This window comes from Salmo salar, chromosome 27 (assembly GCF_965601325.2).
Source record: "Salmo salar chromosome 27, fSalSal1, whole genome shotgun sequence".
NCBI classification, from domain to species: Eukaryota; Metazoa; Chordata; class Actinopteri; order Salmoniformes; family Salmonidae; genus Salmo; species Salmo salar.
Genome location: NC_138317.1, coordinates 16,533,542 through 17,649,110, shown reverse-complemented (window position 1 = coordinate 17,649,110; position 1,115,569 = coordinate 16,533,542). Strand labels below are relative to the sequence as shown.

At 40.6% G+C, this 1,115,569-nt stretch overlaps 10 protein-coding genes, 1 long non-coding RNA gene, 483 other non-coding genes and 2 pseudogenes across 501 annotated transcripts; 489 read left to right on the top strand and 7 right to left on the bottom strand.

The window, feature by feature from the left end:
• Window positions 1-18,537: 18,537 nt before the first annotated feature.
• Window positions 18,538-68,659, top strand: LOC106588560 (transcriptional repressor p66-beta). Of its 2 annotated transcripts, none has more exons than XM_014177692.3 (11): window positions 18,538-18,856; window positions 46,846-47,220; window positions 47,674-47,803; window positions 48,003-48,134; window positions 48,758-48,886; window positions 49,603-49,770; window positions 50,077-50,461; window positions 50,826-51,028; window positions 53,987-54,097; window positions 59,533-59,773; window positions 63,824-68,659. In XM_014177692.3, the coding sequence occupies exons 2-11, from the start codon at window positions 46,847-46,849 to the stop codon at window positions 63,958-63,960; spliced, it is 2,010 nt and encodes a 669-aa protein (XP_014033167.1). In that variant the 5' UTR covers window positions 18,538-18,856; window position 46,846; the 3' UTR covers window positions 63,961-68,659. The 2 variants fall into 2 exon arrangements, with proteins under 2 accessions (XP_014033167.1, XP_014033168.1); XM_014177693.3 differs by having other exon boundaries at window positions 18,540-18,856; window positions 59,533-59,749.
• A 538-nt stretch (window positions 68,660-69,197) lies between these two features.
• LOC106588561 (DNA-directed RNA polymerase III subunit RPC7-like) lies at window positions 69,198-83,550 on the top strand. The gene is made up of 8 exons (XM_014177694.3): window positions 69,198-69,391; window positions 69,877-70,012; window positions 70,379-70,508; window positions 71,334-71,402; window positions 71,776-71,832; window positions 81,483-81,553; window positions 81,695-81,814; window positions 82,835-83,550. The coding sequence occupies exons 2-8, from the start codon at window positions 69,893-69,895 to the stop codon at window positions 82,919-82,921; spliced, it is 654 nt and encodes a 217-aa protein (XP_014033169.1). The 5' UTR covers window positions 69,198-69,391; window positions 69,877-69,892; the 3' UTR covers window positions 82,922-83,550.
• Window positions 83,551-104,427: 20,877 nt separating this feature from the next.
• LOC145864423 (uncharacterized) lies at window positions 104,428-106,291 on the top strand. Its single transcript, XR_014382976.1, has 3 exons — window positions 104,428-104,541; window positions 105,047-105,337; window positions 105,508-106,291. It is a non-coding gene; the product is annotated as an uncharacterized LOC145864423 (long non-coding RNA).
• A 23,365-nt stretch (window positions 106,292-129,656) lies between these two features.
• Window positions 129,657-133,660, bottom strand: txnip (thioredoxin interacting protein). Its single transcript, NM_001140431.1, is given in 6 exon segments — window positions 129,657-130,783; window positions 130,895-131,197; window positions 131,499-131,858; window positions 132,316-132,463; window positions 132,560-132,635; window positions 133,193-133,660. Coding segments are annotated over 6 exon segments (1,191 nt in total). The 5' UTR covers window positions 133,449-133,660; the 3' UTR covers window positions 129,657-130,735.
• Window positions 133,661-149,782: 16,122 nt separating this feature from the next.
• thbs3b (thrombospondin 3b) lies at window positions 149,783-180,648 on the bottom strand. Its single transcript, XM_014177695.3, has 23 exons — window positions 180,259-180,648; window positions 166,866-167,072; window positions 165,694-165,947; window positions 160,522-160,624; window positions 158,722-158,748; window positions 158,494-158,576; window positions 158,044-158,095; window positions 157,256-157,404; window positions 156,839-156,979; window positions 156,508-156,582; window positions 156,207-156,359; window positions 155,621-155,731; window positions 155,414-155,521; window positions 155,146-155,305; window positions 154,667-154,785; window positions 154,521-154,573; window positions 153,357-153,550; window positions 152,843-153,021; window positions 152,704-152,752; window positions 152,341-152,537; window positions 151,942-152,114; window positions 150,503-150,642; window positions 149,783-150,414 (listed from the first exon to the last, which is right to left on the bottom strand). Exons 1-23 carry the CDS (start codon window positions 180,341-180,343, stop codon window positions 150,359-150,361), a joined length of 2,868 nt encoding a protein of 955 aa, XP_014033170.2. The 5' UTR covers window positions 180,344-180,648; the 3' UTR covers window positions 149,783-150,358.
• Window positions 180,649-187,771: 7,123 nt separating this feature from the next.
• LOC106588530 (metaxin-1-like) lies at window positions 187,772-198,440 on the bottom strand (annotated as a pseudogene).
• Window positions 198,441-281,662: 83,222 nt separating this feature from the next.
• On the bottom strand, window positions 281,663-299,301 carry LOC106588563 (uncharacterized). Of its 2 annotated transcripts, XM_014177696.3 has the most exons (8): window positions 299,124-299,301; window positions 297,171-297,331; window positions 296,908-296,981; window positions 296,366-296,505; window positions 293,883-294,052; window positions 292,863-292,936; window positions 292,323-292,462; window positions 290,070-291,434 (listed from the first exon to the last, which is right to left on the bottom strand). In XM_014177696.3, exons 1-8 carry the CDS (start codon window positions 299,185-299,187, stop codon window positions 291,352-291,354), a joined length of 906 nt encoding a protein of 301 aa, XP_014033171.1. In that variant the 5' UTR covers window positions 299,188-299,301; the 3' UTR covers window positions 290,070-291,351. The 2 variants fall into 2 exon arrangements, with proteins under 2 accessions (XP_014033172.1, XP_014033171.1); XM_014177697.3 differs by lacking the exons at window positions 290,070-291,434; window positions 292,323-292,462; window positions 292,863-292,936 and adding exons at window positions 281,663-282,559; window positions 282,770-282,828.
• A 91,099-nt stretch (window positions 299,302-390,400) lies between these two features.
• On the top strand, window positions 390,401-390,483 carry trnal-uaa (transfer RNA leucine (anticodon UAA)). Its single transcript has one exon. It is a non-coding gene; the product is annotated as a tRNA-Leu (tRNA).
• A 746-nt stretch (window positions 390,484-391,229) lies between these two features.
• On the top strand, window positions 391,230-391,312 carry trnal-uaa (transfer RNA leucine (anticodon UAA)). The gene has a single exon. It is a non-coding gene; the product is annotated as a tRNA-Leu (tRNA).
• Window positions 391,313-392,059: 747 nt separating this feature from the next.
• Window positions 392,060-392,142, top strand: trnal-uaa (transfer RNA leucine (anticodon UAA)). The gene has a single exon. It is a non-coding gene; the product is annotated as a tRNA-Leu (tRNA).
• A 746-nt stretch (window positions 392,143-392,888) lies between these two features.
• Window positions 392,889-392,971, top strand: trnal-caa (transfer RNA leucine (anticodon CAA)). Its single transcript has one exon. It is a non-coding gene; the product is annotated as a tRNA-Leu (tRNA).
• Window positions 392,972-393,718: 747 nt separating this feature from the next.
• On the top strand, window positions 393,719-393,801 carry trnal-caa (transfer RNA leucine (anticodon CAA)). Its single transcript has one exon. It is a non-coding gene; the product is annotated as a tRNA-Leu (tRNA).
• A 747-nt stretch (window positions 393,802-394,548) lies between these two features.
• trnal-caa (transfer RNA leucine (anticodon CAA)) lies at window positions 394,549-394,631 on the top strand. The gene has a single exon. It is a non-coding gene; the product is annotated as a tRNA-Leu (tRNA).
• A 747-nt stretch (window positions 394,632-395,378) lies between these two features.
• trnal-caa (transfer RNA leucine (anticodon CAA)) lies at window positions 395,379-395,461 on the top strand. The gene has a single exon. It is a non-coding gene; the product is annotated as a tRNA-Leu (tRNA).
• A 747-nt stretch (window positions 395,462-396,208) lies between these two features.
• trnal-caa (transfer RNA leucine (anticodon CAA)) lies at window positions 396,209-396,291 on the top strand. Its single transcript has one exon. It is a non-coding gene; the product is annotated as a tRNA-Leu (tRNA).
• A 747-nt stretch (window positions 396,292-397,038) lies between these two features.
• Window positions 397,039-397,121, top strand: trnal-caa (transfer RNA leucine (anticodon CAA)). Its single transcript has one exon. It is a non-coding gene; the product is annotated as a tRNA-Leu (tRNA).
• Window positions 397,122-397,868: 747 nt separating this feature from the next.
• trnal-caa (transfer RNA leucine (anticodon CAA)) lies at window positions 397,869-397,951 on the top strand. Its single transcript has one exon. It is a non-coding gene; the product is annotated as a tRNA-Leu (tRNA).
• Window positions 397,952-398,698: 747 nt separating this feature from the next.
• On the top strand, window positions 398,699-398,781 carry trnal-uaa (transfer RNA leucine (anticodon UAA)). Its single transcript has one exon. It is a non-coding gene; the product is annotated as a tRNA-Leu (tRNA).
• A 748-nt stretch (window positions 398,782-399,529) lies between these two features.
• On the top strand, window positions 399,530-399,612 carry trnal-caa (transfer RNA leucine (anticodon CAA)). Its single transcript has one exon. It is a non-coding gene; the product is annotated as a tRNA-Leu (tRNA).
• A 747-nt stretch (window positions 399,613-400,359) lies between these two features.
• trnal-uaa (transfer RNA leucine (anticodon UAA)) lies at window positions 400,360-400,442 on the top strand. Its single transcript has one exon. It is a non-coding gene; the product is annotated as a tRNA-Leu (tRNA).
• Window positions 400,443-401,189: 747 nt separating this feature from the next.
• On the top strand, window positions 401,190-401,272 carry trnal-caa (transfer RNA leucine (anticodon CAA)). The gene has a single exon. It is a non-coding gene; the product is annotated as a tRNA-Leu (tRNA).
• Window positions 401,273-402,019: 747 nt separating this feature from the next.
• trnal-uaa (transfer RNA leucine (anticodon UAA)) lies at window positions 402,020-402,102 on the top strand. Its single transcript has one exon. It is a non-coding gene; the product is annotated as a tRNA-Leu (tRNA).
• Window positions 402,103-402,849: 747 nt separating this feature from the next.
• trnal-caa (transfer RNA leucine (anticodon CAA)) lies at window positions 402,850-402,932 on the top strand. Its single transcript has one exon. It is a non-coding gene; the product is annotated as a tRNA-Leu (tRNA).
• A 747-nt stretch (window positions 402,933-403,679) lies between these two features.
• trnal-uaa (transfer RNA leucine (anticodon UAA)) lies at window positions 403,680-403,762 on the top strand. The gene has a single exon. It is a non-coding gene; the product is annotated as a tRNA-Leu (tRNA).
• A 747-nt stretch (window positions 403,763-404,509) lies between these two features.
• Window positions 404,510-404,592, top strand: trnal-uaa (transfer RNA leucine (anticodon UAA)). Its single transcript has one exon. It is a non-coding gene; the product is annotated as a tRNA-Leu (tRNA).
• Window positions 404,593-405,339: 747 nt separating this feature from the next.
• On the top strand, window positions 405,340-405,422 carry trnal-uaa (transfer RNA leucine (anticodon UAA)). The gene has a single exon. It is a non-coding gene; the product is annotated as a tRNA-Leu (tRNA).
• Window positions 405,423-406,169: 747 nt separating this feature from the next.
• Window positions 406,170-406,252, top strand: trnal-uaa (transfer RNA leucine (anticodon UAA)). Its single transcript has one exon. It is a non-coding gene; the product is annotated as a tRNA-Leu (tRNA).
• A 747-nt stretch (window positions 406,253-406,999) lies between these two features.
• trnal-caa (transfer RNA leucine (anticodon CAA)) lies at window positions 407,000-407,082 on the top strand. The gene has a single exon. It is a non-coding gene; the product is annotated as a tRNA-Leu (tRNA).
• A 747-nt stretch (window positions 407,083-407,829) lies between these two features.
• On the top strand, window positions 407,830-407,912 carry trnal-uaa (transfer RNA leucine (anticodon UAA)). Its single transcript has one exon. It is a non-coding gene; the product is annotated as a tRNA-Leu (tRNA).
• Window positions 407,913-408,659: 747 nt separating this feature from the next.
• On the top strand, window positions 408,660-408,742 carry trnal-caa (transfer RNA leucine (anticodon CAA)). The gene has a single exon. It is a non-coding gene; the product is annotated as a tRNA-Leu (tRNA).
• Window positions 408,743-409,489: 747 nt separating this feature from the next.
• trnal-caa (transfer RNA leucine (anticodon CAA)) lies at window positions 409,490-409,572 on the top strand. Its single transcript has one exon. It is a non-coding gene; the product is annotated as a tRNA-Leu (tRNA).
• A 747-nt stretch (window positions 409,573-410,319) lies between these two features.
• trnal-uaa (transfer RNA leucine (anticodon UAA)) lies at window positions 410,320-410,402 on the top strand. The gene has a single exon. It is a non-coding gene; the product is annotated as a tRNA-Leu (tRNA).
• A 747-nt stretch (window positions 410,403-411,149) lies between these two features.
• On the top strand, window positions 411,150-411,232 carry trnal-caa (transfer RNA leucine (anticodon CAA)). Its single transcript has one exon. It is a non-coding gene; the product is annotated as a tRNA-Leu (tRNA).
• A 747-nt stretch (window positions 411,233-411,979) lies between these two features.
• Window positions 411,980-412,062, top strand: trnal-uaa (transfer RNA leucine (anticodon UAA)). The gene has a single exon. It is a non-coding gene; the product is annotated as a tRNA-Leu (tRNA).
• Window positions 412,063-412,809: 747 nt separating this feature from the next.
• Window positions 412,810-412,892, top strand: trnal-uaa (transfer RNA leucine (anticodon UAA)). The gene has a single exon. It is a non-coding gene; the product is annotated as a tRNA-Leu (tRNA).
• Window positions 412,893-413,639: 747 nt separating this feature from the next.
• Window positions 413,640-413,722, top strand: trnal-caa (transfer RNA leucine (anticodon CAA)). The gene has a single exon. It is a non-coding gene; the product is annotated as a tRNA-Leu (tRNA).
• A 748-nt stretch (window positions 413,723-414,470) lies between these two features.
• trnal-uaa (transfer RNA leucine (anticodon UAA)) lies at window positions 414,471-414,553 on the top strand. The gene has a single exon. It is a non-coding gene; the product is annotated as a tRNA-Leu (tRNA).
• Window positions 414,554-415,301: 748 nt separating this feature from the next.
• trnal-caa (transfer RNA leucine (anticodon CAA)) lies at window positions 415,302-415,384 on the top strand. Its single transcript has one exon. It is a non-coding gene; the product is annotated as a tRNA-Phe (tRNA).
• Window positions 415,385-416,131: 747 nt separating this feature from the next.
• On the top strand, window positions 416,132-416,214 carry trnal-uaa (transfer RNA leucine (anticodon UAA)). The gene has a single exon. It is a non-coding gene; the product is annotated as a tRNA-Leu (tRNA).
• A 746-nt stretch (window positions 416,215-416,960) lies between these two features.
• On the top strand, window positions 416,961-417,043 carry trnal-caa (transfer RNA leucine (anticodon CAA)). The gene has a single exon. It is a non-coding gene; the product is annotated as a tRNA-Leu (tRNA).
• Window positions 417,044-419,437: 2,394 nt separating this feature from the next.
• Window positions 419,438-419,520, top strand: trnal-uaa (transfer RNA leucine (anticodon UAA)). Its single transcript has one exon. It is a non-coding gene; the product is annotated as a tRNA-Leu (tRNA).
• A 747-nt stretch (window positions 419,521-420,267) lies between these two features.
• On the top strand, window positions 420,268-420,350 carry trnal-caa (transfer RNA leucine (anticodon CAA)). The gene has a single exon. It is a non-coding gene; the product is annotated as a tRNA-Leu (tRNA).
• Window positions 420,351-421,097: 747 nt separating this feature from the next.
• On the top strand, window positions 421,098-421,180 carry trnal-caa (transfer RNA leucine (anticodon CAA)). The gene has a single exon. It is a non-coding gene; the product is annotated as a tRNA-Leu (tRNA).
• Window positions 421,181-421,927: 747 nt separating this feature from the next.
• Window positions 421,928-422,010, top strand: trnal-caa (transfer RNA leucine (anticodon CAA)). Its single transcript has one exon. It is a non-coding gene; the product is annotated as a tRNA-Leu (tRNA).
• A 747-nt stretch (window positions 422,011-422,757) lies between these two features.
• trnal-caa (transfer RNA leucine (anticodon CAA)) lies at window positions 422,758-422,840 on the top strand. The gene has a single exon. It is a non-coding gene; the product is annotated as a tRNA-Leu (tRNA).
• A 747-nt stretch (window positions 422,841-423,587) lies between these two features.
• Window positions 423,588-423,670, top strand: trnal-caa (transfer RNA leucine (anticodon CAA)). The gene has a single exon. It is a non-coding gene; the product is annotated as a tRNA-Leu (tRNA).
• Window positions 423,671-424,417: 747 nt separating this feature from the next.
• Window positions 424,418-424,500, top strand: trnal-caa (transfer RNA leucine (anticodon CAA)). The gene has a single exon. It is a non-coding gene; the product is annotated as a tRNA-Leu (tRNA).
• Window positions 424,501-425,247: 747 nt separating this feature from the next.
• trnal-caa (transfer RNA leucine (anticodon CAA)) lies at window positions 425,248-425,330 on the top strand. The gene has a single exon. It is a non-coding gene; the product is annotated as a tRNA-Leu (tRNA).
• A 747-nt stretch (window positions 425,331-426,077) lies between these two features.
• Window positions 426,078-426,160, top strand: trnal-caa (transfer RNA leucine (anticodon CAA)). Its single transcript has one exon. It is a non-coding gene; the product is annotated as a tRNA-Leu (tRNA).
• Window positions 426,161-426,907: 747 nt separating this feature from the next.
• trnal-caa (transfer RNA leucine (anticodon CAA)) lies at window positions 426,908-426,990 on the top strand. Its single transcript has one exon. It is a non-coding gene; the product is annotated as a tRNA-Leu (tRNA).
• A 747-nt stretch (window positions 426,991-427,737) lies between these two features.
• On the top strand, window positions 427,738-427,820 carry trnal-caa (transfer RNA leucine (anticodon CAA)). Its single transcript has one exon. It is a non-coding gene; the product is annotated as a tRNA-Leu (tRNA).
• Window positions 427,821-428,568: 748 nt separating this feature from the next.
• trnal-caa (transfer RNA leucine (anticodon CAA)) lies at window positions 428,569-428,651 on the top strand. Its single transcript has one exon. It is a non-coding gene; the product is annotated as a tRNA-Leu (tRNA).
• A 748-nt stretch (window positions 428,652-429,399) lies between these two features.
• On the top strand, window positions 429,400-429,482 carry trnaf-gaa (transfer RNA phenylalanine (anticodon GAA)). The gene has a single exon. It is a non-coding gene; the product is annotated as a tRNA-Phe (tRNA).
• Window positions 429,483-430,229: 747 nt separating this feature from the next.
• On the top strand, window positions 430,230-430,312 carry trnal-uaa (transfer RNA leucine (anticodon UAA)). The gene has a single exon. It is a non-coding gene; the product is annotated as a tRNA-Leu (tRNA).
• A 746-nt stretch (window positions 430,313-431,058) lies between these two features.
• On the top strand, window positions 431,059-431,141 carry trnal-caa (transfer RNA leucine (anticodon CAA)). Its single transcript has one exon. It is a non-coding gene; the product is annotated as a tRNA-Leu (tRNA).
• A 2,394-nt stretch (window positions 431,142-433,535) lies between these two features.
• Window positions 433,536-433,618, top strand: trnal-uaa (transfer RNA leucine (anticodon UAA)). The gene has a single exon. It is a non-coding gene; the product is annotated as a tRNA-Leu (tRNA).
• A 733-nt stretch (window positions 433,619-434,351) lies between these two features.
• On the top strand, window positions 434,352-434,434 carry trnal-uaa (transfer RNA leucine (anticodon UAA)). Its single transcript has one exon. It is a non-coding gene; the product is annotated as a tRNA-Leu (tRNA).
• Window positions 434,435-435,182: 748 nt separating this feature from the next.
• trnal-uaa (transfer RNA leucine (anticodon UAA)) lies at window positions 435,183-435,265 on the top strand. The gene has a single exon. It is a non-coding gene; the product is annotated as a tRNA-Leu (tRNA).
• A 733-nt stretch (window positions 435,266-435,998) lies between these two features.
• Window positions 435,999-436,081, top strand: trnal-uaa (transfer RNA leucine (anticodon UAA)). The gene has a single exon. It is a non-coding gene; the product is annotated as a tRNA-Leu (tRNA).
• A 747-nt stretch (window positions 436,082-436,828) lies between these two features.
• On the top strand, window positions 436,829-436,911 carry trnal-uaa (transfer RNA leucine (anticodon UAA)). The gene has a single exon. It is a non-coding gene; the product is annotated as a tRNA-Leu (tRNA).
• A 733-nt stretch (window positions 436,912-437,644) lies between these two features.
• On the top strand, window positions 437,645-437,727 carry trnal-uaa (transfer RNA leucine (anticodon UAA)). Its single transcript has one exon. It is a non-coding gene; the product is annotated as a tRNA-Leu (tRNA).
• Window positions 437,728-438,474: 747 nt separating this feature from the next.
• Window positions 438,475-438,557, top strand: trnal-uaa (transfer RNA leucine (anticodon UAA)). The gene has a single exon. It is a non-coding gene; the product is annotated as a tRNA-Leu (tRNA).
• Window positions 438,558-439,304: 747 nt separating this feature from the next.
• On the top strand, window positions 439,305-439,387 carry trnal-uaa (transfer RNA leucine (anticodon UAA)). Its single transcript has one exon. It is a non-coding gene; the product is annotated as a tRNA-Leu (tRNA).
• A 747-nt stretch (window positions 439,388-440,134) lies between these two features.
• On the top strand, window positions 440,135-440,217 carry trnal-uaa (transfer RNA leucine (anticodon UAA)). The gene has a single exon. It is a non-coding gene; the product is annotated as a tRNA-Leu (tRNA).
• Window positions 440,218-440,964: 747 nt separating this feature from the next.
• Window positions 440,965-441,047, top strand: trnal-uaa (transfer RNA leucine (anticodon UAA)). The gene has a single exon. It is a non-coding gene; the product is annotated as a tRNA-Leu (tRNA).
• A 733-nt stretch (window positions 441,048-441,780) lies between these two features.
• trnal-uaa (transfer RNA leucine (anticodon UAA)) lies at window positions 441,781-441,863 on the top strand. The gene has a single exon. It is a non-coding gene; the product is annotated as a tRNA-Leu (tRNA).
• A 748-nt stretch (window positions 441,864-442,611) lies between these two features.
• Window positions 442,612-442,694, top strand: trnal-uaa (transfer RNA leucine (anticodon UAA)). The gene has a single exon. It is a non-coding gene; the product is annotated as a tRNA-Leu (tRNA).
• Window positions 442,695-443,443: 749 nt separating this feature from the next.
• Window positions 443,444-443,526, top strand: trnal-uaa (transfer RNA leucine (anticodon UAA)). The gene has a single exon. It is a non-coding gene; the product is annotated as a tRNA-Leu (tRNA).
• A 747-nt stretch (window positions 443,527-444,273) lies between these two features.
• trnal-uaa (transfer RNA leucine (anticodon UAA)) lies at window positions 444,274-444,356 on the top strand. Its single transcript has one exon. It is a non-coding gene; the product is annotated as a tRNA-Leu (tRNA).
• A 746-nt stretch (window positions 444,357-445,102) lies between these two features.
• On the top strand, window positions 445,103-445,185 carry trnal-uaa (transfer RNA leucine (anticodon UAA)). The gene has a single exon. It is a non-coding gene; the product is annotated as a tRNA-Leu (tRNA).
• A 748-nt stretch (window positions 445,186-445,933) lies between these two features.
• trnal-uaa (transfer RNA leucine (anticodon UAA)) lies at window positions 445,934-446,016 on the top strand. Its single transcript has one exon. It is a non-coding gene; the product is annotated as a tRNA-Leu (tRNA).
• Window positions 446,017-446,762: 746 nt separating this feature from the next.
• trnal-caa (transfer RNA leucine (anticodon CAA)) lies at window positions 446,763-446,845 on the top strand. The gene has a single exon. It is a non-coding gene; the product is annotated as a tRNA-Leu (tRNA).
• A 748-nt stretch (window positions 446,846-447,593) lies between these two features.
• On the top strand, window positions 447,594-447,676 carry trnal-uaa (transfer RNA leucine (anticodon UAA)). Its single transcript has one exon. It is a non-coding gene; the product is annotated as a tRNA-Leu (tRNA).
• A 1,158-nt stretch (window positions 447,677-448,834) lies between these two features.
• Window positions 448,835-448,917, top strand: trnal-uaa (transfer RNA leucine (anticodon UAA)). The gene has a single exon. It is a non-coding gene; the product is annotated as a tRNA-Leu (tRNA).
• Window positions 448,918-450,075: 1,158 nt separating this feature from the next.
• Window positions 450,076-450,158, top strand: trnal-uaa (transfer RNA leucine (anticodon UAA)). The gene has a single exon. It is a non-coding gene; the product is annotated as a tRNA-Leu (tRNA).
• Window positions 450,159-451,316: 1,158 nt separating this feature from the next.
• trnal-uaa (transfer RNA leucine (anticodon UAA)) lies at window positions 451,317-451,399 on the top strand. Its single transcript has one exon. It is a non-coding gene; the product is annotated as a tRNA-Leu (tRNA).
• Window positions 451,400-455,047: 3,648 nt separating this feature from the next.
• trnal-uaa (transfer RNA leucine (anticodon UAA)) lies at window positions 455,048-455,131 on the top strand. Its single transcript has one exon. It is a non-coding gene; the product is annotated as a tRNA-Leu (tRNA).
• Window positions 455,132-455,878: 747 nt separating this feature from the next.
• trnal-uaa (transfer RNA leucine (anticodon UAA)) lies at window positions 455,879-455,961 on the top strand. The gene has a single exon. It is a non-coding gene; the product is annotated as a tRNA-Leu (tRNA).
• Window positions 455,962-456,708: 747 nt separating this feature from the next.
• On the top strand, window positions 456,709-456,791 carry trnal-caa (transfer RNA leucine (anticodon CAA)). The gene has a single exon. It is a non-coding gene; the product is annotated as a tRNA-Leu (tRNA).
• A 1,578-nt stretch (window positions 456,792-458,369) lies between these two features.
• trnal-caa (transfer RNA leucine (anticodon CAA)) lies at window positions 458,370-458,452 on the top strand. Its single transcript has one exon. It is a non-coding gene; the product is annotated as a tRNA-Leu (tRNA).
• A 3,233-nt stretch (window positions 458,453-461,685) lies between these two features.
• Window positions 461,686-461,768, top strand: trnal-caa (transfer RNA leucine (anticodon CAA)). The gene has a single exon. It is a non-coding gene; the product is annotated as a tRNA-Leu (tRNA).
• Window positions 461,769-465,830: 4,062 nt separating this feature from the next.
• Window positions 465,831-465,913, top strand: trnal-caa (transfer RNA leucine (anticodon CAA)). Its single transcript has one exon. It is a non-coding gene; the product is annotated as a tRNA-Leu (tRNA).
• Window positions 465,914-466,660: 747 nt separating this feature from the next.
• Window positions 466,661-466,743, top strand: trnal-uaa (transfer RNA leucine (anticodon UAA)). The gene has a single exon. It is a non-coding gene; the product is annotated as a tRNA-Leu (tRNA).
• Window positions 466,744-467,491: 748 nt separating this feature from the next.
• trnal-caa (transfer RNA leucine (anticodon CAA)) lies at window positions 467,492-467,574 on the top strand. The gene has a single exon. It is a non-coding gene; the product is annotated as a tRNA-Leu (tRNA).
• A 3,235-nt stretch (window positions 467,575-470,809) lies between these two features.
• Window positions 470,810-470,892, top strand: trnal-caa (transfer RNA leucine (anticodon CAA)). Its single transcript has one exon. It is a non-coding gene; the product is annotated as a tRNA-Leu (tRNA).
• A 2,400-nt stretch (window positions 470,893-473,292) lies between these two features.
• On the top strand, window positions 473,293-473,375 carry trnal-caa (transfer RNA leucine (anticodon CAA)). The gene has a single exon. It is a non-coding gene; the product is annotated as a tRNA-Leu (tRNA).
• A 748-nt stretch (window positions 473,376-474,123) lies between these two features.
• Window positions 474,124-474,206, top strand: trnal-uaa (transfer RNA leucine (anticodon UAA)). Its single transcript has one exon. It is a non-coding gene; the product is annotated as a tRNA-Leu (tRNA).
• A 747-nt stretch (window positions 474,207-474,953) lies between these two features.
• Window positions 474,954-475,036, top strand: trnal-uaa (transfer RNA leucine (anticodon UAA)). Its single transcript has one exon. It is a non-coding gene; the product is annotated as a tRNA-Leu (tRNA).
• Window positions 475,037-475,366: 330 nt separating this feature from the next.
• Window positions 475,367-475,449, top strand: trnal-uaa (transfer RNA leucine (anticodon UAA)). The gene has a single exon. It is a non-coding gene; the product is annotated as a tRNA-Leu (tRNA).
• A 5,725-nt stretch (window positions 475,450-481,174) lies between these two features.
• trnal-caa (transfer RNA leucine (anticodon CAA)) lies at window positions 481,175-481,257 on the top strand. Its single transcript has one exon. It is a non-coding gene; the product is annotated as a tRNA-Leu (tRNA).
• Window positions 481,258-482,557: 1,300 nt separating this feature from the next.
• On the top strand, window positions 482,558-482,640 carry trnal-caa (transfer RNA leucine (anticodon CAA)). Its single transcript has one exon. It is a non-coding gene; the product is annotated as a tRNA-Leu (tRNA).
• Window positions 482,641-483,386: 746 nt separating this feature from the next.
• trnal-uaa (transfer RNA leucine (anticodon UAA)) lies at window positions 483,387-483,469 on the top strand. Its single transcript has one exon. It is a non-coding gene; the product is annotated as a tRNA-Leu (tRNA).
• Window positions 483,470-484,216: 747 nt separating this feature from the next.
• On the top strand, window positions 484,217-484,299 carry trnal-caa (transfer RNA leucine (anticodon CAA)). Its single transcript has one exon. It is a non-coding gene; the product is annotated as a tRNA-Leu (tRNA).
• A 1,265-nt stretch (window positions 484,300-485,564) lies between these two features.
• Window positions 485,565-485,647, top strand: trnal-uaa (transfer RNA leucine (anticodon UAA)). The gene has a single exon. It is a non-coding gene; the product is annotated as a tRNA-Leu (tRNA).
• Window positions 485,648-486,394: 747 nt separating this feature from the next.
• Window positions 486,395-486,477, top strand: trnal-uaa (transfer RNA leucine (anticodon UAA)). Its single transcript has one exon. It is a non-coding gene; the product is annotated as a tRNA-Leu (tRNA).
• Window positions 486,478-487,225: 748 nt separating this feature from the next.
• Window positions 487,226-487,308, top strand: trnal-uaa (transfer RNA leucine (anticodon UAA)). Its single transcript has one exon. It is a non-coding gene; the product is annotated as a tRNA-Leu (tRNA).
• A 747-nt stretch (window positions 487,309-488,055) lies between these two features.
• trnal-uaa (transfer RNA leucine (anticodon UAA)) lies at window positions 488,056-488,138 on the top strand. Its single transcript has one exon. It is a non-coding gene; the product is annotated as a tRNA-Leu (tRNA).
• A 1,578-nt stretch (window positions 488,139-489,716) lies between these two features.
• trnal-uaa (transfer RNA leucine (anticodon UAA)) lies at window positions 489,717-489,799 on the top strand. The gene has a single exon. It is a non-coding gene; the product is annotated as a tRNA-Leu (tRNA).
• Window positions 489,800-490,547: 748 nt separating this feature from the next.
• trnal-uaa (transfer RNA leucine (anticodon UAA)) lies at window positions 490,548-490,630 on the top strand. Its single transcript has one exon. It is a non-coding gene; the product is annotated as a tRNA-Leu (tRNA).
• A 747-nt stretch (window positions 490,631-491,377) lies between these two features.
• trnal-uaa (transfer RNA leucine (anticodon UAA)) lies at window positions 491,378-491,460 on the top strand. Its single transcript has one exon. It is a non-coding gene; the product is annotated as a tRNA-Leu (tRNA).
• Window positions 491,461-492,208: 748 nt separating this feature from the next.
• On the top strand, window positions 492,209-492,291 carry trnal-uaa (transfer RNA leucine (anticodon UAA)). Its single transcript has one exon. It is a non-coding gene; the product is annotated as a tRNA-Leu (tRNA).
• A 747-nt stretch (window positions 492,292-493,038) lies between these two features.
• trnal-uaa (transfer RNA leucine (anticodon UAA)) lies at window positions 493,039-493,121 on the top strand. The gene has a single exon. It is a non-coding gene; the product is annotated as a tRNA-Leu (tRNA).
• A 748-nt stretch (window positions 493,122-493,869) lies between these two features.
• Window positions 493,870-493,952, top strand: trnal-uaa (transfer RNA leucine (anticodon UAA)). Its single transcript has one exon. It is a non-coding gene; the product is annotated as a tRNA-Leu (tRNA).
• A 749-nt stretch (window positions 493,953-494,701) lies between these two features.
• On the top strand, window positions 494,702-494,784 carry trnal-uaa (transfer RNA leucine (anticodon UAA)). The gene has a single exon. It is a non-coding gene; the product is annotated as a tRNA-Leu (tRNA).
• Window positions 494,785-495,533: 749 nt separating this feature from the next.
• trnal-uaa (transfer RNA leucine (anticodon UAA)) lies at window positions 495,534-495,616 on the top strand. Its single transcript has one exon. It is a non-coding gene; the product is annotated as a tRNA-Leu (tRNA).
• Window positions 495,617-496,365: 749 nt separating this feature from the next.
• On the top strand, window positions 496,366-496,448 carry trnal-uaa (transfer RNA leucine (anticodon UAA)). The gene has a single exon. It is a non-coding gene; the product is annotated as a tRNA-Leu (tRNA).
• Window positions 496,449-497,196: 748 nt separating this feature from the next.
• Window positions 497,197-497,279, top strand: trnal-uaa (transfer RNA leucine (anticodon UAA)). The gene has a single exon. It is a non-coding gene; the product is annotated as a tRNA-Leu (tRNA).
• Window positions 497,280-498,026: 747 nt separating this feature from the next.
• Window positions 498,027-498,109, top strand: trnal-uaa (transfer RNA leucine (anticodon UAA)). The gene has a single exon. It is a non-coding gene; the product is annotated as a tRNA-Leu (tRNA).
• Window positions 498,110-498,857: 748 nt separating this feature from the next.
• On the top strand, window positions 498,858-498,940 carry trnal-uaa (transfer RNA leucine (anticodon UAA)). The gene has a single exon. It is a non-coding gene; the product is annotated as a tRNA-Leu (tRNA).
• A 747-nt stretch (window positions 498,941-499,687) lies between these two features.
• Window positions 499,688-499,770, top strand: trnal-uaa (transfer RNA leucine (anticodon UAA)). The gene has a single exon. It is a non-coding gene; the product is annotated as a tRNA-Leu (tRNA).
• Window positions 499,771-500,518: 748 nt separating this feature from the next.
• Window positions 500,519-500,601, top strand: trnal-uaa (transfer RNA leucine (anticodon UAA)). Its single transcript has one exon. It is a non-coding gene; the product is annotated as a tRNA-Leu (tRNA).
• Window positions 500,602-501,348: 747 nt separating this feature from the next.
• On the top strand, window positions 501,349-501,431 carry trnal-uaa (transfer RNA leucine (anticodon UAA)). Its single transcript has one exon. It is a non-coding gene; the product is annotated as a tRNA-Leu (tRNA).
• Window positions 501,432-502,179: 748 nt separating this feature from the next.
• trnal-uaa (transfer RNA leucine (anticodon UAA)) lies at window positions 502,180-502,262 on the top strand. Its single transcript has one exon. It is a non-coding gene; the product is annotated as a tRNA-Leu (tRNA).
• A 749-nt stretch (window positions 502,263-503,011) lies between these two features.
• trnal-uaa (transfer RNA leucine (anticodon UAA)) lies at window positions 503,012-503,094 on the top strand. Its single transcript has one exon. It is a non-coding gene; the product is annotated as a tRNA-Leu (tRNA).
• Window positions 503,095-503,843: 749 nt separating this feature from the next.
• trnal-uaa (transfer RNA leucine (anticodon UAA)) lies at window positions 503,844-503,926 on the top strand. The gene has a single exon. It is a non-coding gene; the product is annotated as a tRNA-Leu (tRNA).
• A 748-nt stretch (window positions 503,927-504,674) lies between these two features.
• Window positions 504,675-504,757, top strand: trnal-uaa (transfer RNA leucine (anticodon UAA)). The gene has a single exon. It is a non-coding gene; the product is annotated as a tRNA-Leu (tRNA).
• Window positions 504,758-505,504: 747 nt separating this feature from the next.
• Window positions 505,505-505,587, top strand: trnal-uaa (transfer RNA leucine (anticodon UAA)). Its single transcript has one exon. It is a non-coding gene; the product is annotated as a tRNA-Leu (tRNA).
• Window positions 505,588-506,335: 748 nt separating this feature from the next.
• Window positions 506,336-506,418, top strand: trnal-uaa (transfer RNA leucine (anticodon UAA)). The gene has a single exon. It is a non-coding gene; the product is annotated as a tRNA-Leu (tRNA).
• Window positions 506,419-507,165: 747 nt separating this feature from the next.
• On the top strand, window positions 507,166-507,248 carry trnal-uaa (transfer RNA leucine (anticodon UAA)). Its single transcript has one exon. It is a non-coding gene; the product is annotated as a tRNA-Leu (tRNA).
• Window positions 507,249-507,996: 748 nt separating this feature from the next.
• Window positions 507,997-508,079, top strand: trnal-uaa (transfer RNA leucine (anticodon UAA)). Its single transcript has one exon. It is a non-coding gene; the product is annotated as a tRNA-Leu (tRNA).
• Window positions 508,080-508,828: 749 nt separating this feature from the next.
• trnal-uaa (transfer RNA leucine (anticodon UAA)) lies at window positions 508,829-508,911 on the top strand. Its single transcript has one exon. It is a non-coding gene; the product is annotated as a tRNA-Leu (tRNA).
• A 749-nt stretch (window positions 508,912-509,660) lies between these two features.
• trnal-uaa (transfer RNA leucine (anticodon UAA)) lies at window positions 509,661-509,743 on the top strand. The gene has a single exon. It is a non-coding gene; the product is annotated as a tRNA-Leu (tRNA).
• A 749-nt stretch (window positions 509,744-510,492) lies between these two features.
• On the top strand, window positions 510,493-510,575 carry trnal-uaa (transfer RNA leucine (anticodon UAA)). The gene has a single exon. It is a non-coding gene; the product is annotated as a tRNA-Leu (tRNA).
• A 748-nt stretch (window positions 510,576-511,323) lies between these two features.
• trnal-uaa (transfer RNA leucine (anticodon UAA)) lies at window positions 511,324-511,406 on the top strand. Its single transcript has one exon. It is a non-coding gene; the product is annotated as a tRNA-Leu (tRNA).
• Window positions 511,407-512,153: 747 nt separating this feature from the next.
• Window positions 512,154-512,236, top strand: trnal-uaa (transfer RNA leucine (anticodon UAA)). Its single transcript has one exon. It is a non-coding gene; the product is annotated as a tRNA-Leu (tRNA).
• Window positions 512,237-512,984: 748 nt separating this feature from the next.
• On the top strand, window positions 512,985-513,067 carry trnal-uaa (transfer RNA leucine (anticodon UAA)). Its single transcript has one exon. It is a non-coding gene; the product is annotated as a tRNA-Leu (tRNA).
• Window positions 513,068-513,814: 747 nt separating this feature from the next.
• Window positions 513,815-513,897, top strand: trnal-uaa (transfer RNA leucine (anticodon UAA)). The gene has a single exon. It is a non-coding gene; the product is annotated as a tRNA-Leu (tRNA).
• Window positions 513,898-514,645: 748 nt separating this feature from the next.
• On the top strand, window positions 514,646-514,728 carry trnal-uaa (transfer RNA leucine (anticodon UAA)). Its single transcript has one exon. It is a non-coding gene; the product is annotated as a tRNA-Leu (tRNA).
• Window positions 514,729-515,475: 747 nt separating this feature from the next.
• trnal-uaa (transfer RNA leucine (anticodon UAA)) lies at window positions 515,476-515,558 on the top strand. The gene has a single exon. It is a non-coding gene; the product is annotated as a tRNA-Leu (tRNA).
• A 748-nt stretch (window positions 515,559-516,306) lies between these two features.
• trnal-uaa (transfer RNA leucine (anticodon UAA)) lies at window positions 516,307-516,389 on the top strand. Its single transcript has one exon. It is a non-coding gene; the product is annotated as a tRNA-Leu (tRNA).
• Window positions 516,390-517,136: 747 nt separating this feature from the next.
• On the top strand, window positions 517,137-517,219 carry trnal-caa (transfer RNA leucine (anticodon CAA)). Its single transcript has one exon. It is a non-coding gene; the product is annotated as a tRNA-Leu (tRNA).
• Window positions 517,220-517,967: 748 nt separating this feature from the next.
• On the top strand, window positions 517,968-518,050 carry trnal-uaa (transfer RNA leucine (anticodon UAA)). Its single transcript has one exon. It is a non-coding gene; the product is annotated as a tRNA-Leu (tRNA).
• A 746-nt stretch (window positions 518,051-518,796) lies between these two features.
• trnal-caa (transfer RNA leucine (anticodon CAA)) lies at window positions 518,797-518,879 on the top strand. The gene has a single exon. It is a non-coding gene; the product is annotated as a tRNA-Leu (tRNA).
• A 1,576-nt stretch (window positions 518,880-520,455) lies between these two features.
• Window positions 520,456-520,538, top strand: trnal-caa (transfer RNA leucine (anticodon CAA)). The gene has a single exon. It is a non-coding gene; the product is annotated as a tRNA-Leu (tRNA).
• A 747-nt stretch (window positions 520,539-521,285) lies between these two features.
• On the top strand, window positions 521,286-521,368 carry trnal-uaa (transfer RNA leucine (anticodon UAA)). The gene has a single exon. It is a non-coding gene; the product is annotated as a tRNA-Leu (tRNA).
• Window positions 521,369-522,115: 747 nt separating this feature from the next.
• Window positions 522,116-522,198, top strand: trnal-caa (transfer RNA leucine (anticodon CAA)). Its single transcript has one exon. It is a non-coding gene; the product is annotated as a tRNA-Leu (tRNA).
• A 746-nt stretch (window positions 522,199-522,944) lies between these two features.
• On the top strand, window positions 522,945-523,027 carry trnal-caa (transfer RNA leucine (anticodon CAA)). The gene has a single exon. It is a non-coding gene; the product is annotated as a tRNA-Leu (tRNA).
• A 747-nt stretch (window positions 523,028-523,774) lies between these two features.
• Window positions 523,775-523,857, top strand: trnal-uaa (transfer RNA leucine (anticodon UAA)). Its single transcript has one exon. It is a non-coding gene; the product is annotated as a tRNA-Leu (tRNA).
• Window positions 523,858-524,604: 747 nt separating this feature from the next.
• trnal-uaa (transfer RNA leucine (anticodon UAA)) lies at window positions 524,605-524,687 on the top strand. Its single transcript has one exon. It is a non-coding gene; the product is annotated as a tRNA-Leu (tRNA).
• A 747-nt stretch (window positions 524,688-525,434) lies between these two features.
• On the top strand, window positions 525,435-525,517 carry trnal-caa (transfer RNA leucine (anticodon CAA)). Its single transcript has one exon. It is a non-coding gene; the product is annotated as a tRNA-Leu (tRNA).
• A 746-nt stretch (window positions 525,518-526,263) lies between these two features.
• trnal-caa (transfer RNA leucine (anticodon CAA)) lies at window positions 526,264-526,346 on the top strand. Its single transcript has one exon. It is a non-coding gene; the product is annotated as a tRNA-Leu (tRNA).
• A 747-nt stretch (window positions 526,347-527,093) lies between these two features.
• trnal-caa (transfer RNA leucine (anticodon CAA)) lies at window positions 527,094-527,176 on the top strand. Its single transcript has one exon. It is a non-coding gene; the product is annotated as a tRNA-Leu (tRNA).
• A 747-nt stretch (window positions 527,177-527,923) lies between these two features.
• On the top strand, window positions 527,924-527,998 carry trnal-uaa (transfer RNA leucine (anticodon UAA)). Its single transcript has one exon. It is a non-coding gene; the product is annotated as a tRNA-Leu (tRNA).
• Window positions 527,999-528,745: 747 nt separating this feature from the next.
• Window positions 528,746-528,828, top strand: trnal-uaa (transfer RNA leucine (anticodon UAA)). The gene has a single exon. It is a non-coding gene; the product is annotated as a tRNA-Leu (tRNA).
• Window positions 528,829-529,574: 746 nt separating this feature from the next.
• Window positions 529,575-529,657, top strand: trnal-caa (transfer RNA leucine (anticodon CAA)). The gene has a single exon. It is a non-coding gene; the product is annotated as a tRNA-Leu (tRNA).
• Window positions 529,658-530,404: 747 nt separating this feature from the next.
• On the top strand, window positions 530,405-530,487 carry trnal-uaa (transfer RNA leucine (anticodon UAA)). Its single transcript has one exon. It is a non-coding gene; the product is annotated as a tRNA-Leu (tRNA).
• Window positions 530,488-531,234: 747 nt separating this feature from the next.
• Window positions 531,235-531,317, top strand: trnal-uaa (transfer RNA leucine (anticodon UAA)). The gene has a single exon. It is a non-coding gene; the product is annotated as a tRNA-Leu (tRNA).
• A 1,575-nt stretch (window positions 531,318-532,892) lies between these two features.
• On the top strand, window positions 532,893-532,975 carry trnal-caa (transfer RNA leucine (anticodon CAA)). The gene has a single exon. It is a non-coding gene; the product is annotated as a tRNA-Leu (tRNA).
• Window positions 532,976-533,722: 747 nt separating this feature from the next.
• trnal-uaa (transfer RNA leucine (anticodon UAA)) lies at window positions 533,723-533,805 on the top strand. Its single transcript has one exon. It is a non-coding gene; the product is annotated as a tRNA-Leu (tRNA).
• Window positions 533,806-534,552: 747 nt separating this feature from the next.
• On the top strand, window positions 534,553-534,635 carry trnal-caa (transfer RNA leucine (anticodon CAA)). The gene has a single exon. It is a non-coding gene; the product is annotated as a tRNA-Leu (tRNA).
• A 747-nt stretch (window positions 534,636-535,382) lies between these two features.
• On the top strand, window positions 535,383-535,465 carry trnal-uaa (transfer RNA leucine (anticodon UAA)). Its single transcript has one exon. It is a non-coding gene; the product is annotated as a tRNA-Leu (tRNA).
• A 1,575-nt stretch (window positions 535,466-537,040) lies between these two features.
• Window positions 537,041-537,123, top strand: trnal-caa (transfer RNA leucine (anticodon CAA)). The gene has a single exon. It is a non-coding gene; the product is annotated as a tRNA-Leu (tRNA).
• Window positions 537,124-537,870: 747 nt separating this feature from the next.
• trnal-uaa (transfer RNA leucine (anticodon UAA)) lies at window positions 537,871-537,953 on the top strand. Its single transcript has one exon. It is a non-coding gene; the product is annotated as a tRNA-Leu (tRNA).
• A 747-nt stretch (window positions 537,954-538,700) lies between these two features.
• trnal-caa (transfer RNA leucine (anticodon CAA)) lies at window positions 538,701-538,783 on the top strand. Its single transcript has one exon. It is a non-coding gene; the product is annotated as a tRNA-Leu (tRNA).
• A 747-nt stretch (window positions 538,784-539,530) lies between these two features.
• Window positions 539,531-539,613, top strand: trnal-uaa (transfer RNA leucine (anticodon UAA)). Its single transcript has one exon. It is a non-coding gene; the product is annotated as a tRNA-Leu (tRNA).
• Window positions 539,614-540,360: 747 nt separating this feature from the next.
• trnal-uaa (transfer RNA leucine (anticodon UAA)) lies at window positions 540,361-540,443 on the top strand. Its single transcript has one exon. It is a non-coding gene; the product is annotated as a tRNA-Leu (tRNA).
• A 747-nt stretch (window positions 540,444-541,190) lies between these two features.
• trnal-caa (transfer RNA leucine (anticodon CAA)) lies at window positions 541,191-541,273 on the top strand. The gene has a single exon. It is a non-coding gene; the product is annotated as a tRNA-Leu (tRNA).
• A 747-nt stretch (window positions 541,274-542,020) lies between these two features.
• Window positions 542,021-542,103, top strand: trnal-uaa (transfer RNA leucine (anticodon UAA)). The gene has a single exon. It is a non-coding gene; the product is annotated as a tRNA-Leu (tRNA).
• Window positions 542,104-543,679: 1,576 nt separating this feature from the next.
• trnal-uaa (transfer RNA leucine (anticodon UAA)) lies at window positions 543,680-543,762 on the top strand. The gene has a single exon. It is a non-coding gene; the product is annotated as a tRNA-Leu (tRNA).
• A 747-nt stretch (window positions 543,763-544,509) lies between these two features.
• trnal-uaa (transfer RNA leucine (anticodon UAA)) lies at window positions 544,510-544,592 on the top strand. Its single transcript has one exon. It is a non-coding gene; the product is annotated as a tRNA-Leu (tRNA).
• A 747-nt stretch (window positions 544,593-545,339) lies between these two features.
• On the top strand, window positions 545,340-545,422 carry trnal-caa (transfer RNA leucine (anticodon CAA)). Its single transcript has one exon. It is a non-coding gene; the product is annotated as a tRNA-Leu (tRNA).
• A 746-nt stretch (window positions 545,423-546,168) lies between these two features.
• trnal-caa (transfer RNA leucine (anticodon CAA)) lies at window positions 546,169-546,251 on the top strand. The gene has a single exon. It is a non-coding gene; the product is annotated as a tRNA-Leu (tRNA).
• A 747-nt stretch (window positions 546,252-546,998) lies between these two features.
• On the top strand, window positions 546,999-547,081 carry trnal-caa (transfer RNA leucine (anticodon CAA)). Its single transcript has one exon. It is a non-coding gene; the product is annotated as a tRNA-Leu (tRNA).
• A 747-nt stretch (window positions 547,082-547,828) lies between these two features.
• On the top strand, window positions 547,829-547,903 carry trnal-uaa (transfer RNA leucine (anticodon UAA)). The gene has a single exon. It is a non-coding gene; the product is annotated as a tRNA-Leu (tRNA).
• A 747-nt stretch (window positions 547,904-548,650) lies between these two features.
• trnal-uaa (transfer RNA leucine (anticodon UAA)) lies at window positions 548,651-548,734 on the top strand. The gene has a single exon. It is a non-coding gene; the product is annotated as a tRNA-Leu (tRNA).
• A 747-nt stretch (window positions 548,735-549,481) lies between these two features.
• On the top strand, window positions 549,482-549,564 carry trnal-caa (transfer RNA leucine (anticodon CAA)). The gene has a single exon. It is a non-coding gene; the product is annotated as a tRNA-Leu (tRNA).
• Window positions 549,565-550,311: 747 nt separating this feature from the next.
• Window positions 550,312-550,394, top strand: trnal-uaa (transfer RNA leucine (anticodon UAA)). The gene has a single exon. It is a non-coding gene; the product is annotated as a tRNA-Leu (tRNA).
• Window positions 550,395-551,140: 746 nt separating this feature from the next.
• On the top strand, window positions 551,141-551,223 carry trnal-caa (transfer RNA leucine (anticodon CAA)). The gene has a single exon. It is a non-coding gene; the product is annotated as a tRNA-Leu (tRNA).
• Window positions 551,224-551,970: 747 nt separating this feature from the next.
• On the top strand, window positions 551,971-552,053 carry trnal-uaa (transfer RNA leucine (anticodon UAA)). The gene has a single exon. It is a non-coding gene; the product is annotated as a tRNA-Leu (tRNA).
• A 747-nt stretch (window positions 552,054-552,800) lies between these two features.
• trnal-uaa (transfer RNA leucine (anticodon UAA)) lies at window positions 552,801-552,883 on the top strand. The gene has a single exon. It is a non-coding gene; the product is annotated as a tRNA-Leu (tRNA).
• A 1,575-nt stretch (window positions 552,884-554,458) lies between these two features.
• Window positions 554,459-554,541, top strand: trnal-caa (transfer RNA leucine (anticodon CAA)). Its single transcript has one exon. It is a non-coding gene; the product is annotated as a tRNA-Leu (tRNA).
• Window positions 554,542-555,288: 747 nt separating this feature from the next.
• Window positions 555,289-555,371, top strand: trnal-uaa (transfer RNA leucine (anticodon UAA)). The gene has a single exon. It is a non-coding gene; the product is annotated as a tRNA-Leu (tRNA).
• A 747-nt stretch (window positions 555,372-556,118) lies between these two features.
• trnal-caa (transfer RNA leucine (anticodon CAA)) lies at window positions 556,119-556,201 on the top strand. The gene has a single exon. It is a non-coding gene; the product is annotated as a tRNA-Leu (tRNA).
• A 747-nt stretch (window positions 556,202-556,948) lies between these two features.
• Window positions 556,949-557,031, top strand: trnal-uaa (transfer RNA leucine (anticodon UAA)). The gene has a single exon. It is a non-coding gene; the product is annotated as a tRNA-Leu (tRNA).
• A 1,575-nt stretch (window positions 557,032-558,606) lies between these two features.
• On the top strand, window positions 558,607-558,689 carry trnal-caa (transfer RNA leucine (anticodon CAA)). Its single transcript has one exon. It is a non-coding gene; the product is annotated as a tRNA-Leu (tRNA).
• A 747-nt stretch (window positions 558,690-559,436) lies between these two features.
• Window positions 559,437-559,519, top strand: trnal-uaa (transfer RNA leucine (anticodon UAA)). Its single transcript has one exon. It is a non-coding gene; the product is annotated as a tRNA-Leu (tRNA).
• A 748-nt stretch (window positions 559,520-560,267) lies between these two features.
• On the top strand, window positions 560,268-560,350 carry trnal-caa (transfer RNA leucine (anticodon CAA)). Its single transcript has one exon. It is a non-coding gene; the product is annotated as a tRNA-Leu (tRNA).
• A 2,095-nt stretch (window positions 560,351-562,445) lies between these two features.
• On the top strand, window positions 562,446-562,528 carry trnal-caa (transfer RNA leucine (anticodon CAA)). Its single transcript has one exon. It is a non-coding gene; the product is annotated as a tRNA-Leu (tRNA).
• A 747-nt stretch (window positions 562,529-563,275) lies between these two features.
• Window positions 563,276-563,350, top strand: trnal-uaa (transfer RNA leucine (anticodon UAA)). Its single transcript has one exon. It is a non-coding gene; the product is annotated as a tRNA-Leu (tRNA).
• Window positions 563,351-564,929: 1,579 nt separating this feature from the next.
• trnal-uaa (transfer RNA leucine (anticodon UAA)) lies at window positions 564,930-565,012 on the top strand. The gene has a single exon. It is a non-coding gene; the product is annotated as a tRNA-Leu (tRNA).
• A 747-nt stretch (window positions 565,013-565,759) lies between these two features.
• Window positions 565,760-565,842, top strand: trnal-caa (transfer RNA leucine (anticodon CAA)). The gene has a single exon. It is a non-coding gene; the product is annotated as a tRNA-Leu (tRNA).
• A 330-nt stretch (window positions 565,843-566,172) lies between these two features.
• Window positions 566,173-566,247, top strand: trnal-uaa (transfer RNA leucine (anticodon UAA)). Its single transcript has one exon. It is a non-coding gene; the product is annotated as a tRNA-Leu (tRNA).
• A 1,168-nt stretch (window positions 566,248-567,415) lies between these two features.
• trnal-uaa (transfer RNA leucine (anticodon UAA)) lies at window positions 567,416-567,490 on the top strand. The gene has a single exon. It is a non-coding gene; the product is annotated as a tRNA-Leu (tRNA).
• Window positions 567,491-568,237: 747 nt separating this feature from the next.
• Window positions 568,238-568,320, top strand: trnal-caa (transfer RNA leucine (anticodon CAA)). The gene has a single exon. It is a non-coding gene; the product is annotated as a tRNA-Leu (tRNA).
• Window positions 568,321-569,068: 748 nt separating this feature from the next.
• Window positions 569,069-569,151, top strand: trnal-uaa (transfer RNA leucine (anticodon UAA)). Its single transcript has one exon. It is a non-coding gene; the product is annotated as a tRNA-Leu (tRNA).
• A 746-nt stretch (window positions 569,152-569,897) lies between these two features.
• Window positions 569,898-569,980, top strand: trnal-caa (transfer RNA leucine (anticodon CAA)). The gene has a single exon. It is a non-coding gene; the product is annotated as a tRNA-Leu (tRNA).
• A 2,406-nt stretch (window positions 569,981-572,386) lies between these two features.
• On the top strand, window positions 572,387-572,469 carry trnal-caa (transfer RNA leucine (anticodon CAA)). The gene has a single exon. It is a non-coding gene; the product is annotated as a tRNA-Leu (tRNA).
• Window positions 572,470-574,045: 1,576 nt separating this feature from the next.
• Window positions 574,046-574,128, top strand: trnal-uaa (transfer RNA leucine (anticodon UAA)). Its single transcript has one exon. It is a non-coding gene; the product is annotated as a tRNA-Leu (tRNA).
• A 748-nt stretch (window positions 574,129-574,876) lies between these two features.
• Window positions 574,877-574,959, top strand: trnal-caa (transfer RNA leucine (anticodon CAA)). The gene has a single exon. It is a non-coding gene; the product is annotated as a tRNA-Leu (tRNA).
• A 1,576-nt stretch (window positions 574,960-576,535) lies between these two features.
• On the top strand, window positions 576,536-576,618 carry trnal-uaa (transfer RNA leucine (anticodon UAA)). Its single transcript has one exon. It is a non-coding gene; the product is annotated as a tRNA-Leu (tRNA).
• A 748-nt stretch (window positions 576,619-577,366) lies between these two features.
• On the top strand, window positions 577,367-577,449 carry trnal-caa (transfer RNA leucine (anticodon CAA)). The gene has a single exon. It is a non-coding gene; the product is annotated as a tRNA-Leu (tRNA).
• A 1,576-nt stretch (window positions 577,450-579,025) lies between these two features.
• On the top strand, window positions 579,026-579,108 carry trnal-uaa (transfer RNA leucine (anticodon UAA)). The gene has a single exon. It is a non-coding gene; the product is annotated as a tRNA-Leu (tRNA).
• Window positions 579,109-579,856: 748 nt separating this feature from the next.
• On the top strand, window positions 579,857-579,939 carry trnal-caa (transfer RNA leucine (anticodon CAA)). The gene has a single exon. It is a non-coding gene; the product is annotated as a tRNA-Leu (tRNA).
• Window positions 579,940-581,515: 1,576 nt separating this feature from the next.
• Window positions 581,516-581,598, top strand: trnal-caa (transfer RNA leucine (anticodon CAA)). Its single transcript has one exon. It is a non-coding gene; the product is annotated as a tRNA-Leu (tRNA).
• A 747-nt stretch (window positions 581,599-582,345) lies between these two features.
• On the top strand, window positions 582,346-582,420 carry trnal-uaa (transfer RNA leucine (anticodon UAA)). Its single transcript has one exon. It is a non-coding gene; the product is annotated as a tRNA-Leu (tRNA).
• A 1,579-nt stretch (window positions 582,421-583,999) lies between these two features.
• On the top strand, window positions 584,000-584,082 carry trnal-uaa (transfer RNA leucine (anticodon UAA)). The gene has a single exon. It is a non-coding gene; the product is annotated as a tRNA-Leu (tRNA).
• Window positions 584,083-584,829: 747 nt separating this feature from the next.
• Window positions 584,830-584,912, top strand: trnal-caa (transfer RNA leucine (anticodon CAA)). The gene has a single exon. It is a non-coding gene; the product is annotated as a tRNA-Leu (tRNA).
• A 1,578-nt stretch (window positions 584,913-586,490) lies between these two features.
• trnal-caa (transfer RNA leucine (anticodon CAA)) lies at window positions 586,491-586,573 on the top strand. Its single transcript has one exon. It is a non-coding gene; the product is annotated as a tRNA-Leu (tRNA).
• A 330-nt stretch (window positions 586,574-586,903) lies between these two features.
• On the top strand, window positions 586,904-586,978 carry trnal-uaa (transfer RNA leucine (anticodon UAA)). The gene has a single exon. It is a non-coding gene; the product is annotated as a tRNA-Leu (tRNA).
• A 1,168-nt stretch (window positions 586,979-588,146) lies between these two features.
• Window positions 588,147-588,221, top strand: trnal-uaa (transfer RNA leucine (anticodon UAA)). The gene has a single exon. It is a non-coding gene; the product is annotated as a tRNA-Leu (tRNA).
• Window positions 588,222-588,968: 747 nt separating this feature from the next.
• Window positions 588,969-589,051, top strand: trnal-caa (transfer RNA leucine (anticodon CAA)). Its single transcript has one exon. It is a non-coding gene; the product is annotated as a tRNA-Leu (tRNA).
• Window positions 589,052-589,799: 748 nt separating this feature from the next.
• Window positions 589,800-589,882, top strand: trnal-uaa (transfer RNA leucine (anticodon UAA)). The gene has a single exon. It is a non-coding gene; the product is annotated as a tRNA-Leu (tRNA).
• Window positions 589,883-590,629: 747 nt separating this feature from the next.
• On the top strand, window positions 590,630-590,712 carry trnal-uaa (transfer RNA leucine (anticodon UAA)). Its single transcript has one exon. It is a non-coding gene; the product is annotated as a tRNA-Leu (tRNA).
• Window positions 590,713-591,042: 330 nt separating this feature from the next.
• Window positions 591,043-591,125, top strand: trnal-uaa (transfer RNA leucine (anticodon UAA)). The gene has a single exon. It is a non-coding gene; the product is annotated as a tRNA-Leu (tRNA).
• Window positions 591,126-595,190: 4,065 nt separating this feature from the next.
• On the top strand, window positions 595,191-595,273 carry trnal-caa (transfer RNA leucine (anticodon CAA)). The gene has a single exon. It is a non-coding gene; the product is annotated as a tRNA-Leu (tRNA).
• A 330-nt stretch (window positions 595,274-595,603) lies between these two features.
• Window positions 595,604-595,686, top strand: trnal-uaa (transfer RNA leucine (anticodon UAA)). Its single transcript has one exon. It is a non-coding gene; the product is annotated as a tRNA-Leu (tRNA).
• A 4,065-nt stretch (window positions 595,687-599,751) lies between these two features.
• On the top strand, window positions 599,752-599,834 carry trnal-caa (transfer RNA leucine (anticodon CAA)). Its single transcript has one exon. It is a non-coding gene; the product is annotated as a tRNA-Leu (tRNA).
• Window positions 599,835-600,581: 747 nt separating this feature from the next.
• Window positions 600,582-600,656, top strand: trnal-uaa (transfer RNA leucine (anticodon UAA)). The gene has a single exon. It is a non-coding gene; the product is annotated as a tRNA-Leu (tRNA).
• A 746-nt stretch (window positions 600,657-601,402) lies between these two features.
• On the top strand, window positions 601,403-601,485 carry trnal-caa (transfer RNA leucine (anticodon CAA)). The gene has a single exon. It is a non-coding gene; the product is annotated as a tRNA-Leu (tRNA).
• Window positions 601,486-602,232: 747 nt separating this feature from the next.
• trnal-uaa (transfer RNA leucine (anticodon UAA)) lies at window positions 602,233-602,315 on the top strand. Its single transcript has one exon. It is a non-coding gene; the product is annotated as a tRNA-Leu (tRNA).
• A 330-nt stretch (window positions 602,316-602,645) lies between these two features.
• Window positions 602,646-602,728, top strand: trnal-uaa (transfer RNA leucine (anticodon UAA)). The gene has a single exon. It is a non-coding gene; the product is annotated as a tRNA-Leu (tRNA).
• Window positions 602,729-604,304: 1,576 nt separating this feature from the next.
• Window positions 604,305-604,387, top strand: trnal-caa (transfer RNA leucine (anticodon CAA)). Its single transcript has one exon. It is a non-coding gene; the product is annotated as a tRNA-Leu (tRNA).
• A 1,576-nt stretch (window positions 604,388-605,963) lies between these two features.
• trnal-caa (transfer RNA leucine (anticodon CAA)) lies at window positions 605,964-606,046 on the top strand. Its single transcript has one exon. It is a non-coding gene; the product is annotated as a tRNA-Leu (tRNA).
• Window positions 606,047-606,793: 747 nt separating this feature from the next.
• trnal-uaa (transfer RNA leucine (anticodon UAA)) lies at window positions 606,794-606,868 on the top strand. Its single transcript has one exon. It is a non-coding gene; the product is annotated as a tRNA-Leu (tRNA).
• Window positions 606,869-607,614: 746 nt separating this feature from the next.
• Window positions 607,615-607,697, top strand: trnal-caa (transfer RNA leucine (anticodon CAA)). The gene has a single exon. It is a non-coding gene; the product is annotated as a tRNA-Leu (tRNA).
• Window positions 607,698-608,444: 747 nt separating this feature from the next.
• trnal-uaa (transfer RNA leucine (anticodon UAA)) lies at window positions 608,445-608,527 on the top strand. The gene has a single exon. It is a non-coding gene; the product is annotated as a tRNA-Leu (tRNA).
• Window positions 608,528-608,857: 330 nt separating this feature from the next.
• trnal-uaa (transfer RNA leucine (anticodon UAA)) lies at window positions 608,858-608,940 on the top strand. Its single transcript has one exon. It is a non-coding gene; the product is annotated as a tRNA-Leu (tRNA).
• Window positions 608,941-611,346: 2,406 nt separating this feature from the next.
• Window positions 611,347-611,429, top strand: trnal-caa (transfer RNA leucine (anticodon CAA)). Its single transcript has one exon. It is a non-coding gene; the product is annotated as a tRNA-Leu (tRNA).
• Window positions 611,430-613,834: 2,405 nt separating this feature from the next.
• trnal-caa (transfer RNA leucine (anticodon CAA)) lies at window positions 613,835-613,917 on the top strand. Its single transcript has one exon. It is a non-coding gene; the product is annotated as a tRNA-Leu (tRNA).
• Window positions 613,918-617,563: 3,646 nt separating this feature from the next.
• On the top strand, window positions 617,564-617,638 carry trnal-uaa (transfer RNA leucine (anticodon UAA)). Its single transcript has one exon. It is a non-coding gene; the product is annotated as a tRNA-Leu (tRNA).
• Window positions 617,639-619,216: 1,578 nt separating this feature from the next.
• trnal-uaa (transfer RNA leucine (anticodon UAA)) lies at window positions 619,217-619,299 on the top strand. The gene has a single exon. It is a non-coding gene; the product is annotated as a tRNA-Leu (tRNA).
• A 1,577-nt stretch (window positions 619,300-620,876) lies between these two features.
• On the top strand, window positions 620,877-620,959 carry trnal-caa (transfer RNA leucine (anticodon CAA)). Its single transcript has one exon. It is a non-coding gene; the product is annotated as a tRNA-Leu (tRNA).
• A 747-nt stretch (window positions 620,960-621,706) lies between these two features.
• On the top strand, window positions 621,707-621,789 carry trnal-uaa (transfer RNA leucine (anticodon UAA)). The gene has a single exon. It is a non-coding gene; the product is annotated as a tRNA-Leu (tRNA).
• A 748-nt stretch (window positions 621,790-622,537) lies between these two features.
• trnal-uaa (transfer RNA leucine (anticodon UAA)) lies at window positions 622,538-622,620 on the top strand. Its single transcript has one exon. It is a non-coding gene; the product is annotated as a tRNA-Leu (tRNA).
• Window positions 622,621-624,198: 1,578 nt separating this feature from the next.
• trnal-uaa (transfer RNA leucine (anticodon UAA)) lies at window positions 624,199-624,281 on the top strand. Its single transcript has one exon. It is a non-coding gene; the product is annotated as a tRNA-Leu (tRNA).
• A 748-nt stretch (window positions 624,282-625,029) lies between these two features.
• trnal-uaa (transfer RNA leucine (anticodon UAA)) lies at window positions 625,030-625,104 on the top strand. Its single transcript has one exon. It is a non-coding gene; the product is annotated as a tRNA-Leu (tRNA).
• A 747-nt stretch (window positions 625,105-625,851) lies between these two features.
• On the top strand, window positions 625,852-625,934 carry trnal-uaa (transfer RNA leucine (anticodon UAA)). The gene has a single exon. It is a non-coding gene; the product is annotated as a tRNA-Leu (tRNA).
• Window positions 625,935-627,512: 1,578 nt separating this feature from the next.
• Window positions 627,513-627,595, top strand: trnal-caa (transfer RNA leucine (anticodon CAA)). The gene has a single exon. It is a non-coding gene; the product is annotated as a tRNA-Leu (tRNA).
• A 748-nt stretch (window positions 627,596-628,343) lies between these two features.
• trnal-uaa (transfer RNA leucine (anticodon UAA)) lies at window positions 628,344-628,426 on the top strand. The gene has a single exon. It is a non-coding gene; the product is annotated as a tRNA-Leu (tRNA).
• Window positions 628,427-629,173: 747 nt separating this feature from the next.
• trnal-caa (transfer RNA leucine (anticodon CAA)) lies at window positions 629,174-629,256 on the top strand. Its single transcript has one exon. It is a non-coding gene; the product is annotated as a tRNA-Leu (tRNA).
• A 748-nt stretch (window positions 629,257-630,004) lies between these two features.
• Window positions 630,005-630,087, top strand: trnal-caa (transfer RNA leucine (anticodon CAA)). The gene has a single exon. It is a non-coding gene; the product is annotated as a tRNA-Leu (tRNA).
• Window positions 630,088-630,835: 748 nt separating this feature from the next.
• trnal-caa (transfer RNA leucine (anticodon CAA)) lies at window positions 630,836-630,918 on the top strand. Its single transcript has one exon. It is a non-coding gene; the product is annotated as a tRNA-Leu (tRNA).
• A 748-nt stretch (window positions 630,919-631,666) lies between these two features.
• Window positions 631,667-631,749, top strand: trnal-uaa (transfer RNA leucine (anticodon UAA)). The gene has a single exon. It is a non-coding gene; the product is annotated as a tRNA-Leu (tRNA).
• A 747-nt stretch (window positions 631,750-632,496) lies between these two features.
• trnal-caa (transfer RNA leucine (anticodon CAA)) lies at window positions 632,497-632,579 on the top strand. The gene has a single exon. It is a non-coding gene; the product is annotated as a tRNA-Leu (tRNA).
• A 747-nt stretch (window positions 632,580-633,326) lies between these two features.
• Window positions 633,327-633,409, top strand: trnal-caa (transfer RNA leucine (anticodon CAA)). The gene has a single exon. It is a non-coding gene; the product is annotated as a tRNA-Leu (tRNA).
• A 3,015-nt stretch (window positions 633,410-636,424) lies between these two features.
• On the top strand, window positions 636,425-636,507 carry trnal-uaa (transfer RNA leucine (anticodon UAA)). Its single transcript has one exon. It is a non-coding gene; the product is annotated as a tRNA-Leu (tRNA).
• A 747-nt stretch (window positions 636,508-637,254) lies between these two features.
• Window positions 637,255-637,337, top strand: trnal-uaa (transfer RNA leucine (anticodon UAA)). Its single transcript has one exon. It is a non-coding gene; the product is annotated as a tRNA-Leu (tRNA).
• A 747-nt stretch (window positions 637,338-638,084) lies between these two features.
• Window positions 638,085-638,167, top strand: trnal-uaa (transfer RNA leucine (anticodon UAA)). The gene has a single exon. It is a non-coding gene; the product is annotated as a tRNA-Leu (tRNA).
• A 747-nt stretch (window positions 638,168-638,914) lies between these two features.
• Window positions 638,915-638,997, top strand: trnal-uaa (transfer RNA leucine (anticodon UAA)). The gene has a single exon. It is a non-coding gene; the product is annotated as a tRNA-Leu (tRNA).
• A 747-nt stretch (window positions 638,998-639,744) lies between these two features.
• On the top strand, window positions 639,745-639,827 carry trnal-uaa (transfer RNA leucine (anticodon UAA)). Its single transcript has one exon. It is a non-coding gene; the product is annotated as a tRNA-Leu (tRNA).
• A 747-nt stretch (window positions 639,828-640,574) lies between these two features.
• On the top strand, window positions 640,575-640,657 carry trnal-uaa (transfer RNA leucine (anticodon UAA)). The gene has a single exon. It is a non-coding gene; the product is annotated as a tRNA-Leu (tRNA).
• Window positions 640,658-641,404: 747 nt separating this feature from the next.
• trnal-uaa (transfer RNA leucine (anticodon UAA)) lies at window positions 641,405-641,487 on the top strand. The gene has a single exon. It is a non-coding gene; the product is annotated as a tRNA-Leu (tRNA).
• A 747-nt stretch (window positions 641,488-642,234) lies between these two features.
• Window positions 642,235-642,317, top strand: trnal-uaa (transfer RNA leucine (anticodon UAA)). The gene has a single exon. It is a non-coding gene; the product is annotated as a tRNA-Leu (tRNA).
• Window positions 642,318-643,064: 747 nt separating this feature from the next.
• trnal-uaa (transfer RNA leucine (anticodon UAA)) lies at window positions 643,065-643,147 on the top strand. The gene has a single exon. It is a non-coding gene; the product is annotated as a tRNA-Leu (tRNA).
• Window positions 643,148-643,894: 747 nt separating this feature from the next.
• trnal-uaa (transfer RNA leucine (anticodon UAA)) lies at window positions 643,895-643,977 on the top strand. Its single transcript has one exon. It is a non-coding gene; the product is annotated as a tRNA-Leu (tRNA).
• Window positions 643,978-644,725: 748 nt separating this feature from the next.
• trnal-uaa (transfer RNA leucine (anticodon UAA)) lies at window positions 644,726-644,808 on the top strand. The gene has a single exon. It is a non-coding gene; the product is annotated as a tRNA-Leu (tRNA).
• A 747-nt stretch (window positions 644,809-645,555) lies between these two features.
• trnal-uaa (transfer RNA leucine (anticodon UAA)) lies at window positions 645,556-645,638 on the top strand. The gene has a single exon. It is a non-coding gene; the product is annotated as a tRNA-Leu (tRNA).
• A 1,578-nt stretch (window positions 645,639-647,216) lies between these two features.
• Window positions 647,217-647,299, top strand: trnal-uaa (transfer RNA leucine (anticodon UAA)). Its single transcript has one exon. It is a non-coding gene; the product is annotated as a tRNA-Leu (tRNA).
• A 747-nt stretch (window positions 647,300-648,046) lies between these two features.
• trnal-uaa (transfer RNA leucine (anticodon UAA)) lies at window positions 648,047-648,129 on the top strand. Its single transcript has one exon. It is a non-coding gene; the product is annotated as a tRNA-Leu (tRNA).
• Window positions 648,130-648,876: 747 nt separating this feature from the next.
• On the top strand, window positions 648,877-648,959 carry trnal-uaa (transfer RNA leucine (anticodon UAA)). Its single transcript has one exon. It is a non-coding gene; the product is annotated as a tRNA-Leu (tRNA).
• A 747-nt stretch (window positions 648,960-649,706) lies between these two features.
• On the top strand, window positions 649,707-649,789 carry trnal-uaa (transfer RNA leucine (anticodon UAA)). The gene has a single exon. It is a non-coding gene; the product is annotated as a tRNA-Leu (tRNA).
• Window positions 649,790-650,536: 747 nt separating this feature from the next.
• trnal-uaa (transfer RNA leucine (anticodon UAA)) lies at window positions 650,537-650,619 on the top strand. The gene has a single exon. It is a non-coding gene; the product is annotated as a tRNA-Leu (tRNA).
• A 747-nt stretch (window positions 650,620-651,366) lies between these two features.
• Window positions 651,367-651,449, top strand: trnal-uaa (transfer RNA leucine (anticodon UAA)). Its single transcript has one exon. It is a non-coding gene; the product is annotated as a tRNA-Leu (tRNA).
• A 747-nt stretch (window positions 651,450-652,196) lies between these two features.
• trnal-uaa (transfer RNA leucine (anticodon UAA)) lies at window positions 652,197-652,279 on the top strand. The gene has a single exon. It is a non-coding gene; the product is annotated as a tRNA-Leu (tRNA).
• Window positions 652,280-653,026: 747 nt separating this feature from the next.
• Window positions 653,027-653,109, top strand: trnal-uaa (transfer RNA leucine (anticodon UAA)). Its single transcript has one exon. It is a non-coding gene; the product is annotated as a tRNA-Leu (tRNA).
• A 747-nt stretch (window positions 653,110-653,856) lies between these two features.
• On the top strand, window positions 653,857-653,939 carry trnal-uaa (transfer RNA leucine (anticodon UAA)). Its single transcript has one exon. It is a non-coding gene; the product is annotated as a tRNA-Leu (tRNA).
• A 747-nt stretch (window positions 653,940-654,686) lies between these two features.
• trnal-uaa (transfer RNA leucine (anticodon UAA)) lies at window positions 654,687-654,769 on the top strand. Its single transcript has one exon. It is a non-coding gene; the product is annotated as a tRNA-Leu (tRNA).
• Window positions 654,770-655,516: 747 nt separating this feature from the next.
• trnal-uaa (transfer RNA leucine (anticodon UAA)) lies at window positions 655,517-655,599 on the top strand. The gene has a single exon. It is a non-coding gene; the product is annotated as a tRNA-Leu (tRNA).
• A 747-nt stretch (window positions 655,600-656,346) lies between these two features.
• On the top strand, window positions 656,347-656,429 carry trnal-uaa (transfer RNA leucine (anticodon UAA)). Its single transcript has one exon. It is a non-coding gene; the product is annotated as a tRNA-Leu (tRNA).
• A 747-nt stretch (window positions 656,430-657,176) lies between these two features.
• Window positions 657,177-657,259, top strand: trnal-uaa (transfer RNA leucine (anticodon UAA)). Its single transcript has one exon. It is a non-coding gene; the product is annotated as a tRNA-Leu (tRNA).
• A 747-nt stretch (window positions 657,260-658,006) lies between these two features.
• Window positions 658,007-658,089, top strand: trnal-uaa (transfer RNA leucine (anticodon UAA)). The gene has a single exon. It is a non-coding gene; the product is annotated as a tRNA-Leu (tRNA).
• A 747-nt stretch (window positions 658,090-658,836) lies between these two features.
• Window positions 658,837-658,919, top strand: trnal-uaa (transfer RNA leucine (anticodon UAA)). The gene has a single exon. It is a non-coding gene; the product is annotated as a tRNA-Leu (tRNA).
• Window positions 658,920-659,666: 747 nt separating this feature from the next.
• On the top strand, window positions 659,667-659,749 carry trnal-uaa (transfer RNA leucine (anticodon UAA)). The gene has a single exon. It is a non-coding gene; the product is annotated as a tRNA-Leu (tRNA).
• Window positions 659,750-660,496: 747 nt separating this feature from the next.
• trnal-uaa (transfer RNA leucine (anticodon UAA)) lies at window positions 660,497-660,579 on the top strand. Its single transcript has one exon. It is a non-coding gene; the product is annotated as a tRNA-Leu (tRNA).
• Window positions 660,580-661,326: 747 nt separating this feature from the next.
• On the top strand, window positions 661,327-661,409 carry trnal-uaa (transfer RNA leucine (anticodon UAA)). The gene has a single exon. It is a non-coding gene; the product is annotated as a tRNA-Leu (tRNA).
• Window positions 661,410-662,156: 747 nt separating this feature from the next.
• trnal-uaa (transfer RNA leucine (anticodon UAA)) lies at window positions 662,157-662,239 on the top strand. The gene has a single exon. It is a non-coding gene; the product is annotated as a tRNA-Leu (tRNA).
• A 1,577-nt stretch (window positions 662,240-663,816) lies between these two features.
• On the top strand, window positions 663,817-663,899 carry trnal-uaa (transfer RNA leucine (anticodon UAA)). Its single transcript has one exon. It is a non-coding gene; the product is annotated as a tRNA-Leu (tRNA).
• Window positions 663,900-665,477: 1,578 nt separating this feature from the next.
• On the top strand, window positions 665,478-665,560 carry trnal-uaa (transfer RNA leucine (anticodon UAA)). The gene has a single exon. It is a non-coding gene; the product is annotated as a tRNA-Leu (tRNA).
• Window positions 665,561-666,307: 747 nt separating this feature from the next.
• On the top strand, window positions 666,308-666,390 carry trnal-uaa (transfer RNA leucine (anticodon UAA)). The gene has a single exon. It is a non-coding gene; the product is annotated as a tRNA-Leu (tRNA).
• Window positions 666,391-667,138: 748 nt separating this feature from the next.
• On the top strand, window positions 667,139-667,221 carry trnal-uaa (transfer RNA leucine (anticodon UAA)). The gene has a single exon. It is a non-coding gene; the product is annotated as a tRNA-Leu (tRNA).
• Window positions 667,222-667,968: 747 nt separating this feature from the next.
• Window positions 667,969-668,051, top strand: trnal-uaa (transfer RNA leucine (anticodon UAA)). Its single transcript has one exon. It is a non-coding gene; the product is annotated as a tRNA-Leu (tRNA).
• Window positions 668,052-668,798: 747 nt separating this feature from the next.
• On the top strand, window positions 668,799-668,881 carry trnal-uaa (transfer RNA leucine (anticodon UAA)). The gene has a single exon. It is a non-coding gene; the product is annotated as a tRNA-Leu (tRNA).
• A 747-nt stretch (window positions 668,882-669,628) lies between these two features.
• Window positions 669,629-669,711, top strand: trnal-uaa (transfer RNA leucine (anticodon UAA)). Its single transcript has one exon. It is a non-coding gene; the product is annotated as a tRNA-Leu (tRNA).
• Window positions 669,712-670,458: 747 nt separating this feature from the next.
• Window positions 670,459-670,541, top strand: trnal-uaa (transfer RNA leucine (anticodon UAA)). Its single transcript has one exon. It is a non-coding gene; the product is annotated as a tRNA-Leu (tRNA).
• Window positions 670,542-672,119: 1,578 nt separating this feature from the next.
• trnal-uaa (transfer RNA leucine (anticodon UAA)) lies at window positions 672,120-672,202 on the top strand. The gene has a single exon. It is a non-coding gene; the product is annotated as a tRNA-Leu (tRNA).
• Window positions 672,203-672,949: 747 nt separating this feature from the next.
• Window positions 672,950-673,032, top strand: trnal-uaa (transfer RNA leucine (anticodon UAA)). The gene has a single exon. It is a non-coding gene; the product is annotated as a tRNA-Leu (tRNA).
• A 748-nt stretch (window positions 673,033-673,780) lies between these two features.
• Window positions 673,781-673,863, top strand: trnal-uaa (transfer RNA leucine (anticodon UAA)). Its single transcript has one exon. It is a non-coding gene; the product is annotated as a tRNA-Leu (tRNA).
• Window positions 673,864-675,441: 1,578 nt separating this feature from the next.
• trnal-uaa (transfer RNA leucine (anticodon UAA)) lies at window positions 675,442-675,524 on the top strand. The gene has a single exon. It is a non-coding gene; the product is annotated as a tRNA-Leu (tRNA).
• Window positions 675,525-676,271: 747 nt separating this feature from the next.
• Window positions 676,272-676,354, top strand: trnal-uaa (transfer RNA leucine (anticodon UAA)). The gene has a single exon. It is a non-coding gene; the product is annotated as a tRNA-Leu (tRNA).
• Window positions 676,355-677,102: 748 nt separating this feature from the next.
• On the top strand, window positions 677,103-677,185 carry trnal-uaa (transfer RNA leucine (anticodon UAA)). Its single transcript has one exon. It is a non-coding gene; the product is annotated as a tRNA-Leu (tRNA).
• Window positions 677,186-678,763: 1,578 nt separating this feature from the next.
• trnal-uaa (transfer RNA leucine (anticodon UAA)) lies at window positions 678,764-678,846 on the top strand. The gene has a single exon. It is a non-coding gene; the product is annotated as a tRNA-Leu (tRNA).
• A 747-nt stretch (window positions 678,847-679,593) lies between these two features.
• trnal-uaa (transfer RNA leucine (anticodon UAA)) lies at window positions 679,594-679,676 on the top strand. The gene has a single exon. It is a non-coding gene; the product is annotated as a tRNA-Leu (tRNA).
• Window positions 679,677-680,760: 1,084 nt separating this feature from the next.
• Window positions 680,761-680,843, top strand: trnal-uaa (transfer RNA leucine (anticodon UAA)). The gene has a single exon. It is a non-coding gene; the product is annotated as a tRNA-Leu (tRNA).
• A 748-nt stretch (window positions 680,844-681,591) lies between these two features.
• trnal-uaa (transfer RNA leucine (anticodon UAA)) lies at window positions 681,592-681,674 on the top strand. The gene has a single exon. It is a non-coding gene; the product is annotated as a tRNA-Leu (tRNA).
• Window positions 681,675-682,422: 748 nt separating this feature from the next.
• trnal-uaa (transfer RNA leucine (anticodon UAA)) lies at window positions 682,423-682,505 on the top strand. Its single transcript has one exon. It is a non-coding gene; the product is annotated as a tRNA-Leu (tRNA).
• Window positions 682,506-683,252: 747 nt separating this feature from the next.
• trnal-uaa (transfer RNA leucine (anticodon UAA)) lies at window positions 683,253-683,335 on the top strand. The gene has a single exon. It is a non-coding gene; the product is annotated as a tRNA-Leu (tRNA).
• A 748-nt stretch (window positions 683,336-684,083) lies between these two features.
• On the top strand, window positions 684,084-684,169 carry trnal-uaa (transfer RNA leucine (anticodon UAA)). The gene has a single exon. It is a non-coding gene; the product is annotated as a tRNA-Leu (tRNA).
• A 747-nt stretch (window positions 684,170-684,916) lies between these two features.
• Window positions 684,917-684,999, top strand: trnal-uaa (transfer RNA leucine (anticodon UAA)). The gene has a single exon. It is a non-coding gene; the product is annotated as a tRNA-Leu (tRNA).
• Window positions 685,000-685,747: 748 nt separating this feature from the next.
• Window positions 685,748-685,830, top strand: trnal-uaa (transfer RNA leucine (anticodon UAA)). The gene has a single exon. It is a non-coding gene; the product is annotated as a tRNA-Leu (tRNA).
• Window positions 685,831-687,408: 1,578 nt separating this feature from the next.
• On the top strand, window positions 687,409-687,491 carry trnal-uaa (transfer RNA leucine (anticodon UAA)). Its single transcript has one exon. It is a non-coding gene; the product is annotated as a tRNA-Leu (tRNA).
• A 747-nt stretch (window positions 687,492-688,238) lies between these two features.
• trnal-uaa (transfer RNA leucine (anticodon UAA)) lies at window positions 688,239-688,321 on the top strand. The gene has a single exon. It is a non-coding gene; the product is annotated as a tRNA-Leu (tRNA).
• Window positions 688,322-689,069: 748 nt separating this feature from the next.
• On the top strand, window positions 689,070-689,152 carry trnal-uaa (transfer RNA leucine (anticodon UAA)). Its single transcript has one exon. It is a non-coding gene; the product is annotated as a tRNA-Leu (tRNA).
• Window positions 689,153-689,899: 747 nt separating this feature from the next.
• On the top strand, window positions 689,900-689,982 carry trnal-uaa (transfer RNA leucine (anticodon UAA)). The gene has a single exon. It is a non-coding gene; the product is annotated as a tRNA-Leu (tRNA).
• A 748-nt stretch (window positions 689,983-690,730) lies between these two features.
• Window positions 690,731-690,813, top strand: trnal-uaa (transfer RNA leucine (anticodon UAA)). Its single transcript has one exon. It is a non-coding gene; the product is annotated as a tRNA-Leu (tRNA).
• A 1,578-nt stretch (window positions 690,814-692,391) lies between these two features.
• Window positions 692,392-692,474, top strand: trnal-uaa (transfer RNA leucine (anticodon UAA)). Its single transcript has one exon. It is a non-coding gene; the product is annotated as a tRNA-Leu (tRNA).
• Window positions 692,475-693,221: 747 nt separating this feature from the next.
• On the top strand, window positions 693,222-693,304 carry trnal-uaa (transfer RNA leucine (anticodon UAA)). Its single transcript has one exon. It is a non-coding gene; the product is annotated as a tRNA-Leu (tRNA).
• A 748-nt stretch (window positions 693,305-694,052) lies between these two features.
• Window positions 694,053-694,135, top strand: trnal-uaa (transfer RNA leucine (anticodon UAA)). The gene has a single exon. It is a non-coding gene; the product is annotated as a tRNA-Leu (tRNA).
• A 747-nt stretch (window positions 694,136-694,882) lies between these two features.
• On the top strand, window positions 694,883-694,965 carry trnal-uaa (transfer RNA leucine (anticodon UAA)). Its single transcript has one exon. It is a non-coding gene; the product is annotated as a tRNA-Leu (tRNA).
• Window positions 694,966-695,713: 748 nt separating this feature from the next.
• trnal-uaa (transfer RNA leucine (anticodon UAA)) lies at window positions 695,714-695,796 on the top strand. Its single transcript has one exon. It is a non-coding gene; the product is annotated as a tRNA-Leu (tRNA).
• Window positions 695,797-697,374: 1,578 nt separating this feature from the next.
• On the top strand, window positions 697,375-697,457 carry trnal-uaa (transfer RNA leucine (anticodon UAA)). Its single transcript has one exon. It is a non-coding gene; the product is annotated as a tRNA-Leu (tRNA).
• A 3,016-nt stretch (window positions 697,458-700,473) lies between these two features.
• On the top strand, window positions 700,474-700,556 carry trnal-uaa (transfer RNA leucine (anticodon UAA)). The gene has a single exon. It is a non-coding gene; the product is annotated as a tRNA-Leu (tRNA).
• A 747-nt stretch (window positions 700,557-701,303) lies between these two features.
• On the top strand, window positions 701,304-701,386 carry trnal-uaa (transfer RNA leucine (anticodon UAA)). Its single transcript has one exon. It is a non-coding gene; the product is annotated as a tRNA-Leu (tRNA).
• A 748-nt stretch (window positions 701,387-702,134) lies between these two features.
• On the top strand, window positions 702,135-702,217 carry trnal-uaa (transfer RNA leucine (anticodon UAA)). The gene has a single exon. It is a non-coding gene; the product is annotated as a tRNA-Leu (tRNA).
• A 1,578-nt stretch (window positions 702,218-703,795) lies between these two features.
• On the top strand, window positions 703,796-703,878 carry trnal-uaa (transfer RNA leucine (anticodon UAA)). Its single transcript has one exon. It is a non-coding gene; the product is annotated as a tRNA-Leu (tRNA).
• Window positions 703,879-705,456: 1,578 nt separating this feature from the next.
• On the top strand, window positions 705,457-705,539 carry trnal-uaa (transfer RNA leucine (anticodon UAA)). The gene has a single exon. It is a non-coding gene; the product is annotated as a tRNA-Leu (tRNA).
• A 747-nt stretch (window positions 705,540-706,286) lies between these two features.
• On the top strand, window positions 706,287-706,369 carry trnal-uaa (transfer RNA leucine (anticodon UAA)). Its single transcript has one exon. It is a non-coding gene; the product is annotated as a tRNA-Leu (tRNA).
• A 748-nt stretch (window positions 706,370-707,117) lies between these two features.
• trnal-uaa (transfer RNA leucine (anticodon UAA)) lies at window positions 707,118-707,200 on the top strand. The gene has a single exon. It is a non-coding gene; the product is annotated as a tRNA-Leu (tRNA).
• A 747-nt stretch (window positions 707,201-707,947) lies between these two features.
• On the top strand, window positions 707,948-708,030 carry trnal-uaa (transfer RNA leucine (anticodon UAA)). Its single transcript has one exon. It is a non-coding gene; the product is annotated as a tRNA-Leu (tRNA).
• Window positions 708,031-708,778: 748 nt separating this feature from the next.
• trnal-uaa (transfer RNA leucine (anticodon UAA)) lies at window positions 708,779-708,861 on the top strand. The gene has a single exon. It is a non-coding gene; the product is annotated as a tRNA-Leu (tRNA).
• Window positions 708,862-710,439: 1,578 nt separating this feature from the next.
• On the top strand, window positions 710,440-710,522 carry trnal-uaa (transfer RNA leucine (anticodon UAA)). Its single transcript has one exon. It is a non-coding gene; the product is annotated as a tRNA-Leu (tRNA).
• Window positions 710,523-712,100: 1,578 nt separating this feature from the next.
• Window positions 712,101-712,183, top strand: trnal-uaa (transfer RNA leucine (anticodon UAA)). The gene has a single exon. It is a non-coding gene; the product is annotated as a tRNA-Leu (tRNA).
• Window positions 712,184-713,761: 1,578 nt separating this feature from the next.
• trnal-uaa (transfer RNA leucine (anticodon UAA)) lies at window positions 713,762-713,844 on the top strand. The gene has a single exon. It is a non-coding gene; the product is annotated as a tRNA-Leu (tRNA).
• A 747-nt stretch (window positions 713,845-714,591) lies between these two features.
• Window positions 714,592-714,674, top strand: trnal-uaa (transfer RNA leucine (anticodon UAA)). Its single transcript has one exon. It is a non-coding gene; the product is annotated as a tRNA-Leu (tRNA).
• Window positions 714,675-715,422: 748 nt separating this feature from the next.
• trnal-uaa (transfer RNA leucine (anticodon UAA)) lies at window positions 715,423-715,505 on the top strand. Its single transcript has one exon. It is a non-coding gene; the product is annotated as a tRNA-Leu (tRNA).
• Window positions 715,506-716,253: 748 nt separating this feature from the next.
• On the top strand, window positions 716,254-716,336 carry trnal-uaa (transfer RNA leucine (anticodon UAA)). The gene has a single exon. It is a non-coding gene; the product is annotated as a tRNA-Leu (tRNA).
• Window positions 716,337-717,914: 1,578 nt separating this feature from the next.
• trnal-uaa (transfer RNA leucine (anticodon UAA)) lies at window positions 717,915-717,997 on the top strand. The gene has a single exon. It is a non-coding gene; the product is annotated as a tRNA-Leu (tRNA).
• Window positions 717,998-718,744: 747 nt separating this feature from the next.
• trnal-uaa (transfer RNA leucine (anticodon UAA)) lies at window positions 718,745-718,827 on the top strand. Its single transcript has one exon. It is a non-coding gene; the product is annotated as a tRNA-Leu (tRNA).
• A 748-nt stretch (window positions 718,828-719,575) lies between these two features.
• On the top strand, window positions 719,576-719,658 carry trnal-uaa (transfer RNA leucine (anticodon UAA)). The gene has a single exon. It is a non-coding gene; the product is annotated as a tRNA-Leu (tRNA).
• A 747-nt stretch (window positions 719,659-720,405) lies between these two features.
• Window positions 720,406-720,488, top strand: trnal-uaa (transfer RNA leucine (anticodon UAA)). The gene has a single exon. It is a non-coding gene; the product is annotated as a tRNA-Leu (tRNA).
• A 748-nt stretch (window positions 720,489-721,236) lies between these two features.
• Window positions 721,237-721,319, top strand: trnal-uaa (transfer RNA leucine (anticodon UAA)). Its single transcript has one exon. It is a non-coding gene; the product is annotated as a tRNA-Leu (tRNA).
• A 747-nt stretch (window positions 721,320-722,066) lies between these two features.
• On the top strand, window positions 722,067-722,149 carry trnal-uaa (transfer RNA leucine (anticodon UAA)). Its single transcript has one exon. It is a non-coding gene; the product is annotated as a tRNA-Leu (tRNA).
• A 753-nt stretch (window positions 722,150-722,902) lies between these two features.
• On the top strand, window positions 722,903-722,985 carry trnal-uaa (transfer RNA leucine (anticodon UAA)). The gene has a single exon. It is a non-coding gene; the product is annotated as a tRNA-Leu (tRNA).
• A 747-nt stretch (window positions 722,986-723,732) lies between these two features.
• On the top strand, window positions 723,733-723,815 carry trnal-uaa (transfer RNA leucine (anticodon UAA)). The gene has a single exon. It is a non-coding gene; the product is annotated as a tRNA-Leu (tRNA).
• A 747-nt stretch (window positions 723,816-724,562) lies between these two features.
• trnal-uaa (transfer RNA leucine (anticodon UAA)) lies at window positions 724,563-724,645 on the top strand. The gene has a single exon. It is a non-coding gene; the product is annotated as a tRNA-Leu (tRNA).
• A 748-nt stretch (window positions 724,646-725,393) lies between these two features.
• Window positions 725,394-725,476, top strand: trnal-uaa (transfer RNA leucine (anticodon UAA)). Its single transcript has one exon. It is a non-coding gene; the product is annotated as a tRNA-Leu (tRNA).
• Window positions 725,477-726,223: 747 nt separating this feature from the next.
• Window positions 726,224-726,306, top strand: trnal-uaa (transfer RNA leucine (anticodon UAA)). The gene has a single exon. It is a non-coding gene; the product is annotated as a tRNA-Leu (tRNA).
• A 747-nt stretch (window positions 726,307-727,053) lies between these two features.
• On the top strand, window positions 727,054-727,136 carry trnal-uaa (transfer RNA leucine (anticodon UAA)). The gene has a single exon. It is a non-coding gene; the product is annotated as a tRNA-Leu (tRNA).
• A 747-nt stretch (window positions 727,137-727,883) lies between these two features.
• trnal-uaa (transfer RNA leucine (anticodon UAA)) lies at window positions 727,884-727,966 on the top strand. Its single transcript has one exon. It is a non-coding gene; the product is annotated as a tRNA-Leu (tRNA).
• Window positions 727,967-728,714: 748 nt separating this feature from the next.
• trnal-uaa (transfer RNA leucine (anticodon UAA)) lies at window positions 728,715-728,797 on the top strand. The gene has a single exon. It is a non-coding gene; the product is annotated as a tRNA-Leu (tRNA).
• A 747-nt stretch (window positions 728,798-729,544) lies between these two features.
• Window positions 729,545-729,627, top strand: trnal-uaa (transfer RNA leucine (anticodon UAA)). Its single transcript has one exon. It is a non-coding gene; the product is annotated as a tRNA-Leu (tRNA).
• A 747-nt stretch (window positions 729,628-730,374) lies between these two features.
• trnal-uaa (transfer RNA leucine (anticodon UAA)) lies at window positions 730,375-730,457 on the top strand. The gene has a single exon. It is a non-coding gene; the product is annotated as a tRNA-Leu (tRNA).
• A 748-nt stretch (window positions 730,458-731,205) lies between these two features.
• Window positions 731,206-731,288, top strand: trnal-uaa (transfer RNA leucine (anticodon UAA)). Its single transcript has one exon. It is a non-coding gene; the product is annotated as a tRNA-Leu (tRNA).
• Window positions 731,289-732,034: 746 nt separating this feature from the next.
• On the top strand, window positions 732,035-732,117 carry trnal-uaa (transfer RNA leucine (anticodon UAA)). The gene has a single exon. It is a non-coding gene; the product is annotated as a tRNA-Leu (tRNA).
• A 746-nt stretch (window positions 732,118-732,863) lies between these two features.
• Window positions 732,864-732,946, top strand: trnal-uaa (transfer RNA leucine (anticodon UAA)). Its single transcript has one exon. It is a non-coding gene; the product is annotated as a tRNA-Leu (tRNA).
• Window positions 732,947-733,693: 747 nt separating this feature from the next.
• Window positions 733,694-733,776, top strand: trnal-uaa (transfer RNA leucine (anticodon UAA)). The gene has a single exon. It is a non-coding gene; the product is annotated as a tRNA-Leu (tRNA).
• A 748-nt stretch (window positions 733,777-734,524) lies between these two features.
• trnal-uaa (transfer RNA leucine (anticodon UAA)) lies at window positions 734,525-734,607 on the top strand. The gene has a single exon. It is a non-coding gene; the product is annotated as a tRNA-Leu (tRNA).
• Window positions 734,608-735,354: 747 nt separating this feature from the next.
• Window positions 735,355-735,437, top strand: trnal-uaa (transfer RNA leucine (anticodon UAA)). Its single transcript has one exon. It is a non-coding gene; the product is annotated as a tRNA-Leu (tRNA).
• A 747-nt stretch (window positions 735,438-736,184) lies between these two features.
• Window positions 736,185-736,267, top strand: trnal-uaa (transfer RNA leucine (anticodon UAA)). The gene has a single exon. It is a non-coding gene; the product is annotated as a tRNA-Leu (tRNA).
• A 747-nt stretch (window positions 736,268-737,014) lies between these two features.
• trnal-uaa (transfer RNA leucine (anticodon UAA)) lies at window positions 737,015-737,097 on the top strand. The gene has a single exon. It is a non-coding gene; the product is annotated as a tRNA-Leu (tRNA).
• Window positions 737,098-737,845: 748 nt separating this feature from the next.
• On the top strand, window positions 737,846-737,928 carry trnal-uaa (transfer RNA leucine (anticodon UAA)). The gene has a single exon. It is a non-coding gene; the product is annotated as a tRNA-Leu (tRNA).
• A 747-nt stretch (window positions 737,929-738,675) lies between these two features.
• On the top strand, window positions 738,676-738,758 carry trnal-uaa (transfer RNA leucine (anticodon UAA)). Its single transcript has one exon. It is a non-coding gene; the product is annotated as a tRNA-Leu (tRNA).
• Window positions 738,759-739,505: 747 nt separating this feature from the next.
• Window positions 739,506-739,588, top strand: trnal-caa (transfer RNA leucine (anticodon CAA)). The gene has a single exon. It is a non-coding gene; the product is annotated as a tRNA-Leu (tRNA).
• A 747-nt stretch (window positions 739,589-740,335) lies between these two features.
• Window positions 740,336-740,418, top strand: trnal-uaa (transfer RNA leucine (anticodon UAA)). Its single transcript has one exon. It is a non-coding gene; the product is annotated as a tRNA-Leu (tRNA).
• Window positions 740,419-741,165: 747 nt separating this feature from the next.
• On the top strand, window positions 741,166-741,248 carry trnal-caa (transfer RNA leucine (anticodon CAA)). The gene has a single exon. It is a non-coding gene; the product is annotated as a tRNA-Leu (tRNA).
• A 746-nt stretch (window positions 741,249-741,994) lies between these two features.
• Window positions 741,995-742,077, top strand: trnal-caa (transfer RNA leucine (anticodon CAA)). The gene has a single exon. It is a non-coding gene; the product is annotated as a tRNA-Leu (tRNA).
• Window positions 742,078-742,824: 747 nt separating this feature from the next.
• On the top strand, window positions 742,825-742,907 carry trnal-uaa (transfer RNA leucine (anticodon UAA)). The gene has a single exon. It is a non-coding gene; the product is annotated as a tRNA-Leu (tRNA).
• A 747-nt stretch (window positions 742,908-743,654) lies between these two features.
• On the top strand, window positions 743,655-743,737 carry trnal-caa (transfer RNA leucine (anticodon CAA)). The gene has a single exon. It is a non-coding gene; the product is annotated as a tRNA-Leu (tRNA).
• Window positions 743,738-744,483: 746 nt separating this feature from the next.
• On the top strand, window positions 744,484-744,566 carry trnal-uaa (transfer RNA leucine (anticodon UAA)). The gene has a single exon. It is a non-coding gene; the product is annotated as a tRNA-Leu (tRNA).
• A 747-nt stretch (window positions 744,567-745,313) lies between these two features.
• On the top strand, window positions 745,314-745,396 carry trnal-uaa (transfer RNA leucine (anticodon UAA)). Its single transcript has one exon. It is a non-coding gene; the product is annotated as a tRNA-Leu (tRNA).
• A 747-nt stretch (window positions 745,397-746,143) lies between these two features.
• Window positions 746,144-746,226, top strand: trnal-uaa (transfer RNA leucine (anticodon UAA)). The gene has a single exon. It is a non-coding gene; the product is annotated as a tRNA-Leu (tRNA).
• Window positions 746,227-746,973: 747 nt separating this feature from the next.
• trnal-uaa (transfer RNA leucine (anticodon UAA)) lies at window positions 746,974-747,056 on the top strand. Its single transcript has one exon. It is a non-coding gene; the product is annotated as a tRNA-Leu (tRNA).
• Window positions 747,057-747,802: 746 nt separating this feature from the next.
• Window positions 747,803-747,885, top strand: trnal-caa (transfer RNA leucine (anticodon CAA)). Its single transcript has one exon. It is a non-coding gene; the product is annotated as a tRNA-Leu (tRNA).
• Window positions 747,886-748,632: 747 nt separating this feature from the next.
• On the top strand, window positions 748,633-748,715 carry trnal-uaa (transfer RNA leucine (anticodon UAA)). Its single transcript has one exon. It is a non-coding gene; the product is annotated as a tRNA-Leu (tRNA).
• A 746-nt stretch (window positions 748,716-749,461) lies between these two features.
• Window positions 749,462-749,544, top strand: trnal-caa (transfer RNA leucine (anticodon CAA)). The gene has a single exon. It is a non-coding gene; the product is annotated as a tRNA-Leu (tRNA).
• A 746-nt stretch (window positions 749,545-750,290) lies between these two features.
• trnal-caa (transfer RNA leucine (anticodon CAA)) lies at window positions 750,291-750,373 on the top strand. The gene has a single exon. It is a non-coding gene; the product is annotated as a tRNA-Leu (tRNA).
• Window positions 750,374-751,120: 747 nt separating this feature from the next.
• On the top strand, window positions 751,121-751,203 carry trnal-uaa (transfer RNA leucine (anticodon UAA)). The gene has a single exon. It is a non-coding gene; the product is annotated as a tRNA-Leu (tRNA).
• Window positions 751,204-751,950: 747 nt separating this feature from the next.
• trnal-caa (transfer RNA leucine (anticodon CAA)) lies at window positions 751,951-752,033 on the top strand. Its single transcript has one exon. It is a non-coding gene; the product is annotated as a tRNA-Leu (tRNA).
• Window positions 752,034-752,780: 747 nt separating this feature from the next.
• Window positions 752,781-752,863, top strand: trnal-uaa (transfer RNA leucine (anticodon UAA)). Its single transcript has one exon. It is a non-coding gene; the product is annotated as a tRNA-Leu (tRNA).
• A 747-nt stretch (window positions 752,864-753,610) lies between these two features.
• Window positions 753,611-753,693, top strand: trnal-uaa (transfer RNA leucine (anticodon UAA)). The gene has a single exon. It is a non-coding gene; the product is annotated as a tRNA-Leu (tRNA).
• Window positions 753,694-754,440: 747 nt separating this feature from the next.
• Window positions 754,441-754,523, top strand: trnal-uaa (transfer RNA leucine (anticodon UAA)). Its single transcript has one exon. It is a non-coding gene; the product is annotated as a tRNA-Leu (tRNA).
• Window positions 754,524-755,270: 747 nt separating this feature from the next.
• Window positions 755,271-755,353, top strand: trnal-uaa (transfer RNA leucine (anticodon UAA)). The gene has a single exon. It is a non-coding gene; the product is annotated as a tRNA-Leu (tRNA).
• Window positions 755,354-756,100: 747 nt separating this feature from the next.
• trnal-uaa (transfer RNA leucine (anticodon UAA)) lies at window positions 756,101-756,183 on the top strand. The gene has a single exon. It is a non-coding gene; the product is annotated as a tRNA-Leu (tRNA).
• A 747-nt stretch (window positions 756,184-756,930) lies between these two features.
• trnal-uaa (transfer RNA leucine (anticodon UAA)) lies at window positions 756,931-757,013 on the top strand. Its single transcript has one exon. It is a non-coding gene; the product is annotated as a tRNA-Leu (tRNA).
• Window positions 757,014-757,760: 747 nt separating this feature from the next.
• trnal-uaa (transfer RNA leucine (anticodon UAA)) lies at window positions 757,761-757,843 on the top strand. Its single transcript has one exon. It is a non-coding gene; the product is annotated as a tRNA-Leu (tRNA).
• Window positions 757,844-758,590: 747 nt separating this feature from the next.
• Window positions 758,591-758,673, top strand: trnal-uaa (transfer RNA leucine (anticodon UAA)). The gene has a single exon. It is a non-coding gene; the product is annotated as a tRNA-Leu (tRNA).
• A 746-nt stretch (window positions 758,674-759,419) lies between these two features.
• trnal-caa (transfer RNA leucine (anticodon CAA)) lies at window positions 759,420-759,502 on the top strand. Its single transcript has one exon. It is a non-coding gene; the product is annotated as a tRNA-Leu (tRNA).
• A 747-nt stretch (window positions 759,503-760,249) lies between these two features.
• Window positions 760,250-760,332, top strand: trnal-uaa (transfer RNA leucine (anticodon UAA)). The gene has a single exon. It is a non-coding gene; the product is annotated as a tRNA-Leu (tRNA).
• A 747-nt stretch (window positions 760,333-761,079) lies between these two features.
• On the top strand, window positions 761,080-761,162 carry trnal-caa (transfer RNA leucine (anticodon CAA)). Its single transcript has one exon. It is a non-coding gene; the product is annotated as a tRNA-Leu (tRNA).
• Window positions 761,163-761,908: 746 nt separating this feature from the next.
• On the top strand, window positions 761,909-761,991 carry trnal-caa (transfer RNA leucine (anticodon CAA)). The gene has a single exon. It is a non-coding gene; the product is annotated as a tRNA-Leu (tRNA).
• A 747-nt stretch (window positions 761,992-762,738) lies between these two features.
• On the top strand, window positions 762,739-762,821 carry trnal-uaa (transfer RNA leucine (anticodon UAA)). The gene has a single exon. It is a non-coding gene; the product is annotated as a tRNA-Leu (tRNA).
• A 733-nt stretch (window positions 762,822-763,554) lies between these two features.
• trnal-caa (transfer RNA leucine (anticodon CAA)) lies at window positions 763,555-763,637 on the top strand. The gene has a single exon. It is a non-coding gene; the product is annotated as a tRNA-Leu (tRNA).
• A 747-nt stretch (window positions 763,638-764,384) lies between these two features.
• Window positions 764,385-764,467, top strand: trnal-uaa (transfer RNA leucine (anticodon UAA)). The gene has a single exon. It is a non-coding gene; the product is annotated as a tRNA-Leu (tRNA).
• Window positions 764,468-765,213: 746 nt separating this feature from the next.
• trnal-caa (transfer RNA leucine (anticodon CAA)) lies at window positions 765,214-765,296 on the top strand. Its single transcript has one exon. It is a non-coding gene; the product is annotated as a tRNA-Leu (tRNA).
• A 747-nt stretch (window positions 765,297-766,043) lies between these two features.
• On the top strand, window positions 766,044-766,126 carry trnal-uaa (transfer RNA leucine (anticodon UAA)). Its single transcript has one exon. It is a non-coding gene; the product is annotated as a tRNA-Leu (tRNA).
• A 747-nt stretch (window positions 766,127-766,873) lies between these two features.
• On the top strand, window positions 766,874-766,956 carry trnal-caa (transfer RNA leucine (anticodon CAA)). Its single transcript has one exon. It is a non-coding gene; the product is annotated as a tRNA-Leu (tRNA).
• A 746-nt stretch (window positions 766,957-767,702) lies between these two features.
• On the top strand, window positions 767,703-767,785 carry trnal-caa (transfer RNA leucine (anticodon CAA)). Its single transcript has one exon. It is a non-coding gene; the product is annotated as a tRNA-Leu (tRNA).
• Window positions 767,786-768,532: 747 nt separating this feature from the next.
• trnal-caa (transfer RNA leucine (anticodon CAA)) lies at window positions 768,533-768,615 on the top strand. Its single transcript has one exon. It is a non-coding gene; the product is annotated as a tRNA-Leu (tRNA).
• A 747-nt stretch (window positions 768,616-769,362) lies between these two features.
• Window positions 769,363-769,445, top strand: trnal-uaa (transfer RNA leucine (anticodon UAA)). The gene has a single exon. It is a non-coding gene; the product is annotated as a tRNA-Leu (tRNA).
• Window positions 769,446-770,192: 747 nt separating this feature from the next.
• trnal-uaa (transfer RNA leucine (anticodon UAA)) lies at window positions 770,193-770,275 on the top strand. Its single transcript has one exon. It is a non-coding gene; the product is annotated as a tRNA-Leu (tRNA).
• A 747-nt stretch (window positions 770,276-771,022) lies between these two features.
• trnal-caa (transfer RNA leucine (anticodon CAA)) lies at window positions 771,023-771,105 on the top strand. The gene has a single exon. It is a non-coding gene; the product is annotated as a tRNA-Leu (tRNA).
• A 746-nt stretch (window positions 771,106-771,851) lies between these two features.
• trnal-caa (transfer RNA leucine (anticodon CAA)) lies at window positions 771,852-771,934 on the top strand. The gene has a single exon. It is a non-coding gene; the product is annotated as a tRNA-Leu (tRNA).
• Window positions 771,935-772,681: 747 nt separating this feature from the next.
• Window positions 772,682-772,764, top strand: trnal-caa (transfer RNA leucine (anticodon CAA)). Its single transcript has one exon. It is a non-coding gene; the product is annotated as a tRNA-Leu (tRNA).
• A 746-nt stretch (window positions 772,765-773,510) lies between these two features.
• trnal-uaa (transfer RNA leucine (anticodon UAA)) lies at window positions 773,511-773,593 on the top strand. Its single transcript has one exon. It is a non-coding gene; the product is annotated as a tRNA-Leu (tRNA).
• A 747-nt stretch (window positions 773,594-774,340) lies between these two features.
• On the top strand, window positions 774,341-774,423 carry trnal-uaa (transfer RNA leucine (anticodon UAA)). Its single transcript has one exon. It is a non-coding gene; the product is annotated as a tRNA-Leu (tRNA).
• Window positions 774,424-775,170: 747 nt separating this feature from the next.
• On the top strand, window positions 775,171-775,253 carry trnal-caa (transfer RNA leucine (anticodon CAA)). The gene has a single exon. It is a non-coding gene; the product is annotated as a tRNA-Leu (tRNA).
• A 747-nt stretch (window positions 775,254-776,000) lies between these two features.
• trnal-uaa (transfer RNA leucine (anticodon UAA)) lies at window positions 776,001-776,083 on the top strand. Its single transcript has one exon. It is a non-coding gene; the product is annotated as a tRNA-Leu (tRNA).
• A 747-nt stretch (window positions 776,084-776,830) lies between these two features.
• Window positions 776,831-776,913, top strand: trnal-uaa (transfer RNA leucine (anticodon UAA)). Its single transcript has one exon. It is a non-coding gene; the product is annotated as a tRNA-Leu (tRNA).
• A 747-nt stretch (window positions 776,914-777,660) lies between these two features.
• trnal-caa (transfer RNA leucine (anticodon CAA)) lies at window positions 777,661-777,743 on the top strand. Its single transcript has one exon. It is a non-coding gene; the product is annotated as a tRNA-Leu (tRNA).
• A 746-nt stretch (window positions 777,744-778,489) lies between these two features.
• Window positions 778,490-778,572, top strand: trnal-caa (transfer RNA leucine (anticodon CAA)). Its single transcript has one exon. It is a non-coding gene; the product is annotated as a tRNA-Leu (tRNA).
• Window positions 778,573-779,319: 747 nt separating this feature from the next.
• trnal-uaa (transfer RNA leucine (anticodon UAA)) lies at window positions 779,320-779,402 on the top strand. Its single transcript has one exon. It is a non-coding gene; the product is annotated as a tRNA-Leu (tRNA).
• Window positions 779,403-780,150: 748 nt separating this feature from the next.
• Window positions 780,151-780,233, top strand: trnal-uaa (transfer RNA leucine (anticodon UAA)). The gene has a single exon. It is a non-coding gene; the product is annotated as a tRNA-Leu (tRNA).
• A 747-nt stretch (window positions 780,234-780,980) lies between these two features.
• Window positions 780,981-781,063, top strand: trnal-caa (transfer RNA leucine (anticodon CAA)). The gene has a single exon. It is a non-coding gene; the product is annotated as a tRNA-Leu (tRNA).
• Window positions 781,064-781,809: 746 nt separating this feature from the next.
• Window positions 781,810-781,892, top strand: trnal-caa (transfer RNA leucine (anticodon CAA)). Its single transcript has one exon. It is a non-coding gene; the product is annotated as a tRNA-Leu (tRNA).
• Window positions 781,893-782,639: 747 nt separating this feature from the next.
• On the top strand, window positions 782,640-782,722 carry trnal-uaa (transfer RNA leucine (anticodon UAA)). Its single transcript has one exon. It is a non-coding gene; the product is annotated as a tRNA-Leu (tRNA).
• A 748-nt stretch (window positions 782,723-783,470) lies between these two features.
• On the top strand, window positions 783,471-783,553 carry trnal-uaa (transfer RNA leucine (anticodon UAA)). The gene has a single exon. It is a non-coding gene; the product is annotated as a tRNA-Leu (tRNA).
• Window positions 783,554-784,300: 747 nt separating this feature from the next.
• Window positions 784,301-784,383, top strand: trnal-caa (transfer RNA leucine (anticodon CAA)). Its single transcript has one exon. It is a non-coding gene; the product is annotated as a tRNA-Leu (tRNA).
• Window positions 784,384-785,129: 746 nt separating this feature from the next.
• On the top strand, window positions 785,130-785,212 carry trnal-caa (transfer RNA leucine (anticodon CAA)). Its single transcript has one exon. It is a non-coding gene; the product is annotated as a tRNA-Leu (tRNA).
• Window positions 785,213-785,959: 747 nt separating this feature from the next.
• trnal-uaa (transfer RNA leucine (anticodon UAA)) lies at window positions 785,960-786,042 on the top strand. Its single transcript has one exon. It is a non-coding gene; the product is annotated as a tRNA-Leu (tRNA).
• A 747-nt stretch (window positions 786,043-786,789) lies between these two features.
• On the top strand, window positions 786,790-786,872 carry trnal-uaa (transfer RNA leucine (anticodon UAA)). The gene has a single exon. It is a non-coding gene; the product is annotated as a tRNA-Leu (tRNA).
• A 748-nt stretch (window positions 786,873-787,620) lies between these two features.
• trnal-uaa (transfer RNA leucine (anticodon UAA)) lies at window positions 787,621-787,703 on the top strand. The gene has a single exon. It is a non-coding gene; the product is annotated as a tRNA-Leu (tRNA).
• Window positions 787,704-788,451: 748 nt separating this feature from the next.
• On the top strand, window positions 788,452-788,534 carry trnal-uaa (transfer RNA leucine (anticodon UAA)). Its single transcript has one exon. It is a non-coding gene; the product is annotated as a tRNA-Leu (tRNA).
• A 747-nt stretch (window positions 788,535-789,281) lies between these two features.
• trnal-caa (transfer RNA leucine (anticodon CAA)) lies at window positions 789,282-789,364 on the top strand. Its single transcript has one exon. It is a non-coding gene; the product is annotated as a tRNA-Leu (tRNA).
• Window positions 789,365-790,110: 746 nt separating this feature from the next.
• trnal-caa (transfer RNA leucine (anticodon CAA)) lies at window positions 790,111-790,193 on the top strand. Its single transcript has one exon. It is a non-coding gene; the product is annotated as a tRNA-Leu (tRNA).
• Window positions 790,194-790,940: 747 nt separating this feature from the next.
• On the top strand, window positions 790,941-791,023 carry trnal-uaa (transfer RNA leucine (anticodon UAA)). Its single transcript has one exon. It is a non-coding gene; the product is annotated as a tRNA-Leu (tRNA).
• A 747-nt stretch (window positions 791,024-791,770) lies between these two features.
• trnal-uaa (transfer RNA leucine (anticodon UAA)) lies at window positions 791,771-791,853 on the top strand. The gene has a single exon. It is a non-coding gene; the product is annotated as a tRNA-Leu (tRNA).
• Window positions 791,854-792,601: 748 nt separating this feature from the next.
• Window positions 792,602-792,684, top strand: trnal-uaa (transfer RNA leucine (anticodon UAA)). The gene has a single exon. It is a non-coding gene; the product is annotated as a tRNA-Leu (tRNA).
• A 747-nt stretch (window positions 792,685-793,431) lies between these two features.
• trnal-caa (transfer RNA leucine (anticodon CAA)) lies at window positions 793,432-793,514 on the top strand. The gene has a single exon. It is a non-coding gene; the product is annotated as a tRNA-Leu (tRNA).
• A 747-nt stretch (window positions 793,515-794,261) lies between these two features.
• trnal-uaa (transfer RNA leucine (anticodon UAA)) lies at window positions 794,262-794,344 on the top strand. Its single transcript has one exon. It is a non-coding gene; the product is annotated as a tRNA-Leu (tRNA).
• A 747-nt stretch (window positions 794,345-795,091) lies between these two features.
• On the top strand, window positions 795,092-795,174 carry trnal-uaa (transfer RNA leucine (anticodon UAA)). Its single transcript has one exon. It is a non-coding gene; the product is annotated as a tRNA-Leu (tRNA).
• A 747-nt stretch (window positions 795,175-795,921) lies between these two features.
• Window positions 795,922-796,004, top strand: trnal-caa (transfer RNA leucine (anticodon CAA)). The gene has a single exon. It is a non-coding gene; the product is annotated as a tRNA-Leu (tRNA).
• A 746-nt stretch (window positions 796,005-796,750) lies between these two features.
• trnal-uaa (transfer RNA leucine (anticodon UAA)) lies at window positions 796,751-796,833 on the top strand. Its single transcript has one exon. It is a non-coding gene; the product is annotated as a tRNA-Leu (tRNA).
• Window positions 796,834-797,581: 748 nt separating this feature from the next.
• On the top strand, window positions 797,582-797,664 carry trnal-caa (transfer RNA leucine (anticodon CAA)). The gene has a single exon. It is a non-coding gene; the product is annotated as a tRNA-Leu (tRNA).
• A 747-nt stretch (window positions 797,665-798,411) lies between these two features.
• Window positions 798,412-798,494, top strand: trnal-uaa (transfer RNA leucine (anticodon UAA)). Its single transcript has one exon. It is a non-coding gene; the product is annotated as a tRNA-Leu (tRNA).
• Window positions 798,495-799,241: 747 nt separating this feature from the next.
• trnal-uaa (transfer RNA leucine (anticodon UAA)) lies at window positions 799,242-799,324 on the top strand. The gene has a single exon. It is a non-coding gene; the product is annotated as a tRNA-Leu (tRNA).
• A 747-nt stretch (window positions 799,325-800,071) lies between these two features.
• Window positions 800,072-800,154, top strand: trnal-caa (transfer RNA leucine (anticodon CAA)). The gene has a single exon. It is a non-coding gene; the product is annotated as a tRNA-Leu (tRNA).
• Window positions 800,155-800,900: 746 nt separating this feature from the next.
• On the top strand, window positions 800,901-800,983 carry trnal-uaa (transfer RNA leucine (anticodon UAA)). Its single transcript has one exon. It is a non-coding gene; the product is annotated as a tRNA-Leu (tRNA).
• Window positions 800,984-801,731: 748 nt separating this feature from the next.
• On the top strand, window positions 801,732-801,814 carry trnal-caa (transfer RNA leucine (anticodon CAA)). Its single transcript has one exon. It is a non-coding gene; the product is annotated as a tRNA-Leu (tRNA).
• Window positions 801,815-802,561: 747 nt separating this feature from the next.
• Window positions 802,562-802,644, top strand: trnal-uaa (transfer RNA leucine (anticodon UAA)). Its single transcript has one exon. It is a non-coding gene; the product is annotated as a tRNA-Leu (tRNA).
• Window positions 802,645-803,393: 749 nt separating this feature from the next.
• Window positions 803,394-803,476, top strand: trnal-caa (transfer RNA leucine (anticodon CAA)). The gene has a single exon. It is a non-coding gene; the product is annotated as a tRNA-Leu (tRNA).
• A 747-nt stretch (window positions 803,477-804,223) lies between these two features.
• Window positions 804,224-804,306, top strand: trnal-uaa (transfer RNA leucine (anticodon UAA)). Its single transcript has one exon. It is a non-coding gene; the product is annotated as a tRNA-Leu (tRNA).
• A 749-nt stretch (window positions 804,307-805,055) lies between these two features.
• On the top strand, window positions 805,056-805,138 carry trnal-caa (transfer RNA leucine (anticodon CAA)). The gene has a single exon. It is a non-coding gene; the product is annotated as a tRNA-Leu (tRNA).
• A 747-nt stretch (window positions 805,139-805,885) lies between these two features.
• Window positions 805,886-805,968, top strand: trnal-uaa (transfer RNA leucine (anticodon UAA)). The gene has a single exon. It is a non-coding gene; the product is annotated as a tRNA-Leu (tRNA).
• Window positions 805,969-806,715: 747 nt separating this feature from the next.
• Window positions 806,716-806,798, top strand: trnal-uaa (transfer RNA leucine (anticodon UAA)). The gene has a single exon. It is a non-coding gene; the product is annotated as a tRNA-Leu (tRNA).
• Window positions 806,799-807,545: 747 nt separating this feature from the next.
• trnal-caa (transfer RNA leucine (anticodon CAA)) lies at window positions 807,546-807,628 on the top strand. Its single transcript has one exon. It is a non-coding gene; the product is annotated as a tRNA-Leu (tRNA).
• A 747-nt stretch (window positions 807,629-808,375) lies between these two features.
• trnal-uaa (transfer RNA leucine (anticodon UAA)) lies at window positions 808,376-808,458 on the top strand. Its single transcript has one exon. It is a non-coding gene; the product is annotated as a tRNA-Leu (tRNA).
• Window positions 808,459-809,207: 749 nt separating this feature from the next.
• On the top strand, window positions 809,208-809,290 carry trnal-caa (transfer RNA leucine (anticodon CAA)). The gene has a single exon. It is a non-coding gene; the product is annotated as a tRNA-Leu (tRNA).
• A 746-nt stretch (window positions 809,291-810,036) lies between these two features.
• On the top strand, window positions 810,037-810,119 carry trnal-uaa (transfer RNA leucine (anticodon UAA)). The gene has a single exon. It is a non-coding gene; the product is annotated as a tRNA-Leu (tRNA).
• A 749-nt stretch (window positions 810,120-810,868) lies between these two features.
• Window positions 810,869-810,951, top strand: trnal-caa (transfer RNA leucine (anticodon CAA)). Its single transcript has one exon. It is a non-coding gene; the product is annotated as a tRNA-Leu (tRNA).
• A 1,576-nt stretch (window positions 810,952-812,527) lies between these two features.
• trnal-caa (transfer RNA leucine (anticodon CAA)) lies at window positions 812,528-812,610 on the top strand. Its single transcript has one exon. It is a non-coding gene; the product is annotated as a tRNA-Leu (tRNA).
• Window positions 812,611-814,187: 1,577 nt separating this feature from the next.
• On the top strand, window positions 814,188-814,270 carry trnal-caa (transfer RNA leucine (anticodon CAA)). Its single transcript has one exon. It is a non-coding gene; the product is annotated as a tRNA-Leu (tRNA).
• Window positions 814,271-815,847: 1,577 nt separating this feature from the next.
• Window positions 815,848-815,930, top strand: trnal-caa (transfer RNA leucine (anticodon CAA)). The gene has a single exon. It is a non-coding gene; the product is annotated as a tRNA-Leu (tRNA).
• A 1,576-nt stretch (window positions 815,931-817,506) lies between these two features.
• Window positions 817,507-817,589, top strand: trnal-caa (transfer RNA leucine (anticodon CAA)). The gene has a single exon. It is a non-coding gene; the product is annotated as a tRNA-Leu (tRNA).
• A 1,577-nt stretch (window positions 817,590-819,166) lies between these two features.
• trnal-caa (transfer RNA leucine (anticodon CAA)) lies at window positions 819,167-819,249 on the top strand. The gene has a single exon. It is a non-coding gene; the product is annotated as a tRNA-Leu (tRNA).
• Window positions 819,250-820,825: 1,576 nt separating this feature from the next.
• trnal-caa (transfer RNA leucine (anticodon CAA)) lies at window positions 820,826-820,908 on the top strand. Its single transcript has one exon. It is a non-coding gene; the product is annotated as a tRNA-Leu (tRNA).
• A 1,577-nt stretch (window positions 820,909-822,485) lies between these two features.
• On the top strand, window positions 822,486-822,568 carry trnal-caa (transfer RNA leucine (anticodon CAA)). Its single transcript has one exon. It is a non-coding gene; the product is annotated as a tRNA-Leu (tRNA).
• A 1,576-nt stretch (window positions 822,569-824,144) lies between these two features.
• Window positions 824,145-824,227, top strand: trnal-caa (transfer RNA leucine (anticodon CAA)). The gene has a single exon. It is a non-coding gene; the product is annotated as a tRNA-Leu (tRNA).
• A 1,577-nt stretch (window positions 824,228-825,804) lies between these two features.
• On the top strand, window positions 825,805-825,887 carry trnal-caa (transfer RNA leucine (anticodon CAA)). The gene has a single exon. It is a non-coding gene; the product is annotated as a tRNA-Leu (tRNA).
• Window positions 825,888-827,463: 1,576 nt separating this feature from the next.
• trnal-caa (transfer RNA leucine (anticodon CAA)) lies at window positions 827,464-827,546 on the top strand. The gene has a single exon. It is a non-coding gene; the product is annotated as a tRNA-Leu (tRNA).
• A 747-nt stretch (window positions 827,547-828,293) lies between these two features.
• On the top strand, window positions 828,294-828,376 carry trnal-uaa (transfer RNA leucine (anticodon UAA)). Its single transcript has one exon. It is a non-coding gene; the product is annotated as a tRNA-Leu (tRNA).
• Window positions 828,377-829,952: 1,576 nt separating this feature from the next.
• On the top strand, window positions 829,953-830,035 carry trnal-uaa (transfer RNA leucine (anticodon UAA)). The gene has a single exon. It is a non-coding gene; the product is annotated as a tRNA-Leu (tRNA).
• Window positions 830,036-831,611: 1,576 nt separating this feature from the next.
• trnal-uaa (transfer RNA leucine (anticodon UAA)) lies at window positions 831,612-831,694 on the top strand. The gene has a single exon. It is a non-coding gene; the product is annotated as a tRNA-Leu (tRNA).
• A 1,576-nt stretch (window positions 831,695-833,270) lies between these two features.
• On the top strand, window positions 833,271-833,353 carry trnal-caa (transfer RNA leucine (anticodon CAA)). The gene has a single exon. It is a non-coding gene; the product is annotated as a tRNA-Leu (tRNA).
• Window positions 833,354-834,100: 747 nt separating this feature from the next.
• trnal-caa (transfer RNA leucine (anticodon CAA)) lies at window positions 834,101-834,183 on the top strand. The gene has a single exon. It is a non-coding gene; the product is annotated as a tRNA-Leu (tRNA).
• A 747-nt stretch (window positions 834,184-834,930) lies between these two features.
• trnal-caa (transfer RNA leucine (anticodon CAA)) lies at window positions 834,931-835,013 on the top strand. Its single transcript has one exon. It is a non-coding gene; the product is annotated as a tRNA-Leu (tRNA).
• Window positions 835,014-835,760: 747 nt separating this feature from the next.
• trnal-caa (transfer RNA leucine (anticodon CAA)) lies at window positions 835,761-835,843 on the top strand. The gene has a single exon. It is a non-coding gene; the product is annotated as a tRNA-Leu (tRNA).
• A 747-nt stretch (window positions 835,844-836,590) lies between these two features.
• trnal-caa (transfer RNA leucine (anticodon CAA)) lies at window positions 836,591-836,673 on the top strand. Its single transcript has one exon. It is a non-coding gene; the product is annotated as a tRNA-Leu (tRNA).
• Window positions 836,674-837,420: 747 nt separating this feature from the next.
• On the top strand, window positions 837,421-837,503 carry trnal-caa (transfer RNA leucine (anticodon CAA)). The gene has a single exon. It is a non-coding gene; the product is annotated as a tRNA-Leu (tRNA).
• Window positions 837,504-838,250: 747 nt separating this feature from the next.
• Window positions 838,251-838,333, top strand: trnal-uaa (transfer RNA leucine (anticodon UAA)). Its single transcript has one exon. It is a non-coding gene; the product is annotated as a tRNA-Leu (tRNA).
• A 1,576-nt stretch (window positions 838,334-839,909) lies between these two features.
• Window positions 839,910-839,992, top strand: trnal-caa (transfer RNA leucine (anticodon CAA)). Its single transcript has one exon. It is a non-coding gene; the product is annotated as a tRNA-Leu (tRNA).
• A 747-nt stretch (window positions 839,993-840,739) lies between these two features.
• Window positions 840,740-840,822, top strand: trnal-caa (transfer RNA leucine (anticodon CAA)). The gene has a single exon. It is a non-coding gene; the product is annotated as a tRNA-Leu (tRNA).
• Window positions 840,823-841,569: 747 nt separating this feature from the next.
• trnal-caa (transfer RNA leucine (anticodon CAA)) lies at window positions 841,570-841,652 on the top strand. Its single transcript has one exon. It is a non-coding gene; the product is annotated as a tRNA-Leu (tRNA).
• A 747-nt stretch (window positions 841,653-842,399) lies between these two features.
• trnal-caa (transfer RNA leucine (anticodon CAA)) lies at window positions 842,400-842,482 on the top strand. The gene has a single exon. It is a non-coding gene; the product is annotated as a tRNA-Leu (tRNA).
• Window positions 842,483-843,229: 747 nt separating this feature from the next.
• trnal-uaa (transfer RNA leucine (anticodon UAA)) lies at window positions 843,230-843,312 on the top strand. The gene has a single exon. It is a non-coding gene; the product is annotated as a tRNA-Leu (tRNA).
• Window positions 843,313-844,888: 1,576 nt separating this feature from the next.
• Window positions 844,889-844,971, top strand: trnal-caa (transfer RNA leucine (anticodon CAA)). Its single transcript has one exon. It is a non-coding gene; the product is annotated as a tRNA-Leu (tRNA).
• Window positions 844,972-845,718: 747 nt separating this feature from the next.
• trnal-uaa (transfer RNA leucine (anticodon UAA)) lies at window positions 845,719-845,801 on the top strand. Its single transcript has one exon. It is a non-coding gene; the product is annotated as a tRNA-Leu (tRNA).
• Window positions 845,802-847,377: 1,576 nt separating this feature from the next.
• trnal-caa (transfer RNA leucine (anticodon CAA)) lies at window positions 847,378-847,460 on the top strand. Its single transcript has one exon. It is a non-coding gene; the product is annotated as a tRNA-Leu (tRNA).
• Window positions 847,461-848,207: 747 nt separating this feature from the next.
• trnal-caa (transfer RNA leucine (anticodon CAA)) lies at window positions 848,208-848,290 on the top strand. The gene has a single exon. It is a non-coding gene; the product is annotated as a tRNA-Leu (tRNA).
• Window positions 848,291-849,037: 747 nt separating this feature from the next.
• On the top strand, window positions 849,038-849,120 carry trnal-caa (transfer RNA leucine (anticodon CAA)). Its single transcript has one exon. It is a non-coding gene; the product is annotated as a tRNA-Leu (tRNA).
• A 747-nt stretch (window positions 849,121-849,867) lies between these two features.
• trnal-caa (transfer RNA leucine (anticodon CAA)) lies at window positions 849,868-849,950 on the top strand. The gene has a single exon. It is a non-coding gene; the product is annotated as a tRNA-Leu (tRNA).
• A 1,576-nt stretch (window positions 849,951-851,526) lies between these two features.
• Window positions 851,527-851,609, top strand: trnal-caa (transfer RNA leucine (anticodon CAA)). The gene has a single exon. It is a non-coding gene; the product is annotated as a tRNA-Leu (tRNA).
• A 1,576-nt stretch (window positions 851,610-853,185) lies between these two features.
• trnal-caa (transfer RNA leucine (anticodon CAA)) lies at window positions 853,186-853,268 on the top strand. The gene has a single exon. It is a non-coding gene; the product is annotated as a tRNA-Leu (tRNA).
• Window positions 853,269-854,015: 747 nt separating this feature from the next.
• On the top strand, window positions 854,016-854,098 carry trnal-caa (transfer RNA leucine (anticodon CAA)). The gene has a single exon. It is a non-coding gene; the product is annotated as a tRNA-Leu (tRNA).
• Window positions 854,099-854,845: 747 nt separating this feature from the next.
• trnal-uaa (transfer RNA leucine (anticodon UAA)) lies at window positions 854,846-854,928 on the top strand. Its single transcript has one exon. It is a non-coding gene; the product is annotated as a tRNA-Leu (tRNA).
• A 1,576-nt stretch (window positions 854,929-856,504) lies between these two features.
• Window positions 856,505-856,587, top strand: trnal-uaa (transfer RNA leucine (anticodon UAA)). The gene has a single exon. It is a non-coding gene; the product is annotated as a tRNA-Leu (tRNA).
• Window positions 856,588-858,163: 1,576 nt separating this feature from the next.
• Window positions 858,164-858,246, top strand: trnal-uaa (transfer RNA leucine (anticodon UAA)). Its single transcript has one exon. It is a non-coding gene; the product is annotated as a tRNA-Leu (tRNA).
• A 1,576-nt stretch (window positions 858,247-859,822) lies between these two features.
• trnal-caa (transfer RNA leucine (anticodon CAA)) lies at window positions 859,823-859,905 on the top strand. The gene has a single exon. It is a non-coding gene; the product is annotated as a tRNA-Leu (tRNA).
• A 747-nt stretch (window positions 859,906-860,652) lies between these two features.
• Window positions 860,653-860,735, top strand: trnal-caa (transfer RNA leucine (anticodon CAA)). The gene has a single exon. It is a non-coding gene; the product is annotated as a tRNA-Leu (tRNA).
• Window positions 860,736-861,482: 747 nt separating this feature from the next.
• On the top strand, window positions 861,483-861,565 carry trnal-uaa (transfer RNA leucine (anticodon UAA)). The gene has a single exon. It is a non-coding gene; the product is annotated as a tRNA-Leu (tRNA).
• A 1,576-nt stretch (window positions 861,566-863,141) lies between these two features.
• On the top strand, window positions 863,142-863,224 carry trnal-uaa (transfer RNA leucine (anticodon UAA)). Its single transcript has one exon. It is a non-coding gene; the product is annotated as a tRNA-Leu (tRNA).
• Window positions 863,225-863,971: 747 nt separating this feature from the next.
• On the top strand, window positions 863,972-864,054 carry trnal-caa (transfer RNA leucine (anticodon CAA)). Its single transcript has one exon. It is a non-coding gene; the product is annotated as a tRNA-Leu (tRNA).
• Window positions 864,055-864,801: 747 nt separating this feature from the next.
• On the top strand, window positions 864,802-864,884 carry trnal-caa (transfer RNA leucine (anticodon CAA)). The gene has a single exon. It is a non-coding gene; the product is annotated as a tRNA-Leu (tRNA).
• A 747-nt stretch (window positions 864,885-865,631) lies between these two features.
• trnal-caa (transfer RNA leucine (anticodon CAA)) lies at window positions 865,632-865,714 on the top strand. The gene has a single exon. It is a non-coding gene; the product is annotated as a tRNA-Leu (tRNA).
• Window positions 865,715-867,290: 1,576 nt separating this feature from the next.
• On the top strand, window positions 867,291-867,373 carry trnal-caa (transfer RNA leucine (anticodon CAA)). Its single transcript has one exon. It is a non-coding gene; the product is annotated as a tRNA-Leu (tRNA).
• Window positions 867,374-868,949: 1,576 nt separating this feature from the next.
• trnal-uaa (transfer RNA leucine (anticodon UAA)) lies at window positions 868,950-869,032 on the top strand. Its single transcript has one exon. It is a non-coding gene; the product is annotated as a tRNA-Leu (tRNA).
• Window positions 869,033-870,608: 1,576 nt separating this feature from the next.
• Window positions 870,609-870,691, top strand: trnal-caa (transfer RNA leucine (anticodon CAA)). Its single transcript has one exon. It is a non-coding gene; the product is annotated as a tRNA-Leu (tRNA).
• Window positions 870,692-871,438: 747 nt separating this feature from the next.
• trnal-caa (transfer RNA leucine (anticodon CAA)) lies at window positions 871,439-871,521 on the top strand. The gene has a single exon. It is a non-coding gene; the product is annotated as a tRNA-Leu (tRNA).
• Window positions 871,522-872,268: 747 nt separating this feature from the next.
• trnal-uaa (transfer RNA leucine (anticodon UAA)) lies at window positions 872,269-872,351 on the top strand. The gene has a single exon. It is a non-coding gene; the product is annotated as a tRNA-Leu (tRNA).
• Window positions 872,352-873,927: 1,576 nt separating this feature from the next.
• Window positions 873,928-874,010, top strand: trnal-caa (transfer RNA leucine (anticodon CAA)). Its single transcript has one exon. It is a non-coding gene; the product is annotated as a tRNA-Leu (tRNA).
• Window positions 874,011-875,586: 1,576 nt separating this feature from the next.
• On the top strand, window positions 875,587-875,669 carry trnal-caa (transfer RNA leucine (anticodon CAA)). The gene has a single exon. It is a non-coding gene; the product is annotated as a tRNA-Leu (tRNA).
• A 747-nt stretch (window positions 875,670-876,416) lies between these two features.
• trnal-uaa (transfer RNA leucine (anticodon UAA)) lies at window positions 876,417-876,499 on the top strand. The gene has a single exon. It is a non-coding gene; the product is annotated as a tRNA-Leu (tRNA).
• A 1,577-nt stretch (window positions 876,500-878,076) lies between these two features.
• Window positions 878,077-878,159, top strand: trnal-uaa (transfer RNA leucine (anticodon UAA)). Its single transcript has one exon. It is a non-coding gene; the product is annotated as a tRNA-Leu (tRNA).
• A 1,576-nt stretch (window positions 878,160-879,735) lies between these two features.
• On the top strand, window positions 879,736-879,818 carry trnal-uaa (transfer RNA leucine (anticodon UAA)). Its single transcript has one exon. It is a non-coding gene; the product is annotated as a tRNA-Leu (tRNA).
• A 1,578-nt stretch (window positions 879,819-881,396) lies between these two features.
• Window positions 881,397-881,479, top strand: trnal-uaa (transfer RNA leucine (anticodon UAA)). The gene has a single exon. It is a non-coding gene; the product is annotated as a tRNA-Leu (tRNA).
• A 1,577-nt stretch (window positions 881,480-883,056) lies between these two features.
• Window positions 883,057-883,139, top strand: trnal-uaa (transfer RNA leucine (anticodon UAA)). The gene has a single exon. It is a non-coding gene; the product is annotated as a tRNA-Leu (tRNA).
• A 1,576-nt stretch (window positions 883,140-884,715) lies between these two features.
• On the top strand, window positions 884,716-884,798 carry trnal-caa (transfer RNA leucine (anticodon CAA)). Its single transcript has one exon. It is a non-coding gene; the product is annotated as a tRNA-Leu (tRNA).
• A 747-nt stretch (window positions 884,799-885,545) lies between these two features.
• trnal-uaa (transfer RNA leucine (anticodon UAA)) lies at window positions 885,546-885,628 on the top strand. The gene has a single exon. It is a non-coding gene; the product is annotated as a tRNA-Leu (tRNA).
• A 1,577-nt stretch (window positions 885,629-887,205) lies between these two features.
• On the top strand, window positions 887,206-887,288 carry trnal-uaa (transfer RNA leucine (anticodon UAA)). Its single transcript has one exon. It is a non-coding gene; the product is annotated as a tRNA-Leu (tRNA).
• A 1,576-nt stretch (window positions 887,289-888,864) lies between these two features.
• trnal-uaa (transfer RNA leucine (anticodon UAA)) lies at window positions 888,865-888,947 on the top strand. Its single transcript has one exon. It is a non-coding gene; the product is annotated as a tRNA-Leu (tRNA).
• Window positions 888,948-891,354: 2,407 nt separating this feature from the next.
• Window positions 891,355-891,437, top strand: trnal-uaa (transfer RNA leucine (anticodon UAA)). Its single transcript has one exon. It is a non-coding gene; the product is annotated as a tRNA-Leu (tRNA).
• A 7,762-nt stretch (window positions 891,438-899,199) lies between these two features.
• Window positions 899,200-913,304, bottom strand: LOC106588564 (hepatoma-derived growth factor). 2 transcript variants are annotated; one of them, XM_014177699.3, is made up of 6 exons: window positions 913,240-913,304; window positions 908,574-908,650; window positions 908,127-908,271; window positions 907,687-907,842; window positions 900,458-900,646; window positions 899,200-899,833 (listed from the first exon to the last, which is right to left on the bottom strand). In XM_014177699.3, exons 1-6 carry the CDS (start codon window positions 913,276-913,278, stop codon window positions 899,813-899,815), a joined length of 627 nt encoding a protein of 208 aa, XP_014033174.1. In that variant the 5' UTR covers window positions 913,279-913,304; the 3' UTR covers window positions 899,200-899,812. The 2 variants fall into 2 exon arrangements, with proteins under 2 accessions (XP_014033174.1, XP_014033173.1); XM_014177698.3 differs by lacking the exon at window positions 913,240-913,304 and adding an exon at window positions 912,815-913,172.
• Window positions 913,305-919,825: 6,521 nt separating this feature from the next.
• On the top strand, window positions 919,826-924,195 carry LOC100195390 (papillary renal cell carcinoma (translocation-associated)). The gene is made up of 7 exons (NM_001140419.1): window positions 919,826-920,681; window positions 920,810-920,857; window positions 921,329-921,802; window positions 922,249-922,347; window positions 922,594-922,740; window positions 923,016-923,081; window positions 923,415-924,195. Exons 1-7 carry the CDS (start codon window positions 920,364-920,366, stop codon window positions 923,499-923,501), a joined length of 1,239 nt encoding a protein of 412 aa, NP_001133891.1. The 5' UTR covers window positions 919,826-920,363; the 3' UTR covers window positions 923,502-924,195.
• A 7,094-nt stretch (window positions 924,196-931,289) lies between these two features.
• On the bottom strand, window positions 931,290-939,937 carry LOC106588531 (1-phosphatidylinositol phosphodiesterase-like; annotated as a pseudogene).
• A 685-nt stretch (window positions 939,938-940,622) lies between these two features.
• Window positions 940,623-943,212, top strand: LOC106588565 (protein rapunzel). The gene is made up of 2 exons (XR_014382922.1): window positions 940,623-940,729; window positions 941,773-943,212. It is a non-coding gene; the product is annotated as a protein rapunzel (transcript).
• Window positions 943,213-946,504: 3,292 nt separating this feature from the next.
• LOC106588566 (KRIT1 ankyrin repeat containing) lies at window positions 946,505-960,684 on the top strand. The gene is made up of 17 exons (XM_014177702.3): window positions 946,505-946,698; window positions 947,252-947,430; window positions 948,153-948,309; window positions 948,463-948,555; window positions 949,801-949,930; window positions 952,103-952,346; window positions 955,157-955,272; window positions 955,553-955,696; window positions 955,912-956,068; window positions 957,103-957,210; window positions 957,311-957,467; window positions 957,610-957,761; window positions 958,004-958,170; window positions 958,334-958,421; window positions 958,515-958,721; window positions 960,035-960,151; window positions 960,356-960,684. Exons 2-17 carry the CDS (start codon window positions 947,329-947,331, stop codon window positions 960,443-960,445), a joined length of 2,229 nt encoding a protein of 742 aa, XP_014033177.1. The 5' UTR covers window positions 946,505-946,698; window positions 947,252-947,328; the 3' UTR covers window positions 960,446-960,684.
• Window positions 960,685-967,269: 6,585 nt separating this feature from the next.
• On the top strand, window positions 967,270-973,571 carry LOC106588568 (lanosterol 14-alpha demethylase). The gene is made up of 10 exons (XM_014177708.3): window positions 967,270-967,736; window positions 967,910-968,008; window positions 968,192-968,368; window positions 968,544-968,670; window positions 969,605-969,779; window positions 970,076-970,195; window positions 970,366-970,561; window positions 970,928-971,023; window positions 971,296-971,464; window positions 971,763-973,571. The coding sequence occupies exons 1-10, from the start codon at window positions 967,572-967,574 to the stop codon at window positions 971,939-971,941; spliced, it is 1,503 nt and encodes a 500-aa protein (XP_014033183.1). The 5' UTR covers window positions 967,270-967,571; the 3' UTR covers window positions 971,942-973,571.
• Window positions 973,572-973,747: 176 nt separating this feature from the next.
• LOC106588567 (A kinase (PRKA) anchor protein 9) lies at window positions 973,748-1,115,329 on the bottom strand. 5 transcript variants are annotated; one of them, XM_045709243.2, is made up of 56 exons: window positions 1,115,045-1,115,329; window positions 1,090,774-1,091,052; window positions 1,087,025-1,087,069; window positions 1,086,383-1,086,442; window positions 1,085,198-1,085,347; window positions 1,084,407-1,084,562; window positions 1,083,717-1,083,914; window positions 1,080,398-1,083,433; window positions 1,076,103-1,076,186; window positions 1,074,869-1,075,016; window positions 1,074,339-1,074,409; window positions 1,073,997-1,074,126; window positions 1,073,587-1,073,684; window positions 1,072,924-1,073,035; window positions 1,072,516-1,072,753; window positions 1,063,461-1,063,521; window positions 1,060,370-1,060,723; window positions 1,056,648-1,056,941; window positions 1,053,608-1,053,706; window positions 1,052,508-1,052,638; window positions 1,046,074-1,046,264; window positions 1,043,405-1,043,461; window positions 1,037,766-1,038,010; window positions 1,020,724-1,020,886; window positions 1,013,754-1,013,848; window positions 1,012,597-1,012,714; window positions 1,011,273-1,011,311; window positions 1,009,996-1,010,228; window positions 1,009,535-1,009,654; window positions 1,006,232-1,006,399; window positions 1,003,973-1,004,077; window positions 1,003,473-1,003,625; window positions 995,464-995,547; window positions 993,959-995,005; window positions 993,611-993,751; window positions 993,485-993,529; window positions 993,178-993,315; window positions 992,941-992,985; window positions 991,444-992,181; window positions 990,466-990,526; window positions 986,536-986,657; window positions 983,298-983,498; window positions 982,950-983,117; window positions 982,498-982,636; window positions 982,067-982,232; window positions 981,725-981,875; window positions 981,166-981,522; window positions 980,168-980,467; window positions 977,533-977,762; window positions 977,275-977,380; window positions 976,820-977,005; window positions 976,388-976,591; window positions 975,979-976,211; window positions 975,279-975,373; window positions 974,715-974,954; window positions 973,748-974,527 (listed from the first exon to the last, which is right to left on the bottom strand). In XM_045709243.2, exons 1-56 carry the CDS (start codon window positions 1,115,090-1,115,092, stop codon window positions 974,484-974,486), a joined length of 12,720 nt encoding a protein of 4,239 aa, XP_045565199.2. In that variant the 5' UTR covers window positions 1,115,093-1,115,329; the 3' UTR covers window positions 973,748-974,483. The 5 variants fall into 5 exon arrangements, with proteins under 5 accessions (XP_045565199.2, XP_045565201.2, XP_045565202.2 ...); XM_045709245.2 differs by having other exon boundaries at window positions 1,052,508-1,052,635; XM_045709246.2 differs by lacking the exon at window positions 1,011,273-1,011,311.
• Window positions 1,115,330-1,115,569: the final 240 nt, after the last annotated feature.

Here is a 1,115,569-nt window from a genome sequence, read left to right as displayed (position 1 = left end):
TCACAATTTTTGATGAACAAATAAGGTTTTATGTGTAATATGGCTAAATAAAGAGCAAAATTATTGATTATTATTATATTATTATTTGTGCCCTGGTCCTACAAGAGCTCTTTGTCACTTCCCACGAGCCGGGTTGTGACAAAAACTCACACTCATTCTTACGTATAATAAATATATTGTATAGTGTGTGTGTGGCAGGCTTACAATGATGGCAAAAAACAACATTTGAGAGTGCGCTGACCCTGGTACTAGAGGGGGTACGCAGCTGGAGGTTGAATGTTTGAAGGGGTGCGGGACTATAAAAAGTTAGCGAACCACTGGACTAGAGAATTAAGTAAGTTAAAGGAGAATACTGACCTCTGCTGTTCATATTCCTAAGGTGCAGCTGGGTGTGCTCTTTATTTTTTGGGGGTTCCCAATCGTCACATAGTGGCCTCAGGGCCCTGTTCAAATACCTTTTACTTTTTTATAAGGAGTGGGGCAAGTCCCACTCCTTACACATGTTTTTATTTATTGGATAGCAAAGAAGTAGAGAGCAATGGGGAGAGTGTGTTGAGATAGATCCCTGTGCCTCACTTGGTAGAGCATGGTGTGTGCAATGCCAGGGTTGTGGGTTTGATTCCCATGGGGGGCCAGTACAAAAAAATAAAAATAAAAAAATGCATGAAATGTATGCATTCACTACTGTAAGTTGCTCTGGATAAGAGCGTCTGCTAAATGACTGAAATGTAAATGTAATAGCAGTGGGCCTGATAATTAAAATTAATTCAAATCCACGATGCAGTGGTATATGTGCACTGTAGGCAGCGGCTTTGACTACTAGGCCACACAAATACCTTTAAAGTACATCCATCTTTCCTCCCTTCCTTGTGGTAATCACTGTCCTGGATGTGGATAGGTGAACATTTATTTTACCATGTCAGATTGGCGGTTACCTTGGGGAAAGAAGGGTGCATTGTTACATTATAAATCAAACTGAGCCCAGATATAGTTAAAGGACGGCACCAAGTTCAAGCGTTTCATTTATGCTTTTATTTTGAGTGCAAATGTCACATCTATAATGCTGGAATTGTCCTAAACTGTTCTTCTTTTCACACGTTATTACACCTACCCTTCACCTATTAACTTTATGAATGTGAGTACACTATTCTGACCAGATATCCTGTCTCCTACAATGTCATTTCATTTTCAGACCAGGCCTCAGATATGTTTTGACCATTTTCATACATACGGTGCCTAGTGACAGTGCTCACTTGCTTGCACAATTTTTTTCCCTTAAATTAGAAAATAATGAGATTTGTATTTCTTTTCAGCAATCTCTTTCTCCACACTTACATATTCTCTTCATGTAAGTTATTTTTATTCACAGTGGTATAGGGTAGAAAGCAACTATTTTAGTTTGTGATGCATTCCATCCCTGCAGACAGGGTTATGTAACCCTCATAAACTCATAATGTATGCACCCTCTGTTTGTTTACATAACTTGTGTGTCAGACTACAAGTAGATCCTTGGTCCTATGCCCTGTGCTATTGATAGTGTGCGATCCTCTGTTTCACACGAACAATGATTTCATACTTTGGCATTCCTTGTGTTATGGAAAAGAATAGCAGGAATATGTTTCCTAAACAATACTCCAGAATATACAGAAGTTAGAGTATGGAATTATTTTGGAGTACATCGTTAGATGTAACTTAGATTCTGCCACTCATATTTCAAGTGATAAAAAGGGTACAACAATCCCCAGTGTCTTTTTAAGGGTTACTGAGAATTAAAGAGATAGTAGCTCAGGCTTAATTCATCCAATGGTTTGGTGTGAAGATGAGGAATGTAACCACTCTTAAATGCATAGACAGAGCAATGGATGCAAGGACTGACAATCCATGAGATCTATGATAGGGTACTGCAGTTGTACTAAACCCATGATGTATTTATTCCTATTATTGCATTCTTCAATAATCAATGGTCATATCATTCATTTAAATAAGCATTGAACAATAGGAAATATCCCAGATTGTTCCCTTTAATAATGTAAAATTGAATATATAGTATATCAAATATGAACCAAAGCACGTGGCCTTATTATATAAGTATACTTTTAAATATACGTATGTGTATGTACTACTTAAAAGTAACACTTTATTTTACAGCCCAGCTTTTTAACAGGTAGTAACTTTGAAAGCACCTGTAATAATAGTATTTACCTAATAATTACAAAGTAACCTAATTAGACTACACTTCGGTTTATTTGAGATGCAATGACAATACAGGGTCGCTAGCTTGCTTGATATGTTGAATAAAGTGTGTATCATTGTTCTCTTTTCATATTAATGTGTGTTGCATAACAGTCTGAGAACATCCATATTCATATTCAAACATTATACAGTAGGCTATTAATGAGTTGGTCACATTGTTAAGGAGGAGCAGGCTGGAGCAGTAGTGGATACAGCTTCAACCATCAATGGTGTTCTGGAAGCGGACATCTTGTGAAAATCTCCCTGTGAAGCATTTGAACAAACACACCTACAATATGGAGGACAGGACCATCCACACCCTTACTGAATACATGTTGAGTAACTCAAACTCAAAACTGATTAAAGGAATTGATGTAAAGGAATGCAATGCCAGAATATGGCCACTAGATGGAGGACTCCCCTTGAATCTTCTCTTTAATGTGTTCATGTATTTGAATCCCCAAATCGACCCCTAGTCACTAGCACTGGGTTGATACATTACATGTTTTTCTGATTGCTTAGGCACTATCTTTGAAACTATAGGTTATTTTTACAAAACTGTACACACTAATCACAAAACCTTACGCCAAACCAGCAAAACATTATACAACTCTTGCAAAAGCAAACAATTCTTGCAAAACTCTTCAAACTCGTTTAAAATAATTGTGTTTTTGCATCAATACAGTATACACAAACCATAATTTGAATAAGCACACGAAATACCAACTACGCACTGATAGTATAATTGAAAAACACTTGTGGCTTTTGCTTTTTCTGTGTGCAGGGCATAGGAGTTTGCAATAAAGTTTTGTCATACATGTAGTTAGCACACATGCACACAGGTATCCAAATGTGTAAAGTATGGATGTGGATTCCGAACATAACACACTATCAATACATATAAGGGGAAAAAGTTAATTACATTTTATCTCAACATTTTCTAACACTCCTCAAACAACAAAAGCGCAATAGAAGAAAACAAAAACATTTGGGCGAGAAAAAAAAAGAACATAAAAATATTAGGCTACATCTCGCCTTCGTTGTGGGTCTGGCCAGAAGACTTCATCCACATCACATGCAATGTTGTCTTGAGCTAGGCAGCATAGAAAGTATCGCCTTGAGTGCCATATCCAGGCCTAGTGTGACCCCTGATCTCCACAAGCTGTTACATCTGCTCCTACCATGCCCTCTACTTCTCATCCTGGACCTCCCTAAATATGCCACCACTTCCCCAGTACTCTCTCCCTCTCTCTCCGTGTGTATGTGATTGTGTGAGTTGAGACAGGTGTGCTGGAAAAAGAGCAGATTCCTACCAGCTGCAACCTGTTCCATAATCAAGAACCCTACAAATACTCAGCCCTGCCACTTCCACACTGCCAGATCGTAACCTCTACTCAGTCAGTCTGTATCTCTAGTTGTTTGTTCTTGCATAGATTTTGTCATCCTGTTGTGCCTGTTTTTTCCCTAGCCTCACGCTGATTTTTCTCTCCGCTACAGTACCATCTGCTCTGACTCTGGTACCCGTCTCCTAAGTCCTGCTTCCCTGCCCTGGATCCCCGCTCTACTGCTTCTTTGGATTCTGCTCCAGACCTGCTTACCCGGTTCCTAATCTCCTTGCCCCAAGCCTCAGTCAGGATTGCCTACTACCCACCCGAGATTCCCCTGGACTGCACCTCTCCCGCTTTTCAATAAATATATTGGTTATCTATCCATCTGAGTCTGCATTTGGGTTCACCTGCTCCGCCCCACGTAACACAAGCCTCCTCCATTAACTGTAGAAGGGGTATACGTTGGTGGGGCTGGCGATCATACACCTTCCAGTGCCACGTCGAGAATAATTCTTCAATAGGATTCAAGAACGGAGATTATGGGGGGAGATTGATGAAAAGGTGTTGACCTGTGAACCAATTGCGGACCACAGCAGCCCGGTGGAAACTAACATTGTCCCAGATGATAACGTACCTGGGCTGCTCTGGCCCCTGGTCATTAGGGATTAGTCTGTGGAGGGTGTCCAGAAATATGATAATGTGTGCAGTGTTGTATAGGCCTAGGATTTCATGATGGTGAAGGACGCTGTTTGACTAAAAGCCGCACACATTGTTATGTTGCCACCATGTTGTCCCGGGACGTTGATGATGGCACGGTGTCGACGATATTTCTGCCGCAGCCCCTTGTTTTTGCAAGGTTGAAACCTGCCTCGTCCACATATATTAGCTCATGATGCACAGCATCTGCTTCTAGCTCCATGACTCTCTGAAAGAGACAGGACAAAACAATGTAGCACAGTACGAAAAGACAGGGATCAGTCAATATGATGTAGCACCATACACTTTCAGATCCAGAACCAATGATAATATAGCATAGCTTATGTGCACATATTCATATCTCAGTTGTTTTACACGGTCTGAGTTTCTTTTTCGAAAGGGACTCTGTACAGCTGCTTCATCCTAATTCTATTGCATTTCAGTGGACAAGACAGTGCAGAGAGACTGTAGACGTTTTGGAATATGGTGTTATCTGCCATTATGTGGTCCTGCAGTTCTCTGAGTCTGATGCAGTTATTTGCAATGACCATATTTACAATGTGGGTCTCCTGCTCTGGGGGGGAACAGTCAACCTCTTCCACCAGATACTTGTTATTTTGCAGTTTTGTAAAAACATTTGAATGGTTTAGTGATAGATCCTTCTCATTATGAAAGCACAGTACATATTACTGTACCAGTAAGATTACAGCACTTACAGTTACTTACCGGTTCTCATTTCTGCAACAGTATAACGGCTCAGATTTGGTTGAACCCGTTGCCCAGGCTCCCTCCTGCTCAACCCATGGTTGACAACATGGTCAACCACAGTCGCTCTGATTTAATCAGTTATTGTGTTCCTGACTCCCCTTCCTCTTCCTTTTCCCCGTCCTCTCCTTCTCCCATTGTCACGCCCCGATCTGTTTCACCTGTCCTTGTGATTGTCTCCACCCCCTCCAGGTATCGCTTAATTTCCCCAGTGTATTTATCCCTGTGTTTCCAGTCTCTCTGTGCCAGTTCGTCTTGTATGTTTTCAAGTCAACCAGCGTGTTTTTCCTGTTCTCCTGCTTTTTTTGAATTCTCCTTTTTCTAGTCCTCCTGGTTTTGACCCTTGCCTGTTTCTGGACTTTGTACTCGCCTGGACTCTGATCTGGTTTTGACCTTTTGCCTGTCCACGATCATTCTCTTGCCTACCCCTTTGGATTAATAAACATTGTAAGACTCCAACCATTTGCCTCATGTGTCTGCATTTGGGTCTCGCCTTGTGCCTTGATAGTACGAACTGGCCATGCCTGACCCAGCAAACTTGGACCAGCTCTGCCAAGCTGTCTCCCTGCAGGGAGCCACCATTGGGAGACATCAGGAGTTGAAACAGGGCCTTTTGGAAGTGCTCAGTTCCTTGACGGAACGCCGCGACCATGGGTTAAAGGCTATTATGGAGCAAATCAGGGAGTTAGCTCAGACTGTCTGCCTCCTCTGAAAAACCCCAATCATCCAGTAATTTTTTTCCCTATCTGTGGTTAGTTGGTACAGTCTATCCCGACTCCCGTGAAACCCGCTTACCACCTCCAGAGCGATATTCGGGAATCCTGGTACCTGCCGGGGTTTTCTTTCTCAGTGCTCGCTTATTTTTGAGCAACAGCCATCTTCGTTTTCTTCAGACCGATCGAAGATAGCGTATATAATTACGCTAATGTCGGGAAGGGTGCTCTCCTGGGCTACGGCAGTTTGGGAACAACAATCTGCCATTTGCGGTCATTTGGAGGAATTCATGGCAAAGGTGAGAAAAGTTTGAGTCTCCGGTATCCGGGAGAAAGGCGGCCAGCAAACTACTTGACTTACGTCAAAACTCCCGTAGTGTGGCATTCACGGCATCGTACCTGTCCTCGTACACTAGCCTGCCTTCGACAACGTTTCTAGTGGCCCGCAATGGTCCCTGATGTCTCTGCCTTCGTCACCACATGCACTATGTGCTCAAAACAAGACTCCACGGCAAGCTCCTTCTGGCCTCCTGCAGCCACTACCGGTTCCTCATCGTCCCTGGTCTCATATCTCTGGATTTTGTCACTGGGCTCCCTCCGTCTGATGGCAACACTGTCATTCTAACGGTAGTCGACCAGTTCTCCAAGGCCGCCCATTTCATCCCTCTCCCCAAACTACCTTCTGCCAAGGAGACGGCCCAGCTTATGCTGCATCATGTCTTCCAGATCCATGGACTCCCGGTACACATGGTCTCCGATGAGGGTTCTAGTCTCAGTTCTGGAAGGCATTCTGCACCATTATTGGGTCATCGGCCAGTCTGTCATCTGGATTCCATCCCAAAACTAACGGTCAGTCAGAGCGAGCCAAGCAAGACCTGGAGACCACCTTAAGGTGCCTGGTCTCAACTAACCCCACTACCTGGAGCCGTCAACTGGTCTGGGTGGAGTATGCCCGGAACACTCTTCCCAGTTCTGTCCCAGGACTCTCCCATTTTGAGTGCTCCATGAGGTATCTGCCTCCACTCTTCCCGGAACAAGACCAGGAGCTCATCGTACCCTCGGCCCAGATGTTTGTTCGCCACAGTCGACGTACCTGGAGAAGAGCCAGGGTGGCTATTCTCAAGACCAACTCCAGGTATCGTTGACAAGCGGACCATCGCCGGATCCCAGCTCCCTGCTACCGTATTGGGCAGAGGGTATGGCTTTCCACTAGGGATTTGCCTCTTTGGGTAGAGTCCCGCAAGCTGTCTTCCCGGTTCATTGGTCCTTTTCCCATCTCCAGAGTCCTGAGTTCCACTGCTGTCCGTCTTGTGTTGCCCTGTACCCTCCGTATTCACCCTACCTTCCATGTGTCTAGGATTAAGCCTGTCTCACTGTCCTTTGTCTTGTCTCCAGGCCCCTCCCTCCCCCTTGAGTTATCGGTGGCCGGCCAGCGTATACGGTGAGATGCCTCCCAAAGGTTCGACCACGGGGCAGGGGTTTCCAGTACCTGGTTGACTGGGAGGGTTATGGCCCGGAAGAGAGGTGCTGGGTTCTTGCTAAAGACATCTTGGACCCAGCCCTCATTGCTGATTTCCACCGCCAACACCCCGGTCAGCCAGGTGGGGGGGGGGGGGGGGGGGGGGGTACTGTCACTCCCTGATCTGTTTCACCTGTCCTTGTGATTGTCTCCCCCCCCCCCCCCCCCCCCGCCTCCAGGTGTCGCTTATTTTCCCCAGTGTATTTATCCCTGTTTTTCCAGTCTCTCTGTGCCAGTTCGTCTTGTATGTTTCCAAGTCAACCAGCGTTTTTCCCGTTCTCCTGCTTTTTGCATTCTCCTTTTTCTAGTCCTCCCGGTTTTGACCCTTGCCTGTTTTTGGACTTTGTACCCGCCTGTCTGCCACTCTGTACCTCCTGGACTCTGATCTGGTTTTGACCTTTTGCCTGTCCACGACCATTCTCTTGCCTACCCCTTTGGATTAATAAACATTGTAAGACTCCAACCATTTGCCTCCTGTGTCTGCATTTGGGTCTCGCCTTGTGCCTTGATACCCCTGTCCTACTTCATCTCTCCTCCTCTTACTTCTTCACCACCTCGTTGTCCTCTTCCTCCTCTAGTTCTCACCCCTCTTACTCTCTGGCCAATATTGGCCTCCATCTTTGTCCAAATCAAATGTTTACCTGTGGCCTATTATTTTATATGTTTTTTAAATTTCACCTTTTATTTAACCAGGTAGGCTAGTTTAGAACAAGTTCTCATTTACAACTGCGACCTGGCCAAGACAAAGCAAAGCAGTGCGACGCAAACAACAACACAGAGTTACACATGGAATAAACAAACATACAGTCAATAATACAATAGAAAAGGTCTATATACAGTGTGTGCAAATGAGGTAGGATAAGGGAGGTAAGGCAATAAATAGGCCATAGTGGTGAAATAATTACAATGTAGCAATTAAACACTGGAGTGATAGATGTGCAGATGATGAGTGTGCAATTAGAGATACTGGGGTGCAAAGGAGCAAAATGAATAACAGTATGGGGATGAGGTAGTTGGATGGGCTATTTACAGATGGGCTATGTACAGGTGCCGTGATCTGTGAGCTGCTCTGACAGCTGGTGCTTAAAGCTAGTGAGGGAGATATGAGTCTGCAGCTTCAGTGATTTATTTAATTTAATTTTTTTTAATTTAATTTTTATTTTTTTATTTTTTTTAAATGTGCAGTTCGTTCCAGTCATTGGCAGCAGAGAACTGGAAGGAAAGGTGGCCGAAAGAGAAATTGGCTTTGGGGATGACCAGTGAAATATACCTGCTGGAGCGTGTGCTACAGGCGGGTGCTGCTATAGTGACCAGTGAGCTGAGATAAGGCGGGGCTTTACCTAGCAAAGACTTATAGATGACCTGGAGCCAGTGGGTTTGGCGACAAATATGAAGCGAGGGCCTGCCAACGAGAGCATACAGGTGGGTAGTGGTGGGTAGTATATGGGGCTTTGGTGACAAAATGGATGGCACTGTGATAGACTGCATCCAATTTGCTGAGTAGCGTGTTGGAGGCTATTTTGTAAATGACATCGCCGAAGTCAAGGATCGGTAGGATAGTCAGTTTTACGAGGGTATGTTTGGCAGCATGAGTTCGCTTTGTTGCGAAATAGGAAGTCGATTCTACATTTAATTTTGGATTGGAGATGCTTAATGTGAGTCTGGAAGGAGAGTTTACAGTCTAGCCAGACACCTAGGTATTTGTAGTTGCGCACATATTCTAAGTCAGAAGCGTCCAGAGTAGTGATGCTGGATGGGTGGGCAGGTGTGGGCAGCGATCAATTGAAGAGCATGCATTTAGTTTTGCATTTAAGAGCAGCTGGAGGCCACGGAAGGAGAGTTGTATGGCATTGAAACTGTTCTGGAGGTTAGTTAACACAGTGTCCAAAGAAGGACTAGAAGTATACAGAATGGTGTCGTCTGCGTAGAGGTGGATCAGAGAATCACCAGCAGCAAGAGCGACATCATTGATGTATACAGAGAAAAGAGTTGGCCCGAGGATAGAACCCTGTGGCACCCCTATAGAGACTGCCAGAGGTCTGGACAACAGGCCCTCTGATTTGACACACTGAACTCTGTCTGAGAAGTAGTTTTTATAACGCTCAAGCTCTGATTTGTAAGTGAACTCATTATCTAAAAGTGTTTCACATGTGTCAATGTGGAAAGGCAATTGGCGAAATAGTGTAGCAATGTAGAGACCAATGTTTACTGTTTTGCTAGAAGTGTGTTATTAATTTGCAAACTGAGTGTAAAGCAGTGAGTTGTGTTTACAGTTTTGCAAAAGGTGTGTTATAAAATTACCAACTGAGTTTAAAGCAGAGAACGTGCATTGTTTGGCACACTTAGTAAATGTATTGGCTACAAGTGTTAATGGTTTCAGAGAGAGTGCGTCAATAATCACTGTTAGTGTTTAAGCATTCATTAAAAAAAATGTCATTGGTCCCTAGGCCCTCCTGTAAATCTGAAAGCATCAGATGGGTTTGAAGCAATATGGTAATTGCTTCACTTTTCCCCGGGTGGAATTTTCAGCACAGTCCATAAATTTATTCAATGATTTTAGATCTGCAGGAGTGCCTAGGGGTAAGCAGTTAGGAGTTGATTTGGATGCCAGCAATCCAGAGGTTAACAGGTTACAGTATGAGGAAAACTCTTTCAGGAACAATCGACAAGACAGTTGGACTATTGCGTCAATGTGAGTTATATCTTCTCTTCAGTTAAAGTTTCTTTACTGTTTTATGTTCTCACATGGTGTGTGTCTGTCTGCATGTCCACTGTATCTACTGTCTGGAACACCACTTTTTCCTCTCTCTCACATATGGCAGTCTTACCAAAGTGTTTGCTGCCTTATCCGTATTTTGTAGTATGGGTTTTTAATCAGGAGTTAAACCTCGTAATCTATTTAGAGTCCGTATTTAATGTGGGCCCCATGTTGACACACCAAATTTAGAGGGGGCAGGATTATAGATTGAATTTGGGCAACCATAATGAAGTGGGGGTTTTTTGGCAAAGACTGGACCGGGGCCAGTTGAAACCTACATACTCCATCAGATCTCCCTCTGTGTGATTGTTTTTCCCTTTCTACCCTACTGTATGTCGACGAGAGGTTAATGTCAGATTAGGCCAAACAGCACATCTAATTATGGTTTAAACATATCTCCGTGTCAGCCGGGGGGATGCAAGGGTTTAAAGGCGTCAATTGTTTTTCAAACAAGTGTTTTTGAGTGACGACAAAACCCCGCTTTGATCTATAGAGACGGGGCCGCTGCCCAAAAAATCTGTCCATCAATTAGATGTGAGAAAATGCCAATGAAGGGATAACAAAGCAGATATCTTTAACCACATTCTTTTAGACTCCCCGTCCCTTAGAGCAGGGGTGGGCAACTCCAGTCCTCGAGGTCCTGATTGGTGTCACACTTTTTCTCCATCCCTAGTAAACACAACTGATTAATCGAATATTATTCTAAACTGAAGATCATGATTAGGTGATTATTGGAGTCAGGTGTGTTAGCTGGGGTTGGGGCAAAACTGTGACACCAATCAGGCCCTCAAGAGGAGGGGAATTGCCCACCCGTCTTAGAGGGATGAACAACCTGACGTTATTGGTGTCCCAATGTAAGCATGATTTTTACATGCATGGTCAAGCAACTGCCAGACAGCCATATGAGTGGCAGAATGTACCTGTACTGGCTGCAGTTCTCATCAGCAATAAATCAATCAACGTTTGAGATGACACAGTTTTTCTTTGCCATGCATGCTAATCGCTTAATAGCCAATTAACCAAACTATTTTACTGGAATGTCAGGGGAATCTCCAGTGCTGTAAACAAAGAATATGGCTGGGATAGAATGCATGGAGCTGCACTATAACTGACGTTAAAAAGTCATTTAAAAGGTTGTTTAAAAGGAACAACTGTATTGCTCTCTTAGACTGAATCCTGGCCTATGTCTTCCGAATGGTTGGGAAGGGCAAGGGTTGTGTTCATTAGGCACCAAACTGCCTAATGAAGAAAACTGACTGAAAGAGGGACTTCCTGGACTTGTCCAATATGAATCGCGGATAACATTTTCCACTAATGAACATGACCCAGGTTACACTACTGTGCATCACCCTCCCTCCGTATCTGCAGTGTTTTGAGTGGTCCCTCACCCATTTAACTGTAATTTCCTGTCATGTAATCAAAAAATAACTTTTCATAACCCTTAATCCCCACCTCCTGTGATGGAGAGATTTGGCGTCAATGGTCACGCATCCTTTCATATGGGGTCAGGAAGTCACTCAGTGTCTCTGTTGGAAGTACTTTGAAGAGGTGTTCTTCCTCCTTTCATTGGAGGAGTCATTGATTTGACATGACTCTTATGGTGTAAGTTCTATGTAGCCATGTAAAATAATACTTCCCCTCTCTTCCTTTCCACACAAAAATGGCCAACCATTAGAAAACATGTTGTTGGATTACAGTGGACATGTCTGAAATGTATCTGTAATCTATTTAATACCTAAATTCAGTGAATGATCCACATTGTAGGAAATCACCACTGAATAATCAGGCCAGCTTCACAGAGGAAGTAGTGTTCAAGTAGGTGCTTCACAAGGGGAATACTTTGACAAAATTTTGCGGGGAAATATGGAACTTTACAAAGGCCTTTGTTGGGCCAATAGTTGACAAATACTGTATTCAAAAGGTTCATATCTAAATCACACTGCTGGCTCAAGCAATGTGCATTAAGGCACTGAGATTAAATAATGCATGAGATAAGTCACACAGCATCCTCTCTCAAAGCAATGTACAATGAATATAATGTAACATAATGCAGTTGGTGGACTACTGCAGTGTTGCGGTGCTGCAACCCTCCAGATGCCTTCTCTGTTTTCTGTTGATCTCTTGTCCAGTTGCAGTGCCCACCTTCACATGAATGATTTAGAGCAGGCACCAGAGAAGAACACTCTGGCTTGCACGTTTTGTGCCCTGCATGGTCCTCTGATAGTACAGCGGCTCCATGGATGTTAACAAGACGTTCGGTGCAGGGGACTATGTCGCATTCTGTTCCTACTAGTACGTAATACGTACCTACCATTGAAAACCCACTGCCTTGCGCATAATTAGCGCTTTACTCTAGAAGACAAAGCAGGCTACCGAAAACAGGTTGACTTCCTGTCTTTGTGGGTTATTTTTGGGCAGCAGTGGAAGGTCACTTCTGGGAAAGGTTCTGGATGTGTTTGAAACGTACAGTACTGCAGTTAGAAAGATGACCAGGTGGCTAGGGAATTTGGATAATGAAAACAAGGGAAGCGTTTTGTCTGAATGTATAGTAGGGGACATAACCGGGAACTGACCCCTATCAAGGTTCACTTGACCCTGACAAACTGCAGAAAAGTAATGTGTTTATATTCTGTGAAGATTTTCCCTGTAATCTTAATTTTATGATTCATAATTCTTTGGTGATGAGAGAGTCCAAAAAGAGAGAAGTAATCGACATCAGCAACAGCAAAAAAACTTGCTTCTCACTGAGTGACAGATGCATTTCTCATATTTGGAGTCCGCTCTCAGTATCAAGCAATACGTTGATGGCAGGGGTTAATTAGACACACACACACACACACACACACACACACACACACACACACACACACACACACACACACACACACACACACACACGCCATACACAAAAACACAAAAACACACATTCTAAAAATGAAAAAGTGTCCGCCGTCATCATATCCTGCCCATAAAGGGTGACGAAGCTCCTATATTCACTGTACAATACTGTACATAGGGACTGAAGAACCCTGAGCAAGAGTCTGCTTGTTTTGGACGCATTACCTCATCCCATTGAGTAATGTCAGTTAGTGAACAAAGCTCCCTAACCAGGTTTTCTTGGCTACTCTTCCTGGGGTTAACTGAAAAGCAGGATAAGATGACTTCAAGATTTTAAATGCTGACCCTGTGGCCTTGCCATCATGATTATATCATGATTATACCTTGCCATCATTATTCTATTTTGGATGACATGGCTAAGCCAACTCGGGTTATAAGACCAACTTGACCCAGTTTAATATTTAATTGTGAATAATGAATTACATACAGTGTAATATAACGTTTATTGTAAATAACAAAAAAACGAATGTGAAACCCATAATTTACAGATGGTAAAGCCTAAAATTTGCATCACTTACATGAGTAGCATAGTCATTGTGACTTTATACAATCGCCTGATAGGCCTATTGTACATATAGTATCATGACTGTATAGTTACATGTGTTGGCCAAGTGCCAAGCGAGGGTTCCTTTGCGCTTCATAGAGGGCTCAGTTACCGCTGTTGCCAAACGTAATGATTTTTAACAGTGAAGATCAACACAATTGCGATTCATATCAAGAAAACTGCGGCTCTGCACGCCTGCATAGGGTTGCAGAGTTACGGGTAATATACCAAAGTTTACCAGAATCTTCAGTAATATTGGTAATTAATAGAAAATATATGGCAATCTATCGTCACGTTGATAATTTATACTAATAACTTCTATAAAATGTATTTATATGGAGTATTCATTTTTTATATCTGTGTCCATACTGTCCACGAGTTTCAAGAGATAATAGCCTAATTAATGAAAAACTTTAAATTGCCTCTGCAACTCATCCAACTATTGACTTTTTCGCAACTGCCACCAGTTGGACGCCAAAACATTGACAACAAATACATATTGACATAGTAAAATAAATAAAAGTGTGTAAAAAATGATAAAGGATATTTAATGCTGAAACCCTCATATTAAACAGCAATGGTATTTACTAAGTTGATGATTTATATTTAGGATAATATTTTATAGCTTTGTCATTCAGTTGTTTATTTAAAAATAATATTTTTTCATTATTTCATATATTTTACATGTGATAAGACCAGAGAGAGGGCCCAAGATAATTACACACCTGTAACAATCTGAAGGACCCAAAAGGGCCACTAGATGTCTTGTGATAGATTAAATAAAATCCTTGAAAGATACCAGAATTCTGGTAGTTTACTGGTAAACTTCGAAAGTTCAGAGTAATATACCCTCACTTTGCAACGCTGTACTTGCACGTGCATGTAAAAATGGATGGGTATATTTGTCCAACATAAACATTACTCGAATTAACCATGAACTTGCCCCAAAGAAACACCAAGCTCCAGCTGTTGACACACATTTTGACACTTGAAGACAGGATAGTGGTTTTGATTAGATGGCTGCTTATTTTTTATCCATTACAATAATATACAATGTCATAATAAAATGTAGCATTTGACAGAATATACAGTTGAAGTTGGAAGTTTACATACACTTAGGTTGGAGTTATTAAAACTCATTGTTCAACCACTCCACAAATTTCTTGTTAACAAACTATAGTTTTGGCAAGTCACTTAGGACATCTACTTTGTGCATGACACAAGTAATTTCTCCAACAATTGTTTACAGACAGATTTCACTTATAATTCACTGTATCACAATTCCAGTGGGTCAGAAGTTTACATACACTAAGTTGACAATGCCTTTAAACTGCTTGGAAAATTCCAGAAAATGATGTCATGGTTTTAGAAGCTTCTGATAGGCTAAATGACATCATTTGAGTCAATTGGAGGTGTACCTGTGGATGTATTTCAAGGCCTACTTTCAAACTCAGTGCTTCTTTGCTTGACATCATGGGAAAATCAAAAGAAATCAGCCAAGACCTCAGAAAAAAAGTTGTAGACCTCAAGTTGGGTTCATCCTTGGGAGAAATGTACAAATGCCTGAAGGTACCACATTCATCTGTACAAACAATAGTACGCAAGTATAAACACCATGGGACCACACAGCCGTCATATCGCTCAGGAAGGGGACCCATTCTGTCTCCTAAAGATGAAAGTACTTTGGTGTGTAAAGTGCAAATCAATCCCAGAACAACAGCAAAGGACCTTGTGAAGATGCTGGAGGAAACAGGTACAAAAGTGTCTATATCCACAGTAAAACGAGTCCTGTATCGACATAACCTGAAAGGTCGCTCAGCAAGGAAGAAGCCACTACTCCAAAACCACCGTAAAAAAGCCAGACTACAGTTTGCAACTGCACATGGGGACAAAGATCGTACTTTTTGGAGAAATGTCGTCTGGTCTGATGAAACAAAAATAGAACTGTTTGGCCATAATGACCATCGTTATGTTTGGAGGAAAAAGGGGGAGGCTTGTAAGCCGAAGAATACCATGACAACCGTGAAGCACGGGGGTGGCAACATCATGTTGTGGGGGTGCTTTGCTGCAGGGGGGACTGGTGCACTTCACAAAATAGATGGCATCATGAGGGAGGAAAATGATGTGGATATATTGAAGCAACATCTCAAGACATCAGTCAGGAAGTTAAAGCTTGGTCGCAAATGGGTCTTCCAAATGGACAATGACCCCAAGCATACTTCCAAAGTTGTGGCAAAATGGCTTAAGGACAACAAAGTCAAGGTATTGGAGTGGCCATCACAAAGCCCTGACCTCAATCCTATAGAAAATTTGTGGTCAGAACTGAAAAAGCATGTGCGAGCAAGGATGCCTACAAACCTGTCTCAGTTACACCAGCTCTGTCAGGAGGAATGGGCCAGAATTCACCCAACTTATTGCGGGAAGCTTGTGGAAAGCTACCCAAAACGTTTGACCCAAGTTAACCTGTTATGGCTAGGGGGCAGTATTTTCACGGCTGGATAAAAAACATACCCGATTTAATCTGGTTACCACTCCTACCCAGTAACTAGAATATGCATATACTTATTACATATGGATAGAAAACACTCCAAAGTTTCTAAAACTGTTTGAATGGTGTCTGTGAGTATAACAGAACTCATTTGGCAGGCAAAAACCTGACAAGGTTTCAGGCAGGAAGTGGCCTGTCTGACAAGGTGTCGTTCTTCTTGTCTCTGTTTATTGAAGAGTGAGGATCTTAGCTGTCCTGTGACACTTCCTACGGCTGCCATAGGGTCTCAGAAGGCGGCAAAAAGCTGAATCGTGGCTTTGCAGGCTCTGGCTGAAACAAAGTAGCGCGTTTGGGTAGTGGCTGGTTACAGTACTGTGAGACTCAGGCTCGTGCCCGCGTCGACCGAAAGCTTTGTTTACTTTCCTCAGTTTAGCTAAAAGGAGATTCCCGGTCGGAATATTATCGCTTTTTTTACGAGAAAAATGGCATAAAAATGGATTTTAAACAGCGGTTGACATGCTTCGAAGTACGGTAATGGAATATTTAGATTTTTTTTGTCACGAATTGCGCCATGCGCGCGACCCTGATTTAACATTTCAGATAGTGTCTGGGACGCACGAACAAAACGCCGCTATTCGGATATATAACGATGGATTATTTTGGACCAAACCAACATTTGTTATTGAAGTAGCAGTCCTGGGAGTGCATTCTGACGAAGACAACAAAAGGTAATGAAACTTTTATAATAGTAAAGCTGATATTGGTGAGTGCTAAACTTGCCGGGTGTCTAAATAGCTAGCCCGTGATGCCTGGGCTATGTACTTAGAATATTGCAAAATGTGCTTTCACCAAAAAGCTATTTTAAAATCGGACATATCGAGTGCATAGAGGAGGTCTGTATCTATAATTCTTAAAATAATTGTTATGTTTTTTGTGAACGTTTATCGTGAGTAATTTAGTAAAATGTTAGCGAATTCCCCGGAAGTTTGCGGGGGTATGCTAGTTCTGAACGTCACATGCTAATGTAAAAAGCTGGTTTTTGATATAAATATGAACTTGATTGAACAAAACATGCATGTATTGTATAACATAATGTCCTAGGGTTGTCATCTGATGAAGATCATCAAAGGTTAGTGTTGCATTTAGCTGTCTTCTGGGTTTTTGTGACATTATATGCTAGCTTGAAAAATGGGTGTCTGATTATTTCTGGCTTGGTACTCTGCTGACATAATCTATTGTTTTGCTTTCGTTGTAAAGCCTTTTTGAAATCGGACAGTGTGGTTAGATAAAGGAGAGTCTTATCTTTAAAATGCTGTGAAATAGTCATATGTTTGAAAAATGGAAGTTTTTGTATTTTAGAGGAGTTTGTATTTCGCGCCACGCCCATCATTGGATAATGGAGCAGGTGTTCCGCTAGCGGAACGTCTAGATGTAAGATTAAACAATTTAAAGGCAATGCTACCAAATACTAATTGAGTGTATGTAAACTTCTGACCCACTGGGAATGTGATGAAAGAAATAAAAGCGGAAATAAATCATTCTCTCTACTATAATTCTGACATTTCACATTCTTAAAATCAAGTGGTGATCCTAACTGACCTAAGACAGGCAATTTTTACTAGGATTAAATGTCAGGAATTGTGAAAAACTGAGTTTAAATGTATTTGGCTAAGGTGTATGTAAACTTCCGACTTCAACTGTATGTGCAATGAAGGGGAATCTGAACTCGGTCACTGAGTTCATATGGAGCTGTCCATACATACAGTAGGCTAAGCTTTAAGTAAAACTTGCTCATGCACAATGACGTTTTTCCACGTTTTCCCCTGCAATATGGCTATAGCCTACTGTATAGGTAATGGTTATTATCACAGCCATGTCGGCCATCAATAAACTATGACCGAAGTCCTAGAATTTAGGTTATTACAGGCTAAGGCTATACAATGCTGACATAGCCTATGCATAACCAATGCAACCATTATTTAAATGAAGAACAATATTGCTTGCCTTGTATGGACGACCTAAAGTGGAGTTCAACAATACTTCTGAGCCAAATCCCTGCTTTAACAATCCTATTTTAGTTCCAAATATGCATATTGAAACCATTTACATTCGATTGGGTTATAGTTTGTTAAATAGGTCAGCAAGAGGAAGGAATCTTATTGTTCATTATCGATTATTTTGAGTGTATTTCTATTGTAGCCTAAATGATAGGCTACTGATGTTACATGGTCGTGTATGAATATGTATATGTATATGCAAGCCCTATATGTAGAATATGTATATAGGCTATATAGCCTATGTATTTTTTATACAAATCCTAAATTGTGTAAAAAATATATAATTTGAAAATAGATCAATTATATAACACCAAATTGAGTTATCTTACGCTTTTGCGCATATGATTTACTGCCGTATTAAGCGGTTGATCTAGTGTTGGTAGAAAGGCGACACAACAAGTTAATTGAAATAAAATGTGTTGAAAAAATACTAGGTTCAAGATGAGTCATAGAAACGGCATTGTCCCTCGGAGATTCAGTCGATGACCATCGCCGAATGAAGAGGGAGTTCATATGGCTGTCCACTATCTGTCAATGTAGTAAGCTTGCCTTGTGCTGCCGACACGGCGCGCATAACAACCCATTTAGTTACCATCATTTCACTGCTTCTTGTCCCCTCCCCTCCAGACATAGACAACAACACACACCTTAATAATAGGGGCGCGCCTTCGACATAGCCGGCGACCAATAACCCGTCTGTCTGGGCTGAGACCAAGGGGATGAGCGCTAGCCGAGGCCCAATCAGCGCTTTTGTGTTGCCTGCCGGTGCCGGGGACTGGTCGCGAGGAGCTACTGCAGCGCTTCAGGATCTGAAAGAGAACCCCGAGCTTGTGGAACCTGAGGGGCAAGTCGAGTCAGGTGAGTCCGAGGATATGGATAAGGCCTAGCTGAGATGGAATATAATTTTTGAAATTGCGGCGGCAGTATTTGGATTCTTTCGGATGGAGTAAACTCTCATTGGGTAGTAATAATCGCATCCAAGGTTATGGGGGGTGATTTGGGGGGGGGGGGAAGTGCTGCAAAGACAGACAATACAATAACATGGTTCATATATTGATGCAAGCGACCAACAACCAGCGGTTCAAAGTGACTAATCAAGGTCTGGGATAATTTGATAGGCATTTTTGGATACATGTCGCGCTTTGTCATAAAGAACTCATGTGAAAGAAACAAAAGTTTAGAGAAATATTAAAGATTCGTGCAATGGCAACAAATCCGTTTCATTGTTTAATTTCGCGTCTCTGGGGGTTAACTCAGATTGGCGGAGAAAGCCCTGCGTGTGCCCGGCTGGCTACACAAGCAAAGCATGTGCACACGGTGAAATCCTCTAAATATACACAAATATTTAGCTTTAAAACACCATGTATGAAGCATATCCGTGTGTAGGACCAATGTAATGGTTGGTAGTTGTAGACACAAGACTAAAGTGGTAGCTTCACAGAGCTGTGTGGATGAGGCTACGGTACACTGTAGCTGAGGCTGTACAATTTATTTTTTTTTAAATCCGAAAATCTATCAGCCATATACGTAAGTGAGGACGTTCTTAACTTGTTCCATATGCACTCAAATGGCTGCCTGACGCATGACATGTCGTAAGACTTGAAATGTAATTCTAACGCGAATGCATGCATTGATTGTAACCAAGGGGCAACCACTGATTAGCAGCAGTAGATGTCTAGATGACTTTAGGAAAGAAATGCAGATCAATAACTAATATGGGCCGGCTATTATTCTCGGTGCGGCAGACAAGTCAATAGTGAGACAGCGACTAATTTATTTAGATAGGCAGACTGGGTAGAGCCGAGGCTACTCAACTGGGCCAAGCCTAACTGTCTGATCCTTATGCGGCTTTGGCAACATTTTGGGGAGTCCGTGTGTAGACTCTCTTGCCAGGCATCTGTTGGAATATATATACTTTGGTTCCCACTGAGAGTAGTTTTAACATATTTAGTAGCCTATCGATGGGATTGCCAAAAGACTTGGATTGAATTCAATTTAAATTCTTCTACCCTTCCCTCGTTGAATTACTTTCTACGATTTAATCTGACAACGGGAGCTCAGTGTCTATGTAGGCCTGATTATAGCCTGCAGTTTACAGAACAATGTAAGGAAAAGTTTCAGCTGAATTGATGAAGACGAGTTGGAACACAGGAGAGACCATTCTTAAAAGTTCCAAATAAAGCCTATATCCATAGCCACAGGAATTAGGGGTGCTAAGCACCCCCCTAAATAATCAGAATATAATTTTTTTTAAATTAATAATACAAAATAATCATGAAAATAACAGATTTTTCACAAAAATAGTTCACTGGGCCTTTTACATTATATATATTATACACGTTTGAAGCATCTCCAGCACAGGGTAAACATTTTCTCTCTGCTTTGGCAAAAAAAGGTAGTTGTATAATTAAGAACAGTATCTTGCAGGATTCAGTAGTTGTAATTGTAAGAGTGGTTGCCCTGTCCCTTTCTCTGTGATTGTCATTATAATGGGATCCAGAACAAACAAACTCTGTCCTCAAACATTTACATCAAAAGGTGCAACGTTATGGGCAAAGACACAAAACAACCACATCAAATTAAATCTTTTTCTTGATCAAATAATATGGGAAACAACCACATTTTGTGCAGTATTAATTTACCATCCTTACAAACCACTTAATGTACATTACTGTATTGTAAATAGGCTAGTCATCTAGGTTTGTACTTGTAGACTTTCCATCACCATAAAGAAAAACAATGCACAATATAGTAATTGAGACATCAAGTGGTTTGTAATGAGATGTGATGATGTGGCTCAGTTGGTAGCATGGCACTTGCAATGCTAGGGTTGTGGGTTCGATTCTCACAGGGGACCAGTACGAAAATGTGTGCACTCACTAGTGTAAGTTGCTCTGGATAAGAGTGTCTGCTAAAATGGTAAAGGAATTAATAGACCATTTCAGTTTTCACATAGAAATAAGTTGCATTTGCGAAGTATTTAAAGAAACTGGAAAACATGTATATCAAGCAAGTATTTTTATATTCCACAAGTATTATCAGATTAACTGATTTGTGCAGATAATTATAAGACTCAAGTTACAAATGCTGGTAAATACTGAAATACATTTAGTTTTAAAAAAATCACAAAAGTAGTGCACTGGGCCTTTACTAGTCCTGTGTTAGCAGACTGATATAGACATCTTCAGCGTGGGCAAAAAAAAAAATTGCACCACCCCCAAACTACTTCCCGCGGCTATGCCTATATCTGTTCTATTTTGGGATCTCAACTTCAGAATGACGCAGGGGTACTTGGGCGCAATGAACAAGTTCCTTTTGGAGTTAAAACTCTGAAGCCAAGAGGAAGTATTTTTCTTTCAGATCATATATGGAAATAAGACATGCATAACCTACTGTATCTATACCAATCCAAGATATGCAGGAATTAAGGATAAACACGTCTAAACACGGATCCTTCATCATGGGTCTTGTTGTCTGAATATTGTGTTTTTGCTTATTTAATGTTCCCTGTCTTTATAGGCCTACAATACTCTTTGATAAGTATTTCAACCTGTGCTTTTCCACCAGACACTATATTCTACCAAGTAATCCAAAAGTACAGTACTTTCTGAGCCCTGGAAAATCTAGTGCTCAGCTTTCTTTCTCTCTCTCTGTCTACCTACCTACCTCTCTCTCGCTCTCTCTCTCTCTGTATGAATGAAAGTCTGCAGTCTGTGAATGGGACTCCCTGGTGTTGAACACTGTTTAGCATTATGAATGAATGGTTACGGCACTGCTTTGTCAATGATGGACCATCCATGGCCATGTCCTCTAATGTGTATCACTCTACCATCCATATGCTCCTTCCCATATGTGTATGGCGAGACCTGTGGCCCTGATCACGCTCAACTACATGGGGTAGAAGAGGAATCCATTACAAATGTCCTTTTGGGGTGGCTGCAGCATATTCTTGAATTCTGTTCCTGATATAGAGCATCAATAGTTCATCATCAAGGAGGTTTTACCCAGTTTAGGTAGTATGTGACATACAATGTTATTTATTTATTTGATTTCTTTGCGGTTCTTTAACACAATTGATGTGCTCCAGTACACTGGCGCTGCCCGTGAAGGGATTTCACACAGTGTGCACACTTTAATTTCCATGGTGCCTTATCGCTACTGACTGCCTGGTGAAGCAAAGCCCATGAGGCCTCTGTTACTCGTCCTCCTGCATTTCTGATGCGACATTGTGCCAAGATTCAACCCTGACAAGTTCCTATTGATACAGATTCAGTTCCACAAAGAAAGGTCCCGCTATTGCCTTGATAAATGTTCCACTGGTCGGTTTCTGTAGATGTGTATCATCAACGCAATATTTCAGATCGATCACAGATAATGGCTACAGCCAGTCCCTTGGCTCAGTAGAACTTGCCGATTGAATTTTTATCATCCTCCTGAAACTATCAGGTTCTGCATCATTCTAATTTTAAGGATAAGCAACCGCTTCCTCTCCTGGGAACAAATCTCTTCCAAATAACATTGCTTATAAATGAAATTTTAGGCCTATATCGGACAAACTGGGCAGTTTTATGTTGGCCCTTTATCATTTTTTGGAGGGAAAGATCACAAAAGCACTTAATGTAGGCCGTGCTTCAGGGTTGTTGACCTTGGTCAAAAGGAAAAAAGGTTTGAAAACGGACTGGCTGCCCTTTTAAACGCCCCCTTTGTCCCAGACACAACAAAGTGACAGCCTCTAAATAAACGACCAGTGCACCTGTGGTTGGAAAACAATAAACCAGGTGCCCTCCACTGATGTGCTTAGGATGCAGTTACAACGACCTCTGATGAAAGGATCATGTTGTGTTGGAGAAGCTTCAATGTTGAATATCCTAATATTGATCTCATGACCTTCAGAGGGAGGGGATTTGTCTCTCATGGTGTGGGGAAAAAATACGGTGTTGATTGCACTCACCCATTGATTCAGACACTCCGTGTTTGTGTTTCAAGAGACCTGTGTGTGTGTGATGACCCTACCACTGAGTTGGCATGTCCAGATTGACTCAATGGCCCTGGGTTGGGCAGGGGACTGATGCTCTCTCTCTCACAGATAAAGCATGTGTGCCTTGACACCAGCTGTTCACATTCCCTGTTGGTTCTGTACAAAAACAGAGTCATGACAACACCATTACCTCAGACTTTCCTATGACAGAGTGTACAGGAAAGCTCTCTGAAAAATATCATGAGTGTACGACTTATTGGTCTGGAGAAGCTATGATCCGGCAGCTTTCCCACTTAAGTTTTTATCAGAGCTGATTATGAGGGGGTAGGGTACATTTTAAGACTGTAGCCTTTAATGTTTTACTTAAAGGAGGTCAAATTTGCAGTTGAGTCAGTCAGCTTTGGTAACACTATGTTGCTATGTTATTGTCCAGCATTCAAAAGTAGGCCTATGTTTTTGAGCTCAAAAATATTTGCAGTGCAAAAGGATTGTCATACCCAACACAGCCTGTGGTAACTTCTGAAAGCTGCTGTGTCCAACGATTCCTTCCTTGTGTTTTCAGTCATGGGAAGAGGGATCCTTAGCACCCCATTAAAATCTATGCTCATTTAGTGGTCCATACTTATTTGAAATTAAGAGATAAACGCTCTCTGTTCGAGGGGAGAGAAATCTGTATAATTAGCTCTTAATCAGGAAAATTTAGTTTATTTAAGAATCCGCCCAAGTGAAACTCCTTTGAGGGGGAGAAGCCTTGTCGGTAGCTGGCACGTGGCGCTAATTGATATGTGTGATGGTAATGAATGCATGTAAAGTGTAACTATAAACAAGGGATTTATCTTGCATAGCAACGTGTGTACCACGGGAGTGTGAAAAAATGTCCTCACAGGCTTCTAATTTGTTTCTGAGATGCCCAGGAATAATGTTTTGCAAACAATATCGCAGTTCATTCACATTGCGATTGTGCACATTGCAGCTTGTACGGAAAATTTAGGAATTGACAAGATCACTGTAATGCAGTGTTGTTTTTAGCCATTTTCTCCCTTTCTACGGGTCATGAAAGGTCAGCCCAGCTAATGATGTCCCGTTAATTACATGTATAGTTTGTGTTATGTTTTAACCTATTTAACCTGTGCTGTTCCTTGAAATAATTGTAATTTAAAAGCAGTCCCGGTCCAAGCCAATGAGTAAGCCTTCAAATTGTAGTGAGAGCCAAGGCATTCCCAAAGAGGAGTGTTGAGGCATGCATTGGGGGATATCCTTGCTTGTAATGTGGGTTCTGTTCAGTGAAAGTCCTGAATCAAAAATGGGTAGACTAAATGAAATCTCCAGCAGCTGCAGGCTCTCATGCTTACACATATCCATTGGTTTACCAAAATCTGTCATTTTGAATCCGGAGGTGAGAGGGGAAGGTAATTGGCTAGACTTTCCCACAGATATTACACCGGTATTTGGGATGGCAGGTAGCCTAGTGGTTACAGCGTTGGGCCAGTAACCGAAAGGTTGCTGGATCGAATCCCCGAGCTGACAAGGTAAAAATCTGTCGTTCTGCCTCTGAACAAGATCGTTAACCTACTGTTCCCCGGTAGGCCGTCACTGTAAATAAGAATTTGTTCTTAGCTGACTTCCCTTGTTAAAGGTTAAATAAATATAGCATTTTTACATTTAAAAATAAATTACATTGGCCTATTGTCAATCATAGAACAAATTACCTTTTACCACTCACCTTGGAATGCCCCTTCTTTCAATGGGCAAAGCAACTTTAACCAGCAAACTGAGAAGAGTATCAATTTAATTAATTAGCAGCATGGGATGTAATTGGTTTGTGAATGGGTCTCAAGAATGCTTGGTTTTGCGTGTTAAGTGTGTGTGTGTTTGGCATCGCATCCTTGTTAACACCTGAATCGGGGTGGCTGTGTTCAGTGGGCTTCACGCAAGGCTTATTAAACCCTACGCAGAAACAAACAGCCCAGATGAATGGCTCCCTGCAACTCTTAATTAGCGGGCCTTCCCAACGTTTCGACTCGATAAGCTACAGCGGAAAACGCAGTTGTGGAACACGTGGTCACCAAGAATCACCAGGTCCCGGGTGACACATACCCTTTCTCACTACCATGCCAACACGAACCTTGCTGTGCTGGAATATATATTTTGTTTTCCAGTATAGTTCCAGCAAAGATGGTGGATGCGTAACCAAGCCAGCCCAGTATGACATGGCTCAGATGAGTAGTGTGAACAGGATAGCCTTTAATTGGTTCGATCAGACAAACTGAGACCTTTTGAATAACTCCTTTCATAAGAACATTTTAGGTCCACAGGGGTCCTAATGCCACCGTGTTCTGTTGTGTTGGACCTCTGTGTCAGTGACCAAAAGGTTAAAACACGTAGGACACCATGATGGCTAATTGGCACCCTTGTTCTGGATGAGTAGTTTGCCTCTGTTGGCTTTCACAACATCCCCATTTCTGGGTGTTCCTTGTTGGGTTAATTCTGTTTTTTTGTTAAGATGAGCTTAAAATGCAAATGAATGGACTGCAAAGGTAGGCTGGGAGGTTGGGATGAATTGGTAAAAGGAACGATAATGAAAGGCTGATGGACTGAGAGAGAAGTGGTGTCTATGCTTGGTCCGTTGATCATTTGCATGACACTCGAGTGAAGATGAGTTGACAGGGGGAAGAAGATGTAGGGATAACAAGGTTACAAGAAAATTCAACTTTTACATTGGCATGTATAAAGTACTGCTTAATAGACTTGTAACATCTCCATTTAGGTGAGAAGACCATTATGTACCAATACCCCCTCAGACTTGGTTTGATGAAGAGAGGTGGTGATATGTATGCAGGTTTTGTATGCAGGAACTGCTGTCTTGGACACACAGACTGAAGTGACACTATAGATTGACATTAGTACCTCACTTCCCACCTGTCAATGCAAAGATGGTTCCCTTCTTATAGCACTTCCCAGATCCACCAGGCAGTAACTTCTCAGATTTTCTCAAGGTTGATTGTGCAGCTGCAGTGCTACACTACTGTAGCTCTCCTTTTGTTGCACTGTGTACATTTCAAATCTGAAAAAAGTCCTTTTGAAAATTGCTTAGACAAGAAATCACTGTTGCGCCCTACAAAAACAATATTATTTCAGTTTTATGTTGTGCCACGTCTTGTTAAATGAAGTGAATTTAATTGTCACCTTCCACAATGTATTTTTTAGTTTTTTGTGTCCACCAAAATATGCCATTCACACATCACACCACTTTGACCTTGTGACCTTTTGTAGAACATGTATCCTGTCAGGGCTTTGCTCTTTTGACCTTTTTTCCCCTGTGTTGAACTCTGTGTCCCATGTTCCCAGGGGGACGTGTCCTGGCTGTCATGTGTATCCCTTATCGTCATCCAAACACTGTCCCCTTCATTTACTGTATCTGTAGTGATGTCTATGCTGTTACGATTCAGCCGGAGATGTAAAGTAGTGTTAACAGAACTGGTTGGTAAACACTGAACGCAAGTCCAGTCTAGTTATAATTGAATTTCTTTGCTCTCGCTGTCTTCGTTCTCTACACTGTCAGTAGGTGAAGGAGAATCTTGCACTCCATTTTTCTGTCAATAACTGTGCTGTTATCAATGGCGTCCATCTTGGACTCTCCTTCAGGACAGCGTTCCTCAACGTATGTGTTTGATTCCAGCACCACCTGATTCAACTAATCAATCCAGCCTTTGATTTGTTGAATCCGGTGTGATGAAATGGAACAAATAGCTGCAATGGTTGGGGGTCCCCGAGGGCTATGTCCTAGTCATCTTCACCCACAGCCCTCTCCCTCCCTCTCTCATATGAGCATGTTTATGCACTGGAACAGATTGCTATTCTACCCCTTGAGATATTTCCTCATCCGTGTCCTTTATGGCAGCGTCAGCCCACCATGATTACAAAACTACGGTTTACCTTCTGCAATAGGGCACCTTTGTGTGGCTGTGGCCAGACCTCAAATGTATTTCGTTCGTACAGTTAGTGGCGTCAGCCCACAGAAGGCATCGGAAACGAGCAAGATGTTTTCATATGCTCCGTCTTTGTAGCTTCCTTCCTTCTCTCGCTCTTCCTTCCTGTAACCTATTTTCACCTGGCCCTGTATAGTGGGATCTTGTGTTGTCCTTTTGTGTATGTGTGTGAGTGTATACGTGCCCATTACTCTTAGGTTGAGACAAGTGACTCCGCTGACGCTATCTCCACTTGATGAAGCATCCCTCCCGTAAGAGTATCAGTTGTGTGATTCAAGGGGTTAGTGCTCACAGGGTTTAATGTAGAAAATCAGTCTGTGTGCGTCTGTGTTGATGTCTTCACTGTACCTATTATTCTCTGCTCTCCTCTCATTTCGTGGAAGACATCGATACCCTCACTGCCCCATTCAACCCCATTTTACAAATCTCTCAGCTACCTCAGTCTCTCCAGATGGCCTAAATTCCAGCATTTTTTTTCCCCCTTTTTCTTTTTTTTGTTTAAACAACGAATGCCCCACCCTGTGGTCTGAAGTTCCGCAATGATCCCATTTTGTCAAGGTGCCAGGTTTTAGAATCAACGTCTCGCAAGAAGTAGATTTTCCTCTTTCTGCCCTGAAAGCACAGGGGCTTCATTGCCCCTCCCCCACCCCCTCTCTCCCTCCCTCCCTCTGACTTTTTCTCTCTCCCTGTCTTCGTGTGACGTCCTGACCACTAACGGCTACATATTAAGAGATAATTCCATACCCTGAGGTTACAAACCGGCTTAGACTGGCTCTCTCACGTTTTGACTGTGCTGGGTACTCTGGGTAATAAAAAAAAGAAAAGTGAACAGAATTGTGACTGTTTTTTAAAGGAACAGGAGACATTTATGCCAAGAGTGACATTAAGTTAGGGTACTGTGTCTGAGAAACACAGGCACATCCACAAATACAAGTGGTGGATGGAGTAGACTACAGATTCTCATCGCAAAATGTGGGGATAACCACACATTCTCAATGAACGAAACTCAATTCATTACAGTAGACTTGTTTTCATGGTGAACCAATGACTTGGGGTGGTTTCTGGTGCCCTCTTAAATTGCACTTATCTTTTGTTCTACCCTTGCCTCTCCAATTCCTCCTTAAGGAGGCAGAGTACCTCCAAAAACAGTGTCACCAGTCATTGTTATGTAGTTACATTACGGTAAGGTAGGTCAGGGAAAATCCAGTCTCAGTGAAAATCGTAATTAGTTCATCTGTATGCTAACCTACTGTATACCCCACAGTGCTGTATGTCAGCATGCCCACTTAAAATGAAAGGTTTCCATGCTTGATATGCACACAAAATCATAATCTATAAAAGCACAACGTCATGACCATATGACCAACACTCAAAAATGAAACTCATTGGTCTGAATAGACCAGAAAACAGCATGATATTTCAGTAGAAACATAGCTGGAGTATCAATGTTGTTCAAAAAAAACTAATTTTATGTTAGATAAATTATAAAACATTATCAGCTAAATATTCACACCTCAGTACCCAATCATTTTCTCATTTGAGTGTAACCGATGTGAAATGGCTAGTTAGTTAACGGTGGTGCGCGCTAATAGCGTTTCAATCAGTGACGTCACTCGCTCTGAGACTTGAAGTAGGGTTTCCCCTTGCGTTGCAAGGGCCGCGGCTTTTGTGGCGCGATGGGTAACGATGCTTCGTGGGTGTCAGTTGTTGATGTGTGCAAGGGTCCCTGGTTCGAGCCCGGGTTGAGGCGAAGAGAGGGACGGAACCTACACTGTTACATTGATGCTGTTGACCCGGATCATTGGTTGCTGCGGAAAAGGAGGAGGTCAAAAGGGGGGGTGAGTGTAACCAATGTGAAATGGCTAGTTAGTTAGCGGTGGTGCGCGCTAATAGCGTTTCAATCAGTGACGTCACTCGCTCTGAGACTTGAAGTAGGGTTTCCCCTTGCGTTGCAAGGGCCGCGGCTTTTGTGGCGCGATGGGTAACGATGCTTCGTGGGTGTCAGTTGTTGACGTGTGCAAGGGTCCCTGGTTCGAGCCCGGGTTGAGGCGAAGAGAGGGACGGAACCTACACTGTTACATGAGCGTATCATGGTTTTCCAGGAAGTGCTGATTAAAAGATGGGTTCCATTGAAATGAATGGAATGAATTCCCATTCAGGTTCAATTAAATTAATGAAATGAGTTTACACTCAAATTCAATGTAGAGACGTTACTGGAACTGGAGGTACTGTAACAAATTTCATTTCGATCCCAGTGTATAGGTATGTGTCCATCTGTTTGTTGTATTATGGAAATTGGTGTTTAGGATAAGTCTTTTGTTGTTGGTTTTTTTCTCCTTTTTTTTCTTTTCTCATTCGTACTACCCCAAGCACTGAATATCCCACACCGGTCTTTGAGACAACACATTTTGTTAATGAGCATTCTTCAGAACCCATCTGATCTTTGTGACCATGGGTTATGTCATTTATGTCTTTCCCAAATGAAACATGGGAAACTAGCCTTTGTCATAGGGCCTCAGATGAGCTAGATTTGTTCTCAGCTATGTAACCTAAACTTATTGGGTCCTGGACCAATTTGGTCTCTGATTGGTAACCATGATGACCCATTGGGTTCTTGTCCGTTACCGCCCGTATGGTAGTCTCCAAAAACCCAGACTGTGAGACAGCCCTGCCGTCTGTCGGGGACTTATTGGAATTAAATCCTGGGTTGTGTTCATTTGGCAACAACTGGAAGAAAACTGACTGAACTGGAGGGAGGGACAACATTGCAAAAATATTCCCTAAATAGTTTAAAACTGAAGAACACAGCCCTAGTTGAAGATTCATTCCTTTTCTTGGTAATGCTGCTACTGCTTGCTGCTCACCACTGATGGTCCCTCAAGGCCACTGTCGAGCTCCGCCATGTCAGCTACCTCGGGGCTCGCGTTTGTGCGCTCGACTCTTTGTCTCCAAACTTCACACCCCCACACACTTCCTCCACTCTGCCCCCTGCCACTGCCCACCCCCCCACCCCTCTTCACCATCACCACCCTCCTCCTCCTTCCTAGCCGCCCCTCTCTCCCTCCCTCAGGCGACAGCAGAACAGGAATTGATTAGTGGCACGGCTTAAAAATAGAAGGGGGTCGGTTGTCATGGCGATGACCACAATGAACTGTTGTCTTGTTTAATGAAGACCAGGGGTGTGTTTTACGTATTGTGGCTGAGCAGGGGTAGTGCGAGCGGGAGGAGAGACGTAGGTGTGTATCGATGCGAGTGTGTTCGCTGCCTGGAGGAGAGACGTGCGTTTGGTGTTCAGTAGATGAGGGAGACATGCTCGTATTTTATGTTAGTGTGCAGGTGTGCACATATGTGTTTGTACAGTTGAAGTTGCAAGTTTACATACTCCTTAGCCAAATATATTTAAACTCAGTTTTTCACTATTCCTGACATTTAATCCTAGTAAAAATTGCCTGTCTTAGTGTCAGTTAGGATCACCACTTTATTTTAAGAATATGAAATGTCAGAATAATAGTAGAGAGAATGATTTATTTCAGCTTTAATTTCTTTTATCACATTCCCAGTGGGTCAGAAGTTTACATACACTCAATTAGTATTTGGTAGCATTGCCTTTAAATTGTTTAACTTGGGTCAAATGTTTCGGGTAGCCTTCCACAAGCTTCCCACAATAAGTTGGGTGAATTTTGGCCCATTCCTCCTGACAGAGCTGGTGTAACTGAGTCAGGTTTGTAGGCCTCCTTGCTCGCACACACATTTTCAGTTACCACAAATTGTCTATGGGATTGAGGTCAGGGCTTTGTGATGGCCACTCCAATACCTTGACTTTGTTGTCCTTAAGCCTTGGAAGTATGCTTGGGGTCATTGTCCATTTGGAAGACCCATTTGCGACCAAGCTTTAACTTCCTGACTGATGTCTTGAGATGTTGCTTCAAATATATCCACATCATTTTCCTCCATCATGATAACATCTATTTTATGAAATGCACCAGTCCCTCCTGCAGCAAAGCACCCCCACAACATGATGCTGCCACCCCCGTATTTCACAGTTGGGCTGTTGTTCTTCGGCTTGCAAGCCTCCCCCTTTTCCTCCAAACATAACGATGGTCATTATGGCCAAACAGTTCCATTTTTGTTTCAATTTGACCAGAGTACATTTCTCCAAAAAGTACAATCTTTGTCCCCATGTGCAGTTGCAAACCGTAGTCTGGCTTTTTTATGGCGGTTTTGGAGCAGTGGCTTCTTCCTTGCTGAGCGACCTTTCAGGTTATGTCGATATAGAACTCGTTTTACTGTGGATATAGATACTTTTGTACCTGTTTCCTCCAGCATCTTCACAAGGTCCTTTGCTGTTGTTCTGGGATTGATTTGCACTTTTCGCACCAAAGTATGTTAATCTCTAGGAGACAGAATGCATCTCCTCCCTGAGAGTTATGACGGCTGCATGGTCCCATGGTGTTTATACTTGCGTACTATTGTTTGTACAGATGAATGTGGTACCTTCAGACGTTTGGAAATTGCTCCCAAGGATGAACCAGACTTGTGGAAGTCTACAACTTTTTTTCTGAGGTCTTGGCTGATTTCTTTTGATTTTCCCATGATGTCAAGCAAAGAGGCACTGAGTTTGAAGGTAGGCTTTGAAATACATCCACAGGTACACCTCCAATTGACTCAAACTATGTCAATTAGCCTATCAGAAGCTTCTAAAGCCATGACAATTTTCTGGAATTTTCCAAGCTGTTTAAAGGCATTGTCAACTTAGTGTATGTAAACTTCTGACCCACTGGAATTGTGATACAGTGAATTATAAGTGAAATAATCTGTCTGTAAACAATTGTTTGGAAAATGACTTGTCATGCACAAAGTAGATGTCCTAACCGACTTTCCAAAACTATAGTTTGTTAACAAAACATTTGTGGAGTGGTTGAAAAACGAGTTTTACTGACCCCAACCTAAGTCTATGTAAATTTCCGACTTCAACTGTATTTATTTGGAAGTCCGTCCGTCCCCCCCCACGCCAATTTTACGTGAATGTTGTTGCTTCTGAGATGAGACTGATTTTCTCTGTCACAGTCTAACCCTTGATAGGCTTACTCAACCTAAGGGTAAACAAAATCCACCAATATGAAATGAGATGTTGTAAGTCTGTCAACATCTCACGGTTGCAGTGCTTACTATTGACTTTGAACCCACATCCTCTTATTCATAACTCCTGAGCAGTTCAAGCCAACCAATTACATCTCTGTTGCCATGGGCGCAATCCGCCTAATTGGCCTCATTAGTGTCAGAAACTAGCCGTATGCAAATTCTGGTCATATTCCCAGCAGAGCCCCCCCATCTGAGTAATATTCGTCAGGGCTGCCAGTGTGTGGGTTGATCAGGATGTAGGTCCAATTAGTACATTAACCAATGAGCTTAGCTGCTGCCCCCTGCCCAGACCTCCCATTGGCTTTAAAGTTTTTTTTGCTGTGCCTTGTTTTTTTGCTATTCCCAGACATAATTTTATCAGCACAACAATTGTGATATGGTTGACCTCAAATTCCCTTTCTAACAACATAAATGTGTTACTGATCAGTCCTAGGCCATAGTAACATTATATATCTACATTTGTGCGAAAAGAGCACAATATATGTGAGTTATGGACTGCCACCTTTTGTCCGACTAATGTGAACTTTATTTGTGATCTGTGTCTACCAAACTCACAGCACTGATGGTCTTTCCAGAAAATAAGTATTTTACATTTTTCGATTTTATTGTGTTGATGAATTGATTGTATATTTATTTGTAAATGAGATCAAATAATTCAGCATTAGCTGCTATTGATACCATGTAATGTTGCTTCATTGAAAAAATGTATGAACTATTCTCTCTATCTTGTAGCTCAATCAATTGACCCACTTACCATCACCAGTTTGTTTTTCTATGTAGTTGCACAACATTTAGTGCAAAAGCCAAGCTAACGGTATACCTCCCAGCAACTCGTAAAGCTAATTGGCTCATTGTTCCAATTCTCTGCCCTGCCTTAGTGTGCCAGTGAATTTGTCAATAATCTGTTTTAACAGATTTGGTGACTAATAAAATGGGCTCGTCTACATCTCCCCTCCGTTTTCTTGAACGATGGGATTTAGACGTTCTCGCTGTATGCTTCCACTGTTTTCTGCTTACAACATTTGCAAATCCAAGTAGTTTTCCAACCTGAATCAAGATTTATTCCAATCGTAAGACCAATACTAATCAAAGTATTGATTTCTATCAACTAGATTACTGTTTTTTATTTTTATGAACTCATCAACGTTGATTTTTGTGGTACTAAGCCTGGAAACCAATACAAGGTTAGATAATTATTAAGGAATGGGTATGGAGCTCTTGTAGGAAACCTCTGTAGAAACCAAGCTTTGGCCCCAAATGAACCCGCATCTCTGGCATTTTGGTGCTGCTCACCATTTGGTAAGCTCAAGTTCCCCTATAATGCATCTTCCTTAACTCTAAGCACTATAAAATAAAAAAAGATGGCTCATCTGCAAATGCTATTACACCGAAGAGATCTTATTGAGTGAAATGGAGGGAAAGGCGGAAACAGGACCTCTGCAACCCCAGCGTTTCTGACCTATATGGTGTTTTGTCTCCTGCGCCGTTATGAGGCGCATGAATGGCTGCAGCGTGAGATCATGAAACCAGTGTCTGCTGCTGAAGTAATATTTCTGCTTTATGTGCCCTTGGGGATGTCACACTCTCGCTTGGTGCGTTGTCGCCTGTGTAAGCGAGTTCAGTGTCTGTGCCCTGCTGTGCAGAGCCCCATCGGACTGCTCTCCTAATCACAAAGGATTGGCTGTTTGTCGTGACGACCTTCAACCCCGAGCAGGGCAGCTCAACCGCCTTAAATCTGGACTTTGTCTCCATTGTGCAGAAATGTGGGTCTGCCGCCGAATGTTAATCATAAATATCCCTCAGGAGTTCAGAGCATACAGCTACGCTAATGAAAATAGGGCCTTATCTGATCCGTTGATACTAGGGTCGCAAACGGCCTGTGGAATTCAGAAGAACTCAAAATCTGAGTGAGGGATACTCACCGGTTACAGCCAATTTAAACACCAGTCACGTGTAGGAAGCTATTTTCAGCAACCAAAATCATATGACAAATGATATGACCTCCACATGATGTCATTATTCCAATAGCATTATTGCCATGTTCAACTGGTTAACAAATGTTCACCAGTTCGTGAAAGGTTCATAGGATTTCTCTCAGAAATCCATTAATCACAATGGAAAGCCAGTATTTCTATGTTCCGTGTTATTCCTCAGACGGTTTATATTTATCTGTGGTACAAGCACACCAACCTATGTCTATAGTTACTCTATCCTGCTTTGGAACTGGGAATGTGGAACTGGAGATTAGTCAGCCATCAATGGCCATGGGCGCTGAGCTCAAATGAAAGATGTTTGCCCTATAGCCTTAGAGAAGCTGACTCATGCCAACACTTACCTTTTCACTTCATCGACCATATCTTAAACAAATAGGTGCCTATTCCTCATCCGCATGAACTTCCATGAAACACTATAATACAACTTTGAATTATGCAAGCTAGTTAATCAATTAGACTCCTTTTAATTTCAGCATATGTACATAGTCGTGGCACTATCCCTCCAAACCACATACAAGGCCAAGGGGAATAGCAGGACTGGATTGTGCGTTTCCAGAAAGGTGCCCAGCAGCCACACCGCATCCCCAGAGACTTGCAATGCTCACCCTGTCTGACCCTGTGACAAGGCCGGGCTTTTATATCTCCTAACTGGGTCACAGCCCGAAGCTTTGTGATACCATACCACAAATTGCATACATTACTTAGAACACCATACATAAGTGACTTATAAGGCCATGGTGATAACTGTGATGATACAGATGATTTGTAATGATAAATATGTTGACTCGATTAGGGATTCAGCCCCAGAGCATTTCACAAGGGTGAGTGTCCACTTGTGTTATGATGGCGGCCATTTTGTGTGCCTGCTCGGCATCAGATGCGGTGAAGAGGAAAAGGATTAATCGAGCCAATTGAGCTGGTGGGTGATCAGACGAGCTGGATGGGTAGAGCCAGAGATTTTTTTTGGGAGTTTGGCCAGGATCAGAGGATGGAGATGAGGGGGCAGGGTGGTGATGGCGAACACCCCCCCCCCCCCCCCCCCCCCCGTGCCTCTGCGATAAGCACCCCTACCATCAGACGAACGTAACGGTTCAAAATATATATATATGTATTAGAAAAAGAGGATGCTCTCATAGTCTTGTGTGAAGTTGAGTCAGAAAGGGGTGAAGAATTTCTGTCTGCTCTTTCTCTCCCTCTCTCTAGCCCTGGGTGAAAGATGCAGTGCCACCAGCGTTTTGGGTTGGGGAAGGTGGGGTGCAGGAGTTGCGTCAGCCAAATAAATTGGCATGATGCAGATCATGGTGAAATGCGCTGCGGATTCCACCGTATTGTTGCAAATGGCCTTATTACTGTTGTAACCCACCATCTGGAATGTGGCCTGTTTGGTAAACTCTCCAAACCAGTTATGTCTAGCAGCATAGGACGATTGATTGTGTGGATGTTTTGACGTTAAGGTGTCTGGAGGTGGTGGATTTTTGGGGTGCAAAAAAAAGAGGCGGACATTTTGCTGTGTGTGTGTGCTCTGATCTGATCGACAGGCAGCAGTTGTGTGCACATAAAGAAAATGGTGTGTGTCGGTGGGGGGATGGGGGGGAATTAAGGGTTGGCATTATGACAGGGTAGCGTGTCAAGAGAGCGTTTTTGTATTTTTTTTCTGCTCAATCTTCCTCTGTCCTCGCCCCCACCCCCCCACCTATCTCTTCCTCACACAGCATCCCCCACCACGCACGCACACGTGCACACACACTTTTTTAGATGGGGGTAGTGTAATGTAAATGCATTAATAAAAAATAAAGCCCTCTGCTGTCAGTACCTTCGAGGGCCCCCAGAAAGTAAGCATGTGTGTTTATTTTTACAACGAGGGGGGAGAGATGAGAGAAAAAAAGCTTACTTCTATTTTTTGGGGGGGGGTGCAGGAGAAGGGAGGAGTCACTTATGCACACTTCTTTGTGGTGTGGCACAGCTGTAGTAGAATGCCGGAGAGGGGAAGACGAGGGTGGAGCATGGATGAGGGGGGGTTACAAAAGAGTCCCTTATGTTGGAATGGTCTGTTATGTTCCAGTGTGACAAATTTTGGGGGTAGGATGCCCCTCTCAGTCCCCTCACTGTCCCTGGGTTCTGACTGCTCCGTGTGTGTGTGTGTGTGTGTGTGTGTGTGTGTGTGTGTGTGTGTGTGTGTGTGTGTGTGTGTGTGTGTGTGAATGACAGGGTATATTTACAAAAAATTAGCTTTTCTTTCAAAAACGAGGACATTTCTATATATACTACCTTTCAAAAGTTTGGGGTCACTTAGAAATGTCCTTGTTTTTGAAAGAAAAGCACCTTTTTTTGGTCCATTTTAAAATGACATCATATTGATCAGAAATACAGTGTAGACATTGTTAATGTTGTAAATGACTATTGTAGCTGGAAACGGCTGATTTATAATGGAATATCTACATAGGCGTACAGAGGCTCGTTATCAGCAACCATCACTCCTGTGTTCCAATGGCACATTGTGTTAGCTAATCCAAGTTCATCATTTTAAAAGGCTAATTGATCATTAGAAAACCCTTTTGTAATTATGTTAGCCCAGCTGAAAACTGTTGTGCTGATTTAAGAAGCCTCAAAACTGGCCTTCTTTAAACTAGTTGAGTATCTGAAGCATCAGCGTTTGTGGGTTCGATTACAGGCTTAAAATGTCCAGAAACAAAGAACTTTCTTATGAAATTTGTCAGTTTATTCTTGTTCTGAGAAATGAAGGCTATTGCCAAGAAATTGCCAAGAAACTGAAGAACTCGTACAACACTGTGTACTACTCCCTTCACAGAACAGCGCAAACTGGCTCTAACCAGAATAGAAAGAGGAGTGGGAGGCCCCGGTGCACAACTGAGCAAGAGGACAAGTACATTAGTGTCTAGTTTGAGAAACAGATGCCTCACAAGTCCTCAACTGGCAGCTTCATTAAATAGTACCCGCAAAACACCAGTCTCAACGTCAACAGTGAAAAGGTGACTCCAGGATGCTGGCCTTCTAGGCAGAGTTCCTCTGTCCAGTGTCTGTGTTCTTTTGCCCCTCTTAATCTTTACTTTTTATTGGCCAGTCTGAGATATGGCTTTTTCTTTGCAACTCTGCCTAGAAGGCCAGCTTCCTGGAATCGCCTCTTCACTGTTGACGTTGAGACTGGTGTTTTGCGTGTACTATTTAATGAAGCTGCCAATTGAGGACTTGTGAGGTGTCTATTTCTCAAAGTAGACTCTCTAATGTACTTGTCCTCTTGCTCAGTTGTGCACCGGGGCCTCCCACTCCTCTTTCTATTCTGGTTAGGGCCAGTTTGCTCTGTTCTGTGAAGGGAGTAGTACACAGCGTTGTACGAGATCTTCTGTTTCTTTGCAATTTCTCGCATGAAATAGCCTTCATTTCTCAGAACAAGAATAGACTGACGAATTTCAGAAGAAAATTCTTTGTTTCTGGACATTTTGAGCCTGTAATCGAGCCCACAAATGCTGATGCTCCAGATACTCAACTAGTCTAAAGAAGGCCAGTTGTATTGCTTTTTTAATCAGCACACAGTTTTCAGCTGTGCTAACATAATTGCAAAATGATTTTCTAATGATCAATTAGCCTTTTAAAATGATCAGCTTGGATTAGCTAACGCAACATACTATTGGAACACAAGAATGATGGTTGCTGATAATGGGCCTCTGTATGCCTATGTAGATATTCCATAAAAAATATGCTGTTTCCAGCTACAATAGTCATTTACAACATTAACAATGTCTACACTGTATTCCTGATCAATTTGATGTTATTTTAAAATGGACAAAAAAAAAAAGCTTTTCTTTCAAAAACAAGGACATTTCTAAGTGACCCCATACTTTTGAGCGGTAGTATGTATGTATGTATGTATGTATGTATGTATGTATGTATGTATGTATGTATGTATGTATGTATGTATGTATGTATGTATGTATGCACACACACACACACACACCACACACACACACACACTGTATGTGTCAATGGCAATGTGAGGTGATGAACTCTGCCTAGAGGGGGGGGGGGGGGGGTTAATGAAAAATGGTGATTTGGGGTAAAGGGGGATGATGTTCTTGTCTGAAATTATCTGTCCTCCCTCTCGCACAGTCTCTCTATTTTTCGATTCCCTTAGCTGCTGCTGCGTTGGCTGGCAAAGTGCCCAAAGCCGTGAGTCTGTCACGGAATGCGCGTGTGCAGGTTTCTGTGAAAGGAGGGAGGGGTGGGCGTTTAGGCGGAGGGATAAGGGGGAGAGTGGTTGGGGAGAAAGAGTCTGGTTTGTGTAGCAGCTGACTGAAACAGCCATTATATTATGTAAAGGCAGACGGGGGAACAGTGGGGGCAAGACTGACGCGCACCACAGAAGCCGCACTGATTGGCTCGGCCAGTGCCATTGTTGGCCATGCGCGTGCTTGTGCTCTTTTTTTTAATTTTTATTTTCTGTCTCTCATTAGAGGTGGGTGGCTTGGCATGGAGGTTGCAAGGGTGTTTATACATGAAATGGAGACTGTGATTCACATCATGCCTTTTGAGGCATCCAGAATGAAACGAGGCGAATGTGCACTCGCATTTCCCCGACACTCCCTGAGTCCTTATTATTGAGGAGGGGATATTACGTTATCGTAAAAGATTCCTCACTTTTTTTTAAAAAAGAGAACGCTTCAGATGTGGAGATGATAATATTGAGATGTAACAGAATGACAGGCTGAATGGATTTAATGGTGCCAACCAGAAGAATAAGATAATGCTATAGATGAGGGGGAATGATAGAAAGACATCACAAGGAATAATCTACTAATAGGGAAGTGATTAAGCGATAAAAGGGGCCAATTAAATCTCTTATTTGAATTCCAATTGATGAGGCGCTCGCTACATGACATTTTTGTAAAGTTAGATGTAGGGCCTTTGGGATTAATTAGATGATGGTTCCTGTACAATGGTGCAGGTGAACTACTAATGCTGATGGCTCAGTCTTACAAAGGTCAGTTCAAGGCAGGTGTTTGCGTTCTGTGACCCTTTTGGCGGCCAAATAAATCTTCGAACGAGATTCAGTGCTGAAGTTGAGAACATTTTGGACTAGAAAAAGAGTCTTCGAAACAATGCACATTTCAGTAATTTAATGTGCAAAGCTTTTGAACCTTTGTCAGAGCATTTGATTCTCTGATAGCTTAAAACAGAATGTGACTGTTTTGAGAAGGCAGTGAAACCTACTTGCCCTTGAAGAGCTTGACCTCCACATTGCCCTTTACTTGGCAATGACCCGCGAGCATGGTCTGAGAGTTGGGTTTTCAAGAGCTCAGTCTGGCTACCTGTGAGTCTACCCAAGAATATAGATCCTTTTGTAACACTGTTCAAAGTCTGACTCCACGTTTGTAGGTTAACCTGATGTTGAATCATTTGCGACAGCCCCATGCATAGATGAGGCATAAGTTATTCTATTTTGGCAGTTGAAATCACAGCAAATTGGGATCCATTTTGTCTTTGAGACCCTTAACTTTTGGACATTACTTTACTCGTGGTGGGTACTACTGGCTCTTTATTTGGTTTCAAGTTTTGTGAGACTCATTTGCACCAGGACTGAAACCTTAGTGCTAAAGTGGTAGGCTATAAACGGAATACTTCACAAGAAAGTAGACCATTGGTATGTGTTGTGAGGACCAAGGATTCAGTGGAACACAGTCACCAGTCTTCTTCAGACGGTGTGTCTGGAGACTGTGTTCTTCTTACCGGACCTCATCAAACGCCTCCATCTCTGTGAGGTCAAGTGCGAATCAGACCACATCCGTCAACATGGCTGAACACACATAGCGGTTACAGTCTAGCATCCTCTGTGCCTGTCACCAAGGCGAATAAGGTCAGAACGTCAGCAGAAAAAACGTACTATACAAGGTTGTCCACTGTTGGCGTATCTATTTATTATGGCCATTAAAATGTTAGCTATTCAAATCAGATCCAACAATATTATCAAGGGTATAGAAATCAAAGGCTTAAAAACAATCAATTGTCCTATGCTGCTAGACAAAACTGCTTTGGAGAGTGACGACTTATGTTTTCTTTTAAATCTGCAATCTGGATCACTGCACAGCCTCCTAGAGGATCTAGATAATTTCTCTAACCTCTCTGGATTACAACTGAACTATGATGTACATTATTGCGTATTAGATCACAAAAATTACAACTTTTAGATTCCTGTGTAGTTACCAATAAAATAGTCTGACAGTGGACATACTCGGTATTCATATAAATGATCTCACTACAATACATTTTTATAGAAGGTTATCAAAAATGGATAAGATCTTGCTACCACGGAATGGTAAATACCTGTCTTTTTGTGGAAAAATCTCCCTGATTAATTATTTAGTCATATCCTAGGTTACCTATTTATTTACAGTGCATTTGGAAAATATTCAGACCCCTTGACTTTTTCCACATTTTGTTACATTGAATCCGTTTTACAATAAGGTTGTAATCATTTTTTATTTTTAAAAAAAATTTTGTTGTTGAAATTTTTGCAAATGTATAAAAAAAAAGACGTCTACAATTACATACATCTTCAAACCCTTGACTCAGTACTTTGTTGAAGCATCTTTGGCAGCGATTACAGCCTCAAGTCTTTTTGGTTATGACGCTACATGCTTGGCACACCTGTATTCAGGGAGTTTCCCCCATTCTTCTTGGATGGGGAGTGTCGCTGCACAGCTTTTTTTTCAGGTCTATCCAGAATGTTTGATCGTGTTCAAGTCCGGGCTCTGGCTGGGCCACTGAAGGACATTCAGAGACTTATCCTAAAGTCACTCCTGCGTTGTCTTGGCTGTGTGCTAAGGGTCGTTGTCCTGTTGGAAGGTGAAACTTCACCCCAGTCTGAGGTCCTGAGCGCCCTGGAGCAGGTTTTCATCAAGGTTCTCTCTGTACTTTGCTCTGTTCGTCTTTCCCATGATCCTGACTAGTCTCCCAGTCCCTGCCGCTGAAAAACATCCCCACAGCTTGATGCTGCCACCACCATGCTTCACCGTAGGGATGGTGCCAGGTTTCCTCTAGATGTGATGCTTGGCATTCAGGCCAAAGAGATCAATTGTGGTTTCATCAGACCAGAGAATCTTGTTTCTCATGGTCTGAGAGTCTTTATGTGCCCTTTGGCAAACTCCAAGCGGGCTGTCGTGTCTTACCGAGGAGTGGCTTCTGTCTGGCCACTACCATAAAGGCCTGATTGGTGGAGTGCTGCAGAGATAGTTGTCCTTCTGGAATGTTCTTCCATCTCCACAGAGGAACTCTGGAGCTCTGTCAGAGTTATCATCGGGTTCTTGGTCACCTCCCTGACCAAGGCCCTTTTCCCCGATTGCTCAGTTTGGCTGGGCGGCCAGCTCTAGGAAGAGTCTTGATGGTTCCTAACTGCTTCCATTTAAGAATCAGGAAGGCCACTGTGTTCTTGGGGACCTTCAATGCTACATACATTTTTTGATACCCTTCCCCAGATTTGTGCCATCGACACAATCCTGTCTCGGAGCTCTATGAACAATTCCTTTGACCTCATGGCTTGGTTTTTGCTCTGACATGCACTGTCAACTGTGAGAACTTATATAGACAGGTGTGTGTGCTTTTCAAAAGCATGTCCAATCAATTGAATTTACCACAGGCCGACTCCAATCAAGTTGTTGTAACATCTCAAGGATGATTAATGGAAACAGGATGCACCTGAGCTCAATTGAGTCTCGTAGCAAAGGGTCTGAATACTTATGCAGATAAGGTATTTCTGTTTAATATGTAATACATTTGCAAAAAAATATAAAAACCTGTTTTTGCTTTGTCATTATGGGGTATTGTGTGTAGATTAAGGAAACTTTTATTTAACCCATTTTAGAATAAGGCTTTAACGTAACAAAATGTGGATAAGGGGATGGGGTCCGAATACTTTCCGAATGCACTATATGTGGCCTTGCCTACACCGAACAACCTGTTTATTTTAATTATATGAGCAAGCCAGACCAAATTCAATGGGCCTATTTTATATAATGAATATGAATTCAGAGAGGGCTTTAATGATTTAAATATTAAAGCATAGAGAGAGGTTCAAAAGGCTTCAGTCATACAAAAGTTATACTTAAATCCAAACTTGTTCTCTAGCAGATTAGTAAGAATGGCTCACCCGTTTAAAAAAAAAAAAAAGTTTAAATAAATGTTTTTCCCTTTATCCAGATTACAACATCCTCCACTTTCAGTTATTTGAAAATGAAATAATGTACAAAATGTGTTATTTTTAAAACAAGCCATAGAAAGCTGGTTGCAATTTCAGTTTCATCCACCAGAAAAGACAGAACAAATATTATGGTTAACTCAAATATTCCAATTGATCTAAAAAATGTCTACTTTTCCTTAATGATATCATAAATAGGACTGGTGTAGTTATGTCACACATCGAGCTAAGAAAAATATATGGAAATGCCTGTTCTGTCCAAAAATTACAACCAATTGATTGCAGCATTACTGCAAAAATGGAGGAGGCAAGTCAAAGGGGGAGAAGCAAAGGAACTTGTCTGTCAGCCCTATATTAAAGACCAAAATTAGTATAAAATGTTTTGGGTGATAAATACAAAAGTATACCAGTTCCATTTAATAAGGACCAAAGAATTCACATCTGCGCCATACAGGTTGCCAAATATTTCATTGATTTTCAATGTGCCGATTCCATGGTGCTTGGTTTATGAACTTATGCACAAAACAACGCCCGATTCAAAACTTAGTGTTTCAATTTAAATTATTTTACAAAATTCTTGCAACCAATAGAATGTTTTGCATATGGAGGATACAATCATCCCAGCTCTGCAGATTTTGCTTCAAAGACACAAAATCATTTGATCACTTGCTTTGGTACTGCCAATATGTAGCTTGTTTTTGGTCACAGGTTCAGGAATGGCTGACAATAGCAACATTTACCTAAAACTAACTCTGCAAATAGCACTGCTGGGTGATTCGAAAATCCATAGTCAATCGATCAATAATCTAATAATACTCTTTAGTAAAAATTAAAAAATTAAATTTCGAATCTATAGCAACTATGACAATCGAAAGGTTCAGAACTTGTGAAACATTACAGCATAGTTGAAAAATATATGGCAAGTAGAAATCAAAACTGGATGGTTTTCAGAGATAAATGGGAGGTGTTAAGGGTAGCTGAAGGGTAGGACTAAAGGAAAAGAAGGATAAGTAAGGTCACATGTATACTTTGGAAGTAAGTCAAAGTATTGTTGTCCATTAGTTTACTCCAATTAGAGGAGGGGTGATAGGGTTAGGGGAATATAATAATGAAAGAAAATACATTGAACAAAAATATAAACGCTACATGTAAAGTGTTGGTTTCATGAGCTGAAATAAAAGATCCCAGAAATGTTCCATAAGCCAAAAAAAAGTGTTCACAAATTTGTTTACATCCCTGTTATTAGTGAACATTTCTCCTTTGCCAAAATAATCCATCTACCTAACAGGTCTGGCATATCATGAAGCAGATTAAACAGCATGATCATTACACAGGTGCACCTTGTGCTGGGGACAATAAAAGGACACTCTAAAATATGTAGTTTTGTCACACAACACAATGTCACAGCATTATAATGAACGGCCCCATGTCGCAAGGATCTGTACACAATTCCAGGAAGCTGAAAATGTCCCAGTTCTTCCATGGCCTGTATACCCCCCCCCCCCCCCAGACATTTCACTAATTGAGCATGTTTGGGATGCTCTGGTTCAACGTTTACAACAGCGTGTTCCCGTCGTTATCCAACAACTTCGCACAGCCATTGAAGAGGAGTGTAACAACATTCCACAGGCCACAATCAACAGCCTGATCAACTCGATGAGAAGGAGTTCTGTCGCGCTGCATAAGGCAAGGTGGTCACACCAGATACTACCTTTTCTTTATTTTTTAAGGTATCTGTAACCATCTGTATTCCCAGTCATGTGAAATCCAGATTAGGGCCCAATGAAATTATATATATTGACTGATTTTCCTCAGTAAATCGTTAACTGTTGCATGTTACGTTCATATTTTTGTTCAGTGTATATAAAAAAATATATGGGGGGGATTGTAAATTATGCGGAATCTATCTGCAGTATTAAAGCTGATCTGCCCCCTTAAAAGTAATAACTCTGTAGCATAATAATGCTACTGTGTCACTGATAGGCCCTGGCGCTTCCCCTATGAACATTTGTAATCTTTCATCTTCAAACCAGAACAGAAAGGGTAACACAGTTACAACACATGGACGCATGCTCTGATGGGGAAACATCGTGTCACAGAACACCTGCATCGAGGTGGTATGTGTGACTACAGACAAGTCATCCTCCATGGTGGTACTACTACAGCACTGTTTGACTGTTGGTGCAGTGCGCTCATGTATGCATCACTGAAGGCCTCATCTGTCATCTGTTAACTGAGAATGAACTTGGCTCTCCCCGCACATTGTCTGAATATGAATTGAAACAGTTTCTTAATTTGGATGGGTTTTCATTAGATATTGGCTGTATCTGCAATGGAAATCCATACATATATGCTGCCACGGGAAACGTATCTTTGTAGAAAATCCTGGAAATATCTGAAGATTATAACAGAGCCGAACATCCACAGATTTTAATGTACTCAGCATGTTTTTCCCAACATCTTTATACTATCCTTTGATGTGCTGTTTTATTTTATATTTGTATGTCTGGTTGGGATGTTTTCTGTAATATATTTTGACAGCTATCTTGTGTTTTGTCTACGTATAGACAGTGGAAAGCATTTTGTAAGTTCAGTTCTGAACTGTCTGCTTATTGTTGGTCTTTTTACCTCAGAAAGTCCTCTCTATGCAGAGCAAGATCTCAAGGAACCGATGCAGACGTCAGAGCACTATGCAGTGCAACGCCTGATAGTAATGCACTTAATCTCAGGCTTGCTATCTATGCTGACTGGAATACAAATGTATTGGGCAGATAGGGAGTTGCCAGCAGACAAAAGCCGACACACACTGTGTGGGTGTGTGTCCTCGGGCCTTCCATAGCCCACCCAAGCGTGCTTAACTTAGTGTGACTGGCACGCACACACATGATCATTTAGATCGTTTGTACGTGACACATGGTCAAACCGGAGCAGACTGTATGTATGCACACAATTTAACTCACGGGCACTTAAACACGTATGACCTCATGCGCATGACCTCATGCGCATATGTTCTCCACACACATTGATCATACACTATCTAGTATGATCTGGATTGATACTTGCCTCGGAGAAATGTTTCTTCCTATGTGTGTATTATAGGACCTTTTCTTTAGAATCTAAATCTTACGGCTCTACTGTAACTGTACCGAGGGCTCATTTCATGTGCATTATGAAGATGTATGTGTAAAACGTACAATCTGATATTGTTGCCTTATTCAGTAAACATGCAATTACTGTGCCAATGTGTGAGGCTTTTTTAGACTTCCAGCTTGCATTCCTGACACAGGCTTTTGATTGGACCAAATGTTCAGTCAGTCTACTTATAGCAACCAGTCACATGACAAAGCCGTGTTTGTTAGAGGTCATTGGTTGCCACCCAACCGAAGTCTTCCTCACTGATGTGATCCACATAGTAACCACGCACAATTTGGCTCGCATGTGATTTTATTTGATTTTAAGTTTTCAGAGCAAAAATAAATACAAATGAAATGTATTTTTTATTTTAATTGTTGGACTTAAGACTATTAAAAACACTAGCAAATCAGCTCCAAGTCATATTTCATTTTGCAAATCTGTTCCAAAGTATTCCCATGCATAATAGAGAGAGATTTGTAATAATGTACAAATGCAAGCAAGGCGTGAAATGATTGTTTTAGTCAAATATTATCTGTTTGGGCTTCTTGCGGTCAATTTGCAGTCTACGAATCATTTGCAATTATGTTTCGGCACCCTGACCATCCACTAAAGAAAAATCGGCCCACGGCTGAATCTAGTTGATGATCTCTGCCCTAAAGAGATGTCTTGAGCACCACAATGTAGGTTACTTGAAAATGTCAAGTCAATGTTTAACACGCATTCATTTTATTTGTGTGTTCCTTCTCATTCATTCATTCATTTGCTGGATAGGAACTTGTTTTAATATAACGACATGACATGAATAACCGTCATCCACTTGTTAACATAATTGTCAGTTAGTCACGGGTCAATGCACCTGATGTCATCTGGTGCTATAGCAAAATAAGGACACCCCCATTCACTGAAGGTGGAAGAGTTCACTCTCACAGATTCACCATTGAGGATGAGAATTCTGTAGGCTTTCAAATATTTTACAATTTCCCTCTTTTGAAAGACTCAAACATCCCTTTTTTTTAAATATCTATGTTGACTTCAATATTAGTGCCATCAAGTGGTGAATATGACTGGCATCTAATTGTAATGCTTTTGTATTTAGTTCATTGGATGCTGTCAGGGAGTCACCTGATTGCGTAGTTAGTCAGTGGGCAGTCAGGAATATAGTAATCCCACACACTCATTTTTACATGGACACACACATAAAGAGCAACAAAGACCCTATTTTCACTATAAAATACACAGCTCCAGGGCGAGACTGTTCGTTTTGAGGTGTTATCTTCACATAGGCCCCTTCTCAACCATGGTTCATAAGTATCTGTGATGTGTGAAATGCTTTCAAATATTTGGTTGAATTGCATTGAATTGAATTGAACCTCACGTTCCTCCCTCCCTTCCTATGTTTCCAGGATGGAGCGGATGTCTGAGGAGGCGCTGCGGCTGAACCTGCTCAAGCGGGGCCTGGAGACGTCCGAGGAGCGTGAAGAGGCCCTGGCCAAGCGCCTTAAGATGGAGGGCCACGAGGCTATGGAGCGCCTCAAGATGCTGGCCCTGCTCAAGCGCAAGGACCTGGCTGCGTTGGAAGGGGCAGCGGTGGCAGCCGGGTCCCTGGACGGCGGCAAAGGGGGACTGGGGGGGAGCCACCACCACCAGAGTATGCTGGCGGGCGCGGCGGCGGCCTATGAGGAGAAGATGAACGGGAGGCTAGGGGGCCACGGAGGGCCGAGTAAGAACGGCAAGGAGAACATGGTGGACGAACCAGTGGACTTTAGCGCCAGAAGAGGGTAAGAATCATATAATTAATCATGATTTAAAATGGACGAAGAACAGGTGATGGGTGGAAATGAGTTGTGCCGAAGATGTGGACTTTGGAAGTGTATTTAGTTGGTGTGTTATGCAGATTTTAAAAACAAAAACACCTTATACATGTATTCATGCCATGCACACTGCAGAGAACACCGGAAGAAGAATTATGACAGTGAATTATTGTAATGTTGGTTTGTGTCAATTAATCCCATAAGGGATGGGTGGCCAACTGATGATTTGACACGAAAATAAAATGTCATTCATTCATTGTACAATGCATATTGTTGTAACCTGTTTAGTATTGTGTTACTCAGTGTAACTCCATGTATAGGAGGTAATGCAGTGTAGCTCTATGCAGTGCAAAACAGAGTACACCATTCATCCTCTGTTGGATGTCATTTGTCGCTGGTCCCCCTCTCTCCCACCTCCAGCGATGTGGACCGTGAGCGACACACTCCGTCCCCGGACGTGATCATCCTGTCGGACAACGAGGCATCCAGTCCCAGGGGGACGCCCCACCCCGAGGAGAGGCTGCACCAGGCCAACCTGGAGATCTTCAAGGTACGTTGTCACCACTTGGCCTGTGTGGTCTAGCGGTTAATGCCACTGACTCTGACCCCGGCACACATGTATACCAGAGTCGGCATGGTTCAAATCTGCCCCACCGCCCGTCATACTCGCACTCCTACCTTTCCTGTCAGCCCTTTACTGTCCTATCCATGTGTGTGTGTGTGTGTGTGTGTGTGTGTGTGTTTTCTAGGGGAAGACTGGCGAGGAGCGGCAGCAGATGATCAAGGCTCTGAGGGAAGAGCTGCGTCTGGAGGAGGCCCGTCTGGTGCTGCTCAAGAAGCTTCGGCAGAGCCAGATCCAGAAGGAGAATGTCGTGCAGAAGGTTAGTACCAGAGTTGACGCTAATACCATTCCATATTCAATTCAGAATGTTGATTGAAATATTGTTATAGAAAATGAGACCCAGCACCCTAGTATGTGACAATATATTGGTGTTACAATTCCTTTGGCCAGCTACCTCACTTTACAATGGATAATCAACCGGTAAACAAAAATCACAATCAGGGACACATTATCACTAAAATCAGCATCAAATATCATAATGGCTACTATATCCCACAAAATACAGGCACCGAAACAGCCTGATACTAGTGAAATGGGAATGGCTCAGCAGGTAGCAGTGTTACCTACGTCCCATGTTTGAAGTAGTAGTGAGATTGTGCTGACACACAGACTAACCATCTCAATGTCACAGAGCAGGAGTAAACATAGCAGAGATCAGTGACGTTATTGTGTGCTGTGTGTGTGTCTCTGTTTTGAAAGAGAGAGAGTTTTGCGTGTGTGTTCGCCTGCCAGACCTGACCCTGCCACGTGCAAAGCAAGTGATAATACGATGTATATGTACATGATATACATTGCACCAATTGATTTGTAACGTCTGTGTGTAATGTTCTCTATTGTCATTTATTGTTGTCTATTCTAACTGTTCTATTCCAACCCATCCAGGTACCAGTGGTCCAGAATACCCCCTCTTTAGTGCAGCCATCCCCCATCCACAGTTCACAGGGGATGGGAAAGCTGCCGGTGCGCCCTGGCATGCACACCCCGGAGCCCCAGAACTTTCGCAGTGCACAGGTGTGTGTGTCTGTGTGTATTGCAGTGATTTTGGCAGTAGCCTGACCGTAACTATACCTGCACCTCTGGTCTGAGCCAAACCTGCTATCCACAGCTCCAATAGCATTATTGCTCCTTCAGTTGGAACGTCTTGTTATGCATTATATACCAACACTGTAGGATCAATACTCAATGTTAATTTGTGTGTGCATGCTTAGGCAAATCTATTTCACTACTCTTTGGACCATGTTTGTGTTTTGGAAAGTATATCGTTCCTGGTTAGGTTGATATCTTACATCTATGTTAGGAAGACATTGTTAGGAAGACATTGCCATGATCCCTTGAATTGCACATGGGTTGGTCAGGTCAGCTTTTTATCAAAGCTGTTCACTGTCTGTCTGAACTGTGACAATAAGGCCAAGTATCTATTGCCCTCTAGTGACCACAAACGGTACAACATATACCCATTCATAGAAGCATTACATTTGTGGATGACTAACTTGCTCTGTTTCAATGGCACACGCCGTGTAGCAAATGTGGATTCCTGATCAATTCAATTGCGGAATTAATGAAAATGCATCCACATTTTTATTGTTCTCCTCATAATTCTCCCCATTTTATTAACCCACTCTTCTCTATCACTTTCTCACCTTATCCTGTCCCTCTTCCTCCTCCATCCCTGCTGGACATCCCTTCTCTTTCTATTTCCTCTAACCTTTCCTCTCCTTTCTCCACAGGGTCACACAGTCATCAGGTCGGGGGCCAACGCCTCCCTGCCACCGATGATGATGTCACAGAGGGTCATTGCCCCCAACCCATCCCAGCTACATGGCCAGAGAATGCCCTCCAAGCCTGGCATGGGCCGCTCCAGCACGGGCAGTATGAGCAACATCAGCTACCAGCAGGTATGGTGCCACCCCTCTGCTCTCCACATTTCAGCAAACACTGGTTGTATTCCGATTCTCTAACCTTCACCCATGAGTATGCACTCGGTCACTCCCCCTCATGCATTTAAAAGCATTTGATCATTGCAAGCATGGCTGGAGGATGTTCCCACTATATTCCTTCTACCACTTCATCCCTTGAGCATGTTTAAAATTTCATAAAACCCACCCAGAGGACCATTCCGTGTGAATAATAGCAATCACTTCAACTTGTCTCACGGTATTTCCACTGTGCCCTTTTTCCCTTGTGTGTTGAATGCACCACAGGCCACCAGCCAGCAGGTGGCGGCGTCCCAGCGTTCGGGTTCCTCTGCAATCTACATGAACCTGGCCCACATGCAGGCAGCGGGGGCTGGTGGTGTGGGCGGTGTGGGGATGGGCGGCAGTGGGATGGGCGCTGTCAGCCCTTCCACCATATCGAGCGGCACAGGTGGCGGCAGCAGCTCCGGTGTGAGTTCCCTGGCGGACCAGGCTAGCAGCCAGGCGGCAGCCAAGCTGGCCTTGCGCAAACAGCTGGAGAAGACCCTGCTGGAGATCCCGCCACCCAAGCCGCCGGCCCCACTGCTTCACTTCCTGCCGTCGGCGGCCAACAGCGAGTTCATCTACATGGTAGGCCTGGAGGAGGTGGTGCAGAGTGTCATCGACAGCCAGGGTGAGCCACTGGACAGGCACCACTACAAATCTACAAATCACACTGCATCCCAAATAACTACTCATTATATGATCAAGATTAGTGATTCTGCGCCTCACCATACTGTCCAGTGAAAATCTAACTTGTTAAAGTTCATATTCTGTTAACTCATACCCAAATAATATTGTTAACTTTATCCTATACTCATATTTGTGGCCAAAGCATACATTTATGAAAATAATGAAACAACTTTGGAAGGAAACTATTTTGTAATTAATTATAGCTAATATTTCATAGAAATCTGTAAACACAGGACAGTTAGTTTAAACTGACCCCCTCAAGAATCAAAACCTTTAATAAATGCCTCTCTCCTGCCTCTCAACAGGTAAGCTGCGGGGGACGCTGTCGCGCATGGAGCCCTTCTTCTGCGGCCAGTGCAGGATCGACTTCACACCCCACTGGAAGCAGGAGAAGGGCGGGCGTATCCTCTGCGAGCAGTGCATGACGTCCAATCAGAAAAAGGCCCTGAAGGCGGAGCACACCAATAGACTGAAGAACGCATTCGTCAAGGCCCTGCAGCAGGAGCAGGTTAGCTCGACCCCTTTTAACAGGGCTTGATCTACAGTGCATTTGGAAAGTATTCAGGGCCCTTGACTTTTTTCACATTTTGCTACATTACAGCCTTATTCTAAAATTGAATCTGTTTTAAATCTGTTTTTTTTTCTCATCAATCTACACATAATGCCCCATAATGACAAAGCAAAAACAGGTTATTAGACAGTTTAGCAAATGTATATATAAAAAACGGATATCACATTTACATAAGTATTCAGACCCTTTACTCAGCACACAGCCAAGACAACGCAGGAATGCCTTCGGGACAAGTCTCTGAATGTCCTTGAGTGGCCCAGCCAGAGCTCGGACTTGAACCCTCTCCCTAATCAACCTGACAGAGCTGGACAGGATCTGCAAAGAAGAGGCTGTAATCGCTGCCAAAGGTGCTTCAACGAAGTACTGAGTAAAGGGTCTGAATACTAATGTGATATTTATGGATTTTTTTTTTTATATACATTTGAAAAAGTTTCTAAAAACCTGTTTTTGCTTTGTCGTTATGGGGTATTGTGTGTAGATTGATGAAGAACATTTTTTTAAATCAATTTTAGAATAAGGCTGTAACGTAACAAAATGTGGAAAAGGGGAAGGGGTCTGAATACTTTCCAAATGCACCGTAATCTGATCTAAAAGACAACTGATCCTAGATCCACATTCCAATTTATGAATAGGTGCCCAGATTTTATTTTTCACATGTAATGGCATGGATTAAAGAGGTGCTGTGATAAGGTATTTGCCCCTTTTTTCTGATTTTCTCTATTTTTGCATATTTTTGATACTGAATGTTATCAGATCTTCAACCAAAACCTAGAATTAGATAAAGGGAGCCTGAGTTTACAAATAACAAAAAAATATATATACTTATTTTATTTTTTTAATTAGCAAAGTTATGCCACACTCAATTTCCCTGTGTGAAAAAGTAATACATTCAAATACTGGTTGTGCCACCGTTAACTGCAATGACTACAGCCCTTTTTTTAAATGTTATTTTTTTTTACATTTATTTAACTAAGCAAGTCAGTTAAGAAAAAGTTCTTATTTTCAATGACGGCCTAGGAACAGTGGGTTAAGATTTCTACCTTGTCAGCTCGGGGATTCGATCTTGCAACCTTTCAGTTACTAGTCCAGTGCTCTAACCAATAGGCTACCTGCCGCCCCCAAATGCTTCCTGTAGTTGCTGATCAGTCCCTCACATCGCTGTGGAGGAATTTTCGCCCACACTTGCATGCAGAACTGCTTTAACTCAGTGACATTTGTGGGTTTTCAAGCATTAACTGCTCGTTTCAAGTCTCAATTGGGATTAGGTCTGGACTGTGACTAGGCCATTCCAAAACATCATCAAATTTGTTGCTTTTTAGCCATTTTCATGTTAACTTGATTGTGTGTTTTGGATCATTTTCTAGCTGTATGACCCAGCTGTGTTTCAGCTCACAGACGGATGTCCTGACATTCTCCTGTAGAATTCTCTGATACAGAGCAGAATTCATGGTTCCTTCTAAGGCAAGTCGTCCAGGTCCTGAGGCAGAAAAGCATCCCCGGGCCTCCTGATTGGCGCAGTGGTCTAAGGCACTGCATCGAGATCCTGGTTCGAGTCCAGGCTCTGTCGCAGCCGGCCCATGGGGCGGTGCACAATTGGCACAGCGTCGTCCGGGTTACGGGAGGGTTTGGCCGGCAGGGATGATCTTGTCCCATCGCGCTCTAGCGACTCCTGTGGTGGGCTGGTTGCAATGCATGCTGACACGGTCGCCTCAGACACATTGGTGCGGCTGGCTTCCGGGTTGAGCGGGCATTGTGTCAAGAGGCAGTGTGGCTCGGCTGGGTTGTTTCGGAGGACTCACGGCTCTCGACCTTCGCCTCTCCCGAGTGATGAGACAAGACAAACTACCAATTGGATACCACGAAATTGGGGAGAAAAAGGGGTAAAACAATTAAGAAAAGCATCCCCAAACCATCACACTGCAACCACCTTGCTTGACCGTTGGTGTAAGGTTCTTACTGTGGAATGCAGTGTTTGGTTTTCGCCAGGCATAATGGGACCCATGTCGTCCAAAAAGTTATACTTTTGACTCAGCTGTCCATACAACATTCTTCTAAGAGTCTTGATGATCATCCAGGTGCTTCCAGATGCTTTTTGGCAAACTTGAGTCAACATTTTGGACAAGATGGGCACCATTTATGTCTGGCAAACACTGCATTCCACAGTAAGAACCTCATACCAACGGTCAAGTATAGTGGTGGTAGTGTGATGGTTTGGGGATGCTTTGCTTCCTCAGGACCTGGACAAATTGCCTTAATAGAAGGAACCATTAATTATTCTATATATCAGAGAATTCTACCGGAGAATGTCAGGCCACCTGTCTGTGAGCTGAAGCTACAGCACAGCTGGCTCTAGCAGCAAGACAATGATCCAAAACACACAATCAAGTCTACAGGAAAATGGTAAAAAAAAATAGTAAAAAAAAAATAAAAGGTTTCGGAATGGCCTAGTCAAATTCCAGACCTAATCCCAATTGAGATGTTGTGGCAAGACTTGAAACGAGCAGTTAATGCTTGAAAACGAACAAATGTTGCTGAGTTAAAGCAGTTCTGCATGCAAGAGTGGGCCAACATTCCTCCACAGTGATGCGAGAGACTGATCAAAAACTACAGGAAGCATTTGGAGCTGCGGTCATTGCAGCTAAACGTGGCACAACCAGTTATTGAGTGTAAGGGGGCAATTACTTTTTCACACAGGGGCATTGGGTGTTGCATAACTTTGTTAAATAAATAAATATAATAAGCATCAATGCTTTTTTAGAGGTGTGTGTGTGCGGCTGTGCTTTTATACTTTAATTTCTTGTCTGTTTCTCTCCCCCTCGTCCTTGTCCCACAATTTTTTCCCATCTGTTGTTCATTGTCTCAATCCTTATCTCTTTCTCTCCCCGTGTTTAACAGGAGATTGAGCAAAGGCTCCAGCAGCAGGCAGCCCTCTCACCCAGCACGGCTCCGACTGTTCCCAACGTCAGCAAGGCCGAGACCATGATCCGACATCATGCCCTGCGTCAGGTAACGGGCCTACACTTAGATACCTTAAAGTGACAGTTAACTGCAAAACCTTAATTTGTCAGCTGTTGTCAGACCTCAAAAAGGAGTCTGTTTTTCTTAAAATGAGTCCTTGGTCCACCCCAATCTGTTTGCATAGATCCACTTATCCCCCAGTCAACCATCTATAGCAAGATGGCGCCGACAGAGATGGTGGCCTCGCTTCGAGTCCTTAGGAAACTATGCTGTATTTAGTTTTTTTATGTATTATTATGTATTATTATATCTTAAGTGTTATTACATACAGCCGGGAAGAACTATTGGATATAAGAGTGACGTCAACTTACCAACATAATGACCAGGAATACAACTTTCCCGAAGCGGCTCCTTTGTTCGCACCACCACCCAGGAAATTGGATCTAATCCCAGCGGCCGACCCAAAACAACGTCGCTGCAGAAGAGGTATTACGGAGTGGCCTCCTGGTCAGACTTCGAAGGCGTGCACACCACCCTCCGCTTCCGAGTATATTACTCGCCAATGTCCAGTCTCTAGACAACAAGGTAGACGAAATTAGGGCAAGGGTTGCCTTCCAGAGAGCCATCAAAGATTGTAACATTTCTCTTTTTCACGGAAACATGGCTCTCTCGGGATATGTTGGCGGAGTCGGTACAGCCACCAGGTTTCTTCATGTGTCGCGCCGACAGAAATAAACATCTCTCTGGGAAGAAGGGCAGGGGTGTGTGCTTCATGATTAACGACTCATGTTGTAATCATAACAACATACAGGAACTAAAGTCCTTTTGTTCACCTGACCTAGAATTCCTTACAATTAAATGCCAACCATATTATCTGCCTTCAGCAAATCCGACCACGACTCCATTTTGCTCCTACCTTCCTATAGGTAGAAACTCAAACAAGATGTACCCGTGACAAGAACCATTCAATGCTGGTCAGACCAATCGGAATCCACACTTCAAGATTGTTTTGATCACACGGACTGGGAAATGTTCCGGGCAGCCCCTGAGAATAACAGCCATGTATACACTGATTTGGTGAGTGAGTTTATAAGGAAGTGCATTGGAGAGGTTGTACCCACTGTGACTATTAAAACCTACCCTAACCAGAAACCGTGGATAGATGGCGGCATTCACGCAAAACTGAAAGCGTGAACCACCTCATTTAACTATGGAAAGATGACTGGGAATAGGGCAGAGTATAAATAGTGTAGTTATTCTCTCCAAGGCAATCAAACAAGCGAAATGTTGGTATAGGGACACAGTAGAGTTGCAATTCAACGGCTCAGACACGAGATGTATGTGGCAGGGTCTGCCGGCAATTACGGACTACAAAAAGAAAACCAGCCACTTCACGGACACCAACTTCTTGCTTCCAGACAAACTAAACATCTTTGCCCGCTTTGAGGATAATACAGTGCCACCGACACTGCCCGCTACCAAGGACTGCCAGACCCTCGTTCTTCTCCACGGCCGACGTGAGTAAGACATTTAAATGTTTTAATCGTCGCAAGGCTGCTGGCCCAAGCGGCATCCCTAGCCGCGTCCTCAGAGCATGCGCAGACCAGCTGGTTGGTGTGTTTACGGACATATTCAATTGCTCCCCATCCCAGTCTGCTGTCCCCACATGCTTCAAGATGGCCACCATTGTTCCTGTACCCAAGAAGGCAAAGATAACTGAACAAAATGACTATCATCCCGTAGCACTCACTTTTGTCATCCTGAAGTGCTTTGAGAAACTAGTCAAGGATCATATCACCTCCACCTTACCCGCCACCCTAGACCCACTTCAGTTTGCATACCGCCCCAACAGGTCCACAGACGATGCAATTGCCATCACACTGCACACTGCCCTATTCCATCTGGACAAGAGGAATACCTATGTAAGAATGCTGTTCATTGACTACAGCTCAGCATTCAACACCATAGTACCATCCAAGCTCATCATTAAGCTTGAAAACCTGGGTCTCAACCCCGCCCTGTGCAATTGGGTCCTGGACTTCCAGACGGGCCACCCCCAGGTGGTGAAGGTAGGAAACAACATCCCCACTTTGTTGATCCTCAACACTGAGGCCCCACAATGGTGCGTGCTCAACCACATGTACTCCCTTTTCACCCATGAATGCGTGGCCATGCACGCCTCCAACTCAATCATCAAGTTTGCAGACGACACAACAGTAGTAGGCTTGATTACCAACAACAACGAGACAACCTATAGGGAGGAGGTGGGGGCATGCACAATTGAGAGCATCCTGTCGGGCTGTATCACCGCCTGGTATGGCAACTGCACAGCCCACAACCGCAAGGCTCTCTAGAGGGTGGTACGGTCTGCACAATGCATCACTGGGGGTAAACTACGTGCCCTCCAGGACACCTACAGCACCCGATGTCACAGGAAGGCCAAAAAGATCATCAAGGACAACAGCCACCCGAGCCACTGCCTGTTCACTGCGCTACCATCCAGAAGGCGAGGTCAGTACAGGTGCATCAAAGCTGGGACCGAGAGACTGAAGCTGTTTTTCAATCTCAAAGCCATCAGACTGTTAAACAGCCATCACTAACACAGAGAGGCTGCTGCCTACACACAGACTTTAGTCATTGGCCATTTTAATAGATGTATCACTAGTCACTTTAAATAATGTCACTTTTAATAATGTTTACATATCTTACATTACTCATCTCATATGTATATACTGTATTTTATACCATCCATTGCATCTTGCCTATGCCGCTCGGTCATCGCTCATCCATATATTTATATGTACATATTCTTGTTCCATCGCTTTAGATGTGTGTGTTTTAGGTAGTTGTTGTTGATTTGTTAGATTACTTGTTAGATATTACTGCACTGTCGGAGCTAGAAGCACAAGCATTTCAAATCAAAGTTTGTCACGTGCGCCGAATACAACAGGTGTAGACCTTACAGTGAAATGCTTACTTGCAGGCTCTAACCAATAGTGCAAAAAATGTATTAGGTGAACAATAGGTAAGTAAAGAAATAAAAACAACAGTAAAAAGACAGTGAAAAACAGTAGCGAGGCTATAAAAGTTGCGAGGCTACATACAGACACCGGTTAGTCAGGTTGATTGAGGTAGAATGTACATGTAGATATGGTTAAAGTGACTATGCATATATGATGAACAGAGAGTAGCGGTGGTGGGTGGCGGGACACAATGCAGATAGCACGGTTAGCCAATGTACATATGTACATGAATGTATAGTTAAAGTGACTGTGCATATATGATCAACAGAGAGTAGCAGCAGCGTAAAAGAGGGGCCGGGGGGGGGGGGGGGGGGGGTACACAATGCAAATAGTCCAGGTAGCCATTTGATTACCTGTTCAGGAGTCTTATGGCTTGGGGGTAAAAACTGTTGAGAAGCCTTTTTGTCCTAGACTTGGCACTCCGGTACTGCTTGCCATGCGGTAGTAGAGAGAACAGTCTATGACTGAGGTGGCTGGGGTCTTTGACAATTTTTATGGCCTTCCTCTGACACCGCCTGGTGTAGAGGTCCTGGATGGCAGGCAGCTTAGCCCCAGTGATGTACTGGGCCGTACGCACTACCCTCTGTAGTGCCTTGCGGTCGGAGGCCGAGCAATTGCCATACCAGGCAGTGATGCAACCAGTCAGGATGCTGTCGATGTTGCAGCTGTAGAACCTTTTGAGGATCTCAGGACCCATGCCAAATCTTTTTAGTTTCCTGAGGGGGAATAGGCTTTGTCGTGCCCTCTTCACGACTGTCTTGGAAAGAACTTGAAGCTCTCAACCTGCTACACTACAGACCCATCGATGAGAATGGGGGCGTACTCGGTCCTCCTTTTCGTGTAGTCCACAATTATCTCCTTAGTCTTGGTTACGTTGAGGGATAGGTTGTTATTCTGGCACCACCCGGCCAGGTCTCTGACCTCCCTATAGGCTGTCTCGTCGTTGTCGGTGATCAGGCCTACCACTGTTGTCATCTGCAAACTTAGTGATGTTGTGCCTGGCCGTGCAGTCTTGGGTGAACAGGGAGTACAGGAGGGGACTGAGCACGCACCCCTGGGGGGCTCCAGTGTTGAGGATTAGCGTGGCAGATGTGTTGCTACCTACCCTCACCACCTGGGGTTGGCCCGTCAGGAAGTCCAGGATCCAGTTGCAGAGGGAGGTGTTTTATCCCAGGATCCTTAGCTTAGTGATGAGCTTTGAGAGTACTATGGTGTTGAACGCTGAGCTGTAGTCAACGAATAGCATTCTCACATAAGTGTTCCTTTTGTCCAGGTGGGAAAGGGCAGTGTGGAGTGCAATAGAGATTGCATCATCTGTGCATCTGTTTGGGCGGTATGCAAATTGGAGTGGGTCTATGGTCTCTGGGATAATGGTGTTGATGTGAGCCATTAAAGCACTTCATGGATATGGACGTGAGTGCTATGGGTCTGTAGTCATTTAGGCAGGTTGCATTTGTGTTCTTGGGCACAGGGCCTATGGTGGTCTGCTTGAAACATGTTTGTTTTACAGACTCAGTCAGGGACATGTTGAAAATGTCAGTGAAGACACCTGCCAGTTCGTCAGGTCATGCCCGGAGCACACGTCCTGGTAATCCATCTGGCCCCGCAGCCTTGTGTATGTTGACCTGTTTAAAGGTCTTACTCACGTCGGCTACGGAGAGCGTGATCCCACAGTCATCCGGAACAGCTGATGCTCTCATGCATGCCTCGGTGTTGCTTGCCTCGAAGCGAGCATAGAAGTGATTTAGCTCGTCTGATAGGCTTGTGTCACTGGGCAGCTCGCGGCTGTACTTCCCTTTTGTAGTCTGTAATAGTTTGCAAGCCCTGCCACATAATACGAGCATCTGAGCCGGTGTAGTATGATTCAATCTTAGCCCTGTATTGACGCTTTGCCTGTTTGATGGTTCGTTGCAGGGCATAGCAGGATTTCTTGTAAGCTTCCGGGTTAGAGTCCCGCACCTTGAGTCCCGCGGCAGCTCTGCCCTTTAGCTCAATGCGAATGTTGCCTGTAATCCATGGCTTCTGGTTGCGGTATGTACGTACAGTCACTGTGGGGACGACGTCCTCGACGCACTTATTGATGAAGCCAGTGACTGATGTGGTGTTCCACCTCAATGCCATCGGTAGAATCCCGGAACATGTTCCAGTCTGTGATAGCAAAACAGTCCTGTAGTTTAGAATCTGCTTCATCTGACCACTTTTTTATAGACCGAGTCACTGGTGCTTCCTGCTTTAATTTAATTTCGCTACACTTGCATTAACATCTGCTAACCATTTGTATGTGACCAATAAAATTTGATTTGATTTAGTTGGCAGCGTTTGTAGACCATTCTCCGGCACAGTATCATATTATGTTTTAAGTTGTAATGTTACAACAAACAACACAAAAAACTTTTGACTGGACTGCTGTATCTAGAGGTCACTGATTTACTCCACCGTCTCTCCACTCTGCTCCCTCAGGCTCCCCAGCCTCAGGCCTCCATGCAGAGGGGTCTCTCCAGCTCAGCGAGGGGAGTCCTCTCCAACTTCGCCCAGGCATCCCAGCTCTCCGTGGCCAGCGGCCTACTGGGGATGACGGGGAAGCAGCGCTGCGGAGGAGGAGGTGGGAGCGGTAGTGGTGGCGGTGGCAGCAGTCGGATCCAGCATGATGGCCGTCGCCAGATCTACAACATCCCCGGTGGGTTTTTGAGAACCCCTTATGGTAACACTTCAATTAGGCATAAAGCCTGCAGATACAGTGCCTTCAGAAAGTATTCACACCCCTTGACTTTTTCCACATTTTGTTGTTGTACAAAGTGGGATTGAAATTGATTTAATTGCAATTTTTTTTGTCAACTCTGTAACTGTTTTAAAGTCACTATTGGCCTCATGTTGAAATCCCTGAGCGGTGTCCTTCCTCTCCGGCAACGGAGTTAGGAATGACACCTGTATCTTTATAGTGACTGTGTGTATTGATACACCATCCAAAGTGTAATTAATAAGTTCTCCATGTTCAAAAGGATATTCAATATCTGCTTTGTTTTATTTTTACCCATCTACCAATAGGTGGGTAAAGGTGCCCTTCTTTGCGAGGCATTAGAAAGTCTCCCTGGTCTTTTTGGTTGAATCTGTGTTTAAAATGTACTGCTCGACTGAGGGACCTTAAAATTATCTGTATGTGTGGGGTACAGAGAGGAGGTAGTGTTTAAAAATATTTTTTAATGACTATTATTGCACACAGAGTGAGTCCATGCAACTTATTTGTGACTTGTTAAGCAACGTATTACTCCTGAACTTATTCAGGCTTATTGACTCAGGACATTAGTAAACATTTCTAAAAACATAATTTAACGTTGACATTACGAGGTACTCTATGTAGGCCAGTGACAAACATCTAAGTATAACCAATTTTATATTCAGGCTGTAACACAACAAAATGTGGAAAAAGTCAAGGGGTGTGAATACTTTCTGAAGGCACTGTATAATGCTATTACATGTTGTATGTATGTGTGTGAACAAAAACAATAAAATATATATATATATATATATATATATATATATATATATATACATATACATATGGACACACCTACTCATTCCAGGGTTTTTCTTTATTTTTACTATTTTCTACATTGTATAAAAGTAGTGAAGACATCAATACTATTAAATATCACATATAGAAACATGTAATAACCCAAAAGTGTTAAACAAATCAAAATATATATGAGATTCTTCAAAGTAGCCATCCTTTGCCTTGATGACAGTTTGCACACCCTTGGCGTTCTCTCAACCAGCTTCATAAGGTAGTCACCTGGAATGCATTTCAATTAACAGGTGTGCCTTGTTAAAAGTTCATTTGTGGTATTTCTTTCCTTCTTAATGCGTTTGAGCCAATCAGTTGTGTTGTGACAAGGTGAAGTTGGTATACAGAAGATAGCCCTATTTGGTAAAAGACCAAGTCCATATTATGGAAAGAACAGCTTAAATAAGCAAAGAAAACGACAGTCCATCATTACTTTAAGACATGAAAGTCAGTCAAAATGGAGAATTTTGAAAGTTTCTTCAAGTGCAGTCGCAAAAACTATGATGAAACTGGCTCTCATGAGGACCGCCACATGAAAGGAAGACCCAGAGTTACCTCTGCTGCAGAGGATGTTCATTAGAGTTACCAGCCTCAGAAATTGCAGCCCAAATAAATGCTTCACAGAGTTCAAGTAACAGACACAGCTCAACATCAACTGTTCAGAGGAGACTGCGTGAATCAGGCCTTCATGGTCGAATTGCTGCAAAGAAACCACTACTAAATGACACCAAAATGAAGAAGAGACTTTCCTTTAGCCAAGAAACATGAGCAATGGACATTAGACCGGTGGAAATCTGTCCTTTGGTCTGAGTCCAAATTTGAGAATTTTGCTTCCAACCGCCGTATCTTTGTGAGACGTAGAGTAGGTGAACAGATGATCTCCGCATGTGTGGTTCCCACTGTGAAGCATGGAGGAGGAGGTGTGATGATGTGGGGGTCCTTTGCTGGTGACACTGTTAGTGATTTATTTACAATTCAAGGCACACTTAACCAGCATGGCTACCACACCATTCTACAGCGATACACCATCCCACCTGGTTTGCGCTTAGTCCCACTATCATTTGTTTTTCAACAAGACAATGACCCAACACACCTCCAGGCTATGTAAGGGCTATTTGACCAAGAAGGAGAGTGATGGAGTGCTGTTTCAGATGACCTGGCCTCCACAATCACCCGACCTCAACCCAATTGAGATGGTTTGGGATGAGTTAGACCGCAAAGTGAAGGAAAAGCAGCCAACAAGTGCTCAGCATATGTGGGAACTCCTTCAAGACTGTTGGGAAAGCATTCCAGGTGAAGCTGGTTGACAGAATACCAAGAGTGTGCAAAGCTGTCATCAAGGCAAAGGGTGGCTACTTTGAAGAATCTCAAATGTAAAATGTATATTGATTTGTTTAACACTTTTTTGGTTACTACATGATTCCATGTGTTATTTCATAGTTTGTCTGTTATTCTACAATGTAGAAAATAGTAAAAATAAAGAAAAACCCTGGAATGAGTAGATGTGTCCAATCTTTTAACTGGTGCTGTGTGTGTGTGTGTGTGTGTGTGTGTGTGTGTGTGTGTGTGTGTGTGTGTGTGTGTGTGTGGGTGTGTGTGTGTGTGTGTGTGTGTGTGTGTGTGTGTGTGTGTGTGTGTGTGTGTGTGTGTGTGTGTGTGTGTGTGTATATGTATGTATATGTGTATGTATGTATGTATATATATATATACATACATACATACATACAGTCAAATGTTTGGACACACCTAATCATTCAAGGGTTTTTCTTTATTTTGACACAAACTGGTGCACCTGAACTTACTACCATACCCCGTTCAAAGGCACTTCAATCTTTTGTCTTGCCTATTCACCCTCTGAATGGCACACATACACAATACATGTCTCTATTGTCTGAAGGCTTAAAAATCCTTCTTTAACCTGTCTCCTCCCCTTCCATCTACACTGATTTTAAACAAGTGACATCAATAAGGGATCATAGCTTTCATCTTGATTCACCTGGTCAGTCTATGTCATGGAAAGAGCAGGTGTCCTTAATGTTTTGTACACTCAGTGTATAAATGGTTGTGGGTTCGATTTCTCCAAGGGACCAGTATCATGTGTAAGGCTCAAAATAAGTTATGTCTTTCTATGTAGCACATTTTAAACATCTTCCAAATGGCTGTTTTTAATTCAGTCAGGATCATTATGAGATGATGAGACGATAATATGGGGGTCATACATGCTTATGACAGGTCTTACAATGCATTATACCTGAAGGTGATGCCCAAATGTTGAGCATTCAAAGAAAGCTTAAGAGTGATACACGATGGGCTTTACACATTTTTCACAAAGATGGCCATACTGAGAGCATAAATAAAATAATTATTGCAATAATAATTGTCATACCTTATGATTGTCTAACAAACTCTGAAATCTCTGGTGAGGTGGACAGCAGGGTTGGGATTAATCCATTCGAATTAAATTCCCTTTCCCTGTAAACTCAATTCAAATTCCAGGTTAGTCTTTGAATTCAGAGAAAATTCAATCCCTCCAAGTTCCAATGTTAGGTTATAAAAAATAAAAATAAATGTAATTGCCAACTCAATATTTTCCCCAACAATTCCACTAATTCCAATTAAATTCCCTCAGGCAGTTAGGCTGAACATGTCATTGTTCAGACAGTGTAGTTATACTGGACATAGAAATACAACTTGAAATCATTTGAAAACAAATCCTGCGGTCAGTTTTTGATACTAAGTGCATTAACTGTGAAATGTACAGATATTCAATTAAATTCCTATTTTTCATTTTTTATTTTACAATTCCAATTCATACACACTAATTCCAATTCAATTATAATTCCATAACTTGAAGATTGTTAAAACTTTCATTGAATTCAATGTAAATTCTCCGCTTCATGAGTAAAATCAAGTATTACATTTTGAATTTCAAATTAAATTGCAATTGACCCCAACCCTGGTGGACAAAACAGACACAGCCGACTGGAACATTTTTCATTTTTAAATATGTTGTGGGTACAAAGGTTTTATTGAGTGTGTTCCTCTTTCTTCCTGTCTTTCTTTTTCCTCTCTCTCTCTTTCTGTCCTTTTAACTTCCCTCTCCTTGTTCATTCTCTCAACCTCTTGTTTGAACTCTGTCTCTTTCTCTCCTTCTCTATTATTCTTGATCTCTTTCTCCTTTTCTGTCAGGATTGAACATTGCATACCTGAACCAAGGAGGGGTTGGGGCCCACAAGGGCTCCAGCTTAGCTGACCGCCAGAGGGAGTACCTGTTGGACATGATCCCGCCACGCTCCATATCACAGTCCATCAACGGACAGAAATGAACCCCGCCCTTTGCCCCCACCTTCCCAATCTTCGCCCCAAGGGCCACCTTCTCCACCCCCCCACCACCATGCCCTCACAAAAAAAAGACCACCTCCCCCACCCCATTGCATGCAGTGCCTGTCCGTGTGCCTACCTAAACTAACCCATGAGAAACGACACAATCAGCCTGAGAAACGACACAATCAGCCAGACAAAAGACAACCAAACTGTCAGTGCATCTTCTCGACTTTCTTACTATAGCAAAATTATTTCGAAGACTCTCAAATAATTTGTACTACTATTATTGCCGTTGTTACTATTATTATTATGATAACTGTTACCGCTTCAGTTACTATTACTCTTATTAAGCTTTTTTATTGTTATGCTACGTAGAGCGCCTTTCAGTTCATACCTTTACTTTTATTTATTTGGGGGGGGGGGGGGGACTATTGCAAGGTTGCTTTAGGATATCATTGTTTTTCTTTTGGCATAATTGTATTTTAGTTACTCCCCTTCTACACTCCATATGTATGGTTCTTTAGTTTTCAAAATGTTTAAAGCCTTCTTCTGTTATGGATTGGATTCTTGTGAAGTTTCAACGCAGCAAAAGAGATGGACATATCGCTATGTAAGAGGGCGATCATGTGGAATGAACCGGATCTAACTGGACACCGGTCCAATGACTGACTGCCCTGCTTTGAGTCGACCAGCAAAGATGACGGATCATAACCAGGAAGCACTATTCATATTTTTGACACAGTATTAATGGGAGCGAGAAAATACAGAAACGTGCAGATAGATTATTAAAAATCTATGAACTAAGCACAGGAAAGTCCATCGGTGTTTGCGGTGAGAAAAAATACCTGCCATGTCACCGGTGGAGGCCATGGCCTGCATAGAGAAGGAGCGTGGCAGCCATTTTGGACTGTGGCGTATCGTCCCATCTTGCTGCTCGGCACAGGCCTGAAAATGGGGTCATGAAAGCTGCCCCCAAGATCCTCCATTGCCCCTCAATGCCTTCACTTTCAGAGTATGCAGAGACTTCAAACCTTTCTAAACCCAACTGTTCCTTGTGGTACCGTGAGGGAAATGGAGAGGACTCGAGCTGGAGGTGGCAGTGGCATGTTATTTGTTTTCTTGTTGTAGGGTTTCTTGATTTGTCCTTTTTTTTGCGCCGTCTCCTGTAGAAAAGGCTGCGTATCTGTGAGGTACTTGCCCCAGGAGACGATAATTATCAAAAAATAGTGAACAGATTGAAACTATTCAAATATCTATATGGATTATGTATTGATGGCTAGCTTGAGAGAAAGGAGACTGATATGGATTTATCTAGAAAATGGGAGAGATGGATCAATCATCGTGTTCAGGCAATGCACACGAGATGCCTCATTCTCGAGGAGCACTTTTCTTATTATGAATAAAATAAAAATAAAAGGTTAAAAATGTAATACTGTTATAATTCCCAGGTACCCCAAGGTGCGGATGTCATCCGATTTGTCTACGAGAGAGTCGGGAGAGAGACCATTGTCCAGAGTGTTCATGTGGACTGTATCAAACGACATTCAATTGGTTAACCCTCTTATCTTTTTAATGATTTGAACAGGTTTGTTAACGCTGGCACTAACACCAAATTGTTTTTATCCTTTTTTTGCCCCCCATTGTCCTTTTGGGGCATCGGTCATACAAGCATGGTCTCTCACACCTGTCAACACTCTTTTACCACTGCCACACACATTTCACCAGCAGCACTTTCTATGTTTGTTTTTCGGTTTGATTTTGAAGTCAAGTTTGCTACACGTCATACAATACATATAAAGCAGTGTTCAGTAAATGTGCAGTATTACTCCGAGAGAGGTAGACCAGCAGATCATCAATTAGTTTGGGGTTTGTCTGGCTGGCATAGGAGATACGTTTTTACATGTGCGTCCGTCTAGAAGCTATAGGGGGTTTATGGCTAGTCTTGGGAAGATCAGACAGGACTTTATAGTTTGTGCTAGGTTCAGCGTCACAGTTTTCAGGCTTTTAGAGGATTGTTGCATTATTTACTGCTATAACCTATCTTTGCAATTTCACCTCTCACTGTATCAGGAGTTTAGGTCAACCGTTGAACGACATAAAACATTTTCCCATGTAGGCCATTGGCTCAACAGTGTATTATGTCCGTTTTTGGTCAAATAGGTTATAGAATAAAGGGTTAGGGCACATCACCATCCCTATGGCCATAGAGAGACTTAAGTAAAGCCAAAGGACCATCGAAAGACCCAATGGCAACACTGCAATAATATTGGCACTTAATGTCTCACCTGTATTGTTCACTGGCCTCAAGAAAGAGTTTGGGGTTTTTCACCCTCTTATGCACTGACAACCTGTGTGGTTTGGTTGTGAGATTATGACCAACACTGTTAGAGTGGAAGCTATGAGGAGCTGAACCAAACAAGATGGATTCTTTGAAATGGGGTAATCTACTGATTTGGATCAATCTCATGATAGTTAACACTACTATCACTGGGTGTGTGCAGTTTAGTAGGCCTGACATGACGGGCTTACATTTAGTTCTATGGCAGAGTAGTCTGAAAATTGGATGCAAGCTCTGCCCACTGGATACACAGATTTGGTGTGTCAAGTGCACTCATGCAGTGGCCTATGAAATCTCAAGTTCCCTTTCCTAGTTCTCGTTATTTATACTGAACACACACCAAGTCATTATGAAACTACCTTGGGTTTGATTGGCAGGTGCAATATGTAGATGTGAATGGAAGTTTACATTCAGAAGAGTTTTTTGTTGTTGTTGCTTATACAATTGTCAATCAATTCCCTCTTGTGGTTGGTTAGTATAGGATGTCATTAAAAAAATGTTTGTCGGGGTACATTTTCTTTCCCACCCCATCATATATTTCATTTGGCTGTCTTGTTTTTTTTCTATGTCCTTTTGCTACAAAGCTGGACTTGTATATTGAAAATCCTTTCTCGCTCTTGCAGACTGTAATAGATGATTCCACACACCTTGGTAATTTCAACCACAATCTTCTTTTTTTTTAATGTCAAATGTTTTAGGGTTTTTAAATGTCATTCTTCTATTTCTGATGTCTCAATTCAGTTAATTTTTTGTTTTGTTTGTAATGTTTTAAGTTTTCAAGAAAAAAATAAAAATAATTATCAAACATTTTATTGACTGAAATAAAAATGACAAGATATTTGCTTGGTCAGAAGTAATAATGACTTATTGTACATAAGCTTTTTTTCTCCCTTCAAAAAAAAATGGTATATTGTGTAGAAAAGCAAACAAAAAGCCATGAATATAGTGAAGCTTGTCATTTCGTTTTGTGATCACTGTGTATTATTGTGTAACAAATGTGCAAAATGTATGGGATTATTATTCTCTTATCATTTTATTTTTTTTACACATTTTCTCCCTGGATGTATTTTTTTGTTGTTGTAGTGAGTAGTGTTTGCCGGAAAAGTGGTCATTGTTCTGATGGAGTTAGATCCATTCCACAGGCTTCGAGCGTGAAGAATGTCAAGTTCACGTATGTTTGTTGTATGTTCTATTAGAAACTCAACGCTGTTCAGTGTATTTCTTACTTTGGTTGAGCCCATGCAAACTTCATTTGTGAGGACGTGGCATGGATCAAAGCGCTGATGGACAGTACTACCCCGGGATAGTCATCAAATCCACAGATCTCTCTGTGTTTTGTTGATTTCAATTTCTGTACTGAACTACAGGGCTACCCATGTCTGAAATGACAAGTTAAAAAAAATTACATTTCCTTTGCTTTCTTCCATATTTCTATGAATATGAAAATGTGACATTTTGTAATGCTCATGCTTTCCATTGGAACATAAATTGTAAAAAAAAACAAAAAAACAAAAAAAAAGTATTTCCTTTTAATCTAGTGTGCTAGGAGCTGTTGGAGATGAGTGAAATATTGCCCTCATCACCATTTTGTTCTGGTCAACATCTGTTTTGGGGGAATTTTCATGGAGTTATCAAACTGACAATACTCTATATTGACTGCCATATAAGTGAGTTAAAAAATAATGGGGTTGTGTCTAAAACATTCTAAGGCAGATAAAGCTGCCCATCAGGACAGTGTTAGTTATGGGGTTTACTAATCGTGATGTCATTCTGATGGAGGACTGATCACATTTCCTGGCTATACAAATGTATTATTTTATTGGTATAATTTCATTTACTCTTGGCATATTAGTTATTGTTGGAAATACAGGTAACTTTTTGAAGGGGAGGGAGGGGGGATTTATTGCAAATCATTTTCTAAATTTGATGTGAATATGCTGAAAGCTTTTCTTTTTATACATTATAAAATTAACTGCAATTCCTCAGTTTGAACATTGCATACTGTTGATGTTGTATATTACATTTGTGAGAAAAAAAATGACATTGATAATGACTCAATCTGTATCAATTGAATGGACATTGGGAAATGGGTGAAAAGATTAAAATGAATTTTGATCCTTTAAAAAAAAAAAAGCCCTTTTGTTTTATTTTGATTTCAAATGTAAATCCTGACCTTTTGCACATACTTGATATTTAACTGTCTTGAAATAAAAAAAAATTAAAAAATATTGATGCTGTTTGAAAACTGCCAGTTGATTAATAATGATTATGCATTGACTGAAAAAATAAGCTAATTTTGGAGGAAATAACTTTGTAATATTTATCTCTTGCAAGCTATGTTTAATAAAGGATGGAACGATTTACTTCTGTAGTGTGACTTGTGCTCTGTTAAAGGAAGTCACTATAGGGGTAGATGTGAAATGTAAAGTAATTATTTGGCATTACATACCATTTAGGAGTCTAACCTTTTCAGCAACACAAGCACAAAGCTAACATGCAAATCTAAAATTCACTCCGAACTAAACACCACACCCTCACTTTCTCAAACAATCGTAAATGATTGTACATAAACCATTGGCAAATAAAAAAAGACGCTAGGAATAATAGCGCCATCTGGTGGCAGCACTGGCCGGGCTATTTTGCGGCGAATGAGAAGAGCATTAATGTCTTGTGAGCTGTTTTTCCTTATTACCCAGACAGAAGAATGAATTAATGAACAATTACTACATTTTTTCTATGATATGGCTCACCACAACTGCTAAAAAACACTAACACATTTTTGAGGGGAAATTGTATCATGGTAGATTAATTAAATTGGAAACGATTATTCTATATCAGTACTTGACAGTAGAGCGGAACAATTCCTCACAGAATATGTTTCCTGAGACATTCAAGGCCGACGGAACACACGTTTACTCCCGTGGAAAACATCCGGCAGTCTGCACGTGTGGATTTATTCCTAAAATGTTGAATGTTCTACACTATAAGCTATATGTGTCAAGAGGAAAAGCAACATATGTATTATAGCCTGCAGTTTATTAGAAGGCTCAACCTGCAAGCTTAATTGTTAGCTTCATCGCTATCAAACCATTTAGGTAACGTTAAGTGGAAAAAATACCTATGCCAGAATGACCCTTTGCGGCGAAATATAGCTAGCTTGAATGCCAGCCAATACTAATGTTAGCTAGCTGGCTATACAACAACCACAATGCTGCACTGGAGAGGTCACTGGATGGCAGTTAAAATATCACAGCTAGCTAGCTAGATATTTAGCCTGCTAAAAAATGTGATAGTAATCATGTGTGAAATTAACTCTCGAGAACTCAGGCCCATACAGCAGTCAGTAGGGCAAGGGTGAAATGCTATAGCTACTATAACTAGCTTTCCTATTCTGTATGGACTCCCATGTGGTTATTGAGTGCTAGCTACCTAACTAGTTACTAGCAATCTGTAAACAAAGGTAAATTGGGGCCCAAGTGTTGGGAGCCCTGTCTCAAATGCTAGTTAGATATCCACAATACTGGCTGCTATGTGTGTTTGTTAGGCTACGTCTACTATCAGTTTTCTTTCATGCATTTAGCTACAGACTCATCACCATGGCTGGAAGAGGCAGGGGTCGTGGAAGGGGTCAGATGACCTTCAACCTGGAGGACTTGGGCATAGGAAGGGGAGACAGCCTGCCCCCCACCACCTTTAAGCCCTCACCCCTCTTCCCTGTGAGTGTGCACATGGAGTCAGGGCTTGTATCATAGCCTAGACTCACCTTGCCACTGTTGCTTATAGTGCTCTTGTCTTGACCGTCACAAAATTAAAAGAATTACTGTTATCTAATATTACTAGTAATGTAATGGATACATGTTTTGTTTTTCTCTTAGAGGCATTTTTTCTCTCTGAGGTACAATATGATTTGTATGGACACTGACTGGTTTAAACACACAAGATTGCCTACCATCCTCTAACTGGGTTGCAGTATTTTGAAATACTGTATAGTAATTTAAATGTAGTAATGTCTTTGCTTAGTGCTAGTGTTGTGGCACTATAACAACCCAGCCCCTTGATCTGTTCCCCCTCCTTAACCTCAGCCCATGCCAGTCCAGCCTGTGCCCCTGCAGACAGGAGAGGAGGTGGAGTACATGCTGGCTCTGAAACAGGAGCTGAGGGCTGCCAACAAGACCCTGCCCTTCTACATCAGACGGGCCGCTCCCAAAAGAGGTAAGCCAGCACACACAGGATCGAAGGTGGCGTTAGCGATGCACAAAGTAAACAGCAATGTCAGGCCAATTTCCGCAAACAAGTAAGGGCATTGAAGCGTGAGGCTCTGCCACTTTGGTCCCATAGCTATCATGTTGTAGCTATTGAATTGCACATGCACAGCTACTCTATGATATGATACCCGGTGAGTACATTGTCTTGCATCGCGCTCATCTGCAACATCTGCGGTGCTGCTCGTTGCAATGTCATATTGCCGAGTCTCATTTTAAGGGGTGGAGAAATCGAAGAATGTTATTAACCGTGATTGAGCTAAGTTCCAAATTCATATGGTTAATGTTATTTGTAAACTTTTAAAGATAATTGCAAGTTTTTGTTATGTCGTTTGTCACGCGTGAAATCATTTCGTAAGACTCGAAAGTATGCATCTTAGAAATAGTTTTCACATACAATGTGTATGTGTCTGAACTCAATCAAATACACTTCCCAAAATGTATAAGATCGCTGAAGTACAACCTTTGTTTTTGATTGGCAAATTTAAAAAATGTTCAAAGTCCCTTTAGGTAGCCAATTTATTAGCTGTCCATGGAAACCGGATTGTAAGGGCAAAGCATGTAAATGTTTAAATCAATCTATTATATTATCAAAGTATTCACAATAATCGGATTATTGAATGCATGTAAAAGTACCCAGTTATGACGGATGTTAATGTATGTCAGACAAATGGTATAGAAGGTTTTGTAATGGAGTGTTATCCTTGTTTTCCCTTGCTGGTATTATATGAATAGGACATTGTTAGTTGTAATTATGCTGCTGTTTCCATTGTAGATGTTGATCGCTACTCTGATAAGTACCAGAGCGGAGAGCCCAAGGACAGTGCCATCGAGTGGAGCCCAGGTGAGTGATGATGGGCTGGTTTGTGGAAATACTGGGGGTTAGAATCTGCACCCAACTGATCACAGAACAGTTTTCTCTTTCCTTAACTATTTAGTTCTCTGTACCACTTTCCTGCTGCTAGTAGTCTTCAGTGGCAAAACCTAGCCTAGCCAGGCTGTCAGTCATTTTTCTGGTGCTTTCTTTTGATGCAGTGTTGGTATATGTCCAGCAGATGGTGCCAGACAAGTCCATTTCTGGTCTGAATTTATCAGATTTTTAATCTTGTGGTGTCATTTATTCCTTATACTGTGAATAAGATCCATTATGGTGTGTTTTTTGTGATGTGTATTTTTCTGTGTTAACATGTTTCTCATTTTCTATGGTTCTGTTTCAGACTGGAGCAGATTACCTAAAGAGCTTTGCATTAAAGTGAGGAAGCCTCTGGCTAAAAGTGAGTACTTTGTCTGAAAGGCCTTGAAATTTGTGTGTGGAATTCAAACTTTGTGGAAGCCATGTATTGTTTTCAATTGAGATTTTTTTCCCCCAGATACTCAATAAGTGAACTTTCATCGACATATTTCCTTAGCTACTTACTTTGGCCTTTGAATATCTTGCGAAACAGAGGCCACTTTTGAACCGCTCCCCACCCCTTCTGTCAAGGGCCGTAACCAGGGTTTGAGTTTTAGTGAGGTTCGTTAAAAAAAAAACGTTGAAATGCTATTTGGTGAACAGCAAAAATGACCCCAGCCATTCTCAACTTGGCTGCTGTAGGTTCGTTCACCTCAGTCGTTTTACAAACACATCGCCTATTAGTTTCATAATTGTAATGTTATGTGAGAAATTGTTCACACTGACATGTAGCGTCATGGACGAAATGAAAACGTATGGCATTTTAGAACTTTGTTTGCATGTTAATCTAGTCCTATAGGGAAGATAGGCCATGTGGAGATGTTCATATTCAAACATATCATAATTTTTGTAAGTTCTTATCTTGTTGGATAAGATAAGTACAGATTTTCTGAGGCCCAAGTTTAGGAAGCACTGTAGTAACTTCTCTCTCTGCTTGCTTCCTCTCTCTCCTCTGCTACCGCCTGCATGAGTTGCAGCCTGCCTCAGCCTCACCACTGAGTGCCACATGCCCACATCACTGTCTGTCTCAGTAGCCTACTCTCTGTAAAGGAAACCTATTATGAGAACGTATTGGTGTATCGTTTGCTCCTGCTGAGGTAGGCTCTGTTTAACGTTAGCCAGTTAGAAGGATGAAGTAAGAAGCTAAGTAATACTAGCCAGAGACCTTCAACGTTACTGCAATAGAAGTCTCTGCCGGCAGCTAGCCACCTAACTGACTGACATTTCAAAAATATATTTTATATTTCACCTTTATTTAACCAGGTCGGCTAGCTGAGAACAAGTTCTCATTTGCAACTGCGAACTGGCCAAGATAAAGCATAGCAATTCGACACATACAACAACACAGAGTTACACATGGAATAAACAAAACATACAGTCAATAATTCAATAGAAAAAAAAGAAAACAAAAAGTCTATATACATTGAGTGCAAATTAGGTAAGATAAGGGAGTTAAGGCAATAAATAGGCCATGGTGGTGAAGTAATTACAATATAGCAAATAAACACTAGAATGGTAGATATGCAGAAGATGAATGTGCAAGTAGAGATACTGGGGTGCAAAGGAGCAAGAAAAATAAATAAATACAGTATGGGGATGAGGTAGATAGATGGGCTGTTTACAGATGGGCTATGTACAGGTGCAGTGATCTGTGAGCTGCTCTGACAGCTGGTGCTTAAAGCTAGTGAGGGAGATATGAATCTCCAGCTTCAGTTATTTTTGCAGTTCGTTCCAGTCATTTGCAGCAGAGAACTGGAAGGAAAGGCGACCAAAGGGGGAATTGGCTTTGGGGGTGACCAGTGAGATATACCTGCTGGAGCACGTGCTGCAGGTGGGTGCTGCTATGGTGACCAGTGAGCTGAGATAAGGCGGGGCTTTACCTAGCAGAGACTTGTAGATAACCTGTAGCCAGTGGGTTTGGCGACGAGTATGAAGCAAAGGCCAACCAACGAGAGCGTACAGGTCGCAGTGGTGGGTAGTATTTGGGGCTTTGGTGACAAAACGGATGGCACTGTGATAGACTGCATCCAATTTGTTGAGTAGAGTGTTGGAGGCTATTTTATAGATGACATCACCGAAGTGGAGGATCGGTAGGATGGTCAGTTTTACGAGGGTATGTTTGGCAGCATCAGTGAAGGATGCTTTGTTGCGATATAGGAAGCCGATTCTAGATTTAATTTGGGATTGGAGATGCTTAATGTGAGTCTGGAAGGAGAGTTTACAGTCTAACCAGAAGCCTAGGTATTTGTAGTTGTGCACATATTCTAAGTCAGAGCCGTCCAGAGTAGTGATGCTGGACGTGCGGGCAGTGATCGATTAAATAACATGCATTTAGTTTTACTTGCATTTAAGAGCAGTTGGAGGCCACGGAAGGAGAGTTGTATGGCATTGAAGCTAGTCTGGAGGTTAGTTAACACAGTGTCCAAAGAGTGGCCAGAAGTATACAGAATGGTGTCGTCTGCGTAGAGGTGGATCAGAGAATCACCAGCAGCAAGAGCGACATCATTGATGTATACAGAGAAGAGAGTCGGCACGAGAATTGAACCCTGTGGCATCCCCATAGAGACTGCCAGAGGTCCGGACCACAGGCCCTCCGATTTGACACACTGAACTCTATCAGAGAAGTAGTTGGTAAACCAGGCGAGGCAATCATTTGAGAATCCAAGGCTGTCGAGTCTGCCATTAAGAATGTGGTGATTGACAGAGTCGAAAGCCTTGGCCAGGTCGATGAATACGGCTGCACAGTAATGTCTCTTATCGATGGCGGTTATGATATCGTTTAGGACCTTGAGCGTGGCTAAGGTGCACCCATGACCAGCTCTGAATCCAGATTGCATAGCGGAGAAGGTACGGTGGGATTCGAAATGGTCGGTAATCTGTTTGTTAACTTGGCTTTCGAAGACCTTAGAAAGACAGGGTAGGATAGATATAGGTCTGTAGAAGTTTGGGTCTAGAGTGTCACCCCCTTTGAAGAGGGGGATGACCGCGGCAGCTTTCCAATCTTTGGGAATCTCAGACGATACGAAAGAGAGGTTGAACAGGCTAGTAATAGGGGTTGCAACAATTTCAGCAGATAATTTTAGAAAGAGAGGGTCCAGATTGTCTAGCCCAGCTGATTTGTAGGGGTCCAGATTTTGCAGCTCTTTCAGAACATCAGCTGTCTGGATTTGGGTGAAGAAGAAATGGGGGGGGCTTGGGCGGGTTGCTGTGGAGGGTGCTGGGTAGTTGACCGGGGTAGCCAGGTGGAAAGCATGGCCAGCTGTAGAGAAATGCTTATTGAAATTCTCAATTATAGTGGATTTATCGGTGGTAACAGTGTTTCCTAGCCTCAGAGCAGTGGGCAGATGGGAGGAGGTGCTCTTATTCTCCATGGACTTTACAGTGTCCCAGAACTTTTTTGAGTTTGTACTACAGGATGCAAATTTCTGCTTGAAAAAGCTAGCCTTAGCTTTCCTAACTGCCTGTGTATATTTGTTCCTAACTTCCCTGAGAAGTTGCATATCACGGGGGCTATTCGATGCTAATGCAGAACGCCACAGGATGTTTTTGTGCTGGTCAAGGGCAGACAGGTCTGGAGTGAACCAAGGACTATATCTATTCCTAGTTCTACATTTTATGAATGGGGCATGCTTATTTAAGATGGTGAGGAAGGCACTTTTAAAGAATAACCAGGCACCACTGTAGCCAGACACGAATAACCAGGCATCCTCAACTGACGGGATGAGGTCAGTGTCATTCCAGGATTCCCCGGCCAGGTCGATTAGAAAGGCCTGCTCGCAGAAGTGTTTTAGGGAGCGTTTGACAGTGATGAGGGGTGGTCGTTTGATCGCAGACCCATTACGGATGCAGGCAATGAGGCAGTGATCGCTGAGATCTTGATTGAAAACAGCAGAGGTGTATTTGGAGGGCGAGTTAGTTAGGATGATATCTATGAGGGTGCCCGTGTTTACGAATTTGGGGTTGTACCTGGTAGATTCATTGATAATTTGTGTTAGATTATAGGATGGCCGGGGTGTTAAGCATGTCCCAGTTAAGGTCACCTAGTAGTACGAGCTCAGAAGATAGGTGGGGGGCAATCAATTCACATATGGTATCGAGGGCACAGCTGGGGGCAGAGGGTGGTCTGTAGCAAGCGGCAACAGTGAGAGACTTGTTTCTGGAAAGGTGAATTTTTAGAAGTAGAAGCTCGAATTGTTTGGGTACAGACCTGGATAGTAAAACAGAACTCTGCAGGCTATCTCTGCAGTAGATTGCAACACCGCCCCCTTTGTCAGTTCTATCTTGGCGGAAGATGTTATAGTTAGGGATGGAGATTTCAGGGTTTTTGGTGGTTTTCCTAAGAAAGGATTCAGACACGGCTAAGACATCCGGGTCGGCAGAGTGTGCTAATGCAGTGAGTAAAACAAACTTAGGTAGTAGGCTTCTAATGTTAACATGCATGAAACCAAGGCTTTTACGGTTACAGAAGTCAACAAATGAGAGCACCTGGGGAGTGGGAGTGGAGCTAGGCACTGCAGGACCTGGATTAACCTCTACATCACCAGAGGAGAAGTAGGATAAGGGTACGGCTAAAGGCTATATAAACTGGCCGTCTAGCACATTTGGAACAGAGAGTAAAAGGAGCAGGTTTCTGGGCATGATACCATAGATTCAAGGCATAGTGTACAGACAAAGGTAAAGCAGGATGTGAGTACATTGGAGGTAAACGTAGGCATTGAGTAATGATGAGAGAGATATAGTCTCTAGAGACGTTTAAAACAGGTGATGTCATCGCATATGTAGGAGGTGGAACAACATGGTTGGTTAAGGCATATTGAGCAGGGCTAGAGGCTCGACAGTGAAATAAGACAGTAATCACTAACCAGGACAGTAATGGACGAGGCATATTGATATTAGAGAGAAGCATGTGTAGCCAAGTGATCATATGGGTCCAGTGAGTGGTTGGCTGGCTGGGGACACTGTGATTCAGACAGTTAGCAGGGCGGGGCTAATAAGCTATTTACCAGTGACTATTTACCAGTTGTGCATTATCCGAGAGTGAGTTTTTGTTTGGGGGATGTCTGTAGATACGAACGGAGTCGCGAGATGGTTTTAAAATTGCCTTTTTTCAGAAATCTCGCTTATGCACTTTCAGCAGCATCTTTTCTTGTTTACTTGAGCTGACTGTGGGCTTGGGTAGTCCGTTTCACGTCTCAGGCCCTCGTGAGGCCTGTGCCACGAGAGGGTGGAGTTAGCCTTTTGAGAGACTGGTGAATGTTCTCCTAAAAAAGGCAAATCTAGTGAACATAACGAACAAACCGCTGTTCATGATTCCACTCGTTCACATAGAGGCAGGCGCGATTAGAACGTTGTCAGATAAAAAATAAGCGTTCTGAGTTTTAATCAATGCTTGGAGAAATATTTTGATGTTGACCCGTAATAGATTATCTTTATTGTGTACAAAATGCTCTAAATATACAAAACAATAAACATAGCTTTCACCTGGTCAGTCTATGATCCCTGACATCACACTTGTTAAATCCACTTCAATCCGTGTAGATGAAGGGGAAGAGACAGGTTAAAGAAGGATTTTTTAAGCCTTGAAACAGTTGAAACATGGATTGTGTTTGTGTGTGTGCATCCAGAGGTTGAATGGGCAAGACAAAATATTTAAGTGGCTTTGAACGTGGTATGGTAGTAGGTGCCAGACGCACTGGTTTGTGTCAAGAACTGCAACGCTGCTGGGTTTTTCATGCTCAACTGTTTCCTGTGTGTATCAAGAATGGTCCACTACCCAAAGGACATCCAGCTATACTCAGTATATACAGTGTATTCGTAAGGTATTCAGACCCCTTCCCTTGTTCCACTTTTTGTTACGTTACAGCCTTATTCTCCAGAGAATCTCTGGAGCTCTGTCAGAGTGACCATCGGGTTCTTGGTTACATCCCTTACCAAGGCACTTCTCCTCTGATTGCTCAGTTTGGCCGGCCGGCCGGCTCTAGGAAGAGTCTTTGTGGTTTCAAACTTCATCCATTTAAGAATGATAGAGGCCACTGTGTTCTTGGGGACCTTCAATGCTGCAGACATTTTTTGGTACCCTTCCCCAGATCTGTGCCTCGACACAATCCTGTCTCAGAGCTCTACGGACAATTCCTTTGACCTCAAGGCTTGGTTTTTGCTCTGACGTGCACTTTTAACTGTGGGACCTTTATATAGACAGTTGTGTGCCTTTCCAAATCCTGTCCAATTGAATTCACCACAGGTGGACTCCAATCAAGTTGTATAAACATCTCAAGGATGATCAATGGAAATAGGATGCATCTGAGCTCAATTTCGAGTCTCATATCAAAGGGTCTGAATACATATGTGTATAAGGTATTTCAGTTTTTTTTATTTTTAATACATCTGTAAAAAAAAAAATCTAAAAACCTGTTATCCATTTGTCGTTATGGGGTATTGTGTGAGGACATTTTTATTTAATCAATTTTAGAATAAGGCTGTAACATAACAAAATGTGGAAAAGATCAAAGGGTCTAAATACTTACCTCAGCCAAATACATTTGAACTACATTTTTCACATTCCTGACATTTAAACCTAGTATGAATTCCCTGTCTTAGGTCAGTTAGGATCACCACTTTATTTTAAGAATGTGAAATGTCAGAATAATAGTTGAGAGAGTGATTTATTTCAGCTTTTATTTCTTTCATCACATTCCCAGTGGGTCAGAAGTTTACATACACTCAATTAGTATTTGGTAGCATTGCCTTTAAATTGTTTAACTTGGGTCAAACGTTTCGGGTAGCCTTCCGCAAGCTTCCCACAATAAGTTGGGTGAATTTTGGCCCATTCCTCCTGACAGAGCTGGTGTAACTGAGTCAGGTTTGTAGGCCTCCTTGCTCGCACAAGCTTTTTCAGTTCCGACCACACATTTTCTATAGGATTGAGGTCAGGGCTTTGTGATGGCCACTCCAATACTTTGACTTTGTTGTTCTTAAGCCATTTTGCCACAACTTTGGAAGTATGCTTGGGGTCATTTTCAATTTGGAAGACCCTATTGCGACCAAGCTTTAAATTCCTGATTGATGTCTTGAGATGCTGCTTCAATAAATCCACATATTTTTCCTCCCTCATGATGCCATCTATTTTGTGAAGTGCACTTGTCCCTCCTGCAGCAAAGCACCCCCACAACATGATGTTGCCACTTCCGTGCTTCACGGTTGGGATGGTGTTCTTCGGCTTACAAGCCTCCCCCTTTTTCCTCCAAACATAATGATGGTCATTATGGCCAAACAGTTATATTTTTGTTTCATCAGACCAGAGGACAATTATCCAAAAAGTACGATCTTTCTCCCCATGTGCAGTTGCAAACCGTAGTCTGGCTTTTTTATGGCGTTTTGGAGCAGTGGCTTCTTCCTTGCTGAGCGGCCTTTCAGGTTATGTCTATATAGGACTCGTTTTACTGTGGATATAGATACTTTTGTACCTGTTTTCTTCCAGCATCTTTACAAGATCCTTTGCTGTTGTTCCGGGATTGATTTGCACTTTTCGCACCAAAGTACGTTCATCTCTAGGAGACAGAACGCGTCTCCTTCCTGAGCGGTATGACGGCTGCGTGGTCCCATGGTGTTTATACTTGCGTACTATTGTTTGTACAGATGAACGTGGTACATTCAGGCGTTGGGAAATGGCTTCCAAGAATGAGGTCTTGGCTGATTTCTTTTGATTTTCCCATGATGTCAAGCAAAGAGGCACTGAATTTGAAGGTAGGCCTTGAAATTCATCCACAGGTACACCTCCAATTGACTCAAATGATGTCAATTAGCCTATCAGAAGCTTCTAACGCCATGACATCATTTTCTGGAATTTTCCAAGCTGTTTAAAGGCACAGTCAACTTAGTGTATGTAAACTTCTGACCCACTGGAATTGTGATACAGTGAATTATAAGTGAAATAATCTGTCTGTAAACAATTGTTGGAAAAATGACGTAACTGATGTCGTAACCGACTTGCCAAACTAACTACTAAGAAATTTGTGGAGTGGTTGAAAAACGAGTTATAATGACTCTAACCTAAGTGTATGTATACTTCCGACTTCAACTGTGTGTGTGTGTGTGTGTATATATATATATATATACTGCTCAAAAAATAAAGGGAACACTTAAACAACACATCCTAGATCTGAATGAAAGAAATAATCTTATTAAATACTTTTTTCTTTACATAGTTGAATGTGCTGACAACAAAATCACACAAAAATAATCAATGGAAATCCAATTTATCAACCCATGGAGGTCTGGATTTGGAGTCACACTCAAAATTAAAGTGGAAAACCACACTACAGGCTGATCCAACTTTGATGTAATGTCCTTAAAACAAGTCAAAAGGAGGCTCAGTAGTGTGTGTGGCCTCCATGTGCCTGTATGACCTCCCTACAACGCCTGGGCATGCTCCTGATGAGGTGGTGGATGGTCTCCTGGGGGATCTCCTCCCAGACCTGGACTAAAGCATCCGCCAAATCCTGGACAGTCTGTGGTGCAACGTGGCGTTGGTGGATGGAGCGAGACATGATGTCCCAGATGTGCTCAATTGGATTCAGGTCTGGGGAATGGGCGGGCCAGTCATCAATGCCTTCCTCTTGCAGGAACTGCTGACACACTCCAGCCACATGAGGTCTAGCATTGTCTTGCATTAGGAGGAACCCAGGGCCAACCGCACCAGCATATGGTCTCACAAGGGGTCTGGGGATCTCATCTCGGTACCTAATGGCAGTCAGGCTACCTCTGGCGAGCACATGGAGGGCTGTGCGGCCCCCCAAAGAAATGCCACCCCACACCATGACTGACCCACCGCCAAACCGGTCATGCTGCAGGATTTTGCAGGCAGCAGAACGTTTTCCACGGCGTCTCCAGACTCTGTCACGTCTGTCACGTGCTCAGTGTGAACCTGCTTTCATCTGTGAAGAGCACAGGGCGCCAGTGGCGAATTTGCCAATCTTGGTGTTCTCTGGCAAATGCCAAACGTCCTGCACGGTGTTGGGCTGTAAGCACAACCCCCACCTGTGGACGTCGGGCCCTCATACCACCCTCATGGAGTCTGTTTCTGACCGTTTGAGGCCTGCTGGAGGTCATTTTGCAGGGCTCTGGCAGTGCTCCTCCTGCTCCTCCTTGCACAAAGGCGGAGGTAGCGGTCCTGCTGCTGGGTTGTTGCCCTCCTACGGCCTCCTCCACATCTCCTGATGTACTGGCCTGTCTCCTGGTAGCGCCTCCATGCTCTGGACACTACGCTGACAGACACAGCAAACCTTCTTGCCACAGCTCGCATTGATGTGCCATCCTGGATGAGCTGCACTACCTGAGCCACTTGTGTGGGTTGTAGACTCCATCTCATGCTACCACTAGAGTGAAAGCACCGCCAGCATTCAAAAGTGACCAAAACATCAGCCAGGAAGCATAGGAACTGAGAAGTGGTCTGTGGTCCCCACCTGCAGAACCACTCCTTTATTGGGGGTGTCTTGCTAATTGCCTATAATGTCCACCTGTTGTCTATTCCATTTGCACAACAGCATGTGAAATGTATTGTCCATCAGTGTTGCTTCCTAAGTGGACAGTTTGATTTCACAGAAGTGTGATTGACTTGGAGTTACATTGTGTTGTTTAAGTGTTCCCTTTATTTTTTTGAGCAGTGTATATATATATATATATTATATATATATGTGTGTGTGTGTGTGTGTTTTTATGTGTGTGTATGTATAGATATAAATCTCTATATATGTATATATACACACATATATATGTATGTGTGTGTGTATATATATTTTTATATATAGATAGATAGATTTATTTATTAGAAAAGATTTGCGAGGTACTGACCTATGTGTTCTCATATGTGGTTACGGCCATACTTCTGTCTTGTGCCATTTGTTGCCATGTCTGTTCTCCATCTTTATTTACTTACTTTTGGGTTAACCTTCATGTTCCATTCTTCTCTTCTAGGACATCCACCCCAAGTTAAACAGCCAAAGAAACCTCTTGTGGGAAAAGAGGAGATTCTCACCAAGCTGGAGGTAGGATACTACAGAAATTAATAACCTTTCTTCAAAAGACTAGAGGTCATACTTTTATTCCTTTTAGTTACTCCTAATTAAGGGAGATTTGCATATACCCTGCTCTGGTTTTGATGTTTCGTGGAAATTACCACTCTTCAGACTCTCGAAAAGAAAGAAGAGGCGGTGAACTCTGAGGAAGAGGAAGACGGAGAGAAAAAGAAGACGAACGAGGAAGAAGAACAGGCAGAGGAAGAGGACTACGAGGAAGACTTTGAAGAGGTAAGGGGTAATGGCGACTGTTGCGGCCCATTACATTTTGTAACCGTCTCCTCTTTGAACCTGATTGTTATGGTCAGGATTTTAGTGGTAAAAAATGGGTGAAATGCCAGTCGAGATAATGGGCGGCGAGTAACACTGATGCTAACAACACTCATTTATCATAATAGCTACTCAAACGCTATTCACAAAATATATAAGTTCATAAAAGGTGTTTAAGGTGTGTTTAGGCTCCATAAAATCCCCACCTTCTCATCAGAGGTCCATTAGCTGGTAATAGCCGTCTTTTGGTCGCTAAAACCCCCCCATAAAAGCCGACAATAAAAACATTGCCGGACATATCGTCCAGCAGAAAATATCCTGATGAAAATACATATCTTCTATAAGCCACATTGGCTATGCATGGAGATTGGTTCAGGTTGTCTTTCAATCATCAGTCGACTATTCCTGTCTGTCTTGAGCTCGCGCTCTAGTTTGCAAACTTGCCACATTCTATTAATTGGATCCGGCCTTCAGTTTCCCGTGCTATTGAGTTTGTGACAGACATGGCTGTATTTACTCAGGCCATAAGTGTTCTATGATGTTTTGCGAGACTCACCTCTCCAAAAGAGGACTCACTGAAATGTCATACAAGTTCACAAAGGGGGAGTATTTTGATTAAGTAAGATGCCTTCCTCTAATGAATGGTTGAATAGCTATGTCAAACATGCTAAAAACAGCACAAATTAAACTAGCTAGCTACTATACCAAGAAACTACAGACAAGTGGGAAAATGAAGCGACACTGAAACAGAGAATGTTGACAAGCTAGCGGGACCGAGGGAGATGTGCATTGTGCATGGAGCCATTGTTCACTTGGTAGGCTATCATTACTCCTTGCATAGCTCAATATTAATTGCAACCGACTCGATTCCATATGTGGTGTCATTTGGCAGTGGGGCACCCTTGCAAATTAAAATCTGGTCTTACAGTGGGTCTCACAAGTTTTTCCTAATGGAAACACTGCTTCTCATCTGTGTTCCAGGATACCGACTACATCATGTCTTACTTTGACAACGGAGAGGAGTTTGGAGGGGACAGCGATGACAACATGGACGAAGCTACTTACTGAGAGACTGTAAGAGTGCTGATAACACTAAATAGACTAGAAGAGGAGGCCTTAAGTAATCCTCCCTGTGGACGCAGTTACAGTATTTGAATTACTTGTGGAGTCATTGGCCATGGTAACAGACATTGAAGGCCTGCTGCTATTCAGCCATGACAGGTATAGTGTAAAACATGGAAAGAACAATATGCTGCTATCTGATAACCTAGGTCCAAGACATGGAAGGTGGTGACTGCTGGTGGAAACAGTTGCTCAATGTAGATGTCTAGAGCGAATACTCAGACTTGTTGTATGTGGTGGTTTAAACTCCCAAAGATACTAACTAGTCATGCTGACTGTTCCCCTTTCTTCAGCTATGTTGAGGTAGTAATGGGAGCAGATTTATTTACAGGCCATTGTTGCCTTTTATAACTTTAATAATAGATTTTATGGTTTAAATTACAAAAATAATGTGCAATTGCAGTGATAGGGTTTTTAGAGTAAAGGCATGTTTTAGAGAAAGGTAATTTAGCTTTTACAATTCCTTGGTGTAACAATCTTTTTTTTTTTAAGTGTATACGACAATCAAAGTTTTTAATTACAGTTTTCAATGTCTTAGCTAATAAAAAAATTACCTTTGTTCATTTTAAATATTGTATTTCTGTAATGTGAAATTTCTGTTATGCGAGTTGAACATTTGAAAGTGTTGAATTTGATTCTCTAAATACATTTTAAAGAACCCAAGCAAATAGTTGTGTTTTGTATCAACCAGCAGATGGCATATTACTCCAAGGTAAATCAAGGGGCGGTTTATGTTCACTGTGTGTAGTTGGTAGGTTACGCAGCTAACAAAAAAAGTTATTCACCATTGCCAAGTAAAAAGCTCCCAGAATGTTTTTTTTTTCTTCTTCTATTTCTACCCTTGAAATAGTGCGATCCTCCATTTCATTGAACAGGGTTTAACATGTTGCCGTCAGCGGTGAAAAGAAAACCCTTAGGGTAGAAAGTTTCCATTGCATAACTAGTTTTGAAAAAAGGCATTGTTTATTTGTTTACTCCCAAGTCTTCTGCTCTCTTACCATTGGATTTTGAGAAATTCTCTATCCAAACATCATCAATAACACTTAAACGGGGTGGCAGGTAGCCTCAAGGTTAAAGTGTTGGGCCAGTAACTTAAAGGTTGTTAGAATCCCAAAGCTGACAAGTTGAAAAATCTGTCGCTGTGCCCTTGAGCAAGGCACTTACCACTAATTGCTCTAGGGACGCTAGACAATGGTGACCCTGGCTGTGACCACACTTCCTGCAGGTGTCTCAGGGGGAGTTTCTGTTACATACTTGTGCGTAACAGGACAAATATAAGCCGTCCCCTCAACTAATAATTATTATAAAAAACAATGCAGTCTGTTTACTACTCATTTAATCATAATTTATAGATCGGCAGGTAAGGGTGCTGTCAAGCGGCTAAATGTGCTTTACCATTCGGCCATCAGATTTGCCACCAATGCTCCTTATAGGACACATCACTGCACTCTATACTCCTCTGTAAACTGGTCATCTCTGTATAACCGTCGCAAGACCCACTGGTTGATGCTTATTTATTAAACCCTCTTAGGCCTCACTCCCCCCTATCTGAAATATCTACTGCAGCCCCCATCCTCCATACAACACCCGTTCTGCCAGTCACATTCTGTTAAAGGTCCCCAAAGCACACACATCGGTGGGTCGCTCCACTTTTCAGTTCGCTGCAGCTAGCGACTGGAACGAGCTGCAACAAACACTCAAATTGGACAGTTTTATCTCAATCTCTTCATTCGAAGACTCAATCATGGACACTCTTACTGACAGTTGTGGCTGCTTTGCGTGATGTATTGTTGTCTTTACCTTTTTGTGCTGTTGTCTGTCCCCAATAATGTTTGTTCCATGTTTTGTGCTGCTATCATGTTGTGTTGCTATCATGTTGTCATGTTGTGTTGCTACCATGCTGTGTTGTCATGTGTTGCTGCCTTGCTATTTTGTTGTCTTAGGTCTCTCTTTATATAGTGTTGTGTTGTCTCTCTTGTTGTGATATGTTTTGTCCTATATTTATATATATTTTTTATTTTTAGTCCCAGCCCCCGTCCCTGCAGGAGGCCTTTTGGTAGGCCGTCATTGTAAATAAGAATTTGTTCTTATTAACTGACTTGCCTAGTTAAATAAAGGTGAAATAAATAAAAATGAAAAAGTCCTCAGCAGACAAGTGGGTTAAGACCTTGTGTGATTCATAATCATCGCCACGCAGACCTGACGTGATCCAGACTAGCCTACTGCAGCTGCACTCTATCTCCTCTGCTGCTGGGTGTAAATCAAGGAGGTATACCAAATGCCAAAGATATGCTTTGGTATTTTTGTTTGAGCCATAGCACTTGTCACGTTGTGCACGTATGCAAAATGTGCATGTATGCAAAAGTGTTAGCTTACATGTTGGCATGGTTGTATCTGCGATCTAAGCAGTCCCACTGCGATTGCCTCATTAGAGGCTCTAGGGGCAACCTGGGTCCGGGGCTTTCATGTAGTTGCTAAGGGAAGTGATACCCATTGCTACAGTGTTGGGACCTAGACCTGGGGTTAGTTCCTTTTTAGGAACAGAAGACTAGTCAGCATAGGCTGTGCGCAACAAATTGACCGCTTGTGGTGTGTGTGTAAGCCCACTCTGCATAGCCCCCTGGCTGCTGTTTAAAGCAGATACCCATAGACTTCCAGTCATTGCGCATTGGCTCGCAAAACTACCTCAACTTCCTTCGTACTGAACACATAGACATAAAAATGGTATCGGCAAGTTCATCTTGTATCCCTTTTAAGTAGACCAAATGTTTCGGGTGTGGACTTAAACATTTACAGTAGTCCTGCAGTAGCAATGTGGGCTCCCGAGTGGCGCAGCTGTCTAAGGCACTGCATCTCAGTGCTTGAGGCGTCACTACAGACACCCTGGTTCGAATCCAGGCTGTATCACAACCGGCTGTGATTGGGAGTCCCACAGGGCTGCACACAATTGGCCCAGCGTCGTCCGGGATTGGCCGGGGCGAGGGCGTCATTGTAAATAACAATTTGTTCTTAACTGACTTTCCTAATTCATCCTTTCATCCAAGGTGTGGAAAGACATGTAAACAGCACAACTTCCTCACAAGTTTGCATGAACTAACCAGTTGAGCAACACATGTTTCTTCAGATATGGTTAACTTAGCATTGTATTGCCTATGGTAATGTGGTTTAGCCTGAGCTAAGGAGTACAGTTCCTCCAAAGTAATAGTTGCTGCAGTCTACTTGGCTTTCAGTTCAAGTTATCTAGTGTCACGTCTGAAAAGCGCAGCCTAAATTGAGTAATGTTATAGGATGAGTTTCACATCATTAAGCATGTTCGCTCATTTGTGACTTCGCATACACGGACCTAACCCCCGAGCAAAGATGTCCCCTCCTGTTGTTGGCAACTCAAAGCATAGAGCTTGAGCGGGCGGCCTTCACATTCATAAGTTCAGTATGGGAACCATAGAGCCACAGCCAGCGGTAAACAAAGGCAAAGCTCTGTGGGCCTTTCTATTCGTGGTGGCAGCCCCGCCTACTGTCACATACACAGGAGTGAAGGTGACGGTGCTCCTTTGTCGGTTGGTCACACCACCATGAGTTCTGTTTACACACCTGCATATCTCATCTGCTCTTTCTGCCAAATGACTCTTCGTTGTGCAACGTGTTTTTCTTCGAGGGAAGACGGTATACTATACATGTGTGGCCCACGCACAGTTGTCTATAGATTGCACAGGATTGTTCTGGACACCATTTGTTTTAGGGTGAAACACCGCTTTATCAGGGGCTCTGTGCATGCAAAGGTGAAAAATGTATTACATAAAACTCATTCTATGATCTTCGCTGAGTTGGTTCTGCATTTATAATACTGCTGGGGATTAAACTGTTCTCATCTTTGACTCATGTAACTCTTTTGATTGAGGGAAAGAATGTAATTGAGTTTATGATTAAATGTCACCAATTCAGTTTCATCACTTTATTTGAGATTTAACCTAAATAGACGAGGACATGCAAACAAACAGCCTCTTGACTGATTCTGAAGAGTTTGTCGTCAAAATTGCAGAATTCTCCTTCAAAACAAGGTTGTGTTAATTTGGCACCAAACAGAAAGGGAGTACCTGGGCTGTTGTTAGCAACACAAACGTTTGTTTTCCGTGGCAAAATATTTTCTGTTGCGTGTCCCCAATGAACATAACCATGGACTTGTTCACCACACTCCTTCCATGGGTATCCCACTTTCTGGAATTGAGCCATGCTGCTCCCCCTTGAATCAGGGTCATGGGACGTAACCAGAGAGGATTCTAGTGTCTGGCCAAGCAGGCGACAATTTACAACTCTCGACAGCCCCTACATTAGAACTGCCTACAAGAATGTCAGCCTTATGGAGTGGAATGGCCTGTGGCCATAGTGCTGGCACCCCTTTTCACAACAAGCGACACACTCCGGTTTTTACAAGGGCACACAACCTAGTGTTTGAACCGTACACAAGTTAGTCCCTGTTCCCCTCTGTCCCCTACCATTCTAGTCCATTTTGTCAGTGTCTTCTACTGGGTTTATGTTTGGGTGCTGTCTCAAAACATTTGTGAAAATAATTGGTGGTTATTGATGCAAGCCAAACAGTCCAATAAGGCACGCTAAAAAAAAAGGTGCGCAATATCGCGTTTCCTCTTTAAGGGCGGAAGTGCTATTGCGGTTTGCCTTTTGTTTATGATGGGAGAGATTATAGCTAGAACATTGTGTGCTGTGTACTCTACTGAGACCTTTGATGGGTGGGTGTCTGCAGAGAAAATGAACTATTAGAAAAATAGACTCATCAAACTTGTGTATAGGGACAAGCAATGGAAAGTGCTTGTTAAGAGAGTGATAGTGCAATGCATCTGACTGTTTTATTCAATGTGTCATTGTGTTTTCCTAAGGATATGGCACAATATTGTGTGGCTGCAATGCTTCCCTATCTTTTCTATCACAACTGCTTTCCTTAGCAAGTGACTAAGACAACCCATTTTTGCATCCTCTGATCAGATGTAGTAGCTTAGTTCAATGCTTGTTTATTCAAATCTGTATCTGATGGTGCAATTCCTCCATTATCTGCATGGGGGCAGTGTACTCTTCTGAACCATGTTCAAAACAGTTCATAGGAGGGGAACTTGTTGTTTATCTCACTTTCTCGCCAACCATGGAAACAATGTGAGGTTATGCAACACATGTTGCTCTTTCTTTACTTAAAGTAATAACCATCATATGTAATCAAAATAAATGCATTTGCTACAATATCTGTAGATATGTCTGTACAAGGACGAAGGAGCAACCAACTCTAGCTGTAGTTGAGGTTCACTTGAATTATTTGTTACATTGAAGAAGTTTGTTATTGTGTCCTTCATGTTTCTTCAGCACACCGTATGTTTGTGTGTGTGGCAGTGCACAGGTGTTCATAAGCTACCATCAACTTTATGGCGGTTAGGGTGAATGTCTCTATTGTTAAACAGTGGGCACAATCATTGATAATGAGACTGACAAGGGCAATCCGATGTGTGTGTGTTTTGTTTTTTGGCACAAAAGATCTACTTGAAATCCTGGACAACATGAAAGGACACCCTGTATTTCTACCTCCTATTGTAGCATTGGAGTAGTGGCACAAACTGAGACTACACCATGCCAGGGCAAGAGCTGTTTGAATGTCTGGTATCATACACAGAGTATCCAAAACATGTTCTTTCCGTGACATGGACTGACCAGGTGAATCCAGGTGAAAGCTATGATCCCTTATTGATGTCACTTATTAAATCTACTTCAATCAGTGTAGATGAAGGGGGGAGACAGGTTAAAGAAGGGTGTTTAAGCCTTGAGGCAATTGAGACGGATTGTGTGTGTGCCATTCAGAGGGTGGGCAAGACAAAATATTTAAGTGCCTTTGATCGGGGAATGGTAGTAGGTGCCAGGCACACCGGTTTGTGTCAAGAACCGCAACACTGCTGGGTTTTACACGCTTAACAGTTTCCTGTGAGTATCAAGAATGGTCCACCACGCAAAGGACATCCAGCAAACTTGATACAACTGTGGGAAGCATTGGAGTCAACATGGGCCAGCATCCCTGTGGAAACGCTTTCGACACCTTGTAGAGTCCATGCCCCGACGAATTGAGGCTGTTCTGGTCTGACTCAATATTAGGAAGGTGTTCTTAATGTTTTGTAAACGGTCTATATTTATTGGCCTAATCACATGCTTAGTGTTTCATATATCAAACCCCAATTGGTAGGACTGCAGAAATGTGTAATTAGCTACTTCAACTATTTCAACAGAATTGGTTGGTCCTCATTGTGTTTTCAATGACACCCAAAGACATAGAAATGTAAATACTAGGTAATTACAGTTAAGTATTAACATTAAGGGAATATCTTTACATTAGCATTACTGGAAATGGCCTCAACCCCAATTAAGGTTAAATCCAGTCTGTATGTGACTTAGCAAAGAAACCCTTTTGTTATAGGCTAGTTCTGCAATGTTAGCCTGTTTAGAGGTTTTGTTTTCTGCCTGGCTGACCCAACTGAGTTCTGCTGAGTAACACAAGCGGGTTAGGTTCCCAAGCACCTGTCATGCTTGGAGGAGCTCATCACTAATCAATAAGATTTTAGCCTTGACTACCCTCATCTGTATCCACTGTAATGAGAGACTAGTTTTGACCAAGGCAGATGCGGTTTGTTACAATGGTTAAAACAGTGGAGATTGACTGATTTGAACTGAGGTAATGGTCGTTTAGGTTGAGGAACGGAAGAAGAAGAACTGAGTAGCTGCTCGTCATTAGTGTAAATGCAGAACACTAACCAGTATGTTTGCCCACATTCACAACCATAAGGTTAATAGTGGACTTTTTGTACATTCAAAGATGGCGTGTTAGTGTAACGTTAGTACTTATATTTCCCAGTGCCTGTACTTTCCAAGATTTCTCAGCCAGGTCAAGTGCACAGACTCACGCACATGCCACAGCTAGTCTCGCAGCTCATCCTTTGGCTCCCAGAGGCTCTTTTCACAGGTGGCCATCCAATAAAACCACCATCTTTTTTGAGCGTCATCACCGCTGGTCATCCAATCACTGCGCTGGCAGTGGCCCAATTGGATGCTTCTTCCACCATTAGAGGCTAAGCCAGTCCTGGTAGCATGCGGGATGACCGGATGGGCTTATCCGATTTCAGCCTTCTCATTCTACGTCATCACCTCCAGGTCACCAAACTCTGACCCCGCCTTTCAGGTAACACAACATGGCGCATGTTTCCACCACACTACTAAAACAAGACAGATGAAAGTAGAGGATGGAAGAGGGGATACATATAGGGGCACTGCTAGAATGCAGTAAGTAAAACAAAAAATAGGATTGGACCAATGAGAGTGAAGAGAGGATGCACATGTCACCACTTCCCATGGTGTCACTCCAGCCAGGGAGAGCTGAGCAGAAGGAGAGAGGAAGAGGAGGACGACGACAGGAGGATAACAGCAATGTGATCCCTACGAAGTGTGCCCAAACCTAAGTTTACTGACGCCATTGTGTAGGTTGCTTGCTGCTCTGTGGATGGAGAGAAAAGCGTGAAACAGCCGCAATTGTCTGCCAGACCAGTACTACCCTTGTCCGAGTCAATTTAATGATGCTCTTATTTATGTCCTAATGGGCTACCGTACTATTGCAGCTCTGGCTGTGAACTATGAATTCAGCTTTACATTTTAGTCATTTAGCAGACACTCTTATCCAGAGCAACTTACAGTAGTGAATGCATACATTTCATATATTGCATTTCATATTTTTTCTTCTACTGGCCCCCCGTGGGAATCGAACCCACAGCCCTGGCATTGCACACACCATGCTGGCATTGCAAACACCATACTCTACCAACTGAGCCACAGGGAAGCCAAGGCATATCTATAGAAACTCTGCACTCAAACTCCTGACCTCATAGTTGAGCCCTACATTCTTATACCTCAGGCCACAAAGCTGACTTGGATGTCTAGCACTGCGCTTAAAATATGAGGCCTTCTACTTTGGCCACAGCAAAGTTATCCCCATATGGGCCCGGAGCAACAGCTCCAAATGACAGTGAACCAATTTGTGCCGTCAATTGTTTGATACTCTAACTGTGAGGATAGAAATAATTGGCGGCCAGTGCCATGTCTTTTTTATATAGTGATTAAAATCAGAGAGATGCTTGTCAAGAGGCATCAGCTCATTTCCCAATCAACTTAAAGTTTTGCTTTCTTTTATGATGTCATGGCTTCAAAAAACATCAATCTGAAGTTTTGCGGGGCTGACAAAAAAGTATCTCTTGTTGGGTATATTTGGCTCACAGCCAATGTCTTTTTAATCTGATAGACTCTGTCTTGTGACTGGTTTAAAAAAAAAAAAAAAGGAACGCCGTGGCCTCAGCCATTTTATGAACACATGAACGCATGTTTCCTCCGACTTTACTTATCTTACGCTGTAAGATAAACTGAACTAAGTGTAATAAACAAATCTAAAAATAGGGTTTGAGGTTCATGTGAAAGCCATCAAGCCACCGTTGGATTATAATGTTTATGTCCTGTAATCAGTTTATGCTGTTAAAGGGGCAGACGTGGTAAGTCTTCTCCTGCTGATGCTGGCCCTTTTTTCCTATGCTGATTTGGTGTGACGTGTTCATGTCTCCTGACTGCCACGAGACTACAGGCCAACAAACCACTTCCTGTTTCGCCCACAGTGCAGAACAAGCCATTTAATTGCGTTTCCTTTCCGGATGGACCCTGACTGTGGGAGGGTCAATGTTGTGCATCCTATGTTGGTTTGTTTTACAGCTTTTGCTTCCTCCGGATTATGTCATTGACATGGGCTTGCTACCCTGAGACTGCACGCTCTTATTTCAACAAGCAAAGAAAATATTAGTGTTTACTCTTGCCAAGGTTGAATTAAATATAAAATATATCACATTTCTAATCAAATACCTCATTGTTGTTATAAACAGGGCATATGACGTAAAACCGGTTTGACACTTTCCCCTTTTCTTATGTTTCTCATATTTCCTCTGTTTTGGATATCTAATAACATAGCCTTTATTTATAGGTTATTACATTACTATGTTGTACTGATCCAGTTTCTTACTTACTATATCATCAACATCAAAGGTTTTAATGTTCTTTATAGAGGAATCACTGATCCTATGAAGGCCTTGTCCCCAGTTCTCATGATGACTTTTCGCCTTCGTGTTTTCAACCAATTACTCTATGCATTAACAGTCGGCCATGGGAACAACCTGGGAGAGATGAAGCCCTACTAGCTGTCAACACCACCTATGTGTGTGCCTGTGCCCTCGATAGAACTTTCATTGATGGCAGTATACTTCCTCAAGAGCAGCAGATCATTACCTTTAATGCTTATGAATGAGGAAGTCAATGCTGATGTTATTGCCACCTATAAGGCATAGACCTATCAAGGCACCATGTTGTCGATCATCTTTAGTGCTGTGTAATGCGTACTCATTTGAAATCATTGACATATTTTACATACTGTACCTTTTTGAGGTGGATCTGGACATTTCACATTGCTCTAGGGTTATGAATGTAATGTAATGGATGTAGGACTAAGCTAAAGAACCATTGCGTGTCATCTTTAATAGGAGGAGACTGGAAGTACAATGATATCGACATAAGTGTAACTTTATTTTGAGGGTCAGACCTCTGAAGATTGATGTGCCATTGCCTTTTGAAGGGTTGTTACATCACACATAGCGAAGTGAAGCATACTCCATCTTATCAAACCAAATCATAAGCAGTTTACAGCCATTGGCATCAGTGAGCATATGCAGTATCCATGACAACAAAGCAGGCCATAGCCATATAAATTATTTTGGATGAGTACATGGAAAAACAAAACAACAATATGCTGAAATTTTGTCGTTAGCCATAACAGAGTGAAATACTTGGAAACAACGCAAGGTCAGTAGTGTGTGGCTAAAGGGACTGGTTTTCTTCTGTCGAGGCCTTGACGACATCACACTCTGTCTGAGTGATTTATAGAGTTCTAGTCACCCAATCCCTGACCTTTCCTTTGGGAGGATTCCAGTTTTTCTTTTCTGATGTCCTGCCGAACAGAACAAAAACTTAGCAGCTGCATCTGAGCAGCTTCCACATTGACAAATCTGTGTCCTGAAACAATTCCTGTAATGTAATGTAGTCATTCAAACAAATGAAGGTATAGTCTACCCTTTTTTCAATGGAAACCTTTTTATCTGTCTGTCTACTATCATATCAATCTATCTTTGTTGCCTCAAATGGCTAATTCAAGACCTATAGTTCCTTCCATTACAATTTTACAGAACAGTGGCATGGGACTTCCAGGCCTGTTTCCCTGACGTCCTGCCAAAACCCTCCATGCTCTGTAACCTCTTTATTCCTTTCATTAAAGCTTCTCTCTACCATTAAGAGTGCCAATCAGCGACATATCGTTATTCCGTTCCTTTGCCAAGCCCATGTCAACAAGTTGACACTGAGGCAACTCAACCCTGACCCATGGTGTGACAGCGGGGACATCCGTGCTCCGTACTGCCACAACCAGCAGAGCTCAGCAGGCCATGATTGATGCTGATGCTATTATTAGCCTAGGTCAGAGGGGCCGTGTCATGGTATTGTGAGAAGGGCATTTCTCTGCGAGTTACAAGGCACTTTTGTAGGTAAGGGAACTCTCTGGCACATGCAATGCTGTTTAGAGCTTAAAGACGTCCTCCAGCAATTTCTGAACTTTTACTGTTGAAAAGTGATATCCCATATATAAATACAGTAAAGTACACATACTAAAGGGTAAAAAAAATATATAATTTTGAGCAAAATTGTGTGTTTTAGACACAACTGCAAGCTTCAAGGAATAGGGCATTCAAGGAGTTGGTCTCATGGGGATTTGTGATGTAATCGGCATCCCCTCTTGCTTGAGGAACAATAAAGAACAAATAGAGAACAGGATACTTGGACCATGAGGATACCTGGACCACCTATTGAGATGTGCCTTTTGTTTAGAAAATCAGGTGATAAATTAGCTGATATGGCGACTGGAGTATGATTTTAAAGGGACATTTAGAAATCTTTAAAGTGGTGTATTTTCAGGATATGTCTATTTTCTAAATCATCTGTTGTGCCAGTCCAGCTAGCAGTATGTGACTCAATCCCAAATGAATGGAAAAGGACATTAAAATGCAGTTGCATTACAGTTGACTAGCTTGTTTTGCAATGCTATCAACAATCAAGCAGTACAGTGAGGTCATTATCAGATAACTAGGGCGAAGCTAGACTTTGCGAGGGGAGTTAACCTCGTGGTGTCTCTTGTTTTGCTCTTTTTCACCTGGTGTGCTGAAGCTTCAGGTAAACAGCACATTCCGATCCCTCACCGAGTGTGGGAGGCCTGTGTTTGCTCAGTCTTGCTCTGCAGGCCTCTGCACGTCCACACACAAACATGTGCACACATACACCACATGCACGCAGGACACACGCACACACACTCTGTGCACATTCGTTAACGATCTTGCCCAAGATGTTTTGATTCTATCTTCACATTTTCTTAAAGGAGAACCAAGTGTATTCTGGTCATAGATAGACTCTTTCATTACTATGATCCAGACAGAAAATGTGTTAATAGCCAGTTTCCCATACATGGATTAAGCCTAGTGTAGTTTAGTCCTGGAATAAAAAGCTTATCTAGACATTCTCCACTGAACATCAATTTTTGTCCAGGAAAAGGCTTAATCTGTGTCTGTGCGAAACTGGCCCCATAGAGTTTAACCAGGCAAGCAGCTACAGATTATGTCTGTGTGTTGTGGGGTGGGCGGAATAGCAGGTACTTTCTCTTACTTCTGCAGAGGGCATGTACTGTACATGACATCATTTAAGACATGTGACTGCAGTATCTCAAATTCCACCAGCCCTCATCCTGTTATATCTCTCACAAGTCCTTGTGTTGCGTTTTCTCTTTTACAGTTTTGCTGTGTTAGCGGATCAAACCGATTTAACGCAGCCTGAGTCTCATGACTATGTGTAAGTTAGCACTGTACTTGACCATGAAAGCACCTTCTATCTGCGTTAAACAAAGAATACATTAAAGAAGACATGTGGTTACTGCTGCGGGCTATATTGTAGTGGTTCAAGAGTGAAAGAGATGTCAAAAGATGAACAAATGCTTTTATTTCAGCAGTCATTTGTTGTAACAAAATGTCTTATGTTACCTTTAATAGCATTTGAAGACTTGCTTATGTAACTATTTAACTGTGATTTCCACACCCGTTGAGAGTGAAAAGAGACTCATGGTCAAGAAATTCATGACTGGAGCAAATATCTTTTCTCCCTCTTCATTAAACTCCATTTTGCCATGGCATGTCACACAGAGTAGAAAAAAAAGTACTCACTACATATGTTTAGCTTAATTATTTAACTTTGCCAACTTCACAATTTACTACAGTGGGCACAGTAAAGTAAATGGGCCACATCAGAGTATGGTTTCAGACGAGTTCTGTGTTATGCCATAGACAGGTTGGTTGTTTAACAAAAACACCAACGCGTGCACAACTATGGAGAAAAACTGACAGGATTGGCTTAGATTGTTGACAACATGTATATTTCGTCTACAATGTTTATTGAAAACAAATACACTTGCACAATGAGCACTTGTCTCTCAAATACATTGCAACAGTTGTTAGTTGGCTAGCTAAAAAATGTTTGTCATATTAGCGTAGACATGACATCAGTCAAAACAACTTAAAACAAGACATGGTATCAACAACAATATAAAACTAGCTGAAACGGACCACCTAAGATTCCCCACATGGCAGCTTCTTGTCATTGTTGCTAGCTATCAGGCCATCCAGAATCACAACACACAGCCTTCTGCCCCATTGAAGCACTCACATTTTTTTTGTGGCGTTGTAAGCTAACCTGTCTATAGATAGAGCATATGCTAGGAGACTTGGCCCATATAACTGACGGATTTGTGTCCACTCAATCATGGAGATTCTTCAAAGTAACCACCCTTTGCCTTTGACGACATTTTTGCACACTCTTGGCATTCTCTCAACCAGCTTCATGAGGTAGTCACCTGGAATGCATTTCAATTAAAAGGTGTGCCTTGTTTAAAGTTAATTTGTGGAATGTCTTTCCTTCTTAATGCGTTAGAGCCAATCAGTTGTGTTGTGACAAGATAGGGTTGGTATACAGAAGATAGCTCTATTTGGTAAAATACCAAGTCCATATTATGCCAAGGACTGCTCATATACGCAAAGAGAAACTAACGTCCATTATTACTTTCAGTCAATACGGAAAATATCAAGAACTTTGAACATTTCTTAAAGTGCAGTCGCAAAAAACAAATAGTGCTATGATGAAACTGGCTATTATGAGGACCGCCACAGGAAAGGAAGACCCAGAGTTACCTCTACTGCGGAGGATAATTTCATTAGAGTTACCAGCCTCAGAAATCAGCAATTAACTGCACCTCAGATTGCAGCCCAAATAAATGCTTCACAGAGTTCAAGTAACAGACACATCTCAACATCAACTGTTCAGAGGAGATTGCGTGAATCAGGCCTTCATGGTTGAATTGCTGCAAAGAAACCACTACTAAAAGACACCAATAATAATAAGAGACTTGCTTGGGCCAAGAAACATGAGCAATGGACATTAGATCGGTGGAAATCTGTTCTTTGATCTGATGAGTCCAAATTTGAGATTTTTGGTTCCAACCTCCGTGTCTTTGTGAGACACAGAGTAAGTGAACAGATGATCTCTGCATGTGTGGTTCCCACCGTGAAGCATGGAGGAGGAGGTGTGATGGTGTGGGGGTGGTGACACTGTCAGTGATTTATTTAGAATTTAAGGCACACTTAACCAGCATGGCTACCACAGCATTCTGCAGCAATACACCATCCCATCTGGTTTGCTCTTAGTGGGACGATCATTTGTTTTTCAACAGGACAATGACCCAAAACACACCTCCAAGCTGTGTAAGGGCTATTTGACCAATAAGTAGAATGATGGAGTGCTGCATCAGGTGACCTGGCCTCCACAATCACCCGACCTCAACCCAATTGAAATGGTTTGGAATAAGTTGGACAGCAGAGTGAAGGAAAAGCAGCCAACAAGTGCTAAGCATATGTGGGAACTCCTTCAAAATTGTTGGAAAAGTATTCCAGGTGACTACCTCATGAAGCTCATTGAGAGAATGCTAAGCTGTCATCAAGGCAAAGAGTGGCTACTTTTAAGAATGAAAATATGAAATATATTTTGATTTGTTTAACACTTTTTTGGTTACTACATGATTCCATATGTGTAATTTCATAGTTTTGATGTCTTCACTATTATTCTGCAATGTAGTAGAAAATACTAAAATAAAGAAAAACCCTTGAATGAGTTGGTGTGTCCAAACTTGTGACTGGTACTGTATGTTCTGTTCAGTTTGAGAAGGAGAGCATGAAGATGAGGACCTGAGGTCAACTTTGATAGTTTGCTACAACTAGAATTGATTTTATTAAAAACATTATGTTCCTTGCCCATGATGTCGGCCTATTTATCAGAGCTATTGACCTCACAATAACCAGATTTTAGTAATTTACGTTGTGGTGTTGAAACTTGAAGCACAATCAGTCGGAAATGGACAGCTCATGTGGCTGAAGTTCTAGTAGGCATAATTCACTAACAATTTAGTGAGTTTTGTGTTGGAGCCTATTTATTCCTATTTAAGAAATAAGAGGTAGGCCTACCTGTTTGACAGACAAAATTAGGCTATAGGCTGCTATATCCATAGATTTGTCAGTCAATTCCTCCACCCAACATGCACTCTTAAATTGCCTAACTCTGTGTCAGTGAAGGGCTGTTAAGTTAAAACCAAGACACGAATTGCGAGGGTAGATAGGCCTACATAGGCCTACTTTTTATTAAAGAAAATGGCTGAAGAAAATAAAATGGATCCGATTTATATAAAGTTATCTATAACAGCACTTTGGTCCGCGATGCTTTCTGCTAGAAACAACCTGTAAAATACCCAGGAATGACGTGACTCTGTATATGGAATATCATTGTTTAATTTCTTTGACATTCAGAGGCTGAGCTACAACCTTCTATAGCTGAGGAGACAAAACATTTACTTTGCTTGGGAAGTCATCTCATTCTGTCACTATCAATTGATTAAGCTATTCACTTTCTGTACAATAGAAGATGTTTAAACCCAGAGAGCTTTTAGGAAAATACTTGTGATCTTCTCTCGTTGGGTTAAGCCACAGAAGAAGAGTAGCCAGCAGTTAAAGCTTACATTTTTGCTGCGTCGGTAGGCCCACTCTGTCTGGGGTGGAAAGGTAGGCCTAACTTTTGAAAATGCCATGCTCAGATTCCTAATGATGTCTCAGATTTAATTATTTGCAAACAGGGGCAGTTTCTTTGCAAACAAGACACTGATTTGTCATTGGAGAAATATGATAAGATGAACACATAGGCCTATCTCTGTCCATTCTTAACCTGTAATTTTGGTGTTTTGCCTGATATAAAAAAAAAAAATCTGCTAATGTGAAAAATGAAGTAGAATTGCATGACATTTTTATTAGTCTTTTTTTTCTCGGACCTGCAAATAAGATGGTTGTAAATAGATCTTTCAACCCCTACTCTTGTCCAAAGTGGTCTGCAAACCCACAACCTTTGGCCTGCAGCCCTGTGTGCTGTCAGAATTCCTGCATTGTCATGTATTTGTATTTATTATGGATCCCATTAGCTACTGCCAAGGCAACGGCTACTCTTCCTGGGGTCCAGCAAAATTAAGGCAGTTATACATTTTTTAAAACATTATAATATATTCACAACAGATTTCACAACATATTACGTGTGTGCCCACAGGCCCATACTCTACTACCACATATCTACAACACAACATCCATGTGTGTATAGTGCATATGTTATCATGTGTTTGTATGCATGTGTCTGTGCCTATGTTTGTGTTGCTTCACAGTCCCCGCTGTTCCATAAGGTGTATTTTTCTCTGTTTTTGAAATCTAATTTAACTGCTTGCATGAGTTACTTGATGTGGAATAGAGTTCCATGTAGTCATGGCTCTATGTAGAACTGTGCGCCTCCTATAGTCTGTTCTGGACTTGAGGACTATAAAGAGACCTCTGGTGGAATGTCTTATGTGGTATGCATGGGTGTCCGAGCTGTGTGCCAGTAGTTCAAACAGGCAGCTTGGTGCATTCAACTAGTCAATACCTCCCACAAATACAAGTAGTGATGAAGTCAATCTCTCCTCCACTTTGAGAGCCAGGAGAGATTGACACGCATATTATTAATGTTAGGTCTCTGTGTACTTCCAAGGGCCAGCCGTGCTGCCCTGTTCTGAGCCAATTGCAATTTTCCTAAGTCCCTCTTTGTGGCGCATGACCACACGGCTGAACAGTAGTCCAGGTGCGACAAAACTAGGGCCTGTAGGACCTGCCTTGTTGATAGTGCTGTTAAGAATGCAGAGTAACGCTTTATTATGAACAGACTTCTTCTAATCCTAGGTACTGTTGTATCAATATGTTTTGACCATGAGAGTTTACAATCCAGGGTTACTCCAAGCAGTTTTGTCTCCTCAACTTTCTCAATTACCACATTATTCATTACAATATTTAGTTGAGGTTTAGTGAATGATTTGTCCCAAATACAATGCTTTTAGTTTTTGAAATATTTAGGTCTAACTTGTTCCTTGCCACCACTAACTGCAGCTCTTTGTTAAGTGTTGAAGTAATTTCAATCGCTGTGGTAGCTGACGTGTATAGTGTCGAATCATCCGCATACATAGACTGGCTTTACTCAAAGCCAGGGGCATGTCGTTAATAAAGACTGAAAAAAGTAAGGGGCCTAGACAGCTGCCCTGGGGAATTCCTGATTCTCCCTGGATTTTGTTGGAGAGGCTTCCATTAAAGAACACCTTCTGTGTTCTGTTAGACAGATAACTTTTTATCCACAGTATAGCAGGGGGTGTAAAGCCATATAACACATACGTTTTTCCAGCAACAGGCTATGATCGATAATGTCAAAAGCCACACTGAAGTCTAACACAACAGCCCCCACGATCTTTTTATCATCAATTTCTCTCAGCCAATCATCAATAATTTGTGTAAGTGTTGTGCTTTTTGAATGTTCTTCCCTATAAGCGTGCTGAAAGTCTGTTGTCAATTTGTTTACTGTAAAATAGCATTGTATCTGGTCAAACACACATTATTTCCAAAAGTTTACAAAGGGTTGGTAACAGGCTGATTGGTTGGCTATTTGAGCCTGTAAAGGGGGCTTTACTATCCTTAGGTAGGGGAATAACTTTTGCTTCCCTCCAGGCCTGAGGGCCTAATAGGCTTAAATTAAAGATATGGCAACATCGTTCACTATTATCCTCAGTAATTTTCTATCCAAGTTCTCAAACCCCAGTGGCTTGTCGTTGTTGATAGACAACATACATTTTTTCACCTCACTTTACGGAATTCTAAATTACAATTCTTGCCTTTCATAATTTGGTCAGATATACTTGGATGGGTAGTGTCAGTGTTTGTTCCTGGCATGTCATGCCTAAATTTGCTAAACTTGCCAATAAAAAAAATCATTAATTGGCAATATCAGTGGGTTTTGTGATGAATGAGCCATCTGAGTCAATGAATGATGGAGCGGAGTTCTACAGCCAGACCTATTTGCCATTTATTTTGCCTCATCCCTCTCAACCATACAATTGTTCAATTCCTCATCAATCCATGGGGATTTAACAATTTTACAGTAATTTTCTTAATGGGTGCATGCTTATTAGTAACTGCGAAAGCAATTTCATAAATGTGTCAAGTGCAGTATCTAGTTAAATAAAGGTTAAATAAAAAAATTCAGGGTAGTAAGAGGGACATAAATTAGGTTCCTTATATTGTGTCTTCCAACACCCCTAGGAAAATGTACATTTTCTGAAGCATTATGACAACTCAGCGACACAATGGTAGGGATTAAATGAGCTGGGCTTGGGTCATTGATAAGTCATTGTCTCAACGCAGCCTTATAATGCTGTGAAAGGATCCAGGAACCCAAGTGATTTGGGTGGATCCCATCCTCCTTATAATATTAGCTTTGTTTCCAGAAGGGAAATGTAATGCTTACAGGATGAAGAACATTTTCTAAAACTGCATATCAAGGCTCTGGTCTGTCCAAGAAGTGAGGGTAAACAGTAGACTTTCTCCGCTATCCACTTTATGTTTTAATTATTATTATTTTGGGTATAGAGGAGGATCACTTGTTTTTTTTCAAGCGTTCAAAGAGGGTTTAGGTCAAATATATTTTGCTGAAGGGAGGGCCATCCATTTTCATTTCAGAGAAGTCAGATTTTCTCCATGTAACCCTTATTATAAATAACGTTCACTCCCTTAGTGGCATGAGGGAGGCCCTTAAGAAAGCCTCTCTCCAAACAAAAAAAGCTATGTCTCAAGACCAGAGCCTGAACTGATCAGTGTACGGGATGCTTGCATGCCGTCCTCGCATGGCAGCCACATGCGCACACCCTTCAGCCAATCAGAGAGCGAGTGATAGTGCGTGTCGGCCAATGGGGGCTCACTTCATTTCTGTTGAGGATATGCAGAGAGGAATACGCTGAGTTCAGTACTGTAGCAAATGTTCTGAAGGTCATACAAATTCTATCACTTCATACAGTACATTATGTTTATTTGTTAGATTCTTCTAAAACAATATAACCTTTACACATTTAAATCAACTTTAACCTGTTATAAATTCATTTTTAGCCCATTCCTTTTCACCATCGATTCCATATATATTTCAATTAGTAATTCCCCATTTAATCAGTGAAAAATATGTACAAGGCTCTACTTTGACTTTGATCATCCCTGGCGTGAGATCCTATACTGCTGTCAGATCAGCTCTCCTTTTTCAGCATTTACACTGACCTGCTCAGTTTCCTATTTCGGAGTCAGACTGGGCCATAATGGGAATGAAAGGGGCCATGCTTGCATAAGAGGAAAACAGTTACCCTATACTCGCTCTTCTGTGTCACTCTGTGACTCTAGTTATCTAATGCCCATGTCAAAATGGTTGTCAAGTTAACATTCACCTACCCATCAAATATCCTGTGTGTCATGTAGTCTACATACAGTAGGACTACCTCACTAATTTGTCAAGTTAATTGTTACAAGTGAAAAAGGCCTGAGGGGTAGTCTTGGGTCAGTATTTACAATGTTCAATAGTCAAACTTGTAGAACCGAACTGTGATGTAATGTAAAGCCAGCATGCCAAGTAGGCCTACGCATTTATCTGGACATGCTCTCCCTTGGGAACTTGAACGAGAAAGGAAGATGGCACAGTTTGATGGGGGTTTAGATAGACGGAAATCGGTTGCCCTGCCAATATGATGGCTTATGACAGTCTTTCACAGATCAGGCTTCATTGTTATCTTACACATGCTTTTTTTCTCACACACATGTGCTCCACCCATCTCTTTGTACAATAAGTATGTTATATATTTGTAAAAATATAGAAGTATTTTACATTAGAGTCTATTGTAAACGATTTTATATTACACTCTATTGTGTGCCCTGCCATTTATCGAGGTCTTTCAGTGGTGCCTAAACCTTATAGTCGTAAAAGCATGTCTATAACTGATCAGAGATGCTGTTTGTTTTCTATAGCACCTAACTAGCACATGGTGGCCTGGATTCTCTCAACCAGCTGTAATAAAAGCAGAACAGAGAGGAGGAGTAGAGAAGAGAGGGAGGCTTGCTTGACTCAGGCCCATAGAACATAAACAGGAAATCCACAAGTGGGAGGGCAGGGATTTCTTGGGAAGGGTGTGGTGAACACGTGCTGACTGAATGGGAGCCCTCGTGAACAACCGGCTAGACCAATCGCAATGTGAGTGATCAAGACCCTGAGCCAATGAGAAGCCCTATAAAGAAACCAGAGAGTGTGACTGCTGTTTTGAGTATGATGGTTTTATATCATCAGAGGGTTCTGTGTTAGAAGGAGGGCAGGGTAGTGTGTTGCAATGTTTACATTGATGCTTATTTCCAAAGATATTCAGAAAGTGAATAGAGTTCCAAGGTATCATTATTGTAATTTGTGTTAATTGTGTGTCATCCTAGCATATCTTCCCACAGAATGTCATTATATTTATTTTATCATACCTGCTTATTTCTGAATATGGAATGATCACTGAAGCGAAAGATATATACCAGGGACTACAAACTCTGATTCAAGAGTGACCAACATAACCACACAATGGGTACAATTCTTGTGTCGGTGACTGAAAGTTAGCTGCAAAATGAACTATTAGTGCAGTAGCTTCAGCGTTCACGGTTTACTAGCCTGGTCAGGTGAGGAAACTGAATGGGGAGTATTTCCTTTTTTCCTCGAAAAACGGCTGGACATATCTGGGCAAGAGAGCAGTGTGAGTGTGCATGTGTTGGGAAGTCTTGAAGCACAGGCCATAGTAGTCAGGGCATACCAGAGCAGCGCTCAACAGGGAAGGAGAGCATTGCAGCAGACTGACTAACCTTGTTTGGTCAGAGAGAACGGATAATAGAACATTGGGTACTTTGACAGGTGGCGCTTCTCTCAGCTTTACAATGCTGGCCAAGCCTTTGGTCACAACACAATACATAACACCAACAGGTATAATATATTATGATACATTTATAATGCATTGTCAGACTTGTCATAAGCACATATGACATCCTTACTAAATAACAGCCCAACAATCTGCTACATAGACATAACATATCATACAGGAATCCTTAAAATAATAACACATTATAAAAGCTCATACATGTTTACAACAAGTTATAAAGCTTTATAACAAGTTATAAAGCATCATGTCTGTCAACTTTACGTAAAGTAGTTACATTTTATCCATCGTCTCCCTTAAATAACACTTTTACATGAATAGTAGCTCATTTGGTAGAGCATGGCGCTGGTAACGCCAGGGTAGTGGGATCGATTCCCGGGACCACCCATACGTAAAATGTATGCACGCATGACTGTAAGTCACTTTGGATAAAAGCGTCAGCTACATGGCATATATTGTAATGCATCCTTTCTGACAGTTTACCAAATGACTGATCACTTCTGTCACAGAAAAGCTATAGGGAACACAAATAATCACTTTCTATTATTATTAAAAGGACATTTTGCATGATGACTTTGTGTTTGTTACAAATGGATGAAAATCAGTTTTAGTCTGTCATTTCAATTGTTGTTCATTGTGAAACAATTGAATGTCCCAATAGGATATGCCTGAATGGTGAATGGTAAGGTGACTAATATATTCCACATATACAAATGTTCTAAGATAACAGTCAGAGGGAAAGAGACTGCTAAAGTACCTTGGTTTCTGATATTTGTCATCACTAAGGATTTCCTCTTTCTAGTGCTGACTCAACTTGTTTCTGATTGGTCAGAGGTCTAAATCATTGTCTGAGGCCAGTTTCACACGGGCTGCCACTTGCACTCTGCATGCACAGCACTTCCCAGAGCTCTGTGTCAAGATGGATTTATAATGGGATTCATAATGATGAAAATCTTGATTGATTAACATGAACGGGCAAGTAAGGCATCGTCACACATGGGAGGCTCCCTGTCCAAATTATTTCCCCCTTCAGGAATTTTCATTGAGCAAACACATAGAAAAGGAAACAGCTTTCTCATAAACAGCCTCAATTGCAAAGAGTTCAGTTGACAAAACTATACGTTCAATATTTATGTATGACTTAACTTTATCTAGTTTCTGAGTTTTGTTTTTCTTACAAAGTTATATAACGTTTCATGAGATTAACATACTGTGACTGTCATGTCCTGACCAGTATAAGGGGTTATTGTTTATTGTAGTTTGGTCAGGACGTTGCAGGGGGTATTTGTTTTATGTGGTTCGGGGTTTAATGGTATATGTATTTATGTAAGAGGGGTGTTTGATTTATGTGTTCCGGGGTTTTGGGGTAATGTTCTTGTTTTGTATTTCTATGGTTTTCTATGTTGTTGTACTGCTGTGTGTTAGCCTGCAACACTGTTCGTTCAATCGTTTTCTTGTTTTGTTTGTTACGTGTTCTAATAAAGTTAAGATGAGCACTCAACCCGCTGCACCTTGGTCCATGACGTACGACGACCGTTACAGTGACAGACCAACAACTTTAATGAGAGATGTGGTGATAGACTACTAGAGCCTGAGGCATGTTATATTGCGAAATAAGAGTCTTTCTTGAAATAGTTGCCTTTGAATATGGAAAGTAAAGGCAAAATGAGAACCAAAATCCTCCTTTACCACCACTCTGTCACAGAAATCCCCCAAGAGAGAACTCCAAGCTAACCAGACAAAACAACAGTGAAACTCCAACATGTCACTGAAAGGTAGTGACTACTCGATTGTTCCCATTAGCTGAGCTAATCCACAGCTACAGCAGTTTTTCCCAATGACCAAGAGCCAAAATGATGGCACGTGTGTTTGTGTTTGTGCATGTTTGTATATTTTGCTCTGTTTGGGTGTTACAAAAGCACTAACTCTCTCTCTCTCTACGAAGCCCACAGAAAACCAGACGCCATCCTATTCACTCTGTAGTCTCAAGACCATGCCATGCCTCAAGATGATTCTGCAATCCACAAGACAAACAAGACAGTAGAACAATTAGTGCATTTACTTTGTGTCTCAATCTCTTTGTCATAGGGCCAAAGAAATGTATGAAACTCAAGATGTGCTACAAACTGTCAGTTGCCAAGCAAGTGTCTGGGACATGGCAGCCAATGGGAGACTGCATGAACAACTCCCCTTAACCAATCAGAGCTCTGATAAGGAGCGTGTGAAATGCCTTTAGCTACCTGAGATAAGGACCAAACTTCCCATGTTGTTTTTGCCCCAGTTACCTTGAGACTCACAGAGCCAAACCATATAAACAGGCTTTCTAACCTCTCAAACATGTTTTTATAGTGATGCTGTTTGTAGAGTTGTCAAATGATTTCTTTCAAAAAGTTCAAGTGAAGGTTGATGAAGTCAAATCTAGAACTCTGGGTTGAATTCCAATGTATTCCAAAAATCAAATTGTTCCTTTCACTTTCTCTTAGACCCTCTGCTTTTAATCTAATTTGACTGGTCGTGAACTTGGCACTGTGACACACTTCCATGAATTGATTGCAGGTGTAAAAATACTTTCTCCCATGCTGGGGCCTCAGAGCACTAATGAACACCATATAAAATTAGCGCCCACTAATCCAAGGATTTCAATGTCTTAATCAACAGGCTACTATCTGACAGGGTGCACACTTGCCCTGTCCTTGCAAAGACATTCCAGCACCTTTAAGTACAGAACGGATGGCTCAGCAATAGGAGATAACTCACAATGCTTGCATTAACAGATGCATATTTAAAATAGATTAAACAGATCTAAGTTACATCATATTAATACGGTCTGGTGGTGCTGGTTGCAATGGCTAGCTTTACACCTACTGCCCTGGGCTTCAGTGGAGTGGAGTGTCTTCTCTATGACATCATTCTCAGATGAGTTTCCTGAAGCTTTGTGACTTATATGGTCCTTTATTTCTTTTGGCGACCCAAACACACACCACTCATAGAACCGCTTTATTTGATGAATTTGGTTTGTTCATGCACAGAGGATTGACTGTCAAATTGATGTTATACTTTTTACTCTATAATGACTGAGCTTTTACTGGACCTATAGAGAGATGTGGATCTTTATCAATAACCATGCCGTTTCTGTGTATATCTCAATACACATTTTTTATTTTTATTGATTAGGGACAGAATACATTTCACAAATGTCTCAGAAATAGAATCCACGTTGTTCCTGAGGATCTTTGTATTGCCAACTGGGTGAAAGGGAAGCTGGTAATGAGATCAGTCTAGATGGGGCTACTCAGTCAGACTCGCTTTGATATAATTCTCTCAGACAGATCCCAGAACAGGTCTCATATTACGTCCTCTCGGCTCAGGGAGTCGCTGGACATGACCTTGTTTGCTCCACCTCTAGGCTTTGCTTGCCGTTGAACGTTCCAAAACAAATGCATTTACACCACGTGTTGCATGTCACCCGAGTGCCTGGATTTAAAACGATTTAAGCAATGTGATCTCCACTGCGATGTCGCTGGCTCCCCAGCAGGTGATAGAAACTGGAGAGCAGGTTTATCTTCTGTCACCTTTGTTCCACATGGCACAATTCAATGTAAAATAGGGCTCATCAGGCCAGTTGCCCCTCTTACACAGTTCACATACTGTACTCGCAGCTCATGTTCTTCCACAGGGCATTCAGTTCCATTTGTGACGGTGATCCTGACGATATGCCTCTTCAGAATTTAGAGCTTCTGAGTTGAGAGTTGAAACAGAGAGTTGAAACATTACAAAGTGGTTACCCCTGTTTTGGTCAAAAGCTGAGGGATGGGTCTGGAGAAAATGTAACTACTCTCAATTTATGCTATGGATGCTAGGACTGGCCATCCATGATATACAACTTATAGATTTAAGCATGTTTTGAGGCTACACAATATTCGTTTACTTTTGCTAGGTTTACAAAACATTGGAGTGAAACAAGCTTATATTTTGGGTTCTGAGAGGGTGTGAACGTTTAACTATGCTCAGCAGGCAGTTATATTCCCCAAGAATCAATGGGTATATATCATTCATGGGTATATATCATTCAATGGGTATATATCATTCAATGGGTATATATCATTCATTTATAAGTCCAAAAATTGATGTAGCAACTGCAGATTGCCACTTTAAGATACATTTTGTTATTTCCATAGACCATAATGCTATAGTTCAACTAATAGTTCTACAAACATCTGAAGGATTTCAAGAAAAAAAAACTTAAAAGTAGAGTTCTCGGTTTGATAAAGGGTTTATGGGATGTAGGGGAGAGTTTGGGGACAGTGCAAAAATTGTTTAGATATAAATATATTATTCGTAAGCATTTTTTATTTATTCTTTATATACCTCAGGTGGGTTGTACCAAAAGATTGTTCGGAATCAATGACGTCTATCAGAAAATTCTACTAAAATAACTGTCACATTTCCAATTTCCAATAAGTTCCTGGCGCCATTCATCTACACTTTACCTCCTCTCACAAACACAATAAAATACCCATGGAAATAGCATGAACCTGGATCCTAGCCTTGTGAGGTGGGGGCATGTTAACAAGGTTGGTACTGTTTAGTACTATCATTACAACAAAGCCAAGTGTCATTAGTTGGCGATGAGAGGGTCGGAAATGCTCACACGTAATAGGGAAGTGGTGATGGACCTGGCCTCACTTGGACGCTCCCTCGTGTCTGGTTTCCCCTGTCTATAGTTACCTGGCCTGCTATTTTGACAGCTAGGGGGTTGGGTAAGGGTAAAGAGGTGAGAGGTCCGAAGGGGAGTCTTCCTCTATTCTAAGAACAGCTGCAGGTCGAGAAAACAAGTGTTCGGTTGCTCATATGGTGTCTGTAGGGGTTCACTACAATGGGACTGCTGGGGTATGTTGTGGAATCTGAGAAGGAAGAAAGTAAGGACCTGCTCACACACTAAACTGTTTATATAAGCAGAGGTCCACACAGATAAGATTTCTGCCCTTGTACTTTGTAAAGTACTGGTTGCTCCCAGTGCCCTATATTTCCCATTCAGGAGTACTGTTTACAGCACACGCTATGTACGTATATACGACCACAGGTTTTGTTTAGAGATAAACAAACGCAAGAGTTATCTAATGACAGCAATGTTGACACAGCAATAGCGTGTCGATTTTGGACATAGTGTTGTTGTCCTCTTCATAACCTGCTATGACCATGTGAAAGACGACCATACTGTACCACCGGAGTTATCTTTCCACACTCGGATGAGAAATAGCTTCCGTCCTATGCCAAGGGAACATAGCGAGGCTTCCCGTAGTGTTTCTAAGAACTGGCCCTAGAGTTCAGTTGTTTTAAGGGGGCCTTGTTTATTTGCATACATGTCTGAAATACATGTGGGTGTATACCCCATTGCGTAACACTGGATCGCTGGTCCGCCAATCGAATGTGAGATAAAAAGGGGCTGCAGACAGCTTTGGTGGTGGCTCAGTCATCTACAGATATATACACTGAGTGTACAAAACATTAAGGACACTTGCTCTTTCCATGACATAGATTAACCAGGTGAATCCAGGTGAAAGCTATGATCCCTTACTGATGTCACTTGTTAAATACACTTCACTCGATGTAGATGGAGGGGAGGAGACAGGTTAAAGAAGGATTTTAAAGCCGTGAGACAATTTAGACATGGATTGTGTATGTGTGCCATTCAGAGGGTGAATGGGCAAGACAAAATATTGAATTGTCTTTGAACAGGGTATGGTAGTAGGTGCAAGGCACACTGGTTTGTGTCAAGAACTGCAACGCTGCTGGGTTTTTCCAAGCTTAACAGTTTCCTGTGTATCAAGAATGGTCCACCACCCAAAGGACACCCAGCCAACTTGACAGAACTGTTGGAAGCATTCGAGTCAACATGGACCAGCATGCCTGTGGAACGCTTTCGACACCTTATAGAGTCCATGCCCCGACAAATTGAGAGCAAAGGGGGGGGGGGGGGGGGGGGTTCATAATGATGACTCTGGGGGTGGATTGTGGGGGTAGGAGTTGATTAGTTGGGTAACACAAATCTCTCTACTACACTGTGATTATAAAATACTCAGAAGCAGGCTGTGTCTGAATTGCCTTCCGCTGTACCCAAACTACAAATAAACTCTCTCATGACAACAACAGGTGTTTCTACTTTTAAAGAGCCAATGAACATCCAGATTGGCACGTGGGTTTTTCTGTTGCTCATTAGAAAAAAGTAGCTTTCAGTCTTGGATGTGTTTCCTAACCAATTCCGTGTTTGTTTAATGATGGTTGTCCTCCATGAGACACTGTAGCTTATTTCACTTCCTCAAAATCCCCAGAATGAATCTAAGATAACTCAAGAAATCTGTAATTAATTTTGACGTTTTTCCGAAGAGGTTTTAGTTACACAATTGTACATCTAACTAAGGTGTTTGGTGCAGTATTTCGCAACAATGTCAGAGCTGCTAGGCAGGTCTTTCTCACTGTCTATAGATGGGTTAACTGACAACTTCACGAAGATGATGTGCACGCTTCAATGGGGCAGAAGTCCTTGTTTTGTTGTTCTGGACGGCCAAATAGCTACCAACAATGACAAGAAACTGCCATGTGGGGAATCGTAAGTGGCTCGTTTGTATCTTGTTCTTGACACCATGTCTTGTTTTGAGGTGTTTTGACTGATTTCATGTCAATGAAATATGGCTACAATTAACTGCTAGCTAACCAACCACTGTAATGATGTATTTGAGAGATAGCATGTGCAAATGTATTTATGTTTTTAATAAACATTGGAGACTAAATATACTGTAGTTTACATGTTGTCAACAATCTAAGCAAACCTCTTCTGTTTTGCCCCATAGTTGAGCACGTGACGGTTTTGTTGCTAAACAACCAACCCATCTATGCTTTTGGATAAAGAGCAATCACCGCAGCTGTTGGGGTGAACAATCTACACACAATACCCCATAATGACAAAGTGAAAATAGTTTTTTTCCCCAGATCTGTGCCTCGACACAATCCTGAGCTCAATTTCGAGTCTCATAGCAAAGGGTCAGAATACTTATGTAAATAAGGTATTTCTGTTTGTTATTTGTAATAAATGTGTTAAACATTTCTAAAAACCTGTTTTGTGTGTAGATTGATGGGGGAAAACATTTATTTAATACATTTTAGAATAAGGCTGTAATGTAACAGAATGTGGACAAAGTCAGGGGGTCTGAATACTTTTCGAATGCACTGTTCACATAGTTATCATCAGAGTTATCTTCAGTGAACGTTTCAGATACAGTAGATGCCAGACATGGATACTATAGTATTACTATATCACAGTCAATAGTCAGTCCTCTGAATACTGTAACAGAGAGACACACTTTGGCCACTCAGAGGTGGGAAGGGCCGACTAGTACTTTGGCATTGTCTTTTCCTTGTGTTCCTGGACTATTTGTCATGCAGCTCCAGGTGTCAGAGAGCACATAAATTAGGGCTGAGCCTTCAAATCCCCCCTGGACAGAAGCTGTACATGGACAGCCTGTGTCCAATATAGGAAAAAAACGGCCCCCACCACATGAGAGTTCCTTCTTGAGTCTTCAGTCCAGTTTATGGAACCCAACTTATAGTCCTTGGCCCATCAGGTGTGTCTTCCGTGGGATCGTTGACAATGTGCTTTTGACATCCAAATGCCCCTAGGTACACATTTCTTCAACCAAGCTCAATAAAACATAATTCTTTGTTAATTAACGGCAGAAAGATTACATCAGTTCAATCAGTTCTCAACATTCGATGAAACATTATTACAGTCAAGATTTACTAGTCACAGTGTGGCTTCGTAACACTAAACAATACATTAATTGCACTCAAATGGTGCCCACAAACTGTTAGTGCCTACATAAAGCTGTCCCAACAGCAGAGCTTTCTTTTCAGCACCATGGAGTGAATCCTTACCACCACCACACCTGGCTATCAGTGAAGCCTTGTCTGGCAGCGAAACAGTTCATTCAGCCTCATTAATGACATGGGACTAGGACAACCCGGCCAGCCAAACCCTTCCCTAACCTGGACGACACTGGGCCAATTTGTTTGCCATCTCATGGGTCTCTCGGTTGCGGCCGGCTGCGACACAGCCTGGGATCGAACCAGGATCCGTAGTGACACAGCTAGCACTGCGAAGCAATGCATAAGACCTCTGTGCCACTCGGGAGGCCCCCTGATTTCCTTATATGAACTGAAACTCAGTAAAATTGTTGAAATTCTTGCATGTTGTGTTTATATTTTTGTTCTGTAGAAACTTGGTTGCAGTTTCTGTGCTACATGTTTAATAATGCCATTACGGTTGCAGTAACAGTATAGATAAAACCATGGTATTGTTTATCAGTGTTAGAGTAGCCTGTCATGTTGGTCATTTGTGTGGTATTAAAAAATATTTGTCTAATGTCTCCAGTCATGTAAAATGACATAGAATTGCTTGAAATTATTTTATATGAGTCATTTTTGCTATCAGCAATCTCACCATGTCAGAATCAGATCAGTGAAGGAAAAAAAGGAAGGAAGGAACAGTAGAACTATCTCGTCATTGATGCTGCTTTTAAGGGTTGATAATTATTCAACCCCAGTGAGTTACCACTGAACATGTATCTAACTTGAATATTTTCCATATGTCCATTTTCAAATTGATTAATTTGAATTGATCAAATACAAATTAATTGTTGAAACAGTTATTCAATACAATGTATCATAGTTTAAGCCAGTTTTCAACTCCATTTGTGATACAATTTGCTGATGGCCACCCATTAATATCTTATATTTTGAGAACATGGCAACCAAGTTGTGGGTAAATTTTCTTTGACATTTTGGGAATGTTCTCCTAACTCTAACGCAAAAACATGCTAAATGGGTTCTCAGGAGGTTTTTGCTAACATACTTAGAATGTTCCCCTAACTAATGGAAAACTGGACACAAACATCTGGCGAACATTATGGGTAACATTACAAAAACATTCTCTCTCCCTAGAATTTCTAGCTGGGTTACCTGTCAATGCCAGTCGATAAGCTAGCGATTGGTTGGCGCAAGTGGGGACCCTTCACACATCCAAATCTCCATGTACTACACAGGCAGGTAGGGACAGCTATCACACACATACAATTATGCAGGCAGGCAGGTGCGCGCACACACCTGATCTTGTTGCTGATGTCCGCTGGGGCTCTCTCAATGCTCGAACTCGACATCCAATTCGGCTGCCAGCAGAATACCTTTAGATGCCTTCACCAAGCACAGGCGCCCTCTGAAGCTAGAGACCTGATGCTTGTGGTTTTTTACTTTTAAAGCAATGTAAGATCATTTTTTTTGTTTGTTTGTGTATGCTGTGTACTGCAATTCAGCTTTTAGCTGCCAAGTACGGCCTACATGTAAAATGAAATAAGCTACTACTATCTGTACAGCTACCCTTTGGTCTCAACCAAGCCCAGCCCTGCTTAGCTATGATATTTGTCACTGACTATTACCAATGTGCTATCATGTGAATGATTGCTGCGAGAGCTCCAATGAAAAAGGAAATAGATTCACTGGTGCTATCGAAGTTATTCCAAAGGGTAGGTTTAACAGAGCAAATTAAATGTAACAATACTATATCACTCATATAGCATCAATAATGCTATTTAGGACTATATAATATTTGCCATGTCCTCAACAGCTATTGTTTCAATTGAACCCATAATTCTATTAAATATAGACAATACAATAGGCCTATGGTTACAAGCTCTGGTTGATCTCAAATTTTATGATATTTAGTGATATTGTCAACGCAACCAAACATCAACATTTGAAGGACATGTATCTTCTGCTTGTATAGTTCCATCTGTGCCACTGACTTAGTCTGGCTTTAATTCCAGTTTGTCTACAAATTAATAATTGATATGTTGGATTCATGTCTCCATCTCAACCAAATTAAAAAACTAGAGCTGTGTTTGAATACTCATACTAACCGCACTAACCGTACTATTTGTGATGTAAATTGAGTGTACAGTCGTGACCAAAAGTTTTGAGAATTACACAAATATTAATTTTCACAAAGTCTGCTGCCTCAGTTTGTATGATGGCAATTTGCATATACTCCAGAATGTTATGAAGAGTGATCATGTCAGGTGTCAGTGTGCAGCAGTAGGACGGAGTTAGGCGCAGGACACAGAACTGAGTAAAAGACGTACTTTACTCGAAAAGAAACAGCAATAATTTCCACGCAGGGAAAAACACATCAGTGCACAGAAGTCTAGAACACTAAACAAAGAACAAACCCGCACAAAACTATGTGGGAACCAGAGGGTTAAATAGGGAATAAATTATAACGTAATGGGAACCAGGTGTGTCCAATCAAGACAAAACTAATGGAAAAAGAAACATAGATCGGTGGTAGCTAGAAAGCCGGTGACGTCGACTGCCGAACGCCGCCCGAACAAGGAGAGGCACCAACTTCGGCGGAAGTCGTGACAGATCAGATGAATTGCAATTAATTGCAAAGTCCCTCTTTGCCATGCACATGACTGAATCCCCCAAAAACATTTCCACTGCATTTCAGCCCTGCCACAAAAGGACCAGCTCATATCAGTGATTCTCTCGTTAACACAGGTGTGAGTGTTAACAAGGACAAGGCTGGAGATCACTCTGTCATGCTGATTGAGTTCGAATAACAGACTGGAAGCTTCAAAAGGAGGGTGGTGCTTGGAATCATTGTTCTTCCTCTGTGAATCATGGTTAACTGCAAGGAAACACGTGCCGTCATCATTGCTTTGCACAAAAAGGGCTTCACGGGCAAGGATATTGCTGCCAGTAAGATTGCACCTAAATCAACCATTTATCGGATCATCAAGAACTTCAAGAAGAGAGGTTCAATTGTTGTGAAGAAGGCTTCAGGGCGTCCTAGAAAGTCCAGCAAGCGCCAGGACCGTCTCCTAAAGTTGATTCAGCTGCGGGATCGGGGCACCACCAGTACAGAGCTTGCTTGGAGGATGGCCTGGTGTCAAGAAGGGCAGCAAAGAAGCCACTTCTCTCCAGGAAAAACATCAGGGACAGACTGATATTCTGCAAAGGTACAGGGATTGGACTACTGAGGGCTGGGGTAAAGTCATTTTCTCAGATGAATCCCCTTTCCGATTGTTTGGGGCATCCGGAAAAATGCTTGTCCGGAGAAGACAAGGTGAGCGCTACCATCAGTCCTGTGTCATGCCAACAGTAAAGCATCCTGAGACCATTCATGTGTTGGGTTGCTTCTCAGCCAAGGGAGTGGGCTCACTCACAATTTTGCCTAAGAACACAGCCCTGAATAAAGAATGGTATCAACACATCCTCCGAGAGCAACTTCTCCCAACCACCCAGGAACAGTTTGGTGACGAACAATGCCTTTTCCAGCATGATGGAGCACCTTGCCATAAGGCAAAAGTGATAACTAAGTGGCTCGGGGAACAAAACATCGATATTTTGGGTCCATGGCCAGGAAACTCCCCAGACCTTAATCCCATTGAGAACTTGTGGTCAATCCTCAAGAGGTGGGTGGACAAACAAAAACCCCAAAATTCTGACAAACTCCAAGCATTGATTATGCAAGAATGGGCTGCCATCCGTCAGGATGTGGCCCAGAAGTTAATTGACAGCATGCACATTTTTGGCCACGACTGTATAGTATGCTTATTGGTCATAGTATGGATATAATTAGTGTGACAAAAGTTTCCGGATGTTGTACTGCACCGTGGACACTATTTCCGTGCTTTTAGTGCAATTCTTCAGAAAATGGGTGTGGCTTCACAACGTTTTCAGATTTGAAGAAAATGGCGGAAAATATGCAACCGAAGTCCAGGAGAGCGGATTCAAATTGATTGCTTTAACTAATTATGACAAATGTTAAGAAAATGTTGAGCAATGTAATAAAGTAATGACTTTTCAAACAAGTTACTGTTGGCTTACAATTTGTTAGCTACGCTATCCTTACGAACCGCATAGCATATCATTACAGCAGTATGTATTGGTATGTTATCTACTGTAGCTACCTAATGTTAGTTGGCTACTAATACATAGAACTTGTCAGTATAGTAACAATATGCTATCTAACTAACTACCCAACGTTTATTGACTTGATTATTCCTGTCATTCTTAGTTTGTGGTATAGTCGTTGTGCGTTCTCGATGGACGTTCGAGTGTCTTCGTAATTCGCTCTGGCTATCTACTCCGATTTCAGAGCACTCTCGTCCGTGAGTGTACCTGTGCCAGAGTGCAAAATAACTGATGAATTTACGAACGCTCAACACAAGTTGAATATGGCCGGTGTCATTAAACATCGGCAAAAAAGCGTAATTAAATTGTTGCCAGCGGTACAGTTATATTCACCAATGCTATGGATAACATGAAATCAGCCTAACCATCTCTGCTAGGATGAGTAAAATGGTCAGAGTGAGGTGTTCTCTCATTTTTTGTATGGAAGTAGCTAGCAAGTTAGCCAGTTAGCTTGGGTGCTTGACTGCCGTTGTGAGGTCAGAACGCTCGGATCAACCCTACTCCTCGGCCAGAGCATGCAGTGTGTGCTCTGAATTTACAAACAGACAATCTGACAACATTGAATTTGCGGACGCCCAGAGCGCACTCTGGCACTCCAGACTGAATTTAATAACACACCTGGAATTTTGTTATGCTAACTAGCTAGCAAGTTGTTGCAAAGCAACAGCATCAACTTCCGGTAGACAGGCGAAGCGGTAGTACGCTCAACTAAAAGGATACCGTTCATTTACAGTATACTAAAATTGACTTTTATTATGTTGTATATACTCATTAAGTTTGTAGTATACAGTATGTTAGTATGGCTATTCGAACACAGCTTAGGACTAAATCATATCAGACTTTTAAAGCGCATTTAAAGTTTGATTTAATTTGATTTAGTCCTATTCTAGGACGTGAGTCCAACATATCAATAATTCATTTGTAGAACAACTGGAATTATAGCCAGACTACGGGCTCTATTCAATCTGTATAGCTGAAGTGTTAACTGCACAATTTCCCAATGAGCCGACATATGCAGCGTTTACCATGAATGCAGTCTCCGCTAACGCAGGAGCACTGCCTTTGAATTTCAATCATGCTGTAACGCTGAACTTCCGCGATACAGATTGAATAGAGCCCTAAAACTGTGTCACAGATGTAACTATCCAATGTAACGTATACGCAGAGAGTCAGGAAGCAGGTGCAGAAGGTGAGTTTAGTAATAAGAAACATGAAGATAAACAAAACAGGAGTAGCGTACTGAATGTAAACAAAACCAATATTGCATGAAGACTGAGGCTACTGAGGGCTAAATAAAGGGAAAGTAATCAAGGTAATGATGAAGTCCCGGTGTGCACAACAATGCGGGGCAGGTTTTTCATAATGATGGTTGCCAGGTGTGCGTAATTTGGGTGTCCAGGACCGGTGGTTAGTAGACAGGAGAAGTTGAGTGCCGGAGAGAGGGAACGGGAGTAGGCATGACAGCCAAGTAGAAGATACATCTCCTTCAAATGTTGGTATTTGGTTGCGTTGACATATCCAAATATATTTCATTTATACTTCAAATAGCCACCCTTTGTCTGGTGCAGCACTCAATCACTCTACTTCTTGGTAAAATAGCCCTTACACAGCCTGGGTGTGTGTTGGATCATTGTCCTGTTGAAAAACAAAAGATAGTCCCACTAAGCCCAAACCAAATGGGATGGCATATCGCTGCAGTATGCTGTGGTAGCCATGCTGGTTAAGTATGCCTTGAATTCTAAATAAATCACAGACAGTGTCACCAGCAAAGCACCCCCACACCATAACACCTCCTCTTCCATGCTTTATGGTGGGAAATACACATGCGGAGATCATCACTTAGGGGTGTACTCACTTTTGTTGCCAGCGGTTTAGACATTAATGGCTGTGTGTTGTGTTATTTTGAGGGGACAGCAAATTTACACTGTTATACAAGCTGTACACTCACTACTTTACATTGTAGCAAAGTGTCATTTCTTCAGTGTTGTCACATGAAAAGATATACTCAAATATTTACAAAAATGTGAGGGGTGTACTCACTTTTGTGAGATACTGTAGTTTGATTTGTTGAACACTTTTTTGATTACTCCATGATTCCATAAGTGTTATTTCATAGTTTTGATGTCTTCACTATTATTCTACAATGTATAAAATGTTAAAAATAAAGAAAAACCCTTGAATGAGTAGGTGTGTTCAAACTTTTGACCGGTAGTGTACATCTCCTTTAAATGTTGATATTTCCGTTGTCAACCAAACACAATTCAATATTATTAATAATACAGTAAATAGCGTTAAGGCAAGTTAAAGCAATCTTACAAATTAATGTAACGTTCAACCTTAAAATAAGTAATACATCCATGGCCACATTTTGAGGTAACTGTAACTATACATTTCTTCTTATGTTTAAGTGATAATGCGCGAGAAGCCGGTGTTTGGAGGATATATTGACACAGGTGTTGTTAGGCCCAAGACGAAGTCAAGGGCTGGCAAACCGTGTCAATAAATCCTCCAAACACCAACCTCGATGGCATTATCACTTTTATACAACGGATTACCAACATATTCAAATAATGATTGACGTAGTTTCATTCAAAACTTTATTTTGATGAATTTATGCATACTATTTCATCCTTCCACAAGATATAGTCCCGAAACAAATCAAGTGTTGCTACCCAAGTCGGCTTGTCATTCGTTCTATTGGTTTGGTTGCCAGTGACGCGACCCAGTTGTTCAGTCTTTTTGTTCTGTGGCTATGGATGCAACCCAGTCGTTCGTTCTAAATGTTCCATTGCCATCATGGCTGGTAACGTTCTTATCCCTTGAATGCTAGCTAGCCAACTACAGCTAATTTACAGTGACATCAAACAGTGCAGACAGAATAACAACGGAAGCTGCATTTGTTTAAGCTGTTTTCTAGTGACATTTATTTGATACATCCATAACAATGAGCTAATGAGGCACGATTTCGTCTGACAAAAAATGTGCTCTCTTGTTAGAACACTGTTGTTCAGAGGAGCTAGCCAACAACACAGCTAACACAATCACTTCAAACTGAAGCTGGAAAAAATGCGAACTTGCTGCACTTCATTTCGTTTGACCTTTTTTCAATTGACATTTCTTTGTATATATCCATACAAATGATGATTCATGATTTAGACTGGCTGAGAAACGCTGCCTCTCTCTCTCTCTCTCTCTCTCTCTCTCTCTCTCTCTCTCTCTCTCTCTCTCTCTCTCTCTCTCTCTCTCTCTCTCTCTCTCTCTCTCTCTCTCTCTCTCTCTCTCTCTCTCTCTCTCTCAGAATATTGAAACAGACAGTAATGTTTATACAAATCTCCACTGTTGAAAACTAAATGTTAGTCTAAGTGAAATGTGAGATAATCTCTAGATGCTTTTTATAGTGGAGATCAAGTGTATAATTTGCCTGGCTGGGCTGATGAGACAGTGGATTGCGCAGTCAGATGGAACAGAGTAAATAGGCATTTTAACGTCATAGATTTAGCCGGTGGTAACTTGTGGAATAGACACCGGCTGGAATGTGCTTTTAATCAATTAGCATTCAGGATTAGACCCACTCATTGTATACAATCATATAAACCATGCATGTTCAAGATCGCATGAATATGTCGTTGCAGGTCTGTGGAGATCTTTAATTATTTTTATTTTTATTTATTTATTTCACCTTTATTTAACCAGGTAGGCAAGTTGAGAACAAGTTCTCATTTACAATTGCGACCTGGCCAAGATAAAGCACAGCAGGTCGACACATACAACAACACAACACATGGAGTAAAACAAACATACAGTCAATAATACAGTAGAAAAATAAGTCTATATACAATGTGAGCAAATGAGGTGCGATAAGGGAGGTAAAGGCAAAAAAGGCCATGATGGCAAAGTAAATACAATATAGCAAGTAAAACACTGGAATGGTAGATTCGCAGTGGAAGAAAGTGCAAAGTAGAAATAGAAATAATGGTGTGCAAAAGAGCAAAATAAATAAATAAATACAGTAGGGGAAGAGGTAGTTGTATGGGCTAAATTATATATGGGCTATGTACAAGTGCAGTGATCTGTGAGCTGCTCTGACAGCTGGTGCTTAAAGCTAGTGAGGGAGATAAGTGTTTCCAGTTTAAGAGATTCTTGTAGTTTGTTCCAGTCATTGGCAGCAGAGAACTGGAAGGAGAGACGGCCAAAGGAGGAATTGGCTTTGGGGGTGACTAGAGAGATATACCTGCTGGAGCGCGTGCTACAGGTGGGTGCTGCTACGGTGACCAGTGAGCTGAGATAAGGGGGGACTTTACCAAGCAGGGTCTTGTAGATGACCTGGAGCCAGTGGGTTTGGCGACGAGTATGAAGCAAGGGCCAGCCAACGAGAGCATACAGGTCGCAGTGGTGGGTAGTATATGGGGCTTTGGAACAAAACAGATGGAACTGTGATAGACTGCATCCAGTTTATTGAGTAGGGTATTGGAGGCTATTTTGTAAATGACATCGCCGAAGTCGAGGATCGGTAGGATGGTCAGTTTTACGAGGGTATGTTTGGCAGCATGAGTGAAGGATGCTTTGTTGCGAAATAGGAAGCCAATTCTAGATTTAACTTTGGATTGGAAATGTTTGATGTGAGTCTGGAAGGAGAGCTTACAGTCTAACCAGACACCTCGGTATTTGTAGTTGTCCACATATTCTAAGTCAGAACCGTCTAGAGTAGTGATGCTGGACGGGCGGGCAGGTGCGGGCAGCGATCGGTTGAAGAGCATGCATTTAGTTTTACTTGTATTTAAGAGCAGTTGGAGGCCACGGAAGGAGAGTTGTATGGCATTGAAGCTCTTCTGGAGGGTTGTTAACACAGTGTCCAAAGAAGGGCCAGAAGTATACAGAATGGTGTTGTCTGCGTAGAGGTGGATCAGAGACTCACCAGCAGCAAGAGCGACATCATTGATGTATACAGAGAAAAGAGTTGGCCCAAGAATTGAACCCTGTGGCACCCCCATAGAGACAACCAGAGGCCCGGACAACAGGCCATCCGATTTGACACATTGAACTCTATCAGAGAAGTACTTGGTGAACCAGGCAAGGCAATCATTTGAGAAACAAGGCTATTGAGTCTGCCGATGAGGATGTGGTGATTGACAGAGTCGAAAGCCTTGGCCAGGTCAATGAATACGGCAGCACAGTATTGTTTCTTATCGATGGCGGTTACGATATCGTTTAGGACCTAGAGCGTGGCTGAGGTGCACCCATGACCAGCTCTCAAACCAGATTGCATAGCGGAGAAGATGCGGTGGGATTCGAAATGGTCGGTAATCTGTTTGTTGTCTTGGCTTTCGAAGACCTTAGAAAGGCAGGGTAGGCGAGATATAGGTCTGTAGCAATTTGGGTCAAGAGTGTCACCTCCTTTGAAGAGGGGGATGACAGCAGCTGCTTTCCAATCTTTTGGAATCTCAGACGACACGAAAGAGAGGTTGAACAGGCTAGTAATAGGGGTTGCAACAATTTCGGCAGATAATTTTAGAAAGAAAGGGTCCAGATTGTCTAGCCCGTCTGATTTGTAGGGGTCCAGATTTTGTAGCTCTTTCAGAACATCAGCTGTCTGGATTTGGGAGAAGGAGAAATGGGGAAGGCTTGGGCGAGTAGCTGTGGGGGGTGCAGTGCTGTTGACCGCGGTAGGGGTAGCCAGGTGGAAAGCATGGCCAGCCGTAGAAAAATGCTTGTTGAAATTCTCAATTATAGTGGAATTATCAGAGGTGACAAAGTTTCCTATCCTCAGTGCAGTGGGCAGCTTGGAAGAGGTGTTCTTATTCTCAATGGACTTTACAGTGTCCCAGAACTTTTGGGAGTTTGTGTTGCAGGAAGCAAATTTTTGCTTGAAAAAGCTAGGCTTGGCTTTTCTAACTGCCTGTGTATATTGGTTTCTAACTTCCCTGAAAAGTTGCATATCACGGGGGCTGTTCGATGCTAATGCAGAATACCACAGGATGTTTTTGTGTTGGTTAAGGGCAGTCAGGTCTGGAGAGAACCAAGGGCTATATCTGTTCCTGGTTCTAAATTTCTTGAATGGGGCATGCTTATTTAAGATGGTGAGGAAGGCATTTAAAAAAAATAACCAGGCATCCTCTACTGACGGGATGAGGTCAATATCCTTCCAGGATACGCGGGCCAGGTCGATTAGAAAGGCTTGCTCACTGAAATGTTTCAGAGAGCATTTGACAGTGATGAGTGGAGGTTGTTTGATCGCAGACCCATTACGGATGCAGGCAATGAGGCAGTGATCGCTGAGATCTTGGTTGAAAACAGCAGAGGTGTATTTAGAGGACAAGTTGGTTAGGATGATATCTATGAGGGTGCCCATGTTTATGAATTTGGGGTGGTACCTGGTAGGTTCATTGATAATTTGTGTAAGATTGAGGGCATCAAGCTTAGATTGTAGGATGGCTGGGGTGTTAAGCATGTCCCAGTTTAGGTCACCTAGCAGCACGAGCTCTGAAGATAGATGGGGGGCAATCAGTTCACATATGGGGTCCAGAGCACAGCTGGGGGCAGAGGGTGGTCTATAGCAGGCGGCAATGGTGAGAGACTTGTTTTTAGAGAAATTGATTTTTAAAAGTAGAAGTTCAAATTGTTTGGGTACAGACCTGGATAGTAGGACAGAACTCTGCAGGCTATCTCTGCAGTAGATTGCAACACCGCCCCTTTTGGCCGTTCTATCTTGTCTGAAAATGTTGTAGTTAGGGATGAAGATTTCAGAGTTTTTGGTGAACTTCCTAAGCCAGGATTCAGACACGGCTAGGACATCCGGGTTGGCAGAGTGTGCTAAAGCAGTGAATAAAACAAACTTAGGGAGGAGGCTTCTAATGTTAACATGCATGAAACCAAGGCTATTACGGTTACAGAAGTCATCAAAAGAGAGCGCCTGGGGAATAGGAGTGGAGCTAGGCACTGCAGGGCCTGGATTCACCTCTACATCACCAGAGGGACAGAGGAGGAGTAGGATAAGGGTACGGCTAAAAGCTATGAGAATTGGTCATTTATGACATCTGGAATAGAGAGTAAAAGGAGCAGGTTTCTGGGGGCGATAAAATAGCTTCAAGGTATAATGTACAGACAAAGGTGTGGTAGGATGTGAATACAGTGGAGGTAAACCTAGGCATTGAGTGATGATGCGAGAGATATTGTCTCTAGAAACATCATTGAAACCAGAAGATGTCATAGCATGTGTGGGTGGTGGAACTGAAAGGTTGGATAAGGTATAATGAGCAGGGCTAGGGGCTCTACAGTGAAATAAGCCAATAACCACGAACCAGAACAGCAATGGACAAGGCATATTGAGATTAAGGAGAGGCATGCTTAGCCGAGTGATCATAAATGTCCAAGTGAGATTCAGACAGCTAGCCGGGCCATAGGTAGCAAGCTGGCAGAAGATGGAGGGAGGTCTGTTTTTAGCCACCTCGTGTGTTTCCGTCTGTAGATTAGTGGGGTTCCGTGTGATAGTGGGGACCAGTCCAATTGGCAAAATAGTTATAGTTATAGTGGCCCAAGAAAATTGTCCGATAGACCTATTAAGATAGCAGCCGATAAGACAGCTAACGATTAGCGGGCCGCAGATGGGCGTTCAGGTTACGTTGCGATGGAGGGGCCAGTTGGATAACTCCCTCGGGCAGATAACGTCGGTAGTCCAGTCGTGAAGGCCCGATGGGGCTCCGCATCGGCAGTGAAACGGGTCCGGATAGGTGATTGTAGCCCAGGAGTGGCTGATGGAACTCTTCAGCTGGCTAGCTCCGGAATAATTGATGTTAGCTCCGGGACCAACGTTAGCCAATAGTCACTCGGGTAGCAGCTAGCTAGCTGCAAGATCCAGGTGTAAATGTCCAGAGCCTGCGGCAGAAATCCGTGAATATGGAGAGAAAAATAGGTCCGGTATGCTCTGGTCTGAGTCGCGCTGTACAAAACTGGCGATAGCTTTTCGAGCTAAGGGATAGCTGATGACCGCCAACCGTGGCTAGCTGAACTCCAACGTTAGCCAGTGAACTGGCCAGCCTCTGGCTAACCTCTGGCTAGCTTCTGTTGTGGATTTCAGAATTGAGGTAAATAATACTTTTTTTTTTAATTGGTGAGGCGGGTTGCAGGAGAGTGTTTTGAGGTTGAGTTTTTAGAAAAAAATATATAAAAAGATATGCGAAGAAAAGATGTAAAAATATATATATATACACGGGACACGACAAGAGGAGGACAAAGGACGTCTGACTGCTATGCCATCTTGGAATGAGACAATTGCTTTAATAATAATCTGCGCAAAATCTGGAACGCCATTGATCACTTGCACCATGTGCTTTTAATGTAATCTCAACTGCAATCCATGTAATTTGGTTTTGCTAATAGCATTGATAACACATTCATCTGTTCCATAAATAACAGGGGCGCAACTTTGGTTTTAGAAGTGGACTTATTAATATTTAATTTTTTTAAATTCCAGTCGGATAAACACTCCAAACAGCCTACTCGACCGCTCTGAGGCATCCGCATGGTCCTAAAGCACACTATTGCCTGATTTTGTATCCCATTCCAATGATAAAACTGGGGGGGGGGACAAAAATGCAATTTCAGAATGTGGGGTAGTTCCCCGTCCCCAGTGAAAGTTGCACTCCTGATAAATAATACAAATATCTGACATTGTATTCCTCATTTGAACTTTGCTATGGTCGAAAGTACAGTGATAGACATTTGGGTGACAACTAAACCAAAAATCTGAAATAATTTTTCTATTGGAATTTGGTTGTGCTTTTAGATAGTTGAAAGCATAGTGGTAGTTTGGAAAATCACACAACTTTTGGCTGTCTTTTTGAGTGGGTGAATATAGGTTTTATTCTTAGTGATTAACGTCTCAACCAAATATTAACCAACTATCCACGTTGAAATGACGTAGTGTGCTCAGTAGGAAGTGACTCACACCCCACTGGGCACAGACGTCAATTCAACGTCTATTCCACGTTGGTTCAACATAATTTCATTGAAATATTGTGGAAACAACATTGATTCAACCAGCGTGTGCCCAGTGGGACAATACTTTACCCTGGTGAGTGGGCTGTCAGAAACGTGTCCCCTTCCTTGACCCCATGGTAGCAGAGCTGTTATACGAGGCAGGGTCAACAACAAGGGTCTAAGATGAATGACCTGAGGTCAAACACTGTAGAAGGTCAAAGTTCAGTGACCCAATTGAAAAATCCAGTGCCAGAAACATATTCTTGCTTTTGTGCCTTTTTGTACGTGTCTACTTTCATTGCCATACCCCTGACTAGCCTTTATCCACTATGAAGGTTGCTGTAAATTGTTGTTCACATGTATAAGATGTTGAAGTTGGTATGAGTTGTGAATATGGCTGAAAGGCCTTGCTTTTCCCAGGACATGCAGGGCATGTAGCCTACTGTGTTCGTGCAGTGTCCCTGTGTCTGGCATCCTAGGTTTAAAACAATACCCCTGTCTGATTGTAGCTTCTGGGGATAGGGTGCATACTGCGACTGGTTTGTAACTATGCAGGAGTTCCATCCTAATGTGTTGGCACCAGTGGTGTAGTGCTATTTCTTTTAGGTGCAGAGCGCATTAAAAAATATATCATTAAGACATAATTTCTCTATCAAAGTTTGTACCAACTATTGAATATTATTATAGACTATGCATGAAATGCATCCTCCAGTTGAAATGTCTGTGTATGCCCACACATATTGTCTCAAGAAAATGTAATATTTTTAATACCCTCAAACACCAAGTTAGGCATACCTAACTTCCAAATAGGCCATCATCACTGTCAATTGTCAATTATAATTCTTCACCTTTTACTGGTGAAGTGTCCAAACTGTGTCTGCATGCCAATCATTTGATCTTAATCAGTTTAATGGGAATATGCGCTGTTGAGGAAATACATGTGACTATTCAGCTTCAGTTAACCATCCTAAAATCTCACTAGACATTAAGTGTTTTTGGTGTAACAGGAACGTTATAGGCCCATTATGCTATGCAAATATATTCGGTTCTGTTATGTAAAATATCATTATGTGATCTTGCAGGACACTTCAGAAAAATGTTTCCAGAAATATTTTTACCAGCTCAGTGGATATAGCACTGCTATATATATACTTTGCCAGGGAGGCTTTATTTCAAGGAAAGCAATCCTTAAAAATGTTTTTGCAGACTTTAGTCTTCAAAAAAACACTACAGTGAATACTAGTATTTATACCATATACCATAGTATTTTTTTCATGTGGATATATCTGTTATCTGCTGTTGATATTTCTTCCACAGCAACCACATTAGCCGTACCCACTCATCAAGTTCAGAATGGGCAAGTAATGGTGACTCAATGGGGTGGAACAATCTCAAGGGAAACAGTCATTAACCAATATGCGTTGGTGGGTTTCAACCATTTCAGTTCACCATCTGCTACTTCTTTGGTCAACCATTAACTTTGGGAATGTTTTTATCAGTCCTATGCCACCCTCATCCTTAGACCCTAGGGAAGTTGTATGCACCTGAAGGCTGTACATGTAAATGCCCACCCACGACATATAACCAAGCCAAACAGTTTGTCCATGTACATTAGTGCAGACGTTGGCAGAAATTGCAATGGACAAGCATGGCACGGCACGAAGATGGGCACATGTACTACGAACATAGCTAGTTCTTGTGACCTTACAGAGCTGTGTGAGGCCATGTGTCCACAAACGTGAGGCAAGCCTGAATGCAAACGAAGGATGCGCCCAGGAAATGGCCTTGTCAAGGTCTCCCCAGGTCATGTGAGCACTGACCCTATGGTGGCTGAATGCCTCGCAGATCTCAAGTTAGGCTCAACCCCATATATTCAGACAGAAAGTGAAAATGAAGCATATGCTTTAGAGGTTGTCAGAGAAGAGGGGGTGGTGTACTATACCTTATCGGCTGCTGCTGGACAGAAGACAAGCGATGGCCCTTATCACTCGACCTGCAGAAGTAGCACTCATGCACGTCAGCACCGAAACACAGAGTAGAGAACATGCTTTGGAAAAATTCCCTTTGTTCATGCTTGGACCCTCAGTCTTGACTGCATGCATCACTGACCAGACAAGGGCAAGAACAATTAAGGATTCTCCAAACTTCATCTCTCTTCATCTTTCATCTTGTCTCTCTCAGTCAATTGTTAAAAGGCCAAATTACCAAAAATAGTCTGGCCACAGGCTTGTAGGATAACCAATGCATTTAGGTAACACAGTATAAGCAAAATTACATGACTTTGGGTTCCCACGCTAGAGACAGACAAAACTAAGAAAACCATCTAATTGGGGACATAGTTTAATAATTATGAGATGAAGGGGTAGAAACCTGGGGAAAACATAATTGGGATCACTAGACATGTAGGTAACTTGAAAGGATAAAAGCACAAGCTGTATTCGTTCCACTCCCATTTGAAATGCCTTTCAATTCTTCTCTGGGTAAACAGTGAGTATTTCTGTTTGTCTGGACTTATTTCATGAAGGGAATGTTTCCAAAGAATTGTGTTTATCCTTGTTCAGTTTTTAGGGCAGGGTAAGTTTTAACATCCAAGGCAGAGATTCAAATCCGATTGTGGATTTAGACATTGCACCATTTAAATGTTATTTCCAATTGAGCAGACATATACAGCGTGGAACATGAATGTGGTCTCTGCGAATGCAGGAACATTGCCTTTAAAACGTGCATTGCAGACAAAGCGCAATCGGATTGAATCCCGGCCCAAGTATATTTGCTCATTATCGTGGTCTCTAGAAAATCAATGTCTGTCATATCTGCAGCAAGGTTTTTTCTTAACTCAAAGCTACTCCATCACCTATTTATTGATGGATATTGACTCTCTCCATGTGAGATAAAGGCACTCAAGTAGTTATTGGGGTGTTTGGTTGCAACAAGTTCTCAATCTTATGGTAACTTATTTGTCATTTTTTACAGTTAATTGACACTGAGAATTTGAGAAATATTCACATCCAAATCTCATCCAAAGGGAAGACTTTTGTTGATGGGCAGCCCCATTTTCCTTTGATGTGCTTTAACCCACCTGCTGTGTTGCGGTCGAATTGGACCGATTTACAAGTTTCCTCTCTGAAAAATATAGTTCATTTAATCTGATTGTCATAAGGTTCCATGATTTTGTCCACACAGGGCATCTGAACACGCAAAATACATTTTGATGATTTTCATTACATTTTGGGTGTTTTATTTCACTTTTGTACACCTGTGGTGTCCCTATTCAAAAATGACCGGCCATTAGAAATGAATGGGTGAGACTACAACTCGTGTATAAAATTGAGTTCAGGCACATGCCCATTCATCAGATGGACACACTTCCTCTCCCAGACTCCCACATGTATGTGTGTTTGAGCACACACCTCACTCCCCTTCTTGGCTTCCATGCCAACCCACATGAGAACCTTTCCCCAATAGAATCTTTCCCCCACGGGAACCACACCTGTTGGCATTCTTATAAACAATCGCAACATTGTCTCAATAATATATAGAACTTTTCTCGCAGCTCTGGTATATAAAACTTTTTAGAGGCCTTGCTCACAATTCATTCGGTGGCAGCACAATGACCAAACGATATACTGTATGTGAGGCTCTTGATCATATCTTTGATCAGGACACTGGTGAGGAGGAGAGGCCAGGAAACTGACAGTGAAGATGCATTAGAGGAGGAAGTGTCAGATGTTGAAGACAACACAGAATATGATCCAGACCAAGAGACAACCGATGTGGAACAATCCAGGGATGAGGAAGAAGGCCCTGCTGAGGTTGTTGTTACATTCCGGTCAAAGAATGGGAATTTGTCCTGGTCTTCATCCCCACATGAGAGGAGAGGTCGGCTGTCGGCTGAAAATGTTATCAGGATGATCCCAGGGCCAACGAGATACGCCATATCCCAGGTTGATGACACAAAATCCTGACACTATTTAAAAAATTGAAATGGTTTCAAAACAAATGTCCTTGTTAAACTTTGACACAAAGTAGTCTGTTTCATCCAAGTATTTTTTATAGTCAAAATAATCCATTATGCTTTTTTTTTACTCAAAAACGAATTGTATGAGCTCAGGTCAATGAGGCCTACAGCCCGCAAATAGAAGTTCAAAACTTGTAATGTTCACAAGAACTTAAGTCGATAAGATCTAACACATTTTAATCAGCTATAATGAATTAACATGAAACAAACACAATAGGGGGGATAAGGGTCACATCCTGTGCAAGGCTTAGGGCTCTACTCAATTCTCATCGCAGAAGTTCAACTATACAGCGTGATTGAAATTTAAAGGCAATGTTTCCACTTTAGCGGAGACTGCGTTCATGGAAACGCTGCATATGTCGGCTCAATCGTAAACTACCTTCACATTCCTATCCGGAATCTAACGCTTCAGCTTTACAGATTAAATAGAGCCTTTAGTTCTGATAGTCCCAATATTATATTCATACTATCGCAATAGTAGTTTGTGATAAAATGTATGTGCCCAATTTTTTGGGGGGAAAGGTAGCACTTCCAATAGTCATGCAGCGGTAGTTCCACAAGTTCAATAAAATAAACTTCAGTATTAAGGGTTAGGAAATGGAATTTGGTGGAACCAAATATTTCAGAAACATTGTAAATACTAGGGGCTGGAATCAAGCCACTTTAAAATGTAAAAGATAATTTCCCGATTGAGCTGACCATGAACGCAGTCTCCGCGAACGTTGCCTTTACATTTCAATCGAGCTAGATATACACAGTATATGTTCCCGGAGTAGCCCTCTACATGCTTGTCACCACTCAACCATCTCCCCAACCAAGCCATGAACTGTCCACCTCCATCTTCAGAGGATGCATGTACTCAAAACTTGGCCTCTAGTGGTTGACCGAGCTATAGCTACTCATAATTTCAAATGTAACGCAGATCTTACATAATACTGCAATTCAGATTGAATCCAGTCACAGGCTTTAAATTACAATTCCCTTTCAGATAAGGGATCATCTCTAGAAGCAACTGTGGCTTGGTACTGTTATTGCTTGGCTATACAGTGTAATGATTGTCATGTACCACATGATTTATTGCAACTTTTTATTTATAGAAAAGTCTCATACAAAAAATAATTTCCATTTACAATATGTACAAAATATAAAAGATGCATTGCATTCTCAGAGATCAGTTTTACAACATTTATTCAGCTTAGGCATCCCACAGTGAAACGCTTTCTAAGATAAACCCAAATATATTGTCAATATTTTCACACAAGGTGCATTTCCTCAATGTCTTATGCCCAGAATACTCTCCCGTTTGTCTTGTGATTCAGCCATCATTTGAAATACAAAACAATTTGAGCCCTTGCTAATATGGAGGTGATACCACAATATATCGGTGTTTGATTTGGAGACACTCCCAACAGATCATAAACATTCAAAGCAAAACATGGGAGAAACAAATCTAAACCATGAGATCTCCTATAGGCAGTTAGAGCACTATGCATCCATAAGAAAGTGCAATACCATAGAAGACACCGGTACAGAATATAGGACTCTGCATGATTGTCCTTGGGAAGATATGTTCCTCAGATGAAATGCCACATTTGTGAAATACAGGAATTATACAGAATGACTAAACACCATGAAGAACAGACACCCAACAAGCAAAGAGCTTATTCATAATCAGTCGGGGACTTGTCAACAAATGCTTGGCCCCAGCGGGAAACTCATGGAGATCACATGGTTTATAAAGGACTATAAGATCCCTCTTAATTTCTTAACAGTCATCTCTTATGTATTAAGAACATTGAGGGTATTGGAAGGAGCAGCTTATTCACACCAAGACGTCGCAAACCATGAAGTCTGCAGTGTCATGCTCAGGTGCAGAAACCTGAACAGCAACAGTCCAGGAGGAAACCGAACAAGATCCGCTTAGGTGGTGCTGCAAAGATGGCCGACAGCGCCGGCACAAGAAAGACTTCAGCCTCTTGACCTTCACATCCTCTTCTTTTCTTGATGCAGGGCCGGCTCCGATACCAGACACCCCGTCACTTCCCAAAGTCCGTCCAACATTAGTTTGGATATTCTGCTCCTTTTCAAGTGAGCTAAGTGCCAGAAGTGGCCCTTGTACAGTGGACCAGAGTTCTGGAAGCACTGAGGTATTTCAGCAGACCTGCAGCATGCGAGTGTTGCCATTGAACTCCTCATCAACCTGTAACCGGCGAGAGACACTTGTGTTAAATCACCTGCTCATCAATTCAATCACAATGAACTAGTACCATCATGGAGATACTTTATCTGCATTTATTTTCAAGACACTCACCTCAGAGTAGGCAGGCAGGGGTGGGAACTGGAAGGCTGAGGGGTGCATGAAGATGGGGCTGTCATCGCCGTCGTAGTCATTCAGCAGGGGCGTGAGGGGCTGATCCAGGCGGCAGTCGCGGGTGACGTCGCAGTAGCTGGGGGGAGCAGAGGGCATGCGCAGAGACACCCAGCTGGCTGAGGCATTGCTGACCGAGCCGTCTGTGCTGCTCACACTGTTGGTGCGGCTGCCCAGGCCGGCTGTGCCGATGACCAGCGGCAGCTCCAGGATCAGCTTCTCGCTGCCTGGGATGTGCATGTAGATCTGGAGGAGAGGATAACAGTTAGAAACCAGACTTGCTGAGTGGCCATTTCAAAAGGCTACATGTCTTACTAGTGCGGACACTTGGCTCATCCTCTTATCTAATTGAAGTAGTGTCGGATTTAGAGTAATGAACATACTATTATAAGCACGTCTATGATAATTGCGACGAGTTAGTTTAAAGGTTGATAAATACACTTCATTTCACCAATGAAAGTCCATTGCTACTAGAAACGGCTGCTTACCACAAAAAAACATTAGCACTATCCTATTATGCTAATTCGAGGGGGATCAAGATGCTCACCATGAGGGCGTACTCCACACGGATGATGTTGCAGCCCAGCATGGAGGGCTTGATCTTGGGCACACGGATGGTCTTGCCCTGCCAGGCGTCGCACATGCCAGAGATGATGTGGTTGCCACGCACAGAAGAGAGCTTCTGACGGAAGACCTTTGTCCTGCCATTGGCCTGGTAGGTGTGCTTGGAGATGATGGCTGCCTTGGGCACCACAATACGTGAGCAGGTGTTCTCAAACTTGGCACAGATGCAGATGTCTTCGCCCTCACAGAACCCCTTGCGATCGATCTTGGCGTTGAGGGACACCTGGCCGTCGGGAATGAACATGCAGGTGACCTTCTTCTCCTTCATGCCGCCTGTAGGAGACTGACGAGGGAGACAAAGAAACTGGTTACACAAGGGCTCACTTTAACAATGCTTTTGAGATCTCTAATTCAATATCTATTCCTTCATGTTCACAAATGCCAAGTTTTCTAAATCGTTTAGACTTCTAGGACCTATGACTTGAATTGCATGAGGTCAAATCTGTCCATGCTTTACAAGGGAGACTGCTGAGCAGGATGAGGCACAGGTGCCCAACCTGAAGCATCACATCTGGGCATGTCACACGACTGTAAACCCAAAGGCTGGTTGAATTTAACGCTCAAGGGAAACACCCGATACAGACTGCTCACTCTTAATGCTTTCAGATTGTCATCTGTTGTGTATCAGCAATACCATTAAAAGGTGAGTTTCCTTAGAGTTCAGGTGGCTAGTTGGCTTGCACCTCAGCTATTTCTACTTTTGCAGTTCAGGCTTTGTGATAAGTGAGAGATGAACTCACCAGCAGATCTGGGGTGTTCACATCCAGGGGCTCCTCCACCTCAAAATGCTTCTTGCACTCCAGGGCAGGCTGAGCTGGCCTCTCCATCAAGGCCTTGACGAAGTACTGGACATAGCCAAACTTGCCTTTGTAGGAAGACACAATCTGCCTGTGGGGAAAGAAAAAGGTAAGGCAGAGCCACATACAGAGGAAGCTTTATATTGTATTAACTCAATTAAATACAGGCCAATGCAAAAAGACTTACCCTTGCTGGGGGAGCTCAAACCCAAACATGTACTCGTACTTGTTGCCAGGTCTAAGGACAACTGATCCATCATGATCTGAAAATTTTAATAAAGTGATTTAATAATGGTGATTTGCCTGATTAGTGGAAACGGCAAGATACAAAGTTGCTTTTTTTAATGCTAGACAGTCAGCTATGTTAACTTCTAAAGCCTAGTGTTGGAGGTTTGCCAAGGACACCATGCTACCCTCAGCCTAGTACTGTGAAACAGATAAATGCTTGACACCTCAGAATGGGATTCCCTGTATACACTCCACATGTACTAGTCAGCCACTGCTGCCAGCAGCTTTTGCGTTGGCCAGTCATTCACTCCATGAAATTCAACTCTGAAATCATTGACTACTTAAGTAGACACTTTCAGTTTAAAAACAGCTCATTACTGCTAGGTAAACTAACTTAATACTTCACATTATTCTGTAATTCGATCCTTACAGCGACAGTCACATTTGAAATGCATGTAATAATCACAAACTGATCGTCTACTACAGTAACTAATCAGTCATCAACACCATATGGGTATCTACTTGGCTAACGCTACACTTGAAAATAAGTTCTTTATATTGATTTTACGGAATAATTCAATGAGGATCTTACCAGCTGGCTGGTCAACAAGTTGAACAACTTCTTCGTATCTCAAGTACTCATTCTCCTCTCTGCATTTCTGCTTTCCTTTGGCATATTCCACTTTGGCGCATCCAACTCCGAGCACCCTCATAGCCGAGACTCTGGTCACCTCCGCTACTTCCACCACGATCCTCCCGGCTACTTTGTCTCCACTGCAGTAGAAAGCCTTGCTAGCATCGCTGAAAATGACCTCGAAAGTCTTTACTCTCTTTGGCATAGCAACCATGTTTGCTATTTAGTCGATATAAGTCTAATAGTTACACTGCAAGAAGTTCAGAGTTATTCCAACTCCAAATCAATGTTTTGTTGTTCAATAAGACGGTCAAAGTCAATATAATGAATTGAGTGAGGTTTAAAGAACTACGAATGTGAAACAAGGCAAAAAGCTTGCTTTGGTGTAAAACTATCCTCAAGTATATCCAACCTACTGTCACGTTAACTTTAGGACCTACAAACAAAGGAGGAAGGCGCAGCTTTTATATGAAGAAGCCAGCCAGTGATTCACCAGCGTTGTTGATCGCTTCAGCTGAGCATGTGGAAGCAGAATGCACAGCATGGTACAGCGCATGAACATCGATGTTTGTGTCGTTTGTAACCAATCAGCGCCCGGGAACGATGCGTGGACACCTCGTGGCTGAGAGGATAGAGCGAGTGCTCAGCAGCTGTCACAGAGGAAGGGCTTTTGGAGGAGTGGCTAGATTCTTGTTTGTGGCTTTTTAGTCTGTGGTCTTTTTGAGAGCGAAATTAACTTCACAAGCCTGGGACAGGAAGGATAACTCTTAAATATACTATTAGTATATATTTTTTTACAGGTACGTTTTGTTCAGATTTGTCCCTCCTGGGAGTGGATAAAGAAGTTTTATGGCACTACAAACTACACTGAGTGTTCAAACAATTAGGAACACCTGCTCTTTCCATGACATAGACCAGTGGTTCCCAACTTTTGTCAGTTATTGTACCACCAACGGAATTTTGCTCTGCCCAGAGTACCCCTAAAGTACCTACCCCCTCATGTGCATTTTACTAGTAGGCCTATGGTCTCATGAGTCTTCTCAAGTACCCCATGTGGATAGGCTAAGTACCCCCAGGGGTCCTAGTACCGCTGGTTGGGAACCATTGACCTGTTGAAAGCTATGATCCCTTATTGATGTCATCCGTTAAATCCACATCAAGCAGTGTAGATGAATGGGAGGAGAGAGGTTAAAGATGGGTTTTTAAGCCTTGAGAGAAAACAAAATCAAATATTATAGGTCGCATACACGTTTAGCATTAGTTATTAAGGGTTTAAGGGTGTTGCGAAAATTCTTGTGTTCCTAGCTCCAACAGTGTAGTAATATCTAACAATACACAACAATACACACAAACCTAAAAGTCAAAGAATTGAATTAAGAAATGTTAGGATGAGCAATGTCGGAGTCCGGAGAATAATATATATATATATATATATGCAATACCAGTCAAAAGTTTGGACACACCTACTCATTCCAGGGATTTTCTTTATTTTAAATATTTTCTATATTGTAGAATAATAGTGAAGACATTAAGATAGCCCTATTTGGTAAAAGACCAGGTCCATATTATGGCAAGAACAGCTCAAATAAGCAAAGAGAAATGACAGTCCATCATTACTTTAAGACATGAAGGTCAGTCAATCCGGTAAATGTCAAGAACTTAGAAAGTTTCTTCAAGTGCAGTCACAAAAACCATCAAGTGCTATGATTAAAATGGCTCTCATGAGGACCGCCGGAGGAAAGAAAGACCCAGAGTTACCTCTGCTGCAGAGGATAAGTTCATTAGAGTTACCAGCCTCAGAAATTGCAGCCCAAATAAATGCTTCACAGAGTTCAAGTAAAAGACACATCTCAACATCAACTGTTCAGAGGAGACTACGTGAATCAGGCCTTCATGGTCGAATTGCTGCAAAGAAACCACTACTAAAGGACACCAATAAGAAGAACAGACTTGCTTGGGCCAAGAAACACGAATAATGGACATTAGACCAGTGGAAATTATGGTGTGGGGTGCTTTGCTGGTGACACTGTCAGTGATCTATTTAGAATTCAAGGCACACTTAACCTGCATGGCTACCACAGCATTCTGCAGCGATATGCCATCCCATCTGATTTGCGCTTAGTGGGAATATAATTTGTTTTTCAACAGGACAATGACCCAAAACACACCAAGATGTGTAAGGGCTATTTGACCAAGAAGTAGAGTGATGGAGTGCTGCATCAAATGACCCGGCCTCCACAATCACCCGACCTCAACCCAATTGAGATGGTTTGGGATGAGTTGGATCACAGAGTGAAGGAAAAGCAGCCAACAAGTGCTCAGCATATGTGGGAACTCCTTCAAGACTGTTCGAAAAGCTGGTTGAGAAAATGCCAAGAGTGTGCAAAGCTGTCATCAAGGCAAAGGGTGGCTACTTTGAAGAATCTCAAATATAAAATATATATTTTGATTTGTTTAAAACTTTTTTGCTTACTACATGATTCCATATGTTGTTATTTCATAGTTTTGATGTCTTCACTATTATTCTACAATATAGAAAATAGTTAAAATAAAGAAAAACCCTTGAATGAGTAGGTGTGTCCAAACATTTGACTGGTACTGTATGTATATATGATGGGATGTATAGACATTATGGACCAAAAGTATGTGGACAACTGCTCGTCGAACATCTCATTCCAAAATGATGGGCATTAATATGGAGTTGGCCTCTCCTTTGCTGCTATAACAGCCTCCACTAGATGTTGGAACATTACTGCTGGGACTTGCTTCCATTCAGCCACAAAGAGCATTACGCCTTGATCACACCGATAGTGTCATTGCATTTTGGTACACCAGAAGTGTATTAATTTCCATTGGAACGCTGTGTTTGCATTGCAGCCTTGCTTTGCAGAGGTAGTTGCAGTGCGTTCTTTGTGGTGCATGCATTGGATTGACATGTTTTCTTTATTTCACCTTTATTTAACCAGGTAGGCAAGTTGAGAACAAGTTCTCATTTACAATTGCGACCTGGCCAAGATAAAGCAAAGCAGTTCGACACATACAACAACACAGAGTTACACATGGAGTAAAACAAACATACAGTCAATAATACAGTAGAAAAATAAGTCTATATACAATGTGAGCAAATGAGGTGAGATAAGGGAGGTAAAGGCAAAAAAGGCCATGGTGGCAAAGTAAATACAATATAGCAAGTAAAACACTGGAATGGTAGATTTGTAGTGGAAGAAAGTGCAAAGTAGAAATAGAAATAATGGCGTGCAAAGGAGCAAAATAAATAAATAAATACAGTAGGGGAAGAGGTAGTTGTTTGGGCAAAATTATAGATGGGCTATGTACAGGTGCAGTGATCTGTGAGCTGCTCTGACAGTTGGTGCTTAAAGCTAGTGAGGGAGATAAGTGTTTCCAGTTTCAGAGATTCTTGTAGTTTGTTCCAGTCATTGGCAGCAGAGAACTGGAAGGAGAGATGGCCAAAGGAGGAATTGGCTTTGGGAGTGACTAGAGAGATATACCTGCTGGAGCGCGTGCTACAGGTGAGTGCTGCTACGGTGACCAGTGAGCTGAGATAAGGGGGGACTTTACCAAGCAGGGTCTTGTAGATGACCTGGAGCCAGTGGGTTTGGCGACGAGTATGAAGTGAGGGCCAGCCAACGAGAGCATACAGGTTGCAGTGGTGGGTAGTATATGGGGCTTTGGAACAAAACGGATAGCACTGTGATAGACTGCATCCAGTTTATTGAGTAGGGTATTGGAGGCTATTTTGTAAATGACATCGCTGAAATCGAGGATCAGTAGGATGGTCAGTTTTACGAGGGTATGTTTGGCAGCATGAGTGAAGGATGCTTTGTTGTGAAATAGGAAGCCAATTCTAGAGTTAACTTTGGATTGGAGATGTTTGATGTAAGTCTGGAAGGAGAGCTTACAGTCAAACCAGACACCTAGGTATTTGTAGTTGTCCACATATTCTAAGTAAGAACCGTCCAGAGTAGTGATGCTGGACGGGCGGGCAGGTGCGGGCAGCGATCGGTTGAAGAGCATGCATTTAGTTTACTTGTATTTAAGAGCTGTTGGAGGCCACGGAAGGAGAGTTGTATGGCATTGAAGCTCGTCTGGAGGGTTGTTAACACAGTGTCCAAAGAAGGGCCAGGTAGTATACAGAATGGTGTTGTCTGCGTAGAGGTGGATCAGAGACTCACCAGCAGCAAGAGCGACATTATTGATGTATACAGAGAAAAGAGTTGGCCTAAGAATTGAACCCTGTGGCACCCCCATAGAGACTACCAGAGGCCCGGACAACAGGCCATCCGATTTGGCACATTGAACTCTATCAGAGAAGTACTTGGTGAACCAGGCGAGGCAATCATTTGAGAAACCAAGGCTATTGAGTCTGCCGATGAGGATGTGGTGATTGACAGAGTCGAAAGCCTTGGCCAGGTCAATGAATACGGCAGCACAGTATTGTTTCTTATCGATGGCGGTTACGATATCGTTTAGGACCTAGAGCGTGGCTGAGGTGCACCCATGACCAGCTCTGAAACCAGATTGCATAGCGGAGAAGGTGCGGTGGGATTCAAAATGGTCGGTAATCTGTTTGTTGACTTGGCTTTCGAAGACCTTAGAAAGGCAGGGTAGGATAGATATAGGTCTGTAGCAGTTTGGGTCAAGAGTGTCCCCTCCTTTGAAGAGGGGGATGACAGCAGCTGCTTTCCAATCTTTTGGAATCTCAGACGACACGAAAGAGAGGTTGAACAGGCTAGTAATAGGGGTTGCAACAATTTCGGCAGATAATTTTAGAAAGAAAGGGTCCAGATTGTCTAGCCCGGCTGATTTGTAGGGGTCCAGATTTTGCAGCTCTTTCAGAACATCAGCTGACTGGATTTGGGAGAAGGAGAAATGGGGAAGGCTTGGGCGAGTAGCTGTGGGGGGTGCAGTGCTGTTGACGGCGGTAGGGGTAGCCAGGTGGAAAGCATGGCCAGCCGTAGAAAAATGCTTATTGAAATTCTCAATTATAGTGGACTTATCGGAGGTGACAAAGTTTCCTATCCTCAGTGCAGTGGGTAGCTGGGAGGAGGTTTTCTTATTCTCCATGATTTATCGAACGTATGTATCAAACTGTATGTGTAGACTGCTTGACAGAAATGGTAGCAGAAGATGAATGTTGAACTTTTGTTGCATACATATCCAGATGATGCTGCATACCATTTTGCGCAATGACGCTGTCGGTGGGATCAAGGTGTTTGCGAGGTCGGGCAATTAGGACTGGCTCACAGTCGGTGTTCCAATTCACCCCAAAGGTGTTCGATGGGGTTGAGGTCAGGGCTCTTTGCAGGCCAGTCAAGTTCTTCCACACCGATCTCAACAAACCATTTATGTATGGACCTCACTTTGTGCACAAGGGGCATTGTCATGCTGAAACAGGAAAGGGCCTTCCCCAAACTGTTGCTACAAAGTAGGAAGCACAGTATCGTCTAGAATGTCATTGTATGCTGTAGTGTTAAGATTTCCCTTCACTGGAGCTAAGGGGCCTAGCCCGAACCATGAAAAACAGCCACAGACCAATATTCCTCCTCCACCAAACTTTACAGTTGGCACTATGCATTTAGGCAGGTAGCGTTCTCCTGGCATCCGCCAAACACAGGTTCGTCCATCAGACTGCCAGATGGTGAAGCATGATTCATCACTCCAGAGAATGTGTTTCTACTGCTCCAGAATCTAATGGTGGCAAGCTTTACACCACTCCAGCTAACGCTTGGCATTGCGCATTGTGATCTTAGGCTTGTGTGCGGCTGCTCAGCCATGGAAACCCATTTCATGAAGCTCTCGACGAACAGTTCTTGTGCTGTCGTTGCTTCCAGAGGCAGTTTGGAACTCAGTGGTGAATGTTGCAACTGAGGACAGATGATCTTTACGCACTACACGCTTCAGCACTAAATGGTCCTGTTCTGTGAGCTTGTGTGGCCTATCACTTTGTGGCTGAGCCGTTGTTGCTCCTAGACGTTTCCACTTCACAATAACAGCACTTACAGTTGACCAGGGCAGCACTAGCAGGGCAGAAGTTGGACTTGTTGGAAAGGTGGCATCCTATGAAGGTGCCACTTGAAAGTCAATGAGCTCTTCAGTTAGGCCATTCTAGTGCCAATGTTTGACTATGGCGATTGCATGGCTGTGTGCTCGATTTTATACACCTGTCAACAACGGGTGTGGCTGAAATAGCTGAATCCACTAATTTCAAGAGGTGTCCATATACTTTTGTACATAAAGTCTATGTACATCAATAGTTGAATTGGATAGCCTTGACTAGAATACAGTATATACATATGAAATAGGTAAAACAGTAAGTAAACATTATTAAAGTGACCAGTGTTCAATGTCTACTGTATGTACATAGGGCAGCAGGCTCTATGGTGCTTGTATGAGTAACTGGGTGGTAGCCAGCTAGTGACAGTGACTAAGTTCAGGGAAGGGGACTGGGTGAACGCTGGCTAGTGATGGCTATTTAACAGTCTGATGGCCTTGAGATTGAAGCTGTTTTTCAGTTTCTCAGTCCCAGCTTTGATGCACCTGCACTGATGCACAGGCCGTGGCTTGGGTGGCTGAGATCCTTGATGATCTTCTTTGCCTTCCTGTGACACCGGGTGCTGTAGATGTCCTGAAGGGATGTCCTGAAGGGATGTCCTGAATGAGACATGGATTGTGTGCCATTCAGAGGGCGAATGAGCGCGAAAAAATATTTAAGTGACTTTGAACAGGGTATGGTAGTAGGTGCCAGGCGTCAAGAACTGCAACACTGCTGGGTTTTTCACGCTCAACAGTTTCCCATGTGTATCAAGAATGGTCCACCACCCAAAGGACATCCAACTTGACACAACTGAGGGAAGCATTGGAGTCAAATGGGCCAGCATACCTGTCAAATGCTTTCGACACCATGTAGAGTCCATGCCCCAACGAATTGAAGCTGTTCTGAGGGCAAAATTAAGCTGTTCCTAATGTTTTGTAGACTCAGTGTATGTCAGACGTGTTGGGAAAACCAAAAGGTGTTTGCGGATAAGCTTGCTTTTTAAATATTTTTTGTTAAACCATTTGGTCATGTTTCTACGTAGGCTTGCCCATGCCTACAGTTAGTGGACTAAACTCCACTCCATGTTGATACTTCAAAACATTTATTAAACGTCCAGCTTGTATCTATCTATGTTTGTCCTTTGTAGTTGTGGGCCTTTCTTTGTTTTATGGAATCCATACTTTTTCAATAAATGTTAATGAAATACCACAACGACTGTTTCCTTGTTGAGATTCAATTGGCACATCCACATTTGCACTGAGCTGCCATCTTAGAGCAACAGCAACGAGCAAACAGTCGGTGGTTGTATTTTAGTCATGTTTACTCTATCAGATACTGGGTGCGCCCTCTAGTGAGATACCGTAGTATGACATTTAAAAAAAATGTAAAACACCAAACATGAGTCAAACTAATGTTGGGTTGAAGACAGACTTGGTAAACAATTTCAGGATAAAGAAGGGTCACACACATAGCTCATTTCTGAACTTGTTTGGAATATCCATTGCAAAAGCACAACTTTACTCAATGTGTGAGTAAAGTTTGAAGAGATGTCGACTGCTGTTGCTTTTGCTTTGACAGCGGTTGTTTATGAATATGCCAGGTGCTTTCTTGGAAGTAGGACAACAGCAGACTCAAGCGATGTCAATGTTTGACCGCTGGCTTCCTATAGGTAATACTCATACTGTAAGTTTGACCTATTAATTAATATGACCCACAATATAGAGTTCCAAATAGTTATGGATTCTTAAGTTATAAAGTGTATATAACTGGGCTTTACCTACATACCTTACTTTTTTCTGTGACTTCATTTAAATGCTGAAAAGTTATCAAGACTTCAAGTGTTCCCCATCTGCTCTAAAATCTGAGACATTAGATTGTTTGATTAGATGTCATGACTCATATTGTACCCAGATAGCACACATATTTCTCGCCAACGTTAGCCTGATGTTTACAGGATACATCGGGAAGATGTAGTATGGAGAGCGTTTGGTAATTGGCAAGATGTCAGTGAGACGTATGTGTGCTATCTGGGTATTCAATGGTCTAAATTGGTCAAATTGCACCAGATAATCTGCTTTACCCACATTTTACTGGTGGTTGAACTTGAAGGTGAATCAGAAGTGCAGAGAAAGTTGTTTCCCATGTGGTTTCCCCTGTCACCACTAAAACTGTGATCACATTGCACCATCTAGAGGCAAAAGTGAGCCTGCTATATCTTATGTCAAACCCTGCATACCAACTAGTCAAAAGCCTAGTTTATACCTGCGGTGTATTCATTACGTCTTGCAACGGAAAACACTTACCATTTAATAACCTAACAGAAACAAACAGAGCAAATGGAACGAAGGGACCGACCTGTCCAATAGAAACTCTTTTTCGTTGCAAAATATTTTCCATTGAATACACCCCTTGTTCTAACATGGATCCTGTGTCCTGATCTTATCCACATTCTGATTGTGCCCACATTTTCAGGCGTGTCTGCACGGGGTATTGTATTTGATCTAGCACTGTCTCATCTCATTCTTCACATTGTGACCAGATTTCCTGGTCCTGTATGACGCATATTGAAACCATAAGTCAATGTTGTCAGCTGTAAATGATTTTAGAGGGCGGTATAATGATGATTTAAATCAAATAGTATTTTATTTGTCACATGCGCCAAATACAGTTAAAGACTTCACTGTGAAATGCTTACTTACCAGCCCTTTCCCAACAATGCTGAGTTATAAAGTGAGAATGATTTGTAACACAATAAAATAACAATAACAAGGAGTACCGGTACCGAGTCAATGTGCACAGGTACGAGGTAGTTGAGGTAATTGAGGTAATATGTACATGTAGGTAGGGGCAAAAGTGACTAGGCAATCAGGATAGATAATAAACATAGTAGCAGCAGTGCATGTGAAGAATGTGAGAGTGTGAAATTATGTCTATGGTGTGTGTGTGTGTGTGTGTGTGTGTGTGTGTGGCGTCAATATGCATGTGTGTGTGTTTTGTGTGTGTTAGCGTATGTAGTGTGTGTGTGTATGTGTGTGTTGGTGTGTCACAGGGCCAGTGTTGTGGGTGGGCCTTACGGGGCCTGGCCCACCCTACCATACCTCCTCGCCCATCCAAATAAAATGTTGAAATATTGATCATTTATTTGACCGAGACGCACACCGACAGAAAGATGAGTCAATCTCAGATAAAGCATCGAACGAGCTAAACAGTGCCCCTTTGTCTTAGTATGTGTAGACCATGTGTCTGATACTGTCTGGACTAAAAGTGTATAGCATCTCGTACTATTTCTGTCTAGACAGCATCAGATACAGGACTACATTTAGTAAGACAAAGAGGCGCTGTTTCGCTCATCGGATGCTTTCTCTGGTGAGAGAGATTCTGCAGAGAGGAAGAGGTGAAGCAAAAGGGCTTACTCTTGCCATAGTCTGTCCAGAATAAGCCCGATGCATTTCTATGGGCATAAAATGCAGACTTAAGCTTGACGCGTACCTTCCCACCTTTGGGACAACAACTCCCATTGTTAGGGCGGAGACATGAGCATCTCATCATAATATACGGAAGTCTGATATCAGCCTCTTGAAAATCGTAAAGGAATGTTGGCGTGTGCACAGTGCACTATTAAGATGCTGGCTTCCCCTAAAGTAAACAAGGCACTCCCCCGACCTCCTTTCAGCAAATCTGACCATGACTCCATTTTGCTCCTCCCGACCTATAGGCAGAAACTCAAACAGGATGTACCCGTGACAAGAACTATTCAACGCTGGTCTGACCAATCGGAATCCATGCGTCAAGATTGGTTTGATCACGCGGACTGGGATATGTTCAGGGTAGCCTCAGAGAATAATATTGATTTATACTCTGATTCGGTGAGAGAGTTTATAAGGAAGGGCATTGGATATGTTGTACCCACTGTGACTATTAAAACCTACCCTAACCAGGAACCGTGAATAGATGGCAGCAATCGCGCAAAACTGAAAGCATGAACCACCATATTTAACCATGGAAAGATGACTGGGAATATGACTGAATTCAAACAGTGTAGTTATTCCCTTCGCAAGGCAATCAAACAAGTGAAATGTAGGTATAGGCACAAAGTGGAGTCGCAATTCAACGACTCAGACATGAGACGTATGTGGCAGGGTCTACAGGCGATCACGGACTACAAAAAGAAAACTAGCCACGTCACGGACACCGACGTCTTACTTCCAGACAAACTAAACACCTTCTTTGCCCGCTTTGAGGATAATACAGTGCCACCGACGCGGCCCGCTACCAAGGACTGCGGGCTCTCCCTCTCCGTGGCCGACATGAGTAACGTGTTAACCCTCACAAGGCTGCCGGCCCAGATGGTATCCCTAGCCGCGTCCTCAGAGCATGAGCAGACCATCTGGCTGGTGTGTTTACGGACATATAAAATCTCTCCCTATCCCAGTCTGCTGTTCCACATGCTTCAAGATGGCCACCATTGTTCCTGTACCCAAGAAGACAAAGGTAACTGAACTAAATGACTATCGCCCCGTAGCACTCACTTCTGTCATCATGAAGTGCTTTGAGGGACTAGTCAAGGATCATATCACCTCCACCTTACCTGCCACCCTAGACCCACTTCAATTTGCATACCACCCCAATAGGTCCACAGACGATGCAATCGCCATCACACTGCACACTGCCCTATCCCATCTGGACAAAAGGAATACCTATGTCAGGATGCTGTTCGTTGACTACAGCTCAGCATTCAACAACATAGTACCCTCCAAGCTCATCATTAAGCTTGAGGCCCTGGGTCTCAACCCCGCACTGTGCAATTGGGTCCTGGGCTTTCTGACGGGCCACCCCCAGGTGGTGAAGGTAGGAAGCAACATCTCCACTTTGTTGATCCTCAACACTGGGGTGCGTGCTCAACCCCCTCCAGTACTCCCTGTTCACCCATGATTGCGTGGCCATGCACGCCTCCAATTCAATCATCAAGTTTGCAGACGACACAGCAGTAGAAGGCTTGATCACCAACAACGACGAGACAGCCTATAGGGAGGAGGTGAGGGCACTCGGAGTGTGGTGTCAGGAAAACAACCTCTCACTCAATGTCAACAAAACAAAGGAGATGATCGTGGACTTCAGGAAACAGCAGAAGGAGTACCCCCTATTCACATCGACGGACAGCAGTGGAGAAGGTGGAAAGTTTTAAGTTCCTCAGCGTACACATCACGGACAAACTGAAATGGTCCACCCACACAGACAGTGTGGTGAAGAAGGCGCAACAGCGCCTCTTCAACCTCAGGTGGCTGAAGAAATGTGTCTTGTCACCTAAAACCCTCACAAACCTTTACAGATGCACAATTGAGAACATCCTGTCGGGCTGTGTCATGGCAACTGCACACAACCGCGGGGCTCTCTAGAGGGTGGTGCGGTCTGCACAACGCATCACCCGGGGGGAAAACTACCTGCCCTCCAGGACACCTACAGCACCTGTTGTCACAGAGAGGCCAAAAAGATCATCAAGGACAACAACCACCCGAGCCACTGCCTGTTTACTCCGCTACCATCCAGAAGGCGAGGTCAGTACAGGTGCATTAAAGCTGGGACCGAGAGACAGAAGTTGCTTTTCAATCTCAATGACATCAGACTGTTAAACAGCCGTCACTAACACAGAGAGGCTGCTGCCTACATACAGACTTGAAATCATTGGCCACTTTAATAATGCTACTTTAATAATGTTTACATATCTTGCATTACTCATCCCATATGTATATACTCTTTTTATACCATCTATTGCATCTCAATTAGTATTTGGTAGCATTGCTTTTAAATTGTTTAACTTGGGTCAAACATTTCGGGTAGCCTTCCACAAGCTTCCCACAATAAGTTGGGTGAATTTTGGCCCATTGCTCCTGACAGAGCTGGTTTAACTGAGTCAGGTTTGTAGACCTCCTAGCTCACACACACTTTTTCAGTTCTGCCCACAAATGTTCTATAGGATTGAGGTCAGGGCTTTGTGATGGCCACTCCAATACCTTGACTTTGTTGTCCTCAAGCCATTTTGCCACAACTTTGGAAGTAAGCTTGGGGTCATTGTCCATTTGGAAGACCCATTTGCGACCAAACTTTAACTTCCTGACTGATGCCTTGAGATGTTGCTTCAATATATCCACATCATTTTCCTCCCTCATGATGCGATCTATTTTGTGAAGTGCACCAGTCCCTCCTGCAGCAAAGCACCCCCACAACATGATGCTGCCACCCCTGTGCTTCACGGTTAGGATGGTGTTCTTCGGCTTGCAAGCCTCCCCTTTTTTCCTCCAAACATAACCATGGTCATGATGGCCAAACAGTTCTATTTTAGTTTTATCAGACCAGAGGACATTTCTCCAAAAAGTACGATATTTCTCCCCATGTGCTGTTGCAAACCATAGTCTGACTTTTTTATGGCGGTTTTGGAGCAGTGGCTTCTTCTTTACTGAGCGGCCTTTTAGGTTATGTTGATATAGGACTTGTTTTACTGTGGATATAGATACTTTTGTACCTGTTTCCTCCAGCATCTTCACAAGGTTCTTTGCTGTTGTTCTGGGATTGATTTGCACTTTTCGCACCAAAGTACGTTCATCTCTAGGAGACAGAACACGTCTCCTTCTTGAGCGGTATGATGGCTGCGTGGTCCCATGGTGTTTATACTTGTGTACTATTGTTTGTACAGATGAACATGGTACCTTCAGGCGTTCGGAAATTGCTCCCAAGGATGAACCAGACTTTGTTTTCTGAGGTCTTGGCTGATTTCTTTTGATTTTCCCATGATGTCAAGCAAAGAGGCACTGAGTTTAAAGGTAGGCCTTGAAATACATCCACAGGTACACCTCCAATTGACTCAAATGATTTCAATTAGACTATCAGAAGCTTCTAAAGCCATGTCATCATTTTCTGGAATTTTCCAAGCTGTTTAAAGGCACAGTCAACTTAGTGTATGTAAACTTCTGGAATTGTGATACAGTGAATTATAAGTGAAATAATCTGTCTGTAAACAATTATTGGAAAAATTACTTGTGTCATGCACAAAGTAGATGTCCTAATCGACTTGCCAAAACTATACAAGAAATTTGTGGAGTGGTTGAAAAACGAGTTTTAATGACTCCAACCTAAGTGTATGTAAACTTCCGACTTCAACTGTACCTTAAAAAAAGGTAGGAGCATGGATCAGAAAACCATTCCGTATCTGGTGTGACCACCATTTGCCTCATGCAGCGTTACACATCTCCTTCACATAGAGTTGTATCAGGCTGTTGATTGTGGCTTGTGGAATGTTCTACAACTCCTCTTCAATGACTGTGCAAAGTTGCTGAATATTGGCGGGAACTGGAAAACGCTGTTGTACACGTCGATCCAGAGCATCCAAAACATGCTCAATTAGTGACATGTCTGGTGAGTGTGCAGGCCATGGAAGAACAGGGACATTTTCAGCTTCCAGTAATTGTGTACAGATACTTGAGTCATGCATTATCATGCTGAAACATGAGGTGATAGCGGCGGATGAATGGCACGATAATAAACCTCAGGATCTCATCACGGTATCTCTGTGGATTGAAATTGCCATCGATAAAATGCAATTGTGTTCCTTGTCCATAGCTTATGCCTGCCCGTACCATAACCCCACCTCCACCACGGGGCAGTCTGTACGTTGACATCAGCAAACCGCTTGCATACACAATGCCATTCATGCTGTCTGACATCTGCCTGGTACAGTTGAAACCAGGATTAATCTGTGAAGAGCACACTTCTCTTATTTCAGCTCATGAAACATAGGATCAACAATTTACATTTTTATATTTTTGTTCAGTATAAATGTAAGTTTTGCAAAAATTATATAATTACTCCTGTCTAAATAAAAATAATCTAAATACTTCACCAGAGAGCATGACTTAGCCTGGAAACCATGTGTTTGATGTATTTTATACTATTCCACTCATTACCACGAGCCCGTTCTCCCCAATTAATGTGCCACCAACCTCCTGTGGTGTAGACTTATGCCTATTTAGGAATCCTGCAATTTGGGCAGCACGCTAATAGCTGATTGAGTTGCGGCTGTCAGTGAAATGCATCTAAAATTTGTGTGTCTTGAGTATAATTTAAAAAGTTTCAACAAAAAGAAGAGGGGTGGGTAGCTATGATGTGGCATGTAGAGGAGACCGGGGATGGTTGTAACACATTTCACCTTTTCATTCGTTTCTCAGAGATCGTTTATGGTAGTGTATTCAAAACTTGATACAAACAACCTACATCTGTCCTGTACAACTTAGTGTGGTTACTATATATGTAAATCAAACTGCAAATGCATGGTGTTGTCTTAAATACAAGGAGTGAAGTGTTACAATTTACCCCATGGTCTGGGTTAGTTGTAACAGTGCTTGTGGTGAATTGTAACAGAATGAAAAAAGTGCGTATATCATGACATGCAACTAATTATTGAACACCTTAATTGAGACCACGAGAGCATCATTGCCCTATTTAACATTTTGTTTGGCAGAAATAATAATAAATAATAAATACATGTTTATTATTTTACCCTCTACTAAATGGTCTTTCTCAAACAAACAACATCTAAGCTAAACTAAACATTTAAAAGTTTGTGGTCTGTGTGTGTGTGTGTGTGTGTGTGTGTGTGTGTGTGTGTGTGTGTGTGTGTGTGTGTGTGTGTGTGTGTGTGTGTGTGTGTGTGTGTCGGCGGGTGTATCCGTCAAAATCACAGTTAGTAATTTACCTGGGCCCTGCTTTTGGGAAGGGGCGTACATCAACTGTGTTGAAACCAGAAGAGTAATCAGGTGTTTCCCAGCCACAGCCTGATACATGTGGGGATGTGGCCTGTGAAGTGGCTGGAGAGGTGGGCTGGAAGGCAGTTGGAGAGGTGGCCTGAAAGGTAGTTGGAGAGTTGACCTGGAAGGCAGCTGGAAAGGTGGGCTGGAAGGCAGCTGGAGAGGTGACCAGGAAGGCAGCTGGAGAGTTGACCTGGAAGGCAGCTGGAGTAGTAGGTTGGAAGGCAGCTGGAGAGGTGTGCCGGAAGGCAGTTGGAGAGGTGGGTTGGAAGGCAGCTGGGCCTTTCTCTCCCAGTGATCCCTTGTTTTCGAGCTGTAGCTTTCTTCGTTCCCCTCGGACCGCTAGAAGATAGCGTACATTATTATGCTGATGTCCGGGAAGGCACACGCCTGGACCACGGCGGTGTTGGAGCGACACTCCGCCGTCTGCCTCAGTCTGGAGGTATTCGTGGAGGAGGTGAGAAATGTTTTCGAGGCTCCGGTGTCCGGGAGAGAGGCTGCCTGGAAGTTACTCCAGCTTCGGCAGGACACCCTCAGTTTGTGTGTGTGTGTGTTTTCTGAGTTAAAACCATGTCTGACTGCCCCTTGTCTCCTGTTTCCAGGCCCAGCCCTCTCCCCCGTATCATCGACGGCCGACCGGCGTACATGATGAGACGTCTCCTGAAGGTTCGACCTCGGTGCAGGGGATTCCAGTACCTGGTTGACTGGGAGGGTTATGGCCCGGAGGTGAGGTGCTGGGTCTCCGCTAGGGACATCCTGGACCCAGGCCTCATCTCTGAGTTCCAATGCCGGCACCCCGCTCAACCAGGTATGTGCCCAGGTAGGACGCCAGGTGGCGTCCCTAGAGGGGGGGTACTGTCACGCCCTGATCTGTTTCACCTGTCTTTGTAATTTTCCACCCCCTTCCAGGTGTTACCCATCTTCCCCATTATCCCCTGTGTATTTATACCTGTGTTTTCTGTTTGTCTGTTGCCAGTTTGTCTTCTTTGTCAAGTCAACCAGCGTTTTGTCTCAGCTCCTGCTTTTCCCCAGTCTCTCTTTTTCTCACCCTCCTGGTTTTGACCCTTACCTGTCCTGTCTCTGAACCCGCCTGACACCTCTGCCTGCCCCTGAACCTGCCTGACGTCCTGTACCTTTGCCCCACCTCTGGATTACCGACCTCTGCCTGACCTGACCCTGAGCCTGCCTGCCATCTTGTACCTTTGCCCCTACTCTGGATTATTGACCCCTGCCTGACTTGACCTGTCATTTGCCTGCCCCTGTTGCTGTAATAAACATTGTTACTTTGACACAGTCTGCATCTGGGTCTTACCTTCAAACCTGATAGATAAGGCTGACTTCCGGGTTAAGCGAGCAGTGTGTTAAGAAGCAGTGCGGTTTGCATATTTTAATCATCTACTCCTGTCTTAAAATGTGGACACATACTGAATGCAAATAATAACTGGACAAAGGACCAGGTATAAACAGGGCTATAATGGCTGCATTTAGACAGCCAGCCCAATTCTGATATTCTTTCCACTAATTGGTCTTTTGACCAATCACATCAGATCTAGTCACTTAAAATACCAATTAGTGAAAAAAAAGATCAGAATTAGGATGCCTGTGTAAACGTAGCCAATGAACCTTATGCATATGTTGGGTTGGCGAGATCTTGTATTATGGTTTACATGCAAACGCTCAGTAAAAAAAATGATATATACATATTTGGATGTTTATTACCGTGCAATTGGTTTCTCACAGGCTTCCACATAGGTCTGTCACGATGATCCTCATAAAAATAACAATTATAAAATTCCTTATAAACTCAGCCTTGGGTTAAGTTAACCCTTCATCATGACAAATATTGTACAATTTAACAGTGGATTCAGTGGTGTGTAATGTGACGTCAACTGTGAGTCTGAAACCTTTATGATGCTCAGTTTAAGTCTAAGAGTAGGATTTTACACTTTTCAGACATATGTATTTAATTTTTCCTTATACACATAGTCATGTACCTTAGGATTTCACGATCCTGATTCCTTAAAAGTAGCTTTCATTCATCATTTTATATAATAATAAAAGCTATTATTTTGTCAAACAATCTTTAACTCTTGACTTGACCAACCTGCAGACAGGTGTAAGGTCATTGTGGGGGCTAAAGACAGAAAGAGCCCCACATTAAAGTAAATGTACCTTAAAAACACACACACAACCATACACACACACACACACAAGATACAGCGAAGGCACAGGTGATGTTGTGTATCTGCTCAGATGCTGTGCTAGGCTCAGTCACACCCTGATGTGGATCTGCTTGCGGTAGAACTCATAGTCCTCTGGTACAGTATCTGATGGAAAAAGATAGAAAGAAATATTATAACATAGCCAGGTTAAATTCAAATTCAAGAAAATGTTCTTCTGAGAGCGTTGATGTACCGTTGCAGCGATAGCCCAGGTTGGACCAGATGATTTGCTCCTGGGAGAAGCAGAAGACGCCCAGCCTCCCGCCCCTCATTGAGGTGTCCACCACCACGCCAGAGTCTGCCACCAATGTCATGCCTTCATACAGCCTCACCCTGTGACATGGGTATACACAATGATCTCTCTATACACTGAGTGTACAAACCACCTGCTCTTTCCCTGATATTGAGTGACCAGGTGAATCTGGGTGAAAGCTATGATCCCTTATTGATGTCATCTGTTAGAGCGTGAATGGTCAAGACAAAAGACTGAAGTGCCTTTGAAACGGTTATGGTAGTAGGTGCCAAGGGCACTGATTTGAGTATGTCAAGAACTGCAACGTTGCTGGGTTTTTCACTCTCAACAGTTTCTTGTGTGTATCAAGGATGGTTCACCACCCAAAGGACATCCAGCCAACGACAGGTCATTTATTAAAGAGGACAAAGGAGGCTGACACAAATTGTGCAATAGACGGGCTACAGTCCAGTATAACATTGGTGCCCAAAGACCCATAAAAAAATGCACAATTCGTCGTACCTTGACACGAATGGTGTATGGCAACCAACGACATTACAGAGTTCCACTTTCAGAAAAAAAAAAAAAAATGCGGTTGCAGTGGGCTAAGGAACAAAAACACTGGACAATGGAGAATCCCGGTTCCTGCTGTTTCACGCTGATGGGAGGACTAGGGTATGGAGTAAACCAGTACATGTATCCATCATGGCACGTGTCAACATTGCAGGCTGGTGGTGGTAGTGTGATGGTGTGGGGTGCGTTTTCATGGCACACATTGGGCCCCTAGATAAAAGTGGAGCAATGTTTGAATACCATATGATATCTGAACATCATTGCCAATCAGATGCATCCCTTCATGGCAGCAGAGTGTCCATCTGCGAATGGATTTCTTTAGCAGGATTATGTCCCATGCCACAAGGATAGGATTGTCTAGGAATGGTTCCACAAAGATGACAGTGAATTCAGCTTACTGCAGTGGCCTGCCCAGTCACCAGATCTCAATCCAATTGAGCATCTGTGGGATGAGATGGAACAAGCTATTCGGAGTAGAGATCCAGCCAACTTGACACAACTGTGGGAAGCATTGGAGTCAACATGGGCCAGTATCCCTGTGGAACGCTTTCGACACCTTGTAAAGTCCATGCCCCGACGAATAGAGGCTGTTCTGAGGGGAAAGGGGGTGCAACTCAATATTAGGATAGTGTTCCTAATGCTTTGTACATTCAGTGCATAATCTGAATTATATACAGATAGCCATGAAGAGCTATAGATATATCTCTATACAGGAAACGGCTCAATTAAACAGTGAGGAACGTTTGTGATGACGAAGTGCATTGGCAGGAGAATACAACTAGGAGTATAGCATTTGTGGCTGTAATGCCCTTTGATGTTTTGCTCACCTGATGTAGCCCACCTGCGGGCGGTGGCTGAGGTGCCAACGGTAAGATGTCTTGTCCCTCCAGCCCACATTCCTGGGGTCCTTCCACAGCAGGGTGACCTCACCCGGGGTGTCGCCCGTGTGCCACAGGGCATTACGGAGGTACTCACCGGGACCCGTACGTGACTTAACTGCCTGTAGCGCAGAAGGAGTAAAGTCAAGTGTTTGGCTGTGGTAATCTAATATCTATTACATTTGAAGTTGAGGCATGTAGCTGGAACAACACAACAGGATGGAGGTGGGATGTGTATTCCTATTGACATAAGACAACTTTGAAGGTCTGAAAACATCTGACACACGTTTGATGTTGGAGTATAATGTCCCTTTAAAGCCAATAGATGCAGTTTTCTGTGTGCCCCACCTTCAGTTGCAGGCCTGGCTGGGCCATGGCCCTAAAAGGCAGCGACTGCCAGTAGGTCTGCTCCATCTGTTTCCACATGACCACGTAGAAGCTGGACGAGTCCTGGTAGCCGAAGATGAAGCCTACGTAGTCATCGTCCGTGGCCGTGTTGATGTGGAACGTCCCCTCAAAGTCTACCCCGTTAAAGGCTGTGATGCCTGGTGGGGATCAGGTGGAGGGAGAGAGAGATACTTGACTTGTCATGCTCTTTATTGATACATCTTCATTTAAAACTGAGAGAAAGTGGGATAAAGACAGGGGGAGGAGGAAAGAAAGACAGACAGAAAGATACACAGAGCGGCAGAAGGAGGTTTACAGACTTACCTATGGCCAAACCAGGGTCACTGTTCATGGTTTGAACAATTTCCATACCCTTAAACAAAATTCCAGAACAATTCTTAATTAATTAAAGTACATACAATATAATGTTTGTTTTCTATCTGGGAATATTCCAAATGGTCACCCGATTGAGCACTATCCAGTTGGGGTCGATTTGGGCTTCGCCCTCCTGGTCCAGGATGACCGTCTGATAGGCTCTGAAGTCGGTCATTGTGACCTCAGCGCTCTCTGGACACACGTCAATCAAGTCTATCACTGAGTCATTGTCAAAGTCATTCTCGCACATGTCACCAATGCCATTTCCTGATTGGATAAGGGGGACAGAGGGAGAGATCAAAACACAAAATATACCACTCTGAGAACACCGATGGGGATGGGAGTATAGAGAAAAATAGGTTACTCTGGTATGACATACAGTATATTTTAGGACAAACATAGGTTCCTGTGGTAGCTTGTCAGCAGGCCAATAAAATTCCAAACATTTAAAACAGAATATGAAATTCTAATCTAACTTTAATTTCCAGTAAAAAGTGCCCCCCCCCCCCGTGCGTGTCTGGAAAGTAAAGTAACAGATTGGGCCTTTAATCCTGTTTAGACTGGGCTACAAAGCATTTCTTTCACTGTGACTCCTTCCATACTGTCAGTGTCTGTCTGGCTGGGGTTGGGGATGAGACGGCAGTTATCCGGCCCGGGAGGTCCCGCATCTGGAATGCCATCGTTGTCGTCGTCATCGTCGCATTCGTCGCCGATGCCGTCGTTGTCTGAGTCCAGCTGAGAGCTGTTAGGGACGTCTGGACAGTTGTCCCTGGAGTCCTGGTGGCCGTCCCCATCCCTTGACACGTGAGGACAAGACAGGGACACTAGAAACAGGCTCATTGACCCAGCAGGCAAGACTGGTTGAAATGATGTCAGCCTGATGTATTTTTCAACGTCATGGTCACGTTTTTCTTTTTCCCAACACAGTTAAACCAAAACCACGCCCCGTTATTCAGAGGGGCGTTCTACTACACTCCCATTGGCTAGCTAGCAATGTAACACTCACAGGCCATAAGCACAGAGACAGTGACCTTCCAAGGTAAGGAAGGAAAGTGTAATTGAAAAATTAGCTGCCTACCGTAATGCAGTCCTATTATTATCATGTTTGGTAACATTTGCCAATGTATTTATTTTCAGAGTTTCAATGAGTTGTAAAAATGTCTCAGAGAACTCTGCTGAATTCCCTCAACTGAAGGTCAGCTAAGTTAACCTAGGCTACTTAATAACGTTATTAGCTCGGTATTTGAAGTTGTTATATTATTATTAGTAGTCTATTATCAGGTAAAAGCATATGCTTATTATTCATAATTTCTCAAATATTTATTAGCTAATCATTCTGCCGAATCGCTATGCTACAGCCATTGAATCTGTCTTTGAGCGTTAAGGGACGTCAATGGCTAGCTCGGTCCATGACATTATGTTATTATATTTTTCAATCTTGAAGTACATGGGCAAATGTTATTGATCAGTGACTGAAATTTCACGCTACGTGATATTCACTTCCAGACTTGGAGACTTGGAGAGTGCTCAAAGCGTTGTAGAACGCCCCTCTGAATAACGGGGCGTGGTTTTGGCTTAACTACGTTGAGAAGAAGAAAGACGCATCATGGTCAGTTTATATACTTATTGTAAAAGACAGCTTAACCTGGTTCAGCCTGGTTGTCATCTGGAGATATAACCAGATAACAACCAGGTAAAGGGTTAATTTTTGGGTTGTTATCTGGTTCTGAAGTCCCCTAAACCAGAAAACTAGTAGGATCACTCACATATCCTGGTTGGTGTCACACACATCTCCCACCAGGTCATTGTCCACGTCAGACTGAATGGAGAAAATATGTTTCAAAGATTTCCTCAATAAACTATATTTTTATTTCAGCGTTAATCTCTAAGAACTGTATTCTTGACCTCTGACCTGCAAGGGGTCGTTGACTTCTGGGCAGCTGTCACATGCGTCTCCCACTCCATCCCCGTCACGGTCCGTCTGCATAGGGTTGGGCATCTTGGGACAGTTGTCCAGCACGTTTGGGATACCTGGCGAGAGGATGAGAAGGAGGAAGATGAGCGATTGAATTACGGTCTTGGGTCCGTATTCACAAAGCGTCTCAGAGTAAAAGTGCTGATGATCTGGGATTAAGTCCTCCCTGTTCATATACTCTTATTCATTGTGATCTGAAAGACAAATGTGATCCTATATCAGCACTCCTACCCTGGAGGACTGAAACACTTAGGTTTTCCATTCTCTCCCTCTAATCAGGAACTAAATCAGACAAGGAACACAATCAATACAATGAATCAATCAATTAACTACCAGTGGGGAAAAAAACCTAGCAGTAATTTGGTCCTTGTGGGACAGTAATTGAATAGCCCTGTCATAAGCGATCCATAGCCTACCATCCCCATCAATGTCATTGTCACAGGTGTCGCCAGCCCCGTTTCCGTCGGTGTCCTTCTGGCTGCCGTTGGGAACATTGGGGCAGTTGTCACACGCGTCCCCATATGAGTCTGTGTCCGAGTTCTGTTGGTCCTTGTTGGGGACCAGACGGCAGTTGTCCTAGAAAAACAAAGAGGAAATACAAAATGGTGGGAAGTGGAGTCAGGGAGATTCCGTTTTGCTTACTGAACATAACCCCGCACCGACAGAATACAAGGCTAGACTGACCTCCACGTTCTGGATTCCGTCTCCGTCCGCATCTTCGTCACACTGGTCACCTATGCCGTCTCCATCTGCGTCTTCCTGGCCAGAGTTGGGTGTGTTCACACAGTTGTCCTGCACAGGGAACACAACACATCATTTTTATGGCAAGTAAGACATTTTGTGTGTGTGTGTGTGTGTGTGTGTGTGTGTGTGTGTGTGGGACATGCTTACGGCTCGACAGTGATAGTCATTGTCTATGCAGGGGAGAGGCTGGTCGGGGTAGCCGTCGCTGTCTGTGTCTGGACCACACGTATATCCATTTCCTGCCCAGCCCACATTACACTGGAAGAGATATTCAGAGAGAATATACTAAGTAGTAAAAAATTGGAACATGATTTCTTAATGATGTGATACTGTATAGCCAGATTACAACCAACTGGTTTCTGTTACAACCAGATAAAGACGTCTTTTCCATGACAATACATTTTGGGAAATATGTCATATTTTGGTGTTTTGTCTAGTTGCTAAAACGATATTGAAGAGATAGTTCACCCAAATAAAAAATGGCATGTTGGTTTCCTTGCCCTGTAAGCAGTGTATGGACAAGGTATGACCGCAAACCATGCTTTGGTTTAGTTTCCCTGGTACTAAAACATTAGCATGTGGAAACAGTGCTAGGGAACTAACCCAAAGCATACACTATCCATACACTGATTACAGGGTAAGGAAACCAATGTGTCATTTTGTAATTTGGGTGAACTATCGCTTTAGCAACTTCCTTTTTTTAGCCTATTGAGATGTGCTATATGTGTCTTACCTCGCAGGAGACCTCGGCAGCACCCTTTATGACACAGTGGGCGTTGACGTCGCAGGGGTTGAAGCCCAGCGTGGCGCAGGACCTCCGCAGGAAACAGCCCACCGTCTGGTTGCCCACAAAGCTCTCCTTACACAGACCACACCTGAACGAGCCCTGAGGGGGGAGAGGGACAGGAGGGTAAAGGGGTGTGTGAGAGAGAGGAAGGGTGAGAGGGAGAGATGGAGGAGGGAGTTGGGGGAGACAGAAGGGGAGAGAGAGGGAGACAGAGAAAGACACAAAGAGAGAGAGAGAGACTACTGACCTCTGTGTTGATGCAGACAGAGTTGGGGACGCAGGTGTTGGAGAGGTCAGCACACTCATCCACATCTGTGCACTCCTACAGAGACAGACAAAACACAACAATTTAAGGACAATACATCATGGCCATAGAGGCAATCACTTTGGCACGGTGCACATCCATACAGTGGGTGAGAAGAGGTGTCAATAGTGATGGTGTGTGTGCATGCCATGCATGTGCAAGGCTCCCGTGTGCGTGTGTATGTGTGAGTGTCGTGTGTGTGTGTGTGTGTGTGTGTGTGTGCAAAATGTTTATGTGTGTATGTGGGTGTGTGTGAGAGGCATGTTGGTCAGACCTGCTTGTGGCTTTTGGCAAACTCCATCCCAACCCCACTGAGGACGGATCCTGAGAAGCCGACGGGACAGGGTTCACAGGTGAAGCCCTTGGCCGTGTTTACACACCCCTCGGGCGAAAAACAGGGCCGGGCTACAGCACACTTAGACATAGAGACAGAGAGAAACAGAACGTAACAATACAAATGTCATTGTATTCGTGTTATTTTCGCACTGCAAAGTGCTTCACTTAATGAAGGCTGGCCGCCAAACATCAATTTTCTAATTGTTATTCTCTTGCAGCTGGGTTGTCGAAAGAAATAATGTGCCAACTTATCTACAAAGCTTTTGGGAAAATAACCCAAGAATGTTAAGTAAATGATGGGAACATATCATGCTTATCATTTTTTGGTGCTCAAGAAATAGAACCCTTAGAATACCTCGTCAATGTCCTGGCAGTGGGTGCCATTCCCCGTCATGCCTTCTGGGCAGGCACCACAACGGTACCCTGGGTACTCCCGGGTCTCTGTACAGGGAGCGCCCTTATAGCAGAGGTTGGGCTCGCAGCGAGAGTTGGGCTCGTGGAAGCCTGGTTAACAAAGACATAGAACATACCAGACCAGCGTACAAAATAGGATTAGACATTTTTCAGCATGCCTTCGAGCCTGCACAGAGTACCATACGGGCAGGGTTATCACTTTTTTTTTACGTATAAATGAATGATTATGTAGCCATTGATTCTTGAAGAATAGCCCTTATAAATGCCTCGTGAGCTTAGTTCAACTGTCGTATCCCATCAGAACCCATAAGCTTGTGTTACTCCAATCTTTGTAAACAAAGTAAATGTAAACAAAAACTGTAGCCTCAAAATATAGTTAAAACTATAATTTTGACATCATGTAAGGTCAGTCCTTCCATCCATAGCTCTGTCTATGAATTTCCGAGTGGTTACATTTCTCCAGCCCCATCCCTCAGCTTATTACCGAAACAGTGGCGGGGAGATCTCCTTTTTACAGTGAATTGCCTTTTTAAGGGACTTTTCCATTGGTTGCATTGTGCCAGGCAAGACCAATAAAACACAGCTAAAGTATTTAATAGATTTAAATATATCTCTCTGTTGATTTCCTGTGCTTCTCATCTATTTTTGTTTATCTTTTCTTTATTTTATCCCCTCTGTTTCATACACTAAGGCCCAGCCTTAGTATTGTACTGCTCTTCAAGCACTCACCACACGCTTGGCACTCCAGAATGGTGTTCCTAATCAGAGACATCTCCTTCACCTGTGAAGATCACAAACATACAGCAGTCACCAGAAATGTTTTGTACGTATACTGTAGTTACTTTCGAGAACAAGGGTATTTGTTCCCTGGAAGGTACTTCATTTTATTTTTTATTTTTCAGTGGAAAATGTCATGTTTATTTAATGAATAAAGCTAATATTTTTTATGACATACCTACAGTAGAAAAGGGGATAATGCAACTTTATTTCTCAACTCCTAATATTGACCAATTACACTCAATGGGGTATCTGACTTAGGCTTTGATAAACTATCTAGCAAATCTATTCATTTTAAAATGTTGATTACTTTTCCTTGCCATTATCATTCACCTGATAAGACAATACGTGAATCACTGTCACTTCCTCCTGTGCCTGTCTCCTCCCCTCTCGCTCTCTTACCTGTTCCCTGATGTCCTCTCGGAGTTCACCCAGGATCTGGTTGAAGATGATCAGCTGGCCAATCAAAGCCTTGGTATGGTCACCTGACACAGATGTCCAACCATTAGAACATAAGCACAGGGAAACATTTTAAAGAGAATGATAGCATTATACCGGTAACTATAATTGTTAGTTAGCATTTGGGTAGGGGGAGGTTGATAAACCAGAGTTTTTCTGATTGATACTCACCCAGAATGGCATTAACATCGGCACCAGCTATGGAGACAGAAAAGTCCACACAACACAGTCTAGTTACTTTAATCACAACACAGTCTAGTTATCTTGATATACTATTCCTAACAATGCCTCTCACATACATGAACTACTACCTGTAAACATCCCTGGCATTCAAATGGTCATGCTGAAAATAGAAAGGAGGACAACCAACTTGTAATGAGATGAAAAAAGAACAACCAATATGACGTTTATATGTTATTTATGTTGTCTCACCACTAGAGGGGGTTAAAGTGATAAGAATACAGTACTGAGATCAGCTTCTATTAACCCAACGAATCCCACCGTATCGCCGGCACGTTTCGGACTTCTAACCCCTTTTAAACATTGTGCGTTTGAGCTACAGACTTCTGGGTTGGGTCCCAAAGGGGTCCGGGGCCGGGTCTTTTATACAAAAAGTCTGAATGGTTTGAGCTACTAAACTATTAAAAGCTATTTATGAAAATCTGAGACTTTCACGAACACGTACATTTTGCTCTATGACGCTCACAAGCTACACAAGAGTCATTAGAAGGTAAGGGGTTCTTCTACATAGAAGATCATTGGAAATTCCAGGACATAGTGTCTATAATACTGTAATAAGCTTACATAGTTGCTGTCACAAACTCAAAACTCCACACAGTTGTCACTGACTAGTTGGATATTCATTTCCCAGTGAGCAAACAATTTCTGTACTTACAGCATTCGTATACATTTATTTTGATCAGGTTTTTGCTTTGGCAAACCTTATTTCTTTATTGACATGTCAATAAAACTCATGAATGCAACTGTTTATGTCAAATGTTGTGTTCTACTTTATTGTGAGCTTAAATATAACATGCAGATAAAGTCAGATAAATGAAAAGCCAATTTTTGCTGGGCTCTCTGGACTGACAGTTAACTGACCAACTACCTAAGGTGAGGTTTGTGTAGGAGGATGTGGATGGGCATATATATCAGCAGATACCAAAGGTAACAGTCTCTCTATATAGATGGGTTGCCTCCCAAAATGTACCAATGTTCCAGCTTTCACGTCTGTAAGTAATACATGTCAATTTGGCATAGAGGAAAGGGCAGAGTTGGGATATCTGGCTTTCCTACATCACTGCCTTATGCACCTGTTGCCCTAGCTTGAACATCCCCCGGACACAAAATAGTACAGTAGCTAGCAAGATAGAGATCACGGAGGTAATTGTTTATGAGTGCATTTCCCAAGTGGCTAGTCTGAAACAACTACCTTCACTAAAACCACTACAAAGGTTTTGCCTGCAAACATCTTCCTTGTGATTTGTTTGGAGAGTTGTCTGTCTGAAGAGGACCTTCACCGGAACATTTTTTTACCCCTTTTCGAAGTTACCATGACAGTGTTTCCGAGACTAAAGTGAACACAACATTATAATAAATGAGTATGAGGATCATTTGCATGTGTTTATGGTTGTATACCATAAACACATGGGGTGGCAGGTAGCCTAGTGGTTAGAGCGTTGGACTAGTAACCGAAAGGTTGGAAGATCAAATCCCTGATCTGACAAGGTGAAAAGCTGTTACAGGTGTCCTATAGAGGAGACCAAGGCGCAGCGTGTGGAGTGCTCATTGTATATATTTTAATGAACTCTAGACAAAAATAACTAAATGACAGCCAACAGTTACAAACTAAACAGAAAGCAACTACCCACAAAACAAACAAGGCTGTTCCTAGGGTGTCATTGAAAATAAGATTTTGTTCTTAACTGACTTACCTAGCAAAATAAAGGTATAAAAATACAAAGATTTTACCTGAATTTTGAAAATATGTATCACCCTGAAATGGACAATCGGTCAAGATTCCTGCTTTGGCTATGGAGCCACCCAGAGCCAGTTTCAGAGAGTCCACTGAGCCCTGAAACACACACATGCACACAGTACAGTTAAAGATGCACTATGTAAAAATAATTTAATGGTTGCTAAAATTCTATTAGTTTGCCTAATTTCAGTTTGTGTGACAAAACAAGCAAGTATAGTGTAAATATAGTTGTACCATCTAAACCGCTGTGAAGTACATTTTCCATAACCAAAAATATTGTATTTTCAGCTCTTTGAACACAGAACAATGAGCCAGATATTTCTCCCAGTGGAGGCTGCTGAGGGGAGGACGGCTCATAATTATGGCTGAAATGGTGTTTGATGTATTTGATACCATTCCACCTATCCGCTCCAGCCATAACCATGAGCCTGTTCTCCCCAATTATGGTGCCACCAACCTCCTGTGATTTCACCGGATGTATAAATGTGAAGCATCAGGTTGGAGTTTCCGCTCACTACCAAATATGGTGATGAGAGGAAGCCCAATGACTGGCAGTGGTATATTGTTCTGCCCAACATGATTAGTTGCACATGCAAACCGGCACATGATTCATTTGCTCCCATTGGAAATGACAGTCTCTGGTCTGTCTTGGGTTAGTTATCAAAATCTTTAGTGCGTGTTGCAATAACTCAATTCGCCCTTGAACTCCTCCTAAACAATGCAAAACAATGTACTTTGTCAAAGGGTAAAGTCTACATAACGCAGTCCACTCTGTTTGTTACAGATTCTAGTTTTGGAAACAGAAAATTGAATATTCTGTATGGATCAAACGTTTCATTGATGAGAAAATTTGCAGAAAGTCGGCCAAAATCCATCTCGCTTCATCTTCTCACCGTGCCGGTGTTGTGCCGAAAATCTCCCCCCTGACAGAATCCCCCCCCCCTACTTCTAATTTCCTTAATTTTTGGACTAGAGTCAAATACTTTCTGTGACACATCAGAGTCAATTACTTTCTATAGAACAAACTTCACGTCAGGATAGTCAACCAAAATGAATAATTAATGTATGTATGTTATATTAAACATAGAGGAGGAAGTAAAATGTTGGCAAGCAATAAACATTTCAGAACAATGGCTGAATTATCCTTACACTTTCAAAAATACTAGTCAAATAAGACATGGGAGAGATGATGAATTTTGGCAAAAAGATTTATTTATAGACTAATACAAAAATCAGTAGCGGATTTAGTTACGGGCGACACCCATGGCGGCATCCGCCGCTCCCGCACTGAAGGGGGGGTTTGCCCAGGGCGCCATACAAGCTACACTTGAAACAAATAGCTAAACCGAAAACCGTAGACAAAAATGCTTTCTGTTACTAAAATCAGTGAAATGTGGGCTAAACTGACAACGGAGTGAAGAGCAGAAATCTCAACTAGCAAGCAAGTCGCAGCTAACAAGTGGGGAGAATTCTGGCAGGGGGGAGATTTTCGGCACAACAAGTGGGGAGAATTCTGTCAGGGGGGAGATTTTTGTCACAACAAGTGGGGAGAATTCTGTCAGGGGAGAGATTTTCGGCACAACAGCCGGCCACTGGGCTTCCTCTCATCACCTCATTGGTAGTGAGTGAAAACGCCAAGCGGATGCTTCACATTTACACACCCAATGAAATATCTGTCTCAGTGTTCTATCTGTGTGCGTTCTTCACAGAGTAGGCCTTCCCTAACGGAAATATGCAAATCAATTATAGAACGCGCCAATAGGATATCACTAGCTCGTCCTTAGCTCTACCCACCTATTTTCTTGTTCTGCCCACTATGATAAATTTGGTTCCATTGGAAACTACAGGCCTTGGTCTTTCTTGGGCTAGTTATAAAATATCTTTGGTTTGACGCAAAAAAGAAACTTAAGTACGGGATATATAGCATATATATAGCACAAATAGAACAGATCTACCACTTCTTATACAGTGCTCAAAAAAATAAAGGGAACACTTAAACAACACAATGTAACTCCAAGTCAATCACACTTCTGTGAAATCAAACTGTCCACTTAGGAAGCAACACTGATTGACAATAAATTTCACATGCTGTTGTGCAAATGGAATAGACAACAGGTGGAAATTATAGGCAATTAGCAAGACACCCCCAATAAAGGAGTGGTTCGGCAGGTGGTGACCACAGACCACTTCTCAGTTATTATGCTTCCTGGCTGATGTTTTGGTCACTTTTGAATGCTGGCGGTGCTTTCACTCTAGTGGTAGCATGAGACGGAGTCTACAACCCACACAAGTGGCTCAGGTAGTGCAGCTGATCCAGGATGGCACATCAATGCGAGCTGTGGCAAGAAGGTTTGCTGTGTCTGTCAGCGTAGTGTCCAGAGCATGGAGGCGCTACCAGGAGACAGGCCAGTACATCAGGAGACGTGGAGGAGGCCGTAGGAGTGCAACAACCCAGCAGCAGGACCGCTACCTCCGCCTTTGTGCAAGGAGGAGCAGGAGGAGCACTGCCAGAGCCCTGCAAAATGATCTCCAGCAGGCCACAAATGTGCATGTGTCTGCTCAAATGGTCAGAAACAGACTCCATGAGGGTGGTATGAGGGCCCGACGTCCACAGGTGGGGGTTGTGCTTACAGCCCAACACCGTGCAGGACGTTTGGCATTTGCCAGAGAACACCAAGATTGGCAAATTCGCCACTGGCGCCCTGTGCTCTTCACAGATGAAGCAAGTTCACACTGAGCACGTGACAGACGTGACAGAGTCTGGAGACGCCGTGGAGAACGTTCTGCTGCCTGCAACATCCTCCAGCATGACCGGTTTGGCGGTGGGTCAGTCATGGTGTGGGGTGGCATTTCTTTGGGGAGCCGCACAGCCCTCCATGTGCTTGCCAGAGGTAGCCTGACTGCCATTAGGTATCGAGATGAGATCCTCAGACCCCTTGTGAGACCATATGCTGGTGCGGTTGGCCCTGGGTTCCTCCTAATGCAAGACAATGCTAGACCTCATGTGGCTGGAGTGTGTCAGCAGTTCCTGCAAGAGGAAGGCATTGATGCTATGGACTGGCCCGCCCGTTCCCCAGACCTGAATCCAATTGAGCACATCTGGGACATCATGTCTCGCTCCATCCACCAACGCCACGTTGCACCACAGACTGTCCAGGAGTTGGCGGATGCTTTAGTCCAGGTCTGGGAGGAGATCCCTCAGGAGACCATCCGCCACCTCATCAGGAGCATGCCCAGGCGTTGTAGGGAGGTCATACAGGCACGTGGAGGCCACACACACTACTGAGCCTCATTTTGACTTGTTTTAAGGACATTACATCAAAGTTGGATCAGCCTGTAGTGTGGTTTTCCACTTTCATTTTGAGTGTGACTCCAAATCCAGACCTCCATGGGTTGATAAATTGGATTTCCATTGATTATTTTTGTGTGATTTTGTTGTCAGCACATTCAACTATGTAAAGAAAAAAGTATTTAATAAGATTATTTCATTCATTCAGATCTAGGATGTGTTATTTTAGTGTTCCCTTTATTTTTTGGAGCACTATACTTGCTTTCAATGAGAATGACAGATCTATAACTCACATGTTAATGTGAATTTGGTTGGGTTGCCAAGAAAGTTACATATTGCAGCTTTAAATTGTGTGCGCAGTCTTATTGAACTCTCTCACACACAAAGGGGCATGGTAAGTGGAAATTCATGCTAATTTGTATTTGGAGTAAAGTACCACTTTAAATCAATGTCTAGGCCTAAGACTATGTTTACGCATGACAGAACAGCTATTTCCATGTTAAAATGTTACGGGGTGCATTTTCTCCCAAAAATTGCTTATGGTAGGCCACTCCGGTACAGTAGGTCTACCTGGCCACTTTTAAAATTGTAACTTAAAGTGGGTACAGCCTCAGTGTTCACAGTAAACACGTGCAGGAAGTTCAGCAGACCTGTAATTTGCTCAGTGTCCGAAAACAATTAGAGGGAGCAATGACCCCAGGTCTTACTTAGACAAATTGAGGCACATGCTCTGGGTTGTGTTCATTGGGGCACACTGTGGCAAAAAATTATCAAAGCGCTGTGAGATGGAAAACAACTGTTTCTTATTGGACAAGTTCTGATAGTACCTCCCCTGTTTCACTCCCCTTCCGACCGTTCCTTCTGTTTTATGGCTAGTGAACATGATCCTGGTCAGTACCCATGTACACCTGCATGCATATCTCATGAGCGGCCCATTCAAGATAAGAGACACAAACTAGGAACAATAGCTGCAGTGTACCCTCTCATTTTAGATCTTTCCTTCCTCCCTCCCTTTCTCTCTCTTTCATCCATCCTGACACAGCACTCTCTTTGTCCACAGCGAGTGTGGTATCTATCAGTCAGATAGTCATACATGCTGACAGCACCACATGGTTACAGCTAACTAGTTCTCCATTTAAGCTTCAGCATGAGCCATAGACATGTAGCTGAGAGATAGGATGTGCAGCTCAGCTCTGTTCCATGTATTGGAAAGTAGACATTTAACTGCTCACAAAACTTGAAGTTGCCTGTGAAAACTAATGTCTACAACATCTTATTAGCCATGGAAAATCTAGGCAATTTGATTAAGTGGCATAGATGTCAGTTGTGGATAGAATATTAGGCATGTAAAACAACCATAAATGAGCAACACTCGTGAAATGAAGAATTTGTCTATCATCGTGGGCAGACTGGGTTTGTGTTTCATGTACTGTATAGCCAAATTAATGACCTAATTACATGATTTCGATGGGGATCTGGAATACTCTCTGTATTTGCTTTAGTCTTAAAGTAGTGTAGTAAAAATGGTTAAGTTAGGAAGTACGATTAGAGACTTTCTGAGTCTGAAAGCATTCTCTGAAACGTGTTCTGAAGAAATAGAGGTAGACTAAGCAGTATGACAATCTGCAGCCGTGCCACTTTCTGCTTCACAAAAACTATTGGCTCTTCCCAATTATTGCACTCCCTTGAGGCATGCCCACATTGGGAAGAGCCAATAGTGGCAGACATAGGGCAGATTAAAATGTTGTTGTTGTTGGTTTCTGTAAGCAGGATGCCGCACTGTGTATGATGATTTCTTATTTCTGAGTCTACCTTTAACTTCAGTCTAGGACTGCTGGGAACTTAGAAAAAATATGAAAAAGTTGTGTTTTATCACCTGTAGCCTGGCATAGGCCTTCTGCCCATTGCGAATCTCCACAGACTCTGCCTCTGATGGGAGCTGGACCAATGACGGCAGGACCTGTGCTGAGTCGGCCAATCGGCAGTTAACATAGAGTTCCATGTGGAGGTGGTTCCGTCGGAGCCCACCCACATGGAGGATGAGTGACTGGGTGCGTCCGTCGGAGAGGCCGGGGTTCTGGAGGTTCACTGTGTGGAGTTTACCGTCCTCACGTACATAGCGCACCAGAACTGAGAAATATAGAGGATAAAAAAATCAGGTAATCTCTTGTCGACAGATCCACGGAACTATAACTGGTACCATAGAATTTGTCTGGAAGGAATGGAATGCGAGGGATAACAAGCAGCAGTAGTTCCTGTGTTTGGATTTTTCGTCACTGGTTATTTGGACAAATCACAATTTCGCAGGTGTTAGCATCTTTAGATTTTTGGAAGAGGAGGGTACATTTGGCACATAGACTTTCCCCTAATATCTCTTGGACAGTAGTTCCTAGTTTTGGGTTTTCGTTGTTCCATAGCCACAAAGTCAAAATTGGCTGTATCGTAAAAATGCATGAAAATATAAAAAAAAGTGATTTTTGCTCAAGATAAACACGGTTGAAATTAGCAGAAGGGAGGGGTTTGGCCAAGAGTTTCTGTTTGAAAAGGGGAGGAGACTTCGCTTTCTACAAAGGTAATCACAGTTGTTAATGGAACCCCCCCATTTTTTTTTACAAACTTTCGAGAGATAATTTGACTGAGATGAACTTGCCCGTAATTTGCAAAGAAAGAGGGTGGAGCTCCATGTTCCGGTTCCACTCCTCATTCTAGGATATCTTAATCCCTTCTCTTAACATGTATGGACCCAGAATTTAGAGATCAGGCAACCCCGAGCATCATTGAAGCTAGCCTACATAGAACAGTTTGTAGAACGAGAACACCATATGAAAAAACAACAACATGCATATTGGTCATTGTTTTGCAACTATACAACCCTCTCAGATCTCCAAGTGTCAATGGGGTATGGCTAGGGGTCGATTGGGGAATCCCACTAGTGGGATTGGGTGACTATGTCTTAGGTATAGGCCTTGAAGAGAATCAATTTAGGCTACAACAAAATATCTATCTACCACACTTCCCTCCCTATCCCCTCTACTGACAATACCCTACCTTTGTTGACCTTGCCCATGAGGGCCACTTCCAGGTACTTCCTGTTGTCGTCTTTGTTGTAGACGCCCAGCAGCACTCCTCCCAGTTTGGGCGGCAGTCGCAGAGTGGACACCAGGTACAGGTCCGACACGAAGCCCAGAGCCCCCGACATCTTCCTCACCGCGGACGCACTCTGCTTGGCGTCGTGCAGCTCCAGCATGTCAATCACTGAAAGATGGTGGTCCAGTTTGAATACTTTGGAAATGCATCCGTCAACCTCTTTTCTGCAGTCAAATGACCATGGCCTCATGGGTGGAAAAGCCACCGAAAATCCAGTGTTTCTATATCAAACGTTTTTGTTAAATGTAAGTCTTCTGTGATGTATATAAAGTATAATATTGGGATGCAAACTCAAAATTGAATACTCAACTCTATATCTGACATGGTACAGGTGTCTTTTTTTAAGCCCATAACCATGTTTGTGAGGTGTACACTTTTGTTTCAAAGTAGATTTGTTTCAGACTACCAAGAAACATTGTGTTTTCCTGATTTAGCCCGCTGCAGTAAATTAAGTGTGCACATGTGTAGGATGTGAAAAAAAGGAGGGCTGGATAGTGATGCAAAGGGTAGAACAAGAGGGATATTGCAATAGAGAGAAAATAGGCATACACAAAAGAAAGAAGGCGAAACAGGTGACACAAAAAAATGTATATGGGAGAGAGTCAGAGAGATGCAGTGAGAGAAAAAGAGAAAGGATTCATTTATTGACAATGAGGGATTCATCCTTTTGAGTTTAATGCCACTTTGGAAGGTTTATTGAGAAAGTATAAGCCAGACACAAACTCAATGCCTCTTGTCTTCATCGTTCTGGTCCGTTGCCCCTGCCGCAAAATTAACACATCTCACAGAAAATACCAGCCTTTGCTGTCACTGTTGGTGGCAGAATTTATGTCTGTCGGTGAACTGGGTGCTGCTGGAATCTTTTCTTTATGAGATGACTCTCCATTTATGGTGAAATGTATTGGTCTTATAAACATAAGTTAATGGCCAGGGTTTAGCAATAGCGCCTGATGTGCAATATACAATACGTTCCTTTGCTTTTTTCTAGGTGTCTGAACATATTGGAAACACTTTGAGAGGTCAGAAATACTGTAGGGAGAAACAAACTGGAGTGCAGTTGACAGGGAAAGTCTTAAAATGCTTGTAGCTTCATGAGTTGCAAATGTGTGCAGCAAACAAAAATTGAAATGTATAAGTTCTCACTTGTAAAGTAACAAATGCTGTATGTACAAGGCCTAGATAAATGAGATAATTTCCCCTACGAGTGTTTTGCCTGTTCTCTCGTCCAGGTGTGTGTGTGTGTGTGTGTGTGTGTGTGTGTGTGTGTGTGTGTGTGTGTGTGTGTGTGTGTGTGAGAGAGGGAGATGAGAGAGATGGCAGAATAATCTGATAGACATACCAGCCTCTTTCTAATCGTTCTCTTGCCTCCCTAGTGGCTGCAAATTCAGCAGTCTGCATGACACTAAAGCCAAAGACATCAGGGGTGCCTCTAACCACCAATTCTCCCCTTGCGGGTGCCGTTCTCTGCATTCCTTCCCCCCTTATAGTACAGGTCCACACTGTAAGACTTTTATGTAATTTTAACAGTAAAATACTGTAGAATGCACAGTAAAATACCTTAAATGTGTTTTACAGAATTAATGCTGTAGATTGCACTGCATTATGGGTAAAATGCTGAAAAATACTGTTATTAACTGTAATTGTAAGCCTCCTGTAAAAATTACTCTAACTTACTGGATTTCTTTACAGTAGTACCCGAACACTACTGTAGTTGGCAGCGCCAAACAGGCTGTGGTGTGTGTGTGTGTGAGAGCGAGAAAGAGAGCTGTATCTCGTACTTCTCAGGGCAGGTCTGCCGGTTTTGACTAGCAGAAGTTACTTTTCTTAGCAGGTTACGAGAATTAACGCAGCGGGTTACGATAATTAGGTTAAAGTTAGGGAAAGCTAAAACGCTAACAATGTCCCCGACATGACTCGAACCTATCTACAACCAGGCCTGCGAACAGAATTGATTTCCACTAATGCGATGCTCCGCACCAAATGGTGCCCCAAACGGTCTGTGAGGGAAGACTCATGAGAAAATTAGCTTTCTGTTCTACGCGAGCTATTTTGTATTTTCATGGAAAAGTCTTCTAAATATTTTTGAGCAGCTGCTAGGTACCGTTGAAGTCGGAAGTTTACATACACTTAGGTTGGAGTCATTAAAACTCATTTTTCATCCACTCCACAAATTTCTTGTTAACAAACTATAGTTTGGCAAGTCGGTTAGGACATCTACTTTCTGCATGACACAAGTAATTTTTCCAACAATTGTTTACAGACAGATTATTACACTTATAATTCACTGTATCACAATTCCAATGGGTCAGAAGTTTACATACACTAAGTTGACTGTGCCCTTAAACAGCTTGGAAAATTCCAGAAAATGATGACATGGCTTTAGAAGCTTCTGATAGGCTATTTGACATCTTTTGGGTCAATTTGGGGTGTACCTGTGGATGTATTTCAAGGCCTACCTTCAAACTCAGCGCCTCTTTGCTTGACATCATGGGAAAATCAAAAGAAATCAGCCAAGACCTCAGAAAAAAAGATTGTAGACCTCCACAAGTCTGGTTCATCCTTTCGAGCAATTTCCAAACGCCTGAAGGTACCACGTTCATCTGTACAAACAATAGTACGCAAGTATATACACCATGGGACTACGCAGCCATCATACCGCTCAGGAAGGAGACGCGTTCTGTCTCCTAGAGATGAAACTACTTTCGTGCGAAAAGTGCAAATCAATTCCAGAACAACAGCAAAGAACCTTGTGAAGATGCTGGAGGAAACAGGTACAAAAGTATCTATATCCACAGTAAAATGAGTCATATATCGACATAACCTGAAAGCCCGCTCAGCAAGGAAGAAGCCACTGCTCCAAAACCACCCTAAAAAGCCAGACTATGGTTTGCAACTGCACATGGGGACAAAGATCGTATTTTTTGGAGAAATGTCCTCTGGTCTGATGAAACAAAAATAGAACTGTTTGGCCATAATGACCATCCTTATGTTTGGAGGAAATAGGGGGAGTCTCGCAAGCCGAAGAACACCATCCCAACCATGAAGCACAGGGGTGGGAGCATCATGTTGTGGGGGTGCTTTGCTGCAGGAGGGACTGGTGCACTTCACAAAATAGATGGCATCATGAGGGAGGAAAATTATGTGGATATATTGAAGCAACATCTCAAGACATCAGTCAGGAAGTTAAAGCTTGGTCGCAAATGGGTCTTCCAAATGGACAATGACCCCCAAGCATACTTCCAAAGTTGTGGCAAAATGGCTTAAGGACAACAAAGTCAAGATATTGGAGTGGCCATCACAAAACCCTGACTTCAATCTTATAGAAAATGTGTGGGCAGAACTGAAAAAGCCTGTGCAAGCAAGGAGGCCTACAAACCTGATTCAGTTACACCAGTTCTGTCAGGAGGAAACTTGTGGAAGGCTACCCGAAACGTTTGACCCAAGTTAAACAATTTAAAGGCATTGCTACCAAATACTAATTGAGTGTATGTAAAGTTCTGACCCACTGGGAATGTGATGAAAGAAATAAAAGCTCTACTATTATTCTAACATTTCACATTCTTAAAATGAAGTGGGGATCCTAACTGACCTAAGACAGGGAATTTTTACTAGGATTAAATGTCAGGAATTGTGAAAAACTGAGTTTAAAAGTATTTGGCTAAGGTGTATGTAAATGTCCAACTTCAACTGTATGTATTATTTCCATATACTATATACTTCTATATACCTACTGCAGGTTTCCTTAACTAAGCTACTAACTAGCTAGCTAACTTTAGCTTGTTTGTATTGTGTTCGCTAACAGTATAGCCAAGATGACATGTCGGTCAGTTGTGTTGATCTTTCTTGCTGGTAAAATAATCAGTGTTATTGTAGCTATAGAGCAAATCATTTTAGTATTAACAACGTGCAGAAATCCATGTGTGTGTTTCTTTGGATAGGCTACTTAACCGGTGGGTGCATGACATGGGTGACATGGTGCTAACGCTATGGTATTAGTGGCAAAGTGGTCGTAGGCTTCACCGGACAAAAATACAGTTCATCTAGGGAGGGAGCGAGAGTTTAACTATGTCGAATACACATTTAGTTTGTCAGCAGGCACGGATTGACATTTTGCCTTGGGATGTATACTTTTGGGGTAATTCTGTAGTTGGAATGAGAGGAATGGAACTGTCAGATGAAAGGGGAATGGTGCTTGCTAACGTTAGCTATAGCTCAGAGATGGCAAACTCCATTGGACACTTTCCTCTAAATATCTCTGGTTAACTTTAGCTCTATTCATTCTCGGGGTGCGTGTGATTTAGCAAAAGTGTAGTGGAATATTCCCCCTATGCTTTTGTTATCCTTATTAGTCCATTCAATTAATAAATTCAGCAACAACAGGCACAGACTGATATTTTACCCTGCAGGATATTAAAGTTATCTTTTATTTTCTTCAGATTGTGTGGTTAGCTTGCTAGCATTATTCAGGGAGTTGGTCGTGGCATTTTTCCCACGTGAGTTGAATTTTCCTCGTTCTTTTGCTAATCTTTCAGAAGTGATCCTTATCAACCATTAATTAGGCAACGTTAAATTAATGACATCTGAAACATCAGGCACAGGCTGATATTCTATTTAGTCTTGTAGTCTATAATTATTTTGTTTAGATTGTGTGGTTGGCAGAAGTTGCATATTAATGTATAGCTTGATAGCTCTTTTGGTGTGTGCATGCAATTTGGTGGCTGGGGGGTAGTGTAATTTTCATATTGCAGGCTGGCTGGTAGCTGGAAGTAGCTTTATTGGGAATGTACACGTGCAAATCCTGCAATTTCTGTTTCCTAAATATTAAAGCATTCATTACACATGCAAAAAAACATATAAATGTTGCGAACTACAGTGTTCCTTGTGGGGTGGAGTGCCCTTGCATCAAAGCATCAATACTTGTTACACTACCCCGACCTCATCCTGCAATTTGGGTGACTCATTCGTTTGTGGACACCAAGGTTTGAGAGCAAGCACTCCGACTTCAAGGAGTGTGCCAGAAAACTTGTCTGAGAGCCACCAGTTACTCCAATCTTACTTATGCAGCGGCCAATTGTTTCCACATAGCATCGAAGTTGTTGGTTTCATGAATTAATTTGAGAAGCAATTATATAACAATGCCATTCAGGGAGCTGGACAGTCAAAAGGGTTCACAAAGCAAAGGACTGTAGAGGTGTCTAAAATGGTATACAAAGTAACAACATATACACTAAAGGCCTTGTTGTTGTAATGGGAGAAAATGATGACGGATACACATTTGGAAAGATCTCACTGATTCTGGACACAGAATCACAGGTCCATTTAATTGTTGGGGTGTATCAGTCTGTGTCACTGGTCGATCTCGAGGTTCATTTTATACCAGATTCTCTGATTAATTATGTGTTAATAAAGATAGACTGAGTAATTATTACCCACTACCAGTTTATGAAGTGTCAGGTTTCTCTGTTGTTTCCCTGCATCACTCAGTGTGTTCTCCTTAAACCAGTGTAGGCATGGAGGGTCTTCAAGATGCAATTAAACACCAATTGCCCGAGTTGGAGACCGAGATGGTGACATCTTTGCCGGAGCATCTGAGGGCAAATGTTGGAGTGGAGAATATTAACGACCTTGAATATGTTCAGCCGGAGGACATAAAATACCATTTGATGCCAATATAGTGCCGGGAATTGCTTCAGTCCTTCAACCAAAGAGGTGAGATCTTGATTGATAAATGTAACATGTTTATGTAATTGTTATGAAAAAAGGTGCTATCTAGAACCTAAAATGGTTATTTGAGATCCCTTTTTGATTCCAGGTACATGTATAACCCTTTTGGTTCCAGGTAGAACTCTTCTGGGTTCCATGTAGAACCCTTTCCACAGAGGGTTCTACATCGAACCCAAAAGGGTTCTACCTGGAGCCAAAAAGTTCTCCTATGGGGACAGCCAAAGAACCCTTTCGGAACCCTTTTTCTAAGAGTGTAAACACACACACAAGGTTAAAAAGGTTCTGTAAATAATTAGTTTGTTTGCCATCAAAATAAATGGTTTATGCTATGATGGAGCGAGGCATATGCAATAAAAGGGACGGAAATGACAAAAATACATGAAAGTACACAAATATACAAATGTTTCTGTAAATTGTTTGTTTGTCCTCTTGTGCTGGCATGGAGTGCAGCGCATAGCCTAACATACTGTTTTTCTTTGTATTTTTTTTTTAAGAAACTGAAAATAGGATCTGCAACAATGGATAGGACACTTGTCCTCCTCCAAGCATCAGCGACCTCCAGGAACAGTGGCCTTTCCTTTTCACCAAGTTATGGCTTTGCGACCACTTCACTACCCTCACTGGCATCGTGATTGACAGTCACCTGACTCAAACTCTCCTGAACAAGGGTAAGAGAATTGTCAACTTTTTTAAAAGCCAAAAGACCAGGTTGAGGAGAGAGATCCAGTGCCTGCTGAATGAAATCGACGGTTACATCAAAGGCAGTGACGATCTAACAGCCACTGCTGCCATTCTTTTGTTGATGACCCACTTCAAAGAGAAGGACAAATCTCTGCTCCTCTTGGCAGATGTAAGGAATAGTGTTTTTAGACTTATAAAGTTTATATGATTAATGGTGTTTATACTGTACACATGATTTTAATATGTTTTATATGTATGTTTAGTGATTTTAGGTCACTGCAACTCGGGTTGATGTTGAGGCGCAAATTCCTTGGCCAGACACACCAAGGCTGATCATGCTTGGTAATACATTTATTGGATTTAAGGTGGAACAGAAATATATAGTATTGTGGTAGCTATCTAGAGATGTCTAGTAAGTATACACTAACACCCTTATTTTTGTGTATTTCAGGAAATACTCTATTGGGTTCCTCAAAATGGATGGTGTCTATCGAGAGGAGAGTGGTCTGTGTTATGAGTAATCTGAGTGGTCTGCTGCCCTCTCTGTGCTCTTCAGCACTTTACCAGGAGTCGGCCTCTGCAGCCTTGGAGCTGATACAGAGGTAAGCATTGAACATTCATTGATCCAACACTTACATTTAGCATTTGTTAGTTACATTTCAATGATATTCTTATTGTTATTTTTTCAATGCCTCAACTGATTTAATATACACTGCTCAAAAAAATAAAGGGAACACTTAAACAACACAATGTAACTCCAAGTCAATCACACTTCTGTGAAATCAAACTGTCCACTTAGGAAGCAACACTGATTGACAAATTTCACATGCTGTTGTGCAAATGGAATAGACAACAGGTGGAAATTATAGGCAATTAGCAAGACACCCCCAATAAAGGAGTGGTTCTGCAGGTGGTAACCACAGACCACTTCTCAGTTCCTATGCTTCCTGGCTGATGTTTTGGTCACTTTTGAATGCTGGCGGTGCTTTCACTCTAGTGGTAGCATGAGACGGAGTCTACAACCCACACAAGTGGCTCAGGTAGTGCAGCTCATCCAGGATGGCACATTAATGCGAGCTGTGGCAAGAAGGTTTGCTGTGTCTGTCAGCGTAGTGTCCAGAGCATGGAGGCGCTACCAGGAGACAGGCCAGTACATCAGGAGACGTGGAGGAGGCCGTAGGAGGGCAACAATCCAGCAGCAGGACCGCTACCTCCGCCTTTGTGCAAGGAGGAGCACTGCCAGAGCCCTGCAAAAAGACCTCCAGCAGGCCACAAATGTGCATGTGTCTGCTCAAACGGTCAGAAACAGACTCCATGAGGGTGGTATGAGGGCCCGACGTCCACAGGTGGGGGTTGTGCTTACAGCCCAACACCGTGCAGGACGTTTGGCATTTGCCAGAGAACACCAAGATTGGCAAATTTGCCACTGGCGCCCTGTGCTCTTCACAGATGAAAGCAAGTTCACACTGAGCACATGTGACAGACGTGACAGTCTGGAGACACCGTGGAGAACGTTCTGCTGCCTGCAACATCCTCCAGCATGACCGGTTTGGCGGTGGGTCAGTCATGGTGTGGGGTAGCATTTCTTTGGGGGGCCTCCATGTGCTCGCCAGAGGTAGCCTGACTGCCATTAGGTACCGAGATGAGATCCTCAGACCCCTTGTGAGACCATATGCTGGTGAGGTTGGCCCTGGGTTCCTCCTAATGCAAGACAATGCTAGACCTCATGTGGCTGGAGTGTGTCAGCAGTTCCTGCAAGAGGAAGGCATTGATGCTATGGACTGGCCCGCCCGTTCCCCAGACCTGAATCCAATTGAGCACATCTGGGACATCATGTCTCGCTCCATCCACCAACGCCACGTTGCACCACAGACTGTCCAGGAGTTGGCGGATGCTTTAGTCCAGGTCTGGGAGGAGATCCCTCAGGAGACCATCCGCCACCTCATCAGGAGCATGCCCAGGCGTTGTAGGGAGGTCATACAGGCACGTGGAGGCCACACACACTACTGAGCCTCATTTTGACTTGTTTTAAGGACATTACATCAAAGTTGGATCAGCCTGTAGTGTGGTTTTCCACTTTCATTTTGAGTGTGACTCCAAATCCAGACCTCCATGGGTTGATAAATTGGATTTCCATTGATTATTTTTGTGTGATTTTGTTGTCAGCACATTCAACTATGTCAAGAAAAAAGTATTTAATAAGATTATTTATTTCATTCAGATCTAGGATGTGTTGTTTAAGTGTTCCCTTTATTTTTTTGAGCAGTATATTCTATGTTGGGTTGTGCCGGTTCCTGGTTCGAATAAACCCTGAAGGAAACAAATGCACAGCGAAAGTAGAAGTGAGCCGCAAGACCGGAAAGGTCGTTCAGAGGAAGCCATTGCCAATTGACCTACATGTTACACGCTTTCTCACAGACCTGAAGGAGTTTGAGTGGAAAAACTCCAACATGTAAGTACACAAACAGACACACCTGATGAACACAAACTTTATTTGTCAGTTGTCATCTGCCTTTTTACCCAGCGAGTAGTAGCAGTCATAGCATTAGTAATAGTAATAGTAGTAGTCATAGTCATAGTAGTAGTCATAGTAATAGCAATTTCTCTCTTTCTATTCTTTCTATTTCCATGTTTGTCCTAGTTGACGTATCAGAGCTAAGGAGGATCAGAGTTTCAAAGATTGGGGTGATAATCTGCATGCCACCGAGATTTATTCGAGACTTTATTCGAGCATCTCTCATTCTCTCAGAAATCCTGCCCAACGAAATCCTGCCATGAAGGTTGGGTCAACAAATGATCTGCTTGCGCCATCCCGGAGCCTGTTTTGACTTGCGGTGGCGTGCTTCTCTGGCTCCAGTCTAGCCCTGCTCGCTCCTCTCTATCATCCTTCTCTCTCAGGCCCTTTCTCTCTCGATCTCTCTCTCTCATTTCTCTCTCAAAGACAGGCAGGCAAGCAGTTCTTGTTATAGTTCTTTGTAAAAATGTCTCCCTGTTCAACTGTTGTTTTCCTCTTTTTCATTGATCTGTTTAGATTTTTTCTTACATAATCCTGTATTTTCAAGAATGACCTATTCTGATGTTTTGGTTTGTGTATCGTGAAGTACATTATTGGCCAGTGTTTGTCAATGTTCTTATCACTGTATCTCTCTCTGTCTCTCTCTCTCTTTCTCTCCCCTACTATCTGGAGTTGTAATGTTGCTCTTTTCAAATGTTGTTCTTTATGGTTAAAGTGCAATTCATGTGAAATTCATGTTATGAATTTGAATAAATATATTTGTACACGTATTGTTTTTCTTACAATATTACATTTCAGGGAGCTGTCTGCTAAAGACAACCTGCAATGCTTTTAGTATGGTAAAATAATTGTATATTACTGTAGGTATTTCCCTGTACATTTACAGCATTATACTGACACCACAGTTGCCATAGTACTGTAAACGATATTACAGCATCACTGCTGTAAAGCGAAATTACAGTATTAAACTAGCAACTGTGGTGCCAGTATATTGCTGTAAATTTACAGGGAAAAGCTTCACAGTGCAGGATTTGTTCAGTTTGAATTATATCAAGTATAGTGACCAACTGCATTCAAACCCAGTTCTTCTGAGCACCAGAAGAATAGCCAATTAAGCTAAAACGTTCAGGTGTAAGGTAGTTACAGTACTTATCTCTGCATGGTTTACCAAATCACCAGTTAGTAATGAACCTAATGCCTAGGCTTTAGTTCAGCGGGTTAACACAGTATCGTGGTGTGTAGGAGACCTGTAGGTTCTAAAAAATGATGTATATAAACCCTGGATTGCTGATACTATGTATTGGCCAATGAGAGGCTTAGAAGCCACCAGTCGGCCATATTGGCACTCCTCAGAAGAAGCAGTCCTCCATATGAATGAATGGAATTCGACAGTATTTCAATTAAATGTTACAAGGACAAATATACATGTATTTCAGTATTTCTTTGTTGTAGTGGGGGCAGTAACAGAACTTTCAATAAAAAATACTTTGATATGTTTTTTATCTTTATGTTAAGCTCACATAATATACAGTGCATTCGGAAAGTATTCAGACCTCATCACTTTTTTCCCACATTTTGTTGTTACAGCCTTATTCTAAAATTGATTAAATGTTTCTCATCAATCTATACAATACCCCACAATGAAAAAGCAAAAACTGGTTTTTAGACATTTTTACAAATATATAAAATAAAAAACAGTAATACCTTATTAAAACCTGTTTGGGATAGGGGACAGTATTTTCACGGCCGGATAAAAAACGTACCCGATTTAATCTGGTTACTACTCTTGCCCAGAAACTAGAATATGCATTTAATTAGATAGAAAACACTCTAAAGTTTCTAAAACTGTTTGAATGGTGTCTGTGAGTATAACAGAACTCATATGGCAGGCCAAAACCTGAGAAGATTCCATACAGGAAGTGCCCTGTCTGACAATTTGTTGTCCTTCTGTAGCATCTCTATCAAAAATACAGCATCTGTGCTGTAACGTGACATTTTCTAAGGCTTCCATTGGCTCTCAGAAGGCACCAGAAAGTGTAATGGGGTGTCTGCTGTCTCTGGGCGAAAAACAGTTGGAGAATTTGTTAGTGGTCAGCCTGGGAACAGTGAGACTGAGAGTCGCGTTCACGAGAATTCTCAATTTTTTTTCTTTTAGCCTTTGAATGAATACAACGTCGCCCGGTTGGAATATTATCGCTATTTTACGAGAAAAATAGCATAACAATTGATTTTAAACAGCGTTTGATATGCTTCAAAGTACGGTAATGGAATATTTTGACATTTTTTTGTCACGAAATATGCTCGCGCGTCACCCTTCGGATAGTGACCTGAACGCATGAACAAAACGGAGCTATTTGAATATAACTATGGATTATTTGGAACCAAAACAACATTTGTTGAAGTAGAAGTCCTGGGAGTGCATTCTGACAAAGAACAGCAAAGGTAATCCAATTTTTCTTATAGTAATTCTGAGTTTAGTGAGCACCAAACTTGGTGGGTGTCAAATTAGATGGCCTGTGATGGCCAAGCTATCTACTCAGAATATTGCAAAATGTGCTTTTGCCGAAAAGCTATTTTAAAATCTGACACTACGATTGCATAAAGGAGTTCTGTATCTATAATTCTTAAAAATAATTGTTATGTTTTTTGTGAACGTTTATCATGAGTAATTTAGTAAATTCACTGGAATTTTGCGGTGGGTATGCTAGTTCTGAACATCACATGCTAATGTAAAAATCTGGTTTTTGATATAAATATGAACTTGATTGAACAAAACATGCATGTATTGTATAACACAATGTCCTAGGAGTGTCATCTGATGAAGATCATCAAAGGTTAGTGCTGCATTTAGCTGTGGTTTTGGTTTTTGTGACATATATGCTTGCTTTGAAAATGGCTGTGAGATTATTTTTGGCAGGGTACTCTCCTGACATAATCTAATGTTTTGCTTTCGCTGTAAAGCCTTTTTGAAAACGGACAATGTGGTTAGATAAAGGAGAGTCTTGTCTTTAAAATGGTGTAAAATAGTCATATGTTTGAGAATATTTCGCGCCACGCTCTACCATTGGATATTGGTGAGGCGTTCCGCTAGCGGAACGTCTGTCCCTAAAAGGTTAATTAAGTATTCAGACCTTTTGCTATGAGACGTGAAATTGAGCTCAGGTGCACCCTGTTTCCATTTATCATCGTTGAGATGTTTCTACAACTTGATTGGAGTCCACCTGTGTTATATTCAATTGATTGGACATGATTTGGAAAGGCACACAACTGTCTTTAAAAGGACTGTTGTATGGGCCAGTACCCATTAGAAATCAGTATGATGGACAGGTGTAATTAGAATATCTCAACTATCACCTCACTCTCAGTGGGTCATAGTTAACGTTTACACAGACACACACACACCTTGAGGTGACATCCATTCGATCGCTGCATCATCATTGTGGGCAGGTCCTTGTGAAAAACTATGCCCATCATCTATTGTTTGGCTCCATTGCACCATATGGTTCAGCAACCACCTACTAGTGGGAGGTGGACCCATGAGTGTTTATTGTTTCACTGGTGGAATATTATTGCTATCTTAACACCAATTAGCGGACATCTGGTCATCTATTTTGTCTTGTATAGAGACAACAGCCATTGTATCCCAAATTAAGCAAAAAAAAATATTGACTATAGCTGTTTACCATTTCAAGTTTAGGAGCTCTTTAGAAAGCAAATGTATGCTTAATATGTGTCATTTACAGTGCAATCATAAAGTATTAAGACCCCTTGACTTTCCCCATATTTTATTGCCTTATTCAAAAATTGATTAAATTGTTAGATTTAACGGTGTGTAGATTGATGAGGAAAAAAATAAATGTAATCCATTTTAGAATATGGCTGTGAGGTAACCAAATGTGGAAAAGTCAAGAGGTCTGAATACTTTCCGAATGCACTGTATTATTCACATGACATTGCAATGTAAAATGATAGAGATTATGTAGTATGCAAAAAGCAACTGGGGCGTTTTTGTGGTGTGGTCCTTCAATTTGCATGACCCCAAATATTGAACGAGGTGATGAGCGATTGCAAGCAGTTCAGAAAAGCGCACATTTTGCTTTCGGCACAGAAGTGTCCATTTTTTTTTTTTTTTAGACACTCGAGTCTATAATTGGGTAAATTGAACTTAGCCTAATTAGAACACCGCTTTCATTAAAAATTCTAGTGAATTTGATAGGAATTACAACAGTAATCGTTAGCCTTTTTACTATTGAATTATTTTACAGAAGTTGTGGCACACAGTCAGTGAACGATGGAGAGGGGCTTCACTAACATTGCAATGAAAACTAACATCAGAATAATACTTTGTCAAAGTATGCGTAATTTTTTAATTACCTTGCATTTCTGAAGACCTGCTGAAGCCCAAGAGAAGCGACGCGCTCACAAGTAGAACATTTTGCATAAGCCTCGCCATATCCATCGTAAAGGCACAACGTTTATGAACGTTCCCCAAATAACCTAATGTCTAACTTTTCAACTGTGACTCCACCGAAGTAAAGAAACGCAAGTGGAATTGTGTGAAGACTCCTCGACGGGCACGCTGACCAGCGCGGATGGGTTGTCAAGAAATTTTGTTTCGCACGGTCAGGCAGAAGAATGCTTCGGGTGAAGGTGAAAGATGTCAGCGTGTCTCACTCGTGATCCGAGCAGCTTGGGATGTGCTGCGCCGAACACTTTCCTCATCTCCCAACTGAGAAACATGAGATGGGCTGCGAGCTACTACAGACAGTGAACAGGGCAATATAACGATGCTTGTCAATCAAATAAAAGTTTTACTGCCTCTGTGCGCTCACTGTCTCCAGCTTGCATAGCCTAATGATAAACTGACAATTATAAGACTGCTTACTTGTACATGACTGCAATCACACTGCATTTTTTATTATGGTGCAATGAGTCAGTTTCATTTGTGTGCATAAGACTTGTTTCATTCCCTTACAGAAAAAGATTGCAGTTTTGAAACTGCAGTAAAAATGCAGTAACTGCAGTGGACTCTGGTATTTTGGACATAGTAATTACAGAATAACTGCAGTATACTGCATTCTAACTGCAGTTATACTGCACTCTGACTGCAATCTTTTTTGTAAGGGTTGAGCTCTCATAAATAAGGGATATTCATTTAACAACAGCACCCTTTTATAAAAAAAAGAATCCCACAGGATTGAATTAACAATCCTACTAGACCAGGGCCAACAGCCAAATTTGACCCTTGACAACATCTGGTATGACCTGCCAGCGTCTTCCAGAATGATCTTATGTATTTATGAACATTTGTTTTTATTGTCTCTTGGCCCAAGTACCACTGCTGAGATTCTGTCATGGCTTTGGGTTTATGCCTTCAGATGATACTTTTCTTTTCTGAAATAAAGTGGTTGCAGATTGATTCTTGAGAGACTGTTTAACCTAAAGTATAATTAGTGTGATTGATCTAATCCATATATGTCTCATTGGCAATGTTTTGGCCTGCATTGTACAAAATGGCAACACAGACAGGTCAAAAGGTTCATGTCGAGACAAAACATATGGTGAAAATAATATCCCCCTCCTCGTTGTAGTTGCCTCAAATGTAGATCATCATAGAACACACAAACATTGTTGTCAGTTGGAGACATTTATCAGCATATTATTGAGTGTGTATGTATTTCACTGTTTATATGCAACCTCAGAAGAGCAAGAACAAGGGCTTGTTCAGGAAAATGTAACGTAACATAACATTCAGATAGAAATGTTTTGTGGAGACAATATATGATTGTTTGCCCAGTAGACTATAACGGATTGTGTCTGATGCTCTATTTATGACATTTCTATACTACATGAACAAAAGTATGTGGACAACTGCTCGTCGAACATCTCATTCCAAAATCATGGGCTTTAATTAGTGAGGTCGGGCACTGATATGGAGTTAGTCCCCCCTTTGCCTCCACTCTTCTGGGAAGGCTTTCCACTAGATGTTGGAACATTGCTGCGGGGACTTGCATTCAGCCACAAGAGCATTAGTGAGGTCGGGCACTGATGTTGGGCGATTAGGCCTGGCTCGCAGTAAGCGTTCCAATTCCTCCCAAAGGTGTTCAATAGGGTTGAGGTCAGGGCTCTGTACAGGCAGGGTCAAGTTCTTCCACACCAATCTTGACAAACCATTTCTGTACGAACCTCGCTTTGTTCACCGGGGCATGGTCATGCTGAAACAGGAAAGGGCATTCCTTTCCTGTTGCCACAAAGTTGGAAGCCCAGAATTGTCTAGCATGTCATTGTATACTGTAGCGTAAAGATTACCCTTCACTGGAACTAAGGAGCCTGAACCTTGAAAAACAGCCCCAGACCATTATTCCCCCTCCACCAAATTTTACAGTTGGCACTATGCATTCTGGAAGGAAGCGTTCTCCTAGCATCTGCCAAACCCCGATTGGTCCATCGGACTGCCAGATGGTGAAGTGTGATTCATCACTCCAGAGAACGCGTTTCCACTCCTCCAGAGTCCAATTGCGGCGAACTTTACACCACTCCAGCTGACGTTTGGCATTGCACATGGTGATCTTAGGCTTGTGTGCGGCTGCTCTGCTATGGAAATCCATTTCATGAAGCTAATGACGAACAGTTCTTGTGCTGACGTTGCTTCCAGAGGCAGTTTGGAACTTGGTAGTGAGTGTTGCAACCGAGGACAGACAATGTTTACACGCTACGCGCTTCAACACTCAGCGGTCCCGTTCTGTGAGCTTGTGTGGCCTACCACTTAGTAGCTAAGCCGTTGTTGCTCCGAGATGTTTCCACTTCACAAGAACAGCACTTACTCAGTGGGTTTTGTCCAACATGTCTCTGGACCTACTCACTGCCACAGTCATACTCTGGACCTAGTTTTGTCCCATGGAATAAATGTTGTGGATCTAAATGTTTTTCCTCATAATCCTGGACTATCGGACCACCATTTTATTACGTTTGCAATTGCAACAAATAATCTGCTCAGACCCCAACCAAGGAGCATTAAAAGTCGTGCTATAAATTCTCAGACAACCCAAAGATTCCTTGATGCCCTTCCAGACTGCCTCTGCCTACCCAAGGACGTCAGAGGACAAAAATCAGTTAACCACCTAACCGAGGAACTCAATTTAACCTTGCGCAATACCCTAGATGCAGTTGCACCCCTAAAAACTAAAAACATCTGTCATAAGAAACTAGCTCCCTGGTATACAGAAAATACACGAGCTCTGAAGCAAGCTTCCAGAAAATTGGAACGGAAATGGCGCCACACCAAACTGGAAGTCTTCCGACTAGCTTGGAAAGACAGTACCGTGCAGTATCGAAGAGCCCTTACTGCTGCTCGATCATCCTATTTTTCCAACTTAATTGAGGAAAATAAGAACAATCCGAAATTTCTTTTTGATACTGTCGCAAAGCTAACTAAAAAGCAGCCTTCGCAAATGGAGGATGGCTTTCACTTCAGCAGTAATAAATTTATGAACTTCTTTGAGGAAAAGATCATGATCATTAGAAAGCAAATTACAGACTCCTCTTTAAATCTGGGTATTCCTCCAAAGCTCCATTGTCCTGAGTCTGCACAACTCTGCCAGGACCTAGGATCAAGGGAGATACTAAAGTGTTTTAGTACTATATCTCTTGACGCAATGATGAAAATAATCATGGCCTCCAAACCCTCAAGCTGCATACTGGACCCTATTCCAACTAAACTACTGAAAGAGCTGCTTCCTGTGCTTGCCCCTCCTATGTTGAACATAATAAACGGCTCTCTATCCACCGGATGTGTACCAAGCTCACTAAAAGTGGCAGTAATAAAGCCTCTCTTGAAAAAGCCGAATCTTGATCCAGAAATTATAAAAAACTATCGGCCTATATCGAATCTTCCATTCCTCTCCAAAATTTTAGAAAAAGCTGTTGCACAGCAACTGACTGCCTTCCTGAAGACAAACAATGTATACGAAACGCTTCAGTCTGGTTTTAGACCCTGAGACTGCACTTGTGAAGGTGGTAAATGACCTTTTAATGACGTCAGACCGAGGCTCTGCATCTGTCCTCGTGCTCCTAGATCTTAGTGCCGCTTTTGATACCATCGATCACCACATTCTTTTGGAGAGATTGGAAACCCAAATTGGTCTACATGGACAAGTTCTGGCCTGGTTTAGATCTTATCTGTCGGAAAGATATCAGTTTGTCTCTGTGAATGGTTTGTCCTCTGACAAATCAATTGTAAATTTCGGTGTTCCTCAAGGTTCCGTTTTAGGACCACTATTGTTTTCACTATATATTTTACCTCTTGGGGATGTCATTCGAAAACATAATGTTAAATTTCACTGCTATGCGGACGACACACAGCTGTACATTTCAATGAAACATGGTGAAGCCCCAAAATTGCCCTCGCTAGAAGCCTGTGTTTCAGACATAAAGAAGTGGATGGCTGCAAACTTTCTACTTTTAAACTCGGACAAAACAGAGATGCTTGTTCTAGGTCCCAAGAAACAAAGAGATCTTCTGTTGAATCTGACAATTAATCTGGATGGTTGTACAGTCGTCTCAAATAAAACTGTGAAGGACCTCGGCGTTACTCTGGACCCTGATCTCTCTTTTGAAGAACATATCAAGACTGTTTCAAGGACAGCTTTTTTCCATCTACGTAACATTGCAAAAATCAGAAATTTTCTGTCCAAAAATGACGCAGAAAAATTAATCCATGCTTTTGTTACTTCTAGGCTGGACTACTGCAATGCTCTACTTTCCGGCTACCCGGATAAAGCACTAAATAAACTTCAGTTAGTGCTAAATACGGCTGCTAGAATCCTGACTAGAACCAAAAAATTTGATCATATTACTCCAGTGTTAGCCTCCCTACACTGGCTTCCTGTTAAGGCAAGGGCTGATTTCAAGGTTTTACTGCTAACCTACAAAGCATTACATGGGCTTGCTCCTACCTATCTTTCCGATTTGGTCCTGCCGTACATACCTACACGTACGCTACGGTCACAAGACGCAGGCCTCCTAATTGTCCCTAGAATTTCTAAGCAAACGGCTGGAGGTAGGGCTTTCTCCTATAGAGCTCCATTTTTATGGAATGGTCTGCCTACCAATGTGAGAGACGCAGACTCAGTCTCAACCTTTAAGTCTTTACTGAAGACTTATCTCTTCAGTAGGTCCTATGATTAAGTATAGTCTGGCCCAGGAGTGTGAAGGTGAACGGAAAGGCTGGAGCAACGAACCGCCCTTGCTGTCTCTGCCTTGCCGGTTCCCCTCTTTCCACTGGGATTCTCTGCCTCTAACCCTTTTACAGAGGCTGAGTCACTGGCCTACTGGTGTTCTTCCATGCCATCCATGGGAGGGGTGCGTCACTTGAGTGGGTTGAGTCACTGACGTGGTCTTCCTGTCTGGGTTGGCCCCCCCCCCCTTGGGTTGTGCCATGGCGGAGATCGTTGTGGGCTATACTCGGCCTTGTCTTAGGACGGTAAGTTGGTGGTTGGAGACATCCCTCTAGTGGTGTGGGGGCTGTGCTTTGGCAAAGTGGGTGGGGTTATATCCTGCCTGTTTGGCCCTGTCCGGGGGTATCATCGGATGGGGCCACAGTGTCTTCTGATCCCTCCTGTCTCAGCCTCCAGTATTTATGCTGCAGTAGTTTATGTGTCGGGGGGCTAGGGTCAGTCTGTTACATCTGGAGTATTTCTCTTGTCTTATCCGGTGTCCTGTGTGTATTTAAATATGCTCTCTCTAATTCTCTCTTTCTCTCTTTCTGTCTTTCTCTCGGAGGACCTGAGCCCTAGGACCATGCCTCAGGACTACCTGGTATGATGACTCCTTGCTGTCCCCAGTCCACCTGGCCGTGCTGCTGCTCCAGTTTCAACTGTTCTGCCTGCGGCTATGGAACCCTGACCTGTTCACCGGACGTGCTTGTTGCACCCTCGACAACTACTATGATTATTATTATTTGACCATGCTGGTCATTTATGAACATTTTAACATTTTAACATTTTGACCATGTTCTGTTATAATATCCACCCTGCACAGCCAGAAGAGGACTGGCCACCCCTCATAGCCTGGTTCCTCTCTAGGTTTCTTCCTAGGTTTTTGGCCTTTCTAGGGAGTTTTTCCTAGGGAGTTTTTCCTAGCCACCGTGCTTCTTTCACATGCTTTGCTTGCTGTTTGGGGTTTTAGGCTGGGTTTCTGTACAGCACTTTGAGAATATCAGCTGATGTACGAAGGGCTATATAAAAATAAATTTGATTTGATTTGATTTGACTGGGGCAGATCTAGCAGGGCAGAAATTTGACAAATTGACTTGTTGGAAAGGTGGCATCCTGAGCTCTTCAGTCAGGCCATTCTACTGCCAATGTTTGTCTATGGAGATTGCAAGGATGTGTGCTCGACCTGTCAGGAACGAGTGTGGCTGTAATAGCCAAATCCACTAATTTGGAGGGTGTCCACATACTTTTGTAGTGTAATGTATCTACAATAGATGCGTAAAAGAGTTCAATTGAACACAAACTGTGGGGTATAGAAGGACGCCAGATTGGCGCACACTGAACAAATCTGATCTAACAATGTGAATATTCATCAAATCTGTCATGATTTATGTATTGTAACAGGCCCACATTGTGTATACTAAAGTCAGATTTTGATATATTTGGCTGTTTTCGCTGCATAACATTAATAGAAGTAGTCCCTTTTCAGGTTTAGAAGAAGTGACTGCTAAATGCTAACTCCCGTTCATATAAGCTGGTAGCATAGCTAGCATAGACAAATGGGTGGTGGTATTCAATGTCGTTTTTAACTGTAATGCAGTTGTTTGGTCATGATGACATGAACATATATTGGGGTTGACATCCATACAAGCATTATACTCCGATTTTTACCTCAACATAGTGCAATATACCATAAACAATAGCCTAAATGTAGGATAATTTTGCTGGTTGCAATGAGGAAATTCGGGATCTTTACCCCACGGCATCTTTCCCCCACGTGTTTCCATGGCATTTCCATTGTTTTGATGCGTTCTATTGACCTCTTTACCGCATCTATGTTCTGTACGTTTTATGCCACTGAAAACTCAGAGTGGTCCGTTCTCACAGAAAGGACAATTCTGACAAGAAATAATAAATTGTTGAGTGGTAAAGAAAGACTACCATGGGTGCCACAAAAGAGCATACGTTTAAAAAAAATCACAGGAAAGGAAGAGGGACAGCATTCTGTTCCACTCAGTGCTCTTCCATCTTACAGTCTACTAGTTAATTGCAAAGGGCTGGGAAGCAGAGCTGTACAGCATCATTATTTCCCAATACCAAACTGTATGCATGTTTTCAATAAGTCACCTTTCTTTGGGTGATCGATAAAAAGAATACTGCCTTCGTGAGACAGAAACATTCTCTGTGTTACCTTAAAGTCCCCTCGGAAAGATCTCAAACAATGTAAATTATAACTTCCAGGTAATACATCTGCTCTACTGCATAATTCTGTCAAATATGTTTTCAATTGTGATTTTAGGGGTTAAAAAAGGAAAGGCATACCATTCTTCAATTATATTAAAACTTACTTGAAGAATCTGAGACAATAAAAGGTATGCCTTCCTAGGATGTCAAGAAAACAAAAATCAAGCACCAAAAAAGGAGACTGCTCAACTAGGCATGTTAGTGGATGCCAAGAGTGGTCTGTTCTGACAAAGGATTATCGTGCATTGTGGGGGATTGAGATTTTTGAGGAATGTAATCCCAGTTCCCATATTGCAGTACACAGAATAAATCAGAGAACGTCCATTTTCCCTTCACAACGTCTCCTTGTCCCTAGTCCTATACAGAGCCAGTACTGCTCATTCCTCTTCCTTCTCCTTGATGTGGTGGGGACCCACGAGCACTGCCTGCGGTCAGACGTGCTGGATGCTGACGATCCCCATCAAAATGGCATAGCCCAGCATCGAGCCCATGGCGAACAGGATTGACAGGATTTGGTTGCGTTGTTTATGGGGCTCATTGTCAAAGTCCCTACCGTCCGAATGGACTGACACCTGGGATGAGTCAAAGAGAAGAAAGCATGAAGTGTCTGCACACAGCGTATCATAACAAAACCAGTTTTTGCAATTGATTGTTAACTCTTACATCTAGATGTGCCGCTAGTGGAACGCCTCGCCAATATCCAATGATAGAGCGTGGCGCGAATTACAAACACCTCAGAAATCCAAAAACGTCAATTTTTAGTGCCTTCCCTGTAGCTCAGTTGGTAGAGCATGGTGTTTGCAACACATGGTGTTTGCAACGCCAGGGTTGTGGGTTCGATTCCCACGGGGGGCCAGCACAGAATAAAAATGTATGCATTCACTACTGTAAGTCGCTCTGGATAAGAGCGTCTGCTAAATGACTAAAATGTAAATGTAAATTTTTCAAACATATGACTATTTTACACCATTTTAAAGACAAGACTCTCCTTTATCTAACCACATTGTCCGATTTCAAAAAGGCTTTACAACGAAAGCAAAACATTAGATTATGTCAGGAGAGTACCCAGCCAGAAATAATCACACACCCATTTTTCAAGCTAGCATATAATGTCACAAAAACCAAAACCACAGCTAATTGCAGCACTAACCTTTGATGATCTTCATCAGATGACACTCCTAGGACATTATGTTATACAATACATGCATGTTTTGTTCAATCAAGTTCATATTTATATCAAAAACCAGCTTTTTTACATTAGTATGTGACGTTCAGAACTAGCATACCCACCGAAAACTTCCGGTGAATTTACTAAATTACTCACGATAAACGTTCACAAAAAACATAACAATTATTTTAAGAATTATAGATACAGAATTCCTTTATGCAATCGCGTTGTCCGATTTTAAAATAGCTTTTCGGCGAAAGCACATTTTGCAATATTCTGAGTAGATAGCCCGGCGATCATGGCTAGCTATTTTGACACCCACCAAGTTTGGCACTCACCAAACTCAGATTTACTATAAGAAAAATTGGATTACCTTTGCTGTTCTTCGTCAGAATGCACTCCCAGCACTTCTAGTTTACACCCAATGTTGTTTTGGTTCCAAATAATCCATAGTTATATCCAAATAGCGGCGTTTTGTTCTTGCGTTCAAGACACTATCCGAAGGGTGACGCGCCGGCACGTATCGTGACAAAAAAATTCAAAATATTCCATTACCGTACTTCGAAGCATGTGAAACGCTGTTTAAAATACATTTGTATGCGATTTTTCTCGTAAAATAGCGATACTATTCCGACCGGGAGACCTTGTTTTCGTTCAAACACTGAAAATAGAAAATGGAGTCTTCACATGCACGCGCGCACCCGTGTCATTGTTCTCAGAACGACCACTTTCCAAAAGCCCTACTGTTTTTCGCCCAGGGACTACAGAGTCATCATTCCCCATTCTGGCGCCTTCTGAGAGCCTATGGGAGCCTTAGAAAATGTCACGTTACAGCAGAGATCCTCTATTTTCGATAAAGAGGCTATAGAAGGACAAGAAATGGTCAGACAGGGCACTTCCTGTATGGAATCTTCTCAGGTTTTGGCCTGCCATATGAGTTATGTTATACTCACAGACACCATTCAAACAGTTTTAGAAACGTTAGGGTATTTTCTATCCAAATCAAATAATTATATGCATATTCTAGTTTCTGGGCAGGAGTAATAACCAGATTAAATCGGGTACGTTTTTTATCCGGCCGTGAAAATACTGCCCCCTATCCTAAACAGGTTAATACAGTTAGAGTTTTAAGTGTTTTGGAGTTGAGTATCACCCTGCTAGACTAGGCACTCAAGATCAGTACGTCTCAACTCTGGTTCTCGAGTATCCCAAACAGTCCAACTTTTTGAGACAACCAATCAACCAAACATCCATTTGACAAGTTAAAATCAGGTTGTAACGGTCGTCGTAGTGGATGGACCAAGGCGCAGCGGGTTGAGTGCTCCTATTAACTTTATTAGAACACTTATAAACAAAACAAGAAAAATTAACGGACGACAAACAGTCTTGCAGGCAACACACAGCTATGCAAAGAACAACCTCCCACAAATCCCATGACAAACACATTCCTATTTATAGGACCTTAAATCAGAGTCAACGATAGACAGCTGCCTCCAATTGAAGGCCCCAACCCCAATTACCTAAACATAGAAATAGAAATGACTAGACAGAACATAGAAATACACTAACATAGAACAATGACAAAAACCCCAGAATACATAAACCAAACACCCCTCTACATACACACACACCCCGAACCATATAAAACAAATACCCCCTGCCACATCCTGACCAAACTATAATAACAAATAACCCCTTTACTAGTCAGGACGTGACACAGGTGTGTTTGCCCTGTGCTACAACAAAAGTGTGTGTACTGTTGGGGATACTACTCGAAGAACGGAGTTGAGAAATAATACTCCAGGGAACTTACCTCCGCCCTCTGAGGGGAAATAGAGGACCAGGCCATTGGTGCAGTAGTGCCACAGGTTGTCCTGGGAGTTGAGGTGTTGGTGGAGTTTCCCATTAGGCAGCTTCACCTTCAGCAGGGGGACTAGGTGACCGAACACACAGGCATCCAAAGAGGATGGGCTTGGGAGACAATGCACAAAGTGGCTTCATCACGGCAGTATACACACTCATATGAAAGACAGTATGGCTTTTGAATTTAGCCGAAGTTCACATAATTTGCTTCGCATGAAATTTAGCAAAAACATTTAACATAATTAGCATTTTGTGCACAGCAGCCACGTACGAATCCCTGAAGAAGAACTTGTGTAAGCCCAGGCGGTGAGAGAGCAGGGTCATGCACTCCAGCACGTCATGGTAGAGCTGTGGAGGGGATCCAAAGCCCCCAGACAACCGTTAGCATGGACATACAGACAAAAGCATTCACAGCCTGAACAGCTGTATTTGCATTTATGAAAAAGGTCATCAGCAAGCAAGTGCACATGGAGCTTATTTATGACCTATCCCTCAATGAAGCCTGAACTTTGTTATGTGTACAGTTAGTTCCACCCTAGGACCGGAGTTGCCCATCCCCCAGTTACAAACCGAGTCATTGCACATGTTGATATAGCATTAAAAAAAATTACAGAATCTTTTAGGGTGGGATCTTTGAGAACAATACCCCTTTATTATTAAACCCCCCCCTGAAACCACCTCACTAATTATTCCTGAACGTGGTTTCCATGGAGACGAACCGCCTGACCCAATTACCACGTGTTGTGAAAACACAGACTGTTTTGGCTTTTTTTCAATTACTATGAACTACCCTCTCCATGTCAGGGTACCAAAGAGGCAATCCAGGGGCCTCTCTTTGGCAATAGCTAGCTGCTGTTTTCAATGTGGACTACTTTGATGTCAGTCCATCCACAGACTTGACCGTATAACCCCTATAATTTCATATCATATTATCAACTCATGTTTCACCTCCTTTCTCTGTGCTTCTCAAGACACTCTTTCATCACTCCCCTCCATCTATTATTTCTCGCTGTCTGAATTATCAACTCTTTTGTTCCTCTCTTTTGCATCACCCTCCTCTTCTTTACCTTTCATCTCAGCCCTCCACCTGTTACCTGCCCATTTGCCGAATCCCATTGTGTCAATTCACACTCTGTCTTATCTTCTCCCACAATATGTATTTTACACCCTCAACCGTCCCTTCTCACCTTCTCCAGCTGATCCCCGGGCTCCAGTGTGGGGTCTCCCCTCACCAGCCTCAGCCTCTCCAGTTGCTGGTTGTGAATGCGGTTGGGCAGCAGGAAGTTGAGTGGGAAGGTGATGTTCTCGGTGTTCCAGTGGCGCGTCACGTCCACTGTTCCCAATTTGTTAATCTAGGTCCAAAAGGCTCCATAACAGCTTCTACCCCCAAGCATAAGATTGCTGAACAATTAATACAATGGCCACCCGGACTATTTGCATTGACCCCCCCCCCCCCCCCCCCCACCCCCCTTGTTTTTACACTGCTGCTACTCGCTGTTTATTATCTATGCATAGTCACTTTACCCCTACCTACATGTACCAAAAAAACTGCATTGTTGTTTAAGGGCTTGTAAGTAAGCATTTCACAGAAAGGTCTACACCTGTTGTATTCGGCACATGTGACAAATAAAATGTAATTTGCTTCCACCAGACACTGGGAGATGAATTCACCTTTCAGCAGGACAACAACCTAAAACACAAGGCCAAATCTACACTGGAGTCGCTTACCAAGAAGATAGTGGATATTCTTGACTGGGCGAGTTACAGTTTTGACTTAAATCTGCTTGAAAATCTATGACGAGGCTTAAAAATTGTTGTCTAGCAACAGTCAACAACCAATTTGACAGAGATTGAATAATTTTGAAAATAATAAACGGGCAAATGTTGTTGAATCCAGGTGTGCAAAGCTCTTAGAGACATACCCAGGAAGACTCATATTTTTATTCATTTGTATATATTTGTACTTTTACCCCCTTTTCTTCCCAATTCGTAGTTACAGTCTTGTTCCATCGCTGCAACTCCCCCACGGACTCAGGAGAGACGAAGGTCGAGAGTCATGCGTCCTCCTAAACACGACTGTGCCTAGCCGCACTGCTTCTTGACACACTGCTCGCTTAACCCGGAAGCCAGCCGCACCAATGTGTCAGCTTGCAGACCCCCAGCCAGCCACAAGGAGTCGTTAGAGTGAGATGGGACAAGGAAATCCTGCCTGGCCAAACCCTCCTCTATCCCGGACGACGCTGGGCTAGTTGTGTGCCGCCTCATGGGTCTCCCGGTCACAGCCGGCTGTTACACAGCCTGCGATCGAACCCAGGTCTGTATGCATGCACAATTGCTTGCACTGTGATGCAGTGCCTTAGACCGCTGTGCCACTCGGGAGGCCCTATGTATTTCGTTTTCAATACATTTGCAAAAAAATCTAAAACTTGTTTTCACTTTGTTATTATGGGGTATTGTGTGTAGATGGGTGACAAAAAAATCTAATCTAATCCATTTTGAATTCAGGCTGTAACAACAAACTGTAGAATAAGTCAAGGGATATGAAAACTTTCTGAAGGCACTGTAAATGGATGGAGGGGAATAGAGGGGGCATACAGTACTCGCTTGAGCAGTGGTCACCAACCGGTCGATCACGATCGATTGGTCGATCACCAAGGCATTTTCTATTTCTTATTTGTTTCGGGTGAGAGGCAGCCTCAGTCAAGTAAAACAAATAAGTGAATTATTATGCTCACTTAGCTGTGCCTTAATTAATACAAAAAATATATATTACCAGTGTGATCATATGTCAAAATTGTTTAAATATAATTTCAAAATGGTCTGAGAAGAACAACATTGGCAGGTAATTCAAGCACAGCCAATATAAAAAAATCTGTGCGATAGATCTCAGCTTGCATTTTGACTCAGAAAGTGATAAAGTGACCACTGGCTAGAGCAACTACATACCTTTTGATCATCATTTGTCGTACTTTATAGATCCAACACAACAATGAAGATCAAATGCACCTTTTTTCAAAACAGACCTGTGAATTAAGAGGACAGGACCACCCTGACTTTTCAACAGTTGATCCTTTTGTTGAAAATAACTTCACTGGCTAGGACTCCTATTTTGATATCTAGATGTTTGATGACATAATGCATGCAATTTAACCAGGGGCACAACAGTATTTAACCTGACCATCTTGGGGTCCCATTTCCCTAATCGTAAGGCCATACTGTTGCTTTATTCCCAGAGGCTTGGTGCAGATGCAAGGGGTCACCCCAGGGGTCGTCAAAGATACTTGAGACTCTTCTGCTTGTTTCTAGATGCATCTCCATCCACCCTGAGACACAATGTCTGTCGTCTGTTTCATTACTGCCCTCTTTTACACAGGATTCCAGATGCTTTTATACACGAAATGCGGCACAGGTTGGTCACGGTAAACTTATGAGGATTCTCCACAGGGCCTAAAGAGTAAATTCAGGCAAGCCATGTCCGTCCCTGAGCCTTGTTCCAATGTTCATACTAGCCTACTACTAAGAATACATGCTCGATATATTGCTGCACACTAAGTGCTATGCTAGAATGGAAATTGGAACATGGCCATAAAGCTTGGTCCTATAGCTGCTAATCAATGCTCAATTAAGCTTCAAAAGTTTTGAAGACTTCAAAGGCTTTGACGATGAATGCCTACTTCCCTTTTAACCTTAAGCTGAGTAGAAGTCAAATATTTCACAGTTCTAAAGAATATTTCACAATAGCTTACTTTTCTTGTAATGTTAAGAGAGAAACTGCATTACCAAGGCAGAACCTGGCATTTAACCTTGCCCATGGAAGGTCATGCCAGGCGAAAGCATATCTATTAGGAGTGGGTCAGACAGAGTTTCTTTTAGCTTTTTCAATGACTTGAAAGCGTTCCTGAATCCACAGGGGTATCTGCTCCGACTCCTCCCCCTGGCACAGACTAAAAGAGCAGAAACCTTTGATATTTTTTTATCATCAACCTCCACCGAAAGGCGATAATGGGAATGTTAAAATGTGTGTGTGTGTGTGTTGATCCCATTCCCCTACTTTAGCATGATCTGCTACACCATAGCCACCCTTTACCTGCTCTTTCTCCTCACTTCCCTTTTCTTTTTCTCTGTTCTACAAGGTACGTGATCAGAGAAAAATAATCTACTAACTGTCTTCTTTTTCGTTCCTCCATCGCCCTCTCCACAGGCAGAAGTTATTTCACCAATGCAGGCAGCAGTTTCTCCTCCAGTAGTGACACAAAGGCCAGAGTGTCTGCTCCTTCCTTGGCTGAGAGGTCATAGTCAGCGTTGTATTTCTGAAAGACAGGACAGTCAGCCACTTAGTTTAGATATTGGGATATCAGGTCCTAGATGAGAGCATGGATGCATGGTCCCCCTTACAAAAGAGTCAATAGAATTCACTAGGAAAAAGGCATTGCAAAAGTTAAAGTTCTGGTGAAAAGGCCTTTACAAAGCTCAAAGAGTTTGAAGAATGTGCTCAACATCCACTGAAGTAGCTAGCAAGTTTACTAGATAGCTAACGTGGAGTGGAGGCTGCTGAGGGGAAGACGGATCATAAGAATGGCTGGAACGGAGCCTATGGAATGGCATCAAACATGTTTGATACCATTTCAGTCATGCTGCTCCAGCCATAACCACAAGCCTGTCCTCCCCAATTAAGGTGCCACCAACCTCCTGTGCTCCAGTAGTCGCCTTGGTAACCAAACAAACAGACTTGCTAGTTTAGCTAACCAAACCATCAGTCCTAGCTCGCCATTATGAAAATCAAATTCAACAATGCCAATAAGGTTTTCAACTTGACTTTTGCTTTCGAAAGTACAGAAGCTCAATACAACATGCAATAATGAACTATAGCCATTGCTGATACACCATGCGTTATAGGGAAATAATGCACGTTCTAGAATGCCCTTCAAGCTAATCAGAAACATGTATTCAACAATGCCATGGTATAAGAAGTTTTAAAACAGTGAAAACTAACTAATCTTTAAGAGAAAAGTGCTGCCAGCTTATTCTGTAGTGTAAGTTTGAGCACTAAAGTTTGAGCACTGTTGTCAACATAAAGCAACCACAAACCATCTATTAAAAACCTTGTTACCAAAGGAAAGACCATGGCAATCATCAGTGTCAATAAATGGAAGGATCCTAGAATGACACCTTAACTTACCCCTCATTGTTTGTCCACTTACTCTACACATGGACCCTTTGCCAGGACTCATTAACCATAAACCTCTTTGCCAAGAAGCATAACTGTCAAACCGCTTCCGTAAGCCACAATAACTATAAAACACTTTGCCAAGACCCAAGACTAAACTAAATGCCATGACCCTGACTTGCACACTCATTTCCAATGAAGTGTTATATTGTCAGTGTCCAAAGAAAAGTATAATGAAAGCAATTGAAAGCAGTCATTCATTTATAAATACTGTGAATACTAAGTCCAATATAAGTATTTGAAAACACCATTTGAATTTGAACGCTGGCCTTTTCCTATGGTGAAATATCTTCTTTTATTTTTTGGTGAAAAAACAAGTTTTTCTTAGGACTCCAATGAGACGGTCCCAATTTGATCCCTACCCCTCCACCTTGGCCCTAACCTCTCAATCTGTAAGGTGGAAGCAATATGGTGAAGGCTTACCACAACACTGCTAAACTGTTGCACAATCTGAGAGGTATACTACAAAGCAGGATCAATGAGTTAACTTTGAGAAAGAACCAGAAATACAGTGAGGGAAAAAAGTATTTGATCCCCTGCTGATTTTGTATGTTTGCCCACTGACAAAGAAATGATCAGTCTATAGTTTTAATGGTAGATTTATTTGAACAGTGAGAGACAGAATAACAACAACAAAATCCAGAAAAAACGCATGTCAAAAATGTTATAAATTGATTTGCATTTTAATGAGGGAAATAAGTATTTGACCCCTCTGCAAAACATGACTTAGTACTTGGTGGCAAAACCCTTGTTGGCAATCACAGAGGTCAGATGTTTCTTGTAGTTAGCCACCAGGTTTGCACACATCTCAGGAGGGAATTATAGACTGATCATTTCTTTGTCAGTGGGCAAACGTACAAAATCAGCAGGGGATCAAATACTTTTTTCCCTCACTGTAACTATTGATTGATTTCTGAAAGCTAAACTTAGATGTGCACGTTTTTGGTTTTCACCCTAACACTACACAGCTGATTCAAATAACCAACTCATCATCAAGCTTTGATTAATTGAATCAGCTGTGCAGTACAAAGATGTGCACCGCGGGGGGGCGAACCGAGTTTGGGAAACTCTGAATTAGACCATGTCCATTTCAAGCGTATCTCCCTAAAAAAATGATATTAAGGCATGTTAGCTGGATAACTCATTGATCCTGATTTGTACTATACCCTCTGGTGACTTTATGAGAGACCCCTCCAATCTATGCATAGAGTTTATGATCTACGATTTCTACACCTGAGGCTCATAACCCAGCCTATAACACTAAATTAAGCCTAGTGAATCAATATGCCAAGACTTTCTACCAATACAAGTCAATGCTCATAGCCAGTTAACCTCAACTTATAGCCAGTTAACCTCTACCCCAAGACTCACTGTCCATGATCAATAAACCACCATTTCCCTAGACACTAATATATAAGGGCCTCCAGTTTTGCCTACCATCTTCCCTTTGCATACCATTAGTAATTGTATGGCACAAGTGAAATAAACCTCACACTGATGCAGGTGTCCCTTCTTAATACGTTTCTTAACCATACTTCTTAATATGGTTGGTATCATTTTTTTATTTTATTATGAACCTAACCTTTTCCAATTAAATGCAACAGTGTGGACCTCCCCTTTTTGTGTACTGATGATTTCAGGTGAACACAACAACTAAATAACTAGTACCCAACCCAACTATAGATGAGGATATCTTCTAGAGATTCATCACTACCATGTAGTCACTGGAGCTCAAGAAAACCCTTCTGAAACCAAGTTGTGCCTTGGCAAAATAGGATTTATTCTGCATGCCCAGGATATATAACCAAGAGAATATCCCTTGGGGCCAAAAGCATTACACATCGGACATCAGTTCCTGACTATGACGATCCCTACAAATGGCTCCGGATGTCAGTCACCTGTTTATTAGAACCGTTTAGTGTTACATTAACACACATATGTTTCCTACAGAACAGCTCCTAATTTGGAAGGGCATGGTTACCCACATGTTTCCTGTGCAAAGGGATGGGGGGTGGAGGGAGAGGCTGTCTTTCACCTGTTTAGTACTAATCTCCCCTGTGGGAAGGGGAAGAGACATGGTGGGAATAGGACTCACCTGTTTTCTAAGGTGAATGATGACATTACTGGGTTTGGAAAGACTACCAATACTTTCCTCTGTGGTCTTCAGTGCCGGCACGGTACCTGAAACGAAGGACCAGAACAGTCAGACCAAAGGGCGCTTTCAAGGTCGTCTTTATTGCATTCATGCTGAGCAAATTATCAGAGCTCACAACACCTGGAAAAGTGTTTAACATCTCAGCAACCACATTAATATGATATAGAGATCTTCTGAGATGCGTAGCGAGATTGCAAAGAAAACGACCAAGACCGTAACCATTACAACCGCAGACTCGTCTGAACCCCCTGTGGCGTGAAGAAGTCAGGAGGCTACAGCCAAAATGGGCTGGAACACAAAGGAGGTGGTATTGGGAGAATTAAGAATGTCAGGTGCTTGCAAACCTTTTGATGCTTGCAGACGTTTTGTTACCCCACAACCTGTGACCCCTGTTCTACTCTAGTGAGAAAAGGGGGAAAGTGAGAGCTTCCTGTCCTCATATATCAAACCATCGCTCTCTATGTTCCTAAGGGTGAGTGAACGCAGACTGTGAAGTAAAGCTATGTTCTACTCAGGTGATGTGTGACCCCAGTGACTGTATGAACTGTGACCCTTTAATGAGTTCAGTGAGGAGGGAAAGGTCGGATTTCCTTTTCTTCTCCCCTTTACTCAGAAGAGTGTAATGTCGGGTTCACCGAGGGAAAGTTCATTCCATAAAAAGGCATGGTGAGTACATGGGTTGGGCATTGCCAGGGACCTTACAATACGGTATTATCACGATACTCAGGTGTCGATAAGATATGTATTGAGATTCTCCTGATTCTATAGTATTGTGATTCGATTGCGATTTAATGTTCCAAACATATTGCTCACTATACAGTATGTCTGCTGCAGAGAGACGAGAGAGGATGAGAAAATTACTTTCGATCTGTCATGGAAATAAAAGTGATGAAAACATGTTGGCTCACTATTTAAAGAAGATGGAGAACAAGCTGAAAAGGATGAAAAATAGTGGCATTTTGGCGCAGGTACAGCCGACTAGCGCTAGCTAACTATACCTAGCAGAAAAAAATTCAATCGATACTTGGAGTCAAAGTATTGACATGATATCATCCAAAACCCAGTAATAGCCAACCCCATTTTCTGAACCTGCCAGAAAACCGCTGTTAAAAAACATTAAACGCAGATACCCTTGCCCGGGACTGTTTGCAAATTCCGCTGAGGATTGAGGCATTCTGTGACGAGACGAGGGACAAGCTCGGAGCGCTTTATAAATGATCCTCGTTTTTGGGTGACTGCAGGGATGGAGTGAAACGCATAGCCTTTTTCAAATAGAGAGAGTATTAAAAGCCTACAGAACACTAAACAAACGAAATACAAGCCAAGTACGCTAGCCTCAACTTGGCCCAAATTTCAAATTTAATTTGAAATTCTTCTTGGAAAAGTTCAAAACAAGGGCCTGAACATGGCCAACAGCATACTACAATTGGCCTAGTCTGCTCCAGAATTTAGTTCCTGGAAGGAGCTAGCCTAGAGTAGGCTACACAACAAAGTATGTCAACATTAAAGGTAGGCTATGCCTGGATAATAACAAAATCATTGACTTTACAAAATTCCCTGGTTTTCCATAAATCTTGGTTGTGATATTCCTGGAATCAGGAGGGAAAATAAGTACAAAACCTGGGAATTTTAGGAAGGTTACTGGAATGTTGCAACCTTACTCCTGACCAATATGCTTTTATTGTTAAGTAAAAAACAGGTAGCTGGAAAGTCAAAGAATGAAGACAGCAGCTAGACCAGAACATTGGTACTCAGGCAGATGGATGTGTATACAAGAAAATGACCTTTAACCCTCCCACATGAGCATTAGCTGTAGTGCACCCCTCCCTCCCTCAGAGTAGGCCATGGCCTCTGTGTGTGAGTGTAGTTATAATAATAGAGAAGGCTCAGGGCATTGTGTCTACTACCATACGTTAGAAACCATACTCCACCCCTCTCGGGTGTGGGTTCAGTAATGGGAGACCCCACTTTGTTGTAGACGAGAATGAAGTGATTAAACAGAAGCTGACCTGAACATTGTTCATTAACATGGTTTTAACTACAGCGGATTATGCCATAGCTGCCCGAGATAGGGAGAGAGATGAGATAGTCATCTGTGGTCTGTGCTGTTTAGATACAAATCATGGAAGTTGAGAAAGCTTGACAAGCATTCGGGTTTTAGACCCCCTAAAAATACATGTCAAGGAGGGAGCCACAGTAATTGTGAGAGGCCTTTATGGGTCGGCAGGACATTTTTTTGTGGCTCCCAATCACATCTACTCATTTTTTGTTTGAACTTATTCACTGGTGCCATGGTAACCAACTAGGTGTGGGGCATGTTATCAAGATAACTCTAGTAAGGATTGTAGTACTCAAGACCAGTCTCGAGTCCGGTCTCGAGACCACGTATTGAGTCTCTCGGTCCTGATACATTTGTTACTCAGTCTTGACTGAGACCATAATTTCTTCCCGAGACCAGCCAAGACCAGCGGAGTAAAAAAAACTCAGAATGATCAGCTTCCATTCAGACATCGCATAAAAGTGCTTCGCCAGGCCAAATATATACATTCTTGAAACATGAATATATCTTATCGCCTACTGAAACCTGTGATTCCTATTTTACTCATAACATTACTGTCCTTTACTTTCATAAAAAAATATCCTGAAAACTTTTCGCAATTTCCTTGTCTCGCTGGTAGGGAAGAGTGGGGGAAATTGTTGGAAAGTTGTGCGCTCACTATTAGTAAAGGTCAGACTGGGAAATTGTAATTGTATATGTATTTATTATAGAGACATGTTTGGGCAGTGGCAAACCTATTGGACCTAGGCCTCCAGCGTGTGTCAGGCTTGTGATGCTGAAAGGACAGCAACCGTAATACCAGCGAACTCATGTAGGAGAGGCAATTTTTACTTACAAAAAAATATTGTGGTCAGAGTGCAGTATAACTGAAATACTGCATCTAAATATTTATGTTATCTTCCCCTTTCTTGGCTTTGCTCAAGTTTCTTTGAACCCCTCTCGTGGTGGTGATGGCTGCATGCTGTTTAGACAGCTGCACTAGACGGTGAGATAATCCATGCTGGGGTAATTGAAAACAGGCCAGCCAGGGTCCAAACACCAACAAAAGTGAGAGCCAGTCCCTTTCGATGTGCCACCATTCACAATTACATCAGCATGAATTGTGTGTTAGTTAGATGAACAGACATTGAATTAGGATTTAGAATAATTTAATAGGATCGCTATGTTAACAGCCCTCTGATGTTCACTGCGGTAATTAACCATATGAATTACCCTATGCCAAATACAGAGCAAACACTAAGCTAACCCCTTAATGGTTTAAACAGTCAATGATCTCAAACAAACACCATCTGGTAATCATGGTCACGAAATAGCCTAGTGTTTACTCTGTCCATAAATATTTCAGTGTATGACCTCAGATAATTGTATATTTAGTTACTGGTAGTAAATTAATCTAAACAAAAAGTCAATGCCATTTTAAATAATGTTAATATTTCAACTCACAAATGAATGCATATTGTGGACTGGATATTGCAGTGGCCACTGATCAGCCAATATATTCTTATTTGGTGAGGTTTTAATGGGAGTTGGCATCCAATATGTTGCATTACCGCTACCAAATGAACGGAAGTACAAATCCATCCAACCTACATTCCATAAGATTTTTGAATGAAAAACATGCAGGGCTTGACATTAGCCTGTTTATCCTTCAGACAAGATGTGTGATGTAAGAAACCACTTTACAAAATAAAATGCATTATTATTCCCATTATTACAGAGAATCAGACAAATTATGCTACCTTCTGCCTGTTGGCTACTTAGCTTATTCAAAATACAACACTGCCCCTTTAAGACAAAAAAAATTCTTTACCTGACTCGTTTTCCAATGATGTATAAAAATGTACACATTTTGTGCTCTTGTAGGAAGCAATCACTCTCCTATTTGTGACAACAAATGATCTATTACTGAGCTAATAACTCAGTAACTAGCAAAGGATATGAACAAAATGTGCACGTGTCTACATGCAGCTCTTGCTGTGATCTCAAACCAAGTGCATCTATTCACGACTGCTCATGCTGTCAACACAGTCCAGTTCATAGTAAATGGCACAGATCCATATATGGCAATGGTCTATTTGCATATAGGCCTACTGCAGCTCTGATTGCACTGGTCTGTGTAGAGTACGGGCTGAGTATTAAGTGTCAATGCAATAGATGCATTCTGCCTACAACATTTCTTAAATAGTTTGTTTTGTTTCAGTATTTTGCATTGAAAGTGGTTAATATTGTGTTGATTCAATCACAATTGCCACAGTAAAGGGAAAGGTTGATAGTGTTAACATGGAAAACCCTAGAACAGTGGTCACCAATATTTTCTGAATCAAGATCACTTTGAGTCTAAATGCAAGCTGAGATCTACCGCTCAGATATTTTTTACATGACTTATAAAATGCAAGCATTAACCAATTAAAACATGAACATGAACCATTAACCAAATAAAAACAGTACTGTAGCAATGAGGTTTGTTCAGTAATCTATTGGCCCAATACATTAGCAACGCATATTGGCTTTGCTTGAATTGCCCTGCCAATGCATTGGTGTTTGGGACATTTAAAAATATATATATCTCCAAATTAGAGGTAGGCTATATGAACACATCAGCAGATCCATTGTTGTATTATTGTGAAGCAAACCTGAGTGAGCATACATTTAAATAATTTACTTTTGATTTGTATTTTACTGGGCTGATGGTGCCTGCATCTGATGGTCAGTCTCAGTGGAGGGAGAGAGCACTGGACTGAGGGTCTGCCTCTCAACATCCTCTGCTCACCCTTTCCTCCACTTCCACTGACCAAAAAGACCACATCTTCAAGATGATTTTGAAACTCAAGTCGCACGCATAATTTATGCCACAAGCACAAATTCATGTTTTTTAGTCATATGAACAGTGAAAGTGAAATATTCCTCGATATTAAAAAAACCCAAGCCGCTAATAATAACAACGCAAGCCTATAGATACACTTCCCTACTCATTCATTACTACTGCAGTGCTTGTTGTAGCGCTGGATGGAAATAGGAAGAACGTGCATTTTATGGCTTATAACAGTGGTGAATATAAAGTGCTGACAGTGGTGAATGAACTCACTCATAAAAACCGCATCTATTTGCTGCATTCGTTGACAGTCTCTCTAGTCATGATTAAAAAAAAATTGAAATCTCACAGTATCAACTTTGCTGTAGCTTTCTTTTATGTCTGCTACATTACTGCAGACATGGTTATCTGAGCCATCTGATTGGCCAGCGGTAGGCCTATAGTGCACTTTATTTGCTCTCTGGGCCGGGAAAACAGAGTTTCTACCTTTTAGACACATGAAATGGTTCAAAATGGCAACAGTTTGCCTAAGCGGCGCACAGGGCAGCTGAATCGGGTGCACCTACTGCCAACAGCCAGAGACAAAAAAAATTAAAAATAGGAACACAAGGCTATTGTTGTTTGGTGATCGGCTAGGAATGCCTTGGAGATTGACACCTGTGGTAAATGCAATTTATTGGACATGATTTGGAAAGGCACACACCTGTGTATATAAGGTCCCACAGTTGACAGTGCATGCGAAATCAAATCAGAGCAAAAACGAAGCCATGAGGTCGAAGGAATTGTCCGTAGAGCTCCAAGACAGGATTGTGTCGAGGCAGAGATCAGGAGAAGGGTACCAAAAAATGTCTGCTGTATTGAAGGTCCACAAGAACACAGTGGTATCCATCATTCTTAAATGGAAGAAGTTTGGAACCACCAAGACTCTTCTTAAAGCTGGCCGCCCAGTCAAACTGAGCAATCGGTGGAGTATCCCATCACTGCAACTCCCATACAGACTCGGGAGAGGCGAAGGTCGAGAGCCATACTTCTTCCAAAACACGAACCCGCACTGCTTCTTGACACATTGCCCGCTTAACCCGGAAGCGAGCTGCACCAACGTGTCAGAGGAAACACCGTACCACTGGCGACCGAAGTCAGTGTGCAGGCACCAGGCTGCCACAAGGAGTCGCTAGAGCGTGATGGAACAAGGACATCCCAGCTGGCCAAAACCTCCCCTAACCTGGACAACACTGGGCCGATTGTGCTCCACCTTATGTGTCTTCCGGTCGCGGCTGGCTGTGACACAGCCCCGGATCGAACCCGGATCTGTAGTGACGGCTCAAGCACTGTGATGCAATGCCATTAGACCGCTATGCAACTCTTGAGCCGCAATGCTATGTTTTACATGAGTCATTGGAGATGAAATTACTTGGATTAAAAAAGTTTACCATGAGGTCAAAGGAATTGTCCATAGAGCTCCGAGACAGGATTGTGTCGAGGCACAGATCTGGGGAAGGGTACAAAAAATGTCTGCAGTATTGAAGGTCCCCAAGAACACAGTGGCCTCCATCATTCTTAAATTGAAGAAGTTTGGAACCAACAAGACTCTTCCTAGAGCTGGCCTCCCGGCGAAACTGAGAAATCGGGGGAGAAGGTCCTTTGTCAGGCAGGTGACCGAGATCCCGATGGTCACTCTGACAGAGCTCCAGAGTTCCTCTGTGGAGATGGGAGAACCTTCCAGAAGGACAACCATCTCCGCAGCACTCCACCAATCAGGCCTTTATGGTAGAGTGGCCAGACGGAAGCCACTCCTCAGTAAAAGGCACATCACAGCCCGCTTGGAGTTTGCCAAAAGGCACCTAAAGACTCTCAGATCATGAGAAACAAGATTCTCTGGTCTGATGAAACCAAGATTGAATTCTTTGGCCTGAATGCCAAGCATCACATCTGGAGGAAACCTGGCACCGTCCCTATGGTGAAGCATGGTGGAGTTAATTTCATGCTGTGGGGATGTCTTTCTGTGGCAGGGACTGGGAGACTAGTCAGGACCGAGGGAAAGATTGAACGGAGCCGGGGCTTGTTGGTTCAATGCATGTCAAGATGTCATTAGCACACAATGAAGTTAGCTAACTAACATGTCATGAGTGGGTGTGCATTCTATTTATTCAGCAAAAGGCAGCTAACGTCAGACCACTAGCTAGTCATCTCAGTCCTCACCCTCTGTTGCATTATGTTGAAGGGAAATTATTTATGTGACGATGGGACCCTGTAACTTACTTATTGTAATCAGCTATTGTATTTCTTACCAAAACGATTAGACAGTCTGTATCAACAGAGGGTAAACCCCAATCGCCTTTCCAGCAGTCCAACTCTAAGAGTTCATTCTGTTTGTGCCTTTGTGAGGTATTGTTCGTTTTGACTCTACTAAGCCTTTTCCTAGCTCGTTTGTGATAACCAGTTACAGCCTTCAGTCCTAGTTTTGATTCACCTTCCTGTTTGCCTATCTGTGTATGACCATTGCCTGCCTGTGACCACAATTCCTGCCTTCAATGAAGCGAATTAAACATCTGCCGCGTTCTGCACGTGAATCTACATCTTTTTCTCCCTGAGTATTCATTACAGAAACTAGGAAACTGCCGACTCGTTTTTAGTCGGAGTGAGAGTTTTGGACCAATGATACCTGGGAAATCTGTTTAATATCTAGAGGAAAATCTGCAATGTGTTGGAGTCGGTGAGAGTCACAGGAAGTGGTCTTATTTAGATTTTTTGTGTCTGCGGATCAGAAGATGCGTGTTTTAAGCCATCATGCAGGGCATAGCCCCATCTGTTTTGAGCCCCACCTGGTTAACAAAAAAACTAAACATTTTGTTGTTTTGCATGTTATACATTAATATGTGTCATATATCAGTTTGCAAACAATGTAAAAAAAAAATTCAGTTAATAAAGCCGTATACAAACATGGTCTCTTTTTTGCTTTCTTGAGTAAGGCAGCTCCAAAATGTAGGCGTTTCAGCCTAGCTCAGTGCTTTCTGTGGTGGAGGGGCAGCCAGTGGAAAATACAGAGCTTCGGCGTTAGTAATCTTCTCCAGTTGCGCCATGATTAACTCAGTGTTGGAGTGCCCTGTTAGGGTGAAGGAGACCGAGGTTTTATCTGGAGGTGGTGAGCAGAGTGGAAGTAATGAGTGAGTGGGAAGAAACATTGGTTGTAGAGCCATCACAACCAGTGAAGGTTTCTCATCAATCGAGGGATCGTGAAATGTTAAAAAGGTGGACTTTGCATGACTTATTGCAATGGGCATAAACTTTACAGTACAAGCGGAGAAGTCTGAGAGAATTGGAATCAGTGTGAATGCAGCTTAACTTTTCTTGGGTCTTTGGGATTTCAGAGCCAAGGCCTAGCAAGAAATCCTGTTGGTGAATATTCCACCCTCACAGGCCCCTGAGCCTGTGTAGGCATGTATTTTGGTATGGACTGTGATCGAAGAAGTGGGATGGGTTTTGTTTGTTGACGTGTCTATTTTTGTATATTGTATTTTCTCGTCTTTCCCACAATGGATTTTTTATTTTCTCGTTCAATGCCCTGTCCAGCTGGTGGCGGCAATGCACCATTAACATTGGATGCCAACCGCCGTTAAAACCCCATTGAAGAAGAGCGAGGCCCAACTCTGCAGAAAATCTGTCTTTCTCCAGCAAGGGGGCGTTTCTTTCATTCTATCTCCGGCCAAGCAAGAAGTTTTAATATGGAGGTCAATGAGAGAGTGTCAAATTTGCTCAACAAAAAAATAATAGCTTGTTTGCTTCGTGAGGTTTATTTGATCAAATAGAAGTTGCGTAATGCTAAAGTTGTAACGAGTGTACTGATATAAGTAGTACAGGTGACATCCCGGCAACTTTGAGAAAAAACCCTTTATATCCTCTATGGGCTAGGTGGGACGCTAGCGTCCCCCCCGTGGTGCACTCCATCAACAGCAGGTGCATTTCAAGAGCGGCAAATTTGAATCCAAATAAATGTCAAAATTCAAATTTTTCAAACATACAACTATTTTACACCCTTTGAAAGATAAACATCTCCTTAATCTAACCACGTTTTACGATTTCAAAAAGGTTTTACGGCGAAAGCATAAATTTAGAGTATGTTAGGACATCACCCACACTTCCTGTTTCCGGTCACAACTTGCAGACTTGTTTACGCTGCTGTGCGTTTTTGTTGCCGATCTTACTTTGATACCTGACGGTTTTTTACTTTTTCATTACCGTATATTTTTACTTTTTCCCTCACTCAACTTTTTTCCTCACTCAACTTTTTTCATTCATCCCCGGAGGTTTTATCTGGACATGGTTCGTCAGGACTTCAAACAGCCGAAGCTAAGTAACATTAACATGATGCCTTCTAATTGCAGTCGTTGTATTTATAATATACAGGAGAACGATCGCCTTACGGCAAGGATAGCTGTGCTGCAAGCCCAGCTTCAGACGCGATCGTTAGGCAAGGGTAATTTCAGTGTAGGAAAGGATGAAACAGCGTCTGTGCCACCAGTAAGTACAGATAGTAACGTTAGTATAAACCCCCTCGCACGGTCCCCGCAGCCGGACATCTTTCTCATGGCTTCTGGAGGGAAACGCTGTAGGAATGCTCAACCGGTGTCGCTTATTCAGCCGACAGAAACTTTCAACCGGTTCTCCCCATTAAGCGAGTCGGAGTCGGAGGCCGAGACTTCTCTGGTCTCTACTCCTCCCGTTGTGGGGTCTGAGACGCCGACGGCTCCCACCATTAGCTCTGACAAATTGAAAACCCTAGTCATTGGCGACTCCATTACCCGCAGTATTAGACTTAAAACTAATCATCCAGCGATCATACACTGTTTACCAGGGGGCAGGGCTACCGACGTTAAGGCTAATCTAAAGACGGTGCTGGCTAAAGCTAAAACTGGCGAGTGTAGAGAGTATAGAGATATTGTTATCCACGTCGGCACCAACGATGTTAGGATGAAACAGTCAGAGGTCACCAAGCGCAACATAGCTTCAGCGTGTAAATCAGCTAGAAAGATGTGTCGGCATCGATTAATTGTCTCTGGCCCCCTCCCAGTTAGGGGGAGTGATGAGCTCTACAGCAGAGTCTCACAACTCAATCGCTGGTTGAAAACTGTTTTCTGCCCCTCCCAAAAGATAGAATTTGTAGATAATTGGCCCTCTTTCTGGGACTCACCCACAAACAGGACCAAGCCTGGCCTGTTGAGGAGTGACGGACTCCATCCTAGCTGGAGGGGTGCTCTCATCTTATCTACGAACATAGACAGGGCTCTAACTCCTCTAGCTCCACAATGAAATAGGGTGCAGGCCAGGCAGCAGGCTGTTAGCCAGCCTGCCAGCTTAGTGGAGTCTGCCACTAGCACAGTCAGTGTAGTCAGCTCAGCTTCCCCCATTGAGACCGTGTCTGTGCCTCGATCTAGGTTGGGCAAAATTAAAAATGGCGGTGTTCGCTTTAGCAATCTCACTAGTATAAAGACCTCCTCCATTCCTGCCATTATTGAAAGAGATTGTGATACCTCACATCTCAAAATTGGGTTACTTAATGTTAGATCCCTCACTTCCAAGGCAGTTATAGTCAATGAACTAATCACTGATAATAATCTTGATGTGATTGGCCTGACTGAAACATGGCTTAAGCCTGATGAATTTACTGTGTTAAATGAGGCCTCACCCCCAGGTTACATTAGTGACCATACCCCCCGTGCATCCGGCAAAGGCGGAGGTGTTGCTAACATTTACGATAGCAAATTTCAATTTACAAAAAAAAAAACAACAATGACGTTTTCGTCTTTTGAGCTTCTAGTCATGAAATCTATGCAGCCTACTCACTCACTTTTTATAGCTACTGTTTATAGGCCTCCTGGGCCATATGCAGTGTTCCTCACTGAGTTCCCTGAATTCCTATCGGATCTTGTAGTCATAGCAGATAATATTCTAATTTTTGGTGACTTTAACATTCACATGGAAAAGTCCACAGACCCACTCCAAAAGGCTTTCGGAGCCATCATCGACTCAGTGGGTTTTGTCCAACATGTCTCTGGACCTACTCACTGCCACAGTCATACTCTGGACCTAGTTTTGTCCCATGGAATAAATGTTGTGGATCTAAATGTTTTTCCTCATAATCCTGGACTATCGGACCACCATTTTATTACGTTTGCAATTGCAACAAATAATCTGCTCAGACCCCAACCAAGGAGCATTAAAAGTCGTGCTATAAATTCTCAGACAACCCAAAGATTCCTTGATGCCCTTCCAGACTGCCTCTGCCTACCCAAGGACGTCAGAGGACAAAAATCAGTTAATCACCTAACCGAGGAACTCAATTTAACCTTGCGCAATACCCTAGATGCAGTTGCACCCCTAAAAACTAAAAACATCTGTCATAAGAAACTAGCTCCCTGGTATACAGAAAATACACGAGCTCTGAAGCAAGCTTCCAGAAAATTGGAACGGAAATGGCGCCACACCAAACTGGAAGTCTTCCGACTAGCTTGGAAAGACAGTACCGTGCAGTATCGAAGAGCCCTTACTGCTGCTCGATCATCCTATTTTTCCAACTTAATTGAGGAAAATAAGAACAATCCGAAATTTCTTTTTGATACTGTCGCAAAGCTAACTAAAAAGCAGCCTTCGCAAATGGAGGATGGCTTTCACTTCAGCAGTAATAAATTTATGAACTTCTTTGAGGAAAAGATCATGATCATTAGAAAGCAAATTACAGACTCCTCTTTAAATCTGGGTATTCCTCCAAAGCTCCATTGTCCTGAGTCTGCACAACTCTGCCAGGACCTAGGATCAAGGGAGATACTAAAGTGTTTTAGTACTATATCTCTTGACGCAATGATGAAAATAATCATGGCCTCCAAACCCTCAAGCTGCATACTGGACCCTATTCCAACTAAACTACTGAAAGAGCTGCTTCCTGTGCTTGGCCCTCCTATGTTGAACATAATAAACGGCTCTCTATCCACCGGATGTGTACCAAGCTCACTAAAAGTGGCAGTAATAAAGCCTCTCTTGAAAAAGCCGAATCTTGATCCAGAAATTATAAAAAACTATCGGCCTATATCGAATCTTCCATTCCTCTCCAAAATCTTAGAAAAAGCTGTTGCACAGCAACTGACTGCCTTCCTGAAGACAAACAATGTATACGAAACGCTTCAGTCTGGTTTTAGACCCCATCATAGCACTGAGACTGCACTTGTGAAGGTGGTAAATGACCTTTTAATGACGTCAGACCGAGGCTCTGCATCTGTCCTCGTGCTCCTAGATCTTAGTGCCGCTTTTGATACCATCGATCACCACATTCTTTTGGAGAGATTGGAAACCCAAATTGGTCTACATGGACAAGTTCTGGCCTGGTTTAGATCTTATCTGTCGGAAAGATATCAGTTTGTCTCTGTGAATGGTTTGTCCTCTGACAAATCAATTGTAAATTTCGGTGTTCCTCAAGGTTCCGTTTTAGGACCACTATTGTTTTCACTATATATTTTACCTCTTGGGGATGTCATTCGAAAACATAATGTTAAATTTCACTGCTATGCAGACGACACACAGCTGTACATTTCAATGAAACATGGTGAAGCCCCAAAATTGCCCTCGCTAGAAGCCTGTGTTTCAGACATAAAGAAGTGGATGGCTGCAAACTTTCTACTTTTAAACTCGGACAAAACAGAGATGCTTGTTCTAGGTCCCAAGAAACAAAGAGATCTTCTGTTGAATCTGACAATTAATCTGGATGGTTGTACAGTCGTCTCAAATAAAACTGTGAAGGACCTCGGCGTTACTCTGGACCCTGATCTCTCTTTTGAAGAACATATCAAGACTGTTTCAAGGACAGCTTTTTTCCATCTACGTAACATTGCAAAAATCAGAAATTTTCTGTCCAAAAATGACGCAGAAAAATTAATCCATGCTTTTGTTACTTCTAGGCTGGACTACTGCAATGCTCTACTTTCCGGCTACCCGGATAAAGCACTAAATAAACTTCAGTTAGTGCTAAATACGGCTGCTAGAATCCTGACTAGAACCAAAAAATTTGATCATATTACTCCAGTGTTAGCCTCCCTACACTGGCTTCCTGTTAAGGCAAGGGCTGATTTCAAGGTTTTACTGCTAACCTACAAAGCATTACATGGGCTTGCTCCTACCTATCTTTCCGATTTGGTCCTGCCGTACATACCTACACGTACGCTACGGTCACAAGACGCAGGCCTCCTAATTGTCCCTAGAATTTCTAAGCAAACGGCTGGAGGTAGGGCTTTCTCCTATAGAGCTCCATTTTTATGGAATGGTCTGCCTACCAATGTGAGAGACGCAGACTCAGTCTCAACCTTTAAGTCTTTACTGAAGACTTATCTCTTCAGTAGGTCCTATGATTAAGTATAGTCTGGCCCAGGAGTGTGAAGGTGAACGGAAAGGCTGGAGCAACGAACCGCCCTTGCTGTCTCTGCCTTGCCGGTTCCCCTCTTTCCACTGGGATTCTCTGCCTCTAACCCTTTTACAGAGGCTGAGTCACTGGCCTACTGGTGTTCTTCCATGCCGTCCATGGGAGGGGTGCGTCACTTGAGTGGGTTGAGTCACTGACGTGGTCTTCCTGTCTGGGTTGGCGCCCCCCCCCCCCCCCTTGGGTTGTGCCATGGCGGAGATCGTTGTGGGCTATACTCGGCCTTGTCTTAGGACGGTAAGTTGGTGGTTGGAGACATCCCTCTAGTGGTGTGGGGGCTGTGCTTTGGCAAAGTGGGTGGGGTTATATCCTGCCTGTTTGGCCCTGTCCGGGGGTATCATCGGATGGGGCCACAGTGTCTTCTGATCCCTCCTGTCTCAGCCTCCAGTATTTATGCTGCAGTAGTTTATGTGTCGGGGGGCTAGGGTCAGTCTGTTACATCTGGAGTATTTCTCTTGTCTTATCCGGTGTCCTGTGTGTATTTAAATATGCTCTCTCTAATTCTCTCTTTCTCTCTTTCTGTCTTTCTCTCGGAGGACCTGAGCCCTAGGACCATGCCTCAGGACTACCTGGTATGATGACTCCTTGCTGTCCCCAGTCCACCTGGCCGTGCTGCTGCTCCAGTTTCAACTGTTCTGCCTGCGGCTATGGAACCCTGACCTGTTCACCGGACGTGCTTGTTGCACCCTCGACAACTACTATGATTATTATTATTTGACCATGCTGGTCATTTATGAACATTTTAACATTTTAACATTTTGACCATGTTCTGTTTTAGTATCCACCCTGCACAGCCAGAAGAGGACTGGCCACCCCTCATAGCCTGGTTCCTCTCTAGGTTTCTTCCTAGGTTTTTGGCCTTTCTAGGGAGTTTTTCCTAGGGAGTTTTTCCTAGCCACCGTGCTTCTTTCACATGCTTTGCTTGCTGTTTGGGGTTTTAGGCTGGGTTTCTGTACAGCACTTTGAGAATATCAGCTGATGTACGAAGGGCTATATAAAAATAAATTTGAAATTTGATTTGACAGTACATTTACAAGAGTTGTGTGTAATGTTTTGTCAATTCAAAGACAGGGTCACCAAAACCATAAAACCAGCTAAAATGATGCACTAACCTTTTACAATCTCCATCAGATGACACTCCTAGGACATTATGTTAGACAATGCATGCATTTTTAGTTCTATCAAGTTCATATTTATATCCAAAAACAGCGTTTTACTATGGCATTGATGTTGAGGAAATCGTTTCCCTCCAATAACCGGCAGTCAAGTCAACACCACAAATTAAATAATTAAAATTAGAAAACATTGGTAAAATATTATATTGTCATTTAAAGAATTATAGATTTACATCTCTTGAACGCAATCAACTTGCCAGATTTAAAAATAACCTTACTGGGAAATCACACTTTGCAATAATCTGAGCACTGCGCCCAGAAAAATACGCGTTGCGATACAGACTAGACGTCATGTTGGGGAGATCTAAAATCGAAAATACTATGTAAATAATCCATTACCTTTGATTCTCTTCATCAGATGTCACTTCCAGGTATCACAGGTCCATAACGAATGTAGTTTTGTTCAAAAAAGCTCATCATTTATGTCCAAAAATCTCCGTCTTGTTAGCACATGATCTAAGCCAGCCGGACTTCTCGTCATGAACGAGGTGAAAAAATATATTTACGTTCGTTCAAACATGTCAAACGTTGTATAGCATAAATCATTAGGGCCTTTTTTAACCAGAACATGAATAATATTCAAGGTGGACGAATGCATACTCTTTTATAACGTATTGGAACGAGGGTACCCAACATGAACTCGCGCGCAAGGTGTCTAATGGGCCATCATCGTTCCATGGCTCTTGTTCGGTCAGATCTCCCTCCAGAAGACTCAAAACACTTTGTAAAGGCTGGTGACATCTAGTGGAAGCAATAGGAAGTGCCAAAATATTCCCTCAGCCCCTGTGTTTTTCAATGGGATAGGTTTAAAGGTAATACAACACATCAGGTATCCACTTCCTGTCAGAAAATGTCTCAGGGTTTTGCCTGCCAAATGAGTTCTGTTATACTCACAGACACCATTCAAACAGTTTTAGAAACTTTAGAGTGTTTTCTATCCATATATAATAAGTATATGCATATTCTAGTTACTGGGTAGGATTAGTAACCAGATTAAATCGGGTAAATTTTTTTTATCCAGCCGTGCAAATACTGCCCCCTAGCCCTAACAGGATATCAGAGTTATCTCGAGATGATTATTATTCATATAATAAGGCTAGTAGCATAGCAGCTCTATTTGAATACTGGTCATTGACGTCAACAACCCTCATTGAATATTAATATTAATATTAAAAAAAGGATTGCAGTAATGAGATGTATCCACCAATTCAAAGAAAGGATAGTTGGGAGCTAGACAGCCCGCCATGCCGCTTTATGGACAACGACTACCATTGTTAGGGCGGAGAGACTTGTATCTTGTCAGTATATCCATAATCTGTATATCCATAATAAGGCACAAGAACAGAGGACAAAGATGGTGGATACATGAAGATACTGAATTTTGTAAACCAGTAGTTCACTCAGGCTGTTTACCATTGAAAAAAATTGTCAGTTCCTGTCTACTTAATGGGGTGGCTCTCCCATACACACCAATGTGATTGCATCTTGGTCTGGTCTACTTAGCTCATTGACTTCCATTGAGGTCATTGGAGGACAGGACACATTTTTATTTACCTTAAATGTACATAAATTATGATATTATGTCAATTTGAACTACAACCAGTACATCCAGATTTCAGAGATAAGTGTCATTACATGTAACAGTGTATGAACCATAGTTTTGGTCCGTGTTTTCGAGGGGACCTTAATTGTGACTCATTTCAGGAATCTAGGCGTATGTCGTGCGTCACTACTTCACAGGAGAGCCATTTGAACATAAACTAATGAATACTCAACTGGTGGTTTAATAGGCTACATTTTATTCCAATGTAAAAAAAAAAAAAATAATTAAAATCTTGCTACATTAAGACTGAATCGAACCGGTCGTTCACAATTGGCAAACAAGTTGTTTTGTTGTTTTGATTTGTTTGTTGAGAAACGTTTTGTAACGATCTGCGACTAATGAATACACCCCAGTCCTAGAGACAGACGGTTTGGCTCTCACAATGTACCAATGTTTTAGCTCTGTTGCCCTAGATTCCCGAGACTACTGTCCCGAAGGTCCTGTGTAGAGTCTGTGCTGCGTCGTTACTGTAGTCTATTTTCTGTGAGGGTAACCATCGTAGGACCATGCTTTTCTTGAAGAATTGTTTGGGTATGGTCAAATAATATTTACCTTTCCTTTGTTCAATTAACCCTTTACCACTAATTCTGAGAAACTGACCAATACTGAGAAATGATTGTTTAACCGTTAGTATGTGTGTGCACAACTGAAAGCTTGTAGTAAGTGACTGAAAGTGTGACTGATTGAAGTCCTTGGTCCAAAAGAGCCCTTATCCTAAAGGGCAGATGAGCTGTTGCTGGAGGATCTCAGTAATGGGCAGCAGATCAGATAGATGTTTTGCTGATGCATAACACCCTTTTCCAACAGTCTGACAGCCACACTAAAGTCTGGCCAAAGGGCTGTGTTCACAGGAGACACAGTGACACTGACCTGTATTGTCGAGTCCTCTGCGTGGACGTTCTACTGGTACAGACACAGCCAAGACTCTGATCCTCTCCTACACTCGCAGCCGAGTCAGTGTCTCAGATGAAGGGCAGTACTGGTGCAGAGCTGGGAGAGAGGACCCTGTCTACTACACCCTGTACAGTGATCCAATCCAGATCAACGTTACTGGTGAGTCTGAAAGAAACAATATTTCCCACCTAAACATTAATGGATAATTCATTTTAGTGATGGTTATTGTCTACACATGATACATTTACATTTCTTATTCTACCTACAAACTTTTTTGCCATGAGTTTCAATTAATACATTCAGAATTTTAAAACTGAGTTTATTGTGTGTGTTGCGTTTGTACAGACCAACCCAATGCTGTTCTGACCCTGCAGACTGACTGGCCCCAGATATTCAGTGGAGAGATTGGCACTATTAGATGTAAGAGACACAGACTGGGAGTATGAGTGGTATAAGGACAGGAAGGATTTTAAACATTTTTGTTTATTGAGTTGTGGTTGAATCATGGTTTGATTGTGTTGAACTCTGGACTGCTTGTTCCTCGGTTTACATTTTTTGTGGTCTGAGAGGCAATTGAGAGGTAGTCAGTGACAGTTCATATGATGTTTGATGTTGTCAAATGTTGTATGGAAGGCTGATGACTCCTGGTTGGTTGCCTTTGACAACGGCACCTGCCACTTGCCAATTAGCAGTGCACAATAAGCTTAATAAGATCATCCATTCTGAGCAGCATAGGGTAGAGGTCAAATGTTGAAATGAAGGTTTGCATCCTGATATCCATACAAAACCTAGGCATGATGTGTAGCGTTTTGTTTCAGTCTTTGTTACATTTATTTTATTTATTTTTTACCTAAAATCAACCTTTTCGGGGTTCTTGCGTCATTGAAGTCAAAATGTGACATTTATGGCAGATAACATTTAACAATTGCGGTAAGCAGGATAGATGTCAAATAACATCATGATTGATTAGTTAATCTTGCTCTTCCATAAAAAAACACTGAAACCCTGTAGATGGCACTTCATGGACCACGGTATAGGTAAATAGCAGACAAGGCATAATTAGGTCAAATATTAATCATTATACCGCTGGGTGGCACTAACCACATACAGATAGCCAACAGATTGCAGGCAGCCAGAATGCAAACATTTTCATTTTTTATAGTTGAAAATCCACAGAAATTCTGCACCCGATGTCTCACTAGCCCGTATGTGATATGATGTTAATTTGGTCATACATTGGTAAAGACAATCCCAGCCTTGAAAAATGTTGTGGCCATGGACAAAAATGCAAGAAAACATGTACTGTACCTCATGTTGTTGATTATTTGTGTTGTGTTGGATTGTCAGTCGGGCAGCTCAGTCATAGCCTAGGTGCAGTATATATAGCCTATATCATGAGTCTTATGCATGGTTGGGTAAATTACTTTGTGAATGTAATCCGTTAAAGTTACTAGTTACCTGTCCAAAATTGTTATCAGTAACGTAACTTTTGGATTAACCAAACTCAGTAACATAAAATGATTACTTTCAGTTACTTTTGGATTACTTGCGCCTTTAAAATGCATTAGAAGACAAAAGGATCCATCAAACGCGTTTGGTGTTTTATCATTGTGGTCTCTGACTTGTGGCCAGGTGGAACAAACTTAAACTTGTGCCATTTCTCAATGCTGAATTGAATGTCATTGCAAAAACAAAAGTCAATGTATTTTTTCTGCAAACCTTTCTGAATTTAAAATTAATCCAAGTATTTCTTCTTTTTATTTTAAGTATTTGTAATCTGATTACAATATTTTTGCTGGTAAGGTAACAGAATAGTTTGTTTAAAAAACAACTCTGATTACATGTAATCAGTTACTGCCCAACCCTGGTCTTATTCATAGTTTTATTTGTGGCTGATAAGTCGCATCTCACAGTGTTTGCCATTCCACAACAGTGTGTTAATTGTTCCAACATGACAAGTCTTTTGGTTGGATACAAGGACTTAATAATAGTAAGCAAATGTGTTCCCTACTCCAAGGCTGTGCGACATGAAATACAACCTATTATATATGGATTAAAAAGCCAAGCTACATACGTCAAACAATTTTCTTCGTGTCCTCCTTTGACACACCCTCCTTTTTGAAGCACGACTGTAGGAATAGGTTAGTCAAAAAGCTAAGGTCAAGGTGATGTTTTGTTCGTGTATAAACAGGTCCTAATCAATTATGAAATTTGAAATTGAGTTATCAATAAGTTTAAATTCATTATAAAATAGCTTTTTGATCGATCTAATGAGAATGCTGATTTAGTCTGATAAAACACAAAGTCAGAGTACAGTGTATTGGAAAAACTTCCATTTGGTTAGCACTTTCAAGTCTCAATTGCATGCCTTCCTCTCTCATCGGTCTAAAATGGTAATTAATAGTGTTATCCAGGATCTAATACAACTATTAAGCCATTTCCCATTGCATTATTAAATTAATGCAGCCCAGCTGATGGTTTACACAAGTGTCAGGACATGAACCCTCGCCCAAATAAAGATATTCAGTTTTTTCAGATCCACATGGGTTCAGCTCATGAATCACCGAAGCAATCAGAATTGAGCTGTGATTCATGTCTCACAATTTTTTTTAGCACGGCCCAGCCTCAGACCCACGCAGCTCCTGTCGAGTCACACCTGACGTAGGTGGCCCCAGATAAAAGACTGGTACCTCACCCTGCAGATGACAAACAACATCTCATCATTGAAAACTCCACACTTGAGAAGTTAAATAATTTGTATCATATATTTGGTTGAATTTGTTTAAATAGCCAGATTTTACCCATCAAGATGGTACTACCTTCAACTAACCTTTTGAGGATTACACAATGGATCTTAATATTTGCCATCTCAGGTAAGAAAATGCATCCAGTTAAGTAAGTACAACATTATTGTTGCTTTATGGAAAAAGGAAGGAGAATTGTTTCTGAGGCTTGAAGTTGGAGGAATTTTAACTATATGGTAATGTATATATATATATATATAATATGAATGTATAATATTATATACCTCGTATACCTTACAGTATTAAGAAATGATATCAATTTTACAATGCAGTCTCTATCAAAAACCTGATGCATACTGTATGGGTTCTTGGGTAGTACTTAAATGACAGGAAAATCGAATTTCGTGAGATTTTTAAGTGTCTTACAGACTGATTTTGAAGTAATCAATCCCTTCAATTATGGTTATATAAGATGTTTTTCTGATATCAATTTCAATATACTGTACCACTATATACAGTCGGACGTTTACATACACCTTAGCCAAATACATTTAAACTCAGTTTTTCACAAAAAAAAATTCTTCACAATCCTAGTAAAAATTCCCTGTTGTCACGTTCCTCGTATTCTCCCTCATCGGAAGATATGTCGAAATCACTCGATGACCAATACGCAGCAGGTTGACTGTTCCACATCATATTTATTTTAGATGGAAACGACAAAACAAAATAAACACTCAGAGGAGAAAGGTGACAGTTTCACAGGTGAAACGAAACACAGTGCAAAATTACAATTACCCACAAAAATCAAACAAACACACCCCACTATATGGGACTCTCAATCAAAGGCAGATAGACAACACCTGCCTTCAACTGAGAGTCCCAACCCCAATTAACCAAACAAACATACACTCACTAAACTCCACATAGAAATACCTAACCTAGAACCTACCCCAACACTCACAACCCCACTATACCATAACCAAACATAACTGCCACGTCCTGACCAAATACAATACAAAAAAACCTAAGTATATGGTCAGGACGTGACATTACCCCCCCCTAAAGGTGCATACACTGAATGCACAAAACCAACAGAAAAAAACAAAACAAAAAAAAACAACACACAATTAACCTCCTAACTAAAGGGAGGGAAGGGAGGGTGGCTGCCGTCAACGACGGCACAGTGCTACACCCCCCCTCCCCAACCCACCTCTATTGGAGGTGGCTCCGGTTCTGGCCTGCTGTCCAACAGACCGTAGACAGACCTGTTGGGCTTAGGACAGTAGGCAGACTTCTTTGGTTCTGGTTCGTGGGCCGACTCCGTCGGTCCCAGGCTGTAAGCAGACTCCTTCGGTTCTGGGTTGTAGGCAGAATCATCACAGTCATAGTTAATCAACTTTATTTTAGAATTGTGACCAGACTCACCCGGTTCTGGGTCACAGGCAGCTCCCCTCAGTCCCGGGTCGCAAGAGGTTGTCGGATACTCTGGTCCGCACCCCGGTGTCGGATCCTCTGGGCCGCACCCCGGTGTCGGATCCTCCGACGGCCCTGACCCAGGATTCACCAGGCTGGGGAGACATGATGGATGCCTGGCCCTGGGCACAGGCACAGGACTCACCAGGCTGGGGAGACCCACTGAAGGCCTGGTCCTGGGAGGTGGCACAGGATGAACCAGGATGGGGAGACCCACTGGAGGCCTGGTCCGAGGAGGTGGCACAGGACGGACCAGGATGGGGAGACCCACTGGAGGCCTGGTCCTGGGAGGTGGCACAGGATGAACCAGGATGGGGAGACCCACTGAAGGCCTGGTCCTGGGAGGTGGCACAGGACTCACCAGGCTGGGGAGACCCACTGAAGGCCTGGTCCTGGGAGGTGGCACAGGATGAACCAGGATGGGGAGACCCACTGGAGGCCTGGTCCGAGGAGGTGGCACAGGACGGACCAGGATGGGGAGACCCACTGGAGGCCTGGTCCTGGGAGGTGGCACAGGATGAACCAGGATGGGGAGACCCACTGAAGGCCTGGTCCTGGGAGGTGGCACAGGACTCACCAGGCTGGGGAGACCCACTGAAGGCCTGGTCCTGGGAGGTGGCACAGGATGAACCAGGATGGGGAGACCCACTGGAGGCCTGGTCCGAGGAGGTGGCACAGGATGAACCAGGATGGGGAGACCCACTGGAGGCCTGGTCCGAGGAGGAGGCACAGGATAAACCGGGCTGTGGGGGAGCACTGGAGTTCTGGTACGGACACTCTTTACCCACACTCCAGGCTGAATGCCCACTTTGGCCCGGCACGGGCGGAGAGCAGGCATTGGGCGAACTGGACCCTCCCAGCGCTCTGGAGACACAGTGCGCAACGCCGGCGCAGGATAACCTGGACCGAGGAGGCGCACTGGAGACCAGACGCGCTGAGCTGGCACCATCCGCCCTGGCTCGATGCCTGCACTCGCATGGCACTTGCGGGGGGCTGGTATGTAGCGCACCGGGCTTTGAACGTGCACTGGGGACACCGTGCGCTCCACAGCATAACACGGTGTCTTACCAGTACCACGCTGCTTCCGGTAAGCACGGGGAGTTGGCTTAGGTCTACCACCTGACTCCGCCAATCTCCCCGTGTGCCCCCCCCCCAAAAAATTGTGGGGCTGCCTCCCGTGTCCGTTGCGCTCCCTCTCCTCATACCAGCGCCTCTCAGCTCTCGCCGCCTCGATCTCCCACTGTGGGCGGCGATAATCCCCAGCTTGAGTCCATGGTCCTTTCCCGTCCAGGATTTCCTCCCAAGTCCATGACTCCAGATAGCCTTTCTCCTGGTGCCTCTCCTTGTGCTGCTCCTTCCTCTGCTGCTTGGTCCGTTGTCGGTGGGTAATTCTGTCACGTTCCTCGTATTCTCCCTCATCGGAAGATATGTCGAAATCACTCGATGACCAATACGCAGCAGGTTGACTGTTCCACATCATATTTATTTTAGATGGAAACGACAAAACAAAATAAACACTCAGAGGAGAAAGGTGACAGTTTCACAGGTGAAACGAAACACAGTGCAAAATTACAATTACCCACAAAAATCAAACAAACACACCCCACTATATGGGACTCTCAATCAAAGGCAGATAGACAACACCTGCCTTCAACTGAGAGTCCCAACCCCAATTAACCAAACAAACATACACTCACTAAACTCCACATAGAAATACCTAACCTAGAACCTACCCCAACACTCACAACCCCACTATACCATAACCAAACATAACTGCCACGTCCTGACCAAATACAATACAAAAAAACCTAAGTATATGGTCAGGACGTGACACCTGTCTTAGGTCAGTTAGGATCACCACTTTATTTTAAGAATGTGAAATGTCAGAATAATAGTAGAGATAATTATTTATTTCAGCTTTTATTTCTTTAATCACATTCCCAGTGGGTCAGAAGTTTACATACACTCAATTAGTACTTGGTAGCATTGCCTTTAAATTGTTTAACTTGGGTCAAACGTTTCGGACAGCCTTCCACAAGCTTCCCACAATAAGTTGGGTGAATTTTGGCCCCTTCTTCTTGACAGAGCTGGTGTAACTGAAACAGGTTTGTAGGCCTCCTTGCTTGCACACACTTTTTCAGTTCTGCCCACACATTTGCTATGGGATTGAGGTCAGGGCTTTGTGATAGCCACTCCAATACCTTGACTTTGTTGTCCTTAAGCCATTTTGCCACAACTTTGGAAGTATGCTTGGGGTCATTGTCCATTTGGAAGACCCATTTGCGACCAAGCTTTAACTTCCTGACTGATGTCTTGAGATGTTGCTTCAATATATCCACATACATTTCCTCCCTCATGAAACCATCTATTTTGTGAAGTGCACCAGTCCCTCCTGCAGCAAAGCACCCCCACAACATGATGCTGCCACCCCCGTGCTTCACGGTTGGGATAGTGTTCTTCGGCTTGCAAGCATCCCCCTTTTTCCTCCAAACATAAGGATGGTCATTATGGCCATCAGACCAGAGGACATTTCTACAGAAACTACGATCTTTGTCCCCATATGCAGGTGCAAACTGTTATGTTTGTTCCTTATATAATGACAGGTTTAACTACTTTTAATGAACATATACTTCTGCTAGAATCAAATCAAAGTTTATTTGTCACGTGCGCCGAATACAACAGGTGTAGACCTTACAGTGAAATGCATGGCTAAACAAGGGGAAAACTCCTTGATTAGCCATGAAAGGCATTCTTCAACCACCTGCCCCGCCGCATAGCCTGCTGGGTAATGTAGTCTAAATGTTATTAACGCATAACAACACATCTTCCTTCCTTTAAAAGAAACCTACTTTTCTATGTAACCACACGTCACATCACATTTGTTTACTCAACCTGCGAAACACGCAATTTTTAATAACACACATTTCTTTCCTGCCAATTTTTTTTTTTTCCTTTGCTCTCATAATTTAAGAGGCAATAACATATTCTGATATATTTATAATTTTTTCAACTAAATATAGTCTGTCCAACAATTCTCTATTGTGGATCTATTTCTTTTCACATACACAAAACATTCAGTCCAGGTGCCCCTTTTAAATGTTTTTTTTTTTTGAGCAATTCTCAATAAGCCTTTCAGGGGCTCTGACAGTCCTTTTTGGTCGTTCTGCTGACGTGCTTCCTGAAACAGTTGGACAGCGTTCGTTGTCAGTCAAGGTGTTCTGACTGATTTGTCCATTTCTAAAGGCATTTGACGCTTCAGCAGTATCCTCCTGATCATCCTCAGTCCCTTGAGGGAATGGCTGAAGCCTTAGATCCACTCTGTTTTGTCTCAGTTGTGATCCATGCTCCGTTTGGATCTCATAGGATCGCGGTGCAACTTCTCTCTGCACACACCCTTGCTGCATCCAGGTTCCTGTAGTGATGTCTCGGAGTCGTACATAATCTCCAGGTTTCATTTCAGGTAAGTGTCTTGCACTTTTGTCGTGTCGCTGTTTTTATTTGGTTTCCTGTTTATGCTTCACGAGTTTGACCTTGTGAGCACCTCATGGATGGGTAGGTTGGTTCTGATGCGATGTCCCATCAACATTTGTGCAGGTGAAAGTCCATTCTGCAGCGGTGCGCTGCAGTAGATCATCAGATTTTTTAGGAAATCCTACTTTCCATCGTGTGGCTTTTTCATCTTTTTCATTTTTTTCATTTTCATCATTTGACAATTAACACCGAACTCTCTGCTAAGCCTTTGGACCTTGGGTAGCTGGGGCTGGAGGTGTTGTGTTAGAATCCCCAGTCGTTAGTGAACGATCGGAATTCGGAACTTGAGAACTGCGGGCCATTGTCCGAGTACAGTTCAGACGCAACCCCATGTCTTGCAAAGACTGATTTCACGTAGGTGATTACAGCTTTGCTGGAGGTAGTTGGCAGTGTTGCTACTTCAGGGTAGTTTGAGTAGTAGTCGGTAACAACAATGTGACTTTTGCCATTGCAGTCAAAAAGGTCAACTCCAACTTTGTGGTAGGGTCTGTTGGGTGCTGGAGGAGGCACTAGCGGCTCTGCTTGCTGCTTTGGCCTGTAGGTCAAACACAGTTCACATGAAGCAATGGTCTGGCTGATTTCCTGGCTCATTCTTGGCCAGTACATTACTTCTTGTGCTCGTTGTTTGCATTTTTTACTCACCCAAATGGCCCTCGTGTATTTTCTGTAGCATTTCTTTGCGTAGTGTCATGGGAATGACAGTCTTGTTGCCTTTGAACACTATGTCATCCACAACGGTGAGCTCTGCTCTGCACATCCAGTAATCCTGTATTCTCCTTGGACAGTTGTTTTTCTGTGCGGGCCATCACATCAGTGTTGTTTCTTTCAACTCTGTCATTGTTTGGTCAGCTGCGGTCTCTCTTTTGATCTGCTCCATTCTCTCAGAAACCACAGGAAGTGATGCTACGATCATGTCGACATAGGCCTGAATCTCAGTGTTTTTCTGTGTGTCGAAGCTCTCTTTCTTGTCGACTGCTCGAGAAAGAGTGTCGGCGGCGAACATGAACTTTCCCGGGGTATAGATCATCTTCACATCATACTTTTGCAGTCTGATCAACATTCTCTGGATTCTCATTGGACAATCATTCAGTGGCTTAGACATGATTGACACCAATGGTGTGTGGTCGGTTTCTACTTTGAAGTCTCATCCATAGACGTATTGGTGAAACCTTTCGCTTGCCAGTAGTTCTTTCTCTATTTGTGTATACCTTGTCTCTGCGCCTGTCAAGGCTCTGGACGCATAAGCGACAGGTTGCCATGTGTCGTCATGCTGTTGCAGAAGAACTGCTCCCAGGCCAAACTGTGACGTGTCTGCAGAAATCCTTGTGCTTTTCTCTGGATCATAGAACCTGAGCACTGGCTCTTCTGTGATTGTCTTTAGGTTTTTGAAGCAGTTTTCCTGTTCATGGGACCATTCCCATTCATTTTTCTGTTCCAGAAGACATCTGAATGGAGCGGACTGTGCTGACAGTTGAGGTATGAACTTTGCAAGGTAGGTGATCATGCCCATGAAGCATCTCACGTCGTCCTTGTTTTTCTGGGCGCTCCATGTTGTTGATGGCTGATGTTTTCCTCGGGTCTGGTTTGACTCCATCCTCTGAAAATACATCTCCCACGAAGGTAAGTGTTTTCACACCAAATTCGTATTTGTCCTTGTTTCGTTTTAGGTTGACTTTCCGTGTCAGGTCCAGCACTTGTCTCACTCTCGCGTCGTATTCTTCTTTTGTGGACCGCCAGACAATGATGTCATCCATCATGGTCTCCACTCCAGGAATGTGCTCGAAGATCATGTGAATTGTCTTGTGGTAGACCTCTAGCGCAGAGAGATTCCCATATTGTAGACGAAGAAATCTGTACCTGCCCACAGGTGTGTTGAATGTGCATAGCCTTGAGCTTGCATTGTCTAGCTTCATTTGCCAGAATCCTGATGAGGCATCAAGCTTACTGAACCACTTTGCTCCAGGAAACTGCGACATTATCTCTTCTCTGGTTGGCAACTTGAAATGCTCTCTCTTGATTGCTTTGTTGAGATCTCTCAGGTCTAGACATATCCTGAGATCGCCGTACTTTTTCACCACAACAACCAGTGAGCTTACCCAGTCTGTAGACTCATCTTTTCCATGCGTCCGAGTTCCTCCTTGAGCTTTTTCCTCAGAGCAAATGGAACTTTTCTGCATGCATGCACAACTGGAGACAGAACGTGTCTCCTTCCTGAGCGGTATGGCGGCTGCGTGGTCTCATGGTGTTTATACTTGCGTACTACTGAGGCACTGAGTTTGAAGGCAGGCCTTGAAATACATCCACAGGTACACCTCCAATTGACTCAAATTATGTCAATTAGCCTATCAGAAGCTTCTTAATAAGCCATGATATCATTTTCCAGGCTGTTTAAAGGCACAGTCAACTTAGTGTATGTAAACTTCTGACCAACTGAAATTGTGATACAGTGGATTATAAGTGAAATAATCTGTGTGTAAACAATTGCTGGAAAAATTACTTGTGTCATGCACAAAGTAGATGTCCTAATCGACTTGTCAAAACTATAGTTTGTTAACAAGAAATTTGTGGAGTGGACTCCAACCTAAGTGTATGAAAACCTCCGACTTCAACTGTATATTATTTTATATATTAGGTTATGATATATAAAAGTATATCTATCTGTACACATTTTGTATAGTATGCCTAAAATATTATTAATATTTTATATGCTTGATTCAGTAAACCATTTACCTTCACTGTCTATTTTCAAAGACTGTGTATTCAATGGCACTTACAGGCATTCAGAAAGACCAGCAGATCGAAATATTGTGTCACTAGCGCCAACTCAAAGCACAAATATATATTGCGATGACTATGAAATGACTATTAGATAACAAAGTAGACAGGCTATAATTTGGCCCAACTGGTGATTATCTTTGCGTTGATTCAGGTTTACTTGACGTATTTTGAGTGGGAAAAGATGCCCTATTTTCTGTGACATGATAATACTATTATTTTGAAATATATCCATAATTCAACTCAATCTACTTTGGTTTGACTCATTTGAGCTGAAAGGACAATGGACATTGTATACTGGGTTTCCAACCCTAAATGGCTTGCATAATAATGACAGTTATGGAATCCCTCAAGATTATTCTCTACAGTCAGAACTCCATGAGCTGAGTGTCCTGCAACAACTAATTAAAAAAGTAAATCTAAGTGTTAACACTTTTGAGAGGGGTACATCAATTGATATCTGATGTGGATAGAGTAATCTAAAGCTAAAGAGTAATCCAAATGAATACCACACCTTTATGAGTAGCTGATACTCCATTATGATTGTTATGTTTCCTAATGGGCCACCAGATTTGCTCACTGCATTACTTTTATATACACTCTCAAACCTAGCCTGAAGACCCGATATTGAATTGCATTGAATTCTACATTGGGCATAAATTAGCATTTGGAGAAGGAAAGATTCCACTCACAACCTCTACAAGCCAGAATGTTAAATAAAATGAGATTTGAATTGACTTTACACAAACAACAGGTAAAGTAAGTTAAAATATAGTTGTTTTTATCATTCTGGCTTGTAAAGTTATTGAGAGGAATCTTCTCTAATCATAACACTCATTTATACCCGACGTTGAATCCATTGGAATTTCAAACTATACAGCCAACAGCTCTATGTGTGTCCTACAGATGTAGGATATTAATTTGATTAATCTTTTGCTGCTGACAATTTTCCTGCACAGCAGGAAATGCACATTTGTAGTATATTTTCAAGGTTTAAAAAGGCTTCAAAGGTTAGTAATTTCCCTTTAATATGTCAGACTTGATTTGCACTAACGAAAAATGTAGCAACTCCTACAGAAATTGTCAATTTGTTATAATCCACATAATTAACATTTCCTGTTGATGCAGATGATTTTCCTAGAAAACTGGCTCAAATTAAGATCCTACATCTGCTAGTACTCTAGGCTACCTCAAAAATCCTCTGATTCCCAAGATGAAAGCTATAGAAGTCCATGTTACAGTCATTGCCTTAAATGATCCACTTGAGTAAGGTGTATATTTTTGCTTGCAGGTATGAGCACCACCCCAACAAATAAAATTGAATACCAGATGGGCATAAAGATCACCAATCGGGTCTTCAATGACTCCCTATTGAATCCCAATTCCGAGGACTACAAGAAAATGTATGACGAGGTCAGCCAACTGGTAAGATTGAGAACCATGCATTGATTTAAACAACACCACTATATAAACTATACCACAGCACGGGCCTATGTGCCGTTCTGGCTTGGAAAAGGCTTACTTACTTACTTACAATATTATCACAGCAGGAATTGTCTCTAAAAGTGATGGTCTCATGAAAATTGTGACATAATTTAGTATTTTTCAGCTTGCTAATGTCTACAAGTGTCCTGCATGCGCAACAGCAGACACTTATGAGGGCGTTGCAACAATGACTTTCAGGTACAGTAAGCTTGACTAAGTCACCTGGATCCTTTAGATCAGCTTTTGAGAGGATGTGTAACTAAAGTATAAACTCACTGCATTTATATCTGTCCTTGACAGACCGAAACATGAAATTATGAATTGGAATGACTTGCCTCGTCTAAACTATGTAAGCTTGTCAAAGTTATAGCTTCAATGTCGAAAGAACCTTAAGGTTAAGTTTTGGTGGGTTGGGGTAGTGTTTTAAACAGCCATATCAAACTTTGAAACAAAATAAAAACATGAAAATGGCTGTGATCTTCTGGTTTACAAGACGTGTTTAATGCCCACCTCCACCTGGTCAAGGTTGGGTGGGGATATGTTATTATACTGTATCATCTTTAACATTCTTCATTTTCTGAATCTTATCTTTTACAGTAATGGATCAGTGATAGCAAACACTATCCTAGTTTTCAACACAAACGGTATCAATGGATTAGTGGTCAAGTGGGAATTCCTGAAAAATATCAAAGCCAATAATTCTGCCTCTCTCCAGATAGATAGAAATTATATTGAATGTAAGACATACAAATATACTAATTGCATATTTCCATAATGTAATATTGATTCATTACTCTGATGATTTTTTTTTAACCTGAGGGATTTCCCCCTTTCTCTTTTCAGCAGAAACAGTTCTGTTTCCAACCTCAACCATATCCACCCCCACCACACCTACTACAACAATAACTCACATGACTGCAACCACTACTAACCCACCAAAAACCACACCATTGGCTACAAATACAACTATGAAAATTCCAACAACTTCCACCCTATTGGCTCCAAATACAACTATGAAAATTCCTACAACTTCCACCTCATTGGCTCCAAATATAACTGCGACAATTCCAACCACAACCACCCTGTTGGTTACAAATACAACTATGAAAATTCCAACAACTTCAATCCCATTGGCTCTAACTACAACTATGAACATTCCTACAAATTCCACTCCATTGGCTCTAACTACTTCTACGAAAATTCCTACAACTTCCACCTCATTGGCTCCAAATATAACTTTGACAATTCCAACAACAAACACCCTGTTGGCTACAAACACAACTATGAACATTTCAACAACTTCCACCCTATTGACTCCAAATACAACTATGAAAATTCCTACAACTTCCACCTCATTGGCTCCAAATATAACTGCGCCAATTCCAACCACAACCACCCTGTTGGTTACAAATACAACTATGAAATTTCCAACAACTTCCATCCCGTTGGCTCCAAATACAACTATGAAAATTCCTACAACTTCCACCTCATTGGCTCCAAATATAACTGCGCCAATTCCAACCATAACCACCCTGTTGGTTACAAATACGACTATGAAAATTCCAACAACTTCCATCCCGTTGGCTCCAAATACAACTATGAAAATTCCTACAACTTCCACCTCATTGGCTCCAAATATAACTGTGCCAATTCCAACCATAACCACCCTGTTGGTTACAAATACAACTATGAAAATTCCAACAACTTCCATCCCGTTGGCTCCAAATACAACTATGAAAATTCCTACAACTTCCACCTCATTGGCTCCAAATATAACTGTGCCAATTCCAACCATAACCACCCTGTTGGTTACAAATACAACTATGAAAATTCCAACAACTTTCACCCCATTGGCTTCAACTACAACAAAGAAATTTCCAACAACTTCCGCCCCATTGCCTCCATCTACAACTACGAAAATTCCAACAAATTCCACCCAGTTGGCTTCAACTATAACTACGAAAGATACCTCTTTTGACAAAACTTCAATTGGCGTTGTAACCTTATCTTCCACTATAGGCAGTGGAAAGAGAAACAATAGTGTACTCAGAACATCCAGTCCTACACATATGTCATCTTCAATGACAATTAGTGGTTCAGGACGAAACTACAAGACCAATACAACTCATCCACCCACCACAAGTCATGGTGCCAGTCCTTCACCTGGGACGGTGGACCCAGAAAAAAACAGTAAGAGACCAACCATTTCCCCACCTGGCAAATTAACCAAACATCCCTTGAAGCCGTCCACCAGGCCTCAGTCAAGCACCACAACAAAATCTAGCACAACTGCCAACACAGCATCTGGGGATAATGGTGGTGGGTTCAGTGACTGGGTGCCGGGATGGGCCATTGCTCTGTTGGTGTTAGCCGCTGTCATCCTGCTGCTCCTCATTATCATCTTCATCATGATGGTGAGTAACCTGCATGGTAATTTGTGTCCATTCTAAAAATATATATTTTGTGACACTTGAACGGCAACAGTTTTCCTCACTGTCTGATAGCTTTCTTATATGTTGCTCTCTCAACAGGTGGTGCGCTGGTGCTGTAAAAGGTCAGCTGGTCCGTACGCTCATGAAAAAAAGAGCACCCCCAACATGGACTCTTTCCCCACATATGTCCCCCAAGCCCCTGTACAGGAGCAACCCAATGGCAAGACCTTTGAGACTATTGTAAGAATACCCCTAAACATGAAGTCTGATCATCTGACCAGGCACTTATAGTGGTCTACCTCAACATAGCCTTTTTCCGGCATTGGCTCTGGAAATGTAGAATATTATAGCTGCTAATATTACTAATACAATATTTAGTGCAATACAATACATCTTTATTAAATGTACCTGGCCCCCTCAGTACTTTTGATAATACTTATCTTGAGCAATAACATAAAAATAGGAACAATATTGATTTTGATCATCCAGCTTCCTCTTTCATCTCAGAGGCCTTCCTTTTGGCTTTGGCCTTCCTATCTCTGAGTAAAGTTTGTTAACTCAATTGCAACTTTTTGTCAAAATCTGTGGTTATCTGCATTAGCCACAGATGGAAAGAACCATATAGTGGGGAAATCAATGTGGCTGGGTACAAAACCACATCAATGCAACAGCTGCAAACTGAAAAGACAGAGTGAAACACTTTAAGCCAAATATTTTATTACTGGGAGTGTTAAGTATATTGGATTAGCAATGAAATTTGGCTGTACAATTTTTGCATACGTTTAGTGTGGCTGGGATGATCTGATAGTAGACATTATAGGAAGGGGTGTTTAAATGGGAATCTCTGAAAGGAATGCATCTGTCTGATACTGAGTAATATCTCTCAACAGGATGACCCACGAAAGAAGAAAAAAACAGGCATGTACATAGTGAACCCCTGAGCAGGAAGATGTGGAGGTCACATACCAACAGGTACCTAAACCCAACACAGCTCCTGATTGGTGGTTTTAACAGACCCACAATATAAGACCATTCTAGATTGGTTGTGAATGTTATGTCACTCTAAAATAAGGCTTAAAATATCATTGACCTGTGACATAGTAATAACATATGTCTATTGTAAGTAATACATATCAATTCAACCACATAACTGTTCTACAATGACTTTTACAATTATTTATGTCAAAATGCAGGAATGATATATATACAGAGAGCTTTTGACTGACTTTTTGATTATAAAAAATGTCCTGCTACTGTAAAGAGGTTTAATTAGTTTGCAGCAGATTACATAGAAGCAGAGCACACACATACATCAAACTTTTCAAAATACACAACACAGCGGAATGAGTTCTTGCCGCTCCGATCCCGTTAGCGGGATCAACAGCCAGTGAAAAAATCAGAGCGCCATATTCAAAACCAAATCGAATAATTTCCATTTCTCAAACATAGGACTATTTTACACCATTTTATAGATACACTTCTCCTGAATGGAATCACGTTGTCCGATTTCAAAAAGGCTTTCCAGCGAAAGCAAAACATGAGATTATGTTCGGAGAGTACATCGACAAAAATAACCACACAGCCATTTTCCAAGCAACTAGCATGCATCACAAATACCCAAAACACAGCTAAATGCAGTACTAACCTTTGACGATCTTCATCAGATGACACTCCAAGGACATCATGTTACACAATACATGCATTTTTTGTACGATAAAGTTCATATTTATATATAAAAACAGCATTTTACATCGGCGCGTGACGTTCAGAAAATATTTTCCCTCAAATACTGCCGGTGAATCAGCGCCACAATTTACAAAAATTCTTGTCATAAACATTGATACAAAATTAACCTGTTGGGGATAGGGGGCAGTATTTGCACGGCCGGATAAAAAACGTACCCGATTTAATCTGGTTACTACTCCTGCCCAGTAACTAGAATATGCATATAATTGTTTGATTTGGATAGAAAACACCCTAAAGTTTCTAAAACTGTTTGAATGGTGTCTGAGTATAACAGAACTCATTTGGCAGGCCAAAACCTGAGAAGATTCCAAACAGGAAGCGCTCTCTCTGACTATTTCTTGGCCTTCTTGATCATCTCTATCCAAAACAGGGGATCTCTGGCATAACGTGACATTTTCTAACGCTCCCATAGGCTCTCAGAAGGCGCCAGAACGTTGAATGGTGACTTTGCAGGCCATGGCTGAAAAACAGTAGCGCATTTGGATAGTGGTCGATCTGAGAACAATGAGACTGGGGCGCGTGCACGAGCCGACACCATGTTTTTATTTTTTCGTCTTTGAACGAAAACAGGGTTTCCCGGTCGGAATATTATCGCTTTTTTACGAGAAAAATTGCATAAAAATTGATTTTAAACAGCGTTTGACATGCTTCGAAGTACGGTAATGGAATATTTGGGTTTTTTTTGTCACGAAACGCGCCGGGCGCGTCACCCTTCTTTACCCTTCGGATAGTGTCTTGAACGCACAAACAAAACGCCGCTATTTGGATATAACTATGGATTATTTGGAACCAAACCAACATTTGTTATTGAAGTAGAAGTCCTGGGAGTGCATTCTGACGAAGAACAGCAAAGGTAATCCAATTTTTCTAATAGTAAATCTGAGTTTGGTGAGTACCACACTTGGTGGGTGTCAAAATAGCTAGCCCGTGATGGCCGGGCTATCTACTCAGAATATTGCAAAATGTGCTTTCACCGAAAAGCTATTTTAAAATCGGACACCGCGATTGCATAAAGGAGTTCTGTATCTATAATTCTTAAAATAATTGTTATCTTTTTTGTGAACGTTTATCGTGAGTAATTTAGTAAATTCACCGGAAGTGTTCGGTGGGAATGCTAGTCACATGCTAGTCACATGCTAATGTAAAAAGCTGGTTTTTGATATAAATATGAACTTGATTGAACAAAACATGCATGTATTGTATAACATAATGTCCTAGGAGTGTCATCTGATGAAGATCATCAAAGGTTAGTGCTGCATTTAGCTGTGGTTTGGGTTTATGTGACATTATATGCTAGCTTGAAAAATGGGTATCTGATTATTTCTGGCTGGGTACTCTGTTGACATAATCTAATGTTTTGCTTTCGTTGTAAAGCCTTTTTGAAATCGGACAGTGTGGTTAGATTAACGAGAGTCTTGTCTTTAAAATGGTGTAAAATAGTCATATGTTTGAGAAATTGAAGTAAAAGCATTTCTAATGTATTTGAATATCGCGCGACGGGATTCCACTGGCTGTTGAGTAGGTGGGACGCAAGCGTCCCACTGGCCCAGAGAGGTTAATCTGTCATTCAAATAATTATAGATGAACATCTCCTTTATGCAAAGATTTCAAAAAAGCTTCACGAGGAAAGCACTCTTTGCAATAATCTGAGTACTGAGTAGCCGCCATCTTGGAGTCATCTAAAATCATACATTGCATTAGAAATATTCCCTTACCTTTGATGATCTTCATCAGAAGGCACTTCCAGGAATCCCAGGTCCACAACAAATGTTGTTTTGTTCGATAAAGTCCATAATTTATGTCCAAATAACTCCTTGTTGTTCGCGCGTCCAGTAAGCTACTCCAAGTGTAGGAAGCGCACGGACGATGTCGCGATGAAAAGTAAAAAAAAGTTGTATTTACGTTCATTCAAACATGTCAAACGTTGTACAACATCAATCTTTAGGGCCTTCAGAACGTGAAGATTCAGTAATATTTCAACCGGACGGTTCCTGTGTCTTGAAAAAGGTTTTGGAACGGAGGATCCACTCTCATGAACGCGCGCCAAGAAGTGATGTCATCCCCTGCCTCAACAACTTCCCCTCCTTCTCATTCGGTCTCTGTTCATCGTAGACGCTTCAAACTTTGTAAAGACTGTCGACATCTAGTGGAAGCCATAGGAAGTGCACAATTATTACTACGTCACTGTGTATTCAATAGGAAACGACTTGAAGAGAACCCATGCATCGAGATTTCCACTTCCTGGTAGGATTTCTCTCAGGTTTTTGCTTGCCATATGAGTTCTGTTATACTCACAGACACCATTCAAATGGTTTTAGAAACTTCAGAGTGTTTTCTATCCAAATCTACTAATAATATGCATATCCTAGCTTCTGAGTTGGAGTAGGAGGCAGTTTAATATGGGCACATATTTTTTCCGAAATTGTCAATACTGCCCCCTATCCTTAAGGCGCTGTAAGAGGAAATAGCCAGGTAATCACATTGCAGGAATTTATGAAAATCATTTGCAGCACAATCATGGCTAAGATATATTTGAGGTTAAGAATGAAATAGATATGGCTTCACTGTGTCAAGTGTCAATGTGCATAGTGATGGAATGATGGAACACATTCAATCGAATTCGCAATCTGTAGTTTAGATTTCTTGACATCCAAACGCCCTGATGTGGGCAGAGAGGATTTTTCCAGTTAAAAACATTTAAAACAGTTTGTTTTAGCTATTTAATATCAGATTATATTGGATCCATACCCAGCATGCCCATTCACAGCAAAGCTCTACAATCTTTCATTGATTCTTAATACCACTATATGTCACTCTTAAGAAGGCTTATATGGGATACTCCTGGGAATGGCACCCGGCACAGTTGTTTTTATGGTGACTGATACCATTGTATTTACTTAGGTAGTAAAGGTGGCAGATTGACACACCTGCATTCTAGTGGCCCTGCCCAGTGCATTTAAATCGTATTGATAATAGCCTCAAATGTAATGGCTCAATATTGTATGGAAAGAGGCCTGTATGCTGCCTCTCCCCACTTCAGATTGTGGGTAATTCATTGAGCGATCTGTTCCCATTTGAGTCCCAATCAAAATGAGTTATCCATTTTGATGAATGGCAAAGAAACAGGCTTGTCCACTGTGTGTGTGTGTGTGTGTGTGTGTGTGTGTGTGTGTGTGTGTGTGTGTGTGTGTGTGTGTGTGTGTGTGTGTGTGTGTGTGTGTGTGTGCGTGTGTGTGTGTGTGGTTTCAATCACTTGTAATTTTCAGTCTAAATGACCAGTAAATGGGTTCAAACAGAATACGTAATATTGGCATTAACAAGCAATTTCACTATTGGGAAAGGATCTTTATGTATAGGGCTGGTCAAGCCCACAGGACCTAAAACAAGACAAACCGACATGAAACATATTAACATGCTTGATCAAGAAAATATATATCTGATATGATCGATATTAATGAACATCTTTAGTAAATTGATGTTTATTTAACTGATCATCTTTGTTTATTTTTCCAGGCAAGCAAGATTGGACACAGATGAGCTACAAGCAAAACCAAGTCACAGCCTCTGCAGATACTGTACAGTTTGTCAGGAATTTAGTATGTTATATATCAAGGATGAAAATGATCGGAATGAATGGTTTCATATGTTGGTATTTATTGCACAATGTTTGCACATAAATATTGGGCAACCTTGATAGTATTTTTGTACTGTATTTGATGTCATCATCTTTGACCCTGTTATGAACACAATCAGCGTCAAAGTGACATATTTTTTCTGTCTATTATATTCTGACTTTTCATTGGTACAAATATCTCAGAAGTTTTGCTTTGCATCATGTTCAACTGTTCAATTGAAATATGAAATGTTTATGAAATATGAAATATGAAAATCAAGAGATCCTTAATTGGTCACATATTTTAATAGGGAGTTTACAGAAATGATGTATATAAAACCTGGATTGCTGATGCTATGTTTTGGCCATTGACAGACTTTGAAGCCACCGGTCGACCAGAATTTGCACTCACCGGTAGGAGCACTACTCCATAGGAATGAGTAGAATTCTAGTGTATTTCAATTAAAGGACAAAATTACATCTATTTAAGTACATTTTTTGTAGTTGGAACAGTAGCATTAGAAATCTAAAAAAGTTACTCTTGAAGGAAAATATTTGTATATATATTAGTATTTTTTATTTGTACATTTAGCTCACATAATATAATGTAAAAGTATGCAATAAGGTGTCTGTAATAGAATAAATGTGTCAAAAACAATTGTAGAAATTAATAAATGCATTTCTAAAGCTTCCATAATATTTTTTCAATGGTATGGGAGTGCCAAGATGGAGGCATTGTGGCTTCAACACAGCGCCACCAAACAGTCATCTAGTGTATATACATATCATTGGCTTACAACATGCACAGTAATCAAATCAAATCAAATCAAGTTTATTTATATAGCCCTTCTTACATCAGCTGATATCTCAAAGTGCTGTACAGAAACCCAGCCTAAAACTCCAAACAGCAAGCAATGCAGGTGTAGAAGCACGGTGGCTAGGAAAAACTCCCTACAAAGGCCAAAACCTAGGAAGAAACCTAGAGAGGAACCAGGCTATGAGGGGTGGCCAGTCCTCTTCTGGCTGTTGTCGTGGACGAATCAGAATTAGTTGGGTAACATAGATAATTAAGATGTTTTATTAGTATAATATGCTTATTTGAGGTACTTGTCATTAGAAAGTGTCCATTGGACTCTGGTGTCTTTTCAGTTGCATGTCTACCTTAGCTGGGGCTCAGACACTTGGGGCCCAGAGAGGGGAGAGGTCAGACTTGTCGTCATGGGAATGTGTCTTTACCTATGCTTAAACCATGTGAAGGGATGGCGTGATTACTGGGGAACCAATGACTTGTCTCCACAATGTCTGTGAGCAAGTCACACCCTCCTTTTCCTTATTGTGGGGAGGTTTATGGCAGTGTCTGGGACCATGGTCTCTTAGATCTCACACTTATCCTGTGATAATATATGGCCTAGAGGCTCACTCCCTCCAGTGAGCCTGTCCAGGAGTGGGGTCAAGAGGGGGTTTGCTTGAGATGGGAGTATCTAGAGTTGACAATTGATATATGCCATTGGATGAAATAGTTCTGTTCAATACCGTACCAGGGAGGGACGGTTCTAAGGAGACCAGATACTGGGCTATACCATTAATCCTGTTGACATAGCAGTTACTGTCTGATGTGTTTTATTGATATCTGTCATACAAAACTTAACCTTTGTGAACTGTTACTAAGTATCTGTGGTTTGTCAATGTACGTTGAAGGGGCTGTATCGTTGCTATAAAAGATCCCTGAGCCATTCTGTAAGCACCTCATTAAATGATTCATTCGAGAGAATGCATTATTGGGGGTCAAGAACTTTTGCAAAAGTATCTTAAGTATTAAAGATGTAGTTTTAACTCGGACTGGTGTGTTTGTAAATCCTCATTTGGTAATGCGGAAATTAGCCACCACACTGTGCCGGGTGGAGATTATAACAGAACATGGCCAATATGTTCAAATGTTCATAAATGACCAGCATGGTCAAATAATAATAATCACAGTTGTCGAGGGTGCAACAAGTCAGCACCTCATGAGTAAATGTCAGTTGGCTTTTCATAGCTGATCATTGAGAGTATCTCTACCGCTCCTGCTGTCTCTAGAGAGTTGCAAACAGCAGGTCTGGGACAGGTAGCACGTCCGGTGAACAGGTCAGGGTTCCATAGCCGCAGGCAGAACAGTTGAAACTGGAGCAGCAGCACCACCAGGTGGGCTGGGGACAGCAAGGAGTCATCATGTCAGGTAGTCCTGAGGCATGGTCCTAGGGCTCAGGTCCTCCGAGAGAGAGAAAGAAAGAAAGAGAGAAAGAGAGAATTAGAGAGAGCATACTTAAATTCACACAGGACACCGGATAAGACAGGAGAAATACTCCAGATATAACAGACTGACCCTAGCCCCCCGACACATAAACTACTGCAGCATAAATACTGGAGGCTGAGACAGGAGGGGTCAGGAAACACTGTGGCCCCATCCGACGATACCTCTGGACAGGGCCAAACAGGAAGGATATAATCCCACCCACTTTGCCAAAGCACAGCCCCCACACCAATAGAGGGATATCTTCAACCACCAACTTACCATCCTGAGACAAGGCCGAGTATAGCCCACAAAGATCTCTGCCACGGCACAACCCAAGGGGGGTAGCCAACCCAGACAGGAAGACCACGTCAGTGACTCAACCCACTCAAGTGACGCACCCCACCTAGGGACGGCATGGAAGAACACCAATAAGCCAGTGACTCAGCCCCTGTAATAGGGTTAGAGGCAGAGAATCCCAGTGGAGAGAGGGGAACCGGCTAGGCAGAGACAGCAAAGGCGGTTCGTTGCTCCAGAGCCTTTCCGTTCACCTTCACACTCCTGGGCCAGACTACACTCAATCATAGAAGAGATGAGTCTTCAGTGAAGACTTAAAGGTTGAGACCATGTCTGCATCTCTCACATGGGTAGGCAGACTATTCCATAAAAATTGAGCTCTATAGGAGAAAGCCCTGCCTCCAGCTGTTTGCTTAGAAATTCTAGGGACAATTAGGAGGCCTGCGTCTTGTGACCGTAGCGTACGTGTAGGTATGTATGGCAGGACCAAATCGGAAAGATAGGTAGGAGCAAGCCCATGTAATGCTTTGTAGGTTAGCAGTAAAACCTTGAAATCAGCCCTTGCCTTAACAGGAAGCCAGTGTAGGGAGGCTAACACTGGAGTAATATGATCAAATTTTTTGGTTCTAGTCAGGATTCTAGCAGCTGTATTTAGCACTAACTGAAGTTTATTTAGTGCTTTATCCGGGTAGCCAGAAAGTAGAGCATTGCAGTAGTCCAACCTAGAAGTAACAAAGGCATGGATACATTTTTCTGTATAATTTTTGGACGGAAAGTTTCAGATTTTTGCCATGTTACATAGATGGAAAAAAGCTGTCCTTAAAACAGTCTTGATATGTTCTTCAAAAGAGAGATCAGGGTCCAGAGTAACGCCGAGGTCCTTCACAGTTTTATTTGAGATGACTGTACAACCATCAAGATTAATTGTCAGATTTAACAGAAGATCTCTTTGTTTCTTGGGACCTAGAACAAGCATCTCTGTTTTGTCCGAGTTTAAAAGTAGAAAGTTTGCAGCCATCCACTTCCTTATGTCTGAAACACAGGCTTCTAGCGAGAGCAATTTTGTTTCTTTGAAATGTACAGCTGTGTGTCATCCACATATCAGTGAAATTTAACATTATGTTTTCGAATGACATCCCCAAGAGGTAAAATATATAGTGAAAACAATAGTGGTCCTAAAACGGAATCTTGAGGAACACCGAAATGTACAGTTGATTTGTCAGAGGACAAACCATTCACAGAGACAAACTGATATCTTTCCGACAGATAAGATCTAAACAAGGCCAGAACTTGTCCGTGTAGACCAATTTGGGTTTCCAATCTCTCCAAAAGACTGTGGTGATCGATGGTATCAAAAGCAGCAATAAGATCTAGGAGCACGAGGACAGATGCAGAGCCTCGGTCTGACATCATTAAAAGGTCATTTACCACTGTCGTGTCTTTGGCTATGCCGGATTAAGTGATATGACATGCTAACTTATAAAATGATTTCTCTGTAATTAATATTACCTGATTAAGCTAATCATGTAAATGTAATTAACTAGAAAGTCGGGGCACCACGGAAGAACGTTTATAGAGCCGTTATCTTCCGAATAAACTCTTAAAATACTTTGTAATATTTTACATCGATAGCAGTCAATATTAACCCTTGTTTTATTTTCAGTCTCATAATGAAAGTTGTAAGTTCTTGGCTATCTTCACAAACCCTGGCTAACAAGTTGAATCAGCAATACAAAATTGGGTTTAATTATTTATTTACTAAATACCTAACTAATCACACAGAATTACAAATACACAGAATACAATGATGTCATACAGAATTCACCCCTGGTGAACGGAACCTGTATGAAAGCTGGTTACACAAAGGAAAGGGGGTTGGGCTTGAATGAAAGAGCGGGAAGATTTAGGAACACAGAAACAGCAGCTATGCTATCGTAAATACATTATCTTATGCATTCTAAATTACCGCCCATTTGGAAAAGGAAAATGCAATAAATATTTACTCTGAGCTGCGCTTCGGTAGATTGGTCGTAGATGCTGGCCGGGTTGGCCAACAGATCTCCCTGTTTTCGGAAGAATGTCAATGGTGGTCCATTGGATACGTGGTGGTATCTTCGTCTGGTTGTTAGACTGGATCCGTCGTCCGTCCTTTCCTAACCCACGTTAGCAGCGGCCGCTGCTAACTCAACGGCTAGGAAGTAGCACTTCTGTAGTGAATAAGCTCAAAGTTCATACCAGTTCATACCAGAGCTCACGCCGAGGTTGGCTTAGTTCTGTACTTGACATGTGTGTCCTTCTAACGTAGAGGCTGCAGGCCTCCCGTACTGGAACTACCTGGTTATCTTTTCGTCAAAGGATTATATAGTGGGGAGGGGGAGGGAGGTGTTTCATCGTTTATAACCCCTTGGTCTCTTCACAGGGTTGGGCCACTGATCGAGCAGGGCACTTTCCTTATGAAAACCCAAATCTCTCATTCGGAAGCTAAAATTACATTTCATCTCCTAACAAACATTTTCAATATCAAACATTTCAATTGCATAACAATTCCATGTGACTCTGATAACTAGAGGGTGTATACTTTCTCAGATACAGTTTATGTCGTCCTGTCGTCAGTCATAATGTCTCAGATGACAACCGAACTGACATACATACTCATTACGTTCCCAAGCATATTTCCAACTGGTTTTATTAACAAAATATGTGGTACCTTTCCACATTTGTTTGATGTTCCCAGACTCTCTATATTTAACAGGACAGCAGTCCTTCAGTAGGGTCAGTAAGAGAGGGGAAGGGGGAAAGGTATTTATGGGGGGGGTCATAAACCTTACCCACAGGCCAACGTCATGACACCACCTTCACAAGTGCAGTCTCAGTGCTATGATGGGGTCTAAAACCAGACGGAAGCGTTTCATATACATTTTCTTCAGGAAGGCAGTGAGTTGCTGCGCAACAGCTTTTTCTAAAATCTTTCAGAGGAATGGAAGATTCGATATAGGCCGATAGTTTTTTATATTTTCTGGGACAAGGTTTGGAATTTTTCAAGAGATGCTTTATTACTGCCACTTTTAGTGAGTTTGGTACACATCCGGTGGATAGAGAGCCATTTATTATGTTCAACATAGGAGGGCCAAGCACAGGAAGCAGCTCTTTCAGTAGTTTAGTTGGAATAGGGTCCAGTATGCAGCTTGAAGGTTTAGAGGCCATGATTATTTTCATCATTGTGTCAAGAGATATAGTACTAAAACACTTTAGTGTCTCCCTTGGTCCTAGGTCCTGGCAGAGTTGTGCAGACTCAGGACAACGGAGATTTGGAGGAATACACAGATTTAAAGAGGAGTCCGTAATTTGCTTTCTAATGATCATGATCTTTTCCTCAAAGAAGTTAATGAATTTATTACTGCTGAAGTGAAAGCCATCCTCTCTTGGGGAATGCTGCTTTTTAGTTAGCTTTGCGACAGTATCAAAAATAAATGTAGGATTGTTCTTATTTTCCTCAATTAAGTTGGAAAAATAAGATGATCGAGCAGCAGTGAAGGCTCTTATACTGCACGGTACTGTCTTTCCAAGCTAGTCGGAAGACTTCCAGTTTGGTGTGGCGCCATTTCCGTTCCAATTTTCTGGAAGCTTGCTTCAGAGCTCGTGTATTTTCTGTATACCAGAGAGCTAGTTTCTTATGACAAATGTTTTTAATTTTTAATAATGTGACATCTTGCAAAATGTAAATAAACTGAAGTCTGAATCCTAACTTCATTTGAGAGATCATTGATGTCAATGGAAGATTTGCAAAAACTCAAGTTACTCTGCACAACAATTGTCCCAATTGGGACAATAAAGATAACTTGAACAGATATCAAGTTAGGATTAGGGACTTGAGCAAGAGCACATTTCTGTGTATTGAGTTTGTATTGCATCACGTTACGTACAATTTAATGGAAGACTTCTACTGTAAATAAATGCAGAGAATCAAGAACCTTTTCTTCATTAATGTATTGTCATTAAAATGACAGTTCACTCCAACTTCAAAGTTGGTATTTTTAGACCTTAAAAGTAGTTAAATGAAGAAATACACTATATATACAAAAGTATGTGGACACACCTTTAAATTAGTGGATTTGGCTATTTCAGGCCACACCCGTTGCTGATAGGTATATAAAATACATTTGGTCATGTAGTGAAGTACATGCTTCAAGTCATCTGCTCTGAAGTCATTCAAAATGCATTCAATCCAAAATGTCCTTTGATTTACATGAAATTTGATTGGGGCTGTAATGAGTCATAGAAATAGGATGTGGGCGGGTACAAAATAGACCCATTAATGAAAATTCACTCAACCGCTTACCTCTGTCTATGTAATCTACAGACCACACCATTAAAGGAAGGATATGCCTTTTAATTGCCAAATTCATATCCATTTGAGCCAATTCAAATACCATTGGCATTTCATAAGCCGACAGGTTGTTTAGCATGTGTGGTATATGAGTAATATGTGAATGACACAATGCTGCAATAAACTTATATATCTCTCTCCATCCATCTCACTGTAGGATGCAGGTGTAATAGACGTGGTTTGATGAAGTACTTTGATAAATGAACTATGCTCGCATGATGAGTAAACTTGGCTGAGATCTGAAAACTTGTGCTTTATATTGCTTTTCTAATAACAATTAAATATGAAATAACAATTTCAATGCTTTATTAAATATTGTGGTATGTATTGTTTTATCTTGCATTAAAAAAGGAAAAAAACTCCAATAAAACATATGAAAAACAAATATTTATTCATTCTTATTATGCTTTATTAGCTCAGCAGGCTAACAGGTTCAAAACCAGTTGGTACCACAGGTGTATGTAAATATCAGGAGTAAGAAGGATAAATATAAAGATGTCTATGAAAATCCTCCTTTACCACCATGAACACCAAATCCACATTGTGTTTGTGCATTATGAGTTGTAAAGTACAGGGTCAATACACAATGGGGAAAATCAACAGTCTGCAGAAAAAAATAGTCTTTCAGGCCATAGTCCCACTAAACTTTACATAAATACTTCGGGGTGGCAGTGTAGCCTAGTGGTTAGAGTGTTGGACTACAAACTGAAAAGTTGCAAGTTCAAATCCCCAAGCTGACAAGTTACAAATCTGTTGTTCTGCCCTTGAACAGGGCAGTTAACCCACTGCTCCTAGGCCATCATTGAAAACAAGAATTTGTTCTTAACCGACTTGCCTAGTTAAATAAAAATACTTTATGTTCAGCTGAGCCTTTCCTGCTGTACGTACTACCAGCGTGATGGTTTTGAGAAAACCTTATACTAATACCATCACCCAGAACCGTGTAATCCATTGAATATATTTTCGTTCTATACATGTTGCAAACAACAAATATAGCAAGAACACACATACAAAATTTGTTATGTCTATTTTGTCCCATTCAATGTGAATTCTTCAATATCTAACTTTTATGTGCATTCCTTATTGGTGACTGTGCTGTTTGGAACTCCTTTGGAACTAGAAATGTAATGAAACCTTTCCATGGATCATACAGGCCTCCCACAATCACTGGATGTGTTGTTTTTACACGTTATGTGGCAGACCAAGACGTTTACACAGATCAGACACGGACAGACTTGGATTAGCTCGGTTTCAAGGGTGTTCATTTAAATAATACCCGAAAAGAAAAGACTAGGTCTCCTGCAGGAGACCTCCTCCGGGATACCGTCTTCTGGGCTCCGGGTTCTTGCTGTATCCCGGGGGGAACAAAACTCCCTCCGTTACCTCTGGGACTGAGCACGACTATACGGGAGTAACCTCTCATCCCCCAGTCTCCTCCCTTGTGTGCTGCCCTTCTGGCAGCTTTATGGGACTCATCCAGCTGGTGAGCAATCATCCCCTTGATTACTCACCCAGCACAATCAACCCCAATTAGTCCTGGCCGGAGAGCCCATCGAGACCTGGCACGTCCAGCAGAGGGAGCCATCGCCTCGTGATGTAGACTCCACCTGTTACCAGGCCTCGACAAGTCTCCTCCTGGTGGCTGAGCTGCTGTATGCCACACACCACCCCCCTTAGCTCTGTCGAGGAGGGGGCTGTCGTCAGTGCGACGTATGTCTCCCTTCTCGATAGGGCATCCACATTGAAGGGACAAAGAACCAACTGGTGACTCGATCGTTTGTGTCCCTTCCCCTGGCCATCCAGACCAGGGGAGCATGGTCTATGACCAGGGTGAAGTGGGTACCCAACAGGTAATACTTGATAGTGTCTAGCGCCCACTTCACCGCTCGGCACTCTTTCTTGGCAATAGAGTACTTTTTCTCTCTGGGTATCAGCTTTCGGCTTATGTACATGATGGGGTGCTCCTCCGCATCGTGTACCTGGGACTGGACGGCCCCTAGTCCCGAGTCGCATGCGTCCATCTGGACCAACATCGGCATCTGGAAATAGGGCGTTACGAGAATCGAATGCGAGCACAGTGCTTTCTTCAGGCGCCTGAACGCCGCTTCGGTCTCGCCCGTTCATTTCACGGTTTTCAGGAGGCTGGCCTTCCAGGAATGGGGGAGGCTATAGCCACAAAGTTCCTGGGACTGGCTGTAGTATCCTGCCAGTCCCTGGAAGGACTTGACCTGTGCCTTGGTGCATGGAACGGGCCAGTCCCGTACCACATTGACCTTCCTCTCCTGGGGCTTGACGTTCCCCCATCCGATCAAATACCCAAGGTACTCCTCGAACTCTAGTTTGCATTTCTTGGGGTTCGCTGTCAACCCGGCTTGCCTGAGCGCATCCATCACTGCCTAGAGGTGCGTCAGGTGCTCTTCCCAAACTTGGCTGCGGATGATGATATCATCCAAATAGGCCGCTGGGTACTGTTGGTTGGGTCGAAGTACTTTGTCCATCAGGCACTTGAATGTGTGCAGGAAACAGAGGAGACTGAATGGGAGCATGCGGTATTGATATAATACATCCGGTGTCGAAAACGCTGTCTTCTCCTGGGAGGAGGCTGCCAATGGTACCTGCCAATATCCTTTGGTCAGGTCCAATTGGTCGATGAGCTCATCCACCCTCGGCATGGGGTAGGTGTCAAACAAGCTGATGTCATTCACACCCTGGAAATCATTAACCTCTATGGGCTAGGTGGGACGCTAGCGTGCCACCCGTGGTGCACTCCATCAACAGCAGGTGCATTTCAAGAGCGGCAAATTTGAATCCAAATAAATGTCAAAATTCAAATTTTTCAAACATACAACTATTTTACACCCTTTGAAAGATAAACATCTCCTTAATCTAACCACGTTTTACGATTTCAAAAAGGTTTTACGGCGAAAGCATAAATTTAGAGTATGTTAGGACAGTACATTTACAAGAGTTGTGTGTAATGTTTTGTCAATTCGAAGACAGGGTAACCAAAACCATAAAACCAGCTAAAATGATGCACTAACCTTTTACAATCTCCATCAGATGACACTCCTAGGACATTATGTTAGACAATGCATGCATTTTTAGTTCTATCAAGTTCATATTTATATCCAAAAACAGCGTTTTACTATGGCATTGATGTTGAGGAAATCGTTTCCCTCCAATAACCGGCAGTCAAGTCAGCGTCACAAATTAAATAATTAAAATTAGAAAACATTGGTAAAATATTATATTGTCATTTAAAGAATTATAGATTTACATCTCTTGAACGCAATCAACTTGCCAGATTTAAAAATAACCTTACTGGGAAATCACACTTTGCAATAATCTGAGCACTGCGCCCAGAAAAATACGCGTTGCGATACAGACTAGACGTCATGTTGGGAAGATCTAAAATCGAAAATACTATGTAAATAATCCATTACCTTTGATTCTCTTCATCAGATGTCACTTCCAGGTATCACAGGTCCATAACGAATGTAGTTTTGTTCAAAAAAGCTCATCATTTATGTCCAAAAAATCTCCGTCTTGTTAGCACATGATCTAAGCCAGCCGGACTTCTCGTCATGAACGAGGGGAAAAAATATATTTACGTTCGTTCAAACATGTCAAACGTTGTATAGCATAAATCATTAGGGCCTTTTTTAACCAGAACATGAATAATATTCAAGGTGGACGAATGCATACTCTTTTATAACGTATTGGAACGAGGGTACCCAACATGAACTCGCGCGCCAGGTGTCTAATGGGACATCATCGTTCCATGGCTCTTGTTCGGTCAGATCTCCCTCCAGAAGACTCAAAACACTTTGTAAAGGCTGGTGACATCTAGTGGAAGCAATAGGAAGTGCCAAAATATTCCTCAGCCCCTGTGTTTTTCAATGGGATAGGTTTAAAGGTAATACAACACATCAGGTATCCACTTCCTGTCAGAAAATGTCTCAGGGTTTTGCCTGCCAAATGAGTTCTGTTATACTCACAGACACCATTCAAACAGTTTTAGAAACTTTAGAGTGTTTTCTATCCATATATAATAAGTATATGCATATTCTAGTTACTGGGTAGGATTAGTAACCAGATTAAATCGGGTACATTCTTTTTATCCAGACGTGCAAATGCTGCCCCCTAGCCCTAACAGGTTAAGAAGTGCAGGCTACAGTCTGTTTTGGGCACCAACACCATGGGGCTGCGGGACTCTTTGATGACCCCCATTCTCAGCATAGGCCTCCACTTCCTGCTTCACGGCCTTCCTTCGGAATCTGATATGGCCTCTTTCGTACTGATTCCCGGGCCGGGTGCAGACGTTGTGTTCAATGAGGGTCGTGCGGCCAGGCTTCTCGGAGAACACCGTTGTGTTCCGATTGAGAAGTTTCCGGAGAGCTTGCTTCTGGACCTGGTCGAGGTCCTCATTGCTCGGGACCACCACCAGTATAGTTGGCGTTCTGGGTCCCGACCATAACACGACCAAGGCTGTCCTCTCATGCCACTTCTTCAATAGGCTCACATGGTAAATCTGTTGGAGTTTCTGTCTCCCCGTCTGCCAAACGTGGTAATTGACAGGTCCCAGCTTCTCTACCCCCTCGTACGGCCTGTGCCATGTTGCCAGGAACTTACTTTCTGCCATGGGGATTAAGACCAACACCTTGTCTGCCACCTAAAATTTTCGGGGCTGGGTTCCCAAATTGTAGACCTGGGCTTGGGTGCGTTGGGCCTTCTCCATATGTTCCCTTAACTTCATTGGGATAGGGGGCAGCATTGGGAAGTTTGGATGAAAGGCGTGCCCAGAGTAAATTGCCTGTTACTCAGGCCCAGAAGCTAGGATATGCATATAATATTTGGATAGAAAACACTCTAAAGCTTCCAAAACTGTTAAAATAATGTCTGTGAGTATAACAGAAACAGGCAAAAAGCTGAGAAAAATCCAACCAGGAAGTGGGAAATCTGAAGTTTGATGTTTTTTAAAGTGATTGCCTATCCAATATCCTGTGTCTATGGGGTCAGATTGCACTTCCTAAGGCTTCCAGTAGATGTCAACAGTCTTTATAAGTTGTTTCAGGCTTCTATTCTGAAAGGGGAGAGAATAAGAGCTGTTTCAACAAGTGGTCAGGCTGAAAGCCTTTAGTTTAGTATTGCGCGTGGCTGTGAGCCGAGGTTCGTTCCCTTTCCTTTCTAATGAAAACAGTATTGTCCGGTTGAAACATTATTGAATATTTATGATAAAAACATCCTAAAGATTGATTATATACATCGTTTGACATGTTTCTACGAACTTTAATGGAACGTTTTTGACTTTTCATCTGGACTTTGTGCCTGCGCTTTGTGCATTTGGATTACTGGACTAAACGCGCAAACAAAAAGGAGGTATTTGGACATAAAGAGGAACTTTATCGAACAAAACAAACATTTATTGTCTAACATGGAGTCCTGGGAGTGCCATCAGATGAAGATCATCAAAGGTAAGTGATTCATTTAACGATATTTCTGACTTTTGTGACACCTCTCCTTGGTTGGAAAATGGCTGTATGGTTTTCTGTGGCTAGGCGCTGACCTAACATAATTGCATGGTGTGCCTTCGCCGTAAAGCCTTTTTGAAATCGGACACAGCGGCTGGATTAACAAGAAGTTTATCGTTAATCCTATGTATTGTATATGCAGCAATATTGATACATGGCTTGAGCCATGTATAAATAGGGGGAGTATGGTAGAGCAGGCGATAGAACAGGTTAGGATATTACTTAAACAAAAACATTTTTTTTAGAATTTCCATTCCAACATTTGGAAATGGACTTATTGAACTATTCCGAATTAAGGGGAAGAAGGGGTGTTTAAAAATAACAGATAAGTATAGCAAATGGGTAGAAGCGTTCCCAACTTACTTGGTGGACATGATTATGGTAGCTAGAATATTAGGTCAAGAGTTGGGCCTTGAGCTGGGTTTACTGGGATCTATCTCTTTAAATGATGAATGACATTTTAGCTAATCAGGTAGAGCCTATAGAATGCCAGAGTTAGGGAGAATAGAGATACCAGAACAGGTAGACATAGAAGTTGAAGAAATACTAACAGAACACATGAGAAGACTGTTTGTTAACCAAACCCGTATGTCTAAGATTTTGTGTCCAACAGGTGAATCACATGAGAAGGGGATTCACTCAGTACAACCAGGAGACTGGGTGTGGATCCAGTCCCTGAGGAGAAAAGACGGGAAGCAGCCCCGTTGGGAAGGCCCATACCAGGTGCTGTTAAACCATTGCCTTTGCCATTAGAAAAGCTGAGAGAGTCACTTGGGTCCACGTTATCCACTGCAAGAAGGTATGTACACATATGAGCACTGCTGATCACACACAGAGTTAGGAGAAGAACCAAGTACCAACAGGGTCCGGGGGCTACCTCCTTAATGAAGATTTCCTATCCCGACCGTTCATCACTGTGTGTGCTCCTAGAGGTGTGAGTATGGGGTGGTACCTAGCAGAGAGACTAAGGGCAGGAGAGGGTTGGCGGTTTTTGGGAAGAGTAGAGACTCTGAACTGCATCATAGTCTAATCTTTCTGATACATTCAGATCCACCACCTTCCGGTACTAATCATACAATACCGTTGTCATTGAGAAGAAGTAGAAGATAAAATATATAATACACTGATGAGTGACTTACAGAATAAGGAGTCAAAGAAGATCAAGATGTAGGATTTAAGGTAAACATTAAACAACTTCCTGGGAAAGCAGACAACTGTACAGGGACTGGGTGGGTCAGATTGAAGTACTCGGCCAACCCACCTAGGTTCACTTAAATTCCTGATGAGCACCAGTGTTATAGATACAAGAATGGCACCGAGAACTTGGATGATTTTAATAGCTGGAAAGTAATTGTTAATGTGACTGACTTAGGTTTGAAAGATGAATAGAACATTCTTAACCTCACAGCACCTATTACTGATGTAGGGTGGGCTATTACCAGCAAAGGATGCATACGACAGAAATGACCACAAGGGGTGGTTAGGAACTTGCGCCCTGGGGTTATTGGTCCAACCAGTTCGAATTAGTTATCAGAGGCCAGTTATAGGAGGCTAAAATAGGCACAGGAGTTTTGACCAGGATGGGAGTAGCTTTGTCTAGATGGATGCTATTGGCATCCTCAGGGAAGTTCCAGATGAATACAAAGCTATGAATCAAATATGTGTAGGCTTTAACACTACATTATTTTGGTGGTTGACAATAAATGGGTCTGTCTGAGGACGATCCTTGGTTTGCTGTTGAGGAAGTGGTTGAATAAAGCTTATCCAAAATGTTCTCATATGTATTGAATGTAGTGGCAGGTGGATGAGAAGGTTTTAAGTTCTGAGACAAAGAGTCTGTCCCACACATGTTAGGTGTAGCCACTGCCGCAAGAAGGTCTTCTTTTTATATGTTTTTTAAATAATATGTTCTGAATTTATCCTGTGTACTATTTGTCTTTCCTTATGTGAAGGTTTGAAGTTCCTGGGTAACTGGTAGTCAACCTAGTACAAGTGAGGTGTAGCCGGAAGGACGTGAGGGTTTTTATCTAATCATTAAAATGGAGATTTACAAATTGTGTTGAGTGACACCCTAGGGGGTGTCAAAAGGGGGAATCCTACATTTCTCTGAAATTTCTTATTGGAGTATGTTCACACCCCAGGGGGTGTGAAAAGGGGGATTGTTAGGGTTGAACTGGATATTTGTTTGCATAACCTATATAATATACCAGGGAGGCTATGCTACAATATTAAGTATATAAACTATAGATAAGTCAACTGCTAAAGACAATAACTACACCCGGCAACAGGAAGTGCGTCACGAGGTTGGGACCAGCCTGCACGCCAACGATAGGATGAGTAAGTTTAAACCATGCTCATCCTCCCTCTGACAGGCCAGCAGTGAGCAGGAACTATCTCTGTCAGAGTATATAAGGGAGAACAAAGGATGTGATGTTCTCTTCGCTGTTTTGCCCTGGGTGGTGTTACAGTGAGACCGTATATACGAACATCATATTTACCATTCAAGTGTTTGCATTAATTAAAGTACAAAGAAAACAGGAGTTACTCTTTGCTAACTATTTTGTTCTAATACCAGATTCAAATTGACGCGACCCGACAGTATAACACTTGTATCTTTCATCAATGTTTATGATGAGTATTTCTGTAATTTGATGTGGCTCCATGCGATTTCACCGGATGTTTGTTTGAGACAATGCATTTCTGAACATAATGCGCCAATTTCAAATGAGGTTTTTAGACATAAATATTAACTTTATCGAACAAAACACACATTTATTGTCTAACATGGAGTCTTGGGAGTGCCATCTGGTGAAGATCAAAGGTTAGTGATTAATTTTAACGCTATTTCCGACTTTTGTGACACCTCTCCTTCTTTGGAAAATGGCTGTATGGTTTTCTGTGGCTAGGCGCTGACCTAACATAATCGCATGTTGTGCTTTCGCCGTAATGCCTTTTTGAAATCGGAGACTGTGGCTGGAATAACAAGAAGTGTATCTTTAAAATGGTGTATAATACTTGTATGTTTGAGGAATTTTAATTATGAGATTTCTGTTGTTTGAATTTGGCGCCCTGCAATTTCACTGGTTGTTGGCGAGGTGGGACGCTCACGTCCCAAACGATCCCAGAGAGGTTAACTCTGGCCATATGGCTGTCATCCGCTCCCTCATCGTCTCCACATGTTCTACCACGCTGCGTAAAGGTGTCTGTTGGACTTCCCACACCTCCTTGGCGAGGTCCAGTAGGCCGCGTGGCCTCCTCCCGTAGAGGAGTTCGAAAGTGGAAAACCCGGTGGATGACTGGGGTACTTCTCAGATTGAGAACATTAGGTGGGGTAGTAGCTGGTCCCAGTTCTTCCCATCCTGCTCGATGACCTTCCACAGCATTTGTTTGAGCATTTTATTGAACTGCTCGACAAGCCCATCTGTCTGTGGGTGAAAGACGGCGGTCCGGATCTGCTTGGTCTGAGGGGGCGCACACATCTTTCATTAGGTGGGACAAAAACTCAGTACCGTGGCCTGTCAGGATCTTTTTCGGGATGCCTACCCGGCTAAAGAGGTGGAACAGCTCCCGGGCGATTTCCTTGGATAACACCGCCTGTAGGGGAATGGCCTTGGGATACCGGGCAGCATAATCTACTATTTCCAGGATGTATTGGTGTCCTCATGCTGTTTTTACCAGGGGTTCCACTATGTTCATGGCGATGCGTTCAAAGGGTACCCCGATAATCGGTAGGGGGACCAGCAGGTTTCGGAAGTGTGCTTTTGGGGCAGTGATTTGACACTCTGGGCAGCTGTGACATTAGTCTTCCACGGCCCTCCTCATCCTGCGCTAGTGGAACCTGGAGGTGATCCATTCCCAGGTCTTCTCCATTCCCAGGTGCTCCCCCAACAGGTGGGTGTGGGCCAGCTGAAGAACGGTTCCCACAGTACCTCTCAAAATTCCCCCTGTTGGCATGACACCTGATACAAAAGGTTATTCTTCATTTGGAAATGGGGGTATCGCAAGTCACTCATCCCCAGAAGTAGTTGTCCATCCATCACTATCACTTGGGCTTCGGCGGCTTTCAAGTTCGGTACCTCCCACTGGGAAGTCCCAAATTGTCCTCTCAGTTGGCTCCCAATGAGTGTCTCTGCTGGTCCCTCGAAATCGATGAAGGGGAGGATGGGCTCCTCTGACCATGACTCCGGACCTGTAGATACAATTTTTCCACCGCTTGCTTCCAGGCCGCGCAGGCGACGGGTCGTCCTCGCTCTCGTCTTCGGCCGGCTCGTATCTTTGTCCTCAGCTCATGCCTCCACAGTGCCGCAAACAGTGGTCAATCTCGTCGCAAGAGGAGGGGTACCGGCGACTCCAGTACGGCATCCACCATCATCTGGCAGCTCCCTTATGGTGTCACGATAATGGCTTGTACGGTTGGATACCGCTTTGTGTCACCGTGGACACAGGAAATGGACATCTCGAGCCAGCAGGCTCGTGGCTACGAGCGTAACCACACTCCTGGAGTCTAATAGAGCTTCCATGTCGTGTCCGTCGACCTTGACCGGGAACATGGGTGCGCCCAACAGGAGGTGACGTAGTTCACTGCGTGGCCCACCTCGTCTCCGGGGCTGGCTGATGGCATCGACTCCTCTCGAGATGGGAAATTCCAGTCAAGGTGCCCCCGGGCGCCACATTCAAAACACCTCCTTTGGTCTCCATCTACCTGGGGTCAGTTGGGCCCGATGGGCCAGGCTGTACCCATACTTGCATGTTTTGTTCAATCAAGTTCATATTTATATCAAAAACCAGATTTTTACATTAGCATGTGACTAGCATGTGACTAGCATTCCCACCGAACACTGCCGGTGAATTTACTAAATTACTCACGATAAACGTTCACAAAAAGCATAACAATTATTTTAAGAATTATAGATACAGAACTCCTCTATGCACTCGATATGTCCGATTTTAAAATAGCTTTTCTGTGAAAGCACATTTTGCAATATTCTCAGTAGATAGCCCGGCATCACAGGGCTAGCTATTTTGACACCCAGCAAGTTTAGCACTCACCAAAGTCAGATTTACTATAAGAAAAATGTTATTACCTTTGCTGTCTTCGTCAGAATGCACTCCCAGGACTTCTACTTCAATAACAAATGTTGGTTTGGTTCAAAATAATCCATAGTTATATCCAAACAGCGGCGTTTTGTTCGTGCGTTCAAGACACTATCCGAAAGGGTAAATAAGGGTGACGAGCATGGCGCAATTCGTGACAAAAAAATGCTAAATATTCCATTACCGTACTTCGAAGCATGTCAACCGCTGTTTAAAATCAATTTTTATGCCATTTTTCTCATAAAAAAGCGATAATATTCCGACCGAGAATCTGCGTTTAGGTAAACAGACGAAAGAAAATAAAGCATGGGGTCAACTCGGGCACGCGCCTACGCCCATAGTACTCTGATCGGCCACTTGCCAAAAGCGATAATGTGTTTCAGCCAGAGGCTGCCTCGATATCGTTCAGCTTTTTCCCGGGCTCTGAGAGCCTATGGGAGCCGTAGGAAGTGTCACGTTAGAGCAAAGATCCTCAGTCTTCAATAAAAAGAGCCAAGATGAAACACAACTTGTCAGACAGCCCACTTCCTGCATGGAATCTTCTCAGGTTTTGGCCTGCCATTTGAGTTCTGTTATACTCACAGACACCATTCAAACAGTTTTAGAAACTTTAGGGTGTTTTCTATCCAAAGCCAATAATTATATGCATATTCTAGTTACTGGTCAGGAGTAGTAACCAGATTAAATCGGGTACGTTTTTTATCCGGCCGTGTCAATACTGCCCCCTAGCCCTAACAGGTTAGGGTCCCTATATGCCTTTTGTGCGTTCCCAGAGAGGAACGGGGCCAGCAGACTTTCCCACTTCGGCCTTGGCCATCCTTCCCGTAGCGCTATCCATTCAAACGTGCTGAAGTATGTTTCGATGTTGTCGTCTTCCGTTAGCTTGATAATATTCAGTAGGTGCTCCTCCTTTTAGCTTCCTGATTTCCTCAATGAGGTGGACATTTTGTAGCCGCTCTTCCTCCAGCGTTCGTTCCTGGACCGCCTGTTGTGCTTGTTGGGCCCAGACGAACTGAGCTATCAACTCGTCCATGCGGATGCTGCATAAACGTCAACCCTGATCCGACCACGTATCAGAATACCTGCATTCTCCACAGCTTGTGGCAGACCAGGGGGTTTGGTCAAGACGTTTACATAGATCAGATAAAGACAGAGTTGGATTAGCTCAGTTTCAAGGGTGTTTATTTAAATAACAACCTAAAAGAAAAGACTAGGTCTCCTCCATGAGACCTCCTCCGGGATACAGTCTTCTGGGCTCCGTGGTCTTGCTGTATCCTGGGGAGTACAAAACTGAGCTCCCTCTGTTACCTCTGGGACTGAGCACGACTATACGGGAGTAACCTCTCTTCCCCCAGTCCCCTCCCTTGTGTGCTGCCATTCTGGGCTCCGTCTGTCACCAGGCCTCGACGAGTCTCCCGCTGGTAGCTGACCTGCTGTACGTCACAGTTAGTTAGACAGCTAACAAAGACAGCCAACTAACAAGACAACTTAATACGATACATTTTAAGAGATTTGATTTATTTTTCATTGACTGACATTGAGTATTATTGTTTTCCTGCACATTGTTTCTTTAACATTGTTTCTGTTAATGTATACAAACGTATGTGGTCACCCCTTCAAATGAGTGGATTCAGCTTTTCAGCCAAGCCAGTTGTTGACAGGTGTATAACATCGAGCACACAGCCATGCAATCTCCATAGACAAACATTGGCAGTAGAATGGTATAACTGAAGAGCTCAGTGACTTTCAACTTGCCACCGTCATAGGATGCCGCCTTTCCAACAAGTTAGTTTGTCAAATGTCTGAACTGCTAGAGCTGCCCTGCTCAACTGTAAGTGCTGTTATTGTAAAGTGGAAACGTCTAGGAGCAGCAACGGCTAAGCCACGAAGTGGTAGGCTACACAAGCTCCCAGAGCAGGACAATCAAATGCTGAAGCGCTTAGCATGTAAAAGTTGTCTGTCCTCGGTAGCAACACTAACTTCCTAGTTCCAAACTGACTCTGGAAGCAACGTCTGCACAATAACTTTTTGTCGGGAGCTTCATGAAATGGGTTTCCATGGCCGAGCAGCCACACACAAGCCTGAGATCACGATGTGCAATGCCAAGTGTCGGCTGTAGTGGTGTAAAGCTCTTCGCCATTGGACTCTGGAGCAGTGGAATCGTGTTCTCTAGAGTGATGAATCACACTTCACCATCTATTAGTCCGATGGACTAATCTGGGTTTGGCGGATGAAAGGATAACACTACCAGCACGGATGCATAGTGCCGACTGTAAAGTTTGGTGGAGGAGGAAAGGAATAAGGGTCTGGGGCTGTTTTTCATTGTTCGGGCTAGGCCCCTTAGTTCCAGTGAAGAGAAATCTTAATGTTGCAGCATACAATGACATTCTAGATGATTCTGTGTTTCCAACTTTGTGGTAACAGTTTGGGGAAGGTCCTTTCCTGTTTTAGCATGACAAAGCCTCCATGCACAAAGCAAGGTCCACACAGAAATACACTGCTCAAAAAAATAAAGGGAACACTTAAACAACACAATGTAACTCCAAGTCAATCACACTTCTGTGAAATCAAACTGTCCACTTAGGAAGCAACACTGATTGACAATACATTTCACATGCTGTTGTGCAAATGGAATAGACAACAGGTGGAAATTATAGGCAATTAGCAAGACACCCCCAATAAAGGAGTGGTTCTGCAGGTGGGGACCACAGACCACTTCTCAGTTCCTATGCTTCCTGGCTGATGTTTTGGTCACTTTTGAATGCTGGCGGTGCTTTCACTCTAGTGGTAGCATGAGACGGAGTCTACAACCCACACAAGTGGCTCAGGTAGTGCAGCTCATCCAGGATAGCACATCAATGCAAGCTGTGGCAAGAAGGTTTGCTGTGTCTGTCAGCGTAGTGTCCAGAGCATGGAGGCGCTACCAGGAGACAGGCCAGTACATCAGGAGACGTGGAGGAGGCCGTAGAAGGGCAACAACCCAGCAGCAGGACCGCTACCTCCGCCTTTGTGCAAGGAGGAGCAGGAGGAGCACTGCCAGAGCCCTGCAAAATGATCTCCAGCAGGCCACAAATGTGCATGTGTCTGCTCAAATGGTCAGAAACAGACTCCATGACGGTGGTATGAGGGCCCGACGTCCACAGGTGGGGGTTGTGATTACAGCCCAACACCGTGCAGGACGTTTGGCATTTGCCAGAGAACACCAAGATTGGCAAATTCGCCACTGGCGCCCTGTGCTCTTCACAGATGAAAGCAGGTTCACACTGAGCACCTGACAGACGTGACAGAGTCTGGAGATTACATTTTACATTACATTTAAGTCATTTAGCAGACGCTCTTATCCAGAGCGACTTACAAATTGGTGCATTCACCTTATGATATCCAGTGGAACAACCACTTTACAATAGTGCATCTAAATCTTTTAAGGGGGGGGGGTTAGAAGGATTACTTTATCCTATCCTAGGTATTCCTTAAAGAGGTGGGGTTTCAGGTGTCTCCGGAAGGTGGTGATTGACTCCGCTGTCCTGGCGTCGTGAGGGAGCTTGTTCCACCATTGGGGTGCCAGAGCAGCGAACAGTTTTGACTGGGCTGAGCGGGAACTGTGCTTCCTCAGAGGTAGGGGGGCCAGCAGGCCAGAGGTGGATGAACGCAGTGCCCTTGTTTGGGTGTAGGGCCTGATCAGAGCCTGAAGGTATGGAGGTGCCGTTCCCTTCACAGCTCCGTAGGCAATCACCATGGTCTTGTAGCGGATGCGAGCTTCAACTGGAAGCCAGTGGAGAGAGCGGAGGAGCGGGGTGACGTGAGAGAACTTGGGAAGGTTGAACACCAGACGGGCTGCGGCGTTCTGGATGAGTTGTAGGGGTTTAATGGCACAGGCAGGGAGCCCAGCCAACAGCGAGTTGCAGTAATCCAGACGGGAAATGACAAGTGCTTAGATTAGGACCTGCGCCGCTTCCTGTGTGAGGCAGGGTCGTACTCTGCGAATGTTGTTGAGCATGAACCTACAGGATCGGGTCACCGCCTTGATGTTAGTGGAGAACGACAGGGTGTTGTCCAGGATCACGCCAAGGTTCTTAGCACTCTGGGAGGAGGACACAAGGGAGTTGTCAACCGTGATGGCGAGATCATGGAACGGGCAGTCCTTCCCCGGGAGGAAGAGCAGCTCCATCTTGCCGAGGTTCAGCTTGAGGTGGTGATCCGTCATCCACACTGATATGTCTGACAGACATGCAGAGATGCGATTCGCCGCCTGGTTATCAGAAGGGGGAAAGGAGAAGATTAATTGTGTCGTCTGCATAGCAATGATAGGAGAGACCATGTGAGGATATGACAGAGCCAAGTGACTTGGTGTATAGCGAGAATAGGAGAGGGCCTAGAACAGAGCCCTGGGGGACACCAGTGGTGAGAGCGCATGGTGCGGAGACAGATTCTCGCCACGCCACCTGGTAGGAGCGACCTGTCAGGTAGGACGCAATCCAAGCGTGGGCCGCGCCGGAGATGCCCAACTCGGAGAGGGTGTAGAGGACGATCTGATGGTTCACAGTATCAAAGGCAGCAGATAGGTCTAGAAGGATGAGAGCAGAGGAGAGAGAGTTAGCTTTAGCAGTGCGGAGAGCCTCTGTGACACAGAGAAGAGCAGTCTCAGTTGAATGCCCAGTCTTGAAACCTGACTGATTAGGATCAAGAAGGTCATTCTGAGAGAGATAGCAGGAGAGCTGGCCAAGGACGGCACGTTCAAGAGTTTTGGAGAGAAAAGAAAGAAGGGATACTGGTCTGTAGTTGTTGACATCGGAGGGATCGAGTGTAGGTTTTTTCAGAAGGGGTGCAACTCTCGCTCTCTTGAAGACGGAAGGGACGTAGCCAGCGGTCAAGGATGAGTTGATGAGCGAGGTGAGGTAGGGGAGAAGGTCTCCGGAAATGGTCTGGAGAAGAGAGGAGGGGATAGGGTCAAGTGGGCAGGTTGTTGGGCGGCCGGCCGTCACAAGATGCGAGATTTCATCTGGAGAGAGAGGGGAGAAAGAGGTCAAAGCACAGGGTAGGGCAGTGTGAGCAGGACCAGCGGTGTCGTTTGACTTAGCAAACGAGGATCGGATATTGTCAACCTTCTTTTCAAAATGGTTGACGAAGTCATCCGCAGAGAGGGAGGAGGGGGGGGGAGGGGAAGGAGGATTCAGGAGGGAGGAGAAGGTAGCAAAGAGCTTCCTAGGGTTAGAGGCAGATGCTTGGAATTTAGAGTGGTAGAAAGTGGCTTTAGCAGCAGAGACAGAAGAGGAGAATGTAGAGAGGAGGGAGTGAAAGGATGCCAGGTCCGCAGGGAGGCGAGTTTTCCTCCATTTCCGCTCGGCTGCCCGGAGCCCTGTTCTGTGAGCTCGTAGTGAGTCGTTGAGCCACGGAGCAGGAGGTGAGGACCGAGCCGGCCTGGAGGATAGGGGACAGAGAAAATCAAAGGATGCAGAAAGGGAGGAGAGGAGGGTTGAGGAGGCAGAATCAGGAGATAGGTTGGAGAAGGTTTGAGCAGAGGGAAGAGATGATAGGATGGAAGAGGAGAGAGTAGCGGGAGAGAGAGAGCGAAGGTTGGGACGGCGCAATACCATCCGAGTAGGGGCAGAGTGAGAAGTGTTGGATGAGAGCAAGAGGGAAAAGGATACAAGGTAGTGGTCGGAGATTTGGAGGGGAGTTGCAATGAGATTAGTTGAAGAACAGCATCTAGTAAAGATGAGGTCAAGCGTATTGCCTGCCTTGTGAGTAGGGGGGGAAGGTGAGAGGGTGAGGTCAAAAGAGGAGAGGAGTGGAAAGAAGGAGGCAGAGAGGAATGAGTCAAAGGTAGACGTGGGGAGGTTAAAGTCACCCAGAACTGTGAGAGGTGAGCCATCTTCAGGAAAGGAACTTATCAAGGCGTCAAGCTCATTGATGAACTCTCCAAGGGAACCTGGAGGGCGATAAATGATAAGGATGTTAAGCTTGAAAGGGCTGGTAACTGTGACAGCATGGAATTCAAATGAGGAGATAGACAGATGGGTCAGAGGAGAAAGAGAGAATGTCCACTTGGGAGAGATGAGGATTCCAGTGCCACCACCCCGCTGGCTCGATGCTCTAGGGGTATGCGAGAACACGTGGGCAGACGAAGAGAGAGCAGTAGGAGTAGCAGTGTTATCTGTGGTAATCCATGTTTCCGTCAGCGCCAGGAAGTCTAGGGACTGGAGGGTAGCATAGGCTGAGATGAACTCAGCCTTGTTGGCTGCATACCGGCAGTTCCAGAGGCTGCCGGAGACCTGGAACTCCACGTGGGTCGTGCGCGCTGGGACCACCAGGTTAGAGTGGCAGCGGCCACGCGGTGTGAAGCGTTTGTATGGCCTGTGCAGAGGGGAGAGAACAGGGATAGACAGACACATAGTTGACAAGCTACAGAAGTGTTGTTTCTTGTATTATTGTCTCGTGTCTTTAGAGAACTGTTTCACTTTGATATCCTTTTTCTTCTGTCCTGATTTTCTCTTTCTTTTCTTCTGTTAGCTAGATATTCTTTGTTGTTCTTCGTTAGCTGGGTAGCTTCTTCCAAAAGAGTCCCTAGCAACTGCTTAGCAACTGGTAAACAATTCAGCTAGCTAAGATAACTACAATTTTATGAAAAATAGTTATTTTTCAAAAGCCTATCTTCTTTGTTTGTTGCTTGTTTTTTCTCCTCTTCAGTCTTGCAGTTTTCTTTTGCTTTTTTCCGATGTACTTCACTCTAAAAACCATGTAAATTTCAATATTTGTAGGAGCTCATTTTTCAGCTGCTGCTGCTCAAATTGGAGTTCCGGAATGTTTTATTAGAGATGCCGTGGAGAACGTTCTGCTGCCTGCAACATCCTCCAGCATGACCGGTTTGGCGGTGGGTCAGTCATGGTGTGGGGTGGCATCTCTTTGGTGGGCCGCACAGCCCTCCATGTGCTCGCCAGAGGTAGTCTGACTGCCATTAGGTACCGAGATGAGATACTCAGACCCCTTGTGAGACCATATGCTGGTGCGGTTGACCCTGGGTTCCTCCTAATGCAAGACAATGCTAGACCTCATGGGGCTGGAGTGTGTCAGCAGTTCCTGCAAGAGGAAGGCATTGATGCTATGGACTGGCCCGCCCGTTCCCCAGACCTGAATCCAATTGAGCACATCTGGGACATCATGTCTCGCTCCATCCACCAACGCCACGTTGCACCACAGACTGTCCAGGAGTTGGTGGATGCTTTAGTCCAGGTCTGGGAGGAGATCCCTCAGGAGACCATCCACCACCTCATCAGGAGCATGCCCAGGCGTTGTAGGGAGGTCATACAGTAGGGAGGTCACACACACTACTGAGCCTCATTTTGACTTGTTTTAAGGACATTACATCAAAGTTGGATCAGCCTGTAGTGTGGTTTTCCACTTTAATTTTGAGTGTGACTCCAAATCCAGACCTCCATGGGTTGATAAATTGGATTTCCATTGATTATTTTTGTGTGATTTTGTTGTCAGCACATTCAACTATGTAAAGAAAAAAGTATTTAATAAGATTATTTCTTTCATTCAGATCTAGGATGTGTTGTTTAAGTGTTCCCTTTATTTTTTTGAGCAGTATAGTTTATTGAGATCGATGTGGATGAACTTGACTGGCCTGCACAGAGCCATGACCTCAACCCCATCGAACATGTTTGGGATGAATTGGAATGCCGACTGTGAGCCAGGCCTATTTGCCTAACATCAGTCCCCACAACAAAGTTCCAGCATCTAGTGGAAAGCCTTCCCAGAAGAATAGAGGCTGTTATAGCGGCAAAGGGGGGAAAAAAATCCATATTAATGCCCATGATTTTGGAATGAGGTGTTAGACAAGCAGGTGTCCACATACTTTTAGTCATAGTTAAAAAAGCATTTCTTCGTACGCTACAGTATTTCACTGGACTGATCTGATGCTGACAATGGCAGTTATTTATTGCCCATTGTTACTATGAGCATACAGCATTACAATAGTGGGCACTAAGTTCTATTTAAAACTTTACATTCAATTATTTCAATGGACACTGTAGCAATGCTCGATTGGTCTTAAATATCTGATTGTCACGTCACTGGTCAATATGATAAGACACTTATCAGCTACGGCAAACTGTTTCACACAGAGTTATTCTTAATGATGATAGCCTGACGATAGAGTGTTTAAGGGCAGTACTTCAGGTTATTTGCATGATGATTAATTGGCACTCCATTGAGAACATAGGGTCGAAAGTTGAATTGGGGATAATGGGATTGAAAAGGCCACGTACACAATGCAGGGTGTAACCAAGTTCAATGACAATGTGGCCATAAGAATGTGCCCACACTTAGAAAATGAGACACATGCACACCTGCACTTGTTTGTATAATCCTTGTTTTAGTATACAAAAACAAATTCACACATCATGCACACTCAACATGGGCTCAGATTTGCATCACATTCTAGGGTGTTGAGTGTCTTACAACTGTGTAATGCAAAGGGATTTATTTTCAGGATGTGGAAATTTAAATAATTACATTATTTACTGCACCATGCTAACAATCCATGATTAGATAGTACTAGCTTCCCTGAACCAAAAGCTAATTGAATTTTGGAGAGAATGAAAGCCTGGTTTTAAAATTTTTAGAATGTTTTAGCTTTTTTTGGTTTCCTGTCAATGAACTCTGTTTTTATACAACGCGTGGGTCTAATCCTGAATGCTGATTGGTTAAAACCGCATTCCAGACAGTGTTTATTCCATAACTTGCCACCGGCTAAATCTATGACGTTAAAATGCCTATTTACTCTGTTCCATCTGACTGCACAATCCACTGTCTCATCAGCCCAGCCAGAAAACTTGATCTCCACTATAAAATGCATCTAGACATGATCTCACATTTCTTTTAAACTAATGTTTTGTTTTCAAACATTTCGTTTAGTCACCAATACATTAAATAATGATAGACTCACCATTTAGCAATGGTGAAAAAAGTAACCAATTGTCAAACTTGAGTAAAAGTAAAGATACCTTAATAGAAAACGACTTAACTTATTCGACAGAAAGTGGTTTCATTTCATGCTAAAGTGTACTGTTAGCTAGCTAGCTAACGTTGGCTGGCTGGCTCCCTAGCTGATGTTATTATTCGTTTCCCAGAGCCGTGTGCTGTTCTAGTTAGAGCCTAATGTTAGCTAGCTAACATTGAAGATAGTTGGTTAACTCCCAGCACTGTGGCATTGTTGGCACTGTTTATTGTTTAACTAGCTAACATTGGCTGGCTCATGAGATAACGTTACGTGACGTGTGTGCAACACCCGTTGAATGTGGCCAGTGTCAGTAAACGTCTGCAAAAATGCGTAATGAAATTGTTGCCAGCAGAGCTGGTTTGGTTGTTTTCATGCTATCCTGAGGTAAACAAATCATCAGCCAGAGCGTCAAATGTGCGCTTCGAGATCGAAACGAGACGGGTGGTGCTAAAGTTTATAGGCTGACCACGTTGCAAAATACATGTAGAAATCCATGTTATTCAATGATTGCACCCACACTGCTCGCGCACGCCAACGAGCGTCTGCGTTGCCAAGGGCTAAAATATCATTCCTATTTCTGACGCAGATCGCGCGGCAAGTCCTGCCTCTCCCTCTCCTCATTGGTTTATAGAAGCAGGTACCCACGTGCCATCCCCTCATTGGTTATACCCATGTGGGTGATTGAAAGACGAACTGTTTTGCCGGTCGTTGTGGTAATACTATGAAAGTTTAGATGCCAATCACCATATAAATTCAAAGATGAAAAAGCCTGGAAGGAGGAGAGATGACTAGAAATGATTCTGTTGACCGTTTTATTAATTGTCGGAGTAGAGGACCTTGTGCATTTCAGGTTAAACAACAACTCAATGTTTATATCCCAGGACAAATTAGCTAGCAACAGCAAGCTAGCTAAATAGGACAAATTAGCTAGCAAGTGCAAGCTAACTAGCTAAATTGCCATAAATGTTTAATGCTTTTTGACCTGTCCCCAAATTAATGTAATTGGTTCGGAGTTTGTTTTGATATTTTAACCTGGTTGTCGTGATCGTGTTTGGAGTAGGGGGACAAAATATATTTATGCATAATGGCGCACGATGGCTCATGCGCACAGCCGGTTTGGGTTCCGTGTTAGGGTGAGGGTGTGAACGAAGCTGAAGGGGTGTCAATAAAGAAGAGGTCTTTACTACGTAGATAGCAAAACTTTCAACTTTCAAAGCAGAATTACTTTCCTATTGTTCCTCAAATGCAGTGTATGATATGCCATTTTGTAGCTCTGAGTCTCTACTTTTATCTAACGTCAAAAACACAATTTCAAATATTACTTCATAAGACCGCATCCAGGTGGTGAGTCACATATGGGTTATTTCATAGCTTTGATGTCTTCACTATTATTCTACAATGTATAAAATAGTAAATAAAGAAAAATCCTTGAATTAGTAAGTGCTCTAAAACTTTTGACCGGTAGTGGATATACAAAGTATGTGGATACCCCTTCAAATTAGTGGATTCGACTAGCTGAGTGATGAATCACGCTTCACAATCTGGAAGAGAACGCTAACTACACCAGTGCATAGTGCCAACTGTAAAGTTTGGTGGAGGAGGAATAATGGTCTGGGCTGTTTTTTAATGGTTCGGGCTAGGCCCCTTAGATCCAGTGATCAAGTGCTTCCAACTTTGTGGCAACAGTTTGGGGAAGGCCCTTTCCTGTTTCAGCATGACAATGCCCCCTTGTACAAAGCGAGGTCCATACAGAAATGGTTTGTCGAGATCGGTGTGGAGGAACTTGACTGGGCTGCCCAGAGCCCTGACCTCAACCCCATCAAACACATTTGGGACGAATTGGAACGCCGACTACGAGCCATGACTAATTGCCCAACGTCGGTGCCCAACCTCACTAATGCTCTTGTGGCTGAATGGAAGCAAGTCCCCCCAGCAATTTTCAAACATCTAGTGCAAAGCCTTCCAGAAGAGTTGAGATCCATATTAATGCCAATGATTTTGGAAGGAGATGTTAGATGAGCAGGTGTCCACATACTTTTGGTCATGTAGTGTACATAAGATAAATCATCAGAGATAGGGGTATTGTCAAGCAGTTAGCTACTTTAAAAACATAGCGTGTTTTATGCCATTTCTGCCCCATGCAGCATTGTACAAGATCGCCTTTCTCTGCTTTTTTTCCTATATATGTATATGTATTTATTGTCACATACACTGGATAGGTGCAGTGAAATGTGTTGTTTTACAGGGTCAGCCATAGTATTATGGATATTCAGTGGACTATATTGTTATTTACAACCTTGGTATTTCCACAGTGCATTGTACAGTACAATATAATTTGAAATGGTAGCACATCGATGGACCCTTTCCACTTTGTCCTATCGAAGCACACTGTTTTATGGAGACCCAAGCAAGATTTGTATTTATTTAAATACACTTAAATCATACTTCATTAATATATTTAAGTATGTCAGTGATAAACAAACTTAAGTATATTTAAAATGATCTAAATTGGGACAATTTTAAATATATTGAATGTATTTAGTGTCCATTTGATTAGAATTGAAATATATTAAATACATTTAAAAGGATCTAAATTGGGAAACGTTTTTGTACTTAAGTGTATTCTTAGTATATTGGATAAAGGGCAAAACAAATATACTTTGAATACACCTTAAATACATTTTATTTATATTTCTCATAAATTAGACATATACTAAAATGTTATTTGAATTCCTATATTTTTTTCCAAATAAAGTGTATTAATATTGTCTTCAAGTGTAGTTTTACAAATGCACTTCTACTCATTAATCACATTAGCTATTGTAATTAGCCATGTAAAGGTTACCCTGATTGACCAAGGCATCTTCTCAGTCAATGTTAACACACTATTTACAAAGCAGTTGTGACTTGAACAGCAATTTACAAATGCACCAGTGGCATCTCACACTTTTGTTTGTCACGATTGTCTGAAGAATGGGACCAAAGCGCAGCATGTGTATCGTTCCACATTTTATTATAACTGTGAAACTATGCAAGACATACAAATAAACTAATGAACAAAACAAACCGTGACGAAGCGGTGCAACATACACTTACTAAAAATAATCTCCCACAACTCCTAGTGGGAGAAACAACAACTTAAATATGATCCCCAATTAGAGACAATGATGACCAGCTGCCTCTAGTTGGAGTTCATCCCCAAAAAACAACATACAAATACAAGAACTAGAACCCCACATAGAAATACATAAACTAGACAAAATCCCCAACATAGAAAAAAGAAACTAGAACCAACATAGACATAAATAAACTAGACAAAACCCTCTGTCACGCCCTGACCTACTCTACCATAGAAAAATAAAAGCTTTCTATGGTCAGGACGTGACATTGTTGTTCACATTACAGTAAAAAATGTCAATTTAAATAAAATGTGTGAAATGTAATGTGTGATTAAAAGTACAGCTATCGATAAAATAATTGTATAAAGTCAGAAAAAAGTTTTACTGTTTGTGAAGTTTCAAATTCATCCTGTCATTACTAAATGTGTAATGTGATAGGTATTTTCATATAAAAAAGAACATTAAAAACATTTAATTCATAAAATATTTAATCAGTCGTCTTCCTCAAATGAAGGGGATGATGATGCAATCTTTGCGAGAGGGAGGGAATCTGATTTCCTTGGTCATTAACTCACGGCTCAGACACTTCATTCAGGACAAGTGGAAATAGCCCTGAGTTAGCCTGCCCCGGAGCAGTTTTGAAGGATTCGTTATCAAGGAAATTAACATGGCTTCCGTGTCACTGTTTATTCCAAGTTGAACTCAGAGTTGACCAGTGTTAGATTCTCTATCTCGCATCGTATTGCGCCCATCTGGCCCAGGTTTTTACCCTTTCACCTCAAAATTGGTGACTTTTTTTTGTAGCGTCGGAGTCTAACAAAATAGCTCCCACAATCTTTTCATCATAAATTTCTCTCAGCCAATCATCAATCATTTGTGTAAGTGCCGTGCTTGTTGAATGTCATTCCCTATAGGCGTGCTGAAAGTCTGTTGTACATTTGTTTACAGTAAAATAGCATTGTATCTGGTCGATCACAATTTTTTCAAAAAGTTTACTAAGGGTTGGTAACAGGCTGATTGGTTGGCTATTTGAGCCAGCAAAGGGGGCTTTACTATTCTTGAGTAACTTTTAAAGAAGATTCATAATATAAACCATAAGATGTTAAATATAGGTATTTATAAACCTTTTAAGAATTATTAGTAAAGTATTTTTGCAGGGTCTAATCTAAAGTGAGGGCTGTTTATAGTTTACTTTATAAATGGTTTGAGTGACCAGCGTAACTTCTCACAAAATGATGGACATGCTATAGGTAAACATTCCAACAGTACCTGCTACTCCTAAGGTCTGAAACCGGCCTAAAACATATAAATGTTTAAACAATTGGAGGACAAAGTGAATGAGCAATTCAGTGGGTTGGATACGAGGCATTGGTGGCAGAGGCTTCTAACGATTACGGATTAGGAAAACAAAGCCAGTCATGTCGCGGATACCTACGCCACCCTACGGGACGAGCTAAACACCTTTTTCTTATTATTCGAGCAAAATGACTCTGAGCTACCGAGGAGTGCCCCTGATGACAACGAGGGCTACATTCTCATGGTATCCATGGAGGACGTATGTAAATCATTCAAACATGTTAACACTCGCAAGGCTGCCGGCCCAGACGACATCCCTAGGCGTTCCCTCAGAGCATGTGCAGACCAGCCAGCTATTCTGTTTTCTGACATTTTCTATTTCTCTCCAGCTCAGGTCATTTTCCCCACCTGCTTCAAAAGGTCCACTATCATCCCTGTACCCAAGAAAGGGAAAGTAACTGAACTGAATGACTACCGACCCGTAGCACTCACTTCTGTCATAATGAAGTGCTTCGAGAGGCTAGTCAAAGACTACATAACCTCCCTCCCTGACACACTCGACCGTCTCCAATTCACCTACCACCCCGAAAGATCCACGGACGACGCAATCACCGTTGCACTGCACACTGCCCTCACCCACCTGGACAAGAGGAATGCATATGTGAGGATGCTGTTCATTGACTACAGCTCGACCTTCAATACCATAGTCCCCTCTAAACTCACCGCAAAGCTCATTGCCCTGGGACTGAAATCCTTTCTATGCAACTGGGTCCTGCACTTCCAGATGGGCTGCCAGCAGATGGTGAAGGTACAGTTGAAGTCGGAAGTTTACATACACCTTAGCCAAATACATTTAAGCTCAGTTTTTCACAATTCCTGACGTTTAATCCTAGTACAAATTCTCTGTCTTGGGACACTTAGGATCACCACTTTATTTTAAGAATGTGAAATATCAGAATAATAGTAGAGAGAATGATTTATTTCAGCTTTTATTACTTTCATCACATTCCCAGTGGGCCAGAAGTTCACATGCAGTCAATAAGTACTTGGTATTAGTACTTGGTAGCATTGCCTTTAAATTGTTTAACTTGGGTGAAACGTTTCGGGTAGCCTTCCACAAGCTTCCCACAATATATTGGGTGAATATTGGCCCATTCCTCCTGACAGAGCTGGTGTAAATGAGTCAGGTTTGTAGGCCTCCTTGCTCACACACGCTTTTTCAGTTCTGCCCACACATTTTCTATAGGATTGAGGTCAGGGCTTTGTGACGGCCACTCCAATACCTTGACTTTGTTGTCCTTAAGCCATTTTGCCACAACTTTGCATGCAAGGTTGATTGGGGCCATTGTCCATTTGGAAGACCCATTTGCGACCAAGCTTTAACATCCTGACTGATGTCTTTAGATATTGCTTCAAAATATCCACATCATTTTCCTACCTCATGATGCAATCTATTTTGTGAAGTGCACCAGTCCCTCCTGCAGCAAAGCACCCCCACAACATGATAATGCCACCCCCATGCTTCATGGTTGGAATGGTGTTCTTCACCTTGCAAGCATCCCCCTTTTTCCTCCAAACATAACGATGGTCATTATGGCCAAACAGTTATATTTTTATTTCATCAGAGCAGACGACATTTCTCCAAAAAGTACCATCTATGTCCCCATGTGCAGTTGCAAACCGTAGACTGGGTTTTTTATGGTGGTTTTAGAGCAGTGGCTTCTTCCTGGCTGAGCTGCCTTTCAGGTTATGTCAATATAGGACTTGTTTTACTGTGGTTATAGATACTTTTGTACCTGTTTCCTCCAGCATCTTCACAAGGTCTTTTGCTGTTGTTCTGGGATTTTCGCACAAAAGTACATTCATCTCTAGGAGACAGAATGCATCTCCTTCCTGAGCGGTATGACGGCTGCATGATCCCATGGTGTTTATACTTGCATGCTATTGTTTGTACAGATGAACGTGGTACCTTCAGGCATTTGGAAATTGCTCCCAAGGATGAACCAGATTTGTGGTGGTCTAAAAATGTTTTTCTGAGATCTTGGCTGATTTCTTTTGATTTTCCTATGATGTCAAGCAAAGAGAAACTGAGTTTGAAGGTAGGCCTTGAAATACATTCACATGTACACCTCCAATTGACTCAAATTATGTTAATTAGCCTATCAGAAGCTTCTAAAGCCATTACATCATTTTCTGGAATTTTCCAAGCTGTTTAAAGGCACAGTCAACTTTAAACTTATGACCCACTGGAATTGTGATACAATCAATTATAAGGGAAATAATCTGTCTGTAAACAATTGTTGGAAAAATGACTTGTGGCATGCACAAAGTAGATGTCCTAACCGACTTGCCAAAACTATAATTTGCTAACAAGAAGTTTGTGGAGTGGTTGAAAAACAAGTTTTAATGACTCCAACCTAAGTGTATGTAAACTTCCAACTTCAACTGTTGGCAACATTACCTTCGCCACACTGATCCTCAACATGGGGGTCCCACAAGGGTGACTCCTCAGTCCCCTCCTGTACTCCCTGTATACCTCGACCGCGTGGCCTCACTCAGTTCCATCATCAAGTTGGCTGATGACACGACAGTACTAGGCCTAATTACCAACAACGACGAGACGGCCTACAGGGAGGAGGTAGGCACTCTGGCGGTATGGTGCCAGGTAGACAACCTCTCCCGCAACGCCAGCAAAACAAAAGAGTTGATTGTGGACTTCAGGAGGAACCAGCCTGGGCACGCCCCCATCCTCATCAATGTGGTTGCCATGGAGATGGTCAAAAACGTCAATTTATTCTGCGTACACGTCTCCGAGGAGCTGAAATTGTGAAACCACACAAACACTATGGTGAAGAAGGCACAACAACAACTCTTTAACCTCAGGAGACTGATGAAATTTGGACTGTTCCTGAGGGCCCTCAAGGTGTTCTACAGGATCACCATCGGGAACATGCTGTCGGGCTCCATCACAGCCTGGTATGGCAACTTCACTGCCGCTGTCCGCATGGCACCATAGAGGGTGTTACGCTTAGCCAAACGCACCATTGGGTGGACACTGACTGCCCTCCAGGACATCTACAACACCACGTGTCGCATGAAGGCCAAGAAGATCAACAGGGACCTCAGCCACCCGAGCCACAGCCTGTTCTCCCCTCTTCCATCACTCAGACGTTGGCAGTACATGAGCGTTGTGGCTTAAACTAACAGACTGGCCAATAGCTTCTACCCCCAGACCATCAGGCTGCTGAATAGCCACCACTAGTCAGCTACCTGCTCCCCCTGTTCCCCCCCTACTGACATCTACCTTGCCCCATCCCAATGGACATTAATCATGCTGAATAGCCACCACTACTCCTACACCTCCCCTCCCCCCCTGCTGCTCTCTCTACACTCTTACAAAAAATAGTTCTTAAAGGGTTACAAGGCTGTCCCCATAGAAGAACTGTTTGGGGTTCCAGGTAGAACACTTTGTGGAAAGGGTTTTATCTGGAACTATAAGGGTTTCTTCTTTCCTATGGGGACAGCCAGAGAAACCTTTTAATCCCCTCCCCACGGACAATTACCCTGCCCACACCCCAATGGACATTTATATTTATCATAGTCACAGTTGTAAATATGTATATATTATTATTTTTTTTAAATTGTTTCATTCACACCTGCACTGTTGGAGCTCAGAGCTAAAGTATTTCACTGTACACCGCAACTACATCTGCATCCCTGTGCATCCTGTGTTTCAGGTGTTTCTATTTCAAGCAGTTTGGTTATAATTCAGTCTTCTGCGATGTATATAAAGTATAATATTGGGATGCAAACTCAAAATGTAATACTTTTCCCCTCTGTATCTGATATGTGTGTGAGTTGTATACTTTTATTTCAAAGTAGATGTGTTTAACACTACTAAGAATCACTCTGTGTGAACCCTGATTTAGCCCACTGCAGTAAAATTATGGAAATATATTGAACATTTTACATTAGGTAACACTTTATTTGAATAGTCCATCTGTAGATGCTCTACAGACTATAATTAACATATCAGTAACATTTCAACTAACTACTAACCCTAAACCTATTATTACGGTTATAATACAGTTTTAACCCATATTATAATACAGTTTTACCCCATAAGAGTCTAAGCCATGTCTAAGCCGGGGGGAGGGGGGTTCTACTAAGCTATGTGGATTTGTTTTAAGAAGATCATTCCAAGGAAAATTTAGCTATTTGATTTGGAATTTTAAGACACCTTGAAGTATAAAAAAGTATAGCTTTACTGCTATTAGTCCATACAAATGCATTGAATAACAGATTCACTACATGGAACAACAAAATAATCAAAAGGAAGTTTGTTCTGAGAGATTTAAGAAAGATCAGGAAATATGTATGTATGTATGTGTATTTAACCCCTTATTTCTGGTACTAAACATTCTCCATTTATACAGTACCAGTCAAAAGTTTGGAGACACCTACTCATTCAAGGGTTTTTCTTTGTTTTTACTATTTTCTACATTGTAGAATAATAGTGAAGACATCAAAACTATGAAATAACATATGGAATCATGTAGTAACCAAAAAAGTGTTAAAGAAATCAAAATATATTTTAGATTCTTCAGTCACCCTTGATGACAGTTCAACAGAGATGTTAGCATGTTCCAGAGATTTCTGTAAGTTTTCAGCTGACACTCGAATTCTTTTTAACTTCATTGGGCATTCTGCACTGTGCTCTTGCAGGACAGACACTCATAGGGAGAGTAGCAACAATGCTGAACTTTCTCCATTTATTGACAATTTGTCTTACCATGGACATCAAGGCTTTTAGAGATACTTCTGTAACACTTTCCAGCTTTATGCTAGTCAACAATTCTTAACCTTAGGTCTTCTGAGATCTCTTTTGTTCAAGGCATGGTTCACATCAGGCAATGCAAACTCAAATGTTGTCTGTTTTTTATAGGGCAGGGCAACTCTGACAAACATCTCATTGACTGGACTCCAGGTTTTTAATATATATTTTAATCAGGTAAGTTGACTGAGAACACATTGTCATTTACAGCAACAACCTGGGGAACAGTTACAGGGGAGAGGGGAAGAATGAGCCAATTGTAAGCTGGGGATGATTAGTTGACAAAGGCCAGATTGGAAATTTAGCCAGGACACCAGGGTTAACTCCCCAACTCTTACAATAAGTGCTATGGGATCTTTAGTGACCACAGAGAGTCAGGACACCTGTTTAACATCCCACTCGAAAGATAGCACCTTAAACAGTGCAATGTGCCCAATCACTGCCCTGGGGCATTGGGATATTTTTATTTTTTTAGACCAGAGGAAAGGGTGCCTCTTACTTGCCATTCAACTCCACTTCCAGCAGAATCTGGTCTACCATCCAGGACAAACCCTGCTTAGCTTCAGAAGCAAGCCAGTAGTGAGATTCAGGGTGGTATGCTGCTGACTCCTGACTCCACTTAGCTTTTGGAGAAGTCATTAGCCTTGGGGTTCACCAACTTTTTCCAACCTTCACTGTGAATATTTAAATGATGTATTCAATATATACAAGAAAAATACAATAATTTGTGTGTTAATTAGTTTAAGCACACTGTTTGTCTATTGTTGTGACTTAGAAGATCAGATCAAATGTTATGACCAATTTATGCAGAAATCCAGGTAATTCCTGTCACGTGCGTCATATGAATTGGACCAAAATGCAGCGGGTACGTGAATGCTCATTATCTTCTTTATTAAACAAAAATGAACACTGAACAAAAAGAATGACGAAAACAGTCTTGTCAGGTGCAACAAACACTAAACAGGAAACAACTACCCACCAAAACCCATAGAAAAACACCCCTACTAAATAGGACCTTCAATTAGAGGCAACGAGGAATAGCTGCCTCCAATTGAATATCAAAACAATAAACTAGACATAGAAAAACTAGAAAATAGAACATAGAAATACAAAACATAGAACACAACCCAAAAACCCCGACAACACAAAACAAACACACCCCTGCCACGTCCTGACCAAACTACAATAACAAATAACCCCTTCTACTGGTCAGGATGTGACAATTCCAAAGGGTTCACATACCTTTTCTTGCAACTGTAATTTGCGTACACATTACTCTTACATAATTTCCACGTGGGCGAGGATATTGAACATTTAATCAAAGCCTGCTAGATGACAACTTGTTTTTAACCAAGACAGAAGAATGTATGATTGATGTTTTCCTACATAACATAGGTACTGCAGATCCCCTTATTGCATGGGACACTTTCAAATGTGCCATTAGAGGCCATGCAATTAAAAACTAACCTTTAAAACAGAAACAATTTAGGTCAAAAGAGTTCATATTAAAAAAGGAAACTGAGGAACTAACTTTACAGATAAATAGCAATAAAAACTGCACCAGAGATGTACAGAATAAGTTAGAGGAAAAACAAAAAGAACTAGAGGAACTTATTCAAGAAAGATCAAGTGTAATATATTACAAAAATAAAGCAAAATGGATGGAATATGTGGAAAAATGCACCAAACTATGTTTGAGTCTTCAACACAGAAATGTTACCAAAAAGAACATACAGAAACTTGTTACAAATGTTACATCCATGATTCCCCAAACTATATTTTGAAAGAAAATGCAAGGTATTTTAATCATGTTTCAACTTCAGTCTCCTCCATCTCCACTAACTGAAGTTAATTGTAAGGATTTTTTAAATAAATTAATAGTGTAACATTAACAGCTGTACAGAAAGACTAATTTGAAGGCCAAATTACAGAGGAGGAACTTCGATGCAATTAAAGCCTTTAAGGCAGAGAAAACTCCAGGGCTGTGTGGCATACCAGGTGAGGTATATCAAACCTTTTTCGATGTACTCAGAGGTCCGCTATTAGCATGTTTAAACCAATCTTATTAAAATGGTAGACTATCAGATACTGAGCAAGAAGGTCTGATTTCACTATTACCGATACAGGACCCAGGTGGTAAATATAAAGATCGAGTCCACCTAAAAGCTCATGAAACGTGGGAACAACACTTTACATGTTGCATTTAGATTTATTCATCTTTAAAGCTGCAATATGTAACTTTTTGGGTGACCCCACTAAATGCACATGGTAATGTGAGGTATAGATCTGTCATTGTCATTAAAAGCAACTCCAAGAAGCGCTAGATCTGTTCTATGCTTCCCGTTTTAAAGTTTCTTGTTTGCGTCTGTTACTTTCTGTTTTCTACACCAACTTCAAAGTGCTGAAAATAAACATTTTTCTTACAGAAACTATATTTCACAGCGGTTTAGATGGTACAATGATTCTCTACACCAGTGGTGACCCACTGTTTTAAGCCCCTCCTGTTTAGCTTATCAGTTTGCAAAGAATGTAAAAACATTTTTTTTTTTATCATTGACTTAATCAAGCGGCATACAAACAGTCTCTTTTATTCTTTCTTGATTAAGGCAGCTCCAAAATGCAGGTGTTTCAGCCTAGCTCAGTGCTTTCTGTGGTGGTTGGGCAGCCAGCGGAAAATACGGAGCGTAGGGGTTGGTAATCTTCTTTAGTTGCGCCGCGATTGGCTCAGTGTTCTGGCACTCATGGGGAAACTACGTCACTGCAAAATCTACGGGGGAGAGCTAGAAAATTCAAGCCCCTTGGGTGCTGCCATAGAGTTACATTAGAAGTGCCTGTCCAAGAAGGCTCAAGGTCATAAGGGCACATATTAAATTACGTCAAATCACGTTATATCTACAGTAGCTTTGATTGGACTGATCATGCCAACATCATTCTTTAAAAATCTTAGCTAGCAAGCTAGCAGTCATCATCATGAATCAAGTTAACAATCTACTGGCGAATCCTTTTCACTCCTTGTCATATGAAGAGAAATAATGAAGAGAAATTATAGATAAAACGTATTGGTGCTCATCGGCCATTGGACAAACTCTACACAACAAGTTGGAAATTGCTAAATCAACAATTAGTGGTTTGAAATTAATCAGTGGCTAACTGCAAGCATTGCAAAACAATCACTAAGCCTGCTCTTCAGTCTAGGTTTAAGGGTCTCTTTTCCAAGCTTGAAAGGATAAACATTCAACATTGGACATGATGTCAATCCAGCATGACTTCTGCCACGCTCAAAACAACTGGAACCTCAGAGCTGGGAAAGCTGACTTCAGTGAGTTCAAGACAACCGGGAACTCGGGAGAAAATGAGCTCCGACTTAGAAAATACATTTTGCAAGTCCGGATCTCGGGCTTCTTTCTAGATCTTCAACCTGAAGATCACTGAAGTCATCATGATTCGAGATTGATGAGGAAAATGTTTTATTTAATCAATTTTAAAATAAGGCTGTAACGTAACAAAATGTGGAAAAAGTCAAGGGATCTGAATACTTTCCGAATGCACTGTATGTATACTGTAGCTAAGAAAGTAATACTAAGTGTATGTTGTGTAGTAAGCTGTTAGTAGCCTATGTGCCCTAATAATTTGGTCCCTTTTCCCCTTTATTTATCCTATGGTTCTGACTTGGTGTACAGGGAGAACTGTAAGAACGGCCCATGTTCTGAATTCTGTCGCTGTGCATTTCTAAAGTGTTGAACAAATAGTTATGACAGTTTTTTTAAAAGACAGTAAATGAGGCTGAATGAACTCTTTCACTGCCAGACAAAGCTCCGCTGATAGCCAGGTGTAGCAGTGGTAACGTGTTGGGACAACTTTATGTAGGCCCTAACAGTTTGTGGGCGCTGTTTGTCACCGTTATAGTGCAATTTAAAAATGTAACCTTTAACTAGGCAAGTCAGTTAAGAACAAATTCTTATTTACAGACTACTGGGGAACAATGGGTTAGGGGCAGAACGACAGCTAAGGGTTTCGATCCAGCAACCTTTGTTATTTGCCCAACGCGCTACCCCTAGGCTACCTGCCGGGGCAGTGTATTGTTTAGTATTGTGTTGTGTAGTGGCTTTGCTGGCAGGCATCTAAATATACAGTATATTTTTTTATGTATGCCCCACCAAGATTTACAAGCTAAAATTCCCGCCTCTCTACCCTATACTTGATTTGTGACAAACTGAAATTTGGCGAACTATTAGAATTTTAGCAACCAGGAAATGGCGGAGTGATTTGTGCTTAGTGCATCTTTATTTTACAATCGGTAGAAAATATCAGAATAGAAAGGTGCAGAACTTTTGATAAACATCACAGCATAGTTGGAAAACATGGCAAGTAGAAATCAAAACTGGATGGTTCTCAGGGAAAGATGGGAGGGGTTTTGACGGTAGCTGAAGGGTGGGCCAATATTTTTTTATTAAGGATAACTAATGTAAAACGTCCGTAAAATGTATATAATTTGTATAAGCTGGAAGTAGAAGCCTAAGTATTGTTGTCCTGTCATAAGCGTTGTCTTCAGATGAGGAGTAAGAAATATCGGACCAATACGCAGCGTGGTAAGTGTCCATACTTATATTCTTATTTAACCATGAACACAAAACAAGAAAACGAACGACAGTCCTGTAAGGTACTACGACTATACAAAGAAACAACCACCCACAAACACAAGAGAAAATAAACCCATATAAATATGGCCTCCAATTAGAAGCAACGACAACCAGCTGCTTCTAATTGAAGGTCGTTCCCAAAACTAACATAGAACTAGAAATACAAAACATAGAACAATACCCAAAAACACAAAACAAACACACCCCTGCCACGTCCTGACCAAACTACAATAACAAATAACCCCTTTTACTGGTCAGGACGTGACAGTACCCCCCCCCCCCCCCCAAAGGTGCAGACCCCGGATGCACCTGAAACAAAAAAAACTAGCACAATAACCCCAAAATAAAGGGAGGGAAGGGAGGGTGGCCACCGTCACCGACGGTTCCTGTGCAAACACCCCCCCCTCGGAGGTGGCTCAGGTTCCGTCCCTAGTCCCCAACCTAACCTGTCCACCCCCGCTGAAGGCTCAGGGCTGTGGCGCGTCGCTGGAGACCACGGACTGGAGGCCGACACTGGCGGCTCCGGACTGGAGGCCGAATCTGGCGGCTCCGGACTGGAGGCCGACTCTGGCGGCTCCGGACTGGAGCGTGGGGCTGGCTTTGGAGGCGTCAAACTAGGGACACGCACCACAGGGCTAGTGCGAGGAGCAGGAACAGGACGTACTGGACTTGGCAGGTGCACTAAAGTCCTGGTGCGTGGGGCTGGCTTTGGAGGCGCCAAACTAGGGACACGCACCACAGGGCTAGTGCGAGGAGCAGGAACAGGATGTACTGGACTGGGCTGACGCACTGGAGGCCTGGTCCGTGGAACTGGCTTAGGAGGCGCCGGACTAGTGACACGCACCACAGGGCTAGTGCGAGGAGCAGGACCAGGGTAAACTGGACCCTGGAGAAGCACTGGAGGTCTGGAGCATACGGCCTGCACAACCCTTCCTGGCTGAGTGCTCACCATAGCTTGGCCATACTGAGGAGCTTTCACCAATTGCACCGGCCTTTGAACGCGTCTGGGCAATATAGTGCACATTTCCACATAGCTCGGCGCTTTCTCGATCTGTCGCTCCCCGTAATAAGCGCAAAGAGTTGGTTCAGGCCTATTGCCCGACTTGCTCCAACTCCCCATGTGCCCCCCTTATGACAGGGTGGTTCTGTCATAAGCTTCGTCTTCAGATGAGGAGTAAGAAATATCGGACCAATACGCAGCGTGGTAAGTGTCCATACTTATATTTTTGTTTAACCGTGACCACTAAACAAAACAAGAAAACGAACGCCAGTCCTGTAAGGTACTACGACTATACAAAGAAACAAACACGAGAAAATAAACCCATATAAATATGGCCTCCAATTAGAAGCAACAACAACCAGCTGCTCCTAATTGGAGGTCGTTCCCAAAACTAACATAGAAATAGAACAACTACAAATACGAACATAGAAATACAAAACATAGAACAATACCCAAAAACCCCGACAACACAAAACAAACACACCCCTGCCACGTCCTGACCAAACTACAATAACAAATAACCCCTTTTAATGGTCAGTTTAGTTTACGACAATTAGGTAAGGGGTGGTAGTGTTAGGGGAAAATAATAAATAAGGAACATTTATTTAAGATAATAAGAAAAATATATATATGGGGTATTGGAAATGATGCAGAACATTACATTTACTGATCCCACAATCTATCTGCAAAATGTAAACTGATCTACCTGAAGGATGAGGCAACTTCATTTTTTTTAAACGATAACTAATGTAAAACCTCCGTAAAATGTATATAATATGTATAAGCTGGAAGTAGAAGCCTAAGTATTGTTGTCCATTAGTTTACTCCAATTAGGGAAGGGGTGGTAGGGTAAGGGGAAAACATTGAGAAGGAAAATATATTTGGGGGATTGGATATTATGCAGAACGTTACATTGATAGATTCCACTATCTATCTGCTAAATGTAAACTAAATGTAAACAGCTGCTTATCAACAGACAGTTTGTTGATGGTATGACCATCTGTAAAGCATCTACAGATGGATATTCCAGACTATCCAAATAAAGTGTGACCTTTCAAACGTAGGATCTTCATTTGATCACTTTTTTTTGCTGAGAATTTTCCTGCACAGGAAGTGTATTCAAGTTTTAAAAAGGCTTTTAAAGTTTGTAATTTCCGTTTACAATGTCAGACTTAATTTGCCCTAATGAAAAATGTATCAAACCCTATAAAAAAATGTCCATTAATTATAATAATTCACATCTCTTGTTACTACAGTATTGTTTTCCTGTTGTAGGAAACTAGCTCAAATTAAGATCCTACATCTGTACATGGTAAAGTATACATACTGTAGCCCTCACTTTAGATAAGACCCTGCAAAAATACTTTACTAATGATTAGTCAGTTGTTTATAAGGGCCTATATTAAACATCTTATTAATGATCTTACACATAATTTAAACATTGTTTATACATTTTTGACAAACTAGCTTACTAACATTTACAAATGTGGGAGTAATGATTAATACATGATCTGCAAAATGTTTGCAAATGCCTTATACATAGTTTATTACTGAACGTTATTATAAAATATTACCAAAGAGTTTGCTTTATTGATAGCACAACTGTGTAAAGCCAACTTGTGGTTTATTTGGATATGTTTAACGGTTGGTTTCTAAGGTAAAACATTGGCAAAGGCCACCACCACTTCACCTAGATCTACAGTATCTATAGAAGATTACTTACGTCAGAAGGGGAGAGGTGGGCAGAACAAAGGCCTTATTTTTGGATAATATATCAACAGGCTTTTCCATTAAATGGCAATCATTATTCATCCTATTGGAGAAACGCCCAAAGTACTTGAACATAGGTATCAGATTGTAACACATGCACACACACACACACACACACACACACACACACACACACACACACACACACACACACACACACACACACACACACACACACACACACACACACACACACACACACACACACCCCCCCGTGAGGACCCAGGGACTGAATGTTCTATATTGTACGCCTGGATAGGTAATTATGAGTGCCCTTAAGAATTATTGGCAGCGCACGGAGAAAGCGGGTATCGATATCATCTTGATATCAATCAAATCAAATAATCTCTTTCACATCGTAAATTATGATAATCGCTGATGATTACATCAGTAGAATTTTTTCTCTCTCCCAATTACAGTTTGACTTCCAATAAAAGCAAAGAGGACCTGTAGTTCAATAAAAAAAATAACTGAATGGAAATGGTGACTTTAAAACAGTTACAGAGTTTAACGGCTGTTATAGGAGAAAACTGAGGATGGATCAACAACATTGTAGACACCACAATATTATCCTAATTTACAGAGTGAAAAGAAAAAAGTCTGTATAGAATAAAAGTATTCCAAAACATGCATCCTGTTTGCAACAATGCACTATAATAATAATGCAGAAAATGTGGCAAAGCAATTAACTGTCCTGAATACCAATGTCATGTTTGGGGAAAATCCAATACTACACATTACTAAGTACCACTCTCCATATACTCAAACATAGTGGTGGCTGCATCATGTTATGGGTATGTTTGTAATCGGTAAGGCTGGGGAGGTTTTCAGGATAAACAAGAAACGTAATGGAGCTAAGCACAGGCAAAATCCTAAAGGAAAATCTGGTTAAGTCTGCTTTCTACCAGACACTGGGAGATGAATTCACCTTTCAGCAGGACAATAACCTCTAACACAAGTCCAAATACGCTGGAGATGCTTACCAAGAAGACAGTGAATGTTCCTAAGTGGCCGAGTTACAGTTTTGAATTAAATCTGATTGAAAATCTATGGCAAGACCTGAAAATGGTTGTCAAGCAAAGATCAACAACCAATTTGACAGAGGTTGTAGAATTAAAAAAAGAAATGTTGTACAATCCAGGTGTGGAAAGCTCAGAGACTTACCCAGAAAGACTCATAGCTCTAATGGCTAACAAAGGTGCTTCTACAAGTGTATTGACTAAATACTTATGTAAATGAGACATGCCCTCCCAGGCCCACCCATTTCATTTTCAATACATTTGCAAACATTTCTTAAAACATGTTTTCACATTGTCATTATGGGGTATTATGTGTAGATGAGTGAAAAAAATTGAATTAACCAATTTTGAATTCAGGCTGTCACAGAAAGATTTGCAATAATTCAAGGGGTATGAACACTCATCAACAGCACAGTCAAACACATTGTCAATAAACAGCAAAATAGACCTTTAGAACATCAACACATTCACCACTGCTGCCCTCTAGTGAGGATAAGGCATCAGTGGACCATGCACAAATATTACGGTTAAAGCAGTTACTTTATTTACAATGAAAACATGTGGAGGGTGGTCGACAAGTGCTAGAATGTCACAAAAGGAAGAACTTTAAAAGTTAGTTCAGTGGTCAACAAGGGCTAGAATGACACAAAAACAAATACAGCAATGTCAGTTAACTTTTGGCTAAATGTCAAATGGACAGACATTTTATTATTTTAAGGGCATTCCAGAATATTCTTACTGTTTGAGTATTTTATTATGTCTGGAATATTAGAGCATAAGCCAGAGACTCGTATCCTTTGTTAGAGCCAATTTTTAAACGAAAAAACAAGTAATGAATAATCAAATAAAGAAAGCAGATATTCAAACAAATGTCATACACTGCAGGTTTCTTATGATGGAATCATAACTCTCAAGGAAAAGGTTAGGCTATGGTAGGGATCAATTACATATTCTGTATGTTTATGTGACGTAACAGTATTTGCTTGCTTTTTACTAATGTGTTCAAAGTGTTCATCTACAACTATTCTACATTCTAACATTATACAATCCTCTCAATGAGCACTACAGAACATTTAGGAAAATGCATTTAGCAAAATGTTAAAAATTACACGACAACCTAACAGTATTAACTTTACTGACAAAACAAGTTCTCTGGTGACAAGTAGTTGTCTACTTTGTGCAGCATGTTGCTATCAGGCCAACGGTAGCCAAGCCCAGATAAAATGTTTTGTTGTTGCTCAAACATACTGCCTGGGCTCACAAACTTTTAGCACCATCTAAGCCTAAATGAGTCTACACTGAACAAAAAATGTATGCAACATAGAACAATTTCTCAGATTTCACGAAGTTACAGTTCATGTAAGGAAATCAGTCAACTTAAATAAATTCATTAGGCCCTAATCTATGGATTTCACATGACTGGGCAGGGGCGCAGCCATGGGTGGGCCTGTGAGGGCATAGACCCATCCACTTGGGAGCCAAGACCACCCACTGGGGAGACAGGCCCAGGCAATCAGAATGATTTTTCCGACACAAAAGTGCTTAATAACCAACAGAAATACTCCTCAGCACCCCCTACCACCCTCAGACAATCCCGCAGGTGAAGAAGCCAGATGTGGAGGTCCTGTGCTGGCGTGGTTACACATGGTCTATGGTTGTGAGGCCGGTTGGATGTACTGCCAAATTCTCTAAAATGACGTTGGAGGCAGCTTAGAAATGAACATTCAGTTCTCTGGCAAAAGCTCTGGTGGACATTCCTGCAGTCAGCATGCCAATTGCACACTCCCTCAAAACTTGAGACATCTGTGTCATTGTATTGTTTGAAAACTGCACATTTTAGAGTGGCCCTTTATTGTCCCCAGCACAAGGTACACCTGTGTAATGATCGTGCCGTTGATTTGCCACACCTGTCAGGTGGATGGATTATCTTGGAAAAGGAGAAATGCTCACTAATAGGGATGTAAACAAATTTGTGCACAACATATTTGAGAAATAAGCTTTTTGTGAGTATGGAATATTTCTGTGATTTTCCATTTCAGCTCATGAAACTGACTTGCCTAGCTAAATAAAGGTAAAACATTAAAAAAATGGGACCAACACTTTACATGTTGTGTTTATGCTTAGATATGTTGCTGGCAGATTTGATTAAATTAAAAACATATACATAGACATACATTGCTCAATAGACAGGTTTAACAGAAATATACAGGTAATAGTGTCTTAGGGCGGTGTGCCACCACGAGAAAGAACAGCTTCATTGCACCTTGGCATTGATTCTACAAGTGTCTGGAACTCTATTAGAGGGATGCGAAACCATTATTCCACGACAAATTCCATCATTTGGTGTTTTTTTGATGGTGGTGGAAAACGCTCTCAGGCGCCGCTCCAGAATCTCCCATAAGTGTTCAACTGGGTTTAGATCTGGTGACTGAGACGACCATGGCATATGCTTCACATCATTTTCATGCTCATCAAACCATTCAGTGACCACTCATGCCCTGTGAATGGGGGCATTCTTATCCTGTGGGGGCAAAGCCATGGTAGCAAAAATAATGGCCTGCCCAGCATTTTTGTACATGACCTTAATCATGATGGGATGTTAATTGCTTAATTAACTCAGGAACCACACCTGTGTGGAATCATCTACTTTCAATATACTTTGTATCCCTCATTTACTCAAGTGTTTCTATTATCTTGGCAATTACCTGTATACTTTCCATGCAGATCAGGGAATGCAATCTTAAGAGTTTGATGGCGTGTAATATCATTGGTTGGTTAGCTTGGTAAGTGATTAGAGTTGTGATGTCATTCACTTAAAGACATGAATTTGCAAAACTAGGCTTAAAAACATTGTACAGAAATTTTATTCTGTAAAGCTCAAAGCAAAAAGCATCCTGAAAAGATCACTATATTATGACACGGTGGTGATAAAGGATGTATTATTTGGTCTCAAAAAAGTGTGATGCCACCAAAATGCAACGAAAGAAGCACTGAAAGCAATGAAAAGCACACATACATACAATTTTACATTAGCTTCAGTTAGTCCCTCGGTAGAATCCTCTATTCCATGCAGTGACTGTGTTAGAAATAAGACTGTTCTTAGAACAAAAGCCTGCATACCCTCTTCAGGATCAGAGATGTAGAACCCCTGTCCTATATCTTCAACCATCACTTTCTGCATCCACGATAATAATCAATGTCTCGTAGCTTTGAAAAGATCCCCAAATTGGTTACAATTGATACTGGTTACAATTGATATTTTCTTCCCATTTCTATAGTTTAATAATTACTGAGACAATACAGGTTTGAGTGCCTCCATTTAGTGCAAAACAGATATGTCATTCATGGGACTTTGACCTGCTGGTCACTACAACATTTCTCTAAAAAGCTGAATTTTAAATCAACCCCCAGCCCCTATACCCCTTGGCATTCCTGTAGATCTGCAGAAGAATTTAACAGTATGTAAACCTCCTGGTAGGCTGTGGAAATTTCTACCACCTACCTATCAAATTGTTTCAGATCTATAGAAGAGCCTACTGAGATAGGGGCTAGGGCTCGATATGGAATTCAGAATAAGACCCACACTCTTGCCCATATAATCTGCCCCAAGTGGCTGGAGTGAAGGATGAAGGGGGGTTGGGTTAGGGCTTGGCCGCCTCGACGGGCTCCACCTGGGGGTCAGTGGGGGGAGTGGGGACCTCCTCTACCTGGTTGGAATCAGGCTCAGTAACAACAGCTGCCACCTGCTCAAGGAGAGAGAGAGAAAGACGGAGAAAGAAACAGGTATAATATTGACATGTAATGTTTGAATCTATCTACTGCTTGATATTACATCAAGGTAATCAGACCTCAAGAGATTCACAGTAAATGGCAGCCAACAGTGCTAAATGGAGAAGCCATTTTAAGCTGGCACTTTATGGTAAGCTAACCCCTTCAAGCTAGCTACATCCTACCTGAGATGCTGCAACCTGCACAGCAGGGGGACCTGCCGGGGGGCGAGTCTGGGGGTAGGCTGGGCGTTGAGTTCCATCGGATGATTAGAGAGAGAGAGGAAGAAAGAGGAAGTTAAAGGGAGAACAAGACATAAACATGTGATGTTGAGTAAGTGTATGCAGTAGTAGAGGGTTCACCATGCCATTTTTTATACATGAAGGGTGTCATTTTGTTTTCTTAAAAAAGGCACAATATGTTCTGAAAAAACACACTCCTCACAAACCTTGAAGTAAAATGTCTCAAACATCCCATACAACAATGTCCTTAAGAAAGTGCAGATTATTTATGCACAGGGCTAATTCAGACCCGAGTTATGAGCGCTTAAATTGGTCTTTATTCCCTTTTTATGAACTTTTCTCTCTACACTTATTCTGATCTTGAACTTACACATTGGGGAAGAGCCAGTGCCAGCAAGGTACGCATTTGGGGTGGAGATCAAAGAAGTGGACGTGTGGTGGAGGTGTGTTTATAGATATGCCGTATTCTGACCTTGACTTAATTCCCTCATAATTCCACTACCATTATGCAGGAGGAAAGAAAGGAATGAGGTCGAGCAACCTATCAGTTCCAGGTGAAAACCATCAAATTTTGTCACGATAGAAATAACACCATTCTCCATGCACAGTCATTTACGAAATTATAAGAGCTAGGTAAATGAGTAATCCGTTTGGATAAGGGGATTGTAAATATAAATGACAATTGTTTACATTGTTTTATTTTACCTTATGATTGCTGGAGACAAACGTTAAACCAGTCGGATGGTAGAAAACTGAAGCACAGTGAAGTATTTATTCTACCTTTATTTAAACAGGGAGTCACCAATATACTGTATATGAAATGCTGTGCCGTTATGCAGAATTTAAATTGTATGGCCTTTTAATTATTTTATTTTTTATTTTATTTCACCTTTATTTAACCAGGTAGGCTAGTTGAGAACAAGTTCTCATTTGCAACTGCGACCTGGTCAAGATAAAGCATAGCAGTTAGACACATACAACACAGAGTTACACGTGAAATGAACAAAAACATAGTCAATAATACAGTAGGAAAAAAAGAAAACTAAAAGTCTATATACAGTGAGTGCAATTTAGGTCAAATAAGGTAATTAAGGCAATAAATAGGCCATGGTGGCAAAGTAATACAGTATGGCAATTAGACACTGGAATGGTAGATGTGCAAAAGATGAAAGTGCAAGTAGAGTTACTGGGGTGCAAAAGAAGCAGAATAGATAAATAAATACAGTATGGGGATGAGGTAGATAAATGGGCTGTTTACAGATGGGCTATGTACAGGTGCAGTGATCTTTGAACTGCTCTGACAGCTGGTGCTTAAAGCTAGTGAGGGAGATGGGAATCTCCAGCTTCAGAGATTTTTGCAGTTCGTTCCAGTCATTGGCAGCAGAGAACTGGAAGGAAAGGCGACCAAAGGAAGAATTGGCTTTGGGCGTGACGAGTGAGATATACCTGCTGGAGCGCGTGCTACGAGTGGGTGCTGCTATGGTGACCAGCGAGCTGAGATAAGGCGGGGCTTTACCTAGCAGAGACTTGTAGATAACCTGTAGCCAGTGAGTTTGGCGACGAGTATGAAGTGAGGGCCAGCCAACGAGAGCGTACAGGTCGCAGTGGTGGGTAGTGTATGGGGCTTTGGTGACAAAACGGATGGCACTGTGATAGACTGCATCCAGTTTGTTGAGTAGAGTGTTGGAGGCTATTTTATAGATGACATCGCCGAAGTCGAGGATCGGTAGGATGGTCAGTTTTACGAGGGTGTGTTTGGCGGCATGAGTGAAGGATGCTTTGTTGCGAAATAGGAAGCCGATTCTAGTTTTGATTTTGGATTGGAGATGCTTAATATGAGTCTGGAAGGAGAGTTTACAGTCTAGCCAGACACCCAGGTATTTGTAATTGTCCATGTATTCTAAGTCGGAGCCGTCCAGAGTAGTGATGCTGGATGGGCGGGCAGGTGCGGGCAATGATCGGTTGAATATCATGCATTTAGTTTTATTTGCGTTCAAGAGCAGTTGGAGGCCATGGATGGAGAGTTGTATGGCATTGAAGCTCGTCTGGAGGTTAGTTAACACAGTGTCCAAAGAAGGGACAGAAGTATACAGAATGGTGTCGTCTGAGTAGAGGTGGATCAGAGACTCACCAGCAGTGAGAGCTACATCATTGATGTACACAGAGAAAAGAGTCGGCCCAAGAATTGAACCCTGTGGCACCCCCATAGAGACCGCCAGAGATCTGGACAACAGGCCCTCCGATTTGACACATTGAACTCTATCAGAGAAGTAGTTGGTGAACCAGGCGAGGCAGTCATTAGAGAAACCAAGGCTGTTGAGTCTGCCGATGAGGATGTGGTGATTGACAGAGTCGAAAGCCTTGGCCAGGTCAATAAATACAGCTGCACAGTAATGTCTCTTATCGATGGCGGTTATGATATCGTTAAGGACCTTGAGTGTGGCTGAGGTGCACCGATGACCGGCTCTGAAACCAGATTGCAAAGCGGAGAAGGTACGGTGTGATTCAAAATGGTCGGTAATCTGTTTGTTAACTTGGCTTTCGAAGACCTTAGAGATGCAGGGTAGGATAGATATAGGTCTGTAGCAGTTTGGGTCTAGAGTGTCTCCCCCTTTGAAGAGGGGGATGACCGCGGCAGCTTTCCAATCTTTGGGAATCTCAGACGATACGAAAGAGAGGTTGAACAGGCTAGTAATAGGGGTTGCAACAATTTCGGCAGATCATTTTAGAAATAAAGGGTCCAGATTGTCTAGCCCGGCTGATTTGTAGGGGTCCAGATTTTGCAGCTCTTTCAGAACATCAGCTATCTGGATATGGGTGAAGGAGAAATGGTGGGGGCTTGGGCGGGTTGCTGTGGAGGGTGCCAGGCAGTTGACCGGGGTAGGGGTAGCCAGGTGGAAAGCATGGCCAGCCGTAGAGAAATGCTTATTGAAATTCTCAATTATAGTGGACTTATCAGTTGTAACAGTGTTTCCTAGCCTCAGAGCAGTGGGTTGCTGGGAGGAGGTGCTCTTATTCTCCATGGACTTTACAGTGTCCCAGAACTTTTTGGAGTTTGTACTGCAGGATGCAAATTTATGTTTAAAAATCTAGCCTTAGCTTTCCTGACTGCCTGTGTATATTGGTTCCTAACTTCCCTGAAAAGTTGCATATCACGGGGGCTATTCGATACTAATGCAGAACGCCACAGGATGTTTTTGTGTTGGTCAAGGGCAGACAGGTCTGGAGTGAACCAAGGGCTATATCTATTCCTGGTTCTACGTTTTTTTGAATGGGGCATGCTTATTTAAGATGGTGAGGAAGGCACTTTTAAAGAACAACCAGGCATCCTCTACTGTCGGGATGAGGTCAATGTCATTCCAGGATACCCCGGCCAGGTCGATTAGAAAGGCCTGCTCACAGAAGTGTTTTAGGGAGCGTTTGACAGTGATGAGGGGTGGTCGTTTGATCGTAGACCCATTACGGATGCAGGCAATGAGGCAGTGATCGCTGAGATCTTGGTTGAAAACAGCAGAGGTGTATTTGGAGGGCGAGTTAGTTAGGATGATATCTATGAGGGTGCCCGTGTTTACGGATTTGGGGTTATATCTGGTAGGTTCATTGATAAGTTGTGTGAGGTTGAGGGCATCAAGCTTAGATTGTAGGATGGCCCGGGGTGTTAAGCATGTCCCAGTTTAGGTCACCTAGCAGCACGAGCTCAGAAGACAGATGGGGGGCAATCAGTTCACATATGGTGTCCAGAGCACAGCTGGGGGCAAAGGGTGGTCTATAGCAAGCGACAACGGTGAGAGACTTGTTTCTGGAAAGGTTAATTTTTAGAAGTAGGAGCTTGAATTGTTTGGTTACAGACCTGGATAGTAAGACAGAACTCTGCAGGTTATCTTTGCAGTAGATTGCAACACCGCCCCCTTTGGCAGTTCTATCTTGTCGGAAAATGTTATAGTTCGGAATGGAAATTTCAAGGTTTTTGGTGGTCTTCCTAAGCCAGGATTCAGACACAGCTAGGACATCCGGATTGGTGGAGTGTGCTATTGCAGTGAATACAACAAACTTAGGGAGGAGGCTTCTAATGTTAACATGCATGAAACCAAGGCTTTTACGGTTGCAGAAGTCAACAAATGAGAGAGCCTGGGGGATGGGAGTGGAGCTGGACACTGCAGGGCCTGGATTAACCTCTACATCACCAGAGGAACAGAGGAGAATTAGGATAAGGGTACGACTAAAGGCTAACAGAACTGGACGTCTAGTACGTTCAGAACAGAGAGTAAAAGGAGCAGATTTCTGGGCACGGTAGAATATATTCAAGGCATAATGTACAGACAAGGGTATGGTAGGATGTGAATACAGTGGGGGTAAACCTGTGCATACAGTGATAATGAAAGAGATATTGTCTCTAGAAATAGCATTTAAACCAGGTGATGTCACTGCGTGTGTGGGAGGTGGAACTAAATTGTTAGCCGAGGCATTTTGAGCAGTGCTAGAGGCTCTACAGTGAAATAAAACAATAGTAACAGACCAAAACAGCAATGGACAAAGCATGGTGACGTTAGGGAGAGGCATGCGTAGCCGTGTGATCATACGAGTCCGGTGCGTGGCTTCAGGCAGCTAGCGGCGGGCTAGCAGGCTAACAGAAAGGCCTTAGAGGGACAACGCGACGGAGGAGAGTCTGTTGTGGCCTCCTCGTGCAGTTACATCAGCGGACGGATTAGCAGGGCTCCGTGTGGTAAACCAGGCCAATTGGCAAAATATGTATAGTGTTCAAAGCAATATGTCCGAAGGGCCTCTTAAGCCAACAGTCCAATGTGCTTTAGATAGTTAGCAGGCCTCGGATTAGCGGCTGTGCATTCAGGGGACGTTAGCTGCTATAATTCTAGGTGGGAAAAAATATATATATATAATAATAATAAAAAAATAGGTTCAGTTTGCAGGGATGAATCTTGGAGACACAAGCAGATGACAAGTCAAATCCCTGCAGAGTGACAGTCGGCCTAAATTTAACCTTTGTACGCACTAGAATGTTGCAATTTCAGCCCTGACTTTTCTAAATTTTTTTAAGCAATTTGTATCATGTTAAATATATGCCACTATCGGTAGCCACCGTCAGTAATACCCACACACATTTTTAACTGTCAGTGTTAGTTCCCTTCAATTTGTAGCCTACATTTGGCATCATTCCATTACATCGTTAGTTTCCCTTTCTTTCCTCTGTCATGTCCGTATGGTTGATCCCGAGGGTCACTGGCAATAGTGGATAATATTTAATGTATTACAAGTTCAATAATTTGGGACATATACCCCACTTCATGGAATCAATATGGATTCATCATAGAACACAGACCAAGCCTGGCAGTTTAAACCTGGCGCATGGTTTACGACGACTGGAACCATTGTCATATCAGTTCCATGATCATTGAGGATTAGGGTAGATTGATCAATGACATTTTATTTTGTTTTATTTGTCACATACACATGTTTGGCAGATGTTTTTACGGGTGTAGCGAAATGCTTGTGTTTCTAGCTCCAACAGTGCAGTAATATCTAACAAGTAATATCTAAGAATTTCACAACAATACACACAAAACACACACATTTAAAGTAAAGGAATGGAATTAAGAATATAGAAATATTTGGACGAGCAATGTCAGAGTGGCATAGACCAAAATACAGTAGAATAGAATACAGTATATACAGTGGGTATAAAAAGTCACCACCCCCTTTCAAAATGTTCACCTTTTGTTGCCTTACAGCCTGAAATGAAAACACATAAAATCAGACTTTTTCCGGCTTTAGTTACACACAGTAACCCAAAATATCCAAATGAAAATAATTATTTAAAAAACTCTGAAAATGTATTAAAACAGTAAAATACCCTATTTGGATAAGTGAACACCCCCCTGAGTTAATACTTGGTGGAACCACCTTTTGCTTGAATTACAGCCACAAGTCACTTTGAATACATCTCTACTGACTTTGCACACCTAGACTGTGCAATATTTGCCCATTCTTCCTTGCAGAATTGTTCAAGCTCAGTTAAATTGCATGGTGACTGCTCAAGGACTGCACTCTTCAAGTCATTCCACAGATTCTCGATGGTATTTAGGTCGGGGCTCTGACTACACTAGGCCACATAAGGACATTCATCTTCTTGTCCTTCAGCCACTGTACGGTTGCTTTAGCGGTGTTCTTTGGGTCATTGTCATGTTGAACCGTGAACCATCTTCCCATTTTGAACTTCCTGGCAGAGAGCAGCAGGTTCTCCTCAAGAATCTTGCACAGTCCATTTTCCCTTCTATCCTGACAAGTGCTCCAGTCCCTGCTGAAGAGAAACACCGCCACAACAGGATGCTGCCATCGCCGTACTTTACTGTAGGCATAGTGTTCTTTGGGTGGAAAGATGCATTGTTTTTTTGCCATAAATATCGTTTTGCGTTCAGGCCAAAAGGTTCAATTTTGGTCTCATCTGACCTCAGCACCTTTTGCCACTTGGCCTCAGAATCTACAATCTGCTTTTTGGCAAAGCTCAAATGAGACTTGATATGGCTTTTTTTGTGGAGAGATTTTTTTCTTGCCACCCTCCAGAGAGGCCAGATTTGTGGAGTGCTTGTGGTATTATGGTCACATCCACACAATGACCAGTCTTTGCCATAAAGGCCTGAAGCTCTGTAGCTCCTTCAAAGTCGACATTGGCTTCTTAGTAGCCTCTCTGATCCTCCTTGCCCGGTCATCCAGTTTGGAGGGATGGCCTGATCTATGCAGGGTCTGGGTGGTGCCATAAGCGTTACACTTCTTAATAATGGTTTTAACTATGCTCCGAGGCATAGACAAAGCTTTTGAAATCTTTTTATATCCATCCCCTGACTTGTGCCTTTCCACAACTTTATATCGTAGATCTTAGTGGATCCTTTGCTTTGAATTGCACTACTCAGCAGTGGAGTCCTCTATGAACAACTGCTTTTATTCTGAACTAATCAAAGTCACTACAATTGATCACAGATGGAAGCCAATTCGCTTGATTTGTGATCTGGAAGGTGGTTGGTTATACCTCAGCAAGTTTGCAATTACAATTCTAAGGGGGGTGGGGGGTGGGTTCACTTATCCAAACAGGGTACTTTACTGTTTTACTTTTAATACATTTTCAGAGTTTTTAAATGTTTTATTTCAGAGTTATTTAAAAATATATATATATATATATATTTGTACTTGTATATTGTGGGTTACCGTGTGTAAATAAAGCCAGAAAAAGTCAGATTTGTATGTGTTTTCATTTCAGGCTGTAAGACAACAAAATGTGAACATTTTGAAAGGGGGTAGTGCCTTTCTATATCAATTGTACATATGAGATGAGTAGTGCAAAACATGTAAACATTATTAAAGTGACTAGTGTTTCAATTAATAAAGTGGACAGTGATTTCAAGTCTGTGTATATAGGGCAGCAGCCTCTAAGGTGCTAGTGATGGCTATTTAACAGTCTGATGGCCTTGAGATAGAAGCTGTTTTTGAGCTCTTCAGTAAGGACATTCTACTGCCAATGTTTGACTATGGAGATTGCGTGGATGTGAGGTCGATTTTACACACCAGTCAGTAATGGGTGAGGCTGGAATAGCAAAATCTTCCATTGATGACATCAATGGGCACTCAAATCAAGTTAGGATTCAGACCTTTATCTATTTCAATTTCTAGGGATGTCACATTATTACTGCACATGTTGTTAGCCAATGATTTATATATACACTAGATTACTGTTTGGGGGCCTCTATTGAAGCCACCATGCCTCCATCTTGGCACTCCCTCACCGTAATTGTTTTTATTTTAGAAGCTATTGAAATGCATTTTTTTATTTATAAATTAGTTTTTGCCACATTTATTCTATTCTATTGCACACTTTTACATTGTATTATGTGAGCTAAACATACAAATCAAAAAAATAATATATAAATGTTTTCTTAAAGTATAGTTTTTTTCAGATGACTGTTACTGTCCCAACAATAAACAAATATTTAAATACATGTCATTTTGTCCTTGAAACATTTAATTGAAATACTGTAGAATTCAATGTACTCTTGTGAAGGACTGCTCCTACTGGGGAGTGCCAAAATGGCTGACCGGTGGCTTCAAAGCCTGTCAATGGCCAATACATAGCAATTAGCAATCCAGGGCTTATATACATCATTACTGTAAACTCCCGATTCAAATATCTGACCAATTAAGGAACTCTTTGATTTTCATATTTGATTCAACATTCATCTTCAGCATTATACAATTGAGCAGTTGAACATGATGCAAAGCTAAACATCTGAGATATTTGTGCCAATGAAAAATCAGACAAAAACAGACTGAAAAAATATATCAGTTTGACACTGGTTGTGTTCATAACAGGGTCAAATATGATGACATCAGACACAATACAAAAATACTAGCAAGGTTGCCCAATATTTATGCACAAAATTTGTGGATTAAATACAATCGTATGAAATCACTCATTCCAGTCATTTTCATCCTATATAACATGCTATATTCCTGACAAACTATACAGTATCTACAGAGGCTGTGACTTGGCTTTGCTTGTTGCTCATCTTTGTCAGATCTTGTTCTGCAGACAAGACTTTGCCTGGAAAAATAAATAAAGATGATCAGTTAAATAAACATCAATTTTCCAAAGATGTTCATTCATATGTATCATATCAGATAGATTCTTATTTTCTTGATCAAGCATGTTATTATGTTTCATGTGGGCTAGTCTGGCTTTAGGTCCTGTGGGCTTGACCAGCCCTAAACATAAAGATCCTCACCCATAGTATGGAACTACTGTTGATTTTCCAATAGTGAAATTGCTTGTTCATGCCAATATTATATATTCTGTTTGAACCCATTTACTGGTCATTTAGACTGAACATGTACAGGTGATTCAAGTCATAAATTCCTGCAATGTGATTACCTGACTATTTCCTTTAACTCATTCCGCTGTGTTGTGAATTTTGAAAAGTTTGTATGTGTGTGCTCTGCTTCTATGTAATCTGCTGCAAACTAATTAAACCTCTGTACAGTACCAGGACATTTTTAATATTCAAAAAGTCAGTCAAAAGCTCTCTGTATATATATAATTATTACATTTTGACATAAATCATTGTAAAAGTCATTGTAGAACAGTTATGTGGTTGAATTGATATGTATTACTTACAATAGCAATATGTTATTTCTATGTTACAGGTCAATGATACTTTAAGCCTTATTTTAGAGTGACATAGAGTGACACAACCAATCCAGAACGGTCTTACATTGTGGGTCTCTTAAAACCACCAATCAGGACCTCTGGTGGGTTTAGGTACCTGTTGGTATGTGACCTCCACATCTTCCTGCTCAGGGGTTCACTATGTACATACCTAGAATGTACATAGTCTTCTTTCGTGGGTCATATTTAACTGAGGTTAAAAAAATCTGACTAATGAATCAATATTACATTATGGAAAAATGCAATTAGTATATTTGTATGTCTTACATTCAATATAATTTGTATCTATCTGGAGAGAGGCAGAAGGATTGGCTTCGATATGAGTCAGGAATTCCCACTTGACCACAAATCCATTGATAGCGTTTGTGTTGAAAACTAGGATAGTGTTTGCTATCACTGATCCTTTTCTGTAAAATATAAGATTCAGAAAATGAAGAATGTTAAAGATGATACAGTATAATAACATATCCCCACCCAACCTTGACCAGGTGGAGGTGGGCATTAAACACGTCTTGTAAACCAGAAGATCACAGGCATTTTCAGTGTTTTTATTTTGTTTCAAAGTTTGATATGGCTGTTTCAAACACTACCACAACCCACCAAAACGTAACCTTAAGGTTCTTTCGACATTGAAGCTGTAATTTTGACAAGCTTACATAGTTTAGACGAGGCAAGTCATTCTAATTCATAATTTCATGTTTCAGTCTGTCAAGGACAGAAATAAATGCAGTGAGTTTATACTTTAGTTACACATCCTCTCAAAAGCTGATCTAAAGGATCCAGGTGACTTAGTCAAGCTTACTGTACCTGAAAGTCATTGTTGCAACGCCCTCATAAATGGATGCTGTTCCGCATGCAGGACACTTGTAGACATTAGCAAGCTGAAAAATACTCAATTATGTCACAATTTTCATCATTGTCATGAGACCATCACTTTTAGAGATAATTCCTGCTGTGATAATATTGTAAGTAAGTAAGTAAGCCTTTTCCGAGCCAGAACAGCACATAGGCCCATGCTGTGGTATAGTTTATATAGTGGTGTTGTTTAAATCAAGGCTTGGTTCTCAATCTTACCAGTTGGCTGACCTCGTCATACATTTTCTTGTAGTCTTCGGAATTGGGATTCAATAGGGAGTCATTGAAGACCCGATTGGTGATCTTCATGCCCAACTGAAAGACCGTTTTTTTTTGTGTTTTTGGAATTTCCGTAGTTGTATTTGGAGCCAATTAGGTAGAAGTTGTAGGAATTTTTGTAGTTGTATTTGGAGCCAATGGGGTAGAAGTTGTAGGAATTTTTGTAGTTGTATTTGGAGCCAATGGGGTAGAAGTTGTAGGAATTTTCGAAGTTGTAGTTAGAGCAAATGGGGTAGAAGTGGTAGGAATTTTCTTAGTTGTATTTGATGAAAATGGTGTGGTTTTTGTTGGGTTAGTAGTGGTTGCAGTCATGTGAGTTGTATTTATTGTTGTAGTGAGTGTGGTGGGGTTGGTTATGGTTATATTTGGAACCACAACTGGTGCTTGTGAAAACAGAAAGTGGGAAATCACTCAAGTAAAAGATCATCAGAGTAATGAATCAATATTACATTATGGAAAAATACACTATTGGTATATTTGTATGTCTTACATTCAATATAATTTGTATTTATCTGGGGAAGGGCAGAAGGATTGGCTTTGACATATTCCAGGAATTCAAACATGACCACCCATCGATTGATAGCCTTTGTGTTGAAAACTATGATAGTGTTTGCTAACACTGATCCTTTTCTGTAAAAGATAAGAGTTTATATAGTGGTGTTGTTTAATTCAAGGCATGGTTCTCAATCTTACCAGTTGGCTGACGTCGTCATACATTTTCTTGTAGTCCTCGGAATTGGGATTCAATAGGGAGTCATTGAAGACCCGGTTGGTGATCTTCATGCCCAACTGGAAGACTGTTTTTGTTGTGGGGGTGGTGCGCATACCTGCTGGAGTGACTGAGAAGGGCACTGACAGGGAACCTGTGGCAAGCAAAAATATACACCTTATTCAAGTGGATCATTTAAGACTTTGAGTGCAACATGGACTTATAAAGCTTTCATCTTGGGAATCAGAGGATTTTTGAGGTAGCCTAAAGTATTAACAGATGTAGGATCTTCATTTGAGCCAGTTTGCTATGGCAGGAAAATCATCTGCATCAACAGAAAATAAGAATTATGTGGATTATAATAAATGGACCATTTTTGTGGAGGTTGATACATTTTTCGTTAGGGCAAATCAAATCTGGCATGTTAAAGGGAAATTACTAACTTTAGAAGCCTTGTTAAACCAGGAAAATATACTACAAGTGTGCGTTTTCTGGTGTGCAGGAATTCTCAGTAACAAAAGAGTGATCAAATGAAGATCCTACATCTGTAGCACACACATAGAGCTGTTGGCTGTATAGTTTGAGATTCCAATGGATTCAAAGTCAGGTATAAATGAGTGTTAGGATTAGGAAAGTTTCCTCTCACGACCTTTACAAGCCAGAATGTTGAACACAATTATATTTGAACTTAATTTAAATGTTGTCCATGTAAAGTAAATTCAAATATCATTTAATTTAACATTCTAGCTTGTAGAGGTTGTCAGTGGTAACTTTCCTTATCCAAATGCTCATTTATGCCCGACGTAAAATTCAATGCAATTCAATATCGTATCTTCAGGCTAGGTTTGAGAGTGTATATAAAAGTAATGCAGTGAGCAAATCTGGTGGTCCATTAGGAAACACAAGAATCATAATGGAGTATCAAATACTCATAAAGGTGTGGTATTCATTTTGATTACTCTTTAGCTTTAGATTACTCTATCCACATCAGACATCAATTGAAGTACAATACCCCTCTCAAATGTGTTAACACTTAGATTGACTTTGCTAATTAGTTGTTGCAGGACACTCATGGAGTTCTGACTGTAGAGAATACTCTTGAGCGATTCCATAACTGTCATTATTATGCAAGCCATGTAGGGTTGGGACTTCAGTATGCAAGGACCATTGTCCTTTTAGCTCAAATGAGATAAACCAAAGTAGATTGAGTTGAATTTTGGATATATTTCAAAATATATCACAGAAAATAGGGCATCTTTTCCTACTCAAAAACAGCCGGGTACACCTGAATCAACACAAATCCCCAGTTGGGCCAAATAATAGCCAGTCTACTTTGATATCCAATAGTCATTTCCTAGTCATCGCAATATATATTTGTGCTTTGAGTTGGCGCTAGGGACACAATAATGTGATCTGCTGGTCTTTCTGAGTGCCGGTAAGTGCCATTGAATACACAATCTTTGAAAATAGACCGTGAAGGAAGATGGTTTACTAAATCAAGCAGATATATTATTAATAACATTATATGCCTACTATACAAAATGTGTACAGATAGATATACTTTTATATATCATACCCTAATATATAAAATAATATATATAGTGGTACAGTATATTGAAATTGATATCAGACAAACGTCTTACATAACCATAGTAGAAGGGACTGATTACTTCAAAATCAGTCTGTGAGACACTTAAACATCTCACAACATTCTATTTTCCTGTAATTTAAGTGCTACCCAAGTACCCATACAGTATGCACCAGGTTTTTGATAGAGACTGCATTGTAAAATTAATATAATTTCTCAATAATATAAGGTATATGATGAATATCATATTATACAATCATATTTTATATGCATTCATATTATATATATTTCGCCGTTATATTTGGAGCCAATGAGGTGGAAGATGTTGGAATTTTCAGAGCTGTAGAAGGAGCCAACAGGGTGGAAGTTGTTGGAAATGTCGTTGTTGTAGTTGAAGACAATGGGATTGTTGGAATTTTGGTAGTTGTAGTTGGAGCCAATGTTGTGGAAGTTATTGGAATTTTCATTGTTGTATTTGTAGCCAACGGGGTGGTTGTTGGAATTTTCGCATTTATATTTGGAGCCAATTAGGTGGAAGTTGTAGGAATTTTCGTAGTTGTATTTGGAGCCAATGGGGTAAAAGTTGTATGAATTTTCGAAGTTGTATTTGGAGCCAATGGGGTAGAAGTTGTTGGAATTTTCTTAGTTGTATTTGATGAAAATGGTGTGGGTTTTGTTGGGTTAGTAGTGGTTGCAGTCATGTGAGTTGTATTTATTGTTGTAGTGAGTGTGGTGGGGTTGGTTATGGTTATATTTGGAACCACAACTGGTACTGGTGAAAACAGAAAGTGCGAACTCACTCAAGTAAAAAATCATCAGAGTAATGAATCAATATTACATTATGGAAAAATACAATATTAGTATATTTGTATGTCTTACATTCAATATAATTTGTATCTATCTGGAGAGAGGCAGAAGGATTGGCTTCGATATGAGTCAGGAATTTCCACTTGACCACAAATCCATTGATAGCGTTTGTGTTGAAAACTAGGATAGTGTTTGCTATCACTGATCCTTTTCTGTAAAAGATAAGATTCAGAAAATGAAGAATGTTAAAGATGATACAGTATAATAACATATCCCCACCCAACCTTGACCAGGTGGAGGTGGGCATTAAACACGTCTTGTAAACCAGAAGATCACAGCCATTTTCAGCGTTTTTATTTTGTTTCAAAGTTTGATATATGTCTGTTTCAAACACTACCACAACCCACCAAAACGTAAAATTAAGGTTCTTTCGACATTGAAGCTATAATTTTGACAAGCTTACATAGTTTAGATGAGGCAAGTCATTCTAATTCATAATTTCATGTTTCAGTCTGTCAAGGACAGAAATAAATGCAGTGAGTTTATACTTTAGTTACACATCCTCTCAAAAGCTGATCTAAAGGATCCAGGTGACTTAGTCAAGCTTACTGTACCTGAAAGTCATTGTTGCAATGCCCTCATAAATGGATGCTGTTCCGCATGTAGGACACTTGTAGACATTAGCAAGCTGAAAAATACTCAATTATGTCACAATTTTCATCATTGTCATGAGACCATCACTTTTAGAGATAATTCCTGCTGTGATAATATTGTAAGTAAGCAAACATTTTCCAAGCTAGAACGGCACATAGGCCTGTGCTGTGGTATAGTTTATATAGTGGTGTTGTTTAATTCAAGGCTTGGTTCTCAATCTTACCAGTTGGCTGACCTCGCCATACAGTTTCTTGTAGTCCTCGGAATTGGGATTCAATAGGGAGTCATTGAAGACCCGGTTGGTGATCTTTATGCCCAACTGGTATTCAATTTTCTTTGTTGGGGTGGTGCTCATACTTGCTGGAGTGACTGACCACAGGGAACCTGTGGCAAGCAAAAATATACACCTTACTCAAGTGGATCATTTAAGGCTATGAGTGCAACATGGACTTCTAAAGCTTTCATCTTGGGAATCAGAGGATTTTTGAGGTAGCCTAAAGTACTAACAGATGAAGGATCTTCATTTGAGCCAGTTTGCTATGGCAGGAAAATCATCTGCATCAACAGGAAATAAGAATTATGTGGATTATAAATGGACCATTTTTGTGGAGGTTGATACATTTTTCGTTAGGGCAAATCAAATCTGGCATGTTAAAGGGAAATTACTAACTTTAGAAGCCTTTTTAAACCTGGAAAACATACTACTAGTGTGCATTTTCTCAGTAACAAAAGAGTGATCAAATGAAGATCCTATATCTATAGCACACACATAGAGCTTTTGGTTATATAGTTTGAGATTCCAACATCGGATATAAATGAGTGTTAAGATCAGGAAAGTTTCCTCTCATGACCTTTACAAGCCAGAATGTTGAATATAATTATATTTGAAAATACTTTACCTGTTGTCCGTGTAAAGTAAATTCAAATCTCATTTTATTTAACATTCTGGCTTGTCGAGGTTGTCAGTGAAACTTTCCTTATCCATTTATGCCCGATGTAGAATTCAATGCAATTCAATATCGGGTCTTCAGGCTAGGTTTGAGAGTGTATATAAAAGTAATGCAGTGAGCAAATCTAGTGGCCCATTAGGACATCGTAATGGAGTATCAACTACTCATAAAGGTGTGGTGTTAATTTTGATTACTCTTTAGCTTTAGATGACTCTTTCCACATCAGACATCAATTGAAGTACAATACCCCTCTCAAGCGTGTTAACACTTAGATTGACTTTGCTAATTAGTTGTTGTAGGACACTCATGGAGTTCTGACTGTAGAGAATACTCTTGAGCAATTCCATAACTGTCATTATTATGCAAGCCATTTAGGGTTGGGACTTTAGTATACAAGGACCATTGTCCTTTTAGCTCAAATGAGACAAACCAAAGTAGATTGAGTTGAATTATGGATATATTTCAGGCATCTTTTCCCGCTCAAAATCAGCCAAGTACAACTGAACCAACGCAAAGACAATCACCAGTTTGGCCAAATTATAGCCTGTCTACTTTGATATCTAACAGTAATTTCATAGTCATCGCAATATATATTTGTGCTTTGAGTTGGCTCTAGGGACACAATATTTTGATCTGCTGGTCTTTTTAAGTGCCGGTAAGTGCCTTTGAATACACCATTTTTGAAAATAGACAGTGAAGGAAGATGGTTTACTGAATCAAGCATATATAATATTAATAAAATAATATATATATAGTATATATAATAAATATATAGTGGTACAGTATATTGAAATTGATATCAGACAAACGTCTTATATAACCATAATTGAAGGGATTGATTACTTCAAAGTCAGTCTGCAAGACACTTAAACATCTCACAAAATGTGATTTTCCTGTCATTTAAGTACTACCCAAGTACCCATAAAGTATGCATCAGGTTTTTGATAAAGATTGCATTGTAAAATTGACATAATTTCTTAATACTGTAAGGTATATGAGTTATATAATATTATACATTCATATTTTATATATATATATATATATATAATATGAATGTATAATATTATATAACTTACATACACTATATATATATAAATAATATGATAATATATACATTACGTAATAGTTAAAATTCCTCAAACTTCAAGCCTCAGAAACGTTTCTCCTTCCTTTTTCCATAAAGCAACAATAATGTTGTACCTACTTAACTGGATGCATATTCTTACCTGAGATGGCAAATATTAAGATGCATTGTGTAATCCTCAAAAGGTTAGTTGAAGGTAGTACCATCTTGATGGGTCAAATCTGGCTATTTAAACGAATTCAACCAAATATATGATACAAATGATTTAACTTCTCAAGTGTGGAGTTTTCAATGATGAGATGTTGTTTGTCATCTGCAGGGTGAGGTACCAGTCTTTTATCTGGGGCCACCTACGTCAGGTGTGACTCGACAGGAGCTGCGTGGGTCTGAGGCTGGGCCGTGCTAAAAAAAATTGTGAGACGTGAATCACAGCTCAACTCTGATTGCTTCGGTGATTCATGAGCTGAACCCATGTGGATCTGAAAAAACGGAATATCTTTATTTGGGCGAGGGTTCATGTCCTGACACTTGTGTAAAGCATTGGCTGGGCTGCATTAATTTAATAATGCAATGGGAAATGGCTTAATAGTTGTATTCCATCCCGGATAACACTATTAAATACAATTTTAGACTGAAGAGAGAGGAAGGAATACAATTGAGACTTGAGAGTGCTAACCAAATGGAAGTTTTTCCAATACACTGTACTCTGACTTTGTGTTTTCTCAGACTAAATCAGCATTTTTAGTAGCTGATCAAAAAACTATTTTATAATGAATTTAAACTTATTGATAACTCAATTTCAAATTTCATAATTGATCAGGACCTGTTTATACACGAACAAAATATCACCTTGACCTTAGCTTTTTGACTAACCTATTTCTACAATCGTGCTTCAAAAAGGAGGGTGTGTCAAAGGAGGACACGAAGAAAATTGTTTGACGTATGTAGCTTGGCTTTTTAATCCATATATAATAGGTTGTATTTGATGTCGCACAGCCTTGGAGTAGGGAACAGATTTGCTTACTATTATTAAGTCCATGTATCCAACCAAAAGACTTGTCATGTTGGAACAATTAACACACTGTTGTGGAATGGCAAACACTGTGGGATGCGACTTATCAGCCACAAATAAAACTATGAATAAGACCAGGGTTGGGCAGTAACTGATTACATGTAATCAGATTTTTTTTTAAAACAAACTATTGTTACCTTACCAGAAAAAGTATTGTAATCAGATTCCAGACACTTAAAAAAATGAAATACTTGGATTACTTTTAAATTCAGAAAGGATGTTTGCAGAAAAAAATACATTGACATTTTTGTTTTCGCAATGACATTCAATTCAGCATTGGAAATGGTTGTTCCACCTGGCCACAAGTCAGAGACCACAATGATAAAACACCAAACGCGTTTGATGAATCCTTTTTGTCTTCTTCTAATTCATTTTAAAGGCGCAAGTAATCCAAAAGTAACTGAAAGTAATCATATGTTACTGAGTTGGGTTAATCCAAAAGTTACATTACTGATTACAATTTTGGACAGGTAACTAGTAACTTTAACAGATTACATTCACAAAGTAATTTACCCCACCATGCATAAGACTCATGATGTAGGCTATATATACTGCACCTAGGCTATGACTGAGCTGCCCGATTGACAATCCAACACAACACAAATAATCAACAACATGATGTACAGTACCTGTTATCTTGCATTTTCTTCCATTGCCACAAAATTTTTCAAGGCTGGGATTGTCTTTACCAGTGTATGACCAAATTAACATCATATCACATACAGGCTGGTGAGACATTGGGTGCAGACTTTCTGTGGATTTTCAACTATAAAAAACAAAAATGTTTGCATTCTGGCTGCCTGCAATCTGTTGGCTATCTGTATGTGGTTAGTGCCACCCAGCGGTATAATGATTAATATTTGACCTAATTATGCCTTGTCTGCTATTTACCTATACCGTGGTCATTGAAGTGCCATCTACAGGGTTTTCAGTGTTTTTTTATGGAAGAGCAACATTAACTAATCAATCATGATGTTATTTGACATCTATCCTGCTTACCGCAGATGTTAAATGTTATCTGCCATAAATGTCAAATTTTGACTTCAATGATCAAGAACCCCGAAAAAGGTTGAGTTTAGGTAAAAAATTTATAAAATAAATGTAAAAAAGACTGAAACAAAACACTACACATCATGCCTAGGTTTTGTATGGATATCAGGATGCAAACCTTAATTTCAACATTTGACCTCTACCCTATGCTGCTTAGAATGGATGATCTTATTAAGCTTATTGTGCACTGCTAAGTACCTCACCCGACCTCTGTCAGGGGTATTGGCAAGTGCCATTGTTAAAGGCAACTAACCAGGAGTCATCAGCCTTCCACACAACATTTGACAACATCAAACATCATATGAACTGTCACTGACTACCTCCCAAATGCCTCTCAGACCACAAAAAAATGTAAACTGAGGAACAAGCAGTCTATAGTTCAACACAATCAAACCATGATTCAACCACAACTCAATAAACAAAAATGTTTAAAATCCTTCCTGTCCTTATACCACTCATACTCCCAGTCTGTGTCTCTTACATCTAATAGTGCCAATCTCTCCACTGAATATCTGGGGCCAGTCAGTCTGCAGGGTCAGAACAGCATTGGGTTGGTCTGTACAAACGCAACACACACAATAAACTCAGTTTTAAAATTCTGAATGTATTAATTGAAACTCATGGCAAAAAAGTTTGAAGTTAGAATAAGAACTGTAAATGGATCATGTGTAGACAATACAATACAATTCACTAAAATGAATTATCCATTCATGTTTGGGTGGGAAATATTGTTTCTTTCAGACTCACCAGTAATGTTTATCTGGATTGGATCACTGTACAGGGTGTAGTAGGCAGGGTCCGCAAGGCTCTCCAGAGGGTAGTACAGTCTGCACAACGCATCACCGGGGGCAAACTACCTGCCCTCCAGGACACATACAGCACCCGATGTCACAGAAAGGCCAAAAATCACTTTTCCAACTTCTTTGATGGGGTTTTAACGGCGGTTGGCATCCAATGTTAATGGTGCATTACCGCCACCAGCTGGACGGGGCATTGAACATGAAAATAAAAAATCCATTGTGGGAAAGACAAAAAAATACAATAGACAAAAATAGACACGTCAACAAACAAAACCCATCCCACTTCTTAGATCACAGTCCATTCCAAAATACATGCCTACACAGGCTCGGGGGCCTGTGATTGTGGAATATTCACCGACAGGATTTCCTGCTAGGCCTCGGCTGTGAAATTCCGAAACCCCGAAGAAAGGTTCAGCTGCATTCACACTAATTGCAATTCTCTCAGACCTTTCTGCTTGTGCTGTAAAGTTTATGACTATTGCAGTAAGTAATACAGAGTCCACCTTTTTAACATTTCACAATCCCTCCTTTGATGAGAAACTTTCACTGGTTGTGATGGCTCTACTACCATTGTTTCTTCCCCGTCACTCGTTACTTCCACTCTGCTCACAGCCTCCAGATAAAACCTCAGTCTCCTTCACCCTAACAGGGCACTCCAGGAATTTGGGCGCATATTTGCCTCCACAATTGCAGCACTTCACTTCATCTGGCATACGATACTCTTCCCTTCTGCACACACTTGACAAATGACCAAATCTTTTGTATTTATGACACTAAAGGGGCTTGTGCACAAAAGTTCTTACAGAGTATCTCATGAATCCTAACTTTATATTAGAAGGGGAAGACTCTTCATCAAAGAACAGTAGTATAGATTAAGTTAATTTCTTTTCTCCATCCACCATACTGGTCAGTCGACGTGTGCCAACCACTCCATCTATGTCTTCAGTTATATCCTCAACCTTTACCTCTTGTGTCACCCCAGAAATTGTCCCATTGATAGGTGCCCTCAGTGGCAATTTTAGTATGTAAATCTTGGTGGGGCAAACTCAACAATTTATTTGTTATGCATGCCAGCAAAGCCACTACACAACAGAACACTAAATAATACATTAATTGCACTATAACGGTGACAAACGGTGCCCACAAACTGTTAGGACCTACATAAAGCTGTCGCAACAGCAGAGCTTTCTTTTCAGCACCATGGAGTCCTTACCACTGCTCCACCTGGCTATCAGCGGAGCCTTGTCTGGAAGCCAAACAGTTCATTCAGCCTCATTTGCTGTCTTTAAAAAAAAACATAGCTAATATGGCTGAATTGCTTAAACAAATGTGGTTTCTACTGACAATTGAGATGTACGAACTATGGTATAAGGGAACCATGAGCAGATAAGAGGCAATCCATAATATAGATTAAGACATTCATGAGCGAGCTAAGACGGACGTAGTCAATTTAACCATTTATTCAGCACTTTTGAAATGTACAACGACAGAATTCAGAACATGGTCCGTTCTTACAGTATTGTCCCTGTACACCAAGTCAGAACCTTAGGATAAATGAAGGGGGCATATAATCAGAATATGAAAGCTCTTACAATATTTGATGATGACATTTCTCTAAAACAGTTACAATATTCGATGATGACATTTCTCTAAAACAGGCACCACCAAGTCAGAACAGTAGGCTAAGTTATGAGGGTGAAAGGGACCAAATTATTAGGGTGAGGCACGTGGGCTACTAACAGCTTACAACACAACATACACTTTTGTCATGAAACTTTGCCATCAAAGTCTGGCATTCCCTGGACTTCTGGTGCTTTCAAGACAACTGGGAACTCTGGAAAAAAAATAAGGTTGAATCATGAAGTCAGTGATCTTCAGGTCGGAGCTCTAGAAAGAGGCCAGAGTTCCCTACTTGTAATTCCAAGTTGGATGACCGTTCAAAATGTATTTTCCCAGTCGGAGCTCGTTTGTTTCAAGTCTGAGATTTTCCAGTTGTTTTGAATGTGGCAGAAGTAATGCTAGACAGCATGGCAAATGTCTTAAACCTTTTTCTGACCCATGGTGTTGCGTGTGAATGGTTATCCTTTTAAACTTGGAAAAGACAAACTTAAACCCGGACTTGGACCACACAACCTCTCCACTGAATAGCAGACAGGGGAAGCAAAATAATGCTTGCTTTGCAATGCTTGTAGTTAGCCACTAATTCCTTCCAATTTTCCAACTTGTTCTGTAATGTTTATGTCCAATGACCGATGAGCACCGATACGTTTTATCTATAATTTCTCGTCATAAGGGTTGAAATGGATTAGCCAGTAGATTGTCGACGTGATTCATGATGATGACTGCTTGTCTAGCTAAGATTTTGAAAGTATGATGTTGACATCATCAGTCCAATCACTTCTAATGTAAATCTAAGGCAGTGTCCAAGGGGGCTTAAACTTCCTAGCTCGCCCTGTAGATTCTGAGGTGACATAGTGTCTCCATGAGTGACAGAACACTGAGCCAATCATGGCTCAACTAGAGAAGATTACTAATGCCTACGCTCTGTATTTTCCACTGGCTGCACCTCCACCACAGAAAGCACTGAGCTAGGCTGAGACACCTGCATTTTGGAGCTGCCTTAATCAAGAAAGCAAATAAGAGACCATGTTTGTATGCAGCTTTATTAACTCATAAACATTTTTTTACATTGTTTGCAAGCTGATGTGTAACACGTATTAATGCCTAGATAACATGCAAAACAGGCAACAACAACAACATGTTTTGTTTTTTGCTAACCAGGTGGGGCTCAAAACAGGTGGGGCTCTGCCCTGCATGACGGCTTAAAACATATGTAGAGTAATGTTTATGTATTTCTCCCATGTTTTATCCAGGTAATATTTTAGGTCCTTTCTCAGGTTGATACCCTTTTCTTAATGGTTTTGATTTTAATTTTTTATTCGCAGACACACAAAAAATCTAAATAAGACCACTTCTTGTGACTCTCACCGACTCCACACTTTCCTCCAACACATTCCAGATTTTCCTCTAGATGTTCAAAGGATTTCCCAGGTATCATTGGTCCAAAACTCTCACTCCGACTAAAAACGAGTTGGCAGTTTCCTACTTTCTGTAATGAATACTCAGGGAGAAAAAGGTGTAGATTCATGCCCATCGTGGCATAAATAATTTCCCTTCAACATAATGCGACAGAGGATGAGGACTGAGGTGACCGAGCTAGTTGTCTGACGTTAGTTGCCTTTTGCTGAATGAACAGAATGCACACCCACTCATGACATGTTAGTTAGCTAGCTAACATCATTGTGTGCTTCTGACAACTGAACCAACAAGCCCCGGCTCCGTTCATCTTTCCCCCGGTCCAGACTAGTCTCCCAGTCCCTGCCACTGAAATTGCCTCCACCATGCTTCACCATAGGGATGGTGCCAGGTTTCCTCCAGACGTGATGCTTGGCATTCAGGCCAAAGAATTCAATCTTGGTTTCATCAGAACAGAGAATCTTGTTTCTTTAGGTGCCTTTTGGCAAACTCCAAGCGGGCTGTGATGTGCCTTTTACTGAGGAGTGGCTTCCGTCTGGCCACTCTACCATATAGGTCTGATTGGTGGAGTGCTGCAGAGATGGTTGTCCTTCTGGAAAGATCTCTCATCTACCACAGAGGAACTCTAGAGCTCTGTCAGAGTGACCATCGGGTTCTCGGTTACCTACCTGACAAAGGCCTTTCTCCCCAGATTTCTCAGTTTGGCCGGGCGGCCAGCTTTAGGAAGAGTCTTGTTGGTTCTAAACTTCTTCAATTTAAGAATGATGGAGGCCACCGTGTTCTTGGGGACCTTCAATGCTGCAGACATTTTTTAGTACCCTTCCCCACATCTGAGCCTCGACACAATCCTGTCTCAGAGCTCTACGGACAATTCCTTCAACCTCATGGCTTCGTTTTTGCACTGACAACTGTGGGACCTTATATAGACAGGTGTGTGCCTTTCCAAATCATGTCCAATCAATTGCATTTACCACAGGTGTCAATCTCCAAGGCATTCCTAGCCGATCGCCAAACAACAATAGCCTTGTGTTCCTATTTTTTTCTATTTGTCTTCGGCTGTTTGTAGTAGGTGCACCCAATTCAGCGGCCCTGCACGCCGCTTTGGCAAACTTTTGCCATTTTGAACCATTTCATGTGTCTAAAATGTACAAACTCTGTTTTCCTGGTCCAGAGAGCAAATCAAGTGCACTATAGGCCTACCGCTGGCCTATCAGATGGCTCAGATAAACATGTCTGCAGTAATGTAGCAGACATAAAAGAAAGCTACAGCAAAGTTGATACTGTGAGATTTCAAAATGCTTAAAATCATGACTAGAGAGACTGTCAACGAATGCAGCAAATAGATGCGGTTTTTATGAGTGAGTTCATTCAGCACTGTCAACACCTTGTATTCAACACTTCTATAAGCCATAAAATGCACGTTCTTCCTATTTCCACCCAGCGCTACAACAAGCACTGCAGTAGTAATGAATGAATAGGAAGGTTTATCTATATGCTTGCGTTGTTATTATTAGCGGCTTGGGTCTTTTTTAATATCGAGGAATATTTCACTTTCACTGTTCATATGACTAAAAAACATGAATTTGTGCCTGCGGCACAAATTATGCGGTGTGACTTGAGTTTCAAAATCATCATGAAGATGTGTTCTTTTTGGTCAGTGTAAGTGGAGGAAAGGGAGAGCGGAGGATGTTGAGAGGCAGACCCTCAGTCCGCTGCCATCTCCCTCCACTGAGACTGACCATCAGATGCAGGCACCATCAGCCCAGTAAAAAACAAATAAAAAGCGGATGATTTAAATGTATGCTCACTCAGCTGTGTTTCACAAATAATACAACAATGGATCTGTTACTGATGTGTTCATATGGCCTACCTCAAATTCTGAAATATATACACTGCTCAAAAAAATAAAGGGAACACTTAAACAACACAATGTAACTCCAAGTCAATCACACTTCTGTGAAATCAAACTGTCCACTTAGGAAGCAACACTGATTGACAATCAATTTCACATGCTGTTGTGCAAATGGAATAGACAACAGGTGGAAATTATAGGCAATTAGCAAGACACCCCCAATAAAGGAGTGGTTCTGCAGGTGGTGACCACAGACCACTTCTCAGTTCCTATGCTTCCTGGCTGATGTTTTGGTCACTTTTGAATGCTTGCGGTGCTTTCACTCTAGTGGTAGCTTGAGACGGAGTCTACAACCCACACAAGTGGCTCAGGTAGTGCAGCTCATCCAGGATGGCACATCAATGCGAGCTGTGGCAAGAAGGTTTGCTGTGTCTGTCAGCGTAGTGTCCAGAGCATGGAGGCGCTACCAGGAGACAGGCCAGTACATCAGGAGACGTGGAGGAGGCCGTAGGAGGGCAACAACCCAGCAGCAGGACCGCTACCTCCGCCTTTGTGCAAGGAGGAGCAGGAGGAGCACTGCCAGAGCCCTGCAAAATGACCTCCAGCAGGCCACAAATGTGCATGTGTCTGCTCAAACGGTCAGAAACAGACTCCATGAGGGTGGTATGAGGGCCCGACATCCACAGGTGGTGGTTGTGCTTACAGCCCAACACCGTGCAGGACGTTTGACATTTGCCAGAGAACACCAAGATTGGCAAATTTGCCACTGGCGCCCTGTGCTCTTCACAGATGAAGCATGTTCACACTCAGCACATGTGACAGACGTGACAGAATCTGGAGACGCCGTGGAGAACGTTCTGCTGCCTGCAACATCCTCCAGCATGACCGGTTTGGCGGTGGGTCAGTCATGGTGTGGGGTGGCATTTCTTTGGGGGGCCGCACAGCCCTCCATGTGCTCGCCAGAGGTAGCCTGACTGCCATTAGGTACCGAGATGAGATCCTCAGACCCCTTGTGAGACCATATGCTGGTGCGATTGGCCCTGGGTTCCTCCTAATGCAAGACAATGCTAGACCTCATGTGGCTGGAGTGTGTCAGCAGTTCCTGCAAGAGGAAGGCATTGATGCTATGGACTGGCCCGCCCATTCCCCAGACCTGAATCCAATTGAGCACATCTGGGACATTATGTCTCGCTCCATCCACCAACGCCACGTTGCACCACAGACTGTCCAGGAGTTGGCGGATGCTTTAGTCCAGGTCTGGGAGGAGATCCCTCAGGAGACCATCCGCCACCTCATCAGGAGCATGCCCAGGCGTTGTAGGGAGGTCATACAGGCACGTGGAGGCCACACACACTACTGAGCCTCATTTTGACTTGTTTTAAGGACATTACATCAAAGTTGGATCAGCCTGTAGTGTGGTTTTCCACTTTAATTTTGAGTGTGACTCCAAATCCAGACCTCCATGGGTTGATAAATTGGATTTCCATTGATTATTTTTGTGTGATTTTGTTGTCAGCACATTCAACTATGTAAAGAAAAAAGTATTTAATAAGATTATTTCATTCATTCAGATCTAGGATGTGTTATTTTAGTGTTCCCTTTATTTTTTTGAGCAGTATATTTTTTTAAATGGCCCGAACCACAATGCATTGGCAGGGCAATTCAAGCAAAGCCAATACGCGTTGATAATGCATTGGGCCTATAGCTTACTGAACAAACCTCATTGCTACAGTACTGTTAATGTTAATGTTTTCATTGGTTAATGCTTGCATTTTATAAGTCATGTAAAAAAAATATCTTAGCGATAGATCTCAGCTTGCATTTTGACTCAAAGTGATCTTGACTCAGAAAAGATTGGTGACCACTGTTCTAGGGTTTTCCCTGTTAACGCTATCAACGTTTCCCTTTACTGTGGCAATCGGGATCGAATCAACACAATATTAACCACTTTCAATGCAACATACCGAAACAAAACAAACTATGTAAGAAATGTTCGTTGTAGGCAGAATGCATCTATTGCATTGACATATGATACTCAGCCCGTACTCTACACAGACCAGTGCGGCATAAACAATCAGAGCTGCAGTAGGCCTATATGCAAATAGACCATTGCCATATATGGATCTGTGCCATTTACTTTGAACTGGACTGTGTTTATAGCATGAGCAGTCGTGAATAGATGCACTTCGTTTGAGATCAACGCGAGAGCTGCATGTAGCCACGTGCACATTTTGTTTATATCCTTTGCTAGTTAGTGAGTTATCAGCCCAGTTATAGATCATTTGTAGTCAGAAATAGGGGAGTGATTGCTTCCTACAAGAGCACAAAATGTGTACATTTCTAGACATCTTTGAAAAGCGAGTCAGGTACAAAGTCAGGTAAAGTGTCATAACAACAGCTGCATGTTCATTAAATGTTTATGGTTCATTGAACAAGCATGGGAAACAGCGTTTAAACCCTTTAAAATGAAGATCTGTGAAGTTATTTGAATTTTTACGAATTATCTTTGAAAGACAGGGTCATGAAAAAGAGACGTTTCTTTTTTGCTGAATTTTTATATATACACACACAGTACCAGTCAAACATTTGGACACACCTACTCATTCAAGGGTTTTTTATTTTTATTATCTTCTACATTGTAGAATAATAGTGAAGACATCAGGTGTGGCTGAAATCACTCATTTGAAGGGGTGTTCAAATACTCTTGTATGTATAGTGTATGTCCATTGGATCTCAAGTCTAAGGTCTTAATAACCACTTGGCCATCCTGGTTGCTATATCTGTTTTGAGAAACAAGTAGCTGCAGAGGACATAACCAAATGGGAACCATAGAGAAAGCAGTATAGGATGGACTTTATAGGGAGTTTAGGAACCAGGAGTGGAGTTCAAACACACAAGGATATCCATTAATTGGATCTTGAGACCAACGCCTTTTCACTCTGCCAACCTGGTTCTGGGTGTGCTGAACTTGAGAAATGTATTTTAGCATATGATCAAAGACTATTGCAAGAGCGCAAACGCTTGCAATTTGACATTTATTGTCATTAATCTTATCCTGGAGGCAGAACTGAGCTATACCCTGACAGATAGGCAAGCTGCAATTGACCATATTGTAAAACTTCATGAAAACAAAAATGAGGTATTACAGATCTACAGATGCACTATCCAAATAAAGAGTTGCCAAATGTAGATTATATTACTCTTTCACGATTTACTTTATTTAGTTACAAATGTCAAAAATAACTACGTTGACGACCACAGAACATTGCATATATCTACTGGTTCTCTGACTAAAACATTATGTGCAGTATTTGTGAAGATGACACACAATAGTGGGTTAAAGTTGTGTAATGATGGCGCAGTACAGAGCTTGGAGAATTGCCAAAATCGACTGCGGTCCTGATGTTGCGTTTTTTTTTACAGGGGCTGATGTCTAATTGACTTCAACTGTTACAACAGCGCCCTCTTCAATGGCAGTGTGTCTTTAACCAGGTCAGGCCAACCCTCCTCCTGGTGAATGACCCTCCTCCTGGAGAATGACCCTCCTCCTGGAGAACGACCCTCCTCCTGGAGAACGACCCTTCGGCAGGCTTTCGCTCCAACCCTGATCCAGCACACCTGAAATGGCTTACAGCCCTACAATGGCAATTTTCTAGAATAGAACACACATGATTATTTTGTTGAATCAGTTATTTTCATCGCTGTATAGGTGTGTAAACTGACCTGTGAGTCATCTGTTTTATTCTGTTGTGTGTACTCCCATAGCTCATCCTGTCTGGGTCGATCCATGTCCACGCGGGCAGGAAGCCTTCTATCTTGTGGGTGGGTATAATGCAATTTGCTGCCTTTTGCAACAGTATGCACTGAACAACACATTATCCCGAAATGGTGCACACAATTCTTTGAGGTATGTTTGCTCCTGTTGTGGCAATGTGTGTCCACGGATCTTTGATCGTGATGTAGGCAATTATAAAAAATCATACATATCAAAAACCCTAACTTTCAATGTATAGTGTTTTCTGTCAATCTCAGTGTATTCAGTGTATTAGTGTACCCTCTCTCCAGGTGAAATGTACCCTGGTGCTGCACTTGATTAGTGCTGCCTTCTCCACACCTACTCTGGGCCTGAAATTCAAAACACCTGCCTTACCGTCAGGACTCCTACCACTGTGAATACTGCCGGAGACTGGAGCTGCATGCCGTGGTAACCAGTCATTCTAACAGTATGCCTTGAATTATTACATACATTTGCATTTAAAAAAATATTACACTCCATTTGCATATAAAAAACATTGTGTATAAAATAATTACATAATTTTAGGAATAAACAATGAAAGTGCAGGCTGAATTTTTATGTAGTCTTTATGGTTGAGTCAACCCTCTTGGTCATCTGTCGTGGAAATTCAGTACTGAATTTTTATTTAATCATCTTTATTTTATATCGATTAGTTATTGCAATAATGAGACCGTCATCACACCAGTCTTGACTGACTGTTAGGCTGAGAGTCTAGCCTTTACAGACGATGCACAGTTTTTATATAGCTGATACCAAGATTGCTTAGTCAGTCACTTCTAACCTTCCCTTAAGCCCCCTTGGTTATCTACACAGGATGGTATTTTACTTAGTTTACCAGATGCCAGGAAGATGAGACAATGAGGCATTGTTCTTAACTCTTCCAGGCTCTCTCTGTCTCAAGTCACACACACCACATCTTGTCTATAGAATAGTAGCTTTTAGTTTTTTTTTATCACCAACAAGTCAATTGTCAGCTTCAAGCTATCTCTAGTAGAACCCATGTCCTCAACCCCCAGACTAGCTGCAGGGTGCTAGAGTGGAGACCATAAAACACAGCATTAGCAGGACAGAAATATCTTACTGTTCGATTAGTAAATAATTGTTACATAGCCAACAAATAAGGTGAATACTATTAGGGGTGTGTATGGGAGGCGAAGTCAGGTGCAGGAGAGCAGAGTGTAGTAAACAGGCGCACTTTAATTCCGGTCCAAAAATGACAGCACATAAGAACATTAACGTGCCAAAAACACGGAACATAGCAAAAGTATAGCGCCTGACAATATCCACATAACAATAAACAATTACACACAAAGACATGGAGGGGAACAGAGGACTAAATACATGCAGTGATTATGGAATGAAAACCAGGTGCGTAATGGAACAAGACAAAACAAATGGATATATGAGAAATGGAGCGGAGATGGCTAGAAAGCCGGTGACATCAATCGCCGAATGCTGCCCGAACAAGGAGAGGAGCCGACTTTGGTGGAAGTCATGACAAATACATAATTTTTCCCTCACACATCTTGACACATTCCCCTCTTGAGAGTTCCTGTGGACAGAAGACATACAATGAGAGTTACAATGTAAAATTCCCCAAATCATTTCCTGAATTTCATATGATTTTAAGCTAGTTCTTTGAAGTCTTGTCAGTGTACAAAATGTGTTCACAATTAATTTATTCTGACAAATGTTTTGAAAGATCATTCTTAGCATTGTTGGTTTGAAATGCAACTGCCCACATTTGTATCAGTTGTTAATATGCATTTTATGAAACAATGTTTGCTCAGGACTGGGGTTGCAAAATTCCTGGAACATTCAATAAATTCCCTTGTTTTCCAGAATTCCTGGTCGGAGGATTCCAGATTTCCTGCTTATTCCCTCCTGATTCCGGGAACCCTTCAACCGGGATTTTGGAAAACAAATAGAATTTATTGAAAATTCCTGGAATTTTGCAACCATACTCAGGACAGAAGTAAAACATTATCATTTTTCTTAAAGAGCAAAAGTGTTGTTACATCCAACAATAGCCCATACAAACAAATAAATTGTGTCTTTTATGAAAGCAATAGTGTAATGCCTTCACTGAAGGCAGTATTCTGACATGAGATCATTATGCTTAACTTAAATTATAATAGATTTATGCGTAAGTCTGAGTTGCACACAAAGCAAAGATTTTCTGTATAATAAGCATTAAAAACATTAGTTGATTAATTGTCAAGCAGAGCACCAAGCTTCAAACCATACAGTAATGACGAAGATAATCAGTGATATTGTTTTCATGAGTATTTCATCTATACACATTTTTGGGGGGGTTTCGAGTCAGGCACGCAAATCTCCACCAAGGAATACTGGCAGACATGCATACATTTATTTCGGCCTCCAAGTGCATTTGTGTAATGGCCTATATTTCAACATGGCTCCCTTTACACATGATTCTTGACCACTTTATCAAAACATATGAATATACAAAAAAAACATCCCACAACTCTAAATGCTTCAATTAAGTGTGCAGACTCTTCTTTTTCACATATTAGTTGTACATATCAGTACCACAACAACAATACTGTTGTTTTAACAAAACAGCAAATTAAAGAAATCATTGATGAAACATGTAATAAATGTGTTGGGGTTTGGTTAATATTATGATGAATTACATTTTCAAAAATGTTGATTATCATGGCAAGGCTTTGACCAATTTTAACAACATTGTTCTAAAAAGGCTGCAATGAAACAATTCGGCCTAAATTATTTATGATGGAAGTAATGTCAAAATGGGGTCATCCATCAAAGTCATTGACCCACTTCATTCTGTGTGTCTGCTTGGTATGCATAGGAGGTTGGACCGATACATATTCTACTATGCTAACACTACTGACCAATCCTAGTCCTCATATAGAACAATACAAAAACCTGTGTGGGATCCAGACTTGAATGTTAATGAAATGCCAATTTGTGTTGACACTATTAAGGTTTTAATTGAGGATTTAGTTAATCATCCATTATATTTTTGCCACATTTTAATGTGTATGACAAATTAACAAAAATGTGGTAACAAATGAAAAGTTGTTGTGTATAGGATAGAAATGCAACATATGAGCATCTTATCGAGGTTATTGTAGTTTCATGGGAACATGTAATTGTTCTACAGAATGGAACATGTCTTTCTTTGTGTTAACTGTTTACTGCAGCAACATTGTTTCAGGAAATTCACTGGGCTGATCGAAATGAAATGTAAAGTAAGTCATTGATCATTATTTTAGATATGTTCTGGTCAATGCTAACACTCGTGCTGTACACAGCAAATGCATGGTACAGTAGGTAGCAGTATTTCTGCCTTGTTCATTTAGTCACTCTAACAAAACATTATCCCAAAAGGTATTGCAGCTAAATATATAAAGAGCATCTTACCCAATTGTATGTTTAGATAAATGTTATTAATTGTGTTCACTTTCATGTGATTGATTATATGGTTATTCAAAAGTCCTAGTTGACATTTGTTTGTATATCTAGCTAGATGAGTGAATGAATAAGATCTGAAATGATAATTTGCTTTTTGGAAAAAAATTTTCACAATGACTTTAATATGTATTGCTTTTATTTGATGCTGTATTCAAATGATTGATGCTACTGTAATATCAAGCATTTTTCTCTGGACTACAATACCATTGTCCATCCCTCATGTCTTTCACCTGTCTCTCTCCCGCCTGGGTGGGTTCCAAATAGCTCCTGATTGACGGCATCATAGGTACTCTGGTTATCTTCCTTATTCAGGAGCTGCTCATCTGCATCACAGCCATGCTGTTTGGCCTCAGTGTGCTGGACTCAAGTGGTGGAATGCAGGTGAGCCCCCACATACAGTTGAAGTTGGAAGTTTACATACACTTAGGTTGGAGTCATTAAAACTTGTTTTTCAACCACTCCACAAATTTCTTTTTAACAAACTATAGTTTTGGCAAGTCGGTTAGGACATCTTCTCTGTGCATGACACAAGTCATTTTTCCAACAATTGTTTACAGACAGATTATTTCACTTATAATTCACTGTATCACAATTACAGTGGGTCAGAAGTTTACATACACTAAATTGACTGTCTTTAAACAGCTTGGAAAATTCCAGAAAATTATGTCATGGCTTTCGAAGCATCTGATAGGCTAATTGACAACATTTGACTCAATTGGAGGTGTACATGTGGATGTATTTCAAGGCCTACCTTGACTCAGTGCCTCTTTGCTTGACATCATGGGAAAATCTAAAGAAATCAGCCAAGACCTCCTCAAGTCTGGTTCATCCTTGGGAGCAATTTCCAAATGCCTGAAGGTATCACGTTGATCTGTACAAACAATAGTACGCAAGTATAAACACCATGGGACCATGCAGCCGTCATACTGTCTCCTAGAGATGAATGTACTTTGGTGCGAAAAGTGCAAATCAATCCCAGAACAACAGCAAAGGACCTTGTGAAGATGCTGGAGGAAACAGGTACAAAAGTATCTATATTCACAGTAAAACGAGTCCTATATCGACATAACCTGAAAGACTGCTCAGCAAGGAAGGAGCCATTGCTTCAAAACCGCCATAAAAAAGCCAGACTACGGTTTGCAACTGCACATGGGAAGAAATATCGTAGTTTTTGGAGAAATGTCATCTGGTCTGATGAAACAAAAATAGAACTGTTTGGCCATAATAATCGTTATGTTTGGAGGAAAAAGGGGGAGGCTTGCAAGCCGAAGAACACCATCCTAACCGTGAAGCACAGGGGTGGCAGCATCATGTTGTGGGGGTGCTTTGCTGCAGGAGGGACTGGTGCACTTCACAAAATAGATGGCATCATGAGGGAGGAAAATTATGTGGATATATTGAAGCAACATCTCAAGACATCAGTCAGGAAGTCAAAGCTTGGTTGCAAATGGGTCTTCCAAATGGACAATGACCCCAAGCATACTTCCAAAGTTGTGGCAAAATGGCTTAAGGACAACAAAGTCAAGGTATTGGAGTGGCCATCACAAAGCCCTGACCTCAATCTCATAGAACATTTGTAGTAGAACTGAAAAAGCGTGTGCGTGCAAGGAGGCCTACAAATCTGACTCAGTTACACCAGCTCTGTCGGGAGGAATGGGGCAAAATTCACCCAAATTATTGTGGAAGGCTACCCGAAATGTTGGACCCAAGTTAAACAATTTAATGGCAATGCTACCAAATACTAATTCAGTGCATGTAAACTTCTGACCCACTGGGAATGTGATGAAGGAAATAAAAGCTGAAATCAATCATTCTCTCTACTATTATTCTGACATTTCAGTTTCTTAAAATAAAGTGGTTATCCTAACTGACCTAAGACAGGGAATGTTTACCAGGATTAAATGTCAGGAATTGTGAAAAGCTGAGTTTAAATGTATTTGGCCAAGGTATATGTAAACTTCCGACTTCAACTGTATACAATATATATACAAACGTATGTGGACACCGCTTCAAATTAGTGGATTCGGCTGACAGGTTTATAAAATCGAGCATACAGTGGTGGGCCACACAAGGAACGGCGAGTGCTAAAGCACGTAACGCATAAAAATCATCTGTCCTAGGTTGCAGTGAAGAGTCACACTTTACCATCTGGCAGTCCGACGGAAAAATCTGGGTTGGCGGATGCCAGGAGTATCCTACCTGCCCCAATTTATAGTGCCAACTGTACAGTTTGGTGGAGAAGGAATAATGGTCTGGGGCTGTTTTTCATGGTTAAGCCTAGGCCCCTTAGTTCCAGTGAAGGGAAATCTAAACGCTACAGCTTACAATGACATTCTAGACGATTCTGTGCTTCCAACTTTGTGGCAACAGTTTGGGGAAGGCCCTTTCCTGTTTCAGCATGGCTATGCCCCCATGCACAAAGCGAGTTCCAGAACTGGTTTGTCGAGATCCGTGTGGAAGTACTTGAGTGGCCTGCACAGAGCTCTGACCTCAACCCCATCGAACCCCTTTGGGATGAATCTGAACGACAACTGCGAGCCAGGCCTAATCGCCCAACATCAGTGCCCTACCTCACTAACGCTCTTTTGGCTGAAGTCCCCGCAGCAATGTTCCAACATCTAGAGGAAAGCCTTCCCAGAAGAGTGAAGGCTGTTATAGCAGCGAAAGGGGGACCAACTCCATATTAATGCCCATGATTTTGGAATGAGATGTTCAACAATCATGTTTCCACATACTTTTGGCCATGTAGTGTATAATAGACCACATGGGGAAGGGCATTTTTAAATATTACAAGCTCCATCTTACACGTGTAGCGCTTCCCGGGTATTGAGATTAAAAACCTGTATTTAGAACCCTGCAGGTCGTGTTTGCTGCATGTGAAAGTTTATTTTGATCTATTCATTTTATATGGGCATGATTCAGATTTAGGACATTTCCAGAATGGTCTCATAGACTTGACGTAACATAGTAAATGTAAATCCGCGACACTCAAATTAGTATGATATGTTATATTTGCTATGGTTACATAAGATAGGTTACATAAGGCAACAATGAAAGAAGCGTGGTTGGACAGGGTGGATGGATGTATGGATGGATGGATGGGTAGGCGTATAACGCAAACGTCTAGCAACCTATAGGTACAGTTTTAGCTAATTAGAAACTTTGCAAGTACTTACTACTTTTTAGCTTCTTTGCAACTACTTAGCATGTTAGCTAACCTTAACTCCTAACCCTAACCCCTTTAGGTAACGTTAGCCACCTTAACATATTGTACGAATTGCAATTCGTAACGTATCATACAAATTGGATGATGGACATCCACAAATGAATACATATCATATAAAACGTAACATATCTGTCACGACTTCCGCCGAAGTCGGTCCCTCTCCTTGTTCGGGCGACGTTCGGCGGTCGACGTCACCGGTCTTCTAGCCATCGCTGATCCACCTTTCATTTTCCATTGGTTTTGTCTTTGTTTTCTACACACCTGGTTTTCATTCCCCAATTACATGTTCATGTATTTAATCCTCTGTTTCCCCCATGTTTTTTGTGCGTGATTGTTTCAATGTTCATTTCAGTTCATGATGGCTGGTATTTCGACGGGTGCTGTTTTCCCACGTGCGTAATATATTTACCGTTTGTATTTGGTCATGTGTATTTGTTACCTTGTGCCTTTATTTTTGAGTAAAATAACGTTGCTCATTCATTTTGCTCTCCTGCGCCTGACTTCATGCACCAGCTACACTCACCTTCTGACAGAATCATGCACCAAACCATATGGAGTCAGCAGGAGCAGACACCCCCGGATTAGGGGTCGAGGAGCGCGTCCAGCAGCATGTGGCCATAATACAACATCTCGGCATCGCCATGGATCGCGTCCTGCAGAATATGGATCGCTGGGAGAGAAGAGGAGTTCCTCCAGCGCCTCCACCAGTACCACCAAGGGCACCACTACTCACCCCTCCTTCACCCAGTCCCAGCTCGATCTTCCGAGGGAGTATGATGGGACGGCTGCGGGATGTCAGGGGTTCCTACTCCAGCTGGAGCTCTACCTAGCAGCCGTCTACCCGGCTCCTTCGGGCCATGAGAGCGTGTCCGCCCTCATCTCCTGTCTCTCAGGGAAAGCCCTGGAGTGGGCCAACGCCGTATGGGAGGAAGGAGAAGCGGTGTTGGACCAATTCGAGGATTTCACCTGCCGCTTCCGGGCAGCTTTCGACCACCCACCTGAGGGTAGAGCAGCGGTTGAACGTCTCGTCCAACTTAGGCAGGGGACGAGGAGCGCACAGGAGTTCTCTGAACTTTCGAACCCTGGCCGCCAGCACGGGATGGAACGACAGGGCCTTGATTGATCACTACCGTTGCAGTTTGAGCGAGGACGTCCATCGGGAGTTGGCCTGCAGGGACACCACTCTCACCTTTGACCAGCTGGTGAACTTGTCCATCCGGTTGGATAACATGCTGGCTAGCAGCGGATGTCCAGATCGGGGTCTGTTGATTCCATCCCCCAGCACCACAGCTCCTACGCCCATGGAGCTGGGAGGTGCTGCACGTAGGGCAACTGGAGGAGGGGCCGGTCCATGCACTATCTGTGGCCGCAGAGGGCACACTGCCGGTCAATGCTGGAGAGGTTCCTCTGGGAGTCGAGGCAGCAGGCAGGGCACTCTTGTGTCACCCCAGGTGAGTCGGCACCAGGCTCACTCAGAGCCATCTGCTGCACACATGTTTGTGTATATACATTTTTCCTGAGTTTTCCCCGCATTTCCAGCATAAGGCACTCATAGATTCAGGCGCAGCTGGGAACTTTATTGACAGATAATTTGCCCATAGTTTAGGGATCCCTATTGTTCCAGTGGATATGCCCTTCCCAGTTCATGCCCTAGATAGTCGACCATTAGGGTCAGGGCTAATTAGGGAGGCCCCCGCTTCACTGGGCTTGGTGACGCGGGAGGATCACAGGGAGAAAATCAGTTTTTTCCTTATTGATTCTCTGCGTTTCCCATGGTGCTGGGCATACCCTGGTTGGCCTGTCATGACCCCACTATTTCGTGGCAACAGAGGGCTCTCACGGGGTGGTCACGAGAGTGCTCGGGGAGGTGTGTAGGGGTTTCTGTTGGTGCGACTACGGTGGCAAGTCAAGACCAGGTCTCCAACGTGCGCTTCCCCTATGAATATGCTGATTTGGCTCTCGCCTTCTGTAAGAAGAAGGCGACTCAATTACCACCCCATCGACGGGGGGATTGTGCGATAAATATCCTGGTAGACGCAGCACTTCCCAGGAGTCACGTGTATCCCCTGTCACAGGAGGAGACGGCGGCTATGTAAACATATGTCTCCGAATCCCTGGGGCAGGGGTACATTCGGCCCTCCACTTCACCTGCCTCCTCGAGTTTCTTTTTTGTGAAGAAGAAGGATGGAGGTCTGCGCCTGTGTATTGACTATCGAGGTATCACCCATATCACTGTTAGGTACAGTTACCCCACTACCTCTCATAGCCAGTGCGATTGAGTCAATGCATGGGGCATGCTTCTTCACCAAATTGGATCTCAGGAGCGCTTACAACCTGGTGCGTATCTGGGAGGGAGACAGCTTTCAGTACCACCTCAGGGCACTATGAGTACCTCGTCATGCCATACGGTTTGATGACTGCTCCATCAGCCTTCCAGGCCTTTGTAGATGAGATTTTCAGGGACCTGCACAGGCAGGGTGTAGTGGTGTATATTGATGACATCCTGATATACTCAGCTACACGCACCGAGCATGTGTCCCTGGTGCACAAGGTCGACTGTTGGAGCATGACCTGTACGTCAAGGCTGAGAAATGTCTGTTTTTGCAACAGTCCGTCTCCTTCCTAGGGTACTGCATTTCATTTACATTTTACATTTTAGTCATTTAGCAGACACTCTTATGCAGAGCGACTTACACTAGTGAATGCATACATTTCATACGTATTTTTTCTGTACTGGTCTCCCGTGGGAATCAAACCCACAACCCTGGCATTGCAAACACCATGCTCTACCAACTGAGCCACACGGGACTATTTCCACTTCAGGGGTGGAGATGGAGAGTGACCGCATTTCAGCCGTGCGTAATTGGTCGACTCCCACCACGGTAAATGAAGTGCAGTGGTTTCTGGGGTTTGCCAACTACTACCGGAGGTTTATCCGGGGCTTTGGTCGGGTAGCGGCTCCCATTACCTCACTGCTGAAGTGGGGACCGGTGAGTTTGCAGTGGTCAGCTGAGGTGGACAGGGCTTTTGGTCAGCTGATAGTCTTTCAGGCCGTAATCCCACTAAGCTTTACACAAACACTCAGGTATGTTCACTTCAGCTCTTCCTGCCGGACGTGCTACCAGTGTGATTGTTATGAGATGGTTTTGAGAAAAGCTTCTACTTTTGGTGCAAAACATCTTCACCCAGAACTGTGTAATCCATTGACTATACAGTATTTCCATTCCATTTCTAATTGACTTGCCTCGTTTAAACTATACAAGCTTGTCAAAATCAATCAATCAAATTTGTTGTAAAACAAATGATAGTCCCAGTAAGGCCAAACCAGATTGGATGGCATATCGAAGCAGAATGCTGTGGTAGCCATGCTGGTGTCACCAGGAAAGCACCCCCACACAATAACACCTCCCCCTCCATGCTTTACGGTGGGAAATACACATGCGGAGATCATCCGTTCACCCACACCGCATCTCAGAAAGACACGGCAGTTGGAACCAAAATCTCCCATTTGGACTCCAGACCAAAGGACAAATTTCCACCGGTCTAATGACCATTGCTCATGTTTCTTGGCCCAAGCAAGTCTATTTTTCTTATTGGTGTTCTTTAGTAGTGGTTTCTTTGCAGCAATTCGATCATGAAGGACTGATTCACACGAAATCTCCTCTGAACAGTTGATGTTGAGATGTGTCTGTTATTTTAACTCTGAGAAGCATTTATTTGGGCTGCAATTTCGGAGGATGGTAGCTCTAATGAACTTTTCCTCTGCAGCAGCGGGAACTCTGCTTCCATTCCTGTGGCGGTCCTCATGAGAGCCAGTTTCATCATAGTGCTTGATAGTTTTTGCGACTGAACTTGAAGAAACTTTCAAAGTTCTTGAAATGTTCCTGATTGACTGACCTTCATGTCTTAAAGTAATGATGGACTGTCATTTCTATTTGCTTATTTGAGCTGTTCTTGCCATAATATGGACTTGGTATTTTACCAAATAGGGCTATCTTCTGTATACCCCCCCCCCCCCCCCCCTACCTTGTCACAACATAACTGATTGGCTCAAACGCGTTAAGAAGGAAATAAATTCCAAAAATGTACTTTTAAGAAGGCACACCTGTTAATTGAAATGCATTCCAGGTGACTACCTCATGAAGCTGTTTGAGAGAATACCAAGAGTGTGCAAAGCTGTCATCAAGGCAAACGGTGGCTATTCGACGAATCTCAAATATAAAATATATTTTGATTTGTTTAACACTTTTTTTAGTTACTACATGATTCCATATGTGTTATTATATAGTTCTGATGTCTTCACTAGTAATCTACAATGTAGAAAATAGTAAAAAATAAAGAAAAACCCTTGAATGAGTAGGTGTTCTAAAACTTTTGACCGGTAGTGTGTGTCAAAGCAAGTATTTTATATATATAAATATAAATAAATAAATAGAGAGAGCGTTCCTTTGACCTGTTTTCCTCTGGGATACCGCCTTCTGGGCTCCAGGGTTTTGCTGTATCCTGGGGGGAACAAAACTGAGCCTCCGTTACATCTGGGACTGAGCATGACTATTCTGGAGTAACCTCTCTTCCCTCAGTCCCCTCGTGTGCTTCCCTTTTTGCAGCTTTATGGGACTCGTCCAGCTAGTGCGCAATCAGCCCCTTGATTACTCACAAAGCACAATCCCCGTGACCAGGGTGGAGTTGGTACCCAACAGGGAATACTTGAGTGTCTAGAGCCCACTTCACCGCTCGTCACACTTTCTCAACAATAGAGTATTTTTTCTCTCTGGGTATCAGCTTTCGGCTTATGTACATGGGGTGCTCTTCCCAAACGTGTACCTGGGAAAGGACGGCCCCTAGTCCCGTGTCGCATGCGTCTGTCTGGACCAACATTGGCATCTGGATATCGGGCGTTACAAGAATTGGATGGGAGCACAGTGCTTCCTTCAGGCGCCTGAACAGTGCTTGGGCCTTTCCCGTCCATTTCACTGTTTTCGGGAGGTGGGCCCTAGTTAGATTGGTAAAGGGGGAGGCTATAGGCGCAAAGTTGGGGATAAACCGGCTGTAGTATCCTGCCAGTCCCAGGAAAGACTTGACCTGTGTCTTGGTGCGTGGAACGGGCCAGTCACGTATCGCATGGACCTTCCTCTCCTGGCGCTTGACGTTCCCCCGTCCAATCAAATACCGCAGGTAATCCACCTCCTCTAACTCTAGTTTGCATTTCTTGGGGTTCGCTGTCAACCTGGCTTGCCTGAGCGCATCCAGCATTACCTGGAGGTGCATCAGGTACTCATGCCAACCTTGGCTGTGGATGATGATATCATCCAAATAGGCCACTGCGTACCGTTGGTAGGGTCGAAGGCACTGGAGCATGTGTGGGGCTCCGTGGAGAAGGAATGGGGGCACCCGGCACTGATATAATCCATCCGGTGTCGAAAACGCCGTCTTCTTCTGGGAGGAGGCTGCCAACGATACCTGACAATATCTTTTGCTCAGGTCGAGGGTGCTGATGTGCGGGCCTTTCCCAATCGGTCGATGAGCTCGTCCACCCTTGGCATGGGGTAGGTGTCGAACAAGCAGATGTCGTTCACACCCCGGAAATCATTACAGAAGCGCAGGCTACCGTCTGGTTTGGGCACCAATACAATGGGGCTGTACCATGCACAGTGCCATGTTGCCAGGAACTTACTTTCAGCCGTGGGGATTAAGACCAACACCTTGTCTGCCACCTGGAATTCTCGGGGCTGGGTTCCGCGATTGTAGACCTGGGCTTGGGCGCGTTGGGCCTTCTCCATATGTTCCCTTACCATTGGCCATATGGCTGTCATCTGCTCCCTCATCGTCTGCACATGTTCTACCACGCTGTGTAAGGGGGTTGGTTGGGCTTCCCACACCTCCTTGGCGAGGTCCAGTAGGCCGCGTGGCCTCCTCCCATAGAGGAATTCTACAGGGGGAAAACCTGGTGGATGACTGGGGTACTTCTCAGATCGAGAATATTAGGTGGGGTAGCAGCTGGTCCCAGTTCTTCCCGTCCTGCTCGATGACCTTCCACAGCATTTGTTTGAGCGTTTTATTGAACCACTCGACGAGCACATCCGTCTGCGGGTGAAAGATGGAGGTCTGGATCTCTTTGATCTGCAGGAGAGCACACAAATCTTTCATTAACTTCTCTAGGGCCAGTGGGACGATTTTGTCCCACCTACGTAACAGCCAGTGGAATCCCGTGGCGCGTTATTCAAATACCTTAGAAATGCTATTACTTCAATTTCTCAAACATATGACTATTCTACACCATTTTAAAGATTTCAAAAAGGCTTTACAACGAAAGCAAAACATTAGATTATGTCAGCAGAGTACCCAGCCAGAAATAATCAGACACCCATTTTTCAAGCTAGCATATAATGTCACATAAACCCAAACCACAGCTAAATGCAGCACTAACCTTTGATGATCTTCATCAGATGACAATCTTAGGACATTATGTTATACAATACATGCATGTTTTGTTCAATCAAGTTCATATTTATATCAAAAACCAGCTTTTTACATTAGCAGGTGACGTTCAGAACTAGCATACCCCCCGCAAACTTCCGGTGAATTTACTAAATTACTCACGATAAACGTTCACAAAAAACATAACAATTATTTTAAGAATTATAGATACAGAACTTCTCTATGCACTCGCTATGTCTGATTTTAAAATAGCTTTTCGGTGAAAGCACATTTTGCAATATTCTAAGTAGATAGCCCGGCATCACAGGGCTAGCTATTTAGACACCCACCAAGTTTAGCCCTCACCAAAGTCAGATTTACTATAAGAAAAATGTTATTACCTTTGCTGTTCTTCATCAGAATGCACTCCCAGGACTTCTACTTCAATAACAAATGTTGGTTTGGTTCAAAATAATCCATAGTTATATCCAAATAGCGGCGTTTTGTTCGTGCGTTCAAGACACTATCCGAAGTGTAAAGAAGGGTGACGCGCACGATGCGTTTCGTGACAAAGAAATTCTAAATATTCCATTACCGTACTTCGAAGCATGTCAACCGCTGTTTAAAATCAATTTTTATGCCATTTTTCTCGTAAAAAATAGTTAATATTCCGACCGGGAATCTGTGTTTTAGTACAAAGAGAGAGAAAATAAAAACATAGCATCGCCTCGTGCACGAGCCTCAGTCTGATGGTACTCTGACCGGCCACTATCCAGACGCGCTAATGTTTTTCAGCCAGTGGCTGGAATTACATCATTCAGCTTTTTCCCGGGTTCTGAGAGCCTATGGGAGCCGTAGGAAGTGTCATGTTACAGCAAAGATCCTCAGTTTTCAATAAAAAGAGTCAAGAAGCTCAAGGAATGGTCAGAGAGGGCACTTCCTGTACAGAATCTTCTCAGGTTTTTGCCTGCCATATGAGTTCTGTTATACTCACAGACACCATTCAAACAGTTTTAGAAACTTCAGGGTGTTTTCTATCCAAAGCCAATAATTATATGCATATTCTAGTTTCTGGGCAGTAGTAATAACCAGATTAAATCGGGTACGTTTTTTATCCGGCCGTGTAAATACTGCCCCCTAGCCCTAACAGGTTAAGCGGGACTTAAACTCATTACCTTGGTCTGTTACGATCTCGTTCGGGATGCCCACCCAGCTAAAGAGGTGGAACATCTCCCAAACAATTCCCTTGGATACAGCCGCCCATAGGGGAATGGCCTCGGGATACCGGGTGGCATAATCTACTATTAACTTATTTGGGAAAGGTGGGATGCTAGCGCCACATCTCAACAACATCTGGTGAAATTGCAGAGCGCGAAATTCAAAATACAAAAATCGTAATATTAAACATTCATGAAAATACAAGTGTCATACATCATTTAAAAGCCGCTGTCAGATTATATATATATATATTATACTAGCTTGCATCGTAGTATACCCCAGAGTTATTATTTTAATATCCCTCTATTTACAAAACATAACTGGGATCCTTAGACATGATGGAGATAACGACAAAGTAAAGTCAATAGGTTAAACACTCCAAATATGAAAATAACAGACGCAAGGGTTCTTTATGGTATACATTATGTATTTAAGTGATAATGCCCGAGAAGCCGGTGTTTGGAGGATATATTGTCAGGAAGGTTGTTCGTTGAGGGCCGGCAAACCGTGTCAATATGTCATCCAACCACCGGCTTCGAGGGCAATATCAGTTTTACACAGGTTTCCAACATATTCAAATAATGATTGACATGTTTTCATGAAAAACGTTTTTTGGATTGATGATGTATTCATACTATTTCATCCTTCCACAAGATATAGTCCCAACACAAATCTAGGGTTGCTAGAGACCCGACCCAGTCATTCAGTCTTTTTGTTCTGTATCAATGTGTAACACAGATGTTGGGAGACGAGAAGCAGGTACGGGGTGTGGATTTAACAATAAATTAACATGAAACCCAAACACAAACAGCGTCTGGACATAAGGACAGGAACATAACAACAATGCTGACTGGGGAATGAACCTGAGGGAGTTCATTCCCCACCGTGGGATACTTCCCACGGTTGGCCAGTAAGGGGGAAAAAAATGTATGAAATGAATTGAAATGTATGCTCTCACTACTGTAAGTCGCTCTGGATAAGAGCGTCTGCTAAATGACTAACATGTAACATGGGATAGAAGTCATAGAAGTGATACAGTCCAGGTGAGCCTCATGAGGCGCAGGTGCGCGTAACGATGATGACAGGTGTGCGAAATAATCACCACATTGGTGACAACTAGCACTGGAGAGGGGGAGCGGCAGTAAACGTGACACAATGGACGCGACCCAGTCGTTCGTTCTAAATATTCCATTGCCATACTGGCTGGCAACGTTCTTATGCCTTGCCTGCTAGCTAGCCAACTACGGCTAACTTACAGTCACGTCAAAAAGTGCTGCCAGAATAACTGCAAAGTAGCTGCATTTGCATTTGTTTAACCTGTTTTCTAGTGACATTTATTTAAATACATTCATAACAATGATCTAATGAAGTGTGATTTCGCCTGGCATAGAAAATGTACTCACTGTCAGGACACTGTTGTTCAGAGGAGCTAGCCAACAACACAGCTACAGTAACACAAACACTTCAAACTGAAGCCGGAAAGACTGCAAATTAGCTGCGTTTCGTTTGACCTTTTTTAATATCGATTTTTTTGTGTATATATCCATAAAAATGATGCCAGCTGATTCATGATTTCGACTGGCTGAGAAACACTGCCTGTCTGTCTCATCCCGACTCCTGACACATTCATTACTATGGGACAGCAGGAGATCGAATTTGAATGTTGCAAATGTCGGAGAGACAATGCTGCAAATGTCGGAGAGACAGACAGCAAGGTTTATGCAAATCTTCGCTGTTGAAACGAAATGTTTGTCCAAAAGAAATACAAGATAATGTCTAGATGATTTTTATAGTGGAGATCAAGTTCATAAGTTACCTGGCTGGGCTGATGAGAAAGTTGATTACACAGTCAGATGGAACAGAGTAAATAGGCATTTTAACGTCATAGATTTAGCCAGTGGCAACTTGTGGAACAGACACTGGCTGGAATGTGGTTTTAACCCATCAGTATTCAGGATTAGACCCCCCCTTTGTATAAAAACAGAGTTCATTGACAGGAAACCAAAAAAAGTTGAAACATTCAAAAGTTTTTAAAACCAGGCTTCCATTCTCTCCAAAATTCAATTAGCTTTTGATTCGGGGAAGCTAGTTTCTATCTAATCATGGATTGTTAACATGGTACAGTAAATAATGTAATTATTTCAATTTCCTCATCCTGTAATCAAACCCCTTTGTATTACACAGTTGTAAGACACTCAAAACCCTAAGACACTCAAAACCCTAGAATGTGATGCAAAGCTGAGCCCATGATGTGTGAATTTGTTTTGTATATTAAAACAAGGGTTTTACAGACAAGTGCAGGTGTGCATGTGTCTCATTTTCTAAGTGCGGGCACATCGTTATGGCCACATTGGCATTGAACTTGGTTACACCCTGCATTGTGTACGTGGCCTTTTCAATCCCATTATCTCCAATTCAACTTTCGACCCTATGTTCTCAATGGAGTGCCAATTAATCATCACGCAAATGGACCTGAAGTACTGCCCTTACACACTCTATCGTCAGGCTATCATCATTAAGAATCACTCTGTGTGAAACAGTTTGCCGTAGCTGATAAGTGTCTTATCATATTGACCAGTGACGTGAAAATCAGATATTTAAGACCAATAGAGCATTGCTACAGTGTCCATTGAAATAATTGAATGTAAAGTTTTAAATAGAACTTAGTGCCCACTATTGTAATGCTGTATGCTCATAGAAACAATGGGCTGACATCGTCAGCATCAAATCAGTCCAGTCAAATACTGTAGCTTACGAAGAAATCCTTTGTTTTAACTATGACTAAAACTATGTGGACACCTGCTTGTCTAACATCTCATTCCAAAATCATGGGCATTAATATGGATTTTGTCCCCCCTTTGTCGCTATAACAGCCTCTATTCTTCTGGGAAGGCTTTCCACTAGATGTTGGAACATTGTTGTGGGGACTGATGTTAGGCGATTAGGCCTGGCTCACAGTCGGTGTTCCAATTTATCCCAAACATGTCCGATGGGGGTTGAGGTTAGGGCTCTGTGCAGGCCATTCAAGTTCATCCAAACCGATCTCAATAAACAATTTCTGTATAGACCTTGCTTTGTGCACGGAGTCATTGTCATGCTGAAACAGGGCCTTCCATTTATTTACATTTTGCAAGCTGTCACAGTATTACTGCACATATTGTAAGCCAATGATATGTATATACAATAGATGACTATTTGGTGGCGCTGTGTAGAAGCCACAATGCCTCCATCTTGGCACTCCCTCACCGTTTAAAAAATATTTTAGAAGGTTAGAAATCCATGTATTCATTTGTTTTTGCCACATTTATTATATTACAGACACCATATTGCATACTTTTACATTATATTATGTGAGCTAAATGTTGAAATAAAAAATACAGATATACTTACAAATATTTTCCTTGATGTAAAACTTTTTTAGATTACTAATGCTACTTAAATATGTAATTTTGTCCTTGAAACATTTAATTGAAATACTGTAGAATTCTACTCATTCCTATGGAGGAGTGCTCCTACTGGGGAGTGTACATTTTGGTCGACCGGTGGCTTCAAAGCCTGTCAATGAACAACATATAGCATCAGCAATCCAGGGTTTATATACATCATTGCTGTAAACTCCCTATTCAAATATCTGACCAATTATGGAACTCTTTGATTTTCAATTTTTCTTCATACAATTAATCTTTAGCATTATACAATTGAACAGTTGAACATGATACAAAGCAAAACATCTGAGATATTTGTGTCAATGAACAGTCTGACTATAACAGACTAAAAAAAAATATCAGCTTGACGCTGGTTGTGTTCATAACAGGGTCAAAGATGATGACATCAAATACAGTACAAAAATATTATCAAGGTTGCCCAATATTTATGCACAAACATCAATTTTCTTAAGATGTTCATTAATATCTATGATATCATACAGATTCTTATTTTCTTGATCAAGCATGTTATTATGTTTCATGTGGGCTTGTCTGGCTTTAGGTCCTGTGGGCTTGACCAGCCCTAAACATAAAGATTCTCACCCATAGTATGGAACTACTGTTGATTTTCCCAATAGTGAAATTGCTTGTTCATGCCAATATTATATATTCTGTTTGAACCCATTTACTGGTCAATTAGACTGAAAATGTCAAGGTGATTTACACACACACACACACACACACACACACACACACACACACACACACACACACACACACACACACACACACACACACACACACACACACACACACACACACACACACACACACAGGGTGGGCAATCCTGTTTCTTTGCTATTGATTGAGCCTCAAATGAGAACAGATTGCTCAATGAATTACCCACAATCTGAAGTGGGGAAAGGCAGCATTGTATAGGCCTCTTTCCATACAATATTGAGCCATAACATTTGAGGCTATTATCAATATGATATAAATGCACTGGGCAGGGCCACTACAACGCAGGTGTGAGTCAATCTGCCACCTTTACTACCAAAGGTAATACAGTGGTATCAATCACCATAAAAACAATGGTGCCGGGTGCCATTCCCAGGAAGTATCCCGTATAAGCCTTCTTAAGAGTGTGTGTACTCTGCTTGTATGTCATCTCATGCAAAGAAATTAAACCTACGTACCAGGACATTTATAATAATAAAAAAGTCAAAGGAACGCTCTCTATATATATACTACTTGCATTTACACACACTACCGGTCAAAAGTTTTAGAACACCTACTCATTCAAGGGTTTTTCTTTATTTTTTACTATTTTCTACATTGTCGATTACTAGTGAAGACATCAGAACTATAAAATAACACATATGGAATCATGTAGTAACTAAAAAAAGTGTTAAACAAATCAAAATGAGCCAATCAATTTGAGCCAATCAGCTGTTGTGACAAGGTGGGGGGGGGGGGGGGGGGGGGGGTATACAGAAGATAGCCCTATTTGGTAAAATACCAAATCCATATTATGGCAAGAACAGCTCAAATAAGAAAAGAGAAATGACAGTCCATCATTACTTTAAGACATGAACGTCAGTCAATCAGGAACATTTCAAGAACTTTGAAAGTCTATTCAAGTTCAGTCGCAAAAACCATCAAGCGCTATGATGAAACTGGCTCTCATGAGGACTGCCACAGGAATGGAAGATCCAGATTTCCCTCTACTGCAGAGGATACGTTCATTAGAGTTACCATCCAGCGAAACTGCAGCCAAAATAAATGCTTCACAGAGTTCAAGTGACAGACACATCTCAACATCAACTGTTCAGAGGAGATTTTGTGTAAATCAGCCCTTCATGGTCGAATTGCTGCAAAGAAACCACTACTAAAGGACACCAATAAGAAAAATAGACTTGCTTGGGCCAAGAAACATGAGCAATGGTCATTAGACCGGTGGAAATTTGTCCTTTGGTCTGGAGTCCCAATGGGAGATGTTTGGTTCCAATTGCCGTGTCTTTGTGAGACGCGGTGTGGGTGAACGGATGATCTCCGCATGCGTTTTTCCCACCGTAAAGCATGGAGGGGGTGGAGTTATGGTGTGGGGGTGCTTTGCTGGTGACACCAGCATGGCTACCACAGCATTCTGCAGCGGTATGCCATCCTATCTGGTTTGGGCTTAGTGGGACTATAATTTGTTTTTCAACAGGACAATGACCCAACACACCTCCAGGTTGTGTAAGGGCTATTTGACCAAGAAGAAGAGTGATGGAGCGCTGCATCAGATGACCTGGACTACACAATCCCCAACCTCAACCAAATTGAGATGGTTTGGGATGAGTCGGACCGCAGAGTGAAGGAAAAGCAGCCAACAAATACTCTGCGCCCCCCCTTGGGTTGTGCCATGGCGGAGATCGTTGTGGGCTATACTCGGTCCTGTCTTAGGACGGTAAGTTGGTGGTTGGAGACATCCCTCTAGTGGTGTGGGGGCTGTGCTTTGGCAAAGTGGGTGGGGTTATATCCTGCCTGTTTGGCCCTGTCCGGGGGTATCATCGGATGGGGCCACAGTGTCTTCTGATCCCTCCTGTCTCAGCCTCCAGTATTTATGCTGCAGTAGTTTATGTGTCGGGGGGCTAGGGTCAGTCTGTTACATCTGGAGTATTTCTCTTGTCTTATCCGGTGTCCTGTGTGAATTTAAATATGCTCTCTCTAATTCTCTCTTTCTGTCTTTCTCTCGGAGGACCTGAGCCCTAGGACCATGCCTCAGGACTACCTGGTATGATGACTCCTTGCTGTCCCCAGTCCACCTGGCCGTGCTGCTGCTCCAGCTTCAACTGTTCTGCCTGCGGCTATGGAACCCTGACCTGTTCACCGGACGTGCTTGTTGCACCCTCGACAACTACTATGATTATTATTATTTGACCATGCTGGTCATTTATGAACATTTTAACATCTTGACCATGTTCTGTTATAATATCCACCCTGCACAGCCAGAAGAGGACTGGCCACCCCTCATAGCCTGGTTCCTCTCTAGGTTTCTTCCTAGGTTTTTGGCCTTTCTAGGGAGTTTTTCCTAGGGAGTTTTTCCTAGCCACCGTGCTTCTTTCACATGCTTTGCTTGCTGTTTGGGGTTTTAGGCTGGGTTTCTGTACAGCACTTTGAGATATCAGCTGATGTACGAAGGGCTATATAAATAAATTTGATTTGATTTGATTTGAACTCCTTCTAGACTGTTGGAAAAGCATTCCAGGTGAAGCTGGTTGAGAGAATGCCAAGAGTGTGCAAAGCTGTCATCAAGGCAAAGGGTGGCTATTTAACAAATCTCAAATATAAAATATATTTTGATTTGTTTAACACTTTTTTGGTTACTACATGATTCCACATGTGTTATTTCATTGTTCTGATGTCTTCCCTATTATTCTACAATGTATAAAATAGTAAAAATAAAGAAACCCTTGCATGAGTAGGTGTTTTAAAACTTTTGACCGGAAGTGAATATCATTGTTAAAGCCATTGTAGAACAGTATTATGAGGTTGACTTGATATGTATTACTAACAATAGCAATATGTTATTTGCATGTCACAGGTCAATGATATTTTAAGGCGTATTGTAGAGTGACATAACATTGACAACCAATCCAGAACGGTCTTACATTGTGGGTCTGTTAAAACCACCAATCAGGAGCTGTGTTGGGTTTAGGTACCTGTTGGTATGTGACCTCCACATCTTCCTGCTCAGGGGTTCACTATGTACATGCCTGTTTTTTTCTTCTTTCGTGGGTCATCCTGTTGAGAGATGTAACTCAGTATCAGACAGATGCATTCCTTTCAGAGATTCCCATTAAACATCCCTTCCTATAATGTCTACTGCCAAGTTATCCCATCCTCACTAAACATATGCAAAAATGGTATAGCCAAATTTCATTGTTAGTCCAATACACTTTTTAACACTCACAGTAAAAAAATATTTGGCTTAAAGTGTTTCCCTCTGGCTTTTTAGTTTGCAGCTGTTGCATTGATGTGGTTTTGTACCCAGCCACATTGTTTTCCCCACTATATGGTTCTTTCCATCTGTGGCTAATGCAGATAAGCACCAGCTTTTGACAAAAAGTTGCACTTGAGTTCTTACATCCGGAAAACTAAAGTACTTTGATAACAAACTTTACTCAGAGATAGGAAGGTCACAGCCAAAAGGAAGGCCTCTGAGATGAAAGAGGAAGCTGGATTGCAGATTATCAAAATCAATATTGTTCCTATTCTTGTTATTGCTCAGGATAAGTATTATCAAAAGTACTGAGGGGGCCAGGTACATTTAATAAAGTTGTATTGTATTGCACTAAATATTGTATAAGTAATATTAGCAGCTATAATATTCTACATTTCCAGAGCCAATGCCAGAAAAAGGCTATGTTGAGGTAGACCACTCTAAGTGTCTGGTCAGATGAACAGACTTCATGTTTAGAGGTATTCTTACAATAGTCTCAAAGGTCTTGCCATTGGGTTGCTCCTGTACAGGGGCTTGGGGGACATATGTGGGGAAAGAGTCCATGTTGGGGGTGCTCTTTTTTTCATGAGCGTACAGACCATCTGACCTTTTACAGCACCAGCGCACCACCTGTTGAGAGAGCAACATATAAGAAAGCTATCAGACAGTGAGGAAAACTGTTGCCGTTCAAGTGTCACAAAATATATATTTTTAGAATGGACACAAACTACCATGCAGGTTACTCACCATCATGATGAAGATGATAATGAGGAGCAGCAGGATGACAGCGGCTAACACCAACAGAGCAATGGCCCATCCCGGTACCCAGTCACTGAACCCACCACCAACACCCCTGTATGCTGCGTTGGCAGTTGTGCTAGATTTAGTTGTGGTGCTTGACTGAGGCCTGGTGGAAGTCTTCAGGGGATGGTTGGTTAAACCACCAGATGGGGAAATGATTGGTCTTTTACTGTTTTTTGCTGGGTCCACCATCCCAGGTGAAGGACTGGCACCATGACTTGTGGTGGTTGGATGAGTTGTATTGGTCTTGTAGTTTTCTCCTGAACCCCCAGTTATCATTGAAGATGACGTATTTGTAGGACTGGATGCTCTGCGCACAGTATCGTTTCTCTTTCCACTGCCTATAGTGGAAGAGAGGGTAACAATGCCAATTGGATCTTGTGTGGTTTTGTGAAAAGACGGATCTTTCGTCGTTGTTGTTGGAGCCAATGGAGTGGTTTTTGTTGGAACTTTCATAGTTGTAATTGTGGTGGTGACGGTTATGTTTGGAACCATGGCTGGTACTGGTGTGGCTTGAACTGAACAGAGAAAGGGGGAAGTCACTCAAGTAAATATTGAATCAATATTACATTATGGAAAAATCCAATATTGCTATATTTGTATGTCTTACATTCAGTATAATTTGTATTTATCTGGAGAAGGGCAGAAGGATGGTCTTTGATATGTTCCAGAAAGACTAACGACCACCCATCGATTGATAGCCTTTGTGTTGAAAACTATAATAGTGTATGCTATCACTGATCCATTTCTGTAAAAGATAAGATTCAGAATATGAAGATTGTTAAAGATTATACAGTAGAATAACATATCCCCACCCAACCTTGACCAGGTGAAGGCGGGCATTAAAGTACGTCTTGTAAACCAGAAGATCACAGCCATTTTCTGTGTTTTCATTTTGTTTCAAAGTTTGATATGTCTGTTTTAAAACACTACCCCAACAAAACTTAACTTTAAGGTTCTTGCGACATTGCCACTATTATTTTGACAAGCTTATATCGTTTAAACGAGGCAAGTCAACTAGAAATGGAATGGGAAATACTGTATGTTCAATTGATTTATAATGAACACAATTGGAGACAGAGAGCTGGTTTCAAGCATAGAGCGCAGCAGGTGTTTATTGGAAGGGACCATAGGAGGAGGCAGGTAGCTGGGTCCAGGGGCAGGCAGAAGGTCATACACGGTAGGTCCAAAATGGCAACAGTACAGGCAGGGAATAGGCAAAAGGCGTTGTGAGTGAGGCAGGCAAAAACTATCATACACGGGAGACGTGGCGGACGGGGAAAAAACAGAGCTCCGAAAGAAGTGTCTCAAAACAAACAATACCTCACAGTGATGGGGTGCAAGGAACTGAACTAAATAGTGTGGGATGATGACGTGCAGGAGTGTGAACAGGTGATTAGAATTCCGGTGATTGGGATCTGGAGAGTGAGCTGGAAAGTGGGCTGCGTTCCAGGGATCTAAGTGTTTGGGAGTGTGAGTTGGACGCAGTCGTTACAGGATTACACATTTCTGGGTGAGGGCACCAAAAGTATAAGGTTTTCTCAAAACCATCTCATAACAATCACACTGGTAGCACGTCCAGCAAGAGCTCAAGTGAACATAACTGAGTGTTTGTGTAAAGCTTAGTGGGATTACGACCTGAAAGACTATTTTACTCTATAGACTGTTGACTTTGCCGATTGTGTATTGACCCTGTACTTTAGAATTCATAAAGCACAAACACAATGTGGATTTGCTGTTCATGGTGTAAAGAAGGATTTTCACAGGTATCTGTATATTTATCCTTCTTATTCCAGATATTTACCTGATGTAGCAACTGGGTTTGAACCTGGTTTTGAACGAATTAATACATATTTGGTTTTCATAAATGTATTGTTTTTTTCCCCTTTTTTTAATGGAAGATAAAACAAAACATACCACAATATTTAATAAGGCGTTTAAATTATTATTTAATATTTAATCATTAGAAAGCAATATAAAGCACAAGTTTTCAGATGTCAGCCAAGTTTACTCATCATGCTAGCATAGTTAATGTATCCAAGTACTTCATCAAATCACCTTTACCACAGCTGGATCCTACAGTGGGATGGATGGAGAGAGATACAGTACCGTCGGAAAGTATTCAGACCCTTTCACTTTTTCCACATTTTGTTACATTACAGCCTTATTCCAAAATGGATGAAATGAAAAAAATCCTCATCAATCTACACACAGTACCCAATAATGACAAAGTGAAAACTGTTTTTTAGACATTTTTGGAAATGTATAAATACAAAAATACAGAAATACCTCATTTACATAAGTATTCAGACCCTTTACTATGAGACTCGAAATTTAACTCAGGGGCATCCTGTTTCCATTGATCATCCTTAAGATGTTTCTACAACTTGATTGGAGTCCACATATTGTACGTTTAATTGATTGTAAATTATTTGGAAAGGCACACACCTGTCTATATAAGGTCCCACAGTTGCCAGTGCATGACAGAGCAAAAACCAAGCCATGAGGTCAAGGGAATTGTCCGTAGAGCTCCGAGACAGGATTGTGTCTCTGCAACATAAAAGGTCCCCAAGAACACATTGGCCTCCATCATTCTTGAAACCTTTTCACACTTGAGTTCCAAATATCTCTAACGGTCACCCCAGCATGAGTTGTTTTATGCACGTGATGTCAGAATGCACTTACTGTTCCAAAATGGGATTATTACGCAACAGGACATTTAACACGAGCTGCCTGCTAATTATCTGTAGACTATGTTTCAATTTGTCAATTTCAAATTATTTTCTAACAACAGTTTGAATTGAGGTGTGTTCCGCCTCCTCATTAATTCACATAGAAGTAGCCCATTTCTGCGTTGCGGACAATTTATGTTTGAGGCTATACTGAGCCTGATAAACTTCTCTCTTCGAGGAGAGCCCACCGCACTTCACTCATGTTTGGGCAGTTGAAGTATGCATATACTTTTGCAGTCTTGCAAGAATTGGAAAATATTCTTGCTGGCGCTGGCTTTGCCTTCCTTGTTGTTTTCCTTACACATAATAACATTGGACATGTGTGCGTTCCTATCAAAATAAGTTCCTTATTTTCTGTATATTGTGTTGTCGTTTCTACTGTAGGTATATATGTATGTATGGAGCATAATGTATTTACAGTTTTATTCACATGTTTTCAATTACTGGTGACAAATAATGCATTGCGATTATTGCATATATTGTAATGGACACATATGATGCGTGTAAAATACTTTTTTGAAGGTTGTACTGATTATAATGAGCTAAGCTTTTTGCCAGCTATGTGTGGCGCCATGTTTGTTGACATTATACAATGCATTCTGGGTGTCACTTAATCTGTCAGACCAAAGATGTTATAATGAGGCGAAGGAATGGTTCACTCATCTTTCAGGTAAACTTCCAGAAGTGTATGAAGGGAAGTGGATGGTCATCTACGACACACCCCCTTCGACATGCATACTATAAACAGACAACTCATCTTGTCTCCTCTTATCTTCGGTTGATGCTAGAAAAAAAACAAGCATGGCGGTGCTCAGAAACTACCCATTGTTGGATTACTTTCGATTTCTAGAAAGTGTTTTACTCAGTTATTTAGATCAATGGTGAGTTCCCCCGTGATGTGATTAGTTATAAATAGTAATTGCTATTAGCTATTCATATTGTAGTTTCTGTCAGCCGAGAGTTATCAAAATATGACTGCTTGTGTTATGGCAATCTTTCCTCAGTTGTAGCCTACATTTTTCCGGTTGGGATGATTGTGTTATGCTGTAGCTACTTCTGTGAATGTCTGAACATTGCATCCAAAAATAAACTGCTTACATTCTGGACATAACCTTGTAAGGACGGTGTTTGTTCTAAATGTTTCTGAAAAAACAGTGTGGCCAGCTCAAATTCTGATTGTTGCGTCATACCGAAACTGGACATTCTAAATAAGCGTTCTAATCACACCGGTTTGATCGTATGCTACAGGGACCACTGTAGAATGATCACACCCTTGTGAAAAGGTTAAATGGAAGAAGGTTGGAACCACCAAGACTCTTCCTACAGCTGGCCGCTTGACCAAACTGAGCAATCAGGGGAGAGGGCCTAGGTCAGGGAGGTGACCAAAAACCTGATGGTCACTCTGACAGAGCTCTAGAGTTCCTCTGTGGAGATGGAAGAACCTTCCAGAAGGACAACCATTTCTGCAGCACTCAACCAATCAGGCCTATATGGTAGAGTGGCCAGACAGATGCCACTCCTAAGTAAAAGGCACATGACAGCCCGCTTGGAGTTTTCCATAAGGCACCTAGAGACTCTCAGACCACGAGAAACAATTTTCTCTGGTCTGATAAAACCAAGATTCAACTCTTTGGCTTGAATGCCAAGTGTCACGTCTGGAGAAAACCTGGCACCATCCCTACGGTGAAGCATGGTGGTGGCAGCATCATGTTGTGGGGGTGTTTTTCAGTGGCAGGGACTGGGAGACCATTCAAGATCGAGGCAAAGATGAATGGAGCAAAGTACAGAGAGATCCTTGATGAAAGCCTGCTCCAGAGCGCTCAGGACATCAGAATGGGGTGAAGTTTCACCTTCCAACAGGACAATGACCCTAAGCACACAGCGAAGACAACGCAGGAGTGGCTTTGGGACAAGTTTCTGAATGTCCTTGTGATATTGTTATTTTTGTTTTAAATGTTTTATAAAGTAGCAATATTTTTTTGAACTGTTTTTGCTTTGTCATTATGGGGTATTGTGTGTAGATTGATGAGGGGAAAAAACGATTTAATCAATTTTAGAATAAGGCTGTAATGAAACAAATTGAGGAAAGTCAAGGGGTCTGAATACTTTCTGAAGGCACTATATATCATTTTCTTGCAGCATTGTGTCATTCACATATTGCTCATACTACACATGCTAAAAAACCTGTCTGCTTCCCTAATGCCGTCTGTGCTGGCAGCCTTGTGAGTGTTAACATGTTTGAATGACTTACATACGTCCTCCGTGGAGAGCGTAAGAATGTGGCCCTCGTCCTCGGTACCTCAGAGTCGTTTTGCTCGAAGAGTAAGAAAAAGGTGTTTAGCTCGTCTGGTAGGGCGGCATAGGTGTCTGTGACATGACTGGCTTTCTTTTCGTAATCCATAATCATTGGAAGCCTCTTCCACATATGCCTCGTATCCAACCCACTGAATTGCTCATCCACTTTGTCCTCCAATTGTTTAAACATTGACATGTTTTAGGCCATTTTGAGACCTTAGGAGCATCAGGTACTGTTGGTATGTTTACCTATGGCATGTCCATCATTTTGTGAGAAGTTACACTGGTAACTTAAACCATTTATAAAGTATTTATAAAGTAAAGTATAAGCAGCCCTCACTTTAGATTACACTCTGCAAAAATACTTTACTAATAATTATTAAATGGTTTATAAATACCTATACTAAACATCTTATGGTTGATCTTATGAAAGTTACTCAAGAATAGTAAAGCCCCCTTTGCTGGCTCAAATAGCCGACCAATCAGCCTGTTGCCAACCCTTAGTAAACGTTTTGAAAAAATTGTATTCAACCAGATACAATGCTATTTTACTGTAAACAAATGTACATTCGCATTTCAGCACGCCTAAAGGGAAGGATATTCAACAAACACGGCACTTACACAAATGATTGATGATTGGCTAAGATAAATTTATAATAAAAAGATTGTGGGAGCTATTTTGTTAGACTTCAGTGTGGCTTTTGACATTATCGATCATAGTCTGCTGCTGTAAAAATGTATGTGTTAGGGCTTTTATATTGTGGATAAAGAGTTACCAGTCTAACAAATCACAAAGGGTGTTCATCAATGGAAGCATCTACAACATAATCCAGAAAGAATCAGGAATTCCCCAGGGCAGCTGTTGAGAACCCTTACTTTTTTCAATCTTTGAGTAAAGCCATGTATGCAGATGACTCAACACTATACACGTCAGCTACTACAGGGAGTGAAATCCCTGCAAATCAAATCAAATTTCACTGAATACAACAGTGAAATGCTTACTTACAAGCCCTTATCCAACAATGCAGTTAAAAAATTACAAATAAAAGTAACAAATCATTAAAGAGCAGCAGTAAAATAACAATAGCAAGGCTATATACAGGGGGTACCGGTACAGAGTCAATGTGCGGGGGCACCGATTAGTAGAGGTATTTGAGGTAATATGTATGTACATGTAGGTAGAATTATTATTAGTCTGGGTAGCCATTTGATTAGATGTTCAGGAGTCTTATGGCTTGGGGATAGAAGCTGTTTAGAAGCCTCTTGAACTTAGACTTGGCGCTCCGGTAACGCTTGCCATGTGGTAGCAGAGTCTATGACTAGGGTGGCTGGAGTCTTTGGCAGTTTTTAGGGCCTTCCTCTGACACAGCCTGGTATAGAGGTCCTGGATGGCAGGAAACTTGGCCCCAGTGATGTACTGGGCCGTTCGCACAACCCTCTATTGTGCTCTGCCTCTGTAGTCAGAGGCCGAGCAGTTGCCATACCAGGCAGTGATGCAACCAGTCAGGATGTTCTCGATGTTGCAGCTGTAGAGCCTTTTGAGCATCTGAGGACCCATTCAAAATATTTTCAGTCTCCTGAGGTTTTGTCGTAACCTCTTCTCAACTGTCTTGGTGTGCTTGGACCATGTCAGTTTGTTGGTGATGTGGACACCAAGGAACTTGAAGCTCTCGACCTGCTCCACCACAGCCCTGTTGATGAGAATGGGGGTATGCTCGGTCCTCCTTTTCCTGTAGTCCACAATCATATCCTTTGTCTTGATCACGTTGTTGTCCTGGCACCACCAGGCCAGGTGTCTGACCTCCTCCCTATAGGCTCTCGTCATTGTCCAGGCCTACCACTGTTGTCTCATCGGCAAACTTAATGATGGTGTTGGAGTCGTGCCTGGCCATGCAGTCATGAGTGAACAGGGAGTACAGGAGGGGACTGAGCACGCACCCTTGAGGCGCCCCCGTGTTGAGAATCAGCGTGGCAGATGTTGTTACCTACAATTACCACCAGGGGTGACCCGTCAGGAAGTCCAGGATCCAGTTTCAGAGGGAGGTGTTTAGTCCCAGGGTCCTTGGCTTAGTGATGAGCTTTGAGGGCACTCTGGTGTTGAACACTGAGCTGTATTCAATGAATAGCATTCTCACATAGGTATTCCTTTTGTCCAGGTGGGAAAGGGCAGTGTGGAGTGCCAGAAAACTTAACAAAGACCTGAAGTTAGTTTCAGAATGGGTGGCAAGGAATAAATTAGTCCTAAATATGTCAAAAACTGAAAGCATTGATTTGATTTGATTTGATTTGATACAAATCATACACTAAACCCTAAACCTTAACCAATTCTTGTAATAAATAATGTGGAAATTGAGCAAGTTGAGGGGACGACTAAACTGCTTCGAGTAACCCTGGATTGTAAACTGTCATGGTCAAAACATGTTGATACAGCATTAGCTGAGATGGGGTGAAGTTTCTCCATAATACAGCCCTGCTCTGCCTTCTTAACAACACTATCAACAAGGCAGGTCCTACAGGCCCTGGTTTTGTCGCACCTGGACTACTGTTCAGTCGTGTGGTCAGGTGCCACAAAGAGGGACCTTGGAAAACTAATATTGGCTCAAAACAGGGCAGCACTGCTGGCCCTTAAATGTACATGGAGAGCTAACATTAATAATATGCATGTACATCTCTCATGGCCATAAGTGGAGGAGAGATTTACTTCATCACTACTTGTTTTTATAAGAAGTGTTGACATGCTGAATACACAGAATTGTCTGTTTAAACTACTAGCACACAGCTCGGACACCCATGCATACCCCACAAGACATGCCACCAGAGGTCTCTTCACAATCCCCAAGTCAAGAACAGACTATGGGAGGCGCACAATACTACAGAGAGCCATGACTAGATGGAACTCTATTCCACATCAGGTAACTGATGCAAGCAGTAGAATCAGACTTAAAAAAACAGATAAAAATACACCTTATAGAACAGCGGGACTGTGAAGAGATAGTCACACACACACGAGCACACGCACTCTACACACATGTACATTGTAATATTGTTGTATGGTGGCATTATACATTTTGTAGATATGTAGTGGTGTAATATTGTTATATGATGTACTGTTTTCTATTTTGTTTTATGTTTGATGTAAGCTCATTAATGTGTTTGGACGCCAGGTAGTGTAGCTGCTGCCTTGACAGCAGCTAATGGGGATCCCTAATACATACAAATGCAAATACAAAAATGTGTTTATAAAGGTGTGAATAACTAGCTTACTAACATTTACAAATGTGGGAGTAATGATTAATAAATGATGAGCAAACGTTTTTGTAAATGCTTTAAAAATGCTTTATGACTGAAGGTTATTATAAAGTATGACCAACTCGGTATGAGAAGAATTGTTCAGGCGGAAAATTTTAAAAAGTCACGGATTTGGGGACAATTTGTATAAGTTATTTGTGGTCAGAGGATAATTCTGTAGAGGATAATTCTGTAAATGAATTTGGTTTTCAACTCAATCATTGTAATTTTTCATTGAAAAACATAATCAAACTTCTCATCAACAGACACACCCTGAAGACAAATAATTAGTAAAACATGTTTTTAAAAAGACCGTATCATCACATTCAGGTAATAGAAACAAAATGACATGACTTCCGATTCCGACGCTACAAAAAAAAGTATTCACTATTTTGAGGTGAAGGGGTAAAAACCTGGGGCCAGATGGGTGATAGAAGAGTTAGCGAGCTAACATTGGTCAACTCTGAGATCAACTTGGGATAAACGGTGACACAAAAGCCAGGTAAACTTCTTTGGTAACGAATCCTTCAAAACTAACCTGCTCCGGGGCAGGCTAACTCGGGGCTAATTCCACTTGTCCTGAATGAAGTGTCTGAGCCGTGTGTTAATGATCAATGAAATCAGATTCCCTCCCTCTCACAAAGTTTGCATCGTCATCCTCTTAATTTGAGGAAGACGACTAATTAAATATTTTATGAATTAAATGTTTTTAAGTGTTCATTTTTTAAAATATGAATATCACGTTACTATAACGATACAGGGCGAGACTCAGATGCAGGCAGATGTTTCGAACAGGTTAGTGTGTAAGTCATTCAAACGTATTAACACTCGCAAGGCTGCCGGCCCAGACGGCTAGCTGTTCTGTTTTCTGACATTTTCTATCTCTCTCCAGCTCAGGCCATTTTCCCCACCTGCTTCAAAAGGTCCACTATCATCCCTGTACCCAAGAAAGGGAAAGTAACTGAACTGAATGACTACAGACCCGTAGCACTCACTTCCGTCATAATGAAGTGCTTCGAGAGGTTAGTCAAAGACTACATAACCTCCTCCCTCCCTGACACACTCGACCGTCTCCAATTCACCTACCAAAATGCAAATGAATTACTTAAAATCATACAATGTGTTTTTCAGGATTTTTGTTTTACATTCCGTCTCTCACAGTTGAAGTGTACCTATGATAAAAATTACAGACCCCTACATGCTTTGTAAGTAGGAAAACCTGCAAAATCGGCAGTGTATCAAATACTTGTTCTCCCCACTGTGTGTGTATGTATATATATATATATATATAAACTCAGCAAAAAAAGAAACGTCCCTTTTTCAGTACCATGCCTTTCAAAGATAATTCGTAAAGATCCAAATAACTTCACAGATCTTAATTTTAAAGGGTTTAAACACTGTTTCCCATGCTTGTTCAATGAACCATAAACATTAATGAACATGCACCTGTGGAACGGTCGTTAAGACACTAAAAGCTGACAGACAGTAGGCAATTAAGGTCACAGTTATGAAAACATAGGACACTAAAGAGACCTTTCTACTGACTCTGAAAAACACCAAAAGAAAGATGCTCAGGGTCCCTGCTCATCTGCGTAAATGTGTCTTAGGCATGCTGCAAGGAGGCATGAGGACTGCAGATGTGGCCAGGGCAATAAATTGCAATGTCCGTACTGTGAGACGCCTAAGACAGCGCTACAGGGACACAGGACGGACAGCTGATCATCCTCACAGTGGCAGACCACGTGTACCAACACCTGCACAGGATCGGTACATCCGAACATCACACCTGCGGGACAGGTACAGGATGGCAACAACAACTGCAAGGGTTACACCAGGAACGCACAATCCCTCCATCAATGCTCAGACTGACCGCAAGGCAGCTGGTGGCCACACCAGATACTGACTGTTACTTTTGATTTTGACCCCCCCTTTGTTCAGGGACACATTATTCAATTTCTGTTAGTCACATGTCTGTGGAACTTGTTCAGTTTGCCTCAGTTATTGAATCTTGTTATGTTCATACAAATATTTACACATGTTAAGTTTACTGAAAATAAATGCAGTTGACAGTGAGAGCATGTTTATTTTTTTGCTGAATATATATATATATATATATATATATATATTTTACATGTATTTAACCCCTTATTTTTGGCACAAAACATTATCCATGTATACGTTACCAGTCAAAAATTTGGACACACCTACTCATTCAAGGGTTTTTCTTTATGTTTACTATTTTCTATATTGTAGAATAATAGTGAAGACATCAAAACTATGAAATAACAAATGGAATCATGTAGTAACCAAAAAAGTGTTAAACAAATCAAAATATATTTTAAATTCTTCAGTCATGTCACGTCCTGACCCTTGTAAGAGGTCATTTTCCATAGTAGAGTGGTCAGGGAGCGATACTTAGGTAGCCTGTTTTCCATGTGTGGGTGTGGGTTGTTCATTTTGAGTAGTGTTTGCCTGCTCTGCGTTACGGCTTTATTGTTTTGTTATTTAAAGTGGTTGGTGTATTGCATTTAGTTTCACGATTAATAAAAAGATGTGGAACTACGAACACGCTGCGTTTTGGGCCGATCCTTCAGAAAGCTGTGACAGAACAACCCACCAAAAAAGGACCAAGCAGCGTGGGAGGAAGTATCTGGAGTCATGGACTTGGGAGGAAGTCCTGGAAGGGAAAGGACCCTGGAGCCAGGCTGGGGAGTATCGTCGCCCGAGGGAGTAAATAGAAGAAGCAAAGAGGGAGCGACGATACTATGAGGCGCTATATCCTCCAAGAGGCAAGGTGGAGAGGCAGCCCCCAAAAATGTTTTGGGGGGGGGCATACGGGGAGTTTGTCGATGTCAGGGGGGAGCCCTGATCTAACTTCCCGGGCTTATCGGAGAGAGCCGTGGAGTAACCCGTAGCCAGTCAGGGATTCAAGCGCGGAGCTCGACGCAAGATTCCGGAGAGAGGTACTGGCGGAAAGGGCACTGCGGAGTGGGCGTGCTGAGGGGCGAGCAATGGGTTATGGTGTGATGCGCATTATATCGGCCATACGCACTCACAGCACGGTGCGGTCGGTGCAAGCTTCTCACCGGTGTAGGGCGAAGATGGTCATTAAGCCAGGAAGGAGTAGGCCTGCTCAGCATGCCCGGTCTCCAGTTCGCCTTCATCGCCCGGTACGTCCTGTGCCTCCTTCCGGCACTCGCCCTGAGGTGCGTGCTACCAGTCTGGCGCCACCTAGGCCAGTTCCACGCATCAGACCTCCAGTGCGTATGCCCAGTTCGGAGTGTCCAGTTCCGGCTCCCTGCACTGGTCCTGAGGTGCGCGTCACCAATCTGGCGCCACCTAGGCCAGTTCCACGCACCAGACCTCCAGTGCGCATGCCCAGTCCGGAGCCTCCAGCGACGCTCCCCAGTCCGGAGCCTCCAGCGACGTTCCCCAGTCCGGAGCCTCCAGCGACACCCCCCAGTCCGGAGCCTCCAGCGACGCCCCCCAGTCCGGAGCCTCCAGCGACACCCCCCAGTCCGGAGCCTCCAGCGACGCCCCCCAGTCCGGGGCCTCCAGCGACGCCCCCCAGTGCGGGGCCTCCAGCGACGCCTCCCAGTCCGGAGCCTCCAGCGACGCTCCCCAGTCCGGAGCCTCCAGCGACGCTCCCCAGTCCGGGGCCTCCAGAGGCGCTCCCTAGTCCGGGGCCTCCAGAGGCGGTCTGCAGCCCGGGGCCTCCAGAGGCGGTCTGCAGCCCGGGGCCTCCAGAGGCGGTCTGCAGCCCGGGGCCTCCAGAGGCGGTCTGCAGCCCAGAGCCTCCAGAGGCGGTCTGCAGCCCAGAGCCTCCAGAGGCGGTCTGCAGCCCAGAGCCTCCAGAGGCGGTCTGCAGCCCAGAGCCTCCAGAGGCGGTCTGCAGCCCAGAACCTCCAGCGGCGGTCTGCAGCCCAGAGCCTCCAGCGGCGGCCTGCAGCCCAGAGCCTCCAGCGGCGGCCTGCAGCCCAGAGCCTTCAGCGGCGGCCTGCAGCCCAGAGCCTTCAGCGGTGGCCTACAGCCCAGATCCTCCAGCGGCGGTTTACAGCACAGAGCTTCCGGTAATGATCTACAGTCCGATTTCTCCGATAATGATCCACAGGTCGGTGTAACGGAAGCGGAGGGATCTGCGGGCGGAACGGAGGTTATGCCCTGAGCCGGAGCCACCTCCATTGTTGGAGGATCGGAGGGAGAGGAGGGTTCTGGGTGTAGTACTAGAGCCGCCATAGACTTTTGTCACCCTCCCTACCATCCCTTTGTGTTTGGAGTTGTTTTGTTGGGTTTTGTTTGGGTGCAGTCGGGGTCTGCACCTTTGGGGGAGGGGGGGGGGGGGGGGGGTACTGTCACGTCCTGACTGTTGTAAGAGGTCATTTTCCATAGTAGAGTGGTCAGGGCGTGACAGGGGGGTGTTTTGGGGTTTCTGTTTCATTGTGCGGTTTCTAGATTTCAATATCTATGTTTTCCTTTTCTATGCGTTGGCCAGGTATGGTTTCCAATCAGAGGCAGCTGTCTATCATTGTCTCTGATTGGAAGCCATACTTAGGTAGCCTGTTTTCCATGTGTGGGTGTGGGTTGTTAATTTTTGAGTAGTGTTTGCCTGCTCTGCGTTATAGCTTTATTGTTTTGTTATTTAAAGTGGTTGGTGTATTGCATTTAGTTTCACGAATAATAAAAAGATGTGGAACTACGAACACGCTGCGTTTTGGGCCGATCCTTCAGAAAGCTGTGACAAGTCACCCTTGATGACAGCTTTTCACGCTCTTGTTTAGTGTTCTACGTATCGTAGACTCGTCAATAGAGATGTTAGCATGTTCCAGAGATTTATGAAAGTCTTTAGCTGACACTAGCATTCTTCTTAACCTCATTGGGCATTCTGCTCTGTGCTCTTGCAGTCATCTTTGCTGGACAGACACTCCTAGGGAGAGTAGCAACAGCGCTGAACTTTCTCCATTTGTAGACAATTTGGAAACGTAGCCAAGACACCAGGGTTAACACCCCTACTCTTATAATAAGTGCTATGGGATCTTTAACACACTGTGTTTGTTTATTGTTGTGACTTAGATGAAGATCAGATCAAAAGCTATGGCCAATTTATGCAGAAATCCAGGTAATTCCAATGGGTTCACATACTTTTTATTGCAACTGTAATAGGCATACACATTACTCTTACATAATTTCCACGTGGGCGAGGATATTGGACATTTAATCAAAGCCTGCTAGATGACAACTTCTTTTTAACCAAGACTTAAGAATTTATGATTGACTTTTTCCTACATAACATAGGTACAGCAGATCCCCTTATTGCATGGAACACTTTCAAATGTGCCATTAGAGGCCATGCAATTAAATACTAATCTTTAAAACAGAAACAATTTAGGTCAAAAGACTTCATATTAAGAAAGGAAATTGGGGAACTACCAGTACAGATAAATAGCAATAAAAACTGCACCAGAGATGTACAGAATAAGTTAGAGGAAAAACAAAAAGAACTAGAGGAACTTATTCAAGAAAGATCAAGTGTAATATATTACAAAAATAAAGCAAAATGGATGGAATATGTGGAAAAATGCACCAAACTGTTTGAAATGCTACCAAAAAAAACACAGAAATGCTACCAAAAAGAACATACAAAAACTTGTTACAAATGTTACGTCCATGATTCCCCAAACTATATTATGAAAGAAAATGCATATATTTATTTAAATCATGTTTAATCATGTTTCAACTTCAGTCTCCTCCATCTCCACTAAATGAAGTTACTTTTAAGGATTTTTTATATTAATAGTGTAAGATTAACAGCTGTACAGAAAGACTAATTTGAAGGCCAAATTACAGAGGAGGAACTTCTCAATGCAATTAAAGCCTTTAAGGCCGGGAAAACTCCAGGGCTGCGTGGCATACCAGTTGAGGTATATCAAACCTTTTTCGATGTACTCAGAGGTCCGCTATTAGCATGTTTAAACCAATCTTATTAAAATGGTAGACTATCAGATACTCAGCAAGAAGGTGTGATTTCACTATTACCGATACAGGACCCAGGTGGTAAATATAAAGATTGAGTCCACCTAAAAGCTCATAAAACGCGGGACCAACACTTTACATGTTGCATTTAGATTTTTGTTCAGTATTGTTAGGATCTTATTTTTCAGAGTAAATAACCCACGGACGCTAGAGAAGCTTTATCCAAGTTTAATTCTTCCCAAAGGTTCTGTACAGCTGTAATTCAGACAACAAAACATTTCTCTCCATCACAGTTATATACATCCCACTTAAGACACGCCTTCTCTCCAATACTTACATCTTATGGTTCAACAGAAAGACGGTAACAGGATACCAAACCCTAATTACTCCCTTAAGGGAATCTGTCCTCACCTCCTGACCTCAACCCCTCCTTCATCTAATCCACAGATGTCTATCTGTCTCCCCTGTATCAAGACGGTGCTCTGCTCCCATCCCCCAACACATTCCAACACATTCCACAGCTATCTGTCTTTCTACAGAGACCCAGTCTCTTTCTCCTTTGATTCTATGCTTCTTTCCTATCATTTATTTAATATCTCAATGTTCAAAATGTCGAATCCAACAGTATTCATCTTTAAAGCTGCAATATGTAACTTTTTGGGTGACCCCACTAAATGCACATGGTAATGTGAGGTATAGATCTGTCATTGTCATTAAAAGCAACTCCAAGAAGCGCTAGATCTGTTCTATGCTTCCCGTTCTTAAGTTTCTTGTTTGTGTCTGTTACTTTCTGTTTGATACACCAGCTTCAAAGTGCTGAAAATACATAATTTTTTCTTATGGAAAAAATATTTCACAGCAGTTTAGATGGTACAATGATTTTCTACACCAGTGGCAACCCACTGTTTTGAACCCCACCTGTTTAGCTAATCAGTTTGCAAAGAATGTAAAAACGTTTTATTTTTTATCATTGACTTAATCAAGCGGCATACAAACATGGTCTCTTTTTTGCTTTCTTGTGTAAGGCAGCTCCAAAATGCAGGTGTTTCAGCCTAGCTTTCAGCCTAGTGCTTTCTGTGGTGGAGGGGCAGCCAGCGGAAAATATGGAGCGTAGGGGTTGGTAATCTTCTCTAGTTGCGCAGTGATTGGCTCAGTGTTCTGGCACTCATGGGGAAATAGTTATATTGACTATGTTCTTTTAAAAGACAGTAAACAAGGCTGAATGAACTGTTTCACTGCCAGACAAGGCTCCGCTGATAGCCAGGTGTATCTGTGGTAAGGTGTTTGGACTGCTGTTGGGACAGGTTTATGTAGGCCCTAAAAGTTTGTGGGCACCGTTTGTCACGTTACAGTGCAATTTAAAAATGTCATCTTTAACTAGGCAAGTCAGTTAAGAACAAATTGTTATTTACAGACTACTGGGGAACAATGGGTTAGGGGCAGAACGACAGCTCCGGGATTCAATCCAGCAACCTTTCTGTTATTTGCCCAACGCGCTAACCACTAGGCTACCTACCAGGGCGGTGTATCGTTTAGTATTGTGCATAGAAGATTACTTACATCAGAAGGGGAGAGGTGGGCAGAACAAAGGCCTTATTTTAGCATAATATATCAACAGGCTTTTCCATTAAATTGCAATCATTATTCATCCTATTGGAGAAACGCCCAAAGTACTTGAACATAGGTATCAGATTGTAACACATGCACACACGCACACACACACTGAGGACCGAGGGACTGAATGTCCTATATTGTACACCTGGATAGGTATTTATGAGTGCCTTAAGAATTATTGGCAGCGTATGGAGAAAGCGGGTATCGATATCATCTTGATATCAATCAAATCATCTCTTTGACATCGTAAATACTGATAATCGCTGATGATTACATCAGTAGAATTTTTTTTCTCTCCAAATTACAGTTTGACTTCCAATAAAAGCAAAGGGGACCTGTAGTTCAATAAGAAAAAATACTGAATGGAAATGGTGACTTTAAAACAGTTACAGAGTTTAACGGCTGTTATAGGAGAAAACTGAGGATGGATCCACAACATTGTAGACACCACAATACTATCCTAAATTACAGAGTGAAAAGAAGAAAGTCTGTATAGAATAAAAGTATTCCAAAACATGCATCCTGTTTGCAACAATGCACTAAAACAATAGTGCAAAAAATGTGGCAAAGCAATTAACTTTTTGTCCTGAATACAAAATGTTATGTTTGGGGAAAATCCAATACTACACATTACTGAGTACCACTCTCCATATACTCAAGCATACTGGTGGCTGCATCATTGTAACGATCGTCCAAAGGAGTAGACCAAGGTGCAGCGAGGTAAGTGTTCATCTTGAATTTATTTTAAATCAGAACACTTAAACAAAAGAATAAACAATTACAAACGACCGTCACGTCTTGCAGGCTATAACGAGCAGGACAAAAATAAGATCCCACAACTACAGGTGGGGAAAGGCTGCCTAAGTATGATTCCTAATCAGAGACAACGATAGACAGCTGCCTCTGATTAGGAACCATACTCGGCTCAACACAAAGAAATAGATACCATAGAAATCCCACCCCACACCCGGACCTAACCACATAGAGAAACAAACCGTCTCTCTCAGGTCAGGGCGTGACAGTAACCCCCCCTCCCCACAAAGGTGCGGACTCCCGGCCGCAAACCTGAACCTATAGGGGAGGGTCCGGGTGGGCATCTATACTTGGCGGTGGCTCTGGTTCGGGGCGTAGCCCCCACACCGCCCGCTGATCCCCCCGCTTCTGTGTTGCCGGAGGCTCTGAACTGCCGACCGCCGCTGGAGACTCTGGGCTGCGGAACGCCGCTGGAGACTCTGGGCTGCGGAACGCCGCTGGAGACTCTGGGCTGCGGAACGCCGCTGGAGACTCTGGGCTGCGGAACGCCGCTGGAGACTCTGGGCTGCGGAACGCCGCTGGAGACTCTGGGCTGCGGAACGCCGCTGGAGACTCTGGGCTGCGGAACGCCGCTGGAGACTCTGGGCTGCGGAACGCCGCTGGAGACTCTGGGCTGCGGAACGCCGCTGGAGACTCCGGGCTGCGGAACGTCGCTGCAGGCTCTGGACCGGGGAGCGTCGCTGCAGGCTCCGTGCCGGGGAGCGTCGCTGCAGGCTCCGTGCCATGGATCATCACTACAGGTTCCGTGCCATGGATCATCACTGGAGGCTTTGTGCCATGGATTATCACTGGAGGCTTCGTGCCATGGATCATCTCTACAGGCTCTGGGCCATGGATCATCCCTACAGGCTTCTTGCCATGGATTATCCCTACAGGCTCCGGGCCATGGATTATCACTGGAGGCTTCGGGCCATGGATCATCCCTACAGGCTCCGGGCCATGGATCATCACTGGAGGCTTCGTACCATGGATCATCACTGGAGGCTTCGGACCACAGATCATCACTGGAGGCTTCCTACGTGGAGCTGGAACTGGTCTCACCGGACTGGGGAGACGCACAGGAGACTGGGTGCGCAGAGCAGGCACAGGGTATACTGGGCCGTGGAGGCGCACTGGAGGTCTGAAGCTTAGGGCTGGCACACTCCATCCTGGCTGGATGGTTATTTTAGCCCGGCAAGGGCGGAGCGCTGGCACAGGACGAACTTCGCTGTGCTGGCGAGCGGGGGGTACCGTGCTTGGAGCTGGCGCAGGATAACCTGGGCCGAAGAGATGCACCGGAGACCAGGAACGCTGAGCAGGCACACTCCTTCCTGGCTGAATGCCAACTCTAGTACGGCAATGGTGAGGAGCTTGCACCGAGCGCACCGGGCTGTGAGTGCGCACTGGCGACACAGTGCGCATCACCGCATAACACGGTGCTTGCTCGGTCACTCGCTCCCCACAGGTAAGCACGGGGAGTTGGCTCAGGTCTCAAACCCGACTTCGCCAATCTCCCGGTGTGCCCCCCCCAAAAAATGTTTGGGCCGCTGCCTCTCGAGCTTCCGTTGTTTCCTTGCCTGTTCCTCCCAGTATCGCCGTTCCGCTTTCGCTGCCTCTATCTCTTCTTGCAGACGCCGATACTCCCCAGGCCTTGTCCAGGGTCCTGCCTCATCCAGGATTTCCTCCCAGGTCCAGTCATCCGCCCCACGCTGCTTGGTCCTTTGGTGGTGGGATCTTCTGTAACGATCGTCCAAAGGAGTAGACCAAGCTGCAGCGTGGTAAGTGTTCATCTTGAATTTATTTTAAATCAGAACACTTAAACAAAAGAATAAACAATAACAAATGACCGTCACATCTTGCAGGCTATAACGAGCAGTACAAAAATAAGATCCCACAACTACAGGTGGGGAAAGGCTGCCTAAGTATGATTCCTAATCAGAGACAACGATAGACAGCTGCCTCTGATTAGGAACCATACGTGGCTCAACACAAAGAAATAGACACCATAGAAATCCCACCCCACACCCGGACCTAACCACATAGAGAAACAAACCGTCTCTCTCAGGTCAGGGCGTGACAATCATGTTATGGGTATGTTTGTAATCGTTAAGGACTGGGGAGGTTTTCAGGATAAACAAGAAACGTTGTTGATCTCAGCACAGGCAAAATCCTAGAGGAAAACCTGGTTAAGTCTGCTTTCTACCAGACAGTGGGAAATGAATTCACCTTTCAGCAGGACAATAACCTCTAACACAAGGCCAAATACGCTGGAGATGCTTACCAAGAAGACAGTGAATGTTCCTAAGTGGCCGAGTTACAGTTTTGAATTAAATCTGATTGAAAATCTATGGCAAGACCTGAAAATGTTTGTCAAGCAAAGATCAACAACCAATTTGACAGAGGTTGTAGAATAAAAAAGAGAATAATGGGTAAATGTTGCACAATCCAGGTGTGGAAAGCTCAGAGACTTACCCAGAAAGACTCATAGCTCTAATGGCTAACAAAGGTGCTTCTACAAGTGTATTGACTAAATACTTATGTAAATGAGACATGCCCTCCCAGGCCCACCCATTTCATTTTCAATACATTTGCAAACATTTCTTAAAACATGTTTTCACATTGTCATTATGGGGTATTATGTGTAGATGAGTGAAAAAAATCGAATTAACCAATTTTGAATTTAGGCTGTAACAAAAATCTGTTCAATAATTCAAGGGGTATGAACACTCATCAACAGCACAGTCAAACACATTGTCAATTAACAGCAAATAGACCTTTAGAACATCAACACATTCACCACTGCTGCCCTCTAGTGAGGATAAGGCATCAGTGGACCATGCACAAATATTACGGTTAAAGCAGTTACTTTATTTACAATGAAAACATGTGGAGGGTGGTCGACAAGTGCTAGAATGTCACAAAAGGAAGAACTTTAAAAGTTAGTTCAGTGGTCAACAAGGGCTGGAATGACACAAAAACAACTACAGCAATGTCAGTTAGCTTTTGGCTAAATGTCAAATGGACAGACAATTTATTATTTTAAGGGCAGTCCAGAATATTCTTATTGTTTGAGTATTTTATTACGTCTGGAATATTAGAGAATAAGCCAGAGACTCGTATCCTTTGTTAGAGCCAATTGTTAAATGAAAAAACAAGTAATGAATGATCAAATAAAGAAAGCAGATATTCAAACAAATGTCACACACTGCAGGTTTCTTATGATGGAATCATAACTGTCAAGGAAAAGGTTAGGCTATGGTAGGGATCAATTACATATTCTGTATGTTGATGTGACGTAACAGTATTTGCTTGCTTTTTACTAATGTGTTCTAAGTGTTCATCTACAACTATTCTACATTCTAACATTATACAATCCTCTCAATGAGCACTACAGAACATTTAGGAAAATGCATTTAGCAAAATGTTAAATATGACACGACAACCTAACAGTATTAACCTCATAACTTACTGACAAAACAAGTTATCTGGTGACAAGTAGTTGTCTACTTTGTGAAGCATGTTGCGATCAGGCCAACGGTAGCCAAGCCCAGATAAAATGTTTGGTTGTTGCTCAAACATACTGCCTGGGCTCACATACTTTTAGCCCCATCTAAGCCTAAATGACTCTACACTGAACAAAAAAATGTTCGCAACATACAACAATTTCTCAGAGTTACAGTTCATATAAGGAAATCAGTCAATTTAAATAAATGCATTAGGCCCTAATCTATGGATTTCACATGACTGGGCAGGGGCGCAGCCATGAGTGGGCCTGGGAGGGTATAGACCCATCCACTTGGGAGCCAAGCCCATCCACTGGGGAGACAGGCCCTGCCAATCAGAATGAGGTTTCCCCCACAAAAGTGCTTGATAACCAACAGACATACTCCTCAGCACCCCCTACCACCCTCAGATGATCCTGCAGGTGAAGAAGCCGGATGTGGTGGTCCTGGGCTGGCATGGTTATTACACATGATCTGCAGTTGTGAGGCTGGTTGGATGTACTGCCAAATTCTCTAAAACGACGTTGAAGGCAGCTTATGGTAGAGAAATAAACATTAAATTCTCTGGCAAAAGCTCTGGTGGACATTCCTGCAGTCAGCATGCCAATTGCACACACCCTCAAAACTTGAGGCATCTGTGGCATTGTATTGTTTGAAAACTGCACATTTTAGAGTGTCCCTTTATTGTCCCCAGCACAAGGTGCACCTGTGTAATGATCATGACGTTGATATGCCACACCTGTCAGGTGGATGGATTATCTTGGCAAAGGAGAAATGCTCACTAATAGGGATGTAAACAAATTTGTGCGCAACATTTTTGAGAAATAAGCTTTTGTGAGTATGGAACATTTGATTTTTCATTTCAGCTCATGAAATATGGGATTGTAAATAAGAATTTATTCTTAACTGACTTAACTAGTTAAATAAAGCTAAAACATAAAAAAAATGTGACCAACACTTTACATGTTGTGTTTGTATTTAGATATGTTGTTGCTGTTGAGCTTTGATTACAGTAAAAACATATATGTAAACATACATTTCTCAATAGACAGGTTTAACAGAAATATACAGGTAATAGTGTCTTAACCTCTATGGGCTAGGTGGGACGCTAGCGTGCCACCCGTGGTGCACTCAATCAACAGCAGGTGCATTTCAAGAGCGGCAAATTTGAATCCAAATAAATGTCAAAATTCAAATTTTTCAAACATACAACTATTTTACACCCTTTTACACCCTTTTACACCCTCCTTAATCTAACCACGTTTTACGATTTCAAAAAGGTTTTACGGCGAAAGCATAAATTTAGAGTATGTTAGGACAGTACATTTACAAGAGTTGTGTGTAATGTTTTGTCAATTCAAAGACAGGGTCACCAAAACCATAAAACCAGCTAAAATGATGCACTAACCTTTTACATCTCCATCAGATGACACTCCTAGGACATTATGTTAGACAATGCATGCATTTTTAGTTCTATCAAGTTCATATTATATCCAAAAACAGCGTTTTACTATGGCATTGATGTTGAGGAAATCGTTTCCCTCCAATAACCGGCAGTCAAGTCAGCGTCACAAATTAAATAATTAAAATTAGAAAACATTGGTAAAATATTATATTGTCATTTAAAGAATTATAGATTTACATCTCTTGAACGCAATCAACTTGCCAGATTTAAAAATAACCTTACTGGGAAATCACACTTTGCAATAATCTGAGCACTGCGCCCAGAAAAATACGCGTTGCGATACAGACTAGACGTCATGTTGGGGAGATCTAAAATCGAAAATACTATGTAAATAATCCATTACCTTTGATTCTCTTCATCAGATGTCACTTCCAGGTATCACAGGTCCATAACGAATGTAGTTTTGTTCAAAAAAGCTCATCATTTATGTCCAAAAATCTCCGTCTTGTTAGCACATGATCTAAGCCAGCCGGACTTCTCGTCATGAACGAGGGGAAAAAATATATTTCCGTTCGTTCAAACATGTCAAACGTTGTATAGCATAAATCATTAGGGCCTTTTTTAACCAGAACATGAATAATATTCAAGGTGGACGAATGCATACTCTTTTATAACGTATTGGAACGAGGGTACCCAACATGAACTCGCGCGCCAGGTGTCTAATGGGCCATCATCGTTCCATGGCTCTTGTTCGGTCAGATCTCCCTCCAGAAGACTCAAAACACTTTGTAAAGGCTGGTGACATCTAGTGGAAGCAATAGGAAGTGCCAAAATATTCCTCAGCCCCTGTGTTTTTCAATGGGATAGGTTTAAAGGTAATACAACACATCAGGTATCCACTTCCTGTCAGAAAATGTCTCAGGGTTTTGCCTGCCAAATGAGTTCTGTTATACTCACAGACACCATTCAAACAGTTTTAGAAAATTTAGGGTGTTTTCTATCCATATGTAATAAGTATATGCATATTCTAGTTACTGGGTAGGAGTGGTAACCAGATTAAATCGGGTATGTTTTTTTATCCAGCCGTGTCAATACTGCCCCCTAGCCCTAACAGGTAGGGCAGTGTGCTACCATGAGGCAGAACAGCTTCAATGCACCTTGGCATTGATTCTACAAGTGTCTGGAACTCTATTGGAGGGATGCGAAACTATAATAATCAATGTCTCGTAGCTTTGAAAAGATCCCCAAATTGGTTACAATTGATATTGGTTACAATTGATATTTTCTTCCCATTTCTATAGTTTAATAATTACTGAGGCAATACAGGTTGAGTGCCTCCATTTAGGGCAAAACAGTTATATGTCATTCATGGGACTTTGATCTGCTGGTCACTACACCATTTCTTTAAAAAGCTGAATTCTAAATCAACCCCCAGCCCCTATACCCCTCGGCATTCCTGTAGATCTGACAGGATGTATTTGGTATTCAGAATAAGACCCAAACTCTTGCCCATATAATCTGCCCCATGTGGCTGGAGTGAAGGATGAAGGGGGTTTGGCTAAAGGCTCGGCCACCTCGATGGGCTCCACCTGGGGGTCAGTGGGGGGAGTGGGGACCTCCTCTACCTGGTTGGAATCAGGCTCAGTGACAACAACTGCCACCTGCTCAAGTAGACAGAGAGAAAGACGGAGAAAGAAACAGGTATAATATTGACATGTAATGTTTGAATCTATCTACCTCTTGATATTACATCAAGGTAATCAGACCTCAATAGATTCACAGTAAATGGCAGCCAACAGTGCTAAATGGAGAAGCCCTTTTAAGCTGTCACTATATGGTAAGCTAACATTTGTTTCCAGCGATCATAAGGTAAAATAAAACAATGTAAAACAATTGTCATTTATATTTACAATCCCCTTATACAAATGAATTACTCATTTACCTAGCTCTTACCAATTCGTAAATTACTGTGCGTGGAAAATGGTGTAATTTCTATCGAGACAAAATGTGATGGTTTTCACCTGGAACTGATAGGTTGCTCAACCTCATTCATTTGTTTCCTCCTGCATAATGGTAGTGGAATTATGAGGCAATTAAGTCAAGGTCAGAATACGGCGTATCTGTAGGCACACCTCCACCACACGTCCACTTCTTTGATCTCCACCCCAAATGCGTACCTTGCTGGCACTGGCTCTTCCCCAATGCGTAAGTTCAAGGTCAGAATAAGTGTAGAGTGAAAAGTTCATAAAAAGGGTATAAAGACGAATTTAAGCATGCATAACTCGGGTCGGAATTCCCCCCTGTGAATAAATAATTGCCACGTTCTTAAGGACATTGTTGTATGGGATGTTTTGAGACATTTTACTTCAAGGTTTGTGAGGAGTGTGTTTTTTCAGCGCATATTGTGCCTTTTTTAAGAAAACAAAAATGACACCTTTCATGTATAAAAAATGGCATGGGGAACCCTCTACTACTGCATACACTTACTCAACATCACATGTTTATGTCTTGTTCTCCTTTTAACTTCCTCTTTCTTCCTCTCTCTCTCTAATCATCCGATGGAACTCAACACCCAGCCTACCCCAGACTCACCCCCCGGCAGGTCCCCCTGCTGTGCAGGTTGCAGCATCTCAGGTTGGATGTAGCTAGCTTGAAGAGGTTAAACCAGTCGTATGGCAGAAAACTGAAGCACAGTGAAGTATTTATTCTACCTTTATTTAAGCAGGGAGTCACCAATATACTGTATATGAAATGCTGTGCCGTTATGCAGAATTTAAATTGGATGGCCTTTTAATAACTTGCAGGGATGAATCTTGGAGAAATTGGATGGCCTTTTAATAACTTGCAGGGATGAATCTTGGAGATGCAAGCAAATGACAAGCCAAATCCGTGCAGAGTGACAGTTGGCCCAAATTTAACCTTTGTACGCCATAGAATGTTGCAATTTCAGCCCTGACTTTTCTAAATTTTTGAAAGCAATTTGTATCATGTTAAATATTAGCCACTATCGGTAGCAACCGTCAGTAATACCAACACACATTTTTTAACTGTCAGTGTTAGTTCAAATCAAATCCAATTTATTTATATAGCCCTTCCTACATCAGCTGATATCTCAAAGTGCTGTACAGACAACCAGCCTAAAACACCAAACAGCAAGCAATGCAGGTGTAGAAGCACGGTGGCTAGGAAAAACTCCCTACAAAGGCCAAAACCTAGGAAGAAACCTAGAGAGGAACCAGGCTATGAGGGGTGGCCAGTCCTCTTCTGGCTGTGCCGGGTGGAGATTATAACAGAACATGGCCAAGATGTTCAAATGTTCATAAATGACCAGCATGGTATAATAATAATCAAAGTAGTTGTCGAGGGTGCATCAGATCAGCACCTCAGGAGTAAATGTCAGTTGGCTTTTCATAGCCGATCAATGAGAGTATCTCTACCGCTCCTGCTGTCTCTACAGACTGACCCTAGCCCCCCGACACATAAACTACTGCAGCATAAATACTGGAGTCTCAGACAGGAGGGGTCAGGAGACACTGTGGCCCCATCCGATGATACCCCCGGACAGGATATAACCCCACCCACTTTGCCAAAGCACAGCCCCCACACCACTAGAGGGATAGCTTCAACCACCAACTTACCATCCTGAGACAAGGCCGAGTATAGCCCACAAAGATCTCCGCCACGGCACAACCCAAGGGGGGTAGCCAACCCAGACAGGAAGACCACGTCAGTGACTCAACACACTCAAGTGACGCACCCCTCCTAGGGACGGCATGGATGAGCACCAGTAAGCCAGTGACTCAGCCCCTGTAATAGGGTTAGAGGCAGAGAATCCCAGTGGAGAGAGGGGAACCGGCTAGGCAGAGACAGCAAGGGCGGTTCGTTGCTCCAGTGCCGTTCCGTTCACCTTCACACTCCTGGGCCAGACTACACTCAATCATAGGACCTACTGAAGAGATGAGTCTTCAATAAAGACATAAAGGTTGAGACAGAGTCTGCGTCTCTCACATGGGTAGGCAGACCATTCCATAAAAATGGAGCTCTATAGGAGAAAGCCCTGCCTCCAGCTGTTTGTTTAGAAATTCTAGGGACAATTAGGACGCCTGCGTCTTGTGACAGTACGTGTAGGTATGAACAGCAGGACCAAATCGGAAAGATAGGTAGGAGCAAGCCCATGTAATGCTTTGTAGGTTAACAGTAAAACCTTGAAATCAGCCCTTGCCTTAACAGGAAGCCAGTGTAGGGAGGCTAGCACTGGAGTAATATGATCACATTTTTTGGTTCTAGTCAGGATTCTAGCAGCCGTATTTAGCACTAACTGAAGTTTATTTAGTGCTTTATCCGGGTAGCCGTAAAGTAGAGCATTGCAGTAGTCTAACCTACAAGTAACAAAAGCATGGATTAATTTTTCTGCATCAATTTTGGACAGAAAATGTCTGATCTTTGCAATGTTACACAGATGGAAAAAAAACTGTCCTTGAAACAATCTTGATATGTTCTTCAAAAGAGAGATCAGGGTCCAGAGTAACGCCGAGGTCCTTCACAGTTTTATTGGAGACGACTGTACAACCATGAAGATTAATTGTCAGATTCAACAGAAGATCTCTTTGTTTCTTGGGACCTAGAACAAGCATCTCTGTTTTGTCCGAGTTTAAAAGTAGAAAGTTTGCAGCCATCCACTTCCTTATGTCTGAAACACAGGCTTCCAGCGAGGACAATTTTGGGGCTTCACCATGTTTCATTGAAATGTACAGCTGTGTGTCATCCGCATAGCAGTGAAAGTTAACATTATGTTTTCTAATGACATCACCAAGAGGTAAAATATATAGTGAAAACAATAGTGGTCCTAAAACGGAACCTTGAGGAACACTGACATTTACAGTTGATTTGTCAGAGGACAAACCATTCACAGAGACAAACTGATATCTTTCCGACAGGGAAGATCTAAACCAGTTCAGAACTTGTCCGTGTAGACCAATTTGGGTTTCCAATCTCTCCAAAAGAATGTGGTGATCGATGGTATCAAAAGCAGCATTAAGGTCTACGAGCATGAGGACCGATGCAGAGCCTCGGTCTGACGCCATTAAAAGGTCATTTACCACCTTCACAAGTACAGTCTCTTCAATTTGTAGCCTACATTTGGCATCATTCCAGTACATCGTTAGTTTCTTTCTTTCCTCTGTCATGTCCGTATAGTTTATCCTGAGGGTCACTGGCAATAGTGGATAATATTTAATGTATTACAAGTTCAATAATTTGGGACATGTAGACCACTTCATGGAATCAATATGGATTCATCATAGAACACAGACTAAGCTTGGCCGTTTAAACCTGGAGCCTGGCGCATGGTTTACGACGACTGGACCGTTGTCATATCAGCTCCACGACCAGTGTGGATTAGGGTAGATTGATAAATCAAATCAAATTTTCTTGGTCACATACACATTTAGCAGATGTATTGCAGGTGCACACTTGTGTTTCTAGCTCCAACAGTGCAGTAATATCTAACAATTTCACAACAATACACACACATTTAAGGTAAAGGAATGAAATTAACAATATAGAAATATTTGGCCGAGCAATGTCAGAGCGGCATGGACTAAAATACAGTATAATAGAATACAGTATATACAGTGGGTATAGAAAGTCACCACCCCCTTTCAAAATGTTCACCTTTTGTTGCCTTACAGCCTGAAATGAAAACACATAAAATCAGACTTTATCCGGCTTTATTTACACACAGTAACCCACAATATCCAAGTGAAAGAAATTATCAAAAAAATCTGAAAATGTATTAAACAGTACAATTCCCTATTTGGATAAGTGAACACCCCCCTGAGTTAATACTTGGTGGAACCACCTTTTGCTTGAATTACAGCCACGAGTCACTTTGAATACATCTCTACTAACTTTGCACACCTACACTGTGCAATATTTGCCCATTATTCCTTGCAGAATTGTTCAAGCTCAGTCAAATTGCATGGTGACCGCTCATGGACTGCACTCTTCAAGTCATTCCACAGATTCTCGATGGTATTTAGGTCGGGGCTCTGACTACACTAGGCCACTCAAGGACATTCACCTTCTTGTCCTTCAGCCACTGTACGGTTGCTTTAGCGGTGTGCTTTGGGTCATTGTCATGCTGAACCGTGAACCATCTTCCCATTTTCAACTTCCTGGCAGAGGCCTGCAGGTTCTCCTCAAGAATCTTGCACAGTCCATTTTCCCTTCTATCCTGACAAGTGCACCAGTCCCTGCTGAAGAGAAACACCGCCACAACAGGATGCTGCCATCGCCATACTTTACTGTAGGCATGGTGTTCTTTGGGTGGAAAGATTGTTTTTTTTTTGCCAGACATATCATTTTATGTTCAGGCAAAAAAGTTCAATTTTGGTCTCATCTGACCACAGCACCTTTTGCCACTTGGCCTCAGAATCTACAATGTGCTATCTGGCAAAGCTCAAATGAGACTAGACTTGATGTGGCTTTTTTGAGGAACGTTTTTTTTCTTGTCACCCTCCACAGAGGCCAGATTTGTGGAGTGCTTGTGATATTGTGGTCACATGCACACATTGACCAGTCTTTGCCATAAAGGCCTGATGCTCCTTCAAAGTCACCATTGGCTTCTTAGTAGCCTCTCTGATCAGTCTCCTTGCCCGGTCAATTAAGTTTGGAGGGACGGCCTGATCTATGCAGGGTCTGGGTGGTGCCATACGCATTACACTTCTTAAAATGGGCTTAACTATGCTCTGAGGCATAGACAAAGCCTTTGAAATATTTTCATATTCATCCCCTGACTTGCACCTTTCCACAACTTTATATCGTAGATCTTAGTGGATTCTTGGCCATGGTGGGTTACTGTGTGTAAATAAAGCCGGTAAAAGTCAGATTTGTATGTGTTTTCATTTCAGGCAATAAGGCAACAAAAGGTGAACATTTTGAAAGAGGGTGGTGACTTTCTATACCCACTGTACATATGAGATGAGTAGTGCAATATATGTAAACATTATTAAAGTGACTAGTGTTCCAATTAATAAAGTAGCCAGTGATTTCAAGTCTATGTATATAGTGCAGCAACCTCTAAGGTGCTAGTGATGGCTATTTAACAGTCTGATGGCCTTGAGATAGAATCTGTTTTTCAGTCTCTCAATCCATGCTTTGATGCACCTGTACTGACCTCGCCTTCTGGACGATAGCGGGGTGAACAGGCAGTGGCTCGGGTGGTTGTTGCCCTTGATGATCTTTTTGGCCTTCCTGTGACATCGGGTGCTGTAGGTGTCCTGGAGGGCAGGTAGTTTGCCCCGGTGATGTGTTGTGCAGACCACACCACCCTCTGGAGAGCCCTGCAGTTGTGGGCGGTGCAGTTACCGTACCAGGCGGTGATACAGCCCGACAGGATGCTCTCAATTGTACATCTGTAAAGGTTTGTGAGGATTTTAGGTAACAAGCCAAATTTCTTCAGCCTCCTGAGGTTGAAGAGGCGCTGTTGCGCCTTCATCACCACAATGTCTGTGTGGGTAAAACGTTTCAGTTTGTCAGTGATGTGTACGCAGAGGAACTTGAAGCTTTCCACCTTCTCCACTGCGGTCCTGTCAATGTTGATAGGGGGGTGCTCCCTCTGCTGTTTCCTGAAATCCACGATCAGCTCCTTTGTTTTGTTGACATTGATTGAGAAGTTATTTTCCTGGCACCACACTCCCAGGGCCCTCACCTCCTCCCTGTAGGTTGTGTCATCATTGTTGGTAATCAGGCCTACTACTGTTGTGTCGTCTGCAAACTTGATGATTGAGTTGGAGGCGTGCGTGGCCATGCAGTCATGGGTGAACAGGGAGTAGAGGAGGGGGCTGAGCTTGCACCCTTGTGGGGCCCCTGTGTTGAGAATCAGATAAGTGGAGGTGTTGTTTCCTACCTTCACCACCTGGGGGCAGCCCGTCAGGAAGTCCAGGACCAAGTTGCACAGGGCGGGGTTCAGACCCAAGCTTAATGATGAGCTTGGAGGGTACTATGGTGTTGAATGCTGCACTATAGTCAATGAACAGCATTCTTACATAGGTGGGATAGGGCAGTGTGCAGTGTGATGGCGATTGCATCGTCTGTGGATCCATTGGGAGCAGTAAGCAAATTGAAGTGGGTCTAGGGTGTTAGGTAAGGTGACATGATCCTTGACTAGTCTCTCAAAGCACTTAATGATGACAGAAGTGAGTGCTATGGGGCAACAGTCATTTAGTTCAGTTACCTTTGCTTTCTTGGGTAGAGGAACAATGGTGGTCTTGAAGCATATGGGGACAGCAGACAGGGACAGGGAGAGACTGAATATGTCCGTAAATACTCCAGCCAGGTGGTCTGCGCATGCTCTGAGGATGTGGCTACGGATGCCGCTGGGTCTGCAGCCTTGCGAGGGTTAACACGTTTAAATGTCTTACTCACGTCGGCCATGGAAAAGAAGAGTCCACCATCCTTGGTAGCTAGCCGCGTCATTGGCACTGTGTTTTCCTCAAAATGGTCGAAAAGGGTGTTTAGCTCATCCGGAAGCAAGACGTCGTTGTCCGAGACGTGGCTGGTTTTCCCTATGTAGTCCATGATTGTCTATAGACCCTGCCACATACGTCTCGTGTCTGAGCCGTTGAATTGCGACTTCACTTTGTCTCTGTACTGACGTTTTGCCTGTTTGATTGCTTTGCAGAGGGAATAACTACACTGTTTGTATTCAGCCATATTCCCAGTCGCTTTGCCATAGTGAAATGCAGTGGTTGGCGCTTTCAGTTTTGGGTTGGTTTTAATATTCACAGTGGGTACAACATCTCCTATATATTTCCTGATAAGCTCAGTCACCGTATCCGTGTATTCGTCAATATTATTGTCAGAAGCTACCTGGAACATATCCCAGTCCACGTGATCAAAACAATCTTGAAGCATGGATTCCGATTGGTCAGACCAGCGTTGAATAGTCCGTAGCACAGATAATTCCTGTTTGAGTTTCTGCCTATAGGAAGGGAGGAGCAAAATGGAGTCGTGATCAGATTTGCCGAAGGGGGGGCAGGGGAGGGCCTTGTAGCCATTTCGAAAAGCTGAGTAACAATGGTCCAATCTTTTCTCAGAGCGAGTGCTACAGTCAATGTGTTGGTAGAACTTCGGTAGCATTTCCCTCAGATTAGCTCTGTTAAAATCCACTGCTACAATAAATGTGGCCTCAGGATATGTGGTTTCCAGTTTGCATGGAGTCCGGTGTAGTTCTTTGAGGGCATTAGCTTGATGGAAAATATTCACAGCTGTGATAATAACCGAAGAGAATTATCTTGGGAGGTAATACGGATGGCATTTGATTGTGAGGTATTCTAGGTCAGGTGAACAAAAGGATTTGAGTTTCTGTACGTTATCACAATCACACAATGAGTAGTTCATCATGAAATATACACCCCCGCCCTTCTTCTTCACGGAGAGATCTTTATTCCTGTCAGCGCGATGAACTGAGAACTCAACTGACTGTACGGCCTCAGACAGTATATCCCGAAAGAGCCATGTTTTCGTGAAACTGAGTATGTTACAATCCCTGATGTCTCTCTGGAAGGAAATCCTCACCCTGAGCACGTCAACTTTATTATCCAGACTGAACATTAGCAAGTAATATACTCAGAAGTGGTGGGTGGTGTGTGTGCCTCCTGAGTCGGACTAGAGGTTCACTCCGAAAAACTCTTCCCCACCGGCGGGATTTTGGATCAGCCTCTAGAATCAGTTCAATTGCCCTGGGGGGTACGAACAAAGGATACTTTTGGGAAAGTCGTATTCCAGGTCGTAATGATGGTAATGCTGGTGAGTTACTGCCGCTCTGATATCCAGAAGTTATTTCCAGTTGTACATAATAACACCAAAAAAATTCTGGGCTAATAATGTTAGAAGTAACACATAAAAAAACAATACTGCAAAGTTGCTTAGGAGTTAGAAGCACAGCTGCCCTATCTTTCGCCGCCATCTTAAGACCAATGGTCAACCCTTATTGTTACAGTTTTCTCTATATTTTGATGGATTTCTTTCATTGATCCCTAACATTCTGAACCCATTCTCTCACTATATTATAGTGAGTCTGTCGAGAAAATTCAAATTAAAGGCACACCGTATTTAAAGAGATGACTATAGATAACTGAAAACAGCAGTTTAATTAAAACTATTCAGTGCACATAAGAGACCACTCCCAAAGATCTTGTTGCGCACCTGCATAAAGTAAGTCTGAATACCAAATACTGAGAAGTGTTTAAATGAAAAAGCATAGGAAAGGCCAACATGGTCTCAGAGCATTTCCTATATTCCGAGACACTCCATTTAGTATGATATGTTACGTTTTGTATGGTATGTATTCATTTGTGAATGTCCATCATCCAATTTGTATGATACATAACGAATTGCAATTAGTACAATTTGGAGTTAGGAGTTAAGGTTAGGAGTTAGGTTAAAGGGTTAAGGTTAGCTAAAAGGGTTAAGGTTAGGGTTAGGGTTACCTAACATGCTGAGTAGTTGCAAAGAAGCTAAAAAGTAGTAAGTAGTTGCAAAGTTGCTAATTAGCTAAAACTGTACCTTTAGATTGCTAGACGTTTGCGTTATACGCCTACTCATCCATCCATACATCCATCCATCCCGTCCATCCACGCTTCTTTCATTTTTGCCTTAAGTGACCTATCTTTTTTTAATTTATTTTTAATTTCACCTTTATTTAACCAGGTTGTCACGACAGTGACGGATGGTGGCGCCCCTCCTCGGCCGGGCGGAGCTCGGCGGTCGTCGTCGCCGGCCTACTAGCTGCCATCGATCCCTTTTTGTTTCACTTTCTGTTGGTTAGGTCTAGGTAGGCACGCACCTGTTTTGGGTTAGTCATTAGTAAGGGGGGGTTATTTAGTTTAGCGTAGGATGTATGTGGTTGTACGTGATTGTGTTGCTTGTCCGGGTTTTTTTGTGCTAAAGGAACGTGTACTGGGTTTTCCTTCTGCCTGTGGTTTATTTTCATTGTGTACACCACCGCAGAATAATTTAAGGGCTGCGCCCCTATACTTTTGGCGACCACATCCAGTTGCTTCGAATAAAGAAGTGTGGTCACGAACTCTCTGTCTCCTGCGCCTGACTCTACCTCTCCTGTTGTTCTTCGAGCCAGCCCGTGACACAGGTAGGCTAGTTGAGAACAAGTTTTAATTTGCAACTGCGACCTGGCCAAGATACAGCATAGCAATTCGACACATACAACAACACAGAGTTACACATGGAATAAACAAAACATACAGTCAATAATACAGTAGAAAAAATAAAACAAAAAAAGTCTATATACAGTGAGTGCAAATGAGGTAAGATAAGGGAGTTAAGGCAATAAATAGGCCATGGTGGCGAAGTAATTACAATATAGAAATTAAACACTGGAATGGTAGATGTGCAGAAGATGAATGTGCAAGTAGAGATACTGGGGTGTAAAGGAGCAAGATAAATAAATAAATACAGTATGGGGATAAGGTAGATAGATGGGCTGTTTACAGATGGGCTATGTACAGGTGCAGTGATCTGTGAGCTGCTCTGACAGCTGGTGCTTAAAGCTAGTGAGGGAGTTATGAGTCTCCAGCTTCAGTGATTTTTGTAGTTCGTTCCAGTCATTGGCAGCAGAGAACTGGAAGGAAAGGCGACCAAAGGAGGAAGTGGCTTTGGGGGTGACCAGTGAGATATACCTGCTGGAGCGCGTGCTACGAGTGGTTGCTGCTATGGTGACCAGTGAACTGAGATAAGGCGGGGCTTTACCTAGCAGATACTTGTAGATAACCTGTAGCCAGTGGGTTTGGCGACGATCTTAAGTAACCATACCAAACATAACTTATCATACTAATTTGAGTGTCACAGATTTACATTTACTATGTTGCGTCTAATCTATGAGACTAGTCTGGAAATTTCCTAAGTCTGAATCAGGCCCATATAAAATGAATAGATCAAAATAAACTTTCATATGCAGCAAACACGACCTGCAGAGTTCTAAATACAGGTTTTTAATCGCAATACCTGGGCATCGCTGCATGTGTAAAATGGAGCTTGGTATGTTTTAAAATGCCCTTCCCCATGTGGTCTATCATACACTACATGGCCAAGAGTATGTGGACACCTGCTTGTTGAACATATCATTCCAAAATCATGGGCATTAATATGGTGTTGGTCTCCTCTTTGCTGCTACAACAGCCTTCACTCTTCTGGGAAGGCTTTCCTCTAGACATTGCTGCAGGGACTTCAGCCAAAAGAACATTAGTGAGGTAGGGCACTGATGTTGGGCGATTAGGCCTGGCTCGCAGTCGGTGTTCCAATTCATCCCAAAGGTGTTCTATGGGGTTGAGGTCAGGGCTCTGTGCAGGCCACTCAAGTTCTTCCACACGGATCTCGACAAACCATTTCTGGAACTCGCTTTGTGCATGGGGTATTGTCATGCTGAAAAAGGAAAGGGCTTTCCCCAAACTGTTGCCACAGTTGGAAGCACAGAATTGTCTAGAATGTCATTGTATGCTGTAGCATTCCCTTCAATGGAACTAAGGGGCCTAACCGGAACCATGAAAAGCAGCCCCAGGCCCTTATTCCTCCTCAACCAAACTGTACAGTTGGCACTATGCATTGGGGCAGGTAGCATACTCCTGGCATCCGCCAACCCAGATTTGTCCGTCGGACTGCCAGATGGTGAAGTGTGATTCTTCACTGCAACCTAGGACAGATATTTTGACGCGCTACGTGCTTTAGCACTCAGCGTTCCTTGTGTGGCCCACCACTGTATGCTCGATTTTATACACCAGTCAGCAATGGAGTGTTGGCCGATCCACTCATTTGAAGGGATGTCCACATACTTTTCTATATATACTGTAGTGTATATGTGGGGGCTCACCTGCATTCCACCACTTGAGTCCAGCACACTGAGGCCAAACAGCATGGCTGTGATGCAGATGAGCAGCTCCTGAATAAGGAAGATAACCAGAGTACCTATGATGCCGTCAATCAGGAGCTATTTGGAACCCACCCAGGCGGGAGAGAGACAGGTGAAAGACATGAGGGATGGACAATGGTATTGTAGTCCAGAGAAAAATGCTTGATATTACAGTAGCATCAATCATTTGAATACAGCATCAAATAAAAGCAATACATATTAAAGTCATTGTGAAAAAAAATGTCCAAAAAGCAAATTATCATTTCAGATCTTATTCATTCACTCATCTAGCTAGATATACAAACAAATGTCAACTAGGACTTTTGAATAACCATATAATCAATCACATGAAAGTGAACACAATTAATAACATGTATCTAAACATACAATTGGGTAAGATGCTCTTTATATATTTAGCTGCAATACCTTTTGGGATAATGTTTTGTTAGAGTGACTAAATGAACAAGGCAGAAATACTGCTACCTACTGTACCATGCATTTGCTGTGTACAGCACGAGTATTAGCATTGACCAGAACATATCTAAAATAATGATCAATGACTTACTTTACATTTCATTTCGATCAGCCCAGTGAATTTCCTGAAACAATGTTGCTGCAGTAAACACAAAGAAAGACATGTTCCATTTTGTAGAACAATTACATGTTCCCTTGAAACTACAATAACCTCGATAAGATGCTCATATGTTGCATTTCTATCCTATACACAACAACTTTTCATTTGTTACCACATTTTTGTTACTTTGTCATACACATTAAAATGTGGCAAAAATATAATGGATGATTAACTAAATCCTCAATTAAAACCTTAATAGTGTCAACACAAATTGGCATTTCATTAACATTCAAGTCTGGATCCCACACAGGTTTTTGTATTGTTCTATATGAGGACTAAGTTTGGTCAGTAGTGTTAGCATAGTAGAATATGTATCGGTCCAACCTCCTATGCTTACCAACCAGACACACAGATTGAAGTGGGTCAATGACTTTGACATAGCTTCCACCATACCTGGAGTGGCAGGTAGCCGAGTGGTTAGAGCGTTGGACTAGTAACCGGAAGGTTGCACGATTGACTCCCTGATCTGACAAGGTAAAAATCTGTTGTTCTACCCCTGAACAAGGCAGTTAACTCTCTGTTTCTAGGCCATCATTGAAAATAAGAGTTTGTCCTTAACTGACTTGCCTAGTTAAATAAAGGTAAAATAATAATATCTAGCTGAATTGTTTCATTGTAGCCTTTTCTCTGTTTAGAACAATGTTGCTAAAATTGGTCAAAGCCTTGCCACAATAATAAAACATTTCGAAAAGGAAATGTATTATAATAATAACCAAACCCCAACACACTTATTACATGTTTCATCAATGATTTATTTTGTTTGCTGTTTTGTTTAAACAACAGTATTGTAACTGATATGTGAAAAAGAAGAGTCTGCACACATAATTGAAGCATTTAGAGTTGTTGTGGGATGTTTTTTTTTGTATATTCATATGTTTTGATAAAGTGGTCAAGAATCATGTGCAAAGGGAGCCATGTTGAAATATAGGCCATTACACAAATGCACTTGGAGGCTGAAATAAATGTATGCATGTCTGCCAGTATTCCTTGGTGGAGGTTTACGTGCCTGACTCGAAAACCCCAAGAAAATGTGCATAGATGAAATACTCATGAAAACAATATTACTGATTATCTTCGTCATTACTGTATGGTTTGAAGCTTGGTGCTCTGCTTGACCAATTAATCAACTAATGTTTTTAATGCTTATTTTACAGAAAATCTTTGCTTTGTGCGCAACTCAGACTTACGCATAAGCGTAGTGATCTCATGTCAGAATACCGCCTTCAGTGAAGGCATTGCACTAATACTTCCATAAAAGACACAATTTATTTGTTTGTATGGGCTATTGTTGGACGTAACAACGCTTTTGCTCTTTAAGAAAAATGATAATGTTTTACTTCTGTCCTGAGTATGGTAGCAAAATTCCAGGAACTTTCCATAAATTCAATTTGTTTTCCAAAATCCCGGTTGGAGGGTTCACTTGAATCAGGAGGGAATAAGCAGGAAATCTGGAATCCTCCGACCAGGATTTCTGGAAAACCAGGGAATTTATTGAACGTTCCAGGAATTTTACAGCCCTAGTCCTGAGCAAACATTGTTTCAGAAAATGCATATGAAAAACTGATACAAGAGCCCTGAGCCCAGTTGCATTTCAAACCAAAAATACTGAGCATTTCAAAACATTTGTCAGAATAAATTAATTGTGAACACATTTTGTACACTGACAAGACTTCAAAGAACTAGCTCAAAATCATATGAAATTCGGCAAATGAGTTGGGGAAATTTACATTGTGACTCTCTTTGTATGTGTTTTGTCCACAGGAACTCTCAAGGGGGAATGTGTCGAGATGACCAGGACAGTTGACTCAACCATGAAGACTACATAAGAATTCAGCCTGCACTTTCATTGTTTATTCCTAAAATAATGTCATTACTTCATACACAATTTTTTGAAATATGCAAATGGCGTGTAATATCTTTTTGAAATGCAAATGTATGTAATAATTCAAGGCATACTGTTAGAATGACTGGTTACCACGGCATGCAGCTCCAGTCTCCAGCAGTGTTCACAGTGGTAGGAGTCCTGACGGTAAGGCAGGTGTTTGGACATCAGGCCCAGAGCAGCTGTGGAGAAGGCAGCACTAATCAAGTACAGCACCAGGGTACATTTCAACTGGACAGAGTACACCAATACACTGAATACACTGAGATTGACAGAAAACATTGTACATTAAAAGTTAGGGTTTTTGATATGTGTGATTTCCTATAATTGCCTACATCACGATCAAAGATCCGTGGACACACTCTGCCACAACAGGAGCAAACATACCTCAAAGAATTGTGTGCACCATTTTGGGATAATGTGTTGTTCAGTGCATACTGTTGCAAAAGGCAGCAAATTGCATTATACCCACCCACAAGATAGAAGGCTTCCTGCCCGCGTGGACAAGGACCAACCCAGACAGGATTGGGGCTGAGTCACTGGCTTACTGGTGCTCTTCCATGCCGTCCCTAGGAGGGGTGCGTCACTTGAGTGGGTTGAGTTGCTGACGTGGTCTTCCTGTCTGGGTTGGCGCCCCCCCTTGGGTTGTGCCGTGGCGGAGATCTTTGTTGGCTATACTCGGCATTGTCTCAGGATGGTAAGTTGGTGGTTGAAGTTATCCCTCTAGTGGTGTGGGGGCTGTGCTTTGGCAAAGTGGGTGGGGTTATATGCTGCCTGTTTGGCCCTGTCCGGGGGTGTCATCGGATGAGGCCACAGTGTCTCCTGACCCCTCCTGTCTCAGCCTCCAGTATTTATGCTGCAGTAGTTTATGTGTCGGCGGGCTAGGGTCAGTCTGTTATATCTGGAGTATTTCTCCTGTCTTATCCGGTGTCCTGTGTGAATTTAAGTATGCTCTCTCTAATTCTCTCTTTCTCTCTCTCGGGGGGCCTGAGCCCTAGGACCATGCCTCAGGACTACCTGGCATAATGACTCCTTGCTGTCCCCAGTCCACTTGGCTGTGCTGCTGCTCCTGTTTCAACTGTTCTGCTTGCGGCTATGGCACCCTGACCTGATCACCGGACATGCTACCTGTCCCAGACCTGCTGTTTTCAACTCTCTAGAGACAGCAGGAGCGGTAGAGATACTCTCAATGATTGGCTATGAAAAGCCAACTGACATTTACTCCTGAGGTGCTGACCTGTTGCACCCTCTACAACCACTGTGATTATTATTTATTTACCCTGCTGGTCATTTATGAACATTTGAACATCTTGGCCATGTTCTGTTATAATCTCCACCCGGCACAGCCAGAAGAGGACTGGCCACCCCTCATAGCCTGGTTCCTCTCTAGGTTTCTTCCTAGGTTTTGGCCTTTGTAGGGAGTTTTTCCTAGCCACCGTGCTTCTACACCTGCATTGCTTGCTGTTTGTGGTTTTAGGCTGGGTTTCTGTACAGCACTTTTATATATCAGCTGATGTAGGAAGGGCTATATAAATACATTTGTTTTGATTTGATATTTGATTTGATAAGCTATGGGAGTACACGCATAACAGAATAAAACAGATGACTCACAGGTCAGATTACACACCTATACAGCGATGAAAATAACTGATTCAACAAAATAAATCATGTGTGTTCTATTCTATAAAATTGCCATTGTAAGGCTGTAAGCCTATTCAGGTGTGCTGGATCAGGGTTGGAGCGACAGCCTGCAGGAGGGTAGTTCTCCAGGAGGAGGGTACTTCTCAAGGAGGAGGGTTGCTCTCCAGGAGTAGGGTTGTTCTCCAGGAGGAGAGTTGTTCTCCAGGAGGAGGGTTGTTCTCCAGGAGAAGGGTTGGCCGGACCTGGTTAAAGACACACTGTCTTTGAAGAGGGCGCTGTTGTAACAGTTGATACTTGGTCGGTAAATTCTGACTGGTACGTGTCATCTGGAGTAGGTAGAAGTTGCCCTTACTAACGGATATAGATAGGGTTGGGATTGATTTATATCGCCCTAAAGTTAGGATTGGGGGTAGGGTATCTGATTCTAAATCTGTGGTTGGGGTCACCATTGGCTCACTCACATGTAGGACAACAATCAAAAGGACAACAACATCACCAGTGAAGTGGATCTCATGGAGCTGCAGCACAGAGGCGCTCAGGCAAAGGACAAGACATCCTATGATGATCTGGATGGCCTGAGACCATATATAAAGAACTAGCATCAGTACCATTAACAGGCCATTACGCAGATAGAACAATGAGACAGATATTTCACTGGATGTATGAATATGAAGCATCTACTTGGAGTTTTCACTCACTACCAAATATGGTAGTGAGAGGAAGCCCACTGGCCGGCAGTGGGAGAAGATGGAACGAGATGGATTTTGGTCGACATTCTTTTGGCCGACAAATTTTCTCATTGATGAAACATTTGATCTCAATACAGTTTTCTGTTCCAAAAACTAGACATATGTTATGAACAGAGTGGACGCATTTTTGCCCTACAATGATTTTACCCTTTGCAAAAGTTTTAAAAATCTCAATGTATAGGAGTGCAAAGGTGATTTGAGTTGTTGCACACACGCACTTCACAGAGTAGGCGTTCCCTAATGGAAATATGCAGATGCATACTAGAACACGCCAATAGTATCTCGCTAGCTCGTGCTTGGCTCTTCCCACCTCCTTGCTTGTTCTGCCCACCATGACTCATTTGTTCACATTGGAAACGACAAGCTGTGGTCTATCTTGGTTTAGTTATAAAAATCTTTGGCCATTATGTGGTTCGACAGCTCAGTGTTTGGTAACACCATAGTCATGTTCAGCAGGACACACCGTAGCAAAACGTTTTGTAATTGAAAACGGAAGTGAGCATTTCTTATTGGACAAGTCCAGGACTCCCTCCCTGATTCAGTTTTTTCTCTTTCGTTTCGTGCCTACTGAACATGACCTAATGATGGGTTTGATTCAGGCATGGGAATATAAGAGTCTCGTAAATTAACATATTATCATTATATTACAAGGCAACTTGTTTATGCTTTATTCTACATACAGAATTTCAGCTGGTATTGATTCATATCATATCCTTATAGTGTATCACACACATCTGTATAATTGAATGCCCATGTGATGACATCACTCACCCCCAAGGTTTTAGGCTCCACCTTCTGGAAGGTGCCCACCTGTCCAGAGGTGAGGTTGCTGGGGGAAGGCAAGGGGTCCTGGCTTTCAAGGCCCATGTTGTCGAGGGTGTCCAGAGGTGAGGTTGCTGGGGGAAGGCAAGGGGTCCTGGCTTTAGATTGAAACAATGCAGGAAAGCTAACAACATTTTTCTAGATAAACAGTAATTAACTGAGAGAATTATGGACAAGACAACAAATGAAGGCTACAGTATATTACTAGCCTTCTAGTAATATACAAAGATGAAAAGAGAATGAGTAGGAGGAAAGGTATGTTTTTGAAGGAGAGCAATAATAAAGAGAACTCAAATGAAACTGCAGGAAATCTTTTAGCAGGATAATATGACGAATTTGGGATACTTCATTGGCATTGGTGTAAAACAAATATGAATATGCATTAGTGGGGGAAACCTGCAAATTGTCCTGACAAAGGCTATTATGACATCTGGGAATAGCAGGCAATTATAGGTCCTTGTGATCTCGAACATACAAGCTCTCAATTACATTTAAAAATATAAGAAATAAAATAGCTAAAATATCAAGAATATCAAACAATATCATGTTTGCATCCGAATTAACTTCTAAATATTTCAGAGCAAGGTCAATTAGACATCAGCCCCTGTCAAAGAAATTGAACATCAAGACCACAGTCGATTTTGGCAATTCTCCAAGCTCTGTACTGCGCCATCATCACACAACTTTAGCCCACTATAGTGTATCTTCTTCACAAATACTGCACATAATGTTTTAGTCAGAGAACCAGTAGATATATGCAATTCTCTGCGGTCGTCAACGTAGTTAAATAATGTTAGGCTATTGTAAGTTTAACCATACACCTGCTAACTTGGGCCACATAGGAAGGGCATATGTGCTACTGTATACGTCATGTCCCAGTTAGACCATCTCACAAAGTGTGTGTTCTGTCTTACCTCCTCTGGTTCGAACAACAAGTAGTTCCCTTATTTATTGTCAGCTAACGCGCATACAGCTACTCGCGTTGGTGTGGATGGGATCAAAAATCTGGGAGATGCTATGTGTATGTGCTGTAGGTGGATGGGACGTTTTTCACTGCAGTGGTGAGGCGCAGGATGTGCTTCTGCGCCGAAGTGGTGTGCATGAGTGAGCCTGTGTGCTGCTGCACTCTGAGATCACTCTTCTCGACCACACCTACAGCATCATTGCGTAAAATAGTAGGCAGCATCATCTGGATATGTGTGCAACAACAGCTCAACATTCACCATTCACCAAATACAGTTTGACGCACAAATTCGCTAAATCCAACGTATGCACGACAAGGCAAACGCAGCGTTCCATTGGAAATTAATGTAATTCTGGTGTACCAAAATACATAACACTGTAGGTAGGTAGGTAGGTAGGTAGGTAGGTGTGATCGAGGCGTAATAAACGCAGCTTTCAATTGGAAATGATTGTACTTCTGGTGTTCCAAAATGAAATGTTGCTGTCTTGTGATCGAGGCGTGACTTGCTGAGCAATGCAGTAGTTGAGATGCTACCAGTATACAATAAATATAACTTATATTCATTATTTACTGCTAGACAAAAGGCTTTTAAATCTGAGAGATAAAAACACATGTAGTTAATCATTAACGATTCGAACAACGACAGTGTCATTGTGCAAAATAGTGTGCAGCAGCATCTGGATATGGATGCAACAAAACTTCAACATTCATCTTCTGCTACCATTTCTGTCAAGCTGTTTAAGCATATGGTTGGACGCATATGTTCGATAAATCCAACATATGCACCACACCGAATGCACTGCAACTGCCTCTGCAACGCAATGCTGCAAGGCAAACGCAGTGTTTCACTAGTAATTCATGTAATTCTTGTGTACCAAAATGCAATGACGCTGTCGGTGTGTTCGAAACATTACGGTGATCAAACCGATTCCCAAAAACAGACCTTATTGACAACTAGGCCCAAAGAAGCACAGGGGCAATGTCCTACATTTTTATCCGATGCAAGATGACAAGCATCAGGGCAGTCTCATACTCGATGCAGGTGTCCTGTGTATTAGCATGCCCTGTGCAATCTAAACTCAAGGACATGAGAAGGTTCACCTAAGGGCGCGTTCCTCTGCCAGGCATGCCAAATATTGGAACGCCTGGATAGGTGTTGTAAGTATCAGCTAACCACATCATATGTTATAGCAATCTGTTGCCCGATGGCACAGTCGATGACGTGCCATCGGCAACCATTGGTTGATACATGCAATGTCTGAGCAGCGGAACACGACCATAATATGTGCAGGGAAGCGGGAAAGGGGAGCGTCACTGAGTGATTTACTATTTAAAGCCAAAGGGCTTATTGCAACCATGGATGGCCACTAGATTATCTCCAGCTGATCTCTCATTAAACCATCAATACGCGTTAAATTCACCCGCTCAACTGATCTCGATTGCAACCATTATTTGTCACCTCATTACAGCTCCCTAAAAGCTGATGGTGTGCTGTCTTAGTCCTGCTTGCTACCAAAGTCTTTCAAGATACAGTATGTTCGCCCTCTGGTGTGTATTATCATTGGAACAATTTAGTCTTACTTTTTGAGCAGAATAAAGATGATTTATCAATTTGACAATCATTATGTACAACTGAAAAAAAGTATTTCCTCATATACCATGGCAAATGTACTGTGGCAATTTATTCGGCAAGTTGTATGAATGGAAAACTAATGTTGGTGTAGACTACTGGTATTATTTTATTTGTTTCCAATTCATATAATGCATTAAATACAACTGTCTTAATACAATTGTCTGGTGTGGTCATTTCTTATCAAAATCGAGGGTAAAATATCCCTGGAATGTCCATTTTTGAAATTTGTAACTAAATAAAGTCAATCAGGGTTGAGTAATATAATCTATATTTGGCAACTCTTTATTTGGATAGTCCATCTGTAGATATGTAAAACATAATTTTTGTGTCATACATTTTTACAATATAGCCAATTACAGCTGGCCTATCTATCGGGGAATCGCTAATTTCTGCCTCCAGGATAAGGTTAATGACAATAAATGTCAACGTGCAAGCGTTTGTGCTCTTGCAATAGTCTTTTGATCATATGCTAAAATACATTTCTCAAGTTCAGCACACCCAGAACCAGGTTGGCAGAGTGAAAAGGCATTGGTCTCAAGATCCAATGAATGGATATCCTTGTGTGTTTGAACCCCACTCCTGGTTCCTAAACTCCCTATAAATTCCATCCTATACTGCTTTCTCTATGGTTCCCATTTGGTTATGTCCCTTGCAGCTACTTGTTTCACAAAAGAGATATAGCAACCAGGATGGCCAAGTGGTTATTAAGGCCTTAGACTTGAGATCCAATGGACATACACTATACATACAAAAGAATTTGAACACCCCTTCTAATGAGTGGATTTGGCCGTTTCAGCCACACCCGTTGCTGTCAGGTGTCACGGCCTGACCATAGAGAGCCCTTGTTTCTCTATGGTGTAGTAGGTCAGGGCGTGACTAGGGGGTAGTCTAGTTTAATATTTGAATGTTGTGTTCTAGTTTATATTTTCTATGTTGGTGTTTTGTATGATTCCCAATTAGAGGCAGCTGGTAATCGTTGTCCCTAATTGGGGATCATATTTAAGTAGCTATTTTTCACACCTGTGTTTGTGGGATATTGTTTTGTGTTTGTGCCTGTGCACCACGTAGTCACGTTTAGTTATTCGTTTATTTGATTTATTTGTTTTTGCTTGAAGTTTCACTTTGGAATAAAGATGTGGAACTCTACACACGCTACGCCTTGGTCCCGTTCTTACGACAACTGTGACACAGGTGTATAAAATCAAGCGCACAACCATGCGATCTCCATAGACAAACATTGGCAGTAGAATGGCCCGTACTGAAGAGCTCAGTGACTTTCAGCGTGGCATCGTCATAGGATAACACCTTTCCAACAAGTCATTTCGTCACATTTCTGCCCTGCTAAGAGCTTGCCTGGTCAAATGTAAGTGCTGTTATTGTGAAGTGGAAACTTCTAGGAGCAACAACAACCCAGCCACAAAGTGGTAGGCCACACAAGCTCACATGGGTTTCCATGCCCGAGGAGTCTCACACATGCCTAACATCACCATGTGCAATGCAAAGCGTCACCTGGAGTGGGATAAAGCTTCCCGCCATCTGGCAGTCCAATGGACAAATCTGGGTTTGGCAGATGCCAGGATAATGCAACCTGCCCCAATGCATAGTGCACACTATAAAGTTTGGTGGAGGAGGAATAGTGGTCTGTGGCTGTTTTTCATGGTTCGGGCTAGGTCCCTTAGCTCCAGTGAAGGAACATTTTAATGCTAAAGCATACAATGACATTCTAGATGATTCTATGATTCCAACTTTGTGGCAACAGTTTGGGGAAGGCCCTTTCCTGTTTCAGCATGACAATGCCCCTGTGCACAAAGCGAGGAACATACAGAAATGATTTGTGGAGATTGGTGTTGAAGAACTTGACTGACCTCAACCCTATCGAACACCTTTTGGATGAATTGGAATGCCGACTGCGAGCCAGGCCTAATGCTCTTTTGGCTGAATAGAAGCAAATCCCCTCAGCAATGTTGCAACATGTAGTGGAAAGCCTTCCAAGAAGAGTGGAGGCTGTTATAGCAGGAAAGGGGGAACCAACTCCATATTAATGCACATGATTTTGGAATGAGATGTTCGATGATCAGTTCTCCACATACTTTTGGTCATGTACTGTATGTTCTTGTGTGTTCGACCCCTGTTTCTGTTAGAAATTTGATTAGGATGTAATGAAGACATACAGTATCTCACAAAATTGAGTACACCCCTCACATTTTTGTAAATAATTGAGTGTATCTTTTCATGTGACAACACTGAAGAAATGACACTTTGCTACAATGTAAAGTAGTGAGTGTACAGCTTGTATAACAGTGTAAATTTGCTGTCCCCTCAAAATAACTCAACACACAGCCATTAATGTCTAAACCGCTGGCAACAAAAGTGAGTACACCCCTAAGTGAAAATGTCCAAATTGGGCCCAATTAGCCATTTTCCCTCCCCGGTGACATGTGACTCGTTAGTGTTACAAGGTCTCAGGTGTGAATGGGGAGCAGGTGTGTTAAATTTGGTGTCATCGCTCTCACACTCCCTCATACTGACTGGTCACTGGAAGTTCAACATGGCACCTCATGGCAAAGAACTCTCTGAGGAGCTGATAAAAAGAATTGTTGCTCTACATAAAGATGGCCTGGGCTATAAGAAGATTGCCAAGACCCTGAAACTGAGCTGCAGCACGGTGGCCAAGACCATACAGCGGTTTACCAGGACAGGTTCCACTCAGAACAGGCCTCGCCATGGTCGACCAAAGAAGTTGAGTGCACGTGCTCAGCGTCATATCCAGAGGTTGTCTTTGGGAAATAGACGTATGAGTTTTGCCAGCATTGCTGCAGAGGTTGAAGTGGTGGGGCGTCAGCCTGTCAGTGCTCAGACCATACGCCGCACACTGCATCAAATTGGTCTGCAATAAGATAAACTTATTTGGTTCAGATGGTGTCAAGCGTGTGTGGCGGCAACCAGGTGAGGAGTACAAAGACAAGTGTGTCTTGCCTACAGTCAAGCATGCTGGTGAGAGTGTTATGGTCTGGGGCTGCATGAGTGCTGCCAGCACTGGGGAGCTACAGTTCATTGAGGGAACCATGAATGCCAACATGTACTGTGACATACTGAAGCAGAGCATGATCCCCTCCCTTCGGAGACTGGGCCACAGGGCAGTATTCCAACATGATAACGACCACAAACACACCTTCAAGACGACCACTGCCTTGCTAAGGAAGCAGAGGGTAAAGGTGATGGACTGGCCAAGCATGTTTCCAGACCTAAACCCTATTGAGCATCTGTGTGGCATCCTCTAACGGAAGGTGGAGGAGTGCAAGGTCTCTAACATCCACCAGCTCCGTGATGTCGTCATGGAGGAGTGGAAGAGGACTCCAGTGGCAACCTGTTAAGCTCTGGTGAACTCCATGCCCAAGAGGGTTAAGGCAGTGCTGGAAAATGATGGTGGCCACACAAAATATTGACACTTTGGGCCCAATTTGGATATTTTCACTTAGGGTTGTACTCACTTTTGTTGCCAGCGGTTTAGACAAAAATGGCTGTGTGTTGTGTTATTTTGAGGGGACAGCAAATTTACACTGTTAAACAAGCTGTACACTCACTACTTTACATTGTAGCAAAGTGTAATTTCTTCAGTGTTGTCACATGAAAAGATACACTCAAATATTTACAAAAATGTGAGGGGTGTACTCACTTTTGTGAGATACTGTATTTCAGTAATTTGGATTTTGTTTGGATCAAAGCCAAAAGAAATGACTATGTCCCCATTACTACACTGACTGTACACTTGATTATCCGTTAATTACACCAGGATTGTCACGATTTTCGTCGGTGTAGGAGGACCAAAATGCAGCAGGACTGTGTTTGTTCATTGTGAACATTTATTAAATCAAAATGAACTCAAAAACAACAAACAAGAGAACGAACGATCCATTGACAGTCTGGCAAGGCGCAAGGCGAAACACAGAACATTCAAAGACTCACACAAGACTGCCACGTCCTGACCCCCAAACTACTACAACAGCTCCCTCTGCTGGTCAGGACGTGACAGTACCCTCCACTCAAGGTGCAGACCCCGGAATGCACCTAACCACAAAAAAAACACCAACAAACAAAATCCCCAACAAAAACCCATAAACACTAACCTTAAACAATAAGAGAGGGAAGGGAGGGTGGCTGCCGTCACCGACGGCACTGTGCTACACCCTCCCTCCCCAACCCACCTATCCTGGAGGTGGCTCAGGTGCAGGCCGTGGACCTCGCTCCACCCTCGGCGTCGCCCACTTTGATGGCGCCGATAGCTGCGCCGGGCAGACGGGCCACTCGGGCTGACCCTGGCAGACGGACCACTCGGGCTGGGCCGGGGGACAGGAGGGCCCCTCGGGCTGGTCCGGAGGGCAGGAGGGCCCCTCGGGCTGGGCCGGAGGGCAGGAGGGCCACTCGGGCTGGACCGGAGGGCAGTCTGGCACTCTGGCAGTTCAGGGCAGTCTGGCCACTCGGGCAGTTCAGGGCAGTCTGGCCACTCGGGCAGTTCAGGGCAGTCTGGCCACTCGGGCAGTTCAGGGCAGTCTGGCCACTCGGGCAGTTCAGGGCAGTCTGGCCACCCTGGCAGAACCGGGCAGTCTGGCCACCCTGGCAGAACCGGGCAGTCTGGCCACCCTGGCAGAACCGGGCAGTCTGGCCACCCTGGCAGAACCGGGCAGTCTGGACACTCTGGCAGAACCGGGCAGTCTGGCTACTCTGGCAGAACCGGGCAGTCTGGCCACTCTGGCAGAACCGGGCAGTCTGGCCACTCTGGCAGCTTCTGACTGGCGGGCAGCTCTGGTGACTGTTGACTGGCGGGCAGCTCTGGTGACTGTTGACTGGCGGGCAGCTCTGGTGACTGTTGACTGGCGGGCAGCTCTGGTGACTGTCTGGTGACTGTTGACTGGCGGGCAGCTCTGGTGACTGGCGGGCAGCTCTGGTGACTGTTGACTGGCGGGCAGCTCTGGTGACTGTTGACTGGCGGGCAGCTCTGGTGACTGTTGACTGGCGGGCAGCTCTGGTGACTGTTGACTGGCGGGGCTGGGCTGACACACTAGACTCCTGATGCGTGGGGCTGGTATAGGACGTGCCAGCCTGGAGACACGCACCTCCATGCTAGTGCGTCTGGCGGGAAACACCGGACCGAAAGGGCGCGCTGGCGGTCTTGATTGCAGGGTTGGCATCCCCCCTTCCGGCTCGATGCTCACCTTGCCCTGGCACCTGCGGGGCGCTGGTACTGGGCGAACTGGGCTGTGCGTCCGTATAGGCGAGATGGTGCGTACCTCAGCGTAACATGGCGCCCTCCACCTCCTATGCACCTCCCTGTAGTCACGGGTAGCTGGCTTACGGCTCTTCCCTGGCCTGGCCAAGCTACCAGTGTGCCCCCCCCAAAAAAAATCTTGGGGCTGCCTCTCGGGTTTCCTACCCAACCGTGTTCCAGCGTAACGTTCCCGATGGTTCCTCTGTCCAGCTGCCTCCACTCTCCTGAGTGCCTCCACCTTTTCCCATGGGAGGCGATCCCTTCCGGCCAGGATCTCTTCCCAGGTGTAGGCTCCCTTGCCGTCCAGGAAGTCCTCCCATGTCCATTCCTCCCTTTTTCTCTCCTGTCGCTGCTCCTTCCTCTTCCGCTGCTTGGTCCTGGTTTGGTGGGTGGTTCTGTCACGATTTTCGTCGGTGAAGGAGGACCAAAATGCAGCAGGACTGTGTTTGTTCATTGTGAACATTTATTAAATCAAAATGAACTCAAAAACAACAAACAAGAGAACGAACGATCCATTGACAGTCTGGCAAGGCACAAGGCGAAACACAGAACATTCAAAGACTCACACAAGACTGCCACGTCCTGACCCCCAAACTACTCCAACAGCTCCCTCTGCTGGTCAGGACGTGACAAGGATGGCCGAGAGGTCAAGGCGTTGGACTGGACGTACATGTGAGTTCAAACCCCACTCCTAGTAGGTAGTTTACATTTGATTTGGATGTAATCAACCTTCATTTCACTCATTTGGATTTTGTGTGGTACAAACTCAGAAGAAATGATTATCTCCCCTTTATTCCACTTTATCTGCGCAATTTATTTTCTAGAAGAGAGAATAAGGTGTTGGACTTTAGATCCAATGGACATGCAGTACCAGTCAAAAGTTTGGACACACCTACTCATTCAAGGGTTTTTTACATTGTAGAATATAGTGAAGCAGTAAAAACTATGAAATAACACATAGGGAATCACGTAGTAACCAAAAAAATGTTAAACAAATCTAAATACATTTTATATTTGAGATTCTTCAAAGTAGCCACCTTTTGCCTTGATGAGAGCTTTCCACACTCTTGGCATTCTCTCAACCAGCTTCATGAGGTGGTCTCCTCATGCCTTGTTAAAAGTTAATTTGTGGAATTTCTTTCCTTCTTAATGCGTTTGAGCCAATCAGTTGTGTTGTGACAAGGGAGGGGTGGTATACAGAACATACCCCTATTTGGTAAAATACCAAGTCCATATTATGGCAAGAACAGCTCAAATAAGCAAAGAGAAACGACAGTCCATCATTACTTTGAGACATGAAGAGCAGTCAATCTGGAAAGTTTCAAGAATTTTGAAAGTTTCTTCAAGTTCAGTCGCAAAAACCATCAAGCTCAACAATGAAACTGTCTCTCATTAGGACCGCCACAGGAAAGGAAGACCCAGAGTTACTACTGCTGCAGAGGATAAGTTCAACATGAACTGTTCAGAGGAGACTGTGTGAATCAGGCCTTCATGTTAGAATTGCAGCAAAGAAACGACAACTAAAGCTCAACAATAATAAGAAGAGACTTCTTGGCTTGGGCTCTGTCTTTTGCTCTGATGACTCCAGTTTTGAGATTTTTGGTTCCAACCGCCGTGTCTTTGTGAGACGCAGAGTAGGTTAACGGATGATCTCCGCATGTGTGGTTCCCACCGTGTCCCATCCTGACCCTTGTAAGAGGTAATTTTCCATAGTAGAGTGGTCGGGGTGTGAATGGAGGTGGTGGGGGGGGGGGGGGGGGGTAGGTAGATTGGCGAAGGCGGTTTTAGGGCCTGAGCCAACTCCCCGTGCTTACCGTGGGGAGCGAGTGACCGAACAAGCACCGTGGTATGCGGTATGCGGTGATGCGCACTGTGTCGCCCATGCGCACTCACAGCCGGTGCGCTCGGTACAAGCTCCTCACCGTTGCCATGCTAGAGTTGGCCATCAGCCAGGAAGAAGTGCGCCGGCTCAGCGTATCTGGTCTCCAGTGAGTCTCTATGGCCCAGGTTATTCTGCGCCTGCTCTATGCACGGTACCCCTCGTTCACTAGCACATCCCAGTTCGTCCTGTGCCAGCGATCAGCCCTTGCTGGGCTCAAATAACCATCCAGCCAGGACGGGGTGTGCCAGCCCTAAGCTCCAGACCTCCAGTGCACCTCCAAAGCCCAGTACGTCCTGTGCCTCCTCCTCGCACTCGCCCTGAGGTGCGTGTTACTAGTCTGGCGCCTCCGATGCCAGCCCCACGCATCAGGCCTCCAGTGCGCCTGCCCAGTCCGGGGTGTCCTGTTCCTGCTCACCGCACTCGCCCTGAGGTGCGTGTTACTAGTCTGGTGCCTCCTATGCCAGCCCCACGCATCAGGCCTCCAGTGCACCTCCAAAGCCCAGTACGTCCTGTGCCTCCTCCTCGCAATTGCCCTGAGGTGTGTGTTACTAGTCTGGCGCCTCCTATGCCAGCCCCACGCATCAGGCCTCCAGTGCGCCTGCCCAGTCCGGGGTGTCTTGTTCCTGCTCCCCGCACCCGCCCTGAGGTGCGTGTTACTAGTCTGGCGCCTCCTATGCCAGCCCCACGCATCAGGCCTCCAGTGCTCCTGCCCAGTCCGGGGTGTCCTGTTCCTGCTCCCTGCACTCGCCCTGAGGTGCGTGTTACTAGTCTGGCGCCTCCTATGCCAGTCCCACGCATCAGGCCTCCAGTGCGCCTGCCCAGTCCGGGGTGTCCTGTTCCTGCTCCCTGCACTCGCCCTGAGGTACGTGTTACTAGTCTGGCGCCTCCTATGCCAGCCCCACACATCAGGCCTCCAGTGTGCATCCCCAGTCCGGAGCCTCCATCGACGCTCCCCAGTCCGGAGCCTCCATCGACGCTCCCCAGTCCGGAGCCTCCATTCACGCTCCCCAGTCCGGAGCCTCCATCGACGCTCCCCAGTCCGGAGCCTCCATCGACGCTCCCCAGTCCGGAGCCTCCAGCGACGCTTCCCAGTCCGGAGCCTCCAGCGACGCTCCCTAGTCCGGGGCCTTCAGAGGCGGTCTGCAGCCCAGAGCCTTCAGCAGCGGCCTGCAGCCCAGAGCCTTCAGCGGCGGCCTGCATCCCAGAACCTTCAGCGGCGGCCTGCAGCCCAGATCCTCCAGCGGCGGTTTACAGCACAGAGCTTCCGGTAATGATCTACAGTCCGATTTCTCCGATAATGATCCACAGATCGGTGTTACGGAAGCGAAGGGATCTGCAGGCGGAACGGAGGTTACGCCCTGTGCCGGAGCCACCTCCGTTGCTGGAGGATTGGAGGGAGAGGAGGGTTCTGGTTGTAGATCTAGAGCCGCCATAGACTTTTGTCACCCTCCCTTTGTGTTTGGGGTTGTTTTGTTAGGTTTTGTTTGGGTGCAGTAGGGGTCTGCACCTTTGGGGGGGGGGGTACTGTCACGTCCTGACCCTTGTAAGAGGTCATTTTCCATAGTAGAGTGGTCAGGGCGTGAATGGAGGTTGTTTTGGGGTTTCTGTTTCATTGTGGGGTGTCTAGATTTCTATTTCTATGTTTTCCTTTTCTATGCGTTGGCCAGGTATGGTTTCCAATCAGAGGCAGCTGTCTATCGTTGTCTCTGATTGGAAGCCATACTTAGGTAGCCTGTTTTCCATGTGTGGGTTGTTATCTTTTGAGTAATGTGTTTTCCTCTCTGTGTCACGGTTTGTTGTTTTTGTGTATTCAAGTATTTTTGTGTATTGCATTTAGTTTCACTATAAATAAAATATGTGGAACTACGAACACGCTGCATTTTGGTCCGATCATTCAGACAGCCGTGACACCGTGAAGCATGGAGTAGGAAGTGTGATGGTGTGGGGGTGCTTACCTGGTGACACTGTCAGTGATTTATTTAGAATTCAAAGCACACTTAATCAGCATGGCTACCGCAGCATTCTGCAGCGATACGCTATCCCATCTGGTTTACGTTTAGTGGGACTATCATTTGTCTTTCAACAGAACAATGACCCAAAAAACACCTCCAGGCTGTGTAATGGCTATTTTACCAAGGAGGAGAGTAATGGAGTGCTTAATCAGATGACCTGGCCTCCACAATCACCCGACCTCAACCCAACTGAGATGGTTAGAGATGAGTTGAACCGCAGAGTGAAGGAAAAGCAGCCAACAAGTGCTTTGCATATGTGGGAACACCTTCAAGACTGTTGGAAAAGCATTCCAGGTGGAGCTGGTAGAGAGAATGCCAAGAGTGCACAAAGATGTCATCAAGGCAAAGGGTGGCTACTTTGAAGAATCTAAAATATACAATATGTTTTCATTTGTTTAACACTTTTTTTGGTTACTACATGATTCCATATGTGTTATTTCATAGTTTTGATGTCTTCACTACTATTCTACAACGTAGAAGATTGTAAAAAATTAAGAAAAACCCTTGAATGAGTAGGTGTGTCCAAACTTTTGACTGGTACTGCATATATATATAAAGTTGAAGTCGGCAGTTTACATACACCTTAGCCAAATACATTTATACTTGTGTAATATTGTTTGTACAGATGAACATGGTACCTTCAGGCATTTGGAAATTGCTCCCAAGGATGAACCAGACTTGTGGAGATCTAGCACGGAGGTGGCAGCATCATGTTGTGGGGGTGCTTTGCTGCAGGAGGGACTGGTGCACTTCACAAATTGATGGCATCATGAGGATGGAAAATTATGTGGATATTTTGAAGCAACATCTCAAGACATCAGTCAGGAAGTTAAAGCTTGGTCGCAAATGGGTCTTCCATGTGGACAATGACCCCAAGCACACTTTCAAAGTTGTGGCAAAATGGCTTAAGGATAACAAAGTCAAGGTATTGGCGTGGCTATCACAAAGCCCTGACCTCAATCCTATAGAACATTTGTGGGCAGAACTGAAAAAGTGTGTGCGAGCAAGGAGGCCTACAAACCTGACTCAGTTACACCAGCTCTGTCAGGAGGGATGGGCCAAAATTCAACCAACTTATTGTGGGAAGCTTGTGGAAGGCTACCCGAAACCTTTGACCCAAGTTAAACAATTTAAAGGCAATGCTACCAAATACTAATTGAGTGTATGTAAACTTCTGACCCACTGGGAATGTGATGAAAGAAATAAAAGCTGAAATTAATCATTCTCTCTACTATTATTTGGACATTTCACATTCTTAAAATAAAGTGGTGATCCTAACTGACCTAAGATGGAATATTTACTCTGATTAAATGTCAGGAATTGTGAAAAACTGAGTTTAAATGTATTTGGCTAAAGTGTATGTAAACTTCCGACTTCAACTGTATATATATGTATTTATACATACACTACCTTTCAAAATGTTGGGGTCACTTAGAAATGTTCTTGTTATTGAAAGAAAATAATTTTTTTTGGTCAATTAAAATAATATCAAATTGATCAGAAATACAGTGTAGACATTGTTAATGTTGTAAATGACTATTGTAGCTGGAAACGGCTGATATTTTATGGAATATCTACATAGGCGTACAGAGGCCCATTATCAGCAACCATCACTCCTGTGTTCCAATGGCACGGTGTGTTAGCTAATCCAAGTTTATCATTTTAAAAGGCTAATTGATCATAAGAAAACCCTTTTGCAATTATGTTAGCACAGCATAAAACTGTTGTTCTGATTAAAGAAGCAATACAACTGGCCTTCTTTAGACGAGCTGAATATCTGGAGCATCAGCATTTGTGGGTTCGATTACAGGCGCAAAATGGCCAGAAATAAATAACTTTCTCCTGAAACTCGTCAGTCTATTCTTGTTCTGAGAAATGAAGGCTATTCCATGTGAGAAATTGCAAAGAAACTGAAGATCTCGTACAACGCTGTGTACTTCTCCCTTCACAGAACACCGCAAACTGGCTCTAACCAGAATAGGAAGAGGAGTGGGAGGCCTCGGTGCACAACTGAGCAAGAGGACAAGTACATTAGAGTGTTTAGTTTGAGAAACAGATGCCTCACAAGTCCTCAACTGGCAGCTTCAATAAATAGTACCCGCAAAACACCAGTCACAAAGTCAACAGTGAAGAGGCGACTCCAGGATGCTGGCCTTCTAGGCAGAGTTCTTCTGTCCTGTGTCCGTGTTCTTTTGCCCATCTTAATCTATTGTTTTTATTGGCCAGTCTGAGATCTGGCTTTTTATTTGCAACTCTGCCAAGAAGGCCAGCATCCCGGAGTCGCCTCTTCACTGTTGACATTGAGACTGGTGTTTTGTGGGTACTATTTAATGAAGCTTGGGAGGACCGTTTCCAGCTACAACATTCATTTACAACATTAACAATGTCTACACTGTATTTCTGATCAATTTGATGTTATTTGATGTTATTTTAAATGGACAAAAAAAGTGTTTTTCTTTCAAAAACAAGGACATTTCTAAGTGACCCTAAACTTATGAACGGTAGTATATATATATATACAGTGGATTCTGAGAGTATTCAGAACCCTTGACTTTTTCCACATTTTGTTACGTTATTTTATTCTAAAATGGATTTATAAAAAAATCCTCATCAATCTGCATATAATACCCTGTAATGACAAGGTGAAAACTGGGTTTTTGAAATTTGTGCATATGTATTAAATTAAGAAACAGAAATACCTTATTTACATAAGTATTCAGACCCTTTGCTATGAGACTCAAAATTGAGCTCAAGTGCATCCTGTTTCCATTGATAATCCTTGAGATGTTTCTACAACTTGATTGGAGTCCACCTGTGGTAACTTCAATTGATTGGACATGATTTGGAAAGACAAACATTTGTCCGTAGAGCTAAGAGACAGGATTGTGTCGAGGCACAGATCTGGGGAAGTGTCTGGGGATCTGGGGTAGTCTACCAAAAAATGTCTGCAGCATTGAAGGCTTCCACCATTCTTAATGTGAAGAAGTTTGGAACCATCAAGACTCTTCCTAGATTTGGCCGCCCGGCCAAACTGACCAATCGGGGGAGAAGGGCCTTGGTCAGGGAGGTGACCAAGAATCCGATGGTTCCTCTGTGGAGATGGGAGAACCTTCCAGAAGGACAACGATCTCTGCAGTACCCCACCAATCAGGTCCTTATGGTAGAGTAGCCAGAGGGAAGCCACTCCTCTGTAAAAGTCACATGAGTGCACACTTGGAGTTTGCCAAAAGGCACCTAAAGACTCTCAGACCATGAGAAACAAGATTCTCTGGTCTGATGAAACCAAGATTCAACTCTTTGGCCTGAATGCCAAGTATCACGTCTGCAGGGAATCTGGCACCATCCCTACGTTGAAGCATGGTGGTGGCAGCATCATACTGTGGGAATTGTTTTCAGTAGCAGTGATTAGGGGACTAGTCAGGATAGATGTAAATATGAACTAAGCAAAGTACAGTGAGCTCCTTGATGAAAACTGTTCCAGAGCGCTCAGGACCTCAGACTGGGGCGAAGATTCACCTTCCAACAGGACAACAACCCTAAGAACACAGACAAGACAATGCGGTGTGGTAGTTAATTCCTGTATTATCAAATGAAGAGAGACACATATATCACACAAGTCAGAATTATACTCATTATCAACTCAATTGTTGTTCTTCTTGCTTCGAAACCCCTTTCTTGTATTAAGTTTGATTTGGAATTTGTCTTTGATTTGGATGTTATCAATTGACCTTTTACACATTGGAAATTTGTTTTAATCAAAGCTGAAAGAATTGACGTTGTTTTCCATATTCCGACTTGACTCAGCAAGTGTTTATCCTTTAAAAACACAAAAGATGGCTGAGTGGTTACGGTGTTAGAGTCATTATGAACTTAATTGTTATTCTTTTTGCTTCGAAACCCTATTCTTGTATTAAGTTTGATTTGGATGTCAACAAGTCTCATTTAGATATTGTCTGGCTCAAAGCCAAAATAACTGACTGTGTGCTCCTCATTCCAATTTCACTGAGCTCTTGATCGTACTTTATATACACCAGGATGGATGAGCGGTTTAGACATTGGAATAAAAATCCAATGAACAGTATGTTCTTGTGGGTACCAACCCCATTCCTGGAAAAAGTTTACTTTGGATGTAATCAACCCTCCTTTCACTCATTTACATTTAGCGTTGATCAAATCTGAAAGAATTGATTATGACAAGTTCTTCCATTTTGACTCAGCTCTTGTTAATCTTTTAGAAACACCTGGAAGGCAGTGTGTTAAAGGCGTTAGACTCATGATTGAAATTAAAATGTTCTTGTTGGTAAGAAACCTACATCTGGTAGAAAGTTTGATTTGGATGTAGTCAAGTTTTATTTACATATTGTCTGGATCAAAGCCAAAAGATATGACTGTGTGCTCCTTATTCCATTTTGACTGGGCCCTTGATTTTGTGCTATGTACACCAGGATGGTCGAGAGGTTAAGGCGTTGGACTCAAGAGCTAATGGTCATATGTCCTCGTGGGTTTGAACCCCACTACTGGTAGAAGTTTATCTTTGATTTGGATGTTATCAATTGACCTTTCACTCATTGGAAACTGGTTTGGATCACTGCTGAAAGAATTGACATTGTTTCCCATATTCAGACTCGACTCAGCAAGTGTTTATCCATTAAAAACACAAAAGATGGCTGAGTGGTTAGGGTGTTAGAGTCATTATCAACATAATTCTTATTCTTTTTGCTTCAAAACCCCATTCTTGTATTAAGTTTGATTTGGATGTCAACAAGTCTCATTTAGATATTGTCTGGCTCAAAGCCAAAATAACTGACCGTGTGCTCCTCATTCCAATTTCACTGGGCTCTTGATCGTATCTTATCTACACCAGGATGGCTGAGTGGTTTTGACGTTGGAATAAAAATCCAATGAACAGTATGTTCTTGTGGGTACCAACCCCATTCCTGGAAAAAGTTTACTTTACATGTAATCAGCCCTCCTTTCACTCGTTTACATTTAGCGTGGATCAAATCTGAAAGAAATGACTATGACAAGATCTACCATTTTGAATCAGCTCTTGTTAATCTTTTAGAAACACGTGGATGGCAGTGTGTTAAAGGCGTTAGACTCATGATCGAAATAAAAATGTTCTTGTTGGTAAGAAACCTACATCTGGTAGAAAGTTTGATTTGGATGTAGTCAAGTTTTATTTACATATTGTCTGGATCAAAGCCAAAAGATCTGACTGTGTGCTCCTTATTCCATTTTGACTGGGCCCTTGATTTTGTGCTCTTTACACCAGGATGGCTGAGCGGTTAAGGCGTTAGACTCAAGATCTAATGGACATATGTCCTCGTGGGTTCAATCCCCACTCCTGGTAGAAGTTTGGCTTTATTTGGATGTTATCAATTGACCTTTCACTCATTGGAAATTTGTTTGGATCAAAGCTGAAAGAATTGACATTGTTTCCCATATTCCGACTTGACTCAGCAAGTGTTTATACTTTAAAAACACAAAAGATGGCTGAGTGATTATGGTGTTAGAGTCATTATCAACATAATTGTTATTCTTTTTGCTTCGAAACCCCATTTTTGTATTAAGTTTGATTTGGATGTCAACAAGTCTCGTTTAGATATTGTCTGGCTCAAAGCCAAAATAACTGACTGTGTGCTCCTCATTCCTATTTCACTGGGATCTTGATCGTATTTTATTTACACCAGGATGGCTGAGTGGTTTTGACGTTGGAATAAAAATCCAATGAACAGTATGTTCTTGTGGGTACCAACCCCATTCCTGGAAAAAGTTTACTTTGGATGTAAACAGCTCTCCTTTCAGTCATTTACATTTAGCGTGGATCAAATCTGAAAGAAATGACTATGACAAGTTCTTCCATTTTGACTCAGCTCTTGTTAATCTTTTAGAAACACCTGGATGGCAGTGTGTTAAAGGCGTTAGACTCATGATCGAAATAAAAATGTTCTTATTGGTAAGAAACCTACATCTGGTAGAAAGTTTGATTTGGATGTAGTCAAGTTTTATTTACATATTGTCTGGATCAAAGCCAAAAGATCTGACTGTGTGCTCCTTATTCCATTTTGACTGGGCCCTTGATTTCGTGCTCTTTACACCAGGATGGCCGAGCGGTTAAGGCGTTAGACTCAAGATCTAATGGACATATGTCCTCGTGGGTTCAATCCCCACTCCTGGTACAAGTTTATTGTTGATTTGGATGTTGTCAATTGACCTTTCACTCCTTGGAAATTTGTTTGGATCAAAGCTGAAAGAATTGACGTTGTTTCCCATATTCCGACTTGACTCAGCAAGTGTTTATCCATTAAAAACACAAAAGATGGCTGAGTGGTTAGGGTGTTAGAGTCATTATCAACATAATTCTTATTCTTTTTGCTTCGAAACCCCATTCTTGTATTAAGTTTGATTTGGATGTCAACAAGTCTCATTTAGATATTGTCTGGCTCAAAGCCAAAATAACTGACCGTGTGCTCCTCATTCCAATTTCACTGGGCTCTTGATCGTATCTTATCTACACCAGGATGGCTGAGTGGTTTTGACGTTGGAATAAAAATCCAATGAACAGTATGTTCTTGTGGGTACCAACCCCATTCCTGGAAAAAGTTTACTTTACATGTAATCAGCCCTCCTTTCACTCATTTACATTTAGCGTGGATCAAATCTGAAAGAAATGACTATGACAAGATCTACCATTTTGAATCAGCTCTTGTTAATCTTTTAGAAACACGTGGATGGCAGTGTGTTAAAGGCGTTAGACTCATGATCGAAATAAAAATGTTCTTGTTGGTAAGAAACCTACATCTGGTAGAAAGTTTGATTTGGATGTAGTCAAGTTTTATTTACATATTGTCTGGATCAAAGCCAAAAGATCTGACTGTGTGCTCCTTATTCCATTTTGACTGGGCCCTTGATTTTGTGCTCTTTACACCAGGATGGCCGAGCGGTTAAGGCGTTAGACTCAAGATCTAATGGACATATGTCCTCGTGGGTTCAATCCCCACTCCTGGTAGAAGTTTGGCTTTATTTGGATGTTATCAATTGACCTTTCACTCATTGGAAATTTGTTTGGATCAAAGCTGAAAGAATTGACATTGTTTCCCATATTCAGACTCGACTCAGCAAGTGTTTATCCTTTAAAAACACAAAAGATGCCTGAGTGGTTAAGGTCTTTTAGTCATAATCAACTTAATTATTATTCGTCTTGCTTCGAAACCCAATTCTTGTATTAAGTTTGATTTGGATGTCAACAAGTCTCGTTTAGATATTGTCTGGCTCAAAGCCAAAATAACTGACTGTGTGCTCCTCATTCCTATTTCACTGGGATCTTGATCGTATTTTATTTACACCAGGATGGCTGAGTGGTTTTGACGTTGGAATAAAAATCCAATGAACAGTATGTTCTTGTGGGTACCAACCCCATTCCTGGAAAAAGTTTACTTTGGATGTAAACAGCCCTCCTTTCACTCATTTACATTTAGTGTGGATCAAATCTGAAAGAAATGACTATGACAAGATCTACCATTTTGAATCAGCTCTTGTTAATCTTTTAGAAACACGTGGATGGCAGTGTGTTAAAGGCGTTAGACTCATGATCGAAATAAAAATGTTCTTGTTGGTAAGAAACCTACATCTGGTAGAAAGTTTGATTTGGATGTAGTCAAGTTTTATTTACATATTTTCTGGATCAAAGCCAAAAGATCTGACTGTGTGCTCCTTATTCCATTTTGACTGGGCCCTTGATTTTGTGCTCTTTACACCAGGATGGCCGAGCGGTTAAGGCGTTAGACTCAAGATCTAATGGACATATGTCCTCGTGGGTTCGAACCCCACTCCTGGTAGAAGTTTATTGTTGATTTGGATGTTGTCAATTGACCTTTCACTCATTGGAAATTTGTTTGGATCAAAGCTGAAAGAATTGACGTTGTTTCCCATATTCCGACTTGACTCAGCAAGTGTTTATCCATTAAAAACACAAAAGATGGCTGAGTGGTTAGGGTGTTACAGTCATTATCAACATAATTGTTATTCTTTTTCCTTCGAAACCCCATTCTTGTATTAAGTTTGGTTTGGATGTCAACATGTCTCGTTTAGATATTGTCTGGCTCAAAGCCAAAATAACTGACTGTGTGCTCCTCATTCCTATTTCACTGGGATCTTGATCGTATTTCATTTACACCAGGATGGCTGAGTGGTTTTGACGTTGGAATAAAAATCCAATGAACAGTATGTTCTTGTGGGTACCAACCCCATTCCTGGAAAAAGTTTACTTTGGATGTAAACAGCTCTCCTTTCACTCATTTACATTTAGCGTGGATCAAATCTGAAAGAAATGACTATGACAAGTTCTTCCATTTTGACTCAGCTCTTGTTAATCTTTTAGAAACACCTGGATGGCAGTGTGTTAAAGGCGTTAGACTCATGATCGAAATAAAAATGTTCTTGTTGGTAAGAAACCTACATCTGGTAGAAAGTTTGATTTGGATGTAGTCAAGTTTTATTTACATATTGTCTGGATCAAAGCCAAAAGATCTGACTGTGTGCTCCTTATTCCATTTTGACTGGGCCCTTGATTTTGTGCTCTATACACCAGGATGGCCGAGCGGTTAAGGCGTTAGACTCAAGATCTAATGGACATATGTCCTCGTGGGTTCGATCCCCACTCCTGGTAGAAGTTTGTCTTTGATTTGGATGTTATCAATTGACCTTTCACTCATTGGAAATTTGTTTGGATCAAAGCTGAAAGAATTGACATTGTTTCCCATATTCCGACTTGACTCAGCAAGTGTTTATCCTTTAAAAACACAAAAGATGCCTGAGTGGTTAAGGTGTTAGAGTCATAATCAACTTAATTATTATTCGTCTTGCTTCGAAATCCAATTCTTGTATTAAGTTTGATTTGGATGTCAACAAGTCTCATTTAGATATTGTCTGGCTCAAAGCCAAAATAACTGACCGTGTGCTCCTCATTCCAATTTCACTGGGCTCTTGATCCTATCTTATCTACACCAGGATGGCTGAGTGGTTTTGACGTTGGAATAAAAATTCAATGAACAGTATGTTCTTGTGGGTACCAACCCCATTCCTGGAAAAAGTTTACTTTGGATGTAAACAGCCCTCCTTTCACTCATTTACATTTAGTGTGGATCAAATCTGAAAGAAATGACTATGACAAGATCTACCATTTTGAATCAGCTCTTGTTAATCTTTTAGAAACACGTGGATGGCAGTGTGTTAAAGGCGTTAGACTCATGATCGAAATAAAAATGTTCTTGTTGGTAAGAAATCTTCATCTGGTAGAACGTTTGATTTGGATGTAATCAAGTTTCATTTACATATTGTCTGGATCAAAGCCCAAAAATCTGACTGTGTGCTCCTTATTCCATTTTGACTGGGCCCTTGATTTTGTGTTCTTTACAACAGGATGGCAGAGAGGTTAAGGCGTTGGACTTAAGATCCAATGGACATATGTCCTCGTGGGTTCGAACCCCACTCCTGGTAGAAGTTTATTGTTGATTTGGATGTTGTCAATTGACCTTTCACTCATTGGAAATTTGTTTGGATCAAAGCTGAAAGAATTGACGTTGTTTCCCATATTCCGACTTGACTCAGCAAGTGTTTATCCATTAAAAACACAAAAGATGGCTGAGTGGTTAGGGTGTTAGAGTCATTATCAACATAATTGTTATTCTTTTTCCTTCGAAACCCCATTCTTGTATTAAGTTTGATTTGGATGTCAACATGTCTCGTTTAGATATTGTCTGGCTCAAAGCCAAAATAACTGACTGTGTGCTCCTCATTCCTATTTCACTGGGATCTTGATCGTATTTCATTTACACCAGGATGGCTGAGTGGTTTTGACGTTGGAATAAAAATCCAATGAACAGTATGTTCTTGTGGGTACCAACCCCATTCCTGGAAAAAGTTTACTTTGGATGTAAACAGCTCTCCTTTCACTCATTTACATTTAGCGTGGATCAAATCTGAAAGAAATGACTATGACAAGTTCTTCCATTTTGACTCAGCTCTTGTTAATCTTTTAGAAACACCTGGATGGCAGTGTGTTAAAGGCGTTAGACTCATGATCGAAATAAAAATGTTCTTGTTGGTAAGAAACCTACATCTGGTAGAAAGTTTGATTTGGATGTAGTCAAGTTTTATTTACATATTGTCTGGATCAAAGCCAAAAGATCTGACTGTGTGCTCCTTATTCCATTTTGACTGGGCCCTTGATTTTGTGCTCTATACACCAGGATGGCCGAGCGGTTAAGGCGTTAGACTCAAGATCTAATGGACATATGTCCTCGTGGGTTCGATCACCACTCCTGGTAGAAGTTTGTCTTTGATTTGGATGTTATCAATTGACTTTTCACTCAATGGAAATTTGTTTGGATCAAAGCTGAAAGAATTGACATTGTTTCCCATATTCAGACTCAACTCAGCAAGTGTTTATCCTTTAAAAACACAAAAGATGCCTGAGTGGTTAAGGTGTTAGACTCATAATCAACTTAATTAATATTCGTCTTGCTTCGAAATTCAATTATTGTATTAAGTTTGATTTGGATGTCAACAAGTCTCATTTAGATATTGTCTGGCTCAAAGCCAAAATAACTGACCGTGTGCTCCTCATTCCAATTTCACTGGGCTCTTGATCCTATCTTATCTACACCAGGATGGCTGAGTGGTTTTGACGTTGGAATAAAAATTCAATGAACAGTATGTTCTTGTGGGTACCAACCCCATTCCTGGAAAAAGTTTACTTTGGATGTAAACAGCCCTCCTTTCACTCATTTACATTTAGTGTGGATCAAATCTGAAAGAAATGACTATGACAAGATCTACCATTTTGAATCAGCTCTTGTTAATCTTTTAGAAACACGTGGATGGCAGTGTGTTAAAGGCGTTAGACTCATGATCGAAATAAAAATGTTCTTGTTGGTAAGAAACCTACATCTGGTAGAAAGTTTGATTTGGATGTAGTCAAGTTTTATTTACATATTTTCTGGATCAAAGCCAAAAGATCTGACTGTGTGCTCCTTATTCCATTTTGACTGGGCCCTTGATTTTGTGCTCGTTACACCAGGATGGCTGAGCGGTTAAGGCGTTGGACTCAAGATCTAATGTACATATGTCCTCGTGGGTTCGATCCCCACTCCTGGTAGAAGTTTGTCTTTGATTTGGATGTTATCAATTGACCTTTCACTCTTTGGAAATTTGTTTGGATCAAAGCTGAAAGAATTGACATTGTTTCCCATATTCCGACTTGACTCAGCAAGTGTTTATCCTTTAAAAATACAAAAGATGCCTGAGTGGTTAAGGTGTTAGAGTCATAATCAACTTAATTATTATTCGTCTTGCTTCGAAAGCCAATTCTTGTATTAAGTTTGATTTGGATGTCAACAAGTCTCGTTTAGATATTGTCTGGCTCAAAGCCAAAAAAACTGACTGTTTGCTCCTCATTCCAATTTCACTGGGCTCTTGATCGTACTCTATTTACACCAGGATGGCTGAGTGGTTTAGACATTGGAATTAAAGTCCAATGAACAGTATGTTCTTGTGGTTACCAACCCCATTCCTGGAAAAAGTTTACTTTGGATGTAATCAACCCTCCTTTCACTCATTTACATTTAGCGTGGATCGAATCTGAAAGAAATGACAATGACAAGTTCTTCCATTTTGACTCAGCTCTTGTTAATCTTTTAGAAACACCTGTATGGCAGTGTGTTTAAGGCGTTAGACTCATGATCGAAATTAAAATGTTCTTGTTGGTTCGAAATCTTCATCTGGTAGAACGTTTGATTTGGATGTAATCAAGTTTCATTTACATATTGTCTGGATCAAAGCCCAAAAATCTGACTGTGTGCTCCTTATTCCATTTTGACTGGGCCCTTGATTTTGTGTTCTTTACAACAGGATGGCAGAGAGGTTAAGGCGTTGGACTTAAGATCCAATGGACATATGTCCTCGTGGGTTCGAACCCCACTCCTGGTAGAAGTTTATTGTTGATTTGGATGTTGTCAATTGACCTTTCACTCATTGGAAATTTGTTTGGATCAAAGCTGAAAGAATTGACGTTGTTTCCCATATTCCGACTTGACTCAGCAAGTGTTTATCCATTAAAAACACAAAAGATGGCTGAGTGGTTAGGGTGTTAGAGTCATTATCAACATAATTGTTATTCTTTTTCCTTCGAAACCCCATTCTTGTATTAAGTTTGATTTGGATGTCAACATGTCTCGTTTAGATATTGTCTGGCTCAAAGCCAAAATAACTGACTGTGTGCTCCTCATTCCTATTTCACTGGGATCTTGATCGTATTTCATTTACACCAGGATGGCTGAGTGGTTTTGACGTTGGAATAAAAATCCAATGAACAGTATGTTCTTGTGGGTACCAACCCCATTCCTGGAAAAAGTTTACTTTGGATGTAAACAGCTCTCCTTTCACTCATTTACATTTAGCGTGGATCAAATCTGAAAGAAATGACTATGACAAGTTCTTCCATTTTGACTCAGCTCTTGTTAATCTTTTAGAAACACCTGGATGGCAGTGTGTTAAAGGCGTTAGACTCATGATCGAAATAAAAATGTTCTTGTTGGTAAGAAACCTACATCTGGTAGAAAGTTTGATTTGGATGTAGTCAAGTTTTATTTACATATTGTCTGGATCAAAGCCAAAAGATCTGACTGTGTGCTCCTTATTCCATTTTGACTGGGCCCTTGATTTTGTGCTCTATACACCAGGATGGCCGAGCGGTTAAGGCGTTAGACTCAAGATCTAATGGACATATGTCCTCGTGGGTTCGATCCCCACTCCTGGTAGAAGTTTGTCTTTGATTTGGATGTTATCAATTGACCTTTCACTCAATGGAAATTTGTTTGGATCAAAGCTGAAAGAATTGACATTGTTTCCCATATTCAGACTCAACTCAGCAAGTGTTTATCCTTTAAAAACACAAAAGATGCCTGAGTGGTTAAGGTGTTAGACTCATAATCAACTTAATTAATATTCGTCTTGCTTCGAAATTCAATTATTGTATTAAGTTTGATTTGGATGTCAACAAGTCTCATTTAGATATTGTCTGGCTCAAAGCCAAAATAACTGACCGTGTGCTCCTCATTCCAATTTCACTGGGCTCTTGATCCTATCTTATCTACACCAGGATGGCTGAGTGGTTTTGACGTTGGAATAAAAATTCAATGAACAGTATGTTCTTGTGGGTACCAACCCCATTCCTGGAAAAAGTTTACTTTGGATGTAAACAGCCCTCCTTTCACTCATTTACATTTAGTGTGGATCAAATCTGAAAGAAATGACTATGACAAGATCTACCATTTTGAATCAGCTCTTGTTAATCTTTTAGAAACACGTGGATGGCAGTGTGTTAAAGGCGTTAGACTCATGATCGAAATAAAAATGTTCTTGTTGGTAAGAAACCTACATCTGGTAGAAAGTTTGATTTGGATGTAGTCAAGTTTTATTTACATATTTTCTGGATCAAAGCCAAAAGATCTGACTGTGTGCTCCTTATTCCATTTTGACTGGGCCCTTGATTTTGTGCTCGTTACACCAGGATGGCCGAGCGGTTAAGGCGTTGGACTCAAGATCTAATGGACATATGTCCTCGTGGGTTCGATCCCCACTCCTGGTAGAAGTTTGTCTTTGATTTGGATGTTATCAATTGACCTTTCACTCATTGGAAATTTGTTTGGATCAAAGCTGAAAGAATTGACATTGTTTCCCATATTCCGACTTGACTCAGCAAGTGTTTATCCTTTAAAAACACAAAAGATGCCTGAGTGGTTAAGGTGTTAGAGTCATAATCAACTTAATTATTATTCGTCTTGCTTCGAAACCCAATTCTTGTATTAAGTTTGATTTGGATGTCAACAAGTCTCGTTTAGATATTGTCTGGCTCAAAGCCAAAAAAACTGACTGTTTGCTCCTCATTCCAATTTCACTGGGCTCTTGATCGTACTCTATTTACACCAGGATGGCTGAGTGGTTTAGACATTGGAATTAAAGTCCAATGAACAGTATGTTCTTGTGGTTACCAACCCCATTCCTGGAAAAAGTTTACTTTGGATGTAAACAGCCCTCCTTTCACTCATTTACATTTAGTGTGGATCAAATCTGAAAGAAATGACTATGACAAGATCTACCATTTTGAATCAGCTCTTGTTAATCTTTTAGAAACACCTGTATGGCAGTGTGTTTAAGGCGTTAGACTCATGATCGAAATTAAAATGTTCTTGTTGGTTCGAAATCTTCATCTGGTAGAACGTTTGATTTGGATGTAATCAAGTTTCATTTACATATTGTCTGGATCAAAGCCCAAAAGATCTGACTGTGTGCTCCTTATTCCATTTTGACTGGGCCCTTGATTTTGTGCTCTTTACACCAGGATGGCCGAGCGGTTAAGGCGTTAGACTCAAGATCTAATGGACATATGTCCTCGTGGGTTCGAACCCCACTCCTGGTAGAAGTTTATTGTTGATTTGGATGTTGTCAATTGACCTTTCACTCATTGGAAATTTGTTTGGATCAAAGCTGAAAGAATTGACGTTGTTTCCCATATTCCGACTTGACTCAGCAAGTGTTTATCCATTAAAAACACAAAAGATGGCTGAGTGGGTAGGGTGTTAGAGTCATTATCAACATAATTGTTATTCTTTTTCCTTCGAAACCCCATTCTTGTATTAAGTTTGATTTGGATGTCAACATGTCTCGTTTAGATATTGTCTGGCTCAAAGCCAAAATAACTGACTGTGTGCTCCTCATTCCTATTTCACTGGGATCTTGATCGTATTTCATTTACACCAGGATGGCTGAGTGGTTTTGACGTTGGAATAAAAATTCAATGAACAGTATGTTCTTGTGGGTACCAACCCCATTCCTGGAAAAAGTTTACTTTGGATGTAAACAGCCCTCCTTTCACTCATTTACATTTAGTGTGGATCAAATCTGAAAGAAATGACTATGACAAGATCTACCATTTTGAATCAGCTCTTGTTAATCTTTTAGAAACACGTGGATGGCAGTGTGTTAAAGGCGTTAGACTCATGATCGAAATAAAAATGTTCTTGTTGGTAAGAAACCTACATCTGGTAGAAAGTTTGATTTGGATGTAGTCAAGTTTTATTTACATATTTTCTGGATCAAAGCCAAAAGATCTGACTGTGTGCTCCTTATTCCATTTTGACTGGGCCCTTGATTTTGTGATCTGTACACCAGGATGGCCGAGCGGTTAAGGCGTTAGACTCAAGATCTAATGGACATATGTCCTCGTGGGTTCGATCCACACTCCTGGTAGAAGTTTGTCTTTGATTTGGATGGTATCAATTGACCTTTCACTCATTGGAAATTTGTTTGGATCAAAGCTGAAAGAAATGACATTGTTTCCCATATTCAGACTCAACTCAGCAAGTGTTTATCCTTTAAAAACACAAAAGATGCCTGAGTGGTTAAGGTGTTAGACTCATAATCAACTTAATTAATATTCGTCTTGCTTCGAAATTCAATTATTGTATTAAGTTTGATTTGGATGTCAACAAGTCTCATTTAGATATTGTCTGGCTCAAAGCCAAAATAACTGACCGTGTGCTCCTCATTCCAATTTCACTGGGCTCTTGATCCGATCTTATCTACACCAGGATGGCTGAGTGGTTTTGACGTTGGAATAAAAATTCAATGAACAGTATGTTCTTGTGGGTACCAACCCCATTCCTGGAAAAAGTTTACTTTGGATGTAAACAGCCCTCCTTTCACTCATTTACATTTAGTGTGGATCAAATCTGAAAGAAATGACTATGACAAGATCTACCATTTTGAATCAGCTCTTGTTAATCTTTTAGAAACACGTGGATGGCAGTGTGTTAAAGGCGTTAGACTCATGATCGAAATAAAAATGTTCTTGTTGGTAAGAAACCTACATCTGGTAGAAAGTTTGATTTGGATGTAGTCAAGTTTTATTTACATATTTTCTGGATCAAAGCCAAAAGATCTGACTGTGTGCTCCTTATTCCATTTTGACTGGGCCCTTGATTTTGTGCTCTTTACACCAGGATGGCCGAGCGGTTAAGGCGTTAGACTCAAGATCTAATGGACATATGTCCTTGTGGGTTCGAACCCCACTCCTGGTAGAAGTTTATTGTTGATTTGGATGTTGTCAATTGACCTTTCACTCATTGGAAATTTGTTTGGATCAAAGCTGAAAGAATTGACGTTGTTTCCCATATTCCGACTTGACTCAGCAAGTGTTTATCCATTAAAAACACAAAAGATGGCTGAGTGGTTAGGGTGTTAGAGTCATTATCAACATAATTCTTATTCATTTTCCTTCGAAACCCCATTCTTGTATTAAGTTTGATTTGGATGTCAACATGTCTCGTTTAGATATTGTCTGGCTCAAAGCCAAAATAACTGACTGTGTGCTCCTCATTCCTATTTCACTGGGATCTTGATTGTATTTCATTTACACCAGGATGGCTGAGTGGTTTTGACGTTGGAATAAAAATCCAATGAACAGTATGTTCTTGTGGGTACCAACCCCATTCCTGGAAAAAGTTTACTTTGGATGTAAACAGCTCTCCTTTCACTCATTTACATTTAGCGTGGATCAAATCTGAAAGAAATGACTATGACAAGTTCTTCCATTTTGACTCAGCTCTTGTTAATCTTTTAGAAACACCTGGATGGCAGTGTGTTAAAGGCGTTAGACTCATGATCGAAATAAAAATGTTCTTGTTGGTAAGAAACCTACATCTGGTAGAAAGTTTGATTTGGATGTAGTCAAGTTTTATTTACATATTGTCTGGATCAAAGCCAAAAGATCTGACTGTGTGCTCCTTATTCCATTTTGACTGGGCCCTTGATTTTGTGCTCTATACACCAGGATGGCCGAGCGGTTAAGGCGTTAGACTCAAGATCTAATGGACATATGTCCTCGTGGGTTCGATCCCCACTCCTGGTAGAAGTTTGTCTTTGATTTGGATGTTATCAATTGACCTTTCACTCAATGGAAATTTGTTTGGATCAAAGCTGAAAGAATTGACATTGTTTCCCATATTCAGACTCAACTCAGCAAGTGTTTATCCTTTAAAAACACAAAAGATGCCTGAGTGGTTAAGGTGTTAGACTCATAATCAACTTAATTAATATTCGTCTTGCTTCAAAATTCAATTATTGTATTAAGTTTGATTTGGATGTCAACAAGTCTCATTTAGATATTGTCTGGCTCAAAGCCAAAATAACTGACCGTGTGCTCCTCATTCCAATTTCACTGGGCTCTTGATCCTATCTTATCTACACCAGGATGGCTGAGTGGTTTTGACGTTAGAATAAAAATTCAATGAACAGTATGTTCTTGTGGGTACCAACCCCATTCCTGGAAAAAGTTTACTTTGGATGTAAACAGCCCTCCTTTCACTCATTTACATTTAGTGTGGATCAAATCTGAAAGAAATGACTATGACAAGATCTACCATTTTGAATCAGCTCTTGTTAATCTTTTAGAAACACGTGGATGGCAGTGTGTTAAAGGCGTTAGACTCATGATCGAAATTAAAATGTTCTTGTTGGTTCGAAATCTTCATCTGGTAGAACGTTTGATTTGGATGTAATCAAGTTTCATTTACATATTGTCTGGATCAAAGCCAAAAGATCTGACTGTGTGCTCCTTATTCCATTTTGACTGGGCCCTTGATTTTGTGCTCTTTACACCAGGATGGCCGAGCGGTTAAGGCGTTAGACTCAAGATCTAATGGACATATGTCCTCGTGGGTTCGAACCCCACTCCTGGTAGAAGTTTATTGTTGATTTGGATGTTGTCAATTGACCTTTCACTCATTGGAAATTTGTTTGGATCAAAGCTGAAAGAATTGACGTTGTTTCCCATATTCCGACTTGACTCAGCAAGTGTTTATCCATTAAAAACACAAAAGATGGCTGAGTGGGTAGGGTGTTAGAGTCATTATCAACATAATTGTTATTCTTTTTCCTTCGAAACCCCATTCTTGTATTAAGTTTGATTTGGATGTCAACATGTCTCGTTTAGATATTGTCTGGCTCAAAGCCAAAATAACTGACTGTGTGCTCCTCATTCCTATTTCACTGGGATCTTGATCGTATTTCATTTACACCAGGATGGCTGAGTGGTTTTGACGTTGGAATAAAAATTCAATGAACAGTATGTTCTTGTGGGTACCAACCCCATTCCTGGAAAAAGTTTACTTTGGATGTAAACAGCCCTCCTTTCACTCATTTACATTTAGTGTGGATCAAATCTGAAAGAAATGACTATGACAAGATCTACCATTTTGAATCAGCTCTTGTTAATCTTTTAGAAACACGTGGATGGCAGTGTGTTAAAGGCGTTAGACTCATGATCGAAATAAAAATGTTCTTGTTGGTAAGAAACCTACATCTGGTAGAAAGTTTGATTTGGATGTAGTCAAGTTTTATTTACATATTTTCTGGATCAAAGCCAAAAGATCTGACTGTGTGCTCCTTATTCCATTTTGACTGGGCCCTTGATTTTGTGCTCTGTACACCAGGATGGCCGAGCGGTTAAGGCGTTAGACTCAAGATCTAATGGACATATGTCCTCGTGGGTTCGATCCACACTCCTGGTAGAAGTTTGTCTTTGATTTGGATGGTATCAATTGACCTTTCACTCATTGGAAATTTGTTTGGATCAAAGCTGAAAGAAATGACATTGTTTCCCATATTCAGACTCAACTCAGCAAGTGTTTATCCTTTAAAAACACAAAAGATGCCTGAGTGGTTAAGGTGTTAGACTCATAATCAACTTAATTAATATTCGTCTTGCTTCGAAATTCAATTATTGTATTAAGTTTGATTTGGATGTCAACAAGTCTCATTTAGATATTGTCTGGCTCAAAGCCAAAATAACTGACCGTGTGCTCCTCATTCCAATTTCACTGGGCTCTTGATCCGATCTTATCTACACCAGGATGGCTGAGTGGTTTTGACGTTGGAATAAAAATTCAATGAACAGTATGTTCTTGTGGGTACCAACCCCATTCCTGGAAAAAGTTTACTTTGGATGTAAACAGCTCTCCTTTCACTCATTTACATTTAGCGTGGATCAAATCTGAAAGAAATGACTATGACAAGTTCTTCCATTTTGACTCAGCTCTTGTTAATCTTTTAGAAACACCTGGATGGCAGTGTGTTAAAGGCGTTAGACTCATGATCGAAATAAAAATGTTCTTGTTGGTAAGAAACCTACATCTGGTAGAAAGTTTGATTTGGATGTAGTCAAGTTTTATTTACATATTGTCTGGATCAAAGCCAAAAGATCTGACTGTGTGCTCGTTATTCCATTTTGACTGGGCCCTTGATTTTGTGCTCTTTACACCAGGATGGCCGAGCGGTTAAGGCGTTAGACTCAAGATCTAATGGACATATGTCCTCGTGGGTTCGATCCCCACTCCTGGTAGAAGTTTGTCTTTGATTTGGATGTTATCAATTGACCTTTCACTCATTGGAAATTTGTTTGGATCAAAGCTGAAAGAATTGACATTGTTTCCCATATTCAGACTCAACTCAGCAAGTGTTTATCCTTTAAAAACACAAAAGATGCCTGAGTGGTTAAGGTGTTAGACTCATAATCAACTTAATTAATATTCGTCTTGCTTCAAAATTCAATTATTGTATTAAGTTTGATTTGGATGTCAACAAGTCTCATTTAGATATTGTCTGGCTCAAAGCCAAAATAACTGACCGTGTGCTCCTCATTCCAATTTCACTGGGCTCTTGATCCTATCTTATCTACACCAGGATGGCTGAGTGGTTTTGACGTTGGAATAAAAATTCAATGAACAGTATGTTCTTGTGGGTACCAACCCCATTCCTGGAAAAAGTTTACTTTGGATGTAAACAGCCCTCCTTTCACTCATTTACATTTAGTGTGGATCAAATCTGAAAGAAATGACTATGACAAGATCTACCATTTTGAATCAGCTCTTGTTAATCTTTTAGAAACACGTGGATGGCAGTGTGTTAAAGGCGTTAGACTCATGATCGAAATAAAAATGTTCTTGTTGGTAAGAAACCTACATCTGGTAGAAAGTTTGATTTGGATGTAGTCAAGTTTTATTTAGATATTTTCTGGATCAAAGCCAAAAGATCTGACTGTGTGCTCCTTATTCCATTTTGACTGGGCCCTTGATTTTGTGCTCTGTACACCAGGATGGCCGAGCGGTTAAGGCGTTAGACTCAAGATCTAATGGACATATGTCCTTGTGGGTTCGAACCCCACTCCTGGTAGAAGTTTATTGTTGATTTGGATGTTGTCAATTGACCTTTCACTCATTGGAAATTTGTTTGGATCAAAGCTGAAAGAATTGACGTTGTTTCCCATATTCCGACTTGACTCAGCAAGTGTTTATCCATTAAAAACACAAAAGATGGCTGAGTCGTTAGGGTGTTAGAGTCATTATCAACATCATTGTTATTCATTTTCCTTCGAAACCCCATTCTTGTATTAAGTTTGATTTGGATGTCAACATGTCTCGTTTAGATATTGTCTGGCTCAAAGCCAAAATAACTGACTGTGTGCTCCTCATTCCTATTTCACTGGGATCTTGATTCTATTTCATTTACACCAGGATGGCTGAGTGGTTTTGACGTTGGAATAAAAATCCAATGAACAGTATGTTCTTGTGGGTACCAACCCCATTCCTGGAAAAAGTTTACTTTGGATGTAAACAGCTCTCCTTTCACTCATTTACATTTAGCGTGGATCAAATCTGAAAGAAATGACTATGACAAGTTCTTCCATTTTGACTCAGCTCTTGTTAATCTTTTAGAAACACCTGGATGGCAGTGTGTTAAAGGCGTTAGACTCATGATCGAAATAAAAATGTTCTTGTTGGTAAGAAACCTACATCTGGTAGAAAGTTTGATTTGGATGTAGTCAAGTTTTATTTACATATTGTCTGGATCAAAGCCAAAAGATCTGACTGTGTGCTCCTTATTCCATTTTGACTGGGCCCTTGATTTTGTGCTCTATACACCAGGATGGCCGAGCGGTTAAGGCGTTAGACTCAAGATCTAATGGACATATGTCCTCGTGGGTTCGATCCCCACTCCTGGTAGAAGTTTGTCTTTGATTTGGATGTTATCAATTGACCTTTCACTCAATGGAGATTTGTTTGGATCAAAGCTGAAAGAATTGACATTGTTTCCCATATTCAGACTCAACTCAGCAAGTGTTTATCCTTTAAAAACACAAAAGATGCCTGAGTGGTTAAGGTGTTAGACTCATAATCAACTTAATTAATATTCGTCTTGCTTCAAAATTCAATTATTGTATTAAGTTTGATTTGGATGTCAACAAGTCTCATTTAGATATTGTCTGGCTCAAAGCCAAAATAACTGACCGTGTGCTCCTCATTCCAATTTCACTGGGCTCTTGATCCTATCTTATCTACACCAGGATGGCTGAGTGGTTTTGACGTTGGAATAAAAATTCAATGAACAGTATGTTCTTGTGGGTACCAACCCCATTCCTGGAAAAAGTTTACTTTGGATGTAAACAGCCCTCCTTTCACTCATTTACATTTAGTGTGGATCAAATCTGAAAGAAATGACTATGACAAGATCTACCATTTTGAATCAGCTCTTGTTAATCTTTTAGAAACACGTGGATGGCAGTGTGTTAAAGGCGTTAGACTCATGATCGAAATTAAAATGTTCTTGTTGGTTCGAAATCTTCATCTGGTAGAACGTTTGATTTGGATGTAATCAAGTTTCATTTACATATTGTCTGGATCAAAGCCAAAAGATCTGACTGTGTGCTCCTTATTCCATTTTGACTGGGCCCTTGATTTTGTGCTCTTTACACCAGGATGGCCGAGCGGTTAAGGCGTTAGGCTCAAGATCTAATGGACATATGTCCTCGTGGGTTCGAACCCCACTCCTGGTAGAAGTTTATTGTTGATTTGGATGTTGTCAATTGACCTTTCACTCATTGGAAATTTGTTTGGATCAAAGCTGAAAGAATTGACGTTGTTTCCCATATTCCGACTTGACTCAGCAAGTGTTTATCCATTAAAAACACAAAAGATGGCTGAGTGGTTAGGGTGTTAGAGTCATTATCAACATAATTGTTATTCTTTTTCCTTCGAAACCCCATTCTTGTATTAAGTTTGATTTGGATGTCAACATGTCTCGTTTAGATATTGTCTGGCTCAAAGCCAAAATAACTGACTGTGTGCTCCTCATTCCTATTTCACTGGGATCTTGATCGTATTTCATTTACACCAGGATGGCTGAGTGGTTTTGACGTTGGAATAAAAATCCAATGAACAGTATGTTCTTGTGGGTACCAACCCCATTCCTGGAAAAAGTTTACTTTGGAAGTAAACAGCTCTCCTTTCACTCATTTACATTTAGCGTGGATCAAATCTGAAAGAAATGACTATGACAAGTTCTTCCATTTTGACTCAGCTCTTGTTAATCTTTTAGAAACACCTGGATGGCAGTGTGTTAAAGGCGTTAGACTCATGATCGAAATAAAAATGTTCTTGTTGGTAAGAAACCTACATCTGGTAGAAAGTTTGATTTGGATGTAGTCAAGTTTTATTTACATATTGTCTGGATCAAAGCCAAAAGATCTGACTGTGTGCTCCTTATTCCATTTTGACTGGGCCCTTGATTTTGTGCTCTTTACACCAGGATGGCCGAGCGGTTAAGGCGTTAGACTCAAGATCTAATGGACATATGTCCTCGTGGCTTCGATCCCCACTCCTGGTAGAAGTTTGTCTTTGATTTGGATGTTATCAATTGACCTTTCACTCATTGGAAATTTGTTTGGATCAAAGCTGAAAGAATTGACATTGTTTCCCATATTCAGACTCAACTCAGCAAGTGTTTATCCTTTAAAAACACAAAAGATGCCTGAGTGGTTAAGGTGTTAGACTCATAATCAACTTAATTAATATTCGTCTTGCTTCAAAATTCAATTATTGTATTAAGTTTGATTTGGATGTCAACAAGTCTCATTTAGATATTGTCTGGCTCAAAGCCAAAATAACTGACCGTGTGCTCCTCATTCCAATTTCACTGGGCTCTTGATCCTATCTTATCTACACCAGGATGGCTGAGTGGTTTTGACGTTGGAATAAAAATTCAATGAACAGTATGTTCTTGTGGGTACCAACCCCATTCCTGGAAAAAGTTTACTTTGGATTTAAACAGCTCTCCTTTCACTCATTTACATTTAGCGTGGATCAAATCTGAAAGAAATGACTATGACAAGTTCTTCCATTTTGACTCAGCTCTTGTTAATCTTTTAGAAACACCTGGATGGCAGTGTGTTAAAGGCGTTAGACTCATGATCGAAATAAAAATGTTCTTGTTGGTAAGAAACCTACATCTGGTAGAAAGTTTGATTTGGATGTAGTCAAGTTTTATTTACATATTGTCTGGATCAAAGCCAAAAGATCTGACTGTGTGCTCCTTATTCCATTTTGACTGGGCCCTTGATTTTGTGCTCTATACACCAGGATGGCCGAGCGGTTAAGGCGTTAGACTCAAGATCTAATGGACATATGTCCTCGTGGGTTCGATCCCCACTCCTGGTAGAAGTTTGTCTTTGATTTGGATGTTATCAATTGACCTTTCACTCAATGGAAATTTGTTTGGATCAAAGCTGAAAGAATTGACATTGTTTCCCATATTCAGACTCAACTCAGCAAGTGTTTATCCTTTAAAAACACAAAAGATGCCTGAGTGGTTAAGGTGTTAGACTCATAATCAACTTAATTAATATTCGTCTTGCTTCAAAATTCAATTATTGTATTAAGTTTGATTTGGATGTCAACAAGTCTCATTTAGATATTGTCTGGCTCAAAGCCAAAATAACTGACCGTGTGCTCCTCATTCCAATTTCACTGGGCTCTTGATCCTATCTTATCTACACCAGGATGGCTGAGTGGTTTTGACGTTGGAATAAAAATTCAATGAACAGTATGTTCTTGTGGGTACCAACCCCATTCCTGGAAAAAGTTTACTTTGGATGTAAACAGCCCTCCTTTCACTCATTTACATTTAGTGTGGATCAAATCTGAAAGAAATGACTATGACAAGATCTACCATTTTGAATCAGCTCTTGTTAATCTTTTAGAAACACGTGGATGGCAGTGTGTTAAAGGCGTTAGACTCATGATCGAAATTAAAATGTTCTTGTTGGTTCGAAATCTTCATCTGGTAGAACGTTTGATTTGGATGTAATCAAGTTTCATTTACATATTGTCTGGATCAAAGCCAAAAGATCTGACTGTGTGCTCCTTATTCCATTTTGACTGGGCCCTTGATTTTGTGCTCTTTACACCAGGATGGCCGAGCGGTTAAGGCGTTAGGCTCAAGATCTAATGGACATATGTCCTCGTGGGTTCGAACCCCACTCCTGGTAGAAGTTTATTGTTGATTTGGATGTTGTCAATTGACCTTTCACTCATTGGAAATTTGTTTGGATCAAAGCTGAAAGAATTGACGTTGTTTCCCATATTCCGACTTGACTCAGCAAGTGTTTATCCATTAAAAACACAAAAGATGGCTGAGTGGTTAGGGTGTTAGAGTCATTATCAACATAATTGTTATTCTTTTTCCTTCGAAACCCCATTCTTGTATTAAGTTTGATTTGGATGTCAACATGTCTCGTTTAGATATTGTCTGGCTCAAAGCCAAAATAACTGACTGTGTGCTCCTCATTCCTATTTCACTGGGATCTTGATCGTATTTCATTTACACCAGGATGGCTGAGTGGTTTTGACGTTGGAATAAAAATCCAATGAACAGTATGTTCTTGTGGGTACCAACCCCATTCCTGGAAAAAGTTTACTTTGGATGTAAACAGCTCTCCTTTCACTCATTTACATTTAGCGTGTATCAAATCTGAAAGAAATGACTATGACAAGTTCTTCCATTTTGACTCAGCTCTTGTTAATCTTTTAGAAACACCTGGATGGCAGTGTGTTAAAGGCGTTAGACTCATGATCGAAATAAAAATGTTCTTGTTGGTAAGAAACCTACATCTGGTAGAAAGTTTGATTTGGATGTAGTCAAGTTTTATTTACATATTGTCTGGATCAAAGCCAAAAGATCTGACTGTGTGCTCCTTATTCCATTTTGACTGGGCCCTTGATTTTGTGCTCTTTACACCAGGATGGCCGAGCGGTTAAGGCGTTAGACTCAAGATCTAATGGACATATGTCCTTGTGGCTTCGATCCCCACTCCTGGTAGAAGTTTGTCTTTGATTTGGATGTTATCAATTGACCTTTCACTCATTGGAAATTTGTTTGGATCAAAGCTGAAAGAATTGACATTGTTTCCCATATTCAGACTCAACTCAGCAAGTGTTTATCCTTTAAAAACACAAAAGATGCCTGAGTGGTTAAGGTGTTAGACTCATAATCAACTTAATTAATATTCGTCTTGCTTCAAAATTCAATTATTGTATTAAGTTTGATTTGGATGTCAACAAGTCTCATTTAGATATTGTCTGGCTCAAAGCCAAAATAACTGACCGTGTGCTCCTCATTCCAATTTCACTGGGCTCTTGATCCTATCTTATCGACACCAGGATGGCTGAGTGGTTTTGACGTTGGAATAAAAATTCAATGAACAGTATGTTCTTGAGGGTACCAACCCCATTCCTGGAAAAAGTTTACTTTGGATGTAAACAGCCCTCCTTTCACTCATTTACATTTAGTGTGGATCAAATCTGAAAGAAATGACTATGACAAGATCTACCATTTTGAATCAGCTCTTGTTAATCTTTTAGTAACACGTGGATGGCAGTGTGTTAAAGGCGTTAGACTCATGATCGAAATAAAAATGTTCTTGTTGGTAAGAAACCTACATCTGGTAGAAAGTTTGATTTGGATGTAGTCAAGTTTTATTTACATATTTTCTGGATCAAAGCCAAAAGATCTGACTGTGTGCTCCTTATTCCATTTTGACTGGGCCCTTGATTTTGTGCTCTGTACACCAGGATGGCCGAGCGGTTAAGGCGTTAGACTCAAGATCTAATGGACATATGTCCTCGTGGGTTCGATCCCCACTCCTGGTAGAAGTTTGTCTTTGATTTGGAAGGTATCAATTGACCTTTCACTCATTGGAAATTTGTTTGGATCAAAGCTGAAAGAAATGACATTGTTTCCCATATTCAGACTCAACTCAGCAAGTGTTTATCCTTTAAAAACACAAAAGATGCCTGAGTGGTTAAGGTGTTAGACTCATAATCAACTTAATTAATATTCGTCTTGCTTCGAAATTCAATTATTGTATTAAGTTTGATTTGGATGTCAACAAGTCTCATTTAGATATTGTCTGGCTCAAAGCCAAAATAACTGACCGTGTGCTCCTCATTCCAATTTCACTGGGCTCTTGATCCGATCTTATCTACACCAGGATGGCTGAGTGGTTTTGACGTTGGAATAAAAATTCAATGAACAGTAATTTCTTGTGGGTACCAACCCCATTCCTGGAAAAAGTTTACTTTGGATGTAAACAGCCCTCCTTTCACTCATTTACATTTAGTGTGGATCAAATCTGAAAGAAATGACTATGACAAGATCTACCATTTTGAATCAGCTCTTGTTAATCTTTTAGAAACACGTGGATGGCAGTGTGTTAAAGGCGTTAGACTCATGATCGAAATAAAAATGTTCTTGTTGGTAAGAAACCTACATCTGGTAGAAAGTTTGATTTGGATGTAGTCAAGTTTTATTTACATATTTTCTGGATCAAAGCCAAAAGATCTGACTGTGTGCTCCTTATTCCATTTTGACTGGGCCCTTGATTTTGTGCTCTGTACACCAGGATGGCCGAGCGGTTAAGGCGTTAGACTCAAGATCTAATGGACATATGTCCTCGTGGGTTCGATCCCCACTCCTGGTAGAAGTTTGTCTTTGATTTGGAAGGTATCAATTGACCTTTCACTCATTGGAAATTTGTTTGGATCAAAGCTGAAAGAAATGACATTGTTTCCCATATTCAGAGTCAACTCAGCAAGTGTTTATCCTTTAAAAACACAAAAGATGCCTGAGTGGTTAAGGTGTTAGACTCATAATCAACTTAATTAATATTCGTCTTGCTTCGAAATTCAATTATTGTATTAAGTTTGATTTGGATGTCAACAAGTCTCATTTAGATATTGTCTGGCTCAAAGCCAAAATAACTGACCGTGTGCTCCTCATTCCAATTTCACTGGGCTCTTGATCCGATCTTATCTACACCAGGATGGCTGAGTGGTTTTGACGTTGGAATAAAAATTCAATGAACAGTAATTTCTTGTGGGTACCAACCCCATTCCTGGAAAAAGTTTACTTTGGATGTAAACAGCCCTCCTTTCACTCATTTACATTTAGTGTGGATCAAATCTGAAAGAAATGACTATGACAAGATCTACCATTTTGAATCAGCTCTTGTTAATCTTTTAGAAACACGTGGATGGCAGTGTGTTAAAGGCGTTAGACTCATGATCGAAATAAAAATGTTCTTGTTGGTAAGAAACCTACATCTGGTAGAAAGTTTGATTTGGATGTAGTCAAGTTTTATTTACATATTTTCTGGATCAAAGCCAAAAGATCTGACTGTGTGCTCCTTATTCCATTTTGACTGGGCCCTTGATTTTGTGCTCTTTACACCAGGATGGCCGAGCGGTTAAGGCGTTAGACTCAAGATCTAATGGACATATGTCCTCGTGGGTTCGAACCCCACTCCTGGTAGAAGTTTATTGTTGATTTGGATGTTGTCAATTGACCTTTCACTCATTGGAAATTTGTTTGGATCAAAGCTGAAAGAATTGACGTTGTTTCCCATATTCCGACTTGACTCAGCAAGTGTTTATCCATTAAAAACACAAAAGATGGCTGAGTGGTTAGGGTGTTAGAGTCATTATCAACATAATTGTTATTCATTTTCCTTCGAAACCCCATTCTTGTATTAAGTTTGATTTGGATGTCAACATGTCTCGTTTAGATATTGTCTGGCTCAAAGCCAAAATAACTGACTGTGTGCTCCTCATTCCTATTTCACTGGGATCTTGATTGTATTTCATTTACACCAGGATGGCTGAGTGGTTTTGACGTTGGAATAAAAATCCAATGAACAGTATGTTCTTGTGGGTACCAACCCCATTCCTGGAAAAAGTTTACTTTGGATGTAAACAGCTCTCCTTTCACTCATTTACATTTAGCGTGGATCAAATCTGAAAGAAATGACTATGACAAGTTCTTCCATTTTGACTCAGCTCTTGTTAATCTTTTAGAAACACCTGGATGGCAGTGTGTTAAAGGCGTTAGACTCATGATCGAAATAAAAATGTTCTTGTTGGTAAGAAACCTACATCTGGTAGAAAGTTTGATTTGGATGTAGTCAAGTTTTATTTACATATTGTCTGGATCAAAGCCAAAAGATCTGACTGTGTGCTCCTTATTCCATTTTGACTGGGCCCTTGATTTTGTGCTCTATACACCAGGATGGCCGAGCAGTTAAGGCGTTAGACTCAAGATCTAATGGACATATGACCTCGTGGGTTCGATCCCCACTCCTGGTAGAAGTTTGTCTTTGATTTGGATGTTATCAATTGACCTTTCACTCATTGGAAATTTGTTTGTATCAAAGCTGAAAGAATTGACATTGTTTCCCATATTCAGATTCAACTCAGCAAGTGTTTATCCTTTAAAAACACAAAAGATGCCTGAGTGGTTAAGGTGTTAGACTCATAATCAACTTAATTAATATTCGTCTTGCTTCGAAATTCAATTATTGTATTAAGTTTGATTTGGATGTCAACAAGTCTCATTTAGATATTGTCTGGCACAAAGCCAAAATAACTGACCGTGTGCTCCTCATTCCAATTTCACTGGGCTCTTGATCCTATCTTATCTACACCAGGATGGCTGAGTGGTTTTGACGTTGGAATAAAAATTCAATGAACAGTATGTTCTTCTGGGTACCAACCCCATTCCATGGAAAAAGTTTACTTTGGATGTAAACAGCCCTCCTTTCACTCATTTACATTTAGTGTGGATCAAATCTGAAAGAAATGACTATGACAAGATCTACCATTTTGAATCAGCTCTTGTTAATCTTTTAGAAACACGTGGATGGCAGTGTGTTAAAGGCGTTAGACTCATGATCGAAATTAAAATGTTCTTGTTGGTTCGAAATCTTCATCTGGTAGAACGTTTGATTTGGATGTAATCAAGTTTCATTTACATATTGTCTGGATCAAAGCCAAAAGATCTGACTGTGTGCTCCTTATTCCATTTTGACTGGGCCCTTGATTTTGTGCTCTTTACACCAGAATGGCCGAGCGGTTAAGGCGTTAGACTCAAGATCTAATGGACATATGTCCTCGTGTGTTCGATCCCCACTCCTGGTAGAAGTTTGGCTTTGATTTGGATGTTATCATTTGACCTTTCACTCATTGGAAGTTTGTTTGGATCAAAGCTGAAAGAATCGACATTGTTTCCAATATTCAGACTCGACTCAGCAAGTGTTTATCCTTTAAAAACACAAAAGATGCCTGAGTGGTTAAGGTGTTAGAGTCATAATCAACTTAATTATTATTGGTCTTGCTTCGAAACCCAATTCTTGTATTAAGTTTGATTTGGATGTCAACAAGTCTCATTTAGATATTGTCTGGCTCAAAGCCAAAATAACTGACTGTGTGCTCCTCATTCCAATTTCACTGGGCTCTTGATCGTATCTTATCTACACCAGGATGTCTGAGTGGTTTAGACATTGGAATAAAAATTCAATGAACAGTATGTTCTCATGGGTACCAACCCCATTCCTGGAAAAAGTTTACTCTAGATGTAATCAACCCTCTTTTCACTCATTTACATTTGGCGTGGATCAAATCTGAAAGAATTGATTATGACAAGTTCTTCCATTTTGACTCAGCTTTTGTTAATCTTTTAGAAACACCTGGATGGCATTGTGTTAAAGGCGTTAGACTCATGATTGAAATTAAAATGTTCTTGTTGGTAAGAAACCTACATATGGTAGAAAGTTTGATTTGGATGTAGTCAAGTTTTATTTACATATTTTCTGGATCAAAGCCAAATAGATATGACTGTGTGCTCCTTATTCCATTTTGACTGGGCCCTTGATTTTTTGCTCGTTACCCCAGGATGGCTGATCGGTTAAGGCGTTGGACTGAAGATCTAATGGACTTATGTCCTCGTGGGTTCAATCCCCACTCCTGGTAGAAGTTTGTCTTTGATTTGGATGTTATCAATTGACCTTTCACTCATTGGAAATTTGTTTGGATCAAAGCTGAAAGAATTGACGTTCTTTCCCATATTCCGACTTGACTCAGCAAGTGTTTATCCATTAAAAACACAAAAGATGGCTGAGTGCTTAGGGTGTTAGAGTCATTATCAACTTAATTGTTATTCTTTTTGCTTCGAAACCCCATTCTTGTATTAAGTTTGATTTGGATGTCAACAAGTCTCGTTTAGATATTGTCTGGCTCAAAGCCAAAATAACTGACTGTGTGCTCCTCATTCGAATTTCACTGGGATCTTGATCGTATCTTATCTACACCTGGATGGCTGAGTGGTTTTGACATTGGAATAAAAATCCAATGGACAGTATGTTCTCATGGGTACCAACCCCATTCCTGGAAAAAGTTTACTTTACATGTAATCAGCCCTCCTTTCACTCATTTACATTTAGCGTGGATCAAATCTGAAAGAAATGACTGTGACAAGTTCTTCCATTTTGACTCAGCTCTTGTTAATCTTTTAGAAACACCTGGATGGCAGTGTGTTAAAGGCATTAGACTCATGATCGAAATTAAAATGTTCTTGTTGGTTCGAGACCTACATCTGGTAGAACGTTTGATTTGGATGTAATCAAGTTTCATTTACATATTGTCTGGATCAAAGCCAAAAGATCTCACTGTGTGCTCCTAATTCCATTTTGACTGGGCCCTTGATTTTGTGCTCTGTACACCAGGATGGCTGAGAGGTTAAGGCGTTGGACTTAAGATCCATTGGACATATGTCATTGTGGGTTCAAACCCCACTCCTGGTAGAAGTTGTCTTTGATTTGGATGTTGTCAAATGTACTTTCACTCATTGGAAATTTGTTTGGATCAAAGCTGAAAGAATTGACTTTGTTCCCCTTATTCCGACTTGACTCAGCGAGTGTTTATCCTTTAAAAACACAAAAGATGCCTGAGTGGTTAAGGTGTTAGAGTCATTATCAACTTAATTATTAATCGTCTTGCTTCGAAACCCAATTCTTGTATTAAGTTTGATTTGGATGTCAACAAGTCTCATTTAGATATTGTCTGGCTCAAAGCCAAAATAACTCACTGTGTGCTCCTCATTCCAATTTCACTGGGCTCTTGATCGTATCTTATCAACACCAGGATGGCTGAGTGGTTTAGACATTGGAATAAAAATTCAATGACCAGTATGTTCTCATGGGTACCAACCCCATTCCTGGAAAAAGTTTACTCTAGATGTAATCAACCCTCTTTTCACTCATTTACATTTAGCGTGGATCAAATCTGAAAGAATTGATTATGACAAGTTCTTCCATTTTGACTCAGCTTTTGTTAATCTTTTAGAAACACCTGGATGGCATTGTGTTAAAGGCGTTAGACTCATGATTGAAATTAAAATGTTCTTGTTGGTTCGAGACCTACATCTGGTAGAACGTTTGATTTGGATGTAATCAAGTTTCATTTACATATTGTCTGGATCAAAGCCAAAAGACCTGACTGTGTGCTCCTTATTTCATTTTGACTGGGCTCTTGATTTTGTGTTTTTTACACCAGGATGGCCGAGAGGTTAAGGCGTTGGACTCAAGATCTAATGGACTTATGTCCTCGTGGGTTCGAACCCCACTCCTGGTAGACAATTTTCTTTGATTTGGATGTTATCAATTGACCTTTCACTCATTGGAAATTTGTTTGGATCAAAGCTGAAAGAATTGACGTTCTTTCCCATATTCCGACTTGACTCAGCAAGTGTTTATCCATTAAAAACACAAAAGATGGCTGAGTGCTTAGGGTGTTAGAGTCATTATCAACTTAATTGTTATTCTTTTTGCTTCGAAACCCCATTCTTGTATTAAGTTTGATTTGGATGTCAACAAGTCTCGTTTAGATATTGTCTGGCTCAAAGCCAAAAAAAATGACTGTGTGCTCCTCATTCCAATTTCACTGGGCTCTTGATCGTATCTCATCTACACCAGGATGGCTGAGTGGTTTAGACATTGGACTAAAAATCCAATGAACAGTATGTTGTCATGGGTACCAACCCCATTCCTGGAAAAAGTTTACTTTAGATGTAATCAACCCTCCTTTCACTCATTTACATTTAGCGTTGATCAAATCTGAAAGAATTGATTATGACAAGTTCTTCCATTTTGACTCAGCTCTTGTTAATCTTTTAGAAACACCTGGATGGCAGTGTGTTAAAGGCGTTAGACTCATGATCGAAATTAAAATGTTCTTGTTGGTTCGAAATCTACATCTGGTAGAACGTTTGATTTGGATGTAATCAAGTTTCATTTACATATTGTCTGGATCAAAGCCAAAAAATCTGACTGTGTGCTCCTTATTCCATTTTGACTGGGCCCTTGATTTTGTGTTCCTTACACCAGGATGGCCGAGAGGTTAAGGCGTTGGACGTAAGATCCAATGGACGTATGTCCTAGTGGTTTTGATCCCCACTCCTGGTAGATGTTAGTCTTTGATTTGGATGTTATCAATTGACCTTTCACTCATTGGAAATTTGTTTGGATCAAAGCTGAAAGAATATACGTTGTTTCCCATATTCCGACTTGACTCAGCAAGTGTTTATCCTTTAAAAACACAAAAGATGCCTGAGTGGTTAAGGTGTTAGATTCATAATCAACATAATTATTTTTCGTCTCTCTTCGAAACCCAATTCTTGTATTAAGTTTGATTTGGATGTCAACAAGTATCATTTAGATATTGTCTGGCTCAAAGCCAAAATAACTGACTGTGTGCTCCTCATTCCAATTTCACTGGGCTCTTGATCGTATATAATCTACACCAGGATGGCTGAGTGGTTTAGACATTGGAATAAAAATCCAATGAACAGTATGTTCTCATGGGTACCAACCCCATTCCTGGAAAAAGTTTACTTTGGAAGTAAACAGCCCTCCTTTCACTCATTTACATTTAGCATGTATCAAATCTGAAAGAAATGACTATGACAAGTTCTTCCATTTTGACTCAGCTCTTGTTAATCTTTTAGAAACACCTGGATGGCAGTGTGTTAAAGGCGTTAGACTCATGATCGAAATAAAAATGTTCTTGTTGGTAAGAAACCTACATCTGGTAGAAAGTTTGATTTGGATGTAGTCAAGTATTATTTACAAAGCCAAAAGATCTCACTGTGTGCTCCTTATTCCATTTTGACTGGGCCCTTGATTTTGTCTTCTTTACACCAGGATGGCCGAGAGGTTGAGGCGTTGGACTTAAGATCCAATGGATATATGTCCTCATGGCTTCGAACCCCACTCCTGGTAGAAGTTTCTCTTTGATTTGGAGGTTGTCAATTGTCCTTTCACTCATTGGAATTTTTTTTGGATCAAAGCTGAAAGAATTGACGTTGTTTCCCATATTCCGACTTGACTCAGCAAGTGTTTATCCTTTAAAAACACAAAAGATGCCTGAGTGGTTAAGGTGTTAGATTCATAATCAACTTAATTATTTTTCGTCTTGCTTCGAAACCCCATTCTTGTATTAAGTTTGATTTGGATGTCAACAAGTCTCGTTTAGATATTGTCTGGCTCAAAGCCAAAATAACTGACTCTGTGCTCCTCATTCCAATTTCACTGGGATCTTGATCGTATCTTATCTACACAAGGATGGCTGAGTGTTTTAGACATTGGAATTAAAGTCAAATGAACAGTATGTTCTTGTGGGTACCAACCCCATTCCTGGAAAAAGTTTACTTTGGATGTAATCAACCCTCCTTTCACTCATTTACATTTAGCGTGGATCGAATCTGAAAGAAATGACAATGACAAGTTCTTCCATTTTGACTCAGCTCTTGTTAATCTTTTAGAAACACCTGGATGGCAGTGTGTTAAAGGCGTTAGACTCATGATTGAAATTAAAATGTTCTTGTTGGTTCGAGACCTACATCTGGTAGAACGTTTGATGTGGATGTAATCAAGTTTCATTTACATATTGTCTGGATCAAAGCCAAAAAAATCTGACTGTGTGCTCCTTATTCCATTTTGACTGGGCCCTTGATTTTGTCTTCTTTACACCAGGATGGCCGAGAGGTTAAGGCTTTGGACTTAAGATCCAATGGACATATGTCCTCGTGGCTTCGAACCCCACTCCTGGTAGAAGTTTCTCTTTGATTTGGAGGTTGTCAATTGTCCTTTCACTCATTGGAAATTTGTTTGGATCAAAGCTGAAAGAATTGACGTTGTTTCCCATATTCCGACTTGACTCAGCAAGTGTTTATCCATTAAAAACACAAAAGATGGCTGAGTCGTTAGGGTGTTAGAGTCATTATCAACATCATTGTTATTCATTTTCCTTCGAAACCCCATTCTTGTATTAAGTTTGATTTGGATGTCAACATGTCTCGTTTAGATATTGTCTGGCTCAAAGCCAAAATAACTGACTGTGTGCTCCTCATTCCTATTTCACTGGGATCTTGATTCTATTTCATTTACACCAGGATGGCTGAGTGGTTTTGACGTTGGAATAAAAATCCAATGAACAGTATGTTCTTGTGGGTACCAACCCCATTCCTGGAAAAAGTTTACTTTGGATGTAAACAGCTCTCCTTTCACTCATTTACATTTAGCGTGGATCAAATCTGAAAGAAATGACTATGACAAGTTCTTCCATTTTGACTCAGCTCTTGTTAATCTTTTAGAAACACCTGGATGGCAGTGTGTTAAAGGCGTTAGACTCATGATCGAAATAAAAATGTTCTTGTTGGTAAGAAACCTACATCTGGTAGAAAGTTTGATTTGGATGTAGTCAAGTTTTATTTACATATTGTCTGGATCAAAGCCAAAAGATCTGACTGTGTGCTCCTTATTCCATTTTGACTGGGCCCTTGATTTTGTGCTCTATACACCAGGATGGCCGAGCGGTTAAGGCGTTAGACTCAAGATCTAATGGACATATGTCCTCGTGGGTTCGATCCCCACTCCTGGTAGAAGTTTGTCTTTGATTTGGATGTTATCAATTGACCTTTCACTCAATGGAGATTTGTTTGGATCAAAGCTGAAAGAATTGACATTGTTTCCCATATTCAGACTCAACTCAGCAAGTGTTTATCCTTTAAAAACACAAAAGATGCCTGAGTGGTTAAGGTGTTAGACTCATAATCAACTTAATTAATATTCGTCTTGCTTCAAAATTCAATTATTGTATTAAGTTTGATTTGGATGTCAACAAGTCTCATTTAGATATTGTCTGGCTCAAAGCCAAAATAACTGACCGTGTGCTCCTCATTCCAATTTCACTGGGCTCTTGATCCTATCTTATCTACACCAGGATGGCTGAGTGGTTTTGACGTTGGAATAAAAATTCAATGAACAGTATGTTCTTGTGGGTACCAACCCCATTCCTGGAAAAAGTTTACTTTGGATGTAAACAGCCCTCCTTTCACTCATTTACATTTAGTGTGGATCAAATCTGAAAGAAATGACTATGACAAGATCTACCATTTTGAATCAGCTCTTGTTAATCTTTTAGAAACACGTGGATGGCAGTGTGTTAAAGGCGTTAGACTCATGATCGAAATTAAAATGTTCTTGTTGGTTCGAAATCTTCATCTGGTAGAACGTTTGATTTGGATGTAATCAAGTTTCATTTACATATTGTCTGGATCAAAGCCAAAAGATCTGACTGTGTGCTCCTTATTCCATTTTGACTGGGCCCTTGATTTTGTGCTCTTTACACCAGGATGGCCGAGCGGTTAAGGCGTTAGGCTCAAGATCTAATGGACATATGTCCTCGTGGGTTCGAACCCCACTCCTGGTAGAAGTTTATTGTTGATTTGGATGTTGTCAATTGACCTTTCACTCATTGGAAATTTGTTTGGATCAAAGCTGAAAGAATTGACGTTGTTTCCCATATTCCGACTTGACTCAGCAAGTGTTTATCCATTAAAAACACAAAAGATGGCTGAGTGGTTAGGGTGTTAGAGTCATTATCAACATAATTGTTATTCATTTTCCTTCGAAACCCCATTCTTGTATTAAGTTTGATTTGGATGTCAACATGTCTCGTTTAGATATTGTCTGGCTCAAAGCCAAAATAACTGACTGTGTGCTCCTCATTCCTATTTCACTGGGATCTTGATCGTATTTCATTTACACCAGGATGGCTGAGTGGTTTTGACGTTGGAATAAAAATCCAATGAACAGTATGTTCTTGTGGGTACCAACCCCATTCCTGGAAAAAGTTTACTTTGGAAGTAAACAGCTCTCCTTTCACTCATTTACATTTAGCGTGGATCAAATCTGAAAGAAATGACTATGACAAGTTCTTCCATTTTGACTCAGCTCTTGTTAATCTTTTAGAAACACCTGGATGGCAGTGTGTTAAAGGCGTTAGACTCATGATCGAAATAAAAATGTTCTTGTTGGTAAGAAACCTACATCTGGTAGAAAGTTTGATTTGGATGTAGTCAAGTTTTATTTACATATTGTCTGGATCAAAGCCAAAAGATCTGACTGTGTGCTCCTTATTCCATTTTGACTGGGCCCTTGATTTTGTGCTCTTTACACCAGGATGGCCGAGCGGTTAAGGCGTTAGACTCAAGATCTAATGGACATATGTCCTCGTGGCTTCGATCCCCACTCCTGGTAGAAGTTTGTCTTTGATTTGGATGTTATCAATTGACCTTTCACTCATTGGAAATTTGTTTGGATCAAAGCTGAAAGAATTGACATTGTTTCCCATATTCAGACTCAACTCAGCAAGTGTTTATCCTTTAAAAACACAAAAGATGCCTGAGTGGTTAAGGTGTTAGACTCATAATCAACTTAATTAATATTCGTCTTGCTTCAAAATTCAATTATTGTATTAAGTTTGATTTGGATGTCAACAAGTCTCATTTAGATATTGTCTGGCTCAAAGCCAAAATAACTGACCGTGTGCTCCTCATTCCAATTTCACTGGGCTCTTGATCCTATCTTATCTACACCAGGATGGCTGAGTGGTTTTGACGTTGGAATAAAAATTCAATGAACAGTATGTTCTTGTGGGTACCAACCCCATTCCTGGAAAAAGTTTACTTTGGATTTAAACAGCTCTCCTTTCACTCATTTACATTTAGCGTGGATCAAATCTGAAAGAAATGACTATGACAAGTTCTTCCATTTTGACTCAGCTCTTGTTAATCTTTTAGAAACACCTGGATGGCAGTGTGTTAAAGGCGTTAGACTCATGATCGAAATAAAAATGTTCTTGTTGGTAAGAAACCTACATCTGGTAGAAAGTTTGATTTGGATGTAGTCAAGTTTTATTTACATATTGTCTGGATCAAAGCCAAAAGATCTGACTGTGTGCTCCTTATTCCATTTTGACTGGGCCCTTGATTTTGTGCTCTATACACCAGGATGGCCGAGCGGTTAAGGCGTTAGACTCAAGATCTAATGGACATATGTCCTCGTGGGTTCGATCCCCACTCCTGGTAGAAGTTTGTCTTTGATTTGGATGTTATCAATTGACCTTTCACTCAATGGAAATTTGTTTGGATCAAAGCTGAAAGAATTGACATTGTTTCCCATATTCAGACTCAACTCAGCAAGTGTTTATCCTTTAAAAACACAAAAGATGCCTGAGTGGTTAAGGTGTTAGACTCATAATCAACTTAATTAATATTCGTCTTGCTTCAAAATTCAACTATTGTATTAAGTTTGATTTGGATGTCAACAAGTCTCATTTAGATATTGTCTGGCTCAAAGCCAAAATAACTGACCGTGTGCTCCTCATTCCAATTTCACTGGGCTCTTGATCCTATCTTATCTACACCAGGATGGCTGAGTGGTTTTGACGTTGGAATAAAAATTCAATGAACAGTATGTTCTTGTGGGTACCAACCCCATTCCTGGAAAAAGTTTACTTTGGATGTAAACAGCCCTCCTTTCACTCATTTACATTTAGTGTGGATCAAATCTGAAAGAAATGACTATGACAAGATCTACCATTTTGAATCAGCTCTTGTTAATCTTTTAGAAACACGTGGATGGCAGTGTGTTAAAGGCGTTAGACTCATGATCGAAATTAAAATGTTCTTGTTGGTTCGAAATCTTCATCTGGTAGAACGTTTGATTTGGATGTAATCAAGTTTCATTTACATATTGTCTGGATCAAAGCCAAAAGATCTGACTGTGTGCTCCTTATTCCATTTTGACTGGGCCCTTGATTTTGTGCTCTTTACACCAGGATGGCCGAGCGGTTAAGGCGTTAGGCTCAAGATCTAATGGACATATGTCCTCGTGGGTTCGAACCCCACTCCTGGTAGAAGTTTATTGTTGATTTGGATGTTGTCAATTGACCTTTCACTCATTGGAAATTTGTTTGGATCAAAGCTGAAAGAATTGACGTTGTTTCGCATATTCCGACTTGACTCAGCAAGTGTTTATCCATTAAAAACACAAAAGATGGCTGAGTGGTTAGGGTGTTAGAGTCATTATCAACATAATTGTTATTCTTTTTCCTTCGAAACCCCATTCTTGTATTAAGTTTGATTTGGATGTCAACATGTCTCGTTTAGATATTGTCTGGCTCAAAGCCAAAATAACTGACTGTGTGCTCCTCATTCCTATTTCACTGGGATCTTGATCGTATTTCATTTACACCAGGATGGCTGAGTGGTTTTGACGTTGGAATAAAAATCCAATGAACAGTATGTTCTTGTGGGTACCAACCCCATTCCTGGAAAAAGTTTACTTTGGATGTAAACAGCTCTCCTTTCACTCATTTACATTTAGCGTGTATCAAATCTGAAAGAAATGACTATGACAAGTTCTTCCATTTTGACTCAGCTCTTGTTAATCTTTTAGAAACACCTGGATGGCAGTGTGTTAAAGGCGTTAGACTCATGATCGAAATAAAAATGTTCTTGTTGGTAAGAAACCTACATCTGGTAGAAAGTTTGATTTGGATGTAGTCAAGTTTTATTTACATATTGTCTGGATCAAAGCCAAAAGATCTGACTGTGTGCTCCTTATTCCATTTTGACTGGGCCCTTGATTTTGTGCTCTTTACACCAGGATGGCCGAGCGGTTAAGGCGTTAGACTCAAGATCTAATGGACATATGTCCTTGTGGCTTCGATCCCCACTCCTGGTAGAAGTTTGTCTTTGATTTGGATGTTATCAATTGACCTTTCACTCATTGGAAATTTGTTTGGATCAAAGCTGAAAGAATTGACATTGTTTCCCATATTCAGACTCAACTCAGCAAGTGTTTATCCTTTAAAAACACAAAAGATGCCTGAGTGGTTAAGGTGTTAGACTCATAATCAACTTAATTAATATTCGTCTTGCTTCAAAATTCAATTATTGTATTAAGTTTGATTTGGATGTCAACAAGTCTCATTTAGATATTGTCTGGCTCAAAGCCAAAATAACTGACCGTGTGCTCCTCATTCCAATTTCACTGGGCTCTTGATCCTATCTTATCGACACCAGGATGGCTGAGTGGTTTTGACGTTGGAATAAAAATTCAATGAACAGTATGTTCTTGAGGGTACCAACCCCATTCCTGGAAAAAGTTTATTTTGGATGTAAACAGCCCTCCTTTCACTCATTTACATTTAGTGTGGATCAAATCTGAAAGAAATGACTATGACAAGATCTACCATTTTGAATCAGCTCTTGTTAATCTTTTAGAAACACCTGCATGGCAGTGTGTTAAAGGCGTTAGACTCATGATCGAAATAAAAATGTTCTTGTTGGTAAGAAACCTACATCTGGTAGAAAGTTTGATTTGGATGTAGTCAAGTTTTATTTACATATTTTCTGGATCAAAGCCAAAAGATCTGACTGTGTGCTCCTTATTCCATTTTGACTGGGCCCTTGATTTTGTGCTCTGTACACCAGGATGGCCGAGCGGTTAAGGCGTTAGACTCAAGATCTAATGGACATATGTCCTCGTGGGTTCGATCCCCACTCCTGGTAGAAGTTTGTCTTTGATTTGGAAGGTATCAATTGACCTTTCACTCATTGGAAATTTGTTTGGATCAAAGCTGAAAGAAATGACATTGTTTCCCATATTCAGACTCAACTCAGCAAGTGTTTATCCTTTAAAAACACAAAAGATGCCTGAGTGGTTAAGGTGTTAGACTCATAATCAACTTAATTAATATTCGTCTTGCTTCGAAATTCAATTATTGTATTAAGTTTGATTTGGATGTCAACAAGTCTCATTTAGATATTGTCTGGCTCAAAGCCAAAATAACTGACCGTGTGCTCCTCATTCCAATTTCACTGGGCTCTTGATCCGATCTTATCTACACCAGGATGGCTGAGTGGTTTTGACGTTGGAATAAAAATTCAATGAACAGTAATTTCTTGTGGGTACCAACCCCATTCCTGGAAAAAGTTTACTTTGGATGTAAACAGCCCTCCTTTCACTCATTTACATTTAGTGTGGATCAAATCTGAAAGAAATGACTATGACAAGATCTACCATTTTGAATCAGCTCTTGTTAATCTTTTAGAAACACGTGGATGGCAGTGTGTTAAAGGCGTTAGACTCATGATCGAAATAAAAATGTTCTTGTTGGTAAGAAACCTACATCTGGTAGAAAGTTTGATTTGGATGTAGTCAAGTTTTATTTACATATTTTCTGGATCAAAGCCAAAAGATCTGACTGTGTGCTCCTTATTCCATTTTGACTGGGCCCTTGATTTTGTGCTCTGTACACCAGGATGGCCGAGCGGTTAAGGCGTTAGACTCAAGATCTAATGGACATATGTCCTCGTGGGTTCGATCCCCACTCCTGGTAGAAGTTTGTCTTTGATTTGGAAGGTATCAATTGACCTTTCACTCATTGGAAATTTGTTTGGATCAAAGCTGAAAGAAATGACATTGTTTCCCATATTCAGAGTCAACTCAGCAAGTGTTTATCCTTTAAAAACACAAAAGATGCCTGAGTGGTTAAGGTGTTAGACTCATAATCAACTTAATTAATATTCGTCTTGCTTCGAAATTCAATTATTGTATTAAGTTTGATTTGGATGTCAACAAGTCTCATTTAGATATTGTCTGGCTCAAAGCCAAAATAACTGACCGTGTGCTCCTCATTCCAATTTCACTGGGCTCTTGATCCGATCTTATCTACACCAGGATGGCTGAGTGGTTTTGACGTTGGAATAAAAATTCAATGAACAGTAATTTCTTGTGGGTACCAACCCCATTCCTGGAAAAAGTTTACTTTGGATGTAAACAGCCCTCCTTTCACTCATTTACATTTAGTGTGGATCAAATCTGAAAGAAATGACTATGACAAGATCTACCATTTTGAATCAGCTCTTGTTAATCTTTTAGAAACACGTGGATGGCAGTGTGTTAAAGGCGTTAGACTCATGATCGAAATAAAAATGTTCTTGTTGGTAAGAAACCTACATCTGGTAGAAAGTTTGATTTGGATGTAGTCAAGTTTTATTTACATATTTTCTGGATCAAAGCCAAAAGATCTGACTGTGTGCTCCTTATTCCATTTTGACTGGGCCCTTGATTTTGTGCTCTTTACACCAGGATGGCCGAGCGGTTAAGGCGTTAGACTCAAGATCTAATGGACATATGTCCTCGTGGGTTCGAACCCCACTCCTGGTAGAAGTTTATTGTTGATTTGGATGTTGTCAATTGACCTTTCACTCATTGGAAATTTGTTTGGATCAAAGCTGAAAGAATTGACGTTGTTTCCCATATTCCGACTTGACTCAGCAAGTGTTTATCCATTAAAAACACAAAAGATGGCTGAGTGGTTAGGGTGTTAGAGTCATTATCAACATAATTGTTATTCATTTTCCTTCGAAACCCCATTCTTGTATTAAGTTTGATTTGGATGTCAACATGTCTCGTTTAGATATTGTCTGGCTCAAAGCCAAAATAACTGACTGTGTGCTCCTCATTCCTATTTCACTGGGATCTTGATTGTATTTCATTTACACCAGGATGGCTGAGTGGTTTTGACGTTGGAATAAAAATCCAATGAACAGTATGTTCTTGTGGGTACCAACCCCATTCCTGGAAAAAGTTTACTTTGGATGTAAACAGCTCTCCTTTCACTCATTTACATTTAGCGTGGATCAAATCTGAAAGAAATGACTATGACAAGTTCTTCCATTTTGACTCAGCTCTTGTTAATCTTTTAGAAACACCTGGATGGCAGTGTGTTAAAGGCGTTAGACTCATGATCGAAATAAAAATGTTCTTGTTGGTAAGAAACCTACATCTGGTAGAAAGTTTGATTTGGATGTAGTCAAGTTTTATTTACATATTGTCTGGATCAAAGCCAAAAGATCTGACTGTGTGCTCCTTATTCCATTTTGACTGGGCCCTTGATTTTGTGCTCTATACACCAGGATGGCCGAGCAGTTAAGGCGTTAGACTCAAGATCTAATGGACATATGACCTCGTGGGTTCGATCCCCACTCCTGGTAGAAGTTTGTCTTTGATTTGGATGTTATCAATTGACCTTTCACTCATTGGAAATTTGTTTGGATCAAAGCTGAAAGAATTGACATTGTTTCCCATATTCAGATTCAACTCAGCAAGTGTTTATCCTTTAAAAACACAAAAGATGCCTGAGTGGTTAAGGTGTTAGACTCATAATCAACTTAATTAATATTCGTCTTGCTTCGAAATTCAATTATTGTATTAAGTTTGATTTGGATGTCAACAAGTCTCATTTAGATATTGTCTGGCACAAAGCCAAAATAACTGACCGTGTGCTCCTCATTCCAATTTCACTGGGCTCTTGATCCTATCTTATCTACACCAGGATGGCTGAGTGGTTTTGACGTTGGAATAAAAATTCAATGAACAGTATGTTCTTGTGGGTACCAACCCCATTCCATGGAAAAAGTTTACTTTGGATGTAAACAGCCCTCCTTTCACTCATTTACATTTAGTGTGGATCAAATCTGAAAGAAATGACTATGACAAGATCTACCATTTTGAATCAGCTCTTGTTAATCTTTTAGAAACACGTGGATGGCAGTGTGTTAAAGGCGTTAGACTCATGATCGAAATTAAAATGTTCTTGTTGGTTCGAAATCTTCATCTGGTAGAACGTTTGATTTGGATGTAATCAAGTTTCATTTACATATTGTCTGGATCAAAGCCAAAAGATCTGACTGTGTGCTCCTTATTCCATTTTGACTGGGCCCTTGATTTTGTGCTCTTTACACCAGAATGGCCGAGCGGTTAAGGCGTTAGACTCAAGATCTAATGGACATATGTCCTCGTGTGTTCGATCCCCACTCCTGGTAGAAGTTTGGCTTTGATTTGGATGTTATCATTTGACCTTTCACTCATTGGAAGTTTGTTTGGATCAAAGCTGAAAGAATCGACATTGTTTCCAATATTCAGACTCGACTCAGCAAGTGTTTATCCTTTAAAAACACAAAAGATGCCTGAGTGGTTAAGGTGTTAGAGTCATAATCAACTTAATTATTATTGGTCTTGCTTCGAAACCCAATTCTTGTATTAAGTTTGATTTGGATGTCAACAAGTCTCATTTAGATATTGTCTGGCTCAAAGCCAAAATAACTGACTGTGTGCTCCTCATTCCAATTTCACTGGGCTCTTGATCGTATCTTATCTACACCAGGATGTCTGAGTGGTTTAGACATTGGAATAAAAATTCAATGAACAGTATGTTCTCATGGGTACCAACCCCATTCCTGGAAAAAGTTTACTCTAGATGTAATCAACCCTCTTTTCACTCATTTACATTTGGCGTGGATCAAATCTGAAAGAATTGATTATGACAAGTTCTTCCATTTTGACTCAGCTTTTGTTAATCTTTTAGAAACACCTGGATGGCATTGTGTTAAAGGCGTTAGACTCATGATTGAAATTAAAATGTTCTTGTTGGTAAGAAACCTACATATGGTAGAAAGTTTGATTTGGATGTAGTCAAGTTTTATTTACATATTTTCTGGATCAAAGCCAAATAGATATGACTGTGTGCTCCTTATTCCATTTTGACTGGGCCCTTGATTTTTTGCTCGTTACCCCAGGATGGCTGATCGGTTAAGGCGTTGGACTGAAGATCTAATGGACTTATGTCCTCGTGGGTTCAATCCCCACTCCTGGTAGAAGTTTGTCTTTGATTTGGATGTTATCAATTGACCTTTCACTCATTGGAAATTTGTTTGGATCAAAGCTGAAAGAATTGACGTTCTTTCCCATATTCCGACTTGACTCAGCAAGTGTTTATCCATTAAAAACACAAAAGATGGCTGAGTGCTTAGGGTGTTAGAGTCATTATCAACTTAATTGTTATTCTTTTTGCTTCGAAACCCCATTCTTGTATTAAGTTTGATTTGGATGTCAACAAGTCTCGTTTAGATATTGTCTGGCTCAAAGCCAAAATAACTGACTGTGTGCTCCTCATTCGAATTTCACTGGGATCTTGATCGTATCTTATCTACACCTGGATGGCTGAGTGGTTTTGACATTGGAATAAAAATCCAATGGACAGTATGTTCTCATGGGTACCAACCCCATTCCTGGAAAAAGTTTACTTTACATGTAATCAGCCCTCCTTTCACTCATTTACATTTAGCGTGGATCAAATCTGAAAGAAATGACTGTGACAAGTTCTTCCATTTTGACTCAGCTCTTGTTAATCTTTTAGAAACACCTGGATGGCAGTGTGTTAAAGGCATTAGACTCATGATCGAAATTAAAATGTTCTTGTTGGTTCGAGACCTACATCTGGTAGAACGTTTGATTTGGATGTAATCAAGTTTCATTTACATATTGTCTGGATCAAAGCCAAAAGATCTCACTGTGTGCTCCTAATTCCATTTTGACTGGGCCCTTGATTTTGTGCTCTGTACACCAGGATGGCTGAGAGGTTAAGGCGTTGGACTTAAGATCCATTGGACATATGTCATTGTGGGTTCAAACCCCACTCCTGGTAGAAGTTGTCTTTGATTTGGATGTTGTCAAATGTACTTTCACTCATTGGAAATTTGTTTGGATCAAAGCTGAAAGAATTGACTTTGTTCCCCTTATTCCGACTTGACTCAGCGAGTGTTTATCCTTTAAAAACACAAAAGATGCCTGAGTGGTTAAGGTGTTAGAGTCATTATCAACTTAATTATTAATCGTCTTGCTTCGAAACCCCATTCTTGTATTAAGTTTGATTTGGATGTCAACAAGTCTCATTTAGATATTGTCTGGCTCAAAGCCAAAATAACTCACTGTGTGCTCCTCATTCCAATTTCACTGGGCTCTTGATCGTATCTTATCAACACCAGGATGGCTGAGTGGTTTAGACATTGGAATAAAAATTCAATGACCAGTATGTTCTCATGGGTACCAACCCCATTCCTGGAAAAAGTTTACTCTAGATGTAATCAACCCTCTTTTCACTCATTTACATTTAGCGTGGATCAAATCTGAAAGAATTGATTATGACAAGTTCTTCCATTTTGACTCAGCTTTTGTTAATCTTTTAGAAACACCTGGATGGCATTGTGTTAAAGGCGTTAGACTCATGATTGAAATTAAAATGTTCTTGTTGGTTCGAGACCTACATCTGGTAGAACGTTTGATTTGGATGTAATCAAGTTTCATTTACATATTGTCTGGATCAAAGCCAAAAGACCTGACTGTGTGCTCCTTATTTCATTTTGACTGGGCTCTTGATTTTGTGTTTTTTACACCAGGATGGCCGAGAGGTTAAGGCGTTGGACTCAAGATCTAATGGACTTATGTCCTCGTGGGTTCGAACCCCACTCCTGGTAGACAATTTTCTTTGATTTGGATGTTATCAATTGACCTTTCACTCATTGGAAATTTGTTTGGATCAAAGCTGAAAGAATTGACGTTCTTTCCCATATTCCGACTTGACTCAGCAAGTGTTTATCCATTAAAAACACAAAAGATGGCTGAGTGCTTAGGGTGTTAGAGTCATTATCAACTTAATTGTTATTCTTTTTGCTTCGAAACCCCATTCTTGTATTAAGTTTGATTTGGATGTCAACAAGTCTCGTTTAGATATTGTCTGGCTCAAAGCCAAAAAAAATGACTGTGTGCTCCTCATTCCAATTTCACTGGGCTCTTGATCGTATCTCATCTACACCAGGATGGCTGAGTGGTTTAGACATTGGACTAAAAATCCAATGAACAGTATGTTGTCATGGGTACCAACCCCATTCCTGGAAAAAGTTTACTTTAGATGTAATCAACCCTCCTTTCACTCATTTACATTTAGCGTTGATCAAATCTGAAAGAATTGATTATGACAAGTTCTTCCATTTTGACTCAGCTCTTGTTAATCTTTTAGAAACACCTGGATGGCAGTGTGTTAAAGGCGTTAGACTCATGATCGAAATTAAAATGTTCTTGTTGGTTCGAAATCTACATCTGGTAGAACGTTTGATTTGGATGTAATCAAGTTTCATTTACATATTGTCTGGATCAAAGCCAAAAAATCTGACTGTGTGCTCCTTATTCCATTTTGACTGGGCCCTTGATTTTGTGTTCCTTACACCAGGATGGCCGAGAGGTTAAGGCGTTGGACGTAAGATCCAATGGACGTATGTCCTAGTGGTTTTGATCCCCACTCCTGGTAGATGTTAGTCTTTGATTTGGATGTTATCAATTGACCTTTCACTCATTGGAAATTTGTTTGGATCAAAGCTGAAAGAATATACGTTGTTTCCCATATTCCGACTTGACTCAGCAAGTGTTTATCCTTTAAAAACACAAAAGATGCCTGAGTGGTTAAGGTGTTAGATTCATAATCAACATAATTATTTTTCGTCTCTCTTCGAAACCCAATTCTTGTATTAAGTTTGATTTGGATGTCAACAAGTATCATTTAGATATTGTCTGGCTCAAAGCCAAAATAACTGACTGTGTGCTCCTCATTCCAATTTCACTGGGCTCTTGATCGTATATAATCTACACCAGGATGGCTGAGTGGTTTAGACATTGGAATAAAAATCCAATGAACAGTATGTTCTCATGGGTACCAACCCCATTCCTGGAAAAAGTTTACTTTGGAAGTAAACAGCCCTCCTTTCACTCATTTACATTTAGCATGTATCAAATCTGAAAGAAATGACTATGACAAGTTCTTCCATTTTGACTCAGCTCTTGTTAATCTTTTAGAAACACCTGGATGGCAGTGTGTTAAAGGCGTTAGACTCATGATCGAAATAAAAATGTTCTTGTTGGTAAGAAACCTACATCTGGTAGAAAGTTTGATTTGGATGTAGTCAAGTATTATTTACAAAGCCAAAAGATCTCACTGTGTGCTCCTTATTCCATTTTGACTGGGCCCTTGATTTTGTCTTCTTTACACCAGGATGGCCGAGAGGTTGAGGCGTTGGACTTAAGATCCAATGGATATATGTCCTCATGGCTTCGAACCCCACTCCTGGTAGAAGTTTCTCTTTGATTTGGAGGTTGTCAATTGTCCTTTCACTCATTGGAATTTTTTTTGGATCAAAGCTGAAAGAATTGACGTTGTTTCCCATATTCCGACTTGACTCAGCAAGTGTTTATCCTTTAAAAACACAAAAGATGCCTGAGTGGTTAAGGTGTTAGATTCATAATCAACTTAATTATTTTTCGTCTTGCTTCGAAACCCCATTCTTGTATTAAGTTTGATTTGGATGTCAACAAGTCTCGTTTAGATATTGTCTGGCTCAAAGCCAAAATAACTGACTCTGTGCTCCTCATTCCAATTTCACTGGGATCTTGATCGTATCTTATCTACACAAGGATGGCTGAGTGTTTTAGACATTGGAATTAAAGTCAAATGAACAGTATGTTCTTGTGGGTACCAACCCCATTCCTGGAAAAAGTTTACTTTGGATGTAATCAACCCTCCTTTCACTCATTTACATTTAGCGTGGATCGAATCTGAAAGAAATGACAATGACAAGTTCTTCCATTTTGACTCAGCTCTTGTTAATCTTTTAGAAACACCTGGATGGCAGTGTGTTAAAGGCGTTAGACTCATGATTGAAATTAAAATGTTCTTGTTGGTTCGAGACCTACATCTGGTAGAACGTTTGATGTGGATGTAATCAAGTTTCATTTACATATTGTCTGGATCAAAGCCAAAAAAATCTGACTGTGTGCTCCTTATTCCATTTTGACTGGGCCCTTGATTTTGTCTTCTTTACACCAGGATGGCCGAGAGGTTAAGGCTTTGGACTTAAGATCCAATGGACATATGTCCTCGTGGCTTCGAACCCCACTCCTGGTAGAAGTTTCTCTTTGATTTGGAGGTTGTCAATTGTCCTTTCACTCATTGGAAATTTGTTTGGATCAAAGCTGAAAGAATTGACTTTGTTCACCTTATTCCGACTTGACTCAGCAAGTGTTTATGCTTTAAAAACACAAAAGATGGCTGAGTGCTTAGGGTGTTAGAGTCATTATCAACTTAATTGTTATTCTTTTTGCTTCGAAACCCCATTCTTGTATTAATCAACAAGTCTCGTTTAGATATTGTCTGGCTCAAAGCCAAAATAACTGACTGTGTGCTCCTCATTCCAATTTCACTGGGCTCTTGATCGTATCTTATCTACACCAGGATGGCTGAGTGGTTTTGACATTGGAATAAAAATCCAATGAACATTATGTTCTCATGGGTCCCAACCCCATTCCTGGAAAAAGTTTACTTTAGATGTAATCAACCCTCCTTTCACTCATTTACATTTAGCGTTGATCAAATCTGAAAGAATTGATTATGACAAATTCTTCCATTTTGACTCAGCTCTTGTTAATCTTTTAGAAACACCTGGATGGCAGTGTGTTAAAGGCGTTAGACTCATGATCGAAATTAAAATGTTCTTGTTGGTTCGAAATCTACATCTGGTAGAACGTTTGATTTGGATGTAATCAAGTTTCATTTACATATTGTCTGGATCAAAGCCAAAAAATCTTACTGTGTGCTCCTTATTCCATTTTGACTGGGCCCTTGATTTTGTGTTTGTTACACCAGGATGGCCGAGAGATTAAGGCGTTGGACTTAAGATCCAATGGACATATGTCCTCGTGGGTTCGAACCCCACTCCTGGTAGAAGTTTGTCTTTGATTTGGATGTTGTCAATTGTCCTTTCACTCATTGGAAATTTGTTTGGATCAAAGCTGAAAGAATTGACTTTGTTCACCTTATTCCGACTTGACTCAGCAAGTGTTTATCCATTAAAAACACAAAAGATGGCTGAGTGATTAGGGTGTTAGAGTCATTATCAACTTAATTGTTATTCTTTTTGCTTCGAAACCCCATTCTTGTATTAAGTTTGATTTGGATGTCAACAAGTCTCGTTTAGATATTGACTGGATCAAAGCCAAAATAACTGACTCTGTGCTCCTCATTCCAATTTCACTGGGATCTTGATCGTATCTTATCTACACCAGGATGGCTGAGTGGTTTTGACATTGGACTAAAAATCCAATGAACAGTATGTTCTCATGGGTACCAACCCCATTCCTGGAAAAAGTTTACTTTAGATGTAATCAACCCTCCTTTCACTCATCTACATTTAGCGTTGATCAAATCTGAAAGAATTGATTATGACAAGTTCTTCCATTTCGACTCAGCTCTTGTTAATCTTTTAGAAACACCTGGATGGCAGTGTGTTAAAGGCGTTAGACTCATGATTGAAATTAAAATGTTCTTGTTGGTTCGAGACCTACATCTGGTAGAACGTTTGATGTGGATGTAATCAAGTTTCATTTACATATTGTCTGGATCAAAGCCAAAAAAATCTGACTGTGTGCTCCTTATTCCATTTTGACTGGGCCCTTGATTTTGTCTTCTTTACACCAGGATGGCCGAGAGGTTAAGGCTTTGGACTTAAGATCCAATGGACATATGTCCTCGTGGCTTCGAACCCCACTCCTGGTAGAAGTTTCTCTTTGATTTGGAGGTTGTCAATTGTCCTTTCACTCATTGGAAATTTGTTTGGATCAAAGCTGAAAGAATTGACTTTGTTCACCTTATTCCGACTTGACTCAGCAAGTGTTTATGCTTTAAAAACACAAAAGATGGCTGAGTGCTTAGGGTGTTAGAGTCATTATCAACTTAATTGTTATTCTTTTTGCTTCGAAACCCCATTCTTGTATTAATCAACAAGTCTCGTTTAGATATTGTCTGGCTCAAAGCCAAAATAACTGACTGTGTGCTCCTCATTCCAATTTCACTGGGCTCTTGATCGTATCTTATCTACACCAGGATGGCTGAGTGGTTTTGACATTGGAATAAAAATCCAATGAACATTATGTTCTCATGGGTCCCAACCCCATTCCTGGAAAAAGTTTACTTTAGATGTAATCAACCCTCCTTTCACTCATTTACATTTAGCGTTGATCAAATCTGAAAGAATTGATTATGACAAATTCTTCCATTTTGACTCAGCTCTTGTTAATCTTTTAGAAACACCTGGATGGCAGTGTGTTAAAGGCGTTAGACTCATGATCGAAATTAAAATGTTCTTGTTGGTTCGAAATCTACATCTGGTAGAACGTTTGATTTGGATGTAATCAAGTTTCATTTACATATTGTCTGGATCAAAGCCAAAAAATCTTACTGTGTGCTCCTTATTCCATTTTGACTGGGCCCTTGATTTTGTGTTTGTTACACCAGGATGGCCGAGAGATTAAGGCGTTGGACTTAAGATCCAATGGACATATGTCCTCGTGGGTTCGAACCCCACTCCTGGTAGAAGTTTGTCTTTGATTTGGATGTTGTCAATTGTCCTTTCACTCATTGGAAATTTGTTTGGATCAAAGCTGAAAGAATTGACTTTGTTCACCTTATTCCGACTTGACTCAGCAAGTGTTTATCCATTAAAAACACAAAAGATGGCTGAGTGATTAGGGTGTTAGAGTCATTATCAACTTAATTGTTATTCTTTTTGCTTCGAAACCCCATTCTTGTATTAAGTTTGATTTGGATGTCAACAAGTCTCGTTTAGATATTGACTGGATCAAAGCCAAAATAACTGACTCTGTGCTCCTCATTCCAATTTCACTGGGATCTTGATCGTATCTTATCTACACCAGGATGGCTGAGTGGTTTTGACATTGGACTAAAAATCCAATGAACAGTATGTTCTCATGGGTACCAACCCCATTCCTGGAAAAAGTTTACTTTAGATGTAATCAACCCTCCTTTCACTCATTTACATTTAGCGTTGATCAAATCTGAAAGAATTGATTATGACAAGTTCTTCCATTTTGACTCAGCTCTTGTTAATCTTTTAGAAACACCTGGATGGCAGTGTGTTAAAGGCGTTAGACTCATGATCGAAATTAAAATGTTCTTGTTGGTTTGAAATCTACATCTGGTAGAACGTTTGATTTGGATGTAATCAAGTTTCATTTACATATTGTCTGGATCAAAGCCAAAAAATCTGACTGTGTGCTCCTTATTCCATTTTGACTGGGCCCTTGATTTTGTCTTCTTTACACCAGGATGGCCGAGAGGTTAAGGCTTTGGACTTAAGATCCAATGGACATATGTCCTCGTGGCTTCGAACCCCACTCCTGGTAGAAGTTTCTCTTTGATTTGGAGGTTGTCAATTGTCCTTTCACTCATTGGAAATTTGTTTGGATCAAAGCTGAAAGAATTGACTTTGTTCACCTTATTCCGACTTGACTCAGCAAGTGTTTATGCTTTAAAAACACAAAAGATGGCTGAGTGCTTAGGGTGTTAGAGTCATTATCAACTTAATTGTTATTCTTTTTGCTTCGAAACCCCATTCTTGTATTAATCAACAAGTCTCGTTTAGATATTGTCTGGCTCAAAGCCAAAATAACTGACTGTGTGCTCCTCATTCCAATTTCACTGGGCTCTTGATCGTATCTTATCTACACCAGGATGGCTGAGTGGTTTTGACATTGGAATAAAAATCCAATGAACATTATGTTCTCATGGGTCCCAACCCCATTCCTGGAAAAAGTTTACTTTAGATGTAATCAACCCTCCTTTCACTCATTTACATTTAGCGTTGATCAAATCTGAAAGAATTGATTATGACAAATTCTTCCATTTTGACTCAGCTCTTGTTAATCTTTTAGAAACACCTGGATGGCAGTGTGTTAAAGGCGTTAGACTCATGATCGAAATTAAAATGTTCTTGTTGGTTCGAAATCTACATCTGGTAGAACGTTTGATTTGGATGTAATCAAGTTTCATTTACATATTGTCTGGATCAAAGCCAAAAAATCTTACTGTGTGCTCCTTATTCCATTTTGACTGGGCCCTTGATTTTGTGTTTGTTACACCAGGATGGCCGAGAGATTAAGGCGTTAGACTTAAGATCCAATGGACATATGTCCTCGTGGGTTCGAACCCCACTCCTGGTAGAAGTTTGTCTTTGATTTGGATGTTGTCAATTGTCCTTTCACTCATTGGAAATTTGTTTGGATCAAAGCTGAAAGAATTGACTTTGTTCACCTTATTCCGACTTGACTCAGCAAGTGTTTATCCATTAAAAACACAAAAGATGGCTGAGTGATTAGGGTGTTAGAGTCATTATCAACTTAATTGTTATTCTTTTTGCTTCGAAACCCCATTCTTGTATTAAGTTTGATTTGGATGTCAACAAGTCTCGTTTAGATATTGACTGGATCAAAGCCAAAATAACTGACTCTGTGCTCCTCATTCCAATTTCACTGGGATCTTGATCGTATCTTATCTACACCAGGATGGCTGAGTGGTTTTGACATTGGACTAAAAATCCAATGAACAGTATGTTCTCATGGGTACCAACCCCATTCCTGGAAAAAGTTTACTTTAGATGTAATCAACCCTCCTTTCACTCATTTACATTTAGCGTTGATCAAATCTGAAAGAATTGATTATGACAAGTTCTTCCATTTTGACTCAGCTCTTGTTAATCTTTTAGAAACACCTGGATGGCAGTGTGTTAAAGGCGTTACACTCATGATCGAAATTAAAATGTTCTTGTTGGTTTGAAATCTACATCTGGTAGAACGTTTGATTTGGATGTAATCAAGTTTCATTTACATATTGTCTGGATCAAAGCCAAAAAATCTGACTGTGTGCTCCTTATTCCATTTTGACTGGGCCCTTGATTTTGTGTTCGTTACACCAGGATGGCCGAGAGGTTAAGGCGTTGGACTTAAGATCCAATGGACATATGTCCTCGTGGGTTCAAACCCCACTCCTGGTAGAAGTTTGTCTTTGATTTGGATGTTGTCAATTTTCCTTTCACTCATTGGAAATTTGTTTGGATCAAAGCTGAAAGAATTGACTTTGTTCACCTTATTCCGACTTGACTCAGCAAGTGTTTATCCTTTAAAAACACAAAAGATGGCTGAGTGGTTAGGGTGTTATAGTCATTATCAACTTAATTGTTATTCTTTTTGCTTCGAAACCCCATTCTTGTATTAAGTTTGATTTGGATGTCAACAAGTCTCGTTTAGATATTGTCTGGATCAAAGCCAAAATAACTGACTCTGTGCTCCTCATTCCAATTTCACTGGGATCTTGATCGTATCTTATCTACACCAGGATGGCTGAGTGGTTTTTACATTGGACTAAAAATCCAATGAACAGTATGTTCTCATGGGTCCCAACCCCATTCCTGGAAAAAGTTTACTTTAGATGTAATCAACCCTCCTTTCACTCATTTACATTTAGCGTTGATCAAATCTGAAAGAATTGATTATGACAAGTTCTTCCATTTTGACTCAGCTCTTGTTAATCTTTTAGAAACACATGGATGGCAGTGTGTTAAAGGCGTTAGACTCATGATCGAAATTAAAATGTTCTTGTTGGTTCGAAATCTACATCTGGTAGAACGTTTGATTTGGATGTAATCAAGTTTCATTTACATATTGTCTGGATCAAAGCCAAAAAATCTTACTGTGTGCTCCTTATTCCATTTTGACTGGGCCCTTGATTTTGTGTTTGTTACACCAGGATGGCCGAGAGATTAAGGCGTTAGACTTAAGATCCAATGGACATATGTCCTCGTGGGTTCGAACCCCACTCCTGGTAGAAGTTTGTCTTTGATTTGGATGTTGTCAATTGTCCTTTCACTCATTGGAAATTTGTTTGGATCAAAGCTGAAAGAATTGACTTTGTTCACCTTATTCCGACTTGACTCAGCAAGTGTTTATCCATTAAAAACACAAAAGATGGCTGAGTGATTAGGGTGTTAGAGTCATTATCAACTTAATTGTTATTCTTTTTGCTTCGAAACCCCATTCTTGTATTAAGTTTGATTTGGATGTCAACAAGTCTCGTTTAGATATTGACTGGATCAAAGCCAAAATAACTGACTCTGTGCTCCTCATTCCAATTTCACTGGGATCTTGATCGTATCTTATCTACACCAGGATGGCTGAGTGGTTTTGACATTGGACTAAAAATCCAATGAACAGTATGTTCTCATGGGTACCAACCCCATTCCTGGAAAAAGTTTACTTTAGATGTAATCAACCCTCCTTTCACTCATTTACATTTAGCGTTGATCAAATCTGAAAGAATTGATTATGACAAGTTCTTCCATTTTGACTCAGCTCTTGTTAATCTTTTAGAAACACCTGGATGGCAGTGTGTTAAAGGCGTTACACTCATGATCGAAATTAAAATGTTCTTGTTGGTTTGAAATCTACATCTGGTAGAACGTTTGATTTGGATGTAATCAAGTTTCATTTACATATTGTCTGGATCAAAGCCAAAAAATCTGACTGTGTGCTCCTTATTCCATTTTGACTGGGCCCTTGATTTTGTGTTCGTTACACCAGGATGGCCGAGAGGTTAAGGCGTTGGACTTAAGATCCAATGGACATATGTCCTCGTGGGTTCAAACCCCACTCCTGGTAGAAGTTTGTCTTTGATTTGGATGTTGTCAATTTTCCTTTCACTCATTGGAAATTTGTTTGGATCAAAGCTGAAAGAATTGACTTTGTTCACCTTATTCCGACTTGACTCAGCAAGTGTTTATCCTTTAAAAACACAAAAGATGGCTGAGTGGTTAGGGTGTTATAGTCATTATCAACTTAATTGTTATTCTTTTTGCTTCGAAACCCCATTCTTGTATTAAGTTTGATTTGGATGTCAACAAGTCTCGTTTAGATATTGTCTGGATCAAAGCCAAAATAACTGACTCTGTGCTCCTCATTCCAATTTCACTGGGATCTTGATCGTATCTTATCTACACCAGGATGGCTGAGTGGTTTTTACATTGGACTAAAAATCCAATGAACAGTATGTTCTCATGGGTCCCAACCCCATTCCTGGAAAAAGTTTACTTTAGATGTAATCAACCCTCCTTTCACTCATTTACATTTAGCGTTGATCAAATCTGAAAGAATTGATTATGACAAGTTCTTCCATTTTGACTCAGCTCTTGTTAATCTTTTAGAAACACATGGATGGCAGTGTGTTAAAGGCGTTAGACTCATGATCGAAATTAAAATGTTCTTGTTGGTTCGAAATCTACATCTGGTAGAACGTTTGATTTGGATGTAATCAAGTTTCATTTACATATTGTCTGGATCAAAGCCAAAAAATCTGACTGTGTGCTCCTTATTCCATTTTGACTGGGCCCTTGATTTTGTCTTCTTTACACCAGGATGGCCGAGAGGTTAAGGCTTTGGACTTAAGATCCAATGGACATATGTCCTCGTGGCTTCGAACCCCACTCCTGGTAGAAGTTTCTCTTTGATTTGGAGGTTGTCAATTGTCCTTTCACTCATTGGAAATTTGTTTGGATCAAAGCTGAAAGAATTGACTTTGTTCACCTTATTCCGACTTGACTCAGCAAGTGTTTATGCTTTAAAAACACAAAAGATGGCTGAGTGCTTAGGGTGTTAGAGTCATTATCAACTTAATTGTTATTCTTTTTGCTTCGAAACCCCATTCTTGTATTAATCAACAAGTCTCGTTTAGATATTGTCTGGCTCAAAGCCAAAATAACTGACTGTGTGCTCCTCATTCCAATTTCACTGGGCTCTTGATCGTATCTTATCTACACCAGGATGGCTGAGTGGTTTTGACATTGGAATAAAAATCCAATGAACATTATGTTCTCATGGGTCCCAACCCCATTCCTGGAAAAAGTTTACTTTAGATGTAATCAACCCTCCTTTCACTCATTTACATTTAGCGTTGATCAAATCTGAAAGAATTGATTATGACAAATTCTTCCATTTTGACTCAGCTCTTGTTAATCTTTTAGAAACACCTGGATGGCAGTGTGTTAAAGGCGTTAGACTCATGATCGAAATTAAAATGTTCTTGTTGGTTCGAAATCTACATCTGGTAGAACGTTTGATTTGGATGTAATCAAGTTTCATTTACATATTGTCTGGATCAAAGCCAAAAAATCTTACTGTGTGCTCCTTATTCCATTTTGACTGGGCCCTTGATTTTGTGTTTGTTACACCAGGATGGCCGAGAGATTAAGGCGTTGGACTTAAGATCCAATGGACATATGTCCTCGTGGGTTCGAACCCCACTCCTGGTAGAAGTTTGTCTTTGATTTGGATGTTGTCAATTGTCCTTTCACTCATTGGAAATTTGTTTGGATCAAAGCTGAAAGAATTGACTTTGTTCACCTTATTCCGACTTGACTCAGCAAGTGTTTATCCATTAAAAACACAAAAGATGGCTGAGTGATTAGGGTGTTAGAGTCATTATCAACTTAATTGTTATTCTTTTTGCTTCGAAACCCCATTCTTGTATTAAGTTTGATTTGGATGTCAACAAGTCTCGTTTAGATATTGTCTGGATCAAAGCCAAAATAACTGACTCTGTGCTCCTCATTCCAATTTCACTGGGATCTTGATCGTATCTTATCTACACCAGGATGGCTGAGGGGTTTTTACATTGGACTAAAAATCCAATGAACAGTATGTTCTCATGGGTCCCAACCCCATTCCTGGAAAAAGTTTACTTTAGATGTAATCAACCCTCCTTTCACTCATTTACATTTAGCGTTGATCAAATCTGAAAGAATTGATTATGACAAGTTCTTCCATTTTGACTCAGCTCTTGTTAATCTTTTAGAAACACCTGGATGGCAGTGTGTTAAAGGCGTTAGACTCATGATCGAAATTAAAATGTTCTTGTTGGTTCGAAATCTACATCTGGTAGAACGTTTGATTTGGATGTAATCAAGTTTCATTTACATATTGTCGGGATCAAAGCCAAAAAAATCTGACTGTGTGCTCCTTATTCCATTTTGACTGGGCCCTTGATTTTGTGTTCGTTACACCAGGATGGCCGAGAGGTTAAGGCGTTGGACTTAAGATCCAATGGACATATGTCCTCGTGGGTTTGAACCCCACTTCTGGTAGAAGTTTGTCTTTGATTTGGATGTTGTAAATTGTCCTTTCACTCATTGGAAATTTGTTTGGATCAAAGCTGAAAGAATTGACTTTGTTCACCTTATTCCGACTTGACTCAGCAAGTGTTTATCCATTAAAAACACAAAAGATGGCTGAGTGGTTAGGGTGTTGGAGTCATTATCAACTTAATTGTTATTCTTTTTGCTTCGAAACCCCATTCTTGTATTAAGTTTGATTTGGATGTCAACAAGTCTCGTTTAGATATTGTCTGGATCAAAGCCAAAATAACTGACTCTGTGCTCCTCATTCCAATTTCACTGGGATCTTGATCGTATCTTATCTACACCAGGATGGCTGAGTGGTTTTGACATTGGAATAAAAATCCAATGAACAGTATGTTCTCATGGGTACCAACCCCATTCCTGGAAAAAGTTTACTTTGGATGTAAACAGCCCTCCTTTCACTCATTTTCATTTAGCGTGGATCGAATCTGAAAGAAATGACAATGACAAGTTCTTCCATTTTGACTCAGCTCTTGTTAATATTTTAGAAACACCTGGATGGCAGTGTGTTTAAGGCGTAAAGACTCATGATCGAAATTAAAATGTTCTTGTTGGTTCGAAATCTACATCTGGTAGAACGTTTGATTTGGATGTAATCAAGTTTCATTTACATATTGTCTGGATCAAAGCCAAAAAAATCTGACTGTGTGCTCCTTATTCCATTTTGACTGGGCCCTTGATTTTGTCTACTTTACACCAGGATGGCCGAGAGGTTAAGGCGTTGGACTTAAGATCCAATGGACATATGTCCTCGTGGGTTCGAACCCCACTCCTGGTAGAATTTTGTCTTTGATTTGGATGTTGTCAATTGTCCTTTCACTCATTGGAAATTTGTTTGGATCAAAGCTGAAAGAATTGACTTTGTTCACCTTATTCCGACTTGACTCAGCAAGTGTTTATCCATTAAAAACACAAAAGATGGCTGAGTGGTTAGGGTGTTAGAGTCATTATCAACTTAATTGTTATTCTTTTTGCTTCGAAACCCCATTCTTGTATTAAGTTTGATTTGGATGTCAACAAGTCTCGTTTAGATATTGTCTGGATCAAAGCCAAAATAACTGACTCTGTGCTCCTCATTCCAATTTCACTGGGATCTTGATCGTATCTTATCTACACCAGGATGGCTGAGTGGTTTTGACATTGGAATAAAAATCCAATGAACAGTATGTTCTCATGGGTACCACCCCCATTCCTGGAAAAAGTTTACTTTGGATGTAAACAGCCCTCCTTTCACTCATTTACATTTAGCGTTGATCAAATCTGAAAGAATTGATTATGACAAATTCTTCCATTTTGACTCAGCTCTTGTTAATCTTTTAGAAACACCTGGATGGCAGTGTGTTAAAGGCGTTAGACTCATGATCGAAATTAAAATGTTCTTGTTGGTTCGAAATCTACATCTGGTAGAACGTTTGATTTGGATGTAATCAAGTTTCATTTACATATTATCGGGATCAAAGCCAAAAAATCTGACTGTGTGCTCCTTATTCCATTTTGACTGGGCCCTTGATTTTGTCTACTTTACACCAGGATGGCTGAGAGGTTAAGGCGTTGGACTTAAGATCCAATGGACATATGACCTCGTGGGTTCGAACCCCACTCCTGATCAAAGTTGTCTTTGATTTGGATTTTGTCAATTGTCCTTTCACTCATTGGAAATTTGTTTGGATCAAAGCTGAAAGAATTGCCTTTGTTTCCCATATTCCGACTTGACTCAGCAAGTGTTTATCCATTAAAAACACAAAAGATGGCTGAGTGGTTAGGTTATTAGAGTCATTATCAACATAATTGTTATTCTTTTTGCTTCGAAACCCCATTTTTGTATTAAGTTTGATTTGGATGTCAACAAGTCTCGTTTAGATATTGTCTGGCTCAAAGCCAAAATAACTGACTGTGTGCTCCTCATTCCAATTTCACTGGGCTCTTGATCGTATCTAATCTGCACCAGGATGGGTGAGTGGTTTAGACATTGGAATAAAAATCCAATGAACAGTATGTTCTCATGGGTACCAACCCCATTCCTGGAAAAAGTTTACTTTAGATGTAATCAACCCTCCTTTCACTCATTTACATTTAGCGTGGATCGAATCTGAAAGAAATGACAATGACAAGTTCTTCCATTTTGACTCAGCTCTTGTTAATCTTTTAGAAACACCTGGATGGCAGTGTGTTAAAGGAGTTAGACTCATGATCGAAATTAAAATGTTCTTGTTGGTTCGAAATCTACATCTGGTAAAATGTTTGATTTGGATGTAATCAAGTTTCATTTACATATTGTCTGGATCAAAGCCAAAAAATCTGACTGTGTGCTCCTTATTCCATTTTGACTGGGCCCTTGATTTTGTCTTCTTTACACCAGGATGGCCGAGAGTTTAAGGCGTTGGACTTAAGATCCAATGGACATATGTCCTCGTGGCTTCGAACCCCACTCCTGGTAGAAGTTTCTCTTTGATTTGTAGGTTGTCAATTGTCCTTTCACTCATTGGAAATTTGTTTGGATCAAAGCTGAAAGAATTGACGTTGTTTCCCATATTCCGACTTGACTCAGCAAGTGTTTATCCTTTAAAAACACAAAAGATGCCTGAGTGGTTAAGGTGTTAGATTCATAATCAACTTAATTATTTTTCGTCTTGCTTCGAAACCCCATTCTTGTATTAAGTTTGATTTGGATGTCAACAAGTCTCGTTTAGATATTGTCTGGCTCAAAGCCAAAATAACTGACTCTGTGCTCCTCATTCCAATTTCACTGGGATCTTGATAGTATCTTATCTACACCAGGATGGCTGAGTGGTTTTGACATTGGACTAAAAATCCAATGAGCAGTATGTTCTCATGGGCACCAACCCCATTCCTGGAAAAAGTTTACTTTAGATGTAATCAACCCTCCTTTCACTCATTTACATTTAGCGTTGATAAAATCTGAAAGAATTGATTATGACAAGTTCTTCCATTTTGACTCAGCTCTTGTTAATCTTTTAGAAACACCTGGATGGCAGTGTGTTAAAGGCGTTAGACTCATGATCGAAATTAAAATGTTCTTGTTGGTTCGAAATCTACATCTGGTAGAACGTTTGATTTGGATGTAATCAAGTTTCATTTACATATTGTCTGGATCAAAGCCAAAAAAATCTGACTGTGTGCTCCTTATTCCATTTTGACTGGGCCCTTCATTTTGTCTTCTTTACACCAGGATGGCCGAGAGGTTAAGGCGTTGGACTTAAGATCCAATGGACATATGTCCTCGTGGCTTCGAACCCCACTCCTGGTAGAAGTTTCTCTTTGATTTGGAGGTTGTCAATTGTCCTTTCACTCATTGGAAATTTGTTTGGATCAAAGCTGAAAGAATTGACGTTGTTTCCCATATTCCGACTTGACTCAGCAAGTGTTTATCCTTTAAAAACACAAAAGATGCCTGAGTGGTTAAGGTGTTAGATTCATAATCAACTTAATTATTTTTCGTCTTGCTTCGAAACCCCATTCTTGTATTAAGTTTGATATGGATGTCAACAAGTCTCGTTTAGATCTTGTCTGGATCAAAGCCAAAATAACTGACTCTGTGCTCCTCATTCCAATTTCACTGGGATCTTGATCGTGTCTTATCTACACCAGGATGGCTGAGTGGTTTTGACATTGGAATAAAAATCCAATGAACAGTATGTTCTCATGGGTACCAACCCCATTCCTGGAAAAGTTTACTTTGGATGTAAACAGCCCTCGTTTCACTCATTTACATTTAGTGTGGATCAAATCTGAAAGAATTGATTATGACAAGTTCTTCCATTTTGACTCAGCTCTTGTTAATCTTTTAGAAACACCTGGATGGCAGTGTGTTAAAGGCGTTAAACTCATGATTGAAATTAAAATGTTCTTGTTGGTTCGAGACCTACATCTGGTAGAACGTTTGATTTGGATGTAATCAAGTTTCATTTACATATTGTCTGGATCAAAGCCAAAAGACCTGACTGTGTCCTCCTTATTTCATTTTGACTGGGCTCTTGATTTTGTGTTCTTTACACCAGGATGGCCGAGAGGTTAAGGCGTTGGACTCAAGATCTAATGGACATATGTCCTCGTGGGTGTGAACCCCACTCCTGGTAGAAGTTTGGCTTTGATTTGGATGTCATCAATTGACCTTTCACTCATTGGAAATTTGTTTGGATCAAAGCTGAAAGAATTGACTTTGTTCCCCTTATTCCGACTTGACTCAGCAAGTGTTTATCCTTTAAAAACACAAAAGATGGCTGAGTGTTTAGGGTGTTAGAGTCATTATCAACTTAATTGTTATTCTTTTTGCTTCGAAACCCCATTCTTGTATTAAGTTTGATTTGGATGTCAACAAGTCTCGTTTAGATATTGTCTGGCTCAAAGCCAAAATAACTGACTGTGTGCTACTCATTCCAATTTCACTGGGCTCTTGATCGTATCTAATCTACACCAGGATGGCTGAGTGGTTTAGACATTGGAATAAAAATCCAATGAACAGTGTGTTCTCATGGGTACCAACCCCATTCCTGGAAAAAGTTTACTTTAGATGTAATCAACTCTCCTTTCACTCATTTACATTTAGCGTGGATCGAATCTGAAAGAAATGACAATGACAAGTTCTTCCATTTTGACTCAGCTCTTGTTAATCTTTTAGAAACACCTGGATGGCAGTGTGTTTAAGGCGTTAGACTCATTATCGAAATTAAAATGTTCTTGTTGGTTCGAAATCTACATCTGGTAGAACGTTTGATTTGGATGTAATCAAGTTTCATTTACATATTGTCTGGATCAAAGCCCAAATAATCTGACTGTGTGCTCCTTATTACATTTTGACTGGGCCCTTGATTTTGTCTTCTTTACACCAGGATGGCCGAGAGGTTAAGGCGTTGGACTTAAGATCCAATGGACATATCTCATTGTGGGTTCGAACCCCACTCCTGGTAGAAGTTGTCTTTGATTTGGATGTTGTCAATTGTCCTGTCACTCATTGGATATTTGTTTGGATCAAAGCTGAAAGAATTGACTTTGTTTCCCATATTCCGACTTGACTCAGCAAGTGTTTATCCATTAAAAACACAAAAGATGGCTGAGTGGTTAGGTTATTAGAGTCATTATCAACTTAATTGTTATTCTTTTTGCTTTCGAAACCCCATTCTTGTATTAAGTTTGATTTGGATGTCAACAAGTCTCGTTTAGATATTGTCTGGCTCAAAGCCAAAATAACTGACTCTGTGCTCCTCATTCAATTTCACTGGGATCTTGATCGTATCTTATCTACACCAGGATGGCTGAGTGGTTTTGACATTGGACTAAAAATCCAATGAACAGTATGTTCTCATGGGTACCAACCCCATTCCTGGAAAAAGTTTACTTTAGATGTAATCAACCCTCCTTTCACTCATTTACATTTAGCGTTGATCAAATCTGAAAGAATTGATTATGACAAGTTCTTCCATTTTGACTCAGGTCTTGTTAATCTTTTAGAAACACCTGGATGGCAGTGTGTTAAAGGCGTTAGACTCATGATCGAAATTAAAATGTTCTTGTTGGTTCGAAATCTACATCTGGTAGAACGTTTGATTTGGATGTAATTAAGTTTCATTTACATATTGTCTGGATCAAAGCCAAAATAACTTACTCTGTGCTCCTCATTCCAATTTCACTGGGATCTTGATCGTATCTTATCGACACCAGGATGGCTGAGTGGTTTTGACATTGGACTAAAAATCCAATGAACAGTATGTTCTCATGGGTCCCAACGCCATTCCTGGAAAAAGTTTACTTTAGATGTAATCAACTCTCCTTTCACTCATTTACATTTAGCGTGGATTGAATCTGAAAGAAATGACAATGACAAGTTCTTCCATTTTGACTCAGCTCTTGTTAATCTTTTAGAAACACCTGGATGGCAGTGTGTTTAAGGCGTTAGACTCATGATCGAAATTAAAATGTTCTTGTTGGTTCGAAATCTACATCTGGTAGAACGTTTGATTTGGATGTAATCAAGTTTCATTTACATATTGTCTGGATCAAAGCCCAAATAATCTGACTGTGTGCTCCTTATTACATTTTGACTGGGCCCTTGATTTTGTCTTCTTTACACCAGGATGGCCGAGAGGTTAAGGCGTTGGACTTAAGATCCAATGGACATATCTCATTGTGGGTTCGAACCCCACTCCTGGTAGAAGTTGTCTTTGATTTGGATGTTGTCAATTGTCCTGTCACTCATTGGATATTTGTTTGGATCAAAGCTGAAAGAATTGACTTTGTTTCCCATATTCCGACTTGACTCAGCAAGTGTTTATCCATTAAAAACACAAAAGATGGCTGAGTGGTTAGGTTATTAGAGTCATTATCAACTTAATTGTTATTCTTTTTGCTTTCGAAACCCCATTCTTGTATTAAGTTTGATTTGGATGTCAACAAGTCTCGTTTAGATATTGTCTGGCTCAAAGCCAAAATAACTGACTCTGTGCTCCTCATTCAATTTCACTGGGATCTTGATCGTATCTTATCTACACCAGGATGGCTGAGTGGTTTTGACATTGGACTAAAAATCCAATGAACAGTATGTTCTCATGGGTACCAACCCCATTCCTGGAAAAAGTTTACTTTAGATGTAATCAACCCTCCTTTCACTCATTTACATTTAGCGTTGATCAAATCTGAAAGAATTGATTATGACAAGTTCTTCCATTTTGACTCAGGTCTTGTTAATCTTTTAGAAACACCTGGATGGCAGTGTGTTAAAGGCGTTAGAATCATGATCGAAATTAAAATGTTCTTGTTGGTTCGAAATCTACATCTGGTAGAACGTTTGATTTGGATGTAATCAAGTTTCATTTACATATTGTCTGGATCAAAGCCAAAATAACTTACTCTGTGCTCCTCATTCCAATTTCACTGGGATCTTGATCGTATCTTATCGACACCAGGATGGCTGAGTGGTTTTGACATTGGACTAAAAATCCGATGAACAGTATGTTCTCATGGGTCCCAACGCCATTCCTGGAAAAAGTTTACTTTAGATGTAATCAACTCTCCTTTCACTCATTTACATTTAGCGTGGATTGAATCTGAAAGAAATGACAATGACAAGTTCTTCCATTTTGACTCAGCTCTTGTTAATCTTTTAGAAACACCTGGATGGCAGTGTGTTTAAGGCGTTAGACTCATGATCGAAATTAAAATGTTCTTGTTGGTTCGAAATCTACATCTGGTAGAACGTTTGATTTGGATGTAATCAAGTTTCATTTACATATTGTCTGGATCAAAGCCCAAATAATCTGACTGTGTGGTCCTTATTCCATTTTGACTGGGCCCTTGATTTTGTCTTCTTTACACCAGGATGGCCGAGAGGTTAAGGCGTTGGACTTAAGATCCAATGGACATATCTCATTGTGGGTTCGAACCCCACTCCTGGTAGAAGTTGTCTTTGATTTGGATGTTGTCAATTGTCCTGTCACTCATTGGATATTTGTTTGGATCAAAGCTGAAAGAATTGACTTTGTTTCCCATATTCCGACTTGACTCAGCAAGTGTTTATCCATTAAAAACACAAAAGATGGCTGAGTGGTTAGGTTATTAGAGTCATTATCAACTTAATTGTTATTCTTTTTGCTTTCGAAACCCCATTCTTGTATTAAGTTTGATTTGGATGTCAACAAGTCTCGTTTAGATATTGTCTGGCTCAAAGCCAAAATAACTGACTCTGTGCTCCTCATTCAATTTCACTGGGATCTTGATCGTATCTTATCTACACCAGGATGGCTGAGTGGTTTTGACATTGGACTAAAAATCCAATGAACAGTATGTTCTCATGGGTACCAACCCCATTCCTGGAAAAAGTTTACTTTAGATGTAATCAAACCTCCTTTCACTCATTTACATTTAGCGTTGATCAAATCTGAAAGAATTGATTATGACAAGTTCTTCCATTTTGACTCAGGTCTTGTTAATCTTTTAGAAACACCTGGATGGCAGTGTGTTAAAGGCGTTAGACTCATGATCGAAATTAATATGTTCTTGTTGGTTCGAAATCTACATCTGGTAGAACGTTTGATTTGGATGTAATCAAGTTTCATTTACATATTGTCTGGATCAAAGCCAAAATATCTGACTCTGTGCTCCTCATTCCAATTTCACTGGGATCTTGATCGTATCTTATCGACACCAGGATGGCTGAGTGGTTTTGACATTGGACTAAAAATCCAATGAACAGTATGTTCTCATGGGTCCCAACCCCATTCCTGGAAAAAGTTTACTTTAGATGTAATCAACTCTCCTTTCACTCATTTACATTTAGCGTGGATTGAATCTGAAAGAAATGACAATGACAAGTTCTTCCATTTTGACTCAGCTCTTGTTAATCTTTTAGAAACACCTGGATGGCAGTGTGTTTAAGGCGTTAGACTCATGATCGAAATTAAAATGTTCTTGTTGGTTCGAAATCTACATCTGGTAGAACGTTTGATTTGGATGTAATCAAGTTTCATTTACATATTGTCTTGATCAAAGCCCAAAAAATCTGACTGTGTGCTCCTTACTCCATTTTGACTGGGCCCTTGATTTTGTCTTCTTTACACCAGGATGGCCGATAGGTTAAGGCGTTGGACTTAAGATCCAATGGACATATCTCATTGTGGGTTCGAACCCCACTCCTGGTAGAAGTTGTCTTTGATTTGGATGTTGTCAATTGTCCTGTCACTCATTGGATATTTGTTTGGAACAAAGCTGAAAGAATTGACTTTGTTTCCCATATTCCGACTTGACTCAGCAAGTGTTTATCCATTAAAAACACAAAAGATGGCTGAGTGGTTAGGTTATTAGAGTCATTATCAACTTAATTGTTATTCTTTTTGCTTTCGAAACCCCATTCTTGTATTAAGTTTGATTTGGATGTCAACAAGTCTCGTTTAGATATTGTCTGGCTCAAAGCCAAAATAACTGACTCTGTGCTCCTCATTCAATTTCACTGGGATCTTGATCGTATCTTATCTACACCAGGATGGCTGAGTGGTTTTGACATTGGACTAAAAATCCAATGAACAGTATGTTCTCATGGGTACCAACCCCATTCCTGGAAAAAGTTTACTTTAGATGTAATCAACCCTCCTTTCACTCATTTACATTTAGCGTTGATCAAATCTGAAAGAATTGATTATGACAAGTTCTTCCATTTTGACTCAGGTCTTGTTAATCTTTTAGAAACACCTGGATGGCAGTGTGTTAAAGGCGTTAGACTCATGATCGAAATTAAAATGTTCTTGTTGGTTCGAAATCTCCATCTGGTAGAACGTTTGATTTGGATGTAATCAAGTTTCATTTACATATTGTCTGGATCAAAGCCAAAATAACTGACTCTGTGCTCCTCATTCCAATTTCACTGGGATCTTGATCGTATCTTATCGACACCAGGATGGCTGAGTGGTTTTGACATTGGACTAAAAATCCAATGAACAGTATGTTCTCATGGGTACCAACCCCATTCCTGGAAAAAGTTTACTTTAGATGTAATCAACCCTCCTTTCACTCATTTACATTTAGCGCTGATCAAATCTGAAAGAATTGATTATGACAAGTTCTTCCATTTTGACTCAGCTCTTGTTAATCTTTTAGAAACACCTGGATGGCAGTGTGTTAAAGGCGTTAGACTCATGATCGAAATTAAAATGTTCTTGTTGGTTCGAAATCTACATCTGGTAGAACGTTTGATTTGGATGTAATCAAGTTTCGTTTACATATTGTCTGGATCAAAGCCAAAAAATCTGACTGTGTGCTCCTTATTCCATTTTGACTGGGCCCTTGATTTTGTGTTTGTTACACCAGGATGGCCGAGAGGTTAAGGTGTTGGACATAAGATCCAATGGACATATGTCCTCGTAAGTTCGAACCCCACTCCTGGTAGAAGTTTGTCTTTGATTTGGATGTTGTCATTTGTCCTTTCACTCATTGGAAATTTGTTTGGATCAAAGCTGAAAGTATTGACTTTGTTCACCTTATTCTGACTTGACTCAGCAAGTGTTTATCCATTAAAAACACAAAAGATGGCTGAGTGGTTAGGGTGTTAGAGTCATTATCAACTTAATTGTTATTCTTTTTGCTTCGAAACCCCATTCTTGTATTAAGTTTGATTTGGATGTCAACAGGTCTCGTTTAGATATTGTCTGGATCAAAGCCAAAATAACTGACTCTGTGCTCCTCATTCCAATTTCACTGGGATCTTGATCGTATCTTATCTAGACCAGGATGGCTGAGTGGTTTTGACATTGGAATAAAAATCCAATGAACAGTATGTTCTCATGGGTACCAACCCCATTCCTGGAAAAAGTTTACTTTAGATGTAATCAACCCTCCTTTCACTCATTTACATTTAGCGTTGATCAAATCTGAAAGAATTGATTATGACAAATTCTTCCATTTTGACTCAGCTCTTGTTAATCTTTTAGAAACACCTGGATGGCAGTGTGTTAAAGGCGTTAGACTCATGATCGAAATTAAAATGTTCTTGTTGGTTCGAAATCTACATCTGGTAGAACGTTTGATTTGGATGTAATCAAGTTTCATTTACATATTGTCGGGATCAAAGCCAAAAAATCTGACTGTGTGCTCCTTATTCCATTTTGACTGGTCCCTTGATTTTGTGTTCGTTACACCAGGATGGCCGAGAGATTAAGGCGTTGGACTTAAGATCCAATGGACATATGTCCTCATGGCTTTGAACCCCACTCCTGGTAGAAGTTTCTCTTTGATTTGGAGGTTGTCAATTGTCCTTTCACTCATTGGAAATGTGTTTGGATCAAAGCTGAAAGAATTGACGTTGTTTCCCATATTCCGACTTGACTCAGCAAGTGTTTATCCTTTAAAAACACAAAAGATGCCTGAGTGGTTAAGGTGTTAAATTCATAATCAACTTAATTATTTTTCGTCTTGCTTCGAAACCCCATTCTTGTATTAAGTTTGATATGGATGTCAACAAGTCTCGTTTAGATCTTGTCTGGCTCAAAGCCAAAATAACTGACTGTGTGCTCCTCATTCCAATTTCACTGGGCTCTTGATCGTATCTTATCTACACCAGGATGGCTGAGTGGTTTTGACATTGGAATAAAAATCCAATGAACATTATGTTCTCATGGGTCCCAACCCCATTCCTGGAAAAAGTTTACTTTAGATGTAATCAACTCTCCTTTCACTCATTTACATTTAGCGTGGTTTGAATCTGAAAGAAATGACAATGACAAGTTCTTCCATTTTGACTCAGCTCTTGTTAATCTTTTAGAAACACCTGGATGGCAGTGTGTTTAAGGCTTTAGACTCATGATCGAAATTAAAATGTTCTTGTTGGTTCGAAATCTACATCTGGTAGAATTTTTGATTTGGATGTAATCAAGTTTCATTTACATATTGTCGGGATCAAAGCCAAAAAATCTGACTGTGTGCTCCTTATTCCATTTTGACTGGTCCCTTGATTTTGTGTTCGTTACACCAGGATGGCCGAGAGATTAAGGCGTTGGACTTAAGATCCAATGGACATATGTCCTCATGGCTTTGAACCCCACTCCTGGTAGAAGTTTCTCTTTGATTTGGAGGTTGTCAATTGTCCTTTCACTCATTGGAAATGTGTTTGGATCAAAGCTGAAAGAATTGACGTTGTTTCCCATATTCCGACTTGACTCAGCAAGTGTTTATCCTTTAAAAACACAAAAGATGCCTGAGTGGTTAAGGTGTTAAATTCATAATCAACTTAATTATTTTTCGTCTTGCTTCGAAACCCCATTCTTGTATTAAGTTTGATATGGATGTCAACAAGTCTCGTTTAGATCTTGTCTGGCTCAAAGCCAAAATAACTGACTGTGTGCTCCTCATTCCAATTTCACTGGGCTCTTGATCGTATCTTATCTACACCAGGATGGCTGAGTGGTTTTGACATTGGAATAAAAATCCAATGAACATTATGTTCTCATGGGTCCCAACCCCATTCCTGGAAAAAGTTTACTTTAGATGTAATCAACTCTCCTTTCACTCATTTACATTTAGCGTGGTTTGAATCTGAAAGAAATGACAATGACAAGTTCTTCCATTTTGACTCAGCTCTTGTTAATCTTTTAGAAACACCTGGATGGCAGTGTGTTTAAGGCGTTAGACTCATGATCGAAATTAAAATGTTCTTGTTGGTTCGAAATCTACATCTGGTAGAATTTTTGATTTGGATGTAATCAAGTTTCATTTACATATTGTCTGGATCAAAGCCCAAAAAATCTGACTGTGTGCTCCTTATTCCATTTTGACTGGGCCCTTGATTTTGTGTTCGTTACACCAGGATGGCCGAGAGGTTAAGGCGTTGGACTTAAGATCCAATTGGACATATGTCCTTGTGGTTTCGAACCCCACTCCTGGTAGAAGTTTGTCTTTGATTTGGATGTTGTCAATTGTCCTTTCACTCATTGGAAATTTGTTTGGATCAAAGCTGAAAGAATTGACTTTGTTCACCTTATTCCGACTTGACTCAGCAAGTGTTTATCCATTAAAAACACAAAAGATGGCTGAGTGGTTAGGGTGTTAGAGTCATTATCAACTTAATTGTTATTCTTTTTGCTTCGAAACCCCATTCTTGTATTAAGTTTGATTTGGATGTCAACAAGTCTCGTTTAGATATTGTCTGGATCAAAGCCAAAATAACTGACTGTGTGCTCCTCATTCCAATTTCACTGGGATCTTGATCGTACTTTATTTACACCAGGATGGCTGAGTGGTTTTGACGTTGGAATAAAATTCCAATGAACAGAATGTTCTTGTGGGTACTAACCCCATTCCTGGAAAAAGTTTACTTTGGATGTAAACAGCCCTCCTTTCACTCATTTACATTTAGCATGGATCAAATCTGAAAGAAATGACTATGACAAGTTCTTCCATTTTGACTCAGCTCTTGTTAATCTTTTAGAAACACCTGGATGGCAGTGTGTTAAAGGCGTTAGACTCATGATATAAATAAAAATGTTCTTGTTGGTAAGAAACCTACATCTGGTAGAAAGTTTGATTTGGATGTAGTCAAGTTTTATTTACATATTGTCTGGATCAAAGCCAAAAGATCTGACTGTGTGCTCCTTATTCCATTTTGACTGGGCCCTTGATTTTCTGTTATTTACAACAGGATGGCCGAGAGGTTAAGGCGTTGGACTTAAGATCCAATGGACATATGTCCTCGTGGGTTCGAACCCCACTCCTGGTAGAAGTCTATCTTTGTTTTGGATTTTGTCAATTGTCCTTTCACTCATTGGAAATTTGTTTGCATCAAAGCTGAAAGAATTGACTTTGTTCCCCTTATTCCGACTTGCCTCAGCAAGTGTTTATCCTTTAAAAACACAAAAGATGCCTGAGTGGTTAAGGTGTTAGAGTCATAATCAACTTAAATATTAGTCGTCTTGCTTCGAAACCCAATTTTTGTATTAAGTTTGATTTGGATGTCAACAAGTCTCATTTAGATATTGTCTGGCTCAAAGCCAAAATAACTGACTGCGTGCTCCTCATTCCAATTTCACTGGGCGCTTGATCGTATCTTATCTACACCAGGATGGCTGAGTGGTTTAGACATTGGAATAAAAATCCAATGAACAGTATGTTCTCATGGGTACCAACCCCATTCCTGGAAAAAGATGACTTTAGATGTAATCAACCCTCCTTTCACTCATTTACATTTCGCGTTGATCAAATCTGAATGAATTGATTATGACAAGTTCTTCCATTTTGACTCAGCTCTTGTTAATCTTTTAGAAACACCTGGATGGCAGTGTGTTAAAGGCGTTAGACTCATGATCGAAATTAAAATGTTCTTGTTGGTTCGAGACCTACATCTGGTAGAACGTTTGATTTGGATGTAATCAAGTTTCATTTACATATTGTCTGGATCAAAGCCAAAAGACCTGACTGTGTCCTCCTTATTTCATTTTGACTGGGCCCTTGATTTTGTGTTATTTACACCAGGATGGCCGAGAGGTTACGGCGTTGGCCTCAAGATCCAATGGACATATGTCCTCGTGGGTTCGAACCCCACTCCTGGTAGAAGTTTGTCTTTGATTTGGATGTTGTCAATTGTCCTTTCACTCATTGGAAATTTGTTTGGATCAAAGCTGAAAGAATTGACGTTGTTCACCCTTATTCCGACTTGACTCAGCAAGTGTTTATCCTTTAAAAACACAAAAGATGGCTGAGTGGTTGGGGTGTTAGAGTCATTATCAACTTAATTGTTATTCTTTTTGCTTCGAAACCCCATTCTTGTATTAAGTTTGATTTGGATGTCAACAAGTCTCGTTTAGATATTGTCTGGCTCAAAGCCAAAATAACTGACTGTGTGCTCCTCATTCCAATTTCACTGGGCTCTTGATCGTATCTTATCTACACCAGGATGGCTGAGTGGTTTAGACATTGGAATAAAAATCCAATGAACAGTATGTTCTCATGGGTACCAACCCCATTCCTGGAAAAAGTTTACTTTAGATGTAATCAACCCTCCTTTCACTCATTTACATTTAGCGTGGATCAAATCTGAAAGAATTGATTATGACAAGTTCTTCCATTTTGACTCAGCTCTTGTTAATCTTTTAGAAACACCTGCATGGCAGTGTGTTAAAGGTGTTAGACTCATGATTGAAATTAAAATGTTCTTGTTGGTTCGAGACCTACATCTGGTAGAACGTTTGATTTGGATGTAATCAAGTTTAATTTACATATTGTCTGGATCAAAGCCAAAAGACCTGACTGTGTCCTCCTTATTTCATTTTGACTGGGCTCTTGATTTTGGGTTCTTTACACCAGGATGGCCGAGAGGTTAAGGCGTTGCCCTCAAGATCTAATGGACATATGTCCTCGTGGGTTCGAACCCCACTCCTGGTAGAAGTTTTTCTTTGATTTGGATGTTATCAATTGACATTTCACTCATTGGAAATTTGTTTGGATCAAAGCTGAAAGAATTGACGTTGTTTCCCATATTCTGACTTGACTCAGCAAGTGTTTATCCATTAAAAACACAAAAGATGGCTGAGTGGTTAGGGTGTTAGAGTCATTATCAACTTAATTGTTATTCTTTTTGCTTTGAAACCCCATTCTTGTATTAAGTTTGATTTGGATGTCAACAAGTCTCGTTTAGATATTGTCGGGCTCAAAGCCAAAATAACTGACTGTGTGCTCCTCATTCCAATTTCACTGGGCTCTTGATCGTATCTTATCTACACCAGGATGGCTGAGTGGTTTAGACATTGGAATAAAAATCCTATGAACATTATGTTCTCATGGGTACCAACCCATTCCTGGAAAAAGTTTACTTTAGATGTAATCAACCCTCCTTTCACTCATTTACATTTAGCGTGGATCAAATCTGAAAGAATTGATTATGACAAGTTCTTCCATTTTGACTCAGCTCTTGTTAATCTTTTAGAAACACCTGGATGGCAGTGTGTTAAAGGCGTTAGACTCATGATTGAAATTAAAATGTTCTTGTTGGTTCGAGACCTACATCTGGTAGAACGTTTGATTTGGATGTAGTCAAGTTTTATTTACATATTGTCTGGATCAAAGCCAAAAGACCTGACTGTGTGCTCCTTAATTCCATTTTGACTGGGCCCTTGATCTTGTGTCCTTTACACCAGGATGGCCGAGAGGTTAAGGCGTTGGACTCAAGATCCAATGGACATATGTCCTCGTGGGTTCGAACCCCACTCCTGGTAGAAGTTTGTCTTTGATTTGGATGTTGTCAATTGTCCTTTCACTCATTGGAAATTTGTTTGGATCAAAGCTGAAAGAATTGACTTTGTTCCCCTTATTCCGACTTGACTCAGCAAGTGTTTATCCTTTAAAAACACAAAAGATGGCTGAGTGGTTAGGGTGTTAGAGTCATTATCAACTTAATTGTTATTCTTTTTGCTTCGAAACCCCATTCTTGTATTAAGTTTGATTTGGATGTCAACAAGTCTCGTTTAGATATTGTCGGGCTCAAAGCCAAAATAACTGACTGTGTGCTCCTCATTCCAATTTCACTGGGCTCTTGATCGTATCTTATCTACACCAGGATGGCTGAGTGGTTTAGACATTGGAATAAAAATCCTATGAACATTATGTTCTCATGGGTACCAACCCATTCCTGGAAAAAGTTTACTTTAGATGTAATCAACCCTCCTTTCACTCATTTACATTTAGCGTGGATCAAATCTGAAAGAATTGATTATGACAAGTTCTTCCATTTTGACTCAGCTCTTGTTAATCTTTTAGAAACACCTGCATGGCAGTGTGTTAAAGGTGTTAGACTCATGATTGAAATTAAAATGTTCTTGTTGGTTCGAGACCTACATCTGGTAGAACGTTTGATTTGGATGTAGTCAAGTTTTATTTACATATTGTCTGGATCAAAGCCAAAAGACCTGACTGTGTCCTCCTTATTTCATTTTGACTGGGCCCTTGATCTTGTGTCCTTTACACCAGGATGGCCGAGAGGTTAATGCGTTGGACTCAAGCTCTAATGGACATTTGTCCTCGTGGATTCGAACCCCACTCCTGGTAGAAGTTTGTCTTTGATATGGATGTTATCAATTGACCTTTCACTCATTGGAAATTTGTTTGGATCAAAGCTGAAAGAATTGACGTTGTTACCCATATTCCGACTTGACTCAGCAAGTGTTTATCCTTTAAAAACACAAAAGATGGCTGAGTGGTTGGTGTGTTAGAGTCATTATCAACTTAATTGTTATTCTTTTTGCTTCGAAACCCCATTCTTGTATTAAGTTTGATTTGGATGTCAACAAGTCTCGTTTAGATATTGTCGGGCTCAAAGCCAAAATAACTGACTGTGTGCTCCTCATTCCAATTTCACTGGGCTCTTGATCGTATCTTATATACACCAGGATGGCTGAGTGGTTTAGACATTGGAATAAAAATCCAATGAACATTATGTTCTCATGGGTACCAACCCATTCCTGGAAAAAGTTTACTTTAGATGTAATCAACCCTCCTTTCACTCATTTACATTTAGCGTGGATCAAATCCGAAAGAATTGATTATGACAAGTTCTTCCATTTTGACTCAGCTCTTGTTAATCTTTTAGAAACACCTGCATGGCAGTGTGTTAAAGGTGTTAGACTCATGATTGAAATTAAAATGTTCTTGTTGGTTCGAGACCTACATCTGGTAGAACGTTTGATTTGGATGTAATCAAGTTTCATTTACATATTGTCTGGATCAAAGCCACAAGACCTGACTGTGTCCTCCTTATTTCATTTTGACTGGGCTCTTGATTTTGAGTTATTTACACCAGGATGGCTGAGAGGTTACGGTGTTGGCCTCAAGATCTAATGGACATATGTCCTCGTGGATTCAAACCCCACTCCTGGTAGAAGTTTGTCTTTGATTTGGATGTTATCAATTGACCTTTCACTCATTGGAAATTTGTTTGGATTAAAGCTGAAAGAATTGACGTTGTTACCCATATTCCGACTTGACTCAGCAAGTGTTTATCCTTTAAAAACACAAAAGATGGCTGAGTGGTTGGGGTGTTAGAGTCATTATCAACTTAATTGTTATTCTTTTTGCTTCGAAACCCCATTCTTGTATTAAGTTTGATTTGGATGTCAACAAGTCTCGTTAAGATATTGTCGGGCTCAAAGCCAAAATAACTGACTGTGTGCTCCTCATTCCAATTTCACTGGGCTCTTGATCGTATCTTATCTACACCAGGATGGCTGAGTGGTTTAGACATTGGAATAAAAATCCAATGAACATTATGTTCTCATGAGTACCAACCCATTCCTGGAAAACGTTTACTTTAGATGTAATCAACCCTCCTTTCACTCATTTACATTTAGCGTGGATCAAATCTGAAAGAATTGATTATGACAAGTTCTTCCATTTTGACTCAGCTCTTGTTAATCTTTTAGAAACACCTGCATGGCAGTGTGTTAAAGGTGTTAGACTCATGATTGAAATTAAAATGTTCTTGTTGGTTCGAGACCTACATCTGGTAGAACGTTTGATTTGGATGTAATCAAGTTTAATTTACATATTGTCTGGATCAAAGCCAAAAGACCTGACTGTGTCCTCCTTATTTCATTTTGACTGGGCTCTTGATTTTGGGTTCTTTACACCAGGATGGCCGAGAGGTTAAGGCGTTGCCCTCAAGATCTAATGGACATATGTCCTCGTGGGTTCGAACCCCACTCCTGGTAGAAGTTTTTCTTTGATTTGGATGTTATCAATTGACATTTCACTCATTGGAAATTTGTTTGGATCAAAGCTGAAAGAATTGACGTTGTTTCCCATATTCTGACTTGACTCAGCAAGTGTTTATCCATTAAAAACACAAAAGATGGCTGAGTGGTTAGGGTGTTAGAGTCATTATCAACTTAATTGTTATTCTTTTTGCTTTGAAACCCCATTCTTGTATTAAGTTTGATTTGGATGTCAACAAGTCTCGTTTAGATATTGTCGGGCTCAAAGCCAAAATAACTGACTGTGTGCTCCTCATTCCAATTTCACTGGGCTCTTGATCGTATCTTATCTACACCAGGATGGCTGAGTGGTTTAGACATTGGAATAAAAATCCTATGAACATTATGTTCTCATGGGTACCAACCCATTCCTGGAAAAAGTTTACTTTAGATGTAATCAACCCTCCTTTCACTCATTTACATTTACCGTGGATCAAATCTGAAAGAATTGATTATGACAAGTTCTTCCATTTTGACTCAGCTCTTGTTAATCTTTTAGAAACACCTGCATGGCAGTGTGTTAAAGGTGTTAGACTCATGATTGAAATTAAAATGTTCTTGTTGGTTCGAGACCTACATCTGGTAGAACGTTTGATTTGGATGTAGTCAAGTTTTATTTACATATTGTCTGGATCAAAGCCAAAAGACCTGACTGTGTCCTCCTTAATTCATTTTGACTGGGCCCTTGATCTTGTGTCCTTTACACCAGGATGGCCGAGAGGTTAATGCGTTGGACTCAAGATCTAATGGACATTTGTCCTCGTGGATTCGAACCCCACTCCTGGTAGAAGTTTGTCTTTGATTTGGATGTTATCAATTGACCTTTCACTCATTGGAAATTTGTTTGGATCAAAGCTGAAAGAATTGACATTGTTACCCATATTCCGACTTGACTCAGCAAGTGTTTATCCTTTAAAAACACAAAAGATGGCTGAGTGGTTGGGGTGTTAGAGTCATTATCAACTTAATTGTTATTCTTTTTGCTTCGAAACCCCATTCTTGTATTAAGTTTGATTTGGATGTCAACAAGTCTCGTTTAGATATTGTCGGGCTCAAAGCCAAAATAACTGACTGTGTGCTCCTCATTCCAATTTCACTGGGCTCTTGATCGTATCTTATCTACACCAGGATGGCTGAGTGGTTTAGACATTGGAATAAAAATCCTATGAACATTATGTTCTCATGGGTACCAACCCATTCCTGGAAAAAGTTTACTTTAGATGTAATTAACCCTCCTTTCACTCATTTACATTTAGCGTGGATCAAATCTGAAAGAATTGATTATGACAAGTTCTTCCATTTTGACTCAGCTCTTGTTAATCTTTTAGAAACACCTGCATGGCAGTGTGTTAAAGGTGTTAGACTCATGATTGAAATTAAAATGTTCTTGTTGGTTCGAGACCTACATCTGGTAGAACGTTTGATTTGGATGTAGTCAAGTTTTATTTACATATTGTCTGGATCAAAGCCAAAAGACCTGACTGTGTCCTCCTTATTTCATTTTGACTGGGCCCTTGATCTTGTGTCCTTTACACCAGGATGGCCGAGAGGTTAATGCGTTGGACTCAAGCTCTAATGGACATTTGTCCTCGTGGATTCGAACCCCACTCCTGGTAGAAGTTTGTCTTTGATATGGATGTTATCAATTGACCTTTCACTCATTGGAAATTTGTTTGGATCAAAGCTGAAAGAATTGACGTTGTTACCCATATTCCGACTTGACTCAGCAAGTGTTTATCCTTTAAAAACACAAAAGATGGCTGAGTGGTTGGTGTGTTAGAGTCATTATCAACTTAATTGTTATTCTTTTTGCTTCGAAACCCCATTCTTGTATTAAGTTTGATTTGGATGTCAACAAGTCTCGTTTAGATATTGTCGGGCTCAAAGCCAAAATAACTGACTGTGTGCTCCTCATTCCAATTTCACTGGGCTCTTGATCGTATCTTATATACACCAGGATGGCTGAGTGGTTTAGACATTGGAATAAAAATCCAATGAACATTATGTTCTCATGGGTACCAACCCATTCCTGGAAAAAGTTTACTTTAGATGTAATCAACCCTCCTTTCACTCATTTACATTTAGCGTGGATCAAATCCGAAAGAATTGATTATGACAAGTTCTTCCATTTTGACTCAGCTCTTGTTAATCTTTTAGAAACACCTGCATGGCAGTGTGTTAAAGGTGTTAGACTCATGATTGAAATTAAAATGTTCTTGTTGGTTCGAGACCTACATCTGGTAGAACGTTTGATTTGGATGTAATCAAGTTTCATTTACATATTGTCTGGATCAAAGCCACAAGACCTGACTGTGTCCTCCTTATTTCATTTTGACTGGGCTCTTGATTTTGGGTTCTTTACACCAGGATGGCCGAGAGGTTAAGGCGTTGCCCTCAAGATCTAATGGACATATGTCCTCGTGGGTTCGAACCCCACTCCTGGTAGAAGTTGTTCTTTGATTTGGATGTTATCAATTGACATTTCACTCATTGGAAATTTGTTTGGATCAAAGCTGAAAGAATTGACATTGTTACCCATATTCCGACTTGACTCAGCAAGTGTTTATCCTTTAAAAACACAAAAGATGGCTGAGTGGTTGGGGTGTTAGAGTCATTATCAACTTAATTGTTATTCTTTTTGCTTCGAAACCCCATTCTTGTATTAAGTTTGATTTGGATGTCAACAAGTCTCGTTTAGATATTGTCGGGCTCAAAGCCAAAATAACTGACTGTGTGCTCCTCATTCCAATTTCACTGGGCTCTTGATCGTATCTTATCTACACCAGGATGGCTGATTGGTTTAGACATTGGAATAAAAATCCTATGAACATTATGTTCTCATGGGTACCAACCCATTCCTGGAAAAAGTTTACTTTAGATGTAATTAACCCTCCTTTCACTCATTTACATTTAGCGTGGATCAAATCTGAAAGAATTGATTATGACAAGTTCTTCCATTTTGACTCAGCTCTTGTTAATCTTTTAGAAACACCTGCATGGCAGTGTGTTAAAGGTGTTAGACTCATGATTGAAATTAAAATGTTCTTGTTTGTTCGAGACCTACATCTGGTAGAACGTTTGATTTGGATGTAGTCAAGTTTTATTTACATATTGTCTGGATCAAAGCCAAAAGACCTGACTGTGTCCTCCTTATTTCATTTTGACTGGGCCCTTGATCTTGTGTCCTTTACACCAGGATGGCCGAGAGGTTAATGCGTTGGACTCAAGCTCTAATGGACATTTGTCCTCGTGGATTCGAACCCCACTCCTGGTAGAAGTTTGTCTTTGATATGGATGTTATCAATTGACCTTTCACTCATTGGAAATTTGTTTGGATCAAAGCTGAAAGAATTGACGTTGTTACCCATATTCCGACTTGACTCAGCAAGTGGTTATCCTTTAAAAACACAAAAGATGGCTGAGTGGTTGGTGTGTTAGAGTCATTATCAACTTAATTGTTATTCTTTTTGCTTCGAAACCCCATTCTTGTATTAAGTTTGATTTGGATGTCAACAAGTCTCGTTTAGATATTGTCGGGCTCAAAGCCAAAATAACTGACTGTGTGCTCCTCATTCCAATTTCACTGGGCTCTTGATCGTATCTTATATACACCAGGATGGCTGAGTGGTTTAGACATTGGAATAAAAATCCAATGAACATTATGTTCTCATGGGTACCAACCCATTCCTGGAAAAAGTTTACTTTAGATGTAATCAACCCTCCTTTCACTCATTTACATTTAGCGTGGATCAAATCCGAAAGAATTGATTATGACAAGTTCTTCCATTTTGACTCAGCTCTTGTTAATCTTTTAGAAACACCTGCATGGCAGTGTGTTAAAGGTGTTAGACTCATGATTGAAATTAAAATGTTCTTGTTGGTTCGAGACCTACATCTGGTAGAACGTTTGATTTGGATGTAATCAAGTTTCATTTACATATTGTCTGGATCAAAGCCACAAGACCTGACTGTGTCCTCCTTATTTCATTTTGACTGGGCTCTTGATTTTGGGTTCTTTACACCAGGATGGCCGAGAGGTTAAGGCGTTGCCCTCAAGATCTAATGGACATATGTCCTCGTGGGTTCGAACCCCACTCCTGGTAGAAGTTGTTCTTTGATTTGGATGTTATCAATTGACATTTCACTCATTGGAAATTTGTTTGGATCAAAGCTGAAAGAATTGACGTTGTTTCCCATATTCCGACTTGACTCAGCAAGTGTTTATCCGTTAAAAACACAAAAGATGGCTGAGTGGTTAGGGTGTTAGAGTCATTATTAACTTAATTGTTATTCTTTTTGCTTCGAAACCCCATTCTTGTATTAAGTTTGATTTGGATGTCAACAAGTCTCGTTTAGATATTGTCTGGCTCAAAGCCAAAATAACTGACTGTGTGCTCCTCATTCCAATTTCACTGGGCTCTTGATCGTATCTTATCTACACCAGGATGGCTGAGTGGTTTAGACATTGGAATAAAAATCCAATGAACATTATGTTCTCATGGGTACCAACCCATTCCTGGAAAAAGTTTACTTTAGATGTAATCAACCCTCCTTTCACTCATTTACATTTAGCGTGGATCAAATCTGAAAGAATTGATTATGACAAGTTCTTCCATTTTGACTCAGCTCTTGTTAATCTTTTAGAAACACCTGCATGGCAGTGTGTTAAAGGTGTTAGACTCATGATTGAAATTAAAATGTTCTTGTTGGTTCGAGACCTACATCTGGTAGAACGTTTGATTTGGATGTAATCAAGTTTCATTTACATATTGTCTGGATCAAAGCCAAAAGACCTGACTGTGTCCTCCTTATTTCATTTTGACTGGGCTCTTGATTTTGGGCTCTTTACACCAGGATGGCCGAGAGGTTAAGGCGTTGGCCTCAAGATCTAATGGACATATGTCCTCGTGGGTTCGAACCCCACTCCTGGTAGAAGTTGTTCTTTGATTTGGATGTTATCAATTGACATTTCACTCATTGGAAATTTGTTTGGATCAAAGCTGAAAGAATTGACGTTGTTTCCCATATTCCGACTTGACTCAGCAAGTGTTTATCCGTTAAAAACACAAAAGATGGCTGAGTGGTTAGGGTGTTAGAGTCATTATCAACTTAATTGTTATTCTTTTTGCTTCGAAACCCCATTCTTGTATTAAGTTTGATTTGGATGTCAACAAGTCTCGTTTAGATATTGTCTGGCTCAAAGCCAAAATAACTGACTGTGTGCTCCTCATTCCAATTTCACTGGGCTCTTGATCGTACTCTATTTACTCCAGGACCGCTGAGTGGTTTAGACATTGGAATTAAAGTCCAATGAACAGTATGTTCTTGTGGGTACCAACCCCATTCCTGGAAAAAGTTTACTTTGGATGTAATCAACCCTCCTTTCACTCATTTACATTTAGCGTGGATCGAATCTGAAAGAAATGACAACGACAAGTTCTTCCATTTTGACTCAGCTCTTGTTAATCTTTTAGAAACACCTGGATGGCAGTGTGTTTAAGGCGTTAGACTCATGATCGAAATTAAAATGTTCTTGTTGGTTCGAAATCTACATCTGGTAGAACGTTTGATTTGGATGTAATCAAGTTTCATTTACATATTGTCTGGATCAAAGGCAAAGAATCTGACTGTGTGCTCCTTATTCCATTTTGACTGGGCCCTTGATTATCTGTTCTTTACGCCAGGATGGCCGAGAGGTTAAGGCGTTGGACTTAAGATCCAATGGACATATGTCCTCGTGGGTTCGAACCCCACTCCTGGTAGAAGTTTGTCTTTGATTTGGATGTTGTCATTTGTCCTTTCACTCATTGGAAATTTGTTTGGATCAAAGCTGAAAGAATTGACTTTGTTCCCCTTATTCCGACTTTACTCAGCAAGTGTTTATCCTTTAAAAACACAAAAGATGGTTGAGTGTTTAGGGTTTTAGAGTCATTATCAACTTAATTGTTATTCTTTTTGCTTCGAAACCCCATTCTTGTATTAAGTTTGATTTGGATGTCAACAAGTCTCGTTTAGATATTGTCTGGCTCAAAGCCAAAAAAAACTGACTGTGTGCTCCTCATTCCAATTTCACTGGGCTCTTGATTGTCTCTTATCTACACCAGGATGGCTGAGTGGTTTAGACATTGGAATAAAAATCCAATGAACAGTATGTTCTCATGGGTACCAACCCAATTCCTGGAAAAAGTTTACTTTAGATGTAATCAACCCTCCTTTCACTCATTCACATTTAGTGTGGATCAAATCTGAAAGAATTGATTATGACAAGTTCTTCCATTTTGACTCAGCTCTTGTTAATCTTTTAGAAACACCTGGATGGCAGTGTGTTAAAGGCGTTAGACTCATGATTGAAATTAAAATGTTCTTGTTGGTTCGAGACCTACATCTGGTAGAACGTTTGATTTGGATGTAATCAAGTTTCATTTACATATTGTCTGGATCAAAGCCAAAAGACCTGACTGTGTCCTCCTTATTTCATTTTGACTGGGCTCTTGATTTTGAGTTAATTACACCAGGATGGCTGAGAGGTTAAGGTGTTGGACTCAAGATCTAATGGACATATGTCCTCGTGGATTCGAACCCCACTCCTGGTAGAAGGTTGTCTATGATTTGGATGTTATCAATTGACCTTTAACTCATTGGAAATTTGTTTGGATCAAAGCTGAAAGAATTGACTTTGATTCCCATATTCCGACTTGACTCAGCAAGTGTTTATCCTTTAAAAACACAAAAGATGCCTGAGTGGTTAAGGTGTTAGAGTCATTATCAACTTAATTGTTATTCTTTTTGCTTCGAAACCCCATTCTTGTATTAAGTTTGATTTGGATGTCAAAAAGTCTCGTTTAGATATTGTCTGGCTCAAAGCCAAAATAACTGACTGTGTGCTCCTCATTCCAATTTCACTGGGCTCTTGATCGTATCTTATCTACACCAGGATGGCTGAGTGGTTTAGACATTGGAATAAAAATCCTATGAACATTATGTTCTCATGGGTACCAACCCATTCCTGGAAAAAGTTTACTTTAGATGTAATCAACCCTCCTTTCACTCATTTACATTTAGCGTGGATCAAATCTGAAAGAATTGATTATGACAAGTTCTTCCATTTTGACTCAGCTCTTGTTAATCTTTTAGAAACACCTGCATGGCAGTGTGTTAAAGGTGTTAGACTCATGATTGAAATTAAAATGTTCTTGTTGGTTCGAGACCTACATCTGGTAGAACGTTTGATTTGGATGTAGTCAAGTTTTATTTACATATTGTCTGGATCAAAGCCAAAAGACCTGACTGTGTCCTCCTTATTTCATTTTGACTGGGCCCTTGATTTTGTGTCCTTTACACCAGGATGGCCGAGAGGTTAATGCGTTGGACTCAAGATCTAATGGACATATGTCCTCGTGGATTCGAACCCCACTCCTGGTAGAAGTTTGTCTATGATTTGGATGTTATCAATTGACCTTTAACTCATTGGAAATTTGTTTGGATCAAAGCTGAAAGAATTGACTTTGATTCCCATATTCCGACTTGACTCAGCAAGTGTTTATCCTTTAAAAACACAAAAGATGCCTGAGTGGTTAAGGTGTTAGAGTCATTATCAACTTAATTGTTATTCTTTTTGCTTCGAAACCCCATTCTTGTATTAAGTTTGATTTGGATGTCAAAAAGCCTCGTTTAGATATTGTCTGGCTCAAAGCCAAAATAACTGACTGTGTGCTCCTCATTCCAATTTCACTGGGCTCTTGATCGTATCTTATCTACACCAGGATGGCTGAGTGGTTTAGACATTGGAATAAAAATCCTATGAACATTATGTTCTCATGGGTACCAACCCATTCCTGGAAAAAGTTTACTTTAGATGTAATCAACCCTCCTTTCACTCATTTACATTTAGCGTGGATCAAATCTGAAAGAATTGATTATGACAAGTTCTTCCATTTTGACTCAGCTCTTGTTAATCTTTTAGAAACACCTGCATGGCAGTGTGTTAAAGGTGTTAGACTCATGATTGAAATTAAAATGTTCTTGTTGGTTCGAGACCTACATCTGGTAGAACGTTTGATTTGGATGTAGTCAAGTTTTATTTACATATTGTCTGGATCAAAGCCAAAAGACCTGACTGTGTCCTCCTTATTTCATTTTGACTGGGCCCTTGATTTTGTGTCCTTTACACCAGGATGGCCGAGAGGTTAATGCGTTGGACTCAAGATCTAATGGACATATGTCCTCGTGGATTCGAACCCCACTCCTGGTAGAAGTTTGTCTTTGATTTGGATTTTGTCAATTGTCCTTCCACTCATTGGAAATTTGTTTGGATCAAAGCTGAAAGAATTGACTTTGTTCCCCTTATTCCGACTTGACTCAGCACGTGTTTATCCTTTAAAAACACAAAAGATGGCTGAGTGTTTAGGGTGTTAGAGTCATTATCAACTTAATTGTTATTCTTTTTGCTTCGAAACCCCATTCTTGTATTAAGTTTGATTTGGATGTCAACAAGTCTCGTTTAGATATTGTCTGGCTCAAAGCCAAAATAACTGACTGTGTGCTCCTCATTCCAATTTCACTGGGCTCTTGATCGTACTCTATTTACACCAGGACGGCTGAGTGGTTTAGACATTGGAATTAAAGTCCAATGAACAGTATGTTCTTGTGGGTACCAACCCCATTCCTGGAAAAAGTTTACTTTGGATGTAATCAACCCTCCTTTCACTCATTTACATTTAGCGTGGATCGAATCTGAAAGAAATGACAACGACAAGTTCTTCCATTTTGACTCAGCTCTTGTTAATCTTTTAGAAACACCTGGATGGCAGTGTGTTTAAGGCGTTAGACTCATGATCGAAATTAAAATGTTCTTGTTGGTTCGAAATCTACATCTGGTAGAACGTTTGATTTGGACGTAATCAAGTTTCATTTACATATTGTCTGGATCAAAGGCAAAAAATCTGACTCTGTGCTCCTTATTCCATTTTGACTGGGCCCTTGATTTTGTGTTCTTTACAACAGGATGGCCGATAGGTTAAGGCGTTGAACTTAAGATCCAATGGACATATGTCCTCGTGGGTTCGAACCCCACTCCTGGTAGAAGTTTGTCTTTGATTTGGATGTTGTCATTTGTCCTTCCACTCATTAGAAATTTGTTTGGATCAAAGCTGAAAGAATTGACGTTGTTTCCCATATTCCGACTTGACTCAGCAAGTGTTTATCCTTTAAAAACACAAAAGATGGCTGAGTGGTTAAGGTGTTAGAGTCATTATCAACTCAATTGTTGTTCTTCTTGCTTCGAAACCCCATTCTTGTATTAAGTTTGATTTGGATGTCAACAAGTCTCGTTTAGATATTGTCTGGCTCAAAGCCAAAATAACTGACTGTGTGCTCCTCATTCCAATTTCACTGGGCTCTTGATCGTACTCTATTTACACCAGGATGGCTGAGTGGTTTAGACATTGGAATTAAAATCCAATGAACAGTATGTTCTTGTGGGTACCAACCCCATTCCTGGAAAAACTTTACTTTGGATGTAATCAACCCTCCTTTCACTCTTTTACATTTAGCGTGGATCGAATCTGAAAGAAATGACAATGAAAAGTTCTTCCATTTTGACTCAGCTCTTGTTAATCTTTTAGAAACACCTGGATGGCAGTTTGTTTAAGGCGTTAGACTCATGATCTAAATTAAAATGTTCTTGTTGGTTCGAAATCTACATCTGGTAGAACGTTTGATTTGGATGTAATCAAGTTTCATTTACATATTGTCTGGATCAAAGCCCAAAAATCTGACTGTGTGCTCCTTTTTCCATTTTGACTGGGCCCTTGATTTTCTCTTCTTTACACCAGGATGGCCGAGAGGTTAAGGCGTTGGACTCAAGATCCAATGGACATATGTCCTCGTGGGTTCGAACCCCACTCCTGGTAGAAGTTTATCTTTGCTTTGGATTTTGTCAATTGTCCTTTCACTCATTGGAAATTTGTTTGGATCAAAGCTGAAAGAATTGACTTTGTTCCCCTTATTCCGACTTGACTCAGCAAGTGTTTATCCTTTAAAAACACAAAAGATGGCTGAGTGTTTAGGGTGTTAGAGTCATTATCAACTTAATTGTTATTCTTTTTGCTTCGAAACCCCATTCTTGTATTAAGTTTGATTTGGATGTCAACAAGTCTCGTTTAGATATTGTCTGGCTCAAAGCCAAAAAAAACTGACTGTGTGCTCCTCATTCCAATTTCACTGGGCTCTTGATCGTACTCTATTTACACCAGGATGGCTGAGTGGTTTAGACATTGGAATTAAAGTCCAATGAACAGTATGTTCTTGTGGGTGCCAACGCCATTCCTGGAAAAAGTTTACTTTGGATGTAATCAACCCTCCTTTCACTCTTTTACATTTAGCGTGGATCGAATCTGAAAGAAATGACAATGAAAAGTTCTTCCATTTTGACTCAGCTCTTGTTAATCTTTTAGAAACACCTGGATGGCAGTGTGTTTAAGGCGTTAGACTCATGATCGAAATTAAAATGTTCTTGTTGGTTCGAAATCTACATCTGGTAGAACGTTTGATTTGGATGTAATCAAGTTTCATTTACATATTGTCTGGATCAAAGGCAAAAAATCTGACTGTGTGCTCCTTATTCCATTTTGACTGGGCCCTTGATGTTGTGTTCTTTACACCAGGATGGCCGAGAGGTTAAGGCGTTTGACTTAAGATCCAATGGACATGTGGCTTTGAACCCCACTCCTGGTAGAAGTTTGTCTTTGATTTGGATTTTGTCAATTGTCCTTCCACTCATTGGAAATTTGTTTGGATCAAAGCTGAAAGAATTGACTTTGTTCCCCTTATTCCGACTTGACTCAGCACGTGTTTATCCTTTAAAAACACAAAAGATGGCTGAGTGTTTAGGGTGTTAGAGTCATTATCAACTTAATTGTTATTCTTTTTGCTTCGAAACCCCATTCTTGTATTAAGTTTGATTTGGATGTCAACAAGTCTCGTTTAGATATTGTCTGGCTCAAAGCCAAAATAACTGACTGTGTGCTCCTCATTCCAATTTCACTGGGCTCTTGATCGTACTCTATTTACACCAGGACGGCTGAGTGGTTTAGACATTGGAATTAAAGTCCAATGAACAGTATGTTCTTGTGGGTACCAACCCCATTCCTGGAAAAAGTTTACTTTGGATGTAATCAACCCTCCTTTCACTCATTTACATTTAGCGTGGATCGAATCTGAAAGAAATGACAACGACAAGTTCTTCCATTTTGACTCAGCTCTTGTTAATCTTTTAGAAACACCTGGATGGCAGTGTGTTTAAGGCGTTAGACTCATGATCGAAATTAAAATGTTCTTGTTGGTTCGAAATCTACATCTGGTAGAACGTTTGATTTGGACGTAATCAAGTTTCATTTACATATTGTCTGGATCAAAGGCAAAAAATCTGACTCTGTGCTCCTTATTCCATTTTGACTGGGCCCTTGATTTTGTGTTCTTTACAACAGGATGGCCGATAGGTTAAGGCGTTGAACTTAAGATCCAATGGACATATGTCCTCGTGGGTTCGAACCCCACTCCTGGTAGAAGTTTGTCTTTGATTTGGATGTTGTCATTTGTCCTTCCACTCATTAGAAATTTGTTTGGATCAAAGCTGAAAGAATTGACGTTGTTTCCCATATTCCGACTTGACTCAGCAAGTGTTTATCCTTTAAAAACACAAAAGATGGCTGAGTGGTTAAGGTGTTAGAGTCATTATCAACTCAATTGTTGTTCTTCTTGCTTCGAAACCCCATTCTTGTATTAAGTTTGATTTGGATGTCAACAAGTCTCGTTTAGATATTGTCTGGCTCAAAGCCAAAATAACTGACTGTGTGCTCCTCATTCCAATTTCACTGGGCTCTTGATCGTACTCTATTTACACCAGGATGGCTGAGTGGTTTAGACATTGGAATTAAAATCCAATGAACAGTATGTTCTTGTGGGTACCAACCCCATTCCTGGAAAAACTTTACTTTGGATGTAATCAACCCTCCTTTCACTCTTTTACATTTAGCGTGGATCGAATCTGAAAGAAATGACAATGAAAAGTTCTTCCATTTTGACTCAGCTCTTGTTAATCTTTTAGAAACACCTGGATGGCAGTTTGTTTAAGGCGTTAGACTCATGATCTAAATTAAAATGTTCTTGTTGGTTCGAAATCTACATCTGGTAGAACGTTTGATTTGGATGTAATCAAGTTTCATTTACATATTGTCTGGATCAAAGCCCAAAAATCTGACTGTGTGCTCCTTTTTCCATTTTGACTGGGCCCTTGATTTTCTGTTCTTTACACCAGGATGGCCGAGAGGTTAAGGCGTTGGACTCAAGATCCAATGGACATATGTCCTCGTGGGTTCGAACCCCACTCCTGGTAGAAGTTTATCTTTGCTTTGGATTTTGTCAATTGTCCTTTCACTCATTGGAAATTTGTTTGGATCAAAGCTGAAAGAATTGACTTTGTTCCCCTTATTCCGACTTGACTCAGCAAGTGTTTATCCTTTAAAAACACAAAAGATGGCTGAGTGTTTAGGGTGTTAGAGTCATTATCAACTTAATTGTTATTCTTTTTGCTTCGAAACACCATTCTTGTATTAAGTTTGATTTGGATGTCAACAAGTCTCGTTTAGATATTGTCTGGCTCAAAGCCAAAAAAAACTGACTGTGTGCTCCTCATTCCAATTTCACTGGGCTCTTGATCGTACTCTATTTACACCAGGATGGCTGAGTGGTTTAGACATTGGAATTAAAGTCCAATGAACAGTATGTTCTTGTGGGTGCCAACGCCATTCCTGGAAAAAGTTTACTTTGGATGTAATCAACCCTCCTTTCACTCTTTTACATTTAGCGTGGATCGAATCTGAAAGAAATGACAATGAAAAGTTCTTCCATTTTGACTCAGCTCTTGTTAATCTTTTAGAAACACCTGGATGGCAGTGTGTTTAAGGCGTTAGACTCATGATCGAAATTAAAATATTCTTGTTGGTTCGAAATCTACATCTGGTAGAACGTTTGATTTGGATGTAATCAAGTTTCATTTACATATTGTCTGGATCAAAGGCAAAAAATCTGACTGTGTGCTCCTTATTCCATTTTGACTGGGACCTTGATGTTGTGTTCTTTACACCAGGATGGCCGAGAGGTAAAGGCGTTAGACTTAAGATCCAATGGACATATGTCCTCGTGGGTTCGAACCCCACTCCTGGTAGAAGTTTGTCTTTGATTTGGATTTTGTCAATTGTCCTTCCACTCATTGGAAATTTGTTTGGATCAAAGCTGAAAGAATTGACTTTGTTTCCCATATTCCGACTTGACTCAGCAAGTGTTTATCCTTTAAAAACACAAAAGATTCCTGAGTGGTTAAGGTGTTAGAGTCATTATCAACTCAATTGTTGTTCTTCTTGCTTCGAAACCCCATTCTTGTATTAAATTTGATTTGGATGTCAACAAGTCTCGTTTAGATATTGTCTGGCTCAAAGCCAAAAAAACTGACTGTGTGCTCCTCATTCCAATTTCACTGGGCTCTTGATCGTACTCTATTTACACCAGGATGGCTGAGTGGTTTAGACATTGGAATTAAAGTCCAATGAACAGTATGTTCTTGTGGGTACCAACCCCATTCCTGGAAAAAGTTTACTTGAGATGTAATCAACCCTCCTTTCACTCATTTACATTTAGCGTGGATCAAATCTGAAAGAATTGATTATGACAAGTTCTTCCATTTTGACTCAGCTCTTGTTCATCTTTTAGAAACACCTGGATGGCAGTGTGTTTAAGGCGTTAGACTCATGATCAAAATTAAAATGTTCTTGTTGGTTCGAAATCTACATCTGGTAGAACGTTTGATTTGGATGTAGTCAAGTTTCATTTACATATTGTCTGGATCAAAGGCAAAAAATCTGACTGTGTGCTCCTTATTCCATTTTGACTGGGCCCTTGATTTTGTGTTCTTTACACCAGGATGGCCGAGAGGTTAAGGCGTTGGACTTAAGATCCAATGGACATATGTCCTCGTTGGTTCGAACCCCACTCCTGGTAGAAGTTTGTCTTTGATTTGGATTTTGTCCTTTCACTCATTGGAAATTTGTTTGGATCAAAGCTGAAAGAATTGACTTTGTTCCCCTTATTCCGACTTCACTCAGCAAGTGTTTATCCTTTAAAAACACAAAAGTTGGCTGAGTGTTTAGGGTGTTAGAGTCATTATCAACTTAATTGTTATTCTTTTTGCTTCGAAACCCCATTCTTGTATTAAGTTTGATTTGGATGTCAACAAGTCTCGTTTAGATATTGTCTGGCTCAAAGCCAAAAAAAACTGACTGTGTGCTCCTTATTCCATTTTGACTGGGCCCTTGATGTTGTGTTCTTTACACCAGGATGGCCGAGAGGTTAAGGCGTTTGACTTAAGATCCAATGGACATATGTCCTCGTGGGTTCGAACCCCACTCCTGGTAGAAGTTTGTCTTTGATTTGGATTTTGTCAATTGTCCTTCCACTCATTGGAAATTTGTTTGGATCAAAGCTGAAAGAATTGACTTTGTTCCCCTTATTCCGACTTGACTCAGCAAGTGTTTATCCATTAAAAACACAAAAGATGGCTGAGTGGTTAGTGTGTTAGAGTCATTATCAACTTAATTGTTATTCTTTTTGCTTCGAAACCCCATTCTTGTATTAAGTTTGATTTGGATGTCAACAAGTCTCGTTTAGATATTGTCTGGCTCAAAGCCAAAATAACTGACTGTGTGCTCCTCATTCCAATTTCACTGGGATCTTGATCATACTTTATTTACACCAGGATGGCTGAGTGGTTTTGACGTTGGAATAAAATTAAAATGAACAGTATGTTCTTGTGGGTACTAACCCCATTCCTGGAAAAAGTTTACTTTGGATGTAAACAGCCCTCCTTTCACTCATTTACATTTAGCGTGGATCAAATCTGAAAGAATTGATTATGACAAGTTCTTCCATTTTGACTCAGCTCTTGTTAATCTTTTAGAAACACCTGCATGGCAGTGTGTTAAAGGTGTTAGACTCATGATTGAAATTAAAATGTTCTTGTTGGTTCGAGACCTACATCTGGTAGAACGTTTGATTTGGATGTAATCAAGTTTCATTTACATATTGTCTGGATCAAAGCCAAAAGACCTGACTGTGTCCTCCTTATTTCATTTTGACTGGGCTCTTGATTTTGGGTTCTTTACACCAGGATGGCCGAGAGGTTAAGGCGTTGCCCTCAAGATCTAATGGACATATGTCCTCGTGGGTTCGAACCCCACTCCTGGTAGAAGTTTTTCTTTGATTTGGATGTTATCAATTGACATTTAACTCATTGGAAATTTGTTTGGATCAAAGCTGAAAGAATTGACGTTGTTTCCCATATTCCGACTTGACTCAGCAAGTGTTTATCCGTTAAAAACACAAAAGATGGCTGAGTGGTTAGGGTGTTAGAGTCATTATCAACTTCATTGTTATTCTTTTTGCTTTGAAACCCCATTCTTGTATTAAGTTTGATTTGGATGTCAACAAGTCTCGTTTAGATATTGTCTGGCTCAAAGCCAAAATAACTGACTGTGTGCTCCTCATTCCAATTTCACTGGGCTCTTGATCGTACTCTATTTACACCAGGACGGCTGAGTGGTTTAGACATTGGAATTAAAGTCCAATGAACAGTATGTTCTCGTGGGTACCAACCCCATTCCTGGAAAAAGTTTACTTTAGATGTAATAAACCCTCCTTTCACTCATTTACATTTAGCGTGGATCAAATCTGAAAGAATTGATTATGACAAGTTCTTCCATTTTGACTCAGCTCTTGTTAATCTTTTAGAAACACCTGCATGGCAGTGTGTTAAAGGTGTTAGACTCATGATTGAAATTAAAATGTTCTTGTTGGTTCGAGACCTACATCTGGTAGAACGTTTGATTTGGATGTAGTCAAGTTTTATTTACATATTGTCTGGATCAAAGCCAAAAGACCTGACTGTGTCCTCCTTATTTCATTTTGACTGGGCCCTTGATCTTGTGTCCTTTACACCAGGATGGCCGAGAGGTTAATGCGTTGGACTCAAGATCTAATGGACATTTGTCCTCGTGGATTCGAACCCCACTCCAGGTAAAAGTTTTGTCTTTGATTTGGATGTTATCAATTGAACTTTCACTCATTGGAAATTTGTTTGGATCAAAGCTGAAAGAATTGACGTTGTTACCCATATTCCGACTTGACTCAGCAAGTGTTTATCCTTTAAAAACACAAAAGATGGCTGAGTGGTTGGGGTGTTAGAGTCATTATCAACTTAATTGTTATTCTTTTTGCTTCGAAACCCCATTCTTGTATTAAGTTTGATTTGGATGTCAACAAGTCTCGTTTAGATATTGTCGGGCTCAAAGCCAAAATAACTGACTGTGTGCTCCTCATTCCAATTTCACTGGGCTCTTGATCGTATCTTATCTACACCAGGATGGCTGAGTGGTTTAGACATTGGAATAAAAATCCAATGAACATTATGTTCTCATGGGTACCAACCCATTCCTGGAAAAAGTTTACTTTAGATGTAATCAACCCTCCTTTCACTCATTTACATTTAGCGTGGATCAAATCTGAAAGAATTGATTATGACAAGTTCTTCCATTTTGACTCAGCTCTTGTTAATCTTTTAGAAACACCTGCATGGCAGTGTGTTAAAGGTGTTAGACTCATGATTGAAATTAAAATGTTCTTGTTGGTTCGAGACCTACATCTGGTAGAACGTTTGATTTGGATGTAATCAAGTTTCATTTACATATTGTCTGGATCAAAGCCAAAAGACCTGACTGTGTCCTCCTTATTTCATTTTGACTGGGCTCTTGATTTTGGGTTCTTTACACCAGGATGGCCGAGAGGTTAAGGTGTTGCCCTCAAGATCTAATGGACATATGTCCTCGTGGGTTTGAACCCCACTCCTGGTAGAAGTTGTTCTTTGATTTGGATGTTATCAATTGACATTTCACTCATTGGAAATTTGTTTGGATCAAAGCTGAAAGAATTGACGTTGTTTCCCATATTCCGACTTGACTCAGCAAGTGTTTATCCGTTAAAAACACAAAAGATGGCTGAGTGGTTAGGGTGTTAGAGTCATTATCAACTTAATTGTTATTCTTTTTGCTTCGAAACCCCATTCTTGTATTAAGTTTGATTTGGATGTCAACAAGTCTCGTTTAGATATTGTCTGGCTCAAAGCCAAAATAACTGACTGTGTGCTCCTCATTCCAATTTCACTGGGCTCTTGATCGTATCTTATCTACACCAGGATGGCTGAGTGGTTTAGACATTGGAATAAAAATCCAATGAACATTATGTTCTCATGGGTACCAACCCATTCCTGGAAAAAGTTTACTTTAGATGTAATCAACCCTCCTTTCACTCATTTACATTTAGCGTGGATCAAATCTGAAAGAATTGATTATGACAAGTTCTTCCATTTTGACTCAGCTCTTGTTAATCTTTTAGAAACACCTGCATGGCAGTGTGTTAAAGGTGTTAGACTCATGATTGAAATTAAAATGTTCTTGTTGGTTCGAGACCTACATCTGGTAGAACGTTTGATTTGGATGTAATCAAGTTTCATTTACATATTGTCTGGATCAAAGCCAAAAGACCTGATTGTGTCCTCCTTATTTCATTTTGACTGGGCTCTTGATTTTGGGTTCTTTACACCAGGATGGCCGAGAGGTTAAGGCGTTGCCCTCAAGATCTAATGGACATATGTCCTCGTGGGTTCGAACCCCACTCCTGGTAGAAGTTTTTCTTTGATTTGGATGTTATCAATTGACATTTAACTCATTGGAAATTTGTTTGGATCAAAGCTGAAAGAATTGACGTTGTTTCCCATATTCCGACTTGACTCAGCAAGTGTTTATCCGTTAAAAACACAAAAGATGGCTGAGTGGTTAGGGTGTTAGAGTCATTATCAACTTCATTGTTATTCTTTTTGCTTTGAAACCCCATTCTTGTATTAAGTTTGATTTGGATGTCAACAAGTCTCGTTTAGATATTGTCTGGCTCAAAGCCAAAATAACTGACTGTGTGCTCCTCATTCCAATTTCACTGGGCTCTTGATCGTACTCTATTTACACCAGGACGGCTGAGTGGTTTAGACATTGGAATTAAAGTCCAATGAACAGTATGTTCTCGTGGGTACCAACCCCATTCCTGGAAAAAGTTTACTTTAGATGTAATAAACCCTCCTTTCACTCATTTACATTTAGCGTGGATCAAATCTGAAAGAATTGATTATGACAAGTTCTTCCATTTTGACTCAGCTCTTGTTAATCTTTTAGAAACACCTGCATGGCAGTGTGTTAAAGGTGTTAGACTCATGATTGAAATTAAAATGTTCTTGTTGGTTCGAGACCTACATCTGGTAGAACGTTTGATTTGGATGTAGTCAAGTTTTATTTACATATTGTCTGGATCAAAGCCAAAAGACCTGACTATGTCCTCCTTATTTCATTTTGACTGGGCCCTTGATCTTGTGTCCTTTACACCAGGATGGCCGAGAGGTTAATGCGTTAGACTCAAGATCTAATGGACATTTGTCCTCGTGGATTCGAACCCCACTCCTGTTAGAAGTTTGTCTTTGATTTGGATGTTATCAATTGACCTTTCACTCATTGGAAATTTGTTTGGATCAAAGCTGAAAGAATTGACGTTGTTACCCATATTCCGACTTGACTCAGCAAGTGTTTATCCTTTAAAAACACAAAAGATGGCTGAGTGGTTGGGGTGTTAGAGTCATTATCAACTTAATTGTTATTCTTTTTGCTTCGAAACCCCATTCTTGTATTAAGTTTGATTTGGATGTCAACAAGTCTCGTTTAGATATTGTCGGGCTCAAAGCCAAAATAACTGACTGTGTGCTCCTCATTCCAATTTCACTGGGCTCTTGATCGTATCTTATCTACACCAGGATGGCTGAGTGGTTTAGACATTGGAATAAAAATCCAATGAACATTATGTTCTCATGGGTACCAACCCATTCCTGGAAAAAGTTTACTTTAGATGTAATCAACCCTCCTTTCACTCATTTACATTTAGCGTGGATCAAATCTGAAAGAATTGATTATGACAAGTTCTTCCATTTTGACTCAGCTCTTGTTAATCTTTTAGAAACACCTGCATGGCAGTGTGTTAAAGGTGTTAGACTCATGATTGAAATTAAAATGTTCTTGTTGGTTCGAGACCTACATCTGGTAGAACGTTTGATTTGGATGTAATCAAGTTTCATTTACATATTGTCTGGATCAAAGCCAAAAGACCTGACTGTGTCCTCCTTATTTCATTTTGACTGGGCTCTTGATTTTGGGTTCTTTACACCAGGATGGCCGAGAGGTTAAGGCGTTGCCCTCAAGATCTAATGGACATATGTCCTCGTGGGTTCGAACCCCACTCCTGGTAGAAGTTTTTCTTTGATTTGGATGTTATCAATTGACATTTCACTCATTGGAAATTTGTTTGGATCAAAGCTGAAAGAATTGACGTTGTTTCCCATATTCCGACTTGACTCAGCAAGTGTTTATCCGTTAAAAACACAAAAGATGGCTGAGTGGTTAGGGTGTTAGAGTCATTATCAACTTAATTGTTATTCTTTTTGCTTTGAAACCCCATTCTTGTATTAAGTTTGATTTGGATGTCAACAAGTCTCGTTTAGATATTGTCTGGCTCAAAGCCAAAATAACTGACTGTGTGCTCCTCATTCCAATTTCACTGGGCTCTTGATCGTACTCTATTTACACCAGGACGGCTGAGTGGTTTAGACATTGGAATTAAAGTCCAATGAACAGTATGTTCTCGTGGGTACCAACCCCATTCCTGGAAAAAGTTTACTTTAGATGTAATAAACCCTCCTTTCACTCATTTACATTTAGCGTGGATCAAATCTGAAAGAATTGATTATGACAAGTTCTTCCATTTTGACTCAGCTCTTGTTAATCTTTTAGAAACACCTGGATGGCAGTTTGTTTAAGGCGTTAGACTCATGATCTAAATTAAAATGTTCTTGTTGGTTCGAAATCTACATCTGGTAGAACGTTTGATTTGGATGTAATCAAGTTTCATTTACATATTGTCTGGATCAAAGCCCAAAAATCTGACTGTGTGCTCCTTTTTCCATTTTGACTGGGCCCTTGATTTTCTGTTCTTTACACCAGGATTGCCGAGAGGTTAAGGCGTTGGACTCAAGATCCAATGGACATATGTCCTCGTGGGTTCGAACCCCACTCCTGGTAGAAGTTTATCTTTGCTTTGGATTTTGTCAATTGTTGGGCTCTTGATCGTATCTTATCTACACCAGGATGGCTGAGTGGTTTAGACATTGGAATAAAAATCCTATGAACATTATGTTCTCATGGGTACCAACCCATTCCTGGAAAAAGTTTACTTTAGATGTAATCAACCCTCCTTTCACTCATTTACATTTAGCGTGGATCAAATCTGAAAGAATTGATTATGACAAGTTCTTCCATTTTGACTCAGCTCTTGTTAATCTTTTAGAAACACCTGCATGGCAGTGTGTTAAAGGTGTTAGACTCATGATTGAAATTAAAATGTTCTTGTTGGTTCGAGACCTACATCTGGTAGAACGTTTGATTTGGATGTAATCAAGTTTCATTTACATATTGTCTGGATCAAAGCCAAAAGACCTGACTGTGTCCTCCTTATTTCATTTTGACTGGGCTCTTGATTTTGGGTTCTTTACACCAGGATGGCCGAGAGGTTAAGGCGTTGCCCTCAAGATCTAATGGACATATGTCCTCGTTGGTTCGAACCCCACTCCTGGTAGAAGTTTTTCTTTGATTTGGATGTTATCAATTGACATTTAACTCATTGGAAATTTGTTTGGATCAAAGCTGAAAGAATTGACGTTGTTTCCCATATTCCGACTTGACTCAGCAAGTGTTTATCCGTTAAAAACACAAAAGATGGCTGAGTGGTTAGGGTGTTAGAGTCATTATCAACTTAATTGTTATTCTTTTTGCTTTGAAACCCCATTCTTGTATTAAGTTTGATTTGGATGTCAACAAGTCTCGTTTAGATATTGTCTGGCTCAAAGCCAAAATAACTGACTGTGTGCTCCTCATTCCAATTTCACTGGGCTCTTGATCGTACTCTATTTACACCAGGACGGCTGAGTGGTTTAGACATTGGAATTAAAGTCCAATGAACAGTATGTTCTCGTGGGTACCAACCCCATTCCTGGAAAAAGTTTACTTTAGATGTAATAAACCCTCCTTTCACTCATTTACATTTAGCGTGGATCAAATCTGAAAGAATTGATTATGACAAGTTCTTCCATTTTGACTCAGCTCTTGTTAATCTTTTAGAAACACCTGCATGGCAGTGTGTTAAAGGTGTTAGACTCATGATTGAAATTAAAATGTTCTTGTTGGTTCGAGACCTACATCTGGTAGAACGTTTGATTTGGATGTAGTCAAGTTTTATTTACATATTGTCTGGATCAAAGCCAAAAGACCTGACTGTGTCCTCCTTATTTCATTTTGACTGGGCCCTTGATCTTGTGTCCTTTACACCAGGATGGCCGAGAGGTTAATGCGTTGGACTCAAGATCTAATGGACATTTGTCCTCGTGGATTCGAACCCCACTCCTGGTAGAAGTTTGTCTTTGTTTTGGATGTTATCAATTGACCTTTCACTCATTGGAAATTTGTTTGGATCAAAGCTGAAAGAATTGACTTTGATTCCCATATTCCGACTTGACTCAGCAAGTGTTTATCCTTTAAAAACACAAAAGATGCCTGAGTGGTTAAGGTGTTAGAGTCATTATCAACTTAATTGTTATTCTTTTTGCTTCGAAACCCCATTCTTGTATTAAGTTTGATTTGGATGTCAACAAGTCTCGTTTAGATATTGTCTGGCTCAAAGCCAAAATAACTGACTGTGTGCTCCTCATTCCAATTTCACTGGGCTCTTGATCGTATCTTATCTACACCAGGATGGCTGAGTGGTTTAGACATTGGAATAAAAATCCTATGAACATTATGTTCTCATGGGTACCAACCCATTCCTGGAAAAAGTTTACTTTAGATGTAATCAACCCTCCTTTCACTCATTTACATTTAGCGTGGATCAAATCTGAAAGAATTGATTATGACAAGTTCTTCCATTTTGACTCAGCTCTTGTTAATCTTTTAGAAACACCTGCATGGCAGTGTGTTAAAGGTGTTAGACTCATGATTGAAATTAAAATGTTCTTGTTGGTTCGAGACCTACATCTGGTAGAACGTTTGATTTGGATGTAGTCAAGTTTTATTTACATATTGTCTGGATCAAAGCCAAAAGACCTGACTGTGTCCTCCTTATTTCATTTTGACTGGGCCCTTGACCTTGTGTCCTTTACACCAGGATGGCCGAGAGGTTAAGGCGTTGGACTTAAGATCCAATGGACATATGTCCTCGTCGGTTCGAACCCCACTCTTCGTACAAGTTTGTCTTTGATTTGGATGTCGTCATTTGTCCTTTCACTCATTGGAAATTTGTTTGGATCAAAGCTGAAAGAATTGACTTTGTTCCCCTTATTCCGACTTGACTCAGCAAGTGTTTATCCTTTAAAAACACAAAAATGGCTGAGTGTTTAGGGTGTTAGAGTCATTATCAACTTAATTGTTATTCTTTTTGCTTCGAAACCCCATTCTTGTATTAAGTTTGATTTGGATGTCAACAAGTCTCGTTTAGATATTGTCTGGCTCAAAGCCAAAAAAAACTGACTGTGTGCTCCTCATTCCAATTTCACTGGGCTCTTGATCGTACTCTATTTACACCAGGATGGCTGAGTGGTTTAGACATTGGAATTAAAGTCCAATGAACAGTATGTTCTTGTGGGTGCCAACGCCATTCCTGGAAAAAGTTTACTTTGGATGTAATCAACCCTCCTTTCACTCTTTTACATTTAGCGTGGATCGAATCTGAAAGAAATGACAATGAAAAGTTCTTCCATTTTGACTCAGCTCTTGTTAATCTTTTAGAAACACCTGGATGGCAGTGTGTTTAAGGCGTTAGACTCATGATCGAAATTAAAATGTTCTTGTTGGTTCGAAATCTACATCTGGTAGAACGTTTGATTTGGACGTAATCAAGTTTCATTTACATATTGTCTGGATCAAAGCCAAAAGACCTGACTGTGTCCTCCTTATTTCATTTTGACTGGGCCCTTGATCTTTTGTCCTTTACACCAGGATGGCCGAGAGGTTAAGGCGTTGGACTCAAGATCTAATGGACATTTGTCCTCGTGGATTCGAACCCCACTCCTGGTAGAAGTTTGTCTTTGATTTGGATGTTATCAATTGACCTTTCACTCATTGGAAATTTGTTTGGATCAAAGCTGAAAGAATTGACGTTGTTACCCATATTCCGACTTGACTCAGCAAGTGTTTATCCGTTAAAAACACAAAAGATGGCTGAGTGGTTAGGGTGTTAGAGTCATTATCAACTTAATTGTTATTCTTTTTGCTTCGAAACCCCATTCTTGTATTAAGTTTGATTTGGATGTCAACAAGTCTCGTTTAGATATTGTCTGGCTCAAAGCCAAAATAACTGACTGTGTGCTCCTCATTCCAATTTCACTGGGCTCTTGATCGTACTCTATTTACTCCAGGACGGCTGAGTGGTTTAGACATTGGAATTAAAGTCCAATGAACAGTATGTTCTTGTGGGTACCAACCCCATTCCTGGAAAAAGTTTACTTTGGATGTAATCAACCCTCCTTTCACCCATTTACATTTAGCGTGGATCGAATCTGAAAGAAATGACAACGACAAGTTCTTCCATTTTGACTCAGCTCTTGTTAATCTTTTAGAAACACCTGGATGGCAGTGTGTTTAAGGGGTTAGACTCATGATCGAAATTAAAATGTTCTTGTTGGTTCGAAATCTACATCTGGTAGAACGTTTGATTTGGACGTAATCAAGTTTCATTTACATATTGTCTGGATCAAAGGCAAAAAATCTGACTGTGTGCTCCTTATTCCATTTTGACTGGGCCCTTGATTTTAAGTTTGATTTGGATGTCAACAAGTCTCATTTAGATATTGTCTGGCTCAAAGCCAAAAAAAACTGACTGTGTGCTCCTCATTCCAATTTCACTGGGCTCTTGATTGTCTCTTATCTACACCAGGATGGCTGAGTGGTTTAGACATTGGAATAAAAATCCAATGAACAGTATTTTCTCATGGGTACCAACCCAATTCCTGGAAAAAGTTTACTTTAGATGTAATCAACTCTCCTTTCACTCATTCACATTTAGTGTGGATCAAATCTGAAAGAATTGATTATGACAAGTTCTTCCATTTTGACTCAGCTCTTGTTAATCTTTTAGAAACACCTGGATGGCAGTGTGTTAAAGGCGTTAGACTCATGATTGAAATTAAAATGTTCTTGTTGGTTCGAAATCTACATCTGGTAGAACGTTTGATTTGGACGTAATCAAGTTTCATTTACATATTGTCTGGATCAAAGGCAAAAAAGCTGACTGTGTGCTCCTTATTCCATTTTGACTGGGCCCTTGATTTTGTGTTCTTTACAACAGGATGGCCGAGAGGTTAAGGCGTTGAACTTAAGATCCAATGGACATATGTCCTCGTGGGTTCGAACCCCACTCCTGGTAGAAGTTTGTCTTTGATTTGGATGTTGTCATTTGTCCTTCCACTCATTGGAAATTTGTTTGGATCAAAGCTGAAAGAATTGACGTTGTTTCCCATATTCCGACTTGACTCAGCAAGTGTTTATCCTTTAAAAACACAAAAGATGGCTGAGTGGTTAAGGTGTTAGAGTCATTATCAACTCAATTGTTGTTCTTCTTGCTTCGAAACCCCATTCTTGTATTAAGTTTGATTTGGATGTCAACAAGTCTCGTTTAGATATTGTCTGGCTCAAAGCCAAAATAACTGACTCTGTGCTCCTCATTCCAATTTCACTGGGCTCTTGATCGTACTCTATTTACACCAGGATGGCTGAGTGGTTTAGACATTGGAATTAAAGTCCAATGAACAGTATGTTCTTGTGGGTGCCAACGCCATTCCTGGAAAAAGTTTACTTTGGATGTAATCAACCCTCCTTTCACTCTTTTACATTTAGCGTGGATCGAATCTGAAAGAAATGACAATGAAAAGTTCTTCCATTTTGACTCAGCTCTTGTTAATCTTTTAGAAACACCTGGATGGCAGTGTGTTTAAGGCGTTAGACTCATGATCGAAATTAAAATGTTCTTGTTGGTTCGAAATCTACATCTGGTAGAACGTTTGATTTGGACGTAATCAAGTTTCATTTACATATTGTCTGGATCAAAGGCAAAAAATCTGACTGTGTGCTCCTTATTCCATTTTGACTGGGCCCTTGATTTTCTGTTCTTTACACCAGGATGGCCGAGAGGTTAAGGCGTTGGACTTAAGATCCAATGGACATATGTCCTCGTGGGTTCGAACCCCACTCCTGGTAGAAGTTTGTCTTTGATTTGGATGTTGTCATTTGTCCTTTCACTCATTGGAAATTTGTTTGGATCAAAGCTGAAAGAATTGACTTTGTTCCCCTTATTCCGACTTTACTCAGCAAGTGTTTATCCTTTAAAAACACAAAAGATGGCTGAGTGTTTAGGGTGTTAGAGTCATTATCAACTTAATTGTTATTCTTTTTGCTTCGAAACCCCATTCTTGTATTAAGTTTGATTTGGATGTCAACAAGTCTCATTTAGATATTGTCTGGCTCAAAGCCAAAAAAAACTGACTGTGTGCTCCTCATTCCAATTTCACTGGGCTCTTGATTGTCTCTTATCTACACCAGGATGGCTGAGTGGTTTAGACATTCGAATAAAAATCCAATGAACAGTATTTTCTCATGGGTACCAACCCAATTCCTGGAAAAAGTTTACTTTAGATGTAATCAACTCTCCTTTCACTCATTCACATTTAGTGTGGATCAAATCTGAAAGAATTGATTATGACAAGTTCTTCCATTTTGACTCAGCTCTTGTTAATCTTTTAGAAACACCTGGATGGCAGTGTGTTAAAGGCGTTAGACTCATGATTGAAATTAAAATGTTCTTGTTGGTTCGAAATCTACATCTGGTAGAACGTTTGATTTGGACGTAATCAAGTTTCATTTACATATTGTCTGGATCAAAGGCAAAAAAGCTGACTGTGTGCTCCTTATTCCATTTTGACTGGGCCCTTGATTTTGTGTTCTTTACAACAGGATGGCCGAGAGGTTAAGGCGTTGAACTTAAGATCCAATGGACATATGTCCTCGTGGGTTCGAACCCCACTCCTGGTAGAAGTTTGTCTTTGATTTGGATGTTGTCATTTGTCCTTCCACTCATTGGAAATTTGTTTGGATCAAAGCTGAAAGAATTGACTTTGTTTCCCATATTCCGACTTGACTCAGCAAGTGTTTATCCTTTAAAAACACAAAAGATGGCTGAGTGGTTAAGGTGTTAGATTCATTATCAACTCAATTGTTGTTCTTCTTGCTTCGAAACCCCATTCTTGTATTAAGTTTGATTTGGATGTCAACAAGTCTCGTTTAGATATTGTCTGGCTCAAAGCCAAAAAAACTGACTCTGTGCTCCTCATTCCAATTTCACTGGGCTCTTGATCGTACTCTATTTACACCAGGATGGCTGAGTGGTTTAGACATTGGAATTAAAGTCCAATGAACAGTATGTTCTTGTGGGTGCCAACGCCATTCCTGGAAAAAGTTTACTTTGGATGTAATCAACCCTCCTTTCACTCTTTTACATTTAGCGTGGATCGAATCTGAAAGAAATGACAATGAAAAGTTCTTCCATTTTGACTCAGCTCTTGTTAATCTTTTAGAAACACCTGGATGGCAGTGTGTTTAAGGCGTTAGACTCATGATCGAAATTAAAATGTTCTTGTTGGTTCGAAATCTACATCTGGTAGAACGTTTGATTTGGATGTAATCAAGTTTCATTTACATATTGTCTGGATCAAAGGCAAAAAATCTGACTGTGTGCTCCTTATTCCATTTTGACTGGGCCCTTGATGTTGTGTTCTTTACACCAGGATGGCCGAGAGGTTAAGGCGTTTGACTTAAGATCCAATGGACATATGTCCTCGTGGGTTCGAACCCCACTCCTGGTAGAAGTTTGTCTTTGATTTGGATTTTGTCAATTGTCCTTCCACTCATTGGAAATTTGTTTGGATCAAAGCTGAAAGAATTGACTTTGTTCCCCTTATTCCGACTTGACTCAGCAAGTGTTTATCCTTTAAAAACACAAAAGATGGCTGAGTGTTTAGGGTGTTAGAGTCATTATCAACTTAATTGTTATTCTTTTTGCTTCGAAACCCCATTCTTGTATTAAGTTTGATTTGGATGTCAACAAGTCTCGTTTAGATATTGTCTGGCTCAAAGCCAAAATAACTGACTGTGTGCTCCTCATTCCAATTTCACTGGGCTCTTGATCGTACTCTATTTACACCAGGACGGCTGAGTGGTTTAGACATTGGAATTAAAGTCCAATGAACAGTATGTTCTTGTGGGTACCAACCCCATTCCTGGAAAAAGTTTACTTTGGATGTAATCAACCCTCCTTTCACTCATTTACATTTAGCGTGGATCGAATCTGAAAGAAATGACAACGACAAGTTCTTCCATTTTGACTCAGCTCTTGTTAATCTTTTAGAAACACCTGGATGGCAGTGTGTTTAAGGCGTTAGACTCATGATCGAAATTAAAATGTTCTTGTTGGTTCGAAATCTACATCTGGTAGAACGTTTGATTTGGACGTAATCAAGTTTCATTTACATATTGTCTGGATCAAAGGCAAAAAAATCTGACTGTGTGCTCCTTATTCCATTTTGACTGGGCCCTTGATTTTGTGTTCTTTACAACAGGATGGCCGAGAGGTTAAGGCGTTGACCTTAAGATCCAATGGACATATGTCCTCGTGGGTTCGAACCCCACTCCTGGTAGAAGTTTGTCTTTGATTTGGATGTTGTCATTTGTCCTTCCACTCATTGGAAATTTGTTTGGATCAAAGCTGAAAGAATTGACGTTGTTTCCCATATTCCGACTTGACTCAGCAAGTGTTTATCCTTTAAAAACACAAAAGATGGCTGAGTGGTTAAGGTGTTAGAGTCATTATCAACTCAATTGTTGTTCTTCTTGCTTCGAAACCCCATTCTTGTATTAAGTTTGATTTGGATGTCAACAAGTCTCGTTTAGATATTGTCTGGCTCAAAGCCAAAAAAACTGACTCTGTGCTCCTCATTCCAATTTCACTGGGCTCTTGATCGTACTCTATTTACACCAGGATGGCTGAGTGGTTTAGACATTGGAATTAAAGTCCAATGAACAGTATGTTCTTGTGGGTGCCAACGCCATTCCTGGAAAAAGTTTACTTTGGATGTAATCAACCCTCCTTTCACTCTTTTACATTTAGCGTGGATCGAATCTGAAAGAAATGACAATGAAAAGTTCTTCCATTTTGACTCAGCTCTTGTTAATCTTTTAGAAACACCTGGATGGCAGTGTGTTTAAGGCGTTAGACTCATGATCGAAATTAAAATGTTCTTGTTGGTTCGAAATCTACATCTGGTAGAACGTTTGATTTGGATGTAATCAAGTTTCATTTACATATTGTCTGGATCAAAGGCAAAAAATCTGACTGTGTGCTCCTTATTCCATTTTGACTGGGCCCTTGATGTTGTGTTCTTTACACCAGGATGGCCGAGAGGTTAAGGCGTTTGACTTAAGATCCAATGGACATATGTCCTCGTGGGTTCGAACCCCACTCCTGGTAGAAGTTTGTCTTTGATTTGGATTTTGTCAATTGTCCTTCCACTCATTGGAAATTTGTTTGGATCAAAGCTGAAAGAATTGACTTTGTTCCCCTTATTCCGACTTGACTCAGCAAGTGTTTATCCTTTAAAAACACAAAAGATGGCTGAGTGTTTAGGGTGTTAGAGTCATTATCAACTTAATTGTTATTCTTTTTGCTTTGAAACCCCATTCTTGTATTAAGTTTGATTTGGATGTCAACAAGTCTCGTTTAGATATTGTCTGGCTCAAAGCCAAAATAACTGACTGTGTGCTCCTCATTCCAATTTCACTGGGCTCTTGATCGTACTCTATTTACACCAGGACGGCTGAGTGGTTTAGACATTGGAATTAAAGTCCAATGAACAGTATGTTCTTGTGGGTACCAACCCCATTCCTGGAAAAAGTTTACTTTGGATGTAATCAACCCTCCTTTCACTCATTTACATTTAGCGTGGATCGAATCTGAAAGAAATGACAACGACAAGTTCTTCCATTTTGACTCAGCTCTTGTTAATCTTTTAGAAACACCTGGATGGCAGTGTGTTTAAGGCGTTAGACTCATGATCGAAATTAAAATGTTCTTGTTGGTTCGAAATCTACATCTGGTAGAACGTTTGATTTGGACGTAATCAAGTTTCATTTACATATTGTCTGGATCAAAGGCAAAAAAATCTGACTGTGTGCTCCTTATTCCATTTTGACTGGGCCCTTGATTTTGTGTTCTTTACAACAGGATGGCCGAGAGGTTAAGGCGTTGAACTTAAGATCCAATGGACATATGTCCTCGTGGGTTCGAACCCCACTCCTGGTAGAAGTTTGTCTTTGATTTGGATGTTGTCATTTGTCCTTCCACTCATTGGAAATTTGTTTGGATCAAAGCTGAAAGAATTGACTTTGTTTCCCATATTCCGACTTGACTCAGCAAGTGTTTATCCTTTAAAAACACAAAAGATGGCTGAGTGGTTAAGGTGTTAGAGTCATTATCAACTCAATTGTTGTTCTTCTTGCTTCGAAACCCCATTCTTGTATTAAGTTTGATTTGGATGTCAACAAGTCTCGTTTAGATATTGTCTGGCTCAAAGCCAAAAAAACTGACTCTGTGCTCCTCATTCCAATTTCACTGGGCTCTTGATCGTACTCTATTTACACCAGGATGGCTGAGTGGTTTAGACATTGGAATTAAAGTCCAATGAACAGTATGTTCTTGTGGGTGCCAACGCCATTCCTGGAAAAAGTTTACTTTGGATGTAATCAACCCTCCTTTCACTCTTTTACATTTAGCGTGGATCGAATCTGAAAGAAATGACAATGAAAAGTTCTTCCATTTTGACTCAGCTCTTGTTAATCTTTTAGAAACACCTGGATGGCAGTGTGTTTAAGGCGTTAGACTCATGATCGAAATTAAAATGTTCTTGTTGGTTCGAAATCTACATCTGGTAGAACGTTTGATTTGGATGTAATCAAGTTTAATTTACATATTGTCTGGATCAAAGGCAAAAAATCTGACTGTGTGCTCCTTATTCCATTTTGACTGGGCCCTTGATGTTGTGTTCTTTACACCAGGATGGCCGAGAGGTTAAGGCGTTTGACTTAAGATCCAATGGACATATGTCCTCGTGGGTTCGAACCCCACTCCTGGTAGAAGTTTGTCTTTGATTTGGATTTTGTCAATTGTCCTTCCACTCATTGGAAATTTGTTTGGATCAAAGCTGAAAGAATTGACTTTGTTCCCCTTATTCCGACTTGACTCAGCAAGTGTTTATCCTTTAAAAACACAAAAGATGGCTGAGTGTTTAGGGTGTTAGAGTCATTATCAACTTAATTGTTATTCTTTTTGCTTTGAAACCCCATTCTTGTATTAAGTTTGATTTGGATGTCAACAAGTCTCGTTTAGATATTGTCTGGCTCAAAGCCAAAATAACTGACTGTGTGCTCCTCATTCCAATTTCACTGGGCTCTTGATCGTACTCTATTTACACCATGACGGCTGAGTGGTTTAGACATTGGAATTAAAGTCCAATGAACAGTATGTTCTTGTGGGTACCAACCCCATTCCTGGAAAAAGTTTACTTTGGATGTAATCAACCCTCCTTTCACTCATTTACATTTAGCGTGGATCGAATCTGAAAGAAATGACAACGACAAGTTCTTCCATTTTGACTCAGCTCTTGTTAATCTTTTAGAAACACCTGGATGGCAGTGTGTTTAAGGCGTTAGACTGATGATCGAAATTAAAATGTTCTTGTTGGTTCGAAATCTACATCTGGTAGAACGTTTGATTTGGACGTAATCAAGTTTCATTTACATATTGTCTGGATCAAAGGCAAAAAAATCTGACCGTGTGCTCCTTATTCCATTTTGACTGGGCCCTTGATTTTGTGTTCTTTACAACAGGATGGCCGAGAGGTTAAGGCGTTGAACTTAAGATCCAATGGACATATGTCCTCGTGGGTTCGAACCCCACTCCTGGTAGAAGTTTGTCTTTGATTTGGATGTTGTCATTTGTCCTTCCACTCATTGGAAATTTGTTTGGATCAAAGCTGAAAGAATTGACGTTGTTTCCCATATTCCGACTTGACTCAGCAAGTGTTTATCCTTTAAAAACACAAAAGATGGCTGAGTGGTTAAGGTGTTAGAGTCATTATCAACTCAATTGTTGTTCTTCTTGCTTCGAAACCCCATTCTTGTATTAAGTTTGATTTGGATGTCAACAAGTCTCGTTTAGATATTGTCTGGCTCAAAGCCAAAAAAACTGACTCTGTGCTCCTCATTCCAATTTCACTGGGCTCTTGATCGTACTCTATTTACACCAGGATGGCTGAGTGGTTTAGACATTGGAATTAAAGTCCAATGAACAGTATGTTCTTGTGGGTGCCAACGCCATTCCTGGAAAAAGTTTACTTTGGATGTAATCAACCCTCCTTTCACTCTTTTACATTTAGCGTGGATCGAATCTGAAAGAAATGACAATGAAAAGTTCTTCCATTTTGACTCAGCTCTTGTTAATCTTTTAGAAACACCTGGATGGCAGTGTGTTTAAGGCGTTAGACTCATGATCGAAATTAAAATGTTCTTGTTGGTTCGAAATCTACATCTGGTAGAACGTTTGATTTGGATGTAATCAAGTTTCATTTACATATTGTCTGGATCAAAGGCAAAAAATCTGACTGTGTGCTCCTTATTCCATTTTGACTGGGCCCTTGATGTTGTGTTCTTTACACCAGGATGGCCGAGAGGTTAAGGCGTTTGACTTAAAATCCAATGGACACATGTCCTCGTGGGTTCGAACCCCACTCCTGGTAGAAGTTTGTCTTTGATTTGGATTTTGTCAATTGTCCTTCCACTCATTGGAAATTTGTTTGGATCAAAGCTGAAAGAATTGACTTTGTTCCCCTTATTCCGACTTGACTCAGCAAGTGTTTATCCTTTAAAAACACAAAAGATGGCTGAGTGTTTAGGGTGTTAGAGTCATTATCAACTTAATTGTTATTCTTTTTGCTTTGAAACCCCATTCTTGTATTAAGTTTGATTTGGATGTCAACAAGTCTCGTTTAGATATTGTCTGGCTCAAAGCCAAAATAACTGACTGTGTGCTCCTCATTCCAATTTCACTGGGCTCTTGATCGTACTCTATTTACACCATGACGGCTGAGTGGTTTAGACATTGGAATTAAAGTCCAATGAACAGTATGTTCTTGTGGGTACCAACCCCATTCCTGGAAAAAGTTTACTTTGGATGTAATCAACCCTCCTTTCACTCATTTACATTTAGCGTGGATCGAATCTGAAAGAAATGACAACGACAAGTTCTTCCATTTTGACTCAGCTCTTGTTAATCTTTTAGAAACACCTGGATGGCAGTGTGTTTAAGGCGTTAGACTCATGATCGAAATTAAAATGTTCTTGTTGGTTCGAAATCTACATCTGGTAGAACGTTTGATTTGGACGTAATCAAGTTTCATTTACATATTGTCTGGATCAAAGGCAAAAAAATCTGACTGTGTGCTCCTTATTCCATTTTGACTGGGCCCTTGATTTTGTGTTCTTTACAACAGGATGGCCGAGAGGTTAAGGCGTTGAACTTAAGATCCAATGGACATATGTCCTCGTGGGTTCGAACCCCACTCCTGGTAGAATTTTGTCTTTGATTTGGATGTTGTCATTTGTCCTTCCACTTATTGGAAATTTGTTTGGATCAAAGCTGAAAGAATTGACGTTGTTTCCCATATTCCGACTTGACTCAGCAAGTGTTTATCCTTTAAAAACACAAAAGATGGCTGAGTGGTTGGGGTGTTAGAGTCATTATCAACTCAATTGTTGTTCTTCTTGCTTCGAAACCCCATTCTTGTATTAAGTTTGATTTGGATGTCAACAAGTCTCATTTAGATATTGTCTGGCTCAAAGCCAAAAAAAACTGACTGTGTGCTCCTCATTCCAATTTCACTGGGCTCTTGATTGTCTCTTATCTACACCAGGATGGCTGAGTGGTTTAGACATTGGAATAAAAATCCAATGAACAGTATTTTCTCATGGGTACCAACCCAATTCCTGGAAAAAGTTTACTTTAGATGTAATCAACCCTCCTTTCACTCATTTACATTTAGCGTGGATCGAATCTGAAAGAAATGACAACGACAAGTTCTTCCATTTTGACTCAGCTCTTGTTAATCTTTTAGAAACACCTGGATGGCAGTGTGTTTAAGGCGTTAGACTCATGATCGAAATTAAAATGTTCTTGTTGGTTCGAAATCTACATCTGGTAGAACGTTTGATTTGGACGTAATCAAGTTTCATTTACATATTGTCTGGATCAAAGGCAAAAAAATCTGACTGTGTGCTCCTTATTCCATTTTGACTGGGCCCTTGATTTTGTGTTCTTTACAACAGGATGGCCGAGAGGTTAAGGCGTTGAACTTAAGATCCAATGGACATATGTCCTCGTGGGTTCGAACCCCACTCCTGGTAGAATTTTGTCTTTGATTTGGATGTTGTCATTTGTCCTTCCACTTATTGGAAATTTGTTTGGATCAAAGCTGAAAGAATTGACGTTGTTTCCCATATTCCGACTTGACTCAGCAAGTGTTTATCCTTTAAAAACACAAAAGATGGCTGAGTGGTTGGGGTGTTAGAGTCATTATCAACTCAATTGTTGTTCTTCTTGCTTCGAAACCCCATTCTTGTATTAAGTTTGATTTGGATGTCAACAAGTCTCATTTAGATATTGTCTGGCTCAAAGCCAAAAAAAACTGACTGTGTGCTCCTCATTCCAATTTCACTGGGCTCTTGATTGTCTCTTATCTACACCAGGATGGCTGAGTGGTTTAGACATTGGAATAAAAATCCAATGAACAGTATTTTCTCATGGGTACCAACCCAATTCCTGGAAAAAGTTTACTTTAGATGTAATATACTCTCCTTTCACTCATTCACATTTAGTGTGGATCAAATCTGAAAGAATTGATTATGACAAGTTCTTCCATTTTGACTCAGCTCTTGTTAATCTTTTAGAAACACCTGGATGGCAGTGTGTTTAAGGCGTTAGACTCATGATCGAAATTAAAATGTTCTTGTTGGTTCGAAATCTACATCTGGTAGAACGTTTGATTTGGACGTAATCAAGTTTCATTTACATATTGTCTGGATCAAAGGCAAAAAAATCTGACTGTGTGCTCCTTATTCCATTTTGACTGGGCCCTTGATTTTGTGTTCTTTACAACAGGATGGCCGAGAGGTTAAGGCGTTGAACTTAAGATCCAATGGACATATGTCCTCGTGGGTTCGAACCCCACTCCTGGTAGAATTTTGTCTTTGATTTGGATGTTGTCATTTGTCCTTCCACTTATTGGAAATTTGTTTGGATCAAAGCTGAAAGAATTGACGTTGTTTCCCATATTCCGACTTGACTCAGCAAGTGTTTATCCTTTAAAAACACAAAAGATGGCTGAGTGGTTGGGGTGTTAGAGTCATTATCAACTCAATTGTTGTTCTTCTTGCTTCGAAACCCCATTCTTGTATTAAGTTTGATTTGGATGTCAACAAGTCTCATTTAGATATTGTCTGGCTCAAAGCCAAAAAAAACTGACTGTGTGCTCCTCATTCCAATTTCACTGGGCTCTTGATTGTCTCTTATCTACACCAGGATGGCTGAGTGGTTTAGACATTGGAATAAAAATCCAATGAACAGTATTTTCTCATGGGTACCAACCCAATTCCTGGAAAAAGTTTACTTTAGATGTAATCAACTCTCCTTTCACTCATTCACATTTAGTGTGGATCAAATCTGAAAGAATTGATTATGACAAGTTCTTCCATTTTGACTCAGCTCTTGTTAATCTTTTAGAAACACCTGGATGGCAGTGTGTTTAAGGCGTTAGACTCATGATCGAAATTAAAATGTTCTTGTTGGTTCGAAATCTACATCTGGTAGAACGTTTGATTTGGACGTAATCAAGTTTCATTTACATATTGTCTGGATCAAAGGCAAAAAAATCTGACTGTGTGCTCCTTATTCCATTTTGACTGGGCCCTTGATTTTGTGTTCTTTACAACAGGATGGCCGAGAGGTTAAGGCGTTGAACTTAAGATCCAATGGACATATGTCCTCGTGGGTTCGAACCCCACTCCTGGTAGAATTTTGTCTTTGATTTGGATGTTGTCATTTGTCCTTCCACTTATTGGAAATTTGTTTGGATCAAAGCTGAAAGAATTGACGTTGTTTCCCATATTCCGACTTGACTCAGCAAGTGTTTATCCTTTAAAAACACAAAAGATGGCTGAGTGGTTGGGGTGTTAGAGTCATTATCAACTCAATTGTTGTTCTTCTTGCTTCGAAACCCCATTCTTGTATTAAGTTTGATTTGGATGTCAACAAGTCTCATTTAGATATTGTCTGGCTCAAAGCCAAAAAAAACTGACTGTGTGCTCCTCATTCCAATTTCACTGGGCTCTTGATTGTCTCTTATCTACACCAGGATGGCTGAGTGGTTTAGACATTGGAATAAAAATCCAATGAACAGTATTTTCTCATGGGTACCAACCCAATTCCTGGAAAAAGTTTACTTTAGATGTAATCAACTCTCCTTTCACTCATTCACATTTAGTGTGGATCAAATCTGAAAGAATTGATTATGACAAGTTCTTCCATTTTGACTCAGCTCTTGTTAATCTTTTAGAAACACCTGGATGGCAGTGTGTTAAAGGCGTTAGACTCATGATTGAAATTAAAATGTTCTTGTTGGTTCGAAATCTACATCTGGTAGAACGTTTGATTTGGACGTAATCAAGTTTCATTTACATATTGTCTGGATCAAAGGCAAAAAAGCTGACTGTGTGCTCCTTATTCCATTTTGACTGGGCCCTTGATTTTGTGTTCTTTACAACAGGATGGCCGAGAGGTTAAGGCGTTGAACTTAAGATCCAATGGACATATGTCCTCGTGGGTTCGAACCCCACTCCTGGTAGAAGTTTGTCTTTGATTTGGATGTTGTCATTTGTCCTTCCACTCATTGGAAATTTGTTTGGATCAAAGCTGAAAGAATTGACTTTGTTTCCCATATTCCGACTTGACTCAGCAAGTGTTTATCCTTTAAAAACACAAAAGATGGCTGAGTGGTTAAGGTGTTAGAGTCATTATCAACTCAATTGTTGTTCTTCTTGCTTCGAAACCCCATTCTTGTATTAAGTTTGATTTGGATGTCAACAAGTCTCGTTTAGATATTGTCTGGCTCAAAGCCAAAAAAACTGACTCTGTGCTCCTCATTCCAATTTCACTGGGCTCTTGATCGTACTCTATTTACACCAGGATGGCTGAGTGGTTTAGACATTGGAATTAAAGTCCAATGAACAGTATGTTCTTGTGGGTGCCAACGCCATTCCTGGAAAAAGTTTACTTTGGATGTAATCAACCCTCCTTTCACTCTTTTACATTTAGCGTGGATCGAATCTGAAAGAAATGACAATGAAAAGTTCTTCCATTTTGACTCAGCTCTTGTTAATCTTTTAGAAACACCTGGATGGCAGTGTGTTTAAGGCGTTAGACTCATGATCGAAATTAAAATGTTCTTGTTGGTTCGAAATCTACATCTGGTAGAACGTTTGATTTGGATGTAATCAAGTTTCATTTACATATTGTCTGGATCAAAGGCAAAAAATCTGACTGTGTGCTCCTTATTCCATTTTGACTGGGCCCTTGATTTTGTGTTCTTTACAACAGGATGGCCGAGAGGTTAAGGCGTTGAACTTAAGATCCAATGGACATATGTCCTCGTGGGTTCGAACCCCACTCCTGGTAGAATTTTGTCTTTGATTTGGATGTTGTCATTTGTCCTTCCACTTATTGGAAATTTGTTTGGATCAAAGCTGAAAGAATTGACGTTGTTTCCCATATTCCGACTTGACTCAGCAAGTGTTTATCCTTTAAAAACACAAAAGATGGCTGAGTGGTTGGGGTGTTAGAGTCATTATCAACTCAATTGTTGTTCTTCTTGCTTCGAAACCCCATTCTTGTATTAAGTTTGATTTGGATGTCAACAAGTCTCATTTAGATATTGTCTGGCTCAAAGCCAAAAAAAACTGACTGTGTGCTCCTCATTCCAATTTCACTGGGCTCTTGATTGTCTCTTATCTACACCAGGATGGCTGAGTGGTTTAGACATTGGAATAAAAATCCAATGAACAGTATTTTCTCATGGGTACCAACCCAATTCCTGGAAAAAGTTTACTTTAGATGTAATCAACTCTCCTTTCACTCATTCACATTTAGTGTGGATCAAATCTGAAAGAATTGATTATGACAAGTTCTTCCATTTTGACTCAGCTCTTGTTAATCTTTTAGAAACACCTGGATGGCAGTGTGTTAAAGGCGTTAGACTCATGATTGAAATTAAAATGTTCTTGTTGGTTCGAAATCTACATCTGGTAGAACGTTTGATTTGGACGTAATCAAGTTTCATTTACATATTGTCTGGATCAAAGGCAAAAAAGCTGACTGTGTGCTCCTTATTCCATTTTGACTGGGCCCTTGATTTTGTGTTCTTTACAACAGGATGGCCGAGAGGTTAAGGCGTTGAACTTAAGATCCAATGGACATATGTCCTCGTGGGTTCGAACCCCACTCCTGGTAGAAGTTTGTCTTTGATTTGGATGTTGTCATTTGTCCTTCCACTCATTGGAAATTTGTTTGGATCAAAGCTGAAAGAATTGACTTTGTTTCCCATATTCCGACTTGACTCAGCAAGTGTTTATCCTTTAAAAACACAAAAGATGGCTGAGTGGTTAAGGTGTTAGAGTCATTATCAACTCAATTGTTGTTCTTCTTGCTTCGAAACCCCATTCTTGTATTAAGTTTGATTTGGATGTCAACAAGTCTCGTTTAGATATTGTCTGGCTCAAAGCCAAAAAAACTGACTCTGTGCTCCTCATTCCAATTTCACTGGGCTCTTGATCGTACTCTATTTACACCAGGATGGCTGAGTGGTTTAGACATTGGAATTAAAGTCCAATGAACAGTATGTTCTTGTGGGTGCCAACGCCATTCCTGGAAAAAGTTTACTTTGGATGTAATCAACCCTCCTTTCACTCTTTTACATTTAGCGTGGATCGAATCTGAAAGAAATGACAATGAAAAGTTCTTCCATTTTGACTCAGCTCTTGTTAATCTTTTAGAAACACCTGGATGGCAGTGTGTTTAAGGCGTTAGACTCATGATCGAAATTAAAATGTTCTTGTTGGTTCGAAATCTACATCTGGTAGAACGTTTGATTTGGATGTAATCAAGTTTAATTTACATATTGTCTGGATCAAAGGCAAAAAATCTGACTGTGTGCTCCTTATTCCATTTTGACTGGGCCCTTGATGTTGTGTTCTTTACACCAGGATGGCCGAGAGGTTAAGGCGTTTGACTTAAAATCCAATGGACATATGTCCTCGTGGGTTCGAACCCCACTCCTGGTAGAAGTTTGTCTTTGATTTGGATTTTGTCAATTGTCCTTCCACTCATTGGAAATTTGTTTGGATCAAAGCTGAAAGAATTGACTTTGTTCCCCTTATTCCGACTTGACTCAGCAAGTGTTTATCCTTTAAAAACACAAAAGATGGCTGAGTGTTTAGGGTGTTAGAGTCATTATCAACTTAATTGTTATTCTTTTTGCTTTGAAACCCCATTCTTGTATTAAGTTTGATTTGGATGTCAACAAGTCTCGTTTAGATATTGTCTGGCTCAAAGCCAAAATAACTGACTGTGTGCTCCTCATTCCAATTTCACTGGGCTCTTGATCGTACTCTATTTACACCATGACGGCTGAGTGGTTTAGACATTGGAATTAAAGTCCAATGAACAGTATGTTCTTGTGGGTACCAACCCCATTCCTGGAAAAAGTTTACTTTGGATGTAATCAACCCTCCTTTCACTCATTTACATTTAGCGTGGATCGAATCTGAAAGAAATGACAACGACAAGTTCTTCCATTTTGACTCAGCTCTTGTTAATCTTTTAGAAACACCTGGATGGCAGTGTGTTTAAGGCGTTAGACTCATGATCGAAATTAAAATGTTCTTGTTGGTTCGAAATCTACATCTGGTAGAACGTTTGATTTGGACGTAATCAAGTTTCATTTACATATTGTCTGGATCAAAGGCAAAAAAATCTGACCGTGTGCTCCTTATTCCATTTTGACTGGGCCCTTGATTTTGTGTTCTTTACAACAGGATGGCCGAGAGGTTAAGGCGTTGAACTTAAGATCCAATGGACATATGTCCTCGTGGGTTCGAACCCCACTCCTGGTAGAAGTTTGTCTTTGATTTGGATGTTGTCATTTGTCCTTCCACTCATTGGAAATTTGTTTGGATCAAAGCTGAAAGAATTGACGTTGTTTCCCATATTCCGACTTGACTCAGCAAGTGTTTATCCTTTAAAAACACAAAAGATGGCTGAGTGGTTAAGGTGTTAGAGTCATTATCAACTCAATTGTTGTTCTTCTTGCTTCGAAACCCCATTCTTGTATTAAGTTTGATTTGGATGTCAACAAGTCTCGTTTAGATATTGTCTGGCTCAAAGCCAAAAAAACTGACTCTGTGCTCCTCATTCCAATTTCACTGGGCTCTTGATCGTACTCTATTTACACCAGGATGGCTGAGTGGTTTAGACATTGGAATTAAAGTCCAATGAACAGTATGTTCTTGTGGGTGCCAACGCCATTCCTGGAAAAAGTTTACTTTGGATGTAATCAACCCTCCTTTCACTCTTTTACATTTAGCGTGGATCGAATCTGAAAGAAATGACAATGAAAAGTTCTTCCATTTTGACTCAGCTCTTGTTAATCTTTTAGAAACACCTGGATGGCAGTGTGTTTAAGGCGTTAGACTCATGATCGAAATTAAAATGTTCTTGTTGGTTCGAAATCTACATCTGGTAGAACGTTTGATTTGGATGTAATCAAGTTTCATTTACATATTGTCTGGATCAAAGGCAAAAAATCTGACTGTGTGCTCCTTATTCCATTTTGACTGGGCCCTTGATGTTGTGTTCTTTACACCAGGATGGCCGAGAGGTTAAGGCGTTTGACTTAAAATCCAATGGACACATGTCCTCGTGGGTTCGAACCCCACTCCTGGTAGAAGTTTGTCTTTGATTTGGATTTTGTCAATTGTCCTTCCACTCATTGGAAATTTGTTTGGATCAAAGCTGAAAGAATTGACTTTGTTCCCCTTATTCCGACTTGACTCAGCAAGTGTTTATCCTTTAAAAACACAAAAGATGGCTGAGTGTTTAGGGTGTTAGAGTCATTATCAACTTAATTGTTATTCTTTTTGCTTTGAAACCCCATTCTTGTATTAAGTTTGATTTGGATGTCAACAAGTCTCGTTTAGATATTGTCTGGCTCAAAGCCAAAATAACTGACTGTGTGCTCCTCATTCCAATTTCACTGGGCTCTTGATCGTACTCTATTTACACCATGACGGCTGAGTGGTTTAGACATTGGAATTAAAGTCCAATGAACAGTATGTTCTTGTGGGTACCAACCCCATTCCTGGAAAAAGTTTACTTTGGATGTAATCAACCCTCCTTTCACTCATTTACATTTAGCGTGGATCGAATCTGAAAGAAATGACAACGACAAGTTCTTCCATTTTGACTCAGCTCTTGTTAATCTTTTAGAAACACCTGGATGGCAGTGTGTTTAAGGCGTTAGACTCATGATCGAAATTAAAATGTTCTTGTTGGTTCGAAATCTACATCTGGTAGAACGTTTGATTTGGACGTAATCAAGTTTCATTTACATATTGTCTGGATCAAAGGCAAAAAAATCTGACTGTGTGCTCCTTATTCCATTTTGACTGGGCCCTTGATTTTGTGTTCTTTACAACAGGATGGCCGAGAGGTTAAGGCGTTGAACTTAAGATCCAATGGACATATGTCCTCGTGGGTTCGAACCCCACTCCTGGTAGAATTTTGTCTTTGATTTGGATGTTGTCATTTGTCCTTCCACTTATTGGAAATTTGTTTGGATCAAAGCTGAAAGAATTGACGTTGTTTCCCATATTCCGACTTGACTCAGCAAGTGTTTATCCTTTAAAAACACAAAAGATGGCTGAGTGGTTGGGGTGTTAGAGTCATTATCAACTCAATTGTTGTTCTTCTTGCTTCGAAACCCCATTCTTGTATTAAGTTTGATTTGGATGTCAACAAGTCTCATTTAGATATTGTCTGGCTCAAAGCCAAAAAAAACTGACTGTGTGCTCCTCATTCCAATTTCACTGGGCTCTTGATTGTCTCTTATCTACACCAGGATGGCTGAGTGGTTTAGACATTGGAATAAAAATCCAATGAACAGTATTTTCTCATGGGTACCAACCCAATTCCTGGAAAAAGTTTACTTTAGATGTAATCAACCCTCCTTTCACTCATTTACATTTAGCGTGGATCGAATCTGAAAGAAATGACAACGACAAGTTCTTCCATTTTGACTCAGCTCTTGTTAATCTTTTAGAAACACCTGGATGGCAGTGTGTTTAAGGCGTTAGACTCATGATCGAAATTAAAATGTTCTTGTTGGTTCGAAATCTACATCTGGTAGAACGTTTGATTTGGACGTAATCAAGTTTCATTTACATATTGTCTGGATCAAAGGCAAAAAAATCTGACTGTGTGCTCCTTATTCCATTTTGACTGGGCCCTTGATTTTGTGTTCTTTACAACAGGATGGCCGAGAGGTTAAGGCGTTGAACTTAAGATCCAATGGACATATGTCCTCGTGGGTTCGAACCCCACTCCTGGTAGAATTTTGTCTTTGATTTGGATGTTGTCATTTGTCCTTCCACTTATTGGAAATTTGTTTGGATCAAAGCTGAAAGAATTGACGTTGTTTCCCATATTCCGACTTGACTCAGCAAGTGTTTATCCTTTAAAAACACAAAAGATGGCTGAGTGGTTGGGGTGTTAGAGTCATTATCAACTCAATTGTTGTTCTTCTTGCTTCGAAACCCCATTCTTGTATTAAGTTTGATTTGGATGTCAACAAGTCTCATTTAGATATTGTCTGGCTCAAAGCCAAAAAAAACTGACTGTGTGCTCCTCATTCCAATTTCACTGGGCTCTTGATTGTCTCTTATCTACACCAGGATGGCTGAGTGGTTTAGACATTGGAATAAAAATCCAATGAACAGTATTTTCTCATGGGTACCAACCCAATTCCTGGAAAAAGTTTACTTTAGATGTAATCAACTCTCCTTTCACTCATTCACATTTAGTGTGGATCAAATCTGAAAGAATTGATTATGACAAGTTCTTCCATTTTGACTCAGCTCTTGTTAATCTTTTAGAAACACCTGGATGGCAGTGTGTTTAAGGCGTTAGACTCATGATCGAAATTAAAATGTTCTTGTTGGTTCGAAATCTACATCTGGTAGAACGTTTGATTTGGACGTAATCAAGTTTCATTTACATATTGTCTGGATCAAAGGCAAAAAAATCTGACTGTGTGCTCCTTATTCCATTTTGACTGGGCCCTTGATTTTGTGTTCTTTACAACAGGATGGCCGAGAGGTTAAGGCGTTGAACTTAAGATCCAATGGACATATGTCCTCGTGGGTTCGAACCCCACTCCTGGTAGAATTTTGTCTTTGATTTGGATGTTGTCATTTGTCCTTCCACTTATTGGAAATTTGTTTGGATCAAAGCTGAAAGAATTGACGTTGTTTCCCATATTCCGACTTGACTCAGCAAGTGTTTATCCTTTAAAAACACAAAAGATGGCTGAGTGGTTGGGGTGTTAGAGTCATTATCAACTCAATTGTTGTTCTTCTTGCTTCGAAACCCCATTCTTGTATTAAGTTTGATTTGGATGTCAACAAGTCTCATTTAGATATTGTCTGGCTCAAAGCCAAAAAAAACTGACTGTGTGCTCCTCATTCCAATTTCACTGGGCTCTTGATTGTCTCTTATCTACACCAGGATGGCTGAGTGGTTTAGACATTGGAATAAAAATCCAATGAACAGTATTTTCTCATGGGTACCAACCCAATTCCTGGAAAAAGTTTACTTTAGATGTAATCAACTCTCCTTTCACTCATTCACATTTAGTGTGGATCAAATCTGAAAGAATTGATTATGACAAGTTCTTCCATTTTGACTCAGCTCTTGTTAATCTTTTAGAAACACCTGGATGGCAGTGTGTTAAAGGCGTTAGACTCATGATTGAAATTAAAATGTTCTTGTTGGTTCGAAATCTACATCTGGTAGAACGTTTGATTTGGACGTAATCAAGTTTCATTTACATATTGTCTGGATCAAAGGCAAAAAAGCTGACTGTGTGCTCCTTATTCCATTTTGACTGGGCCCTTGATTTTGTGTTCTTTACAACAGGATGGCCGAGAGGTTAAGGCGTTGAACTTAAGATCCAATGGACATATGTCCTCGTGGGTTCGAACCCCACTCCTGGTAGAAGTTTGTCTTTGATTTGGATGTTGTCATTTGTCCTTCCACTCATTGGAAATTTGTTTGGATCAAAGCTGAAAGAATTGACTTTGTTTCCCATATTCCGACTTGACTCAGCAAGTGTTTATCCTTTAAAAACACAAAAGATGGCTGAGTGGTTAAGGTGTTAGAGTCATTATCAACTCAATTGTTGTTCTTCTTGCTTCGAAACCCCATTCTTGTATTAAGTTTGATTTGGATGTCAACAAGTCTCGTTTAGATATTGTCTGGCTCAAAGCCAAAAAAACTGACTCTGTGCTCCTCATTCCAATTTCACTGGGCTCTTGATCGTACTCTATTTACACCAGGATGGCTGAGTGGTTTAGACATTGGAATTAAAGTCCAATGAACAGTATGTTCTTGTGGGTGCCAACGCCATTCCTGGAAAAAGTTTACTTTGGATGTAATCAACCCTCCTTTCACTCTTTTACATTTAGCGTGGATCGAATCTGAAAGAAATGACAATGAAAAGTTCTTCCATTTTGACTCAGCTCTTGTTAATCTTTTAGAAACACCTGGATGGCAGTGTGTTTAAGGCGTTAGACTCATGATCGAAATTAAAATGTTCTTGTTGGTTCGAAATCTACATCTGGTAGAACGTTTGATTTGGATGTAATCAAGTTTAATTTACATATTGTCTGGATCAAAGGCAAAAAATCTGACTGTGTGCTCCTTATTCCATTTTGACTGGGCCCTTGATGTTGTGTTCTTTACACCAGGATGGCCGAGAGGTTAAGGCGTTTGACTTAAAATCCAATGGACATATGTCCTCGTGGGTTCGAACCCCACTCCTGGTAGAAGTTTGTCTTTGATTTGGATTTTGTCAATTGTCCTTCCACTCATTGGAAATTTGTTTGGATCAAAGCTGAAAGAATTGACTTTGTTCCCCTTATTCCGACTTGACTCAGCAAGTGTTTATCCTTTAAAAACACAAAAGATGGCTGAGTGTTTAGGGTGTTAGAGTCATTATCAACTTAATTGTTATTCTTTTTGCTTTGAAACCCCATTCTTGTATTAAGTTTGATTTGGATGTCAACAAGTCTCGTTTAGATATTGTCTGGCTCAAAGCCAAAATAACTGACTGTGTGCTCCTCATTCCAATTTCACTGGGCTCTTGATCGTACTCTATTTACACCATGACGGCTGAGTGGTTTAGACATTGGAATTAAAGTCCAATGAACAGTATGTTCTTGTGGGTACCAACCCCATTCCTGGAAAAAGTTTACTTTGGATGTAATCAACCCTCCTTTCACTCATTTACATTTAGCGTGGATCGAATCTGAAAGAAATGACAACGACAAGTTCTTCCATTTTGACTCAGCTCTTGTTAATCTTTTAGAAACACCTGGATGGCAGTGTGTTTAAGGCGTTAGACTCATGATCGAAATTAAAATGTTCTTGTTGGTTCGAAATCTACATCTGGTAGAACGTTTGATTTGGACGTAATCAAGTTTCATTTACATATTGTCTGGATCAAAGGCAAAAAAATCTGACCGTGTGCTCCTTATTCCATTTTGACTGGGCCCTTGATTTTGTGTTCTTTACAACAGGATGGCCGAGAGGTTAAGGCGTTGAACTTAAGATCCAATGGACATATGTCCTCGTGGGTTCGAACCCCACTCCTGGTAGAAGTTTGTCTTTGATTTGGATGTTGTCATTTGTCCTTCCACTCATTGGAAATTTGTTTGGATCAAAGCTGAAAGAATTGACGTTGTTTCCCATATTCCGACTTGACTCAGCAAGTGTTTATCCTTTAAAAACACAAAAGATGGCTGAGTGGTTAAGGTGTTAGAGTCATTATCAACTCAATTGTTGTTCTTCTTGCTTCGAAACCCCATTCTTGTATTAAGTTTGATTTGGATGTCAACAAGTCTCGTTTAGATATTGTCTGGCTCAAAGCCAAAAAAACTGACTCTGTGCTCCTCATTCCAATTTCACTGGGCTCTTGATCGTACTCTATTTACACCAGGATGGCTGAGTGGTTTAGACATTGGAATTAAAGTCCAATGAACAGTATGTTCTTGTGGGTGCCAACGCCATTCCTGGAAAAAGTTTACTTTGGATGTAATCAACCCTCCTTTCACTCTTTTACATTTAGCGTGGATCGAATCTGAAAGAAATGACAATGAAAAGTTCTTCCATTTTGACTCAGCTCTTGTTAATCTTTTAGAAACACCTGGATGGCAGTGTGTTTAAGGCGTTAGACTCATGATCGAAATTAAAATGTTCTTGTTGGTTCGAAATCTACATCTGGTAGAACGTTTGATTTGGATGTAATCAAGTTTCATTTACATATTGTCTGGATCAAAGGCAAAAAATCTGACTGTGTGCTCCTTATTCCATTTTGACTGGGCCCTTGATGTTGTGTTCTTTACACCAGGATGGCCGAGAGGTTAAGGCGTTTGACTTAAAATCCAATGGACACATGTCCTCGTGGGTTCGAACCCCACTCCTGGTAGAAGTTTGTCTTTGATTTGGATTTTGTCAATTGTCCTTCCACTCATTGGAAATTTGTTTGGATCAAAGCTGAAAGAATTGACTTTGTTCCCCTTATTCCGACTTGACTCAGCAAGTGTTTATCCTTTAAAAACACAAAAGATGGCTGAGTGTTTAGGGTGTTAGAGTCATTATCAACTTAATTGTTATTCTTTTTGCTTTGAAACCCCATTCTTGTATTAAGTTTGATTTGGATGTCAACAAGTCTCGTTTAGATATTGTCTGGCTCAAAGCCAAAATAACTGACTGTGTGCTCCTCATTCCAATTTCACTGGGCTCTTGATCGTACTCTATTTACACCATGACGGCTGAGTGGTTTAGACATTGGAATTAAAGTCCAATGAACAGTATGTTCTTGTGGGTACCAACCCCATTCCTGGAAAAAGTTTACTTTGGATGTAATCAACCCTCCTTTCACTCATTTACATTTAGCGTGGATCGAATCTGAAAGAAATGACAACGACAAGTTCTTCCATTTTGACTCAGCTCTTGTTAATCTTTTAGAAACACCTGGATGGCAGTGTGTTTAAGGCGTTAGACTCATGATCGAAATTAAAATGTTCTTGTTGGTTCGAAATCTACATCTGGTAGAACGTTTGATTTGGACGTAATCAAGTTTCATTTACATATTGTCTGGATCAAAGGCAAAAAAATCTGACTGTGTGCTCCTTATTCCATTTTGACTGGGCCCTTGATTTTGTGTTCTTTACAACAGGATGGCCGAGAGGTTAAGGCGTTGAACTTAAGATCCAATGGACATATGTCCTCGTGGGTTCGAACCCCACTCCTGGTAGAATTTTGTCTTTGATTTGGATGTTGTCATTTGTCCTTCCACTTATTGGAAATTTGTTTGGATCAAAGCTGAAAGAATTGACGTTGTTTCCCATATTCCGACTTGACTCAGCAAGTGTTTATCCTTTAAAAACACAAAAGATGGCTGAGTGGTTGGGGTGTTAGAGTCATTATCAACTCAATTGTTGTTCTTCTTGCTTCGAAACCCCATTCTTGTATTAAGTTTGATTTGGATGTCAACAAGTCTCATTTAGATATTGTCTGGCTCAAAGCCAAAAAAAACTGACTGTGTGCTCCTCATTCCAATTTCACTGGGCTCTTGATTGTCTCTTATCTACACCAGGATGGCTGAGTGGTTTAGACATTGGAATAAAAATCCAATGAACAGTATTTTCTCATGGGTACCAACCCAATTCCTGGAAAAAGTTTACTTTAGATGTAATCAACCCTCCTTTCACTCATTTACATTTAGCGTGGATCGAATCTGAAAGAAATGACAACGACAAGTTCTTCCATTTTGACTCAGCTCTTGTTAATCTTTTAGAAACACCTGGATGGCAGTGTGTTTAAGGCGTTAGACTCATGATCGAAATTAAAATGTTCTTGTTGGTTCGAAATCTACATCTGGTAGAACGTTTGATTTGGACGTAATCAAGTTTCATTTACATATTGTCTGGATCAAAGGCAAAAAAATCTGACTGTGTGCTCCTTATTCCATTTTGACTGGGCCCTTGATTTTGTGTTCTTTACAACAGGATGGCCGAGAGGTTAAGGCGTTGAACTTAAGATCCAATGGACATATGTCCTCGTGGGTTCGAACCCCACTCCTGGTAGAATTTTGTCTTTGATTTGGATGTTGTCATTTGTCCTTCCACTTATTGGAAATTTGTTTGGATCAAAGCTGAAAGAATTGACGTTGTTTCCCATATTCCGACTTGACTCAGCAAGTGTTTATCCTTTAAAAACACAAAAGATGGCTGAGTGGTTGGGGTGTTAGAGTCATTATCAACTCAATTGTTGTTCTTCTTGCTTCGAAACCCCATTCTTGTATTAAGTTTGATTTGGATGTCAACAAGTCTCATTTAGATATTGTCTGGCTCAAAGCCAAAAAAAACTGACTGTGTGCTCCTCATTCCAATTTCACTGGGCTCTTGATTGTCTCTTATCTACACCAGGATGGCTGAGTGGTTTAGACATTGGAATAAAAATCCAATGAACAGTATTTTCTCATGGGTACCAACCCAATTCCTGGAAAAAGTTTACTTTAGATGTAATATACTCTCCTTTCACTCATTCACATTTAGTGTGGATCAAATCTGAAAGAATTGATTATGACAAGTTCTTCCATTTTGACTCAGCTCTTGTTAATCTTTTAGAAACACCTGGATGGCAGTGTGTTTAAGGCGTTAGACTCATGATCGAAATTAAAATGTTCTTGTTGGTTCGAAATCTACATCTGGTAGAACGTTTGATTTGGACGTAATCAAGTTTCATTTACATATTGTCTGGATCAAAGGCAAAAAAATCTGACTGTGTGCTCCTTATTCCATTTTGACTGGGCCCTTGATTTTGTGTTCTTTACAACAGGATGGCCGAGAGGTTAAGGCGTTGAACTTAAGATCCAATGGACATATGTCCTCGTGGGTTCGAACCCCACTCCTGGTAGAATTTTGTCTTTGATTTGGATGTTGTCATTTGTCCTTCCACTTATTGGAAATTTGTTTGGATCAAAGCTGAAAGAATTGACGTTGTTTCCCATATTCCGACTTGACTCAGCAAGTGTTTATCCTTTAAAAACACAAAAGATGGCTGAGTGGTTGGGGTGTTAGAGTCATTATCAACTCAATTGTTGTTCTTCTTGCTTCGAAACCCCATTCTTGTATTAAGTTTGATTTGGATGTCAACAAGTCTCATTTAGATATTGTCTGGCTCAAAGCCAAAAAAAACTGACTGTGTGCTCCTCATTCCAATTTCACTGGGCTCTTGATTGTCTCTTATCTACACCAGGATGGCTGAGTGGTTTAGACATTGGAATAAAAATCCAATGAACAGTATTTTCTCATGGGTACCAACCCAATTCCTGGAAAAAGTTTACTTCAGATGTAATCAACTCTCCTTTCACTCATTCACATTTAGTGTGGATCAAATCTGAAAGAATTGATTATGACAAGTTCTTCCATTTTGACTCAGCTCTTGTTAATCTTTTAGAAACACCTGGATGGCAGTGTGTTTAAGGCGTTAGACTCATGATCGAAATTAAAATGTTCTTGTTGGTTCGAAATCTACATCTGGTAGAACGTTTGATTTGGACGTAATCAAGTTTCATTTACATATTGTCTGGATCAAAGGCAAAAAAATCTGACTGTGTGCTCCTTATTCCATTTTGACTGGGCCCTTGATTTTGTGTTCTTTACAACAGGATGGCCGAGAGGTTAAGGCGTTGAACTTAAGATCCAATGGACATATGTCCTCGTGGGTTCGAACCCCACTCCTGGTAGAATTTTGTCTTTGATTTGGATGTTGTCATTTGTCCTTCCACTTATTGGAAATTTGTTTGGATCAAAGCTGAAAGAATTGACGTTGTTTCCCATATTCCGACTTGACTCAGCAAGTGTTTATCCTTTAAAAACACAAAAGATGGCTGAGTGGTTGGGGTGTTAGAGTCATTATCAACTCAATTGTTGTTCTTCTTGCTTCGAAACCCCATTCTTGTATTAAGTTTGATTTGGATGTCAACAAGTCTCATTTAGATATTGTCTGGCTCAAAGCCAAAAAAAACTGACTGTGTGCTCCTCATTCCAATTTCACTGGGCTCTTGATTGTCTCTTATCTACACCAGGATGGCTGAGTGGTTTAGACATTGGAATAAAAATCCAATGAACAGTATTTTCTCATGGGTACCAACCCAATTCCTGGAAAAAGTTTACTTTAGATGTAATCAACTCTCCTTTCACTCATTCACATTTAGTGTGGATCAAATCTGAAAGAATTGATTATGACAAGTTCTTCCATTTTGACTCAGCTCTTGTTAATCTTTTAGAAACACCTGGATGGCAGTGTGTTAAAGGCGTTAGACTCATGATTGAAATTAAAATGTTCTTGTTGGTTCGAAATCTACATCTGGTAGAACGTTTGATTTGGACGTAATCAAGTTTCATTTACATATTGTCTGGATCAAAGGCAAAAAAGCTGACTGTGTGCTCCTTATTCCATTTTGACTGGGCCCTTGATTTTGTGTTCTTTACAACAGGATGGCCGAGAGGTTAAGGCGTTGAACTTAAGATCCAATGGACATATGTCCTCGTGGGTTCGAACCCCACTCCTGGTAGAAGTTTGTCTTTGATTTGGATGTTGTCATTTGTCCTTCCACTCATTGGAAATTTGTTTGGATCAAAGCTGAAAGAATTGACTTTGTTTCCCATATTCCGACTTGACTCAGCAAGTGTTTATCCTTTAAAAACACAAAAGATGGCTGAGTGGTTAAGGTGTTAGAGTCATTATCAACTCAATTGTTGTTCTTCTTGCTTCGAAACCCCATTCTTGTATTAAGTTTGATTTGGATGTCAACAAGTCTCGTTTAGATATTGTCTGGCTCAAAGCCAAAAAAACTGACTCTGTGCTCCTCATTCCAATTTCACTGGGCTCTTGATCGTACTCTATTTACACCAGGATGGCTGAGTGGTTTAGACATTGGAATTAAAGTCCAATGAACAGTATGTTCTTGTGGGTGCCAACGCCATTCCTGGAAAAAGTTTACTTTGGATGTAATCAACCCTCCTTTCACTCTTTTACATTTAGCGTGGATCGAATCTGAAAGAAATGACAATGAAAAGTTCTTCCATTTTGACTCAGCTCTTGTTAATCTTTTAGAAACACCTGGATGGCAGTGTGTTTAAGGCGTTAGACTCATGATCGAAATTAAAATGTTCTTGTTGGTTCGAAATCTACATCTGGTAGAACGTTTGATTTGGATGTAATCAAGTTTCATTTACATATTGTCTGGATCAAAGGCAAAAAATCTGACTGTGTGCTCCTTATTCCATTTTGACTGGGCCCTTGATGTTGTGTTCTTTACACCAGGATGGCCGAGAGGTTAAGGCGTTTGACTTAAGATCCAATGGACATATGTCCTCGTGGGTTCGAACCCCACTCCTGGTAGAAGTTTGTCTTGAATTTGGATTTTGTCAATTGTCCTTCCACTCATTGGAAATTTGTTTGGATCAAAGCTGAAAGAATTGACTTTGTTCCCCTTATTCCGACTTGACTCAGCAAGTGTTTATCCTTTAAAAACACAAAAGATGGCTGAGTGTTTAGGGTGTTAGAGTCATTATCAACTTAATTGTTATTCTTTTTGCTTTGAAACCCCATTCTTGTATTAAGTTTGATTTGGATGTCAACAAGTCTCGTTTAGATATTGTCTGGCTCAAAGCCAAAATAACTGACTGTGTGCTCCTCATTCCAATTTCACTGGGCTCTTGATCGTACTCTATTTACACCAGGACGGCTGAGTGGTTTAGACATTGGAATTAAAGTCCAATGAACAGTATGTTCTTGTGGGTACCAACCCCATTCCTGGAAAAAGTTTACTTTGGATGTAATCAACCCTCCTTTCACTCATTTACATTTAGCGTGGATCGAATCTGAAAGAAATGACAACGACAAGTTCTTCCATTTTGACTCAGCTCTTGTTAATCTTTTAGAAACACCTGGATGGCAGTGTGTTTAAGGCGTTAGACTCATGATCGAAATTAAAATGTTCTTGTTGGTTCGAAATCTACATCTGGTAGAACGTTTGATTTGGACGTAATCAAGTTTCATTTACATATTGTCTGGATCAAAGGCAAAAAAATCTGACTGTGTGCTCCTTATTCCATTTTGACTGGGCCCTTGATTTTGTGTTCTTTACAACAGGATGGCCGAGAGGTTAAGGCGTTGAACTTAAGATCCAATGGACATATGTCCTCGTGGGTTCGAACCCCACTCCTGGTAGAAGTTTGTCTTTGATTTGGATGTTGTCATTTGTCCTTCCACTCATTGGAAATTTGTTTGGATCAAAGCTGAAAGAATTGACGTTGTTTCCCATATTCCGACTTGACTCAGCAAGTGTTTATCCTTTAAAAACACAAAAGATGGCTGAGTGGTTAAGGTGTTAGAGTCATTATCAACTCAATTGTTGTTCTTCTTGCTTCGAAACCCCATTCTTGTATTAAGTTTGATTTGGATGTCAACAAGTCTCGTTTAGATATTGTCTGGCTCAAAGCCAAAAAAACTGACTCTGTGCTCCTCATTCCAATTTCACTGGGCTCTTGATCGTACTCTATTTACACCAGGATGGCTGAGTGGTTTAGACATTGGAATTAAAGTCCAATGAACAGTATGTTCTTGTGGGTGCCAACGCCATTCCTGGAAAAAGTTTACTTTGGATGTAATCAACCCTCCTTTCACTCTTTTACATTTAGCGTGGATCGAATCTGAAAGAAATGACAATGAAAAGTTCTTCCATTTTGACTCAGCTCTTGTTAATCTTTTAGAAACACCTGGATGGCAGTGTGTTTAAGGCGTTAGACTCATGATCGAAATTAAAATGTTCTTGTTGGTTCGAAATCTACATCTGGTAGAACGTTTGATTTGGATGTAATCAAGTTTCATTTACATATTGTCTGGATCAAAGGCAAAAAATCTGACTGTGTGCTCCTTATTCCATTTTGACTGGGCCCTTGATGTTGTGTTCTTTACACCAGGATGGCCGAGAGGTTAAGGCGTTTGACTTAAAATCCAATGGACATATGTCCTCGTGGGTTCGAACCCCACTCCTGGTAGAAGTTTGTCTTTGATTTGGATTTTGTCAATTGTCCTTCCACTCATTGGAAATTTGTTTGGATCAAAGCTGAAAGAATTGACTTTGTTCCCCTTATTCCGACTTGACTCAGCAAGTGTTTATCCTTTAAAAACACAAAAGATGGCTGAGTGTTTAGGGTGTTAGAGTCATTATCAACTTAATTGTTATTCTTTTTGCTTTGAAACCCCATTCTTGTATTAAGTTTGATTTGGATGTCAACAAGTCTCGTTTAGATATTGTCTGGCTCAAAGCCAAAATAACTGACTGTGTGCTCCTCATTCCAATTTCACTGGGCTCTTGATCGTACTCTATTTACACCAGGACGGCTGAGTGGTTTAGACATTGGAATTAAAGTCCAATGAACAGTATGTTCTTGTGGGTACCAACCCCATTCCTGGAAAAAGTTTACTTTGGATGTAATCAACCCTCCTTTCACTCATTTACATTTAGCGTGGATCGAATCTGAAAGAAATGACAACGACAAGTTCTTCCATTTTGACTCAGCTCTTGTTAATCTTTTAGAAACACCTGGATGGCAGTGTGTTTAAGGCGTTAGACTCATGATCGAAATTAAAATGTTCTTGTTGGTTCGAAATCTACATCTGGTAGAACGTTTGATTTGGACGTAATCAAGTTTCATTTACATATTGTCTGGATCAAAGGCAAAAAAATCTGACTGTGTGCTCCTTATTCCATTTTGACTGGGCCCTTGATTTTGTGTTCTTTACAACAGGATGGCCGAGAGGTTAAGGCGTTGAACTTAAGATCCAATGGACATATGTCCTCGTGGGTTCGAACCCCACTCCTGGTAGAAGTTTGTCTTTGATTTGGATGTTGTCATTTGTCCTTCCACTCATTGGAAATTTGTTTGGATCAAAGCTGAAAGAATTGACGTTGTTTCCCATATTCCGACTTGACTCAGCAAGTGTTTATCCTTTAAAAACACAAAAGATGGCTGAGTGGTTAAGGTGTTAGAGTCATTATCAACTCAATTGTTGTTCTTCTTGCTTCGAAACCCCATTCTTGTATTAAGTTTGATTTGGATGTCAACAAGTCTCGTTTAGATATTGTCTGGCTCAAAGCCAAAAAAACTGACTCTGTGCTCCTCATTCCAATTTCACTGGGCTCTTGATCGTACTCTATTTACACCAGGATGGCTGAGTGGTTTAGACATTGGAATTAAAGTCCAATGAACAGTATGTTCTTGTGGGTGCCAACGCCATTCCTGGAAAAAGTTTACTTTGGATGTAATCAACCCTCCTTTCACTCTTTTACATTTAGCGTGGATCGAATCTGAAAGAAATGACAATGAAAAGTTCTTCCATTTTGACTCAGCTCTTGTTAATCTTTTAGAAACACCTGGATGGCAGTGTGTTTAAGGCGTTAGACTCATGATCGAAATTAAAATGTTCTTGTTGGTTCGAAATCTACATCTGGTAGAACGTTTGATTTGGATGTAATCAAGTTTCATTTACATATTGTCTGGATCAAAGGCAAAAAATCTGACTGTGTGCTCCTTATTCCATTTTGACTGGGCCCTTGATGTTGTGTTCTTTACACCAGGATGGCCGAGAGGTTAAGGCGTTTGACTTAAAATCCAATGGACATATGTCCTCGTGGGTTCGAACCCCACTCCTGGTAGAAGTTTGTCTTTGATTTGGATTTTGTCAATTGTCCTTCCACTCATTGGAAATTTGTTTGGATCAAAGCTGAAAGAATTGACTTTGTTCCCCTTATTCCGACTTGACTCAGCAAGTGTTTATCCTTTAAAAACACAAAAGATGGCTGAGTGTTTAGGGTGTTAGAGTCATTATCAACTTAATTGTTATTCTTTTTGCTTTGAAACCCCATTCTTGTATTAAGTTTGATTTGGATGTCAACAAGTCTCGTTTAGATATTGTCTGGCTCAAAGCCAAAATAAATGACTGTGTGCTCCTCATTCCAATTTCACTGGGCTCTTGATCGTACTCTATTTACACCATGACGGCTGAGTGGTTTAGACATTGGAATTAAAGTCCAATGAACAGTATGTTCTTGTGGGTACCAACCCCATTCCTGGAAAAAGTTTACTTTGGATGTAATCAACCCTCCTTTCACTCATTTACATTTAGCGTGGATCGAATCTGAAAGAAATGACAATGAAAAGTTCTTCCATTTTGACTCAGCTCTTGTTAGTCTTTTAGAAACACCTGGATGGCAGTGTGTTTAAGGCGTTAGACTCATGATCGAAATTAAAATGTTCTTGTTGGTTCGAAATCTACATCTGGTAGAACGTTTGATTTGGACGTAATCAAGTTTCATTTACATATTGTCTGGATCAAAGGCAAAAAAATCAGACTGTGTGCTCCTTATTCCATTTTGACTGGGCCCTTGATTTTGTGTTCTTTACAACAGGATGGCCGAGAGGTTAAGGCGTTGAACTTAAGATCCAATGGACATATGTCCTCGTGGGTTCGAACCCCACTCCTGGTAGAAGTTTGTCTTTGATTTGGATGTTGTCATTTGTCCTTCCACTTATTGGAAATTTGTTTGGATCAAAGCTGAAAGAATTGACGTTGTTTCCCATATTCCGACTTGACTCAGCAAGTGTTTATCCTTTAAAAACACAAAAGATGGCTGAGTGGTTGGGGTGTTAGAGTCATTATCAACTCAATTGTTGTTCTTCTTGCTTCGAAACCCCATTCTTGTATTAAGTTTGATTTGGATGTCAACAAGTCTCGTTTAGATATTGTCTGGCTCAAAGCGAAAATAACTGACTGTGTGCTCCTCATTCCAATTTCACTGGGCTCTTGATCGTACTCTATTTACACCATGATGGCTGAGTGGTTTAGACATTGGAATTAAAATCCAATGAACAGTATGTTCTTGTGGGTACCAACCCCATTCCTGGAAAAAGTTTACTTTGGATGTAATCAACCCTCCTTTCACTCTTTTACATTTAGCGTGGATCGAATCTGAAAGAAATGACAATGAAAAGTTCTTCCATTTTGACTCAGCTCTTGTTAATCTTTTAGAAACACCTGGATGGCAGTTTGTTTAAGGCGTTAGACTCATGATCTAAATTAAAATGTTCTTGTTGGTTCGAAATCTACATCTGGTAGAACGTTTGATTTGGATGTAATCAAGTTTCATTTACATATTGTCTGGATCAAAGCCAAAAAATCTGACTGTGTGCTCCTTTTTCCATTTTGACTGGGCCCTTGATTTTCTGTTCTTTACACCAGGATGGCCGAGAGGTTAAGGCGTTGGACTCAAGATCCAATGGAAATATGTCCTCGTGGGTTTTAACCCCACTCCTGGTAGAAGTTTATCTTTGCTTTGGATTTTGTCAATTGTCCTTTCACTCATTGGAAATTTGTTTGGATCAAAGCTGAAAGAATTGACTTTGTTCCCCTTATTCCGACTTGACTCAGCAAGTGTTTATCCTTTAAAAACACAAAAGATGGCTGAGTGTTTAGGGTGTTAGAGTCATTATCAACTTAATTGTTATTCTTTTTGCTTCGAAACCCCATTCTTGTATTAAGTTTGATTTGGATGTCAACAAGTCTCGTTTAGATATTGTCTGGCTCAAAGCCAAAAAAAACTGACTGTGTGCTCCTCATTCCAATTTCACTGGGCTCTTGATCGTACTCTATTTACACCAGGATGGCTGAGTGGTTTAGACATTGGAATTAAAGTCCAATGAACAGTATGTTCTTGTGGGTGCCAACGCCATTCCTGGAAAAAGTTTACTTTGGATGTAATCAACCCTCCTTTCACTCTTTTACATTTAGCGTGGATCGAATCTGAAAGAAATGACAATGAAAAGTTCTTCCATTTTGACTCAGCTCTTGTTAATCTTTTAGAAACACCTGGATGGCAGTGTGTTTAAGGCGTTAGACTCATGATCGAAATTAAAATGTTCTTGTTGGTTCGAAATCTACATCTGGTAGAACGTTTGATTTGGATGTAATCAAGTTTCATTTACATATTGTCTGGATCAAAGGCAAAAAATCTGACTGTGTGCTCCTTATTCCATTTTGACTGGGACCTTGATGTTGTGTTCTTTACACCAGGATGGCCGAGAGGTTAAGGCGTTAGACTTAAGATCCAATGGACATATGTCCTCGTGGGTTCGAACCCCACTCCTGGTAGAAGTTTGTCTTTGATTTGGATTTTGTCAATTGTCCTTCCACTCATTGGAAATTTGTTTGGATCAAAGCTGAAAGAATTGACTTTGTTTCCCATATTCCGACTTGACTCAGCAAGTGTTTATCCTTTAAAAACACAAAAGATTCCTGAGTGGTTAAGGTGTTAGAGTCATTATCAACTCAATTGTTGTTCTTCTTGCTTCGAAACCCCATTCTTGTATTAAATTTGATTTGGATGTCAACAAGTCTCGTTTAGATATTGTCTGGCTCAAAGCCAAAAAAACTGACTGTGTGCTCCTCATTCCAATTTCACTGGGCTCTTGATCGTACTCTATGTACACCAGGATGGCTGAGTGGTTTAGACATTGGAATTAAAGTCCAATGAACAGTATGTTCTTGTGGGTACCAACCCCATTCCTGGAAAAAGTTTACTTGAGATGTAATCAACCCTCCTTTCACTCATTTACATTTAGCGTGGATCAAATCTGAAAGAATTGATTATGACAAGTTCTTCCATTTTGACTCAGCTCTTGTTCATCTTTTAGAAACACCTGGATGGCAGTGTGTTTAAGGCGTTAGACTCATGATCGAAATTAAAATGTTCTTGTTGGTTCGAAATCTACATCTGGTAGAATGTTTGATTTGGATGTAATCAAGTTTCATTTACATATTGTCTGGTTCAAGCCAAAAAATCTGACTGTGTGCTCCTTATTCCATTTTGACTGGGCCCTTGATCTTCTCTTCTTTTCACCAGGATGGCCGAGATGTTAAGGCGTTGGACTCAAGATCCAATGGACATATGTCCTCGTGGGTTCGAACCCCGCTCCTGGTAGAAGATTATCTTTGCTTTGGATTTTGTCAGTTGTCCTTTCACTCATTGGAAATTTGTTTGGATCAAAGCTGAAAGAATTTACTTTGTTCCCCTTATTCCGACTTTACTCAGCAAGTGTTTATCCTTTAAAAACACAAAAGATGCCTGAGTGGTTAAGGTGTTAGAGTCATTATCAACTCAATTGTTGTTCTTCTTGCTTCGAAACCCCATTCTTGTATTAAGTTTGATTTTGATGTCAACAAGTCTCGTTTAGATATTGTCTGGCTCAAAGCCAAAAAAACTGACTGTGTGCTCCTCATTCCAATTTCACTGGGCTCTTGATCGTTCTCTATTTACACCAGGATGGCTGAGTGGTTTAGACATTGGAATTAAAATCCAATGAACAGTATGTTCTTGTGGGTACCAACCCCATTCCTGGAAAAAGTTTACTTTGGATGTAATCAATCCTCCTTTCACTATTTTACATTTAGCGTGGATCGAATCTGAAAGAAATGACAATGAAAAGTTCTTCCATTTTGACTCAGCTCTTGTTAATCTTTTAGAAACACCTGGATGGCAGTTTGTTTAAGGCGTTAGACTTATGATCTAAATTAAAATGTTCTTGTTGGTTCGAAATCTACATCTGGTAGAACGTTTGATTTGGATGTAATCAAGTTTCATTTACATATTGTCTGGATCAAAGCCCAAAAATCTGACTGTGTGCTCCTTATTTCATTTTGACTGGGCTCTTGATTTTGGGTTCTTTGCACCAGGATGGCCGAGAGGTTAAGGCGTTGCCCTCAAGATCTAATGGACATATGTCCTCGTGGGTTCGAACCCCACTCCTGGTAGAAGTTGTTCTTTGATTTGGATGCTATCAATTGACATTTCACTCATTGGAAATTTGTTTGGATCAAAGCTGAAAGAATTGACGTTGTTTCCCATATTCCGACTTGACTCAGCAAGTGTTTATCCGTTAAAAACACAAAAGATGGCTGAGTGGTTAGGGTGTTAGAGTCATTATCAACTTAATTGTTATTCTTTTTGCTTCGAAACCCCATTCTTGTATTAAGTTTGATTTGGATGTCAACAAGTCTCGTTTAGATATTGTCTGGCTCAAAGCCAAAATAACTGACTGTGTGCTCCTCATTCCAATTTCACTGGGCTCTTGATCGTATCTTATCTACACCAGGATGGCTGAGTGGTTTAGACATTGGAATAAAAATCCAATGAACATTATGTTCTCATGGGTACCAACCCATTCCTGGAAAAAGTTTACTTTAGATGTAATCAACCCTCCTTTCACTCATTTACATTTAGCGTGGATCAAATCTGAAAGAATTGATTATGACAAGTTCTTCCATTTTGACTCAGCTCTTGTTAATCTTTTAGAAACACCTGCATGGCAGTGTGTTAAAGGTGTTAGACTCATGATTGAAATTAAAATGTTCTTGTTGGTTCGAGACCTACATCTGGTAGAACGTTTGATTTGGATGTAATCAAGTTTCATTTACATATTGTCTGGATCAAAGCCAAAAGACCTGACTGTGTCCTCCTTATTTCATTTTGACTGGGCTCTTGATTTTGGGTTCTTTACACCAGGATGGCCGAGAGGTTAAGGCGTTGGCCTCAAGATCTAATGGACATATGTCCTCGTGGGTTCGAACCCCACTCCTGGTAGAAGTTTGTCTTTGTTTTGGATGTTATCAATTGACATTTCACTCATTGGAAATTTTTTTGGATCAAAGCTGAAAGAATTGACGTTGTTTCCCATATTCCGACTTGACTCAGCAAGTGTTTATCCGTTAAAAACACAAAAGATGGCTGAGTGGTTATGGTGTTAGAGTCATTATCAACTTAATTGTTATTCTTTTTGCTTCGAAACCCCATTCTTGTATTAAGTTTGATTTGGATGTCAACAAGTCTCGTTTAGATATTGTCTGGCTCAAAGCCAAAATAACTGACTGTGTGCTCCTCATTCCAATTTCACTGGGCTCTTGATCGTACTCTATTTACTCCAGGACGGCTGAGTGGTTTAGACATTGGAATTAAAGTCCAATGAACAGTATGTTCTTGTGGGTACCAACCCCATTCCTGGAAAAAGTTTACTTTGGATGTAATCAACCCTCCTTTCACTCATTTACATTTAGCGTGGATCGAATCTGAAAGAAATGACAACGACAAGTTCTTCCATTTTGACTCAGCTCTTGTTAATCTTTTAGAAACACCTGGATGGCAGTGTGTTTAAGGCGTTAGACTCATGATCGAAATTAAAATGTTCTTGTTGGTTCGAAATCTACATCTGGTAGAACGTTTGATTTGGACGTAATCAAGTTTCATTTACATATTGTCTGGATCAAAGGCAAAAAATCTGACTGTGTGCTCCTTATTCCATTTTGACTGGGCCCTTGATTTCCTGTTCTTTACACCAGGATGGCCGAGAGTTTAAGGCGTTGGACTTAAGATCCAATGGACATATGTCCTCGTCGGTTCGAACCCCACTCTTGGTACAAGTTTGTCTTTGATTTGGATGTTGTCATTTGTCCTTTCACTCATTGGAAATTTGTTTGGATCAAAGCTGAAAGAATTGACTTTGTTCCCCTTATTCCGACTTGACTCAGCAAGTGTTTATCCTTTAAAAACACAAAAATGGCTGAGTGTTTAGGGTGTTAGAGTCATTATCAACTTAATTGTTATTCTTTTTGCTTCGAAACCCCATTCTTGTATTAAGTTTGATTTGGATGTCAACAAGTCTCGTTTAGATATTGTCTGGCTCAAAGCCAAAAAAAACTGACTGTGTGCTCCTCATTCCAATTTCACTGGGCTCTTGATCGTACTCTATTTACACCAGGATGGCTGAGTGGTTTAGACATTGGAATTAAAGTCCAATGAACAGTATGTTCTTGTGGGTGCCAACGCCATTCCTGGAAAAAGTTTACTTTGGATGTAATCAACCCTCCTTTCACTCTTTTACATTTAGCGTGGATCGAATCTGAAAGAAATGACAATGAAAAGTTCTTCCATTTTGACTCAGCTCTTGTTAATCTTTTAGAAACACCTGCATGGCAGTGTGTTAAAGGTGTTAGACTCATGATTGAAATTAAAATGTTCTTGTTGGTTCGAGACCTACATCTGGTAGAACGTTTGATTTGGATGTAATCAAGTTTCATTTACATATTGTCTGGATCAAAGCCAAAAGACCTGACTGTGTCCTCCTTATTTCATTTTGACTGGGCTCTTGATTTTGAGTTAATTACACCAGGATGGCCGAGAGGTTAAGGTGTTGGACTCAAGATCTAATGGACATATGTCCTCGTGGATTCGAACCCCACTCCTGGTAGAAGGTTGTCTATGATTTGGATGTTATCAATTGACCTTTAACTCATTGGAAATTTGTTTGGATCAAAGCTGAAAGAATTGACTTTGATTCCCATATTCCGACTTGACTCAGCAAGTGTTTATCCTTTAAAAACACAAAAGATGCCTGAGTGGTTAAGGTGTTAGAGTCATTATCAACTTAATTGTTATTCTTTTTGCTTCGAAACCCCATTCTTGTATTAAGTTTGATTTGGATGTCAAAAAGTCTCGTTTAGATATTGTCTGGCTCAAAGCCAAAATAACTGACTGTGTACTCCTCATTCCAATTTCACTGGGCTCTTGATCGTATCTTATCTACACCAGGATGGCTGAGTGGTTTAGACATTGGAATAAAAATCCTATGAACATTATGTTCTCATGGGTACCAACCCATTCCTGGAAAAAGTTTACTTTAGATGTAATCAACCCTCCTTTCACTCATTTACATTTAGCGTGGATCAAATCTGAAAGAATTGATTATGACAAGTTCTTCCATTTTGACTCAGCTCTTGTTAATCTTTTAGAAACACCTGCATGGCAGTGTGTTAAAGGTGTTAGACTCATGATTGAAATTAAAATGTTCTTGTTGGTTCGAAATCTACATCTGGTAGAACATTTGATTTGGATGTAGTCAAGTTTTATTTACATATTGTCTGGATCAAAGCCAAAAAATCTGACTGTGTGCTCCTTATTCCATTTTGACTGGGCCCTTGATTTTGTGTTCTTTACACCAGGATGGCCGAGAGGTTAAGGCGTTGGACTCAAGATCCAATGGACATATGTCCTCGTGGGTTCGAACCCCACTCCTGGTAGAAGTTTGTCTTAGATTTGGATGTTGTCATTTGTCCTTTCACTCATTGGAAATTTGTTTGGATCAAAGCTGAAAGAATTGACTTTGTTCCCCTTATTCCGACTTGACTCAGCAAGTGTTTATCCGTTAAAAACACAAAAGATGGCTGAGTGGTTATGGTGTTAGAGTCATTATCAACTTAATTGTTATTCTTTTTGCTTCGAAACCCCATTCTTGTATTAAGTTTGATTTGGATGTCAACAAGTCTCGTTTAGATATTGTCTGGCTCAAAGCCAAAATAACTGACTGTGTGCTCCTCATTCCAATTTCACTGGGCTCTTGATCGTACTCTATTTACTCCAGGGCGGCTGAGTGGTTTAGACATTGGAATTAAAGTCCAATGAACAGTATGTTCTTGTGGGTACCAACCCCATTCCTGGAAAAAGTTTACTTTGGATGTAATCAACCCTCCTTTCACTCATTTACATTTAGCGTGGATCGAATCTGAAAGAAATGACAACGACAAGTTCTTCCATTTTGACTCAGCTCTTGTTAATCTTTTAGAAACACCTGGATGGCAGTGTGTTTAAGGCGTTAGACTCATGATCGAAATTAAAATGTTCTTGTTGGTTCGAAATCTACATCTGGTAGAACGTTTGATTTGGACGTAATCAAGTTTCATTTACATATTGTCTGGATCAAAGGCAAAAAATCTGACTGTGTGCTCCTTATTCCATTTTGACTGGGCCCTTGATTTTCTGTTCTTTACACCAGGATGGCCGAGAGGTTAAGGCGTTGGACTTAAGATCCAATGGACATATGTCCTCGTCGGTTCGAACCCCACTCTTGGTACAAGTTTGTCTTTGATTTGGATGTTGTCATTTGTCCTTTCACTCATTGGAAATTTGTTTGGATCAAAGCTGAAAGAATTGACTTTGTTCCCCTTATTCCGACTTGACTCAGCAAGTGTTTATCCTTTAAAAACACAAAAATGGCTGAGTGTTTAGGGTGTTAGAGTCATTATCAACTTAATTGTTATTCTTTTTGCTTCGAAACCCCATTCTTGTATTAAGTTTGATTTGGATGTCAACAAGTCTCGTTTAGATATTGTCTGGCTCAAAGCCAAAAAAAACTGACTGTGTGCTCCTCATTCCAATTTCACTGGGCTCTTGATCGTACTCTATTTACACCAGGATGGCTGAGTGGTTTAGACATTGGAATTAAAGTCCAATGAACAGTATGTTCTTGTGGGTGCCAACGCCATTCCTGGAAAAAGTTTACTTTGGATGTAATCAACCCTCCTTTCACTCTTTTACATTTAGCGTGGATCGAATCTGAAAGAAATGACAATGAAAAGTTCTTCCATTTTGACTCAGCTCTTGTTAATCTTTTAGAAACACCTGGATGGCAGTGTGTTTAAGGCGTTAGACTCATGATCGAAATTAAAATGTTCTTGTTGGTTCGAAATCTACATCTGGTAGAACGTTTGATTTGGACGTAATCAAGTTTCATTTACATATTGTCTGGATCAAAGGCAAAAAATCTGACTGTGTGCTCCTTATTCCATTTTGACTGGGCCCTTGATTTTGTGTTCTTTACACCAGGATGGCCGAGAGGTTAAGGCGTTGGACTTAAGATCCAATGGACATATGTCCTCGTGGGTTCGAACCCCACTCCTGGTAGAAGTTTTTCTTTGATTTGGATGTTGTCATTTGTCCTTTCACTCATTGGAAATTTGTTTGGATCAAAGCTGAAAGAATTGACTTTGTTCCCCTTATTCCGACTTTACTCAGCAAGTGTTTATCCTTTAAAAACACAAAAGATGGTTGAGTGTTTAGGGTTTTAGAGTCATTATCAACTTAATTGTTATTCTTTTTGCTTCGAAACCCCATTCTTGTATTAAGTTTGATTTGGATGTCAACAAGTCTCGTTTAGATATTGTCTGGCTCAAAGCCAAAAAAACTGACTGTGTGCTCCTCATTCCAATTTCACTGGGCTCTTGATTGTCTCTTACCTACACCAGGATGGCTGAGTGGTTTAGACATTGGAATAAAAATCCAATGAACAGTATGTTCTCATGGGTACCAACCCAATTCCTGGAAAAAGTTTACTTTAGATGTAATCAACCCTCCTTTCACTCATTCACATTTAGTGTGGATCAAATCTGAAAGAATTGATTATGACAAATTCTTCCATTTTGACTCAGCTCTTGTTAATCTTTTAGAAACACCTGGATGGCAGTGTGTTAAAGGCGTTAGACTCATGATTGAAATTAAAATGTTCTTGTTGGTTCGAGACCTACATCTGGTAGAACGTTTGATTTGGATGTAATCAAGTTTCATTTACATATTGTCTGGATCAAAGCCAAAAGACCTGACTGTGTCCTCCTTATTTCATTTTGACTGGGCTCTTGATTTTGAGTTAATTACACCAGGATGGCCGAGAGGTTAAGGTGTTGGACTCAAGATCTAATGGACATATGTCCTCGTGGATTCGAACCCCACTCCTGGTAGAAGGTTGTCTATGATTTGGATGTTATCAATTGACCTTTAACTCATTGGAAATTTGTTTGGATCAAAGCTGAAAGAATTGACTTTGATTCCCATATTCCGACTTGACTCAGCAAGTGTTTATCCTTTAAAAACACAAAAGATGCCTGAGTGGTTAAGGTGTTAGAGTCATTATCAACTTAATTGTTATTCTTTTTGCTTCGAAACCCCATTCTTGTATTAAGTTTGATTTGGATGTCAAAAAGTCTCGTTTAGATATTGTCTGGCTCAAAGCCAAAATAACTGACTGTGTGCTCCTCATTCCAATTTCACTGGGCTCTTGATCGTATCTTATCTACACCAGGATGGCTGAGTGGTTTAGACATTGGAATAGAAATCCTATGAACATTATGTTCTCATGGGTACCAACCCATTCCTGGAAAAAGTTTACTTTAGATGTAATCAACCCTCCTTTCACTCATTTACATTTAGCGTGGATCAAATCTGAAAGAATTGATTATGACAAGTTCTTCCATTTTGACTCAGCTCTTGTTAATCTTTTAGAAACACCTGCATGGCAGTGTGTTAAAGGTGTTAGACTCATGATTGAAATTAAAATGTTCTTGTTGGTTCGAGACCTACATCTGGTAGAACGTTTGATTTGGATGTAGTCAAGTTTTATTTACATATTGTCTGGATCAAAGCCAAAAGACCTGACTGTGTCCTCCTTATTTCATTTTGACTGGGCCCTTGATTTTGTGGCCTTTACGCCAGGATGGCCGAGAGGTTAATGCGTTGGACTCAAGATCTAATGGACATATGTCCTCGTGGATTCGAACCCCACTCCTGGTAGAAGTTTGTCTATGATTTGGATGTTATCAATTGACCTTTAACTCATTGGAAATTTGTTTGGATCAAAGCTGAAAGAATTGACTTTGATTCCCATATTCCGACTTGACTCAGCAAGTGTTTATCCTTTAAAAACACAAAAGATGCCTGAGTGGTTAAGGTGTTAGAGTCATTATCAACTTAATTGTTATTCTTTTTGCTTCGAAACCCCATTCTTGTATTAAGTTTGATTTGGATGTCAACAAGTCTCGTTTAGATATTGTCTGGCTCAAAGCCAAAATAACTGACTGGGGGCTCCTCATTCCAATTTCACTGGGCTCTTGATCGTACTCTATTTACACCAGGACGGCTGAGTGGTTTAGACATTGGAATTAAAGTCCAATGAACAGTATGTTCTTGTGGGTACCAACCCCATTCCTGGAAAAAGTTTACTTTGGATGTAATCAACCCTCCTTTCACTCATTTACATTTAGCGTGGATCGAATCTGAAAGAAATGACAACGACAAGTTCTTCCATTTTGACTCAGCTCTTGTTAATCTTTTAGAAACACCTGGATGGCAGTGTGTTTAAGGCGTTAGACTCATGATCGAAATTAAAATGTTCTTGTTGGTTCGAAATCTACATCTGGTAGAACGTTTGATTTGGACGTAATCAAGTTTCATTTACATATTGTCTGGATGAAAGGCAAAAAATCTGACTGTGTGCTCCTTATTCCATTTTGACTGGGCCCTTGATTTTGTGTTCTTTACACCAGGATGGCCGAGAGGTTAAGGCGTTGGACTCAAGATCCAATGGACATATGTCCTCGTGGGTTCGAACCCCACTCCTGGTAGAAGTTTGTCTTAGATTTGGATGTTGTCATTTGTCCTTTCACTCATTGGAAATTTGTTTGGATCAAAGCTGAAAGAATTGACTTTGTTCCCCTTATTCCGACTTGACTCAGCAAGTGTTTATCCTTTAAAAACACAAAAATGGCTGAGTGTTTAGGTTGTTAGAGTCATTATCAACTTAATTGTTATTCTTTTTGCTTCGAAACCCCATTCTTGTATTAAGTTTGATTTGGATGTCAACAAGTCTCGTTTAGATATTGTCTGGCTCAAAGCCAAAAAAAACTGACTGTGTGCTCCTCATTCCAATTTCACTGGGCTCTTGATCGTACTCTATTTACACCAGGATGGCTGAGTGGTTTAGACATTGGAATTAAAGTCCAATGAACAGTATGTTCTTGTGGGTGCCAACGCCATTCCTGGAAAAAGTTTACTTTGGATGTAATCAACTCTCCTTTCACTCTTTTACATTTAGCGTGGATCGAATCTGAAAGAAATGACAATGAAAAGTTCTTCCATTTTGACTCAGCTCTTGTTAATCTTTTAGAAACACCTGGATGGCAGTGTGTTTAAGGCGTTAGACTCATGATCGAAATTAAAATGTTCTTGTTGGTTCGAAATCTACATCTGGTAGAACGTTTGATTTGGATGTAATCAAGTTTCATTTACATATTGTCTGGATCAAAGGCAAAAAATCTGACTGTGTGCTCCTTATTCCATTTTGACTGGGCCCTTGATGTTGTGTTCTTTACACCAGGATGGCCGAGAGGTTAAGGCGTTTGACTTAAGCTCAAATGGACATGTGGGTTCGAACCCCACTCCTGGTAGAAGTTTGTCTTTGATTTGGATTTTGTCAATTGTCCTTCCACTCATTGGAAATTTGTTTGGATCAAAGCTGAAAGAATTGACTTTGTTCCCCTTATTCCGACTTGACTCAGCACGTGTTTATCCTTTAAAAACACAAAAGATGGCTGAGTGTTTAGGGTGTTAGAGTCATTATCAACTTAATTGTTATTCTTTTTGCTTCGAAACCCCATTCTTGTATTAAGTTTGATTTGGATGTCAACAAGTCTCGTTTAGATATTGTCTGGCTCAAAGCCAAAATAACTGACTGTGTGCTCCTCATTCCAATTTCACTGGGCTCTTGATCGTACTCTATTTACACCAGGACGGCTGAGTGGTTTAGACATTGGAATTAAAGTCCAATGAACAGTATGTTCTTGTGGGTACCAACCCCATTCCTGGAAAAAGTTTACTTTGGATGTAATCAACCCTCCTTTCACTCATTTACATTTAGCGTGGATCGAATCTGAAAGAAATGACAACGACAAGTTCTTCCATTTTGACTCAGCTCTTGTTAATCTTTTAGAAACACCTGGATGGCAGTGTGTTTAAGGCGTTAGACTCATGATCGAAATTAAAATGTTCTTGTTGGTTCGAAATCTACATCTGGTAGAACGTTTGATTTGGACGTAATCAAGTTTCATTTACATATTGTCTGGATCAAAGGCAAAAAATCTGACTGTGTTCTCCTTATTCCATTTTGACTGGGCCCTTGATTTTCTGTTCTTTACACCAGGATGGCCGAGAGGTTAAGGCGTTGGACTTAAGATCCAATGGACATATGTCCTCGTCGGTTCGAACCCCACTCTTGGTACAAGTTTGTCTTTGATTTGGATGTTGTCATTTGTCCTTTCACTCATTGGAAATTTGTTTGGATCAAAGCTGAAAGAATTGACTTTGTTCCCCTTATTCCGACTTGACTCAGCAAGTGTTTATCCTTTAAAAACACAAAAATGGCTGAGTGTTTAGGGTGTTAGAGTCATTATCAACTTAATTGTTATTCTTTTTGCTTCGAAACCCCATTCTTGTATTAAGTTTGATTTGGATGTCAACAAGTCTCGTTTAGATATTGTCTGGCTCAAAGCCAAAAAAAACTGACTGTGTGCTCCTCATTCCAATTTCACTGGGCTCTTGATCGTACTCTATTTACACCAGGATGGCTGAGTGGTTTAGACATTGGAATTAAAATCCAATGAACAGTATGTTCTTGTGGGTACCAACCCCATTCCTGGAAAAAGTTTACTTTGGATGTAATCAACCCTCCTTTCACTCTTTTACATTTAGCGTGGATCGAATCTGAAAGAAATGACAATGAAAAGTTCTTCCATTTTGACTCAGCTCTTGTTAATCTTTTAGAAACACCTGGATGGCAGTTTGTTTAAGGCGTTAGACTCATGATCTAAATTAAAATGTTCTTGTTGTTTCGAAATCTACATCTGGTAGAACGTTTGATTTGGATGTAATCAAGTTTCATTTACATATTGTCTGGTTCAAGCAAAAAAATCTGACTGTGTGCTCCTTATTCCATTTTGACTGGGCCCTTGATCTTCTCTTCTTTTCACCAGGATGGCCGAGATGTTAAGGCGTTGGACTCAAGATGCAATGGACATATGTCCTCGTGGGTTCGAACCCCGCTCCTGGTAGAAGTTTATCTTTGCTTTGGATTTTGTCAGTTGTCCTTTCACTCATTGGAAATTTGTTTGGATCAAAGCTGAAAGAATTTACTTTGTTCCCCTTATTCCGACTTTACTCAGCAAGTGTTTATCCTTTAAAAACACAAAAGATGCCTGAGTGGTTAAGGTGTTAGAGTCATTATCAACTCAATTGTTGTTCTTCTTGCTTCGAAACCCCATTCTTGTATTAAGTTTAATTTGGATGTCAACAAGTCTCGTTTAGATATTGTCTGGCTCAAAGCCAAAAAAAATGACTGTGTGCTCCTCATTCCAATTTCACTGGGCTCTTGATCGTTCTCTATTTACACCAGGATGGCTGAGTGGTTTAGACATTGGAATTAAAATCCAATGAACAGTATGTTCTTGTGGGTACCAACCCCATTCCTGGAAAAAGTTTACTTTGGATGTAATCAATCCTCCTTTCACTATTTTACATTTAGCGTGGATCGAATCTGAAAGAAATGACAATGAAAAGTTCTTCCATTTTGACTCAGCTCTTGTTAATCTTTTAGAAACACCTGGATGGCAGTTTGTTTAAGGCGTTAGACTTATGATCTAAATTAAAATGTTCTTGTTGGTTCGAAATCTACATCTGGTAGAACGTTTGATTTGGATGTAATCAAGTTTCATTTACATATTGTCTGGATCAAAGCCCAAAAATCTGACTGTGTGCTCCTTATTCCATTTTGACTGTGCCCTTGATTTTCTGTTCTTTACACCAGGATGGCCGAGAGGTTAAGGCGTTAGACTTAAGATCCAATGGACATATGTCCTCGTGGGTACGAACCCCACTCCTGGTAGAAGTTTGTCTTTGATTTGGATTTTGTCAATTGTCCTTCCACTCATTGGAAATTTGTTTGGATCAAAGCTGAAAGAATTGACTTTGTTTCCCATATTCCGACTTGACTCAGCAAGTGTTTATCCTTTAAAAACTCAAAAGATGGCTGAGTGGTTAAGGTGTTAGAGTCATTATCAACTCAATTGTTGTTCTTCTTGCTTCGAAACCCCATTCTTGTATTAAGTTTGATTTGGATGTCAACAAGTCTCGTTTAGATATTGTCTGGCTGAAAGCCCAAAAAACTGACTGTGTGCTCCTCATTCCAATTTCACTGGGCTCTTGATCGTACTCTATTTACACCAGGATGGCTGAGTGGTTTAGACATTGGAATTAAAGTCCAATGAACAGTATGTTCTTGTGGGTACCAACCCCATTCCTGGAAAAAGTTTACTTTGGATGTAATCAACCCTCCTTTCACTCTTTTACATTTAGCGTGGATCGAATCTGAAAGAAATGACAATGAAAAGTTCTTCCATTTTGACTCAGCTCTTGTTAATCTTTTAGAAACACCTGGATGGCAGTGTGTTTAAGGCATTAGACTCATGATCTAATTTAAAATGTTCTTGTTGGTTCGAAATCTACATCTGGTAGAACGTTTGATTTGGATGTAGTCAAGTTTCATTTACATATTGTCTGGATCAAAGGCAAAAAATCTGACTGTGTGCTCCTTATTCCATTTTGACTGGGCCCTTGATTTTGTGTTCTTTACACCAGGATGGCCGAGAGGTTAAGGCGTTGGACTTAAGATCCAATGGACATATGTCCTCGTGGGTTCGAACCCCACTCCTGGTAGAAGTTTGTCTTTGATTTGGATGTTATCAATTGACCTTTCACTCATTGGAAATTTGTTTGGATCAAAGCTGAAAGAATTGACGTTGTTACCCATATTCCGACTTGACTCAGCAAGTGTTTATCCTTTAAAAACACAAAAGATGGCTCAGTGGTTTGGGTGTTAGAGTCATTATCAACTTAATTGTTATTCTTTTTGCTTCGAAACCCCATTCTTGTATTAAGTTTGATTTGGATGTCAACAAGTCTCGTTTAGATATTGTCTGGCTCAAAGCCAAAATAACTGACTGTGTGCTCCTCATTCCAATTTCACTGGGCTCTTGTTCGTATCTTATCTACACCAGGATGGCTGAGTGGTTTAGACATTGGAATAAAAATCCTATGAACATTATGTTCTCATGGGTACCAACCAATTCCTGGAAAAAGTTTACTTTAGATGTAATCAACCCTCCTTTCACTCATTTACATTTAGCGTGGATCAAATCTGAAAGAATTGATTATGACAAGTTCTTCCATTTTGACTCAGCTCTTGTTAATCTTTTAGAAACACCTGCATGGCAGTGTGTTAAAGGTGTTAGACTCATGATTGAAATTAAAATGTTCTTGTTGGTTCGAGACCTACATCTGGTAGAACGTTTGATTTGGATGTAGTCAAGTTTTATTTACATATTGTCTGGATCAAAGCCAAAAGACCTGACTGTGTCCTCCTTATTTCATTTTGACTGGGCTCTTGATTTTGGGTTCTTTACACCAGGATGGCCGAGAGGTTAAGCCGTTGCCCTCAAGATCTAATGGACATATGTCCTCGTGGGTTCGAACCCCACTCCTGGTAGAAGTTGTTCTTTGATTTGGATGTTATCAATTGACATTTCACTCATTGGACATTTGTTTGGATCAAAGCTGAAAGAATTGACGTTGTTTCCCATATTCCGACTTGACTCAGCAAGTGTTTATCCGTTAAAAACACAAAAGATGGCTGAGTGGTTAGGGTGTTAGAGTCATTATCAACTTAATTGTTATTCTTTTTGCTTCGAAACCCCATTCTTGTATTAAGTTTGATTTGGATGTCAACAAGTCTCGTTTAGATATTGTCTGGCTCAAAGCCAAAATAACTGACTGTGTGCTCCTCATTCCAATTTCACTGGGCTCTTGATCGTATCTTATCTACACCAGGATGGCTGAGTGGTTTAGACATTGGAATAAAAATCCAATGAACATTATGTTCTCATGGGTACCAACCCATTCCTGGAAAAAGTTTACTTTAGATGTAATCAACCCTCCTTTCACTCATTTACATTTAGCGTGGATCAAATCTGAAAGAATTGATTATGACAAGTTCTTCCATTTTGACTCAGCTCTTGTTAATCTTTTAGAAACACCTGCATGGCAGTGTGTTAAAGGTGTTAGACTCATGATTGAAATTAAAATGTTCTTGTTGGTTCGAGACCTACATCTGGTAGAACGTTTGATTTGGATGTAATCAAGTTTCATTTACATATTGTCTGGATCAAAGCCAAAAGACCTGACTGTGTCCTCCTTATTTCATTTTGACTGGGCTCTTGATTTTGGGTTCTTTACACCAGGATGGCCGAGAGGTTAAGGCGTTGGCCTCAAGATCTAATGGACATATGTCCTCGTGGGTTCGATCCCCACTCCTGGTAGAAGTTGTTCTTTGATTTGGATGTTATCAATTGACATTTCACTCATTGGAAATTTTTTTGGATCAAAGCTGAAAGAATTGACGTTGTTTCCCATATTCCGACTTGACTCAGCAAGTGTTTATCCGTTAAAAACACAAAAGATGGCTGAGTGGTTATGGTGTTAGAGTCATTATCAACTTAATTGTTATTCTTTTTGCTTCGAAACCCCATTCTTGTATTAAGTTTGATTTGGATGTCAACAAGTCTCGTTTAGATATTGTCTGGCTCAAAGCCAAAATAACTGACTGTGTGCTCCTCATTCCAATTTCACTGGGCTCTTGATCGTACTCTATTTACTCCAGGACGGCTGAGTGGTTTAGACATTGGAATTAAAGTCCAATGAACAGTATGTTCTTGTGGGTACCAACCCCATTCCTGGAAAAAGTTTACTTTGGATGTAATCAACCCTCCTTTCACTCATTTACATTTAGTGTGGATCGAATCTGAAAGAAATGACAACGACAAGTTCTTCCATTTTGACTCAGCTCTTGTTAATCTTTTAGAAACACCTGGATGGCAGTGTGTTTAAGGCGTTAGACTCATGATCGAAATTAAAATGTTCTTGTTGGTTCGAAATCTACATCTGGTAGAACGTTTGATTTGGACGTAATCAAGTTTCATTTACATATTGTCTGGATCAAAGGCAAAAAATCTGACTGTGTGCTCCTTATTCCATTTTGACTGGGCCCTTGATTTTCTGTTCTTTACACCAGGATGGCCGAGAGGTTAAGGCGTTGGACTTAAGATCCAATGGACATATGTCCTCGTCGGTTCGAACCCCACTCTTGGTACAAGTTTGTCTTTGATTTGGATGTTGTCATTTGTCCTTTCACTCATTGGAAATTTGTTTGGATCAAAGCTGAAAGAATTGACTTTGTTCCCCTTATTCCGACTTGACTCAGCAAGTGTTTATCCTTTAAAAACACAAAAATGGCTGAGTTTTTAGGGTGTTAGAGTCATTATCAACTTAATTGTTATTCTTTTTGCTTCGAAACCCCATTCTTGTATTAAGTTTGATTTGGATGTCAACAAGTCTCGTTTAGATATTGTCTGGCTCAAAGCCAAAAAAAACTGACTGTGTGCTCCTCATTCCAATTTCACTGGGCTCTTGATCGTACTCTATTTACACCAGGATGGCTGAGTGGTTTAGACATTGGAATTAAAGTCCAATGAACAGTATGTTCTTGTGGGTGCCAACGCCATTCCTGGAAAAAGTTTACTTTGGATGTAATCAACCCTCCTTTCACTCTTTTACATTTAGCGTGGATCGAATCTGAAAGAAATGACAATGAAAAGTTCTTCCATTTTGACTCAGCTCTTGTTAATCTTTTAGAAACACCTGCATGGCAGTGTGTTAAAGGTGTTAGACTCATGATTGAAATTAAAATGTTCTTGTTGGTTCGAGACCTACATCTGGTAGAACGTTTGATTTGGATGTAATCAAGTTTCATTTACATATTGTCTGGATCAAAGCCAAAAGACCTGACTGTGTCCTCCTTATTTCATTTTGACTGGGCTCTTGATTTTGGGTTCTTTACACCAGGATGGCCGAGAGGTTAAGGCGTTGGCCTCAAGATCTAATGGACATATGTCCTCGTGGGTTCGAACCCCACTCCTGGTAGAAGTTGTTCTTTGATTTGGATGTTATCAATTGACATTTCACTCATTGGAAATTTGTTTGGATCAAAGCTGAAAGAATTGACGTTGTTTCCCATATTCCGACTTGACTCAGCAAGTGTTTATCCGTTAAAAACACAAAAGATGGCTGAGTGGTTATGGTGTTAGAGTCATTATCAACTTAATTGTTATTCTTTTTGCTTAGAAACCCCATTCTTGTATTAAGTTTGATTTGGATGTCAACAAGTCTCGTTTAGATATTGTCTGGCTGAAAGCCCAAAAAACTGACTGTGTGCTCCTCATTCCAATTTCACTGGGCTCTTGATCGTACTCTATTTACACCAGGATGGCTGAGTGGTTTAGACATTGGAATTAAAGTCCAATGAACAGTATGTTCTTGTGGGTACCAACCCCATTCCTGGAAAAAGTTTACTTTGGATGTAATCAACCCTCCTTTCACTCTTTTACATTTAGCGTGGATCGAATCTGAAAGAAATGACAATGAAAAGTTCTTCCATTTTGACTCAGCTCTTGTTAATCTTTTAGAAACACCTGGATGGCAGTGTGTTTAAGGCATTAGACTCATGATCTAATTTAAAATGTTCTTGTTGGTTCGAAATCTACATCTGGTAGAACGTTTGATTTGGATGTAGTCAAGTTTCATTTACATATTGTCTGGATCAAAGGCAAAAAATCTGACTGTGTGCTCCTTATTCCATTTTGACTGGGCCCTTGATTTTGTGTTCTTTACACCAGGATGGCCGAGAGGTTAAGGCGTTGGACTTAAGATCCAATGGACATATGTCCTCGTGGGTTCGAACCCCACTCCTGGTAGAAGTTTGTCTTTGATTTGGATGTTATCAATTGACCTTTCACTCATTGGAAATTTGTTTGGATCAAAGCTGAAAGAATTGACGTTGTTACCCATATTCCGACTTGACTCAGCAAGTGTTTATCCTTTAAAAACACAAAAGATGGCTCAGTGGTTTGGGTGTTAGAGTCATTATCAACTTAATTGTTATTCTTTTTGCTTCGAAACCCCATTCTTGTATTAAGTTTGATTTGGATGTCAACAAGTCTCGTTTAGATATTGTCTGGCTCAAAGCCAAAATAACTGACTGTGTGCTCCTCATTCCAATTTCACTGGGCTCTTGTTCGTATCTTATCTACACCAGGATGGCTGAGTGGTTTAGACATTGGAATAAAAATCCTATGAACATTATGTTCTCATGGGTACCAACCAATTCCTGGAAAAAGTTTACTTTAGATGTAATCAACCCTCCTTTCACTCATTTACATTTAGCGTGGATCAAATCTGAAAGAATTGATTATGACAAGTTCTTCCATTTTGACTCAGCTCTTGTTAATCTTTTAGAAACACCTGCATGGCAGTGTGTTAAAGGTGTTAGACTCATGATTGAAATTAAAATGTTCTTGTTGGTTCGAGACCTACATCTGGTAGAACGTTTGATTTGGATGTAGTCAAGTTTTATTTACATATTGTCTGGATCAAAGCCAAAAGACCTGACTGTGTCCTCCTTATTTCATTTTGACTGGGCTCTTGATTTTGGGTTCTTTACACCAGGATGGCCGAGAGGTTAAGGCGTTGCCCTCAAGATCTAATGGACATATGTCCTCGTGGGTTCGAACCCCACTCCTGGTAGAAGTTGTTCTTTGATTTGGATGTTATCAATTGACATTTCACTCATTGGACATTTGTTTGGATCAAAGCTGAAAGAATTGACGTTGTTTCCCATATTCCGACTTGACTCAGCAAGTGTTTATCCGTTAAAAACACAAAAGATGGCTGAGTGGTTAGGGTGTTAGAGTCATTATCAACTTAATTGTTATTCTTTTTGCTTCGAAACCCCATTCTTGTATTAAGTTTGATTTGGATGTCAACAAGTCTCGTTTAGATATTGTCTGGCTCAAAGCCAAAATAACTGACTGTGTGCTCCTCATTCCAATTTCACTGGGCTCTTGATCGTATCTTATCTACACCAGGATGGCTGAGTGGTTTAGACATTGGAATAAAAATCCAATGAACATTATGTTCTCATGGGTACCAACCCATTCCTGGAAAAAGTTTACTTTAGATGTAATCAACCCTCCTTTCACTCATTTACATTTAGCGTGGATCAAATCTGAAAGAATTGATTATGACAAGTTCTTCCATTTTGACTCAGCTCTTGTTAATCTTTTAGAAACACCTGCATGGCAGTGTGTTAAAGGTGTTAGACTCATGATTGAAATTAAAATGTTCTTGTTGGTTCGAGACCTACATCTGGTAGAACGTTTGATTTGGATGTAATCAAGTTTCATTTACATATTGTCTGGATCAAAGCCAAAAGACCTGACTGTGTCCTCCTTATTTCATTTTGACTGGGCTCTTGATTTTGGGTTCTTTACACCAGGATGGCCGAGAGGTTAAGGCGTTGGCCTCAAGATCTAATGGACATATGTCCTCGTGGGTTCGATCCCCACTCCTGGTAGAAGTTGTTCTTTGATTTGGATGTTATCAATTGACATTTCACTCATTGGAAATTTTTTTGGATCAAAGCTGAAAGAATTGACGTTGTTTCCCATATTCCGACTTGACTCAGCAAGTGTTTATCCGTTAAAAACACAAAAGATGGCTGAGTGGTTATGGTGTTAGAGTCATTATCAACTTAATTGTTATTCTTTTTGCTTCGAAACCCCATTCTTGTATTAAGTTTGATTTGGATGTCAACAAGTCTCGTTTAGATATTGTCTGGCTCAAAGCCAAAATAACTGACTGTGTGCTCCTCATTCCAATTTCACTGGGCTCTTGATCGTACTCTATTTACTCCAGGACGGCTGAGTGGTTTAGACATTGGAATTAAAGTCCAATGAACAGTATGTTCTTGTGGGTACCAACCCCATTCCTGGAAAAAGTTTACTTTGGATGTAATCAACCCTCCTTTCACTCATTTACATTTAGTGTGGATCGAATCTGAAAGAAATGACAACGACAAGTTCTTCCATTTTGACTCAGCTCTTGTTAATCTTTTAGAAACACCTGGATGGCAGTGTGTTTAAGGCGTTAGACTCATGATCGAAATTAAAATGTTCTTGTTGGTTCGAAATCTACATCTGGTAGAACGTTTGATTTGGACGTAATCAAGTTTCATTTACATATTGTCTGGATCAAAGGCAAAAAATCTGACTGTGTGCTCCTTATTCCATTTTGACTGGGCCCTTGATTTTCTGTTCTTTACACCAGGATGGCCGAGAGGTTAAGGCGTTGGACTTAAGATCCAATGGACATATGTCCTCGTCGGTTCGAACCCCACTCTTGGTACAAGTTTGTCTTTGATTTGGATGTTGTCATTTGTCCTTTCACTCATTGGAAATTTGTTTGGATCAAAGCTGAAAGAATTGACTTTGTTCCCCTTATTCCGACTTGACTCAGCAAGTGTTTATCCTTTAAAAACACAAAAATGGCTGAGTTTTTAGGGTGTTAGAGTCATTATCAACTTAATTGTTATTCTTTTTGCTTCGAAACCCCATTCTTGTATTAAGTTTGATTTGGATGTCAACAAGTCTCGTTTAGATATTGTCTGGCTCAAAGCCAAAAAAAACTGACTGTGTGCTCCTCATTCCAATTTCACTGGGCTCTTGATCGTACTCTATTTACACCAGGATGGCTGAGTGGTTTAGACATTGGAATTAAAGTCCAATGAACAGTATGTTCTTGTGGGTGCCAACGCCATTCCTGGAAAAAGTTTACTTTGGATGTAATCAACCCTCCTTTCACTCTTTTACATTTAGCGTGGATCGAATCTGAAAGAAATGACAATGAAAAGTTCTTCCATTTTGACTCAGCTCTTGTTAATCTTTTAGAAACACCTGCATGGCAGTGTGTTAAAGGTGTTAGACTCATGATTGAAATTAAAATGTTCTTGTTGGTTCGAGACCTACATCTGGTAGAACGTTTGATTTGGATGTAATCAAGTTTCATTTACATATTGTCTGGATCAAAGCCAAAAGACCTGACTGTGTCCTCCTTATTTCATTTTGACTGGGCTCTTGATTTTGGGTTCTTTACACCAGGATGGCCGAGAGGTTAAGGCGTTGGCCTCAAGATCTAATGGACATATGTCCTCGTGGGTTCGAACCCCACTCCTGGTAGAAGTTGTTCTTTGATTTGGATGTTATCAATTGACATTTCACTCATTGGAAATTTGTTTGGATCAAAGCTGAAAGAATTGACGTTGTTTCCCATATTCCGACTTGACTCAGCAAGTGTTTATCCGTTAAAAACACAAAAGATGGCTGAGTGGTTATGGTGTTAGAGTCATTATCAACTTAATTGTTATTCTTTTTGCTTAGAAACCCCATTCTTGTATTAAGTTTGATTTGGATGTCAACAAGTCTCGTTTAGATATTGTCTGGCTGAAAGCCCAAAAAACTGACTGTGTGCTCCTCATTCCAATTTCACTGGGCTCTTGATCGTACTCTATTTACACCAGGATGGCTGAGTGGTTTAGACATTGGAATTAAAGTCCAATGAACAGTATGTTCTTGTGGGTACCAACCCCATTCCTGGAAAAAGTTTACTTTGGATGTAATCAACCCTCCTTTCACTCTTTTACATTTAGCGTGGATCGAATCTGAAAGAAATGACAATGAAAAGTTCTTCCATTTTGACTCAGCTCTTGTTAATCTTTTAGAAACACCTGGATGGCAGTGTGTTTAAGGCATTAGACTCATGATCTAATTTAAAATGTTCTTGTTGGTTCGAAATCTACATCTGGTAGAACGTTTGATTTGGATGTAGTCAAGTTTCATTTACATATTGTCTGGATCAAAGGCAAAAAATCTGACTGTGTGCTCCTTATTCCATTTTGACTGGGCCCTTGATTTTGTGTTCTTTACACCAGGATGGCCGAGAGGTTAAGGCGTTGGACTTAAGATCCAATGGACATATGTCCTCGTGGGTTCGAACCCCACTCCTGGTAGAAGTTTGTCTTTGATTTGGATGTTATCAATTGACCTTTCACTCATTGGAAATTTGTTTGGATCAAAGCTGAAAGAATTGACGTTGTTTCCCATATTCCGACTTGACTCAGCAAGTGTTTATCCGTTAAAAACACAAAAGATGGCTGAGTGGTTATGGTGTTAGAGTCATTATCAACTTAATTGTTATTCTTTTTGCTTCGAAACCCCATTCTTGTATTAAGTTTGATTTGGATGTCAACAAGTCTCGTTTAGATATTGTCTGGCTCAAAGCCAAAATAACTGACTGTGTGCTCCTCATTCCAATTTCACTGGGCTCTTGATCGTACTCTATTTACTCCAGGACGGCTGAGTGGTTTAGACATTGGAATTAAAGTCCAATGAACAGTATGTTCTTGTGGGTACCAACCCCATTCCTGGAAAAAGTTTACTTTGGATGTAATCAACCCTCCTTTCACTCATTTACATTTAGTGTGGATCGAATCTGAAAGAAATGACAACGACAAGTTCTTCCATTTTGACTCAGCTCTTGTTAATCTTTTAGAAACACCTGGATGGCAGTGTGTTTAAGGCGTTAGACTCATGATCGAAATTAAAATGTTCTTGTTGGTTCGAAATCTACATCTGGTAGAACGTTTGATTTGGACGTAATCAAGTTTCATTTACATATTGTCTGGATCAAAGGCAAAAAATCTGACTGTGTGCTCCTTATTCCATTTTGACTGGGCCCTTGATTTTCTGTTCTTTACACCAGGATGGCCGAGAGGTTAAGGCGTTGGACTTAAGATCCAATGGACATATGTCCTCGTCGGTTCGAACCCCACTCTTGGTACAAGTTTGTCTTTGATTTGGATGTTGTCATTTGTCCTTTCACTCATTGGAAATTTGTTTGGATCAAAGCTGAAAGAATTGACTTTGTTCCCCTTATTCCGACTTGACTCAGCAAGTGTTTATCCTTTAAAAACACAAAAATGGCTGAGTTTTTAGGGTGTTAGAGTCATTATCAACTTAATTGTTATTCTTTTTGCTTCGAAACCCCATTCTTGTATTAAGTTTGATTTGGATGTCAACAAGTCTCGTTTAGATATTGTCTGGCTCAAAGCCAAAAAAAACTGACTGTGTGCTCCTCATTCCAATTTCACTGGGCTCTTGATCGTACTCTATTTACACCAGGATGGCTGAGTGGTTTAGACATTGGAATTAAAGTCCAATGAACAGTATGTTCTTGTGGGTGCCAACGCCATTCCTGGAAAAAGTTTACTTTGGATGTAATCAACCCTCCTTTCACTCTTTTACATTTAGCGTGGATCGAATCTGAAAGAAATGACAATGAAAAGTTCTTCCATTTTGACTCAGCTCTTGTTAATCTTTTAGAAACACCTGCATGGCAGTGTGTTAAAGGTGTTAGACTCATGATTGAAATTAAAATGTTCTTGTTGGTTCGAGACCTACATCTGGTAGAACGTTTGATTTGGATGTAATCAAGTTTCATTTACATATTGTCTGGATCAAAGCCAAAAGACCTGACTGTGTCCTCCTTATTTCATTTTGACTGGGCTCTTGATTTTGGGTTCTTTACACCAGGATGGCCGAGAGGTTAAGGCGTTGGCCTCAAGATCTAATGGACATATGTCCTCGTGGGTTCGAACCCCACTCCTGGTAGAAGTTGTTCTTTGATTTGGATGTTATCAATTGACATTTCACTCATTGGAAATTTGTTTGGATCAAAGCTGAAAGAATTGACGTTGTTTCCCATATTCCGACTTGACTCAGCAAGTGTTTATCCGTTAAAAACACAAAAGATGGCTGAGTGGTTATGGTGTTAGAGTCATTATCAACTTAATTGTTATTCTTTTTGCTTAGAAACCCCATTCTTGTATTAAGTTTGATTTGGATGTCAACAAGTCTCGTTTAGATATTGTCTGGCTGAAAGCCCAAAAAACTGACTGTGTGCTCCTCATTCCAATTTCACTGGGCTCTTGATCGTACTCTATTTACACCAGGATGGCTGAGTGGTTTAGACATTGGAATTAAAGTCCAATGAACAGTATGTTCTTGTGGGTACCAACCCCATTCCTGGAAAAAGTTTACTTTGGATGTAATCAACCCTCCTTTCACTCTTTTACATTTAGCGTGGATCGAATCTGAAAGAAATGACAATGAAAAGTTCTTCCATTTTGACTCAGCTCTTGTTAATCTTTTAGAAACACCTGGATGGCAGTGTGTTTAAGGCATTAGACTCATGATCTAATTTAAAATGTTCTTGTTGGTTCGAAATCTACATCTGGTAGAACGTTTGATTTGGATGTAGTCAAGTTTCATTTACATATTGTCTGGATCAAAGGCAAAAAATCTGACTGTGTGCTCCTTATTCCATTTTGACTGGGCCCTTGATTTTGTGTTCTTTACACCAGGATGGCCGAGAGGTTAAGGCGTTGGACTTAAGATCCAATGGACATATGTCCTCGTGGGTTCGAACCCCACTCCTGGTAGAAGTTTGTCTTTGATTTGGATGTTATCAATTGACCTTTCACTCATTGGAAATTTGTTTGGATCAAAGCTGAAAGAATTGACGTTGTTACCCATATTCCGACTTGACTCAGCAAGTGTTTATCCTTTAAAAACACAAAAGATGGCTCAGTGGTTTGGGTGTTAGAGTCATTATCAACTTAATTGTTATTCTTTTTGCTTCGAAACCCCATTCTTGTATTAAGTTTGATTTGGATGTCAACAAGTCTCGTTTAGATATTGTCTGGCTCAAAGCCAAAATAACTGACTGTGTGCTCCTCATTCCAATTTCACTGGGCTCTTGTTCGTATCTTATCTACACCAGGATGGCTGAGTGGTTTAGACATTGGAATAAAAATCCTATGAACATTATGTTCTCATGGGTACCAACCAATTCCTGGAAAAAGTTTACTTTAGATGTAATCAACCCTCCTTTCACTCATTTACATTTAGCGTGGATCAAATCTGAAAGAATTGATTATGACAAGTTCTTCCATTTTGACTCAGCTCTTGTTAATCTTTTAGAAACACCTGCATGGCAGTGTGTTAAAGGTGTTAGACTCATGATTGAAATTAAAATGTTCTTGTTGGTTCGAGACCTACATCTGGTAGAACGTTTGATTTGGATGTAGTCAAGTTTTATTTACATATTGTCTGGATCAAAGCCAAAAGACCTGACTGTGTCCTCCTTATTTCATTTTGACTGGGCTCTTGATTTTGGGTTCTTTACACCAGGATGGCCGAGAGGTTAAGGCGTTGCCCTCAAGATCTAATGGACATATGTCCTCGTGGGTTCGAACCCCACTCCTGGTAGAAGTTGTTCTTTGATTTGGATGTTATCAATTGACATTTCACTCATTGGAAATTTGTTTGGATCAAAGCTGAAAGAATTGACGTTGTTTCCCATATTCCGACTTGACTCAGCAAGTGTTTATCCGTTAAAAACACAAAAGATGGCTGAGTGGTTAGGGTGTTAGAGTCATTATCAACTTAATTGTTATTCTTTTTGCTTCGAAACCCCATTCTTGTATTAAGTTTGATTTGGATGTCAACAAGTCTCGTTTAGATATTGTCTGGCTCAAAGCCAAAATAACTGACTGTGTGCTCCTCATTCCAATTTCACTGGGCTCTTGATCGTACTCTATTTACTCCAGGGCGGCTGAGTGGTTTAGACATTGGAATTAAAGTCCAATGAACAGTATGTTCTTGTGGGTACCAACCCCATTCCTGGAAAAAGTTTACTTTGGATGTAATCAACCCTCCTTTCACTCATTTACATTTAGCGTGGATCGAATCTGAAAGAAATGACAACGACAAGTTCTTCCATTTTGACTCAGCTCTTGTTAATCTTTTAGAAACACCTGGATGGCAGTGTGTTTAAGGCGTTAGACTCATGATCGAAATTAAAATGTTCTTGTTGGTTCGAAATCTACATCTGGTAGAACGTTTGATTTGGACGTAATCAAGTTTCATTTACATATTGTCTGGATCAAAGGCAAAAAATCTGACTGTGTGCTCCTTATTCCATTTTGACTGGGCCCTTGATTTTCTGTTCTTTACACCAGGATGGCCGAGAGGTTAAGGCGTTGGACTTAAGATCCAATGGACATATGTCCTCGTCGGTTCGAACCCCACTCTTGGTACAAGTTTGTCTTTGATTTGGATGTTGTCATTTGTCCTTTCACTCATTGGAAATTTGTTTGGATCAAAGCTGAAAGAATTGACTTTGTTCCCCTTATTCCGACTTGACTCAGCAAGTGTTTATCCTTTAAAAACACAAAAATGGCTGAGTGTTTAGGGTGTTAGAGTCATTATCAACTTAATTGTTATTCTTTTTGCTTCGAAACCCCATTCTTGTATTAAGTTTGATTTGGATGTCAACAAGTCTCGTTTAGATATTGTCTGGCTCAAAGCCAAAAAAAACTGACTGTGTGCTCCTCATTCCAATTTCACTGGGCTCTTGATCGTACTCTATTTACACCAGGATGGCTGAGTGGTTTAGACATTGGAATTAAAGTCCAATGAACAGTATGTTCTTGTGGGTGCCAACGCCATTCCTGGAAAAAGTTTACTTTGGATGTAATCAACCCTCCTTTCACTCTTTTACATTTAGCGTGGATCGAATCTGAAAGAAATGACAATGAAAAGTTCTTCCATTTTGACTCAGCTCTTGTTAATCTTTTAGAAACACCTGGATGGCAGTGTGTTTAAGGCGTTAGACTCATGATCGAAATTAAAATGTTCTTGTTGGTTCGAAATCTACATCTGGTAGAACGTTTGATTTGGACGTAATCAAGTTTCATTTACATATTGTCTGGATCAAAGGCAAAAAATCTGACTGTGTGCTCCTTATTCCATTTTGACTGGGCCCTTGATTTTGTGTTCTTTACACCAGGATGGCCGAGAGGTTAAGGCGTTGGACTTAAGATCCAATGGACATATGTCCTCGTGGGTTCGAACCCCACTCCTGGTAGAAGTTTGTCTTTGATTTGGATGTTGTCATTTGTCCTTTCACTCATTGGAAATTTGTTTGGATCAAAGCTGAAAGAATTGACTTTGTTCCCCTTATTCCGACTTTACTCAGCAAGTGTTTATCCTTTAAAAACACAAAAGATGGTTGAGTGTTTAGGGTTTTAGAGTCATTATCAACTTAATTGTTATTCTTTTTGCTTCGAAACCCCATTCTTGTATTAAGTTTGATTTGGATGTCAACAAGTCTCGTTTAGATATTGTCTGGCTCAAAGCCAAAAAAACTGACTGTGTGCTCCTCATTCCAATTTCACTGGGCTCTTGATTGTCTCTTATCTACACCAGGATGGCTGAGTGGTTTAGACATTGGAATAAAAATCCAATGAACAGTATGTTCTCATGGGTACCAACCCAATTCCTGGAAAAAGTTTACTTTAGATGTAATCAACCCTCCTTTCACTCATTCACATTTAGTGTGGATCAAATCTGAAAGAATTGATTATGACAAATTCTTCCATTTTGACTCAGCTCTTGTTAATCTTTTAGAAACACCTGGATGGCAGTGTGTTAAAGGCGTTAGACTCATGATTGAAATTAAAATGTTCTTGTTGGTTCGAGACCTACATCTGGTAGAACGTTTGATTTGGATGTAATCAAGTTTCATTTACATATTGTCTGGATCAAAGCCAAAAGACCTGACTGTGTCCTCCTTATTTCATTTTGACTGGGCTCTTGATTTTGAGTTAATTACACCAGGATGGCCGAGAGGTTAAGGTGTTGGACTCAAGATCTAATGGACATATGTCCTCGTGGATTCGAACCCCACTCCTGGTAGAAGGTTGTCTATGATTTGGATGTTATCAATTGACCTTTAACTCATTGGAAATTTGTTTGGATCAAAGCTGAAAGAATTGACTTTGATTCCCATATTCCGACTTGACTCAGCAAGTGTTTATCCTTTAAAAACACAAAAGATGCCTGAGTGGTTAAGGTGTTAGAGTCATTATCAACTTAATTGTTATTCTTTTTGCTTCGAAACCCCATTCTTGTATTAAGTTTGATTTGGATGTCAAAAAGTCTCGTTTAGATATTGTCTGGCTCAAAGCCAAAATAACTGACTGTGTGCTCCTCATTCCAATTTCACTGGGCTCTTGATCGTATCTTATCTACACCAGGATGGCTGAGTGGTTTAGACATTGGAATAGAAATCCTATGAACATTATGTTCTCATGGGTACCAACCCATTCCTGGAAAAAGTTTACTTTAGATGTAATCAACCCTCCTTTCACTCATTTACATTTAGCGTGGATCAAATCTGAAAGAATTGATTATGACAAGTTCTTCCATTTTGACTCAGCTCTTGTTAATCTTTTAGAAACACCTGCATGGCAGTGTGTTAAAGGTGTTAGACTCATGATTGAAATTAAAATGTTCTTGTTGGTTCGAGACCTACATCTGGTAGAACGTTTGATTTGGATGTAGTCAAGTTTTATTTACATATTGTCTGGATCAAAGCCAAAAGACCTGACTGTGTCCTCCTTATTTCATTTTGACTGGGCCCTTGATTTTGTGGCCTTTACGCCAGGATGGCCGAGAGGTTAATGCGTTGGACTCAAGATCTAATGGACATATGTCCTCGTGGATTCGAACCCCACTCCTGGTAGAAGTTTGTCTATGATTTGGATGTTATCAATTGACCTTTAACTCATTGGAAATTTGTTTGGATCAAAGCTGAAAGAATTGACTTTGATTCCCATATTCCGACTTGACTCAGCAAGTGTTTATCCTTTAAAAACACAAAAGATGCCTGAGTGGTTAAGGTGTTAGAGTCATTATCAACTTAATTGTTATTCTTTTTGCTTCGAAACCCCATTCTTGTATTAAGTTTGATTTGGATGTCAACAAGTCTCGTTTAGATATTGTCTGGCTCAAAGCCAAAATAACTGACTGGGGGCTCCTCATTCCAATTTCACTGGGCTCTTGATCGTACTCTATTTACACCAGGACGGCTGAGTGGTTTAGACATTGGAATTAAAGTCCAATGAACAGTATGTTCTTGTGGGTACCAACCCCATTCCTGGAAAAAGTTTACTTTGGATGTAATCAACCCTCCTTTCACTCATTTACATTTAGCGTGGATCGAATCTGAAAGAAATGACAACGACAAGTTCTTCCATTTTGACTCAGCTCTTGTTAATCTTTTAGAAACACCTGGATGGCAGTGTGTTTAAGGCGTTAGACTCATGATCGAAATTAAAATGTTCTTGTTGGTTCGAAATCTACATCTGGTAGAACGTTTGATTTGGACGTAATCAAGTTTCATTTACATATTGTCTGGATGAAAGGCAAAAAATCTGACTGTGTGCTCCTTATTCCATTTTGACTGGGCCCTTGATTTTGTGTTCTTTACACCAGGATGGCCGAGAGGTTAAGGCGTTGGACTCAAGATCCAATGGACATATGTCCTCGTGGGTTCGAACCCCACTCCTGGTAGAAGTTTGTCTTAGATTTGGATGTTGTCATTTGTCCTTTCACTCATTGGAAATTTGTTTGGATCAAAGCTGAAAGAATTGACTTTGTTCCCCTTATTCCGACTTGACTCAGCAAGTGTTTATCCTTTAAAAACACAAAAATGGCTGAGTGTTTAGGTTGTTAGAGTCATTATCAACTTAATTGTTATTCTTTTTGCTTCGAAACCCCATTCTTGTATTAAGTTTGATTTGGATGTCAACAAGTCTCGTTTAGATATTGTCTGGCTCAAAGCCAAAAAAAACTGACTGTGTGCTCCTCATTCCAATTTCACTGGGCTCTTGATCGTACTCTATTTACACCAGGATGGCTGAGTGGTTTAGACATTGGAATTAAAGTCCAATGAACAGTATGTTCTTGTGGGTGCCAACGCCATTCCTGGAAAAAGTTTACTTTGGATGTAATCAACTCTCCTTTCACTCTTTTACATTTAGCGTGGATCGAATCTGAAAGAAATGACAATGAAAAGTTCTTCCATTTTGACTCAGCTCTTGTTAATCTTTTAGAAACACCTGGATGGCAGTGTGTTTAAGGCGTTAGACTCATGATCGAAATTAAAATGTTCTTGTTGGTTCGAAATCTACATCTGGTAGAACGTTTGATTTGGATGTAATCAAGTTTCATTTACATATTGTCTGGATCAAAGGCAAAAAATCTGACTGTGTGCTCCTTATTCCATTTTGACTGGGCCCTTGATGTTGTGTTCTTTACACCAGGATGGCCGAGAGGTTAAGGCGTTTGACTTAAGATCAAATGGACATGTGGGTTCGAACCCCACTCCTGGTAGAAGTTTGTCTTTGATTTGGATTTTGTCAATTGTCCTTCCACTCATTGGAAATTTGTTTGGATCAAAGCTGAAAGAATTGACTTTGTTCCCCTTATTCCGACTTGACTCAGCACGTGTTTATCCTTTAAAAACACAAAAGATGGCTGAGTGTTTAGGGTGTTAGAGTCATTATCAACTTAATTGTTATTCTTTTTGCTTCGAAACCCCATTCTTGTATTAAGTTTGATTTGGATGTCAACAAGTCTCGTTTAGATATTGTCTGGCTCAAAGCCAAAATAACTGACTGTGTGCTCCTCATTCCAATTTCACTGGGCTCTTGATCGTACTCTATTTACACCAGGACGGCTGAGTGGTTTAGACATTGGAATTAAAGTCCAATGAACAGTATGTTCTTGTGGGTACCAACCCCATTCCTGGAAAAAGTTTACTTTGGATGTAATCAACCCTCCTTTCACTCATTTACATTTAGCGTGGATCGAATCTGAAAGAAATGACAACGACAAGTTCTTCCATTTTGACTCAGCTCTTGTTAATCTTTTAGAAACACCTGGATGGCAGTGTGTTTAAGGCGTTAGACTCATGATCGAAATTAAAATGTTCTTGTTGGTTCGAAATCTACATCTGGTAGAACGTTTGATTTGGACGTAATCAAGTTTCATTTACATATTGTCTGGATCAAAGGCAAAAAATCTGACTGTGTTCTCCTTATTCCATTTTGACTGGGCCCTTGATTTTCTGTTCTTTACACCAGGATGGCCGAGAGGTTAAGGCGTTGGACTTAAGATCCAATGGACATATGTCCTCGTCGGTTCGAAACCCCACTCTTGGTACAAGTTTGTCTTTGATTTGGATGTTGTCATTTGTCCTTTCACTCATTGGAAATTTGTTTGGATCAAAGCTGAAAGAATTGACTTTGTTCCCCTTATTCCGACTTGACTCAGCAAGTGTTTATCCTTTAAAAACACAAAAATGGCTGAGTGTTTAGGGTGTTAGAGTCATTATCAACTTAATTGTTATTCTTTTTGCTTCGAAACCCCATTCTTGTATTAAGTTTGATTTGGATGTCAACAAGTCTCGTTTAGATATTGTCTGGCTCAAAGCCAAAAAAAACTGACTGTGTGCTCCTCATTCCAATTTCACTGGGCTCTTGATCGTACTCTATTTACACCAGGATGGCTGAGTGGTTTAGACATTGGAATTAAAGTCCAATGAACAGTATGTTCTTGTGGGTGCCAACGCCATTCCTGGAAAAAGTTTACTTTGGATGTAATCAACCCTCCTTTCACTCTTTTACATTTAGCGTGGATCGAATCTGAAAGAAATGACAATGAAAAGTTCTTCCATTTTGACTCAGCTCTTGTTAATCTTTTAGAAACACCTGGATGGCAGTGTGTTAAAGGTGTTAGACTCATGATTGAAATTAAAATGTTCTTGTTGGTTCGAGACCTACATCTGGTAGAACGTTTGATTTGGATGTAATCAAGTTTCATTTACATATTGTCTGGATCAAAGCCAAAAGACCTGACTGTGTCCTCCTTATTTCATTTTGACTGGGCTCTTGATTTTGGGTTCTTTACACCAGGATGGCCGAGAGGTTAAGGCGTTGGCCTCAAGATCTAATGGACATATGTCCTCGTGGGTTCGAACCCCACTCCTGGTAGAAGTTGTTCTTTGATTTGGATGTTATCAATTGACATTTCACTCATTGGAAATTTGTTTGGATCAAAGCTGAAAGAATTGACGTTGTTTCCCATATTCCGACTTGACTCAGCAAGTGTTTATCCGTTAAAAACACAAAAGATGGCTGAGTGGTTATGGTGTTAGAGTCATTATCAACTTAATTGTTATTCTTTTTGCTTCGAAACCCCATTCTTTTATTAAGTTTGATTTGGATGTCAACAAGTCTCGTTTAGATATTGTCTGGCTCAAAGCCAAAATAACTGACTGTGTGCTCCTCATTCCAATTTCACTGGGCTCTTGATCGTACTCTATTTACTCCAGGACGGCTGAGTGGTTTAGACATTGGAATTAAAGTCCAATGAACAGTATGTTCTTGTGGGTACCAACCCCATTCCTGGAAAAAGTTTACTTTGGATGTAATCAACCCTCCTTTCACTCATTTACATTTAGCGTGGATCGAATCTGAAAGAAATGACAACGACAAGTTCTTCCATTTTGACTCAGCTCTTGTTAATCTTTTAGAAACACCTGGATGTCAGTGTGTTTAAGGCGTTAGACTCATGATCGAAATTAAAATGTTCTTGTTGGTTCGAAATCTACATCTGGTAGAACGTTTGATTTGGACGTAATCAAGTTTCATTTACATATTGTCTGGATCAAAGGCAAAAAATCTGACTGTGTTCTCCTTATTCCATTTTGACTGGGCCCTTGATTTTCTGTTCTTTACACCAGGATGGCCGAGAGGTTAAGGCGTTGGACTTAAGATCCAATGGACATATGTCCTCGTCGGTTCGAACCCCACTCTTGGTACAAGTTTGTCTTTGATTTGGATGTTGTCATTTGTCCTTTCACTCATTGGAAATTTGTTTGGATCAAAGCTGAAAGAATTGACTTTGTTCCCCTTATTCCGACTTGACTCAGCAAGTGTTTATCCTTTAAAAACACAAAAATGGCTGAGTGTTTAGGGTGTTAGAGTCATTATCAACTTAATTGTTATTCTTTTTGCTTCGAAACCCCATTCTTGTATTAAGTTTGATTTGGATGTCAACAAGTCTCGTTTAGATATTGTCTGGCTCAAAGCCAAAAAAAACTGACTGTGTGCTCCTCATTCCAATTTCACTGGGCTCTTGATCGTACTCTATTTACACCAGGATGGCTGAGTGGTTTAGACATTGGAATTAAAATCCAATGAACAGTATGTTCTTGTGGGTACCAACCCCATTCCTGGAAAAAGTTTACTTTGGATGTAATCAACCCTCCTTTCACTCTTTTACATTTAGCGTGGATCGAATCTGAAAGAAATGACAATGAAAAGTTCTTCCATTTTGACTCAGCTCTTGTTAATCTTTTAGAAACACCTGGATGGCAGTTTGTTTAAGGCGTTAGACTCATGATCTAAATTAAAATGTTCTTGTTGTTTCGAAATCTACATCTGGTAGAACGTTTGATTTGGATGTAATCAAGTTTCATTTACATATTGTCTGGTTCAAGCAAAAAAATCTGACTGTGTGCTCCTTATTCCATTTTGACTGGGCCCTTGATCTTCTCTTCTTTTCACCAGGATGGCCGAGATGTTAAGGCGTTGGACTCAAGATGCAATGGACATATGTCCTCGTGGGTTCGAACCCCGCTCCTGGTAGAAGTTTATCTTTGCTTTGGATTTTGTCAGTTGTCCTTTCACTCATTGGAAATTTGTTTGGATCAAAGCTGAAAGAATTTACTTTGTTCCCCTTATTCCGACTTTACTCAGCAAGTGTTTATCCTTTAAAAACACAAAAGATGCCTGAGTGGTTAAGGTGTTAGAGTCATTATCAACTCAATTGTTGTTCTTCTTGCTTCGAAACCCCATTCTTGTATTAAGTTTAATTTGGATGTCAACAAGTCTCGTTTAGATATTGTCTGGCTCAAAGCCAAAAAAAATGACTGTGTGCTCCTCATTCCAATTTCACTGGGCTCTTGATCGTTCTCTATTTACACCAGGATGGCTGAGTGGTTTAGACATTGGAATTAAAATCCAATGAACAGTATGTTCTTGTGGGTACCAACCCCATTCCTGGAAAAAGTTTACTTTGGATGTAATCAATCCTCCTTTCACTATTTTACATTTAGCGTGGATCGAATCTGAAAGAAATGACAATGAAAAGTTCTTCCATTTTGACTCAGCTCTTGTTAATCTTTTAGAAACACCTGGATGGCAGTTTGTTTAAGGCGTTAGACTTATGATCTAAATTAAAATGTTCTTGTTGGTTCGAAATCTACATCTGGTAGAACGTTTGATTTGGATGTAATCAAGTTTCATTTACATATTGTCTGGATCAAAGCCCAAAAATCTGACTGTGTGCTCCTTATTCCATTTTGACTGTGCCCTTGATTTTCTGTTCTTTACACCAGGATGGCCGAGAGGTTAAGGCGTTAGACTTAAGATCCAATGGACATATGTCCTCGTGGGTACGAACCCCACTCCTGGTAGAAGTTTGTCTTTGATTTGGATTTTGTCAATTGTCCTTCCACTCATTGGAAATTTGTTTGGATCAAAGCTGAAAGAATTGACTTTGTTTCCCATATTCCGACTTGACTCAGCAAGTGTTTATCCTTTAAAAACTCAAAAGATGGCTGAGTGGTTAAGGTGTTAGAGTCATTATCAACTCAATTGTTGTTCTTCTTGCTTCGAAACCCCATTCTTGTATTAAGTTTGATTTGGATGTCAACAAGTCTCGTTTAGATATTGTCTGGCTGAAAGCCCAAAAAACTGACTGTGTGCTCCTCATTCCAATTTCACTGGGCTCTTGATCGTACTCTATTTACACCAGGATGGCTGAGTGGTTTAGACATTGGAATTAAAGTCCAATGAACAGTATGTTCTTGTGGGTACCAACCCCATTCCTGGAAAAAGTTTACTTTGGATGTAATCAACCCTCCTTTCACTCTTTTACATTTAGCGTGGATCGAATCTGAAAGAAATGACAATGAAAAGTTCTTCCATTTTGACTCAGCTCTTGTTAATCTTTTAGAAACACCTGGATGGCAGTGTGTTTAAGGCATTAGACTCATGATCTAATTTAAAATGTTCTTGTTGGTTCGAAATCTACATCTGGTAGAACGTTTGATTTGGATGTAGTCAAGTTTCATTTACATATTGTCTGGATCAAAGGCAAAAAATCTGACTGTGTGCTCCTTATTCCATTTTGACTGGGCCCTTGATTTTGTGTTCTTTACACCAGGATGGCCGAGAGGTTAAGGCGTTGGACTTAAGATCCAATGGACATATGTCCTCGTGGGTTCGAACCCCACTCCTGGTAGAAGTTTGTCTTTGATTTGGATGTTATCAATTGACCTTTCACTCATTGGAAATTTGTTTGGATCAAAGCTGAAAGAATTGACGTTGTTACCCATATTCCGACTTGACTCAGCAAGTGTTTATCCTTTAAAAACACAAAAGATGGCTCAGTGGTTTGGGTGTTAGAGTCATTATCAACTTAATTGTTATTCTTTTTGCTTCGAAACCCCATTCTTGTATTAAGTTTGATTTGGATGTCAACAAGTCTCGTTTAGATATTGTCTGGCTCAAAGCCAAAATAACTGACTGTGTGCTCCTCATTCCAATTTCACTGGGCTCTTGTTCGTATCTTATCTACACCAGGATGGCTGAGTGGTTTAGACATTGGAATAAAAATCCTATGAACATTATGTTCTCATGGGTACCAACCAATTCCTGGAAAAAGTTTACTTTAGATGTAATCAACCCTCCTTTCACTCATTTACATTTAGCGTGGATCAAATCTGAAAGAATTGATTATGACAAGTTCTTCCATTTTGACTCAGCTCTTGTTAATCTTTTAGAAACACCTGCATGGCAGTGTGTTAAAGGTGTTAGACTCATGATTGAAATTAAAATGTTCTTGTTGGTTCGAGACCTACATCTGGTAGAACGTTTGATTTGGATGTAGTCAAGTTTTATTTACATATTGTCTGGATCAAAGCCAAAAGACCTGACTGTGTCCTCCTTATTTCATTTTGACTGGGCTCTTGATTTTGGGTTCTTTACACCAGGATGGCCGAGAGGTTAAGGCGTTGCCCTCAAGATCTAATGGACATATGTCCTCGTGGGTTCGAACCCCACTCCTGGTAGAAGTTGTTCTTTGATTTGGATGTTATCAATTGACATTTCACTCATTGGAAATTTGTTTGGATCAAAGCTGAAAGAATTGACGTTGTTTCCCATATTCCGACTTGACTCAGCAAGTGTTTATCCGTTAAAAACACAAAAGATGGCTGAGTGGTTAGGGTGTTAGAGTCATTATCAACTTAATTGTTATTCTTTTTGCTTCGAAACCCCATTCTTGTATTAAGTTTGATTTGGATGTCAACAAGTCTCGTTTAGATATTGTCTGGCTCAAAGCCAAAATAACTGACTGTGTGCTCCTCATTCCAATTTCACTGGGCTCTTGATCGTATCTTATCTACACCAGGATGGCTGAGTGGTTTAGACATTGGAATAAAAATCCAATGAACATTATGTTCTCATGGGTACCAACCCATTCCTGGAAAAAGTTTACTTTAGATGTAATCAACCCTCCTTTCACTCATTTACATTTAGCGTGGATCAAATCTGAAAGAATTGATTATGACAAGTTCTTCCATTTTGACTCAGCTCTTGTTAATCTTTTAGAAACACCTGCATGGCAGTGTGTTAAAGGTGTTAGACTCATGATTGAAATTAAAATGTTCTTGTTGGTTCGAGACCTACATCTGGTAGAACGTTTGATTTGGATGTAATCAAGTTTCATTTACATATTGTCTGGATCAAAGCCAAAAGACCTGACTGTGTCCTCCTTATTTCATTTTGACTGGGCTCTTGATTTTGGGTTCTTTACACCGGGATGGCCGAGAGGTTAAGGCGTTGGCCTCAAGATCTAATGGACATATGTCCTCGTGGGTTCGATCCCCACTCCTGGTAGAAGTTGTTCTTTGATTTGGATGTTATCAATTGACATTTCACTCATTGGAAATTTCTTTGGATCAAAGCTGAAAGAATTGACGTTGTTTCCCATATTCCGACTTGACTCAGCAAGTGTTTATCCGTTAAAAACACAAAAGATGGCTGAGTGGTTATGGTGTTAGAGTCATTATCAACTTAATTGTTATTCTTTTTGCTTCGAAACCCCATTCTTGTATTAAGTTTGATTTGGATGTCAACAAGTCTCGTTTAGATATTGTCTGGCTCAAAGCCAAAATAACTGACTGTGTGCTCCTCATTCCAATTTCACTGGGCTCTTGATCGTACTCTATTTACTCCAGGACGGCTGAGTGGTTTAGACATTGGAATTAAAGTCCAATGAACAGTATGTTCTTGTGGGTACCAACCCCATTCCTGGAAAAAGTTTACTTTGGATGTAATCAACCCTCCTTTCACTCATTTACATTTAGTGTGGATCGAATCTGAAAGAAATGACAACGACAAGTTCTTCCATTTTGACTCAGCTCTTGTTAATCTTTTAGAAACACCTGGATGGCAGTGTGTTTAAGGCGTTAGACTCATGATCGAAATTAAAATGTTCTTGTTGGTTCGAAATCTACATCTGGTAGAACGTTTGATTTGGACGTAATCAAGTTTCATTTACATATTGTCTGGATCAAAGGCAAAAAATCTGACTGTGTGCTCCTTATTCCATTTTGACTGGGCCCTTGATTTTCTGTTCTTTACACCAGGATGGCCGAGAGGTTAAGGCGTTGGACTTAAGATCCAATGGACATATGTCCTCGTCGGTTCGAACCCCACTCTTGGTACAAGTTTGTCTTTGATTTGGATGTTGTCATTTGTCCTTTCACTCATTGGAAATTTGTTTGGATCAAAGCTGAAAGAATTGACTTTGTTCCCCTTATTCCGACTTGACTCAGCAAGTGTTTATCCTTTAAAAACACAAAAATGGCTGAGTTTTTAGGGTGTTAGAGTCATTATCAACTTAATTGTTATTCTTTTTGCTTCGAAACCCCATTCTTGTATTAAGTTTGATTTGGATGTCAACAAGTCTCGTTTAGATATTGTCTGGCTCAAAGCCAAAAAAAACTGACTGTGTGCTCCTCATTCCAATTTCACTGGGCTCTTGATCGTACTCTATTTACACCAGGATGGCTGAGTGGTTTAGACATTGGAATTAAAGTCCAATGAACAGTATGTTCTTGTGGGTGCCAACGCCATTCCTGGAAAAAGTTTACTTTGGATGTAATCAACCCTCCTTTCACTCTTTTACATTTAGCGTGGATCGAATCTGAAAGAAATGACAATGAAAAGTTCTTCCATTTTGACTCAGCTCTTGTTAATCTTTTAGAAACACCTGCATGGCAGTGTGTTAAAGGTGTTAGACTCATGATTGAAATTAAAATGTTCTTGTTGGTTCGAGACCTACATCTGGTAGAACGTTTGATTTGGATGTAATCAAGTTTCATTTACATATTGTCTGGATCAAAGCCAAAAGACCTGACTGTGTCCTCCTTATTTCATTTTGACTGGGCTCTTGATTTTGGGTTCTTTACACCAGGATGGCCGAGAGGTTAAGGCGTTGGCCTCAAGATCTAATGGACATATGTCCTCGTGGGTTCGAACCCCACTCCTGGTAGAAGTTGTTCTTTGATTTGGATGTTATCAATTGACATTTCACTCATTGGAAATTTGTTTGGATCAAAGCTGAAAGAATTGACGTTGTTTCCCATATTCCGACTTGACTCAGCAAGTGTTTATCCGTTAAAAACACAAAAGATGGCTGAGTGGTTATGGTGTTAGAGTCATTATCAACTTAATTGTTATTCTTTTTGCTTAGAAACCCCATTCTTGTATTAAGTTTGATTTGGATGTCAACAAGTCTCGTTTAGATATTGTCTGGCTCAAAGCCCAAAAAACTGACTGTGTGCTCCTCATTCCAATTTCACTGGGCTCTTGATCGTACTCTATTTACACCAGGATGGCTGAGTGGTTTAGACATTGGAATTAAAGTCCAATGAACAGTATGTTCTTGTGGGTACCAACCCCATTCCTGGAAAAAGTTTACTTTGGATGTAATCAACCCTCCTTTCACTCTTTTACATTTAGCGTGGATCGAATCTGAAAGAAATGACAATGAAAAGTTCTTCCATTTTGACTCAGCTCTTGTTAATCTTTTAGAAACACCTGGATGGCAGTGTGTTTAAGGCATTAGACTCATGATCTAATTTAAAATGTTCTTGTTGGTTCGAAATCTACATCTGGTAGAACGTTTGATTTGGATGTAGTCAAGTTTCATTTACATATTGTCTGGATCAAAGGCAAAAAATCTGACTGTGTGCTCCTTATTCCATTTTGACTGGGCCCTTGATTTTGTGTTCTTTACACCAGGATGGCCGAGAGGTTAAGGCGTTGGACTTAAGATCCAATGGACATATGTCCTCGTGGGTTCGAACCCCACTCCTGGTAGAAGTTTGTCTTTGATTTGGATGTTATCAATTGACCTTTCACTCATTGGAAATTTGTTTGGATCAAAGCTGAAAGAATTGACGTTGTTACCCATATTCCGACTTGACTCAGCAAGTGTTTATCCTTTAAAAACACAAAAGATGGCTCAGTGGTTGGGGTGTTAGAGTCATTATCAACTTAATTGTTATTCTTTTTGCTTCGAAACCCCATTCTTGTATTAAGTTTGATTTGGATGTCAACAAGTCTCGTTTAGATATTGTCGGGCTCAAAGCCAAAATAACTGACTGTGTGCTCCTCATTCCAATTTCACTGGGCTCTTGATCGTATCTTATCTACACCAGGATGGCTGAGTGGTTTAGACATTGGAATAAAAATCCTATGAACATTATGTTCTCATGGGTACCAACCAATTCCTGGAAAAAGTTTACTTTAGATGTAATCAACCCTCCTTTCACTCATTTACATTTAGCGTGGATCAAATCTGAAAGAATTGATTATGACAAGTTCTTCCATTTTGACTCAGCTCTTGTTAATCTTTTAGAAACACCTGCATGGCAGTGTGTTAAAGGTGTTAGACTCATGATTGAAATTAAAATGTTCTTGTTCGTTCGAGACCTACATCTGGTAGAACGTTTGATTTGGATGTAGTCAAGTTTTATTTACATATTGTCTGGATCAAAGCCAAAAGACCTGACTGTGTCCTCCTTATTTCATTTTGACTGGGCTCTTGATTTTGGGTTCTTTACACCAGGATGGCCGAGAGGTTAAGGCGTTGCCCTCAAGATCTAATGGACATATGTCCTCGTGGGTTCGAACCCCACTCCTGGTAGAAGTTGTTCTTTGATTTGGATGTTATCAATTGACATTTCAGTCATTGGAAATTTGTTTGGATCAAAGCTGAAAGAATTGACGTTGTTTCCCATATTCCGACTTGACTCAGCAAGTGTTTATCCGTTAAAAACACAAAAGATGGCTGAGTGGTTAGGGTGTTAGAGTCATTATCAACTTAATTGTTATTCTTTTTGCTTCGAAACCCCATTCTTGTATTAAGTTTGATTTGGATGTCAACAAGTCTCGTTTAGATATTGTCTGGCTCAAAGCCAAAATAACTGACTGTGTGCTCCTCATTCCAATTTCACTGGGCTCTTGATCGTATCTTATCTACACCAGGATGGCTGAGTGGTTTAGACATTGGAATAAAAATCCAATGAACATTATGTTCTCATGGGTACCAACCCATTCCTGGAAAAAGTTTACTTTAGATGTAATCAACCCTCCTTTCACTCATTTACATTTAGCGTGGATCAAATCTGAAAGAATTGATTATGACAAGTTCTTCCATTTTGACTCAGCTCTTGTTAATCTTTTAGAAACACCTGCATGGCAGTGTGTTAAAGGTGTTAGACTCATGATTGAAATTAAAATGTTCTTGTTGGTTCGAGACCTACATCTGGTAGAACGTTTGATTTGGATGTAATCAAGTTTCATTTACATATTGTCTGGATCAAAGCCAAAAGACCTGACTGTGTCCTCCTTATTTCATTTTGACTGGGCTCTTGATTTTGGGTTCTTTACACCAGGATGGCCGAGAGGTTAAGGCGTTGGCCTCAAGATCTAATGGACATATGTCCTCGTGGGTTCGATCCCCACTCCTGGTAGAAGTTGTTCTTTGATTTGGATGTTATCAATTGACATTTCACTCATTGGAAATTTTTTTGGATCAAAGCTGAAAGAATTGACGTTGTTTCCCATATTCCGACTTGACTCAGCAAGTGTTTATCCGTTAAAAACACAAAAGATGGCTGAGTGGTTATGGTGTTAGAGTCATTATCAACTTAATTGTTATTCTTTTTGCTTCGAAACCCCATTCTTGTATTAAGTTTGATTTGGATGTCAACAAGTCTCGTTTAGATATTGTCTGGCTCAAAGCCAAAATAACTGACTGTGTGCTCCTCATTCCAATTTCACTGGGCTCTTGATCGCACTCTATTTACTCCAGGACGGCTGAGTGGTTTAGACATTGGAATTAAAGTCCAATGAACAGTATGTTCTTGTGGGTACCAACCCCATTCCTGGAAAAAGTTTACTTTGGATGTAATCAACCCTCCTTTCACTCATTTACATTTAGTGTGGATCGAATCTGAAAGAAATGACAACGACAAGTTCTTCCATTTTGACTCAGCTCTTGTTAATCTTTTAGAAACACCTGGATGGCAGTGTGTTTAAGGCGTTAGACTCATGATCGAAATTAAAATGTTCTTGTTGGTTCGAAATCTACATCTGGTAGAACGTTTGATTTGGACGTAATCAAGTTTCATTTACATATTGTCTGGATCAAAGGCAAAAAATCTGACTGTGTGCTCCTTATTCCATTTTGACTGGGCCCTTGATTTTCTGTTCTTTACACCAGGATGGCCGAGAGGTTAAGGCGTTGGACTTAAGATCCAATGGACATATGTCCTCGTCGGTTCGAACCCCACTCTTGGTACAAGTTTGTCTTTGATTTGGATGTTGTCATTTGTCCTTTCACTCATTGGAAATTTGTTTGGATCAAAGCTGAAAGAATTGACTTTGTTCCCCTTATTCCGACTTTACTCAGCAAGTGTTTATCCTTTAAAAACACAAAAGACGGTTGAGTGTTTAGGGTTTTAGAGTCATTATCAACTTAATTGTTATTCTTTTTGCTTCGAAACCCCATTCTTGTATTAAGTTTGATTTGGATGTCAACAAGTCTCGTTTAGATATTGTCTGGCTCAAAGCCAAAAAAAACTGACTGTGTGCTCCTCATTCCAATTTCACTGGGCTCTTGATTGTCTCTTATCTACACCAGGATGGCTGAGTGGTTTAGACATTGGAATAAAAATCCAATGAACAGTATGTTCTCATGGGTACCAACCCAATTCCTGGAAAAAGTTTACTTTAGATGTAATCAACCCTCCTTTCACTCATTCACATTTAGTGTGGATCAAATCTGAAAGAATTGATTATGACAAGTTCTTCCATTTTGACTCAGCTCTTGTTAATCTTTTAGAAACACCTGGATGGCAGTGTGTTAAAGGCGTTAGACTCATGATTGAAATTAAAATGTTCTTGTTGGTTCGAGACCTACATCTGGTAGAACGTTTGATTTGGATGTAATCAAGTTTCATTTACATATTGTCTGGATCAAAGCCAAAAGACCTGACTGTGTCCTCCTTATTTCATTTTGACTGGGCTCTTGATTTTGAGTTAATTACACCAGGATGGCCGAGAGGTTAAGGTGTTGGACTCAAGATCTAATGGACATATGTCCTCGTGGATTCGAACCCCACTCCTGGTAGAAGGTTGTCTATGATTTGGATGTTATCAATTGACCTTTAACTCATTGGAAATTTGTTTGGATCAAAGCTGAAAGAATTGACTTTGATTCCCATATTCCGACTTGACTCAGCAAGTGTTTATCCTTTAAAAACACAAAAGATGCCTGAGTGGTTAAGGTGTTAGAGTCATTATCAACTTAATTGTTATTCTTTTTGCTTCGAAACCCCATTCTTGTATTAAGTTTGATTTGGATGTCAAAAAGTCTCGTTTAGATATTGTCTGGCTCAAAGCCAAAATAACTGACTGTGTGCTCCTCATTCCAATTTCACTGGGCTCTTGATCGTATCTTATCTACACCAGGATGGCTGAGTGGTTTAGACATTGGAATAAAAATCCTATGAACATTATGTTCTCATGGGTACCAACCCATTCCTGGAAAAAGTTTACTTTAGATGTAATCAACCCTCCTTTCACTCATTTACATTTAGCGTGGATCAAATCTGAAAGAATTGATTATGACAAGTTCTTCCATTTTGACTCAGCTCTTGTTAATCTTTTAGAAACACCTGCATGGCAGTGTGTTAAAGGTGTTAGACTCATGATTGAAATTAAAATGTTCTTGTTGGTTCGAGACCTACATCTGGTAGAACGTTTGATTTGGATGTAGTCAAGTTTTATTTACATATTGTCTGGATCAAAGCCAAAAGACCTGACTGTGTCCTCCTTATTTCATTTTGACTGGGCCCTTGATTTTGTGTCCTTTACACCAGGATGGCCGAGAGGTTAATGCGTTGGACTCAAGATCTAATGGACATATGTCCTCGTGGATTCGAACCCCACTCCTGGTAGAAGTTTGTCTATGATTTGGATGTTATCAATTGACCTTTAACTCATTGGAAATTTGTTTGGATCAAAGCTGAAAGAATTGACTTTGATTCCCATATTCCGACTTGACTCAGCAAGTGTTTATCCTTTAAAAACACAAAAGATGCCTGAGTGGTTAAGGTGTTAGAGTCATTATCAACTTAATTGTTATTCTTTTTGCTTCGAAACCCCATTCTTGTATTAAGTTTGATTTGGATGTCAACAAGTCTCGTTTAGATATTGTCTGGCTCAAAGCCAAAATAACTGACTGGGGGCTCCTCATTCCAATTTCACTGGGCTCTTGATCGTACTCTATTTACACCAGGACGGCTGAGTGGTTTAGACATTGGAATTAAAGTCCAATGAACAGTATGTTCTTGTGGGTACCAACCCCATTCCTGGAAAAAGTTTACTTTGGATGTAATCAACCCTCCTTTCACTCATTTACATTTAGCGTGGATCGAATCTGAAAGAAATGACAACGACAAGTTCTTCCATTTTGACTCAGCTCTTGTTAATCTTTTAGAAACACCTGGATGGCAGTGTGTACAAGTCTCGTTTAGATATTGTCTGGCTCAAAGCCAAAAAAAACTGACTGTGTGCTCCTCATTCCAATTTCACTGGGCTCTTGATCGTACTCTATTTACACCAGGATGGCTGAGTGGTTTAGACATTGGAATTAAAGTCCAATGAACAGTATGTTCTTGTGGCATTCTTGTATTAAGTTTGATTTGGATGTCAACAAGTCTCGTTTAGATATTGTCTGGCTCAAAGCCAAAATAACTGACTGGGGGCTCCTCATTCCAATTTCACTGGGCTCTTGATCGTACTCTATTTACACCAGGACGGCTGAGTGGTTTAGACATTGGAATTAAAGTCCAATGAACAGTATGTTCTTGTGGGTACCAACCCCATTCCTGGAAAAAGTTTACTTTGGATGTAATCAACCCTCCTTTCACTCATTTACATTTAGCGTGGATCGAATCTGAAAGAAATGACAACGACAAGTTCTTCCATTTTGACTCAGCTCTTGTTAATCTTTTAGAAACACCTGGATGGCAGTGTGTTTAAGGCGTTAGACTCATGATCGAAATTAAAATGTTCTTGTTGGTTCGAAATCTACATCTGGTAGAACGTTTGATTTGGACGTAATCAAGTTTCATTTACATATTGTCTGGATGAAAGGCAAAAAATCTGACTGTGTGCTCCTTATTCCATTTTGACTGGGCCCTTGATTTTGTGTTCTTTACACCAGGATGGCCGAGAGGTTAAGGCGTTGGACTCAAGATCCAATGGACATATGTCCTCGTGGGTTCGAACCCCACTCCTGGTAGAAGTTTGTCTTAGATTTGGATGGTGTCATTTGTCCTTTCACTCATTGGAAATTTGTTTGGATCAAAGCTGAAAGAATTGACTTTGTTCCCCATATTCCGACTTGACTCAGCAAGTGTTTATCCTTTAAAAACACAAAAATGGCTGAGTGTTTAGGTTGTTAGAGTCATTATCAACTTAATTGTTATTCTTTTTGCTTCGAAACCCCATTCTTGTATTAAGTTTGATTTGGATGTCAACAAGTCTCGTTTAGATATTGTCTGGCTCAAAGCCAAAAAAAACTGACTGTGTGCTCCTCATTCCAATTTCACTGGGCTCTTGATCGTACTCTATTTACACCAGGATGGCTGAGTGGTTTAGACATTGGAATTAAAGTCCAATGAACAGTATGTTCTTGTGGGTGCCAACGCCATTCCTGGAAAAAGTTTACTTTGGATGTAATCAACTCTCCTTTCACTCTTTTACATTTAGCGTGGATCGAATCTGAAAGAAATGACAAAGAAAAGTTCTTCCATTTTGACTCAGCTCTTGTTAATCTTTTAGAAACACCTGGATGGCAGTGTGTTTAAGGCGTTAGACTCATGATCGAAATTAAAATGTTCTTGTTGGTTCGAAATCTACATCTGGTAGAACGTTTGATTTGGATGTAATCAAGTTTCATTTACATATTGTCTGGATCAAAGGCAAAAAATCTGACTGTGTGCTCCTTATTCCATTTTGACTGGGCCCTTGATGTTGTGTTCTTTACACCAGGATGGCCGAGAGGTTAAGGCGTTTGACTTAAGATCCGATGGACATGTGGGTTCGAACCCCACTCCTGGTAGAAGTTTGTCTTTGATTTGGATTTTGTCAATTGTCCTTCCACTCATTGGAAATTTGTTTGGATCAAAGCTGAAAGAATTGACTTTGTTCCCCTTATTCCGACTTGACTCAGCACGTGTTTATCCTTTAAAAACACAAAAGATGGCTGAGTGTTTAGGGTGTTAGAGTCATTATCAACTTAATTGTTATTCTTTTTGCTTCGAAACCCCATTCTTGTATTAAGTTTGATTTGGATGTCAACAAGTCTCGTTTAGATATTGTCTGGCTCAAAGCCAAAATAACTGACTGTGTGCTCCTCATTCCAATTTCACTGGGCTCTTGATCGTACTCTATTTACACCAGGACGGCTGAGTGGTTTAGACATTGGAATTAAAGTCCAATGAACAGTATGTTCTTGTGGGTACCAACCCCATTCCTGGAAAAAGTTTACTTTGGATGTAATCAACCCTCCTTTCACTCATTTACATTTAGCGTGGATCGAATCTGAAAGAAATGACAACGACAAGTTCTTCCATTTTGACTCAGCTCTTGTTAATCTTTTAGAAACACCTGGATGGCAGTGTGTTTAAGGCGTTAGACTCATGATCGAAATTAAAATGTTCTTGTTGGTTCGAAATCTACATCTGGTAGAACGTTTGATTTGGACGTAATCAAGTTTCATTTACATATTGTCTGGATCAAAGGCAAAAAAATCTGACTCTGTGCTCCTTATTCCATTTTGACTGGGCCCTTGATTTTGTGTTCTTTACAACAGGATGGCCGATAGGTTAAGGCGTTGAACTTAAGATCCAATGGACATATGTCCTCGTGGGTTCGAACCCCACTCCTGGTAGAAGTTTGTCTTTGATTTGGATGTTGTCATTTGTCCTTCCACTCATTAGAAATTTGTTTGGATCAAAGCTGAAAGAATTGACGTTGTTTCCCATATTCCGACTTGACTCAGCAAGTGTTTATCCTTTAAAAACACAAAAGATGGCTGAGTGGTTAAGGTGTTAGAGTCATTATCAACTTAATTGCTATTCTTTTTGCTTCGAAACCCCATTATTGTATTAAGTTTGATTTGGATGTCAACATGTCTCGTTTAGATATTGTCTGGCTCAAAGCCAAAAAAAACTGACTGTGTGCTCCTCATTCCAATTTCACTGGGCTCTTGATCGTACTCTATTTACACCAGGATGGCTGAGTGGTTTAGACATTGGAATTAAAGTCCAATGAACAGTATGTTCTTGTGGGTGCCAACGCCATTCCTGGAAAAAGTTTACTTTGGATGTAATCAACCCTCCTTTCACTCTTTTACATTTAGCGTGGATCGAATCTGAAAGAAATGACAATGAAAAGTTCTTCCATTTTGACTCAGCTCTTGTTAATCTTTTAGAAACACCTGGATGGCAGTGTGTTTAAGGCGTTAGACTCATGATCGAAATTAAAATGTTCTTGTTGGTTCGAAATCTACATCTGGTAGAACGTTTGATTTGGATGTAATCAAGTTTCATTTACATATTGTCTGGATCAAAGGCAAAAAATCTGACTGTGTGCTCCTTATTCCATTTTGACTGGGACCTTGATGTTGTGTTCTTTACACCAGGAAGGCCGAGAGGTTAAGGCGTTAGACTTAAGATCCAATGGACATATGTCCTCGTGGGTTCGAACCCCACTCCTGGTAGAAGTTTGTCTTTGATTTGGATTTTGTCAATTGTCCTTCCACTCATTGGAAATTTGTTTGGATCAAAGCTGAAAGAATTGACTTTGTTTCCCATATTCCGACTTGACTCAGCAAGTGTTTATCCTTTAAAAACACAAAAGATTCCTGAGTGGTTAAGGTGTTAGAGTCATTATCAACTCAATTGTTGTTCTTCTTGCTTCGAAACCCCATTCTTGTATTAAATTTGATTTGGATGTCAACAAGTCTCGTTTAGATATTGTCTGGCTCAAAGCCAAAAAAACTGACTGTGTGCTCCTCATTCCAATTTCACTGGGCTCTTGATCGTACTCTATTTACATCAGGATGGCTGAGTGGTTTAGACATTGGAATTAAAGTCCAATGAACAGTATGTTCTTGTGGGTACCAACCCCATTCCTGGAAAAAGTTTACTTTGGATGTAATCAACCCTCCTTTCACTCTTTTACATTTAGCGTGGATCGAATCTGAAAGAAATGACAATGAAAAGTTCTTCCATTTTGACTCAGCTCTTGTTAATCTTTTAGAAACACCTGGATGGCAGTTTGTTTAAGGCGTTAGACTCATGATCTAAATTAAAATGTTCTTGTTGGTTCAAAATCTACATCTGGTAGAACGTTTGATTTGGATGTAATCAAGTTTCATTTACATATTGTCTGGATCAAAGCCCAAAAATCTGACTGTGTGCTCCTTTTTCCATTTTGACTGGGCCCTTGATTTTCTGTTCTTTACACCAGGATGGCCGAGAGGTTAAGGCGTTGGACTCAAGATCCAATGGACATATGTCCTCGTGGGTTCGAACCCCACTCCTGGTAGAAGTTTGTCTTTGATTTGGATTTTGTCCTTTCACTCATTGGAAATTTGTTTGGATCAAAGCTGAAAGAATTGACTTTGTTCCCCTTATTCCGACTTGACTCAGCAAGTGTTTATCCTTTAAAAACACAAAAGTTGGCTGAGTGTTTAGGGTGTTAGAGTCATTATCAACTTAATTGTTATTCTTTTTGCTTCGAAACCCCATTCTTGTATTAAGTTTGATTTGGATGTCAACAAGTCTCGTTTAGATATTGTCTGGCTCAAAGCCAAAAAAAACTGACTGTGTGCTCCTTATTCCATTTTGACTGGGCCCTTGATGTTGTGTTCTTTACACCAGGATGGCTGAGAGGTTAAGGCGTTTGACTTAAGATCCAATGGACATGTGGGTTCAAACCCCACTCCTGGTAGAAGTTTGTCTTTGATTTGGATTTTGTCAATTGTCCTTCCACTCATTGGAAATTTGTTTGGATCAAAGCTGAAAGAATTGACTTTGTTCCCCTTATTCCGACTTGACTCAGCACGTGTTTATCCTTTAAAAACACAAAAGATGGCTGAGTGTTTAGGGTGTTAGAGTCATTATCAACTTAATTGTTATTCTTTTTGCTTCGAAACCCCATTCTTGTATTAAGTTTGATTTGGATGTCAACAAGTCTCGTTTAGATATTGTCTGGCTCAAAGCCAAAATAACTGACTGTGTGCTCCTCATTCCAATTTCACTGGGCTCTTGATCGTACTCTATTTACACCAGGACGGCTGAGTGGTTTAGACATTGGAATTAAAGTCCAATGAACAGTATGTTCTTGTGGGTACCAACCCCATTCCTGGAAAAAGTTTACTTTGGATGTAATCAACCCTCCTTTCACTCATTTACATTTAGCGTGGATCGAATCTGAAAGAAATGACAACGACAAGTTCTTCCATTTTGACTCAGCTCTTGTTAATCTTTTAGAAACACCTGGATGGCAGTGTGTTTAAGGCGTTAGACTCATGATCGAAATTAAAATGTTCTTGTTGGTTCGAAATCTACATCTGGTAGAACGTTTGATTTGGACGTAATCAAGTTTCATTTACATATTGTCTGGATCAAAGGCAAAAAAATCTGACTCTGTGCTCCTTATTCCATTTTGACTGGGCCCTTGATTTTGTGTTCTTTTCAACAGGATGGCCGATAGGTTAAGGCGTTGAACTTAAGATCCAATGGACATATGTCTTCGTGGGTTCGAACCCCACTCCTGGTAGAAGTTTGTCTTTGATTTGGATGTTGTCATTTGTCCTTCCACTCATTGGAAATTTGTTTGGATCAAAGCTGAAAGAATTGACGTTGTTTCCCATATTCCGACCTGACTCAGCAAGTGTTTATCCTTTAAAAACACAAAAGATGGCTGAGTGGTTAAGGTGTTAGAGTCATTATCAACTTAATTGTTATTCTTTGTGCTTCGAAACCCCATTCTTGTATTAAGTTTCATTTGGATGTCAACAAGTCTCGTTTAGATATTGTCTGGCTCAAAGCCAAAAAAAACTGACTGTGTGCTCCTTATTCCATTTTGACTGGGCCCTTGATGTTGTGTTCTTTACACCAGGATGGCCGAGAGGTTAAGGCGTTTGACTTAAGATCCAATGGACATGTGGGTTCGAACCCCACTCCTGGTAGAAGTTTGTCTTTGATTTGGATTTTGTCAATTGTCCTTCCACTCATTGGAAATTTGTTTGGATCAAAGCTGAAAGAATTGACGTTGTTTCCCATATTCCGACCTGACTCAGCAAGTGTTTATCCTTTAAAAACACAAAAGATGGCTGAGTGGTTAAGGTGTTAGATTCATTATCAACTCAATTGTTGTTCTTCTTGCTTCGAAACCCCATTCTTGTATTAAGTTTGATTTGGATGTCCACAAGTCTCGTTTAGATATTGTCTGGCTCAAAGCCAAAATAACTGACTGTGTGCTCCTCATTCCAATTTCACTGGGCTCTTGATCGTACTCTATTTACACCAGGATGGCTGAGTGGTTTAGACATTGGAATTAAAATCCAATGAACAGTATGTTCTTGTGGGTACCAACCCCATTCCTGGAAAAAGTTTACTTTGGATGTAATCAACCCTCCTTTCACTCTTTTACATTTAGCGTGGATCGAATCTGAAAGAAATGACAATGAAAAGTTCTTCCATTTTGACTCAGCTCTTGTTAATCTTTTAGAAACACCTGGATGGCAGTTTGTTTAAGGCGTTAGACTCATGATCTAAATTAAAATGTTCTTGTTGGTTCGAAATCTACATCTGGTAGAACGTTTGATTTGGATGTAATCAAGTTTAATTTACATATTGTCTGGATCAAAGCCCAAAAATCTGACTGTGTGCTCCTTTTTCCATTTTGACTGGGCCCTTGATTTTCTGTTCTTTACACCAGGATGGCCGAGAGGTTAAGGCGTTGGACTCAAGATCCAATGGACATATGTCCTCGTGGGTTCAAACCCCACTCCTGGTAGAAGTTTATCTTTGCTTTGGATTTTGTCAATTGTCCTTTCACTCATTGGAAATTTGTTTGGATCAAAGCTGAAAGAATTGACTTTGTTCCCCTTATTCCGACTTGACTCAGCAAGTGTTTATCCTTTAAAAACACAAAAGATGGCTGAGTGTTTAGGGTGTTAGAGTCATTATCAACTTAATTGTTATTCTTTTTGCTTCGAAACCCCATTCTTGTATTAAGTTTGATTTGGATGTCAACAAGTCTCGTTTAGATATTGTCTGGCTCAAAGCCAAAAAAAACTGACTGTGTGCTCCTCATTCCAATTTCACTGGGCTCTTGATCGTACTCTATTTACACCAGGATGGCTGAGTGGTTTAGACATTGGAATTAAAGTCCAATGAACAGTATGTTCTTGTGGGTGCCAACGCCATTCCTGGAAAAAGTTTACTTTGGATGTAATCAACCCTCCTTTCACTCTTTTACATTTAGCGTGGATCGAATCTGAAAGAAATGACAATGAAAAGTTCTTCCATTTTGACTCAGCTCTTGTTAATCTTTTAGAAACACCTGGATGGCAGTGTGTTTAAGGCGTTAGACTCATGATCGAAATTAAAATGTTCTTGTTGGTTCGAAATCTACATCTGGTAGAACGTTTGATTTGGATGTAATCAAGTTTCATTTACATATTGTCTGGATCAAAGGCAAAAAATCTGACTGTGTGCTCCTTATTCCATTTTGACTGGGACCTTCATGTTGTGTTCTTTACACCAGGATGGCCGAGAGGTTAAGGCGTTAGACTTAAGATCCAATGGACATATGTCCTCGTGGGTTCGAACCCCACTCCTGGTAGAAGTTTGTCTTTGATTTGGATTTTGTCAATTGTCCTTCCACTCATTGGAAATTTGTTTGGATCAAAGCTGAAAGAATTGACTTTGTTTCCCATATTCCGACTTGACTCAGCAAGTGTTTATCCTTTAAAAACACAAAAGATTCCTGAGTGGTTAAGGTGTTAGAGTCATTATCAACTCAATTGTTGTTCTTCTTGCTTCGAAACCCCATTCTTGTATTAAATTTGATTTGGATGTCAACAAGTCTCGTTTAGATATTGTCTGGCTCAAAGCCAAAAAAACTGACTGTGTGCTCCTCATTCCAATTTCACTGGGCTCTTGATCGTACTCTATTTACACCAGGATGGCTGAGTGGTTTAGACATTGGAATTAAAGTCCAATGAACAGTATGTTCTTGTGGGTACCAACCCCATTCCTGGAAAAAGTTTACTTGAGATGTAATCAACCCTCCTTTCACTCATTTACATTTAGCGTGGATCAAATCTGAAAGAATTGATTATGACAAGTTCTTCCATTTTGACTCAGCTCTTGTTCATCTTTTAGAAACACCTGGATGGCAGTGTGTTTAAGGCGTTAGACTCATGATCGAAATTAAAATGTTCTTGTTGGTTCGAAATCTACATCTGGTAGAATGTTTGATTTGGATGTAATCAAGTTTCATTTACATATTGTCTGGTTCAAGCCAAAAAATCTGACTGTGTGCTCCTTATTCCATTTTGACTGGGCCCTTGATTTTCTGTTCTTTTCACCAGGATGGCCGAGATGTTAAGGCGTTGGTCTCAAGATCCAATGGACATATGTCCTCGTGGGTTCGAACCCCACTCCTGGTAGAAGTTTATCTTTGCTTTGGATTTTGTCAGTTGTCCTTTCACTCATTGGAAATTTGTTTGGATCAAAGCTGAAAGAATTTACTTTGTTCCCCTTATTCCGACTTTACTCAGCAAGTGTTTATCCTTTAAAAACACAAAAGATGCCTGAGTGGTTAAGGTGTTAGAGTCATTATCAACTCAATTGTTGTTCTTCTTGCTTCGAAACCCCATTCTTGTATTAAGTTTGATTTGGATGTCAACAAGTCTCGTTTAGATATTGTCTGGCTCAAAGCCAAAATAACTGACTGTGTGCTCCTCATTCCAATTTCACTGGGATCTTGATCATACTTTATTTACACCAGGATGGCTGAGTGGTTTTGACGTTGGAATAAAATTAAAATGAACAGTATGTTCTTGTGGGTACTAACCCCATTCCTGGAAAAAGTTTACTTTGGATGTAAACAGCCCTCCTTTCACTCATTTACATTTAGCATGGATCAAATCTGAAAGAAATGACTATGACGAGTTCTTCCATTTTGACTCAGCTCTTGTTAATCTATTAGAAACACCTGGATGGCAGTGTGTTAAAGGCGTTAGACTCATGATTGAAATTAAAATGTTCTTGTTGGTTCGAGACCTACATCTGGTAGAACGTTTGATTTGGATGTAATCAAGTTTCATTTACATATTGTCTGGATCAAAGCCAAAAGACCTGACTGTGTCCTCCTTATTTCATTTTGACTGGGCTCTTGATTTTGGGTTCTTTACACCAGGATGGCCGAGAGGTTAAGGTGTTGCCCTCAAGATCTAATGGACATATGTCCTCGTGGGTTTGAACCCCGCTCCTGGTAGAAGTTGTTCTTTGATTTGGATGTTATCAATTGACATTTCACTCATTGGAAATTTGCTTGGATCAAAGCTGAAAGAATTGACGTTGTTTCCCATATTCCGACTTGACTCAGCAAGTGTTTATCCGTTAAAAACACAAAAGATGGCTGAGTGGTTAGGGTGTTAGAGTCATTATCAACTTAATTGTTATTCTTTTTGCTTCGAAACCCCATTCTTGTATTAAGTTTGATTTGGATGTCAACAAGTCTCGTTTAGATATTGTCTGGCTCAAAGCCAAAATAACTGACTGTGTGCTCCTCATTCCAATTTCACTGGGCTCTTGATCGTATCTTATCTACACCAGGATGGCTGAGTGGTTTAGACATTGGAATAAAAATCCAATGAACATTATGTTCTCATGGGTACCAACCCATTCCTGGAAAAAGTTTACTTTAGATGTAATCAACCCTCCTTTCACTCATTTACATTTAGCGTGGATCAAATCTGAAAGAATTGATTATGACAAGTTCTTCCATTTTGACTCAGCTCTTGTTAATCTTTTAGAAACACCTGCATGGCAGTGTGTTAAAGGTGTTAGACTCATGATTGAAATTAAAATGTTCTTGTTGGTTCGAGACCTACATCTGGTAGAACGTTTGATTTGGATGTAATCAAGTTTCATTTACATATTGTCTGGATCAAAGCCAAAAGACCTGACTGTGTCCTCCTTATTTCATTTTGACTGGGCTCTTGATTTTGGGTTCTTTACACCAGGATGGCCGAGAGGTTAAGGCGTTGCCCTCAAGATCTAATGGACATATTTCCTCGTGGGTTCGAACCCCACTCCTGGTAGAAGTTTTTCTTTGATTTGGATGTTATCAATTGACATTTAACTCATTGGAAATTTGTTTGGATCAAAGCTGAAAGAATTGACGTTGTTTCCCATATTCCGACTTGACTCAGCAAGTGTTTATCCGTTAAAAACACAAAAGATGGCTGAGTGGTTAGGGTGTTAGAGTCATTATCAACTTAATTGTTATTCTTTTTGCTTTGAAACCCCATTCTTGTATTAAGTTTGATTTGGATGTCAACAAGTCTCGTTTAGATATTGTCTGGCTCAAAGCCAAAATAACTGACTGTGTGCTCCTCATTCCAATTTCACTGGGCTCTTGATCGTACTCTATTTACACCAGGACGGCTGAGTGGTTTAGACATTGGAATTAAAGTCCAATGAACAGTATCTTCTCGTGGGTACCAACCCCATTCCTGGAAAAAGTTTACTTTAGATGTAATAAACCCTCCTTTCACTCATTTACATTTAGCGTGGATCAAATCTGAAAGAATTGATTATGACAAGTTCTTCCATTTTGACTCAGCTCTTGTTAATCTTTTAGAAACACCTGCATGGCAGTGTGTTAAAGGTGTTAGACTCATGATTGAAATTAAAATGTTCTTGTTGGTTCGAGACCTACATCTGGTAGAACGTTTGATTTGGATGTAGTCAAGTTTTATTTACATATTGTCTGGATCAAAGCCAAAAGACCTGACTGTGTCCTCCTTATTTCATTTTGACTGGGCTCTTGATTTTGAGTTAATTACACCAGGATGGCTGAGAGGTTAAGGTGTTGGACTCAAGATCTAATGGACATATGTCCTCGTGGATTCGAACCCCACTCCTGGTAGAAGGTTGTCTATGATTTGGATGTTATCAATTGACCTTTAACTCATTGGAAATTTGTTTGGATCAAAGCTGAAAGAATTGACTTTGATTCCCATATTCCGACTTGACTCAGCAAGTGTTTATCCTTTAAAAACACAAAAGATGCCTGAGTGGTTAAGGTGTTAGAGTCATTATCAACTTAATTGTTATTCTTTTTGCTTCGAAACCCCATTCTTGTATTAAGTTTGATTTGGATGTCAAAAAGTCTCGTTTAGATATTGTCTGGCTCAAAGCCAAAATAACTGACTGTGTGCTCCTCATTCCAATTTCACTGGGCTCTTGATCGTATCTTATCTACACCAGGATGGCTGAGTGGTTTAGACATTGGAATAAAAATCCTATGAACATTATGTTCTCATGGGTACCAACCCATTCCTGGAAAAAGTTTACTTTAGATGTAATCAACCCTCCTTTCACTCATTTACATTTAGCGTGGATCAAATCTGAAAGAATTGATTATGACAAGTTCTTCCATTTTGACTCAGCTCTTGTTAATCTTTTAGAAACACCTGCATGGCAGTGTGTTAAAGGTGTTAGACTCATGATTGAAATTAAAATGTTCTTGTTGGTTCGAGACCTACATCTGGTAGAACGTTTGATTTGGATGTAGTCAAGTTTTATTTACATATTGTCTGGATCAAAGCCAAAAGACCTGACTGTGTCCTCCTTATTTCATTTTGACTGGGCCCTTGATTTTGTGTCCTTTACACCAGGATGGCCGAGAGGTTAATGCGTTGGACTCAAGATCTAATGGACATATGTCCTCGTGGATTCGAACCCCACTCCTGGTAGAAGTTTGTCTATGATTTGGATGTTATCAATTGACCTTTAACTCATTGGAAATTTGTTTGGATCAAAGCTGAAAGAATTGACGTTGTTTCCCATATTCCGACTTGACTCAGCAAGTGTTTATCCGTTAAAAACACAAAAGATGGCTGAGTGGTTATGGTGTTAGAGTCATTATCAACTTAATTGTTATTCTTTTTGCTTCGAAACCCCATTCTTGTATTAAGTTTGATTTGGATGTCAACAAGTCTCGTTTAGATATTGTCTGGCTCAAAGCCAAAATAACTGACTGTGTGCTCCTCATTCCAATTTCACTGGGCTCTTGATCGTACTCTATTTACTCCAGGACGGCTGAGTGGTTTAGACATTGGAATTAAAGTCCAATGAACAGTATGTTCTTGTGGGTACCAACCCCATTCCTGGAAAAAGTTTACTTTGGATGTAATCAACCCTCCTTTCACTCATTTACATTTAGCGTGGATCGAATCTGAAAGAAATGACAACGACAAGTTCTTCCATTTTGACTCAGCTCTTGTTAATCTTTTAGAAACACCTGGATGGCAGTGTGTTTAAGGCGTTAGACTCATGATCGAAATTAAAATGTTCTTGTTGGTTCGAAATCTACATCTGGTAGAACGTTTGATTTGGACGTAATCAAGTTTCATTTACATATTGTCTGGATCAAAGGCAAAAAATCTGACTGTGTGCTCCTTATTCCATTTTGACTGGGCCCTTGATTTTCTGTTCTTTACACCAGGATGGCCGAGAGGTTAAGGCGTTGGACTTAAGATCCAATGGACATATGTCCTCGTGGGTTCGAACCCCACTCCTGGTAGAAGTTTGTCTTTGATTTGGATGTTGTCATTTGTCCTTTCACTCATTGGAAATTTGTTTGGATCAAAGCTGAAAGAATTGACTTTGTTCCCCTTATTCCGACTTTACTCAGCAAGTGTTTATCCTTTAAAAACACAAAAGATGGTTGAGTGTTTAGGGTTTTAGAGTCATTATCAACTTAATTGTTATTCTTTTTGCTTCGAAACCCCATTCTTGTATTAAGTTTGATTTGGATGTCAACAAGTCTCGTTTAGATATTGTCTGGCTCAAAGCCAAAAAAAACTGACTGTGTGCTCCTCATTCCAATTTCACTGGGCTCTTGATTGTCTCTTATCTACACCAGGATGGCTGAGTGGTTTAGACATTGGAATAAAAATCCAATGAACAGTATGTTCTCATGGTTACCAACCCAATTCCTGGAAAAAGTTTACTTTAGATGTAATCAACCCTCCTTTCACTCATTCACATTTAGTGTGGATCAAATCTGAAAGAATTGATTATGACAAGTTCTTCCATTTTGACTCAGCTCTTGTTAATCTTTTAGAAACACCTGGATGGCAGTGTGTTAAAGGCGTTAGACTCATGATTGAAATTAAAATGTTCTTGTTGGTTCGAGACCTACATCTGGTAGAACGTTTGATTTGGATGTAATCAAGTTTCATTTACATATTGTCTGGATCAAAGCCAAAAGACCTGACTGTGTCCTCCTTATTTCATTTTGACTGGGCTCTTGATTTTGAGTTAATTACACCAGGATGGCCGAGAGGTTAAGGTGTTGGACTCAAGATCTAATGGACATATGTCCTCGTGGATTCGAACCCCACTCCTGGTAGAAGGTTGTCTATGATTTGGATGTTATCAATTGACCTTTAACTCATTGGAAATTTGTTTGGATCAAAGCTGAAAGAATTGACTTTGATTCCCATATTCCGACTTGACTCAGCAAGTGTTTATCCTTTAAAAACACAAAAGATGCCTGAGTGGTTAAGGTGTTAGAGTCATTATCAACTTAATTGTTATTCTTTTTGCTTCGAAACCCCATTCTTGTATTAAGTTTGATTTGGATGTCAAAAAGTCTCGTTTAGATATTGTCTGGCTCAAAGCCAAAATAACTGACTGTGTGCTCCTCATTCCAATTTCACTGGGCTCTTGATCGTATCTTATCTACACCAGGATGGCTGAGTGGTTTAGACATTGGAATAAAAATCCTATGAACATTATGTTCTCATGGGTACCAACCCATTCCTGGAAAAAGTTTACTTTAGATGTAATCAACCCTCCTTTCACTCATTTACATTTAGCGTGGATCAAATCTGAAAGAATTGATTATGACAAGTTCTTCCATTTTGACTCAGCTCTTGTTAATCTTTTAGAAACACCTGCATGGCAGTGTGTTAAAGGTGTTAGACTCATGATTGAAATTAAAATGTTCTTGTTGGTTCGAGACCTACATCTGGTAGAACGTTTGATTTGGATGTAGTCAAGTTTTATTTACATATTGTCTGGATCAAAGCCAAAAGACCTGACTGTGTCCTCCTTATTTCATTTTGACTGGGCCCTTGATTTTGTGTCCTTTACACCAGGATGGCCGAGAGGTTAATGCGTTGGACTCAAGATCTAATGGACATATGTCCTCGTGGATTCGAACCCCACTCCTGGTAGAAGTTTGTCTATGATTTGGATGTTATCAATTGACCTTTAACTCATTGGAAATTTGTTTGGATCAAAGCTGAAAGAATTGACGTTGTTTCCCATATTCCGACTTGACTCAGCAAGTGTTTATCCGTTAAAAACACAAAAGATGGCTGAGTGGTTATGGTGTTAGAGTCATTATCAACTTAATTGTTATTCTTTTTGCTTCGAAACCCCATTCTTGTATTAAGTTTGATTTGGATGTCAACAAGTCTCGTTTAGATATTGTCTGGCTCAAAGCCAAAATAACTGACTGTGTGCTCCTCATTCCAATTTCACTGGGCTCTTGATCGTACTCTATTTACTCCAGGACGGCTGAGTGGTTTAGACATTGGAATTAAAGTCCAATGAACAGTATGTTCTTGTGGGTACCAACCCCATTCCTGGAAAAAGTTTACTTTGGATGTAATCAACCCTCCTTTCACTCATTTACATTTAGCGTGGATCGAATCTGAAAGAAATGACAACGACAAGTTCTTCCATTTTGACTCAGCTCTTGTTAATCTTTTAGAAACACCTGGATGGCAGTGTGTTTAAGGCGTTAGACTCATGATCGAAATTAAAATGTTCTTGTTGGTTCGAAATCTACATCTGGTAGAACGTTTGATTTGGACGTAATCAAGTTTCATTTACATATTGTCTGGATCAAAGGCAAAAAATCTGACTGTGTGCTCCTTATTCCATTTTGACTGGGCCCTTGATTTTCTGTTCTTTACACCAGGATGGCCGAGAGGTTAAGGCGTTGGACTTAAGATCCAATGGACATATGTCCTCGTGGGTTCGAACCCCACTCCTGGTAGAAGTTTGTCTTTGATTTGGATGTTGTCATTTGTCCTTTCACTCATTGGAAATTTGTTTGGATCAAAGCTGAAAGAATTGACTTTGTTCCCCTTATTCCGACTTTACTCAGCAAGTGTTTATCCTTTAAAAACACAAAAGATGGTTGAGTGTTTAGGGTTTTAGAGTCATTATCAACTTAATTGTTATTCTTTTTGCTTCGAAACCCCATTCTTGTATTAAGTTTGATTTGGATGTCAACAAGTCTCGTTTAGATATTGTCTGGCTCAAAGCCAAAAAAAACTGACTGTGTGCTCCTCATTCCAATTTCACTGGGCTCTTGATTGTCTCTTATCTACACCAGGATGGCTGAGTGGTTTAGACATTGGAATAAAAATCCAATGAACAGTATGTTCTCATGGTTACCAACCCAATTCCTGGAAAAAGTTTACTTTAGATGTAATCAACCCTCCTTTCACTCATTCACATTTAGTGTGGATCAAATCTGAAAGAATTGATTATGACAAGTTCTTCCATTTTGACTCAGCTCTTGTTAATCTTTTAGAAACACCTGGATGGCAGTGTGTTAAAGGCGTTAGACTCATGATTGAAATTAAAATGTTCTTGTTGGTTCGAGACCTACATCTGGTAGAACGTTTGATTTGGATGTAATCAAGTTTCATTTACATATTGTCTGGATCAAAGCCAAAAGACCTGACTGTGTCCTCCTTATTTCATTTTGACTGGGCTCTTGATTTTGAGTTAATTACACCAGGATGGCCGAGAGGTTAAGGTGTTGGACTCAAGATCTAATGGACATATGTCCTCGTGGATTCGAACCCCACTCCTGGTAGAAGGTTGTCTATGATTTGGATGTTATCAATTGACCTTTAACTCATTGGAAATTTGTTTGGATCAAAGCTGAAAGAATTGACTTTGATTCCCATATTCCGACTTGACTCAGCAAGTGTTTATCCTTTAAAAACACAAAAGATGCCTGAGTGGTTAAGGTGTTAGAGTCATTATCAACTTAATTGTTATTCTTTTTGCTTCGAAACCCCATTCTTGTATTAAGTTTGATTTGGATGTCAAAAAGTCTCGTTTAGATATTGTCTGGCTCAAAGCCAAAATAACTGACTGTGTGCTCCTCATTCCAATTTCACTGGGCTCTTGATCGTATCTTATCTACACCAGGATGGCTGAGTGGTTTAGACATTGGAATAAAAATCCTATGAACATTATGTTCTCATGGGTACCAACCCATTCCTGGAAAAAGTTTACTTTAGATGTAATCAACCCTCCTTTCACTCATTTACATTTAGCGTGGTTAAAATCTGAAAGAATTGATTATGACAAGTTCTTCCATTTTGACTCAGCTCTTGTTAATCTTTTAGAAACACCTGCATGGCAGTGTGTTAAAGGTGTTAGACTCATGATTGAAATTAAAATGTTCTTGTTGGTTCGAGACCTACATCTGGTAGAACGTTTGATTTGGATGTAGTCAAGTTTTATTTACATATTGTCTGGATCAAAGCCAAAAGACCTGACTGTGTCCTCCTTATTTCATTTTGACTGGGCCCTTGATTTTGTGTCCTTTACACCAGGATGGCCGAGAGGTTAATGCGTTGGACTCAAGATCTAATGGACATATGTCCTCGTGGATTCGAACCCCACTCCTGGTAGAAGTTTGTCTATGATTTGGATGTTATCAATTGACCTTTAACTCATTGGAAATTTGTTTGGATCAAAGCTGAAAGAATTGACTTTGATTCCCATATTCCGACTTGACTCAGCAAGTGTTTATCCTTTAAAAACACAAAAGATGCCTGAGTGGTTAAGGTGTTAGAGTCATTATCAACTTAATTGTTATTCTTTTTGCTTCGAAACCCCATTCTTGTATTAAGTTTGATTTGGATGTCAACAAGTCTCGTTTAGATATTGTCTGGCTCAAAGCCAAAATAACTGACTGTGTGCTCCTCATTCCAATTTCACTGGGCTCTTGATCGTACTCTATTTACTCCAGGACGGCTGAGTGGTTTAGACATTGGAATTAAAGTCCAATGAACAGTATGTTCTTGTGGGTACCAACCCCATTCCTGGAAAAAGTTTACTTTGGATGTAATCAACCCTCCTTTCACTCATTTACATTTAGCGTGGATCGAATCTGAAAGAAATGACAACGACAAGTTCTTCCATTTTGACTCAGCTCTTGTTAATCTTTTAGAAACACCTGGATGGCAGTGTGTTTAAGGCGTTAGACTCATGATCGAAATTAAAATGTTCTTGTTGGTTCGAAATCTACATCTGGTAGAACGTTTGATTTGGACGTAATCAAGTTTCATTTACATATTGTCTGGATCAAAGGCAAAAAATCTGACTGTGTGCTCCTTATTCCATTTTGACTGGGCCCTTGATTTTCTGTTCTTTACACCAGGATGGCCGAGAGGTTAAGGCGTTGGACTTAAGATCCAATGGACATATGTCCTCGTGGGTTCGAACCCCACTCCTGGTAGAAGTTTGTCTTTGATTTGGATGTTGTCATTTGTCCTTTCACTCATTGGAAATTTGTTTGGATCAAAGCTGAAAGAATTGACTTTGTTCCCCTTATTCCGACTTTACTCAGCAAGTGTTTATCCTTTAAAAACACAAAAGATGGTTGAGTGTTTAGGGTTTTAGAGTCATTATCAACTTAATTGTTATTCTTTTTGCTTCGAAACCCCATTCTTGTATTAAGTTTGATTTGGATGTCAACAAGTCTCGTTTAGATATTGTCTGGCTCAAAGCCAAAAAAAACTGACTGTGTGCTCCTCATTCCAATTTCACTGGGCTCTTGATTGTCTCTTATCTACACCAGGATGGCTGAGTGGTTTAGACATTGGAATAAAAATCCAATGAACAGTATGTTCTCATGGGTACCAACCCAATTCCTGGAAAAAGTTTACTTTAGATGTAATCAACCATCCTTTCACTCATTCACATTTAGTGTGGATCAAATCTGAAAGAATTGATTATGACAAGTTCTTCCATTTTGACTCAGCTCTTGTTAATCTTTTAGAAACACCTGGATGGCAGTGTGTTAAAGGCGTTAGACTCATGATTGAAATTAAAATGTTCTTGTTGGTTCGAGACCTACATCTGGTAGAACGTTTGATTTGGATGTAATCAAGTTTCATTTACATATTGTCTGGATCAAAGCCAAAAGACCTGACTGTGTCCTCCTTATTTCATTTTGACTGGGCTCTTGATTTTGAGTTAATTACACCAGGATGGCCGAGAGGTTAAGGTGTTGGACTCAAGATCTAATGGACATATGTCCTCGTGGATTCGAACCCCACTCCTGGTAGAAGGTTGTCTATGATTTGGATGTTATCAATTGACCTTTAACTCATTGGAAATTTGTTTGGATCAAAGCTGAAAGAATTGACTTTGATTCCCATATTCCGACTTGACTCAGCAAGTGTTTATCCTTTAAAAACACAAAAGATGCCTGAGTGGTTAAGGTGTTAGAGTCATTATCAACTTAATTGTTATTCTTTTTGCTTCGAAACCCCATTCTTGTATTAAGTTTGATTTGGATGTCAAAAAGTCTCGTTTAGATATTGTCTGGCTCAAAGCCAAAATAACTGACTGTGTGCTCCTCATTCCAATTTCACTGGGCTCTTGATCGTATCTTATCTACACCAGGATGGCTGAGTGGTTTAGACATTGGAATAAAAATCCTATGAACATTATGTTCTCATGGGTACCAACCCATTCCTGGAAAAAGTTTACTTTAGATGTAATCAACCCTCCTTTCACTCATTTACATTTAGCGTGGTTAAAATCTGAAAGAATTGATTATGACAAGTTCTTCAATTTTTACTCAGCTCTTGTTAATCTTTTAGAAACACCTGCATGGCAGTGTGTTAAAGGTGTTAGACTCATGATTGAAATTAAAATGTTCTTGTTGGTTCGAGACCTACATCTGGTAGAACGTTTGATTTGGATGTAGTCAAGTTTTATTTACATATTGTCTGGATCAAAGCCAAAAGACCTGACTGTGTCCTCCTTATTTCATTTTGACTGGGCCCTTGATTTTGTGTCCTTTACACCAGGATGGCCGAGAGGTTAATGCGTTGGACTCAAGATCTAATGGACATATGTCCTCGTGGATTCGAACCCCACTCCTGGTAGAAGTTTGTCTATGATTTGGATGTTATCAATTGACCTTTAACTCATTGGAAATTTGTTTGGATCAAAGCTGAAAGAATTGACTTTGATTCCCATATTCCGACTTGACTCAGCAAGTGTTTATCCTTTAAAAACACAAAAGATGCCTGAGTGGTTAAGGTGTTAGAGTCATTATCAACTTAATTGTTATTCTTTTTGCTTCGAAACCCCATTCTTGTATTAAGTTTGATTTGGATGTCAACAAGTCTCGTTTAGATATTGTCTGGCTCAAAGCCAAAATAACTGACTGGGGGCTCCTCATTCCAATTTCACTGGGCTCTTGATCGTACTCTATTTACACCAGGACGGCTGAGTGGTTTAGACATTGGAATTAAAGTCCAATGAACAGTATGTTCTTGTGGGTACCAACCCCATTCCTGGAAAAAGTTTACTTTGGATGTAATCAACCCTCCTTTCACTCATTTACATTTAGCGTGGATCGAATCTGAAAGAAATGACAACGACAAGTTCTTCCATTTTGACTCAGCTCTTGTTAATCTTTTAGAAACACCTGGATGGCAGTGTGTTTAAGGCGTTAGACTCATGATCGAAATTAAAATGTTCTTGTTGGTTCGAAATCTACATCTGGTAGAACGTTTGATTTGGACGTAATCAAGTTTCATTTACATATTGTCTGGATGAAAGGCAAAAAATCTGACTGTGTGCTCCTTATTCCATTTTGACTGGGCCCTTGATTTTGTGTTCTTTACACCAGGATGGCCGAGAGGTTAAGGCGTTGGACTCAAGATCCAATGGACATATGTCCTCGTGGGTTCGAACCCCACTCCTGGTAGAAGTTTGTCTAAGATTTGGATGTTGTCATTTGTCCTTTCACTCATTGGAAATTTGTTTGGATCAAAGCTGAAAGAATTGACTTTGTTCCCCATATTCCGACTTGACTCAGCAAGTGTTTATCCTTTAAAAACACAAAAATGGCTGAGTGTTTAGGTTGTTAGAGTCATTATCAACTTAATTGTTATTCTTTTTGCTTCGAAACCCCATTCTTGTATTAAGTTTGATTTGGATGTCAACAAGTCTCGTTTAGATATTGTCTGGCTCAAAGCCAAAAAAAACTGACTGTGTGCTCCTCATTCCAATTTCACTGGGCTCTTGATCGTACTCTATTTACACCAGGATGGCTGAGTGGTTTAGACATTGGAATTAAAGTCCAATGAACAGTATGTTCTTGTGGGTGCCAACGCCATTCCTGGAAAAAGTTTACTTTGGATGTAATCAACTCTCCTTTCACTCTTTTACATTTAGCGTGGATCGAATCTGAAAGAAATGACAAAGAAAAGTTCTTCCATTTTGACTCAGCTCTTGTTAATCTTTTAGAAACACCTGGATGGCAGTGTGTTTAAGGCGTTAGACTCATGATCGAAATTAAAATGTTCTTGTTGGTTCGAAATCTACATCTGGTAGAACGTTTGATTTGGATGTAATCAAGTTTCATTTACATATTGTCTGGATCAAAGGCAAAAAATCTGACTGTGTGCTCCTTATTCCATTTTGACTGGGCCCTTGATGTTGTGTTCTTTACACCAGGATGGCCGAGAGGTTAAGGCGTTTGACTTAAGATCCAATGGACATGTGGGTTCGAACCCCACTCCTGGTAGAAGTTTGTCTTTGATTTGGATTTTGTCAATTGTCCTTCCACTCATTGGAAATTTGTTTGGATCAAAGCTGAAAGAATTGACTTTGTTCCCCTTATTCCGACTTGACTCAGCACGTGTTTATCCTTTAAAAACACAAAAGATGGCTGAGTGTTTAGGGTGTTAGAGTCATTATCAACTTAATTGTTATTCTTTTTGCTTCGAAACCCCATTCTTGTATTAAGTTTGATTTGGATGTCAACAAGTCTCGTTTAGATATTGTCTGGCTCAAAGCCAAAATAACTGACTGTGTGCTCCTCATTCCAATTTCACTGGGCTCTTGATCGTACTCTATTTACACCAGGACGGCTGAGTGGTTTAGACATTGGAATTAAAGTCCAATGAACAGTATGTTCTTGTGGGTACCAACCCCATTCCTGGAAAAAGTTTACTTTGGATGTAATCAACCCTCCTTTCACTCATTTACATTTAGCGTGGATCGAATCTGAAAGAAATGACAACGACAAGTTCTTCCATTTTGACTCAGCTCTTGTTAATCTTTTAGAAACACCTGGATGGCAGTGTGTTTAAGGCGTTAGACTCATGATCGAAATTAAAATGTTCTTGTTGGTTCGAAATCTACATCTGGTAGAACGTTTGATTTGGACGTAATCAAGTTTCATTTACATATTGTCTGGATCAAAGGCAAAAAAATCTGACTCTGTGCTCCTTATTCCATTTTGACTGGGCCCTTGATTTTGTGTTCTTTACAACAGGATGGCCGATAGGTTAAGGCGTTGAACTTAAGATCCAATGGACATATGTCCTCGTGGGTTCGAACCCCACTCCTGGTAGAAGTTTGTCTTTGATTTGGATGTTGTCATTTGTCCTTCCACTCATTAGAAATTTGTTTGGATCAAAGCTGAAAGAATTGACGTTGTTTCCCATATTCCGACTTGACTCAGCAAGTGTTTATCCTTTAAAAACACAAAAGATGGCTGAGTGGTTAAGGTGTTAGAGTCATTATCAACTTAATTGTTATTCTTTTTGCTTCGAAACCCCATTATTGTATTAAGTTTGATTTGGATGTCAACATGTCTCGTTTAGATATTGTCTGGCTCAAAGCCAAAAAAAACTGACTGTGTGCTCCTCATTCCAATTTCACTGGGCTCTTGATCGTACTCTATTTACACCAGGATGGCTGAGTGGTTTAGACATTGGAATTAAAGTCCAATGAACAGTATGTTCTTGTGGGTGCCAACGCCATTCCTGGAAAAAGTTTACTTTGGATGTAATCAACCCTCCTTTCACTCTTTTACATTTAGCGTGGATCGAATCTGAAAGAAATGACAATGAAAAGTTCTTCCATTTTGACTCAGCTCTTGTTAATCTTTTAGAAACACCTGGATGGCAGTGTGTTTAAGGCGTTAGACTCATGATCGAAATTAAAATGTTCTTGTTGGTTCGAAATCTACATCTGGTAGAACGTTTGATTTGGATGTAATCAAGTTTCATTTACATATTGTCTGGATCAAAGGCAAAAAATCTGACTGTGTGCTCCTTATTCCATTTTGACTGGGACCTTGATGTTGTGTTCTTTACACCAGGAAGGCCGAGAGGTTAAGGCGTTAGACTTAAGATCCAATGGACATATGTCCTCGTGGGTTCGAACCCCACTCCTGGTAGAAGTTTGTCTTTGATTTGGATTTTGTCAATTGTCCTTCCACTCATTGGAAATTTGTTTGGATCAAAGCTGAAAGAATTGACTTTGTTTCCCATATTCCGACTTGACTCAGCAAGTGTTTATCCTTTAAAAACACAAAAGATTCCTGAGTGGTTAAGGTGTTAGAGTCATTATCAACTCAATTGTTGTTCTTCTTGCTTCGAAACCCCATTCTTGTATTAAATTTGATTTGGATGTCAACAAGTCTCGTTTAGATATTGTCTGGCTCAAAGCCAAAAAAACTGACTGTGTGCTCCTCATTCCAATTTCACTGGGCTCTTGATCGTACTCTATTTACATCAGGATGGCTGAGTGGTTTAGACATTGGAATTAAAGTCCAATGAACAGTATGTTCTTGTGGGTACCAACCCCATTCCTGGAAAAAGTTTACTTTGGATGTAATCAACCCTCCTTTCACTCTTTTACATTTAGCGTGGATCGAATCTGAAAGAAATGACAATGAAAAGTTCTTCCATTTTGACTCAGCTCTTGTTAATCTTTTAGAAACACCTGGATGGCAGTTTGTTTAAGGCGTTAGACTCATGATCTAAATTAAAATGTTCTTGTTGGTTCGAAATCTACATCTGGTAGAACGTTTGATTTGGATGTAATCAAGTTTCATTTACATATTGTCTGGATCAAAGCCCAAAAATCTGACTGTGTGCTCCTTTTTCCATTTTGACTGGGCCCTTGATTTTCTGTTCTTTACACCAGGATGGCCGAGAGGTTAAGGCGTTGGACTCAAGATCCAATGGACATATGTCCTCGTGGGTTCGAACCCCACTCCTGGTAGAAGTTTGTCTTTGATTTGGATTTTGTCAATTGTCCTTCCACTCATTGGAAATTTGTTTGGATCAAAGCTGAAAGAATTGACTTTGTTCCCCTTATTCCGACTTGACTCAGCACGTGTTTATCCTTTAAAAACACAAAAGATGGCTGAGTGTTTAGGGTGTTAGAGTCATTATCAACTTAATTGTTATTCTTTTTGCTTCGAAACCCCATTCTTGTATTAAGTTTGATTTGGATGTCAACAAGTCTCGTTTAGATATTGTCTGGCTCAAAGCCAAAATAACTGACTGTGTGCTCCTCATTCCAATTTCACTGGGCTCTTGATCGTACTCTATTTACACCAGGACGGCTGAGTGGTTTAGACATTGGAATTAAAGTCCAATGAACAGTATGTTCTTGTGGGTACCAACCCCATTCCTGGAAAAAGTTTACTTTGGATGTAATCAACACTCCTTTCACTCATTTACATTTAGCGTGGATCGAATCTGAAAGAAATGACAACGACAAGTTCTTCCATTTTGACTCAGCTCTTGTTAATCTTTTAGAAACACCTGGATGGCAGTGTGTTTAAGGCGTTAGACTCATGATCGAAATTAAAATGTTCTTGTTGGTTCGAAATCTACATCTGGTAGAACGTTTGATTTGGACGTAATCAAGTTTCATTTACATATTGTCTGGATCAAAGGCAAAAAAATCTGACTCTGTGCTCCTTATTCCATTTTGACTGGGCCCTTGATTTTGTGTTCTTTACAACAGGATGGCCGATAGGTTAAGGCGTTGAACTTAAGATCCAATGGACATATGTCCTCGTGGGTTCGAACCCCACTCCTGGTAGAAGTTTGTCTTTGATTTGGATGTTGTCATTTGTCCTTCCACTCATTCGAAATTTGTTTGGATCAAAGCTGAAAGAATTGACGTTGTTTCCCATATTCCGACCTGACTCAGCAAGTGTTTATCCTTTAAAAACACAAAAGATGGCTGAGTGGTTAAGGTGTTAGAGTCATTATCAACTCAATTGTTGTTCTTCTTGCTTCGAAACCCCATTCTTGTATTAAGTTTGATTTGGATGTCAACAAGTCTCGTTTAGATATTGTCTGGCTCAAAGCCAAAATAACTGACTGTGTGCTCCTCATTCCAATTTCACTGGGCTCTTGATCGTACTCTATTTACACCAGGATGGCTGAGTGGTTTAGACATTGGAATTAAAATCCAATGAACAGTATGTTCTTGTGGGTACCAACCCCATTCCTGGAAAAAGTTTACTTTGGATGTAATCAACCCTCCTTTCACTCTTTTACATTTAGCGTGGATCGAATCTGAAAGAAATGACAATGAAAAGTTCTTCCATTTTGACTCAGCTCTTGTTAATCTTTTAGAAACACCTGGATGGCAGTTTGTTTAAGGCGTTAGACTCATGATCTAAATTAAAATGTTCTTGTTGGTTCAAAATCTACATCTGGTAGAACGTTTGATTTGGATGTAATCAAGTTTCATTTACATATTGTCTGGATCAAAGCCCAAAAATCTGACTGTGTGCTCCTTTTTCCATTTTGACTGGGCCCTTGATTTTCTGTTCTTTACACCAGGATGGCCGAGAGGTTAAGGCGTTGGACTCAAGATCCAATGGACATATGTCCTCGTGGGTTCGAACCCCACTCCTGGTAGAAGTTTGTCTTTGATTTGGATTTTGTCCTTTCACTCATTGGAAATTTGTTTGGATCAAAGCTGAAAGAATTGACTTTGTTCCCCTTATTCCGACTTGACTCAGCAAGTGTTTATCCTTTAAAAACACAAAAGTTGGCTGAGTGTTTAGGGTGTTAGAGTCATTATCAACTTAATTGTTATTCTTTTTGCTTCGAAACCCCATTCTTGTATTAAGTTTGATTTGGATGTCAACAAGTCTCGTTTAGATATTGTCTGGCTCAAAGCCAAAAAAAACTGACTGTGTGCTCCTTATTCCATTTTGACTGGGCCCTTGATGTTGTGTTCTTTACACCAGGATGGCTGAGAGGTTAAGGCGTTTGACTTAAGATCCAATGGACATGTGGGTTCGAACCCCACTCCTGGTAGAAGTTTGTCTTTGATTTGGATTTTGTCAATTGTCCTTCCACTCATTGGAAATTTGTTTGGATCAAAGCTGAAAGAATTGACTTTGTTCCCCTTATTCCGACTTGACTCAGCACGTGTTTATCCTTTAAAAACACAAAAGATGGCTGAGTGTTTAGGGTGTTAGAGTCATTATCAACTTAATTGTTATTCTTTTTGCTTCGAAACCCCATTCTTGTATTAAGTTTGATTTGGATGTCAACAAGTCTCGTTTAGATATTGTCTGGCTCAAAGCCAAAATAACTGACTGTGTGCTCCTCATTCCAATTTCACTGGGCTCTTGATCGTACTCTATTTACACCAGGACGGCTGAGTGGTTTAGACATTGGAATTAAAGTCCAATGAACAGTATGTTCTTGTGGGTACCAACCCCATTCCTGGAAAAAGTTTACTTTGGATGTAATCAACCCTCCTTTCACTCATTTACATTTAGCGTGGATCGAATCTGAAAGAAATGACAACGACAAGTTCTTCCATTTTGACTCAGCTCTTGTTAATCTTTTAGAAACACCTGGATGGCAGTGTGTTTAAGGCGTTAGACTCATGATCGAAATTAAAATGTTCTTGTTGGTTCGAAATCTACATCTGGTAGAACGTTTGATTTGGACGTAATCAAGTTTCATTTACATATTGTCTGGATCAAAGGCAAAAAAATCTGACTCTGTGCTCCTTATTCCATTTTGACTGGGCCCTTGATTTTGTGTTCTTTTCAACAGGATGGCCGATAGGTTAAGGCGTTGAACTTAAGATCCAATGGACATATGTCCTCGTGGGTTCGAACCCCACTCCTGGTAGAAGTTTGTCTTTGATTTGGATGTTGTCATTTGTCCTTCCACTCATTAGAAATTTGTTTGGATCAAAGCTGAAAGAATTGACGTTGTTTCCCATATTCCGACCTGACTCAGCAAGTGTTTATCCTTTAAAAACACAAAAGATGGCTGAGTGGTTAAGGTGTTAGAGTCATTATCAACTTAATTGTTATTCTTTGTGCTTCGAAACCCCATTCTTGTATTAAGTTTCATTTGGATGTCAACAAGTCTCGTTTAGATATTGTCTGGCTCAAAGCCAAAAAAAACTGACTGTGTGCTCCTTATTCCATTTTGACTGGGCCCTTGATGTTGTGTTCTTTACACCAGGATGGCCGAGAGGTTAAGGCGTTTGACTTAAGATCCAATGGACATGTGGGTTCGAACCCCACTCCTGGTAGAAGTTTGTCTTTGATTTGGATTTTGTCAATTGTCCTTCCACTCATTGGAAATTTGTTTGGATCAAAGCTGAAAGAATTGACGTTGTTTCCCATATTCCGACCTGACTCAGCAAGTGTTTATCCTTTAAAAACACAAAAGATGGCTGAGTGGTTAAGGTGTTAGAGTCATTATCAACTCAATTGTTGTTCTTCTTGCTTCGAAACCCCATTCTTGTATTAAGTTTGATTTGGATGTCCACAAGTCTCGTTTAGATATTGTCTGGCTCAAAGCCAAAATAACTGACTGTGTGCTCCTCATTCCAATTTCACTGGGCTCTTGATCGTACTCTATTTACACCAGGATGGCTGAGTGGTTTAGACATTGGAATTAAAATCCAATGAACAGTATGTTCTTGTGGGTACCAACCCCATTCCTGGAAAAAGTTTACTTTGGATGTAATCAACCCTCCTTTCACTCTTTTACATTTAGCGTGGATCGAATCTGAAAGAAATGACAATGAAAAGTTCTTCCATTTTGACTCAGCTCTTGTTAATCTTTTAGAAACACCTGGATGGCAGTTTGTTTAAGGCGTTAGACTCATGATCTAAATTAAAATGTTCTTGTTGGTTCGAAATCTACATCTGGTAGAACGTTTGATTTGGATGTAATCAAGTTTAATTTACATATTGTCTGGATCAAAGCCCAAAAATCTGACTGTGTGCTCCTTTTTCCATTTTGACTGGGCCCTTGATTTTCTGTTCTTTACACCAGGATGGCCGAGAGGTTAAGGCGTTGGACTCAAGATCCAATGGACATATGTCCTCGTGGGTTCGAACCCCACTCCTGGTAGAAGTTTATCTTTGCTTTGGATTTTGTCAATTGTCCTTTCACTCATTGGAAATTTGTTTGGATCAAAGCTGAAAGAATTGACTTTGTTCCCCTTATTCCGACTTGACTCAGCAAGTGTTTATCCTTTAAAAACACAAAAGATGGCTGAGTGTTTAGGGTGTTAGAGTCATTATCAACTTAATTGTTATTCTTTTTGCTTCGAAACCCCATTCTTGTATTAAGTTTGATTTGGATGTCAACAAGTCTCGTTTAGATATTGTCTGGCTCAAAGCCAAAAAAAACTGACTGTGTGCTCCTCATTCCAATTTCACTGGGCTCTTGATCGTACTCTATTTACACCAGGATGGCTGAGTGGTTTAGACATTGGAATTAAAGTCCAATGAACAGTATGTTCTTGTGGGTGCCAACGCCATTCCTGGAAAAAGTTTACTTTGGATGTAATCAACCCTCCTTTCACTCTTTTACATTTAGCGTGGATCGAATCTGAAAGAAATGACAATGAAAAGTTCTTCCATTTTGACTCAGCTCTTGTTAATCTTTTAGAAACACCTGGATGGCAGTGTGTTTAAGGCATTAGACTCATGATCGAAATTAAAATGTTCTTGTTGGTTCGAAATCTACATCTGGTAGAACGTTTGATTTGGATGTAATCAAGTTTCATTTACATATTGTCTGGATCAAAGGCAGAAAATCTGACTGTGTGCTCCTTATTCCATTTTGACTGGGACCTTGATGTTGTGTTCTTTACACCAGGATGGCCGAGAGGTTAAGGCGTTAGACTTAAGATCCAATGGACATATGTCCTCGTGGGTTCGAACCCCACTCCTGGTAGAAGTTTGTCTTTGATTTGGATTTTGTCAATTGTCCTTCCACTCATTGGAAATTTGTTTGGATCAAAGCTGAAAGAATTGACTTTGTTTCCCATATTCCGACTTTACTCAGCAAGTGTTTATCCTTTAAAAACACAAAAGATGCCTGAGTGGTTAAGGTGTTAGAGTCATTATCAACTCAATTGTTGTTCTTCTTGCTTCGAAACCCCATTCTTGTATTAAGTTTGATTTGGATGTCAACAAGTCTCATTTAGATATTGTCTGGCTCAAAGCCAAAAAAACTGACTGTGTGCTCCTCATTCCAATTTCACTGGGCTCTTGATCGTACTCTATTTACACCAGGACGGCTGAGTGGTTTAGACATTGGAAATAAAGTCCAATGAACAGTATGTTCTTGTGGGTACCAACCCCATTCCTGGAAAATGTTTACTTTGGATGTAATCAACCCTCCTTTCACTCATTTACATTTAGCGTGGATCGAATCTGAAAGAAATGACAACGACAAGTTCTTCCATTTTGACTCAGCTCTTGTTAATCTTTTAGAAACACCTGGATGGCAGTGTGTTTAAGGCATTAGACTCATGATCTAAATTAAAATGTTCTTGTTGGTTCGAAATCTACATCTGGTAGAACGTTTGATTTGGATGTAGTCAAGTTTCATTTACATATTGTCTGGATCAAAGGCAAAAAATCTGACTGTGTGCTCCTTATTCCATTTTGACTGGGCCCTTGATTTTGTGTTCTTTACACCAGGATGGCCGAGAGGTTAAGGCGTTGGACTTAAGATCCAATGGACATATGTCCTCGTTGGTTCGAACCCCACTCCTGGTAGAAGTTTGTCTTTGATTTGGATTTTGTCCTTTCACTCATTGGAAATTTGTTTGGATCAAAGCTGAAAGAATTGACTTTGTTCCCCTTATTCCGACTTGACTCAGCAAGTGTTTATCCTTTAAAAACACAAAAGTTGGCTGAGTGTTTAGGGTGTTAGAGTCATTATCAACTTAATTGTTATTCTTTTTGCTTCGAAACCCTATTCTTGTATTAAGTTTGATTTGGATGTCAACAAGTCTCGTTTAGATATTGTCTGGCTCAAAGCCAAAAAAAACTGACTGTGTGCTCCTTATTCCATTTTGACTGGGCCCTTGATGTTGTGTTCTTTACACCAGGATGGCCGAGAGGTTAAGGCGTTTGACTTAAGATCCAATGGACATATGTCCTCGTGGGTTCGAACCCCACTCCTGGTAGAAGTTTGTCTTTGATTTGGATTTTGTCAATTGTCCTTCCACTCATTGGAAATTTGTTTGGATCAAAGCTGAAAGAATTGACTTTGTTCCCCTTATTCCGACTTGACTCAGCAAGTGTTTATCCATTAAAAACACAAAAGATGGCTGAGTGGTTAGTGTGTTAGAGTCATTATCAACTTAATTGTTATTCTTTTTGCTTCGAAACCCCATTCTTGTATTAAGTTTGATTTGGATGTCAACAAGTCTCGTTTAGATATTGTCTGGCTCAAAGCCAAAATAACTGACTGTGTGCTCCTCATTCCAATTTCACTGGGATCTTGATCATACTTTATTTACACCAGGATGGCTGAGTGGTTTTGACGTTGGAATAAAATTAAAATGAACAGTATGTTCTTGTGGGTACTAACCCCATTCCTGGAAAAAGTTTACTTTGGATGTAAACAGCCCTCCTTTCACTCATTTACATTTAGCATGGATCAAATCTGAAAGAAATGACTATGACGAGTTCTTCCATTTTGACTCAGCTCTTGTTAATCTATTAGAAACACCTGGATGGCAGTGTGTTAAAGGCGTTAGACTCATGATTGAAATTAAAATGTTCTTGTTGGTTCGAGACCTACATCTGGTAGAACGTTTGATTTGGATGTAATCAAGTTTCATTTACATATTGTCTGGATCAAAGCCAAAAGACCTGACTGTGTCCTCCTTATTTCATTTTGACTGGGCTCTTGATTTTGGGTTCTTTACACCAGGATGGCCGAGAGGTTAAGGTGTTGCCCTCAAGATCTAATGGACATATGTCCTCGTGGGTTTGAACCCCACTCCTGGTAGAAGTTGTTCTTTGATTTGGATGTTATCAATTGACATTTCACTCATTGGAAATTTGTTTGGATCAAAGCTGAAAGAATTGACGTTGTTTCCCATATTCCGACTTGACTCAGCAAGTGTTTATCCGTTAAAAACACAAAAGATGGCTGAGTGGTTAGGGTGTTAGAGTCATTATCAACTTAATTGTTATTCTTTTTGCTTCGAAACCCCATTCTTGTATTAAGTTTGATTTGGATGTCAACAAGTCTCGTTTAGATATTGTCTGGCTCAAAGCCAAAATAACTGACTGTGTGCTCCTCATTCCAATTTCACTGGGCTCTTGATCGTATCTTATCTACACCAGGATGGCTGAGTGGTTTAGACATTGGAATAAAAATCCAATGAACATTATGTTCTCATGGGTACCAACCCATTCCTGGAAAAAGTTTACTTTAGATGTAATCAACCCTCCTTTCACTCATTTACATTTAGCGTGGATCAAATCTGAAAGAATTGATTATGACAAGTTCTTCCATTTTGACTCAGCTCTTGTTAATCTTTTAGAAACACCTGCATGGCAGTGTGTTAAAGGTGTTAGACTCATGATTGAAATTAAAATGTTCTTGTTGGTTCGAGACCTACATCTGGTAGAACGTTTGATTTGGATGTAATCAAGTTTCATTTACATATTGTCTGGATCAAAGCCAAAAGACCTGACTGTGTCCTCCTTATTTCATTTTGACTGGGCTCTTGATTTTGGGTTCTTTACACCAGGATGGCCGAGAGGTTAAGGCGTTGCCCTCAAGATCTAATGGACATATGTCCTCGTGGGTTCGAACCCCACTCCTGGTAGAAGTTTTTCTTTCATTTGGATGTTATCAATTGACATTTAACTCATTGGAAATTTGTTTGGATCAAAGCTGAAAGAATTGACGTTGTTTCCCATATTCCGACTTGACTCAGCAAGTGTTTATCCGTTAAAAACACAAAAGATGGCTGAGTGGTTAGGGTGTTAGAGTCATTATCAACTTAATTGTTATTCTTTTTGCTTTGAAACCCCATTCTTGTATTAAGTTTGATTTGGATGTCAACAAGTCTCGTTTAGATATTGTCTGGCTCAAAGCCAAAATAACTGACTGTGTGCTCCTCATTCCAATTTCACTGGGCTCTTGATCGTACTCTATTTACACCAGGACGGCTGAGTGGTTTAGACATTGGAATTAAAGTCCAATGAACAGTATGTTCTCGTGGGTACCAACCCCATTCCTGGAAAAAGTTTACTTTAGATGTAATAAACCCTCCTTTCACTCATTTACATTTAGCGTGGATCAAATCTGAAAGAATTGATTATGACAAGTTCTTCCATTTTGACTCAGCTCTTGTTAATCTTTTAGAAACACCTGCATGGCAGTGTGTTAAAGGTGTTAGACTCATGATTGAAATTAAAATGTTCTTGTTGGTTCGAGACCTACATCTGGTAGAACGTTTGATTTGGATGTAGTCAAGTTTTATTTACATATTGTCTGGATCAAAGCCAAAAGACCTGACTGTGTCCTCCTTATTTCATTTTGACTGGGCTCTTGATTTTGAGTTAATTACACCAGGATGGCCGAGAGGTTAAGGTGTTGGACTCAAGATCTAATGGACATATGTCCTCGTGGATTTGAACCCCACTCCTGGTAGAAGGTTGTCTATGATTTGGATGTTATCAATTGACCTTTAACTCATTGGAAATTTGTTTGGATCAAAGCTGAAAGAATTGACTTTGATTCCCATATTCCGACTTGACTCAGCAAGTGTTTATCCTTTAAAAACACAAAAGATGCCTGAGTGGTTAAGGTGTTAGAGTCATTATCAACTTAATTGTTATTCTTTTTGCTTCGAAACCCCATTCTTGTATTAAGTTTGATTTGGATGTCAAAAAGTCTCGTTTAGATATTGTCTGGCTCAAAGCCAAAATAACTGACTGTGTGCTCCTCATTCCAATTTCACTGGGCTCTTGATCGTATCTTATCTACACCAGGATGGCTGAGTGGTTTAGACATTGGAATAAAAATCCTATGAACATTATGTTCTCATGGGTACCAACCCATTCCTGGAAAAAGTTTACTTTAGATGTAATCAACCCTCCTTTCACTCATTTACATTTAGCGTGGATCAAATCTGAAAGAATTGATTATGACAAGTTCTTCCATTTTGACTCAGCTCTTGTTAATCTTTTAGAAACACCTGCATGGCAGTGTGTTAAAGGTGTTAGACTCATGATTGAAATTAAAATGTTCTTGTTGGTTCGAGACCTACATCTGGTAGAACGTTTGATTTGGATGTAGTCAAGTTTTATTTACATATTGTCTGGATCAAAGCCAAAAGACCTGACTGTGTCCTCCTTATTTCATTTTGACTGGGCCCTTGATTTTGTGTCCTTTACACCAGGATGGCCGAGAGGTTAATGCGTTGGACTCAAGATCTAATGGACATATGTCCTCGTGGATTCGAACCCCACTCCTGGTAGAAGTTTGTCTATGATTTGGATGTTATCAATTGACCTTTAACTCATTGGAAATTTGTTTGGATCAAAGCTGAAAGAATTGACTTTGATTCCCATATTCCGACTTGACTCAGCAAGTGTTTATCCTTTAAAAACACAAAAGATGCCTGAGTGGTTAAGGTGTTAGAGTCATTATCAACTTAATTGTTATTCTTTTTGCTTCGAAACCCCATTCTTGTATTAAGTTTGATTTGGATGTCAACAAGTCTCGTTTAGATATTGTCTGGCTCAAAGCCAAAATAACTGACTGGGGGCTCCTCATTCCAATTTCACTGGGCTCTTGATCGTACTCTATTTACACGAGGACGGCTGAGTGGTTTAGACATTGGAATTAAAGTCCAATGAACAGTATGTTCTTGTGGGTACCAACCCCATTCCTGGAAAAAGTTTACTTTGGATGTAATCAACCCTCCTTTCACTCATTTACATTTAGCGTGGATCGAATCTGAAAGAAATGACAACGACAAGTTCTTCCATTTTGACTCAGCTCTTGTTAATCTTTTAGAAACACCTGGATGGCAGTGTGTTTAAGGCGTTAGACTCATGATCGAAATTAAAATGTTCTTGTTGGTTCGAAATCTACATCTGGTAGAACGTTTGATTTGGACGTAATCAAGTTTCATTTACATATTGTCTGGATGAAAGGCAAAAAATCTGACTGTGTGCTCCTTATTCCATTTTGACTGGGCCCTTGATTTTGTGTTCTTTACACCAGGATGGCCGAGAGGTTAAGGCGTTGGACTCAAGATCCAATGGACATATGTCCTCGTTGGTTCGAACCCCACTCCTGGTAGAAGTTTGTCTTTGATTTGGATTTTGTCCTTTCACTCATTGGAAATTTGTTTGGATCAAAGCTGAAAGAATTGACTTTGTTCCCCTTATTCCGACTTGACTCAGCAAGTGTTTATCCTTTAAAAACACAAAAGTTGGCTGAGTGTTTAGGGTGTTAGAGTCATTATCAACTTAATTGTTATTCTTTTTGCTTCGAAACCCTATTCTTGTATTAAGTTTGATTTGGATGTCAACAAGTCTCGTTTAGATATTGTCTGGCTCAAAGCCAAAAAAAACTGACTGTGTGCTCCTTATTCCATTTTGACTGGGCCCTTGATGTTGTGTTCTTTACACCAGGATGGCCGAGAGGTTAAGGCGTTTGACTTAAGATCCAATGGACATATGTCCTCGTGGGTTCGAACCCCACTCCTGGTAGAAGTTTGTCTTTGATTTGGATTTTGTCAATTGTCCTTCCACTCATTGGAAATTTGTTTGGATCAAAGCTGAAAGAATTGACTTTGTTCCCCTTATTCCGACTTGACTCAGCAAGTGTTTATCCATTAAAAACACAAAAGATGGCTGAGTGGTTAGTGTGTTAGAGTCATTATCAACTTAATTGTTATTCTTTTTGCTTCGAAACCCCATTCTTGTATTAAGTTTGATTTGGATGTCAACAAGTCTCGTTTAGATATTGTCTGGCTCAAAGCCAAAATAACTGACTGTGTGCTCCTCATTCCAATTTCACTGGGATCTTGATCATACTTTATTTACACCAGGATGGCTGAGTGGTTTTGACGTTGGAATAAAATTAAAATGAACAGTATGTTCTTGTGGGTACTAACCCCATTCCTGGAAAAAGTTTACTTTGGATGTAAACAGCCCTCCTTTCACTCATTTACATTTAGCATGGATCAAATCTGAAAGAAATGACTATGACGAGTTCTTCCATTTTGACTCAGCTCTTGTTAATCTATTAGAAACACCTGGATGGCAGTGTGTTAAAGGCGTTAGACTCATGATTGAAATTAAAATGTTCTTGTTGGTTCGAGACCTACATCTGGTAGAACGTTTGATTTGGATGTAATCAAGTTTCATTTACATATTGTCTGGATCAAAGCCAAAAGACCTGACTGTGTCCTCCTTATTTCATTTTGACTGGGCTCTTGATTTTGGGTTCTTTACACCAGGATGGCCGAGAGGTTAAGGTGTTGCCCTCAAGATCTAATGGACATATGTCCTCGTGGGTTTGAACCCCACTCCTGGTAGAAGTTGTTCTTTGATTTGGATGTTATCAATTGACATTTCACTCATTGGAAATTTGTTTGGATCAAAGCTGAAAGAATTGACGTTGTTTCCCATATTCCGACTTGACTCAGCAAGTGTTTATCCGTTAAAAACACAAAAGATGGCTGAGTGGTTAGGGTGTTAGAGTCATTATCAACTTAATTGTTATTCTTTTTGCTTCGAAACCCCATTCTTGTATTAAGTTTGATTTGGATGTCAACAAGTCTCGTTTAGATATTGTCTGGCTCAAAGCCAAAATAACTGACTGTGTGCTCCTCATTCCAATTTCACTGGGCTCTTGATCGTATCTTATCTACACCAGGATGGCTGAGTGGTTTAGACATTGGAATAAAAATCCAATGAACATTATGTTCTCATGGGTACCAACCCATTCCTGGAAAAAGTTTACTTTAGATGTAATCAACCCTCCTTTCACTCATTTACATTTAGCGTGGATCAAATCTGAAAGAATTGATTATGACAAGTTCTTCCATTTTGACTCAGCTCTTGTTAATCTTTTAGAAACACCTGCATGGCAGTGTGTTAAAGGTGTTAGACTCATGATTGAAATTAAAATGTTCTTGTTGGTTCGAGACCTACATCTGGTAGAACGTTTGATTTGGATGTAATCAAGTTTCATTTACATATTGTCTGGATCAAAGCCAAAAGACCTGACTGTGTCCTCCTTATTTCATTTTGACTGGGCTCTTGATTTTGGGTTCTTTACACCAGGATGGCCGAGAGGTTAAGGCGTTGCCCTCAAGATCTAATGGACATATGTCCTCGTGGGTTCGAACCCCACTCCTGGTAGAAGTTTTTCTTTGATTTGGATGTTATCAATTGACATTTAACTCATTGGAAATTTGTTTGGATCAAAGCTGAAAGAATTGACGTTGTTTCCCATATTCCGACTTGACTCAGCAAGTGTTTATCCGTTAAAAACACAAAAGATGGCTGAGTGGTTAGGGTGTTAGAGTCATTATCAACTTAATTGTTATTCTTTTTGCTTTGAAACCCCATTCTTGTATTAAGTTTGATTTGGATGTCAACAAGTCTCGTTTAGATATTGTCTGGCTCAAAGCCAAAATAACTGACTGTGTGCTCCTCATTCCAATTTCACTGGGCTCTTGATCGTACTCTATTTACACCAGGACGGCTGAGTGGTTTAGACATTGGAATTAAAGTCCAATGAACAGTATGTTCTCGTGGGTACCAACCCCATTCCTGGAAAAAGTTTACTTTAGATGTAATAAACCCTCCTTTCACTCATTTACATTTAGCGTGGATCAAATCTGAAAGAATTGATTATGACAAGTTCTTCCATTTTGACTCAGCTCTTGTTAATCTTTTAGAAACACCTGCATGGCAGTGTGTTAAAGGTGTTAGACTCATGATTGAAATTAAAATGTTCTTGTTGGTTCGAGACCTACATCTGGTAGAACGTTTGATTTGGATGTAGTCAAGTTTTATTTACATATTGTCTGGATCAAAGCCAAAAGACCTGACTGTGTCCTCCTTATTTCATTTTGACTGGGCTCTTGATTTTGAGTTAATTACACCAGGATGGCCGAGAGGTTAAGGTGTTGGACTCAAGATCTAATGGACATATGTCCTCGTGGATTTGAACCCCACTCCTGGTAGAAGGTTGTCTATGATTTGGATGTTATCAATTGACCTTTAACTCATTGGAAATTTGTTTGGATCAAAGCTGAAAGAATTGACTTTGATTCCCATATTCCGACTTGACTCAGCAAGTGTTTATCCTTTAAAAACACAAAAGATGCCTGAGTGGTTAAGGTGTTAGAGTCATTATCAACTTAATTGTTATTCTTTTTGCTTCGAAACCCCATTCTTGTATTAAGTTTGATTTGGATGTCAAAAAGTCTCGTTTAGATATTGTCTGGCTCAAAGCCAAAATAACTGACTGTGTGCTCCTCATTCCAATTTCACTGGGCTCTTGATCGTATCTTATCTACACCAGGATGGCTGAGTGGTTTAGACATTGGAATAAAAATCCTATGAACATTATGTTCTCATGGGTACCAACCCATTCCTGGAAAAAGTTTACTTTAGATGTAATCAACCCTCCTTTCACTCATTTACATTTAGCGTGGATCAAATCTGAAAGAATTGATTATGACAAGTTCTTCCATTTTGACTCAGCTCTTGTTAATCTTTTAGAAACACCTGCATGGCAGTGTGTTAAAGGTGTTAGACTCATGATTGAAATTAAAATGTTCTTGTTGGTTCGAGACCTACATCTGGTAGAACGTTTGATTTGGATGTAGTCAAGTTTTATTTACATATTGTCTGGATCAAAGCCAAAAGACCTGACTGTGTCCTCCTTATTTCATTTTGACTGGGCCCTTGATTTTGTGTCCTTTACACCAGGATGGCCGAGAGGTTAATGCGTTGGACTCAAGATCTAATGGACATATGTCCTCGTGGATTCGAACCCCACTCCTGGTAGAAGTTTGTCTATGATTTGGATGTTATCAATTGACCTTTAACTCATTGGAAATTTGTTTGGATCAAAGCTGAAAGAATTGACTTTGATTCCCATATTCCGACTTGACTCAGCAAGTGTTTATCCTTTAAAAACACAAAAGATGCCTGAGTGGTTAAGGTGTTAGAGTCATTATCAACTTAATTGTTATTCTTTTTGCTTCGAAACCCCATTCTTGTATTAAGTTTGATTTGGATGTCAACAAGTCTCGTTTAGATATTGTCTGGCTCAAAGCCAAAATAACTGACTGGGGGCTCCTCATTCCAATTTCACTGGGCTCTTGATCGTACTCTATTTACACGAGGACGGCTGAGTGGTTTAGACATTGGAATTAAAGTCCAATGAACAGTATGTTCTTGTGGGTACCAACCCCATTCCTGGAAAAAGTTTACTTTGGATGTAATCAACCCTCCTTTCACTCATTTACATTTAGCGTGGATCGAATCTGAAAGAAATGACAACGACAAGTTCTTCCATTTTGACTCAGCTCTTGTTAATCTTTTAGAAACACCTGGATGGCAGTGTGTTTAAGGCGTTAGACTCATGATCGAAATTAAAATGTTCTTGTTGGTTCGAAATCTACATCTGGTAGAACGTTTGATTTGGACGTAATCAAGTTTCATTTACATATTGTCTGGATGAAAGGCAAAAAATCTGACTGTGTGCTCCTTATTCCATTTTGACTGGGCCCTTGATTTTGTGTTCTTTACACCAGGATGGCCGAGAGGTTAAGGCGTTGGACTCAAGATCCAATGGACATATGTCCTCGTGGGTTCGAACCCCACTCCTGGTAGAAGTTTGTCTTAGATTTGGATGTTGTCATTTGTCCTTTCACTCATTGGAAATTTGTTTGGATCAAAGCTGAAAGAATTGACTTTGTTCCCCTTATTCCGACTTGACTCAGCAAGTGTTTACCCTTTAAAAACACAAAAATGGCTGAGTGTTTAGGTTGTTAGAGGCATTATCAACTTAATTGTTATTCTTTTTGCTTCGAAACCCCATTCTTGTATTAAGTTTGATTTGGATGTCAACAAGTCTCGTTTAGATATTGTCTGGCTCAAAGCCAAAAAAAACTGACTGTGTGCTCCTCATTCCAATTTCACTGGGCTCTTGATCGTACTCTATTTACACCAGGATGGCTGAGTGGTTTAGACATTGGAATTAAAGTCCAATGAACAGTATGTTCTTGTGGGTGCCAACGCCATTCCTGGAAAAAGTTTACTTTGGATGTAATCAACTCTCCTTTCACTCTTTTACATTTAGCGTGGATCGAATCTGAAAGAAATGACAATGAAAAGTTCTTCCATTTTGACTCAGCTCTTGTTAATCTTTTAGAAACACCTGGATGGCAGTGTGTTTAAGGCGTTAGACTCATGATCGAAATTAAAATGTTCTTGTTGGTTCGAAATCTACATCTGGTAGAACGTTTGATTTGGATGTAATCAAGTTTCATTTACATATTGTCTGAATCAAAGGCAAAAAATCTGTCTGTGTGCTCCTTATTCCATTTTGACTGGGCCCTTGATGTTGTGTTCTTTACACCAGGATGGCCGAGAGGTTAAGGCGTTTGACTTAAGATCCAATGGACATGTGGGTTCGAACCCCACTCCTGGTAGAAGTTTGTCTTTGATTTGGATTTTGTCAATTGTCCTTCCACTCATTGGAAATTTGTTTGGATCAAAGCTGAAAGAATTGACTTTGTTTCCCATATTCCGACTTGACTCAGCAAGTGTTTATCCTTTAAAAACACAAAAGATTCCTGAGTGGTTAAGGTGTTAGAGTCATTATCAACTCAATTATTGTTCTTCTTGCTTCGAAACCCCATTCTTGTATTAAATTTGATTTGGATGTCAACAAGTCTCGTTTAGATATTGTCTGGCTCAAAGCCAAAAAAACTGACTGTGTGCTCCTCATTCCAATTTCACTGGGCTCTTGATCGTACTCTATTTACACCAGGATGGCTGAGTGGTTTAGACATTGGAATTAAAGTCCAATGAACAGTATGTTCTTGTGGGTACCAACCCCATTCCTGGAAAAAGTTTACTTGAGATGTAATCAACCCTCCTTTCACTCATTTACATTTAGCGTGGATCAAATCTGAAAGAATTGATTATGACAAGTTCTTCCATTTTGACTCAGCTCTTGTTCATCTTTTAGAAACACCTGGATGGCAGTGTGTTTAAGGCGTTAGACTCATGATCGAAATTAAAATGTTCTTGTTGGTTCGAAATCTACATCTGGTAGAATGTTTGATTTGGATGTAATCAAGTTTCATTTACATATTGTCTGGTTCAAGCCAAAAAATCTGACTGTGTGCTCCTTATTCCATTTTGACTGGGCCCTTGATTTTCTGTTCTTTTCACCAGGATGGCCGAGATGTTAAGGCGTTGGTCTCAAGATCCAATGGACATATGTCCTCGTGGGTTCGAACCCCACTCCTGGTAGAAGTTTATCTTTGCTTTGGATTTTGTCAGTTGTCCTTTCACTCATTGGAAATTTGTTTGGATCAAAGCTGAAAGAATTTACTTTGTTCCCCTTATTCCGACTTTACTCAGCAAGTGTTTATCCTTTAAAAACACAAAAGATGCCTGAGTGGTTAAGGTGTTAGAGTCATTATCAACTCAATTGTTGTTCTTCTTGCTTCGAAACCCCATTCTTGTATTAAGTTTGATTTGGATGTCAACAAGTCTCGTTTAGATATTGTCTGGCTCAAAGCCAAAAAAACTGACTGTGTGCTCCTCATTCCAATTTCACTGGGCTCTTGATCGTACTCTATTTACACCAGGACGGCTGAGTGGTTTAGACATTGGAAATAAAGTCCAATGAACAGTATGTTCTTGTGGGTACCAACCCCATTCCTGGAAAATGTTTACTTTGGATGTAATCAACCCTCCTTTCACTCATTTACATTTAGCGTGGATCGAATCTGAAAGAAATGACAACGACAAGTTCTTCCATTTTGACTCAGCTCTTGTTAATCTTTTAGAAACACCTGGATGGCAGTGTGTTTAAGGCATTAGACTCATGATCTAAATTAAAATGTTCTTGTTGGTTCGAAATCTACATCTGGTAGAAGGTTTGATTTGGATGTAGTCAAGTTTCATTTACATATTGTCTGGATCAAAAGCAAAAAATCTGACTGTGTGCTCCTTATTCCATTTTGACTGGGCCCTTGATTTTGTGTTCTTTACACCAGGATGGCCGAGAGGTTAAGGCGTTGGACTTAAGATCCAATGGACATATGTCCTCGTTGGTTCGAACCCCACTCCTGGTAGAAGTTTGTCTTTGATTTGGATTTTGTCCTTTCACTCATTGGAAATTTGTTTGGATCAAAGCTGAAAGAATTGACTTTGTTCCCCTTATTCCGACTTGACTCAGCAAGTGTTTATCCTTTAAAAACACAAAAGTTGGCTGAGTGTTTAGGGTGTTAGAGTCATTATCAACTTAATTGTTATTCTTTTTGCTTCGAAACCCCATTCTTGTATTAAGTTTGATTTGGATGTCAACAAGTCTCGTTTAGATATTGTCTGGCTCAAAGCCAAAAAAAACTGACTGTGTGCTCCTTATTCCATTTTGACTGGGCCCTTGATGTTGTGTTCTTTACACCAGGATGGCTGAGAGGTTAAGGCGTTTGACTTAAGATCCAATGGACATATGTCCTCGTGGGTTCGAACCCCACTCCTGGTAGAAGTTTGTCTTTGATTTGGATTTTGTCAATTGTCCTTCCACTCATTGGAAATTTGTTTGGATCAAAGCTGAAAGAATTGACTTTGTTCCCCTTATTCCGACTTGACTCAGCAAGTGTTTATCCATTAAAAACACAAAAGATGGCTGAGTGGTTAGTGTGTTAGAGTCATTATCAACTTAATTGTTATTCTTTTTGCTTCGAAACCCCATTCTTGTATTAAGTTTGATTTGGATGTCAACAAGTCTCGTTTAGATATTGTCTGGCTCAAAGCCAAAATAACTGACTGTGTGCTCCTCATTCCAATTTCACTGGGCTCTTGATCGTATCTTATCTACACCAGGATGGCTGAGTGGTTTAGACATTGGAATAAAAATCCAATGAACATTATGTTCTCATGGGTACCAACCCATTCCTGGAAAAAGTTTACTTTAGATGTAATCAACCCTCCTTTCACTCATTTACATTTAGCGTGGATCAAATCTGAAAGAATTGATTATGACAAGTTCTTCCATTTTGACTCAGCTCTTGTTAATCTTTTAGAAACACCTGCATGGCAGTGTGTTAAAGGTGTTAGACTCATGATTGAAATTAAAATGTTCTTGTTGGTTCGAGACCTACATCTGGTAGAACGTTTGATTTGGATGTAATCAAGTTTCATTTACATATTGTCTGGATCAAAGCCAAAAGACCTGACTGTGTCCTCCTTATTTCATTTTGACTGGGCTCTTGATTTTGGGTTCTTTACACCAGGATGGCCGAGAGGTTAAGGCGTTGCCCTCAAGATCTAATGGACATATGTCCTCGTGGGTTCGAACCCCACTCCTGTTAGAAGTTTTTCTTTGATTTGGATGTTATCAATTGACATTTAACTCATTGGAAATTTGTTTGGATCAAAGCTGAAAGAATTGACGTTGTTTCCCATATTCCGACTTGACTCAGCAAGTGTTTATCCGTTAAAAACACAAAAGATGGCTGAGTGGTTAGGGTGTTAGAGTCATTATCAACTTAATTGTTATTCTTTTTGCTTTGAAACCCCATTCTTGTATTAAGTTTGATTTGGATGTCAACAAGTCTCGTTTAGATATTGTCTGGCTCAAAGCCAAAATAACTGACTGTGTGCTCCTCATTCCAATTTCACTGGGCTCTTGATCGTACTCTATTTACACCAGGACGGCTGAGTGGTTTAGACATTGGAATTAAAGTCCAATGAACAGTATGTTCTCGTGGGTACCAACCCCATTCCTGGAAAAAGTTTACTTTAGATGTAATAAACCCTCCTTTCACTCATTTACATTTAGCGTGGATCAAATCTGAAAGAATTGATTATGACAAGTTCTTCCATTTTGACTCAGCTCTTGTTAATCTTTTAGAAACACCTGCATGGCAGTGTGTTAAAGGTGTTAGACTCATGATTGAAATTAAAATGTTCTTGTTGGTTCGAGACCTACATCTGGTAGAACGTTTGATTTGGATGTAGTCAAGTTTTATTTACATATTGTCTGGATCAAAGCCAAAAGACCTGACTGTGTCCTCCTTATTTCATTTTGACTGGGCTCTTGATTTTGAGTTAATTACACCAGGATGGCCGAGAGGTTAAGGTGTTGGACTCAAGATCTAATGGACATATGTCCTCGTGGATTCGAACCCCACTCCTGGTAGAAGGTTGTCTATGATTTGGATGTTATCAATTGACCTTTAACTCATTGGAAATTTGTTTGGATCAAAGCTGAAAGAATTGACTTTGATTCCCATATTCCGACTTGACTCAGCAAGTGTTTATCCTTTAAAAACACAAAAGATGCCTGAGTGGTTAAGGTGTTAGAGTCATTATCAACTTAATTGTTATTCTTTTTGCTTCGAAACCCCATTCTTGTATTAAGTTTGATTTGGATGTCAAAAAGTCTCGTTTAGATATTGTCTGGCTCAAAGCCAAAATAACTGACTGTGTGCTCCTCATTCCAATTTCACTGGGCTCTTGATCGTATCTTATCTACACCAGGATGGCTGAGTGGTTTAGACATTGGAATAAAAATCCTATGAACATTATGTTCTCATGGGTACCAACCCATTCCTGGAAAAAGTTTACTTTAGATGTAATCAACCCTCCTTTCACTCATTTACATTTAGCGTGGATCAAATCTGAAAGAATTGATTATGACAAGTTCTTCCATTTTGACTCAGCTCTTGTTAATCTTTTAGAAACACCTGCATGGCAGTGTGTTAAAGGTGTTAGACTCATGATTGAAATTAAAATGTTCTTGTTGGTTCGAGACCTACATCTGGTAGAACGTTTGATTTGGATGTAGTCAAGTTTTATTTACATATTGTCTGGATCAAAGCCAAAAGACCTGACTGTGTCCTCCTTATTTCATTTTGACTGGGCCCTTGATTTTGTGTCCTTTACACCAGGATGGCCGAGAGGTTAATGCGTTGGACTCAAGATCTAATGGACATATGTCCTCGTGGATTCGAACCCCACTCCTGGTAGAAGTTTGTCTATGATTTGGATGTTATCAATTTACCTTTAACTCATTGGAAATTTGTTTGGATCAAAGCTGAAAGAATTGACTTTGATTCCCATATTCCGACTTGACTCAGCAAGTGTTTATCCTTTAAAAACACAAAAGATGCCTGAGTGGTTAAGGTGTTAGAGTCATTATCAACTTAATTGTTATTCTTTTTGCTTCGAAACCCCATTCTTGTATTAAGTTTGATTTGGATGTCAACAAGTCTCGTTTAGATATTGTCTGGCTCAAAGCCAAAATAACTGACTGGGGGCTCCTCATTCCAATTTCACTGGGCTCTTGATCGTACTCTATTTACACGAGGACGGCTGAGTGGTTTAGACATTGGAATTAAAGTCCAATGAACAGTATGTTCTTGTGGGTACCAACCCCATTCCTGGAAAAAGTTTACTTTGGATGTAATCAACCCTCCTTTCACTCATTTACATTTAGCGTGGATCGAATCTGAAAGAAATGACAACGACAAGTTCTTCCATTTTGACTCAGCTCTTGTTAATCTTTTAGAAACACCTGGATGGCAGTGTGTTTAAGGCGTTAGACTCATGATCGAAATTAAAATGTTCTTGTTGGTTCGAAATCTACATCTGGTAGAACGTTTGATTTGGACGTAATCAAGTTTCATTTACATATTGTCTGGATGAAAGGCAAAAAATCTGACTGTGTGCTCCTTATTCCATTTTGACTGGGCCCTTGATTTTGTGTTCTTTACACCAGGATGGCCGAGAGGTTAAGGCGTTGGACTCAAGATCCAATGGACATATGTCCTCGTGGGTTCGAACCCCACTCCTGGTAGAAGTTTGTCTTAGATTTGGATGTTGTCATTTGTCCTTTCACTCATTGGAAATTTGTTTGGATCAAAGCTGAAAGAATTGACTTTGTTCCCCTTATTCCGACTTGACTCAGCAAGTGTTTACCCTTTAAAAACACAAAAATGGCTGAGTGTTTAGGTTGTTAGAGTCATTATCAACTTAATTGTTATTCTTTTTGCTTCGAAACCCCATTCTTGTATTAAGTTTGATTTGGATGTCAACAAGTCTCGTTTAGATATTGTCTGGCTCAAAGCCAAAAAAAACTGACTGTGTGCTCCTCATTCCAATTTCACTGGGCTCTTGATCGTACTCTATTTACACCAGGATGGCTGAGTGGTTTAGACATTGGAATTAAAGTCCAATGAACAGTATGTTCTTGTGGGTGCCAACGCCATTCCTGGAAAAAGTTTACTTTGGATGTAATCAACTCTCCTTTCACTCTTTTACATTTAGCGTGGATCGAATCTGAAAGAAATGACAATGAAAAGTTCTTCCATTTTGACTCAGCTCTTGTTAATCTTTTAGAAACACCTGGATGGCAGTGTGTTTAAGGCGTTAGACTCATGATCGAAATTAAAATGTTCTTGTTGGTTCGAAATCTACATCTGGTAGAACGTTTGATTTGGATGTAATCAAGTTTCATTTACATATTGTCTGAATCAAAGGCAAAAAATCTGTCTGTGTGCTCCTTATTCCATTTTGACTGGGCCCTTGATGTTGTGTTCTTTACACCAGGATGGCCGAGAGGTTAAGGCGTTTGACTTAAAATCCAATGGACATGTGGGTTCGAACCCCACTCCTGGTAGAAGTTTGTCTTTGATTTGGATTTTGTCAATTGTCCTTCCACTCATTTGAAATTTGTTTGGATCAAAGCTGAAAGAATTGACTTTGTTTCCCATATTCCGACTTGACTCAGCAAGTGTTTATCCTTTAAAAACACAAAAGATTCCTGAGTGGTTAAGGTGTTAGAGTCATTATCAACTCAATTGTTGTTCTTCTTGCTTCGAAACCCCATTCTTGTATTAAATTTGATTTGGATGTCAACAAGTCTCGTTTAGATATTGTCTGGCTCAAAGCCAAAAAAACTGACTGTGTGCTCCTCATTCCAATTTCACTGGGCTCTTGATCGTACTCTATTTACACCAGGATGGCTGAGTGGTTTAGACATTGGAATTAAAGTCCAATGAACAGTATGTTCTTGTGGGTACCAACCCCATTCCTGGAAAAAGTTTACTTGAGATGTAATCAACCCTCCTTTCACTCATTTACATTTAGCGTGGATCAAATCTGAAAGAATTGATTATGACAAGTTCTTCCATTTTGACTCAGCTCTTGTTCATCTTTTAGAAACACCTGGATGGCAGTGTGTTTAAGGCGTTAGACTCATGATCGAAATTAAAATGTTCTTGTTGGTTCGAAATCTACATCTGGTAGAATGTTTGATTTGGATGTAATCAAGTTTCATTTACATATTGTCTGGTTCAAGCCAAAAAATCTGACTGTGTGCTCCTTATTCCATTTTGACTGGGCCCTTGATTTTCTGTTCTTTTCACCAGGATGGCCGAGATGTTAAGGCGTTGGACTCAAGATCCAATGGACATATGTCCTCGTGGGTTCGAACCCCACTCCTGGTAGAAGTTTATCTTTGCTTTGGATTTTGTCAGTTGTCCTTTCACTCATTGGAAATTTGTTTGGATCAAAGCTGAAAGAATTTACTTTGTTCCCCTTATTCCGACTTTACTCAGCAAGTGTTTATCCTTTAAAAACACAAAAGATGCCTGAGTGGTTAAGGTGTTAGAGTCATTATCAACTCAATTGTTGTTCTTCTTGCTTCGAAACCCCATTCTTGTATTAAGTTTGATTTGGATGTCAACAAGTCTCGTTTAGATATTGTCTGGCTCAAAGCCAAAAAAACTGACTGTGTGCTCCTCATTCCAATTTCACTGGGCTCTTGATCGTACTCTATTTACACCAGGACGGCTGAGTGGTTTAGACATTGGAAATAAAGTCCAATGAACAGTATGTTCTTGTGGGTACCAACCCCATTCCTGGAAAATGTTTACTTTGGATGTAATCAACCCTCCTTTCACTCATTTACATTTAGCGTGGATCGAATCTGAAAGAAATGACAACGACAAGTTCTTCCATTTTGACTCAGCTCTTGTTAATCTTTTAGAAACACCTGGATGGCAGTGTGTTTAAGGCATTAGACTCATGATCTAAATTAAAATGTTCTTGTTGGTTCGAAATCTACATCTGGTAGAACGTTTGATTTGGATGTAGTCAAGTTTCATTTACATATTGTCTGGATCAAAGGCAAAAAATCTGACTGTGTGCTCCTTATTCCATTTTGACTGGGCCCTTGATTTTGTGTTCTTTACACCAGGATGGCCGAGAGGTTAAGGCGTTGGACTTAAGATCCAATGGACATATGTCCTCGTTGGTTCGAACCCCACTCCTGGTAGAAGTTTGTCTTTGATTTGGATTTTGTCCTTTCACTCATTGGAAATTTGTTTGGATCAAAGCTGAAAGAATTGACTTTGTTCCCCTTATTCCGACTTGACTCAGCAAGTGTTTATCCTTTAAAAACACAAAACTTGGCTGAGTGTTTAGGGTGTTAGAGTCATTATCAACTTAATTGTTATTCTTTTTGCTTCGAAACCCCATTCTTGTATTAAGTTTGATTTGGATGTCAACAAGTCTCGTTTAGATATTGTCTGGCTCAAAGCCAAAAAAAACTGACTGTGTGCTCCTTATTCCATTTTGACTGGGCCCTTGATGTTGTGTTCTTTACACCAGGATGGCCGAGAGGTTAAGGCGTTTGACTTAAGATCCAATGGACATATGTCCTCGTGGGTTCGAACCCCACTCCTGGTAGAAGTTTGTCTTTGATTTGGATTTTGTCAATTGTCCTTCCACTCATTGGAAATTTGTTTGGATCAAAGCTGAAAGAATTGACTTTGTTCCCCTTATTCCGACTTGACTCAGCAAGTGTTTATCCATTAAAAACACAAAAGATGGCTGAGTGGTTAGTGTGTTAGAGTCATTATCAACTTAATTGTTATTCTTTTTGCTTCGAAACCCCATTCTTGTATTAAGTTTGATTTGGATGTCAACAAGTCTCGTTTAGATATTGTCTGGCTCAAAGCCAAAATAACTGACTGTGTGCTCCTCATTCCAATTTCACTGGGATCTTGATTATACTTTATTTACACCAGGATGGCTGAGTGGTTTTGACGTTGGAATAAAATTAAAATGAACAGTATGTTCTTGTGGGTACTAACCCCATTCCTGGAAAAAGTTTACTTTGGATGTAAACAGCCCTCCTTTCACTCATTTACATTTAGCATGGATCAAATCTGAAAGAAATGACTATGACGAGTTCTTCCATTTTGACTCAGCTCTTGTTAATCTATTAGAAACACCTGGATGGCAGTGTGTTAAAGGCGTTAGACTCATGATTGAAATTAAAATGTTCTTGTTGGTTCGAGACCTACATCTGGTAGAACGTTTGATTTGGATGTAATCAAGTTTCATTTACATATTGTCTGGATCAAAGCCAAAAGACCTGACTGTGTCCTCCTTATTTCATTTTGACTGGGCTCTTGATTTTGGGTTCTTTACACCAGGATGGCCGAGAGGTTAAGGTGTTGCCCTCAAGATCTAATGGACATATGTCCTCGTGGGTTTGAACCCCACTCCTGGTAGAAGTTATTCTTTGATTTGGATGTTATCAATTGACATTTCACTCATTGGAAATTTGTTTGGATCAAAGCTGAAAGAATTGACGTTGTTTCCCATATTCCGACTTGACTCAGCAAGTGTTTATCCGTTAAAAACACAAAAGATGGCTGAGTGGTTAGGGTGTTAGAGTCATTATCAACTTAATTGTTATTCTTTTTGCTTCGAAACCCCATTCTTGTATTAAGTTTGATTTGGATGTCAACAAGTCTCGTTTAGATATTGTCTGGCTCAAAGCCAAAATAACTGACTGTGTGCTCCTCATTCCAATTTCACTGGGCTCTTGATCGTATCTTATCTACACCAGGATGGCTGAGTGGTTTAGACATTGGAATAAAAATCCAATGAACATTATGTTCTCATGGGTACCAACCCATTCCTGGAAAAAGTTTACTTTAGATGTAATCAACCCTCCTTTCACTCATTTACATTTAGCGTGGATCAAATCTGAAAGAATTGATTATGACAAGTTCTTCCATTTTGACTCAGCTCTTGTTAATCTTTTAGAAACACCTGCATGGCAGTGTGTTAAAGGTGTTAGACTCATGATTGAAATTAAAATGTTCTTGTTGGTTCGAGACCTACATCTGGTAGAACGTTTGATTTGGATGTAATCAAGTTTCATTTACATATTGTCTGGATCAAAGCCAAAAGACCTGACTGTGTCCTCCTTATTTCATTTTGACTGGGCTCTTGATTTTGGGTTCTTTACACCAGGATGGCCGAGAGGTTAAGGCGTTGCCCTCAAGATCTAATGGACATATGTCCTCGTGGGTTCGAACCCCACTCCTGGTAGAAGTTTTTCTTTGATTTGGATGTTATCAATTGACATTTAACTCATTGGAAATTTGTTTGGATCAAAGCTGAAAGAATTGACGTTGTTTCCCATATTCCGACTTGACTCAGCAAGTGTTTATCCGTTAAAAACACAAAAGATGGCTGAGTGGTTAGGGTGTTAGAGTCATTATCAACTTAATTGTTATTCTTTTTGCTTTGAAACCCCATTCTTGTATTAAGTTTGATTTGGATGTCAACAAGTCTCGTTTAGATATTGTCTGGCTCAAAGCCAAAATAACTGACTGTGTGCTCCTCATTCCAATTTCACTGGGCTCTTGATCGTACTCTATTTACACCAGGACGGCTGAGTGGTTTAGACATTGGAATTAAAGTCCAATGAACAGTATGTTCTCGTGGGTACCAACCCCATTCCTGGAAAAAGTTTACTTTAGATGTAATAAACCCTCCTTTCACTCATTTACATTTAGCGTGGATCAAATCTGAAAGAATTGATTATGACAAGTTCTTCCATTTTGACTCAGCTCTTGTTAATCTTTTAGAAACACCTGCATGGCAGTGTGTTAAAGGTGTTAGACTCATGATTGAAATTAAAATGTTCTTGTTGGTTCGAGACCTACATCTGGTAGAACGTTTGATTTGGATGTAGTCAAGTTTTATTTACATATTGTCTGGATCAAAGCCAAAAGACCTGACTGTGTCCTCCTTATTTCATTTTGACTGGGCCCTTGATCTTGTGTCCTTTACACCAGGATGGCCGAGAGGTTAATGCGTTGGACTCAAGATCTAATGGACATTTGTCCTCGTGGATTCGAACCCCACTCCTGGTAGAAGTTTGTCTTTGATTTGGATGTTATCAATTGACCTTTCACTCATTGGAAATTTGTTTGGATCAAAGCTGAAAGAATTGACGTTGTTACCCATATTCCGACTTGACTCAGCAAGTGTTTATCCTTTAAAAACACAAAAGATGGCTGAGTGGTTGGGGTGTTAGAGTCATTATCAACTTAATTGTTATTCTTTTTGCTTCGAAACCCCATTCTTGTATTAAGTTTGATTTGGATGTCAACAAGTCTCGTTTAGATATTGTCGGGCTCAAAGCCAAAATAACTGACTGTGTGCTCCTCATTCCAATTTCACTGGGCTCTTGATCGTATCTTATCTACACCAGGATGGCTGAGTGGTTTAGACATTGGAATAAAAATCCAATGAACATTATGTTCTCATGGGTACCAACCTATTCCTGGAAAAAGTTTACTTTAGATGTAATCAACCCTCCTTTCACTCATTTACATTTAGCGTGGATCAAATCTGAAAGAATTGATTATGACAAGTTCTTCCATTTTGACTCAGCTCTTGTTAATCTTTTAGAAACACCTGCATGGCAGTGTGTTAAAGGTGTTAGACTCATGATTGAAATTAAAATGTTCTTGTTGGTTCGAGACCTACATCTGGTAGAACGTTTGATTTGGATGTAATCAAGTTTCATTTACATATTGTCTGGATCAAAGCCAAAAGACCTGACTGTGTCCTCCTTATTTCATTTTGACTGGGCTCTTGATTTTGGGTTCTTTACACCAGGATGGCCGAGAGGTTAAGGTGTTGCCCTCAAGATCTAATGGACATATGTCCTCGTGGGTTTGAACCCCACTCCTGGTAGAAGTTGTTCTTTGATTTGGTTGTTATCAATTGACATTTCACTCATTGGAAATTTGTTTGGATCAAAGCTGAAATAATTGACGTTGTTTCCCATATTCTGACTTGACTCAGCAAGTGTTTATCCGTTAAAAGCACAAAAGATGGCTGAGTGGTTAGGGTGTTAGAGTCATTATCAACTTAATTGTTATTCTTTTTGCTTCGAAACCCCATTCTTGTATTAAGTTTGATTTGGATGTCAACAAGTCTCGTTTAGATATTGTCTGGCTCAAAGCCAAAATAACTGACTGTGTGCTCCTCATTCCAATTTCACTGGGCTCTTGATCGTATCTTATCTACACCAGGATGGCTGAGTGGTTTAGACATTGGAATAAAAATCCAATGAACATTATGTTCTCATGGGTACCAACCCATTCCTTGAAAAAGTTTACTTTAGATGTAATCAACCCTCCTTTCACTCATTTACATTTAGCGTGGATCAAATCTGAAAGAATTGATTATGACAAGTTCTTCCATTTTGACTCAGCTCTTGTTAATCTTTTAGAAACACCTGCATGGCAGTGTGTTAAAGGTGTTAGACTCATGATTGAAATTAAAATGTTCTTGTTGGTTCGAGACCTACATCTGGTAGAACGTTTGATTTGGATGTAATCAAGTTTCATTTACATATTGTCTGGATCAAAGCCAAAAGACCTGACTGTGTCCTCCTTATTTCATTTTGACTGGGCTCTTGATTTTGGGTTCTTTACACCAGGATGGCCGAGAGGTTAAGGCGTTGCCCTCAAGATCTAATGGACATATGTCCTCGTTGGTTCGAACCCCACTCCTGGTAGAAGTTTTTCTTTGATTTGGATGTTATCAATTGACATTTAACTCATTGGAAATTTGTTTGGATCAAAGCTGAAAGAATTGACGTTGTTTCCCATATTCCGACTTGACTCAGCAAGTGTTTATCCGTTAAAAACACAAAAGATGGCTGAGTGGTTAGGGTGTTAGAGTCATTATCAACTTAATTGTTATTCTTTTTGCTTTGAAACCCCATTCTTGTATTAAGTTTGATTTGGATGTCAACAAGTCTCGTTTAGATATTGTCTGGCTCAAAGCCAAAATAACTGACTGTGTGCTCCTCATTCCAATTTCACTGGGCTCTTGATCGTACTCTATTTACACCAGGACGGCTGAGTGGTTTAGACATTGGAATTAAAGTCCAATGAACAGTATGTTCTCGTGGGTACCAACCCCATTCCTGGAAAAAGTTTACTTTAGATGTAATAAACCCTCCTTTCACTCATTTACATTTAGCGTGGATCAAATCTGAAAGAATTGATTATGACAAGTTCTTCCATTTTGACTCAGCTCTTGTTAATCTTTTAGAAACACCTGCATGGCAGTGTGTTAAAGGTGTTAGACTCATGATTGAAATTAAAATGTTCTTGTTGGTTCGAGACCTACATCTGGTAGAACGTTTGATTTGGATGTAGTCAAGTTTTATTTACATATTGTCTGGATCAAAGCCAAAAGACCTGACTGTGTCCTCCTTATTTCATTTTGACTGGGCCCTTGATCTTGTGTCCTTTACACCAGGATGGCCGAGAGGTTAATGCGTTGGACTCAAGATCTAATGGACATTTGTCCTCGTGGATTCGAACCCCACTCCTGGTAGAAGTTTGTCTTTGATTTGGATGTTATCAATTGACCTTTCACTCATTGGAAATTTGTTTGGATCAAAGCTGAAAGAATTGACGTTGTTACCCATATTCCGACTTGACTCAGCAAGTGTTTATCCTTTAAAAACACAAAAGATGGCTGAGTGGTTGGGGTGTTAGAGTCATTATCAACTTAATTGTTATTCTTTTTGCTTCGAAACCCCATTCTTGTATTAAGTTTGATTTGGATGTCAACAAGTCTCGTTTAGATATTGTCGGGCTCAAAGCCAAAATAACTGACTGTGTGCTCCTCATTCCAATTTCACTGGGCTCTTGATCGTATCTTATCTACACCAGGATGGCTGAGTGGTTTAGACATTGGAATAAAAATCCAATGAACATTATGTTCTCATGGGTACCAACCCATTCCTGGAAAAAGTTTACTTTAGATGTAATCATCCCTCCTTTCACTCATTTACATTTAGCGTGGATCAAATCTGAAAGAATTGATTATGACAAGTTCTTCCATTTTGACTCAGCTCTTGTTAATCTTTTAGAAACACCTGCATGGCAGTGTCTTAAAGGTGTTAGACTCATGATTGAAATTAAAATGTTCTTGTTGGTTCGAGACCTACATCTGGTAGAACGTTTGATTTGGATGTAATCAAGTTTCATTTACATATTGTCTGGATCAAAGCCACAAGACCTGACTGTGTCCTCCTTATTTCATTTTGACTGGGCTCTTGATTTTGGGTTCTTTACACCAGGATGGCCGAGAGGTTAAGGCGTTGCCCTCAAGATCTAATGGACATATGTCCTCGTGGGTTCGAACCCCACTCCTGGTAGAAGTTGTTCTTTGATTTGGATGTTATCAATTGACATTTCACTCATTGGAAATTTGTTTGGATCAAAGCTGAAAGAATTGACGTTGTTTCCCATATTCCGACTTGACTCAGCAAGTGTTTATCCGTTAAAAACACAAAAGATGCCTGAGTGGTTAGGGTGTTAGAGTCATTATCAACTTAATTGTTATTCTTTTTGCTTTGAAACCCCATTCTTGTATTAAGTTTGATTTGGATGTCAACAAGTCTCGTTTAGATATTGTCTGGCTCAAAGCCAAAATAACTGACTGTGTGCTCCTCATTCCAATTTCACTGGGCTCTTGATCGTACTCTATTTACACCAGGACGGCTGAGTGGTTTAGACATTGGAATTAAAGTCCAATGAACAGTATGTTCTTGTGGGTACCAACCCCATTCCTGGAAAAACTTTACTTTGGATGTAATCAACCCTCCTTTCACTCATTTACATTTAGCGTGGATCGAATCTGAAAGAAATGACAACGACAAGTTCTTCCATTTTGACTCAGCTCTTGTTAATCTTTTAGAAACACCTGGATGGCAGTGTGTTAAAGGCGTTAGACTCATGATTGAAATTAAAATGTTCTTGTTGGTTCGAGACCTACATCTGGTAGAACGTTTGATTTGGATGTAATCAAGTTTCATTTACATATTGTCTGGATCAAAGCCAAAAGACCTGACTGTGTCCTCCTTATTTCATTTTGACTGGGCTCTTGATTTTGAGTTATTTACACCAGGATGGCCGAGAGGTTACAGTGTTGGACTCAAGATCTAATGGACATATGTCCTCGTGGATTCGAACCCCACTCCTGGTAGAAGTTTGTCTTTGTTTTGGATGTTATCAATTGACCTTTCACTCATTGGAAATTTGTTTGGATCAAAGCTGAAAGAATTGACTTTGATTCCCATATTCCGACTTGACTCAGCAAGTGTTTATCCTTTAAAAACACAAAAGATGCCTGAGTGGTTAAGGTGTTAGAGTCATTATCAACTTAATTGTTATTCTTTTTGCTTCGAAACCCCATTCTTGTATTAAGTTTGATTTGGATGTCAACAAGTCTCGTTTAGATATTGTCTGGCTCAAAGCCAAAATAACTGACTGTGTGCTCCTCATTCCAATTTCACTGGGCTCTTGATCGTATCTTATCTACACCAGGATGGCTGAGTGGTTTAGACATTGGAATAAAAATCCTATGAACATTATGTTCTCATGGGTACCAACCCATTCCTGGAAAAAGTTTACTTTAGATGTAATCAACCCTCCTTTCACTCATTTACATTTAGCCTGGATCAAATCTGAAAGAATTGATTATGACAAGTTCTTCCATTTTGACTCAGCTCTTGTTAATCTTTTAGATACACCTGCATGGCAGTGTGTTAAAGGTGTTAGACTCATGATTGAAATTAAAATGTTCTTGTTGGTTCGAGACCTACATCTGGTAGAACGTTTGATTTGGATGTAGTCAAGTTTTATTTACATATTGTCTGGATCAAAGCCAAAAGACCTGACTGTGTCCTCCTTATTTCATTTTGACTGGGCCCTTGATCTTGTGTCCTTTACACCAGGATGGCCGAGAGGTTAATGCGTTGGACTTAAGATCTAATGGACATATGTCCTCGTGGATTCGAACCCCACTCCTGGTAGAAGTTTGTCTTTGTTTTGGATGTTATCAATTGACCTTTCACTCATTGGAAATTTGTTTGGATCAAAGCTGAAAGAATTGACGTTGTTACCCATATTCCGACTTGACTCAGCAAGTGTTTATCCTTTAAAAACACAAAAGATGGCTGAGTGGTTGGGGTGTTAGAGTCATTATCAACTTAATTGTTATTCTTTTTGCTTCGAAACCCCATTCTTGTATTAAGTTTGATTTGGATGTCAACAAGTCTCGTTTAGATATTGTCGGGCTCAAAGCCAAAATAACTGACTGTGTGCTCCTCATTCCAATTTCACTGGGCTCTTGATCGTATCTTATCTACACCAGGATGGCTGAGTGGTTTAGACATTGGAATAAAAATCCAACGAACATTATGTTCTCATGGGTACCAACCCATTCCTGGAAAAAGTTTACTTTAGATGTAATCAACCCTCCTTTCACTCATTTACATTTAGCGTGGATCAAATCTGAAAGAATTGATTATGACAAGTTCTTCCATTTTGACTCAGCTCTTGTTAATCTTTTAGAAACACCTGCATGGCAGTGTGTTAAAGGTGTTAGACTCATGATTGAAATTAAAATGTTCTTGTTGGTTCGAGACCTACATCTGGTAGAATGTTTGATTTGGATGTCAACAAGTCTCGTTTAGATATTGTCTGGCTCAAAGCCAAAAAAAACTGACTGTGTGCTCCTCATTTCAATTTCACTGGGCTCTTGATCGTTCTCTATTTACACCAGGATGGCTGAGTGGTTTAGACATTGGAATTAAAGTCCAATGAACAGTATGTTGTTGTGGGTGCCAACGCCATTCCTGGAAAAAGTTTACTTTGGATGTAATCAACTCTCCTTTCACTCTTTTACATTTAGCGTGGATCGAATCTGAAAGAAATGACAATGAAAAGTTCTTCCATTTTGACTCAGCTCTTGTTAATCTTTTAGAAACACCTGGATGGCAGTGTGTTTAAGGCGTTAGACTCATGATCGAAATTAAAATGTTCTTGTTGGTTCGAAATCTACATCTGGTAGAACGTTTGATTTGGACGTAATCAAGTTTCATTTACATATTGTCTGGATCAAAGGCAAAAAATCTGACTGTGTGCTCCTTATTCCATTTTGACTGGGCCCTTGATGTTGTGTTCTTTACACCAGGATGGCCGAGAGGTTAAGGCGTTTGACTTAAGATCCAATGGACATGTGGGTTCGAACCCCACTCCTGGTAGAAGTTTGTCTTTGATTTGGATTTTGTCAATTGTCCTTCCACTCATTGGAAATTTGTTTGGATCAAAGCTGAAAGAATTGACTTTGTTCTCCTTATTCCGACTTGACTCAGCAAGTGTTTATCCTTTAAAAACACAAAAGATGGCTGAGTGTTTAGGGTGTTAGAGTCATTATCAACTTAATTGTTATTCTTTTTGCTTCGAAACCCCATTCTTGTATTAAGTTTGATTTGGATGTCAACAAGTCTCGTTTAGATATTGTCTGGCTCAAAGCCAAAATAACTGACTGTGTGCTCCTCATTCCAATTTCACTGGGCTCTTGATCGTACTCTATTTACACCAGGACGGCTGAGTGGTTTAGACATTGGAATTAAAGTCCAATGAACAGTATGTTCTTGTGGGTACCAACCCCATTCCTGGAAAAAGTTTACTTTGGATGTAATCAACCCTCCTTTCACTCATTTACATTTAGCGTGGATCGAATCTGAAAGAAATGACAACGACAAGTTCTTCCATTTTGACTCAGCTCTTGTTAATCTTTTAGAAACACCTGGATGGCAGTGTGTTTAACGCGTTAGACTCATGATCGAAATTAAAATGTTCTTGTTGGTTCGAAATCTACATCTGGTAGAACGTTTGATTTGGACGTAATCAAGTTTCATTTACATATTGTCTGGATCAAAGGCAAAAAAATCTGACTGTGTGCTCCTTATTCCATTTTGACTGGGCCCTTGATTTTGTGTTCTTTACAACAGGATGGCCGAGAGGTTAAGGCGTTGAACTTAAGATCCAAAGGACATATCTCCTCGTGGGTTCGAACCACACTCCTGGTAGAAGTTTGTCTTTGATTTGGATGTTGTCATTTGTCCTTCCACTCATTGGAAATTTGTTTGGATCAAAGCTGAAAGAATTGACGTTGTTTCCCATATTCCGACTTGACTCAGCAAGTGTTTATCCTTTAAAAACACAAAAGATGGCTGAGTGGTTAAGGTGTTAGAGTCATTATCAAATCAATTGTTGTTCTTCTTGCTTCGAAACCCCATTCTTGTATTAAGTTTGATTTGGATGTCAACAAGTCTCGTTTAGATATTGTCTGGCTCAAAGCCAAAATAACTGACTGTGTGCTCCTCATTCCAATTTCACTGGGCTCTTGATCGTACTCTATTTACACCAGGATGGCTGAGTGGTTTAGACATTGGAATTAAAATCCAATGAACAGTATGTTCTTGTGGGTACCAACCCCATTCCTGGAAAAAGTTTACTTTGGATGTAATCAACCCTCCTTTCACTCTTTTACATTTAGCGTGGATCGAATCTGAAAGAAATGACAATGAAAAGTTCTTCCATTTTGACTCAGCTCTTGTTAATCTTTTAGAAACACCTGGATGGCAGTGTGTTTAAGGCGTTAGACTCATGATCGAAATTAAAATGTTCTTGTTGGTTCGAAATCTACATCTGGTAGAACGTTTGATTTGGACGTAATCAAGTTTCATTTACATATTGTCTGGATCAAAGGCAAAAAAGCTGACTGTGTGCTCCTTATTCCATTTTGACTGGGCCCTTGATGTTGTGTTCTTTACACCAGGATGGCCAAGAGGTTAAGGCGTTTGACTTAAGATCCAATGGACATATGTCCTCGTGGGTTCGAACCCCACTCCTGGTAGAAGTTTGTCTTTGATTTGGATTTTGTCAATTGTCCTTCCACTCATTGGAAATTTGTTTGGATCAAAGCTGAAAGAATTGACTTTGTTCCCCTTATTCCGACTTGACTCAGCAAGTGTTTATCCTTTAAAAACACAAAAGATGGCTGAGTGTTTAGGGTGTTAGAGTCATTATCAACTTAATTGTTATTCTTTTTGCTTCGAAACCCCATTCTTGTATTAAGTTTGATTTGGATGTCAACAAGTCTCGTTTAGATATTGTCTGGCTCAAAGCCAAAATAACTGACTGTGTGCTCCTCATTCCAATTTCACTGGGCTCTTGATCGTACTCTATTTACACCAGGACGGCTGAGTGGTTTAGACATTGGAATTAAAGTCCAATGAACAGTATGTTCTTGTGGGTACCAACCCCATTCCTGGAAAAAGTTTACTTTGGATGTAATCAACCCTCCTTTCACTCATTTACATTTAGCGTGGATCGAATCTGAAAGAAATGACAACGACAAGTTCTTCCATTTTGACTCAGCTCTTGTTAATCTTTTAGAAACACCTGGATGGCAGTGTGTTTAACGCGTTAGACTCATGATCGAAATTAAAATGTTCTTGTTGGTTCGAAATCTACATCTGGTAGAACGTTTGATTTGGACGTAATCAAGTTTCATTTACATATTGTCTGGATCAAAGGCAAAAAAATCTGACTGTGTGCTCCTTATTCCATTTTGACTGGGCCCTTGATTTTGTGTTCTTTACAACAGGATGGCCGAGAGGTTAAGGCGTTGAACTTAAGATCCAATGGACATATCTCCTCGTGGGTTCGAACCACACTCCTGGTAGAAGTTTGTCTTTGATTTGGATGTTGTCATTTGTCCTTCCACTCATTGGAAATTTGTTTGGATCAAAGCTGAAAGAATTGACGTTGTTTCCCATATTCCGACTTGACTCAGCAAGTGTTTATCCTTTAAAAACACAAAAGATGGCTGAGTGGTTAAGGTGTTAGAGTCATTATCAAATCAATTGTTGTTCTTCTTGCTTCGAAACCCCATTCTTGTATTAAGTTTGATTTGGATGTCAACAAGTCTCGTTTAGATATTGTCTGGCTCAAAGCCAAAATAACTGACTGTGTGCTCCTCATTCCAATTTCACTGGGCTCTTGATCGTACTCTATTTACACCAGGATGGCTGAGTGGTTTAGACATTGGAATTAAAATCCAATGAACAGTATGTTCTTGTGGGTACCAACCCCATTCCTGGAAAAAGTTTACTTTGGATGTAATCAACCCTCCTTTCACTCTTTTACATTTAGCGTGGATCGAATCTGAAAGAAATGACAATGAAAAGTTCTTCCATTTTGACTCAGCTCTTGTTAATCTTTTAGAAACACCTGGATGGCAGTTTGTTTAAGGCGTTAGACTCATGATCGAAATTAAAATGTTCTTGTTGGTTTGAAATCTACATCTGGTAGAATGTTTGATTTGGATGTAATCAAGTTTCATTTACATATTGTCTGGTTCAAGCCAAAAAATCTGACTGTGTGCTCCTTATTCCATTTTGACTGGGCCCTTGATTTTCTGTTCTTTTCACCAGGATGGCCGAGATGTTAAGGCGTTGGACTCAAGATCCAATGGACATATGTCCTCGTGGGTTCGAACCCCACTCCTGGTAGAAGTTTATCTTTGCTTTGGATTTTGTCAGTTGTCCTTTCACTCATTGGAAATTTGTTTGGATCAAAGCTGAAAGAATTGACTTTGTTCCCCTTATTCCGACTTTACTCAGCAAGTGTTTATCCTTTAAAAACACAAAAGATGCCTGAGTGGTTAAGGTGTTAGAGTCATTATCAACTCAATTGTTGTTCTTCTTGCTTCGAAACCCCATTCTTGTATTAAGTTTGATTTGGATGTCAACAAGTCTCGTTTAGATATTGTCTGGCTCAAAGCCAAAAAAACTGACTGTGTGCTCCTCATTCCAATTTCACTGGGCTCTTGATCGTACTCTATTTACACCAGGATGGCTGAGTGGTTTAGACATTGGAATTAAAGTCCAATGAACAGTATGTTCTTGTGGGTACCAACCCCATTCCTGGAAAATGTTTACTTTGGATGTAATCAACCCTCCTTTCACTCATTTACATTCAGCGGGGATCGAATCTGAAAGAAATGACAACGACAAGTTCTTCCATTTTGACTCAGCTCTTGTTAATCTTTTAGAAATACCTGGATGGCAGTGTGTTTAAGGCGTTAGACTCATGATCGAAATTAAAATGTTCTTGTTGGTTCGAAATCTACATCTGGTAGAACGTTTGATTTGGACGTAATCAAGTTGCATTTACATATTGTCTGGATCAAAGGCAAAAAATCTGACTGTGTGCTCCTTATTCCATTTTGACTGGGCCCTTGATTTTGTGTTCTTTACAACAGGATGGCCGAGAGGTTAAGGCGTTGGACTTAAGATCCAATGGACATATGTCCTCGTGGGTTCGAACCTCACTCCTGGTAGAAGTTTGTTTTTGATTTGGATGTTGTCATTTGTCCTTTCACTCATTGGAAATTTGTTTGGATCAAAGCTGAAAGAATTGACTTTGTTCCCCTTATTCCGACTTGACTCAGCAAGTGTTTATCCTTTAAAAACACAAAAGATGGCTGAGTGTTTAGGGTGTTAGAGTCATTATCAACTTAATTGTTATTCTTTTTGCTTCGAAACCCCATTCTTGTATTAAGTTTGATTTGGATGTCAACAAGTCTCGTTTAGATATTGTCTGGCTCAAAGCCAAAAAAAACTGACTGTGTGCTCCTCATTCCAATTTCACTGGGCTCTTGATCGTACTCTATTTACACCAGGATGGCTGAGTGGTTTAGACATTGGAATTAAAGTCCAATGAACAGTATGTTCTTGTGGGTGCCAACGCCATTCCTGGAAAAAGTTTACTTTGGATGTAATCAACTCTCCTTTCACTCTTTTACATTTAGCGTGGATCGAATCTGAAAGAAATGACAATGAAAAGTTCTTCCATTTTGACTCAGCTCTTGTTAATCTTTTAGAAACACCTGGATGGCAGTGTGTTTAAGGCGTTAGACTCATGATCGAAATTAAAATGTTCTTGTTGGTTCGAAATCTACATCTGGTAGAACGTTTGATTTGGACGTAATCAAGTTTCATTTACATATTGTCTGGATCAAAGGCAAAAAAGCTGACTGTGTGCTCCTTATTCCATTTTGACTGGGCCCTTGATGTTGTGTTCTTTACACCAGGATGGCCAAGAGGTTAAGGCGTTTGACTTAAGATCCAATGGACATATGTCCTCGTGGGTTCGAACCCCACTCCTGGTAGAAGTTTGTCTTTGATTTGGATTTTGTCAATTGTCCTTCCACTCATTGGAAATTTGTTTGGATCAAAGCTGAAAGAATTGACTTTGTTCCCCTTATTCCGACTTGACTCAGCAAGTGTTTATCCTTTAAAAACACAAAAGATGGCTGAGTGTTTAGGGTGTTAGAGTCATTATCAACTTAATTGTTATTCTTTTTGCTTCGAAACCCCATTCTTGTATTAAGTTTGATTTGGATGTCAACAAGTCTCGTTTAGATATTGTCTGGCTCAAAGCCAAAATAACTGACTGTGTGCTCCTCATTCCAATTTCACTGGGCTCTTGATCGTACTCTATTTACACCAGGACGGCTGAGTGGTTTAGACATTGGAATTAAAGTCCAATGAACAGTATGTTCTTGTGGGTACCAACCCCATTCCTGGAAAAAGTTTACTTTGGATGTAATCAATCCTCCTTTCACTCATTTACATTTAGCGTGGATCGAATCTGAAAGAAATGACAACGACAAGTTCTTCCATTTTGACTCAGCTCTTGTTAATCTTTTAGAAACACCTGGATGGCAGTGTGTTTAACGCGTTAGACTCATGATCGAAATTAAAATGTTCTTGTTGGTTCGAAATCTACATCTGGTAGAACGTTTGATTTGGACGTAATCAAGTTTCATTTACATATTGTCTGGATCAAAGGCAAAAAAATCTGACTGTGTGCTCCTTATTCCATTTTGACTGGGCCCTTGATTTTGTGTTCTTTACAACAGGATGGCCGAGAGGTTAAGGCGTTGAACTTAAGATCCAATGGACATATCTCCTCGTGGGTTCGAACCACACTCCTGGTAGAAGTTTGTCTTTGATTTGGATGTTGTCATTTGTCCTTCCACTCATTGGAAATTTGTTTGGATCAAAGCTGAAAGAATTGACGTTGTTTCCCATATTCCGACTTGACTCAGCAAGTGTTTATCCTTTAAAAACACAAAAGATGGCTGAGTGGTTAAGGTGTTAGAGTCATTATCAAATCAATTGTTGTTCTTCTTGCTTCGAAACCCCATTCTTGTATTAAGTTTGATTTGGATGTCAACAAGTCTCGTTTAGATATTGTCTGGCTCAAAGCCAAAATAACTGACTGTGTGCTCCTCATTCCAATTTCACTGGGCTCTTGATCGTACTCTATTTACACCAGGATGGCTGAGTGGTTTAGACATTGGAATTAAAATCCAATGAACAGTATGTTCTTGTGGGTACCAACCCCATTCCTGGAAAAAGTTTACTTTGGATGTAATCAACCCTCCTTTCACTCTTTTACATTTAGCGTGGATCGAATCTGAAAGAAATGACAATGAAAAGTTCTTCCATTTTGACTCAGCTCTTGTTAATCTTTTAGAAACACCTGGATGGCAGTTTGTTTAAGGCGTTAGACTCATGATCGAAATTAAAATGTTCTTGTTGGTTCGAAATCTACATCTGGTAGAACGTTTGATTTGGACGTAATCAAGTTGCATTTACATATTGTCTGGATCAAAGGCAAAAAATCTGACTGTGTGCTCCTTATTCCATTTTGACTGGGCCCTTGATTTTGTGTTCTTTACAACAGGATGGCCGAGAGGTTAAGGCGTTGGACTTAAGATCCAATGGACATATGTCCTCGTGGGTTCGAACCTCACTCCTGGTAGAAGTTTGTCTTTGATTTGGATGTTGTCATTTGTCCTTTCACTCATTGGAAATTTGTTTGGATCAAAGCTGAAAGAATTGACTTTGTTCCCCTTATTCCGACTTGACTCAGCAAGTGTTTATCCTTTAAAAACACAAAAGATGGCTGAGTGTTTAGGGTGTTAGAGTCATTATCAACTTAATTGTTATTCTTTTTGCTTCGAAACCCCATTCTTGTATTAAGTTTGATTTGGATGTCAACAAGTCTCGTTTAGATATTGTCTGGCTCAAAGCCAAAAAAAACTGACTGTGTGCTCCTCATTCCAATTTCACTGGGCTCTTGATCGTACTCTATTTACACCAGGATGGCTGAGTGGTTTAGACATTGGAATTAAAGTCCAATGAACAGTATGTTCTTGTGGGTGCCAACGCCATTCCTGGAAAAAGTTTACTTTGGATGTAATCAACTCTCCTTTCACTCTTTTACATTTAGCGTGGATCGAATCTGAAAGAAATGACAATGAAAAGTTCTTCCATTTTGACTCAGCTCTTGTTAATCTTTTAGAAACACCTGGATGGCAGTGTGTTTAAGGCGTTAGACTCATGATCGAAATTAAAATGTTCTTGTTGGTTCGAAATCTACATCTGGTAGAACGTTTGATTTGGATGTAATCAAGTTTCATTTACATATTGTCTGGATCAAAGGCAAAAAATCTGACTGTGTGCTCCTTATTCCATTTTGACTGGGCCCTTGATGTTGTGTTCTTTACACCAGGATGGCCGAGAGGTTAAGGCGTTTGACTTAAGATCCAATGGACATGTGGGTTCGAACCCCACTCCTGGTAGAAGTTTGTCTTTGATTTGGATTTTGTCAATTGTCCTTCCACTCATTGGAAATTTGTTTGGATCAAAGCTGAAAGAATTGACTTTGTTCCCCTTATTCCGACTTGACTCAGCAAGTGTTTATCCTTTAAAAACACAAAAGATGGCTGAGTGTTTAGGGTGTTAGAGTCATTATCAACTTAATTGTTATTCTTTTTGCTTCGAAACCCCATTCTTGTATTAAGTTTGATTTGGATGTCAACAAGTCTCGTTTAGATATTGTCTGGCTCAAAGCCAAAATAACTGACTGTGTGCTCCTCATTCCAATTTCACTGGGCTCTTGATCGTACTCTATTTACACCAGGACGGCTGAGTGGTTTAGACATTGGAATTAAAGTCCAATGAACAGTATGTTCTTGTGGGTACCAACCCCATTCCTGGAAAAAGTTTACTTTGGATGTAATCAACCCTCCTTTCACTCATTTACATTTAGCGTGGATCGAATCTGAAAGAAATGACAACGACAAGTTCTTCCATTTTGACTCTGCTCTTGTTAATCTTTTAGAAACACCTGGATGGCAGTGTGTTTAAGGCGTTAGACTCATGATCGAAATTAAAATGTTCTTGTTGGTTCGAAATCTACATCTGGTAGAACGTTTGATTTGGACGTAATCAAGTTTCATTTACATATTGTCTGGATCAAAGGCAAAAAAGCTGACTGTGTGCTCCTTATTCCATTTTGACTGGGCCCTTGATGTTGTGTTCTTTACGCCAGGATGGCCGAGAGGTTAAGGCGTTTGACTTAAGATCCAATGGACATATGTCCTCGTGGGTTCGAACCCCACTCCTGGTAGAAGTTTGTCTTTGATTTGGATTTTGTCAATTGTCCTTCCACTCATTGGAAATTTGTTTGGATCAAAGCTGAAAGAATTGACTTTGTTCCCCTTATTCCGACTTGACTCAGCAAGTGTTTATCCTTTAAAAACACAAAAGATGGCTGAGTGTTTAGGGTGTTAGAGTCATTATCAACTTAATTGTTATTCTTTTTGCTTCGAAACCCCATTCTTGTATTAAGTTTGATTTGGATGTCAACAAGTCTCGTTTAGATATTGTCTGGCTCAAAGCCAAAATAACTGACTGTGTGCTCCTCATTCCAATTTCACTGGGCTCTTGATCGTACTCTATTTACACCAGGACGGCTGAGTGGTTTAGACATTGGAATTAAAGTCCAATGAACAGTATGTTCTTGTGGGTACCAACCCCATTCCTGGAAAAAGTTTACTTTGGATGTAATCAACCCTCCTTTCACTCATTTACATTTAGCGTGGATCGAATCTGAAAGAAATGACAACGACAAGTTCTTCCATTTTGACTCAGCTCTTGTTAATCTTTTAGAAACACCTGGATGGCAGTGTGTTTAAGGCGTTAGACTCATGATCGAAATTAAAATGTTCTTGTTGGTTCGAAATCTACATCTGGTAGAACGTTTGATTTGGACGTAATCAAGTTTCATTTACATATTGTCTGGATCAAAGGCAAAAAAATCTGACTGTGTGCTCCTTATTCCATTTTGACTGGGCCCTTGATTTTGTGTTCTTTACAACAGGATGGCCGAGAGGTTAAGGCGTTGAACTTAAGATCCAATGGACATATCTCCTCGTGGGTTCGAACCACACTCCTGGTAGAAGTTTGTCTTTGATTTGGATGTTGTCATTTGTCCTTCCACTCATTGGAAATTTGTTTGGATCAAAGCTGAAAGAATTGACGTTGTTTCCCATATTCCGACTTGACTCAGCAAGTGTTTATCCTTTAAAAACACAAAAGATGGCTGAGTGGTTAAGGTGTTAGAGTCATTATCAAATCAATTGTTGTTCTTCTTGCTTCGAAACCCCATTCTTGTATTAAGTTTGATTTGGATGTCAACAAGTCTCGTTTAGATATTGTCTGGCTCAAAGCCAAAATAACTGACTGTGTGCTCCTCATTCCAATTTCACTGGGCTCTTGATCGTACTCTATTTACACCAGGATGGCTGAGTGGTTTAGACATTGGAATTAAAATCCAATGAACAGTATGTTCTTGTGGGTACCAACCCCATTCCTGGAAAAAGTTTACTTTGGATGTAATCAACCCTCCTTTCACTCATTTACATTCAGCGGGGATCGAATCTGAAAGAAATGACAACGACAAGTTCTTCCATTTTGACTCAGCTCTTGTTAATCTTTTAGAAATACCTGGATGGCAGTGTGTTTAAGGCGTTAGACTCATGATCGAAATTAAAATGTTCTTGTTGGTTCGAAATCTACATCTGGTAGAACGTTTGATTTGGACGTAATCAAGTTTCATTTACATATTGTCTGGATCAAAGGCAAAAAATCTGACTGTGTGCTCCTTATTCCATTTTGACTGGGCCCTTGATTTTGTGTTCTTTACAACAGGATGGCCGAGAGGTTAAGGCGTTGGACTCAAGATCCAATGGACATATGTCCTCGTGGGTTCGAACCCCACTCCTGGTAGAAGTTTATCTTTGCTTTGGATTTTGTCAATTGTCCTTTCACTCATTGGAAATTTGTTTGGATCAAAGCTGAAAGAATTGACTTTGTTCCCCTTATTCCGACTTGACTCAGCAAGTGTTTATCCTTTAAAAACACAAAAGATGGCTGAGTGTTTAGGGTGTTAGAGTCATTATCAACTTAATTGTTATTCTTTTTGCTTCGAAACCCCATTCTTGTATTAAGTTTGATTTGGATGTCAACAAGTCTCGTTTAGATATTGTCTGGCTCAAAGCCAAAAAAAACTGACTGTGTGCTCCTCATTCCAATTTCACTGGGCTCTTGATCATACTCTATTTACACCAGGATGGCTGAGTGTTTTAGACATTGGAATTAAAGTCCAATGAACAGTATGTTCTTGTGGGTGCCAACGCCATTCCTGGAAAAAGTTTACTTTGGATGTAATCAACCCTCCTTTCACTCTTTTACATTTAGCGTGGATCGAATCTGAAAGAAATGACAATGAAAAGTTCTTCCATTTTGACTCAGCTCTTGTTAATCTTTTAGAAACACCTGGATGGCAGTGTGTTTAAGGCGTTAGACTCATTATCGAAATTAAAATGTTCTTGTTGGTTCGAAATCTACATCTGGTAGAACGTTTGATTTGGACGTAATCAAGTTTCATTTACATATTGTCTGGATCAAAGGCAAAAAATCTGACTGTGTGCTCCTTATTCCATTTTGACTGGGCCCTTGATTTTGTGTTCTTTACAACAGGATGGCCGAGAGGTTAAGGCGCTGAACTTAAGATCCAATGGACATATGTCCTCGTGGGTTCGAACCCCACTCCTGGTAGAAGTTTGTCTTTGATTTGGATGTTGTCATTTGTCCTTCCACTCATTGGAAATTTTTTTGGATCAAAGCTGAAAGAATTGACGTTGTTTCCCATATTCCGACTTGACTCAGCAAGTGTTTATCCTTTAAAAACACAAAAGATGGCTGAGTGGTTAAGGTGTTAGAGTCATTATCAACTCAATTGTTGTTCTTCTTGCTTCGAAACCCCATTCTTGTATTAAATTTGATTTGGATGTCAACAAGTCTCGTTTAGATATTGTCTGGCTCAAAGCCAAAAAAACTGACTGTGTGCTCCTCATTCCAATTTCACTGGCCTCTTGATCATACTCTATTTACACCAGGATGGCTGAGTGGTTTAGACATTGGAATTAAAGTCCAATGGACAGTATGTTCTTGTGGGTACCAACCCCATTCCTGGAAAAAGTTTACTTTGGATGTAATCAACCCTCCTTTCACTCTTTTACATTTAGCGTGGATCGAATCTGAAAGAAATGACAATGAAAAGTTCTTCCATTTTGACTCAGCTCTTGTTAATCTTTTAGAAACACCTGGATGGCAGTTTGTTTAAGTCGTTAGACTCATGATCTAAATTAAAATGTTCTTGTTGGTTCGGAATCTACATCTGGTAGAATGTTTGATTTGGATGTAATCAAGTTTCATTTACATATTGTCTGGATCAAAGCCCAAAAATCTGACTGTGTGCTCCTTATTCCATTTTGACTGGGCCCTTGATTTTCTGTTCTTTACACCAGGATGGCCGAGAGGTTAAGGCGTTGGACTCAAGATCCAATGGACATATGTCCTTGTGGGTTCGAACCCCACTCCTGGTAGAAGTTTATCTTTGCTTTGGATTTTGTCAATTGTCCTTTCACTCATTGGAAATTTGTTTGGATCAAAGCTGAAAGAATTGACTTTGTTCCCCTTATTCCGACTTGACTCAGCAAGTGTTTATCCTTTAAAAACACAAAAGATGGCTGAGTGTTTAGGGTGTTAGAGTCATTATCAACTTAATTGTTATTCTTTTTGCTTCGAAACCCCATTCTTGTATTAAGTTTGATTTGGATGTCAACAAGTCTCGTTTAGATATTGTCTGGCTCAAAGCCAAAAAAAACTGACTGTGTGCTCCTCATTCCAATTTCACTGGGCTCTTGATCGTACTCTATTTACACCAGGATGGCTGAGTGGTTTAGACATTGGAATTAAAGTCCAATGAACAGTATGTTTTTGTGGGTGCCAACGCCATTCCTGGAAAAAGTTTACTTTGGATGTAATCAACCCTCCTTTCACTCTTTTACATTTAGCGTGGATCGAATCTGAAAGAAATGACAATGAAAAGTTCTTCCATTTTGACTCAGCTCTTGTTAATCTTTTAGAAACACCTGGATGGCAGTGTGTTTAAGGCGTTAGACTCATGATCGAAATTAAAATGTTCTTGTTGGTTCGAAATCTACATCTGGTAGAACGTTTGATTTGGATGTAATCAAGTTTCATTTACATATTGTCTGGATCAAAGCCCAAAAATCTGACTGTGTGCTCCTTTTTCCATTTTGACTGGGCCCTTGATTTTCTGTTCTTTACACCAGGATGGCCGAGAGGTTAAGGCGTTGGACTCAAGATCCAATGGACATATGTCCTCGTGGGTTCGAACCCCACTCCTGGTAGAAGTTTGTCTTTGATTTGGATGTTGTCATTTGTCCTTTCACTCATTGGAAATTTGTTTGGATCAAAGCTGAAAGAATTTACTTTGTTCCCCTTATTCCGACTTGACTCAGCAAGTGTTTATCCTTTAAAAACACAAAAGATGGCTGAGTGTTTAGGGTGTTAGAGTCATTATCAACTTAATTGTTATTCTTTTTGCTTCGAAACCCCATTCTTGTATTAAGTTTGATTTGGATGTCAACAAGTCTCGTTTAGATATTGTCTGGCTCAAAGCCAAAAAAAACTGACTGTGTGCTCCTCATTCCAATTTCACTGGGCTCTTGATCGTACTCTATTTACACCAGGATGGCTGAGTGGTTTAGACATTGGAATTAAAGTCCAATGAACAGTATGTTCTTGTGGGTGCCAACGCCATTCCTGGAAAAAGTTTACTTTGGATGTAATCAACCCTCCTTTCACTCTTTTACATTTAGCGTGGATCGAATCTGAAAGAAATGACAATGAAAAGTTCTTCCATTTTGACTCAGCTCTTGTTAATCTTTTAGAAACACCTGGATGGCAGTGTGTTTAAGGCGTTAGACTCATGATCGAAATTAAAATGTTCTTGTTGGTTCGAAATCTACATCTGGTAGAACGTTTGATTTGGATGTAATCAAGTTTCATTTACATATTGTCTGGATCAAAGCCCAAAAATCTGACTGTGTGCTCCTTTTTCCATTTTGACTGGGCCCTTGACTTTCTGTTCTTTACCCCAGGATGGCTGAGAGGTTAAGGCGTTGGACTCAAGATCCAATGGACATATGTCCTCGTGGGTTCGAACCCCACTCCTGGTAGAAGTTTATTTTTGCTTTGGATTTTGTCAATTGTCCTTTCACTCATTGGAAATTTGTTTGCATCAAAGCTGAAAGAATTGACTTTGTTCCCCTTATTCCGACTTGACTCAGCAAGTGTTTATCCTTTAAAAACACAAAAGATGGCTGAGTGTTTAGGGTGTTAGAGTCATTATCAACTTAATTGTTATTCTTTTTGCTTCGAAACCCCATTCTTGTATTAAGTTTGATTTGGATGTCAACAAGTCTCGTTTAGATATTGTCTGGCTCAAAGCCAAAAAAAACTGACTGTGTGCTCCTCATTCCAATTTCACTGGGCTCTTGATCGTACTCTATTTACACCAGGATGGCTGAGTGGTTTAGACATTGGAATTAAAGTCCAATGAACAGTATGTTCTTGTGGGTGCCAACGCCATTCCTGGAAAAAGTTTACTTTGGATGTAATCAACCCTCCTTTCACTCTTTTACATTTAGCGTGGATCGAATCTGAAAGAAATGACAATGAAAAGTTCTTCCATTTTGACTCAGCTCTTGTTAATCTTTTAGAAACACCTGGATGGCAGTGTGTTTAAGGCATTAGAGTCATGATCGAAATTAAAATGTTCTTGTTGGTTCGAAATCTACATCTGGTAGAACGTTTGATTTGGATGTAATCAAGTTTCATTTACATATTGTCTGGATCAAAGGCAAAAAATCTGACTGTGTGCTCCTTATTCCATTTTGACTGGGACCTTGATGTTGTGTTCTTTACACCAGGATGGCCGAGAGGTTAAGGCGTTAGACTTAAGATCCAATGGACATATGTCCTCGTGGGTTCGAACCCCACTCCTGGTAGAAGTTTGTCTTTGATTTGGATTTTGTCAATTGTCCTTCCACTCATTGGAAATTTGTTTGGATCAAAGCTGAAAGAATTGACTTTGTTTCCCATATTCCGACTTGACTCAGCAAGTGTTTATCCTTTAAAAACACAAAAGATTCCTGAGTGGTTAAGGTGTTAGAGTCATTATCAACTCAATTGTTGTTCTTCTTGCTTCGAACCCCCATTCTTGTATTAAATTTGATTTGGATGTCAACAAGTCTCGTTTAGATATTATCTGGCTCAATGCCAAAAAAACTGACTGTGTGCTCCTCATTCCAATTTCACTGGGCTCTAGACCGTACTCTATTTACACCAGGATGGCTGAGTGGTTTAGACATTGGAATTAAAGTCCAATGGACAGTATGTTCTTGTGGGTACCAACCCCATTCCTGGAAAAAGTTTACTTTGGATGTAATCAACCCTCCTTTCACTCTTTTACATTTAGCGTGGATCGAATCTGAAAGAAATGACAATGAAAAGTTCTTCCATTTTGACTCAGCTCTTGTTAATCTTTTAGAAACACCTGGAAGGCAGTGTGTTTAAGGCGTTAGACTCATGATCGAAATTAAAATGTTCTTGTTGGTTCGAAATCTACATCTGGTAGAAAGTTTGATTTGGATGTAATCAAGTTTCATTTACATATTGTCTGGATCAAAGCCCAAAAATCTGACTGTGTGCTCCTTTTTCCATTTTGACTGGGCCCTTGATTTTCTGTTCTTTACACCAGGATGGCCGAGAGGTTAAGGTGTTGTACTCAAGATCCAATGGACATATGTCCTCGTGGGTTCGAACCCCACTCCTGGTAGAAGTTTATCTTTGCTTTGGATTTTGTCAATTGTCCTTTCACTCATTGGAAATTTGTTTGGATCAAAGCTGAAAGAATTTACTTTGTTCCCCTTATTCCGACTTTACTCAGCAAGTGTTTATCCTTTAAAAACACAAAATATGCCTGAGTGGTTAAGGTGTTAGAGTCATTATCAACTCAATTGTTGTTCTTCTTGCTTCGAAACCCCATTCTTGTATTAAATTTGATTTGGATGTCAACAAGTCTCGTTTAGATATTGTCTGGCTCAAAGCCAAAAAAACTGACTGTGTGCTCCTCATTCCAATTTCACTGGCCTCTTGATCATACTCTATTTACACCAGGATGGCTGAGTGGTTTAGACATTGGAATTAAAGTCCAATGGACAGTATGTTCTTGTGGGTACCAACCCCATTCCTGGAAAAAGTTTACTTTGGATGTAATCAACCCTCCTTTCACTCTTTTACATTTAGCGTGGATCGAATCTGAAAGAAATGACAATGAAAAGTTCTTCCATTTTGACTCAGCTCTTGTTAATCTTTTACAAACACCTGGATGGCAGTTTGTTTAAGGCGTTAGACTCATGATCTAAATTAAAATGTTCTTGTTGGTTCGAAATCTACATCTGGTAGAACGTTTGATTTGGATGTAATCAAGTTTCATTTACATATTGTCTGGATCAAAGGCAAAAAATCTGACTGTGTGCTCCTTATTCCATTTTGACTGGGCCCTTGATTTTCTGTTCTTTACACCAGGATGGCCGAGAGGTTAAGGCGTTGGACTCAAGATCCAATGGACATATGTCCTCGTGGGTTCGAACCCTACTCCTGGTAGAAGTTTGTCTTTGATTCGGATGTTATCAATTGACCTTTCACTCATTGGACATTTTTTTGGATCAAAGCTGAAAGAATTGACTTTGTTTCCCATATTCCGACTTGACTCAGCAAGTGTTTATCCTTTAAAAACACAAAAGATGGCTGAGTGGTTAAGGTGTTAGAGTCATTATCAACTCAATTGATGTTCTTCTTGCTTCGAAACCCCATTCTTGTATTAAGTTTGATTTGGATGTCAACAAGTCTCGTTTAAATATTGTCTGGCTCAATGCCAAAATAACTGACTGTGTGCTCCTCATTCCAATTTCACTGGGATCTTGATCGTACTTTATTTACACCAGGATGGCTGAGTGGTTTTGACGTTGGAATAAAAATCCAATGAACAGTATGTTCTCATGGGTACCAACCCCATTCCTGGAAAAAGTTTACTTTAGATGTAATCAACCCTCCTTTCACTCATTTACATTTAGCGGGGATCAAATCTGAAAGAAATGACTATGACAAGTTCTTCCATTTTGACTCAGCTCTTGTTAATCTTTTAGAAACACCTGGATGGCAGTGTGTTAAAGGCATTAGAATCATGATCGAAATAAAAATGTTCTTGTTGGTAAGAAATCTACATCTGGTAGAACGTTTGATTTGGATGTAATCAAGTTTCATTTACATATTGTCTGGATCAAAGGCAAAAAATCTGACTGTGTGCTCCTTATTCCATTTTGACTGGGCCCTTGATGTTGTGATCTTTACACCAGGATGGCCGAGAGGTTAACCTCTTGGGGCTAGGTGGGACGCTAGCGTGCCACCCGTGGTGCACTCCATCAACAGCAGGTGCATTTCAAGAGCGGCAAATTTGAATCCAAATAAATGTCAAAATTCAAATTTTTCAAAAATACAACTATTTTACACCATTTGAAAGATAAACATCTCCTTAATCTAACCACGTTTTATGATTTCAAAAAGGTTTTACGGCGAAAGCATAAATTTAGAGTATGTTAGGACAGTACATTTACAAGAGTTGTGTGTAATGTTTTGTCAAGTCAAAGACAGGGTCACCAAAACCATAAAACCAGCTAAAATGATGCACTAACCTTTTACAATCTCCATCAGATGACACTCCTAGGACATTATGTTAGACAATGCATGCATTTTTAGTTCTATCAAGTTCATATTTATATCCAAAAACAGCGTTTTACTATGGCATTGATGTTGAGGAAATCGTTTCCCTCCAATAACCGGCAGTCAAGTCAGCGTAACAAATTAAATAATTAAAATTAGAAAACATTGGTAAAATATTATATTGTCATTTAAAGAATTATAGATTTACATCTCTTGAACGCAATCAACTTGCCAGATTTAAAAATAACCTTACTGGGAAATCACACTTTGCAATAATCTGAGCACTGCGCCCAGAAAAATACGCGTTGCGATACAGACTAGACGTCATGTTGGGGAGATCTAAAATCGAAAATACTATGTAAATAATCCATTACCTTTGATTCTCTTCATCAGATGTCACTTCCAGGTATCACAGGTCCATAACGAATGTAGTTTTGTTCAAAAAACCTCATCATTTATGTCCAAAAATCTCCGTCTCGTTAGCACATGATGTAAGCCAGCCGGACTTCTCGTCATGAACGAGGGGAAAAAATATATTTCCGTTCGTTCAAACATGTCAAACGTTGTATAGCATAAATCATTAGGGCCTTTTTTAACCAGAACATGAATAATATTCAAGGTGGACGAATGCATACTCTTTTATAACGTATTGGAACGAGGGTACCCAACATGAACTCGCGCGCCAGGTGTCTAATGGGACATCATCGTTCCATGGCTCTTGTTCGGTCAGATCTCCCTCCAGAAGACTCAAAACACTTTGTAAAGGCTGGTGACATCTAGTGGAAGCAATAGGAAGTGCCAAAATATTCCTAAGCCCCTGTGTTTTTCAATGGGATAGGTTTAAAGTCAATACAACACATCAGGTATCCACTTCCTGTCAGAAAATGTCTCAGGGTTTTGCCTGCCAAATGAGTTCTGTTATACTCACAGACACCATTCAAACAGTTTTGGAAACTTTAGAGTGTTTTCTATCCATATATAATAAGTATATGCATATTCTAGTTACTGGGTAGGATTAGTAACCAGATTAAATCGGGTACATTTTTTTTATCCAGACGTGCAAATGCTGCCCCCTAGACCCAACAGGTTAAGGCGTTGGACTTAAGATCCAATGGACATATGTCCTCGTGGGTTCGAACCCCACTCCTGGTAGAAGTTTGTCTTTGATTCGGATGTTATCAATTGACCTTTCACTCATTGGACATTTTTTTGGATCAAAGCTGAAAGAATTGACTTTGTTTCCCATATTCCGACTTGACTCAGCAAGTGTTTATCCTTTAAAAACACAAAAGATGGCTGAGTGGTTAAGGTGTTAGAGTCATTATCAACTCAATTGTTGTTCTTCTTGCTTCAAAACCCTATTCTTGTATTAAGTTTGATTTGGATGTCAACAAGTCTCGTTTAGATATTGTCTGGCTCAAAGCCAAAATAACTGACTGTGTGCTCCTCATTCCAATTTCACTGGGCTCTTGATCGTACTCTATTTACACCAGGATGGCTGAGTGGTTTTGACGTTGGAATAAAAATCCAATGAACAGTATGTTCTCATGGGTACCAACCCCATTCCTGGAAAAAGTTTACTTTAGATGTAATCAACCCTCCTTTCACTCATTTACATTTAGCGGGGATCAAATCTGAAAGAAATGACTATGACAAGTTCTTCCATTTTGACTCAGCTCTTGTTAATCTTTTAGAAACACCTGGATGGCAGTGTGTTAAAGGCATTAGAATCATGATCGAAATAAAAATGTTCTTGTTGGTAAGAAATCTACATCTGGTAGAACGTTTGATTTGGATGTAATCAAGTTTCATTTACATATTGTCTGGATCAAAGGCAAAAAATCTGACTGTGTGCTCCTTATTCCATTTTGACTGGGCCCTTGATGTTGTGATCTTTACACCAGGATGGCCGAGAGGTTAAGGCGTTGGACGTAAGATCCAATGGACATATGTCCTCGTGGGTTCGAACCCCACTCCTGGTAGAAGTTTGTCTTTGATTCGGATGTTATCAATTGACCTTTCACTCATTGGACATTTTTTTGGATCAAAGCTGAAAGAATTGACTTTGTTTCCCATATTCCGACTTGACTCAGCAAGTGTTTATCCTTTAAAAACACAAAAGATGGCTGAGTGGTTAAGGTGTTAGAGTCATTATCAACTCAATTGATGTTCTTCTTGCTTCGAAACCCCATTCTTGTATTAAGTTTGATTTGGATGTCAACAAGTCTCGTTTAAATATTGTCTGGCTCAATGCCAAAATAACTGACTGTGTGCTCCTCATTCCAATTTCACTGGGATCTTGATCGTACTTTATTTACACCAGGATGGCTGAGTGGTTTTGACGTTGGAATAAAAATCCAATGAACAGTATGTTCTCATGGGTACCAACCCCATTCCTGGAAAAAGTTTACTTTAGATGTAATCAACCCTCCTTTCACTCATTTACATTTAGCGGGGATCAAATCTGAAAGAAATGACTATGACAAGTTCTTCCATTTTGACTCAGCTCTTGTTAATCTTTTAGAAACACCTGGATGGCAGTGTGTTAAAGGCATTAGAATCATGATCGAAATAAAAATGTTCTTGTTGGTTCGAAATCTACATCTGGTAGAACGTTTGATTTGGATGTAATCAAGTTTCATTTACATATTGTCTGGATCAAAGGCAAAAAATCTGACTGTGTGCTCCTTATTCCATTTTGACTGGGCCCTTGATGTTGTGATCTTTACACCAGGATGGCCGAGAGGTTAAGGCGTTGGACTTAAGATCCAATGGACATATGTCCTCGTGGGTTCGAACCCCACTCCTGGTAGAAGTTTGTCTTTGATTCGGATGTTATCAATTGACCTTTCACTCATTGGACATTTTTTTGGATCAAAGCTGAAAGAATTGACTTTGTTTCCCATATTCCGACTTGACTCAGCAAGTGTTTATCCTTTAAAAACACAAAAGATGGCTGAGTGGTTAAGGTGTTAGAGTCATTATCAACTCAATTGTTGTTCTTCTTGCTTCGAAACCCTATTCTTGTATTAAGTTTGATTTGGATGTCAACAAGTCTCGTTTAGATATTGTCTGGCTCAAAGCCAAAATAACTGACTGTGTGCTCCTCATTCCAATTTCACTGGGCTCTTGATCGTACTCTATTTACACCAGGATGGCTGAGTGGTTTTGACGTTGGAATAAAAATCCAATGAACAGTATGTTCTCATGGGTACCAACCCCATTCCTGGAAAAAGTTTACTTTAGATGTAATCAACCCTCCTTTCACTCATTTACATTTAGCGGGGATCAAATCTGAAAGAAATGAATATGACAAGTTCTTCCATTTTGACTCAGCTCTTGTTAATCTTTTAGAAACACCTGGATGGCAGTGTGTTAAAGGCATTAGAATCATGATCGAAATAAAAATGTTCTTGTTGGTAAGAAATCTACATCTGGTAGAACGTTTGATTTGGATGTAATCAAGTTTCATTTACATATTGTCTGGATCAAAGGCAAAAAATCTGACTGTGTGCTCCTTATTCCATTTTGACTGGGCCCTTGATGTTGCGATCTTTACACCAGGATGGCCGAGAGGTTAAGGCGTTGGACGTAAGATCCAATGGACATATGTCCTCGTGGGTTCGAACCCCACTCCTGGTAGAAGTTTGTCTTTGATTCGGATGTTATCAATTGACCTTTCACTCATTGGACATTTTTTTGGATCAAAGCTGAAAGAATTGACTTTGTTTCCCATATTCCGACTTGACTCAGCAAGTGTTTATCCTTTAAAAACACAAAAGATGGCTGAGTGGTTAAGGTGTTAGAGTCATTATCAACTCAATTGTTGTTCTTCTTGCTTCGAAACCCTATTCTTGTATTAAGTTTGATTTGGATGTCAACAAATCTCGTTTAGATATTGTCTGGCTCAAAGCCAAAAAAACTGACTGTGTGCTCCTCATTCCAATTTCACTGGGCTCTTGATCGTACTCTATTTACACCAGGATGGCTGAGTGGTTTAGACATTGGAATTAAAGTCCAATGAACAGTATGTTCTTGTGGGTTCCAACCCCATTCCTCGAAAAATTTTACTTTGGATGTAATCAACCCTCCTTTCACTCTTTTACATTTAGCGTTGATCGAATCTGAAAGAAATGACAATGAAAAGTTCTTCCATTTTGACTCAGCTCTTGTTAATCTTTTAGAAACACCTGGATGGCAGTGTGTTTAAGGCGTTAGACTCATGATCAAAATTAAAATGTTCTTGTTGGTTCGAAATCTACATCTGGTAGAATGTTTGATTTGGATGTAATCAAGTTTCATTTACATATTGTCTGGATCAAAGGCAAAAAATCTGACTGTGTGCTCCTTATTCCATTTTGACTGGGCCCTTGATGTTGTGTTCTTTACACCAGGATGGCCGAGAGGTTAAGGCATTAGACTTAAGATCCAATGGACATATGTCCTCGTGGGTTCGAACCCCACTCCTGGTAGAAATTTTTCGTTGATTTGGATTTTGTCAATTGTCCTTCCACTCATTGGAAATTTGTTTGGATCAAAGCTGAAAGAATTGACTTTGTTTCCCATATTCCGACTTGACTCAGCAAGTGTTAATCCTTTAAAAACACAAAAGATGGCTGAGTGGTTAAGGTGTTAGAGTCATTATCAACTCAATTGATGTTCTTCTTGCTTCGAAACCCCATTCTTGTATTAAGTTTGATTTGGATGTCAACAAGTCTCGTTTAGATATTGTCTGGCTCAATGCCAAAATAACTGACTGTGTGCTCCTCATTCCAATTTCACTGGGCTCTTGATCGTACTCTATTTACACCACGATGGCTGAGTGGTTTAGACATTGGAATTAAAGTCCAATGAACAGTATGTTCTTGTGGGTTCCAACCCCATTCCTCGAAAAAGTTTTTTTGGGATGTAATCAACCCTCCTTTCACTCTTTTACATTTAGCGTGGATCGAATCTGAAAGAAATGACAATGAAAAGTTCTTCCATTTTGACTCAGCTCTAGTTAATCTTTTAGAAACACCTGGATGGCAGTGTGTTTAAGGCGTTAGACTCATGATCAAAATTAAAATGTTCTTGTTGGTTCGAAATCTACATCTGGTAGAATGTTTGATTTGGATGTAATCAAGTTTCATTTACATATTGTCTGGATCAAAGGCAAAACATCTGACTGTGTGCTCCTTATTCCATTTTGACTGGGCCCTTGATGTTGTGTTCTTTACACCAGGATGGCCGAGAGGTTAAGGCGTTAGACTTAAGATCCAATGGACGTATGTCCTCGTGGGTTCGAACCCCACTCCTGGTAGAAGTTTGTCGTTGATTTGGATTTTGTCAATTGTCCTTCCACTCATTGGAAATTTGTTTGGATCAAAGCTGAAAGAATTGACTTTGTTTCCCATATTCCGACTTGACTCAGCAAGTGTTTATCCTTTAAAAACACAAAAGATGGCTGAGTGGTTAAGGTGTTAGAGTCATTATCAACTCAATTGATGTTCTTCTTGCTTCGAAACCCCATTCTTGTATTAAGTTTGATTTGGATGTCAACAAGTCTCGTTTAAATATTGTCTGGCTCAATGCCAAAATAACTGACTGTGTGCTCCTCATTCCAATTTCACTGGGATCTTGATCGTACTTTATTTACACCAGGATGGCTGAGTGGTTTTGACGTTGGAATAAAAATCCAATGAACAGTATGTTCTCATGGGTACCAACCCCATTCCTGGAAAAAGTTTACTTTAGATGTAATCAACCCTCCTTTCACTCATTTACATTTAGCGGGGATCAAATCTGAAAGAAATGACTATGACAAGTTCTTCCATTTTGACTCAGCTCTTGTTAATCTTTTAGAAACACCTGGATGGCATTGTGTTAAAGGCATTAGAATCATGATCGAAATAAAAATGTTCTTGTTGGTTCGAAATCTACATCTGGTAGAACGTTTGATTTGGATGTAATCAAGTTTCATTTACATATTGTCTGGATCAAAGGCAAAAAATCTGACTGTGTGCTCCTTATTCCATTTTGACTGGGCCCTTGATGTTGTGATCTTTACACCAGGATGGCCGAGAGGTTAAGGCGTTGGACTTAAGATCCAATGGACATATGTCCTCGTGGGTTCGAACCCCACTCCTGGTAGAAGTTTGTCTTTGATTCGGATGTTATCAATTGACCTTTCACTCATTGGACATTTTTTTGGATCAAAGCTGAAAGAATTGACTTTGTTTCCCATATTCCGACTTGACTCAGCAAGTGTTTATCCTTTAAAAACACAAAAGATGGCTGAGTGGTTAAGGTGTTAGAGTCATTATCAACTCAATTGTTGTTCTTCTTGCTTCGAAACCCCATTCTTGTATTAAGTTTGATTTGGATGTCAACAAGTCTCGTTTAGATATTGTCTGGCTCAAAGCCAAAATAACTGACTGTGTGCTCCTCATTCCAATTTCACTGGGCTCTTGATCGTACTCTATTTACACCAGGATGGCTGAGTGGTTTTGACGTTGGAATAAAAATCCAATGAACAGTATGTTCTCATGGGTACCAACCCCATTCCTGGAAAAAGTTTACTTTAGATGTAATCAACCCTCCTTTCACTCATTTACATTTAGCGGGGATCAAATCTGAAAGAAATGACTATGACAAGTTCTTCCATTTTGACTCAGCTCTTGTTAATCTTTTAGAAACACCTGGATGGCAGTGTGTTAAAGGCATTAGAATCATGATCGAAATAAAAATGTTCTTGTTGGTAAGAAATCTACATCTGGTAGAACGTTTGATTTGGATGTAATCAAGTTTCATTTACATATTGTCTGGATCAAAGGCAAAAAATCTGACTGTGTGCTCCTTATTCCATTTTGACTGGGCCCTTGATGTTGCGATCTTTACACCAGGATGGCCGAGAGGTTAAGGCGTTGGACGTAAGATCCAATGGACATATGTCCTCGTAGGTTCGAACCCCACTCCTGGTAGAAGTTTGTCTTTGATTCGGATGTTATCAATTGACCTTTCACTCATTGGACATTTTTTTGGATCAAAGCTGAAAGAATTGACTTTGTTTCCCATATTCCGACTTGACTCAGCAAGTGTTTATCCTTTAAAAACACAAAAGATGGCTGAGTGGTTAAGGTGTTAGAGTCATTATCAACTCAATTGTTGTTCTTCTTGCTTCGAAACCCTATTCTTGTATTAAGTTTGATTTGGATGTCAACAAGTCTCGTTTAGATATTGTCTGGCTCAAAGCCAAAAAAACTGACTGTGTGCTCCTCATTCCAATTTCACTGGGCTCTTGATCGTACTCTATTTACACCAGGATGGCTGAGTGGTTTAGACATTGGAATTAAAGTCCAATGAACAGTATGTTCTTGTGGGTTCCAACCCCATTCCTCGAAACAGTTTACTTTGGATGTAATCAACCCTCCTTTCACTCTTTTACATTTAGCGTGGATCGAATCTGAAAGAAATGACAATGAAAAGTTCTTCCATTTTGACTCAGCTCTTGTTAATCTTTTAGAAACACCTGGATGGCAGTGTGTTTAAGGCGTTAGACTCATGATCAAAATTAAAATGTTCTTGTTGGTTCGAAATCTACATCTGGTAGAATGTTTGATTTGGATGTAATCAAGTTTCATTTACATATTGTCTGGATCAAAGGCAAAAAATCTGACTGTGTGCTCCTTATTCCATTTTGACTGGGCCCTTGATGTTGTGTTCTTTACACCAGGATGGCCGAGAGGTTAAGGCATTAGACTTAAGATCCAATGGACATATGTCCTCGTGGGTTCGAACCCCACTCCTGGTAGAAATTTTTCGTTGATTTGGATTTTGTCAATTGTCCTTCCACTCATTGGAAATTTGTTTGGATCAAAGCTGAAAGAATTGACTTTGTTTCCCATATTCCGACTTGACTCAGCAAGTGTTAATCCTTTAAAAACACAAAAGATGGCTGAGTGGTTAAGGTGTTAGAGTCATTATCAACTCAATTGATGTTCTTCTTGCTTCGAAACCCCATTCTTGTATTAAGTTTGATTTGGATGTCAACAAGTCTCGTTTAGATATTGTCTGGCTCAATGCCAAAATAACTGACTGTGTGCTCCTCATTCCAATTTCACTGGGCTCTTGATCGTACTCTATTTACACCAGGATGGCTGAGTGGTTTAGACATTGGAATTAAAGTCCAATGAACAGTATGTTCTTGTGGGTTCCAACCCCATTCCTCGAAAAAGTTTACTTTGGATGTAATCAACCCTCCTTTCACTCTTTTACATTTAGCGTGGATCGAATCTGAAAGAAATGACAATGAAAAGTTCTTCCATTTTGACTCAGCTCTAGTTAATCTTTTAGAAACACCTGGATGGCAGTGTGTTTAAGGCGTTAGACTCATGATCAAAATTAAAATGTTCTTGTTGGTTCGAAATCTACATCTGGTAGAATGTTTGATTTGGATGTAATCAAGTTTCATTTACATATTGTCTGGATCAAAGGCAAAACATCTGACTGTGTGCTCCTTATTCCATTTTGACTGGGCCCTTGATGTTGTGTTCTTTACACCAGGATGGCCGAGAGGTTAAGGCGTTAGACTTAAGATCCAATGGACGTATGTCCTCGTGGGTTCGAACCCCAGTCCTGGTAGAAGTTTGTCGTTGATTTGGATTTTGTCAATTGTCCTTCCACTCATTGGAAATTTGTTTGGATCAAAGCTGAAAGAATTGACTTTGTTTCCCATATTCCGACTTGACTCAGCAAGTGTTTATCCTTTAAAAACACAAAAGATGGCTGAGTGGTTAAGGTGTTAGAGTCATTATCAACTCAATTGATGTTCTTCTTGCTTCGAAACCCCATTCTTGTATTAAGTTTGATTTGGATGTCAACAAGTCTCGTTTAAATATTGTCTGGCTCAATGCCAAAATAACTGACTGTGTGCTCCTCATTCCAATTTCACTGGGATCTTGATCGTACTTTATTTACACCAGGATGGCTGAGTGGTTTTGACGTTGGAATAAAAATCCAATGAACAGTATGTTCTCATGGGTACCAACCCCATTCCTGGAAAAAGTTTACTTTAGATGTAATCAACCCTCCTTTCACTCATTTACATTTAGCGGGGATCAAATCTGAAAGAAATGACTATGACAAGTTCTTCCATTTTGACTCAGCTCTTGTTAATCTTTTAGAAACACCTGGATGGCAGTGTGTTAAAGGCATTAGAATCATGATCGAAATAAAAATGTTCTTGTTGGTTCGAAATCTACATCTGGTAGAACGTTTGATTTGGATGTAATCAAGTTTCATTTACATATTGTCTGGATCAAAGGCAAAACATCTGACTGTGTGCTCCTTATTCCATTTTGACTGGGCCCTTGATGTTGTGATCTTTACACCAGGATGGCCGAGAGGTTAAGGCGTTGGACTTAAGATCCAATGGACATATGTCCTCGTGGGTTCGAACCCCACTCCTGGTAGAAGTTTGTCTTTGATTCGGATGTTATCAATTGACCTTTCATTCATTGGACATTTTTTTGGATCAAAGCTGAAAGAATTGACTTTGTTTCCCATATTCCGACTTGACTCAGCAAGTGTTTATCCTTTAAAAACACAAAAGATGGCTGAGTGGTTAAGGTGTTAGAGTCATTATCAACTCAATTGATGTTCTTCTTGCTTCGAAAACCCCATTCTTGTATTAAGTTTGATTTGGATGTCAACAAGTCTCGTTTAAATATTGTCTGGCTCAATGCCAAAATAACTGACTGTGTGCTCCTCATTCCAATTTCACTGGGATCTTGATCGTACTTTATTTACACCAGGATGGCTGAGAGGTTTTGACGTTGGAATAAAAATCCAATGAACAGTATGTTCTCATGGGTACCAACCCCATTCCTGGAAAAAGTTTACTTTAGATGTAATCAACCCTCCTTTCACTCATTTACATTTAGCGGGGATCAAATCTGAAAGAAATGACTATGACAAGTTCTTCCATTTTGACTCAGCTCTTGTTAATCTTTTAGAAACACCTGGATGGCAGTGTGTTAAAGGCATTAGAATCATGATCGAAATAAAAATGTTCTTGTTGGTAAGAAATCTACATCTGGTAGAACGTTTGATTTGGATGTAATCAAGTTTCATTTACATATTGTCTGGATCAAAGGCAAAAAATCTGACTGTGTGCTCCTTATTCCATTTTGACTGGGCCCTTGATGTTGTGATCTTTACACCAGGATGGCCGAGAGGTTAAGGCGTTGGACTTAAGATCCAATGGACATATGTCCTCGTGGGTTCGAACCCCACTCCTAGTAGAAGTTTGTCTTTGATTCGGATGTTATCAATTGACCTTTCACTCATTGGACATTTTTTTGGATCAAAGCTGAAAGAATTGACTTTGTTTCCCATATTCCGACTTGACTCAGCAAGTGTTTATCCTTTAAAAACACAAAAGATGGCTGAGTGGTTAAGGTGTTAGAGTCATTATCAACTCAATTGTTGTTCTTCTTGCTTCGAAACCCTATTCTTGTATTAAGTTTGATTTGGATGTCAACAAGTCTCGTTTAGATATTGTCTGGCTCAAAGCCAAAATAACTGACTGTGTGCTCCTCATTCCAATTTCACTGGGCTCTTGATCGTACTCTATTTACACCAGGATGGCTGAGTGGTTTTGACGTTGGAATAAAAATCCAATGAACAGTATGTTCTCATGGGTACCAACCCCATTCCTGGAAAAAGTTTACTTTAGATGTAATCAACCCTCCTTTCACTCATTTACATTTAGCGGGGATCAAATCTGAAAGAAATGACTATGACAAGTTCTTCCATTTTGACTCAGCTCTTGTTAATCTTTTAGAAACACCTGGATGGCAGTGTGTTAAAGGCATTAGAATCATGATCGAAATAAAAATGTTCTTGTTGGTAAGAAATCTACATCTGGTAGAACGTTTGATTTGGATGTAATCAAGTTTCATTTACATATTGTCTGGATCAAAGGCAAAAAATCTGACTGTGTGCTCCTTATTCCATTTTGACTGGGCCCTTGATGTTGTGATCTTTACACCAGGATGGCCGAGAGGTTAAGGCGTTGGACGTAAGATCCAATGGACATTTGTCCTCGTGGGTTCGAACCCCACTCCTGGTAGAAGTTTGTCTTTGATTCGGATGTTATCAACTGACCTTTCACTCATTGGACATTTTTTTGGATCAAAGCTGAAAGAATTGACTTTGTTTCCCATATTCCGACTTGACTCAGCAAGTGTTTATCCTTTAAAAACACAAAAGATGGCTGAGTGGTTAAGGTGTTAGAGTCATTATCAACTCAATTGTTGTTCTTCTTGCTTCGAAACCCTATTCTTGTATTAAGTTTGATTTGGATGTCAACAAGTCTCGTTTAGATATTGTCTGGCTCAAAGCCAAAAAAACTGACTGTGTGCTCCTCATTCCAATTTCACTGGGCTCTTGATCGTACTCTATTTACACCAGGATGGCTGAGTGGTTTAGACATTGGAATTAAAGTCCAATGAACAGTATGTTCTTGTGGGTTCCAACCCCATTCCTCGAAAAAGTTTACTTTGGATGTAATCAACCCTCCTTTCACTCTTTTACATTTAGCGTGGATCGAATCTGAAAGAAATGACAATGAAAAGTTCTTCCATTTTGACTCAGCTCTAGTTAATCTTTTAGAAACACCTGGATGGCAGTGTGTTTAAGGCGTTAGACTCATGATCAAAATTAAAATGTTCTTGTTGGTTCGAAATCTACATCTGGTAGAATGTTTGATTTGGATGTAATCAAGTTTCATTTACATATTGTCTGGATCAAAGGCAAAACATCTGACTGTGTGCTCCTTATTCCATTTTGACTGGGCCCTTGATGTTGTGTTCTTTACACCAGGATGGCCGAGAGGTTAAGGCGTTAGACATTAAGATCCAATGGACGTATGTCCTCGTGGGTTCGAACCCCACTCCTGGTAGAAGTTTGTCGTTGATTTGGATTTTGTCAATTGTCCTTCCACTCATTGGAAATTTGTTTGGATCAAAGCTGAAAGAATTGACTTTGTTTCCCATATTCCGACTTGACTCAGCAAGTGTTTATCCTTTAAAAACACAAAAGATGGCTGAGTGGTTAAGGTGTTAGAGTCATTATCAACTCAATTGATGTTCTTCTTGCTTCGAAACCCCATTCTTGTATTAAGTTTGATTTGGATGTCAACAAGTCTCGTTTAAATATTGTCTGGCTCAATGCCAAAATAACTGACTGTGTGCTCCTCATTCCAATTTCACTGGGATCTTGATCGTACTTTATTTACACCAGGATGGCTGAGTGGTTTTGACGTTGGAATAAAAATCCAATGAACAGTATGTTCTCATGGGTACCAACCCCATTCCTGGAAAAAGTTTACTTTAGATGTAATCAACCCTCCTTTCACTCATTTACATTTAGCGGGGATCAAATCTGAAAGAAATGACTATGACAAGTTCTTCCATTTTGACTCAGCTCTTGTTAATCTTTTAGAAACACCTGGATGGCAGTGTGTTAAAGGCATTAGAATCATGATCGAAATAAAAATGTTCTTGTTGGTTCGAAATCTACATCTGGTAGAACGTTTGATTTGGATGTAATCAAGTTTCATTTACATATTGTCTGGATCAAAGGCAAAACATCTGACTGTGTGCTCCTTATTCCATTTTGACTGGGCCCTTGATGTTGTGATCTTTACACCAGGATGGCCGAGAGGTTAAGGCTTTGGACTTAAGATACAATGGACATATGTCCTCGTGGGTTCGAACCCCACTCCTGGTAGAAGTTTGTCTTTGATTCGGATGTTATCAATTGACCTTTCACTCATTGGACATTTTTTTGGATCAAAGCTGAAAGAATTGACTTTGTTTCCCATATTCCGACTTGACTCAGCAAGTGTTTATCCTTTAAAAACACAAAAGATGGCTGAGTGGTTAAGGTGTTAGAGTCATTATCAACTCAATTGTTGTTCTTCTTGCTTCGAAACCCTATTCTTGTATTAAGTTTGATTTGGATGTCAACAAGTCTCGTTTAGATATTGTCTGGCTCAAAGCCAAAAAAACTGACTGTGTGCTCCTCATTCCAATTTCACTGGGCTCTTGATCGTACTCTATTTACACCAGGATGGCTGAGTGGTTTAGACATTGGAATTAAAGTCCAATGAACAGTATGTTCTTGTGGGTTCCAACCCCATTCCTCGAAAAAGTTTACTTTGGATGTAATCAACCCTCCTTTCACTCTTTTACATTTAGCGTGGATCGAATCTGAAAGAAATGACAATGAAAAGTTCTTCCATTTTGACTCAGCTCTTGTTAATCTTTTAGAAACACCTGGATGGCAGTGTGTTTAAGGCGTTAGACTCATGATCAAAATTAAAATGTTCTTGTTGGTTCGAAATCTACATCTGGTAGAATGTTTGATTTGGATGTAATCAAGTTTCATTTACATATTGTCTGGATCAAAGGCAAAAAATCTGACTGTGTGCTCCTTATTCCATTTTGACTGGGCCCTTGATGTTGTGATCTTTACACCAGGATGGCCGAGAGGTTAAGGCGTTGGACGTAAGATCCAATGGACATATGTCCTCGTGGGTTCGAACCGCACTCCTGGTAGAAGTTTGTCTTTGATTCGGATGTTATCAATTGACCTTTCACTCATTGGACATTTTTTTGGATCAAAGCTGAAAGAATTGACTTTGTTTCCCATATTCCGACTTGACTCAGCAAGTGTTAATCCTTTAAAAACACAAAAGATGGCTGAGTGGTTAAGGTGTTAGAGTCATTATCAACTCAATTGATGTTCTTCTTGCTTCGAAACCCCATTCTTGTATTAAGTTTGATTTGGATGTCAACAAGTCTCGTTTAGATATTGTCTGGCTCAATGCCAAAATAACTGACTGTGTGCTCCTCATTCCAATTTCACTGGGCTCTTGATCGTACTCTATTTACACCAGGATGGCTGAGTGGTTTAGACATTGGAATTAAAGTCCAATGAACAGTATGTTCTTGTGGGTTCCAACCCCATTCCTCGAAAAAAAATTTTGGGGATGTAATCAACCCTCCTTTCACTCTTTTACATTTAGCGTGGATCGAATCTGAAAGAAATGACAATGAAAAGTTCTTCCATTTTGACTCAGCTCTAGTTAATCTTTTAGAAACACCTGGATGGCAGTGTGTTTAAGGCGTTAGACTCATGATCAAAATTAAAATGTTCTTGTTGGTTCGAAATCTACATCTGGTAGAATGTTTGATTTGGATGTAATCAAGTTTCATTTACATATTGTCTGGATCAAAGGCAAAACATCTGACTGTGTGCTCCTTATTCCATTTTGACTGGGCCCTTGATGTTGTGTTCTTTACACCAGGATGGCCGAGAGGTTAAGGCGTTAGACTTAAGATCCAATGGACGTATGTCCTCGTCGGTTCGAACCCCACTCCTGGTAGAAGTTTGTCGTTGATTTGGATTTTGTCAATTGTCCTTCCACTCATTGGAAATTTGTTTGGATCAAAGCTGAAAGAATTGACTTTGTTTCCCATATTCCGACTTGACTCAGCAAGTGTTTATCCTTTAAAAACACAAAAGATGGCTGAGTGGTTAAGGTGTTAGAGTCATTATCAACTCAATTGATGTTCTTCTTGCTTCGAAACCCCATTCTTGTATTAAGTTTGATTTGGATGTCAACAAGTCTCGTTTAAATATTGTCTGGCTCAATGCCAAAATAACTGACTGTGTGCTCCTCATTCCAATTTCACTGGGATCTTGATCGCACTTTATTTACACCAGGATGGCTGAGTGGTTTTGACGTTGGAATAAAAATCCAATGAACAGTATGTTCTCATGGGTACCAACCCCATTCCTGGAAAAAGTTTACTTTAGATGTAATCAACCCTCCTTTCACTCATTTACATTTAGCGGGGATCAAATCTGAAAGAAATGACTATGACAAGTTCTTCCATTTTGACTCAGCTCTTGTTAATCTTTTAGAAACACCTGGATGGCAGTGTGTTAAAGGCATTAGAATCATGATCGAAATAAAAATGTTCTTGTTGGTTCGAAATCTACATCTGGTAGAACGTTTGATTTGGATGTAATCAAGTTTCATTTACATATTGTCTGGATCAAAGGCAAAACATCTGACTGTGTGCTCCTTATTCCATTTTGACTGGGCCCTTGATGTTGTGATCTTTACACCAGGATGGCCGAGAGGTTAAGGCGTTGGACTTAAGATCCAATGGACATATGTCCTCGTGGGTTCGAACCCCACTCCTGGTAGAAGTTCGTCTTTGATTCGGATGTTATCAATTGACCTTTCACTCATTGGACATTTTTTTGGATCAAAGCTGAAAGAATTGACTTTGTTTCCCATATTCCGACTTGACTCAGCAAGTGTTTATCCTTTAAAAACACAAAAGATGGCTGAGTGGTTAAGGTGTTAGAGTCATTATCAACTCAATTGTTGTTCTTCTTGCTTCAAAACCCTATTCTTGTATTAAGTTTGATTTGGATGTCAACAAGTCTCGTTTAGATATTGTCTGGCTCAAAGCCAAAAAAACTGACTGTGTGCTCCTCATTCCAATTTCACTGGGCTCTTGATCGTACTCTATTTACACCAGGATGGCTGAGTGGTTTAGACATTGGAATTAAAGTCCAATGAACAGTATGTTCTTGTGGGTTCCAACCCCATTCCTCGAAAAAGTTTTTTTTGGATGTAATCAACCCTCCTTTCACTCTTTTACATTTAGCGTGGATCGAATCTGAAAGAAATGACAATGAAAAGTTCTTCCATTTTGACTCAGCTCTAGTTAATCTTTTAGAAACACCTGGATGGCAGTGTGTTTAAGGCGTTAGACTCATGATCAAAATTAAAATGTTCTTGTTGGTTCGAAATCTACATCTGGTAGAATGTTTGATTTGGATGTAATCAAGTTTCATTTACATATTGTCTGGATCAAAGGCAAAACATCTGACTGTGTGCTCCTTATTCCATTTTGACTGGGCCCTTGATGTTGTGTTCTTTACACCAGGATGGCCGAGAGGTTAAGGCGTTAGACTTAAGATCCAATGGACGTATGTCCTCGTGGGTTCGAACCCCACTCCTGGTAGAAGTTTGTCGTTGATTTGGATTTTGTCAATTGTCCTTCCACTCATTGGAAATTTGTTTGGATCAAAGCTGAAAGAATTGACTTTGTTTCCCATATTCCGACTTGACTCAGCAAGTGTTTATCCTTTAAAAACACAAAAGATGGCTGAGTGGTTAAGGTGTTAGAGTCATTATCAACTCAATTGATGTTCTTCTTGCTTCGAAACCCCATTCTTGTATTAAGTTTGATTTGGATGTCAACAAGTCTCGTTTAAATATTGTCTGGCTCAATGCCAAAATAACTGACTGTGTGCTCCTCATTCCAATTTCACTGGGATCTTGATCGTACTTTATTTACACCAGGATGGCTGAGTGGTTTTGACGTTGGAATAAAAATCCAATGAACAGTATGATCTCATGGGTACCAACCCCATTCCTGGAAAAAGTTTACTTTAGATGTAATCAACCCTCCTTTCACTCATTTACATTTAGCGGGGATCAAATCTGAAAGAAATGACTATGACAAGTTCTTCCATTTTGACTCAGCTCTTGTTAATCTTTTAGAAACACCTGGATGGCAGTGTGTTAAAGGCATTAGAATCATGATCGAAATAAAAATGTTCTTGTTGGTTCGAAATCTACATCTGGTAGAACGTTTGATTTGGATGTAATCAAGTTTCATTTACATATTGTCTGGATCAAAGGCAAAACATCTGACTGTGTGCTCCTTATTCCATTTTGACTGGGCCCTTGATGTTGTGATCTTTACACCAGGATGGCCGAGAGGTTAAGGCGTTGGACTTAAGATCCAATGGACATATGTCCTCGTGGGTTCGAACCCCACTCCTGGTAGAAGTTTGTCTTTGATTCGGATGTTATCAATTGACCTTTCATTCATTGGACATTTTTTTGGATCAAAGCTGAAAGAATTGACTTTGTTTCCCATATTCCGACTTGACTCAGCAAGTGTTTATCCTTTAAAAACACAAAAGATGGCTGAGTGGTTAAGGTGTTAGAGTCATTATCAACTCAATTGATGTTCTTCTTGCTTCGAAACCCCATTCTTGTATTAAGTTTGATTTGGATGTCAACAAGTCTCGTTTAAATATTGTCTGGCTCAATGCCAAAATAACTGACTGTGTGCTCCTCATTCCAATTTCACTGGGATCTTGATCGTACTTTATTTACACCAGGATGGCTGAGTGGTTTTGACGTTGGAATAAAAATCCAATGAACAGTATGTTCTCATGGGTACCAACCCCATTCCTGGAAAAAGTTTACTTTAGATGTAATCAACCCTCCTTTCACTCATTTACATTTAGCGGGGATCAAATCTGAAAGAAATGACTATGACAAGTTCTTCCATTTTGACTCAACTCTTGTTAATCTTTTAGAAACACCTGGATGGCAGTGTGTTAAAGGCATTAGAATCATGATCGAAATAAAAATGTTCTTGTTGGTAAGAAATCTACATCTGGTAGAACGTTTGATTTGGATGTAATCAAGTTTCATTTACATATTGTCTGGATCAAAGGCAAAAAATCTGACTGTGTGCTCCTTATTCCATTTTGACTGGGCCCTTGATGTTGTGATCTTTACACCAGGATGGCCGAGAGGTTAAGGCGTTGGACTTAAGATCCAATGGACATATGTCCTCGTGGGTTCGAACCCCACTCCTGGTAGAAGTTTGTCTTTGATTCGGATGTTATCAATTGACCTTTCACTCATTGGACATTTTTTTGGATCAAAGCTGAAAGAATTGACTTTGTTTCCCATATTCCGACTTGACTCAGCAAGTGTTTATCCTTTAAAAACACAAAAGATGGCTGAGTGGTTAAGGTGTTAGAGTCATTATCAACTCAATTGTTGTTCTTCTTGCTTCGAAACCCTATTCTTGTATTAAGTTTGATTTGGATGTCAACAAGTCTCGTTTAGATATTGTCTGGCTCAAAGCCAAAATAACTGACTGTGTGCTCCTCATTCCAATTTCACTGGGCTCTTGATCGTACTCTATTTACACCAGGATGGCTGAGTGGTATTGACGTTGGAATAAAAATCCAATGAACAGTATGTTCTCATGGGTACCAACCCCATTCCTGGAAAAAGTTTACTTTAGATGTAATCAACCCTCCTTTCACTCATTTACATTTAGCGGGGATCAAATCTGAAAGAAATGACTATGACAAGTTCTTCCATTTTGACTCAGCTCTTGTTAATCTTTTAGAAACACCTGGATGGCAGTGTGTTAAAGGCATTAGAATCATGATCGAAATAAAAATGTTCTTGTTGGTAAGAAATCTACATCTGGTAGAACGTTTGATTTGGATGTAATCAAGTTTCATTTACATATTGTCTGGATCAAAGGCAAAAAATCTGACTGTGTGCTCCTTATTCCATTTTGACTGGGCCCTTGATGTTGTGATCTTTACACCAGGATGGCCGAGAGGTTAAGGCGTTGGACGTAAGATCCAATGGACATATGTCCTCGTGGGTTCGAACCCCACTCCTGGTAGAAGTTTGTCTTTGATTCGGATGTTATCAATTGACCTTTCACTCATTGGACATTTTTTTGGATCAAAGCTGAAAGAATTGACTTTGTTTCCCATATTCCGACTTGACTCAGCAAGTGTTTATCCTTTAAAAACACAAAAGATGGCTGAGTGGTTAAGGTGTTAGAGTCATTATCAACTCAATTGTTGTTCTTCTTGCTTCGAAACCCTATTCTTGTATTAAGTTTGATTTGGATGTCAACAAGTCTCGTTTAGATATTGTCTGGCTCAAAGCCAAAATAACTGACTGTGTGCTCCTCATTCCAATTTCACTGGGCTCTTGATCGTACTCTATTTACACCAGGATGGCTGAGTGGTATTGACGTTGGAATAAAAATCCAATGAACAGTATGTTCTCATGGGTACCAACCCCATTCCTGGAAAAAGTTTACTTTAGATGTAATCAACCCTCCTTTCACTCATTTACATTTAGCGGGGATCAAATCTGAAAGAAATGACTATGACAAGTTCTTCCATTTTGACTCAGCTCTTGTTAATCTTTTAGAAACACCTGGATGGCAGTGTGTTAAAGGCATTAGAATCATGATCGAAATAAAAATGTTCTTGTTGGTAAGAAATCTACATCTGGTAGAACGTTTGATTTGGATGTAATCAAGTTTCATTTACATATTGTCTGGATCAAAGGCAAAAAATCTGACTGTGTGCTCCTTATTCCATTTTGACTGGGCCCTTGATGTTGTGATCTTTACACCAGGATGGCCGAGAGGTTAAGGCGTTGGACGTAAGATCCAATGGACATATGTCCTCGTGGGTTCGAACCCCACTCCTGGTAGAAGTTTGTCTTTGATTCGGATGTTATCAATTGACCTTTCACTCATTGGACATTTTTTTGGATCAAAGCTGAAAGAATTGACTTTGTTTCCCATATTCCGACTTGACTCAGCAAGTGTTTATCCTTTAAAAACACAAAAGATGGCTGAGTGGTTAAGGTGTTAGAGTCATTATCAACTCAATTGTTGTTCTTCTTGCTTCGAAACCCTATTCTTGTATTAAGTTTGATTTGGATGTCAACAAGTCTCGTTTAGATATTGTCTGGCTCAAAGCCAAAAAAACTGACTGTGTGCTCCTCATTCCAATTTCACTGGGCTCTTGATCGTACTCTATTTACACCAGGATGGCTGACTGGTTTAGACATTGGAATTAAAGTCCAATGAACAGTATGTTCTTGTGGGTTCCAACCCCATTCCTCGAAAAAGTTTACTTTGGATGTAATCAACCCTCCTTTCACTCTTTTACATTTAGCGTGGATCGAATCTGAAAGAAATGACAATGAAAAGTTCTTCCATTTTGACTCAGCTCTTGTTAATCTTTTAGAAACACCTGGATGGCAGTGTGTTTAAGGCGTTAGACTCATGATCAAAATTAAAATGTTCTTGTTGGTTCGAAATCTACATCTGGTAGAATGTTTGATTTGGATGTAATCAAGTTTCATTTACATATTGTCTGGATCAAAGGCAAAAAATCTGACTGTGTGCTCCTTATTCCATTTTGACTGGGCCCTTGATGTTGTGATCTTTACACCAGGATGGCCGAGAGGTTAAGGCGTTGGACGTAAGATCCAATGGACCTATGTCCTCGTGGGTTCGAACCCCACTCCTGGTAGAAGTTTGTCTTTGATTCGGATGTTATCAATTGACCTTTCACTCATTGGACATTTTTTTGGATCAAAGCTGAAAGAATTGACTTTGTTTCCCATATTCCGACTTGACTCAGCAAGTGTTTATCCTTTAAAAACACAAAAGATGGCTGAGTGGTTAAGGTGTTAGAGTCATTATCAACTCAATTGTTGTTCTTCTTGCTTCGAAACCCTATTCTTGTATTAAGTTTGATTTGGATGTCAACAAGTCTCGTTTAGATATTGTCTGGCTCAAAGCCAAAATAACTGACTGTGTGCTCCTCATTCCAATTTCACTGGGCTCTTGATCGTACTCTATTTACACCAGGATGGCTGAGTGGTTTTGACGTTGGAATTAAAGTCCAATGAACAGTATGTTCTTGTGGGTTCCAACCCCATTCCTCGAAAAAGTTTACTTTGGATGTAATCAACCCTCCTTTCACTCTTTTACATTTAGCGTGGATCGAATCTGAAAGAAATGACAATGAAAAGTTCTTCCATTTTGACTCAGCTCTTGTTAATCTTTTAGAAACACCTGGATGGCAGTGTGTTTAAGGCGTTAGACTCATGATCAAAATTAAAATGTTCTTGTTGGTTCGAAATCTACATCTGGTAGAATGTTTGATTTGGATGTAATCAAGTTTCATTTACATATTGTCTGGATCAAAGGCAAAAAATCTGACTGTGTGCTCCTTATTCCATTTTGACTGGGCCCTTGATGTTGTGATCTTTACACCAGGATGGCCGAGAGGTTAAGGCGTTGGACGTAAGATCCAATGGACATATGTCCTCGTGGGTTCGAACCCCACTCCTGGTAGAAGTTTGTCTTTGATTCGGATGTTATCAATTGACCTTTCACTCATTGGACATTTTTTTGGATCAAAGCTGAAAGAATTGACTTTGTTTCCCATATTCCGACTTGACTCAGCAAGTGTTTATCCTTTAAAAACACAAAAGATGGCTGAGTGGTTAAGGTGTTAGAGTCATTATCAACTCAATTGTTGTTCTTCTTGCTTCGAAACCCTATTCTTGTATTAAGTTTGATTTGGATGTCAACAAGTCTCGTTTAGATATTGTCTGGCTCAAAGCCAAAATAACTGACTGTGTGCTCCTCATTCCAATTTCACTGGGCTCTTGATCGTACTCTATTTACACCAGGATGGCTGAGTGGTTTTGACGTTGGAATAAAAATCCAATGAACAGTATGTTCTCATGGGTACCAACCCCATTCCTGGAAAAAGTTTACTTTAGATGTAATCAACCCTCCTTTCACTCATTTACATTTAGCGGGGATCAAATCTGAAAGAAATGACTATGACAAGTTCTTCCATTTTGACTCAGCTCTTGTTAATCTTTTAGAAACACCTGGATGGCAGTGTGTTTAAGGCGTTAGACTCATGATCAAAATTATAATGTTCTTGTTGGTTCGAAATCTACATCTGGTAGAATGTTTGATTTGGATGTAATCAAGTTTCATTTACATATTGTCTGGATCAAAGGCAAAACATCTGACTGTGTGCTCCTTATTCCATTTTGACTGGGCCCTTGATGTTGTGTTCTTTACACCAGGATGGCCGAGAGGTTAAGGCGTTGGACTTAAGATCCAATGGACATATGTGCTCGTGGGTTCGAACCCCACTCCTGGTAGAAGTTTGTCGTTGATTTGGATTTTGTCAATTGTCCTTCCACTCATTGGAAATTTGTTTGGATCAAAGCTGAAAGAATTGACTTTGTTTCCCATATTCCGACTTGACTCAGCAAGTGTTTATCCTTTAAAAACACAAAAGATGGCTGAGTGGTTAAGGTGTTAGAGTCATTATCAACTCAATTGATGTTCTTCTTGCTTCGAAACCCCATTCTTGTATTAAGTTTGATTTGGATGTCAACAAGTCTCGTTTAAATATTGTCTGGCTCAATGCCAAAATAACTGACTGTGTGCTCCTCATTCCAATTTGACTGGCATCTTGATCGTATTTTATTTACACCAGGATGGCTGAGTGGTTTTGACGTTGGAATAAAAATCCAATGAAGAGTATGTTCTCATGGGTACCAACACCATTCCTGGAAAAAGTTTACTTTAGATGTAATCAACCCTCCTTTCACTCATTTACATTTAGCGGGGATCAAATCTGAAAGAAATGACTATGACAAGTTCTTCCATTTTGACTCAGCTCTTGTTAATCTTTTAGAAACACCTGGATGGCAGTGTGTTAAAGGCATTAGAATCATGATCAAAATAAAAATGTTCTTGTTGGTAAGAAATCTACATCTGGTAGAACGTTTGATTTGGATGTAATCAAGTTTCATTTACATATTGTCTGGATCAAAGGAAAAAAATCTGACTGTGTGCTCCTTATTCCATTTTGACTGGGCCCTTGATGTTGTGATCTTTACACCAGGATGGCCGAGAGGTTAAGGCGTTGGACGTAAGATCCAATGGACATATGTCCTCGTGGGTTAGAACCCCACTCCTGGTAGAAGTTTGTCTTTGATTCGAATGTTATCAATTGACCTTTCACTCATTGGACATTTTTTTGGATCAAAGCTGAAAGAATTGACTTTGTTTCCCATATTCCGACTTGACTCAGCAAGTGTTTATCCTTTAAAAACACAAAAGATGGCTGAGTGGTTAAGGTGTTAGAGTCATTATCAACTCAATTGTTGTTCTTCTTGCTTCGAAACCCTATTCTTGTATTAAGTTTGATTTGGATGTCAACAAGTCTCGTTTAGATATTGTCTGGCTCAAAGCCAAAATAACTGACTGTGTGCTCCTCATTCCAATTTCACTGGGCTCTTGATCGTACTCTATTTACACCAGGATGGCTGAGTGGTTTAGACATTGGAATTAAAGTCCAATGAACAGTATGTTCTTGTGGGTTCCAACCCCATTCCTCGAAAAAGTTTACTTTGGATGTAATCAACCCTCCTTTCACTCTTTTACATTTAGCGTGGATCGAATCTGAAAGAAATGACAATGAAAAGTTCTTCCATTTTGACTCAGCTCTTGTTAATCTTTTAGAAACACCTGGATGGCAGTGTGTTTAAGGCGTTAGACTCATGATCAAAATTAAAATGTTCTTGTTGGTTCGAAATCTACATCTGGTAGAATGTTTGATTTGGATGTAATCAAGTTTCATTTACATATTGTCTGGATCAAAGGCAAAAAATCTGTCTGTGTGCTCCTTATTCCATTTTGACTGGGCCCTTGATGTTGTGATCTTTGCACCAGGATGGCCGAGAGGTTAAGGCGTTGGACGTAAGATCCAATGGACATATGTCCTCGTGGGTTCGAACCCCACTCCTGGTAGAAGTTTGTCTTTGATTCGGATGTTATCAATTGACCTTTCACTCATTGGACATTTTTTTGGATCAAAGCTGAAAGAATTGACTTTGTTTCCCATATTCCGACTTGACTCAGCAAGTGTTTATCCTTTAAAAACACAAAAGATGGCTGAGTGGTTAAGGTGTTAGAGTCATTATCAACTCAATTGATGTTCTTCTTGCTTCGAAACCCCATTCTTGTATTAAGTTTGATTTGGATGTCAACAAGTCTCGTTTAAATATTGTCTGGCTCAATGCCAAAATAACTGACTGTGTGCTCCTCATTCCAATTTCACTGTGATCTTGATCGTACTTTATTTACACCAGGATGGCTGAGTGGTTTTGACGTTGGAATAAAAATCCAATGAACAGTATGTTCTCATGGGTACCAACCCCATTCCTGGAAAAAGTTTACTTTAGATGTAATCATCCCTCCTTTCACTCATTTACATTTAGCGGGGATCAAATCTGAAAGAAATGACTATGACAAGTTCTTCCATTTTGACTCAACTCTTGTTAATCTTTTAGAAACACCTGGATGGCAGTGTGTTAAAGGCATTAGAATCATGATCGAAATAAAAATGTTCTTGTTGGTAAGAAATCTACATCTGGTAGAACGTTTGATTTGGATGTAATCAAGTTTCATTTACATATTGTCTGGATCAAAAGCAAAAAATCTGACTGTGTGCTCCTTATTCCATTTTGACTGGGCCCTTGATGTTGTGATCTTTACACCAGGATGGCCGAGAGGTTAAGGCGTTGGACTTAAGATCCAATGGACATATGTCGTCGTGGGTTCGAACCCCACTCCTGGTAGAAGTTTGTCTTTGATTCGGATGTTATCAATTGACCTTTCACTCATTGGACATTTTTTTGGATCAAAGCTGAAAGAATTGACTTTGTTTCCCATATTCCGACTTGACTCAGCAAGTGTTTATCCTTTAAAAACACAAAAGATGGCTGAGTGGTTAAGGTGTTAGAGTCATTATCAACTCAATTGTTGTTCTTCTTGCTTCGAAACCCTATTCTTGTATTAAGTTTGATTTGGATGTCAACAAGTCTCGTTTAGATATTGTCTGGCTCAAAGCCAAAAAAACTGACTGTGTGCTCCTCATTCCAATTTCACTGGGCTCTTGATCGTACTCTATTTACACCAGGATGGCTGAGTGGTTTAGACATTGGAATTAAAGTCCAATGAACAGTATGTTCTTGTGGGTTCCAACCCCATTCCTCAAAAAAGTTTACTTTGGATGTAATCAACCCTCCTTTCACTCTTTTACATTTAGCGTGGATCGAATCTGAAAGAAATGACAATGAAAAGTTCTTCCATTTTGACTCAGCTCTTGTTAATCTTTTAGAAACACCTGGATGGCAGTGTGTTTAAGGCGTTAGACTCATGATCAAAATTAAAATGTTCTTGTTGGTTCGAAATCTACATCTGGTAGAACGTTTGATTTGGATGTAATCAAGTTTCATTTACATATTGTCTGGATCAAAGGCAAAAAATTTGACTGTGTGCTCCTTATTCCATTTTGACTGGGCCCTTGATGTTGTGTTCTTTACACCAGGATGGCCGAGAGGTTAAGGCGTTAGACTTAAGATCCAATGGACATATGTCCTCGTGGGTTCGAACCCCACTCCTGGTAGAAATTTTTCGTTGATTTGGATTTTGTCAATTGTCCTTCCACTCATTGGAAATTTGTTTGGATCAAAGCTGAAAGAATTGACTTTGTTTCCCATATTCCGACTTGACTCAGCAAGTGTTAATCCTTTAAAAACACAAAAGATGGCTGAGTGGTTAAGGTGTTAGAGTCATTATCAACTCAATTGATGTTCTTCTTGCTTCGAAACCCCATTCTTGTATTAAGTTTGATTTGGATGTCAACAAGTCTCGTTTAAATATTGTCTGGCTCAATGCCAAAATAACTGACTGTGTGCTCCTCATTCCAATTTCACTGGCATCTTGATCGTATTTTATTTACACCAGGATGGCTGAGTGGTTTTGACGTTGGAATAAAAATCCAATGAAGAGTATGTTCTCATGGGTACCAACACCATTCCTGGAAAAAGTTTACTTTAGATGTAATCAACCCTCCTTTCACTCATTTACATTTAGCGGGGATCAAATCTGAAAGAAATGACTATGACAAGTTCTTCCATTTTGACTCAGCTCTTGTTAATCTTTTAGAAACACCTGGATGGCAGTGTGTTAAAGGCATTAGAATCATGATCAAAATAAAAATGTTCTTGTTGGTAAGAAATCTACATCTGGTAGAACGTTTGATTTGGATGTAATCAAGTTTCATTTACATATTGTCTGGATCAAAGGCAAAAAATCTGACTGTGTGCTCCTTATTCCATTTTGACTGGGCCCTTGATGTTGTGATCTTTACACCAGGATGGCCGAGAGGTTAAGGCGTTGGACGTAAGATCCAATGGACATATGTCCTCGTGGGTTAGAACCCCACTCCTGGTAGAAGTTTGTCTTTGATTCGAATGTTATCAATTGACCTTTCACTCATTGGACATTTTTTTGGATCAAAGCTGAAAGAATTGACTTTGTTTCCCATATTCCGACTTGACTCAGCAAGTGTTTATCCTTTAAAAACACAAAAGATGGCTGAGTGGTTAAGGTGTTAGAGTCATTATCAACTCAATTGTTGTTCTTCTTGCTTCGAAACCCTATTCTTGTATTAAGTTTGATTTGGATGTCAACAAGTCTCGTTTAGATATTGTCTGGCTCAAAGCCAAAATAACTGACTGTGTGCTCCTCATTCCAATTTCACTGGGCTCTTGATCGTACTCTATTTACACCAGGATGGCTGAGTGGTTTAGACATTGGAATTAAAGTCCAATGAACAGTATGTTCTTGTGGGTTCCAACCCCATTCCTCGAAAAAGTTTACTTTGGATGTAATCAACCCTCCTTTCACTCTTTTACATTTAGCGTGGATCGAATCTGAAAGAAATGACAATGAAAAGTTCTTCCATTTTGACTCAGCTCTTGTTAATCTTTTAGAAACACCTGGATGGCAGTGTGTTTAAGGCGTTAGACTCATGATCAAAATTAAAATGTTCTTGTTGGTTCGAAATCTACATCTGGTAGAATGTTTGATTTGGATGTAATCAAGTTTCATTTACATATTGTCTGGATCAAAGGCAAAAAATCTGTCTGTGTGCTCCTTATTCCATTTTGACTGGGCCCTTGATGTTGTGATCTTCGCACCAGGATGGCCGAGAGGTTAAGGCGTTGGACGTAAGATCCAATGGACATATGTCCTCGTGGGTTCGAACCCCACTCCTGGTAGAAGTTTGTCTTTGATTCGGATGTTATCAATTGACCTTTCACTCATTGGACATTTTTTGGGATCAAAGCTGAAAGAATTGACTTTGTTTCCCATATTCCGACTTGACTCAGCAAGTGTTTATCCTTTAAAAACACAAAAGATGGCTGAGTGGTTAAGGTGTTAGAGTCATTATCAACTCAATTGATGTTCTTCTTGCTTCGAAACCCCATTCTTGTATTAAGTTTGATTTGGATGTCAACAAGTCTCGTTTAAATATTGTCTGGCTCAATGCCAAAATAACTGACTGTGTGCTCCTCATTCCAATTTCACTGTGATCTTGATCGTACTTTATTTACACCAGGATGGCTGAGTGGTTTTGACGTTGGAATAAAAATCCAATGAACAGTATGTTCTCATGGGTACCAACCCCATTCCTGGAAAAAGTTTACTTTAGATGTAATCATCCCTCCTTTCACTCATTTACATTTAGCGGGGATCAAATCTGAAAGAAATGACTATGACAAGTTCTTCCATTTTGACTCAGCTCTTGTTAATCTTTTAGAAACACCTGGATGGCAGTGTGTTAAAGGCATTAGAATCATGATCGAAATAAAAATGTTCTTGTTGGTAAGAAATCTACATCTGGTAGAACGTTTGATTTGGATGTAATCAAGTTTCATTTACATATTGTCTGGATCAAAAGCAAAAAATCTGACTGTGTGCTCCTTATTCCATTTTGACTGGGCCCTTGATGTTGTGATCTTTACACCAGGATGGCCGAGAGGTTAAGGCGTTGGACTTAAGATCCAATGGACATATGTCCTCGTGGGTTCGAACCCCACTCCTGGTAGAAGTTTGTCTTTGATTCGGATGTTATCAATTGACCTTTCACTCATTGGACATTTTTTTGGATCAAAGCTGAAAGAATTGACTTTGTTTCCCATATTCCGACTTGACTCAGCAAGTGTTTATCCTTTAAAAACACAAAAGATGGCTGAGTGGTTAAGGTGTTAGAGTCATTATCAACTCAATTGTTGTTCTTCTTGCTTCGAAACCCTATTCTTGTATTAAGTTTGATTTGGATGTCAACAAGTCTCGTTTAGATATTGTCTGGCTCAAAGCCAAAAAAACTGACTGTGTGCTCCTCATTCCAATTTCACTGGGCTCTTGATCGTACTCTATTTACACCAGGATGGCTGAGTGGTTTAGACATTGGAATTAAAGTCCAATGAACAGTATGTTCTTGTGGGTTCCAACCCCATTCCTCAAAAAAGTTTACTTTGGATGTAATCAACCCTCCTTTCACTCTTTTACATTTAGCGTGGATCGAATCTGAAAGAAATGACAATGAAAAGTTCTTCCATTTTGACTCAGCTCTTGTTAATCTTTTAGAAACACCTGGATGGCAGTGTGTTTAAGGCGTTAGACTCATGATCAAAATTAAAATGTTCTTGTTGGTTCGAAATATACATCTGGTAGAACGTTTGATTTGGATGTAATCAAGTTTCATTTACATATTGTCTGGATCAAAGGCAAAAAATCTGACTGTGTGCTCCTTATTCCATTTTGACTGGGCCCTTGTTGTTGTGTTCTTTACACCAGGATGGCAGAGAGGTTAAGGCGTTAGACTTAAGATCCAATGGACATATGTCCTCGTGGTTTCGAACCCTACTCCTGGTAGAAGTTTGTCGTTGATTTGGATTTTGTCAATTGTCCTTCCACTCATTGGAAATTTGTTTGGATCAAAGCTGAAAGAATTGACTTTGTTTCCCATATTCCGACTTGACTCAGCAAGTGTTAATCCTTTAAAAACACAAAAGATGGCTGAGTGGTTAAGGTGTTAGAGTCATTATCAACTCAATTGATGTTCTTCTTGCTTCGAAACCCCATTCCTGTATTAAGTTTGATTTGGATGTCAACAAGTCTCGTTTAGATATTGTCTGGCTCAAAGCCAAAAAAACTGACTGTGTGCTCCTCATTCCAATTTCACCGGGCTCTTGATCGTACTCTATTTACACCAGGATGGCTGAGTGGTTTAGACATTGGAATTAAAGTCCAATGAACAGTATGTTCTTGTGGGTTCCAACCCCATTCCTCGAAAAAGTTTACTTTGGATGTAATCAACCCTCCTTTCACTCTTTTACATTTAGCGTGGATCGAATCTGAAAGAAATGACAATGAAAAGTTCTTCCATTTTGACTCAGCTCTTGTTAATCTTTTAGAAACACCTGGATGGCAGTGTGTTTAAGGCGTTAGACTCATGATCAAAATTAAAATGTTCTTGTTGGTTCGAAATATACATCTGGTAGAACGTTTGATTTGGATGTAATCAAGTTTCATTTACATATTGTCTGGATCAAAGGCAAAAAATCTGACTGTGTGCTCCTTATTCCATTTTGACTGGGCCCTTGTTCTTGTGTTCTTTACACCAGGATGGCCGAGAGGTTAAGGCGTTAGACTTAAGATCCAATGGACATATGTCCTCGTGGTTTCGAACCCCACTCCTGGTAGAAGTTTGTCGTTGATTTGGATTTTGTCAATTGTCCTTCCACTCATTGGAAATTTGTTTGGATCAAAGCTGAAAGAATTGACTTTGTTTCCCATATTCCGACTTGACTCAGCAAGTGTTTATCCTTTAAAAACACAAAAGATGGCTGAGTGGTTAAGGTGTTAGAGTCATTATCAACTCAATTGATGTTCTTCTTGCTTCGAAACCCCATTCTTGTATTAAGTTTGATTTGGATGTCAACAAGTCTCGTTTAGATATTGTCTGGCTCAATGCCAAAATAACTGACTGTGTGCTCCTCATTCCAATTTCACTGGGATCTTGATCGTACTTTATTTACACCAGGATGGCTGAGTGGTTTTGACGTTGGAATAAAAATCCAATGAACAGTATGTTCTCATGGGTACCAACCCCATTCCTGGAAAAAGTTGACTTTAGATGTAATCAACCCTCCTTTCACTCTTTTACATTTAGCGTGGATCGAATCTGAAAGAAATGACAATGAAAAGTTCTTCCATTTTGACTCAGCTCTTGTTAATCTTTTAGAAACACCTGGATGGCAGTGTGTTTAAGGCGTTAGACTCATGATCAAAATTAAAATGTTCTTGTTGGTTCGAAATATACATCTGGTAGAACGTTTGATTTGGATGTAATCAAGTTTCATTTACATATTGTCTGGATCAAAGGCAAAAAATCTGACTGTGTGCTCCTTATTCCATTTTGACTGGGCCCTTGTTGTTGTGTTCTTTACACCAGGATGGCAGAGAGGTTAAGGCGTTAGACTTAAGATCCAATGGACATATGTCCTCGTGGTTTCGAACCCTACTCCTGGTAGAAGTTTGTCGTTGATTTGGATTTTGTCAATTGTCCTTCCACTCATTGGAAATTTGTTTGGATCAAAGCTGAAAGAATTGACTTTGTTTCCCATATTCCGACTTGACTCAGCAAGTGTTAATCCTTTAAAAACACAAAAGATGGCTGAGTGGTTAAGGTGTTAGAGTCATTATCAACTCAATTGATGTTCTTCTTGCTTCGAAACCCCATTCCTGTATTAAGTTTGATTTGGATGTCAACAAGTCTCGTTTAGATATTGTCTGGCTCAATGCCAAAATAACTGACTGTGTGCTCCTCATTCCAATTTCACTGGGATCTTGATCGTACTTTATTTACACCAGGATGGCTGAGTGGTTTTGACGTTGGAATAAAAATCCAATGAACAGTATGTTCTCATGGGTACCAACCCCATTCCTGGAAAAAGTTTACTTTAGATGTAATCAACCCTCCTTTCACTCATTTACATTTAGCGGGGATCAAATCTGAAAGAAATGACTATGACAAGTTCTTCCATTTTGACTCAGCTCTTGTTAATCTTTTAGAAACACCTGGATGGCAGTGTGTTAAAGGCATTAGAATCATGATCGAAATCAAAAAAGTTCTTGTTGGTAAGAAATCTACATCTGGTAGAACGTTTGATTTGGATGTAATCAAGTTTCATTTACATATTGTCTGGATCAAAGACAAAAAATCTGACTGTGTGCTCCTTATTCCATTTTGACTGGGCCCTTGATGTTGTGATCTTTACACCAGGATGGCCGAGAGGTTAAGGCGTTGGACTTAAGATCCAATGGACATATGTCGTCGTGGGTTCAAACCCCACTCCTGGTAGAAGTTTGTCTTTGATTCGGATGTTATCAATTGACCTTTCACTCATTGGACATTTTTTTGGATCAAAGCTGAAAGAATTGACTTTGTTTCCCATATTCCGACTTGACTCAGCAAGTGTTTATCCTTTAAAAACACAAAAGATGGCTGAGTGGTTAAGGTGTTAGAGTCATTATCAACTCAATTGTTGTTCTTCTTGCTTCGAAACCCTATTCTTGTATTAAGTTTGATTTGGATGTCAACAAGTCTCGTTTAGATATTGTCTGGCTCAAAGCCAAAAAAACTGACTGTGTGCTCCTCATTCCAATTTCACTGGGCTCTTGATCGTACTCTATTTACACCAGGATGCCTGAGTGGTTTAGACATTGGAATTAAAGTCAGATGAACAGTATGTTCTTGTGGGTTCCAACCCCATTCCTCGAAAAAGTTTACTTTGGATGTAACCAACCCTCCTTTCACTCTTTTACATTTAGCGTGGATCGAATCTGAAAGAAATGACAATGAAAAGTTCTTCCATTTTGACTCAGCTCTTGTTAATCTTTTAGAAACACCTGGATGGCAGTGTGTTTAAGGCGTTAGACTCATGATCAAAATTAAAATGTTCTTGTTGGTTCGAAATCTACATCTGGTAGAATGTTTGATTTGGATGTAATCAAGTTTCATTTACATATTGTCTGGATCAAAGGCAAAAAATCTGACTGTGTGCTCCTTATTCCATTTTGACTGGGCCATTGATGTTGTGTTCTTTACACCAGGATGGCCGAGAGGTTAAGGCGTTAGACTTAAGATCCAATGGACATATGTCCTCGTGGGTTCGAACCCCACTCCTGGTAGAAGTTTGTCGTTGATTTGGATTTTGTCAATTGTCCTTCCACTCATTGGAAATTTGTTTGGATCAAAGCTGAAAGAATTGACTTTGTTTCCGATATTCCGACTTGACTCAGCAAGTGTTAATCCTTTAAAAACACAAAAGATGGCTGAGTGGTTAAGGTGTTAGAGTCATTATCAACTCAATTGATGTTCTTCTTGCTTCGAAACCCCATACTTGTATTAAGTTTGATTTGGATGCCATCAAGTCTCGTTTAGATATTGTCTGGCTCAATGCCAAAATAACTGACTGTGTGCTCCTCATTCCAATTTCACTGGGATCTTGATCGTACTTTATTTACACCAGGATGGCTGAGTGGTTTTGACGTTGGAATAAAAATCCAATGAACAGTATGTTCTCATGGGTATCAACCCCATTCCTGGAAAAAGTTGACTTTAGATGTAATCAACCCTCCTTTCACTCATTTACATTTAGCGGGGATCAAATCTGAAAGAAATGACTATGACAAGTTCTTCCATTTTGACTCAGCTCTTGTTAATCTTTTAGAAACACCTGGATGGCAGTGTGTTAAAGGCATTAGAATCATGATCGAAATAAAAATGTTCTTGTTGGTTCGAAATCTACATCTGGTAGAAGGTTTGATTTGGATGTAATCAAGTTTCATTTACATATTGTCTGGATCAAAGGCAAAAAAATCTGACTGTGTGCTCCTTATTCCATTTTGACTGGGCCCTTGATGTTGTGATCTTTACACCAGGATGGCCGAGAGGTTAAGGCGTTGGACTTAAGATCCAATGGACATATGTCGTCGTGGGTTCAAACCCCACTCCTGGTAGAAGTTTGTCTTTGATTCGGATGTTATCAATTGACCTTTCACTCATTGGACATTTTTTGGGATCAAAGCTGAAAGAATTGACTTTGTTTCCCATATTCCGACTTGACTCAGCAAGTGTTTATCCTTTAAAAACACAAAAGATGGCTGAGTGGTTAAGGTGTTAGAGTCATTATCAACTCAATTGTTGTTCTTCTTGCTTCGAAACCCTATTCTTGTATTAAGTTTGATTTGGATGTCAACAAGTCTCGTTTAGATATTGTCTGGCTCAAAGCCAAAATAACTGACTGTGTGCTCCTCATTCCAATTTCACTGGGCTCTTGATCGTACTCTATTTACACCAGGATGGCTGAGTGGTTTTGACGTTGGAATAAAAATCCAATGAACAGTATGTTCTCATGGGTACCAACCCGATTCCTGGAAAAAGTTTACTTTAGATGTAATCAACCCTCCTTTCACTCATTTACATTTAGCGGGGATCAAATCTGAAAGAAATGACTATGACAAGTTCTTCCATTTTGACTCAGCTCTTGTTAATCTTTTAGAAACACCTGGATGGCAGTGTGTTTAAGGCGTTAGACTCATGATCAAAATTAAAATGTTCTTGTTGGTTCGAAATATACATCTGGTAGAACGTTTGATTTGGATGTAATCAAGTTTCATTTACATATTGTCTGGATCAAAGGCAAAAAATCTGACTGTGTGCTCCTTATTCCATTTTGACTGGGCCCTTGTTGTTGTGTTCTTTACACCAGGATGGCCGAGAGGTTAAGGTGTTAGACTTAAGATCCAATGGACATATGTCCTCGTGGTTTCGAACCCCACTCCTGGTAGAAGTTTGTCGTTGATTTGGATTTTGTCAATTGTCCTTCCACTCATTGGAAATTTGTTTGGATCAAAGCTGAAAGAATTGACTTTGTTTCCCATATTCCGACTTGACTCAGCAAGTGTTAATCCTTTAAAAACACAAAAGATGGCTGAGTGGTTAAGGTGTTAGAGTCATTATCAACTCAATTGTTGTTCTTCTTGCTTCGAAACCCTATTCTTGTATTAAGTTTGATTTGGATGTCAACAAGTCTCGTTTAGATATTGTCTGGCTCAAAGCCAAAAAAACTGACTGTGTGCTCCTCATTCCAATTTCACTGGGCTCTTGATCGTACTCTATTTACACCAGGATGGCTGAGTGGTTTAGACATTGGAATTAAAGTCCAATGAACAGTATGTTCTTGTGGGTTCCAACCCCATTCCTCGAAAAAGTTTACTTTGGATGTAATCAACCCTCCTTTCACTCTTTTACATTTAGCGTGGATCGAATCTGAAAGAAATGACAATGAAAAGTTCTTCCATTTTGACTCAGCTCTTGTTAATCTTTTAGAAACACCTGGATGGCAGTGTGTTAAAGGCATTAGAATCATGATCGAAATAAAAATGTTCTTGTTGGTAAGAAATCTACATCTGGTAGAACGTTTGATTTGGATGTAATCAAGTTTCATTTACATATTGTCTGGATCAAAGGCAAAAAATCTGACTGTGTGCTCCTTATTCCATTTTGACTGGGCCCTTGATGTTGTGATCTTTACACCAGGATGGCCGAGAGGTTAAGGCGTTGGACTTAAGATCCAATGGACATATGTCCTCGTGGGTTCGAATCCCACTCCTGGTAGAAGTTTGTCTTTGATTCGGATGTTATCAATTGACCTTTCACTCATTGGACATTTTTTTGGATCAAAGCTGAAAGAATTGACTTTGTTTCCCATATTCCGACTTGACTCAGCAAGTGTTTATCCTTTAAAAACACAAAAGATGGCTGAGTGGTTAAGGTGTTAGAGTCATTATCAACTCAATTGTTGTTCTTCTTGCTTCGAAACCCTATTCTTGTATTAAGTTTGATTTGGATGTCAACAAGTCTCGTTTAGATATTGTCTGGCTCAAAGCCAAAAAAACTGACTGTGTGCTCCTCATTCCAATTTCACTGGGCTCTTGATCGTACTCTATTTACACCAGGATGGCTGAGTGGTTTAGACATTGGAATTAAAGTCCAATGAACAGTATGTTCTTGTGGGTTCCAACCCCATTCCTCGAAAAAGTTTACTTTGGATGTAATCAACCCTCCTTTCACTCTTTTACATTTAGCGTGGATCGAATCTGAAAGAAATGACAATGAAAAGTTCTTCCATTTTGACTCAGCTCTTGTTAATCTTTTAGAAACACCTGGATGGCAGTGTGTTTAAGGCGTTAGACTCATGATCAAAATTAAAATGTTCTTGTTGGTTCGAAATATACATCTGGTAGAACGTTTGATTTGGATGTAATCAAGTTTCATTTACATATTGTCTGGATCAAAGGCAAAAAATCTGACTGTGTGCTCCTTATTCCATTTTGACTGGGCCCTTGTTGTTGTGTTCTTTACACCAGGATGGCCGAGAGGTTAAGGCGTTAGACTTAAGATCCAATGGACATATGTCCTCGTGGTTTCGAACCCCACTCCTGGTAGAAGTTTGTCGTTGATTTGGATTTTGTCAATTGTCCTTCCACTCATTGGAAATTTGTTTGGATCAAAGCTGAAAGAATTGACTTTGTTTCCCATATTCCGACTTGACTCAGCAAGTGTTAATCCTTTAAAAACACAAAAGATGGCTGAGTGGTTAAGGTGTTAGAGTCATTATCAACTCAATTGATGTTCTTCTTGCTTCGAAACCCCATTCTTGTATTAAGTTTGATTTGGATGTCAACAAGTCTCGTTTAGATATTGTCTGGCTCAAAGCCAAAAAAACTGACTGTGTGCTCCTCATTCCAATTTCACTGGGATCTTGATCGTACTTTATTTACACCAGGATGGCTGAGTGGTTTTGACGTTGGAATAAAAATCCAATGAACAGTATGTTCTCATGGGTACCAACCACATTCCTGGAAAAAGTTTACTTTAGATGTAATCAACCCTCCTTTCACTCATTTACATTTAGCGGGGATCAAATCTGAAAGAAATGACTATGACAAGTTCTTCCATTTTGACTCAGCTCTTGTTAATCTTTTAGAAACACCTGGATGGCAGTGTGTTAAAGGCATTAGAATCATGATCGAAATAAAAATGTTCTTGTTGGTAAGAAATCTACATCTGGTAGAACGTTTGATTTGGATGTAATCAAGTTTCATTTACATATTGTCTGGATCAAAGACAAAAAATCTGACTGTGTGCTCCTTATTCCATTTTGACTGGGCCCTTGATGTTGTGATCTTTACACCAGGATGGCCGAGAGGTTAAGGCGTTGGACTTAAGATCCAATGGACATATGTCGTCGTGGGTTCAAACCCCACTCCTGGTAGAAGTTTGTCTTTGATTCGGATGTTATCAATTGACCTTTCACTCATTGGACATTTTTTTGGATCAAAGCTGAAAGAATTGACTTTGTTTCCCATATTCCGACTTGACTCAGCAAGTGTTTATCCTTTAAAAACACAAAAGATGGCTGAGTGGTTAAGGTGTTAGAGTCATTATCAACTCAATTGTTGTTCTTCTTGCTTCGAAACCCTATTCTTGTATTAAGTTTGATTTGGATGTCAACAAGTCTCGTTTAGATATTGTCTGGCTCAAAGCCAAAAAAACTGACTGTGTGCTCCTCATTCCAATTTCACTGGGCTCTTGATCGTACTCTATTTACACCAGGATGGCTGAGTGGTTTAGACATTGGAATTAAAGTCCAATGAACAGTATGTTCTTGTGGGTTCCAACCCCATTCCTCGAAAAAGTTTACTTTGGATGTAATCAACCCTCCTTTCACTCTTTTACATTTAGCGTGGATCGAATCTGAAAGAAATGACAATGAAAAGTTCTTCCATTTTGACTCAGCTCTTGTTAATCTTTTAGAAACACCTGGATGGCAGTGTGTTTAAGGCGTTAGACTCATGATCAAAATTAAAATGTTCTTGTTGGATCGAAATATACATCTGGTAGAACGTTTGATTTGGATGTAATCAAGTTTCATTTACATATTGTCTGGATCAAAGGCAAAAAATCTGACTGTGTGCTCCTTATTCCATTTTGACTGGGCCCTTGTTGTTGTGTTCTTTACACCAGGATGGCAGAGAGGTTAAGGCGTTAGACTTAAGATCCAATGGACATATGTCCTCGTGGTTTCGAACCCTACTCCTGGTAGAAGTTTGTCGTTGATTTGGATTTTGTCAATTGTCCTTCCACTCATTGGAAATTTGTTTGGATCAAAGCTGAAAGAATTGACTTTGTTTCCCATATTCAGACTTGACTCAGCAAGTGTTTATCCTTTAAAAACACAAAAGATGGCTAAGTGGTTAAGGTGTTAGAGTCATTATCAACTCAATTGTTGTTCTTCTTGCTTCGAAACCCTATTCTTGTATTAAGTTTGATTTGGATGTCAACAAGTCTCGTTTAGATATTGTCTGGCTCAAAGCCAAAAAAACTGACTGTGTGCTCCTCATTCCAATTTCACTGGGCTCTTGATCGTACTTTATTTACACCAGGATGGCTGAGTGGTTTTGACGTTGGAATAAAAATCCAATGAACAGTATGTTCTCATGGGTACCAACCCCATTCCTGGAAAAAGTTTACTTTAGATGTAATCAACCCTCCTTTCACTCATTTACATTTAGAGGGGATCAAATCTGAAAGAAATGACTATGACAAGTTCTTCCATTTTGACTCAGCTCTTGTTAATCTTTTAGAAACACCTGGATGGCAGTGTGTTAAAGGCATTAGAATCATGATCGAAATCAAAAAAGTTCTTGTTGGTAAGAAATCTACATCTGGTAGAACGTTTGATTTGGATGTAATCAAGTTTCATTTACATATTGTCTGGATCAAAGACAAAAAATCTGACTGTGTGCTCCTTATTCCATTTTGACTGGGCCCTTGATGTTGTGATCTTTACACCAGGATGGCCGAGAGGTTAAGGCGTTGGACTTAAGATCCAATGGACATATGTCGTTGTGGGTTCAAACCCCACTCCTGGTAGAAGTTTGTCTTTGATTCGGATGTTATCAATTGACCTTTCACTCATTGGACATTTTTTTGGATCAAAGCTGAAAGAATTGACTTTGTTTCCCATATTCCGACTTGACTCAGCAAGTGTTTATCCTTTAAAAACACAAAAGATGGCTGAGTGGTTAAGGTGTTAGAGTCATTATCAACTCAATTGTTGTTCTTCTTGCTTCGAAACCCTATTCTTGTATTAAGTTTGATTTGGATGTCAACAAGTCTCGTTTAGATATTGTCTGGCTCAAAGCCAAAAAAACTGACTGTGTGCTCCTCATTCCAATTTCACTGGGCTCTTGATCGTACTCTATTTACACCAGGATGGCTGAGTGGTTTAGACATTGGAATTAAAGTCCAATGAACAGTATGTTCTTGTGGGTTCCAACCCCATTCCTCGAAAAAGTTTACTTTGGATGTAATCAACCCTCCTTTCACTCTTTTACATTTAGCGTGGATCGAATCTGAAAGAAATGACAATGAAAAGTTCTTCCATTTTGACTCAGCTCTTGTTAATCTTTTAGAAACACCTGGATGGCAGTGTGTTTAAGGCGTTAGACTCATGATCAAAATTAAAATGTTCTTGTTGGTTCGAAATATACATCTGGTAGAACGTTTGATTTGGATGTAATCAAGTTTCATTTACATATTGTCTGGATCAAAGGCAAAAAATCTGACTGTGTGCTCCTTATTCCATTTTGACTGGGCCCTTGTTGTTGTGTTCTTTACACCAGGATGGCCGAGAGGTTAAGGCGTTAGACTTAAGATCCAATGGACATATGTCCTCGTGGTTTCGAACCCCACTCCTGGTAGAAGTTTGTCGTTGATTTGGATTTTGTCAATTGTCCTTCCACTCATTGGAAATTTGTTTGGATCAAAGCTGAAAGAATTGACTTTGTTTCCCATATTCAGACTTGACTCAGCAAGTGTTTATCCTTTAAAAACACAAAAGATGGCTAAGTGGTTAAGGTGTTAGAGTCATTATCAACTCAATTGTTGTTCTTCTTGCTTCGAAACCCTATTCTTGTATTAAGTTTGATTTGGATGTCAACAAGTCTCGTTTAGATATTGTCTGGCTCAAAGCCAAAAAAACTGACTGTGTGCTCCTCATTCCAATTTCACTGGGCTCTTGATCGTACTTTATTTACACCAGGATGGCTGAGTGGTTTTGACGTTGGAATAAAAATCCAATGAACAGTATGTTCTCATGGGTACCAACCCCATTCCTGGAAAAAGTTTACTTTAGATGTAATCAACCCTCCTTTCACTCATTTACATTTAGAGGGGATCAAATCTGAAAGAAATGACTATGACAAGTTCTTCCATTTTGACTCAGCTCTTGTTAATCTTTTAGAAACACCTGGATGGCAGTGTGTTAAAGGCATTAGAATCATGATCGAAATCAAAAAAGTTCTTGTTGGTAAGAAATCTACATCTGGTAGAACGTTTGATTTGGATGTAATCAAGTTTCATTTACATATTGTCTGGATCAAAGACAAAAAATCTGACTGTGTGCTCCTTATTCCATTTTGACTGGGCCCTTGATGTTGTGATCTTTACACCAGGATGGCCGAGAGGTTAAGGCGTTGGACTTAAGATCCAATGGACATATGTCGTTGTGGGTTCAAACCCCACTCCTGGTAGAAGTTTGTCTTTGATTCGGATGTTATCAATTGACCTTTCACTCATTGGACATTTTTTTGGATCAAAGCTGAAAGAATTGACTTTGTTTCCCATATTCCGACTTGACTCAGCAAGTGTTTATCCTTTAAAAACACAAAAGATGGCTGAGTGGTTAAGGTGTTAGAGTCATTATCAACTCAATTGTTGTTCTTCTTGCTTCGAAACCCTATTCTTGTATTAAGTTTGATTTGGATGTCAACAAGTCTCGTTTAGATATTGTCTGGCTCAAAGCCAAAAAAACTGACTGTGTGCTCCTCATTCCAATTTCACTGGGCTCTTGATCGTACTCTATTTACACCAGGATGGCTGAGTGGTTTAGACATTGGAATTAAAGTCCAATGAACAGTATGTTCTTGTGGGTTCCAACCCCATTCCTCGAAAAAGTTTACTTTGGATGTAATCAACCCTCCTTTCACTCTTTTACATTTAGCGTGGATCGAATCTGAAAGAAATGACAATGAAAAGTTCTTCCATTTTGACTCAGCTCTTGTTAATCTTTTAGAAACACCTGGATGGCAGTGTGTTTAAGGCGTTAGACTCATGATCAAAATTAAAATGTTCTTGTTGGTTCGAAATATACATCTGGTAGAACGTTTGATTTGGATGTAATCAAGTTTCATTTACATATTGTCTGGATCAAAGGCAAAAAATCTGACTGTGTGCTCCTTATTCCATTTTGACTGGGCCCTTGTTGTTGTGTTCTTTACACCAGGATGGCAGAGAGGTTAAGGCGTTAGACTTAAGATCCAATGGACATATGTCCTCGTGGTTTCGAACCCTACTCCTGGTAGAAGTTTGTCGTTGATTTGGATTTTGTCAATTGTCCTTCCACTCATTGGAAATTTGTTTGGATCAAAGCTGAAAGAATTGACTTTGTTTCCCATATTCAGACTTGACTCAGCAAGTGTTTATCCTTTAAAAACACAAAAGATGGCTAAGTGGTTAAGGTGTTAGAGTCATTATCAACTCAATTGTTGTTCTTCTTGCTTCGAAACCCTATTCTTGTATTAAGTTTGATTTGGATGTCAACAAGTCTCGTTTAGATATTGTCTGGCTCAAAGCCAAAAAAACTGACTGTGTGCTCCTCATTCCAATTTCACTGGGCTCTTGATCGTACTTTATTTACACCAGGATGGCTGAGTGGTTTTGACGTTGGAATAAAAATCCAATGAACAGTATGTTCTCATGGGTACCAACCCCATTCCTGGAAAAAGTTTACTTTAGATGTAATCAACCCTCCTTTCACTCATTTACATTTAGAGGGGATCAAATCTGAAAGAAATGACTATGACAAGTTCTTCCATTTTGACTCAGCTCTTGTTAATCTTTTAGAAACACCTGGATGGCAGTGTGTTAAAGGCATTAGAATCATGATCGAAATCAAAAAAGTTCTTGTTGGTAAGAAATCTACATCTGGTAGAACGTTTGATTTGGATGTAATCAAGTTTCATTTACATATTGTCTGGATCAAAGACAAAAAATCTGACTGTGTGCTCCTTATTCCATTTTGACTGGGCCCTTGATGTTGTGATCTTTACACCAGGATGGCCGAGAGGTTAAGGCGTTGGACTTAAGATCCAATGGACATATGTCGTTGTGGGTTCAAACCCCACTCCTGGTAGAAGTTTGTCTTTGATTCGGATGTTATCAATTGACCTTTCACTCATTGGACATTTTTTTGGATCAAAGCTGAAAGAATTGACTTTGTTTCCCATATTCCGACTTGACTCAGCAAGTGTTTATCCTTTAAAAACACAAAAGATGGCTGAGTGGTTAAGGTGTTTGAGTCATTATCAACTCAATCGTTGTTCTTCTTGCTTCGAAACCCTATTCTTGTATTAAGTTTGATTTGGATGTCAACAAGTCTCGTTTAGATATTGTCTGGCTCAAAGCCAAAAAAACTGACTGTGTGCTCCTCATTCCAATTTCACTGGGCTCTTGATCGTACTCTATTTACACCAGGATGCCTGAGTGGTTTAGACATTGGAATTAAAGTCAGATGAACAGTATGTTCTTGTGGGTTCCAACCCCATTCCTCGAAAAAGTTTACTTTGGATGTAATCAACCCTCCTTTCACTCTTTTACATTTAGCGTGGATCGAATCTGAAAGAAATGACAATGAAAAGTTCTTCCATTTTGACTCAGCTCTTGTTAATCTTTTAGAAACACCTGGATGGCAGTGTGTTTAAGGCGTTAGACTCATGATCAAAATTAAAATGTTCTTGTTGGTTCGAAATCTACATCTGGTAGAATGTTTGATTTGGATGTAATCAAGTTTCATTTACATATTGTCTGGATCAAAGGCAAAAAATCTGACTGTGTGCTCCTTATTCCATTTTGACTGGGCCATTGATGTTGTGTTCTTTACACCAGGATGGCCGAGAGGTTAAGGCGTTAGACTTAAGATCCAATGGACATATGTCCTCGTGCGTTCGAACCCCACTCCTGGTAGAAGTTTGTCGTTGATTTGGATTTTGTCAATTGTCCTTCCACTCATTGGAAATTTGTTTGGATCAAAGCTGAAAGAATTGACTTTGTTTCCGATATTCCGACTTGACTCAGCAAGTGTTAATCCTTTAAAAACACAAAAGATGGCTGAGTGGTTAAGGTGTTAGAGTCATTATCAACTCAATTGATGTTCTTCTTGCTTCGAAACCCCATTCTTGTATTAAGTTTGATTTGGATGTCATCAAGTCTCGTTTAGATATTGTCTGGCTCAATGCCAAAATAACTGACTGTGTGCTCCTCATTCCAATTTCACTGGGATCTTGATCGTACTTTATTTACACCAGGATGGCTGAGTGGTTTTGACGTTGGAATAAAAATCCAATGAACAGTATGTTCTCATGGGTACCAACCCCATTCCTGGAAAAAGTTGACTTTAGATGTAATCAACCCTCCTTTCACTCATTTACATTTAGCGGGGATCAAATCTGAAAGAAATGACTATGACAAGTTCTTCCATTTTGACTCAGCTCTTGTTAATCTTTTAGAAAGACCTGGATGGCAGTGTGTTAAAGGCATTAGAATCATGATCGAAATCAAAAAAGTTCTTGTTGGTAAGAAATCTACATCTGGTAGAACGTTTGATTTGGATGTAATCAAGTTTCATTTACATATTGTCTGGATCAAAGACAAAAAATCTGACTGTGTGCTCCTTATTCCATTTTGACTGGGCCCTTGATGTTGTGATCTTTACACCAGGATGGCCGAGAGGTTAAGGCGTTGGACTTAAGATCCAATGGACATATGTCGTCGTGGGTTCAAACCCCACTCCTGGTAGAAGTTTGTCTTTGATTCGGATGTTATCAATTGACCTTTCACTCATTGGAAATTTTTTTGGATCAAAGCTGAAAGAATTGACTTTGTTTCCCATATTCCGACTTGACTCAGCAAGTGTTTATCCTTTAAAAACACAAAAGATGGCTGAGTGGTTAAGGTGTTAGAGTCATTATCAACTCAATTGTTGTTCTTCTTGCTTCGAAACCCTATTCTTGTATTAAGTTTGATTTGGATGTCAACAAGTCTCGTTTAGATATTGTCTGGCTCAAAGCCAAAAAAACTGACTGTGTGCTCCTCATTCCAATTTCACTGGGCTCTTGATCGTACTCTATTTACACCAGGATGGCTGAGTGGTTTAGACATTGGAATTAAAGTCCAATGAACAGTATGTTCTTGTGGGTTCCAACCCCATTCCTCGAAAAAGTTTACTTTGGATGTAATCAACCCTCCTTTCACTCTTTTACATTTAGCGTGGATCGAATCTGAAAGAAATGACAATGAAAAGTTCTTCCATTTTGACTCAGCTCTTGTTAATCTTTTAGAAACACCTGGATGGCAGTGTGTTTAAGGCGATAGACTCATGATCAAAATTAAAATGTTCTTGTTGGTTCGAAATATACATCTGGTAGAACGTTTGATTTGGATGTAATCAAGTTTCATTTACATATTGTCTGGATCAAAGGCAAAAAATCTGACTGTGTGCTCCTTATTCCATTTTGACTGGGCCCTTGTTGTTGTGTTCTTTACACCAGGATGGCAGAGAGGTTAAGGCGTTAGACTTAAGATCCAATGGAAATATGTCCTCGTGGTTTCGATCCCTACTCCTGGTAGAAGTTTGTCGTTGATTTGGATTTTGTCAATTGTCCTTCCACTCATTGGAAATTTGTTTGGATCAAAGCTGAAAGAATTGACTTTGTTTCCCATATTCAGACTTGACTCAGCAAGTGTTTATCCTTTAAAAACACAAAAGATGGCTAAGTGGTTAAGGTGTTAGAGTCATTATCAACTCAATTGTTGTTCTTCTTGCTTCGAAACCCTATTCTTGTATTAAGTTTGATTTGGATGTCAACAAGTCTCGTTTAGATATTGTCTGGCTCAAAGCCAAAAAAACTGACTGTGTGCTCCTCATTCCAATTTCACTGGGCTCTTGATCGTACTTTATTTACACCAGGATGGCTGAGTGGTTTTGACGTTGGAATAAAAATCCAATGAACAGTATGTTCTCATGGGTACCAACCCCATTCCTGGAAAAAGTTTACTTTAGATGTAATCAACCCTCCTTTCACTCATTTACATTTAGAGGGGATCAAATCTGAAAGAAATGACTATGACAAGTTCTTCCATTTTGACTCAGCTCTTGTTAATCTTTTAGAAACACCTGGATGGCAGTGTGTTAAAGGCATTAGAATCATGATCGAAATCAAAAAAGTTCTTGTTGGTAAGAAATCTACATCTGGTAGAACGTTTGATTTGGATGTAATCAAGTTTCATTTACATATTGTCTGGATCAAAGACAAAAAATCTGACTGTGTGCTCCTTATTCCATTTTGACTGGGCCCTTGATGTTGTGATCTTTACACCAGGATGGCCGAGAGGTTAAGGCGTTGGACTTAAGATCCAATGGACATATGTCGTTGTGGGTTCAAACCCCACTCCTGGTAGAAGTTTGTCTTTGATTCGGATGTTATCAATTGACCTTTCACTCATTGGACATTTTTTTGGATCAAAGCTGAAAGAATTGACTTTGTTTCCCATATTCCGACTTGACTCAGCAAGTGTTTATCCTTTAAAAACACAAAAGATGGCTGAGTGGTTAAGGTGTTTGAGTCATTATCAACTCAATCGTTGTTCTTCTTGCTTCGAAACCCTATTCTTGTATTAAGTTTGATTTGGATGTCAACAAGTCTCGTTTAGATATTGTCTGGCTCAAAGCCAAAAAAACTGACTGTGTGCTCCTCATTCCAATTTCACTGGGCTCTTGATCGTACTCTATTTACACCAGGATGCCTGAGTGGTTTAGACATTGGAATTAAAGTCAGATGAACAGTATGTTCTTGTGGGTTCCAACCCCATTCCTCGAAAAAGTTTACTTTGGATGTAATCAACCCTCCTTTCACTCTTTTACATTTAGCGTGGATCGAATCTGAAAGAAATGACAATGAAAAGTTCTTCCATTTTGACTCAGCTCTTGTTAATCTTTTAGAAACACCTGGATGGCAGTGTGTTTAAGGCGTTAGACTCATGATCAAAATTAAAATGTTCTTGTTGGTTCGAAATCTACATCTGGTAGAATGTTTGATTTGGATGTAATCAAGTTTCATTTACATATTGTCTGGATCAAAGGCAAAAAATCTGACTGTGTGCTCCTTATTCCATTTTGACTGGGCCATTGATGTTGTGTTCTTTACACCAGGATGGCCGAGAGGTTAAGGCGTTAGACTTAAGATCCAATGGACATATGTCCTCGTGGGTTCGAACCCCACTCCTGGTAGAAGTTTGTCGTTGATTTGGATTTTGTCAATTGTCCTTCCACTCATTGGAAATTTGTTTGGATCAAAGCTGAAAGAATTGACTTTGTTTCCGATATTCCGACTTGACTCAGCAAGTGTTAATCCTTTAAAAACACAAAAGATGGCTGAGTGGTTAAGGTGTTAGAGTCATTATCAACTCAATTGATGTTCTTCTTGCTTCGAAACCCCATTCTTGTATTAAGTTTGATTTGGATGTCATCAAGTCTCGTTTAGATATTGTCTGGCTCAATGCCAAAATAACTGACTGTGTGCTCCTCATTCCAATTTCACTGGGATCTTGATCGTACTTTATTTACACCAGGATGGCTGAGTGGTTTTGACGTTGGAATAAAAATCCAATGAACAGTATGTTCTCATGGGTACCAACCCCATTCCTGGAAAAAGTTGACTTTAGATGTAATCAACCCTCCTTTCACTCATTTACATTTAGCGGGGATCAAATCTGAAAGAAATGACTATGACAAGTTCTTCCATTTTGACTCAGCTCTTGTTAATCTTTTAGAAAGACCTGGATGGCAGTGTGTTAAAGGCATTAGAATCATGATCGAAATCAAAAAAGTTCTTGTTGGTAAGAAATCTACATCTGGTAGAACGTTTGATTTGGATGTAATCAAGTTTCATTTACATATTGTCTGGATCAAAGACAAAAAATCTGACTGTGTGCTCCTTAGTCAGATGAACAGTATGTTCTTGTGGGTTCCAACCCCATTCCTCGAAAAAGTTTACTTTGGATGTAATCAACCCTCCTTTCACTCTTTTACATTTAGCGTGGATCGAATCTGAAAGAAATGACAATGAAAAGTTCTTCCATTTTGACTCAGCTCTTGTTAATCTTTTAGAAACACCTGGATGGCAGTGTGTTTAAGGCGTTAGACTCATGATCAAAATTAAAATGTTCTTGTTGGTTCGAAATCTACATCTGGTAGAATGTTTGATTTGGATGTAATCAAGTTTCATTTACATATTGTCTGGATCAAAGGCAAAAAATCTGACTGTGTGCTCCTTATTCCATTTTGACTGGGCCATTGATGTTGTGTTCTTTACACCAGGATGGCCGAGAGGTTAAGGCGTTAGACTTAAGATCCAATGGACATATGTCCTCGTGGGTTCGAACCCCACTCCTGGTAGAAGTTTGTCGTTGATTTGGATTTTGTCAATTGTCCTTCCACTCATTGGAAATTTGTTTGGATCAAAGCTGAAAGAATTGACTTTGTTTCCGATATTCCGACTTGACTCAGCAAGTGTTAATCCTTTAAAAACACAAAAGATGGCTGAGTGGTTAAGGTGTTAGAGTCATTATCAACTCAATTGATGTTCTTCTTGCTTCGAAACCCCATTCTTGTATTAAGTTTGATTTGGATGTCATCAAGTCTCGTTTAGATATTGTCTGGCTCAATGCCAAAATAACTGACTGTGTGCTCCTCATTCCAATTTCACTGGGATCTTGATCGTACTTTATTTACACCAGGATGGCTGAGTGGTTTTGACGTTGGAATAAAAATCCAATGAACAGTATGTTCTCATGGGTACCAACCCCATTCCTGGAAAAAGTTGACTTTAGATGTAATCAACCCTCCTTTCACTCATTTACATTTAGCGGGGATCAAATCTGAAAGAAATGACTATGACAAGTTCTTCCATTTTGACTCAGCTCTTGTTAATCTTTTAGAAACACCTGGATGGCAGTGTGTTAAAGGCATTAGAATCATGATCGAAATAAAAAAAGTTCTTGTTGGTAAGAAATCTACATCTGGTAGAACGTTTGATTTGGATGTAATCAAGTTTCATTTACATATTGTCTGGATCAAAGACAAAAAATCTGACTGTGTGCTCCTTATTCCATTTTGACTGGGCCCTTGATGTTGTGATCTTTACACCAGGATGGCCGAGAGGTTAAGGCGTTGGACTTAAGATCCAATGGACATATGTCGTCGTGGGTTCAAACCCCACTCCTGGTAGAAGTTTGTCTTTGATTCGGATGTTATCAATTGACCTTTCACTCATTGGACATTTTTTTGGATCAAAGCTGAAAGAATTGACTTTGTTTCCCATATTCCGACTTGACTCAGCAAGTGTTTATCCTTTAAAAACACAAAAGATGGCTGAGTGGTTAAGGTGTTAGAGTCATTATCAACTCAATTGTTGTTCTTCTTGCTTCGAAACCCTATTCTTGTATTAAGTTTGATTTGGATGTCAACAAGTCTCGTTTAGATATTGTCTGGCTCAAAGCCAAAAAAACTGACTGTGTGCTCCTCATTCCAATTTCACTGGGCTCTTGATCGTACTCTATTTACACCAGGATGGCTGAGTGGTTTAGACATTGGAATTAAAGTCCAGATGAACAGTATGTTCTTGTGGGTTCCAACCCCATTCCTCGAAACAGTTTACTTTGGATGTAATCAACCCTCCTTTCACTCTTTTACATTTAGCGTGGATCGAATCTGAAAGAAATGACAATGAAAAGTTCTTCCATTTTGACTCAGCTCTTGTTAATCTTTTAGAAACACCTGGATGGCAGTGTGTTTAAGGCGTTAGACTCATGATCAAAATTAAAATGTTCTTGTTGGTTCGAAATCTACATCTGGTAGAATGTTTGATTTGGATGTAATCAAGTTTCATTTACATATTGTCTGGATCAAAGGCAAAAAATCTGACTGTGTGCTCCTTATTCCATTTTGACTGGGCCCTTGATGTTGTGTTCTTTACACCAGGATGGCCGAGAGGTTAAGGCATTAGACTTAAGATCCAATGGACATATGTCCTCGTGGGTTCGAACCCCACTCCTGGTAGAAATTTTTCGTTGATTTGGATTTTGTCAATTGTCCTTCCACTCATTGGAAATTTGTTTGGATCAAAGCTGAAAGAATTGACTTTGTTTCCCATATTCCGACTTGACTCAGCAAGTGTTAATCCTTTAAAAACACAAAAGATGGCTGAGTGGTTAAGGTGTTAGAGTCATTATCAACTCAATTGATGTTCTTCTTGCTTCGAAACCCCATTCTTGTATTAAGTTTGATTTGGATGTCAACAAGTCTCGTTTAGATATTGTCTGGCTCAATGCCAAAATAACTGACTGTGTGCTCCTCATTCCAATTTCACTGGGCTCTTGATCGTACTCTATTTACACCAGGATGGCTGAGTGGTTTAGACATTGGAATTAAAGTCCAATGAACAGTATGTTCTTGTGGGTTCCAACCCCATTCCTCGAAAAAGTTTTTTTTGGATGTAATCAACCCTCCTTTCACTCTTTTACATTTAGCGTGGATCGAATCTGAAAGAAATGACAATGAAAAGTTCTTCCATTTTGACTCAGCTCTTGTTAATCTTTTAGAAACACCTGGATGGCAGTGTGTTTAAGGCGTTAGACTCATGATCAAAATTAAAATGTTCTTGTTGGTTCGAAATCTACATCTGGTAGAATGTTTGATTTGGATGTAATCAAGTTTCATTTACATATTGTCTGGATCAAAGGCAAAAAATCTGACTGTGTGCTCCTTATTCCATTTTGACTGGGCCATTGATGTTGTGTTCTTTACACCAGGATGGCCGAGAGGTTAAGGCGTTAGACTTAAGATCCAATGGACATATGTCCTCGTGGGTTCGAACCCCACTCCTGGTAGAAGTTTGTCGTTGATTTGGATTTTGTCAATTGTCCTTCCACTCATTGGAAATTTGTTTGGATCAAAGCTGAAAGAATTGACTTTGTTTCCGATATTCCGACTTGACTCAGCAAGTGTTAATCCTTTAAAAACACAAAAGATGGCTGAGTGGTTAAGGTGTTAGAGTCATTATCAACTCAATTGATGTTCTTCTTGCTTCGAAACCCCATTCTTGTATTAAGTTTGATTTGGATGTCATCAAGTCTCGTTTAGATATTGTCTGGCTCAATGCCAAAATAACTGACTGTGTGCTCCTCATTCCAATTTCACTGGGATCTTGATCGTACTTTATTTACACCAGGATGGCTGAGTGGTTTTGACGTTGGAATAAAAATCCAATGAACAGTATGTTCTCATGGGTACCAACCCCATTCCTGGAAAAAGTTGACTTTAGATGTAATCAACCCTCCTTTCACTCATTTACATTTAGCGGGGATCAAATCTGAAAGAAATGACTATGACAAGTTCTTCCATTTTGACTCAGCTCTTGTTAATCTTTTAGAAACACCTGGATGGCAGTGTGTTAAAGGCATTAGAATCATGATCGAAATCCAAAAAGTTCTTGTTGGTAAGAAATCTACATCTGGTAGAACGTTTGATTTGGATGTAATCAAGTTTCATTTACATATTGTCTGGATCAAAGACAAAAAATCTGACTGTGTGCTCCTTATTCCATTTTGACTGGGCCCTTGATGTTGTGATCTTTACACCAGGATGGCCGAGAGGTTAATAAGGCGTTGGACTTAAGATCCAATGGACATATGTCGTCGTGGGTTCAAACCCCACTCCTGGTAGAAGTTTGTCTTTGATTCGGATGTTATCAATTGACCTTTCACTCATTGGACATTTTTTTGGATCAAAGCTGAAAGAATTGACTTTGTTTCCCATATTCCGACTTGACTCAGCAAGTGTTTATCCTTTAAAAACACAAAAGATGGCTGAGTGGTTAAGGTGTTAGAGTCATTATCAACTCAATTGTTGTTCTTCTTGCTTCGAAACCCTATTCTTGTATTAAGTTTGATTTGGATGTCAACAAGTCTCGTTTAGATATTGTCTGGCTCAAAGCCAAAAAAACTGACTGTGTGCTCCTCATTCCAATTTCACTGGGCTCTTGATCGTACTCTATTTACACCAGGATGGCTGAGTGGTTTAGACATTGGAATTAAAGTCAGATGAACAGTATGTTCTTGTGGGTTCCAACCCCATTCCTCGAAAAAGTTTACTTTGGATGTAATCAACCCTCCTTTCACTCTTTTACATTTAGCGTGGATCGAATCTGAAAGAAATGACAATGAAAAGTTCTTCCATTTTGACTCAGCTCTTGTTAATCTTTTAGAAACACCTGGATGGCAGTGTGTTTAAGGCGTTAGACTCATGATCAAAATTAAAATGTTCTTGTTGGTTCGAAATCTACATCTGGTAGAATGTTTGATTTGGATGTAATCAAGTTTCATTTACATATTGTCTGGATCAAAGGCAAAAAATCTGACTGTGTGCTCCTTATTCCATTTTGACTGGGCCATTGATGTTGTGTTCTTTACACCAGGATGGCCGAGAGGTTAAGGCGTTAGACTTAAGATCCAATGGACATATGTCCTCGTGGGTTCGAACCCCACTCCTGGTAGAAGTTTGTCGTTGATTTGGATTTTGTCAATTGTCCTTCCACTCATTGGAAATTTGTTTGGATCAAAGCTGAAAGAATTGACTTTGTTTCCGATATTCCGACTTGACTCAGCAAGTGTTAATCCTTTAAAAACACAAAAGATGGCTGAGTGGTTAAGGTGTTAGAGTCATTATCAACTCAATTGATGTTCTTCTTGCTTCGAAACCCCATTCTTGTATTAAGTTTGATTTGGATGTCATCAAGTCTCGTTTAGATATTGTCTGGCTCAATGCCAAAATAACTGACTGTGTGCTCCTCATTCCAATTTCACTGGGATCTTGATCGTACTTTATTTACACCAGGATGGCTGAGTGGTTTTGACGTTGGAATAAAAATCCAATGAACAGTATGTTCTCATGGGTACCAACCCCATTCCTGGAAAAAGTTGACTTTAGATGTAATCAACCCTCCTTTCACTCATTTACATTTAGCGGGGATCAAATCTGAAAGAAATGACTATGACAAGTTCTTCCATTTTGACTCAGCTCTTGTTAATCTTTTAGAAACACCTGGATGGCAGTGTGTTAAAGGCATTAGAATCATGATCGAAATCAAAAAAGTTCTTGTTGGTAAGAAATCTACATCTGGTAGAACGTTTGATTTGGATGTAATCAAGTTTCATTTACATATTGTCTGGATCAAAGACAAAAAATCTGACTGTGTGCTCCTTATTCCATTTTGACTGGGCCCTTGATGTTGTGATCTTTACACCAGGATGGCCGAGAGGTTAAGGCGTTGGACTTAAGATCCAATGGACATATGTCGTCGTGGGTTCGAACCCCACTCCTGGTAGAAGTTTGTCTTTGATTCGGATGTTATCAATTGACCTTTCACTCATTGGACATTTTTTTGGATCAAAGCTGAAAGAATTGACTTTGTTTCCCATATTCCGACTTGACTCAGCAAGTGTTTATCCTTTAAAAACACAAAAGATGGCTGAGTGGTTAAGGTGTTAGAGTCATTATCAACTCAATTGTTGTTCTTCTTGCTTCGAAACCCTATTCTTGTATTAAGTTTGATTTGGATGTCAACAAGTCTCGTTTAGATATTGTCTGGCTCAAAGCCAAAAAAACTGACTGTGTGCTCCTCATTCCAATTTCACTGGGCTCTTGATCGTACTCTATTTACACCAGGATGGCTGAGTGGTTTAGACATTGGAATTAAAGTCCAATGAACAGTATGTTCTTGTGGGTTCCAACCCCATTCCTCGAAAAAGTTTACTTTGGATGTAATCAACCCTCCTTTCACTCTTTTACATTTAGCGTGGATCGAATCTGAAAGAAATGACAATGAAAAGTTCTTCCATTTTGACTCAGCTCTTGTTAATCTTTTAGAAACACCTGGATGGCAGTGTGTTTAAGGCGTTAGACTCATGATCAAAATTAAAATGTTCTTGTTGGTTCGAAATATACATCTGGTAGAACGTTTGATTTGGATGTAATCAAGTTTCATTTACATATTGTCTGGATCAAAGGCAAAAAATCTGACTGTGTGCTCCTTATTCCATTTTGACTGGGCCCTTGTTGTTGTGTTCTTTACACCAGGATGGCAGAGAGGTTAAGGCGTTAGACTTAAGATCCAATGGACATATGTCCTCGTGGTTTCGAACCCTACTCCTGGTAGAAGTTTGTCGTTGATTTGGATTTTGTCAATTGTCCTTCCACTCATTGGAAATTTGTTTGGATCAAAGCTGAAAGAATTGACTTTGTTTCCCATATTCCGACTTGACTCAGCAAGTGTTAATCCTTTAAAAACACAAAAGATGGCTGAGTGGTTAAGGTGTTAGAGTCATTATCAACTCAATTGATGTTCTTCTTGCTTCGAAACCCCATTCCTGTATTAAGTTTGATTTGGATGTCAACAAGTCTCGTTTAGATATTGTCTGGCTCAATGCCAAAATAACTGACTGTGTGCTCCTCATTCCAATTTCACTGGGATCTTGATCGTACTTTATTTACACCAGGATGGCTGAGTGGTTTTGACGTTGGAATAAAAATCCAATGAACAGTATGTTCTCATGGGTACCAACCCCATTCCTGGAAAAAGTTGACTTTAGATGTAATCAACCCTCCTTTCACTCATTTACATTTAGCGGGGATCAAATCTGAAAGAAATGACTATGACAAGTTCTTCCATTTTGACTCAGCTCTTGTTAATCTTTTAGAAAGACCTGGATGGCAGTGTGTTAAAGGCATTAGAATCATGATCGAAATCAAAAAAGTTCTTGTTGGTAAGAAATCTACATCTGGTAGAACGTTTGATTTGGATGTAATCAAGTTTCATTTACATATTGTCTGGATCAAAGACAAAAAATCTGACTGTGTGCTCCTTATTCCATTTTGACTGGGCCCTTGATGTTGTGATCTTTACACCAGGATGGCCGAGAGGTTAAGGCGTTGGACTTAAGATCCAATGGACATATGTCGTCGTGGGTTCAAACCCCACTCCTGGTAGAAGTTTGTCTTTGATTCGGATGTTATCAATTGACCTTTCACTCATTGGACATTTTTTTGGATCAAAGCTGAAAGAATTGACTTTGTTTCCCATATTCCGACTTGACTCAGCAAGTGTTTATCCTTTAAAAACACAAAAGATGGCTGAGTGGTTAAGGTGTTAGAGTCATTATCAACTCAATTGTTGTTCTTCTTGCTTCGAAACCCTATTCTTGTATTAAGTTTGATTTGGATGTCAACAAGTCTCGTTTAGATATTGTCTGGCTCAAAGCCAAAAAAACTGACTGTGTGCTCCTCATTCCAATTTCACTGGGCTCTTGATCGTACTCTATTTACACCAGGATGGCTGAGTGGTTTAGACATTGGAATTAAAGTCAGATGAACAGTATGTTCTTGTGGGTTCCAACCCCATTCCTCGAAAAAGTTTACTTTGGATGTAATCAACCCTCCTTTCACTCTTTTACATTTAGCGTGGATCGAATCTGAAAGAAATGACAATGAAAAGTTCTTCCATTTTGACTCAGCTCTTGTTAATCTTTTAGAAACACCTGGATGGCAGTGTGTTTAAGGCGTTAGACTCATGATCAAAATTAAAATGTTCTTGTTGGTTCGAAATCTACATCTGGTAGAATGTTTGATTTGGATGTAATCAAGTTTCATTTACATATTGTCTGGATCAAAGGCAAAAAATCTGACTGTGTGCTCCTTATTCCATTTTGACTGGGCCATTGATGTTGTGTTCTTTACACCAGGATGGCCGAGAGGTTAAGGCGTTAGACTTAAGATCCAATGGACATATGTCCTCGTGGGTTCGAACCCCACTCCTGGTAGAAGTTTGTCGTTGATTTGGATTTTGTCAATTGTCCTTCCACTCATTGGAAATTTGTTTGGATCAAAGCTGAAAGAATTGACTTTGTTTCCGATATTCCGACTTGACTCAGCAAGTGTTAATCCTTTAAAAACACAAAAGATGGCTGAGTGGTTAAGGTGTTAGAGTCATTATCAACTCAATTGATGTTCTTCTTGCTTCGAAACCCCATTCTTGTATTAAGTTTGATTTGGATGTCATCAAGTCTCGTTTAGATATTGTCTGGCTCAATGCCAAAATAACTGACTGTGTGCTCCTCATTCCAATTTCACTGGGATCTTGATCGTACTTTATTTACACCAGGATGGCTGAGTGGTTTTGACGTTGGAATAAAAATCCAATGAACAGTATGTTCTCATGGGTACCAACCCCATTCCTGGAAAAAGTTGACTTTAGATGTAATCAACCCTCCTTTCACTCATTTACATTTAGCGGGGATCAAATCTGAAAGAAATGACTATGACAAGTTCTTCCATTTTGACTCAGCTCTTGTTAATCTTTTAGAAACACCTGGATGGCAGTGTGTTAAAGGCATTAGAATCATGATCGAAATCAAAAAAGTTCTTGTTGGTAAGAAATCTACATCTGGTAGAACGTTTGATTTGGATGTAATCAAGTTTCATTTACATATTGTCTGGATCAAAGACAAAAAATCTGACTGTGTGCTCCTTATTCCATTTTGACTGGGCCCTTGATGTTGTGATCTTTACACCAGGATGGCCGAGAGGTTAAGGCGTTGGACTTAAGATCCAATGGACATATGTCGTCGTGGGTTCAAACCCCACTCCTGGTAGAAGTTTGTCTTTGATTCGGATGTTATCAATTGACCTTTCACTCATTGGACATTTTTTTGGATCAAAGCTGAAAGAATTGACTTTGTTTCCCATATTCCGACTTGACTCAGCAAGTGTTTATCCTTTAAAAACACAAAAGATGGCTGAGTGGTTAAGGTGTTAGAGTCATTATCAACTCAATTGTTGTTCTTCTTGCTTCGAAACCCTATTCTTGTATTAAGTTTGATTTGGATGTCAACAAGTCTCGTTTAGATATTGTCTGGCTCAAAGCCAAAAAAACTGACTGTGTGCTCCTCATTCCAATTTCACTGGGCTCTTGATCGTACTCTATTTACACCAGGATGGCTGAGTGGTTTAGACATTGGAATTAAAGTCCAATGAACAGTATGTTCTTGTGGGTTCCAACCCCATTCCTCGAAAAAGTTTACTTTGGATGTAATCAACCCTCCTTTCACTCTTTTACATTTAGCGTGGATCGAATCTGAAAGAAATGACAATGAAAAGTTCTTCCATTTTGACTCAGCTCTTGTTAATCTTTTAGAAACACCTGGATGGCAGTGTGTTTAAGGCGTTAGACTCATGATCAAAATTAAAATGTTCTTGTTGGTTCGAAATCTACATCTGGTAGAATGTTTGATTTGGATGTAATCAAGTTTCATTTACATATTGTCTGGATCAAAGGCAAAAAATCTGACTGTGTGCTCCTTATTCCATTTTGACTGGGCCATTGATGTTGTGTTCTTTACACCAGGATGGCCGAGAGGTTAAGGCGTTAGACTTAAGATCCAATGGACATATGTCCTCGTGGGTTCGAACCCCACTCCTGGTAGAAGTTTGTCGTTGATTTGGATTTTGTCAATTGTCCTTCCACTCATTGGAAATTTGTTTGGATCAAAGCTGAAAGAATTGACTTTGTTTCCGATATTCCGACTTGACTCAGCAAGTGTTAATCCTTTAAAAACACAAAAGATGGCTGAGTGGTTAAGGTGTTAGAGTCATTATCAACTCAATTGATGTTCTTCTTGCTTCGAAACCCCATTCTTGTATTAAGTTTGATTTGGATGTCATCAAGTCTCGTTTAGATATTGTCTGGCTCAATGCCAAAATAACTGACTGTGTGCTCCTCATTCCAATTTCACTGGGATCTTGATCGTACTTTATTTACACCAGGATGGCTGAGTGGTTTTGACGTTGGAATAAAAATCCAATGAACAGTATGTTCTCATGGGTACCAACCCCATTCCTGGAAAAAGTTGACTTTAGATGTAATCAACCCTCCTTTCACTCATTTACATTTAGCGGGGATCAAATCTGAAAGAAATGACTATGACAAGTTCTTCCATTTTGACTCAGCTCTTGTTAATCTTTTAGAAACACCTGGATGGCAGTGTGTTAAAGGCATTAGAATCATGATCGAAATCAAAAAAGTTCTTGTTGGTAAGAAATCTACATCTGGTAGAACGTTTGATTTGGATGTAATCAAGTTTCATTTACATATTGTCTGGATCAAAGACAAAAAATCTGACTGTGTGCTCCTTATTCCATTTTGACTGGGCCCTTGATGTTGTGATCTTTACACCAGGATGGCCGAGAGGTTAAGGCGTTGGACTTAAGATCCAATGGACATATGTCGTCGTGGGTTCAAACCCCACTCCTGGTAGAAGTTTGTCTTTGATTCGGATGTTATCAATTGACCTTTCACTCATTGGACATTTTTTTGGATCAAAGCTGAAAGAATTGACTTTGTTTCCCATATTCCGACTTGACTCAGCAAGTGTTTATCCTTTAAAAACACAAAAGATGGCTGAGTGGTTAAGGTGTTAGAGTCATTATCAACTCAATTGTTGTTCTTCTTGCTTCGAAACCCTATTCTTGTATTAAGTTTGATTTGGATGTCAACAAGTCTCGTTTAGATATTGTCTGGCTCAAAGCCAAAAAAACTGACTGTGTGCTCCTCATTCCAATTTCACTGGGCTCTTGATCGTACTCTATTTACACCAGGATGGCTGAGTGGTTTAGACATTGGAATTAAAGTCCAATGAACAGTATGTTCTTGTGGGTTCCAACCCCATTCCTCGAAAAAGTTTACTTTGGATGTAATCAACCCTCCTTTCACTCTTTTACATTTAGCGTGGATCGAATCTGAAAGAAATGACAATGAAAAGTTCTTCCATTTTGACTCAGCTCTTGTTAATCTTTTAGAAACACCTGGATGGCAGTGTGTTTAAGGCGTTAGACTCATGATCAAAATTAAAATGTTCTTGTTGGTTCGAAATATACATCTGGTAGAACGTTTGATTTGGATGTAATCAAGTTTCATTTACATATTGTCTGGATCAAAGGCAAAAAATCTGACTGTGTGCTCCTTATTCCATTTTGACTGGGCCCTTGTTGTTGTGTTCTTTACACCAGGATGGCAGAGAGGTTAAGGCGTTAGACTTAAGATCCAATGGACATATGTCCTCGTGGTTTCGAACCCTACTCCTGGTAGAAGTTTGTCGTTGATTTGGATTTTGTCAATTGTCCTTCCACTCATTGGAAATTTGTTTGGATCAAAGCTGAAAGAATTGACTTTGTTTCCCATATTCCGACTTGACTCAGCAAGTGTTAATCCTTTAAAAACACAAAAGATGGCTGAGTGGTTAAGGTGTTAGAGTCATTATCAACTCAATTGATGTTCTTCTTGCTTCGAAACCCCATTCCTGTATTAAGTTTGATTTGGATGTCAACAAGTCTCGTTTAGATATTGTCTGGCTCAATGCCAAAATAACTGACTGTGTGCTCCTCATTCCAATTTCACTGGGATCTTGATCGTACTTTATTTACACCAGGATGGCTGAGTGGTTTTGACGTTGGAATAAAAATCCAATGAACAGTATGTTCTCATGGGTACCAACCCCATTCCTGGAAAAAGTTGACTTTAGATGTAATCAACCCTCCTTTCACTCATTTACATTTAGCGGGGATCAAATCTGAAAGAAATGACTATGACAAGTTCTTCCATTTTGACTCAGCTCTTGTTAATCTTTTAGAAACACCTGGATGGCAGTGTGTTAAAGGCATTAGAATCATGATCGAAATCAAAAAAGTTCTTGTTGGTAAGAAATCTACATCTGGTAGAACGTTTGATTTGGATGTAATCAAGTTTCATTTACATATTGTCTGGATCAAAGACAAAAAATCTGACTGTGTGCTCCTTATTCCATTTTGACTGGGCCCTTGATGTTGTGATCTTTACACCAGGATGGCCGAGAGGTTAAGGCGTTGGACTTAAGATCCAATGGACATATGTCGTCGTGGGTTCAAACCCCACTCCTGGTAGAAGTTTGTCTTTGATTCGGATGTTATCAATTGACCTTTCACTCATTGGACATTTTTTTGGATCAAAGCTGAAAGAATTGACTTTGTTTCCCATATTCCGACTTGACTCAGCAAGTGTTTATCCTTTAAAAACACAAAAGATGGCTGAGTGGTTAAGGTGTTAGAGTCATTATCAACTCAATTGTTGTTCTTCTTGCTTCGAAACCCTATTCTTGTATTAAGTTTGATTTGGATGTCAACAAGTCTCGTTTAGATATTGTCTGGCTCAAAGCCAAAAAAACTGACTGTGTGCTCCTCATTCCAATTTCACTGGGCTCTTGATCGTACTCTATTTACACCAGGATGGCTGAGTGGTTTAGACATTGGAATTAAAGTCAGATGAACAGTATGTTCTTGTGGGTTCCAACCCCATTCCTCGAAAAAGTTTACTTTGGATGTAATCAACCCTCCTTTCACTCTTTTACATTTAGCGTGGATCGAATCTGAAAGAAATGACAATGAAAAGTTCTTCCATTTTGACTCAGCTCTTGTTAATCTTTTAGAAACACCTGGATGGCAGTGTGTTTAAGGCGTTAGACTCATGATCAAAATTAAAATGTTCTTGTTGGTTCGAAATCTACATCTGGTAGAATGTTTGATTTGGATGTAATCAAGTTTCATTTACATATTGTCTGGATCAAAGGCAAAAAATCTGACTGTGTGCTCCTTATTCCATTTTGACTGGGCCATTGATGTTGTGTTCTTTACACCAGGATGGCCGAGAGGTTAAGGCGTTAGACTTAAGATCCAATGGACATATGTCCTCGTGGGTTCGAACCCCACTCCTGGTAGAAGTTTGTCGTTGATTTGGATTTTGTCAATTGTCCTTCCACTCATTGGAAATTTGTTTGGATCAAAGCTGAAAGAATTGACTTTGTTTCCGATATTCCGACTTGACTCAGCAAGTGTTAATCCTTTAAAAACACAAAAGATGGCTGAGTGGTTAAGGTGTTAGAGTCATTATCAACTCAATTGATGTTCTTCTTGCTTCGAAACCCCATTCTTGTATTAAGTTTGATTTGGATGTCATCAAGTCTCGTTTAGATATTGTCTGGCTCAATGCCAAAATAACTGACTGTGTGCTCCTCATTCCAATTTCACTGGGATCTTGATCGTACTTTATTTACACCAGGATGGCTGAGTGGTTTTGACGTTGGAATAAAAATCCAATGAACAGTATGTTCTCATGGGTACCAACCCCATTCCTGGAAAAAGTTGACTTTAGATGTAATCAACCCTCCTTTCACTCATTTACATTTAGCGGGGATCAAATCTGAAAGAAATGACTATGACAAGTTCTTCCATTTTGACTCAGCTCTTGTTAATCTTTTAGAAACACCTGGATGGCAGTGTGTTAAAGGCATTAGAATCATGATCGAAATCAAAAAAGTTCTTGTTGGTAAGAAATCTACATCTGGTAGAACGTTTGATTTGGATGTAATCAAGTTTCATTTACATATTGTCTGGATCAAAGACAAAAAATCTGACTGTGTGCTCCTTATTCCATTTTGACTGGGCCCTTGATGTTGTGATCTTTACACCAGGATGGCCGAGAGGTTAAGGCGTTGGACTTAAGATCCAATGGACATATGTCGTCGTGGGTTCAAACCCCACTCCTGGTAGAAGTTTGTCTTTGATTCGGATGTTATCAATTGACCTTTCACTCATTGGACATTTTTTTGGATCAAAGCTGAAAGAATTGACTTTGTTTCCCATATTCCGACTTGACTCAGCAAGTGTTTATCCTTTAAAAACACAAAAGATGGCTGAGTGGTTAAGGTGTTAGAGTCATTATCAACTCAATTGTTGTTCTTCTTGCTTCGAAACCCTATTCTTGTATTAAGTTTGATTTGGATGTCAACAAGTCTCGTTTAGATATTGTCTGGCTCAAAGCCAAAAAAACTGACTGTGTGCTCCTCATTCCAATTTCACTGGGCTCTTGATCGTACTCTATTTACACCAGGATGGCTGAGTGGTTTAGACATTGGAATTAAAGTCCAATGAACAGTATGTTCTTGTGGGTTCCAACCCCATTCCTCGAAAAAGTTTACTTTGGATGTAATCAACCCTCCTTTCACTCTTTTACATTTAGCGTGGATCGAATCTGAAAGAAATGACAATGAAAAGTTCTTCCATTTTGACTCAGCTCTTGTTAATCTTTTAGAAACACCTGGATGGCAGTGTGTTTAAGGCGTTAGACTCATGATCAAAATTAAAATGTTCTTGTTGGTTCGAAATCTACATCTGGTAGAATGTTTGATTTGGATGTAATCAAGTTTCATTTACATATTGTCTGGATCAAAGGCAAAAAATCTGACTGTGTGCTCCTTATTCCATTTTGACTGGGCCATTGATGTTGTGTTCTTTACACCAGGATGGCCGAGAGGTTAAGGCGTTAGACTTAAGATCCAATGGACATATGTCCTCGTGGGTTCGAACCCCACTCCTGGTAGAAGTTTGTCGTTGATTTGGATTTTGTCAATTGTCCTTCCACTCATTGGAAATTTGTTTGGATCAAAGCTGAAAGAATTGACTTTGTTTCCGATATTCCGACTTGACTCAGCAAGTGTTAATCCTTTAAAAACACAAAAGATGGCTGAGTGGTTAAGGTGTTAGAGTCATTATCAACTCAATTGATGTTCTTCTTGCTTCGAAACCCCATTCTTGTATTAAGTTTGATTTGGATGTCATCAAGTCTCGTTTAGATATTGTCTGGCTCAATGCCAAAATAACTGACTGTGTGCTCCTCATTCCAATTTCACTGGGATCTTGATCGTACTTTATTTACACCAGGATGGCTGAGTGGTTTTGACGTTGGAATAAAAATCCAATGAACAGTATGTTCTCATGGGTACCAACCCCATTCCTGGAAAAAGTTGACTTTAGATGTAATCAACCCTCCTTTCACTCATTTACATTTAGCGGGGATCAAATCTGAAAGAAATGACTATGACAAGTTCTTCCATTTTGACTCAGCTCTTGTTAATCTTTTAGAAACACCTGGATGGCAGTGTGTTAAAGGCATTAGAATCATGATCGAAATCAAAAAAGTTCTTGTTGGTAAGAAATCTACATCTGGTAGAACGTTTGATTTGGATGTAATCAAGTTTCATTTACATATTGTCTGGATCAAAGACAAAAAATCTGACTGTGTGCTCCTTATTCCATTTTGACTGGGCCCTTGATGTTGTGATCTTTACACCAGGATGGCCGAGAGGTTAAGGCGTTGGACTTAAGATCCAATGGACATATGTCGTCGTGGGTTCAAACCCCACTCCTGGTAGAAGTTTGTCTTTGATTCGGATGTTATCAATTGACCTTTCACTCATTGGACATTTTTTTGGATCAAAGCTGAAAGAATTGACTTTGTTTCCCATATTCCGACTTGACTCAGCAAGTGTTTATCCTTTAAAAACACAAAAGATGGCTGAGTGGTTAAGGTGTTAGAGTCATTATCAACTCAATTGTTGTTCTTCTTGCTTCGAAACCCTATTCTTGTATTAAGTTTGATTTGGATGTCAACAAGTCTCGTTTAGATATTGTCTGGCTCAAAGCCAAAAAAACTGACTGTGTGCTCCTCATTCCAATTTCACTGGGCTCTTGATCGTACTCTATTTACACCAGGATGGCTGAGTGGTTTAGACATTGGAATTAAAGTCCAATGAACAGTATGTTCTTGTGGGTTCCAACCCCATTCCTCGAAAAAGTTTACTTTGGATGTAATCAACCCTCCTTTCACTCTTTTACATTTAGCGTGGATCGAATCTGAAAGAAATGACAATGAAAAGTTCTTCCATTTTGACTCAGCTCTTGTTAATCTTTTAGAAACACCTGGATGGCAGTGTGTTTAAGGCGTTAGACTCATGATCAAAATTAAAATGTTCTTGTTGGTTCGAAATATACATCTGGTAGAACGTTTGATTTGGATGTAATCAAGTTTCATTTACATATTGTCTGGATCAAAGGCAAAAAATCTGACTGTGTGCTCCTTATTCCATTTTGACTGGGCCCTTGTTGTTGTGTTCTTTACACCAGGATGGCAGAGAGGTTAAGGCGTTAGACTTAAGATCCAATGGACATATGTCCTCGTGGTTTCGAACCCTACTCCTGGTAGAAGTTTGTCGTTGATTTGGATTTTGTCAATTGTCCTTCCACTCATTGGAAATTTGTTTGGATCAAAGCTGAAAGAATTGACTTTGTTTCCCATATTCCGACTTGACTCAGCAAGTGTTAATCCTTTAAAAACACAAAAGATGGCTGAGTGGTTAAGGTGTTAGAGTCATTATCAACTCAATTGATGTTCTTCTTGCTTCGAAACCCCATTCCTGTATTAAGTTTGATTTGGATGTCAACAAGTCTCGTTTAGATATTGTCTGGCTCAATGCCAAAATAACTGACTGTGTGCTCCTCATTCCAATTTCACTGGGATCTTGATCGTACTTTATTTACACCAGGATGGCTGAGTGGTTTTGACGTTGGAATAAAAATCCAATGAACAGTATGTTCTCATGGGTACCAACCCCATTCCTGGAAAAAGTTGACTTTAGATGTAATCAACCCTCCTTTCACTCATTTACATTTAGCGGGGATCAAATCTGAAAGAAATGACTATGACAAGTTCTTCCATTTTGACTCAGCTCTTGTTAATCTTTTAGAAACACCTGGATGGCAGTGTGTTAAAGGCATTAGAATCATGATCGAAATCAAAAAAGTTCTTGTTGGTAAGAAATCTACATCTGGTAGAACGTTTGATTTGGATGTAATCAAGTTTCATTTACATATTGTCTGGATCAAAGACAAAAAATCTGACTGTGTGCTCCTTATTCCATTTTGACTGGGCCCTTGATGTTGTGATCTTTACACCAGGATGGCCGAGAGGTTAAGGCGTTGGACTTAAGATCCAATGGACATATGTCGTCGTGGGTTCAAACCCCACTCCTGGTAGAAGTTTGTCTTTGATTCGGATGTTATCAATTGACCTTTCACTCATTGGACATTTTTTTGGATCAAAGCTGAAAGAATTGACTTTGTTTCCCATATTCCGACTTGACTCAGCAAGTGTTTATCCTTTAAAAACACAAAAGATGGCTGAGTGGTTAAGGTGTTAGAGTCATTATCAACTCAATTGTTGTTCTTCTTGCTTCGAAACCCTATTCTTGTATTAAGTTTGATTTGGATGTCAACAAGTCTCGTTTAGATATTGTCTGGCTCAAAGCCAAAAAAACTGACTGTGTGCTCCTCATTCCAATTTCACTGGGCTCTTGATCGTACTCTATTTACACCAGGATGGCTGAGTGGTTTAGACATTGGAATTAAAGTCAGATGAACAGTATGTTCTTGTGGGTTCCAACCCCATTCCTCGAAAAAGTTTACTTTGGATGTAATCAACCCTCCTTTCACTCTTTTACATTTAGCGTGGATCGAATCTGAAAGAAATGACAATGAAAAGTTCTTCCATTTTGACTCAGCTCTTGTTAATCTTTTAGAAACACCTGGATGGCAGTGTGTTTAAGGCGTTAGACTCATGATCAAAATTAAAATGTTCTTGTTGGTTCGAAATCTACATCTGGTAGAATGTTTGATTTGGATGTAATCAAGTTTCATTTACATATTGTCTGGATCAAAGGCAAAAAATCTGACTGTGTGCTCCTTATTCCATTTTGACTGGGCCATTGATGTTGTGTTCTTTACACCAGGATGGCCGAGAGGTTAACCTCTTGGGGCTAGGTGGGACGCTAGCGTGCCACCTGTGGTGCACTCCATCAACAGCAGGTGCATTTCAAGAGCGGCAAATTTGAATCCAAATAAATGTCAAAATTCAAATTTTTCAAAAATACAACTATGTTACACCATTTGAAAGATAAACATCTCCTTAATCTAACCACGTTTTACGATTTCAAAAAGGTTTTACGGCGAAAGCATAAATTTAGAGTATGTTAGGACAGTACATTTACAAGAGTTGTGTGTAATGTTTTGTCAAGTCAAAGACAGGGTCACCAAAACCATAAAACCAGCTAAAATGATACACTAACCTTTTACAATCTCCATCAGATGACACTCCTAGGACATTATGTTAGACAATGCATGCATTTTTAGTTCTATCAAGTTCATATTTATATACAAAAACAGCGTTTTACTATGGCATTGATGTTGAGGAAATCGTTTCCCTCCAATAACCGGCAGTCAAGTCAGCGTCAGAAATTAAATAATTAAAATTAGAAAACATTGTTAAAATATTATATTGTCATTTAAAGAATTATAGATTTACATCTTTTGAACGCAATCAACTTGCCAGATTTAAAAATAACCTTACTGGGAAATCACACTTTGCAATAATCTGAGCACTGTGCCCAGAAAAATACGCGTTGCGATACAGACTAGACGTCATGTTGGGGAGATCTAAAATCGAAAATACTATGTAAATAATCCATTACCTTTGATTCTCTTCATCAGATGTCACTTCCAGGTATCACAGGTCCATAACGAATGTAGTTTTGTTCAAAAAAGCTCATCATTTATGTCCAAAAATCTCCGTCTCGTTAGCACATGATGTAAGCCAGCCGGACTTCTCGTCATGAACGAGGGGAAAAAATATATTTCCGTTCGTTCAAACATGTCAAACGTTGTATAGCATAAATCATTAGGGCCTTTTTTAACCAGAACATGAATAATATTCAAGGTGGACGAATGCATAGCCTTTTATAACGTATTGGAACGAGGGTACCCAACATGAAGTAGCGCGCCAGGTGTCTAATGGGACATCACCGTTCCATGGCTCTTGTTCGGTCAGATCTCCCTCCAGAAGACTCAAAACACTTTGTAAAGGCTGGTGACATCTAGTGGAAGCAATAGGAAGTGCCAAAATATTCCTAAACCCCTGTGTCTTTCAATGGGATAGCTTTAAAGTCAATACAACACATCAGGTATCCACTTCCTGTCAGAAAATGTCTCAGGGTTTTGCCTGCCAAATGAGTTCTGTTATACTCACAGACACCATTCAAACAGTTTTGGAAACTTTAGAGTGTTTTCTATCCATATATAATAAGTATATGCATATTCTAGTTACTGGGTAGGATTAGTAACCAGATTAAATCGGGTACATTTTTTTTATCCAGACGTGCAAATGCTGCCCCCTAGACCCAACAGGTTAAGGCGTTAGACTTAAGATCCAATGGACATATGTCCTCGTGGGTTCGAACCCCACTCCTGGTAGAAGTTTGTCGTTGATTTGGATTTTGTCAATTGTCCTTCCACTCATTGGAAATTTGTTTGGATCAAAGCTGAAAGAATTGACTTTGTTTCCGATATTCCGACTTGACTCAGCAAGTGTTAATCCTTTAAAAACACAAAAGATGGCTGAGTGGTTAAGGTGTTAGAGTCATTATCAACTCAATTGATGTTCTTCTTGCTTCGAAACCCCATTCTTGTATTAAGTTTGATTTGGATGTCATCAAGTCTCGTTTAGATATTGTCTGGCTCAATGCCAAAATAACTGACTGTGTGCTCCTCATTCCAATTTCACTGGGATCTTGATCGTACTTTATTTACACCAGGATGGCTGAGTGGTTTTGACGTTGGAATAAAAATCCAATGAACAGTATGTTCTCATGGGTACCAACCCCATTCCTGGAAAAAGTTGACTTTAGATGTAATCAACCCTCCTTTCACTCATTTACATTTAGCGGGGATCAAATCTGAAAGAAATGACTATGACAAGTTCTTCCATTTTGACTCAGCTCTTGTTAATCTTTTAGAAACACCTGGATGGCAGTGTGTTAAAGGCATTAGAATCATGATCGAAATCAAAAAAGTTCTTGTTGGTAAGAAATCTACATCTGGTAGAACGTTTGATTTGGATGTAATCAAGTTTCATTTACATATTGTCTGGATCAAAGACAAAAAATCTGACTGTGTGCTCCTTATTCCATTTTGACTGGGCCCTTGATGTTGTGATCTTTACACCAGGATGGCCGAGAGGTTAAGGCGTTGGACTTAAGATCCAATGGACATATGTCGTCGTGGGTTCAAACCCCACTCCTGGTAGAAGTTTGTCTTTGATTCGGATGTTATCAATTGACCTTTCACTCATTGGACATTTTTTTGGATCAAAGCTGAAAGAATTGACTTTGTTTCCCATATTCCGACTTGACTCAGCAAGTGTTTATCCTTTAAAAACACAAAAGATGGCTGAGTGGTTAAGGTGTTAGAGTCATTATCAACTCAATTGTTGTTCTTCTTGCTTCGAAACCCTATTCTTGTATTAAGTTTGATTTGGATGTCAACAAGTCTCGTTTAGATATTGTCTGGCTCAAAGCCAAAAAAACTGACTGTGTGCTCCTCATTCCAATTTCACTGGGCTCTTGATCGTACTCTAATTACACCAGGATGGCTGAGTGGTTTAGACATTGGAATTAAAGTCAGATGAACAGTATGTTCTTGTGGGTTCCAACCCCATTCCTCGAAAAAGTTTACTTTGGATGTAATCAACCCTCCTTTCACTCTTTTACATTTAGCGTGGATCGAATCTGAAAGAAATGACAATGAAAAGTTCTTCCATTTTGACTCAGCTCTTGTTAATCTTTTAGAAACACCTGGATGGCAGTGTGTTTAAGGCGTTAGACTCATGATCAAAATTAAAATGTTCTTGTTGGTTCGAAATCTACATCTGGTAGAATGTTTGATTTGGATGTAATCAAGTTTCATTTACATATTGTCTGGATCAAAGGCAAAAAATCTGACTGTGTGCTCCTTATTCCATTTTGACTGGGCCATTGATGTTGTGTTCTTTACACCAGGATGGCCGAGAGGTTAAGGCGTTAGACTTAAGATCCAATGGACATATGTCCTCGTGGGTTCGAACCCCACTCCTGGTAGAAGTTTGTCGTTGATTTGGATTTTGTCAATTGTCCTTCCACTCATTGGAAATTTGTTTGGATCAAAGCTGAAAGAATTGACTTTGTTTCCGATATTCCGACTTGACTCAGCAAGTGTTAATCCTTTAAAAACACAAAAGATGGCTGAGTGGTTAAGGTGTTAGAGTCATTATCAACTCAATTGATGTTCTTCTTGCTTCGAAACCCCATTCTTGTATTAAGTTTGATTTGGATGTCATCAAGTCTCGTTTAGATATTGTCTGGCTCAATGCCAAAATAACTGACTGTGTGCTCCTCATTCCAATTTCACTGGGATCTTGATCGTACTTTATTTACACCAGGATGGCTGAGTGGTTTTGACGTTGGAATAAAAATCCAATGAACAGTATGTTCTCATGGGTACCAACCCCATTCCTGGAAAAAGTTGACTTTAGATGTAATCAACCCTCCTTTCACTCATTTACATTTAGCGGGGATCAAATCTGAAAGAAATGACTATGACAAGTTCTTCCATTTTGACTCAGCTCTTGTTAATCTTTTAGAAACACCTGGATGGCAGTGTGTTAAAGGCATTAGAATCATGATCGAAATCAAAAAAGTTCTTGTTGGTAAGAAATCTACATCTGGTAGAACGTTTGATTTGGATGTAATCAAGTTTCATTTACATATTGTCTGGATCAAAGACAAAAAATCTGACTGTGTGCTCCTTATTCCATTTTGACTGGGCCCTTGATGTTGTGATCTTTACACCAGGATGGCCGAGAGGTTAAGGCGTTGGACTTAAGATCCAATGGACATATGTCGTCGTGGGTTCAAACCCCACTCCTGGTAGAAGTTTGTCTTTGATTCGGATGTTATCAATTGACCTTTCACTCATTGGACATTTTTTTGGATCAAAGCTGAAAGAATTGACTTTGTTTCCCATATTCCGACTTGACTCAGCAAGTGTTTATCCTTTAAAAACACAAAAGATGGCTGAGTGGTTAAGGTGTTAGAGTCATTATCAACTCAATTGTTGTTCTTCTTGCTTCGAAACCCTATTCTTGTATTAAGTTTGATTTGGATGTCAACAAGTCTCGTTTAGATATTGTCTGGCTCAAAGCCAAAAAAACTGACTGTGTGCTCCTCATTCCAATTTCACTGGGCTCTTGATCGTACTCTATTTACACCAGGATGGCTGAGTGGTTTAGACATTGGAATTAAAGTCCAATGAACAGTATGTTCTTGTGGGTTCCAACCCCATTCCTCGAAAAAGTTTACTTTGGATGTAATCAACCCTCCTTTCACTCTTTTACATTTAGCGTGGATCGAATCTGAAAGAAATCACAATGAAAAGTTCTTCCATTTTGACTCAGCTCTTGTTAATCTTTTAGAAACACCTGGATGGCAGTGTGTTTAAGGCGTTAGACTCATGATCAAAATTAAAATGTTCTTGTTGGTTCGAAATATACATCTGGTAGAACGTTTGATTTGGATGTAATCAAGTTTCATTTACATATTGTCTGGATCAAAGGCAAAAAATCTGACTGTGTGCTCCTTATTCCATTTTGACTGGGCCCTTGTTGTTGTGTTCTTTACACCAGGATGGCAGAGAGGTTAAGGCGTTAGACTTAAGATCCAATGGACATATCTCCTCGTGGTTTCGAACCCTACTCCTGGTAGAAGTTTGTCGTTGATTTGGATTTTGTCAATTGTCCTTCCACTCATTGGAAATTTGTTTGGATCAAAGCTGAAAGAATTGACTTTGTTTCCCATATTCCGACTTGACTCAGCAAGTGTTAATCCTTTAAAAACACAAAAGATGGCTGAGTGGTTAAGGTGTTAGAGTCATTATCAACTCAATTGATGTTCTTCTTGCTTCGAAACCCCATTCCTGTATTAAGTTTGATTTGGATGTCAACAAGTCTCGTTTAGATATTGTCTGGCTCAATGCCAAAATAACTGACTGTGTGCTCCTCATTCCAATTTCACTGGGATCTTGATCGTACTTTATTTACACCAGGATGGCTGAGTGGTTTTGACGTTGGAATAAAAATCCAATGAACAGTATGTTCTCATGGGTACCAACCCCATTCCTGGAAAAAGTTGACTTTAGATGTAATCAACCCTCCTTTCACTCATTTACATTTAGCGGGGATCAAATCTGAAAGAAATGACTATGACAAGTTCTTCCATTTTGACTCAGCTCTTGTTAATCTTTTAGAAACACCTGGATGGCAGTGTGTTAAAGGCATTAGAATCATGATCGAAATCAAAAAAGTTCTTGTTGGTAAGAAATCTACATCTGGTAGAACGTTTGATTTGGATGTAATCAAGTTTCATTTACATATTGTCTGGATCAAAGACAAAAAATCTGACTGTGTGCTCCTTATTCCATTTTGACTGGGCCCTTGATGTTGTGATCTTTACACCAGGATGGCCGAGAGGTTAAGGCGTTGGACTTAAGATCCAATGGACATATGTCGTCGTGGGTTCAAACCCCACTCCTGGTAGAAGTTTGTCTTTGATTCGGATGTTATCAATTGACCTTTCACTCATTGGACATTTTTTTGGATCAAAGCTGAAAGAATTGACTTTGTTTCCCATATTCCGACTTGACTCAGCAAGTGTTTATCCTTTAAAAACACAAAAGATGGCTGAGTGGTTAAGGTGTTAGAGTCATTATCAACTCAATTGTTGTTCTTCTTGCTTCGAAACCCTATTCTTGTATTAAGTTTGATTTGGATGTCAACAAGTCTCGTTTAGATATTGTCTGGCTCAAAGCCAAAAAAACTGACTGTGTGCTCCTCATTCCAATTTCACTGGGCTCTTGATCGTACTCTATTTACACCAGGATGGCTGAGTGGTTTAGACATTGGAATTAAAGTCCAATGAACAGTATGTTCTTGTGGGTTCCAACCCCATTCCTCGAAAAAGTTTACTTTGGATGTAATCAACCCTCCTTTCACTCTTTTACATTTAGCGTGGATCGAATCTGAAAGAAATGACAATGAAAAGTTCTTCCATTTTGACTCAGCTCTTGTTAATCTTTTAGAAACACCTGGATGGCAGTGTGTTTAAGGCGTTAGACTCATGATCAAAATTAAAATGTTCTTGTTGGTTCGAAATATACATCTGGTAGAACGTTTGATTTGGATGTAATCAAGTTTCATTTACATATTGTCTGGATCAAAGGCAAAAAATCTGACTGTGTGGTCCTTATTCCATTTTGACTGGGCCCTTGTTGTTGTGTTCTTTACACCAGGATTGCAGAGAGGTTAAGGCGTTAGACTTAAGATCCAATGGACATATGTCCTCGTGGTTTCGAACCCTACTCCTGGTAGAAGTTTGTCGTTGATTTGGATTTTGTCAATTGTCCTTCCACTCATTGGAAATTTGTTTGGATCAAAGCTGAAAGAATTGACTTTGTTTCCCATATTCCGACTTGACTCAGCAAGTGTTAATCCTTTAAAAACACAAAAGATGGCTGAGTGGTTAAGGTGTTAGAGTCATTATCAACTCAATTGATGTTCTTCTTGCTTCGAAACCCCATTCCTGTATTAAGTTTGATTTGGATGTCAACAAGTCTCGTTTAGATATTGTCTGGCTCAATGCCAAAATAACTGACTGTGTGCTCCTCATTCCAATTTCACTGGGATCTTGATCGTACTTTATTTACACCAGGATGGCTGAGTGGTTTTGACGTTGGAATAAAAATCCAATGAACAGTATGTTCTCATGGGTACCAACCCCATTCCTGGAAAAAGTTTACTTTAGATGTAATCAACCCTCCTTTCACTCATTTACATTTAGCGGGGATCAAATCTGAAAGAAATGACTATGACAAGTTCTTCCATTTTGACTCAGCTCTTGTTAATCTTTTAGAAACACCTGGATGGCAGTGTGTTAAAGGCATTAGAATCATGATCGAAATCAAAAAAGTTCTTGTTGGTAAGAAATCTACATCTGGTAGAACGTTTGATTTGGATGTAATCAAGTTTCATTTACATATTGTCTGGATCAAAGACAAAAAATCTGACTGTGTGCTCCTTATTCCATTTTGACTGGGCCCTTGATGTTGTGATCTTTACACCAGGATGGCCGAGAGGTTAAGGCGTTGGACTTAAGATCCAATGGACATATGTCCTCGTGGGTTCGAACCCCACTCCTGGTAGAAGTTTGTCTTTGATTCGGATGTTATCAATTGACCTTTCACTCATTGGAAATTTTTTTGGATCAAAGCTGAAAGAATTGACTTTGTTTCCCATATTCAGACTTGACTCAGCAAGTGTTTATCCTTTAAAAACACAAAAGATGGCTGAGTGGTTAAGGTGTTAGAGTCATTATCAACTCAATTGTTGTTCTTCTTGCTTCGAAACCCTATTCTTGTATTAAGTTTGATTTGGATGTCAACAAGTCTCGTTTAGATATTGTCTGGCTCAAAGCCAAAATAACTGACTGTGTGCTCCTCATTCCAATTTCACTGGGCTCTTGATCGTACTCTATTTACACCAGGATGGCTGAGTGGTTTTGACGTTGGAATAAAAATCCAATGAACAGTATGTTCTCATGGGTACCAACCCGATTCCTGGAAAAAGTTTACTTTAGATGTAATCAACCCTCCTTTCACTCATTTACATTTAGCGGGGATCAAATCTGAAAGAAATGACTATGACAAGTTCTTCCATTTTGACTCAGCTCTTGTTAATCTTTTAGAAACACCTGGATGGCAGTGTGTTTAAGGCGTTAGACTCATGATCAAAATTAAAATGTTCTTATTGGTTCGAAATATACATCTGGTAGAACGTTTGATTTGGATGTAATCAAGTTTCATTTACATATTGTCTGGATCAAAGGCAAAAAATCTGACTGTGTGCTCCTTATTCCATTTTGACTGGGCCCTTGTTGTTGTGTTCTTTACACCAGGATGGCCGAGAGGTTAAGGTGTTAGACTTAAGATCCAATGGACATATGTCCTCGTGGTTTCGAACCCCACTCCTGGTAGAAGTTTGTCGTTGATTTGGATTTTGTCAATTGTCCTTCCACTCATTGGAAATTTGTTTGGATCAAAGCTGAAAGAATTGACTTTGTTTCCCATATTCCGACTTGACTCAGCAAGTGTTAATCCTTTAAAAACACAAAAGATGGCTGAGTGGTTAAGGTGTTAGAGTCATTATCAACTCAATTGATGTTCTTCTTGCTTCGAAACCCCATTCCTGTATTAAGTTTGATTTGGATGTCAACAAGTCTCGTTTAGATATTGTCTGGCTCAATGCCAAAATAACTGACTGTGTGCTCCTCATTCCAATTTCACTGGGATCTTGATCGTACTTTATTTACACCAGGATGGCTGAGTGGTTTTGACGTTGGAATAAAAATCCAATGAACAGTATGTTCTCATGGGTACCAACCCCATTCCTGGAAAAAGTTTACTTTAGATGTAATCAACCCTCCTTTCACTCATTTACATTTAGAGGGGATCAAATCTGAAAGAAATGACTATGACAAGTTCTTCCATTTTGACTCAGCTCTTGTTAATCTTTTAGAAACACCTGGATGGCAGTGTGTTAAAGGCATTAGAATCATGATCGAAATCAAAAAAGTTCTTGTTGGTAAGAAATCTACATCTGGTAGAATGTTTGATTTGGATGTAATCAAGTTTCATTTACATATTGTCTGGATCAAAGACAAAAAATCTGACTGTGTGCTCCTTATTCCATTTTGACTGGGCCCTTGATGTTGTGATCTTTACACCAGGATGGCCGAGAGGTTAAGGCGTTGGACTTAAGATCCAATGGACATATGTCGTCGTGGGTTCAAACCCCACTCCTGGTAGAAGTTTGTCTTTGATTCGGATGTTATCAATTGACCTTTCACTCATTGGACATTTTTTTGGATCAAAGCTGAAAGAATTGACTTTGTTTCCCATATTCCGACTTGACTCAGCAAGTGTTTATCCTTTAAAAACACAAAAGATGGCTGAGTGGTTAAGGTGTTAGAGTCATTATCAACTCAATTGTTGTTCTTCTTGCTTCGAAACCCTATTCTTGTATTAAGTTTGATTTGGATGTCAACAAGTCTCGTTTAGATATTGTCTGGCTCAAAGCCAAAAAAACTGACTGTGTGCTCCTCATTCCAATTTCACTGGGCTCTTGATCGTACTCTATTTACACCAGGATGGCTGAGTGGTTTAGACATTGGAATTAAAGTCAGATGAACAGTATGTTCTTGTGGGTTCCAACCCCATTCCTCGAAAAAGTTTACTTTGGATGTAATCAACCCTCCTTTCACTCTTTTACATTTAGCGTGGATCGAATCTGAAAGAAATGACAATGAAAAGTTCTTCCATTTTGACTCAGCTCTTGTTAATCTTTTAGAAACACCTGGATGGCAGTGTGTTTAAGGCGTTAGACTCATGATCAAAATTAAAATGTTCTTGTTGGTTCGAAATCTACATCTGGTAGAATGTTTGATTTGGATGTAATCAAGTTTCATTTACATATTGTCTGGATCAAAGGCAAAAAATCTGACTGTGTGCTCCTTATTCCATTTTGACTGGGCCATTGATGTTGTGTTCTTTACACCAGGATGGCCGAGAGGTTAAGGCGTTAGACTTAAGATCCAATGGACATATGTCCTCGTGGGTTCGAACCCCACTCCTGGTAGAAGTTTGTCGTTGATTTGGATTTTGTCAATTGTCCTTCCACTCATTGGAAATTTGTTTGGATCAAAGCTGAAAGAATTGACTTTGTTTCCGATATTCCGACTTGACTCAGCAAGTGTTAATCCTTTAAAAACACAAAAGATGGCTGAGTGGTTAAGGTGTTAGAGTCATTATCAACTCAATTGATGTTCTTCTTGCTTCGAAACCCCATTCTTGTATTAAGTTTGATTTGGATGTCATCAAGTCTCGTTTAGATATTGTCTGGCTCAATGCCAAAATAACTGACTGTGTGCTCCTCATTCCAATTTCACTGGGATCTTGATCGTACTTTATTTACACCAGGATGGCTGAGTGGTTTTGACGTTGGAATAAAAATCCAATGAACAGTATGTTCTCATGGGTACCAACCCCATTCCTGGAAAAAGTTGACTTTAGATGTAATCAACCCTCCTTTCACTCATTTACATTTAGCGGGGATCAAATCTGAAAGAAATGACTATGACAAGTTCTTCCATTTTGACTCAGCTCTTGTTAATCTTTTAGAAACACCTGGATGGCAGTGTGTTAAAGGCATTAGAATCATGATCGAAATCAAAAAAGTTCTTGTTGGTAAGAAATCTACATCTGGTAGAACGTTTGATTTGGATGTAATCAAGTTTCATTTACATATTGTCTGGATCAAAGACAAAAAATCTGACTGTGTGCTCCTTATTCCATTTTGACTGGGCCCTTGATGTTGTGATCTTTACACCAGGATGGCCGAGAGGTTAAGGCGTTGGACTTAAGATCCAATGGACATATGTCGTCGTGGGTTCAAACCCCACTCCTGGTAGAAGTTTGTCTTTGATTCGGATGTTATCAATTGACCTTTCACTCATTGGACATTTTTTTGGATCAAAGCTGAAAGAATTGACTTTGTTTCCCATATTCCGACTTGACTCAGCAAGTGTTTATCCTTTAAAAACACAAAAGATGGCTGAGTGGTTAAGGTGTTAGAGTCATTATCAACTCAATTGTTGTTCTTCTTGCTTCGAAACCCTATTCTTGTATTAAGTTTGATTTGGATGTCAACAAGTCTCGTTTAGATATTGTCTGGCTCAAAGCCAAAAAAACTGACTGTGTGCTCCTCATTCCAATTTCACTGGGCTCTTGATCGTACTCTATTTACACCAGGATGGCTGAGTGGTTTAGACATTGGAATTAAAGTCCAATGAACAGTATGTTCTTGTGGGTTCCAACCCCATTCCTCGAAAAAGTTTACTTTGGATGTAATCAACCCTCCTTTCACTCTTTTACATTTAGCGTGGATCGAATCTGAAAGAAATCACAATGAAAAGTTCTTCCATTTTGACTCAGCTCTTGTTAATCTTTTAGAAACACCTGGATGGCAGTGTGTTTAAGGCGTTAGACTCATGATCAAAATTAAAATGTTCTTGTTGGTTCGAAATATACATCTGGTAGAACGTTTGATTTGGATGTAATCAAGTTTCATTTACATATTGTCTGGATCAAAGGCAAAAAATCTGACTGTGTGCTCCTTATTCCATTTTGACTGGGCCCTTGTTGTTGTGTTCTTTACACCAGGATGGCAGAGAGGTTAAGGCGTTAGACTTAAGATCCAATGGACATATCTCCTCGTGGTTTCGAACCCTACTCCTGGTAGAAGTTTGTCGTTGATTTGGATTTTGTCAATTGTCCTTCCACTCATTGGAAATTTGTTTGGATCAAAGCTGAAAGAATTGACTTTGTTTCCCATATTCCGACTTGACTCAGCAAGTGTTAATCCTTTAAAAACACAAAAGATGGCTGAGTGGTTAAGGTGTTAGAGTCATTATCAACTCAATTGATGTTCTTCTTGCTTCGAAACCCCATTCCTGTATTAAGTTTGATTTGGATGTCAACAAGTCTCGTTTAGATATTGTCTGGCTCAATGCCAAAATAACTGACTGTGTGCTCCTCATTCCAATTTCACTGGGATCTTGATCGTACTTTATTTACACCAGGATGGCTGAGTGGTTTTGACGTTGGAATAAAAATCCAATGAACAGTATGTTCTCATGGGTACCAACCCCATTCCTGGAAAAAGTTTACTTTAGATGTAATCAACCCTCCTTTCACTCATTTACATTTAGCGGGGATCAAATCTGAAAGAAATGACTATGACAAGTTCTTCCATTTTGACTCAGCTCTTGTTAATCTTTTAGAAACACCTGGATGGCAGTGTGTTAAAGGCATTAGAATCATGATCGAAATCAAAAAAGTTCTTGTTGGTAAGAAATCTACATCTGGTAGAACGTTTGATTTGGATGTAATCAAGTTTCATTTACATATTGTCTGGATCAAAGACAAAAAATCTGACTGTGTGCTCCTTATTCCATTTTGACTGGGCCCTTGATGTTGTGATCTTTACACCAGGATGGCCGAGAGGTTAAGGCGTTGGACTTAAGATCCAATGGACATATGTCGTCGTGGGTTCAAACCCCACTCCTGGTAGAAGTTTGTCTTTGATTCGGATGTTATCAATTGACCTTTCACTCATTGGACATTTTTTTGGATCAAAGCTGAAAGAATTGACTTTGTTTCCCATATTCCGACTTGACTCAGCAAGTGTTTATCCTTTAAAAACACAAAAGATGGCTGAGTGGTTAAGGTGTTAGAGTCATTATCAACTCAATTGTTGTTCTTCTTGCTTCGAAACCCTATTCTTGTATTAAGTTTGATTTGGATGTCAACAAGTCTCGTTTAGATATTGTCTGGCTCAAAGCCAAAAAAACTGACTGTGTGCTCCTCATTCCAATTTCACTGGGCTCTTGATCGTACTCTATTTACACCAGGATGGCTGAGTGGTTTAGACATTGGAATTAAAGTCCAATGAACAGTATGTTCTTGTGGGTTCCAACCCCATTCCTCGAAAAAGTTTACTTTGGATGTAATCAACCCTCCTTTCACTCTTTTACATTTAGCGTGGATCGAATCTGAAAGAAATCACAATGAAAAGTTCTTCCATTTTGACTCAGCTCTTGTTAATCTTTTAGAAACACCTGGATGGCAGTGTGTTTAAGGCGTTAGACTCATGATCAAAATTAAAATGTTCTTGTTGGTTCGAAATATACATCTGGTAGAACGTTTGATTTGGATGTAATCAAGTTTCATTTACATATTGTCTGGATCAAAGGCAAAAAATCTGACTGTGTGCTCCTTATTCCATTTTGACTGGGCCCTTGTTGTTGTGTTCTTTACACCAGGATGGCAGAGAGGTTAAGGCGTTAGACTTAAGATCCAATGGACATATCTCCTCGTGGTTTCGAACCCTACTCCTGGTAGAAGTTTGTCGTTGATTTGGATTTTGTCAATTGTCCTTCCACTCATTGGAAATTTGTTTGGATCAAAGCTGAAAGAATTGACTTTGTTTCCCATATTCCGACTTGACTCAGCAAGTGTTAATCCTTTAAAAACACAAAAGATGGCTGAGTGGTTAAGGTGTTAGAGTCATTATCAACTCAATTGATGTTCTTCTTGCTTCGAAACCCCATTCCTGTATTAAGTTTGATTTGGATGTCAACAAGTCTCGTTTAGATATTGTCTGGCTCAATGCCAAAATAACTGACTGTGTGCTCCTCATTCCAATTTCACTGGGATCTTGATCGTACTTTATTTACACCAGGATGGCTGAGTGGTTTTGACGTTGGAATAAAAATCCAATGAACAGTATGTTCTCATGGGTACCAACCCCATTCCTGGAAAAAGTTGACTTTAGATGTAATCAACCCTCCTTTCACTCATTTACATTTAGCGGGGATCAAATCTGAAAGAAATGACTATGACAAGTTCTTCCATTTTGACTCAGCTCTTGTTAATCTTTTAGAAACACCTGGATGGCAGTGTGTTAAAGGCATTAGAATCATGATCGAAATCAAAAAAGTTCTTGTTGGTAAGAAATCTACATCTGGTAGAACGTTTGATTTGGATGTAATCAAGTTTCATTTACATATTGTCTGGATCAAAGACAAAAAATCTGACTGTGTGCTCCTTATTCCATTTTGACTGGGCCCTTGATGTTGTGATCTTTACACCAGGATGGCCGAGAGGTTAAGGCGTTGGACTTAAGATCCAATGGACATATGTCGTCGTGGGTTCAAACCCCACTCCTGGTAGAAGTTTGTCTTTGATTCGGATGTTATCAATTGACCTTTCACTCATTGGACATTTTTTTGGATCAAAGCTGAAAGAATTGACTTTGTTTCCCATATTCCGACTTGACTCAGCAAGTGTTTATCCTTTAAAAACACAAAAGATGGCTGAGTGGTTAAGGTGTTAGAGTCATTATCAACTCAATTGTTGTTCTTCTTGCTTCGAAACCCTATTCTTGTATTAAGTTTGATTTGGATGTCAACAAGTCTCGTTTAGATATTGTCTGGCTCAAAGCCAAAAAAACTGACTGTGTGCTCCTCATTCCAATTTCACTGGGCTCTTGATCGTACTCTATTTACACCAGGATGGCTGAGTGGTTTAGACATTGGAATTAAAGTCCAATGAACAGTATGTTCTTGTGGGTTCCAACCCCATTCCTCGAAAAAGTTTACTTTGGATGTAATCAACCCTCCTTTCACTCTTTTACATTTAGCGTGGATCGAATCTGAAAGAAATGACAATGAAAAGTTCTTCCATTTTGACTCAGCTCTTGTTAATCTTTTAGAAACACCTGGATGGCAGTGTGTTTAAGGCGTTAGACTCATGATCAAAATTAAAATGTTCTTGTTGGTTCGAAATATACATCTGGTAGAACGTTTGATTTGGATGTAATCAAGTTTCATTTACATATTGTCTGGATCAAAGGCAAAAAATCTGACTGTGTGGTCCTTATTCCATTTTGACTGGGCCCTTGTTGTTGTGTTCTTTACACCAGGATTGCAGAGAGGTTAAGGCGTTAGACTTAAGATCCAATGGACATATGTCCTCGTGGTTTCGAACCCTACTCCTGGTAGAAGTTTGTCGTTGATTTGGATTTTGTCAATTGTCCTTCCACTCATTGGAAATTTGTTTGGATCAAAGCTGAAAGAATTGACTTTGTTTCCCATATTCCGACTTGACTCAGCAAGTGTTAATCCTTTAAAAACACAAAAGATGGCTGAGTGGTTAAGGTGTTAGAGTCATTATCAACTCAATTGATGTTCTTCTTGCTTCGAAACCCCATTCCTGTATTAAGTTTGATTTGGATGTCAACAAGTCTCGTTTAGATATTGTCTGGCTCAATGCCAAAATAACTGACTGTGTGCTCCTCATTCCAATTTCACTGGGATCTTGATCGTACTTTATTTACACCAGGATGGCTGAGTGGTTTTGACGTTGGAATAAAAATCCAATGAACAGTATGTTCTCATGGGTACCAACCCCATTCCTGGAAAAAGTTTACTTTAGATGTAATCAACCCTCCTTTCACTCATTTACATTTAGCGGGGATCAAATCTGAAAGAAATGACTATGACAAGTTCTTCCATTTTGACTCAGCTCTTGTTAATCTTTTAGAAACACCTGGATGGCAGTGTGTTAAAGGCATTAGAATCATGATCGAAATCAAAAAAGTTCTTGTTGGTAAGAAATCTACATCTGGTAGAACGTTTGATTTGGATGTAATCAAGTTTCATTTACATATTGTCTGGATCAAAGACAAAAAATCTGACTGTGTGCTCCTTATTCCATTTTGACTGGGCCCTTGATGTTGTGATCTTTACACCAGGATGGCCGAGAGGTTAAGGCGTTGGACTTAAGATCCAATGGACATATGTCCTCGTGGGTTCGAACCCCACTCCTGGTAGAAGTTTGTCTTTGATTCGGATGTTATCAATTGACCTTTCACTCATTGGAAATTTTTTTGGATCAAAGCTGAAAGAATTGACTTTGTTTCCCATATTCAGACTTGACTCAGCAAGTGTTTATCCTTTAAAAACACAAAAGATGGCTGAGTGGTTAAGGTGTTAGAGTCATTATCAACTCAATTGTTGTTCTTCTTGCTTCGAAACCCTATTCTTGTATTAAGTTTGATTTGGATGTCAACAAGTCTCGTTTAGATATTGTCTGGCTCAAAGCCAAAATAACTGACTGTGTGCTCCTCATTCCAATTTCACTGGGCTCTTGATCGTACTCTATTTACACCAGGATGGCTGAGTGGTTTTGACGTTGGAATAAAAATCCAATGAACAGTATGTTCTCATGGGTACCAACCCGATTCCTGGAAAAAGTTTACTTTAGATGTAATCAACCCTCCTTTCACTCATTTACATTTAGCGGGGATCAAATCTGAAAGAAATGACTATGACAAGTTCTTCCATTTTGACTCAGCTCTTGTTAATCTTTTAGAAACACCTGGATGGCAGTGTGTTTAAGGCGTTAGACTCATGATCAAAATTAAAATGTTCTTATTGGTTCGAAATATACATCTGGTAGAACGTTTGATTTGGATGTAATCAAGTTTCATTTACATATTGTCTGGATCAAAGGCAAAAAATCTGACTGTGTGCTCCTTATTCCATTTTGACTGGGCCCTTGTTGTTGTGTTCTTTACACCAGGATGGCCGAGAGGTTAAGGTGTTAGACTTAAGATCCAATGGACATATGTCCTCGTGGTTTCGAACCCCACTCCTGGTAGAAGTTTGTCGTTGACTTGGATTTTGTCAATTGTCCTTCCACTCATTGGAAATTTGTTTGGATCAAAGCTGAAAGAATTGACTTTGTTTCCCATATTCCGACTTGACTCAGCAAGTGTTAATCCTTTAAAAACACAAAAGATGGCTGAGTGGTTAAGGTGTTAGAGTCATTATCAACTCAATTGATGTTCTTCTTGCTTCGAAACCCCATTCCTGTATTAAGTTTGATTTGGATGTCAACAAGTCTCGTTTAGATATTGTCTGGCTCAATGCCAAAATAACTGACTGTGTGCTCCTCATTCCAATTTCACTGGGATCTTGATCGTACTTTATTTACACCAGGATGGCTGAGTGGTTTTGACGTTGGAATAAAAATCCAATGAACAGTATGTTCTCATGGGTACCAACCCCATTCCTGGAAAAAGTTTACTTTAGATGTAATCAACCCTCCTTTCACTCATTTACATTTAGAGGGGATCAAATCTGAAAGAAATGACTATGACAAGTTCTTCCATTTTGACTCAGCTCTTGTTAATCTTTTAGAAACACCTGGATGGCAGTGTGTTAAAGGCATTAGAATCATGATCGAAATCAAAAAAGTTCTTGTTGGTAAGAAATCTACATCTGGTAGAATGTTTGATTTGGATGTAATCAAGTTTCATTTACATATTGTCTGGATCAAAGACAAAAAATCTGACTGTGTGCTCCTTATTCCATTTTGACTGGGCCCTTGATGTTGTGATCTTTACACCAGGATGGCCGAGAGGTTAAGGCGTTGGACTTAAGATCCAATGGACATATGTCCTCGTGGGTTCGAACCCCACTCCTGGTAGAAGTTTGTCTTTGATTCGGATGTTATCAATTGACCTTTCACTCATTGGAATTTTTTTTGGATCAAAGCTGAAAGAATTGACTTTGTTTCCCATATTCAGACTTGACTCAGCAAGTGTTTATCCTTTAAAAACACAAAAGATGGCTGAGTGGTTAAGGTGTTAGAGTCATTATCAACTCAATTGTTGTTCTTCTTGCTTCGAAACCCTATTCTTGTATTAAGTTTGATTTGGATGTCAACAAGTCTCGTTTAGATATTGTCTGGCTCAAAGCCAAAATAACTGACTGTGTGCTCCTCATTCCAATTTCACTGGGCTCTTGATCGTACTCTATTTACACCAGGATGCCTGAGTGGTTTAGACATTGGAATTAAAGTCAGATGAACAGTATGTTCTTGTGGGTTCCAACCCCATTCCTCGAAAAAGTTTACTTTGGATGTAATCAACCCTCCTTTCACTCTTTTACATTTAGCGTGGATCGAATCTGAAAGAAATGACAATGAAAAGTTCTTCCATTTTGACTCAGCTCTTGTTAATCTTTTAGAAACACCTGGATGGCAGTGTGTTAAAGGCATTAGAATCATGATCGAAATCAAAAAAGTTCTTGTTGGTAAGAAATCTACATCTGGTAGAACGTTTGATTTGGATGTAATCAAGTTTCATTTACATATTGTCTGGATCAAAGACAAAAAATCTGACTGTGTGCTCCTTATTCCATTTTGACTGGGCCCTTGATGTTGTGATCTTTACACCAGGATGGCCGAGAGGTTAAGGCGTTGGACTTAAGATCCAATGGACATATGTCGTCGTGGGTTCAAACCCCACTCCTGGTAGAAGTTTGTCTTTGATTCGGATGTTATCAATTGACCTTTCACTCATTGGACATTTTTTTGGATCAAAGCTGAAAGAATTGACTTTGTTTCCCATATTCCGACTTGACTCAGCAAGTGTTTATCCTTTAAAAACACAAAAGATGGCTGAGTGGTTAAGGTGTTAGAGTCATTATCAACTCAATTGTTGTTCTTCTTGCTTCGAAACCCTATTCTTGTATTAAGTTTGATTTGGATGTCAACAAGTCTCGTTTAGATATTGTCTGGCTCAAAGCCAAAAAAACTGACTGTGTGCTCCTCATTCCAATTTCACTGGGCTCTTGATCGTACTCTATTTACACCAGGATGGCTGAGTGGTTTAGACATTGGAATTAAAGTCCAATGAACAGTATGTTCTTGTGGGTTCCAACCCCATTCCTCGAAAAAGTTTACTTTGGATGTAATCAACCCTCCTTTCACTCTTTTACATTTAGCGTGGATCGAATCTGAAAGAAATGACAATGAAAAGTTCTTCCATTTTGACTCAGCTCTTGTTAATCTTTTAGAAACACCTGGATGGCAGTGTGTTTAAGGCGTTAGACTCATGATCAAAATTAAAATGTTCTTGTTGGTTCGAAATATACATCTGGTAGAACGTTTGATTTGGATGTAATCAAGTTTCATTTACATATTGTCTGGATCAAAGGCAAAAAATCTGACTGTGTGCTCCTTATTCCATTTTGACTGGGCCCTTGTTGTTGTGTTCTTTACACCAGGATTGCAGAGAGGTTAAGGCGTTAGACTTAAGATCCAATGGACATATGTCCTCGTGGTTTCGAACCCTACTCCTGGTAGAAGTTTGTCGTTGATTTGGATTTTGTCAATTGTCCTTCCACTCATTGGAAATTTGTTTGGATCAAAGCTGAAAGAATTGACTTTGTTTCCCATATTCCGACTTGACTCAGCAAGTGTTAATCCTTTAAAAACACAAAAGATGGCTGAGTGGTTAAGGTGTTAGAGTCATTATCAACTCAATTGATGTTCTTCTTGCTTCGAAACCCCATTCCTGTATTAAGTTTGATTTGGATGTCAACAAGTCTCGTTTAGATATTGTCTGGCTCAATGCCAAAATAACTGACTGTGTGCTCCTCATTCCAATTTCACTGGGATCTTGATCGTACTTTATTTACACCAGGATGGCTGAGTGGTTTTGACGTTGGAATAAAAATCCAATGAACAGTATGTTCTCATGGGTACCAACCCCATTCCTGGAAAAAGTTTACTTTAGATGTAATCAACCCTCCTTTCACTCATTTACATTTAGCGGGGATCAAATCTGAAAGAAATGACTATGACAAGTTCTTCCATTTTGACTCAGCTCTTGTTAATCTTTTAGAAACACCTGGATGGCAGTGTGTTAAAGGCATTAGAATCATGATCGAAATCAAAAAAGTTCTTGTTGGTAAGAAATCTACATCTGGTAGAACGTTTGATTTGGATGTAATCAAGTTTCATTTACATATTGTCTGGATCAAAGACAAAAAATCTGACTGTGTGCTCCTTATTCCATTTTGACTGGGCCCTTGATGTTGTGATCTTTACACCAGGATGGCCGAGAGGTTAAGGCGTTGGACTTAAGATCCAATGGACATATGTCCTCGTGGGTTCGAACCCCACTCCTGGTAGAAGTTTGTCTTTGATTCGGATGTTATCAATTGACCTTTCACTCATTGGAAATTTTTTTGGATCAAAGCTGAAAGAATTGACTTTGTTTCCCATATTCAGACTTGACTCAGCAAGTGTTTATCCTTTAAAAACACAAAAGATGGCTGAGTGGTTAAGGTGTTAGAGTCATTATCAACTCAATTGTTGTTCTTCTTGCTTCGAAACCCTATTCTTGTATTAAGTTTGATTTGGATGTCAACAAGTCTCGTTTAGATATTGTCTGGCTCAAAGCCAAAATAACTGACTGTGTGCTCCTCATTCCAATTTCACTGGGCTCTTGATCGTACTCTATTTACACCAGGATGGCTGAGTGGTTTTGACGTTGGAATAAAAATCCAATGAACAGTATGTTCTCATGGGTACCAACCCGATTCCTGGAAAAAGTTTACTTTAGATGTAATCAACCCTCCTTTCACTCATTTACATTTAGCGGGGATCAAATCTGAAAGAAATGACTATGACAAGTTCTTCCATTTTGACTCAGCTCTTGTTAATCTTTTAGAAACACCTGGATGGCAGTGTGTTTAAGGCGTTAGACTCATGATCAAAATTAAAATGTTCTTATTGGTTCGAAATATACATCTGGTAGAACGTTTGATTTGGATGTAATCAAGTTTCATTTACATATTGTCTGGATCAAAGGCAAAAAATCTGACTGTGTGCTCCTTATTCCATTTTGACTGGGCCCTTGTTGTTGTGTTCTTTACACCAGGATGGCCGAGAGGTTAAGGTGTTAGACTTAAGATCCAATGGACATATGTCCTCGTGGTTTCGAACCCCACTCCTGGTAGAAGTTTGTCGTTGACTTGGATTTTGTCAATTGTCCTTCCACTCATTGGAAATTTGTTTGGATCAAAGCTGAAAGAATTGACTTTGTTTCCCATATTCCGACTTGACTCAGCAAGTGTTAATCCTTTAAAAACACAAAAGATGGCTGAGTGGTTAAGGTGTTAGAGTCATTATCAACTCAATTGATGTTCTTCTTGCTTCGAAACCCCATTCCTGTATTAAGTTTGATTTGGATGTCAACAAGTCTCGTTTAGATATTGTCTGGCTCAATGCCAAAATAACTGACTGTGTGCTCCTCATTCCAATTTCACTGGGATCTTGATCGTACTTTATTTACACCAGGATGGCTGAGTGGTTTTGACGTTGGAATAAAAATCCAATGAACAGTATGTTCTCATGGGTACCAACCCCATTCCTGGAAAAAGTTTACTTTAGATGTAATCAACCCTCCTTTCACTCATTTACATTTAGAGGGGATCAAATCTGAAAGAAATGACTATGACAAGTTCTTCCATTTTGACTCAGCTCTTGTTAATCTTTTAGAAACACCTGGATGGCAGTGTGTTAAAGGCATTAGAATCATGATCGAAATCAAAAAAGTTCTTGTTGGTAACAAATCTACATCTGGTAGAATGTTTGATTTGGATGTAATCAAGTTTCATTTACATATTGTCTGGATCAAAGACAAAAAATCTGACTGTGTGCTCCTTATTCCATTTTGACTGGGCCCTTGATGTTGTGATCTTTACACCAGGATGGCCGAGAGGTTAAGGCGTTGGACTTAAGATCCAATGGACATATGTCCTCGTGGGTTCGAACCCCACTCCTGGTAGAAGTTTGTCTTTGATTCGGATGTTATCAATTGACCTTTCACTCATTGGAAATTTTTTTGGATCAAAGCTGAAAGAATTGACTTTGTTTCCCATATTCAGACTTGACTCAGCAAGTGTTTATCCTTTAAAAACACAAAAGATGGCTGAGTGGTTAAGGTGTTAGAGTCATTATCAACTCAATTGTTGTTCTTCTTGCTTCGAAACCCTATTCTTGTATTAAGTTTGATTTGGATGTCAACAAGTCTCGTTTAGATATTGTCTGGCTCAAAGCCAAAATAACTGACTGTGTGCTCCTCATTCCAATTTCACTGGGCTCTTGATCGTACTCTATTTACACCAGGATGCCTGAGTGGTTTAGACATTGGAATTAAAGTCAGATGAACAGTATGTTCTTGTGGGTTCCAACCCCATTCCTCGAAAAAGTTTACTTTGGATGTAATCAACCCTCCTTTCACTCTTTTACATTTAGCGTGGATCGAATCTGAAAGAAATGACAATGAAAAGTTCTTCCATTTTGACTCAGCTCTTGTTAATCTTTTAGAAACACCTGGATGGCAGTGTGTTTAAGGCGTTAGACTCATGATCAAAATTAAAATGTTCTTGTTGGTTCGAAATCTACATCTGGTAGAATGTTTGATTTGGATGTAATCAAGTTTCATTTACATATTGTCTGGATCAAAGGCAAAAAATCTGACTGTGTGCTCCTTATTCCATTTTGACTGGGCCATTGATGTTGTGTTCTTTACACCAGGATGGCCGAGAGGTTAAGGCGTTAGACTTAAGATCCAATGGACATATGTCCTCGTGGGTTCGAACCCCACTCCTGGTAGAAGTTTGTCGTTGATTTGGATTTTGTCAATTGTCCTTCCACTCATTGGAAATTTGTTTGGATCAAAGCTGAAAGAATTGACTTTGTTTCCGATATTCCGACTTGACTCAGCAAGTGTTAATCCTTTAAAAACACAAAAGATGGCTGAGTGGTTAAGGTGTTAGAGTCATTATCAACTCAATTGATGTTCTTCTTGCTTCGAAACCCCATTCTTGTATTAAGTTTGATTTGGATGTCATCAAGTCTCGTTTAGATATTGTCTGGCTCAATGCCAAAATAACTGACTGTGTGCTCCTCATTCCAATTTCACTGGGATCTTGATCGTACTTTATTTACACCAGGATGGCTGAGTGGTTTTGACGTTGGAATAAAAATCCAATGAACAGTATGTTCTCATGGGTACCAACCCCATTCCTGGAAAAAGTTGACTTTAGATGTAATCAACCCTCCTTTCACTCATTTACATTTAGCGGGGATCAAATCTGAAAGAAATGACTATGACAAGTTCTTCCATTTTGACTCAGCTCTTGTTAATCTTTTAGAAACACCTGGATGGCAGTGTGTTAAAGGCATTAGAATCATGATCGAAATCAAAAAAGTTCTTGTTGGTAAGAAATCTACATCTGGTAGAACGTTTGATTTGGATGTAATCAAGTTTCATTTACATATTGTCTGGATCAAAGACAAAAAATCTGACTGTGTGCTCCTTATTCCATTTTGACTGGGCCCTTGATGTTGTGATCTTTACACCAGGATGGCCGAGAGGTTAAGGCGATGGACTTAAGATCCAATGGACATATGTCGTTGTGGGTTCAAACCCCACTCCTGGTAGAAGTTTGTCTTTGATTCGGATGTTATCAATTGACCTTTCACTCATTGGACATTTTTTTGGATCAAAGCTGAAAGAATTGACTTTGTTTCCCATATTCCGACTTGACTCAGCAAGTGTTTATCCTTTAAAAACACAAAAGATGGCTGAGTGGTTAAGGTGTTAGAGTCATTATCAACTCAATTGTTGTTCTTCTTGCTTCGAAACCCTATTCTTGTATTAAGTTTGATTTGGATGTCAACAAGTCTCGTTTAGATATTGTCTGGCTCAAAGCCAAAATAACTGACTGTGTGCTCCTCATTCCAATTTCACTGGGCTCTTGATCGTACTCTATTTACACCAGGATGCCTGAGTGGTTTAGACATTGGAATTAAAGTCAGATGAACAGTATGTTCTTGTGGGTTCCAACCCCATTCCTCGAAAAAGTTTACTTTGGATGTAATCAACCCTCCTTTCACTCTTTTACATTTAGCGTGGATCGAATATGAAAGAAATGACAATGAAAAGTTCTTCCATTTTGACTCAGCTCTTGTTAATCTTTTAGAAACACCTGGATGGCAGTGTGTTTAAGGCGTTAGACTCATGATCAAAATTAAAATGTTCTTGTTGGTTCGAAATCTACATCTGGTAGAATGTTTGATTTGGATGTAATCAAGTTTCATTTACATATTGTCTGGATCAAAGGCAAAAAATCTGACTGTGTGCTCCTTATTCCATTTTGACTGGGCCATTGATGTTGTGTTCTTTACACCAGGATGGCCGAGAGGTTAAGGCGTTAGACTTAAGATCCAATGGACATATGTCCTCGTGGGTTCGAACCCCACTCCTGGTAGAAGTTTGTCGTTGATTTGGATTTTGTCAATTGTCCTTCCACTCATTGGAAATTTGTTTGGATCAAAGCTGAAAGAATTGACTTTGTTTCCGATATTCCGACTTGACTCAGCAAGTGTTAATCCTTTAAAAACACAAAAGATGGTGTGGTTAAGTGGTTAAGGTGTTAGAGTCATTATCAACTCAATTGATGTTCTTCTTGCTTCGAAACCCCATTCTTGTATTAAGTTTGATTTGGATGTCATCAAGTCTCGTTTAGATATTGTCTGGCTCAATGCCAAAATAACTGACTGTGTGCTCCTCATTCCAATTTCACTGGGATCTTGATCGTACTTTATTTACACCAGGATGGCTGAGTGGTTTTGACGTTGGAATAAAAATCCAATGAACAGTATGTTCTCATGGGTACCAACCCCATTCCTGGAAAAAGTTGACTTTAGATGTAATCAACCCTCCTTTCACTCATTTACATTTAGCGGGGATCAAATCTGAAAGAAATGACTATGACAAGTTCTTCCATTTTGACTCAGCTCTTGTTAATCTTTTAGAAACACCTGGATGGCAGTGTGTTAAAGGCATTAGAATCATGATCGAAATCAAAAAAGTTCTTGTTGGTAAGAAATCTACATCTGGTAGAACGTTTGATTTGGATGTAATCAAGTTTCATTTACATATTGTCTGGATCAAAGACAAAAAATCTGACTGTGTGCTCCTTATTCCATGTTGACTGGGCCCTTGATGTTGTGATCTTTACACCAGGATGGCCGAGAGGTTAAGGCGATGGACTTAAGATCCAATGGACATATGTCGTTGTGGGTTCAAACCCCACTCCTGGTAGAAGTTTGTCTTTGATTCGGATGTTATCAATTGACCTTTCACTCATTGGACATTTTTTTGGATCAAAGCTGAAAGAATTGACTTTGTTTCCCATATTCCGACTTGACTCAGCAAGTGTTTATCCTTTAAAAACACAAAAGATGGCTGAGTGGTTAAGGTGTTAGAGTCATTATCAACTCAATTGTTGTTCTTCTTGCTTCGAAACCCTATTCTTGTATTAAGTTTGATTTGGATGTCAACAAGTCTCGTTTAGATATTGTCTGGCTCAAAGCCAAAAAAACTGACTGTGTGCTCCTCATTCCAATTTCACTGGGCTCTTGATCGTACTCTATTTACACCAGGATGCCTGAGTGGTTTAGACATTGGAATTAAAGTCAGATGAACAGTATGTTCTTGTGGGTTCCAACCCATTCCTCGAAAAAGTTTACTTTGGATGTAATCAACCCTCCTTTCACTCTTTTACATTTAGCGTGGATCGAATCTGAAAGAAATGACAATGAAAAGTTCTTCCATTTTGACTCAGCTCTTGTTAATCTTTTAGAAACACCTGGATGGCAGTGTGTTTAAGGCGTTAGACTCATGATCAAAATTAAAATGTTCTTGTTGGTTCGAAATCTACATCTGGTAGAATGTTTGATTTGGATGTAATCAAGTTTCATTTACATATTGTCTGGATCAAAGGCAAAAAAATCTGACTGTGTGCTCCTTATTCCATTTTGACTGGGCCATTGATGTTGTGTTATTTACACCAGGATGGCCGAGAGGTTAAGGCGTTAGACTTAAGATCCAATGGACATATGTCCTCGTGGGTTCGAACCCCACTCCTGGTAGAAGTTTGTCGTTGATTTGGATTTTGTCAATTGTCCTTCCACTCATTGGAAATTTGTTTGGATCAAAGCTGAAAGAATTGACTTTGTTTCCGATATTCCGACTTGACTCAGCAAGTGTTAATCCTTTAAAAACACAAAAGATGGCTGAGTGGTTAAGGTGTTAGAGTCATTATCAACTCAATTGATGTTCTTCTTGCTTCGAAACCCCATTCTTGTATTAAGTTTGATTTGGATGTCAACAAGTCTCGTTTAGATATTGTCTGGCTCAATGCCAAAATAACTGACTGTGTGCTCCTCATTCCAATTTCACTGGGATCTTAATCGTACTTTATTTACACCAGGATGGCTGAGTGGTTTTGACGTTGGAATAAAAATCCAATGAACAGTATGTTCTCATGGGTACCAACCCCATTCCTGGAAAAAGTTTACTTTAGATGTAATCAACCCTCCTTTCACTCATTTACATTTAGCGGGGATCAAATCTGAAAGAAATGACTATGACAAGTTCTTCCATTTTGACTCAGCTCTTGTTAATCTTTCAGAAACACCTGGATGGCAGTGTGTTAAAGGCATTAGAATCATGATCGAAATAAAAATGTTCTTGTTGGTAAGAAATCTACATCTGGTAGAACGTTTGATTTGGATGTAATCAAGTTTCATTTACATATTGTCTGGATCAAAGGCAAAAAATCTGACTGTGTGCTCCTTATTCCATTTTGACTGGGCCCTTGATGTTGTGATCTTTACACCAGGATGGCCGAGAGGGTAAGGCGTTGGACTTAAGATCCAATGGACATATGTCGTCGTGGGTTCAAACCCCACTCCTGGTAGAAGTTTGTCTTTGATTCGGATGTTATCAATTGACCTTTCACTCATTGGACATTTTTTTGGATCAAAGCTGAAAGAATTGACTTTGTTTCCCATATTCCGACTTGACTCAGCAAGTGTTTATCCTTTAAAAACACAAAAGATGGCTGAGTGGTTAAGGTGTTAGAGTCATTATCAACTCAATTGTTGTTCTTCTTGCTTCGAAACCCTATTCTTGTATTAAGTTTGATTTGGATGTCAACAAGTCTCGTTTACATATTGTCTGGCTCAAAGCCAAAAAAACTGACTGTGTGCTCCTCATTCCAATTTCACTGGGCTCTTGATCGTACTCTATTTACACCAGGATGGCTGAGTGGTTTAGACATTGGAATTAAAGTCCAATAAACAGTATGTTCTTGTGGGTTCCAACCCCATTCCTCGAAAAAGTTTACTTTGGATGTAATCAACCCTCCTTTCACTCTTTTACATTTAGCGTGGATCGAATCTGAAAGAAATGACAATGAAAAGTTCTTCCATTTTGACTCAGCTCTTGTTAATCTTTTAGAAACACCTGGATGGCAGTGTGTTTAAGGCGTTAGACTCATGATCAAAATTAAAATGTTCTTGTTGGTTCGAAATATACATCTGGTAGAACGTTTGATTTGGATGTAATCAAGTTTCATTTACATATTGTCTGGATCAAAGGAAAAAAAATCTGACTGTGTGCTCCTTATTCCATTTTGACTGGGCCCTTGTTGTTGTGTTCTTTACACCAGGATGGCCGAGAGGTTAAGGTGTTAGACTTAAGATCCAATGGACATATGTCCTCGTGGTTTCAAACCCCACTCCTGGTAGAAGTTTGTCGTTGATTTGGATTTTGTCAATTGTCCTTCCACTCATTGGAAATTTGTTTGGATCAAAGCTGAAAGAATTGACTTTGTTTCCCATATTCCGACTTGACTCAACAAGTGTTAATCCTTTAAAAACACAAAAGATGGCTGAGTGGTTAAGGTGTTAGAGTCATTATCAACTCAATTGATGTTCTTCTTGCTTCGAAACCCCATTCTTGTATTAAGTTTGATTTGGATGTCAACAAGTCTCGTTTAGATATTGTCTGGCTCAATGCCAAAATAACTGACTGTGTGCTCCTCATTCCAATTTCACTGGGATCTTGATCGTACTTTATTTACACCAGGATGGCTGAGTGGTTTTGACGTTGGAATAAAAATCCAATGAACAGTATGTTCTCATGGGTACCAACCCCATTCCTGGAAAAAGTTTACTTTAGATGTAATCAACCCTCCTTTCACTCATTTACATTTAGCGGGGATCAAATCTGAAAGAAATGACTATGACAAGTTCTTCCATTTTGACTCAGCTCTTGTTAATCTTTTAGAAACACCTGGATGGCAGTGTGTTAAAGGCATTAGAATCATGATCGAAATAAAAATGTTCTTGTTGGTAAGAAATCTACATCTGGTAGAACGTTTGATTTGGATGTAATCAAGTTTCATTTACATATTGTCTGGATCAAAGGCAAAAAATCTGATTGTGTGCTCCTTATTCCATTTTGATTGGGCCCTTGATGTTGTGATCTTTACACCAGGATGGCCGAGAGGGTAAGGCGTTGGACTTAAGATCCAATGGACATATGTCGTCGTGGGTTCAAACCCCACTCCTGGTAGAAGTTTGTCTTTGATTCGGATGTTATCAATTGACCTTTCACTCATTGGACATTTTTTTGGATCAAAGCTGAAAGAATTGACTTTGTTTCCCATATTCCGACTTGACTCAGCAAGTGTTTATCCTTTAAAAACACAAAAGATGGCTGAGTGGTTAAGGTGTTAGAGTCATTATCAACTCAATTGTTGTTCTTCTTGCTTCGAAACCCTATTCTTGTATTACGTTTGATTTGGATGTCAACAAGTCTCGTTTAGATATTGTCTGGCTCAAAGCCAAAAAAACTGACTGTGTGCTCCTCATTCCAATTTCACTGGGCTCTTGATCGTACTCTATTTACACCAGGATGGCTGAGTGGTTTTGACGTTGGAATAAAAATCCAATGAACAGTATGTTCTCATGGGTACCAACCCCATTCCTGGAAAAAGTTTACTTTAGATGTAATCAACCCTCCTTTCACTCATTTACATTTAGCGGGGATCAAATCTGAAAGAAATGACTATGACAAGTTCTTCCATTTTGACTCAGCTCTTGTTAATCTTTTAGAAACACCTGGATGGCAGTGTGTTAAAGGCATTAGAATCATGATCGAAATAAAAATGTTCTTGTTGGTTCGAAATCTACATCTGGTAGAACGTTTGATTTGGATGTAATCAAGTTTCATTTACATATTGTCTGGATCAAAGGCAAAAAATCTGACTGTGTGCTCCTTATTCCATTTTGACTGGGCCCTTGATGTTGTGATCTTTACACCAGGATGGCCGAGAGGTTAAGGCGTTGGACTTAAGATCCAATGGACATATGTCCTCGTGGGTTCGAACCCCACTCCTGGTAGAAGTTTGTCTTTGATTCGGATGTTATCAATTGACCTTTCACTCATTGGACATTTTTTTGGATCAAAGCTGAAAGAATTGACTTTGTTTCCCATATTCCGACTTGACTCAGCAAGTGTTTATCCTTTAAAAACACAAAAGATGGCTGAGTGGTTAAGGTGTTAGAGTCATTATCAACTCAATTGTTGTTCTTCTTGCTTCGAAACCCTATTCTTGTATTAAGTTTGATTTGGATGTCAACAAGTCTCGTTTAGATATTGTCTGGCTCAAAGCCAAAAAAACTGACTGTGTGCTCCTCATTCCAATTTCACTGGGCTCTTGATCGTACTCTATTTACACCAGGATGGCTGAGTGGTTTAGACATTGGAATTAAAGTCAGATGAACAGTATGTTCTTGTGGGTTCCAACCCCATTCCTCGAAAAAGTTTACTTTGGATGTAATCAACCCTCCTTTCACTCTTTTACATTTAGCGTGGATCGAATCTGAAAGAAATGACAATGAAAAGTTCTTCCATTTTGACTCAGCTCTTGTTAATCTTTTAGAAACACCTGGATGGCAGTGTGTTTAAGGCGTTAGACTCATGATCAAAATTAAAATGTTCTTGTTGGTTCGAAATCTACATCTGGTAGAATGTTTGATTTGGATGTAATCAAGTTTCATTTACATATTGTCTGGATCAAAGGCAAAAAATCTGACTGTGTGCTCCTTATTCCATTTTGACTGGGCCATTGATGTTGTGTTCTTTACACCAGGATGGCCGAGAGGTTAAGGCGTTAGACTTAAGATCCAATGGACATATGTCCTCGTGGGTTCGAACCCCACTCCTGGTAGAATTTTGTCGTTGATTTGGATTTTGTCAATTGTCCTTCCACTCATTGGAAATTTGTTTGGATCAAAGCTGAAAGAATTGACTTTGTTTCCGATATTCCGACTTGACTCAGCAAGTGTTAATCCTTTAAAAACACAAAAGATGGCTGAGTGGTTAAGGTGTTAGAGTCATTATCAACTCAATTGATGTTCTTCTTGCTTCGAAACCCCATTCCTGTATTAAGTTTGATTTGGATGTCAACAAGTCTCGTTTAGATATTGTCTGGCTCAATGCCAAAATAACTGACTGTGTGCTCCTCATTCCAATTTCACTGGGATCTTGATCGTACTTTATTTACACCAGGATGGCTGAGTGGTTTTGATGTTGGAATAAAAATCCAATGAACAGTATGTTCTCATGGGTACCAACCCCATTCCTGGAAAAAGTTTACTTTAGATGTAATCAACCCTCCTTTCACTCATTTACATTTAGCGGGGATCAAATCTGAAAGAAATGACTATGACAAGTTCTTCCATTTTGACTCAGCTCTTGTTAATCTTTTAGAAACACCTGGATGGCAGTGTGTTAAAGGCATTAGAATCATGATCGAAATCAAAAAAGTTCTTGTTGGTAAGAAATCTACATCTGGTAGAACGTTTGATTTGGATGTAATCAAGTTTCATTTACATATTGTCTGGATCAAAGACAAAAAATCTGACTGTGTGCTCCTTATTCCATTTTGACTGGGCCCTTGATGTTGTGCTCTTTACACCAGGATGGCCGAGAGGGTAAGGCGTTGGACTTAAGATCCAATGGACATATGTCGTCGTGGGTTCAAACCCCACTCCTGGTAGAAGTTTGTCTTTGATTCGGATGTTATCAATTGACCTTTCACTCATTGGACATTTTTTTGGATCAAAGCTGAAAGAATTGACTTTGTTTCCCATATTCCGACTTGACTCAGCAAGTGTTTATCCTTTAAAAACACAAAAGATGGCTGAGTGGTTAAGGTGTTAGAGTCATTATCAACTCAATTGATGTTCTTCTTGCTTCGAAACCCTATTCTTGTATTAAGTTTGATTTGGATGTCAACAAGTCTCGTTTAGATATTGTCTGGCTCAAAGCCAAAAAAACTGACTGTGTGCTCCTCATTCCAATTTCACTGGGATCTTGATCGTACTTTATTTACACCAGGATGGCTGAGTGGTTTTGACGTTGGAATAAAAATCCAATGAACAGTATGTTCTCATGGGTACCAACCCCATTCCTGGAAAAAGTTTACTTTAGATGTAATCAACCCTCCTTTCACTCATTTACATTTAGCGGGGGTCAAATCTGAAAGAAATGACTATGACAAGTTCTTCCATTTTGACTCAGCTCTTGTTAATCTTTTAGAAACACCTGGATGGCAGTGTGTTAAAGGCATTAGAATCATGATCGAAATAAAAATGTTCTTGTTGGTAAGAAATCTACATCTGGTAGAACGTTTGATTTGGATGTAATCAAGTTTCATTTACATATTGTCTGGATCAAAGGCAAAAAATCTGATTGTGTGCTCCTTATTCCATTTTGATTGGGCCCTTGATGTTGTGATCTTTACACCAGGATGGCCGAGAGGGTAAGGCGTTGGACTTAAGATCCAATGGACATATGTCGTCGTGGGTTCAAACCCCACTCCTGGTAGAAGTTTGTCTTTGATTCGGATGTTATCAATTGACCTTTCACTCATTGGACATTTTTTTGGATCAAAGCTGAAAGAATTGACTTTGTTTCCCATATTCCGACTTGACTCAGCAAGTGTTTATCCTTTAAAAACACAAAAGATGGCTGAGTGGTTAAGGTGTTAGAGTCATTATCAACTCAATTGTTGTTCTTCTTGCTTCGAAACCCTATTCTTGTATTAAGTTTGATTTGGATGTCAACAAGTCTCGTTTAGATATTGTCTGGCTCAAAGCCAAAAAAACTGACTGTGTGCTCCTCATTCCAATTTCACTGGGCTCTTGATCGTACTCTATTTACACCAGGATGGCTGAGTGGTTTAGACATTGGAATTAAAGTCAGATGAACAGTATGTTCTTGTGGGTTCCAACCCCATTCCTCGAAAAAGTTTACTTTGGATGTAATCAACCCTCCTTTCACTCTTTTACATTTAGCGTGGATCGAATCTGAAAGAAATGACAATGAAAAGTTCTTCCATTTTGACTCAGCTCTTGTTAATCTTTTAGAAACACCTGGATGGCAGTGTGTTTAAGGCGTTAGACTCATGATCAAAATTAAAATGTTCTTGTTGGTTCGAAATCTACATCTGGTAGAATGTTTGATTTGGATGTAATCAAGTTTCATTTACATATTGTCTGGATCAAAGGCAAAAAATCTGACTGTGTGCTCCTTATTCCATTTTGACTGGGCCATTGATGTTGTGTTCTTTACACCAGGATGGCCGAGAGGTTAAGGCGTTAGACTTAAGATCCAATGGACATATGTCCTCGTGGGTTCGAACCCCACTCCTGGTAGAATTTTGTCGTTGATTTGGATTTTGTCAATTGTCCTTCCACTCATTGGAAATTTGTTTGGATCAAAGCTGAAAGAATTGACTTTGTTTCCGATATTCCGACTTGACTCAGCAAGTGTTAATCCTTTAAAAACACAAAAGATGGCTGAGTGGTTAAGGTGTTAGAGTCATTATCAACTCAATTGATGTTCTTCTTGCTTCGAAACCCCATTCCTGTATTAAGTTTGATTTGGATGTCAACAAGTCTCGTTTAGATATTGTCTGGCTCAATGCCAAAATAACTGACTGTGTGCTCCTCATTCCAATTTCACTGGGATCTTGATCGTACTTTATTTACACCAGGATGGCTGAGTGGTTTTGATGTTGGAATAAAAATCCAATGAACAGTATGTTCTCATGGGTACCAACCCCATTCCTGGAAAAAGTTTACTTTAGATGTAATCAACCCTCCTTTCACTCATTTACATTTAGCGGGGATCAAATCTGAAAGAAATGACTATGACAAGTTCTTCCATTTTGACTCAGCTCTTGTTAATCTTTTAGAAACACCTGGATGGCAGTGTGTTAAAGGCATTAGAATCATGATCGAAATCAAAAAAGTTCTTGTTGGTAAGAAATCTACATCTGGTAGAACGTTTGATTTGGATGTAATCAAGTTTCATTTACATATTGTCTGGATCAAAGACAAAAAATCTGACTGTGTGCTCCTTATTCCATTTTGACTGGGCCCTTGATGTTGTGATCTTTACACCAGGATGGCCGAGAGGTTAAGGCGTTGGACTTAAGATCCAATGGACATATGTCGTCGTGGGTTCAAACCCCACTCCTGGTAGAAGTTTGTCTTTGATTCGGATGTTATCAATTGACCTTTCACTCATTGGACATTTTTTTGGATCAAAGCTGAAAGAATTGACTTTGTTTCCCATATTCCGACTTGACTCAGCAAGTGTTTATCCTTTAAAAACACAAAAGATGGCTGAGTGGTTAAGGTGTTAGAGTCATTATCAACTCAATTGTTGTTCTTCTTGCTTCGAAACCCTATTCTTGTATTAAGTTTGATTTGGATGTCATCAAGTCTCGTTTAGATATTGTCTGGCTCAATGCCAAAATAACTGACTGTGTGCTCCTCATTCCAATTTCACTGGGATCTTGATCGTACTCTATTTACACCAGGATGGCTGAGTGGTTTTGACGTTGGAATAAAAATCCAATGAACAGTATGTTCTCATGGGTACCAACCCCATTCCTGGAAAAAGTTGACTTTAGATGTAATCAACCCTCCTTTCACTCATTTACATTTAGCGGGGATCAAATCTGAAAGAAATGACGATGACAAGTTCTTCCATTTTGACTCAGCTCTTGTTAATCTTTTAGAAACACCTGGATGGCAGTGTGTTAAAGGCATTAGAATCATGATCGAAATAAAAATGTTCTTGTTGGTTCGAAATCTACATCTGGTAGAACGTTTGATTTGGATGTAATCAAGTTCATTTACATATTGTCTGGATCAAAGGCAAAAAATCTGACTGTGTGCTCCTTATTCCATTTTGACTGGGCCCTTGATGTTGTGATCTTTACACCAGGATGGCCGAGAGGTTAAGGCGTTGGACTTAAGATCCAATGGACATATGTCCTCGTGGGTTCGAACCCCACTCCTGGTAGAAGTTTGTCTTTGATTCGGATGTTATCAATTGACCTTTCACTCATTGGACATTTTTTTGGATCAAAGCTGAAAGAATTGACTTTGTTTCCCATATTCCGACTTGACTCAGCAAGTGTTTATCCTTTAAAAACACAAAAGATGGCTGAGTGGTTAAGGTGTTAGAGTCATTATCAACTCAATTGTTGTTCTTCTTGCTTCGAAACCCTATTCTTGTATTAAGTTTGATTTGGATGTCATCAAGTCTCGTTTAGATATTGTCTGGCTCAATGCCAAAATAACTGACTGTGTGCTCCTCATTCCAATTTCACTGGGATCTTGATCGTACTCTATTTACACCAGGATGGCTGAGTGGTTTTGACGTTGGAATAAAAATCCAATGAACAGTATGTTCTCATGGGTACCAACCCCATTCCTGGAAAAAGTTGACTTTAGATGTAATCAACCCTCCTTTCACTCATTTACATTTAGCGGGGATCAAATCTGAAAGAAATGACTATGACAAGTTCTTCCATTTTGACTCAGCTCTTGTTAATCTTTTAGAAACACCTGGATGGCAGTGTGTTAAAGGCATTAGAATCATGATCGAAATAAAAATGTTCTTGTTGGTTCGAAATCTACATCTGGTAGAACGTTTGATTTGGATGTAATCAAGTTCATTTACATATTGTCTGGATCAAAGGCAAAAAATCTGACTGTGTGCTCCTTATTCCATTTTGACTGGGCCCTTGATGTTGTGATCTTTACACCAGGATGGCCGAGAGGTTAAGGCGTTGGACTTAAGATCCAATGGACATATGTCCTCGTGGGTTCGAACCCCACTCCTGGTAGAAGTTTGTCTTTGATTCGGATGTTATCAATTGACCTTTCACTCATTGGACATTTTTTTGGATCAAAGCTGAAAGAATTGACTTTGTTTCCCATATTCCGACTTGACTCAGCAAGTGTTTATCCTTTAAAAACACAAAAGATGGCTGAGTGGTTAAGGTGTTAGAGTCATTATCAACTCAATTGATGTTCTTCTTGCTTCGAAACCCCATTCCTGTATTAAGTTTGATTTGGATGTCAACAAGTCTCGTTTAGATATTGTCTGGCTCAATGCCAAAATAACTGACTGTGTGCTCCTCATTCCAATTTCACTGGGATCTTGATCGTACTTTATTTACACCAGGATGGCTGAGTGGTTTTGACGTTGGAATAAAAATCCAATGAACAGTATGTTCTCATGGGTACCAACCCCATTCCTGGAAAAAGTTTACTTTAGATGTAATCAACCCTCCTTTCACTCATTTACATTTAGCGGGGATCAAATCTGAAAGAAATGACTATGACAAGTTCTTCCATTTTGACTCAGCTCTTGTTAATCTTTTAGAAACACCTGGATGGCAGTGTGTTAAAGGCATTAGAATCATGATCGAAATAAAAATGTTCTTGTTGGTAAGAAATCTACATCTGGTAGAACGTTTGATTTGGATGTAATCAAGTTTCATTTACATATTGTCTGGATCAAAGGCAAAAAATCTGACTGTGTGCTCCTTATTCCATTTTGACTGGGCCCTTGATGTTGTGATCTTTACACCAGGATGGCCGAGAGGGTAAGGCGTTGGACTTAAGATCCAATGGACATATGTCGTCGTGGGTTCAAACCCCACTCCTGGTAGAAGTTTGTCTTTGATTCGGATGTTATCAATTGACCTTTCACTCATTGGACATTTTTTTGGATCAAAGCTGAAAGAATTGACTTTGTTTCCCATATTCCGACTTGACTCAGCAAGTGTTTATCCTTTAAAAACACAAAAGATGGCTGAGTGGTTAAGGTGTTAGAGTCATTATCAACTCAATTGTTGTTCTTCTTGCTTCGAAACCCTATTCTTGTATTAAGTTTGATTTGGATGTCAACAAGTCTCGTTTAGATATTGTCTGGCTCAAAGCCAAAAAAACTGACTGTGTGCTCCTCATTCCAATTTCACTGGGCTCTTGATCGTACTCTATTTACACCAGGATGGCTGAGTGGTTTAGACATTGGAATTAAAGTCCAATGAACAGTATGTTCTTGTGGGTTCCAACCCCATTCCTCGAAAAAGTTTACTTTGGATGTAATCAACCCTCCTTTCACTCTTTTACATTTAGCGTGGATCGAATCTGAAAGAAATGACAATGAAAAGTTCTTCCATTTTGACTCAGCTCTTGTTAATCTTTTAGAAACACCTGGATGGCAGTGTGTTTAAGGCGTTAGACTCATGATCAAAATTAAAATGTTCTTGTTGGTTCGAAATATACATCTGGTAGAACGTTTGATTTGGATGTAATCAAGTTTCATTTACATATTGTCTGGATCAAAGGAAAAAAAATCTGACTGTGTGCTCCTTATTCCATTTTGACTGGGCCCTTGTTGTTGTGTTCTTTACACCAGGATGGCCGAGAGGTTAAGGTGTTAGACTTAAGATCCAATGGACATATGTCCTCGTGGTTTCAAACCCCACTCCTGGTAGATGTTTGTCGTTGATTTGGATTTTGTCAATTGTCCTTCCACTCATTGGAAATTTGTTTGGATCAAAGCTGAAAGAATTGACTTTGTTTCCCATATTCCGACTTGACTCAGCAAGTGTTAATCCTTTAAAAACACAAAAGATGGCTGAGTGGTTAAGGTGTTAGAGTCATTATCAACTCAATTGATGTTCTTCTTGCTTCGAAACCCCATTCTTGTATTAAGTTTGATTTGGATGTCAACAAGTCTCGTTTAGATATTGTCTGGCTCAATGCCAAAATAACTGACTGTGTGCTCCTCATTCCAATTTCACTGGGATCTTGATCGTACTTTATTTACACCAGGATGGCTGAGTGGTTTTGACGTTGGAATAAAAATCCAATGAACAGTATGTTCTCATGGGTACCAACCCCATTCCTGGAAAAAGTTTACTTTAGATGTAATCAACCCTCCTTTCACTCATTTACATTTAGCGGGGATCAAATCTGAAAGAAATGACTATGACAAGTTCTTCCATTTTGACTCAGCTCTTGTTAATCTTTTAGAAACACATGGATGGCAGTGTGTTAAAGGCATTAGAATCATGATCGAAATAAAAATGTTCTTGTTGGTAAGAAATCTACATCTGGTAGAACGTTTGATTTGGATGTAATCAAGTTTCATTTACATATTGTCTGGATCAAAGGCAAAAAATCTGATTGTGTGCTCCTTATTCCATTTTGATTGGGTCCTTGATGTTGTGATCTTTACACCAGGATGGCCGAGAGGGTAAGGCGTTGGACTTAAGATCCAATGGACATATGTCGTCGTGGGTTCAAACCCCACTCCTGGTAGAAGTTTGTCTTTGATTCGGATGTTATCAATTGACCTTTCACTCATTGGACATTTTTTTGGATCAAAGCTGAAAGAATTGACTTTGTTTCCCATATTCCGACTTGACTCAGCAAGTGTTTATCCTTTAAAAACACAAAAGATGGCTGAGTGGTTAAGGTGTTAGAGTCATTATCAACTCAATTGTTGTTCTTCTTGCTTCGAAACCCTATTCTTGTATTACGTTTGATTTGGATGTCAACAAGTCTCGTTTAAATATTGTCTGGCTCAAAGCCAAAAAAACTGACTGTGTGCTCCTCATTCCAATTTCACTGGGCTCTTGATCATACTCTATTTACACCAGGATGGCTGAGTGGTTTTGACGTTGGAATAAAAATCCAATGAACAGTATGTTCTCATGGGTACCAACCCCATTCCTGGAAAAAGTTTACTTTAGATGTAATCAACCCTCCTTTCACTCATTTACATTTAGCGGGGATCAAATCTGAAAGAAATGACTATGACAAGTTCTTCCATTTTGACTCAGCTCTTGTTAATCTTTTAGAAACACCTGGATGGCAGTGTGTTAAAGGCATTAGAATCATGATCGAAATAAAAATGTTCTTGTTGGTTCGAAATCTACATCTGGTAGAACGTTTGATTTGGATGTAATCAAGTTTCATTTACATATTGTCTGGATCAAAGGCAAAAAATCTGACTGTGTGCTCCTTATTCCATTTTGACTGGGCCCTTGATGTTGTGATCTTTACACCAGGATGGCCGAGAGGTTAAGGCGTTGGACTTAAGATCCAATGGACATATGTCCTCGTGGGTTCGAACCCCACTCCTGGTAGAAGTTTGTCTTTGATTCGGATGTTATCAATTGACCTTTCACTCATTGGACATTTTTTTGGATCAAAGCTGAAAGAATTGACTTTGTTTCCCATATTCCGACTTGACTCAGCAAGTGTTTATCCTTTAAAAACACAAAAGATGGCTGAGTGGTTAAGGTGTTAGAGTCATTATCAACTCAATTGTTGTTCTTCTTGCTTCGAAACCCTATTCTTGTATTAAGTTTGATTTGGATGTCAACAAGTCTCGTTTAGATATTGTCTGGCTCAAAGCCAAAAAAACTGACTGTGTGCTCCTCATTCCAATTTCACTGGGCTCTTGATCGTACTCTATTTACACCAGGATGGCTGAGTGGTTTAGACATTGGAATTAAAGTCAGATGAACAGTATGTTCTTGTGGGTTCCAACCCCATTCCTCGAAAAAGTTTACTTTGGATGTAATCAACCCTCCTTTCACTCTTTTACATTTAGCGTGGATCGAATCTGAAAGAAATGACAATGAAAAGTTCTTCCATTTTGACTCAGCTCTTGTTAATCTTTTAGAAACACCTGGATGGCAGTGTGTTTAAGGCGTTAGACTCATGATCAAAATTAAAATGTTCTTGTTGGTTCGAAATCTACATCTGGTAGAATGTTTGATTTGGATGTAATCAAGTTTCATTTACATATTGTCTGGATCAAAGGCAAAAAATCTGACTGTGTGCTCCTTATTCCATTTTGACTGGGCCATTGATGTTGTGTTCTTTACACCAGGATGGCCGAGAGGTTAAGGCGTTAGACTTAAGATCCAATGGACATATGTCCTCGTGGGTTCGAACCCCACTCCTGGTAGAATTTTGTCGTTGATTTGGATTTTGTCAATTGTCCTTCCACTCATTGGAAATTTGTTTGGATCAAAGCTGAAAGAATTGACTTTGTTTCCGATATTCCGACTTGACTCAGCAAGTGTTAATCCTTTAAAAACACAAAAGATGGCTGAGTGGTTAAGGTGTTAGAGTCATTATCAACTCAATTGATGTTCTTCTTGCTTCGAAACCCCATTCCTGTATTAAGTTTGATTTGGATGTCAACAAGTCTCGTTTAGATATTGTCTGGCTCAATGCCAAAATAACTGACTGTGTGCTCCTCATTCCAATTTCACTGGGATCTTGATCGTACTTTATTTACACCAGGATGGCTGAGTGGTTTTGATGTTGGAATAAAAATCCAATGAACAGTATGTTCTCATGGGTACCAACCCCATTCCTGGAAAAAGTTTACTTTAGATGTAATCAACCCTCCTTTCACTCATTTACATTTAGCGGGGATCAAATCTGAAAGAAATGACTATGACAAGTTCTTCCATTTTGACTCAGCTCTTGTTAATCTTTTAGAAACACCTGGATGGCAGTGTGTTAAAGGCATTAGAATCATGATCGAAATCAAAAAAGTTCTTGTTGGTAAGAAATCTACATCTGGTAGAACGTTTGATTTGGATGTAATCAAGTTTCATTTACATATTGTCTGGATCAAAGACAAAAAATCTGACTGTGTGCTCCTTATTCCATTTTGACTGGGCCCTTGATGTTGTGCTCTTTACACCAGGATGGCCGAGAGGGTAAGGCGTTGGACTTAAGATCCAATGGACATATGTCGTCGTGGGTTCAAACCCCACTCCTGGTAGAAGTTTGTCTTTGATTCGGATGTTATCAATTGACCTTTCACTCATTGGACATTTTTTTGGATCAAAGCTGAAAGAATTGACTTTGTTTCCCATATTCCGACTTGACTCAGCAAGTGTTTATCCTTTAAAAACACAAAAGATGGCTGAGTGGTTAAGGTGTTAGAGTCATTATCAACTCAATTGATGTTCTTCTTGCTTCGAAACCCTATTCTTGTATTAAGTTTGATTTGGATGTCAACAAGTCTCGTTTAGATATTGTCTGGCTCAAAGCCAAAAAAACTGACTGTGTGCTCCTCATTCCAATTTCACTGGGATCTTGATCGTACTTTATTTACACCAGGATGGCTGAGTGGTTTTGACGTTGGAATAAAAATCCAATGAACAGTATGTTCTCATGGGTACCAACCCCATTCCTGGAAAAAGTTTACTTTAGATGTAATCAACCCTCCTTTCACTCATTTACATTTAGCGGGGATCAAATCTGAAAGAAATGACTATGACAAGTTCTTCCATTTTGACTCAGCTCTTGTTAATCTTTTAGAAACACCTGGATGGCAGTGTGTTAAAGGCATTAGAATCATGATCGAAATAAAAATGTTCTTGTTGGTAAGAAATCTACATCTGGTAGAACGTTTGATTTGGATGTAATCAAGTTTCATTTACATATTGTCTGGATCAAAGGCAAAAAATCTGATTGTGTGCTCCTTATTCCATTTTGATTGGGCCCTTGATGTTGTGATCTTTACACCAGGATGGCCGAGAGGGTAAGGCGTTGGACTTAAGATCCAATGGACATATGTCGTCGTGGGTTCAAACCCCACTCCTGGTAGAAGTTTGTCTTTGATTCGGATGTTATCAATTGACCTTTCACTCATTGGACATTTTTTTGGATCAAAGCTGAAAGAATTGACTTTGTTTCCCATATTCCGACTTGACTCAGCAAGTGTTTATCCTTTAAAAACACAAAAGATGGCTGAGTGGTTAAGGTGTTAGAGTCATTATCAACTCAATTGTTGTTCTTCTTGCTTCGAAACCCTATTCTTGTATTAAGTTTGATTTGGATGTCAACAAGTCTCGTTTAGATATTGTCTGGCTCAAAGCCAAAAAAACTGACTGTGTGCTCCTCATTCCAATTTCACTGGGCTCTTGATCGTACTCTATTTACACCAGGATGGCTGAGTGGTTTTGACGTTGGAATAAAAATCCAATGAACAATATGTTCTCATGGGTACCAACCCCATTCCTGGAAAAAGTTTACTTTAGATGTAATCAACCCTCCTTTCACTCATTTACATTTAGCGGGGATCGAATCTGAAAGAAATGACTATGACAAGTTCTTCCATTTTGACTCAGCTCTTGTTAATCTTTTAGAGACACCTGGATGGCAGTGTGTTAAAGGCATTAGAATCATGATCGAAATAAAAATGTTCTTGTTGGTAAGAAACCTACATCTGGTAGAACGTTTGATTTGGATGTAGTCAAGTTTTATTTACACATTGTCTGGATCAAAGCCAAAAGATCTGACTGTGTGCTCCTTATTCCATTTTGACTGGGCCCTTAATGTTGTGCTCTTTACACCAGGATGGCCGAGAGGTTAAGGCGTTGGACTCAAGATCTAATGGACATATGTCCTCGTGGGTTCGATCCCCACTCCTGGTAGAAGTTTGTCTTTGATTCAGATGTTATCAATTGACCTTTCACTCATTGGACATTTTTTTGGATCAAAGCTGAAAGAATTGACTTTGTTTCCCATATTCCGACTTGACTCAGCAAGTGTTTATCCTTTAAAAACACAAAAGATGGCTGAGTGGTTAAGGTGTTAGAGTCATTATGAACTCAATTGTTGTTCTTCTTGCTTCGAAACCCTATTCTTGTATTAAGTTTGATTTGGATGTCAACAAGTCTCGTTTAGATATTCTCTGGCTCAAAGCCAAAAAAACTGACTGTGTGCTCCTCATTCCAATTTCACTGGGCTCTTGATCGTACTCTATTTACACCAGGATGGCTGAGTGGTTTAGACATTGGAATTAAAGTCCAATGAACAGTATGTTCTTGTGGGTACCAACCCCATTCCTTGAAAAAGTTTACTTTGGATGTAATCAACCCTCCTTTCACTCTTTTACATTTAGCGTGGATCGAATCTGAAAGAAATGACAATGAAAAGTTCTTCCATTTTGACTCAGCTCTTGTTAATCTTTTAGAAACACCTGGATGGCAGTGTGTTTAAGGCGTTAGACTCATGATCAAAATTAAAATGTTCTTGTTGGTTCGAAATCTACATCTGGTAGAATGTTTGATTTGGATGTAATCAAGTTTCATTTACATATTGTCTGGATCAAAGGCAAAAAATCTGACTGTGTGCTCCTTATTCCATTTTGACTGGGCCCTTGATGTTGTGTTCGTTACACCAGGATGGCCGAGAGGTTAAGGCGTTAGACTTAAGATGCAATGGACATATGTCCTCGTGGGTTCGAACCCCACTCCTGGTAGAAGTTTGTCTTTGATTTGGATTTTGTCAATTGTCCTTCCACTCATTGGAAATTTGTTTGGATCAAAGCTGAAAGAATTGACTTTGTTTCCCATATTCCGACTTGACTCAGCAAGTGTTAATCCTTTAAAAACACAAAAGATGGCTGAGTGGTTAAGGTGTTAGAGTCATTATCAACTCAATTGATGTTCTTCTTGCTTCGAAACCCCATTCTTGTATTAAGTTTGATTTGGATGTCAACAAGTCTCGTTTAGATATTGTCTGGCTCAAAGCCAAAATAACTGACTGTGTGCTCCTCAAGCCAATTTCACTGGGATCTTGATCGTATTTTATTTACACCAGGATGGCTGAGTGGTTTTGACGTTGGAATAAAAATCAGATGAGCAGTATGTTCTCATGGGTATCAACCCCATTCCTGGAAAAAGTTTACTTTAGATGTAATCAACCCTCCTTTCACTCATTTACATTTAGCGTGGATCGAATCTGAAAGAAATGACAATGAAAAGTTCTTCCATTTTGACTCAGCTCTTGTTAATCTTTTAGAAACACCTGGATGGCAGTGTGTTAAAGGCATTAGAATCATGATCGAAATAAAAATGTTCTTGTTGGTAAGAAACCTACATCTGGTAGAACGTTTGATTTGGATGTAGTCAAGTTTTATTTACATATTGTCTGGATCAAAGCCAAAAGATCTGACTGTGTGCTCCTTATTCCATTTTGACTGGGCCCTTAATGTTGTGCTCTTTACACCAGGATGGCCGAGAGGTTAAGGCGTTGGACTCAAGATCTAATGGACATATGTCCTCGTGGGTTCGATCCCCACTCCTGGTAGAAGTTTGTCTTTGATTCAGATGTTATCAATTGACCTTTCACTCATTGGACATTTTTTTGGATCAAAGCTGAAAGAATTGACTTTGTTTCCCATATTCCGACTTGACTCAGCAAGTGTTTATCCTTTAAAAACACAAAAGATGGCTGAGTGGTTAAGGTGTTAGAGTCATTATCAACTCAATTGATGTTCTTCTTGCTTCGAAACCCCATTCTTGTATTAAGTTTGATTTGGATGTCAACAAGTCTCGTTTAGATATTGTCTGGCTCAAAGCCAAAATAACTGACTGTGTGCTCCTCAAGCCAATTTCACTGGGATCTTGATCGTATTTTATTATACCAGGATGGCTGAGTGGTTTTGACGTTGGAATAAAAATCAGATGAGCAGTATGTTCTCATGGGTATCAACCCCATTCCTGGAAAAAGTTTACTTTAGATGTAATCAACCCTCCTTTCACTCATTTACATTTAGCGTGGATCGAATCTGAAAGAAATGACAATGAAAAGTTCTTCCATTTTGACTCAGCTCTTGTTAATCTTTTAGAAACACCTGGATGGCAGTGTGTTAAAGGCATTAGAATCATGATCGAAATAAAAATGTTCTTGTTGGTAAGAAACCTACATCTGGTAGAACGTTTGATTTGGATGTAGTCAAGTTTTATTTACATATTGTCTGGATCAAAGCCAAAAGATCTGACTGTGTGCTCCTTATTCCATTTTGACTGGGCCCTTAATGTTGTGCTCTTTACACCAGGATGGCCGAGAGGTTAAGGCGTTGGACTCAAGATCTAATGGACATATGTCCTCGTGGGTTCGATCCCCACTCCTGGTAGAAGTTTGTCTTTGATTCAGATGTTATCAATTGACCTTTCACTCATTGGACATTTTTTTGGATCAAAGCTGAAAGAATTGACTTTGTTTCCCATATTCCGACTTGACTCAGCAAGTGTTTATCCTTTAAAAACACAAAAGATGGCTGAGTGGTTAAGGTGTTAGAGTCATTATCAACTCAATTGTTGTTCTTCTTGCTTCGAAACCCTATTCTTGTATTAAGTTTGATTTGGATGTCAACAAGTCTCGTTTAGATATTGTCTGGCTCAAAGCCAAAAAAACTGACTGTGTGCTCCTCATTCCAATTTCACTGGGCTCTTGATCGTACTCTATTTACACCAGGATGGCTGAGTGGTTTAGACATTGGAATTAAAGTCCAATGAACAGTATGTTCTTGTGGGTACCAACCCCATTCCTGGAAAAAGTTTACTTTGGATGTAATCAACCCTCCTTTCACTCTTTTACATTTAGCGTGGATCGAATCTGAAAGAAATGACAATGAAAAGTTCTTCCATTTTGACTCAGCTCTTGTTAATCTTTTAGAAACACCTGGATGGAAGTGTGTTTAAGGCGTTAGACTCTTGATCAAAATTAAAATGTTCTTGTTGGTTCGAAATCTACATCTGGTAGAATGTTTGATTTGGATGTAATCAAGTTTCATTTACATATTATCTGGATCAAAGGCAAAAAATCTGACTGTGTGCTCCTTATTCCATTTTGACTGGGCCCTTGATGTTGTGATCTTTACACCAGGATGGCCGAGAGGTTAAGGCGTTGGACTTAAGTTCCAACGGACATATGTCCTCGTGGGTTCGATCCCCACTCCTGGTAGAACTTTGTCTTTGATTCAGATGTTATCAATTGACCTTTCACTCATTGGACATTTTTTTGGATCAAAGCTGAAAGAATTGACTTTGTTTCCCATATTCCGACTTGACTCAGCAAGTGTTTATCCTTTAAAAACACAAAAGATGGCTGAGTGGTTAAGGTGTTAGAGTCATTATCAACTCAATTGTTGTTCTTCTTGCTTCGAAACCCTATTCTTGTATTAAGTTTGATTTGGATGTCAACAAGTCTCGTTTAGATATTGTCTGGCTCAAAGCCAAAAAAACTGACTGTGTGCTCCTCATTCCAATTTCACTGGGATCTTGATTGTATTTTATTTACACCAGGATGGCTGAGTGGTTTTGACGTTGGAATAAAAATCAGATGAGCAGTATGTTCTCATGGGTATCAACCCCATTCCTGGAAAAAGTTTACTTTAGATGTAATCAACCCTCCTTTCACTCATTTACATTTAGCGTGGATCGAATCTGAAAGAAATGACAATGAAAAGTTCTTCCATTTTGACTCAGCTCTTGTTAATCTTTTAGAAACACCTGGATGGCAGTGTGTTAAAGGCATTAGAATCATGATCGAAATAAAAATGTTCTTGTTGGTAAGAAACCTACATCTGGTAGAACGTTTGATTTGGATGTAGTCAAGTTTTATTTACATATTGTCTGGATCAAAGCCAAAAGATCTGACTGTGTGCTCCTTATTCCATTTTGACTGGGCCCTTAATGTTGTGCTCTTTACACCAGGATGGCCGAGAGGTTAAGGCGTTGGACTCAAGATCTAATGGACATATGTCCTCGTGGGTTCGATCCCCACTCCTGGTAGAAGTTTGTCTTTGATTCAGATGTTATCAATTGACCTTTCACTCATTGGACATTTTTTGGGATCAAAGCTGAAAGAATTGACTTTGTTTCCCATATTCCGACTTGACTCAGCAAGTGTTTATCCTTTAAAAACACAAAAGATGGCTGAGTGGTTAAGGTGTTAGAGTCATTATCAACTCAATTGATGTTCTTCTTGCTTCGAAACCCCATTCTTGTATTAAGTTTGATTTGGATGTCAACAAGTCTCGTTTAGATATTGTCTGGCTCAAAGCCAAAATAACTGACTGTGTGCTCCTCAAGCCAATTTCACTGGGATCTTGATCGTATTTTATTATACCAGGATGGCTGAGTGGTTTTGACGTTGGAATAAAAATCAGATGAGCAGTATGTTCTCATGGGTATCAACCCCATTCCTGGAAAAAGTTTACTTTAGATGTAATCAACCCTCCTTTCACTCATTTACATTTAGCGTGGATCGAATCTGAAAGAAATGACAATGAAAAGTTCTTCCATTTTGACTCAGCTCTTGTTAATCTTTTAGAAACACCTGGATGGCAGTGTGTTAAGGGCATTAGAATCATGATCGAAATAAAAATGTTCTTGTTGGTAAGAAACCTACATCTGGTAGAACGTTTGATTTGGATGTAGTCAAGTTTTATTTACATATTGTCTGGATCAAAGCCAAAAGATCTGACTGTGTGCTCCTTATTCCATTTTGACTGGGCCCTTAATGTTGTGATCTTTACACCAGGATGGCCGAGAGGTTAAGGCGTTGGACTTAAGATCCAATGGACATATGTCCTCGTGGGTTCGATCCCCACTCCTGGTAGAAGTTTGTCTTTGATTCAGATGTTATCAATTGACCTTTCACTCATTGGACATTTTTTTGGATCAAAGCTGAAAGAATTGACTTTGTTTCCCATATTCCGACTTGACTCAGCAAGTGTTTATCCTTTAAAAACACAAAAGATGGCTGAGTGGTTAAGGTGTTAGAGTCATTATCAACTCAATTGTTGTTCTTCTTGCTTCGAAACCCTATTCTTGTATTAAGTTTGATTTGGATGTCAACAAGTCTCGTTTAGATATTGTCTGGCTCAAAGCCAAAAAAACTGACTGTGTGCTCCTCATTCCAATTTCACTGGGCTCTTGATCGTACTCTATTTACACCAGGATGGCTGAGTGGTTTAGACATTGGAATTAAAGTCCAATGAACAGTATGTTCTTGTGGGTACCAACCCCATTCCTGGAAAAAGTTTACTTTGGATGTAATCAACCCTCCTTTCACTCTTTTACATTTAGCGTGGATCGAATCTGAAAGAAATGACAATGAAAAGTTCTTCCATTTTGACTCAGCTCTTGTTAATCTTTTAGAAACACCTGGATGGAAGTGTGTTTAAGGCGTTAGACTCTTGATCAAAATTAAAATGTTCTTGTTGGTTCGAAATCTACATCTGGTAGAATGTTTGATTTGGATGTAATCAAGTTTCATTTACATATTGTCTGGATCAAAGGCAAAAAATCTGACTGTGTGCTCCTTATTCCATTTTGACTGGGCCCTTGATGTTGTGATCTTTACACCAGGATGGCCGAGAGGTTAAGGCGTTGGACTTAAGATCCAAAGGACATATGTCCTCGTGGGTTCGATCCCCACTCCTGGTAGAAGTTTGTCTTTGATTCAGATGTTATCAATTGACCTTTCACTCATTGGACATTTTTTTGGATCAAAGCTGAAAGAATTGACTTTGTTTCCCATATTCCGACTTGACTCAGCAAGTGTTTATCCTTTAAAAACACAAAAGATGGCTGAGTGGTTAAGGTGTTAGAGTCATTATCAACTCAATTGTTGTTCTTCTTGCTTCGAAACCCTATTCTTGTATTAAGTTTGATTTGGATGTCAACAAGTCTCGTTTAGATATTGTCTGGCTCAAAGCCAAAAAAACTGACTGTGTGCTCCTCATTCCAATTTCACTGGGCTCTTGATCGTACTCTATTTACACCAGGATGGCTGAGTGGTTTAGACATTGGAATTAAAGTCCAATGAACAGTATGTTCTTGTGGGTACCAACCCCATTCCTGGAAAAAGTTTACTTTGGATGTAATCAACCCTCCTTTCACTCTTTTACATTTAGCGTGGATCGAATCTGAAAGAAATGACAATGAAAAGTTCTTCCATTTTGACTCAGCTCTTGTTAATCTTTTAGAAACACCTGGATGGAAGTGTGTTTAAGGCGTTAGACTCTTGATCAAAATTAAAATGTTCTTGTTGGTTCGAAATCTACATCTGGTAGAATGTTTGATTTGGATGTAATCAACTTTCATTTACATATTGTCTGGATCAAAGGCAAAAAATCTGACTGTGTGCTCCTTATTCCATTTTGACTGGGCCCTTGATGTTGTGATCTTTACACCAGGATGGCCGAGAGGTTAAGGCGTTGGACTTAAGATCCAATGGACATATGTCCTCGTGGGGTCGAACCCCACTCCTGGTAGAAGTTTGTCTTTGATTCGGATGTTATCAATTGACCTTTCACTCATTGGATATTTTTTGGGATCAAAGCTGAAAGAATTGACTTTGTTTCCCATATTCCGACTTGACTCAGCAAGTGTTTATCCTTTAAAAACACAAAAGATGGCTGAGTGGTTAAGGTGTTAGAGTCATTATCAACTCAATTGTTGTTCTTCTTGCTTCGAAACCCTATTCTTGTATTAAGTTTGATTTGGATGTCAACAAGTCTCGTTTAGATATTGTCGGGCTCAAAGCCAAAAAAACTGACTGTGTGCTCCTCATTCCAATTTCACTGGGCTCTTGATCGTACTCTATTTACACCAGGATGGCTGAGTGGTTTAGACATTGGAATTAAAGTCCAATGAACAGTATGTTCTTGTGGGTACCAACCCCATTCCTGGAAAAAGTTTACTTTGGATGTAATCAACCCTCCTTTCACTCTTTTACATTTAGCGTGGATCGAATCTGAAAGAAATGACAATGAAAAGTTCTTCCATTTTGACTCAGCTCTTGTTAATCTTTTAGAAACACCTGGATGGCAGTGTGTTTAAGGCGTTAGACTCATGATCAAAATTAAAATGTTCTTGTTGGTTCGAAATCTACATCTGGTAGAACGTTTGATTTGGATGTAATCAAGTTTCATTTACATATTGTCTGGATCAAAGGCAAAAAATCTGACTGTGTGCTCCTTATTCCATTTTGACTGGGCCCTTGATGTTGTGTTCGTTACACCAGGATGGCCGAGAGGTTAAGGCGTTAGACTTAAGATGCAATGGACATATGTCCTCGTGGGTTCGAACCCCACTCCTGGTAGAAGTTTGTCTTTGATTTGGATTTTGTCAATTGTCCTTCCACTCATTGGAAATTTGTTTGGATCAAAGCTGAAAGAATTGACTTTGTTTCCCATATTCCGACTTGACTCAGCAAGTGTTAATCCTTTAAAAACACAAAAGATGGCTGAGTGGTTAAGGTGTTAGAGTCATTATCAACTCAATTGATGTTCTTCTTGCTTCGAAACCCCATTCTTGTATTAAGTTTGATTTGGATGTCAACAAGTCTCGTTTAGATATTGTCTGGCTCAAAGCCAAAATAACTGACTGTGTGCTCCTCAAGCCAATTTCACTGGGATCTTGATCGTATTTTATTATACCAGGATGGCTGAGTGGTTTTGACGTTGGAATAAAAATCAGATGAGCAGTATGTTCTCATGGGTATCAACCCCATTCCTGGAAAAAGTTTACTTTAGATGTAATCAACCCTCCTTTCACTCATTTACATTTAGCGTGGATCGAATCTGAAAGAAATGACAATGAAAAGTTCTTCCATTTTGACTCAGCTCTTGTTAATCTTTTAGAAACACCTGGATGGCAGTGTGTTAAAGGCATTAGAATCATGATCGAAATAAAAATGTTCTTGTTGGTAAGAAACCTACATCTGGTAGAACGTTTGATTTGGATGTAGTCAAGTTTTATTTACATATTGTCTGGATCAAAGCCAAAAGATCTGACTGTGTGCTCCTTATTCCATTTTGACTGGGCCCTTAATGTTGTGCTCTTTACACCAGGATGGCCGAGAGGTTAAGGCGTTTGACTCAAGATCTAATGGACATATGTCCTCGTGGGTTCGATCCCCACTCCTGGTAGAAGTTTGTCTTTGATTCAGATGTTATCAATTGACCTTTCACTCATTGGACATTTTTTTGGATCAAAGCTGAAAGAATTGACTTTGTTTCCCATATTCCGACTTGACTCAGCAAGTGTTTATCCTTTAAAAACACAAAAGATGGCTGAGTGGTTAAGGTGTTAGAGTCATTATCAACTCAATTGTTGTTCTTCTTGCTTCGAAACCCTATTCTTGTATTAAGTTTGATTTGGATGTCAACAAGTCTCGTTTAGATATTGTCTGGCTCAAAGCCAAAAAAACTGACTGTGTGCTCCTCATTCCAATTTCACTGGGCTCTTGATCGTACTCTATTTACACCAGGATGGCTGAGTGGTTTAGACATTGGAATTAAAGTCCAATGAACAGTATGTTCTTGTGGGTACCAACCCCATTCCTGGAAAAAGTTTACTTTGGATGTAATCAACCCTCCTTTCACTCTTTTACATTTAGCGTGGATCGAATCTGAAAGAAATGACAATGAAAAGTTCTTCCATTTTGACTCAGCTCTTGTTAATCTTTTAGAAACACCTGGATGGAAGTGTGTTTAAGGCGTTAGACTCTTGATCAAAATTAAAATGTTCTTGTTGGTTCGAAACCTACATCTGGTAGAACGTTTGATTTGGATGTAGTCAAGTTTCATTTACATATTGTCTGGATCAAAGGCAAAAAATCTGACTGTGTGCTCCTTATTCCATTTTGACTGGGCCCTTGATGTTGTGATCTTTACACCAGGATGGCCGAGAGGTTAAGGCGTTAGACTTAAGATGCAATGGACATATGTCCTCGTGGGTTCGAACCCCACTCCTGGTAGAAGTTTGTCTTTGATTTGGATTTTGTCAATTGTCCTTCCACTCATTGGAAATTTGTTTGGATCAAAGCTGAAAGAATTGACTTTGTTTCCCATATTCCGACTTGACTCAGCAAGTGTTAATCCTTTAAAAACACAAAAGATGGCTGAGTGGTTAAGGTGTTAGAGTCATTATCAACTCAATTGATGTTCTTCTTGCTTCGAAACCCCATTCTTGTATTAAGTTTGATTTGGATGTCAACAAGTCTCGTTTAGATATTGTCTGGCTCAAAGCCAAAATAACTGACTGTGTGCTCCTCAAGCCAATTTCACTGGGATCTTGATCGTATTTTATTATACCAGGATGGCTGAGTGGTTTTGACGTTGGAATAAAAATCAGATGAGCAGTATGTTCTCATGGGTATCAACCCCATTCCTGGAAAAAGTTTACTTTAGATGTAATCAACCCTCCTTTCACTCATTTACATTTAGCGTGGATCGAATCTGAAAGAAATGACAATGAAAAGTTCTTCCATTTTGACTCAGCTCTTGTTAATCTTTTAGAAACACCTGGATGGCAGTGTGTTAAAGGCATTAGAATCATCATCGAAATAAAAATGTTCTTGTTGGTAAGAAACCTACATCTGGTAGAACGTTTGATTTGGATGTAGTCAAGTTTTATTTACATATTGTCTGGATCAAAGCCAAAAGATCTGACTGTGTGCTCCTTATTCCATTTTGACTGGGCCCTTAATGTTGTGCTCTTTACACCAGGATGGCCTAGAGGTTAAGGCGTTGGACTCAAGATCTAATGGACATATGTCCTCGTGGGTTCGATCCCCACTCCTGGTAGAAGTTTGTCTTTGATTCAGATGTTATCAATTGACCTTTCACTCATTGGACATTTTTTTGGATCAAAGCTGAAAGAATTGACTTTGTTTCCCATATTCCGACTTGACTCAGCAAGTGTTTATCCTTTAAAAACACAAAAGATGGCTGAGTGGTTAAGGTGTTAGAGTCATTATCAACTCAATTGATGTTCTTCTTGCTTCGAAACCCCATTCTTGTATTAAGTTTGATTTGGATGTCAACAAGTCTCGTTTAGATATTGTCTGGCTCAAAGCCAAAATAACTGACTGTGTGCTCCTCAAGCCAATTTCACTGGGATCTTGATCGTATTTTATTATACCAGGATGGCTGAGTGGTTTTGACGTTGGAATAAAAATCAGATGAGCAGTATGTTCTCATGGGTATCAACCCCATTCCTGGAAAAAGTTTACTTTAGATGTAATCAACCCTCCTTTCACTCATTTACATTTAGCGTGGATCGAATCTGAAAGAAATGACAATGAAAAGTTCTTCCATTTTGACTCAGCTCTTGTTAATCTTTTAGAAACACCTGGATGGCAGTGTGTTAAAGGCATTAGAATCATCATCGAAATAAAAATGTTCTTGTTGGTAAGAAACCTACATCTGGTAGAACGTTTGATTTGGATGTAGTCAAGTTTTATTTACATATTGTCTGGATCAAAGCCAAAAGATCTGACTGTGTGCTCCTTATTCCATTTTGACTGGGCCCTTAATGTTGTGCTCTTTACACCAGGATGGCCTAGAGGTTAAGGCGTTGGACTCAAGATCTAATGGACATATGTCCTCGTGGGTTCGATCCCCACTCCTGGTAGAAGTTTGTCTTTGATTCAGATGTTATCAATTGACCTTTCACTCATTGGACATTTTTTTGGATCAAAGCTGAAAGAATTGACTTTGTTTCCCATATTCCGACTTGACTCAGCAAGTGTTTATCCTTTAAAAACACAAAAGATGGCTGAGTGGTTAAGGTGTTAGAGTCATTATCAACTCAATTGTTGTTCTTCTTGCTTCGAAACCCTATTCTTGTATTAAGTTTGATTTGGATGTCAACAAGTCTCGTTTAGATATTGTCTGGCTCAAAGCCAAAAAAACTGACTGTGTGCTCCTCATTCCAATTTCACTGGGCTCTTGATCGTACTCTATTTACACCAGGATGGCTGAGTGGTTTAGACATTGGAATTAAAGTCCAATGAACAGTATGTTCTTGTGGGTACCAACCCCATTCCTGGAAAAAGTTTACTTTGGATGTAATCAACCCTCCTTTCACTCTTTTACATTTAGCGTGGATCGAATCTGAAAGAAATGACAATGAAAAGTTCTTCCATTTTGACTCAGCTCTTGTTAATCTTTTAGAAACACCTGGATGGAAGTGTGTTTAAGGCGTTAGACTCTTGATCAAAATTAAAATGTTCTTGTTGGTTCGAAATCTACATCTGGTAGAATGTTTGATTTGGATGTAATCAAGTTTCATTTACATATTGTCTGGATCAAAGGCAAAAAATCTGACTGTGTGCTCCTTATTCCATTTTGACTGGGCCCTTGATGTTGTGATCTTTACACCAGGATGGCCGAGAGGTTAAGGCGTTGGACTTAAGATCCAATGGACATATGTCCTCGTGGGTTCGATCCCCACTCCTGGTAGAAGTTTGTCTTTGATTCAGATGTTATCAATTGACCTTTCACTCATTGGACATTTTTTTGGATCAAAGCTGAAAGAATTGACTTTGTTTTCCATATTCCGACTTGACTCAGCAAGTGTTTATCCTTTAAAAACACAAAAGATGGCTGAGTGGTTAAGGTGTTAGAGTCATTATCAACTCAATTGTTGTTCTTCTTGCTTCGAAACCCTATTCTTGTATTAAGTTTGATTTGGATGTCAACAAGTCTCGTTTAGATATTGTCTGGCTCAAAGCCAAAAAAACTGACTGTGTGCTCCTCATTCCAATTTCACTGGGCTCTTGATCGTACTCTATTTACACCAGGATGGCTGAGTGGTTTAGACATTGGAATTAAAGACCAATGAACAGTATGTTCTTGTGGGTACCAACCCCATTCCTGGAAAAAGTTTACTTTGGATGTAATCAACCCTCCTTTCACTCTTTTACATTTAGCGTGGATCGAATCTGAAAGAAATGACAATGAAAAGTTCTTCCATTTTGACTCAGCTCTTGTTAATCTTTTAGAAACACCTGGATGGCAGTGTGTTAAAGGCATTAGAATCATGATCGAAATAAAAATGTTCTTGTTGGTAAGAAACCTACATCTGGTAGAACGTTTGATTTGGATGTAGTCAAGTTTTATTTACATATTGTCTGGATCAAAGCCAAAAGATCTGACTGTGTGCTCCTTATTCCATTTTGACTGGGCCCTTAATGTTGTGCTCTTTACACCAGGATGGCCGAGAGGTTAAGGCGTTGGACTCAAGATCTAATGGACATATGTCCTCGTGGGTTCGATCCCCACTCCTGGTAGAAGTTTGTCTTTGATTCAGATGTTATCAATTGACCTTTCACTCATTGGACATTTTTTTGGATCAAAGCTGAAAGAATTGACTTTGTTTCCCATATTCCGACTTGACTCAGCAAGTGTTTATCCTTTAAAAACACAAAAGATGGCTGAGTGGTTAAGGTGTTAGAGTCATTATCAACTCAATTGTTGTTCTTCTTGCTTCGAAACCCTATTCTTGTATTAAGTTTGATTTGGATGTCAACAAGTCTCGTTTAGATATTGTCTGGCTCAAAGACAAAAAAACTGACTGTGTGCTCCTCATTCCAATTTCACTGGGCTCTTGATCGTACTCTATTTACACCAGGATGGCTGAGTGGTTTAGACATTGGAATTAAAGTCCAATGAACAGTATGTTCTTGTGGGTACCAACCCCATTCCTGGAAAAAGTTTACTTTGGATGTAATCAACCCTCCTTTCACTCTTTTACATTTAGCGTGGATCGAATCTGAAAGAAATGACAATGAAAAGTTCTTCCATTTTGACTCAGCTCTTGTTAATCTTTTAGAAACACCTGGATGGAAGTGTGTTTAAGGCGTTAGACTCTTGATCAAAATTAAAATGTTCTTGTTGGTTCGAAATCTACATCTGGTAGAATGTTTGATTTGGATGTAATCAAGTTTCATTTACATATTGTCTGGATCAAAGGCAAAAAATCTGACTGTGTGCTCCTTATTCCATTTTGACTGGGCCCTTGATGTTGTGATCTTTACACCAGGATGGCCGAGAGGTTAAGGCGTTGGACTTAAGATCCAATGGACATATGTCCTCGTGGGTTCGATCCCCACTCCTGGTAGAAATTTGTCTTTGATTCAGATGTTATCAATTGACCTTTCACTCATTGGACATTTTTTTGGATCAAAGCTGAAAGAATTGACTTTGTTTCCCATATTCCGACTTGACTCAGCAAGTGTTTATCCTTTAAAAACACAAAAGATGGCTGAGTGGTTAAGGTGTTAGAGTCATTATCAACTCAATTGTTGTTCTTCTTGCTTCGAAACCCTATTCTTGTATTAAGTTTGATTTGGATGTCAACAAGTCTCGTTTAGATATTGTCTGGCTCAAAGCCAAAAAAACTGACTGTGTGCTCCTCATTCCAATTTCACTGGGCTCTTGATCGTACTCTATTTACACCAGGATGGCTGAGTGGTTTAGACATTGGAATTAAAGTCCAATGAACAGTATGTTCTTGTGGGTACCAACCCCATTCCTGGAAAAAGTTTACTTTGGATGTAATCAACCCTCCTTTCACTCTTTTACATTTAGCGTGGATCGAATCTGAAAGAAATGACAATGAAAAGTTCTTCCATTTTGACTCAGCTCTTGTTAATCTTTTAGAAACACCTGGATGGAAGTGTGTTTAAGGCGTTAGACTCTTGATCAAAATTAAAATGTTCTTGTTGGTTCGAAATCTACATCTGGTAGAATGTTTGATTTGGATGTAATCAAGTTTCATTTACATATTGTCTGGATCAAAGGCAAAAAATCTGACTGTGTGCTCCTTATTCCATTTTGACTGGGCCCTTGATGTTGTGATCTTTACACCAGGATGGCCGAGAGGTTAAGGCGTTGGACTTAAGATCCAATGGACATATGTCCTCGTGGGTTCGATCCCCACTCCTGGTAGAAGTTTGTCTTTGATTCAGATGTTATCAATTGACCTTTCACTCATTGGACATTTTTTTGGATCAAAGCTGAAAGAATTGACTTTGTTTCCCATATTCCGACTTGACTCAGCAAGTGTTTATCCTTTAAAAACACAAAAGATGGCTGAGTGGTTAAGGTGTTAGAGTCATTATCAACTCAATTGTTGTTCTTCTTGCTTCGAAACCCTATTCTTGTATTAAGTTTGATTTGGATGTCAACAAGTCTCGTTTAGATATTGTCTGGCTCAAAGCCAAAAAAACTGACTGTGTGCTCCTCATTCCAATTTCACTGGGCTCTTGATCGTACTCTATTTACACCAGGATGGCTGAGTGGTTTAGACATTGGAATTAAAGTCCAATGAACAGTATGTTCTTGTGGGTACCAACCCCATTCCTGGAAAAAGTTTACTTTGGATGTAATCAACCCTCCTTTCACTCTTTTACATTTAGCGTGGATCGAATCTGAAAGAAATGACAATGAAAAGTTCTTCCATTTTGACTCAGCTCTTGTTAATCTTTTAGAAACACCTGGATGGAAGTGTGTTTAAGGCGTTAGACTCTTGATCAAAATTAAAATGTTCTTGTTGGTTCGAAATCTACATCTGGTAGAATGTTTGATTTGGATGTAATCAACTTTCATTTACATATTGTCTGGATCAAAGGCAAAAAATCTGACTGTGTGCTCCTTATTCCATTTTGACTGGGCCCTTGATGTTGTGATCTTTACACCAGGATGGCCGAGAGGTTAAGGCGTTGGACTTAAGATCCAATGGACATATGTCCTCGTGGGGTCGAACCCCACTCCTGGTAGAAGTTTGTCTTTGATTCGGATGTTATCAATTGACCTTTCACTCATTGGATATTTTTTGGGATCAAAGCTGAAAGAATTGACTTTGTTTCCCATATTCCGACTTGACTCAGCAAGTGTTTATCCTTTAAAAACACAAAAGATGGCTGAGTGGTTAAGGTGTTAGAGTCATTATCAACTCAATTGTTGTTCTTCTTGCTTCGAAACCCTATTCTTGTATTAAGTTTGATTTGGATGTCAACAAGTCTCGTTTAGATATTGTCGGGCTCAAAGCCAAAAAAACTGACTGTGTGCTCCTCATTCCAATTTCACTGGGCTCTTGATCGTACTCTATTTACACCAGGATGGCTGAGTGGTTTAGACATTGGAATTAAAGTCCAATGAACAGTATGTTCTTGTGGGTACCAACCCCATTCCTGGAAAAAGTTTACTTTGGATGTAATCAACCCTCCTTTCACTCTTTTACATTTAGCGTGGATCGAATCTGAAAGAAATGACAATGAAAAGTTCTTCCATTTTGACTCAGCTCTTGTTAATCTTTTAGAAACACCTGGATGGAAATGTGTTTAAGGCGTTAGACTCTTGATCAAAATTAAAATGTTCTTGTTGGTTCGAAATCTACATCTGGTAGAATGTTTGATTTGGATGTAATCAACTTTCATTTACATATTGTCTGGATCAAAGGCAAAAAATCTGACTGTGTGCTCCTTATTCCATTTTGACTGGGCCCTTGATGTTGTGATCTTTACACCAGGATGGCCGAGAGGTTAAGGCGTTGGACTTAAGATCCAATGGACATATGTCCTCGTGGGGTCGAACCCCACTCCTGGTAGAAGTTTGTCTTTGATTCGGATGTTATCAATTGACCTTTCACTCATTGGATATTTTTTGGGATCAAAGCTGAAAGAATTGACTTTGTTTCCCATATTCCGACTTGACTCAGCAAGTGTTTATCCTTTAAAAACACAAAAGATGGCTGAGTGGTTAAGGTGTTAGAGTCATTATCAACTCAATTGTTGTTCTTCTTGCTTCGAAACCCTATTCTTGTATTAAGTTTGATTTGGATGTCAACAAGTCTCGTTTAGATATTGTCGGGCTCAAAGCCAAAAAAACTGACTGTGTGCTCCTCATTCCAATTTCACTGGGCTCTTGATCGTACTCTATTTACACCAGGATGGCTGAGTGGTTTAGACATTGGAATTAAAGTCCAATGAACAGTATGTTCTTGTGGGTACCAACCCCATTCCTGGAAAAAGTTTACTTTGGATGTAATCAACCCTCCTTTCACTCTTTTACATTTAGCGTGGATCGAATCTGAAAGAAATGACAATGAAAAGTTCTTCCATTTTGACTCAGCTCTTGTTAATCTTTTAGAAACACCTGGATGGCAGTGTGTTTAAGGCGTTAGACTCATGATCAAAATTAAAATGTTCTTGTTGGTTCGAAATCTACATCTGGTAGAACGTTTGATTTGGATGTAATCAAGTTTCATTTACATATTGTCTGGATCAAAGGCAAAAAATCTGACTGTGTGCTCCTTATTCCATTTTGACTGGGCCCTTGATGTTGTGTTCGTTACACCAGGATGGCCGAGAGGTTAAGGCGTTAGACTTAAGATGCAATGGACATATGTCCTCGTGGGTTCGAACCCCACTCCTGGTAGAAGTTTGTCTTTGATTTGGATTTTGTCAATTGTCCTTCCACTCATTGGAAATTTGTTTGGATCAAAGCTGAAAGAATTGACTTTGTTTCCCATATTCCGACTTGACTCAGCAAGTGTTTATCCTTTAAAAACACAAAAGATGGCTGAGTGGTTAAGGTGTTAGAGTCATTATCAACTCAATTGTTGTTCTTCTTGCTTCGAAACCCTATTCTTGTATTAAGTTTGATTTGGATGTCAACAAGTCTCGTTTAGATATTGTCTGGCTCAAAGCCAAAAAAACTGACTGTGTGCTCCTCATTCCAATTTCACTGGGCTCTTGATCGTACTCTATTTACACCAGGATGGCTGAGTGGTTTAGACATTGGAATTAAAGTCCAATGAACAGTATGTTCTTGTGGGTACCAACCCCATTCCTGGAAAAAGTTTACTTTGGATGTAATCAACCCTCCTTTCACTCTTTTACATTTAGCGTGGATCGAATCTGAAAGAAATGACAATGAAAAGTTCTTCCATTTTGACTCAGCTCTTGTTAATCTTTTAGAAACACCTGGATGGAAGTGTGTTTAAGGCGTTAGACTCTTGATCAAAATTAAAATGTTCTTGTTGGTTCGAAATCTACATCTGGTAGAATGTTTGATTTGGATGTAATCAACTTTCATTTACATATTGTCTGGATCAAAGGCAAAAAATCTGACTGTGTGCTCCTTATTCCATTTTGACTGGGCCCTTGATGTTGTGATCTTTACACCAGGATGGCCGAGAGGTTAAGGCGTTGGACTTAAGATCCAATGGACATATGTCCTCGTGGGGTCGAACCCCACTCCTGGTAGAAGTTTGTCTTTGATTCGGATGTTATCAATTGACCTTTCACTCATTGGATATTTTTTGGGATCAAAGCTGAAAGAATTGACTTTGTTTCCCATATTCCGACTTGACTCAGCAAGTGTTTATCCTTTAAAAACACAAAAGATGGCTGAGTGGTTAAGGTGTTAGAGTCATTATCAACTCAATTGTTGTTCTTCTTGCTTCGAAACCCTATTCTTGTATTAAGTTTGATTTGGATGTCAACAAGTCTCGTTTAGATATTGTCGGGCTCAAAGCCAAAAAAACTGACTGTGTGCTCCTCATTCCAATTTCACTGGGCTCTTGATCGTACTCTATTTACACCAGGATGGCTGAGTGGTTTAGACATTGGAATTAAAGTCCAATGAACAGTATGTTCTTGTGGGTACCAACCCCATTCCTGGAAAAAGTTTACTTTGGATGTAATCAACCCTCCTTTCACTCTTTTACATTTAGCGTGGATCGAATCTGAAAGAAATGACAATGAAAAGTTCTTCCATTTTGACTCAGCTCTTGTTAATCTTTTAGAAACACCTGGATGGAAATGTGTTTAAGGCGTTAGACTCTTGATCAAAATTAAAATGTTCTTGTTGGTTCGAAATCTACATCTGGTAGAATGTTTGATTTGGATGTAATCAACTTTCATTTACATATTGTCTGGATCAAAGGCAAAAAATCTGACTGTGTGCTCCTTATTCCATTTTGACTGGGCCCTTGATGTTGTGATCTTTACACCAGGATGGCCGAGAGGTTAAGGCGTTGGACTTAAGATCCAATGGACATATGTCCTCGTGGGGTCGAACCCCACTCCTGGTAGAAGTTTGTCTTTGATTCGGATGTTATCAATTGACCTTTCACTCATTGGATATTTTTTGGGATCAAAGCTGAAAGAATTGACTTTGTTTCCCATATTCCGACTTGACTCAGCAAGTGTTTATCCTTTAAAAACACAAAAGATGGCTGAGTGGTTAAGGTGTTAGAGTCATTATCAACTCAATTGTTGTTCTTCTTGCTTCGAAACCCTATTCTTGTATTAAGTTTGATTTGGATGTCAACAAGTCTCGTTTAGATATTGTCGGGCTCAAAGCCAAAAAAACTGACTGTGTGCTCCTCATTCCAATTTCACTGGGCTCTTGATCGTACTCTATTTACACCAGGATGGCTGAGTGGTTTAGACATTGGAATTAAAGTCCAATGAACAGTATGTTCTTGTGGGTACCAACCCCATTCCTGGAAAAAGTTTACTTTGGATGTAATCAACCCTCCTTTCACTCTTTTACATTTAGCGTGGATCGAATCTGAAAGAAATGACAATGAAAAGTTCTTCCATTTTGACTCAGCTCTTGTTAATCTTTTAGAAACACCTGGATGGCAGTGTGTTTAAGGCGTTAGACTCATGATCAAAATTAAAATGTTCTTGTTGGTTCGAAATCTACATCTGGTAGAACGTTTGATTTGGATGTAATCAAGTTTCATTTACATATTGTCTGGATCAAAGGCAAAAAATCTGACTGTGTGCTCCTTATTCCATTTTGACTGGGCCCTTGATGTTGTGTTCGTTACACCAGGATGGCCGAGAGGTTAAGGCGTTAGACTTAAGATGCAATGGACATATGTCCTCGTGGGTTCGAACCCCACTCCTGGTAGAAGTTTGTCTTTGATTTGGATTTTGTCAATTGTCCTTCCACTCATTGGAAATTTGTTTGGATCAAAGCTGAAAGAATTGACTTTGTTTCCCATATTCCGACTTGACTCAGCAAGTGTTAATCCTTTAAAAACACAAAAGATGGCTGAGTGGTTAAGGTGTTAGAGTCATTATCAACTCAATTGATGTTCTTCTTGCTTCGAAACCCCATTCTTGTATTAAGTTTGATTTGGATGTCAACAAGTCTCGTTTAGATATTGTCTGGCTCAAAGCCAAAATAACTGACTGTGTGCTCCTCAAGCCAATTTCACTGGGATCTTGATCGTATTTTATTATACCAGGATGGCTGAGTGGTTTTGACGTTGGAATAAAAATCAGATGAGCAGTATGTTCTCATGGGTATCAACCCCATTCCTGGAAAAAGTTTACTTTAGATGTAATCAACCCTCCTTTCACTCATTTACATTTAGCGTGGATCGAATCTGAAAGAAATGACAATGAAAAGTTCTTCCATTTTGACTCAGCTCTTGTTAATCTTTTAGAAACACCTGGATGGCAGTGTGTTAAAGGCATTAGAATCATGATCGAAATAAAAATGTTCTTGTTGGTAAGAAACCTACATCTGGTAGAACGTTTGATTTGGATGTAGTCAAGTTTTATTTACATATTGTCTGGATCAAAGCCAAAAGATCTGACTGTGTGCTCCTTATTCCATTTTGACTGGGCCCTTAATGTTGTGCTCTTTACACCAGGATGGCCGAGAGGTTAAGGCGTTGGACTCAAGATCTAATGGACATATGTCCTCGTGGGTTCGATCCCCACTCCTGGTAGAAGTTTGTCTTTGATTCAGATGTTATCAATTGACCTTTCACTCATTGGACATTTTTTTGGATCAAAGCTGAAAGAATTGACTTTGTTTCCCATATTCCGACTTGACTCAGCAAGTGTTTATCCTTTAAAAACACAAAAGATGGCTGAGTGGTTAAGGTGTTAGAGTCATTATCAACTCAATTGTTGTTCTTCTTGCTTCGAAACCCTATTCTTGTATTAAGTTTGATTTGGATGTCAACAAGTCTCGTTTAGATATTGTCTGGCTCAAAGCCAAAAAAACTGACTGTGTGCTCCTCATTCCAATTTCACTGGGCTCTTGATCGTACTCTATTTACACCAGGATGGCTGAGTGGTTTAGACATTGGAATTAAAGTCCAATGAACAGTATGTTCTTGTGGGTACCAACCCCATTCCTGGAAAAAGTTTACTTTGGATGTAATCAACCCTCCTTTCACTCTTTTACATTTAGCGTGGATCGAATCTGAAAGAAATGACAATGAAAAGTTCTTCCATTTTGACTCAGCTCTTGTTAATCTTTTAGAAACACCTGGATGGAAGTGTGTTTAAGGCGTTAGACTCTTGATCAAAATTAAAATGTTCTTGTTGGTTCGAAACCTACATCTGGTAGAACGTTTGATTTGGATGTAGTCAAGTTTCATTTACATATTGTCTGGATCAAAGGCAAAAAATCTGACTGTGTGCTCCTTATTCCATTTTGACTGGGCCCTTGATGTTGTGATCTTTACACCAGGATGGCCGAGAGGTTAAGGCGTTAGACTTAAGATGCAATGGACATATGTCCTCGTGGGTTCGAACCCCACTCCTGGTAGAAGTTTGTCTTTGATTTGGATTTTGTCAATTGTCCTTCCACTCATTGGAAATTTGTTTGGATCAAAGCTGAAAGAATTGACTTTGTTTCCCATATTCCGACTTGACTCAGCAAGTGTTAATCCTTTAAAAACACAAAAGATGGCTGAGTGGTTAAGGTGTTAGAGTCATTATCAACTCAATTGATGTTCTTCTTGCTTCGAAACCCCATTCTTGTATTAAGTTTGATTTGGATGTCAACAAGTCTCGTTTAGATATTGTCTGGCTCAAAGCCAAAATAACTGACTGTGTGCTCCTCAAGCCAATTTCACTGGGATCTTGATCGTATTTTATTTACACCAGGATGGCTGAGTGGTTTTGACGTTGGAATAAAAATCAGATGAGCAGTATGTTCTCATGGGTATCAACCCCATTCCTGGAAAAAGTTTACTTTAGATGTAATCAACCCTCCTTTCACTCATTTACATTTAGCGTGGATCGAATCTGAAAGAAATGACAATGAAAAGTTCTTCCATTTTGACTCAGCTCTTGTTAATCTTTTAGAAACACCTGGATGGCAGTGTGTTAAAGGCATTAGAATCATGATCGAAATAAAAATGTTCTTGTTGGTAAGAAACCTACATCTGGTAGAACGTTTGATTTGGATGTAGTCAAGTTTTATTTACATATTGTCTGGATCAAAGCCAAAAGATCTGACTGTGTGCTCCTTATTCCATTTTGACTGGGCCCTTAATGTTGTGCTCTTTACACCAGGATGGCCGAGAGGTTAAGGCGTTGGACTCAAGATCTAATGGACATATGTCCTCGTGGGTTCGATCCCCACTCCTGGTAGAAGTTTGTCTTTGATTCAGATGTTATCAATTGACCTTTCACTCATTGGACATTTTTTTGGATCAAAGCTGAAAGAATTGACTTTGTTTCCCATATTCCGACTTGACTCAGCAAGTGTTTATCCTTTAAAAACACAAAAGATGGCTGAGTGGTTAAGGTGTTAGAGTCATTATCAACTCAATTGATGTTCTTCTTGCTTCGAAACCCCATTCTTGTATTAAGTTTGATTTGGATGTCAACAAGTCTCGTTTAGATATTGTCTGGCTCAAAGCCAAAATAACTGACTGTGTGCTCCTCAAGCCAATTTCACTGGGATCTTGATCGTATTTTATTATACCAGGATGGCTGAGTGGTTTTGACGTTGGAATAAAAATCAGATGAGCAGTATGTTCTCATGGGTATCAACCCCATTCCTGGAAAAAGTTTACTTTAGATGTAATCAACCCTCCTTTCACTCATTTACATTTAGCGTGGATCGAATCTGAAAGAAATGACAATGAAAAGTTCTTCCATTTTGACTCAGCTCTTGTTAATCTTTTAGAAACACCTGGATGGCAGTGTGTTAAAGGCATTAGAATCATCATCGAAATAAAAATGTTCTTGTTGGTAAGAAACCTACATCTGGTAGAACGTTTGATTTGGATGTAGTCAAGTTTTATTTACATATTGTCTGGATCAAAGCCAAAAGATCTGACTGTGTGCTCCTTATTCCATTTTGACTGGGCCCTTAATGTTGTGCTCTTTACACCAGGATGGCCTAGAGGTTAAGGCGTTGGACTCAAGATCTAATGGACATATGTCCTCGTGGTTTCGATCCCCACTCCTGGTAGAAGTTTGTCTTTGATTCAGATGTTATCAATTGACCTTTCACTCATTGGACATTTTTTTGGATCAAAGCTGAAAGAATTGACTTTGTTTCCCATATTCCGACTTGACTCAGCAAGTGTTTATCCTTTAAAAACACAAAAGATGGCTGAGTGGTTAAGGTGTTAGAGTCATTATCAACTCAATTGTTGTTCTTCTTGCTTCGAAACCCTATTCTTGTATTAAGTTTGATTTGGATGTCAACAAGTCTCGTTTAGATATTGTCTGGCTCAAAGCCAAAAAAACTGACTGTGTGCTCCTCATTCCAATTTCACTGGGCTCTTGATCGTACTCTATTTACACCAGGATGGCTGAGTGGTTTAGACATTGGAATTAAAGTCCAATGAACAGTATGTTCTTGTGGGTACCAACCCCATTCCTGGAAAAAGTTTACTTTGGATGTAATCAACCCTCCTTTCACTCTTTTACATTTAGCGTGGATCGAATCTGAAAGAAATGACAATGAAAAGTTCTTCCATTTTGACTCAGCTCTTGTTAATCTTTTAGAAACACCTGGATGGAAGTGTGTTTAAGGCGTTAGACTCTTGATCAAAATTAAAATGTTCTTGTTGGTTCGAAATCTACATCTGGTAGAATGTTTGATTTGGATGTAATCAAGTTTCATTTACATATTGTCTGGATCAAAGGCAAAAAATCTGACTGTGTGCTCCTTATTCCATTTTGACTGGGCCCTTGATGTTGTGATCTTTACACCAGGATGGCCGAGAGGTTAAGGCGTTGGACTTAAGATCCAATGGACATATGTCCTCGTGGGTTCGATCCCCACTCCTGGTAGAAGTTTGTCTTAGATTCAGATGTTATCAATTGACCTTTCACTCATTGGACATTTTTTTGGATCAAAGCTGAAAGAATTGACTTTGTTTTCCATATTCCGACTTGACTCAGCAAGTGTTTATCCTTTAAAAACACAAAAGATGGCTGAGTGGTTAAGGTGTTAGAGTCATTATCAACTCAATTGTTGTTCTTCTTGCTTCGAAACCCTATTCTTGTATTAAGTTTGATTTGGATGTCAACAAGTCTCGTTTAGATATTGTCTGGCTCAAAGCCAAAAAAACTGACTGTGTGCTCCTCATTCCAATTTCACTGGGCTCTTGATCGTACTCTATTTACACCAGGATGGCTGAGTGGTTTAGACATTGGAATTAAAGACCAATGAACAGTATGTTCTTGTGGGTACCAACCCCATTCCTGGAAAAAGTTTACTTTGGATGTAATCAACCCTCCTTTCACTCTTTTACATTTAGCTTGGATCGAATCTGAAAGAAATGACAATGAAAAGTTCTTCCATTTTGACTCAGCTCTTGTTAATCTTTTAGAAACACCTGGATGGCGTTAGACTCTTGATCAAAATTAAAATGTTCTTGTTGGTTCGAAACCTACATCTGGTAGAACGTTTGATTTGGATGTAATCAACTTTCATTTACATATTGTCTGGATCAAAGGCAAAAAATCTGACTGTGTGCTCCTTATTCCATTTTGACTGGGCCCTTGATGTTGTGCTCTTTACACCAGGATGGCCGAGAGGTTAAGGCGTTGGACTCAAGATCTAATGGACATATGTCCTCGTGGGTTCGATCCCCACTCCTGGTAGAAGTTTGTCTTTGATTCAGATGTTATCAATTGACCTTTCACTCATTTGACATTTTTTTGGATCAAAGCTGAAAGAATTGACTTTGTTTCCCATATTCCGACTTGACTCAGCAAGTGTTTATCCTTTAAAAACACAAAAGATGGCTGAGTGGTTAAGGTGTTAGAGTCATTATCAACTCAATTGTTGTTCTTCTTGCTTCGAAACCCTATTCTTGTATTAAGTTTGATTTGGATGTCAACAAGTCTCGTTTAGATATTGTCGGGCTCAAAGCCAAAAAAACTGACTGTGTGCTCCTCATTCCAATTTCACTGGGCTCTTGATCGTACTCTATTTACACCAGGATGGCTGAGTGGTTTAGACATTGGAATTAAAGTCCAATGAACAGTATGTTCTTGTGGGTACCAACCCCATTCCTGGAAAAAGTTTACTTTGGATGTAATCAACCCTCCTTTCACTCTTTTACATTTAGCGTGGATCGAATCTGAAAGAAATGACAATGAAAAGTTCTTCCATTTTGACTCAGCTTTTGTTAATCTTTTAGAAACACCTGGATGGCAGTGTGTTTAAGGCGTTAGACTCATGATCAAAATTAAAATGTTCTTGTTGGTTCGAAATCTACATCTGGTAGAACGTTTGATTTGGATGTAATCAAGTTTCATTTACATATTGTCTGGATCAAAGGCAAAAAATCTGACTGTGTGCTCCTTATTCCATTTTGACTGGGCCCTTGATGTTGTGTTCGTTACACCAGGATGGCCGAGAGGTTAAGGCGTTAGACTTAAGATGCAATGGACATATGTCCTCGTGGGTTCGAACCCCACTCCTGGTAGAAGTTTGTCTTTGATTTGGATTTTGTCAATTGTCCTTCCACTCATTGGAAATTTGTTTGGATCAAAGCTGAAAGAATTGACTTTGTTTCCCATATTCCGACTTGACTCAGCAAGTGTTAATCCTTTAAAAACACAAAAGATGGCTGAGTGGTTAAGGTGTTAGAGTCATTATCAACTCAATTGATGTTCTTCTTGCTTCGAAACCCCATTCTTGTATTAAGTTTGATTTGGATGTCAACAAGTCTCGTTTAGATATTGTCTGGCTCAAAGCCAAAATAACTGACTGTGTGCTCCTCAAGCCAATTTCACTGGGATCTTGATCGTATTTTATTATACCAGGATGGCTGAGTGGTTTTGACGTTGGAATAAAAATCAGATGAGCAGTATGTTCTCATGGGTATCAACCCCATTCCTGGAAAAAGTTTACTTTAGATGTAATCAACCCTCCTTTCACTCATTTACATTTAGCGTGGATCGAATCTGAAAGAAATGACAATGAAAAGTTCTTCCATTTTGACTCAGCTCTTGTTAATCTTTTAGAAACACCTGGATGGCAGTGTGTTAAAGGCATTAGAATCATGATCGAAATAAAAATGTTCTTGTTGGTAAGAAACCTACATCTGGTAGAACGTTTGATTTGGATGTAGTCAAGTTTTATTTACATATTGTCTGGATCAAAGCCAAAAGATCTGACTGTGTGCTCCTTATTCCATTTTGACTGGGCCCTTAATGTTGTGCTCTTTACACCAGGATGGCCGAGAGGTTAAGGCGTTGGACTCAAGATCTAATGGACATATGTCCTCGTGGGTTCGATCCCCACTCCTGGTAGAAGTTTGTCTTTGATTCAGATGTTATCAATTGACCTTTCACTCATTGGACATTTTTTTGGATCAAAGCTGAAAGAATTGACTTTGTTTCCCATATTCCGACTTGACTCAGCAAGTGTTTATCCTTTAAAAACACAAAAGATGGCTGAGTGGTTAAGGTGTTAGAGTCATTATCAACTCAATTGTTGTTCTTCTTGCTTCGAAACCCTATTCTTGTATTAAGTTTGATTTGGATGTCAACAAGTCTCGTTTAGATATTGTCTGGCTCAAAGCCAAAAAAACTGACTGTGTGCTCCTCATTCCAATTTCACTGGGCTCTTGATCGTACTCTATTTACACCAGGATGGCTGAGTGGTTTAGACATTGGAATTAAAGTCCAATGAACAGTATGTTCTTGTGGGTACCAACCCCATTCCTGGAAAAAGTTTACTTTGGATGTAATCAACCCTCCTTTCACTCTTTTACATTTAGCGTGGATCGAATCTGAAAGAAATGACAATGAAAAGTTCTTCCATTTTGACTCAGCTCTTGTTAATCTTTTAGAAACACCTGGATGGAAGTGTGTTTAAGGCGTTAGACTCTTGATCAAAATTAAAATGTTCTTGTTGGTTCGAAACCTACATCTGGTAGAACGTTTGATTTGGATGTAGTCAAGTTTCATTTACATATTGTCTGGATCAAAGGCAAAAAATCTGACTGTGTGCTCCTTATTCCATTTTGACTGGGCCCTTGATGTTGTGATCTTTACACCAGGATGGCCGAGAGGTTAAGGCGTTAGACTTAAGATGCAATGGACATATGTCCTCGTGGGTTCGAACCCCACTCCTGGTAGAAGTTTGTCTTTGATTTGGATTTTGTCAATTGTCCTTCCACTCATTGGAAATTTGTTTGGATCAAAGCTGAAAGAATTGACTTTGTTTCCCATATTCCGACTTGACTCAGCAAGTCTTAATCCTTTAAAAACACAAAAGATGGCTGAGTGGTTAAGGTGTTAGAGTCATTATCAACTCAATTGATGTTCTTCTTGCTTCGAAACCCCATTCTTGTATTAAGTTTGATTTGGATGTCAACAAGTCTCGTTTAGATATTGTCTGGCTCAAAGCCAAAATAACTGACTGTGTGCTCCTCAAGCCAATTTCACTGGGATCTTGATCGTATTTTATTTACACCAGGATGGCTGAGTGGTTTTGACGTTGGAATAAAAATCAGATGAGCAGTATGTTCTCATGGGTATCAACCCCATTCCTGGAAAAAGTTTACTTTAGATGTAATCAACCCTCCTTTCACTCATTTACATTTAGCGTGGATCGAATCTGAAAGAAATGACAATGAAAAGTTCTTCCATTTTGACTCAGCTCTTGTTAATCTTTTAGAAACACCTGGATGGCAGTGTGTTAAAGGCATTAGAATCATGATCGAAATAAAAATGTTCTTGTTGGTAAGAAACCTACATCTGGTAGAACGTTTGATTTGGATGTAGTCAAGTTTTATTTACATATTGTCTGGATCAAAGCCAAAAGATCTGACTGTGTGCTCCTTATTCCATTTTGACTGGGCCCTTAATGTTGTGCTCTTTACACCAGGATGGCCGAGAGGTTAAGGCGTTGGACTCAAGATCTAATGGACATATGTCCTCGTGGGTTCGATCCCCACTCCTGGTAGAAGTTTGTCTTTGATTCAGATGTTATCAATTGACCTTTCACTCATTGGACATTTTTTTGGATCAAAGCTGAAAGAATTGACTTTGTTTCCCATATTCCGACTTGACTCAGCAAGTGTTTATCCTTTAAAAACACAAAAGATGGCTGAGTGGTTAAGGTGTTAGAGTCATTATCAACTCAATTGATGTTCTTCTTGCTTCGAAACCCCATTCTTGTATTAAGTTTGATTTGGATGTCAACAAGTCTCGTTTAGATATTGTCTGGCTCAAAGCCAAAATAACTGACTGTGTGCTCCTCAAGCCAATTTCACTGGGATCTTGATCGTATTTTATTATACCAGGATGGCTGAGTGGTTTTGACGTTGGAATAAAAATCAGATGAGCAGTATGTTCTCATGGGTATCAACCCCATTCCTGGAAAAAGTTTACTTTAGATGTAATCAACCCTCCTTTCACTCATTTACATTTAGCGTGGATCGAATCTGAAAGAAATGACAATGAAAAGTTCTTCCATTTTGACTCAGCTCTTGTTAATCTTTTAGAAACACCTGGATGGCAGTGTGTTAAAGGCATTAGAATCATCATTGAAATAAAAATGTTCTTGTTGGTAAGAAACCTACATCTGGTAGAACGTTTGATTTGGATGTAGTCAAGTTTTATTTACATATTGTCTGGATCAAAGCCAAAAGATCTGACTGTGTGCTCCTTATTCCATTTTGACTGGGCCCTTAATGTTGTGCTCTTTACACCAGGATGGCCTAGAAGTTAAGGCGTTGGACTCAAGATCTAATGGACATATGTCCTCGTGGGTTCGATCCCCACTCCTGGTAGAAGTTTGTCTTTGATTCAGATGTTATCAATTGACCTTTCACTCATTGGACATTTTTTTGGATCAAAGCTGAAAGAATTGACTTTGTTTCCCATATTCCGACTTGACTCAGCAAGTGTTTATCCTTTAAAAACACAAAAGATGGCTGAGTGGTTAAGGTGTTAGAGTCATTATCAACTCAATTGTTGTTCTTCTTGCTTCGAAACCCTATTCTTGTATTAAGTTTGATTTGGATGTCAACAAGTCTCGTTTAGATATTGTCTGGCTCAAAGCCAAAAAAACTGACTGTGTGCTCCTCATTCCAATTTCACTGGGCTCTTGATCGTACTCTATTTACACCAGGATGGCTGAGTGGTTTAGACATTGGAATTAAAGTCCAATGAACAGTATGTTCTTGTGGGTACCAACCCCATTCCTGGAAAAAGTTTACTTTGGATGTAATCAACCCTCCTTTCACTCTTTTACATTTAGCGTGGATCGAATCTGAAAGAAATGACAATGAAAAGTTCTTCCATTTTGACTCAGCTCTTGTTAATCTTTTAGAAACACCTGGATGGCAGTGTGTTAAAGGCATTAGAATCATGATCGAAATAAAAATGTTCTTGTTGGTAAGAAACCTACATCTGGTAGAACGTTTGATTTGGATGTAGTCAAGTTTTATTTACATATTGTCTGGATCAAAGCCAAAAGATCTGACTGTGTGCTCCTTATTCCATTTTGACTGGGCCCTTAATGTTGTGCTCTTTACACCAGGATGGCCGAGAGGTTAAGGCGTTGGACTCAAGATCTAATGGACATATGTCCTCGTGGGTTCGATCCCCACTCCTGGTAGAAGTTTGTCTTTGATTCAGATGTTATCAATTGACCTTTCACTCATTGGACATTTTTTTGGATCAAAGCTGAAAGAATTGACTTTGTTTCCCATATTCCGACTTGACTCAGCAAGTGTTTATCCTTTAAAAACACAAAAGATGGCTGAGTGGTTAAGGTGTTAGAGTCATTATCAACTCAATTGTTGTTCTTCTTGCTTCGAAACCCTATTCTTGTATTAAGTTTGATTTGGATGTCAACAAGTCTCGTTTAGACATTGTCTGGCTCAAAGCCAAAAAAACTGACTGTGTGCTCCTCATTCCAATTTCACTGGGCTCTTGATCGTACTCTATTTACACCAGGATGGCTGAGTGGTTTAGACATTGGAATTAAAGTCCAATGAACAGTATGTTCTTGTGGGTACCAACCCCATTCCTGGAAAAAGTTTACTTTGGATGTAATCAACCCTCCTTTCACTCTTTTACATTTAGCGTGGATCGAATCTGAAAGAAATGACAATGAAAAGTTCTTCCATTTTGACTCAGCTCTTGTTAATCTTTTAGAAACACCTGGATGGAAGTGTGTTTAAGGCGTTAGACTCTTGATCAAAATTAAAATGTTCTTGTTGGTTCGAAATCTACATCTGGTAGAATGTTTGATTTGGATGTAATCAAGTTTCATTTACATATTGTCTGGATCAAAGGCAAAAAATCTGACTGTGTGCTCCTTATTCCATTTTGACTGGGCCCTTGATGTTGTGATCTTTACACCAGGATGGCCGAGAGGTTAAGGCGTTGGACTTAAGATCCAATGGACATATGTCCTCGTCGGTTCGATCCCCACTCCTGGTAGAAGTTTGTCTTTGATTCAGATGTTATCAATTGACCTTTCACTCATTGGACATTTTTTTGGATCAAAGCTGAAAGAATTGACTTTGTTTCCCATATTCCGACTTGACTCAGCAAGTGTTTATCCTTTAAAAACACAAAAGATGGCTGAGTGGTTAAGGTGTTAGAGTCATTATCAACTCAATTGTTGTTCTTCTTGCTTCGAAACCCTATTCTTGTATTAAGTTTGATTTGGATGTCAACAAGTCTCGTTTAGATATTGTCTGGCTCAAAGCCACAAAAACTGACTGTGTGCTCCTCATTCCAATTTCACTGGGCTCTTGATCGTACTCTATTTACACCAGGATGGCTGAGTGGTTTAGACATTGGAATTAAAGTCCAATGAACAGTATGTTCTTGTGGGTACCAACCCCATTCCTGGAAAAAGTTTACTTTGGATGTAATCAACCCTCCTTTCACTCTTTTACATTTAGCGTGGATCGAATCTGAAAGAAATGACAATGAAAAGTTCTTCCATTTTGACTCAGCTCTTGTTAATCTTTTAGAAACACCTGGATGGCAGTGTGTTTAAGGCGTTAGACTCATGATCAAAATTAAAATGTTCTTGTTGGTTCGAAATCTACATCTGGTAGAATGTTTGATTTGGATGTAATCAAGTTTCATTTACATATTGTCTGGATCAAAGGCAAAAAATCTGACTGTGTGCTCCTTATTCCATTTTGACTGGGCCCTTGATGTTGTGTTCGTTACACCAGGATGGCCGAGAGGTTAAGGCGTTAGACTTAAGATGCAATGGACATATGTCCTCGTGGGTTCGAACCCCACTCCTGGTAGAAGTTTGTCTTTGATTTGGATTTTGTCAATTGTCCTTCCACTCATTGGAAATTTGTTTGGATCAAAGCTGAAAGAATTGACTTTGTTTCCCATATTCCGACTTGACTCAGCAAGTCTTAATCCTTTAAAAACACAAAAGATGGCTGAGTGGTTAAGGTGTTAGAGTCATTATCAACTCAATTGATGTTCTTCTTGCTTCGAAACCCCATTCTTGTATTAAGTTTGATTTGGATGTCAACAAGTCTCGTTTAGATATTGTCTGGCTCAAAGCCAAAATAACTGACTGTGTGCTCCTCAAGCCAATTTCACTGGGATCTTGATCGTATTTTATTTACACCAGGATGGCTGAGTGGTTTTGACGTTGGAATAAAAATCAGATGAGCAGTATGTTCTCATGGGTATCAACCCCATTCCTGGAAAAAGTTTACTTTAGATGTAATCAACCCTCCTTTCACTCATTTACATTTAGCGTGGATCGAATCTGAAAGAAATGACAATGAAAAGTTCTTCCATTTTGACTCAGCTCTTGTTAATCTTTTATAAACACCTGGATGGCAGTGTGTTAAAGGCATTAGAATCATGATCGAAATAAAAATGTTCTTGTTGGTAAGAAACCTACATCTGGTAGAACGTTTGATTTGGATGTAGTCAAGTTTTATTTACATATTGTCTGGATCAAAGCCAAAAGATCTGACTGTGTGCTCCTTATTCCATTTTGACTGGGCCCTTAATGTTGTGCTCTTTACACCAGGATGGCCGAGAGGTTAAGGCGTTGGACTCAAGATCTAATGGACATATGTCCTCGTGGGTTCGATCCCCACTCCTGGTAGAAGTTTGTCTTTGATTCAGATGTTATCAATTGACCTTTCACTCATTGGACATTTTTTTGGATCAAAGCTGAAAGAATTGACTTTGTTTCCCATATTCCGACTTGACTCAGCAAGTGTTTATCCTTTAAAAACACAAAAGATGGCTGAGTGGTTAAGGTGTTAGAGTCATTATCAACTCAATTGATGTTCTTCTTGCTTCGAAACCCCATTCTTGTATTAAGTTTGATTTGGATGTCAACAAGTCTCGTTTAGATATTGTCTGGCTCAAAGCCAAAATAACTGACTGTGTGCTCCTCAAGCCAATTTCACTGGGATCTTGATCGTATTTTATTATACCAGGATGGCTGAGTGGTTTTGACGTTGGAATAAAAATCAGATGAGCAGTATGTTCTCATGGGTATCAACCCCATTCCTGGAAAAAGTTTACTTTAGATGTAATCAACCCTCCTTTCACTCATTTACATTTAGCGTGGATCGAATCTGAAAGAAATGACAATGAAAAGTTCTTCCATTTTGACTCAGCTCTTGTTAATCTTTTAGAAACACCTGGATGGCAGTGTGTTAAAGGCATTAGAATCATCATTGAAATAAAAATGTTCTTGTTGGTAAGAAACCTACATCTGGTAGAACGTTTGATTTGGATGTAGTCAAGTTTTATTTACATATTGTCTGGATCAAAGCCAAAAGATCTGACTGTGTGCTCCTTATTCCATTTTGACTGGGCCCTTAATGTTGTGCTCTTTACACCAGGATGGCCTAGAAGTTAAGGCGTTGGACTCAAGATCTAATGGACATATGTCCTCGTGGGTTCGATCCCCACTCCTGGTAGAAGTTTGTCTTTGATTCAGATGTTATCAATTGACCTTTCACTCATTGGACATTTTTTTGGATCAAAGCTGAAAGAATTGACTTTGTTTCCCATATTCCGACTTGACTCAGCAAGTGTTTATCCTTTAAAAACACAAAAGATGGCTGAGTGGTTAAGGTGTTAGAGTCATTATCAACTCAATTGATGTTCTTCTTGCTTCGAAACCCCATTCTTGTATTAAGTTTGATTTGGATGTCAACAAGTCTCGTTTAGATATTGTCTGGCTCAAAGCCAAAATAACTGACTGTGTGCTCCTCATTCCAATTTCACTGGGATCTTGATCGTACTTTATTTACACCAGGATGGCTGAGTGGTTTTGACGTTGGAATAAAAATCCAATGAACAGTATGTTCTCATGGGTACCAACCCCATTCCTGGAAAAAGTTGACTTTGGATGTAAACAGCCCTCCTTTCACTCATTTACATTTAGCGTGGATCAAATCTGAAAGAAATGACTATGACAAGTTCTTCCATTTTGACTCAGCTCTTGTTAATCTTTTAGAAACACCTGGATGGCAGTGTGTTAAAGGCGTTAGACTCATGATCGAAATAAAACAATTATTGTTTGTAAGAAACCTACATCTGGCAGAACGTTTGATTTGGATGTAGTCAAGTTTTATTTACATATTGTCTGGATCAAACCCAAAAGATCTGACTGTGTGCTCCTTATTCCATTTTGACTGGGCCTTTGATTTTGTGCTCTTTACACCAGGATGGCCGAGAGGTTAAGGAGTTGGACTCAAGATCTAATGGACATATGTCCTCGTGGGTTCGATCCCCACTCCTGGTAGAAGTTGTCTTTGATTCAGATGTTATCAATTGACCTTTCACTCATTGGACATTTTTTTGGATCAAAGCTGAAAGAATTGACTTTGTTTCCCATATTCCGACTTGACTCAGCAAGTGTTTATCCTTTAAAAACACAAAAGATGGCTGAGTGGTTAAGGTGTTAGAGTCATTATCAACTCAATTGTTGTTCTTCTTGCTTCGAAACCCTATTCTTGTATTAAGTTTGATTTGGATGTCAACAAGTCTCGTTTAGATATTGTCTGGCTCAAAGCCAAAAAAACTGACTGTGTGCTCCTCATTCCAATTTCACTGGGCTCTTGATCGTACTCTATTTACACCAGGATGGCTGAGTGGTTTAGACATTGGAATTAAAGTCCAATGAACAGTATGTTCTTGTGGGTACCAACCCCATTCCTGGAAAAAGTTTACTTTGGATGTAATCAACCCTCCTTTCACTCTTTTACATTTAGCGTGGATCGAATCTGAAAGAAATGACAATGAAAAGTTCTTCCATTTTGACTCAGCTCTTGTTAATCTTTTAGAAACACCTGGATGGAAGTGTGTTTAAGGCGTTAGACTCTTGATCAAAATTAAAATGTTCTTGTTGGTTCGAAACCTACATCTGGTAGAACGTTTGATTTGGATGTAGTCAAGTTTCATTTACATATTGTCTGGATCAAAGGCAAAAAATCTGACTGTGTGCTCCTTATTCCATTTTGACTGGGCCCTTGATGTTGTGATCTTTACACCAGGATGGCCGAGAGGTTAAGGCGTTGGACTTAAGATCCAATGGACATATGTCCTCGTGGGTTCGATCCCCACTCCTGGTAGAAGTTTGTCTTTGATTCAGATGTTATCAATTGACCTTTCACTCATTGGACATTTTTTTGGATCAAAGCTGAAAGAATTGACTTTGTTTCCCATATTCCGACTTGACTCAGCAAGTGTTTATCCTTTAAAAACACAAAAGATGGCTGAGTGGTTAAGGTGTTAGAGTCATTATCAACTCAATTGTTGTTCTTCTTGCTTCGAAACCCTATTCTTGTATTAAGTTTGATTTGGATGTCAACAAGTCTCGTTTAGATATTGTCTGGCTCAAAGCCAAAAAAACTGACTGTGTGCTCCTCATTCCAATTTCACTGGGCTCTTGATCGTACTCTATTTACACCAGGATGGCTGAGTGGTTTAGACATTGGAATTAAAGTCCAATGAACAGTATGTTCTTGTGGGTTCCAACCCCATTCCTTGAAAAAGTTTACTTTGGATGTAATCAACCCTCCTTTCACTCTTTTACATTTAGCGTGGATCGAATCTGAAAGAAATGACAATGAAAAGTTCTTCCATTTTGACTCAGCTCTTGTTAATCTTTTAGAAACACCTGGATGGCAGTGTGTTTAAGGCGTTAGACTCATGATCAAAATTAAAATGTTCTTGTTGGTTCGAAATCTACATCTGGTAGAATGTTTGATTTGGATGTAATCAAGTTTCATTTACATATTGTCTGGATCAAAGGCAAAAAATCTGACTGTGTGCTCCTTATTCCATTTTGACTGGGCCCTTGATGTTGTGTTCGTTACACCAGGATGGCCGAGAGGTTAAGGCGTTAGACTTAAGATGCAATGGACATATGTCCTCGTGGGTTCGAACCCCACTCCTGGTAGAAGTTTGTCTTTGATTTGGATTTTGTCAATTGTCCTTCCACTCATTGGAAATTTGTTTGGATCAAAGCTGAAAGAATTGACTTTGTTTCCCATATTCCGACTTGACTCAGCAAGTGTTAATCCTTTAAAAACACAAAAGATGGCTGAGTGGTTAAGGTGTTAGAGTCATTATCAACTCAATTGATGTTCTTCTTGCTTCGAAACCCCATTCTTGTATTAAGTTTGATTTGGATGTCAACAAGTCTCGTTTAGATATTGTCTGGCTCAAAGCCAAAATAACTGACTGTGTGCTCCTCAAGCCAATTTCACTGGGATCTTGATCGTATTTTATTTACACCAGGATGGCTGAGTGGTTTTGACGTTGGAATAAAAATCAGATGAGCAGTATGTTCTCATGGGTATCAACCCCATTCCTGGAAAAAGTTTACTTTAGATGTAATCAACCCTCCTTTCACTCATTTACATTTAGCGTGGATCGAATCTGAAAGAAATGACAATGAAAAGTTCTTCCATTTTGACTCATCTCTTGTTAATCTTTTAGAAACACCTGGATGGCAGTGTGTTAAAGGCATTAGAATCATGATCGAAATAAAAATGTTCTTGTTGGTAAGAAACCTACATCTGGTAGAACGTTTGATTTGGATGTAGTCAAGTTTTATTTACATATTGTCTGGATCAAAGCCAAAAGATCTGACTGTGTGCTCCTTATTCCATTTTGACTGGGCCCTTAATGTTGTGCTCTTTACACCAGGATGGCCGAGAGGTTAAGGCGTTGGACTCAAGATCTAATGGACATATGTCCTCGTGGGTTCGATCCCCACTCCTGGTAGAAGTTTGTCTTTGATTCAGATGTTATCAATTGACCTTTCACTCATTGGACATTTTTTTGGATCAAAGCTGAAAGAATTGACTTTGTTTCCCATATTCCGACTTGACTCAGCAAGTGTTTATCCTTTAAAAACACAAAAGATGGCTGAGTGGTTAAGGTGTTAGAGTCATTATCAACTCAATTGTTGTTCTTCTTGCTTCGAAACCCTATTCTTGTATTAAGTTTGATTTGGATGTCAACAAGTCTCGTTTAGACATTGTCTGGCTCAAAGCCAAAAAAACTGACTGTGTGCTCCTCATTCCAATTTCACTGGGCTCTTGATCGTACTCTATTTACACCAGGATGGCTGAGTGGTTTAGACATTGGAATTAAAGTCCAATGAACAGTATGTTCTTGTGGGTACCAACCCCATTCCTGGAAAAAGTTTACTTTGGATGTAATCAACCCTCCTTTCACTCTTTTACATTTAGCGTGGATCGAATCTGAAAGAAATGACAATGAAAAGTTCTTCCATTTTGACTCAGCTCTTGTTAATCTTTTAGAAACACCTGGATGGAAGTGTGTTTAAGGCGTTAGACTCTTGATCAAAATTAAAATGTTCTTGTTGGTTCGAAATCTACATCTGGTAGAATGTTTGATTTGGATGTAATCAAGTTTCATTTACATATTGTCTGGATCAAAGGCAAAAAATCTGACTGTGTGCTCCTTATTCCATTTTGACTGGGCCCTTGATGTTGTGATCTTTACACCAGGATGGCCGAGAGGTTAAGGCGTTGGACTTAAGATCCAATGGACATATGTCCTCGTCGGTTCGATCCCCACTCCTGGTAGAAGTTTGTCTTTGATTCAGATGTTATCAATTGACCTTTCACTCATTGGACATTTTTTTGGATCAAAGCTGAAAGAATTGACTTTGTTTCCCATATTCCGACTTGACTCAGCAAGTGTTTATCCTTTAAAAACACAAAAGATGGCTGAGTGGTTAAGGTGTTAGAGTCATTATCAACTCAATTGTTGTTCTTCTTGCTTCGAAACCCTATTCTTGTATTAAGTTTGATTTGGATGTCAACAAGTCTCGTTTAGATATTGTCTGGCTCAAAGCCACAAAAACTGACTGTGTGCTCCTCATTCCAATTTCACTGGGCTCTTGATCGTACTCTATTTACACCAGGATGGCTGAGTGGTTTAGACATTGGAATTAAAGTCCAATGAACAGTATGTTCTTGTGGGTACCAACCCCATTCCTGGAAAAAGTTTACTTTGGATGTAATCAACCCTCCTTTCACTCTTTTACATTTAGCGTGGATCGAATCTGAAAGAAATGACAATGAAAAGTTCTTCCATTTTGACTCAGCTCTTGTTAATCTTTTAGAAACACCTGGATGGCAGTGTGTTTAAGGCGTTAGACTCATGATCAAAATTAAAATGTTCTTGTTGGTTCGAAATCTACATCTGGTAGAATGTTTGATTTGGATGTAATCAAGTTTCATTTACATATTGTCTGGATCAAAGGCAAAAAATCTGACTGTGTGCTCCTTATTCCATTTTGACTGGGCCCTTGATGTTGTGTTCGTTACACCAGGATGGCCGAGAGGTTAAGGCGTTAGACTTAAGATGCAATGGACATATGTCCTCGTGGGTTCGAACCCCACTCCTGGTAGAAGTTTGTCTTTGATTTGGATTTTGTCAATTGTCCTTCCACTCATTGGAAATTTGTTTGGATCAAAGCTGAAAGAATTGACTTTGTTTCCCATATTCCGACTTGACTCAGCAAGTGTTAATCCTTTAAAAACACAAAAGATGGCTGAGTGGTTAAGGTGTTAGAGTCATTATCAACTCAATTGATGTTCTTCTTGCTTCGAAACCCCATTCTTGTATTAAGTTTGATTTGGATGTCAACAAGTCTCGTTTAGATATTGTCTGGCTCAAAGCCAAAATAACTGACTGTGTGCTCCTCAAGCCAATTTCACTGGGATCTTGATCGTATTTTATTTACACCAGGATGGCTGAGTGGTTTTGACGTTGGAATAAAAATCAGATGAGCAGTATGTTCTCATGGGTATCAACCCCATTCCTGGAAAAAGTTTACTTTAGATGTAATCAACCCTCCTTTCACTCATTTACATTTAGCGTGGATCGAATCTGAAAGAAATGACAATGAAAAGTTCTTCCATTTTGACTCATCTCTTGTTAATCTTTTAGAAACACCTGGATGGCAGTGTGTTAAAGGCATTAGAATCATGATCGAAATAAAAATGTTCTTGTTGGTAAGAAACCTACATCTGGTAGAACGTTTGATTTGGATGTAGTCAAGTTTTATTTACATATTGTCTGGATCAAAGCCAAAAGATCTGACTGTGTGCTCCTTATTCCATTTTGACTGGGCCCTTAATGTTGTGCTCTTTACACCAGGATGGCCGAGAGGTTAAGGCGTTGGACTCAAGATCTAATGGACATATGTCCTCGTGGGTTCGATCCCCACTCCTGGTAGAAGTTTGTCTTTGATTCAGATGTTATCAATTGACCTTTCACTCATTGGACATTTTTTTGGATCAAAGCTGAAAGAATTGACTTTGTTTCCCATATTCCGACTTGACTCAGCAAGTGTTTATCCTTTAAAAACACAAAAGATGGCTGAGTGGTTAAGGTGTTAGAGTCATTATCAACTCAATTGATGTTCTTCTTGCTTCGAAACCCCATTCTTGTATTAAGTTTGATTTGGATGTCAACAAGTCTCGTTTAGATATTGTCTGGCTCAAAGCCAAAATAACTGACTGTGTGCTCCTCAAGCCAATTTCACTGGGATCTTGATCGTATTTTATTATACCAGGATGGCTGAGTGGTTTTGACGTTGGAATAAAAATCAGATGAGCAGTATGTTCTCATGGGTATCAACCCCATTCCTGGAAAAAGTTTACTTTAGATGTAATCAACCCTCCTTTCACTCATTTACATTTAGCGTGGATCGAATCTGAAAGAAATGACAATGAAAAGTTCTTCCATTTTGACTCAGCTCTTGTTAATCTTTTAGAAACACCTGGATGGCAGTGTGTTAAAGGCATTAGAATCATGATCGAAATAAAAATGTTCTTGTTGGTAAGAAACCTACATCTGGTAGAATGTTTGATTTGGATGTAGTCAAGTTTTATTTACATATTGTCTGGATCAAAGCCAAAAGATCTGACTGTGTGCTCCTTATTCCATTTTGACTGGGCCCTTAATGTTGTGCTCTTTACGCCAGGATGGCCGAGAGGTTAAGGCGTTGGACTCAAGATCTAATGGACATATGTCCTCGTGGGTTTGATCCCCACTCCTGGTAGAAGTTTGTCTTTGATTCAGATGTTATCAATTGACCTTTCACTCATTGGACATTTTTTTGGATCAAAGCTGAAAGAATTGACTTTGTTTCCCATATTCCGACTTGACTCAGCAAGTGTTTATCCTTTAAAAACACAAAAGATGGCTGAGTGGTTAAGGTGTTAGAGTCATTATCAACTCAATTGTTGTTCTTCTTGCTTCGAAACCCTATTCTTGTATTAAGTTTGATTTGGATGTCAACAAGTCTCGTTTAGATATTGTCTGGCTCAAAGCCAAAAAAACTGACTGTGTGCTCCTCATTCCAATTTCACTGGGCTCTTGATCGTACTCTATTTACACCAGGATGGCTGAGTGGTTTAGACATTGGAATTAAAGTCCAATGAACAGTATGTTCTTGTGGGTACCAACCCCATTCCTGGAAAAAGTTTACTTTGGATGTAATCAACCCTCCTTTCACTCTTTTACATTTAGCGTGGATCGAATCTGAAAGAAATGACAATGAAAAGTTCTTCCATTTTGACTCAGCTCTTGTTAATCTTTTAGAAACACCTGGATGGAAGTGTGTTTAAGGCGTTAGACTCTTGATCAAAATTAAAATGTTCTTGTTGGTTCGAAATCTACATCTGGTAGAATGTTTGATTTGGATGTAATCAACTTTCATTTACATATTGTCTGGATCAAAGGCAAAACATCTGACTGTGTGCTCCTTATTCCATTTTGACTGGGCCCTTGATGTTGTGATCTTTACACCAGGATGGCCGAGAGGTTAAGGCGTTGGACTTAAGATCCAATGGACATATGTCCTCGTGGGGTCGAACCCCACTCCTGGTAGAAGTTTGTCTTTGATTCGGATGTTATCAATTGACCTTTCACTCATTGGATATTTTTTTGGATCAAAGCTGAAAGAATTGACTTTGTTTCCCATATTCCGACTTGACTCAGCAAGTGTTTATCCTTTAAAAACACAAAAGATGGCTGAGTGGTTAAGGTGTTAGAGTCATTATCAACTCAATTGTTGTTCTTCTTGCTTCGAAACCCTATTCTTGTATTAAGTTTGATTTGGATGTCAACAAGTCTCGTTTAGATATTGTCTGGCTCAAAGCCAAAAAAACTGACTGTGTGCTCTTCATTCCAATTTCACTGGGCTCTTGATCGTACTCTATTTACACCAGGATGGCTGAGTGGTTTAGACATTGGAATTAAAGTCCAATGAACAGTATGTTCTTGTGGGTACCAACCCCATTCCTGGAAAAAGTTTACTTTGGATGTAATCAACCCTCCTTTCACTCTTTTACATTTAGCGTGGATCGAATCTGAAAGAAATGACAATGAAAAGTTCTTCCATTTTGACTCAGCTCTTGTTAATCTTTTAGAAACACCTGGATGGCAGTGTGTTTAAGGCGTTAGACTCATGATCAAAATTAAAATGTTCTTGTTGGTTCGAAATCTACATCTGGTAGAACGTTTGATTTGGATGTAATCAAGTTTCATTTACATATTGTCTGGATCAAAGGCAAAAAAATCTGACTGTGTGCTCCTTATTCCATTTTGACTGGGCCCTTGATGTTGTGTTCTTTACATCAGGATGGCCGAGAGGTTAAGGCGTTGGACTTAACATCCAATGGACATATGTCCTCGTTGGTTCGAACCCCACTCCTGGTAGAAGTTAGTCTTTGATTTGGATTTTGTCAATTGTCCTTCCACTCATTGGAAATTTGTTTGGATCAAAGCTGAAAGAATTGACTTTGTTTCCCATATTCCGACTTGACTCAGCAAGTGTTAATCCTTTAAAAACACAAAAGATGGCTGAGTGGTTAAGGTGTTAGAGTCATTATCAACTCAATTGATGTTCTTCTTGCTTCGAAACCCCATTCTTGTATTAAGTTTGATTTGGATGTCAACAAGTCTCGTTTAGATATTGTCTGGCTCAAAGCCAAAATAACTGACTGTGTGCTCCTCAAGCCAATTTCACTGGGATCTTGATCGTATTTTATTTACACCAGGATGGCTGAGTGGTTTTGACGTTGGAATAAAAATCAGATGAGCAGTATGTTCTCATGGGTATCAACCCCATTCCTGGAAAAAGTTTACTTTAGATGTAATCAACCCTCCTTTCACTCATTTACATTTAGCGTGGATCGAATCTGAAAGAAATGACAATGAAAAGTTCTTCCATTTTGACTCAGCTCTTGTTAATCTTTTAGAAACACCTGGATGGCAGTGTGTTAAAGGCATTAGAATCATGATCGAAATAAAAATGTTCTTGTTGGTAAGAAACCTACATCTGGTAGAACGTTTGATTTGGATGTAGTCAAGTTTTATTTACATATTGTCTGGATCAAAGCCAAAAGATCTGACTGTGTGCTCCTTATTCCATTTTGACTGGGCCCTTAATGTTGTGCTCTTTACACCAGGATGGCCGAGAGGTTAAGGCGTTGGACTCAAGATCTAATGGACATATGTCCTCGTGGGTTCGATCCCCACTCCTGGTAGAAGTTTGTCTTTGATTCAGATGTTATCAATTGACCTTTCACTCATTGGACATTTTTTTGGATCAAAGCTGAAAGAATTGACTTTGTTTCCCATATTCCGACTTGACTCAGCAAGTGTTTATCCTTTAAAAACACAAAAGATGGCTGAGTGGTTAAGGTGTTAGAGTCATTATCAACTCAATTGATGTTCTTCTTGCTTCGAAACCCCATTCTTGTATTAAGTTTGATTTGGATGTCAACAAGTCTCGTTTAGATATTGTCTGGCTCAAAGCCAAAATAACTGACTGTGTGCTCCTCAAGCCAATTTCACTGGGATCTTGATCGTATTTTATTATACCAGGATGGCTGAGTGGTTTTGACGTTGGAATAAAAATCAGATGAGCAGTATGTTCTCATGGGTATCAACCCCATTCCTGGAAAAAGTTTACTTTAGATGTAATCAACCCTCCTTTCACTCATTTACATTTAGCGTGGATCGAATCTGAAAGAAATGACAATGAAAAGTTCTTCCATTTTGACTCAGCTCTTGTTAATCTTTTAGAAACACCTGGATGGCAGTGTGTTAAAGGCATTAGAATCATGATCGAAATAAAAATGTTCTTGTTGGTAAGAAACCTACATCTGGTAGAATGTTTGATTTGGATGTAGTCAAGTTTTATTTACATATTGTCTGGATCAAAGCCAAAAGATCTGACTGTGTGCTCCTTATTCCATTTTGACTGGGCCCTTAATGTTGTGCTCTTTACGCCAGGATGGCCGAGAGGTTAAGGCGTTGGACTCAAGATCTAATGGACATATGTCCTCGTGGGTTTGATCCCCACTCCTGGTAGAAGTTTGTCTTTGATTCAGATGTTATCAATTGACCTTTCACTCATTGGACATTTTTTTGGATCAAAGCTGAAAGAATTGACTTTGTTTCCCATATTCCGACTTGACTCAGCAAGTGTTTATCCTTTAAAAACACAAAAGATGGCTGAGTGGTTAAGGTGTTAGAGTCATTATCAACTCAATTGTTGTTCTTCTTGCTTCGAAACCCTATTCTTGTATTAAGTTTGATTTGGATGTCAACAAGTCTCGTTTAGATATTGTCTGGCTCAAAGCCAAAAAAACTGACTGTGTGCTCCTCATTCCAATTTCACTGGGCTCTTGATCGTACTCTATTTACACCAGGATGGCTGAGTGGTTTAGACATTGGAATTAAAGTCCAATGAACAGTATGTTCTTGTGGGTACCAACCCCATTCCTGGAAAAAGTTTACTTTGGATGTAATCAACCCTCCTTTCACTCTTTTACATTTAGCGTGGATCGAATCTGAAAGAAATGACAATGAAAAGTTCTTCCATTTTGACTCAGCTCTTGTTAATCTTTTAGAAACACCTGGATGGAAGTGTGTTTAAGGCGTTAGACTCTTGATCAAAATTAAAATGTTCTTGTTGGTTCGAAATCTACATCTGGTAGAATGTTTGATTTGGATGTAATCAACTTTCATTTACATATTGTCTGGATCAAAGGCAAAACATCTGACTGTGTGCTCCTTATTCCATTTTGACTGGGCCCTTGATGTTGTGATCTTTACACCAGGATGGCCGAGAGGTTAAGGCGTTGGACTTAAGATCCAATGGACATATGTCCTCGTGGGGTCGAACCCCACTCCTGGTAGAAGTTTGTCTTTGATTCGGATGTTATCAATTGACCTTTCACTCATTGGATATTTTTTTGGATCAAAGCTGAAAGAATTGACTTTGTTTCCCATATTCCGACTTGACTCAGCAAGTGTTTATCCTTTAAAAACACAAAAGATGGCTGAGTGGTTAAGGTGTTAGAGTCATTATCAACTCAATTGTTGTTCTTCTTGCTTCGAAACCCTATTCTTGTATTAAGTTTGATTTGGATGTCAACAAGTCTCGTTTAGATATTGTCTGGCTCAAAGCCAAAAAAACTGACTGTGTGCTCTTCATTCCAATTTCACTGGGCTCTTGATCGTACTCTATTTACACCAGGATGGCTGAGTGGTTTAGACATTGGAATTAAAGTCCAATGAACAGTATGTTCTTGTGGGTACCAACCCCATTCCTGGAAAAAGTTTACTTTGGATGTAATCAACCCTCCTTTCACTCTTTTACATTTAGCGTGGATCGAATCTGAAAGAAATGACAATGAAAAGTTCTTCCATTTTGACTCAGCTCTTGTTAATCTTTTAGAAACACCTGGATGGCAGTGTGTTTAAGGCGTTAGACTCATGATCAAAATTAAAATGTTCTTGTTGGTTCGAAATCTACATCTGGTAGAACGTTTGATTTGGATGTAATCAAGTTTCATTTACATATTGTCTGGATCAAAGGCAAAAAAATCTGACTGTGTGCTCCTTATTCCATTTTGACTGGGCCCTTGATGTTGTGTTCTTTACATCAGGATGGCCGAGAGGTTAAGGCGTTGGACTTAACATCCAATGGACATATGTCCTCGTTGGTTCGAACCCCACTCCTGGTAGAAGTTAGTCTTTGATTTGGATTTTGTCAATTGTCCTTCCACTCATTGGAAATTTGTTTGGATCAAAGCTGAAAGAATTGACTTTGTTTCCCATATTCCGACTTGACTCAGCAAGTGTTAATCCTTTAAAAACACAAAAGATGGCTGAGTGGTTAAGGTGTTAGAGTCATTATCAACTCAATTGATGTTCTTCTTGCTTCGAAACCCCATTCTTGTATTAAGTTTGATTTGGATGTCAACAAGTCTCGTTTAGATATTGTCTGGCTCAAAGCCAAAATAACTGACTGTGTGCTCCTCAAGCCAATTTCACTGGGATCTTGATCGTATTTTATTTACACCAGGATGGCTGAGTGGTTTTGACGTTGGAATAAAAATCAGATGAGCAGTATGTTCTCATGGGTATCAACCCCATTCCTGGAAAAAGTTTACTTTAGATGTAATCAACCCTCCTTTCACTCATTTACATTTAGCGTGGATCGAATCTGAAAGAAATGACAATGAAAAGTTCTTCCATTTTGACTCAGCTCTTGTTAATCTTTTAGAAACACCTGGATGGCAGTGTGTTAAAGGCATTAGAATCATGATCGAAATAAAAATGTTCTTGTTGGTAAGAAACCTACATCTGGTAGAACGTTTGATTTGGATGTAGTCAAGTTTTATTTACATATTGTCTGGATCAAAGCCAAAAGATCTGACTGTGTGCTCCTTATTCCATTTTGACTGGGCCCTTAATGTTGTGCTCTTTACACCAGGATGGCCGAGAGGTTAAGGCGTTGGACTCAAGATCTAATGGACATATGTCCTCGTGGGTTCGATCCCCACTCCTGGTAGAAGTTTGTCTTTGATTCAGATGTTATCAATTGACCTTTCACTCATTGGACATTTTTTTGGATCAAAGCTGAAAGAATTGACTTTGTTTCCCATATTCCGACTTGACTCAGCAAGTGTTTATCCTTTAAAAACACAAAAGATGGCTGAGTGGTTAAGGTGTTAGAGTCATTATCAACTCAATTGATGTTCTTCTTGCTTCGAAACCCCATTCTTGTATTAAGTTTGATTTGGATGTCAACAAGTCTCGTTTAGATATTGTCTGGCTCAAAGCCAAAATAACTGACTGTGTGCTCCTCAAGCCAATTTCACTGGGATCTTGATCGTATTTTATTATACCAGGATGGCTGAGTGGTTTTGAGGTTGGAATAAAAATCAGATGAGCAGTATGTTCTCATGGGTATCAACCCCATTCCTGGAAAAAGTTTACTTTAGATGTAATCAACCCTCCTTTCACTCATTTACATTTAGCGTGGATCGAATCTGAAAGAAATGACAATGAAAAGTTCTTCCATTTTGACTCAGCTCTTGTTAATCTTTTAGAAACACCTGGATGGCAGTGTGTTAAAGGCATTAGAATCATGATCGAAATAAAAATGTTCTTGTTGGTAAGAAACCTACATCTGGTAGAACGTTTGATTTGGATGTAGTCAAGTTTTATTTACATATTGTCTGGATCAAAGCCAAAAGATCTGACTGTGTGCTCCTTATTCCATTTTGACTGGGCCCTTAATGTTGTGCTCTTTACACCAGGATGGCCGAGAGGTTAAAGCGTTGGACTCAAGATCTAATGGACATATGTCCTCGTGGGTTCGATCCCCACTCCTGGTAGAAGTTTGTCTTTGATTCAGATGTTATCAATTGACCTTTCACTCATTGGACATTTTTTTGGATCAAAGCTGAAAGAATTGACTTTGTTTCCCATATTCCGACTTGACTCAGCAAGTGTTTATCCTTTAAAAACACAAAAGATGGCTGAGTGGTTAAGGTGTTAGAGTCATTATCAACTCAATTGTTGTTCTTCTTGCTTCGAAACCCTATTCTTGTATTAAGTTTGATTTGGATGTCAACAAGTCTCGTTTAGATATTGTCTGGCTCAAAGCCAAAAAAACTGACTGTGTGCTCCTCATTCCAATTTCACTGGGCTCTTGATCGTACTCTATTTACACCAGGATGGCTGAGTGGTTTAGACATTGGAATTAAAGTCCAATGAACAGTATGTTCTTGTGGGTACCAACCCCATTCCTGGAAAAAGTTTACTTTGGATGTAATCAACCCTCCTTTCACTCTTTTACATTTAGCGTGGATCGAATCTGAAAGAAATGACAATGAAAAGTTCTTCCATTTTGACTCAGCTCTTGTTAATCTTTTAGAAACACCTGGATGGAAGTGTGTTTAAGGCGTTAGACTCTTGATCAAAATTAAAATGTTCTTGTTGGTTCGAAATCTACATCTGGTAGAATGTTTGATTTGGATGTAATCAAGTTTCATTTACATATTGTCTGGATCAAAGGCAAAAAATCTGACTGTGTGCTCCTTATTCCATTTTGACTGGGCCCTTGATGTTGTGATCTTTACACCAGGATGGCCGAGAGGTTAAGGCGTTGGACTTAAGATCCAATGGACATATGTCCTCGTGGGTTCGATCCCCACTCCTGGTAGAAGTTTGTCTTTGATTCAGATGTTATCAATTGACCTTTCACTCATTGGACATTTTTTTGGATCAAAGCTGAAAGAATTGACTTTGCTTCCCATATTCCGACTTGACTCAGCAAGTGTTTATCCTTTAAAAACACAAAAGATGGCTGAGTGGTTAAGGTGTTAGAGTCATTATCAACTCAATTGTTGTTCTTCTTGCTTCGAAACCCTATTCTTGTATTAAGTTTGATTTGGATGTCAACAAGTCTCGTTTAGATATTGTCTGGCTCAAAGCCAAAAAAACTGACTGTGTGCTCCTCATTCCAATTTCACTGGGCTCTTGATCGTACTCTATTTACACCAGGATGGCTGAGTGGTTTAGACATTGGAATTAAAGTCCAATGAACAGTATGTTCTTGTGGGTACCAACCCCATTCCTGGAAAAAGTTTACTTTGGATGTAATCAACCCTCCTTTCACTCTTTTACATTTAGCGTGGATCGAATCTGAAAGAAATGACAATGAAAAGTTCTTCCATTTTGACTCAGCTCTTGTTAATCTTTTAGAAACACCTGGATGGAAGTGTGTTTAAGGCGTTAGACTCTTGATCAAAATTAAAATGTTCTTGTTGGTTCGAAATCTACATCTGGTAGAATGTTTGATTTGGATGTAATCAACTTTCATTTACATATTGTCTGGATCAAAGGCAAAAAATCTGACTGTGTGCTCCTTATTCCATTTTGACTGGGCCCTTGATGTTGTGATCTTTACACCAGGATGGCCGAGAGGTTAAGGCGTTGGACTTAAGATCCAATGGACATATGTCCTCGTGGGGTCGAACCCCACTCCTGGTAGAAGTTTGTCTTTGATTCGGATGTTATCAATTGACCTTTCACTCATTGGATATTTTTTTGGATCAAAGCTGAAAGAATTGACTTTGTTTCCCATATTCCGACTTGACTCAGCAAGTGTTTATCCTTTAAAAACACAAAAGATGGCTGAGTGGTTAAGGTGTTAGAGTCATTATCAACTCAATTGTTGTTCTTCTTGCTTCGAAACCCTATTCTTGTATTAAGTTTGATTTGGATGTCAACAAGTCTCGTTTAGATATTGTCTGGCTCAAAGCCAAAAAAACTGACTGTGTGCTCTTCATTCCAATTTCACTGGGCTCTTGATCGTACTCTATTTACACCAGGATGGCTGAGTGGTTTAGACATTGGAATTAAAGTCCAATGAACAGTATGTTCTTGTGGGTACCAACCCCATTCCTGGAAAAAGTTTACTTTGGATGTAATCAACCCTCCTTTCACTCTTTTACATTTAGCGTGGATCGAATCTGAAAGAAATGACAATGAAAAGTTCTTCCATTTTGACTCAGCTCTTGTTAATCTTTTAGAAACACCTGGATGGCAGTGTGTTTAAGGCGTTAGACTCATGATCAAAATTAAAATGTTCTTGTTGGTTCGAAATCTACATCTGGTAGAACGTTTGATTTGGATGTAATCAAGTTTCATTTACATATTGTCTGGATCAAAGGCAAAAAAATCTGACTGTGTGCTCCTTATTCCATTTTGACTGGGCCCTTGATGTTGTGTTCTTTACACCAGGATGGCCGAGAGGTTAAGGCGTTGGACTTAACATCCAATGGACATATGTCCTCGTTGGTTCGAACCCCACTCCTGGTAGAAGTTAGTCTTTGATTTGGATTTTGTCAATTGTCCTTCCACTCATTGGAAATTTGTTTGGATCAAAGCTGAAAGAATTGACTTTGTTTCCCATATTCCGACTTGACTCAGCAAGTGTTAATCCTTTAAAAACACAAAAGATGGCTGAGTGGTTAAGGTGTTAGAGTCATTATCAACTCAATTGTTGTTCTTCTTGCTTCGAAACCCTATTCTTGTATTAAGTTTGATTTGGATGTCAACAAGTCTCGTTTAGATATTGTCTGGCTCAAAGCCAAAAAAACTGACTGTGTGCTCTTCATTCCAATTTCACTGGGCTCTTGATCGTACTCTATTTACACCAGGATGGCTGAGTGGTTTAGACATTGGAATTAAAGTCCAATGAACAGTATGTTCTTGTGGGTACCAACCCCATTCCTGGAAAAAGTTTACTTTGGATGTAATCAACCCTCCTTTCACTCTTTTACATTTAGCGTGGATCGAATCTGAAAGAAATGACAATGAAAAGTTCTTCCATTTTGACTCAGCTCTTGTTAATCTTTTAGAAACACCTGGATGGCAGTGTGTTTAAGGCGTTAGACTCATGATCAAAATTAAAATGTTCTTGTTGGTTCGAAATCTACATCTGGTAGAACGTTTGATTTGGATGTAATCAAGTTTCATTTACATATTGTCTGGATCAAAGGCAAAAAAATCTGACTGTGTGCTCCTTATTCCATTTTGACTGGGCCCTTGATGTTGTGTTCTTTACACCAGGATGGCCGAGAGGTTAAGGCGTTGGACTTAACATCCAATGGACATATGTCCTCGTTGGTTCGAACCCCACTCCTGGTAGAAGTTAGTCTTTGATTTGGATTTTGTCAATTGTCCTTCCACTCATTGGAAATTTGTTTGGATCAAAGCTGAAAGAATTGACTTTGTTTCCCATATTCCGACTTGACTCAGCAAGTGTTAATCCTTTAAAAACACAAAAGATGGCTGAGTGGTTAAGGTGTTAGAGTCATTATCAACTCAATTGATGTTCTTCTTGCTTCGAAACCCCATTCTTGTATTAAGTTTGATTTGGATGTCAACAAGTCTCGTTTAGATATTGTCTGGCTCAAAGCCAAAATAACTGACTGTGTGCTCCTCAAGCCAATTTCACTGGGATCTTGATCGTATTTTATTTACACCAGGATGGCTGAGTGGTTTTGACGTTGGAATAAAAATCAGATGAGCAGTATGTTCTCATGGGTATCAACCCCATTCCTGGAAAAAGTTTACTTTAGATGTAATCAACCCTCCTTTCACTCATTTACATTTAGCGTGGATCGAATCTGAAAGAAATGACAATGAAAAGTTCTTCCATTTTGACTCAGCTCTTGTTAATCTTTTAGAAACACCTGGATGGCAGTGTGTTAAAGGCATTAGAATCATGATCGAAATAAAAATGTTCTTGTTGGTAAGAAACCTACATCTGGTAGAACGTTTGATTTGGATGTAGTCAAGTTTTATTTACATATTGTCTGGATCAAAGCCAAAAGATCTGACTGTGTGCTCCTTATTCCATTTTGACTGGGCCCTTAATGTTGTGCTCTTTACACCAGGATGGCCGAGAGGTTAAGGCGTTGGACTCAAGATCTAATGGACATATGTCCTCGTGGGTTCGATCCCCACTCCTGGTAGAAGTTTGTCTTTGATTCAGATGTTATCAATTGACCTTTCACTCATTGGACATTTTTTTGGATCAAAGCTGAAAGAATTGACTTTGTTTCCCATATTCCGACTTGACTCAGCAAGTGTTTATCCTTTAAAAACACAAAAGATGGCTGAGTGGTTAAGGTGTTAGAGTCATTATCAACTCAATTGATGTTCTTCTTGCTTCGAAACCCCATTCTTGTATTAAGTTTGATTTGGATGTCAACAAGTCTCGTTTAGATATTGTCTGGCTCAAAGCCAAAATAACTGACTGTGTGCTCCTCAAGCCAATTTCACTGGGATCTTGATCGTATTTTATTATACCAGGATGGCTGAGTGGTTTTGAGGTTGGAATAAAAATCAGATGAGCAGTATGTTCTCATGGGTATCAACCCCATTCCTGGAAAAAGTTTACTTTAGATGTAATCAACCCTCCTTTCACTCATTTACATTTAGCGTGGATCGAATCTGAAAGAAATGACAATGAAAAGTTCTTCCATTTTGACTCAGCTCTTGTTAATCTTTTAGAAACACCTGGATGGCAGTGTGTTAAAGGCATTAGAATCATGATCGAAATAAAAATGTTCTTGTTGGTAAGAAACCTACATCTGGTAGAACGTTTGATTTGGATGTAGTCAAGTTTTATTTACATATTGTCTGGATCAAAGCCAAAAGATCTGACTGTGTGCTCCTTATTCCATTTTGACTGGGCCCTTAATGTTGTGCTCTTTACACCAGGATGGCCGAGAGGTTAAAGCGTTGGACTCAAGATCTAATGGACATATGTCCTCGTGGGTTCGATCCCCACTCCTGGTAGAAGTTTGTCTTTGATTCAGATGTTATCAATTGACCTTTCACTCATTGGACATTTTTTTGGATCAAAGCTGAAAGAATTGACTTTGTTTCCCATATTCCGACTTGACTCAGCAAGTGTTTATCCTTTAAAAACACAAAAGATGGCTGAGTGGTTAAGGTGTTAGAGTCATTATCAACTCAATTGTTGTTCTTCTTGCTTCGAAACCCTATTCTTGTATTAAGTTTGATTTGGATGTCAACAAGTCTCGTTTAGATATTGTCTGGCTCAAAGCCAAAAAAACTGACTGTGTGCTCCTCATTCCAATTTCACTGGGCTCTTGATCGTACTCTATTTACACCAGGATGGCTGAGTGGTTTAGACATTGGAATTAAAGTCCAATGAACAGTATGTTCTTGTGGGTACCAACCCCATTCCTGGAAAAAGTTTACTTTGGATGTAATCAACCCTCCTTTCACTCTTTTACATTTAGCGTGGATCGAATCTGAAAGAAATGACAATGAAAAGTTCTTCCATTTTGACTCAGCTCTTGTTAATCTTTTAGAAACACCTGGATGGAAGTGTGTTTAAGGCGTTAGACTCTTGATCAAAATTAAAATGTTCTTGTTGGTTCGAAATCTACATCTGGTAGAATGTTTGATTTGGATGTAATCAAGTTTCATTTACATATTGTCTGGATCAAAGGCAAAAAATCTGACTGTGTGCTCCTTATTCCATTTTGACTGGGCCCTTGATGTTGTGATCTTTACACCAGGATGGCCGAGAGGTTAAGGCGTTGGACTTAAGATCCAATGGACATATGTCCTCGTGGGTTCGATCCCCACTCCTGGTAGAAGTTTGTCTTTGATTCAGATGTTATCAATTGACCTTTCACTCATTGGACATTTTTTTGGATCAAAGCTGAAAGAATTGACTTTGCTTCCCATATTCCGACTTGACTCAGCAAGTGTTTATCCTTTAAAAACACAAAAGATGGCTGAGTGGTTAAGGTGTTAGAGTCATTATCAACTCAATTGTTGTTCTTCTTGCTTCGAAACCCTATTCTTGTATTAAGTTTGATTTGGATGTCAACAAGTCTCGTTTAGATATTGTCTGGCTCAAAGCCAAAAAAACTGACTGTGTGCTCCTCATTCCAATTTCACTGGGCTCTTGATCGTACTCTATTTACACCAGGATGGCTGAGTGGTTTAGACATTGGAATTAAAGTCCAATGAACAGTATGTTCTTGTGGGTACCAACCCCATTCCTGGAAAAAGTTTACTTTGGATGTAATCAACCCTCCTTTCACTCTTTTACATTTAGCGTGGATCGAATCTGAAAGAAATGACAATGAAAAGTTCTTCCATTTTGACTCAGCTCTTGTTAATCTTTTAGAAACACCTGGATGGAAGTGTGTTTAAGGCGTTAGACTCTTGATCAAAATTAAAATGTTCTTGTTGGTTCGAAATCTACATCTGGTAGAATGTTTGATTTGGATGTAATCAACTTTCATTTACATATTGTCTGGATCAAAGGCAAAAAATCTGACTGTGTGCTCCTTATTCCATTTTGACTGGGCCCTTGATGTTGTGATCTTTACACCAGGATGGCCGAGAGGTTAAGGCGTTGGACTTAAGATCCAATGGACATATGTCCTCGTGGGGTCGAACCCCACTCCTGGTAGAAGTTTGTCTTTGATTCGGATGTTATCAATTGACCTTTCACTCATTGGATATTTTTTTGGATCAAAGCTGAAAGAATTGACTTTGTTTCCCATATTCCGACTTGACTCAGCAAGTGTTTATCCTTTAAAAACACAAAAGATGGCTGAGTGGTTAAGGTGTTAGAGTCATTATCAACTCAATTGTTGTTCTTCTTGCTTCGAAACCCTATTCTTGTATTAAGTTTGATTTGGATGTCAACAAGTCTCGTTTAGATATTGTCTGGCTCAAAGCCAAAAAAACTGACTGTGTGCTCTTCATTCCAATTTCACTGGGCTCTTGATCGTACTCTATTTACACCAGGATGGCTGAGTGGTTTAGACATTGGAATTAAAGTCCAATGAACAGTATGTTCTTGTGGGTACCAACCCCATTCCTGGAAAAAGTTTACTTTGGATGTAATCAACCCTCCTTTCACTCTTTTACATTTAGCGTGGATCGAATCTGAAAGAAATGACAATGAAAAGTTCTTCCATTTTGACTCAGCTCTTGTTAATCTTTTAGAAACACCTGGATGGCAGTGTGTTTAAGGCGTTAGACTCATGATCAAAATTAAAATGTTCTTGTTGGTTCGAAATCTACATCTGGTAGAACGTTTGATTTGGATGTAATCAAGTTTCATTTACATATTGTCTGGATCAAAGGCAAAAAAATCTGACTGTGTGCTCCTTATTCCATTTTGACTGGGCCCTTGATGTTGTGTTCTTTACACCAGGATGGCCGAGAGGTTAAGGCGTTGGACTTAACATCCAATGGACATATGTCCTCGTTGGTTCGAACCCCACTCCTGGTAGAAGTTAGTCTTTGATTTGGATTTTGTCAATTGTCCTTCCACTCATTGGAAATTTGTTTGGATCAAAGCTGAAAGAATTGACTTTGTTTCCCATATTCCGACTTGACTCAGCAAGTGTTAATCCTTTAAAAACACAAAAGATGGCTGAGTGGTTAAGGTGTTAGAGTCATTATCAACTCAATTGATGTTCTTCTTGCTTCGAAACCCCATTCTTGTATTAAGTTTGATTTGGATGTCAACAAGTCTCCTTTAGATATTGTCTGGCTCAATGTCAAAATAACTGACTGTGTGCTCCTCATTCCAATTTCACTGGGATCTTGATCGTACTTTATTTACACCAGGATGACTGAGTGGTTTTGACGTTGGAATAAAAATCCAATGAACAGTATGTTCTCATGGGTACAAACCCCATTCCTCGAAAAAGTTTACTTTAGATATAATCAACCCTCCTTTCACTCATTTACGTTTAGCGGGGATCAAATCTGAAAGAAATGACTATGACAAGTTCTTCCATTTTGACTCAGCTCTTGTTAATCTTTTAGAAACACCTGGATGGCAGTGTGTTAAAGGCATTAGAATCATGATCGAAATAAAAATGTTCTTGTTGGTAAGAAACCTACATCTGGTAGAACGTTTGATTTGGATGTAGTCAAGTTTTATTTACATATTGTCTGGATCAAAGCCAAAAGATCTGACTGTGTGCTCCTTATTCCATTTTGACTGGGCCCTTGATTATGTGCTCTTTACACCAGGATGGCCGAGAGGTTAAGGCGTTGGACTCAAGATCTAATGGACATATGTCCTCGTGGGTTCGATCCCCACTCCTGGTAGAAGTTCATCTTTGATTTGAACGTTATCAATTTACCTTTCACTCATTGGAAATTTGTTTGAATCAAAGCTGAAAAAATTGAATTTGTTTCCCATATTCTGACTTGACTCAGCAAGTGTTTATCCTTTAAAAACACAAAAGATGGCTGAGTGGTTAAGGTGTTAGAGTCATTATCAACTCAATTGTTGTTCTTCTTGCTTCGAAACCCTATTCTTGTATTAAGTTTGATTTGGATGTCAACAAGTCTCGTTTAGATATTGTCTGGCTCAAAGCCAAAAAAACTGACTGTGTGCTCCTCATTCCAATTTCACTGGGCTCTTGATCGTACTCTATTTACACCAGGATGGCTGAGTGGTTTAGACATTGGAATTAAAGTCCAATGAACAGTATGTTCTTGTGGGTACCAACCCCATTCCTGGAAAAAGTTTACTTTGGATGTAATCAACCCTCCTTTCACTCTTTTACATTTAGCGTGGATCGAATCTGAAAGAAATGACAATGAAAAGTTCTTCCATTTTGACTCAGCTCTTGTTAATCTTTTAGAAACACCTGGATGGAAGTGTGTTTAAGGCGTTAGACTCTTGATCAAAATTAAAATGTTCTTGTTGGTTCGAAACCTACATCTGGTAGAACGTTTGATTTGGATGTAGTCAAGTTTCATTTACATATTGTCTGGATCAAAGGCAAAAAATCTGACTGTGTGCTCCTTATTCCATTTTGACTGGGCCCTTGATGTTGTGATCTTTACACCAGGATGGCCGAGAGGTTAAGGCGTTGGACTTAAGATCCAATGGACATATGTCCTCGTGGGTTCGATCCCCACTCCTGGTAGAAGTTTGTCTTTGATTCAGATGTTATCAATTGACCTTTCACTCATTGGACACTTTTTTGGATCAAAGCTGAAAGAATTGACTTTGTTTCCCATATTCCGACTTGACTCTGCAAGTGTTTATCCTTTAAAAACACAAAAGATGGCTGAGTGGTTAAGGTGTTAGAGTCATTATCAACTCAATTGTTGTTCTTCTTGCTTCGAAACCCTATTCTTGTATTAAGTTTGATTTGGATGTCAACAAGTCTCGTTTAGATATTGTCTGGCTCAAAGCCAAAAAAACTGACTGTGTGCTCCTCATTCCAATTTCCTTGGGCTCTTGATCGTACTCTATTTACACCAGGATGGCTGAGTGGTTTAGACATTGGAATTAAAGTCCAATGAACAGTATGTTCTTGTGGGTACCAACCCCATTCCTCGAAAAAGTTTACTTTGGATGTAATCAACCCTCCTTTCACTCTTTTACATTTAGCGTGGATCGAATCTGAAAGAAATAACAATGAAAAGTTCTTCCATTTTGACTCAGCTCTTGTTAATCTTTTAGAAACACCTGGATGGCAGTTTGTTTAAGGCGTTAGACTCATGATCAAAATTAAAATGTTCTTGTTGGTTCGAAATCTACATCTGGCAGAACGTTTGATTTGGATGTAATCAAGTTTCATTTACATATTGTCTGGATCAAAGGCAAAAAATCTGACTGTGTGCTCCTTATTCCATTTTGACTGGGCCCTTGATGTTGTGTTCTTTACACCAGGATGGCCGAGAGGTTAAGGCGTTGGACTTAACATCCAATGGACATATGTCCTCATTGGTTCGAACCCCACTCCTGGTAGAAGTTAGTCTTTGATTTGGATTTTGTCAATTGTCCTTCCACTCATTGGAAATTTGTTTGGATCAAAGCTGAAAGAATTGACTTTGTTTCCCATATTCCGACTTGACTCAGCAAGTGTTTATCCTTTAAAAACACAAAAGATGGCTGAGTGGTTAAGGTGTTAGAGTCATTATCAACTCAATTGATGTTCTTCTTGCTTCGAAACCCCATTCTTGTATTAAGTTTGATTTGGATGTCAACAAGTCTCGTTTAGATATTGTCTGGCTCAAAGCCAAAATAACTGACTGTGTGCTCCTCATTCCAATTTCACTGGGATCTTGATCGTACTTTATTTACACCAGGATGGCTGAGTGGTTTTGACGTTGGAATAAAAATCCAATGAACAGTATGTTCTCATGGGTACCAACCCCATTCCTGGAAAAAGTTGACTTTGGATGTAAACAGCCCTCCTTTCACTCATTTACATTTAGCGTGGATCAAATCTGAAAGAAATGACTATGACAAGTTCTTCCATTTTGACTCAGCTCTTGTTAATCTTTTAGAAACACCTGGATGGCAGTGTGTTAAAGGCGTTAGACTCATGATCGAAATAAAACAATTATTGTTTGTAAGAAACCTACATCTGGCAGAACGTTTGATTTGGATGTAGTCAAGTTTTATTTACATATTGTCTGGATCAAACCCAAAAGATCTGACTGTGTGCTCCTTATTCCATTTTGACTGGGCCTTTGATTTTGTGCTCTTTACACCAGGATGGCCGAGAGGTTAAGGAGTTGGACTCAAGATCTAATGGACATATGTCCTCGTGGGTTCGATCCCCACTCCTGGTAGAAGTTGTCTTTGATTTGGATGTTATCAATTGACCTTTCACTCATTGGAAATTTGTTTGGATCAAAGCTGAAAGAATTGACTTTGTTTCCCATATTCTGACTTGACTCAGCAAGTGTTTATCCTTTAAAAACACAAAAGATGGCTGAGCGTTTAGGGTGTTAGAGTCATTATCAACTCAATTGTTCTTCTTCTTGCTTCGAAACCCTATTCTTGTATTAAGTTTGATTTGGATGTCAACAAGTCTCGTTTAGATATTGTCTGGCTCAAAGCCAAAAAAACTGACTGTGTGCTCCTCATTCCAATTTCACTGGTCTCTTGATCGTACTCTATTTACACCAGGATGGCTGAGTGGTTTAGACATTGGAATTAAAGTCCAATGAACAGTATGTTCTTGTGGGTACCAACCCCATTCCTGGAAAAAGTTTACTTTGGATGTAATCAACCCTCCTTTCACTCTTTTACATTTAGCGTGGATCGAATCTGAAAGAAATGACAATGAAAAGTTCTTCCATTTTGACTCAGCTCTTGTTAATCTTTTAGAAACACCTGGATGGCAGTGTGGTTAAGGCGTTAGACTCATGATCGAAATTAAAATGTTCTTGTTGGTTCGAAATCTACATCTGGTAGAACGTTTGATTTGGATGTAATCAAGTTTCATTTACATATTGTCTGGATCAAAGCCAAAAAATCTGACTGTGTGCTCCTTATTCCATTTTGACTGGGCCCTTGATTTTGTGTTCTTTACACCAGGATGGCCGAGAGGTTAAGGCGTTGGACTTAAGATCCAATGGACAAATGTCCTCGTGGGTTCGAACCCCACTCCTGGTAGAAGTTTGTCTTTGATTTGGATTTTGTCAATTGTCCTTCCACTCATTGGAAATTTGTTTGGATCAAAGCTGAAAGAATTCACTTTGTTTCCCATATTCCGACTTGACTCAGCAAGTGTTTATAAATTAAAAACACAAAAGATGGCTGAGTGGTTAGGGTGTTAGAGTCATTATCAACTTAATTGTGTATACTTTTTGCTTCGAAACCCCATTCTTGTATTAAGTTTGATTTGGATGTCAACAAGTCTCCTTTAGATATTGTCTGGCTCAATGTCAAAATAACTGACTGTGTGCTCCTCATTCCAATTTCACTGGGATCTTGATCGTACTTTATTTACACCAGGATGACTGAGTGGTTTTGACGTTGGAATAAAAATCCAATGAACAGTATGTTCTCATGGGTACAAACCCCATTCCTCGAAAAAGTTTACTTTAGATATAATCAACCCTCCTTTCACTCATTTACGTTTAGCGGGGATCAAATCTGAAAGAAATGACTATGACAAGTTCTTCCATTTTGACTCAGCTCTTGTTAATCTTTTAGAAACACCTGGATGGCAGTGTGTTAAAGGCATTAGAATCATGATCGAAATAAAAATGTTCTTGTTGGTAAGAAACCTACATCTGGTAGAACGTTTGATTTGGATGTAGTCAAGTTTTATTTACATATTGTCTGGATCAAAGCCAAAAGATCTGACTGTGTGCTCCTTATTCCATTTTGACTGGGCCCTTGATTATGTGCTCTTTACACCAGGATGGCCGAGAGGTTAAGGCGTTGGACTCAAGATCTAATGGACATATGTCCTCGTGGGTTCGATCCCCACTCCTGGTAGAAGTTCATCTTTGATTTGAACGTTATCAATTTACCTTTCACTCATTGGAAATTTGTTTGAATCAAAGCTGAAAAAATTGAATTTGTTTCCCATATTCTGACTTGACTCAGCAAGTGTTTATCCTTTAAAAACACAAAAGATGGCTGAGTGGTTAAGGTGTTAGAGTCATTATCAACTCAATTGTTGTTCTTCTTGCTTCGAAACCCTATTCTTGTATTAAGTTTGATTTGGATGTCAACAAGTCTCGTTTAGATATTGTCTGGCTCAAAGCCAAAAAAACTGACTGTGTGCTCCTCATTCCAATTTCACTGGGCTCTTGATCGTACTCTATTTACACCAGGATGGCTGAGTGGTTTAGACATTGGAATTAAAGTCCAATGAACAGTATGTTCTTGTGGGTACCAACCCCATTCCTGGAAAAAGTTTACTTTGGATGTAATCAACCCTCCTTTCACTCTTTTACATTTAGCGTGGATCGAATCTGAAAGAAATGACAATGAAAAGTTCTTCCATTTTGACTCAGCTCTTGTTAATCTTTTAGAAACACCTGGATGGAAGTGTGTTTAAGGCGTTAGACTCTTGATCAAAATTAAAATGTTCTTGTTGGTTCGAAACCTACATCTGGTAGAACGTTTGATTTGGATGTAGTCAAGTTTCATTTACATATTGTCTGGATCAAAGGCAAAAAATCTGACTGTGTGCTCCTTATTCCATTTTGACTGGGCCCTTGATGTTGTGATCTTTACACCAGGATGGCCGAGAGGTTAAGGCGTTGGACTTAAGATCCAATGGACATATGTCCTCGTGGGTTCGATCCCCACTCCTGGTAGAAGTTTGTCTTTGATTCAGATGTTATCAATTGACCTTTCACTCATTGGACACTTTTTTGGATCAAAGCTGAAAGAATTGACTTTGTTTCCCATATTCCGACTTGACTCTGCAAGTGTTTATCCTTTAAAAACACAAAAGATGGCTGAGTGGTTAAGGTGTTAGAGTCATTATCAACTCAATTGTTGTTCTTCTTGCTTCGAAACCCTATTCTTGTATTAAGTTTGATTTGGATGTCAACAAGTCTCGTTTAGATATTGTCTGGCTCAAAGCCAAAAAAACTGACTGTGTGCTCCTCATTCCAATTTCCTTGGGCTCTTGATCGTACTCTATTTACACCAGGATGGCTGAGTGGTTTAGACATTGGAATTAAAGTCCAATGAACAGTATGTTCTTGTGGGTACCAACCCCATTCCTCGAAAAAGTTTACTTTGGATGTAATCAACCCTCCTTTCACTCTTTTACATTTAGCGTGGATCGAATCTGAAAGAAATAACAATGAAAAGTTCTTCCATTTTGACTCAGCTCTTGTTAATCTTTTAGAAACACCTGGATGGCAGTTTGTTTAAGGCGTTAGACTCATGATCAAAATTAAAATGTTCTTGTTGGTTCGAAATCTACATCTGGCAGAACGTTTGATTTGGATGTAATCAAGTTTCATTTACATATTGTCTGGATCAAAGGCAAAAAATCTGACTGTGTGCTCCTTATTCCATTTTGACTGGGCCCTTGATGTTGTGTTCTTTACACCAGGATGGCCGAGAGGTTAAGGCGTTGGACTTAACATCCAATGGACATATGTCCTCATTGGTTCGAACCCCACTCCTGGTAGAAGTTAGTCTTTGATTTGGATTTTGTCAATTGTCCTTCCACTCATTGGAAATTTGTTTGGATCAAAGCTGAAAGAATTGACTTTGTTTCCCATATTCCGACTTGACTCAGCAAGTGTTTATCCTTTAAAAACACAAAAGATGGCTGAGTGGTTAAGGTGTTAGAGTCATTATCAACTCAATTGATGTTCTTCTTGCTTCGAAACCCCATTCTTGTATTAAGTTTGATTTGGATGTCAACAAGTCTCGTTTAGATATTGTCTGGCTCAAAGCCAAAATAACTGACTGTGTGCTCCTCATTCCAATTTCACTGGGATCTTGATCGTACTTTATTTACACCAGGATGGCTGAGTGGTTTTGACGTTGGAATAAAAATCCAATGAACAGTATGTTCTCATGGGTACCAACCCCATTCCTGGAAAAAGTTGACTTTGGATGTAAACAGCCCTCCTTTCACTCATTTACATTTAGCGTGGATCAAATCTGAAAGAAATGACTATGACAAGTTCTTCCATTTTGACTCAGCTCTTGTTAATCTTTTAGAAACACCTGGATGGCAGTGTGTTAAAGGCGTTAGACTCATGATCGAAATAAAACAATTATTGTTTGTAAGAAACCTACATCTGGCAGAACGTTTGATTTGGATGTAGTCAAGTTTTATTTACATATTGTCTGGATCAAACCCAAAAGATCTGACTGTGTGCTCCTTATTCCATTTTGACTGGGCCTTTGATTTTGTGCTCTTTACACCAGGATGGCCGAGAGGTTAAGGAGTTGGACTCAAGATCTAATGGACATATGTCCTCGTGGGTTCGATCCCCACTCCTGGTAGAAGTTGTCTTTGATTTGGATGTTATCAATTGACCTTTCACTCATTGGAAATTTGTTTGGATCAAAGCTGAAAGAATTGACTTTGTCTCCCATATTCTGACTTGACTCAGCAAGTGTTTATCCTTTAAAAACACAAAAGATAGCTGAGCGTTTAGGGTGTTAGAGTCATTATCAACTTAATTGTTCTTCTTCTTGCTTCGAAACCCTTTTCTTGTATTAAGTTTGATTTGGATGTCAACAAGTCTCGTTTAGATATTGTCTGGCTCAAAGCCAAAAAAACTGACTGTGTGCTCCTCATTCCAATTTCACTGGTCTCTTGATCGTACTCTATTTACACCAGGATGGCTGAGTGGTTTAGACATTGGAATTAAAGTCCAATGAACAGTATGTTCTTGTGGGTACCAACCCCATTCCTGGAAAAAGTTTACTTTGGATGTAATCAACCCTCCTTTCACTCTTTTACATTTAGCGTGGATCGAATCTGAAAGAAATGACAATGAAAAGTTCTTCCATTTTGACTCAGCTCTTGTTAATCTTTTAGAAACACCTGGATGGCAGTGTGGTTAAGGCGTTAGACTCATGATCGAAATTAAAATGTTCTTGTTGGTTCGAAATCTACATCTGGTAGAACGTTTGATTTGGATGTAATCAAGTTTCATTTACATATTGTCTGGAGCAAAGCCAAAAAATCTGACTGTGTGCTCCTTATTCCATTTTGACTGGGCCCTTGATTTTGTGTTCTTTACACCAGGATGGCCGAGAGGTTAAGGCGTTGGACTTAAGATCCAATGGACAAATGTCCTCGTGGGTTCGAACCCCACTCCTGGTAGAAGTTTGTCTTTGATTTGCATTTTGTCAATTGTCCTTCCACTCATTGGAAATTTGTTTGGATCAAAGTTGAAAGAATTCACTTTGTTTCCCATATTCCGACTTGACTCAGCAAGTGTTTATAAATTAAAAACACAAAAGATGGCTGAGTGGTTAGGGTGTTAGAGTCATTATCAACTTAATTGTTATACTTTTTGCTTCGAAACCCCATTCTTGTATTAAGTTTGATTTGGATGTCAACAAGTCTCGTTTAGATATTGTCTGGCTCAAAGCCAAAATAACTGACTGTGTGCACCTCATTCCAATTTCACTGGGATCTTGATCGTCATTTTATTTACACCAGGATGGCTGAGTGGTTTTGACGTTGGAATAAAAATCCAATGAACAGTATGTTCTCTTCGGTACCAACCCCATTCCTGGGAAAAGTTTACTTTGGATGTAAACAGACCTCCTTTCACTCGTTTACATTTAGCGTGGATCAAATCTGAAAGAAATGACTATGACAAGTTCTTCCATTTTGACACAGCTCTTGTTAATCTTTTAGAAACACCTGGATGGCAGTGTGTTAAAGGCGTTAGACTCATGATCGAAATAAAAAAATAATTGTTGGTAAGAAACCTACATCTGGCAGAACATTTGATTTGGATGTAGTCAAGTTTTATTTACATATTGTCTGGATCAAAGCCAAAAGATCTGACTGTGTGCTCCTTATTCCATTTTGACTGGGCCCTTGATTATGTGCTCTTTACACCAGGATGGCCGAGAGGTTAAGGCGTTGTACTCAAGATCTAATGGACATATGTCCTCGTGGGTTCGATCCCCACTCCTGGTAGAAGTTCGTCTTTGATTTGAACGTTATCAATTTACCTTTCACTCATTCGAAATTTGTTTGAATCAAAGCTGAAAAAATTGACTTTGTTTCCCATATTCTGACTTGACTCAGCAAGTGTTTATCCTTTAAAAACACAAAAGATGGCTGAGTTGTTAAGGTGTTAGAGTCATTATCAACTCAATTGTTCTTCTTCTTGCTTCGAAACCCTTTTCTTGTATTAAGTTTGATTTGGATGTCAACAAGTCTCGTTTAGATATTGTCTGGCTCAAAGCCAAAAAAACTGACTGTGTGCTCCTCATTCCAATTTCACTGGTCTCTTGATCGTACTCTATTTACACCAGGATGGCTGAGTGGTTTAGACATTGGAATTAAAGTCCAATGAACAGTATGTTCTTGTGGGTACCAACCCCATTCCTGGAAAAAGTTTACTTTGGATGTAATCAACCCTCCTTTCACTCTTTTACATTTAGCGTGGATCGAATCTGAAAGAAATGACAATGAAAAGTTCTTCCATTTTGACTCAGCTCTTGTTAATCTTTTAGAAACACCTGGATGGCAGTGTGGTTAAGGCGTTAGACTCATGATCGAAATTAAAATGTTCTTGTTGGTTCGAAATCTACATCTGGTAGAACGTTTGATTTGGATGTAATCAAGTTTCATTTACATATTGTCTGGATCAAAGCCAAAAAATCTGACTGTGTGCTCCTTATTCCATTTTGACTGGGCCCTTGATTTTGTGTTCTTTACACCAGGATGGCCGAGAGGTTAAGGCGTTGGACTTAAGATCCAATGGACATATGTCCTCGTGGTTTCGAACCCCACTCCTGGTAGAAGTTTGTCTTTGATTTGGATTTTGTCAATTGTCCTTCCACTCATTGGAAATTTGTTTGGATCAAAGCTGAAAGAATTCACTTTGTTTCCCATATTCCGACTTCACTCAGCAAGTGTTTATAAATTTTAAACACACAAAAGATGGCTGAGTGGTTAGGGTGTTAGAGTCATTATCAACTTAATTGTTATTCTTTTTGCTTCGAAACCCCATTCTTGTATTAAGTTTGATTTGGATGTCAACAAGTCTCCTTTAGATATTGTCTGGCTCAATGTCAAAATAACTGACTGTGTGCTCCTCATTCCAATTTCACTGGGATCTTGATCGTACTTTATTTACACCAGGATGACTGAGTGGTTTTGACGTTGGAATAAAAATCCAATGAACAGTATGTTCTCATGGGTACAAACCCCATTCCTCGAAAAAGTTTACTTTAGATATAATCAACCCTCCTTTCACTCATTTACGTTTAGCGGGGATCAAATCTGAAAGAAATGACTATGACAAGTTCTTCCATTTTGACTCAGCTCTTGTTAATCTTTTAGAAACACCTGGATGGCAGTGTGTTAAAGGCATTAGAATCATGATCGAAATAAAAATGTTCTTGTTGGTAAGAAACCTACATCTGGTAGAACGTTTGATTTGGATGTAGTCAAGTTTTATTTACATATTGTCTGGATCAAAGCCAAAAGATCTGACTGTGTGCTCCTTATTCCATTTTGACTGGGCCCTTGATTATGTGCTCTTTACACCAGGATGGCCGAGAGGTTAAGGCGTTGGACTCAAGATCTAATGGACATATGTCCTCGTGGGTTCGATCCCCACTCCTGGTAGAAGTTCATCTTTGATTTGAACGTTATCAATTTACCTTTCACTCATTGGAAATTTGTTTGAATCAAAGCTGAAAAAATTGAATTTGTTTCCCATATTCTGACTTGACTCAGCAAGTGTTTATCCTTTAAAAACACAAAAGATGGCTGAGCGTTTAGGGTGTTAGAGTCATTATCAACTTAATTGTTCTTCTTCTTGCTTCGAAACCCTATTCTTGTATTAAGTTTGATTTGGATGTCAACAAGTCTCGTTTAGATATTGTCTGGCTCAAAGCCAAAAAAACTGACTGTGTGCTCCTCATTCCAATTTCACTGGTCTCTTGATCGTACTCTATTTACACCAGGATGGCTGAGTGGTTTAGACATTGGAATTAAAGTCCAATGAACAGTATGTTCTTGTGGGTACCAACCCCATTCCTGGAAAAAGTTTACTTTGGATGTAATCAACCCTCCTTTCACTCTTTTACATTTAGCGTGGATCGAATCTGAAAGAAATGACAATGAAAAGTTCTTCCATTTTGACTCAGCTCTTGTTAATCTTTTAGAAACACCTGGATGGCAGTGTGGTTAAGGCGTTAGACTCATGATCGAAATTAAAATGTTCTTGTTGGTTCGAAATCTACATCTGGTAGAACGTTTGATTTGGATGTAATCAAGTTTCATTTACATATTGTCTGGATCAAAGCCAAAAAATCTGACTGTGTGCTCCTTATTCCATTTTGACTGGGCCCTTGATTTTGAGTTCTTTACACCAGGATGGCCGAGAGGTTAAGGCGTTGGACTTAAGATCCAATGGACAAATGTCCTCGTGGGTTCGAACCCCACTCCTGGTAGAAGTTTGTCTTTGATTTGGATTTTGTCAATTGTCCTTCCACTCATTGGAAATTTGTTTGGATCAAAGCTGAAAGAATTCACTTTGTTTCCCATATTCCGACTTCACTCAGCAAGTGTTTATAAATTTTAAACACACAAAAGATGGCTGAGTGGTTAGGGTGTTAGAGTCATTATCAACTTAATTGTTATTCTTTTTGCTTCGAAACCCCATTCTTGTATTAAGTTTGATTTGGATGTCAACAAGTCTCCTTTAGATATTGTCTGGCTCAATGTCAAAATAACTGACTGTGTGCTCCTCATTCCAATTTCACTGGGATCTTGATCGTACTTTATTTACACCAGGATGACTGAGTGGTTTTGACGTTGGAATAAAAATCCAATGAACAGTATGTTCTCATGGGTTCAAACCCCATTCCTCGAAAAAGTTTACTTTAGATATAATCAACCCTCCTTTCACTCATTTACGTTTAGCGGGGATCAAATCTGAAAGAAATGACTATGACAAGTTCTTCCATTTTGACTCAGCTCTTGTTAATCTTTTAGAAACACCTGGATGGCAGTGTGTTAAAGGCATTAGAATCATGATCGAAATAAAAATGTTCTTGTTGGTAAGAAACCTACATCTGGTAGAACGTTTGATTTGGATGTAGTCAAGTTTTATTTACATATTGTCTGGATCAAAGCCAAAAGATCTGACTGTGTGCTCCTTATTCCATTTTGACTGGGCCCTTGATTATGTGCTCTTTACACCAGGATGGCCGAGAGGTTAAGGCGTTGCACTCAAGATCTAATGGACATATGTCCTCGTGGGTTCGATCCCCACTCCTGGTAGAAGTTCATCTTTGATTTGAACGTTATCAATTTACCTTTCACTCATTGGAAATTTGTTTGAATCAAAGCTGAAAAAATTGACTTTGTTTCCCATATTCTGACTTGACTCAGCAAGTGTTTATCCTTTAAAAACACAAAAGATGGCTGAGCGTTTAGGGTGTTAGAGTCATTATCAACTCAATTGTTCTTCTTCTTGCTTCGAAACCCTATTCTTGTATTATGTTTGATTTGGATGTCAACAAGTCTCGTTTAGATATTGTCTGGCTCAAAGCCAAAAAAACTGACTGTGTGCTCCTCATTCCAATTTCACTGGTCTCTTGATCGTACTCTATTTACACCAGGATGGCTGAGTGGTTTAGACATTGGAATTAAAGTCCAATGAACAGTATGTTCTTGTGGGTACCAACCCCATTCCTGGAAAAAGTTTACTTTGGATGTAATCAACCCTCCTTTCACTCTTTTACATTTAGCGTGGATCGAATCTGAAAGAAATGACAATGAAAAGTTCTTCCATTTTGACTCAGCTCTTGTTAATCTTTTAGAAACACCTGGATGGCAGTGTGGTTAAGGCGTTAGACTCATGATCGAAATTAAAATGTTCTTGTTGGTTCGAAATCTACATCTGGTAGAACGTTTGATTTGGATGTAATCAAGTTTCATTTACATATTGTCTGGAGCAAAGCCAAAAAATCTGACTGTGTGCTCCTTATTCCATTTTGACTGGGCCCTTGATTTTGTGTCCTTTACACCAGGATGGCCGAGAGGTTAAGGCGTTGGACTTAAGATCCAATGGACAAATGTCCTCATGGGTTCGAACCCCACTCCTGGTAGAAGTTTGTCTTTGATTTGCATTTTGTCAATTGTCCTTCCACTCATTGGAAATTTGTTTGGATCAAAGTTGAAAGAATTCACTTTGTTTCCCATATTCCGACTTGACTCAGCAAGTGTTTATAAATTAAAAACACAAAAGATGGCTGAGTGGTTAGGGTGTTAGAGTCATTATCAACTTAATTGTTATACTTTTTGCTTCGAAACCCCATTCTTGTATTAAGTTTGATTTGGATGTCAACAAGTCTCGTTTAGATATTGTCTGGCTCAAAGCCAAAATAACTGACTGTGTGCACCTCATTCCAATTTCACAGGGATCTTGATCGTATTTTATTTACACCAGGATGGCTGAGTGGTTTAGACATTGGAATTAAAGTCCAATGAACAGTATGTTCTTGTGGGTACCAACCCCATTCCTGGAAAAAGTTTACTTTGGATGTAATCAACCCTCCTTTCACTCTTTTACATTTAGCGTGGATCGAATCTGAAAGAAATGACAATGAAAAGTTCTTCCATTTTGACTCAGCTCTTGTTAATCTTTTAGAAACACCTGGATGGCAGTGTGTTTAAGGCGTTAGACTCATGATCAAAATTAAAATGTTCTTGTTCGTTCGAAATCTACATCTGGTAGAACGTTTGATTTGGATGTAATCAAGTTTCATTTACATATTGTCTGGATCAAAGGCAAAAAATCTGACTGTGTGCTCCTTATTCCATTTTGACTGGGCCCTTGATGTTGTGTTCTTTACACCAGGATGGCCGAGAGGTTAAGCCGTTGGACTTAAGATCCAATGGACATATGTCCTCGTTGGTTCGAACCCCACTCCTGGTAGAAGTTAGTCTTTGATTTGGATTTTGTCAATTGTCCTTCCACTCATTGGAAATTTGTTTGGATCAAAGCTGAAAGAATTGACTTTGTTTCCCATATTCCGACTTGACTCAGCAAGTGTTTATCCTTTAAAAACACAAAAAATGGCTGAGTGGTTAAGGTGTTAGAGTCATTATCAACTCAATTGATGTTCTTCTTGCTTCGAAACCCCATTCTTGTATTAAGTTTGATTTGGATGTCAACAAGTCTCGTTTAGATATTGTCTGGCTCAAAGCCAAAAAAACTGACTGTGTGCTCCTCATTCCAATTTCACTGGGATCTTGATCGTACTTTATTTACACCAGGATGGCTGAGTGGTTTTGACGTTGGAATAAAAATCCAATGAACAGTATGTTCTCATGGGTACCAACCCCATTCCTGGAATAAGTTGACTTTGGATGTAAACAGCCCTCCTTTCACTCGTTTACATTTAGCGTGGATCAAATCTGAAAGAAATGACTATGACAAGTTCTTCCATTTTGACTCAGCTCTTGTTAATCTTTTAGAAACACCTGGATGGCAGTGTGTTAAAGGCGTTAGACTCATGATCGAAATAAAAAAATAATTGTTGGTAAGAAACCTACATCTGGCAGAACATTTGATTTGGATGTAGTCAAGTTTTATTTACATATTGTCTGGATCAAAGCCAAAAGATCTGACTGTGTGCTCCTTATTCCATTTTGACTGGGCCCTTGATTATGTGCTCTTTACACCAGGATGGCCGAGAGGTTAAGGCGTTGGACTCAAGATCTAATGGACATATGTCCTCGTGGGTTCGATCCCCACTCCTGGTAGAAGTTCGTCTTTGATTTGAACGTTATCAATTTACCTTTCACTCATTCGAAATTTGTTTGAATCAAAGCTGAAAAAATTGACTTTGTTTCCCATATTCTGACTTGACTCAGCAAGTGTTTATCCTTTAAAAACACAAAAGATGGCTGAGTTGTTAAGGTGTTAGAGTCATTATCAACTCAATTGTTCTTCTTCTTGCTTCGAAACCCTATTCTTGTATTAAGTTTGATTTGGATGTCAACAAGTCTCGTTTAGATATTGTCTGGCTCAAAGCCAAAAAAACTGACTGTGTGCTCCTCATTCCAATTTCACTGGTCTCTTGATCGTACTCTATTTACACCAGGATGGCTGAGTGGTTTAGACATTGGAATTAAAGTCCAATGAACAGTATGTTCTTGTGGGTACCAACCCCATTCCTGGAAAAAGTTTACTTTGGATGTAATCAACCCTCCTTTCACTCTTTTACATTTAGCGTGGATCGAATCTGAAAGAAATGACAATGAAAAGTTCTTCCATTTTGACTCAGCTCTTGTTAATCTTTTAGAAACACCTGGATGGCAGTGTGGTTAAGGCGTTAGACTCATGATCGAAATTAAAATGTTCTTGTTGGTTCGAAATCTACATCTGGTAGAACGTTTGATTTGGATGTAATCAAGTTTCATTTACATATTGTCTGGATCAAAGCCAAAAAATCTGACTGTGTGCTCCTTATTCCATTTTGACTGGGCCCTTGATTTTGTGTTCTTTACACCAGGATGGCCGAGAGGTTAAGGCGTTGGACTTAAGATCCAATGGACATATGTCCTCGTGGGTTCGAACCCCACTCCTGGTAGAAGTTTGTCTTTGATTTGGATTTTGTCAATTGTCCTTCCACTCATTGGAAATTTGTTTGGATCAAAGCTGAAAGAATTCACTTTGTTTCCCATATTCCGACTTCACTCAGCAAGTGTTTATAAATTTTAAACACACAAAAGATGGCTGAGTGGTTAGGGTGTTAGAGTCATTATCAACTTAATTGTTATTCTTTTTGCTTCGAAACCCCATTCTTGTATTAAGTTTGATTTGGATGTCAACAAGTCTCCTTTAGATATTGTCTGGCTCAATGTCAAAATAACTGACTGTGTGCTCCTCATTCCAATTTCACTGGGATCTTGATCGTACTTTATTTACACCAGGATGACTGAGTGGTTTTGACGTTGGAATAAAAATCCAATGAACAGTATGTTCTCATGGGTACAAACCCCATTCCTCGAAAAAGTTTACTTTAGATATAATCAACCCTCCTTTCACTCATTTACGTTTAGCGGGGATCAAATCTGAAAGAAATGACTATGACAAGTTCTTCCATTTTGACTCAGCTCTTGTTAATCTTTTAGAAACACCTGGATGGCAGTGTGTTAAAGGCATTAGAATCATGATCGAAATAAAAATGTTCTTGTTGGTAAGAAACCTACATCTGGTAGAACGTTTGATTTGGATGTAGTCAAGTTTTATTTACATATTGTCTGGATCAAAGCCAAAAGATCTGACTGTGTGCTCCTTATTCCATTTTGACTGGGCCCTTGATTATGTGCTCTTTACACCAGGATGGCCGAGAGGTTAAGGCGTTGGACTCAAGATCTAATGGACATATGTCCTCGTGGGTTCGATCCCCACTCCTGGTAGAAGTTGTATTTGATTTGGATGTTATCAATTGACCTTTCACTCATTGGAAATTTGTTTGGATCAAAGCTGAAAGAATTGACTTTGTCTCCCATATTCTGACTTGACTCAGCAAGTGTTTATCCTTTAAAAACACGAAAGATGGCTGAGCGTTTAGGGTGTTAGAGTCATTATCAACTTAATCGTTCTTCTTCTTGCTTCAAAACCCTATTCTTGTATTAAGTTTGATTTGGATGTCAACAAGTCTCGTTTAGATATTGTCTGGCTCAAAGCCAAAAAAACTGACTGTGTGCTCCTCATTCCAATTTCACTGGTCTCTTGATCGTACTCTATTTACACCAGGATGGCTGAGTGGTTTAGACATTGGAATTAAAGTCCAATGAACAGTATGTTCTTGTGGGTACCAACCCCATTCCTGGAAAAAGTTTACTTTGGATGTAATCAACCCTCCTTTCACTCTTTTACATTTAGCGTGGATCGAATCTGAAAGAAATGACAATGAAAAGTTCTTCCATTTTGACTCAGCTCTTGTTAATCTTTTAGAAACACCTGGATGGCAGTGTGGTTAAGGCGTTAGACTCATGATCGAAATTAAAATGTTCTTGTTGGTTCGAAATCTACATCTGGTAGAACGTTTGATTTGGATGTAATCAAGTTTCATTTACATATTGTCTGGATCAAAGCCAAAAAATCTGCCTGTGTGCTCCTTATTCCATTTTGACTGGGCCCTTGATTTTGTGTTCTTTACACCAGGATGGCCGAGAGGTTAAGGCGTTGGACTTAAGATCCAATGGACATATGTCCTCGTGGGTTCGAACCCCACTCCTGGTAGAAGTTCGTCTTTGATTTGGATTTTGTCAATTGTCCTTCCACTCATTGGAAATTTGTTTGGATCAAAGCTGAAAGAATTCACTTTGTTTCCCATATTCCGACTTCACTCAGCAAGTGTTTATAAATTTTAAACACACAAAAGATGGCTGAGTGGTTAGGGTGTTAGAGTCATTATCAACTTAATTGTTATTCTTTTTGCTTCGAAACCCCATTCTTGTATTAAGTTTGATTTGGATGTCAACAAGTCTCGTTTAGATATTGTCTGGCTCAATGTCAAAATAACTGACTGTGTGCTCCTCATTCCAATTTCACTGGGATCTTGATCGTACTTTATTTACACCAGGATGACTGAGTGGTTTTGACGTTGGAATAATAATCCAATGAACAGTATGTTCTCATGGGTACAAACCCCATTCCTCGAAAAAGTTTACTTTAGATATAATCAACCCTCCTTTCACTCATTTACGTTTAGCGGGGATCAAATCTGAAAGAAATGACTATGACAAGTTCTTCCATTTTGACTCAGCTCTTGTTAATCTTTTAGAAACACCTGGATGGCAGTGTGTTAAAGGCATTAGAATCATGATCGAAATAAAAATGTTCTTGTTGGTAAGAAACCTACATCTGGTAGAACGTTTGATTTGGATGTAGTCAAGTTTTATTTACATATTGTCTGGATCAAAGCCAAAAGATCTGACTGTGTGCTCCTTATTCCATTTTGACTGGGCCCTTGATTATGTGCTCTTTACACCAGGATGGCCGAGAGGTTAAGGCGTTGGACTCAAGATCTAATGGACATATGTCCTCGTGGGTTCGATCCCCACTCCTGGTAGAAGTTCATCTTTGATTTGAACGTTATCAATTTACCTTTCACTCATTGGAAATTTTTTTGAATCAAAGCTGAAAAAATTGACTTTGTTTCCCATATTCTGACTTGACTCAGCAAGTGTTTATCCTTTAAAAACACAAAAGATGGCTGAGCGTTTAGGGTGTTAGAGTCATTATCAACTTAATTGTTCTTCTTCTTGCTCCGAAACCCTATTCTTGTATTAGGTTTGATTTGGATGTCAACAAGTCTCGTTTAGATATTGTCTGGCTCAATGCCAAAAAAACTGACTGTGTGCTCCTCATTCCAATTTCACTGGGATCTTGATCGTACTTTATTTACACCAGGATGGCTGAGTGGTTTTGACGTTGGAATAAAAATCCAATGAACAGTATGTTCTCATGGGTACCAACCCCATTCCTGGAAAAAGTTTACTTTAGATGTAATCAACCCTCCTTTCACTCATTTACATTTAGCGGGGATCGAATCTGAAAGAAATGACTATGACAAGTTCTTCCATTTTGACTCAGCTCTTGTTAATCTTTAGAAACACCTGGATGGCAGTGTGTTAAAGGTGTTAGACTCATGATTGAAATGAAAATGTTCTTGTTGGTTCGAGACCTACATCTGGTAGAACGTTTGATTTGGATGTAATCAAGTTTCATTTACATATTGTCTGGATCAAAGCCAAAAGACCTGACTGTGTCCTCCTTATTTCATTTTGACTGGGCTCTTGATTTTGTGTTCTTTACACCAAGATGGCCGAGAAGTTAAGGCGTTGGACTCAAGATCTAGTGGTCATATGTCCTCGTGGGTTTGAACCCCATTTCTGGGAGAAGTTTGTCTTTGATTTGGATGTTATCAATTGACCTTTCACTCATTGGAAATTTGTTTGGATCAAAGCTGAAAGAATTGACGTTGTTTCCCATATTCCGACTTGACTCAGCAAGTGTTTATCCACTAAAAACACAAAAAATGGCTGAGTGGTTAGGGTGTTAGAGTCATTATCAACTTAATTGTTATTCTTTTTGCTTCGAAACCCCATTCTTGTATTAAGTTTGATTTGGATGTCAACAAGTCTCGTTTAGATATTGTCTGGCTCAATGCCAAAAAAACTGACTGTGTGCTCCTCATTCCAATTTCACTGGGATCTTGATCGTACTTTATTTACACCAGGATGGCTGAGTGGTTTTGACGTTGGAATAAAAATCCAATGAACAGTATGTTCTCATGGGTACCAACCCCATTCCTGGAAAAAGTTTACTTTAGATGTAGTCAACCCTCCTTTCACTCATTTACATTTAGCGGGGATCGAATCTGAAAGAAATGACAATGAAAAGTTCTTCCATTTTGACTCAGCTCTTGTTAATCTTTTAGAAACACCTGGATGGCAGTGTGTTTAAGGCGTTAGACTCATGATTGAAATGAAAATGTTCTTGTTGGTAAGAAACCTACATCTGGTAGAACGTTTGATTTGGATGTAGTCAAGTTTTATTTACATATTGTCTGGATCAAAGCCAAAAGATCTGACTGTGTGCTCCTTATTCCATTTTGACTGGGCCCTTGATTTTGTACTCTTTACACCAGGATGGCGGAGAGGTTAAGGCGTTAGACTCAAGATCTAATGGACATATGTCCTCGTGGGTTCGATCCCCACTCCTGGTAGCAGTTTGTCTTTGATTTGGATGTTATTAATTGACCTTTCACTCAGTGGAAATTTGTTTGGATCAAAGCTGAAAGAATTCACTTTGTTTCCCATATTCCGACTTGACTCAGCAAGTGTTTATCCTTTAAAAACACAAAAGATGGCTGAGTGGTTAAGGTGTTAGAGTCATTATCAACTCAATTGTTGTTCTTCTTGCTTCGAAACCCCATTCTTGTATTAAGTTTGATTTGGATGTCAACAAGTCTCGTTTAGATATTGTCTGGCTCAAAGCCAAAAAAACTGACTCTGTGCTCCTCATTCCAATTTCACTGAGCTCTTGATCGTATTCTATTTACACCAGGATGGCTGAGTGGTTTAGACATTGGAATTAAAGTCCAATGAACAGTATGTTCTTGTGGGTACCAACCCCATTCCTGGAAAAAGTTTACTTTGGATGTAATCAACCCTCCTTTCACTCTTTTACATTTAGCGTGGATCGAATCTGAAAGAAATGACAATGAAAAGTTCTTCCATTTTGACTCAGCTCTTGTTAATCTTTTAGAAACACCTGGATGGCAGTGTGTTTAAGGCGTTAGACTCATGATTGAAATGAAAATGTTCTTGTTGGTTCGAGACCTACATCTGGTAGAACGTTTGATTTGGATGTAATCAAGTTTCATTTACATATTGTCTGGATCAAAGCCAAAAGACCTGACTGTGTCCTCCTTATTTCATTTTGACTGGGCTCTTGATTTTGTGTTCTTCACACCAGGATGGCCGAGAAGTTAAGGCGTTGGACTCAAGATCTAGTGGTCATATGTCCTCGTGGGTTCGAACCCCATTTCTGGTAGAAGTTTGTCTTTGATTTGGATGTTATCAATTGACCTTTCACTCATTGGAAATTTGTTTGGATCAAAGCTGAAAGAATTGACGTTGTTTCCCATATTCCGACTTGACTCAGCAAGTGTTTATCCACTAAAAACACAAAAAATGGCTGAGTGGTTAGGGTGTTAGAGTCATTATCAACTTAATTGTTATTCTTTTTGCTTCGAAACCCCATTCTTGTATTAAGTTTGATTTGGATGTCAACAAGTCTCGTTTAGATATTGTCTGGCTCAATGCCAAAAAAACTGACTGTGTGCTCCTCATTCCAATTTCACTGGGATCTTGATCGTACTTTATTTACACCAGGATGGCTGAGTGGTTTTGACGTTGGAATAAAAATCCAATGAACAGTATGTTCTCATGGGTACCAACCCCATTCCTGGAAAAAGTTTACTTTAGATGTAGTCAACCCTCCTTTCACTCATTTACATTTAGCGGGGATCGAATCTGAAAGAAATGACTATGACAAGTTCTTCCATTTTGACTCAGCTCTTGTTAATCTTTTAGAAACACCTGGATGGCAGTGTGTTAAAGGCATTAGAATCATGATCGAAATAAAAATGTTCTTGTTGGTAAGAAACCTACATCTGGTAGAACGTTTGATTTGGATGTAGTCAAGTTTTATTTACATATTGTCTGGATCAAAGCCAAAAGATCTGACTGTGTGCTCCTTATTCCATTTTGACTGGGCCCTTGATTATGTGCTCTTTACACCAGGATGGCCGAGAGGTTAAGGCGTTGGACTCAAGATCTAATGGACATATGTCCTCGTGGGTTCGATCCCCACTCCTGGTAGCAGTTTGTCTTTGATTTGGATGTTATTAATTGACCTTTCACTCAGTGGAAATTTGTTTGGATCAAAGCTGAAAGAATTCACTTTGTTTCCCATATTCCGACTTGACTCAGCAAGTGTTTATCCTTTAAAAACACAAAAGATGGCTGAGTGGTTAAGGTGTTAGAGTCATTATCAACTCAATTGTTGTTCTTCTTGCTTCGAAACCCCATTCTTGTATTAAGTTTGATTTGGATGTCAACAAGTCTCGTTTAGATATTGTCTGGCTCAAAGCCAAAAAAACTGACTCTGTGCTCCTCATTCCAATTTCACTGAGCTCTTGATCGTATTCTATTTACACCAGGATGGCTGAGTGGTTTAGACATTGGAATTAAAGTCCAATGAACAGTATGTTCTTGTGGGTACCAACCCCATTCCTGGAAAAAGTTTACTTTGGATGTAATCAACCCTCCTTTCACTCTTTTACATTTAGCGTGGATCGAATCTGAAAGAAATGACAATGAAAAGTTCTTCCATTTTGACTCAGCTCTTGTTAATCTTTTAGAAACACCTGGATGGCAGTGTGTTTAAGGCGTTAGACTCATGATTGAAATGAAAATGTTCTTGTTGGTTCGAGACCTACATCTGGTAGAACGTTTGATTTGGATGTAATCAAGTTTCATTTACATATTGTCTGGATCAAAGCCAAAAGACCTGACTGTGTCCTCCTTATTTCATTTTGACTGGGCTCTTGATTTTGTGTTCTTCACACCAGGATGGCCGAGAAGTTAAGGCGTTGGACTCAAGATCTAGTGGTCATATGTCCTCGTGGGTTCGAACCCCATTTCTGGTAGAAGTTTGTCTTTGATTTGGATGTTATCAATTGACCTTTCACTCATTGGAAATTTGTTTGGATCAAAGCTGAAAGAATTGACGTTGTTTCCCATATTCCGACTTGACTCAGCAAGTGTTTATCCACTAAAAACACAAAAAATGGCTGAGTGGTTAGGGTGTTAGAGTCATTATCAACTTAATTGTTATTCTTTTTGCTTCGAAACCCCATTCTTGTATTAAGTTTGATTTGGATGTCAACAAGTCTCGTTTAGATATTGTCTGGCTCAATGCCAAAAAAACTGACTGTGTGCTCCTCATTCCAATTTCACTGGGATCTTGATCGTACTTTATTTACACCAGGATGGCTGAGTGGTTTTGACGTTGGAATAAAAATCCAATGAACAGTATGTTCTCATGGGTACCAACCCCATTCCTGGAAAAAGTTTACTTTAGATGTAGTCAACCCTCCTTTCACTCATTTACATTTAGCGGGGATCGAATCTGAAAGAAATGACTATGACAAGTTCTTCCATTTTGACTCAGCTCTTGTTAATCTTTTAGAAACACCTGGATGGCAGTGTGTTAAAGGCATTAGAATCATGATCGAAATAAAAATGTTCTTGTTGGTAAGAAACCTACATCTGGTAGAACGTTTGATTTGGATGTAGTCAAGTTTTATTTACATATTGTCTGGATCAAAGCCAAAAGATCTGACTGTGTGCTCCTTATTCCATTTTGACTGGGCCCTTGATTATGTGCTCTTTACACCAGGATGGCCGAGAGGTTAAGGCGTTGGACTCAAGATCTAATGGACATATGTCCTCGTGGGTTCGATCCCCACTCCTGGTAGAAGTTCATCTTTGATTTGAACGTTATCAATTTACCTTTCACTCATTGGAAATTTGTTTGAATCAAAGCTGAAAAAATTGACTTTGTTTCCCATATTCTGACTTGACTCAGCAAGTGTTTATCCTTTAAAAACACAAAAGATGGCTGAGCGTTTAGGGTGTTAGAGTCATTATCAACTTAATTGTTCTTCTTCTTGCTCCGAAACCCTATTCTTGTATTAGGTTTGATTTGGATGTCAACAAGTCTCGTTTAGATATTGTCTGGCTCAATGCCAAAAAAACTGACTGTGTGCTCCTCATTCCAATTTCACTGGGATCTTGATCGTACTTTATTTACACCAGGATGGCTGAGTGGTTTTGACGTTGGAATAAAAATCCAATGAACAGTATGTTCTCATGGGTACCAACCCCATTCCTGGAAAAAGTTTACTTTAGATGTAATCAACCCTCCTTTCACTCATTTACATTTAGCGGGGATCGAATCTGAAAGAAATGACTATGACAAGTTCTTCCATTTTGACTCAGCTCTTGTTAATCTTTAGAAACACCTGGATGGCAGTGTGTTAAAGGTGTTAGACTCATGATTGAAATGAAAATGTTCTTGTTGGTTCGAGACCTACATCTGGTAGAACGTTTGATTTGGATGTAATCAAGTTTCATTTACATATTGTCTGGATCAAAGCCAAAAGACCTGACTGTGTCCTCCTTATTTCATTTTGACTGGGCTCTTGATTTTGTGTTCTTTACACCAAGATGGCCGAGAAGTTAAGGCGTTGGACTCAAGATCTAGTGGTCATATGTCCTCGTGGGTTTGAACCCCATTTCTGGGAGAAGTTTGTCTTTGATTTGGATGTTATCAATTGACCTTTCACTCATTGGAAATTTGTTTGGATCAAAGCTGAAAGAATTGACGTTGTTTCCCATATTCCGACTTGACTCAGCAAGTGTTTATCCACTAAAAACACAAAAAATGGCTGAGTGGTTAGGGTGTTAGAGTCATTATCAACTTAATTGTTATTCTTTTTGCTTCGAAACCCCATTCTTGTATTAAGTTTGATTTGGATGTCAACAAGTCTCGTTTAGATATTGTCTGGCTCAATGCCAAAAAAACTGACTGTGTGCTCCTCATTCCAATTTCACTGGGATCTTGATCGTACTTTATTTACACCAGGATGGCTGAGTGGTTTTGACGTTGGAATAAAAATCCAATGAACAGTATGTTCTCATGGGTACCAACCCCATTCCTGGAAAAAGTTTACTTTAGATGTAGTCAACCCTCCTTTCACTCATTTACATTTAGCGGGGATCGAATCTGAAAGAAATGACAATGAAAAGTTCTTCCATTTTGACTCAGCTCTTGTTAATCTTTTAGAAACACCTGGATGGCAGTGTGTTTAAGGCGTTAGACTCATGATTGAAATGAAAATGTTCTTGTTGGTAAGAAACCTACATCTGGTAGAACGTTTGATTTGGATGTAGTCAAGTTTTATTTACATATTGTCTGGATCAAAGCCAAAAGATCTGACTGTGTGCTCCTTATTCCATTTTGACTGGGCCCTTGATTTTGTACTCTTTACACCAGGATGGCGGAGAGGTTAAGGCGTTAGACTCAAGATCTAATGGACATATGTCCTCGTGGGTTCGATCCCCACTCCTGGTAGCAGTTTGTCTTTGATTTGGATGTTATTAATTGACCTTTCACTCAGTGGAAATTTGTTTGGATCAAAGCTGAAAGAATTCACTTTGTTTCCCATATTCCGACTTGACTCAGCAAGTGTTTATCCTTTAAAAACACAAAAGATGGCTGAGTGGTTAAGGTGTTAGAGTCATTATCAACTCAATTGTTGTTCTTCTTGCTTCGAAACCCCATTCTTGTATTAAGTTTGATTTGGATGTCAACAAGTCTCGTTTAGATATTGTCTGGCTCAAAGCCAAAAAAACTGACTCTGTGCTCCTCATTCCAATTTCACTGAGCTCTTGATCGTATTCTATTTACACCAGGATGGCTGAGTGGTTTAGACATTGGAATTAAAGTCCAATGAACAGTATGTTCTTGTGGGTACCAACCCCATTCCTGGAAAAAGTTTACTTTGGATGTAATCAACCCTCCTTTCACTCTTTTACATTTAGCGTGGATCGAATCTGAAAGAAATGACAATGAAAAGTTCTTCCATTTTGACTCAGCTCTTGTTAATCTTTTAGAAACACCTGGATGGCAGTGTGTTTAAGGCGTTAGACTCATGATTGAAATGAAAATGTTCTTGTTGGTTCGAGACCTACATCTGGTAGAACGTTTGATTTGGATGTAATCAAGTTTCATTTACATATTGTCTGGATCAAAGCCAAAAGACCTGACTGTGTCCTCCTTATTTCATTTTGACTGGGCTCTTGATTTTGTGTTCTTCACACCAGGATGGCCGAGAAGTTAAGGCGTTGGACTCAAGATCTAGTGGTCATATGTCCTCGTGGGTTCGAACCCCATTTCTGGTAGAAGTTTGTCTTTGATTTGGATGTTATCAATTGACCTTTCACTCATTGGAAATTTGTTTGGATCAAAGCTGAAAGAATTGACGTTGTTTCCCATATTCCGACTTGACTCAGCAAGTGTTTATCCACTAAAAACACAAAAAATGGCTGAGTGGTTAGGGTGTTAGAGTCATTATCAACTTAATTGTTATTCTTTTTGCTTCGAAACCCCATTCTTGTATTAAGTTTGATTTGGATGTCAACAAGTCTCGTTTAGATATTGTCTGGCTCAATGCCAAAAAAACTGACTGTGTGCTCCTCATTCCAATTTCACTGGGATCTTGATCGTACTTTATTTACACCAGGATGGCTGAGTGGTTTTGACGTTGGAATAAAAATCCAATGAACAGTATGTTCTCATGGGTACCAACCCCATTCCTGGAAAAAGTTTACTTTAGATGTAGTCAACCCTCCTTTCACTCATTTACATTTAGCGGGGATCGAATCTGAAAGAAATGACTATGACAAGTTCTTCCATTTTGACTCAGCTCTTGTTAATCTTTTAGAAACACCTGGATGGCAGTGTGTTAAAGGCATTAGAATCATGATCGAAATAAAAATGTTCTTGTTGGTAAGAAACCTACATCTGGTAGAACGTTTGATTTGGATGTAGTCAAGTTTTATTTACATATTGTCTGGATCAAAGCCAAAAGATCTGACTGTGTGCTCCTTATTCCATTTTGACTGGGCCCTTGATTATGTGCTCTTTACACCAGGATGGCCGAGAGGTTAAGGCGTTGGACTCAAGATCTAATGGACATATGTCCTCGTGGGTTCGATCCCCACTCCTGGTAGAAGTTCATCTTTGATTTGAACCTTATCAATTTACCTTTCACTCATTGGAAATTTGTTTGAATCAAAGCTGAAAAAATTGACTTTGTTTCCCATATTCTGACTTGACTCAGCAAGTGTTTATCCTTTAAAAACACAAAAGATGGCTGAGCGTTTAGGGTGTTAGAGTCATTATCAACTTAATTGTTCTTCTTCTTGCTCCGAAACCCTATTCTTGTATTAGGTTTGATTTGGATGTCAACAAGTCTCGTTTAGATATTGTCTGGCTCAATGCCAAAAAAACTGACTGTGTGCTCCTCATTCCAATTTCACTGGGATCTTGATCGTACTTTATTTACACCAGGATGGCTGAGTGGTTTTGACGTTGGAATAAAAATCCAATGAACAGTATGTTCTCATGGGTACCAACCCCATTCCTGGAAAAAGTTTACTTTAGATGTAATCAACCCTCCTTTCACTCATTTACATTTAGCGGGGATCGAATCTGAAAGAAATGACTATGACAAGTTCTTCCATTTTGACTCAGCTCTTGTTAATCTTTAGAAACACCTGGATGGCAGTGTGTTAAAGGTGTTAGACTCATGATTGAAATGAAAATGTTCTTGTTGGTTCGAGACCTACATCTGGTAGAACGTTTGATTTGGATGTAATCAAGTTTCATTTACATATTGTCTGGATCAAAGCCAAAAGACCTGACTGTGTCCTCCTTATTTCATTTTGACTGGGCTCTTGATTTTGTGTTCTTTACACCAAGATGGCCGAGAAGTTAAGGCGTTGGACTCAAGATCTAGTGGTCATATGTCCTCGTGGGTTTGAACCCCATTTCTGGGAGAAGTTTGTCTTTGATTTGGATGTTATCAATTGACCTTTCACTCATTGGAAATTTGTTTGGATCAAAGCTGAAAGAATTGACGTTGTTTCCCATATTCCGACTTGACTCAGCAAGTGTTTATCCACTAAAAACACAAAAAATGGCTGAGTGGTTAGGGTGTTAGAGTCATTATCAACTTAATTGTTATTCTTTTTGCTTCGAAACCCCATTCTTGTATTAAGTTTGATTTGGATGTCAACAAGTCTCGTTTAGATATTGTCTGGCTCAATGCCAAAAAAACTGACTGTGTGCTCCTCATTCCAATTTCACTGGGATCTTGATCGTACTTTATTTACACCAGGATGGCTGAGTGGTTTTGACGTTGGAATAAAAATCCAATGAACAGTATGTTCTCATGGGTACCAACCCCATTCCTGGAAAAAGTTTACTTTAGATGTAGTCAACCCTCCTTTCACTCATTTACATTTAGCGGGGATCGAATCTGAAAGAAATGACAATGAAAAGTTCTTCCATTTTGACTCAGCTCTTGTTAATCTTTTAGAAACACCTGGATGGCAGTGTGTTTAAGGCGTTAGACTCATGATTGAAATGAAAATGTTCTTGTTGGTAAGAAACCTACATCTGGTAGAACGTTTGATTTGGATGTAGTCAAGTTTTATTTACATATTGTCTGGATCAAAGCCAAAAGATCTGACTGTGTGCTCCTTATTCCATTTTGACTGGGCCCTTGATTTTGTACTCTTTACACCAGGATGGCGGAGAGGTTAAGGCGTTAGACTCAAGATCTAATGGACATATGTCCTCGTGGGTTCGATCCCCACTCCTGGTAGCAGTTTGTCTTTGATTTGGATGTTATTAATTGACCTTTCACTCAGTGGAAATTTGTTTGGATCAAAGCTGAAAGAATTCACTTTGTTTCCCATATTCCGACTTGACTCAGCAAGTGTTTATCCTTTAAAAACACAAAAGATGGCTGAGTGGTTAAGGTGTTAGAGTCATTATCAACTCAATTGTTGTTCTTCTTGCTTCGAAACCCCATTCTTGTATTAAGTTTGATTTGGATGTCAACAAGTCTCGTTTAGATATTGTCTGGCTCAAAGCCAAAAAAACTGACTCTGTGCTCCTCATTCCAATTTCACTGAGCTCTTGATCGTATTCTATTTACACCAGGATGGCTGAGTGGTTTAGACATTGGAATTAAAGTCCAATGAACAGTATGTTCTTGTGGGTACCAACCCCATTCCTGGAAAAAGTTTACTTTGGATGTAATCAACCCTCCTTTCACTCTTTTACATTTAGCGTGGATCGAATCTGAAAGAAATGACAATGAAAAGTTCTTCCATTTTGACTCAGCTCTTGTTAATCTTTTAGAAACACCTGGATGGCAGTGTGTTTAAGGCGTTAGACTCATGATTGAAATGAAAATGTTCTTGTTGGTTCGAGACCTACATCTGGTAGAACGTTTGATTTGGATGTAATCAAGTTTCATTTACATATTGTCTGGATCAAAGCCAAAAGACCTGACTGTGTCCTCCTTATTTCATTTTGACTGGGCTCTTGATTTTGTGTTCTTCACACCAGGATGGCCGAGAAGTTAAGGCGTTGGACTCAAGATCTAGTGGTCATATGTCCTCGTGGGTTCGAACCCCATTTCTGGTAGAAGTTTGTCTTTGATTTGGATGTTATCAATTGACCTTTCACTCATTGGAAATTTGTTTGGATCAAAGCTGAAAGAATTGACGTTGTTTCCCATATTCCGACTTGACTCAGCAAGTGTTTATCCACTAAAAACACAAAAAATGGCTGAGTGGTTAGGGTGTTAGAGTCATTATCAACTTAATTGTTATTCTTTTTGCTTCGAAACCCCATTCTTGTATTAAGTTTGATTTGGATGTCAACAAGTCTCGTTTAGATATTGTCTGGCTCAATGCCAAAAAAACTGACTGTGTGCTCCTCATTCCAATTTCACTGGGATCTTGATCGTACTTTATTTACACCAGGATGGCTGAGTGGTTTTGACGTTGGAATAAAAATCCAATGAACAGTATGTTCTCATGGGTACCAACCCCATTCCTGGAAAAAGTTTACTTTAGATGTAGTCAACCCTCCTTTCACTCATTTACATTTAGCGGGGATCGAATCTGAAAGAAATGACTATGACAAGTTCTTCCATTTTGACTCAGCTCTTGTTAATCTTTTAGAAACACCTGGATGGCAGTGTGTTAAAGGCATTAGAATCATGATCGAAATAAAAATGTTCTTGTTGGTAAGAAACCTACATCTGGTAGAACGTTTGATTTGGATGTAGTCAAGTTTTATTTACATATTGTCTGGATCAAAGCCAAAAGATCTGACTGTGTGCTCCTTATTCCATTTTGACTGGGCCCTTGATTATGTGCTCTTTACACCAGGATGGCCGAGAGGTTAAGGCGTTGGACTCAAGATCTAATGGACATATGTCCTCGTGGGTTCGATCCCCACTCCTGGTAGAAGTTCATCTTTGATTTGAACGTTATCAATTTACCTTTCACTCATTGGAAATTTGTTTGAATCAAAGCTGAAAAAATTGACTTTGTTTCCCATATTCTGACTTGACTCAGCAAGTGTTTATCCTTTAAAAACACAAAAGATGGCTGAGCGTTTAGGGTGTTAGAGTCATTATCAACTTAATTGTTCTTCTTCTTGCTCCGAAACCCTATTCTTGTATTAGGTTTGATTTGGATGTCAACAAGTCTCGTTTAGATATTGTCTGGCTCAATGCCAAAAAAACTGACTGTGTGCTCCTCATTCCAATTTCACTGGGATCTTGATCGTACTTTATTTACACCAGGATGGCTGAGTGGTTTTGACGTTGGAATAAAAATCCAATGAACAGTATGTTCTCATGGGTACCAACCCCATTCCTGGAAAAAGTTTACTTTAGATGTAATCAACCCTCCTTTCACTCATTTACATTTAGCGGGGATCGAATCTGAAAGAAATGACTATGACAAGTTCTTCCATTTTGACTCAGCTCTTGTTAATCTTTAGAAACACCTGGATGGCAGTGTGTTAAAGGTGTTAGACTCATGATTGAAATGAAAATGTTCTTGTTGGTTCGAGACCTACATCTGGTAGAACGTTTGATTTGGATGTAATCAAGTTTCATTTACATATTGTCTGGATCAAAGCCAAAAGACCTGACTGTGTCCTCCTTATTTCATTTTGACTGGGCTCTTGATTTTGTGTTCTTTACACCAAGATGGCCGAGAAGTTAAGGCGTTGGACTCAAGATCTAGTGGTCATATGTCCTCGTGGGTTTGAACCCCATTTCTGGGAGAAGTTTGTCTTTGATTTGGATGTTATCAATTGACCTTTCACTCATTGGAAATTTGTTTGGATCAAAGCTGAAAGAATTGACGTTGTTTCCCATATTCCGACTTGACTCAGCAAGTGTTTATCCACTAAAAACACAAAAAATGGCTGAGTGGTTAGGGTGTTAGAGTCATTATCAACTTAATTGTTATTCTTTTTGCTTCGAAACCCCATTCTTGTATTAAGTTTGATTTGGATGTCAACAAGTCTCGTTTAGATATTGTCTGGCTCAATGCCAAAAAAACTGACTGTGTGCTCCTCATTCCAATTTCACTGGGATCTTGATCGTACTTTATTTACACCAGGATGGCTGAGTGGTTTTGACGTTGGAATAAAAATCCAATGAACAGTATGTTCTCATGGGTACCAACCCCATTCCTGGAAAAAGTTTACTTTAGATGTAGTCAACCCTCCTTTCACTCATTTACATTTAGCGGGGATCGAATCTGAAAGAAATGACAATGAAAAGTTCTTCCATTTTGACTCAGCTCTTGTTAATCTTTTAGAAACACCTGGATGGCAGTGTGTTTAAGGCGTTAGACTCATGATTGAAATGAAAATGTTCTTGTTGGTAAGAAACCTACATCTGGTAGAACGTTTGATTTGGATGTAGTCAAGTTTTATTTACATATTGTCTGGATCAAAGCCAAAAGATCTGACTGTGTGCTCCTTATTCCATTTTGACTGGGCCCTTGATTTTGTACTCTTTACACCAGGATGGCGGAGAGGTTAAGGCGTTAGACTCAAGATCTAATGGACATATGTCCTCGTGGGTTCGATCCCCACTCCTGGTAGCAGTTTGTCGTTGATTTGGATGTTATTAATTGACCTTTCACTCAGTGGAAATTTGTTTGGATCAAAGCTGAAAGAATTCACTTTGTTTCCCATATTCCGACTTGACTCAGCAAGTGTTTATCCTTTAAAAACACAAAAGATGGCTGAGTGGTTAAGGTGTTAGAGTCATTATCAACTCAATTGTTGTTCTTCTTGCTTCGAAACCCCATTCTTGTATTAAGTTTGATTTGGATGTCAACAAGTCTCGTTTAGATATTGTCTGGCTCAAAGCCAAAAAAACTGACTCTGTGCTCCTCATTCCAATTTCACTGAGCTCTTGATCGTATTCTATTTACACCAGGATGGCTGAGTGGTTTAGACATTGGAATTAAAGTCCAATGAACAGTATGTTCTTGTGGGTACCAACCCCATTCCTGGAAAAAGTTTACTTTGGATGTAATCAACCCTCCTTTCACTCTTTTACATTTAGCGTGGATCGAATCTGAAAGAAATGACAATGAAAAGTTCTTCCATTTTGACTCAGCTCTTGTTAATCTTTTAGAAACACCTGGATGGCAGTGTGTTTAAGGCGTTAGACTCATGATTGAAATGAAAATGTTCTTGTTGGTTCGAGACCTACATCTGGTAGAACGTTTGATTTGGATGTAATCAAGTTTCATTTACATATTGTCTGGATCAAAGCCAAAAGACCTGACTGTGTCCTCCTTATTTCATTTTGACTGGGCTCTTGATTTTGTGTTCTTCACACCAGGATGGCCGAGAAGTTAAGGCGTTGGACTCAAGATCTAGTGGTCATATGTCCTCGTGGGTTCGAACCCCATTTCTGGTAGAAGTTTGTCTTTGATTTGGATGTTATCAATTGACCTTTCACTCATTGGAAATTTGTTTGGATCAAAGCTGAAAGAATTGACGTTGTTTCCCATATTCCGACTTGACTCAGCAAGTGTTTATCCACTAAAAACACAAAAAATGGCTGAGTGGTTAGGGTGTTAGAGTCATTATCAACTTAATTGTTATTCTTTTTGCTTCGAAACCCCATTCTTGTATTAAGTTTGATTTGGATGTCAACAAGTCTCGTTTAGATATTGTCTGGCTCAATGCCAAAAAAACTGACTGTGTGCTCCTCATTCCAATTTCACTGGGATCTTGATCGTACTTTATTTACACCAGGATGGCTGAGTGGTTTTGACGTTGGAATAAAAATCCAATGAACAGTATGTTCTCATGGGTACCAACCCCATTCCTGGAAAAAGTTTACTTTAGATGTAGTCAACCCTCCTTTCACTCATTTACATTTAGCGGGGATCGAATCTGAAAGAAATGACTATGACAAGTTCTTCCATTTTGACTCAGCTCTTGTTAATCTTTTAGAAACACCTGGATGGCAGTGTGTTAAAGGCATTAGAATCATGATCGAAATAAAAATGTTCTTGTTGGTAAGAAACCTACATCTGGTAGAACGTTTGATTTGGATGTAGTCAAGTTTTATTTACATATTGTCTGGATCAAAGCCAAAAGATCTGACTGTGTGCTCCTTATTCCATTTTGACTGGGCCCTTGATTATGTGCTCTTTACACCAGGATGGCCGAGAGGTTAAGGCGTTGGACTCAAGATCTAATGGACATATGTCCTCGTGGGTTCGATCCCCACTCCTGGTAGAAGTTCATCTTTGATTTGAACGTTATCAATTTACCTTTCACTCATTGGAAATTTGTTTGAATCAAAGCTGAAAAAATTGACTTTGTTTCCCATATTCTGACTTGACTCAGCAAGTGTTTATCCTTTAAAAACACAAAAGATGGCTGAGCGTTTAGGGTGTTAGAGTCATTATCAACTTAATTGTTCTTCTTCTTGCTCCGAAACCCTATTCTTGTATTAGGTTTGATTTGGATGTCAACAAGTCTCGTTTAGATATTGTCTGGCTCAATGCCAAAAAAACTGACTGTGTGCTCCTCATTCCAATTTCACTGGGATCTTGATCGTACTTTATTTACACCAGGATGGCTGAGTGGTTTTGACGTTGGAATAAAAATCCAATGAACAGTATGTTCTCATGGGTACCAACCCCATTCCTGGAAAAAGTTTACTTTAGATGTAATCAACCCTCCTTTCACTCATTTACATTTAGCGGGGATCGAATCTGAAAGAAATGACTATGACAAGTTCTTCCATTTTGACTCAGCTCTTGTTAATCTTTAGAAACACCTGGATGGCAGTGTGTTAAAGGTGTTAGACTCATGATTGAAATGAAAATGTTCTTGTTGGTTCGAGACCTACATCTGGTAGAACGTTTGATTTGGATGTAATCAAGTTTCATTTACATATTGTCTGGATCAAAGCCAAAAGACCTGACTGTGTCCTCCTTATTTCATTTTGACTGGGCTCTTGATTTTGTGTTCTTTACACCAAGATGGCCGAGAAGTTAAGGCGTTGGACTCAAGATCTAGTGGTCATATGTCCTCGTGGGTTTGAACCCCATTTCTGGGAGAAGTTTGTCTTTGATTTGGATGTTATCAATTGACCTTTCACTCATTGGAAATTTGTTTGGATCAAAGCTGAAAGAATTGACGTTGTTTCCCATATTCCGACTTGACTCAGCAAGTGTTTATCCACTAAAAACACAAAAAATGGCTGAGTGGTTAGGGTGTTAGAGTCATTATCAACTTAATTGTTATTCTTTTTGCTTCGAAACCCCATTCTTGTATTAAGTTTGATTTGGATGTCAACAAGTCTCGTTTAGATATTGTCTGGCTCAATGCCAAAAAAACTGACTGTGTGCTCCTCATTCCAATTTCACTGGGATCTTGATCGTACTTTATTTACACCAGGATGGCTGAGTGGTTTTGACGTTGGAATAAAAATCCAATGAACAGTATGTTCTCATGGGTACCAACCCCATTCCTGGAAAAAGTTTACTTTAGATGTAGTCAACCCTCCTTTCACTCATTTACATTTAGCGGGGATCGAATCTGAAAGAAATGACAATGAAAAGTTCTTCCATTTTGACTCAGCTCTTGTTAATCTTTTAGAAACACCTGGATGGCAGTGTGTTTAAGGCGTTAGACTCATGATTGAAATGAAAATGTTCTTGTTGGTAAGAAACCTACATCTGGTAGAACGTTTGATTTGGATGTAGTCAAGTTTTATTTACATATTGTCTGGATCAAAGCCAAAAGATCTGACTGTGTGCTCCTTATTCCATTTTGACTGGGCCCTTGATTTTGTACTCTTTACACCAGGATGGCGGAGAGGTTAAGGCGTTAGACTCAAGATCTAATGGACATATGTCCTCGTGGGTTCGATCCCCACTCCTGGTAGCAGTTTGTCTTTGATTTGGATGTTATCAATTGACCTTTCACTCATTGGAAATTTGTTTGGATCAAAGCTGAAAGAATTGACGTTGTTTCCCATATTCCGACTTGACTCAGCAAGTGTTTATCCACTAAAAACACAAAAAATGGCTGAGTGGTTAGGGTGTTAGAGTCATTATCAACTTAATTGTTATTCTTTTTGCTTCGAAACCCCATTCTTGTATTAAGTTTGATTTGGATGTCAACAAGTCTCGTTTAGATATTGTCTGGCTCAATGCCAAAAAAACTGACTGTGTGCTCCTCATTCCAATTTCACTGGGATCTTGATCGTACTTTATTTACACCAGGATGGCTGAGTGGTTTTGACGTTGGAATAAAAATCCAATGAACAGTATGTTCTTGTGGGTACCAACCCCATTCCTGGAAAAAGTTTACTTTGGGTGTAATCAACCCTCCTTTCACTCTTTTACATTTAGCGTGGATCGATTCTGAAAGAAATGACAATGAAAAGTTCTTCCATTTTGACTCAGCTCTTGTTAATCTTTTAGAAACACCTGGATGGCAGTGTGGTTAAGGCGTTAGACTCATGATCGAAATTAAAATGTTCTTGTTGGTTCGAAATCTACATCTGGTAGAACGTTTGATTTGGATGTAATCAAGTTTCATTTACATATTGTCTGGATCAAAGCCAAAAAATCTGACTGTGTGCTCCTTATTCCATTTTGACTGGGCCCTTGATTTTGTGTTCTTTACACCAGGATGGCTGAGAGGTTAAGGCGTTGGACTTAAGATCCAATGGACATATGTCCTCGTGGGTTCGATCCCCACTCCTGGTAGAAGTTTGTCAATGATTTGGATTTTGTCAATTGTCCTTCCACTCATTGGAAATTTGTTTGGATCAAAGCTGAAAGAATTCACTTTGTTTCCCATATTCCGACTTGACTCAGCAAGTGTTTATAAATTAAAAACACAAAAGATGGCTGAGTGGTTAAGGTGTTAGAGTCATTATCAACTCAATTGTTGTTCTTCTTGCTTCGAAACCCCATTCTTGTATTAAGTTTGATTTGGATGTCAACAAGTCTCGTTTAGATATTGTCTGGCTCAAAGCCCAAAAAACTGACTGTGTGCTCCTCATTCCAATTTCACTGGGCTCTTGATCGTACTCTATTTACACCAGGATGGCTGAGTGGTTTAGACATTGGAATTAAAGTCCAATGAACAGTATGTTCTTGTGGGTACCAACCCCATTCCTGGAAAAAGTTTACTTTAGATGTAATCAACCCTCCTTTCACTCATTTACATTTAGCGGGGATCAAATCTGAAAGAAATGACTATGACAAGTTCTTCCATTTTGACTCAGCTCTTGTTAATCTTTAGAAACACCTGGATGGCAGTGTATTAAAGGTGTTAGACTCATGATTGAAATGAAAATGTTATTGTTGGTTCGAGACCTACATCTGGTAGAACGTTTGATTTGGATGTAATCAAGTTTCATTTACATATTGTCTGGATCAAAGCCAAAAGACCTGACTGTGTCCTCCTTATTTCATTTTGACTGGGCTCTTGATTTTGTGTTCTTTACACCAGGATGGCCGAGAAGTTAAGGTGTTGGACTCAAGATCTAGTGGTCATATGTCCTCGTGGGTTCGAACCCCATTTCTGGTAGAAGTTTGTCTTTGATTTGGATGTTATCAATTGACCTTTCACTCATTGGAAATTTGTTTGGATCAAAGCTGAAAGAATTGACGTTGTTTCCCATATTCCGACTTGACTCAGCAAGTGTTTATCCTTTAAAAACACAAAAGATGGCTGAGTGTTTAGGCTGTTAGAGTCATTATCAACTTAATTGTTATTATTTTTGCTTCGAAACCCCATTCTTGTATTAAGTTTGATTTGGATGTCAACAAGTCTCGATTAGATATTGTCTGGCTCAAAGCCAAAAAAACTGACTGTGTGCTCCTCATTCCAATTTCACTGGGATCTTGATCGTACTCTATTTACACCAGGATGGCTGAGTGGTTTAGACATTGGAATTAAAGTCCAATGAACAGTATGTTCTTGTGGGTACCAACCCCATTCCTGGAAAAAGTTTACTTTGGGTGTAATCAACCCTCCTTTCACTCTTTTACATTTAGCGTGGATCGAATCTGAAAGAAATGACAATGAAAAGTTCTTCCATTTTGACTCAGCTCTTGTTAATCTTTTAGAAACACCTGGATGGCAGTGTGGTTAAGGCGTTAGACTCATGATCGAAATTAAAATGTTCTTGTTGGTTCGAAATCTACATCTGGTAGAACGTTTGATTTGGATGTAATCAAGTTTCATTTACATATTGTCTGGATCAAAGCCAAAAAATCTGACTGTGTGCTCCTTATTCCATTTTGACTGGGCCCTTGATTTTGTGTTCTTTACACCAGGATGGCTGAGAGGTTAAGGCGTTGGACTTAAGATCCAATGGACATATGTCCTCGTGGGTTCGATCCCCACTCCTGGTAGAAGTTTGTCAATGATTTGGATTTTGTCAATTGTCCTTCCACTCATTGGAAATTTGTTTGGATCAAAGCTGAAAGAATTCACTTTGTTTCCCATATTCCGACTTGACTCAGCAAGTGTTTATAAATTAAAAACACAAAAGATGGCAGAGTGGTTAAGGTGTTAGAGTCATTATCAACTCAATTGTTGTTCTTCTTGCTTCGAAACCCCATTCTTGTATTAAGTTTGATTTGGATGTCAACAAGTCTCGTTTAGATATTGTCTGGCTCAAAGCCCAAAAAACTGACTGTGTGCTCCTCATTCCAATTTCACTGGGCTCTTGATCGTACTCTATTTACACCAGGATGGCTGAGTGGTTTAGACATTGGAATTAAAGTCCAATGAACAGTATGTTCTTGTGGGTACCAACCCCATTCCTGGAAAAAGTTTACTTTAGATGTAATCAACCCTCCTTTCACTCATTTACATTTAGCGGGGATCAAATCTGAAAGAAATGACTATGACAAGTTCTTCCATTTTGACTCAGCTCTTGTTAATCTTTAGAAACACCTGGATGGCAGTGTGTTAAAGGTGTTAGACTCATGATTGAAATGAAAATGTTCTTGTTGGTTCGAGACCTACATCTGGTAGAACGTTTGATTTGGATGTAATCAAGTTGCATTTACATATTGTCTGGATCAAAGCCAAAAGACCTGACTGTGTCCTCCTTATTTCATTTTGACTGGGCTCTTGATTTTGTGTTCTTTACACCAGGATGGCCGAGAAGTTAAGGTGTTGGACTCAAGATCTAGTGGTCATATGTCCTCGTGGGTTCGAACCCCATTTCTGGTAGAAGTTTGTCTTTGATTTGGATGTTATCAATTGACCTTTCACTCATTGGAAATTTGTTTGGATCAAAGCTGAAAGAATTGACGTTGTTTCCCATATTCCGACTTGACTCAGCAAGTGTTTATCCTTTAAAAACACAAAAGATGGCTGAGTGTTTAGGCTGTTAGAGTCATTATCAACTTAATTGTTATTATTTTTGCTTCGAAACCCCATTCTTGTATTAAGTTTGATTTGGATGTCAACAAGTCTCGATTAGATATTGTCTGGCTCAAAGCCAAAAAAACTGACTGTGTGCTCCTCATTCCAATTTCACTGGGATCTTGATCGTACTCTATTTACACCAGGATGGCTGAGTGGTTTAGACATTGGAATTAAAGTCCAATGAACAGTATGTTCTTGTGGGTACCAACCCCATTGCTGGAAAAAGTTTACTTTGGGTGTAATCAACCCTCCTTTCACTCTTTTACATTTAGCGTGGATCGAATCTGAAAGAAATGACAATGAAAAGTTCTTCCATTTTGACTCAGCTCTTGTTAATCTTTTAGAAACACCTGGATGGCAGTGTGGTTAAGGCGTTAGACTCATGATCGAAATTAAAATGTTCTTGTTGGTTCGAAATCTACATCTGGTAGAACGTTTGATTTGGATGTAATCAAGTTTCATTTACATATTGTCTGGATCAAAGCCAAAAAATCTGACTGTGTGCTCCTTATTCCATTTTGACTGGGCCCTTGATTTTGTGTTCTTTACACCAGGATGGCTGAGAGGTTAAGGCGTTGGACTTAAGATCCAATGGACATATGTCCTCGTGGGTTCGATCCCCACTCCTGGTAGAAGTTTGTCAATGATTTGGATTTTGTCAATTGTCCTTCCACTCATTGGAAATTTGTTTGGATCAAAGCTGAAAGAATTCACTTTGTTTCCCATATTCCGACTTGACTCAGCAAGTGTTTATAAATTAAAAACACAAAAGATGGCAGAGTGGTTAAGGTGTTAGAGTCATTATCAACTCAATTGTTGTTCTTCTTGCTTCGAAACCCCATTCTTGTATTAAGTTTGATTTGGATGTCAACAAGTCTCGTTTAGATATTGTCTGGCTCAAAGCCCAAAAAACTGACTGTGTGCTCCTCATTCCAATTTCACTGGGCTCTTGATCGTACTCTATTTACACCAGGATGGCTGAGTGGTTTAGACATTGGAATTAAAGTCCAATGAACAGTATGTTCTTGTGGGTACCAACCCCATTCCTGGAAAAAGTTTACTTTAGATGTAATCAACCCTCCTTTCACTCATTTACATTTAGCGGGGATCAAATCTGAAAGAAATGACTATGACAAGTTCTTCCATTTTGACTCAGCTCTTGTTAATCTTTAGAAACACCTGGATGGCAGTGTGTTAAAGGTGTTAGACTCATGATTGAAATGAAAATGTTATTGTTGGTTCGAGACCTACATCTGGTAGAACGTTTGATTTGGATGTAATCAAGTTTCATTTACATATTGTCTGGATCAAAGCCAAAAGACCTGACTGTGTCCTCCTTATTTCATTTTGACTGGGCTCTTGATTTTGTGTTCTTTACACCAGGATGGCCGAGAAGTTAAGGTGTTGGACTCAAGATCTAGTGGTCATATGTCCTCGTGGGTTTGAACCCCATTTCTGGTAGAAGTTTGTCTTTGATTTGGATGTTATCAATTGACCTTTCACTCATTGGAAATTTGTTTGGATCAAAGCTGAAAGAATTGACGTTGTTTCCCATATTCCGACTTGACTCAGCAAGTGTTTATCCACTAAAAACACAAAAAATGGCTGAGTGGTTAGGGTGTTAGAGTCATTATCAACTTAATTGTTATTCTTTTTGCTTCGAAACCCCATTCTTGTATTAAGTTTGATTTGGATGTCAACAAGTCTCGTTTAGATATTGTCTGGCTCAATGCCAAAATAACTGACTGTGTGCTCCTCATTCCAATTTCACTGGGCTCTTGATCGTACTCTATTTACACCAGGATGGCTGAGTGGTTTAGACATTGGAATTAAAGTCCAATGAACAGTATGTTCTTCTGGGTACCAACCCCATTCCTGGAAAAAGTTTACTTTGGATGTAATCAACCCTCCTTTCACTCTTTTACATTTAGCGTGGATCGAATCTGAAAGAAATGACAATGAAAAGTTCTTCCATTTTGACTCAGCTCTTGTTAATCTTTTAGAAACACCTGGATGGCAGTGTGTTTAAGGCGTTAGACTCATGATTGAAATGAAAATGTTCTTGTTGGTTCGAGACCTACATCTGGTAGAACGTTTGATTTGGATGTAGTCAAGTTTTATTTACATATTGTCTGGATCAAAGCCAAAAGATCTGACTGTGTGCTCCTTATTCCATTTTGACTGGGCCCTTGATTTTGTGCTCTTTACACCAGGATGGCCGAGAGGTTAAGGCGTTGGACTCAAGATCTAATGGACATATGTCCTCGTGGGTTCGATCCCCACTCCTGGTAGAAGTTTGTCTTTGATTTGGACGTTATCAATTGACCTTTCACTCAGTGGAAATTTGTTTGGATCAAAGCTGAAAGAATTCACTTTGTTTCCCATATTCCGACTTGACTCAGCAAGTGTTTATCCTTTAAAAACACAAAAGATGGCTGAGTGGTTAAGGTGTTAGAGTCATTATCAACTCAATTGTTGTTCTTCTTGCTTCGAAACCCCATTCTTGTATTTAGTTTGATTTGGATGTCAACAAGTCTCGTTTAGATATTGTCTGGCTCAAAGCCAAAAAAACTGACTCTGTGCTCCTCATTCCAATTTCACTGGGCACTTGATCGTACTCTATTTACACCAGGATGGCTGAGTGGTTTAGACATTGGAATTAAAGTCCAATGAACAGTATGTTCTTGTGGGTACCAACCCCATTCCTGGAAAAAGTTTACTTTAGATGTAATCAACCCTCCTTTCACTCTTTTCAATTTAGCGTGGATCGAATCTGAAAGAAATGACAATGAAAAGTTCTTCCATTTTGACTCAGCTCTTGTTAATCTTTTAGAAACACCTGGATGGCAGTGTGTTTAAGGCGTTAGACTCATGATTGAAATTAAAATGTTCTTGTTGGTTCGAGACCTACATCTGGTAGAACGTTTGATTTGGATGTAGTCAAGTTTTATTTACATATTGTCTGGATCAAAGCCAAAAGATCTGACTGTGTGCTCCTTATTCCATTTTGACTGGGCCCTTGATTTTGTGCTCTTTACACCAGGATGGCCGAGAGGTTAAGGCGTTGGACTCAAGATCTAATGGACATATGTCCTTGTGGGTTCGATCCCCACTCCTGGTAGAAGTTTGTCTTTGATTTGGACGTTATCAATTGACCTTTCACTCAGTGGAAATTTGTTTGGATCAAAGCTGAAAGAATTCACTTTGTTTCCCATATTCCGACTTGACTCAGCAAGTGTTTATCCTTTAAAAACACAAAAGATGGCTGAGTGGTTAAGGTGTTAGAGTCATTATCAACTCAATTGTTGTTCTTCTTGCTTCGAAACCCCATTCTTGTATTTAGTTTGATTTGGATGTCAACAAGTCTCGATTAGATATTGTCTGGCTCAAAGCCAAAAAAACTGACTGTGTGCTCCTCATTCCAGTTTCACTGGGATCTTGATCGTACTCTATTTACACCAGGATGGCTGAGTGGTTTAGACATTGGAATTAAAGTCCAATGAACAGTATGTTCTTGTGGGTACCAACCCCATTCCTGGAAAAAGTTTACTTTGGGTGTAATCAACCCTCCTTTCACTCTTTTACATTTAGCGTGGATCGAATCTGAAAGAAATGACAATGAAAAGTTCTTCCATTTTGACTCAGCTCTTGTTAATCTTTTAGAAACACCTTGATGGCAGTGTGTTTAAGGCGTTAGACTCATGATTGAAATGAAAATGTTCTTGTTGGTTCGAGACCTACATCTGGTAGAACGTTTGATTTGGATGTAGTCAAGTTTTATTTACATATTGTCTGGATCAAAGCCAAAAGATCTGACTGTGTGCTCCTTATTCCATTTTGACTGGGCCCTTGATTTTGTGCTCTTTACACCAGGATGGCCGAGAGGTTAAGGCGTTGGACTCAAGATCTAATGGACATATGTCCTCGTGGGTTCGATCCCCACTCCTGGTAGAAGTTTGTCTTTGATTTGGACGTTATCAATTGACCTTTCACTCAGTGGACATTTGTTTGGATCAAAGCTGAAAGAATTCACTTTGTTTCCCATATTCCGACTTGACTCAGCAAGTGTTTATCCTTTAAAAACACAAAAGATGGCTGAGTGGTTAAGGTGTTAGAGTCATTATCAACTCAATTGTTGTTCTTCTTGCTTCAAAACCCCATTCTTGTATTTAGTTTGATTTGGATGTCAACAAGTCTCGATTAGATATTGTCTGGCTCAAAGCCAAAAAAACTGACTGTGTGCTCCTCATTCCAGTTTCACTGGGATCTTGATCGTACTCTATTTACACCAGGATGGCTGAGTGGTTTAGACATTGGAATTAAAGTCCAATGAACAGTATGTTCTTGTGGGTACCAACCCCATTCCTGGAAAAAGTTTACTTTGGGTGTAATCAACCCTCCTTTCACTCTTTTACATTTAGCGTGGATCGAATCTGAAAGAAATGACAATGAAAAGTTCTTCCATTTTGACTCAGCTCTTGTTAATCTTTTAGAAACACCTTGATGGCAGTGTGTTTAAGGCGTTAGACTCATGATTGAAATGAAAATGTTCTTGTTGGTTCGAGACCTACATCTGGTAGAACGTTTGATTTGGATGTAGTCAAGTTTTATTTACATATTGTCTGGATCAAAGCCAAAAGATCTGACTGTGTGCTCCTTATTCCATTTTGACTGGGCCCTTGATTTTGTGCTCTTTACACCAGGATGGCCGAGAGGTTAAGGCGTTGGACTCAAGATCTAATGGACATATGTCCTCGTGGGTTCGATCCCCACTCCTGGTAGAAGTTTGTCTTTGATTTGGACGTTATCAATTGACCTTTCACTCAGTGGAAATTTGTTTGGATCAAAGCTGAAAGAATTCACTTTGTTTCCCATATTCCGACTTGACTCAGCAAGTGTTTATCCTTTAAAAACACAAAAGATGGCTGAGTGGTTAAGGTGTTAGAGTCATTATCAACTCAATTGTTGTTCTTCTTGCTTCGAAACCCCATTCTTGTATTTAGTTTTATTTGGATGTCAACAAGTCTCGTTTAGATATTGTCTGGCTCAAAGCCAAAAAAACTGACTCTGTGCTCCTCATTCCAATTTCACTGGGCACTTGATCGTACTCTATTTACACCAGGATGGCTGAGTGGTTTAGACATTGGAATTAAAGTCCAATGAACAGTATGTTCTTGTGGGTACCAACCCCATTCCTGGAAAAAGTTTACTTTAGATGTAATCAACCCTCCTTTCACTCTTTTCAATTTAGCGTGGATCGAATCTGAAAGAAATGACAATGAAAAGTTCTTCCATTTTGACTCAGCTCTTGTTAATCTTTTAGAAACACCTGGATGGCAGTGTGTTTAAGGCGTTAGACTCATGATTGAAATGAAAATGTTCTTGTTGGTTCGAGACCTACATCTGGTAGAACGTTTGATTTGGATGTAGTCAAGTTTTATTTACATATTGTCTGGATCAAAGCCAAAAGATCTGACTGTGTGCTCCTTATTCCATTTTGACTGGGCCCTTGATTTTGTGCTCTTTACACCAGGATGGCCGAGAGGTTAAGGCGTTGGACTCAAGATCTAATGGACATATGTCCTCGTGGGTTCGATCCCCACTCCTGGTAGAAGTTTGTCTTTGATTTGGACGTTATCAATTGACCTTTCACTCAGTGGACATTTGTTTGGATCAAAGCTGAAAGAATTCACTTTGTTTCCCATATTCCGACTTGACTCAGCAAGTGTTTATCCTTTAAAAACACAAAAGATGGCTGAGTGGTTAAGGTGTTAGAGTCATTATCAACTCAATTGTTGTTCTTCTTGCTTCAAAACCCCATTCTTGTATTTAGTTTGATTTGGATGTCAACAAGTCTCGATTAGATATTGTCTGGCTCAAAGCCAAAAAAACTGACTGTGTGCTCCTCATTCCAGTTTCACTGGGATCTTGATCGTACTCTATTTACACCAGGATGGCTGAGTGGTTTAGACATTGGAATTAAAGTCCAATGAACAGTATGTTCTTGTGGGTACCAACCCCATTCCTGGAAAAAGTTTACTTTGGGTGTAATCAACCCTCCTTTCACTCTTTTACATTTAGCGTGGATCGAATCTGAAAGAAATGACAATGAAAAGTTCTTCCATTTTGACTCAGCTCTTGTTAATCTTTTAGAAACACCTTGATGGCAGTGTGTTTAAGGCGTTAGACTCATGATTGAAATGAAAATGTTCTTGTTGGTTCGAGACCTACATCTGGTAGAACGTTTGATTTGGATGTAGTCAAGTTTTATTTACATATTGTCTGGATCAAAGCCAAAAGATCTGACTGTGTGCTCCTTATTCCATTTTGACTGGGCCCTTGATTTTGTGCTCTTTACACCAGGATGGCCGAGAGGTTAAGGCGTTGGACTCAAGATCTAATGGACATATGTCCTCGTGGGTTCGATCCCCACTCCTGGTAGAAGTTTGTCTTTGATTTGGACGTTATCAATTGACCTTTCACTCAGTGGAAATTTGTTTGGATCAAAGCTGAAAGAATTCACTTTGTTTCCCATATTCCGACTTGACTCAGCAAGTGTTTATCCTTTAAAAACACAAAAGATGGCTGAGTGGTTAAGGTGTTAGAGTCATTATCAACTCAATTGTTGTTCTTCTTGCTTCGAAACCCCATTCTTGTATTTAGTTTTATTTGGATGTCAACAAGTCTCGTTTAGATATTGTCTGGCTCAAAGCCAAAAAAACTGACTCTGTGCTCCTCATTCCAATTTCACTGGGCACTTGATCGTACTCTATTTACACCAGGATGGCTGAGTGGTTTAGACATTGGAATTAAAGTCCAATGAACAGTATGTTCTTGTGGGTACCAACCCCATTCCTGGAAAAAGTTTACTTTAGATGTAATCAACCCTCCTTTCACTCTTTTCAATTTAGCGTGGATCGAATCTGAAAGAAATGACAATGAAAAGTTCTTCCATTTTGACTCAGCTCTTGTTAATCTTTTAGAAACACCTTGATGGCAGTGTGGTTAAGGCGTTAGACTCATGATCGAAATTAAAATGTTCTTGTTGGTTCGAAATCTACATCTGGTAGAACGTTTGATTTGGATGTAATCAAGTTTCATTTACATATTGTCTGGATCAAAGCCAAAAAATCTGACTGTGTGCTCCTTATTCCATTTTGACTGGGCCCTTGATTTTGTGTTCTTTACACCAGGATGGCTGAGAGGTTAAGGCGTTGGACTTAAGATCCAATGGACATATGTCCTCGTGGGTTCGATCCCCACTCCTGGTAGAAGTTTGTCAATGATTTGGATTTTGTCAATTGTCCTTCCACTCATTGGAAATTTGTTTGGATCAAAGCTGAAAGAATTCACTTTGTTTCCCATATTCCGACTTGACTCAGCAAGTGTTTATAAATTAAAAACACAAAAGATGGCTGAGTGGTTAAGGTGTTAGAGTCATTATCAACTCAATTGTTGTTCTTCTTGCTTCGAAACCCCATTCTTGTATTAAGTTTGATTTGGATGTCAACAAGTCTCGTTTAGATATTGTCTGGCTCAAAGCCCAAAAAACTGACTGTGTGCTCCTCATTCCAATTTCACTGGGCTCTTGATCGTACTCTATTTACACCAGGATGGCTGAGTGGTTTAGACATTGGAATTAAAGTCCAATGAACAGTATGTTCTTGTGGGTACCAACCCCATTCCTGGAAAAAGTTTACTTTAGATGTAATCAACCCTCCTTTCACTCATTTACATTTAGCGGGGATCAAATCTGAAAGAAATGACTATGACAAGTTCTTCCATTTTGACTCAGCTCTTGTTAATCTTTAGAAACACCTGGATGGCAGTGTGTTAAAGGTGTTAGACTCATGATTGAAATGAAAATGTTATTGTTGGTTCGAGACCTACATCTGGTAGAACGTTTGATTTGGATGTAATCAAGTTTCATTTACATATTGTCTGGATCAAAGCCAAAAGACCTGACTGTGTCCTCCTTATTTCATTTTGACTGGGCTCTTGATTTTGTGTTCTTTACACCAGGATGGCCGAGAAGTTAAGGTGTTGGACTCAAGATCTAGTGGTCATATGTCCTCGTGGGTTTGAACCCCATTTCTGGTAGAAGTTTGTCTTTGATTTGGATGTTATCAATTGACCTTTCACTCATTGGAAATTTGTTTGGATCAAAGCTGAAAGAATTGACGTTGTTTCCCATATTCCGACTTGACTCAGCAAGTGTTTATCCACTAAAAACACAAAAAATGGCTGAGTGGTTAGGGTGTTAGAGTCATTATCAACTTAATTGTTATTCTTTTTGCTTCGAAACCCCATTCTTGTATTAAGTTTGATTTGGATGTCAACAAGTCTCGTTTAGATATTGTCTGGCTCAATGCCAAAATAACTGACTGTGTGCTCCTCATTCCAATTTCACTGGGCTCTTGATCGTACTCTATTTACACCAGGATGGCTGAGTGGTTTAGACATTGGAATTAAAGTCCAATGAACAGTATGTTCTTCTGGGTACCAACCCCATTCCTGGAAAAAGTTTACTTTGGATGTAATCAACCCTCCTTTCACTCTTTTACATTTAGCGTGGATCGAATCTGAAAGAAATGACAATGAAAAGTTCTTCCATTTTGACTCAGCTCTTGTTAATCTTTTAGAAACACCTGGATGGCAGTGTGTTTAAGGCGTTAGACTCATGATTGAAATGAAAATGTTCTTGTTGGTTCGAGACCTACATCTGGTAGAACGTTTGATTTGGATGTAGTCAAGTTTTATTTACATATTGTCTGGATCAAAGCCAAAAGATCTGACTGTGTGCTCCTTATTCCATTTTGACTGGGCCCTTGATTTTGTGCTCTTTACACCAGGATGGCCGAGAGGTTAAGGCGTTGGACTCAAGATCTAATGGACATATGTCCTCGTGGGTTCGATCCCCACTCCTGGTAGAAGTTTGTCTTTGATTTGGACGTTATCAATTGACCTTTCACTCAGTGGAAATTTGTTTGGATCAAAGCTGAAAGAATTCACTTTGTTTCCCATATTCCGACTTGACTCAGCAAGTGTTTATCCTTTAAAAACACAAAAGATGGCTGAGTGGTTAAGGTGTTAGAGTCATTATCAACTCAATTGTTGTTCTTCTTGCTTCGAAACCCCATTCTTGTATTTAGTTTGATTTGGATGTCAACAAGTCTCGTTTAGATATTGTCTGGCTCAAAGCCAAAAAAACTGACTCTGTGCTCCTCATTCCAATTTCACTGGGCACTTGATCGTACTCTATTTACACCAGGATGGCTGAGTGGTTTAGACATTGGAATTAAAGTCCAATGAACAGTATGTTCTTGTGGGTACCAACCCCATTCCTGGAAAAAGTTTACTTTAGATGTAATCAACCCTCCTTTCACTCTTTTCAATTTAGCGTGGATCGAATCTGAAAGAAATGACAATGAAAAGTTCTTCCATTTTGACTCAGCTCTTGTTAATCTTTTAGAAACACCTGGATGGCAGTGTGTTTAAGGCGTTAGACTCATGATTGAAATGAAAATGTTCTTGTTGGTTCGAGACCTACATCTGGTAGAACGTTTGATTTGGATGTAGTCAAGTTTTATTTACATATTGTCTGGATCAAAGCCAAAAGATCTGACTGTGTGCTCCTTATTCCATTTTGACTGGGCCCTTGATTTTGTGCTCTTTACACCAGGATGGCCGAGAGGTTAAGGCGTTGGACTCAAGATCTAATGGACATATGTCCTCGTGGGTTCGATCCCCACTCCTGGTAGAAGTTTGTCTTTGATTTGGACGTTATCAATAGACCTTTCACTCAGTGGAAATTTGTTTGGATCAAAGCTGAAAGAATTCACTTTGTTTCCCATATTCCGACTTGACTCAGCAAGTGTTTATCCTTTAAAAACACAAAAGATGGCTGAGTGGTTAAGGTGTTAGAGTCATTATCAACTCAATTGTTGTTCTTCTTGCTTCGAAACCCCATTCTTGTATTTAGTTTTATTTGGATGTCAACAAGTCTCGTTTAGATATTGTCTGGCTCAAAGCCAAAAAAACTGACTCTGTGCTCCTCATTCCAATTTCACTGGGCACTTGATCGTACTCTATTTACACCAGGATGGCTGAGTGGTTTAGACATTGGAATTAAAGTCCAATGAACAGTATGTTCTTGTGGGTACCAACCCCATTCCTGGAAAAAGTTTACTTTAGATGTAATCAACCCTCCTTTCACTCTTTTCAATTTAGCGTGGATCGAATCTGAAAGAAATGACAATGAAAAGTTCTTCCATTTTGACTCAGCTCTTGTTAATCTTTTAGAAACACCTGGATGGCAGTGTGTTTAAGGCGTTAGACTCATGATTGAAATGAAAATGTTCTTGTTGGTTCGAGACCTACATCTGGTAGATCGTTTGATTTGGATGTAGTCAAGTTTTATTTACATATTGTCTGGATCAAAGCCAAAAGATCTGACTGTGTGCTCCTTATTCCATTTTGACTGGGCCCTTGATTTTGTGCTCTTTACACCAGGATGGCCGAGAGGTTAAGGCGTTGGACTCAAGATCTAATGGACATATGTCCTCGTGGGTTCGATCCCCACTCCTGGTAGAAGTTTGTCTTTGATTTGGACGTTATCAATTGACCTTTCACTCAGTGGAAATTTGTTTGGATCAAAGCTGAAAGAATTCACTTTGTTTCCCATATTCCGACTTGACTCAGCAAGTGTTTATCCTTTAAAAACACAAAAGATGGCTGAGTGGTTAAGGTGTTAGAGTCATTATCAACTCAATTGTTGTTCTTCTTGCTTCGAAACCCCATTCTTGTATTTAGTTTTATTTGGATGTCAACAAGTCTCGTTTAGATATTGTCTGGCTCAAAGCCAAAAAAACTGACTCTGTGCTCCTCATTCCAATTTCACTGGGCACTTGATCGTACTCTATTTACACCAGGATGGCTGAGTGGTTTAGACATTGGAATTAAAGTCCAATGAACAGTATGTTCTTGTGGGTACCAACCCCATTCCTGGAAAAAGTTTACTTTAGATGTAATCAACCCTCCTTTCACTCTTTTCAATTTAGCGTGGATCGAATCTGAAAGAAATGACAATGAAAAGTTCTTCCATTTTGACTCAGCTCTTGTTAATCTTTTAGAAACACCTGGATGGCAGTGTGTTTAAGGCGTTAGACTCATGATTGAAATGAAAATGTTCTTGTTGGTTCGAGACCTACATCTGGTAGAACGTTTGATTTGGATGTAGTCAAGTTTTATTTACATATTGTCTGGATCAAAGCCAAAAGATCTGACTGTGTGCTCCTTATTCCATTTTGACTGGGCCCTTGATTTTGTGCTCTTTACACCAGGATGGCCGAGAGGTTAAGGCGTTGGACTCAAGATCTAATGGACATATGTCCTTGTGGGTTCGATCCCCACTCCTGGTAGAAGTTTGTCTTTGATTTGGACGTTATCAATTGACCTTTCACTCAGTGGAAATTTTTTTGGATCAAAGCTGAAAGAATTCACTTTGTTTCCCATATTCCGACTTGACTCAGCAAGTGTTTATCCTTTAAAAACACAAAAGATGGCTGAGTGGTTAAGGTGTTAGAGTCATTATCAACTCAATTGTTGTTCTTCTTGCTTCGAAACCCCATTCTTGTATTTAGTTTGATTTGGATGTCAACAAGTCTCGATTAGATATTGTCTGGCTCAAAGCCAAAAAAACTGACTGTGTGCTCCTCATTCCAGTTTCACTGGGATCTTGATCGTACTCTATTTACACCAGGATGGCTGAGTGGTTTAGACATTGGAATTAAAGTCCAATGAACAGTATGTTCTTGTGGGTACCAACCCCATTCCTGGAAAAAGTTTACTTTGGGTGTAATCAACCCTCCTTTCACTCTTTTACATTTAGCGTGGATCGAATCTGAAAGAAATGACAATGAAAAGTTCTTCCATTTTGACTCAGCTCTTGTTAATCTTTTAGAAACACCTTGATGGCAGTGTGGTTAAGGCGTTAGACTCATGATCGAAATTAAAATGTTCTTGTTGGTTCGAAATCTACATCTGGTAGAACGTTTGATTTGGATGTAATCAAGTTTCATTTACATATTGTCTGGATCAAAGCCAAAAAATCTGACTGTGTGCTCCTTATTCCATTTTGACTGGGCCCTTGATTTTGTGTTCTTTACACCAGGATGGCTGAGAGGTTAAGGCGTTGGACTTAAGATCCAATGGACATATGTCCTCGTGGGTTCGATCCCCACTCCTGGTAGAAGTTTGTCAATGATTTGGATTTTGTCAATTGTCCTTCCACTCATTGGAAATTTGTTTGGATCAAAGCTGAAAGAATTCACTTTGTTTCCCATATTCCGACTTGACTCAGCAAGTGTTTATAAATTAAAAACACAAAAGATGGCTGAGTGGTTAAGGTGTTAGAGTCATTATCAACTCAATTGTTGTTCTTCTTGCTTCGAAACCCCATTCTTGTATTAAGTTTGATTTGGATGTCAACAAGTCTCGTTTAGATATTGTCTGGCTCAAAGCCCAAAAAACTGACTGTGTGCTCCTCATTCCAATTTCACTGGGCTCTTGATCGTACTCTATTTACACCAGGATGGCTGAGTGGTTTAGACATTGGAATTAAAGTCCAATGAACAGTATGTTCTTGTGGGTACCAACCCCATTCCTGGAAAAAGTTTACTTTAGATGTAATCAACCCTCCTTTCACTCATTTACATTTAGCGGGGATCAAATCTGAAAGAAATGACTATGACAAGTTCTTCCATTTTGACTCAGCTCTTGTTAATCTTTAGAAACACCTGGATGGCAGTGTGTTAAAGGTGTTAGACTCATGATTGAAATGAAAATGTTATTGTTGGTTCGAGACCTACATCTGGTAGAACGTTTGATTTGGATGTAATCAAGTTTCATTTACATATTGTCTGGATCAAAGCCAAAAGACCTGACTGTGTCCTCCTTATTTCATTTTGACTGGGCTCTTGATTTTGTGTTCTTTACACCAGGATGGCCGAGAAGTTAAGGTGTTGGACTCAAGATCTAGTGGTCATATGTCCTCGTGGGTTTGAACCCCATTTCTGGTAGAAGTTTGTCTTTGATTTGGATGTTATCAATTGACCTTTCACTCATTGGAAATTTGTTTGGATCAAAGCTGAAAGAATTGACGTTGTTTCCCATATTCCGACTTGACTCAGCAAGTGTTTATCCACTAAAAACACAAAAAATGGCTGAGTGGTTAGGGTGTTAGAGTCATTATCAACTTAATTGTTATTCTTTTTGCTTCGAAACCCCATTCTTGTATTAAGTTTGATTTGGATGTCAACAAGTCTCGTTTAGATATTGTCTGGCTCAATGCCAAAATAACTGACTGTGTGCTCCTCATTCCAATTTCACTGGGCTCTTGATCGTACTCTATTTACACCAGGATGGCTGAGTGGTTTAGACATTGGAATTAAAGTCCAATGAACAGTATGTTCTTCTGGGTACCAACCCCATTCCTGGAAAAAGTTTACTTTGGATGTAATCAACCCTCCTTTCACTCTTTTACATTTAGCGTGGATCGAATCTGAAAGAAATGACAATGAAAAGTTCTTCCATTTTGACTCAGCTCTTGTTAATCTTTTAGAAACACCTGGATGGCAGTGTGTTTAAGGCGTTAGACTCATGATTGAAATGAAAATGTTCTTGTTGGTTCGAGACCTACATCTGGTAGAACGTTTGATTTGGATGTAGTCAAGTTTTATTTACATATTGTCTGGATCAAAGCCAAAAGATCTGACTGTGTGCTCCTTATTCCATTTTGACTGGGCCCTTGATTTTGTGCTCTTTACACCAGGATGGCCGAGAGGTTAAGGCGTTGGACTCAAGATCTAATGGACATATGTCCTCGTGGGTTCGATCCCCACTCCTGGTAGAAGTTTGTCTTTGATTTGGACGTTATCAATTGACCTTTCACTCAGTGGAAATTTGTTTGGATCAAAGCTGAAAGAATTCACTTTGTTTCCCATATTCCGACTTGACTCAGCAAGTGTTTATCCTTTAAAAACACAAAAGATGGCTGAGTGGTTAAGGTGTTAGAGTCATTATCAACTCAATTGTTGTTCTTCTTGCTTCGAAACCCCATTCTTGTATTTAGTTTGATTTGGATGTCAACAAGTCTCGTTTAGATATTGTCTGGCTCAAAGCCAAAAAAACTGACTCTGTGCTCCTCATTCCAATTTCACTGGGCACTTGATCGTACTCTATTTACACCAGGATGGCTGAGTGGTTTAGACATTGGAATTAAAGTCCAATGAACAGTATGTTCTTGTGGGTACCAACCCCATTCCTGGAAAAAGTTTACTTTAGATGTAATCAACCCTCCTTTCACTCTTTTCAATTTAGCGTGGATCGAATCTGAAAGAAATGACAATGAAAAGTTCTTCCATTTTGACTCAGCTCTTGTTAATCTTTTAGAAACACCTGGATGGCAGTGTGGTTAAGGCGTTAGACTCATGATCGAAATTAAAATGTTCTTGTTGGTTCGAAATCTACATCTGGTAGAACGTTTGATTTGGATGTAATCAAGTTTCATTTACATATTGTCTGGATCAAAGCCAAAAAATCTGACTGTGTGCTCCTTATTCCATTTTGACTGGGCCCTTGATTTTGTGTTCTTTACACCAGGATGGCTGAGAGGTTAAGGCGTTGGACTTAAGATCCAATGGACATATGTCCTCGTGGGTTCGATCTCCACTCCTGGTAGAAGTTTGTCAATGATTTGGATTTTGTCAATTGTCCTTCCACTCATTGGAAATTTGTTTGGATCAAAGCTGAAAGAATTCACTTTGTTTCCCATATTCCGACTTGACTCAGCAAGTGTTTATAAATTAAAAACACAAAAGATGGCTGAGTGGTTAAGGTGTTAGAGTCATTATCAACTCAATTGTTGTTCTTCTTGCTTCGAAACCCCATTCTTGTATTAAGTTTGATTTGGATGTCAACAAGTCTCGTTTAGATATTGTCTGGCTCAAAGCCCAAAAAACTGACTGTGTGCTCCTCATTCCAATTTCACTGGGCTCTTGATCGTACTCTATTTACACCAGGATGGCTGAGTGGTTTAGACATTGGAATTAAAGTCCAATGAACAGTATGTTCTTGTGGGTACCAACCCCATTCCTGGAAAAAGTTTACTTTAGATGTAATCAACCCTCCTTTCACTCATTTACATTTAGCGGGGATCAAATCTGAAAGAAATGACTATGACAAGTTCTTCCATTTTGACTCAGCTCTTGTTAATCTTTAGAAACACCTGGATGGCAGTGTGTTAAAGGTGTTAGACTCATGATTGAAATGAAAATGTTATTGTTGGTTCGAGACCTACATCTGGTAGAACGTTTGATTTGGATGTAATCAAGTTTCATTTACATATTGTCTGGATCAAAGCCAAAAGACCTGACTGTGTCCTCCTTATTTCATTTTGACTGGGCTCTTGATTTTGTGTTCTTTACACCAGGATGGCCGAGAAGTTAAGGTGTTGGACTCAAGATCTAGTGGTCATATGTCCTCGTGGGTTTGAACCCCATTTCTGGTAGAAGTTTGTCTTTGATTTGGATGTTATCAATTGACCTTTCACTCATTGGAAATTTGTTTGGATCAAAGCTGAAAGAATTGACGTTGTTTCCCATATTCCGACTTGACTCAGCAAGTGTTTATCCACTAAAAACACAAAAAATGGCTGAGTGGTTAGGGTGTTAGAGTCATTATCAACTTAATTGTTATTCTTTTTGCTTCGAAACCCCATTCTTGTATTAAGTTTGATTTGGATGTCAACAAGTCTCGTTTAGATATTGTCTGGCTCAATGCCAAAATAACTGACTGTGTGCTCCTCATTCCAATTTCACTGGGCTCTTGATCGTACTCTATTTACACCAGGATGGCTGAGTGGTTTAGACATTGGAATTAAAGTCCAATGAACAGTATGTTCTTCTGGGTACCAACCCCATTCCTGGAAAAAGTTTACTTTGGATGTAATCAACCCTCCTTTCACTCTTTTACATTTAGCGTGGATCGAATCTGAAAGAAATGACAATGAAAAGTTCTTCCATTTTGACTCAGCTCTTGTTAATCTTTTAGAAACACCTGGATGGCAGTGTGTTTAAGGCGTTAGACTCATGATTGAAATGAAAATGTTCTTGTTGGTTCGAGACCTACATCTGGTAGAACGTTTGATTTGGATGTAGTCAAGTTTTATTTACATATTGTCTGGATCAAAGCCAAAAGATCTGACTGTGTGCTCCTTATTCCATTTTGACTGGGCCCTTGATTTTGTGCTCTTTACACCAGGATGGCCGAGAGGTTAAGGCGTTGGACTCAAGATCTAATGGACATATGTCCTCGTGGGTTCGATCCCCACTCCTGGTAGAAGTTTGTCTTTGATTTGGACGTTATCAATTGACCTTTCACTCAGTGGAAATTTGTTTGGATCAAAGCTGAAAGAATTCACTTTGTTTCCCATATTCCGACTTGACTCAGCAAGTGTTTATCCTTTAAAAACACAAAAGATGGCTGAGTGGTTAAGGTGTTAGAGTCATTGTCAACTCAATTGTTGTTCTTCTTGCTTCGAAACCCCATTCTTGTATTTAGTTTGATTTGGATGTCAACAAGTCTCGTTTAGATATTGTCTGGCTCAAAGCCAAAAAAACTGACTCTGTGCTCCTCATTCCAATTTCACTGGGCACTTGATCGTACTCTATTTACACCAGGATGGCTGAGTGGTTTAGACATTGGAATTAAAGTCCAATGAACAGTATGTTCTTGTGGGTACCAACCCCATTCCTGGAAAAAGTTTACTTTAGATGTAATCAACCCTCCTTTCACTCTTTTCAATTTAGCGTGGATCGAATCTGAAAGAAATGACAATGAAAAGTTCTTCCATTTTGACTCAGCTCTTGTTAATCTTTTAGAAACACCTGGATGGCAGTGTGTTTAAGGCGTTAGACTCATGATTGAAATGAAAATGTTCTTGTTGGTTCGAGACCTACATCTGGTAGAACGTTTGATTTGGATGTAGTCAAGTTTTATTTACATATTGTCTGGATCAAAGCCAAAAGATCTGACTGTGTGCTCCTTATTCCATTTTGACTGGGCCCTTGATTTTGTGCTCTTTACACCAGGATGGCCGAGAGGTTAAGGCGTTGGACTCAAGATCTAATGGACATATGTCCTTGTGGGTTCGATCCCCACTCCTGGTAGAAGTTTGTCTTTGATTTGGATGTTATCAATTGACCTTTCACTCATTGGAAATTTGTTTGGATCAAAGCTGAAAGAATTGACGTTGTTTCCCATATTCCGACTTGACTCAGCAAGTGTTTATCCACTAAAAACACAAAAAATGGCTGAGTGGTTAGGGTGTTAGAGTCATTATCAACTTAATTGTTATTCTTTTTGCTTCGAAACCCCATTCTTGTATTAAGTTTGATTTGGATGTCAACAAGTCTCGTTTAGATATTGTCTGGCTCAATGCCAAAATAACTGACTGTGTGCTCCTCATTCCAATTTCACTGGGCTCTTGATCGTACTCTATTTACACCAGGATGGCTGAGTGGTTTAGACATTGGAATTAAAGTCCAATGAACAGTATGTTCTTCTGGGTACCAACCCCATTCCTGGAAAAAGTTTACTTTGGATGTAATCAACCCTCCTTTCACTCTTTTACATTTAGCGTGGATCGAATCTGAAAGAAATGACAATGAAAAGTTCTTCCATTTTGACTCAACTCTTGTTAATCTTTTAGAAACACCTGGATGGCAGTGTGTTTAAGGCGTTAGACTCATGATTGAAATGAAAATGTTCTTGTTGGTTCGAGACCTACATCTGGTAGAACGTTTGATTTGGATGTAGTCAAGTTTTATTTACATATTGTCTGGATCAAAGCCAAAAGATCTGACTGTGTGCTCCTTATTCCATTTTGACTGGGCCCTTGATTTTGTGCTCTTTACACCAGGATGGCCGAGAGGTTAAGGCGTTGGACTCAAGATCTAATGGACATATGTCCTCGTGGGTTCGACCCCCACTCCTGGTAGAAGTTTGTCTTTGATTTGGACATTATCAATTGACCTTTCACTCAGTGGAAATTTGTTTGGATCAAAGCTGAAAGAATTCACTTTGTTTCCCATATTCCGACTTGACTCAGCAAGTGTTTATCCTTTAAAAACACAAAAGATGGCTGAGTGGTTAAGGTGTTAGAGTCATTATCAACTCAATTGTTGTTCTTCTTGCTTCGAAACCCCATTCTTGTATTTAGTTTGATTTGGATGTCAACAAGTCTCGTTTAGATATTGTCTGGCTCAAAGCCAAAAAAACTGACTCTGTGCTCCTCATTCCAATTTCACTGGGCACTTGATCGTACTCTATTTACACCAGGATGGCTGAGTGGTTTAGACATTGGAATTAAAGTCCAATGAACAGTATGTTCTTGTGGGTACCAACCCCATTCCTGGAAAAAGTTTACTTTAGATGTAATCAACCCTCCTTTCACTCTTTTCAATTTAGCGTGGATCGAATCTGAAAGAAATGACAATGAAAAGTTCTTCCATTTTGACTCAGCTCTTGTTAATCTTTTAGAAACACCTGGATGGCAGTGTGTTTAAGGCGTTAGACTCATGATTGAAATGAAAATGTTCTTGTTGGTTCGAGACCTACATCTGGTAGAACGTTTGATTTGGATGTAGTCAAGTTTTATTTACATATTGTCTGGATCAAAGCCAAAAGATCTGACTGTGTGCTCCTTATTCCATTTTGACTGGGCCCTTGATTTTGTGCTCTTTACACCAGGATGGCCGAGAGGTTAAGGCGTTGGACTCAAGATCTAATGGACATATGTCCTTGTGGGTTCGATCCCCACTCCTGGTAGAAGTTTGTCTTTGATTTGGACGTTATCAATTGACCTTTCACTCAGTGGAAATTTTTTTGGATCAAAGCTGAAAGAATTCACTTTGTTTCCCATATTCCGACTTGACTCAGCAAGTGTTTATCCTTTAAAAACACAAAAGATGGCTGAGTGGTTAAGGTGTTAGAGTCATTATCAACTCAATTGTTGTTCTTCTTGCTTCGAAACCCCATTCTTGTATTTAGTTTGATTTGGATGTCAACAAGTCTCGATTAGATATTGTCTGGCTCAAAGCCAAAAAAACTGACTGTGTGCTCCTCATTCCAGTTTCACTGGGATCTTGATCGTACTCTATTTACACCAGGATGGCTGAGTGGTTTAGACATTGGAATTAAAGTCCAATGAACAGTATGTTCTTGTGGGTACCAACCCCATTCCTGGAAAAAGTTTACTTTGGGTGTAATCAACCCTCCTTTCACTCTTTTACATTTAGCGTGGATCGAATCTGAAAGAAATGACAATGAAAAGTTCTTCCATTTTGACTCAGCTCTTGTTAATCTTTTAGAAACACCTGGATGGCAGTTTGTTAAGGCGTTAGACTCATGATCGAAATTAAAATGTTCTTGTTGGTTCGAAATCTACATCTGGTAGAACGTTTGATTTGGATGTAATCAAGTTTCATTTACATATTGTCTGGATCAAAGCCAAAAGACCTGACTGTGTCCTCCTTATTTCATTTTGACTGGGCTCTTGATTTTGTGTTCTTTACACCAGGATGGCCGAGAAGTTAAGGTGTTGGACTCAAGATCTAGTGGTCATATGTCCTCGTGGGTTTGAACCCCATTTCTGGTAGAAGTTTGTCTTTGATTTGGATGTTATCAATTGACCTTTCACTCAGTGGAAATTTGTTTGGATCAAAGCTGAAAGAATTCACTTTGTTTCCCATATTCCGACTTGACTCAGCAAGTGTTTATCCTTTAAAAACACAAAAGATGGCTGAGTGGTTAAGGTGTTAGAGTCATTATCAACTCAATTGTTGTTCTTCTTGCTTCGAAACCCCATTCTTGTATTTAGTTTGATTTGGATGTCAACAAGTCTCGTTTAGATATTGTCTGGCTCAAAGCCAAAAAAACTGACTCTGTGCTCCTCATTCCAATTTCACTGGGCACTTGATCGTACTCTATTTACACCAGGATGGCTGAGTGGTTTAGACATTGGAATTAAAGTCCAATGAACAGTATGTTCTTGTGGGTACCAACCCCATTCCTGGAAAAAGTTTACTTTAGATGTAATCAACCCTCCTTTCACTCTTTTCAATTTAGCGTGGATCGAATCTGAAAGAAATGACAATGAAAAGTTCTTCCATTTTGACTCAGCTCTTGTTAATCTTTTAGAAACACCTGGATGGCAGTGTGTTTAAGGCGTTAGACTCATGATTGAAATGAAAATGTTCTTGTTGGTTCGAGACCTACATCTGGTAGAACGTTTGATTTGGATGTAGTCAAGTTTTATTTACATATTGTCTGGATCAAAGCCAAAAGATCTGACTGTGTGCTCCTTATTCCATTTTGACTGGGCCCTTGATTTTGTGCTCTTTACACCAGGATGGCCGAGAGGTTAAGGCGTTGGACTCAAGATCTAATGGACATATGTCCTTGTGGGTTCGATCCCCACTCCTGGTAGAAGTTTGTCTTTGATTTGGACGTTATCAATTGACCTTTCACTCAGTGGAAATTTGTTTGGATCAAAGCTGAAAGAATTCACTTTGTTTCCCATATTCCGACTTGACTCAGCAAGTGTTTATCCTTTAAAAACACAAAAGATGGCTGAGTGGTTAAGGTGTTAGAGTCATTATCAACTCAATTGTTGTTCTTCTTGCTTCGAAACCCCATTCTTGTATTTAGTTTGATTTGGATGTCAACAAGTCTCGATTAGATATTGTCTGGCTCAAAGCCAAAAAAACTGACTGTGTGCTCCTCATTCCAGTTTCACTGGGATCTTGATCGTACTCTATTTACACCAGGATGGCTGAGTGGTTTAGACATTGGAATTAAAGTCCAATGAACAGTATGTTCTTGTGGGTACCAACCCCATTCCTGGAAAAAGTTTACTTTGGGTGTAATCAACCCTCCTTTCACTCTTTTACATTTAGCGTGGATCGAATCTGAAAGAAATGACAATGAAAAGTTCTTCCATTTTGACTCAGCTCTTGTTAATCTTTTAGAAACACCTGGATGGCAGTTTGTTAAGGCGTTAGACTCATGATCGAAATTAAAATGTTCTTGTTGGTTCGAAATCTACATCTGGTAGAACGTTTGATTTGGATGTAATCAAGTTTCATTTACATATTGTCTGGATCAAAGCCAAAAGACCTGACTGTGTCCTCCTTATTTCATTTTGACTGGGCTCTTGATTTTGTGTTCTTTACACCAGGATGGCCGAGAAGTTAAGGTGTTGGACTCAAGATCTAGTGGTCATATGTCCTCGTGGGTTTGAACCCCATTTCTGGTAGAAGTTTGTCTTTGATTTGGATGTTATCAATTGACCTTTCACTCAGTGGAAATTTGTTTGGATCAAAGCTGAAAGAATTCACTTTGTTTCCCATATTCCGACTTGACTCAGCAAGTGTTTATCCTTTAAAAACACAAAAGATGGCTGAGTGGTTAAGGTGTTAGAGTCATTATCAACTCAATTGTTGTTCTTCTTGCTTCGAAACCCCATTCTTGTATTAAGTTTGATTTGGATGTCAACAAGTCTCGTTTAGATATTGTCTGGCTCAATGCCAAAATAACTGACTGTGTGCTCCTCATTCCAATTTCACTGGGCTCTTGATCGTACTCTATTTACACCAGGATGGCTGAGTGGTTTAGACATTGGAATTAAAGTCCAATGAACAGTATGTTCTTCTGGGTACCAACCCCATTCCTGGAAAAAGTTTACTTTGGATGTAATCAACCCTCCTTTCACTCTTTTACATTTAGCGTGGATCGAATCTGAAAGAAATGACAATGAAAAGTTCTTCCATTTTGACTCGGCTCTTGTTAATCTTTTAGAAACACCTGGATGGCAGTGTGTTTAAGGCGTTAGACTCATGATTGAAATGAAAATGTTCTTGTTGGTTCGAGACCTACATCTGGTAGAACGTTTGATTTGGATGTAGTCAAGTTTTATTTACATATTGTCTGGATCAAAGCCAAAAGATCTGACTGTGTGCTCCTTATTCCATTTTGACTGGGCCCTTGATTTTGTGCTCTTTACACCAGGATGGCCGAGAGGTTAAGGCGTTGGACTCAAGATCTAATGGACATATGTCCTCGTGGGTTCGATCCCCACTCCTGGTAGAAGTTTGTCTTTGATTTGGACGTTATCAATTGACCTTTCACTCAGTGGAAATTTGTTTGGATCAAAGCTGAAAGAATTCACTTTGTTTCCCATATTCCGACTTGACTCAGCAAGTGTTTATCCTTTAAAAACACAAAAGATGGCTGAGTGGTTAAGGTGTTAGAGTCATTATCAACTCAATTGTTGTTCTTCTTGCTTCGAAACCCCATTCTTGTATTTAGTTTGATTTGGATGTCAACAAGTCTCGTTTAGATATTGTCTGGCTCAAAGCCAAAAAAACTGACTCTGTGCTCCTCATTCCAATTTCACTGGGCACTTGATCGTACTCTATTTACACCAGGATGGCTGAGTGGTTTAGACATTGGAATTAAAGTCCAATGAACAGTATGTTCTTGTGGGTACCAACCCCATTCCTGGAAAAAGTTTACTTTAGATGTAATCAACCCTCCTTTCACTCTTTTCAATTTAGCGTGGATCGAATCTGAAAGAAATGACAATGAAAAGTTCTTCCATTTTGACTCAGCTCTTGTTAATCTTTTAGAAACACCTGGATGGCAGTGTGTTTAAGGCGTTAGACTCATGATTGAAATGAAAATGTTCTTGTTGGTTCGAGACCTACATCTGGTAGAACGTTTGATTTGGATGTAGTCAAGTTTTATTTACATATTGTCTGGATCAAAGCCAAAAGATCTGACTGTGTGCTCCTTATTCCATTTTGACTGGGCCCTTGATTTTGTGCTCTTTACACCAGGATGGCCGAGAGGTTAAGGCGTTGGACTCAAGATCTAATGGACATATGTCCTTGTGGGTTCGATCCCCACTCCTGGTAGAAGTTTGTCTTTGATTTGGACGTTATCAATTGACCTTTCACTCAGTGGAAATTTTTTTGGATCAAAGCTGAAAGAATTCACTTTGTTTCCCATATTCCGACTTGACTCAGCAAGTGTTTATCCTTTAAAAACACAAAAGATGGCTGAGTGGTTAAGGTGTTAGAGTCATTATCAACTCAATTGTTGTTCTTCTTGCTTCGAAACCCCATTCTTGTATTTAGTTTGATTTGGATGTCAACAAGTCTCGATTAGATATTGTCTGGCTCAAAGCCAAAAAAACTGACTGTGTGCTCCTCATTCCAGTTTCACTGGGATCTTGATCGTACTCTATTTACACCAGGATGGCTGAGTGGTTTAGACATTGGAATTAAAGTCCAATGAACAGTATGTTCTTGTGGGTACCAACCCCATTCCTGGAAAAAGTTTACTTTGGGTGTAATCAACCCTCCTTTCACTCTTTTACATTTAGCGTGGATCGAATCTGAAAGAAATGACAATGAAAAGTTCTTCCATTTTGACTCAGCTCTTGTTAATCTTTTAGAAACACCTGGATGGCAGTGTGGTTAAGGCGTTAGACTCATGATCGAAATTAAAATGTTCTTGTTGGTTCGAAATCTACATCTGGTAGAACGTTTGATTTGGATGTAATCAAGTTTCATTTACATATTGTCTGGATCAAAGCCAAAAAATCTGACTGTGTGCTCCTTATTCCATTTTGACTGGGCCCTTGATTTTGTGTTCTTTACACCAGGATGGCTGAGAGGTTAAGGCGTTGGACTTAAGATCCAATGGACATATGTCCTCGTGGGTTCGATCCCCACTCCTGGTAGAAGTTTGTCAATGATTTGGATTTTGTCAATTGTCCTTCCACTCATTGGAAATTTGTTTGGATCAAAGCTGAAAGAATTCACTTTGTTTCCCATATTCCGACTTGACTCAGCAAGTGTTTATAAATTAAAAACACAAAAGATGGCTGAGTGGTTAAGGTGTTAGAGTCATTATCAACTCAATTGTTGTTCTTCTTGCTTCGAAACCCCATTCTTGTATTAAGTTTGATTTGGATGTCAACAAGTCTCGTTTAGATATTGTCTGGCTCAAAGCCCAAAAAACTGACTGTGTGCTCCTCATTCCAATTTCACTGGGCTCTTGATCGTACTCTATTTACACCAGGATGGCTGAGTGGTTTAGACATTGGAATTAAAGTCCAATGAACAGTATGTTCTTGTGGGTACCAACCCCATTCCTGGAAAAAGTTTACTTTAGATGTAATCAACCCTCCTTTCACTCATTTACATTTAGCGGGGATCAAATCTGAAAGAAATGACTATGACAAGTTCTTCCATTTTGACTCAGCTCTTGTTAATCTTTAGAAACACCTGGATGGCAGTGTGTTAAAGGTGTTAGACTCATGATTGAAATGAAAATGTTATTGTTGGTTCGAGACCTACATCTGGTAGAACGTTTGATTTGGATGTAATCAAGTTTCATTTACATATTGTCTGGATCAAAGCCAAAAGACCTGACTGTGTCCTCCTTATTTCATTTTGACTGGGCTCTTGATTTTGTGTTCTTTACACCAGGATGGCCGAGAAGTTAAGGCGTTGGACTCAAGATCTAGTGGTCATATGTCCTCGTGGGTTCGAACCCCATTTCTGGTAGAAGTTTGTCTTTGATTTGGATGTTATCAATTGACCTTTCACTCATTGGAAATTTGTTTGGATCAAAGCTGAAAGAATTGACGTTGTTTCCCATATTCCGACTTGACTCAGCAAGTGTTTATCCACTAAAAACACAAAAGATGGCTGAGTGTTTAGGCTGTTAGAGTCATTATCAACTTAATTGTTGTTCTTCTTGCTTCGAAACCCCATTCTTGTATTAAGTTTGAATTGGATGTCAACAAGTCTCGATTAGATATTGTCTGGCTCAAAGCCCAAAAAACTGACTGTGTGCTCCTCATTCCAATTTCACTGGGATCTTGATCGTACTCTATTTACACCAGGATGGCTGAGTGGTTTAGACATTGGAATTAAAGTCCAATGAACAGTATGTTCTTGTGGGTACCAACCCCATTCCTGGAAAAAGTTTACTTTGGGTGTAATCAACCCTCCTTTCACTCTTTTACATTTAGCGTGGATCGAATCTGAAAGAAATGACAATGAAAAGTTCTTCCATTTTGACTCAGCTCTTGTTAATCTTTTAGAAACACCTGGATGGCAGTGTGGTTAAGGCGTTAGACTCATGATCGAAATTAAAATGTTCTTGTTGGTTCGAAATCTACATCTGGTAGAACGTTTGATTTGGATGTAATCAAGTTTCATTTACATATTGTCTGGATCAAAGCCAAAAAATCTGACTGTGTGCTCCTTATTCCATTTTGACTGGGCCCTTGATTTTGTGTTCTTTACACCAGGATGGCTGAGAGGTTAAGGCGTTGGACTTAAGATCCAATGGACATATGTCCTCGTGGGTTCGATCCCCACTCCTGGTAGAAGTTTGTCAATGATTTGGATTTTGTCAATTGTCCTTCCACTCATTGGAAATTTGTTTGGATCAAAGCTGAAAGAATTCACTTTGTTTCCCATATTCCGACTTGACTCAGCAAGTGTTTATAAATTAAAAACACAAAAGATGGCTGAGTGGTTAAGGTGTTAGAGTCATTATCAACTCAATTGTTGTTCTTCTTGCTTCGAAACCCCATTCTTGTATTAAGTTTGATTTGGATGTCAACAAGTCTCGTTTAGATATTGTCTGGCTCAAAGCCCAAAAAACTGACTGTGTGCTCCTCATTCCAATTTCACTGGGCTCTTGATCGTACTCTATTTACACCAGGATGGCTGAGTGGTTTAGACATTGGAATTAAAGTCCAATGAACAGTATGTTCTTGTGGGTACCAACCCCATTCCTGGAAAAAGTTTACTTTAGATGTAATCAACCCTCCTTTCACTCATTTACATTTAGCGGGGATCAAATCTGAAAGAAATGACTATGACAAGTTCTTCCATTTTGACTCAGCTCTTGTTAATCTTTAGAAACACCTGGATGGCAGTGTGTTAAAGGTGTTAGACTCATGATTGAAATGAAAATGTTATTGTTGGTTCGAGACCTACATCTGGTAGAACGTTTGATTTGGATGTAATCAAGTTTCATTTACATATTGTCTGGATCAAAGCCAAAAGACCTGACTGTGTCCTCCTTATTTCATTTTGACTGGGCTCTTGATTTTGTGTTCTTTACACCAGGATGGCCGAGAAGTTAAGGCGTTGGACTCAAGATCTAGTGGTCATATGTCCTCGTGGGTTCGAACCCCATTTCTGGTAGAAGTTTGTCTTTGATTTGGATGTTATCAATTGACCTTTCACTCATTGGAAATTTGTTTGGATCAAAGCTGAAAGAATTGACGTTGTTTCCCATATTCCGACTTGACTCAGCAAGTGTTTATCCACTAAAAACACAAAAGATGGCTGAGTGTTTAGGCTGTTAGAGTCATTATCAACTTAATTGTTGTTCTTCTTGCTTCGAAACCCCATTCTTGTATTAAGTTTGAATTGGATGTCAACAAGTCTCGATTAGATATTGTCTGGCTCAAAGCCAAAAAAACTGACTGTGTGCTCCTCATTCCAATTTCACTGGGATCTTGATCGTACTCTATTTACACCAGGATGGCTGAGTGGTTTAGACATTGGAATTAAAGTCCAATGAACAGTATGTTCTTGTGGGTACCAACCCCATTCCTGGAAAAAGTTTACTTTGGGTGTAATCAACCCTCCTTTCACTCTTTTACATTTAGCGTGGATCGAATCTGAAAGAAATGACAATGAAAAGTTCTTCCATTTTGACTCAGCTCTTGTTAATCTTTTAGAAACACCTGGATGGCAGTGTGGTTAAGGCGTTAGACTCATGATCGAAATTAAAATGTTCTTGTTGGTTCGAAATCTACATCTGGTAGAACGTTTGATTTGGATGTAATCAAGTTTCATTTACATATTGTCTGGATCAAAGCCAAAAAATCTGACTGTGTGCTCCTTATTCCATTTTGACTGGGCCCTTGATTTTGTGTTCTTTACACCAGGATGGCTGAGAGGTTAAGGCGTTGGACTTAAGATCCAATGGACGTATGTCCTCGTGGGTTCGATCCCCACTCCTGGTAGAAGTTTGTCAATGATTTGGATTTTGTAAATTGTCCTTCCACTCATTGGAAATTTGTTTGGATCAAAGCTGAAAGAATTCACTTTGTTTCCCATATTCCGACTTGACTCAGCAAGTGTTTATAAATTAAAAACACAAAAGATGGCTGAGTGGTTAAGGTGTTAGAGTCATTATCAACTCAATTGTTGTTCTTCTTGCTTCGAAACCCCATTCTTGTATTAAGTTTGATTTGGATGTCAACAAGTCTCGTTTAGATATTGTCTGGCTCAAAGCCCAAAAAACTGACTGTGTGCTCCTCATTCCAATTTCACTGGGCTCTTGATCGTACTCTATTTACACCAGGATGGCTGAGTGGTTTAGACATTGGAATTAAAGTCCAATGAACAGTATGTTCTTGTGGGTACCAACCCCATTCCTGGAAAAAGTTTACTTTAGATGTAATCAACCCTCCTTTCACTCATTTACATTTAGCGGGGATCAAATCTGAAAGAAATGACTATGACAAGTTCTTCCATTTTGACTCAGCTCTTGTTAATCTTTAGAAACACCTGGATGGCAGTGTGTTTAAGGCGTTAGACTCATGATTGAAATGAAAATGTTCTTGTTGGTTCGAGACCTACATCTGGTAGAACGTTTGATTTGGATGTAATCAAGTTTCATTTACATATTGTCTGGATCAAAGCCAAAAGACCTGACTGTGTCCTCCTTATTTCATTTTGACTGGGCTCTTGATTTTGTGTTCTTTACACCAGGATGGCCGAGAAGTTAAGGTGTTGGACTCAAGATCTAGTGGTCATATGTCCTCGTGGGTTTGAACCCCATTTCTGGTAGAAGTTTGTCTTTGATTTGGATGTTATCAATTGACCTTTCACTCATTGGAAATTTGTTTGGATCAAAGCTGAAAGAATTGACGTTGTTTCCCATATTCCGACTTGACTCAGCAAGTGTTTATCCACTAAAAACACAAAAAATGGCTGAGTGGTTAGGGTGTTAGAGTCATTATCAACTTAATTGTTATTCTTTTTGCTTCGAAACCCCATTCTTGTATTAAGTTTGATTTGGATGTCAACAAGTCTCGTTTAGATATTGTCTGGCTCAATGCCAAAATAACTGACTGTGTGCTCCTCATTCCAATTTCACTGGGCTCTTGATCGTACTCTATTTACACCAGGATGGCTGAGTGGTTTAGACATTGGAATTAAAGTCCAATGAACAGTATGTTCTTCTGGGTACCAACCCCATTCCTGGAAAAAGTTTACTTTGGATGTAATCAACCCTCCTTTCACTCTTTTACATTTAGCGTGGATCGAATCTGAAAGAAATGACAATGAAAAGTTCTTCCATTTTGACTCAGCTCTTGTTAATCTTTTAGAAACACCTGGATGGCAGTGTGTTTAAGGCGTTAGACTCATGATTGAAATGAAAATGTTCTTGTTGGTTCGAGACCTACATCTGGTAGAACGTTTGATTTGGATGTAGTCAAGTTTTATTTACATATTGTCTGGATCAAAGCCAAAAGATCTGACTGTGTGCTCCTTATTCCATTTTGACTGGGCCCTTGATTTTGTGCTCTTTACACCAGGATGGCCGAGAGGTTAAGGCGTTGGACTCAAGATCTAATGGACATATGTCCTCGTGGGTTCGATCCCCACTCCTGGTAGAAGTTTGTCTTTGATTTGGACGTTATCAATTGACCTTTCACTCAGTGGAAATTTGTTTGGATCAAAGCTGAAAGAATTCACTTTGTTTCCCATATTCCGACTTGACTCAGCAAGTGTTTATCCTTTAAAAACACAAAAGATGGCTGAGTGGTTAAGGTGTTAGAGTCATTATCAACTCAATTGTTGTTCTTCTTGCTTCGAAACCCCATTCTTGTATTTAGTTTGATTTGGATGTCAACAAGTCTCGTTTAGATATTGTCTGGCTCAAAGCCAAAAAAACTGACTCTGTGCTCCTCATTCCAATTTCACTGGGCACTTGATCGTACTCTATTTACACCAGGATGGCTGAGTGGTTTAGACATTGGAATTAAAGTCCAATGAACAGTATGTTCTTGTGGGTACCAACCCCATTCCTGGAAAAAGTTTACTTTAGATGTAATCAACCCTCCTTTCACTCTTTTCAATTTAGCGTGGATCGAATCTGAAAGAAATGACAATGAAAAGTTCTTCCATTTTGACTCAGCTCTTGTTAATCTTTTAGAAACACCTGGATGGCAGTGTGTTTAAGGCGTTAGACTCATGATTGAAATGAAAATGTTCTTGTTGGTTCGAGACCTACATCTGGTAGAACGTTTGATTTGGATGTAGTCAAGTTTTATTTACATATTGTCTGGATCAAAGCCAAAAGATCTGACTGTGTGCTCCTTATTCCATTTTGACTGGGCCCTTGATTTTGTGCTCTTTACACCAGGATGGCCGAGAGGTTAAGGCGTTGGACTCAAGATCTAATGGACATATGTCCTTGTGGGTTCGATCCCCACTCCTGGTAGAAGTTTGTCTTTGATTTGGACGTTATCAATTGACCTTTCACTCAGTGGAAATTTTTTTGGCTCAAAGCTGAAAGAATTCACTTTGTTTCCCATATTCCGACTTGACTCAGCAAGTGTTTATCCTTTAAAAACACAAAAGATGGCTGAGTGGTTAAGGTGTTAGAGTCATTATCAACTCAATTGTTGTTCTTCTTGCTTCGAAACCCCATTCTTGTATTTAGTTTGATTTGGATGTCAACAAGTCTCGATTAGATATTGTCTGGCTCAAAGCCAAAAAAACTGACTGTGTGCTCCTCATTCCAGTTTCACTGGGATCTTGATCGTACTCTATTTACACCAGGATGGCTGAGTGGTTTAGACATTGGAATTAAAGTCCAATGAACAGTATGTTCTTGTGGGTACCAACCCCATTCCTGGAAAAAGTTTACTTTGGGTGTAATCAACCCTCCTTTCACTCTTTTACATTTAGCGTGGATCGAATCTGAAAGAAATGACAATGAAAAGTTCTTCCATTTTGACTCAGCTCTTGTTAATCTTTTAGAAACACCTGGATGGCAGTGTGGTTAAGGCGTTAGACTCATGATCGAAATTAAAATGTTCTTGTTGGTTCGAAATCTACATCTGGTAGAACGTTTGATTTGGATGTAATCAAGTTTCATTTACATATTGTCTGGATCAAAGCCAAAAAATCTGACTGTGTGCTCCTTATTCCATTTTGACTGGGCCCTTGATTTTGTGTTCTTTACACCAGGATGGCTGAGAGGTTAAGGCGATGGACTTAAGATCCAATGGACATATGTCCTCGTGGGTTCGATCCCCACTCCTGGTAGAAGTTTGTCAATGATTTGGATTTTGTCAATTGTCCTTCCACTCATTGGAAATTTGTTTGGATCAAAGCTGAAAGAATTCACTTTGTTTCCCATATTCCGACTTGACTCAGCAAGTGTTTATAAATTAAAAACACAAAAGATGGCTGAGTGGTTAAGGTGTTAGAGTCATTATCAACTCAATTGTTGTTCTTCTTGCTTCGAAACCCCATTCTTGTATTAAGTTTGATTTGGATGTCAACAAGTCTCGTTTAGATATTGTCTGGCTCAAAGCCCAAAAAACTGACTGTGTGCTCCTCATTCCAATTTCACTGGGCTCTTGATCGTACTCTATTTACACCAGGATGGCTGAGTGGTTTAGACATTGGAATTAAAGTCCAATGAACAGTATGTTCTTGTGGGTACCAACCCCATTCCTGGAAAAAGTTTACTTTAGATGTAATCAACCCTCCTTTCACTCATTTACATTTAGCGGGGATCAAATCTGAAAGAAATGACTATGACAAGTTCTTCCATTTTGACTCAGCTCTTGTTAATCTTTAGAAACACCTGGATGGCAGTGTGTTAAAGGTGTTAGACTCATGATTGAAATGAAAATGTTATTGTTGGTTCGAGACCTACATCTGGTAGAACGTTTGATTTGGATGTAATCAAGTTTCATTTACATATTGTCTGGATCAAAGCCAAAAGACCTGACTGGGTCCTCCTTATTTCATTTTGACTGGGCTCTTGATTTTGTGTTCTTTACACCAGGATGGCCGAGAAGTTAAGGTGTTGGACTCAAGATCTAGTGGTCATATGTCCTCGTGGGTTTGAACCCCATTTCTGGTAGAAGTTTGTCTTTGATTTGGATGTTATCAATTGACCTTTCACTCATTGGAAATTTGTTTGGATCAAAGCTGAAAGAATTGACGTTGTTTCCCATATTCCGACTTGACTCAGCAAGTGTTTATCCACTAAAAACACAAAAAATGGCTGAGTGGTTAGGGTGTTAGAGTCATTATCAACTTAATTGTTATTCTTTTTGCTTCGAAACCCCATTCTTGTATTAAGTTTGATTTGGATGTCAACAAGTCTCGTTTAGATATTGTCTGGCTCAATGCCAAAATAACTGACTGTGTGCTCCTCATTCCAATTTCACTGGGCTCTTGATCGTACTCTATTTACACCAGGATGGCTGAGTGGTTTAGACATTGGAATTAAAGTCCAATGAACAGTATGTTCTTCTGGGTACCAACCCCATTCCTGGAAAAAGTTTACTTTGGATGTAATCAACCCTCCTTTCACTCTTTTACATTTAGCGTGGATCGAATCTGAAAGAAATGACAATGAAAAGTTCTTCCATTTTGACTCAGCTCTTGTTAATCTTTTAGAAACACCTGGATGGCAGTGTGTTTAAGGCGTTAGACTCATGATTGAAATGAAAATGTTCTTGTTGGTTCGAGACCTACATCTGGTAGAACGTTTGATTTGGATGTAGTCAAGTTTTATTTACATATTGTCTGGATCAAAGCCAAAAGATCTGACTGTGTGCTCCTTATTCCATTTTGACTGGGCCCTTGATTTTGTGCTCTTTACACCAGGATGGCCGAGAGGTTAAGGCGTTGGACTCAAGATCTAATGGACATATGTCCTCGTGGGTTCGATCCCCACTCCTGGTAGAAGTTTGTCTTTGATTTGGACGTTATCAATTGACCTTTCACTCAGTGGAAATTTGTTTGGATCAAAGCTGAAAGAATTCACTTTGTTTCCCATATTCCGACTTGACTCAGCAAGTGTTTATACTTTAAAAACACAAAAGATGGCTGAGTGGTTAAGGTGTTAGAGTCATTATCAACTCAATTGTTGTTCTTCTTGCTTCGAAACCCCATTCTTGTATTTAGTTTGATTTGGATGTCAACAAGTCTCGTTTAGATATTGTCTGGCTCAAAGCCAAAAAAACTGACTCTGTGCTCCTCATTCCAATTTCACTGGGCACTTGATCGTACTCTATTTACACCAGGATGGCTGAGTGGTTTAGACATTGGAATTAAAGTCCAATGAACAGTATGTTCTTGTGGGTACCAACCCCATTCCTGGAAAAAGTTTACTTTAGATGTAATCAACCCTCCTTTCACTCTTTTCAATTTAGCGTGGATCGAATCTGAAAGAAATGACAATGAAAAGTTCTTCCATTTTGACTCAGCTCTTGTTAATCTTTTAGAAACACCTGGATGGCAGTGTGTTTAAGGCGTTAGACTCATGATTGAAATGAAAATGTTCTTGTTGGTTCGAGACCTACATCTGGTAGAACGTTTGATTTGGATGTAGTCAAGTTTTATTTACATATTGTCTGGATCAAAGCCAAAAGATCTGACTGTGTGCTCCTTATTCCATTTTGACTGGGCCCTTGATTTTGTGCTCTTTACACCAGGATGGCCGAGAGGTTAAGGCGTTGGACTCAAGATCTAATGGACATATGTCCTTGTGGGTTCGATCCCCACTCCTGGTAGAAGTTTGTCTTTGATTTGGACGTTATCAATTGACCTTTCACTCAGTGGAAATTTTTTTGGATCAAAGCTGAAAGAATTCACTTTGTTTCCCATATTCCGACTTGACTCAGCAAGTGTTTATCCTTTAAAAACACAAAAGATGGCTGAGTGGTTAAGGTGTTAGAGTCATTATCAACTCAATTGTTGTTCTTCTTGCTTCGAAACCCCATTCTTGTATTTAGTTTGATTTGGATGTCAACAAGTCTCGATTAGATATTGTCTGGCTCAAAGCCAAAAAAACTGACTGTGTGCTCCTCATTCCAGTTTCACTGGGATCTTGATCGTACTCTATTTACACCAGGATGGCTGAGTGGTTTAGACATTGGAATTAAAGTCCAATGAACAGTATGTTCTTGTGGGTACCAACCCCATTCCTGGAAAAAGTTTACTTTGGGTGTAATCAACCCTCCTTTCACTCTTTTACATTTAGCGTGGATCGAATCTGAAAGAAATGACAATGAAAAGTTCTTCCATTTTGACTCAGCTCTTGTTAATCTTTTAGAAACACCTTGATGGCAGTGTGTTTAAGGCGTTAGACTCATGATTGAAATGAAAATGTTCTTGTTGGTTCGAGACCTACATCTGGTAGAACGTTTGATTTGGATGTAGTCAAGTTTTATTTACATATTGTCTGGATCAAAGCCAAAAGATCTGACTGTGTGCTCCTTATTCCATTTTGACTGGGCCCTTGATTTTGTGCTCTTTACACCAGGATGGCCGAGAGGTTAAGGCGTTGGACTCAAGATCTAATGGACATATGTCCTCGTGGGTTCGATCCCCACTCCTGGTAGAAGTTTGTCTTTGATTTGGACGTTATCAATTGACCTTTCACTCAGTGGAAATTTGTTTGGATCAAAGCTGAAAGAATTCACTTTGTTTCCCATATTCCGACTTGACTCAGCAAGTGTTTATCCTTTAAAAACACAAAAGATGGCTGAGTGGTTAAGGTGTTAGAGTCATTATCAACTCAATTGTTGTTCTTCTTGCTTCGAAACCCCATTCTTGTATTTAGTTTGATTTGGATGTCAACAAGTCTCGTTTAGATATTGTCTGGCTCAAAGCCAAAAAAACTGACTCTGTGCTCCTCATTCCAATTTCACTGGGCACTTGATCGTACTCTATTTACACCAGGATGGCTGAGTGGTTTAGACATTGGAATTAAAGTCCAATGAACAGTATGTTCTTGTGGGTACCAACCCCATTCCTGGAAAAAGTTTACTTTAGATGTAATCAACCCTCCTTTCACTCTTTTCAATTTAGCGTGGATCGAATCTGAAAGAAATGACAATGAAAAGTTCTTCCATTTTGACTCAGCTCTTGTTAATCTTTTAGAAACACCTGGATGGCAGTGTGTTTAAGGCGTTAGACTCATGATTGAAATGAAAATGTTCTTGTTGGTTCGAGACCTACATCTGGTAGAACGTTTGATTTGGATGTAGTCAAGTTTTATTTACATATTGTCTGGATCAAAGCCAAAAGATCTGACTGTGTGCTCCTTATTCCATTTTGACTGGGCCCTTGATTTTGTGCTCTTTACACCAGGATGGCCGAGAGGTTAAGGCGTTGGACTCAAGATCTAATGGACATATGTCCTTGTGGGTTCGATCCCCACTCCTGGTAGAAGTTTGTCTTTGATTTGGACGTTATCAATTGACCTTTCACTCAGTGGAAATTTTTTTGGATCAAAGCTGAAAGAATTCACTTTGTTTCCCATATTCCGACTTGACTCAGCAAGTGTTTATCCTTTAAAAACACAAAAGATGGCTGAGTGGTTAAGGTGTTAGAGTCATTATCAACTCAATTGTTGTTCTTCTTGCTTCGAAACCCCATTCTTGTATTTAGTTTGATTTGGATGTCAACAAGTCTCGATTAGATATTGTCTGGCTCAAAGCCAAAAAAACTGACTGTGTGCTCCTCATTCCAATTTCACTGGGCTCTTGATCGTACTCTATTTACACCAGGATGGCTGAGTGGTTTAGACATTGGAATTAAAGTCCAATGAACAGTATGTTCTTGTGGGTACCAACCCCATTCCTGGAAAAAGTTTACTTTAGATGTAATCAACCCTCCTTTCACTCATTTACATTTAGCGGGGATCAAATCTGAAAGAAATGACTATGACAAGTTCTTCCATTTTGACTCAGCTCTTGTTAATCTTTAGAAACACCTGGATGGCAGTGTGTTAAAGGTGTTAGACTCATGATTGAAATGAAAATGTTATTGTTGGTTCGAGACCTACATCTGGTAGAACGTTTGATTTGGATGTAATCAAGTTTCATTTACATATTGTCTGGATCAAAGCCAAAAGACCTGACTGTGTCCTCCTTATTTCATTTTGACTGGGCTCTTGATTTTGTGTTCTTTACACCAGGATGGCCGAGAAGTTAAGGCGTTGGACTCAAGATCTAGTGGTCATATGTCCTCGTGGGTTCGAACCCCATTTCTGGTAGAAGTTTGTCTTTGATTTGGATGTTATCAATTGACCTTTCACTCATTGGAAATTTGTTTGGATCAAAGCTGAAAGAATTGACGTTGTTTCCCATATTCCGACTTGACTCAGCAAGTGTTTATCCACTAAAAACACAAAAGATGGCTGAGTGTTTAGGCTGTTAGAGTCATTATCAACTTAATTGTTGTTCTTCTTGCTTCGAAACCCCATTCTTGTATTAAGTTTGAATTGGATGTCAACAAGTCTCGATTAGATATTGTCTGGCTCAAAGCCAAAAAAACTGACTGTGTGCTCCTCATTCCAATTTCACTGGGATCTTGATCGTACTCTATTTACACCAGGATGGCTGAGTGGTTTAGACATTGGAATTAAAGTCCAATGAACAGTATGTTCTTGTGGGTACCAACCCCATTCCTGGAAAAAGTTTACTTTGGGTGTAATCAACCCTCCTTTCACTCTTTTACATTTAGCGTGGATCGAATCTGAAAGAAATGACAATGAAAAGTTCTTCCATTTTGACTCAGCTCTTGTTAATCTTTTAGAAACACCTTGATGGCAGTGTGTTTAAGGCGTTAGACTCATGATTGAAATGAAAATGTTCTTGTTGGTTCGAGACCTACATCTGGTAGAACGTTTGATTTGGATGTAGTCAAGTTTTATTTACATATTGTCTGGATCAAAGCCAAAAGATCTGACTGTGTGCTCCTTATTCCATTTTGACTGGGCCCTTGATTTTGTGCTCTTTACACCAGGATGGCCGAGAGGTTAAGGCGTTGGACTCAAGATCTAATGGACATATGTCCTTGTGGGTTCGATCCCCACTCCTGGTAGAAGTTTGTCTTTGATTTGGACGTTATCAATTGACCTTTCACTCAGTGGAAATTTTTTTGGATCAAAGCTGAAAGAATTCACTTTGTTTCCCATATTCCGACTTGACTCAGCAAGTGTTTATCCTTTAAAAACACAAAAGATGGCTGAGTGGTTAAGGTGTTAGAGTCATTATCAACTCAATTGTTGTTCTTCTTGCTTCGAAACCCCATTCTTGTATTTAGTTTGATTTGGATGTCAACAAGTCTCGATTAGATATTGTCTGGCTCAAAGCCAAAAAAACTGACTGTGTGCTCCTCATTCCAATTTCACTGGGCTCTTGATCGTACTCTATTTACACCAGGATGGCTGAGTGGTTTAGACATTGGAATTAAAGTCCAATGAACAGTATGTTCTTGTGGGTACCAACCCCATTCCTGGAAAAAGTTTACTTTAGATGTAATCAACCCTCCTTTCACTCATTTACATTTAGCGGGGATCAAATCTGAAAGAAATGACTATGACAAGTTCTTCCATTTTGACTCAGCTCTTGTTAATCTTTAGAAACACCTGGATGGCAGTGTGTTAAAGGTGTTAGACTCATGATTGAAATGAAAATGTTATTGTTGGTTCGAGACCTACATCTGGTAGAACGTTTGATTTGGATGTAATCAAGTTTCATTTACATATTGTCTGGATCAAAGCCAAAAGACCTGACTGTGTCCTCCTTATTTCATTTTGACTGGGCTCTTGATTTTGTGTTCTTTACACCAGGATGGCCGAGAAGTTAAGGCGTTGGACTCAAGATCTAGTGGTCATATGTCCTCGTGGGTTCGAACCCCATTTCTGGTAGAAGTTTGTCTTTGATTTGGATGTTATCAATTGACCTTTCACTCATTGGAAATTTGTTTGGATCAAAGCTGAAAGAATTGACGTTGTTTCCCATATTCCGACTTGACTCAGCAAGTGTTTATCCACTAAAAACACAAAAGATGGCTGAGTGTTTAGGCTGTTAGAGTCATTATCAACTTAATTGTTGTTCTTCTTGCTTCGAAACCCCATTCTTGTATTAAGTTTGAATTGGATGTCAACAAGTCTCGATTAGATATTGTCTGGCTCAAAGCCAAAAAAACTGACTGTGTGCTCCTCATTCCAATTTCACTGGGATCTTGATCGTACTCTATTTACACCAGGATGGCTGAGTGGTTTAGACATTGGAATTAAAGTCCAATGAACAGTATGTTCTTGTGGGTACCAACCCCATTCCTGGAAAAAGTTTACTTTGGGTGTAATCAACCCTCCTTTCACTCTTTTACATTTAGCGTGGATCGAATCTGAAAGAAATGACAATGAAAAGTTCTTCCATTTTGACTCAGCTCTTGTTAATCTTTTAGAAACACCTGGATGGCAGTGTGGTTAAGGCGTTAGACTCATGATCGAAATTAAAATGTTCTTGTTGGTTCGAAATCTACATCTGGTAGAACGTTTGATTTGGATGTAATCAAGTTTCATTTACATATTGTCTGGATCAAAGCCAAAAAATCTGACTGTGTGCTCCTTATTCCATTTTGACTGGGCCCTTGATTTTGTGTTCTTTACACCAGGATGGCTGAGAGGTTAAGGCGTTGGACTTAAGATCCAATGGACGTATGTCCTCGTGGGTTCGATCCCCACTCCTGGTAGAAGTTTGTCAATGATTTGGATTTTGTAAATTGTCCTTCCACTCATTGGAAATTTGTTTGGATCAAAGCTGAAAGAATTCACTTTGTTTCCCATATTCCGACTTGACTCAGCAAGTGTTTATAAATTAAAAACACAAAAGATGGCTGAGTGGTTAAGGTGTTAGAGTCATTATCAACTCAATTGTTGTTCTTCTTGCTTCGAAACCCCATTCTTGTATTAAGTTTGATTTGGATGTCAACAAGTCTCGTTTAGATATTGTCTGGCTCAAAGCCCAAAAAACTGACTGTGTGCTCCTCATTCCAATTTCACTGGGCTCTTGATCGTACTCTATTTACACCAGGATGGCTGAGTGGTTTAGACATTGGAATTAAAGTCCAATGAACAGTATGTTCTTGTGGGTACCAACCCCATTCCTGGAAAAAGTTTACTTTAGATGTAATCAACCCTCCTTTCACTCATTTACATTTAGCGGGGATCAAATCTGAAAGAAATGACTATGACAAGTTCTTCCATTTTGACTCAGCTCTTGTTAATCTTTAGAAACACCTGGATGGCAGTGTGTTTAAGGCGTTAGACTCATGATTGAAATGAAAATGTTCTTGTTGGTTCGAGACCTACATCTGGTAGAACGTTTGATTTGGATGTAATCAAGTTTCATTTACATATTGTCTGGATCAAAGCCAAAAGACCTGACTGTGTCCTCCTTATTTCATTTTGACTGGGCTCTTGATTTTGTGTTCTTTACACCAGGATGGCCGAGAAGTTAAGGTGTTGGACTCAAGATCTAGTGGTCATATGTCCTCGTGGGTTTGAACCCCATTTCTGGTAGAAGTTTGTCTTTGATTTGGATGTTATCAATTGACCTTTCACTCATTGGAAATTTGTTTGGATCAAAGCTGAAAGAATTGACGTTGTTTCCCATATTCCGACTTGACTCAGCAAGTGTTTATCCACTAAAAACACAAAAAATGGCTGAGTGGTTAGGGTGTTAGAGTCATTATCAACTTAATTGTTATTCTTTTTGCTTCGAAACCCCATTCTTGTATTAAGTTTGATTTGGATGTCAACAAGTCTCGTTTAGATATTGTCTGGCTCAATGCCAAAATAACTGACTGTGTGCTCCTCATTCCAATTTCACTGGGCTCTTGATCGTACTCTATTTACACCAGGATGGCTGAGTGGTTTAGACATTGGAATTAAAGTCCAATGAACAGTATGTTCTTCTGGGTACCAACCCCATTCCTGGAAAAAGTTTACTTTGGATGTAATCAACCCTCCTTTCACTCTTTTACATTTAGCGTGGATCGAATCTGAAAGAAATGACAATGAAAAGTTCTTCCATTTTGACTCAGCTCTTGTTAATCTTTTAGAAACACCTGGATGGCAGTGTGTTTAAGGCGTTAGACTCATGATTGAAATGAAAATGTTCTTGTTGGTTCGAGACCTACATCTGGTAGAACGTTTGATTTGGATGTAGTCAAGTTTTATTTACATATTGTCTGGATCAAAGCCAAAAGATCTGACTGTGTGCTCCTTATTCCATTTTGACTGGGCCCTTGATTTTGTGCTCTTTACACCAGGATGGCCGAGAGGTTAAGGCGTTGGACTCAAGATCTAATGGACATATGTCCTCGTGGGTTCGATCCCCACTCCTGGTAGAAGTTTGTCTTTGATTTGGACGTTATCAATTGACCTTTCACTCAGTGGAAATTTGTTTGGATCAAAGCTGAAAGAATTCACTTTGTTTCCCATATTCCGACTTGACTCAGCAAGTGTTTATCCTTTAAAAACACAAAAGATGGCTGAGTGGTTAAGGTGTTAGAGTCATTATCAACTCAATTGTTGTTCTTCTTGCTTCGAAACCCCATTCTTGTATTTAGTTTGATTTGGATGTCAACAAGTCTCGTTTAGATATTGTCTGGCTCAAAGCCAAAAAAACTGACTCTGTGCTCCTCATTCCAATTTCACTGGGCACTTGATCGTACTCTATTTACACCAGGATGGCTGAGTGGTTTAGACATTGGAATTAAAGTCCAATGAACAGTATGTTCTTGTGGGTACCAACCCCATTCCTGGAAAAAGTTTACTTTAGATGTAATCAACCCTCCTTTCACTCTTTTCAATTTAGCGTGGATCGAATCTGAAAGAAATGACAATGAAAAGTTCTTCCATTTTGACTCAGCTCTTGTTAATCTTTTAGAAACACCTGGATGGCAGTGTGTTTAAGGCGTTAGACTCATGATTGAAATGAAAATGTTCTTGTTGGTTCGAGACCTACATCTGGTAGAACGTTTGATTTGGATGTAGTCAAGTTTTATTTACATATTGTCTGGATCAAAGCCAAAAGATCTGACTGTGTGCTCCTTATTCCATTTTGACTGGGCCCTTGATTTTGTGCTCTTTACACCAGGATGGCCGAGAGGTTAAGGCGTTGGACTCAAGATCTAATGGACATATGTCCTTGTGGGTTCGATCCCCACTCCTGGTAGAAGTTTGTCTTTGATTTGGACGTTATCAATTGACCTTTCACTCAGTGGAAATTTTTTTGGATCAAAGCTGAAAGAATTCACTTTGTTTCCCATATTCCGACTTGACTCAGCAAGTGTTTATCCTTTAAAAACACAAAAGATGGCTGAGTGGTTAAGGTGTTAGAGTCATTATCAACTCAATTGTTGTTCTTCTTGCTTCGAAACCCCATTCTTGTATTTAGTTTGATTTGGATGTCAACAAGTCTCGATTAGATATTGTCTGGCTCAAAGCCAAAAAAACTGACTGTGTGCTCCTCATTCCAGTTTCACTGGGATCTTGATCGTACTCTATTTACACCAGGATGGCTGAGTGGTTTAGACATTGGAATTAAAGTCCAATGAACAGTATGTTCTTGTGGGTACCAACCCCATTCCTGGAAAAAGTTTACTTTGGGTGTAATCAACCCTCCTTTCACTCTTTTACATTTAGCGTGGATCGAATCTGAAAGAAATGACAATGAAAAGTTCTTCCATTTTGACTCAGCTCTTGTTAATCTTTTAGAAACACCTGGATGGCAGTGTGGTTAAGGCGTTAGACTCATGATCGAAATTAAAATGTTCTTGTTGGTTCGAAATCTACATCTGGTAGAACGTTTGATTTGGATGTAATCAAGTTTCATTTACATATTGTCTGGATCAAAGCCAAAAAATCTGACTGTGTGCTCCTTATTCCATTTTGACTGGGCCCTTGATTTTGTGTTCTTTACACCAGGATGGCTGAGAGGTTAAGGCGTTGGACTTAAGATCCAATGGACATATGTCCTCGTGGGTTCGATCCCCACTCCTGGTAGAAGTTTGTCAATGATTTGGATTTTGTCAATTGTCCTTCCACTCATTGGAAATTTGTTTGGATCAAAGCTGAAAGAATTCACTTTGTTTCCCATATTCCGACTTGACTCAGCAAGTGTTTATAAATTAAAAACACAAAAGATGGCTGAGTGGTTAAGGTGTTAGAGTCATTATCAACTCAATTGTTGTTCTTCTTGCTTCGAAACCCCATTCTTGTATTAAGTTTGATTTGGATGTCAACAAGTCTCGTTTAGATATTGTCTGGCTCAAAGCCCAAAAAACTGACTGTGTGCTCCTCATTCCAATTTCACTGGGCTCTTGATCGTACTCTATTTACACCAGGATGGCTGAGTGGTTTAGACATTGGAATTAAAGTCCAATGAACAGTATGTTCTTGTGGGTACCAACCCCATTCCTGGAAAAAGTTTACTTTAGATGTAATCAACCCTCCTTTCACTCATTTACATTTAGCGGGGATCAAATCTGAAAGAAATGACTATGACAAGTTCTTCCATTTTGACTCAGCTCTTGTTAATCTTTAGAAACACCTGGATGGCAGTGTGTTAAAGGTGTTAGACTCATGATTGAAATGAAAATGTTATTGTTGGTTCGAGACCTACATCTGGTAGAACGTTTGATTTGGATGTAATCAAGTTTCATTTACATATTGTCTGGATCAAAGCCAAAAGACCTGACTGTGTCCTCCTTATTTCATTTTGACTGGGCTCTTGATTTTGTGTTCTTTACACCAGGATGGCCGAGAAGTTAAGGTGTTGGACTCAAGATCTAGTGGTCATATGTCCTCGTGGGTTTGAACCCCATTTCTGGTAGAAGTTTGTCTTTGATTTGGATGTTATCAATTGACCTTTCACTCAGTGGAAATTTGTTTGGATCAAAGCTGAAAGAATTCACTTTGTTTCCCATATTCCGACTTGACTCAGCAAGTGTTTATCCTTTAAAAACACAAAAGATGGCTGAGTGGTTAAGGTGTTAGAGTCATTATCAACTCAATTGTTGTTCTTCTTGCTTCGAAACCCCATTCTTGTATTTAGTTTGATTTGGATGTCAACAAGTCTCGTTTAGATATTGTCTGGCTCAAAGCCAAAAAAACTGACTCTGTGCTCCTCATTCCAATTTCACTGGGCACTTGATCGTACTCTATTTACACCAGGATGGCTGAGTGGTTTAGACATTGGAATTAAAGTCCAATGAACAGTATGTTCTTGTGGGTACCAACCCCATTCCTGGAAAAAGTTTACTTTAGATGTAATCAACCCTCCTTTCACTCTTTTCAATTTAGCGTGGATCGAATCTGAAAGAAATGACAATGAAAAGTTCTTCCATTTTGACTCAGCTCTTGTTAATCTTTTAGAAACACCTGGATGGCAGTGTGTTTAAGGCGTTAGACTCATGATTGAAATGAAAATGTTCTTGTTGGTTCGAGACCTACATCTGGTAGAACGTTTGATTTGGATGTAGTCAAGTTTTATTTACATATTGTCTGGATCAAAGCCAAAAGATCTGACTGTGTGCTCCTTATTCCATTTTGACTGGGCCCTTGATTTTGTGCTCTTTACACCAGGATGGCCGAGAGGTTAAGGCGTTGGACTCAAGATCTAATGGACATATGTCCTCGTGGGTTCGATCCCCACTCCTGGTAGAAGTTTGTCAATGATTTGGATTTTGTCAATTGTCCTTCCACTCATTGGAAATTTGTTTGGATCAAAGCTGAAAGAATTCACTTTGTTTCCCATATTCCGACTTGACTCAGCAAGTGTTTATAAATTAAAAACACAAAAGATGGCTGAGTGGTTAAGGTGTTAGAGTCATTATCAACTCAATTGTTGTTCTTCTTGCTTCGAAACCCCATTCTTGTATTAAGTTTGATTTGGATGTCAACAAGTCTCGTTTAGATATTGTCTGGCTCAAAGCCCAAAAAACTGACTGTGTGCTCCTCATTCCAATTTCACTGGGCTCTTGATCGTACTCTATTTACACCAGGATGGCTGAGTGGTTTAGACATTGGAATTAAAGTCCAATGAACAGTATGTTCTTGTGGGTACCAACCCCATTCCTGGAAAAAGTTTACTTTAGATGTAATCAACCCTCCTTTCACTCATTTACATTTAGCGGGGATCAAATCTGAAAGAAATGACTATGACAAGTTCTTCCATTTTGACTCAGCTCTTGTTAATCTTTAGAAACACCTGGATGGCAGTGTGTTAAAGGTGTTAGACTCATGATTGAAATGAAAATGTTATTGTTGGTTCGAGACCTACATCTGGTAGAACGTTTGATTTGGATGTAATCAAGTTTCATTTACATATTGTCTGGATCAAAGCCAAAAGACCTGACTGTGTCCTCCTTATTTCATTTTGACTGGGCTCTTGATTTTGTGTTCTTTACACCAGGATGGCCGAGAAGTTAAGGTGTTGGACTCAAGATCTAGTGGTCATATGTCCTCGTGGGTTTGAACCCCATTTCTGGTAGAAGTTTGTCTTTGATTTGGATGTTATCAATTGACCTTTCACTCAGTGGAAATTTGTTTGGATCAAAGCTGAAAGAATTCACTTTGTTTCCCATATTCCGACTTGACTCAGCAAGTGTTTATCCTTTAAAAACACAAAAGATGGCTGAGTGGTTAAGGTGTTAGAGTCATTATCAACTCAATTGTTGTTCTTCTTGCTTCGAAACCCCATTCTTGTATTTAGTTTGATTTGGATGTCAACAAGTCTCGTTTAGATATTGTCTGGCTCAAAGCCAAAAAAACTGACTCTGTGCTCCTCATTCCAATTTCACTGGGCACTTGATCGTACTCTATTTACACCAGGATGGCTGAGTGGTTTAGACATTGGAATTAAAGTCCAATGAACAGTATGTTCTTGTGGGTACCAACCCCATTCCTGGAAAAAGTTTACTTTAGATGTAATCAACCCTCCTTTCACTCTTTTCAATTTAGCGTGGATCGAATCTGAAAGAAATGACAATGAAAAGTTCTTCCATTTTGACTCAGCTCTTGTTAATCTTTTAGAAACACCTGGATGGCAGTGTGTTTAAGGCGTTAGACTCATGATTGAAATGAAAATGTTCTTGTTGGTTCGAGACCTACATCTGGTAGAACGTTTGATTTGGATGTAGTCAAGTTTTATTTACATATTGTCTGGATCAAAGCCAAAAGATCTGACTGTGTGCTCCTTATTCCATTTTGACTGGGCCCTTGATTTTGTGCTCTTTACACCAGGATGGCCGAGAGGTTAAGGCGTTGGACTCAAGATCTAATGGACATATGTCCTTGTGGGTTCGATCCCCACTCCTGGTAGAAGTTTGTCTTTGATTTGGACGTTATCAATTGACCTTTCACTCAGTGGAAATTTTTTTGGATCAAAGCTGAAAGAATTCACTTTGTTTCCCATATTCCGACTTGACTCAGCAAGTGTTTATCCTTTAAAAACACAAAAGATGGCTGAGTGGTTAAGGTGTTAGAGTCATTATCAACTCAATTGTTGTTCTTCTTGCTTCGAAACCCCATTCTTGTATTTAGTTTGATTTGGATGTCAACAAGTCTCGATTAGATATTGTCTGGCTCAAAGCCAAAAAAACTGACTGTGTGCTCCTCATTCCAGTTTCACTGGGATCTTGATCGTACTCTATTTACACCAGGATGGCTGAGTGGTTTAGACATTGGAATTAAAGTCCAATGAACAGTATGTTCTTGTGGGTACCAACCCCATTCCTGGAAAAAGTTTACTTTGGGTGTAATCAACCCTCCTTTCACTCTTTTACATTTAGCGTGGATCGAATCTGAAAGAAATGACAATGAAAAGTTCTTCCATTTTGACTCAGCTCTTGTTAATCTTTTAGAAACACCTGGATGGCAGTGTGGTTAAGGCGTTAGACTCATGATCGAAATTAAAATGTTCTTGTTGGTTCGAAATCTACATCTGGTAGAACGTTTGATTTGGATGTAATCAAGTTTCATTTACATATTGTCTGGATCAAAGCCAAAAAATCTGACTGTGTGCTCCTTATTCCATTTTGACTGGGCCCTTGATTTTGTGTTCTTTACACCAGGATGGCTGAGAGGTTAAGGCGTTGGACTTAAGATCCAATGGACATATGTCCTCGTGGGTTCGATCCCCACTCCTGGTAGAAGTTTGTCAATGATTTGGATTTTGTCAATTGTCCTTCCACTCATTGGAAATTTGTTTGGATCAAAGCTGAAAGAATTCACTTTGTTTCCCATATTCCGACTTGACTCAGCAAGTGTTTATAAATTAAAAACACAAAAGATGGCTGAGTGGTTAAGGTGTTAGAGTCATTATCAACTCAATTGTTGTTCTTCTTGCTTCGAAACCCCATTCTTGTATTAAGTTTGATTTGGATGTCAACAAGTCTCGTTTAGATATTGTCTGGCTCAAAGCCCAAAAAACTGACTGTGTGCTCCTCATTCCAATTTCACTGGGCTCTTGATCGTACTCTATTTACACCAGGATGGCTGAGTGGTTTAGACATTGGAATTAAAGTCCAATGAACAGTATGTTCTTGTGGGTACCAACCCCATTCCTGGAAAAAGTTTACTTTAGATGTAATCAACCCTCCTTTCACTCATTTACATTTAGCGGGGATCAAATCTGAAAGAAATGACTATGACAAGTTCTTCCATTTTGACTCAGCAGCTTGTTAATCTTTAGAAACACCTGGATGGCAGTGTGTTAAAGGTGTTAGACTCATGATTGAAATGAAAATGTTATTGTTGGTTCGAGACCTACATCTGGTAGAACGTTTGATTTGGATGTAATCAAGTTTCATTTACATATTGTCTGGATCAAAGCCAAAAGACCTGACTGTGTCCTCCTTATTTCATTTTGACTGGGCTCTTGATTTTGTGTTCTTTACACCAGGATGGCCGAGAAGTTAAGGTGTTGGACTCAAGATCTAGTGGTCATATGTCCTCGTGGGTTTGAACCCCATTTCTGGTAGAAGTTTGTCTTTGATTTGGATGTTATCAATTGACCTTTCACTCAGTGGAAATTTGTTTGGATCAAAGCTGAAAGAATTCACTTTGTTTCCCATATTCCGACTTGACTCAGCAAGTGTTTATCCTTTAAAAACACAAAAGATGGCTGAGTGGTTAAGGTGTTAGAGTCATTATCAACTCAATTGTTGTTCTTCTTGCTTCGAAACCCCATTCTTGTATTAAGTTTGATTTGGATGTCAACAAGTCTCGTTTAGATATTGTCTGGCTCAATGCCAAAATAACTGACTGTGTGCTCCTCATTCCAATTTCACTGGGCTCTTGATCGTACTCTATTTACACCAGGATGGCTGAGTGGTTTAGACATTGGAATTAAAGTCCAATGAACAGTATGTTCTTCTGGGTACCAACCCCATTCCTGGAAAAAGTTTACTTTGGATGTAATCAACCCTCCTTTCACTCTTTTACATTTAGCGTGGATCGAATCTGAAAGAAATGACAATGAAAAGTTCTTCCATTTTGACTCAGCTCTTGTTAATCTTTTAGAAACACCTGGATGGCAGTGTGGTTAAGGCGTTAGACTCATGATCGAAATTAAAATGTTCTTGTTGGTTCGAAATCTACATCTGGTAGAACGTTTGATTTGGATGTAATCAAGTTTCATTTACATATTGTCTGGATCAAAGCCAAAAAATCTGACTGTGTGCTCCTTATTCCATTTTGACTGGGCCCTTGATTTTGTGTTCTTTACACCAGGATGGCTGAGAGGTTAAGGCGTTGGACTTAAGATCCAATGGACGTATGTCCTCGTGGGTTCGATCCCCACTCCTGGTAGAAGTTTGTCAATGATTTGGATTTTGTAAATTGTCCTTCCACTCATTGGAAATTTGTTTGGATCAAAGCTGAAAGAATTCACTTTGTTTCCCATATTCCGACTTGACTCAGCAAGTGTTTATAAATTAAAAACACAAAAGATGGCTGAGTGGTTAAGGTGTTAGAGTCATTATCAACTCAATTGTTGTTCTTCTTGCTTCGAAACCCCATTCTTGTATTAAGTTTGATTTGGATGTCAACAAGTCTCGTTTAGATATTGTCTGGCTCAAAGCCCAAAAAACTGACTGTGTGCTCCTCATTCCAATTTCACTGGGCTCTTGATAGTACTCTATTTACACCAGGATGGCTGAGTGGTTTAGACATTGGAATTAAAGTCCAATGAACAGTATGTTCTTGTGGGTACCAACCCCATTCCTGGAAAAAGTTTACTTTAGATGTAATCAACCCTCCTTTCACTCATTTACATTTAGCGGGGATCAAATCTGAACGAAATGACTATGACAAGTTCTTCCATTTTGACTCAGCTCTTGTTAATCTTTAGAAACACCTGGATGGCAGTGTGTTTAAGGCGTTAGACTCATGATTGAAATGAAAATGTTCTTGTTGGTTCGAGACCTACATCTGGTAGAACGTTTGATTTGGATGTAATCAAGTTTCATTTACATATTGTCTGGATCAAAGCCAAAAGACCTGACTGTGTCCTCCTTATTTCATTTTGACTGGGCTCTTGATTTTGTGTTCTTTACACCAGGATGGCCGAGAAGTTAAGGTGTTGGACTCAAGATCTAGTGGTCATATGTCCTCGTGGGTTCGAACCCCATTTCTGGTAGAAGTTTGTCTTTGATTTGGATGTTATCAATTGACCTTTCACTCATTGGAAATTTGTTTGGATCAAAGCTGAAAGAATTGACGTTGTTTCCCATATTCCGACTTGACTCAGCAAGTGTTTATCCTTTAAAAACACAAAAGATGGCTGAGTGTTTAGGCTGTTAGAGTCATTATCAACTTAATTGTTATTATTTTTGCTTCGAAACCCCATTCTTGTATTAAGTTTGATTTGGATGTCAACAAGTCTCGATTAGATATTGTCTGGCTCAAAGCCAAAAAAACTGACTGTGTGCTCCTCATTCCAATTTCACTGGGATCTTGATCGTACTCTATTTACACCAGGATGGCTGAGTGGTTTAGACATTGGAATTAAAGTCCAATGAACAGTATGTTCTTGTGGGTACCAACCCCATTCCTGGAAAAAGTTTACTTTGGGTGTAATCAACCCTCCTTTCACTCTTTTACATTTAGCGTGGATCGAATCTGAAAGAAATGACAATGAAAAGTTCTTCCATTTTGACTCAGCTCTTGTTAATCTTTTAGAAACACCTGGATGGCAGTGTGGTTAAGGCGTTAGACTCATGATCGAAATTAAAATGTTCTTGTTGGTTCGAAATCTACATCTGGTAGAACGTTTGATTTGGATGTAATCAAGTTTCATTTACATATTGTCTGGATCAAAGCCAAAGAATCTGACTGTGTGCTCCTTATTCCATTTTGACTGGGCCCTTGATTTTGTGTTCTTTACACCAGGATGGCTGAGAGGTTAAGGCGTTGGACTTAAGATCCAATGGACGTATGTCCTCGTGGGTTCGATCCCCACTCCTGGTAGAAGTTTGTCAATGATTTGGATTTTGTAAATTGTCCTTCCACTCATTGGAAATTTGTTTGGATCAAAGCTGAAAGAATTCACTTTGTTTCCCATATTCCGACTTGACTCAGCAAGTGTTTATAAATTAAAAACACAAAAGATGGCTGAGTGGTTAAGGTGTTAGAGTCATTATCAACTCAATTGTTGTTCTTCTTGCTTCGAAACCCCATTCTTGTATTAAGTTTGATTTGGATGTCAACAAGTCTCGTTTAGATATTGTCTGGCTCAAAGCCCAAAAAACTGACTGTGTGCTCCTCATTCCAATTTCACTGGGCTCTTGATCGTACTCTATTTACACCAGGATGGCTGAGTGGTTTAGACATTGGAATTAAAGTCCAATGAACAGTATGTTCTTGTGGGTACCAACCCCATTCCTGGAAAAAGTTTACTTTAGATGTAATCAACCCTCCTTTCACTCATTTACATTTAGCGGGGATCAAATCTGAAAGAAATGACTATGACAAGTTCTTCCATTTTGACTCAGCTCTTGTTAATCTTTAGAAACACCTGGATGGCAGTGTGTTTAAGGCGTTAGACTCATGATTGAAATGAAAATGTTCTTGTTGGTTCGAGACCTACATCTGGTAGAACGTTTGATTTGGATGTAATCAAGTTTCATTTACATATTGTCTGGATCAAAGCCAAAAGACCTGACTGTGTCCTCCTTATTTCATTTTGACTGGGCTCTTGATTTTGTGTTCTTTACACCAGGATGGCCGAGAAGTTAAGGTGTTGGACTCAAGATCTAGTGGTCATATGTCCTCGTGGGTTCGAACCCCATTTCTGGTAGAAGTTTGTCTTTGATTTGGATGTTATCAATTGACCTTTCACTCATTGGAAATTTGTTTGGATCAAAGCTGAAAGAATTGACGTTGTTTCCCATATTCCGACTTGACTCAGCAAGTGTTTATCCTTTAAAAACACAAAAGATGGCTGAGTGTTTAGGCTGTTAGAGTCATTATCAACTTAATTGTTATTATTTTTGCTTCGAAACCCCATTCTTGTATTAAGTTTGATTTGGATGTCAACAAGTCTCGATTAGATATTGTCTGGCTCAAAGCCAAAAAAACTGACTGTGTGCTCCTCATTCCAATTTCACTGGGATCTTGATCGTACTCTATTTACACCAGGATGGCTGAGTGGTTTAGACATTGGAATTAAAGTCCAATGAACAGTATGTTCTTGTGGGTACCAACCCCATTCCTGGAAAAAGTTTACTTTGGGTGTAATCAACCCTCCTTTCACTCTTTTACATTTAGCGTGGATCGAATCTGAAAGAAATGACAATGAAAAGTTCTTCCATTTTGACTCAGCTCTTGTTAATCTTTTAGAAACACCTGGATGGCAGTGTGGTTAAGGCGTTAGACTCATGATCGAAATTAAAATGTTCTTGTTGGTTCGAAATCTACAATGTGGTAGAAGTGTTTGATTTGGATGTAATCAAGTTTCATTTACATATTGTCTGGATCAAAGCCAAAAAATCTGACTGTGTGCTCCTTATTCCATTTTGACTGGGCCCTTGATTTTGTGTTCTTTACACCAGGATGGCTGAGAGGTTAAGGCGTTGGACTTAAGATCCAATGGACATATGTCCTCGTGGGTTCGATCCCCACTCCTGGTAGAAGTTTGTCAATGATTTGGATTTTGTCAATTGTCCTTCCACTCATTGGAAATTTGTTTGGATCAAAGCTGAAAGAATTCACTTTGTTTCCCATATTCCGACTTGACTCAGCAAGTGTTTATAAATTAAAAACACAAAAGATGGCTGAGTGGTTAAGGTGTTAGAGTCATTATCAACTCAATTGTTGTTCTTCTTGCTTCGAAACCCCATTCTTGTATTAAGTTTGATTTGGATGTCAACAAGTCTCGTTTAGATATTGTCTGGCTCAAAGCCCAAAAAACTGACTGTGTGCTCCTCATTCCAATTTCACTGGGATCTTGATCGTACTTTATTTACACCAGGATGGCTGAGTGGTTTTGACGTTGGAATAAAAATCCAATGAACAGTATGTTCTCATGGGTACCAACCCCATTCCTGGAAAAAGTTTACTTTAGATGTAATCAACCCTCCTTTCACTCATTTACATTTAGCGGGGATCAAATCTGAAAGAAATGACTATGACAAGTTCTTCCATTTTGACTCAGCTCTTGTTAATCTTTTAGAAACACCTGGATGGCAGTGTGTTAAAGGCATTAGAATCATGATCGAAATGAAAATGTTCTTGTTGGTTCGAGACCTACATCTGGTAGAACGTTTGATTTGGATGTAATCAAGTTTCATTTACATATTGTCTGGATCAAAGCTAAAAGACCTGACTGTGTCCTCCTTATTTCATTTTGACTGGGCTCTTGATTTTGTGTTCTTTACACCAGGATGGCCGAGAAGTTAAGGTGTTGGACTCAAGATCTAGTGGTCATATGTCCTCGTGGGTTCGAACCCCATTTCTGGTAGAAGTTTGTCTTTGATTTGGATGTTATCAATTGACCTTTCACTCATTGGAAATTTGTTTGGATCAAAGCTGAAAGAATTGACGTTGTTTCCCATATTCCGACTTGACTCAGCAAGTGTTTATCCTTTAAAAACACAAAAGATGGCTGAGTGTTTAGGCTGTTAGAGTCATTATCAACTTAATTGTTATTATTTTTGCTTCGAAACCCCATTCTTGTATTAAGTTTGATTTGGATGTCAACAAGTCTCGATTAGATATTGTCTGGCTCAAAGCCAAAAAAACTGACTGTGTGCTCCTCATTCCAATTTCACTGGGATCTTGATCGTACTCTATTTACACCAGGATGGCTGAGTGGTTTAGACATTGGAATTAAAGTCCAATGAACAGTATGTTCTTGTGGGTACCAACCCCATTCCTGGAAAAAGTTTACTTTGGGTGTAATCAACCCTCCTTTCACTCTTTTACATTTAGCGTGGATCGAATCTGAAAGAAATGACAATGAAAAGTTCTTCCATTTTGACTCAGCTCTTGTTAATCTTTTAGAAACACCTGGATGGCAGTGTGGTTAAGGCGTTAGACTCATGATCGAAATTAAAATGTTCTTGTTGGTTCGAAATCTACATCTGGTAGAACGTTTGATTTGGATGTAATCAAGTTTCATTTACATATTGTCTGGATCAAAGCCAAAAAATCTGACTGTGTGCTCCTTATTCCATTTTGACTGGGCCCTTGATTTTGTGTTCTTTACACCAGGATGGCTGAGAGGTTAAGGCGTTGGACTTAAGATCCGATGGACATATGTCCTCGTGGGTTCGATCCCCACTCCTGGTAGAAGTTTGTCAATGATTTGGATTTTGTCAATTGTCCTTCCACTCATTGGAAATTTGTTTGGATCAAAGCTGAAAGAATTCACTTTGTTTCCCATATTCCGACTTGACTCAGCAAGTGTTTATAAATTAAAAACACAAAAGATGGCTGAGTGGTTAAGGTGTTAGAGTCATTATCAACTCAATTGTTGTTCTTCTTGCTTCGAAACCCCATTCTTGTATTAAGTTTGATTTGGATGTCAACAAGTCTCGTTTAGATATTGTCTGGCTCAAAGCCCAAAAAACTGACTGTGTGCTCCTCATTCCAATTTCACTGGGCTCTTGATCGTACTCTATTTACACCAGGATGGCTGAGTGGTTTAGACATTGGAATTAAAGTCCAATGAACAGTATGTTCTTGTGGGTACCAACCCCATTCCTGGAAAAAGTTTACTTTAGATGTAATCAACCCTCCTTTCACTCATTTACATTTAGCGGGGATCAAATCTGAAAGAAATGACTATGACAAGTTCTTCCATTTTGACTCAGCTCTTGTTAATCTTTAGAAACACCTGGATGGCAGTGTGTTAAAGGTGTTAGACTCATGATTGAAATGAAAATGTTCTTGTTGGTTCGAGACCTACATCTGGTAGAACGTTTGATTTGGATGTAATCAAGTTTCATTTACATATTGTCTGGATCAAAGCCAAAAGACCTGACTGTGTCCTCCTTATTTCATTTTGACTGGGCTCTTGATTTTGTGTTATTTGCACCAGGATGGCCGAGAAGTTAAGGCGTTGGACTCAAGATCTAGTGGTCATATGTCCTCGTGGGATCGAACCCCATTTCTGGTAGAAGTTTGTCTTTGATTTGGATGTAATCAATTGACCTTTCACTCATTGGAAATTTGTTTGGATCAAAGCTGAAAGAATTGACGTTGTTTCCCATATTCCGACTTGACTCCGCAAGTGTTTATCCACTAAAAACACAAAAGATGCCTGAGTGGTTAAGGTGTTAGAGTCATTATCAACTCAATTGTTGTTCTTCTTGCTTCGAAACCCCATTCTTGTATTAAGTTTGATTTGGATGTCAACAAGTCTCGTTTAGATATTGTCTGGCTCAAAGCCCAAAAAACTGACTGTGTGCTCCTCATTCCAATTTCACTGGGATCTTGATCATACTTTATTTACACCAGGATGGCTGAGTGGTTTAGACATTGGAATTAAAGTCCAATGAACAGTATGTTCTTCTGTGTACCAACCCCATTCCTGGAAAAAGTTTACTTTGGATGTAATCAACCCTCCTTTCACTCTTTTACATTTAGCGTGGATCGAATCTGAAAGAAATGACAATGAAAAGTTCTTCCATTTTGACTCAGCTCTTGTTAATCTTTTAGAAACACCTGGATGGCAGTGTGTTTAAGGCGTTAGACTCATGATTGAAATGAAAATGTTCTGGTTGGTTCGAGACCTACATCTGGTAGAACGTTTGATTTGGATGTAGTCAAGTTTTATTTACATATTGTCTGGATCAAACCCAAAAGATCTGACTGTGTGCTCCTTATTCCATTTTGACTGGGCCCTTGATTTTGTGCTCTTTACACCAGGATGGCCGAGAGGTTAAGGCGTTGGACTCAAGATCTAATGGACATATGTCCTTGTGGGTTCGATCCCCACTCCTGGTAGAAGTTTGTCTTTGATTTGGACGTTATCAATTGACCTTTCACTCAGTGGAAATTTGTTTGGATCAAAGCTGAAAGAATTGACGTTGTTTCCCATATTCCGACTTGACTCAGCAAGTGTTTATCCTTTAAAAACACAAAAGATGGCTGAGTGTTTAGGCTGTTAGAGTCATTATCAACTTAATTGTTATTATTTTTGCTTCGAAACCCCATTCTTGTATTAAGTTTGATTTGGATGTCAACAAGTCTCGATTAGATATTGTCTGGCTCAAAGCCAAAAAAACTGACTGTGTGCTCCTCATTCCAATTTCACTGGGATCTTGATCGTACTCTATTTACACCAGGATGGCTGAGTGGTTTAGACATTGGAATTAAAGTCCAATGAACAGTATGTTCTTGTGGGTACCAACCCCATTCCTGGAAAAAGTTTACTTTGGGTGTAATCAACCCTCCTTTCACTCTTTTACATTTAGCGTGGATCGAATCTGAAAGAAATGACAATGAAAAGTTCTTCCATTTTGACTCAGCTCTTGTTAATCTTTTAGAAACACCTGGATGGCAGTGTGGTTAAGGCGTTAGACTCATGATCGAAATTAAAATGTTCTTGTTGGTTCGAAATCTACATCTGGTAGAACGTTTGATTTGGATGTAATCAAGTTTCATTTACATATTGTCTGGATCAAAGCCAAAAAATCTGACTGTGTGCTCCTTATTCCATTTTGACTGGGCCCTTGATTTTGTGTTCTTTACACCAGGATGGCTGAGAGGTTAAGGCGTTGGACTTAAGATCCAATGGACATATGTCCTCGTGGGTTCGATCCCCACTCCTGGTAGAAGTTTGTCAATGATTTGGATTTTGTCAATTGTCCTTCCACTCATTGGAAATTTGTTTGGATCAAAGCTGAAAGAATTCACTTTGTTTCCCATATTCCGACTTGACTCAGCAAGTGTTTATAAATTAAAAACACAAAAGATGGCTGAGTGGTTAAGGTGTTAGAGTCATTATCAACTCAATTGTTGTTCTTCTTGCTTCGAAACCCCATTCTTGTATTAAGTTTGATTTGGATGTCAACAAGTCTCGTTTAGATATTGTCTGGCTCAAAGCCCAAAAAACTGACTGTGTGCTCCTCATTCCAATTTCACTGGGCTCTTGATCGTACTCTATTTACACCAGGATGGCTGAGTTGGTTTAGACATTGGAATTAAAGTCCAATGAACAGTATGTTCTTGTGGGTACCAACCCCATTCCTGGAAAAAGTTTACTTTAGATGTAATCAACCCTCCTTTCACTCATTTACATTTAGCGGGGATCAAATCTGAAAGAAATGACTATGACAAGTTCTTCCATTTTGACTCAGCTCTTGTTAATCTTTAGAAACACCTGGATGGCAGTGTGTTTAAGGCGTTAGACTCATGATTGAAATGAAAATGTTCTTGTTGGTTCGAGACCTACATCTGGTAGAATGTTTGATTTGGATGTAATCAAGTTTCATTTACATATTGTCTGGATCAAAGCCAAAAGACCTGACTGTGTCCTCCTTATTTCATTTTGACTGGGCTCTTGATTTTGTGTTCTTTACACCAGGATGGCCGAGAAGTTAAGGTGTTGGACTCAAGATCTAGTGGTCATATGTCCTCGTGGGTTCGAACCCCATTTCTGGTAGAAGTTTGTCTTTGATTTGGATGTTATCAATTGACCTTTCACTCATTGGAAATTTGTTTGGATCAAAGCTGAAAGAATTGACGTTGTTTCCCATATTCCGACTTGACTCAGCAAGTGTTTATCCTTTAAAAACACAAAAGATGGCTGAGTGTTTAGGCTGTTAGAGTCATTATCAACTTAATTGTTATTATTTTTGCTTCGAACCCCCATTCTTGTATTAAGTTTGATTTGGATGTCAACAAGTCTCGATTAGATATTGTCTGGCTCAAAGCCAAAAAAACTGACTGTGTGCTCCTCATTCCAATTTCACTGGGATCTTGATCGTACTCTATTTACACCAGGATGGCTGAGTGGTTTAGACATTGGAATTAAAGTCCAATGAACAGTATGTTCTTGTGGGTACCAACCCCATTCCTGGAAAAAGTTTACTTTGGGTGTAATCAACCCTCCTTTCACTCTTTTACATTTAGCGTGGATCGAATCTGAAAGAAATGACAATGAAAAGTTCTTCCATTTTGACTCAGCTCTTGTTAATCTTTTAGAAACACCTGGATGGCAGTGTGGTTAAGGCGTTAGACTCATGATCGAAATTAAAATGTTCTTGTTGGTTCGAAATCTACATCTGGTAGAACGTTTGATTTGGATGTAATCAAGTTTCATTTACATATTGTCTGGATGAAAGCCAAAAAATCTGACTGTGTGCTCCTTATTCCATTTTGACTGGGCCCTTGATTTTGTGTTCTTTACACCAGGATGGCTGAGAGGTTAAGGCGTTGGACTTAAGATCCAATGGACATATGTCCTCGTGGGTTCGATCCCCACTCCTGGTAGAAGTTTGTCAATGATTTGGATTTTGTCAATTGTCCTTCCACTCATTGGAAATTTGTTTGGATCAAAGCTGAAAGAATTCACTTTGTTTCCCATATTCCGACTTGACTCAGCAAGTGTTTATCCTTTAAAAACACAAAAGATGGCTGAGTGGTTAAGGTGTTAGAGTCATTATCAACTCAATTGTTGTTCTTCTTGCTTCGAAACCCCATTCTTGTATTAAGTTTGATTTGGATGTCAACAAGTCTCGTTTAGATATTGTCTGGCTCAAAGCCCAAAAAACTGACTGTGTGCTCCTCATTCCAATTTCACTGGGCTCTTGATCGTACTCTATTTACACCAGGATGGCTGAGTGGTTTAGACATTGGAATTAAAGTCCAATGAACAGTATGTTCTTGTGGGTACCAACCCCATTCCTGGAAAAAGTTTACTTTAGATGTAATCAACCCTCCTTTCACTCATTTACATTTAGCGGGGATCAAATCTGAAAGAAATGACTATGACAAGTTCTTCCATTTTGACTCAGCTCTTGTTAATCTTTAGAAACACCTGGATGGCAGTGTGTTTAAGGCGTTAGACTCATGATTGAAATGAAAATGTTCTTGTTGGTTCGAGACCTACATCTGGTAGAACGTTTGATTTGGATGTAATCAAGTTTCATTTACATATTGTCTGGATCAAAGCCAAAAGACCTGACTGTGTCCTCCTTATTTCATTTTGACTGGGCTCTTGATTTTGTGTTCTTTACACCAGGATGGCCGAGAAGTTAAGGTGTTGGACTCAAGATCTAGTGGTCATATGTCCTCGTGGGTTCGAACCCCATTTCTGGTAGAAGTTTGTCTTTGATTTGGATGTTATCAATTGACCTTTCACTCATTGGAAATTTGTTTGGATCAAAGCTGAAAGAATTGACGTTGTTTCCCATATTCCGACTTGACTCAGCAAGTGTTTATCCTTTAAAAACACAAAAGATGGCTGAGTGTTTAGGCTGTTAGAGTCATTATCAACTTAATTGTTATTATTTTTGCTTCGAAACCCCATTCTTGTATTAAGTTTGATTTGGATGTCAACAAGTCTCGATTAGATATTGTCTGGCTCAAAGCCAAAAAAACTGACTGTGTGCTCCTCATTCCAATTTCACTGGGATCTTGATCGTACTCTATTTACACCAGGATGGCTGAGTGGTTTAGACATTGGAATTAAAGTCCAATGAACAGTATGTTCTTGTGGGTACCAACCCCATTCCTGGAAAAAGTTTACTTTGGGTGTAATCAACCCTCCTTTCACTCTTTTACATTTAGCGTGGATCGAATCTGAAAGAAATGACAATGAAAAGTTCTTCCATTTTGACTCAGCTCTTGTTAATCTTTTAGAAACACCTGGATGGCAGTGTGGTTAAGGCGTTAGACTCATGATCGAAATTAAAATGTTCTTGTTGGTTCGAAATCTACATCTGGTAGAACGTTTGATTTGGATGTAATCAAGTTTCATTTACATATTGTCTGGATCAAAGCCAAAAAATCTGACTGTGTGCTCCTTATTCCATTTTGACTGGGCCCTTGATTTTGTGTTCTTTACACCAGGATGGCTGAGAGGTTAAGGCGTTGGACTTAAGATCCAATGGACATATGTCCTCGTGGGTTCGATCCCCACTCCTGGTAGAAGTTTGTCAATGATTTGGATTTTGTCAATTGTCCTTCCACTCATTGGAAATTTGTTTGGATCAAAGCTGAAAGAATTCACTTTGTTTCCCATATTCCGACTTGACTCAGCAAGTGTTTATAAATTAAAAACACAAAAGATGGCTGAGTGGTTAAGGTGTTAGAGTCATTATCAACTCAATTGTTGTTCTTCTTGCTTCGAAACCCCATTCTTGTATTAAGTTTGATTTGGATGTCAACAAGTCTCGTTTAGATATTGTCTGGCTCAAAGCCCAAAAAACTGACTGTGTGCTCCTCATTCCAATTTCACTGGGCTCTTGATCGTACTCTATTTACACCAGGATGGCTGAGTGGTTTAGACATTGGAATTAAAGTCCAATGAACAGTATGTTCTTGTGGGTACCAACCCCATTCCTGGAAAAAGTTTACTTTAGATGTAATCAACCCTCCTTTCACTCATTTACATTTAGCGGGGATCAAATCTGAAAGAAATGACTATGACAAGTTCTTCCATTTTGACTCAGCTCTTGTTAATCTTTAGAAACACCTGGATGGCAGTGTGTTAAAGGTGTTAGACTCATGATTGAAATGAAAATGTTCTTGTTGGTTCGAGACCTACATCTGGTAGAACGTTTGATTTGGATGTAATCAAGTTTCATTTACATATTGTCTGGATCAAAGCCAAAAGACCTGACTGTGTCCTCCTTATTTCATTTTGACTGGGCTCTTGATTTTGTGTTCTTTACACCAGGATGGCCGAGAAGTTAAGGCGTTGGACTCAAGATCTAGTGGTCATATGTCCTCGTGGGTTCGAACCGCATTTCTGGTAGAAGTTTGTCTTTGATTTGGATGTTATCAATTGACCTTTCACTCATTGGAAATTTGTTGGGACCAAAGCTGAAAGAATTGACGTTGTTTCCCATATTCCGACTTGACTCAGCAAGTGTTTATCCACTAAAAACACCAAAAATGGCTGAGTGGTTAAGGTGTTAGAGTCATTATCAACTCAATTGTTGTTCTTCTTGCTTCGAAACCCCATTCTTGTATTAAGTTTGATTTGGATGTCAACAAGTCTCGTTTAGATATTGTCTGGCTCAAAGCCCAAAAAACTGACTGTGTGCTCCTCATTCCAATTTCACTGGGATCTTGATCGTACTTTATTTACACCAGGATGGCTGAGTGGTTTTGACGTTGGAATAAAAATCCAATGAACAGTATGTTCTCATGGGTACCAACCCCATTCCTGGAAAAAGTTTACTTTAGATGTAATCAACCCTCCTTTAACTCATTTACATTTAGCGGGGATAAAATCTGAAAGAAATGACTATGACAAGTTCTTCCATTTTGACTCAGCTCTTGTTAATCTTTTAGAAACACCTGGATGGCAGTGTGTTAAAGGCATTAGAATCATGATCGAAATGAAAATGTTCTTGTTGGTTCGAGACCTACATCTGGTAGAACGTTTGATTTGGATGTAATCAAGTTTCATTTACATATTGTCTGGATCAAAGCCAAAAGACCTGACTGTGTCCTCCTTATTTCATTTTGACTGGGCTCTTGATTTTGTGTTCTTTACACCAGGATGGCCGAGAAGTTAAGGCGTTGGACTCAAGATCTAGTGGTCATATGTCCTCGTGGGTTCGAACCCCATTTCTGGTAGAAGTTTGTCTTTGATTTGGATGTTATCAATTGACCTTTCACTCATTGGAAATTTGTTTGGATCAAAGCTGAAAGAATTGACGTTGTTTCCCATATTCCGACTTGACTCAGCAAGTGTTTATCCTTTAAAAACACAAAAGATGGCTGAGTGTTTAGGCTGTTAGAGTCATTATCAACTTAATTGTTATTATTTTTGCTTCGAAACCCCATTCTTGTATTAAGTTTGATTTGGATGTCAACAAGTCTCGATTAGATATTGTCTGGCTCAAAGCCAAAAAAACTGACTGTGTGCTCCTCATTCCAATTTCACTAGGATCTTGATCGTACTCTATTTACACCAGGATGGCTGAGTGGTTTAGACATTGGAATTAAAGTCCAATGAACACTATGTTCTTGTGGGTACCAACCCCATTCCTGGAAAAAGTTTACTTTGGGTGTAATCAACCCTCCTTTCACTCTTTTACATTTAGCGTGGATCGAATCTGAAAGAAATGACAATGAAAAGTTCTTCCATTTTGACTCAGCTCTTGTTAATCTTTTAGAAACACCTGGATGGCAGTGTGGTTAAGGCGTTAGACTCATGATCGAAATTAAAAATGTTCTTGTTGGTTCGAAATCTACATCTGGTAGAACGTTTGATTTGGATGTAATCAAGTTTCATTTACATATTGTCTGGATCAAAGCCAAAAAATCTGACTGTGTGCTCCTTATTCCATTTTGACTGGGCCCTTGATTTTGTGTTCTTTACACCAGGATGGCTGAGAGGTTAAGGCGTTGGACTTAAGATCCGATGGACATATGTCCTCGTGGGTTCGAACCCCATTTCTGGTAGAAGTTTCTCTTTGATTTGGATGTTATCAATTGACCTTTCACTCATTGGAAATTTGTTTGGATCAAAGCTGAAAGAATTCACTTTGTTTCCCATATTCCGACTTGACTCAGCAAGTGTTTATCCTTTAAAAACACAAAAGATGGCTGAGTGGTTAAGGTGTTAGAGTCATTATCAACTCAATTGTTGTTCTTCTTGCTTCGAAACCCCATTCTTGTATTAAGTTTGATTTGGATGTCAACAAGTCTCGTTTAGATATTGTCTGGCTCAAAGCCAAAAAAACTGACTGTGTGCTCCTCATTCCAATTTCACTGGGCTCTTGATCGTACTCTATTTACACCAGGATGGCTGAGTGGTTTAGACATTGGAATTAAAGTCCAATGAACAGTATGTTCTTGTGGGTACCAACCCCATTCCTGGAAAAAGTTTACTTTAGATGTAATCAACCCTCCTTTCACTCTTTTCAATTTAGCGTGGATCGAATCTGAAAGAAATGACAATGAAAAGTTCTTCCATTTTGACTCAGCTCTTGTTAATCTTTTAGAAACACCTGGATGGCAGTGTGTTTAAGGCGTTAGACTCATGATCGAAATGAAAATGTTCTTGTTGGTTCGAAACATCCGTCTGATATTAAGTTTGATTTGGATGTAATCAAGTTTCATTTAGATATTGTCTGGATCAAAGCCAAAATATGCACCAGGGTGGCTGAGAGGTTATGGCATTAGACATATGTCCTCGTGGGTTTGAACCCCGTTTGTGGTAGAAGTTCAACTTTGATTTGGATGTTATCAAATGTCATTTCACTCGTTTGGATTTTGTGTGAATCAAAGCTGAAAGAAATGATTGTGTCCCAGGTATTCCACTTTTACTCAGCACTTGTTTATCATTTAGAAACACCTAGATGGCTGAGTGGTTAAGGCGTTAGAATCAATATGAAATTATTGATTCTTCTTGTTGGTTCCAAACCCCCTTCTGGTAGAGAGTTTTATTTGGATGTAAACAAGTCTCATTTAGATATTGTCTAGCTCAAAGCCAAAATAGCTGACTATGTGCTCCACTTTGAATGGGCTCTTGAAAGTACTTTATTTACACCAGGATGGCTGAGAGGTTTAGGTGTTGTGATTAATATCCAATTGCCTACATGTCTGTGTGTGTTCAAACCCCACTCTTGGAAGAATTTTGACATGGATGAAATCAACCCTCATTTACATTTAGTGTGGGTTAAAGATGAAAGAATTGACAATGGATGGCCGAGAGGTTAAGGCGTTGGAATTAAAATCCAATGGACTACGTGTACGTTTAATCCCCACTCCTGGAAGAAGTTTGATTTGGATGTAATCAACCCTAATTATATTCATTTGCATTTAGTGTGGATTAAAGCTGAAAGAAATGACTATGACAAGTTACTCTATTTTGACTCAGCACTTCAGGTGTTTATCCTTTATTAACACCTGGATGGCAGTGTGGTTAAGGCCTTAGACTCATGATCGAACTGAAGAATGTTCTTGTTCGTTCAAAACCCCCTTCTGGTATAAAGTTTCACTTTTATTTGGATGTAATAATTTAGATATCGTCTGGCTCAAAGCCAAATATCTGTGTCCTCCTTATTTCACTTTCACTGGGCTCTTGATTGTACTTTATTAACACCAGAATGGCTGAATGGTTAAGGTGTTGGATTTAAGAGCCAATGGACATATGTCCTTGTGGGTTTGAACCCCACTCCTGATAGAAATGTACCTTTGATTTAGATGTAATCAAGTCTCATTTAGATACTGTGTGCTCCTTATTCCATTTTGACTAGGATCTTGATTGTACTCTATTAAAACTAGGATGGCCGGGAGGTTAAGACGTTGGATTAAGATCCAATGGACAAATGTCCTCGTGCGTTCGAACCCCACTCCTGGTAGAAGTTTGATTTGTATGTAATCAACCCTCCTTTTGCTCATTTGTATTTTATGTGGATAAAGGCTGAAAGAAATGTCTGTAACCCCTTTTTCCACTTTGGCTGGGCTCTTGAGTATATTTTAGCTACATCAGGATGATGAGAGGTTAAGGCGTTGGACTTAAGCTCCAGTGGACATATGGTTTTGAACCCCTCTCCTGGTAACACGTTTACCTTTGATTTGGATGTAATCAACTCTGATTTGGACTTTGTGTGGAACAAATCCAAAATAAATGACTATGTCCACTTTGACTCAGCACTTTTTAGTCTTTTGGTAACAGCAGGATGACCGAGTGGTTAAGGCATTGGACTTAAGCTCCAATGGACATCTGTCCGCGTGGGTACAAACCCAACTATTGGTATAAATGTTTACCTTTGATTTGGATGTAACCCAGTCTCATTTAATTTCTTTGGATATTGTGTTGCTCAAACAAAAGGTGACTGTGAATGAGTCATAATAAATGGCAGGGAAACTGTCCATTGTTTTCCCACCACTCATTCTTCACATAGGGTGGTGTTTCATCCAGGCTTACCCTGCAGTGAAGTTTTGATAACTGTGTAAACCTCTCTAGGACTAGGTGACTTTTATCAATATATTTGTGTGTATTTACCCAGAAAAAATGAAACGCTAATTAGGCTATCATAAAGAACTACAAATGCGATGATCTGTACGAGACTACCGAATCAAGGCAAAGATAAGAATCTCTGTTAGCCAAATGTAGTAATAAATAACTTGGCAAAATATCTTTAAAATGGACAATTCTGTGCAAATTTTAAATTGACACAATACCCGTTAGCAAAGTTGTCTGCTAGAGATGAAGTGCAAGAGCTTGCAGGGATTTGTTGTTTTGCATGTCTACTTTGACGCTAATAAGCATGTTCAAATCAGAGTAAATAGAGCTGAATATATTGACCAAAAGTCACCTTGTCCAAGAGAGATTGCTGTTATCAAAACATCACCCCAATAGTCAAAATGAACGGTGGATAAATGATCGGAACCATTTGTTTGACCGCTAGATTATATGGGTATTACGACACCTCCACTGTGTGGCTCTACAAAGACTCTCATAAGACCGAAGTGTATTTAAGTGATTTCAATGGGTTCCTAAATTTAGATTTACCCATTTCACAGGATAAATAGGAAAATGCTTTGACAGGAAGTTAATGGCACTGTCAGATAGTGGACTTTTCAGTAAAAGATATCTGCCTGCCTTCTTGCATCCACCATATTTGGTGGCAGCGGTGGTAAGGAAGTAGCTGGCATGAGCCTTTGCGCTTGTGCGAGCCGGAACGGCTCATAGGTTAAGAGCCCATCTCCTGTTTCTGTAGCGTGAGGTAGCTTAATGTACAAGTACACCCCCTGGACAGGATGCTAGTCTATCACAGGGACTTACCCAGATCCAGCTCCTTTATGCTGAGTGCCAAGCAGAGATGCAGGGATTGAACTCTCAACCTTCCAATCTCAGGGCGGACACTAACCACAAGGCCACTAAGTTAGGTGGGATGAACGTTAATGTCCACGTTGAATGATTAGAGCGGAATGGGCACATTGTTAAGAAAGACACTCCTTGTGGTGTGTCCTGACATAAGTTCACAATCACAGGTACATAGAAAAAGTTAGACATAACAGGCAGGTGGACTCATTTTGTCATCAACATGTTTATTGATTTTAACCAAATGGACTGGTGGCTAGCTACAATGGTAGATCCAAGCAGGAAGCGTGGCGAACTGACAATCAGGCCATTTCTTTCTCTCTTTACGTCCACTGTGAATTGCAAAGGTGGTGAAGATGTGGCAATGAACCAAAAAACATTTGGAATCCTTCTGACAGCATTAGGTTTTAAAAGTTGAAATGTAGAAGGGAAAAAAATTATGAAAGCTCCAGAATCATGCAGTAGGTCAGTCAGCATACGTTATCTATGAATGAGTGACAGTCTAGCAGATGAAAAGAAAGGCTCAAGTAAAGGTCTGGGCCATATTCAGTACAGACTTACAGCAGTTCTAAGGCCTGGTGCTGCAGCGCCCCTGTGAGTCGTGGTTTTCAAAAATAGTCAATTAATGACTTACGGAGTTCGAAAGACCTGATTGAATGCAGATATGGATTTCACCAAACATGGGCCACAACGAATGAATGACATCCAATCATACAAACCAGAATACACAGGGATCCCCCACAATGACAATTACAAAAAAACATACAAGGGAGGGACCAATAAAATGTGATAAAGGGCTCCCTGAAATAAAAATCATATTGTATTTCAAACATCAACAAAAGGGTTATTCTTACAAGCTAAATGCAAAATAATAATTCAAAATTTGGTTTAGCATCCAAAATCATAGGACAATACTTTGCAAAGGTATCTTTGCTCCAGTTCAAAAGGTTTGAAGGACAAGTCACTCACACCGAAATATCAAGGTACACACAGTACACACTCAAAGCATGTCCCATAGTGAATAGTATAATAAAAAAGAAGAGCAACTTCAAATCAGAATCGTAACAACCATGTACCCAGACAGGTCATCTGCACAGTGTTGAAGTGTTCTGTTTTCACAGGTGGCCTAATATCACAATAACCAGGACACCATCTTTTTGGACATTGGCTGATGTCCTTTTCATTACATTGTCACCATTAAAGCACCATAAAAGATGGATGACATTGTACATGTATGGACAAATGAACAGTGCAGTGGATAATAACATGAACTATCAAGAAATGTATTTAAGACATGAGCGATAACTTACCATAGAACCCTCATATTCAAATCTGAACCTTGAAGCCACTTCCACTGCTTTAAAAAAAAAAAGTATTATTCTTTCCCTCTAATCAGGGACTGATTAAAACCCGGGACACCAGGTAGGTGCAATTTATTATCAGGTAGAACTGAAAACCAGCAGTACTCCAGACCTCCTGGGTAGAATTGAATACCCCTGCCATAGAACAATGTCCTTCCTAGTCATCTTTCACACCTGAAAGTATTGTGCTCCTTCAAACATGTCACTGGTTAATACCAACAGTTTCACAAAACATTCAGGAATGTTTCTCTTGCTTTTAAGAATGCACATTTCATTTTGGGGTACTTTCTGAAATATAGTTTTCCCTGAACTATTTACATGTGGGAATTTGATAGGGCTAAATTGGAATGTTTCTTACAGAAGAAACATGAAAAGCAAATGCATAAGCATGGTAGCAATTGAAAGTGAACAGATAGAAGATGGAAAATTTTGACCAAAAGTTGAGGACACAACAGTTTACCTGACAAGACTGAATCCAAACATTACACTTGATTTTATATGCATTTTACACTTACTGTACTTTGCCACATTTGTTGATAAAATCTGAAAATACTCTGGATACATCCAATAACATAAGAATATTCCTGGAAAATGTGGGGTCGGTGCAACATAAGGGTTTGAGTGAGAGGACTATCTGGTGAGGACAATCTGTGGCCAAACACCTCTCCAAAGTGTGCACAGTTACTAAGTAATTTCAATGCACTTTTATGACTCAAAGAAGAGTCGTCAACTATAGGGTGCTTTTTTTTTAGCTCTCCTAGCTGTGCCATTGAGGAACTAGAGCAAGCACACTTGTAGTCGTTTTGTTTGGAACACAACCCTGCATCCACGCCATCACACAATTACTGTTTATGCAATCCAAAAACAGACCATTATAATTTGAAATCTGGGTCAGGTGGGCATAATTTGAAAGCTTGTTCTATTGCCAACATCACTAGCTAAGTTATAAAGTACAATCTCACAATGTTAGGCTTTCACAAGGCAATTCAGAGAAACGCATAGTAATTTTGGTGCGCATAGAAAGGAGTCAAGTGCATTCAGTTGGGTGAACTGCAGCAAATTTTCTTCACAATAGAGAAACACAGGCTCATTCTGTTCAGAACCACCCAGGTTCTGAACAGAATGACGCCATGTCATCTTGTAACTGTACATCAAACAGTGATCATAAACGTTGACACTGTATATGACATGAGTTTTACGATATAGAAATGTGAAGTGCACATTTGGACTCACGGGTGTTTGGCTTGCTTGATGGACATCAAAACAGTATTTATTATCTTCAACATCTCATCTTTCAAAATACATTGAGACCTCTTAAATGTAAAGCATTTCCCTCACAAATTTGCCAAAGTTACCCAATTAGCGGGAGGGATGGGTGCAACTTCTTCTCGTGTGCACTACTCAAGTTCAGAACGGCTGTCAGTCAAAACCCATACAGCACTGTGAAGCACAGAACCTGAGCTCTGACGTCATTTATAGCATGTTACTCTACAGCCACTGCATTCCAATTTAGTTGCTTAACAGGCATTTTTCAACCAATATACAGGTATGAGTGTAACAGGTTAAGACAGGGCTTTGCAAAATGGTTTTGTTCTCTTGTATTTGTGTTTATGTGAATAGATGTGACATTCAATAAAAACAGTGAATTCTATGGGATCTAAGTGTCAATGAAGACATTATTTGGTCACCTCCCATGTACAGGCAGCATGCAACATGTTATATAGCTTTAAAGCGATAGTTTTGCTAGCGACAACTTGCTAGTGATCTAAGAAAAGTTAAATATCTTAAGTGAAACACACCATGAGTAAGAAAATACATCGCCTATTTCAAAGTCAGGCTGAGGAAAAACGCAAGTACAATTACTATTATGTACAGTGCATTTGGAAAATATTAAGACCCCTTGACTTTTTCCACATTTTGTAACGTTACAGCCTTATTCTAAAATTGATTAAATATTATTTTTGTCTCATTAATCTACACACAATACCCCACGATGTCAAAGTGAAAACAGAATTTTAGAAATGTTTGCAAATGTATAAAATATTAAAAACAGAAATACCTTATTTACATAAGTATTCAGACCATGTGCTACGAGACTCGAAATTGAGCTCAGGTGCATCCTGTTTCCATTGTCATCCTTGAGATGTTTCTACAACTTGATTGGAGTCCACCTGTGATCAAATCATGTCCAATCAATTGAATTTGAAAAGGCACACACCTGTCTATATAAAAGGTCCCACAGTTGACAGTGCAAATCAGACCTTTATGGTAGAGTGGCCAGACGGAAGCCACTCCTCAGTAAAAGGCACATGACAGCCTGCTTGGAGGCACCTAAATGACTCTCAGACCATCAGAAACAAGATTTTCTGTTCTGATGAAACAAAGTTTGAACTCTTTGGCTTGAATGCCAAGCGTCACATCTGGAATAAACCTGGCACCATCGCTACGGTGAAGCTCGGTGGTGGCAGCATTATGCTGTAAGGACGTTTTTCAGCGGCAGGGACTGGGAGACTAGTCAGGATCGAGAGAAAGATGAACGGAGCAAAGTACAGAGAGATCCTTGATGAAAACCTGCTCCCGAGTGCACAGGACGTCAGACTGGGGTGAAGGTTCACCTACCAAGATAACGCAGGAGTGGCTTTGGGACAAGTCTCTGAATGTCCTTGAGTGGCCCAGCCAGAGCCTGGACTTGAAACCGATCTAACATTTCTGGAGAGACCTGAAAATAGCTGTGCAGTGACACTCCCTATCCAACCTGACAGAGCTTGAGAGGATCTGCAGAGAAGAACGGAAGAAACTTCCCAAATACAGGAGTGCCAAGTTTTTAGCATCATACCCAATCGCTGCCAAAGGTGCTTCAACAAAGTACTGAGTAAAGGGTCTGAATGCTTATGTAAATGTGATATGTGGTTTATTTTTTAATACATTTGCAAAAATTTCAAAACAACCTGTTTTTCTTTGTCATTATGAGGTATTGCATGTAGATTGAAGAGGGGGAAAAAATTATTTAATCCATTTTAGAATAAGGCTATAACGTAACAAAATACTTTCTGAATGCACTGTACACACCTTAAAGCCAAGAACATAAAGAGGTGTTCTTTTTATAAAGCACAACGTCATAGATAAAAGCTATCTAATATTCTCAAACCAACGAACCACAAACCTAAAAACGTATTCAAACAGGATAAGCAGGATTTTCATGTCAAATGGAAAAGCATTATGAATGTGATGTTCAAAAGATTTCCCCCAAAATTGTGTTTTTGTTTGCTTATGATCAGATTGTTAAGAAACCGGCGGGCGTGTGTACTCTAAACTGTAATGCATTTTGACACCTAGCAGCTAGACTTCATAATTGCACTTAAAAATAAAAAATAAATGTATACATCCGAAACCCATTTCCTCTTGAGCATTGCATTTCTCCTCACTATTGGTTTGACAACAATTTAAATCCTGGGATATTCAATACCCCCAACTGGCAAGTAAGTTTGTTTTGCCTGTACAATTTCTATATAGGTCTTAACACTTTCCAGTTACTTAATAAACAGCAGAAAACTAGCATTCAAAGATTAGCTAATTATGTTGATGCCCAAAATTCCATGGAAAAGAACCACGGGTCCTTGGTCATCCTCGGAGGATTGACGTTAAGCACTGTCAGTAACAGGCTGAAAGAAAAGCATGGAGAAAATGTTACATTTTACATTTTTTTTTTTTTTACATTTTAGTCATTTAGCAGACGCTCTTATCCAGAGCGACTTACAGTAGTGAATGCATAGATTTCATACATTTTTTTTTTTTCTGTGCTGGCCCCCCGTGGGAATCGAACCCACAACCCTGGTGTTGCAAACACCATGCTCTACCAACTGAGCTACAGGGAAGGCCCTGTTACATTGCATCAGTAATTTATGTTTTTAAATAATGTTGGAAATTAACCAAACACAACCAACTATTCAAAGTTAAGTGGATCATGGGTGAGTTTCTCAAAAACCTCATTGCCAGCACAGTACTACACATCTCTTCATGATACAGCTCGCGTAGGACAGCAAAGTGCTTCATTTGAATTTTGTTAATTCAAGCACAGAAGATTGTCAAGAGAAATAACAGGCCATATTAGCTACAAGGCGTTTGGAAAACTCGCCCTGGGTCAGCCCTGATGTATGACCAAATGAATAGATCTTCTCCAAACAGGAGGTTGGTGTAAAACATAGTGAAGGGTACATTCATTATTATTTTTTGTTGTTGTTTTATATGTCTCTGTAACTCAACGTGTAAAAGACAGCTTCCCTCACCTTCTCTGATGTTAATTGGGCCTCGGTCGGTGGTTTTGCTTGGCTCTCTGGCTTTGGTTCACCCGCAGAAGACAGCGCTGTGGGCTTAGGCCCTGCCTTGTCATTGAGCTTCAGCTCGGTGTCTGACTCCTTGCTATCCACCTTCGAGTCACCTTTGCTCTCTGTGTCCTTAGGTCGTTTAGGAGAGCTCTTCAGAGAGAAAGACACATGACCCTTATTCAAGTGCCATGTTTCCCCAAGTCGGCAAACATACATGATTGCTTACTTTCTTATGTTTTTTTTTTTACTGATTCAAATAAACAACCTCTTAAAAACCTTTAAAATACCATGTAATAACAATTTCTTTATGAATAGCGAAGTGACCCACACCTACCACTTTTCTATGTAATATTTGGCAGCACTTTATAATACCTTGTAATAAAGCATTTATAATGGATTAGTAAATTGTTTATTCATTAAATCAGTACTCCAACATTTGTTAATGTTAGTAAGCTAGCTATTCACATATTTATAAACTTAAAGTATGTAGTAATGATCCATAGGATAATTTATATGTATAATATAGGTCCTTATATACCATTTAATCATTAGTAATGTATTTTTGCGTGGCTTCATCTAAAGTGAGGGCTATTTATACATTAGAAATACTTTATATGTTTTGAGTGAGGAGTATAATTTCTTACAAAAAGATGGACATGAATTGGGAGACATTCCAGCAGTACCTGATGCTCCTTAAGGTCTCAAAATAGCCTAGAACATATGGTAAAATGGTAAAAGAATAAGCACACAATACAGGATGTTAAAGGAAATATACCGAAGATTTCTGTCACAAAAACTGATGTAAAACAACTGTTTCAAGGTCATGAGGAAGTATTGTAATGCTAATGTTTTTCTAGCATTGTCAACCTCTCAAACCAGAACTAATCATAAAACAGGGAGATGTAGCCTACAAATACAGCTAGACAGATCGGCCAGGATTTGTATTCCTTCATTACATACAGTGCCTTCAGAAAGTATTCAGACCCCTTGTCTTTTTCCACATTGTTACGTTACAGCCTTATTTTTTTTTTTAAACAGCAATCTACAAACAATACCCCATTATGACAGAGCAAAAACAGTTTTTTTAAAATTTTTTGCAACTGTGTTAAATGTTTTAAATATAAATACCTTAATTACATAAGCATTCAGACCGTTTGTTGTGAGACTCGAAATTGAGCTCAGGTGCATGCTGTTTCCATTGATCATCCTTGAGATGTTTCTACAACTTGGAGTCCACCTGTGGTAAATTCAATTGATTGGACATGATTTAGAAAGGCACACACCTGTCTATATAAGGTCCCACAGTTGACAGTGCATGTCAGAGCAAAAAACAAGCCATAAGGTCGAGGGGAATTGCTCCAAGACAGGATTGTGTCGAGGCACAGATCTGGGGAAGGCTACCAAAACATTTCTGCAGTATTAAAGGTCCCCAAAAAGTGGCCACCATCATTCTTAAATGGAAGAAGTTTGGAACCACCAAGAGAAGGGCCTTGGTCAGGGAGATGACCAAGAACCCAATGGTCACTCTGACAGCTCTAGAGATCCTCTGTGGAGATGGGAGAACCTTCCAGAAGGACAACCATCTCTGCAGCACTCCACCAATCATTCCTCAGTAAAAAGGCACACGACAGCCCGCTTGGAGTTTGCCAAAAACGCACCTAAAGACTCTCCGACCATAAGAAACAAGATTCTTTGGTCTGATGAAACAACGTTTGAACTCTTTGACTTGAATGCCAAGCATCGCATCTGGTGGAAACCTGGTACCATCCCTATAGTGAAGCATGATGGTGGCAGAATCATGCTGTTGGGATGTTTTTCAGCTGCAGGGACTGGGAGACTAGTCAGGATCAAGGGAAAGATGAACGGAGTAAAGTACAGAGAGATCCTTGATGAAAACCTGCTCTAGAGTGCTCAGGCCCTCAGACTGTGGGCGAAGGTTCACCTTCCAACAGGACAACGACCCTAAGCACACAGCCAAGACATCCCAGGAGAGCTTTGGGACAAGTCTCTGAATGTCATTGAGTGGCCTACCAGAGCCCGGATTTAAACACTTCCCATCCAACCTGACAGCGCTTGAGAGGATCTGCAGAGAAGAATGGGAGAAACTCCTCAAATACAGGTGTGCCAAGATTGTAGCGTCATACCCAAGAAGACCCAAGGCTGTAATCGCTGCAAAAGGTGATTCAACAAAGTACTGAGTAAAGGGTCTGAATACTTATGTAAATGTAATATTTCAGTTTTACATTTTTTTATAAATTAGCAACCATTTCTAAAATCCCATTTTTGCTTTGTGATTATGGGGTATTGTGCGTAGATTCATCAATTTTAGAATAGGGCTGTAAGCTAACAAAATGTGGAAAAAGTCAAGGGGTTTGAATACTTTCCAAAGGCACTGTATGTGATTGAGTTAGAAATGTTACATGCATAACCTTTAAATGCTTCCAGTGCCTCAGTCATTTTAAAACGCAGACTATTTTCACACTTTGCTTTGTTTGGCGGCACTTCTACTAGCCTTTAAAGGCAGTAATTCTCGTAATACAATCAAATTTGAACGTAATGGGATAGTTCAGTGAAATTATGTATTCAGGTATTTGTTTTCTTACCACGTAAGAAGTCTATGGACTGCTCTAAGAAGCAACTGCAATCCACACTTGGGTTTTGGTAGAAAACCACTGCCAAGAAAAGGGTCATGTTTGTATTTTCGGACAAAGGTATACACCACACTATTACAACAGTGTGACTGTTTGTATTTGTATTTATTAAGGATCCCCATTAGCTGCGGCCAAGGCATACTCTTCCTGGGGTCCAGTAAAATTAAGGCAGTTATTCAATTTAAAAAACATAACTATACATTCAACAGATTTAACAACACATTAAGTGTCTGCCCTCAGGCCCCTACTGGTCTACCACTGTTCTGGAATAAAATGTTTATTATATTTCCTTAAACATCCTCTGTAGAGTGTGATTATTGTTTAACCATCAATATGTTCTAGGACATTTTGAAAACTTAAATCTTGAATGCTTAATGGTGAAACTGCCATGTTCATTTGCAATATTACAACAAAGAAGTTACTGCAAACAACAACAAAATAAATTACTCTCGGACATCACTACATGCGCGATAAAACAGCAGAATATGTACTGCACGCTGTGCGACACTCCTCGCCTCCGCTTAGTCTCCCCCCCCCAAAAAAACATATACAGTATAATAACAGTGGCACTGTTTCCCCTACTGCAGATACCATCTTTAAAGAGCATCGAGTACTGCTGGAATGGCTACCAATGGAATGTCCATTGTTACGTTTTTGAATGAGAAATTACACTGGTCACTCAAAACATTATATATAGTATTTATAAAGTATAAATAGCACTCACTTGAGATGAGGCCATGCAAAAAGACAAATGATTGGTATTTAAAATAATTGTATAATATTTAGATATCTGAAGAATGATCTTATTACATAAGTTGTTTATAAATGTGTGAATAACTAGATTACTAACACATAAATATTGAAGAAATTATTAATATACTATTTATCGTTAACACTTTACTTGACACCCAGTGTTATGTCACGGTGATAACCATGTCATAAGTCAACAGCTAACAACTTGTCATAACATTGTCCTGACTCATTTACACCTGCTGTGACATATATTCCATTATTTTATGGCTGTTTATGACACCTACATAAGAGTGAAAACCCACATTCATTCAAATAGTTTACCCTGCCCAGATGTTTCCTTTCGTTTGAAAGTCTGTTTCTTAAATCCTTTGTTCTTGTAATGAATTCTTTCATCATATTTTTAAAAACTTGTAGAAAATACACTTTATGACACAGTCAATAAGCATTATGATCATCATATAAGCCAGATAGGCCTATCACATACTGTACATGCCTTTATATCAGTCATCAGAAGGGAAAAAAACGGTGTCTTGTCCTCCTGAAATCTGCTCCTGCAGTGACTTTACTTCTACCTACATGTACATATTACCTCAATTACCTTGACTATCCTATGCCCCGGCACATTGGCTATGTACCGGTACCCTAGGTATATAGCCTCGCTACTGTTATTTTACTGCTGCTCTTTACTCATGTGTTATTTTTTACTTAACACTTATTTTTCTTAAAACTGCATTGTTGGTTAAGGGCTTGTAAGTAAGCATTTCACTGTAAGGTCTACACCTGTTGTATTCAGCGCATGAGACAAATAAGATTAGATTGGAAAGCGTTTCACAGACATGCTGGCCCATGTTGACTCCAATGCTTCCCACAGTTGTGTCAAGTTGGCTGTATGTCCATTGTGTGGTGGACCATACTTGATACACATGGGAAACTATTGAGCAAGAAATACCCAGCAGCGTTGCAGTTCTTGGCACAAACCGGTGCGCCTAGCACCTACTACCATATCCCGTTCAAAGGAACTTTCCTTTGTCTTGCCTATTCACCCTCTGAATGGCACACACACACAACCCATGTCAAGGCTTAAAACGCCTTCTTTAACCTGTCTCCTCCCCTTCCTCTACACTTTAACAAGTGACATCATAAGGGATCACAGCTTTCACCTGGACAGTCTGTCATGGAAAGAGCAGGTGTTCCTAATGTTTTATACACTCTGTATAATGCAGCCTAAAGCAGAAAATGGTAACATCATTGCCTGTGAGTAAGTTCTTCGCCAATACCGGCCAGTGCCAGTCATTCGCATGAAGAGGAGACGGAGATACAGGGTTCGCAGATGTGGGTGCCTTGTGAGAATTTGTCGGCGAGTGGGTAACCCACCCCCACCATCCGTCCTGTTGGCCAACATGCAGTCACTGGAGAATAAACTGGATGAGCTCAGTTCGGGACTATCCTACCAATGGGACATTAAAAACTGTAATATTTTATGTATCACAAAGTTGTTTTGCTTATATATACATATTTTATTATGTTTTTTTACACACTGCCGCTACTCGCTATTTATTATCTATGCATCATCACTTTACCCCTACCTACATGTACATATTACCTCAATAACCTTGACTAACCTGTAACCCCGCACATTGACTCGGTACCAGTACCGCCAGTATATAGCCTTGTTATTGTTATTTTATTGTTACTTTTTTATTAATTTTTTTACATTCGTTTATTTCATAAATATTTTCTTAACCTCTTATGTTCTTAAAACTGCATTGTAAGTAAGCGTTTCACGGGAAGTTCTACACCTGTTGTATAAAGGTCATGTGACAAATACAATTGATATCAAGAGCACTGTAGGCCTACAGCTGGCCAATCGGATGGCTCAGATTACAGTGTCTGCAGTAACGTAGCAGGTATAAAAGAAAGCCACAGTAAAGTTGATAGTGAGATTTCAAAACATTTAAAAGCATGACTAGCGAGAACCTGTCAATGAACACAGCAAAGAGCTGTTGTTTTTATGAATTAGTTCTTGTTTAAGTTCTTACTCAGCACTGTCAACACTTTGTATTCAACAATTTTATAAAGCCATAAAATACACGTTCCTACTATTTCCACTCTACAACTATTTCCACGCTACAACAAGCACTCCAGCAGTAATGAATGAGTAGGAAAGTATCTATAGGCTTGCATTGTTGTTGTTAATATTAGCAGCTTGGGTCTTATTTAATGTCAAGGAATATTTCACTTTCTCTGTTCATAAGAGTAACATGAATTTGTGCATGAGGCAGAAATTATGCGGTGCGAAGGTGTCCCTTTTTGGTCAGTGTCAGTGGAGGAAAGGGAGAGCAGAGGGATGTTGAGTGCCAGACCCTCAGTCTGCTGCTCTCTCCCTCCACTAAGACCATCAGATGCAGGTGCCATCAGCCCAGTAAAATAAAAAATAAAAGCTTCAAATGCAACATACTGAAACAAAACAAACTATGCAAGAGATTTTGTTGTAGGCAGAACGCATCGGAGTATGATACTAATACATTGAAACGCACGTCTCATCACATACTCTACACAGAACAGTGCGGCATGAACAATCAGAGCTGCAGTAGGCCTATAAGCAAATAGATCATTGCCATATATGGATCTGTGCCATTTACTTTGAACTGGACTGTGTTTACAACATGAGCAGTCGTGAATAGATGCGCTTGGTTTAAGATCGAAGCGAGAGCTGTATATAGCCACTTGTGCACATTTTGTTCATATCATTTGCTAGGTAGTGAGTTATTAACCCAGTTATAGATCATTTGTAGTTAGCAATATGGGAGTGATTGCTTCCTACACGAGCACAAAATGTATACATTTCTAGACATCTTCAAAAAAGGAGTCAGGTAAAAGAGCTTTTTTGTCTTAAAGGGGCAGTGTTGTATTTTCTGTTCTGCCTGCGGCTATGGAACCCTGACCTGTTCACCGGACGTGCTTGTTGCACCCTCGACAACTACTATGATTATTATTATTTGACCATGCTGGTCATTTATGAACATTTTAACATCTTGACCATGTTCTGTTATAATATCCACCCTGCACAGCCAGAAGAGGACTGGCCACCCCTCATAGCCTGGTTCCTCTCTAGGTTTCTTCCTAGGTTTTTGGCCTTTCTAGGGAGTTTTTCCTAGGGAGTTTTTCCTAGCCACCGTGCTTCTTTCACATGCTTTGCTTGCTGTTTGGGGTTTTAGGCTGGGTTTCTGTACAGCACTTTGAGATATCAGCTGATGTACGAAGGGCTATATAAATAAATTTGATTTGATTTGATTTTGAGACAGGCTTGAATAAGCTAAGTAGCCAACAGGCAGAGGGTAGCATAACTTGTATGATTCTCTGTAATAATGTTATGGGAATAATAATACATTTGATTTTGTAAAGTGGTTTCTTGCATCAAACAACATTTTCAGTCACCTTGTCTGAAGGACAAGCAGATAAAGAGGTTAAAAGTCTCATGGAATGTAGGCCTTCATTGAACACCACACATTGTCTGCTACTGTAGGCTGAATGATAGAACAGCTATTTCCATATTAAAATGTTATGGGATGCATTTTCTCCATTGTTTTTGATGGTAGGCCACTCTGGTAGGCCTACTTTATGATAAAATAGCCACAGTAGCCTACTTGGCCACTGGTAAAACTAACTTAAAGCGGGTACAGCCTCAGTGTTTACTATAAACGTTCAAGTTTGTGCTCAGCAGACATGAAATTTGCTCTGTGCCGGGAACAAAATTAGCGAACATTGCTTGTGACTGACACTTACCTCGACAGAATCCCCAGCTTTCCTCTTGGCCCCTCCCCTGTCGGTCTTCTCATCGATGATGAGGGTCCCTTCGTCCTCATCACTGCTTCCTTCTGCATTCCCCTTTCGCGGCCCACCTGCCTCCACCGCCCCCTCTGCTGGGGTCTCCTTTGCCAGCTGAGGGGGAAAGAACACAATTTTGGCAGGAAAATGTGGTGAATTACACCCTGCATTTGTTGAGGTTGAGTATAGGTAAATCTGTATTTGGGAGTACTTTTCGACATGGATGATAAAGTAATAGGGATTTTGTGTTACCAGAATAGGAAAAAGAAACTGTGTGGTGTGCGTCTTAATATTTGCTAAAATCATACGTCATGTGTCACACAGGAACAAAGGCTCATGCACGTCGGCAGGTAGACGGACACGACCCTTTCCGTCGTAATCTAAGCACACACACACACCTCATAACCTGCGGGTTCGTGTATCACCGTAGGGTTGTTCTCAATTTCCCATAGACCCTCACTGAAGCCTTTCCTCTTGGTGGGCTTGCCAAACTTCTCCTTGCCCTCCTCATAGGGGAACAAGTCCTTGGGACCCAGGAATGCCCTGAGATGGCAAATGTTAGAAAGTTCAAAGGTTGACACATGCAACTACCTACAGAGCTTCAAAATACTATTCTATAGAGCTAATTCTAATTCCAAATGAACCGCCTAATGCACTTGTGGAGATTTGGAGAGAATTTGATAGGCGAAAGGAACAATATGGTGATAGCTCCAACTTGTTCTCTGATAAGCTAGTCTGTATTTTCACGATATTACTTGTACATATCAAAGCCTCTCAGATCTCCACAAGTGTATTGAAGGTAGGGGCTCATTTGGAATTGTGATAGGATTCATCGCATCACTTACGTCTCATGTGTCCCAAAGAAGAACACTTGGTACTTGTTGGAGGGGGACTTGACTGCTCCTTCGGGTAACTCATTAATCTGCGGAAGGAAACAGGGAGTGTAATCTTTTAGTGAGTGCATCTGTTACGTCCCCCAGAAAGAAACCAAAAACTGTAGCTCAAACAGAAGGTGAACTAACAAAGAGTCACTAACAACCAAAACGAAACAGGTTCAGAAAGGGTTTCAGAAAAACACTCATGGGGTGTCCACAGAGTTGTCTAGCAACAACAACTGGGACTTAAAGGCACCAATCATGACAATTTGCCCAAGAGGAAAACAACATTTAAACCCACACCAAACTTAAAGACAGGAAGCCAACCCCAAAAAATGGAGCAAAACAAAAACAAATATAAGATAAAGGATTGTTTTTTAAGAAATCAAAGAGGGAGAACCAACTAAAGGCGTTAACCCTCCACATCTCTCAAGGTAACTGGAGCACTAGGACAGCCGTTCTTAAATATCACCTGTGCCAGCACTGGTGAAACATCTTCTGACTAACCAGGTGACACCAATCGGTGTGTGCCCAACGTCCAACCTCGAAATATATATATTTTTTAATTAAAAAGCACGTAACACTTCATCAAACTAAATGAAAACTTGTGGAAAAACTTCAACAAAAAGCGCACCTGATATGGATTTATGAATTGCAGGAGCTACCACAAACAAGTACATACAAAAAAATGTTGGCTACTGAAACAAAGAAAAGAGACAGACCATCGTCAACAAAAACACCAGTGCTCCTTTAAGGTAATTAAAAATGTACTTCACACTCGACAGGCCTGGTTGTCGACAAGTTCTTTAAATGACTGACCAACACTTTTGTTTTCTCACTCAAATACACACATAGCGTAAATGACTGCCATTTAGTTTTGTGAAAATGGTGCCACTCTCCCAAAGGCAAATATCGGGCAATAAACCCAGTGGCAAATCAATAAGTCTCTTCACTGACTCACTTTGCGCTGAACAATAAAAAAACAACACAGACAGACCTGTGTGTGTAGGTTTGGCATTATGGGCTAGTTTATGGAATAGTAATGATTTTTTTGTTTTGCATGCTGTGAATGTGTTATGAATGTGCATGCACATCTGGGATCATGCAAAAATGTATTAATAACCCAATGCTTATGTGAGCGTATACTTTTCTGCGTGCTCATTTGCCACATTCTTTGGTGTAGTTGCACATTCGCAGGTGTCCGACATGAACATACCCACACAGAAATAGAAAGACTCATTCTAAAAATGTACATTTCAGCAGTAGGCCTAAATTAGTACTCTAATTACATTTCTTATTCAAAACTATGTAAGATCAAAGGATTAGAATTATTTCTATTTCCATTTATCCACAGGCAAACTCAACATACAATTCTGATGAGCAGATGATACGATGATGTCATGTCAAACATGTAGGAGCAAATATAGCTACTTTGCCCAGACTAGCCATAGAGTAAGAACATTTGTATTGGCATGTTCGACAAGGTTATTCTGCAGGACTTGAACCCAAAAGTTAAGCACCACTCTCCAACCTGAGCCATATGAATTTCATATTATAGCTTGATACTCGTGAAGTGCTGGAAAAAGTACCCAAATGTCAAACATGAGTAGAATTTTAGATACCTTAATAGAAAATAACGTAAGTCACCCGTTAAAATACTACTTGAGTAAAAGTCTAAAAGTATTTGGTTTTAATTATACTTAAGTAGGGGAACACTCCAACAAAGCACGCGTTTAGTGAGTCCGCCAGATCAGAGTCAGGGATGTTATCTTAAATTGGACCATTTCCCTGTCCCGCTAAGCATTCAAAATGTAACAAGCACTTTAAGGTGTCAGGGAAAATGTATGGAGTAAAAAACTGTAAAGGTTGTCAATAATATGAATAGTAAAGTACAGATACCCCCACAAATGAGTTAAGTAGTACTTTAAAGTATTTTTACTTAAAGATGCCATGTGTAACTTTTTGGGCGACCTGACCAAACTTACAGATCTGTCATTCACATTGAAAGCAAGTCTAAGAAGCGGTAGATATAGCGCGCATAGAACATTTCTATGCTTCCCATGCTTGCGTTTTGTTTTTTGCTCCACCATTTTCTGGTTTCTAAAACTCATAGTGGACTAATTTCAGTTTGTGACAAAATAAGATAGTGTAGACTATTTTCCATGACCCAAAATATTGTTTCAGCTCTTTGAGGCTGGTAAAAAAAATAAAAGAAAGGAAAAGAAGCAACAACAAAAAATTAAGAACGGGAAGCATAGTAAAAGAACACCTAGAACATATTTAAATAATGCAAAAACACAGTGTTGGAGAAGAAAGTAAAAGTTCAATATGTGCCATGTAAAAAAGCTAACGTTTAAGTTCCTTGCACAGAACATATGAAAGCTGGTGGTTCAATATTCCCAGTTCTCCAATATTTGCAGTTAAGAACTTTTAGGTTGTAGTTATTATAGGAATTATGACACGTAGACTATTTCGCTCTATACCATTTGTATTTCATATACCTTTGACTATTGGATGTTCTAATAGGCACTATAGTATTGCCAGGCTAATCTCAGGAGTTAATAGGCTTGAAGTCATAAACAGCGCTATGAAGCTATTGGGACACAACACTGGACACCTAGGCTACCTTGTTTTCAGATTAAGACTACATAAGATTGAGAGGTACCCATTATCTTTCTCTGTAGGACACAGCTATGGTGTGTTGTACAGGAAGCCCTGTGACAACGGTTGGGCCCTGAGTCACCGTGCCAGTCCGCCTGCCTGCCTCGCTGTGCCACCTTGCGTCCTGATGGGCGTCATGCCAAAGAGGCCCTATAGGCGTGCCCGTTGTGTGTCTTACCAGAGTGTGTGTTTGGTGGGCTAGGACAGGAGCATTGACTATGGACAGTCTGGTAAAGGGGAAGGAGGGAGGGAGGGATAGTGGGAGGAGAGACAGACAGAAAACAGGGGGGGGGGTATATGCATTGTTCCAGGGATCTGACCAGCAATGTCCTGTATCTATGGGCATCGTAGGCTGACAGCCATTCTGAGATTTCTGATATCATGCTGTATATCTTACTTTTGTAACAGTGCCCTCTAGGCATCTGGTTGTGAATTTCTGTAATGTACAGTATACTGCCATCATGAGCAATGTACAATTAATACAAATAACACATTCTCCTGAAGACTACTTTCTTTTATTTATTTTTGCTTCAGCTGGTCATTTCCCAATGTTATTTGGGGGAGGCTACTGTGCAAATGTATAGATTACAGAAGTAAATTGGGAATGACTTTTGACGAAAATAAATTAATGAAACTTTTAGAAGTTTCCAAACGCTGTTGTTGCAGAAATTGGTAGAAGATTCAGTTGAAACTAATCCACTTTGCCGAAACAGTTAGTTACACTTCAATGGATTTGGAATGCCTCAGGAAGGGAGAAACATTTTCATAGAGCACCAATTCAGGCAATGTGTGTGGTCCTTTGCCCGAGGATATAACTGTTTTTTAATAAACAATGGCAATTCTCATTAATGACAATAAATCACCTACTTTCCCCTCATTTGGAATGGAGTCTAGGCTAAAATACAACATTTACATTACCGTTACAATAGGCTCATGCATTCCTTCCAGACAATCAAACGCCGCCGCCAAATATTAACCATACGGGAATTACCACGCTGTAGCAAACTCGGTTACAGTGTATCAAAGAATCCATTTCACGACTCGCCTCAACTTTGTCTCACATTCACATTGTAAAATGGTACTGGTTGGACTTGGAATAGCCTAATATCCTAGTGGTAACTGTTCTTAAACGTAGGCTACTCGACCCTATTTGTTACCGAAGTTGATGATGTTATACATGTTTGTTTACATGAAGCCAGGATCTATCTAACAGCCAATACTAGGCCTCGTATCAATGGTTAAATTAAACAGTGCCTCTGCGAACTGAACAGTAATCAGAACGGCGTTTGCTAGGTTACTGTAAAAGTATGTTTACTGTTACAAATAGAAGATTTCGCATTTCTCAAAATGAACCACCGAATGTACAAAACATGTCAATAGCCTATTTCACACCGCGTAGTCATACGCCAATAAACTTTGCAAAGACCAGGGGGTAGGCCTCATTGAACTGATCTAGCAGATAGGCCTACATGTATGTGGACTAGAAACAAGAAGACGTAAGCCTACTATTAGCGTTTGGTTAAGCAAGAAGAAAGTATGAAGGAGCTTACCCTCGCGGGCCAATGTGGATAACCCTTCATTTTCGCAAACACGAGATCCCCAGGCTTGTATTCTTTTTGCCTATTCGACCTCGGCATAGCTTCTCAGCGGATAAATAAGATATCTTTTTTTAAATATAAATGTACAATGTCAGTTTACTGTTGCAAGAAAGAACAACGAGATATAGCCACCTAGAGGATTGCACTTGTTAGGTTAAGAGCTCCAACTTTGGGTGGCTTCGGGTTTCGCTTCAAAATTAAATCATGCGTAGAAATTTGGAACGTGGACGCAATCGAATTGGTAACTTTGCGCGGTCCAGTGCTTTGCAGAGTGTGGTTACAAGCTGCAGCTATTAAATGTAATTTTCTTATTTAAAAATAATAATAATAATCCCGTTATTCCTGCCGTCGTAACCCTCTGTAGTCTAGCTACAGACCTTGTTTTTGTTTGAAATTGGGAACCGCTTCCCTCTCATGAGCAGATTCAGTATCTGAGATTGACTAGTACGGTCTAGGCCAAAACCGAGGTAGCAAAGATATTGGAATTCTGCAAGATTACATACCCTCCATGGATTCTAAGGAACAGAACCCTTCCAATACACCAACAAAAATGCCTGTTTCGTATTTGATTTGCTTTAAAAGGTCAATTGTCTATAATATTCTACTGATACAAGATTATTGATGTATTTTGGTAGCCTATCTAGGGAGAACCAATACCATTTTCTCCACTATTGTGCCGATCCAAAAAAGGTACTGTACTGGCTCTATTTTCTTTCACACTTTCCTTTGCAGCACAGTTCCAGCAATCCTATGGTGAATGAATGCATAACCGGGCCGGGCCACAATTCAGCTTGGCGCAGCTCCACTGGACTCAGTAGTGTGAAAAGGGTTGAGTAGTACACAAAGTATTTCAAACTGATAATTAATCCTGAAATGTCCCAGAGTTTCTCCTGGTATTCTCAGATCATGACACCGTGTGGGAATATTGAGAAGTCCAAGGTACCTGTAAAAACCTGTGTAAAAATGATTGACATTACTGGATATATGAAGTACATTTATTTTTAGCAGAAGGCCTACTTTCAGAGTTCATTAGTGAGCGCTGTCAAGGCGAATTGCTGAAATTCCACGAAGGGTGAAAGAAATTCGATTAAAAAAAAAATAAGAACAGAAAAGTAGTCTTGTAACAACATCATTTTTCAAAATGCCCTTAGGGAAGAGACACCACCAAACACAGACAAACCCCTTTTCATCAGAGCACTTATACGAGAGAGAGAGAGAGAGAGAGAGAGCGCTTGACAAGGACAGTAACTGTAATCGTTGAAACTGGGATTGGTTATCTTGCAGTTTAACCTTATCTTTGTAACTAGGCCTCTTTTTAAGACATTATGCATCAAATAAAGATAGGCTCTGTTTGGAATATCTTGGAGCAGAGACTCATCACTCTTTACATTCATCCCGAACACAATCAGTGTCCAGTCTTCTTTTAAGATATTAGTAAAAATCCAAGACCAACCAAAGTATCTCCAACCAAACCTGTTGGGTGTTTTATCATGATCTGTCATGCCAGACTTACTATAGTGCCTTAGTCTCACATATAAACTTTTGACACTTCATTGTATAACATCTCAAGTACCTAATTTGACAGGTTCTGAGCCGCACAGACAAATGTGTGAGCCTCCTGTTTGCAGAAAAACCTTTCAGCAGATTTGGGTCCCTCAAGTCGTGCCTGAGGATAGCTTCCTTGATATACCAAATAAGGCATCTGCAGCTACAATTTGACTCTTATCTGCCTAAAATAAATGAGTCCCATTTGCCTTATGATATTGTTTAAGAAGCCCCTCACCTCTCCACCTGTCAAATCCATCATATTGTTGTTTCTTGCTGTATACCTGAGGACATAGAGGGGTTCTGCTGCCATCTGAGGAGGCTGGTGGAATCCAACAACTAGCATTGAGTTCATGCTGCCAATGTCTGAATTCCTCATATGACTCATTTGTGGAGATTTGTTAAGATCGTATTGCTGCTCCAAATAAAATACAGGAAATGAGAACCGTTTTGTTGTTGGCAGTATTAAAATCAATTTTAGGATGTTGGGAAATCACTATTTTAGTATTTCAAACCAAAAACGGAGTGCTGAGTAAAGACAGTAAATGTTTTTAAAACATACTCTTTGGATCAACATGATGACAACATTACATTTGTAAAAAAATTAAAATAACTTCTAAAAAATAAAACCTTCGAGTGATTGGCTCGCTGAAAAGCTGCTGCTACCCACTTTGAACAGTCCCATGCGACAGTCTGCGACAGAAACATAGCATAGCATTTACACTTAATTCAACAATATCCGTTTTAAAACCAGCAATTGCCATTTTATGAAAATGGGCCCAGACATAAGGAGATGAGCAAGCTAAAAGCAGAAGATGGATTATCAGGACTATGATATTCTATGCAGAATATTATTGCTATGGTTAGTCCGATTATGCAGAATACTTCAGAAAAGCTAGAATGATCAGGTGCTAACAAACAGGTGCTCTAAGGTCAATTGACTGTTCATGGGATACAGTACATACCTCCCACAATTCCAAATGATGGACAATGTTACCACCTTTGTGAGACCTAATGATGGCAGTGCCACAGCCGCTACACCGCCAGATCAAACCGCCTCCCTCTTGTGACACTCCACAACTAACACAGCATTCTGTGTCTGGTGGAGTTGAAGCTCAACAGCTGGGAAGTGAAGCAACAACTCCCACAGTGTCATCCAGGCATCTATATCAGTCTCTTGGTATTTGTATGTTTAGGGGGTTTGTTTCCCTGACATGTTTGAAGGATATCCATGTACTTTAAAGATACCATGAACTAATGGGTCCTTTTTTCAAATCACCATAGCAATGGTAGATTTGGACCTGCTGGACCTACTGGACCTGATAGGAAATAGGTAGCTGCTGTTCAATGGGTAGATTTGTTTTTAGGGTTAGTATTTAGAATATTTGTTAGTTTTTGTTTTGGGCCATCAGGTGCACGAGTTCAGCAAATCTAGCTTAATGTCAGAGTCCAATCTAATTGTTTGTATCCTTTTACAATTTAAATTATGTAAATTAACTTTTTTTGTTGGTCTGATATAAAAGTTAATGCAAAAAGGGTCAATGCAGATGGATGCACTATCCTCTGTAGCGCCTTGCGGTTGGATGCCAGGCTGTTGCCATACCAAGCGGTGATGCAGCCAGTCAATATGCTCTCAATGGTGCAGCTGTAGAACTTTTGAAGGATCTGAGGGTGCATACCAAATCTTTTCAGCCTCCTGAGTGGGAAGAGGCATTGTCGTGTCCTCTTCACGACTGTGTTGGTGTGTGTGGACCATGATAGATCCTTAGTGATGTTGACACCGAGGAGCTTGAAGCTCTCAACTCGCTCCACTACAGCCCTGTCAATGGGAATAGGGGCGTGCTCAACCCTCCGTTTCCTGTAGTCCACAATCAGATTCTTTGTCTTGCAGACGTTGAGGGAGAGGTTGTTGTCCTGGCACCACACTGCCAGGTCTCTGACCTCCTCCCTATAGGCTGTCGTTGGTGATCAGGCCTACCACCATCGTGTCATCTGCAAATTGAAAGATGGTGTTGGAGTCGTGCACGACCACGCAGTCTTGGGTGAACTTGGAGTACAGGAGGGAACTAAGCACGCACCCCTGAGGGGCTCTGTGTTGAGGGTCAGCGTGGCGGATGTATTGTTACCTACCCTCGCCACCTGGGGGCAGTCCATCAGGATGTCCAAGATCCAGTTGCAGAGGGAGGTGTTCAGTCCCAGGGTCCTTAGTGATGAGCTTGGAGGGTATTATGGTGATGAACACTGAGCTACACTCAGTGGTCAGACGCTGCTGCAATTGTGGTGAGAACCATGTTCCTGAGTTTCAGGACTGCCCTGTAAGAGTGAAGGAAGTCGAAGTAGCAAGAATCAGGGCTATCTGTCCAGCAGGTGTCCTATTGAAATTGCTGAAGGAGCGAGTAGAAAGGAGGACGAAATGTTTTTTTTCACCCATTCCCTGTGAGTTTTTTTCCTGCGTTAAAGTTCCCTAGTTTTCACCCCCCACCCAGTAGGTGGCGGCATGCACCTCTAACGTTTGTTTGCGGACCGCCATAATACCATGAAGAAGAAGAAGATGAAGAAGAAGAAGAAGGGCACATGGCAGCAGCGGGCAGCAACCGAAATGGTTGCGATAATTGTTGGATTGCAATGGTGCAACCAAGAGTAGTAATATGTTTGGAGTTTTGTGTAGTTTAAGATCTGGAAAGTCAGAATGTGAGAATTTACGGTTAGAAAGAATGATGCTGTTGTTGGGGTTACAAATAAATGGTATTGAAATTCAGTTCTGTTGGATCCCGGCTCATACAGAAGTTTAGTAGATATAATAGCAAAAATTGCCGTAAAAAATAATATTGTGGATATACAGGTGCAGTTAGGTAAAGGGGAAATTAAAACATTGATTCAGAAAAATGGGTTTGATTGCTGGCAGAGACAATGGGATGAAAATAGTAATGGCAGACAGTTTTATAGTACAATGAAATCTGTACGGGACATAGTGTCATATAATAGGAACAGAAGGGAGGAAGTTATGTTGTGTGGGATGAGATTAGGGCATACAGGATTTAATTAATATTTGAATGTATAATGGCTGTATGGTAGAGGAAACAGTTGAATATGTATTATTATTTTATTAAATGTATGATGTAGAAAGGAAAGGTTTTTTGACAGGGTCAGAATGCACCTGTCAGTTTGTTGTGATTCGCCAATAAAACTTGAAGAAGAAGAAAAAGCTGCAACGGGCGGCTCGATACTGAGTTTCCTGAAGTCCCACACGGAGATGAAAGTCATCAATGTCGGAGGACCGGGGTTGGAAGAGGGTGGATGGCGAGAAGAAGCGAGGCAGAAAGAAGGGTACAAGGTGAAAACCTGAACCTACTGTAAAATACAAGCCCGAGTACTTTCTCCTTTGGATCAAGTACAGGAGAGAAAAATGCATGTTATGTGCCTGAAAACCCTGAGTAGTCTTGCTGGGGATCAGAAATGTCCTGTGCGAGTGAGACAGATTGACATTTCCAGGGTGAGAGCAGTGCAGAAAGTGTCATATGCTGAGGCAGTGAGGAAAGTGTACGACGGTGGGCTAAGGGTGAGGGAGCCTGAGAGGATCCCTGTGAGTAGTAAGCCAGTACAGAGTGACCCTAACAGTTTGTGCTTTAGTAAGGTTGGCATCTTGGCATTTATTGCTATGGTCATTAATTGTACCGCACAGATGGAAAGGAAATCCCAGAAGATTGAATTGGTAGTAGCAGCAGCAGAGGTTTTTGGGTATCAGAGATTTTAGTGCAGAAGACCTACGGTGGTGGGGCTCTGGTCTATGTTGGGTTAGTTATAAACGTCTTTGTGTCCACTGTGGGGCTCCATGAGAATCAGAATCAGGAAGAGTGTGGCGGAGTCTTCTGGGACCGACGGAAGATGGTGGAAACTGAGGTTTTGTTTGAAACTGCTAGTGAGTCGAGTGAAGCAAATAGTACAGAAAGTGAGAATGAGTGGGTTACAGTGGCGAAGAAAAAGGGAAACAAGAGAAGTAAAGCTCTGTTGGAAAATAGGAAACCACTAGACTAGTTTTTGGTCGGAGTCAGGGCTTTGGATGAATGCTTCTTGGGAAATCCGTTTAACGTTTCCAGGAAAATCTGGAATGTGTTGGAAGAAAGTGTGGAGATGGTGAGAGTCACAACAAGAAGTGGTCTTATTTGGATTCTTTGTGTGTCTGCGGAGCAGAAGAAGCATGTGTTAAGATTCAAAATTATATTGGAGTGGAATGTTTCCTGCATTGATTTTCATAGCGCCTATCAAGGGTTTTTTTCTGGGGTGGTGCAAGAAATAAATGCAGAGGATATAACTGAAGACATCGTTGGAGTGGTTGGTGCATGTCGATTGACCTGTATGGTGGATGGAGAAAAGAAGTTCACTTCATCCATGCTACTGATCTTTGATGAAGAGTCTCTCCCTTCTCATATAAAGTTAGGATTCATGAGATACCCTGTAAGAGCTTTTGTGTACAAGCCCCTTCGATGTCATGAATGTAAAAGATTTAGTGTCAAGTGTTTGCAGAAGGGAAGAATATCGTATGCCAGATGAAGGGAAATGCTGCAACTTTGGAGGTGAACATGTGCCTGAATTCTTGGAGTGCCCTGGTAAAGAGTGTCCAGCGTGTCTCCTTTCTGGAGGCGGTGAGAAAATTGGAACGAGTGGTGGGGAAGAAGCAATGGTAGTAGAGCCACCACGACCAGTGAAGGTTTCTCATCAACCAAGGGATAGTGAAATGCTACATGTTAAAAAGGTGGACTTTGTATTATTTATTGCAATGGTCATAAACTGTACAGCACAAGCGGAGAAAAAGTACAAGAAAATTGGAATCATTGTGAATGCCTCTTAACGTTTTTGGGGTCTTTGTGATTTCACAGCCGAGGCAGTGCAAGAAATCCTGTCGATGAATGTAGCCCCGTCACAGCCTTTGTAGGGATGCATTTTGGAGTGGACTGTAATTGAAAAAGTATGATGTTTTTATTTTTATTAGTTGATGTGTTTTATTTTGTAAGATGATATTTTCCCCCTTTCCCAGAAAGTTATTTTTGTTTCTTATTCAATAACCCATCCAGCTGGTTGCGGTAATGCACCATTAAACCCCATCGAAGAAGAACTACAGGGGGTTTTGAGAGAATATGTTCCAGCCTCCCAGGCTGATGGACTGGTGTAGGATCTGTTGAGGCCAATGTAGTGGGAAGGGGTGGTGGGAGTGTGTTGGGGATAGTGGTATGTATATATAGGGTTAGAAGGCAGTGCAATTTAATTTTTTTGTGAAGAAATGTGCAATGCATTTTCCAAACTGTGAAAGGCAGCAATATGCAACAAAGCGTCTCGTCTGCGGGAAAACCACAAGAAGAAGAATTTTGATTTGCGTCGAAGCTGCGCAATAAGTAGCAGCTTGAACACTTCTGTTTTGCACGCATCTATCCATGATTGGCATTAGAGACCCAAAAGGAAATGCTAGCAATTGCTAATATTATTGGATAGAAATAGCTATTTTGGTGGAGGAAAGAAACCATGGGGTATTGACTAAATCGATTGCATAATATTAAATGTAACGGTAAACTCGAATTAGCTTAACGTTTACATTAAAAGTCTGTTAAAACGACCTGCTGAGGCCTTGTTAGCTTCGAGTCAATCAATCCTCGGCCTGTTTGAAACATTACCCTGCAGTGTGGCTCGACTTGACTTGAGCCTCGCTAGCTAGCTAGCCTTTGCCAAGCCAGTTATTTTTAAATTCCATTTTAAAGCTAGCAATGAAGTTGGTCTAATTTTTAAATGGTTGTCCACAATTTAATTGTTCTCATGCAATACGTCTCATATACTTTTCTGGCCAAACAATTGTAGCTAGCTATCGTGAGCTTGGAAAGTGGGTCGTGGGTGCAGCTATAGCTAGTTAGCCATATTTGTATTTACCCGCTACTTATGCGAACACGCTGCTGCAGAAACATCAATAATGTCTTTGGTAGCGTATGCTAGCAGTGATGACAGTGATTCAGAAACCTCTAGTTCCATCGTCCCGGGGAGCAAACCTGGGGGGCTTTTCGCACGCCTTCCTGCCCCAAAAATATCTGCCTCAGAGGCACTAGGAAACGTGCGACCAAGCAAAGGGACAACACACGCATCATCACGGAACACTGTATCAAGCGATGGCGAAGAGGACTCAGTTACCCGTTCTCAAGCATTCAAAGGAGGGTTGCTTTTCGATTTACCTAAGCCGAAGAAGCGAACAGAGCCTGTCAAAATCACTATACCTGAGATAAAAAGAGGCGATGTAAGTAACGACCACAGGCTCATTCATACCTAGGCTACATTTTAAACATGCATTTACAGACCTTGTTTGCTTGTTTTTAAATGGATTAAAAGTGGAGATTACAACACGATTCTATGTCTTGTCAACAGTCTGACTCTGATGAAGATGAACCAAGGAGAAAGAAATCCCTGCCCCAGGTAACCTAACTTGCACTTGCATTTTAGATCATTCTCAATGACAAATTCTCAGTATGTGGACATAGGCCTTTCCAACCATATATATATCATGATCTAACCCCTGATCTAAGTCACCACTAGCTGGCCTCTGCCCACTACACAGCCCTGAACCTTAGTCTCTGTTCTAGCCAGCTACCACCCGGTACTCTACCCTGCACCCTAGAGACTGCTGCCCTATGTACATAGTCATGAACATTGGTCACTTTAATTGTGTTTGCATGGTGTTTCACTCACTTTATGTATATACTGTATTCTCTAAAAAAAAAAATTAAAACCTTTTTTTTTTATTGCTACTGTAGGTATTACTGCACGATTGGAACAGGAAACATAAGCATTTAGCTGTACCTGCGATAACATCTGTAAATCGGTGTACGAAAAACTTTGATTTGAAGACATGTTTTCTCATTGTCTTTCCACCTCTCTCTCTCTCAGGGCCCTGGCACTGGCCTTTCCTCCCTCCTGCCTCAGCCCAAAAATGTGGTTGTGAAGGAGATGCAGAGGGCCCTAGTGCCTCACACCCTCACCAAGCGGCCGGAGCCAAAGAAAACCACAAAGCCCTCTTTAGGATCCTCCCAGGGCCACGCTAGTGCATCCCCCTCCGCCATTAAAGCAGCAGCCAAGTCGGCTGCCCTGCAGCTAGCGAGGCAGATAGCTGCTGAGGAAAGTGACGAGGAACTGGCCCCAGAGAACTACTTCTCCCTGGGAGAGAGCTCCAAACCTCTCCCCGCTGTGATCCCCAGCCTGAACCTGGATCCTGTCCCCACCTCAGGCCTGCTACCCGCTCCTGCAAGCATACAGCGTGGTACCTTCCAGTCAGACGCCCCTCTGGACTTTAGTGCGAACCAAGAGGGAGCTTGGGGAGGTCAACAGCTAGGGGCTTACCAACAGCCCTCGGCAGAGCCTCAGGTACTGTGAAAATGTTGGGTCAATAGATATAGCTATCTTTCTCTCTAGATGGATGGACAGATATAAACTTTATTGCTTTGCAATGCATTATATAAAACAATGTTGCCAATACACCAAAATAAACTACAATAATACTCAACTTCCACAATATACCAAATACAATAGACCCGCTGTGCATTACCTACTCATCTCCAACTACAACTTATTTTAGAAGAGAGCAAATGATCTATATCAGTCTCTTACCAAGCTGATATACAGGTTCAAACATCAGATATACTCTGCCCAGAATGGATCCTTATTGACCCCTACGAGTTGCTCTTGCGGATAACAGTTCGCTGTAAAATCTCTCTTGTTTTCAGCCATTGAGACACATCAGAATAGCGTAATGCTTTTATTGTCATGTTGCCTTGATACAAGCTAACAAAAAACATTCTCCTGTTGGATAGGGCTACTACAACGAGGCTTACTACCAGGATCCTGAGTCTGACCCAGCGTTGCCTGAGCCAGAGCAACCTAGCTCCTCCGCCCTGTTTGATGATGAAGCGGTATGAAGGTTTCTTGACTTGACAATGGTTTATTGGCTTGTTATTGAGCGGGAATGTTGTCGTCCCCCCCCCCCCCCCCCGATTAATCAGGAAGTCCTGCTTGTCTGACACTATCCTGTATATCACTGAAAATGATTTTTTTATATTGTCCTGATCACATCTTTAATTGTCGACATAGATCATGCACTGAATAAATAGGTTACCGCTTCAAGATATAGAGGAGTATATAATGTTTTCTGTCTGCAGTTCATGAGGCTGCAGGGGAAAAGGAACAGGGGCAAGGAAGAGGTGAAGTTCCTGGAGATCAAGGGAGATGACCAGCTGAGTGGCAACCAGCAGTGGATGACCAAGAGCATGACTGAGGAGAAGCAGGAGCGCAAGTCCTTCAGCAAGGTGAGGGAGATTTGCAAATTAGCTGTCCCGATATTGCTTACACTTGTCCACTCCTTCCAGATCTGTGAACATCTGAAGGGTTGTTAGGGGCTAGGCGCAGAATTGGAAACTGTATCGTAGTAGTGATGATGATGGGGTAGGGGAATATTAGGCAATAGTGGAACGAGAGCTGTGGAGTTGGTGGGGCAGGACTTTTTCCATGTGGCCTAGGTGAGGATTTTGTCATCTGTTCTCAATGTTGCTTGGCCTGACCCACTGACCTTTTCCCTCTATAGAAAAAGGGAGACCAACCCACAGGGCAACAGCGACGCAAGCACCAGATCACATACCTCATCCACCAGGTGAGTACATATACATTGCAAGATCGTGTTACAGTACTGTCTTGGAATCTAACACCAAGGTCCCATTCAGTAGACACGAACGGGAGAAAAATAAATAAAATGTGTTCCCACTGGGCAAGTTGGACCTCTCTTCTGTTGAGAAAAAAATATACTTTTTCTCTAGTTTGGCACCAACTGAACATGACCTGGCACACCTATCACTTGCAATTTTTTAAACACTCAACATGCATGATTATTGGCCTCACATCAACATACCTAAATTTAACCAGATATGGGATGTTTACAAGCATGTGTCAGTTTGAGCGAACTTGTTCTAATTCTTATCACCTATAGGCAAAGGAGCGAGAGCTGGAGCTGAAGAACAGCTGGGCCGACAACAAGCTGACTCGCCGGCAAACACAGGCAAAATACGGCTTCTAAGAACCGTAACAGGAGGCTTGGTGGCATGCATAGCCCTCCCCCTGAAGATTAGAGTAGTACAGTCCACAAGGTTCCCTCAACAATGTGGGTCATACTTATACCCTTGCAGTGGTGGAGGGGTTACACACCTCATCGACCCATCCTTGGAGATGCTAGCACTGACTTTCCTTATTGTTCACCCTTATTTGTTGGCCTCCCTGGATTTGTGATACTTAAAACATTTCTGATTTAAACCATCATTTTGGTGGGACTATTTTATATTATGTTGGTTCTTGGCTGCATAGGAAATCACATGGTTAACAGACACTATGGTTTCCTGGGAAATACTGTTTAAATGCAATTTCATGTGGCAGTATTTTTCATATTACACCTTGAACCACCAATGATCAATAGTCTGAGAATAAGAGGAACGTTTCCCTTGTGGTGTCGATATTTTCTTCTTCTTGTATGTTTCCAAGGGTGGGACAGTGACCTGTTCTTAAATCATGTCAATCCAACCATAAGCTTTCCCTGGGTTTTTAGATGTTAGAAAACACATTTGGTGGGCTTGGTGGAATTGCCCTGTGGTGGCGACGCTTCAACCTGACCACTTTGGAATATGTCTCTATTGGATTTTGGGGGAGAGTTGGTGTCTTTTTAAAGGAGCCAGAAACTCCTACTGTCATCTGTGAATAAACATGATCATATACAGTGATGACAGAGACTTATTGAAATTGTACACTTAACAAAAATATAAACATAACAATTTTAAAGATTTTACTGAGTTAGTTCATATATGGAAAGCAGTCAATTGAAATATATTAATTAGGACCTAATCTATGGATTTCACATGACTAGGAATACAGATATGTGTCTGTTGAGCACAGATACCTTAAAAAAAGGTAGAGGCGTGGGTCAGAAAACCAGTCCGTATCTAGTGTGACCACCATTTGCCTCATGCAGTGCAACACACCCTTCGCATAGAGTTGATCAGACTTAATTGTGGCCTGTGGAATGTTGTCCCACTCCTCTTCGATGGCTGTGAGAAGTTGCTGGATATAGGCTGGAACTGGAACACGCTGTCATACACCTTGATCCAGAGCATCCCAAACATGCTCAATGGGTGACATGTCTGGTGAGTATGCAGGCCATGGAAAAACTGGGACACTTTCAGTTTCCGGGAATTGTGTACAGATCCTTGCGACATGGCCAGGCATTATCGTGTAGGTGGTGATGGCGGCTGAAGAATGGCACGACATTAGGGCTCAGGATCTTGTCACGGTATCTCTGAGCATTCAAATTGCAATCGTTTAAAATGCAATTGTGTTTGTAGCTTATGCCTGCCTGTACCAGAACCCCACCGCCACCATAGGGTACTCTGTTCACAACCTTGACATAATCAAACCACTCACCTAAACATTGCCATACACGTGGTCTGCCATCTGCATTTGAAACCGGGATTAATCCATGAAGAGCACACTTCTCCAGTGTGCCAGTGGTCCATCGAAGGTGAGCATTTGCCTACTGAAGTCGGTTACGACGCCAAACTTCAGTCAGGTCAAGACCTTGGTGAGGACAACGAGCACGAAGCTTCCCTGAGACAGTTTGTGCAGAAATTCTTTGTGCAAACCAACAGTTTCCTCAGCTGTCCGGGTGGCTGGTCTCCGACGATACCACAGATGAAGAAGCCAGATGTGGAGGTCCTGGGCTGGCGTGGTCTGCGGGTGTGAGGCCGGTTGGATGTACTTCCACATTCTTTCAAATTACTTTGGAGGTGGCTTATGGTATAGAAATTAACATTAAATTCTCTGGCAACAGTTATGGTGTACATTCCTGCTGTCAGCATGACAATTGCACGCTCCTTCAACTTGAGACATCTGTTGCATTGTTTGACAAAACTTCACATTTTAAAGTGGGCTGTTTTATTGTCCCCAACACAAGGTGCACCTGTGTAATCATGCTGTTTAATCAGCTTCTTGATATGCCACACCTGTCAGGTTGATGGATTGTTTTGGCCAAGGGGAAATGGTCACTAACAGGGATGTAAACAAATTTGTGCACAAAATTTGAGAAGCTTTTTGTGCGTATGGAACATTTCTGGGATCTTTTATTTCAGCTTATGAAACATGGGACCAACACTTTACATGTTGCGTTTATATTTTTTGTTCATTCTAGTAATGAGCTGTGCTATTTGAATAAAATTAAACTGCCATTGTTTCTCAAGTTGTGGAAAATCTTTTAGGATGTTTCTTCCTCTTCAGAGGTAGCGTGGTTGTAAAATTTGATCTGTTATGCATTTTACCGTCCCAGCTAGCCAACCAGGTTTTTAAATGGCTTCGCTGGCCAGGCCTCAACATTTAGTGATGAATTGGTAATTCATATTTTTGAAGGGTACACTGCACATTCTACTGGTTTTGTTGTAGCTCGATATGGTGATATACGGGGACCACGTCAATTCTGGATCTAAAGACATACTGTATGTGTAAGACATATGCTAATAGCTCCATATAGCAATTTGATAGATTAAGGGGCATTCATTGCTTACACATATCCAATCCACTCAGATCTTCAAGGGTGAGAATTAAGGGAAATGGAGCATGGAGGGGCAGTTTCCTAAATCCCATTTTTAAAAAAGATGAAAAGCAACACAGTCCAACGATCAGGATTCTGCCTTATGTGATAAATAAACTAGCTCATAAGTGTTTTGTATATCAACACTCCTGTTAAATCAAAGCAAAATATATCACAATTTAACCATCATGTTCACACGTTGACATTGGCAGAAACAACGCCTGGTGCCGTGAAAAGCACCCCATTGAGGGCAATGGTATAGCAGACAGACTGCTAGATTTCTAAAGGTGTTACGGTTAACTACAAAGATCTGTGCTTTGTCAAGCTCCTTAGGAGGTATTTCGATACTGTATATCAATGAAGAAATGGGGGAAATACCTTTTTGTTTTACCCTATACTTTGTTACATGTTTTGTGCTGTTAAAATCAAATATTTAATTTCCTGACTATTTTTGTCAGATTTGATACGTATTGTACAATGTCCTGTCCACCAATATCTCAGCTCTTAACATTGCTTAAAGAGAAACTGAAATAAATCAGTCGATAGTACCGACACCTGGAAACCAAGACCAAGTTAATGGCTCCATCACAGGCATTTGCACTGCGCACTGTAACTGCTCTTCATATCAACTTGCAGTGAAAGTGACATGCATCACATGCATATGAAAATAATGAAATTACAAAATGAAAGAGCAGAATACAATGTACAACCATGAGTTTGTCATGAAATAAATAGCTCTTCCACTTTCAAAACAGAACCAAATAATTGATTTACTGTTATTGCCAGGAGTCAGAGTAAACTGTTCTGTGAGCATCTAGTAATGACATTAAGTGCTCCAAAGCTACGTTTAAAGTTGAGTCCTCCAACGCGGGGTTCTTTGTCTTTTTTCTGCTTCTCTGTGGGTGGAACTGCTTTTTTTTCTTCCCTTAGTCGCCTCTGGTGCGGCAGCCACCTCTGGTGTAGCTGGGGCAGTCTCAACCACTGGGGCAGCCTCTGGAGCTGACACCTCTGGAGCTGGAGCTGGAGCTGCCACCTCTGGAGCTGCCACCTCTGGAGCTGGAGCTGCCACCACGGGCACGGCAACTTTTGGAGCCGCAACTGCAATCGCCTTTGAAATGCTAGCCTCTGTAACTGCGGCTGCTACAACCTCTGAAACGGCAGACTCTGGAACTGCAGCTGCAACTGCCTCTGAAACAACAGCCTCAGGAACACAAAAAATAAAAGGTTCTTGGAGTATTCTTTAGGGGTTCTTCAAATTGAAACTGTAGGGCAACCCCTATAAATTCTTTGAAGAACCCTTTAAAAGGGTTCTTCAAAGAACCCCTTTTAATGGATCCTCGAAGAACCCTTTGAAGAACCTTTTGGGGTAAATTTTTTAACTACCCCTATCCCCTATTATTAATAATAATAATAATAATACGCATAACAATAACACAATATTTTAGTTGTCAGTGTTTATTATGACTAAATAAAAAATGAGGTGAACTCCCAGCAAAGCCCCGAGTCCAATGGGTATATTCTCTGGCGTGTTGATGTTTATGTGTTGATGTTCTCCGTATCCATAGCCAGAATGATTTTGCAGTTATATTCAGAGGTGTATGGAAAGTGAAGTCTGTGAATCCAAACAATAGTAAGTATACAGATGATTAACAAAACATGCACACAACAGTATTCATTCCTTGGTTTTTGTGGTAAATGTGAATTGAAAAAAAATGTTTGAAAATGGTTTTCATACACATCCGATGGGATATTCATTGAAGAGGTAAGGGAGGAGGATGGTAAATGTGATCTACATAACATACCGATACCAATTGACATACCTTTGTATACCTCATTGTCTGTATACCTGCAGACACAAAGTGAGCAGTTCAGTCAACTGCACCCAATACAGCTAGCCTTCAACATATTCTTATAGCCTACATATTCTTACCTCTGTTGATTGATAGCCATTGAATTGTGTCCATATTCTGTTTTAGAAAGATTTGCACAAATATGAAAATATAGATGGTATCATCGTAAAAAAATATCAATTTAGATCATATAAGGGACTAACCTTATCTGAAACATTTAATGATCTCAATTTAAGGTAAGTGCCTACACCTGCTGTCCTTTCTAATTCAAATCCAAATGTTTCAGTTGGGCAGTTAGGTTCCTGCAAGAACCCCCACCAACTAAGGAGGTCCCTCGATGAACACCACCTCCTATGGGGTTCTTGGAAGAACCTTTTGAGGGCAATTTTCAGTACCAAGAACCCTAAGGTTCTTCAAAGAACTTTGAGGATCTTAGAAGAACCTTTGTTGAAGCCCTAATTTTTAGAGTACAGCTGTCTCAGAAATGGCAGCCTCTGGAACTGTTGCTGCAATAACCTCTCAAACGGCTGCCTTTGGAACAGTAGTTGCCTCTGAAACTGCAGCTGCCTCTGAAACTGCAGCTGCCTCTGAAACTACGGCCTCTTGCCTCTTCCTGCTTTTGCTTTTTCAACAGTTTGAGCCGACTCGCTGTGCAGTCTTCAAAGGGCACCACCAAAATGGGAATCAGCTCAGTGTCTATCCCGTTAACCTGGGGAGAAAAGGCAAATTAAAACTAGAACCACCAGATTACCGAAACGGGCACGCTGCGCATGTGTCCTGGGGCCCCCAACCCCCCCCCCCCCCATAGGTCGAGGAACCTCTCTATAGCATATGAACACGCCATAAGTCATGGCAAAATGTGTAGAATTGCAGGCAATTCAATTTAAAATGGCAAATTCTCTCCACCTCATGACAAAACGTATAGAATAGCAGAAAATGTTGCTTTAAAAATGCTAATTTCTCTCAGCCTCATGGCAAAATGGCTAGAATAGCATAAGATTAGCTATAAAACTGCACATTTTTCTCTGTGCTCCATGGCTAAATGTGTATGATTTCTGCAAGTTAGTTTCCAAAAATTCCGGGTGGGGGGGCCTTTGACCCCTTGACTTTTTCCACATTTTGTTACGTTACAGCGTTATTCTAAAATTGTTTTAATAGTTTTTTTTCCCACATCAATCTACACAAAATACCCCATAATGTCAAATTAAAAACAGGTTTTAGAATTTTTTTGAAAAAGCCCGTGAGCTGCCCAGTGACACAAGCCTACCAGACGAGCTAAATTACTTCTATGCGCGCTTCGAGGCAAGCAACACTGAAGCATGCATGAGAGCACCAGCTGTTCCGGATAACTGTGTGTTCACGCTCTCCGTAGCCAATGTCAGTTAGACCTTTAAACAGGTCAACATTTACAAGTCCACAGGGCCAAACGGATTACCAGGACGTGTAATCCGAGTATGCGCTGCCCAACTGCCAAGTGTCTTCACTGACATTTTCAACCTGTCCCTGACCGAGTCTGTAATACCAACATGTTTCAAGCAGACCACCATAGTCTCTGTGACCAAGAACACCAAGGTAACCTAACTAAATGACTACTGACCTGTAGCACTCAAGTCTGTAGTCATGAAGTGCTTTGAAAGGCTGGTCATGGTTCACATCAACACCATTATTCCAGAAACCCTAGACCCACTCCAATTTGCATACCGCCCTGACAGATCCATAGATGACGAAATCTCTATTGCACTCCACACTGCCCTTTCCCACCTGTACAAAAGGAACACCTACGTGAGAATGCTATTCATTGACTACAGCTCAGCGTTCAACACCGTAGTGCCCTCAAAGCTCATCATTAAGCTAAGGACCCTGGAACTAAACACCTCCCTCTGCAACTGGATCCTGGACTTCGTGACGGGCTGCCCCCCAGGTGGTAAGGGTAGGTAACAACACATCTGCCACGCTGATCCTCAACACGGGGGCCCCTCAGGGGTGCGTGCTCAGTCCCCTCCTGTACTCCCTGTTCTCCCATGACTGCATGACTCCAACACCATCATTAAGTTTGCCGACGACACAACAGTGGTAGGCCTGATCGCCGGCAACGATGAGACAGCCTATAGGGAGGAGGTCAGACACCTGGCAGTGTGATGCCAGGATCACAAACTCTCCCTCAACGTGATCCAGACAAAGGAGATGATTGTGGACTCCAGGAAAAGGAGGGCCAAGCACGCCCCCATTCTCATCGACGGGCTGTAGTGGAGCATGTTGAGAGCTTCAAGCTCCTTGGTGTCCACATCACCAATGAACGGTCATGGTCCAAGCACACCAAGACATTCGTGAAGAGGGCACAACAACGCCTATTCCCCCTCAGGAGACTGAAAAGATTTGGCATTGGTCCTCAGATCCTCAAAAGGTTCTACAGCTGCACCATCGAGAGCATCCTGACCGGTTGCATCACCTCCTGGTATGGCAACTGATCGGCCTCCGACCGCAAGGCACTACAGAGGGTAGAACGTATGGCCCAGTACATCACTGGAGCCAAGCTTCCTGCCATCCAGGACCTCTACACCAGGTGATGTCAGAGGAAGGCCCTAAAAATTGCCAAAGACTCCAGCCACCCTAGTCATAGACTGTTCTCTCTGCTACCGAATGGCAAGCGGTACCGGAGCGCCAAGCCTCGGTCCAAAAGACTTCTTAAAACAGCTTCTACCCTCAAGCCATAAGACTCCTGAACAGCTAACTGGACTATTTGCACTGAATTTACCACAGGTGGACTCCAATCAAGTTGTAGAAACATCTCAAGGATGACCAATAGAAACAGCATGCACCTAAGCTCAATTTCAAGTCTCATAGCAAATGGTCTGAATACTTATGTAAATAAGGTATTACTGTTTTTATTTTTATTAAATTTGCTAACATTTCTAAAAACCTGTTTTCACTTTGTCATTATGGGGTATTGTGTGTAGATTGATGAGTACAGTTTTTCATTTAATCCATTTTAGAATAAGGCTGGCTGTAAGGTAAACAAATGTAGGAAAATTCGAGGGGTCTAAATACTGTTGCACTGTATATCTATAAATAGCATAGTAATGTTTTGGTCAAACTAAGGTTGGTGTTCATTTACTTATTTATAACGATAAAAGACAAGGTTTCAGTGTGGGAAAGTTATTGTCATCACACCTGTTTGAACACAGGTAAATTCTTTCTACAGCTGTTTTCTTTCAAAATCTCCATTCAGTCAATTCAAGTCTAATTTATTTCTACTGACAATTTTGAATAGCCTGTCCAATCATACTTACATTGTGTCATTGTTGTAACTGAAACACTGCTGGGTTTGAAAGTGGTTAATATTTTAATGACATCACTTTCAAACAGATACCATATGTCAGGATTAAAAAAGAAAATGTCTTTTCCGTTTTGTGTTCATGTTTTGTGGTGTGGCATTCTTCCCAAATGTGCCTGTTTTCTTTGAGCATCAGCACTTAAAGTAAATGTTCACTACAAAATCAAAGTTCATCAGACATTTTTAGATGGAGATGAGTCCATGTCCATCTGTTGTATAGGTCCCACTATGAATGAGAAAATAGAGGTGCGACTCATCCATGAACACCTGCTCGGAGTACACGTCCTGGTAATCCGTCTGGCCCTGCGGCCTTGTGAATGTTAACCTTTTTAAACGTCAAGAGACAACTACTTAGTTAAGTGGCAAGGCATAGTGAAAACAAGCATACAATATGCAAACTGGACTCCCAGTTCTTATGTTGTCCCAGCAATTTTCATTTGATTGTATCTATGTTGTTTGTATGGTAGCAGGCTTGGTAGATGAGGGACCTCTCTCTCAGTTGAAGTTGATGATCATTTGAAGGAGGGGAGCGGTGGGGAAGTCCATGGTGATGATTCCGAACCGCCTGCTCTGCCCTATCTGTGCCATCAGGTAGTCATACAGGTGGGCGTTGATTTGCTGGGCTCCGCTGCCGTAAGTGAGACAGATATGGTCCTTGTTGCCCACAGGGGCAGCTTCCAGATGTTCATGCACACTTTGCCATTTCTCAGCCACATGCAGGAGGGTGTTGACCTGGGGAGACAAGTATATGACACTCAATAAATGTTCCTATCAAATCAAATCAAATGTATTTACATCAGCTGATATCTCCAAGTGCTGTACAGAAACCCAGCCTAAAACCCCAAACAGCAAGCAATGCAGGTGTAGAAGCACGGTGGCTAGGAAAAACTCCCTAGAAAGGCCAAAACCTAGGAAGAAACGTAGAGAGGAACCAGGCTATGAGGGGTGGCCAGTCCTCTTCTGGCTGTGCCAGGTGGAGATTATAACAGAACATGGCCAAGATGTACAAATGTTCATAAATGACAAGCATGGTCAAATAATAATAATCACAGTAGTTGTCGAGGGTGCAACAAGTCAGCATCTCAAGAGTAAATGTCAGTTGGCTTTTCATAGCCGATCATTGAGAGTATCTCTACCGCTCCTGCTGTCTCTAGAGAGTTGAAAACAGCAGGTCTGGGACAGGTAGCACGTCTGGTGAACAGGTAAGGGTTCCATAGCCGCAGGCAGAACAGTTGAAACTGGAGCAGCAGCACGGCCAGGTGGACTGGGGGCAGCAAGGAGTCATCATGCCAGGTAGTCCTGAGGCATGGTCCTAGGGCTCAGGTCCTCCGAGAGAGAGAAAGAAAGAAAGAGAGAAAGAAAGAGAGAATTAGAGAGAGCATACTTAAATTCACACAGGACACCGGATAAGACAGGAGAAATACTCCAGATATAACAGACTGACCCTAGCCCCCCGACACATAAACTACTGCAGCATAAATACTGGAGGCTGAGACAGGAGGGGTCAGGAGACACTGTGGCCCCATCCGATGATACCCCCGGACAGGGCCAAACAGGAAGGATATAACCCCACCCACTTTGCCAAAGCACAGCCCCCACACCACTAGAGGGATAACCTCAACCACCAACTTACCATCCTGAGACAAGGCCGAGTATAGCCCACAAAGATCTCCGCCACGGCACAACCCAAGGGGGGGCGCCAACCCAGACAGGAAGACCACGTCAGTGACTCAACCCACTCAAGTGACGCACCCCTCCTAGGGACGGCATGTAAGAACACCAATAAGCCAGTGACTCAGCCCCTGTAATAGGGTTAGAGGCAGAGAATCCCAGTGGAGAGAGGGGAACCGGCCAGGCAGAGACAGCAAGGGCGGTTCGTTGCTCCAGAGCCTTTCCGTTCACCTTCACACTCCTGGGCCAGACTACACTCAATCATAGGACCTACTGAAGAGATGAGTCTTCAGTAAAGACTTAAAGGTCGAGATCGAGTCTGCGTCTCTCACATGGGTAGGCAGACCATTCCATAAAAATGGAGCTCTATAGGAGAAAGCCCTGCCTCCAGCTGTTTGCTTAGAAATTCTAGGGACAATTAGGAGGCCTGCGTCTTGTGACCGTAGCATACGTGTAGGTATGTACGGCAGGACCAAATCGGAAAGATAGGTAGGTGCAATCCCATGTAATGCTTTGTAGGTTAGCAGTAAAACCTTGAAATCAGCCCTTGCCTTAACAGGAAGCCAGTGTAGGGAGGCTAGCACTGGAGTAATATGATTTTAAAAAATGGTTCTAGTCAGGATTCTAGCAGCCGTATTTAGCACTAACTGAAGTTTATTTAGTACTTTATCCAGGTAGCCGGAAAGTAGAGCATTGCAGTAGTCCAACCTAGAAGTAACAAAAGCATGGATGAATTTTTCTGCATAATTTTTGGACAGAAAGTTTCTGATTTTTGCAATGTTACGTAGATGGAAAAAAGCAGTCCTTGAAACAGTCTTGATATGTTCTTCAAAAGAGAGATCAGGGTCCAGAGTAATGCCAAGGTCCTTCACAGTTTTATTTGAGACGACTGTACAACCATCAAGATTAATTATAAGATTCAACAGAAGATCTCTTTGTTTCTTGGGACCTAGAACAAGCATCTCTGTTTTGTCCGAGTTTAAAAGTAGAAAGTTTGCCATCCACTTCCTTATGTCTGAAACACAGGCTTCTAGCGAAGGCAATTTTGGGGCTTCACCATGTTTCATTGAAATGTACAGCTGTGTGTCATCCGCATAGCAGTGAAATTTAACATTATGTTTTCGAATGACATCCCCAAGAGGTAAAATATATAGTGAAAACAATAGTGGTCCTAAAACGGAACCTTGAGGAACACCGAAATTTACAGTTGATTTGTCAGAGGACAAACCATTCACAGAGACAAACTGATATCTTTCCGACAGATAAGATCTAAACCGGCCAGAACTTGTCCGTGTAGACCAATTTGGGTTTCCAATCTCTCCAAAAGAATGTGGTGATCGATGGTATCAAAAGCAGCACTAAGATCTAGGAGCACGAGGACAGATGCAGAGCCTCGGTCTGACGCCATTAAAAGCTCATTTGCCACCTTCACAAGTGCAGTCTCAGTGCTATGATGGGGTCTAAAACCAGACTGAAGCGTTTCGTATACATTGTTTGTCTTCAGGAAGGCAGGGAGTTGCTGCGCAACAGCTTTTTATAAACATTTTGAGAGGAATGGAAGATTCGATATAGGCCGATAGTTTTTTATATTTTCTGCGTCAAGATTTGGCTTTTTTAAGAGAGGCTTTATTACTGCCACTTTTAGTGAGTTTGGTACCCATCCGGTGGATAGAGAGCCGTTTATTATGTTCAACATAAGAGGGCCAAGCACAGGAAGCAGCTCTTTCAGTAGTTCAGTTGGAATAGGGTCCAGTATGCAGCTTGAAGGTTTAGAGGCCATGATTATTTTCATCATTGTGTCGAGATATAGTACTAAAACACTTTAGTGTCTCCCTTGATCCTAGGTCCTGGCAGAGTTGTGCAGACTCAGGACAACGGAGCTTTGGAGGAATACGCAGATTTAAAGAGGAGTCCGTCATTTGCTTTCTAATGATCATGATCTTTTCCTCAAAGAAGTTCATGAATTTATTACTTCTGAAGTGAAAGCCATCCTATCTTGGGGAATGCTGCTTTTTACTTAGCTTTGCGACAGTATAAAAAATACATTTCAGATTGTTCTTATTTTCCTCAATTAAGTTGGAAAAATAGGATGATCGAGCAGCAGTGAGGGCTCTTCGATACTGCACGGTACTGTCTTTCCAAGCTAGTCGGAAGACTTCCAGTTTGGTGTGGCACCATTTCCGTTCCAATTTTTTGGAAGCTTGCTTCAGAGCTCATGTATTTTCTGTATACCAGGGAGCTAGTTTCTTATGACAAATGTTTTTAGTTTTTAGGGGTGCAACTGCATCTAGGGTATTGCGCAAAGTTAAATTGAGTTCCTCAGTTAGGTGGATAACTGATTTTTGTCATCTGATGTCCTTGGGTAGGCAGAGGGAGTCTGGAAGGGCATCAAGGAATCTTTGGGTTGTCTTTGAATTTACAGTGGGGGAAAAAAGTATTTGATCCCCTGCTGATTTTGTACGTTTGCCCACTTACAAAGAAATGATCAGTCTATAATTTTAATAGTAGGTTTATTTGAACAGTGAGAGACAGAATAACAACAAAAGAATCCAGAAAAACGCATGTCAAAAATGTTATAAAATGATTTCCATTTTAATGAGGGAAATAAGTATTTCACCCCTCTGCAAAACATGACTTAGTACTTGGTGGCAAAACCCTTGTTGGCAATCACAGAGGTCAGACGTTTCTTGTAGTTGGCCACCAGGTTTGCACACATCTCAGGAGGGATTTTGTCCCACTCCTCTTTGCAGATCTTCTCCAAGTCATTAAGGTTTCGAGGCTGACGTTTGGCAACTCGAACCTTCAACTCCCTCCACAGATTTTCTATGGGATTAAGGTCTGGAGACTGGCTAGGCCACTCCAGGACCTTAATGTGCTTCTTCTTGAGCCACTCCTTTGTTGCCTTGGCCGTGTGTTTTGGGTCATTGTCATGCTGGAATACCCATCCACGACCCATTTTCAATGCCCTGGCTGAGGGAAGGAGGTTCTCACCCAAGATTTAACAGTACATGGCCCCGTCAAATGATGCGGTGAAGTTGTCCTGTCCCCTTAGCAGAAAAACACCCCCAAAGCATAATGTTTCCACCTCCATGTTTGACGGTGGAGATGGTGTTGTTGGGGTCATAGGCAGCATTCCTCCTCCTCCAAACACGGCGAGTTGAGTTGATGCCAAAGAGCTCCATTTTGGTCTCATCTGACCACAACACTTTCACCAGTTGTCCTCTGAATCATTCAGATGTTCATTGGCAAACTTCAGACGGGCATGTATAAGTATTCTTGAGCAGGGGGACCTTGCGGGCACTGCAGGATTTAAGTCCTTCACGGCGTAGTGTGTTACCAATTGTTTTCTTGGTGACTATGGTCCCAGCTGCCTTGAGATCATTGACAAGATCCTCCCATGTAGTTCTGGGCTGATTCCTCACCATTCTCATGATCATTGCAACTCCAAGAGGTGAGATCTTGCATGGAGCCCCAGGCTGAGGGATATTGACAGTTGTTTTGTGTTTCTTCCATTTGCGAATAATCGCACCAAATTTTGTCACCTTCTCACCAAGCTGCTTGGCGATGGTCTTGTAGCCCATTCCAGCCTTGTGTAGGTCTACAATCTAGTCCCTGATATCCTTGGAGAGCTCTTTGGTCTTGGCCATGGTGGAGAGTTTGGAATCTGATTGATTGATTGCTTCTGTGGACAGGTGTCTTTTTTACAGGTAACAAGCTGTGGTTAGGAGCACTCCCTTTAAGAGTGTGCTCCTAATCTCAGATCGTTACCTGTATAAAAGACACCTGGGAGCCAGAAATCTTTCTGATTGAGAGGCGGTCAAATACTTATTTCCCTCATTAAAATGCAAATCATTTTCTAACATTTTTGGACATGCGTTTTTCTGGATATTTTTGTTGTTATTCTGTCTCTCACTGTTCAAATAAACCTACCATTAAAATTATAGACTGATCCTTTCTTTATCAGTGGGCAAACGTACAAAATCAGCAGGGGATAAAATACTTTTTTCCCCCACTGTATAGCATGACTTTTGATACTCCTTGGTTGGGGTCTGAGAAGATTATTTGTTGCGATTGCAAACGTAATAAAATGGTGGTCCGATAGTCCAGGATTATGAGGAAAAACATTAAGATCCACAACATTTATTCCACGGCACAATGACTGTGGCAGTGAGTAGGTCCAGAGACATGTTGGACAAAACTCACTGAGTCGATGATGGCTCCGAAAGCCTTTTGGAGTGAGTCTGTGGACTTTTCCATGTGAATATTAAAGTCACCAAAAATTTGAATATTATCTGCTATGACTACAATGTCCGATAGGAATTCAGGGAACTCAGTGAGGAATGCTGTATATGGCCCAGGAGGCCTGTAAACAGTAGCTAGAAAAAGTGATTGAGTAGGCTGCATAGATTTCATGACTAGAAGCTCAAAAGTCGAAAACGTCGCTGTTTTCTTGGGGTAAATTGAAATTTGCTATCGTAAATGTTAGCAACACTTCCGCCTTTGCAGGATGCATGGGGGATATGGTCACTAGTGTAACCAGGAGGCGAGGCCTCATTTAACACAGTAAATTCATCAGGCTTAAGCCATGTTTCAGTCAGGCCAATCACATCAAGATTATGATCAGTGATTAGTTCATTGACTATAACTGCCTTTGAAGTGAGGGATCTAACATTAAGTAGGCCTATTTTGAGATGTGAGGTATCACGATCTCTTTCAATAATGGCAGGAATGGAGGAGGTCTTTATTCTAGTGAGATTGCTAAGGCGAACACTGCCATGTTTAGTTTTGCCCAACCTAGGTCGAGGCACAGACACGGTCTCAATGGGGATAGCTGAGCTGACAACACTGACTGTGCTAGAGGAAGACTCCACTAAGCTGGCTAACAGCATGCTGCCTGGCCTGCACCATATTTCATTGTGGAGCTAGGGGAGTTAGAGCCCTGTCTATGTTCGTAGATAAGATGAGAGCACCCCTCCAGCTAGGATGGAGTCCGTCACTCCTCAACAGGCCAGGTTTGGGCCTGTTTGTGGGTGAGTCCCAGAAAGAGGGCCAATTATCTACAAATTCTATCTTTTGAGAGGGGCAGAAAACAGTTTTCAACCAGCGATTGAGTTGTGAGACTCTGCTGTAGAGCTCATCACTCCCCCTAACTGGGAGGGGGCCAGAGACAATTACTCGATGCCGACACATCTTTCTAGCTAATTTACACGCTGAAGCTATGTTGCGCTTGGTGACCTCTGACTGTTTCATCCTAACATCGTTGGTGCCGACGTGGATAACAATATCTCTATACTCTCTACACTCGCCAGTTTTAGCTTTAGCCAGCACCATCTTCAGATTAGCCTTAACGTCGGTAGCCCTGCCCCCTGGTAAACAGTGTATGATCGCTGGATGATTCGTTTTAAGTCTAATACTGCGGGTAATGGAGTCGCCAATGACTAGGGTTTTCAATTTGTCAGAGCTAATGGTGGGAAGCTTCGGCATCTCAGACCCCGTAACGGGAGGAGTAGAGACCAGAGAAGGCTCGGCCTCTGACTCCGACTCGCTGCTTAATGGGGAGAACCGGTTGAAAGTTTCTGTCGGCTGAATGAGCGACACCGGTTGAGCATTCCTACAGCATTTCCCTCCAGAAGCCATGAGAAAGTTGTAGGGGACCGTGCGAGGGGATTTATACTAACGTTACTATCTGTACTTACTGGTGGCACAGACGCTGTTTCATCCTTTCCTACACTGAAATTACCCTTGCCTGACGATTGCGTCTGAAGCTGGGCTTGCAGCACAGCTATCCTCGCCGTAAGGCGATTGTTCTCCTGTATATTATGAGTACAACGACTGCAATTAGAAGGCATCATGTTAATGTTACTACTTAGCTTCGGCTGTTGGAAGTCCTGACGAACCATCTCCAGATAAAACGTCCGGAGTGAAAAAGTTGAATGAAAAAAGTTGAGTGAGGGAAAAACTAAAAATATAAATTGTAATTAAAAAGTAAAAACCGTAAAGTTGTCAGGTAGCAAAGTAAGGTTGGCAACAAAACACACATCAGCACGTAAACAAGTCTGCAAGTTGTGACCGGAAAAACAATTTAATTTTCAAAAATGACTGTCTCCTTACCCTCCAGTCGTCTGCGATGTCCAGGCCCATTCCAAGGTCAGGTCCGCCAAAGTCCTGCAGGACAATGAGCTTCCCTCTGTTCTGTCCCACAGTGGGCATGAGCCGACTGTTCCACAGCAGGTCCCAGTCGGCGTAGAGGTGGATGTAGCTGCCTACCGCCCGTAGATGTCGAAGGACTCACTGAACTCCTCCTTGAGCCGCACCAGCACCATCTCGCTGGTGTACTCACTTAGGAAGTCGGCCACGCCCTCCAGCACGTCGCTGAAGTGCGCCCAGAGGTAAGACACGCCGTGGTGGATGGTGAGGTTGCCACGCAAATGGTGCACACGCACGTCCAGGAAGCGCACACCGGCCTGGAGCTGCGATGCCAGCCTCCAGGACTGGCACTCGGCCAAGGCGCCGCTGTAGATGGCCATGGTGACCTCGGACAGCAGGCAGCTGTCCGGGAAGCCCGCCGTCCAGGAGGGGTTGACAAACTCGGGGGCTGGAGTATGTTGTCGTACTCGGGCCTCTGGATGGTACTGTTGCTCAAGCAAACAACCCTGGTGGGTAGTTAGTTTGGTGTCAAAGGTCAATACCTAATCCTGAAGTTAGCAAATTATTATACTCACAACTGACACTCACACCACTCTTACACTCCTTCTCTAGGGTTGTGTCTAAATTTTCCTGAATGATGTCCTTTCCTTATATCCTTTACTTAATAACTACAGAAGGCTTAGATTGGCCTCTTCTATATTGCTTTGTCCCCTCCAGTCATTTCAGATCAGTGCTAATGACATTGTCTCCTTGAACTATTCAAGACTATTGAGACACAACCCCTGACTACCTTTGAAACAAGATACGCACCCCAGTAGGACCATCAGCTTGATTAACATCTTCCACATCCTTATATTAAGCAAACCAGACAGCACAATTTTCATTTTTCTATTTTTATTTACGGATCCAACATTTACACTCCAACACTCAGACATAATTTACGAACGAAGCATTTGTGTTTAGTGAGTCCACCAGATCATAGGCAGTAGGGATGACGAGGGATGTTCTCTTGATAAGTGTGTGAATTTGACAATTTTCCTGTCCTGTTAAGCATTTAAAATGTACTTGGTTGTCAGGGAAAATGTATGGAGCAAAAAGTGCATTATTTTCTTTAGGAATGTAGTGGAGTAGTAGTAAAAGTTGTCAAAAATAGAAATATTAAAGTACAGATATAAAAAAAAAATACTTGTATAATACTTGAAATTATTTTTACTTAAGTACTTTACTCTACTGGTGTGTGCATGTGTGTGAGAGAGAGATTGAAAGTTGTGGTGTGATATGTTGGTTGAGTACTGTGAAAGCAGAAAATAAAGAATTGGCATGCAAATTGATGAACATACAGTAGATATATTATATTCTGATGGATTCCCCCTACCCTTATCCCTACAACACTATAAAACAATTATTGCTACTGAAGGTGTGGATGTATTTGATATACCTAAAACAATAGACACCCTGCCTGTCCTCTGTTTGGGTTACAACCATAAAGCAGTCAGCTGCATTTTCCCCTTCATCCAATCAGCACAGCCCGAACAAGAGCCATGTTTCCTCGTTCCTCTGTCCTTATATGTCAGAATGTAGGCTGGGCTTCTCAGACTGTGGGACTCCTGGAAAATGGTGGCTTGGAAATATTGACAGCTTGTGTGAAGAGAAGTATAACAATAGCTTGAACTCAGGTAAAGATAAGAAATGTATCCTCAATGGCTTTGTATTATCTTTTGGGGGTTTATCTGAAAAGGAACTCTGTTTAGATATATTTAATTCAAAAGGGAAATCAGTGGTTCATGATACATGCTTGTGGTTGGAGATACAGGAAATGTATTTAGTTAGACCAAAATGAATGTGATTTACTAATGGCAAAAGGTTCTCTGAATTGATGAAGATTGGCATGTGCCTTCATCATTTTGTTAATCTTTAGAAAAACTGGCACTGTAATAGGAGGTCAATGATCGAACTTAACGTACCCTCGAGACACCCACTGGTCTTCCTGAAGTTTTTTTTTCTGCATTGCCGGCTTGGGCATGATGAGTAAGAGCTAAGTTATGAACTATGATTATAAATGTTTTGTGTGTTTGGCCACTGCCACACAGATCAGTTGGTGTACACACACAGGACAGCAGCCACTCCCTTTAAACCAGTTACCCAAATGGATGTCTGTGTGGGGTTTGGAATTTAGAAGCATTCTATGCCCTGTATTTGAATGAAATACTCTACTTGATTAGAACTGATCGCTCAGTCATAAATATGAAAATGAAAAGTTTGATAATGAAATATGTTTCTCTTAGAAAGGCATTGTCTCTCTTTCTCTTTCAAATAAGAAATAACAGTTCATCTTGGCTTCTAAACCTAAGTAATTAGTGACTTGTTGCCCTGGCCTGTAGACTTGTTGCTTACTACACAACTAGGGGCTTTATGAGTGGTGTCACTCAGGAGTATTACGACTGTAAATTGATACCTGAAGCTAAAAGACACAGTGACATAATTCATGTGTAGAATGTAACTTGAGAACTAAGATTCCTGATTTTGCCTGCAGCATTAAAAGTAATAAGATTGGAATTCTACTGAAACATTGGTCAATCCTCCATCTACAAGAAAAACAGAAACAGTTCAGTTCATTGTCTACTCAGCTTGACAGTGTCTGCTCTTTCTCTCCTTTCTCTTCCTCTTCCTCTATCTTTTTTTATCTCTCTCTCTGTCTGTCTTGCTCACTGTTTGTCAGAGTCAGAAGCTCACAGCGATGGCTGACGCCGGGCAGATCAGAAAGACAGCGGTCAAGGTGCTGGGCTGCGTGGAGAAGGTATCCTCTTTCGCCTCGTCCATCAACCCCCTCTTCGGCATCGTCTCCTCCCTGGTGGGGGTGGTGCGCATAGGCCTGGTGGGCGATGAGGCGCACGCCCTGGACAAGGACTTCCAGGTGGTGCACGGCAAGCTGGAGAGCATCTCTGCGAAGAACCGCCAATGCCTGCGGCAGATCCGTGTGGACGAGGTCAATGAGACGTTTGGTAAGTACGAGGAGTACATCAAGCACCAGTACGCCGCCTTCAGCTCCATGGTGGCGCTGGTGAGGAAGGACCCAGAGGGAGCGCGGCGCCACATGGACAACTTCGAATGGGTCTATGAGAGGGACAAGAGCGACCTGAGCCTGGACGTGTACTACCGGGGCGTAATGGGCACCGGGTCGGTGTTCGGAAGGCCCCTGCTGAAGGTGTACCTGGAGCACTGCAACGGAGACCGCAGGGTCATGGAGCACTGGTGCTCCCAGGTGGGACACCTGTTCCACATCGGCTTGATCGCCCTCATGGCCTACACAGCGGTGACAGAGGACGACGAGGACGAGGTGCGAGAGAAGTGGGCCAAGCGTGTGGAGGACATCCAAGCCAAGATGCAGGAGGTTTTGAGTCAGTGCAAAGAGGAGGAGAGAAGTCTTCCCTAAAGCTTGGGGAAGGGGAGAGGTGGGGGCCCTGTCCAGAAATTACCCTTACTCCCAGTCCTGGAGTGCTACTGGGTGTGTAGTATGTCCTGGGTGTTCCTACCCTGCTCGAATATATCCGATTCTACTAATCAGCTGCTGATCATGGGCCTAATTAGCTAAACCGGGTATGTTAGAGCAGGGATGGAATAAAAGCCTGCAGACCCAGTAGCTATTCAGTAAAAAGTCTGGCCACCCCTGCTCTAACTCCTTTTTAGAACTGGATAGGTACAAGCAATTTGGCTGTAGCTCCACCTTGCTCTGGATTTTTTTGCCAAACATTTCTTTGACCTGTCCAATTTATTCTGATCAACACAAGTGCCAAGGGGTAGGGGCTAGGGGTTGATTCTTGAGAGGGCCAATGATTTGAAGGGAGGTTGAGTTTTGTGGTTAAAACTGTGGAGAAGAGCTTCGTTCCCACTTTCTCAGCAACCAGACTCATTCAAGTGGACCAAGTAAAGCAAGGAAATCATATATTATGAATAGATGGGAAACTAAATTCACAGTAAAAGCAATCAAATGTGTTGTCATTTATTTGGGTCAACTGAACTCTGTTGTTGTGGCAATAGTTCCTAACTTGAACTTGTGTTCATACAGCTGCCTTATAGAGCCTACCTGTCAATACTCTCTGACTGTCTGTTAATGTTTTATACACTGTCTTCAATAAACAAGTCGAAATTATGACCCATATTACAGTATGCACAATAATCATTTGACTGAAACACTAGTATCTCTCTCTCGCTCTGTTTGCTATGTGGCCAATGATGTCACCATACATCAGGGGTTCCCAACCTAGGGACCTTCCTTGATTTTGAGGGGTACAATTCGTAATTGTTTATACCGATCTAAAACGACGTAGAAATCTGTGATGCTTTATGCTAGAAACAAGAGGTACAATGCCAGATGAAGACTGATGCACATGGGAATATCAATCAATCAAATGTATTTATAAAGGCCTTTTTTTAACATTTGGGGCGGCAGGTAACCTAGTGGTTAGAGCGCTGGGCCAGTAACCGAAAGGTTGCTGGATCGAATCCCTGAGCTGACAAGGGAACAAGGGAGCTAACCCAGTGTTCCCTGGTAGGTTGTCATTGTAAATAAGAATTTGTTCTTAACTGACTTGCCTAGTTCAATAAAGGTTAAAAAACAAACAGTGAGCAATGCAGATGTAGAAGCATGGTGCTTAGGAATAACTCACTAGGAAGAAACCTAGGAACCAGGCTTTGAGGGGTGGCCAGGCTGTACCGGGTGGATATTATAAGAGTAGATGGCCATTAAGGCATTCAGAGGTTGAGACAGCAGGTGAGGGAGAGAGAGGGTCAAATACAGCAGGTCTGGGACAAGGTAGCATAATTTCACCAGATAGGACAGACTGACCTTAGCCCCCAGGCGCATAGACTATTGCAGCATAGCTACTGGAGGCTGAGACAGGGCCGGGGACACTGTGGCCTTGTCCGATGATACCCCTGGACAGGGCCAACCAGGCAGAATATAACCCTTCCCACTTTGCCAAAGTACAGCCCCCACACCACAAGAAGGATATCAACCGACCACCAATTTACTACCCTGAGACAAGGCTGAGTATAGTCCACAAAGTTCTCCTCCACCGCACAACCCGAGGGGGTGCAAAACCAGACAGGAAGATCATGTGAGTGACTCATCCCACTCAAGTCGAGTATAGCAAAAAAAAGCCTGACATGACATGACGCACCCCTCCTAGGAACGGCATGGAAGAGCACTAGTAAGCCAGTGAATCAGCCCCCATAATAGGGTCAAAGGCAGAAAATCCCAGTAAAAAGATGGGAGACGGCCAGGCAGAGATAGCAAGGGCGGTTCGTCCAATCAGTGCCTTGCCATTCACCTTCGCACCCCTGGACCAGACTACATTCATTCATAGGACCTACTGAAGAGATGAGTTTTCAGTAAAGCCTGCGTCTCTCACATGGATAGGCAGACCATTCCATAAAAATGAAGCACTATAGGAGAAAGCCCTGGCTCCAGCATGTTTGCTTAGAAATTCTAGGGACAATAAGGAGGCCTGCGTCTTGTGACCATGTAGCGTACTTGTAGGTATGTACAGCAGGACTAAATCGGAGAGATAGGTTGGAGCAAGTCCATTTAATGCATTGTAGGTTGTGGCGGATGAATCAGAATTAGTTTGGGTAACATAGATAATTAAGATGTCTTATCTGCATAATATGCTAATGTGATATACTTGTTATTAGAATGTATCCCTTTTGACTCTGGTGTTGGCAGTTGCACTTCTTCCCTCAGCTGGGGCTCAGTCACTTGGGGCCCAGAGAGGGGAGAGGTCAGACTTGTCTTTTACATGTCTCTGGTGCTATGCAGAATATCAGAAAGGGAAGAAGACAGGATGGAACATGGTTTTCATATGTGAATGTGTCTTTACCTATTCTTAAACCATGTGAAGGGATGGCATGATTAAGGGGGAACAAATTACTTGTCTCCACAATGTCAGTGCGCAAGTCACTCCCTCCTTTGACATTGGGGGGAGGTGTATGGCAGTGTATGGAACCATTGTATGTCCTCTCTGATGTTGCACTTATCCTGGGATAGTATATGACCTAGAGACTCACTCCCCTCAGTGAGCTTGTCCAGGAGTGGGGTCAAGAAGGGGTTTTACTTGAGATGGGAGTATCTAGAGTTGACAATTGAGTTATGCCATTGGATGAGTTGGTGTTTTTGTTCTATACCATACCAGGAAGAGACGGTTCCAGTTTGGAGTAGGAGGGCCAGACACTGGTCTATACAATGAAAACTGTTGACATAGCAGATGCTGTCTGCTATGTATTATAGATATCTTTCATACAAATCTTAACCTTGTGACCATTCTATGTATCTGTTGTTCGTCATGTAGGTGAGAGGGGTGTATCTTGGCTATAAAAGATCTTTGTACTTTTGTGTTGTCACTCTCAACGGTTCATTAGAAATAGGGAATCGTTGAAAGTCAGTGCTATTGCAAAGCTCTTATTATTAAAGATGTAGTTTAAGTATAACTCTGACTGGTGTGTGAAGTTTGTCTCTCTCCTCATTTGGTAATACAGAAATTAACCACCACAAGGTTAGCAGTAAAACCTTGAAGTCAGCCCTAGCCATAACAGGAAGCCGGTGTATCGAGGCTAGCAGTGGAGTAATATGATACATTTGTTTGGTTCTAGTCAAGATATCAGCAGCCGTATTTATCACTAACTGAAGTTTATTTAGTGCTTGATCCAGGTAGCCGGAGGGTAGCGCATTGTGACAAAAGCATGGGTTAGCTTTTCTACATCATTTTGGGACAAAAAGTTTCAGATTTTTGCAGTGTTACGAAAATGGAAAAAAGCTGCCTTTGAAATGTTCTTGATATGTTTGTCAAAAGAAAGATCAGGGTCCAGAGTAACGCAGAGGTCCTTCACAGTTTTATTTGAGACGACTGAACAACCATCAAGATTAATTGTCAGATCAATCAGCAGATCTCTTTGATTCTTGGGACCTAGAACTAGCATTTCTGTTTTGTCTGAGTTTAAAAGTAAAACATTTGCCGCCATTCACTATTCTCTTTTGTTTGTTTCTGATATTCAGAAACGGAGCTACGAGCTAAAGTTGAGGAGTCAAAGAAATTAGACTTTGGGAAGTAATCTTACACAATAGGTGACTATTAATTGATCAAAGCACTTTCTGTAAGAGAATATGTATAATTAAATTGAGGGTTCATGTAAATTATCATAGTAAAACACTTGGTAGCAGATACAAATATTTGGAAACATGCCCATATTCACAATTTATACCAATCAAATGAATTCAGAACAAAAGTTATGAGTCAAAGGTCACCTGGCCTTATTTTATACCAAAGCAAATTACTTTCATATCCGATTTGATTTCTGTATAATTTATTTCCCTCTCTACATTTTCAGAAGAAAAAATATGCGCACTAAGTCCACCCGACCAGCAGAGTTCCCTGTTGTCAAAACTAGTCAGTATAGGCGCAATGTGACTCTTTTCCATTTCACTTGCTGTGGTCGGCAACCGATGTTATGCTTTTGGGAAACACACAAATATCTGCTTAGAAGTTTGCCTAGTTTATTGTTACTGCGTGTCTATGCCTTATGACACCCGGGAAAATGAAAACACCGACAATCTATACTTTTTAAAGTTTGTGATAACTCATAATTTCAGGTATGTTTGAAAGCGTTTCTCAAAATGTAACAGTGCGATACCTAAGCCTTCAAGTTATCTGACGTAAAGTTTCACATCTACTTCAAAGGACACAATGTAGCTTTAATGAAATTCCGTGCCGCATAGTACTTTTCATGTTCTATTTTATACTGTATGTGATATCAGCAGTCTTCTTGAGGAAGGCAACAGTATGCTTGGTTTCCGGGGCGTGACTTTTGTTTTGACATAACTTTTGACTTTTGAACGCAATCAAATTTGCCTTTTGAAAAGATTTTCAACATAATTGTGTTACTATCATTATGCTATTACATTTTAATGCCTTAAAGTAACAGCCTATGTGATTGTAGATATTATGTAATTCATTACAAGTTAACCATTTAAAAGTCTTATCTTTTCAAGATTGATCAGCGATGAGAACCATATAATGTGTAATAGCCTAGCCTATTTTTAAATAATTAAAAGACACTCTACAATAAAATATAGATTATTAATAGAATAATCACGTTTTGCTGTCTCCCAATTAGATTCTGATGTATTATTTGTAACATTTCAGGCATGGTGCTCCTCACATTCCTCATAAATCAGTCCTTATGTAGGATGCTTGAAAGGGATTGAAGGCAAGTCAACGCCATGGGCAACCAAGACAACTTGGAAGATGTGTTTGTTGCTGTCATTCGTCCAAAGAATCAAGTCAGTCTGAGCTCTAAGGAATATCGGGCTAAAGCCTATGAGGTAAGACTACAGTATATTTCATATGATACAGTAGCGACCATGCAACATCTAGCAACCTCATCCAGAGGTTAGGATCTCTTTGCATAGCAGCAAGGGGTTGGAATGACAGTAGCAGGGTACTGTGTTTGTGTCCCAGTCTGGGCTACCCCCTGAATTTGTTACATTGATTTCAGAAGTGGGATACACATTTCATATACATGTTTAAGTAACACTGCGAGTAGCAGACTATAGTTAATGCAAAGTGTCAATGCCTTTATTAATACATTTAGTGTAAGGACGCTCAGTTTTGCAAAGCTCACTGGAAGTTCATAGTTCTGGTTTGTGCCTTGATCCTGAGTGGCGCAGTGGTCTAAGGCAGTGCTAAGGCATTACTAAAGACCCGGGTTTGATCCCGGGCTGTATTACAACTGGCCGTGACCGGGAGTCCCATAGGGCAGTGCACAATTGGCCCAGCGTCATCCGGGTTAGGGGAGGGTTTGGCCCGTGTAGGCCGTCATTGTAAAGAATAATTTGTTCTTAACTGACTTACCTAGTTAAATAAGAAATATAAAAATATTACCATATCATCAACCCCAAATCTGCTTCAATATCACTTTACGTTAACCCAAATATTGTTCATGGCCAATTACAATTATTTAGCTTATTGTTTGATTTCATAAATGTATTTCTCGTTCAGTTTATGTTCCCCATCAACATGTGTAACCCTATTACCCATCCTTTAGATCCTGTTGATAGAAGTTCCTTTGGAAGGAAAAGAGAAGAAACGGAAAAAAGTCTTACTGGCGACCAAAATCCAAGCGAGTGGGGACACAGCCAGAAGCATTTTGGATTATGTAGACGAAATGACTAAACCCATTTCTAACAACCAGGGTTTTATTGGTAAATAAATACATCTTTGCTTCTTTTCTGTAATTATGGTAGCTTTCCAGGTTTGGATGTGAATCGTTTGTTAATGTAAAAGATTTATGAAGAGTAGAAAGACATTTGAAATAACAAATTGTATCAAAGCGCTGATCCTGTTGTTCATCACAGGAAAGCGTGTGGTGCACATGAGGAAATTCCCTCTCGATGTTGACAATGAAGGGAAAGAGGTCTCCCTCTTTATTGTGCCAGTCAATGTCAAAGGTAGGACTTGACACTAACTTGTCAGCACATAACACATAAAGGGGTATAAATTATTAGAAATGGTATATATGCTCATTAATTATAAACAGTAGGGACCGGAGTTATTGGATCCCTTGATAAAGATAAGCAAAAAAAGACTTTATAAAATGAATTATGCAAATACTGAGCTATATGTATGCTAAAAAAAGGAAACATTTTATTATTTTATACTAATACAAATTACTCAGATAAATAGATTTTGTTTAAGAAGTAATAATAATTTAAAAAATAATCTCAGATGGGGTCAGAATTATTGGATCCACTGTTTTCTATACTCCAGCACCTGCCCCTTGCGAGGACCATGACACTGAGCCTTTTTCTAAAATGTTTTATGAGATTGGAGAACACATTTTGGAGGGATCTTAGACCATTCCTCCATGCAGAATCTTTCCAGATTCCGGATATCCTTCGCCTGTGCTTATGGACTGCCTTCTTTAATTAAAAAGACAGGTTTTCAACGGGGTTCAATTCTGGAGAATAAGACTGCCATTGCAAAAGGTTGATTTTGTGATCAACTAACCATTTATTTGTGGATTTTTATGTGTGCTTGGGGTTATTGTCTTGCTGGAAGATCCACTTGCGGCCAAGTTTCAGCCTACTGGCAGAGGCAACCAGGTTTTTGGCTAAAATGTCCTGGTACTTGGTAGTTCACGATGCCGTTGACCTTAACAAGTGCAAAATAGCCCCATAACATCAAAGATCCGCCCCCATATTTAACAGTTAGGATGAGGTATTTTCTGTATATGCATTGTTCTTTCGAAGGCCAAATCCACCGCTGGTGTGCGTGGCCAAAGACCTTTATTTTCGTGTCATATGACCAGGTTCAGGAGGCTGAAACTCGTCTGCAAGTTGATCTTCCAGCAAGACGATAACCCCAAGCACGCATCAAAAACCAATAATTTTGACCTGTATCTTTTTATTATTTGTTAAACAAATATTGTATTAGCAATTGTATTAGTATAAAATAATATAATTTATGTTTTTTTTGCATACAATATAGGTCATTATTTATATTATTTAATACTATATAAAATGTGTATTTTTTGCTCCTTTATCGAGGGATACAATAATTCCGGACCCCACTGTAAGTGAAAGAGTGTTAGTCCATTTTTGTCCGATGTACTTTTTAAACCATTCCTAATAATATAGTTTAGCTAGCAATGTTTTTTTTATTGTTGTGTGCTGCTTATTGGTCTTTCTGAACAGATAACAGCAAGCCTATCTACAGCCCTGGTAGCCCCAGTTTTTACTGCCTACAGGATATCATACGTGTGTGTAGCGAGACCAGTGCTCACTTCTCCCCTATCACCTCAAAGATGCTCCTGGCCTTGGACAAGTAAGTCTGTCTATGATTTCATATTGAAGTCATTTAGCAGGCACCCTGATCCAGTGTGACTTACTGTTTTTGGTGTGTATCAGAGAGCTGAAAATCAGTGTAAATGGTAGCATCACTTACTGTACCATCTGCATGTCTGTTGTATTTAGGCCACTTCGTTGTCGGTAGGTAGACCAGAGGTTAGAGAGGTGGACCAGTAACAGGAAGGTTGTTGGTTTAATTCTCGGGCCGGACGATGAAAAAAAGTGGGGAACTAGATTGGTTACTGGAGGGCTGCTGGTTTCAGATCATTAATACTATCCACTACTGTTGTGCTCTTGAGCAAGGCACTTAACCCCGCTGCACTGCGACTGTCGTTGTGCTGCTTCCAGCCTCCTGTGAGTTTGTGGTGTCCGGGGAGTTGGGATTGGGAATAACAAAAGATATTTAAAGCGATTTACAGTGCAGTGAGTGGCACATACAGTGCCTTGCGAAAGTATTCGGCCCCCTTGAACTTTTTGACCTTTTGCCACATTTCAGGCTTCAAACGTAAAGATATAAAACTAATTTTTTGTGAAGAATCAACAACAAGTGGGACACAATTATGAAGTGGAACGAAATTTATTGGATATTTCAAACTTTTTTAACAAATAAAAAACTGAAAAATTGGCCGTGCAAAATTATTCAGCCCCTTTACTTTCAGTGCAGCAAACTCTCTCCAGAAGTTCAGTGAGGATCTCTGAATGATCCAATGTTGACCTAAATGACTAATGATGATAAATAGAATCCACTTGTGTGTAATCAAGTCTCCGTATAAATGCACCTGCTCTGTGTCTCAGAGGTCCGTTTAAACTGCAGAGAGCATCATGAAGAACAAGGAACACACCAGGCAGGTCCGAGATACTGTTGTGGAGAAGTTTAAAGCCGGATTTGGATACAAAAAGATTTCCCAAGCTTTAAACATCCCAAGGAGCACTGTGCAAGCGATACTCTTTCCATTTCAATATTATCAGACCACTGCAAATCTACGAAGACCCGGCCGTCCCTCTAAACTTTCAGCTCATACAAGGAGAAGACTGATCAGAGATGCAGCCAAGAGGCCCATGATCACTCTGGATGAACTGCAGAGATCTACAGCTGAGGTGGGAGACTCTGTCCATAGGACAACAATCAGTCGTATACTGCACAAATCTGGCCTTTATGGAAGAGTGGCAAGAAGAAAGCCATTTCTTAAAGATATACATAAAATGTGTTGTTTAAAGTTTGCCACTAGCCACCTGGGAGACACACCAAACATGTGGAAGAAGGTGCTCTGGTCAGATGAAACCAAAATCGAACTTTTTGGCCACAATGCAAAACGTTATGTTTGGCGTAAAAGCAACACAGCTCATCACCCTGAACACACCATCCCCACTGTCAAACATGGTGGTGGCAGCATCATGGTTTGGGCCTGCTTTTCTTCAGCAGGGGCAGGGAAGATGGTTAAAATTGATGGGAAGATGGATGGAGCCAAATACAGGACCATTCTGGAAGAAAACCTGTAAAAGACCTGAGACTGGGACGGAGATTTGTCTTCCAACAAGACAATGATCCAAAACATAAAGCAAAATCTACAATGGAATGGTTCACAAATAAACATATCCAGGTGTTAGAATGGCCAAGTCAAAGTCCAGACCTGAATCCAATCGAGAATCTGTGGAAAGAACTGAAAACTGCTGTTCACAAACGCTCTCCATCCAACCTCACTGAGCTCGAGCTGTTTTGCAAGGAGGAATGGGCAAAAATGTCAGTCTCTCGATGTGCAAAACTGATAGAGACATACCCCAAGCGACTTACAGCTGTAATCGCAGCAAAAGGTGGCGCTACAAAGTATTAACTTAAGGGGGCTGAATAATTTTGCACGCCCAATTTTTCCGTTTTTTATTTGTTAAAAAAGTTTGAAATATCCAATAAATTTCGTTCCACTTCATGATTCTGTCCCACTTGTTGTTGATTCTTCACAAAAAATTACAGTTTTATATCTTTATGTTTGAAGCCTGAAATGTGGCAAAAGGTCGAAAAGTTCAAGGGGGCCGAATACTTTCGCAAGGCACTGTAGTAGATAATTCACCCACCATAGAGACATTGGTAAACCTTACCAGAACGTCACCTACTAAACCTTGACCTTTGAACTTGTCCACCTGCCTTATCCAGGTGGCTGGCAGAGCAGCACACCATGCCTCACGCCATTCCAGCTCTGTTCCGGCCCACGCCGGCGGACCGAGTCAAGACCAACGTGAGTAACCCTGCCTACATCAGAGAGGGCAAACCCAGTGACGGGGGTTTGCACATGGGTTACACTGCCTTGGAGATCAAGAGCAAGATGCTGTCACTGGAGAAGGCTGACATGTGCATTCAGAACCCTCTCTACGGCTCAGACCTGCAGTATACCAACCGGGTGAGTGCCCTTTGCCCACATACTGTTTTTTTATTTTTTATTTTTAGGGGTAGATCAGCTTTACAGATAGATTGTAGCTTCCATCAATGTAAGTGTCTACATAATTTTCAATCCCCCATATATATATATATATATATATATTTATTGATTTATTTATAAATATATACAGTACCAGTCAGAAGTTTGGACACACCTACTCATTCAAGGGTTTTTCTTTATTTGTACTATTTTCAAAATTGTAGAATAATAGTGAAGACATCAAAACTATGAAATAACACGTGGAATCATGTAGTAACCAAAAAAGTGTTAAACAAATCAAAATATTTTATATTTGAGATTCTTCAAAGTAGCCACCCTTTGCCTAGATGACAGCTTTGCACACTCTTGGCACACTCTTCTCTCAACATACATAAACTCAGCAAAAAAAGAAAGGGCCCTTTTTCAGGACCCTGTCTTTCAAAGATAATTCATAAAAATCTAAATAACTTCACAGATCTTCATTTAAAGGGTTTGAACACTGTTTCCCATGCTTGTTCAATGACTCATAAACAATTAATGAACATGCACCTGTGGAACGGTCTTTCAGACACTAACAGCTTACAGACAGTAGGCAATTAAGGTCACAGTTATGAAAACTTAGGACACTAAAAGGCCTTTCTACTGACTCTGAAAAACACCAAAAGAAAGATGCTCAGGGTCCCTGCTCATCTGCGTGAATGTGTCTTAGGCGTGCTGCAAGGAGGCATGATGACTGCAGGGCAATAAATTGCAATGTCCGTAATGTGAGACACCTAAGACAGTGCTACAGGGAGACAGGACGGACAGCTGATCGTCCTCGCAGTGGCAGACCACGTGTAACAACACCTGCACAGGATCGGTACATCTGAACATCACACCTGCGGGACAGGTACAAGATGGCAACAACAACTGCCCGAGTTACACCAGGAACGCACAATCCCTCCATCAGTGCTCAGACTGTCTGCAATAGGCTGAGAGAGGCTGGACTGAGGGCTTGTAGGCCTGTTGTAAGGCAGGTCCTCACCAGACATCACCGGCAACAAAGTTGCCTATGGGCACAAACCCACTGTCACTGGACCAGACAGGACTGGCAAAAAGTGCTCTTCACTGACGAGTCGCGGTTTTGTCTCATCAGGGGTGATGATCGGATTCGCGTTTATCATCAAAGGAATGAGCGTTACACCGAGGCCTGTACTCTGGAGCGGGATCGATTTGGTGGAGAGTCTGTCATGGTCTGGGGCGGTGTGTCACAGCACCATCGGACTGAGCTTGTTGTCATTGCAGGCAATCTCAACGCTGTGCGTTACAGGGAAGACATCCTCCTCCCTCATGTGGTACCCTTCCTGCAGGCTCATCCTGACATGACCCTCCAGCATGCCACCAGACAATGCCACCTGCTCATGATTTCCTGTAAGACAGGAATGTCAGTGTTTTGCCATGGTCAGCGAAGAGCCCGGATCTCAATCCCATTGAGCACGTCTGGGACCTGTTGGATCGGAGGGTGAGGGCTAGGGCCATTCCCCCCCAGAAATGTCCGGGAACGTGCAGGTGCCTTGGTGGAAGAGTGGGGTAACATCTCACAGCAAGAACTGGCAAATCTGGTGCAGTCCATGAGGAGGAGATGCACTGCAGTACTTCATACATACATACATACATACATACATACATACAAATATCTTTTAAAATATATTTTCCTGCCAACCCTCCCCTAATTGGACTAAACTAATGAACAACAACACTTTGGCTTATACACACTATATACATTTTACGGAAACAATTTATTTTACAATATTTAGATATGTTTGTTTTTAGTCCGGTCCTTCCTCTTACCTCAACCTCTCCCATCTATTTCTGATGTCCATCCAGTTTGATTTCTATTTGCCATATATTTTTAACTGTGCTGTTTCACAAAAGTTCTGAACCTTTATACAGTTTACATACACAGTATATTTTACATTTGTTATCTTGTTATTATTAGTCCCACCCTTCAGCTCCATTCAACTCCTCCCATCTGTCTCTTAACACCATCCATATTGGATTTCTATTTTCAATTGTGCTGTGATGCTTAACAAAAGTTCTGAACCTTTATATTCTCATTGTTTCTACAGATTGTAAATTAAAGCTAAACATTTTTGCTAAAAGTATTATTACATTATTGATCAGCTGACTGTGACTTTTCAAATCACCCAGTATTGCTATCTGCAGCATTAGCTCCAGGTAAATGTTACAATTCTTCAGCCATTCCTGGACCTGTGACCAAAAACAAGCTACATATGGACATTACTAAAATAAATGATCTAATGACTCTGTCTCTTTGCAGCAAAATCTGCAGAGCTGGGAAGGTTGTATCCCCCATATATATATAACATTCTATTTGTTGCAAGAATTTTGTATAATCATTTAAATGGAAAAGTTCTCAGTTTTGAATACAGCTTCGTTTTACGTATCAGTTCATAATCCATGTGCCGTGGAATCGGTACGTCAAAACAATCTCTTCCCCACTATATTGCAATATATATGGCACAGCTGTAATTTTTTTTTGTCTTTAAATTAAACTGGTATATATATTTTTTTATTCATCACAATTTTCTTTAACCACTTTTGGTATTTAATGATAGCGTTTTTTCCAATCCTTATCCTCTCCTGAGGGACGACTTACAAGACAGTTCACATTTTTGTTTTAGCCCTGCACTGATATACTTTTATTTTAAACAGTAATACTTTGTATCATCATCAAAATATTTGAACATAAACTAGTGTTTACGTATCCTCTATATTTTTGCCATTTCTAGGTGGACAAAGTTATCATCAACCCTTACTTTGGCCTTGGTGCACCAGATTACTCTAAAATCCAGATCCCTAAGAGAGAAAAGTGGCAGCACGGCTCTAACAGTGTGACAGAGGAAAAGTGAGTGAGCGTCCCAAAATTTTACTTCAAAACAACTTCATGCATTTTCCTGACCAGGGTTCAAATAGTATATGTTTTCCTTCAAATAGTTTGAGCATGTCTGGAGTGCCAAATGGGAAACATTTGCACATTTGGGACAATTCCATCTGTTCCATTGCACCAGGCAACCTCAATCAAGCCCAATTCTGTATGGCATTCTCTGGAGTTTGGGCCTTTTCAAATGCTTCATGACATTGTGAAGTCAGTGATTGAACGGGCCTATTCTCTGTCTCCTCCCTAGGGAGCGTCAGTGGGTGGATGACTTTCCCCTCCACCGCAGTGCCTGTGAAGGCGACACAGAGCTGCTCACCAAGCTCCTGGAAAGTGGCTTTTCAGTCAAACAGCTGGACAGCGACCACTGGGCCCCCATCCATTACGCCTGCTGGTATTCTCATATGGGGGATGTTGTGTTTTAGCACAGCTGTAGACCAAAACAAGTGGCGGGGTGCCATTTTGCTGAAAAACAAATCCCAGATTGTAAACCAATTCCCTGAAGTAAATGTTAAGTCCTCTATGGACAATAACGTTTCTATTTATCTTTTTTTTATCGAACAGCTATCATCAAATAAGAGTAAAACTTTGGTGTTGTTTTGACTGTAGGTATGGTAAAGTGGAGGCGACCAAGCTACTGCTGGAGAAGGGAAACTGTAACCCCAACCTGCTGAATGGCCAGCTGAGCTCCCCGCTGCACTTTGCTGCTGGAGGGGGCCACTCACAGATAGTACAGCTTCTGCTCCAGCATCCTGAGATAGACCGGGTAAGACTGAGACGGGGGTTGCTAAACCTAACCCTTTTCTTAATGTTAACCTCATTATCCTAACCTGCTGCCTAAGTTTTGCTAACTTGTTACAAAAAAGTAACTTCGGTATAAAAATGGCGTGAAAATAGTCTTTCCCTTATGGCTAAGGTTATGACTAGGGTTAGACTTCAGCCAGGGTGTGGACATGAAGCTGGGGTTAGGGTTACGGCAGGGTGTGGACGTGAAGCTAGGGTTAGTTTTAGGGTTGAGCCGGGGTGTGGACGTGAAGCTAGGGTTAGTTTTATTGTTGAGCCGGGGTGTGGACGTGAAGCTAGGGTTAGTTTTAGGGTTGAGCCGGGGTGTGGACGTGAAGCTAGGGTTAGTTTTATTGTTGAGCCGGGGTGTGGACGTGAAGCTAGAGTTAGTTTTAGTGTTGAGCCGGGGTGTGGACGTGACGCTAGGGTTAGTGTTGAGCCGGGGTGTGGACGTGACGCTAGGGTTGGGGTTGAGCCGGAGTGTGGACGTGAAGCTAGGTTTAGGGTTAGGGTTGAGCCGGGGTGTGGATGTGAAGCTAGGTTTAGGGTTAGGGTTGAGCCGGGGTGTGGATGTGAAGCTAGGTTTAGGGTTAGGGTTGAGCCGGGGTGTGGATGTGAAGCTAGGTTTAGGGTTGAGCCGGGGTGTGGACGTGAAGCTAGGTTTAGGGTTGAGCCGGGGTGTGGACGTGAAGCTAGGTTTAGGGTTGAGCCGGGGTGTGGACAAGAGCAAAGGATGGAGAGACAGCAGAAGGCCGTCAGCATGGTTTAAACCTAATTCTAACACGTTTGAATTCCCAATTCAACACCTTAATGTGCTGGAATAAAAGCCTGCACACCCAGTATCTCTCCAAGACCTGAATTGGAGAAGCCTGGTTGAATACAGTATATCCTCCATCCTATTTGCATGATGGCCACATACTGTGCTGGTACCAGTGGAACATCATAGTTTAGGACTTCAATATGTTTCCAGTAGTAAGTAGCAGTTAGAAAGTAACTTTGCTTGCTTGTTTTTATTAGCACATAGAGGATCAGCAAAAGAGATCGCCCATGCAAATCTGTGAAGAGAACAAGCAGAACGAATGGGAGGAGACAGTGAAACTCCTACAGCAAGCCAATAACAAACCAGTGAGTGTGAAGTGTGTGTGCATGTATGCTACACAGACTTGTCAAAGACTTTTATTAAGTTTAGAAATGTATAAAAAAAAACTGTGTTTTCCATCTGCAGTACGAGAAAGTGCGCATCTACCGCATGGACGGCTCGTACCGCTCGGTGGAGCTGAAGCACGGCAACAACACATCAGTGCAGCAGATCATGGAGGGCATGCGGCTCTCCAAGGACACCCAGCAGTACTTCACCATCTGGATTTGCTCTGAGAATCTCAGTGAGTCACACATACACAGATCCAAAATGGCCACCCAATATCTAGGCTTAGGTAGTATATGCTTGTATTTGTAATATCTTATTTCCAGGTTACCTGTGCTTATTATACCCTTTGTGTGTTTCTGTGTCTTGTCTTCCATCAGATCTGCAGCTGAAGCCCTACCACAAGCCCCTGCAGCACCTGCGTATCTGGACCGAGATTGTCACTGACCTCACTGTCCTGGACCCCCAGAGGGAGAACCCACAGCTCTTCCTCCGTAGAGATGTCCGTCTGCCCCTCGACATTGAGAAAAAGGTTTGTAACCAATTTGATTTTGATGAACTTTATTATCCCCTTGGGGAAATTCTGCATCTGTAAAGCAAGGATTTGGGATTTTGAATATTGAGTAGATCAGTTTTTCTCAACTCTGGTTAAGTGAAACCCAGAGGGTGTGCATGCTTTTGTTCCAGCCCAGTAATAATACACCGGATTAAACTAATCAAGGGTTTGGTGTTCAAGTTAATCCATCCATGATTGGCTTGAATCTTCTCCCCCAGATTGAGGACCCCCTGTCCATCCTGATCCTGTTTGATGAGGCCAGACACTGCCTCCTCAAGGGCTTCTTCCCCTCCCCAGACAGCAAGCTGATCACCCTGGCCAGCTTGCTGCTGCAGATCATCTATGGAAACTATGAGAGCAAGAAGCACAAGCAGGGTTTCCTTAAGTAAATATCTTAAATCGGTCCCTGAATTGAATCAATTTAGCATAATACTCTTCTTTAAAACTGGTGAAATCTTGGTATGATATTCAAAGATAAGGTACAGTACATAAACCTGTGGTAATATGATATACTATTGACATAACCGTAAATGTTTTGTTTTCAACAGTGAGGAAAACCTGAAATCTATTGTCCCGATATCCAAGGTGAAAAGCAAAGCGCATCATTGGACAAACAGGATTCTTCATGAGTATAAGGTTAGGTTTATTTTCATTATTTAGTTTTTGTGTAATATACATTTATATCTGTGTGGTCAAACGCTTACCCTTACTTCACCTTATCTGCCACAGAACCTCAGTATGAGTGAGGGTGTGAGCAAAGAGATGCACCACCTCCAGAGGCTCTTCCTGCAGAACTGCTGGGACATCCCAACATATGGTGCTGCCTTCTTCACAGGCCAGGTCTTCACCAAGGCTAGCTCCAGCAACCACAAAGTCATCCGCGTCTTCGTGGGTGTCAACACCAAGGGCCTGCACCTCATGAACATGGAGACCAAGGTGCCCCGGGGCTATTTGTTTGTTGGGACCAGAGTATATGTATACAGAGAACTAATGGTGGAAAAAGTACCCAATTGTCATACTTGAGTAGAAGTAAAGATAAGATACCTTAATAGAAAATGACTCAAGTAAAAGCACCAAGTAAAATACTACATGAGTAAAAGTCAAAGTATTTGGTTTTAAACATACTTAAGTATCAAAAGTAAAAGTATAAACAAGAAGGCACCATTTTCTATTATTATTTTTTTAATTTATGGATAGCCAGGGGCATGCTGCGACCCTCAAACATAATTTACAAACAAAGCATGTTTTTTGTGAGTCTGCCAGGCAGTAGGGATGACCAGCGATGTTCTCTTGATAATTGTGTGAATTAGACCATTTTCCTGTCCTAAGCATTCAAAATGTAACGAGTACTTTTGGGTGGCAGGGAGTAAATCTGTATGATCTGTATGGAGTAAAAAGTTCATATTTTTCTTTAGGAATGTAGTGAAGTAAAAGTATAAAGTTGTTAAAAATATAAATAGTAAAGTACAGATACCCCAAAGAATGACTTTAGTTCTTTGAAGTTATTTAACTGTATTACTTCACTGGAGAGAACCTTGTTTAACCATGCAGTATACAGAATACAGTAGTATACTAAGACGCATGAAACATACTTCAGAAACATACTTAAGCTGAATACATTGAGCAATCTGTTTAATCTACTAGCACACAGCTCAGACACCCATGCATACCCCACAAGACATGCCACCAGAGGTCTCTTTAAAATCCCCAAGTCGGGGAATAGACTATGGGAGGCGCACAGTACTACATAGAGCCATGACTACATGGAACTCTATTCCACATCAGGTAACTGATGCAAGCAGTAGAATCAGATGTAAAAAACAGATAGAAATACGCCTTATGGAACAGCGGGGACTGTGAAGAGATACAGGAACAGACTCACGCATACGCACACAAACGCTAGCACACGAATCTACACACACACGTACATTGTAATATTGTACATATGTAGTGGTGTAATAATGTTATGATGTACTGTTTTATCTTTTGTTTCATATGTAATGCAAGTGCATTAATGTGTTTGGACCCCAGGAAGAGTAGCTGCTGCCTTGGCAGCAGCTAATGGGGATCCCTAATAAATACAAATACATTCTTATCTACTGGTCACAAAGTAAGCATGGATGTAAATGTCTAAGTATAGAAAGAACGCCTCAAAAGTATCGATTTTAAAAGCTTTGTATATTTTTTACATTTTCATGTAAATGCCCTGTTACTGATACTTGTGCATATGTTCTACTGTGTATCTGTAGGTCCTTCTTATCAGTCTGGAGTATGGCTCTTTCATGTGGCAGCTAGGGCACGCTGATCAGTACTTCCAGATTCACAGTCTGGAAAACAAGATGAACTTCATTGTGCACACCAAACAGGTAACTATAGGACCTTTCCCAAGTCATTCCAATGGATGTACCTGTGATTATGTTGAATCAATGTGTTGTAGCCTGGAAAACAGTGCAGATTGTATGATTTGTAGGAAAATATTAACCGTAGCGTACAGCTCTAACTCTAGAGTTTAATCTGGGCAATATTACATGAAATTGCTTATTCATGTGCTTCTCTTCTTTTCTCAATAGGCTGGCCTTATTGTTAAACTGTTAATGAAGTTGAGTGGACAAATGACTCCAAATGACAGAAGTTTAACAGACAAGTATGCATATGGTTGACTCACGTTCAAAGACGATATTATTCCTATGTACTTCTTTTGTCGATTGCTTTGCTTTCTTGTATTGGACCATTGCTTTTTTTAAGGAAAAAAATCTGTTTTCACCAAATACATAATTTTGTATCACATCAGAATAAACGTTTCACATTTTGTTTATTTGATATTCAGATTTCTGTAACATTTCATGGTTGTAAATAATGTGTATTTAATGGTTCATCTTAATAAAATGAATGCGAGTAATTCCTTGTTTTGCTGAAAAATACAAGTCCGTCTTAAGAACAGATTAAAAAAAACTGTGCATTCAGTGCAGTGCAAAGCAAAGATACATTAATTAGGCCTAATAAATTAAAGTCAATCTCAGATAGTCAATGAAATAGTGTGGTGCCAGGACAACAACCTCTCTCCCTCAACATGGGCAAGACAAAGGAGCTTATCGTGGAATACAGGAAACGGAGGGCTGAACGCGCCCCCCTTCACATTGATGGGGCTGTAGTGGATTTGGCATGGGCCCTCAGATCCTCAAAAAGTTATACAGCTGCACCATTGAGAGCATCTTCGCTTGGTATGGAAACTGCTCGGCATCTGACCGCAAGGCGCTACAGGGGTAGTGTTTAGTGCCCAGTACATCACTAGGGCCAAACTCCCTGCCATCCAGGACCTCTATACCATGCGGTGTCAGAGGAAGGCCCTAAAAATGATCAAAGACTTGAGCCACCCAAGCCATTGACTGTTTTCTCTGCTACCGCATGGCAAGCGGTACCGGAACACCAAGTTTGGGACTAAAGGCTCGTGAACAGCTTCTACCCCCAAGCCACAAGACTGCCATTTTATTAACAGTTCAGCAATGTGGACTATTTACATTGACCCCCTTTAGAGAGGACCCCCTTTAGAGAGAGAGTGTGTGTACACACACAGTACCAGTCAAAAGTTTGGACACACCTACTCATTCAAGGGTTTTTATTTTTACTCTTTTCTACATCGTATAATAATAGTGAAGACATCAAACTATGATATAACACACATGGAATCAAAAAAGTGTTAAATCAAAATATATTTTATATTTGAGATTCTTTAAAGTAGCCACCCTTTGCCTTGATGACAGCTTTGCACACTCTTGGCATTCTCTCATCCAGCTTCACCTGGAATGCTTTTCCAACAGTTTTGAAGGAGTTCCCACATATGCTGAGTACTTGTTTTTCCTTCACTCTACGGTCCAACTCATCCCAAACCATCTCAATTGAGTTGAGGTCGGGTGATTGGAGGCCAGGTCATCTGATGCATCTTGGAGGTGTGTTTTGGGTCATTGTCCTGCCGGAAAAACAAATTATAGTCCCACTAAGCACAAACCAGATTGGATAGCAAATCACTGCAGAATGCTATGATAGCGATGTTGGTTAAGTGTGCCTTGAATTCTAAATAAATCACAGACAGTGTCACCAGCAAAGCACCCCCACACACACTACATATGCTCCCATACACACTCGCACATAGACACACTTTCACATACGCTGTTGCTACTCTGTTTATTATACACAGAGTGTACAGAACATGAAGAACACCTGCTCTTTCCATGACATAGACTGACCAGGTAAATCCAGGATCCCTTATTGATGTTACTTGTTAAATCCACTTCAATCAGTGTAGATGAAGGGGAGGAGACTGGTTAAATAATGATTTTTAAGGCTTGAGACATGGATTGTGCAAGTATGCCAATCAGACCCTAATGAAAAAAGATTGCAGTCAGAGTGCAGTATAACTGCCGTATACTGCAAATACTGCATCCAAAATAACACCGTTTTTTTTACTACAGTAATTTTACTGTGTAACTACAGTTCCAGTGTAGTACACTGCAGTTATTCTACAATTACTGCGTCCAAAATACCACCGTCGACTGCAGTTACTGCACTTTTACGGCAGTTTCAAAATGGCATTATTTTTGTGTAAGGCGAGGGTGAATGGGCAAGACAAAAGATTTAAGTGCCTTTGAACAGGGTATGGTAGTGTGAAGAACTGCTGTTGGGTTTTTCACGCACAACAGTTTCCTGTGTGTATCAACAATTGTCAACCACCTAAAGGACATTCAGCCAACTTGACATAACTGTGGGATGCATTTTTTGTCAACATTGGCCAGTATCCCCATGGAACGTTTTCAACACCTTGTGGAGTTAATGCCCCAACGAATTCAGGCTGTTCTGAGGGCAGTACTGAGTGCAACTCAATATTACGAAGGTGTTATTAATGTTTTGTAAACTAAGATCCTGATTGCATACTTGCCTAGTCACTTTTACCCCTATCTACATGTACATGCTGAATTACCTTAACTACCTCGTATCCCTGCACATTGACTCAGTACTGGTACTCCTTGTATATAGCCTCGTTATTGTTATTTTATTGTGTTACTATTTCCTTTTTTATTTAGCAAATATTTGTCCAACTTTTTAACTCAGCATTGTTGGGCTCATAGGCGCATGTGACCAAAACTATTTAATTTGACTTGAAAATGTTACGTGAGAAATCAGACGAAGGACTGGCAACGGTAACAGCAGTAGCTGCCACATGAGCACACTCTGCTCAAATAAATTACTTAACTTGTCAACAGTACATTCATTTCAAACCACATGAGAAAAATATAACAGTGTGCAAAGCTGTCATCAAGGCAAAGCGTGGAATCTCAAATATAAAATATATTTTATTTCATAGTTTTGATGTCTTCACTATTATTCTACAATGATGAAGAAAAAAAATAAGAAAACCCCTGGAATGAGTAGCTGTGTCCAAACTTTTGACTGGTACTGTACATTTACCAAGTGAAGTCCATAGCAAAATATTGGTTATTGTTTGAACATGTGAATAAATTCAATTGGATATGTATCAACATTGTATGAGAGTGGGTATTGGTGGTTATTAAATAAATTATAATATAAATGTAATCCAGATACTCTATATCCGTGTAAACGACATAAACATAGCCTAGCCTACATCTAGGAATATTGCTTTGAACCGTTCACTGGTATAACAATTTTGATTTCCATTTGACCATTTTGTATTAAATGTCAAGTTTCATGAATTCACGAGGGGCGTATTCATTCCGGAAAACGTTTACCGTTTAATAACCAAGCGGAAACAAACAGAGCAAAACGAGATTTTCTATTGGACAAATTCAGGTAGGTCCCTCGCGTTTTCGTTCCTTTTACTTCTGTTTAATAAACGTTTTGCAATAGAATCGGCGTAATCAATACGCCCCTGTCGCACACGGTTTTAGTAGACTACAGTAGCCAATGAACTTTGAGACATCTAGACCTATTCTAGTCTGTATGTAGTTCAACCAATGTTATTCTCCTCGAGGCATTCTGCTTCACTCGGGCATCTGTAAAATAAAACCCGGAAGTGATATCCCTTACATATTGGCTGTGTTCGAGAGCATCAAAACCGTGATTTATAATGTGTAAATTGTGACTGACTGATCTGCAAACAATAATGAGTAGTTATTTATGATGCAAGCAGTGGCGTGTATTCATGGTTTCCAAGGGATGCCAAGGGAAGCAAGCCCCCCCCCAAAAAAGAATTTTCAGTGGTGTAAAGTACTTAAGGGAAATACTTTAAAAGTACTTTTTACTCCATACATTTTCCCTGACACCCAAAAGTACTCATTATATTTGGTTAGCAAAATGGTCCAATTCACACAATTATCAAGAGAACATCCCTGGTCATCCGTACTGCCTCTGATCTGGCGGACTCACTAAACACAAATGCTTTGTTTGTAAATTATGTCTGAATGTTGGAGAGTGCCCCTGGGTATCCGCCAATAAATGTAAAAAATATATTGTGCTGTCTGGTATGCTTAATATAAAGGAATTTGAAATGGTTTATACTTTTACTTTTGATACTTAAGTACATTTTAGCAATTCCATTTACTTTTGATACATAATTATATTTAAAACCAAATACTTTTAGACTTTTACTCAAGTACTATTTTACTGGGTGACTTTCACTTGAGTCATTTTCTATTAAGGTATCTTTACTTAAGTATGACTATTGAGTACTTTTTCCAACACTGTATATTTTGTCTCTTTTAAAAAAAAAAATGTTCCTTCATTTCGCAAGACGCTGAATGTATCTCACTGGAGAAAGCGCCCCTCTGTCTCTGTATGTGTAGGTATCTATCTGATGCTGTCTGATCAAAAAGAGTATGACATTGTTGCCGCCTGTAGCATTGATTGCAAGGGAAGCCAGCGAACATTTGCCCTCCCTTGATTAAAAAAAAGTATAAAATAATAGCCAATCAGTGTTGAGCTAAACTGAGTGAGCTCAATTGTGAATGGTCCTGGCGCACCAAAAAAAGTTCAAGGGAAGGCAATTTGCATTTGTCTTCACACCAATCACATCAAAAGCAAAACGTCATTGACAGAAACACTTGAATTGTTGCATCTCGTTGTGTCGTTGTCCTCCGGTGGCTAGCTATAGCAAAATTTGTCCCTTTCCTAAATTAGCCATGGATGGAGATTGGGATTTGGATTTGTGGTTTTACTTAATTCTTCGTACTGGCCCTGGAATATAATGGTGATTCTGATCCAACCATAAATGTATACGTTGTGCCCCTGGCCTGAGACGATGGAAGTTCAATATGTACAGTAGCTAGATGTAGTAGGCTAATGTTAGCTGGCTCATCGTTGCCCATGAAAGGAAGTTAGGCTAGCGAGCAAGCATTTTAGCCAGGAAGTCTAGGACAACAAAAATTAAAAGCATGTACTGTATGACAGAGTGATAGACCATTTGGTCAACATGAAAAAGAGGAGGATGGCATTGGTGTTTCTCTACAAGCAGGGTGGGTCAACATGTACTTGCCCGGACTAACGTGCACGCACACATGCGCAGGCACATGCACACACACACACAGAAATCAGAATCATGGATATCATATTTAGCTTACGTTGATTGGACTAAATAGTTTTTGGTATATTTTAGTTGATGTTGAAAGTTGAAATGGTGCTGGAATAGTGGAGGCAGCTCCTGTTTTCTTTGTGACTTGCGGTAGGTAAGTCTCCATGGTTCTAAATCAATGGTTGTTTAGTAGTCTGAAAATGCCAGAAACATTAACTTGCTTGACCATGCTGTATGTCATGTATCGGTTTCATGTAATATGCTTTGTTGACTTCACCAGACAAAGGTTGCTCTCAGGTTTTGTGATGAAACAAAGGTGCCATCTTATTGTCTAGGCCTTAGGCCTATATATCATTTTAACCCTCCTGTTGTGTTCGTTTAATGTTAATCAATTCTGTGTTTACGGTCCAAAATGACAACCCCATTATAGCCGATTATAAATCCATAATAATACATATATTATCACCTAACTTTTTTTATCAACTTAAGTTCTTGTGAACATTACAGGTTTTGAACTTCTATTTGCTATTTATGTCCTGTAGGCCTCATTGACCTGAGCTCATACAACTCGTTTTTGAGTAAAAAAAAATATGTATGGGTTATTGACTATAACAATACTCAGAGGAAACATTTACTTATTTATCACAGACTACTTTGTGTCAAGGTTTAACAAAGGACATTTGTTTTGAAAACATTTCACATTTTTAAATAGTGTCAGGATTTTGTGTCATCAACCTGGGATATGGCGTATCTCGTTGGCCCTGGGATCATCCTGATAACATTTTCAGCCGACAGCCGACCTCTCCTCTCATGTGGGGATGAAGACCAGGACAAATTCCCATTCTTTGACCGGAATGTAACAACAACCTCAGCAGGGCCCTCTTCCTCATCCCTGGATTGTTCCACATCGGTTGTCTCTTGGTCTGGATCATATTCTGTGTTGTCTTCAACATCTGACACTTCCTCCTCTAATGCATCTTCACTGTCAGTTTCCTGGCCTCTCCTCCTCACCAGTGTCATGATCAAAGATATGATCAAGAGCCTCACATACAGTATATCGTTTGGTCATTGTGCTGCCACAGAATGAATTGTGAGCAAGGCCTCAAAAAAGCTTTATATAACAGACCTGCCAGAAGAGTTCTATGTATTACTGAAACAATTTTGCAATTGTTTGTGAGAATGCCAACAGGTGTGGTTCCTGTGGGGGAAAGATTCTATTAGGGAAAGGTTCCCGTGGGGGTTGGCATGGAAGCCAGGAAGGGGAGTGAGGTGTGTGTGTGCTCAAACACACATGCATGTGGAGGTCTGGGAGAGGAAGTGTGTCCATCTGATGAATGGACATGTGCCTGAACTCAATTTTATACACTAATTGTAGTCTCACCCATTCATTTCTAATGACTGGTCATTTTTTTTTACCAGGAACACCACAGGTGTACAAAAGTTAAATAAAACACCCAACATTTTATGAAAATCATTAAAAAAAATGTATTTTGTGTGTTCAGGTGCCCTGTGTGGACAAAGTTATGGAACCTTATGACAATCAGATTAAATGAACTACATTTTTCAGAGAGGAAACTTGTAAATCGGTCCAATTCGACCGGAACACAGCAGGAGGGTTAAACATGCATCGCTACTGGACGCAAGTTGATTTGTAGGACAGTTAGTCAGCAATCGCCTGCAGTCGTTTTGATGCTCTCGAGCATCGCACTGTTTTGAGAAGAAATTAAACATTGTCGGGGAGGGTCTCTTCGGCACTGTTGAACCAATCCTGTAAATGTGGAGGAGGAGTTAAAATGTGTCGTCTTGTACTCTGCCATGACATCATATAGCCAGACATCAGTCCAGGTAGTGATAGCCAACCAGAGTGCAGAAAGGCAGCCGCGGAGCTGATGGACACACAGCGAATAGCCAATGAAATGCCTTTATTGGTCAGGCGGGGGTAGGACTAACTTAAAGTCGACAGGTAGAGATGCTGGGAAACAATACTAGCGGTCACTTATCATTTAGTGTTATTGGAGAATAAACTATGCTATTGGAATCAACAAGGATTTGACTGTGCTTTGGGGAACACTATTTTCCGTTTATACAAATAGTCTCGTGCCTTGTAGAAAACCGATTTAGATGGTGTAGAAGTGACAACCGGATTACGGATTTTTTTTTAATTTGTTGCAAATGCAAGGAATCTAACGCAGTGGCCTACAATATTTTACAACAAATTGAAACAAACAAAAGACGTGACAATTGCTATGCATTTATATCAAGTTAGTAGTATGCTACTACAAAATACATTCGGGAAATTGAGTGACAACGTGACATCGGTGGTCCTTGCAGTGTTTGTGATCACCCTAACTTTGGGATATATTTCAAAACTGGTGCTAAAACAGTCACAATCTTCTTCCGACGAAGACAAGGTACGTTATGTACATGAACAACAAATCAGTTGAGATATATTACATTATTATTAGAGCTGCGACAGTGAATGTTATAGTTGCATGCCGCATTCATAGACTATTGCATATTGTGCATAATCAATTGTCTTGTGTATTTTATTCCTGTATCTAAATGAACGTTTTTATTTTCTCAGAAATACCCACCATACATACCTTCTAGCATTCCATTTCTGGGTCATGCCATAGCATTTGGGAAAAGTCCCATTGAATTTCTGGAGAACGCATATGAAAAGGTAAGAATACAGTACTGCTGCAAAGTATACTTTGGTGCTCTAAGTGCTACTTACTTTTGTTTACAAAATGTTACGTAACTTTTCCTATCATACAGCTTCTGAACGTTACTGGTGTATAGTGCCATTTGAAAGTGCCCGTTATAGTAGGTGCTAAAACAAGGTTTATGTTCTTTATATTCACAGTATGGGCCCGTTGTCAGCTTTACCATGGTGGGCAAAACCTTTACCTACCTTCTGGGTAGTGAGGCTGCCACACTGATGTTCAACAGCAAGAACGAAGATCTCAATGCAGAGGATGTCTATTCTCGATTGACCACGCCAGTTTTTGGCAAAGGGGTTGCATACGATGTACCTAACCATGTAAGCAAATAAATACTTACTCAGATACTCCCATTCGCACTCACAAATGTAGAGAATTTCCCCCCCACATAAAGAAGTCTTGCCAGAAGTTTGTTTGTCCTTAGTTTATGAGCTGAAACAAAGTATTCATTTAGCAAATTGAGCGAATTATTTTGCCACTCATTTTCTTTTGTAGATTTTCCTGGAACAGAAGAAGATGTTTAAGACAGGACTGAACATTGCCCATTTCAAACAGCACGTTGAAATCATCGAGGAGGAAACTAAAGAGTACTTTTCAAGATGGGGAGACAGCGGGGAAGAAAGTAAGATGACAGAGACATTACAACCGGTCTGATCTTTTCACATGGAATACTGTAGAAACTAAATCCAAATGCCCAGCTCCAAATCGACCTCTAGTCCCTACTGTGGCCACTTAATGTAGACCTTAAAGGATTGAAAAGATGTTAGCAGAATTACACATTTTCCACTTGGCATATCAGATTGCAAAGTGGAATTATTAGTACACTATACTTATCCAATCCTTTCAGACCTATAAGAGCTCACGGGGTAGGGACTTGGGTGAAGTATAATGTCAACTGTTCAGAAAATGACCCATTCAGCACAATTTCCCATCAACGAGTTCTCAAATAATACCTCATTATAACAAAATCAAATCAAAGTGTATTAGTCGCGTACACAGACTTGCAGATGTTATCGCAGGTGCAGCGAAATGCTTGTTTTTAGCTCCAACAGTGCAGTAATACTTAGCAATACAAAACAATACACATGTAATCAATGTGTTGTAACTACTGTAATACAGTTTGAACCTTGCCATCCATTTTAAGATAGTTCCTTTTTTTCTGTAAAGGTAGGGTAGCGATATGACATAACAGAGCGACTTCTGACATGAACAAAAAGAGTAACAAGCAAGAGGCTAATCTAGTCAAAATGTGTTGTCACGTACTGTAGCTATTACGTTGCTCAAGAGTGCATTGATCTCCCATGCACAGATGCTTAATGGGTTGCTAATGACTGCAGTCTTTTGCTTCACACTCTTGCTAGAATCTGTTTGCGAGGCATCGCTGTTTATGACGACGTCATATCACTTGTTACACGTCATAACATTTGAGCCGTACGGCACAGTCAAAGTTATCCAGTCCGTAATCCTGACCTCTTTTCTCTTTCTCTCACTCATTTCATCTCCATCTCTCTCACTCCTCCCTGTCTTTCCATCTCTTCCTCTCCTCCCTCTCTCAGACCTGTTTGAGGCCCTGTCGGAGCTGATCATCCTGACGGCCAGTGCCTGTCTGCATGGGAAGGAGATCCGCAGCATGTTGGACGAGAAGGTGGCCCAGCTCTACGCAGACCTGGACGGGGGCTTCAGCCATGCTGCCTGGCTACTGCCCGGCTGGCTGCCGCTGCCCAGTTTCAGGTAAGAGAAAGACTTCATTCATACTGTCCTCTCAACCAAGGGTCAATTCAAACTGTTCCACCTTCAGGTTAGGTTTTGTGTGTGAAAGACCAAGTTAGACTGAGTTACCAGAATGGTTGCTGGAAATTATCATTCTTGAAACTTAATTTATACTGTCTTGTTCTATCCTCAGGTTAGGGTTCTGGGTGATAGACTGAGTTGGACTTAATTCTACTGTATTCATTCTGTAATAGCAATATGAGAATGTCTTATTTCGTTAAGGCAGGAAAAAAACAAGTTTTGTCATTTTTGTACAGACGAAGGGACAGAGCACACAGGGAGATCAAGAACATCTTCTACAAAGTCACCCAGAAACGCAGAAGCTCTGGAGAGAAAGTGGACGACATGCTGCAGACCCTCATAGATGCCACCTACAAGTACGACCTAAGTGGGACAGATGCCAGTATTAATACATATGGGACAAGTATCTATGCCTCCCCACAGGACTGAAGTGAATGGGCATTTGGTTTAAAGGTGTTCTACAACTGTTGAACCGTTTTAGACTGATTCCTCATTTCAGTCCTAACTATTTCTGCCTTTTTTAAAGGGATGGGCGGCCCCTGAATGATGATGAGATAGCAGGCATGCTGATTGGTCTACTCCTGGCTGGACAGCACACATCCTCCACCACTAGTTCCTGGTTGGGCTTCTTTCTGGGCAAAGATAAGGCCCTACAGGACCGCTGCTACGCTGAACAGAAAACAGCATGTGGAGAAGACCTGCCCCCACTTAACTTTGACCAGGTCAGAATCCATAACTGGCATATTGCCAACTGCACATAAATAGCCATAGATTACACTAGAACTTTGTTGTTGAAAATATGAATAATGTTTTTACACTGGCTTACAAATGTGTTAAGACTATATTTACATAATTACGTTAAATACATTTAGATAAATTATTTTGTTGAAACTTATTAAGATCATAGAATGTGGTCAAAAAATAAACTACTTTAAAACTAGGTAATTGGATATTGTATGTGAGCAACTTCAGTTTAGAACCGTTTCTCTAGACTGCTAAACCATAAGTTCAGCTATTCATTTGGACAGTTTTGATCGTTGAAATATTTGCCATTGATCTTTACTTACCTGGTCCTGTTCATTCATCAGCTGAAGGACCTGACTTTGTTGGACCGCTGTTTGAAAGAGACCCTCCGACTACGTCCACCCATCATGACCATGATGAGAATGGCACGCTCTCCGCAGGTAAGATCGATGTCATTATTTGTTGGGCGGTTACGAATGCCCATTAAATTATTCCTACTACCTTCATAGACATGGTTTCAATTCCCTTATAATATCAGTAAATAAATAAAAAATCTAACATTTTGGACACCGAATTTGAGCCATAATGTAAATTGCCCATATATATTTTTTTATTTTGAAATGGAATGGAGCCCCAACCCAGATAAATGCATGTGTATAATAGGTGAGTGACCATTGAACAACCCTGACCCTTTACTTCCATCCACCCCCAGACTGCAGCAGGATATACCATCCCAGCCGGCCACCAGGTGTGCGTGTCCCCAACGGTCAACCACCGTCTGCAGGACACCTGGACAGAGAGGATGGAGTTCAGGCCTGACCGCTACCTCAATGATAACCCTGCCGCAGTTGAGAAATTTGCCTATGTGCCCTTTGGAGCCGGTAAGAATATTTTTTTGTTATTTCCTCCCTTTTAACAGCATGTAATAAGTTAGGTGATCTGCCATCTTTAAGAGAAAACAGAAGTGTCAAAGCATATACACAATGGTAGGGGAAACAGCTGTCATACAGTGTGTTTTCATGTGTAAATAAGTATTTTGTCAGTAAGTGGGGCTCTTGCTCAATATATACAAATATGGATTTCACTACCATACAAGCTGTCTCATGCCACAAAGTATCACCTGATTTTACCCTCATTACCATGACTCATTAAAAAACACTGATGTTCTCTGTCTTCTAGGCCGTCACCGCTGCATTGGGGAGAACTTTGCCTATGTTCAGATCAAGACCATCTGGTCTACCATGCTGCGCCTTTTCGAATTTGACCTGGTCGATGGCTACTTCCCCACAATCAACTACACAACCATGATCCATACCCCACACAACCCCGTCATCAGATACAAGAGGAGGCAACACTAAGAGACACTGAGCGCAAAACACAGTAGAGAAAAAAAAAAAGAGGTTACACCCAGGAGAAGAGCAAGGCTTTGTCCAAAATGGCTTCCTATTCTATTGTGTACTCATTTTGTCCAGAGCGTCATAGGACTGCGGCCAAAAGTAGTCCATTATATAGGAAATAGGGAGCCATTTCAGATTTCCCCCAACAAACAACCTTACTTAACTTAAATGGTTTGATTTAGAGAAAATTATTGTACTTGAATTTAGGAACTGTGCAAGTTAATGCACAGAGTTCTGTGCGGAAATCAAACAACTTTACTATGTGTTGCCCCCACCTTATGTTTGCCTTGTTTTTTAGTTGTTAGAATGTACACTGAATCAGTTTGTTTCTTCACTAATGGCTTCTCTTTAGTAGTCTGATCCCAAATTAGATCTGTTTGTGCAGTCATGCCAATGCCCATAGGATTTGGCTTCAGTATACAGCACAAACAGATCTCTCCCAAGGCTTCATCTTTTGGCCATTCTATTTCAACTGTCATAGTAATACATATACAGTGAGCTCCAAAAGTATTGGGACAGTAATACATTTTTTGTTGTTTTGGCTCTGTACTCCAGCACTTTGGATTTGAAATGATACAATAACTATGATATTTATGTCTCTGTAACTTTGAGGTTAAAGTGCAGACTGTCAGCTTTAATTTGGTCCCCCCCAATTTTAAGGGACCAAAAGTATTGGGACAAATTCTCTTATGTGTTTTAAAGTAGTCAAATGTTTAGTATTTGGTCCCATATTCCTAGCATGCAAAGATTACATTAAGCTTGTGACTGCAAACTTGTTGGATGCACTTGCTAATAGTTTTGGTTGGGTTTCAGATCATTTTGTGCCCTATATAAATAAATGGTAGATAATGTATTGTGTCATTTTGGAGTCACATTTATTGTAGATAACAACAGAATGTTTCTAAACACTTATACATTGATGTGGATGCTACCATGATTACAGATAATACTGAATGAATCATGAATAATCAGTGAGAAAGTTAAGAAGCATACATTTCATAGTATCATTTCAAATCCAAAGTGCTGGAGTGCAGAGCCAAAACAACAACCAACGTGTCACTGTCCCAATACTTTTGGTGCTCAGCTTCCACTGTCTGAAATGTGATATAGAGTCTCCTGTGTGTATGAGTGATACTATTACAGTAAGGATGGATATTACTGGAGTAAAAAACACTGCCTTTTACAGAGCAATGAGAAATAGTAAAACCACTGATCCTTATCCATTGATTCATAGAGATCAGTGATCAAACTGACGAGCACTGACTTTGTATGTACTACTGTCCATATAATTGTACAAAGATAGAGAACCTGGGCTGGGTCAAACAAAGAAAACGGACTTGAAACATGGAGGGACAACCTGCACTTGCTCAATGAGACACATTTCAGTTTTCTGTTGTGTGCCCTAATAAACACGACTAAGTGTATTGAGTGGAAATGTTGGACGGTCAGGGTAATATGGGTTTGACCCATGTAGTGCCTTGACAATGAAATATTATTAGTCAGTTTTGTATTTGATTGATTTGACTATTTGAAGCCTAGTTTTGTGAACATTGGCCCTTTATATATTAAACAAATATATAAATATGTTCAATTTGTCTTTACACCATCATTTTATTGACTGTACATTTCCCCTCATACCAGATTCACATTTTAGCTCAAGTTCTATTTTGTTTTACAACTGTTAGAACTAATTAAATGTGTACCTGTAAAATCAAAATTGTTGTGTTAGTGAAGTTGAATTGAAAAAAACCCTGGTGCGACCACATCTTTCAAGTGTTAAAATTCATATTTATTTCTGTTTTTGACAAAATACCCCGAAAATTCAAAGCTCCTACCTTTACAAAAATATGTCTTCTACAAATTGTCCTCTGTAGTCTGTCCAAGAAACCATTCTAATGAAACACAGCGTGGTGTATATAGATCATGTAGCAGCCTCAACAGTAAAGTCAAATTCTCCATGGCAGAGTTCTCCCAATTCCCGTCCTGGAGAGCTACTGGGTGTGCAGGCTTTTGTTCCAGCCCGGCACTAACCAACATTTCCAAAAATCCATAAATCATGGACTTCTATTTAAGAAACCAGTTACTTTAAATCAGGCGTGTTAGTGCTGGGCTGGAGCAAAGACCTGTACGCCCACCCGGTTCCAGTCCAGGGCTGGAGTTCTCCGGAGAAGCCTGCTCTACGTATTCTTCCACCCACACAAAGTAACATACACAGTATAAATTAAATGAATCCAGGTTTTTCGTTTAAATTAGCATTCCACAAATATACATTTAACGTGATTGTGTTCATCCACAACAAAGAGGCAGACCAAAGTTTACAAACATAGAAGCTGTTTCAAGTGCTGGCGACAAAAAGCTCGATTATAAGATGTCTACACACAAAATATTTTTTGGTCCCCACGTAATATACTGTACACAGCAGAATGATACAAAATACCGAAGCTCAGCACAAGAAAAGGCAACTGAGTTTCTTCAAGCCAGTTCCAGCGTAATTTATAGACTATCATCTTTTTATTCCAAAGTGCAATTGAGCATATGAAGAAGAACCTAGGAAGGGCAAAATGAAGTGGTTTAGATCCCAAGACTGAACTCTTGACAAGAACATTTCAAGCATCATCTGCACATATTTTCTTGGGTGATTGAATGAGAGGGAAATTTCTGCTTTTGTATTACATTATTTAACTCTAGATGGTGTGAAGTAGTACGGTTGGAAGTGTGTGTGCGTGTCTGTTACCTGACTGCACGCTCCCCAGTCTCCTCTGCAGGGCCTCCAGTCTGGAGATGTAGTCGGTGAGCGCTCGGTCAGGGTCGTAGTTCTGGAGGTAGGAGCAGGTCAGAGGGCCAGAGTCCCCAGCCATGTGGAACCTGTGTTGTGCAGAGGAGAGAGCGGACCTGGGGGAGGCCCCTCTCCTCTCTCCGTACACCTCCACACTCCCCGGTTGCAGGTAGGGTGAATCTGTTCTCACCTCATTACCTGAAGAGGAAGAGAGACAGTTGTCAGTCCTCTGTGGGGGGGTTTTCTCTCACAAAACAGGATCAATGAGTCAGTCAATGAAAAGGTAACTATACATTTTCTGCTTTGCATTGAACCTGGCATTTTAGAATATTCAGGTTACTTATTTAGGTTAGCTAGTATTGTGGACCACCTGATCAATCAGCACTTCATTGACTGCAAGTGTGTAAGTCTAGTTTAGCCTAGCTTGATTCTTTACCATTTAACTCAACCAGTCCATTCATGTGATTTTCCCAGTATACTTTCCTGGTGTTGGGATAGTGTGAGGAAATGTAATTTCCATACCCGTTGACTGCCCCAGGCCATTTCTGTTCACGTTGACAGATGTTATGGAGCTCATCCCCGTAGTTTTATGCCATCGCTTGACCAGGAAACGCATCCTGGAAGAACAGAACAGTACGATTCAAAAATGTGCTAGAGCACGTGTCAAACTCGTTCCACGGAGGGCCGAGTGTACGCAAGATTTCGCTCCTCCCTTATACTAGATTGATTTAAGGTCACTGATTAGTATGAAACTCCCCTCCCTGGTTGTCTAGGTCCTAATCAAAATGAAGACACTAGGCCCTCCATGGAATGAGTTTAACAACCCCATTAGAGTACAGAGGGCCATTAGCCTACGGTACAATCAGAACAATCCATCTGTGTTTATTAAAATAACTACTGATATTGTATGATGCTGTATGAACTCATAATAACAGTCGTTCAGAATCCAGCACCTGTTTTGAAGTAATAACTAATCAGCTATAAACTTGATTAAGGTTTTTAATAAGTAGAATTTAGCTATAAGCTCATCAAAGGTCTTTAAACTGCAGAGCATTATAAATTAGAAGCTATACCCTCACAACAACAACAGTCTATGCTGCTCTGTTGACCAGCAGAGGGCGACATGCTAACAATAAAACTCATATGATCATAAGCAACCAGCTATCCTATAGCCTCCAAACAGGTGCAACGCCATCCTACCACTCCAGTTCCAATTGTTTACCTGGAGAGGGCGATGGAGACGCGGACGGCCGAGCGGAAGCGCGTCAGCCCCCGGCGGCTCTGTGTCAGGGACTCCAGGCTGCAGTGGGAGGGCCGGCTGCCCATGCGGGCGATGATCAACAGCGTGGCTTCCTCGCACTCCTGGAAGCCGCCGAGCAGCAGCAGCAAGTACTTCTTCTGGTAGATGAGGGCCTTGCGGAAACTCTCGGAGCGTAGGTACTTGCCATATATCTTCTGGAGAAGGGGAATAGGAGAGAGAGAAAGGAGGGTTCAAAAAGTGTATGATAGTTAAGTGGGTTGTATAGATGTGCAACAACGTATTTGCTATTCAACTTTGACAAAGAGTGGAAAAGCGGTAGATTTGAAAGAGGTAAGTGTCATGGAGAAATTCAGGGCAGATTTGAGCTCACCGTCAGTGTGGAGTTGTCTGCCTCCAGTCCAGTTATGTCTCTGAGGGACTCTGTCCTGATCTCTCCTCTGAGTCGGGTCACCTCTGCCTGGGCTAGACGTAGGACCTTCTCCAGCCGGCTCCTCTCCCTGGTCCAGGCTTCGCGTTCCAACGAGAACAGAACGCTGGCCGCCTCCTGCTGCTTGTCCACACCACCTTTCCTGGACTGGAGGGATAGAGGTTGAGAGGGGTCGTGTTAAGTTGGTGCAAATTAAAGCAATGTCTCCACAAGCGACTTCTCTGCCATTTCTAGGTGCCTCCGCAATCCAGCATTGTACTCTGTCCCATGTCCCTAAATTCCGACCTGCCACTGGCCTTGTATAGTATTAGACTAGTGTTGTACTGATCCCAGACCCGTCACTAGCCCTTAACTGCATCTAGTATTGTAACTCACGATGCCCCCTGATCCCAGACCAGCCTGTCGGTAGCGTCGAAGCTCGTCCTCCAGGCGGAGGGTCTGGTTGCGCAGATCGTTCTTCTCCTCTGTCAGGCGGCTGACGAAGCCTGTGAGCTCAGCATTCTGCCTCAGCAGCCGCTCTGTCAGGGAGCTGGACTGGCCACCAGCCACAAGGGCGGTGTTCTGTAGACACAGCAGAGAAGAAATACCAGTGCTCACTAGCCACTGAAGTCATACAAATACTCTATACATCAAGCAGAGTAGCTTCCTCCTACATGTGCAGGTGATGGGCAGAGGGTTACTATTTAAGTTTGACTAAGACTGTAGTTTGTTTCCTGTTGTGTTTTCTACGTGGTTTATGTATATAATGTTTGAGCTGTGCTAAGATATTTTTGTAGGACAATAAACATCAATCTAATCTAAGTGGTCTGAAATGAGAAGTGTCAATTCACCGAGGGGACCAAGGGGAGCTCTGAAGACTGCTGCAGCATAGTGATGACCTCATCAATATTCGTCTGCAGCCACGGCAGTCCTTCACTGTCCACCTCTGTAGTCAGCCTGCACACACAAGCATCAATCCACACAACATAAATCTTCACCTGCACATATATTTACCAGTCACTACAACAGTTCACTTCAATCAAATGTTGAAGTAATGAATATAATGTACAAATGTTTTGAGACAAAGTTGTTAAGAAATTGTGACATACCTGCCAGAGCCCTTGCTGACCATGGCTCGGATCTTGGCTGCAATGAGCTGCAGTTTGCCCAAGACCTTGTCTGAGTGTTTGGGGTCATGGTGGGGGGCGAGGTTGCCCCCTGTCCCAGTGACATTGAGGAGGGAAGGTGTGCTGGGGTTGACAGTCAGCGTGTCGCCAGACTTCTGCTTGAACACCCAGTCTCTGGTCCGGTCTGTGGGCTCACCTTGCCACACAGCCTGCTACAGTCACAGACATACAGAAATGTCATTATGATGATCACTTACCATTCAGAGCCTGCAGGTTATAAAAAATTATAAAAACTGGGTGGTTCGAGCCCTGAATGCTGATTGGCTGACAGCCGTAGCATATCAGACCATATACCCGGCTATGACAAAACATTTATTTGTACTGCTCTAATTACATTGGTAATCGGTTTATAATAGGATTAAGGTACCTCAGTGGAATATGGCCAATATACGACAGCTTTTAGCCGTCATATATTGGCCATATATCACACCCCCTCCGGCATTATTGCTTAAATATACAGACATTCTGAAAGTATTCAGACCCCTTACATTTTTCCCCATTTTATTACGTTACAGCCTTGTTCTAAAATGTATTAAATCTACAAACAATACCTCATAATGACAAAGCAAAAACAGGTTTTTAGAAATGCTGGCACATTTATAAAAAATAAAAAAAAACTGAAATTGACCATTTACATAAGTATTCAGACCCTTTACTCCGTACTTTGTCGAAGCACCTTTGGCAGTGATTATAGCCTCAAATCTTCTAGGGTATGACGCTACAAGCCTGGCACACCTGTATTTGGGGAGTTAATCACATTCTTCTCTGCAGATCCTCTCAAGCTCTGTCAGCTTGGATGGGGAGCGTCGCTGCACAGCTATTTTCAGGTCTCTCCAGAGATGTTTGATCGGGTTCAAGTCCTGGGTTTGGCTGGGCCACTCAAGGACATTCAGATATTTGTCCCGAAGCCACTCCTGAGTTGTCTTGGCTTTGTGCTTAGTGTCATTGTCCTGTTGGAAGGTGAACATTTGCCCCAGTCTGAGGTCCTGAGCACTTTGGAGCAGGTTCATCTAGGATCTCTCTATACTTTGCACTGTTCATCTTTCATTAGATCCTGACTAGTCTCCCAGTCCCTGCCGCTGAAAAACATCCCCACAGCATGATGCTGCCACCACCATGCTTCACCGTAGAGATGGTGCCAGGTTTCCTCCAGATGTGACGCTTGGCATTCAGGCCAAAGAGTTCAATCTTGGTTTCATCAGACCAGATAATATTGTTTCTCATGGTCTAGGAGTCCTTTAGGTGTCTTTTGGCAAACTCCAAACTGTCATATGCCTTTTACTGAGGAGAGGCTTCCTTCTGGCCACTCCACCATAAAGGCCTGATTGGTAGAGTGCTGCAGAGATGGTTGTCCTTCTGGAAGGTTCTTCCATCTCCACAGAGGAACTCTGGAGCTCTGTCAGAGTGACCATCAGATTCTCGCTCACCTCTCTGACCAATGCCCTTCTCCCCCGATTGCTCAGTTTGGCCAGGCGGCCAGCTCTAGGAAGAGTCTTGGTGGTTCCAAACTTCTTCCATTTAAGAATGATGGAGGCCAGTGTGTTCTTGGGGAACATCCACGCTGCAGACATTTTTTGGTACCCTTTCCCAGATCTGTGCCTCGACAAAATCATGTCTCGGGGCCCTACAGACAATTCCTTTGACCTCATGGCTTGGTTTTTGCTCTGACATGCACTGTCAACTGTGGGTCCTTATATAGACAGGTGTGTGCCTTTCCAAATCATGTCCAATCAATTAAATTTACCACAGGTGGACTCCAATCAAGTTGTAGAAACATCTCAATGATGATCAATGGAAAAAGGATACACCTGAGCTCAAGCCTGAGTCTCCAAGTAAAGGGTCTGAATAGGTACCGTTTTTGTATTTTTAATACATTTGCAAAAAATTCAAAAAAACTGTTTTTGCTTTGTCTTTATGGGGCATTGTGTGTAGATTGATGAGGGAAAAAATGGCAAGGGGTCTGAATACTTTCCGAATGCACCGTATGCGTGATTGTCACATACATGGATAGGTGCAGTTAAATGTGTTGTTTTACAGGGTCAGCAATAGTAGTACGGTGCCTGGAGCCAATTATGGGTTAAGTGCCTTGCTCAAGGACAGACAGACAGACTTTTGTTATCTTGACAGCTCTGGTAATCGAACCAGCAACCCTTTGGTTACTGGCCCAATGCTCTAACCGCTAGGCTATCTGCCACCCCTAGACACATAGCTTAAATAACCAATAACTGGCCCAAATTGTGGGTTATCCTACATTATTATTCTGTTGCTGAGTATAAAACAGCACCACGTTAACATTATTATCTATAATGGATTATCATACAGGGCCTGTTGCTTAGAGCAGCACAGCACAACAGAGTTAACAAGGCTAAGTACTATTGATTATTTTATCATACATAGCTGGGTTCTAACAACAAGACAGGCTAATAGATGCAATATCGTAGTATCAATAGCTAAAACATATTTTCTTTAAAACAATTAAATTATACTATCTGACACTAAAGCGCTGTATTTGGTTCATTCAAAGTGTATGAATGTAGGATATATAAATGTCACCTACGTTTTGGTTATCAGGCTGCTGCTGCGTCCCGCTCCTCTCCCCCTCTCTTGTCTCTCCCAGCTGAACCACTCTCTCCTGGAGCCTCTCCTTCTCTTGCTCCAGCCGCTTCCCCTGCTGCACCTCTCTCTTCAGCTGCTCCATGGCTTCCCGTGCCTGCTCCCCCAGGCTTTCCAGCTGGCCCTTGGCCTCCCGCAGAGCCTCCTGGTCCTGGCATGACCTCTGAGCTGCAGAGGTTAGCTCCTCCTCCCATTGCACCGCCGCCAGCTTCTGGGCCTCCACCTCATCCAGCAGACTAACCACCTGAAGAGGGAATAGATGGTTACAGGATTTAGTGGGAATGCAGAAGTAAAGGTAAATATAGTCACTATAGCAGTAATGCCTATGTAAAGTCGTCATGACAGTTTGGAGAAAGCAGATGCATCACCTGATGAGCCACTTTGTCGCGCAATTTAGTGGCGGTGCAGAATCACATCACATAACTGGTCACAATGCCAACACTATATTTTCGCTAGCACTTCATGTGAATCTCCTGTGTGCAGGGCATTGATAGCAGACTGGCTGACGCGATCCACGTGGCCACACAGCGAGGAAGAGCTGTGACTGACTGGTCGGGACAGGAGGCCGTTTGTTAATGCAATATTCGCTCAGAAATTCTGCAGACTGATTGATTAATTAATTTGAGACCTCTTGTTTGGATTTCAAAATCCAACAGTTGTAATGGAAGGGGGGCTATGTGTGTCCGTGCCTGTGGGTGTTTGAGTGAGAAAGAGACAGAGGAGGAACCAACCAGTCCAAACACAGCCCCCTTCATTATCCACGCATTGTGACGACAACATCAAAACAGCCTTTCCAGACTAAAGTCAGGCGGACTGAGTTAGGCGTTAGCCAGACTACATTGATAGTGGCTTGTATCACATACCCATAGAGCATCATACGACTTGCTGTAACTAGTGTGTATGTACGTGTGCGTCTGCTTCATCTACAAACAAACAGTCCACCTGAGCATGCTTTTTGTCCAGCTCCCTCTGCAGTCCCTCCAGCAGACCTTCGGATGACATCGCCCCTCCCACCACTTCATCCTCCCCCTTCCTAGCCACCTCCCCCTCTGGGTTCTCTCTCCAGGAGGAGCCGTGGTGGCGATGCTCCTTCTCTCTCCCCAGGGCGCTACTCAGCTCCTGGGCCCGGGCTCGCTCTGATACTAGCTGGACATGGAGCTGCGAGGCCTGGGTCTGCAGCCTGGAGCGCTCCTGTTCGGCCTGGAGGGACAGCTGGGAGGAGGACTGGCGCTCCTGGCCTAGGGTTGAGGTCAGCTGGGCTACGAGACTCTGCTGCTCCTCCAGGGCCAGTTTGAGATCCTGGAGGGAAGGGGTGTAAAGACAGAGATACTTGTGAAACACACTTGAGTAGATAATACCCCAGTGCCTAAGGTGAACATATCAGTAAATCACTACATTTAAGTAAACACACACTAAAGTGAAGACATGTGGAAACAAGTAGGCAATTATACCTGAACACACTGGGACACTAGTCTTCTACCTTCACTACAAACTGCCTTACCTCCAGCTCCTCTCTCTCCAGCTCCTCTTTCTTGTCCGATTTACACTTCTCCTTCTCGAAGGCCCACTGCAGCTCTCTGGCCTTCTTCTGTTCGTCTGCCAGTCTGTCCACCAGGGTGTCCACCTCAGCAGCCTTCTGTGACATCTCCGTTCTAGAAACAAAGACAACGACACCGGGCTGGATCCATCCAACAGCAACTAGGAAGGTAAACTACACGTGTGTGTAATACTGAGGCTGGGAAGGGGAGTCGATGTTTGTTTCTGTATCCCTAAATAGTCATACCTGACAATGTTCTGCTCTTTTATGCGTCAAACTGTGTGTGAGCGTGCATTAAAACCTTACCTGACTGTGTCCAGCTCCTTCAGGTGTTTGTACTGGGCCTTGAGCGTGGTCTCCAGCTCTAGTTTGGTCTGGGCCAGCTCTCCCTTCAGCTCCTCCAGGGCCCTGTCAGCCAGCAGCAGAATGTGGGGCTCTGGAACGCCACCTCTCTCCCTCTGCTGCTCAACACCTGAGTGGGACGAACAGCCAGACAAAACAACATGGAAGGCATTAGAATCAGCTGCTGTTTATCCTTTTTTAAATTAATGATATCGGTTGCACTGAGTGGAATAACTGTGACCTCGTCTAAGACAATTTACTGTAGATATTAGTCAGTCAATAAATCAATGAATTTATCCATCCAGCCCCCCCAGCCATTCATCCATCATCCCTATGTGTCCTTACAACTAACACACAAATGTCAGAAGAAACCACTGGAGGGCCAGACTACAGACCATGATTGGATCTGCCTCTCCTGCCAGGCTCCTGGCCTTGGAATTGTTCTAGCTGGGCCCGGAGCTGCCGGACCTCTGTCAGCAAACTGCTTCTGTCTGCAGTCTGAAGCATCCCCATGGCATCTCTGTGATGGGTGTCCTGTAGATACACACAGCCACAGTTTAGCCTTGGAACTTAAAAACAACTGTACACAAATACATATGACCAGGTTTTTCTACAAAGTGGAGAAACAGGCACTACACTAAAATGGCTCAATATTTTTTCTGTTTCCTGTTGGCTATATCCCACTCTCCAGTTAGTTAATATGCTAATAATAACATAAGCAGGTAATGCTAACTTGAGTTTTAAGTGTTTGTTGCTACCGGCTTGGCTAGCCTGTGCTCCAGCTAGTTGAGGCTAATGCTAAGGTTAGCCAGCAGATAGGCTAAAGTATACATCGTTTTTCAGTGACCTGCTCGGCTAGCCTGTGCTCCAGCTGGTTGAGGTGGATGATCGCGTCGCTAGTGTCCAGCAGGTCCAGTCGGGCATAGGCAGCGCTCTTCAGCACACTCCGCTCCCTCACAAACACCTGCTGCACTGCCCCCAGCAGCTCTCCACGCCAGTCCGCACTACCTGGGGTCTGAACATACACATGCACATAGACATGCATATTTAGAGAAAAGGGTTTCTGAATGCTCTATTAAGCCTTAAAAGCTATGTTTCATTTAAACTACGACCAACAAAACCCCTACTGTGTTTAAGGCAGGCTACCAGCACAAAGTATCCATGCTACAAAGTACAGATGCTATCAGTCCTGTACCTGTGTTTCCCTGCTGTGAGTTTGAATCTGGGTTATGAGGGCCTTGAGGGACTCCACGGTGGCCAGCAAGGCCTCTCTCTCGTTGGGCCAGCCCTGGGAATGGTGGAACAAGCTGGCTGGGTCAGCCTCGCCCTCTGGGATTGGAAGCGCCGACAGGGACAGCACCTGCATGCCCTCCTGGTGCACTTCGCGGAGCAGGTTCTGGAGTGGACACACATGTACAGACATTCATCTCATGAACATTAAACCATGTGCAAACCAGACATCTTCACCAATACACTCAAATTGCCATATAAAGACGTAAGGTTTTACTTCTAATCTACAAAGCATTACATGGGCTTGCTCCTAGCCATCTCTCCGATTTGGTCTTGCCTTACATACCTACACGTACGCTAGGGTCACAAGACGCAGACCTCCTTATTGTCCCTAGAATTTCTAAGCAAACAGCTAGAGGCAGGGCTTTCTCCTATAGAGCTCAATTTTTTTGGAATGGTCTGCCTATCTATGTGAGAGACGCAGACTCGGTCTCGACCTTTACAGTGGCTTGTGAAAGTCTTCACCCCCCTTGGCATTTTTCCTATTTTGTTGCCTTACAACCTGGAATCAAAATAGATTTTTGGGGGGTTTGTATCATTTGATTTACACAATATGGCTACTACTTTGAAGATGCGAAAAAAAAAATTAAATTGTGAAACAAACAAGAAATTAGACAAAAAAACTGAAAACTTGAGCGTGCATAACTATTCACCCCCCCAAAGTTAAACCTTTGTAGAGACACCTTTTGCAGCAATTACAGCTGCACGTCTCTTGGGGTATGTCTCTATAATCTTGGCACATCTAGCCACTGTGATTTTTGAACATTCCTCAAGGCAAAACTGCTCCAGCTCCTTCAAGTTGGACGGGTTCCGCAGGTGTACAGCAATCTTTAAGTCATACCACAGATTCTCAATTGGATTGAGGTCTGGCCTCGACTAGGCCATTCCAACACATTTAAATGTTTTCCCTTAAACCACTCGAGTGTTGCTTTAGCAGTATGCTTAGGGTCATTGTGCTGCTGGAAGGTGAACCTCCGTCCCAGTCTCAAATCTCTGGAAGACTGAAACAGGTTTCCCTCAAGAACGTCCCTGTATTTAGCACCATCCATCATTCCTTCAATTCTGACTAGTTTCCCAGTCCGTGCTGAAGAAAAACATCCCCACAGTATGCTGCCACCACCATGCTTCACTGTGGGGTTGGTATTCTCGGGGTGATGCGAGGTGTTGGGTTTGAGGCAGACATAGCATTTTCCTTGATGGACAAAAAGCTACATTTTAGTCTCATCTGACCAGAGTACCTTTTTCCATAAGTTTGGGGAGTCTCCCACATGCCTTTTGGCGAACACCGAACGTGTTTGCTTATTTTTTTTCTTTAAGCAATGGCTTTTTTCTGACCACTCTTCCATAAAGCCCAGCTCTGTGGAGTGTACGGCTTAAAGTGGCCCTATGGACAGATACTCCAATCTCCGCTGTGGAGCTTTATCTTTGGTCCGTCCCTTTGTTGCCTCTCTGATTAATGCCCTTCTTGCCTGGCCCGTGAGTTTTGGTTGGCGGCCCTCTCTTGGCTGCTTTGTTGTGGTGACATATTCTTTCCATTTTATTTATAATGGATTTAAATGGTACTCCATGGGATGTTCAAAGTTTTGGATATTTTTAAAAAACCCAACCCTGATCTGTACTTCTGCACAACTTTGTCCGTGACCTGTTTGGAGAGCTCCTTGGTCTTCATGGTGCCGCTTGCTTGGTGGTGTTGCAGACTCTGGGGCCTTTCAGAACAGGTGTATATATACACTGAGATCATGTGACAGATCATGTGACACTTAAAGTCCACCTGTGTGAAATCTAAATTGTGTGACTTCTGAAGGTAATTGGTTGCACAAGATCTTATTTAGGGGCTTCATAGCAAAGGGGGTGAATAAATATGCACGCACCACTTTAACTTTTTTTATTTTTTGAAACAAGTTCTTTTTTTCATTTCACCTCACCAATTTTGACTATTTTGTGTAGGTCCATTACAAGAAATCCAAATAAAAATCTATTTCAATTACAGGTTGTAATGCAACAAAATAGGAAAAACGCAAAGGGTGATGAATATTTATGCAAGACACTAAGTCTTTATTGAAGACTCATCTCTTCAGTAGGTCCTATGAGTGTAGTCTGGTCCAGGGGTGTGAGGGTGAAAGGCACTGGAGAGATGAACCGCCCTTGGTGTCTCTGCCTGGCTGGTTCCCCTCTCTCCACTAGGATTCTCTGCCTCAAACCCTGTGTTACTGGTGCTCTTCCATGCCGTCCCTAGGAGGGGTGCGTCACTTGAGTGGGTTGAGTCACTGACGTGATATTCCTGTCCGAGTTGGCGCCCCCCTTGTGCTCGTGCCGTAGGGGAGATATTCGTGGGCTACACTCAGCCTTGTCTCAGGGTAGTAAGTTGGTGGTTTGAAGATATCCCTCTAGTAGTGTGGGGGCTGTGCTTTGGCAAAGTGGGTGGGGTTATAACCTGCCTGGTTGGCCCTGTCCGGGGGTATCGTCGGACGGGGCCACAGTGTCTCAGCCTCCAGTATTTATGCTGCGATAGTTTCTGTGTCGGGGGCCTAGGGTCAGTCTGTTATATCTGGAGTATTTCTCCCGTCTTATCCGGTGTCCTGTGTGAATTTAAGTATACTCCCTCTAATTCTCTCCCTCCCGGAGGACCTGAGCCCTGGGACCATGCTTCAGGACTACCTGGCCTGATGACTCCTTGCTGTCCCTAGTCCACGTGGTCGTGCTGCTGCTAAGGTTTCAATTGTTCTGCCTACGGCTAAGGCACCCTGACCTGTTCACCGGACATGCTACCTTGTCCCAGACCTGCTGTTTTCGACTCTCTCTCTACCGCACTTGTTGTCTCTAACTGTGAATGATTGTCTATGAAAAGCCAACTGACATTTACTCCTGAGGTGCTAACCTACTGCACCCTCTACAACCACTGTGATTATGATTTGACCCTGCTGGTCATCTATGAACGTTTGAACATCTTGGCCACGAACTGTTATAATCCCACCGTACTTCTACATCTGCATTGCTTGCCGTTTGGGGTTTTAGGCTGGGTTTCTGTATAGCACTTTGTGACATCGTCTGATGTAAAAAGGGCTTTATAAATACATTTGATTGATTGATTTATAAATACATTTGATTGCTTAACTTTACATTGCCAAATGCAGTTCTTGTACCTTAATTCTGTCAGGCAGTGCATCATCTGTCTCTTTTCTGGCTCCCTCTGGTGTGGTCCTGAACTCCTGCTGCAGGTTGGGCAGGTCGTAGCCTGTCCTCTGACTCCATTCAGAACTGCTGTCTGCAATAGAGTACACACAAGGTTAACATTGCATATCAATGGGAGCAAAACACTTTATTTGAATGAGCAAAGCATCCATCTTTACAAACACCAGAAAACATGTGCATCAACTCAAAAGAGTCATGCCATGACTTGTGAAATTTTGTGTTTGTTGAAACAGTATGGTATATACACTATATGACTAAAAGTATGTGGACACCTGCTCGTCGAACATCTCATTCCAAAACCATGGGCATTAATATGGAGTTGGTCCCTCCTTTGCTGCTATAACAGCCTCCACTCTTCTGAGAAGGCTTTCCACTAGTTGTTTGATCATTGCTGCAGGGACAGCCACAAGAGCATTAGTGAGGTCAGGCACTGTTGTTGAGCGACTAGGCCTGGCTCGCAGTCTGCGTTCCAATTAATTCCAAAGGTGTTCGATAGGGTTGAGGTCAGGGCTCTGTGCATGCCAGTCAAGTTCTTCCACACCGATCTCGACAAACCACTTCTGGACCTTGCTTTGTCATGCTGAAACAGGAAAGGGAATTCCCAAAACTGTTGCCACAAAGTTGGAAGCACAGAATTGTCTAGAATGTCATTGTATGCTGTAGCGTTAAGATTCCCCTTTAGTTGAACTAAGAGGCCTAGCCCAAACCATGAAAGGCCCAGACCATTATTTCTCCTCCACCAAACTTCACAGTTGGCACTATTCATAGGGGCAGGTAGCGTTCACCTGGCATCCGCCAAATCCAGATTCGTCCATCAGACTGCCAGATGGTGAAGCATGATTCATCACTCCAGAGAACACGTTTCCACTGCTCCAGAGTCCAATGGTAGCAAGCTTTACACCACTCCAGCCAACACTGGAGTGATGAATCACTGTTCGTCGGCATTGCTTCCAGAGGAAGATTAGAACTCGATAGTGACTGTTGCAACCGAGGACAAACAATTTTTACGTGCTACACCCAAAGAAGGGCACTGCGTTCATCCACCTCTGGCCTGCTCGCCTCCCTACCTCTGCGGAAGCACAGTTCCCGCTCAGCCCAGTCAAAACTGTTCGCTGCTCTGGCACCCCAATGGTGGAACAAGCTCCCTCACGACGCCAGGACAGCGGAGTCAATCACCACCTTCTGGAGACACCTGAAACCCCACCTCTTTAAGGAATACCTGGGATAGGATAAAGTAATCCTTCTAACCCCCCCCCCCCCCCCCCCCCACCCCCCACCCTCCCCCCCCAAAAAGATATAGATGTACTATTGTAAAGTGGTTCTTCCACTGGATATCATAAGGTGAATGCACCAATTTGTAAGTCGCTCTGGATAAGAGCGTCTGCTAAATGACGTAAATGTAAATGTAAAATGTGAGCTTGTGTGGCCTGCCATGTCGCGGCTGAGCCGTTGTTGCTCCTAGACGTTTCCACTTCACAATAACTGCACTTACAGCAGGACGTAAATTTGACGAATTGACTTGTTGAAAAGGTGGCATCCTGAGCTCTTCAGTAAGGCCATTCTCCTGCCAATGTTTGTCTATGGAGATTGCAAGGCTGTGTGTTTGATTTTATACACTTGTCAGCAACAGGTTTGGCTGAAATAGCCGAATCCACAGATTTGAAGGTGTGTCGACATACTTTTCTATAATCAACTGGTCAACATTTTTACAACACCTACTCATTCAAGGATTTTTCTTTATTTTTACTATTTTCTACATTGTAGAATAATAGTGAAGATATCAAAACTATAAAATAAAACATATGGAATCATGTGGTAACCTAAAAAGTGTTACACAAATCAAAATATATTTTATATTTGAGATTCTTCAAATAGCCACCCTTTGCAATGACAGCTTTGCACACTCTTGGCATTCTCTCAACCAGCTTCACCTGGAATGCTTTTCCAACAGTCTTGAAGGAGTTCCCACATTTGCTAAGCACTTGTTGGCTGCTTTTCCTTCACTCTGCACTCAGACTCATCCCAAACTATCTCAATTTGGTTGAGGTCAGGGGATTGTGGAGGCCAGGTTTTCTGGTGCTGCACTCCATCGCTCTCCTCCTTGGTAAAATAGCCTTTACAGAGCCTGGAGGTGTGTTGGGTCATTGTCCTGTTGGAAAAACAAATGATAGTCCCACTAAGCCCAAACCAGATGGGATGGCGAATCGCTGCAAAATGCTGTGGTAGCCATGCTGGTTAAGTGTGCCTTGAATTTGAAATAAATCACAGTGTCACCAGCAAAAGACGCCCCCACACCATGACACCTCCTCCTCCATGCTTTACGGTGGGAAATACACATGCGGAGGTCATCCATTCACCCACACCGCTGCTCACAAAGACAGGGCGGTTGGAACCAAAAATCTCTAATTAGGTCTCCAGACCAAAAGGACAAATGTCCACCTGTCTAATGTCCATTGCTCGTGTTTCTTGGTCCAAGCAAGTCTCTTCTTCTTACTGGTGTCCTTTAGTAGTGATTCTTTTCAGCAATTCGACCATGAAGGCCTGATTCACACAGTCTCCTCTGAACAGCTGATGTTGAGATGTGTCTGTTACTTGAACTCTGTGAAGCATTTATTTGGGCTGCAATTTCTGAGGCTGGTAACCCTAATGAACTTATCCTCTGCAGCAGAAGTAGCTCTGGGTCTTCCATTCCTGTGGAGGTCCTCATGAGAGCCAGTTTCATCATAGCGCTTGATGGTTTTTGCAACTGCACTTGAAGAAACTTTCAAAGTTCTTGACATTTTCAGTATTGACTGACCTTCATGTCTTAAAATAGTGATGGACTGTCGTTTCTCTCTGCTTATTTGAGCTGTTCTTGCCATAATATGGACTTGGTCTTTTACCAAATAGGGCTATCTTCTGTATACCCCCCTACCTTGTCACAACACAACTGATTGGCTCAAACGCATTAAGGAAAGAAATTCCACAAATTAACTTAACAAGGCACACATTGCAATGCATTCCAGGTGACTACCTCATGAAGCTGGTTGAGAGAATGCCAAGAGTGTTGCGATAGAAACATTACGTATTTACCAGTTTTTTTATATTAATGTTTAAGAATTAATATTTAACTAATAGTAAGCCATTTATGTCCTGTTAGCGTCTGTTTTCATGGGCTCCACTCTTGTTCCCTGCAGCTAATCTGGGCGTATGGTCACTGGAGATGGCTTGAGCTGACAAATTAGTTAAATACTGCATTACATAGACAGGAATGTGTTTTACTAGAGAACGCTTAGGAGTAGAAAAATCCCTCATTGTCTCAAAATCATCCTTGCATCTGGGAAACTAAGCCAGGGTGGAGTTAAGACAACAACCCACGTGCAGATAACGACAGGATGAACCCAGGATGGCTTATGATGCTCCTTGGTCTGAATGAGGAGGGTTGAAGCAACCATGACTGAGCGTTGTTAGTGTCAGCTATATATAGTACTCTGCATTTGTGTAAAGGTTAGGTTACTCGGTCCAACAATTGTGAAAGTGTTATATAGCCTAGGACAGGGTTCCCCAACTGGGGCCGAATTTAGCTCACGGGTGGTTTTATACTGTTCAAGTATTCCCACGCATAACAGGGAGACAAGTGATCGTATACAAATGTAAGCAAGGTTTGAAATTATTATGTTTTAGTCAAACATATCTGTTTGGGCTTCTTGAGGTCAATTTGCAGTCAACAAATTATTTGTAATTATGTTCCGGACCCCTGACCATCTGCTTCAGAAAACATCGTCCTACAGCTGAATCTAGTTATGATCCCTGGCCTAGGGTATTGTGATTACTAGCGAAAACACATGACCTCATGAACAATTCGGCATGGAGGTGGGATTTGTGACACTACATCAACTTACCACTGGTGTAGCCGTCTTTGAATTGTGATCCTGCGGGACGCTCTGGTCTCGATGAGGGGGCCTGGAGGGCATGAAACCAGGTCATTATACAGAAGAGTTTGAGTTCCTTTACCTGCCTACTCCCCCATAAAAATGTCAAGCTCATCATCTGGGTCATGTTAAATTAGGCACCAAACAGAAGAAAACACTCTGAAACCGGGTTTCTGCTGGGATGTTGTGAAGAGGGCACGACAACACCTTTTTCCCCTCAGGAGACTGAAAAGATTTGGCATGGGTCCCCAGATCCTCAAAAAGTTCTACAGCTGCACCATCGAGAGCATCCTGACCGGTTGCATCACCGCCTGGTATGGTAACTGCTTGGCAACTGACCGTAAGACGCTACAGAGGGTAGTATGTACGGCCCAGTACATCACTGGGGCCAAGCTTCCTGCCATCCAGGACCTATATACTAGGCGGTGTCAGAGGAAAGCCCCAAAAATTATAAAAGACTCCAGTCACCCAAGTCATAGACTGTTTTCTCTGCTACGGCATGGCAAGCGCCAAGTCTAGGACCAAAAGGCTCCTTAACAGCTTCTACCTCCAAACCATAAGACTGCTGAACAATTAACCAAATGGCCACCAGATTTACATTGACACCCCCCATTATTATTTTTTTACACTGCTGCAACTAGCTGTTTATTATCTATGCATAGTCACTTCACCCCTACTTACATGTACAAATTACCTTGACTAACCTGTACCCCAGCACATTGACTCAGCACCAGTAACCCCTGCATAAAACCTCGATGAAGTTATTTAATTGTGTTACTTTTTATTATTTTTTACTTTAGTTTATTTGGTAAATATTTTCTTAACTCTTTCTTGAATTGCACTGTTGGTTTATGGCTTGTAAGTAAGCATTTCCCTTGTCAGGTCTACACATGTTGCATTCGGCGCATGTGACAAAAAGTTTGATTTGATGTCGTCCAATGGACTTACTTCGTGGGAGCGTTGCAGCTTCTCGATGACGGTCTTGAGAGCCTTGCACTCCTCCTCCAGTATTTGATTGTCCCGCTTCAGGGCCTCGCTCTCCGCGATGTGCCGGGCCTCCATGTCCAGGATCTCTGCCGCGTGCAGCTCCTGCATCTGTACGATGTTCTCCTGGTACTCCCCGATCATCTCCTCCACCTCTTCCTCCTCTGAAACAGATCTGGGCTGGCCAGATGTCTGGGAGGAAAATGTCTCCGTCTGGGTGCCAGCGTCTGTATGAGGCGGATGTTGAGATCCATTAAGATCAGACGATTGACCGGACAATTTGTCGGAAGACTTTTGGTTTGCCGCGGCAGAGTTCTTCCTGGAGAGCGATGGTTTGTCTTTGGCAGTGGCAGCCATTTTTCCCTTGGCCCCCTGGCGTTGGTTTTGCGGTTTTACGCCTTTCTTTTTCGGATGGGAGGGTGGCGCTTGCTGCCGCTGATCGAGTGAGGGAGACTGAGATGGTGATACTGGGGATAGTGGTGATGGTGACTCCGCGGATTTCGCCAAGGCTACTCTGAGCTGTTGTTGCTCCTCTTTGAGCTGAGCGATTGACAGGTCGCGGACTTGGAGTTCGGTCTGAAGTTTCTCGCTGCACTCTTTGAAGCTGTTCAGGTGTCCTTTGGTAGCGGCTGCCTCGTCTCGGACCTCTTGGAGCTCTTGGAGAAGCTCGGATGTGGAGGCACCGTCACCTTCCAATGAGGCCTGGGAGGTGAAAGGACAGAGATTTATCAAAGATGAATTTAGGGGACACCCAAACCCATACAAGTGAAGACATGTCAATAGTCAGATCTTTTTCCATATTGCTGAGTAGAGTCGGAATATTGTGATTTGCAGCAAGATGTACAATAGAAGTCGGAAGTTTATTGAAGCAACATCTCACGACATCAGTCAGGAAGTTAAAGCTTGGTCGCAAATGGGTCTTCCAAATGGACAATGACCCCAAGCATACTTCCAAAGTTGTGGCAAAATGGCTTAAGGACAACAAAGTCAAGGTATTGGAGTGGCCATCACAAAGCCCTGATCTCAATCCTATAGAAAATGTGTGGGCATAACTGAAAAAGCATGTGCGAGCAAGGAGGCCTACAAACCTGACTCAGTTACACCAGCTCTGTCAGGAGGAATGGGCCAAAATTCACCCAACTTATTTTGGGAAGGTTGTGGAAGGCTACCCGAACACTTGACCCAAGTTAAACAATTTAAAGGCAATGCTACCAAATACTAATTGAGTGTATGTAAACTTCTGACCCACTGGGAATGTGATGAAAGAAATAAAAGCTGAAATAAATCATTCTCTCTACTATTACTCGGACATTTCACATTCTTAAAATAAAGTGGTGATCCTAACTGACCTAAGACAGGGAATTCTTACTAGGATTAAATGTCAGGAATTGTGAAAAACTGAGTTTAAATGTATTTGGCTAAGGTGTATGTATGTAAACTTCTGACTTCAACTGTACTTACCCGGTAGAGTTCTCCCTTGAGATGTGCTATGGTCATCTCTCTCTCCTTTGGTACAATTTAAAAAAATGAAATGGTCAGATTGGTTAATCACTGAAAAGGTCAACATTCTCAAAATGTACAGTTATCCACACAAAATGGACAATTAATAAATCAACAATTAAGTTTGGCACTGGAAGACTGCGACTCCCATAGTTCTTTCCTTTGCTGAACACTGGTTGAATGTGACTGTGTTCATACCTGTAGAAGCTCCTGTAGTTTGTCACAGCTTTCCCTGTAGCTGCTGAGCTCCTCTTTGGTGGCAGCAGCCTCCTCTTTGACCTCCTTCAGCTCCCGATGGAGCGCAGACATCTTGGCCTCACTGCCTCCCGATGACACCTGGGGAATATTTAGAGGTTAGAAATTCTAGAACTTGGATTTCAAGACAATGGATTTAAGATAATGTCAATAACAAGAAAGTATTGCAATACTTTAGCAAATCTGAGGCAAAGTAGAATTGAACTGTGTCTGGCAATCGGAGGAACTCCCTTTCACATTAGTTTCTTACCCTTTGAAGGTCTTCTTGAAGGTTGGCCATTGCGACCTCTTTTGCCTTAAAAAGTAAAACATGTGACAATTGTAACTCTCTCTCATGCAATAATAATAGAGTATTAATGAGTGTGATATTACATACCTTGAGCTCCTGCTGGAGTTTATTGCTGCTCTCCCTGTAACTGCTGAGCTGTTCTTTGGTGGCTGAAGCCTCGTCCCTGACCTTCTGTAGCTCCTGTAGAATCTCAGACACAGCCAGCTCGTTGCCTCCAGAAGATGCAGTCTGGTTCAGAGTTCAAAGAGTTAGCAGCTTGTCAGCATTTAACCTGTGAAAAACATCTCCAGGCAGTGTAGGCGTAAGCAAATTCATTAATCCATGGAAAGTAGAGCAGGCTAACTCTACCCCACAAAAACGAATTCATAGGATGCGGTGCAGGCTACAGCGAACTTAACCCCAGAGACAATAGAGAAGGCTAAAGTTAACAACTACCTCTGTGGCCGGAAATGTTCTCTGGCGTCCACCAGGCTTGGTCGTCCTCATCTGATTAAGCAGGTCAATGAGCAAGACCAGCCTCTTCTCGTACTCCAGCACCTCCTCCTCGGAGCTGGAGAGTAACTGCTTCTGCAGCTCCTGGTCCTTCTGCATGCCACTCAGGCCTACCTCCAGCTCGCAGAGCTTCTCCGTCAGGAGGACCACCTTCCCAGTGGGGCCATGTTTGGCTCCTTGGATCTCCACTGCTCGGGACATTCCTGCAAACCCGAAGTCCGGTACCTCCATCTGTCCCCTGGGATTCTGGTGGACAGATCCTTTGGCTCTTTGGCCCTTGGACTGCTGCGATTGATGCAGCTGTTGCTGGATGGCGCCCAGTTGGGCCTGGCTGACAAGCGCAGTGGCCACCCTCTCCCTCAGCTTGTCCTCCAGGTCCTGGACCTTGCGCTGGAGGTCATCAGCATGCTCCTGGGCCCGCTCCACCAGGAACCGGCAGCGGGTCAGTTCAGAGTCTCTCTCTGCGACACAGGCCTCAAGTTTCTGGACTCTAAGGCTCAGCTCCTTCACCCTGGAGGTAGCATTCTGCTCAAGTGCCTGGATCTGAGCCTGCACCACTACAAACGCCGCCGTCTTCTCCCTCAGGGCGTCTTGCAGCTCCATCGCTATGTCGTCCGACAGCTCCTTTTCCGACTCGGCTAATGCTAGTCTGCTCTCCTGCAAGCACCGGTACCTCTCCAGGAGCGAGCAGTGCTCGGCTTTGATGGTGTCCAGCTCTTGTGTGGCCAGGTCCATTTTTTGCTTCATTTCGTCATACTCCTCCTTGCTGGGACCTCCGACTTGGCTCTCCAACTGGCGCTTGAGCTCTTCTTCTGTCTCCGAGAACTGCTTCCGCTCAATGTTGGCCAGCTCCTCCTGGAACTTGTCGATAACGGCGTTGAGCTGCTCCAACTCCTCCTCGCTGTTCCTCTTCAGGCGCTGCTGCTCGCTCCGCATGCACTCCACCTGGGACTCCAGATCCCGCAGTAGCTCATCCCTCGCATTGATTTCCTGAAGTGAAGGACAGAGCAGTGAATGTAGGAATAAGGACGAAGATGAGGAGGAAAAAGACCGGCTCATGCTTTCTATTAAACCTCTTAGACACAGTTGTGCCACGGTAATATAGTTATTGATAATATTTATGTGATAGATAATATATGAGTCTCAGCCAATCAGGATACATTTTTGGTTGGGACAACTGTAATAATGGTACTTCAGGTACCAATTATGATTTGTTGGACAATTCTAGGGTGTTCCAAGTCTCTCTTTAGTAAGCCAACTTAAAGAAAAATTCACAACACAACAGAGGCCTACTTACCAAAACCTAAAATAAAATGGTGGGTTACGCCACAACAAAAATACCAAATAAAATGAACACAACACAAACACTTATCCACTATCACAAAGATATACATATATGTGAACAGAAGAACAAGTGGTCTGTCTAACGTATATGTATATGGAGTTACCTTGTTGTCAGGGGCTGTTTCCGTGTGTTGAAGCTTAGCCATCTGCTCATTAAGAAGAGCTATTTCCCTGTCCTTCTCCGTCACCTTCAAAAGTTTATCATATGTCGGAGATTATAATCTGCTGGCTTTCAACACACACACAAAAAAAAAATCACCCTTAAACTGGGACTAAAACAGTAGGGAACATTAAAGGGGGGGGGGGGGTCTTTATCTTTGAGTGGGGATATTACCTATCACTACAATATTAGCCCAACAGGTTCCTCATTTGGCGCTTTGGCTAATGTGGCATATATATAGCATTTGCTTGTAAATTACTTCTGTAGTATCTATACAGGCATTATAAAGGGTTTATGAAAGCTACATTAAACCTTAAAAGTATATTTTTCATTTAAAATTGGGGCGCAATGTCTATGTAATATACTGTAGCTAGAGGAGTCCATATTAGCCATTTTTAAAGTTGGGTTGTCTTTTAGAATGGACAATGTTAGTGTCACAGTGTATATAGCGGACTATTCACTTGATTAGGGCCAGTTTGCACCGGTGCAGTCTGTTAACACTTGTTATTTCCAAAAGGTTAAAAAGAAAGACCGAAAGGTAAATTAGAAATTAAAAAAAGGTTAAATGTAATATTATCATCACTGAACACTTTTTAAATTTGTTTTATCTATTAGCTAGCTGCAAACATTGCCCAGGTGCAGACCTATCGGTTTGACCAAAAGAGAAGTCTACATGAACCATTCTACATAAAATCATTCGTCTTAATCTATTAGCAGGTTATTCAGTATCGATAAACATCGTAATATGTTTTTGTAGTGTAGCAACGGTTAACAGCACACTTGTTTTATCCTTTGATATATCATTTGAATGGTCTGTCTTTATGTAGCTTTGTTTAGCAGATGGATACCACGTGTCAACCTTGCTGGCTTAAGGATTACCTATAGTACAGGGATTCCCAAACTTTTTTGGCCCACGACTCCATTTTGATATCTGAAAATTCTCAGAACCCCACCCATGTGAAAAAAATCACTGCCAATGTTAACGTTTTTAATTTGGGGCTATGGCAGTCAATTGAAAAACATTCTAACAGTATTTCTGATTGTCTTCAACTCACCATCACATACTTTTAATGTGAGGCAGTCAATTCCAAATTAGTCTGACAATGTCTCTTATCTCACCACCACTAATGAGATGGGTGCGCTTGACGCATGTCGTGTATGAGCTTCTCAAAGTCAGGGGGCGTGGTCGACAGTGCGCACGCATCTCTGCTGTCACATCCAACCTGGATCGACAGGCCCATTTGGTTTTAATGCAGATGAGAGCACTGAATCCAGCATCACACAGACATGAGCTAACAAAGGGCAGCCTACGATGAGTTTTATGATGCTTTAAAAACAACTAGGAAATCTGAAAGATACGAGGTCAAATCATGACGCAAGTGATCTTTAGGTCGGAAAGTCAGAGCTCTAGAAAGAGGCCAGAGTTCGATTTGGAATTCCAATTTGGATGACTGTTCAAAATAATTTTCCCCCAGTCGGAGCTTGTTCTTTCCGAGTTCCCAGTTGTCTTGAACGTACTGAAGTCTGAGATTTGAGTTCCTAGTTCCCGGTTGTTTTGAAAGCGGCATTAATGCTCAGAGGGAGACGTCAAGGTATTCCCTTTGAGGCAGGAACCAAAACTCCTCCGTAGTGACCTGTGAATGCGTTAAGTCTGCAGCATTCGGTCACGACAGTTTGATCAGCTGTTCGATTTCACTTACCGGCATGTCAACTGATCCAGGATCACATTCATTGGGAAGGAGGTCCGTTGCAAAGTACTCTTCCAAGAGTTGGAGGTGAGCAGTCATCACTCGTGTGGGACACTTACTGATGCCATTTTCTGTTATTTTCTTTTTATTACATAGAAAGTCAACCAAGTCTTTCTTTATATACATTCATTATGACAACAGTTCCTCTCTCAATGCAAAAAATTCTTCCAACAATCCCCCTCGATAACCACCAAACCTTGTGTGAAATAAAACACTGTCATGCTCTGATCCCATATCTCAACAGGCATACGCGCAGCGGATGTTGTTTGATTTAGTTTACAATCCAAGTTACCTGCCGCAGTATATCTCCGCGTTCTGTGCTCAGCTCTTTGGCTGACATTTGCTCTCGTGTATCATACAATGCATCCATATGGCAGAGGGAGACAAGTTCATTACTAGAGTGCAGAAGCCAGCCCACCATTCGATCCCATGGAATCTGTTTTTCGTCAATATAGCTACACAGCACACTGAACATCTTCTGTGCCGTTTCATGCTCGGGAATCATGAAACAAAACAATATGTGACTGACCTGCTCAAATCAGTCTTATGTAGTAAAATTAGAAATGGTGTTTTTTACATTGGATAAAAGAGACTCAGAGCTACAAAATGGTATATCATACACTACAGCTGAGGAACAACGGGAAAGTAATTCTGTTTTGAAAGTTGATAAACTTGTAAACTTATGTCCTTGTGAATAGCATCCCCCGACATGTATAGCGAACGAAAGTCAATGTATGGGAATCTCGGCCCTCACAGCCAACGTCCATTTGGGGAGTATAAGCTGGGGAGGTTTTGAGTCATTCAGTCAATTCTCTCTTGATCTCTAGCAAAAGCATAAATTCTTAATTTAACTGTGTTATTTGACAAAGGTATTCTATGCCTCTGCCTCCCCACATAATGTTTTCACCATATCAATTGCGGCCGGAAATATCAGTCTCTGCAATTGCGTGTGGTTTCATAGCGTAGCAGGCCTAGCCATTCACTGTGGGAATGATTCAAGTGTAACGGTCAAGTGTGCCTTTCCCATTAACAAACGGCGCTCTCTGGTAGAATTGTATATTTTTGATTTGAATCCTTTTCCTATAAATGTATAAGGTTAACCACATTACAATGACTTTGATATACAAATATTATTATAATATAGTGCCTTCGGAAAGTATTCAGAGACTCGAAATTGAGCAGGTGCATCCTGTTTCAACTGATTATTCTTGAGATGTTTCTACAACTTGACTGGAGTCCACCTGTGGTTTTTTGATTGGACATGATTTGGAAAGGCACACACCTGTCTATAACACAAAGCCATTAAGTCAAAGGAATTGTCTGTAGAGCTCCGACACAAGATTGTGTCGAGGCACAGACCTAGGGAAGGGTACCAAAACATTTCCGCGGCATTGAAGGTCCCCAAGAACACAGTGGCCTCCATCATTCTTAAATGCAAGAAGTCTGGAACCACCAACACTCTTCCTGAAGCTGCCAAACGGAGCAATCGGGGGAGAAGGGCCTTGGTCTGGGAGGTGATCAAGAACCCGATGGTCACTCTGACAGAGCTCCAGAGTTCCTCTGTGGAGATGGGGGAACCTTCCAGAAGAACAACCATCTCTGCAGCACTCCACCATTCAGGCCTATATGGTAGAGTGGCCAGACGGAAGCCACTCCTCACTAAAAAGGCACATGACAGCCCGCTTGGAGTTTGTCTGGAGGAAACATGGCAACATCCCTACGGGGAAGCATGGGTGGCAGCATCATACAGTGGGGATGTTTTCAGCGGCAGGGACTGGAAGAACAGTCAGGATCGAGAGAAAGATGAACGGAGCCAAGTACAAAGAGATCCTTGATGAAAACCTGCTCCTGAGCGCTCAGGACCTCAGACTGGGGCGAGGTCCTGAGCAACAGGACAACGAACCCTAAGCACACAGCCAAGACAATGCAGGAGTGGCTTCGGGATAAGTCTCTGAATGTCCTTGAGTGGCCCAGCCAGAGCCTTGATTTGAACCCGATCGAACATCTCTGGAGACCTGAAAATAGCTGTACCAAAGGTGCCAAAGGTGCTTCAAAGTACTGAGTAAAGGGTCTGAATAGTTATGTAAATGTGATATTTCATTAATATACACACACACACATTTGAAGTAGGAAGTTTACATACACTTAGGTTGGAGTCATTAAAACTCGTTTTTCAACCACTCCACAAATTACTTGATAACAAACTATAGTTTTGGCAAGTCGGTTAGGACATATACTTTGTGCTTACAAGTCATTTTTCCAAAAGCTGTTTACAGACAGATTATTTCACTGTATCACAATTCCAGTGGGTCAGAAGTTTACATACACTAAGTTGACTCTGCCTTTAATCAGCTTGAAAAATTCCAGAAAATTATGTCATGGCTTTAGCAGCTTCTGATAGGCTAATTGACATAATTTGAGTCAATTGGAGATGTACCTGTGTATATATTTCAAGGCCTAGCTTAAAACTCAGTGCCTCTTTGCTTGACATCATGGGAAAATCAAAAGAAATCAGCCAAGACCTCATAAAAAAGAATTGTAGACCTCCACAAGTCTGGTTCAACCTTGGGAGCCATTTCCAAACGCCTGAAGGTACCACATTCATCTGTACAAACAATAGTATAAACACCATGGGACCACGCAGCCGTCATACCGCTCAGGAAGGACACGCGTTCTGTCTCCTAGAGATGAACCTACTTTGGTGCGAAAAGTGCAAATCAACCTTGTGAAGATGCTGGCGGAAACAAGTACAAAAGTATCTATAGCCACAGTAAAACTAGTCTTATATCAACATAACCTGAAAGGCCGCTCAGCAAGGAAGAAGCCACTGCTCCAAAACCGCCATAAAAAAAAGCCAGACTACGGTTTACAACTGCACATGGGGACAAAGATCTTACTTTTTGGAGAAATGTCCTCTGGTCTGATGAAACAAAAATAGAACTGTTTGGCCATAATGGCCATCGTTATGTTTGGAGGAAAAAGGGGGAGGCTTGCAAGCCGAAGAACACCATCCCAACCGTGAAGCACGTGGGTGGCAGCATCATGTTCTTGGGGTGCTTTGCTGCAGGAGGGACTGGTGCACTTCACAAAATAGATAGCATAATGAGGGATGAAAATGATGTGGATATATTGAAGCAACATCTCAAGACATCAGCCAGGAAGTTAAAGCTTGGTCGCAAATGGGTCTTCCAAATGGACAATGACCCCAAGCATACTTCCAAAGTTGTGGCAAAATGGCTTAAGGACAACAAAGCCAAGCTACTGGAGTGGCCATCACAAAGCCCTGACCTCAATCCTATAGAAAATGTGTGGGCAGAACTGAAAAAGCATGTGCGAGCAAGGATGCCTACAAACCTGACTCAGTTACACTAGCTCTGTCAGAAGGAATGGGCCAAAATTCACCCAACTTATTGTGGGAAGCTTGTGGAAGGCTACCCAAAACGTTTGACGCAAGTTAAACAATTTAAAGGCAATGCTACCAAACACTAAATTAGTATATGTAAACTTCTGACCCACTGGGAATGTGATGAAAGAAATAAAAGCTGAAATAAATCACTCTCTCTACTATTATTCTGACATTTTGCATTCTTAAAATAAAGTGGTGATCCAAACTGACCTAAGACAGGGAATTTTTACTAGGATTTGTACTGGCCTGTCTCCTTTTCTTTAAAAAAATAAATGACCCAAAACTTTTGAACGGGGGTATGTGTGTGTGTGGATATAGATATATATATATCCACACACACACACACACACACACACACACACACACACACACACACACACACACAGTTCAAAAGTTGGGGTCATTTATTTTTTTAAAGAAAAGCTCATTTTTTGTCCATTAAAATAACATAAAATGTATCAGAAACACAGTTTAGACATAGTTAATGTTGTAAATGACTATTGTAGCTGGAAACGGCTGATTTCCTTAATAGAATATCTGCATAGGTGTAGAGGCCCATTATCAGCAACCATCTCTCCTGTGTTCCAATGGCACCTTGTGTTAGCTAATCCAAGTTAATCATTTTAAAAGGCTGATTGATCATTAGGAAACCTCTTTGCAATTATGTTAGCACAGCTGAAAACTTTTGTTCTGATTAAAGAAGCAATAAAACTGGACAACAGTTTTCAGCCGTGCTAACATTATTGCAAAAAGGTTTTCTAATGATCAATTAGCCTTTTAAAATGATAAACTTGGATTAGCTAACACAACGTGCCATTGGAACACAGGCATGATGGTTGCTGATAATGTGCCTCTGTAGGTCTATGTAGATTTTCCATAAAAAAATCTGCCGTTTCCAGCTACAATAGTCATTTACAACATTAACTCTGTATTTCTGATCAATTTGATGTTATTTTAATGGACAAAAAATGTTTGCTTTTCTTTCACAAACAAGAACATTTCTAAGTGACCCCAAACATTTTAGCGGTACTGTATATATGTATATTTTTTATGGCATAAGATTCTAAAAACCTGTTTTGCTTTGTCATTATGGGGTATTGTGTGTAGATCGATGATGGATTTTTTTTTTTAAGAATAAGGCTGTAACATAAAATGTGGAAAAAGTCAATGAGTCTGAATACTTTCCGAATGCACTGTACTAGCCTGGCTGTGTGGTGGCTAAGGCTACCTACATGCTAGCCTAGCTGTGTGGGGGCTAAGGCTACCTATATGTTAGCCTAGCTTTATGGGGGCTAAGGCTACCTAAACTCAGCAACAAAAAAAGAAAGAAAATTTCCCTTTTTCAGGACCCTGTCTTTCAAAGATAATTCATAAAAATCTAAATAACTTCACAGATCTTCATTTAAAGGGTTTGAACACTGTTTCCCATGCTTGTTCAATGACCCATAAACAATTAATGAACATGCACCTGTGGAACGGTCGTTAAGACACTAACAGCTTACAGACGGTAGGCAATTAAGGTCACAGTTATGAAAACATAGGACACTAAAGAGGCCTTTCTACTGACTCTGAAAAACAAAAGAAAGACGCCCAGGGTCCCTGCTCATCTGAGTGTAGGTGCCTCAGGCATGCTGCAAGGAGGCATGAGGACTGCAGATGTGGCCAGAGCAATAAATTGCAATGTCCGTACTGTGAGACGGCTTAGACAGCGCTACAGGGAGACAAGACGGACAGCTGATCGTCCTCGTAGTGCCAGACCACGTGTAACAACACCTGCACAGGACCGGTACATCTGAACATCGCACCTGCGGGACAGGTACAAGATGGCAACAACAACTGCCCGAGTTACACCAGGAACGCACAATCCCTCCATCAGTGCTCAGACTGTCCACAATAGGCTGAGAGAGGCTGGACTGAGGGCTTGTAGGCCTGTTGTAAGGCAGGTCCTCACCAGACATCACAGGCAACAACTTCGCCTATGGGCACAAACCCACTGTCGCTGGACCAGACAGGACTGGCAAAAAGTGCTCTTCACTGACGAGTCGCGGTTTAGTCTCATCAGGGGTGATGGTCGGATTCGTGTTTATCGTCAAAGGAAAGAGCGTTACACCGGGGCCTGTACTCTGGAGCGGGATCGATTTGTAGGTGGAGGGTCCGTCACGGTCTGGGGCGGTGTGCCACAGCATCATCGGACTGAGCTTGTTGTCATTGCAGGCAATCTCAACGCTGTGCGTTACAGGGAAGACATCCTCCTCCCTCATGTGGTACCCTTCAGCATGACAATGCCACCAGCCATACTTCTCGTTCTGAGTGTGATTTCCTGTAAGACAGGAATGTCAGTGTTCTGCCATGGCCAGCGAAGAGCCTGATCTCAATCCCATTGAGCACGTCTGGGACCTGTTGGATCGGAGGGTGAGGGCTAGGGCCACATTCCCCCCAGAAATGTCTGGGAACTTGCAGGTGCCTTGGTGGAAGAGTGGGGTAACATCTCACAGCAAGAACTGTCAAATCTGGTGCAGAGATGCACTGCAGTACTAAATGCAGCTGGTGGCCACACCAGATACTGACTGTTACTTTTGAACCCCCCCCCCCCTTTGTTCAGGGACACATTATTCAATTTCTGTTAGTCACATGTCTGTGGAACTTGTTCAGCTTACGTCTCAGTTGTTGAATCTTGTTATGTTCATACAAATATTTACACATGTTAAGTTTGCTGAAAATAAATGCAGTTGACAGCGAGAGGATGTTTCTTTTTTTGCTGAGTTTACATGCTACCCTAGCTGTGTGCTGGCCCGTTACCTGAAGCAGGCTGTCCTTAGTCTCCAGGTCTTGCTGCTGGGTGCTCAGCTCCTTCCTCTGGATCTCCAGCTGCATGTGGAGCTGCTGCACCTCCTCACTCTTGTTCTCCAGCTCTTCCCGGAACTGCTCAAGCTGCTCCTCCAGGTTACTGATCTGGAGGGGAGGAGTCGGAAGGGAGGAGTCAGGCTGGCGTGTTGTGTGTTCTTGTCTATTTAACTGAGGACCAGGGCATCGACACATGAAGAGGGGACTTGAAATCCAAGTGGGGACCTGCCTTGTGTACATCATTGGTAATTGAAGGAGTGTGATTTGAGGTGAAAGATGGCAGGCAAAGGGATGCAACAAGCAGAGGAATGGCCCATTTTGTGTAAATCATTGGGGGAATGATAAACAATCAAGATTTTTGCTGGCTAGCTTTGACACTGTGCTGGATTGGCTACTTATAAATTGCCTTCCAAACATGTGAAAGAAAGAAACCCCCCACAAGTCTAATACATTACCTCTTTCTCTTTCCTGTCTAGTGCCTCTCTTTCAGTTTGTAGCTGAGCCTCCAGTGAGGAGTCCCCAGGCCCACTAACAGACACATCCTGCCTCTTATCCTCCACCTGAAACACACATGCACACAATATTATTATTTAGCAACCAGGTCATGCGTGGCGAACACACACAATAATACACGCAAGCGCACACACACAGCCATACATCATATACAGTAGCTGCGTTCTCATACACTTAACCTCTCTAGGGTAGGGGGCAGTATTTTCACATCCGGATAAAAAACGTACCCGATTTAATCTGGTTATTACTACTGCCCAGAAACTAGAATATGCATATAATTGTTTGATTTGGATAGAAAACACCCTAAAGTTTCTAAAACTGTTTGAATGGTGTCTGTGAGTATAACAGAACTCATATGGCAGGCCAAAACCTGAGAAGATTCTGTACAGGAAGTGCCCTCTCTGACCATTTCTTGGCCTTCTATACTCTCTTTATCGAAAACAGAGGATCTCTGCTGTAACGTGACACTTTCTAAGGCTCCCATAGGCTCTCAGAAGGCGCCAGAACGTTGAATGATGACTTTGCAGCCCCTGCCTGAAAAACAGTAGCGCATTTGGATAGTGGTCGATCTGAGAACAATGAGACGGGTGCGCGCGTGCACCTGAAGAGGCCATTTTACATTTTCAGTCTTTGAACGAAAAAGACGTCTCCCGGTCGGAATATTATCGCTATTTTACGAGAAAAATCGCATAAAACTGTATTTTAAACAGCGTTTGACATGCTTCGAAGTACGGTAATGGAATATTTAGAATTTTTTTGTCACGATACGCGTCCGTGCGTCACCGTTCAGATAGTGACTTGAATGCAAGAACAAAACAGAGGATATTTGAACATAACTATGGATTATTTAGAACCAAAACAACATTTGTGGATGAAGTAGAAGTCCTGGGAGTGCATTCTGACGAAGAACAGCAAAGGTAATCCAATTTTTCTTATAGTAATTCTGAGTTTAGTGAACGCCAAACTTGGTGGGTGTCAAATTAGCTAGCCCGTGATGGCGAGCTATCTACTCAGAATATTGCAAAATGTGCTTTTGCCGAAAAGCTATTTTAAAATCTGACACCGCGATTGCATAAGCAATTCTTAAAATAATTATGTTTTTTGTGAACGTTTATCGTGAGTAATTTAGTAAATTCACCGGAAGTTTTCGGTATGTTTGCTAGTTCTGAACGTCACATGCTAATGTAAAAAGCTGGTTTTTTATATAAATATGAACTTGATTGAACAAAACATGCATGTATTGTATAACATAATGTCCTAGGAGTGTCATCTGATGAAGATCATTAAAGGTTAGTGCTGCATTTAGCTGTGGTTTTGGTTTTTGTGACATTATATGCTAGCTTGAAAAATGGGTGTGTGATTATTTCTGGCTGGGTACTCTCCTGACATAATCTAATGTTTTCCTTTCGTTGTAAAGCCTTTTTGAAATCGGACAATGTGGTTAGATTAACGAGAGTCTTGTCTTTAAAATGGTGTAAAATAGTCATATGTTTGAGAAATTGAAGTAATAGCATTCCTAAGGTATTTGAATATCGCGCCACTCGATTCCACTGGCTGTTGACTAGGTGGGACGATTTCGTCCCACATACCCTAGAGAGGTTTAATCATCTGAGCAGTAGCAAGTTATGGGGACATTTATTTCACTGCTCTGTGTTTCAGCCTGCCAACAGTGATATTGGTTGCAGTACGTCAGGGGTGTCAAACTCATTCCACGGAGGGCCGAGTGTCTGCGGTGAGGGGAGTTCCTTACTAATTAGTCACCTTAATTCATCAATCAAGTACAAGGGTGGAGCGAAAACCAGGAGACACTCGGCACTCCGTGGAATGTGTTTGATATGTGCAGTACTTGGGTGCAGTACTCATTATTATGGGCGCACACACACACATTCTCAGCCCTGACGTCAGGGACTGTCTGTACAGTCTCCTTTCTTACTAATGTACACACACAAACACCCATATGCACATGTAGCTTCACGCTGTCATTCTCTCACACTCTACCAGAACACACAAACTCTCATTCTGAAACAGTCACACACCCCCGCTAACCTTAACACAGCATCATAAAAAGCAGCGGCAGGAATGAGAAGGAATCTCTCTCTCTCTCTCCCTCCCTTTAACTCTTCCCACTCCATTGTCCCTCTCCTCTCTTTTTCATCTTCCCCCCTGTCTCTCTCCACCCCTCCCCCCTCCGTCTCTCTCACCGTCTCTGTGCTGGCCAGCAGAGCCTGCTCCAGCTCGCGGATGCGGCCCTCCAGCTTGTCGATCTCCTCGTTGCGCTCGCCCACCTCGCGCTGCAGCTGCTCAGACGCCAGTAGCAGCTCGCTGCACCAGTCCGCCTTCTCCCTCAGCTGCTGGGTCAGCTGATCCACCTGGGAGAGGAGAGGGATGAGGAGGAGAAAGGAGTGGGAGGAGAGAAGGAGGGAAAGTGGGGTTTTCAGTGAGGATCGTACAGTCTGTAGCTTCAATGTATCAATGTGGCTAGCTAGTAGCAACACAACACAGTAACTGGGAGGTCAGCTGATCCACCTGCCGTTTTGAAGAGAGGGAGGGTAAGAGGGGGTAGTAGGGCTGGGAATTGCCAGGGACCTCACGGTACAATATTATCACGATACTTAGGTGCCGACACGATATATATTGCAATTCTCATGATTCTATTTGTATTGCTATTCGATACTGCAATCTAATTGCAATTTGATGTTCCAAACATATTGCTCAAAGACAGCGTGAGAAGATTTTGATTGGTCATGGAAATAAAAGTGCTGGAACCATGTTGGCTCACTATTTAGAAAGAAGCTATTGAGAAGAAGCTATAGGATAAAAAATACCAGAGTTTTGGCACAGGTAGAGCCAAACAGCGCTAGCTAATGCTAAGTAGCAAAAAAATTATAATCACGTATTTTACAAATCGATACTTGGTGTCAAAGTATTGATATAATATTGTCCAAAAATTAAACTGCGATAATTAAATGTAGCTATTTTTTTCCCCCATCAATAGGGGGTAGAGGGAATGAGGAGAGCTTCAGCGAGGATGGCAAAGAAAGTCTACCTGTCATTTGCCTTTTGGTAGGCCGTCATTGTAAATAAGAATTTGTTCTTAACCGACTTGCCTAGTTAAATAAAGGTTAAATAATTTTTTATTTTTTATTATGCAGAATATGCTTCAATATGAGAGAAGCTGCATTTCAGTATACGTTAGCTACTAGCAATAGCTGTTAGATTAGCTGAGCCACCTGCCGTGTGGGAGAGGGGAGGAGCAGAGGGGAGGAGCAGAAGGGAAGGAGAAACAAGAATGGTTATGCTATGGTGCGGCTGAACAACGGCAGTATTAATGTAAGTGGGAGCAATTCTATGAGGCCAGAGGATCCACACCTGCTACATGGTTGAGAAAGGGAGAAAAATAGGGGAAGAGGGAGGGAGAGGTTGGGTTTTAGTGCAGCTAATGATATTTATTAGAAGAGCCTTTTCAATGATGCTAGCAGCACTAATAGCTGGGAGGGCAGCGGATCCACCTGCTATGGTGGACAGAGGAATATTTAAAGGGACAAAAAGGAGAAAGAGAGCAGAGGAAGGGAAAGTGGGGGGATCTAACTGGTTTACAATGACAGGTTGCTACCATGCAACTGATGGAGTTTCACTAATGAGAGAGAGGCTGTTTCAATGCAACTAATAGCAATACCTGGGAGGTCAGCTGATCCACCTGCCATAGGAGAGGCAAAGAGAGGGACAGAGGAGGAAAGAGGAAGAGGAAAGAGGGAGAGAAAATGGCCTTTAATGAGCATAGCAGTGACTAATAGGAGAAGGTGGAGGGAGAAGGAATGGCGCTAAGATTATGATGGCAGAGAAAGGCTGCTGTGATAAAGCTAAATGCATTTAGCTTAGCAAAAACAGGCCACTGCAGTGTCTACAATGATGTTTAAAAAGAGACAACTATAATTCAATTCAACTAACTCTGAGTGACTTTTAGTGAAACGTTTCCACAACACATGCCACTATAATACAGCTGAAGACTCTGAACACAAACAGCAGCATGGTAACTAATGTAAAACACAGCTGATGGCAACAGAAAGCAGAGCCACTGCCACAGCATGTCGAAGAGATGTGGAGCTATGATGTTAATTACTTTTACCAGAAACTAGCCACAACAACTCAATTGATGTACAATAAACCAGAGACAAGCAGTATGTCACAGTTGTTATGATATCAGATGCCATTAAAATGCAAAGACAGACCTCCATGGTCCAGATGACGATGATGCTCAGCAGAAATATTGAAATGTAATATCTAATGATATTTACTTGAGGAAGGTAGTTACAACACGGTGTGAGAGTAACCTCGCCATGAACTCTGCTTTTTCGAAAGACGCAAAATATATTACCGTAATTTCCGGACTATAAGCCGCAACTTTTTTCCCAGGCTTTGAACCTCACGGCTTAAACAATGACGCGGCTAATATATGGATTTTTCCCGCTCTCCAAAAAAAACACATTCTGTGACGTGCTCAGTTTTTTGGCGGCATGAAGCTTTCATTAGACCAATGAAATTGCCGAATGGGTTAAGGTCAAACAACTTTTTGGTTTACTGTTTAGATCAAATCGAGCGCTCTCAAACTTCCCATCATTCTGATTACGGTAGTCATTTTGTCACCCTCATCATGGCAAAGACACTGAGAAATGCATATGATGCAGCTTTCAAGTTGAAGGCGATTGATCTGGCTGTTGGAAAAGGAAATAAAGCTGCTGCACGGGAGCTTGGTCTTAATGAGTCGATGACAAGCCTTGTTTCGTTAAAGCCCATTTATTTTTTGTTACAAGCCGTGTTTCGTTAAAGCCTATTTATTTTTGTTACAAGCCGTGTTTCGTTAAAGCCTGTGTAAAGTTAATTTGTTTCAATGTACCGGTAGGCACCTGCGGCTTATAGACATGTGCGGCTTATTTATGTTCAAAATGTTTTTTTTTTTTTTTTATTCAGTGGGTGCGGCTTATATTCAGGTGCGCTCAATAGTACGGAAATTACGGTAAGTGTTTAGTGACACGGACAAAAGCACTTAAAACCTATTATGTTCAATAAAATATTCAATAAAAACGCCTTAAATACTACAGTTCTACAAAATGCATTACAATCACATAATATCCACAACCCCCTTACAGTTCAAAAATAAATCACCATGGTGATGATTGACAAATCAGCCCTTGCTCCAAAACAACGCAACAAAAACAACCCCATCAGCATATACTGTATGTACATTTTCCTTCACAACACATGTTGATGCAACAGTTCCAGTTTGACTAGTCTGGGATCATATTCTGGTAAACACAGGAAATTCTACCTCCCCATTGTCCTGGCTGACACTGAGCCCTCATGTAAAGAGCTACAACAGTCCACTTTTACAAGCTGAGCATCTACATAACTGCCTTTCCCATTGTGAGGGAACAAAAGGAGGGAGAAACTGCCTGTGGGGTCCCACAGGGCTCAATGCTCGGGCCATTGCGGAAATTCATTGTTACCTCTCTACTTCTTTGTTCAGAGCCGGGCTGCTGCTTCTGGCTGTTCTTTAGCTGCTGCTCCAGTTTCAAGATCTCCTGCTGGAAGACGTCCCTCTCGTGTTCTCGGTCGATGGCCTGCTCCTGGGGATCAGATTTTAAGACCAAGCCTTTAAAGGAGAGTAGCTAAGGGAAATACCCATAACATATCAAATCGAATTATATATCAATGGGAAACGTCTCTGTTTCAGTGCCAATCTGAGTGACCCCAAGAAATGCATGGATGATGAATAAATGATGCATCAAGTGTAGTGCTTTATGCACTGCCTAATCCGCAATAACCAACATGCACATTCATATAATATTTGTGTAAATGTGTATACTTTTAAACAACATAGTTCCTACGGTCCTCCCCATTCATCCATCTCTCTATCCATATTCATCATCCCCCCTCCCTCATCTCTCCCTTCCCCTCTTTCTCTTACATCCAGGAACCTCCGGTTCTTCTCCAGCTGTTTCTCCAGGGCCTGGATCTGCTGCAGCAGGTCGCCGGTCTCTGTCTTGCGGGCGTGCTCCAGCTCGATGACCCGGTTGACCTGTTCCTCCAGCTCAGCCTCCAGTGTTTTCACCTGGTGCAGGAGGCCCAAACTCTCCTTCTCTGCCTGCCGCTGCACCTCTACCTTCTCAGCCATCAGCTTCTCCGTCTCCTCCAGGAGGTCTGGGGGGAAGGGAGGGAGGGAAGGACAGAAGGTGTCACACATAAGGTCACTTTAGAGGGGAGGAGTCAATGATTTTGGACATACAGGTTTTTATTCGATCAATGGACAGGACAGGATGCTGAGATGGAGTTCTGTGGACTGTCGGTCGATAAACCGAAAATCAGTTACAGCCTTACTATTAATGTAAAATCTAAGTATATTCAGCTGTTTGTGTCTCAGAAGTTCTAAAATTGTGTTTTATTCATTTTAAAATCATTACATAATTGAGATGTCTGCTTTTAACAAAATGCCCCCAATACAGTCTGCCATTTCAGCATCACGTATAACATATCTAACAATTTCACTCCCAGTATCTTCCCAACATATACCTTTAGTAATCCGATGCCATCATTTAACCAACCAACCAACCAACCAACCAACCAACCAACCAACCAACCAACATTAAACCAACCGACATTGCTTCACTCAGGAGATCAAAACCTCCATTGTATTAGTACAACAGATAAAAGGGTAAGAGTGCAAACCACAGACCAAGCACGTAGACAGTGCTGAGACATTGCAATATCCATGCCTCATATGCAATTGCAGGCAAGGGGTGGGACAAATTCCTAATTGAGCAATCATCTTAACTCCAAATGTAGTGGACATTGTCACGATGTTAACATGGATAATGTGAAGTAAGGTTAGGGTGAGCTAAACTCTAGGAGCAAAGATGATTGCCAATGAGGAAATAGTTAAGCTTACAGTATCAATGTATCAAAATATAGCTTATCCGATTCCTTCAATCATGCTCAATCATAAATCAAATGAGAATGATCACACTGACCCATATGACATTAACATGACAAACCATGACATAGAAAAGTGAATCAAAAAAGAAAAAGCAAGGGTTAGTGATTGAGTGAGTGAGCCCATAGCAAGTGCCAAGATTTTTTTGTGAGTTGCTGTATTTGGGGGTTAAAAAATATATTTGTGAAGTGCCAATCGACTAAAGACTAAAAGGTAACATAGATAGACTGGCCATGCTCTGATGTGGGACACACCTGCTTCAGGCGCTGCATCGACTGCAGCTTCAACTAGGCCTATGGGAGGAATAAGAAAGCACAGTATTTCAACATGCACTTGTTTTGTCATAAAAAGGAGGAAGACTGGAGGAGAAAGGATGCGAGAGATGAAAACGAGAGGGCGGGGTCTCCCTGCATGTGCTGTCATGGTATTGGTTAAAGCTGTGTCAGAAGAGGATGGATAAGCCAATGCCGTGAGAGCAGGAGTGAGGTGTTACTGAAATGGCTCCCTGTACATTGAATTCATGTCCTTGCTGTATACTTGCCATTTCCTTATGGATTGTTCATTAACCTATGGAATACCTTAAAATAGTACTGGAAAGAGGTAATGCATCGGAAAATGCTTAAAAAATGTTTTGCAAAGGGAAACAAGTGTCATTGGTCAAGTCAAGGTAGTTCCCTCCCTGTTTCAGTCCACTTCATTACATTTGGTGCCTAATGAACACAACCCAGGTGAGACTTTTGTCAGATACAGTACATGTGTCACAAATGTTCCAGGATTCCGTTTTATCCCAGAGGATTTCTATCAAAAACAATTATCAATTGTAAACTTCATTACAACATGAATGAATCATCATGGTCACCGTTTCTATAGGAATTAATTAAAGCACAGTAATAACAGAGTATATAAATTAAAATTACAAGGATTTCGTTAAAAAGTCATTGAGTGATAAGATAACAATGAGTGGCTACTCTTAAGCTGACACAGTATGTGGTGATGATGATGATGATGGCGATGACAATGAGTCACACAAATAGTCAAATGTAGATCTAATCAAGGAAATAAACCAACCTTCTGTATGCAAAAGAACATGGGCCTGTCTTATCTTCGTCATAGGACCCACAGAAATAGAATTACTAGAACGGACATGTCAAATTGCCATGGTCTGAGGGGTTTCTCTCAGTAATGCTAGTATTTCTATTTCAATGATACAACCCCCACTTCACTCTCCCACTCTTTGGAGTAGTGATGTCATAAAGATGTAGTCATAGTTCTCTAGTATCACCAACAGCATGTTTTTGAGCATCTCTATTGGAATAGGTATTGCGCATATCCAATACACTTTACATAATATGAAAGTAACATTCTCACCATTATTTCATGGCCTAGAAAACCAATCAAAGTTTGTCACGTGCGCCAAATACAACAAGTGTAGACCTTACAGTGAAACGCTTACTTACAGACTCTTACCAACATTGCAGAAAAGGTATTAGGTGAACACAAGCAATATTTGAAGTTTTGTCAAACTGTATATTTTGTTCCATTCAGATCCAACAAGAAAGTAAGTGGTGGGGTACATACGTAACTCGCGCGGGCCGGCATGCTCCCTCATGGCGTCCTGTTGCCGTGACAGTATCTCTCGCTCCTCCTGCATCTGCAGCCTCTCCTGCTCCAGTTCGTGTAGACGGCTGCTTGTCACCTGCAGGAGCCAATGACATTCAGTTAGAGGCAGGTTGACAATGTGGTTAGCCAATTAAAAACACTGACTCAGGCACACAAAAACTGCCCTTGCAGTGTGCGAAGTTGCCCGACATAGCGGTAACATTTTTAACAGATGGGAAACAACTTGAAACATAATTGTCCACAGTTTTCTTTAAATCTGCACAGAGAGGTTGAGATATATTGGACAAAAAATATTTACCTAGTACTAGGGTTGCAAAGGGAGGGTATATTACTGGAAACTTACCAGTAAACTACCCGAATTTTGCTATCTTTCAAGGATTTTATGTAATCCATCACAAGACATCTAGTGGCCCTTTCGGGGTACTTCATATTTTTACAGGTTTCTAATTATCTCTGGCCCACGGTGTGTCTTTATTACATGTAAAATATATGAAATAATTAAATACGATGATTTTCAAATAAAAACTATAATGAAAGCTGTAAAATATCATTCTAAATATAAAACCATCAACTTAGTGAATATCATTGGTGTTTAATATTATGGTTTCAGCATGAAATATCCTTTATATATATTTTTTTTTTTACACACTTTTGTTTATTTTGCTGATTCAGTATGTATTTGTTGTCAATGTTTTGGTGCCAAACTGGTGGCAGTTGTGAAAAAAATAAATAGTTGGAAGAGATGCAGAGTTGATTGAAAATAAATGTCATTGCTGATTAGAAGCTTTTTTTCAATAAATTAGGCTATTTTCCCTTCAACCATATGATCTATCTATTAGAAACTCATGGACAATATGGAGGCTAATATAAAAAATGAATACTATAAATAAATACATAAAAAAAAGTTCAAGTATAAATTACCAAAGTTTACTGAAGATTACGGTAACTTTGGTGAACTACCAGTAGCTTTGCAACCCTACCTAGCAGGCATTACTGGTTGAAATTACATCATTATGACATAAAGACTGCTCGCTGGGTAGTGGACAGAGCATGTCACCCTCAACGGTTATAAAACACAGTGATAATGGTAGTTGTAGACTTGGCCTCTGTCTCACCTGCAGCTCCTGCTCCAGGCTTAGCTGTAGCTCCTCCTTCTGACGCACCTGCTCCTCCAGCGCGGCCCGTTCACCCGTGTAGCCATCGATCAGGCCTAAGGGGCAGAGAGAGAGGAGAGGGAGTATTAATATATAGATTTAGCGTTCGTTGAATGACACATTAACACATCACACACAGTTAGAGCCCGACCGATATATCGGTTCACCGGTACTATCGGACGATGTTGACCTCTACCAATATTCAATAAATAGGATGAAAAAAGGGAATCTCATGATTATCTGAATACTTGCAGCCATTCTCATGATGCATCATTTTTGTCACAATGTAAGAAATCAACATTTGATGTATATTTCTTGGACAATTGCTATTTTGGATGGCAATTTGAGAACTCTGAAAAAATGTCACTTTTACATTTTTCTCACTGTAAAACAGTAGATCGGCAGATATCGGTAAGTTTTGTACACAAACTAGGGCTGGGCGATACGACCTAAAAATCATATCTCGATTTTCTCAAGCTTATGGGCAATTTACGATATATATATTTTGTTTCTCTAAATAAGCTTTGTTGCACAATTAAAGGTCAATTAACTGCATTTCAAACAGTCAGGAATAATCTAATGAATTCTGGATATTATCGTAAATAATAGCCTTCAACAGCCTTATAGTATATTATCGTAAATAATAGCCTTCAACCATAAGACCCAATAATAATGGTCTTTATCAAACGTAATTATTTTATTAAAATAGTTTAACCTGTTTTTTGCAGTAGTCACTGATCTGACTTTCACAGCTATCTATGAAAATGCCCTTTTTTTTTTTAATTACAAATGTAACCAGAATCAAGCACAATGCACACCCACTAATAATTACCAACTTCTGTTAGCAGGCATTATATAAATTTAACACAGGTCTCATAAACAAGCTCTCAAGCACAAGCCCACTGCTAGTGATTAGCCAGCTAGTCTTTATATTTAAAGTCTAGCCAACTTGGATCTATTTGCTTGCTAACAAAGTAGAATAGTTGAACTGTTATGAATACACCCTCCTGTCAGTCTCCAACTATTTTAACAACATAGCCTGTTTAGATGTTGAAATCAAGTTGCCTCCCTAGAGAAGAACATCTGCTGTCTCAGCCACTGCCGGTCACCAAGTGAGTACCACCAGGCTCGATCCTAGGCCCCACACTCTTCTCAATTTACATCAACATAGCTCAAGCAGTAGAAAGCGCTCTCATCCATTTATATGCAGACGATACAGTATTACACTCAGCTGGCCCCTCCCCGGATTTTGTGTTAAATGCTCTACAACAAAGCTTTCTTAGTGTCCAACAAGCTTTCTCTGCCCTTAACCTTGTTCTGAACAACTCCAAAACAAAGGTCATGTGGTTTGGTAAGAAGAATGCCCCTCTCCCCACTGGTGTGATTACTACCTCTGAGGGTTTAGAGCTTGAGGTAGTCACCTCATACAAGTACTTGGGAGTATGGCTAGACTGTACACTGTCCTTCTCTCAGCACATATCAAAGCTGCAGGCTGAGGTTAAAATCTATACTTGGTTTCCTCTTTCACCCCAGCTGCCAAACTAACCCTGATTCAGATGACCATCCTACCCATGCTAGATTACAGAGACACAATTTATAGATCGGCAGGTAAGGGTGCTCTCGAGCGGCTCGATGTTCGTTACCATTCGGATGTCAGATTTGCCACCAATTCTCCTTATAGGACACATCACTGCACTCTATACTACTCTGTAAACTGGTCATCTCTGTATACTCGTCGCCAGACCCACTGGTTAGGCCTCACTCCCCCCCATCTTTCTGAGATACCTACTGCAGCCCTCATCCTCCACATACAACACCCGTTCTGCCAGTCACATTCTGTTAAAGGTCCCCAAAGCACACATCCCTGGGTCGCTCCTTTTTTCAGTTCACTGCAGCTAGTGACTGGAACGAGCTGCAAAAAACACTCAAACTGGACCATTTTATCTCCAGCTCTTCATGCAGGAGGCCTTTTGGTAGGCTGTCATTGTAAATAAGAATTTGTTCTTAACTGACTTGCCTAGTTAAATAAAGGTTTAATCATTTATTTTAAAAACATGTTCAAATAAGAAAAAGATTCTCTCATTGCACCTTTATAAAACACAAACTAGACAACTGCGTGCGACAGAAACTGAGCATGAATTTTCCACAATCATGTTCATTAATACTCCTGTCTAAGGAGGGTCTGTACTGTTCAACATTTGAGTTGAGACATAAAAAGGATATTGTTAAGGGTAAGTTCTCCTCTATTACAGTAAATTGTCTCTATGTGTTTCGGCGTACATATGACTGATTATGTCAGACCAAACCTCAACTACAAATAGCGAGTTGAAACTGCTTGTTGTCTGAGGAAACAATATCTTTAATCCCTTTTTGTTGTGAGTGGCAGGGGGAGGGGCTTGGTGTCTGTGTGCGAGTGGGAAAGTGCACAGTGCACACAACACAGAAGGAGCAAAGGAGACGAGACCAAAAATACACAATCAAAAATACAAACTTTAAAAAAAGTAAAACCTCAATTCTTGCAATACAAGCATTTGGAACAAGACTCTAAAACATACATTTGAACTAATCAAATGAATTTGATATAATCGCTAAGCCCTAACGCAAACAAATATTCAGACAAACAAACACAGGCAGAATGTCCTGACCCATTTTGCTTGACAGAGTGTACGACAGAGGGCTATGCTGCCAACAAACACATTTAAAAATTCTATTATTACCCATCTTGTTACAGGTCACTAGATAAATGCACTACTGGCATGTCATTCAGCTGATGATAAATCTGTTTGGAAGACATGACTGCATTACATTTACATTACATTTAAGTCATTTTATCCAGTGCATTCACCTTATGATATCCAGTGGAACAACCACTTTACAATAGTGCATCTAAATCTTTTAGGGGGGGGGGGGGGGGGTTAGAAGGATTACTTTATCCTATCCTAGGTATTCCTTAAAGAGGTGGGGTTTCAGGTGTCTCCGGAAGGTGGTGATTGACTCCGCTGTCCTGGCGTCGTGAGGGAGCTTGTTCCACCATTGGGGTGCCAGAGCAGCGAACAGTTTTGACTGGGCTGAGCGGGAACTGTGCTTCCTCAGAGGTAGGGAGGCGAGTAGGCCAGAGGTGGATGAACGCAGTGCCCTTGTTTGGGTGTAGGGCCTGATCAGAGCCTGAAGGAACACTAGCAATGTTCCCAAAGATCTGATAGAGATTACTAATGAAATCCTATCTAGTACTAGTATGTAGTAGCTAGACTAAATAGGTGAAGTGAATACGCTTAATCATAGATGACTGTCTGATGTTCTTCCAAGAACTTTGTTGTGCTGATGTGTGTTAAACTTGCGGAGCCTCATTCTGATCTCTTTGTTTACTGTAAACTCAACAAATCATTTGAATGGGTGGCTCTACCCTTGTGTCTTTTTAAATGATGTTATTACTACAAAAGTATACGAGCCCACGTTATAGTGGTAACACATTTTCACAACAAATGAATGTACCTTAGTAACATCCCCAAAATTCATAATTTGCAGTGGATTAGACCACTCCCAAGAAAGCCTTCTGCATAATAAATACAACTCATATATAGGCCTACCTTTAAGATTTCAATGCTGTCACTAACCAGGTTTCCATCAAACCTTTTATGCGAGTAAAGTACATATTGAATAAACAGCCCTGATGGAAATAAGAAATTTGTCCGTAAACTTTACAAATGTTGACAAAACAAAATACAAATGTTTTTTTTTTTTCATTGAACCTTAATCCAGGCGAGTCATTTAAGAACACATTCTGACTTACAATGACGGCCTGGCAAGGTGGGATCTTTGTGTGTCTGTAAAATGCATTATGCGAGAAATGGGAACTGCTTTTATGAGCAAATATTGATATAATAACGATCATATTGAAGTAAACTTTGAGGCAAGCGATATGTTGTGTGGTCCTCCCACGACGACTCGGGAAAGCACGCAGTTTATTAGGCTACAGGTGAAATAAGTTAGGACGAACTTCACAGGGCGTTGAAAGTGCAGAGTGATGAGTTTGATGAGCTGTTCCAATCGAGGGTCTTTATATTTTTTTGTTTGCCTTATTTTACCAGGTAAGTTGACTGAGAACACATTCTCATTTACAGCAACGACCTGGGGAATAGTTACAGGGGAGAGGAGAGGGGATGAATGAGCCAATTGTAAACTGGGGATGATTAGGTGACCATGATGGTATGATGGCCAGATTGGGAATTTAGCCAGGACACCGTGGTTAACACCCCTACTCTTACGTTAAGTGCCATGGGATGTTAAGTGGCCATCTTTAGTCTTATTCTGGTGACATGATCGATGCTTGGCTGCTGTTTGACAGATCAAAATAATCTTGCTATTTCATTCATAAACGCATGTAGGCTACAGCCGCTCTTTATGTGCGAGCTGTTGGCTATAGCCTACATGTCAAGACCAAGGCAACATTTTTAGTGACAAAACCATGGTGGAAACTCACTTATCCAATTTTTTATTTTTTTTCGGTAAATGGGAATTTAACTGGAAAAGTTATTTTTATGCCCACGACCTCATCACGCACAGCCATTTATCTGCAACAATTCAATTTGATGGAACATCTCTGGTGGGAAAATGTGCATATTGTTTTTATGTATATTTTTGAATATTCGCATGAAAATCTGTTGCCAATTGGATGGAAACCTAGCTAGCGTCATCTTTACAAATGTTGTTTGCGTGTTAAATTGTCAAGTTTTATGAGCACAACAACAGTATATTAATTTATCACTTGTAACTATGCTCCATGTTAGCAACCAAAACTAAAACCACATCAGAGTAGTTCAAACAATAACTCATCATTTCTTAACTAACTCATACGCTGAAACTTGGAATGCTGCTGCTCGTGGGAAGGTGAGAACTTGGCCATTCACCAGAAACTCAGCACTCTTGGATCTGCATTCCGATGGTTATAATATGAGGTTGATTATCAGAATCAATCCACCAACCATCAATTCACTCTCTCAAGGAAGTTATATTTTATAATAAATCTGACAAAAATAAAGGTGATATTCGACTACGGATGAGATGGCTCCGGTCTTAAGTATCGTGTCATTTTATTAAGCCACAGTCATGAAGCCTATACGCATCTTGATAATATCAGATGTCGTCTGATACAGCCTAACACTGGAAGCTTGTGATGGCCTCCTGGCTTCACCCTCCTACCTGGTACAGCAACAGTCAAAACTGGTTGAGGTGATCTCATTACAACTTGAAATGGCAGTTTTGCCCTCTGGATAGTGATGGGGTAAAAATGTAATCAGCACACATTTCGCAATATTATTTTGGACGATATATATTACTTTGACTCAAATTCTAATTATTTGTTTTATTGCTAGGTAGCGTTAGATAGCGCTAGTCGGCTGTACCGGTGCCAAAACTCAGCTATTTGTCATCCTATAACTTGTTTTCCATCTTCTTTTTAAATAGTGAGCCAACATGTTTTTAGCACTTATTTCCTTGACTGATCAAATCTCATTTTCTCACCTTTGGGATGGAATCCCTTTAGAATGAAAAGCACAAGGCTGTAGGGTCGGCAGGTAGCCTAGCGGTTAAGAGTGTTGGGCCAGTAACCGAAAAGTCACAGGTTCAAATCCCAGAGCCAGTGGTGGAAGGTGGAAACATCTGGCGTTCTGCCCTTGAGCAAGGCAGTCAACCCCCAACAGCAACTGCTCCCCGGGCGCCAATGACGTGGACGTTGATTAAGGCAGCCCCCCGCACCTCTGATTCAGAGGGGTTGGGTTAAACGCAGAACACACATTTCGGTTGAATGCATTCAGTTGTGCAACTGACTAGGTATCCCCTTTCCTTTCCTAGTCTCATGAGAGAATCTGTTGTCTCTGTCTCATGGAAACAGATCAATTAGGCTGCACCATCAATCAGGCTGCAAAACAAACTAACCACAGTGCTGACCCTGCCACACATCACCTTTCTTGCATTAAAGACAATTTTCTAAAAGGCCAACACTGTCTTACCAAATGGGTAATATTTGCTCAGAATTGTATCAACACACCCCTCTTGCTACAATTGTCCACAATGGCATCATGATGCCATTACATTTCCTATAGGCCTGTCTCTCTCTAATACTCTACTGTAAACCTATCCTCTGCAAAACATAATACAGAAATACATCCTAACTCCCCCTGAGAGACTTGAGTGGCCTCAGAGCCTGGCTAATGGTTTCTGTCAGAATGGAACATCCTTCAGAATTCAAGCAAAAGCAAGCCTGTTCCTCCATCTTCATTGAAACCAGTTTTCCACGCCACACCAGGAGCTAGGTATTACAGAGTGAATTAGACAGGACAAAAGGAGAGCATCATTTCGGCTTGACATTAACCGTGCTTGAATACGTGGATGGAAGAGCAAACACAATGGAGGAAGACAAGGCATCATTTGGGTTGGAGGCATCTTCGAAAGCTTTTAAGTGCCTGAAATGCATGTTGAAATATGTAGGCTGATATTGCAGGTCATGTGAAATCTGGGTGATGTTTTGTTCGTGAATGAGAATGTCCTTCTACCCTGTGTGTGAGTCAAGAAAAAAAGCAAATGCAAACCAAATGTAGAGGCAGCAACATTTACTATGTTATTTGTCCAGCTACATTTGAATGTGTGTATTTAATCTTTTTTTTGTTTTTACTGCGAGTCGCATGTCAGATGAAGACGTATCCTTGTGAGGACTTTTGGGGATTGAACAAACTCACTCACCCACCCACCCACACACACTCTCCATATTTTCACTTTCCCTTTCACCCACAAATTCCCTAGCCATCTGACTCACCAAAACACACCATCCCCCACAAACAACCCGAGACACACACTTTCACTGCCCTCCACCCACCCAAATTTAAAACAACCCCATCACAAACACCGCCCCCCCCCCCCCCTCCACTCCACTCACCCTCTGCCCTGTGGAGCTCCAGGGCCAGCTGCTCACGGGCGCGCCCCTCCTCCCCCAGCCTTTCCTGCAGATCCTCCTGCCGCCGCAGAAGATCGCCAATCTCCTGGTTGTGGTGGAAGGACTCGCGCATCAGCTCCGTCTGGGTGACCTGCGCATGTTCCAGCTGATCAGGGTTGGGAAGATAGGTGGGCGAAACAAAGACAATTACTTTAGTGATCAAAGAGCATTTGAGGAAATACTTGAGGTGGAGGATAATTCTGAATAAAAAATTGAGATACACAAAGCAAGTTGGTCCACACAGACTGACTCAGTTTGAAAGAGCGTGGTACTAGCAACACCAGGGTTGTGGGTTCGATTCCTCCTGGGATCACATGTACAAAAAAAATTATGAACTCAGTGCACTGTAAATTGCTTTGGATAAAATAATCTGCTAAATGGCACATGGCATATTAAATATATCCCATGTCATGAATGAATACTCTGTCATTTACGGACAATAATGCTGAGCCTTGTGACAGTAGGTCTAATGGGAATATTTATGATCACCAGTCATGGTTTCCAGTTAGTGTCCAAAGTGAAAGTAAAAAATGAGGACCAATCAATCAAAGCAGTAGGCCCACTTAAGGATAATGGGTGGAACAAAACTACACTAGCACATAAGATACACAGAGGGAAACAGTGGGTTCACAACACACATGGCCTGTGTGGCTATGCTTAAATGAGTAGGGAATCCCAAAAACAACTACAGGGCAATGCACAAAGAGGTGTGGAGAAGGTTAGCTGTATACAGTTCAGCGGTAAGTCTCGAGTTGTACAGTGGTACATCATGACAGCGTAACTTTAACTTTGAAAACAGATGAGACAGGTCTAGTAGACGTTGCACTGTGACGCATTCACAAACACCTTCTATCCTGGCTGAATTAGCATGGAATTGCTCTTCTGCAATAAACCACTGACTTGCACTACATACATACATACATACATACATACATACATACATACATACATACATACATACATACATACATACATATATACACAGACATACAGTGCCTTGCGAAAGTATTCTTTTCCGGAACTCCAATTTGAGCAGCAGCAGCTGAAAAATGAGCTCCTACAAATATTGAAATTGACATGGTTTTTAGAGTGAAGTACATCGGAAAAAAGCAAAAGAAAACTGCAAGACTGAATAGGAGAAAATAGACTGAATAGGAGAAAAAAACAAGCAACAAACAAAGAAGATAGGCTTTTGAAAAATAACTATTTTTCATAAAATTGTAGTTATCTTAGCTAGCTGAATTGTTTACCAGTTGCTAAGCAGTTGCTAGGGACTGTTTTGGAAGAAGCTAGCTAGCTAACGAAGAACAACAAAGAATATCTAGTTAACAGAAGAAAAGAAAGAGAAAATCAGGACAGAAGAAAAAGGATATCAAAGTGAAACAGTTCTCTAAAGACACAAGAGACAATAATACAAGAAACAACACTTCTGTAGATTGTCAACTATGTGTCTGTCTATCCCTGTTCTCTCCTCTCTGCACAGGCCATACAAACGCTTCACACCGCGTGGCCGCTGCCACTCTAACCTGGTGGTCCCAGCGCGCACGACCCACGTGGAGTTCCAGGTCTCGGGCAGCCTCTGGAACTGCCGGTCTGCAGCCAACAAGGCTGAGTTCATCTCAGCCTATGCTACCCTCCAGTCCCTAGACTTCCTGGCGCTGACGGAAACATGGATTACCACAGATAACACTGCTACTCCTACTGCTCTCTCTTCGTCTGCCCACGTGTTCTCGCATACCCCTAGAGCATCGAGCCAGCGGGGTGGTGGCACTGGAATCCTCATCTCTCCCAAGTGGACATTCTCTCTTTCTCCCCTGACCCATCTGTCTATCTCCTCATTTGAATTCCATGCTGTCACAGTTACCAGCCCTTTCAAGCTTACCATCCTTATCATTTATCGCCCTCCAGGTTCCCTTGGAGAGTTCATCAATGAGCTTGACGCCTTGATAAGTTCCTTTCCTGAGGATGGCTCACCTCTCACAGTTCTGGGTGACTTTAACCTCCCCACGTCTACCTTTGACTCATTCCTCTCTGCCTCCTTCTTTCCACTCCTCTCCTCTTTTGACCTCACCCTCTCACCTTCCCCCCCTACTCACAAGGCAGGCAATACGCTTGACCTCATCTTTACTAGATGCTGTTCTTCCACTAATCTCATTGCAACTCCCCTCCAAATCTCCGACCACTACCTTGTATCCTTTTCCCTCTTGCTCTCATCCAACACTTCTCACTCTGCCCCTACTCGGATGGTATTGCGCCGTCCCAACCTTCGCTCTCTCTCTCCCGCTACTCTCTCCTCTTCCATCCTATCATCTCTTCCCTCTGCTCAAACCTTCTCCAACCTATCTCCTGATTCTGCCTCGCTCGGTCCTCCCCTCCTGCTCCGTGGCTCGACGACTCACTACGAGCTCACAGAACAGGGCTCCGGGCAGCCGAGCGGAAATGGAGGAAAACTCGCCTCCCTGCGGACCTGGCATCCTTTCACTCCCTCCTCTCTACATTCTCCTCTTCTGTCTCTGCTGCTAAAGTCACTTTCTACCACTCTAAATTCCAAGCATCTGCCTCTAACCCTAGGAAGCTCTTTGCTACCTTCTCCTCCCTCCTGAATCCTCCTCCCTCTCTGCGGATGACTTCGTCAACCATTTTGAAAAGAAGGTTGACGATATCCGATCCTCGTTTGCTAAGTCAAACGACACCGCTGGTCCTGCTCACACCGCCCTACCCTGTGCTTTGACCTCTTTCTCCCCTCTCTCTCCAGATGAAATCTCGCGTCTTGTGACGGCCGGCCGCCCAACAACCTGCCCGCTTGACCCTATCCCCTCCTCTCTTCTCCAGACCATTTCCGGAGACCTTCTCCCCTTCCTCACCTCGCTCATCAACTCATCCTTGACCGCTGGCTACGTCCCTTCCGTCTTCAAGAGAGCGAGAGTTGCACCCCTTCTGACAAAACCTACACTCGATCCCTCCGATGTCAACAACTACAGACCAGTATCCCTTCTTTCTTTTCTCTCCAAAACTCTTGAACGTGCCGTCCTTGGCCAGCTCTCCTGCTATCTCTCTCAGAATGACCTTCTTGATCCTAATCAGTCAGGTTTCAAGACTGGACATTCAACTGAGACTGCTCTTCTCTGTGTCACGGAGGCTCTCCGCACTGCTAAAGCTAACTCTCTCTCCTCTGCTCTCATCCTTCTAGACCTATCTGCTGCCTTTGATACTGTGAACCATCAGATCCTCCTCTCCACCCTCTCCGAGTTGGGCATCTCCGGCGCGGCCCACGCTTGGATTGCGTCCTACCTGACAGGTCGCTCCTACCAGGTGGCGTGGCGAGAATCTGTCTCCGCACCATGCGCTCTCACCACTGGTGTCCCCCAGGGCTCTGTTCTAGGCCCTCTCCTATTCTCGCTATACACCAAGTCACTTGGCTCTGTCATATCCTCACATGGTCTCTCCTATCATTGCTATGCAGACGACACACAATTAATCTTCTCCTTTCCCCCTTCTGATAACCAGGCGGCGAATCGCATCTCTGCATGTCTGTCAGACATATCAGTGTGGATGACGGATCACCAGCTCAAGCTGAACCTCGGCAAGACGGAGCTGCTCTTCCTCCCGGGGAAGGACTGCCCGTTCCATGATCTCGCCATCACGGTTGACAACTCCCTTGTGTCCTCCTCCCAGAGTGCTAAGAACCTTGGCGTGATCCTGGACAACACCCTGTCGTTCTCCACTAACATCAAGGCGGTGACCCGATCCTGTAGGTTCATGCTCTACAACATTCGCAGAGTACAACCCTGCCTCACACAGGAATTGGCGCAGGTCCTAATCCAGGCACTTGTCATCTCCCGTCTGGATTACTGCAACTCGCTGTTGGCTGGGCTCCCTGCCTGTGCCATTAAACCCCTACAACTCATCCAGAACGCCGCAGACCGTCTGGTGTTCAACCTTCCCAAGTTCTCTCACGTCACCCCGCTCCTCCGCTCTCTCCACTGGCTTCCAGTTGAAGCTCGCATCCGCTACAAGACCATGGTGATTGCCTACGGAGCTGTGAAGGGAACGGCACCTCCATACCTTCAGGCTCTGATCAGGCCCTACACCCAAACAAGGGCACTGCGTTCATCCACCTCTGGCCTGCTGGCCCCCCTACCTCTGAGGAAGCACAGTTCCCGCTCAGCCCAGTCAAAACTGTTCGCTGCTCAGGCACCCCAATGGTGGAACAAGCTCCCTCACGACGCCAGGACAGCGGAGTCAATCACCTTCCGGAGACACCTGAAACCCCACCTCTTTAAGGAATACCTAGGATAGGATAAAGTAATCCTTCTAACCCCCCCCCCCCCTTAAAAGATTTAGATGCACTATTGTAAAGTGGTTGTTCCACTGGATATCATAAGGTGAATGCACCAATTTGTAAGTCGCTCTGGATAAGAGCGTCTGCTAAATGACTTAAATGTAAATGTATTCGGCCCTCTTGAACTTTTCGACCTTTTGCCACATTTCAGGCTTCAAACATAAAGATATAAAACAATTTTTTTGTGAAGAATCAACAACAAGTGGGACACAATCATGAAGTGTAACGAAAGTTATTGGATATTTCAAACTTTAACAAATAAAAAACTGAAAAATTGGCCGTGCAAAATTATTCAGCCCCTTTACTTTCAGTGCAGCAAACTCTCTCCAGAAGTTCAGTGAGGATCTCTGAATGATCCAATGTTGACCTAAATGACTAATGATGATAAATAGAATCCACCTGTGTGTAATCAAGTCTCCGTATAAATGCACCTGCTCTGTGATCGTCTCAGAGGTCCATTTAAAGCGCAGAGAGCATCATGAAGAACAAGGAACACACCAGGCAGGTCCGAGATACTGTTGTGGAGAAGTTTAAAGCCGGATTTGGATACAAAAAGATTTCCCAAGCTTTAAACATCCCAAGGAGCACTGTGCAAGCAATAATATTGAAATGGAAGGAGTATCAGACCACTGCAAATCTATGAAGACCCGGCCGTCCCTCTAAACTTTCAGCTCATACAAGGAGAAGACTGATCAGAGATGCAGCCAAGAGGCCCATGATAACTCTGGATGAACTGCAGAGATCTACAGCTGAGGTGGGAGACTCTGTCCATAGGACAACAATCAGTCGTATACTGCACAAATCTGGCCTTTATGGAAGAGTGGCAAGAAGAAAGCCATTTCTTAAAGATATCCATAAAAAGTGTCGTTTAAAGTTTGCCACTAGCCACCTGGGAGACACACCAAACATGTGGAAGAAGGTGCTCTGGTCAGATGAAACCAAAATCAAACTTTTTGGCAACAATGCAAAACGTTATGTTTGGCGTAAAAGCAACACAGCTCATCACCCTGAACACACCATCCCCACTGTCAAACATGGTGGTGGCAGCATCATGGTTTGGGCCTGCTTTTCTTCAGCAGGGGCAGGGAAGATGGTTAAAATTGATGGGAAGATGGATGGAGCCAAATACAGGACCATTCTGGAAGAAAACCTGTGGAGCGCAAAGACCTGAGACTGGGACGGAGATTTGTCTTCCAACAAGACAATGATCCAAAACATAAAGCAAAATCTACAATGGAATGGTTCACAAATAAACATATCCAGGTGTTAGAATGGCCAAGTCAAAGTCCAGACCTGAATCCAATCGAGAATCTGTGGAAAGAACTGAAAACTGCTGTTCACAAACGCTCTCCATCCAACCTCACTGAGCTCGAGCTGTTTTGCAAGGAGGAATGGGCAAAAATGTCAGTCTCTCGATGTGCAAAACTGATAGAGACATACCCCAAGCGACTTACAGCTGTAATCGCAGCAAAAGGTGGCGCTACAAAGTATTAACTTAAGGGGGCTGAATAATTTTGCACGCCCAATTTTTCAGTTTTTTATTTGTTAACCTGTTGGGGATAGGGGGCAGTATTTGCACGGCTGGATAAAAAACGTACCCGATTTAATCTGGTTACTACTCCTGCCCAGTAACTAGAATATTCATATAATTATTGGCTTTGGATAGAACACACCCTAAAGTTTCTAAAACTGTTTGAATGATGTCTGTGAGTATAACAGAACTCCTATGGCAGGCCAAAACCTGAGAAGATTTCAAGCAGGAAGTGGCCTGTCTGAGAAGTAGTGTTTCATCTTGGCTCTTTTTATTGAACACTCTTAAAGGGAGTGCTCCTAACCGCAGCTTGTTACCTGTAAACAAGACACCTGTCCACAGAAGCAATCAATCAATCAGATTCCAAACTCTCCACCATGGCCAAGACCAAAGAGCTCTCCAAGGATGTCAGGGACAAGATTGTAGACCTACACAAGGCTGGAATGGGCTACAAGACCATCGCCAAGTAGCTTGGTGAGAAGGTGACAACATTTGGTGCGATTATTCGCAAATGGAAGAAACACAAAAAACTGTCAATATCACTCGGCCTGGGGCTCCATGCAAGATTTCACCTTGTGGAGTTGCAATGATCATGAGAATGGTGAGGAATCAGCCCAGAACTACACGGGAGGATCTTGGCAATGATCTCAAGGCAGCTGGGACCATAGACACCAAGAAAACAATTGGTAACACACTACACCGTGAAGGACTGAAACCCTGCAGCGCTCGCAAGGTCCCCCTGCTCAAGAAAGCACATATACATGCCCGTCTGAAGTTTGCCAATGAACATCTAAATTACTCAGAGGACAACTGGTGAAAGTGTTGTGGTCAGATGAGACCAAAATGGAGCTCTTTGACATCAACTCAACTCGCCGTGTTTGGAGGAGAAGGAATGCTGCCTATGACCTCAAGAACACCATCTCCACCGTCAATCATGGAGGTGGAAACATTATGTTTTGGGGGTGTTTTCCTGCTAAGGGGACAGGACAACTTCACCGCATCAAAGGGACAATGGACGGGGCCATGTACCGTCAAATCTTGGGTGAGAACCTCCTTCCCTCAGCCAGGGCATTGAAAATGGGTCGTGGATAGGTATTCCAGTATGATAATGACCCAAAACACACGGCCAAGGCAACAAAGCAGTGGCTCAAGAGTGACCTAGCCAGTCTCCAGACCTTAATCCCATAGAAAATCTGTGGAGGGAGCTGAAGGTTCGAGTTGCCAAACGTCAGCCTCGAAACCTTAATGACTTGGAGAAGATCTGCAAAGAGGAGTGGGACAAAATCCCTCCTGAGATGTGTGCAAACCTGGTGGCCAACTACAAGAAACGTCTGACCTCTGTGATTGCCAACAAGGGTTTTGCCACCAAGTACTAAGTCATGTTTGGCAGAGGGGTCAAATACTTATTTCCCTCATTAAAATGCAAATCATTTTATAACATTTTTGACATGTGTTTTTCTGGATTTTTTTGTTGTTATTCTGTCTCTCACTGTTCAAATAAACCTACTATTAAAATTATTGACTGATCATTTCTTTGTAAGTGGGCAAATGTACAAAATCAGCAGGGGATCAAATACTTTTTTCCCCCCACTGTATACAGTTCCATATAGGTTACATGGCAGGTCAGCAGCTGAACGTAAACTTACTGTATAGGGCGGCGTGGGCAGGGAGATCTTAGAGATCACCTTAAGGAGGTGACCATTGGTCCTGTGGTTGACGTGTGAGATTTGCGTCTGTACCACCACAGCGTTTTTCTCATTGAGGACGCTGGAGAGGGGGAAAGGTCGGGGCAGGGGCACGCGAGATTCCACCTCGTACACATCCTGATCTTCCCCTTCCACCCACATTGCCTGGTGGCTCGAATTCCAGTACGAGCGGTAGGAATCCATTGTGGTGGACAACTTTCAAGGGTTTTCAATTACCAACTAGTGTATCCTTGTAGTGCCTTCACTTCCCACGGATTGTATGAATTCTCCGGTGATCCTTTCAGCATCTACAGTGCACCTGCTGCGATGGATGGAGTCTTCAGCTGAGACTAGCAAAGCAGGGGGAGAGCCCAAGAGGGAAGAGCAGCAGAGAGCAGATGAGTCCCGACTACGTAGCCGGGCTCTAGACAACAGTCTCTACAGAGCTGCCAGGCACAGAGCCTTGGGTAAACACACTGGAGTCTCAGCTCAGAATCAGATCCACACACATAGCGTGCTGAAGAGACAATAAAAGGTCCCAAGTATATACTGAGAACAAGGTCCTCCCTTGAAACAAAGTTTCAAGTCATAAAAGAAAAGACACCGGTAGTGCTTCTCCTTGTGTAGGGGAAAAGTAATCCTTTGTGGGGGTAGAAAGTCCAAAGTCACATGTTGTACCTGGGACAAAAAGGCATTCCTGAATCCTGGCAGTGATTGAGGGGGGTAAAATAAAGCGAGACCTAGCTTTAATATCCTCTGTACCTCTGACAGACTTTTCTCTCTGTCTGTTTTGCTCACTATCTCAGAGCACAGTGTGACGTTGCCCCTCAGCAGCACTCACTCCCACTCCCTCGCTCTCTTTCTCCCTCGGGAAGCTCATTAACAATTCCATGCCGCCACGGCAACGCAGCACCGACCCGCAGGGAAGGGAAGCCTCCCGGTCCCCCCTTAATTGCTTTACACATGGAGCAGCCAACCAAGTGTTAACTGAAGCCGCCCGATCCAGTGGGGCTCTCGCTGCCCTTCTCCTTTCAGTATCTCTCCCCCTCTTTCGGTCACCCTCTCATTCTTGATCTATCCCTGTAGCCCCTCTCTAGTCTCTGTCACCACACTTTTCATTGCTCATTCCAGTTCCATGTCCCTCCCTCTTTCTCTCTCCCGGTCTCTCCTTAGACATTGAAATGTAGGCTGGTGTATATCTCGGTCTCGCTCTATCCCTCTCGAAACAGACATAAAAGAAGAGGTTGGGGTCTAAACTGTTCTCCCAGTGCGTTTTGCAGCAGGCAGGCAGAGTCTCTCCCTCTTTCACTTCCGGATTGATAGCATGGGCAGGATATTGTTCAGTGAAAAGGGGGAGGGAATAGTTAGCGTAATTTCAACCCCCCCGGGCTAATGGGGCAGGTATAGCTTTGCAAATACACACACTCCCTCTCCCACACACTCTCATACACACACATCCTTTTTGGAGGAGCTTGTCAAACAGGATTTATATTCCGTCAGTGCAGATGAACTGACTGAGACAGGTTTCCTAAAAATACCGCCGTAGCGTAGCCACCCCAGTCTCGCGAGCAAGTGAACTGTAAAACAGTCATGGACTTACACAAACAACACGTTGGCCTTACATGTCACTCATCTATAATAGAAGGGTAAGTGAGCAACACCTACTACAGCAAATTATTTCCAAAGCCAACCGACAGGACACTTAACATTCCAGAAAAACTCATTACAATCAACCATAATTCACACGACCAGGCCCTACAGACAGGAAACAACGATCCACGATCATTCACTCACAAAGAACTAATTAATCAATTCTGTCAGAAAAGAAACCATAATGCATCTGTGACCAGTATGAAGGAAGTTAAGAGGTAGTTTCGTGAGCCAATACTTGAGAAATTTTAGGAGACACACTCTAGGAGCTCAGATGCAATATTTTAATAACCTACGTTTCGACAAACAAGCTGTCTTCATCAGGGCCTAATGACAAACTACAGGGTGACTAGTTTATATAGTGTCAAAGGACAAACACAGGTGTCTAATCATTGCCGGGTGTGGCCTGATATCATTGGTTCATTCTCAGATATAAAAATAACATACCAAAAACATTAAAGGATAGCATACGATCATAGATACAATTTGGCAACATAGGCCTACAAACATTTACATGAGCAAAATCACAATAATCACAAGAATGGCTTCAGATCAAAGTCTACGTTGAGACTGAAGGGAGCAAGGGTCTTTAAATTAAAGATCCAGGCAGCCTCACGTATTAACAATAAATTGTTGAGGTCACCCCCTCTTCTAAGGAGGGTGACGTGTTCGATGCCGATATAACGTAGGGACGAAATCGAGTGGTTTGCTTCCAAAAAGTGGGCCGCAACTGGATAAGTCGAGTTTTTGCACCTAATGGTGCTACGATGCTCGAGATTTGTACTTTTCAATTGCGCTTTGTTTTCCCATATCATTTTTACCACAAGGACAAGTTACAAGATAAATAACAGCCTTAGTGGAGCAGGTGATAACACCTTTGATTGGGATCTGTTTCCCTGTTTGAAGGATCTACATTTATAAGTGCCATTACATTGAGCACAGTCATTACACTTGTAGTTTCCATCCAGTAGGGGCGCAAATAGACATTGTGCAGGGATATCTTGGGGTGGTAAATCATAGTTTACCAATTGATCTGTGAGATTTCTGCCCCGCGAGAACACGACCAAAGGAGGGTCCGAAAACACATTATCGATACGGTCATCAGATCTTAGAATGTGCCAATGTTTGTGAAAGATTCCCTTAATTTGTTCCGAGCACTTTGAATAGCGGGTAGTTAGAACGCAAGAATGCTTCTTTTTGCGAGACTGTCCTTGAAAAAGATCATGTCTCGTTTTGTTTTGAATTTTCTCAATGGCAGTATTAATCTGACCATTTGAATTTTGTTTTTCAAGGGAAGCGGGTGACAACTGTCAGCCCTCAACAAACTGTTACTATCAGTATGTTAGCTGTAAAGATCAGTGTATAGAACATTATCCTCACACAAGATCAGAAGAACGTGAGCCAATACCGACTCGCATGCCAGGTGTTCCCATAGACTTCCAGTCATTGCGCTAACCCTAGTTAGCAATTGCACTAACGCTAGTTGGCAACTTCCTTCAAACTGAACGCAGAGACATAGAAACGGTATCCAAAAGTTCATCGGATTCTGGGGAAGTAGATAAAGGGCTTCATTGCCCAAATCCCGAATATCCCATTAACGTTAGGTCTTGTGAGGACAGAGATCTTGAATGATTTGTGAGCTTGGCCTCTCATCACTAGGCAGTAATCCCCAGTTTGAAGTGACACAGTGTTTGACATGTATTCGAGTAAACCTGGGTCAACATTCCAAATATAAAATAGGCTTTTTATTGATTTAAGGTTGGACCGTTGGCAACTTCACACTCACCCACTGATTCAGAGTACACAAACCGGTGACTTTTATTGGGCTGTCCGGGGTAGGGAGCAAGAGATACTGCATTGACCACACACACTCAGTTTATCGGTCTGTATAAAAAAAAAAGCTAAGGTTACAAGTGGCTTGTTAGGTCTTTAAAACGCCTGATAGATGCAGTCACATCTAGCTCATTTACATGTGTATTGGAATGGGCCTATATCATACAACATGCTTCAATAGAAGTTCTCACACACGTTGCATGCAAAGTTCAGCCTTTGCATGCGGAAATAGTCAAGGGGACTGAATACTTTCCGAATGCACTGTATATACAGTCCCAGTCAAAGGTTCGGACACACCTACTCATTCAAGGGTTTTTCTTTATTTTTACATTTAAAATAACACACATGGGATCAAGTACTAACCAAAAAAGTGTTAAACAAATCAAAAAATATTTTATATTTGAGATTCTTCAAAGTAGCCACCTTGATGACAGCTTTGCACACTCTTGGCATTCTCTCAACCAGCTTCATGTGGTAGTCACCTGGAATTACATTTCAATTAACAGGTGTGCCTCTTTAAAAGTTAATTTGTGGAATTTCTTTCCTTCTTCATTCATTTGAGCCAATCAGTTGTGTTGTGACAAGGTAGGGTTGGTATACAGAAGATAGCCCTATTTGGTAAAAGACCAAGTCCATATTATGGCAAGAACAGCTCAAATAAGCAAAGAGAAACGACAGTCCAGGATTATTTTAAGACAAAGGTTAGACAATGCAGAAAATGTGCAGTCGCAAAAACAATCAAGCGCTATGATGAAACTGGCTCTCATGAGGACCGCCACAGGAGGGCCCGGTACGCGCGCAGGGTGTCATTAGAATAACTGCCCCTCAAACTGCAGCCCAAATAAATGCTTCATAGAGTTCAAGTAACAGACACATCTCAACATCAACTGTTCAGAGGAGACTGCGTGAATCAGGCCTTCATGGTTGAATTGCAGCAAAGAAACAACTACTAAAAGACACCAATAAGAATAAGAGACTTGCTTGGGCCAAGAAACACGAGCAATGGACATTAGACTGGTGGAAATCTGTACTTTGGTCTGATGAGCCCAAATGTGAGATTTTTGGTTCCAACCGCCATGTCTTTGTGAGCTACAGATTAGGTGAACGGATGATCGCCGCATGTGTGGTTCCCACTGTGAAGCATGGAAGAGGTAGTGTGATGGTGTGGGGTTCTTTGCTGGTGACACTCTCAGTGATTTATTTAGAATTCAAGGCACACTTAACCACCCTGGCTACCACACCGATACGCCATCCCATCTGGTTTGCGCTTAGTGGGACTATCATTTGCTTTTCAACAGGACAATGACCCAAAACATACCTCCAGGCTGTGTAAGGGCTATTTGACCAAGAAGGAGAGTGATGGAGTGCTGCATCAGATGAACTGGCCTCCACAATCACCTGACCTCAACCTAATTGAGATGGTTTGGGATGAGTTGGACCGCAGTGAAGGAAAAGCAGCCAACAAGTGCTCAGCATATGTGGGACCTCCTTAAAGACTGTAGGAAAAGCATTCCAGGTGACTACCTCATGAAGCTGGTTGAGAGAATGCCAAGAGTGTGCAAAGCTGTCATCAAGGCAAACGGTGGCTACTTTGAAGAATCTCAAATATAAAATGTATTTAGATTTGTTTAACACTTTTTGGTAACTACATGATTCCATATGTGTTATATCATAGTTTTGATGTCTTCACTATTATTCTACAATGTAGACAATAGTAAAAATAAAAACCCTTGAAAGAGTAGGTGTCCAAACTTTTGACTGGTACTGTATATTTAAACACTGGATTGCTGATGCTATGTATTGGCCATTGAAAGGCTATGAAGGCACCAGTCGGCCATATTGGCACTCTCCAGTGGGAGCAGTCCTTCATAGGAATGAATGGAATTCTACAGTGTTTCAATTAAATGTTTCAAGAACAAAATTACAAGTATTGTTTGTTGTAGCAGGGACAGTAACATTAGCACTAAGGAATATGTTATATTTTTTAATAAATGTTTTACATTTGTATGTTTTGCTCACATAATATAATTAAAACATACCGTAAATTCCGGACTATAAGCCGCAAATTTTTTCCCAGGCTTTGTACCTCGCGGCTTAAACAATGACGCGGCTAATATATGGATTTTTCCCGCTTTCAAAAATTTTTGGCTAAAAAAAAAACACATTCTGTGACGTGCTCAGTTTTTTGGCGGCATGAAGCTTTCATTAGACCAATGAAATTGCCGAACGGGTTAAGGTCAAACAACTTTTTGGTTTACTGTTTAGATCAAATCGAGCGCTCTCAAACGTCCCATCATTCTGATTACGGTAGTCATTTTGTCACCCTCATCATGGCAAAGACACGGAGAAATGCATATGATGCAGCTTTCAAGTTGAAGGCGATTGATCTGGCTGTTGGAAAAGGAAATAGAGCTGCTGCACGGGAGCTTGGTCTTAATGAGTCGATAAGACGTTGGAAACAGCAGCGTGAGGAATTGACTCAGTGCAAAAAGACAACTAAAGCTTACTGCAAATTATTATTTTTTTGTTACAAGCCGTGTTTCGTTAAAGCCTGTGTAAAGTTCATTTGTTTCAATGTACCGGTAGGCACCTGCGGCTTACAGACATGTGCGGCTTATTTATGTTAAAAATAAAAAAATGTTTTAATTAAGTGGGAGCGGCTTATATTCAGGTGCGCTTAATAGTCCGGAAATTACAGTATGCATTAAAGTGTCTGTAATAGAAGAAATGTGTCAAAAACAAATGTAGACATTAAGAAATGCATTTCTATAACTTCTAAAATCTTTTTTACAATGGAGGAGGATTGCCAAGTTGGCTGTGCGATGGCTACAATACAGCGCCTCCTGTCAGTCATCCAGGGTTTATACACATCATTGTGTGGGTGTCTATTGTGTGTGTTCGTAGGTGGGGAGAGTTAGCCAAATTATTTAGCCAATTAGCTTCTGCCAGCTGGTGGGTCGACCGTGTCGAGGTGGTTTGACTTTGGATAGCCTATCTCCGGGGCTAGTTAGTGACCGTCAATAAATTACACAATGAAATGAAAATACTTTCATGTTGCACAGCTTTTAGTTATCATTAAATGCTTTCAAAATGTGTATATGAATTTCTCCAATTTAGTTGGTTTAAGGCTTTTAATTTATGGAAATTTGGAGCTATTGGAATTTTTACATTGTCCCATGTACAGTTGAACTCGGAAGTTTACATACACTTAGGTTGGAGTCATTAAAACTCATTTTTCAATCACTCCACAAATTTCTTGTAAACAAACTATAATTTTGGCAAGTCGGTTAGGACATCTACTTTGTGCATGACACAAGTCATTTTTCCAACAATTGTTTACAGACAGATTATTTCACTTATAATTCACTGTATCACAATTCCAGTGGGTCAGAAGTTTACATACACTAAGTTGACTGTGCCTTAAACAGCTTGGAAAATTCCAGAAAATTATGTAATGGCTTTAGAAGCTTCTGTTAGGCTAATTGAGATCATTCGAGTCAACTGGAGGTGTACCTGTGGATGTATTTCAAGGCCTACCTTCAAACTCAGTGCCTCTTTGCTTGACATCATGGGAAATCTAAAGAAATCAGCGAAGACCTCAGAAAAAAATTGTAGACCTCCACAAGTCTGGTTCATCTTTGGGAGCAATTTCCAAGCGCCTGAAGGTACCACGTTCTTCTGTACAAACAATAGTACACAAGTATAAACACCATGGGACCACGCAGCCGTCATACCGCTCAAAAAGGAGACGCGTTCTGTCTCCTAGAGATAAACGTACTTTGGTGCGAAAAGTGCAAATCAATCCCAGAACAACAGCAAAATACCTTGTGAAGATGCTGGAGGAAACAGGTACAAAAGTATCTATATCCACAGTGAAACGAGTCCTTTATCGACATAACCTGAAAGGCTGCTCAGCAAGGAAGAAGACACTGCTCCAAAACCACCATAAAAAAGCCAGACTACGGTTTGCAACTGCACATAGGGACAAAGATCATACTTTTTGGAGAAATGTCCTCTGGTCTGATGAAACAAAAATAGAACAGTTGGGCCACAATGACCATCGTTATGTTTGGAGGGAAAAGGGGGAGGCTTGCAAACCGAATAACACCATCCCAACAGTGAAGCACGGGGTTGGCAGTATCATTTTGTGGGGGTGCTTTGCTACAGGAGGGACTGGTGCACTTCACAAAATAGATGGCATCATGAAGGAGGAAAAATATGTGGATATATTGAAGCAACATCTCAAGACATCAGCCAGGAAGTTAAAGCTTGGTCACAAATGGGTCTTCCAAATGGATAATGACCCCAAGCATACTTCCAAAGTTGTGGCAAAATGGCTTAAGGACAACAAAGTCAAGGTATTGGAGTGGCCATCACAAAGCCCTGACCTCAATCCTATAGAAAATTTGTGGGCAGAACTGAAAAAGCGTGTGCGAGCAATGAGGCCTACAAACCTGACTCAGTTACACCAGCTCTGTCAGGAGGAATGGGCCAAAATTCACCCAACTTATTGTGGGAAGCTTGTGGAAGGCTACCCAAAATGTTTGACCCAAGTTAAACAGTTTAAAGGCAATGCTACCATATACTAATTGAGTGTATGTAAACTTCTGACCCACTGGGAATGTGATGAAATAAATAAAAGATGAACTTAAAATCATTCTCTCTACTATTATTCTGACGTTTCACATTCTTAAAATAAACTGGTGATCCTAACTGACCAAAAATTAAATTAAATGTCAGGAATTGTGAAAAACAGAGTTTAAATGTATTTGGCTAAGGTGTATGTAAACTTCCGACTTCAACTGTACATTGTGTAATTTACAGATGCTCCCAACTAGCCACTTAGGGATATTTAAAAGTCAGTACATGTCCGTGAATCTCTTCTGAGCTATTTTTACATGCATAACCACTACACCATGAGTAATGCTTGAATATAGGACGAACAGAAGATGCAGTATGATGCAGAAACTGTACGACATTTTAATGATGTATAAAGTATCTCTAGGCTGGCAGAGGGCACACACACAGTGAATGGGCAGTAGTAGCCTTTAGTTTTTATTTAACCTTTATTTAACTAGGCAAGTCAGTTAAGAACAAATTCTTATTTACAATGACGGTCTGCCCCGGCCAAACCCTCCCCTAACACGGACGACGCTGGGCCAATTGTGTGCCACCCTATGGGACTCCCAATCACAGCCGGTTATGATACAGCCCAGGATCGAACCTGGGTCTGCAGTGATGCCTCTAGCACTGCGATGCAGTAGCCTGAGGGGTAGGAGTCATCAGAGTCCAGCTGGATTATAATAGGCTAGGGGGAGGAAGAGAGACAACGCTCTATGCAAATCCACGTGCATCTATAGACAACCACTGGGATTGAACCAGCCTTATTGTGTGGTGAATTCATTCTAGCTCCGGCTATCTAATAGCAAACAGGATTCTGCAGTCTCATCTCTAAAGGGACTGTGTGAGAATAGACTAAAAAAAAACACAGGGGGTTATGACTGTGTAAAATACGAAGTGTATTGTCAGTGAGTGGCCATTTTACACGTTTGCCAATAACCTCATGCATGTAATTTATGTATTTGACACAGAGCGCATGTAGCCCATGTCATTGTAGCTTCCAAAAACTGTAACAATACGTGACTGTCAACAAGAGAATGTTTAGGTGATAAATCCATTCATTTCCAACCGTTGTATAGCACTGGTATTTTGCTCACACACAGTTCCCGGAATGGTGTATTTATAGTATGTAGCCTACCGCTAGATATGGCAGAGGCTTTAGTTTGCGCCACAATGCTTTAATCAACAACAGCCTTTTAAATGACAATCAACGATCAACGTATAAGATAATACAAAATTATAGAACAGATTCATTTCTGTGTGGTCCACAACCTTTGTGCTGAGCACACCACGCTCTTACTAAGTGAACCTTGCTGTGACGTACCTGATTGGTCGTCTCTGTGATGGCCACCAGCAGTTTCTCTACGGCGGCCTGGAGGCGGGAGCTAATATTCATGAGGTACTCCTCGTTCTCCAGCTGAAGCTCCGCTCCTGGCAACAGGCTGTGGCAGTCAGTCATCATCTGCTGGGACAACTCCAGGCCCTTGTCCGTCTCTGTCTCACCCGACCACATGCTCACGTCACCCGCCCCAGTCTTGCTGCCTTGGCAACTCTCAGTGGTTGACGCATCTGGGCAGGAAAAATGGAGGGAAAAGTTAATTGTCAGGAGAATACACTTCATTGGAAAATAATATTGTATTCATTGTCACCAATATCAACCAGTCAGCATTTAATCATTTTCATCCAAACAATTTATTTTATGGAAAAGCATTCACCAACAATTATAATAAGGCATGGTATCCCAGGTCTTAATCACACAAGGCTTCCGAGGAGTTGCCCATCCCTTCCTTGGTCTAGCAGTATGAGCACTGTCATAATGTTCATTGGTCACAATTTAATTTGATAAATATGTGTATTTGTCACGTGCCGAAAAGAACAGGTGTAGACCTTACAATGGAATGCTTACTTACAAGCCCTTAACCAACAATGCAGTTAAAAATATATATATTACCCCCCAAAAATAAGAATAAGAGATAAAAGTAACAAATAATTAAAGAGCAGCATTAAAATAACAATAGCGAGGCTATATACAGGGGTACTGGTACAGAGTCAATGTACGGGGGGCACCGGTTAGTCGAGGCAATATGTACATATAGGTAGAGTTATTAAAATGACTATGCATAGATAATAACAGAGAGTAGCAACAGTGTAAAAGAGGGGGCGGTGGGGCAATGCAAATCGCCTGGGTAGCCATTTGATTAGATGTTCAGGAGTTTTATGGCTTGGGGGTAGAAGCTGTTTAGAAGCCTCTTGGACCTAGACTTGGCGCTCCGGTTCCGCTTGCCGTGCGGTAGCAGAGAGAACAGTCTATGACTAGGGTGGCTGGAGTCGTTGACAATTTTTAGGGCCTTCCTCTGACACCGCCTGGTATAGAGGTCCTGGATGGCAGGAAGCTTGGCCCCAGTGATGTACTGGGCCGTACACACTACCCTCTGTAGTGCCTTGCGGTCGGAGGCCGAGCAGTTGCCATACCAGGCAGTGATGCAACCAGTCAAGATGCTCTTGATGGTGCAGCTGTAGAACCTTTTGAGAATCTGAGGACCCATGCCAAATCTTTTCAGTCTCCTGAGGGGGAATAGGATTTGTTGTGCCCTCCTCACAACTGTCTTGGTGTGATTGGACCATGTTAGTTTGTTGGTGATGTGGACACCAAGGAACTTGAAGCTCTCAACCTGCCCTGTCGATGAGAATGGGGGCGTGCTCAGTCCTCCTTTTCCTGTAGTCCACAATCATCTCCTTTGTCCTGATGACGTTGAGGGAGAGGTTCTTGTCCTGGCACCTTTGACCTCCTCCCTATTGGCTGTCAGTGATCAGGCCTACCACTGTTGTGCCATTGGCAAACTTGATGATGTTGGAGTCGTGCGTGAACAGGGAGTACAGGAGGGGACTGAGCACCTACCCCTAAGGGGCCCCCGTGTTGAGGATCAGCGTGGCGGATGTGTTGTTACCTACCCTTAGCACCTGGGGGCGGCCCGTCAAGAACTCCAGGATCCAGTTGCAGAGGGATGTGTTTAGTCCCAGGGTCCTATGCTTACTGATGAGCTTTGAGGGCACTATGGTGTTTAACGCTGAGCTGTAGTCAATGAATAGCATTCTCACACAGGTGGGAAAGGGAAGTGTGGAGTGCAATAGAGATTGCATCATCTGTTATTGATGTTATTGCGGTTTAGCGAAATGCTTGTGTGCCTAGCTCCAACAGTCCAGTAGTATCTAACAAGTAACATAAATCTAAAGAATGGAATAAAGAAATATTAGGATGAGCAATGTCGGAGTGGCATTGACTAAAATATACTGCTCAAAAAAATAAAGGGAACACTTAAACAACACAATGTAACTCCAAGTCAATCACACTTCTGTGAAATCAAATCGTCCACTTAGGAAGCAACACTGATTGACAATAGATTTCACATGCTGTTGTGCAAATGGAATAGACAACAGGTTGAAATTATAGGCAATTAGCAAGACACCCCCAATAAAGGAGTGGTTCTGCAGGTGGTAACCACAGACCACTTCTCAGTTCCTATTCTTCCTGGCTGATGTTTTGGTCACTTTTGAATGCTGGCAGTGCTTTCACTCTAGTGGTAGCATGAGACGGAGTCTACAAACCACACAAGTGGCTCAGGTAGTGCAGCTCATCCAGGACGGCACATCAATGCGAGCTGTGGCAAGAAGGTTTGCTGTGTCTGTCCGCGTAGTGTCCAGAGCATGGAGGCGCTACCAGGAGACAGGCCAGTACATCAGGAGACGTGGAGGAGGCTGTAGGAGGGCAACAACCCAGCAGCAGGACCGCTACCTCCGCCTTTGTGCAAGGAGGAGCAGGAGGAGCACTGCCAGAGCCCTGCAAAATGACCTCCAGCAGGCCACAAATGTGCATGTGTCTGCTCAAACGGTCAGAAACAGACTCCATGAGGGTGGTATGAGGGCCCGACGTCCACAGGTGGGGGTTGTGCTTACAGCCCAACACCGTGCAGGACGTTTGGCATTTGCCAGAGAACACCAAGATTGGCAAATTCGCCACTGGCGCCCTGTGCTCTTCACAGATGAAAGTAGGTTCACACTGAGCACATGTGACAGACGTGACAGTCTGGAGACGCCGTGGAGAACGTTCTGCTGCCTGCAACATCCTCCAGCATGACCGGTTTGGCAGTGGGTGAGTCATGGTGTGGGGTGGCATTTCTTTGGGTGGCCGCACAGCCCTCCATGTGCTTGCCAGAGGTAGCCTGACTGCCATTAGGTACCGAGATGAGATCCTCAGACCCCTTGTGAGACCATATGCTGGTGCGGTTGGCCCTGGGTTCCTCCTAATGCAAGACAATGCTAGACCTCATGTGGCTGGAGTGTGTCAGCAGTTCCTGCAAGAGGAAGGCATTGATGCTATGGACTGGCCCGCCCGTTCCCCAGACCTGAAACCAATTGAGCACATCTGGGACATCATGTCTCGCTCCATCCACCAACGCCACGTTGCACCACAGACTGTCCAGGAGTTGGCGGATGCTTTAGTCCAGGTCTGGGAGGAGATCCCTCAGGAGACCATCCGCCACCTCATCAGGAGCATGCCCAGGCGTTGTAGGGAGGTCATACAGGCACGTGGAGGCCACACACACTACTGAGCCTCATTTTGACTTGTTTTAGGGACATTACATCAAAGTTGGATCAGCCTGTAGTGTGGTTTTCCACTTTAATTTTGAGTGTGACTCCAAATCCAGACCTCCATGGGTTGATAAATTGGATTTCCATTAATTATTTTTGTGTGATTTTGTTGTCAGCACATTCAACTATGTAAAGATAAAAGTATTTAATAAGTTTATTTCATTCATTCAGATCTAGGATGTGTTATTTTAGTGTTCCCTTTATTTTTTTGAGCAGTGTACATTAGAATTCTGTATATACATATGAAATTAGTAAAACAGCATGTAAACTTTAGTAAAGTGACTAGTGTTCCATTATTAAAGTGACCAGTGATTCCATGTCTATGTACATGTAAATCACTGGTGCAGGGTTGACCAACCGGGTGGTAGCCGGCTAGTGATGGCTATTTAACAGTCTGATGGCCTTGAGATACAAGCTGTTTTTCAGTCTCTCGGTCCCAGCTTTGATGCACCTGTACTGACCTCACCTTCTGGATGAAAGTGGGGTGAACCTTCCTGTAACATTGGGTGCTGTAGGTGTCCTGGAGGGCAGGCAGTGTGCCCCCGGTGATGCGTTGGGCAGCCTGCACCATCCTCTGGAGAGCCTTGCGGTTGCAGGCGGTGCAGGTTGAAGAAGAGCTGTTGCACTTTCTTCACTGTCTTTGTGGGTGGACCATTTCAGACAGTGATGTGTACGCCGAGGAACTTGAAGCTTTTCACCTTCTCCACTGCTGTCCTGTCGATGTGGATATGGGTGTGCTCCCTCTGCTGTCTTCGGAAGTCCACGATCAGCTCCTTCATTTTGTTGACGTTGAGGTTATTTTCCTGGCACCACTCCGCCAGGGCCCTCACCTCCTCCCTGTAGGCTGTCTCGCCATTGTTGGTAATCAGGCCTACCACTGTTGTGCCGTCTGAAAACTTGATTGAGTTGGAGGCGTGCATGGCCACGCAGGCATGGGTGAACAGGGAGTACAGGAGGAGGCTGAGCACTCACCCTTGTGGAGCCCGTGTTGAGGATCAGCGAAGTGGAGGTGTGGTTTCCTCCCTTCACTACCTGGGTGGTGGCCCGTAATGAAGTCCACGATGGGGCGGGGTTCAGACCCATGGCCCCAAGCTTAATGATGAACTTGGAGGGTACTATGGTGTCAAATGCTGAGCTGTAGTCAATGAACAGCATTCTTACATAGGTATTCCTTTTGTCCAGATGGGATAAGGCAGTGTGCAGTGTGCAGTGTGATGGTGATTGCATCGTCTGTGGACCTATTGGGGCGATATGCAAATTGAAGTGGATCTAGGGTGGCAGTTAAGGTGGAAGTGATATGATCGTTAACTAGCCTCTCAAAGCACTTCGTGATGAAAGAAGTGAGTGCTACGGGGCGATTGTCATTTAGTTCAGTTACCTTAGCTTTCTTGGGTACAGGAACAATTGTGGACATCTAGAAGCAAGTGGGGATAGCAGACTGGGATAGGGAGAGATTGAATATGTCCGTAAACACTCCAGCCAGCTGGTCAAATGTGTCTTCAGCATAGAATGGAGTCATGATCTGATTTGCCGAAGGGAGGGTGGGGGAGGGCCTTGTAGCCATCCCGGAAGGGAGAGTAACAATGGTCTAGAGTTTTTGAGGCACGAGTACTACAGGTAATGTGTTGATAGAACTCCAGTAGCGTTTTCTTTCATTTGCTTTGTTAAAATCCCCAGCTGCAATATCACATGAAAGCAGGGCTTTATAGTCTCAATCCTAGCTGACTGGTAGTGCCACCCCAGACACAGAACTAAAACAGGAAAGAACAGACATTATGTTAATGAATGATCCACAATTGCCTCTTCATTCTCAGGAGGGAGGGTCTCTCTGAAGGGGGAAGAGGAGAACCCTGAATGTCATGTACTTTGTGAAAACAAAATCTCAATAAGGAGTCAGTACTATTGTGCACATTGATTCTTTTTCAGTTCACGTCACAGTCAAATAACCCGTCAACAGCTATACTTCATTGATAAAATACAAGAGCATTTGAAAAAGGTAACAAAAAAAGTCAAGCGGTTGGTTAACTAACTAGTTCTCTGAACTGTAAAATCTAACCACAATAATTAACCCTAGCTATGCACGCATGCATGTGTGTGTATGTCTCATGTGTGTAGAGAGGGCAGGCAGATGTTTACTTGAGGGGAGATGTTCCCACACTAGAGCAGGCTTTACCACTTAAAGGGATACTGCAAGATTCTGGCATTTATCCACTTACCCAGAGCCAGATGAACTTGTGAATAACATGTTCATGTCTCTGCATGCAGTTTGAAGGAGGTTAGCAGTAGTTTGCTAACTAGCCATACCAAATGTACCTGTAGACTTCCAGTCATTGCACTTAAAAATGCCAGTCTCGCAGTATCCCCTTAAGCCTGTAGACACATAAGGGAGAGGCATATTGTTAAGCTTGGCAGGGCATTGTGTCTTAAACACACTTGTCATGTTTGGGGACTCCACCTTCGGGCCACATACCAAGAGATGAGATGAGTATACAGACGCTAAGGAGTGTAATGGTATAACCACTATTGTCTGACAGTTAGGCAGTGGTTGGTGGAATGGATGGACCATAAAATTGTCCAGGGTAGGGTATACTGCTGCTGTGCCCTTGAGCAAGTGCACCTGACTTCAATTGCTTAATTCAGTTATCTAGTTGTGTGATTCTATGATCTGTGAAATAAAGGTTGAGCAAGTATTGTCGGGAGGCAATTATACATTCTGTTAACACCAGGTTGTCGTATGGGGCAGCGACCAGGAAAAATGTAGCCCTACAATAAGAGTCTGGTTAAAAGGTATTGGTGAAGGATTGCCATGTCACCTCCTGAGTTAGATTAATTCCTATGATTCATCAGTTAACACCGCCTAATAGTGACAGGAGTGTCAGTCTGGCTGGACTGATTTTCCTCTGGTAACTGTGGGAACTTGACTTTTAATAATGTTTGGCGCTGGGATGAAATTGCCATGAATGCTATGGTCCCTGGGGATATCATTATGTATTGCTCTCAGTCTGCAAACTGAAACTGATTATTGTGCACTTAGCAGCCATTGGCTGTAATTAGGAAAATGTACACATGAGATACATTTTACAAGTTTTGGTCACCCTGATGAGGGTAGTTTGACGGAAAGCTTGGTACAATAAAGATACATTTGCATTGATATTAAATGTACACTGAACAAAAATATAAACGCAACATGCAAAGTGTTGGTCCCATGTTTAATGAGCTGAAGAAAAAAAAAATCCCAGAAATGTTCCATAAGCACAAAAAGCTTATTTCGCTCAAATGCTGTGCACAAATTTGTTTACATCCCTATTAGTTAGCATTTATCCTTTGCCAAGATAATCCATCCACCTGACAGGTGTGGCATATCAAGAAACTGATTAAACAGCATGATCATTGCACAGGTGCACCTTGTCCTGGGGACAATAAAAGGCCACTCTAAAATGTGCAGTTGTGTCACACAACACCACAGATGACTCCAGTTGAGGGAGCGTGCAATTGGCATGCTGACTGCAGGAATGTCCACCAGAGCCATTGCCAAAGATTTTAAATGTTAATTTTTTTCTACCATAAGCCACCTACAATGTAGTTTTAGAGAATTTGGCAGTACGTCCAACCGGCCTAACAACCACGTGTAACCACGCCAGCCCAGGACCTCCACATCCTGCTTCTTCACCTACGGATCATCTGAGGGGTGGAGGGGAGTATTTCTGTCTGTAATAAAGCCCTTTTGTCGGGAAAAACATATTCTGATTGGCTGCGCCCCTCATCAGCCATGTGAAATCAATAGATTAGGGCCTAATGAATTTATTTCAATTGATTTATTTCCTTATATGAACTGTAACTTGGTAAAATTGTAATAATTGTTGCATGTTGCGTTTATATTTGTTGTTCAGTATAGGAATTTTCCCCCTGTATCTTTAGCAGCTTGGTTACGCAGCTGACTTTCACACAAACTGTATACAAGTTTTGAATATTGGCAAAGTTAACGCTATACATTCAGTTGGCAGTTTATTAGGTACACCCATCTAGTACCGGGTTGCAACCACCTTTGCCCCAAGAACAGCCAGAATTATTTGGGGCATGGAAATGTTGCTCAATTGGTATCAAGGGACCTAACGAGTGCAAGGAAAACATTTCCCACACCATTACAGCACCCCCACCAGCAGCATGTACCATTGACACCAGGCAGGATGGGGCCATGTACTCATGCTGCTTACGCCAAATCCTTACTCTGTCATCAGCATGACACAACAGGAACCGGAATTTATCGGACCAGGCGATGTTTTTCCACTCCTCAAATGTCTATTGTTGGTGATCGCGTGCCCACTGGAGCAGCTTCCTCTTGTTTTTAGCTGATATGATATTCACCATGGGCATTTTTGGCAATAAGTATTCTGTCTCCATCTTTCTTTCCTCTCCTGTGTATATTTCTGTCACACACCCAGACCTCAACCCTTGCATCTCTTCTTCTCTCCCTTACCTCATTGTATCTTTAGGTTTTGTCTGGCTCTATTTAATGAAATCTATATCATCTTGATGGAGTGCTATTGTGCTCTTCCAAGACTCCGATCCCCAAGGGGGCTTGAAGGGGCAGCAGGTAGCCTACTGTTTAGAGCGTTGGGCCAGTAACCGAAAGGTTGCTAGATCAAATCCCCGAGCTGACAAGGTAAAAATCTGTCGTTCTGCCCCTGAACAAGGCAGTTAACCCACTGTTCCTAGGCCGTCATTGTAAATAAGAATTTGTTCTTAACTGACTTCCCTAGTTAAATAAAGGTTAAATAAATAAAATAATTGGTGTCACACGTTGTCGCAGCCCTAGCTACTAATCCTGGTCTTCAGTTAAGTGTAATCAGATGTGTTTGTTAGAGATGTAGCTTAACTGTGACACCAGTAAGGCCCAGATGAGCAACATTGCTGACCCCATTTTACTTCTCACAACATGCATAGGTGGTAGGGGTTGATTTGAAATTGGCTGCTCAACGAACCTTCAGCAGCCCCTGTGGCAGGCCTAAAGGGCTCGCCTGCTGCTCTTTGCCAGGTGGGTCTCTGTGAGGAGGAGGGGGGTACCAGTAGCCCCTCCACATGGCGCCCGATGGTTTCCTCAGCGGCCGCTGTGGTCTTGAGCACATCACTCAGCACCTGTCGGAGGCTCTCGTTAGCCTTACGCAGCAGATTCCTGCGGAAAGAAGAAAATAAACAAAAATATGAAATGTTGTTGAGCAAAGATTATGGTCTTTCATTCACTTAAAACAAATATTTTTGTTACGGGTGAGGTTGGCAAGACGCATACTGCACAAGTGCTTTGGTTAACTACATATGTACAGTGGCAAGAAAAAGTATGTGAACCCTTTGGAAATACCTGGATTTCTGCATAAATTGGTCATAAAATTTGATCTGATCTTTATCGAGGTCACAACAATAGACAGTCTGCTTAAACTAATAACACACAAACAATTATACGTTTTCATGACTTTGAGCACACCATGTAAACATTCACAATGCAGGGTGGAAAGAGTATGTGAAAACTTGGATTTAATAACCCTCCTTTGGCAGCAATAACCTAAACCAAACTTTTTCTGTAATTGCGGATCAGACCTGCACAACGGTCAGGAGGCATTTTGGACCATTCCTCTTTACAAAACTATTACAGTTCAGAAATATTCTTGAAATGTCTGGTGTGAACTGCTCTCTTGGGGTCATGCCACAACATCTCAATTGGGTTGAGGTCAGGACTCTGACTGGGCCACTCCAGAAGGGGTATTTTCTTCTGTGGAAGCCATTCTGTTGTTGACTTACTTCTGTGTTTTGGGTTGTTGTCCTGTTGCATCACCTAACTTCTGTTGAGCTTCAATTTGCAGACAGATAGCCTTACATTCTCCTGCAAAATGTGCTGATAAACTTGGGAATTCATTTTCCGTCAATGAGAGCAAGCTGTCCAGGCCCGAAGCAGCCCCAAATCATGACGCTAACCCCACCATACTTTACAGCTGGGATGAGGTTTTGATGCTGGTGTGCGGTGGCTTTTTTTCTCCACACAGTGTTCTGTGTTCCTTCCAAACAACTCAACTGTAGTTTCATCTGTCCACAGAATATTTAGCCTGTAGCGCTGTGGAACATCCAGGTACATTTTTGCAAACTTCAGACGTGCAGCAATGTTTTTTTTAACAGCAGTGGCTTCTTCCGTGGTGTCCTCCCATGGACACCATTCATGTTTCGAGTTTTACATATCGTAGACTCGTCAACAAAGATGTTAGCATGTTCCAGAGATTTCTGCAAGTCTTTAGCTGACACTAGCATTCTTCTTAACTTCAATGAGCATTCTGCCCTGTGCTCTTGCAGTCATTTTTGCAAGACGGCCACTCCTAGGAGAGTATCAACAGTGCTGAACTTTCTCCATTTATAGACAATTGGTCTTACCGTGGACTGATGAACATCAAGGCTTTTAGAGATACTTTTGCAACCCTTTCCAGCTTTATGCAAGTCAACAATTCTTAATATTAGGTCTTCTGAGATCACCTTTGTCCGAGGCATGGTCCACATCAGGCAATGCTTCATGTGAATAGAGGTTCTTGTGGTTCTGACTTAGAATATGTGGACAACTTTAAATACCTAGGTGTCTGGCTAGACTGTAAACTCTCCTTCCAGACTCACATTAAGCATCTCCAATCCAAAGTTAAATCTAGAATCGGCTTCCTATTTCGCAAACAAAGCCTTCTTCACTCATGCTGCCAAACATACCCTCATAAAACTGACTTATCCTACTGATCCTGGACTTCGGCGATGTCATTTACAAAATAGCCTCCAACACTCTACTCAGCAAATTGTATGCAGTCCATCACAGTGCCATCCGTTTTGTCACCAAAGCCCCATATACTAACCACCACTGAGACATGTATGCTCTCGTTGGCTGGTCCTCGCTACATATTCGTCGCCAAACCCACCGGCTCCAAGTCATCTATAAGTCTTTGCTAGGTAAAGCCCCGCCTTATCCCAGCTCACAATAGCAACACCCACCCGTAGCACGCGCTCCATATTTCACTTGTCATCCCCAAAGCCAACACCTCCTTTGGCCACCTTTCCTTCCAGTTCTCTGCTGCCAATGACTGGAACAAATTGCAAAAATCACTGAAGATGGACACTTACAGTGGGGGGAAAAAGTATTTGATCCCCTGCTGATTTTGTATGTTTGCCCACTGATAAAGAAAGGATCAGTCTATAATTTTAATGGTAGGTTTATTTGAACAGTGAGAGACAGAATAACAACAAAAATATCCAGAAAAACGCATATCAAAAATGTTATGAACTGATTTGCATTTTAATGAGGGAAATAAGTATTTGACCCCCTCTCAATCAGAAAGATTTCTGGCTCCCAGGTGTATTTTATACAGGTAACGAGCTGAGATTAGGAGCACACTCTTAAAGGGAGTGCTCCTAACCGCAGCTTGTTACCTCTAAAAAAGACACATGTCCACAGAAGCAATCAATCAATCAGATTCCAAACTCTCCACCATGGCCAAGACCAAAGAGCTCTCCAAGGATGTCAGGGACAAGATTTTAGACCTACACAAGGCTGGAATGGGCTACAAGACCATCGCCAAGCAGCTTGGTGAGAAGGTGACAACATTTGGTGCGATTATTCGCAAATGGAAGAAACACAAAAGAACTGTCAATATCCCTCAGCCTGGGGCTCCATGCAAGATCTCACCTCGTGGGGTTGCAATGATCATGAGGACGGTGAGGAATCAGCCCAGAACTACACGGGAGGATCTTGGCAATGATCTCAAGGCAGCTGGGACCATTGTCACCAAGAAAACAATTGGTAACACACTACGCCGTGAAGGACTGAAATCCTGCAGCACCCGCAAGGTCCCCCTGCTCAAGAATACATATACATGCCCGTCTGAAGTGTGCCAATGAACATCTGAATGATTCAGAGGACAACTGGTGAAAGTGTTGTGGTCAGATGAGACCAAAATGGAGCTCTTTGGCATCAACTCAACTCGCCGTGTTTGGAGGAGGAGGAATGCTGCCTATGACCCCAACAACACCATCTCCACCGTCAAACATGGAGGTGGAAACATTATGCTTTGGGGGTGTTTTTCTGCTAAGGGGACAGGACAACTTCACCGCATCATTTGACGGGGCCATGAACTGTCAAATCTTGGGTGAGAACCTCCTTCCCTCAGCCAGGGCATTGAAAATGGGTCGTGGATGGGTATTCCAGCATGACAATGACCCAAAACACACGGCCAAGGCAACAAAGGAGTAGCTCAAGAAGAAGCACATTAAGGTCCTGGAGTGGCCTAGCCAGTCTCCAGACCTTAATCCCATAGAAAATCTGTGGAGGGAGCTGAAGGTTCGAGTTGCCAAACGTCAGCTTCGAAACCGTAATGACTTGGAGAAGATCTGCAAAGAGAAGTGGGACAAAAACCCTCCTGAGATGTGTGCAAACCTGTGGCCAACTACAAGACACGTCTGACCTCTGATTGCCAACAAGGGTTTTGCCACCAAGTACTAAGTCATGTTTTGCAGAGGGGTCAAATACTTATTTCCCTCATTAAAATGAAAATAATTTTATAACATTTTTGACATGCGTTGTTCTGGATTTTTTTGGTTGTTATTCTGTCTCTCACTGTTCATATAAACCTATCATTTAAATTATAGACTGATCATTTCTTTGTAAGTGGGCAAACGTACAAAATCAGCAGGGGATCAAATACTTTCAAATACTTTTTTCCCTCACTGTATATCTCCCTCACTAAATTTAAGCGTCAGCTGTCAGAGCAGCTTATACAGCCCATCTGTAAATAGCCCATCCAACCAACTACCTCATCCCCATATTTGTTTTTCTGCTCTTTTGCACACCAGTATTTCTTCTTGCACATATATCACTCCAGTGTAAATTGCTAAATTGTAATTACTTTGGCTCTATTGGCCTATTTATTGCCTTACCTCCCTATTTTATTTGCACACACTGTATCCAGATTTTTCTATTTTGTTATTGACTGTACATTTGTTTATCCCATGTGGTAACTCTGTTTTTGTCGCACTGCTTTTTCTTTATCTTGGCCAGGTCGCAGATGTAAATGAGAACTTGTTCTTAACTGGCCTACCTGGTTAAATAAAGGTTACTTTTTTTTATAATAAAAAATAAATAGCTACATTTTGGGAGTGTTTTCCAAAGGGCAAGGCAGCTCTAACCAACATCTCCAATCTTGTCTCATTGATTGGACTCCAGGTTAGCTGACTCCTGACTCCAATTAGGTTGTGGTGAAGTCATTAGCCTCGGGGTTCACATACTTTTTCCAACCTACACTGTGAATGTTTAAATTATGTATTCAATATAGACAAGAAAAATACAATAATTTGTGTGTTATTAGTTTAACCACACTGTCTATTGGTGTGACTTAGGTGAAGATCAGATGAAATTTGATGACAAATATATGCCGAAATCACATATTTTTTCTTGAAACGTGGTGCTTGGTCATATTCACTGCATACATCTCTTTTTGAAGAAACTTGTGTATCGAAAATAAATAAATAGTAGCTAAAATATTTTAATTTTGCTCTTTAAGAGCACCTGCTGAATTAACCCACTTATATAAAAGTATTACAATGTACATACATAGTCAGTCTAGAACACAACTTATACTTAAGACATTTTAGTATAGATCGGGTCCCTTGTCCGTCTAACCTTTTATCAGTTTATACAGTGCTTTCGGAAAGTATTCAGACCCCTTGACTTTAACCACATTTTGTTAAGTTACATTCTTATTCTAAAATGTATTAAATCGTTCCCCTCATCAATCTACACACAATACCCCACAAGGACAAAGCAAAAGCAGGTTTAGAATTTTTTGCAAATTCATAAAAAATATATACTTTTACTGAAATATCACTTACATAAGTATTCAGACCCTTGACTCAGTACTTTGTTGAAGCACCCTTGGCAGCGATTACAGCCTCGAGTTTTCTTGGGTATGATACTACAAGCTTGGCACACATGTATTTGGGGAGTTTCTCCCATTCTTCTTTGCAGATCCTCTCAAGCTCTGTCAGGTTGGATGGGGAGCATTGCTGTCCAGCTATTTTCAGGTCTCTCCAGCGATGTTCGATCGGGTTCAAGTCTGGGCTCAGGCTGGGCCACTCAAGGACATTCAGAGACTGGTCCCGAAGCCACTCCTGCGTTGTCTTGGCTGTGAGCTTAGGATCGTTGTCCTGTTGGAAGGTGTACATTTGCCCCAGTCTGAGGTCCTGAGTGCTCTGGAGAAGTTTTCATCAAGTATCTCTTTGTACTTTGCTCCGTCCTCTATCACTCAATCCTGACTATTCTCCCAGTCCCTGCCGATGAAAAACATACCCATAGCATGATGCTGCCACCACCATGCTTCACTGTAGGGATGGTACCAGGTTTCCTCCAGAAGTGATGCTTGGCATTCAGGCCAAAGAGTCTTGGTTTCATCAGACCAGACAATCTTGTTTCTCATTGTCTGAGAGTCCTTTGGGTGCCAAGCTGGCTGTCATGTGCCTTTAACTGAGGAGTGGCGTCCGTCTGGCCACTCTACCATAAAGTCCTGATTGGTGGAGTGCTGCAGAGATGGTTGTCCCTCTGGAAGGTTTTCCCATCTCCACAGAGGAACTCAAGAGCTCTGTTAGAATGACCATCAGGTTTTTGTCAGCTCCCGGATTGCTCAGTTTTGACGGGCGGCCAGCTCTTGGAAGTGTCTTGGTGGTTCCGAACCTCTTCCATTTAAGAATGATGGAGGCCACTGTTCTTGGGGACCTTCAATGCTGCAGACATTTTTTGGTACCCTTCCCCAGATCTGTGCCTTGACACAGTCCTGTCTCAGAGCTCTACGGACAATTCCTTCAACCTCATGGCTTGGTTTTTGTGCTGATGTGCACTGTCAACTGCGGGACCTTGAATAGACAGGTGTGTGCCTTTCCAAATCATGTCCAATCAATTGAATTTACCAAAGGTGGACTCCAATCAAGGTGTATAAACATCAAGGATGATGAATGGAAACAGGATGCATCTGAGCTCAATTTTGAGTCTCGTAAAAAAGGGTCTGAATACTTAAGTAAACAATGTGTGTTTTTTCTTTTTAATACATTTGTAAAAAAAAAAAAAATGTTTTACTGTTTTTGTTTTGTAATTATGGGGTATTGTGTGTAGATTGCTGAGGATAAAAAAAAATGTTTAATCCTTTTTAGAATAAGGTTGTAACGTAACAAAATATGGACAAAGGCGTCTGAATACTTTCCGAAGGCACTGTATGTGGGTATAAAAAAATGAAACAATTCTCTGGTCTAAAATATACAATAAATGTGCAGAGGTAAATCATGACACGTGCACAGGAATTAAATATGTTCTCTACGATATAAATGAAATATAAAGTATAGAACATTTCTGTCATACCTCTCAGTAGTGATGACTTGATGATCTGGACAAGAAGAGTCATCCTCTCTATCTTGTGACGAGATATTTCCACCCATGGGCCTCTTCCTCCTGACCTCTTCATCTTCCTCACCTTCCTCTTCTCCCCTCTTCTTCAATGGATGGACCGGCAGGAGGGAGAAGAACGACAACAGCCCTGTCATTATCACCCGTTTACAGACAAGCACAGACTTTCACACTGTGTTGACGATTCCTGGAAACATGAGACGGCAAGGCGAGCTGAAGGCATGACCATTATAAGGAAAGTGGATTCAAATCAGACGAGAGTCGCAGCACGCACCAGTACACACACACACACACACACACACACACACACACACACACAAATCCATGGAAGCCAGGGAAACACTAGTATCTTTGTGCTGTTATGGCAACAGGTGCACCTGAGTCAAGGGCTGATGCAGGAAGTAGAGTGGCTCCCTCTCATGGTGAGGGAACAGAAATGCTGCTCATTCAGAATACTAATCAAGAGATGTTCATGTTGATTCCTAAATGACCACATTGTGTGTACTGGTGAAGGCTGTTGAGGTTTCTGCCACAATCTTTTTACCTTTGAGCTTCAATCTTTATATTTCGTCATTTGGTTGAGATTTAACAGTTTGACATTTAAATTAGAAACGAAAAGAGTAGGTACTCTTCATGTCACTATAAGTTAGGCTATTATGCAAAGAGCACATAGTCCTAACTGAACGTCAGTAAACACAGTCAATAGATGAACAGGATTTAATGTACTGAGGGTATAACATATTAATAACTAAACACATCCAAGGTGCCAAAAGCGACAGCCATCATGGGCCTTCGGGGGCTGGTTGCCTAAAAATAGCCTGAAGACATTTCAATTCACACAACTGAAAGTGAGTCTCCATTCATCAAACACTGAATAACATTTAGGGATTCTGAACACAACTCCGAAGACATTCTACCTCACAATACTGAGAGTAAGTCTCCATCAACCACTGAAAAACTGCATCATCACTATGGACTGAGTGCAACTCTGATGTCTTTTAGGCTGAGGTGGAAAGTAGTAGAGGTAGAACTGAATTGTAAAATAAAAACATTACCTTTTCTTTCTGTGAGACTCTGCTTTTCACTTGCGCTTTTGCTCTTTCCTTCTTTCTACTTGCTTTTCTCTCACTCTCTCCCTCAGAGGAATATCCCATCTGCAATAAAAAAAAGCAAGTAGCCTTAATTTATTCAATGACCAAAATGATAACATTCACAATAACATAAAATGGCTGTTTGATGCTTCGACTCAAAATGTTAGAACATTTGTGACGCAGTGGCGTGAACACTATCTGGTAGCTAAGCAAACACACACACACACACACAAAGGGGAAAAAGTAGCCTAAATGCATGCAAACTCCAGCTATGAACAACCCTGACAACCAAAAAACACAATCCGGCAATTGCAGTTGAAGTCTGAAGTTTACATACACTTAGGTTGGAGTCATTAAAACTCGTTTTTCAACCACTCCACACATTTCTTGTTAACAAACTATAGTTTTGGCAAGTCGGTTAGGACATCTACTTTGTGCATGACACTAGTAATTTTTCCAACAATTGTTTACATACAGATTATTTCACTTATAATTCACTGCATCACAATTCCAGTGGGTCACTAAGTTGACTATGCCTTTAAATAGCTTGGAAAATTCCAGAAAATGATGTCATTTCTTTAGAAGCTTCTGATAGGCTAATTGACATAATTTGAGTCAATTGGAGGTGTACCTCTGGATGTATTTCAAGGCCTACGTTCAAACTCAGTGCCTCTTTGCTTGACATCATGGCAAAATCGAAAGAAATCAGCCAAGACCGCAGAAAAAAAATTGTAAACCTCCACAAGTCTGGTTCATACTTGGGAGCAATTTCCAAATGCCTGAAGGCACCACGTTCATCTCTACAAACAATAGTACGCAAGTATAAACACCATGGGACCACGCAGCCGTCATACCGCTCAGGAAGGAGACACGTTCTGTCTCCTAGAGATGAACGTACTTTGGTGCGAAAAGTGCAAATCAATCCCAGAACAACAGCAAAGGACCTTGTGAAGATGCTGTAGGAAACCGGTAGAAAAGTATCTATATCCACAGTAAAACGAGTCCTATATCAACATAACCTGAAAGGCTGCTCAGCAAGGAAGAAGCCACTGCTTCAAAACCGCCATAAAAAAGCCAGACTACGGTTTACAACTGCACATGGGGACAAAGATCGTACTTTTTGGAGAAATGTCCTCTGGTCTGATGAAACAAAAATAGAACTGTTTGGCCATAATGACCATCGTTATGTTAGGAGGAAAACGGGGGATACTCGCAAGCCGAAGAACACCATCCCAACCGTGAAGCACGGGGGTGGCAGCATCATGTTGTGGGGGTGCTTTGGTGCAGGAGGGACTGGTGCACTTCACAAAATAGATGGCATCATGAGGTAGGAAAATTATGTGGATATATTGAAGAAACATCTCAAGACATCAGTCAGGAAGTTAAAGCTTGGTCGCAAATGGGTCTTCCAAATAGATAATGACCCCAAGCATACTTCCAAAGTTGTGGCAAAATGGCTTAAGAACAACAAAGTCAAGGTATTGGAGTGCCCATCACAAAGCCCTGACCTCAATCCTATAGAAAATTTGTGGGCAGAACTGAAAAAGTGTGTGGGAGCATGGAGGCCTACAAACCTGACTCAGTTACACCAGCTCTGTCAGGAGGAATGGCCCAAAACTCACCCAACTTATTGTGGGAAGCTTGTGGAAGGCTACCCAAAACATTTGACCCAAGTTAAACAATTTAAAAAGGCAATGCTACCAAATACTAATTGAGTGTATGTATGTAAACTTCTGACCCACTGGGAATGTGATGAAAGAAATAAAAGCTTAAATAAATCATTCTATTATTCTGACATTTCACATTCTTAAAATGAAGTGGTGATCCTAACTGACCTAAAACAGCGAATTTCTACAAGGATTAAATGTCAGGAATTGTGAAAAACTGAGTTTAAATGTAGTTGACTAAGGTGCATGTAAACTTCCGACTTCAACTGTAAATAACTTTTTTTCGAAGTTGTCTTCAACATTACAGGAGTCGTTTTTAGTGTGTGTTAGGAGGTTTTGTGAAAAGCCTGGCGTTGCAAGGGGTGTGTTTGTGTGTGTCAGCAGCACACCATGAGTGTGGGCAGGACATCCACACAGTGAGCTTTCAAAATAAATGAATATTTAATTCAGCATAAATACTGTATCTCAAGCGTGTAAAACACAGGGCTCGAATGACAGCTCAAGTACTCAGATCATACCACAACGGTGCTTATATTTTCTCCCACACTTATCACTTATGAGGACATAGAAATATCTACTGTACACTTTTAGGGAAAGTAGGCAAGCACTGTTACATTGAGGCTTGTTAGACCCTTTAGCAATGCCAAAACTCTAAACGAAAAGTTACTATGGCATATACTTTTTGGTGTTGCGTTAGTTTATGTCTCATACATACTTTTGGTGACAATGCTAGCAAATAGGCTACGGTCTTCCTAATGAAAATAAGCGCCCTGTGGGTGTAGCCAATATTGCGGCCGAGTGAAGCATATTCGGTTAGACGTCACAGCCTCTTCGATTAAGAACACTTTGGACATGATGTGATAGTAGGCTATGGCTTAGGCTAAAAAAGTATTGAGAAAAAGAGCTAGAAGGAGAGAGGGAGACAACGAATGTAAGGACACAGTGTTATCCTTCAAAAGGCCCCTGAAGGGTTTGTACAAAGCAAAGCACACCATGTGAGGTATAATAATATCCCTCCCTTGGCGATCAAGTGGTTTAACCCACTAAGTGCTTCTCAATATGGAGAGCAATGGGTTAGACGAGACAATACTTGGCAGGTGAATGAAAATCACTTCACTTCATTTTCAAACTCGTCATTTAACACAGAACTACATTCAGCTTCTACGGAGAGTGGTTTTATGTTTAGATTGCATGTTTCGAAGAGCTTAAAAACTCATCCAAGTCCTAAGCCTGTGCATCTTAGCAACTAATGCCAACCTAGGTGTCGTAACCCCAAACAAACAATGAACACATGCTACTGTGCAAATCAAACTATCCAGAAATCCCCCAATGCTAACCTGCTCAGATCCTGGACCTCTGCGGCGAAGCTGCTCTTTAATCCCATGGAGCTCCGCAGTCCTCTCCTCCAGCTCTTTCTCCAGCCTTTCTTTTTCCTCCACGAACCTCCTTTGCATCTCCTCCAGAGAGATGCCATTGGTGAGTGAGCTCCTAGGGGTCTGCTGCTCCTCTTCCACCCCTGCCTCGTCCTCCTCGGACTGGGTCTGCATGGCTGAGGTGGTCTCGTGGGCGCTCTTGGTGATTCGGGCCAATTCGCTTTGCTGGGCAAACTCCACCGACATCTGAACTATGACCTAGGAGATATGCGTATGAGCCCATCATAGTGGAATGGTTTAAATGTAATGTTGACAAGTGAAAGGCAAAAAATAATAATTTGAAAGGCAATTCAATCTAGATAGAATGACTAAAAGCACTGCTCCTCACAAATAAATGCTAAAAGAGCATCTTCCTATCAAAAACCCTTCGGAGCAGGTTAAAATGCATGCTTTGTACATAAGTACTTACGACTACCGTGTGTGTTATTTTTTGAAGTTCACAGGATTCACTACGCCCTAAGATACAGTTAGTGCTTTAAACATACAAAGGCTGCACATAAAAAAAACTGCCAAATGCCTTAACTCACCAATATTCTCAAGGATGTGTTTTATTTTTTTATTTTATTTTTTTTCTTATGGGGTGGATCAGCTAAATATTGCGGAAAGATTGTTGCTTCCATCAAGGTAATTGTCTGCATAATTTCCAATCCCCTATATCTTTTTTTTGGTAAATAAATAAATAAATAAATAAATATATATATATATATATATATCCATACACATATATACATACACATATCTATATAGATATACATACTTTTTTTTTTTAGAATATACCTTTATTATTCCCAGCAAACCCTACCACCCCACCCCCAATTGGAGTAAACTAATAAACAATAACACTTAGACTTCTATCTTCAGTTTATACATATTATACACATTTTACAGACAGAATATATAGTTATATTTTGTTTGTTTTTAGTCTTTCCTCTATTTCTGATGTCCATCCAATTTCATTTATATTTGTAACTGTGCTATTTCACAAAATGTCTGAACCTACATACATTTTACAGACCCCGTATGTTTAACATTGGTTATCTTGTTATTAGTCCCACCCTTCAGCTCCATTCAACCCCTCCCATCTATCTCTCAACACTATCCATTTTGGATTTCTATTTGCCATATATTTTTTAGACGTGATGCTTCACAAAAGTACTGAACCTGTCTATTCTCATAGCTTCTACAGATTATTTTTAATTTAGACTTTTTTTGCTAAAATAATTATGTTATTGATTGATTGACTATGGCTTTTCAAATCCCCCAGTATTGCTATCTGCAGCGTTAGTTCTAGCCAAATGTTGCAATTCTTCAGCCATTCCTGGACCTGTGACCAAAAACGAGCTACATATGAACAATACCAAAATAAATGTTCTAATCACTCTGCCTCCTTACAGCAAAATCTGCAGAGCTGGGAAGATTGTATCCCCCATATATATAACATTCTATTGGTTGCAAGAATTTTGTATAGTAATTTAAATTGAAAAGGTTTTGAATCAGGTGTTGTTTTGCGTATCAATTCATAAACCATGTGCCATGGAATGGGTACATCAAAAATCTCTTCCCAACTATTTTGCAATTTATATGGCACAGCTGTCAGTTTTTTGGTCCTTAATTAAATGAAATTGGTAAATGTTTTTATTTATCACACTTTTCTTTAACCATTTATGTTCTTTAATACAGGGCCGACATACAAGTTCCTTACTTGTTTCCCCTTCTACTTGCCTCTTCCATTTTTGTGGTAATGCTGCAATTAGTTGGTTGTAATTTTGGGTAGAGCAGACATTTCCATATGTCTGTGTTAGCTGCATGTGTGACATAACTCCACCAGTCCTATTTATGATATCATTCACAAAAATTATACCTTTTTTTAAACATTTCTTAAAAAAAAAAAAAAAAATGTTTTTCTCAATTAGTATATTTGAGTTTAACCACAATATTTGTTGCATTATTTGTTCTGTCTTTTCAGGTGGATTAAACCAACTTTGCAACCAACTTTCTAAGGCTTGTTTAAAAAAATTACGATATTTTGGAGATTATTTCCTTTTCAAACAACCGAAAGTGAGCTGGTGTAATCTGAATAAAGGGAAAAAGGCCATTCTTGAACATAGGATGAGACATTCCTACCAATTTACTCAGTTTGGATTTAAGTATAACTTTTGTATGACTGATGCCTTTAGTGATCTAGGTCTAATGCTTTAATAATTTCGAATTCATATTCGTTATATAAATAGGCCCTTTTAATTTTGTCTGGCTTGCCATTAAAAATAAAATAATATTTTTTGTTCATATAATTTAAAAAGCAGGTCAATAGGTGCAAAACCATAAGCAAACAGGTAAACTGTGATATGACTAAAAAGTTAAATCAGGGTGATTTTTCCACAAATAGACAGGTATTTTCCTTTCCACAGCAGCAAGATTTTATCTATTTTTGCATACTTTCTATAAATAGTTATTGGAGTGAGATCATTTCTTTCTTTTGGGATTTGTATACTGAGTATGTCCACATATCCGTCAGACCATTTAATTGATAAACTACACGGTAATGTAAAATGTGCATTTTTTTAGTGATTCAATACATAATATAGTACACATAATTTGATTTTAATCCAGAGAGGATAGCAAAAGTATCTAGATCCTCTATGAGGCCGTGGAGAGATTCTAATTGTGGTTTTATAACAAAACATGAATCATCAGCATACAATGACACCTTAGTTAAGCCACGGATATCTAATCCCTTAATATAAAAATTTGATTTAATTTGAACAGCTAACATTTCGATGGCAATAATATATAGATATGCCGATAGTGGACAACCTTGTTTTACTCTAGATAGTTAAAAACTTTCTGAGATGTAGCCATTATTTACTATTTTGAACATAGGGTTGTCATATATTAGCTCCAATGTAAAAAAAACCTGTCTGATTAGGATGAAGAATATCTGACAATACTTTTTTAATTCTATGCGCCAAGCATTTTGCTAGGATTTTTGCATCACAACACTGAAGTGTAAGAGGTCTCACATTTTTTTTATGGATTGATCTACCACTTGGGTCCTGTTTCAGTAATAATGATATCAGACCTTGTTGCGTGTCTGATAATATACAATTTATATAGGAGTGTTTAAAACATGCTAATAATGGTCCTCTGAGTATATCAAAAAAGGTTTTGTATACTTCCACTGGTATGCCATCCAGCCCTGGAGTTTTCCCAGCCTTAAAGGCTTTAATTGCATCAAGAAGTTCCTCCTCTGTAATTTGGCCTTCACATGAGTTTTTCTGTACAGATGTTAATTTTACATTATTATTAGGAAAAAAATCCATACCATTAGTTTCAGTTAGTGCATATGGATTTGTTTAGGATATGTTTTCTTGCTTGTTAGTTTTAAGTCATTCTACAAGATCAGTTTTGGTTATACTCTTCAAAGAACAATAGGACCTCAGAGATACAAACACGTCAGGAAAGGAGGTTGTTCAGAATACAAAAATGTTCGTCGTTAGGAAATCAATTTTTTGGGAAAAAACTATGTAGAAAACATGAATTTCATACCTAAGTTTGTCTGTACCCTACAATAACTCTGTTTTTCGGGGGGGTTTATAATTGTCCCTGTTCGGCAGTCAACTTCTTACCTTAGCTATCTCCTCCTCCACCCTCTCCTGGTGTCTCCTCTCCTGCACGCCTTGGTCCTCCGTGCTGGGTCCCTCGATATAGCATTTGCTCCCATTGATGCCCTCCGGGTCCAGCTTCACCTGCACGTCCTCCTCTCCTTCCTCCCTCACTCTCTCTCTCTTTTCCTGCACCCTCTCTTCTCTGAGTCTGGTGAGCTCAGCACAGTGTTGTTCCTTTAGCGCTGCCACCTCCTGGTGGTACTTGTGGCTGAGCGCTCTCCTCAGCGTCTGCAGCAGCGCCGTCATGCCAATAGACTTGGCTGGCCCGCGTAGCTCCGCGTCCAGACCCACCAATAACGCATCCTCCTCCACCAGCTAGAGACGAGGGGGAGGAGTGGACAAGGCATAGGATGGGGAAAGGATAGACACAGACAGACATAAAAATAAATGAACCAGACGGAAACGTATATGGAAGAAAAATAGGAGAGGAGGTGAGAAAAACATAGGAATTGTGCAAAAGTCAGAGGAGAAAAGAGGGAAAGATCCAGAGACTTTTCAGAGTGTGTGCCGCCTCCCTTCCCCTTACTCCTCAGCCACCCGCTGGAGAGAAATTCACTGATTCTACTTCCTATGCCTTCAAGGCTGAATGATGCACTGATAAATAGAAGTCAGACATCCTATAGAGTAGAGTTTCAGTTCGGCTAGAGCACCACTACGTCAAGCTACAATAGTAAGTCTTTCCTTTTTCTCTCTTTTTTTTTCAGCTATGCCTCTCACTTAGTGAATCGTTATAGTGCTATAATAGCGCCTGGTGCTGGTTGCTCTCGATTACTCATTTTCTATCACTCACTTACCTCAATCTACTTCCCCCTCTCCCTCATCCTTTTCCTCCACCTTTCAGTCTACTCCATGCATTCCACATCTTTCTTTCTCTCACCGGACATCTCTCCTCCCTCTCTAACCCTTTATTTCTGTCTTTTCTTTCGGTCTCCCTCAATATCTGAGCTCCTCTATTCTCCGGCTTTCTTCTCTGATGTGAGACTCAGCGTCTCACGCTGCTAGACCGGAAAGGAAGGGAGGTAGCGAGAGCAAGTGAACAAGTGGGAGGTGGATTGATCGTGAGAGACTTGACTGAAACAGACTGGGTCACTCATGTAGACAGAATCGTCCTTTAATGCAGGCGAAGACTTGATTACCGTAGTAGTATATACAGTTGAAGTCGGAAGTTAACATACACCTCAGCCAAATACATTTAAACTCAGTTTCACAATTCCTGACATTTAATCCTAGTAAAAATGCCCTGTCTTAGGTCAGTTAGGATCACCACTTCATTTTAAGAATGTGAAATGTCAGAATAATAGTAGAAAGAATTATTTATTTCAGCTTTTATTTCTTTCATCACATTCCCAGTGGGTCATAAGTTTACATACACTCAATTAGTATTTGGTAGCATTGCCTTTAAATTGTTTAACTTGGGTCCAATGTCTTGGGTAGCCTTCCACAAGCTTCCCACAATAAGTTGGGTGAATTTTGGCCCATTCCTCCTGACAGAGCTGGTGTAACTGAGTCAGGTTTGTAGGCCTCCATGCTCCCACACACTTTTTCAGTTCTGCCCACAAATTTTCTATAGGATTGAGGTCAGGGCTTTGTGATGGCCACTCCAATACCTTGACTTTGTTGTCCTTAAGCCATTTTGCCACCACTTTGGAAGTATGCTAGGGGTCATTGTCATTGGCGACCAAGCTTTAACTTCCTGACTGAGGTCTTGAGATGTTGCTTCAATATATTTACATACATTTCCTCCCTCATGATGCCATCTATTTTGTGAAGTGCACCAGTCCCTCCTGCAGCAAAGCACCCCTACAACATGATGCTGCCACCCCCGTGCTTCACAGTTGGGATGGTGTTCTTGGGCTTGCAAGCCCCCCCGTTTTTCTGCCAAACATAACGATGGTCATTATGCCAAAGATTTCTATTTTGTTTCATCAGACCAGAGGACATTTCTCCAAAAAGTACAATCTTTGTCCCCATGTGCAGTTGCAAACCGTAGTCTGGCTTTTTTATGGCGGTTTTGGAACAGTGGCTTCTTCTTTGCTGAGTGGCCTTTCAGGTTATGTCGATATAGGACTCGTTTTACTGTGGATATAGATACTTTTGTACCTGTTTCCATCTTCACAAGGTCCTTTGCTGTTGTTCTGGGATTGATTTGCACTTTTTGCACCAAAGTACGTTCATCTCTAGGAGACAGAACTTGTCTCCTTCCTAAGCGGTATGACGGCTGCGTGGTCCCATGGTGTTTATACCTGCGTACTATTGTTTGTACAGATGGACGTGGTACCTTCAGGCATTTGGAAATGACTTCCAAGGATGAACCAGACTTCGAGGTTTACCATTTTTTTTCCTGAGGTCTTGGCTGATTTCATTAGATTTTCCCATTATGTCAAGCAAAGAGGCACTGAGTTTGAAGGTAGGCCTTGAAATACATCCACAGCTACACCTCCAATTGACTCAAATTATGTCAATTAGCCTATCAGAAGCTTCTAAATCCATGACATCATTTTCTGTAATTTTCCAAGCTGTTTAAAGGCACAGTTAACTTAGTGTATGTAAACTTCTGACCCACTGGAATTGTGATGCAGTGAATTATAAGTGAAATAATCTGTATGTAAACAATTGTTGGAAAAATGACTAGTGTCATGCACAAAGTAGATGTCCTAACCGACTTGCCAAAATTATAGTTTGTTAACAAGAAATGTGTGGAGTGGTTGAAAAACGAGTTTTAAATGACTCCATCTTAAGTGTATATGTAAACTTCCGACTTCAACTGTAGCTAACGCTAGCATCCACGCTATACTAACTGCTTACATAACCGTCGTCAACTTCCCCTCGGATAAAAATCGGTTTAAACGTGGCGTTTCACTGCAGCCTGCCACCCAGGGATCTGGGGAATATTTTAGCCAAAGGCAGCATTCCATTCATCCCCCTCCTCCATCCCTCCTCCTTCGCTCGCAGTGATGGCTAATGGATTGTCTTAATTCAAATCAGGGTTTTTGCCTCGAGAAGAGGTGGTGTGTGACAGGGGAAGATTTGGCTAAGTGAGAAGGGAGCAAACCTTTAGTTCCTCTGCGTCCTCTTCCTCGGTCCGCAAGCCAAGATGGGCAGCACTGGACAGGCTGAAAGACAAGGCAGAGTTAAATATAAAGACCGAAGACATTAGTGAATGGTAAAGGGTAAACAAACATCCACGATACTGAAGACAGCGTACTAGTGAATCTACTAGTATTATTTTTCAACATCTGACTTTTTTTTTTTGTAGATTGGAATTCATGGTTTACTTTAAGTCTGAAGTTCAGTTAATTTTCAACCACCCACTGTGTGTGAATTGTACAGCGAAAGTGCCCTGTCCAAATTCCCCTTTGGGATTAGCTAACTGACACCATTCTATCAATCAATGTCATCATGGGGCATGTACAGTGGGCTGTAATATTTGAAACTTTGCAGATAGAAATGTAATGCATAGAACCAACATACGATTCCCTATTATTCTACATGACAGAGAAGTACTCTGAGGGTTATTCAGATAAGCAATTATTTTTGTACATGATACATTTCTATCTGAACATTCGGTAACCTTGCCTTGCCCTGAATAAGCCCTCAGGCTTCGATACCAAAAGGCTCAAAATATTAATATAATTTAACAGCAGGGTGCAGTAGTATCTCAGTTAATCATACCCATTAGATTAGAAGATGGTCCATCATAGCGTAACCTAACGTAGCATGCATAGAAAGTCACTTGAGTGGAGTCCTCACTTCCATTTTTCAGGGGAAAAGGTTGAAAATAGTGTATTCATAAGCTGGGCTGTGCTGCTGGCAGATAAGTTATCATTGCTTCACTAGACTCTCCCAGTGTTTTGCATGTGAAGAACTATATCAAAAGGTCAACCTGAACCATTCAAATTGGCTACTGTCTGAAAGCGTAACTATTGTTTTTATTATACCCTCTGGGGATCAATAAAGTTTATTCAATGAGATTCAACTGCGACAGACATAATCAGAGCCCTATGTAATAATGAATACTGTATCGAACAAAAATAATAAAAGCTAAAACCTGCCTGATAATACCTACAGCAGGTAATTTGGTCATTTTTATATCAAAATAATACAGATTTCAAACATTAAAAGGATAAATAAATGGATCCTCATTGTCAATTGCGCCAACACCTTTATATAGTAGGGATGTATGTCTTTCCCTTTCAAGAAGATTCGATACGCATCTAGATACGTGAGCTCCAACATGGTACAGAAACAATATGTTTTAGTTTGAAACGATTCGTTGCGATTCGGTTTGATTAGAGAACAAATCGACAGATGTGATACACTAACATTTGTCGCAGGGTGAAATGGGCAAGACAGCATTTAAGTGCCTTTGAACGGGGTATGGTAGTAGGTGCTAGACGTACTGGTTTGTGTCAAGAACTGCAACACTGCTGGGTTTTTCACCTTCAACAGTTTCCAGTGTGTATCAAGAATGGTCCACCGCCAAAAGGACATCCAGCCAACTTGACACAACTGTGGGAAACATTGGAGTCAACTTTGGCCAGCATCCCTGTGGAATGCTCTGGACACCTTGTACAGTCCATGCCGTAACGAATTGAAGCTGCTCGGAGGGCAAAATATTCCTAATATTAGGAAGGTGCTCCTAATGACTGGTATACTCAATGTATTCAGACCCCTTGACTTATTCCACATTTTGTTACATTACAGCCTTATTCTAAAATGTATTACTTTTTAAATATTCCTCATCAATCTACACACAATACCTCATATTGACAAAGCAAAAACAAGTTTTTCGAATTTTTTTGAAAATAGATAACAAATAAAAACCTAACATATCACATTTTACATAAGTACTCAGACCCTTTACTTAATACTTTGTTGAAGCACCCTTGGCAGTGATTACAGTCGAGTCTTCTTGGGGAGTTTCTCCTATTCTTCTCTGCAGATCCTCTCAAGCTCTGTCAGGTTGGATGGGGAGCGTTGTTTGACAGCCATTTTCAGGTCTCTCCAGAGATGTTCGATCGGGTTCAAGTCCGGGCTCTGGCTGGGCCACTCAAGGACATTCAGAGACTGGTCCCGAAGCCACTCCTGCGTTGTCTTGGCTGTGAGCTTTGGGTCATTGTCCTGTTGGAAGGTGAACCTTCACCCCAGCTTCCCTCTGGCCACTCTACCATAAAGGCCTGATTGGTAGAGTGCTGCAGAGATGGTTGTCCTTTTGCAATGTTCTTCAATCTCCACAGAGGAACTTTTGAGCTCTGTCAGAGTGACCATTGGGTTCTCGCTCACCTCCCTGACCAAGGCCCTTCTTCCCTGATTGCTTAGTTTGGCCAGGCGGCCAGCTCTCGGAAGAGTCTTGGTGGTTCCAAACTTCTTCCATTTAAGAATGAAGCCATTGTGTTCTTGGGGACCTTCAATGCTGCAGACATTTTTAAGTACCCTTCCCCAGATCTGTGCCTCAACACAATCCTGTCTCGGAGCTCTACGGACAATTCCTTTGACCCCATGGCTTGGTTTTTTCTCTGACATGCACTGTCAACTGTGGGACCTTACATAGACAGGTGTGTGCCTTTTCAAATCATGTCCAATCAATTGAATTTACTACAAGTGGATCCAATCAAGTTGTAGAAACATTTCAAGGATGATCAATGAAAACAGGATGTACCTGAGCCCAATTTCGAGTCTCATATCGAAGGGTCTGAATACATATAAATAAGGTATCCGTTTTTTTTATTTTTGATACTTGCAAAAATTTATAAAAACCTGTTTTTGCTTGGTCATTACAGGGTATTGTGTGTAGATTGATGAGGAATATGATTTATTTATTCCATTTTAGAATAAGGCTGTAACGTAACAAAATGTGGGAAAGGGGAAGGGGTCTGAAAGCTTTCCAAATACACCGTAGATTCAAAGACAAAGCCCAGGGAGGTTTTCCAATGCCTCGAAGTGCACCTACTGGCAGTTAGGTAAAAAAAAAAAAAAAAAAAAACACATTGAATATCCCTTTGAGCATGGTGAAGTTATTAATTACACTTTGGATGGTGTATCTACCCAGTCACTACAAAGATACTGGTATCCTTCCTAACTCAGTTGTTGGAGAGGAAGGAAATCGCTCAAGGATTTCACCATGAGACCAATGGTGACTTTAAAACAGTTAGAGTTTAATGGCAGTGATATGAGAAAACTGAGGATGGATCAACAACACTGTAGTTACTCCACAATACCAACCGCAATGAAAAGAAGGACGCATAATCCCCAATTTGGTGGTATCCAATTGGTAGTTACAGTCTTGTCTCTTCGCTGCAACTCCCGTACGGACCCAGGAGAGGCGAAGGTCGAGAGCCGTGCGTCCTCCGAAACACAACCCAACAAAGCCACACTGCTTCTTGACAATGCCCACTTAACCAGGAAGCCAGTCGCACCAATGTGTCGGAGGAAACACTGTACAGCTGGCGACCATGTCAGAGTGCACAGCGCACGTCCCGCCACAGGAGTGGCTAATGCGCGATGGGACAAGGACATCCCTGCCAGCCAAACCCTCCCCTAACCCGGACGACGCTGGGCCAATTGTGTGCCGCTCCATGGGTCTCCCGGTCGCAGCCGGCTGAGACAGAGCCTGGACTCGAACCCAGAATCTCAAGTGGCACAGCTAGCACTGCGATGCAGTGCCTTACACAAATGCGGCACTCGGGAGGCACGTTCACTATTATTGTACAACGTAGAAAAACCCTTGAAATCATCAAAACCATGAAATGACACATATGGAATCATCTACAGTTATGGCCAAAAGATTGCACCTAAATTGCACCTAAGGGACTTTGCAATTAATTGCAATTCATCTGATCACTCTTCATAACATTCTGGAGTATATGGAAATTGCCATCATACAAACTGAGGCAGCAAACTTTGTGGAAATTAATATTTGTGTCATTCTCAAAACTTTTGGCCACGACTGTAGTAACCCAACAAATGTTAAACAAATCTAAATATATTTTAGATTCTTCAAAGTAGCCACCCTTTGCCTTGATGACAGCTTTGTACATTCTTGGCAATCTCTCAACCAGCTTCATGAGGAATGCTTTTCCAACAGTCTGGAATGAGTTCCCACATATGCTGAGCACTTGTTGGCTGTTTTTCCTTCACTCTGCGGTCCAACTCATCCCAAACCATCTCAATTGGGCTGAGGTCAGGTGATTGTGGCGGCACGGTTATCTGATGCAGCACTCCATCACTCCCCTTCTTGGTCAAATTGCCCTTACACAGCCTGGAGGTGTTTTGTGTCATCGTCCTGTTGAAAAACAAAATGATAGTCCCACTGAGCGCAAACCAGATGGGATGGTGTATCTCTGCAGAATGCTGTGGTAGCCATGCTGGTAAAGTGTGCCTTGAATTCTAAATAAATCACAAGAGTGTCACCAGCAAAGCACCCCCACACCATCACACCTCCTCCTTCATGCTTCACGGTGGGAGCCACACATGCGGAGATCATCCGTTCACCTACTCTGCGTTTCACAAAGATACGGTAGCAATCTCAAATTTGGACTCCAGACGACAGGACAGATATCCACCGGTCTAAAGACCATTGCTCGTGTTTCGAGACCCAAGCAAGTCTCTTCTTCTTATTGGTGTCCTTTGGTAGTGGTTACTTTGCAGCAATTCAACCATGAAGGCCTGATTCACGCAGTCTCCTCTGAACAGTTGATGTTGAGATGTGTCTGTTACTTGAACTCTATGAAGCATTTATTTGGGCTGCAATCTCAGGTGCAGTTAACTCTAATGTACTTATCCTCTGCAGCAGAGGTGCAGTCCTAATGAGAGCCAATTCCATCATAGCGCTTGATGGTTTTTGAGATTGAAGAAACTTCAAGAAGTTTTCTGGATGGACAGACCTTCATGTCTTAAAGTAATGATGGACTGTCATTTCTCTTTGCTGTTTTGAGCTGTTCTTGCCATAATATGGACTTGGTCTTTAACCAAATAGGGCAATCTTCTGTATAGCACCCCTACCTTGTCATAACACAACTGATTGGCTCAAACGCATTAAGGAAAGAAATTCCACAAATTGACTTTTAACAAGGCACACCTGTTAATTGAAATGCATGGTTGAGAGAATGTCAAGCGTGTGCAAAGTTGTCATCAAGGCAAAGTGTGGCTACTTTGAAGAATCTCAAATATAAAATCTATTTACATTTTTGGTTACTACATGATTCCATATGTGTTATTTCATAGTTTTGATGTCTTCACTACTATTCTACAATGTAGAATAAAAACAAAATGACAAATGTAAAACTGGAATGAGTAGGTGTGTCCAAATTTTGGACTGGCACTGTACATCCTGTTTGCAACAAGGCACTAAAGTAATACTTCAAAAAATGTGGCAAAGTAATGAACACTTTGTATTAAGAACAAACATTTGTTTGGGGCACATCCAACACAACACATTAGTGAGTACCACTCTCCATATTTTCAAGCACAGTGGTGGCTGTATGCTTGTAATCGTCAAGGACTGGGGAGTTTTTCAGGATAAAAATGGAATGAAGCAACATCCTAGAGTAAAACCTGGTTCAGTGTGCTTTCCACCAGACACTGGGAGATGAATTCACTTTTCAGCAGGACAACAACAGCCTTGGTTTCTATAATGACTGCCTCGCCTGGTTCACCAACTACTTCTCAGAGTTCAGTGTGTCAAATCGGAGGGCCTGTTGTCTGGACCTCTGGCAGACCTCTGGCACCTCTGGCATGGGTGTGCCACAGGGTTCAATTCTCGGGTCGACTCTTTTCTCCGTATATATCAATGATGGCGCTCTTGCTGCGGGTGATTCTTTGATCCACCTCTATGCAGACGACACCATTCTGCATACATCTGGCCCTTCTTTGGACACTGTGTTATCAAACCTTCAAACGAGCTTCAACGCCATACAACACTCCTTCCGTGGCCTCCAACTGCTCTTAAATACTAGTAAAACTAAATGCATGCTCTTCAACCAATCGCTGCCCGCACCCACCCGCCCGACTAGCATCACTACTCTGGACGGTTCTGACTTAGAATATGTGGACAACTTTAAATACCTAGGTGTCTGGCTAGACTCTCCTTCCAGACTCACATTAAGCATCTCCAATCCAAAGTTAAATCTAGAATCGGCTTTCTATTTCGCAACAAAGCCTCCTTCACTCATGCTGCCAAACATACCCTCGTAAAACTGACTAGCCTACCGATCCTTGACTTCGGCGATGTAAATTACAAAATAGCCTCCAACACTCTACTCAGCAAACTGGATGCAGTCTATCACAGTGTCATCCGTTTTGTCACCAAAGCCCCATATACTACCCACCACTGCGACTTGTATGCTCTCGTTGGCTGGTCCTCGCTACATATTCGTCAACAAACCCACTGGCTCCAGGTCATCTATAAGTCCTTGCTAGGTAAAGCTCCGCCTTATCTCAGCTCACTGGTCACCATAGCAACACCCACCCGTAGCACACACTCCAGCAGGTATATTTCACTGGTCATCCCCAAAGCCAACACCTCCTTTGGCTGCCTTTCCTTCGGCTGCCTTTCCTTCCAGTTCTCCACTGCCACGAATTGCAAAAATCACTGAAGTTGGAGACATATCTCCCTCACTAACTTTAAGCATCAGCTGTCAGAGCAGCTTACCGATCGCTGCAGCTGTACACAGCCCATAAATAGCCCATCCAACCAACTACCTACCTCGTCCCCACATTTGTTTTTCTGCTCTTTTGCACACCAGTATTTCTACCTGCACATCCTCATCTGCACATATATCACTCCATCATCGTAAATTGCTAAATTGTAATTACTTCACCACTATTGGCCTATTTAAATAAAAGGCGAAATAATTTTTTTTATAATACAAAATTTTTTAAAAACACTGATGGCCTAAAACCAAGACAATATTGAATGTTCTTGAGAGGCCTAGTTAAAGTTTGGACATAAATCAGCTTGAAAATCTAATGCAGGACTTTAAAATGGCTGTCTAGCAACGGTCAACAACCAACTTGACAGAGCTTGAAGAATTTAAAAAGAATCATGGGAAAATATTGTACAATCCAGGTGTGCAAAGCTCTTAAAGACTTACCCAGAAAGACTCACAGCTGTAATCCCTGCCAAAGGCGATTCAAACATGTATTGATTCAGGGTGGAATACTTATGTGAATTTGGTATTTTTGTAAAAATGTGCAAAAATGTATAAAAACATGTTTTTACTGTCATTATGGGGCATTGTGCATAGATAGGTCAGGAAAAAAATCACTGCAAAATGTGGAATAAGTCAAGGGGTATGAGTACTTTCTGAAGGAACAAACAAAAAATTACCACATACACTGATTGATTGTTCACAGCAGAATTACCAAAACTATTGCTGATGGTGAACCTGATCAAAATAAAATCTATTGTAAGCCCTGTTTAGCAGGTATATAGCCACACAAGAGTTATGTCTCCAGTAGCTTGCTTTTATTTTGGTAAAACACAACTTTTCAACAGAGCATTTGATAAAAACCTAGCAAATTACATTGGTAGTCACTCAACTAATAAAGCCTAATATTGCAGAAGCCATTTTACAAACATTTGAATGGTGACGCACAGATGTGTCAGATCAGGAATAGGCTTACTTCTCGTTGGTCAGGCGCGAAGCTGTGAACAGTTTGTCTAGCCTACTGGTATTACCTGGGGTTGTTCGGCATGCAAAATGACTTGTAGACCAATGACTCAACACAGTTACATGCAGTTCAACACTGAAGGAAAAAACGCATAAGTTGTCACAAAAGACGAGATGTATTTTCAGAATGTAGAAAGAATGTAACATGAGTCCAAACAAACTGTGAAAGCTATTTATAACTTTTGAATCAATTTTCTGACCGATGCATGCTAGATTTGGATTCTTTTGGGGTCCGGAAACCGACATTTAATCGGGATGGATGCGTGAATTTTACATCCCTATTATATAGTAAATATAATTTAGATATCAGGAGATATTGTTTATTTTTTTTTTTTTTCAATTTGTGATATCCAAATTGGTAGTTACAGTCTTGTCCCATCGCTGCAACTCCCGTACGGATCCGGGAGAGACGAAGGTCGAGAGCCATGCGTCCCCCTAAACCCGACCCTGTCAAGCCGTACTGCTTCTTGACAAACTGCCCGCTTACCCCGGAAGCCAGCCGCACTAATGTGTCGGAGGAAACACTGTACAGCTGGCGACCAAAGTCAGCGTGCATGTGCCCGGCCACCACAAGGAGTCACAAGAGTGAGATTAGACAAGGACATCCCAGCCGGCCAAACCCTCTCCTAACCCGGATGACGCTGGGCCAATCGTGCGCCGCCCATGCGTCTCCTGGTCGCGACACAGCCCGGGATCGAACCCGGATCTGTAGTGACACTTCTAGTACTGCGATGCAGTGCCTTAGACTGCTGTGCCACTGGGAAGAGCTATCAGGAGATTAAAGACATGCTAATAATAATAGACCCAGGAGGGATTGAATAAAACTGAAATCTACTTTCAAAGGAATAAGGAGTTTGCTAATGCCTTGGCAATTAAAGTGGGCCTGAATGGCAGCTGTAGAATTTCACTGCCCGGTGGTATCGGGTCACAGTGATCTGAGAAGTGCTGCTGCACTCTTTCTATGCGCACACACACACAGGAGTAGGATCCTCCTCATGACTGTTTCAGATACTCCCATGGGGGAGATGAAAATGTACTTTCTCACTTTCTCTCCTTTCAATATGTATTACCTATGATGTGCTTGTGGACTAACCAATTCATATGTTGAGTTGGATTTAGTTTGAGTTTAATGATTCGTGTCAAGATTACATGCAATGTGAAAGGGTTGATGATGGGGTTTTCCTCTTGCCTGGCTACCCAGACTCCTTGCTCTAGCCAAACATTACCCCACACCCACTAACGTTAGTTTCTTCTCTGCAATGAGTCTGGATCTGAGTACCTCCCCAATCCTACACCGAATGTGAACACATTTGGGGCCGTCTGATTGGTCCAGAAATCGATAGGTGTCTAGTATAAACACACTGTGAGAAGCTCTTGCATGTGATTTATGTAGGGCCACTTCTAAATCATAGTCATGATCATCATCATCACTATTACCTGAATTGGGCCTCGGTGCCCGTGACCTCATCGAGGTGCTGCTGTAGCACGATGAGCTCGGTAGCATAGCGCTCCTCAGTCGCTTTGGCCTGCTGCTGGTAGTAGGCCCTGAGGCGCTCCACTTCCAACCTGTGGCATTCCTCCAGCTGGGCCCGCTGCTGATGGACGTCGGCCCTCAGCTTCTGGATATCCTCAGCAGTGTGGGAGGAGGGCGAGGCCGCGGTCGGCTCCCTCAGATCTGGGTAGAGAGCGATGGTGTTAGCATTAGCATGACTATGTAGATGGAAGTAGACAGTGCCCATCTTTCCCATTCATTTTGGGATTGAGGCTCGCAGATTGTGTAGAATATGGACACCACATAACCCAGCACCATTTTCATTCAGACATACAGTATATATCTAAATTTACCCTTGAGATTGTGTGTAGAGATGCTGGAGCTATCGATGTGCCGGCGCAGGCTGGCGATCTTCTCCTCACTGCTGCGCTTCAGCTCATCGAACATCAGCTGCATCGCCTCAATCTATGAATGACAATAAGGGTTTGACAGAAGTGTTTGTTGGCATTATCATTAAAGCCAATTAGCTTTCATTCGTCATATCATTATTAACTAGTAGAGTTAAAAATGTAAAAGCTGAGTGCTAGTGTCCTAGCAATTACTGTATCCAAATCAAATTATTGTTGCTTTTCATGCCCGTCATAATACTGTGATTAAATGTCAAACAATAACAGCGAGGTTGGTGTCGTGACATCTAAACATATCCAATCAAATAATGACTTGTGTTTTTTCCCCCACCAATTCATAAACTCTTGGCCTAAACCCCTTAAAGCAGGTGTGTCAAACTCATTCCATGGAGGGCCTAGTGTCGGACGGTTTTGGGATTTTCCTTTCAATTAAGACCTCAACAACCATGTGAGGGGAGATGTTTACTAATTAGTGACCTTAATTCATCAATCAAGTACAAGGGAGGAGCAAAAACCTGCAGACACCCGGCCCTCCGTGGAATGAGTTTGACACAAAGAGCTAACTAAATAAACAGATTTACACATACAGTATGTAGCAGTCTATCCTACCTTATTGCCATCTGCCTTCAGTAAGGACTGGAGCTGTAGGAGACGACTGTACTCCTGTTCAATCCTCTGCTTCACCTGCTGAAGGTCTCTATACATTTCTATAGAACCAGACAGAAGAAATGTCCATTACAAATATGTCCTCATGCAGTCTCAGTGTGTGAAGTATCTTCACTACTATAAGATATTCCATTTATCATTGATGTAGCTAGATTTAATGTGTGTATGCAAATGTAAACTGGAGGAAAACACAAAAACACAATATATACTCATTTGTAATTTTATCATGCAGCAGTCAAGATTGGTGTGTGAATTATTTAGAGGTTTTCATTAGTCAGCGACTCATTTCATAGGCTGCGTGTTCTTTATGTAGTATTGCTGTCATTTGGTAGACATCACAACCAATAAAGCACCTTTCGCCTCCTGTAAAACAGCACTGGAATCCCTCGTTTCTTCCTTTTCAAATGAATGAATCTTCCAGTCCTCGACATCAGTGGGGTGGAGATACTCCAAGAACTCCTCTCCAAAAAGTTTAGCATAGGACTGTATAAAAATAACAGCAAAATAGCTCTCAAACAAAACTGATGTCTCAGTAAATATGATGCATTCGTGTGGTAAGAATCAATGTCTAAACCTGAAATAATTCTGTCTTATAATGTTCTCATATCAAAAGTAATTGACAGTGCAAAGAAACATTAATCAATACTTGTTTTTTGTGTGTGTGTGTGTGTGTGTGTGTGATGAATGTTAACTACCAGGATGAGTTGCTTGCACTCTTCAGACACAACTTGCACCACATTCTGGTACTTAGAGCTTCTGAGATCATCTGTGAAGTCCGAGAAAAACAACAAAAGCATACATTACTATTGGCTTATATTGAGCACACATGGTACACAAACATTATTCAATTACTAAAATAGGATGAATGCAAAAGACACTGAATAACTTCCGTGTGAGTCTCCTGTTTCTATCTACAGTTTGTAGCATGGATGACATCACGAATGACAGATAAAAATAAACAAATTCAACACGGCCCGTCTAGCCCCACACCCCCAGATACACATACATAATTAAAATATACATGTGCGCAGTGCACACACATTGAAACATGTGTACACACACACACACACCACACACACACACACACACACACACACACACACACCTCTAACCACCACAAGGTTTCCTACCACACAAACACACTTGCCAAATCCCTACCTCAACCCAACCACCAGACAACAACCCATCCATACATCAACCTGCACTCAAAACCACACACACACACCTTTGTCCCATGTTTTGTTCAAGCGACCCAGCTGCTGTTCAAGTGTGCTGACACGTGCATCTGTCTGCTCCCGGAGCAGCTCCAGCTGTGCAGCGTGCATCTGAGACAGGCTGATCCGCTGGGCCTCCAGCTGCAGCCTGCACTCCACCTTCACAAAGAGAGAGAGTAAAGAGAGCATAGAAATACATAGACCAAAATGCACATAATCCCTCAGTCCACCTATGGTGGCACAATAGAGATTGTTTCAGGAGTAAGACACACAAATGCCAAAGAATAGAATGTGCTTGTTGCAACTTACACATGATGAATTTAAGGTATTCTTAGCAATATGACATCATACACATATCAACAAGACGATTGTCAACCACTATTGGCCCCTCCAAATGTACTTTCGGCTTGCCAGTTGTTGTTTATCTGAAAGCAGGAAGTCGGCCTGCTGTATGATGACATATTTTTGAGTGTACCCCAAATATGTTGGCCAGTCCACCCACCACAGGACATTGTTTTGAATGGAAATGGGGAAAGCCTGTTGCCCTAATTTTATAAAAGAAACAGGCGGGAGCACCTGGGCTTTAGCACAACAAACGAGGGGCCAGCTATTATCTATTCTACAGCCAACACAATGGGGAGATGGCAAGGCTTTCCTCTCATCCTTGGATGGATGTGTAAACGCAGATGTGTTGCAGCTACACTCGTGAAATCATGATTTATTTTCTTTGATGACAGTGCTATTTGCTGTGTGCAGCGCATTTTTGTATGGAACGGTAACACTGTTACTTTCATAACGCTTTGTTTGATTGCAATTTATCCAACCCACTTAAGCACTATACATATTACAGTAGGACATGTATCAAATTGATGTCAAGCACATGCTTAGTAGCCTAATGCACATAGCTACATAGAATGTGACACTGCAAATACTGCAAGGATGAATAACTGCATACTGCAACTTCCTAAACAGATTCATAGTTCTTACTTTGGTTATTTCACAGTAATTATTAGCAGTGTGGGCAGTATAACACCTGCTGACACAACAACCAAGCATTACTCATAATGATACAAAATCGGTGACAAAAGGAAGGTTTGCCTTTCATCACGGTCTTACTACTGGGTGCCATTGTTCTGTATGAAGATTTTCCCACTGGTTGATTGACCTTCCCAACCCACTGTACTAAGACAGCGACTCAGGCCGGAGCAAAAAGCACAGGCAGATTTGAGCTCAGGTGACATTTACATGCTCTGTGATTTCGCTGTCCCTGTCCTCCTCTTGCTTCGCTACAGGGTCCACCCAACACTCCATCCCATCTACGCTCTTCCCCTGAAAAGAGAAAAAACTAGCCATTGTAAAACAGAAGAGATTCAAAGTTAATAAAAAACACAATGTTGATGAGGTCTGGCGACAACAGTACAGTACGTATGGCATAAAACACAATGAAACACTTACTGAGAAGGCCACACTGTAAAGACTAAGACAACTTCGGAAGCATTTCATTAATTAGCAATTTATTAATAGCAATGAATGCTTACGTCACTTATATGGAGGTGTACTTCACTTGCACATAGTATTGATACTAAGAACAAGATGCAATAGCACCATTTTCTTGTTTTTGATATAAGCATTTATAAATGTGGGTCTTTTTATAAACTACGGCACCAGTGAGGATTTCCTACGCTGGACAATTGTCACAGATATTAATAAGTCATTGATGATAATATGCTAATTTTTTCAAATGTAATTACATTAAGGAGGAAACATACCATAGCTTAGCTATATTCAATAAAATGTATGAGTTGATTTAAAATGTATGTTTAACCCTTTCTCATGGTTGGTGTCTTGACGGATTTGTCCAAAATAGTGTGACATAAAACATTTTTCTGTCAATGCATTTATGGCAGTTTAAATTTTCGTTATCATATATTAAGCATATATGATATATATATGATATATATTATTATATCATATATTAAGCAGGTAGCCTAGTGGTTAGAGTGTTGAACTAGTAACCGAAAGGTTGCAAGATCGAATCCGCGAGCTGACAAGGTAAAAGTCCTTGTAATTATTGTAGCCAATTTATAAGATCTTCTGATCCCGTATAATTACCCGTGATTTTCTTTTTGATCGTTTCTGTAAGTGATGTGGCCACTTTTGTATGTTTCCCGCCGCTTCAATTGATGGGTGTTGCGCTACTCTGTTGAGGTAAAACTATGTGTGGTTATTATGAGGACAACAACATCTAATGCTGGCTTCAACTTGGCTTTCCATGAAAACTGTTCCAATTACAAAATGAACCTGGTTTTTGGTTGCTTTCTCAGTATTAAAACAGCGATGGTAAGATTAACGCTGCCGCTATTCATGGCTTTATTAAAGTATGTGTGCCTGCGTTGGCCACATTGGCATCCATGAATACACACCACTGCTGTTGCCTAAGGGAAGCCAGGCTTTCCCAAAAATGTAAAAATAAATTAAATAATAATCTTTCGTCCCGCTGTGGTTCATAAATTTGCTTCAATTCGCAACAGCATCCGAGCAAGTGAAACATTTGGCCCCTCTTGATGAAAATAAATAAAATTATAGCCAATCAGCATTCAGCAAAACTGAGTGAGCTCAACTGTGAATGATCCTGGCGCACCAAAGAAAAGTGTTAAGTTTGGATTTGGCTTCAGACCAATCACATCACCCTAAAAGCAAAATGTCATTTAGAGAAAACTTGAATTGTTGCATCTCATTGTGTTGTTGTCCTCAGGTGGCAAGCTAGCTAAAATCATCCCTTTCCTAAATTAGCCATGGATGGAGATTGGTATTTGAAATTGTGGTTTTACTTAATTCTCTGTAGTGGCCAATGATTATAAGGGCAATTCTGATCCAACCATAAATTCAAACATTGTGCCCCTGACTCGAAAGGATGGAAGTTCAACATGTAGCTAGATGTAGTAGGCTAATGTTAACTAGCTGGCCTGGCATTTTAGCCAGGTAGCCTAGGACAACAACTAAAAGCGTGTACTGTACCATGACAGAGTCATAGACCATTTAGGCAACATGAAAGTGGAGGATGGATTGGCATTTCTCTACAAGTAGGGTGAGTCAACATGTTTTTTATATTTGCGTGCATGCACACAAATCAGTACCATGGACAGCCACATCACTTTTAGCTTACCTTAATTGGACTAAATCGTTTTTGGCATCTTTTAGTTGTGACTCTATTAGACTAAGCAAAGGTGATAAGATGATGTTGAAATGTTGAAATTCTGCTGCAATAGTGGAGGCAGCGCCTGTTTTCTTTGCAACTTGTGATAACTCTGATTCCAAATCAAGGATCATCAACTAGATTCAGCCGCTGGCCGATTTTTCCTTGAGTGGCTGGTCGGGGGGCCGGAACATAATTACAAAACAATGTGTAAATGGAAAATTGACCATAAGAAGCCAAACAAATATAATGTTTGACTAAAAGATTATCATTTCAAATGTTGCTAACATTTGCATACGATCACGTTTCTCTTTATTATGTGTGGGAATACTGGGAACAGATTTCTTAAATTAAAATCAATTGGATTTCCTGGTGTTTTTAGTATATTATGGCCAACAAACATTTTAAATATGTTGGTTTTTTTGCTCAGAAAACTTGGGGGGCCAAATAAAACAACCCCGCGGGCTGGCAGTTGGGGAATCCTGTTCTAAATCAATAGTTGTCTCGTAGTCTGAAAATGTCAGACAGATGTTGCTCTCCGGTTTTGTAATGAAACAAAAAGGTGTGGTTCGAATTTATTCTCCCACTGTCATCTTATTGTCTCAGCCTTAGGCCTATATATCACAGTGTCAAGGCATATGAACTAACATTTTATAGAGCAAACAACGCAATGCATGCATCTAATTTATTTAGTAAGACAAGTCCATATTATTCTCACATATTTTAGAATGTAATAATAAAATAATAATAATTGGAATATCAATGCATTATTCTTAGTGTTAATGCCCTACTTTTTTTTATATACTTTTTGCATGCAATTTTTTGGGGGGAGGGTATTTATATAAATTATACAATTGTATAACATTGACATTCCCTGAAAAACACAATTAAGTGCTTGAAAAAGTCCCTGAAAGTCCTTGAATCTGACTTGCCAATGTCTGTATGAACCCTGCTTGAAGGACGTACAGTCCTAGGCCTATGTTGGTGTATAGGTGGAGTTACGGGCTAATTTGCATATATTCCTCTAAATACAATGCAGAACTAAATACAAAACATTTTTATTTTTGTCTCAAATAATTGTGAAATGTTGATCCCAATGGCCCCCTTATTATAGAAAGACCCATGTAATCTATTAAGGGGTCCTTCCCAGTAAGTGAAAGTGAACATACTGTGGTGCACTGATGCGAGATGAGGGCAAAATTCTATGCATCCTTGACATTGCTCTACTGAGGTGAAGCCTTGGACATATATCTATTTTGATTTGTTTAACACTTTTTTGGTTACCACATGATTCCATATGTGTTATTTCATAGTTTTGATGTCTTCACTACTATTCTACAATGTAAAAAAAAAAGTACAAATAAAGAAAAACCCTTGAATGAGTAGGTGTGTCCAAACATTTGACTGGTACTGGCAATGACACAAAATGGCTTCTCACCTTCGAGCACTTACTCCCTGCAGAACGGAAAGAAACTATACTGTATACGTTTCTCTACATAAAAGCAAAGACGTTCCTTAGCTAGAAAAGGATATTCATGAGAGATAACGACATACGGCTTTTCATGGCTCATTTTAGCTTTGAAGATAAGAGCCTAGTCAATGAAGGCTGATTATAATTCTTATATAACGGCTTGAGTAAAGCTTAATGGTGATTTCAACTTAATTTAAATGCTCTGTGTGTTCATGCAACAGTCTCTCCTACAGTCTTCAGAATCTCTGTGCATTGATCCAATTGATGCCTCCCTGCTTTAAAATGAGTGGTATGTGTGGCCTGACAATCAAAGACAAAATATTGAATATTTTTACCTAAGGATGTACTTCTGTTATTCACTGCTTATGAGAGCCTGCTTCTGTTGGGCACTTTGTAATCAAGCCCATCAGTCATTACAGATTGGCTGAATATTATATATTTTTTAAACTGTTCAGTGCTAGAACAGGCAAACCTCACCTCAGCCAGGTTTTTAAACAAGCCTTCGATTCAGTCTATGTGGTGTATGAATACAAATACCATTCACCTGCATCGAGTAATGATCAACAGTTGTAAGATTTAACAAGGGAGTAATGATACATCGTTACGTAGTACTGGTTGTGATCATGATCCATTGTTTACTGGTTATTTCAACAATAGTCAATTTATGAATTAACACAAGACCAAAATGAAAATACTCTATTAAACATTTTAACAGCTCAATCAGAAAGATAATTTCAGACTTATGAAAATGCAGGGATTGAGAGAGCGAGAGAGTGAAAGAGGAAAAAATAAAAGGCATGGCAATTATCGTTTCCATAGCGGGGGCTATTCCAGCTAAGAGGACTGCAGCAGCAGCTGTGTGTGAATCCCTACCTGCTTCCCAACGCAGTCTCTCTCTCCGTCACCGTGGTACCCGTCTGTGGAGTCATCCTTCCCGGTCCTCTGCTGCGAGATCGATGGAACCTGGCTCTCCATCCGAGCCCGTGCCTCCCACTCTGCTGCAGCAGTAGCACCTCCAGCTTTGTTTCTCTCCTCCACCTCCTCCTTCTCCCGCTTCTCTTTTGTCTGGGCAGAGCTCTGGCGCTTCTTCTTTCCTCGCCGCTGCTGTGTCTTGCGCCTGTGTGACCCAGAGGCTGAAGGCTCCAAAGCGGAGCTAAGCTCAACAGGTCCCTCCACAACAGTTGAGACCTGAGATGGGGCTGCAGATGGAGTTAGCGTTTGGCTCTGGTGCCAAGCCTCCGGAGTGTGTCGGAGGCGGTCTCGCTCTATTTCGGCAGCCTGTAAGGAGGAGGGGAGAACCACTACCTCCCCTTGGAGAGATTCGATTTGGTGGTGATGATCCTCGATGGAGCAAGCTGGAGCTGCAGACTGGACAGGCTGCCCTCTCTGTTGGAGCTTCGCTTGGCTCTGAGCAGCTCTCCCTCCCTCCTCTCTCTGCCCCTGCAGTTCTCTCTCTCCCTTACTCTCCTTCAGAGTCTCCCGCTCTCTTTCGAGCTCTTCCTCCAGGTTTTCATTTTGGGCGATTACCTCCTTGTTTTCTCTCCTGACCTGACTCAGCTCTCCTTCCAGCTCATCCAATTCACCTTCTGTAACAGTCAGCTGCTCGGTAACTTGAGACAGCCTCATAGCCAGTTCCTCCTTCTCTGCCAGAGCTACCTTCAGCTTCTCCATCAGCTCAGTAGTGTATTTTTCTATCGAAGCACCGCCATTGTCTTTGGACTTGTCCTCCATTTTGTTAGTATCCTTGTTCTCCCTCAGCTCCTGAATCTGCGACTGGAGGCTAGCGAGTTTAGACTCATACACAAGTGTCTCCTTGAGAATCCTCTCCTCCAACTGCGCCTTTACCTCAACAAGGCACATGTACTCCTCCTTGAGCTCCTGATAGTTCACCTCGAAGTTCTTTTCTGCAAAAGAGAATGTATTCCTCTGCTTTTCAATCTCCTCTTGCAACTCCACTACTTGTTGCTGCTTTTGTTCATTTTCTGTCGTGAAGGATTGGATTTTTTCCATCTTGGACTCCACTTCCTCTTTCATGGCGTTGTTGGTTTCCATCAAAATCCTCTTTTCAGATTCCTGCTTCCTCCATTTGCTGTCCCAGCTCTTTTCTTGCTCTTTGGACTGGTTTTCTAGCAGCTCATTCTTTTTCAGCAGCATTTGGATTTCCCTCTCCATTCTGACCCTTTCTTCTCCACCCTTTCTCAATTCCTCAACCTCCACTTGAAGTTCCTTGAGTTGCACCACCAGCTCTTCAGCTTTCGAGCTGTGCAGTGCCATCTTCAAGTCATCTTTCAGTGCAAAGATTTGGTGTAACAGCTCATCACGCTCGTCCTTGTACGCGTTCCGCAGCTCCTCCAGAGCTCGGCCGTGCCGGATGGACGCCTCGTTAAGGAGGTTCTCGGCGTTGAGCTGGCTCTCCCTACGGAGGTCCTCCCGAAGGAGAATGAGCTCCTCCTCGTGGCTGAAGAGGAGCTGTGTCCTCAGCCTCTCCAGTTCTGCCTCCTGTGACTCAGCCATGCGGTCCAGCACTGCATCCTTCTCCCGCTCCATCATCTCCAGTTTGATCTTGTAGTTGGTTGTCTCTGACTCGTGCTTGGCCTCGATCTCTACTGCCGACTCCGCAGCGGTGGCTAGCTGGGCCTTCAGGTCATCGATGGTTTCCTGTAGGCGCTGCAGCTCGCCCTGAAGACTCTCACGGACAGTGATGTTCTGGGAGGCCTGCTCCACTTTGGCCCGGGCTGAGCGGAGGTCATGTAGGTGGTCAACCACCTGACCCTGGAGGTTGAGCTTCTCCTGTGCCACTTGGGACAGCTCCTGTCTTGCCTTCTCACGGAGCACCTGGGCCTCTTGGAGCCTCTGTTGAAGCACTACGATCTTGCCCTTGAGCTCGATCACCACCTCTGGACTAGGTCTGGTCACAGATTGCTGGGCTTTTAGAAGCTCTAGCTCCTTGCGATGCTGCGCCGTGACCCGCTCCAGGGCAGCAGAGTGCTGCAAGTGAAGCTCCTGCTTCATCTGGACTATCTGCTCACCGTACATCTCGTCTAGCTCCGTCCTGAGATGATCCAGCCTGCGGGCTGAGTCCTCCTCCATCCTCTGGAGGGTGTCACACTCTGACAGGTTGCCCTGGTGGCATCGCTTCTGGAGGTCTTCCACAGTACCCATCAGCTGCTGGATCTCGCTGGAGGACATCCGCTCCTTCTGCCTGGAGGCTGAGAGTTCGCCCCTGCAGGACTCCAGCTCAACCCTACAGCTCTCAAGCTCACCCTTACTGCTCTCCAGCTCAACCCTACAACTAACCAACTCACCCTTACTGCTCTCCAGCTCAAACCTAAAGCTATCCAGCTCACCCTTACTGCTCTCCAGCTCAATCCTACAGCTATACAACTCACCCTTACTGCCCTCCAGCTCAACCCTACAGCTATTCAACTGACCTGTAGTGCTCTCTAAGTCACTCTTACAGCTCTCCAGCTCTTGGGCCTTTGCGGTAATTTGCTGGTTGAGGTCGTTTAAGCGTTTCTCAGAGGCCGTCAACTCATCCTTTAGCAGGTGGAGGGAGGAGTCGTGTTCTGACATGACTCTCTCTTGCTCAGCGATCAGCAGTTCTTTCTCATTCAACTTTTGTGCAAAAGTCTCCTCAGTCATTCTTCCCACCTGTGCAAGCTCCACCTTGAGCATGGTCAGTGTACGCTCATGTTCTGTTATTATTGCAGTTTGCTCCGAAATCAGCAGGTCTTTTTCATTTACCCTTTGGGCAAGTGACTCCTCTGCCCCTCTGCCCACATGTGTGAGCTCTTTTCTAAGTTGCATTAGGGAACGCTCATGCTCTGCCATAATTCTCTCCTGTTTAGCAATCAGCAGGTCTTTCTCATTTAACCTTTGTGCAAATGACTCTTCTGTTCTTCTTTCCACCTATGAGGAAAAGTATGTATTAGACATAAATGTAAAATATCAAAAATATAATTAAAGTCTCATATTTAAACAGCTGAAATAATTATTCTACAAACAGCCTTTAAACTAAATTGTGTTTTTGTAAGGTAATAATACTAGGAAATCTAAATCAGATTTCAAAACACACCTGGTAATCAACCACCTATAAAACAGATGCATTAAATAGATCAATACATTTCATACAAGCAGACGTTTTCACATGAATGACAGGCACTGACTACCACCAACTAGGCAGCCACCTCACCATCTCAGCCTCCTTAAGCCGGTGCTGGAGCTGGCTGATCTGCAGCAGCTGCTCCTCGCTCATCTCATGGTGCCCTCTGACCTGGCCGTCCATCTCCTCCAGCTGCTGCTGGTATTGGACAAGCTGCTGCTTGGCCTGCAGGAGGTCCTGCGCTGTGCTGCTGTGGCTGGTGTTCCTCAGTGTCTCACCTGCCTGCAGCTGTCAATCAAACCAGAGGGCGTTCATGTTCCCGTGGAAATGACAGAAAACAACATCACCACCACATTTGTTATATAATTATTAGGACGGTAATAAAATATATTAAAATGTTGATAGAGCAGGGAAAAGCTTCCGAGACAATAAGATGACATAGGAAAGATAAGATATAATTGGACTGGTACAGGTATGTCTAACCTAGGGTTGGAAAATTCCCTGTAACTTTCCCAAAATTCCCAGAAATTCCAGATGGAGGATACCCAGATTTCCTGCTTTTTCACACCTGTTTATGGGAATCTTCCAACCAGGTTCTCTGGAAAACCTGGGAATTATGGGAAAGTTACAACTCTTTTTTGTATTTTCTATTCTAGTCTAACCCTACGCTTGTTATGGGTTTCTACCTCACCTACCTAATGTATTTTCTTACTATATTATAGACTAGGGTGGGATAATATGTTATAGGGTAGTGTTATAGCCTAGGCAAGAATGTCTTACCTGCTGGAACTGAATGTGCAGTTTCTGGCTCTGCTCAGTCATCTCCAGGAACTCCCTCATGACCTCATCCTTCTCTTTGCGAGACTGCTGCAGATTGGCTGTCAGTTGTGTGATGATGCCGTCTCGCTGCTTCAAGGCAGCCTCGAAGTCCTGCAGCTGGAGGATCAAAAAGAGTACATTGTGTATACCTTGCATAATCAACGTCAGTGATTCACAAGTCACATTTTACTATGAGAAAGAAAATAGTACACTGGCTTGACTTTGACAAAGACAAAGTGTGGTCTCAACAATGGAAGCAGCTAGTTTGGGATATTTGAGGGTAAACGAGTATGGGTGGTAATACGATCACAGATCAATGTTTTTAAACCAAACAAGAAAAGTGATGTATTCCATTGAAAAGGGAAATACCAACAATAGTTTATATGCACGTTACATGTGTTTGACATGTGTGACATATTTCACTTGATATTTACAGAGTGCGGGCTGAGTCCTCATATAGTTGAGTAGTATTCTGAATATCAGAACATAAGAGAGCTCTCATATTGCTAATAACTCCGCTACCCTAACCATTTCTAAGCTGCATCCTCAACCAAAGGTCAGCCCAGCAGCGTGGGCTAAGCAAGACCAACCCCTTATGCAATCTGGTTGATGAATTAGACTCAAACATGTTTTATGTTATATGAACATTTGCAGTTGACAGGGGAAGCAGGTTATTTACTTTTTTCTTTAACTACCAATTTGAATTCCTTCATACATACACATAGAGCGCGCATGCACACGCAGCACATTACCTGTTGCACCCCTTCTGTGCCGAAGGCCGCTCTAAACTCCTCCAGCTCTCGGCTCAGCTGCTCCACCACCAGAGTCTTGGCAGCCAGCTCTTCCTCCATGACCTGTACCCTTCCGCCCCTCGTCTCCTGCTGCACAGGGTCCACTTCCTCCTGTCGTGGGGGGGACCATGGCTAGGTGAGAAATAATCTAACATCCAAAATTGCCACAGAACAGAGGGAGGAAATGGTACCTGTAGCTTGCTTAGCAATAAATTAGCATCCAAGACTGCCACAGAACTGAGGGCGAAATGGTAGCTAGCTTAGCAAATAGCTAATCTCAAAAACCACCACTGATGCAATTTGTAAGCATCCAAGGCCGCCACAGAACTGAGGGGAATGATATAAATTAACTAGTCAACATCCAAAACTGCCAAAGAACTGGCAGCCATTAAAGAGCACAGTGTTGGCAATGGTTCCCTCTCTTTCACTTTAGCTCTGTATTTCACTACTCTTACCTTATGTCACGCTCTTCTCTTTTTCTTTCTACCTCGTTCTATCTTCTTTTCCTTCTCAGAATGGTTTTAACTTCTTTACTCTCAAACAAAATCACACAGTCAATCACTTAATTTGCTGTTTTTCTCAGCCTCTATCCCCTCTCTCGCCATCACTCGCTCTTCCTACCTGCAAATGGCAAGATTACATGTGTGATTTAGCAAATGAGCAGCTCTTGTATAATTGTCCAGCGCCCCCTTCTCTAGCCACTTCACCACTCCATCCCCAATCCCTCTTTTTCTACTTCTCTTCTTCCCTGTTTTCCTCTTTCTCTTCTGACTTTCAGAGTAATTTACACCTCTGAAATGTCAAGTTCCCTGCTCCCCATCACTGCTGTTAAACTGGGGAGTGGAAGTTAAAGGATGACAGCAGCAGCCCGCCGACAATGCTGTTGTTGCTGCTGCTGCTCTGCAGTCCTTCGCCTTCAAATTAAAACCACTTCACAAGCTCAGGATCCCAGAAGCAGAGAATAAAAAGGGACTTGGTTAGTGAGTTAGTCTGAGGAAAATCTCAGGGTTAGGAGGTTAGAATGCAGTGCGGAGACAGAGGAAACATGTTACATAAAAAAAAAAAAAGAGTGCAGTCAGTGCAGAGGTGAGTTGGCTTGTTAACAAAAAACAGTTGCTTGTTGTCTATTCAATTGTCGTACTGTACCCAGATAAACTCCTTGGAAGTCTCCATTGGGATCTTGGTCATCTCAAGGCAGCCATTCACCTATAAATTCACAATACTGTTTGGTAAAGCAGGAGGATTTCTTGGTTCAGCTTCCCATTGTTCACTCATGTACAGAGCACAGAGTGAAGGATGTAATTAAAAGTGGTATTTTGGTTCCGTCGTACATGTCAGGCTTAATGTAATGACTGCCGCCTTCTTCAAACCATTAAACTCGGTGTTACAGGCAGAGCTTTTAATGGCGGCCCTGTAGAAGAAGGGGAGGTGAGAGGTGCGGCATGACTACTTTGACTTGTCATGTTCAGATAAATGCCAGACGGAGACTTGGAGATCTGAGTGCCTGGCAACAAGCTTGCCGAGTCACGTGGTCTGTTCCAAGAGGAAACCTGGGATAAGGCAGGACCTAAGCCCCGAACCGTAACACTAATCCTCAATAGCAGAGGCCCTTAGTAACAGATCTAGGGTCGGCTTACCCTTTGTCAAATCTGAAACAAATACTTTTAAGGTGAGGAAACAAACAAGACATTTTGCAATTTGGGTGAACTATCCCTACAAGTACAGTATATTAACACCAATAAAAAGAGTGTTCTCTGTTTGTTGTAAACTATGACGAAATTAACTCACCTCGGAGGAGTAGTCTTCGGCTGTGGTGGACACTTCACTATCTGGCTGCCATAGGAAACAACAGGAGGATTAATCAGACCCTGCATGGGGAGGACCCACCATAATAGGCCCACCGTGTGTCACCAGAACAAGTGGCCCACACAAACACAGCCCCCCACCAGCGGAGCAGAGTGGATTCCATTACAATACAACAAGCAGAAGGGAAAACAAAACTTCAAAGTGCATTAAAACTGAAGGACCATAACTACATGAGTAAGCAGTTTTAGCTAAAACAAGCCCATCCTAGGTCAACATTGTGTGTACAGTTAGCATTCTGCTTGACAGTCCCATTACTTCAAGAGTGAAAGTACAGTGAGAGAGGGACATTCTGGGGGAGCAGTTCATGATATGACAAGCCTACTGTCCTCTCATTTCCATTTTGTCTTTGTGTGGCAAGTTCTGGTCAGTTTCTGGATAAGAATAAGTCAATGGCAATGTCAAATGCGGTCTGCCCCTTTGACCTACATCCAATGGGGCATTTTGGAAGCATGCTGTGCCACATTCAATTACGGGGCACAAACCTACTTTTATAAGACGGCTCCTTTCTCAATGGAATAATGGCAGATCATTAGAGCCTATTCTAAAAAGGGGCTAATTTCACTTTAACAAGATTAAAAGTTAGAACACTATGGGGCAAGACGAGCAGAAATGAAATGAGAGGTTTTATTGTCCGAGTTTAATGGCACATTAGGCCAATAGTTCCTTTTCATTGAGGATCGAGAATGGCTTTGGTATCGGCAACAGTCTAGCCTATACTGCTTGGACTGCTTGTTGAATTCTGGTGATTCTAGGGATGGTAGAATAGGAAACGGCATTGGATGTAGCCTAGTAGCAACATTAGATGTGATTCTTAAAGAGAAGTGTCACATTTTTGACGTTTCATGCTTGCAACTTTCCACAAAAAAGAATAACATGTCCAGGATCCTGTGGGGGATTTGAATAACATTTATCTAGGGTAGGCCTATCACTTGACATTTATGAAAATCGGAAACGTGAATATGAATTTCGAAAGATAGCCAAGCTGCTTATCGTGGATTTGACTGTATCAGGACGTCAAAACATCAGATAATCAGCCTCTATTATACCACTTGTGTCAGATGGGAAATGCGGTTCATCTGTTTAAGATATGCGCAGGTGAGAGACAATACAACAGGTTAGCGCTAACACAGATCTCTGTGAAGCCATCTGCCTATACAAGTGCTTTGGAGGGGAACACTTTGAAGCTGGTGTTTCCACAGCAACCCCTCACTGCAAGGGAAGTTGCATGGCTACTTGGAACGTCTCCGTGTTAATTCAAATGGTGCGCCCTGGGCCAATTACACCCTTTATCTTGGGTATGAAAACACAATGTGAGAAGAAACAGACAAAAAATTAAAAGGTGTCAATTAAATGTTTGAACCGTTTATCAGTCTCATTATTACAAATATGGATTCAGATGAGTCCGAATTCAACGGCATGAGTCCAAACTCATGAGCGCCTTGGACCTATGAACATTTTATTATTAAATGACAGAAGTGGAAATTCGTGACATAAACAGTTCGGCGCGGTGCTGTTCAAAATGTCTGCATGCCTACAGAAATACAGTAGTCACGATTGAAAAAGTGCTGAGCTATACCTCAAGAATACCGACCACCAAAAGAAAAGACAGGCAGCAGCCACTATTCATCACCTCCGTGTCTGTTTTGTGCTGCAAGGCCACGAGGCTCTTCAACACTACAATGAGGCGGCTCAACCTGTTTAAAGGCAAATGTATGTTGCCATGGCAACCCATCATTTCCCAGTCACATTCGGGCGACAAGGGGGGGGGGGGAATGTGGTGTGGTTTTTCAACAACAGAGGGAATGAAAACTATTAATGCTGTTCGTGACACAAGTACTACAAAAGAACAGAAGGGAGGGAGGAAAGAGAGGAGTTTGCATTGTTTGGCGTAGGTGGAGTGCGGAATTGGGGGTGGCATGGTGCATGCACCTTGTTCGAGACTAGCGAATACGCTCAAGGTTGTGAGGGGCTTCCCGATTGTCTGTGAAACGCATCAAATATTTCACATTGACGACGTAACGGCGAGCCGAGTTATATTAATAACGACAGACTAAGGCGATCATTTGAAAGAGGGAGAGATTCATTGAGCGAGCTTGCAATGAAGCTTTAAAAACAAATGTCTATAGAGCTGGGAAAAGCAGCCTGAACAATTATTTTGCTCATTATCTAACCAAAGTTGAAGAAAGAAAAAAACACACTAAACAATACTTTAACCCAGCACAATAACAATATTCACAAAAATAAAGAAATACAGTTTGCCAGCTGTAACTTCAATTTCAGCTAAAAAGGTGTTGTGATTCAGCAAATCAAGAGCTAACAAGGACACTGCTCCACTGTAATATTGAACCTTTGAAAATTGGCACTCACAAAAGTAGCTCATGGCAACTGCATATGTTACTTCAGGGGACTGTTGTGTGATATCTGCTCAAATGGATTCAGACAATGTCTTTGATTTAACAAAATGTGAATCGCTTATCAGGGTCTACGGCATTGAATATATCTATATGCGTGATACCCAAAACCTTTTTATGTCATGTTTGGACCACTACATTTTTTATTTATCTACTGTAGTATTCTATTTAACATTGACATTTTAGTAATTTAGAAGACACTATTGTGATGACCCTCCCACTCTGTCTGCTGTATTCTCTCTCTCTTTGCTCTTGTTTCCTTATTAGGATTCAGGTGGGCGGATTTGGGAGGGTCGTCAGCTACATGGGAAACACCTGGGCCCGGGTGTGTCCCAGGATAATTAGACCTCTTCCACATTCATTGAAGAGACTTTCTCCATGCAGACACCTTTATCGTTTTTTTTTTTACATTTTAGTAATTTAGCAGACACTATTGTGATGACCCTCCCACTCTGTCTGCTGTATTCTCTCTCTTTGCGCTTGTTGTTGTGGTATTTTTGTGGCCTTTTGGTTGTTTGCTTTGGCACCTTTCAACACCCTGCATTATCAAATGTATGCATGCAAAACACTCACACTACTGATTACTGATTACACATACCATTGTTAATTGTACTTAGTTTACTTTATTTAATAAATATATATTTTGATATTCCTTGTCCCCCTTTTGTTACGAACTTTGAGCCGGTTCGTGACACTATCCAGAGCGACGTACAGTAGTGAGTGTATACATTTTCATACTTTTTCAAGCCAAGCAACAAAAATGTGCACCTTAAAACTGTAGAAATGCTGTAGAAATAAAAGAGTACATTTAGTGTTAATTCATATTTGTGATTGAAGTTACCATGATCTTTTACTAGGTGATCAGTATGGGACAATACAGGAAGACACAGAAATATCGGCCAATACGGCTTACAATACTTCTCTACCATAGTATCAGCAAAAAAACAATCATAGTACTAACGTACATGATTCAACTAATCTAGGTCTTGAGCGGTTAATTAGCTCAATCAGTTCACCCTGTCTAGGATCAAGTAGAGAAATTCAGCACAGCAGACCAATATTTTAATAAACCGTAATTTCAATACCAGTTCTCATCCAAGTACCAGTTCTCATACCTTTACACACTACTGAACCAAGCCAGTTTCTTCTCTAGTCTATTCAACTCAGACTCTACGAATCAAGCAAGGCTGCACGCTAGGAGAAGCTCAATTCAAATGGGCAATCAATTGTTAGAGATGGTCCAGTGGTTTTTGGCCTTACCTCTATGGTGAACGTCTGGTCGTGTTTGACCGTCTCACCACAACGCAGGGTCCTGGCGAAGGTAAACTCTGTGGTAGGGGGGTCCGGTTCACCTCTTCCTCCTCCTACCACCCCCCTACTCCCCGACACCTCCTCCCCTACCAACTGATCCAACTCCTGCTCGGCCTCCCCTCTCCCCGGTCCATCTCCACCTGGGTCGTCGTCTGTTTCTCTCCTCTTTTTCTTCTTTTGCTTCTTCTGTCTGTCTGCGTGAGCTTTCCTCTGCCGGTACTCAGCCAACTGGGGTCACACAGGGAGAACAGGGAAGAAGGACAGACAAAAAGGCAAGGCAGGGTCAGTGAGGTTAAATACAGAGATTACAGTGTGTCTGCGCTGTTTAAGAGGCAGTCCAACAAACTTAGCTAAATTCTAGGTTTAAGGCCAGATGCTATGCTACACTGAACACTGACTATATTACATTTATCACAACAAACTATGCTAAATGCTATGCTAAATGCTACACATTACATTCCTTCAAAAAAGCAAGCCCAATCAACTTCAAATGATCTTTGATGATTAGTTCAATTAGCCTTTTCTGTAAGATTAGGCCTACCCAAGAATCAACTACTACTCAAATTCAATAATTGTCAGGGGGTAAAACTATGCAAAGCAGAACAATACCTACAATAGTGCTACATAGCTTGGTAAACCTGGTGTGAAACATTGCGTGCGTCCCGGAGCTATCAACCTCCGATGCAAATGTGAATCCTTGCCGTACATAGGCCCCTAATAAACAACAGTTTGCTTCCTGTTGTGGCTCACCCTAATCTTTTAAATACACACTAAAAAGGGGGGGAAAAAAGTTTTACTTCCTAGACTTCAAACATCTAATGACTGAAACGTATGGGTAATTGGGTGTATGGATGAGCCGCAGTTTTCACCACCGTAAAGCTTGTGCCGTTTTAAATTAACCTCCCTCTCCTAAATATTAGTGTGCAAAGTGATGTCTTTAGGAACAAAGGGAAGAAAAACTGTTTGGCTAGGCAAGGGGGAACACATCTGGATCTATGAAAGTCTCGAAAGATGGCCAAACGCTAATTGAGTGAATGGCGGTTTTGGGATTATCTAAATGATCCCCAGCTTACAATTGGTTTATTCATCCTACTCTGTAACTATTCCCCAGGTTGCTGTAAATGAGAATGTTTTCTCAGTCAACTTACCTGGTAAAATAAGGGTTAAATAAATTGTATTTAACCACATATATTTCACACACCCACTACAGGTCAAAAGTTTGGACAGACCTACTCATTCAATTTTTTTTGTTTGTTTTTTAACCATTTTCTATATTGTAGAATATTAGTTAAGACATCAAAACTATGAAATAACACATCTGGAATCATGTAGAAACCAAACAAGTATTAAATCCAAATATATTTTATATTTGAGATTCTTCAAAGTAGCCACCCTTTGCCTTGACAGCTTTGCACACTCTTGGCCTTCTCTCAACCAGCTTCATGAGATAGTCACCTGGTATACATTTCAGTTAACAGGTGTGCCTTGCTAAAAGTTAATTTGTGGAAGTTCTTCCCTTCTTAATGCGTTTGAGCCAATCAGTTGTGTTGTGACAAGGCAGGGGTGGTATACAGAAGATGGTCTTTTACCAAATAGGGCTAAGTCCATATTATAGAAAGAACAGCTCAAATAAGCAAAGAGAAACGACAGTCCATCATTACTTTAAGACATGAAGGTCAGTCCATCCAGAAAATTAAGACATTTCTTCAAATGCAATCTCAAAAACCATCAAGCGCTATGATGAATCTGGTTCTCATGAGGACGACCACAAGGAAGGAAAACCTAGAGTTCTCTCTGCTGCAGAGGATAAGTTCATTAGAGTTACCAGCCTCAGAAATTGCAGCCCAAATAAATGCTTCAGAACTCAAGTAACAGACACATCTCAACATCAACTGTTCAGAGGAGACTGCGTGAATCAGGCCTTCATAGTAAAATTGCTGTAAAGAAACAACTACTAAAGGACACCAATAATAAGAAGACACTTGCTTGGGCCAAGAAACACGAGCAATGGACATTAGACCGGTGGATATCTGTCCTTTGGTCTGATGAGTCCAAATTTGAGATTTCTGGTTCTAACAGCCGTGTCTTTGAGACGCAGAGTAGGTGAACGGATGATCTCTGCATGTGTGTTTCCCACCGTGAAGCATGAAGGTGGTGGTGTGATGGTGATTTGCTTGTGACACTGTCTGTGATTTATCCCATCTGGTTTGCGCTTAGTGGGACTATCATTTGTTTTTCAACAGGACAATGACCCAAAACACCTCCAGGCTGTGTAAGGTCTATTTGACCAAGGAGAGTGACGGATTGCTGCAACAGATGACCTGGCCTCCACAATCATCCGACCTCAACCCAATTTGAGATGGTTTTGGATGAGTTTGACCACAGAGTGAAGCAAAATCAGCCAAAAAGTGCTCAACATATGTGGGAACTCCTTCCAGACAGTTGGAAAAGCATTCCAGGTGAAGCTGGTTGAGAGAATGCCAAGAGTGTGCACAGCTGTCATCAAGGCAAAGGATGGCTATTTTGAAGAATCTAAAATATATTCTGATTTGTTTAACAGTTTTTGGGGTACTACATGAATCCATGTGTTATATTAGGGTTTTGATGTCTTCACTATTTTAGAAAATAGTCAAAGTAAAAGAAAAACCCTTGAATGAGTAGGTGTCCAAACTTTTGACTGGTACTAATGTGTGTGTGTGTGCGTACGTATGTGTGGTTGGTGGCTCCATATGGAGGGTGTGTTGCAATTGCGGAGCCTCTAGAGGCATGCAGAGGCCAAATCGAGCTCCGTACCGCATCTCCATGTACCTCCCAAATTTTGGAACAATGCGGAGGGCTCTGTATAGCTCTGCATTGACATGATGAGTTGACGGTAGGTGGGGGCGGTACATCCTGCAGAAAGCACAAACTCACTTCCTTGACAACAGCTCTGCACCGCTCCGCAAAGTGCAAGAAGTATGAATGCCCTGACTTCTGCTGAGGCCATATCACATTAAATGCTGCCGTCGGAAAGACCATGCGCCCAGATGCACATAATCTCTCCAGAATGCGCTCTCTCCCGCCAATTTGTGCACATTCATTGTTTCATAACTTCATTGTGTGAATTGTTTGCATTTGATTGTTAGTGTATATCAATTCCCCCTTACATATATCACCAGCAGTACATTTACAATTAATTCCTAACCTACAATGTTTGTTAATTTGGTTATGGTAATTTCTGTTAATTCTTTCAATATTATTATTCCAGTCTTCCCCTTATCAATGTCAGAGTGGACACATTGTTTGTAGAGCGCACAACCTATGCTACCCTTATGAGGAACAAGTTTAGGTTTATTTCATTCCATTTATGAGTTGTCAATTTAGACATTGTCTTTTGTTTGGAGCACTCCTGTCAATGTTGAATTAGGACGCGCACTCATTGAAGTAGGCCTACAGGCTACCTGGCCTGCGCGCAAATGTAGTAATACAAATGTGCCCATTTGGTGTTTCTGATAGTATTTCTGATTGGCTTTAACGCACCACCACTAATGACCTGTGGAGCTTCTCAAAGGAATGTTTTCTTCACCTCAAACAGCAAGCACACAAAGTATGTCTCTACATCCCTTGAGAATGACAATAGTTCCTCAATGTGTTTGAAAAATCTTTCCAGCTCTCTCCCTTTCGATAACAACTCAGCATGAAAGAGAAAAATGTCATGCTCTGATCCAGTGGAAATGTCATAAAAATGTTCTTATCAGTGCTCAACTGAAATAGGTTCTAGTAACCATTTTGGGTGCTGATACTGTTGATATTTAGGTGCAGGTGCTCCACAAGTCTTTTGAGCTAATTGTCTATTAAAGGAACAGGAGCTCAAGCAGTAGAACATTTGAGGTGCCGATGGTCAGCTCCGGTGAACTCCTGCCAACTCAAGCACTGCTTCTTATCCCTTGCGCAAATAGCCTACAGCTGTGTCTGTTCCGAGCTCACTGGCACAGGAAACTGAGGGCCCAGAATATTTAACAATGTTGCAAGTTTGCTAGTGCACGCTTCAGCCGGACCCAAGTTAATAGTTGATAGAACGGTTCAAGTTTGTTGCAGACAGGCCATGTGTAGCCAATGTGATTAATAGTATATTTATTTTTAAAAATCAGGATATTTTCTACCTGCAGGCTGCTATGTTTTTATTTGTTGGCTTTATGTAGGCTATTTTTACATAGTTGGTAATGGCAATATAAGTTACTTTTTAAGTTTGTATAATTTTCATTTGGTTACAATTTTGATTAACCACATGACAATGATTTTGAGATATGAAGACGTTATTATAAATTAAATGAAACTCACGAAAATGTGCATATGAAAACCATAACTGGCACGCAGATCGGGAGAAATGGTAAGATAAATTGGCATTCCACATGAGACAGGTTGCCGAATCCTTGTGTTACCCATTACTGGCAACTTCAGGAGAGTAAAGGCAGAATCTGTGAAAGCGAGCAGGAGCGGGAAGAGAAAAGTTGGGTCAGGTTAAGTTTTTTTTCATTCTGGTTATCTAGATCTCTGGCGCCCTCGAGACATTTGTCTTATTTCATCAAACCGTAAGCTTAAAGCATCAGACAAGCTCAATGCATATAGTTGATTTTATTAAAACACATAAAGGTGTGTCCATATGTAAAAAAATACACGTTTAAACATTTCGACCAATCGATTGGTCGAAAGAAAAGATGACTTACGGTCGACCAAGAATTATTATTTTCCCGGGGACAGCCCTACATAGAATAAACACAAATCAGCCCTCAGAGCATGCGCGGCTGTGTGTGTACACACACACACACACAAAAACTTCCCGCAGTCTGCACCCACAAACACACACATATGTAATTTCCCTCTGTGCACCAACAGCAGGGGTTCAGTACAGTTAATCGCCACAAGAGAATGCTGGCACTAATTACATGACTTGGACAGTAAAAGCCCTGATATCCATTATGGATGAAGGACTGGTGGCAGCCACTGAGTGAGTTCTAATACAAGAGTCAGTGAACTGAATGGCCGGCTATGGGAGCTGGGTGAAAGCAGGGGAGCTCACACAGCAGGCTATTATGGGCAGCAGATGTCACACGGCATGGCGAGCAACAGGTAGCCCCTGTTGCCAAGGATACTACACCCCACTTACCTGGGAGGGGGCTGACTGCACCATCGGACAACGTAGCTTAAAAGAGGGCACATTTCCAGACTGAGGTTATCCTACAGCACAATGCAGCTCTACCTAGTGCATGCAGCTATAGAGTTAGCAGGGGTCTGCAACACATGCCCCGGGGGCAATTGTTCGGCCACCTGCTTTGATGTGGCCCCTCCAACTTGTGATCACATTTTAGCAAGAACATTTCCTAATAACCCACTTGTCTAACCCACCCTACCTATAGGCTATTATGCTTTATATCTTTTTATTTAACCAGGCAAGTCAGTTAAGAACAAATTCTTATTTACAGAACGACAGATTTTTAACTTGTCAGCTTCGGGATTCGATCTAGCAACCTTTCGGTTACTGGTCCAACGCTCTAACCACTAGGCTACTAGGCTTTATGACCAGTTAAAGGTAGAAAACTGCATCAATTTTGGCCATTACAGAGTAGGAGGCCAAGTCTCGAATAAGGCTTTTGAGTCAATCATATTTCATGGCTTTTCAAAATGGCTCAGGGAGCTTGTTAATCCACTCACAGCTGTCATGTTTGCTATGAAACTGAGATGTTAATTAAATACTACAGACTGCATTGAAGTGTTGAGTTAGGAAGGTAGCCTAGCAGTTAAGAGCGTTCGGCCAGTAACCGAAAAGTCCCTGGTTCGAATCCCCAAGCCAAAAACGTGAAAAATCTTTTGATGCATCATTGAGCAAGGCACTTAACTGCACCTGTAAGTCATTCTGGATAAAAGTGTCTGCTAAATAACAAAAAAAATAATAAATAATAATAATAACAGCTAGTTCAACAGTATTGTGAATATGTTATCGGAACAGGCAATGTAACATCTACAAACGTTTTTCTAAAACATGCCCTTTACATGGTCCGTTTTGAAACTTTCTCTGCAAAGCTTAACTTTGATAAAGGTTTTATATGGTCTATAATTGGTTTCTCTTTTTATTGTCAGTATCCTTTTTCAGCGTTATGATATCCATAACTGTCGTCAATGTGATGGATATATCATCTTCAGAAACATGTGCATTAACTACATTGTGTGTGCTTTTTCTGATATGCATTCTTTAGACTTTTACTGAAGCCATTGTTGACATATTGAAAATGATGTGATACCTTAGAAATATACGCGGAAATGCATTCCTCACACATGGCAGTAGTGTGTTTTTTGATAGAAAGATCAGAAGAGTGGTTATCCACAATCTGTGACTACATGTAGGTAGAGTTATCAAAGTGACTATGCACACATGATAACATCAGAGAGTAGCAGCGGTGTAAAAGAGGGGGAGAGGGGGGATGCAAATAGTCTGGGTAGCCATTTCATTAGATGTTCAGGAGTCTTATGACTTGGGGGTAGAAGCCTCTTGGACCTAGAATTGGCGCACCAGTAACTCTGAACGTAAGGCGCTACAGCTCAGCGTTCAACACCATAGTGCCCACAAAGCTCATCACTAAGCTAAGGACCCTGGGAGTAAACACCTCCCTCTGCAACTGGATCCTGGACTTCCTGACGGGCCGACCCCAGGTGTTAAGGGTAGGCAAAAACACGTCTGCCACGCTGATCTTCAACACTAGGGGCCCCTCCTGTACTCCCTGTTCACCCACGACTGCGTGGCCAAACACGACTCCAACACCACCATTAAGTTTGTTGACGACACAACAGTGGTAGGCCTGATTACCGACAACGATGAGACAGCCTATAGGGAGGTGGTCAGAGAACTGGCAGTGTGGTGCCAGGACTAAAACCTCTCAATGTGAGCAAGACAAAGGAGCTGATCGTGGACTACAGGAAAACGCAAGTCGAACAGGCCCCCATTGACATTGACGGGGCTGTAGTGGAACGGGTCAAGAGTTTCAAGTGCCCTGGTGTCCACATCACCAACGAACGATCATGGTTCAAACACACCAAGACAGTCATGAAGAGGGCACGACACAACCTTTTCCTCCTCAGGAGACTGAAAAGATTTGGCATCGGTCCCCAGATCCTCAGAAATGTTCTACAGCTGCACCATCGAGAGCATCCTGACCAGTTGCATCACCGCCTGGTATGGCAACTGCTCGGCATCTGACCATAAGGCGCTAAAGAGGGTAATGCGTACGGCCCAGTACATCACTGGGGCCAAGCTTCCTGCCATTCAGGACCTCTATAATAGGCGGTGTCAGAGGAAAGCCCCAAAAAATTGTCAGAGACTCCAGTCACCCAAGTCATAGACTGTTCTCTGCTACCGCACGGCAAGCGGTACCGGAGCCCCAAGTCTAGGACCAAAAGGCTCCTTAACAGCTTCTACCCCCAAGCCATAAGACTGCTGAACAATTAATCAAAATGGCCACCGGACTATTTACATTGACACCCCCGTCCATTTGTTTTGTACACGGCTGCTACTTGTTGTTTATTATGCATAGTCACATCACCCCTATCTACATGTACAAATTACCTCAACTAACCTGTACCCCTGCACACTGACTCGATACCGGTACACCCTGTATATAGCCTTTTTGTTTTTTTACGGTAGTTTATTTGGTCAATATTTTCTTAACTCTTCTTGAACTGCTGAAAAGAAACAAGACAAGAAAATACATTAAAAAAAAGGTGCTGAAAATAAGTCTAAAAAAATAACACTTTAATTCTTTGCATTAGAAACACTAGCTATGACCTGCCTTATTTAGCTAGCTCAATGTGAAATTTTGCTGGTTAAGGGCTTGTAAGTAAGCATTTCACGGTAAGGTCTACACTTGTTGTATTCGGCACATGTGACAAATAAAGTTTGATTTGAAAAACATCAAGCGGTATGATGAAACTGGCTCTCATGAGGACGGCCACCGGAAAGGAAGACCCAGAGTTAACTCTGCTGCACAGGATACATTTATTATAATAAGTGCACCTCAGATTGCATCCCAAATAAATGCTTCACCGAGTTCAAGTAACAGACACATCTCAACATCAACTGTTCAGAGGAGACTTCAAGAATCAGGCCTTGATGGTCGAATTGCTGCAAAGAAACCACTACTAAAGGACACCAATAAGAGAAGAGACTTGCTTGGGCTAAGAAACACGAGCAATGGCCATTAGACCGGTGTAAATCTGTCCTTTGGTCTGATGAGTCCAAATTTGAGATTTTTGGTTCCAACCGCCGTGTCTTTGTGAAACGCAGAGTAGGTGAACGGATGATCTCCGCATGTGTGGTTCCCACCGTGAAGCATGGAGGAGGTGTGATGGTGTGCTTCTCTGATGACACGGTCTGTGATTTATTTAGAATTCAAGGCACACTTAACCAGCATGGCTACCACAGCATTCTGCAGCGATACGCCATCCCATCTGGTTTGCACTCAGTGGGACTATCATTTGTTTTTCAACAGGACAATGACCCAAAACACACCTCCAGGCTGTGTAAAGGCTATTTGACAAAGAAGGAGAGTGATGGAGTAATGCATCAGATGACCTGGCCTCCACAAACACCCGACCTCAGCCCAATTGCGATGGTTCGGGATGAGTTGGACCGCAGAGTGAAGGAAAAGCAGCCAACAAGTGCTCAGCATACGTGGGAATTCTTTCACGACTTCAGGAAAAGCATTGAGAGATGCTGGTTGAGAGATTGTCAAGCGTGTGCAAAGAAAGCTGTCATCAAGGCAAAGCGTGGCTAATTTGAAGAATCTCAAATACAAAATATTTTTTGGTTACTACTTCATCCCATATGTGTTATTTCATAGTTTTGATGTCTTCACTATTATTCTACATTGTAGATAAAAGTAAAATTAAAGAAAAAAAGGAGTTGATGTCCAAACTTTTGACTGGTACTGTATATAAAGACAAAAACGTACTTCTGTAGTTTATACCCTTAGCATCTACCATTATGTACAGTGCCTTCAGAAAGTATTCATACCCCTTAACTTATTCCACACTTATGTTACAGCCTGAATTCAAAATGGATTTTTAAAAAAAATCCCCCCTCGCCCATTAAGATAACATGTTTTCAGAAATGTTTTCACTTTATCAAACATATTGAAAAATAACTACAAAAATATCTAATTTAGATAAGTATTCACGCCTGAGTCAATACTTCATAGAAGCACCTTTGGCAGTGATTACAGCTGTGAGTCTTTCTTTCAGTTGTGAGACTAAGAGCTTTGCCCACCTGGAATGTACAATATTTGCACATTCTTTGCTAGATAAACATTTTCAGGTTTTGCCATAGATTTTCAAGTAAATTTAAGTCAAAACTGTAACTCGGCCAGGAACATTCACTCTCTTCTTGGTAAGCAACTCCGGCGTAGATTTGGCCTTGTGTTTTAGGTTACTGTCCTGTTGAAATGTGAAGTCATCTCCCAGTGTCTCGAAAAACTCCTCATTCCTTAACGATTTCAAGCATACCCATTACATGTTGCAGCGACCACTATGCTTGAAAATATGGAGAGTAGTACCCTTGTAATGTCTCGTATTGTATTTGCCCCAAACATAACGCTTTGTATTCAGGACAAAGGTTAATTGCTTTTCCACATTCTTTGCAGTATTACTTTAGTGCCTTGTTGCAAACAGGATGTAAGTTTTTTTTAATATTTTTTTTTATTCTGTACATGCTTCCTTTTTACATTTTTTCCCCCCTTTTTCTCCCCAATTTGAATCCAATTACGATCTTGTCTCATTGCTGCAACTCCAACAGGCTCAGGAGAGGTAAAGGTCGAGTAATGCGTCCTCCAAAACATGACATGCCAAGCCGTGATTCTCAACACCCGCTCGCTTAACCTGAAAGCCAGCCACACCAATGTGTCGGAGGATTAACAGTTCAACTGACGACCAGAGTCAGCTTGCAGGCACCCGGCCCGCCACAAGGAGTCGCTAGAACGCGATGAGCCAAGTAAAGCCCCACCGACCAAACGCTCACCTAACCGGGCCAACTGTGCACCGCCCTATGGTACCCCAGGTCACGGCCGGTTGTGACTTGGATCGAACCCCAGGCTGTAGTGACGGTGCGAACACTGCGATGCAGTGCCTTAGACCGCTGCACACTCGGGAGGCCTGGCTTACTTCAGTTCACTCAGTCAATTAAGTTAGTATTGTGGTGTAACTACAACGTTGTTCATCCATCCTCAGTTTTCTCCTATCATAGCCATTAAACTCTGTTTTAAAGTCACCATTGACCTCATGGTGAAATCCTTGAGCAATTTCCTTCCTCTCTGGCAACTGAGTTAGGAAGGACGCCGGTATCTTTGTAGCGACTAGGTGTATTGATACACCATCCAAAGTGTAATTAATATATATATATATTTTTTTTTTACCCATCTACCAATAGGTGCCCTTCTTTGTGGTTGAATCTGTTTGAAATTCACTGCTCGACTGAGGACCTTAGAGATAATTGTATGTGTGGGGTACTGAGATGACATAGTCATTCAAAAATCATGTAAAATACATGTGAAAAATAAAACTAACAAATGTTTCCTGATATCTTATATCTCAGAGATATAGGAGAGACACTATATGTTGTTCCGTGTAGTGAATCTGTTATTCAAAGCGTTTGTATGGACTAATAGCAGTGAGGCCTAAACATTTTTTTATCAAATATTGTTTTTAGATTTTTCTTTGATACTTCAAGGGGTAATAAAATTCCAAATAAAATAGAAAAATGATCCTTGGTATGACCTTCCTAAAACAATTCCATATAGCTTAGTAGTAAACCCCCCATTATCAAAATTTGTTTTTTGGTAGAAATGCCTTATGGAACTTTCCTGTGCCTTAAAAACACACTTATATGCAAGTAGGAATACAATAGTTAAATTAAGAGCTTAGTTGGTTTAGCCACAGAAAAAGACACCAACCTTCAGCAAAGCCATGATTGGCTGAGATAATGATTAGGCTGGACACCGAGAGATGAGTTTGGATTGGTCTGTCATGTAGCACGCTACGCTCTATAATATGAGCTGGTCAGGATGTGTTGGTAATCCATTCTAAAGCAGCTTTTTTGAAAGATATCACATAGCAGAATTGCATAAATGTTGCTCTCCACTTTCTGGAGGATCGAGTTTTAAAATCAGTGGAATTAGAGTATGATAGCTAAGGAGATGAATAAAATTCTGGCGTTTGATTGCAAATACGCAGACAGAAGGCTGTTGTAAACCACCTGTCTCCGGATTACATCTTCAAACTAAGGGCAACCATGGCATCCGCGACAGAGAGGGAGAAGCGCTCATCCATGTATACGGTAAGAGAGTCTAGCTAGCTATATTTTCAGATATTACACATTTCTTATTTTGTCAGAAATTTGTTTTCATTGCAAGTGAAAGTGCACTGTTAGCTAGCTAGCTAACGTTACATGTATGATCTGTGTAGTAAAATTACTTGTATCTCAGAGCCATTTGCATTGCTAGTTATAGCCTAATGTTAGCTAGCTAACATTGAACCTGGTTGGTTAGCTACCTGCAGATTCAAGGAGGGTAATAACATAGAGTTGGGATTATGGTTCATTGTTTAGCTAGCTCACGACACGTACAAACAAGAGACTCCGCTATGCAAGTACAGTTGAAGTCGGAAGTTTACATACACCTTAGCCAAATACATTTAAACTCAGTTTTTCAAAATTCCTGACATTTAATCCCAGTAAGAATTCCCTGTCTTAGGTCAGTTAGAATCACCACTATTTTAAGAATGTGAAATGTCAGAATAATAGTAAAAGGGTTATTTTATTTCTTTCATCACATTCCCAGTGGGTCAGAAGTTTATATACACTCAATTAGTATTTGGTAGCATTGCCTTTAAATGTTTGACCCAAGACTTCCACAATCTTCCCACAATATGTTGGGTGAATTTTGGCCCATTCCTCCTGACAGAGCTGGTGTAACTGAAACAGGTTTGTAGGCTTCCTTGCTCGCACATACTTTTTCAGTTCTGCCCACACATTTTCTATAGGATTGAGGTCAGGGCTTGACTTTGTTGTCCTTAAGCCATTTTTCCACAACTTTGCAAGTATGCTTGGGGTCATTGTCCATTTGGAAGACCCATTTGCGACCTAGCTTTAACTTCCTGACTAATGTCTTGAAATGTTGCTTCAATATAGCCACATAATTTCCCTCCCTCATAATGCCATCTATTTTGTGAAGTGCACCAGTCCCTCCTGCAGCAAAGCACCCCCACAACATGATACTGCCACCCCCGTTCTTCACAGTTGGGATTGTGTTCTTCGGCTTGCAAGCCTCCCCCTTTTTCCTCCAAACATAATGATGGTCATTACGGCCAAACAGTTCTATTTTTGTTTCATCAGACCAGAGGACATTTCTCTAAAAAGTACGATCTTTGTCCCCATGTGCAGTTGCAAACCGTAGTCAGGCTTTTTTATGGCGGTTTTGGAGCAGTGGCTTCTTCCTTGCTGAGCGGCCTTTCAGGTTATGTCGATATAGGACTCGTTTTACTGTGGATATAGATACTTTTGTACCCGTTTCCTCAAGCATCTTCACAAGGTCCTCTGCTGTTGTTCTTGGATTGATTTGTACTTTTCGCACCAAAGTACGTTCATCTCTAGGAGACAGAACGCGTCTCCTTCCTGAGTGGTATGACGACTGCGTGGTCCCATGGTGTTTATACTTGTGTGCTATTGTTTGTACAGATGGACGTGGTACCTTCAGGCGTTTGGAAATTGCTCCCTAGGATGAACCAGACTTGTGGAGTTCTCCAATCGTTTTTCTGAGGTCTTGGTTGATTTCTTTTGATAGGCTAATTGATATCATTTGAGTCAATCAGAAGCATCTAAAGCCATGACATAATTTTCTGGAATTTTCCAAGCTGTTTAAAGGCACAGTTAGTGTATGTAAACTTCTGACACACTGGAATTGTGATAGTGAATTATAAGTGAAATAATCTGTCTGTAAACGATTGTTGGAAAAAATGACTTGTGTCATACACAAAGTAGATGTCCTAACAGACTTGCCAAAACTATAGTTTAACAAGAAATTTGTGGAGTGGTTGAAAAACAAGTTTTAACGACTCCAACCTAAGTGTATGTAAACTTCCGACTTCAACTGTAACTATTTCAATAGAATGTTTATGATGTCACTACGACAACTGTCGATTGACGTAGCTGGTAAATTCGAAAAATAACTGACGAATTTAGGAAAACTCAACATCCGTTAAATATGGCCAGTGTCAGTAAACGTTTGCAAAACAACATAATTAAATTGTTTCCAGTAGCACAGTTGCAGTCACCAACGCTCTGATAACATACAAACAGCCTAACCGGCTCTGCTAGGGCGAGTAAAATGGTCAGAGTGAGCTGTTCTCTCATTTGTGCCTGGAAGTAGCTAGCAAGCTGACAACGCTCTCAGTTTACGAATGCCACACTCCAGATAAAATGTATAAACACACCTGTAGAACAAGCCAGCCCTTTAGTCTTGAAATCTTTGGTTGTTTAGTACATAGCCTCACATTAGAATCCTTAAAGAGATGGTTGTGGCAAAAGCTTAAAAGGGTGTGAACAATGCTGAATGGGTGTACACAAAGAAGAGCTCTCAGTAGGTACCAAAACATTCAAGGGCCATTTCTCAAAAGTGAGGTTACAAATGAATTTATATAAAGCCCTTTTACCATCAACTTTCAAAGCATAATTACTTTCCCATTGTTCCTCAACTATAGTGTATGATATACCATTTTCTAGCTCTGAGTCTCTACTTTATTCCAATGTAAAAAACACAATTTCAAATTTTGCTACATAAAACTGAATCGAAACAGTCAGTCACAAATGTGTTATGATAGATATTGACTAAGAAATCTTAATAATTTGAATGTCTATTTCAGACTCTATACCATCCATAACGGTCCTGTTTCCTCTTTAAAGTAATAATGGAAATGACAATCTTTTCATAATTATAATTTTTGTGTTCAGCCACGCCTTTCCTTTGAAAATGGCTACCTATGTTTTGACCTAAGACTTACAAATTCAGACTTTTGGTATTATGTTCATTCTCCAAAAAAAGCTTGTCCATTTCATGTAGGCTAAGATCCATGCTAATATTTAGAAGTCTGCTTTTTGGTTATAGGCGTACACTCTCCCCCAACGGGTGCTATAGACACACACATCAAATGTTAATTTCTATTTTGTTTGTGCATTGCGTGAGACATTATAGTTGTAATTTTGCGTGCAAATGTATCATCCATAACGCTGGAATCGCCCAATATTAAAATCATAGTAAAACACTTGTGGTACAGGAGGTTGAAAAAGGGTAGACCTAACTATTATTACTTTTGGTTCATACAGATTATTTGCAGATCTTCAAAAATACAGACTCATTAGTTTCATTAGGCCAAGTGTAAACTGCAACATCTATGCTTACTTTAACACATAGGGAGGCTGAGGAGTTACTGCATGTCAACAGAGTTTTAGCTTGCATAGCTTTAATACATGTAGGCCAATAGTTTGCAGATGGTCTGGTCCAGATCTTTGGGGATTTGCACAGCAGAAACAAATTCAATTCATTTTCTCCCAAAAGTAAATTGGAATCCTTGGCTAATCTTTCACAGAGTTCAATTGCAGATGATTCTGTGTTGCCCTATTTGGCAAAGGACCATCGAGTTGGACAAGCACATGGGACTGAGGCCTGCGTAGGTGTATAATGCCATCTGCAGTTTCAAAAGACGGAGTAATTCTGACAACGTTTTGCAAACATTCTTTATCTGGGACAGACAGGTAGCCTAATTAAGTCTTCACTGCTTATTCCTATGCTACTCTAAGCACTTCAAATCAAAACACTGGCTTGTTGGATAATAATTCTAGAGATTTCTGCATCAAGCATTCCATCATTGAGTTGTTTCACAAAAGGTCTAGGTTAGCTAATTTAGCCGCTGGCACCGTTACAAGAGAGCGATTTTCTGTTACTCAGTGTCACTGCTTATCCCCCCACTGATACCAACAATAGATAAACACAATTAACATCGAACACCGTACCATACTATGTTCAGTGTTTTTTTGGGGCTTTCTATTTGATCAATTATGGCACATTGAGTAATGTTTGCTGTAAGTGGGCGATGATTGTTCACTTAGACAGATCACACTATAGATAGCTTGTTTTCTGTACCCACTAGGCTACTGTGATTTTTTGTTGTTGTAACAAGCACTGATTGAAAGACAATGAATAACGATCAACAGCAGATTCAATTAGGTGGTAGTGTGTAGTTATAGGCCTAAATACATGGGACCCTTATCACATTTGTAACACCCGTCTTTATTGCCAAGATGAATACTAGAATGACTTAGGCTACAGAATTAGATGCTCAAAGGCAAAAGGCTGAACAATACACTAACCACAGCTGGGTGTACAAACGGAAAACGTATAGGTAGCCTAAAAGTTTTGTACCTCCAAATGATCATGAACGTGGTTGAACTAAGGGCACTTGGCTCTGGAGACTAGACCATTACACAAGATAGCTTTAGACCGAAATGGAGTCATTAGCAGAGTCAAGACTGATTAATTACCCAAAGGCTCCGAACGTACGCTCAATATGGACTAAACAGAGTGTGACCACCATACGGGGTATTAAAACTTGATTCAAACTTGTAATTGCTTGCGAGTCGGAAGAAGCAGACAGTTTTTAGGAATTGCAGGATTGATTCAAAGTGCCACCTCCAAGAGCAGAAGAAAAATGCCATACACCCACAAAGTAAAGATAGGTCTATTACTTTAAGGATCTTGTAGAAAGGAGCATAGGTGGTGGGTGTTTAGAGGCCCCTATGTTGGCGGAGTAGAGACATTTTTGCATTTTTCAGCAAATTTCCTGCAATTCTAGTAATTTCTCCATGGAGCTAAGAGAAAATGTTGCAGTTTGAAAGCAAATTTCATGCAATTCTATGCATTTTGCCATGGCTAATGCTGTGTTCATTTTCTCAAACAAAATCAATAGATGGTATTTTTTTGTGGGGTGGGGGGGGGGGGTTCTCCCCGTCTAGTTTTTATTTTGGTGATTGTAAATTCTCAAAGATAATATTATTAAAAGTGCAATATGCTGAAATCTCGCTGCCTATTGATGGATGCTGAAATTCTAATAGTTGGAACTGATTTCAGTTTATGTGACAAAACAATGTATAGTGTAGAGAATCATAGTACCATCTAAACAGTTGTGAAATATATTTTCAATTACTAAAAATATTGTATTTTCAGCTGATTGAAACTGGTGTACAAAACTCAAAAGTAAGATGCAAAAACAAAACTAAAGAACGGGGGGCATAGAAATAGCAAACATAGAACAGATCTACCACTTCTTACACTTGCATTCAATGAGTGACAGATCTATAACTCTCATTTCTATGTGAATTTGATCAGGTCATCCAAAAAGTGACATATTGCAGCCTTAAAAAATATATATTAGGTGTTTTCTATGTACTTTATATATGGTTGTAGTCATTTAAAAGCATTTTTCCATCCCGGAAAATATATAAATAAAAATGTCGCTGTTTCTTGGGTTAACTTAAAAATGTCCTTGTTTTTGAAAGAAAAGCTAATTTTGTCCTTTAAAATTACATCAAATTGATCAGAAATACAGTGTAGACATTGTTAATGTTGTAAATGACTATTGGAGCTGATTTTTTATGGAATCTCTACATAGGCCCATTATCAGCAACCATCACTCCTGTGTTCCAATGGCACGTTGTGTTAGCTAATGCAAGTTGATCATTTTAAAAAGCTAAATGATCATTAGAAAACCCTTTTGCAATTATGCTGTACTGTGAAGGGAGTAGTACACAGCGTTGTACGAGATCTTCAGTTTCTTGGCAGTTTCTCGCATTGAATTGCCTTCATTTCTCAGAACAAGAATAGACTGACGAGTTTCAGAAGAAAGTCTTTGTTTCTGGCCAATTTGATCCTGCAATCGAACCCACAAATGCTGATGCTCCAGATACTCAACTAGTATAAAGAAGGCCAGTTCAATTGCTTCTTTAATCAGCACCACAGCTGAAAGCTGTGCTAACATAATTGCAAAAGAGTTTTCTAAATGATCAATTAGCCTTTTAAAATTATAAACTTGGATTAGCTAACACAAGGTGCCATTGGAACACAGGAGTGATGGTTGCTGATAATGGGCCTCTGAACACCTATGTAAACTCAGCAAAAAAGAAACATCCCTTTTTCAAGACCCTGTCTTCAAAGATAATCCCTAAAAAGCCAAATAACTTCACAGATCTTCATTGTGAAGGGTTTAAACACTGTTTCCCATGCTTGTTCAATGAACCATAAACAATTAATGAACATGCACCTGTGGAACGGTCTTTCAGGCACTAACAGCTTACAGACGGTAGGCAATTAAGGTCACAGTTATGAAAACTTAGGACACTAACGAGGCCTTTCTACTGACTCTGAAAAACACCAAAAGAAAGACGCCCAGGGTCCCTGCTCATCTGCGTGAACGTGCCTTAGGCATGCTGCAGGGAGACATGAGGACTGCAGATGTGGCCAGGGCAATAAATTGCAATGTCCATACTGTGAGACACCTAAGACAGCGCTACACGGAGACAGGACGGACAGCTGACCGTCCTCGCAGTGGCAGACCACGTGTAACAACACCTGCACAGGATCAGTACATCCGAACATCACACCTGCGGGACAATTCCATTAAATTCCATAAAAAAAACAGCCGTTTCCAGCTCTTAACAATGTCTACACTGTATTTCTGATCAATTTGATGTTATTTTAATGGACAAAAATCTTTTGCTTCTCTTTTAAATATTTTTTTTTTAATAAAAAAATTTGAACGGTAGGTAGAGTATATATATTTTTTCCCTGTTTGGACTTAGGCCATGCAAAAAAAAAATGCTTAGGCGGCCCGCCCAAGGATTTCAAAATCCCTGATGAATAAAATCAACAAGCCCTAAACTCCATTTACGTGAACAGTCAAATGGGCTGTGTCAGAGCTCTAAAGCACGATTAGTGTCTTTCCAGTGACGAGGTAAGCCACTTGCTGTTGCTGGCACAATGCCCGACAGCCATCTTGACTGCTGCTGCGACAATCAAAAGTTGGCATGTCAACACAGTCATGACACATAGTGATTCCGACACCATCAAAAAAAGCATAGGCTACAGGCAGCAAAGTCTAATAGGGGCAAAAAATAAAACATGTCAATGATCTAAAAAGGCCAGTATTGCAATTGAAATAAAATAAATTAGACATCTCATGTTTCCAACAGTTCTCCATTGCAGACTGTGGAGAGGCTCTTCTGTATTATTTTTAAGCGAGAGCCTTTTGGGCCTCTGTGCTCCAGAGAACATATGAAATGGTGGGTTTTATGATTCTCCTCAGCCACAAACTTACTACATAATGGCTCCAGTCCTTTAAATATTTAGCATAATATTAGGACGTGCAAGAAAATGGTGAAAGGAGAAGCTGTTGAGGCACAATTACAATACCATGGAGCAGAGGGGTTGACTTGACTGTAGGATGTTCATGTTCTTTCATTTGTGAAAAGTACACACTTTAAATCAAATGCATATCGACCTGGCTGTTATTGTTGAATGTGCAGAAAGATGGAATGGAATTCACTACAATGCTAGGCTATATGCTCAGTAAAACCCATGAGGTTTGATATAGCCACCTGGGTGAATGGGAAATAGGAAAAGTAAGGCATTGGCAATGTTTTCCCTAAAAACAAATGTTGATGGCGGGGTGCAGAGGAACCTGTAACAGCCCCCATGGAAGCCAACATCAAAACATTTCTATTGAAGTCATTGGAGTTCAAATTCCTTCAGGTGAGGCATCATAACTGTGAGGGATAGCATTGGTAAGGAAATCACTGTATTATCCTTTTCATACACAGACCAAAAATCGCACTAATTTACCATGCCTGTGACATGCCTCGCAAAGTTTCTCTCTTTGCATAGCCCCTACTAAGCATGCACTGTTTTCTTAACCACAACTGGATGAATCAATAAAGAATTACTGAGGGAATAAATGTCACTGAATGATGATGATGAATAAAGTAGGCTAACGCAATTGAAGGCATGTATCAAATTGTTGCTTAATGAATCTCCCAAAGTCATCCAATCCTTGTAATAAATTTGAAGCAATAGCCTACCCACACGTGGTCAACTTGATCATTTCAGCACTGTTTTGATTGGGACAGCGCCATCGCGCTGCTTTGAGACAAGGGTGGGGATTCGTCTTGATAAATCAATAATGTCCGATTTTAGTTTTCACTGAATCTCCGTTTGGATATTGGTTAGGCTACAATTAGGTTGGGGAAACATTAGCTAAGTTAAGGGGAGTGCTGCTCATGATCATCTTGTGTAGTTGGCTCATGTATTAGAAAATTGTGCCAGCATGTTATGTAGTTTAACAAGTGGATTATTTTACTCTTCACTCGCAGTTGCTTGGTAGCCTAGGGCTACTCCTGACCAAAAGCCTATGAATTCACTGACTTGTCTGATAATCAATCAATGTGATTTTGTTTCACTGAATCTGTCTGTATAGGCTATTTGGTTAATTGGTTTTTGACTGGGCAAATAAGTGGAGGTGGTATAAGCTCATCTATTGTTTTCTCATTTATCACTGATCACAAACATTTAGCATGCAATAATGTAGCATAAATCAAGTGTAGGCCTATTATTTTGCCCAATTGCCTATAGGCAACTCAAAGTCCGCAGAGATATGAACACAAATAGTTTCATATTTAAACATTTAAATTGCACAACAATTTCATGTGAATCTGCTAACTATAATGTGTAGACTTTCCGAGATACAGTTTGTCATCCTATCATTAGTAAGAATGTCTCAGACGCCAACTGATCTGGCATCATATTCATTTAGTACCAACGCATATTTTCAACTGATTGGATTGCCGAAATATGGTTCCTTCCCCCCACCTTTTGATGTTCACAGACTATGTTAACCAAAGGATTTTCAAGAGTCCTTCTGTAGAGTCAAGAGAGAGAAAAGGGACAAAGGTATTTATGGGGGGTCATAAACCTACCCACAGGCCAACGTCATGACAGTGTGCATTCACAGATTAAATGATGGCACGCAAAAGGAAAACATCCTGCTTGATTGAAGATCACACACTCAAGAATATGGAATATATTTGAGCCTCCACTTAGGTTGATTACCATAAAATTTTATTTGAAGGAATTCAAGGTCTTGGGAGTTCAGTGCTTTCCCTATATTAATTTAGAATTTATAAAAAAGGTTTTTAACAATTCAATATTTCTGCCGAGACACACTTTTAAATAGACAGTCTCAATTACTGGAAGTCTACGGGAACAGATAGCGCTAACATTAGTAGCAATGCCCCCCTTTCCATAGAAAATCATTCAATCTGATTGTGGGGCCTGCTAAGTCACAGCATAGTGCAGAACAAGAAGAAATGTATTTGATACTACTCTACTGTTTGTCTATTTATTTAAAGACACATTTTCTGAACATATGTTAGATAAGCACATGTGTTTAACGAATAGCCTAGCGCTATTTAATTTAAATGAGCTAGGAAAGGTCAGTGACACAAAAAGGCCTAATACCTCCAAGGTAGTATTTACACAATAGGAGTTCAACACATCAAATCAAGCAGCTTGAAATTGGCCCACTGTATAAATGCCATGCATGTTGGTTTATAGCAGGGATAAGCCACTCCAGTCCACGGCAACCGGAGTGGTGTTGTGCTTGTATGAAATGAGACTCCTCCTCCACTCGCATGTTATCAGGCAAACTATGTTTACAGGGATGGAATCCTAAAATAAATGCGTAAAGTGATAACTCATTTAGCTAGTTGTCCAAAACATTTTATACACTGAACAAAAATATAAAACGCAAGATAAGTGTTGGTCCCGTTTCATGAGCAGAAATAAAAGATCCCAGAAATGCTCCATACGCACACAAAGCTTATTTCTCTCAAATGTTGTGCACATCCCTGTTAGTGAACATTTCTCCTTTGCAAAGATAATCTATCCACCTGAAATGTGTGGCATATCAAGAAGCTGATTAAACAGCATGATCATTACACAGGTGCACCTGGTGCTGAGGACAATAAAAGGAAACTAAAAGTTGCAGTTTTGTCACAACATAATGCCAAAGATGTCTCAAGTTGAGGGGGGCGTGCAATTGTCATGCTGACTACCATAATGTCCACCAGAGATGTTGCCAGAGAAATGAATGTTCATTTCTCTACCATAAGCTGCCTCCAACATTGTTTTAGAGAATTTGGCAGAACGTCCAACTGGCCTACAACCACAGACTACATGTAACCACGCCAGCATAGGACCTGACACCAGCCACTTCGGACAGCTGATGAAACTGAGTATTTCTGTCTGTAATAAAGCCCTTTTATTGGGATTTGTTTTTCTTCTGATTGGCTGGGCCTGGCTCCCCAGTGTGTGGGCCTTGCTCCCAAGTGGGTGGGCCTATGCCCTCCCATGTAAAATCCATAGATTAGGGCCTAATTAATTTCAATTGACTGATTTCCTTAAATGAACCGTAACTCAGTAAAATAGTTGAAATTGTTGTAGGTTGCGTTTTTATATTTTTGTTCAGTATAGATAAAAGCATAAGTAGTGTATCGTTTTGAAATGCTTTCGAGAAAACAACTGGTTCAAAGATTTTTTAAACACTTCCGCGCTAGCTGCCAGGAGGATACTCTTGTGTATCCTCTCCCGAAGCAGGTAATCGAAGAGGGGAGAGCCCTAATGAATTAACACACTCCTCGACCATTTGACCACTTATTGTTTTCCATTTCTTTGACTCCTAGATGGCCTAGACCTATACCTTTGCAACCACTCTGAAGCATTTCTTATTTTATTAAGTAGTTTAACTTATTTTCTCCCATTGCTAGTTACAGCCTTGTCTCATCGCTGCAACTTCAATGGCCTTGGGAGAGGCAAAGGTCGAGACTTGTGTCCTCCAAACGCCTGGCCGCCTACTTCTTAAGAGACTGCTCGCTAAACCCGTAAGTCAGCCGCACCAATGAGTCGGTGGAATCATTGTTCACAAGGAGTGGCTAGAGCATGATGAGCCAAGGAAAGCCCCCCTCTGGCCAAACCCTCCCTTAATCCGGACGGCGCTGGCCCAATTGTGCGCCCCCCTATGGGGCTCCCAGTCATGGTCGGTTGTGACAGCCTGTGATCAAACCCCAGGATGTAGTGGCGCCTTACTGCTAATGTTACTGAGCATTTAAATATAGCCTTGCTAGTTGATTATTGAGACACTCTAGTTTTAATTTGCGCGTTACAAAATAGTTTCAGGTGTGGTGACACAAAAAGTGTTTTCCCTTTCAATAGCATCAAGCCTTCAAATACTGAATAAATACTACTGGCTCAAAATAGATCGATTCACGACTCAAAATAAACCTCTAGTGGCATGGTGGAGAGATGCCAAGTCAAGGTATTGTGCATTAGGGCGTAAGCTCGTTAAGGAACTAAGGCAGGGGAATGACACTGCAAAGGTCGGTAACCTCAAATTCTGAAAGGACTTTCAGTTTGTCTAAACATTCGACTGTTACCATGCTTACTCCATGGATATCAGTCTAAAAGAAGTCGCTGTAAAAATTATGCAATAGTCTCTACAAGCCAGAATGTTGAATACAATCATTTTTAAATGCACATTACCAATTGTCCATGCTGTTGGTCCTTTTGGCGGTAGGAAGTAGAGATAGGGTAACCACAGGAAAGTGTTGTTTACTCAACTTCCTTGCAGCGCCGGTAGGTTCTGTTGCTTGTATTTTCCATCTCCTGATGCATTTCACGTGATGCACAATATGTAAACAAATAGCCTAATATTGTTGACCAAAGCACATTCCCTCGCAATCAGCTGGAAGGACTTGTGAAATTTGCTAGCCCATTGCGTGGGACAAATTTTGGTCTGTGCTTCAGTTAAACTCTGCCATTGTTGACATATGCAAATCGTGTGCGAATTTCGTCAGCATTGAAAATACAAACCGACATACAGACCAGCGTACAGAAAGTCGTGTTAATAACACTACTCTGTGGATATTGTCTCAGATTACCTCCTACATATGGACAAAATCAGCAGACAACAGGTGAAGTACGTTCAAATGAAGTTTATTCAACAGTCTTACTTGTGACGTGACTGTTCACAAAAAGTGAGCCTACATGTAAGAGACGAGGGAGGAGTCTTCCACTCGGATTTGTAGAGGCTAACCTGCATTAACAGTCCAGTCTACTTTCCTTCCATCTGCCTCCAAGCACCCTTTTATATATTTTTGGGACTCTAGCATGGAAGTGACAATTCTATTTTTACACTATCGTCATCCTTCTCAGTTGACTATGAGGGTGGGTTATCGTATCATCATAAAGTAGGCTACTGTGCCTGTTCACTGGATATTTCGAAATTGTATTGAAAATTCGAATTAAAATAATACATACATTGAAATAGTATGTGAGGTGAGCATATGTTGAATTGCAAAGCTTGATTGATTGAGTTCATGGAGAGCAGAGCTTGTGTGACCTCCCTTCTGCATGAGATAAGCAGTTGGCACCTTTTCTTTTTTTTACATCATTCATCAGGGTTGTTATGACCTCATTTGTAGCACTGATTGTTACAGTGTAACGTTAGCATGCATAAAAAAAGGAAACCAAGAATCAGTGACTTATGGAACATGTGCGTTTGCTCAAGCTAACTAGGGGCATGTCCTGAACCTGTCACACAAGAATCTCAATATTTTAATCACGTGGTGTTAATAAAGCCTGACGTTGACAGGAAAGGATGAATTGGTTCGCTAACTATCTAAGTTCAAATTAATACTTCTCTTCAAAACTGGTAGCTACATTTTAGGAGGAAACAGCACGTTTTTATGAGATACCAATGGAACTTCACATGACAAAGGAAGTCTTGCTAGCTGGCTAACACAGACACCTAAACCCCCCGGGCTGTCATCCATGCCATGGGGGCGCATGTTTTCTAGTAGTGACAGCTGACAGGGAGGGAAACACGGAAGGGGCTCCCGAAACTACTACTAAATAAAACGATATAAGCCCATGTATAACTGAGCACGTGCAGCAATGAATGTGGTTCCCAAGCCAGACTACCAGAAACTTTGAAACGCAGATAAATAATTGACCTCGGCTAGATAGCTAGTACTAGGCTATCATACCTTTGCCTTGCCGGCCTCGAGCTTCTTTTGCCTCTCTTCGTCTTCCATTACCGTTGTCACTGTGGCTGAGAGAAGAAGGAAAAGGGCTTCATGCGAAGAGTTAGCAAATTAGCCCAGAGTCTGTTGGGAAAGTTTCTGTTTGTTGACATTCACTTTGTTTAGTAATGGTTTCATATCACTGCGACAGGCTTGCATTAGGAGAAGACATAGTCCTTGCTACAACCACATCTCCGCCGCCATGTTATCCACGTAAACACGATTGCGTTGACGTCACGTAGGTGGCTGTTTTCTGCTGCTACGCCCCTTTAGGAACGTACTGCAGGAAATGTCAAAACGTGTCATTTGATTAAAACAAATTACAGAGGGAAACATACTGTACACAAATTAATTATACATTGATTGAAATCATATGCGTGAGTAAATAAAAATAATTTCTGTGGAGGTGCAAACAAAGTCACTGTGTTGCACAATTGCTAATCATGATTCATTTCACACTGCCCAGTTAAGAACAGATCTAAAACATTC

Coding starts and splice junctions, on each gene's coding strand:
- thbs3b (XM_014177695.3), bottom strand. CDS start 180,343: ATGGATATGGCGAGGCTTATGCAAAATGTTCTACTTGTGAGCGCGTCG. Junction 154,786..155,145: donor CAATGACATTGATGGGGATG/GTAGGCTATGGA, acceptor TCCTCTCGCCAG/GTATCCCAAACGTGCTGGAC. Junction 154,574..154,666: donor AAGTCAACGACCCCTTGCAG/GTCAGAGGTCAA, acceptor TTCTCCATTCAG/TCTGACGTGGACAATGACCT.
- LOC106588567 (XM_045709243.2), bottom strand. CDS start 1,115,092: ATGGAAGACGAAGAGAGGCAAAAGAAGCTCGAGGCCGGCAAGGCAAAG. Junction 1,060,724..1,063,460: donor AGGACGCAGAGGAACTAAAG/GTTTGCTCCCTT, acceptor CCTCGTCTCTAG/CTGGTGGAGGAGGATGCGTT. Junction 1,012,715..1,013,753: donor GCCTGGAGCAGGAGCTGCAG/GTGAGACAGAGG, acceptor TGGCTCCTGCAG/GTGACAAGCAGCCGTCTACA.
- LOC106588568 (XM_014177708.3), top strand. CDS start 967,572: ATGCATTTATATCAAGTTAGTAGTATGCTACTACAAAATACATTCGGG. Junction 968,671..969,604: donor GGGAGACAGCGGGGAAGAAA/GTAAGATGACAG, acceptor TCCCTCTCTCAG/ACCTGTTTGAGGCCCTGTCG. Junction 970,562..970,927: donor CCCCACTTAACTTTGACCAG/GTCAGAATCCAT, acceptor TTCATTCATCAG/CTGAAGGACCTGACTTTGTT.
- LOC106588566 (XM_014177702.3), top strand. CDS start 947,329: ATGGGCAACCAAGACAACTTGGAAGATGTGTTTGTTGCTGTCATTCGT. Junction 955,273..955,552: donor AACAGTGTGACAGAGGAAAA/GTGAGTGAGCGT, acceptor TCTCCTCCCTAG/GGAGCGTCAGTGGGTGGATG. Junction 957,211..957,310: donor AGCAAGCCAATAACAAACCA/GTGAGTGTGAAG, acceptor TTCCATCTGCAG/TACGAGAAAGTGCGCATCTA.
- LOC106588563 (XM_014177696.3), bottom strand. CDS start 299,187: ATGGTACTACCTTCAACTAACCTTTTGAGGATTACACAATGCATCTTA. Junction 296,982..297,170: donor ATGGCGAGGTCAGCCAACTG/GTAAGATTGAGA, acceptor AGTATTTTTCAG/CTTGCTAATGTCTACAAGTG. Junction 296,506..296,907: donor ATTGCAACAATGACTTTCAG/GTACAGTAAGCT, acceptor TATCTTTTACAG/AAAAGGATCAGTGATAGCAA.
- LOC106588561 (XM_014177694.3), top strand. CDS start 69,893: ATGGCTGGAAGAGGCAGGGGTCGTGGAAGGGGTCAGATGACCTTCAAC. Junction 71,403..71,775: donor TGCCATCGAGTGGAGCCCAG/GTGAGTGATGAT, acceptor GTTCTGTTTCAG/ACTGGAGCAGATTACCTAAA. Junction 71,833..81,482: donor GAGGAAGCCTCTGGCTAAAA/GTGAGTACTTTG, acceptor CTTCTCTTCTAG/GACATCCACCCCAAGTTAAA.
- LOC106588564 (XM_014177698.3), bottom strand. CDS start 912,901: ATGCCGAGGTCGAATAGGCAAAAAGAATACAAGCCTGGGGATCTCGTG. Junction 908,272..908,573: donor TTCTTTGGGACACATGAGAC/GTAAGTGATGCG, acceptor TTGCCATCTCAG/GGCATTCCTGGGTCCCAAGG. Junction 907,843..908,126: donor ACGAACCCGCAGGTTATGAG/GTGTGTGTGTGT, acceptor TTTCCCCCTCAG/CTGGCAAAGGAGACCCCAGC.
- LOC106588560 (XM_014177692.3), top strand. CDS start 46,847: ATGGAGCGGATGTCTGAGGAGGCGCTGCGGCTGAACCTGCTCAAGCGG. Junction 47,221..47,673: donor GACTTTAGCGCCAGAAGAGG/GTAAGAATCATA, acceptor TCCCACCTCCAG/CGATGTGGACCGTGAGCGAC. Junction 49,771..50,076: donor GCAACATCAGCTACCAGCAG/GTATGGTGCCAC, acceptor AATGCACCACAG/GCCACCAGCCAGCAGGTGGC.
- LOC100195390 (NM_001140419.1), top strand. CDS start 920,364: ATGTCTTTGGTAGCGTATGCTAGCAGTGATGACAGTGATTCAGAAACC. Junction 920,682..920,809: donor CTGAGATAAAAAGAGGCGAT/GTAAGTAACGAC, acceptor TCTTGTCAACAG/TCTGACTCTGATGAAGATGA. Junction 922,741..923,015: donor AGCGCAAGTCCTTCAGCAAG/GTGAGGGAGATT, acceptor TTCCCTCTATAG/AAAAAGGGAGACCAACCCAC.